At 43.1% G+C, this 975175-nt stretch overlaps 5 protein-coding genes, 1 long non-coding RNA gene and 1 other non-coding gene across 31 annotated transcripts; 2 read left to right on the plus strand and 5 right to left on the minus strand.

Annotated features, from left to right (window-relative positions):
* Window positions 1–390816: 390816 nt before the first annotated feature.
* LOC117348227 lies at window positions 390817–404450 on the minus strand. The gene is made up of 3 exons (XR_004536934.1): window positions 404331–404450; window positions 393812–393887; window positions 390817–391110 (listed from the first exon to the last, which is right to left on the minus strand). It is a non-coding gene; the product is annotated as an uncharacterized LOC117348227 (long non-coding RNA).
* Window positions 404310–404382, minus strand: TRNAR-UCG. Its single transcript has one exon. It is a non-coding gene; the product is annotated as a tRNA-Arg (tRNA).
* A 28-nt stretch (window positions 404451–404478) lies between the features above and the next one.
* POLG (DNA polymerase gamma, catalytic subunit) lies at window positions 404479–515349 on the plus strand. Of its 5 annotated transcripts, XM_033921062.1 has the most exons (24): window positions 404479–404813; window positions 407673–407840; window positions 407979–408622; window positions 409976–410171; window positions 411988–412155; window positions 415881–416027; window positions 421119–421198; window positions 426190–426372; window positions 438521–438666; window positions 443318–443444; window positions 447324–447548; window positions 458032–458152; window positions 463699–463791; window positions 467370–467495; window positions 469143–469303; window positions 470442–470495; window positions 471534–471651; window positions 484104–484239; window positions 499871–500117; window positions 500204–500326; window positions 501752–501920; window positions 503815–504023; window positions 505202–505362; window positions 514534–515349. In XM_033921062.1, exons 3-24 carry the CDS (start codon window positions 408036–408038, stop codon window positions 514596–514598), a joined length of 3642 nt encoding a protein of 1213 aa, XP_033776953.1. In that variant the 5' UTR covers window positions 404479–404813; window positions 407673–407840; window positions 407979–408035; the 3' UTR covers window positions 514599–515349. The 5 variants fall into 5 exon arrangements, with proteins under 5 accessions (XP_033776953.1, XP_033776952.1, XP_033776957.1 ...); XM_033921061.1 differs by lacking the exon at window positions 407673–407840; XM_033921063.1 differs by lacking the exons at window positions 404479–404813; window positions 407673–407840 and adding an exon at window positions 404834–404934.
* Window positions 515289–649814, minus strand: FANCI (FA complementation group I). 4 transcript variants are annotated; one of them, XM_033921059.1, is made up of 38 exons: window positions 649792–649814; window positions 645621–645726; window positions 644930–645002; window positions 642349–642479; window positions 641450–641603; window positions 641259–641316; window positions 634489–634530; window positions 634186–634309; window positions 627767–627852; window positions 624884–625016; window positions 624489–624581; window positions 623462–623598; window positions 619394–619571; window positions 617370–617457; window positions 609603–609733; window positions 599731–599801; window positions 590055–590169; window positions 588209–588331; window positions 586114–586182; window positions 574995–575096; window positions 566242–566415; window positions 565672–565793; window positions 560613–560777; window positions 558543–558722; window positions 557697–557863; window positions 555254–555333; window positions 547215–547331; window positions 542602–542653; window positions 539694–539821; window positions 537863–537931; window positions 537374–537467; window positions 529461–529645; window positions 527078–527134; window positions 526934–526993; window positions 525009–525074; window positions 522687–522782; window positions 521753–521884; window positions 515289–515424 (listed from the first exon to the last, which is right to left on the minus strand). In XM_033921059.1, the coding sequence occupies exons 2-38, from the start codon at window positions 645702–645704 to the stop codon at window positions 515347–515349; spliced, it is 4014 nt and encodes a 1337-aa protein (XP_033776950.1). In that variant the 5' UTR covers window positions 645705–645726; window positions 649792–649814; the 3' UTR covers window positions 515289–515346. The 4 variants fall into 4 exon arrangements, with proteins under 4 accessions (XP_033776950.1, XP_033776948.1, XP_033776949.1 ...); XM_033921057.1 differs by lacking the exon at window positions 649792–649814 and adding an exon at window positions 649506–649783; XM_033921058.1 differs by lacking the exon at window positions 649792–649814 and adding an exon at window positions 649399–649505.
* Window positions 589999–974959, plus strand: WDR93 (WD repeat domain 93). 17 transcript variants are annotated; one of them, XM_033921071.1, is made up of 23 exons: window positions 589999–590214; window positions 618179–618323; window positions 721437–721599; window positions 816093–816217; window positions 843933–844046; window positions 864326–864431; window positions 871097–871486; window positions 873931–874132; window positions 876427–876491; window positions 884568–884646; window positions 894532–894611; window positions 895890–895934; window positions 919020–919092; window positions 920328–920511; window positions 927658–927728; window positions 936360–936446; window positions 943189–943323; window positions 944259–944472; window positions 946155–946215; window positions 950441–950597; window positions 952597–952777; window positions 959643–959783; window positions 973971–974021. In XM_033921071.1, the coding sequence occupies exons 7-22, from the start codon at window positions 871223–871225 to the stop codon at window positions 959737–959739; spliced, it is 1995 nt and encodes a 664-aa protein (XP_033776962.1). In that variant the 5' UTR covers window positions 589999–590214; window positions 618179–618323; window positions 721437–721599; window positions 816093–816217; window positions 843933–844046; window positions 864326–864431; window positions 871097–871222; the 3' UTR covers window positions 959740–959783; window positions 973971–974021. The 17 variants fall into 17 exon arrangements, with proteins under 17 accessions (XP_033776962.1, XP_033776967.1, XP_033776959.1 ...); XM_033921068.1 differs by lacking the exons at window positions 589999–590214; window positions 618179–618323; window positions 721437–721599 and adding exons at window positions 805880–806015; window positions 835850–835949; window positions 840174–840364; XM_033921078.1 differs by lacking the exons at window positions 589999–590214; window positions 618179–618323; window positions 721437–721599; window positions 864326–864431 and adding exons at window positions 805880–806015; window positions 835850–835949; window positions 840174–840364.
* Window positions 786734–812331, minus strand: LOC117348688 (ras-related and estrogen-regulated growth inhibitor-like protein). Of its 2 annotated transcripts, none has more exons than XM_033921088.1 (4): window positions 812198–812331; window positions 804866–804919; window positions 794644–794720; window positions 786734–788771 (listed from the first exon to the last, which is right to left on the minus strand). In XM_033921088.1, exons 1-4 carry the CDS (start codon window positions 812232–812234, stop codon window positions 788343–788345), a joined length of 597 nt encoding a protein of 198 aa, XP_033776979.1. In that variant the 5' UTR covers window positions 812235–812331; the 3' UTR covers window positions 786734–788342. The 2 variants fall into 2 exon arrangements, with proteins under 2 accessions (XP_033776979.1, XP_033776978.1); XM_033921087.1 differs by lacking the exon at window positions 812198–812331 and adding an exon at window positions 805683–805982.
* On the minus strand, window positions 843792–861320 carry PEX11A (peroxisomal biogenesis factor 11 alpha). The gene is made up of 3 exons (XM_033921085.1): window positions 861190–861320; window positions 852919–853034; window positions 843792–844398 (listed from the first exon to the last, which is right to left on the minus strand). Exons 1-3 carry the CDS (start codon window positions 861243–861245, stop codon window positions 843836–843838), a joined length of 735 nt encoding a protein of 244 aa, XP_033776976.1. The 5' UTR covers window positions 861246–861320; the 3' UTR covers window positions 843792–843835.
* Window positions 974960–975175: the final 216 nt, after the last annotated feature.

A 975175-nucleotide genomic window follows, 5' to 3' on the forward strand; every position in this document is an offset into this window, starting at 1 on the left:
TTCTTTCAGTCTCCAGCAGGTGTTGAGTGATCTGTACCATCTCTCTTGGTAGGGCTGTTGGAATTTGTTTAGGGTTTCTAGTCCCTGTTTTTGGCCGGACGGAGCTTGGCCGGGCCCTGTTTGGGGGTCCGTCCGACCTCGGGGGTGTCAAACCCTGCGGGTCCTACGAGCGGGGTCTCCCTCCCCCCACTTCCTCCACCTCCCCACATTTTTTTTAGAGGAGCCTCAGCAGTAAGCCTTGCCCCCCTAAGTCAAGCAAGGCATATTGCTTCGAGAGCCTGTGGAGTCTGTTCCTGTAAAAAAAAAAAAAAAAAAAAATCCTGAGGTAGTGCTGGTCTGAAGGGTTGTTTCCCTTTAAGAAAACTGTATTTTACTGTATTTTTTCATGTAACCAGCACTTTTTTATAGCTAGGTCGCGTCTGGAGCAATTGTGCCCTTCTCCGGGGGAGTAGGCCACAATTTTAGTCCAGCCGCGAGGCACTCGCGGCCGGCCTGAACTCGGCGGTTTGGGTCGGTGAGGTGGTGGAGCTCCGTCGGCAGCGGCTGCAGGCGCCCAGAGCTCCCCGCCGATGGTGCCTCGCGAGTCGGCTTGGAGCAGTGGGGAAGCCCGGTCTTCCACAACCGCCCACGGAGGGATTCCCCGAAGGATTCCCTCTCAGCTGATTTTTTGACAGCTGATGCCGACTTGCTTGTCTTAGCGGCTGAGACTGTTCAGTCTTCTCAGCCGCTACAGGCCATGGAGGGAGCATTTTTGGCGGGAACTTCGCCATTTTCTTTGTCTGGCCCCTCCATTTTGTCTGCAACCTCAGGTGACCTTCCCCCTGTATGGCGAACACAGGGGCAGGTTTCAGCATGGACCCCTGCTGGGGCAGGGAGTCCCTGGGGACCCCCAGGGGTTTTTTGCCCCCAATTTATTTTCTTTCTTTGTGCGGACTTTTGGGGGTCCCACGTGCGCCTGGGGGGTTTCGGGGGGGGTTTCCCTCCGCGCCCCCTATGGCTTTGCCTCCCTCTTTTCGTTTGGCGTCCCCTCTTCCTCCTCCCTCATCCAAGCGCCCGCGGGGGGGCTTGGATTGCGAATTGGTGGGCGGAGGAGCGTGTTGGCCTGGTTGAGGACCTGGCTGCTTTGGCGGGCTTCCAGGATCCTCTAGAGGGGACGCCTGTTGGCAGCGGGGCGGCGGGTTTCCCGTCTTCCAGAGCAGATGCGTCCGTGGTGCGCTTTTTTATTCAGAGGGATGAGCTTTTAGACCTGTGTAGCAGGTCTCCTTGGTGCTGCATTTTTGCAGTGGCGCCGCCGGAGACCCCGCGTATGGGGGCCCCTCTGCTTCAGGGGGTCTGTCCTGGTTCCCGCTCTTTTCCTGTGCGTCAGGATTTGCGGGATTTTGTGTTGGCGCAGTGGCCTATGGGCCGCAGTTTCGTTTGGTGTGCGCCTTGGCTCTTGGGTATCCCGTCCCGGAGGGAGGTAGGGCTACCTTAATTTCGCCAATGGGGAACGCGGGTGGGTGGTCTCGGCACTTCCTAAGCGGCATACCGTGCCTGTTATGGACGGTTCTGCTCTTAGGGTCTCGGAGGCGCGTGCGTTAGAGACTCTTCTTAAGTATGATTTTGATGTCTCTGCACTTTGAGGGGTACAGGCGGCTGTTTGTGGGGAGCTAGTCGCTCGCGCCGTGTTTCGTGTGGGCTGAGCGTGTCCTGGATCGGGAGTCTGATGACTGGTCTCTAGTTGGATCAGGAGGGTAGCGAAGATTGCGATGGCTGCCTCGTTCCTCTCAGATGCTCTTTATGACTTGGTGCGGATTTCGGCTAAGTCTATGGCATGGCCCGCGCGGCGTATTTTGTGGCTGCGCGCTCTGGGCGGCGGATTCTGCGTCAAAGCTAAGTTTACTAAAGTTCCCTTTAGGGGGTCTTTTTGTTTGGAGAGGAATTAGATGAGTTGATTCAGACTCTGACGGACTCGAAGGTGCCCCGTCTGCCTGAGGGACCGTGCCCGCCCCTGCGTCTAGGTGTGGGGCTGCCCGGGGGCGTTTGCCGGGAATTTCGCAAGTATCGCCCGGGGCGTGGGGCTGCTTCTTTCCCGGCTCAGGGTTTTTCCCGGGGTCGGTTCTCTCCAGCGCATGCAGCCCTTTTCGGGGGGCCCGTCGGGGGGCAGGGAATCCCTCCGCCGGTTCCCCCGCTTCCCGTCCTGCGCAATGACTCCTTGCCGGCGCCCCCTTTGGTTCCGGTGGGGGCCCGGCCTGCGCAAATTTTTCCCCAAATGGGCCGAGATCGCGTCCGATCAGTGGGTCCTTGAGGTGGTGCGGGACGGTTACGCTCTGGAGTTTACCCGCTCTCTGCCGGACCTTTTCCTCGCTTCTCCATGTCAGACTCCATGGAAGACGCAGGCTTTTCGTCAGACCCTTCAGCGTTTGCTAGATCTCGAGGCAGTGGTGCCGGTGTCCCCTACGGAGTGGGGCACCGGCAGGTACTCCATTTACTTTGTGGTGGCCATAAAGGAGGGGACCTTTCGGCCCATCCTGGATTTGAAAGGGGTCAACAGAGCTCTCAAGATTCCGGCTTTCCGCATGGAAACGCTGCGGTCGGTCATTCTGGCGGTTCAGCCGGGGGAGTTTCTTACGTCTCTCGATCTGACGGAGGCCTACTTGCAGGTTCCAATTCGGGCCTCTCATCAGCACTTCCTTCGCTTTGCGATCTTGGGGCGGCACTTTCAGTTCTGTGCGCTTCCCTTTGGTCTGGCCACGGCTCCTCGGACGTTCACCACGGTAATGGTGGTCGTCGCGGCAGCCTTGCGGTCGGTTGGCATCCTGGTTCACCCCTACCTGGACGACTGGTTGATTCGGGCAAAGTCGTTGCAGGAGAGCTCCCGGGTTACGGCTCGGGTGGTGGAGTTTCTCCGGTCGCTGGGCTGGGTGGTCAACCTTTCCAAGAGTCGGTTGGTCCCGGCTCAGCGTCTGGAGTGCCTTGGGGTTATGTTCGACATCTCCTTGGGGAAGGTCTTCCTTCCAGAGGCCCGGGTGAGCAAATTGCAATCTCAGATTCGCCTGCTTTTGGCGTCCCGGGGTCCTCGGGCGCGAGATTTCCTCCAAGTCCTGGGGTCAATGGCGGCGTCCCTGGACGTGGTGAGGTGGGCGCGGGCCCACATGCGTCCTCTTCAGTATGCTCTGCTCCGGAGGTGGTCTCCCCGGAGGCAAGATTTGGATGTTCCGGTTCCCCTGCGAGGCTTGGCGCGCTGCAGTCTGCGCTGGTGGCTCCGGACCCCTCACCTGGTTCAGGGGGTGGGTCTGGATCTCCCGCAGTGGACGGTGCTCCTTACGGATGCGAGTCTCCTCGGTTGGGGGGGCTCAGTTTATGGGCCACTCAGCTCGGGGCACCTGGTCCGCGGAGGAGGCCTCCTGGTCGATCAACGGGTTGGAGACCAGAGCGGTCAGGCTGGCGCTGTTAGCTTTCCACTCCCTTTTGCTGGGCAAGTCGGTCAGAGTCCTGTCGGACAATGCCACGGCGGTGGCTTATGTCAATCGTCAGGGGGGCACCAAGAGCACTCCTGTGGCGCAGGAGGCGGCTCGGCTCATGGTTTGGGCGGAGTCCCATCTTCTGGACCTCTCGGCTTCTCATATAGCCGGAGTAGAAAATGTTCAGGCAGACTTCCTCAGTCGTCACTTCCTGGATCCAGGAGAGTGGTTTCTCGGCGCCGGAGCGTTTCGGTTGATAGTGCAAGATTGGGGGCAGCCCCTGATGGACCTGATGGCCACGAGTGGCAACGCCAAAGTGCCCCGCTTCTTCAGTCGTCGCAGGGAAGGGCTGGCCGAGGGTCTGGATGCTCTGGTCCAGCCGTGGCCAACGGAGGGGCTGTTGTATGTGTTCCCTCCTTGGCCGCTGGTGGGCAGAGTGCTTCTTCGCATTGTTCACCATCCGGGTTTGGTGGTGCTGGTGGCTCCGGATTGGCCTCGACGTCCGTGGTATGCGGATCTGGTGAGGCACCTGGTGGCGGTTCCTCTTCCTCTGCCTCTCTCGGACGACCTTCTGATGCAGGGTCCCATTCCCTTGTTCGACCCGTCTCTCTTCTGTCTTACGGCGTGGCTCTTGAAAGGGGTCGCCTTAGCAAGAAGGGATATTCAGACAAGGTGATCGCTACACTGTTGGGGTCCCGGAGGCTTTCTACCTCTCGGGCTTATGTGCGGGTTTGGCGTCTCTTTGAGGAATGGTGTCGGGCGCGGGGAGTGACCTCTTTTCGCGCTTCTCTGCCTAACATTCTAGAGTTCTTGCAGGATGGCCTGGATAGAGGCCTGGCTTGGTCTTCTCTCCGGGTTCATCTTGCGGCCCTGTCGACCTTTCGAGGGTTGGTGTCAGGTCAGCGTTTATCGGCTCTTCCTGATGTGATTCGGTTTCTGCGGGCGGCCAAGTTGCTTAGGCCTCCCCTACGGCCCTCGGTTCCCTCTTGGGATCTTACTCTGGTTCTCTCTGTTTTGGTGCGCCCGCCTTTCGAGCCCTTGGACGACTGTTCTTTGAAGGACCTTACTTTGAAGGCGGTCTTTTTGGTGGCCATTACTTCTGCTAGGCGTATTTCTGAGCTGCAGGCTTTCTCTTGTAGGGCTCCCTTCTTGGAGTTGTCTAGGGAGCGGGTCGTCTTGCGGCCTGTTCCTTCCTTTCTGCCGAAGGTTGTTTCTCCTTTTCATGTCAATCAATCGGTGGTTCTCCCGGTCTTGGGTGGTCGGGAGGGCTCTTCTGAGCAACGGCAGCTGCGCAAGTTGGATGTCGGTCGGGTCCTTCGCTCTGATGTGCAGCGGACCCAGGAATTCCGGAAGTCCGATCATCTCTTTGTCCTCCTGGCTGGTCCTCGTCGGGGAGCTGGCGCTTCTAAGGCTACTATTGCGCGCTGGATCAAGGAGACGATTGCTTCCGCTTATCTTCTGAAACAGCAGCCTGTTCCGGAGTTTCTCAAGGCTCATTCCACTCGGGGTCAGGCGGCTTCTTGGGCTGAGTCGTCGCTCGTGCCTCCGGTGGATATTTGTAAGGCTGCGGTTTGGTCCTCCTTGTATTCTTTTGTTAGACATTATCGAGTAGATGTTCAGGCGCGTCGGGACGCGGTGTTCGGTGAGCGTGTTCTGGTATCGGCCCTTCGGGGGTCCCGCCCGTGAGAGGGACTGCTTTGGTACGTCCCATTCGTAAAGTTAACCTCTACTGGTCTGGAGAGTGCTAAAGAAGGAGAAATTAGGTTCTTACCTGCTAATTTACTTTCTTTTAGCTTCTCCAGACCAGTAGAGGTCCCCACCCTGTCTGTTGTTGTTGTTGTTGTTGGGGCTGTTTTCGCGGGCAGTTTTTGTTTTTTTGCTGCGGGTTCTAGTATTTTTCTAGGGCCGGGGAGAATTAAAGAACAGCGGCTGTGGCTCGGCTGGCTTAGCTGGCGAGCTGTGGGGACATTTTCCTTCGGGTATTTCTCCTCTGCATTTTCCAACAGCATTTGGGTATGTTATTTGTTACTCCTGTTCGGAGTATTGTTTTCTTCCTGTTTTCCAGTTCTTGGTTCTGCTTGGCTATTCGGCAGACTGAGGGAAATAGAGAAGGGAGGATAGTATATACTGTCCCAAAGTTTTGTTTTCAGTCTCCACCTGCTGGTCATGATTAGATATATACCCATTCGTAAAGTTAACCTCTACTGGTCTGGAGAAGCTAAAAGAAAGTAAATTAGCAGGTAAGAACCTAATTTCTCCTTATAGTCTATGGATGCGTTAGCGTTTAGTGCACGCTAAAATGGCTAGCACGCCTTAGTAAAAGGACCCCTGTTTAGATGATTTCCTAAGGATGACCTGACTTCAAGGTTTAAATTTGCTTTTGGATCGCCTTCTAAACATATTGTAGACTGTCAAGCACTCTTTTTTTCTAATATAGATATATTTTCTTCTTAATATTGCTAAATGTGCTGTACTAATATAAGCAGTTACTGCTTGAGTTGTAAAATTAATATTAAAAATAAAGGAAAAAAACAAATGCAAGGTCATGCATTTGGTCTGCAAAAACCTGAGGGAATGGTATAATTTAGGGGGTGAAGAACATTTGTGCATGAAAGAGGAGCGGGACTTAGGAGTGATAGTATGTGATGATCTTAAAGTGGCCAAACAGGTCGAAAAGATGACGGCAAGAGCTAGAAGGATGCTAGGGTGCCTAGGAAAAAGGAGGTATTGATTCCCCTGTATAAGACTCCGGTGAGACTTCATTTAGAATATTGTGTACAATTCTGGAGGCCGCACCTTCAAAAAGATATTAAAAGGATGGAGTCGGTCCAGAGGAAGGCTACTAAAATGATCAGTGGTCTTTGTCATAAGGTGTACGGGGACAGACTTAATCATCAATACTTCTTTTGTCCTACTGGCTATTTCTCTCTCTAGCATTCTTCTAGCTTTTGCTTTCACCTTTTCAACTTGTTTGGCCACCTTAAGATCATCAAATACAATCACACCCAAATCCCACTCCTCTTTTGTGCACCAAAGTTCTTCTCCCCCTAAACTGTACCATTACCTCAGGATTTTTCAGTCCAGTGCATGACCTTGCATTTCGTAGCATTCAATCTTAGTTGCCAAATTTCACACCATCTTTCAAGCTTTGCTAGGACCTTCCTCATGTTGTTCACATCATCAGGGTAATGGGCTTGTTATTCAATTAAATTTTACACATAAATTGGGCATGTGCCCAAAACGGTGCGTGTAATTTTTAGCACTTTTCATAGAATTCAGGTGTAATTAACTTTGGCACATTCTTTATAGAACAGAGCCCAGCGCTTAGATGCATAAATGCCATTATTGGCACCATTGACACATATAAGTGCTACTGTTCTAGAAACCATGCATGTACTTGGGAAATTCTATAATAGGCGCCTAAAGTTAGGTGTCTACCATAATTAGCAAATTTGCTTCAATAATGAGCTTTAACAAGCTCGTAATTGAAAAAAATAAAATTGAATTGGGAGATAGAAACATGACAGCAGATGAAGGCCAAATGGCCCATCTAGTCTGCCCATCCGCAGTAACCATGATCCCATGTGCCTATCCCAGGCCCTCTTGAATTCAGACATAGAAACATGACAGCAGATGAAGGCCAAATGGCCCATCCGCAGTAACCATGATCCCATATGCCTATCCCAGGCCCTCTTGAATTCAGACATAGAAACATGACAGCAGATGAAGGCCAAATGGCCCATCCACAGTAACCATGATCCCATGTGCCTATCCCAGGCCCTCTTGAATTCAGACATAGAAACATGACAGCAGATGAAGGCCAAATGGCCCATCCGCAGTAACCATGATCCCATGTGCCTATCCCAGGCCCTCTTGAATTCAGACATAGAAACATGACAGCAGATGAAGGCCAAATGGCCCATCCGCAGTAACCATGATCCCATGTGCCTATCCCAGGCCCTCTTGAATTCAGACATAGAAACATGACAGCAGATGAAGGCCAAATGGCCCATCCGCAGTAACCATGATCCCATGTGCCTATCCCAGGCCCTCTTGAATTCAGACATAGAAACATGACAGCAGATGAAGGCCAAATGGCCCATCTAGTCTGCCCATCCTCAGTAACCATGATCCCACGTGCCTATCCCAGGCCCTCTTGAATTCAGACATAGAAACATGACAGCAGATGAAGGCCAAATGGCCCATCTAGTCTGCCCATCCTCAGTAACCATGATCCCACGTGCCTATCCCAGGCCCTCTTGAATTCAGACATAGAAACATGACAGCAGATGAAGGCCAAATGGCCCATCCGCAGTAACCATGATCCCACGTGCCTATCCCAGGCCCTCTTGAACTCAGGCATAGAAACATAATGGCAGATCAAGGCGCCTATCTCCTTAGTCGCGATTGTTCAAAAGATAGGTGCCTATTGCATGACGCATTTTGGTGCCTAACACCAAAGTAGGTGTGTTTGGGGGTAGAAAAAGACTTAGGCGCTGCTAGGTGCAATTCTGTAAAGGACTTGGGCACCTATAATGTAGGCCTTCATAGCCCTGGCCTACATTAGGCGTCACTAAGTGTGATTCTGTAATGGGCACCTAAGTGTGATTGACATGTAATAGATGCCTATCTTTTTTAGACACCCATTACAGAATCTGGCCCTTAGAGCCTAATAGTTGGCAACAAGATGTATGTAGCGAGGGTGAGAGGTGTCCAGGGTGTTGGCACCACTTCCTGCCCTCTTCTCCGCCCTTCCTCCCCCCATCCGCTCCTTCCCCGCACCCTCCTGCCACACACGCATGCCCCTTCCCTTCCCCTGTTCCTCTTTAACGTTGGGTGTGGCATTTACGCCTGCTGAAACCTGGTGTAAATGCTGGTGCTCAACTAATGGAAATTAGGTGCATAAATGACCTTATTCTATAACATCACATCTAATGTCTGGGAATACCCCTGATCCGCCCTTGCCCCTCCCATTACCATGCCCCTTCTTAGTTGTGCGCTAAGAAATTTAGGTACATATGTTATAGAATAGCGTACAAAACAAATGCACGTGTAACCCCATGGATCTGGGATTTGTGCCCATATTTACACACTGGGTGACCCATATAGAGCCCAGGGGTTGTGCAGCTGTCTTCAATTTCAACACCCTTTGCAAGTCTAATTTCTGGTGAACTTCTGAAACTGACTAAATATATTCTTGCAGTAGAAAGGAGTAAAGATAAAGGAGAGTGGAGAAAAGGATTAATTGAATGAGAGAGAAAAAAAAGGGAGCGAGCTAAAGCATGCATTTATGGCACCTAAGTGCATAGAGAAGGAGTGAATGGTCACCTCTTTATGACTAAATCTGCTTCAGACATTCAAGCAGCTTTTTATTAAATAACAAATTACCTTAGTCATATTTAAAAAATGATTCTAACATAAAGTATCCTCCAGACTAATCATATTACTATGCTGATTAGCTGTGAAATCACCGTGGGAAATTCAGCCCTCTTTAAGTGGTCTCAGAAGCGACTGAAAAGTATGCCATCTTCATGTACTCCATCCGGAGCCTGGTAATCGAGCGTCAGTAGTTAACATGAGCCTAGTATGAATGGATTTGCTCACAGCACAGACGAGCAGTCTTGTCAAATAGGTCATGATGTCTTTCTTCCACAAGAATCACAACTTCAGTAATGTTCAAGATACTGGTGCCTTTGGTTGATTAACTCTTTAAACAGACAATGGGACACCTGCGTTTTTACCAGGCTAGACACTTAGGAAAACCAGAACTTTAGATCAATGTAAAGCAGGAAGTGTGGTAAGTAATATCGAAATTCATGAACACTGCTAAACAAAATCAAGTCATCTTTTGGTCAGCCTTAGATTCTGATGAGGGTTCAGGGGCCAAGGAAATCCCTACTGTACCTGTCACTCACCTTGAGCTACAGCTGAAAAAGATGTGTGAGCTAAATATAAATCCTACCCCCAAAATAAGCCCTAGTCCCGGGATTCGCCAGCAACTCTTCAACCCGGCCCCTCGCTACCACCCTCCCCCCACTGTGCAGCAGAACCCCTGCTGACCTTCCATCCTTCCCTCCCTGCCGACCACGGGTGAGCCCTACCTTCAACCGAAGCAGCGTCAGGCCGGCAGCACTCTAAACAGGCTCTTGGCCTTGTCCGTTACCGCATTACTGATGATGTCAGCAATAACACTGCGGATTGAATTCTCCAATGGACAAGGCCGAAGCAGCCTGTTTAGAGTACTGCAGGCCCGACGCTGCTTCGGTTGATGGTAGGGCTCGTTCGCGGTTGGTGCGGAGGGAAGGATGGAGGGTCAGCAAGGGTTCGGCTGCGTTGTGGGTGCGGGGTTGTGTTCTCAAGAGTTCTGCTGCACAAGGGATGGGAGGGAAAGAGGGAAGGATAGAAGCTGGGCAGAGGTTCTGCTCCCCGAGGGATGGGTGGGAAAGATAGAAGATGGGCAAGGGTTATGCTGCACGATTAATGGGAGGGTGGGAAGGATAGAAGCTGGGCAAGGGTTATGCTGCACAAAGGATGGGAGGGAGGGAAGGATAGAAGTTGGACAAACTTCTGCTGCACAGGGGGATGGGAGGGAGGGAGGGGAGGAAAGATGCTGCACTTGTGGGGGTGAGAAAGGAAAGAGGAAGAATTGGGGTGAAGGAGAGGAAGGGAGAGATGATCATGTGCATACCCCGAAAATAAGACCTAATGCTTTATTGGGGCCCAAATGAATATAAGACACTGTCTTATTTTCGGGGAAACACGGTATACCCACCTGTTTGCTATCCCAATAGCCCTTATGGCTGAAGGTTGAAGCTATATGGTAGTATAATAAGATTTTGGTGGGCTCATACTTTTCACCATAAATGTGATGGTTAGAGTGACGTATGGGCTGGGGTACTCCTCTCTATTTTCACTAGCCCACTCACCAGGCTACTTATGACATCTCTGTGATGCTCTACTAGGATTTCCTATACTAGGTCCTGCTGTTCTACAGACACATATGTACTATTTCATTCTGATTTTGGGGAGGTTTAGTGACCACTGGGGGAATGTGGGGGTCATAACCTAATCCCTTCAATGGTCATCTGGTCAGTTTGGCTACCTTTTTGGAACTTAGACACTTTTAAAACAGGTTTAACTCATAACATCTAAGTTCCGTCCAGGACGTCTTGGGAAAGGTTGAATTATTACCCCCTTTAGTTCTGGACATACATCAGCTAGGACGCCTTGCAAGACATCCAGAAAGACTGTTTCGAAAATCGTTATCTGGACATTTCATTTATGCTGTTTTTTGGACGTCTTATTGTTTTGAAAATGCCCCTAATAGTATATTTGGGAAACAGCTAAGGAGTCTCTTTTGGAATTGTATTGATTTATTGCTGATTTTCTTTTGGACACTGTTGACCAAACTATTTAGTTTGTTCTAAGTCTTTTCTGAGCCCCCAGACTTGCTGTTACTTGGGAGCAGAGGAACCTCAGGCTGTTGATCTCTGGTTTACATTCCCATCACCCCCCATCATGACTGGATGAAAAACAATGGAAAATGTCTTAATGCAGTCAGGGCTGAGGTCTGAAGTGACGAGGGGTCCACTGCATGTCACTCAAGGACTAAAAATATGGATGTCCTTTTCTAGTTGAGTTTGGGAAGGGGTTCTCTATTGTCCTTAATTCAGACAATAGGCCCAGGTTCAGTCTGAAGTGGAGTGTAATCAGTATGCAGGACTAAGCCACTTCCCAACAGATTAGCATAAAACACTCTAGGAGGTAGATCTACGTACAAGCAGTCACTGTGAAGAATGTGGCGGGGGCTTTTGTTTTGCACCCCCATTGTCAGAGCCTCCCTGGAACAGTGACAGATTGGGAGGCCTCTGTGTTGCTTTATCCTACACTTTTGACTATAGTATAATAGGAGAACATAAAGAAGGGGGAGAGGTGTTTTTTAAAAACCCAGACAAAGTTACAGACGTCTGTTAAATGTCAATTAAAGCCGAATAAAGATGTCTACCTAAAGCTTACACTGCTCCTTTCAGCCAGCAAGATTTTTCAGCGCCTGGCCTGGTCAGCCTTTGGAAACCTCATTTAGTGGTTGCAACTTTATAAACAGACGTCGGGTGAGAATCATGACTGGGAGACATGTTAATGAAGATGGTTTGCTTGCAGAGGCTGATGGACCTTCTCAAACCTTTCATGCTTGCAGTTCCCAACTGAAACGAATGTGTAAGAAGGAGAGGGGAACCATGTCTTCCAAATTCATAATCTCCTAAGCAGAGATAATTGCTTTAAATAAGTTTGTATTATCTAAGTTACTTTCTGTTGGCTGGCTTGCTATGGCATCTTTACAGTTGAAACTTGGGCCAGAGCTACATAAAGCCAAATCATTCGGCTTCTTGTGTGCTTAACAGAAATACACTAGAGCGGGTAAACTTTATCAAAACTCACACTTAAAAGTTTCTTAAATAATAAATTTCAATATTTGCCAACTGTATTCTGTGTTCTCCCTTTCCAGTGTCCCTTTCATCAAAACTGTTGATACCTCTTGCACATTTCCACTATGACTTCTGTACTGTAAACATTTTCATTGTTTTCAGTTCTGTTATCTGTTTAAGAACTTCTGCGTCTCGTTCTTTTTATTGAATTGCCTCTTAAATTCACTAGGATGGGAACTCACGGCAGCCATTTTAGATGAGTGATCTGCACGGGGCAGGAGCGTAGGAAGATCGCTCCTACCCTGAAAGACTGCTAGACCACCAGATAAGGTCTGGGGAGGTCTGGGAGGGAGGTGGGGGTGATTCCGGTTTTAGGAAATTTTGAATAATCGAAATCGTCCTAAAACCGTAAATCGGGAGGGGGAAGTGTAGTTGATTTTTTTTAAATGACTAAGGAATGAATCAGAATAATGAACAAGTGGGAATCTAAGAGAGAGGCTATCATTCTAAGTTTTATTCTAAGTTTCTAAAAGCAGTTTTTGTTCAAAGCACTGATTTGACAATTTACCCCTTAATTCTAAAATCTTATGCACACATTTTCCTGCTTAGTCCATAAATTCATGCATATAGGTCATAGACTTTGGGCTAGATTCACTAAGCAAACCGATCGTGTATCAATCGGTTTGCAATCCCTTAATGAGCAAATTTTCCTCCGGGCTGATTCACTTACCTCTTCTGTGATCCACTTCTGATCTGTGCATGCAAATGAGGAGAAATGCATGCAAATTGGACAGCGACCCGATTCACTACACAAAATATCACATCGGACAGGGCTGGCCGATCAACGGAAGAAGCGACTGCTGGGGACCAGTCGTTCAGTGGTTTCCAAATGCATATCCTGCTCTCTGCCCCAACTCAAGCACAAATCTCCTGCCTCTAAGTCCTGCTCTCTGCCCTGAATTCCCCGAATTAGGATGTAAAATAGAGTCACTCAAAAATGTCTCAGATTGTTGTGCAGGTAGCTCTGTCTTATAAAGCGTATCATAGAATTGTTTAAATTCAATTAATAGTCCCTTCAGGTTCTGTTAGTACGGTGCCTTGACTATCTAATAGCATTGATAGTCGTTCTTTCTTCTTGAATTTTTAAATAATTAGCAAGAAGATGTCCGCTCCTATTATTGCTGTGGTAAGTCGCCGATTGCATAAATACGGAATTACCAGCTTGAGTACTAAGTAACAGGTTATATTTGAGTCGTACGGCGCGGAGCTCTTTTAATGTTTTCATATCATCATGTCCCCTTTTGATGAAAAAAATAAATGGTCACGTTACCTCTGACTTAATTTCTCTGCAGCAGAGTCGGTAGCCGCGCTGAGGTGCAGGAAGGTCCCAAGATGACTCGTCTGCTAGCTCTGCTCCGGAAGAAGTAAGTTACGTCGGAGTTACGTCCCGGCAGACGCAGTCATTGCGGGACTTTGCCACAACTCCCTGTGTCTGCCGGGTCCACCTCCTCCACGGCAACTATTTTCCTTAAAGGACCCACGGCAACAAGAAGGCATCCGTTGAAAATCAGGGGTGGGAAATTTCATGGCGACACCAGAAAATATTTCTTCACCGAAAGGATGGTTGATTGCTGGAATAATCTTCCACAACAGGTAATTGAGGCCAGCAGCTTGCCAGATTTTAAGAAAAGATGGGATTGGCATGTAGGATCTCTTCATGGAGGTAGTTAGGGGGTGGGCCATTAGTGTGGGCAGACTAGATGGGCCGTGGCCCTTTTCTGCCGTCATGTTCTATGTTTCTATGTAACTTACTTCTTCCGGAGCAGAGCCGGCAGACGAGTCATCGCGGGACCTTCCAGCATGCAGCTGCTGAGTCTGCTCCAGAGCAAGTACGTCGGAGTGGGTGGACTGGCAGCCAGCAGCTACAGTCATCGCGGGACCTTGCTGCATGAAGGGAGAGAAAGGAGCAGGACTTCTGGAATGGAAGAGTGGTGGAGGGAAAGAAAGGGGGCAGATGCTGATTGAAGAGGGGTGGATGGAGAGAGAAAGGTCAGACATTGGATGGTAGTGGGGAGCCTATGCTGGATGGAAGTGCAGATGGGAGATAAGGGAGCAAATGCAGGAAGGAAATGGGAGGAGAAAAAGAGGGAAGCAGATGCTGGATGGAAGTGGACAGAGAGAGGAGAAGGTACTAGATGGAAGGGTTAGAGAAAGGGTACATAATAGAAGGAGGGGATAAATAAAAGGAGGACACATGATGGGGAGAAAAGGATTGAGTTAGGGAAACACTGGAGGGGTGAGGGAAAGAGGTGGCAAGCTTTAGGTAGACAGTAAAAAAGGAAATTGATGAGAGGGTAGTAAGAACGTAATCTAGATATGCAGAAAATAAATTGAAAAGGAAAATGAGGGAAAAATAGAAAGGGATTGTAGAGGAGAGGTGTGGGAGAGGAGAGAGATGCCAGACCAATGGGGGTGAAAGGAGAGATGGAAGGGGGAGGTATACAGTTTCTGGAAAGGGCATAGAAGGAGAGAAGATGCCATATAGGGGAAGAGAGATGGCAGACAGTGGATGGAAGGAAGAGAGTTACAAGAAGATGAGGAAAGCAGAAACCACAGAAGACAAAGGTAGAAAAAAATTTCTATTTATTTATTGTTTTAGGAGACATGTGTCACTGTTTCTGTGGTGCACTGTATGCAGAGTCCAGCTTCTTACTGGTTCAATTTAACCTTTGTCTATATATTTCTATTTTATCTCCCCTTTTACAAAATTGTGGAGCGTTTTTTAGCACCAGCCATGGTGGTAGCAGCTCTGATGCACAGAATTCTATGAGCATCAGAGCTGTTACCACCATGGCTAAAATCCACACTACAGTTATGTAAAAGAGGGAAGGGCTAGTTTGTGATTACATATTCCATACTAGGCAAAGGTTTTTTGAGTGTTTTTTGTTAGGCTTGACTGCAGGATTGATCTGTACTAGTCTGGCTTGTTTAGTTTTACAATGGGTGTATTGATGTTGTACTGCTCATTGCAGTATGTAAGATGCTGCCTTTTCCTAGGTACTCTTGTGTGACGTGTGGCTTGTTACTAAAAATCATGTTTTCGTACAGATGGGGGGTCAATAAATGATGGGCCCCGGGTGTCACATATGCTAGGTATGTCACTGAACAGTATATTAATGTAGACCTTTAAGAAAGTGCTGAAAACTCAATTGTTCGAGGATGCTTTCATGTAATATATGATGGGAGGATATTGACCTCGATATGTCTATCATAAGATACTGAGATTGAGAGATGTAAAGGAAGAGATGATTTTGAGTTTGGTATAGTAACTCTATAACATCATGTTACTGAGAGATGTAAACATTACTGTTTTTGTTAAAATCTGAGCTATATGTTTGTTTTAAAAATTATGTATGTTCTTAGGTAAACCGCCTAGACTTAGCAGTCTATAAAATTTTAAAATAAATACATAAATACCCATGAGTAAAAAATATTTTTTATTTTTTAGCACTGGGGGAGAGTCTGGGAATGGAGAAAAGACGTTATTCTGCACTAATCAGTTAGCTACATTACCATTAAAGTCCTCTTGCCTATGCTTTAAACTGGTGTGGGGAATGGCCCCTACCTATCTCTTACCACATTTCGAGCTACACATTCCCAGTAGGACAACCAGAATCTCCAATCTTTTTGCCTACCCAAGGATCACTGATTGCAAATACAGGTCCTTTATGGACAGAACTTTGAAGTAGAGAATGACACGGTGGCGGTTTACCCGCGGCCACCGCATTTTAGCCGCGGGTCACCCGCCGAAAACGGGGAAGAAAACTAGCAGTCGCTGCGGCGACGGGGACAAGGCCATTCACCGCCCGCGGGGCGGTGAATGGTCTTGTCCCCACAGTGAGGCATGAAGGATCGCGCGGTCCCCGCAGCTCACACCCGCCTGCCCAATCGATTCTAGTGTTTAGCCAGCTCTCTCCCTTCTCCTCACCTTAGTTTGTAGATTTTCTTTTTCGGCGACCCGCACACTATCAGAGAGCCGCGCACCCGCTGCTGCTTAGTTTCGATCTTCTGCTCTGACGCAACCGGAAACAGGAAGTTGCAGCAGAGCAGAAGATTGAACACTGAGTAGCCGCGCGTGCGCAGCTCTTTGGGAAAGCGTGCAGGTCGCCGAAAAAGAAAACCTATAAACTAAGGTGAGGAGAAGGGAGAGAGCTGGCTAAACACTAGGATCGATTGGGCAGGCAGGTAGTGGCTGCGGGGACCATGCAATCGCTAGTGTTCCCGGCTCAAATTGGAAGGAGGGAGTGAAAGGGAAAAGGATTCTGGGCCAAGGGGATGAAGTCGGAAAGAAAAACCCACAGCAGGAAAGAAAGGGAAGGACTGGCAGGTGAGCCAGATGCTAGAAGCAGGGGGGGGGGGGAAGAAAGAGGGAAAAAAGCTAGATGGGGTTGAAAAGAAGAGACACACTGGTATGGAAGAGGAAGATAGGGGAAATCTGGACACAGGAAGGTAACAGAAAGAGGGGAAATTATGTGCATGGGGCAGAGACATAAAGGGGACATGCCATGGGGATGGTATATGGACACAGGGGGGGCAATAACAGATACATAGGGGAGATATTAGAAATGGAGAAAATAGGAGCACAGAAGCGAGATGGTTTGTGGGGATGGGACAGGGACCGAGCTTGCAGGCTCCAGTGGCTTGCACAAATTACATTGTAACGTGCCATGAAAATAAGAGGAAGGAAGGTAGATAGGCCACGCGAGAGGAGCTGAAGGGTAGTAGAAAGGAACAGATGGTAAAGGAGGGAGGGAAGGGTGGTGGTGGAAAGGAATAGAACAGACATTGAAGGAGGGTGGAGAGGAACAGACCCCGAAGGGAAATGTGGAAGACAGAGTGGGAAGAAGACAGATGCCAGACTATGCGGGAGCGGAGGAAAGAAGATGGGTGCTAGACCAATTGGGGGGGGGGGGTTAAGGGAGAGGCACAGTAACAGCAAATGGAAGACGCAGAGAGAAGACACACAGTGGATGGAAGGAATTCAATGAGAAGATGTGGAAAGCAGAAACCAGACAACAAAGGTAGAAAAAAAAATTATATTTATTTATTTATTTTTTGCTTTAGGATAAAATAGTATATTAATTGTGTTGATAAAAATTTATAAACAAAGCCCTGCCAGCTGAACATCTCTTTCTCTAGTTCAGCAGCAGGAACTTTGATTTATAAGAAAGGAATAAGCTAAATATTACAGTACTAAGGCTTATATGGATGCAGCGGGGACGGTGACGGGGCGGTGAATGGGATGGCAGTGGCGGTGACGGGGCGGTGAAAGGGATGGCGGTGACGGTGACGGGGCGGTGAAGGGAACGGCGGTGACGGGGCGGTGCAGAGGATGGTGGGGTGGTGACGGGGACAGATTTTTTCCCCGTGTCATTCTCTACTTTGAAGTCTCAAGCTAGCAAACAGCATACCTGGCTAGGCAACTACATCAACAGAGCTAGGCTGACCTACGTCGCATTTCGGAAAGAAATCAAGACAGCACTATTCAACAGATTTATCTCCTAATCGGTTACCAGTTCTAAACGATTAACTCCATGCTGATAACTTGAGAAATACGTGTACTATACTAACTGTATTGTATCGTATTGTATTTTACTAATTGTAATCTGTAATTCACTGATTGTACTGTCTCATCCTCGCCATTTGTATTCTGTAATTCGCTGACTGTCCAGCTCTCTTCACTGTGAACCACCTAGAAGTCATAAGATTATGGCGGTATAGAAGAAATAAAGTTATTATTATTTGCGTCATGTTCCTATTTGCAGCAAAGTCCATAGAACAAAGTTATAGATTCATCAGCAATGCAAATATAAACTAACTAGTTTTTTAGCCCGTTACATTAACGGGTGCTAGAATAGATGTGTAGACTTAGGCATTTATTTTTTTCTTTTTCTTTCTTTCTGTCGCTCTCTCTACCCCCTGTCTGTCTTTCTTTCTCTCTGTCCTCTCTCATTCTTTCAGCTGTAAGGAATACTTCTCCCATCCTCTCCTCTTCTGAAAGGAAGACTCGCCTCCCCCTCCTTTCTGTCCTATTACAAATCTGAACTATCAGTACTCAAGAACTTCAGAGCCCCTCAGCCTCTCTCTTCAGGGTTGATTTACTTCACAATCTCCCTGAGGACACGCTTTACATGCCGAGAGCTAACGGCCTCGCCTCCCACCCCCGGACAGCCACAGAGGCCGCCCACTTAACAGTGTCGCGCTCTCAGCCGGGAGCCCCAGCCAATCGTCGGCCGCCTTGTTCTGGGCCACTCCGCAGCGTTTGGACAGTCTTCAGCAGCTCGGAGCCCTCCTCCCGGCAGCCCCCGCCAGCACCGCGAGAGGAGCCGCTGCAGCGTGTAAGGAAACTTCGGCCGGTAGGGCTCAGCTTAAGTTCATTTTTTAGTTCAAAGCAGACGCCGCGGCTCCTCTCTCAATCCCCGCCTGGTGCGGTTTAAGAGAGGAGCCGCGGCAGCGGCTTTGATTTAAAAAATGGCGAGGAGAGTCTCCGCCGCTGTTACAGCCTGCTCTGAAGGGAGGGGGGGGAAGTCCGCTGTATAGCAGCGCCGCCTCTCTCCATCCCCGCCAGGCCCGCACATCTGTCCTCTTTACCTTTTGGCCCCTGTGAGGGGCTGCTGGAGACTTGCAGAGGTGGTGGGGGCGCTGACCGCCCGCGATCCCTCTCCTCCGAGACACCCCCCCTCCTAACACAGCTGCTCAGTGTTAAGCCTGGCCTGTGAATTTGGGCTCAGTGTCACTGAGGCTTCCTTCGTTCTCCCGGGCCTGCTGTCCTTCCCCTAAGTCCCAACTCCTCAACACGCCATCTAGCGCATGCGCACTCGTGCGGCCACATCCCGACAGAAAAGGGATCAGGGAACACGTGTCGCGAGTGCGCATGCGTGGGCTAGCATTTTATTATTTAAGATAGAAGACTCAGATATCATCTTGCCAATCATTCCTCATTCAAAACTAAATACGGCCAACATCATTGAAAATGACAAGGCTGGGATATCACATGTATTTATTCCTTAGTCAATAGACAGGTGACTCTGCAGAATGTACTTTAACAGCTGTTCTTGATACTTCAGACATCCTTTCAACATATAATTAAATGTGCAATGTTTTGGTGCATTAAAACTGCACAGTGTCTTAAAAACAGGAAACCACTTAGCTGTGTTAGAAAGTTAATGCAGTTGTTGCTTGGTAAAAGCTTACCTGATGCAGCAGTGTTTTCAGCACTGTTTGTGCATGTCTTGGGGACCAAAATCTGTTTTATTACGTGGAATCTAGCGAGGTACTTGGGACCTGAGTTGGCCATTGTTGGAAACAGGATACTGGGCTTGATGGACCTTTGGTCTGTCCCAATATGGCAATTCTTAAGTTCTTAAATTACTGGTTGCTGTATATCTAGATTACAAGCTTTGAATTTTATTGGCAAACTGGCCACACAAAAATCAATGCTGACTTCTCCTAGCCAAACTCAAATGCTAAATTCTAAATTGTCATATATTGCAGAAAGAACACCAGTTCCTCAATTTCAATATCTTTAACTCTAAACTTTAAAATGTAAAGTTAATCAAGGAAAAAGAAAATATATTACCCAAGTTCTTCTCTCAGATTGGCCCCCAAACTTCACAGAAGCCTGCTTACAAAACAGAGGAAACAATACAGCAACCCCCCCAGCCCTTAGCATAAGGCCTTTTATATCTTAACCACACAGGTTATTTTACCCCAAGTTGTGCTATTTTATACAACGAGAGGTCAATTTTTTAAAAGGGTGCCTAAGTTAGGTTGTCAAGTAGGCCCCTTTTTAGATAGGGTTACCACATTTGATGATGGAAAAACCCGGACACATGGCCCCACCCCATTCTGTCCCTAGCCTCGCCTTGTTTGCTTCCAACCCTCCCATTCCGCCCCAACCCCGCCCCTTAAAAAGAGCATCTCTTTTTTTTCCTGACCTCCAGCATGCGCGGATGCATGTGACATCATTCGCGCATGCTGATTGAAGGCCCTCCAGATGTGGTTGGAAGCTCAGGGCTTTCCAAAACCCGGACAAACTGCCGGGTTTTGGAAAGTCCGGCCGGGAACTCGGACAGCCCTCTAAAAAGAGGACATGGCCAAGTCTGGTAACCCTATATTTAGGTGCTATTTTGTAAAGATGGAATGCTAGCACAAGTGGCAGAAATTGTGCCTGGAACGCAGATACAGATATGACACCTGCTCAAGAGCAGGTGTAAACATTTACATGTAAAGTTCACAAGTACACTTGTAGATTAGCATACTTGATAATTAATGTGTGTATTTGTAGACTTTGCCAGCACTCAACCCAGATAGCACCCTGACGACACCTATGGGAAACATATGCATGGTCATATCATCGTACATACTTTTAGACCTGGCACAATTTAATAAGAGCAATTTTATTCACATATTTTGCTTTATACATATAAAAATGATTTTATCTCCAAATTGATGAAACAAACGCTGCAGAGCACAATGGCAGACATAATGAGAGCGGATGGATAGATGCTAATAGTTTTCCTGCAATGTTTCCCATACAGTACTGTATTTCTATCATTACCATCATATTCCCATTTGTTTTTCAGATCACAGATCGTACAGGTGAAGCAATGAATGGGCAGACAGCCAGACAATTGGAAATATTTAATTGCGCTACTGCTGGTCTGTTGCAGCTCCTCAGCCTCCTTCAGATCTGCATAAACGCATTTCAATGTGATAGGAGCGGTAAGTGGGATGCTGTTCTAAGGCTTAGAATGATTAATCAATCAAAAAGCAAGATCTTAATTACAGAGTGCAATTTTTTTGCTATTTAAGGAGTCCATTAGTTGCCTGGAATAAAAATTATCACAGGTTATTCTCTTTTTAAAGAAAGAAGGAATGCATGCCGGCAAGAGAGGGGAGAGAGATCCACTGAGTAGGCGTGAGGTTATAAAAGCAAAAAATTCTGTTATTGCTATGCTTAATGAAAGGGAATTTTAACTATGAAACAATTAGGGTGTTGCTTTTTATGATAGTTTTCCAGATCTGCAAAAGTTAGCATAATGTTAGTTCCGTTAGTGTGGGTCGTAAGAGGTATTCCTCTAAATGACTGCTATTTGTTCAAGTATGGATGTCAGACACTTGGCTATAGATGGATGGCAGGTTACCGGGGTTAAATGCTGGCTGCATCCCATGCGACCCAGGGGTCATTCTTTGGTCATTTAGTCATTACAGACAATAAGAGTAATTAAACTGATCAGTTGTGCTCCTGGTTTAGGGAATTACTTACAAATCTATTAGGCCTGAGGGATTAGAGGGCTTTGTGAGTAGCCACTGGCACCAGAGTCCACATACCACAGAGTCTTTCCTGAAAGCATATTTGGACAAAACTGCAAACAGTCATGCTCTGTTCTCTTCGTCGATGCCTTCTCTTTTTCTGCTTCCTCAGCCATTTCCCAACTGTACTTTATTAAATCATCAGACGCCAGGTACATCAGAAGCTTTATGAAGCATCACTACGGAGGTTTCTACTCACTGGACAAGAGAAAAAAGGTAACATTTCCTTCTTTACCTACAGAGAAGTTCAAGGGACTAAAATGATGTGAAATCAAAAATTCCAGGTGATGAATACTACTTTAATTTTTATGGCTGGGGGTAAAGGGCGTGTACTTTCTTAAAAAAAAAAAAAAAGTTCCCTAGAAATGGAATAGAGAAAAGGCATTCAGGGCTGAGCCATCTCTCTTCCTCTGTCGTTGATTACACGGTTTAAACTCTAGAGGGTGCTGGTAACTCAATATTCAGTTTTAACAATCTGCAGGCTCTCTTATGGGCCTACGGCAATGAGTTTGCTAAACCACAGCCATTTTCCTAGCTTTTCTAGACCAAAGGTGTCCACACAATGATGAATTCAGCCTATTCCTCTCAAGTGCAAGAATTTGAGATTGTCTACGCATTTTGCAAGTTCCTAGTCATTTCAGGCATCTCTTCAACTGCTCTGATGAAGGGAGCTTGGCTCGTGACAGTTACTAATGTTTTGCCTAGGCAGGAAACACTGATATTTTATAAATTGATGCCTGTTGCAAAAAAAAAAAAAAAAAAAAAAGATGCCTGACAGCTTCAGTCATCGCAAAACAATCTGCTGGAAGTTCCATGGAATATCTGTGGTGCAACTAAAAATGATAGATCCACAGTTGTTTTCGATGCTATACTGAAATTGTGGAATAGCTTGTTAGAGGATTAAGCACACAGAAAAATTATATTTAGTTTAGAAAAAAAGGATGAAGATGCTTTAATATAGGGAAGCATTCCTGAAGGTTGGCCCTATGAATACAACGGTAGGACAGATAGTTCAGTAGTAAGATGGAAGAGGCAGCTGGAATTTTTCCACCAGACAAAGCTAAAATATGAACTTACCGAGATCTACAGTATCTATTTTTGTAACAGTAATAAATTTTAATAAATATAGATTTTGGTGGTTATTTGAGTCAATGACAGATGAAGAATCTAAGAGAGATAAATAAATGAATGATAAGGCATCGCCCACAACTTATTTGATTTCCTTTGAAAATGGGCTGTCAGGTCCATCGGTTATCTGAAATCTCCCTGGCCACTCTCAAAATTGTACCTTTCGGAGGTAATTCTATAAAAATTCACCCAAAGTTAGGTAGCATGTATATTACTATTGACTCCCCATGTAAGGGGAATGTGGATTGTGTGTTATTTAAACTTACTAGTTTTGCAGGTAGTGTGTAAATCCATAAATCTCAGTATTCTGGTCATTTACTTGCACATGAGACCACATACACAAATAAATAACAATTCAACTATGTGTTATTCAGCAAGCATTCCTATGTCTTTGACAGTGCATACTGGGTGTTACATGGGTGGAACCTGGGCAGAATGTTGGCAAAGCACACACTTAGATACATATGTCCAGAATCTAGGAATGAGCATTTACCCCAGTTCTTTGACTGGTATAAATGCTGGGTGAATCAAAAATTAAAGGCAATTGCTAAATTACACGATAACCGGAACAGAGCTAGCAGAATGCAACATATGCACTTGTACATTGTCTGTTGGGTAATTCGTCCACACACAGTGCAGCACTTAGCCTATAGCTGTGTGGTAGCCACGAGGTCAGAAACCTAATTGCTCTGTCGCATGATTGCACCATTGAAGAACGTGCAGTAGTGCGCTTTCTTTGGGCAGAGGAGGTGAAACCTGTGGAAATTCACTATCAGATATTGACTCAGTATGGACATAGCACCATGAATCAATGAAACTTTTATGAATGGGTAAAAAGGTTTAAAGCAGAAAGAACAGGTATAACCAATGAAGGTCGTTCTGGTTACCCATCAACATCACACACACAAGAGCACATTGATAGGGCGGATGCCTTGATTAAAGACGACCGACTGATAACGGTGTCTCCATTGGCTGCAAATTTGGATATTAGCTATGAATCTGCTTTTGCTATAATGCATGATTATTTGGGATACAGGAAAGTCTGCGCACAATGGGTTCCCAAACAGCTTACTGATCTGCACAAGCAACAGTGTGTGGAGGCTGCGACCCAGTTCCTGAGACGATCCGAATATTCTGGAGAGAATTGTCACTGGCGACAAAACATGGGTGCATCACTGCGACCCAGAAAGCAAAAGACAAAGCATGATGAAGTAAAGGAAGTGATGCTCACCTGGCTTTGGGAGCAGCCGAAAAACTTCTCTGCAGGAATGCAGAAGCTAGTTGAACGATACAACAAATGTGTCGTCTTGCATGGGGACTATGTGGAAAAATGATATGTTAAATTGCTCACAGTTACTGCTATTAAGGCCTTTAAATGTTGTGACCAGTCCGACACAAGGCCTGCCAAGGTCCCAGTTAGGCCAGGGGTAAAAGTAAAGGGGAAACCCCGGAAGGCAAATTCCAAGGTCTTTTCGGACCAGGATTCTGATAATTTCTCCTTTAACCACCAGAGGGAGCCTGATCTAGCTGAGAATGAGATAGGTGATCTGTACCCAAATCGCCACCGGGGGAGCCCAAGAGGCCCCTGGAACACTGCTGACTCAGCTGGAGTAGGGCGTGCCCCTAGGGTATATAAGCCAGCAGTTGAGAGCAGACAGGCAGGCCGGTTAGGGTGGAGGTTCAGGCCTTGCCTCCCTGAGGAACCCCCTGGCCAAGCAGGAGCAATAGACCCATACCCATGGAGCTATTAGAAGCTGCTTGGCCCAGCGTTTGTTAACTGAGTATACTTTATGCTCCACGGGATGCATGTGCTTGTGCTCCAATGGTCAACATTATGGACTTCAGTTGTAGACTCTGATTCATGCAGGCTGGCCTTTCCCTGGGAGGAAGAGGAAACAATAATGGCAATCGAAGGAGGTAGGACCAACTGCCACGGAGAAGTCTGACATAGCAAATCTGGCGCTTGTGTACATTGTCGCTGTATCAACCGGACTATTCTGCGCATGTGTGAGAGTCACTCTCACATCAATTGATCGAACGGGATCAAATGGAGATTATGTCGAACCTCCGTACAAATCATTTGCGTGCAAACTTGTTTGAGCTTCGATTACTGTTTCAGAATCGGCCAAAAAATCGGCCCACAGCGATCCTTAGTGCATCTAGCTCTTAGTCTCTGGATCTTATCTGCCAAGGTTCCTGGTTCCCTTCTTCAAACGATACACAATACCTGTGAAACGTGGAGTGGTATTTGGTGTCCTTAATATAGCAGTGAAAATTCTCCACTATCGTTTAAGAAAGCGATTCAAGAACAAACAGATGTTTCTGTGGCTCCAGTTTATGGAAAAGAACATGAAAATGCAGAACATTTTCAGGAGAGGATAAGTGGGGTCACTCCTTCTCATGACAGTAGGCAGATGTCATCTGGGTTCTTTTAAATATTGAGAAAGTAATTCATCTAATACACACTCTCAACCCTCATTATTATAACAACAGGTTTGGGAGCCAGGCGTTTGCAAGTGTTACATAAAGAGGTGTTATAATGAGGGTAATTATCCCAGGCTTTAATGAAATCGGGAGCCAAGAAAAAGGAGCCTTATAGGAGAGTACATTAGACTAGTTAATTATAGAGCAGCTAACAAGGGTGGAATGTATTCAGGATGAAGACATTTAGCTCGCAGGGCTACACCTCCCTGAATAAAAACAAAGAAGTGCATCAAACAGCTTAAATATGATCTTAAAAGGCATGAGTCCTTCTGGTACTGCTGCTGTTCTCTGAAGCCGGCAAAGGCTGGTGCTGTTTTGTCCCCTTTATTTTTCACAGAGCTGGCTATGTCACATGTATTCAGGCTGTGGTGGTTGTGCTTTGAAAAGGTGACCTCTCCGAATTAAATCGGGGATGAGGCTTGTAGCGTTGCTGCTCACCCTTTCTTCCTGCTTGAATCTGGAACAATGTAAGACTGGAGATGGCAGGGAACAGAGAGGGGAGAACTAAGAGAGAGACTGAGGAGGGGGAAGAGAGAAAAATGATTTTGAAGGCGATATGGGGAGGGGGCAGGTAGGATCTACAGTATGTGAACTAGGTTATTCCACATTAGGACAGCAGAAGGTTAGGGGAGATGGCCTATGTACAGCATCATAATTGCATTACAGGCAGTCCCCAGGTTAAGAACGGGTTACGTTTTTAAAGCTGTTCTTAAGTCAGATTTGTATGTAACTCAGAACGTGTAGATTTTAAGATTCTTGCTGCTTACCTCTGCTCCTAGCTGATAAAAGGGCCAACTGTCCCTACCAGTGTTCCCTCTTAAGGTACATAAGAACATACGAATTACCGCTGCTAGGTTAGACCAGTGGTCCATCGTGCCCAGCAGTCCGCTCATGTGGCGGCCCTCTGATCAAAGACCAGTGCCCTAACTGAGTCTAGCCTTACCTGCGTACGTTCTGGTTCAGCAGGAACTTGTCTAACTTCGTCTTGAATCCCTGGAGGGTTTTTCCTCTATGACAGACTCCGGAAGAGCGTTCCAGTTTTCTACCACTCTCTGGGTGAAGAAGAACTTCCTTATGTACAGCATGCACTGCTCTTAATGTGGCCATGCATCATTCCTGAATCTGCTGCAGGAGAAATGTAGGAGTGTGTGCCCCACTGGAAATCAAATGAAGCCGCAACTGCGTTCTTAAGTATGAGTAATACTTAAGTCGAGCGTCTATAACTCAGAGACTGCCTGTATTTATGAAGAATGCTTGTTTTGGAAGATTGTCAGTTTCTCTGCTGCAAGGTTCTTTTTTGTGTCACAGTAGATATGCCTCAGCCACTGCTTTTAATTCGAGTAGATAAAGACTATTTCTGATCCCCTTCTTCCCATCCCACATCACCTTGCAACACTACCCTGTGAAACACTGAATTTTTCAGATATTTGAAGTACATCAACATAAGGTCCTGAGCATTTTTTTGTTTTGTTTTGCTCTTTTTAGGGGGGGACAGGAGGAGTTTCATTTATTAAAAATAAAATAACAGAGAGAAAAAAAAATGGTAGTCTTCCACTTCAGGTTATTGAGGCCAGCAGCGTGCCTGATTTTAAGGCCAAATGGGATAGACACGTGGGATCTATTCAGAGAAAGGTAGGAGAGGGTCATTGGGGTGGGCAGACTAGATGGGCCTTGGCCCTTATCTGTCGTCTTTCTATGTTTCTATGATTTGAGCCCCATCAACAAACATTAAGAAAATACTCCACTCAAGCCCATGGCCACCTTCTCTGAATTCGCCTGACCACCTCTTATGTCATCCCCTGGTTTTCAGGGGCACAGAATCATACCTTGCCAGGCCTGTTTTTCAAAATGTCACCAGCTGAACTTGAGGTGTTGACATATTTGACCAGACCAAAAGTCACCGTGCTACCGAGAAACTTTTCACTACTTGGAATTGTTCCATTTAGTGATGATCACAAGAGCTATATAGTTTCAAAATTATCCACAAATGATATGTGTAATGTCCCTCACTATTGGAAAGGTAATAGTGAAACATCACCAATCACTGGCAGAAATGTAGGTGGAGGGCTCCTGCTTAACTTACAGGGAACAGTGCTGAAGGTCATCAATAATTCTAGGGCAGGGGTGTGCCAGGAGAGATTCCAGAATTTGACTTTATTTTTAAAAATTCCCTTCATAAGTATACACTAGAATAGATGACATGTACGTTGCCTAGGCAAGAGTCTGTCAATAAGAACATAAGAATAGCCTTACTGGGTTAGACCAATGGTCCATCAAGCCCAGTAGCCTGTTCTCACAGTGGCCAATCCAGGTCACTAGTACCTGGCCAAAACCCAAGGAGTAGCAATATTCCGTGCTACTGATCCAGGGCAAGTAGAGGCTTCCTCCATGTCTTTCTCAATAACAGACTATGGACTTTTCCTCCAGGAACTTGTCCAAACCTTTCTTAAAACCAGTTACGCTATCCACTCTTACCATATCCTCTGGCAACGCATTCCAGAGCTTAACTATTCCTCTTATTGGGTTTAAAAGTATTTCCCTGTAACTTCATCGAGTGTCCCCTAGTCTTTGTCATTTTTGATGGAGTGAAAAATCGATCCACTTGTACCCGTCAATGTTATGAGCATCTGTGTGCCCAGACAAGCATAATTTTTTGATGTTATTGGTCTTTAAAAACTAACAGCAAGTAAATTTTATTTTTATTTTTTATGCAGTAGTTGAACAACAAAGCCATCAAGGCTTTGTTACCATTTGGATCTTCTTATCTTTCCCCACACTAGCATTTTTAGTGCTGGCCGCCGCAGTAACATCTCCGCCACTAATAGAATTCCTATGAGCATCCAAGCTGTTACTGCCGCGCTAAAAACGCTAGCGTGGCTTTGTAAAGGAGGGGGCTTGTGAAGTTGGATTTTCAGAAATTTAAATTTTTTTAAAAAGAGAACGATTGCAGATAGTAGATGATGAAATGTGTGTTTGCTTGTCAACAATCAAGACTCTTTTTGAGTTAATTTGCACTCAAAACCAAGCACCTCCATAACGTTGATTAGCACAGGAGTAGGCAATTCCGGTCCTCGAGATCCACAGGCAGGTCAAGTTTTCAGGATATCCTAATTAAATATGCATGAGATAGATTTGCATCTCAAGGAGGTAGTTCATGCAAATCCATCTCATACATATTCATGGTGGATATCCTGAAAACCTGACCTGCCAATGGCTCTCGAGGACCGGAATTGCCTACCCCTGGATTAGCAATTCTTTCTACTTTAGTTCACCATTCTTACAATTACCCATACATAGCTTAAAGAACTTTAAATAAATAACTCTCAAATGTAATTTTTGTTGGTTTTGAAATTTTATTATTTCAATTATAATGTGCCGCGAAAAACATTTGCTCCGTTTAGTGTGCTAGAGCTAAAGAAAAGTTTGAGAGACACTGGGTTCAGGCTAAATCCATAGCTCAATTAGTTAAAAAAAAAAAAAAATACTCAGTGGGTTTAATGCTAGACAGAAGAATAGTAGGAATCTTCTGGAAGACAAGCACATTGCCTTCTAGGGCTCTTTGGCTTATATAGGCAAAACCACTGTAACAATCCCAAAAAGAGTTAAGAACATAAGAATTGCCACTGCTGGGTCAGACCAGTGGTCCATCGCGCGCCCAGCAGTTTGCTCATGCGGCGGCCCCCAGGTCGAAGACCTGTGTCCTAACCGAGACCAGCCCTACCTGCGTTCGTTCCGGTTCAGCAAAACTTGTCCAACCTTGTCTTGAATCCCTGGAGCGCGTTTTCCCTTATAACAGTCTCCAGGAGAGCATTCCAGTTCTGCACCACTCTCTGGGTGAAGAAGAACTTCCTTACGTTGGTACGGAATCTATCCCCTTTTAACTTCAGAGAGTGCCCTCTCGTTCTCTCTACCTTGGAGAGGGTGAACAACCTGTCTTTATCCACTGTAGTAAAATGGTGTGCTCCTCTGTTCTACAATAGGGGACTATTGTAGAGTGGTGTGCTGAATTATTGATTATGCTAGATTCAGAAATAAAAATTACAGTGAGCTAAGCTCTGCAGATCTAGTACCCCTGCATCCAACATTAATAATAATGGCTAGATCAAACTGAAAAAAAAGGTTACATAGTCAATCACCTCCTAGCAGAAAGGAACAGCGGTATAGCAAAAAATGTAAACTTTAAACTTAATAGAGTAGGCTCTCACCGCATGACATCAGAACACCCAAATATAAGTACTGAATTATAGAATTGCCTATATTGTGCCTAGGGGAAACCTTATGATATCTTGAAGTCCAGGAATACAAATTTGAGCACACAAGCTTGGGGTTTTTTTGAAAAATAGGCCCAGTTTCTCGTAACAGCGTCCTGAAGTTAGGCAGTGGTAGGTGTCCTACTGCCATCTAACTAATCAACTGGGATGTGTGTTTAAAAAAAAAAAAAAAAAAATCGATGGGGCCAACAGCACCTACATCAAAGGTGCCATTCTTGTGCCTATGGTTGCGCCTAGGCACCCCTAAGGATGTCTGAGGCCAGTGTGGGCATGGTTTATGCCGGAAGTGGTCTTAGGCATACTTAGGCAACCCCAGGTGCTTCTGTAGGCGTAAGACAGGCACCTTAAATGTAGACCCGTAACATGCTGGCCTACATTTAAAGCACCTGTTTTAAAAACAGCCACAATTCTATTAAAGTAGAAAGACTATAAAACCTTGAGCTTTTATTGCATTCTTGAGTTTTTTTGAATGTGCCCTATGAACTTGTTGAGTTGCTATGACTGGAAGGTGAACTCTTCTCGCAGGGAGGTTTAAAAGCCTTCCCTTCACAGTTTCATATCTCTGAGCTTTTTTACAAGCCACATAGGGCCACATTTCATTGACTCATTTATTATTGAGACCAGTTGCTTTACTATATCCAATACCTTTTCTGGTTTCTCCTTGTTTGATATATTCACCCTGAACCCATTGCTTGGAAACAATTCTATTAACGGCACCGATGCGGGATTGACACACAATTGGTGGCCGTTTTTAGGTGGCTGCCAATACCAGTGCCATTTACAGAATCCGGGCCATAATGTATAATGTCAAATATTTTGGGAATGAGATCGCCCAGGGGGCTAGAGTGTTTAAAATTTTATCCTCTTTCCCCCCCCTCCTTTTTACAAAAGCATGAAGAGGTTTCTAGTGTCAACCGGCACGCTGCTCCCAACACTCATAGGAACTCTATAACCATCGGAACAGCGCTAAAAACCTCTTCTGTACTTTTGTAAAAGGGGGGGGAGGTTAGACACCAAGCATTGTTAAAACAATCACACTGCAGGTGCAAAAATACGAACGCATAAGATGAACACTGCGCTCATTCTTGCTAGCAATCTAACAAAATAGAAAGCAGCAATTCTATGACACTTCATGTTTACAACTCGTAAGAAAAAAAAAAAATACAAATTCTTTTTTATTGGTTCAGGTGAAGATGAAATAACCTAAAATTCCATGCTCCACATCACAGTTCAAGAACCTCTCTTCTTCCCCACCACTTTTCCTCATCTTTACAAAAAAAAAAAATGGTAAAGTTGTCCCTTCCAGCACATTTGGCATTTCCTTGTGCAAGGAAAGAGCGACATAGAAATGACAAGCTAAAAGCGGCTGATTACTGTGGTTTTCTTGGCATTTACTCTCTCTGTGAAAAGAGCCTGCATCGGAAATAATGTGGTCCAGCCCACACCAAAGGCCTAACCCTATAATTAATAAGCACTCATGTGACGAAGGTATGAGAGCTCCAGATCTGCAGAGAGAGAATCAGCAATTAATGGAACACGCGGTCTTCATTGTTCTTGTTCCTTTCTTCAAGATTGGTGAAGGCTGCAAGCTGGATGCATCCCAAACTCCTGGCTAAAGCTTGCATGTCAAGAGGACATTTTGTTTTCTAAAATTAAATAACCATTCAACTGATGTTCACAAAATCAAAACTTTCCATGCATTAGCCTTAGTAAGTTGATCACAATTGCTAGTTGACTTTCCCTAGCATAAACTCAACACATACGTGTTTTATCTTATAGGAATTCAGTCTAGCAAGGGGTCCTCCTGCAAATGTAGCTGTCATAATCCTGTTTGTTTCATGGAACCAACATTCACTTTCTTGTTGCATTAGGAGAGAAGGGAATACGGTTGAGCTGTTCCAACGTGACCTACAGTTTACTCAGAAACTGAGATTGATGCTTCTATATTTAGCAATAGAATTTATACAGTTGTGTTCTCAGAAAATAACACACCTACTACCCCATGGTATCTTTGGGAGCAGAACGCCTCGTGTTCACTGCACATCAGAACTGCTCTGGTACTGTAAGAGGGCTGAAGTGTTAATCGAAATTAGCTTGTGAAAACTGAGCATGATGTCATTTATCACAGGGACGTGTAGTCACTGGTGCACATTCAGATCACTAGCATACCCAATGTGAATCAATGATGACATGAATCATGTACAATTGATGTGCATGCATTAAAAAGTTCTAGTGTACATAAAACTTTTAAAACGAAATCTGTAAAACAAACAAACACCTGAAAATTCCAAATATTTCTATTTTGATGAGGGTTGGGGGTTTTTTTTGCCTGTCTTCTTCAGGGGTCCCTGGGGGGTCCTATAAAGGTGGATACGTGGGAAACAATTGTGTGGTGAGCCTTAAGTGAGACACTGCTTGCACTCCTGCGGTGTACCACAAGGCTCCCCCTTATCCCCCACCCTGTTCAATATCTACCTCGCCTCCCTCAGTAACCTCCTTCACAAACTTAAGCTCAAATTCTTCATCTATGCAGATGACATCACAATTGTCATCCCTCTAACCAGTCTATCCCAGGATCTTCTCAACTACATAACTAGCATACTCAGCCAGATAGAACTCTGGATGCTCTCCTTCAAACTAAAGCTCAACCCAGACAAAACAAAATTCTTTCTAGCCACCCCCAAAGACAAAATCAAAGACACCTCAATCCAGGTGAAAGGATTGGTTTTCCCACTCGAACAAACATTAAAAATACTAGGAGTCACGCTTGACAAACATCTATCCCTAGAAAATCACACCGACCTCATTGTCAAGAAAGGCCTTTCAGCACTCTGGAAACTCCGTACCATAAAGAAATACTTCGATGACACTGCATTTCGACTATTAGTTCAATCCTCTATCCTCAGCATACTGGATTATTGCAATATCATTTACCTAAGCTCCACAAAGAAAATCACCAGAAGACTAAAACTGATTCAAAACACAGCTGTCCGCCTCATTTTCGGCCTGAACAAATGGGAACACATCACCCCCTTCTACCACCAACTGCACTGGCTACCCTTCGAATCCCGAGTCCTCTTCAAGTTCGCCTGCATCTGTTACAAGACAGTATTTGGTCTCTCACCAAAATACCTCTCCCCACATTTCAATATGTATTGCACCAACAAGAAATCCCGCAGAATCCAGTTGTTTACCTTCCCCTCCATAAAATCATGCCAGCTCAAAAGATTCATCGACAAAACCTTCGCCTTCCAGGCGGCCAAGCTGAACCCTTGGCTAGCCCAAATGATGCTAGAGGCCCCGACCTACCTAGACTTCAGAAAACTTCTCAAAACACACCTCTTCCGCGAACAAGACCCTTAGTCCTTACTCCCCGCATACACCCCAACCCCCCCCACCCCCACCTCCCTCTCCCCCCCCCTCTTCTGGTTTCCCACTCCCTCCATTTTATCTTCTAACCCAACTATGATAAACCTGTGCCTCCTTCCGCGCTACCTGCAATTCCGACAAAATTTTTGTAAATCCGGGTTCAGACCGGATCCTAATGTAACGGATGTAAACCGCCTAGAACTCTTTGGGTATGGCGGGATATAAGAACCTAATAATAATAATAATAATAATTTATAGGACCCCTGAAGACTTTTTGTTGAAACGTGGACTGTGTTGGGTCCTGTATCCCTAACGGACTAGGTCCTTTAAGGCTTTTATGTGGATGATTCATTTTTATGTGGATGATTTCAGTGTACCTTTGGAACTTTGACATTTTCAAATAAAGTCCATTTAGGAACATCGTCACTCCACAGAGTTTTTTTGGTTTTCTCTACGACAAAGCACTGTACACATTGCACGCCCAAGCCCCCCGCTCCCAACCCAAACTTCTTGATCATCATGTAGTAGTTAAAGTGGATTATAGGCCTGGCTCTTCCTCTCTATGGTTCTTTAGCCACCCACCTTACTACTTAAGACATTTATGTGATGCTCTACTAGGCTTTCCCATACCAAGTGCTGCTGTTCTAGAGCCAGGTATGTACTGTTTTATTCAATTTTTGGGGGTGGGAGGGGGTAAATGACCACTGGGGGGAGTATGTGGGGAGTCATTACTTAATTCCTCTAGTGGTCATCTGGTCAGTTTGAGTATCCTTTTGGCAGTTACAAGCTTCTCAAACAGGTCTAGGTAAAAACATCTAAAGTTCTATCCAAGACAACCAGGAAAAGGTTTGATTATAGCTGCAAGACGTCGAAGTCTAAGCCTGCCCAAATCCCGCCCATTCCTTACCTCCCAACATACCCATATCTACTCTGGATGCACAGTGGGTTAGAAGTCCTGCTATATGTCCAGAAAATCAGCTTTGAGAATGCCCACTTGGACGTTTTGTCTAGTAAGACATCCAAGTGCTGGTTTATGCTATCTTTTGGACGTCTTTCTTTTTTTAAAATGAGCCCCTTAGCAATCTGAAAATCACTGCTAACCAGCTAATTTTGCACTCTGCTTATACTTCCCCCTGCCCCTAAATGAGCCAATTAAGGGTTGGCTGGTTAGTGGGAATATAAGAACATAAGAGTTGCCATACGGGGACATACTGAAGGTCCATCAAACCCAATATCCTGTTTCCAACAGTGACCAACCCAGGTCCCAAGTACCTGGCAGAAACCCAAAGAGTAGCAACATTCCAGAGCTGAAATTGTGATGTCATAATGCCTCATTCCACCAATGCCTAAGAGCCAACCTCATCAGTGATGCCACAATGGCTTGATTGTCCTATACTGAAGAACATAAGAGTTGCCATACGGGGACATACTGAAGGTCCATCAAACCCAATATCCTGTTTCCAACAGTGACCAACCCAGGTCCCAAGTACCTGGCAGAAACCCAAAGAGTAGCAACATTCCAGAGCTGAAATTGTGATGTCATAATGCCTCATTCCACCAATGCCTAAGAGCCAACCTCATCAGTGATGCCACAATGGCTTGATTGTCCTATACTGAAGAACATAAGAGTTGCCATACAGGGACATACAGAAGGTCCATCAAGCCCAGTATCCTGTTTCCAACAGTGGCCAACCCAGGTTCCAAGTACCTAGCAAGATCCCAAAGAGTAATATTCCCAAGTCCATCTCAATAATGGCTTATGGACCTTTCACAAATTATCCAAACCTTTTTAAATCCTGCTAATTTAACTGCTTTCACCACATCCTCCAGCAATAAATTCCAGAGTTTAAATACACAATGAGTGAAGAAATATTTTCTCTAGTTTGTTTTACATCTACTATTTAGCAGCTTCATCACAACCCCCTAGTCATTGCAATAATCAAGCCTCAACAAAACCATCGCTTGAACAACAGTACAAAAATCAAAGGGCGACAGCATAGGTTTCACTCAGTGCAATAAATGTATCTGTGCGGACATTCATGTTATTCAACTTGCAGTGCCTTGCACCTCAGCTTGGCTATTCCAAGATACAAGGCATTGCAATAATAAAGCCTCAACAAAACCATCGCTTGAACAACAGTATGAAAATCAAAGGGCGACAGCATAGGTTTCACTCAGTGCAATAAATGCATCTGTGCTTGTACTGTCTTAGCAACTTGTTGTTTCTTTGTAAGGCTGGAATCCAGTCTTACGCCTAAGATAGTCATAGACTCACTCACTGGAAGTACATCATTAATCACTTTTAGTTCCTTAGGCTACTTATGATCAGGTTTCCCCACAAGCATTACTTCTGTCTTGTCCACATTCAGTCTCAAACCCTGCTAGTGGGAAACTTCCACCTGTCTAAGAAACCATATAAAGTTAGGATAGCAAAAAGGCACTTAATAATCAGCCCCATTAAAAACAGAATGTAGAAATCTAAATGGAGACATCCAGGTCGGGATAAACATTTCTGGTAGAATTTTGGAATAGAGCCTGCCGATTTAGAATCTTTTCTAAAATACCTGCAGGAATGCATATGTATGAACCAGCTACATGTGTAAGGAGCAGTTTACAATTGTTCATCTAAAACATTAGTGTAAGAGTGATGTAGCTATGGGTGGGCACAGGTCCATCCTGTTTGGACTTAGACCTACCCAGCAACAAAATTTAGATCTTCATTGGCAGAAAGTAGCAGCATATTCCCCCTGCTCGCACCAGCCCAAACCTTCCCTCTGATGCCACTTGCTGTTTGTAGGACCAGGAAGTTGTGTCAGAGGAGAGGTTAGGAACAAAGCGTGAGCAAGAGGAATAAGTTGCTGCTCACTCCTGACAAAGAACTAAAGGATTTAAAGGTACTGGGGGTTCAGGGAAGTGGAGTTAAGTGACCCTCTGATCACCTGGGAGGAGGGAGAGATGCTAGGGTGCGTGCAGAGCTATCATGCCTACCCACTTTGGGCTCAGGATCACTTTTTATTTATTTTAGGTATTTATATACCGCCTATCAAAGTTATCCAAGCGGTTTACAATCAAGCTAGCACGGTTTCTGCAAGGGGAGATCTTGCTTGATGAACTTGCTGCACTTCTTCGAGGGAGTAAACAGGCTGATAGACAAGGGCGAGCCAGTCGACATTGTATATCTGGATTTTCAGAAGGCGTTTGACAAGGTCCCGAATGAACGACTACGAAAAATTGCGATCCATGGAATCGAGGGTGAAATACTCATGTGGATTAATAACTGGTTGGCAGATAGGAAACAGAGTGGAGGTAAAATGGACAATACTCGGACTGGAAAAGCGTCACGAGTAGAGTGCTGTAGGGTTCAGTGCTTGGACCTGTGCTCTTCAACATATTTATAAACAACCTGGGAATTGTTACGACGAGTGAGGTGATTATATTTGCAGACGATACAAAGTTATTCAGAGTAGTGAAGACGCAGGAAGATTGCGAAGACCTGCAATGTGACATAAACACGCTTTGGAAATGGGCTCAACATGGCAAATGAGTTTTAACGTGGATAAGTGTAAGGTGATGTATGTCGGTAATAAAAATCTTATACATGAATACAGGATGTCTGGTGCGGTACTTGGAGAGACCCCCCAGGAAAGAGACTTGTGAGTACTGGTTGACAAGTCAATGAAGCCATCTGCGCAATGCGCAACGGCGGCAAAAAGGGCGAACAGAATGCTGGGAATGATTAAGAAGGGGATGATGAACAGATCGGAGGTTATCATGCCGCTGTACTGGGCCATGGTACGCCCTCACCTGGAATACTGCATCCAGCAATGGTCACCGTACATGAAAAAGGACACGGTACTACTTGAAAGGGTCCAGAGAAGAGCGACTAAAATGGTTAAGGGGCTGAAGGAGTTGCCATACAGTGAGAGATTAGAGAAACTGGACCTCTTCTCCCTTGAAAAGAGGAGACTGAGAGGGAACATGATAGAAACATTCAAGATAATGAAGGGAATAGACTTAGTAGGTAGAGACAGGTTGTTCACCCGCTCCAAGGTAGAGAGAACGAGAGGGCACTCTCTAAAGTTAAAAGGGGATCGATTCCATACAAACGTAAGGAAATTCTTCTTCACCCAGAAAGTGGTGGAAAACTGGAATGCTCTTCCAGAGGCTGTTATAGGGGAAAACACCCTCTAGGCAGTGGTTCCCAACCCTGTCCTGGAGGACCACTAGGCCAGTCGAGTTTTCAGGATAGCCCTAATGAATATGCATGGAGCAGATTTGCATGCCTGACACCTCCATTCTATGCAGATCTCTCTCATGCATATTTATTAGGGCTATCCTGAAAACCCGACTGGCCTGGTGGTCCTCCAGGACAGGGTTGGGAACCACTGCTCTAGGGATTCAAGATAAAATTAGACAAGTTCCTTCTAAACCAGAACGTATGCAGGTAAAGCTAGTCTCAGTTAGGACACTGGTCTTTGACTAAAGGGCCACCATGTGAGCAGACTGCTGGGCACAATGGACCATTGGTCTGACCCAGCAGCGGCAATTCTTATGTTCTTATATTCTATCTGTCCTGGTGGGCTCACAGTCTATCTAATGTACCTGGGGCAATAGAGGATTGAGCGACTTGTCCAGGGTCACAAGGAGCAATACAGAATTTGAACTTGCAACCACAGGGTGGCTGTAGCTCTAACCACTTTGCTCTAAAATTGAGTGTCTAGCTGCATCCCTGAGTGAAGGCAACTTGGTAACACACACATCTAAATAATAATAATAACTTTATTCTCCTATACCTCCACAATCTTGCGACTTCTAGGCGGTTTACAATCAAGAGAGCTGGACATTCAGCAAAACACAATATGCAGATATACATAGGAAATACAGATAGCATAGAACTTTAAGAAAGCAAGAATATAGAAATACAATTTGCTTAGCAAGAGTATAAGATGTACATTTTGGTAGGTAATGTCCGAGAGGACCTGTTTGGAATAAGCCGCATGTTTTAGAAAATAACAACGAAAAATTACGATATTATAAAGATAATAGTTTATATGTATCACAGTTCCGTGAGATTCAGGTGTACTAAGGAGGGGGGGGGGGATAAAGGTAGGGGGTGGTGGGAAGAGGTAAGGGGGGGGTAAAGGTAGGGGTAGGGGAGACCGTTCTTGGGGAAAGCGGGTCAATTGTTTAGGTATTTCAGGAACCTAAACAAAGGTAAGATGGTATTTCAGAACCTCGATGTGTATGTGCTGACACTTAGATATGCATTGTCTCTGGCAGCCTCAGGGCAATGGGTCCTAGGGCACCAGTGACAAAAGAAAACTCTTGTGAGCCGCTGGGGGCAGCACAAGGGAAAAAAAAGGCAACTGCAGAGAAACACCACAGCACCAGGTATGTTTTATAAAGTGAGAACCTAGTTTATTCAGGCAAGAAAATAGCATCCAGGTTTAAACAGTTCAAGGTTCAAAAAGAAAGCAGTACTGTAAGAATGTTCCAAGCACATAAAGTATGGTCCTTTTACCAGTGCACACCTTATCCACAAAAAAAAAAAAAAAAAAGTATTTTTCAACAGTCTCTGGGTTTCTGCTGTCTAATAAAGTTCTTTAAAACCCTTTAGCTTGAGTCTATCAATAAACCCCAAACCCACAGTTCTGGCTTCTCAAAGCTGTTACAGCTTCTCCAGCTTATCTTTAAAGAAAGTATTTGAGTTTTCCAAAACAGTTTCTTGGGCGGATGTCAGCTAACTCAGCCTGCACTAGTTCTACAGCACTAGGCCCCAGTATATGACTTGCTGGCCATGGAGTGTGTTCTGTGTGGTCTCAATATTGCAAAAGTATCCCCTCAAAAATCCACCACAGAAAACACAGAGCAGTCCCCACTTCCTGGGACTACTAATTGCCCTTCCCCCACCAGAGGGAAAGAGAAAAAACCCCAAACAGTTCTTTTAAAGTTCTTTCAGGTGCCACCAAGCACACCTTTCTCAGGGTTACTCAGTTCATACAATTAGGCAGTTTAGTTCACTTGCCTTTAGTGTAGCAGACTTCCATTGACAGGGCCCCATTAGGCAGTTCAGGATACGGTTCCAGCTCCATGGCTTGAAAATCTTGGTGCACTGGAGTCAGTTGCTCTGAACCAGCCTCTACCAGCTCCATACATTCTGGCTGCTCACTGCCATCCAGAACTCTCAGCCCTGAGCATTGGTGCCTTCCTTTCTTCTTCTTTTCCCTCTGTCTCTCTAGCTGTTCAGCTCTCTGGAGTCAAAGCCTGCTGGTTCTAGTTTCAGCCTGCACATGACTGTTGGGAACTAAGCTAGAGCTGTGTGTGTGATGCAGGTAAATCTGCTCTCCTGCTCCCTCTAGAGGCCAAAGAAGAAAAGTCCTCCAAATGGTCAGTTTGAAGTACTAAGTGAGCTGTTTCTAGTGCATCTGTTTCTGGTTTGTGCACTGCTCTGGGGACAGACCTAGCAGGCATAGACTGAATACCACAGCATATGTGCCATTTGGGAAACCAAAATGAACAAAAGAAGGAGTGGAGGAAAAACTATTACAAGCTATCACTCCTTGAAGAAAGGAAAAACCTCAGGTCATTGGTGAGCACGTCCAAGCTCTACCTCCACCACCCACATCATTGGCATAAGAACATAAGACTAGCCCTACTGGGTCAGACCAATGGTCCATCAAGCCCAGTAGTCCGCTCATGGTGGTCAATCCAGGTCACCAATACCCAGCCAAAACCCAAGGAGTAGCAACATTCTAGAACCCCAGAGTATCAAGATTCCATGCAGAATCTCAAACAGTAGCAAGATTCCGGAATCCTAAAGAGTAACAACATTCCATGTTAATAATCCAGGGCAAGCAGTGACTTTTCCCATGTCTTTCTCACAGTGGCGTACCTAGGGTATGTGGCACCCGGGGCCCATAATTTTTTGACACCCCCTCTCCCCCATGTAAAAAAATATTTTTTGTAATAACCATGAAACTGAATAAATGGTCATAATAGAAACAGGCAGTGAAAATTTTCTTTTATTGAACCTCATATATGTAACCATTATTCCAAACATACCATAACATAACATAAATTATGTCTGAATTGTCATGACATCAGAAGTACATATGGAGTAGTTGCAGGTGATGCTTGGGACAGTTCTGATTGTGTTAGTTCGGTTTTATGTATTTTTTGAATAGAAGGGTTTTTATTTCTTTTTTGAAGGTTTTGGAGTTTGTGGTCGAGGTCAATAGGTTGTAGAGTTGGGGGTCAAGTGTTGCAGCTTGAATGGCTAGGAGGTTGTCGAACTGTTTTTTTCTTTTGACGTTTTTGGTTGGAGGGTGTGTGAATGGTGCGTGAGTTCTCCTATGTCTGGTTGAGGTGGATTGAATTATTTAGCTGAAGAAATTAGTTACCCCCCCATTCCACACACATTAATTCTCTTCCATTTTTGTTCCCATTATAAAAAACACTGATAAGTTCTCAGAAAAAAAATACATTAAAATAAGTGAAAACAAAGGCCCCTACAGATGAGAACATAACATAAGAATAGCCTAACTGGGTCAGACCAATGGTCCATCATGCCCAGTAACCCATTCTCATGGAAGCCAATCCAGGTCACTAGTACCTGGTCAAAACCCAAAGAGTAGCAACATTCCATGCTACCGATCCAAGGCAAGCAGATGTTTCCCCCATGTCTTAATAACAGACTATGGACTTTTCCTCCAGGAATTTGTCCAAACCTTTCTTAAAACCAGCTACGCTATCTGCTTTTACCATAACTTCTGGCCACTTCACTTTTAAGCTGAGATCTTTCCTTCCAAACAGAGACTTTGCTAGATGTCAAATACAGCACAAGGTAACTTCACACGGACTTAGCTGTGCAGGAAATGTGAATCTCCACATAAATCCACCATATAGTGCAAAAATGTGCAAAGGTCTGTTTTTTTCTTTCGATCACTACATAGACTAATGTCACACAAGCAGCGCTGTTACAAACATATTCTGTAGGTCAATGCTAAGGATAACAAAGTTTCCTTCCTTGGACCAGAATGAGATACTGATAAACCACTGGAAGAGATCCCAAAACAACTACCCAGGAACAACACCCAAAGACCCTCTCAGTGTGTGAACCAGTTGAGTGGAGTGGACTAACTGGGGGGTGGAAATGGGCCCGGAGTTTACTCAGCAGAATTTCCCAGATCACCTCTTCCTCTCAACACATTGACACGCTGCCACCACCACCACTAGGAACACCTCACCGGGTAGGCGAGCAATGCTATAAACTTTCTAAAACACATTATTATATTTTCTTATAAGGCACATATTTTAACTGAACTCTCTGACATCCTCAGCCTTTCCATTCACAAAAATAGAAGGAAGAAAAGTTCCCATTTCCTGCTGTCTCATGTCCTCAGCCTATACAATATTTTTCTTCTGCAGAGTGCAGACCCTTCAAAAATCTGAACAAATCCTCATTTCACTTGCATTATAAAGTACTGAGGATGCCATCTCTCCCCAATCCCAGGTCCTAAAGTCTAAGACAGTAGCACAAACTAGTGCTGCCAGATTCAGGAAAAAAAATTTTGATTCGATTCAGCCTATTGAATTGGTTTATCGATTCAATTTTCCTGCCCAATTGGGTTTATTTTATAGCTTTTTCACCCCCCTTTGGCTTCTCCTAACCACACTGGCGCTGTGGTGTAAATAAAATAAAGAAACAAAAAGGACTTTTCCTCTCTCTGTTAAATCCTAGCTCACGTTTGCGGTCTAACACCAGCTCTGACAGGATACACATTTCAAATCTGACATATTGTAATCACAAAACAGAAAATAAAATTAGTTTTTCTACCTTTTTGTTGTCTGGTTATTTTTCAAATCTTGTTGGTCCAAGGCTCTGGTTGTCTTCTGATAACTTGCTTGCCAGGGTCTCCTTCTTTCTCCATGCTAACCATCCATTAGCCATCTCTGTCCTCCCCTTCCATTTCCCTTCTCTCCCCCGGATGTCTGGCATCTTTCCTTTTTTTTGTCTCCCTCCACAGATCCACCAGGGATGAACACAGAGGATCTAGAATCAGAAAATAATATTAAAAATTGAACTGGGCAGACTTGCACGGTCTGTATCTGTATATGGCTGTTTGGTGGAGGATGGGCTGGGTAGAGCTTCAATGGCTGGGAGGGTGTAGATGGGCTGGAGTCGGTTTTGACGGAGATTTAGGCAGTTGGAACCCAAGCACAGTACCGGGTAAAGCTTTGGATTCTTGCCCAGAAATAGCTAAGAAGGAAAAATGTAAAAAATTTAAATTGAATCAAGTTGGGCAGACTGGATGGACCATTCGGGTCTTTATCTGCCGTCATCTACTATGTTACTATGTTACATTGCCTGAAGGTTGTAAATTCTGCACCAATTGCAGCTTATAAGGGTAAAAGTACAAGCAATTGTGTAAGATCTTGCTAACCATGCATTTTGGGACTTGTATTTGCTGTCATCTTATTTATAAACATATTCCAATAAGTTTTGATTTTGTAACCATTTAAAATTAAGGAGTGTTTTTTGGACACCCTGTATTGCACCACAATTCATTGATTCCAGGGCAGTTTAAGTGGCGGTGAGAGTGACAGAAATTCATGTGGTTTATACAGTCAACCAGTACCTCTAAGCAGAGATGTTGAACCATCATATTTGTCAGGATATCGTGGATCTATTTTTTTTCATACCAAGAATATTTTAATTTGTCTGCTTACAGTAACCGCATTCAACTCTAATCAAGACCCCATGTTCTTCCATTAGTTCAGGTGGCTGCGGCTTAAACTGCATTCCTCAGTGCTCTGCCAATGATTTAATTGCCAGCTCTTAAGCTCAATGATAGGGTAGCATTCAGTCTTCTAGCACTGAGCATCTGGCGTGCAATCCACGGCCATTGTTGCTGAAAGGCACACGTTTCAGACCTCAGTCATTTTTTGAGGGGGTGGGCAAAGGGGAAAGGGTTGAAAGTGGTGCACTCTTCCCTTTTTTTCCATAAGCTTGCCCGGTTCTGCCAGTTCAGGTGAGCAGTACGGACCTCAATAAAAAAAAGGCACAATTATGGTTAATAAAGGGGTTAGGAGAGTTCTGGTTAAGAAGGGGGAGGGGAGGCCAAGGGAAGGGAGGAGGGGAATGGGATGAACAGAGGAGTTTAATGGTGACCATAATTAGGCAGCTGTGGAGAAGCAGTTAATGAACAAGGCAACCGCTAATAACCCTGATCTCCAAGAGTTCGAGCTTGTGTAATTGAAGGATTTCCAAATGCCACATCCACATTAACCCCATAATGAGGAGAGTTGGGGGAGAGAGTGAAGGGGGTGATTTGGAATCGATGATTGGCATACATTAACCCTTTCATGATTCAGGGTACACCCTGTGGCTTGGTAACCCAGCGCAAAATCTCTTGATGCTGTATTATAGAGAAAAAATCCTGGGATCCCAGAAAAGACAGCAAATTCTTTTGTGTTGACAGTGGATACTGGAAGATCTAGTTGCAAAATCGCCAATAAATTAATTTTTTTCTGTTATAGGAGGGAGAAGAGGTGGGAGATAAGAGATTAGCATTAGGAGTCGGTTACTGGTTTTTTATTAAAGGTCACTTTGGGGCAGTAGAGTACAGAGAATAGAGAGAAATCAATAAAGAGCAACAGATGTGATTTATGATGTTAACACACTAAATGATGGCAAAAGAAGTCCCTCATGGTCCACCCAGTCAGTCCAACAAAGTGACCCAAGCCTCGCCCACCACTCCATGTAGACCCAGGTCATCCATGTTTAAATGTTGGTTGTGAGGTCACCACCATGCTAACGATTTATGCAGCTAGACATAATGGGGATGACATGAGGTATATTACTGACAGTCAGCGGTGTAGTAAGGGGGGGAGGGTCCATCCCGGGCACCGTCTTGGTGGGGGCACTAGCACCCATCCCCGCCCCCCACTACCATATATGTGCCCCCTTCCCTCATACCTCTTTAATGTTTGTGACGCGAGCAGCAACCTCAACCTGCTGCTCGCACCACCATTGGCTCTTCCTCTGACGTCAGTTCCTGGACTCGCACCTAGGAAGTTACGTCAGAGGAAGAGCCGATGCAGGCGTGAGCAACAGGTTGGTATTGTTTTGCTCACACCTCGAATATTAAGGAGGTACGAGGGAAGGGAAGGGGCACACATGCGCAGCAGGGGAGCGGGGAAAAAACAGATAGAGGTGGGGGCACAGAAGAGGGCGGAGAGGGATGCCACCACCCTGAGAGCCTCTCATCCCCACTACTCCACTGCTGACGGTATTCAGCTTACCAGTCAAGATGCCTTCTCTTCCATCCTAAACTGTGCAGTTCCCCCACTCGCAGTATGTGACAATAAAATGATCAACATAAGAATTGCTGCTGCTGGGTCAGACCAGTGGTCCATCTTGCCCAGCAGTCCGCTCAAGCGGCGGCTCTCTGGTCAAAGACCAGCTCCTTAACTGAGACTAGCCCTACCTGCGTATGTTCCGGTTCAGCAGGAAGTTGTCTAACTTTGTCTTGAATCCCTGGAGGGTGTTTTCCCCTATGACAGACTCTGGAAGAGCGTTCCAGTTTTCTAACACTCTCTGGGTGAAGAAGAACTTCCTTATGTTCGTACGGAATCTATCCCCTTTCAAGTTTAAAGTTTATTTAAATTCTTTGATTTACTCACATACTCCAAATCCAATGCGATTTACATAAGTTAAAAGTTAGGTTAAAATAAAAAACAAACAAACATAACAATTAATACTAATTACAATAATACATTTAGGGAAATAGGGGCCGACAACAATTGGCTTAAATACAATTAAAAACAAAACACAAAAAAGGAAGGTCTAATGACACAAAAGGTTGGGGAACAAATACCTGCTTGATTTTACTAGATCATCTTCCTAGTCTATTGTAACTTAGAATGAATCCATTAGAAAGCGTCCTTAAATAACCAACTCGACTTTTAAACTTGCTCAGTAATTTTTCTTCTCTTATATTAAGTGGGAGTGAGTTCCAAATTTGAGGGGCTGTAACAGAAAAGATCATATCTCTCCTAGAATATGTATATTTTAATGAAGGAACTACTAATAAAGATTTATCTTCAGATCTTAAAAGATTTTATGGGGGCGTACGGTATTAGATATCTTTCTAAGAATGTAGGGGCTTTGTTTATAAGTATTTTATGTGTAAGTAATGCTATTTTGTAAGTGATTCTGTAGTTTATAATAATAATAATAATAACTTTATTTTTGTATACCGCCATACCCAGATGAGTTCTAGGCGGTTCACATTAATTAAACAGAGTTACAAGTGGTTCCATACAAGATTGATCAGAGTTGCGAACAGTGAAGAGAAGTAAGGGGGAGAGGGGGGAGTCAGGGGGGGGGTTCAGTAGGGGAGAGGTGGAGGTTAATGAAGGGGTATTAAGGGTCCTGGTCTTGGAATAGATGGGTTTTTAGTAATTTTCTAAAGTCAAGGTAGTTGGGAGCCTTGAGGACCATTTGGGCTAGCCATGGGTTTAGTTTGGTGGCCTGGAAGGCCTTTAGAAGTGGTGTTACATGATCAAATTTTTTATTTTTCATAATTATTTTATTGTGGTATTTTGCAGAATTTGTATTCTGCGTATTTTAGAGAGTACCCTCTCATTCTCTCTACCTTGGAGAGGGTGAACAACCTGTCCTTATCTACTAAGTCTATTCCCTTCAGTACCTTGAATGTTTTCGATCATGTCCCTTCTCAATCTCCTCTGTTCGAGGGAGAAGAGGCCCAATTTCTCTAATCTTTCGCTGTACGGCAGCTCCTCCAGCCCCTTAACCATCTTAGTCGCTCTTCTCTGGACCCTTTCGAGTAGTACCGTGTCCTTCTTCATGTACGGTGAGCAGTGCTGGACGCAGTACTCCAGGTGAGGGCGCACCATGGCCCGGTACAGCGACATGATAACCTTCTCCGATCTGTTCGTGATCCTCTTCTTAATCATTCCTAGCATTCTGTTCGCCCTTTTCACTGTCACTGCACATTGCGCGGACGGCTTCATCGACTTATCGATCATAACTCTCAAGTCTCTTTCCTGGGAGGTCTCTCCAAGTACCGCCCTGGACATCCTGTATTTATGCATGAGATTTTTGTTACTGACATGCATCACTTTACACTTATCCAAGTTGAACACACTGAGCTGTCACACTTTCACCTGTATACATCTGTCCATTCCCCCATGCTGGATTTGGCACTCTTCTTTGTCTCTCACCACATATACTGTCAGATTTAACAACTAATACTGTGGCCCTGATAGGGAGTCCCATACGGTGTGAGAGTAATTCTGTAATAGGCAGGGAAAATACAGAGATGCATATGAGGTGGGAGACTCAAGAGCAATGTAAGGAAATTCTTCTTTACGGAGAGGGTGGTAGATGCCTGGAATGTGCTCCCGAGAAAGGTGGTGGAGAGGAAAATAGTGACGGAGTTCAAAAAAGCATGGGATGAATACAGAGGATCTAGAATCAGAAAATAAATATTGAAGAACTAAGGCAGACTTGCACTGTCTGTGTCTGTATATGGCCGTTTGGTTGAAGATGGGCTGGGGAGGGCTTCAGTGGCTGGGAGGGTGTAGATGGGCTGGAGTGAGCTTTGACAGAGACTTCAGTAGGTGGAACCTAAGCACAGTACCGGGCAGAGTGTTGGATCCTTGCCCAGAAATAGCTAAGAAGAAAAAAAGAAAAATTAAATTGAATCAGGTTAGGCAGACTGGATGGACCATTCGGGTCTTTATCTGCCTTCATCTACTATGTTACTATGATGCCTATTTTATCCTGGCAGTATTTATTTATTTAAGTAGCCCACTCAGTGTCACAGAGTACAATGTGGGCTTGAACCCCCAAATACAGGCTGCTGAGGCTGTAGTTATAACTCTTGCACCACACTCAGACATTGTAAGTTAGAAAATAGCAAGGCATACATTGTCTGATAGAGATGGCAAACATACCCCCTCCTTTACTGACGCATAGCACAGGTTTTAGCACCGGCAGCAACGGAAACTGCTCCAGTGCTCATAGGAACATTGGAGCAGTTACCACCGTTGCCAGTGCTAAAACCTGCACTATGCATTAGTAAAGGAGGGGGATAGTTAGCAAAGCATGGTAAAACATAAAATGACAAAACATGGTATGGTTAGACATAGCATGGTGAGTGTAGAATGGCAGACCGTGATGGATAGCTCCTGACATTTGTTGGTTTTCACGCTGAGCCTTGGTTTTATGTTCTGTGAACAATCTTTACTATACTCCATCTCTACAAAAGGAGGACATGTCCAGAGAAATCCGGACGTCTGGTAACACTAGGATGTCTCAATCCGTCCTCCTTCTGGAGGTAACACCAGACTTGCTGCACATGGATGGAAGGGAAGGGAAGAAGTAAAATCTAGATTGTTCTGAGGAGGCAGAAAAACAGAAGAAAGCTGAACTGGAAAGATCAGTGCTAAAGATGGATGTAGGGCAGGAAGTCAAGCTTGCGATGGTTCTTAAGTATAGGTGACAAGTTATAGAATGAGGGGGTAAATGTGCTATCCAGTGGTATAACAACAAATATATGATAATTGCAAGCAGTAAGACTAAGCACGCGGGGGCGGAGGGAAAGGGATTGAAGAGCACAACAAATAAATATCCAAAACAATTGTCAGGGCAACTGAACACATAAGGATACATCAAAGAGAAGGGAAAAATGAAAAGAAAACAGGAAAAGAATTATAGTAAAAGATGAGAAGACGATGTCCATCAAAATGATTAGGACAACGCCTTTGTGAAAATCAACCAGCCAATATTCAGGGCAGGAGAGACCCTGGCTTGCTTAAATTGCTTTGAGCCACCAAAATGCCAAGTCAACAGCACTAACCCAGGCACTGACCACCCATGTTGAAAGTGGGCAGGTCAGGGAAGGTACAAGAGGAGGCCCTGGGGAGGAGATGGTGGTTATGCAAGTGCTCACAATATTCAGTAGAAGAATGGCCAGAGGGGACTTGGAGGGGCCCATACCAATACGCCTTCTAAGGATTGACTGGGTGCTTGCAATTTTTTTTTTTTCGTTTGAGTGGCAAGTACTTTGTGTGAGCAGCTAGTTCTAAAATCCAGATTTGCAAGTATTTTCATGAGCGACCATGTAAAATCTGCGAGCAACACTCCTAAAATGTATGAGCAATTGCTCATGTGTTCCTCTTAGAGAGAAGATAAGCTCAAACAACTTTCTAAGAGTTATGTGGGTCCTGGCTGATATTCAGCCAGGGTCTGCATCACTGTCTTATGTGGGCCATGGCTGAGCATCAGCCAAGACTTGCATAAGCTCCGGTGCTTCATATCAGGCACTGAATATTCAGAGCTAAATTAGCTGGTGACAGTCAGTGTTAAAAAAAAACAACACGCTGATTGCCGTTGGCTGAATATCAGCCAGCAAGTCTTCAAAGCAACTTTAAATTTCTTTCCTGAGGGTCGAGACTGAAGGTTAATGGGTAACTGATGCCATAGATAGGGGAAAGGTAACAGAATGCTGTAGAACATGAATAATCGAGATGTTTCTAAAACAGAGGGGATCACAAGGAAGTGGGCAGAGGAAGAGAGGAGAGAGTGACTAGGGACATATGGCACCAACATTTCTAAGAGATAAAGAGGCAGATCAATATACATGGTCGCGTCACATTATTAAGTTAATATCCAGAATAACCACCCCTGGCAGCATGGACGGCAACAAGACACCATGGGAGTGACTCAGTTAGGTGCTGGATGGTTGCTAGAGGTATCTGGACCCATGCAGACTACAGTGCATCCGACAGTTGTTGACAAGTCAATTGAAGTGGTCCCAAATGTGCTTGATTGGTTTAAGGCAGAGGTGTCCAACCTGCGGCCCTGTGAAGTATTTTGTGCGGCCCCAGTCGAGGGCGATGCAGTGTTTGCCTCTGCTGCCCCCGGGCGTTTATCGTCTTGCCGGCTCCCTCCTCTGTCTTGCTGCAGCGTTTGCGCGGCCCCAGAAACCTTTTTTTCGGCCAGTGCGGCCCAGGGAAGCCAAAAGGTTGGACACCCCTGGTTTAAGGTCTGGGAAATTCAGAGGTCAGGGAAGTATCTGGAAGTCTTGGTTGCGCTTTATGAACCACTCGTGAACAATTCTGATGGTATGACATTGCATTATTCTGTTGAAAGATCCCATCGGCCATAGGGAAGACCGTCAACATGTATGTGTGTACTTTATTGGCAAGGATAGAGATACTCATATCAGTTGAAAGTGCCTTACAGAGGTATCAAGGGACTCAGACCATACCAAGAAAACATTCCTCAGACCATAACGCTGCCACTACCAACTTGTGTACATCCAACAATGGTTGCTGGGTGTTTGTTCTCGGCGGTTTCACGCCTGACATGCCAACATCCATCTGTTCGATGGAGCTCAAATTGAGACTTATCAGAGAAGGCAACCCTCTGCCAGTTGGTGCAAGTCCAATGTCGGTACTCATGTGCAAATTGAAGCCATTTTTTGTGATGAACCCTCGAGCATGGGTACAGTTACCAGCTGTCTGCTCCAGATCCCCAAGGTTTGCTGCACAGTTGTTTTGGACACATTTCTGGAAGCCTCCTGGTTTGTTTGGAAGGTGGGTTGCTCCATGGTAGCATTTCAATCAGCAAACACCAAACTGCGCAGCCAACATTCACCTCTCACATCGATAGCTCGTGCTGCCCCAGTTACCACTGCGGTCGTTGAAAAGGTACTATTGGCCTTTCACATTACACTTTAATCACAGCAGCCCATGAACAGTTCACAGACTCTGCCATTTACGAAATGCTGCCACATGGTAGCTGATGGTCATGTCTTATTCAATGTTTGATAAATTGTGCTTTTTCCTTATGACAGCTACAGTTGCTATATTGGCAACTTTCTGACATCCTTACCTTACATACCCATGAAGTCTGCACACGACACTTGTATTTATTTGCGTCCCTGATGTCAGAGATAGGCGGTAGTCATAATAAGTGATTCAACTGTGTAAAGTACCACAAAGGGGTGCACCTGGTACCAACTGAATAATGGTGTTGTGTTAAGGCATACTTAATCCATTATGGAAATACTAGCACAAAGTAGACTTGCTATGTCTAGGAGCATCTGCTTATGCCTTGTCAAAATATGCATAAGTTGCCGCATTGAAGTTCACCTTGGAGCACACAAAACTCATAATTTTCTATACGTTTTGCAAGTCATTAGGTGAAACTCTTATGACATGGCCGTGTTCCACCTACAAACATGGCCTACTTGCAGTTGCATGCTAAGTGAAGTGCTCAATGCTTAGAGAATAGCACCTAGTACTTACGTGCATATTTGTCAATTAAAAGGGGGTTTGACAAGGTGAAGCTCCTGTTACTGGCCAGCAGAAGGAAGCCTCACAGTGAGAATGGAGCTCATTTGCATTTGAGATTGTGCAAAGGCACCTGGGAGCTGTCCACTTATCCTGGTGCTGAAAAGAACAGTTCCATCACAGAGAGCTAGGGAAAACAAGAACTTCTTCAGGAGCCAGGTGATCCTCAATGGAAGGAATGCTGGCTTTGGGTTAACCTGATCTAGACCAGCCTGTCTGGTAGAGCTGGGAGTGACCAGAGAGGGTCATGCTTGATGACCAGAAGAGGGCCTGGTGGAGAAGACTAAGTGACTGCAAGAAGTTCTCAGGGAGAAGATGACTGAGTGACTGGGAGAGTCCTCAGGGAGTAGTGCCATTAGATCTTGGAGAGTACATAAGCTTGGAGAGTACATAAGCTTGATTACTGGCTATGACCAGTGGAGGTCTGGCTGAAGATGACTGGCAAGTAACCGGCAGGGGGACCCGAGGAACTGGCCAGAAGACCCGGAGAGAAGCAGCCAGAGGAGTTTGAGGTCCTAGGCCAGGGGTAGGAAACTCCGATCCTCCAGAGCTATATTCCAGTCGGGTTTTCAGGATTTCCCCAATGAATATGCATGAGATCTATTTGCATGCACTGCTTTCAATTCATATTAATTGGGGAAATCCTGAAAACCCGACTGGAATATGGCTCTCGAGGACCGGAGTTCCCTACCCCTGTCCTAGGCTGTTGGGGACTGGTGAATGAACGGCGGAGGGACCAAAGGGGCCGGTGATGACCAGCGGAGAGAATGGTAACGGGAGCTACCAGAAGACCCTGATGGAAGCAACCTGTAGAACCAGAGATCATTGGTCAAAGGTGACTGACAGGGACTGGTGGGGCTGGTGGAGACCATTTGAGAGACTGGTATTGGTACTGGAAGCTGCCTGAAAATCCAAAAGTCTAGGGAGGGTTTGGAGAGAACCTGGAAGTGACCAGGGAAGAGCTCGGAGGAGCCTGATCAAGTTTTGGAAGTCTGTGATTGAGAAAGAAGACTAGAAGTGCCTGGAGATGATGAAGTGATGGGGATGAAACCGCTGTGCCCGATCTTAGGAGGGGTCAATCCTGAATGTAAGTGCTAGTATTCTGTTAACATTGGCGAGCAATGGGTGTCTTAATTTAGAACTGCCCTTTATCTTCGTTTTTATGTATAACTTTTCATACTTACTACACAGACCAGACCTGAAAGAGTTGAAGTCACTTCATCTGCAAAAGAAAAACATAGTTTTACCACAAAGAGTCAAATTCTTTTTTTAAGTAAAGGTACACCAAACATTTAAAGAGAAAAAGATAAGTTTTACTTATCTGACAGCACTTGAAATGCTGATGTGGCTGAAAAAGGTTGATGCTTAGATTCTAAAGAGACAGAAAAAAAGATAGTTAAAGATATTTGTAGTGCTTATTTCTTTCAAAATTGTGTGTGGAAAAAGGGCTATTAAGGGGGAAGATATCAAGGTGCAGTAAAAGGTGTGCTCTTACAACATCTGGCTTTACTACGGTAGTCACAACCTGTGACATCACACCGCAGGATACTGACTACTATGGTAAGTGAATAACACTGCCTGTGAGCCACCTCACAAGCAGGGTTGTTCCTGTAGCCCGGGAGCATCAAGTCTTAAAGCTATGGTCCAAAGGTCTCAGGATGCAACTCCAAAGATAGAATATTTCTTCCACCCCCAGTCATCCCCAACCTCCTGATCACAAGCACTGACCCTCCACTCATCCCCCACCCGTGATCACAGGCCCCAGCTCCCGATCATCCTCCAGCCTCCCTTTGATCACAAGCCCTAACCCCCTAATGGGTTCCTCAGCTCCCTGATCATATCTCTCCAACCTCTCAAAGGGTCCAACACCATCTTTGTGGGCCTACCAGCACTCATCCTGATGGGCCAGTGGGTTTAAGGCAGAAGCAACAGGAAATATAATCTCTAGCAGTAGTGCAAAACTATTGCTAAGAGTGCCATTTTGGAGGTGGCACCGACAGGACAGGATCGAATGGGGGATTGCTCCTTCCCTAAGACCTCTACCACATAAAATGTTGTTAGGTCCATGAAGATGATGGAGGCCCTTTGAGAAGTTGGAAGGATGTGATTAGTTAGTAGGATGCCCTTTGGAGGAGTTAGGACATGATTGGAAGGATGATCAAGGGATCAGGGCTTATGATCAGGGGGTAGGGAGTGGGAGGTTGATTGTGTGGGTAGGGGGCAGGTATGGAATGGCACTGGCCCCTGTAGGCTCCAGCCTAGGAGCACCAGCAGGATAGGTATGACTAAGACCTAAGGCATGCCCTAAAACCATTAGACCAGTGCTCTTCAACCTCCAGTCCGTAGAAATTTCCTGCAGGGCCAGCAAGATCGATGTGCAAAAATTTCCAGCCAGTCCGTGCTCTCAGTACTTGCCTGTAGCGTCAGTGCAGCAATTCACTTTGGCAGCCTTGGGGCTTTTGATGAGTCTCGGGTCATCTCTGATGATACAACTTCCTCTTTCCTCAAAGGCAGGCGTGACCCATCAAAAGCCCCAAGGCTGCCGAAGTGAATCGCTGTGCTGACGCTACTGCAGGCAAGTACTGGGAGCTGCTCTTCCCCTGTTCCTCTTTATAGTTTTGGCTGTTGCTGTACTCTTTTTCATGGACCTTTGTACTTTTTACTTCTGTAATTTGACTGTTGTTTTATTTTGTTCATAAAATCAATAAAATTTTAAGTGGAGAATATATCAGATTTGAAATATTTATCCTGCTAGAGCTGGTGTTCAACATAACTAGGGACTGCAAAGCCCAGGCAATGCTTCTTTAGCTTCCAGCTGGCTTAGGGCTCTCTCTGACCAGGGGGCAGTTGCCCTAGTTGCACTCCCCTATCATTATTCCTGTCATGTGTGACTGTGGTATTCTGTTAGCATGATATTTCCGTGTAGCATTCTGTAATAATTTGGCTTATTCAGTTTTCTTGATAGTAGAGGGAATATATGTGAAGGGGAAGGGAGACAGGGGTTTTGTTGATCCTTGCTCTGTATTATTTGTATTTATAAAATGACAATTGTACATAATATTGTTTCTTTTTATACTTTAATAAAATATGTTCAATATAAAATCATAACTATTCGAGGCTTGTGCGGATGGGGTGAAATGGTTTGCGGGGATAGGACGGAGATGGGTTTTTCAAATTTCAGTCTTAGTAGTTTGCCGGTCCACAAAATAATTATTTTATTTCAGCCAGTCCATAGGTGTAAAAAGGTTGAAGAACACTGCATTAGACCACTACAGAAAATGCTAGTAGGCTTTTTGAGGGTTTGAGAAGATATTATCTGTTAGTGGGAGAACCTTTGGAGGGGTTAGGGCTTGTGATCAGTGGTGTGGGTTTGATGGGGGGTGGGGAGAATGGCACCGACCACTTTTAGGCTCCAGCCTAGGAACATTGGGCAATGACTTGAAGACCCAGTGCTCCCTAGATGATAAATAACCTACTGGAAGCTTTTGGCCATAACATAATTGCGATTTACATCTATTGCACACTGCAAGTCACATTCTGGTTTTTACATAGAAGTGAGTTGCTTTGCATGCATTTGCATGCTATATACATATATATATATATATATTTTTTTTTTAATAATTTATATTCCACATATCCTACAATTCTATGCAGATTACAAATTATTCAGGTACTCAAGCATTATTCCCTAAATGTCCTGGCGGGCTCCCACTCTATCTAATATACCTGGGGCAATGGGGATTAAGTGACTTGCGCAGGGTCACAAGGAGCAGTGCGGGATTCGAACCCACAACCTCAGGATGCCGAGGCTATAGCTCTAACCACTGCACAAGCAAATAATATGTCTTAAGTTCCTAACACAGCTCGATAACTTGTCCCCAAAATCTAATATATATTTAAAGGAAAAAATATTGAAAATAAATATGCCCTTATTTTGATATTATATTTCATTACTGTCATTATCTTAACAACCTAAAAGTATTATCTACTTACTGTACTTACTCCCCCTTTTACAAAGCCATGATAGTGGTTTTAGGGTAGGCCGGTGCTCTGAATGCTCTGGGCTGGTCCCGACACTCATAGGAACTCTATAAGTATCGGGAGCAGCGCAGAACAATCAGCTTGCTGTCCTGCACTAAAAACTGCTATTGCGGTTTTTTAAAAGGGGGGGGGGGTATTATTTTTAAAATTTTCTTTAACTCTACTTCTTTAGCCCCATTTCTAGAAGATTCATAGGTAAAACTACTCGGGGGAAAGGCAGAACTATGTGCAATCCCCTCCTTGAAAGACCAGCCACCATCTGAAAAACCCATTGCCACTTAAGCCACCAAAGCAGCAAAAGTTATAAGCAAGAATGCAAGTTTACAATAATTTCTAGTTTGGTTATGTCTTGCCTGGCAATATACAATGTTATTAAGAGTGCCAAACACAATTTTCACATGCAAGCATATTTTACAAATTACAGCTTTGGTCCTGTAGGATTTTTTTTTTTAAACAACATATAGATCTGTTAATAGTATTTATAAATATGAAACACAAAACATATCCCCAAGCCTGCTTACAAGCAACTTTACATTTCTCTTTCATTATTGTCTCATCTTTATTTTCACAATATTGAAGTATTAAATTCATACCCCTTATTTATAATCAAAGATTGTACAGGGAATTGATTTACTGAAGCAGTTCCGTGTAACATAAGAGAGGTGGAAAGCCTGCCATTTTGAAGAGGTGGGCCTGCTGGCAGGAGGAAGTGAGCATCCCTCCTGCCAGTCTTCTAAAAAAGGTATGGGAGGGGGGTTAGAGGGAGGACGGCCCACTAGACCACCAGGATTGGTGTTGTGGGGGCTGTCGGGGGGGGGGGTGGAGCTTGCTGTCAAGGGGGTCCCTGACCCTGCGGGAGGAGAGAGTAGTCATCTCTCCTGCCTATCTTCTGCATGGGGTGGGGGGATATCAGCAGGGTGCAGCAGTGGCTGGGGGGGGGGCACTAGATCATCAGGCCTTTTTGGGGCTTCATGTAGGAGGAATTGGGGCCATTTGTGGTGGAGGGTCTGAGCTGCTTTATTTCCCTCACAGTACCTGAGTCAATCAGCGCTCAGGCACTGAAAGGAAAGTAGAGCTACGACAGCTCAGACCCTGCCGATAAATATTGGCCCCAATATTGGTTCCTTTTTAAGAATTGCCCAGAGAGGTCATTTTAATATTAATGACCTCATTATACTACAGTTTTAATATTAATGACCTCATTGTATTACAATTGCATAGTATAATCGGAGGCTGCTAGAAAACACTGAAAAGACCACGGTGAACCGTTTTAATAATCGGGCGGTAAAATACGTGCATTTAATGATGGTATAGCACCGTCGTTAAATGCATGATGACTTTAGAGAATCCAGCTCTCAGCCTTATCTTTATCAGCTTCTATATATTTCTCCCCTTCACCTTTGAGCCTCACAATGCCACTTATGTACTTCTTCCTATCACTAATATATCTAAAACGAGTCTTGTCCCCCCCATTTTACCATGTCTGCTATTTTTTCTTCCATTTGCATCTTTGATTTCCTGACTACTCAACCAGCCTCTCTTATCTTTTCTTATCTTATATTTTTGCCTGTCTTCCTCTTTCTGTGATCTTTTGCAGTTTACTAGCTTAATAAAAAGACCCTAAAGAATGTTATTGTTATCTTCTCCTTTCCAAACTGCTAAGATTTGAAAATTTTGCCTCCCTTGTTGAAGACATCAATCTAATTACTGAGACTGTGGGATGGAGGCCAGCTAACTCCCGTGGTCGGTGCTGATTACCAGTATTCAATGCCAGACCATTTCCAGTGACTGGCATTGAATATCTGTTCTATTTTTGGCCGGCTCAAATTTAGCTGGCTAACTTAATTTTAAGAGCCAGCCGGCTAAGTTATAGCAGCCTAAGATAGACCCGTGTTTTGTGTGGTCAGTGTGGCCACTAAACTTGGCTGATCAGTGCTTAAAATTGGTGGCTATTGCACAATATAGCCAGCCAGATTTTAGCCACCAACTACTTATATTCAGCAGAGAAAGCTGGCTATGTCCTGCAAAATATTAGTGGTTAGCCAGCCAAAAACTATTTAACTGGCTCGGAATCATTCCAGGATGGTTAAATAGTGCTGAATATTGGACAGTTGATCTTTTGCTGATTGTTAAAAACATTTTATTTTATAGATTTTTGAGATAATTTTATTGTGTTTTATATTTGTGTCATTATTATTGCATTTTGTTAAAATGAACTTCTCAGTAAATAGTGGAATGAAAGCTTTTAGTTTAGCTTAGTGTAGAATAGCATTGGATTGAAAAGGGAACATATGCTATTAGTGTGAGGGGTTTGCTGAGGGAGTGCATTTATTGATGTTTGTTTTACTTTGCACAGTGATCTAAATCTTTCCCTAGTGACAATAGTAAGTGGAACAGGAATTATTAATTTTGATAATGTATTTTAAACTATATTGTATTTTAATTGACACTATAAGCCACTTTGGGTCTTGTTTTTTGGGCAAAAGGGAGCATAGAAATAAGAAATACAATGGAATGTAACATATTGCTAAAATCCAAGTTAATGGGAAAAATGCATTATAGATAAAGTGAATGTGTTAACTAGCATTAATATGCATTAAGCAATAATCTGGTGCTAACACATGTTAACAACACCATTAGTGGTAAAGCAGTTCAGTAAAGAGGCCTTGAAGGTATCTACTAACAGTATATGAATGAAATGTCTGTGCATTGTGTCAACACATAGAAACATGACGGCAGATAAAGGCCAAATGGGAGAGGACAGACCTTCAGGGGAGGGGGCCCTAGTATAGAAGTACACAGAGGGAGGGAAGGGGGGGGTTCAAAGAGATGTTCATATGCTGGACTTTGGGGGGAAGAAATAATGGGTCTAAAAACAGAGGAGAGGGATAGAGATGGTGGACAATGGGATTTAGGGATGAAAGGAACAGTAAGGAAGAGATGGTGGACCCTGGGGTGGTGGGGAAAGAGAGAGAGATGCTGGATGAAAGGGTAGTTAAGAAAAGGTGGATCTGTGGATGGAGACGAAAAAGAGGGAAGGGAAACAGAAGGGGAGGACAGAGATGGCAGATGGATGGTTAGCACGGAGAAAGAAGGAGACCCTGGCAAGCAAGACAACCAGAGCCTGGGACCAACAAGATTTGAATAATGACCAGACAACAAAAGGTAGAAAAACTAATTTAATTTTCCATTTTGTGATTACAATATGTCAGATTTGAAACGTGTATCCTGCCAGAGCTGATGTTAGACCACAAACGTGAGCTAGGATTTAACAGAGAGAGGAAAAGTCTTTTTGGTTTGTTTATTTTGTTTGCACCACAGCGCCAGTGTGGTTAGGAGAAGGCAAAGGGGGTGAAGAGGCTATAAAAGGGGTAAAGAGGATGTAAAATAAACCCACCAGGATGTTTGAAAAAATTGGACAGGAAAATTGAATCGAATCAAAAAATCGATTCAATAGGCTGAATCGAATCAAATTTTTTTTTTTTCCTGAATCGGGCAGCACTACTCTGGAATGCTCTGCCAGGTGTTTTGTGATTTTGCACAGTCAGAAAGGGTTTTAAGAAAAGGTTGAAGACACAATTGCTTGCTAGTGCCTTTCTGAGCTGAGATTTTAAACTTTAAGTTTTATTCAAGTTATAAGAATAATTAAACAAGTCAATTTACTTACATACAGATTGGAAACAAATATTAAACAGTCAATAAAGACTGATAAAGTTTAACAAAGGAAATAATTAATTGATTATTTAGTCCACAACATGTGATCCAAGAACAAGGAAAATAAACAAAGAAACACAAAGAAATTCATACATGTATCAATAGGACAGAATAGGAGACATTGTTTTAACTCCCAAACAGCTGGTTTGTTAAATTGTTGGTGCAGCCACTGGACCAATAACTACTCCCCCCGCTTCCTTAGCCCTAGTAAATTCAAGTCATTGTTTTGGCTCAAAAGCTGAGATTTTACATAATGTAAATACCTGCTAATGTATTATCTGATTAATGATCAAATTTTATGGTGCAGTTTTTATAATTAGTTAAAATGTTTGTCCAACATTTATGACTCTGACTATGTAAACCGTATAGATAATATACGGTATATAAATTTTTAAATACAATTGTTATTATTTTAATCTAAGAATATTATAAGGATATGTTTTCCATATGATTCAGAATTAATTAATTTTATTTGGTTCTAATAATTGCAGGAATAAAAACCAAACCTGTGTCTACATCTTTAAGTCCTGCCAACTCACTGGAGCTCCAACTAGTTCAGTAATAACATAGCAGATGACGGCAGATGAACTGATCCCTACGGTCTGCCCTGTTCTAGTATCCTGGAAATCAACTATACAAACTTCAAGGTACAAGCGATTGCTTGGCTCTCCTCCCTCTTCACAGCTTTCCACATCTGTCAAGTGTGTAAAAAATCTGACCCAGTGCCATCCTTGATCACCTCCAATTCCAATAGGAGTTTAAGGCGCTGAGAAAAATAGTCCCCTACTCCCACTTTCAAATGGTTATCGCCTTTGTAAGAGTTGCACTTATTATTATTATTATGTCAGTTCTTTTTGAACACTTTGTTTTAGCAGCTCACCAATGAGTCTTTTTGAAATTTAAAGCATTACGTTTATTATAAACTTCCTCTCAGGTTTCCTATTGTATAGCACTGGCGAGTCTGACAGACTCTGACCCTGAGGCCCTTTTAAAAAACAGAGCTAGCTCACAACAGAAGAAAAGGACTTGGACATTACCCTGAATATATACAGTATCAAGCAGACCAGAGGAAAGCAACGCAAGCAAAAGCGGTGTACACTTCTCCCTCTGTATTCGTGGTTTCAGCAATTGCAGTTTCAATTATTTGCGGTTTTTAGCTGCTGGCTCCTCCCCCCAAATTATGTCAGCTTGCATAGAGAAATCGCTAATTCCAAGCATTTACAGAGAAAATCGCCGATTCCCAGCACTTTCTTCACCGTGTTTTGCCTCTCCTTCAGGAACAGGTCAGGTCTCCCACCATGTTATGTGCGGTTTCACCATATTTCACGAAGGATTTTTATAGAAAACAGCGAATAACATATGAAAAAGTTATTTGCGGTTTTTCTGTATTTGCGGTTCTGTTAATCCCCTATCACAGCGGATACGGAGGGAGAAGTGTAGTGGGTTGCCGATGGAACCACAAGGCGGAGCTTGTCAGAGGAAGTGAATTTTATTGAAGGACCCAACACAACCCATGTTTCAGCAAATGCTTGCGTCGGGGGTCAGAAAAGCATTACAGCAGCGCAAAGCTTCCAGTATCAATTCCACAGACACAGTGACAAAATATCAAATGCACGGATGAGTCACTTTTGCACCTTTAACCGGCGTAACCTTCCCTAAGACATGAACACCCAATCTCATGATCTTTTCTCTATAAATCATATTCCCCCTCTTTTACTAAGGTGCGCATTAGCATTTAGCATGCGCTAAATTGGTTAACACATCTTAGTAAAAGGACCCCATTATCAACATAGTAACATAGTAGATGACGGCAGATAAAGACCCGAATGGTCCATCCAGCCTGCCCAACATTCCTTGTCATCTCTTTGGGACTTCATTTCTTCAAGTGCTTACTGAAATGTGGCTCAAAAAAGATAGAGGACTGCAACCCAAACCATAGCAACACTGGAGTCAATGTTCAACCAGTGTGGTGAACATATTCATTTGATATGGCCAAATATACATATTAATATGTATATTTAGCATCCTTCTGGGTATAAGCACCAGTACTGAATATACATATAAAAACATGATGGCAGATAAAGGCCAAGTGGCCCATCCAGTCTGCCCATCCGCAGTAACCATTATCTCCTCCTCTCTCTCAGGATCCCACGTGCCTATCCCAGGCTCCTTGAAATCAGACACAGTCTCTGTCTCCACCACCTCTTCCAGGAGACTGTTCCACGCATCTACCACCCTTTCCTTCTAGGCCAGCAGTGTGCCAGATTTTAAGGAAAAATGGGATAGGCATGTGGAATCTCTTCATGGAGGAAGTTAGGGGGTGGTTCATTAGAGTGGGCAGACTTGATGGGCTGTGGCCCTTTTCTGCCGTCATTTTCTATGTTTCTGTAAAAAAGTATTTCCTTAGATTACTCCGGAGCCTCTCAGTAGAGAATGACACGGTGACAAAATTCATCACCATTCCCATCCCCACGGATAACCGCGGGAAATAATCCCATGTCATTTTTTAGTGTCTATTTCAACCTCAGTCCTTCTACACCAGCATTCTTCAAAGCAAAGCATGCGAGTCAGTGATTGTGGCCATTCATACTCTGATTCTTATGTGAGCCAAGGATAATGAAGCCATTGTGACATCACTGATGTGATTGGCTCTTAGGTTCTGGTGGAATGAGGCATTATGACATCACAATATCTGCTCTGGATACCAGAGACTGTCATTCTGTAGTGTCTGTCTCAACCTCAGTCCTTCTACACCAGCATTCTTCAAAGCAAAGCTTGTGGGTCAGTGGTTGTGGCCATTCATACTATGATTCTTATGGGAGCCAAGGATAATGAAGCCATTGTGACATCACTGATGTGATTGGCTCTTAGCCACTGGTGGAAAGAGGCATTATGACATCACAATATCTGCTCTGGATACCAGAGACTGTCATTCTGTAGTGTCTGTTTCAACCTCAGTCCTTCTACACCAGCATTCTTCAGAGCAAAGCTTGCGGGTCAGTGGTTGTGGCCATTCATACTCTGATTCTTATGTGAGCCAAGGATAATGAAGCCATTGTGACATCACTGATGTGATTGGTTCTTAGGCACTGGTGGAATGAGGCATTATGACATCACAATATCTGGATACCAGAGACTGTCATTCTTTAGTGTCTATTTCAACCTCAGTCCTTCTACACCAGCATTCTTCAAAGCAAAGCTTGTGGGTCAGTGGCTGAGCCTAATCATACTCTGATTCTTATGGGAGCCAAAGATAATGAAGCCATTGTGACATCACTGATGTGATTGGCTCTTAGGTTCTGGTGGAATGAGGCATTATGACATCACAATATCTGCTCTGGATACCAGAGACTGTCATTCTGTAGTGTCTGTCTCAACCTCAGTCCTTCTACACCAGCATTCTTCAAAGCAAAGCTTGTGGGTCAGTGGTTGTGGCCATTCATACTATGATTCTTATGGGAGCCAAGGATAATGAAGCCATTGTGACATCACTGATGTGATTGGCTCTTAGCCACTGGTGGAAAGAGGCATTATGACATCACAATATCTGCTCTGGATACCAGAGACTGTCATTCTGTAGTGTCTGTTTCAACCTCAGTCCTTCTACACCAGCATTCTTCAGAGCAAAGCTTGCGGGTCAGTGGTTGTGGCCATTCATACTCTGATTCTTATGTGAGCCAAGGATAATGAAGCCATTGTGACATCACTGATGTGATTGGTTCTTAGGCACTGGTGGAATGAGGCATTATGACATCACAATATCTGCTCTGGATACCAGAGACTGTCATTCTGTAGTGTCTGTTTCAACCTCAGTCCTTCTACACCAGCATTCTTCAAAGCAAAGCATGCGAGTCAGTGATTGTGGCCATTCATACTCTGATTCTTATGTGAGCCAAGGATAATGAAGCCATTGTGACATCACTGATGTGATTGGCTCTTAGGTTCTGGTGGAATGAGGCATTATGACATCACAATATCTGCTCTGGATACCAGAGACTGTCATTCTGTAGTGTCTGTCTCAACCTCAGTCCTTCTACACCAGCATTCTTCAAAGCAAAGCTTGTGGGTCAGTGGTTGTGGCCATTCATACTATGATTCTTATGGGAGCCAAGGATAATGAAGCCATTGTGACATCACTGATGTGATTGGCTCTTAGCCACTGGTGGAAAGAGGCATTATGACATCACAATATCTGCTCTGGATACCAGAGACTGTCATTCTGTAGTGTCTGTTTCAACCTCAGTCCTTCTACACCAGCATTCTTCAGAGCAAAGCTTGCGGGTCAGTGGTTGTGGCCATTCATACTCTGATTCTTATGTGAGCCAAGGATAATGAAGCCATTGTGACATCACTGATGTGATTGGTTCTTAGGCTCTGGTGGAATGAGGCATTATGACATCACAATATCTGGATACCAGAGACTGTCATTCTTTAGTGTCTATTTCAACCTCAGTCCTTCTACACCAGCATTCTTCAAAGCAAAGCTTGTGGGTCAGTGGCTGAGCCTAATCATACTCTGATTCTTATGGGAGCCAAAGATAATGAAGCCATTGTGACATCACTGATGTGATTGGCTCTTAGGTTCTGGTGGAATGAGGCATTATGACATCACAATATCTGCTCTGGATACCAGAGACTGTCATTCTGTAGTGTCTGTCTCAACCTCAGTCCTTCTACACCAGCATTCTTCAAAGCAAAGCTTGTGGGTCAGTGGTTGTGGCCATTCATACTATGATTCTTATGGGAGCCAAGGATAATGAAGCCATTGTGACATCACTGATGTGATTGGCTCTTAGCCACTGGTGGAAAGAGGCATTATGACATCACAATATCTGCTCTGGATACCAGAGACTGTCATTCTGTAGTGTCTGTTTCAACCTCAGTCCTTCTACACCAGCATTCTTCAGAGCAAAGCTTGCGGGTCAGTGGTTGTGGCCATTCATACTCTGATTCTTATGTGAGCCAAGGATAATGAAGCCATTGTGACATCACTGATGTGATTGGTTCTTAGGCACTGGTGGAATGAGGCATTATGACATCACAATATCTGGATACCAGAGACTGTCATTCTTTAGTGTCTATTTCAACCTCAGTCCTTCTACACCAGCATTCTTCAAAGCAAAGCTTGTGGGTCAGTGGCTGAGCCTAATCATACTCTGATTCTTATGGGAGCCAAAGATAATGAAGCCATTGTGACATCACTGATGTGATTGGCTCTTAGGCACTGGTGGAATGAGGCATTATGACATCACAATATCTGCTCTGGATACCAGAGACTGTCATTCTGTAGTGTCTGTCTCAACCTCAGTCCTTCTACACCAGCATTCTTCAAAGCAAAGCTTGAGGGTCAGTGGTTGTGGCCATTCATACTCTGATTCTTATGGGAGCCAAAGATAATGAAGCCATTGTGACATCACTGATGTGATTGGCTCTTAGGCACTGGTGGAATGAGGCATTATGACATCACAATATCTGGATACCAGAGACTGTCATTCTTTAGTGTCTATTTCAACCTCAGTCCTTCTACACCAGCATTCTTCAAAGCAAAGCTTGAGGGTCAGTGGTTGTGGCCATTCATACTCTGATTCTTATGGGAGCCAAAGATAATGAAGCCATTGTGACATCACTGATGTGATTGGCTCTTAGGCACTGGTGGAATGAGGCATTATGACATCACAATATCTGCTCTGGATACCAGAGACTGTCATTCTGTAGTGTCTGTCTCAACCTCAGTCCTTCTACACCAGCATTCTTCAAAGCAAAGCTTGTGGGTCAGTGGTTGTGGCCATTCATACTCTGATTCTTATGGGAGCCAATTATAATGAAGCCATTGTGACATCACTGATGTGATTGGTTCTTAGGCACTGGTGGAATGAGGCATTATGACATCACAATATCTGCTCTGGATACCAGAGACTGTCATTCTGTAGTGTCTGTCTCAACCTCAGTCCTTCTACACCAGCATTCTTCAAAGCAAAGCTTGCGGGTCAGTGGTTTTGGCCATTCATACTCTGATTCTTCCCTCTCTCTTTAAAGAATGACATGAAGATGGTTTCCCGCGGTTATCCGCAGGGACAGGAACGGTGATGAATTTTGTCACCGTGTCATTCTCTACCTCTCAGCTCTTAACTTCATCCTATGCCCTCTCATTCCAGAGCTTCCTTTCACCTGAAAGAGACTTGACTCATGCGCATTTACGTTACATAGATATTTAAATGTCTCTATCATATCTCCTCCTCTCCCGCCTTTCCTACAAAGTTATTGCACTTGCATCATCTGTTTAGTTTAGACATGCAGTCTTGTGAAACAGCATGCACTCTTTACAACTTTGTTCCAGAATAATGACAAAAAGCTGCATGAACAACACAAGAAATGAAAGAAAACAAACATTTTTGGCCTGTATATGCCAGTTTCATTCTAGGTATTTACAAAAGGCTCCATTTTTAGCAGTGTGTGGTGCAGTGGTTAGAGCTACAGCCTCGGCACCCTGAGGTTGTGGGTTTGAATCCCGCACTGCTCCTTGTGACCCTGGATAAGTCACTTAGTCCCCCATTGCCACAGGTACATTAGATAGAGTGAGAGCCCACTGGGACAGATAGGGAAAAATGCTTGAATACCTGAATAATTTGCGGAATATAAATGATTAAACAGAGCATTAAAAAAAAAAAAAAAAATACCAAAGGAGTTCTGCATGTCCCATCCTGGAAATCTTGTCACACACAGTGGAGATAACCACCACAACAATGGGGTGCCAATTATTTATTTATTGAATTAGTTTTCTATCCCGTCCTCCCCAAAAAGCTCAGGACGGGTTACAGGTTAACATACATAATATGCAGTTAGCAGGTTGCAATATGCCATAGTTACAGTACAAGTATTTTTTTTTTCTGGTACAAGTTTTTATCCTAACTCGACACATGCTAATACCAATATCTGTAATACACAGACTACAGGATAAATCTGTTACCTTAGAAAATTTTACAATACAAGTTTTGGTCCTAATGCGACAATATACATTTCTTTCTAATCTACCTGTCGTAGGAGTTAGGTGAACAGGTGGAGGGGTGTAATCAAAACATGCGTCTAAGTCCGATTTGGATGCACCAGATGTAGCCTCTTTATTGAAGAGCTTCAATAAGACTCGACATGGCTGTGTTTCAGCCATTACCTAGCTAAAGGAGGGGGGGGGGCGTTATTAATCTCCTTTAAGGGAATAAAGCACAATATTTGCTTGTTAATATGCAATAAATGGCAAAATCATGTGTTATTTTACCATAGCACGTTAGTATAAAGCAATGTGGGCTACAAAATAATGCTCAGCACGTCATTATTATGTACATTGAATAATGAGGAATGCAATGAACTTTAAGTTGATGTTATTTTTCCACTCCAGAGCATCAAGCCTCTAACAAACCCCAGTGCTTCAGAGAGCATTCTAAAAAGGAGCTGTTGCCAAGGTACTGGCCTATGGCATCCTTCACCGAAGCCCTCATCCTGAAAGCAATGGTGTGCTGTGAGGGCTTCCAGGGGATGCAGTGAATCCCCAGCTCTACAGCCCTGCTTTTTTATATTTTTTTAATCTTTTGCTTGATGCAGTTTGATTTGTTGAGTAGGCAGCCTGTTCAACCAATCAAACTGCATCAAGCCAAAAGCAACCCCCTCCCCCCCGAAATAAAAGTGCAGTTCTTGTGTTGGGGATTCTCCCAAACCCCTGAAGGCTCTGACAGTACTGATTTGAATTTGATTGACTGATCAGCATCTGCCTGTTGCCTGCATGACCAATCAAATTCAGAGCAGTGCCCTCAGGGCCTTTAGCAGGTAGGGCAAATCCCCTGAAAGCCCTGATCGTACGCCACTTCCTGAAAGTATCTCCTCATCCCCATCAAACCCCCCCTCCTGCCCCAATCGTTGTCGGGGTGGGGGTTTAGGTAGTCGCCGAAGCAGGAGGGCTTGGGTTCCCTCCTGCTCCGATCATTGTCGGTGTGGGGGTTTAGGTAGTTGCCGGGGCAGGAGGGCTTGGGCTCCCTCCTGCTGTGATCGTTGGTGGTGGTGGTAGGCAAGTTGCCAGGGCCGCTGAGCTCATCGCAGCAGCACGATCAGCTCAGCGGCCCTTTTTTCGGCACTTATACCTGTTTTGACTTGTTCTAAGTCACAATATATAAGTGCCAACTAGGCAACCTGCCTAAATCTTTGGTTATACCTGCTGTACGACTAAGTTTGGGTCGGCCTACCTCCCGCCCTATCCCCTCCTCTAAAAACACCTCTTTTCGCTCTGTGTGTTTAGAGGCAGGGGAAAGGCCTAAGCTGGTTTTAGATATGCCTAAAATCAGCTTTGGTTATGGGTACTTGGACAATCAGGCTTTTTGATAGTCCAAGTACCCATTTAGGCCACTTTTTAGACGTTTTTTTGTTTTGATTATGAGCACCTTACTGTACAGCTTGCTGGCCCCTCTACCCTTCCAACAATCCATATTGGTCAGCTTCATTGACTTCTGTGACATGAAGCACGGGTTGCTGTAGCAACCCCAGCAAATCTGCGGGCCACTTCTGATGACCCGAAAGTACAGAAGGACCAGAATTAAAAATAGAGAGAAGAAGGCATTGCACTCGAAAGTCAAACACGCTTTCAGCACTTCATGCAACATATGAAACGGAAACTTACTGAAAGACTGCAGGGACAGATACTTGCAAATAGCACTGATACCCCTAAATGTGAGAAAGAAACCAGAGAAAATAACATTGTAATAGGAGAGCAAGCATTAAAGGAACAATTAAAATGAAACCATTTTTTTCATGTCCTCAGTTCAATCTCCACTATGTTGCATTGTGACTCTTTCCCTTTGCTTAGATCTCAGTAATTTGTCTCTTTTTATTTTTTTCTTCCTCTTGGCATCGCTAGGGAAGCCTTTCCAGCAGTCTATGTTGCTTGCCTGGCAAGTCCCTTGCTATTTCTGCCAGACAAACATGGCCTTTTGTCTCTACCTATCCTACAAATGTATACTGTACATGAAGGCAGAAGAAATCCTCCAAAGGGGCTCATTCTCCTTTTAGACCTTAGGCAAGCATTAATTTCCACCCGGCAGATGGCACCAAAGGAAAGAATTCACATACACTGGCATCTCGTTTCCTCTCCAGAGGGTGCTTATCTTGCCCAGTGTCTGAAAATGCACTAAGTTCTTGTGTTCACAGGTCATGGTTGCTGAAGGGAAGACGATCCTGGGCTGTAATTTACATGCCCCAATTATCATCCCAGCTGAAGGCCGGCATTTGTTAGGCACTTATTAGGATCCATCACTAAGAAGTGGGGAATATATTTCAGGTCACATTTTTTAATATAAATTTCTTTATTCAGTTTTGCATATTACAACAAGTGTATCAGAAAAATTCATATGATCTTATAAATACACACTTGATTTTCCTTCATGTAACACTTTAAATACAACAGATCATTCTTATATTCATATTTTATAATAATTTAAATATTATGTAATACATTTAATATGTATAACAATTGTAAATAAAATAGAAAAAACCCCAATCCCTCCCTACCTGTTTCAGAAAATCTAACCTAAAACATCAAAAATATTAATTAATTCATACATATTATGAGATAAATAAAATAATACCCACCCACATCCCCGCTTAACAAATATCTTATTATGGGAAAATGTTATCATTCATTACTAAAGTCTGCTAATGGTCTCCAGATCTTCTGAAATTTACCAAAATAACCTTTCTGTGTTGCTATTGTGCGCTCCATTTTATATATAGGGCAAACCGAATTCCACCAAAAGTTATAACTTAATCTGTCATAATTTTTCCAATTGTATGTTATTTGTTGAATTGCTACTCCAGTCAATATGAATAAAAGTTTGTTATTATGTGACGAAATTTGACTCTTTGCTCTCATTGTTGTACCGAATAAAATAGTATCATAAGTCAAGGCTACTGGATTGTCCATCATCCTATTGAGGCCAAATTGATTTTCAAAATAATAATATATATGGACAATAGAATAAAAGATGATCTAATGTCCCAGCCTCAAGATGACAGTGCCAACATCTATTAGACTTGGAGCTATCTAATTTTTGTAAACGAACAGGGGTCCAAAAAGCTCTATGCAAAAGAAAAAACCATGTTTGTCTCATAGATGCTGAAACTGTACATCTTAACCTCCAAGACCAAAGTCGTGACCAGATCACTTTTAATTTGCAAACAATCTAGAATGTTATTGGCATATCTTTCTCCTTTGGAAAGTAAATGATTCCATAGTTAAAGTAAAAGACAATGCTCGATGATTGACGAGTATGAACTGCACAGCTGGCGGCAATGAGCGTTTTGCTGGCCACTAAATGGCATTATTCCCAAATAGTCAATGCTGGACCACGTCCAGGTTTATGTAGCGCTTGCTAACACATGGCCTCTTAAGTCAATATTCAGAACTTAAGCAGCCGTGGATTGCTCCATAAAGATAGGACTATGTTTTATGCGGGTCCCATTTATGTGATTACCCTGACAGCTTAAGTGCTGAATATCGGCACTTAACCTGCCAAGTGCCCATTCCACCCCCAGAATGCCCCAAAATAGCCAGCTTTCACTTAGGAACTAATCATTCATTTTCAGCAGAGATAACCGCTTAAGTGACTTTAAATATTAGCAGATAGCCTCGAACAAGTGATTTAACTGGTCAGCATCCATTTCTGGTTGGTTAAATTGCTTTGAAAATCGACCAGAGAGCATTTAGATCTGTGTTGTCTAATAAGAAACCCCAACACCTCTTTCTCCTCCACCTATACCCAGCTGAATACACTCCACACTTTAGCTTTGATTGTAAATCCAACTGACCTGCTAGTGATTAATGTGTGAAACACAGATTTCACTAACAAAGAGATGTTACTTTGCTCTTGAATAATGGATTCTTTCTTTGATATTTTTTTATTAACTACTTTACTCAAAGCTGTTTGCAATATATTGAATAGTAATCAGGTATTCTTAAATATTTTCCCTATCTGTCCCGGCAGGCTCATAATCTAACTGTGGTACCTGTGGCAATGGAGGGATCAAGGCCCAGATTCTCTAAATAGCGCCGTTTTTTAAAGATGTTCGTAGGGCGCCTAAGCTCAGTGAAGTGACGTCAGAGCGAGACGACACCAACGTGGGCAGCAAGTCTGTGAAGCTGCTCACACCAGGAAAATAAAACAGGTACGAGGGAAGGGAAGGGACTTGCATGCGTGGCAGGGGGTTTGGGAAGGAGCGGGGGCAGAGAGGAGGAAGAGTGCCAGCACCCCCACCAAGATTGTGCCAGCGGTGGACTGCCCCCCATGCCCGCCTCCCCCTTACCACGCCACTGCTCACATATCCATGGCTACGCCCCCATTTGAGTCAGGCACCATGCACATTTTAACTTCAATTAAGTGACCTAGCACTCAATTATTGATAGTTACGTGTTAATTTGTGAGTGAATCTTGGACGTGCACCCAAATCTGGGCGCCATAAATAGAATTCAGGGGATTGAGTCACTAACACTCGGTTTGGCAGCACTCCTCTGTAGTACTTTTGCTTTCAAACTTTAACCCCCTTTTTATACACCATCCGCTATTGTCCACACACCACTTATTATTTCAGTCTGATTTTTATCGCCTTTGGTTGCTCAAAAATACTATTCTCTCACACTTTCAAAGTTGCCCATTTGTTTTTCATGGGTCTTAATTACAAGTTTTAGTTGATGTCCTTAGAATATAAATCCCAGTTATTATGGTGTTATCATATGGCACTTTTATACTTTGTTTTATTTATAAATGTTTTTATCTTTACACATTGTGTTTTTAAGGATATATGCCATCACTATGCTATGTTCATATATGTATGTCATTCAATTGATGCATAAGAACAAAAGAATTGTCGCTGCTGGGTCAGACCACTGGTCCATTGTGCTCAGCAGTCCGCTCCCGCGGCGGCCCTTAAGTCAAAGACTGGTGCCCTGAGTCTAGCCTTGCCTGTGTATGTTCTGGTTCAGCAGGAACTTGTCTAACTTTGTCTTGAATCCCTGGAGGGTGTTTTCCCCTATAACAGCCTCCAGAAGAGCGTTCCAGTTTTCTACCACTCTCTGGGTGAAGAAGAACTTCCTTACTTTTGTCCGGAATCTATCCCCTTTTAACTTTAGAGAGTGCCCTCTCGTTCTCTCTACCTTGGAGAGGGTGAACAACCTGTCTTTATCTACTAAGTCTATTCCCTTCATTATCTTGAATGTTTTGATCATGTCCCCTCTCAGTCTTCTCTTTTTTTAATGGAGAAGAGGCCAGTTTCTCTGATCTCTTACTGTACGCCAACTCCTCCAGCCCCTTAACCATTTTAGTCACTCTTCTCTGTACCGTATCCTTCTTCATTTACTGTGACCAGTGCTGGATGCAGTATTCCAGGTGGGGGTGTGCCATGGCCCGGTACAGCAGCATGATAACCTTCTCCGATCTGTTTATGATCCCCTTCTTAATCATTCCTATCATTCTATTAGCCCTTTTCGCCACCGCCACGCATTGCGTGGACGGCTTCATTGACTTGTCTACCAGCACTCCCAAGTTTCTTTCCTGGGAGATCTCTCCAAGTACCGCCCAGGACATCCTGTATTCATGTATAAGATTTTTGCTACCGACATGCATCACCTTACAGTTATCCATTTTAAACCTCATTTGGCATGTTGCAGCCCATTTCTCGAGCGTGTTTATGTCTCGTTACAGGTCTTCACAATCCTTCTGTGTCTTCACTACTCTGAATAACTTCGTATTGTCTGCAAATTTAATCACCTCGCTCGTCGTACCAATTTCCAGGTCATTTATAAATATGTTGAAGAGCACGGGTTCAAGCACCGAACCCTGCAGCACTCCACTCGTGATGTTTTTCCAGTCCGAGTATTGTCCATTTACCCCTACTCTCTGTTTCCTATCTGCTAACCATGTCAAACTCTGACCCATGGACCAAATCTGGCCCACGGTGTACTATAATTTGGCCCGCCAGGCAAATAAAAATTTCCCCTAAAGTTGGCCCGCCAGTACAAGCGCCGTATCATCTGTAGGTTCAAGCAGCCTGCAGAGGATCGCTGGTTGACTGAAGCGATCCAAGCAGGCTGCCGAAGCCTCAGCTGCACATTCCTTCTGGTGCGGTCACGCCCCTCCTCTGACGTATGGGACCGCACCAGAGGTAACGTGCAGCTGAGGCTACGGCGGCCTGCTAGGATCACTACAGCTGACCAGCGATCTTCTGCAGTCCTTGTGAATCTACAGATGATGCGGCACTTGTACCAGCAGGCTGCTTTAATGTGAGGCTGGGATGGAGGGAGTTGGAGAAGGATAGTGGGAGATGTCACAGCAGTTGTATTGCGGGATGAGTGGGGGGTGGGGAGTGGGAATAAGGGAAAGAGCTAGAGCACAATGACAACTGCATATAAAAAAAAACCTCTTATAAAAACTAGAAAGATTTTAACAGTTGGGAACATGTTGAAAAGCTTCTGGCATAAAATGTGAGTTTGAGTCAGTGAGAAAGTGAAAGAATATCAAGAGAGTACAATTTAGTCCTGGCTTCTCTGCCACTGTCAAATCAGAAGGAATATGAACAACAAAAAAAGAGAAAAACCTGAAAGCATCTAGCTTACCTCATGTGAGTTAAACACAATTAACTATGCTCAAAAAGATTTTGTGGTCTCCAGTGAAAAAAGCTGTAAGCAGGCCAGAGAGTGCAATTGTGATGACCACTAACAGGATAAAGAGGGGACATTCCCTGGCAATGGTCAGCATGCTGTCTCCCTCTGAATCACTATCATCTCTCACTTAACACTTTCAAAAAAAAAGTCATCAAAAGAGAGAAAATAATGCATCATTTATCCTTAATAAAAAGACCCCTAGGTATCTTACAATGCTACAATCTCTCATGCCATGTTTGCCGCTAAATATTTACTTTTCCATGTCTTTCATGCTATGTTTCATCATGCACACTTGCCTACCATTTTTGCCATGCCGTGTAATACTATGTTTGCCGTGCTATGTTTTGCCAAACTGTACTCGTCATGCTATGTCTCACCATACTTTGTTTTGTCATATGTTTTTACCATGCCGCGCTAGGGACTTAATGTGCGGAATAGCAAGCGCTAAATTGCCACACGCACTAGCCGCTACCGCCTCCCTTTGAGCAGGCGGTAGATTTACGGCTAGCGCGTGCTAATCTGGTGCGTGCAAAAAAATCCCACTAGCGCGGCTTTGTAAAAGGACCCTATGTTTTGCAATCTTTGCTAATGTTTGCCATACTCTGTCCGAGAATGCAGCACAGTGGTTAGAACTGCAGCCTCAGTTCCCTGAGGTTGTGGGTTCAAACCCACGCTGCTCCTTGTGACCCTGAGCAAGTCACTTAATCCCTCCCTCCATTGCCCCAGGTATATTAGATAGATTGTGAACCCTCCAGGACAGACAGGGAAAAATTCTTGAGTACCTGAATAAATTCATGTAAACTGTTCTGAGCTCCCCTGGGAGAACGGTAGAGAAAACCGAATCAATCAATAAAATAAATCTGTACAGGCAGTACAAAAGCTTGGGAAAAATACTTTTAAAAAGTTTAGGTAGGTTTTGTGCCACAATCTAAAACAGATAAATTTTCAGGAAAACATGCTCTATACACAGGTTAAAATACAATTTAAACCATTCTATTTTATTGAAAATATTTATAACCCACAGCTAGATGGGGTGCAATGAAATGTACACAAAAGTAGTTAAACAGTCACAGAATGAAGATGAAAATATTCATATCCATTCAGATAATCAATCATCATGTATAATAAATAAACCCATTTTATCCATGAAATTTGAAGGCAACTGTGAAAGGAGACTTTGGTAACATTAAAAATTTCACAGCTTTATTAATTCCAGGTAGAGTTATTGGTTTTTTTTTATTTATTTTAAATTTTCTTGTGAAATTTCTATGTTGATTGAAGCCTGGTGAACAGGAGCAGCATTTGATCAGTTGACTCTTTTGTGTGTTATTTGGCAGCATCTAATTTCCATATTAGCACAAGAAAGTGATAACATCACACAATCTCTTGATTTTTGCCATAGTATAAAGGTGTGAAGCTACCTGTTCCAGCAAATGTTTTCAGAGCATTCTGGGAATATGAGGGGGTGCTGAAAAGTTCTCAGCCCAACCAACCATCTTCCTAAATTCTGAGCGTTATTTTGCCACTGTAGCTGAAAAGTGTTATCTTATTTCATTAAGTGCCAATTTGCAGAAACAAAATGCTATATTTTTTTTTTTTTACATCCTTTCAGATCTTTGATTGAACCATATCCACGTCATTCTCTTCTTGGCTGGGCTGAGAACTTTTCCGCGTCCCCTCGTATGTAGTTGTTCCCCAGGTGCAGATGCAGAAATAACTCTGCCCTCCCTGAAATAAAGCATTTATAGTTTCCTGTTTGAATATCCTGGGTAGCCTCTTGTGCAAATTGGAATGGAAGATGAATGAATTTGATCTGGAGAGCTTCGGTAGGTCTAGAGGTATATTTGCACTCCAGTTTCTTTCTTTCCTAATTAAGAGCCTCTCCCCTTCTGTTTCAAGAGCAGAGGCAAGACCTGAATAGATGGAGTTGTACAGATAAAAAGAAAGAGTATAGAACTTTTTTTTTTTTAAAGGAACGTGTACTGTGATGCATCTACTATTTTCTGCACACATTATACTAAAAGGTAGATACTCTCCCCCTAGAATCTATAAAGGTCATCCAAATTTGCATGCCAAAATTTGGGTATAATCCTGAGATGCAACTTAATTGGTTAATGAGGAACTAATACCAATAACTGGGCTCTAATAATTGATTATTTATGTTAAATGGCACCAATTAGAATTTGTATGCATACCTGGCTGGGCTCCCCAATATCATAGGGGGCATTGCTACGGGAGGGGCATGGGTGGATCAGAGGCACTGCTCTGTTGCCATGTCTGGGCGGCCAGTCCATTACAAGATTGGCCCCTCCCACGTCTAAATGGTCTTGTTCTGGGCATTTGGGACATGGATGAAATTTTGGTCGAAAAAGTGGTATAAACATAGATGTCCTGGCAGTCTAGATGATTTTCGAAAAAAAAAAAAAATATTGTAGACATATTTTTCGAAAATGGACATTTTCCCACTGCTGACTTTGAGTGTCTAGCGCCATACGCCCATATCGGACTTAGACGTGTTTTGATTATGCCCCTTCACGTTTGCCAAGCTATGTTAACCACGCTTGTAAGACAATGTTTTCATACCATGTTATGCTATGTTGTGTTTTGCCAACACCTTGTATAAAAACACATAAAAATGTATGTAAACCTCTAATCCTTTCTGAGCTCCCCTAGGAGGACGGGATATAAAACCAAATAAATAAAAATCATGTCTGCTTCTCCAGAATCACCTACAACACTTTGATTTTGGCTCTTACCCCTGATGAAGACCTGGTATTGGGTGAAAAAGTGTGTTTTAGTAACCACAATAAATGTTGTTTGATCTTTCTTCTGGCGTGACAGTTTTACACTGGGAAGCGTTTCCTACGGTTTACTCACTACATGGTTTTAAAGAATGTGACGTGTTATCGTTCCAATTTTTATATGGTTCTTCTGATACCCATCTGGACCCCTGAGGAAGGAGTTGTCTTCGAAACACGGATCGTGTCGGGTCCCGGTGTTTCACGTACAAGAGCCGGTGTTTTATCTACAAGAGCCATTTCTTGGACAATAACATTTGTTTGTATTTAATATAATTCCTGCATCTTGTACATCAATTCCGCAGTTTTTCCTTGTTTGTTTTCGCTTTCTTCTACCTTGTTACCATACTGTAAATTAATAAACACTGTCTTCTGTACTCATTCATGTTAACATCTACATGCATAAACACTAGTAAAGGGCTGGTGCAAGCGATCGCAGCAGCTTAAAAGTGAGCACACTTTTGGCCACTTGGCCTAGTATTCTATTGCAAAAAAAGTTTTCTTTATAGAATAAACTTATAATTGATGCCATTTTATAGTTGATGACAATTTAATATGGCGCATCTTACAAATTTGCAGTTTTCTGGACCTGCAATAGCCAAAAACATAGCCAAAGGCTTATTTGAGTGGTGGTGCCAATGAAACAATGCCAAAGTGGAATATATATTATTTATTATAATTGAAAATACTGATAAGAATTAGTGAAATGGCACTCACTCAATAAATACTACTCAGATTACATAAAAGATACAGCAGTGCACAAATACACAAATAGATAACCAAATAAAATATTCTGTTACAGTGCTAAAAAAAAAATTCACGAGAAGAGGTAAAGAATTTAAAATCCCCAGCTTTAGGAGCAAATCCTGACTTCTTATCCTGACCATGGCTCTTAGCAGCCCTCTGGATGAATGATAGGCTTCTATCTTTCTGACTCATGCTGTGTGCACAGCTAGCCAACTAGATAAAGAAAGACTCAGACCTCAGCTAGCATCACCGGGTGATCACTCATACAAGGTTAGAAGCCTTGATTTATCCCAGGACAAGCAGGCAGCTATTCTTGACTGATGGGTGACGGCACCGACGGAGCCCCGGTACGGACAATTTTAGAGTGATCTCACTCTAAGAACTTTTAGAAAGTTCTAGCTCGGCCGCACCGCGCACGCGCGAGTGCCTTCCCGCCCGACAGAGGCGCGCGGTCCCTCAGTTTCTTAATTTCCGCGGAGCTAAGAAGACGCGTTTTCAACGGCTGTTGAAATTTTTTTATAACTTGCCTTCCCGCTCGCGTAAACTTTTGACTTTATTACTTTCTTTTATTACTTTACTTTTATTTTGGTAAAAAAAAAAAAAAAAAAAAAAAACTTCTTTTTTCTTCAATTTCGGTTTTTCCCCGGCGGGGCCTTCTGCCACCATCGAAGCCTCGGCCTTCGATTTGGCGGAAGCCGTTTTCCCTTTCATGCCCCCTCAACCGGGTTTTAAAAAGTGCCAGCGGTGTGCTAGGCCTATATCTCTCACGGACCCACACAACTGGTGCTTGCAGTGTTTGGGTCCTGAGCATCAGGCCTCTTCTTGCACCCGCTGTGCTACTTTAAAGAAAAGAACATTAAAAAATCGCTTAATTCAACAGCGTTTGTTATTCGGTGCCGAGATGTCCGACCCCGTTCCTTCGACTCCGGCTTCGGCACCGCTTCAGTCGGCACCCTCGTCTTCGACGCCGCGTGATTCCACACCGGCATCCCAACAGTCAGGTAAGCCGGCTAAGAAGCCTTCCCCGCTGGAACGTCTTCCGGCCTCGAGTGCAGTGAGCCCAGTCCTGCCGCCGGTTAGACGCCAGCGGAAGCGCTCCGCCCCTATTGAGGTGAGTCCCTCGACATCGGGCTCCTCATCTCCGGGGCGTAGAGCGGCACCGCAGGTACCGCAGAAGAAAAAAGCGGTACCGGTGCCATCCCTCGATGACCGCATTACGGCCATCCTTCATGTGCAGCTTAAGGAGCAATTAGAACGACTCCTTCCTGCTATAATGACACCGAACCTTCCGGTGCCAGTCCGCACCGAGCCATCGGTACCGGTTGTACATCAACCCGTGTCGGTACCGGTTGTCGAACCTGTTTTACCTGCTTCTACTGTCTCGGTACCGCTTCACCTAACTTCATCGGTATCGATGCCAGTCCTTGCACCGGAGCCGACAGCTCACCATCAATCGGTACAGACTTCGGCACCGGTGCGACCGATAACATCGCCTGACTCGGTATCGATGAGGTCGGGTAAGTCGGTACGCAAAACCCGACACATGCAAACATCGACACCTGAGTCTCGGGACCATTCTTCCCATGTCAGAGACCCTGATCTGTGGGGGGACTCAGAGGAACCCTTTCTTTCTGAAGGAGAATGTTCCTCAGAGGAGGAGGATTCGGCTCTCCCTGACCCATCCTCCAAGCAGACCACTTCCTCTTTCTCCAATTTCTTGAAAGAGATGTGTGAGTCTTTGTCCATTCCTTTGGAGGCTGAATCCAAAAAGTCTAAAGCTTTTTTGGATGCCCTTGATTTTGATCAGCCTCCAAAGGAATTTTTGAAGCTTCCCCTTCATGACATCTTGAGGGAAACTTTCTATAAAAATTTAGAGACTCCTTTAACTGTTCCAGGGGCCCCACGTAAACTGGATTCTCTATACAAGGTAATTCCCATTCCTGGGTTCGACAAGCCTCAACTTCCACACGAATCCTTATTTGTCGAATCCACCCTTAAAAAGACTTCAGGAGCCAGTGTATATGCATCTGTCCCTCCTGGCAGAGAAGGAAGGGCCATGGATAAATTCGGTAAGAGGCTCTACCAAAACGCTATGTTAGCAAATAGAGCTAGTAATTATGCTTTTCATTTTTCTTTTTATTTAAAGCATCTCCTTACCACCATGGCTTCCTTCGAGAAGTATCTTCCTTCAAGAAAACATCCATCTTTTCACTCCTGCTTGTCGTCTCTATTCCAACTTCGTAAGTTTATGGTTAGGTCCATATATGACACCTTTGAACTTACATCCAGAGCGACAGCTATGTCGGTGGCTATGCGCCGTTTGGCCTGGCTTCGGGTATCCGAGCTTGATGTTAACCATCAAGATCGGTTAGCCAACGCCCCATGCCTAGGGGATGAGCTCTTTGGGGATTCCATGGACTCTACCACCCAAAAGCTCTCGGCTCATGAGACGCGCTGGGATACCCTGCTCAAGAATAAAAAGAAGCCTCCTCCACCGAGACCATACAGGCAGCAATCGGCTTATCAACGCCGTTTCACAGCCCGTCCATTGCCTACCACTGCTCAACAACCTCGACGTCAGAGGCAACAGCAACGTCAGCCTCCCCGACAGCAGCAACAGCAGCAACCTGCGAAACAACCTCCTCAGCAGAAGTCACAGCCCTTTTGACTTCTTTCTCCGCAGTATAGCCAGTATCCCTGTTCCTGTTCTCCTGCCTCAACCAATAGGAGGTCGACTTTCTCTGTTCTTCAGCCGGTGGGAAGTAATCACTTCGGACCAATGGGTCCTCAACATCATCCGCCACGGCTACTCTCTCAACTTTCAGACTCTCCCACCTCAAAGCCTGCCAAAAGAGTCTGCTTTGAACAGTCCTCAATCAGCCCTCCTTATTCAGGAGGTCCAATCCCTCCTCCTTCTGAACGCTATAGAGGAAGTTCCTCTAGATCAAAAGGGGCAGGGATTCTACTCCCGTTACTTTCTAGTTCCCAAAAAGACAGGAGATCTCAGACCCATCCTGGACCTTCGCGATCTCAACATTCATCTAGTAAAAGAAAAATTCAAGATGCTTTCTTTAGCCATACTTTATCCCCTTCTAAATCAAAACGACTGGCTATGCTCCCTCGATCTCAAAGAGGCTTACACTCACATACCGATCAATGTAACCTCAAGACCATATCTCCGATTCATGATCAATCATTGTCATTACCAGTACAAGGTGCTGCCCTTCGGTCTTGCCTCATCTCCAAGGGTATTCACCAAATGTCTCATTGTGGTGGCGGCTTTTCTGCGCTCTCACCACCTGCAGGTATTTCCTTACCTGGACGATTGGTTGATCAAAGACACTTCTGCCCAAGCGGTCCTTCTGGCCACCAACCAAACCATCCAGTTTCTGCAACTTCTGGGATTCGAGATCAATCTACCCAAATCTCATATCATTCCCACTCAGAGACTTCAATTCATTGGAGCGATCCTGGACACACTCCTCATGAGAGCTTTCCTGCCATCCAATCGGCTTCAGACCCTTCAGTCTCTATGTCACCAGGTACTTCCTCTGCCGTCCATCTCAGCAAGACAAATGATGGTGCTCTTGGGACACATGGCATCCACAGTTCATGTCACACCTCATGCCCGTCTTCACCTGCGCACTCCTCAATGGACCCTTGCGACCCAGTGGTCCCAAGCGTCGGACTCTTGCTCACGACACATATCTGTGACATCATCTCTTCGTCAGTCTCTGCAATGGTGGTTGGTATCCTCAAATCTATCCAGAGGTCTTCTGTTCCATCAGCCTCCTCATCAACTAGTCATCACCACCGACGCCTCTCTGTACGCATGGGGAGCTCACTTGAACGAGTTCCAGACTCAGGGTCTTTGGTCAGCCCAGGAAAAGAAGCATCAAATCAATTTCCTGGAACTCAGAGCGATGTTTTACGCCCTCAAGGCCTTTCAACACCTTCTCTTTCCTCAGGTCCTTCTGTTGTGCACAGACAATCAGGTTGCGATGTACTACATCAACAAACAGGGTGGGACAGGCTCTCGCCTGTTATGCCAGGAAGCCCAGAAGATCTGGAATTGGGCCATAGATCATCATCTCTTCCTGAAAGCTATTTACATTCAGGGGAAACAGAATTCATTAGCGGACAAACTCAGCAGAATTCTCCAGCCTCACGAGTGGACACTCGACCCTGTAACTTTACAGTCTATCTTCACTCAATGGGGCACTCCTCAGATAGACCTCTTTGCAGCTCCTCACAATCACCAGCTGCCCCGTTTCTGCTCAAGACTTTACTCTCCACACCGTCTCACAGCAGATGCTTTTCTCCTCGACTGGTCGAATCTGTTCCTGTACGCCTTCCCTCCTCTACCTCTCATGTTGAGAACCTTGTTCAAGCTCAAGAGGGAACGAGCCACCATGATTCTGATTGCTCCGAGGTGGCCCAGGCAACATTGGTTCTCCCTTCTACTTCAACTCAGTTCCAGGGAACCTTTTCTTCTTCCTCTGTTTCCTTCTCTGCTTACGCAACAGCAGGGAACCCTTCTGCATCCCAACCTCCAGTCTCTACACCTGATGGCTTGGTATCTCTCGGGCTGAACTCGACTGATACTCTTTTGTCTCAGCCCGTTCGTTCCATTCTGGATGCCTCCAGGAAACCAGCCACTCTACAATGTTACCATCAAAAGTGGACGAGGTTTTCTTCCTGGTGTCTTCTTCATCATCTTGATCCCACTTCCCTAGCGGTGGAGACGTTGTTGGATTATCTTCTTTCTTTGTCTGATTCTGGCCTGAAGTCCTCTTCCATCAGGGTCCACCTCAGTGCCATTGCAGCTTTTCATGAGCCAGTCCATGGAAAACTTCTTTCAGCTCATCCCCTGGTATCCAGGTTCATGCGTGGGCTTTTCAATGTGAAACCACCTCTTAAAGCCCCTCCGGTTATCTGGGATCTCAATGTGGTTCTTTCCGCTTTAATGAAACCTCCATTTGAACCTTTAGCTACCTCTCCTTTCAAATTTCTCACTTGGAAGGTGCTTTTTCTTATTGCCATTACCTCTGCCAGGAGGGTCAGTGAGCTTCATGCACTGGTTGCAGATCCACCTTTTACGGTTTTTCACCATGACAAGGTGGTTCTGCGTACACATCCAAAGTTTCTCCCCAAGGTTGTTTCTGAATTTCATCTCAACCAATCCATTGTTTTACCTGTTTTCTTTCCAAAACCTCATTCTCATTCTGGGGAACAAGCTCTGCATACTTTGGATTGTAAAAGGGCTCTTGCTTACTATCTGGAGCGTACGAAACCCCACAGATCAGTTCCCCAACTCTTTCTGTCCTTTGATCCGAATAAATTGGGACGTCCTGTTTCTAAACGTACGTTGTCTAATTGGCTTGCAGCGTGCATTTCATTCTGTTATGCTCAGACCGGACTGACACTGGAAGGTTCTGTCACAGCCCATAAAGTCAGAGCAATGGCAGCATCTGTAGCTTTCCTCCGTTCCACTCCTATTGAGGAAATCTGCAAGGCTGCTACTTGGTCCTCAGTTCACACTTTTACATCTCATTATTGTCTGGATACATTCTCCAGAAGGGATGGTCACTTCGGCCAATCTGTTTTGCAAAATTTGTTTTCCTAATGGCCAACCTTCCCTCCATCCCTCTTTTTGTTAGCTTGGAGGTCACCCATCAGTCAAGAATAGCTGCCTGCTTGTCCTGGGATAAAGCACAGTTACTTACCGTAACAGGTGTTATCCAGGGACAGCAGGCAGATATTCTTGCGTCCCACCCACCTCCCCGGGTTGGCTTCTTAGCTGGCTTATACTAACTGAGGGACCGCGCGCCTCTGTCGGGCGGGAAGGCACTCGCGCGTGCGCGGTGCGGCCGAGCTAGAACTTTCTAAAAGTTCTTAGAGTGAGATCACTCTAAAATTGTCCGTACCGGGGCTCCGTCGGTGCCGTCACCCATCAGTCAAGAATATCTGCCTGCTGTCCCTGGATAACACCTGTTACGGTAAGTAACTGTGCTTTCTCTGCACTGCGTTATAAAGAGAGGCATAGGCAGTCTCGTTTCAGAGCTCTAAGATCTACGTCTGCTCTCTCCGTGCACCAAAACTCTGTTCACAAAAAGTCTGGTACCAGACTTCGGCCCACTGTCCTCAGGTGACTATCTTGACCCAATCTGATCATGCATTCCTTCTGTCAAAGAGATAAAAAGTAGGCCTGGAGAACAATCAGGTACGTGTTGATTCAAACATTCTCCTATGGGTGCCGATGCCGACCAAGGAGGCTTCTTGTGTCATTGTAAATCTGTCTTCTTAGCAACTTCACACTCAGAAATGAAGTGCAGAAGCTCCTTAGTATGCCAGTGTCCTTGTAATCCAGTAATGCCAGTGTCCTTTTGTTTGATATCTGAATCAATAGCATTTTATAGACACACCTAAATAATTCCACCAATTTAATTGAGTGTCCTTGTAATGGCAGTCAGAATGTAAATGCAGGAATCAGGTAGGCAACCATGACGGTTTGGTTCAGGCCTAGTCAGAGTTTAGTTCATAGGCCTCAGTTGCACAAACATACTTAAATTCATGCTCTAGATTCCAAACTGATGTGCTATTGCATCCAGAAAGATTCCATTTACCCTCTTTTCTTCAAACATAAAAAAATCTACCACCTATAAAGTAGAACAAAAATATTTTCCAATTTTGTAATTGCTATCCAGATATTATTTATCTAATTATTCCAGGACCCTCCTGCATGTTTTCTGCAGAATTATCCAAACTACGGATTTCTAATGACTCTCCGTTAATCTGGAGCTGCATTGTTTGCATGTTCTTGGCAGCTCACCAATAAGAGACAGTAACAAAGAGATACACAATCAAACCATACAAGGCAAAACGAATGCAAGAGCTATTAAAATCAAGAAATGGGGGGGGGGGGGGGGATTATGCAGTAAACACAAAATGACAGTCCTAAGAGAGCAGAATAATTTTTGCATCTTATCTTGCTGAATTAGTTAACCAAAATAATGTCAGTGTTACCTGTGCTACGTACTACTGTAATTAAATGATGCAATTAGAGAGGGTACCATTTTAAAATCTTCCTTTCTAGACAGGGTCACAATAATACATTATTTGTAAGGGGAAGGGCAGTACTAAGGGCTCCATTGAGCTGGCATTAGTTTTGGGCGCTAAAAACGCTAGTGCACCTTAGTGAAAGGAGCTCTAAGTGCAGTGGTTAAAGCTTCAGCACTCTGTAGTTGTGGGTTCAAATCCACGCTGCTTCTTGTGACCCTGGGCAAGTCACTTAATCCCCCCATTGCCCCAGGTACATTAGATAGATTGTGAGCCCGTCAGGACAGACAGGGAAAATGCTTAAGTACCTGAATAAATTCATGTAAGCCGTTCTGAGCTCTCTTGGGAGAACAGTATAGAAAATGGAATAAATGACACTTTCTGGTTTTGGTTAACAAAACATTATGTACATACTGCTGGGAGGTAAAGGATCATGGACTTGATGTACTGCCTTTCTGGCTCTATCCGAGAAGAGGCTTATGAGCAGTTCCAATGTCCGTGCATGTTTTTGCCTTTGAGTGTCTGTGTGTATCCTCTCCTCCTCCCTTTATAACTTGGAAATAGCTTTAGGTGGGGGTTCTAAAATTTTGGGATAGGCAGTGGGATGTGGGCAGGTAGGTGACCTCTGTAGGCAGGACGGATGTGGAAATACTATGGACGGTATGTGGCAAAATAAATGCAGAGAGGGGAGAGACAGAGAACCAAGGAGCTTAGAAATGTGTCAGTTTCTACTTTTTTTTTTTTTTTTATAATTCTTTATTCCTTTTATAATTCACAACAAGTGAATAGCAAAATATTAAACAATATATAAGACAATATCACTTTAAAATCTTCCATATTATACAACAGAAAAAGAAATAACTCCCATCCCCTTCCACCTCTTTATACCTTAAAAGAAATGTCAGTTTCTACTTGTTTAATTCAGGTCATTATTTTGTACTCTTGTATTTTAAGTAACGTATGTACAGTGTACAGGAAGGTTTCGTATTCAGAAGCCTCTGTCTACTGAATGCGTGCTGCATGAGCAATCAGTGAATGGAATATTGTCCCTTTAAGACTCCCCATTCATTGCTCATATAAACATGTTTTTGCTAAACGGAGCACACAGAGAGACTGGAGAGAGCCAATCAGAGGGCAGCTTGTGCCTGCTCTACAGTGGTTGATCAGGAAAGCAGCAGAAGGGCTTTGCTGGGAGCGGTGGGGGCGCTTCTCTTTTTAAGGACTGATCTTACATTCAGCCGCATAAATTAATTGACGTGCAGTGCGTGCTCCTTTTCTTTCGGGGTTGCTGCGCTGATGCCCTGTTGATACCCAGAATGCTTTTCTCCACAGCCCAGGTTTAGTGAGAGTGATTAGTGATCTGGAAGCTTTAATTTAATAATCACTTCTTTTTTTTTATACAGAGAGTGGGGGTAGAGGGAGGGAGGGAGGGAGAGGACGTGACAGATGGAAAGATGACTGCAATATCCAATTGCAAAAATGAAGAGGGGGGTGACTGGCTGATCGTTGTGGATGAAAGCAGTCGCTTGTGTAAAGTGCTCTGCAGCCAGATAATCAGGTCTAAGCAGGTTCAATAATATCTGACAAATATCATAGCTGAGAGACACTGGGTATTACCTAAAGCGATCGTTTACTTCAGCTGCTCTGCTAGATATAAAGGACTTGTCTGCTGAAGCCACTGCGTTACTTAAGCTAAATACTGTAGAAGAGACTTTTTTTTTGTCTGCATTGCCTGCAGCATTTCAAAAACGGATTTTTTTTGTTTCTAATCATATCACCTCATGTTAGCAGGTTGCATCATTAAATGTCACTGTAGTCACATGCACATAACCTGTTGTGTTGCTAAGCAACAGTACCTCATGATTTCAGGTTCTGAAAATTTGTCATGCTTTTTAAGTGCGTCCACCCACCCCCAGAAGGTGTGTCCTTGTGCAGCACTCCACACCTGATCTCCATCCTTATTAGGCAAAAAAATAATGATTCTCATCACACTTAAGGTGCAATGCAACAAACCCTACTTGATTTTCTTCTTAACCCATCAGGAGTATTTTATATGAAAGCAAGATAAGGGTTGCCTACTTTGCATTTACATTTTAAGAGCTGGATTAGGAAAGGCAATTTCCAGTTGTAAGAGATTGCAAATAGACCTAGATTTCAGGGCATCCAGAAAGAATAACCAGGGGGTTGTTGACAAACAGTGACTCCAATGTTCGGCTATCTTACATATTTTTCTTACTCAGAGAACCACACATATTAGGGCGCTCTAAGAACAGCATTTTACTACAACTACTTATCATTTCTATAGTGCTACTAAACCAATGTATCACAAACTGTGCCGCGGCACACTAGTGGGCCTCCTGAAATTTTAGGTGTGCCACACGACGCTAGGGAGGAGGAGAGGCACTGGCACCAGCTGACTCTTGTAGCGAGGCACATCCTGTAGGCACTGAGCCGGCACCAGCGCCTCTCTTACTCTCTGCGCCTCTTCCCTGCCAGCACCCCGCACTGGTGGCTCAGGGCCTATCTGGAGGGCTTTTGCGTATGCGTGGACAGCAACGTGATAATGTCATGCATGCACGTGACATCATCGTGTTGACATTCATGCACTTCTGGATGCCTCGAGCTGCGGCCACTATGTTTAGTGTGTTGCGGCTCGACAAAGTTTGCAGGACACTGTACTAAGCGTATGCAATGTTGTACATTAAACATGTATGAGATGAGTTACAATCTTTAATCTAGATGTCTGTAGTCTAGTAATTCTCAGCTCCAATCCTCGTAGCCAAGTAGGTTAGCATTTCAAGGTAACTAAAATATGCAAATGAATCTCATTTTGAAATTTAAAAAATATGTAATTATATCTCATGCATATCTTGTCTTGACATTATGAAACCCAGGCCTGCCTTGAGGCTAGAAAAACATGAGCCTTCTATAGTGTGACAGTTCAGACCTTTTAATCAGTCCTGACACCCAAGAAAGGAGAGAAACGGTGCTTCCATGCCACAGGAAGAAGCAAGCTTATGGTAGAAAGTAGTATAAGCCACCCAGAGCTGCCTATCCACCACTTGAGCCCAGGCAGAACCCTTTTAGGAAAGATGAGGAAAATCTCCTCAGTGACCACCAGGGGAGCCAGAGGGAGCTGAAGCCTAGCTTGCAGAAGCTAGCCAGAGCAGTTCAGGAGCAGCGGCTGAGAAAAGCTCTCCATCCAAAGCAGCGGGTCCAGGCAGAAGACCCCATGGAATGGCAGGGTCTTGAAGAATCTCAGACACCAGAGCCATGTACAGGAGTGGAAGGAATGGACATTGGTAAGCCAGAGCCAGTTCTTGCCCCACCTGAAGAAATGGAGATAAACTTATGCACAGAAGTGCTGCCTGATTCACGATTCGAATTGGTTCACCGATTCACTTCGGGTGAATCGATTCGAATCGATTTAAAATAAAAAAAAATCAGCTTCCCGATTCAGACCCTCCCCCCATGCCCCCTAAAGCAGGAGCGGCAGCGCTACTGTTGCTGGCCGCCCGCTGCCGCACCTGCTTTAGAGAGCGAGGAGGGAGGGTCAGTTGGGAAATACTGCTGTCCAGCTACCCCCCCTGGCGTCCGGTTCCTCCCTGGCATCCGGTTTCCCACCCTGGCCTCCTAGCACCATTTACCTTCTAGTTGCAGCCTGCACAGAAGATCGTGGTTATAGCGTCTTTGCAAACTGCTTTTAGCTGTGAAAGGGTAGTTAAGAAAAGGTGGATCTGTGGATGGAATAAAAAAAAAGAAAGATGCCAGACCTCCAGGGGAGGGAAGGGAAACAGAAGGGGAGGACAGAGATGGCAGATGGATAGTTAGCAAGAAGAAAGAAGGAGACCCTGGCAAGCAAGTTATCAGAAGACAACCAGAGCCTGGGACCAACAAGATTTGAATAATGACCAGACAACAAAAGGTAGAAAAACTAATTTTATTTTTCATTTTATGATTACAATATGTCAGATTTAAAACGTGTATCCTGCCAGAGCTGGTGTTAGACCGCAAATGTGAGCTAGGATTTAAGAGAGAGAGGAAAAGTCTTTTTTGTTTGTTTAATTTGTTTACACCACAGCGCCAGTGTGGGTAGGAGAAGGCAAAGGGGGTGAAGAGGCTATAAAATAAACCCACCAGGATGTTTGAAAAAAAACCAAAAAACACCCAACTGGGCAGGAAAATCTAATCGAATCAAAAAACCAATTCAATAGGCTGAATCGAATCAAAATTTTTTTTCCTGAATCGGGCAGCACTAATGCACAGTGGTCAAGTAGCAATTTTTGAGTTGGGTTTCAGGCAGTGGTAGGGTGGCAGAAGGAGGAAGGTTAAAGGAGGAGAAACGCAGCGATGTTGTACTGAGGGATGTGGGGAAATGGAAAGATTTGGTAAGGTTGGCTGGATGGATGGGAAGGAAGTCCCTGATTGGCTGAAGTGCCCCGGCCCCTCCAAAGGGAGAAGCCTGAGGCGCCTCAGCCAATCAGTGCCTTAGGCCTTTCTCCGTGCACTGGGGCGGGGCCTAAGGCCGCTATTGGGCAGCAGCTGGCAGCAGAGTAGGAGCAGGAGGAGTTTCCTCCTGCTCCCAAAGATTTTGGAGTGGCGTAGGAGCAGAAGGAGGGTCCGGGCACCCCTCCCACTCCCAAAGATGTTCGGAGCATCCAAGGAGCGGGAGGGACCGGGCACCCTTCCTGCTCCCAACTATTTTAAAGGTACCGGGGTGGGTGGGTGGGCAGGGCCCGACCGCCTAGGCCGACCAGGGGTGGGACGGGCAGTGGGAGACCTAGGAGCAGGAGGGACTGTGCACCCCTCCTGCTCACAACTTTTTACTGCTGGGGGTAGGCTATGCCGGTCGGGGGGGGGGGGGGGGGCGAGGGCCGTGCTGCATGCATGCAGCATTTTTTTTTTTTTTAATGCTGATGGCAGGAGGGAGTTGGTATCACTCCTGCTTTTTTTCTGGGGGGGGGGAGGGTGGAGGCGCAGCAGAGCAGGCAGGAGAGACTGGGGCCTGTTGAGGGTGTCGGGCAGATCTCTCTTGCCTACTCCCAGACTCTCCTGCTCTCTGCCACTGTTCTCTGCAGTGCAGGCCCGCTTTAAAACCACGGGCTTGCACTGCAGGGAACAGCAATAGAGAGCAGGAGAGTCTGGGAGCAGGCAAGAGAGATCTGGGCAGAGCAGGGCAGGCAGGAGATATCGGGATCTGCAGGGTGTGTCGGGCCGGTGCCCGATCTCTCTTCCCTGCTCGCTGGACTCTCCTGCTCTCTGCCGCTTTAAAACCACAGGCTTGCACTGCAGGGAACGGCGGCAGAGAGCAGAAGTGTCCGGGAGCAGGCAAGAGAGATCTGGGCTGGGCTGAGCCCTGACAGCAGTGACAGGAGGCTGCTTCTCCTGTCACTACTATCAGGGTGTGCACATAAGCAAGAATCGCTCTGGCCATGGGTAGGGGTGTGTGTTAATGATCATCCCCATTTGCATGCAGGCCTTTACTGAATTGGTCGGCCGGCATGCAAACGGAAACGGATCGCACACGGTTTGGAGGTTTAGTGAATCCTGCCCAAAGTACTCTATTGGTAACCAGTGAAGAGATATCAAAACAGGTGTTATATGATTGTCTTGGCCACAGCATTTTGGGCAATCTGTATCAACTTCAAATATTTCTTTGGGACACCCATCAGCAATGAATTACAATAATGCAAGTATGGTAATACCAAACTTTGTACAAGAAGCTGAAAATTATCTTCCAGCAAAATTTGTTTTAATGGTCTTATGTAAATCGGCTCTAATTGCTACTTTATAAACAGATCCCATTTCAGGGTGCCATTTATGAAATAGCGCTCCACCTAAATTTATTTTTCAGCGCCACTTTTTTTTTAAGGCCATTTACCGAATCTAATCTAGAATTTACAGGAAAAGCAAACAACACCAGGAATGCTGGTTGGGAAACTGCACCTCTACAAATGCACAAAGGAGAGGTTTGAAATGAAGTAACCAAGTGATAATTAATGGGGTGGGGGTGGGAGTGGGGGGTTGGTGTATGTTTAAATGTATGCAGTGACTGCTTGAAACATAAACCCTGATTAACAATCTCTATACAACAGCAGCAGAGAGAACACAATAATTTCTCAACTACACCTCCTCACTGACAGCATTCCGAGGTAACAATACCAAATATTTTTCATAATACAATCAACACAGAACAACCTCTGATTATCTCTGTCAATGATATCCACGTTACTTATAATTACAGGAAATGACAGAACCCCCATCCAAGTCTTTGTACTTCACTAAATCCCTGTTGGCATACAGGTAATAGAAAAAGATAGGATTAAAAAGCACATGTTGATTGAACCCAACATAGACTTCACCCAACGGTTATTCCAAGTGGACCAAACCATCTTGTGCATTCTGTGCGGTCTCTAAAGCTGGAGATTTCTTTCTAAATGTGTAGAAACAAAAGTCAAGAGAAAAGTTGTAATTAACCCTTTTGGATGATCTAGCTAAATACCTTGGTGACTAGGTCTCATTAGGCCAATGCATTGATATAGGAGTCGTAACTTTTAACTTTTCATAAATATATTTAGTTTAATAGAATGATCTCACCTACAGTTTATATGTTGACATTTATTTAAACGTATCCAAGTAGAATAACATGGTACCAAACAATCCATTCCAATCACTGAATAACCAATTACAGTAGTTTTCTCTGCTGTCTCAAACGTTTTTTGAATCCACTAAACATTCTGCATTTTTTGTCTCTCCCCTGCCTTCACTACCTAGCCATTTGTACAGTATGTTTGGAGCTGAAATATGCTCAGTTCAGATTCTTGTTGAAGACTCATTTTCATCAGTCGTAGCCTTTGGGGAATTAGACTTAGAGCTCATTGAATGATGGTGGACTTCTTCATTACATGAACTTGAAGTGTGTTGTGTGTTGCTTGTAAGAATGTGGCTGATGGTTTATTTTCTGTTATAATTGATTTCTATTTCAGATTTTCCAGGGGTCCTGTAGGGGAATCCACACAGTTGTTCACCCATGCTGATTACAACATGAAATATAATGCATTGTGGACATCAAGGAGGCAGCTTGAGCACCAAAGTCTTAATTTAGAGGTCTAAAGCCCTTGATAAAAACAGTTGCTGTCTTGTAATGGTAGTTACAGCACTATAAACAGGACAAACTTTTTGAATGTAAGATTTTTCTTTACATGGCTTTGTGAAAGGCTCCAGGATTTCCACCAATATATAGTAAAAATATTGTACAAAAGATCCATAGGGCTCAATATTTAGAAAATAATGTCCTCCTAAATTAAGCTCATAATTTTGTGCCCTATTTTCAGCCACAAGTAGGAGCATAACTTTTCAATAGAAAATTCATCTTAATGTAGGAGCTTAAAAGTTAAGCTCAAAAATCCTAGTACCTAGTGAGGTTTGTATCACAGTTATCTATCAGTCCTTTTGTAAAGCTCTATGCGCTTTTTACTGAAGTCGGTAAGCATATAATCTGGGAATTAGGGTACATTGCCTGGATGTACGAGTCTAATTTATGAACTTAGGGGCTGATTTTCTACAGTGTGCCTAACTTTTATAGAATTGCGCTTAGAGCCACACTAGTTGGTGCCTATATATAGAACTGTTTAGGCGCCATGTATAGAAATGGTCCCTTAGACCCTGATTCGATAAAAGATGCCTTCAGTTAGGCGCCTAGATTGCCACACCGTGTCGATGTAGGCGCCTAGCTTATTTTTTTGTATAATTGGTTTATTTGGAGCTGGTAATTGAAAGCATCATTAAAAACCAACAAAAAAATTTTTTAAACTAATTTGATGGTTGGCGCCTATCATTTTGAAGTAGGCATCTACACCAAGGCACCTATTGGCATCTTCACAGCAAGTAGGCTAGGGGTGGATTTAGGGCAGATTTGGGGTGGAGTATGGATGTGGATTGACTTAGGACTCCTTTTACTAAGCTGCGGTAGCATTTTTAGCGCGCGCTGCAGATTAGCACGCGTTAACCCCCGCGCTATGTGGAAAAACTAATGCCAGTTTAAAGGTATTTTGAAGAGTTTCCTTTTTAAAGATGCATTTAATTTATAAGCTTAATTAACGATTACTATTAAATTTTTCCCTTTTTTTATTTTTTTATTCCCCCAATATCTACCCTACCTGTTGTTTTTACCATTTATGTTCTCTTTTATACATACGATTGTAGTTCTACCCTCTCTTCCCCCATGTATCTGTTAGTTTGTATGACATTATTTATTATTTTGTATGATAGTGTGTCAAACCTATGTATTCTTTTATAATTAATCTGATGTATTTACCTTCTTTTTATCTGTAAATCGCTTAGCAAATTAAATTAAGCGATTCAATAAGTCAAAAATAAACTTGAAACTTGAGACGTTAGTGTCTAGTGCACACTAAAATCGCTACCACAGCTTAGTAAAAGGAGCCCTTAGGCGCTGGTAGGTGTCTATCTTAAATGCCCTCATTTAGGCCAAGAAAACTCTAGCCTAAATGGTAGGGCGCATAAGGATTTAATACCTACTGGCACCTAAGACCACTTAAACACTGCTAGGTGGGACCTAGCGGCTGATCACCAACCATGCCGAATGGTGCCTAAGATTAGATGCTCTTTCTAGAACCAGGGCCTTAGTGCCTATGAAATAGATAGCCAAAGGGGCTCATACACTAATGGGAAAATTAGCACATGGCCGTTAATACAGAAAATTGTAAAATCAGCTATTTTACCTCAGTAGTGAAAATGGCCTTAGCACATAGGAATGGCTTGTGTAAGGACGCACTAGGGCCAGTTGTTTTGGGTTTGTTTGTTTTTTTGTAATTCTTTATTTAAATACTGCACACAGCCAACAAAATGCAACACAACAGTGTGCACAATAGAAGTAACACAGATCCCTCATCAACATGTGAAGCAGTAATAGGGCTGGATGGGAAGGGGGGCTATGCTCGGGTTGGGAACGGGGAGGGGGGGGGGTTGCAAACTGTTTTACACTAGGGCCACTTTTTACTGCAGTTAATGTTCACCTGTGTAGTTTTGAAGCAGTGCCAGTTTTGCCAGTCAGATAACCAGTGATGGACTTAACTAGCAGTTTAGTTGGTCTTATGGGCTACAGGTACAATAGTGGAAACTCAGCTGCCCATATGGTTGTGTCCATCTGGCAGGCTGCACAGGGGATGCCAGTATTTGTACTAGGGATAATCCATTAGCAAGGCTAGCCCTAGGGCTGTGTAGATGATGTAAGGGAGATAAGGGCATAAAACGCTCCCTGTCCACAGTGGGATAGTGGTGCTATGGGACATGTCACACAGGGTTGAAGTGCTCTTGTTCATTAGCATGCATTTGGTTCACTGGCATACCTTAAATATTTTCGTGCAAACTAAATCAATTGTACACAGGTAAGCCTAGGTATTAGCACTTGTAAAATTGATTTGCCTGCATAACACCCCCCCCCCAACAAACAAACAATATTAATATGGCCCAAAGAAACAACGGGGCAGGTGATCTGCAAGATCCAATAGGGAGGTAGAAAACAGCAGATCACACAGAAAATCTTGTCCACAGCTCTGGTCAAGTTTTTCTGTGCATTATTAATATGGAACAGAGCATGACTGGAGATTTGTAAACAGCTTATTTTTTTTCGTGAAATCAGCTTGGTGAAAGTTTGAACGAAACACATCCACGCATTTGCCTGATATCACTGGAGCCAAATCCATTCTAGATTTTATTTTGCTTTTATTATTATACATGCAAAGCAAACCTGAATAAATTATCAGCAGATTGCCAACAAAGGATTTGGTAGGGCACGTGTGACTGGACCCCCCAGAGATTTGGCACAGGCTTTAATGAAGAGTTTACAAACGGATCCAACAGCACTCGGCAGAGCTGAGAACCAGAGTGTGAGAGGGATTTGAAAAAAAGAAAGATCTATTGCCCTAGAAAATGTAAACATACTTTCTTGTCAAATGATTGAGGAGACCTATAAATCACATAAAATGGTGTTTCTCAACTCGGTCCTGGAATACCCCCTTGCCAGTCAGGTTTTATCCACAATGAATATGCATAAACTCGATTTGCATATACTTCCATTATATGCAAATTTCTTTCATGCATATTCATTGTGGATATCCTGAAAACCTGACTGGCAAGGCGGGATTCCAGCACCAAGTTGAGAAACGCTGACATAAAAAATCAGGCAAGTTAATTATGTATTAATTGTCTACAAATTAGCAATTGTTTACTTAAAATATATTTAAAACATGGGATTTGTTATTTGAAAACAAATTACAGTAAAACCTTGGTTTATGAGCATAATTCATTCCAGGAGCATGCTTGTAATGTAAAACATTCGTATATCAAAGCGAATTTCCCCATAGGAAATAATGGAAACTCAGACAATTCGTTTCACAACCCAAAAACTTAAATTTAAAATACTATGCGATGATGTGACGCGTGTATACCGTATGTACTCGTATTGCAAGACTTTCACTACACACCGCAACGTCAGAGAGAGAAGAACCATCGGCAATTTACCAGGGCATCACTCAAAAAGAGATCAGGAGATTACAAGTCATTCAGAACACTGCTGTAGAAATAATTTTTAACGCTCACCGGCTCCCTATTTCACATAGGATTACTTTCAAAATACTACTTCTTGCTTTCAAAGTCCAATCTAATCACATTCCATCCTTTATAGATAGGATGCTAATCCCATATGATTCACAGAGGACACTACGCTCTTCCCAACAATATCTTTTAGCGATCCCTTCAGTTTGTCAATTATTTTATGATACTACACCTAAAACAATCTTCTCTGTAGCCACCCCTACGCTGTGGAACGCTTTACCCCTGACCCTGAGACAAGAAAAGAATCTCAACAACTTTAAATCTAATCTTAAAACATTTCCTTTTAGAGATGCTTCTGAGATTTTACACTTAATTTTTTATTCAAAACCTCAGCCATCAGGCCTTACATTAAAGATCCCCTTTTCTCCTTTTGTTTTTTTACTTCCCCTTTCTTTTATTTTAAGCAATGTATCCTCCCCATTTGCCCATGTGTATCATGTTAAGTCTGTATCATAACTTTGAATTTGTTCCCTTTATTTTATATTTTAAAAACTTTTTAATACTTTGTATAAATTGGAAGCCGCTTTGCTTAGAAAAGCGGAATATCAAGACCCAAATAAACTTGAAACTACTGTATATACTTGTATTGCAAGACATTGCTTGTATATCAAATTAAAATTTAATCAGATGTTTTGCTTGTCTTGCAAAACACTTGCAAACCAAGTTACCACAGATTTGTTCTGCGGGACACTACCAAGCCTGTTCTTTAATGAGAGCCTTTGTTCATTGATACTTTGTAACATAGTTTGCTACACTTGCAGTTGAGACCTCCGTGATCCATCCAGTGCCTGTAAGGATGAGATCACAAACAGCAGGATGCTGGGCAGAAAAACAACATACATCCTATCGGAGAGAGGAAGGAAGGAAGGGGAAAAGAAAGAAAATTGGAACAGAAAGCAGAGGAAACAAAGAAGTGGTGGCTAATTTATTTTGTTTCTTTCCATTGACTTGTGAGGAAATGAGAGAGAACAATATCGTCTTTCTTGGACCTGCTGGCACAGTGGGTCTGATGGCTTACAGCCTTCGGAAAATGGACAAGTCAAGGAAACAGTGAGGCCACTCTTCAGCAGCAGATACTGAGCCAAAATATACTTTCCCAAGCGAAGGGTGTTTGTCTCCCCTTCTGCCCAAAGACAAAAGCCCAAAAGAGCATCGGCACCAAATGATGATGGCTGTTGCTCAGCAAAGGAGGACCAGACCTGCAATTTAAAGACCCAGAGCCTCGTGGGAAAAGCTTAGGGTGCCGGGAAGGGATTGGGGGAGAGGGGGGGGGGGCGTATTTTGCTCCTGCTTTGGTTGTTGGTTTTTCTTCTTGCTCTCTCTCTTTTAAGTCGAGGCCTAGATTTCTCCTAGCAACCAAACTGGAGGTTTTTCACAGCCTCATCCAACTGTCATATTTCTCCTTTCTTCCCATTTGTTTCTTGACAAAGTGGAGCATTTATTGTCAGCATCCACAGAAGAGGGAACTGGCACGGCAATGTTTAATTTCACAGGAAACTCAAAGGTGGATAAACCAGTTGAGGTAAAAAATGAAGGCCTTATTTCAATTAAATATCTTGGAGAAAAAAAAATTAAGGCTTTATTTAGTGGATATTTGCAAAGTCTGCAATGCACCTGCACACCATAACTATATGTGCAATGTAGCATGTGAGAATGTATATTTGGTATATATTGGTGTTTTAATTCAAAGGACCTATGGTATGGTTACATTGTATCTTTCTGTACAGCATTGTGGCCAAGACTGCCAGATTTTGTTAGTTTTCTTAACGGTGAAGTCATAGAGTATGTTGGTTTAACATGTCCTAGCAGCTTTACGTTTTCATAATATTACACTGAAAAGTAGAATGCCATATGGGACACACAGGCAGAGGGGGGTGAAATTCCCACCATCATCCTGGCTTTGTCTGGTGACACACTATTATGTTCACTCCCATCTCATAAATATTCATCCACCAGCATCAACCGGCAAATTCAGGAGCTAGGACAGAGAAAGTGTTAATATATAAATTGGCCTTATATGCCAGCCTACCTCTAGGACGCCTCTCACAATCTCTTTGCTTCTCAGTTCTGCTGAGTGCTATTGGATCTGTTTGTAAACTCTTTGTAAAGCCTGTGCCAAATCTCTGGGGATCCACCCATGTATGATGCCCTACCAAATCCTTTGCTGGTTCAGCCACTATAGCTGATATTAAGCAGGGAAATTAAAAAAAAAAACTGTGCATGTAAGAGCCAGGTTTTTTTCATGCAAAGCATTATTATCTATTTGAAACCAAACAACACACAAACTACCTCTCCTATCTTGATAGATGACCAAGCTCCCTACAAAACGAGAAAGAGACGCCCGTGCCAGAACCCGTAATATCAAGACTACAACACCACGTATGTTCTTTCCAAAGCATATGCCATAATCATATGTCTACACAAACCAAATTATGTGTCATGAACCTTAATGAAATTATGTAATCCCTGGATATAGCCAGGTTCTTCTAAATTGTAAATACCTCTACACAAATGGGAAAAGGGAGCAATGTCTGGAAAGCAGTATATACTAATGCTAGAAGTATGGGGAAACAAGGCTCTGGATCTAGAGACTGTGATGGGAGTGGCCGAGTTGGATTTAGTGGTTTTCAGAGAGATGTGGTTCGCAGAGAGCCATGATTACGATATAGTTATATCGGGCTATAATGGGTTCAGGAAAGACAGGGTAGGAAGAAAAGTAGGGGGGAGTGGCATTATATATGTTAAACATCCTACTAAAGCCACACAATTGCAGCATCTGCAGGGTAAGGAAGCGGCATTATGGGTCAATCTGGAAAGAGGGAATCAAAATTTGTTTACATTGGTGTGAAATATAGGTCTCCTTCTTAGACAGAAGATATGGACAGAGATTTAATAGTACACATTCAGAATATAGCTGTAAAAGGGGATTTTAACATGCTGGATGTTGATTGGGGTATCCCTATTGTGGGGTCTTCCAGAAGTAGGGAGATTCTGGATTCTCTACAAGAAGAACTGTTCTAGCAGTTGGTAATGGAACCCACACGGGATGGGGTCATACTGGACTTAGTGCTTACAAACGGGGAAAGTGTTTCTGAAGTTACAGTGGTGGATCATCTGGCATCCAGTGATCACTTCATGGTATGGTTTACTATTAAGATGGGTATAGAGAGAGCTCATTCAAAAGCAAAGGTTCGAGACTTTAAAAAAAAAAAGTAACTTTATTCAGATGGGGGTTTACATCAAGGAATTATTGTCTGAATGGGACCGTCTGGAAGGAGTGGAAATGCAGTGGGCAAAACTGAAAGGAGCGATTGTAAGGGTGACAAACCTTTTTGTGAGGCAAGTAAGTAAAAGTAAAAGAAGGCCACTTTGATTCTCAAAAGTAGTAGCTGAGAAGGTAAGGAATAAGGTTAGCTTTCATAAACTACAAAAGATCGCAGAAAGAGGAAGACAGGTAAAAATATCTGGAAAAGTTAAGAGAGGCTGGTTGAGTAGTTTATCGATTATTTAACAAGGAGGGCTACAGTAATACATTCACAGTAAGTATTATAAAACATCCATAAATACAGACACAAATAAATTTCATCCATACAAAATAAGCAAATAATGTAAGTGCTCAGCACCCATATTTCATATTGCAAAAGAGATGTCTCTTCAGAAGCTTCTTAAAAAGGGAATATGATTCCAAGCGTCCGGACCAGCACAAGAAAATGCTCCCACTCTAATTGCATGTAACCTTGCCTGCTTAAGAGTATGAACAGGCAGCTCCTTTAATTGAGCTGAGCGTAGATTTTGAGATGTACGTGTACATATATACATTCAATCAGATGTACTGGCGCCATTTCATGGAGATAAAGATAGGTTAACAACAACAGTTTATACTGTATCCTGAATTCAATCTTCAACCAGCATAACATTACATAGAAATTGGATACATGATCAAATTTCCCAGCACCAAACAGAGCTCAAATTATTAAGTTTTGAGTAACTTGTAAGGCATGAATCACATTCTTAGGAATGCCTAACAACACCAAGTTACAGTAATTCAAACTGGACAGTACGACTGATTGAAGGACATATTTAAAATTGGCTCCAGACAAATAAGACTTGAGATTGCTCAACAATCTCAACTTATAATAAAATTTTTTCACCATTGCATGAATGTGAAACTGACAGGACAAATGGGAATCCAATATCACTCCAAGATATTTGACCTCAGCTGAGAAGTGGATAGTGGTTCCTAAGACTTGCACAGAGTCATGAATATTTGTATTCACAGCCCTTGACAAGAACATCACTATTCTCTTTGAGACATTCAACAAAAGCCTATTTCTATCCATCTATTTTTTCACCTCAAAAATCACTGTTTGTAACGTTCCAAAAGATTGTAGCAGGAAAGCAAAGATGCAAATGAAATATAAGAAATAGCAGACATGGTAAAATGGAAGGGGTGGGGGACAAGACATTAGATATATTAGTGATAGGAAGAAGTGCAAAAGTGATATTGTGAGATTAAAAGGTAAAGGGGAGAAATATGTAGAAGCTGATAAAAATAAGGCTGAATTGCTTAACAAATATTTCTATTCTGTATTCACAGCAGAAGCGCCGGGAGCAGGACTGCAGAAGACAAATGCAAATAGGGATGGAGGTGTGGTAGACCCTGATTTTCAGAGGATTATGTTCATGAGGAGCTAGCTAAACTAAAGATAAACAAAGCCACAGGCGCCAGCTCTGTGGGTGCTATAGATGACTCAGCACCCCCAATATTTTGGGGATCTCATGTGACCACAGATGCACTAGTTTCCCTCAGCCCTGAGGCTTTAGGGAGCCCCCTCCTCCCCCCGAAGGCTAGCATGATTCCCCCTTGTCTCCATCCTCATCTGGCATCCCCCTGGCTTTCCTGTCTAACTTTAAAAAGTAATTACTGTCTGCGGGGGATCGCTGGCACTGCAGCCATTTTAACAGGCTGCCTGCGGCCTCCACTGTACTTTCCCTCTGCTGTGGTCCCGCCCCTCCTCTGATTCAACATCCTGTTTTGGTCTGGGACGGATTGCAGAAGAGGGAAAGTGCAGCAGAGGCCATGGGCACCCTTTCAGAATGGCTGGAGCGCTGGTGATCCTCTGAAGACAGTAATTACTTTTTAAATTTGGACTGGGAAAGCCAGTCACTTCTTTAAGTGTTGCCGGACAAGGAGAGTGCATGCCAGCCTTCAGGGGGGCCCCCTAAAGCTGCAGGACCAAGGACAACTGCCCTGTTTGGCCCAAACGTTCTTGAAGTACACAGGGGGAGGGGGTTCCAAGAGAGGGGGATATGCTAGACTCAGGGTGGGGGGGAGGTGAAGGGGAAGAAATAATGGTCTGGAAATAGAGGCGAGAGAGAGATGGAGGGAGAGGAAAGAAAGGGAAAGAAGTTGAACTCAAGGGGTGGTGCGGAGGGAGGGAGAGAGATGCTGAATTAAAGGGTAGTTGAGAAGAGAAAATGAGAGATGGTGGATCCAGGGATGGGGGGGGGGGGGGGGTCTATCGCTTCAGCTGCTCTTTCACTCTTTGGGCAATCAGCAGAGTGAGTGAAGTAAACACATCACCTTCTACTGCCCAGAAGCTTTCCCTCTGCTATTGCTTCCTGTCCCCGCTTAGACATGAAGCAGTAGCAGAGGAAAAGCTTCTGGGCAGCTGAAGGCAGCATGTTTACTTCACTCATGCTGATGGCAGCCCAAAGAGTGCATGAGCAGCTGCTTTATTGGATCCCATGGAGCAGAGGAATGCAGGTGGGTCACTGGGAGATCACGCATGGGGGTGGTCATTAGAGAAATGCTGGACTGCGGGGATGGAAAGGAAAAAAAAATAAAGATATGCCAGACCTTCAGGGGAGGGCAGAGATGCCAGACCATGGTAGAGAGAAGGAGAGATGAAGAGATACCAGACCACAAGAAGGGAGAAAGGGAAGAAGAGACTACTGGAGGAAGGAGAGAGAGATGCTAGACCAGGGAAGGAAAGGAGGAGAGAGGTAGGTGAGAGGGAGAAAATAAGGACAGGGAGAGGGGGAAGATAAGGGCAGGGAGACCGCAAAGGTGGAGGAGGGGAGGACTGTGGGAAAGATAGGAGAAAGACTGAGGAGGAAAGAGAGGGAGGAGATGCTGCACAGGGATGGAGAGGAAGGGGAGAGAGAGGGAGAATTTGGTGCATAGGGAAGGGATGAGAGATGCAAGAAATGCTGTTTAAGAAAAAATGGGAATAAGAGAAAAGAAATAGGGAAGAGATAGCATGTCAAAGCAGCTCCTGATTGGTGTAACCATAACTTTAGTACCAGGAAGAGGAGGTCAGAAAATGTGCCCAGCTTCGTAAGTACAATTTAAGCACTGCCAGGACCCCAGCGATTTGCAAATGCTTATGGACTGCTTTGACTAATGCCGCACAAAGCAGAGTATTGAATTGTTAATGTGTTGTCCATTATTCTGGGATGGGATGGATGGTTTCATTGGCAGTAATCTGTGTGAGTATATGGGTGGGAGGGAGGATGAGTTTTGGGTGGTGGGGGGAAGCTTTGTATGGTTCTTTTGGGAATTAAATAGCTGTGTACCATTTGCTCCTGGTACTGTTTGGAGGTTGAATTTGATCTTCACTAGTTATTATTTCAGAGGTCTATGTTTTGTCTTCAACCTGTTCATGTCTTGATTGTTTGGTACAGAATAGACATTATTTAAACATACACATTGCATCCTAATAAATAGATTTTGTTTTTTAAAGGAACATTACAGAAGAGGTGATGGAATTAGAAACAGTAGCAGAAATGAAAATGGTGTCAAATAAGCCTGGGATCCCTGCTTAGGGAAAACCAGAAATCAACCAGGTTCAACTAGGCAGACTGTGCGGGTCTAACAGTCCTTAAGTGCTTTCAGATTTTGGATTTCTCAGATTCATTCATTTGTACATTTATAAGAAAGTGCAATGTATCTCGCCTGACACTTTACTTAGCGATTTCTATAGTACGTTGGTAACTTGATATAACTCTGTCCTTGGGGTCCAAAATATTTGACTACATTGCACAGGAGGCCGTATTGTGAAGAGGAACCCCTTCTGCTTTGAAGTAAAGATAATTACAATGCATTGCTCCATCAGAATCACATCTTGTAAATGAAAAGAAAACCACAGGCATCACTTTATATACTTTTAACCAAAGCACAAAATCTCCTTTCGATGGCAACAGGTTTAGCCTTGCATTAAAAAAAAAAAAAAAAAAAATCACCACAAACAGGCAAGCTCAGGTCATTACTGCTCGATAGTTTCAAGCCAGGCTAATATTGCTGTGCACAGGAAAAAAGACATTAGGAGAATAAGACAGACCATTTATTAGTGTGATTTCAAAAATCTAGCTTTTTTAATTGCAATGATATCATTATATCTTTCACACTGCTTATTAACATCAAGACACATTTTACTGTTTCGTAGTAGTACAGGAACTTTGACTTGTTTTTGAGAATATGCAGTAGCATGTCACTTCAAATACCCTTCTCATTTTCACTTCAAATTTCTTGTAAGTTCTGAAATCTATAATTATCTAAGTTTATAACTTTCTGCCAACTGGTATGTAATCCTGCGGTGTTCACACATTTTACATGAGCCAAATGGATGCTTTCATTTGTGAAATGTGGAAATATTTAATACTTTTATAAAATCAACTGAGTAGTGATTATGAACAAAAACCGAAAGATAGTTATTACATACTTGTCAGAGGCAACATTTGTAATCCAAATATATGAGGGGGAGTAAGCTGATGGTTAAAGCAGCAGGTTGAGAGCCAGGGAAGCCTGGTTCAAATCCCACTGTAGCTCCTTGTGACCTTGAGGAAACCACTTAACCCTCCATCGTCTTAGCTACAAAGTCTGGGGTTCTGTTTCTAAGTTGCACTAAGAAATACATGTAGGTTTTTCCTGTGCACTAAGGGACAGATTCTGTAACCAGTGCCAATATCGGCAGCTGCCTTAAAAGTGACCACCAATCATGTGCCAATCATGCATTAGAGCCAGTTTCAGAATCACGCCTACAGAAAAGACAGGTGCCAGTTTTCTGGTCTTACATTTCCGGCACCTATCTTTGCGTGAATTGCACCTACATAGGTGCTTTAAGCTGCCTAATGCCACTTCTGGCATCGGCGGTCTAAAGACGCAATTCTAGTGCTGTTTAGTTAGGCGCCAATAGGCGCTTTAACCACCTCAGGGTGCTGGGGCTGTAGCTCTAACCACTGTGCCACACTCTAGATAATATTACAAATTAGCCTTTGGTTTCATTATATGATGTTTTTACTTTTATCAGCTTTATAATATTATCATCCTGTTATCCACCAAGAGGATTATGATTGGAGGACTATAAACAAGATCCCCTATCTTCAGCATCCCCTGAACACAAGATTCTACCCATCAGCCCCCCCCTCCCAGAATTTCCTCCCATCCTTGGAGACAAGATGGACCTTGGTCTGATCCGGTGAAGGCATTTCTTATGTTCTTATGAGTCTACCAGGCATTCCCTGATGGTACGGTATTTGTAGGCAGGAGGGATTCATCAGTTGCTTCCTTGTTGGCACCACCTCACAAAATGGCACCCATAGCAATAGTAGAGCACGACTACTGCTAAGAGGCACCATTTAGCGAAGAGGCAGTGACAAGGAAAGGAGTAACTGAGGACTGTTTCTGCTCAGGTCTAACTTAATTACAGTTTAAGGACTTTTTACCAAGTTTTTTATAAACCCAGCTACACTAATTGCTTTTACCACATCTGCTGAGTTTCAGAGCTTTTCTATGCACTCATTTAGCTCTATTTAGTAACTTCATGGTGTGTCCCCTAGTGTTTATACTTTTTGAGAGTAAGCCATCGATTCATGTCTATTCAATCCACTCCGCTCAGGTTTTTATCGACGCCTGTCCTATCTCCCCTCAGCCATCTCTTCTCCAAATTGAAGAGTCCCAGCCTCCCTAGCTTTTCCTTGTACGAAAGCCATTCCATCCCCTTAATCATTTTGGTTACCCTTCTCTGTACCTTTTCTAGTTCCACTATATCTTTTTTTTTTTTTTTCAGATTATTATTGTTATTCCAGTTGTTATTGGAATAGAAGGCATTATCATTAACACATGAAAAAGACTGCTAATGTTCCATTACATTGTGATTAAATCAATACACTTGGCAGCATATTTAAATAGTGGAATGATTTCCTTTCCTGTGCTTTAATGTCCTACAAAATGTGCACCTGCTTTTAATAGCCAGTTATAGATTGTTTCAAGTATTTCTGTAATCATAGTGTCTGTGTTCTCCTGTCACCCAAAGGTGTCTTCTGGCTCTTGGCAGTGCATCTTTCTCTCTTCATACTTATTAGTAAAATAAGTAGAGACATGATTCCATTGTGCTGGACATCACATTACATCGGTCTTTTTTTTTTTCAGTTCAATAATTTTTATTGGCATTAAAAGTAATCATACACATATATAAAATAACATAAGTCATATAAAAGTAAGGAAGAAAACCAGAACAAAACAATATGAATAACAACAATTAATCATTATCACAACCTGGAGTACTGTGTTCAGTATTGGTCACCGTACCTTAAGAAGGATATGGCAACACTTGAGAGGGTCCAGAGGAGAGCGACACGAATGATTAAGGGCATGGAAAATCTCTCATACACTGAAAGATTGGAGAGACTGGCTCTTCTCCCTGGAAAAGCGGAGACTCAGAGGAGATATGATAGAGACCTACAAGATCATGAAGGGCATAGAGAAAGTAGAGAGGGACAGATTCTTCAAACTTTCAAAACATATAAGAACAAGAGGGCATTCAGAAAAATTGGAAGGGGACAGATTCAAAACAAATGCTAGAAAATTTTTCTTTACCCAGCGTGTGGTGGACACCTGGAATGCACTTCCAGAGGACGTAATAGGACAGAGTACGGTACTGGATTTCAAGAAAGGATTGGACAAATTCCTGCTGAAAAAAGGGATAGAGGGGTATAGATAGGGAGCTACTGCGCAGGTTTTGGACCTGTTGGGCCGCCGCGTGAGCGGACTGCTGGGCATGATGGACCTCGGGTCTGACCCAGTGGAGGCATTGCTTATGTTCTTATTAATGCTATCATAGATAAAACAGTATGGTTGCACACCATATTCAAACAATTCCTCATGGTTTAACAGGCGCATAAATATAAGATTTCAATGGCTCCCATATTTTATTAAATTTGTTTGAAGCATTACATCTTTCTGCAGCAATACACTCAAATTTAGCAGTAATACAAACCGTATTCCACCAAGTCATATATTCCACCTTTGACGTATCCTTCCAGTGTCTTAAAATAATTTTGATGGCCAAATTGATCAAATAATATTGAATAGTTATCAGATATTTGCTGCTGCAGCCCCAAATTACCCAATACGATGATATTTAATGTTAGCAGCAGTGTTCCCGCTAAGCTGCGTTGGCCTGCGCTCGCGCACAAAATATTACATCGCAGCGCAAAGTTTCTCTTCACAGCGCACACACGCGTCGGTAAGGTAAGGGGACGCATTGGGGGGATTGCACTTCCCCACAATTGCCATGCTTCGGTTTCCTCTTCTTCCTTCCTTCCTCCCCCCCCCCCCCCCGCGGGACCCTGCGGCACCATCAACTCTTACTCCCTCTAATGTCGGCCCTGCAGCTCCAGACTTCCTCGCACCTTCTCCCCTCCCCCTTGGATCGCTATTATTTTAAATGTTATAGCCGCGGAGCTGTATCCATCAGTGGAGATGTCTAACCTCGGCCTGCCCCGGAACTCTTACTGCAGCAGACGCCCGTCTAGGCAGGAACAGGAAGTCACTGTTGCAGTAAGAGTTCCGGGGCAGGCCGAGGTTAGACATCTCCACTGATGGATACAGCTCCGCGGCTATAACATTTAAAATAATAGCGATCCAAAGGGGGAGGGGAGAAGGTGCGAGGAAGTCTGGAGCTGCAGGGCCGACATTAGAGGGAGTAAGAGTTGATGGTGCCGCAGGGTCCCGCGGGGGGGGGGAGGAAGGAAGGAAGAAGAGGAACCGAAGCATGGCAATTGTGGGGAAGTGCAGAGCTGCAGGGAAGAGTGTTGCGGTACCCAGCTGGAGGGAGAAGGAAGATGAGGGAGGGAATTAAAGGAGATGCCAGGGCTTGGAGCGTAGGAGGAAGGTATGCCAGTCTAAGGGAAAAGGAAGGGGGAGATGTGAGAGCATGGAGGGGGAGCGAAAGATGGAAGAAAAGGAAAGGAGAGAGATGCCAGAGAATCAGGGAAGGGGAGATACCAGACTATGAGGAGAGGTGTGGGAGAGGGAAGGCGAGGAGAGAGATGCCAGACCAATGGGGTGAAAGGAGAGATGGAAGGGGGAGGCATACAGTTTCTGGAAGGGGCATAGAAGGAGAGAAGATGCCATATAGGGGAAGAGAGACGGCAGACAGTGGATGGAAGGAAGAGAGTTACAAGAAGATGAGGAAAGGAGAAACCACAGAAGACAAAGGTAGAAAAAAATTTCTATTTATTTATTGCTTTAGGAGACATGTGTCACTGTTTCTGTGAAGCATTGTATGCAGAGTCCAGCTTCTTGCTGGTTCAATTTAACCTTTGTCTATGTATTTTTATTTTTATCCCCCCTTTTACAAAACTGTGAAGCGTTTTTAGCACCAGCCTTGGTGGTAGCAGCTCTGATGCTCAGAATTTATGAGCATCAGAGCTGTTACCTCCGTAGCTAAAAATCCACACTACAGTTTTGTAAAAGAGGGAGGGGTTAGTTTGTGATTACATATTCCTTACTAGGCGAAGGTGTTTTCTGTGTTCTGTGTGTTCGAAAGACATGGTTTTCTGTTAGGATTGACGGTGTAGGATTGATCTGTGCTGGTCTGGCTTGTTTAGTTTTACAATGGGTGTATTGATGTACTGCTCACTGCAATATGTAAGATGCTGCCTTTTCCTAGGTACTCATGTGTGACGTGTGGTTTGTTACTAAAAATCATGTTTTTCTTACAGATGGGGGGGGGTGCCAAAAAAATGATGGGCCCCGGATGTTACATATGCTAGGTACGCCACTGTATGTAAAGATACCAGAAAGCTGGCGTAGCAAAAACTTCTAAGTTTTGAGTATTTAACCCTCCCACAATCTCACGGGCACTCGTTACAAGTTTATTGAGATTTTGATTTAAACGCAATATCAAATATTTTCAATGCGTATAACAAAAATAAATTTGGGGAAATAAATAAAACCATTTGAACCAGTGTTCCCGCTAAGCTGCGCTGGCGCACAAAATATTACATCGCAGCGCACACGTTTCTCGTCACAGCGCACGATCGGAAGAGGCGTACGGCAGATGGCAGGGCGGCGAGAGGAGAATCGGGCGAGTTGGCTCATAACTTGCTGGCGCCCGATATTTTTGGCTCACGGTGAAAAAAGTTTGCTCACAACACCCGCCCGCTTAGAGGGAACACTGGTTAGCAGTTCCTTGATTCTCAGTAGATTACAGCCAATATTCACGTATATTATCACAAGAGTATAATAAATGAATTAGTGTCAACCTCTTTTAAACATGACCAACACTAACATCTATAAAAGGGGCTACTTCTAAATGGTACAAAATATTGCAGGTCAATGCATTTTCTCATCCCAAAGGAACAGAATTTGATATTAAAAAGGATGTTTCAGAGCAATGATGGGAACAGGTTTGGAATTCCATTCACAAATCATTAAAGTCAACTGCAATCAAACAATCGATTTTTTTTTTTGGTATTTCACAAGGCCATTTGGACGCTATATAAATTATCTACATCAGTCTTGCCTTATCAGGAAGATGTTCTGTGCTCTGTAAAGAGCCAAATGCCTGCACACTCCATCTTCCTTCTCTTCTTTTTCTGTGGTGCTTCCACCTTGTTTTCATTTTTCACAGAAAGCAGTCAAGGTGGTTTGCTTGTTTTCTGTCAGCCATTGTTCGGCGCTACCTTTTCATATCAAGTGGAGACACCCATTGGGCTTTCGATGAGCCTGCATTGATGTCGAGTTCTCTTTTGTTCGGCTTGTGTCAAGGGCATTTTTCGCTGCTTTGCCCACAAGACTCCTTACGGCTAATGTTTTGATGCTGCATGGAGTGTGTGAATCAAAACGAGAAAGCCTCAGCTCAAGGTCTGTTTGTTTTATTTCTATACACTGGGGTCTACCAAGCTCCACAGAGCAGTTGATTGTGGGGAGTATCTGGTAATGTCTAGCCAGGGAAATAAAATTCAATCAATGGAATAAAGCATTGGTTTAGATATATATTACATATAGTGATTGATAGATAGCATTACGCTTTTTATATAATTCCAAAATAAAAAGTAATCAACCCATGTATGGTTTTTTAAATATATATATATATTTTTTTTTATAGAGAATCAGACTAGGGACAGAGAAAGTACCTGTATAAAATAAATTATTATTATATTCTAGAAAGGTGGCATATCAAATTCCATTAACCCTTTATTCTTCTTTCTAATCTGAGCTTTTTATTAAGTCTGTGAGGGAGTAAGGGGTTCTCCCTCACGAAGGCTACAATTATACCACTGGGCAGAAGGGGTGCTAGCCCAATGGTGGGGGGAACCACATGTCCCAGAATACCCTGTAGCTCCTTAGATTAGAACTGAGCCACAATAAGGAAGGTCAGCCTTGCTGAGTCAGAGGGACGAGACTCAGGTCGGAAGGAGAATATATGCCCTAATCTGGACCCCAGAGGGAAGAGAGGAAAGAAGGGTTCTGATCTGTTTTTCTAGACTGTTTCTTACATACTGCCTGGCCTAAGCCAATATTTGTGGAGTTGTGACTTTATTCTAGGGACTGGCTATAACTAGACATGGGTGATAGACACAGGGCTGCGAACCCTGTGGTTAGGACATGCCAGCAGCTAGCACACAGTATTCGAGGTGCAGCCGTACCATAGAGGGATACATGGGCATTATAACATTTTCATCTTTGTTTTCCATTCCTTCCCTGATTATTCCTAACATTCTATTTGCTTTCTTAGCAGCCACCGCACATTGAGCTGAGGGTTTCAATGTATCCTCAACAATAACACTTAGATCCTTTTCCTGGGCAGTGACTCCTTACACAGAACCCAGCATCACATAGCTATAGTTCAGGTTCCTCTTTCCCACATGCAAAACTTTGCACTTGCTCACATTAAACGTCATCGGCCACTTTGACGCCCAGTCTCACAAGGTCCTTTTGCAATTTTTCACAATCCTCTTGCGATTGAACAATTTTGTGTCATCAGCAAATTTATCCCCCCTTTTATGTATTTGTCCTATTTTTAAAATAATTTTCTTGTTATTTTAATAAATTTCTGTACCCTGTACAGTTTCCTGCAGTTGTGTTCTGTACATTAGATAGATAGTGAACTCACCGGGACAGATAGGGAAAATGCTTGAGTACCTGATTGTAAAACCGCTTAGATAACCTTGATAGGCGGTATATAAAATCCTAATAAAACTTGAGCACTTTTTCTGCAGATTTTTGTTGGTTCTTTTTTGTTTTGCTTTTAGTATTTATATGCTATTTATAATCTAAGTGCTTTACTTTCAGGTACTCAAGCATTTTCCTTATCTGTCCTGGTGGGCTTATACTCTATCTAATGTACCTGGGGCAATGGGGGATCAAGTGACTTGCCCAGGGTCACAAGGAGCAGCGTGGGTTTGAACCCACAACCACAGGTTGTTGAGGCTATAACTTTAACCACAGCACCTCTCTAGAAATCAAAATGTAGTGAAAGTGAGCCAAGTATAGGACAATGAAATCATTGTGACATCACTGATGAGGTTGGTCCTTAGGCATTGGTGGAATGAGGTACTATGATGTCATAATACCAGCTGTGGTTATCAGAGGCTGAAACTTTTCACACTATTTATTTATTCAATTTTCTATACTGTTCTCCCAGGGGAGCTCAGAATGGTTTACATCAGTGTTTTTCAACCACCGGTCCGTGGACCAGTGCTGTTCTGCAGAAATTTTGCAGAAGTTCTGCAGCACTCCTTGCGCATGACTGGCTCATATACAAGGCAGCACACTTTTAGAGCGATGCCAAGTGATCCGGTTTCAAGAGGGCGATCTGAGACCATGCTGTTCTGAAGCTTTGTGGGATCAGCGGCACGGATTTCATTGTGCAGAATCAGGGAGTACATACAAATATCACACCACTTGAGGATGTTAAGCCAAAACCAAAGTTTCCCTTCCAGGAATTGGGTAACTTGACTGTTCCAAGAGGACTCGTTGCTATGACATGACTACATGGAGGAGTGTGTGGTGCAGTGGTTAAAGCTACAGCCTCTACACCCTGAGGTTGTGGGTTGAAATCCACACTGCTCCTTGTGACTCTGGGCAAGTCACTTAATCTCCCCATTGCCCCAGGTACATTAGAAAGATTGTGAGCCAACCAGGACAAATGGAAAAATGCTCAAGTACCTGAATAAATTCATTTAAACTGTTTTGAGCCCCCTGGGAAGAATGGTATAGAAAAAACGAAATAAATAAAAAATAATGCAGGTAAAAATGGAATACCATGAGGCATTCTGCAGTACCTCAAAAATGTTTTTGACCTAAAATTTTTTTCTGTTTTTCTTTTTAGTGGGTGTTTCATAGGTGTAGAGCAGGCATTCTTGTGCTAACCAGTTAGCACATCAACAGGGATACTGCATGAACCCTTAGGCCCTGATTCTATAAATGGCGTCCAACTTCCAGTTGCTATTTTGTGCAGTTTTCAATAAACCAGTAAGTGCCATTTATAGAATCGTGCCTGGGGTGCCTAAGTGTTCTTAGGCACCAGTAGGTGTTAAAATCCTTAGGTACACTCCATATAGGCCAGAGTTTTCATGGCCTAAACGAGTACAAAGGTAGGCATCCGCTGTTGCCTAACTCAATCTCCACCCCAAATCCAGGTTGAATCTGCTTCGAATCCGCCGCTAACTACACCTACTTGTTGGAAGGTGCCTCAGTGTAGATGCCTACATCAAAGTGTAAGGTGCCTACCAGCAAATTCATTTTTTAATTATTTTTATTATCAGTGCCGATTAAACCAATTAAAAGTTAGACGCCTAGATCAGCTTGGCACACTGATCTAGTACCTAACTGTAGGTGTATTTTATAAAGTCAGGGCCTTCCTGCCTACAAAATGGGTGGTGGTAAGTTCTCACATGGTAATTTTGAAAAATGGCCATGCGCCAATGGCAACATTAATACAGCTCCATATATAAGCAAAAAAGAAAATTGGTCATTTTACAACTGCAGTAAAAATAGCCTTAGCGCACTGGAAAGAACGTAAGAATACGAGCCATATTCATAGCTATACTGAGTCAGTCCAATGATCCATCTAGCCCAGTATCCTGTTTCCACAGTAGCCAATCAACATCACAAGTACCTGGCAAAAACCCAAATTGTAGCAACATTCCATAACCCCAAAGAGTATCAAGATTCCATGCAAAATCTCAGAGAATATCAAGATTCCATAACCCCAAAGAGAGTATCAAGATTCATGCAGAATCTCAGAGTGTATCAAGATTCTAGAACTCCATAGAGTAGCAACATTCCATGGTACCCTTCCAGGGCAAGCAGTGGCTTCCCCTATGTTTGTCTTAATAGCAGACTATGGACTTTTCTTCCAGGAACTTGTCCAAACCTTTTAAAAACCCAGCTCCACTAACTGCAAAGACCATTTTTGCCACTGCTTAGTAAAAGGACCCCTTAGTTTCTTTCAAACACAGTATGATTTCTAAAATTCTGTATTGCATCCCTTACTATCTTCATCGATTTATTAAATAGTGGTGAGTCTTTTGTTTTAGGAAAAAACTAAAAGCAGATATCGGCCCCTAAATAATAAAAATGCCCTCATTTTAATGCTCATTAACATTCTCCTCTCTAATAATCTGTACGAACGAGTGAGTGCCCCTAATGTTTAAAAATAGTGGTTAATGTTTCAGTCAATATCGCTCAAGATTTCATACCCTGGCAAAAAGAAGTGGCCATTCTACCAAAAGAGAAACGTTAATGTTTCAGTCAATATCGCTCAAGATTTCATACCCTGGCAAAAAGAAGTGGCCATTCTACCAAAAGAGAAACGTATAAAGTGCATTGATGTTACAAATTGTCCTTTGTTTCCATAGCAACCGAAGTTTAAAATAATGCAATCAAATTTCAAAATGCAACAAAGAAAGTCATTGGTAAAGCAATGCACCCTAGTTGGTATAGCAACAAGAATAACATTTGGTCTGAATTTTTATACCTATAATGGATACCTAATAATTTCTGTAAATCAAACAAAATAATGTCATCTGAAAAATCATCAAAAAGGTGATATCGATTCATTTGTCTAATGATGGAAAAATGCAATATTGAATTCCCAACAGAAAACTAATCAGCACATTTTCAATTGTACAAAGCAATCCATAAGTCAATTTTCTCTGTGTCTATTACAGACCTATTGCTTTTCTGTTGAAACAGGGGCATTTTTAAAATTATGCTGGCTTTAAATATGTCAATGTAGTATATTCTTAAAATGCAGCAGGATCTCATCCTTCAAATGCCAGATCCTGATCTTCAAGCATTGCAAATAGGTCTCAATTGTGGGACATCCACAGGCTAAATTGTAGCTTTGCTCAGTGGCATAGCGAGGGCAAGAGGTGCCCAAGGCGGTGGTTCCCATGACCCACCCTCTTCTCCATCGCCGCTTCTTCCCCGCCCCCAGTGCCATGCCCCCCTTCCCTTCCCTGTATCTAACTTTTCCAGCACGAGCAGCATCACCAACTTGCTGCCTGTGTCAACATCAGCTCTCCCTCTGACATCACTTCCTAGGCACGGGACCCAGAAGTGACATCAGGAGGAGAGCCAACGCTGCTGTGAGCAACGGGTAAGAGTTTCTGCTTGCGCCTGCGAAGAGCTAGAGGTACTGTGGTGAAAAAGTGAAGAGGTGCGCATGGGTGAAAGGAGTGAGGGGCAAAGAGGAAGACAGGTGCCGGCGCCCCCAACAAGATGGCACTCGGGGCAGACCGCCCCCCCCCCCCTTTACTATGCCACTGGCTTTGGTCACAATGGGGTCCTTTTACTAAGGCGCGCTAGCTGTTTTAGCGCGCACTAAATATTAGCACACGCTAATGTATCCATTATATTCTATGGACCTCGTTAGCATTTAGTGTGCAATAATATTTAGTAAAAGGACCCCATTATGCAGTGGCAAATTTAAAAAAATGTGCTAAGATTCCGGTTGGCTCAGGTGCCTAAGACCCCACCTATGGATGGGACCTTATGCACCTGGGCCAGTCAGGCCCTAGGTCCCTCCTCGGTGCATCCCACAATACACCAGCAAGGAGCAGGCCCACCATTCAGACGAAGGCGGGCCTGCTGTCCGGATGGAGGAAAAACCTTTCCGTCCATAAAAAAAGGTTAGAGGGGGGTCCAGGGGGGGGGGGGGTTGGGGAGTCTGGGGGGTTCAGTGGGGTTAGGGGAGATCCTGCCAGGGGAGGGTGCGTGTGAGGGTAGAGTGGGGTCCGGGGAGGTCCAGCAGGAGGGATTCTGTTTGGAATGTTGCTACTCCTTGGGTTTTAGCCAGGTACTAGGTACCTGGATTGGCTATCGTGAGAACAGGCTACTGGGCTTGATGGACCATTGGTCTGACCCATGCAGATGCAGCATTCTGCTTTTTGTCCCTTTTTGAACATAAGAACATAAGCAGTGCCTCTGCTGGGTCAGACCAGAGGTCCATCATGCCCAGCAGTCTGCTCACACGGCGGCCCATCAGGTCCAGAACCTGTATGTAACCCTCTGTCTATACCCTTCTATCCTCTTTTCAGAAAATTGTCCAATCCCTTCTTGAACTCCAATACCGTACCCTGTCCTATCACGCCCTCTGGAAGCACATTCCAGGTGTCCAACACCCGTTGGGTGAAGAAGAACTTCCTACCATTGGCTCTGAATCTGTCCCCTTTTAATTTTTCCGAATGCCCTCTAGTTCTTATAGTTTTCAAAAGTTTGAAGAATCTGTCCCTCTCCACTTTCTCTATGCCCTTCATGATCTTGTAAGTCTCTATCATATCCCCTCTGAGTCTCCGCTTCTCCAGGGAAAAGAGCCCCAGTTTCTCCAGTCTTTCAGTGTATGAAAGGCTTTCCATACCTTTTATCAAACATGTCGCTCTTTTCTAAACCCTCTCAAGTATCGCCATATCCATGCCTACCATCTCCCTTCTTTTAGTATATCTCCCTGTGTCCAGCTTCTCTCCTCTCTTACTCCCTTACACCAATTTGTCTCTCACATTGCCTCTTTCCTCCCTCCCTCTGCTATGCTCAGTATTTCACTCACTCTTCCTTTATTCCCTTGGTTCAGCTTTTCTCTTTCCTTTTCCTTCTCTCTATTCCTCCCTGCAGGTCTTCTCTCCCTTCCCTTTAGCCCCTTGCCATGGGTCCAACAACTTTATCCCCTTCCTTCAGCATCCAGGTGCAGGTCTGGCACCTCTCCCTTCCCTCTAGCTCCACTCCACCCACCACATGGGTTCAGCACCTGTTTCCCTTTCTCACAATCCTTAGACCAGATCCAGCAACTGTCAACTTTCCCTTCAGCTCCAGCAGGTCCAGCAGCCCAAGCAACTCCCTCCCCCCTATCGTGGGTGCAGCAGCAGACCCCCTCCCTTCCTCCCTATTGTGGGTCTAACAGTCCCCCATCCTTGCACCCTCCCTCTTGATCATGGTGGCAAAAAACCAAAACAGCAAATCTGCAACACTCTTGGGTCAGCCATTCGCACCTCCAGGGGTGGGCCTACCAGCCTATTAGAAGCTTCCTGTATGTAGGGCTGCTCTGACCGGAACTTTCTTGCCATTGAGTCCCTCCTTCTGATGTAGGATCCAGCCGGAAGTTACATCGGAAAGAGGGACTTGGTGGTAAGAAGATTCTGGTCAGAGCATCCCTGTGTGTAGGGAGCTTCTAAGAGGCTAGTAGGCCCGCCCCAGGAGGTGCGAAGGGGCCGACCCAGGAACAGCACAGGTTTGTTTTTTGGGGGTTTTTGCTGCCACAATAAAGAGTGAGGGTGGGAGGCTGTTGGACCCGCAATAGGGAGGGGGGATGCAGGACTTGCGATGGGGGGGCTTCTGTTACACCTGCAATCGCGATGGGGGTTGCTGGACATGCAATTGTGAGGGGGGCTGATGACCTGGAGGGGAAGGAAGGGAGGCAACTTGCAGCAGATCCTTTAATGTGGGGAAATGCCATTCACTGCTCCATGGGGCGGTGAATGGCCTTGTCCCCGTACCCACGGCAACCAATTGAATTTCTTTCCCCGTTCCTGTGGTTAATCCACAATTACCCATTGCTAGTTGCGAGCAAGTCACCATGTCATTCTGTACTTACCGCAATCAGCTAATGGTAACGCGATTCTCTAACTGGTGCCTACGACTTGGGCACTAGTTAGTGAATCAGGGCGGGTAGGCGGGGTTAGGAGTCTGTCCGTTAGGGCACAAGCGATTCTGTATAGGATGCCAGTCTGCGATTCTCAGCTGCTTTTTACATGGCTGCAGAGACCGGAGTCCTACACAGAATGTCCCTCGTTACAACATTAGAAAAGCTTCTTTTCTGTGTGTAAATGATGGAAAAATCTTTCTAAAATGGCCGCCATGATTAGGCTAAATATTGTGGGGTATTATTAAAATGGTACACCATTAAAAGTGCACCAGACTTTGGCACGCTGACAATTTCATGGCAATATTTGCACGCAGGACATCTGTGCGCCGCCGCTTTTAAGCCTTTCCATTAGTGCTGTGAGGGTGTGTGTGGGAACCCCCCCCCACACTACAATTATAAGTCCTCGTGCTCCCGTTGGGAGGGGTTTGGGGGGCAACCTCCCCAAGTACACTGAAAACTCCTGTTTTCCTTTCCGTTTTTGTTATTTGGGAGTTTTCAGTGTAGTGAAGAGGTTCCCACACACACACATCCCAACGGCAGCGCGAGGACTTGTAAATGTAGTTGGGAGGGGGGTTTCCACACACACACCCTCTCACAGTGCTAACAGAAAGGCTTAAAAGCGGCAGAAGTGGCAGTGCACATATGTCCTGTGGGCAAATGTCGTTGCGGGATTGTCAGCGCACCAAAGTCCAGCGTGCTTTTGACAGGTCATCATTAAAACTGTGTGCCAACTTGTGCCTTGCTTAGAACTCTGCAAAATCTATAGGTTTTCTTCTTGGGTTGGTGGCGGCCATCAGAAAGGACAAACTGGTTGATCATCTGGGTCCCACGCTTTGAAGGGCCAAAAATCTTGCAACACTGAGTAACTGCATTAGCAATATTGCATTTTGAGATTTTAATTGCAGTTGTATGACTATGGTAAATTGAAATGTAAATTTTAAAAAAATGCCTAACTTGCTTTGAGGTCATTTAGATTAAGCTTCTCAAGGCCTCAAATGACTCTTGTTGAAAGCTCTAGCCCCAAACAACTCTGAAGCCACTATTGCAAGTAACAAATGGCAAAATTAAAGATCCACTTAGATACCTTCTTAGAGTATTTCAGTTCTCAGAGGAATATAATAAAGAAGCATCCATTTAGCACTTTTTAAAAGTAAGTGTGTTTATAATATGTACAACAGAATCCAATCAAAAGTGCCATTCCATTCGCGTATCTTGAATTACAGGACAAAATGCATCTCAAGTTATGAAAAAGAAGAATTTATAGCTATTATAGGAGATGTGAAAATCTTTTCACACCAGAAGTACATCAATAGAAACAAATGACATTAATTACATAGTAACATAGTAGATGACGGCAGATAAAGACCCGAATGGTCCATCCAGTCTGCCCAACCTGATTCAATTAAAAAAATTTTTTTTTTTTTTTTTTTTCTTCTTAGCTATTTCTGGGCGAGAATCCAAAGCTTTAGCCGGTACTGTGCTTGGGTTCCAACTGCCGAAATCTCTGTTAAGACTTACTCCAGCCCATCTACACCCTCCCAGCCATTGAAGCCCTCCCTGCCCACCTCCTCCAAACCCCCCCCCCCCCCCCCCCCCCCCCCCCCCCCCCCCCCCCCCCCCCCCCCCCCCCCCCCCCCCCCCCCCCCCCCCCCCCCCCCCCCCCCCCCCCCCCCCCCCCCCCCCCCCCCCCATACACAGACACAGACCGTACAAGTCTGCCCAGTAACTGGCCTAGTTCAATCTTTAATATTATTTTCTGATTCTAAATCTTCTGTGTTCATCCCACGCTTCTTTGAACTCAGTCACAGTTTTACTCTCCACCACCTCTCCCGGGAGCGCATTCCAGGCATCCACCACCCTCTCCGTAAAGTAGAATTTCCTAACATTGCCCCTGAATCTACCACCCCTCAACCTCAAATTATGTCCTCTGGTTTTACCATTTTCCTTTCTCTGGAAAAGATTTTGTTCTACGTTAATACCCTTTAAGTATTTGAACGTCTGAATCATATCTCCCCTGTCTCTCCTTTCCTCTAGGGTATACATATTCAGGGCTTCCAGTCTCTCCTCATATGTCTTCTGGTGCAAGCCTCCTATCATTTTCGTCGCCCTCCTCTGGACCGCCTCAAGTCTTCTTACGTCTTTCGCCAGATACGGTCTCCAAAACTGAACACAATACTCCAAGTGGGGCCTCACCAATGACCTGTACAGGGGCATCAACACCTTCTTTCTTCTACTGACTACGCCTCTCTTTATACAGCCCAGAATCCTTCTGGCAGCAGCCACTGCCTTGTCACACTGTTTTTTCGCCTTTAGATCTTCGGACACTATCACCCCGAGGTCCCTCTCCCCGTCCGTGCATATCAGCTTCTCTCCTCCCAGCATATACGGTTCCTTCCTATTATTAATCCCCAAATGCATTACTCTGCATTTCTTTGCATTGAATTTTAGTTGCCAGGCATTAGACCATTCCTCTAAATTCACTGTTTCCGCATTAGACTTTGCAAAAATTAGATGCCAGTTTTGGGAAAATTTGCCATTTTCACCTTTTCACATAGAAGAATTTGCGTTAGATTTTATGGTGAATGTCTTCATTGAAAGGCAAGAAATTGTGATTACTAGTAAAATTATTTAGTTTCCTGTGGAGGTCATTAGGAAAGCTTTTGTGGCATCGGCACATGTAAGTGGTCCATTGTGTCTACAAAGTAACATAAAAGGTCTACCACATGCAGAGATTTCAATGGGACATGTTCTGGGTGTGGTTACGACAGGTCTGAGAAGTATGTAGGTATTTCCAGTCTTGCAAGGTAATGCACACATATGTTAAATTTAGAGGTCAGCTTTTGTACCTTTTCTAAGACTTGCAAACTGCTCCTTGGAACCTGGTGTTCACAAAAGTGACTGAGGCGGCAATTGTGCTTAGCGCTCTGGTGTGTAAAACCACTCCTGCAATCTAAAAAAAAAAAAAAAAAATTGTTTTTCAATATGATTCTTTAATTTCCTCCCCTTGGACATCCAGTTATGCCTGTGAGTATGTAGGCTATAAAATCATATGAACATAAGACCAGTGGGCCATCTGGCCTAGTTTCCTGTTTCCACAGTGGCTAATCCAGGTCACAAGTACCTGGCAGAAACCCAAACAGTAGCAACATTCTGGAACCCCAAAGAGTATCAAGATTCCGAAATCCCAAATAATAGCAACGTTCCGGAACTCCAAAGAGTATCACGATTCAGAAATCCCAAAGAGTAGAAACATTCCAAAACCCCAAAGAGTATCAAGATTCAGAAATCCCAAAGAGTAGAAACATTCCAAAACCCCAAAGAGTATCAAGATTCTGAAATCCCAAATAGTAGCAACATTCCGGAAACCCAAAGAGTATCAAGATTCCATGCAGAATCTCAAAGTATCAAGATTCCTGAATTCTAAAGAGTATCAAGATTCCATGCAGAATCTCAAAGGAAAGCAAGATTCCTGAATCCCAAATAGTAGCAGCATTCCACGCTACTGAACCCAGGGAAAAAGTTGACTTCCCTCATGTCTGTCTCAGTAGCAGACTATAAATTTTTCCTCCAGGAAATTGTTTCACCACCTTAAGAGCCTCAGATTCTATGATCCTTTCCTGGTCAAAGAGTAGCAAGATTCCAGAATGAAGAATTTCTGAGTATTCTGACCAGTGATGAGACACGGCTACATCACTGTGACCCGGAGAGCAAAAAACAAAGCATGATGAAGTAAAGGAAGCAGGGCTCACCTGGCTTTGGGAGCAGCCAAAAAACTACTTATCTGCAGGAATGCAGAAGCTAGTTGAATGATACAACCAGTGGCATTGCTAAGGTTAGTCTTTGGGATAGTTTTGGGTCTATAGGCTATAGGAAAGTTAGATTAAACTTGGGCTTTGCTACATAGCTGTTCAGACCAGGCCTGAACTGTATTTTTTTTTAGAGAATTAAGCTATCGGCATAATTAACCCAAGCTGGTATACTGTAAAAATAACAACATTGCAACATGGAGCTGGATTGTTTATTCTAGATGAGATCATGGGACAGAAGAACCATGGAGGAAGGCCATTTAGGTCATGATGGTCTGGGACAATCCTGCACACCCATGAAGGTGGTCAGTGAGCAGGTCTGCCGAGGCTCCCCTTTAATGAACCTTTCAGAGAATGGGCTGTGTATGCTTAAACTAACCTGGCTTTTGTATCATAGGACCAAGTCCCAGGACTTAATCCTCATCAAGCTGGACCAATCATGAACTGCCAAGCTTCACTACATCCTTGTTAGCCTGTTAACAGCCAAATGACAAGACTTACCATTAATGACTATGGAGACAAATCCTATATAACAATTGATTTCCTGGACATAAAAAAAAGAAAAGAAGGAGGAGAATGGAATGGAAAATGAGACTGTGAGAGAGAACCATGCCATGGAGAAGAATGCCTTGTTGAGAAGGGGGGAAGGACAATCTCTTCCTGGTCAGAGGTGAGAAACGCTGCTATAGTGAAATTCTGTTCTGAATCAGACTCTTTTTAGAGCAGTACTAGTCTGATAGCAACTAGCAATGTTCAAGTTCATTCATTAAACAAGGGAGTAGGCTAGAGTAAATACATAGTACTAACAGTGTGGAAACATTAAACATAATATCTTACTGAAACACAGATTGCAAATTTCTATATATATTTCTTTAAACTGACCTTAAGATTGTTGATCTGTGTTACTTTGATTTGAGCTAAAGAGAACCAATTTTAAATCCCATGCAAAACCCTGAGAAGGGGGCACAGGAGGGGCGGTCTTCCTTGGGGTGCTTGCACCCCTCCTGCTCTCTGCCCCCCACTTCTCCCCCTGCCATGTGTGACACATCCCTTCCCCCTCAATACCTTTTTAACTTTGGCACGAGCATCCACAAAGTTGCTGCTCGTGTCGGCTTTGGTGCTCTCTGACATCAGTTCCAAGACCCGCGCCTAGGAAGTGACATTAGAAAAAGTGCTGAAGTCGACAGAAGCAGTTACTTCGTGGCTGCTCACACCAAAGATAAAAAATAGTAAGGAGAAAGGGCGCACGCATGCGTGGCAGATGGGCGTGGAAGAGGGCAGGAGAGGGGTGCCACATCCCTGAGCACCACTCACTCCTGCTACGCCACTGGATACAGCGAATGTGTCATCTTGCACGGGGACTATGTGGAAAAGCGATATGTTCAATTGCTCATAGTTACTTCTATTAAAGCCATTAAATGTGTGAAAAATGACTACTTGAATAAAAGGCAGCTAATATTCAGAATAGTTTGCCAGTAGAAATAACAAAATTCAGATTTGGTTGGGACAGATAGAGCGAGCAGCGTTAAAGAAATGAGATGACAAATGATCAGACAACTTATGTGAAGAGCATAGGATTGGCCGAATGGCCATGGAATCCTTACCTCTCAATGATTAGCATTATGCTACTAAATTACTGTTATTTAAGATCTGGGAGACTTGTGATTTTTCATTCAAAATCACTGAACTTGAATCAACTCATCTCTAACTCTGAAAACAGGCAGGGCACATTTTGACCGTTGGTCACATTGAACCCACATGCAGATAAAATGAATTATAACCAACACGCAAACAATAGGAAAGAGAAGATTTGTATCAAACATAAAAGCTGTCAGACAGTCAATAAAAGCAGGCTTCCAGATAGATGTGAACAAATGTCTCTGTAGCCGATGTCATTCCAATTATTACTATATGACAGTCGACACCATAAGTTATTGAGCATTTCGAAGGCATGATAGCTGAAACTGAGTAACACAGCAGAAGATGACCTTAGCCACCAAAGCATTAAATTCAACAGAAAAATATTCTAAAACTATTTTTTCAATCCTTGTATGTCCTTGGACTATTTTAATACTTTCATCCATATTTGATTCTAGTTGTTAACAGATTACCACAAAGTGGCGATTTTGAGGCTTAAGACTGCAAAACATCTGTGCTTAGTGAAAGTTATGTTATATTATGTTAATCAGGTTTTCTATTCCGCCTATACCTATTCCATTCAAGGTCGGATTATGTTACAAGAGCTTGGGTCAGTTACCCATAAAGTTGCAATGGACAATCTGACCCTGACATTCAATAGGGTTGCTAGTAGGTCATAGTTTCAACTATGAGTTACAAGTACAAATAGGTTCTTTGTTTTGTCCCGGGAGTTGCATTAAGAAGTTTAGAAATGGGCTTTTACATTTAACATTTCAGTTTCTTCAGGGTTGGCTCCCTGTCTTGGCTTTTAGAAGTTTTCTGAACCTGAGATAGTGGTCACAAGATCGTAGTGTAATTGGTATTGGATGTACCTGGGTCTCTGAAAGGTCAGTCTGTAGAGACTTCAATTGATACAGAGCACCACTGCCAAGCTCATTTTTGGTAAGAGTAAATTTGATCATGTAATCCCATTGCTCAGGGAATTACATTGGCTTCCAGTGTATCTTAGAATTCAATTTAAGTGCGTTTGTATTGCATTTAAACTTCTCTTTGGCATTTTTATTACTTTGATTCCTTTAGATTGGAATGTACACAGATCTCATCTTGCTAGGAGTTCAAATAAATTAAAACTTACATTTCCTTCCCTTAGGTGTAAAAACAGAACTTTCAGGAGATTCAGCCACTCTTTCATTTTCAAACTAACTGAGCTCTGGAATGAGTTACCACTTTCACTTAGAAGTCTAGACCCCTTTGTTTTATTTTGGAAAGCTCTGAAAACTTTCTTGTTCACTAAACACTTTGGAAACTAAGCCATTCTAGATTACTGTATTCTAGATTAAGCCATTTACATTATTGTAAACCAAGTCGAGCACCTTTTTGGTAGAAGACCCGGTCTATAAAATTAAGTTTTAGTTTAGTTTAACAGAGAGAAAACTACAGCTGTATTTTGATTCTTTTCCCTCCATCTTGCCCAGTATCCCGTCTTTATGGAGGCCAATCCAAGTCACAAGTACATGTCAAAAACTCAAATAGTAGCAGCATTCCATGCTACTGATCCAGGGCAAGCAGTGGCTTCCTCCATGTCTGTCTCAACAGCAGTTTATGGACTTTTCCTCCGGGAACGTGTCCAAACATTTAAAAACAAAAAAACAGCTACATTAACCGCTCTTACCACATCCTCTGGCAAAGCATTCCAGAGTTTAACTAGTCTATGAGTGAAAAAATATTTCCTCCTATTGGTTTTAAAAGTATTTCTCTGTAACTTCATCGAGTGTCCCCTAGTCTTTGTAAATCTTGATGCAGTAAAAAAATCGATCCACTTGTACCTTTTCTACACACTCTCTTCAAGGGAGGAATAGCAACGCTGATTTCCTAGAAATTTTTTTTTTATAAAGTGTTTTGAAGTTTATTAAGTAATTGCTGTTTTAATGTATTTGAAATGATGTATGTTTTATTGCAATCCGGCTAGATAATGTTGATAGAGTAAGAATATAATGTTTTAAATAAACAAATAAAATAGGCACCAGGAGTCTCCTTCTTTGTATTTCTATACATTTTTCTTCATCCTTCATCCTTCCATTTTAACATACGTCTACCTAATTTGATCTTGGCACTTTTTTGACATTTGATTTGTCTTTTTCAGATGTCTCTGGACTATTTTATCCTGAGTCTCCTATTAGAGAACGACACAGTGAAAAAATTAATCACCATTTCCCATCGCTCTGGATAATTCCGGGAAACCATCCCATGTTTTTCTTTAGTGTCTATCTCAACCTCAGTCTTTCTCCATCAGCATTCTTCAAAGCAAGGCTTGAGGGACAGTGGTTTTGCCCATTCATACTCTTTCTTTCCCCTCTGTTTAAAGAATGACAGAGGGATGGTTTCCCATAGAGAATGACAGGGAGACTGAATTTGTCCCGTTCCCGTGGGAAACCATCCTGTGTCATTCTTTAGTGTCTATCTCAGCTTCAGTCCTTCTACACCAGCATTCTTCAGTGCAAGGCTTGAGGGTTAGTGGCTGGCACATTTTACTCTGATTCTTATTTGAGCCAAGTATAGGGTAATGAAGCCATTGTGACATCACTGATGTGACTGGCTCTTAGGCATTGGTGGAATGAGGCATTATGACATCACAATCTCAGCTCTGGAATGTTACTACTCTTTGGGTTTCTGCCAGGTACTTGTGACCTGAGTTGACCTCTGTTGAAAATAGGATACTGGGCTTGATGGACTTTTGGTCCTGTCCCAGTATGGAAATGCCTTATGGTCTTATGTTCTAACCAATCCAGTGTCCATTCTTTAGTGTCTATCTCAACCTCAGTCCTTCTCCACCAGCATCTTCTGGCTTGAGGACCAATGGCTGGGTCCAGTCATACTCTGATTCTTCCCTCTCTCCTTAAAGAATGACATGGAGATGGTTTCCTGCGGTTATCCGTGGGGATGGGGATGGGGATGAATTTTCTCACCATGTCATTCGCTATCTCCTGTCTTATTGTCTCTATTTGTACATATCTGTGTACTTGATGTTGTCACGCCTGTTCCTGAATCCTTTTCTGCTGATGTACAGTTGTTGAGCCTAGGTCTCTTTCTCTCTCGCTTTGCTCTTATGTGCGATCCATGCTCGATCAGCACTGGCTCACCTATTCTTAAGCAGCAAACAGCCTCTAATTATGTGCCTCCCTGTTTTGAATTTTCTCAGCTGTGCTGTTTCTCTGGACCCCTAGCAACAGCATTTCTGCTGGGCTTCAGGAGAACGAAGCGTGCGCTCCAGGGATCTAGCCAACACTTAAACCATCCTAGGATCTAAAAGACTGCAAGTGAACAGCAAAAAAAAGCTCTGTTTATGTTAACACTGCAGGAATCACATGGCATGGGACGGAGAGAAAAAAAGAACAGAAAAAGAAAATGAATGCAAAAAAAAAGCCACCCCAAAACAAAACAGGTCCCAGCTTGAGGCTCAACCTATCTATGCTGGACTTGTAGCTCTGAGAGGAAATCAACATAGCAATAGTTCCATTTGTCTGATATGTGCTAGGGTAGTTTTCTGTTTCATTTAGTTATTCTTTGCATGAGGTGAAGGCTTTTGGGAAAGGAACACAGCATTCTCATAACTCCAAATTTCAGGCCCACATTTGGCTAAAAAGAAATGCATTAAAATTCCAATACAGCTTCTGACTAAGGCTTTCTGAGCAGTGTGTGAAAGGCGGCTTGAAAATACTGGGGAGCGATGACAGACAGGCAGACAAAGGACACAGTGTGCGCCTGAATCTGTTCCAACTTTATTTGCTCTGAGGTGGAAGAAAACACAACAGCACCCCCCCCCCTTACACAAACATAATGGGGCTCCTTAACACATTCACTAAATAAAATCAAGCAAATAAAAAAATACCTTGCCAATAAAGTTGAAATGTATGAGCAGGATGCAACGCAAACAATGGAAACAAACGGATCTGTTCTCACATGAGACAGCAAGTCAGACAGACAGACATAAGAATACACTCAAACACAGCCTTACAACCCCAGGAGCTGAATAACACATTCTCCTTCTTCTACTGAAGGATCTGTCAAATGTCAGAACTGAGAAAGAAATACAGGAAATATGAGTGAAAAATGGAATATAAAATTGTGAAGAAGAATACTGTTTATTTGCACAGAGAAAGGCGTGGATTTTCAAGAGCTATAATCAGGAGTTTTCAACATTTTGGCTTCCCTGGGCCGCATTGGAAGAAAAAAAATTTGGGGTCGCACAAACACTAACGCTAGCACTGATGAGCAAAAAGGAGGTCAAGCAGGTCCCAAAATTTGCAATTGCTAATATGGAAGATGTACGTAATCTAATAATAAACCTTCATTAAAGGGACACTGTGGAGAGGAACCCAGAAAAGCAGTATATACCCTGACTGAGCGATCCTCCACGTGCGCTGCTGACAGCGGAAGCCTAGGTTCTCCCATTCACTATCTATTACAGCTACGGTGAGCCTAATCAGAGCAGGGATGCTGAAGCTGCTATCAGCGGCGCATGCGGAGGATCGCTCAGTCAGGGTAAGCATTACTTGCTTTTATAGGTTCCTTTCCACAGTGTCCATTTAAATTGTTTTTGATACTTGGTGTTTTTTTTTGGGTTTTTTTAAAAGTAATGTCTCCTTTAAAAACAGCTATAACATTTGCTGCTTTGGTGCTGCAAAGTTTAGTCAGAATCACTTTTACCAGGTCAAGAGGGTGTGCCTAGGTGCACCAATCAACATTCACAATTGATAGCATTCCATGAGTTGTATGTGCTGTTTGGCAGCACAACCAAGGCCTGCTCATGCTCCACCCACTTGTAAGCTCCCTTGCAGTTATGAGTTATAGCATTTAGCTGCTGCCTTATAGAATAGCACCTAGAAATGGCATAGTAAGGGGAGCAGTCTGCCCCGGGTGCCATCTTGTGCCAGTGTTGGCTCTCCCTCAGATGACACTTCTGGGTCCCATTGCCTACAAAGTGATGTCAGAGGGAGAGCCGACGTTGACGTGGGCAGCAAGTTGGTGATGCTGTTCACACCAGGGAATTTAAAAGAGGTAGGGAAGGGGTGCACATTTGTGGCGGGGGGGGGGGGGCAGAGAAGAGGGTGGGGAGGGGCACCACCACCCTTGCTATGCCACTGGCACCTAGTGTTGCTACCTTATAGAATAGCACCTAGTGCATATACACATATCGCTGCCAATTATGAGCACCAATGGCGCATAATTCTAGGCAATGGAAAAGCAAGAGTGGAGGTGTAATTGCTGGCAATCTCCCTGAGGATCCCACTCAGGTAAACTCTTTAACCCTGCAACCTTAATGTTATCACACCAGACTCTGTAGTTCTGTGAACAAACTTCTTTAGTAACTTAAAGCAAAGAATAAACACAGTTTTAGTGATCTCAAGACAGTTCTTTACAGAATCTTCACATTCAACTAGCACATCCTATACACAGGGAAGCTGGGAATGTACCCACATACCTTGTGGGGAATAACACTGTGCTGTCTAGATTTAGTTACTATACCTAAGCTGTATTAGGCTATCAGAATTAAAGGGTGAAAACCTGGTGAGGGGACAATGTTTGTCCTAGGCTTCCCAATAAAATGGATTCTGTTCTCTCACAGAGGCTGCAAAGAAGGTGGACGTCAACCACAGACTACAGCCAAGCCCTCTGGGAGCAGCTGAGCACCCTGGGATCTTGAGTCCAAAGAAAACACTTTGTTTACACATCTTAAAATAAGCACTCTATATACATATCTCATACAAGAAACTGCTCACATGAAATGAGACAAAAAACGAGGAGCAAAATCAAAAAAGCACAAAGGCCATTAAAGTTCTGGGCAGTGACAATCTTTGTTTAATGTTGGATCTATCATAGGCTGCATTTTGGCAAATCTGCAAGTCCGTACAGAAGCTTCTACTTCATTTTCAACGCACTGCGTTTTTAGTAGCGAGTCCTCCAGACACCTGAGGAAAGCATAGTTTGCCGAAACATGGCTCGTGTTGGGTCTAGGCTCCAGTGTTTGTTGATGTAGTTTGGAATTTGAAATAAAGATTTGAACTTTACACTCCTGTGTCCATGAACAGGCTCCCCATGGTGTGCTTTGTGGTCGGCAAATTTGCCTGAATCAGGAGCTAGTCAAAGAAATGAATAAACCGAATATGATCACACAATCAGAAGATAAATGCCATATGAAGCTTAAGTGAGTCCGTTAAAATATACAGCTAAAACTGGCGATGGAACGTCCTGTTTTTGAAGCTATAGGGTGAGAGAGAGGTTTTGGGTCTGGTGTGAAGCATCCTGTTTTCAGTGCCATGGCAAGATACAGGGACTGTGATGAGCAGGGAGAAGGAGCATGCAGGGAAGAGGGAGCTGCCAAAGTGTAGGGAGAGGTAAGAAGAGAGAGATAGAGCAAGGTGCAGACCATGAGGGGAGTGGGGGTGGGGGGAGCAGTTAATCACATTACATTTTTTAACAAGTTAAATTATTAACATGTTAATTGCATTAGTAATGCATTAAATGTGCAGCCCTATATGAAAAGAGTTAGTTTATCAGAGTTTAAAAAAGGTTTGGATAATTTCTTAAAAGTCCAAAAGCCATTATTAAGATGGACTTGGGAAAATTCAATGTTTATTTCAAGGATAAGGTTTAGATTAGCATTCTCAGTAGGGGAAAAACCATCTCGCCTTTTAAAACGGCTTTTGCATGGAAAATGGTAAGAGTTTGGGTTGATAGCGTTTTCAAAGGTGCTAAAATTATAAATTGAAAAGAAAAAATTTGTTGCAACTAGGCATTCCTACTTTTCAAAATTGTTCTTCTGGGAACTCCTGGGAGTTGTGTGGCTCCAGTTGTATTTCAGACCAAGCTAAGAACAGCCTCAAGCCAGAGTAAATATATTTTGATCTATTGGGTTTCAAGGATGAATAGAAGGGCAATATCTATCTTGTATTTCAATAAACAGGTGTGTGTGGGCATGTCTGTACTGAAGCAAGACAGTCAATGTGTAGAATTCTCTCTTTAATCCTTATTTTTTTATTCTCTTCATGCTCCATGGTTAAAATAAATCAATCATGTGCAAACTCTATGGTGCATAGCTTCAGTAAGATGTAAATCAGACAGGAAACAGAAAGTATGACATATCAGAGGGCCCATAAAGGTTTCCTTGCAAAATGGCCTTTTAGAAGGCTGCACCAAGGTCAGAATAGGCTGCCATTGCAATCCATAGGCCTTAACTTCCAAAAGGCAACCGTCAGCAGTGCTTGTTTCAAGGATGCTACCGCTGATGGAAGAAACACTTCTGCTTCTTTAAAACCACCATCTCCATCTCAATGTTTTGTTGTTTGGGTTTGATTTTTTTTCCACCCTTTTTTTCTCGTTTTGTTTCCAGGTGAAGAGTGGTTTGCACTGCTGAACGTCAACCAGCCTAATCGAGCTGGTGGCAAAACAAAGCCGCTTGGCAGCTCAGAGACTGACAGCCCTTTCGAAGGTGCCTGTTCTTTTAAAATGTTTATAATCGCTCAGTAATTAAGAACTGCCTAGAGGAAGCTGGGTTTATCTTTATGCTGCCAGGGTAGGGAGGAGGGGAACCCCACTGTCTTTTTCCTTTGCTTGAAAATGCCAGCTGCTTAAGACGTTGAACATAGAAGCTCCACGTAAATAAATACCTGTCTGCTGTTTCCCTAAACCACAACATATACAGAAAGGCAATATCCAGTGAAACAGTAAGCTTACCTAAAGAAGTGCTAGATCCACAAGAATCAAAAGCAACAGGGAAAAGAAAAAGAAATCTGTATTTGCAGTTTCAATTCAGTATAAGTAAGATAGGAATAAGAGGTTTCTTTCATAAAAGCTAGCATTTAACAGGTTTTTCTACTGTTTAATTTCCCTTTTAAATAAGATAGATTTTTTTTTAAACCACAGAAATGGAAATCAAACTACGAGTATGAAAGACATGTTTTAGCCACTGATAAATATGCATGAAATGTGTCATGCCACAGAAATACCACAGAACTGAAATGATGTCACAGACAAAATTATAGGGATTATTTGACAGCTATGCCATGAGATAAACAGGCCTGGTAAGCAACTCAAGCCCTCTAATCCAAATGCCAAGTAGGTGGGTCAAAACCCAACTTTACTGCTTGTTGTCAGTGGGTTACAACTTTGTGACAGTGAAATAGAAGGCGTTCCAGTTTATTTGATACACCACAAATCAAAACATTCACCTAAATGGTTTACAAAATAAAATGGAGGGGAGAATGGGGACTATACATAAGACTGGGGTTAGGCAAGACGAGCCACAATAGAAACAAAATTGAGGGGAAAATGACAATATTTCTACGAAGGAAGATAGAAGAGGAATTACGTTAGAGGTCAAGGGCTAGGACTTGCTACTCATTGCCCAGTGCTTAATGCTGCTGCTGACTGAAGAAGGAAAGAAGAAAAGTAGAAGGACCAATAGGTTATGCCTATGGGAAAATCTAGGAGAAAGAGTAGACTTTAACTAAAGCTTTGAATTTGACTTGGTTCAAATATTGAGGAAATTATTCTAGAGGGTTGGAACTAGCATACTGAAACTAGAGTCTCTAGTAAGATTAAAGTAAACCTGGCAATGAGAAGAGACAATCAAGAGAAAGTGTTGAGATGAATGTCTTCTGTGGAGAGTAAGAAATAAGAAAACAAGCAAGAAATCATGGTGAATCATTGTCAAGAAGCTAATGAGTGACTTCTAGATTCTTGAAAGAGGTCCTACTGGGAGCTTCAAAAACAGGACGTTCCACCTGACAGTTTTAGCTGTACATTTTAACGGACTCACTTAAGCTTCATATGACATTTATCTTGTGACTGTGTGACCATACTCAGCTCATTCATTTCTTCGACTAACTCCTGATGCAGGTAGATTTGCCGACCACAAAGCACACCACATGGAGCCTGTTCCTGGACACAGGAGTGTAAAGTTCAAATCTGTGCTGAGAGGGGTAACTGTTGAATTTTCTAAAATCCCAAAAGAAGTGTGATGGCTGTATTCTGACCTAGAGTTAATGCTGTATACTGAATTTTATCCTGTACTCAACTGGGATCCAGTGAAGACGCCTAAGTAGAGGATTTACATGATCAAAGTGTTTTTGCGGCGGGTCCTCCTATCCGAGATGTTCTGTAAAGTTTGCAATCATTTTAGGTTTAATTTTGAAATGCCTGCATATGCTACTCATATTATAGTAATGAAATCTGGGGTTAATAAAGATATTAAACAAAATACGTAATGATATGATATCACTGGAACTTTGGATTGCTCTCAGTTTTCAGAGAAAGAAAAAAAACCTGTTTTCTCTACATGAGATATTTGCGTACAGAAGGAAATAGTTGAATCTAAAAATTACCCAGATATTTTAAGTAGAGAATGACACGGGGACAAATTTTTCTCATCCCCGCGGGAACTCATTTTCCCATCCCATCCTGGCAAGTTCTTTTCCTGTCCCTGCCCCATTCCTGCAAGCTCCGTCCTCATCTGCACAAGCAGAAGAAAGTGCTAGATCCATAAGAATCAAAAGCAACAGAGATCTGACCCTCCAATAGAAAAAGAAAAAGAAATCTGTATTTGCAGTTTCAATTCAGTATAAGTAAGATAGGAATAAGAGGTTTCTTTCATAAAAGCTATGCATTTAACAGGTTTTTCTACTGTTTAATTTCCCTTTTAAAGAAGATAGATATTTAAAAAAAACAACCCATAGAAATGGAAATCAAACTACGAGTACAAAGACATTTTTTAGCCACTGTTAAATATGCATGAAATGTGTCATGCCACAGAAATATCACTTTAAAATCATAAGTGTCTGAGGCTTGTGTGGTTTACGAGAATGGGGCAGGGACAGCGAGTGCGACAAAACTGACGGGGATGGGATGGGGAAACTGAGTTCCTGAAGGGATGGGGACACATTTGTCCCCTTGTCATTCTCTAATTTGAAGGAAGTAACTGGCACAATAAGTCTGTCAAATAGCACTGGTATAATGGATGGACATGGTAATAATCCAACAAGCCACTGTCTTGCCTGGGTTAAGAATTAAATGATAAAAATTGAAGCCAGAGAGCCACATCTCTAAGACAAGATTGTATTGGCAGAAAATCTATAGAATCTATCTTAATGTATGGTGTAGTAGGGGGTGGGAAGGTAGACTGCCCCAGGTGCTTTCTTCATAGGGGTGCCTCTGCCTCTCATCCTCTCGCCCCCCCCCCCCCCCAGCGTGAGTGGTATCTTTCATCTGCTTCAGCTCCCTTTTGGTACTAGCGAACATTTCAAGAGGTACACAGGGGTGGGAGGTAGGCACATGGCACAGCGAGAGGTGGAAGAGCGTTCGAGTAGTGGGGAAGAACAGGAGGCTCATGGCACAGTGATGCCAGCTGTCACCACCCGGGAGCTAACCTCCCCAGCTATGCCACTGCCTGTATGTCTGGATTAACAAAAGCCAGGGGGCTTAAGAATATATTGAGAAGTAATGGTGAGAGTATAAATCCCTGAGGAACAGTGTGAAGAGCTAAGGAAGATAGTCAGCTTGGTACAGTTATAGCAATCTGTTCTGCAAGCTACGTTGTGCAGTGCAAAGGAACTGAAGAGAAGAGATGCAGTGGAGAAGATATTGAAGATCAGAGGTGAAGGAGATGAGAAGACACAGCTTGGAGACAGCGGAGAGAGACCCAGGAAAACATCATCCATGAACACTGAGGCAACTACACTCACCCAATTACTTGACTGGAGCTCCAGAGTCTCTGAGCCTTCTCTTACCTGTACCAGGCTGGCCATCACACACCCAGTCCGTTGAGAGTTCACATCTGACCATCTGTACCATCATAGAGGTCCATGTAGCAACGGAGGACTCTCTTCGTCCAGCCAGTATTTCAGAATGACTTTAACCATCAATAAAAATGCAATGGCAAGAAATTTATGGTCAGGCAGTCGGACATGATTATCCACTAATAAGCGCTGATCCCCCAACAAAAGAGTCATATAATCCCATGAAATAGAGCGCTTCATCAGCCCCTACATTATATTGAGTACCGTAGTCCACAGGATCAATTTCGGACATTCCAGGAAGGTATGTACAAAAGTGCCCACATTATTTTTACACTTAAGGCAGTGCGAGGCCGTCCACAAGCCTATAATATAGCTTCGAGCCCTAGTCAAGCACTCCAGCAGTTCCTTCTCCCCTGCTCACTCTTTCTCCATGCCCCCCTCACAGCCCTGGAAACTTACCTTGAGCGCTGTTTCTCGCCAGGCCCAAAGGCTCTCTGCAGCGTTGGAAATGTTAAATGTTCAGCCCTAGCACTTATACCTGTGTGTAATATACACATGTGAATGGTGCTATTTATACCTAGATGTATTTAAAAAATAATGGGCTTAATATGTTTTACAAATTACAAAACTCAACACTTCTGGCACAGTTTGAGCCCCGGAGAACTAAATGTACAATACTATCAGAACTTGAACAACTGCTGTCGCAAGCCTGATGCAAAGTAAGAGTGCCAGAGAATTGTTGGAAAAAGAAATTCCAAAACATATGATCCACCAGTCTAAGCATGCATCCAGCAAAAAGAGAAGATTCTGTTCGAACAGACTGTGCAGAATCTAGCTTCACAGAAACTTTAAGTCTTTCACTGGCAAGATTCCTGTTTTGGATAATGATGGAGCATTAAGAACAGGCAAGATCTGGAAGCGAATTTACTTACCCTGTGGTGAGATTCTGCATCTTGAAGACAGAGAAAAAAAACTATAGAGAAATAAGCTGTATACTGAACCCCTTCCACAAACTGCACCATGAGACGTGAAAAATTAAAATCACAAATCTGGTAAAATCCCCAAGACACGTTCTGCGTGGCCTTTGGTTTCTGCAATGTATTCTGTGTAATCTTGTGAACAAATGCAAAGTGATACACATCAGAAAGAATAATCAAAATCATAGTTAGAAACATGATGGCAGATAAAGGCCAAATGGCCTATCTAGTCTGCCCATCCGCAGTAACCATGATCTCTTTCTCTCTCTGAGAGATCCTACGTGCCTTTCCCAGACTTTCTTGAATTCAGACATAGTCTCTGTCTCCACCACCTCTTCCGGGAGACTGTTCCATGCATTTACCACCCTTTCTGTAAAAAAGTATTTCCTTAGATTACTCCGGAGCCTATCACCTCTTAACATAAGAATTGCCACTGCAGGGTCAGACTGGTGGTCCATCATGCTCAGCAGTCCGCTCACGCAGCGGCCCTCTGGTCAAAGACCAGTGTCCTAACTGAGACTAGCCCTACCTGCGCATATTCTGATTCAGCAGGAACTTGTCTAACTTTGTCTTGAATCCCTGGAGGGTGTTTTCCCCTATGACAGACTCCGGAAGAGCATTCCAGTTTTCTACGACTCTCTGGGTGAAAAACCCAGAGAGTGTTAGAAAACTAGAACGCTCTTCTGGAGTCTGTCATACGGGACAACACCCTCCATGGATTCAGGACAAAGTTAGACAAGTTCCTGCTGAACCAGAATGTACACAGGTAGGGCTAGTCTTTGACCAAAGGACCACTGCGTGAGCGGACTGCTGGGCATGATGGACCACTGGTTTGACCCAGCAGTGGCAATTCTTATGTTCTTATGTTCCCCCTGACGTCACAATGTCAGAGAGAAGGCTTTTGAATCAGCCTGAATTGTGCGCGAGGAGCAGACGACACCTGGAGATGACTGCAGCAAGGGAGCTGGCCAAAAAATAAATACTTACTGGGAGGCTTAGAAGGAAGGGAACGCTTCCAGCACAGGCACAGATCGCCGACAGCCATAAAATAAATACTTCCAGCACAGCCACGGATCGCGTGAGGAGCCACCACCGCCCACAGCTTTTACCAGAAAAACAATTGCAGCAGGGGGCCGGCCAGAAGGGAGGGAGGGAGAAGGTCGTGTTGGGACTCAAGAGGGAGGGAGCACAATCTTTGGACAAATAAGGAAGGAGGGAGGGTGCATGAGCCATAGGATTGAAGAATGGAGGGAGTGAGGGGGAGGGAACAGTAAGGGAGAATTGGGTGTCAGAGAAGGAAAGAGTTGGTGCACATGGAGAGATGAAGAAAGAAGAGAACTGTTGGGCAGAGAGAGAAGGGAGGGGAGAGAGAGAGAATTATTGGACGTGGTGGTGGGAGAGGAGTGAGGTAAAGATGCATGGGCATGGAGAGGAGGGGGAGAACATGCTGGGCCAAGGAAGCCTCCTGGACTGGGTTTTTTTTTTTTTGGGGGGGCGGGTTAATTACAGAGGGGGAGGGTATTAAAAGAAGTGCTAGATTGGGCGTGGGGGGAGAGCTTATGGGGCCAGAAACAGAGGATAGAGAGAGAGATGGTAGGCAATGGTCTGAAGGGAGAGAAGTTGGACCTGGGGTGGTGTGGAGGAAGAGGGAAAGATATACTTGAAGGGAAAACTGTTGGGAAGAGACAGGGAGAAATGGTAGACCTGGGAGAGGGAGGCAGACAGGCAGGGGGAGAGATGGGGTGGGGGGCAGTTGAGAAGAGAAAGGGAAATTGGATCTGGGGATGGAAGGGAGGTAGGGAGAAATTTTAGGCCTGTGGATGGAAGGCAGAGAGATGCAGCATCTCTCTTTTATTTTCCTCCATTTCATTGTCAGCATCAAGGGGGGAGGGAAGAAGAAAAACAGAAAAGAGAGGGAGCAAAATGTTGGACCATGGGGATAGAGGAGGAGAGATGGACCTATGGGAGGGCAGGAGGGAAGAGAGCTGGGATAAGAAAGGGGATGGAAAGAAAGGGACAGGGAGTTATAGCCTGACTAGTGGAGAGGGAGGGGGATTCTGAAAGTGGTGAGCCATGTGAATGAGGTCAAAAGAGAGATGACAAGATGAGTGAGAGAGCAGTGAGTACAGTGGTAGAAATGTGTTAATGGGGAGTAGATAGCATGAAATAGGAGGCTGGGAAAGGAGTTAGATGGGAAATGGGAGAGCTAGGGACTTATTGCCCTTACAATCTCTCCTTTCAGTTTTGCCCACTGCATTTCCACTCCTTCCAGACGTTCCCATCCAGACAATAATTCCTTGACGTAAACCCCCATCCGAACAAAGTTAGTTTTTTTAAAGTCTAGAACCTTTGCTTTTGAATGAGCCCTATCTATACCCATCTTAATATTAACTGTACCATGCAGTGATCACTGGATGCCAGATGATCACCCACTGTAACTTCAGAAACACTTTCCCCGATTGTAAGCACTAAGTCCAGTATGACCCCATCCCGTGTAGGTTCCATTACCAACTGCTAGAACAGTTCTCCTTGTAGAGAATCCAGAATCTCCCTACTTCTGGAAGACCCCACAATAGGGATATCCCAATCAACATCCGGCATGTTAAAATCACCTATTAGCAAGACTTCCCTTTTTTTAGATATATTCTGAATGTCTACTATTAAAACTCTATCTACTTCTTCCATCTGTGAAGGAAGCCTGTATATCACACCAATGTAAATATATTCATCATTCCCTCTTTACAAATTGATCCACAGTGCCTCTTCCTTGCCCTGCAGATCCTGCAATTGTGTGGCTTTAATTTGTTCTTTGACATATAATGCTACTCCTCCTCCTTTTCTTCCTACCCTGTCTTTCCTGATCAGATTATAGTCCGGTATAACTGTGAACCATGTCTCTGTGATCGCTACTATATCCAACTCCTCTTCTTCCATCACAGCTTCTAGATCCAGAATCTTGTTTCCCATACTTTGAGTATTAGTATATACTGCGTTTCCAAACATTGCCCCCTTTTCCCATCCATGTAGTGATTTACTTACCTGAGGGCTTATACTTATCCTGGAGCTTTGATCACCCTGCCCTATCACTTCTAGTTTAAAGCTCTCTTTAGTAGATTAGCCAGCCTGCTAGCAAAGACACTTCTTCTCTTCTTTGATAGATGCACACCATCCCTACTCAGCAGCCCTTGGAAGATCATCCCATGGTCCAGGAAGCCAAAACACTCTCGATGACACCATCCACGTAGCCATGCATTCATCTAGGATGTGAGCTTTTCTGCCCTAGTGTTTACTCTCAACAGGGATGATGGACGAGAAAACCACCTGCCCACCCGACTGCTTCACCTTCTCTCCTGGAACCACAAAGTCACCTCTGACACGTTTGCAGGGGTACCTGGCAGTATCATTAGTGCCAATGTGGATGAGCAGCATCGGATAGCAGTCATCAGGCTTGATGAGTCTCAGCAATCTCTCCGTAACATCTTGGCTCTGGCTTGACTTGAACTATTTGGCTTGGGCGTAGTTCAAGCCAGCACTGGAGTCTGGTGGGACTGTTAAGATAAGTGCCGCCATTTTAAAGGAATTTATTGAAAGTTTGGGACTTCTGCATGAAAATTGGAACTGTGTTTTAAGTGCACATCAACTTTAGTTTTGTAATCACTAAGGAAAATAAGATTTTCCTAGATTTTTCTATTAGGTTGAAAGATTATCTCCCTTCGTCTTTTCGTAAAACTATTTGGATTTCTGCTAGGTACTTGTGACCTGGATTGGCCACTGTTGGAAACAGGAGACTGAGCTAATCTTGTCCCTGGTGGAAACTGTCTGGAATTAAATCTTCTCTTAACAAGATGGGCTAGTTCTACATTGTACAAGCCACGTGACCTACTGGGTATCTGCCCCGCTTGCCCTTCCCTTAAAATCATTCATCATTCAAGACAGAATTTTCAAAACTCATCTAACAAATTTGCCAATAGTTTTGATGAAAAGGAAATGCTTTTCTTCCAAGTGTGTGATACTTTACGTGTATGAAATCAAAGGCTGCCTAAAATTACACAGTGCTTTCAGAAGTGGAACTGGGGACTTGGTTACTGTTTGCTATAATTATGGTTTCAGTTTTTGCTTGCCTCTTTTATTTATCTTTTTGACATCTATTTTCAAATTGTGAAAGCAAATGCCATTTCCCACAAAATATATTTATTCCACTCATGTGGGTGCATAAACAGTGAAGCAAAGATTTGCATTCCTGAAGTATGCAAATAAGCATTTTAACCTGAAACTAGAAAGAAGAAAGAAAACCTCATATATAAGGGAAATGCAGAGCTGATAAACTGATGATTTGCATGCTGGGTTGTTTTTTTTTTTTTAAACAAGAATAGTCTTGGCTTAAAATATGATTTGTTTCAATAAAAAACAACTAGAACAGAATTAGATGGGAATAGATTTTCTTTACCAGTTTAATAATGGTAATATCCCTTTACAAGACATTTTCAGATTTAGCCCCTGCCAAAATACACAAATAGGCACATTTTAGTAGAACATACAAATCAGAACTAAAACATCCAAGTCAGGACATGTCAACTTCCATTAGTTTTTTTATTGGGGGGGGGGGTGTTAGTAGCTGCCTTTATAAAGAGATTCACCCAAAGTAGTATTCAGCAAGTTTTAGTCAGCTTCTGTCAATTTACAGTACATCCAGGAATGGACATATACAGTGGCTTAGTAAGGGGGGAGGGGGGGGGGTTTTGTCCCGGGTGCGGTCTTCCTAAGGGTGCGTCACCTCTCCTCTATGCTCCTGCTCCTCTCTTTGCCTTTCTCCATACCCTTTTTACTTCCCCGGCGTGTGGTTGCTGCCCGCGTCGGCACTGGCGCTCTCTATAACGTCACTTCTGAGACCTGCGTCTAAGAAGTGACGTCAAAGGGCAAGCCGACACTGACATGGCCATGCTGCTCATGCCGGAGAAGTTAAAAAGGTACGGGGAAAGGGAAGGGGTGTCCTTGTGACGGGGGGGAGGGGAGGGGCACCACCGCCTCGGGCACTGCTCACTCTTACTATGACACTGGACAAAAGACCCGGCGTGGATAACCAAAACAGTGAAGGAAGCGATAGGCAATAAGAAAAAATCATTCAAGAAATGGAAAAAGGACAAAACTGAGGGGAACTGGAAAGAGCACAAGAAACATCAAAAAGAATGTCACCTTGAGGTTTGGAAAGCCAAAAGAGAGTATGAAGAGAGGCTAGCCAGGGAAGCAAGAAATTTCAAACCATTCTTCAGATATGTTAAAGGGAAGCAGCCGGCTAGAGAGGAAGTGGGACCGCTGGACGACGGAGACAGGAAGGGAGTGGTGAAGGAGGAGAAGGTAGTGGCAGAAAGGCTTAACATGTTCTTCTCGACTGTATTTACAAACGAAAACACGTCCAACATACCGGAACCTGAGCAATTCTTCAACGGAAGTCAGGCAGAAAAATTAACATCCATAGAAGTGAGCCTTGAGGACGTTCGTAGGCAGATAGAAAAACTAAAAACTGACAAATTCCCGGGTCCGGATGGCATACATCCAAGGGTTCTGAAGGAATTAAAGGAGGAGATAGCGGAACTACTGCAGCAAATTTGCAACTTATCCCTGAAAACAGGCGAGATCCCGGAAGATTGGAAGATAGCCAACGTTACGCCCATCTTTAAAAAGGGACCAAGAGGTGACCCGGGAAACTACAGGCCGGTGAGCTTGACTTCGGTTCCGGGGAAAATGGCAGAAGCACTGATAAAAGAAAACATCGATCAACATTTTGAAAAACATGAACTTCTGATAACCAGCCAGCATGGTTTCTGCAAGGGAAGATCGTGCCTAACGAACTTATTGCACTTCTTTGAAGGGATCAACAAACGGATGGACAAAGGAGACCCCATAGACATCATATATCTAGATTTCCAAAAAGCCTTTGACAAGGTGCCCCATGAACGTCTACTCCGGAAACTGAAGAACCATGGGGTGGAAGGAGACGTACATAGATGGATCAGAAACTGGTTGGAGGGTAGAAAACAAAGGGTAGGAGTGAAGGGTCACTACTCCGACTGGAGGAGGGTCACGAGTGATGTCCCGCAGGGCTCGGTGCTCGGGCCGCTGCTATTTAATATCTTCATAAATGATCTAGAAACAGGAACGAAGTGCGAGATAATAAAATTTGCGGACGACACCAAACTATTTAATGGAGCTCGGACTACAGAGGACTGCGAAAAGTTGCAAAGGGACTTGAACAAATTAGAAGAATGGGCGGCGAAATGGCAGATGAAGTTCAACATGGTGACACAAGGAAATTCTTTTTCACTGAAAGGGTGGTTGATCGCTGGAATAGTCTTCCACTTCAGGTCATTGAGGCCAGCAGTGTGCCTGATTTTAAGGCCAAATGGGATAGACATGTGGGATCTATTCAAAGAGAAAGGTAGGGGAGGGTCATTGGGGTGGGCAGACTAGATGGGCCGTGGCCCTTATCTGCCGTCTATTTCTATGTTTCTATCATATATCATCTCCACCCCTTCCAGCCAACATCTTCTCCTCTGTCCATCCAGCTCTGCCCCCATCTTTCTTCCTTCCCCCATTACCCTGCCTACTCGCCTCCCCACCACTTCTGTATACTTCTCAAGCAGCAGCAGCTGTAAACTTAAATACAGCCATCGTGGGATCTTTCTGCACTTCCCTGCCGTTACCGGCTCTGCTGTGGTGGAACAAGAAAATGATGCCGGGGGAGGGGGGTGTGGATCAGCAGATATAGGGACATGCAGGAGGGTCCATGATGGATGGCTGAATGGAAAGTTTACTGCTGCTGGTTTGGGATAACTGCAGAGTGGGTTGTTTCTGAACGCAGTGGGCCAGCTGTCCACCCTCCTAGACGCATGATGACAGATAAAGGCCAAATGGCCCATCCAGTCTGCCCATCTGCAGTAACCATTATATTTTCGTCTCCCTAAGAGATCCCAGGTTTTCTTGAATTCAGACAGTCTCTGTCTCCACTACCTCTTCTGGGAAAGTGTTCCATGCATCTACCACTCCTTCTATAAAAAAAGTAATTACTGTACTTAGATAACTCCTGAGCTGGTTTTAAGAAAGGTTTGGACAAATTCCTGGAGGAAAAGTCCATAGTCTGTTATTAAGACATGGGGAAGCCTCTACTGGATGGGTAGCATGGAATGTTGCTACTCTTTGGGTTTTGGTCAGGTACTAATGAACTGCATTGGCTACCGTGACCACTGGTCTGACCCAGTAAGGCAAATCTTATGTTCTCATTTCAGAGCTTCCTTTCAAATGAAAGACTGACCTCTTGCACATTTATGCCATGTAGGCATCACATCTCCCCTCTCCCACCTTTTCTCCAAAATATACATATATTGAGATCTTTTTGAGCCTGTCCCCATACACCTTAGTTTTATAGCATCCTTCTAGCTTTTGCTGTCACTCCACCCTTCGTACACAGTGCAGTAGTTGGCCTAGTTAGAAGCTGTGCAGGATATTACCCAAACTTAGTGGATATTCAGCCACACATATAAAGACTGCCAAACCTTTGCTAATCCACAATGTTGGCACACATTCCAAAACACAGCCCTCAGTTAGCTCTGTAGCTCATATATATTTTAAAAAAGCCCCACTGTCTGAAAATACCTCTGTGACACTCAGAAGAACATTGCTACCTACAGACCATAGCCATATGTAATGGAAACCCCCCCAAAGGCAGTCATGTAGTACAACACTATATATGTGGAAAGAGATGCACTTTTCTTCCTCCACTGTGCAAAATCAAGAGAGGACGTAGTGTTAGGGGTTCCAACTTGCACTATTAACTCTTTCACTCCTGGCCAGAGACATGGTAAAGCCTGGTAGTCAACCTTTGGGATCACTTCTAAAATGTATTGACCAGCTCAAACAGAATCCATATTCACTATAATGCTATAGTCTTTTTCCCCTCCCCCTTTCAAAATATCTTGTTTAAGGTCATAAATTCTGTGACTCTCAATTAATTCAGCATTTCTAGATATAGCTACGTTTTTTCACAACTTTTTTCTTTTGAATTCTTTGATACATCCCATTTCCAACTCTCAGGAAAAACCCCAAAAACAGAGAACACTCACGTTTGCTGTTGGTTCAGCAGAGAAAATGGCCATTTTGGGTCACACTACTCTGACATCATCACGACATCATCAATATGCACCCAGGTGGGCCAGGCACAGCAAAAATGGTTTGATGTGGTTTTGAACACCCTATCTGGCTGGGCACAAGGCATCAGCTAAACAGAACAAGGCCTTAAGCTTTTGAGCCACACAAACTTGTTACTGGTTACTGCTCAATGATATGTGGTAAGGAAATGGTAGTGAGCCTACATGAAGCATTAGAAGATATTCGAAAAAGAAACAAAGCAGAACTCAAATTCTGGATACGCAAGCAGCTCTTAGCTGCTTCATATGTTCCTCAGGTGGTGAGTTCAATTCCACTTTTTTGTCAACAGGTATCTAACAGTTGCAATACATAGAAGCAAGTTACAGTGGCTCAACAGCTTAAGGCATCGCTGTGTTCAGCTGATCTCTTCTGCCCAGCAGGCAGAATGTTCAAAACCTATGAACCAGCGGAAATAAAATAATTATTTTGTGGACCGGCACCGGTCCACGAACCGGAAGTTGAAGAACACTGGGCTAAGTCGTGTCCATCTCCACCTCAGACCCCGCCCCCATAATAGTACTAATTGTAACACCATTTTTTCCATTCAATTTTCATATATATACATACACACACACAGAATATAATCGTATTAACAACACATAATGGTTAACCACAAAATTAAAATACACAAAGCACACTGTATGCTTTTCAATATTCATTCCTACCAAAAAAACAGATAACCCCATGCAAATGCAGGACCAAAAACTAAAAGTACTAATATTTACAAACAGACCCTAAGATGCAAGACTGCGAGCAGTACAATCCCAGAGAAAAAGAAACAAATGAATTTCTTCCTGAACAGACAAATCAATCACTAAATAAAAAAATAAAAGCATTCCCCCTACTGTTGTTGTCTCTCTCTGTCCATGCTGTGCCTTGCCTTCTGGCCTGCCCCCCTGGTGTTATCTTCGGGCCGGTCCACGGTGCGATCAACGCGGCATCTTCAGGCTGGCTCTTTGAGTGCTGCATTGCACAAAGATGTGGGCAGCAGCTCCTTGCATGTGTCCCGTGCCTCATCTGGAAGCCTTCCCTCTGACATTGCGACGTCAAAGAGAAGGCTTCCGGTTCAGGCGCAGGATGCACGTAGGAACCTTTTCCCACTTGTCATGCACATACAACGTGCACATAGACATGAATGAGTGAAAAACCATAGAGAAAATAAAAAGGAAACTCACAAAAACTTTGTTTAAAGCAATGACTAACCAACGGATTTTTGGCTGTGCACACCTGTAATGTTTGTAAGTAAACAGCAAGAAAAATCTATTGATCTAAGAACAGAGAAAGAAACACAAGTGGATCCATTTTTGAGGTCTTTTTTTCAGCTCTGATTACTTACATAAGTATGCTGGCTGGGCTGCAGGCAGGCTGTCTGTAGCTAGGGATAAAAAGCCAAATATTCTTTCTGACAGCACTTCTGTGGCAGCTTTCCATAGCTTCAAAAGGATTCTACAAAGCTGTGGCACAGATCAGTTTCTCAAAGTGAAGAGATTTTGAATGGCCCCCCTTAAATAAGTTATTGTTGCAAATTCCATGTTTTAAATTCATATACCAAAATTACTACTTGTAACCTTTTTGGGGTTTGGTTTGTTCTATTTTTGTCTGTCTTCTGCGGAATGTCAACAAATTCTCTCTTTTATTTTTTTAATATTTTGTACACCTACTCGACTATTAGATAGGCGGTATAGCAAATTAAAATTTGAATGTGGGTGAAGCTAGATATGAATGTTCGCTATCCTTTGATTTATCAACTGTAGTTCCTTTTCTGCTTGTAGATTTTAGTCGGTATCCCGCCTTAACCTCTGGAAAGGTGGCATAGCAAGCTTTTTAAAATAAATATTAATGATTAATAATAATAAATTGATTTATAGCCCGCACTTTCCAGTGTTCTCAGTGGTATACAAATATTCACATTCTTTTTACTAAGCTGCAGTATGAGGTAAATTCTATAAATGGCGCCTAAGTAAAATGGGAAACGCCGTTTGAAATGGCAAGCAACATTAAATTTAAAGCGCCTACAGGTGCCTAAACAAAAGGTGCTGGAATCTTGCCTCCGGAGGCACCTACTAGCGCCTAACGTCTTACAGGCGTGGCTAACGCCAGAAGGGGTGCTAGGCATGGTAAAGCGCCTATGTAGGTGCAATTCACGGCAAAGGTAGGCGGCGGAAATGTAGGCCTTGAAGGCATCTCCCGGAGGAAATGTAGGCCTTTCCTGGAGGTGCGATTCTCTAAATGGCACCATCGCATGATTGACACTCTTTTTAGGTAGCCAACTTGACTACTGTAATATCGCCTATCTGGCAATTACCCAAAAGAATATGCAGCGATTACAACTGGCAAAAGGCAGCGGTCAAACTGATCTTTGGGTTGAAGAAGTTTGACCATGTGACTCCTTCCTTCCGACTCCTACATTGGCTGCCGATGGAGGCATGTGTCAAGTTTAAGTTCGGATGTTTCTGCTTTAAGGTAGTGTTTGGTTTAGCCCCTAAATATATAACTGACCTTTTCCCCTTCCCAACCAACAGACATAAGAGAAGCTCACACTTGAACTTTGTATCTCCACTGACTAGAGGATGTAAATTCAAAAGTCATCATCAACATCTTCTCTCATATCAAGCAGCTTTATGGGGTAAAGACCTGGAACAACTACTTATGCTTGCTAATACTTATGGGGAATTCAGGAGACACCTAAAAACATATCTGTTCCTGAAGTACTTAGGCAGTTGATTTGTACAATCTTTCCCACAATAACTGACCTCTAGAGCCGCTATTCACTAGTTTTAACCTGCCAGTTCTACTCAATTTGTAGCATTTTTAATCATTGTAAACTGCATAGAACTTCACAATCCTGCGGTATATTGACGCCTTATTGAGAATCTGGGCCTAAATGCTACTGTGTGCTTACCACAGCTTAAAGGGTTAACTGTGGGGCACACTAAGGTGTCCTGCGGTAAAAGCCCAATGTGCTTGCTGGATAATGCTTCCATGCCCATTCTCCCAAAAATAAACTCTGAAAACTTTGTTTTCTAAACACTTTGGAAACTAAGCCATTCTAGATTACATTTTTCTTCTATATTTATGTACTGTATTTTCATTATTGTAAACCGAGTCGAGCACCTTTTGGTTGAAGACCCAGTCTATAAAATTGTTTTAGTTTAGTTTAAATAAATAACGTGCACCTAGTTTGAAGCACTAAGGACACAGAAATGGTGGTATTTTAGTCATTTCTGCATGTGACTGGCCATTTGGGTATTTTGATCTTGCCATGGCTAGGATATCCAAAGCTCTCATGGTAAGAAACACCTAACTCAAAGGAAGTGGCTGTGGCTCAACAGTTAATAGCATATCTTCTATCTTCTGAAAGTTGGATACCCCAACGCATGTTCAATTCTGTCATCTAGGTGCATCTTGATGACCTCACAATGAGGTCAACATTGTGTATCAGATATATTCATTTGCTCTCAACTGCAAGCCATTGCGTTAAGAATGTATTTCTTTTTATGCAATATACACACAGGGCAACAGATATAAGAGTTTACTAAAACTTCAGAAGGCTTGGACAAGTGTTGAAGGAAGGTATATGTTTTGAGATGTATCCTAAAGACATTACTATTGGTAAATTCAGCTTGGTTTTAGAATTGGAGGTGTGTTTTTATGCCTGAGGAGTGTGTGTTGGGGTGGGTGAGGGGTTTAGGATGAGAGAACAGGCTGCTTTAGACATCTGAGAATTACTGCAGATCATTTTAAAGCTACACCCAAATATGTTTAAGCAAAGGAATGGCCAAAGAATGCCCAAACAGTTTGAAAGTTTTCTGGTAGAAAAATGAATATAAAATATTTGCTAACCACACTCAAGACTTGAACCCCTGACGTTTGGAAGACAAAAAGCAGCGCTTTAAAGCATAGAGCTACAAAGGGAATTCCTTTACAAATCTGGTAACTGGAGCCTCTATAGACTAAGCAAATGACAAATGGCTTCTTATAAAAGCTTTGAGAAGTGAAGGAAATGACTACAAGTCAGTACAGGTGTGTTTGGCCAAACAACACCCAAAGCATGGCCAATCAGTTTGAAAGTTTTCTTGTGGGCAGTCTTAACGGTGCTTATGACATCAGACACCACTTAGGCATTCTTAGTATAAGAAGGTCCATCAGAGCAGAGTTTTCTCTTTTAGAACTCCCATTCTATGCTATTGCTGATTTCTGAGACCTTACTTCATTATCTTTTAACCTTTTTTTCTCCTATATTTGCCACAACTTTCTCCATTCCATGGTCCATTAGCAGTTATAGCAATTTGCAATAAATGTCTTTAACATTTTCATCTTTTGTAGAACTGGCCTCAGAACACCACCTTGCACTTATGCAAGGAACTCAGATAAGAAGTCCAGGTGAGAATATATTGCAACCTTTGTTTGCTTACTCTAGGTATCCTTCACTTGACTGTAAATTGTGCTTACTATCTGCACTGTTATAACTACCTCTTCCCTGACTAGCCCTTATGATGAATTAAATATATTTTTACAGTGCTAACATATTTCACACTTTTTTCCTTCACAATAGGTTTACCTCTTGATGAATTCCTGAGTACAGTAAATGGGTGATAGTTTTGTGCTCATATGACAATATTCCATGGAACTATCTTTTGCTTCTACATGCATTCCTGCTCTTATCTGCGTAGTCATATTTTAAGTATGTCAAAATAAGTGACTAAACAGGTGCTGAAACTTAACTCAACTTTATCTAATATACCTGGCGCAGTGAAGGATTACAAGTGATTTGGCCAGGATTACAAGGCATGAGATGAGATCTGAACCTATAGTATCGGCACACTAAGGCTGTTGTGTATATCCTTGCTTTCCACTAAATCATTGTGAAAGTGTTTACTGCTGAACCCCCTTTCTTGACCTGCTTAGTTTATATATATATAAAATATATATATATTAAAATATATATATATATATTAAAATATATTAAAATATATATATATATTAAAATATATTAAAATATATATATATATATATATATATATATATTTTAATATATATATATATATTTTAATATATATATATTTTATATATATATAAACTAAGCAGGTCAAGAAAGGGGGTTCAGCAGTAAACACTTTCACAATGATTTAGTGGAAAGCAAGGATATACACAACAGCCTTAGTGTGCCGATACTATAGGTTCAGATCTCATCTCATGCCTTGTAATCCTGGCCAAATCACTTGTAATCCTTCACTGCGCCAGGTATATTAGATAAAGTTGAGTTAAGTTTCAGCACCTGTTTAGTCACTATATATATATAAACTAAGCAGGTCAAGAAAGGGGGTTCAGCAGTAAACACTTTCACAATGATTTAGTGGAAAGCAAGGATATACTATAATATAAGCTAAAAAGAGCCCCCATGGGGAGGATAAGCCTCCACCAAAACTCTCCCATTGCCACAACAGTGGCTAAGGTGTTCAGGCAGAGAACCTCATCGGCATAAAAACCTCCCGTGGAGGTCACCTTTTGTGCATTGAAGCACGGGCTAGCATGTTCGTATTTGAAAGCTCATGATCGGAGGTCACACCCTGAGGCAGCACTATGTGAAACGCTGGCCATCGTTGGTGTTCCGACGGAGCTCACAAACAAAAAATAAGTGAAGTCACTTCAGGTGACTGTTTTGAGTCAGTACAACTTTAAGAGTTTGGCCGAGCCATTAAACTTCACCACCTATTTATTTATCTACTAGCTGATGCCCCGGCGTTGCACGGGTATTTAATAATAGCAATAACACTGTAAATGGATACAAATAAAGATACTTTATAGTGGTGAATGAAATTATTGTTTTACAGCTTAATAAAAAGTACAATATTCAAATTATAATGTGAAATATTTGACAAAATGAATACAATACAACTAACGCAAAACGTGATTATACACAACATTTTTAGTTTCACCTCCTGGAGCAAGAACATATAAATTGTTGGGTGAACCCACCCTTGAGCAAGCAACATAGAGTTGTGGGCCGAGAGACCCCCAGAACATCACCCCAGGTAGTGAGGGATCTGCATACCAAGTTTCGTTCAAATCAGTCAAGCCGTTTTTGAATTACTGTGAGAATGGCAGCTTTTTACATTTTTTCCATTGACATGAATGGGAGAAATCTGATTTTCTGTTTGTAGCTCCGCCCACGTGTGCAGGTGGGCCGTGAGACCACCAGAACATATCACCCCAGGTAGTGAGGGATCAGCATACCAAGTTTCGTTCAAATCGGGCAAGCTGTTTTTGAATTACTGTGAGAATGGCAGCTTTTTACATTTTTTCCATTGACATGAATGGGTGAAATCTGATTTTCTGTTTGTAGCTCCGCCCACGTGTGCAGGTGGGCCGTGAGACCCTCAGAACATAGCACCCCAGGTAGTGAGGGATCTGCATATCAAGTTTCGTTCAAATCGGTCAAGCCGTTTTTGAATTACTGTGAGAATGGCAGCTTTTTACATTTTTGCCATTGACATGAATGGGTGAAATCTGATTTTCTGTTTGTAGCTCCGCCCATGTGTGCAGGTGGGCCGCGAGACCCCCAGAACATATCACCCCAGGTAGTGAGGGATCTGCATACCAAGTTTTGTTAAAATCGGTCATGCCGGTATTGAATTACAGTGAGAATGGCAGCTTTTTACATTTTTTCCATTGACATGAATGGGTGAAATCTGATTTTCTGTTTGTAGCTCCGCCCACGTGTGCAGGTGGGCCGAGAGACCCTCAGAACATATCACCCCAGGTAGTGAGGGATCTGCATACCAAGTTTCGTTCAAATCGGGCAAGCCGTTTTTGAAGTACTGTGAGAATGGCAGCTTTTTACTTTTTTTCCATTGACATAAATGGGTGAAATCTGATGTTCTGTTTGTAGCTCCGCCCACGTGTGCAGGTGGGCCGAGAGACCCCCAGAACATATCACCCCAGGTAGTTGGAATTACTGTGAGAATGGCAGCTATTTACATTTTTTCCATTGACATGAATGGGTGAAATCTGATTTTCTGTTTGTAGCTCCGCCCACATGTGCAGGTGGGCTGCGAGACCCCCAGAATATATCACCCCAGGTAGTGAGGGATCTGCATACCAAGGTTCGTTCAAATCGGTCAAGCCGTTTTTGCGTGATCGCGGCACATACACACACACATACATACACACACACACCTCCGATTTTATATACTGTATATAGATAACACAATATAGAGCCACCGTGATTTCCACGGAAGGCTTTATGCCGATGTTCTCCGCCTGAACACCTTAGCCACTGTTGTGGCAGTGGGAGGGTTTTGTCTGAGGCTATTCCTCCCCTTGGGGGCTCTTTAGTTCATATTGTAGTATGTCCTTGCTTTCCACTAAATCGCTGTGAAAGTGTTTACGGCTGATATTTTGATTTTTTCCACATATTCTGAGTTTAGATACCTGCTTCAGGAAAGGGAGGACAGATTTAGATTTTGGGGTTGAACCTCCTTTTTCTGAAACAGCTCACTGGTTCAAGTTACACTGTCACCTGCACTTACTTTTAACAGCTTCCTATTAGCTCTCATAAGTCTAGATCAGGGGTACCCACAATTTTTGGGCTTGTGAGCTACTTTTAAAATGACCAAGTCAAAATGATCTACCAACAATAAAATTTCAAAAAAAAACCCAAAACCACAAAGCACACTGTATGCAGAGAAAATAATTATTTATATTCCATGTTTTTTTCAAAGAGGTCAAGGCAGATGACTATGCACTGTCACCTCAGTAACAACCATACAAAAACAGACAAATATACCCCCTCCCTTTTTACTAAACCACGATAACAGTTTTTAGCGCCCAATCAGTTTGAAAGTTTTCTGGCAGGAAGTCCTAATGGTGCCTACGACGTCAGACGCCACTTAGGTGTGCTTAATATAAAGAGGGTTCTGGTACAGCAGTTTTTTTTGTCTTAAGACTCCCAAGTGTGCTTGTGCTTCTGATGTTTTGTGATCTTGAGACTTTGTGCTGTTACCTCGCTGTTTCTCCTTTGTCCTACCTTCTCCCTTTTGTTCTGTGATTATATTTGTCAGTTGGTGTCTTTTTGTTTGGTGTTGGTGTGAGATGGCTGAGTATTTAGGTTTTGTGTTAAGTGTGGAGGGGCATAGATTGTTGGGGAGCGGAAGGGGTCCGGCTTGCCCAGGCCGACGTGGATGCCAGGCCCCCAGGGTATATAGGCCCAGGGTGACCTTCCTCGATATGACAATGAGCGCTGTATTGGTCTCTTTAGATTTAATCGGGAGATCATAGTTCATCTGTGAGCAACTGTAGGATGATCTGGAACACACCACTCTTACGGGACAGTCCCTTCCAGTTTATGTACAAGTAACTACAGCCCTGGCTTTTTTGGCTACTGGAACTTTCCAAAGGCCTCTAGGAGCTGGGTCTGGCATCAGTCAACCATCTGTCTCCAGGATTATAAATAGGTTTTTGGATGTATTTTTAAGGCAGATTGCAAATTTATATACATTTTCCAATGAGTGAGGCATCCCAGCAACGCACAACAAGGGTTTTTATCAACTGGCACGCTTCCCCTCTGTCCTGGGAGCACACATGTAGCACTCGGACCACCTGCAGATACTGAAAGGCAATTTAGGAACCGGAGGGCATATCATTCAATGAATATGCAGGTGGTCTGTAGTGCAGCAATGGAGGTGATAGATGTATGTGCCAGCTTCCCAGGATCCTGCCATGACTCCTATATCCTGGCCCACTCCAACCTAAGTGGCAGATTCCAGAGAGGAGAAATCCAGTGGCTGGCTGGTTGGCGAGTTATACTACTGCAAATAAAGCTTTGCTTCATTAACTACCTTTCTCTCCTTTTACCACTGGGTTGTCGCAAACAATGGAGGATGATGCAGGACAATGCGCAACAGATATGTGCCCCTTTTTAAATATTGTTTCTTCTTGCAGATGATTGTGCCTATCCCCTGCGTCCATGGCTGACTCCCATTGTGCGTCCCCAGCAGCCAGAAGAGGTGCAGTATAACCGGGCTCTGAACATCACACAGGCCATCATAGAACATGCATTGGGTTGATGAAGTCCTGGTTTAGATGCCTAAGCTATTCAGGAGGGCAACTACTCTACAGCCCGGAAAAGATCTATCAAATATTCACAGCATGCTATATGCTACATAATATGGCAGTTAGAAGAAATATGCTGGACCCTCCTGAGCCAGTCCAAGTGATGAGGACATCTAATCTATTCAGAGGCTGCTACCGGAGAAAGAGGAACGTAGAAGAGGTCAAGTAGTCAGGGACAACCTAATAAGGACCAATTTCTTGGGATTATGGTGAGTATATTTCTTGATGTGCACTTAAATGTGATTCCCCAAAAGCTTCTCTCGCTCTCTCCACTATATGAGGGCATCATCTTGATGGCCTGGTAAGAGCAGTATATTGGAGATAATTTTAGGCCCTTTTTTTTTTTTTTACAAAAATATACTAAATCGATGCATGCGCTAAACTAACACATGCATGTTATTCTATGAACACGTTACTGCTTACCACATGGAAAATATTAGAGCGCTAAATCAACATATGCAATAACACATCCATAGGATAACATGCACGCATTTAGCGCTCCAGATATCCAAACAAGTTTTCCTTAATTCCATAGTTCTCTCCTCCTTTTCTGAAGCTATAGGGTAACTGTAGGCATTCTGACAGGTTAAGGGAGGGGGAATTTCTCTAATGTATTATGCTTCCCTTTTTTGCAGGTGTTCTGGCCCAGCTGACCACCTCCTCATGTGGCTATCATCTCATCGTGAAGCTATTAAAGAAGGATCTCAGAAAAGCAGAAAGACTATGGCAAAAATCTGGAACCCTTGAACATAGATTGGCCTGGAGACTAAAACTAAAAAATTACAAAAACCTCACTAATGAAAAAAGAAAAAATTTTTACTCCCATAAAATTGGTAATATCAAAACCAATAGTAGTAACCTCTTCAAACTGGTTAATGACCTATACAACACCGAGACCTTCACAAACACACATGAAGAATCCACTTTAACTGCCAACACCCTGGCAGACTTCAACACCAAGATCCAAAAATTAAGATCAACATTACCTACCAGGCCCAATCCCCTCGAGTCGTTCCCCATTCTCCCAGACCCGGATATATCTAACCCAGACCCAGGAACAAGAATAGATCTAAGCTGGAAACAATTCACAACAATCGACTGGCATACCTTTAATACCTACTACAACAAATATACACACTCCTTCTGCAAATTAGACACATGCCCACCGAACATCATGAAAGCTGCCCCGCTCCACTTCAAAGCAAATATGATGACATGGGTTAACTCCCTTTTATCCACAGGAAGCTTCCGTCAGAGCAAGGTCAGATTATGATCACCCCAATTATAAAAAATGTGAAAGAACCACCAAATTCCCCATCTAACTATAGACCGATCGCAAGCATCCCCCTATTTACCAAAATAGCAGAAGGGTTGGTAAAGGCAGACTCGCCGCATACCTAGAAAAATTCAACATCCTAAGCGACAATCAATCAGGCTTCCCCACAGATCACAGCCTCCCTTCTTGACCACCTCCACTCGCTCTTTAGTCAGGGCTCAAGTGCCTTGATTATACAACTTGACCTGAGCAGTGCTTTCGACCTGGTCGACCACACCATTCTCCTAGAATGCCTGGCTCACATTGGCATCTCCGACCAGGTCCTCAACTGGTTCCAGGGGTTCCTAAGAAATAGATCCTACAAGGTTTTCAAGAACAACTTTCTCAAAGCTGGGACAACACCTGTGGGGTCCCTCAGGGCTCCCCCCTGTCACCCACTCTGTTCAATATCTACCTGGCCTCCCTAGGCAACCTCCTACATAACCTCAAGCTCAAATTTTTCATCTATGCAGATGACATCACAATAGCCATCCCACTAACCAATTTCTCACAAGAACTACTTGACTACATTACAAACATTCTCAACCAGATTGAACTCTGGATGCTATCTTTCAGACTGAAACTCAATCCCAACAAATCAAAATTCTTCCTAGCCACCCCCAAAGACAAAATCAAGGACACTACAATTCAACTGAAAGGAACAACTTTCTCCCTCGAACCCACCCTAAAAATTCTGGGAGTCACTCTGGACAAAAATTTATCCTTAGAAAACCACACCGACCTCACTGTCAGGAAAAGCTTCTCCGTACTTTGGAAACTATGCACCATAAAAAAATACTTAAGACACTTCTTTCCGCCTACTTGTACAATCTTCCATCCTCAGCATTCTTGACTACTGCAACATCATTTACCTTAACGCCACAAAGAAAACTACCAGGAGACTAAAAATAATCCAAAATACCGCCGTACGACTCATCTTCGACCTATAGAAATGGGAACACGTCACCCCCTTTTACCACCAACTTCACTGGCTGCCATTCGAATCTAGAGTTCTTTTTAAATTCGCATGCTTCTGCTACAAATCGGTAAATGGTTCAGCACCAAGTTACATCAATCCTCACTTTAACAGTTATTGCACAAACAAGAAATCCCGTAGAATTCAGCTGTTCGCCTTCCCCTCGCTAAAACTTTGTCATCTCAAAAGATTCCTAGACAAAACCTTCGCCTTCCAAGCAGCCAAGCTGAACTCATGGCTTGCCCAAATGATACTCGAGGCCCCCACTTACCTCGGCTTCAGAAAATCACTCAAACTTACCTATTCAGCAAACAAGACCCCTAAGGGTCCCCTCCAGCTTTCATTACACTTCGCCCCCTTCTTCTCCTCCTCCACGATAGCTTCTCTCCTCCCTATCTTCCTCAATCTCCCTTCCTCCTCTATCAAGTTCAGTTAAAATTTGTTATATCTGATAAATTGTTGTAAATCTGCTTGTCAACGCAGATCCTAATCTAACTGATGTAAACCGCCTAGAACTCGCCGGGTATGGCGGTATATAAAAATAAAATTATTATTATTATATGGACAGATCCTGTTACCTATTCCTGATACTTGTGCATAGGTAGGTATAAGACATTTTTGCTCACTAACCTTCAACATTCAGAACAGTGTGTATAGGTTGCTTGCTGTGGTTATATGGCTCTGGAACAAGGAGGATGGCTTGAGATATCTGGGATTTATTTATATTGCTTTCAATGGCAGAAACCTCTGGGTTTTACTATCTGACCTCCTTACTTCCATTGCTTTCAGTACAAGGAAGTAAATCCCAGATATCTGAATCCATCTTCCTTTTTCTAGAGCCTGCCTTCTCCTACCAAGAGTCCATTATGAAATCTTACCATTTCTACCACACTTAACAATTTTCCCCTTTCTCCTGTAGGGTGGCACTTGATTTGGACCTAGGAGTGACTTACTCTGCATACCTGTGTATCTGATCCATCTCATCAAACTGCAGTTGCATGATACACTTGCACGCTGCTTTTCTGGACTGTGTAAGGAGTCTACATTTGAGTGTCTAGGAAGTTGCATTAAATTCTATAATAAAAATCTTAAACCATTTTTGACCTTGTGCTTATTTACAAAAGTGCGATAACCCTAACCCTGTACACCATCCATGTAACATCATTGAGTAGCATCTGGGCATTAGTGTTTCCTTAAGCACAACTTTAAATTCAGCTACTTCATCATATTGACTTGTCTTATCTAGTGTACCTGAGCCCAAGCTCACAAGGAGTAGGCTGAAAAGGAGAGAAATGGGGTGGTGGAACATGGATGCTTGACCTATAAGAAAGATGGCTCTTAAGTGGTGACAAACAGGATAGCTGTGCTAAGTTTCAAGGGGGGCATGTCTTCCACTTGCTCACCAGTCCAACCCTACCTTTGCTGTGGTCTGCCCTACTTGGCCTAAAAGAAGATGCCACTCTCCTGGGATAAAATTTGATTTTCTTTTAGGAGCATTGTTGCAAAGTGCATACAGGTATTTAATGAAACCACACCCAAAGGACACTCAATCAGCTGCAGGGGTAAAAACCAAAAAAAACAATGTTTGGAGGTCTAGATAGGCGTCCAAATTGATTAAGAGGTGTTTCACAGCTTAAAAGCAGCATAATGTTAAAGAAAATGGCATGAGAGCAAACAGGAAGCTATTAAAATGGGCAAGGGTGGAATTTGAACCAGTGAGCTGAACAGCATGGACAGGATACAACAAGGCACCTTAACTTTAGATAAGCCACAAACTGCTGCTTTCAGTCAAGGGAGAATTTTCCTATCATAACAGCTTAAGATAACCTAGCCATGTCCAGATCTAAAGAGGTGTGGCTGCAGACTGCACAATGCTGATGAAAATGGCAAAGTCCACTATCTAGACATGGGGTGGGCAACTTCAGTCCTTGAAAGCCTAATACCAGTCAGGTTTTCAGGATTTCCCAATGAATATGCATGAGATCTATGTGCATGCATTGCTTTCAATGCATATTCATTAGGGAAATCCTGACAACCTGACTGGATTGCAGCCCTCAAGGAGGGATTTTGAGATCCCTGCTCTAATGAGAGCGGTGAGGAAGCTCTTAAAATTCATGAAGGTAGGATTTGAACCAGTGAGCTGGAGAGAATAAACATGGTGTCTCAACTTAGTGAGCTAGAAATATTTTAGTGGCGAGTGTGATCATTCTTAACCAGATAATACACAGGTTGAACAGTAAGCTATGATAATACAGTGCAGTAAGATTCACCTGACAGGAAGCTGATGTAGCTCAATATGTTAAAATCCAGTGCTGATCTTACAGAGGTTGTCAGATCAAATCCCAGTACTGCCCCTTTGGGAAGTGTTTTAAAAATGACCGATTTGATACAGGTGTTCATAAAGTTTTTGTACATTATTTGTGAAAATCTGAATATGTTGTTGGGTTGTCTCCTGCCATCCATTCTAGCAGAATTTGCTGCTGTTTAGCTATGCTTTAGACCGTCCGGTACGGCTTAGCAAAAACAAATCCTTTACTGAACAGTATAAAAAAACCTGAATTGCTATTATGAACCGGTGGGCTGGAGAGGCTGGGCAAGGTGCAACAACGCACCTTTACTCAATGAGACACAAATGGCTTCTTTCTGTCAAGGGAGAAGTTTCCTGCCATGACAGCTTAGGATGTCCTAGCCATGAGAAGGTGAAAATAAGTTGTTAGAAAATAGTGAAGGTGATGGTGAGATTTGAACCACTGAGCTGGAGAGGATAGAAGAGATGCATTAACTTGGGGAGCTAGAAACACCTTCTTCATGGTGTCTCTGATATCATTCCTAAGCAGATGATACATAGGCAGCTCAGTCAGGTTTGATATGACAAGGCAGTCAGAAGAAGCTGAGGTAGCTCAATGTGTTAAAATCCTGTCTTGATCTTCCCGGGGTTGTCAGTTCAAATCCTGGCACTGCCCCTTTGGGAAGTATTTTAAAATTAACCGATTTGATACAGGTTTACATAATGTTTTTGTACATTATTATTTGTGAAAATCTGAATATGTTGTTGGGTTGTCTCCTGCCATCCATTCTAGCAGAATTTGCTGCCGTTTAGCCATGCCTTAGACCGTCTGGTACGGCATAGCAAAAACAAAGCCTTTACTGAACAGTATAATAAAACCTGAATTGCTATTATGAACCGGTGGGCTGGAGAGGATGGAGAAGGTGCAACAAGGTGCCTTAACTCAATGAGACACAAATAGCTTCTTTCGGTCAGGGAATTATTTTCCTACCATGACAGCTTAGGATGTCCTGGCCATGAGAATGTGAAAATAAGTTTGCCTGGAAAGGTAAATGCGCTAATGAAAAAAGGCAATGTCCACCATCTAGACTCTCTTATGAGAGTTAATTAGAAGATGTTAAAATGAGTGGAGGTGCGAGTGGGATTTGAACTGGTGAGCTTAAAAAGATAGACAAGGTGTAACAAAGTACCTTAACTTGATGAGCCACAAATGGCTTCTTTTGAGCAAGTGGGAAGTTTTTTGCCATGACAGCTTAGGATGTCCTAGCCATGAGAAGATGAAAATAAGTTTGCCTGGAAAGGGAAATGCGCTAATGAAAAAAGGCAATGTCCACCATCTAGACTCTCTTATGAGAGCTAATTAGAAGATGTTAAAATGAGTGGAGGTGCGAGTGGGATTTGAACTGGTGAGCTTAAAAAGATAGACAAGGTGTAACAAAGTGCCTTAACTTGATGAGCCACAAATGGCTTCTTTTGAGCAAGTGGGAAGTTTTTTGCCATGACAGCTTAGGATGTCCTAGCCATGAGAAGATGAAAATAAGTTTGCCTGGAAAGGGAAATGCGCTAATGAAAAAAGGCAATGTCCACCATCTAGACTCTCTTATGAGAGCTAATTAGAAGATGTTAAAATGAGTGGAGGTGAGAGTGGGATTTGAACTGGTGAGCTTAAAAAGATAGACAAGGTGTAACAAAGGGCCTTAACTTGATGAGCCACAAATGGCTTCTTTCGAGCAAGTGGGAAGTTTTTTGCCATGACAGCTTAGGATGTCCTAGCCATGGGAAGGTGAAAATAAGTTTGCCTGGAAAGGGAAATGCTCTGTGAAAAATGGCAATGTCCACCATCTAGAGTAGACTCTCTTATGAGAACTAATAAGAAGATGTTAAAATGAGTGGAGGTGAGAGTGGGATTTCAACTGGTGAGCTTAAAAAGATAGACAAGGTGTAACAAAGGGCCTTAACTTGATGAGCCACAAATGGCTTCTTTCGAGCAAGTGGGAAGTTTTTTGCCATGACAGCTTAGGATGTCCTAGCCATGAGAAGATGAAAATAAGTTTGCCTGGAAAGGGAAATGCGCTAATGAAAAAAGGCAATGTCCACCATCTAGACTCTCTTATGAGAGCTAATTAGAAGATGTTAAAATGAGTGGAGGTGAGAGTGGGATTTGAACTGGTGAGCTTAAAAAGATAGACAAGGTGTAACAAAGTGCCTTAACTTGATGAGCCACAAATGGCTTCTTTCGAGCAAGTGGGAAGTTTTTTGCCATGACAGCTTAGGATGTCCTAGCCATGGGAAGGTGAAAATAAGTTTGCCTGGAAAGGGAAATGCGCTGATGAAAAATGGCAAAATCCACCTACCAATACTATAAGTGCTAATAGGAAGCTGTTAAAATTAGTAAAGGTGATGGTGGGATTTAAACCAGTGAGCTGGAGAAGATAAAGAAGGAGCATTAAGTTGGTGAGCTACAAATGCCTTCTTTGCAGTTTCTCTGATATCATTGCTAAGCAGATGATACATAGGCAGCTCAGTCAGCTATGATATGACAAGGTAGTCAGATCTACTTGCCAGGAAGCTGATGTAGTGGGGTAGTGTGTGGGGGTCTGTGTTATGTGTTTGCAGTGCTTATCTGGTGAGTTTAGGTGGGTTTTTGTGATTTAGACCATGTTTTACATGGTCTAAGTCACAACGTCCAAGTTCTGTCTAGGCTCTGTTGTTAAACTTTCGGTTCTACATGCTGTCTTAAGTGACTAAAGTTCTTTCCCTGATGTGTATATACAGTATTCATGATTTTCTTTTTTTTTTGTTGCATTATTTGCTGGGAGGCTGTTTTTTTGCTGCAAATAATCTGGTGGAAAACCATCTTTAAATAAAGGATAATCTCTAAAATAAAGTTCTTTTGTGACTGTTTAATGGGCTGTAAACATTAGTGTGGTTTAATGCTGTTACTTAGTGCCAAATTGCTTTTGGCAACTGTGTGTAATGTATTTATGGACTGGCCACAATGGGATGACCTCCCCAACCTCCCCTCCTTGAAGCCTTAATAGGCAGGTCGTAATGTTACAATTCAGCTGGTCAGGTAACAGCTTTACAAATAGAGCAAGTCGCCTGTCTCGTCACTGTTACTGCCCATCCCTGCTCGCAACCCTTCACCTCCTCCCTTGCCTGGGTGGTCAGTTCCTGAATGGGACCTCCTGGTGCTGGGAAGCTATAGTTAAGTGGACACTCATTTCAAACGAGGCAGGGCCATGACCCCATCGTGTGTTCGAACTGTGGAACAAAAGAAGGTTTGGGAATTCTGCTGTGTGGAAACAGAAGATTGAGGAGAAGTCAGGGAATGTGTTTAACAATGTGCTGGCTTCTCGGGAAACAGTCCAAAGCCCCAAAAATAACACATAAAACAATTGAAAAATAAAGCACAAATGAAAAAATAATAACCATAAACTAAATCAAAATAAATCCAATCTATCCCTCCCCCGCTTCTTAATTCATACTGAAAGGACAAAAATGGCTTAGGGGCCCTTTTAAAAACCAGCACAAAAAAGTGGCCATAGCAAACCCTTGCATAGGTCTTTTCTACGCACTGAGGTCATTTTTAGCGTAACCGTAAAATGGCTAATTTTTGAAATTTTGTCTTAATGGCCATGCACCAATTTATTAAAAAATTTGTATTCCACACTCAACATTTCTAGGCGGATTCGAACAAACATGGCCATTAAAAAAGATTAGCATGTGAGCTCTTATCATCATCACCTCTTTTGGAGATGGTAACAGGGAAATTCTATAAATAGCGCCTATCGTTTGGCACCTATATCATTGCATCTAGCCAATGTAGGTGCATAAGTTAACTCCCCTTTTACAAAACCGTGCAAGAGGCTTTTAGGCTGGCCGGCGCACTGAATGTTCTGCATTGCTCTGACGCTCATAGAGTTCCTGTGACCATCGAAGAAGCACAGGGCATTCAGTGCACCAGCCTGTGCTATAAACCTCATGCACGCTTTTGTAAAAAGGGGGGGGGGGTTAATAGACAATCAGCACTGATCATTGACATTTCACACCTTGTAATTGACGTAATTGCACTTAATTGGATGTCCAAAGCGCCTACCACAAAGTAGGTGCAGTTAGGGGGCAGATCATGGATGTGTTTTATATGTAGGCTCCTATTTTGGACTTAGGCACCGATGGGGTGTTTAGACCAGGAAAACCCTTGCCTATAAGTTAGGACGTCTAGTTAATGCGCAGCAAAGTAGTTGCTCTGATTGCCACAGATATGCCCAATCTCTGCCCCCCAAATACACCAGTTCCGAGGTAAAAATTAACCTGCTAACCTGGAACTGACCCTGGGACGCCTGAGCACACCACACACTAAACCCTTTTAAGCTGCATTAAGTATGCACTAGTGCTTACCAGAGCTTGGTAAAAGGACCCCTTAATGAAATCACTTTTCAGATGACTTTTGCTCTAGTCAAGATACATGAAGATTGTTTTACCTGATGAGAAATGTGTAAAGTGAGAAGGTTGCTCCCATGCCTGGATTTGTCAGTATTTATAAGAAGTGCCATCTCCGGAACAGACCCTAGGTCCATCAAGTCCGGCGATCCGCACACGTGGAGGCCCCGCCAGGTGTACCCTGGCATAGTTGTAGTCCCTATATCACTCTAAGCTTCTCATAAGAGATGTGCATCTAGCTTACCCTTACCTATGTCACCTTATGCCACTCATAAGGAGATGTACATCTACTTACCCTTAAACCCTAGAACGGTGGATTCCGCAATAACCTCCTCTGGGAGAGCATTCCAGGTGTCCACCACTCGTTGCGTGAAGCAGAACTTCCTGATATTTGTCCTGAACTTGTCCCCCCTTAGCTTCAGTCCATGTCCTCTTGTCTGTGTCACATTGGACATTGTAAATAATTTTTTATCTTGCTCTATTTGGTCGATTCCTTTCAGTATTTTTAAAGTCTCGATCATATCCCCTTGCAGTCTCTTCTTCTCAAGGGAGAACAATCCCAGTCTCTTAAGTCATTCCTCATATTCCAAGTTCTCCATGCCCTTTATTAGCTTCGTTGCTCGTCTCTGCACCCTCTCGAGTATTTTTAAATCTTTCTTTAGGTATGGAGACCAATGTTGGATGCAATATTCCAAGTGTGGTCTGACCATTGTTCTATAAAGCAATAGTATTACTTTCTCCGATCTACTCGCGATTCCCTTCTTTACCATGCCCCGCCTTGGGTGTGTTTAAGCATTGCTACATGTCTCCATAGACATGACCCGGAGGCCTACAATGTAGGCATCCTGCCCTGGGGAGGTTTTGTTTTTGGTTTTTTTTAAAGTGTGTCTCTATTGGCTGCCTGATGGCAATAAATGAATACTGCTACCTGCAATTGGGACATGTGTTTTTGAGAATCAGGCCCTAAATCCCTATGGACATCGGAGAAATTACCGCAGAAGTAGCTGCTACTGTGACTTTGTAAAAGGAGGTCAAAGGTATCCCCCAAATTACTAATAGCATCAGTGGCATAGTAAGGGGGAAGTGGGAGGGGGGTTCACCCCGGGTGCCATCTTGATAGGGATGCCAGCACCTGTCCTCCTCTCTGACTTTTCCACTCCTTCTCCGCCTCTCCCCACTACCCTTTCCCTTCCCCCAAACCTCTTTAATGTTCGGGGCGCAAGCAGCAACCCCAACATGTTGCTCACATAAGCATCGACTCTTCTTCTGACATCACTTCCTGAACCTGTGCCTAGGTAGTGATGTGAGAGAAAGAGCCGACATTGGAGTGAGCACCAGGCTGGGGTTGCTGCTTGTGCCCTGAGCATTAAAGAAGTATGGGGGAGGAGAAGGGGTGTGCACAGCAGGAGGGGGGAGGGAAAGAGCGGATGGGGGAGGAGAGCAGAGAAGAGGGTGGGAGAGGGGTGCCATTGCCCTGGGCGCCTCTCACCCTCGCTACGTTACTGAATAGCATTACTTTTTCACATCACTGTGCTGTGGAATTTTTATTTTCTGCTTTTAACAGATACTATATGGGAACTACAGGTAGGACTTCTTTCATGTTTGTTTCAATCATTGATTCATTTCCCTCTGATGCTTCTCCGTACCTAAAGTCCTCAGAGGTATGCCACATTTCTCTACTCAAAATAACCCATTTTGACAGTTCAGAGTTGGAGAGGTGCCCCAGGGACTTCCTGCATTCCTCTTAGAGTGGCGCTGCTGTATATTCCCTTACTGAAAAGAATGACACTTGAGTTTTGCTGACATTTATTATAAATGTAACTTAAAAGCAACACCTCCCTCTGATTTCTTCCTTTTGCAAGTCCACAAGGAAAACACTGATCTCTAAGCACTTATCTCTGATAAGGACCCAACACTGAATATAGTCTTAAGTAGGTAGTACAGAAACAAAAAATCAAAATCCCACAGGACGCAACTGTAAACAACGACAGTGAAAATGACCAAAAAGACTGAATAGTGAGTTAGAGCGCTTCAATGTTCTTTAACAGACACACGACACAACATCACACACACACACACACATGTATTGAGTATGAATCTGGATACCATTCATTAGAAGCAGAGGCATAGCCACACACCCAATTTTGGGTGGGCCTCCGCTCAAAATGGGTGGGCAAGAGAGCCCCGCCCCATGCTTGGCATCTCTCCCCATCCCGTAGACAATTGGGCATCTCTCAATTCTCCCCACCCCCACCCCTCAATACCTATGATTTCTTACTAGCAGAATAATGCATGTTCAGTTAAGTAGGCTCAAGATCATTTGTGAAATGTGAATCACATTATTTGATCCACGATGGAAGATTACTGTAAGATGCATTTGACTCAGATCATTGAAATTATACTTTAATTTGATCCTTGTGTTGGAACTGAATTGGTTCACCCCTACTTTTGCTTTCCTGTCTCCATCTCCACCCTGTTCCTTCCTTCTGCCAGGCCTGCACCATGCCTTGTCACACTGTTTTTTCACCTTTAGATCTTCGGACACTATAACCCCAAGGTCCCTCTCCCCGTCCGTGCATATCAGCTTCTCTCCTCCCAGCATATACGGTTCCTTCCTATTATTAATCCCCAAATGCATTACTCTGCATTTCTTTGCATTGAATTTTAGTTGCCAGGCATTAGACCATTCCTCTAACTTTTGCAGATCCTTTTTCATATTTTCCACTCCCTCTTCGGTGTCTACTCTGTTACAAATCTTGGTATCATCTGCAAAAAGGCACACTTTTCCTTCTAACCCTTCAGCAATGTCACTCACAAACATATTGAACAGGATTGGCCCCAGCACCGAACCCTGAGGGACTCCACTAGTCACCTTTCCTTCCTTCGAGCGACTTCCATTAACCACCACCCTCTGGCGTCTGTCCGACAGCCAGTTTCTGACCCAGTTCACCACTTTGGGTCCTAACTTCAGCCCTTCAAGTTTGTTCAACAGCCTCCTATGAGGAACTGTATTAAAGGCTTTGATGAAATCCAAGTAAATTACTTCTAGTATATGTCCTCGATCCAGCTCTCTGGTCACCCAATCAAAAAATTCAATCAGGTTCGTTTGGCACGATTTACCTTTTGTAAAGCCATGTTGCCTTGGATCCTGTAACCCATTAGATTCAAGGAAGTACACTATCCTTTCTTTCAGCAACACTTCCATTATTTTTCCAACAACTGAAGTGAGGCTCACCGGCCTATAGTTTCCTGCTTCATCCCTGTGACCACTTTTATGAATAGGGACCACATCCGCTCTCCTCCAATCCCCAGGAATCACTCCCGTCTCCAGAGATTTGTTGAACAAGTCTTTAATAGGACTCGCCAGAACCTCTTTGAGCTCCCTTAGTATCCTGGGATGGATCCCGTCTGGTCCCATTGCTTTGTCCACTTTCAGTTTTTCAAGTTGCTCATAAACACTCTCCTCCGTGAACGGCGCAGAATCTACTCCATTTTCTCGTGTAACTTTGCCAGACAATCTCGGTCCTTCTCCAGGATTTTCTTCTGTGAACACAGAACAGAAATATTTGTTTAGCACATTTGCTTTCTCCTCATCACTCTCCACATATTTGTTCCCAGCATCTTTTAGCCTTGCAATTCCATATTTTATCTTCCTCCTTTCACTAATATATCAGAAAAAAATTTTATCTCCCTTTTTTACATTTTTAGCCATTTGTTCTTCCTCCTGTGCCTTCGCCAAACGTATCTCTCTCTTGGCTTCTTTCAGTTTCACCTTGTAGTCCTTTCTGCTCTCCTCTTCTTGGGTTTTTTTATATTTCATGAACGCCAACTCTTTCGTCTTTATTTTCTCAGCCACTAGGTTGGAGAACCATATCGGCTTCCTTTTTCTCTTGTTTTTATTGATTTTCTTCACATAAAGGTCCGTAGCCATTTTTATCGCTCCTTTCAGCTTAGACCACTGTCTTTCCACTTCTCTTATGTCATCCCATCCTAACAGCTCTTTCTTCAGGTACTTTCCCATTACATTAAAGTCCATACGTTTGAAATCTAGGACTTTAAGTATCGTGCGTCCGCTCTCCACTTTAGCCGTTATATCAAACCAAACCGTTTGATGATCGCTACTTCACAGGTGAGCACCAACTCGAACATTAGAGATACTCTCTCCATTTATGAGGACCAGATCCAATACCGCTTTTTCCCTTGTGGGTTCCGTCACCATTTCTCTGAGCAGAGCCTCTTGAAAGGCATCCACAATCTCCCTACTTCTTTCCGATTCCGCAAACGGAACATTCCAGTCCGCATCCGGCAGGTTGAAATCTCCCAACAGCAGAACCTCCTCTTTCCTTCCAAACTTTTGGATATCCACACTTGTAAGTACACACTTCTAAGTACATAATTATAAGTACGCACTTCTAAATCAGGGTATGTATTGGATCCTCCCAGAACTCATAGATAATGCACTAGATTGGTTATATTTAGAATGGCGCCTTTTGTTTCCTTTGAATTTAGTACATGTACCAAGGGAGAACAAAATTTTAATGGATACATGGAAGTCATTGAGATAGATAAGAAATTTAACACCTATTCCAATTAATAAATCAACTAATCAATCCTTATGGATAAACTCCAAGATTAAAATAGGCGGAACCAAAGTCCTTTGGAAGAACTGGATTATTGCAGGCATTCGAACTTTGAATGATGCTATTTCAGATGGTAAACTGCTTGAATTTTCACAATTGCAACATAGATTTGGTCTTAATAAGTCACAAAGTTTTAAATGGTTGCAATTGAAGCAGGCTATTCAGGTAGGGTTCACTGAATGGAAAAGTCTTAACAAATAATATAGTCTGGAGTTCCTATGCTTCCAAGCAGACTTCTTAGGACATCAAGCCGCATTGTGGTATAGTAACATGTTATAGTACTATGTTACTTGTAAGTATGTACTTGTAGCTACGTATTATAAGTGCATATTTACAAGTACATACTTGTAAGTACGCACTTGTAACTACGTACTTATAAGTATGCACTTCTAAGTACGCACTTCTAAGAACGTAGTTACAAGTGCATACATACAACTGCACACTTGTAAGTGCGTACTTATAAGTACGCACTTATAAGTAGGCACTTGTAACCACGTACTTATAAGTGCATATTTACAAGTATTTACAAGTACGTACTTGTAAATATGCACGTCTAAGTACGCACTTAGAAGTGCCTACTTAGAGGTACGTACTTAAAGTACACACTTGTAAGTAAGCATTTGTAAGTACTTACTTGTAAGTGCGTACTTATAAGTGCGTACTTATAAGTACGTACTTACAAGTGCGTACTTACAAGTATGTACTTGTAACTACGTATTTATAAGTACGCACTTCTAACTTACAAATGCTTACTTACAAGTGTGTAATATAAGTACGTACCTCTAAGTAGGCACTTCTAAGTGCGTACTTATAAGTGCGCACTTGTAACTACGTACTTCTAAGTACGCACATCTACGTACTTGTAAGTACGCACTTGTAACTACGTATTTATAAGTACGCACTTCTAAGTACGCACATACAAGTACGTACTTGTAACTACGCACTTATAAGTACGCACTTATAAGTACGCACTAGTAAGTATGCACTTCTAAGTATGCACTTCTAAGTACGTACTTGTGTGTATTTAAAGTACGTACTTACAGGTACGCACTTGTAACTACGTACTTATAAGTACGCACTTGTAAGTACGCACTTGTAACTACGTACTTGTAAGTATGCACTTATAAGTACGCACTTCTAAGTACGCACTTAGAAGTGCCTACTTAGAGGTACGTACTTATAGTACACACTTGTAAGTAAGCATTTGTAAGTACTTACTTGTAAGTGCGTACTTATAAGTGCGTACTTATAAGTACGTACTTACAAGTGCGTACTTACAAGTATGTCCTTCTAACTACGTATTTATAAGTACACACTTCTAACTTACAAATGCTTACTTACAAGTGTGTAATATAAGTACGTATCTCTAAGTAGGCACTTCTAAGTGCGTACTTCTAAGTGCGCACTTGTAACTACGTACTTCTAAGTACGCACATCTACGTACTTGTAAGTACGCACTTGTAACTACGTACTTCTAAGTGTGTACTTACAAGTACGTACTTGTAAGTACGCACTTGTAACTACGTACTTATAAGTACGCACTTCTAAGTACGCACATACAAGTACGTACTTGTAACTACGCACATACAAGTACGTACTTGTAACTACGCACTTATAAGTACGCACTTATAAGTACGCACTTCTAAGTACGTACTTGTGTGTATTTAAAGTACGTATTTACAGGTACGCACTTGTAAGTACGCACTTGTAACTACGTACTTATAAGTACGCACTTCTAAGTGCGCACTTAGAAGTGCCTACTTAGAGGTACGTATTTATAGTACACACTTACAAGTACGTAGTTACAAGTGAGTACTTATAAGTATGTAGTAACAAGTACGTACTTAAAAGTGGGTACTTGTAAGCACGTACTTATAAGTACGCACTTGTAACTACTTATAAGTATGTACGCACAGCAATGTAAGTGCGTACTTATAAGTACGCACTTGTAACTACGTACTTATAAGTACGCACTTATAAGTACGCACTTACAAGTATGTACTTACAAGTATGTACTTACAAGTACGTACTTATAAGTACGTAGTTACAAGTGCGTACTTACAAGTGCATACTTGTAAGTGCGTACTTATAAGTACGCACTTGTAACCACGTACTTATAAGTATGCACTTATAAGTAAGCACTTCTAAGTACGCACTTAGAAGTGCCTACTTAGAGGTCCGTACTTATAGTACACACTTGTAAGTAAGCATTTGTAAGTACTTACTTGTAAGTATGCACTTGTAAGTACGCACTTATAAGTGCATACTTACAAGTACGTACTTGTAAGTGCTTACTTATAAGTGCGTACTTATAAGTACGTACTTACAAGTGTGCACTTACAAGTACGTACTTGTAACTTGTAAGTACTTGTAAGTACGCATTGTAACTACGTACTTATAAGTATGCACTTTTAAGTATGCACTTCTAAGTGCACACTTGTGCCTACTTAGAGGTATGTACTTATAGTACGCACTTACAAGTACGTAGTTACAAGTGCGTACTTATAAGTACGTAGTTACAAGTGCGTACTTACAAGTGGGTACCTGTAAGTACGTACTTATAAGTACGTACTTATAAGTACGCACTTGTAACTACTTATAAGTATGTACTTGTAAGTATGCACTTCTAAGTATGTACAGCACTGTAAGTGCGTACTTATAAGTACGCACTTGTAACTATGTACTTATAAGTACGCACTTATAAGTGCGTACTTACAAGTGCATACTTACAAGTACGTACTTGTAAGTACGCACTTGTAACTACGTACTTGTAAGTATGCACTTATAAGTACGCACTTCTAAGTACGCACTTAGAAGTGCCTACTTAGAGGTACGTACTTATAGTACACACTTGTAAGTAAGCATTTGTAACTACTTATTTGTAAGTGCGTACTTATAAGTGCGTACTTATAAGTACGTACCTACAAGTGCGTACTTACAAGTATGTACTTGTAACTACGTATTTATAAGTACGCACTTCTAACTTACAAATGCTTACTTACAAGTGTGTAATATAAGTATGTATCTCTAAGTAGGCACTTCTAAGTGCGTACTTCTAAGTGCTCATTTGTAACTACGTACTTCTAAGTACGCACATCTACGTACTTGTAAGTACGCACTTGTAACTACGTACTTATAAGTGCGTACTTACAAGTACGTACTTGTAAGTACGCACTTGTAACTATGTACTTATAAGTACACACTTCTAAGTACGCACATACAAGTACGTACTTGTAACTACGCACTTATAAGTACGCACTAGTAAGTACGCACTTCTAAGTATGCACTTCTAAGTACGTACTTGTGTGTATTTAAAGTACGTACTTACAGGTACGCACTTGTAAGTACGCACTTGTAACTACGTACTTATAAGTACGCACTTCTAAGTGCGCACTTAGAAGTGCCTACTTAGAGGTAAGTATTTATAGTACACACTTACAAGTACATAGTTACAAGTGAGTACTTATAAGTACGTAGTTACAAGTGCGTACTTAAAAGTGGGTACTTGTAAGCACGTACTATAAGTACGCACTTGTAACTACTTATAAGTATGTACGCACAGCACTGTAAGTGCGTACTTATAAGTACGCACTTGTAACTACGTACTTATAAGTACGCACTTATAAGTACGCACTTACAAGTATGTACTTATAAGTGCGTACTTACAAGTACGTACTTATAAGTACGTAGTTACAAGTGCGTACTTACAAGTGCATACTTGTAAGTGCGTACTTATAAGTACGCACTTGTAACCACGTACTTATAAGTATGCACTTATAAGTAAGCACTTCTAAGTATGCACTTAGAAGTGCCTACTTAGAGTCCGTACTTATAGTACACATTTGTAAGTAAGCATTTGTAAGTACTTACTTGTAAGTATGCACTTGTAAGTACGCACTTATAAGTGCATACTTACAAGTACGTACTTGTAAGTGCTTACTTATAAGTGCGTACTTATAAGTACGTACTTACAAGAGTGCACTTACAAGTACGTACTTGCAACTTGTAAGTACTTGTATGTACGCACGTGTAACTACGTACTTATAAGTATGCACTTTTAAGTATGCACTTCTAAGTGCGCACTTAGAAGTGCCTACTTAGAGGTATGTACTTATAGTACGCACTTACAAGTACGTAGTTACAAGTGCGTACTTATAAGTACGTAGTTACAAGTGCGTACTTACAAGTGGGTACCTGTAAGTACGTACTTATAAGTACGTACTTATAAGTACGCACTTGTAACTACTTATAAGTATGTACTTGTAAGTATGCACTTCTAAGTATGCACAGCACTGTAAGTGCGTACTTATAAGTACGCACTTGTAACTACGTACTTATAAGTGCGTACTTACAAGTGCATACTTACAAGTACGTACTTGTAAGTACGCACTTGTAAGTACGCACTTGTAACTACGTACTTGTAAGTATGCACTTATAAGTACGCACTTCTAATTACACACTTAGAAGTGCCTACTTAGAGGTACGTACTTATAGTTCACACTTGTAAGTAAGCATTTGTAAGTACTTACTTGTAAGTGCGTACTTATAAGTGCGTATTTATAAGTACGTACTTACAAGTGCGTACTTACAAGTATGTACTTGTAACTACGTATTTATAAGTACGCACTTCTAACTTACAAATGCTTACTTACAAGTGTGTAATATAAGTACGTACCTCTAAGTAGGCACTTCTAAGTGCGTACTTATAAGTGCGCACTTGTAACTACATACTTCTAAGTACACACATCTACGTACTTGTAAGTACGCACTTGTAACTACGTACTTATATATAAGGAATATATTGATTGTTAAGACTTTTCCATTCAGTGAACCCCACCTGAATAGTCTGCTTCAATTGCAACCATTTAAAACTTTGTGACTTATTAAGACCAAATCTATGTTGCAATTGTGAAAATTCAAGCAGTTTACCATCTGAAATAGCATCATTCAAAGTTCGAATGCCTGCAATAATCCAGTTCTTCCAAAGGACTTTGGTTCCGCCTATTTTAATCTTGGAGTTTATCCATAAGGATTGATTAGTTGATTTATTAATTGGAATAGGTGTTAAATTTCTTATCTATCTCAATGACTTCCATGTATCCTTTAAAATTTTGTTCTCCCTTGTACTAAATTCAAAGGAAACAAAAGGCGCCATTCTAAATATAACCAATCTGGTGCATTATCTATGAGTTCTGGGAGGATCCAGTACATACCCTGACTTAGAAGTGTGTACTTATAAGTACGTAGTTACAAGTGCGTACTTACAAGTGCATACTTGTAAGTGCGTACTTATAAGTACGCACTTGTAACCACGTACTTATAAGTATGCACTTATAAGTAAGCACTTCTAAGTACGCACTTAGAAGTGCCTACTTAGAGGTCCGTACTTATAGTACACACTTGTAAGTAAGCATTTGTAAGTACTTACTTGTAAGTATGCACTTGTAAGTACGCACTTATAAGTGCATACTTACAAGTACGTACTTGTAAGTGCTTACTTATAAGTGCGTACTTATAAGTACGTACTTACAAGTGTGCACTTACAAGTACGTACTTGTAACTTGTAAGTACTTGTAAGTACGCATTGTAACTACGTACTTATAAGTATGCACTTTTAAGTATGCACTTCTAAGTGCACACTTGTGCCTACTTAGAGGTATGTACTTATAGTACGCACTTACAAGTACGTAGTTACAAGTGCGTACTTATAAGTACGTAGTTACAAGTGCGTACTTACAAGTGGGTACCTGTAAGTACGTACTTATAAGTACGTACTTATAAGTACGCACTTGTAACTACTTATAAGTATGTACTTGTAAGTATGCACTTCTAAGTATGTACAGCACTGTAAGTGCGTACTTATAAGTACGCACTTGTAACTATGTACTTATAAGTACGCACTTATAAGTGCGTACTTACAAGTGCATACTTACAAGTACGTACTTGTAAGTACGCACTTGTAACTACGTACTTGTAAGTATGCACTTATAAGTACGCACTTCTAAGTACGCACTTAGAAGTGCCTACTTAGAGGTACGTACTTATAGTACACACTTGTAAGTAAGCATTTGTAAGTACTTACTTGTAAGTGCGTACTTATAAGTGCGTACTTATAAGTACGTACTTACAAGTGCGTACTTACAAGTATGTCCTTGTAACTACGTATTTATAAGTACGCACTTCTAACTTACAAATGCTTACTTACAAGTGTGTAATATAAGTACGTATCTCTAAGTAGGCACTTCTAAGTGCGTACTTCTAAGTGCGCACTTGTAACTACGTACTTCTAAGTACGCACATCTACGTACTTGTAAGTACGCACTTGTAACTACGTACTTCTAAGTGTGTACTTACAAGTACGTACTTGTAAGTACGCACTTGTAACTACGTACTTATAAGTACGCACTTCTAAGTACGCACATACAAGTACGTACTTGTAACTACGCACATACAAGTACGTACTTGTAACTACGCACTTATAAGTACGCACTTCTAAGTACGTACTTGTGTGTATTTAAAGTACGTATTTACAGGTACGCACTTGTAAGTACGCACTTGTAACTACGTACTTATAAGTACGCACTTCTAAGTGCGCACTTAGAAGTGCCTACTTAGAGGTACGTATTTATAGTACACACTTACAAGTACGTAGTTACAAGTGAGTACTTATAAGTATGTAGTAACAAGTACGTACTTAAAAGTGGGTACTTGTAAGCACGTACTTATAAGTACGCACTTGTAACTACTTATAAGTATGTACGCACAGCAATGTAAGTGCGTACTTACAAGTGCATACTTACAAGTACGTACTTGTAAGTACGCACTTGTAACTACGTACTTGTAAGTATGCACTTATAAGTACGCACTTCTAAGTACGCACTTAGAAGTGCCTACTTAGAGGTACGTACTTATAGTACACACTTGTAAGTAAGCATTTGTAAGTACTTACTTGTAAGTGCGTACTTATAAGTACGTACCTACAAGTGCGTACTTACAAGTATGTACTTGTAACTACGTATTTATAAGTACGCACTTCTAACTTACAAATGCTTACTTACAAGTGTGTAATATAAGTATGTATCTCTAAGTAGGCACTTCTAAGTGCGTACTTCTAAGTGCTCATTTGTAACTACGTACTTCTAAGTACGCACATCTACGTACTTGTAAGTACGCACTTGTAACTACGTACTTATAAGTGCGTACTTACAAGTACGTACTTGTAAGTACGCACTTGTAACTATGTACTTATAAGTACACACTTCTAAGTACGCACATACAAGTACGTACTTGTAACTACGCACTTATAAGTACGCACTAGTAAGTACGCACTTCTAAGTATGCACTTCTAAGTACGTACTTGTGTGTATTTAAAGTACGTACTTACAGGTACGCACTTGTAAGTACGCACTTGTAACTACGTACTTATAAGTACGCACTTCTAAGTGCGCACTTAGAAGTGCCTACTTAGAGGTAAGTATTTATAGTACACACTTACAAGTACATAGTTACAAGTGAGTACTTATAAGTACGTAGTTACAAGTGCGTACTTAAAAGTGGGTACTTGTAAGCACGTACTATAAGTACGCACTTGTAACTACTTATAAGTATGTACGCACAGCACTGTAAGTGCGTACTTATAAGTACGCACTTGTAACTACGTACTTATAAGTACGCACTTATAAGTACGCACTTACAAGTATGTACTTATAAGTGCGTACTTACAAGTACGTACTTATAAGTACGTAGTTACAAGTGCGTACTTACAAGTGCATACTTGTAAGTGCGTACTTATAAGTACGCACTTGTAACCACGTACTTATAAGTATGCACTTATAAGTAAGCACTTCTAAGTATGCACTTAGAAGTGCCTACTTAGAGTCCGTACTTATAGTACACACTTGTAAGTAAGCATTTGTAAGTACTTACTTGTAAGTATGCACTTGTAAGTACGCACTTATAAGTGCATACTTACAAGTACGTACTTGTAAGTGCTTACTTATAAGTGCGTACTTATAAGTACGTACTTACAAGAGTGCACTTACAAGTACGTACTTGCAACTTGTAAGTACTTGTAAGTACGCACGTGTAACTACGTACTTATAAGTATGCACTTTTAAGTATGCACTTCTAAGTGCGCACTTAGAAGTGCCTACTTAGAGGTATGTACTTATAGTACGCACTTACAAGTACGTAGTTACAAGTGCGTACTTATAAGTACGTAGTTACAAGTGCGTACTTACAAGTGGGTACCTGTAAGTACGTACTTATAAGTACGTACTTATAAGTACGCACTTGTAACTACTTATAAGTATGTACTTGTAAGTATGCACTTCTAAGTATGCACAGCACTGTAAGTGCGTACTTATAAGTACGCACTTGTAACTACGTACTTATAAGTGCGTACTTACAAGTGCATACTTACAAGTACGTACTTGTAAGTACGCACTTGTAAGTACGCACTTGTAACTACGTACTTGTAAATATGCACTTATAAGTACGCACTTCTAATTACACACTTAGAAGTGCCTACTTAGAGGTACGTACTTATAGTTCACACTTGTAAGTAAGCATTTGTAAGTACTTACTTGTAAGTGCGTACTTATAAGTGCGTATTTATAAGTACGTACTTACAAGTGCGTACTTACAAGTATGTACTTGTAACTACGTATTTATAAGTACGCACTTCTAACTTACAAATGCTTACTTACAAGTGTGTAATATAAGTACGTACCTCTAAGTAGGCACTTCTAAGTGCGTACTTATAAGTGCGCACTTGTAACTACATACTTCTAAGTACACACATCTACGTACTTGTAAGTACGCACTTGTAACTACGTACTTATATATAAGGAATATATTGATTGTTAAGACTTTTCCATTCAGTGAACCCCACCTGAATAGTCTGCTTCAATTGCAACCATTTAAAACTTTGTGACTTATTAAGACCAAATCTATGTTGCAATTGTGAAAATTCAAGCAGTTTACCATCTGAAATAGCATCATTCAAAGTTCGAATGCCTGCAATAATCCAGTTCTTCCAAAGGACTTTGGTTCCGCCTATTTTAATCTTGGAGTTTATCCATAAGGATTGATTAGTTGATTTATTAATTGGAATAGGTGTTAAATTTCTTATCTATCTCAATGACTTCCATGTATCCTTTAAAATTTTGTTCTCCCTTGTACTAAATTCAAAGGAAACAAAAGGCGCCATTCTAAATATAACCAATCTGGTGCATTATCTATGAGTTCTGGGAGGATCCAGTACATACCCTGACTTAGAAGTGTGTACTTATAATTACGTACTTAGAAGTGTGTACTTACAAGTACATTCTTGTAAGTGCGTACTTAGAAGTGCGCACTTGTAAGTACGCACTTAAAAGTACGCACTTGTAACTACGTACTTATAAGTACGCACTTCTAAGTTACGTACTTGTAACTACGCACTTACGTACTTAGTCTCTCTGTCACTTCCAGGACCTAGGCAGTGATGTCAAAGGGCAAGCTGACACTGACATGGGCATGCTGCTCATGCCAAAGGAGTTTAAAAGGCACGGAGAAAGGGAAAGCTGTGCGCACATGGAATAAAGGGGAGGGGTATCACCGCTCCGGCCGCCGCTCACCTATACTATGTCACTGAATATACTGATATAAATATTGGGCCAGATTCCATAAATTGCAGTCAAAAATGGTCACCGGAAAAAAAAATCAGCTTTAAGTGCAATTCTATAAAGGGAGTGTGTGGTGCAGTGGTTACAGCTACAGCCTCAACACCCAGAGGTTGTGGATTCAAATCTTATGCTCTATGTCACAATCTCCCATTGGCCCAGGTACATTAGAGTGTGAGCCCATCGGGACAGATAGGGAAAAATGCTTGAAGTACCTGTATGTAAACCACTTAGTGGTAAATAAATGCGAAAATAAATAAATATCCTATAAAATCATGCTTAGCACCAATTCCTGCTCCCAAACTTTAAGTGCCAGCCTTACACCTGATGAAACCAAGTGTAAATGCTGGCGTCCAAGTTGGGTGTGCTGAGCCAATATTTTATAACAATATGTGCAGCTTTATGGAACTTTTTGTGATTGCATGTGATGAAATTAAGGCGATTGCAAAAGCTAGAAGGATGCTAGGTTGCATAGGGAGAGGTATGGCCAGTAGGAAAAAGGAGGTATTGATGCCCCTGTATAAGACACTGGTGAGACCTCATTTAGAATACTGTATAGAATTCTGGAGGCCGCACCTTCAAAAAGATATAAAAAGGATGGAGTCGGTCCAGAGGAAGGCTACTAAAATGGTGGGTGGTCTTCGTGATGAGGCATATAAGGACAGAGTTAAAGATCTCAATCTGTAGACGTTGGAGGAAAGGCGGGACAGGGGAGATATGATAGAGACATTAAAATATCTACGTGGTGAGTGGCATAGTAAGGGGGAGAGATCACCCCGGATGCCGACTTGGTGGGGGCTCTGGCACCGCTCCTTCCCACTCCTCCCTCGCCACACATGTGCTTTCAATTCACCCCAACGTGTCTCTAGATCTTCACCAGCACAAGCAGAAGCTCCACCCTGCTCTTTGCACCAGCCTCAGAGAGCCGATGTTGGCGCGGGCAAAAAGTTAGAGATGCTGCTCGCACCGAGGAAGCTAAACAGGTACAGGTGAAGGGGAGCGCGAGCAGCACCGGGATGGGGGAGTAGAGGGCATCACCTTCCAGCTTCACTAAGCTACTGTTGGTGGTATGAATGCACAAGAGGCAAATCTCTTTCAATTGAAAGGAAGTTCTGGAATGAGGGGGCACAGGATGAAGGTCAATGGAGATAGACTAAGAAGTAACCTCAGAAAATACTATAACATACAAAAACACCCACCCTCTCTGTATATATAAATCAGTAGTTTAACAAAGTGTTCAGAACCAATCAAATGGTAATAGAAAGATTACACCGGGGTATTACCCCAAGAGAAAATCTTCACTTGTTCAATCATCGCACTTTAAAAGTTATATTGATTGTGATTCCAACTGCTCATAATATATGAATCATTCAACAATTATAGTGTACTCATCTTGGGTGTCTAATTCTTCCAGGTTCTGACGCGTTTCGCCAGACCAGGCTTTCTCGGAGAACCCACACGTAAGATGTCTCAAAGTGATTGTGATCTAAAAAATATATTAAACAATAGTGACCCAACCTATGTATAAATACATTCTAAATAAAATTTGCAATCAAAAACTTTACAAGTGCTTGCTGCGATATTGGAGGTTGCCTTATGCTTCATCTCACAACGCCTGCTCCGTACCGACGTCCATTTATCCCCGAAAAACCGGAAGTGATGTAATGCTGGTGAATGTAGGAATGCCCACCATTCTACCTCATGGTTAAGTCCGTGAGGCTCCACTGTTTGCCATCTGTAAATCCAAGATTGTTCCATCTTCCACAACCGGGATAGGAGTTATTAGTGCTAGGTATGGTCTGGGAGCATTGGGATTCAAAACTTGTAATTTTTACTGTTCTTTTAATATATGGAGTTCCTTTCTTTCTTTTCCAATTACATTGTAACCACTTGTATGGCTGGTTTTTTCCCTAAGCAGATAAGCAAATGTAATAAACCTGAACCTGATAGACTGGAGTGGGCTATCCAGTAGTTGGAACCTAAAGACAGCACCAGGTGGACATCTACAGTCTATGTCCCAGAAATATCAAAGAAACCCCCCCAACTTCATTATGAATTTATAACACGTATGGCTATTAGGCAGATTGGATGGACCGTTCTGGTCTTTTATCTGCTATCATCTACTATGTTACTATGATATTAAAGGATTTATGCTCTTAACTCTGAGAATTATGCTCTTAAATGAGCCTTGTTGAAAATTTACTAGGCCTGAGTGCCTAAGTTTAAACACACAATTTCACTAAGGGCCTCTTTTATCAAGCCGCGTTAGTGAGTGCTCACTCAATCCCTATGGTCTTTGGCGCATTTACCGTTCCAGCCTGCACTATTTAGCTTGACAAAAGAGGCCCTAAATTCAGTGACATAGCAAGGGAGGGTGGCGCCTGGTATCGCCATGTCTCCCCACTCTTCCCTGCCGCTTGACTCCCCCCCACTCTAGTGCCCCCGCCCCTTGAGTACCCCTTGAAATGCTCACCAGCCCAAGCAGCATCTTCCACCTGCTGCTTGCGCCAGCTGCAGCTTCCTTTTGATGTCCCATCCTTTTTACATGAGAATCGCTTCCACGAGGGCTCCTACCAGTGCCTATGGTCACGTTCGGTGCAAACCACGCCTACTTTGACCATAGGTGCTGTGGATGGAACATCGGTGGCCTGTTCTGTAGGCGCCTGCAGTTGTCTACATTTTTTAAAAATTAGTTTTTAATTGGTTTTAAACGACATGATCAATTACCACGTTGTTTATCGTCAGTTATACCAATTAAATCAGGTGGCGGTAAGACTCTTACTGCCACCTAACTTTCAGTGTCCCTATGAGAATCAGGGCCATACTTCTATACCACAGACTCACCCCCACAAAATACACACACTTCTATATACATATACAACGTAGACAACCACAGATATATATTCCCAATGTTATATTTTCCTTTTTTCCCTTTCTGTTCTGTTTTTTATGCCATCTCTCTATCAGTGTTAAAAAGAAATTGTTTCCGAATCTCCAGTCAGAAATTTTCATAAGGAAAAAATAGTTTCCGTTTCTTTTTAAAATACAGTAATACTCAATCAGCTCATCTTGGTTAACCCAACAAGGGCTTCCTCCTTCCATTCTTAATTGTTGTCAAGGCAATGACCTCGATAAGCCAGCCATATTTAATTAACCCCTAAATGGCAACCTGAAATGTGCTTCTCTGTTAAATTAAAAGGAGAACAAATCTGGCACGATTGTGTATTAATACATCCTGCACTGTCCAACATTATCATTTTTTTTTCTTTCTTTAAAGATAATAGGATGTGTTTCATTTAATTATTTCAGCTTTATATTTCCTCTGTGAAACCCTTTCTTTCTTTACATAGGCTCTCACACACAGCTTCAGTTTATAGCAAGGATCACGTATCTCTCACAGGCTTCAGTCTCAAAAGGCTCCCCATCAATCATTTTCACAAAATAAGAGCCAATTTGTGTACAAATGTATCCTTATGGTCTAGGTGAGTATCAGGTGGTCTATATAACTAGTTGAGGACACAGCCAGGACTAGTGAAACTAGGCGGCTGACTGACGAGGGGATGCTGAAATGTTCTCGGCCCAACCAAGAAGAGAATAATATGGATATGGTACAATGATCTGAAACAATGGCAAAACAGAGAATTTCGTTTCTGCCAATTGGTTCTTAATGAAATATAAGATAACACTCTTTTTAGCTACAGTGGCATAATAATGCTCAGAATTTAGGAAGTTGGTTGGTTGGGCTGAGAACTTTTCAGCACCTCCTCGTATGTAATAAAAGTGAGCCAAGTATAGGACAATCAAGTCCTTGTGACATCACTAATGAGGTTGGCTCTTATTGGTGGAATGAGGTATAATGACATCACAATCTCAGCTCTGGTTACCAGAGACTGAAAGTCTTCACACTATCAGGGGGTGCTGAAAAGTTCTCAGCCCAACCAAGACAAGAATGACGTGGATATGGTTCAATCAATGAACTGAAACAATGTTAAAAGATAGAACTTCATTTCTGCAAATTGGCACTTAGCGAAATAAGATAGCACTTTTCAGCTACAGTGGCAAAATAACGCTCAGAATTTAGGAAGATGGTTGGTTGGGCTGAGAACCTTTCAGCACCCCCTCGTAATCCAGACACTCAACAATCACTTCTCACAGTCAGCACAGAAGTCTACATAGTTTGGTATGCTCAAAACAGTAGAGAATTTACTTCATTTTGCAGTTTAGATAACTGGGGTAGATGTCAAACTACATACACCACTTGTATATACCAGTAAACAAAGAACAATGCTTGAAATTACACTCCTCGGTAATTAAATTCACCACGTCTCCCAGAGGAATGTTTGGGGAGAGGGGTAGAAATGCTTTACCATGGGATCCTTCTTCCGCTCCAGCTGGCTGTATTAATATAAAACGCCCAAATTCTGCCTTTCAAAACTCACAATTTGGATGTTTTGGCCATTCTGAAGCATCCATCTGCTTTGAGAATGAGCTCCAGAGTCTCACGCAAATCCACATTTTACAAAACATGACAGCAAGACGTTCGTGGGGCCAATCCACCGATCATGGGAAGCTACTGTAATTTTGCAGACATTATGCCAGCTCCCAGTTGAAAGACTGTAAAATTCCAAGCACTTCCCTTTAACCTCAACAAGGCAAGCTGTTCACTTAAGTTCTTCTCATATTCCCTTACTGTAATTGCAATTGCATTTGACTCTGACCTTATCATGATCCTATGTTATTTGTACTTGTATCCTCACATCTCATGTACATTCTTCTATTTAACTTCTGTTAACCACATCAGACTTCACGATGTATTGTGGTATACAAATAAAATTTGATGTTATGTCATGTGCTGGTTCTTCTAGTTCATTATGATGATAATAGTGGCATAAGCACAGCATGCTGCCTAAGCATTATTCTGCAAATATCCACTTAATTTACACAGTACTCTGACTCTGCCCCATAACCATCCACTATAACCACCCATAGAATTTGAAATGGACCAACTGAAAGGAAACTCTGGGATGAGGGGGCATAAGATGAAGGCAAAAGAGAAAAGATTCAGAAGGACACTCAGAAAATACTTTTTCACAGAAAGGATGGTGAATGCTTGGAATGGCCTCCCTGTGGACGTAGTGGAGACAAAAAGTGTATCTGAATTCAAGAAAGCTTGGGACAAGTACATTGAATTTCCAAGGGAGAGGAAGGGATAGTAGAAGGCAAGGTTAAGCAGACTAGATAAGCCATATGGTTTTCAACTGCCTTCATTTCTCATTTTCTACAAGGGGTCCTTAGGGCTGGGTGGCTTCCATGACTCTGGTGATCCAAGATAAGCTGTGAAGAACAAGACCAAGACTGAAGAACAGAAGCAGGATACACAGGATCAAAAGTCAGGAACTAGGATTGGATTCAAGAGCAAGACTAGATTCCGGAGGAAATGAGGAACAAGAAAAACGAGAACAGGAATTAGCTTGTACAAAAGTGTAGCAACAGGGTATTTTGCAATCCCCAAGAAAAATGCTCACACGAGTTCTCTTCTGTATAATCTGTACTGACTGCCCATCACACACTAATCAGCTTTTCTCATTTTTTGCATTGGTCCTTGTTCCTTCTAGATTGAATCACATCTTCCCAGTCTTCTAGGCCTCTGACAATATCAGGTTGAAGTCTAGCCTGTTCTCATTCTTTGCCATTTCTTTTCAGTGCTGATTTTGCCTCCCCAATCAACGGTTCACAACTGTAAAGTGCTTTATCACTCCATATTCACAGCTGTATCAAGTCTGAAGCAGAAACAACATTCTCAAATACACAACCAGGGAGGGGTAATTATCATCTCACTTTTATTTTGGAACAGTTAACTAGTTTTATTGATAGGATAGTATCATATTTGGTAATTTTTCCCCATTGTAAGCTTCTAATATTCTTTCCAATACGTTTCTCTCATATTGCAGAAGGGAATCACATTACTATATATGTGAAGTAATGAAAGAGTGATTATAGGATCGGTGGCATAAAATGCTGTTACTATTTGGGTTTTTGCCAGGTACTTGTCATTAGGATCTTCATGAAGATGGGATACTGGGCTAGATGGACCATTGGTTTGACCCAGTAAGGCTATTCTTATGTTCTTCTATGAGCCAAGTATACAACAGTCAAGCCATTGTGACATCACTGATGAAGCTGGCTCTTAGGCACTGGTGAAATGAGGCATGATGACATCAGAATCTCAGCTCTGGAATGTTGCTACTATTTGGGTTTCTGTCAGGTACTTGTGACCTGGATTGGCTACTCTTGGAAGCAGGATACTGTGCTAGATGGATCATTGGTCTGACCCAGTAAGGCAATTTGTACGTTATAAGGCTATTCTTATAGTGCTCATTTTCAAAAAAACAAACACATCTAAAAAGTGGTCTAAAGGGGCAGGCGGACGTTTTTCTTGCCAAACCCTTCCAATTTGCTATTGTTGAAACCTATTTTCTTGACAGATATCCATGCTGTTCATCCACAGGCCATCTAAATCTCAAGGGGGCATGTCAGAGGCATGGTATCAATGGGACTAGGACAGGCTTATGGCATATTTCTGCCATAATCAAACATTTTAGATGATGTTTGGGGCTAGACCTGTTTTAACAAAGAACAAAGAACAAACTTACCAGATAACCACTGAAGGTTGTGGGTTCAATCCCTGTGTTGCTCCTTATGACCCTGGGCAAGTCACTTTAATCCTCCACTGCCCCAAGTTTAGTAGATAGATTGTGAGCCCACTGGGATAGATAAGGAAAATGCCTCAAGTGCCTGTATGTCAACCACTTTGAATGTGGATGTATAACTACAAAAAGGCAGTATGCAAGTCCCAATCCTTTATTGGGAAAATAGGTTTAGGTTCCTGCATGGGACAGCACTTGGAGTACCTGTAATTCACAAGCAGAAACCCCCAACCTGCTGTTGCACCAGCATCGGCTCTTCCTCAGATGTCACTTCCTGGACCCACACCTAGGAAGTGACATCAGAGGAAGAGCCAATGCTGGTGTAGGCGTAGTTAGGGGCAGAAAATAGGCATGGTCAACTTAGACATCGCTAGGCATCTGAGTTTGGTGCCGGTAAATTGGGCCAAGTAAAACCTGGCCTAATATACCAGCGTCTACCTCCAGGACGCCTAATGATGCTTAAGCATGCCTAGGCGCTGCTAGGTGGGATTCTATAAACGGGTCTTCGTGGATGATTGACAACCACCCTGAGATGAGCCTACAATGTAAGCGCCACTAGATCCAATTTATAGAATCTGACCCCAAGAGCTTAGTACCCTTTAGTAAGAGAGTCTCATTGCTACATTCATATATATGGGGTTTTTTTAAAGTTCAGAGTTCCTGTAGAGTAAAAAGGACAGAGAGAAAGTCCACAAGATCAACAAAGTGCACCTTTTTATCCTAAATATACATTTCCTATTCACAGTGATATGTGATGGAGAGAATGAGGTATGAATAAATACAGGAAGAACATTTTTGTAAACATTGTTAGATTTGCACAATATTGGAAGGTCAGACTAGAGAATCCAAGGATTTTTATATGTGATTTACTCACAAAGAATAGAAGATAAACTAAAATTAAACTAAACTACCATAGGATTGACCACTTAGTGTAAAGCTGATCAAATCTTCTCCACTTGTCAGATCTGAACACAATCTAAACAAATCAATCCTCAAAACACCACTCTTTCTCCCCTGCCCCCCCCCCAATGAAGCCTTCCCCCTTCCCCGTTCATAGACCATCAAACCAATATCATATGATACATAAGTTCAAAGACATACTTAGGGCTCCTTTTATCAAGCTGCGGTAGGCGGTTAATGCGCGGAATAAAGCTCGTTCAACCGCCTGCCGCGCTAGTCGCTAACGCCTCTATTGATGAGGCGTTAGTTTTTTGGTGTGCCGCGTGATGAAATGTCCAACGTGCTAACTCCCTTAGTGCACCTTGATAAAAGGAGTCCTTAATTTCATAAAGATAACATACTCTACATTTCTCTGGGGCTTAGAAGACTGGTCCATTTCCTGGTACCCCTGACTTATTTCAACCAAGCTTCAAAAAAAAAAAAAAGCAGGCATCATTTTCTATTAACCCAGAACAGTTAATTTAGCTGCCAAAATCAGCTTTGCATTAATTTGTCAATCCTGTGGTAGTGTAGTTTAATTTTAGTTTATTTTCTATTCTTTGTGAGTAAACCACATATAAAAATCCTTGGATTCTCTAGTCTGACCTTCCAATATTGTGCAAATCTAACAATGTTTACAAAAACGTTCTTCCTGTATTTAATCTCCAACACATACCACTATGAATTGGAAACATATATTTAGGATAAAAAGGTGCATTTGGTTGATCTTGTGGACATTCTCTCTGTCCCTTCAACTCTATAGGAATCTTTCTTCAGCTAGTTATCCTATGTCCGTGTGTCAAGATGGTCCTAACACAAGTTTTCTAGATTCCTATAGAGTTAAAGGAGCAGAAAGAATATCCCCAGCTCAACCAAATGCACCTTTTTATCCTAAATATGTTTCTAATTCATAGTGGTATGTGTTGGAGAGAATGAGGTATAATTAAATATAGGTAGAGCATTTTTGTAAACATTGTTAGATTTGCACAATATTGAAAGATCAGACTAGAGAATCTTAGGATTCTTATATGTGATTTACTCACAAAGAATAGAACCACCACAGGATTGACAAATTAGTTAATTTTAAAAAAATACTTGGAAGTGCTAAGTAGCAAGAAATACAGGAAGCTTTAGAATATAATTTAATCTCAAAATAAATATAGAAAAAGGTGCAATTCTAATGATTTGTTTCTTATAATTGACTGAATTTAAAATATTGCAGCTTTTTCTTTTTTTCTCCTTCTGTTGACCTAACATTTCAGATTGGTGAAGTAAAATCAGCCTATTCTTCACTTATGAAGTGAATTTTTAAAAAGTGAAAATTAATATCTAAAAATCTGTGTTAATTTTGTAAAGAAAAGTGTTTCATTTATTTAATGTTTAAATTCTGCTTATCCTGAATCAAGAGCCTCTATTTTTCACCTCGTATAATTTAATGGTACTGGGAAAGAAGTGTAGGAATGAAAACTGGGCATAAAATGGACAACCATGTTAAAATCCTAGCTTTAAACTGATGCTAAATATTGATGTATGTATGATGGTTTCAAGCTTCTCTCAGTTTTCCACTTTAAGACTGTTCCATAAAAAATAGATTGATCAATTAAGTACACCCTTAAATAAATTCTTATTTTGAAATTTTCATGTGTACAAATAGTATACTAAATATTTAAATGACAAAAAAAAATGTTGCTTTTTTCGCTCAGCCTCAACTCAGACTTTTTTTCCTAGTTTCTAAAGCATTATACTTTGTTTTCAGGAAGAAAATGTTTAAATCATTTCCAATAAACAATGTAGATAAATTCTTAAGATGAAAGAAGTGCAAACAAAAAAAATTGATAAGAAATTCCAAAGTCTTGTGAATTTCTATGCTGCCAAAATAGAAACTCTGTCTACTAATACGTCAATCGCTCCTCCTAAACTTACTTGCTCCACTTCATCACTGACGCTGACCCATTCTGCTTCTATTCCTTTCTCTCCTCTCTTCTGCCTTCCAAAGTATTTAGATCAATGCTGTCTTTTTAAAATGTTTATTTTATTTTTATTTTTCCTCTAACTCTACTTTTCACTTCACTATTACCCTCCAAGTACTTTAGTTAGATTGTGAGCCTTCGGGACAGTAAGGGAATTTTCCAAGTACCTTTCTTATTTCTAATCTTAATGTATATTTTCTGTAAACCGCTTAGAACCTAACGGATGTAGCGGTATATAAGAAATAAATTACATTACATTACATTACATTACATTACTAAAGCAGGTTAGTAATGAAGGCTATATAAATACTGTAGAAAGTCAAATGCTCGGTTTCTCTTTTTCTTCTTTACCTTGGGACGTTATTGACCACAACGGTGTAAACATCTGGTGCCAAGGAAACATATAAACCTGAAAAACTTACTTGTTACTATTTTCCTCCAAAATGCCGAACTTCTGTTCAAATTCATGTTGCAACAGTCGTTCAGCACCACAGGAGTGGACAGCTGCATCGTGTGCTTTTGAGGGAATGGAAGAGAAAAAAAACATGTTAAAAATAAAATCAGTTTCTCCTGTATAATATTTAAGACATTTTGAATATTTTCTACATATTAATAAAACCAAAGGCCCGAATCACTTTCCTTCTAGGCTTTATATATATATCAAACTTCTACAGCTATTCACTGTAACAGTTGTTTGATTTTATGTATTTGCCCAATTTACAAAACAGTCTTTTAATATAAACAGCTACATATACAAAATAATTTTTCAGTAAAAAAGTTAAGCTTGCTTTTCTTTTGAATTGTATTAATTTTAGCATTTGTTATGACATTAATTATACTATCAGAAAAGTATCTGTGCTCTTTCATGCAGACAGATAAATGTGCATCTTCCGTTAGTGTGAAAACATACGAGCTCATATAATGTTAATTGCTATAAATTATTGCATATGTACTACCATATGTTAGTGGAAATGTATGTTGTACCGAGGAACAATTAAACTTTTCCCAAATTTACTTTCAGAAAATTATATTAAGTAAATGCTGCCTTTGTTTTTGGATTTTAGCATGTTCGTGATGCTTAGCCTGGTTTCAGAATTCATTTTTGTATGTTTCTATCCCAAAGTAAATTACTGGTTAAAATGATATTCCATTAATTTGGTATGAAATTCACAATGAATGAAAACAATTTTCCTATTAAATAAATATACACAGGATGCAAGGGAAAAGATTCTATTTATTTTTACTTGGAAACCTGTCTATAACAAGAAGAAGAAAAACATTTTCATGCCCTTTGCTTTCATTTTGTTTTATCTTGAGTAGAATTTTTAAACAGCTTGTAAAACTTTTTTTCTCATTGCCACCCAATTTTCACTACATCGAATATGGAAAGAGAAAAAAAGTTACAAAAATTGTACACGCGACAATCACTCTACTTTAAAAGACAGTGCAAAGTATGAAGTTAAAAACTGCTATGCACTACTTACTTTAGCAATATATTCACTAGCCTTCAATTTCTGCTCCCTAGTATTTTATGGAGTGGATTGTACTTACAGTAATCCTATTATAAATGCAATGATTGACATAAAAATAATATTACATTATGCATAAAGTATGACTCCTGTCTTGGAAACTATTTTTGCAATTTCTGGCGTTAAAGCAAAAGAAATCGCTTGAATAATTAACATAATTCTATATAATTGCGCTATAATTTTTAGACATAAAAAGTGGCACCAATGGTATTAGTAAAATAAAGCTAAAAGTGATATTTATGCAGATATTAGAAAAAGAACAAATTGTACCAAAACTTATTCAATAGTCCTAAATGTAGCTTTCAAATAATTAATTGACTTAAATTTACAAAGGCCAGCTTTTCATTTTTACCTAATAAAAATATCCAGTAGAAGAGTGCTGCATATTACTGCTCTAAAAAAGCATTCTTCCCAGTATTTCCCATTGATATTTTCCTAAAATTACAAAATAGAAAGAAAAGAAAACCCCTTAGGGGCTCATGTATCAAACTGGAGTGTCGAGGCAAAGAAGTTTAGATCTGGTTGTGTAATAGATTTATTCCAAATGGGACAAACAGATGATATCCCTTTATTTCCAGTGCTAAATAAGGTTGGAAAGGGACATTATTATCTTCTCTTTACTATATTTCTCTTTCTATGTCCTAGGGATCTTATTTCCTAAACGTCTTTGCCATAGACATATATTAATTGTTAGTAAATAGATCCAATGTGCTTTTTTAAAAGTTCAACACCAGGATTGCACTCTTATTTTCTATGATAAATGTAGACCCATTCTTGCATCTAACCTAAACCTTGGAAAATCGTTAATAAATTGACCTCCCAGGTAACTGTTGGTGGTTTCCTAAATAGAGTTGAAATGTTAGCACTATTGGTAACCAGGATCAAATTAGACCTTTTACATTTTGGTAAATTTCTTACTTCCATTTTTCTTTCCAGGAAGATCTCGCTCCTTTCCCACTTAGTGAATAGAGTTGCTCGACTAGCAGAAGTCCTTACTTTAGCACCGGGGGAAGCTTGTATCCAATGCTAAAATTATATTTCGGGTACAACAGCAGCTGCTACATTACACAAGAGCAGTATGGCCACCTGTGCTGTGATGCTGCAATATACCGGGCTCCCTTATTAACCGATTTCAATGCGCTAGTGTTTGCGCTATTTATCACAGTTTTGCCAGCCTTGGTTGAAAGTAATTTTGATTACAAAATACTGTAAGTCTCAGCGCCACTTAGGAGTGGAAGAGTAGATGGTCAGAACAGTTGACTGAGAACAAAGGAAGTCCGGTTCAAATCAGGTCTTGGAAAGTTACTTTACCATCCATTGTCACAGATACAAACTTAATAGGAACCTAGATAGGAGCAGGAAAACACTTCCTGTACCTGAACTTAAAACAGCTCCCAAGTCCCACCACTAACCTCAGCTCAAGCAAGCCTATAGATATCAAATTACCTTGCAACCAAGCAGTGGCGTACCAAGGGGAGGGGGGGGGGGGGCGGTTCGCCCCCAGGTGCAAGGCCCGAGGGGGTGTTCAGCTGGCCACTTACCGGGCAATAGGCTGCTTTCTGGGGAATGGCTGCCATTGCGTCAACAGAAAACCGGCGCCAAATTCTCTCTCCCTGCTGCTTCTCTTCCCCGAGCCGAGCAACTCTAGCCATCTGACGTCAATTCTGATGTCAGAGAGGACATTCTGGGCCAGCCAATCACTGCCTGGCTGGCTCGGAACGTCCTCCGGAGGTCGGGGATCGTGCCCGGGGCACAGAGCTTGGCAGCGGCGCTGCTTCCCGTGGCCCGTACTTGCCGAGCTCCTCGTAGAGCTGGTAGTCGTTGGTGAAGCGGGTGCACGTTGCGGTAGTGGCCATGTTAGGACTGCGAGATCCGCTCAAGCATGGGGCAGGGTAGAAGGAGGAGATGGCGGAGCAGGGCGGCTGCTGCTGCTAATGGTGCTGCTCTCGTGCGGCTCTTCCCTCCCTCTCTCGGCTCTTTCTGTGCACAGTCACCGCAGGGTGGGGAGGGAGGGAGGAGGGCGGCCCAGCACGTCGGGCAGCCAGAGTTGGTCGGCTCGCGGGAAAAGCAGGAGGGCGAATTCGGCGCCAGCCTGTTTCCGATGGCCAGTGCAGCCTTTCAACGGCGGTGGTGGCAGCATGGTGGTGGTAACAGCGGTGGCATGGGGGAGGGAAGGGAGAAAGAAAGAAAGGGTGGGAGCCAGGAAGCCAGAAAGAAAGCAAGGGGGGGGACAGGGATCTAGAAAGAAAGAGAGGGGGCAGGGTGAAAGAAAGAAAAAAATGGGGCATGGGGAAAGAGAGAGAAAGACAGACATAGAGAAAGAAAGGGGGGCATGGAGAGAGAAAGAAAGAAGGGGGCAGGGTGAAAGAAAGAAATGGGGCATGGAGAGAGAGAGAGAAAGACAGACATACAGAAAGAAAGGGGGCAGGAGAGAGAAAGAAAGAAGGGGACAGGATGAAACAAAGAAAAAGTTGGAGGGAATGAAGTCTGGAGGAGAGGAAGCATACAGGAGGCTGAAAGAAGGGAAGAAATATTGGATGCACAGTCAGAAGAATAAAGTGTAACCAGAGACTGATGAAATTACCAAACAAAGGTAGGAAAAATGATTTTATTTTCAATTTAGTGATCAAAATGTGTCTGCTCTGAGAATTTATATATGCTGTCTATATTTTGCACTATGGGCCCCTTTTACTAAACCACAATAGCAGTTTTTAGCGCAGGGAGTCTATGTGCGTTGAGAGCAGCGTGGGGCATTCAGCGCAGCTCCCTGCACTAAAAAACGCTATTGCGGTTTAGTAAAAAGGGAGGGGGTATATTTGTCTATTTTTGTATAGTTGTTACTGAGGTGACATTGCATAAAGTCATCTGCCTTGACCTCTTTGAAAACCCACGGAATATAAATGATAATTAACATTTTCTCAGCGTACAGTGTGCTTTGTGTTTTTAAAATTTTATTGTTGGTAGATCATTTTGACTTGGCCACGAAGGTAAGGGGGAGGGAGAGAAGGGAGCTGCTGAAAGACATCTAATAATCCTTGCAGGCTTGACTGTACATGGAATTATTTTTGTAAAATCATGTTTTGTTATGTGTCTGGCATTATTTAGACTTTAATTTCTATGAATGAATAGAATGAAAATGATATAAAATTGCTTGCTTTTTTTTATGTGCGTGCGCTAAAGGAAAGTGGAGAGAGAGTGGGCTGAGGACGCTGAAGGGAAATGGGGAAGAGAGAGTGGGGAGAAGACGCTGATTTATAAATTGACAATTGTACAGAATATTGTTTCTTTTTATACTTTAATATAATAAGTTCAATATAAAACAATTCAAGGCTTGTGTGGATGGAATCAGGTGATTTGCGGGGATGGGGACCAAGCTTATGGGGATTAGTCCAATAAAATGGTATTTTCTTATTTCTCATTATTTGTTTTATTTTTATTTGTTAATTTGTAAAGTGGTGATTGTTATGTATCAGTTTTTTCAAATTTACATCTACTGTCTTTATATTTTGCACAGTATTAGAGGACATGTATTACTTTTTTGTGGTGTTGCATTGTATGCAAAGTCTGGTTTCTTGGCAGTTCAGTTTAACTTTTGTCTACATATTTCTATTTTTAGTTTGTGATTATTCCATATTGGGCGAGGGTGTATCTGTCTGTGTGTATAAAAGGGGCATGGCTTTCTGATAGCATCGACTGTACAGGATCAATTGATTGTACAGGATCTGGTTTGTTTAGTTTTACAATGTATGTGTTGGTGTTCTAGTGCTCACTGCAGTAATAGAAGAATGGAAACAGGAAAAATCCACCTCAATGTTTCCTAATCCTCTGTCTCATCTGAACTGTAAGCAAGATGTAAGACAAGCTTTTGCTAAATGGCACCGTATCCTGACCCAAACCACATTCACTTCTTACTGTTGATTGCCCAAGAAGACTTATCACCCCCCACCCCTTTATGTCATGTAAGTTTGCTCACCAGGCACTCTTGCATTGCTAGCCTGGTGAGGAAAAATAGGTACAGCGAGATCTATAAGAGCTGCAAAGAGTCCAACGAATAGAAACTTTTTGTCCTCCTTAGTGCCTTCCCCACATCCAAGTCTGGGTAATAATTAAAGGAACCTTGTCTCGTCTTTTAGGAAACTAACCTTCTGAACAATGTTTAATAGGGGCAGTGGTAAAATGTATATATGCAGTCAAACCTTGTATAACGAGTAACGTGGTTTACGAGTGTTTTGCAAGACAAGCAAAACATTTTCTTAAATTTTAACTCAATAAACGAGCATTGTCTTGCAGTATGAGCACATATACATGCGTCAGGTCACATACGCACAATATATGCACATCGCATCACTGATTGTGGCTGGACACCCGCAGTTCAAGTGTGCACAACATACGCACATTTCACACTAAGCGCGGCTGAACATAATAAAAGCATCCGGCTCAATTAACCCTCAGTGTAGTGACTGTTCAAAATGAGTGAAATCTTGCAATACAAGTACGTACAGTACTGTATTTTCTATGAAAGTTTTTGGGACGTGGAACGAATCGTCCGAGTTTCCATTATTTCCTATGGGGAAATTCGCTTTGATATACGAGTGCTTTGGATTACAAGCATGCTTCTGGAATGAATTATACTCGCAAACCACGGTACCACTGTACCTTTGTTATTCTTGGTTTTCAAGTGAAGAAGCATTAAACATGACTGCAGGAAATAGAGGGCTATATGGCCTGTCCATGCTACCCATCCCAACATTCTGATATCTACTTCAATAAATATTTATATTACTTTTGGGTCTATCAGCCTCATTGCTGTAACCTCACGCAAGCGCTTTCTTGCGTCTGTACATAAGTACATAAGTACATAAGTACATAAGTAGTCGCCTCCGCCGGGGCAGACCAGAGGTCCATCCAGCCCAGCGGTCCGCTCACGCGGCGGCCCATCAGGCATATTGCCTGGTCAGCGGTCCCTGACTAATTTTATTGCCTACCTCTACAGTTATCTCTAAACCTTGTGAGGTGGAGTGGAGAGGACAATCACATACAGACACAGGAAAGCGCTTGCGTGAGGTTACAGCAGTGAGGCGGGCAACGTTTTCGAACATAAGGTAACCATTGGAGGCAGTGTAGCTTGTGCGTGTGTCCGGTGCTGGAGTTGGTGAGAGCTGAAGGCGGTTGCAGACGCAACCTCCGGACACTTAAGGCACATGTTTTCCATAAAGAATCATTCTTTATAATACCGAGGGCCTCAGAATAGTACCTGGCGGGCCGTGAGTTTGAGACCACTGGTTTAAATGCAGGTCACCTAACCTTTCATATGGAAGGGAGGTTTTGGAAACCAGGGTCCAAAATCTTGTCTCTTACAGTTGATACTTTGATAGTTTGTCACTTTCTGCATGTTGCACTGCTTTCAGCTGTATATAATTGAAATTATCAGAAGCAATTAAGGAAATATTTATAAACTAACGGTTATAGTTTATATATCTTTCCTTAATTGCTTCTGATAATTTCAGATAATCCACATTTTGGATTTGTAGGTACTTACCTCATGCAAAGATGTCATTTCTTTAATAAGACATTAACTATTTCTTCTGCAGGCCTCCAAGTACCTACAAATCTAAAATGTGGCCCTGCAAAGGGTTTGAGTTTGAGACCACTGAGTTAAACCATGGAGGTTTAAATGTCATGTTGTCCTTTCCTGCCTCTCCTCCAGATTATACGTGTTTACTCTGGCCCCATAGGCCAAGACTACTGACAATTTTAGCAGATGCCTTCCAACCAATAAAATTGTGAAGGTTTATATTCATACATATAAGAAAAGGTAATACATTTTAAAAATACATGTTGTATTTGGTCATCTGTTGCCAATGCTTGTTGTAGGTAACGTGTTACCACCATGTTATCTCAGCACCAACCACTGTGAAATGCTTAACATAGGGATCTGGAATGGCCAAGTTGTGCCTTTACACCTCCTATCCCCCACCTCCACCTCTTTCTTACCCTTAAATTTCCAGTATTCCCTCTACTCTTGTTAATATGAAGCCTTTGACAAACCTTAACAAGAGAGACTACAATAATTAGGCAACAGACACTTTATTGTTGGGAAAAAAAAAACTTGGCTGCAGCTTTGTTTATTAAGGAAACACAATTGAATAAATAGTTAATGCAACACCTCCCAAGCTACAAACATAGTGCAACTTGAAAAGCCCCAGTTATAGTCCCCTGGCCCCAACATGTCAGCTAGGGCCTGGAGGTAGGCATGGACATCCATGACCCCTTTTGGGGTCACCTGACCCAAAGTGTATCTGCTCACCTGAGCACACTTCCAAATAACCGCTTATCATCTGATGAGCCAAATACCCTATAACTCGGGATTACCGCAGCTGTGATAATCTCAAACCCCAGCCTCAACCTAAACTCTGACAGAAAGGGGTGGGTGGGAACAGGGAAGGACCCTGTGCCTCAGAGACAGGGTTCTTTATACTCCCACCCATAATGCCCTGCTCCTCTCTCACAATCTAATGAGTTTAAACTGGAAAGCCGAGTTTTCATAAGGTTCCCCACCCACCCACCTCCACCCGCAAATACCCCCCTCTTTCTCACCTCATGTTGATCCGCTACTCCGTAGCCTGGCCTCTCCCTCCTGCAAGACCGTTATAAAAAGGTCTTAATGGGCAACCAACTCGGGCCATCCAACCCATTCTTAATGGTGCTCATTGAGACCAGCTCTCGAGCTTCCTATTATGGTTTAAACTTTATACGTAAAGACAAAGGGAAAGTATTTCAGCTAGCGAATATTGTGCCTGCCTGCTGTGTTTTGTGGAACCTCACTCACTCCTACAGTTCTGCTTACACAGGGTCTCTATTACACAATTTTAGTTTAGTGGTTTAGTTATTTAACGTTGTTTCACGTCATCTGCGTTTCAGCAACTACAACAGAAAAAACAAATTTAAAAAATGTGTCCTACAAGTAGGGAAAGAGGTATTTGCTAGCAGTTCCTACCCTGGTGGAAGAAACTTTAGTATCCACATAAAGTCAACAGTCCTTAACTTGTAAAGGTATTAAATCTGGAAAGTGATTTCGACTTAAACTCTCTCTCTAAGCAGCTGGAATGGGGTGGGCCTCAAAGACCATGGCCTCATCAGCATTTTGCATCAGCATCTAAAGAGCTTGGGGGCAGGGCCAGAGATTGATGTGTTGGGCCTTCAAATGCGAAAGAAGCTCCACTGCCTCTGCTATGGGTTCTTTACCACTGAAATGGTGGATTTGCTGTTGACAAGAACGCTGGGTGCCTGCTCATTTAAATGCCAGATTTATAGCCCATACAGTACTGTCTGTCTGTCTGCCTATCAGTTTGCTTCTGTCTTTGTGGGATGCAGGACTGAAATGAGATTGCAGTTCATTAAAGGTTGAAAACATATAGCCACTGCTCCCCAGCAGAAAATCCTCCACCCTGGTAATCACGGTCTGAATCTAGTACAAAGACTGAGCGTGAGCTGAAGATGGCGCCTTCTTGGATTGGGGAGGCCTGTTAATGGCCTGTCATTGAGCCATACCCGTATGAAACAATTGCTAAAGCAGAAAGATTAAACCCTTGACTTAAAAAAAAAAATCCGAGAGAGAGAATTGAATGAATAGAGAGATAAAGACATTCAATAAGGCTCTTCTGGTATTACTAAAATGAATACCTGAAAGCACTTGTTAATCAGATAAACAGTACACTTTAAGCGTTTATACTTTGCAGTTAAACGGGCATGCAATTCTCCCAGATACTGCAGATTCTCTCTCTCAGAGTATGATAATTAGTACTTGTCCTTTCTGATAACAGCTCACCATTAGAGGGTGTACACTGCCTACGAAGACTACCCACTGACACTGAACTAAAATAATTTTAGCATGTTAATCAGCCTTTTAAATACTACTCTCCCTTTTAAAAACTGCTGAATCGTTTGGAATAGCACATCTCGAGCTTGGAAACCCGGGCTCCTTTTTATGGATTTCTAACATATGGTTGTTTTGAACATGAAATGTTGCTCAGGCCCAAATATTGTCTTGCATTCAAGAAAGCTCCTAGTTTAAAAATCGCCCATCAGGCTGACCAGGGTCTCCTGGAACTCTTGCCTAGGGATTATAAGAAAAAAAAATGTGCTCGTTCTTTGCCTCCTTTGCCCCCCCCCCCCACTCTCTTTCTTTATCACCGCTTATAAAAGCAACTCAAAATGGTCCAATAAAAGATTTCAAAATGCACCCAACAAATACATTTAAATAGATCATGTCAGAGAGCTCAAGAAAGCGCCTGTGAGAATATTGTGTAGGACCCTACTGATATCTGCCAGTTTATTTCGCTAAAGACCAGCGATTTCACGTGGATCAAATGTCCTGCTAAGCATCAAATTTGACATCCTTTGACCAGCTAACTCTAACCCTCGATAGGGAAACGCCCTACAGATTTAAGCCAGGTATTCAAGCGCACGGTATGAATGGAGCTAAATAAAGACATGTAACTTCAAATAATAAATCTAAGCACAAATCCATGTGCAAAACCCACACAGTTCTCTCTGGCATGCAAATTACAGTGCACTGTCACTTGTTACCTTTATTTGCCTCTCCTTCCCCTCCCCTGAGCAAATAGCAACACGTGGGGTGCAGAACACACCAGGCTCACACGTGGCGACAGTTTGGTATCAGTATCTAGGGGAGAATAAACAGTCATCAGCTTCTACTCAGCACCCGCACGTTCATTTCACTGGATCTATAGGAAAAGACGCAAATTGTACAAAATGCAAAGAGAGAGGCATATGTTGTGTCACGGATGCAACGATTGGTTAAACGTGTAATGATTAGATCTCAGTGCACAAGCTCAGAAATACAATGGAATGAAGATATAATGCATATAATTAAGAATAAGTGCATTTTTTTTCTTCTAGACAGTTCTTTTCTTCCTTGATTGCTGAATCTCTACCAATAATTTGTTTCTCTGATTTTGTACTGAATTAAGTTTATACAGATTTCAATGAAAAGAACATCAAAATGTATTATTATTATTTTTTTTTTTTTTTAATTACGAGGTATATAGCATTTATTGTGGCCAGGCCATGGTTTCTTTGAATTTCCAATTCCATCCCAACATAAAGTCCAACGTGGGTTCACAGTAGAAAAGTATACTTCATTTCATTTTATAGAATCAGCGATCAATGGTCACTTAAATCTATTGTAGATGCACAAAAGGTCCAACAAATAAAACTAAGGTGTCAGGCCAAGGAAGATAACAATATTGGTAAGTATTTACATTATATAAGTTTGCTCTGGAAGGAAAAATTGACCGTAACACTTTCATTATACCCTTCCCCAAGAAACAGTGCTCCGAGTTTAACCTTTCAGCTACAAAACTGTTCAAAATGTTGTGTTTCCATTCTTAAGCCCAGTACCCCATTCTCAAGGTGGCCAATCCAGGTCCCTAGTACCTGGCCCAAACCCAAAAAATAGCAACATTCCATTCAGAATCTCAAGGAATACCAAGATTCCAGAATCCCAGAGAGTGACAAGATTCTAGAATCCCAAGGAGTAGCAACATTCCATGCTACCGATCCAGGGTAAGCAGTGGCTTCCCCCATGTCTTTCTCAATAACAGACTATGGACTTTTCCTCCCAAGAATTTGTCCAAACCTTTCTTAAAACCAGGTACACTATCCGGTACCATTGTATTGAATTAACTTATTCCATTAATGGCAAGCCTTCAACTGAGCTGATTAAGCAAAGATACTTCCCAAATGCTAGTCACAGATATATTGTTAATCCAGTCGAAATTGTGTGTTGGCTCTTGTTTCTACACATCCGCCATTTTGGTCTCTCTATAGAATCAGCTGTTACCATCTTTGGAGGCCGCCACCAATACAGCAGAAGCACCGTTGTCTTTTGGCAAGGAAAAGTTCTCCAACATTCACTAGCTTGACCTTTTGAAGTCTTCAAATTTTTTTCTTTAGACAGATTGATAAACCTGTCATTTTCAAACCAAGCACTAGGGGAGAGGGAATGAAGGTTTTGTTTTCATTTCTTGGTGGTGAACTTGATAGGGGGTTTTAACCAACCCATTTGGGGCTTGATTTTTTTAAAGGTTTGCACTGGTTTGACTCCTAGGCAGAAGTGATGTTACAGCTAAATGCAACTTTCCAAATATAGAAAACATGTTGAAGAATTGAAAACCATGAAGTAAAAATAAAGGTCGTGAATTTGAAACTATGCACACATCCGGAGCTTGTTTGGATGACGTTTCTTTAAAACGGTACATAAATAGGGAACATGCAACCATATAATAACATAATTTGAAGCAAATTCTCGTGATTTCCTCTAAAAGCAAAATGTGTAGCTTTTGGGGCGATCCTGTTCCCCAGGAAACAATGTAGTTAATGCAAGGATTTGTTCCGGTTCCTATTAACATTTGAAACTCGATGCTCTGCATCTAATGTCTCTTTTTTTTAAGTCCTTATAGGCTTTTTAACAAATTTCCGTTAAACCACAACATACTTTCTGTTCATAAATTAATGACTTCGGTCTTGTTGCCTATTTGTTACATATTAAATGATGTATTTAAGTATAACATGATGTTATATGCTGTTGCACTTATTGTAAGTTTTTAAAAATGAATAAAAAAATATTTAAAAAAAGAAAAACTGTGTTCTAACTTAAAGCTAAAACCTGCAGTCGCCATTCCTTGTATCCATTCTAATCTGTGGAATCAAAACTTAGGAAAGTGGGTTGTTTTTGTTTTTTAAATCAACATTGTTCGATTCATTCCGATTTAAAGGGTATTGCTTTAATTTAAAAAGCATTTATTTTGTGCGGTTCAGGAGGTTTTCACGCAGAACAGCTCCAAGAAACTGCAAAAATAAAATAAAATAACAACCCTAAAATGGAGCATGCGGAAGCTTTTCAAAGCTCTGCTCACATGTACTGGGCAAGTGCACGTGGGAGAAAGATCCCCCCCACCTCCACCCCATACTGTATATATAGTCACCACTACTATTATTTCACCGTAAATAAAATCCCGGTTCCCATATAAGCTCCTGTCTATGCAAAGTGCAATGACATATATAAACAAAATGTTAATTCCAATAAAGGAAGGGGTGCCCATTCATGCAGAAAATTAAAAGTGACATTGACTTTAATTAAAGAAACAAGCACACTAGAGTCGAATCTGAAATTATAGCAATCGGTGAGGAGGATTCTGCCAAGCCTCGGATTTGGTTTGCTCATAAACCTTTGTGTCCATTCCCTTATCTACAGAAACAAAAAGATGGACTAGTAGCCCTCTAAGAAGCCTCCCTTCCACCTTTAATTGCCACTGGAAAGAAAGGTTTCGAAGCAGAACCACATTTGCAGCCGTCGGAGCAAAAAGCAGCGCTAAATAAAGCGCTTTAAAGCGCACCATTTGCGCTCTCCCGGTTCTTAAACGGATATTTTAGCCATTCTCATATAACTTACACGCAAGAGGAAGTGAGCAGCACCCGAAGAGTCCCTTGCTGGAGCTTCCAAGGGGTCACTAATTTCACGCAATTTGTATTCCTAAAACTTCAGCCGTCTAGACTCGTGATCCCAAATAAACCGGCTTCAGCTGCGCCATAAAATTGAACAGCCGCAGCATTCATGAAATGTTCCGTTTAATTAACTATCTAATCCCATAACTCTGCACAACACATTAGCAGGTGCTACACGCGTGGAAACATGAGTTTTGGTTTTTTAGGATAGTGAAATTGTTTTATTGAATGAGCATTCTACAATTCAGTCGTGTAGAAATGATAGTTAACTGAATTATGAGCGTCTCTTAGGACAAATTTTTTATAGCATTTGGCCAATAAATGTCCTCATTTTTATGTTATTCTTTCTTTCTAGAATACTTTTCATTTGATGACTAGGGCAATTTGTGCTGAATCAGCATTTACAGAAATGCAGCTTAATAACGTGTAATAATCATGATGACTCAGTGTTTTCTTTAGCTTATATCCTGGGCTCAATATGTTCTGTCTGGAGTCCCATAATTACTCCCAAACTGCTCTAAGGTGTGGTTACATTGGTCTCCTGGGGCGTAATCACTGTGACTTTTTTCATGTGAAAAACGTAAAAGCTGAATGGTCTGTTTTTTTTTCAAGGAAGGACTAGAAGTGTTTCAGATGAGTTTCTTTTGGCTTGCTTGCATACGGCACTGAGGTTTCACCTCGTGTTTAGCAGCTGCTGTCTCACCGTTTCTTTCAGATGCAGTAAAGAAAGCACTACAAGAGAACAGTTCCAAGACTGGACTTTAAAAGTATCTTATTAGATTACTTCCTTGCACATCCAGGGTGGGAGGGGGGATAGTAATATTATGTAGGGTATATAGTTTATGGAAACTATATATATATATATTTCTAATTATTGCTAGTTAAGGGAAGGTGAAGAAAATGATTTGTTTTAAAATGTTTGTATGTGTAAAGAGCTTTTTATGATTTGCTCTTGATAATTCATTGTAGTGCACTGTTATTATTTAAAAATCAATAAGGAATTTTAAAAAACCCAGTATCTTCGCAATGATAACAAGAACGGAAACTAGCTCTGCCCCCAGTGAAAGTGGAGTAAGTTGTTTTGTTTTACCAGTTATTCCTAAAGGGGGAAAATTCCTTTCAAGAGAATAAAAGTTCCGAGGAAGAAAGGTAGACAGTCCCAATGTAGCATTGCCCGAAAGATGAATATGTATCTCCTCTATTAGACTGGAGTCTTATTGATCATAGCCCTATAATTTGCATTGACTTGTCATGAAGTTAATCTTTTCTTAGATCATCTTGCAAGTCTAAAATTTCAGATGCAAGTGACATCCACAAAAATGAGTTATACTACCGGAGTTAAGAGATAGTTGTTCCAATTTAAAAGAAGCAAAATTCTTCTGAAATAGTGTAAGATAATATAGCAAAAATAAAGAATACATGTTATGACAGCTACCAAGATTTTTCTGAATCTTGCAGGAATTAATAAATGCCTATTGCATTTATAATTATAATATTATCTATGCGGTTTATATTACAATTATAAATGCAGGCATTTATTAAATCCTATAAGATTCAGAAAATTCTTGGCAGCTGCAATAATTTTATTGGACTAATGTAAGAATAATCCAAAAATATTTCAACACATGAGATTTGAAAATCAATAAAAGGTAATATAACATGCGCAAAATTTTGATTTTTCTAGGAGAAATCCACTCTGCATATTCAAAAAAAAATATCTACATTTGATTCATAAACTGTTTATTGTTTCAGTGCCCTTATATGTTTATTTAAGATTTGATATACGGCTCCTGCATTTTACTGACCTAAGCAGTTTACAATGTATCAAACTAAAATGATTAGCCCAGCCAAGAAGAGAATGACCTGGATATGGTTTAATCAATGATCTGAAACAATTTCAAGACATAGAATTTCATTTCTGCAAATTGGCTCTTAACAAAATAAGATAACACTATTTTCAGCTACATTCAGAATTTGGGATGATGGTTGGTTGGGCTGAGAACTTTTCAGCACCCCCTCATATGTATGAAAAGTGAGCCAAGTATATGACAATGAAGCCATAGTGACATCACTGATGAGGTTGGCTCTTATTGGTGAAATGAGGCATTATGACATCACAATCTCAGCTCTGATTACCACAAACTGAAACTCTTCACACTATCAGGAGGTGTTGAAAAGTTCTCAGCCCAACCAAAAGAGAATGACGTGGATATGGTTCAATCAATGAGCTGAAACAATGTCGAAACAGAGAATTTCATTTCTGCAAATTGGCACAATGAGATAAGATAACAGAGGACATAATTTGAGGTTGAGGGGTGGTAGATTCAAGAGCAATGTTAGGAAATACTACTTTATGGAGAGGATGGTGGATGCCTGGAATGCGCTCCCGAGAGAGGTGGTGGAGAGGAAAACGGTAACAGAGTTCAAAGAAGCGTAGGATGAGCACAGAGGATCTAGAATCAAAAAATAACAGTAAATATTGAAGAACTAAGGCCAGACTTGCATGGTATGTGTCTGTCTATGGCCTTTTGGTTGAGGATGGGCTGGGGAGGGCTTCAATGGCTGGGAGGGTGTGGATGGGCTGGAGTGAGCTTTGAAGGAGACTTTAGCAGTTGGAGCCCAAGCACAGTACTGGATAGAGCTTTGGATTCTTGACAAGAAATAGCTAAGAAGAAAATAATAACAATAATAACAATTAATTAAATTGAATCAGGTTGGGCAGACTAGACGGACCATTCGAGTCTTTATCTGCCATCATCTACTATGTTACTATGTAACACTATTTTCAGCTACAGTGGCAAAATAATGCTCAGAATTTAGGAAGTTGGATGGGCCGAGAATTTTTCAGCATGCCCTCATATGCATAGAATTAAGCAATCATAAACCATATTACTACTACTATTTATTATTATTACATTAAACACAGAAGAGACAATCACTGTTCAAAAGAGCTTATAGAGACTCCCTGGTCAGAAATGGTGAATAAATGTATGCAGTTCATCAACAGACAAGGAGGAACCAAGAGTGCACCATTATAATGGGAGGTCCAGCTGTTATTTCACTGGGCAGAGAACCATCTGCTAGGGAGGGCATTGATGGGAACTCCAATACCTTGGAATATGAGGACGCCACTGAGCAGACTTTATGGCATGTATATGCAAATGTACTACCTCAAAGCCTAGATACAGACATTAGCCCTTCTCCCACCCACCTCCCAAACTTTCTAGTAGACTGTGTTTCCCATCATGGCCAACTGTAGAACGAGGCAGTTCATAATAGGTTTCTACTCAACTATTAATGAATATGTATCATTTAATTCCTCAGCCATGCAGGACTCCCACAGTCTATGAATCATTTTCTATGAGTGACATTAGTACTGTTTGATGATAATTGTATAAGACTTTTTCGCACATAAAATATCATTTTACACAGAAACATAGAAACATGATGGCAGATAAAGGCCAAATGGCCCAGCCAGTCTACCCATCCACAGTAACCATTATCTCTTCCTCTCTCTAAGAGATCCCACGTGCCTATCCCATGCTTTCTTGAATTCAGACACAGTCTGTCTCCACCACCTCTTCCAGGAGACTGTTCCATTCATCTACCATCCTTTCTGTTAAAAAGTTCTTCTTTAGATTACTCGTGAGCCTATCACCTCTTAACTTCATCCTATGCCCTCTCATTCCAGAGCTTCCTTTCAAATGAAAGAGACTCAACTCATGCACATTTATGCCACATAAGTATTTAAACATCTCTATCATATCTCCCCTCTCGCGCATTTACTCCAAAGTATACAGATTGCGATCTTTAAGTCTGTCCCCATACGCCTTATCACGAAAACCACCCACCATTTTAGTAGCGTTCCACTGGACCGACTCCATCCTTTTTATATCTTTATGAAGGTGTGGTCTCCAGAATTCTACACAGTATTCTAAATGAGGTCTCACCAAAGTCTTATACAGGGGCATCAATACCTCCTTTTTCCTACTGGCCATGCACTCTAGCATCCTTCTAGCTTTCGCTGTCACCTTTTCAACCTGTTTGGCCACCTTAAGATCATCACATACAATCACACCCAAGTCCCGCTCTTCTGTCATGCACATAAGTTTTTCATCCCCTAAACTGTACCATTCCCTTTAGTATTTGCAGCCCAAATACATGACCTTGCATTTCTTAGCATTACATTTTAGCTGCCAAATATCAGACCAAGCTTCCTAGGTCTTTCTTCATGTTATTCACACCATCCAGGGTGTATACTCTATTGCAGATTTTGGTACTATCCACAAAGAGGAAAATCTTACCTGACCACCCTTCAGCAATATCGCTTATAAAAATGTTAAAAAGAGCAGGTCCAAGAACAGAACTTTGAGGCACACCAATGGTAACATCCCCTTCCTCAGAGCGATCTCCATTAAACCACTACCCTCTGTTGCCTTCCACTCAACCAGTTTTTGACCCAGCCCGTCACTTTGGGGCCCATCCCAAGGGCACTTAGTTTATTTATTAGACGTCTGTGTGGAACACTGTCAAAGGCTTTGCTAAAATCTAAATACACCACATCTAGCGCACTCCCTCTATCCAGAGTTCTGGTCATCCAGTCAAAGAAATTGATCAGATTTGTCTGACATGACCTACCTCTAGTGAATTCATATTGCCTCCGGTCCTGTAATCCACCGGATTCCAGAAACTTCACCATTCTCTGTTTTAAAAGCTTTTCCGTTAATTTGCTTACCACAGAAGTCAGACTTACTAGCCTGTAAGTCCCTACTTCTTCCTTACTTCCAGGTATAGGAGCTTATAAAATTGCCATGGATATACAAATGAAAATTATGTACTGCTGACACAATTCTATAGATGGGTGCCCAGATGTACACACCACTTGCACCTCATTGGTGTCAATAATAGCAGTAGCATTATAATATAAAGTAGTGCCTAAGTGCTATAGTGCATAAGTACAAGGGGGTGTACATGGGTGGAGCATGGACGTGTTACCAAACAATTCACACAACTTATAGAATACTATCAACTGTGTGCATTGATTGGTTCACCAGCCATTGATTTGGTGTAAGTGATTGGATCTAACTCTTGGAATGTCAAAGTGAGTTTGCACTAGTATTTTATAATGACTTATGTACACCTAAGTGCCATTATGGAATTGACGGAAAGCAGTGGTATGGGCCACCTGAAGTTGCGCCCCAATTAGTATCTAATTGATTGATTATTTATGCTCCTATCCTGTTATACAGTATTCACTGGCTTCCATATATAGAACCCAAATTTCCAAACCAAATTTGAATGCGCTGCCAAGATGTGCACACAAATTAATTGACTAACAAACTCTGTACCATCAATAATTGGGAGCCAACAACCAAGTACTGATGTTAATTGGCACTCATTAAAATTCATGCACGCATATGGCTGCACAGAGTCCTGAAAGAAGGAATCTCTGGACCCCACCATGCGGAGTGCCACAAGGATAACCTATCTCACTCTTACTTTACAACATCTTCATGACCACCCTCAATCCAATCAAACTAAACATGCAGATGACGTCCTTCTACTAATCCCCACAGACCTGAAGTCAACTAATCTCAATAAATCAAGTACAACAATAGGCGACAAAACAACACCTTAAATTAAATACTAGTATGGTTCAGGCAAAAGATACGTCTTATCCCCACCTCCATTACATTGACGTAAGGAGTCAACCTTAGCATAGAGAAGTTTACCAAGGTCCTGGGAGTCACTTTAGACAACTCACTAACATTCTAAGACCACATCAAAAACATAGTCCAGAAGTCATATACTACTACGTCAGCAGTGACGAGTGGAGTACCTCAGGGCTCCGTCTTAGGGCCGATTCTATTCAATTTATTCATAGGAGATTTGACCCAAGGGCTTAGAGGAAAGGTATCACTGTTTGCCGACGACGCCAAACTATGCAACATAGTAGACAAAAGCAGTGTGCCTGACTTTATGACGCAGGACCTACGGCAGCTAGAACAGTGGTCATCAACTTGGCAGTTAGGCTTCAATGTTAAAAAATGTAAAGTAATGCACCTAGGCAAAAAAAATCCACACAGAACATACACACTAAATGGTGAAACCTTGTCCAGGACCACGGTGGAACGAGATTTAGGAGTGATCATTAGCAATGATATGAAGGCTGCCAATCATGTGGAGAAGGCTTCGTCCAAGGCAAGACAAATGATGGGCTGCATCCGTAGGGGTTTTGTCAGCAGAAAACCTGAAGTTATAATGCCACTGTACAGATCCATGGTGAGACCTCATCTCGAGTATTGTGTTCAATTCTGGAGACCACACTACCGGAAAAATGTGTTGAGAGTTGAGTCGGTTCAACGAATGGCTACCAGGATGGTCTTGGGGCTCAGGGATCTCACGTATGAAGAAAGGTTAAAAAAACTGCGGATGTACTCACTGGAGGAGCGAAGAGAGAGGGGAGATATGATTGAGACCTTTAAATATATCACGGGGCGTATAGAGGTGAAAGATGATATCTTCAGTCTTACAGGGCCCACGGTAACCAGAGGACACTCGCTGAAAATCAGGGGAGGGAAATTTCAAGGTGATGCTAGGAAGTACTTCTTCACCGAAAGGGTGGTTGATCATTGGAACGAGCTGCCTCAGCAGGTGATTGAGGCCAACAGCGTGTCAGATTTTAAGAGAAAATGGGATATTCATGTGGGATCTATAGGAGAGTAAGAATCAGGGAGTGGGTCATTGGTATGGGCAGACTCGATGGGCTATGGCCCTTTTCTGCCGTCAATTTCTATGTTTCTATGTTTCTACTATAAAAGTTGAAAAAGATTAGACCCTATTTCCTCCGTCATCATTTCAGGATACTCATACAATCAATAATACTATCAATACTAGTCTATAGTAATGCACTTCTCATAAACCTACCGATGAAACACAAGAAAAGACTGCAACTAATACAGAATACAGCAGCAAGACCAAACTACATTGGCTCCCTGCTGATAAATGAATCAAATTCAAGATATGCTGCTTAGCATTCAAGATTCTACATGGAGGCAGTGGGGGGGGGGGGGGGGGTTCTACTTTTCCAATAATGGCCATACACTAATTTCCCATTAGTACGTCAGCTCTTACCACCACTTATTTTGGAGACAGTAAAGAGCTCACTTGCTAATCCTGTGCTACTGAAAAGTTCTCAGCCCAATCAACAAAGTTGGAGAAGTCTCCATCAAGGACTGATGGAATTGCCATGATTGTTTTGTTTAGTTATTCAAATCAAGACCTGAAAGTTTGGTGAAAGGAATGCACAGCTGAAGGTCACCTGGGGTGCTGAATACTTTTTCAGCAGTCAGGAATTGCACTGTCTTCTTTCAATTATTATGATTGATCCTCTCCTTTGTGTCATACAGTTGGAGGTGATAAGGGAAATTCAAGAAATACCAGTTAATTTACATATAAAAATATTACAGTTTAAATATAACTGGACATTGCATCCCCTATTTTTGGTGTTTCTTTAACTTCAGAATACTCAAAAGATAATTTCAGATTCTGAGTCCCAGTTCTTCAGAACTACAAAGTATATGATTTTATCCAATCCAGCTGAAAAATAATTCAAACATTTTGGTGAGCCATCTGTCTGTCCCCTCCTCCGCCTACTCTTACAGTCCTGAAGCATCAATATATGCCAATTTTGGCTCATTTAAATGCCATGTATTAAGAACCATCTCACATAAGTGCATACAATGTATCAAAATCTTTGAATGTACACCCTGTTATGGCTCCTAAAGTAGATAATCATGATTATTATTATTCCTGGTAACTAATATCTACATCTTTGACATTGAGTAATTTTAGAAATGTTTTGTGTGGCGCAGTGGTTAAAGCTGCAGCCTCAGCACCCTGCGGCTGTGGGTTTAAATCCACACTGATCCTTATGACCCTGGGCAAGTCACTTAATCCCCCTCCCATTGCCCCAGGTACATTAGATAGATTGTGAGTCCACCGGAACAGACAGGGAAAAATGCTCAAATACCTGAATAAATTAATGTTCTGAGCTCCTCTGGGACAACGGTAAAGAAAACTGAATAAATAAATAGTGTGAAAAGTTTCAGCCTCCGATAACCAGAGCTGGTGTTGTGACATCATAATGTCTCATTCCACCAATGCCTATGAGCCAACCTCATCAGTGATGTCACAATGGCTTGATTGTACTATACTTGGCTCACATTTAGTACATTTTGATTTCTAGAGTGGCACAGTGGTTAAAGCTACAGCCTCAGCACCCTGAGATTATGGGTTCAAACCCTTGCTGCTCCTTGTGACCCTCTGCAAGTCACTTAATCCCCCATTGCCCCAGGTACATTAGATAGATTGTGAGCCCACCAGGACAGAGAGGGAAAAATGATTGAGTACCTGAATAAATTCATGTAAACCATTCTGAGCTCCTCTGGAAGAACAGTATAGATAATAGAATTGATTATTGCAATGTTCTATATTTAGGAAGTACAAATTATAGATAGAAAGCATTACAAGTGATACAAAATGCGGAGGAAGGGTATGATGGGGGTAAAGAGGTAAGTGGAAATTCATCTAATTCTGAAACAGGTTCAGGTTTTAATATGTGCATAAACCAGCACTTAAACATTTATCTTGCACAAACGTCTAAGTCACCATTTTACAAAGCCTGGACTATGCATGTATCAAACCCAAGTGCAGGCAAATAGCAAGCGGGAGTGGTCTGGGAATGTTTTAGATGGGACAAGGATGTGGCAAATTCATAGACATTTAGGCCTTTGAATAAGTAGTTCTAGCAGTGAAACTGGCTGGTTCTTGGTCTGTTCTGTGCAAACTTATTCATCTTTCAGTGCCGGTTATGCTTATATGTAGGTGACTTTCAGATCTGTCTCTCTAACTTAAACTTGCCAATATAGTGCTGAGCAGAGGATCTGGGGGGAGGAAGAGGGAGTGATTGTGAATTTGTTGGGAAAGTCCATTGGTCTCTTTAAACTCACCAGAGAATTTTCCATTCTACGGAAAGAGACCAATGAACTTTCCCTAACATCCCTATTTGATCTTCAGCTGTGCTCCACCACCCCTACCCACTAGAATGGCCACTGCCTTGAGCTTGTCTTCTCCAACTGCTCTATCATAAATCTCTCCTTGGCAGTCCTTCCCCTCTCTGACCATCATCTGATAACTTTCACAATCCCTCCCCTGGTCTCCACCTCTACATTTAGAAATCTTCAGGCCATTGACCCTGACACTCTCTCCGCCGCTGTTTCACCCTTTCCCTCTACAACAATGATACACAAGTCTATAAACGAGGCTGTCTCAAGTTTATTTAAAAATTTGATATGATCGCAATATCGATCTCCACCTCTACATTTAGAAATCTTCAGGCCATTGACCCTGACACTCTCTCCGCCGCTGTTTCACCCTTTCTCTCTACAACAATGATACACAAGTCTATAAACAAGGCTGTCTCAAGTTTATTTAAAAATTTGATATGATCGCAATATCGATCTCCACCTCTACATTTAGAAATCTTCAGGCCATTGACCCTGACACTCTCTCCGCCGCTGTTTCACCCTTTCTCTCTACAACAATGATACACAAGTCTATAAACGAGGCTGTCTCAAGTTTATTTAAAAATTTGATATGATCGCAATATCGATCTCCACCTCTACATTTAGAAATCTTCAGGCCATTGACCCTGACACTCTCTCCGCCGCTGTTTCACCCTTTCTCTCTACAACAATGATACACAAGTCTATAAACGAGGCTGTCTCAAGTTTATTTAAAAATTTGATATGATCGCAATATCATATTCCAATGTGATTTACAAATAGTAAAAACAGGGTTTAAAAAAAAACACATATACTTTAAAACTGTGATACTACATGAAACAAGAGGAGGACGGATTTAACTACAATGCATAATAAAATAAAGAGAACATAGAGGTTAAGACAATAAGATAAGGAATTGTTACCCACTCGATTTTCATTTAAAGGATTTTAGTCCACTGTAGAATATACCACTCTCTCCTCTGTTCTAAATAACTTCGATCCCCCTTCCCATGTTCCTCAAACCCCAACCTTGACTATACTCTAAAATCTGCTTCTTATGCTGCTGTACAAGGTCTGCTCAATGGCTCTGGCTCAAATCTCGTATTCATGCTAGCTTCATTTCAAATTCCTCTTTCCAATCCACTCTCTCACTTGCCAAACAAGATTACTACACCCGCATGACTGACTCTCTCGGCTTCAGCCCTTGCCGCCTCTTTGCCACACTGATTTCCTTACCCAAGGTCCTCCCACCTCCAACCCCTCCATCATTCTCCCCCCAGACTATGGCTGATTACTTCTACGACAAGGTTCACAAGATTAACCCTGAGCTCTCAACCGAACCACCTCCCCCAGCCTGCTCTGCCAACACTGCCCCCCCCATCCCTTGCCACCTTTTCTTCCTTTCCTGAAATTACTGAGGAGGAAACTGCATATTTTCTTTCCTCCTCCAAACTCACTACCTATTCCTCTGATCCCATCCCCACCCATCTACTTACCACTATCTCTCCTATTGTCATAAACCTCTATCTGTTATATCCTCAACTTATCACTCTCTACCGCAACTGTACCAGATGCCTTCAAACATGCCGTTGTTATACCTCTCCTCAAGAAACCCTCGCTGGACCCTACCAGCCCTTCCGACTATTGTCCTCTCCTTCTTATTCAAGCTATTTGAATGTGCTGTTCACCACCATTGTCTTGACTTTCTTTCATCTCAAGATATCCTTGACCCATTTCAATCAGGCTTTTGCCCTCTTCATTCTATAGAAACTGCTCTTACGAAAGTCTCCAATGACCTGCTCCAGGTCAAATTCAAAAGAATTTACTCATTCCTCATCCTTCTTGATCTATCCGCAGCTTTTGACATGGAAAATCACCACCTGCTTATCAATACACTGTCCTCACTTGGATTTCAGGGCTCTGTTATCGTATGGTTTTCTTCCTATTGCACATTGAGCGTATGCTTTAGTGGATCCTCCTCCACTGCCATTCCGCTGTTGGTCAGTGTACCTCAGGGCTCTGACCTGGGAACACTTCTTTTTTTCATCTACACTTCTTCCTTTGGTACTCCAATCTCCTCCCATGGCTTTCAGTATCACCTGTATGCTGATGACACACAGATCTATCTTTCTGCACCTGAAATTTGGCAGATATTCAGTCCCAGATTTCAACCTGCTTGTCTGACACACTACTTGGATGTCTAGCTACCAACTTAAACATGGCCAAGATTGAACACCTTATCTTTCCACCTAAACCTGTCTCTCCTCTTTCCCTGTTCTCTATTTCTGTGAACAACATCCTCATCCTCCCTGTCACATCATCTCACAACCTTGGGGTAATCTTTGACGCATCTCTCTCTTTCTCTTCATATATCCAACAGACTGCCAAAACCTGTCATTTCTTTCTCTACAATATCGCTAAAATCAGACTCTTCCTTTTGAGCGCACTGCCAAGACCCTCATCACCTCTTGCCTAGACTACAGCAACCTGCTTCTCATTGGCCTTCCGCTAAGCCATCTCTCTCCCCTTGAATCTATTCAGTATTTGAATACTGCCATAATCTAGACTCAAAGCTCACTTCTTTGAAGCTGCTTTCAATTCCAAATTCCAACCCACCTGCTAAGCACCAATATCTGTCATATCATTCCCTCTGTAATTCTTCCACCTGAGCACAGTGTATTGATGCACCTTCTTGTCCAGTTTGTCTGTCTTGACTAGATTGTAAGCTCTTTTGAGCAAGGACGGTCTCTTCTAAGTTCTGATGTACAGCACTGTGTATGTCTAATAATGATTAGTAGTAAGTAGTAGTAGTCAAGCAGAAACTAACTATGGACGCCAGTAACGAGAGGACCTGTGTAATTTATACTATTCTGGAGATGAATCACCTCTTTCACTTCAGGTGGTAGCAGTGCAGCCGTCCATTTAGCTCACCCTTTTTAATTAATAAATCACAGCTGTAGTCTCCAGCAGTTTAGATGCAAATTAAAAGCCTGTTCAAAAGAAGAACATTTTCAATAAAACCTTGCATTTTTTTAACTCATTTCTCCTTGGACTATCCTTAGCCAATTTTTCCATAATATTGCTTTCTGACTTAGAAAATATATCCCATGCTATAATCTGGGGTCTTAGTAACATAGTAAATGATGGCAGATATAGACCTGAACGGTCCATTCAATCTGCGTTATACTCATTAAAAATACATGATTAGATTAACTTTTCTCTTCTTTGATATTTCTGGGCCATAGACTGTAAAGTTTGGTATCGTCCTAGGTTCCAAATGCTGAAGTTGTCATCCAACGTTGATGATCACCTTACACCGAATCACCATATAAGGAACACAGACCGTCTTGTCACAACTTTTTCTTTGTTACCTCTGTTATAAATTATAGATTGCAGTGTACTCATACCAATGCTTCCCTTTTAGGTCTCAGTCCTAGGAAAAACTTTGTCTAAGGAGCTTTGCTTGGAAAAAGATTTGGGCTGATTTAATAAAGCTTGTTGATAATATTGAAAGTGATACTGCTGTGATTTGGCAAGAGTAAATAATTATGGCCCCCTTTTACGCAGGCGATTATCGTGGCACTGCTTTGATCTATGCTAACTGATTTCACCACATTTTCTGGCAATGAATTCCAGAATTTACACCTTGTATGAAGAAATATTTTCTCTGGTTTGTCTTAGTAGCTTCATTGCATGATACTGCAAGATACTGAAGGGAATAGACTTAGTAGATAAAAACAAGTTGTTCACCCTCTCCAAGGTAGGGAGAACGAGAGGGCACTCTCTAAAATTGAAAGGGGATAGATTCTGTACCAACATAAGGAAGTTCTTCTTCACCCAGAGAGTAGTAGAAAACTGGAACACTCTCCCGGAGTCTGTCGTAGGGGAAAACACCCTCCAAGGATTCAAGACAAAGTTGGACAAGTTCCTGCTAAACTAGAACATACACAGGTGAGGCTGGGCTCATTTAGAGCACTGGTCTTTGACTTGGGGGCTGCCGTGTGAGCGGACTGCTGGGCACGATGGACCACTGGTTTGACCCAGCAGCAGCAATTCTTATGTTCTTAAAAGTCCTCTAGTCCTAGTATTTTTGGAAAGAGTAAACAAGCAATTCACATCTACCCTTTCCACTCTACTCAGTATTTTATAGGCTTCCATCATCACCCCCGAGCTGTTTCTTCTCCAAAGTGAAGAGCCCTAGCCTCATTAGTCTTTCCTCATAAGGAAGTCGTACCATCCTTTTTATCATTTTCATCACCTTTCTCTGTATCTTTTCTAATTCTGCTATATCTTTGAGATACGCAACCAGAATTGCACAGTATTCCAGGTGCAGCCGTACCATAGAGCAATAGAAGGAAATCTTATAAGAGTTTGGGGTTTACTATCAGAACAATATCTGTTACTGACAACACCAGATTCAAGTTTGAACTGTTGATCCTTGAATGCAGTCTTAACATTAGCTAATGTATGATGTAGCATGTAAACGATAGAAGACTCTGCAGAATACTATGAGTGCTTTCAAAAGATCGTTATAGACCTCTGCACACACAGAAACATTTTTCGTTTCTGTGTGTGTGGAGGTCTATAATGATCTTTTGAAAGTATTCTGCAGAGTTTTCTATCATTTACATGCTACATCATACAAGGGATATTACATTTGTAATAAGGTTCTTGAGGTAGGCCATATTGGCCGAAACACGTACATGTCGAGCCATTGCACAGATTTTTCTCAATTGTGAAATATAATTGCACACCAACATCATTGAACATCGCCACTGAGGTTTGTTTATCACATTAGGGTGACCAGGTTACCCATTCCAGAAGGGAGACTTTTTGTCCAGTCCTGGATTTCTTCCAACCTCATCCTGTTGCATTATGGGACCTGCAGCATTGATTTCAATGGATAGAATCATGGACTACACATACTACACTGCTTTCGGATGTAATTTTAAAACCAAGAGTGATTAAAAAGTGTCCCTTCTGGAATGGGTAACCTGGTCACCCTAAATCAGATGCAGGATGGAAAGATCCTGACTATGCTGGGTAAAATTCAGTCTTATGGGCCTAACTCATTGCTGAAACACCGTCTCATTAAAATCATATATTTTCTTCTCTGGTTAATATATTTTTCAAACTGCTGAAAGAACATTGGTTGGGTTTTTTTTTTTTCATATTTCTGTTTTAGGGAGAGCCTTTACAACTTGTTCAGAAAAACATATATTCGGCTCCCTTTTAACAGTCCATGAATGACACAACAAGGTATTATGAGACAAAACCATCTCCTGCTTCACATCCCACTCTGGACATCTGTTGTAAACAAGGTTTTTTATGGTTCTGCATTTTTGATTGGCTCTAGGTACCACCACCTCTTGGGCAGAAAGTATAATCTCTGTGGTATGATCTTGTTATTTGGCACATCTTTATGACACATTTATTAGATCGCCTACAGCAATATCTGTAGGGACTGTTAAAACTTTATTGGAAAGATAATAGTTATTGCGGATGGGCAGACTGGATGGGCCTTTATCTGCCATCATGTTTCTATGTTTCAAATATCTTTTATGCAGATGCCATTCACACAAACGGAAACATGATGCAAATCTTGCATCTAAAGTTAGGCTCAGGAGCCCCTTATTCCATCATGACACACGTAAATGTGAAGAATGCCCCCAATTCATCCTCAATCTTCCCATTTCTGCACCCCCTTTTGGTTCCACTTGTAAAATTTAGCTGCAGATCCCACGCCTAAATTTACATGTAGAAATTTAAATTAAATCCAAGTGATGCTTGTTACGAGGCCAAGTAGAGCTAATAGGCTTGTTATTCAATTAAGTTGTTTCAAGTTTTATTAGGATTTTATATATTGCCTATCAAGGTTATCTAAGTGGTTTTACAATCAGGTACTCAAGCATTTTCCCTATCTGTCCCGGTGGGCTCACAATCTATCTAACGTACCTGGGGCTATGGAGGATTAAGTGACTTGCCCAGGGTCACATGGAGCAGCGCGGGGTTTGAACCTACAACCCCAGGGTGCTGAGGCTGTAGCTTCAACCACTGCGCCACACACTCCTCAGCACAAATTGGCGAATACCCAAATCTGTGCACGAAACTCAGCATGATATTGTTTTACTGGCATATACAGTTACAAAATTACCCCTAAGTAAACAAATTATACGTAAGAGTACCTGATTACCATTCAATATATTAGAAACCACTTTGGCTGAATCTCTTCACGAAAAGGTAACTAGTGTAATAATAATAATACACTTTTATCTTCTGTCTCTATACTGGATGTCTTTAGAGGTGTGGCCCTGATTGACAAATATATTTATTTACTCTTAAAAATAAAATAATGCAATTGTACCTGTTTAATTATTTTTGTTCTATGTCATTGATATTACTCATCTATTTCTTTTGCAGATGGCGTATGGCGAAGGTATTTGATGAACACTGCACAATATAATCATTTTCTCTAGGGCAGTAGGTAGGAGGAAAAATATAACAAAGCCCATGAGGTAGCTTCCTTGATGCACATTTATAATAACATAACCAGCAAAAATGAATATCATACTTTGCTCCAATGAATTGAATTCCCTAAAATATTGTCTCCGTAATGATGCCTCAAAGCTCCTCTGGATGAAATAGTTTTTCAAAGGCATCAAAAAGAACTCTCAGCACACTAAAGATACTTTGGGGCTCATTTAGAGAATGTTAGCACTGGCACCGAGGGGTTTTGTGCTGTCATTAACACATGAGATCCTAAGTAAAATGCAGTGCTATAGCCTTTAGCACTGTATTTTTACATGAAAGCTACTTGTGAATTCCTTGTGTCTCCGTTGATAGCACACACAACAATTCAAACAGAAGTGCAAATTTTCCAATGTAATTGTATGAATTTAATAAAAATGAAAGGTGCCGGCCCACTCTGCTTTATACTTCGCATTTACAGCTATTCAAAAGCAGGGACCAACGTGGGTGATATCTATAAAATCCCTGAGTTTATGAGAGGGTGCTGAAAAGTTCTCAGCTCAACCAACCAGCTTCATAAATTCTGAGCATTATTTTGCCACTGTAGCTGAAACAAGTGTTATCTTATTTTGTTAAGTGCCAATTTGCAGAAATGAAATTCTAGGTTTTGACTTTGTTTCAGGTCATTGATTGAATCATATCCACATCATTCTCTTCTTGGTTGGGCTGAGAACTTTTCAGCACCCCCTGATAGTGTGAAGAGTTTCAGTCTCTGGTAATCAGAATGACTTAGGCGGTTTAAAAACAGGTATAAGTGCCCAGAAGGTATCAAAAGTGACCATATAACCACTGCAGGGACAAAGTAAAGACCCCCACACACTCCCCTAGTGATCACTGATCCCCCCTCCCTCACTGCCATAAAAAAGTATATACCTGCCTCCAGAACATGAGCACCTGGCATAGGAAAGCCTAGTAGAGCTGCACAAAGGTATCTTATGTAGTCTGGGGGTGGGCTAGTGAACCATAAAGAGGAGGACCCAGGCCAGTAAGCCATTCTAACCACTGCAACCACCAAACCCCCCCCCAAAACCCTACTGTACTGCCATATAGGTGACACCTGCAGCCATAAGGGCTATTGGAGTGGTAGACAGATGGGTATAATAGGTTTTGGGGGGCTCACTATGACCTATAAGGGAATTGTGGTGAGATGTTTATGTAGCACCCTTTTTTGTGAAGTTCAAAGTGGTGCCCTGTAAGATGCCCCACTACTGTGCTGCCATGTCTGGGTGTCCAGTCCATCACTTTTCTGGTCCCTCCCATGCCCAAAAGGTCTTGTTCTAGGCGTTTTTGACTTGGATGATTTTTGGGACGAGAATGGGGTATAAAGATAGACTACTTAGTGATCTGGACTTAAAAGTAGACAATTAAAAAAAAATAATAATAATATTTTGGACGTATTTTTTGAGAATGGAGTTTGGACGTTTCCGACTTTGGGTGACTAGCGACTTAGGCCCAAAACGAGCTTAGACTTATTTTTATTATGCTGCTCCATGTTTTTGCTATGTCCTGTATTACTTATTTGATTTTGAATCTGGCAAAGTATTTTATTCTTTGGAACAACACCACTGATATGAAGATTTGTCATTAAGTAACAGCGTGTGATCAATCTTGACCCTTGCAGTTCATACTGCTCCCCAGTGGAAGAATCCTGATTTGAGCCATCCAGCTTTCTCTTACTCTTCAGTGTTGTGTTCAAAAGGAGCCCCTTACCTAGACAGGGAGGACATTAGGAAAGAAGCCTGATATAAAATATTGCATTGGCTCCTATTAAATATTTTAAACTTTTTGCAACTACTTGTCATAACAGATTTGGACAAACAGACAAACTTTATTTTATGATTATTTTTAAAGGCCAGTAACACGGTCAACCATATTTCTTCAGGACCTCTATCCCTTCAGAAAAGGTTTTTCAAATCAATATTCTGCCAAGTATTTATTTGGTTGTGGATTAAATAATCATCTCTAAAAACGGACCTGGAAAATGAAAATTCATGCACCTGGTTATAGGCTTTCTTAAAAGAGATGTGGAGATCACACCATGACCACAATTACCCATCAAAAGTAGGACAATTTGTACAAACTCAATAAGCTTGAAGTGGTATGATCTGTACTGAAGGTATGAGGGGGTGCTGAAAAGTTCTCAGCCCAACCAAAAAGAGAATGTTGTGGATATGGTTCAATCAATGATCTGAAACAATGTCAAAACATTGAATTTTGTTTCTACAAATTGGCACTTAATGAAATAAAATAACATTTTTTCAGCTACTGTGGCAAAATAACGCTCAAAATTTAGAAGTTAGTTGGTTGGTCTGAGAACTTTTCAGCACCCCCTCGTATACTGTTGCTTCCAGGGCCAGCGATAGAAGGGTGTAAGCAGGGCAATTGCTCTGGGCCTCCAAGCAGTAGGGTTCCCCAAACCTATAGAATATAGTATTGTCAAAATTGGATTACTTCTACTTGGGTATGGCAGCAACTAAGATGCAAACTTTGCAGGTTGTGCAGAACTCTGCTGAACATATATTGATGGGGGGTGTCTCATTTTGATCATATATCACCCATACTAAAGAAGCTGCATTGACTTATACAATTCTTAAGTTGGTACATCAAGGAATTTATGGAAAGTTGCCTAGATATTTCAATGACATTTTGCAAAATATATAAGCCAGGGCATATGTTGAGATCTGAACAATGTATGCTGCTGGATGTGGGACTAAGAGGGGAAATACATTATGTACATACAACAAAGTCCACTTTATCAGTGGTAGATCCTGTCTTGTGAAATAGGATGTCTGGAACTTTACGTGCTGAGATTCAGAAAGTTATTTAAAACTTTTTTTTTGTTCACTCATTTTAATTAATCCACCCCCCCATCCCCTTTTATAAAACCGTAGTGTGGTTTTTAGCACCATTCATGGCGGTAACAGCTCCGACGCTCATAGAGATTCTATGAGCATCGGAGCTGTTACTGCCGCAGCTCGTGCTAAAAACCGCGCTACAGGGGGGTAAATGATAACTGTCTATATTATGGAATATTTCTGTACTATCCTGGTCCTGAAGAAGTTTGGCTATTACACTGGTCAATAAGCATTTTGCTACTGGAATCCTGTCACCTGTATCTTAACAAGGGCCACATGCTGACTCTAAATCTGGAAACAGTTTTCGTCTATCACATCCTGGTTTTAAGTTATGCGTCAGTTTGTGTTTATATAATTTTCATCAATATCGCTACCATGAAGTGTCAGTATTTTCTGTTTCTCTTACACAATGTTGCATTTTAGGACAGCTCATCGATCACATTTACCAGTAATGTGAACGTTTATACTAAAAAGTGATTGTGCTGCTTTTTCTACCTGTGAAGTTTTATATTTTGTTTGTTTTTGTCTAAGATATTATAATTATTATGAACAGACAAGGTTGTGTTAACCATCCTAATAATTTCTGTTATGTCTGCGGACAATTTACTGCACAAGATCAATGAAAGAATCTGTCCAGCAGACTTCAAAGTGCATGCACGCATTATTTTGGCTGTAAAGTTGGCGATCATGATAAAGCATGGGCACCTCATGTGTGCTGCACTGTCTGCTATTCCGGATTAACACAGTGGCTGAATGGGAAATGGAAGAAGACGCCTTTCACTGTACCCATGGTGTGGCGTGAACCAACAAATCATTACTCAGACTGGTTTTTTTTGCAGGTCAAAAATTGTTGAATTGTTGGGTTCAAGGCTAAAGCAATGGAATCTTTTAAGACAAGACACCAAAATATCTATTTCCGCAATCGTCACACCATCCTGGTTTCCTTTTACCAAATGGAAGGAAACATTTGTTTCTGTACTGATATTAATGGTCTCATGTGTGAACTGGGATATGAACATGTTTCTGACAAATGGAGACTATTCATTGATTCAAGCACAGCAAGCCTTGGAAACCAGAAGCCATCTGTTCCTGTTGCTCATGCAATTGGGTTGAAAGAAACGTATGAATCAATGGAGACACTTAAAACTCACACACTATGCAGATCATCAGTGTAACCTCTGTAGTGATCTCAAAGTTGTGTCACTCCTTCCGGGTCTGCAACTGGGGTACACCAAATACATGTGCTTCTTGTGTCTTTGGAACAGTCGTGATTATGCCAACCACTACAGGCAGAAACAATGGCCAAACCGAGATGAACCCATACCTGGCAGATACAATGTGAAGCACCCGCCGTTAGTACATCGTGAGAAAATCCATCTTCCAGGACTTCACATAAAACTGGGTCTGCTGAAAAATTTTGTCAAGGCGAGGCAATAGACAGAAATGGTGATGCATTTCAGCATCTAAGAAGTACGTTTGGTTTCGAGAAAAGTGAAGCCAAAATCAAAGAAGGTGTTTTTGTTGGACCTGAAATCCGTGAACTGATCCTTGATGATGCGTTCAAACAGAAGCTGAACCCAGCTGAATCAGCAACATGGGAAGCATTCGTGCTGGTTGTTCAGAATTTTTCTGGTAATCACAGATCAGAGAATTATGCTGAGCTTGTGACAGCGTATCAGTTAATCGGAGCCAGAATGTCACTTAAGTTGAACTTTTTACATTCTCACCTTGACTTCTTCCCACTTAATCTTGCTGATGTCAGCAATGAGCATGGGGAAAGATTTCATCAAGAGATCAAGGTAATGGAAAGCAAATATCAGGGAAAGTTCAATCCCAGTATGATGGGAGACTATTGTTGGTTCTTGCAAAGAGAGTCAAATGCACAGTACAAGTGTAAAAGCAAATGTCTCAAACGTTTCTGAACATGCTGACATCACTTTTGTGTGAGTTAAGAGAGGCGTAATATATGCTGTAACATGTCTCCTTATTGTCTACTTGTTTGTTTTCTGAGTAAACTCCTTAACACAAATTTGGTGGGACACAGTTCATGCTCACAATATTGTGCCGATATGGCAAACTGTCTAAAAAATCAGCTAGCTGAATTTCAATTACAGATCTGAAATCTGCATCATTAAGTTAACTAAGAACACCTCTTAAGTTCTCAGCAGCAAAGAAAAACTTTTTTTGTTGTTGTTGACCAGTGTTAATAATGTAACTGATGAATTTTTGTGTGCCTTTGTTTAAAATATTTTGGATGCTTTTATTGAAAGTTGCCTAGGTTTTTAGGCAAATAATAAATGTTTTAAATAAATAAATATATGAACTTGAAGGATGTGAAAATCTTGCTGATGGGTGGTGTTTAGTGCTTTCCAATATCGCCGGTTGACCATGACTGTTTGTTTCATTTTGAATAGTCTATGGAGTCTTTCCACTCAAGTTCAGACTCAGCTGGCTCATTTTCATGAAATCTATGTGCCTCCGGATTAACTGGCAGAAGGATAAATTAAACCAGCAGTAAACACTTTTGAAACCCCTGGAAAATCTACAAAAACAAACACTTCTACTATGGATCATTCTGCCGTGTTTACCAACTGCTAGAAATTCTACTGCACTTCCTAGGCAAGGATGCTGATTGTTCTTTTCCTAGTCAAGGTAAACAATGGTACACCAGGAGCAAGGTTTAGGGAAGAGGTAAAACGTGGACCTCGCGGACCTCACAGATCTTAACTGCACGTCCTTAAAAATCTGAGGTCTGTGCCACTTTTAGTCTCAGCATAGGTTATGGCTCTGACAGACCTCTTTGACACTTGAGCTCTGACGAATCCTAATGCTTTTCCCTCCCTATGCTGAGACTAAAAGACCTCAGGGCAAACGTTTTGCCACTTTTAGTCTCAGCCTAGGGAGGGAAAAGCATTAGGATCCTTCAGAGCTAAAGTGTCATAGAGGTCTGTGTTTCAAAAGTGAGGCCCATCCAGGCTGTTTAAAACCCTCAGGTGGAATATGATTGTAGAAACCATTAGTATGTCTTTCAGGTTGCTATAGTGTATTTAGAATGCTTTACTCTCAAATTACAACCCATAAACACTTTATTTGGGCCTGATTGAATTCAACCTATTTTTGCAGGGTACAAAGGCAATTTGTGACTTCAGCTGTATTCCTCTTGTGAAAATTCCAAAATGTCCTACTATTGGTTTTCTTTTCGATTGCATAATTTTAATGCCGGGAGCTTACTTTTATCTTCTGAGGGTACAGGAATTCATTCCTCCTAGTGCTTCATGGGGAGAGAGAAAAAGTGCCTTTCTCATCTACTTAACATCTACTGTTAAGGCGTTCATTTTCCAACGTGCATACCCCCTCTAGTTGCTTTTAGGGCCATCACATCCAAGGGTTTGAAGTTAAAAGGGAACTGCCATCAACCATTCTACTACCGGTATGTTCTCTTCACAATTTGCTGCCTGGGGGTTTCCCAGGTTTTTAAGTCACACAAAGCTACCCTGCCGTAATGACACATCCAGAAGAAGGCCTGTATCTTGTTGCTGTTGTTTTAAATAAAAGTGATCATATGAACCTAGTCAGAATGTTTTGCATGAGAATCAGCTTGGATCAACGGGAATTGGACTTGGAATCGTGACATGGATAAGCTGCAGCTCAACCCACTTCTCTGCTCTAGAGGGCAATCTAGAGGCGTATTTACAGAGAAATATGGATTTTGACGCCATCAAAGAAGTACAATTGTTCAATAACATCAGATATCAATTAATAGATCTTGCCGTCTGTAACGTCTTCTTTGCCGGATCCAAACAGGACAGACGGAGATAGATGCATACATAAATAGCCAGAAATGGTGGCATTTCATTATATCCTGCACAGCTTGCCACACTGCAGTGCTGTCTTTCCCCATCTATCTTATATAAGGAATGCTAAACTATCAAAAGGACTGAACACTCTCCTTCCAAATCAAACTATCCCCACCGAGGCTCTTTTTTAGTGGGAAAATGGGGTGGGTATAGGCGAGAGGCAGGTGCACTATATAGCCATGCAAACGCTGCATTTTCTTTGGGGCTGAGATGCGCAGGGAAGGAGGGGAAGCGGTAAGTGAAACCCATCCTCCTTCTCCTTCATTCCCTTTTGCAGCCCTTGGCTTCCGTCCCCTTGAATACTGTACCGACAAGTAGAAAGTGGGGATAAGGAAGGGTTAATTTCATTGTGCTGGGAGGGGAGGGGGGCTACGGCACTTACTTCATGTCATTAAACATATTGCATTATGCATCCTTCCCTCTCTCGTCTGGTCCAGCCCTCCGAGCACACAGCCGTGGAAGTGTGAGGCAGAGCAAAGGCAAGCATGCTTCTCTTTCGGATTATGCTCTGGCGTGGGAGAAGCACACAAAATGTCTCGTACATTCGGTGCACAGTCAGTCTGGCAGATTTTTCTCTCTCTCTCTTTCTCGTTTTGTTCCTCTGCTGTGCATGCAAGAATGAATATTACTTAACAGAGGTTTGAATGGGTCATCAACATACTGTAATAAAAACTGCACCAACTTTCTCTTCTTGCACATCTGGAGCTTGCAGGTCTGCACTAAGCCTAGAACAACAGCCTGGGAGAGCTGCTTGCCCTGGATCGGTAGCTATTCCTTGGGTTTTGGCCAGGTCCTAGTGACCTGGATTGGCCACCGAGAGAACGGGCTACTGGGCTTGATGGACCATTGGTCTGACCCAGTAAGGCGATTCTTATGTTCATACCTGTGCAAGAGACAAGCACCAGCAACGCTGGAGAAAAGAGACATGCACCACTCAATACTTGGGGTCTGAATACCTTTTTTTTTTAAATTCTGGACTGCACAACTTCCTACAACTGTGCTTCCCTGATCAACTACTTCCACCAAAGCAGTATTAAGCATACACTTTGCTTGCAGCAAAAAAATAAATAAATAAATAAAATGTACCCAGACATTTGATGTATATATTTCTGAGCTATAAAAGCATGCTAGACTGCTTAAACCTATAAAGTGGAGCTCATTTTTTGCAATTTAGTATTCCATGTACTGGAAAATTGTGCGAATACATTAGGAACACAGTCTGAAATTATATCAATAAATTATAACCCCCAGCGCTGGTTTACCAAAAAGAATTAGTAGAATTATTATCGCTCTTTCATCAGATTCCCCTTTTTTTCAAATGACGAGATGGCACATTACGAAGAGCAAATTATTGGCATGTGAACTATCCCTGCAAATGAAATATCTCCATATATATATACATAATTTGCAGGGATAGTTCACATGTCAACAGTTTGCTTATAAAACGATGTCACAGGTAAAAAGATACACTTCAGACAGTAACACTTTATAGAACCGATTTGTGGGTGGATTGTCCGTTTCACTTTTGGATATTATAAAACAAAACAACCCTAATAAAAGTGCTTGAAGGCATTCTTTGTATTCATCCGTTCTCAAAACTGAGCTGGTAGCTAGATAGTTGTTAAACCATGCAATAACACGAAGGTTTTTGAAAATCAATATTGCATCTACTGTAGCATATGAACAGGCACTTATAACTATATCCACACACATTCTACAGACATATGATATGCCATGTTCATACTCTGCCTTATTATATCCCTAAGGAGCTGAGTACATAATAATGAAATCCATCAACTCCCAGTTTATATTCTGTAATAGCAGAAATCTAGCCAGTCCTTTCCCATTAGGCTTTGAAAGTCTGTGCAGAATCGCAACTCTTTCTTCTGGGTCTGACGACTGCAAAATAAAGGTCTGGCCTAGCCTTAAAACTAAGTCTAACATGGAAAGCGCAATGCATTGTGGCTGCCACTCGGGTTTGGCTGCCACGATTGTGGGTAGCAGGAGACAAGATGGCTACCTCAGACCTTGTGGCAATGCAATGGTGATGCAGCTGGCCACCTTGTAATCTCTCTCACTCTTTTTAGAAATACATCGATTCAGCACCGGCCGGTAGCAGGTTTAAAAAAAAAAAGGTTCCCCCTCCTTATTTCTGTTCATTTTCAAAGTAATCGTCTATTTTATTTTCTTCTACCTCTGCTGCACTCTCCAGGATGAAATAGTTTTCTAAATGGGCATCAGTTCTGTGTTTGGAGATTCTTCCGAGTTTCCTTTCTGCAAAATTCTCTGCCGGGTAGAGAATTTTGAGATCCCCCCCAACATTATATCATAGGATTTGCTCTACTGTATCCAGCTTTAGTAGAATATGCTAGTCCTAATAGTGAAGACTAATTAAGGTAATTGAAATCATTAGAAATTTCTCAGTTTCAGTGGATTCAGCTAAGATGGCCAAGAACAGGTTGTTTGCATCCATCCGTAGGGCAAAGCATTTGTAGGATCTTATGAAATTTAGCCAGCTGTAAAATCATCCTGTAAGTTGAGCATCTGGAAAGATTTATGAGGGAAATTGTGCCTTTCTATGTTTTGCTTTCTGGCGTTTGTTTGTTTTTTTTTAAGATGCAGATACAACCTCAGATTTCAGCGCATTTCAAGATTTTTGGGCACTGAAGAACTCATGGGAACAAGTGATTCCCAGTCCCCAGACTGCTTTAGAGGGCTATTCTTCTGCTTAGGGGTGCAGTGGGTACTTCAGTATCCTCAGGGCCAAGCCCAGCCTTTCAGGGTTCAGGGTCATTTCCAGAGTGTAACACCAACGATTAGTTTGGAAAGGTGACTCCTATGTTCACCAGAAGATCAAATACCAGCAAAATGTACGGATTATTACTATCATTAGTAGTCCATAGCAAATAAATACAGCTAGCAGACAAAGAGCTAAGACATAACAAGCAAGGTGCGGTTTTCAATGCCACTCGTGTTCCCTTGACGCACTGCATAGAACCAGATCTTTACAAATGATGGTATTCAATTGTATTCTTTCTTGCCATATTTGGCGTGTGCAGGGGAGGCTTTGGTAAGGAATCCTTTGAAACGCCTGTCCTGCGTTATAGAGCTGGCGTCGGATATCACATGACTGTTATTCACGCCATCCCAATTCTTCCTTTGAGGCGGGGTTGGGGCGTTTCTAAGAAACACAGGGAAGCATGAATGACAGGAGCGCAGGTTGATGCAAACAGGGCTCAAAGAATCCTGAAATTGGCAGAGCCAGCCACAGCACCGAAGGAATTAGCCCTCGCCTTTAACTTCAAGGAAAGGAAGTTTGATCTTTTCCGATTCGATTTCTGTCCCTTTACACCCCCAAGCAAGAGCCCTGAATGCGGTCCAGGGGCTTACCTGAGCTCTTTTCACCAGAATAATCTGCCTCAAGTGCTCTTAATCGCAGTTCAGATAGGCGGTTGGAATTTGTCATTTTCGCCTTTGTATTTTTATGGTTTTAATCCGAATCGAGTAATTTTGTTCTACAAATCCGCCACCTTTTCTTTCCTGCTCTTCTCGTCTCATGTACTACAAATCCCCCCCCCCTACACTGAGAGATCCGAAGGGAGTAACTGGAATACTGTAGATTGGGGGGGGGGGGGTTCTTTCCCTAAACAAATAGGAAGAAATCAGTCAGGTTAGAGAAATCATATTCATCTCTTATGATTCCCCAAGGGAATTTCTTTAGAGAAAATTGAGGAGAAAGAAATTGTAGAAAACACCTACAAAATGATTAGACACCACTTGGAGAAGAGGATTCGGGTATTACTACTTTGGGGGCTTTAAAGGAATTTGCTTTTGAGAGAATAAATCACCTGTTACAGGACAAATATATTGCCATGCTTCAAGCAAATCACTTGGGGCTTGGGGCTCTCCTTGCACCCTTTAGGATTTTAGATCTCGATTTCCCCTTGAATTCGTTCAAAGCAGAGCTGGGAATCGAGGCCCACCGTTTTCATGAAACCCATTCAATCTGAGCTATTACAGCTCCTCTAAAGGAACCTGCTTAGCTGACTTTCTTAATTTGAGCGAATTTCCTGCTTCCTAATTTAACCTATTTTCAAAGGTGCTCCTTTCTTTTGGCATTAGGAATGTTATTAAGGATGATAATGTGCATTGCCTCTTTCTTTTCAGTCTATTTCGCTCTTGGCAATGAATTCCTTATGTGTTTACACACATGTTTTGGGGGGGAAGGAGGGGCTTTTTCAGTATCAAATGCTTATGAGATTCAATAACAGTGTATTAACACACAAAACCCTTGGATAAGGGAGAATGTCTTTCTGTCTCTTCTTTTCCTTTCAAGAAAGTGTTGTTTTAAAGAAAATGCTTTTAGGGGGGGTGGTATTCCTCAATGTATGCTACTTAAAAAAAACAAAACACAGGTTATTTTACCACGAGGTCACATTGGATAAAATGGAACCCTTTGGTTTAAATAATGTCTCCTAACATCTTAAAGGTCCGTAACGGAAACTCCTAGGTCCATTAAAAAGGAGACATTCAATGGATTACCCTTAGCAGAAAATAATAATGATTTGTGAAGATGAGGAAGCCCCATAGACTAATCTTCAACCTGAGAAAATATGACTCGATTACAGACTTATTCAGGCAACTGCACTGGCTACCTATCCCATCACGAATAACCTTCAAAACTGCATCATCATTCACCATATACTTTATGGAAACTCCACAGTTCCTTTCATCCAATTCTTCTCCAAGGCATGGTCTACTTCCCACAGAACCCTCAACAGAATACTTCTAAATCTCCCTTCCACAAAAAATCTGCAATACAAAAGTGTTTTCCACTCCATGCTCACCTTTCTAGGCATAAAACTTGGAATGACCTTACTGAAATGACCAGGATGGAACCTAACTACACCATATTCCGGAAGAAACTGAAAACTCATCTATTTGACATTTAATCACCTGTATCCTCTCCTCCCCCCTCCCTACCCCCTCTTCTCTTCTCCCACCCCTCCTCCCCTTTCTCCTTCCTCACCCCCCCTCTTTAAGTCACCTTGAGCCAACCTAGGTATGAGCAACGCAGAAATAAAAGATTAGATTAGATTAGATCTTGATGGGTGGAATTAATATGGGGCTGGAAGATCCACATTGACTGCCCACCGGAATTAGCTCTAATGGAGGGTGAGGGAACATAAGAACATAAGAACATAAGCAATGCCTCTGCCGGGTCAGACCCGAGGTCCATCGCGCCCAGCAGTCCGCTCACGCGGCGGCCCAACAGGTCCAGGACCTGTGCAGCAATCCTCTATCTATACCCCTCTATCCCCTTTTCCAACAGAAAATTGTCCAATCCTTTCTTAAACCCCATTACCGTAATCTGTCCTATTACGTCCTCTGGAAGCGCATTCCAGGTGTCCACCACCCGCTGAGTAAAGAAAAACTTCCTAGCATTTGTTTTGAATCTATCCCCTTCCAATTTTTCCGAATGCCCTCTTGTTCTTTTATGTTTTGAGAATTTGAAGAATCTATCTCTCTCTACTCTCTCAATGCCCTTCATGATCTTGTAGGTTTCTATGTCTCCTCTGAGTCTCCGCTTTTCCAAGGAGAAAAGCTCTAGCCTCTCCAGTCTTTCAGTGTATGAAAGGTTTTCCATGCCCTTAATCATTCGTGTCGCTCTCCTCTGGACCCTCTCAAGTATTGCCATATCCTTCTTGAGGTACGGTGACCAATACTGAACACAGTACTCCAGGTGTGGGCGCACCATTGCCCGATACAACGGCAGGATGACTTCTTTTGTTCTGGTCATAATATTCAGAAGAAGAATAGTAGGGGTGGATGGGATGGTCAGTGGAGGTAAGGCTCTTCTTTCCACCTCCGCAAATCAAACTGTTTGGTTGGTTGAGGTCTGGAAGGTTCTAGGGGGGGGGGGTGTATATAAGCCGGGACCTCCAAGGATCGGGGAACTCCTGATTCTCAGATGTGACTTTTGGCAGCTTTTGGCTCCTGCCTGCATTTGGCCGGAAGGCCTGCTTCCGCTGCAATGGCAGGCCTGCCCCTTCCCAGAGCATCATGGGATGCACCGGGGAGGGACCTAAGGGTCTGATTGGCCCAGGCACTTAAGGCCCCTCCTGTAGGCACTTGGGCCAACTGGAATCTTAGGCCCATCTCCCAGTGCATTCTGGGATATGATGGGAGTGGGCCTAAGATTCCGATTGGCCAGATCCCTTAAGCCCCTCCCAAATTGTGGACTAATTCATGACCATAATTTTCCCCTTTTTTATGTATACCCAGAAAGATATTTGGGATATTTCTTCTTTAATAAATACCGTATTTCCCCCAAAATAAGACAGTGTCTTACATTCATTTGGGGCCCAAAAAAGGCACTATTTTTGGGTAGGGCTTATTTATTTTCATGCACATGATCATATCTCCCTTTCTCTCATTCACACCAATTCTTCCTCTTTACTTTCCCCCACATCTGCAACATCTTTCCTCCCCTCTCACCCACCCCTTGTGCCTTTCCTCTGCAGCATCTTTCTATTCCTCCATCCCTCCCTCATGCAGCAGAACCCTTTGCCCAGCTTCCATCCTTCCCTCCCTCCCATCCCCCTGTGCAGAACCCTTTGCCCAGTTTCCATCCTTTCCTCCCTCCCATCCCCCTGTGCAGCAGAACCCTTGCCCAGCTTCCTTCTTTCCCTCCCTCCCATCCCTTGTGCAGCAGAACCCTTGAGCACCTGCTGCCACACCCGTCGCATAGCTGAACCTCAAACCCAGTATCCTGTCTCCAACAGTGGTCAACCCAGGTCACAAGTGTCTGGCAGAAGCCCAAAGAGTAGCAACATTCCAGAGCTAAGATTGTGATATCATAATGCCTCATTCAACCAACACCTAAGAGCCAACCTCATCAGTGATGTCACAATGGCTTGATTATTTCTATACAGGCAGTAACGGGTTAAGAATGAGTTATATTTTGAAAGCTGTTCTTAAGTTAGATTTCTAGATTGTAAGATTCTTGCTGCTTACCTCTGCTTACAGCTGACAAAAGGGCCAACTATCCCTAAACCAGTGTTCCCTCTAAGGTACAGCACGCACAATCACACTATTTTCTTAATGTGACCCCGAATCATTCCTGAATCTGCTACAGGAGAAGTGTAGGAATCTGGAAATACTGCTCAGTGAAATCAAATGAAGCCACAACTGTGTTCTTAAGTATGAATTGTACTTAAGTCGGGCGTCTGTAACTCGGGGACTGCCTATATTACAAAGCATGGCAAACATAGTATGACACGATTTGGCGTGACGCAACATACATGGAAGACTTGGAGTGGCAAACATTGTGTGGCCAACATGGCATGAGCAATTGTAGCATGGCAGACATAGTATGACAACACATAAACACATTTACTATCTATTATCTATGTGCTTTAAATTGGTATTTATAGAAATGCTACCTAACAGCCATATATGGTTCTCTGAATAGTCCACTACTTGCTAATAATAGGAAGCAATTTCTCTGCTCACCAATGAGACACAATGCCAGTCTTCCAGTCTGTCAGACCGTTGCCCTAAAAGAGCACAAACCTCACCCTTTTTCAATGTCATTTTTTACATAGGTGAAAGAAATGTCTAAAGAAATATTAAATCTACGTATTGCAGTTTTATCTAAGAAGTGCAGTTTCTGAAGCACCCTTTATCTACTTCTTGAAATAAGTTATAAACCCATTTGTGCTTCATCTGAGGGATCGGCAACTTCAGTGCTTGAGTACTTCAGACAGGTGGAGTTTCCATTCCCAGATATCTACTCTGGATAAGCAGGAGCTGTATTTTCATGCACTGCCTCCATTGCACGCAAATATGTCTCGTGTATATTCATTGAGGATATCCTGAAAACTTAGCATGTGGCATTGGAGAACCAGCTTTACCCGTACTTGCTCTGCAATATTTTTAGATGTTCAAATTCAGTGTCAAAAGCTTTGGATTTAAGGTCTCTTCCAACCACTTTCAAGAGACACTTTACCTGGGGAACAAACTTGATTGACAAGTACCAGATATTTTTGACTTGTTTTCCATCACTCCCACTATATCTTTTTTTTTTTTTTCAAATGAGAAATTTGCAATAGGTTGAACTTGGTGACTTGATGCTTTCTTTGGCCGACTCGGTTATGTTAATTGTGAAAACTGCTCTTCTGCCATTGGCTAGTGCTCAATCAGTTATGCAAATAACCTATCCAAAAACATGCTGCCTTAGTAATTTTCCTCTATGACAACTGCAAACCTCAAAAGTTGCATTTCTTTCATGCTAATATTGAGAACACTACCTTCCAATAGCATTAATAACTGATATACAGTGATTAGCAATCAAAAGTGTTCAAAAGCCATGGAGGGGCATAATTGAAAGGAACGTCTAAGTCCATTTTCGTCCAAGTTGCAAGTCGTCCAAAGTAAAAAAAATAGCTTAGGACACATTTTCAAAAAATACGTCCAAATTTTTTTTCGTTTCAAAAATCGTCTAACTATACGTCCTGCCGATCTGAACATCCAAGCCGCTAAATCGTATATCTTTTTGCCACATTTTCATCCAACTTTTTGTCCAAGTCAAAAATGCCTAGAACAAGCCCTGATGGACATGGGAAGGGTCTGCAAAGTGATGGACTGAACACCCAGACATGGCATCTAAATAGTGGGGTACCTTACAGGGCACTGCTGTGAACTTCACAGAAAGGGTGCCATGTCATCATCTCACTACAGCTCCCATATAGGTCACGGTGAGACCCCCAAACCACCTCCAGAATCCCCTAGACTCACTTATCTACCACCCTAATAGCCCTTATGGCTGCAGGAGCCACTTATATGCCAGTACAAAAGGGTTTGGGGGGTGTATAGGGGAGTGCACATGTTTCAGTATCAATGCAGTGATTACAGGGGCTTATGGGCATGGGGCCTCCTCTCTATGGGTCTCTAACCCACCCCCCAAGATAACTTAAGCTGCCTCTGTGCAGGACGACTAGGCTTTCCTATGCCAGGCTGCCAGGTGATGATGTTCTGGAGGCTGAATTTTACAGGTGTGATTACGATTTTTATGAGGTTGGGGGGGGGGGGTCGGTGATCACTGGGGTAGTGTGCGTGGGTCTGTATTATGTGTTTGCAGTGCTTATCTGGTGAATTTAGGTGGGTTTTTATGACTTAGGCTATGTTTTAAATGGTCTAAGTCACAACGTCCAAGTTCCGTCTAGGCTCTGTTGTACAACTTTCAGTTATACATGCTGTACGACTAAGTCTAAGCCTGCCCACGTCCCGCCCAAATCCCACCCTCGACACACCTCCTGAAACACCCCATTTAGCTATGGTCGTTCAGCGGCACTATGAAGGCCTAGGTCGTTTAGAAATACGTCCAAAATCCGGTTTGATTATTGGCACTTGGACGTCTTTCGTTTATGATCGTCCAAATGCCGACTTAGGCTGGTTTTTGCATGTTTTTCTCTTTCAATTATGAGCCCCATAGTCTTCTGCAACTTTTCACTGGCTTCATTCAATAAACTTACTACAGCTACAGAATCATTTATTATGAAACTACATACAGCCTTGTTAATGAATAAATATGACATTTTCAGGGTGTCTGAAGCTTGCATCAGGCTACTGTTAACATATGGCTCCAGAAAAAGGAGGATGGATTGAGACATTAGACTTTTACTTCCATTACTTTCAACAGAAGTAAAAACCAGATGTCTCAATCCGTCCTCCTTTTTCTGGAGTGGTATGGTAGCCCTGCACCAGGCAATGAAACTTACAAGTTGGAATGCAATAGCCGAGTTTTTGGGCAGCTGACAAAAAAATTATAACAGGGAGGGTTCGAGTCCCACTTCTGCTCCAAGTACACAGATTTAGATTGTAAGCTCTCTAGGGACAGAGAGACATGCCTACAGTAACTGGCCTTGAGCCGCTACTGACAAAGGCCAGTTCTAAAATTTCTTCCTCCTTTTCTTGTCTAAGTTTTTTTTTTCGTCTACATTTTGAAGCAATATACTGGGAGGCGGGTTCTTTAGCTCAAAGATATTTGCTTTAGACTTGGAGTTTATAGTTTGGGAATATTCAACTCCTGCAAGTTTTTGTTAAGCCCCCATGAAAGGATTCAATGGCTGGGAATACCATTCTAATTACAGGGAAGCACAGCTTACTTAAAAGATGAAAAGAGACTTGTAGTCTCATAGCAGCCCCTTACATTCGTCAAATAAGGAGCTCTAATGATGGGGTGAGAGCTTGTGAATGCCTAAAACAAACTATAGAGCAGCTAAAATAAAGCAGCCAGGGGCTTAAGATATATTAAATTACCATGATTAGGAATTTAGGCATGGCTCAAGCCTGTTGGAGAGGCTGGGGAGACTGAAAGTGCTGCTATTCATTTCTGGGGGGAAGGGTCAGTAGGTCGCAGAAGTTCACAGGGCCTGTTTCCATTCTTATGCTAACATAAAATGCAGACTCTAAGGCTTACTGGCCTGGAAGATATAAATGATTTTGCAATAATCCTAGCCCCTCAGTTTGCAAGGGAGAGCAGCTCTATAGCTAATTGCAGCCCTGCCTGCCTACTTCTCAGTGAGCACAGTTATAATGATGCCTGAGCGACTACAGCCAAGCAGTTTTGTCTTTTGCACAAAATTATGTGAGTAAAATGATAGTGTTTGGGTGTAAGTTGGGATGCAAAAAAAATTGCAAATGAGACAAAGTAACTCTTGAACTTTTGCAAAGTATGGAGACCCTGATATGTTTACAGGGGGAGGGGGGGGCCGAGGGGGGGCCCAATGAGAAATTCTCAGCCCGACCAAGAAGACAATCAAGTGGAGCCATGAAACTTACAAGTTATTCGACACCTTTCCTTTCACTTCATATCACTGAAACAAAAAGTGTCGAATAACTTATGTTTCATGGCTCCACATCATTCTCATCTTGGCTAGGCTGAGAACTTTTCAGGCCACTCATATAACACTAATGATTTCAGCAGCAATCATATACATAAGAACATAAGAAATGCCTCCGCTGGGTCAGACCTGAGGTCCATCGCGCCCAGCAGTCCGCTCACGCGGCGGCCCATCAGGTCCAGGACCTGTGCAGTAATCTTTTATCTATACCCCTCTATCCCCTTTTCCAGCAGGAAATTGTCCAATCCTTTCTTAAACCCCAGTACCGTTCGCTGCCCTATAACGTCCTCTGGAAGCGCATTCCAGGTGTCCACCACACGTTGGGTAAAGAAGAACTTCCTAGCATTCGTTTTGAATCTGTCCCCTTTCAACTTTTCCGAATGCCCTCTTGTTTTTTTATGTTCTGAAAGTTTGAAGAATCTGTCCCTCTCTACTCTCTCTATGCCCTTCATGATCTTGTAAGTCTCTATCATATCCCCTCTAAGTCTTCTCTTCTCCAGGGAAAAGAGACCAAGTTTCTCCAATCTCTCAGCATATGAAAGGCTTTCCATCCCCTTTATCAGTCGTGTCGCTCTCCTCTGAACTCTCTCGAGTAACACCATATCCTTCTTAAGGTATGGTGACCAATACTGGACGCAGTACTCAAGATGCGGACGCACCATTGCCCGGTACAGCGGCAGGATAACTTCTTTCGTTCTTGTTGTAATACCCTTCTTGATTATCCCCAGCATTTTATTCGCTCTCTTGGCGGCCGCTGCGCACTGTGCCGTCGGCTTCATTGTCATGTCCACCATTACCCCCAAGTCCCTTTCTTGGGTACTCTCATTCAATAACATCCCTCCCATCGTATAGCTGTGCCTCGGGTTTCTGATTCCCACATGCAATACTTTACATTTCTCAACATTGAACTTCATCTGTCATCTCTCTGCCCATTCCCCCAATTTGTCCAAGTCCCTTTGCAATTTTTCACAGTCCTCCTTTGTCCGAGCTCCACTAAATAGTTTGGTGTCGTCCGCAAATTTTATTATCTCACTCTTTGTTCCTGTTTCTAGATCATTTATGAATATATTAAATAGCAGCGGCCCGAGCACTGAGCCCTGCGGAACACCACTCGTGACCTTCCTCCAGTCTGAGTATTGTCCCTTCACCCCTACCCTGTTTCCTACCCGCTAACCAGTTTCTGATCCATTTATGCACGTCTCCGTCCACCCCATGGTTCTTCAGTTTCCGGAGTAGACGTTCATGAGGCACCTTGTCAAAGGCTTTCTGGAAATCTAGGTATATGATGTCTATGGGGTCTCCTTTGTCCATCTGTACATCTTTGTACATCCCCCCACAAGTGTGTGCATTCAAAAATGTATAGAGTAAATATTTAAAGTAAGTATATGCAATTACAGCTTGCACTACATTTCATCTCACTATGACAAGCAGAATCCCCCAGAAAAGAATCCATGAATTAAAACAAGCCATCAACCAGGGTCATGTGACTCTGCAGCAAGTGGGCTTACACTAGTTCCCCAGCCGTCATCTCCTTAATATTTTCCGGATTATAATTACGCAGCAAGCACACATGAGAACGCCTTCCGTGGTGTCTAGTATCCCCTCAAATCAATTTACAAGCTTAGGTGTCCTTCTTGGTTACAGATTAGGCTAAAATCAAGATGCCAAGTGTGGTAAATTATACATCTTGTTCATTAAAACTAGTTTCCTTTTTTCATCCTTTTTTTTTTCTCCTCAACATTAGATTTTTAAATCTGATTACATATCAAAATCTATTTGCCACATCAATTAAAAAAATATACTATTTGTATTATAAAACAGTCTCACTTTTCAGAAGATAAGTTATTAACTTTCATTTTTCCATTTTACGAATTCTTTTCAGTTCCTCCATTCTTTTCATATATTTTGTTGCTTTCTGTTGTGCAAATTTATTTTTATCCCTATTTTATAAAATGGATACTTACAGATGCATATTATACATGTATATAATGTGTCATATATGGGTATATTGGTACTGATAATTTTGTGTATGTATCCTTTAAGAAAGAGAGAACCAAATTATTTTATCAATGAAGCTGAAATAAAATGTTTTGCTTTCTATGTTTCTATGTACCTGAAATACCTTTTTATAATTCAGTTATTATGTAATTTCAGACCCGCCCTCCTGTACCTGAAGTTCATCTTTTCCTAAAGGGGATTTTTTAGTTTTTTTCTTGTGGTTTTTTTTTTTTTTAGATTTTATATCTATATTAAAACTTCCATGTAGAAGCAGTTTGTACAACCTGACTGCACTGTTCCTATTTTTTTTCAAAGAGAAACTATCACATGCTTAAAAATAGCTGTAATTTTTTTTATTAGATGCTAAACTATTAACAACACTTTTACATGAACTATTAAAGCACTAGCTCTCAAAGATACCATGACTCTACACAAATGAATAATGCAGCGGAAGTGACAACTGGAATCTCCAGTTGTTGAAAGCCATGACATTCGACACACTGTACTGTGATCCTACCCATGCTATAACTCCTGTTTATTTTATAGAACAGTTAAGGGGACTGCAAGAAACCCAACACTGAACAAATAAGTCACACTCGTATAGGAGTAAATGGAAGGTTATTGTAATGGCGGGAAAAAGTAACATGTACAGTATTTCATTCTTTCCAGCATTTTTTCCTCTATGTTTAATACATTTAAAGGGTCAATATAATGGCACGTTTTATATTGCTAAAGCAATTTCACTTTTTTTTTTGTTTTTTTTACATTTCCCCTGGTCACATGCCCCAAAAATAGTCCACCACAATGACAAAACTACTGTAAATTCCATTCTCATAGATAGTTATAACAACCTACTATGAAAACTGTGGCAGCTTTTTATATTGGTTTAAGCCACCTAAAAAGACCATATGCTGAGTGGGTTGTCAGCAAGGAATTATTTAGAAAAGTTAGAATAAAACAACCATTTTTATACTTTTCAATCACATTATGATGGGAGGAAATGCTGCAAGATTTTGCAAGAATTGATATTTTACCAATAATCATCCCACCTTTAGTGTCTTCAATCCTCTTTCCCCATTCCATCTATCATGCTTTGATATCACTCATATGCACAACCCCCTAGTTTGTGATTTTTTCTGAGCTGCTTTATTGGGGGGGGGAGTGCAGAGGACTGAAACCAATCCCTACCTTTTAATATCCCATTGTTTTTATCCTTTTGCCTTTTCTTTACTTATAAATTGTAGTTCTCCCTCTTTTCCTCTTGTTTACAATGCCCTTTCCCAGTCAAGTTTGTCTGTTGTATAAAGCTTTTGTCTATTATCTGTTGTTTGTTCCCCCATCTATATTTATAGCATTTTATTGTACAACGCTTCGAATGTAATGATAAGCGTTTAATTAAAATTTTAATAAACTATGAAACTATGACTGCTGTGCTTCCTTATCCTTAAAAATAATCTTACTATGTCTCTGTAATATTTAAGAATATGAATGTGCTATAAAGAGTTTGATATACTAAAATGTTTCACCTTAGACATGCCTCGGGGAAATCTCTTTAGGACATCTGGTCGATTATATATTTTCAGTCGAGTTTTCTATATTTATTCACAAGTATGCTGAGGATCATTTCTTAAACCAATGAAAGTTGCATAAAGAAATGATAAATAACTTCTCTTTATACTTCTTGTGAATGGATTCCAAGCTATTATTACTGTTGTTAGTACTGTTATATGAATATTTATTCAGATTACTTCCTAAGCTAATATCGTTTGGGAAACAATTGAATCAAAATTAGGGAAAAATTTTATAGAGAAGCAATTTTCTTTTTAATACACATTGTGAAGGGTTAATGAGAATTTGGGCAGCCTTAAATGATTTTTAGTTTTCATTGAATTATATATGATTTATTTTCTCATAATCCTTAGCTACATTTTCTACTATTATAGAAAGTAGATGAAACAAAATTGGAGATTTCAGATTACATAGATTGAACATTCATTAGAACCTCCATTGACTGAAATTTCATTTCAGGACCCTGGACAAGAAAAAGAAGCCTGACCTATGTTAGAACTGTGTATGAAGTTTGTCTACTTAATCAAGTTCAAATTTGTGACTATGAGAAACTACATAACACATTTAATAACATATCAGGGTCAGAGTACACCTTTAGGGTGGGAAAGGGAGTTGTAAGCAAATCAACATCCATATCAGCCCCCAGGCTCCCTAGTTCTCGATGTTACATTGGACAATCACCCCAAGGTAATCCAAATCATAGTTACCAGATGCTAAGGTCCACCTTAGGGGTCTACACCCAAGAAAAATAGCTAGGTGTCATTGTAGCAAATACGCTGAAACCTTCCGCCCAATGTGTGGCAGCAGCTAACAAAGCAAATAAGATGCTAGAAATTATTAGAAAAAAGTATGGTAAATAAAACTAAGACCATTATAAAGCCTCTGTACTATTCCATGGTGTGATCTCACCTAGAGTACTGCGTTCAATTTAGGTTAGCTTATCTCAAAAAAGATATAGCGGTATTAGAAAAGAATTAAAGAAAAGTGACCAAGATGGTAAAGGAAATGGAACTGTCTTGTATAAGGAAAGACTAAAGCAGTTAGGACTCTTCAGCTTGAAAAAGAGATAGCTGAGGAGAGATATGATTGAAGTCTACAAAATTCTGACTGATGTAGAACAGGTACAAGATTTTTTACTCCTTCAAAAATTACAAAGACTAGTGGACACAGAGAATTGACAGGGAAATATCTTGCTTCTTGCTTCAGATGTAACTAGGTAAAAGTAGTGAAAATTGGTGAAATTATTATGTCAGTAAAAGTAAAAGTAATAAATGTTACAAGTAAAAGTACCAAAATTTTAGTTAAGTACAGTAATTAGTTACATTTACTTAGTTGCTACACAACACTGCTGGCCTTAGCAGGTTTCCTTATTCCTAAACTATTATTTTAATGCCTATGTTACTTTTTCAACTTGTAGGCACACATATATCATTAGATTTTTTTTAAAAAAACACCTTTTGTAGCGTATCCATTTTAAATCAAGCTGGTGTTAATACTGCTAGATTTCTCATCAGCTTTTGACATAAGAACATAAGAATAGCCTTACTGGGTCAGACCAATTGTCCATCAAGCCCAGTAGTAAATGACTGACAGAATCAATGGCACAGTCCTTGCTTTTATTCAGATCCTGTTTATCAGATAGGCAACGATCCATACTGTCTGGCAGCATGGACCTTTGGGTACCACAAAAATCAATACCGTTGCCTACTCTACTTAATATCTACCTCAAACCACTATCCAAGTTGATTGGGTCAATGAATGGCATGCAGTTACTCATACCCATTCATTCAGATTTACCTATAGCCCTGAAAACACTGACTACTGGTTTAACAACAATTCAAGAATGGGCTAAGAACAAACTTTGCCTGAACCAGTGGCGTATCAAGGGTGGGTGGGGAGTGGTCTGCCCCGAGTGCAGGATGCTCAGGGGTGCTGGAGCAGTCACAGACCTGCAGTCAACCTGTGTGAGGCTCTGCTAGCTCCCACCCCCTCTGACACCAACTTCCTGCTCCAGGACGGCTGCATGTGGTGGGGGGAGGGGAAGGGATGTGTTCTGCCCATGTTCCCTCCTGACCAGGTACGCCATTGACCTAAACCAAGGTAAAACTAAACTCCTGTGGGTTCTTAGCACAAGTGAGCAAATACCTGATATCAAGATCTCTTTTGGGAGATCCAACCTCCCCTTAGAATACAAGCCAAGTACCTTAGCTTGACTGAACACTTATGATGATCCCCCAAATCCAAAGAACCTTCAGGAGCTGCTGCTTTCATCTTTAATAATTTCAAAAGAAACTCACTTCTTTCTGAAATCAACACAAGTCTTGTCCAAGTGGTTCACATCATGATAACATTACTCAAATTTGCTCTGAGTGATGTCAGCAGGAGAGACAATGTGGTCATGAGGAACATGTTGAAGTTGCTTGCGGCAGTGAACAACTAGAGGTATGGGGGAAGGGGGACATGCGCATTGCGAGGGGAGGAGTGGGAAGAGGCGGAGGCAGAGAGGAGGAGGGGTGCCTGTACCTGGGGCGGACTGCCCTCCTCCCCCCACCTGCACTATGCCTCTGGTTAGAGTGGATAAGCAAGTCTTGGTACAGTATGTGCAGCATATATTAGTGCTATTGTGTTTGAGACTAGCAAATTAGTTGCTTCTTCCATTAAAGGCTTGGGAGAACATCCAAATTTTCACCTGCTTCTTGAAGTAGAGATTTATTTATATATTTAAAACATTTGAAGCCAGCTCCAGTTGATCCAGAAAGCTGATAGAAGGCTCTAAGTGATGCAATCACAATACACCATTTCTGCAAAAACTTCACTGGTGGCTACCAATACAATTCAGGCCTAAATTTAAGATTCTAGATCTGATCTTCAAGGCCTTAAAGTAAATGGACCATAGTACTTGAAGAGTAGGATCTCCATTTACATATCTCTAAGAACATAAGAATTGCCAACTGCTGGGCCAGACCAGTGGTCCATCGTGCCCAGCAGTTCGCTCACGCGGCAGCCCCCAGGTCAAACACCAGTACCCTAACTGAGACTAGCCCTACCAGCGCACTTCTTATTCAGCAGGAACCTGTCCAACCCTGTCTTGAATCCCTGGAGGGTGCTCTCCCCTACGACAGACTCTGGAAGAGCGTTCCAGTTTTCCACCACTCTCTGGGTGAAGAAGAACTTCCTTACATTCGTCCGGAATTTATCCCCTTTCAACTTTAGGGAGTGCCCTTTCATTCTCCCTACCTTGGAGAGGGTGAACAACCTGTTATTATCTACTAAGTCTATCCCCTTCAGTACCTTGAATGTTTCAATCATGTCCCCTCTCAATCTCCTCTGTTCGAGGGAGAAGAGGCCCAGTTTCTTCAATATTTCGTTGTACGGCAGCTCCTCCAACTCCTTAACCATCTTGGTTGCTCTTCTCTGGACCCTTTCAAGTAGTACCATGTCCTTCTTCATGTACGGCTACCAGTGCTGTACGAAGTACTCCAGGTGAGGGCGCACCATGGCCCGGTATAGCGGCATGATAACCTTCTCCGATCTGTTCGTGATCCCCTTCTTTATCATTCCTAGCATTCTGTTCGCCCTTTTTGCCGCCCCGCACATTGCACAGACGGCTTCATCGACTTGTCGATCAGAACTCCCAGGTCTCTTTCCTGGGAGGTCTCTCCAAGTATTGCCCCGGACATCCTGTATTCATGCCTGAGATTTTTGTTACCAACATGCATTACTTATCCACGTTGAATCTCATCTGCCGTGTTGATGCCCATTCCTCGAGCCTGATTATGTCACATTGCATATCTTCGCAGTCCCCCTATCTGAATAATTTCATATCGTCCGTAAATTTAATCACCTCGCACATTGTACCTATGTCCAGATCGTTTATAAAGATGTTGAAGAGCACGGATCCAAGCACCGAGCCCTGCGGCATCCCACTCATGATGCTCTTCCAGTCCGAGTACTGTCCATTTACCCCCACCCTCTGTTTCCTATCCGCCAGCCAGTTTTTAATCCACATGAATATTTCACCCTTGATTCCATGGTTTGCAATCTTCCGAAGTAGTTGTTCATGCGGAACCTTGTCGAACGCCTTCTGAAAATCCAGATATACAATATCGACTGGGTTGCCCTTGTCTATCTGCCTGTTTACTCCCTCAAAGAAGTGCAACAAGTTCATCAAGCAAGATCGTCCTTTGCTGAAGCCATGCTGACTGGTCCTCATCAGATTGTGTCCGTCGAGGTGATCAATGATGCGTTCTTTTATCAGCACCTCTACCATCTTTCCCAGCACTGAGGTCAGACTCACTGGTCTGTAGTTTCCTGGATCTCCCTTCGAACCTTTTTTGAAGATTGGTGTAACATTCGCCACCTTCCACTCCTCTGGAATCTTTCCTGATTTTATTGACAGATTGTCTATTAGTTGAAGTAGTTCAGCTATTTGTTAAAGTAGTTCAGCTAAGATCACTAAAGTCTTCTCAAGGAATATCCCTAATCACACAGTCTCCATAGGATATCTCACAAAATGTGACATCTGCCAGCAAACCTTTTTTGGAGCAACCCCCACAGTTTTGAATACACTCCACATAAGCTTTTGCTCAACACAAGACTATCTGTACTTCAAGAGGCAGGTGAAAATTTGAATGTTCTCCCAAACCTTTAATGGAAGAAGCAACTAACTTGCTAGTCTCAAACACACAAGCACTAACATCAGCTGCACATACTGTACCAGGGCTTGCTTATACACTCCAACCTGTGGCGTAGTAAGGGGGGGAGGTCCGCTCCAGGTGCCATGTTGAAGGGGGTGCTGGCACCCCTCCTCCTCTCTGCCCCCACCTCTTCTCACTCCTCCCCTCACCACGTATGTGTCACCGCCGCGAACAACTTCTTGCAACCGCATCGTCTCTCCTGTTGACATCACTTCTGGGTGCTGTGCATAAAAAGTGACATCAGAGGAACAGCCGATGAAGTTGCGAGCAGCATGTTGAAGTTCTTGTTGCTCATAGCAGTGGGAAACTAGAGGTATGGGAGAAGGGAAGGGGGCTCATGCGAGGCGGGGTGAAGATGGACATGAGGTCAGGGAGGGTCGCCTCTCACCCTCGCTACGCCACTGACTTCAACCTGCCTGAGATCATATTCATGCTCTTTTCTAATTCCTGTTACCCTTCCTATTTGTCTATATGTTTTACCTTTGCTTACACTCTGTGCTGTCTATTAAGATGTTTTATTGGGTATTGTATTAACATTTACTCCAGTGGCATACTGAAACAAACCAGCTGCGGGACCTACCCGTACATACCTGTGGCTACTGGCTCTATCCTGGAAGAAGAAGCGAGTGATGTCAGAGATGGCGGGTCAGCAGCTGTTGGTATGTACAGGAAAGTCCCACTGCCAGTCTGTTTCTGCTGCTTCAAAAAAGCAGCAGTAGTGGCAAAAGGTGTTGGCCCTGACCCCGTTGGCTACACGGTGGGACTGAATGGCTGTGCGGCCTCCTACTAAAAGGTGCACGGCCACGCAGCTACACAGCTTAAAGCAGTTGTCTCAAACTCGTGGCTCGCCAGATACTATTTTGAGGCCCTCGGTATGTTTATTATAATCACAAGAGTAAAATAAAAGTTTCTTGATCATATGTTTCTTTAGCTATTATTGACAATATTATTATTAAGACTTAGCCAAAAGGAATGATTTATAAACTATAAAGTTTTACCTCATGCAAAATTGTCATTTTTTTAATAAGACATTAACTGTTTTTTTCTGAGGCCCTCCAAGTACCTACAAATCCAAAATGTGGCCCTGCAAAGAGTTGGAGTTTGAGACCACTGGCTTAGAGGGAACACTGCATCCCTTCATTGTCCCAGGAACAAAAAAACTTAGAATGTGAGCTCACTAGGGACAGAGAAACTGCCTTTGTATAATATGCTATCCTTAACCCATACGAGAGAAAACCCACAATCTCTCATCACCTTTTTCTATTCAGGAACAGTTGCAGTGAGGAAAGTTAAAATTACGGGGTAAGTAGCTCCTGGAAGAAACTGCAAGTGGCTGCTTGAAGGATCCACCATTGCTGCATTTCAGTTTACCACTACTTCTGCTATTTTGGGAAAGCAAAAGTGATGGCAGAGAAAGACAGGAGGTGCATCCCCCAATGCTGCACCTGGAGCAGACTTCCCCTCCCCCTCCCCTGCCACCACCATGGTACACCATTAAACAGGAGGTAATCTGCAAAGGCAGTAGTGCATTGGTGCTCCAATTCGATCTGAGTAGCGCCTTTGATCTGGTAGATCATATCAATTTACTAATTTGCTTGGAAGCCTTAGGTTTAAATGGCAATGTTTACTCAACTCTCCTCCAGCTGGATAAATCCAGCCTCAGGGATCTCCACTTTCACATCTGTATTTACAAACGAAAACACGTCCAACATACCGGAACCTGAGCAATTCTTCAACGGAAGTCAGTCAGAAAAATTAACATCCATAGAAGTGAGCCTTGAGGACGTTCGTAGGCAGATAGAAAAACTAAAAACTGACAAATCCCCGGGTCCGGATGGCATACATCCAAGGGTTCTGAAGGAATTAAAGGAGGAGATAGCGGAACTACTGCAGCAAATTTGCAACTTATCCCTGAAAACAGGCGAGATCCCGGAAGATTGGAAGATAGCCAACGTTACGCCCATCTTTAAAAAGGGATCAAGAGGTGACCCGGGAAACTACAGGCCGGTGAGCTTGACTTCGGTTCCGGGGAAAATGGCAGAAGCACTGATAAAAGAAAACATCGATCAACATTTTGAAAAACATGAACTTCTGATAACCAGCCAGCATGGTTTCTGCAAGGGAAGATCGTGCCTAACGAACTTATTGCACTTCTTCGAAGGGATCAACAAACGGATGGACAAAGGAGACCCCATAGACATCATATATCTAGATTTCCAAAAAGCCTTAGACAAGGTGCCCCATGAACGTCTACTCCGGAAACTGAAGAACCATGGGGTGAAAGGAGACGTACATAGATGGATCAGAAACTGGTTGGAGGGTAGAAAACAAAGGGTAGGAGTGAAGGGTCACTACTCCGACTGGAGGAGGGTCACGAGTGGTGTCCCGCAGGGCTCGGTGCTCGGGCCGCTGCTATTTAATATCTTCATAAATGATCTAGAAACAGGAACGAAGTGCGAGATAATAAAATTTGCGGACGACACCAAACTATTTAATGGAGCTCGGACTACAGAGGACTGCGAAAAGTTGCAAAGGGACTTGAACAAATTAGAAGAATGGGCGGCGAAATGGCAGATGAAGTTCAACATTGAAAAATGTAAAGTATTACATGTGGGGAGCAGAAACTCGAGGTACAACTATACAATGGGAGGGATGTTATTGAATAAGAGTACCCAGGAAAGGGACTTGGGGGTAATGGTGGACATGACAATGAAGCCGTCGGCACAGTGTGCAGCGGCCGCTAAGAGAGCGAATAGAATGCTTGGTATAATCAAAAAGGGTATTACAGCCAGAACGAAAGAAGTTATCCTGCCGTTGTATCGGGCGATGGTGCGCCCGCATTTGGAGTACTGCGTCCAATATTGGTCGCCGTATCTTAAGAAGGATATGGCGTTAGTCGAGAGGGTTCAAAGGAGAGCAACACGTCTGATAATAGGTATGGAAAACCTGTCATATTCTGAGAGATTGGAGAAGCTGGGTCTCTTTTCCCTGGAGAAGAGGAGACTTAGAGGGGATATGATAGAGACTTACAAGATCATGAAGGGCATAGAGAGAGTAGAGAGGGACAGATTCTTCGAACTTTCGAAAAATAAGAGAACAAGAGGGCATTCGGAAAAGTTGAAAGGGGACAGATTCAAAACAAATGCTAGGAAGTTCTTCTTTACCCAACGTGTGGTGGACACCTGGAATGCGCTTCCAGAGGACGTTATAAGGCAGAGTACGGTACTGGGGTTCAAGAAAGGATTGGACAAATTCCTACTGGAAATGGGGATAGAGGGGTATAGATAGAAGATTACTGCACAGGTCCTGGACCTGTTGGGCCGCCGCGTGAGCGGACTGCTGGGCACGATGGACCTTGGGTCTGACCCAGCAGAGGCATTTCTTATGTTCTTATGTTCACACTGTTTAATGTCTATCTTTCATCGTTAAGCTTGTGTCTAAGTAACCTGGATATAAGATTGTTCAGCTATGCTGATGACATCACGATTGTTATACCCTGCAATTCAGTTTTATCCCAGATCACTGCTAAAATTGAGACCGTAATGGAAAGGATGAATCTCTGGATGCAGCAATTCAAACTCAAGCTTAATTCTGATAAAACAAAGTTTTTTGTAGCGTCACATAGTAAAATCTCTCATGAACTTTCCATTAATATACATTCAACATCTTACGTAATTCATCCAACGATTAAAATACTAGGAATCGTTTTAGATCAACATCTCACTATGAAAACTTAGATAGATGCAATCATACATAAAAGTTATTTTATTTTATGGAGATTACGAACAATTAGACCTTATTTTGAATTTTCTACCTTCAAATTACTGGTTCAATCATTATTATTGAGTCTTCTTGATTATTGTAACATTGTCTATTTGTCAACCACCAAGAAAGAACTGTCGAGATTATTACTGATACAAAACACAGCAGTTAGACTGATCTACGATTTGAAGAAATATGATTATGTTACGTTATTTTACTGTGAGCTGCATTGGCTGCCTGTGGAGGCCCGGGTATTGTTTAAGTTGGGCTGTTTCTGTTATAAGGCTCTATATGGCGCAGCCCCTATCTACCTGGTTAACAGACTCTCCATAGCTATGTACAAACATAGCATAAAAACTCATGCCCTCTTTAATTTTCCTTCTGTACAGGGTTGGAAAAGCAAGAAATTTCTTAACCACACTTTAGCATTTCAGGCAGCTTCCCATGAAAAAGAATTTTGATCATTGTTGCTCACAGCTTATTCTTATAAACTCTTTAGAAAACAGTTGAAGACCTATCTTTTCTCTAAATACTTGACTACTTAATTCATTCTATTCCATGGATCATGTTTACTGTTAATCTTTTGTATACTGTGTAGAACTTATGGTAGCGCGGTTAATAAGTACAATGTTATGTTATATTATGCATGAAGTGACAGCTGAAATACTGAAAAGCAGTACTAGTTTGAAAGTCTGGGTGAGCAACATAGAGGGGGAAGATAGTGAGTGTCAAGTTCCATATTTTGACTTGCATGTAGAGAATGATATGGGGACAGGTACCCACAGGGTGGGGACAGGGCGGGGATGGGGACAGCCTGTGTGGATAGGGTGAGGTTGCAGACAGACAGTGGCAAAGTAAGGGGGGCAGTCTGTCCCAGGTGCCATCTTGGTGGGGGCACCCGTTCTTCTCTCTGCCACCCCCGCTCCTTCCCCCCTCCACCACCATGCATGCATGCCTCTTCCCTTCCCCTGTACCTCTTTAATGTTCCTGGCACAAGCAGCAACCCCAACATGCTGCTCACGCCAGTGTTGGCTCTTCCTCTGATGTCATTTCCTGGACCCGCACCTAGGAAGTGACTTCAGAGTCACTAAAAGCTTGAGACTCGCTTTAAACAGGCTGTTCCAACTAGATGGTACAGCATCTATAAAATGCCAGTATCAATATGTAAAAACTTAAAATATTTCCTTAACTCTCAAAGAACGAAAGACCGCACAATCATTTCATTGCAATATAGATTTATGGGCAGAGAAGTCAATGTAAAGAACAAAAGCTAAGAATTAAAAAGAAGACCTAAAGACATATGAGAGGCCGCTGAAAAGTTCTCAGTCCAAGCAACAAACTCTCCCCCCCCCCCCCCTTTTTACTGAGCCATGGTAGAGGTTTGTACTGCGGAAATGCTCTGATGTTCTCCGAGGCTCATAGAATTCTTATGAGAATTGGAGCAACATTGGCGCATTTAGCACCCCAGGCCACGATAAAAACCTCTATGATAGCTTAGTAAAAGAGGGCCATAGTTGGGGCAGTCTCCATCAAAGGCTACACAGTCCAGTGATTTTACAGTTTTATCATTCTATATTTTTCCGACAGAATGAAAAAAGTGGAAAATCAATGGACTAAGTGTAAAAGCCCTTGAAGGAGAATGCCCCAACTTTGCTGGTTGGGTTGAGAATTTTTCAGTGCCCCTTGTATTACTATTACACCTTGACTAGACAGTCTTCTTCATCTTTCTTAATTTTATTTCTCTTATTTAGAAAAAAAGTTTTGATTACCTTTTATTTTTTGTCTATTAAAATACAGACCTTCCAGTTTGAAATTCTTTATTAGTTCATTGACACCAAGAGACAACTGAAAGAGTTGGATAGGAGGATACTATAGACCTGCTATTTCTACCATCTGAAATTATCCACAGCTAAAATTTCTAAACTATATATGTTAATAGTCAAGGTATGTCTTGAACTCTTCTTTTTGAATTCTTTGCTTTCAAAATAGAAGAAATAAAATTAAGAGCGATGAAGAAGATGTCTCATTGTTGTTTTCTTCCAATACATTGTCCTTTATTGAGGTTAGAATTCTGCCTTTTCTATTTTTGTACTCACTCAACACAATTTTGTTAAATGTATCACAATGCAACATAACTAACTGGACCAGGAAACTGTGGTATAAAGTACAAAAGGCAGGTTGACTTAGGGGTCCTTTAATTAAGGCGTGCTAACCAATTTAGCACGCGCTAAAGTATAGTATGCACTAAATGCTATGGCATCCTTTATATTCTATGGGCACCTTAGCATTTAGCGCGCGCTAAATCAGTCAGTGCACCTTAATAAAAGGACCCTTAATGTACTGTCAATTTACTACCTGACACTCTATAGATAGATAGATAGATAAAAGAGAATATGTCATGACAGGGCAGTGTTTCTCAACTCGGTCTTGGAGTACCCTCTAGCCAGTCAGGTTTTCAGGATATCCACATTGAATTTGCATAAACTGCCTCCATTATATGCAAATTTCTTTCATGCATATTCATTGTGGATATCTTGATAACCTGACTGGCAAGGGAGTTGAGAAACACTGCCTTATGGGAATGAGTATTGCAAGCAGCCATCTTTCTTACTGAACAGAACTGCAGTAATAGAAGTATTAATTTCCAGTTGTTTGGAAGAGGAGGGATGCCAGGAAATATGTTGTTGTCTGTGAGTTTAGATCTTTGAAAGATATGTCTAAAAAGTCATTATAGCTTGCAGGTCCTGTGTTTCCAGATGGATTTCCTAAGGCATCAGGCAGCTCAGTGATATAACTTAATATCTGGTTACATGAATAAGAAACCAAAAACTAGTCTTAGAGAGATTTGGAGCATTGAGATAAAGCAGCAAATTTCTGCTACTCAATGGCCACGAATTTGGACTTGGAGGATGAGATGAACAGCGTCAGCATCTATGAGACAAACATGGTTTTTCTTGTTACATAGAACTTTTTGGACCCCTGTTCGTTTACAAAAGTTAGACAGTTCTAAATCTAATAGATGCTGGCACTGTCATCTTGATATAGGGACACTGGATCATCTGCTGTTCTGTCCTTTGATACTCAATTTTTGGAAGTCGATATGGAGACAGATTAATGCCCTCATTGGACAGATATAAAGGTCGGCTTCTCCTTATTATGACCGGGATAGCCATGCAAATGGTTACTCGCAATTGGAAGAACTGGGATGGCCTTAACTTTACTTTTTGGTGGGCAAATTTATGTTTAAGTTATAGGTTTGAAAAGATGAATGCGGATATGCTGGGGCATACTAAGATATTCAAGTTAATTTGGGGCCCATTGATGTCTTTTATGGATTCATTATAGTTGGCTTTTCCTTTATTTCTGTTTGTATAATACACACACACCCAGGGGGAGGGAGGGTGGGAGGGGGTATTTTTTTTGTATGGTTCTATTCCCTTATGAAAATGTTGTTTGGATGGGTTTTTTTTTAATGTTGTATGGATTCTGATTGATTATAAGTGCATATATTATTACTATTATTTGTTTAGATATTGTATTGTATTTATGTTAGCTTTAGAAACTCAATAAAGATTTTTTTTTTTTTTTTAAAGATATGTCTTTAGATTCATTTTAAGATGTAAGGTCCAAACAGCCTGGTGAGCTGTCCTCTTCCCACGCATACTAGGATCAACTTGTCAATGTGTGTATAATTGCTGTCTTTTTATTATGAAGTTTAACCTGAGAAAGTAAATTTCAGGAATATTTCACATTATTAGCTCTTGAAATCAAAAGCATCCTAAGGCTATTACAGAACATCAGAACATCATGTCACTTATCATATGACAAATTAAATGAAAAATAAAATTCCCTTAATGCATCAATATTTTCTTAAAGAAGTTCAGGGCTTAAGGGTCCTGTTTTCCAGTCATTTGTTTCTTGTTCTACCTACACAAAATCCTTTGAGTATATGATATTTAATTAGGTTTGTGATGTTTGTTTCAATAAAATAGGGGAGAATGTTTTCACTGAGATTTGGACTCGGAAGAAAATATCAATTATTTTCAGTGGGAAACAAAACATATGCATCTGTACTATTACAATGAGCCCAGGTTTAAGAGTTACTACCCAAATTGTTAAAATTTGATTCTACAACTAGATTGTAGAAAAGGCCTCCAATAGTGCTCATACGAGAAAATGCCTCATTTATTTATATCCAAATATATTGGATAGTTTGAAAAGTCGGATAAAAAAGCAAGTGAAACAAGTGGTCTCCATCAAGGGCTTTACATTTAGTCCAGCAAGATTCCATTTTTTTTGTATTGTAGGAAAAATAGCTTATAAAAAACTGGAAACTCGCTGGACCAAGTATATAGCCCTCGATGGAGACTACTTGTTTCACTTGCTTTTTAACTACACATTTCAAACCGCCCTTGACAGATTTCTTTAATGAGTTCAAGAGAAAATGTTTTTCAACTGAAGTTTATGGTTACTATTGTTGGTCATTTTCCTACTACCTAGAAATATGATGGCAGATAAAGGCCAAATAGCCCATCTAGTCTGCCCATCTGCAGTAACCATTATCTCTTTCTCTCTCTGAGAGATCCCATGTACCTATCCCAGGCCCTTTTGAATTCAGACACAATCTCTGTCTCCACCACCTCTTCTGGGAGACATCTACCACCCTTTCAGTACAAAAGTATTTCCTTAGATTACTCCAGAGCCTATCATCTCTTAACTTCATCCTATGCCCTCTCATTGCAGAGTTTCCTTTCAAATTAAAGAGACTCGACTCATTTACATTACGTAGGTATTTAAACGTCCCTATCATATCTGCCATCTGTATACAGATTGAGATCTTTAAGTCTGTCCCCATACGCTTTATGACGAAGACCACATACCATTTTAGTAGCCTTCCTATGGACCGACTCCATCCTTTTTATATCTTTTTGAAGGTGCGGCCTCCAGAATTGTACACAATATTCTAACTGAGGTCTCATCAAAGTCTTATACAGGGGCATCAATACTTCCTTTTTCCTACTAGCCATACCTCTCCCTATGCAACCTATCATCCTTCTAGCTTTCGCCGTCACCTTTTCAACCTGTTTAGCCACCTTAAGATCATCACATACAATCACACCCAAGTCCTACTCTTCTGTCGTGCACATAAGCTCTTCACTCCCTAATCTGTTCCCTCTGGCTTTTGCAGCCCAAATGCATGACCTTGCATTTCTGAGCCTTAAATTTTAGCTGCCAAATTTCAGACCATTCTTCAAGCTTCACCAGGTCTTTCTTCATGCTATTCACACTATCCGGCATGTCTACTCTATTTCAGATTTTCGTATCATCCGCAAAGAGGCAAATCTTACCCGACAACCCTTCAGCAATATCGTTTATAAAAATGTTAAAAAGAACAGGTCTAAGTACAGAACCTTGAGGCACAACACTGGTAACATCCCTTTCCTCAGAGCGGGATGCTGAAAACTTTTCAGCCCAACCAACCAACTTCCTATATTCTGAGCATTATTTTGCTACTGTAGCTAAAAACAGTTATATCTTATTTCATTAAGTGCCAATTTGCAGAAATGCCAATTGGCCATTGTTTCAGATCATTGACTGAACCATATCCATGTCATTCTGTTCTTGGTTGGACTGAGAACGTTTTAGCACCTTGTAATACTTCTAGAAGGTTAAAAAATATTTTTCTTAGTGGTATTAAGCATACTACTCTTATAAAGAAAATTAGGAAGTTTGCCAAAACTGGTTAATCTTGCATTTGGGTTTTATTTTTAGCACACAAATAATATTTACAGAGTAAAAATTGGAAGTGATGCATTGTTTTTGAAATAATCCAAGTTAATTGGCAAACCTAGAATAGTTTGAGTGAAATGGTCCTCTTTTAAATTACTTCAGCCTTCAAGCTGGTTGGCCAAACACATACAAGGGGCCACTGAAAAGTTCTCAGCCCAACCAACTAAGTAAAGGCAGTCCCCATCGAGGGCTATATGCTTAGTCTAGCGATTTTCCACTTTTTTCATTCCTTCGGAAAAATATGGAATCAAAAAAGTGGAAAATCACTGGACTAAGTGTTTAGCCCTTGATGGAGACTGCCCCAACAGTTGGTTGGGTTGAGAACTTTTCAACGGCCCCTCATACATAAAAGTTATCCAAATTGAGGAAACGTTGTCAATATATGAATGAATGTGCTTTAAAAGTGTACTGCATGAACTTCATAGTATATTTGCCTAGTTTTTAAAATATGTGGGCATATTTACATGTACTGTATACTAGATAAAGAAGTATTATATAAATGGATCTGCCTAGATAAATAAAGCCCTTGTGAATAAAATGGATTCCTTCCCAATTAGTAAATGGCAGCCATTGGTGACCTTTCTCACATTTCTATTCTAGTAGTTAAATAAACTACTTAAATGAAGAAAAGCTGGTTTATTTTAACAATACAGAGTACACTTTCTGTACATGAGGGCCTGCTGGTTGTTCCTGTACACTTTAAAACTGGAATATTTTAGGCCAGTTCAGATAGTCTTTAAGGAAGGCACAATTTCATAACACAATAAGTGCTAAGTACCTTATAAATGGGAGTTAGTGTTTATTCATGAGCAGGTATTGTGTAGACTGTGGATAAAATAGCCTGTGTACTCTGCCTGCAAAGGCACTTCAGCTAGCAGGTGCAGCTTAGAGAAAACACAAAGAATGCAGACATGGAAAAGTGAGAGTGTAAATGGAAGGTTAGCATGGCGAACACATATACACATCAACGCTTTGTACTTCATTAGAGAGCAACTCCACTTAACTGAAGGTCTTATACTATAAAGCATTCCTGTTAATTAGAAAGAGACAATTCCCACTTTCACAATCGCTTATCTATTCAAAGTAACTCTGAGAAAGGAATCGTTGGGCACTGGAGTTTAAACAAAACAAAACAAAAAAAAACCTCTTTTCAATTTTGGAGAATTGGAAATGGATTTAAAACCAACTTCGACTTGAAAAAAGTAATCCAGAACATTTTAGGGTTTGTTGTAAATTAAATGATATGAATGATGTAAACCATTTACAAAGGTCGTCAACATTGGTATAAATTGATAGTAGTCTATACCTTGTTCAACCACAGCATTAGAGCCACCCCAACCGTAGCATCTCATTTAGGTATGAAAATACTTTTATTTCACTATAAAAACATAAACAGATTTTCAAAAATGATAACATGGGCGAATAATTAAAACACGAAGGGGTGCTGACAAGTTCTCAGCCCACCCAACCATCTTCCTAAATTCTGAGCCTCATTTTGCCACTGTAGCTGAAAAGAGTGCTCTCTTATTTTGTTAAGTTTCAGGTCATTGATTGAACCATATCCAAGTCATTCTCTTCTTGGCTTGGCTGAAAACTTTTCAGCACCCCCTTGTATTAGACCAATCTCAAAAATGCGCGTGGACTACTTCTTCGTTTATTTTTAATGTGTTGTGAGCATGGGTGAATTCTGTCTTTTTTTTTTCCACATGTGCTTGTGTCTGTTGACCAAGCAGCCATGGGCTCCTAGGCCTCCAGTTTACTTTCTGCATACCTGTGTGGCCATGAGCTTGTGTTGTACTTGTTTCAAAGCCAGCTTGGTGTGGCCTACGTAACCCTTCATAGTCAGTCTTATTCGGCATTGTGTGGGTAACCTGGGCTAGATGGGAACCATCTATTCATCTATTTTGCATCTATTCAAATTAAGTAAAACCAACTGCAGTGACTGATCTAAGGGAGCTATGAGTGGTCTTTGGCAAATTACAGTGTCTGGCTACAATAATGCATATTGCTTCCCACAAACTCATCTTTTCATCTTAATAGAAGCTTCTGTGCACTCAGAATCTAGGAAAACAAGATAGTATCAGAGACATTACAAATCACAGGCTGGAGGACAACCTTACTTACACCCTCCTAGGGTTTTTAAAGCCATCCGCGACAGTAACAGCACCGATGCTCATTGGAATTCTATGAGCATCGGAACTGTTATCGTGGTGGCCAGCACTAAAAACACTAGTGCAGCTTTGTAAAGGAGGGGTTTAATGTGGTTTAGCTTAACACTGGAATCTAGAATCGCCCTGTTCTGCCCATATACTCCTTCCCCCCCCCCCTTTTAAAACTCTTACCTTATAAACATTTCTTTATTAACAACATCAGTAATAATAATGCACCAGACTCTTTTATTGGAAAAACTAGGCCACAGCTTTGTTTGTTAAACAATATATGAACAGATAAAATAATTTCCCAAACTACTAACAAAATATAACTATACATGGAATAGATCCCTGCCCCCCAACCATGTCAGCTAGAGCCTAGGGGCAGGCATAGACCTCCATGCCCCCTTTCCAGGTCAATTGACCCAAACCAAACCACTCACTGAGCTCAAATCTTACAGAACCACTGATCACCTGCTGAATTCCAAAAACCCAGCTCATAGCTTGGGATTACCACAGCTGTGACAATCTCAAATTCCAGTCCCAATTGACTAACCTCGCTTCCGCCTAGTGTGGATAGGTGTGAAAATTTGTCTCCAAGGAACAGGAAGACACCTGTGACCTGGAGGAGGTGCTTTAAATCTTTCTCTGATCCCCACCTCTCACTCTATTCTTCCCCAATCCTCTTTCCCTACGGCAGGAAATCATTCAAATTTTCAACTGCCGACTCACCTACCTGCTTGCCCCCTCCCCCTGCTTCACTCCCACCCCTCTTCTCACTCATTTATTGCCCTAGCAAACCTCAACCTTTTCCAGAAGTCCTCTGACTATAGGTTTCCATGGGCAATCAGCACAGGCCATCCAGCCCCCTGTTAAAGTCACCCATTGAGACTAGCTCTCTGGCTCTAGATTTCAGCTACTGGGAAAGGAGATGCAAGTTATATACTAGGCCTGCTCCGTTCCTGTACTAAAGGCTTAAGATGCAGCAGCATTCCAAATTAAAACACAGCAAATGGTCTCTCCCTTCCTTCCTCCCACTACCAAACTACAATCACTCTAGAATAAACAAATGGGATTTTCCTCAAAAGTCTCTTAAAGGCAATTCAAGAATTAATAATCTTCTGGCCCTTTTATTAGGCATTTCCATATTAAACATAATGCAGTGGTAATTCTCCAGTACAGGTGTCTCTCCTTCAAGATGGACCTTGTTAAAGAAAAGGGGAGACAATACAACTGTCTGAGGCTTTTCAAGTGCACTTTTCGTGAGGCGAGGGAGGAAATGGCCTCCCTGTCATTTGGATTCTTACTTGCTATCAGTTGGCGATCTCTGTGGCTGCAAGGCCTTAGCCTGTTGGCATTTTTAAAACATGATTTAAATGCCTACTGTTTAATGTAATTAGTCAAGAATGTAGGGAAGAAAGAAGAAAATGAAGAACGAAAGAAAAAGTGACAGGATCTCAGCAATCTCACCTCGCATTGCTTCCCCACCCCCCAGTATTCCTTGGCATCATAGTGCGTTTCCATGGAAAAAGACTCTGATCACATAACTGCATCACTAATATTATCGAGTCCTCATTAATTCTCCATGAAAAATAAAAGAATGTTCTAAATGACATATCTCTATGAAAAGTTTTGGGAAAATAAACAAACCAGCGGGGAAAGGAGGAACCTCCACAGCACAGTTTTAAGAACAATTCAAGATTCTACAATCCAGCATCTAGGTTATGACAAGCTGCAAAGAAAGGGACTAAAAAGTGTGCCAGATTTAATTTGAAGATGATGAATAGAGAGGTTGTTAGGTTAGAATTTGTACTGTGATTGCAATAGATTCTGTTATACGAGGGGGTTCTGAAAAGTTCTCAGCCCAACCAACCAGTGGCATAGCGAGGTTGAGCGGTGCCCAGGGCAGTGGCACCACTCCCCTCACCCCACCCTCATGACCATTGTTATAAGTAAAGGGTCTAATTCTATAAAAGGTGCCTAAATTAGCCAGCGTTTTAAAAAAAATGACACCATCTGTGTGACAGTCACACTTAGGCACCATTTACAGAATCACGGCTAGCGGCGCCTATGTAACAACTTTGGCGTCTTAAATGCAGGTGAGGGTTTCAGGCACCTAAGTTTTTGGAGAATCTCACTTAGCAGCGCCTAACTCATGCTTCGCCCATAGAAACACCCAGACATTAGACACCGCTAAGAGCGTTCTATATTTTATAGAATCAGATAACATAGAAACATAGAATATGACGGCAGAAAAGGGCCCAGGGCCCAACAAGTCTGCCCACTCAAATAATCTCCCCTCTAAGTTCTTCTTTGAAGTGAGCCCACGTGTTGATCCCATTTGATCTTAAAATCAGTCACGTTCCTGGCCTCAACTACCTGAAGTGGAAGATCATTCCAACGGTCAACCACTCTTTTGGTGAAGAAGTACTTCCTAGTGTCACTATGGAATTTCCCGCCCCTGATTTTTAGCGGATGCCCTCTTGTCGCCGTAGGGCCTGTAAGGAAGAAGATATCTTCTTCCACTTCAATACAGCCAGTAACGTATTTGAACGTCTCTATCATGAGAGAGTAAAGGTGCAACTTACCTAGTCGTTCTTCATAAGGGACATCCTTAAGCCCTGAGACCATCTTGGTGGCCAATCGTTGAACCGATTCCAATCTTAGCACATCCTTCCAGTAGTGTGGCCTCCAAAATTGTACATAGTATTCCAGATATGGTCTCACCATGGACCTGCACAGCGGCAATACCACCTCGGGCTTCCGGCTGACAAAGCTTCTCCGGATGCAACCCAGCATTTGTCTAGCCTTGGATGAGGCTTTCTCTACTTGATTGGCTGCCTTCATATCTTCACTAATGATTACTCCCAGGTCCTATTCTGCCACAGTTCTGGTTAAGGTCTCACTATTCAGAGTGTAGGTTCTGCTTGAGTTTCTGCTACCAAGGTGCATAACCTTACACTTCTTGGCATTAAAATTCAGCTGCCAAGTAGTAGACCAGTGCTCTAGAAAAAGTGTGTCATAGCGTTGGGCATGGTATCTCTGCCCACTATGTTGCATAATTTAGCAAAATCGGCAAATAATGCAATTTTACCCCGAAGTCCCTGAGGCAGATCTTGTATGAAGATATTAAATAGGATTGGACCCAGGACCGAGCCCTGCGGTACTCCACTGTGCACTTCCGACTTTTCAGAGGGAGTACCGTTTACCACCACCCTCTGATGTCTGCCACTGAGCCAGTCCTTAACCCATGCAGTTAATATTTCTCCTAGACCAACAAACTCATCTTGTTCAAAAGTCTATGGTGTGGGACGCTATCAAAAGCCTTGCTGAAGTCCAGATACAACACATCTAGGGACTCTCCTTTATCTAGTTCTTTTGTTACCCCGTCAAAAAAGCTGATCAAGTTGGATTGGCAGGATCTCCCCTTTGTAAATCCATGCTGGTGTGGATTCCTCAGTCTCTTGTCGTCCAGAACCATGTCTAATTTGTGTTTAATCAATGTTTCCATAAGCTTGCATACTATTGACGTGAGACTTACCGGTCTGTAATTTGCAGTCTCTAACCCTCATCCCTTTTTGTGGAGCGGAATGACATTAGCTGTTTTCCAGTCTAATGGAATTTTTCCCGTGCTCAGAGAAAGATTGAAGAGCGCGGCTAATGGATCTGCCAGGACATCTCTCAGTTCCCTAAGCATTCTGGGGTACAAATTATCTGGTCCCATGGCTTTATATACTTTGAGCCTTGACAATTCTTGGTAGATGCTGCTGGTGGAAAATTCCAAAATTCCGAGCTCTCTTGTTTGCAGCTGTGGGCCGGATCCTGGTGCCTCACATGTAAATACTGAGCAAAAGTATTTGTTCAGCAGTTCGGCTTTGTCGGAATCCGATTCTGCAAAGTTGCCATCAGGTTTCCTTAGGCACACTATCCCGTCTGTATTCCTCTTTCTATCACTAACATACCTGAAGAAGGATTTATCCTCTTTTTTAATATTCCTAGCTAAATCCTCTTCCATCCTGAGTTTGGCGTATCTGACCGCTGCTTTGACAGTTCTAGATTTTTCTAGATAAGCTTCTTTGTCTTCTGCTCGTTGTGATCGTTGGTAGGATATAAATGCTTTTTTCTTCTATTTTATGAGTTCTGAGATCTCCGCAGAGAACCATTGGGGTTTGTTATTTCTCTGCCGTTTACTCACGGTCCTTATGAAGAGGTTGGTTGCTTCCTGTAGGGTAGATTTCAGAGTTGACCACATGACCTACACATCATCTGTTGTGTCTTGGATTTGCAGCGCCTCATAGGCACCTATCACCCAGTTAAATTTTTTTAAACAACTTATTGAGGCTGTTATGGGTATTTTACCTATTTACCCCCACCCCCCTTTCACAAAACCACAAAAGCAGTTTTTAGCACAGACCGGTTCACTGAATGCTCTACGCTGCTCCTGATGCTCCTATTCCTATGAGCATCAGGGGCAGTGCAGAGCATTCAGCATGCCGGCCTGTGCTAAAAACTGCTTTTCGGTCTTGTAAGGGTATATGTGTGTGTGTGTGTGTGTGTGGCTAATTAGGCACCTAAGGGGTGACTGACTTTAGGTGCCCTTTACAGAATCAGCCCCATAATGCCTTGTTTCTCTGGTAATGCATAATGTTACATACTATAGGCCTTGAAGTTGACTTGAATCTAGAGTCATCTTACTTCAAAGATATGCCTGACTTTCAAGATATTAAAGGATTGAAATATTTACCAAAATAGATTTATAAGATTATTTTAGTAGTAGTAATAGTAACAGTAGCAGAAGTTTATTATTATTATTTCCAATATACTTTAAGAACTGACTCATATAATTGCTGTTTATTGGGTCTTCATTAATCCCTCCTCCCTTTTTTTTTTTTTTTTTACAAAACCGACACGCGGAATGTTTTGTGCTGCTCCCGACACTCATGTTCCTATGAATGTCGGGAGCAGCGCAGAGTATTCAGCACGCTGGCCTGCGCTAAAAACTGCTTCTGCGGTTTTGTAAAAGGGGAGGGGTAAATCCTATACTATTCAAGCCGGTGATATTGTGCATTTGATATACAGTATAATACTACCCTTGTTATCCTATTGTACCAACCTGAAAGAGTATACAAGGGGAAAGGGGCATGTGATCATATGCAAGTCTATGTAGAAAATACTGCTTAAAAAAAAGCAATATTGTGCCCATGTGATATTACCGACACTACTCTTCCTATTGTACTGTGTATCTATAATATTATATGGGAGATTTTAAACATATGTAAAAGGCTGTGTGATATATGTTTGATAGATCCTACCTTATAAAATATTTTCCATATTTTATAATTTAACTCTGTAGTTTTCTATTTTATAATTTCATAATGTAACTCTTTTTTAACTTAACTCTGTATGTTTCTGTTGTCAAATGTGAATAGTATACCATGAATCACTGTGTGTTTCTAATATTTGTGATACTCTACGGTTATGCGGTGGTTGACCCTTTGGTGCCATTTCAAGCCACAGAATGTTTCTGGGTAGCAAAAACTCAATACAATTGTTTATGTCAGTCAATGTTTCTACTGGTAAGATTTGCTCTAATTATATCATCCCCCTACTTTCATTCCAATTCAATAGCGATAAAACTAGTTTAACCGTGGTACAGGATAATTTAGTTGATTTGGGTTTTCATTCATTTTCTTTGTCACATAGACTATACAGCACTTGATCACTTTAAAGGAAATTTAGAGGTAAGTGCCAACTGTGAAACTATAATTCCCATTCAGAGGTCTGGCATGATACACCATAAGAGCCATAACCAATCATACTGGCCAAAGCACCAAGACAGAATAGCAACTGTGTAGTCAGTTACCTTTTTTTTGTTCATGGAGTCATGCTTACCATACTCTTCAACATTCAATTCTCATCCCACACTACCCTGAGAGGATGGCAATGCACGTATGCATTCCTTCCCTGGTACTGGAGTGTCTTTGTTGGTCTGCATAGCCACAGAATATCATGCTCAGGTCATGTGTAAACTTGCATGTTTCCTAAACTATGAAATAAATACCAATCCATTATACATTATTCTGCATTTGCGGGTAATGTTGCCTAGCAACGCATTAGCATCCCCAATGCTGTTTGCAGTTTTCCTGAAGCACTAGGATTCCATTACAATTTTCAGTGATTGGGGACTACTGGGGAAACTATTTTTGGTAGGGAATATGTAATGGCTGTGTCACATACCAATGAACGTTCAGATTTATTTGGCCAACTCATGGTTTGGTCTTGAGAGTAACGTATTTTTCGCTCCATTACATAAATTTCCCCCACCCCAAAAGTGGGTGGAAATTAGGGTACGTCTTATGGAGCAAATATCCAAAGCGCCCCCCCCATTACCTTATTATACTACTGCTGCTGCCGCCCTCCCTCACTGCACGTGGCGCCCTCCCTCCCTGAGAGCGGCGCACAAGGTTGTCTGCTTGGTTCCCGCCGCTTCCTCCGAGAACTGGCATCTGATGCGGCTGCCTCCTCTTCCGTTCTCTCGTGGCATATTGGTTCCCGCTGCTTCCTCCGAGAACTGCCGTCTGATGCAGCTGCCTCCTCTTCCATTCTCTTGCGGCATAGCGGCGCACCAGGCTGTTTGCCTGGTCCCACATCGCTGCCTGGCTGTCCCAGAACCTTCTCTCCGTCAGAATTGACGTTGGGGGTAAGGCTTGAGGGCTGGCCACGTGCAGTCACCGCGCCCATCCCTGTTGCTACAGCAGTTAGAGGGGGGGGTGAATGGAGTGTGTCGGGTGGCAGGGTTGGCTTCAGGGGTGGGGTGGGGAGGCAGGGAGAAATCAGCGGCGATAGCTTCAGCGGGGGTAGGGAGGGAGGGAGAGAGGAAGAAAATTTGGGGGGAATGATGTGTGTTGGCTGGCAGAGTCAGCTTCAGGGGTGGGGCGGGGAGGAAGGAGATATCAGCGGCGGTGGCTTGGGGGGGGCAGGCAGGGAGAGAGGAAGAAAAAGTTGGACTCATGGAGGGACAGAGAGAGATGTTGGTTGGGGAATGGAATGAGGTCTTGAGGAGAGGAAGCATGCAGGAGGCAGAAAGAAAGAAATATTGGATGCACAGTCAGAAGGAAGTGCAACCAGAGACTCATGAAATCACCAGACAACAAAAGTAGAAAAAATGATTTTATTTTTAATTTAGTGATCAAAATGTGTCTGTTTTGAGAATTTATATCTGCTATCAATATTTTGTACTATATTTGTCTATTTTTCTATAGTTACTGAGGTAACATTAAGTCATCTGCCTTGACCTCTGAAAAAAACCCGAATAAAAATGATAATTAACATTTTCTCTGCATATAGTATGCTTTGTGTTTTTTAAATTTTGTGGTTACCATTATGTATTAATAAGATTATATTGTGTGTATATGATAAATGGATGGAAGAAATTGCATTACAATTAGTACTATTATTATGGGGGTGGAGTCAGTGGCAGAGTTTGGGTGGATCTAATCTAATCTTCAGTTTATATACCGGGACATCTCCCGAAGGAGCTCAACTCAGTTCACAATTGATTAAATTAGAATGACATAAAAGTAGGCCTCAGAAAGAGTGCTATTGGTAAGTTTTTAAGATATTGTGTACACAACCAAGTTTTTAGATCTTTCCGGAATTGTTGTAGCTGATCTATCAATCTGATAGAGTCAGGAAGCTTATTCCAAATTTCAACCAGTTTAAATGCCATAGATTTACTAAGCTTCCCAGCCCATTTAAATCCTCTAAAGGAAGGAAATGATAGTTTATATACTGTTGTAATCCTCAAATAACAGGATCTAGTAGCATTCTAACATAAAGGGATTGAGGGATCAAATATTCCATAAAGAAACTTAAAGACAACACATACACACTTGAACTGTGTCCTATAACAAACTGGAAGCCAGTGAAGCTTTCTCAATAATGGGGATACATGGTCATACTTTCTTTTTCCAAAGATTAGTTTAGCCACTGAGTTTTGTATCAACTGTAGCCGATCTAGACTATCCTGTTTAATGCCTAAGTAAACAGAATTACAATAATCCAACTGAGCAAGCACAGTGGACTGTACCAATCATAAGTAATGTTCTTGATGAAATAGTGACCTAACTTTCCTCAGCATATGCAAACAAAAGAAACATTTCTTTGCCAAATAATTTATCTGGTCATGAAATGTAAGAGAAGAATCCAGAATAATACCCAAGATTCTAGAGGAAAAATCAAGGTGTAATGAAATACCTGATTTCAATGCAACATTAGCAGGGAGATTTTCTTATCTCGGCCCGATCCAAAGCAATTTGGTTTTTGAAGCATTCAGTTTCATTTGGATGGAAGTCGCCCATATCTGCAATTTGGATCTGGGGTGGAGCTTGGGCGGGGGTATTTGGTTGGTATTTAGAACATAAGAAGTTGCCTCCACTGGGTAAGACCAGAGGTCCATCGCGCCCAGCGGTCCGCTCCCGCGGCGGCCCATCAGGCCTATGACCTGTGAAGTGGTCCCTGACTATTCCTATAACCTACCTCTACTTCTATCTGTACCCCTCAATCCCCTTATCCTTTAGGAACCTATCTAAACCTTTCTTAGGCTTAGGGGTACTTGGCTTGAAAAGGTTGAGAAACACAGCTGTATTCCATCCCACATGTCAATACAGTGAGCTGCAGCCTTCCTCGTTCCATCCCAACACCCATATCGCCTCTGTCTATCTCCATATTGACCCTACAATATTTTGATGCATTTGCATATCATCCTTCTTTGGATGCACATGTGACCTGCTCTTAACTAATAAGCCTACGTGTATTTGTATGCATATGAATTAATGAGATCAATGAGCTCTGTGACATACCATTAGAACTTAGAAGTTAAGTTTCAAATAAGACTACTCAGGGAGAAAGTGTGGGGAGACTTTATTATATAACTTATCATGGATGGAGAAGGACATTAAGAGGGCTGAAATCCTAGTTGTTAAATGACAAGGAAACCTACCTGTGGAAATGAACACTTACCAAAAGGAGTACAGTCTGTGCTTCTCCCCCCCCCCCAAACCCCAATCCTTGCACCTTGCTTCTTATACCTCCCACTATGTTATAAAAGGAAGGAGGAATGGAGTAGGATGAGGAAACTCCAGGGCAGATGTAAAAGGAAGAACAGTCCTGTTTGTAGCAGGCTCTGACTGCACAGGAAGCTGATTAGCAAAGATCACCATTAATAATAACTTAGCAGTACAAAAACCATGAAAGAAAGCAAGGGTTAGTCCTCGCTGTTTGTACCTTTGAAATATTGCAGTATACACAGAGGAACAGTTTCCTTTTAAACACTTAACTTTTCAAAGATGAAGCACCAAGCTGCTTGCTTGACTCATTTCGCTGCACGCTGAGTAAATGGATTCAATATGCTCAAGAGGTACACAGCTACCATTTCAGGGGGGGCGCACAACCCAATCTCTGGCTCTGCCCCCAGGTTCTTGAGTTGCTGAGCCTGTGCTGGGCAAAATATTGGTTGGACCAAGGCCCCAGTGGCCCGCCCTAGTTAACTGCCTATGTGCTATTCACCACCATCAGTATGCCATCAGTGCTAGTAATCAGACCCTGAATTTTCACGACAGCTCAATCCTACTGCCTGGAAAATGCACCTTCACTGGAGCTACAAAGTCATAAGCAAGCTTCGCTTAGCAGAGAATGACACGGGGACAAATTTATCCCCGTCCCCGCAGGAACTCAGTTTTGTCGCTGTCCCATTTCTGTAAGCTCTGCCTTAACTGTACAAGCCTCAAACACATGATTTTAACGTGTTTGAGGCTTGTTCAGCTGAGGACAGAGCTTAGGCATTGGTGGAATGAGGTATTATGACAGGCCTGCGCAACTCAAAAATGATCTGGGCCCGAAACGAAGTCAGAAAATGTAGCAAGGGCTGCAAGTAGTGGCCACGGCTCAAGGTACCCGTAAGTGCGTGGACGTTGCTGTGATGACATCACGCGCATACTTGACATCATTACATCGACATCTGCACATGCGCAGAGGCCTTCCATACGGGCCTTGAGATGCCAGTAGGGGGTGCCAGCAGGGAAGATGGCAGGAAAGAAGGAGAGGCATTGGCGCTGGCTGATTGCCTACAGAAGTGTTTCTCAACTACTTCAAGCTACGTACCCCCAACCACATATTTCCCAAGCTCCGCCCTAAACCCACCCAAGCTCTGCCTCAGATCCTGCCCCCTTTACAAATTGTAATGCAATTTGTTCCTTTCATTTTTCATACACACACAATACACACAGAAGATATAAATTCTCAAAACTGACACATTTCAATCATTAAATTGAAAATAAAATCATTTTTCCTACCTTTGTTGTCTAGTTTCTGGTTGCACTTCCTTCTGACTGTGCATCCAGAATTTCTTTCACAATCCAGCCCCATCCCCTTTAGGTCCAGATCTCTATCTCTTTTCCCTCTGCTTACTCTCCCCAAATCCAGTGTCAGTTCCCTTTTGTACCTACCACCACCTTTGTTCCAGGTCTCCCTCTCTCTCCCTCCTTTGTTATGATCTTGCATCTCTCTGTTCTTCCTCAGAGTCTCTCCCCCCTCTGTCTGCACCTCCCATAGTCCAGCATCTGCCTCCTGTCTTTCCCCTTTGGTCTAAGCCTCTCTCTCTCTCTCTCTGTCTTTCTTCTGCTTACAACTTCCCCCCCCATGTCTAGCATTTGTTCTCCTTTCTTCCAGGTCTTTCTCTTCCTTTCTCTCTCTCTCCTTCCTTCCACCCTCCCTGGTCCAGAATCTTTCCACCTCTCTGCAGTCTCTTTCTCTCTCTTCCCTCTATACACCCCCAAGTCCAACATCTGCCCCCCTCTCTTCTGCCTCCCCTTTGTTTCAGGCTTATCTCTCTTTCTCTTCCTTCTCTTAACATTTTGAGTCCTCCCACCTTTGTTCCAGGTCTTTCTGTCTCTCTCACTCTCTTTGTCTTCCCCTTCCCCAGGGCCTGGCATTTCTCTCCCCTCGGTTCAGGGTGTTCCCCCTATCTACCCCCTTTAGGCCAGCATCTGCCCTGTCTTCCCCCTCCCTTTTGGTTCAAGTCTGCTTTCCTGCCCCTCCTCAAGGTCCTTTTCTGTCTCTCCTCCCCCCAACCTCAGTGTCCAGATCCAATACAAGGAGCTTGCTCAATATTGGGGGGTCATCAACACCCATTGGCACCTATGAGCTGGCTCCTGTGAAAATGGCAAGTCATGTGAGAGTTTTGCTCTCAGTACCTTAAATAAGCGTAGACCTAACTGGCCCCTGAAAACCCGACTGGCTATGAGTGCTCCGAGGACTGGGCTGAGAATCACTATGTTCCATTATAATGTTTTCCAGGCACAGCCCAGGAGAATACCTATTTCAACACAAAAACTGGAGTCACTGCATATTTCGTCCTTCGCCGGCTCCCCAGTGGTCACTCACCTCACCTTGCTCTGAACCTCACCACCGTCCAGCACCACCTGCCTCTCACAAGGAATTTGAAACCCCATGCACTACAGAGCTCCGCTCCTTCCCCTATCCTTCTTGAGTCACTCTCAAAGTCTCGCTATTTCGCCCCTCCTGCAGGATCCGCGTGTCACATACACTTTCTGTAGCTGCTGCATGGTTGCACTCACACCGCTGACTACCGCACGAAAAGAAACTAAGACGGCCTTGCCAGCTTTTAACACCTACGAGAGGCCTACAGCGAGCCCGGGACCCACCTTCCAAATGTAATATGTTTCTGTCACTTTAAACTCGTTCTGCAGTTGTAGCACGAAGAACAGCTCCTTAACTAGAATACTATTCCAGGTTGGGACTGCAGCAGAGGAAATAGCCGGGAGCTCACCTAAATTAGCTAGGTGCTCGGGAGAACACTGAAAAGTGAGACCAGGCCTTCGGTGAATCGGGCAGCGCTGGCGCCGTATGAGTAGGCAAGTCAGCCGTACAAAGTCATATCAGGCGCAGGCCATGGGCCGCAGTAAGAGTTGTTTTGGGCCGCATGTGACCCGCGGGCCATATGTTGTGCAGGGCTGTATTATGACATCACAATCTGAGCTCTAGAATGTTGCTACTTATGATTTTAAAGTGTTTGAGGCTTGTGCAGATGAAGACAGAGCTTGCAGGAATGGGGCAGGGGCAGGGGCAGGAAAAGAACTTGCTGGGACGGGAAAATGAGTTCCAGCAGGGACGGGGAAAACTTTGTCCTGGTGTCATTCTCTATTTCACTGGTCCAGATTCAGGTTAACATAAGAACATAAGCAATGCCTCTGCTGGGTCAGACCTGAGGTCCATCGTGCCCAGCAGTCCGCTCACGCGGGGGCCCAACAGGTCCAGGACCTGTGCAGTAATCCTCTATCTATACCCCTCTATCCCCTTTTCCAGTAGGAAATTGTCCAATCCTTTCTTGAACCCCAGTACCGTACTCTGCCCTATTACGCTCTCTGGAAGCGCATTCCAGGTGTCCACCACACGTTGGGTAAAGAACTTCCTAGCGTTTGTTTTGAATCTGTCCCCTTTCAACTTTTCTGAATGCCCTTTTGTTCTTTTATTATTCGAAAGTTTGATGAATCTATCCCTCTCTACTCTCTCTATGACCTTCATGATCTTATAAGTCTCTATCATATCCCCTCTAAGTCTCCTCTTCTCCAATCTCTCCGCGTATGAAAGGTTTTCCATCCCCTTTATCAGATGCGTCGCTCTCCTCTGAACCCTCTCGAATAATGCCATGTCTTTCTTAAGGCGACCAATATTGGATGCAGAAATCCAGATGCGGACGCACCATCACCTGATACAATGGCAGGATAACTTCTTTCGTTCTGGTTGTAATACCCTTCTTGATTATGCCTAGCATTCTGTTTCCCTTCTTAGTGGCCGCTGTGCACTGTGCACTGTGTGTGTCGGCTTCATTGTCATGTCCACCATTACCCCCAAGTCCCTTTCTTGTGTACTCTCATTTAATAACATCCCTCCCATCGTATAGTTGTACCTCGGGTTTCTGTTTCCCACATGTAATACTTTACATTTCTCAATGTTGAACTTCATCTGCCATCTCGTTGCCCATTCCCCTAGTTTGTTCAAGTCCCTTTGCAATTCTTTGCAGTCCTCTTTAGTCCGAGCTCCACTAAATAGTTTGGTGTCGTCCGCAAATTTTATTATCTCACACTTTGTCCCTGTTTCTAGATCATTTATGAATATATTAAATAGCAGTGGCCCGAGCACCGACCCCCACTCGTGCGGGACCCCACTCGTGACCCTCCTCCAGTCCGAATAGTGGCCCTTCACTACTACCCACCAACCAGTTTCTGATCCATCTATGTACGTCTCCTTACACCCCATGGTTCTTCAGTTTCCGGAGTAGGCATTCATGGGGCACCTTGTCAAAGGTTTTTTGGAAATCTAGATATATGATGTCTATGGGGTCTCCTTTGTCCATCCGTTTGTTAATTCCTTCGAAGAAGTGCAATAAGTTCGTTAGGCACGATCTCCCCTTGCAGAAACCATGTTGGCTGGTTATCAGAAGTTCGTTTCTTTCAAAATGTTCATCGATGTTTTCTTTTATCAGTGCTTCCGCCATTTTCCCCGGAACTGAGGTCAGACTCACCGGTCTGTAGTTTCCTGGGTCACCTCTTGATCCCTTTTTAAAGATGGGCATAACGTTGGCTATCTTCCAGTCCTCCGGGATCATGCCTGTTTCAGGGATAGATTGCAAATTTGCTGCAGTAGTTCCGCTATCTCCTCCTTTAATTCCATCCAGACCCGGGGATTTGTCAGTTTTTAGTTTTTCTATCTGCCTGTGTACATCTTCAAGGCTCACTTCCATGGATGTTAATTTTTCTGCTTGATTTCCATTGAAGAATTGCTCAGGTTCCGGTATGTTGGATGTGTCTTCGTTTGTAAATACAGATGAAAAGAACATGTTAAGTCTTTCTGCCACTTCTTTCTCCTCCTTCACCACTCCCTTCCTATCTCCGTCATCCAGCGGTCCCATCTCCTCCCTAGTCGGTTGCTTCCCTTTAACATATCTAAAGAACGGTCCGAAATTTCATGCTTCCCTGGCTAGCCTCTCTTCATACTCTCTTTTGGCTTTTCGAACCACTCAGTAACATTCTTTTAGATACTTCCTATGCTCTTTCCAGTTCCCCTCAGTTTTGTCCTTTTTCCATTTCCTGAGTGAATTTTTCTTATTGCCTATCGCTTCCTTTACTATTTTAGTTATCCATGCCGGGTCTTTTGTTCAACTCTTTTTGCACCCCTTTCTGAATCTGGGGATATACAGATTTTGCGCCTCGCTCACCATGTTCTTGAGAAAAGACCAGGCATGTTCTACCGTTTGCCATTTTTTGGAAGTGTTCCTAAGTTTCTTCCTTACCATTTCCCTCATTGCTTCATAGTTTCCTTTCCTGAAGTTGAAAGTTGTCGCTATGGTTCTCTTTCCTTTCAGTATTCCTACCTCAACCTTGAACTTGGTCATGTTATGATCGCTGTTTCCCAACGGTCCCACTACCTCTACTTCCTTTGCAGATCCCCTTAACCCATTTAGAATTAGATCCAGAGTGGGTATTTGGAAAAGTGGGTATTTGGAAAAGTCACATGACTATTGGGAAGCATCAAGGATGTTGAGACGCATAGATTTGTGATATTGAGAGCAGATGAGAAGAGGTCAAAGCGAAAAGGTTAATCACAAGCTCAGAGATCAGTATATTCTCCTGGGACATGGATCAAGCCTTTGCACTGAGCTGCACTACACTCGCTGTTGCTAAAGGTGCCAAGCTGTCCAGGAATGTTTGCACTGAATTTTTGCAAGCCAAACCCTTTAATTAAAGAGTTATTAAGCACATTACTAACCATTATCAGTTATCATAATGTACTGTAGCCTAAAACACAATTCAGAATAGATCGTGTGGGCCTTTTATTATTATTTTTTTAAATTTTGTCCATGAATTAAAGATTCTACTCTGCAGTTATGTCTAATAAGTGAAAATAGAGTTACCAGTATCCCCAAGCCCTAAATATATCTATCACATGTTCAATTAAGGGAATGAAATTTATTATATATTCTGTCCTGTGTCCCATTTTTTCCACACCTCATTTCCACAGGCTTTATTGACATCTTGGAATTCCCGTCATATGCTTTCCATGATCAAATAATAACTTTGTGAATGCCTTTAATCATGGCTTGACTGCTTAATAATTGCTTTCTGATGTTATTTTAGTGAATGAAAATAAGGAAGACATAATTTCACATTTTAGGGAACATTTATTTCAAAACTAATTTGCAAAAAAAATAGAACATACTCTTTAGAATTCCACAATAGCCATAAAATAAACTATTTTTTAAAATAGCAGAACATTGATTTGTGTGCATTGCAAAAATGGGTTTGATTAATGACCATGCTGCCCATTCTGCTTCAGCTGAAATGTCACAATAAGGGATTGTGGGTGACATCTGATCACTTCAGGTTCTTCCAGCTTCCTTAAATTCCCTCCAACACCTTCTGTTTCCTAATGCAATACCATTCCAGTCCCAGGATGCATAAGGCGGATACAACATTGCTTAGCTACAAAAAATATTTTCCCTGAGATGAGGCTTTCATAAGAGTGACACTTGGGAGGGGGAGGATAAAGCAAAGCTCATTTGCCCACAGGGGACTAGGCAAAAAGAACAAAAAAAACAAAAAACAATGTAAGAGATATATCACAATATTTTGGAATGTCTGTAACTTTCAAATGCTGTTCAGGGTGGTCTATTCTATGTGTCCTAACATTAGAGTTGTGTTTTACAATGTGTTTCTATAATTCACAACTTTGTTCTTACTGCTCAGACGGGAGAGGGAGGACATGGGACATTGATAAGGTACAACAAGCACAAAACACACAGAGTATTATGATCTTTAATGGGGAGTGTTTGGTGCAGTGGTTAGAGCTACAACCCCAGCACCCTAAGGTTGTGGGTTCAAATCCCATGCAGCTCCTTGTGACCCTGGGCAAGTCACTTAATCCCCCAGTGACCCAGGCGCATTAAATAGAGTGTGAGCCCACCAGGACAGATAGGGAAAAATGCTTGAGTATCTGAATAATTTGTAATCCACATAGAATTGGTGGATATGTGGAATATAAATAAGGAGCAATGAAAAACAAAGTGTAAAGGCCTTCTTAGTTCTCAGGGGGGCAAGTGAGAAAAAACATCGTTTTCTGCGTTTTACCTATGCATTAACATTTTATTTAAATTTTTGTGAAATTTGAGAGAAACCAGATGCATTTTTGCAAGTCAGTGCTTAAGATAGGGAGTACACTAATCTTCTGTAAGATTATTGAGATTCTGACTGTTGCCTTCTGTATTAAAAGCTTAAGGCAACCACGGTGCGTAAATGACATTTGTACTGATTTAAGAAAACAATCAATGAATATTTCTAGGCTGCTGCATATGATTAAGGACTTCCAAGCTGACACCAACTTCTTGTGAGGTTAGCGATTGAGACCAAAGGGTGAAATGTTTTGTAGAATGGCCATTGTGTCAGAGAGACACTTCATTATGATAGCATCAGCCAGCAAACCCAGAGGTTTGTCCCCGGGTCAGATTGTGACACTTAACCAAATAGCAACCGCCAATGACTTTTGATTTATGCAAAAGTTGTTGCGTGCCTTCGGTTAAAGGGGCAACAACAACAACAAAAAAGAGTTATACATAAATACATATATACTAACCATAACGAAAAAGGAAGATTTGAAAAGTTTCTTACCTGGGAGCTGTCCATGGTTAGGCTTCAGCTTTTGGGAAAAGAGTTTCAGAACTCTTGTCTCTGTCTTGGCAAAAACAGCCCAATAATTAGCAGCTGAGTCTTTCATGTTTAGTCTCTTCTCTTAAATCAAAAGTATCTTACTGATTTAATGAGAAAATGAGGTGCCTCATAGCTCGATTTAGAATGAAACTTCCAGAGCTTTAGTTTTAAGTTAGTGTCATAAAACATGGAATGTAATGCCATCTTCAAGCCATGGAAGTAGACATTGAAATATATGTGTAGAAGAGGGTAATTTGAGTGCTTATACCAAGAACCAGGGTTGTTAAGTTTGCAGCCAGGCAGCTAAACAGTGCCAAGTACAGAAGGGGGAAGAAAGAGCAATTGTTGGAAGAGAACAAAAGGCTGGGATGGAAACGAGCGGAGATTCCTGGGCAAAGCCCATGAACTCGCCCTTGAACTTGGACTTGGTACTTTGTCACACTGAAGAATGAACGGATCTCTGCCATGCAGACCTTAATCAAATCAGGGCACCTTATGGCTTTTACGGTTTGTTGCTAGCTGAATAAAAAGACTACAGAGTACAAAGCCCCACAACCCCCTTTTCCCCGCCTCCGTCCAAATGAAAGTTAATGTTGGGTGCATTTGATGGGGAGGTGGGGGGCAATATTCTTGGGCTGAGATTAAATGAAAAGTTGAGCGTCACATTTTATTTCCATTTCCTATTATATTACACAAATTATATCCAAGAAATATTTACCATGTTTTATGATACCTGCGTAGTTTAAAGTCTTCAGAAAACTTTTCTGTACTTGCTACATTGCTCTATGTTGATGGGCTACTTCTTTACAGCGTCAAGACTTCATAAAGAGAAATAAACTTGGAGAGGGGTTTAACATTCTTAAAATTTTAACACTTGGATCAAGAGAAAGCATGTTCAAGAAGCAAAAGTGGCTGGTGTTATTATTTTCTGTGCATGCAGGGCTTAGCTGAGGGGAGGGGAGGGGATAGTCTGGTCTGGGAGATTCCTGTATAGTTTAGCAGCAAACTGCTGGGTCGGAGTTTTCTCACAGTCTGAGTCCTAGACTGGATTCTCTTCACGTCCCTAGTCTGTTCACCCATTGCTGCTATTCAGCAGTTAATTAAACGTTAATGGCAGCTGTAGATGAGGTCATCGGAGCCAGCTTTTCTCACACATTTTTCATGCAAATCCACTAAACTCTAAACAAATTTGAATAAAACCCCCTTTGTGCTCCCACTGTATGGCCTGTGTCTTCTGTTTTTCCAAAGCCATTATGTCTGCCTCAACAGAACTCTGAAAACTTTATTTTGCAAATTGAAAACGGTCTTGAATGTTGCATATCAGCTTTCTTCCTAGGAAAAAAAGAATGTTTACACAGACCTGAAACTTTATAATCAACCATGTCCCCTATAATAGACACTGGTTTAGCAACTGTTTCCATTTTTGTACCACTTATGGATAAAGCTGAATACCTGATTTTCATATGACTACAAATACTTCAAATAAATTATACTTCAAACTAAAGATGGAAACACTTAAAAAAAATGACATCAGCAATTGTTTTTTTCAGTTTTGTTTTCTTTGCATTGTTCCTTTCTTACATGATGATTTACAAGAAAAGTTCAAGGGGCTGCTGAAAAGTTCTCAGCCCAAGCAACAAAGTTGGGGCAGTCTCCATTGAGGGCTATACACTTAGTCCAGCAATTTTCCACTTTTTTATGGAACAAAAAAAGTGGAAAATTGCTGGACTTAAATGGAGACTGCCCCAGCTTTGTTGCTCGGGCTGAGAACTTTTCAGCAGCCTCTTATAATTCAACCATTATTATTAAGACCAATCTGGAAACTAGAAGGCCATCTCTATATCTATCCCTTGTCTTCCTATTTAGATTGAAAGCTGCTGACGGAAGAGACACAGGGTCTAGGTATTTATATACTAAAGATTTTTTCCCCCATTTTGTGTCAATGGAAACCACAGTCAGTAAACAGAGCCTGGCCACTTTCTGACCCTATTGACTATTCATTTTGGGCCAGATTCTGTAATGGGCACCTAAAAATAGATAGGTGCTTATTGCATGTCAATCATACTTAGGTGCCCAATACAGAATCACGCCTAACTTAAAACGTAGGTGCCAGGGTTTTGAAGGCCTACATTATAGGTGCCTAAGTCCTTTACAGAATTGCGCCTAGCAGTGCCTAAGGGCTCCTTTTATCAAGCCGCGCTAGTGGGGTAAACGCGCATGACTTCATCACGCGTTAACCCCTGCGCTGGCCAAAAACTACCGCCTGCTCAAGAGGAGGCGGTAGCAGCTAGCGCGGCCGGCGGTTTAGCGCGTGCTATTATGCGCATTAAACCACTAGCGCGGCTTGATAAAAGGAGCCCTAAGTCTTTGTCTACCCCTAAACGCGCCTACTTTGGTGTTAGGCACCGATAGGCACCATGTGATAGGTGCCTATCTTTTGTAGCATCGTGTCTACGAAGATGCAAGATAGGGCGCATATCTCCCAATTACATAGTAACATAGTAAATACAAATTTATGCTTAAACTGAATTGTCTTTTTTCTTTGATTTTATTGGGTGCTATACCTTAGAAGTCCTCCCGAAACTACTGAAGTTACTGTCAAAGGTTGATATCTTGGGTTCCAACTACAGGAGATGCTATTGAAGCTCACTCCAGCCTATCCAAACCATCACATCATTTGCGGGATACAGACCATAAAAGTCCGCCCAGCATCTTCCTCATGTTCTTAATTACTGGAGTTTCCATCGAAGCCCGCCCCAGTCCATCATAAACAGAATTGCCCTATATGGGACATGGACCATAAAATCTGTCTAGTATAGGCCCTTGTTCTTCAATTAATGCCATTCATTTCCTAATTAGAGATCTGTTATTGAAGACAATTTACTAATTAAGTTAGGCGTCTAACTTTAGGAGCCTCTTATAGAATTTTACCCTTTCGGTCTTTGTTCATGTATGTATGCCCGCTGTTTACAATGTCAATGGACTAGAAAAATAAAATGACACAAAGAAGGAAAAGAAAATGGTAAAACCAGAGGGCATAATTTGAGGTTGAGGGGTGGTAGATTCAAGAATAATGTTAGGAAATTATTCTTTATGGAGAGGGTGGTTGATGCGTGGAATGCGCTCCCGAGGGAGGTGGTGAAGAAGAAGACGGTGACAGAGTTCATACAAGTGTGGGATGAACACAGAGGATCTCTAATCAGAAAATAATGGGTGTACATTGAAGGAACTAAGGCCAGTTTTGGGTAGGCTTGCACGGCCTGTGTCCCATATATGGACATTCAGTTCAGGACAGGCTGGGGAGAGTTTTGATGGCTGGGATGGTTAAGATGGGCCCATTTAAACCAAATCGATTTATGGAGCATGTATGGTTGGGCAGACTGGATGGACCACTCGGGTCTTTATCTGCCGTCATTTACTATGTTACTATGAAAGTTTTCTGTTTGTAGCACCCTGTTTATATAATCTTCTCATAAGTAGTTGACAGCAAAAGTTTAACATGCACAACTACATAAGTATACAGTATACCAACTTCATTTAAAACACATCATTTTATTGCAGTGGTGTTTCAAATTTTATAAAAAATCAAAAACCCTAGAGATTAAAAATATCCATGTGATATGATTACCAATCTGATCTAAATTAAACAAAGGTCAGAGGTTATACTTAGAGAATAAAATATGTTAAGGGATACGAGGGGTCGCTGCAAAGTTCTCAGCCCTGCCAAGAAGAGAATGATGTGGACTCAGGCAATGGAACACTTTTTTTGGGGGGGCCCACAAGCTCTGCCCCCAGACCCCCGCCTAATCTCTGCCCCAGACCCCACCCCCATAATAGTACTAATTCAAATACCATTTTTTCCATTCATTTTCCTATATTCACACAATATAATCTTATTAACAATACATAATAGTTAACCACAAAATTAAACTATGCAAAACACACTGTATGTTTCTAAACATTCATTCCTACCAGAACACCTGGCCTTGGTCACACATGCAGAATTCAGATAATCCCTATACAAATACAGGACCACAAACTAAAAGTACTAATATATATAAATAAAACCCTAAGATGCATGACTGCATACAGTACAACCCTCAGAGAAATAGAAACAAGTGCATTTCTTCCTGAACAGTGCTAAATATAGACAGCAGATGTAATTTCTCAAAGCTGACACAATTCAATCACTAAATTGAAAATAAATTAATTTCCCCTACCTTTGTCAACTGGTGATTTTGGTTTTCAAACCATGTTTCCCAGTCTCTGGCTGCACGTCCTGTCTGTGCTCTTAACTGTGTATCCAGGGCCACTTTATCCATTTGCTGTTTTTCTCTCCTTCACTTTCTGCCATACTTTAGCATTAACTTTTAACATTCAACTTTCTTCCATTTTTCTGCTTTCTTCTCAAAATCTACTTTTCCATGCTTTCCCTTCCCATCTATCCATGGGTACCATCTCCTCCCTCTTTCTTCTCCCCTACTCCCATCTATTCATAAGAAGCATTTCTTATCTCTTCCCTGCTGCACCCATTGCTGTGCACCGTCTCCTCCCTCTGTCTTTCCTTCCCCTCCATCCCTATGCACCATCTCATCCCTCTCCCCCTCTTTCTCCTCTCTTTCCCATAGCCTGGAATCTCTCTCCTCTCCCATGGTCTGGCATCTCTCTCTCCTTCCCTCCCTCTTCCCGAGGTCTAACATCTCTCTTCTCTCTTTTCTGCGGTCTAGCATCTCTCTCTTCCCTCCTTCCCTTCCATTCCAGTGGTGTGACATCTCTCCCTTATTTGGGTCATCTCTCCTCCCTCCCAGTGTAACATTTCTCCCTCCCTCCTCTCCACCACTATCACATCCAATCATTCTCTGTCTTTTCTTTCTTTCCCCATATACATTATCTCTTTCCCCTCTCACGCCTAACACCTATGTCCAACAATTTTCCTTTCCTTTTCCCTCCCCCACTGGCAGCATTTCTTTCTCTCCCTTCCCACTACTCCACCTGTGCAGCATCTCTCTTTTCCTCCTTTCCTACCCCCCCCCGCCCCTGCATTTATACAACCCTCTCCCAGTATGTGCAGTATCTGTCTTCCCAACCCCCTGAGCATCTGTCCTCCCTGTCTTCCCAACTCCCTACCCCCTGCACTCAGGCTCTGCACCCAGCCCCCTTCCCTTCTCTCCCCCTCTGTCAGACTCCAGCCCCCTCCCCTCCTCCCCTGTCACGCACTGCACCCAGCCCCTTTCCCTCCCAACCTCCCCTCTCAGGCTCTTAACCCGCGGAAACGGGTTTTTCAACGAGCGCTGCCTAGCCCCAGCCCCAGCCCCCTTCCCTCACAAACCCTGTCACCCTCTGTTTTCCTTCACGGTGAAGCGTTTCTTCGGCCTCCGAGCTGCCAAGAGCAGGCGCGCGCTTCGCTCGCACCTGCTCGGCTTTGAGCGGCTTCTTGATTGGCTGCCGCGGATTCCGGCGCGAGTTCGCGGGAGCCAATCACGAAGCCGCTCAGCGCCGAGCATGCGCGCGCCTGCTCTCTGCCGCTCGGCGGCAGAGGACGGAGCGTGACCCGGGTCGCGCGGGAAGGCCGTTTTGCAACAGCTGCTCTATACGGTAAGTTGTAGGATGGTTTTATAGTGAAAGAACCACAATTGAGCATAGCCCAAATAGGGGCTGGCACTGAGAAGGCAGACTTCACTAGCCCTGCCAATAACCTGCTCTAGGGGGTGGGTAAAGTCCAGGGTGAGGAATGAGTGGCGGGGGATGCCGCACCTGTTGCTAATTTGCCTCGGGACTAGGCCATCCGCTCTATCCCCCACTACATCCTACAGATTAAACCTGGGTGAATATGGGAGGGGGGGGGTTATATCTTTTTGTTGAAGGTTGTGGTGGATTTTCAAGTGATATTGTATGATAATTGTTTTTATATTTATTTGTGCACTTGTTTGTGAATTATAAAATGAATAAAGAATTAAAACAAAAAAACACCAAGCCTGGGTGAATTTTCCAATGAGGCTGAAGTTAAAGGTGGGACGTTGGCTGTCATGTCAGCCTTGTCTGTTGTTGCAGTTAAGTGGGACAACTGGACCTTAGTGGTTGGATAGCTAATGATGTCCAGGTTAAATGTGACAAGCTACAGTTCATCAGGAAGGGCAGATGGCTGGATAGCAAGTACTGCATATGGGTTGCTTAACTGGTTGGCATGGCGGGCGTCACTTCACTGAGCCTCTTGGCAAGCAAGCTGGGTTATCGGTATTGGGCAGACTTGCACGGTCTGTGTCTGTATATGGCCACTTGGCTGGGAGTGTTTGGATGGGCTGGAGACTTCAGCAGTTGGAAACCAAGCACAGTACCGGGTAGAGCTTTGGATTCATGCCCAGAAATAGCTAAGAAAAAGAAATAAAATTTAAATTGAATCGGGTTGGGCAGACTAGATGGACCATTCGGGGCTTTATCTGCCGTCATCTACTATGTTACTATCTGTAAACCTGTGACAGGACAAGTTTCAAGGTAACTCAATAAATGTGAGGAAGATTGGTGAATGGGATGTGGCTGATCATGCCAAAGCTGTGAAGTACAGTATGTTAATCGTTTATCATTTATTAAAATTTGATATACCACCTTAGTTGCAACACAATTCAAAGCGGTATACAATAAAATCAAATTTAAAAAATAAAAATGGAACACCATTAGTTGTAGGACAGAATCACTTTTATTTTTACTCCTATAGTAATATACATTCCTTTCTTCATTATTGCTCATATAGAAATAGGTAAGGGATTAGGTAAAGAGGTACGTTTTATCACTTTCCTACAGTTCAGGAGCCCTTCAATGGATCTGATCTGTGGGGGCAGTTGATTCCAGAGGCGTGGTAAGAACTGGGAGTAGGATCATTGTCCGGCATTTTGTAGAAGGGCACGACCAGGAGGTCATGTTTCCTCCTGGGAGTAGAGTGGTCTGTTTGGTGCTTAGGGAGAGTTGCTTAGATGATATGTAATCTGGTGCCATGCTGTGTAGGGATTTGTATACTAGCACCAAGCCTTTACTTTCTTTGGCCGGAGTCGAACACAGAACTTCAGGCTGTGCCAAGTCATGCCGGGGAATCCCCAAGCCAGTGAGAGGGTTTTTTAAAAATGTTTGAGTGGCAGCATCGGCAGCAGCAGGATTTGCAACCGCAATGACAACCGGGAGCTCACCTAAATTAGCCGGGCGGAGCGCCCAGCTAAAAAGCACTAGGGAGAACACTGCATTATGCAGTCCAGTAAGTCAATGTATGTTGGTTATTACTTGATGTCATACAGCGATGATGGGGAGGGAATCATATCATGGCAAAAAATGCACTATACCCTGGCCTACTTTTGTTATGTAAACCCTGTTATACCTTATTATGTATACCCTACTTTTGTTATGTAAACCCTGTTATACCTTATTATGTATACCCTGTTACGTTTTTTAATATATGTAACATATGTAATATATCGTCCATCAAATCTGCCCATTAGTTATGCCCATTACAAATACATGATTAAATTAACTTGCCTCTTCTTTGATATTTCTGGGTTATAGACTGTCAAGTCCACCTGGTATTGTCCTAGGTTCCAAATGCTGAAGTTGCTGTCCAAACTCACTCCAGCCTATCCAATCATCCTGTTTGCAGGATATCTACTATAAAGTTTGGCCAGTAACATCCTCATGTTCCAAGTTAGTGGGGTTCCCATCAATGCCCTCTGCAGCCCAATCCTACACCAAATCATCACATATTTGCAAGTCTGTCCAATAACACATTTTTCCTCTGGAACTGTGATCATGCTTGCCACATTCCATAGACCTGGATGCGTAAACTTTCCCAGACAAGAAGATCCAGCCCAACAAGGACCAGGTGAGGGTACATCAAGGCCCAGCTCATCTCCCCCCACCCCTCTTCTTTTCACAAAACTAGTAACTCTTCTAACCTCCTGAATATTAGATAACATCATCCTAAGCTCTTTTTCCCCACTGATCTGAAGAAGGAAGCGCAACTGTCAGAAAGTAATAATAACTTTATTTGTATACTGCAGTACCACAAGCAGTTCAGAGCAGTTTACATAGGAAGAGACTGTACACAGACAGCGATTGTTACAGAAGCCATATTGTATTAGGAAAGCCTATTGAAAGAGCATCACCTACAGACTTTTATGATTACATACGTAAGTAAACTGATACAGACTGTATTATTAAAACCATTCAGAATAATTCAATGCAAACATCTCAAATGCAGCATTTCCTGTTAGTAGCTTACAGAAATCACATATGGAAGTTTAGAATAATGTTTTATAAGAAGTTAGGTAGAGTTGCCAGCTCTATTGTGCTACTAGTGAAATAATTCTTTTATAAATGCTTCTTCATTTTGGCAGCCTGCGAGTTTCCTTTACCCCAGAAGGAAAAGTGGCAATAAAACCCCTTTCTTTTCTGCTCTGTTCTTTCATAGTGTCGACTCATAAACTCTACAAGGAGATGAAGAAAGTAATTGTCTCTATTGGTGTGATTTCTTAAATGAAGTTTGTTGAACAATTATGCAATGTAATTTGCAGTCACAAGTTCCCAAACTGTGATTTTAACAAAAGGCCTAGTTGTAAGACTGGCATGTGTATTCATTTCTATTTACGTTAGAATTGAAAGAAATAAAAAAGTCTGAGGACTATTTTCAAAAGGTGTTTGCTATGAGCACATAATAGGAAAACTTCATTTGACTATAGGGCTCCTATGAAGCACCGGTCCCCTTTCAACACTTTACTTGATATAGCCTTCAGTCCATAACCCCACCGCCCACCAACCCAGCCAGCAGATTAACCGTTCCCCTTAACTGTATCCATGACATCCTATTTGTCTATTTAGATTGTAAGCTCTTTCGAGCAGGGGCTGTCTCCGTTGTGACACCATAAATTGCTGCGTGTGTCTGGTAGCACTATAAAAATAATTCATAATAGTAGTAGTAGTAGTAGTGTGAAGAGTTTCAGTCTTTGGGAAATAGAGCTGAGATTGTGACATCATAAAGCCTCATTCCACCAATAAAAGCCAACCTCTTCAGTGATGTCATAATGGCTTGATTGTCCTGTACTCCCCTCTGCCCTCTAACCCAGCCAGCAGATTAACCGTTCCCTTTAACTGATCCAGGACATCCTGTTTGTCTGTTTAGATTGTAAGCTCTTTCGAGCTGGGACCATCTTCTTTGTGACTGTACAGTGCAGCGTACATCTGGTAGCGCTATAGAAATAATAAATAGTAGAAGTAGAAGTGATACTTTTCTGCCGTGCAACTACTTGTTTGCTGTCTTTTTCTATTCGAATGTAATAGGCTAGAGTCAATGGATTCTAAACCATCCTAGCCATATTACTATATTTGGTTAAATTGTCTTTCCCTCTTTCCCTACATACGAGCATGTACCTGCTAATTTTAAATACATTTTTCTTTTGAGCCTCCAACCATAATATTTTAATCTGTTGTTTAACCGTGGTAAGGTTCTCAGTGGAAAACAGAAAAACTGAGCAATCATGACTAATATATTTGTGCTTTTTTTGGGGGGGTGTATGGGTGGGGGGGAAGGAAGCCCAGGATCCTTTGCCTACAATAACCAACAGATGGCCTAGTCTATAGGCAAAGGGGGTTTTGAAGAGTTGGTGCTGCGAGTCAGTGCTTTCATTTGATTAAATAAAAAAAATCCTGCTTTTACTTCTCCTGTTAAATGACCTTTTTTGGGTCTCTCCCATGGTTTAAAACTAGCTATGTGTTTTGGGTAATTGCAATCCTCGTACTTTTCCCTCTGTTTCTGTGTATTTACTCCACACTGCTAAAGCAAGGAGGAACTCTCCCCCCAGTCATTCTGACATAAATAAATTGAATCCTGTCCTCAATCAATCCTCTTTTTCTTTCCCAAATGAGAACGTGATACTCAATCATGTCGTATTGTTTCCTTTTAATTTGATATTAGTCAAATGGTAATTTCTTTATGTATGATGGCTATGTAGCCATGTATATAAGTAATTACACACAATTTTCTAGGGGTGGGGGGAGTTCTTTTTCTGATCTACCAGCAGTAGCCACCACAATTGAGATTAGCATTTTTTAACAAACATCCCCTTTCTCAACCTTGAACTTGGCCTTCCTAGTGTCTGCTTTTGCTTCCATGTGCCAGCCGAGTACAATAAGCTTTTGGACCCATTGTTTAGATTTAAGGTTCTGTATGAAAAAAGAACCCCCAGCATTATAGGCAAAACAAGCGTGGTACCGTGGGACAAAAGCAAGCTTCTAAACAGGCATTTTTTTCTTAAATCATTTTAAAGACATATTCATTAGGTCTTTCATGCTGTTAGTTCAAAGACCACAATTCATCTAGATTAAAAGGGGAGTGAACACCAAGATGGAAACCTTGCTTCTTTGAAATGTTCTCTATTTTCACTCTTTATTTCATTCATTAATTTTCATAAACCACCTTAGTCATTCTGATTTCATTTTATGTTTGAAGTTATTTAATCTAGTTTTAAAAACAAAATATCCAGCTCTGTTCCATAAAATACTTCATTAAATCATAACACAAATATTATTTTGGTATATTCACACTTTTATTTTTATCCAAAATGAAGACATATATATATATAAATTGTTTGTTACAAACACATCAACTGTAAGCATGTTCATACAATATATTTTATTTTTAAAAAATACATTTCTCTATGAATACAAAACATATTATCTATTACAATATTTCCAATAGATATGACAGTGTATTTCTACTAATCCAGTAAACAGGACATAGTGATGAAACAGAACATACAGTTATTTTGAGATTTAATGTAAAGTTAAGATTTTATAATTCAATAATGACAGCAAATGCAGCTATTCAATTAGATTTCAGTTCTATATCCTCTCCCCAAAACAGGCAAATTAGGAAAACAAAAACCAAGACTTCTCTAGACAATGGAGTCAAAGTATAGCTGATTCTTCTTTGTATATGACTGAAAGGAATACACAAAGGTGAAAACATTGGGTTCTTTTCTCTTAAGTGAACAGAAACAAGATATTTTTGTATCTGGTATCAATCCAGTTGTGGTACACAAGGCATTAATCAGAGATAAGCAAGATCTAAAGAAACTTTTGCATTTGACAAACGTTTCCACTTCCATACTCGTATGTTCAAACTGTCTTCATTCTGCCTTCAAATAGCATCGTCAACAGTGTACAATTCCAAGCATCTCTCCCAAAGCAAGCTGTAGAGGCTGCCTTTGAAATCTCCAAGTCAAGAGAAGGCTCAAGCTATGGACGTAGTAGAACTACAAATCAGAATCTCCAGGACACCTTGAAATATCCAGTCAGGATTAATTTCTCCAGGAAATCAGGTACTGAAAAAAAAAACCCAAAAGAAGACATTAATAGTATTGCAAGCAGCCATATATTAAATTATGTGGCAACGTGTGAATGTTAATTTAAGAAAAAACCAGTTGCATCATCCAAGCCAATGTACACGTATGCTTAAATAAAAACAAATTTTCATTTTAAAAGACTTCAGTTGCATTGTTTAAAATTTAACTATTTTAATAATACTGATCAGGGTTATTTGTTTCTACATGGATAGAGTGTCATAGCCCCTTCACCCACCCTCCTCGCTTCTTCAAATCTACATCAGTTTTCAGATCCGGGTTCCTGCATACAGAGGGGACTTTTGGGACTTAGGGATTAGTCTCCTGTCAGAATCACTATAGAAAAGACCCCATGATGTTTTAATTTTCATGTTTAACTTTTGACGATTGTCTGAGGTGGTCTTGTGACTACTTTCACTAGGACCAGAGCAGAAATTAATGCTTATTTTCCCCATTTCACTTAAGACTTTTGTCTCCTTCTCTTATCTGTTGTTTCCATTTTACTCTTCCTTAACATCCATACTGCAGATACTCAAAATTGCTAACCTCTCTTTTAAACCATTCTGCCATTCTTATTCAGTTGCTCTTAGTTCTCTTTATTAATCAAACATAATTGAACAAAAACAAAATATAATTTCATAAATGAACTGATTTATTACCCTTGAAAAGACATGCTCACTTTAACCAGACTTTCCTACACACTCTTGACTTTTGCTACTTTAATCTAAATTTTAGATTGACAGACAGGTAGTCAGACAGACAGACAGATGGAAAGGGACGGGAAGGAGGAAGAGAGACAGACTGGTATTGAGAAAAATGCAAATGTGAGCTAGCTGCACAGTACTGGTTAGCATTTCTTTACTGCAAGTGCTATAATGGCAGCTTATGGTTCTGGTAATAATGCATTCATACTGAATTCATTCTTGTAATTAACGTATGATTAAAGGAGAAAATAGATACATTACATTGCTCTTCCAGAAGAGCAACTATAATATACTTGGTATGATGGTGATCACAATTCATCTCTAGGCATTTTCCCACTTTTTCTTGTCCATGCTAGCTGGGGCTACAATCATTTTTAAAAGCAAAAATTGTGAATCCTGAAATCTTAATGCTTCATCTTAAATAAATAAATAAATAGTCCAGAATTCATATATTCCTTATTTGGAAGTGTTTTAAAGACCTCCCAGGTCAACAGAAGCAGAATTTAAATATTACAGTGTGTGAAGGATTTGGATCATCAGTGTCCACTGGAAGTGTGAGCCCAGTGCAGTCTGATCACACAGGCGAAATCGCATGAAGACTGGCAACAACGCTGATCCATTGTGGGGGAAAACGGACTAATTTGTAAGAGACAACCCTCTACCCTTTCTCACAAAAAGTGCCATCTGCCATCTGGAAAATGTCCAGATTTGCATGTCATCGTGAAGCCTGAGAGTGGATTCTGCTAATTATTACTTTTTATCTATACCCGTACCAAGTCTTCAGAATACAAAAACCACCTTAAGAAACAGACTGACTGCTTTTTTGTTGCTGTTGCTCTCACCTCCCAAAAAAATTCATAAATAAGGCCCACTATTAAAGTATTTTATTTATTTATTTTTAAAATTTCTATCCCGTCTAGGTATGTTTCTATTGTGTTTATTTCATTACCAGAAATAGTTCTATACCCTCGCCCCAAAACAGGCAAATTAGGAAAACAAAAACCAAGACTTCTGTAGACAATGGAGTCAGCTAAGGAGTGTTTTATAAATACTGTTAATGCTGAACACTCAAGCAAATCTAAAACCCCTTTTTTTCTTGGTAATCCTCCATCTATTGCTACCACCTTTGTTTAAGGGCTATACTTTCTCCTAAACATTCCTCAGTTTAAAATTCCGTCTAAAGAGAACAATATTATTCCTCAACATCATGCTCTGTAAGACTTGCATTATTTTCTCTGCTGTCCAAAAAGAAGTCTCAGATCATAAAGGGAATCACTATAGGACAGGATTTATGGTCAACAGCCCCCTCCCCACTTCTCAAAAAATAAACGGTGACGGTTTTAGCTAATAAAGATCTCTGTCTTTCCCCATTTCCTATTCATGCATTTCGGAAGGTGGTGCCACCCCTCCCCCTTTCTACACCCCATTGCCCATTTCACAGAATCATGGGGAGAAACTTTCTGGACAATTTAATCTCTCCAGGGTGTTACTTAGCCAAACCCTTTTCACTGTCAATTTTTCACCCCCTCCCTCCCCTCCCTTCAAGTCTAGATTGAATTTTGCAACCCCTGATATCTTTCTTTCTCTTGCAGGCGCATGCTGCTTATGCAAATTAGGTTCTTTTATACTCCCTCCTCGTCTCAAGACCTCAAACTTGAATGTGTCCAAAAGCTCCTCTCCCCTGCTAACTCCTTAGCGCAATTATACCTCTGTTCTCTTACGGAAGCCTGGTGAGGGAAAAAATCATTTTAAACTAAGAACACGTGCTGTTTGGCTCAGATAATTACAAGGAAGCTTCAGATTATAAAAGGTATAGAATACGCCTTTCAGATTGCAAAAGACTGGCTATGCATCTTATGCCTACCCTGTAGGATCAATCTGCTACAACTAAAATATTTCTAAAATTATATATTTTACATTTATAATGGCAAAAAAAAAAAATACTCTGCCCTTAATTACATACACATCATAATTTCAATATTTTGAAAACAATATTTTTAACCTTTCTTTTATGTTTGGAGTTAATGAAAGGGTTATTTATTCATCAAGAGTTACTTTAGATTGTATGTATTAAGATAAGACCAACCTGGTGCCTAATAAAAGGAGAGAGAGTTCTAATTTCAGTTCCCCTAAAATGAGTTGCATTCTATTTAAGTTTCAGAGGTGTTTATACCTGAGGAAGAGTGAAATGATGATTGTTCTATAGATATACATAAATAGATAAATGATGGGTCATGAGATAAGCATGTCTATATTGTAAGTATATTAAGCCACAAAAAAACAACTATGCAATAGTGTCTGGAAAACAACACTGGGTGATCAGACAGTCTCACTCAGCCTATTTTCTGAATAGTCTTTAGGCAGACATTGTTTCCCCAATTCCCTTGTGAGGTTTATGCATAGGGTTTTTTTTTTTTTTAATGGAGCTGGGGATGAAACAGAAGGAGGAAGGGAGCTTTCACCAAAAGCACCCAGGAATGTGTCAACCGATGGCTAGAGAAAAGGGACAGAAGAGAGACGATGAGTGGGAACGTCAAGGCCCCCTGACTAATGAATATCAAGTTTGCCCTTGAACCTCACTGGGTTTTGCCATTCCCAGGCTCTAGACAAGGGTCGAGGCATGTCTGAGCCCAGCTGCAGGGAGACTGGGCTATGGTTCATCTCAGACACTTTGACAGGCCGGGGCCTTTTCAGCGCATAGCTGAGACCTGCCTAACTACACCCTTGGCAACAGCACAGTGCAGGAGCCCAGGCTGAGGCCCATCCTTTGCTGCAGACAGAAACAAGGAGTGCAGCAACTGGGTCTAAGAAATTAGCTGGAGGCTGTTAACTCCTTGCCTGCCGAATGGCACCCGGTGGATGGCAAAGGCTTATGCCACTGAATGTGAGAGGCCAAAAATTTGGAACAAATGCAGATTTAAATGTTTCATTTTATACAATCTAGTTAATATCTTTTGGAAAGATGTGTGAAAGCCCTCAACCACATTCCTACATGTCCCGAGACTGCGTTTCTTAAGGAACAATTGATGGTACCAAAATTGTCAAAGCTGTGATTCTATTTCTGGCTATTTATTTAAAATGTTTACCACGATGAACTTCTAGAGAGGAATATACTTTGGGACAAACTGAATATCAATTATTTGATGAAGTATATGCTAAATAGATTTTAAATAAATGTACTCAGGTATATTAAAACATGGTAATAATATTATTAGTGGTATATCATTCAGGGATGTTATGAATTTCTTGACAAATGAGGCAATAGGATAACAGCAATAGGTGAACCTCTTCTCAAAATGTTTTATCTAAAGTAGCCACATTTATTTATAAGTGTGGGCTGTGACTCACAAACTAGACTCAAACACATTGTGACAAGACAGAATGGGATAAATGGTTGGAAAAATGGCAGGGCCCTAAATTTGGAACTATGGGCATACATGGATAATAGACAAAAATCTTCAGTGCTAGCAAAGAGTATACGTACATAGATGGTGGATTTAAGAAATAAGATTTCAGAACAAGCATGAATGAATATCAGGGAAAAGAAGAGCGGCAATAAGAACATCCTTACTGGGTCAGACCAATGGTCCATCAAGCCCAGTAGCCCGTTCTCACAGTGGCCAATCCAGGTCACTAGTACCCAGCCAAAACCCAAGGTGTAGCATTTAAGGACACAAACTGGTTTAATGGGGAAACACTCTTATTAGGAGGATCTCACATACCCTCAGATGTTATTGCACTATATGAAAAGAATGATGGAGGAAAAATTGAAACTGCAGCTTCATCAGGGGATATCAGTGTCTACAAGTGATGACGGGCGTGGAAAATATAAGTTATAGACATAGTACATTAGATAGACTGTGAGCCCACCGAAGCAGATAGGGAAAATGTTTGAATACCTGATTTGTAACCCATTCTGAGTCCTGGAAGAACGGGCTACAAATCAAATAAATATAATAAAATATTAGTACTTTAATTTGGTCCATTGAGCATAAAGAAATGTAATTTTGGAAAGATGAGACCAGAAGAATATTTGAAGGATGGTGGCAACTAGCTGAGGAGGCAATGGTATATACAGTATGAAAAAGGGATAAGGTGTTCAAAAAAAAAGTATGGGTCATGTTCCATGGGAGTGAACAGAGAAAAAAATGTAAGGAAATATATTTTTCATGGAAAAACGGTAAATGCGGAGAAGCAGAGATGGTACTAACTAATAGGGATAATGAACATAAGAGGGGTGGACTGATTATTGGAATGGTAGGGCAGTACCCGAGGTCTCACAGTGGTAGGGGGCCTGTTCTCCCTTAGCCTTTGAACTGAAGAACCGGGATGCAGCCCTGGATGTAGAGGAGATGAGAGCATCCCAAGGAGAGCAAAGGCCAAAGCTTGAAATCCCAAAAGTTATTGGATCCATAACCACTAGGAGGCATAAGGTAGTGGTGGTTGGTGATTCAATTCTCAGGCGTACAGAAGCATCTATCTGCAGACCAAACATGATATCCCAGGAGATATGCTGTTTGCCTAGTGCCAAAATCCAAAATGTTACGGAAAGACTGCAAAGACTCAACAAGCCTGATGACTATTATCCAATGCTGCTCATCCACATTGGCACTAATGATACTGCTAGGTACCCCTGTGAACATATCAAAAGTGACTCTGTGGCTCTGGGAGAGAAGGTGATGCAGTCAGTGGCACAAGTGGTATTCTCATCCATCCTACCTGTCAATGTTAAAGGCCAGGGCAGAGAAGCTTGCATCTTGGAAATGAATGTGTGGCTACATCGAGAGTGTTTCGGCTACCTGGACCATGGGATGATTATCCAAGGGCTGCTGAGCAGGGATGGTGTGCATCTATCAAAGAAGGGAAGAAGTGTCTTCGGCAGCAGGCTGGCTAATCTACTGAAGAGGGGTTTAAACTAGAAGTGATGGGGCAGGGTGATCAAAGCCCCTGGGTGAGTATAAGCCCTCAGGTAAGTAAATCACTGAATACTTCTACATGGATAGGAAAGGGGGCAATGTCTGGAAAGCAGTATATACTAATGCTTGAAGTATGAGAAACAAGATTCTGGATCTAGAAGCTGTGATGGAAGAAGAGGAGTTGGATATAGTGGCGATCATGGAGAACTATGACGGAGATGTAGTTATACTGGGCTATAATTGTTCAGGAAAGACAGGGTAGAAAGAAAATGAGGGGGAGTAGCATATGTTAAAGAGCATATTAAATCAACACAATTGCTGGATTTGCAGGGCAAAGAAGAGGCATCGTGGATCAATTTGGAAAGAGGGAATGGTAAATCTATTTACATTGGTGTGATATACAGGCCTCCTTCTCAGATGGAAGAAGTGGACAGAGATTTAATAGTAGACATTCAGAATATATCTAAAAAAGGGGAAATTTTACTAATAGGTGATTTTAATATACCGAATGTTGATTGGGGTATTCTTATTGCAGGGTCTTCTAGAAATAGGGAGATCCTGGATTCTATACAAGGAGATCTGTTCTAACAGTTGGTAATGGAACCCACGTGGAATGGGGTTATATTGGACTTAGTGCTTACAAACGGGGAAAGTGTTTCTGATATTACAGTGGGTGATCATCTGGCATCCAGTGATCACTGCATGGTTTAATGTTAAGACGGGTATAGAGAAGGCTCATTCAAAAGTAAAGGTTCTAGACTTTAAAAAAAAACAACTTTGTTTAATTGGGGACTTAACGTCAAGGAATTGTTGCCTGGATGAGAATGTCTGGAAGGAATAGAAATGCAGTGGACAAAACTGAAAGGAGTTATTGTAAGGTCAACAGATCTTTTTGTGAGGCAAGTAAGTAAAAGAGGAAAAGAAGACTGCTTTGGTTCTCAAAAGTACTAGCTGAGAAGGTAAGGAATAAGAGGTTAGCTTTCATAAACTACAAAAGCTCGCAGAAAGAGGAAGACAGGCAAAAATATCTGGAAAAGTTAGGAGAGGCTGGTTGAGTAATCGGGAAAGCAAAGGTGCAAATGGAAGAAAAAATAGCTGACACAGTAAAACAGGGAAACAAGACATTTTTTTAGATATATTAATGATAGGAAGAAGGGCAAAAGTGGCATTGTGAGATTCAAAGGTGAAGGGAAGAAATATGTAGGAGCTGATAAAGAAAAGGCTGAATTGCTTAACAAATATTTCTGTTCTGTGTTCATGGATGAAGTGCTGGGAGCGGGACCACAGAAGACAAATGTGAATAGGGATGGAGGAGTAGTAGACCCTGATCAATTTTCAGACAGTTGTGAGGAGCTAGCTAAATTAAAAGTAATGGGGCCGAATGGTGTACATCCGAGGGTGATGAAGGAACTTAGGGAAATTCTGGTGGCTCTGCTGATTGACCTTTTCAATGCTTCTCTAGAGTCGGGAGTGGTACCGGAGGACTGGAGAAGGGCGGATGTGGTCCACAAATGTGGAAGTAAGGAAGAAGTAGGAAATTACAGGCTGGTAAGTCTGACTTCTGTGGTAAGCAAATTAATGGAAACGCTTTTAAAACAGAATGGTGAAGTTTCTGGAATCTGGTGGATTACAGAACTGGAGGCAACATGGATTCACTAGAGATAGGTTATGTCAGACAAATCTGATCAATTTCTTTGACTGGGTGACCAGAGAACTGGATAGAGAAAGTGCGCTAGAGGTGGTGTATTTAGATTTTAGCAAAGCCTTTTACAGTGTTCCACACAGACGTCTAATAAATAAACTGAGTGCCCTCGGGATGGGTCCCAAAGTTTAGGGGATGAAGAACTTATGTGCACGACAGAAGAACGGGACTTGGGTGTGATTGTATGTGATGATCTTAATGTGGTCAAACAGGTTGAAAAGTTGACGACAAAAGCTAGAAGGATGCTAGTGTGAATAAAGAGATGTATGGTCGGTAGGAAAAAGAAGGTATTGATGCCCCTGTATAAAACTGGTGAGATATCATTTAGAATATTGTGTACAATTCTGGAGGCTGCACCTTCAAAAAGATATAAAAAGGATGGAGTCAGTCTAGAGGAAAGCTACTAAATGATACTTTGTCATAAGACGTTTGGGGACAGACTTAAAAATCTCAATATGTATACTTTGGAGGAAATGCGGGAGAGGGAAGATATGATAGAGATGTTTAAATACCTACACATGAGCTAAGTCTCTTTCATTTGTAAGGAAGCTCTGAAATGAGAGGGCACAGGATGAAGTTAAGAGGTGATAGGCTCAGGAGTAATCTAAGGAAATACTTTTTTACAGAAAGGGTGGTAGATACATGGAACATTCTCCCGGAAGAGGTGGTGGAGACATAGACTGTATCTGAATTCAAGAAAGCCTGGGATAGGCATGTGGGATCTCTTAAAGAGAGGAAGAGATAATGGCTACAGCGGATAGCATACTGGATGGGCCATTTTGCCTTTTTCTGCCATTATGTCTGTATGTTTCTAAATAGTCTAAAAACATTAGACAGACGGTTAGGGAACCATGACCTTTATTGACCAAGGCTTGGATCATTGTCAGTCTGCTCCTGGGATAAGCACAGAGAATCCTTACCTGCCAGAAGAGTAAAGTGCAGAAAGTGTGATCTAGTAATATGTATTTAAGAATTTATGTTGCAGTACTCACCAAAGTTAATAACGGGCAACGTGGCTACTAAAATGTAAGGCAAAGAGTTTTGTATGACATGTTATAAGTGTCAGGAGTTACGCAGGCATCCGCATGGCTGGTCTGTCAAAGTGCAATCAGCTGGTAGGTGGGTCTGTCTGGCAGGATGCATATTCTCTGATAACAAAACCTCCTAATGGAAATGAAGGCACTTATGTAGCTGGGTCTATCTAGCAGGTTAGGTGAGGGTCCTGAGAGGCTCTTAAGTAATGGTCGCTATTTAGATCACACTGTGATAACAGAGCTGAACTAACAGCTGGGTCTGTGTAGTAGGCGGCAAGTTTGGTAATTAACTAGAAATCCTAACAGAAATACAGGTGCTTGTTTAGTCATGTCTGACTGGGAAGTTAAGAGCCTGTATGACTGCAATGGCTATGTTAATATTGCTGGCTATTTAGATGATTGCAGAGCCTTGTGGTTTGGGGCCCAGACTGAAGACAGCGGAGATCTTGTGTTGCATTCTACAGCAAATGATGGCATTCAAAAGATAGAAGATAAAAAAAGAGAAACCTTCAGGTGCTCATGTTTTGAGGCTAGCAGCTAGGATGTATTCCTAGCGCTATGGTCAGGATGATTGGAATGACAGAATGGACTTAAATATGCCAGGATGTAAAACTGTAGCTCTGGTTCAAACCGTGGATAAAAAATAGTGAGAAGTATTAGATGGAATTAAAATACTGTAAAAGATGAGGTAACCTGATATTAAAAATGAATTATGAAAAAAACTTTAAACAAACTATTTCATATTCAGTTATATGAGAATTGGTGTGTGTGTGTGTGTACATTTTCTACAGTTGTGTTAATTACATAGATGAATAATTTATTTATATTGTCAATCATGTTTTCATAAGTGGAGGAGTAGCTAAATGATTAGCACAGTGGTTTAGTTCCCATTGCAGCTCCTTACGACTCAGGGCAAGCCACTCAACCTTCTGTTGCCCCAGGTACAAAATAAGATCCTGTATATAATATGTAAACCACTTTGATTGTAGCCACAGAAAGGTGGTATGTCAAACCCCACCCCCTTTCCCTTCCCTTTCCTATATAAGTTGAAGATAGCTTGGCACTGCTGTTCACAGGAGCAACATCAAAAAGTAGCACCTAATACCATAGTATGTCCAATCATCTCATTTAATGGCATACCAAGGGAGGGGGGAGAGGCAGTCTGCCCTGGGTACATACTTTAAGGGGGGGCCACAGATGGCACACAGTCCAGAATCTCCCATCCTACTCTGCCGCTGCTGCTTTCCTGAATCAGTAGCAGTGGCAATAAACTTTAACTTCAGTTATCGCGGAACCTTGCTCCACCTCCCTGTGGCTGCCGGTCCATCCCCTCTGACATCACTTCCTTGCTCCGTAGTAGAGCTGGCAGCTGCGGGGAGATGCCACAATGACTGCATTTAAATTTACAGACACTGCTGCTGGTTTGAGATGCATAGAGCAGCGGGGGGGGGGGGGGGAGGGGATGTGAGGGAGCAAGATACTCGATGGCATTTGGGTGGAGGGAGAGAGAAGGGATCTGGAGACTGGTATGGAAGAGTGGTGGAGGGAGAGAAAGGGGGCAGATGCTGATGGAATTGGTGTACAGGGAGAGAGACAGAAGGGGGAAGGATACTGGGTGGAACTGGTTTGGAGGGAGAGAAAGGGAGCAGACGTTAATGCAGAGAAAGAAAGGGCAGACATTGGATGTTAGTGGGGAGAGGGGGATCCTATGCTGGATGGAAGTGGGGAGGAGAGATAGAAAGAGGGGAGTAGATACAGGAAGGAAGTGGGAAGAGAGAAAGAGAGGAGCAGACACTGAATGGAAGTAGAGAGGAGGCAGACACTGGATGGAAGTGGACAGAGAGAGGAGAAGATGCTGGATGGAAGGGATAGAGAAAGAGGGGACATGATGGAAGGAGGGGATAAATAAAAAAAGGACACATGCTAGATGGGGGGAAGAGGATAGAGTTAGTGAAATACTGGGAATAAAACAAAAATGGGAAATTAAGGACATACACACTTTTGGTCCCCTTTCATGAAACTGCATTAGGCTTTTTTATCACCAGCCGCAGCAATATTACCTCTGACGCTCATAGGAATTCTTTGAGCGCTGGAGCTTTGACTCCCATGGAGAGTGATAAAGAAGCCTAATGTATTGTTGTTCTACTGCTCACTGCAGTATGTAAGATTCTGCCTTTTCCCAGGTACACTCTTTAGTTGTGTGACGTGTGGATTGTTACTAAAAATCATGTTTTTCATATAGATGAGTGGGGGGTGTCAAAAAATGATGGAGCCCGGGTGTCACATATGTTAGGTATGCCAATTGCAAGTGAAGAGTTGTCAGTAAAAATCGAATCTCTCACATCTGAATGTCAGCTGTTGAATACAATGGGCTATGCAGCATTTAGCAAGCACTAGTGTGCACTGAATCTGTTAGCGCATCTGGGGGTGGGGTGGACATCGATGGGAACTCCACTAATATGGAACATGAGGATGTTACTGACCAGACTTTACGGTAGACATCCAGCAAACAACGGGATAGTAGGATAGGCTGGAGTGGACTTGGACGGCAACTTCAACAGTTGGAACCTAGGACAATAATACCAGGTGGACTTTAGTCTATGGCCCAGAAATATCAAAGAAGAGACAAGTTAATTTAGTCATGTATTTTTTAATGGGTTTAACTTATGTGCAGACTGGATGGACTGTTCAGGTCTTTACCTGCTGTCATTTACTATGTTACTATTTAATAAAAGGATCCCTAAATGACTTTGAAAACTGGTATGAAAACTACAAAACAAACAGCCCAATTTTTGCATAGGGCGCCTAGGTTGGAAAAGAGATTTCTGCAACATTTTTCAAAAGGCTCAATGAATATAAAGTCTTTTGTAAAACATATATAAGGCCACAGAAAAATTATGTGTATTTGCCAGTAGGAACAGCTATTTTACAAAACAAAGAAAAACACATTTAAAAGACAGTAGCAGTAACTTTGTACTCCTACATGTAAGCAAGTAGCTTGTTCACATGGGAGTGGCATTTTATTAACCACAATTATAAGTTTGCTATTTAAAACACTTCACATAGCAAATTTTGCCAAAATGCATATCCAAAGATAGCCAATTAAAGAGCTGAACCGGGAAACTACAGCTTGACTTCGGTTCCGGGTAAGATGATGGAAGCACTGGTTAAGGACAGCATCTGCAAGCACATAGGAAAAAATGGACAGCTGAGGGCGAGCCAACACGGCTTCTGCAAGGGAAGGTCGTGCCTCACGAACTTACTGCACTTCTTTGAAGGGATAAACAGCCAGATGGACAAAGGGGAATCCATAGACATCATTTACCTTGACTTCCAAAAAGCCTTCGACAAGGTACCCCACGAACGGCTGCTTAAGAAGCTTTGGAACCACGGGGTGAAAGGGGATGTCTACTGATGGATTAAACACTGGCTGGCAGGCAGGAAACAGAGGGTTGGAGTAAAGGGCCAATAATCAGACTGGCAATGGGTCACGAGCGGAGTTCCGCAGGGGTCAGTGCTGGGACCGCTCCTGTTCAATATATTTTTAGACGACCTGGAGACGGGGACGAAATGTGAGGTTATTAAATTTGCAGATGACACCAAACTCTGCAGCAGATTAGAACCACTGAAGACTGTGAAGACCTGCAAAGGGATCTAACGAGCCTGGAAGAGTGGGCAAAAAAGTGGCAAATGAGCTTTAATATAAAGAAATGCAAGGTCATGCATATAGGGAAAAAGAACCCGATGTTCAGCTACAAAATGGGGGGGATCATTGCTAGGGATAAGTAACCTTGAAAGAGACCTGGGTGTGTTGGTGGATACAACAATGAAAGCATCGCCACAATGTGCGACAGCCTCAAAGAAAGCAAACAGAATATTGGGTATCATCAAAAAGGGTATCACGATCAGGATGAAGGAAGTCATCATGCGGCTGTATCGTGCAATGGTGCGCCCGCATCTGGAGTACTGCGTCCAGTACTGGTCGCCGTACCTCAAAAAGAACATGGCGATATCTGAGGGAGTCCAGAGAAGAGCAACTAAATTGGTAAGAGCTATGGAAAACTTTTCATACGCTGACAGGTTGGAAAAGCTGGGGCTATTTTCCCTGGAAAAGCGGAGACTTAGAGGAGACATGATAGAAACCTTCAAAATCCTGAAAGGCATAGAGAAGGTAGACAGGGACAGATTCTTCAGCCTGTGGGGAACCACAAGTACAAGGGGGCACTCAGAGAAATTGAAAGGGGATAGGTTTAGAACAAATGCTAGGAAGTTCTTCTTTACTCAGAGGGTGGTGGATACATGGAACGCGCTCCCGGAGGTTGTGATAGGGCAGAGCACGCTACGGGGGTTCAAGGAAGGTTTAGATAAATTCCTGAAGGATAAGGGGATTGAGGGGTACAGATAGAAGTAGAGATAGGTTATAGGAAAAGTCAGGGACTACTTAACAGGTCATGGACCTGATGGGCCGCCGCGGGTGCGGACTGCTGGGCACGATGGACCTCTGGTCTGACCCAGCAGAGGCAACTTCTTATGTTCTTATGTCCAGTTCAAAACTCAAATTTTTGGCTTTCTGAAGTGGTTCTCACAATTCCCCTCTTAATCACACCACTAAACCCAGGTCCAAATTAACAGTTAGCTGACAATTATGTGTAACTTGGAGCAAGTGTAACAACAGGGCCATTGTTTGAAAGATACACAACTTATAGGAAATACACAAATACTTTTCAGGTTCATTCAAACCATTTCCAAAACATTCATCCTTCAGATCTTTGCATGACCTCCCAGGAAAGAGACTTGGGAGTTCTGATCGACAAGTCGATGAAGCTGTCTGCGCAATGTGCGGCAGCAGCGAAAAGGGCGAACAGAATGCTATGAATGATAAAGAAGGGACTCACGAACAGATCGGAGAAGGTTATCATGCCGCTGTACCGGGCCATGGTGCGCCCTCACCTGGAGTACTGCATACAGCACTGGTCGCCATACATGAAGAAGGACACAGTACTACTTAAAAGGGTCCAGAGAAGAACGGCTAAAATGGTTAAGGGGCTGGAGGAGTTACCGTACAGTGAGAGATTGGTGAAACTGGGACTCTTCTCCCTTGAAAAAAGGAGACTGAGAGGGGACATGATTGAAACATTCAAAATACTGAAGGGAATAGACTTAGCAGATAAAGACAGATTGTTCACCCTCTCCAAGGTAGGGAGAACGAGAGGGCACTCTCTAAAGTTGAAAGGGGATAGATTCCGTATGAACGTAAGGAAGTTCTTCTTCACCCAGAGAGTGGTGGAAAATTGGAATACTCTTCCAGAGTCTGTTATAGGGGAAAACACCCTCCAGGGATTCAAGACAAAGTTGGACAAGTTCCTGCTAAACTGGAACGTACGCAGGTGAGGCTGGACTCATTTAGAGCACTGGTTTTTGACCTGGGGGCCGCCGCGTGAGCGGACTGCTGGGCACGATGGATCACTGGTCTGACCCAGCAGCAGCAATTCTTATGTTCTTATGACTGCTCCTAAAAAAAATGCAAATTTTTTTTTGTTGTGTGTGTGTGTGTGTGGGGGGGGGCAGCATTCTGAGCCGCAAATCCATCCTCCCTTCCTCCCTCAAGCCCTGAAGCAGCTACGAACCCACCTCTCTCCCACCCACCCTGAAGCACCAGTGCGGCAGCAGTCCTGAGCTACAAAGCCCTCCTCCCTCAAGCCCCGAAGTGGCAGAAGCAGGCGATGGTCTTGAGCCGTGTACTCCCTCATCCCTCCTTCTCTCCCTTCCTTACCTAAGCGCAGCCAGTCAGCCTCAAAATGATCTGCTTGCGGGCAGCCCTGGCAGGGCCTTTCCTCTGACACATTACTTCCGATGCATCAGAGGAAAGGCCCCGCCAGGGCTGGCCTGGAGCAGCCTATTTTGAGGATGCCTCCTGCTGACCAGCTGCATTCGGGTAAGGAAGGGAGAGAAGGAGGGAGGGAAGGAGTTCACAGCTCAGAATCGCTGCCTGCTTCTGCTACTTTGTGGCTTGAGGTGTGAAGGGCTGTTGCCGCACTGGTGCTTTGGTGGGGGGGAGGGAATTGAGAATGTTAGACAAGGTTTCTAACACACTCTCAGTTAACCAGAAAAACAGTTTTCTTCTTAGCTATTTCTGGGCAAGAATCCAAAGCTCTACCCGGTACTGTGCTTGGGTTCCCACTGCCGAAATCTCCATCAAAACCTACTCCATCTACACCCTCCCAGCCATTGTAGCCATCTCCAGCCCATCCTTTTCCAAACAGCCATATACAGACTATGCAAGTCTGCCCAGTACTGGCCTTAGTTCACTATTTAATATTATTTTCTGATTCTAGATCTTCTGTGTTCATCCCACGCTTCTTTGAACTCCGTCACCATTTTCTTCTCCACCACCTCTCTCGGGAGCACATTCCAAGCATCCACCACCCTCTCTGTAAAGTAGAATTTCCTAACATTGCTCTTGAATCTACCACCCCTCAACCTCAAATTATGTCCTCTGGTTTTACCATTTTCCTTTCTCTGGAAAAGATTTTGTTCTACGTTAATACCCTTCAAGTATTTGAACGTCTGAACCATATCCCCCCTGTCCCTCCTTTCCTCTAGGGTATACATATTCAGGGCTTCCAGTCTCTCCTCATAAATCTTCTGGTGCAAGCCTCCTATCATTTTTGTCGCCCTCCTCTGGACTGCTTCAAGTCTTCTTACATCCTTCGCCAGATAAGGTCTCCAAAACTGAACACAATACTCCAAGTGGGGCCTCACCAATGACCTGTACAAGGGCATCAACACCTTCTTTCTTCTACTGGCTATGCCTCTCTTTATACAGCCCAGCATCCTCCTGGCAGCAGCCACTGCCTTGTCTCACTGTTTTTTTGCCTTTAGATCTTCGGACACTATCACCCCAAGGTCCCTCTTCCAGTCCGTGCATATCAGCTTCTCACCTCCTAGCATATACAGTTCCTTCCGATTATTAATCCCCAAAATGCATTACTCTGCATTTCTTTGCATAAAGATGTAATAATCCGCTCCTAGAGTGATCTTTTCTAAGGAAGAAAAAGAACATATGAATAAGAACATATGAATAATGGTTCATCTGGCCCAGTATCCCATCTTCATGGAGGCCAATCCAAGTCACAAGTACCTGGGCACAAACCCAGATAGTAGCAACATTCCATGCTACCGACCCAGGGTGACAAGTTCTAGGATCTTGAGTTGAGAGATTTTTTGTGGGTTAGGCCTGAGTTAGTGGAATAAAAACCCAGGAACAGTCAACATTAGAAATAAATTAAATAAATCAATATAGTTTCTCCATCAGAGGGAAAAAGAAGAAATTATGTGTCATTTACTGATGCAAATGTGAGGGAAAGAATTTGCGAAAGAAAGAATTGCGAAAGAAAATGTATTTTTTATAGAACCAAGCCCTCATGTTTTTTGTCATGTCATTTTGAAATGAATACAGATAAACCTAACCACAGAACAACAAAATTTAGTGAATTGGATTCTGTATTAAATACAGGATCTTGTAATGTCAGCGCCATGTGACTATCCAAAGAATGCTATTTAATTGAATTTGCATAATAGTAATTCATTGACATCAAATGTAATAATAGTTTTTTGTGTCCCATTACTTTCAATGATTTGTAAAATTGAAATACATTCATCTAATATTCCTTCTTTTCACGAACACCCTATGGTTAAGTGCATCAGATACCTTTGGTCCTTTCATAGACATTGACTCACTTGTACTAAATTCTACCAGCCATGGCTTAATTTACATTACTCTCAATAAACAATCTCTTGAAAAAGGTTCAAGTTCAGATCACGCAGGTTGGTATTATAATCCAGGTAATTACAAATTCTGAATCAGCAGACCTATTACCAAGGCAGCAGGTGCTCGGATGTTAGAAAGTAAGAGAACTCCACTTTGGGATCCAAAAATTAAAGACCTGGGAATGCCCCACTGGATCTGAGGAAGACACTGATGATTCCATTTATACATCATAAGCAAAGTCCTAATAAAACCCACATCCACGCTCCTTTCCATGCATCATGCTCCCACACCAGAGAGAAAGACATGCAAAACCATGCTTGGAATTTGATTCCCGGATTTAAACGCTACTCTGCCTGTAAAGTAGGACTGAAAGCTCCCCTGTCAGTGCCACAAAGCTCCAAACAGCCCTTCCTCGGATAATCGCACTTATCTGCAGATTAAGAACCAGAGAGTTGCAGCTGAGGATAGTCACATGAGCAGGGATGTGGGAAATCTCTCTTAAACAATCCCTACAGAGATGTACCATGCACCTGGTAAAAACATAATGTCCTCTTTTCCAATGTGAAAATGCAACTCCATGGACTCTTCAACAGAAAGCAGAAAAGCAGATGAAGGAAGTGAGAGAGGAAAAGGGCAGGAAACAAAGATGAATGCAAAACAGGGAGGGATGGAGTTGACTTTGGAGAAGTGCCAAGGTGAAAGAGAGACCTGGAAAGGAGAGTAAGAATGGAAAAGGGAAAAGACAGATGGCAAAGCATATAAAAAAGGCCAGAAGGAATTACAAAGAAATACAGAAATGCAAAACACAAAAAATAGACTTGCTTTTCCCTCAAGTCTTAACCCCCATATAAGTCTTGCGCCAAGCTATGATCTGGATACGTGACTTTAACTATGCCCAGCTGCCTTTGCAGTAAAAGCTTTGCCCACTTGGCCACAGATTCAATAGGAGGCTTCGCTCAGATGGAAATGCTCACACAGACAAGCAAATCTTTTGCAGATCAGCACTGGGAAGACTTTTGCAAAGCAATTTGTATTTCACAGTGATCAGAGAGAATAGAATGGATAGAAAAACTGATCAAGCAAAAAACAAACAAATCATGATTTCTTTAGGTTTAAAGGCAAGGATTTTCTGAGAAACAAGGAACCTTTCCAGTACTATAGAAACCATTATTATTATTTTTTATCCATACTGGTACAAACTGGGTCCTTTCTATAAAATAAAAGGCACTTACCAAGCTCAGATATCCAGTGTGAAGATCAAAGCAAAGATAAGTAAGTGCTAAATTAGTAGATCAGTAGTGTGACCCAGAGAGAATGAGATATGACAGTCAATCCTGATAGCAAATGCAGAGAACTATCTGGTGTCGCATTGTACCTTCCTTAATTCTGACCTGCTCTTTCCAGTAAACATCCATCAGTCGACGGAGACAGCGCCCTTAAATAATGACGCAATCAATGGCAAATTTCCTCTGGGTCTAAAATATTATGCACTGCAGCATTCTGTAACTAGCGGTAGGGGCGGTGGGACATCTTTTTGTATGGAGGGGCCCAAAGCATCATTCTCCAGCCCCACCCCTAACTTCTCTACTTGCCGACGATGTATTAGACAAAATATTGGTGGGCCGTGACTCCTGTGGCCCACCCCATTCCACTGTCTATGGCTAGCAAATCAGATCCAGCAGTAAACGAATCTGGAGAATACTAGTTCACCCAGGTGGACCAAAGGTTTGTCACAAAAAGAGAGCCCACTATAGATGCTGGTTATGGTGCTTATTTTGAGTTTTTCTTTAAGGGTGAAGGAGATGGGACTTGATGTACTGCTTTTTCTGTGGGATTGCAATCAAAGTGGTTTACATATTTTAGACAGGCGTTTATTTTGTACCAGGGGCAATGAATGAAGTGTTAAGAGACTTGCCCAGAGCAGCAGCATGAATTGAACTCATAACCTCAGGGTGCTGAGACGGCTTCTCCAACCACTAGGCCACTGCTCCACTCCAAGGTAAAAGGGATGGGACTTCATAGACTGCTTTTTCTGTGTGGCTACAAACAAAGCAGTTTATATAGTTTCTTTTAGACAGATCCTTATTTTGTATCTGGGGCAATGAAGTGCTAAGTGACCTTCCCAGAGTCAGAAGGAGCTACAGTGGGAATCAAACTCACAACCTCAGGGTGCTGACCACACTAGGCCACTCCTCCATGCCTTACTACTATTAATTATTTCTAGAGCTCTACCAGATGTACGCATTCTCCCCTTTGTAGAATACTAATGCAAATGGTCAATGAACATTAAGGCGCAATCGCTTACATTAGCCCTACACCTAGATATTAGCCTGTAAGTGCATAAATGTTAGGATTCTATAATTTAGGTTCATATCTGTGCATTCCAGCCAATCTCCAACCCATCACATTATCAGATTATGGCAGGTACTTTTCTACTAGTCAGTATTCTATAAGAGGTCACTTATACACATGCCTAGATGCACCAAGCCAAGCATGAATTCTATAATGGCACCTGGGTGCCAAGACTCCATTATAGGACTTAATAGAGAGGTAAAAAGGCCTGACTAAAAGAGAGAAAAAGACTGCCACACACTGAAGTTGTATTCTAAAGGGAAGAGGGGTTCTTCTTTGCTGATGAAAGAAGAGAGTACTTTGGGAACTCAGTGAGAGTATGAGGTCTCTCTTCATAGGACTTCCAGTCCCAGATAGACAGAGTGAGTGCTTGACAACATGGACTCCTATGGGTGACCCTTGAGGGGATGAATGTTGTCTTGCACGCAACCCCAAGTAAGCCCAAACCTAACCTGAGAGGCCAGAGCATGTCAAAGAATGTTTGGACCTAGCCAAAGTTGCTGGAGCTACAGCCTCAGCACCCTGAGGTTGTGGGTTCAAACCCTGCGCTGCTTCCTGTTGACCTGGATAAGTCACTTAATCCTCCACTGCCCCAGGTACATTAGACAGATTGTGAATCCACCAGGACAGATATGGAAAATGCTGAAGTACTTGTATGTAAACCACTTTGAGTGTGGTTGTATTCATATAACTGCAAAAAGGTGGCATACAAGTCCCAGTCCCACTACCCGGGCACCTCCTACCCTTACTACACCACTGGATGACTGGATATGATTCCCAGAAGCCTGCCCATCCACAATGGCACCCCCGTGGACATACCCCTTTTTTTAGATATATGCTTTATAGAATAACGCTCACCTAGATGCATGCGCAATTTTAATGAGTGTCCATTAACATCAGTAATTGGTTGTTAGCACCAAATAGACCAATCTGAATGTCCATCTTGGAAGCACGCCCCAAGGCAGATGCACAACTCTGAGTGCCATATATCGAATCTGTGAGTAAGTGCTAGATAACTTATGTGCTGACTTAGCATGTGAATGAAGGCACCAAGAGCCCAATATTGAGCCAACTGCAGGCCTCCCCCGACAGCCTGACTATTGAATGCTGGTTTTATTCTTAGCCATGGCAACTTAACTGGTTATGCCAAAATTAAGCACTGGTTTATTTGGCCTATTTTAGCCATGAAACATAGCCAGTGTGACACTGAATACTAAACTAAACTAAACCTTAAGTTTATATACCGCATCATCTCCACGGAAGTAGAGCTCGGCACGGTTTACAAGAACTTAAAAATGAGAAAGGGTAGGAAAAGGTTTACATAAGTTTATAGATCGAGTGGTAAAGTAAGGGAAAAAAGAAATTATATGTTAGAGAAGAGCCAGGTTTTTAGTTGCTTGCGGAATAAGTGGAGGGAGCTCAGGTTCTGCAATACCTGTGCCTAGCCAGCTAGGTTGCATGATATAGCCACAAATATCCAGCAAGAGACAGCTGGTTATCTCCAACTGACTATCCATGGTTAGGGGCCGATATGCATATTTAACTGGTCAAGAGCTGTTCCTGGCCAGGTCAATAGTTTTGAATATCATGGGGGCAAATTATAGAATGAAGGGGCTAAAGGAATAAATACTGCTATTTATGTGTCTCCCTGCCATGTTATTGTTATAAAGTTAGAAAATGTAGAGTTTTGATCAGAGCTGGGATTAGGAGGTTCAGCCAGGGTGATTGCCCTGTGCCCCAATACCGCAGAGGGCTAAAGAAGGCTGATGGACTGTGGGATCCTCTCCCAAATTTCTTTCCCCAGCCTTAGCCCTAGCTATGATCACCCGGAAACTGTCATCTCTTTCTAGCCAATGACCCGACAAATGCATTTCTATGGTATCAACTTGTAGTTCTGTAAATACAAATGATTAGTAAACTTTTGCCCATTAGATATAAAATGCAGAAGAGCCCTAGACATTGCAAATTCCTTGGTGGCATTCTTAACACATACACAATAAGACACAAAGGATGTCATTCATTTTATTTTGCAGTTGCATATATATATTTATATTTACTGGAAGCTTCTATACTGCTACTAATGACTGGGTAGTCAATTCAGAATAGTATACATGAGATTCAGTAAAAACTTTCTTGCATTTCTAACCTAAAAATGGGCGATTCTTCTAACCTGCTTTCTCCGCTCACAGTAATGAATACCAACCGCTTTTAAGAAGCGCCATCCCCTTCTATTTTTTTCCCTCCCTTACCACCCTTTTTTATTTATTTTATCTCAATGTATTTTACTCTTGATCCACTTGATACCTTGATCCACTTGCTTCCATTCATTTATGTCTTACCCTTTCAATAAAGTGTTTTTCAAAGACTGGGGTGTGCTCCTGAGAATAATATATATACTTTATGACGATCTACCCTATTTAAGTGTGGTCAAAAGGGCTTTTATGGCTTTCCTTCATGGGATTTAATGAAGAAAATTAATGTGGGTAATATGATTTATCATACTTTAACAAAGATTATTCTTTAGATATGTATAAAACAGAATATACTACTTCAAACTCTTGTATGCTTTAATTTCACTCCTTTGTGACCTTCACTGAACATCAAAGAGGTAGAACCTCTGCACTGCAAAACTAGGACATTTCATTCTGCAGTCTACTATTCCCAGATTGCCAGGGTCTTATATCTGTACACTGAACATAAGAATAGCCTTATTGGGTCAACCCAATGGTCCATCAAGCCCAGTAGCTCGTTTTCACAGTGGCCAATCCAGATCACTAGTACCTGGCAAAACCCCAAAGAGTAGCAACATTCCAAAGCTGAGATTGTGATGTCATAATGCCTCATTCCACCAATGCCTAAGAGCCAGCCTCCCCAGTGATATCACAATGACTTGATTGTCCTTTACTTAATTCACTTAAGAACATAAGAATAGCCTTACTGGGTCATACCAATGGTCCATCAAGCCCAGTAGCCCGTTCTTTTAGTGGCCAATCCAGGTCCCTAGTACCTGGTCAAAACTCAAGGAGTAGGAAAGCAGAACAAATTATACAGGCCTAGAGAATCCATCTGGCTAGAACATCATGTTCATTCTCAGACTCATATGATATGTTTCATAAAAGCCCATTAAGCAATTATCTCTCAATTATAATATATGCATAATAGCAGAATTAGGGGCATGTAGACAACCAAGGCATTCCATAGTAAAATGAACACATTTGGACATGGAGGACTAAGTTTCCAGTTTCTTTATTTTTGATATGCCTATACAAGTGTCTAAATGGTGTCCTGATGCTAGCCATGTCTCTTCTCGTATTCTTAAAGGAATCACTACAAATGATTTCTTATCAAAGTAAGCTAAACTAGATGTCTTCTTTGATCATGGAAGCAATCGCCCGAAGCCTTACGTATGTCTCCGACAAAGGTGATCAAGCGCAGGAATTGTTACCAGAGTCATACATATGACCTCAAAATGCAGAAACATCTTATATAGGCCAAATATGTACAGAGTCATAATCCAAAATCTCCACTACCCTAATAACCAGCTCTAAAGAACCAGAGTATAACTTTATTTCTTAGTCCCATAAATAAAAATTATTGGGTCAAAATTCAACTGGCAGCAGTTAGTAATTCTTTAAACCCTGACTGTTATCGGTTAATTTGAACCTGGGTAGTATGTGGTTATGCCCAGTATCTAGTGCCGGACCCACATAGGTCTGCCTTTTGTGTTGTCCTAGAACAGGGGTAGGGAACTCCGGTCCTCGAGAGCCGTATTCCAGTCGGGTTTTCAGGATTTCCCCAATGAATATGCATTGAAAGCAGTGCATGCAAATAGATCTCATGCATATTCATTGGGGAAATCCTGAAAATCCGACTGGAATATGGCTCTCGAGGACTGGAGTTCCCTACCCCTGCCCTAGAAGCAGGTTAGCTTTGTGGGTTAGCTAGGTCCTGCCCAGTTAAATCATTTTAATATTGGGCTAGCCTAGTGGCTCAAGGTCCAATAGAAGAGAGCAGAGTATACCTGGTCTTCAAACCCACTTTATTATCAACCAAATATAAACTCATAGACACATGTAGCCGTGTTTTGGCTAAGTAGCCTGCATCAGGAGTCCTGAAACCTACAAAATTTTGAAATGCCATATAACTGACAATACCCACACTGGTAAATGACAAACCAAAATCCCAATTCAAATAGTTTGTCATTTATCAGTGTGGGTATGGATGTGATGTAATAGTTAATTTTTAATGTCAAACTTTTTAGTTTTGTAATTATTTTGAGTATTGTCAGTTCTCTATGTTATATGGCATTTCAAAATTGTATATGTTTTAGGGCTCCTGATGCAGGCTACTTAGCTGAAACACGACCTGTGCCAAGTCTATGATCTTCTACATGTGTCTATGAGTTTATATTTGGTTGTTAATAATGTGGGTTTGAAGATCAGGCGTACTCTGCTCTCTTCTATTGGACCTTGTGGTTAATCATGCAGAGGTTATCGTCTCCCTCCTTGGCTGCCTGCTCTATAAAAAGTCATAGACAATGACATGGGGGAAAATTTGTCCCCATCCCTTTTCCATCCCCATGAGTTCTTCCCCTGTCCCTGTCCCATTCCTGCAAACTCTGCTTTAGCTGCACAAACCTCGGACACTTATGACTTTAAAGTGTTCAAGGCTTGTATAGATGAAGACAGAGCTTGCACGAATGGGGCAAGGACAGGGACAGAGCTCGCAGGGACAGGAAGGGGATAGAGAGATCCTGCGGAGACAGGGAAAATTTTTCCCTTTCATTCTCTAGCCCACAGGTGTCAAAGTCGGTCCTCAAGGGCTGTAATCCAGTTGGGTTTTCAGGATTTCCCCAATGAATATGCATGAGATCTATTAGCATACAATGAAAGCAGTGCATGCAGATAGATCTCATTCATATTCATTGGGGAAATCCTGAAAACCCAACTGGTTTGCGGCCCTCGAGGGATTTTGACGCCCCTGGTTCAATCCCCAAGGCAGGTCTTCCACTCCCCAGGCTGGCTGGGATTGGGTATGCTGAAGAGTCAGCATTCAGAGTCCTTAGGGCAGGAAGTCATGGTCAGTGCTAAGAATGACACCAGGGGGATAATTCTAAGAGTCATCCAGTCATAGCAAGAAGGCACATAAATGGAAGTATTTTGCATATTTGCAGAAATCACCTCAAAGAACAGCAGCTAGTGGATGAGAATGCACCATATTTGATCATGCATGCTTTGCTGGTGGTGCTTAGATGAAACATGGGAGGAGTGCACAAGTTTGTACATAAACTTGTAGAATACTATATGTAGTTTACATACGTTTTAGCACAAAACTTGGCCCAACCAATTCCACCATCTCTTGGGCTACTATAAGTGCTCGTACCGTAAATGTAAGCACATCTTTGCTATGTGCTCTAGAATTCTACAAAGAAAAGCTGGTACCTACTTCTCTTTAGGCTTAGGTGAACATAAGAATTGATAAACTGGGACAGCCCGAAGTTCCATTAAGCCCAGTATCCTGTTTCCAACAGTGGCCAACCCCGGTCACAAGTACCTGACAGAAACCCAAATAGTAGCAACATTCCAGAACTGAGATTGTGATGTCATAATGCTTCATCCGCCAACGCCTAAGAGCCAACTTCATCAGTGATGACACAATGGCTTGATTGTCCTATACTTAAGACTGTAAGAATTTGCCATACTGGGGCAGACCGAAGTCCATCAAGCCCAGTAGCCTGTTTCCAACCGTGACCAACCCATGTCCCAAGTACCTAGCTAGATCCCAAGTAATAAAACAGATTTTATTCTGTTTATCCTAGGAATAAACGATGGATTTACCCAAGCCATCTCAATAATAACCTATGGACTTCTGTTTTAAGAAATATCCAACCTTTTTTAAAACTCTACTAAGCTAATGATTTCACCACATTCTCCGGCAACGAATTCCAGAGTTTAATTACATGTTGTGTGAAGAAATATTCAACACTTAACAAGTGCTGAATATTGCACTTAACTAGTTAAGTGCCAACTCCATCCCTGGAACTTTTTCAGTGTGTATGTCTGTCAAGATTTATTAATTTGCTTTTTGTCTTCAGTTGTTCTTTACCATGCTTTCTTCCCCCCAAAAGCCAGGAACTACTGTCCTAGGCAATACCTGATTTTTAAGTATTCACTCTTATTTACAAAAGCTGGAGCTTGCCAGCATTTCATGTCCCAGTTCTCACTGAATTCTAAATTCCATTACATTTCATCACAACAGCTCATTAAATTCAATTTTAGTCAACTTTCATGCCTAGCAGACAACATGAAAAAATTTATTGCTTGTGAGTGTCTACTTTGTAAATTCTTTCACAAATGAAAAATTTGCAAAGGCCTGAAAGTTCAGTGTTTACGCATGTTTCAGACCATTTTGCACATTTTAGCAGGCATGGACTCCATCTGCACAAAGAATTTCAGTAGACTAACTTTGAGCTAATAATAATAGCTTTATTTATATCCCATCATACCTTTTCAGTTCAAGACAGTATACAGCAAGAGGTGCTGTAAGGACAGCGAGGTTACATCTGTTAGATTTGGGAAGGTGTGGAAGACAATTGAATGAACGGAGAGGTATAGGGTAGGAGGAAGGAGCATGTAAGAAGAGGTAAGAGATGAGCGGAATTGAAGGATAAGATAAATTTGTCAAATAAGTGGGTTTTTAGTGATTTTCTGAATGAATGGTATGTTGGTGCGTTCAGGATTAGGTCGCTTAAGGTGTTGTTCTAGATCCCTGCTTGAAAGGAGAGTGTCCTGTTGAGGAAACTTTTGAATTTGCATCCTTTGGGAGAAGGAAATATAAACAGTAATGTTCTGCAAGAGAGGTGGAGTTTGTCCTGTAGAGTGAGGTGTTTCAGGAGGTAGGTGGGTGTGGTGCCGAGGAGGGTCTTGAAGCAGAGGCAACCAAATTTGAAGATTATTCTGGCCTCAATAGGTAGCCAGTGAAGTTTCTTGTAGTATGGGGTGATACAGTAAAAATGCAGGATACCAAAGCTGTTTGCAACATCAAGACTGACATTCAGAGAAGACAAGATTACAAAGGGCCTGATATTCAGCTCGTGTAAGGCAGCTTGCCTAAGTCCTGTGTTTGGCGGTGATCCCAGATATTCAATGTTGAGTCATTTCCGGTGACCAACATTTGAATATCCAGGGTTTTTCAACCAGCTATAACTTAACCAGTTAAGTGAACTCAGTGCTGACCGATTAAGTTATAAGTGGCAAAGATGGGACTGCTATTTACATAAGAAAAGCCAAACTACGTCAGACCAATGTTCCATCTAGTCCAGTATCGTGCTTCCACAGTGGCCAATCCAGGTCACAAGTGCCTGGCAGAATCCCAATTAGTAGTAACATTCCATGCAGAATCTCAAAGAGTAGGGTTACCAAATTTTTGGGAAAGAAAATCCGGACCTTTGGCCCCACCCCCATGGCCCTCCCTGTTCCGCCCGAGTCACCCCCTCCCCCAACCTGGTCGCTTGTTAGGAGGGCATCTGCGCATGCGTTGGTGTGACGCAATGACATCACACACTTGGCACAATGTCACCATGTTGCATCCATGCACGTGCAGAAGCCATCCTGACATCACTGCTAGCTGGAAAGGATTCCAAAACCCTGACAAAGTGCCAGGTTTCAAAAAGCCATCCGGACGTCTGGTAACCCTATCAAAGAGGAGCAAGATTCTAGAATCCCAAATAGTAGCAATATTCCATGCTACCAATCCCAGGGCAAGCAGTGGCTTCCCCCATGTCTAGGTGATCCGATTTGCCCACTGAACTTCGCTGGTCTGCACTGAATATTGATGGTTGGCGTGCAATATAACTGGCCACTAACTATGAATATTCAGTGGAGATAACTGGTTGTTATCACATGGAATATTTGCGGTTAGCTGGTTAAATATTATTTAACCTGTCAAGGGCCATTTCAGGTCAGGTAAATAGCTTTGAATCTTGGGGGGAAAAGAGACAGGTAAATAGCTTTGAATCTTGGGGGGAAAAGAGACAGGTAAATAGCTTTGAATCTTGGGGGGAAAAGAAACAGGTAAATAGCTTTGAATCTTGGGGGGAAAAGAGACAGGTAAATAGCTTTGAATCTTGGGGGGAAAAGAAACAGGTAAATAGCTTTGAATCTTGGGGGGAAAAGAGACAGGTAAATAGCTTTGAATCTTGGGGGAAAAGAGACAGGTAAATAGCTTTGAATCTTGGAGGAAAAGAGACAGGTAAATAGCTTTGAATCTTGGGGGAAAAGAGACAGGTAAATAGCTTTGAATCTTGGGGGAAAAAGAGTTTATCTGTCTGTTACAAAGCAAGGGGCCTAAAACCACAATAAGTTGTTTCAGTTAAGTCATGTTACCTCGAACGTTGACCTGAAGCAGCTGCCAAAGTTCTGCAGTAACGCTACTGGGGGCATTCCCAATACTTGAGGCAAGGCTACCATTAATAGCATGTCAAGTTAACTACATCTCTGGCAGTGTAGTTAACAACTCGGCATTATCCGTCTCATTACAACATTCAAGTTAGCTGCAAAATACACTTCCTGCCCTCTAATATGGATTTCTATGTTAGGGGCCTAATATGGCAGATAACACAGACTGTCTCGTACAATATGTTAACCGTGATTTGAGGAGTACTTTAACAGTGAACTCATGCAAAAACTCACATTAAATAGCTAGCACAATTTAATAAAGTGGTATGAAAGAAGAATCTGTTTGCACCCACGGTCCAAGCCTGGGGTTCTTAGGAAATGTCTTTTCAAATAAATGCATTAGCTAAATTGAGCTTTATCAGTGATCTAGTTTAGCCCATCGCCATCTCTGTTGTATTTCATACTCTTAAGAATGAAGGCTTTTGTGATTAGCATGCCCAGCTGGCATTGGCTATGGCAATAAGAGCTGTGTACTTATCACATAACAAACAAAAATAAGCTAAATGTCACGCTTTACCAAAACGGGATTTCATAAAGTGATGGAAAGTTGAAAAGAATGTAGCTTCTAATGGTTTGCTGTAAACAATGACGTTCAAGCGCTCGGTGAAACAGAGACTGCTGTATTCAGAAAGAATAATCGCTGAAAATACAAAGGTGCTTTGCCCAAAGTGTGTACAGCAGGCTCAAGAAATGGGGGCCGTTGCATTAACCCTGCTCTCCTTCACCAGCAGTTCAAGATGTCTGCCTAGAAGCAATGAACAGAAAAGGGTGTGTATGCTAGTGGAAGCCAGCTTCTAGCAAATGTTGCTGATCTTCCCCTTTGAACACACACACACACATATATACACACATAATTCAGGGCTGGCAGGAAAGAATGTAAAAGAGAAAAAACATGAGAGAGAGAAGACCGAAGCTGCTCTGTCGCTTAGCTTCCCCCAGTCCCATAGGTATATACTGTACACATCCCCCACCTTCTTTCCCACCGCTCCCAGGAATAAATTAAAGCTAGGCATTTGGAATTAAAAAAAAGAGCTATCAAGAGGAAGAAAGAACTGTTCTGCCAATCTCTCCACATTTCGAAGGCAATGCTGGCTCTTCAGATTCAGTGACAGCTGAGAGTCCTTTCATCGCTGGATTTTCTTCCCACCTCTCTCTCTAGCTTTCCCTCTTTACTCTCTCTCCCTTCCTTGCTCTCTCCCTCTCTCTATTGCTTTTCTGCCTTTCTCTCACTTTTTTTGCTTTTTTGCACACACACATACACACTCTTGCTTTCTTTCTCACTTTTGCTCTCCCTCACTCTGTATACTTCATTTCTTTATATTTCTCTCTCTCTCCCCTCCTCATTCACTTTGTCTTTGTCTTGTTCCTATTCACCACAGGTTCAGCTAAATTCTAATTTTTGTAAAACAAAGCATTTCCATGCCTGCACAGGAGGGCTCCACGAATTTGAAGGAGAAGGCAATACATAAGATCCTAGGCTTTAAAGAGGAAAAGATTCCTAACAGTCAAATAATTCTGTAATGTGAGTTTTTCAATTGTTAAAATGTGAAATACTTCCACATTACAATTCACAAATCTCACCTGCCTGTATTGGTGAATTATTATCTAACAGTTCCCTCTTTCTGTCTCTCCTCATTCATTTTTCATCAAATTCTATTCCTCTCTTCATCCATTTCCATCTTCCTTTCTTTGCTTGCAGGGCAACTTTTGTTTTGGTTCTAAAATGAGGAAATTCCAGCCTTTTTGAATATATCCTTATTCTACTATATCCAAGGGATCCTTAGCCTGTTATACCCGCCATCAAGAGCTTTGCTTATATATAAGATCCATACCACAGAACGGGCAGAGCTGAGGTGCCGTCAAAGGAGACAGTCACTCATGCTGGTTTTAACTCCGACTAATCCCCGTAGATGGCAAGAGCACGTGTCAGTGAAAAATTAGAACGCGTCTACCAAGCTTGTTTCTGGTGTACTGGACCTTGCAATTAATATTGGGAATAACATGATGAGCCTTTCTGTCATTATAAAGGCATCATTCGTAGGCAGGTGTATTCAAAGGGCCCAAGATCATAGTTGTGGAAGCTCCCTACTAGTTCAGTATTATATAGGCTGATCTTTACTTCATGAAGGTAAATTTGAATCCATGCACATTACGTCCTTCCAAGGAATTAGACTGCCAGAAAAGATTCAGAGGATGGTTTTCCTTATGGTTAATAATATGTGTATTAGAGAGAGAGAGAGAGAGATGAAGAAAGCTGAAGATATACAAGTGATATACAACTGGCATGCTCAAAAGAAGAAAGAAAAATTGAAATAAGTAGTTGAGATATAGCCAGAGAAGCATCGAAAGATATGCCAAGACAGAAATGAAAGCTTAAGGGAAAGAGAAGAGTACTTCAAAGGGTTAAGACTATGCATGGAACTGGAAGAGAGAATGATAACCTCAAGCTAATAAAGAGATTCAGAAGAATTGGTAAATCCCAGATGAATTTACAGCCTAGAAACTGGAGCAGATTTCCACACTGTGTACAAAAGAAGTTATGTATTGCTCATGACAACCAAAGGGCCATTCCCACCACCTCCCTGCTTTCTCTGGCTGGCGAATTGTAAAGGTCTGCCAGCCGGTACTGAGCTTGCTCCATCTCCGACCCCCCTTCCCCCACCCTCCCATTAAAACAGCTTTCTCCAGTGCAAGAACAAAAAATATTCATTGCCACCTTATCAGACATGCATGCAAAAAGTAATTAACATGGGGAGACATGCAACCAACCATACAGCTCCCAGGGCCCTCACGTGCACACGCACGCACGCACGCACACACACACACATCCATCCAAACAAGACAGGCCTTGTCAAGGGGCTGCGCTCAATAGAGGCTTTGTCACTAATTTAGGCATCTGTCTGAGTCTGGTCTGGTCCTTCTGGCTGGGCCATTTTTCCCACCCCCTTAAACAATGCTGGGAACATGCCCAGAGACCCCCTCATTCAAATCGCCCCTTAACAATGCTGTCATTGTATGAGCCCTGAAAAGGAGAAGAAGGGGGAAGAGAGCAGAGGGAGATGAATAAAAATGTTAACCAAAGAAAGTGTTTACTAACAGAATTCCCGCAGCTCCCCCCTCTCTGAGACCAGTAGCCAGGGGGAAGAGAAGGGGAGGGAGCGACAGCCTTGTTCACTGCCGGAGGATAAAAACAACATTTACTTAAACCTTGTGTTGTGGGCTAATGTCACTGCTTATAAAATGCACCATTGTCTATGTCTTCCCTGTGTGTTTTTTTTATTGCAGCTACTTTCTGTGTTTGTTGTGTAACAGACAATAGCGGAAGAAGTGGACATTAAACTGTCACTGCTGTTTCGACTCATTATGGAACTGCAAACAGCAGTATGGGTGCTTCTGGCCTTTTCAGTGTCTTCCATTTTTTCCCCCCTCTCCTGTTTTCGAACTAATAAATTACAGGAGAAATCGTGGAACAAAATGTTTTCAAAGAAGACTTCTGCTGGGAAAATGGAACCAGCCCCTGCACCAGAGGGCTCTGATGTTTGTGTTCATGTGACCGTCTGGAGCAGGGAGAAGGAACAAATGTATTAACGCCAGTCCGTTGCAAATAAAATTCTTCTTCTAGGTTCTCAAACCTGATATCAGAGTTTTCTGCTGAAAAATATATATATATAACTGAAATGAGCTGATGAATTTCACATCCTTGAGTGAGTTTATACATAGTGAGGACAAAGGTTGGGGCTCTTCAGCTTGGAAAAGAGATGGCCGAGGGGAGATATGATTGAAGTCTACAAAATCCTGAGTGGAGTAAAATGGGTATAAGTGGATCGATTTTTCACTCCATCAAAAATTAGAAAGACTAGGGGACACTCGATGAAGTTACAGGGAAATAATTGTAAAACCAATAGGAGGAAATATTTTTTCACTCAGAGAATAGTCAAGCTCTGGAATGCATTGCTGTGGTAAGAGTGGATAGCGTAGCTGGTTTTAAGAAAGGTTTGGACAATTTCCTGGAGGAAAATTCCATAGTCTGTTGTTTTTGTTTTTTTTAATTCTTTAGTCATTTTAAAATCTTACAGCAAGTGTACAGGAATAGTCTGTTATTGAGAAAGACATGGGGGAAGAAGCCACTGCTTGTCCTGGATCGATTGCATGGAATGTTGCTACTCTTTGGGATTCTAGAATCTTGTTATTCTCTGGGATTCCGCAATCTTGCTATTCTTTATTCTGTATGGAATGTTGCTTCTCCTTGGGTTTTGGCCAGATACTAGGATTGGCTGCCGTGAGAAAGGGCTACTGGGCTGACCCAATAAGGCTATTCTTATGTTCTTATAAGACATTCCAAGCCTGTGGGACTCGTTGAAACTATTTTATGGAGGTCACTTTTCCTTTTCTTGTCCAAAGTCACATATGTAGTTTGATTGAAGCCCTGATTTCTTACTGAGTTCCCATGAGATGGGTCCCAGAGTGATGGGCTGTGTCAGGAACTGGTTGAGTGGAAGGCGACAGAAGGTAGTGATCAATGGATATCGCTCTGAGGAAAGGGATGTTACCAGTGGTGTGCCTCAAGGTTCTGTTTTTGGGCCTGTTCTTTTTAACATTTCTATAAATGATATTGCTGAAGGGTTGTCGGGTAAGATTTGCCTCTTTGCAGATGATACCAAAATCTGCAATAGAGTAGACATACCGGATGGTGTGAACAACATGAAGAAAGACCTGGTGAAGCTTGAAGAATGGTCTGAAATTTGGCAGCTAAAATGTAATGCCAAGAAATGCAAGGTCATGCATGTGGGCTGCAAAAACCCGAAGGAACGGTACAGTTTAGGGGGTGAAGAACTTATGTGCACGACGGAAGAGCGAGACTTGGGTGTGATTGTATGTGATGATCTTAAGGTAGCCAAACAGGTTGAAAAGGTGACGGCAAAATCTAGAAGGATGCTAGATTGCATAGGGAGAGGTATGGCCAGTAGGAAAAAGGAGGTATTGATGCCTCTATAAGACTCTAGTGAGACCTCATTTAGAATATTGTGTACAATTCTAGAGGCTGCACCTTCAAAAAGATATAAAAAGGATGGAGTCGGTCCAGAGGAAGGCTACTAAAATGGTGTGTGGTCTTCGTGATAAGGTGTATGGGGACAGACTTAAAGATCTCAATATGTATACCTTGGAGGAAAGGCGGGAGAAGGGAGATATGATAGAGAAGTTTAAAAACCTACGTAATGTAAATGCGCATGAGTCGAGTCCCTTTCATTTGAAAAGAAACTCTGCAATGAGAGGGCATAGGATGAAGTTAAGAGATGATAGGCATCCGGAGTAATCTGAGGAAATACTTTTTTACGGAAAGGGTGGTAGATGCATGGAACAGTCTCCCGGAAAAAGTGGTGGAAACAGAGACTGTCTGAATTCAAGAGGGCCTGGGATAGGCACATGGGATCTCTCGGAGAGAGAAAGAGATAATGGTTACTGTGAATGGGCAGACTAGATGGGCCATTTGGCCTTTATCTGCCGTCAAGTTTCTATGTTTCTTATTAAAGATTTTTCCCCTATTTTGGAAGTAATTTAATCCCTCCTTTTATGAAGCTGCATTAGGGTTTTTATTGCTGGCCATAGCGGTAAGAGCTTCGATGCTCATAGGAATTCTATGAGTGTCGGAACTTTAACCATCGTGGCTGGCGATTAAAAAATCCTAACGCAGCTTCATAAAAGAGGGCAATATGCATATAACTATAAGCACATATAAGACTTGGTGATATGCATTTAATTGTATGCATATATCAGACATAGCAGTATGCATATAACTCCAATCATACAGTTTTATAGAATTGGCTTCTAAAATTGCACTCTTTTGGGATAATTGTATGCAGTATTTTCCTTCGGAAAGCATGTCCCATGCTATGAAATGGTTATTATTAAAGTACTTGTGTGTGTGTGTGTGTCAAAAAGAGCACTCGTGATCTGTGTGCGAGCATTCCTGGGAAGGAGTTGCAAGCTATACACATAACTATGGATTGGCAGCCAGAAAATGTTCATTTCTCATGCCATGTTTGGGAATATTCATTCTCCCTACCCCCCTTCTTTTTTTTTCTTCTTTTTTTTACTAAGCTGTGGTAGAGGTTTCTACCAAGGCCCGGGACGCAAAATGCTCCAATTCTGCTCTGACACTCATAGGAATTCTATTAGCGTTGGAGCATTTAGTGCTCTGGGCCACGGTAGAAAACCTACCACGGCTTAGTAAAAGGGGGAAGGGAGAGTATATTTGGTTTTGTTTGGCCATTGTTTCATCATGGGAGCAAAGTTGTTGAGTGCGCACTCTTTAAAAAAGAGGTTACAGTACTTTGCACATTCTTGACAGGCTGGGCATGCCCAATGGGGTGCCCTTTCTCAAAAGAGTGCACATTATTATCAGCAAACAATAACAGATTATGTCTTGTGGTTTTCTGCTTGTTTTCACTTGATAAAGACATGCCACCACGTAGGAGATGCTGTTGACATATCCCACATCATGGAAAATGAATGCCCACGCCCTGCAGAGTGTACGCACACCAGTTGAGCTGCCTTAGAGCACGTACATGGTGCACCGCTGGAGCTAGTTCTGGGAGTCAAACTTATACTTGAACAAGTTTTCTTTGTAAATAACAAAAAATCCAAGGTAGTCTGGTAGCACAGTAGAAATAATTAATATTAGTAGTAGTCAAACTATAGAGTAGAAATATTGGCAACAGTGAAATAGAAAAAATATAGACAGATGAAGGCAGATAAAGATCGAATGGCCCATTCAGTCTGCCTATCCACAACATCCACTATATCCTCTTCTCCCTATTGGCTAAGGCTCTTTACACCTGCATTGTGAGGTCATAGAGCTTTATGGTAATAGAAACATAGAAACATGATGGCAGATAAAGGCCAAATGGCCCATCCACTATCTCCTCCTCTCCCTACTGGCTAAGGCCCTTTACACCTGCATTGTGAGATCATAGAGCTTTATGGTAATAGAGACATAGAAATGTTCACTCAGTCTTCTAGGGATATATAAATAAATTCTGTGATGTTGATACAATATACCACAATTATCACAGCTCTGTTAATGATTAAATATTAATTATAAGTAAAGTGCTCAGACCCTTCAACCAAAATTGTTTAGTGATCTTGCCAAACTATGGGACCATCATTGTCTTTACTGTCCCAATACCTTCCTTACCTTATCTCACTGATGTTTCCAAGTGAAATAAACTCTAAAGCAGTGAATAAGACAAGAACAAACTTATCTTTAGATGTTGTTGGGAAGGCGAGGTGAAATCATTCTTGGCGGCCATAGACTGAAACTTGTGAGTGTGCTAATGCTCATACGTGAATGCAGCAAATGCCGTTTAAATAAAATGGCCTCCCCAACTCAAGTTTCACACTCTTCCTCAGGAGGGGTCACTAGTCTTGACTGCTTCAAACTTGGAGGACAAGAAAGACTGAGCTGCGTTAACAATTTTGGTTGAAGGGTCTGAGCACTTTACTTATAATTAATATTTAATCATTAACAGAGTTGTGATAATTGTGGTATATTGTATAACAGAAACATAGAAACATGATGGCAGATAAAGGCCAAATGGCCCATCCAGTCTGCCCATCCACAGCATCCACTATCTCCTCCTCTCTCTAAGAGATCCCACATGCATGCCCCATGCTATCTTGAATTCAGACAGTCTTTGTCTCCACCCCTTCCACCAGGAGACCATTCCATGCATCTACCACCCTTTTCTTACATTACTCCTGAGCCTGTCACCTCTTAACTTCATCCTATGCCCTCTCCTTACTGAGTGTTCCTTCATTTGAAAAGACTGACCTCCTGTACATTAACGCCACAGAGATATTTAAACGTCTCTACCATATCCCTTCTCTCCTGTCTTTCCTCCAGAGCAGGGCTGCCCAAGTCCGGTCCTTGAGATCTACTGGCAGGCCAGATTTTCTGGATATCCACAATGAACATGCATGAGAGAGATTTGCATACCAAGAAGACAGTGCAGGCAAATCTCTCTCATGCATATTCATTGCGGATATCCAGAAAACCTGGCCTGCCAGTAGATCTCAAGGACCGGACTTGGGCAGCCCTGCTCCAGAGTATACGTATTAAGGTCGCTAAGTCTGTCCCTATACTTTTGAAGTTTCTGTAGGACCATGGATTATGGTAACTGTTGAAATCATTTGCACCTGTAGAACTGGATTCTTGGAGTTTGCCTATCCTGATGTAGAGGAATTGCTCAAAACACAATCGTGTCCACAACCTGCCATCCGGATCGTCTACTGTGTGGTAATTTACCATTGAAATGACTGCGTGACCTTTGCGACTCACCACCGCAGCTAACTCTACATGTTTTAAAATAATATTTTGGGATGTTTGAGCACAGATAATTTATCTCTAAAATTTCAAAACAGACAAAAATGGACTGAAGCTTAAAACTGTGAAAGCATGTTCTTTTAGAAAAGCATTGTGGATGATGGTCCATAAAAATGATTATTAATTCTAAGTGGCTGAATCTAAGTGGTTGATTTTGATGGCCTTTAAAAAATAGGCATAAAATAACCATATTTTTCCAGTTTTTAACAGGTGCCCTGTTATAAATTACCTCCTTTATAGGAAAGAAGCATAGAGTCTTAGGCCCCGCACTAGCCGAATTGTGACAAATGTATAAGGCTGAATGTGTATCTACAGCAACCCTAATTAGGCAGCATCACAAAAGTTCACATCTTCTAATGAACTGTCCATTTAAAAATCACAATATGCGGTTAAGAGTTTTAAGGGGAATGGCTATTTGATTATCCGTGAACCTCTCTTCTTTTCGGCAGGTAGACCAGCTTTTCCGTTGGACCATTGATCGTCAATCACTTACACAGAACAGTTTGTTGAAATCTCTTTTCTTAGGGTCTTAACGAAGCTGACTGACTTGACTTGTGCTGTACTTTGCTGGAAGTACAATCTGCTTAATGGGATTCATAGAACAAGAATTTCAAGTAGACCTAGCAGTTAGATTTGTTGGCATGAGTAAGGATTCAAATCACACAAAAATACGGTAGGTTGAATCAGATTATATATAAAACAGAAGAACAAATAAAAGCTTTGTAAATGAATCAGCAAGGGAATTCTTCAGTGCTACATATCTATGAAATGAAAATCTTGTACCTAATATAACCCTAAGCTAATTAGTCCAGCTTACACAGTAAAAGCAGCTGCTTGCATTATATATACGTATAAATCAAAACCATTCTAGATCATGGATTTTTGTTAAAACATTTAAGGACAAAGGAAATATTATGTTAAAAAGAATTTTGGATAGTGGAAGTTTTCTGGATAGCGGATCAAATGATACCAACAATTTTCAGACAATAGAGATTTTTTCCAGATAACAGAATGAAGGACGCAACTGTTAATGCAGACTCTCTTGTACTGGCTTAAAGACTACGGCTCCTTTTACTAAGCGGCACTAGCGGTTTTAGCGCAAGCTAGACGCTAACGCCTCCAAAGAGCTGGCGTTAGTTTTCTTGCGTAGCGCAGGGGTTAGCGCGCGCTAAAAACACTACCGCAGCTTAGTAAAAGGAGCCCATGGTTTTGTTTCTGGAAAATAAAAGTTTGCAATTAATTCTCTTTGGGAAAAATGGTATTCCACTGTATACATATTTTTCTCAGACTGGGAGAATCTCTGACTATTAAAATTTGGCAACTGGCACCTGCTTCCAGCACCTCCAAGAGGAAGAGGAATCAGGCCTCTCTGCCAGAGAAGCTATCACTACAGCGCAGAATGGAAATGAGGTAAGCCCGGGCCATGAAAGGTACCTTCAGGGCCCAGTAGAGAGAGGATTTGGATCCAGAAGGAATATTTGGCAATAGTGGGTGAATAGAAGAAAGACTGAGGCAGGCAAGGCCAAAGCAGCTGTTATCAGATCTTGTAGGTTTGGACAAATTCCTGGAAGAAAAGTCCATAGTCTGTTATTAAGACATGGGGGAAGTCTCTGCTTGCCCTGGATCGGTAGATTGGCCACCATGAGAACAAGCTACTAGGCTTGATCCAGTAAGGCTATTCTTATGTTCTTAAGTGAATCAAGTAAAGGACAATCAAGTCATTGTGACATCACTGGGGAGGCTGGTTCTTAGGCATTGGTGGAATGAGGCATTATGACATCACAAACTAAGCTTTGGAATGTTGCTACTCTTTGGGGTTTTGCCAGGTACTAGTGGCCTGGATTGGCCACCGTGAAAACGAGCTACTGGGCTTGATGGACCATTGGTCTGACCCAGTAAGGCTGTTCTTATGTTCTTAAGAGAAGCCAGATCGGGCACTTATCAGTGGCTATCAAAAAGGACAGGAAAGGAGAAGACACCAGCAAAGAAAGTTAAAAAGAAAAATGCTTAGTGAGAACAAAATTAAGTACAAAAGAAAATAAAAACAAGATAAAATAATGGTTTAAAAAGCTATGAAGAAATAGTGTATTCTCCTAAAAATGTGGACTAGTGTTCAAGATTTTACTAAGATTTGTATACCCCTGCACATATATATTATACATATATAATTGTCAATCCCAGAGTAAAATTTGCATTTAGAATTTAGCAACTGAATATAAAACAGTTATACACCTACTATAAATGTATCAATTCTCTATATCAGTGTTCTTCAACCGCCGGTCCACGGTGCGATCAACACGGTGTCTTCGGGCCGGCTCCCTGAGTGCTGCAGTGCACAAAGCCGTGGGAAAAGGCTCCTACACGCATCCTGTGCCTAAACCAAAAGCCTTCCAATGTCAGAGGGAAGGCTTCCAGATGAGGTGCGGGACATGTGTGAGGAGCCACTGCCCACAGCTTTGTGCAATGCAGCACTCAGGGAGCCAGCCCGAAGACACCGTGTTGATCGCACCGTGGACCGGCCCGGATAACACTGGGGGGGAGGGGGGGCAGGCCAGAAAGCAAGGCACAGCATAGAGGGAGATAGACAACAACAGTAGGGGGAATGTTTTTATTTAGTGATTGATTTACATCTGTTGTCTGTTCAGGGAGAAATGCATTTGTTTCTTTTCCTCTGGGGTTTGTTAGTAAATATTAGTACTTTTAGTTTTTGGTCCTGCATTTGCATGGGGTTATCTGTTTTCTGGTAGGAATGAATGTTGAAAAGCATACAGTGTGCTTTGTGTAATTTAATTTTGTGGTTAACCATTATGTGTTGTTAATACGATTATATTGTGTGTGTGTGTATATGAAAAATGAATGGAAAAAATGGTGTTACAATTAGTATTATTATGGGGGCGAGGTCTGGGGCGGAAATTGGGTGGAGATGGGCATGCCTTAGTCAGTGTTCTTCAACTGCCGGTCCACAAAATAATTATTTTATTTCCGCCGGTCCATAGGTGTCAAAAGGTTGAAGAACATTGCTCTCTCTATGACACATCCATTTTAATGTGTTTTACTGTGTATACTCAGTTTCTTTTCATGGATAGAAGGGCAATTTCAGATGGATCTAGCTGCTTAGAATTAATTTGTGTGGCTAAACGGGTCTATTTTAAAAATTGCCTTTTTAATGAGCATGCCCACTTCTGCACGCGCTAGAAAGGGGTGGGCTCAGGATTGAGAAAGGGATGTATGCACACGCAACTTCACTTTTATTCTATAACCTTTACACCTACAAGCAAGTACCAAGATTAAAAATTACATATGTGAATGTTACATTCATGCATATAAGTGCCAGGACAGGAGGGAAAGATGCCAGATTGGGATTTTGGAACCCTTTATCACTGGCACTCTGGGATAAGGCCTCACCGGGTCCATGGGTTGAGCCAGCCCTGAGTGCTCCTGACATTTTTTTTCAATATATCAGCTTCAAAATACAACCAAGGAGACGGCACTGAAACATTCTTACATACACACACATATGAGAGGACAGTTTTTCAAGACATACAGACATCTTCCAAAAATGGGGTTCATTAAGGTAAATCAGAGCCATTCATCGCCTGTTTAAGTCCAAACATGTATGATTCATTTTAAATGGCGCTCTTCAAACGTTTGAACTTAGATTTGAAGCATTCACGGATTAGCATTCCAAATATTCTAAATCCAAGTACCTTAAAATGCGTTAATGATTCAGATATGCAAATATTTGCCTAAGTCTATACCAATCTGAATAAATCCAGTTTAAAAACGGATCATCAGGTTTCATCCACTGAACACTGTCTGAGAAAATTTGTCAAATATTTGCAGATTCGACTCTTGATTCAAAAAGGATTGAAGGATGCTCACCCATTTCTAAAGGTAGCATATATGCAAGTCTTATAATCAAATAACAGCAAAAGATTAAGGGGCAGAAAAGGACTGGCTAGACGGGAGCATGGATCTGGAGACAGACTAACTCTTACTGCACAAGAAATGCTGATTAAACACCGAAAATGAATTATCAGCTTGAATAAGACATTCTCTTTTTCTCATAAATGGTGGAATTTCCAGGAATCCAAACCACTGAGAATCTCCTGCAGCCCCTTTCCAATCTTCAGATGCATGCCTTCCAATTGCTGTCATTAATCTGGTTGGAAATCCAGTGCAAACCAATTAGATCCAGATCAGAAATACGTGTCACTTCGCCGGCAACATTTCCAGTAAGACAAGACCGAGGAAGCAATTTGGCTGCAAACACACATTACAGTGTATGCAAAGCAGTTTTATTAACTACTTCCTAGCCAGACAGAGCGAGCCACACATTGTGAGGCACAGAATGGAGTCTGCAAAGCAATCCACCAAGCAGGCCGTCATTACTCTAGCAACACATGTCTTCTAGGGGCAAATATCATTTTCAAAGGAAAGGGGGCTTTGCAGGATTTTTATTATTATTTCCAATACCTTTGGAAGGGAAAGAGGTAAAATTTCCTAGTCGAGCTTTGTCCTGCTATTTAACCAGCCTTGGTTGATACATGGCTATGTTCATGCTTCATTCAGAGGCTCCACCATGCTTTAGAAGTAACAATTTGTAGGCTCAAGCAAGTGACAGAAAAGGATTTTTATTTGTTAACTGAGCTCTTTGTTATAGGTGCTGAGCATTAATGGAATTTAGCTTTGGTATTTAAAGGTGTTACAGGAAAAATGCAAAGGTCACAGGACAGTTGGTGAAGAGCTTAGTGTACTGGGTTCTTATTTGGAAGGGCTTAGCATCAATGCTCCTGCTGCCCTGTTTCCTTGGAGCAGTCCTTCAGCAGGTTCTACTGTATATCTCTGCAGCTTGAATTTCAGTGCTGTTGATAAGTAGAAGGGGATGCTGAAATGTTCTCAGCCCAGGCAAGAAGAAAATGACATGGATATGGTTCAATCAATGATCTGAAACAATGTCAAAAACCTAGAATTCTGTACCTGCAAATTGGCACTTTAACGAAATAAGACAACACTCTTTCTCGGCTACAGTGACAAAATAATGCTCAGAATTTAGGAAGTTGGCTGGTTGAGATGAGAACTTTTCAGCACCCCCTTGTATTTTTTAAACTATTTTATGGTAGTCCTATTAAATTTCAACTTGCTGATTTTACCTCATCCAATGAGACATAAACACACTCGAGGAATGGGCCGCGAAATGGCAAATGAGGTTCAACGTGGATAAGTGCAAGGTAATGCATGTCGGTAACAAAAATCATATGCACGAATACAGGATGTCCGGTGCTATACTTGGAGAGAGCCCCCAGGAAATAGACTTGGGAGTACTTGTAGAAAAATTAATGAAATCGTCCGCGCAATGTGGGGCGGCGAAAAGGGCAAACAGAATGCTAGGAATGATTAAGAACGGGATCACAAACAGATTTGAGAAGGTTATCATGCCGCTGTACCGGGCCATGGTGCGCCCCACCTGGAATACTGCATCCAACACTGGTCGCCATACATGAAAAAGGTCATAGTACTACTCGAAAGGATCCAGAGAAGGGTGACAAAAATGGTTAAGGGACTGGAGTTGCCGTACAATGAGAGGCTAGAGAAACTGGGCCTCTTCTCCCTTGAAAAAAGGAGACTGAGAGAGGACATGATCAAAAAATTCAAGATATTGAAGGGAATTGACTTAGTAGAGAAAGAGAGATTGTTCACCTTCTCCAAGGTGAGGAGAACGAGAGGGCATTCACCAAAGTTAAAAGGGGATAGATTCCGTACAAACGTTAGGAAGTTCTTCTTCATCCAGAGAGTGGTAGAAATCTGGAACGCTCTTCCAGATGCTGTTATAGGGGAAAGCACCCTTCAAGAAAAGGTTAAATAAGTTTCTGCTGGACCAGAACATACGCAGTACAGCTAGACTCAAACAGGGCTCTGGTCTTTGACCTAAGGGCTGCCGCGTGAGCAGACTGCTGGGCATGATGGACCACCAACTTTGAAACCAATGCACTCTTCTTCCAAATTTGCTTTTCTGAAGATTGCTTCGCTGTAAAGGTTGAATAAGTAAGGTGACAAGATGCATCCTTGCCTGATGCCAACTTTTTTGGAAACTAATCAGTGTTGCCATATTCAGTTCTCAATGCAGCTTCTTGATTTTCGTAGAGGCTCTTTAACAGCTGAGTTATGTGTTTGAGTATTCCCATTTGTGTTAGAGTTCTCCATAGTCTATCATGATCAACATAGTCAAAAGCTTTGCTGTAGTCAATGAAGCAAAAGTATAGGGAGCTTTTGGTATTCTTTGCTCTTCTCCAATATTCATCTAATATAGGCAATAATGTCTCTTGTTCCTTGACTTTTTCTAAAACTAGCCTGAACTTTGGGTAGATTTTGCTCAATGTATGATTGTAGTCTTCATTGTATTGTTTTCAGCAATATTTTGCTGGCAAGTGGAATTAATGCAATTGTTCTATAGTTGTTACACTCCTTGTTGTCACCTTTCATCGGCATAGGTATGAAAAGTGATCTTCTCCAATCAGCTGGCCATGATTTTCCTTCCAAATCTGGGCCAAGATAGCACCTTCTGAGCCTTTCACTCTCAAGCTCGTGTTCGTATTTGTAATTTGTCCATTTAATGTTCACATTTCCCCTCCCCTTATAATAATCTATTTTAACCTTTCATTTTTAACATTGTAAACCGGCCAGGTGCTCAGCGATGGTCGGTATATTAAAATTAATAAACTTGAACTTTGTAGACTTTTAAAACGCTGGCTTACAGGTGCCTAAGTATTAAGATAGGCAGCAGTATGTGCAATTCTGTAATGTGTGACCCTCAATGTTTCTTATCCCTCCAAAATTGAAACTGGTCTTTTCTGATGCTGTTACAACAGACCAGAAGGAACCAGCAACACAAAACAAGTATGAAGCAATAACAGTGAAGAGGAATACAGCTGGAACCACAAGGAAGAGCCAATAATCAGATGAAACAGATTTTATTGAGGGACCCGACATGGCCTGTGTTTTGGCGAATATCTGCACCAGGGGTTAAAAATTGGTTCTTATTGCAATACAGAGTGTCCTGTGTTAACTCAACAGAACAGAAGTACAATCTAATCTACCGTAATCTTCTATTTGTGAGTTGCACAAACCTATACAAGCTCTAGGCGACTGAAGAGTAAACAGGGAGGGAAGGGGGAGAAGGGGGAAGGGGACATATAGGAGGAAAGGAGAAAAGGCAGATATTAATTAATTGTCAAAGAGGTAAGTTTTCAGGTTTTTTCAGAAGAAGGAGTAATTGCCCTCTTTTCTGATAGTTTCTGGGAGATCGTTCCAGGTTTTTACTCCCAGATAAGTTAGCATGGAGTTGAAAATTTGCTTGTATTGAAGGTTCCTTATGGGCGGTAGAATCAGTTGAATTCTGTTAAGGACTAGTACCTGGCCAAAACCCAAGGAGTGGCAACATTCCATTCAGAATCCTAAAAAACAGCAAGATTCTAAAATCCCAAAGAGTAGCAACATTCCATGTTTCCGATCCAGGGCAAGCAGAGGCTTCCCCTATATCTTAATAACAGACTATGGAATTTTCCTCCAGGAATTTGTCCAAACCTTTCTTAAAACCAGCTACTCTATCCACTTGTTCAGGTATGGAATTAAAGAGGGAATGAAGTAGAGAGGGTAGGGGACTACAGAAGGAATGACAAACAGGTATAAGTGCTTTACAAATTGATAGGGATAAACAGTGGCATAACGAGATTGGGAGGCACCCGGAGCAGTGGTGTCCTGCCCCCTTCTTTGTCACCTTTCCTTCCCCATCCCCCCACCGTGCACGCACTCCCATTCCCTTCCACTGCACCTCTTTAACTTCCTCACTGCGAGCAGCATCTCCAAATTGCTACCCGTGCTGGCCTTAGGTCTCCCTCTGATGTCATTTCTTGGTCCCATGGCCAAGAAGTGCCATCAGAGGGAGAGCTGAAGCCAGCACAAGCAGCAGTTTGGAACTGATGCCCACGCCAGCGAAGAGTTAAAGAGGGGGAAGGCACATGCGTGTGGGGGAGGGGTGGGAAGGAACAGGGCAGAGAGGAGAAGAGGTGCTGGCGCCCCCACCAAGATGGTGCCCGGGGAGGTCCACTTCCCCCTTACTACGTCACTGGAGTTAGGACTTAAATGCGGCTTCTTAAAAATGGTCAGTCTGAATATTTGATCCACTATGTTTAGCTAAGAAGTTTAAGTTCGGACCTTTGAATAACACTACTGTCAGTACAGCTGGACAAAATGTTCCACTCCACCCACTATCTGCATTGTGCCATTGAAAATGAATGAATAAGTTAGTTATCCACATAGCGGCAGCCAACACCTTTTTAATATCTGGTCTTAAGTTTCTTATTCAGGTTATTCCACTGAATGTATGTATGACATTCTTTCTCTATACTTAATTGGAAGATCAAAACCTGGCATTCTATCAAATAAAAACAATTTTTGTTAAAGATAGTTTCCATTAAATGATATTGTGAAATCAAACTGCATTTCCTTTTTGCTTTTTTCTATATATTGGCCAAAAAGATGAACGGTGAAAGAAAGAGAGAGAGAGTAAGACAACAAATGTTCAAACTGTCATGACAATAAAGTTTCTTGAAGCTGAAACTGAAAAGAAGTGAGATAGGGAGAAGGGAGAGCGAGGGTGAAGGGTAAGGGGAGGACAGGGCAAGGGAGGAAGGAGCAAGGGTGAAAACCAAAAAATTAATGTTACTAAGACAAGATCATTAACGAGACTCCTGAAGCCGACTGATTTCTACATCATGATCTCATTGAGAGGGATGTCTTCCTGGGGAAATGTGAGTGGATGAGCATCAGAAAGAGGCAGAAAGAGAAAGAGGAGAAGAACTGTTATTTTATATAAATGAAATACAAAATCCCACTGAAGAAGACAAATACATGCAACCACAAGAAATTGTCCTTCATTATGTGAAAATATAGAGTGTTGAAACTGAGCAGTTCACAGAAGGACAGGGGCAGTTTATCTTTATGGTTCTGGTATTTCATACCTCTGCTCAGCCTGGGGGATGAAGGCGAATTTGTGAGCTTAGACCAAAAATAGAACAGCAGCAGATGTGGGTTATATTGTCCTGAGAGCTGCCAGTGCTTCCCTGTGAGCTTAGCAAGACTGAGAAACACAGAGAACGACACGGGGAGAAAACGTATTCAAATGACATCACTTTATACATTTGTTTTTCATTTATAAACCATTATTTCTGAGAGAGGGAGGAAAACAGGCAAAAGAAGAGTTAGAGACCGAGAGGAAAAAAACGTCGTAGCCCTTTTGCTAAAGTGTAAAAATAATCTGCAGATACTGTTCATTACCTGCAAGAAATTGACATGTAATAACTTCAACACCTGTGTGTTAACTGATGGACGGCATGCTTGGCTTCTTCCCTTACAATTAACACAGAGACATTCCCCAGATTCAATAAAGGTTGTCATAATTTGCAAACCAAAATTTGAGCGGTGCAGAGCAGATGTGTTCAAATCAATTAATTGGAAACAGGATAACCACCATAGGGTGAATATATAGTGTGTACATAATGTAAAAGATATGTAATGGTATTATAACAACACTACTGCAGCTCATGTATGGAAAACCATCACAGAAACACTCAAACTCTGTATTGTAACACCATTACAGAAGCTCAAGGATTGTAACATCATTACAGAAGTTCACGTAAACCGCTCTGCTTTCAATAAACAATAACTGGTCTGTGTATCTGCCCTAGTTGCTATTCGATAACATCAGTGACTAAATTTCCTAGCACCCAGCTCAAAAGAGGCGTGGCCATGGGAGGCATGTGGGCGGATTGTAATGTAAATAGGATGCTATAGAATACTGTCACTTGCCAGCTGAACTGAAAATGATATGACAGGTTTCAACAGGCGTAAATGCTGGTGCCCTAAGTTGAGCATGGCAATTCTAAGGTGAGCACAGGCTTTCACTCTAACTGGCAAATTCTGTTTGGTCCGCCTCAAGTTGGCGCCTACATCGGCATGCCGAGCCAATGTAGGTGCCTAACTTGATTAATAATAATAACAGTTTATATACCGCAATACCGTTAAGTTCTATGCGGTTTACAGAAGATTAGTGGGGTACAAGTTGAGTTGACGTACAAGTTGAGTTAACTTAAGGGATGTGGGAACAATGGGGAGAAAGGGCAAGAGAGGGGAAGGAGGGAAGTGGGTCAGCTGTCTAGGTATTTCAGGAATAGGTGAGTTTTGAGGCGTTTCCTGAATACCTCATAAGTGGTGGGTAATAGGAGTTGTTCTAGGTCTTTACCCCATAGAGCAGCCTGATGTGAGAGAAGATGCTCATGGTGTTTTTTTAGTTTGCATCCTCTAACCGGGGGAGAAACGAAGTGCGAGTGGGAGCTTCTCTTGTGTTTGTTGGCTGAGAAGGAGAATAGGTCAGTGATGTATTTAGGGGTTAGACCGTAGAAAACTTTAAAACAGAGGCAGGCGAACTTAAACTTTACACGAGCTTCCATCGGCAGCCAGTGTAGCTGTTTGAAGTATGGCATCACGTGATCGAACTTCTTTAGACCGAAGATTAGTCTGACCGCAGTGTTTTGCATTAGTTGTAATCGTCGCATATTCTTTTGGCTTAATAGGCTTAATCGGCACTGATAATTACCAATTATGAGGCTTAATTGACATTAATTAAAACTTAGGTGCTGAGCAATCTGACCATATTCTTTAACAGTTTACCGAATGGCACACAAAGAAATAATAGGCGCCTAGAGAGATAGGTGGGGTGTGGCTTGCACTTAGGTATGTTGTTACAGAATCAGGCTATAAATGCTTTCAATAAAGGGTGTCTGCATGGAGTGCCCTGTAGAGAATACTAGTTTAGCACAGATCTTCAGGTGATAGTTTTTGAGTGCCATTTACTGAATTGCACTCAGTCCTCCCGAATATTCAGCCAAGAATGTCTCCAGGCCGGCTAACTCTCTTTTGGTCGACTATCCGCTGATATGCGGTGGGAGATAGCTGGTGATCCCGGAACATGCTATGTTGTGTGACATAGTCAGTCTTCGCTGATTTTCATTGGCTGGCAGGCAAAGGCACACGGCCAGATAGACCCACTTAAAAGGCAGCCATTGAAAATCCAAGATTGCCGCTGATCATGGGAAGCATGTCAAACTGGGCCCAATAAACTAACAGAGCATTAACACCCTCTTTTTCTATAACATGGTGCCTACATTTCCACGCTGATTGCACACATGGGGCTGGATTCAATGAATGGCGCTCTCATATTCTATAACAAATATTCCACGATGGGCATCCTTTGTAGAAAAGCACGGAGGTCTGAGATTTACGCCAACTGAAATCTGGTGCACTAGTTAGATGCGGATCCCTAGTGTTCACTAATACTGCACACATTGATTGTAAACACCCCTGACACACCCATGCCGCTGCCATGGCCAAACCCCCTTGTGAATTGTGCACGATAAGATTTGTTCCTGGATCTTTTTAGACTTGCATTTAACATAATGCATGCGCAGATCAAAATTGTCGCCAGTTAATGTCACTATTTGATTGGTAGCACCCAATTATTACTGCTAATTGGCTTACTATCCAGTTTAGTTGCAAGCAGAAATTTGTGCGTCATTTAGAGAATTTTCACCACAATTTCTAGAATACCAGCACTTACATAAATAAGTGCTAGCTGAGAGTTCAGAGCCATCCTAGAAATGACGCGCGTACTGACCTTAGTACTGAATTCTATAAATGGTGCCTAAAAAAAAAATCAGCGCTGAAAAAAATAACATAGTGTTATTCTATAAATGGCGCTCAAAGTTAGGCCGTGTGTATAATGTAAGTCTCCCTCCAACTTAGGAATCAAGGAAACTCTTATATCTTGGCATCCCAAGTCCTCTAAATGTTCTTCACACTTCTACCTCTAACCCTCTGTTGTAGTTCCTTCCTATTTCTCCTACTGTAAACCGCGTCGAGCTCTACGAACGTGGAGATGATGCGGTATACAAACCTAAGGATTAGATTAGATTAGAATGGCTCTTAGGGCTAGATTCTGTAATGAGCACCTAAAAAAGATAGGTGCCTATTACATGTCAATTACACTTAGGTGCCCATTACAGAATCGGAATTAGCGATACCTAACTTAAAACTTAGGCGCCTGTAATGTAGGCCAGGATTTTGAAGTCCTTTACAGAATTGCGCCTAGCAGCACCTAAGTCTTTCTCTACCCTCTAAAACACGTCTACTTTGGCACCATGGGATAGGAACCTATCTTTTGTAGAATTACGCCTATCTCCCAATTAAATTTTATTTTTTTTCCAATTATGAGCTTGTTAAAGCTCATTATTGAAGCCAATTTGCTAATTAAAGGCTCCTTTTACAAAGCCGCAGTAGAGCAAGGTAAATGCTCCGACACTCATATGAATTCTTTGAGTGTCGGAGCATTTACCTCTCTACCGGGGCTTTGTAAAACCCGGTGACGCCTCCTATAGAATTTCCCCCTTAGTGCCAGGAACCTCGACTAACCCCCACATCCCAGCATCCTGTTTGGCCATCTTGTCTGTTTACATTGTAAGCTCTTTCGAGCTGGGACTGTCTCCTTCGTGACTCTGGATAGCGCTGCGGACGTCTGGTTGCGCTCGAGAAATAATTACTAGTAGTAGCAGGCAGACTAAATAGGCAACATGGTCTTTATTTTCCTTCATTTTTCTCTGTTTATGTATCTTATCTGAAAGGGCAAAAACAGAATCACAGTCTAGTCTCCAAATTCTTTCTACTATTAAGACAATAAAACAGGAACATTTTCTGACTCTTTTTAAAAGGCCACCATGTTAATTTCACACAGTGAAACTAGAAGTAAAGAAAACCTTTACCTAAATACAACTGGATTTAATTTATTAAGCTTTTTTTTAATCTAGGGACACAGAATGTGGGGAAACCTTAGTACTTAAGCTCCCACAAGGAGGCCTTCTGGTGTAATCTTGGGCCTACTGTGCCCAAGAAATGAGTTCAAATCCCACACTCTGACCAACCAAGCTATCCATCTGCATTTGGTCTGTAAATGTTAAAGATGACTGGGGAAGGCAACAGTTAACCACCTTACTAACAGTCTGCTAAGAAACTGTCATGCAAGTGGCGGCTCCCATAAGTCACCCACCACTTGATCAAACCCCAACACTAGATTCCAGTTTCTAAAACATTTTAAGTGTATCATATCACTGAGGTCAAATGTGCATTATCATTTCTATCTTTTGCAGGGGTGCTTCTGTCAAGGGTCTGTCCACAGGGGAGGGGGGGGGGGAGTTACATAATAGTCTAAGACTTAGTGATGCTTAACCCAAGGTGATTCTTCCAGCTATAAATTAGTTGCGCTCTTGTGCCGTCCATAAGCCCGTCTTGTAACCATGGTTCCAAATTCTGCATCCTGATGATCAGCTGATGTTCTACTAACCCTGAGAAATCCTCGCTTGATCATTCCTGAACAGACAAGGCTCGGAAGCCAGCAACCAGCAGCATGGGAAAAGAAAAAGAGACCTCGGACTAGCAGGGACTTGCAGAGCTTTACCGTTTCCTTCCCCCAGACCCCTTTGTCACTCTATCAGTTTACATACCACAGATATAAATAGAGGGAGTAAGAATTACACAGCATTTCACAGACACCATGGCATCAAAGGATCCATAGAAGCAGTCGAAAGAGAGAGAGAGAAAAACACGGTCTCTGCCGGAACAAAGAGCATAAAGGCACAGCCAGGAAAGCAAAGCAGCAACGGGAGAAAGCAAAGGGCGAGAAAACAAAAGGCAGGAGGTAGCGCCATGTGGCAAAGGGGAGCCATGCCAGGAGCCAGGTGCCAGCTTGCAAACCATTAAGGAGCATTTGTATTCATGGGTCCCTTGCGAACATGGCAAGGCGCTGAATGAGAGCCTTCCCCCAGTCTTTGCATTTTCAGGATGTCTTGTACGACCCACCCGTTCTGGGCAGCAAAACCCGAGGTAGAGGAAATAAGAAGGGGGCAGAATAAACTTCCAAGAAAAAGACAATGCGCCCCACATTTTATTTGGCGAAGGATCAAATACGGCCACCTTGCCTTCTGCCACAATTTCTTCAGCTCCCGGATCCTATCAACCACTGCTCCGAGTAAACCTTATATGTTGCAGCAGAACAGTTTATACCAGCTGCTTCAAAGCTAGAGATGCCCTCCTACGAAGCCCTGGCAGACAAGAGCAAGTGTGGCAGAGCTCTATCCCTGATGTCTATCCGCGACACGGGAGAATGTGTAGAAGCCTCAAATTGCTCTGAGTGCAGAGAGACACTGTACTAAAGCTGTGGGGTCTGTCCTTATCTGGAGGCGATGGAGGCTCTTATTATTATTATTTTTTCTTAATAATTTATATTCTGCATATCCTACAATTCTATGCGGATTACAAATTATTCAGGTACTCAAGCATTTTTCCCTATCTGTCCTGGTGGGCTCCCACTCTATCTAATGTACCTGGGGTAATGGGGGGATTAAGTGACTTGCCCAGGGTCATAAGGAGCAGAGCGGGTTTCGAACCCACAACCTCAGAGTGCCAAGGCTGTAGCTCTAACCACTGCACCACACGTGTAAATAGCAGCATTGAAATGTGTAGGTCACATACCTGTGTAGTGCTTCTGATATTTAAAATGATTTAGACATCCAGGAGAGGCTTCTGGCCATTTAAATCGCCTGTCCGGGGCTAACCAAGCACAGTCAGCATCCCTGAATCGGATAGAGCCGCTGAAAATGTCCAGTTAGCACCTAGGCCAAAACTGCCAATTTTAGGGGGGCGTTCAGGGGTGGAGCCAGCACTTGGCTGGTTAAGTGCCAGTGTTCAGCACTTAACCTGCAATATAAGAACATAAGAGTTACCTTACTGGGACGACCGAAGGTCCATTAAGTCCAGTATCCTGTTTCCAACAGTGGCCAACCCAGATCACAAGTATCTGGCAAGATCCCAAAGAGTAAAACACATTTTATGTTGCTTATCCTAGGATTTCCCCAAGCCATCTTAATAATAGCTTATGGACTTTTAGGAAATTAGCCAGATCTTTCTTAAACCCTACTAAGCTAACTGATTTCACCACATTCTCCAGCAACGAATTCCAGAGTTTAATTACACACTGTGAAGAAATATTTTCTCTGGTATGTTTTAAATCTACTACTTAGTAGCTTCATCGCATGCTCCCAAGTCCTAGTATTTTTGGAAAGAGTGACCAAGCGATTCACATCTACCCTTTCCATGCCAGTCAGTATTTTACAGACCTCTATCATATCACCCTGAGCCATCTCTTCTCCAAACTGAAGAGCCCTAGCCGCTTATGCCTCTCTTCATAAGGAAGTCATCCCAAACCTTTTATCATTTTCATAGCCCTTCTCTGTGTCTTTTCTAATTCCTCTATACGATGACCAGAATTGCACACAGTATTCGAGGTGCGGCTGTATTATAGAGCAATACAAGGGCATTACAACATTTTCATCTTTGTTTTCCATTCCTTTCCTGATAATTCCTAACATTCTATTTGCTTTCTTAGCAGCCGCTGCACATTGAGCTGAGGGTTTCAACGTATCCTCAACAATGACACCTAGATCTTTTTCCTGGGCAATAGAACCCAGCATCACATAGCTAAAGTTCAGGTTCCTCTTTCCCACATGCATAACTTTGCACTTGCTCACATTAAACGTCATCAGCCACTTTGACGCCCAGTCTTCCAGTCTCACAAGGTCCTCTTGCAATTTTTCACAATCTTCTTGCGATTTTACAACTTTGAACCACTTTGTGTCATCAGCAAATTTAATTATCTCACTAGTTATTTCCATCTCTAGATCATTGATAAATATGTTACAAACAGCAGTCTCAGAAAAGACCCCTGAGGAATGCCACTATTTACTAAAAATATATACAGGTATGAAAGAGACCCAATTATGAATGCAAAATACCCCTTTCGTTTTCTTTCAAGGATTTAAACATACCTGCTCCGAAGTTATGAAGAATGCTTCTTTCACAATGATAGTCTCACAATTGTTAAACTTATTTAGACTGAATTAAAGGGGAAGGAGCCTCAGATCCCCATGTGTTGTAAGTGTGATACTACCCAACCACACTAGAAAGGGCAGAAACCTCATTGGCTCCAAACACCCTCCTGTCCAAAGTTCGTATGTGTTAATAACAGCTTATTGGCTTATTTATTCAGAACATCAAAAAAATAAAAAAATTGCAAACACTTAGCTTTGAACAAGGCCTTTGTTATTAGTTATCTGCAGGTTCAGTTCTCCTGCCGTCCTTGCCAGTCCTGTATATGCCGACGTTAACTAGCTGGCGTTTCGCTTCCTCTTATCAGCTGCTTCAGGGCAATGGACCTTTTCCGCGGCGTTACTAACTCAATGCTCATGCATGCAAAAAGGGGTATTTTGCATTGAACCCTAATATTTACCCTTCTCCATTGAGAATATTGACCATTTAAACCCACTCTCTGGTTTCTATCTTTCAAAATTAATAATGATTTACTTGCATTGATTTCCTTGCATCAACAAGCTGTCTTAAAAATGTTCTACCTGAAACTGTCCAAAAGAACGTGTTCCGCAATGCATGGTAGATAGGCCATATGGTCTTTTCTATGCATGCTTTTCAGTCCCAGGTATTCCCCGGAATGTGTTTTGAGACTGGAAAATCATATTCAAATCTAGGGCATTATGCTCCATTCCACTGAAAAAAAGCACCAGTGTGAAAAGCACTTGAAAAAGTCCAGGGGTTTCAAAAGGAATATACCCATACAACATTTCCTTTGGAATTCAACATGAAGACTGTGAGTAAAAAGTACCCATGGATTTTGCACAAAAGCCCAGTTTGCAAATTTCCCCATGTGCATTTCACTGGAGAATCAATTGTCCCCTATTTTTATTAATAAGGGATTCTCTCATATGTTATGTTTTTCTCTACTGAGGCCCTTAAACTAAAGGCCAGAAAATGTGCATTTGAACAGCAAATTTGCTGTGACAGAGTTCCAGCCGATTTCTATTTTAGGTGTTGAATTCTGACATAAGAACATAAGAATTGCCGCTGCTAGGTTAGACCAGTGGTCCATCGTGCCCAGCAGTCTGCTCCTGCGGCGGCCCTCAGGTCAAAGACCAGTGCCCTAACTGAATCTAGCCTTAACTGCGTACATTCTGGTTCAGCAGGAACGTGTCTAATTTTGTCTTGAATCCCTGGAGGGTGTTTTCCTCTATAACAGCCTCTGGAAGAACGTTCCACTTTTCTACCACTCTCTGGGTGATGAACTTCCTTACGTTTGTACGGAATCTATCTCCTATTAACTTTAGAGAGTGCCTTCTCATTCTCCCTATCTTGGAGAGGGTGAACAACCTGTCTTTATCTACTAAGTCTATTCCCTTCATTATCTTGAATGTTTCGATCATGTCCCCTCTGTCTCCTCTTTTCAAGGGAGAAAAGGCCCAATTTCTCTAATCTCTCATTGTACGGCAACTCCTCCAGCCCCTTAACCATTTTAGTCACTTTTCTCTCGACCCTTTCGAGTAGTACAATGTCCTTCTTCATGTACGGCGACTAGTGCTGAATGCAGTATTCCAGGTGGGGGCATACCATGGCCTGGAACAGCAGCATAATAACCTTCTACAATCTGTTTGTATACCCTTCTTAATCATTCCTAGCATTCTGTTCGCCCTTTTTACCGCCACCGCACATTGCGCGGACGGCTTCATTGACTTGTCGACCAGTACTCCCAAGTCTCTTTCCTGGGGGGTCTCTACGAATACTACACCGGACATCTTGTATTCGTGTATAAGATTTTTGTTACCGACATGCATCACCTTACACTTATCCACGTTAACCCTCATTTGTCATGCTGTGGCCTATTTCTCAAGTGTGTTTATGTCATGTTGCAGGTCTTTGCAATCCTTATGTGTTTTCACTACTCTGAATAACTTCGGATTGTCCACAAATTTAATCACCTCGCTCGTCAAACCAATTTCCAGGTCGTTTATAAATATATTGAAGAGCACGGGCCCAAGCACTGAACCCTGCGGCACTCCACTTGTGACGCTTTTCCAGTCTGAGTATTGTCCATTTACCCCACTCTCTGTTTCCTATCCGCCAACCAGTTTTTAGTCCACGCGAGTATTTCACACTTGATTCCATGGCTCGCAATTTTTTGAAGTAGTCGTTCATGTGGGATCTTGTCGAACGCCTTCTGAAAATCCAGATATACAATGTCGACCGGGTTACCCTTGTCTATCTGCCTGTTTACTCCCTCGAAGAAGTGCAGCAAGTTCGTCAAGCAAGATCTTCCTTTGCTGAAGCCGTGCTGGCTGGTCTTCATCAGATTGTGTCAGCCAAGGTGATCAACGATGAGGTCCTTTATCAGCCCCTCTTCCATCTTTCCCAGATCTCCCCTTGAACCTTTCTTGAAGATTGGCATAACATTCGCCACTTTCCACTTCCGGAATTCTTTTTGATTTGATCGACAGATTGGCTATTAGTTGAAGCAGTTCAGCTATAACCCCTTTCAGTTCCTTGATTACCCTTGGATGGATGCCATCCAGTCCCGGGCATTTATCCTTTTTAAGCCTATCAATCTGCCTGCATACCTCTTGTAGAGTGACCATCAACCCTGTCAGTTTCACGTCTTCATTTCCTGCATATAGCCTGTCGGCTTCCGGTATGTTGTATATATCTTCCCTTGGTGCCCTGATCTTCTCCCATGGCTTCCAGTATAACCTATATGCTGATGACTCCCAGATCTACCTTTCTACACCCAAAGTCCAAGCAAAAGTCTTTGCCTGTTTGGCTGACATTGCTGCCTGGATGTCCTGCTGTCATCTGAAACTAAACATGTCCAAGACTGAGCTCCTCCTCTTTCCTCCTAAACCCTCTGCTCCTCCTCCATTCTCCATCTCGGTAAATAATACTGTCATCGTTCCAGTCTTCTCTGCTCGCAACCATGGAGTCGTCTTCAAATCTGACCTCTCATTTTCTACGTATATCCAACAAACTGCTAAGGCCTGTCGCTTCCTCTCTCTGAGCACAGTACTCAGACTCTTGTCCACACTCTCGTAACCTCCGGCTTAGATTACTGCAATCTACTTCTAACTAGTCTCTCCCCCTTGCAATTTGTGCAAACTCTGCTGCACGACTCATCTTCTACCAACCTTGCTACACCCCTCCTTGAATCACTTCATTGGCTCCCAATTGGCCTTCGCATACAGTTCAAACTCCTATTGTTGACCTACAAGTGTGTTCATTCTACTGCCCCTCAATCTCTCTCCTCTCTCCTTATACACCTCCCAGAGAACTCCGTTCCTCATATAGTTTTTATGCGATATATAATTTTTTAAATAAATAAATAAGCCGCTCTTAGCTTTAGCCTTCTCCTCCACTGCCAATTCCAGACTTTGTTCCTTTCATCTAGCTGCCCCCTATGCCTGGAATAAATTACCCGAGTTTGTCCATCAAGCCCCTTCCCTTGTTTAAAAGCAGACTGAAAACCCACCTTTTTTATATAGCCTTCAATCCTTAACCCTACTCCCCACCACCCTCCAACCCAACCAGCTGATTAACCGTTCCCCTTAACTGTATCCATTACATCCTGTTGGCCTGTCTTGGCTGTTTAGATTGCAAGCTCTTTCAAGCAAGGACTGTCTTCTTTGAGACTCAGAACTGCGTACGTCTGGTAATGCTATAGAAATATTTAATAGTAATAGTAAATTGCTTGAGTAGGGTTGTCTGCTGCTATCTAGAGGCACTTCACCAGTTAGTTCCGCTGAATATTACCACAGACCACTACAATGAAAACAGGCTACTTTGTGGTGGTTCCGAGGTGGAGTCAGTGCTTAAGTACTGACGTTCAGCACTTGGCTGCCTGAGTCAACTGGATTAAATCAGACCACATTAAACACAATTAAATGCTGAATATCACATTTAGCCACACATGAGATAGGTGGCCGTAAAAACCTGGATATTCAGTGCCTGTGCCTGGACTTGGCCTAGCTTTGACTATCCGGGCGTAACTCCAGAGGTGGCCAAAAAAGACGCTCTCCACCACTGGCTGAAAATTTATCCCTTTGTGCCTAAAACGTGAACTGTGACTCCTAAGGCATGCTTCAGGTGTCAAGCTCACTTCTAGTGTAGACCTGTCAGGGGTACATCGGCGCCCCTTCTCCTTTCTGTCCCCTCCACCTCTTCCCATTCCTCCCCTCCACGCAAGTGCCCCTCCCTTCCCCCATACCTCTAGTTGAAGTTGATGTTTGCGGTGGTCAACGATGTGCTCTTCACGACCCCATTGGCTCTCCCCCGCTGACGTCACTTCTGGGTGCCGTGCATAGGAAGTGATGTCAGAGGTAGAGGCGACGGGATCGCAAGAAGCACATTGTTGATCGCCATGAGAAACAACTTCAACAAGGTATGGGGGAAGGGAAGGTGGGGTGTGCGCAGCAGGCGGGATCGGGGCAGGAGTGGGGGGATGGAGATGAGGGCAGAGGAGGAGTACCATTACCCTGGGCGCCTCACATCCTCGCTACGCCACTGCACACAAGCTGAATATTCAGTGTTAATGCCTAGCGATGGCCTGGCATTGAATATTTGGGCATACATTACATTAGATTACATTACATTACATTAGTGACTTCTATTCCGCCAGAACCTTGCATATGACAGCCAAAAAAACACTGACTGCCATTGGCTGAATATTGACCCAAATGGTTTTCAAATATAAAGAAGATAAACAGAGGAATGCATTTTCATCATTATCAAAAATCTGAAATGTTCTATGGGCACAAACAACGGAGATAAACACATTTCCAGTTCACGTTATCTTCTATCTGGAAAAGACAGCATTCTAAGGGATAAGTCAATCATCAAATCATTTAAACTAGATTTCAGGACACATTATTATTAAATCAATGGTTCAAACATGGGTTTATGGCTTCCACCAAATTATTAATCCTTCGTTTCTTCAAGTGAACACACTAATTACTCCTAAAACAAGGCTAATGCTAGATCAAGAAGATCATTATTTAGTCATATTAGAAATAGAGACTATGGATCTCAAGTGCCCGCAGCTATCTTGCCTTTAGAATAAGTCTTGGCTGATAGCCTACATGTGGGCTATCATTGGTCCAATTGTCTCTCTTTTTCTTAATTTTTAAGTGAAAACTTTTACTATTGTTCTTTTTTTATTAGCTATTTTCTTTCTTATTGTCCTTTCTTTCTGTTTTTCATTTGCTTTTATCTTTAAGGGCTCAGTATTCTACCCGGCCTTCCACAGTTAGTACGACGGAAGAACTCCATTTCGCTCTGGCAAAAAAAACCCCCAAAAGATTCTCTTTAATGGCTAAATTGTGCCGAGAATCAGTTGAGGTCTTGTCAAACAAATAATGGTAATCGCATAAAGCCCTTTCCTGAAGAAGCTCTCAGTATAAAACGAGAGTGAAACGGAGATCTTCCGTCGTACTAACTCTGGAAGGCCAGGTAGAATACTGATCCCTTAGAGGTAAAAGCAAATGAAAAACAGAAAGTATTAGGAATGCAGTGTCAGGGAATTATAAAAGGTCAGTTTTAGCACCAGGTGACGTCACGCTTCAGTAAGGCTCCATGATAAGTGTATAGCCAATAAAAATGAAGAATGTGATGTAATCTGTAACTAGGTGGTACCTAGTTCAAATATTATGCCGACGGGTATAACGAGGAGAGAAGAGAGAGGAGTCAGACAGACCCAGAAGAACATCAGATTGCTATTTCGTATGTATGTTATCCTTATAGCCAATAAGCTGTACTTTGTTATTTCATGTGAGTTGTCTTTTGTTTATTGCTAATAAACCTATCTTATTGTAACTGTCACTGTCACGAGGTCTTTATTATGGGCTGGTGATAAGATCTACAGCAGCCAATCTTATCAGCACCTACCACAAGGTAGGCCTGGTTAGAGAGTGGATCGTGGGTGTGTTTTGCCCTGTAGGTGTCTGGGTTGGACTTAGGCCCCTAACCAAGAAAATCCTGCCTAGATAGGCTGTGCCTAAAGTTAGGAGGCCCTCTTAGGCGGTGCTAAGCGTGGTTCTACAAAATAGGCCTAAATTTTATAGAACCATGCTTAGCCTAATTTGTAGGCGTCATATATGAAATCAGGCCCTGAGATCACAGATTTACATAGGTACAATCCAATTTGCATACGTTGCAGATGCTCATAAAAGTAATCCACGTGCACAAGAATGAACACAAAACAATGAACGTGAAAAGCTCTCTACTCTAACAGACAAGGGCGAGGGAGCGGACCGCTGGGCGAGATGGACCTCTGGTCTGCCTCAGCGGAGGCAACTTCTTATGTTCTAAAACATAGTCACAGAATTGTTCATTCGAAGACTTCAATTGCTAGAAATTCTAAGAATAGTGAGCTGGATGCACAGTTTTTAAAGTGCAAGCGCTTATTTGTATCTTTATGAATGTAAAAGATTTGAAACTGTCTTGTTTTACAGTGGCAACTGACTTCATTTGTGGCAGAGCTAATGCAATTAATCAATGATCTAGCAGACTGACTGAATTCATTAATAAACAGGGCATGGCTATATTTGTGTTTAGAATAACATTTAAAGGTGCTCTCGTAGCAAAGAACTCTGTTTTCATTATGATTACCATTTCAAAGGTTAGGCCTCTTTCTAAAGAACAATTCAGGCTGGTAAACCAAAAATACATTATTCCAGCAGATTTCTGGTGAAGGTTCAGTTTTAAATAAATTTATTAAACTAGAGTCTATTCTTTTATTAGATATTTCTTTCAACAGCCTCCCTCATCTCATTGAATATATCGTAGCTTCTTCAATAAATGCTAATCTATCCATGCACTGTTATCTTCCTGGCTTGAAAGCTTTACAAAACACTTCAGGTAATATGTAAGCTCTGCCCTCTCACACCCTAAAGTCAGTTTGTGAACCCCTCACAGCCTGCTTCTTCTGAACCCCATAAATCCAAACTGGACGCCTTTCTTAACAAAAAATCTCTAAGCAGGAGGGCGGTGATTACACATCTCTCCCTTCCCCTTCCTCAAACTGTAGCAGCTTCCTCTTCTCTGCTAGCTGGAACCAATGAGGTTGGGAATTACACTGAGCATGCTCATAGCATTCCATTTATGTTTGTAGTAGAAGCCGAGGAAGACTGGACGGTGAGCATCTTGTGGTTTATACACAAAGTCAAGCCCAACCCATCAGTCCTAAATCTCATGGAAAAGCCGTCTTTATCCCTTTGCATTCTTTAAAATGTGGGATCTTTTTTTCAGCAAACATTTGGAGTTGACCAATACAACAGTGCTAGTGTACTTCAAATATTCAAATAGCTTTCTCTCTTGAATCACTGTTCTATTATTATGGCAACAGCTAAAACTTACCAGAGGGACCAGCCGGGAGGAGCAAACGAGTTGATCTGGGAATCCCACCTAGTTGTTTTTCAGGGCAGGGCATGGCACCCCAACAGTCACCCTACTGGCCCCATGGAAAGACTTTTTAACAGGAAAACATACTTTTAAAATGAAGTCTTCCAGAAGTGTGTTGCATAGCTGTCCTAAACTCAGTAATAGATTTATATCATTTACAGTATACTTTTAACTGGCAGATATACTGTAGACCTTAAGGAGTTCCCTGAAAAGATAAGCACTCCAGAAAGAGGGATGGTGGTATCTCTATCAGGAAAATACTCCTTCTGTTTTTAGGACCCTAATTTATCCACAGCAAAGTAGTATTAATATCCCATTGTTCTTCTGAAGGTGTCAAAGCAAAGTAAGCCATGTGAAGATGGATGGTTCGATGAAGAAAAGAAAGAAGTAGCTGATAGTTCTAGAGAATGATGGGAAATTGATGATAGGGGACCTCAAAATGGGATTAAAGAACCTGTCTTATGTTCAAGGGGGAAGAGTGTAGGCGGGTCAGGAGCGTTCAATGAAGATGTGAGCAGTATATGGGAGATCCACGCCTAATTTAGGCTAAGTGCTCCTCTATAAATGGAACACCTTTTATAGAATAGCACTTAGACCCATATTCTATAAATGACGCCTTAAGTTAGGCGCAGGTAGGCAGCATAATAGTGCCTAACTTCAGTGCAAAATGCCATTTAAAAAATAATATCGGTACCTAAAAAAACCCCTGCATCATAGCTATGGAGGTAATTTTTGATGCCTAACACCAATGTAGGCATGGAAGTGGCATTAGGCATTGTAAAGAGCCTCCATAGCCATGATTCACACGAAAGGTAGGCCCAAGACTTGTAGGCCTTGACAAACCTGGCCTACACTTCTGTCACCTTCCTCTCACAAAGCCACCATTGTGTGACTGACACGTGAACGGTGGCAGCATTTTGGTAGACGACGACGAAGGTGCTACTGACAGAATCCGAGCCTTAGCGCTCATTTTTTTTCCGTTCTCAAATTGGGGTGCCGTTTATTGAATCAGGTCCATTAGGTGAAACGGAGCTCCATGCGTCTTTATAAAATAAGCAACTAGAAGAAGCCCCAGGAGCACAAATTTAAAATCACTAATTTACACGTGCTTCGAGGGAGATGTGTGCACATACTCTATGCATATACAAACATAAAAAGTATGCATATATATCACAACTCCACCCCAGGAGTGTGCGTGACTTTAGAATGGGAAATGCCCTTTTTCCACATGTCAGAGTAATTACACATGGAAAATCTTTCTAAAACAACCCCCAAAAGTAGGACATGGAGCGGTAGGGAAGGAAAATTAGTACATCCACAATTGTTTAAATTTGTCCAAACCTTGAAAAAATGTCTGTTATTTATTGATTAAAGATTTGATTTTCTTCAATACATTAATTATTTTTGACAGAAAATCAAAATGAGAAAAGAGTCAGTAATACTGATTCATAGGGACAGGTCTCTCTACCCCGGAAAGGACATGGTAGGTTTCCAAGTTAAACCAAGATAGTCAGGGGTTTTTCTTAGTTTTCATTTTCAGATTGTGTTTTGAAGACAACATTTACAAATATGCTACTGGCAGGTGAATTTATATTTCTTGTATATTACAACTATATTAGAAAGAAAGTTGAGCAGCCTAGTGGTTAAGGCAACAGATTGAGAACCAGCAAAGTTGTGGTTCAAATTCTGCTTCTCCCACCAATGCTTGGGCAAATCATTCCACTCTTCGTTGCCTCAAGGACAAGTTAGATCATAAATCCACTTAGAGAAGAAAATAACATTTCCAACTCATCTTAAGCCGAGTCAGAAAAGACAACCAATTAATAAGCAAAAATAATTTCTTATTTACCAATATAAGGAGGAATGTGGGGGATCATTTCTTACAATGCACCTTACATGCTAAGACTTTTTTCTCAGCTTGTCTTCTTGGGAAGAAAAGTTTAGCATATCAGTTCATGTGTATTTCAGGGAGACTTGAAATCGTTAACATTTAACACTAGTTTCAGATTTGGCTTCTATTATTTTTGGACTGAGAATGGGGAAAGTTGTTTAGTTAAAAGTATTTCTTTCTGTATTCAGATTCAGTTTCAATAATGTCTCTTAGCCTCCTCTTTTGAATTCATTCAAATATTGTGAAGTGTATGAGAAGCTTTCTTTGTTACCAAGGAGAGAGCAATCGCCAGATTTCTTTTAAAACACCTTCATTTTGCAAAATATAATTAAAAGAAGACCCATGTGATACATGAACTCTCTCGGGCAACCAAAAATGTATTCCTACCTCTGATTAAAAAGGCAACAGAAACGGCAGTACGTCTTAAAATGTCTGAGGATCTTATTGCCAGATCCCTTATGAACTGTATATTTGTGCTTTGTCATTAAGGATTTTTGCATGGGCAAAATTGAGAAAATGCAAATAAGCATTCAACCCAAGTTGAATGAGCACAACAGCGGATGAAAAAAGGCGAATTAGAAAGTATGTTAATTCAATTAACATCAAGGGTAGATTTTCCGCATGAGAAAGGAGGTGGCAGACGTAACTGGGTCATGCCAGCTTCATTTATTGTTCCGCTTTCATTACTAATTAGTGAGATAAGGAGATGGACAGGATGGGGAGGGGGAGCAGTGGCAAGGTAAAGATTAGGCAACTTACCTCATGCCAATGCGGCCATCTTAAATTCATCACTCGATTCCATCAAAATGGCTTCCCAGCATACAGTCACCGACAACTGCAAAATGGAATCTGGCAGAGTGGAGGATCTAACTGTCACTAGCTTTCTCTTGAATCTCTCGTTCTGCAGGGGTACCGCATGGCATCAGGGTTCATAGTGAGGAGAGGGTGGCACAGCCGGGGGGCGGAGCCCTCTCCCTTCTCCTTTGTGTGCTGTTTTCACGCCGGCAGGACAGTTTCTGGAATTCTCTGCAGATCTGTGCAGGAGACAATGAAGCAGAGCCATTACTCGCTGTGTACTGTGCATAGGCAAAACGCCATGGTTACAGAAAACAAATCATTTTAGTTAACCGATTCATTACTAGGTACCAGGTTTTTGTTCTAGAGAACTATAAGCACATCTTTTAAATGAATATTTGAAACAAATCATTGGAATAAGAGTGACTGTGATAAATCAGAATTTGGAGAACCTAGTCAGTCCCTTCTCGCTCTCTCACGCAGCATGACCTAAAAACTTCCTTTCCTAGGTTTGCATTATATGTGACTAGATTTAAAGCTAGATTGAAATTTCAGCCAGAAGCAGAGCAAAAGTCATAGTTAAAAGCAGCTGTAGGTCAGTGGACTTGATCGTTCTGATGGCGCATGACCTTTGACCAGTGATTTTAATTCCTGCAGTTTCCGGAAGGGGAAATAAGTTCCACAGATATATCCACAGCAAACACTTGTGCAAAATGCACTCTGTAATTTTTGCTCAATGCTATAATTCATTCATCCTGGTATTCGGCGCTGCAGTCAGTGGTTTCTTTAAACGCTGCCACAGTGGTTAAAATCCAGGGGGACACAATTCAAAAGGGGACATATAGGTAAAGTGCCCATTTCTGTTTTATCATTCCCTCTGTGAGAAATACACTAACCCCTATTTGTCCTGTTTGCCTGATTTAATTAGATTGTAAGCTCTATGGAGCAGGTATTGTTTCTTGCATGTTTAATATACAGCGCTGCGTACGTCTGGCAGTGCTATAAAAATGATACGTAGCAGTGGTAGCAACTGATTGGCACCAGTATCAGAACTGCAACTGGTGCTGAATAACCAGATAGAAAGAATGTCCAAACTGGTATCTAGATGGCTAACTGGGTAGGGCAATAAGTAAATCACTATTGGGACTCCCCGAGCACCACCCACACACTATGTCCCTGATTCTATGGGTAAGTGCCTAGATCGAGACCGCCTTTCAAGGTAAGTGCTTAACTTAATTTTTTAATTGATTCACTTGGTGCCGTTAATTAAACAGTTCCATTGAAAACCAATTTTTAAAAAAATGATTTAAAAAAATTGATTTTGGGCTAGGCACCTACATCGGTAGGCGTCTACATTGAGGCATCTACCCGCGCCTAGTGGGTATGCTTAGGGGCGGAGTTTGGGCAAGGAATCTCTTAGGTGCTGATCAATTAGGCCAGGAAAACGCCTACATTAAGATGCCTACCAGCGCCTCAAGTCAAGCTAGATGCCAACAGGCGCAATTCTACAAACGCCACCACGCCTGGCTGGGTTCTCAGAATCTCGCCAGATCAGACTGGTTGTCAACTATAGGTCAGATTATGTCTTTGATATGTAAACTAGAGTTTGGGGAGTTCAAATGGACAATTTATTGACTAAGGATCATCAGATTAAATTGGTTAGTAAGAAAGCTTTTGGCCTTTTAAGGAAATTGCGGCCAGTGTTTGCAATTATAGTTCAATCACTTATACTTTCGGTGATGGATTATTGCAATATAGCATACCTGGGACAGGTAAAGGGTTGTTGAAGAGACTACAGACAGTACCGAATACTGCAGTTCGGGTGATCTTTTCAATCTCTAAATATGACAGAATTACATCGTCACAAGAGGCACGTCCTGTAGGTAGACAGCCAGCACTGGGTAATTACACTAGGTTTTAGTTATTATAAATGTTAACGCATAAATTTAGTTGTGGGTCCCACCAGAGTGTGTGTTTGAACGTGCGTGATCTTAAAATCTGGTTTGGAAAAGACTTTGTTGCTTTTTTGTGTGCGTGTTCAAATTGTTTATTGCATTTAAATTAAACATCAACATTAATATACAATAGTCCAATGAAAAATTCTTTCCCCCACCCATGAAACATCCCAAAAGTCAAATTCCCAACTATTCAACACATTACATTAGGGATTTCTATTCCGCCATTACCTTGCGGTTCAAGGCGGCTTACAAAAGATTTATAAACGGGGGTTACATTGGGAGAACGATTGATTTACTAGAGTGGTAAAGGGTGGATCTTTTGACATTTCTCTGGTTGTTAAGAGTAAGAAAGCTTACAAAAGATTTGAAAGGGGTTAACAATGGAAGCCCGTTTGTCAAATTTAGAGTTATTAAGAGAACATGAAGTTAGGGCTGCTTCAGGAATTTCTTGAAAAGTATCATTTTTATTTCTTTTCTGAACGTCTTGTAGTCATGGGTGGTCATCAGAAGGTTGGAGATCTGGTTGTCCAGTCTTGCGGCTGGCAATACAAGTCTAGTAATCCCCATAGCTTTCGAAACTGCACTAATTTACTTTTCTTTACAGCAGCTATCTCTTTATATTTACGTCCTAAGCAAAACTGAGTACCTGAATAAATGCATGTAAACCGTTCTGAGCTTCCCTGGGAGAGCGGTATAGAAAATAAATAAGTAAAAAAAAATAAATAAATAACAGCCAGGACTATCATCTCTAAGAACCGTTCATAAATGACTCATGGCTTCACTTCATTCTGTCATTCGTAAGAGAAGAATGAGCCCTAAAATCTACTGTGCAGTCCATCTCAGATGTAGGCAGATAGGGGGGATATATATATCTTTAGAATAACAAGTGATGCACTAGTTTTGGGAGTGTGCAATAAGAGAGAGTTTCTGAAACAACCCTGAGTTGGCTTAACCATCAGGTACAATAGGTGACCGCTTAGGGCAGCAACTTCTAGGGGACCGCAAAGAGAACTGGAGCCAAAACAAAACAATGGATCCTCATGCCATGCTAAGTCAAACAACCATTAGTGCGTAGATAGCTTCATATCTTTGTTATTCAAATGTTCTAATGCCTGCCTATTAGGCTTCCTTAAAACAAGAACATACAGAGTCAAATCAAAAGACATTCTATCTGAACCATGGACCAACCCATGCGGAGTACCACAAGGCTCTCCCCTCTCTCCCACACTTTTCAACCTATTCATAGCTTCCCTAGGCACCACCCTGGACGCCCTAAATATTACTTCTTTCAGCTATGCAGACGACATAACCATCCTCCTTCCATTCGACATCCACAACCCAATCTCCACAGGACACCTGAAAACCACATTGGAAACAGTAGAAAAATGGATGACAAATCATAAGTTGAAGCTGAACTCAGACAAAACTAAATTCCTACTACTAGAGAAGGACAAAAAACCAAGTACTGAACTGAACTGGAAGTAAACTCAATCAAGTACCCAATACAGAGCTCCCTCAAAATCCTAGGTATACATTTAGACAGATGCTGCACAATGCAAACACAAATCCATAAAATCACCCAAAAAGCATTCTTCACAATGCGAAATCTAAGAAAAATCTGAAAATTCTTTAATAAAGACCAATTCAGGATCATTGTCCAATCCCTTGTGCTAAGTATTGTAGACTACTGCAACAGCCTTTACTTACCTTGCCCTACCAACACAATAAAAAAACTACAGACCATCCAGAACACAGCCCTCAGACTCATATACTCACTCAGCAAACACGACCACATTACCAATGCATACTTAGAATCTCACTGGCTACCAATAAAAGCAAGAACACAATTCAAACTCTACTGTCTCATTTTCAAAGTAACCCACGGCACGGCACCCAGTTACCTAAACAACCGTTTTTACTACTACCTCTCACCCAGAAGAAGGAGAACACAGAACCTTTTCACCTACCCACCTCTCAACGGTACTCGTCTTAAGAAACTTTACGACAACCTTCTGGGGACACAGGCAGCTAAAATCGACTCTGACATCTCAAAACTTCTGACCAAAACAACAGACATAAAAGAGTTCCGTAAAGAAATAAAAACACTACTGTTCAAAAAATATCTCCCATCACTCTAACCTCCACCCAATGAGTCCCCAATCAACGCCTTTGGAAACACCCACCTATAGTATCTCTTTGTCTGTGATCCAGAATGTACTGTAACTCTTTTACACTACACCCGATTTAACTTGATTCAGTTGACATGTATTATCTTCTGTGATATGTATTATCTTCTGTGATATTGAAGTATCATAATCCTTTACTGTTCCTGTAACTTACCCTTATCCTGAAATGTAATTCTACTGGAACTGCCCAGATAATTTCTATATTGTAATCCGCCTAGAACCGCAAGGCACAGGCGGAATAGAAATCCCTAATGTAATGTAATGTAATGTTTCATTGGTATTTATTTTAAAAAATTCTTACCCGCTTAAACCTAAGCGGCTTACAAAATACAATCATAAATATGGCAGAACAAATAATCAGTCAATATAGTTATAACATTCTCCAAAAGTGACTTTATGTATTCATTACTTATTCAGTGAAAGGTTTCTATAAATAAAGTTTTCTTAAGTATCTTCTTGAATTTCTGTGTATCTGAAAGCAATCAGATTATTCCATAGAGACGCCCCTGCTATCAAAATCACAGATGTTCTTGTATGTTCATAATGGACATACAAGAACTGACATAATTTTTTTTTCTACCTTTGTTGTCTGGCTTCTGCTTTCCTCATCTTCTCATTCAATTCCTTCCATCCACTGTCTGTCTTCTCTCTGTGTCTTCCATTTGCTCTGTTACTGTGCCTCTCCCTTCACCCCCCCCAATTGGTCTGGCACCCATCTTCTTCCCTCCGTTCCCCCATAGTCTGGCATCTGTCTTCTTCCCTTCCAGCCTCTTCTCCCCACTCTGTCTTCCACATTTCCCTTCAGGGTCTGTTCCTCTCCACCCTCCTTCAATGTCTGTTCTATTCCTTTCCACCACCACCCTTCCCTCCCTCTTTCACCATCTGATCCTTTCTACCACCCTTCAGCTCCTCTCGCACGGCCTATCTATCTACCTCTCTCCCTCTTACTTTCGTGGCACGTTACAATGTAATTTGTGCAAGCCGCTGGAGCCTGCAAGCTCAGTCCCCAAACAATCTCGCTTCTGTATTCCTATTTTCCCCATTTCTAATATCTCCCCTATGTATCTGCCATTGCCCCCCCCCGTGTCCATATACCATCCCCATGGCATGTATGTCCCCTTTATGTCTCTGTCCCTATGCACATAATTTCCCCTCTGTTCCTCTTCCATACCAGTGTGTCTCTTCTTTTCAACCCCATCCAGCTTCTTTACTTCTTTCTTCCCCCCCCCCTGCTTCCAGCATCTGGCTCACCTGCCTGCCCTCCCCTTTCTTTCCTGCTGTGGGTTTCTTTCTCTCCCTCTTCATCCCCTTGGCCCAGAATCTCTTTCCCTTTCACTCCCTCCTTCCTAGTGTGAGCTGGGAAGCTGGGAACACGCGCAATCGTGCGGTCCAGCAGTCCCCTCCCTCCCGATCGCAGCGTTCCGTCAGCTCCCTCCCTCCACCTTACCTTATATGCAGAGTTTGCCGGCTTTCTTTTTCGCCCAGCCACATGCTTTCAAAAAGCCACGCGCGGCTGCTCAGTTGTTCAATCTTCTCTGATGCAACCGGAAACAGGAAGTTGCAGCAGAGGAGAAGATTGAACAACTCGAGCAGCCGCCGCGCGTGCGTGGCTTTTTGAAAGCATGTGGCTGGGCGAAAAAGAAAGCCGGCAAACTCTGCATATAAGGTAAGGTGGAGGGAGGGAGATGGCGGAATGCTGCGATCGGGCGGATGGGAGCTGCTGGACCGCGCAATCCTTAATTGCCTCACTGCGGAGACAAGACCATTCACCACTCCATGGGTTGGTGAATTGCCTTGTCTCCGTCCCCGCAGCGACCACTAATTTTTCTTTCCCCGTTTTGGCGGGTTACCCGCGGCTAGCAACCACCGTGTCATTCTCTACCAGAAACCCAGAGCCCTGCACAGTGGTGTGCTTAGATTCCATCTACTGGAGTCTCCATCAAAGCTCACTCCAGCCCATCTTAACCATCCCAGCCATTGAAGCCCTCCCCAGCCCATCCTCAACTGAATGTCCATATACGGGCCACAGGCCATGCAAGCTTGCCCAGTACTGGCCTTAGTTCCCTCAATGTATACCCATTATTTTCTGATTAGAGATTCTCACGCTTGTATGAACTCTGTCACCATTTTCTTCTCCACCACCTCCCTCAACCACTCTCTATGTAAAGAAGAATTTCCTTACATTGCTCTTGAGTCCACCACCCCTCAACCTCAAATTATGCCCTCTGGTTTTACTATTTTCCTTTCTCTGGAATAGATTTTGTTCTACATTAATATCATATGATATCTGGATGTTCTTCCATGCTGCCCATTATATTGTGATGTCATAATGCCTCATTCCACCAATGCCTAAGAGCCAACCTCATCAGTGATGTCACAATGGCTTGGTTTCCCTATACTTGTGCCCATTTGCTAGATCAGGGAAGAGAAAGGGGATTTGTATACTGCCTTTTTAAGCTGACATTCAAAGTGGTAGGCACTGGAGGATTAAGTGACTTGCCCAGGGTTACAAGGAGCAGTACTGGGATTTGATCTCACAACCTCTGGGTGCAGAGGCAGCAGCATTACCAGTGATCCACACTTTCCCCCTAATAGACACCATGCTCACATAATAACAATGAACACTAATTCATGTGCAACCTGCTTGGCATAGCAAACATGCCTCAAAATGGAAGAAACTCCTTCAAGGCCAAAAAAAAGATTATTTTCAGCCCTATTTCTAAAGGGGTCGCTATTCAGTTGGTGGCACTCAGGGCCAGATTATATAAACGGTACTAAGCACCGCCTACATTGTAGGTGCTGCTCATCGCTGCTGTCAATCAAAAAAGTGATGCCATTTCTAAAATTACGCCTAGCGGCGCCTAAGTGGGACTTAGGCATTGCCAGGCATCCTAGACATTAGGCCAGCTTTTCACTCACCTAATTTGGCAGTGCCTATGTCAACGCCTAATGGCGCTCATTCTCCACCCAAGACCACACCTACTTTTAAACATAGGCGTCCTTAGGCGTGGGAGGTCACCTCTACTTAGGTGTCACTAAGCATCCTAAGAGCTTGGCGCTGAACTCTTAAATGGATTAATTTATTTTTTTTTTAAATTGGCAGAAAACTGATGTGGTCAATTACCACGCTGATTAAGCCAATTCAAAAATAAAAATTTGGTGCGGATCCCAAACTTAGGCGTCACCAGGCAGCTGAAATTAGGGCTAATGTAGGCGCCATTTATAGACTATCACAGTCAGTGTTCTGCTGACTGCTGCCAGCACTACACCTGGAAATTCAATCCTGCATCATGTCCAGGCAGTGGTATTGAATATCCAGATTTGCATAGCAACATAGTCAATTAATAATAATAATAACTTTATTCTTATATACCGCCACACCACATAGTTCTAGGCAGTTCACAACAAAGAGGACTGTACAATCAGTGAAAAAAAAATACAAGTAACATGGAAATACATTCAGGAAAGGTCAAAATTATAACTTTACATTAAGACAGAAGATCAATTTACAAATCTGCCAAATGAATCAGTTTTCAACAACTTCCTAAAAGATAAATAAGATTGGGCCTGAGAAATAATATTACACAACCAAGAATTTATTTTGCCTGCCTGAAATGCAAATGATTTATCGAGAAATCTTTTATAACGATAAGATTTTATAGCCGGGTAAGCAAATAAATGATTTCTTCGGGTAATCTTGTTCGGTTTATATCGTTCAAAACGTGAAGATAGGTAAGCTGGAGCCAAACCAAATAGAGCCTTGAATTGAAACAAATACAACCAAACTTAAACAATATTCTTGCCTCGAATGGCAGCCAATGTAACTGTTGATAGAATGAACTAACATGGTCATATTTTTTCAGGCCAAAGATCAAGCGAACCGCTGTGTTCTGGATAATTTTTAATCTTTTGAGAAGTTTTTTTTAATGAGATCCCAAATATATTATATTGCAGTAATCAAGAACAGACAAGATGGAAGATTGTACTAATATCCTAAAGGATATACTATCATAATATTTTTTTATTGTTCGAAGCGTCCAAAGAATTGAAAAACATTTTTTGATCAGTAGATCCGTGTGATCCTCTGAGGTCAACTGGCACTTAACTGGCATGTAACATAAAGATAGGACTGACTTTTTTAACTGGTCCTATTTACGTGGTTACTTTGGTCAGTTCAATGCTCAATACTGGCACGACGTGCTAACTCTGCCCCTCAGAATGCCTCCAAAATAGCTGGGTTTTGAGTTAGGTACTATCCAGTCATTTTCAACAGCACTAACCAGTTGGCCCCAAACAGGCAATTTAACCAGCCAGGAGTCGTTACTGGTCAGTTAAATCATTTTGAATATCAATCCATACAGAAAGTTTTGTCACCCAATATACAATTTCACGTATATTATTTGAGTATCCCTTCTGAAAACAAACTCTGAAGATTGGTGCATGATTACAAACCACAGAAAAATGCATTAAGTTGGAATCCCTCCCCCCGGTTTCTTAGGGTGGTGAGCGAGTGCTCATCTGGAAGCTGTGAAACTGAACATGGATTCGTTTTTGAGATGTGGAGTTAGTTCACTATCCTGTCTTAATAGAGGGCCTGAGGCCTGGAGGTCTGGGTTGAGTTTGCAGCATTTGCTTTAGTGACGAATCCACTTTCTTATTTGCACACCCAGGTATTTTTTTCAGACAGGATTCTCTGTACTGCATGTACTACAGAGTAATGTATAAACCTTTACACAATGAAAAGTCTTAACACAATTTATTTGTCTTTAAAATTTATTCTCTGATGATTTATTATACCTTGCCTGGTACTGCAAGAGAAAGGCAGGTGACAAATTCAATACAAAACAGGCAAATGCCATTGGGCAGATTCAAGGACCTTTTACTAATGTGAAGCAGGTCTGGCCAATGCAACATTTTCACCTGTTTCAAAACCTACGGATCATTTAAGGGGCAAAACTGGCAAAGTTCTCTTTGTATTAATACTTCAAAAATGAGTTTCTGCTGCCTGTCCTTCTAGCCTAGATTTTTGTTTATTTCCCCCCGTTGAAGCCTTTTCAAACTATTGCAGTTGAAGAGCAAAAAGGGAAGTGTCAGAAGCGATGAAAGAGAGGAGGAATGTTTTCAGCTGGAGTTCACACACTGTCGCATGCCTGCGGTAAGACTACGGCCTCCACTTCAAGGTCATTCCATGCACTATTCAGATTTGTTTCTTCATGCACTGTAGCAGGCAATTATAACCCTTAAATGCTGAGCATTTTCCCTTTTTTTCATCCAAAGAATGTCATCTATTTTTTATTGATAAGTTTCTTTCATTGGTTGATGCTTAGCACCTGCTATCTCCAGTGATAAGAAAGAGGTCATTAATGAAACTAGCACAGGTCAACGAAAAGGTGACCTGGAATATATATAAGTGTCTGTCCTACACTTACCATTTATCACGAAACAGAGGCAGCAAAATTGCTATTTAAAAATACTTTGCTTAGGATTTACTAAATTAATAACACACTTTCTGATTGCAATTGTGTGATATGGAAAACATTAATTGAGCAGATGGGAGGAAGGTTCCAACATCTGTTCCGATAGAAATGTCACAGGTGTTGATGTTTTCCGAGCTCTGCACCTACCATCAGCAGTTATCAATCTTCTCCTCACCTCCTTATAACATCTCAGCGATTCTGTTCTACTAAATCACACCATATCTGATAAACTAGCATCTCCCATTATTCCTGGAAGCACACCCAACTAGTCTGATCTCCAAGTTAACCACAGCGCACAGGCATGAACAGTGGCGTAGCAAGGGTGAGTGGCACCCGGGGGCGGTGGTACCCCTCCCTTGCTCTCTTCTCTGCTTCCCTGCTCCTTCCCGACCCCCATGCTTTGCATGTGCCCCCTTTCCCTTCCCCTTCCCTCTTTATTGACTCAGATGCCTAAGGCCCCTCCTCTTAGGAGGGGTCTTACGGACTGAACCAATCAAGGCCTTTGGTCCCTCCCTGTGAATCACAGATGCACCAGGGAGGGGAAGCCCCATTATTTAGGACTTGCAGCCTGAAGCAGGAGCCGCAGAGTGGGCTTCCTGCTTCTAACTTTTTAAAAAGGTACGGGGGAGGTTTGGGGGTGGGGGATATGATGGCAGGAGGAAGTGGGCATCCCTCCTGCCATTTTTTGAGGTTCGGGGAGGACAGTGGCTTGGGGTTGCCATGGCATGGGGGTGTGCTTTATGGCAGGAGGGAATGGGCATCCCTCCTGCCATTTTGGGGGGATTCAAGGGGGGACAGTGGCTCGGGGGGGCCTAGCGCATGGGGGGGCAATTTTCTCTCATGCCGCATTTGTCAGGGGGTCATTGGGGAGGGCAGTGGGGGACTTTTTTTCATTTTTTTATGGGACAGATATTTGCATGTGTAACACATACAAAATAGCTGCCATTGGAAAAAAAAAAACCAAAACCCAGGCAGACCTGTCAGTAACACATTTATTTTGGAAGAGCCATGTGATGTTAGCGCATCAATCGCTTGGCTACTTTGCATGGGGTCTTAGCTAATTTGCATGGCCGCATCGTAAAAAGGGCAATCGAGGGGAAAAACACTGTTTTGCGCATCAGGTCGGTAAAAGCTGTGAAAACAGGTTTAGCGACAATCTCTGGCTTTAGTGCATCCAGCCCTTAGTACACTGCAATGCCCCAGGTGTTAATTGACTAGCGCTGCCACGCCCACTCTTGTGTGTGCAAATTGGCCATTTTTCTGCAGGATGCCAACGAACAACCCATGGCAAGTCTTTTTTAACATGTAGCACTTACTGCATTTTAGTTAAAGGACCCCTTAGGAATTCATTGCGTTCCTGATTTTGCCACGCATTTTCTTTCTTCACAAGACAAGGTCTTCGAACATAACGTTAAAGCTGAAATCTTCCAAAATGACTTAGAAGTCTGCATTCATCCCTAACCCCTCCCAAATTCTTTTTAGGTGCCTTTCTCTGCCATCCATTTCAAAATTAGCCATGCTCAACATCCTCAATTTGAATGCAGATGAGTATTTAAAAGTTCAAAATGCTTTCAACAAATGAAAGGCATAAAAGGCTGAAAAGTGCTCATACATTAGTTTATACGTGTGAGGATAAGTCGTTCAAACTCACTCAAGGTTTTATCTTTAGTGAGTTATGACTCTACCCTTCAATAGTAGAAAAAAAAAAGCTTAATAGCAGCAGTTGACTGATCTTCTATGTATTTCCAGATAGATTAATAAATCTCCCATTGTTCTTAATAAATCCTTGTGTGTGAGCGATGTGCAGTGTGGGAATTTTATCAAGAATTTTCAAATAATTAGGGATAATTAAAAATTAATGAGTGGAGATTGGGCAGAACGATTTGTTCTGATGGACAAGCAGCATTTAGTGGGCTCTTGGATCATCACCTCTGGTATTCCAAACCCTTTTCCTGTATGGAGACCATGTATTGGTTGGATTGAGTTTCCTAAAAAGGAGCAAATAACAGAGCATTGTAAAGAGGTAAGTTGGATGCTAAAAAGGAGCAGATGTTTGGAAAAGAAGAAACTCCTAGGAATCAATACTCAGAGCAAAAAAAAAGGAGGAGCGGTCCAAACCACTTTCAACATAAAAACGCACTTTTTTTACCGCAAAACCGTTAAGTTCTATGCAGTTCACAAAAGATAAAGGATCTACACAATAAGTGGAATAAAGAAAATATATCTAACTTCCAAAAGGTTTTTAAAGCACATCTAAATTGGTGAAAACCACTTTTCAGTCAGACTCAACGCAGATCTACGTTCGGGTGTGGTATCGCCTGCCCCGGGAGTCAACATATCAAACCAGACGGGTATGGATACCAGCAGAGGCTTAGGCAGCCCTCACATTTTAGGTGAGCCACTGGGAAAACTGGGTGGACACGTCGTCTCCACATTCCTTCCCCCTACCCCCTCCAACACCAACTCAAAACATTAAATGACTGCATTATTGGGGATCCTCACACCCCTACAGCTGCAGAGTTCCTCCAGTGGCAAGAACAGCTCCCTTTCCTACTTGATCTAGCCAGCAGCACTGTCTATGCACTGCCACTGCCCTGCCCCCCCCATGCGTGTTCAGCTTTTGTGCATGCATGAAAACTAAGAATGTACGGCAGAGGGTGACCAGAGCAATGACAATGTGTAGACAGTTCTGTCGGCTGAAGCAAGTACAAAAGGGAGCTGTTCTTGGCGCTGAAGGATCCCTGCAGCTATGGGCTTAGGGATCCCCATCACTCCTAAAAACAGCATAATCATTTTGGATGGTCCTGAGCCCAAAGTGGGTGGGCCTCACTACACCACTGGATTCCAGAACACAAAATTCATGTGGACCCTTTACAGATGTTCTCTCTTCAGAATTGTTAGACCCAAACTCTGCAGTGCAAAATACAGAGAGCAGGTGAAAATTCCCCAAACAGACACAATTCAAGCACTAAATTAAAAACTCAACCCATTCTCCCTACCTATGTTATAGAATTGCCCTTTAAATGTACATCCTCAAGCAGTTCTTAGCATCATATCATGTGATAATATTTTTTGCATTATGATTCTAGAAAGAGGTTTTTACTTATAATTCTGATTTCAAAAGCTGAAAATACTAAGGACAAAGGACAAGAAAATAGGGGTAGACCAATAAAAATGAATCATAGAAGCTTGAAGTACAAGCAAAAACTGATAAAACAAAGTCCTGGATTCTCTAAATGGCACTGTTATTGGCGGCCACCAATCATGAGTCAATCATGTGATGGTGCCATTTAGAGAATCGTGGCTCTGGCAAAGATAGGTCCGGAAATGGAGACCAGGATTTTCAAGGCCTACATTTCCGGTGCCTACCTGTGATGTGAATGGCGCTTCCGTAGGCATTTTATGAAGTCTACTGCCAGCGTTAGCCATGCCTACAGTAGCGTTAGGTGCCGTAAAACACCTACAGAGGCACGATTCTGGCGCCAGAGTTTTAGGTGCTGATAGGCATCTTGAAAATCAGTTTAAAACATAATTTAAACAGCATTTTTCACTTACTTGGGCGCCTACCAGTGCCATTTATAAAATATGTGCCAAAGTTTATTAATAATAATAATAATAATAATAACTTTATCCTTTAATACCGCCCTAACCAGGAGTTCTAGGCAGTTTACACTAAGAGGACTAAGTTTATTATAATGAAAAAGACCATAGGTCTTGTTGTTGTTGGATGCCATCGAGTCGTGTTCGAGTCCTAGCAACTTGCTGATTTGCAGATCTAAAAAGAAAATGGTTTTGTACTAGTCTGGATAGGTCCTCCAGTGTCATCACCATGGTTGTTTTCAACGTGTTCAGCCATCTGATTGCAAGTTGCACTCTTTGCCTGGTTCCTTCGATCTTCCCAAACATGATGTCCTTCTCCAGTAATCTTTCTCTTCTGATGGTGTAACCAAAATAAGAGTCGTAACTTCATTATTTGGGCTTCATGTGACATAGCCAGTTTGTTCTCTTCCAAAATCGATTTTTTAGTTCATCTGACGGTCCACAGCACACCTAAAATCTTTCTCCAGCACCAAAGGTCAAATGAGTCAATCTTCCTTCAGTTTTGTTTCCGGAGTGTCCAGCTTTCTCATCCATATCTGACCACTGAGAAAATGAGTGAATGAACAAATCTGATCATTTGGAGTGTTACCTTCATGCCTTTGAATATTTTGTCAAGAGCCTTCATTGAAGAGCGACTGAGTATTTCCTCCCTGCTAGTTGCTTCTTTGTTTACAAAAAAGCTCAGGAGATTGAAATCCTGTTCCACTTCTAGTCTATAGCCTTCAAGCTCAAAATTCTCACCATTTTCTGTGCTCATGATCTTCGTCTTGTTTATGTTCAATTCTAAACCCATGTTATGACTTTCGACTTTGCTGTGTTTCGATGCCTGCATCAGAAATCAACAATCATCTGAATGATTTAAAACACAAATGACTGTGATTGGGGGTTAGGTAATTTCCTAGAACTGAAACATGAAACCATGTTGAGTCTGAGTCTACCTTTTGCATTTTCACCATCCTTTGGGGATTTATTTTATGCAGACCTACATTCTTTTTCATGACAATAAGCTCTCTGTTTTATCAGTTTTAGTTAAGTTAAACTCTGAAATTCCTTGCCAGAGGATGTGGTAACAGCAATTAGTGTAACTAGGTTTAAAAAAGGTTGGACAAGTTCCAGGAAGAAAAGTCCACAGTCTGCTACTGAGACAGACATGGGGGAAGCCACTGCTTGCCCTAGGATCCATAGCATTGGGTTTCTGCTAGGTATCTGTAACCTGGATTGGCCACTATGGAAACAGGATAATGGGCTAGATGGACCACTAGTCTGACACAGTATGGCTATTCTTATTCCTTATGTTCGCATGTTCTCCAAGGTTCCATGATTTCATTTTTATTGGCCCATCCCTACTTTCTTGTCCTTTGGCATTTCTTCCTTAAGGGACTTTTCTTCCTTTTTTGGGTTTTTCATTTGTTTTATGACAACACATTCAACATGTTGTTAGAGCCCCTGAATTATCGGTTCCTGACCTTTTTCTTATAACTCTAATCATTGGTATTTAATGCAAACAAGTTATATGAATAAAGGGAACAGCAAATGTTGCCTGGCAAGAACGTAGCTGACAAGTAATTAAAGTAGCAAATTTTGCCTGAGAAGAATGTAACTGACAGAACAGAAAATGTTGCCTGCCTGGAACATAGCTGACAAGTAAAGAGCATAGCAAATGTTGCCTGTCTAGAACGTAGCTGACTTACCTGCCCTTGCTCTGCCACTGATTCCAGTTTTCACCCATCCCCATGCTAGAACCTTTCAGCCATGACTAGCAAGAAGAAGAAAAAAACAACTGGTCATTTATAGGCTAGTGTTCACAAGGAAAGCTACAGTTGAACGTCTTCCATGTGTCACTGACAAAAACAACAACACAGTTTAAAATTTCTGACTTTGCTTGACACTTGCTAAAAACCCAAACATTCCAAAAATAAATACAAGCTGTTGTAGTCTTAGAGGTGTTTCTTTTAGAAACATCTGCACTTGGAAATTGCAGAATTTACAGATGTAGATCACATACACGTGTAAATTGCAATTTCAGAAAGCAACTATTTGCACATGGAAATCTGCATCATGGAAAAATTTCAAAGGGATGTGGCTTGGGCAGGTAAAAAAATCTACAATAAAAATACACATATGTGGGGGAGGGAATTCCCTGTTGGGCTTTGTACCAGCTCAGAGGCAAGCCTTTCAGTCAGGGTTTTACACAAGGGATTAAGGGAGTCATTCTCCTTAATCCCCCTGTTCTTTATTTTCATTTCTAAACTAAAAATTAATAATAAAAATTGTATTCTCACTACTTAATATATCTATAGAGTTGTAAATTGGACAGCTACATGTGGAAGCAGCATCATTTAGTTTCAAAATTGCTGGTTCTACATGGAAGGTACAGGTATTTGCAGGGTTGGTGCTGCTATTTTCCCTGTGTTTATTTGTAAAATGGCTGCTCTCACTGTAGATGCTGGCAAATACAGGGCCATGGTCTTTTAAATATTTTACAAAAAGCTCCATGTTCAGCAAGGCCTTTTGCAAAATAGCTCTTTAAAAGAGAGCTTCTGACCTAGGTAGTCCTATTTCTGCACTCAATGCTCTATATAATATAAGCCTTCACATAAAATACTTGAGAAAAATATTGTAACGTCATTTATGTTAATGTATGCAGTATGTTGTTTGCATCATTTCCTTTCTACCCAGTGCATTAATCATCACAGTGTTGAATGCATGCTCTTCACTCTACTTTTTTCAAAGCAATCAATGAATGAATGCTTTTATTTGTATTTTGCTCAAGGAAGGAGAGTTGACAACAGTAAAGGGAAGACTCACAGTCATGGTATTGCTTCTTTGATTTCCTATATACTAGCTCATCCTTGCAGGGTCCAGCATTATTTTCTTCAGCCTGATAGGGAATGTGAAAAACCATCATTAGGGAGAACATCATTGAGAAAGTTCATCAGCATCCAGTGATGGGAAAGAAGAGCTCGGGGTAGACAGCTACAAAGACACTATTCATTACAACCAAGGCTGCGATTTTCATTGAATTAAACAAACACAAAGAGCGGAGGAATTCTTTTTTTTTCATATAAGAATTATTATATGTCTATAACTGGAGAACTTGTGACATGCACGAGGGGACAGCAGAGCTAGAGAAATGACCCCCTGGTAGAGCAAACGATTGTATACATAAAAGAGAGGCTTTTCACCCCACCCCAATAAAACAGCAGCAATCGTTGAAAGCAGCAGTTGTTCAGCCGCCGATGCGGCGTCACCATCGGCCCGGTTCCTTCTTCCTCGCTGCCTCAGCGCAGAAAGGCGCGAGCAGCGGCCCCTCGCACGCGCTGCGCCTTCTCTCTGACGTCGCCACGCGCTTCCGGATGAGGCGCGAGGAGCCGCTGCCCGCGCTTTTGAGTTCTGAGGCAGTGAGGACGAGGGAGTCGGCGTAAAACGGCCAAAAGTTAAGGCACAGCGTGGAGGGAGGGAGACGACAAAGGTAGGGAGAATGGGTTGAGTTTTTAATTTAGTGCTTGAATTGTGTCTGTTTGGGGAATTTTCACTTGCTCTCTGTATTTTGCGCTGTTCAGGAAGAAATGCTTTTGTTCTGCCTGAAGAGGCTTCAATCCTAGGGTTTCTTTGTATATATATTGAATATTGAGAAGCATACAGTCTGCTTTGTGTAGTTTAATTTTGTGGTTAACCATTATGTGTTGTTAATACAATTATATTGTGTGTATATATGAAAAATGAATGGGAAAATGGTGTTACAATTAGTACTATTGTGAGGGCAGGGTCTGGTGGCAGAGATTGGGTAGAGATGGGCAGGGACTTAGCCCAGTGTTCTTCCACAAAATAATTATTTTATTTGCACCAGTCCATAGGTGTCAAAAAGTTGAAGAACACTGATTTAGAGCTTCAAACTGGAGGTCATAGAGTTTATAATAATATATTCTCAACCAGAACTCTGCTGGCCAGTTACAGACCCAGATTTTACTCTTCTCTAGCAGGGTTTATAACACAGAGGTGGACAGCCACAGTCCTCAAGGACCACAACCCCAACTGGGTTTTTAAGAGCTCCACATTGAATATGTATGAGATCTATTTGCATAGAATGGCAGCCAATATGCAAATTAATCTCATGCATATTCATTGTGGGCATTTTGAAAATCTTACTGGGTTGCGGCCCTTGAGAGCCATTGTCGCCCACCCCTGGTTTAACATATCTCCAGAGCTACTTAAGAGTTTGGTGATGGTCTGGAGCTCTGTTTTACAACTGCTGGTTTTTACCAATATTAATATACCCTTCACCAGACATCAAACTGAATATATTTCACTTGGCTCACACTGCTTTTCAATTTAGGTTCATGTATTTCTTCCATTGCCACAGATACTGATGCATAGGAAAGTCCAGACTACCCCCAGCAGGTCTAGTTTTCAAGATGACCACAATGAATATTCATGAGATAGATTTGAATGCAGAAAAGACAATAGAGACAAAATTAGTTTATGCATATTCATTGCTGATTCCTGAAAACTAGACTGGCAAGTGATGTACTCTACGACAAATTTGAGATAATCTGTAATACAGTGTTCTTCAACCGCCGGTCCATGGACCATCGCTGGTCTACAGAAATTTTCTGCCAATCCACAGGGCCGGTACGTCCATCCAGACCCAAGACAGCGTTCTTCAGCCGCTAGTCCATGTCGCAACGTCAGAGGGAAGGCTTTCAGATGAGGTGTGGGACACTACCCACAGCTTTGTGCAATGCAGCATTCAGGGAGCCGGCCCGAAGACGCCGCGTTTATCGCACAGTGGACCAGCCCAAAGATAAAACACCGGAGGGCAGGCCAGAAGGCAAGGCACATGGAGGGAGAGAGACAACAACGGAAGGTGAAATGCTTTTATTTTTTTTAATTTAGTGATTGGTCTGTTCAGGATTTTATTTACGGCTCCTTTTACTAAGGTGCGCTAGCGTTTTTATCGCATGCAGGAAATTACCATGTGCTACGCTTCTAGAACTAACGCTAGCTCAATGCTGGTGTTAAGGTCTAGCACACACGGCAATGTAGCATGCGCTATTCCGCACGTTAAAGCCCTAGCGCACCTTAGTAAAAGGAGCCCTTAGTGATTGATTTGTCTGTTTTTTCAATTTAGCGATTGATTTGTCTGTTCAGGAAGAAATGCATTTGTTTCTTTTCCTCTGGAGTTGTACTGCTTGCAGAGTCTTGTATCTTAGGGTTTGTTTGTAAATATTAGTACTTTTAGTTTTTGGTCCTGCATTTGCATGGGGTTATCTGTTTTCTGGTAGGAATGAATGTTGAAAAGCATACAGTGTGCTTTGTGTATTTTAATTTTGTGGTTAACCATTATGTGTTGTTAATACAATTATATTGTGTGTGTATATATGAAAAATGAATGGAAAAATGATGTTAAAATTAGTACTATTATGGGAGCGGGGTCTGGGGCGGAGATTGAGTGGAGATGGGCACGACTTAGCCCAGTGTTCTTCAACTGCCAGTCCGCAGACCAGTGCCGGTCCACAAAATAATTATTTTATTTCCGCCGGTCCATAGGTGTCAAAAGTTGAAGAACACTGCTGTAATACATTGTGGCTTTGGTCTTTCTGCCTCTTTGTTCAGTCCATGAACCATCTCCTGACAGGAGATCACAAACAAATAGCAGATAGACCTAATAATGGCAACCCTTATAAAAGCATATAAAACTATATTAACTTGGTTGTTTATTCTTCAATAAATGAATTTACAAATTTGGAATATAAAGAAGAGATTTCAAACTGCAATGCTGATAGACCAGAGACCATACAGGATTTTAGGATTTCCTTAATGAATATGCAAGATATATATTTCACATATGATGGGAGCAGTATATGCAAATATATTTCATGAAGGCTCATAGGGGATATCCTGAAATCCTGACTGGATTGCAGTCCTCAAGGAGTGTAATCTAGAAGATTTGTGGAGTAAAAGTTGGAAACACATACTCATACTAATTAACAGAAGGGTGCTGCTTTTTGTCAGTAGCTCATCAACGTTTCAGTGATGATGATGCTAAAAGCTGAAATTATATGATGTTAACTTATCTCAAAACTAAAGGTTAGGTCAGTGATGGCTAACCTTTTTGAGTCCGAGTGCCCAAACTGCCGCACAAAACCAAAGAATTTCCTCAAAGTGCCAGCACGTCAATTAAACCTTAATAACAAGATTTTAGTATCTAAAAACTCTTTATAAAGTTGCCTGAACTATGTAACATCATTTTTAAAGGTTGGAATCTTTGTATTGTCAGAGAATCAATTTGATTCACAATCCTTTGGTTTTCATTTCAATTTATTGGCAATTTATAATGTTTTAATGATTTCATTCATGGGCCGAATACACACATACTTTTCTTTGTCGCCGCACTCTTTGACCAAAAGATTTGTAAGCCTGCAACCACGTCAAGGTAGACTCTTTCAGCAGCTCCCCTCCCTCCCCCTTACCTTTGTGGCCAAGTCAAAATGATCTACCAACAATAAAATTTTAAAAACACAAAGCACGCTGTACTCAGAGAAAATGTTAATTATCATTTATATTCCGCGGGTTTTCAAAGAGGTCAAGGCAGATGACTTTATGCAATGTCACCTCAGTAACAACTATACAAAAATAGACAAATATTCCCCCTCCCTTTTTACTAAACCGCGATAGCGGTTTTTAGCGCAGGGACCTGCGCTGAATGCCCCACGCTGCTCTTGAAGCTCATAGGCTCCCTGCGCTAAAAAACACTATTGCGGTTTAGTAAAAGGGGGCCATAGTGCAAAATATAGACAGCATATATAAATTCTCAAAACGGACACATTTTGATCACTAAATTGAAAATAAAATCATTTTCCTACCTTTGTTTGGTAATTTCATCAGTCTCTGGTTGCACTTTATTCTTCTGACTGTGCATCCAATATTTCTTCCCTTTTTTCAGCCTCCTGTATGCTTTCTCTCCTCCAGACCTCATTCCCTCCCCAAACTTTTTCTTTGTTTCACCCTGCCCCCTTCTTTCTTTTTCTCTCTCTCCATACCCCCTTTCATTCTGTATGTCTGTCTTTCTCTCTCTCCGTGCCCCATTTTTCTTTGTTTCACCCAGCCCTCTTTCTTTTTTTTTTTTTTTGGCTCCCTGTCCCCCCCTTTCTTTCTTTCTCCTTGCCCTCCCCTATGCCACCACCATTGGGAAAATGCTGCCACCGCCACTGGGGAATAGGCTGCCACTGCCGCTATCGGGAACAGGCTGGCGCTGAGTTCGCCCTGCTTCTCTTCCCCACGGGGCTGACCAACTCTCGCCACTCGACGTCAATTCTAACATCGGAGAGGACGTTCTGGGCCAGCCAGTCAGCGATTGGCTGGCCCAGAACGTCCTCTCCGACATCAGAATTGACGCGGGTGGCGAGAGTTGGTCGGCCCCACAGGGAAAAGCAGGGAGAACTTAGCACCGGCCTGTTCCCAATGGCGGCGGTGGCACTCAAGTGGCTAAAGAGATGCAGTTTGACAGCCTAGGGAGAACACTGGAGGGTGGCCAGCTGTGCACCCCCTTGGGGCGTAAAACCGGGGCAGACCGCCCCCACCCCCACCTTGGTATGCCACTGTCTGTACCTCACTCCCTCCCTATGACCAAAAATTCTCCTTTCTTCTATTCCCCGTGTACACAACCATCTCTTTCCCTCCCTTCCTCTCTCCCAAGTCCTTGCCTTCTGTGTCCAAAAACACATTCCCTCCCCCACCTCAGCATCTCTTTCCCTCCCTTCCTCTCTCCCAAGTCCATGCCTTCTGTGTCCAAAAACACATTCCCTCCCCCACCTCAGCATCTATTTCCCTCCCTTCCTCTCTCCCAAGTCCATGCCTTCTGTGTGCAAAAACCCATTCCCTCCCCCACCTCAGCATCTCTTTCCCTCCCTTCCTCTCTCCCAAGTCCATGCCTTCTGTGTGCAAAAACCCATTCCATCCCCCACCTCAGCATCTCTTTCCCTCCTTTCCTCTCTCCCAAGTTCATGCTTTCTGTGTCCAAAAACCCATTCCATCCCCCACCTCAGCATCTCTTTCCCTCCCTTCCTCTCTCCCAAGTTCATGCCTTCTGTGTCCAAAAACCCATTCCCTCCCCCACCTCAGCATCTCTTTCCCTCCTTTCCTCTCTCCCAAGACCATGCCTACTGTGTCCAAAAACCCATTCCCTCCCCCACCTCAGCATCTCTTTCCCTCCTTTCCTCTCTCCCAAGTTCATGCTTTCTGTGTCTAAAAACCCATTCCCTCCCCCACCTCAGCATCTCTTTCCCTCCTTTCCTCTCTCCCAAGTTCATGCTTTCTGTGTCCAAAACGCACTCCCTCCCCCTTTTGTGTTCCCCGTTTGTCTCCCAGCCCATCTTAGCAACTTTCTCAGCAAAATATAGCTCGAGCCGCGTAGGCTTGTCTTCTATTTCCTGCCTGTCCCGCCGCGCACACATAGCCGATTGGAAATCTTCCCCGACTTCAGCGCTGACGTCGGAGGGCGGGCTTTGCTTAAGCCCTCCCTCCGACGTCAGCGCTGACGTCGGGGAAGATTTCCGATCGGCTGTATGAGCGGCAGGGCAGTCGGAGTAGAAGACGAGCCTCGCGGCTCGAGTTATATTTAACCCCGCGGGTCCCCCATCGTCCCCGTTCAGCTCTCTCTCCTGTGTACACCTGGTAGTACTGCCCTGATGGCGGCCCTGCGCGTGTCAGCTGCAAGGCCTTCGTGTGCCACAGTTGGCACGCGTGCCATAGGTTCGCCATCGCTGGGTTAGGTGCCAAGAAACTGGCATTCTATAATGGCAGAGTTGTGCTCCAAATCTGTAGAAGAAAATGAGTGTACGTATGCAGTTATGTGCCAACTTTTAAGCGTGACCACTTATACCATGTCTACAGCTAGTGTAATTGGCACCTAAATATAGCAGTTGAGCTCTGTTATCTCATGGTTTTCTTCCTATCTTTCCCATTGCACCTTTAGCTTATGCTATGGTGGATCCTCCTCTACCGCCATCCCACTTTTGGTCGGTGTACCTCAGGGCTCTGTTCTGGAACCACTTCTTTTTTCCATCTACATTTCTTTCCTTGGTGCTCTGATCTCCTCCCATGGCTTTCAGTATCATCTGTATGCCAATGCCTGGCAAATCTATCTCTCTACACCTGAAATCTTAATAGACATTCAGTCCCAGGTTTTAACCTGCTTGTCTGACATCACTACTTGGATGACTTACCACCATCTAAAATTAAGCATGGCCTAGACAAAATGGGGGAATTAGAAGCCATGGCCATGGCCTAGACAAAATGGGGGAATTAGAAGCCATGGCCAATGCAGAAGACATAGACATCATTGGAGTATCTGAAACATGGTGGAATGAAGAAAACAAATGGGATACAGCACTGCCGGGGTACAAGCACTATCGCCAGGACAGGTCAGGACAGAAAGGAGGTAGAATAGCCCTATACATCAAAGAAAGCATACAATCGACAAGAATGGACAAAACAGAGATGACCAACAAGCTGGAATCGCTATGGGTTAGGAGATAGTGGAACTACTGCAGCAAATTTGCAAACTATCCCTGAAAACAGGCATGATCCCGGAGGACTGGAAGATAGCCAACATTACGCCCATCTTTAAAAAGGGATCAAGTGATGACCCAGGAAACTACAGACTGGTGAGTCTGACCTCGGTTCCGGGGAAAATGGCGGAAGCACTGATAAAAAAAAACATCAATGAACATTTTGAAAGAAACAAACTTCTGATAACCAGCCAACATGGTTTCTGCAAGGGGAGATCGTGCCTAACGAACTTATTGCACTTCTTCGAAGGAATTAACATACAGATGGACAGAGGAGACCCCATACCTAGATTTCCAAAAAGCCTTTGACAAGGTACCCCATGAACGCCTACTTCGGAAACTGAAGAACCATAGGGTGGAAGGAGACGTACATAGATGGATCAGAAACTGGTTGGCGGGTAGGAGTGAAGGGCCACTATTCGGACTGGAGGAGGGTCATGAATGATGTCCCGCAGGGCTCGGTGCTCGGGCCGCTGCTATTTAATATATTTAAAATTTGCGGACGACACCAAACTATTTAGTGGAGCTCGGACTAAAGAGGACTGCAAAGAATTGCAAAGAGACTTGAACAAATTAGGGGAATGGGCGACGAGATGGCAGATGAAGTTCAACGTTGAGAAATGTAAAGTACTACATGTGGGAAACAGAAACCCGAGGTACAGCTATATGATGGGAAGGATGTTATTGAAGGAGAGTACCCAAGAAAGGGACTTGGGGGTAATGGTGGGCATGACAATGAAACTGACGGCACAGTGCTCAGCTAAGAGAGCAAATAGAATGCTAGGTATAATCAAGAAGGGTATTACTACCAGAACGAAAGAAGTTATCCTGCCGTTGTATCGGGCGATGGTACATCCGTATCTGGAGTACTGCGTCCAATATTGGTCGCTGTATCTTAGGAAGGATATGGCGTTACTCAAGAGGGTTCAGAGGAGAGCGACATGTCTGATAAAAGGTATGGAAAACCTTTCATACGTTGAGAGATTGGAGAAACTGGGACTTTTTTCCCTGGAGAAGAGGAGACTTAGAGGGGATATGATAGAGACTTACAAGATCATGAAGGGCATAGAGAAAGTGGAGAGGGACAGATTCTTCAAACTTTCGAAAAATAAAAGAACAAGAGGGCATTCGGAAAAGTTGAAAGGGGACAGATTCAAAAAGAATGCTAGGAAGTTCTTCTTTACCCAACGTGTGGTGGACACCTGGAATGCGCTTCCAGAGGACGTTATAAGGCAGAGTACGGTACTGGGGTTCAAGAAAGGATTGGACAATTTCCTGCTGGAAAAGGGGATAGAGGGGTATAGATAGAGGATTACTGCACAGGTCCTGGACCTGTTGGGCTGCCGAGTATGCGGACTGCTGGGCACGATGGACCTCAGGTCTGACCCAGCGTAGGCATTGCTTATGTTCTTATGTTCTAGACTGAGCTCCTTATCTTCCCAGCTAAGCCTGTCTCTCCTCTTCCCCCATTCTCTGTTTCTTTGAATAATGCCCTGATCCCTCCTGTCTTGTTGGCTCACAACTTGGAGTAATCTTTGAATCATCTCTCTCACATGTCCAGCAGATTATCAAAACCAGTCATTTCTTTCTCTATAATATTGTTAAAATCAGTCCTTTCCTTTCTGAGTGCACTGCTAAGAACCTCATCCATACCTTTTACCTAGACTACTGCAACTTGCTTCTCACTGATCTTCAGCTAAACCATCTCTGTCCCCTTCACCAGACAACAAAGGTAGAAAAAATGATTTTATTTTCAATTTAGTGATCAAAATGTGTCCGTTTTGAGAATTTATATCTGCTGTCTATATTTTGCACTATGGCCCCCTTTTATTAAACCACAATAGCGGTTTTTAGCGCAGGGAGCCTATGAGCATTGAGAGCAGCGCAGGGTATTCGGCGCAGCTTCCTGCACTAAAAAACACTATTGTGGTTTAGTAAAAAGGGAGGGGGGTATATTTGTCTATTTTTGTATAGTTGTTACTGAGGTGACATTGCATAAAGTCATCTGCCTTGACCTCTGAGAAAACCCCGGAATATAAATGATAATTAAAATTTTCTCTGCATACAGTGTGCTTTGTGTTTTTAAAAATTTTATCGTTGGTAGATCATTTTGACTTGGCCATTTTAAAAGTAGCTCGCAAACCCAAAAAATGTGGGCATCCCTGCAGTAGACTGTTAACTGGAACTCAAGCAACCAGCAACAAAAAATCAAATAAATACTGTACTACTTTAAATAAAAATGAAAATAAAATCAATTTCTGGCATAAATTTAAGTGTGCCTACCACATATCTGGTAGTTGCCTGGAACAGGTTATGGTATGGCATAGTATGGGGTATAGTATTAGTTATGGCCTATTTTAATAGTAAGCTTCAAGCAACCAGAAACTACATTTATCTGGCATCTATCAATTCCCATGGGTGCTGGTTAACTGAGCGTCTACTGTATTGACCACAATGTTCCTTAGCTTGGCATTTTAGAAAATGTTTCTGCATGAATATGGTGTATTAGTTGGTTAGAGTCTGCTAAAGGCTAGGAGATAAAGGCTTATTGGACTCCTGTTAAAATGGTAAAAGTGTTACAATTAACTTCAGATCTTTGCTGGTCTTGCCTTCAGCTTCCTGGGACTCTATTACACCTCCTCTATACATGTCCTAACCTACAAATATATTGATTAGGCATTTGGTCTAGAATTCTTTCTATAATTCACATGAATAATAATGAGGTTCCCGTGTCTTATAAGTCTATTATACTGCGTTCCTCTAACTCAGATGTCTTAATATCATTATTATATTTAAAAAATTTTGATTTCATGATCGCTTTAGCTATCCATCATATTGCCTGCAATTGGAAGGATAATTCTAGTCTTAGTTTCTATGAGTGGTGGAATCACCTCTGTGTTATTAAGAAATATGAGGAAATAATTGCTTTCAAACAAAATAATATTGCTAGGTTTACGAAAATCTGGGCCCCTCTTGATGAATTTTGCAAGGACTTTAATGTCAACCCCAATTAACTCCATTATGTTTATGGCTTGAGAATTTGCAGCTTACTGTATTGTTTCATTTTTACATTATTTGTATTTAAAAAATTTCAATAAAAATATGGTTAAAATAAAAAAGGGTTAGGAGATAAAAACAGAGCATCTAAAAGAGGTTAGCTGGATGCAAAAAATGAGCAGAGCTAGACTCACTCACTTAGAGGCCCATGTACTAAAACTCATGACTTAAAGTAAAAATGTTCTCCACGCCCGAGTTAAAAATTTTAGCTTGTACTCACATCTTCAAAATGATGACATATGATACCAAGGAAAGCTAACACAAGAAGTATGGTGTTCAAATGCTAAATCTAGTGTGCCTTCTAACCCAAAGTGCTCATCCCCAATCTCCCCATCGCCACTGGCCCAAAAGGCCACACCTCCTCAATATCAAGGCTCCATACCCCCAAGTTAAGCCCCACAACCCCTGACTATTGAGGACTTCACTTGAGAAAGTTAAAGACCTCCAAAAAATCAAGAACAACAAGATGCCTTAACTTTGGCCATGAAGGCGTGCCCCAAGAATCCCCAGCACCTTCATAAAAGTAGGACCAAACCCAAACAAGAAGTACAATATAGGGGGTAAAGTACTTTTAAGCACAAAAGAACAGTGGGATTTAGGGGTGATCATATCTGATAATCTTAAGGTGACCAAATAGGTAGAAAAGGCAACAGCAAAAAACAGAACCATGCTCAGATGCACAGGGAGAGGAACGGCCAGTAGGAAAAAGGAGGTGATAGTGCCTCTGTATAAACTAGTGTTCATGTGCCCTCTTCCCATGTACAGATGGGCATTCATAGAATTTTTGTTTCATGTTTCCTGTATTGTTATGTGGATATTTTCATTTTATTTGAGCTTTTCTGACAATTTTGTCGTTTTATCAGTTACCAATGATAGTGTACATAACTTTTGCAAATACTGCACACTAAGTAGAAATAGAAACAGAGAAACATAGTAATAGGACACCACACAAACGCTTTAATGGGTTGTGCGGTACTTTGCCTGTTACAATGCGTTAAACTGTTTTTCGGAAATTTTTCTGCATTACATCATGTTAGGCCCAGATTTTACTACACTTTAGTAAAAGGGCCCCAAAGTTAAGAGCATAAATGCTTTAAATTTTGGCCCTTTACTTGCTGTCAAAGATATGTGTATCTTTTATTCCCTCAATAATTTATATAATGCAACCAAAACTAGAATAGCGCATACAAATAATTATATAACGCCCCCTACCATTTTTTTAGGAAGCCAAATTAGGATTTTTTATCGCAGGCCATGGCAGTAAAATCTCCGACGCTCATAAAATTCCTATGAGCGTTGGAGCTTTTATCGCCATGGACTGTGATTAAAAAAAACCCTAATGTGACTTCATAAAAGGGGGGATAAATAATTTCTGTGTGCAACAGAATATTTTAAACAAGTGGAAGACATTATTAACCCCCTCTTTTACTAAGGCACGCTAGCCAATTTAGCGTGTGTTAAATTGGTTAATGTGCCTTAGTAAAAGGACCCCTAAAACAATAGATGTACAGAGATGCATGCACACCTATATAATATTATCTATAATGCAGAAAAGGAGAGAAGGGTAGTAAACTAAGGCTGCAAAAAATCACTATTTGATTTCTTAAAATTAATTTTAGAGAGAATTTTCATATCATATTCGTATACTATTGATGCTCAATATTTAAAAAACAAACAAACAAAACAACCTATGGGGAATATCTGCAGATGCGTATTATAGGTTTTGGTCCGATTTCCCTTGGTCTGCTCGATAAAATGTACCTTACAAACAGGTGAAGTCTCATTTCAACCTGAGCTTCATGCTGCAAATCACCTTTTACATTGCTCTCTACTTTTCTTGAAAAACTGAATCGGGCGTGGGAAAGTTTCCTGTGGGCTTTTCACAAATCCAATATCCCCTTTACCCCAAACCAATTAGCCTAGACCAAGGTCCTGGCATTGAAGAACTCGTTCTCTTTTCAAACCTGAAGACTCAATTGCCATAAGAAGCCTGGAATAAATGAGCAGATCCCACTTAAGACTCTTCTTAAGTCAGGGCAGGACTAGTAGAAATGGTCTCTATAGGAACGGCAGATTTTGAATCCAATAGGCCAGTGGCCCAAGAATTTATTCAGTCTGCTTTATTTTACTTTGTTTTTGTACTGGGCCTAGAAAGATTCATCTAACAATATCAGAGCTCACAAAATAGATCCTAATCAATACCATCTGAAATATTTCCTCAGTAAATAACTATATTGTAGGCAGTTATGATTTTAGAATAGATTTCACTGGGTTTTTAGGGGCTCGGAGTGATGATGGCAGGTCAGTTCTTACCCCTATGGTGCACAAATGATGCTCTTTTAGAACTCTTACTTAAACCTACCAGTAAGATTTCACAGCAGAGACAGGGCATATCTGACCCAGGTCTGGTCCATTAGGTTTGTACTTATACGATAACATACTACTACTACTACTACTGTTATTTCTATAGCACTACCAGACGCACACAGCGATGTACATTAAACACATAAAAGATGATCCCTGGTCGAAGAAGCTTACAATCTAATTATGAAAGACACATTTGACAAAAATGGTGAATCATGTAGGGAATACAAAAGGAGAAGAGATAGAGAGGGTGAGGGGCTACAAAGGGAATGACAAACAGATGTGGTGTTTTACAAATTGATAGGGTTAAGACCTAAACGCAGTTTCAAAAAAGTAGGCCTTAAGCTGAATACCTCAAGAGATGAAGCCCGAAGTACTGAGTCAGGCAGATTGTTCCAGGCATAAGGTGCAGCAAAGCAGAAGGAACGGAGTCGAGAGTTGGCTGTAGAGGAGAAGGGTACAGACAGGAGAGACTTACCCAACAAACAGAGTTCTCAGGGTGGAGTATAGGGAGAGATAAGAGAGGAGAGATATTGAGGAGCTGCAGAGTGAATAGGAGTTTGAACTGTATGTGGAAGCGGACAGGGAGCCAATAAAGCGACTTGATGAGCATAACAACCTTGGTGGAATATGAGGCATGCAGCAGAATTCTGAATAGATGGAAGGGGAGAGTGACAGCTTAGTGGAAGACATTACAGCAGGGGTAGGGAATTCCGGTCCTCGTGAGCCATATTCCAGTTGGGTTTTCAGGATTTCCCCAATGAATATGCATGAGATCTATTTGCATGCACTGTTTTCAATGCATATTCATTGGGGAAATCCTGAAAACCCAACTGAAATACGGCTCTCAAGGACCGGAGTTCCCTAGCCCTGCATTACAGTAATCTAGGCGAGTAGTGACGAGAGTATGGACAAGGGTCTTGGCAGCATGTTCAGAAAGGAAAGTCCGGATTTTAGCGATGTTGTATAGAAAGATGCAACAAGTTTTGGCGTTTGTTGAATATGCGAAGAGAAGATCAGTCTTAGATGACCCCAAAGTTGCGAGCCAATGAGAAAGGGAAGATGCAAGTGTTATCTACTGAAATATAGAACAGAGAAAGGAGAAAGGCAGGTTAAGGAGGAAAGATAAGGAATTCAGTCTGGGCCATGTTTCATTTTAGATGTTGGTGAGATATCCAAGTAGCAATATCAGACAGGCAGGCCGGGACTCAGATCTGGATTCCCATAGAAATTTTGAGCTTAGAGAGATAGATTTGCAAGGTGTCAACATAGAGATTACCGTGGTCACCATAGGTAATCGTGGGAGAGATTAGAGTGCCAAGGGAGGAAGTGTAGATGGAGAAAATGAGCATCACGTCCTAAATGGGAGAGGAGGAGCCATGCTGAATGCTAGGCAATTGCCAATACCCAATTGCACAGAAACTTTGTCCTTCTTGAAATAGTTAGTTTGTTGTCTTCTTCTTTTGAAAGAAAGACCCTGTGAGGCTTTTTTGGGTCTTGTGTATAACTTGTGCTGGGAAAACTCTAGATATTATATGAACCACAGACTTCAGCGTAGTTCTAAATGCAAAGGTCTCACCTGAGGGACAATACACAGAAAACACTGCTAGGAAATTTACTCCCAAATTCTATAAATGGCGCTCAAAGTGAGCTGCGCAATTGGGTGCACAGTTATAGAATAGGTGCCAGTTATGCACATAACATAAGTAACTAATTGGCACTGTTATTAACTATAATTAGTTATAATTATATTATATTAATTGTATTATTAACTATAATTAACTGTAATTGGCTTTGTCTGGCCATATTCAAATCTAGGCTAAAAGCCCTCCTTTTGAAGCTGCTTTTAACTCCATGTCTGTTTCGATGAGTAATTTCCAAATCCCTTTTTTGCCCTGTTTGTCTCAAATTAATTGTAAACTGTACAGAGCAGGGACTGTCTCTTACCTATTTGCATGGAGCGCTGCATAAGTCTAGTAGCGCTATAGAAATGATAAGTAGTAGTAGTAGTAATTTGTGTTCATAAGCGGGAATTGGCAGTTGCATGTTATGAGGGTTATTCAAAATTTTCCACACTTTCATATTTTCGCGGGAAATGGTTGAGGTGGAAGAAGTGGTAAGAGGGCGTGTCCTAGAATGTCATGTGACCTGTCAGTCAGGCAAGCCGGCTCACTTGGCAGATAGTGATGTAATTTACTTTTGAGACATTTAGTAAATAGCGTTAAAAAAAAAATAAAAGTGCGGAGATTTTTTGAAGATCCCTCTAGAACAGTGTTCTTCAACCACCGGTCCATGGACCGGTGCCAGTCCATAGAAATTTCCTGCCGGTCCACAGGGCTGGCATGTGCATCAGGCCCAAAACTGTGTTCTTCAACTGCCAGTCCATGGTGCGATCGATGCGTTGTTAAAAAGATTATATTGTGTGTGTATATATGAAAAATGAATGGAAAAAATAGTGTTACAATTAGGACTATGAGGGCAGGGTCTGGGGTGGAGATGGGCAGGGTCTGGCCCATGACTTAGCCCAGTGTTCTTCAACCAATGCTGGTCCACAAAATAATTCTTTTATTTCTGCCGGTCCATAGGTGTAAAAAGGTTGAGGAACACTGCTCTAAAACACCCCTGTTCTAGAAAGAGTCCACCTAACTTATCTCACATGTGAAAGCAAAAGGGGAATTAATGTGGGAGGGGACAGGGGACAGGGCATGTCAGAAGCGTTCTGACAATCCTTGTGCACACTTTACAGAATGGATACATTTAGGCTCTACCATTTATATTAGCCATAGACATGGCAAAAGCGGTCACACCTAAAGTTTGGTGCATAAACGTGGACTTGTGCTAGCATTCTATTACACATTTGCCATGCATCTCTGCCATTATGGAATACTAGTTTAGTGCCCACTTTTTTGGCACCTAAGATTTAGTGACCTATATAGAATTTACCCTTAAATGTTCAGATTCCTCACTGAAATCTGGGATGACATTCACTAATGCATACTAATTACCTTGGGAAAAAAAAATCAAATGTTTATTAATTGCACATTTAAGCAGAGTTTACCATTAAGAGTGATTAATTCCTTAGTTTTTAAGACTGTGCACAGTTGAGCAATCTTGGTGAGCACCATTTCTGGAAAATCAGTATGGTTAATTCAAGCCCTGCGTGTGAGACCCACCAGCTCATGGGATTAGGGCTGTGATTTTGGATTAGTGCTGCTTTCTAATTGGTACTCTAAGTCTGAGCACTCATGCTCCTAAGCATTCTAGGTCACATGGGCTATACCTGGGAGCCTGCTGAGGGTATTAGAGAGTCATCTTGTGCTTTCCAAAGACTTACAATTATGATCATTAGCAACAGATATGCCAACGTTTTCTTTTAACTACATATTAACAGATCGATCCTTGACACTGTCACAGAACTGAATTTTTACTGATAGTCTTCCCGAAGTGATATATGATACTAGTTCTGGACAGAATGGCAGTTTATAATTATTTATGGTGAATTGTTGAATATTTTGTAAGACACAGTGTGGAACCTATAATAAATCTCAGGTACAGAGCTCCTCTGTTTTATTCTCTCTCACGCTTTAAGGGGTCCATTTACTAGACTTTGGCAAAAGGTTGCCAAAGCAGACCTTTAATGCTGGGTTTTCCCACGTGCTAAGGTCATTTTTACTACATCCAGAAAATGGCTGATTTTCTATTTTCCGAGTTAATAGCCATTACCAATCATTAGCACATGAGCCCTTATTGCCACCTGCTTTGTAGGCAGTAAGGGCCTGAATCTAAGTGCCATAAGTTAGGCAGCGGTAGGCGTCATAACGCCGCCTAACTTAATTGATTTAATTGGCTTTAATCAGTTCGGCAATTGACTGTTCCATTAAAAACTCATTTTTTAAAAAAAGTAGGCGTCGTAATCATATCTAAACAAAGCCACCTAATCACGCCTAAGGTCAAAATAGACATGGATAGGGGTGGAAATGATCTTAGGTGCCATTAGGCGCGATTCTCAAAATAATTTAGGCATCTGCGATGTAGGCCAGTAAAACCCTGGCCTACGTTGCAGATGCCTAAGTTTGTGGTAGGCGCCGTTAGCCACAATTCTTTAAATGACACCTAAGCATGAATGACACGCAGCCAGTACCATTTTTGTAAGTGGCTGTCGATTTAGATGCTGTTTATGGAATCTGGTCCTAAGGGATCACGCGTTAATTCTTTGCTAATCAGTCCATGTGCAGCAATGTGATTCATGCTGTCATTCCCGCTCTTTGCCCCCCAGACAGGCACCCTCAGAAAAAAAAAAATGAAGAATATAGTTTTAGCGTGTTAGTTTACACGCACTCATTGATGTCTAAACCCAGACACGCTAATCGCTGTTACCACATTCTCTGGCAACGAGTTCCAAAACTTAAACATTGACATGGCAAATGAGGTTCAACGTGGATAAGTGCATGTCGGTAACAAAAATCTCATGCACGAATACAGGATGTCTGGGGCGGTACTCGGAGAGACCTCCCAGGAAAGAGACTTGGGAGTTCTGATCGATAAGTCGATGAAGCCGTCCGCGCAATGTTAGGAATGATAAAGAAGGGGAATCCAAACAGATCAAAGAAGGTTATCATGCCGCTGTACCGGGCCATGGTACTCCTCACCTGGAGTACTGCGTCCAGCACTGGTTGCCGTACATAAAGAAGGACACGGTACTACTCGAAAGGGTCCAGAGAAGAGCGACTAAAATGGTTTAAGGGGCTGGAGGAGTTGCCGTAAAGTGAGAGATTGGAGAAACTGGGCCTCTTCTCCCTTGAAAAGAGGAGAGTGAGAGGGGACATGATCAAAACTTAGTAGATAAAGACAGGTTGTTCACCCTCTCCAAGGTAGAGAGAACGAGAGGGCACTCTCTAAAGTTAAAAGTGGATAGATTCCGTACAAACGTAAGGAAGTTCTTCTTCACCCAGGGAGTGGTAGCGAACTGGAACGCTCTTCCGGAGTCTGTTATAGGGGAAAACACCCTCCAGGGATTCAAGACAAAGTTGGACAAGTTCCTACTAAACTGGAACGTACGCAGGTGAGGCTGGACTCATTTAGAGCACTGATCTTTGACCTGGGGGCCGCCGCGTGAGCAGACTGGTGGGCACGATGGATCACCAGCCTGACCCAGCAGTGGCAATTCTTATGTTCTTATTTCCATATAATTTCATTGTCCCCTGATTGGGATATTCTGACACCTCTTATAGGCTGTGGTAAGCACACAGTAGCGCTTTACTGTAGCTTAGTAAAAGGAACCCTAAATGTATTGCTAAGTCACAACTCCCATCCTTCATAGAGTGCAGCAAACAGAGTATATACAGCACAGGAAGCCTCTCATTGCCTCCAGTTGGGTAGCTTAGATGAGCACCAGCTGGAAAAAAATACCCCCGTTTGACTAAAGACTGAGCTAATTAATATTCAAGATGTTGATCTGAGTTTAATGGAGGATTTCCGGTGTGGTCTGCATTAGAAAGAAAAGGATCTGCTCTAATTTATGTAAGATGTCTTCCCTGTGAAGTATACAACTGTACTCGTATATACCACAAGAAAATCCCATCAGCGTGAACTCTGAGGATGTTGTGAATTAGGTGGTGATGAAATGGATCAAAAATGAGGGGGGATATAGGGAAAGAAATGGGGGAAAGAAAAGGAAAAATGACACAGAGGTTTCTAAAAAGAAAGAAGGCCAGGAAAGGCTAGCAAATACTAGCCTTCCATAGGACACACAGACACACATACAGTATGCTAACGTTCAGCTCAAGAATACCGTTAACATTGTTACAAAATACTGTAGTTAAAATGCCCACAGAGGAAAGCAGTGGGCAAGCTAGTAAGTCCGCAAAATGAACCTAGTGGCATACTTTCAGGTCAATGAACTGTTCAAGGGTGCAGAGAACAAAAAAATGGCAATCAAAATTTAAGGACTGGTAGTTTTAAACAATCATTTGAACATGTTTTGAATACTGTCTAGTATTCTTTCGACAGATAGATAGATGTAGTATTTAAGAATCTGAGAGGGAGAATCTGTAAGTCATCTATGCTTTTAAACAAATCTCATGGTACACTGTATGTATTTTGAATTTTTTCAGGGCTTTTTAGCTTGGAAAAGAAATAGCTGAAGAGGGATATGATTGAGGCCTACAAAATCCTGAGAGGTGTAGAACGTGTGAAAGTGAAATTGATTTTTCACTCTTTCGAAAGTACAAAAATCAGGGGACAATGAAATTATATGGAAATACTTTTACAACATAAAGGAGGAAATGTTTAAGCTTTGGAACTCATTGCCAGAGGATGTGGTAACAGCAATTAGCGTGTCTGGATTTTAAAAGGTTTGGACAAGTTTTTGGAATAAAAGTCCATTGTCTGCTATTGAGTTAGAAATGGGGGAAGCCACTGCTTGCCCTGGGATTGATAGCAGGGAATGTTGCTACTATTTGGGTTTCTGCCAGGTACTTGTGACCTGGATTGACTACTGTTAACCGGATACTGATGTAGATGGACCATTGGTCTGACCCAGTATGGCTATTCTTACGTTCTCTCTCTCTCTCTCTCTCTCTCTCTCTCTATATATATATATATATAAAAATAATTATATATTCTACATAAAATGCATAAGTGAAACATTGTAAGAGATTTACTCCTGAATTCTAGAACATTGTATTTTCAAATTTCCAACTAGTATGCAAATTTGTGCGTGCAACTTATAGAATAAGGTCAGGGGCACATGCATCACAAGCACTTATATCAGCCATTGCGCTAATGTAAACGCTGATGCCTAAACTTAGGTGCCTAAATGTGGACACGCTAGTATTTTATAACAGCATTTGCAAGCACAGCTTCTGTTATAGAATTTGTGCTTAGTGAACATCTTCCTGGTGGCTAACTTTACATAAGAACATAAAAGTTGCCATACTGGAACAGATCAAAGGTCCATCAAGCCCTGTATCATGTTTCCAACAGTGACCAACCCAGGTCTCTAGGACCAGGCAGAAGCCCATATAGTAGCAACATTCCACATCGTGATGTCATACTGCTTCATTCCACCAATGCCTAAGAGCCAACTTCATCAGTGATGTCACAATGGTTTGATTGTCCTATACTTGGCTCACAGAAGAACATAAGAGCTGCCATACTGGGACAGACCAAGGGTCCATCAAGCCCAGTAGCCTGTTCTCACGGTGGCCAATCCAGGTCACAAGTACCTAGATAGATCCCAAGTAGTAAAACAGATTTCATGGTGCTTATCTTAGGAATAAGCAGTGGATTTCTCTTTTTGGAAATTATCCAAGTCTTTGTTTAAACCTATCTAAGCTAACTGATTTCACCACATCTTAGGGCCTGATTCTATGTAAAACCCCAAAAAAATCAGCGCAGGCTAGAATGGAACTAAGCGTGATTCTACAAGATGTGTGTACCTTTTATATAATTGCACTAAGCGCCTTTGTGTTGCATAACTTTTAGGCACACTCTTTTAAGCCAGTGAAAACCAGGCCTAAATGCCTACGTCTAAGTGGTGTGCAGACTGTACATAAGTTAGGAATGCCCATGATCCACTCCTGGCCATGCTCCCTTTTCAAATTGTGCCTTCCAAATTGTACATGTAACTTTTAATTAGTGCCAATTAGCATGAATTATGAGGTACTAATTGCCAATTATCAGCACCAATTAGGCCGATTAAGCTGTGCGTGTAAATTGGCTGTATGCATAGGATGAAGTTAAGAGGTGATAGGCTCCAGAGTAATGTAAGAAAAGGGTGGTAAGATGATTGGAACAGTCTCCCAGAAGAGGAGACATAGACTGTGTCTGAATTCAAGAAAGTGTGGGATCTCTTGGAAAGAGGAAGAGATAACGTTACTGCGGATGGGCAGACTAGATGGGCCATTTGGCCTTTATCTGCCATCAAGTTTCTATGATTTGCACACAGAACTTAAGGCACCATATACAGAATTTGGGGATTGGTGTACAAATCTGATATCATGAATGTAAAATATACAAAATGACTTCTCTATTGTAGAAAGCCAATAATGATAAAATTGGGAAATTTAAACTATGGGTTTAAACTAAAAACTGTACATTAAAATGTAGACATTAGTCTAGTGATTAAGAGGGGAAAAATTACACACCGATATTGCTCTGTAGTATAATTTGTGAATCTGTTGCACTTCTTGCTCAAAAAACTAAACCCATGAAGCAAGTGAGAGTATTTGGCTCATGGCATTCCTTATTCTGTCCGCAATTTTGTGTGATTAGCATAAATTTTTATTATGAACATCAGCTGCTTTATTTCTAGTAGCCAATTAATTAAATCCATGCACATCCGAGATACTGTGCACACATCTGCCTTATACAGAAACAGTTATCTTGGCTATTTAACCAGAACAAAAGAGAGAAGTGCTTAAATAAGCAACAAGGAGGACTCAGAATGAAGACGAATCTGATTCATCAAAGGTGATGCACACAGTCACAGACTAGAAGAAATCCTTTCCAAGATCAGGCCCAAGAAACCTAAATTTCCCTTCCAGTGAAGGAAACATCCTTGCATTAAATAGCACTTCTTCAAAAAAAATGCCTGACGGCTAATAATTACCAGGAAATGTTTTCTAAAGGACTTTTTTTTCCTCTGTTTTTTGCTTTCAAGCTGTAAAGGGGGGAAAATGTGAATCCCGTTCTTTAATTGAGCAAATATTTGGGATTCTCGTCAGTCTGATCAGGCAAAGCACTTTCTTTGCTCTAAATTGGCTGCTAAAATGTGCCAGAGTGCACAGTACTTTGTGTTGCCATGGGAACAGAATGCAGATTTTCCAATTGCTTTTTATTTGCTAGAAATTGTAACACATATTACTTTCCAACTTCACGGATTTGCAGTAGCGGTGAAGAATCCTTTATGAATGTTAACCATTCAGACAACTTAGGGGGTTGGGGGGGCTTCAGATAGTTCAAGGAAATAGTTTGTATGCAGAAGGGGTTTCAATGTTAAGGTCTGCCCTGTGGAATCCGGCCCTTTCTCTATTGAGAAGACTCCCTTCTTTTCTGCTCCACTTCCCTCTTCACAGAAGACCTCCCCCATTCCCCACCCCAATCAAACACAATGGCAACTGCCAAAGCCCATGAAAAGTGATCAAATTATCAAGAACTTGACCTCGCGGAGGGGCAAAGCATTGGGAGGCCTGAATTCAGCCCTAATATATTTTTTAAAAATCCAAATGCTAATGTGTTTCAAGGTTTGGCTCACAGAATAATTTGATAAAGGTTGCATTGTCCAAATTAGTTGAAGCTGGGCCTTCACTCCCCTTTTATACTGTCATACACAAACCTGATTTACATCCTAAGATTTAAGGAGAGAATTCAGAGCTATACATAACAGATTGTTCCAAATAATTGATTTATATGGCATTAAAGCATCTATTTCAACCAGTTTATAAAAGGTTAGCAGGGAGTGAGTTTTTAGAAGGAACTGGCTAGCATTCTTTTAAATGTTTGCATATTAGTCTAGCAACAGTCCGTACAACTGTTCTACAGTTTAAGTTTAAAAGCAGCAAAAATAAAGCATTTGAAGTGACTAGAAAACCTAGGAGCAAAAGAAGAAGAAAAAAAGGCAAAATATAAGTTCATTTGATAAGACTAAAGCATCTTAAAATTACCTTTGAAAGAAGAGAAGTGTGTGCTGCAGAGCTGAGTTGGAAGGTAAATGAAGCGCCTCTCTTTCCAGTGCGTTCTTCTCTGTGCTCCCACTGCTTGCTCTTTTTTTTCCACTTTTTTTTCCTTCCTTTACCATCCGAAGTTCTGGAAGTCATTGCTACTTTCGGTTATCTAGCTTTATGATGGCTTGTTTACACTCATACAGCTAGATAACCAAAGATAGAAACAGACTCCCTCTTTGGCCTCTCTCTCAAGGACCGCAGATGAGACAAGAGAGAGGTGGGAGAGAGAGAACCACAAGAGGGTGGATTTTCCATCTGGCACCAAACAACAACAACAAAAAAACAATAACAGAAATAAAAAAGTATAAATAACAAAAATAACTGAAGAGGTGAGTATTCATTTTAAAAGTAAAACAGCCTGACCTTCTAGGCAGGCTCAATACCAATAGAAGTGTTTTACAAGTTCTGTAGAATGCTCTTGTCTTTATGGGGATGAGACGCCCTAGGCTAGGAAGTAGTTGTTTTGCATGCAGGTCATGCACTGACTTCCTCAGATGCTGGGAAAGGAGTGAGCTCTGTCTCACTGACCAACTTCTTCTTTCTAATGTTAATCAGGCCTGGGGGCTGTGACGTCAAGGGAAGAGGTCCAATAGGAGTACTGGCATTCAAACAGCAAAACTCCTTCCCGCTTTTTTGCTACTAGAGTTTTTGAATTGTAGCTCTTTCTTGTCCTTTCTTCCTCCCCCCTCCCCAAAGAATTAAACAACTTGGTGCTAAAGTTAAGTGCATCTTCTGAGAACATTTCTAAGAGTGTACTTTTTTTTTTTTTTTTTTTGCCAAAAAGACTGTAACTAAAAAGAAAGTGAAATTTTTCATTACCCTACAAATAAAAAAAGAGATAAAATTTTAATATTCTGCTGAGGTTCTAATTAAATTATATTCTGCCATCTCAGTGTTGGATTTCAGGAGGTTTTCTATAGGGAAGATCATCACACTTGTAACACTGACTATTGCTGTGCTTTGCATGTACAGTATACTATCTCTAAAGCCATCAGCCTAATAACTTTAATGTGTCCTTTACCCCTGAAAAAGCGAAATCATGAAGAGCTAGTAAAAAAAAAAAAGTAAAAGTTTAAATCATGACCATTAATTACATTAACCTTTTGTCCCTTTGATTTTGATTTTTTTTGTTTTGCTTTTGAGATACCCTGCAGATACAAATATTGCATTTCTATGGCTCTAAAAGTTACCAAATCAGCAACTGTTGCCTTTCACTCAATATTACTGGAAGTGAATGGAAATTTGCTTACTATTTAAGACATGACAAAACATTCCCACCACCTTATTCTATCATATTCAACTCTTTTAAATTAAGTCTAGTTTATATTTGTTCTATCTATGGATTATTATTTTGACTATAATCAAATGTAAATAACCTTGTAATGTGTTCAAAAATGGTTTTAGATTTTAAAAAATAGATTGATCCTCAGTGTTAAGGTACATACAATCTTTATATGCACTACTAAAATGAATAACCTTCCACCACAATAGCAATGAAGCACTAGAAAACAAGTGCCCTTCCATTTCAGATCTGCATATGATCATTTTTCTAAATCATTTAGAAGCTCAATCAGGCTAAAAAGTCAACATTACCACTCCACATTCAGAAAGGACCATTAAAGAGGAATAACCCCCCCAAACCCCCCCCCCCACACAAAACCACACCTTACAGCAGGTGTAGTAGGAACTTGGGAATGAAATCATTCAGAATGCACATGACTTCTCTTCTAACTATCACCCATAAGTATCATCTACTCCTAACCATTACAAATGTGTCTTTCTACGGGATTCACAGAGAACATAAACAAAATTAATGTTTGGAATTTGGATAATGAAAATGTCTAGCTTGTTTATTCTGTCTCTAATATTTTGACCTCCAACTGGACCCCAAAGAACACTATCTAAGAATTTAGATACAATTTTCATCTACATTTGAACATTTCATCTAGTGTTTGAACGTTTATGGTAAATATTTTCAGATCAAGTATTAAATATCCAATTACACATTGCTAATTCTTAAGTGTAGAAAAGACGTGACTAGTATAAGTATGATTATTTACACATTATAAATACTCCATTTGAAAATGTGTCTACTCTGGTCTAATCTCCAAGCAGGCATGATTTGTGAAATTATTACATTTATTTTAACACAATATGGTGCCTCTGAACTGAAAATCATAGTCACATTTCCCCTGCCTAGTTTCCTTGCGAGCTAAGAGGGCTATTCTGTTAAACTGAAATACACCATCTCTTTCTAATATATATTTTGGGAAGGAATGGGGAAATGTTGGTTCCAGTAATTTATAGTAAAGATAAAACTATAAGGGTTTACCTTTCTAGATTTTTTATTATCTTTTGAATTATAAGTATACATAATATCAACCAGGATGTGTGTTATGTGCTGCAATCAACTTTTTAAATTGTTTTTATTTTTTTTCCTGTGCAAAAATAGCTTTCTTACAGTTTTAACTTTTAGTTTTAGCTTTTATTATTAGCAATATTTAATTGTTCTGACAGCTTCATATCCTGTCTTATTTTCAAATGAAATAAAATGCTTCTTCTTCAGTCCCACAACCCACATTTGTGACTCAATATGTATATATGATACATATACAACATGTTTGCAGAGAGCCAGACTGTGTACCCGAGTGAGTAAGCAGACACACAAAATGACTTCTTCAGATGCCACCCAATAACAATAAATAAAGAAGTAAGCTCAACCAATAAAAATGAGGGAAATTGGTATAATGTATTCTGGGCACAACCAGAGCTCATTTTGCTTTATTAAAGGATCAGGTTTTTTTCTTAGAATCATAAAGTCCTTAATTGTTACTCTTCTTGAGTAAGTGACCAGCATCGCCTTGATTCACTACAATTTACTAAATATTTAACAAACCAAAATGAAGGTCTTCAAGATCTTAAGAAAGAGAGAAGGAACCTCAAGTAACCTGCTATGTGTGTAAAGAGAGAGAGAGAGAAACCGCGAGTAATCTTCTATGTATGTAGATATATCTCTATATATCAAGAGAGAGATTGGATGTTACTTTTTTTTTTTCTTCCTTTATTCCACAAAGGGGAAATAAACATATTCGTATCAATATCTCTTCTGTGCATCTGTGTCTACTATTATTGTAGGATACAGTGTTTTATATTATATCCAAACTTTAGAAAAATTATTTCATATGTATGTGCACATGTTTATGTTGTGTACATATGTATCACTCCAACAAACACACACCATATATACCATGAATAATATATTTCTAGATGAATACAGTCCTTTAATTTTGATACAGGTATATAATGTCATCTTATTTTGGCATAAATATTTTCCAATACAAATAAATATGTCTGTTTTCTCCAAAGTTAGTTGATTTAAATTAGTGACAACTATTGCAACTGTGGTGCAACCTTGTCTAATCCGTGCCCTCTCTGTATCCAGAACTTGAACAATGGAAGAATATTATCTCTTAATTGCTACAGCTATTGGTTTACAATATTTAGAAAGCATCTATACAATGTTTATTATATACTCTTTTGAAAATGTATTGAATCCCACCGAAACACTAGGGCCTTGATCCTGCAGATTATGGGTGTACTCAAAATGCCACTGACCATGGTGCTGTAGAATCGTGGCGCGGCTGCTTTCAGGGAGTTTCTATACAGCACTCATCAGTATGTACAGTACATGATGAATTAACAGCCAGAATACATTATAAGAACCTAACAATTACAAAACAGAATTTGGCATATCTCTCGGAGGGGGGGGGAGGGGAGGGTTTAAGTATTTGGTTTCGGTCTCTTTAATCTACTCATAAATAGTACAGACAACCAAGAATTCAGCATTTGGTTTCTATTTCCGGAAGTGAGATTGTCTACAAAGGTAAAAGCTCATTTTGTTGTGTAATAAAATCTGAACACTCCTGGAATGTGCATTGTTGTTGCCTATTAAAGCTCCTGGCCCTATCTTTCCTATGCCCAGCTTCCTAGCAGTAAATACAAAACTAGATGTATTACAAAGCAAATCCTAAACATAAAATATATTAATTAATTGAATTCACTCCCATGGTTTAATTTAATAATGTGAAAAACAGAATGCATTGTGCAAATGAATCCTAATACAGTACACACACACAAACACACACCTCTAGCTTACTGAAACTATTTTTTCATTTTCTTTCCCTCAAATAAATCTGACAACGACTATAAACTACTCTACAAAGTGAACAATATTTGTGTTATCTATTCATGAATTAAAAACATATCTGCACATATGTTGAAAATAAATTAATTTATAATATTTCAATTGTACCCATAAAGGTATAGTATTAATTGCAGGCAGATATGTATACTGTATACTCTTTAGACATAGCTACATTATTTTGCATGCAAGGGTCTGATTCAGGCAGGTTTAATCAATCTGTTTATGCTAAAATTCATTAGTCAACTGGGCCCTGAGTTTTAAATATATTGCCAGTACAGTATGATTATTGTTGCAGATGTAAAATAAAAGGATTGTTTCTATGACAGCATTTATAAATACTGTGTGTGTGTATAGATAGATATGCTCAAGGGCTCACACACACATTTATTCAAGTACACATATTCAATATATATAAATACTGTCATATAAACAGCCTTTTATTTTATAGATGCTATAATAATCACACCGTAATAGCAATTTTAAATAATGCATGAAGTTTATCATCTCTTTTGAATTCACTTTGGAAAAAAAATCCTATTTTTCTCAATCAGCAGTAGTAAAATCATTTGAAAGGTCCAATTCATATAAGCATATTACAGTCGGTCAGAATAAGTTTATACTCCTTTAATTTCTAATATAATAATCAAGCTATTATAGAGTTATTTAATTTGATCACCCTCTAAAGAGCCCCTGCCATTTCCCTTCTCTGCGTCCTGGACGTCTGACGTCACTTCTTTAATTAGGAGAAGTTATTTTTAGTTAACCCAGAGTAACCCCACGCAGTCTCGAGGACTGCTCCTATTAATTGCTCTCTTTCTTGAATCTTACTGAATCCTATTGTAATAATAAACAAACAAGCAAAAAAAAAAAAAAAAGCTGCAGTCCCCAGTAGGCATTTAGAAAACATTTATGAATAAATAAAATCCAAATCATCTTAAGACCTGTAAGTTGAAATGGAAAGCAATCAAGAAAGCAGGACTCAGTTCTTGCAGTCAAGAAGGCCCTATCCTGCAAACCTCAGATTATGATTGTCTCCCTTTAGTAAAGCTACTGTAATGCATATGAATGGAACACAGTATTTAAAACTGGCACATTTACTGTAGAAACAATGCAACATCTTTTTAACCATGTTATTGAACCCCACCAACAAACACAGTACACTCTGCTAAGCTAGAGACTGGCAGTGACAAGAGCAGAACAAAATCAGTACAGCAAAGGACAAGAGGGGACCATAATCAGCTAGCTCTCCACTTAAGTATACTCTCCATGAACGTACCATACAGTATATAAAGGCCAAATATAATGCTACTGACCTCATGTCCAGCTTATACAGCAGAAAATATAATGTCTGTTTTAGGCATTATTTCATATATTTGTATTTTGTCTGTAAATAAAATCTTGGATGAACTTGTACTTCATAGATTGCTTTATCTTCTAGCCCTTCCAGGTAAAAAACGTTCTCTCTGATAAAAGTCCTTTGTAGTTTTAAAATTTCAGTATAAAGTTTGCATTATTATTTATTACAATTCTAATCCTATAAAAATACAAACAGGGTAAAGGTGTCTTTATTTAGACTCTCTTCTAGAGCATTTATTTCCTTCACCCTGACTCTTAACTCTAAATAAACAAGTGATGCTTTCAATAGCTGTAGTGTGTGGTGCAGAATGAGGTATTTCTATGAATTCAGGGTGGCAGACCACAAACGAGTTTCGCAATTGTCCCCATTAACTGTGACTTGCAGAGCACAGTAAAAATACATTTCTTTAGCTATATCTAGACATATATTTTGTTCTGTCATTGGTATAAATTGTAAAAGTAAAATTGTGCTACTCTGAAAGCCACCCCTTTCTTTTCTATGAACACTAAATTACATTCTCCAGTTAATGAAAAATAATATTAGCCCAAGCTATGTTTTAAATCACGGTGTAGCTGAGTCCACAAAACTTATATTATTGCCCATAAAGCTGCTTTCTAAAGGGGCACCACTAACTCTCCAAAGGTTAGGCGATTAACTGGAACCACCAAAACAAAAATGCTCTGCCTAGTGCTCAGATATTTACATAGCAAAGCTGACAAATAATGTAAACTCTTAATTATCGAGATAAACATTTCAGCCTACACAGTAACAACAGAAACTATTCTCTGTTCTCTTACAATATTCTTTTCACAATAGACACATCTAGAGAGAGAGAGGAAGAGGATGGTGAAAATGAAATACCAACACAAGATGTAAAATGCCTGCAGAGTAACAGTACATTTTTTTCTTAGGACTTTTGGCCCTGGGCTCTGCCTACAATTTATCCCTTTCAGCTCAGTGAGATTTAGCCGTGGAATTGAACAGATCCATGGAAGAATAGAACCACCACTGGCCATGGCCTTGTCAAAATGCAAGGGTCAATGGAACAGCAAATGTTTCAACCCCAAAACAGATATTCTGCAATCTGTCTGACCTTTTTTTTTTTTTAAACTAAAAACGCAAACCTGTTTGAGAATAAAGGAATGTACAGCCACCTTTCCAAGTTTTCCCTAAGTCATTATTGCCGTGGCCTAACTAAAATGTCACAGAAAAGGAATATGACGACTAGCTTTGACCTGATGTATACTTTTAGGTCCCCCCCCACCCCCACACACCATCTCTCATTCTCTGTATGCCTATTTCTTTCTCCATACACGTACATTTCACCTTCTCCTTCCAAGTGGCATGAAGAATGGATTAATTCATAGCTGCTAAGGTCTTTGGCACCAGCTAAAAAGATTCAGCCTTCAAACACTTACAGTAAGAAAGAATGAATTTCAAAACCGACAGCCAAGAATGGTTGAAAGGAAACCAGAACGAGGAAGGCAGCAGCGATTCCTTGGGAGAAAAAAAAAAAGAAAGAAAGCAAGCACGAAAAAAAGGTGGGGGTGGCAGAAATCTCCAGCCATGCAATGGTTTTCTGTGTTTTTTCTCTTCCTTCTCGACCGTTCATGGCCCCCACCATCTCTACTGATCTCATATGCGGGCAGGAAGCTCCAATCGAGCTTCCTAGCGTCTTCCCAGATTCTCTAGGCTCCAAGCTCTGGTTCCTTTACTAGAGCTTCCTCTGCCGACAGCCTGAGCCCGCAGTGACGTCAGTCAGCAGCATCCTACTCACTCCAACCATTGCAGAGGGGAGGAGGAGGAAGAGGAGGAGGAAGCGAAGGGGCAGAGGGGGAGGGGAAGAAGGGAGCTGGCGAGAGAGATGGGTGGCAGGATCCACCAACAGAAATCCTGTGGTCTTTAATTAACACTCTGAAGGCATCTCAATTAAACCTCACAATTTTTCATCTGATAGGTTGTTAATAACACCTTTAAAAATGTTCAGCTTTGCAATGAGTTTATCCTGCTTCGATTTTTAGCAGCAAACTGTAAATGCTGAGATTTGGGGGGGAGGGGTTGTTGTTGGGGTGTTTTTTTTTTTTGTTAAGGCAAATGTGATTAACCCGTCATTTTCTGTTATTTCCATATCTAAAATACAGCAAATAAAATGTGGGATGCCATTTCAGCTGACAATTGTGTTCACATAATATTTTTATTTCAGTGTGGATTTACAATGTGTATATGGAATATCGTTTTTATTGTTCTGATATTGCACTACTTTTTCACAGACCTGTTAGGTTGCTATTTTTAGTTTCCTGTATCTATTATATGCTGACTGTGTATGTGTGTGTGAATATTTTCTGTATTTTCTGTATTTTGAAAATACTATATACTTGCTCACTTGTCTTCAATAAATATACATATGTGTATATGTACATATATAAGTGAAGGTTTTCTAAATAATTGCACTACACAGACACAAGTATTTATAGTTGTTTACAGATTCAAGTAAATTATAGCTGTCTGTTTTCAGGAAGTGTTTGAAGAAATAGTAAATATTCTGATCATACGGGCTTCGGCCATGATGCCAGTTTCTTTTCACTGCCCTTTAGAGCCTGTTCGCATAGGATTTTTATTAAAATGTGCATTTAGTGTACACTGCAGCATGATTTCATTGCTTAAATATGTTGCATCCTTTGGAGTCTTTTAAAATTCCCCCGATCCCTTTCACCTTTGAAGCGCTGTCCAAATCCTGAAATGAACTCAGTTTAACAAAGTACAAAAGCTTAATACGAATACTACCCTGTTAGCTACGTAATGGCCTTATACACATAGCACCTTTGAATTAACCTATTATATTATTACTCTATAGAATATTTTCTAATAAAGGAAAGACCTGCATGGATTCAGGACTGTAGAATTCATAGCATTTGGAAACTTTCTTTAATGACGTAAAAAAAAAAATCTCTTTTTGCTGTGGGTAGAAAGTCTTGGCCGGTGCTGGGCATCAGGGCGAGAGCTGTGTTTCTCAACCACCTCTCAGACACAGCAGCCGGGCTGGAGCAGCGGGGGAGGTCCCCGCTGGTTGAACTTGTCAGCGGGGTCTATCATCTATCAAAATGCAGACGGACAGACAGCAGGCCAAGTTCATGAGCAATCCCATTAACCCTTTCAGTCCCCTTCCCTAGTGCAAAGCCTTAGCGGTCAGACAATTCGATGTAGCCAGGCTTCCCCTAGCATTCCAAGATTGTGCATTCAAAGGCAAGTCTCCTCTACCTTTTCATTCCATTTCAATTTTATTTCTATTTCATTTTTTTCTGTCTTCCTTTACTTCACCTTTTTTCCATTTTGTTATTTCTGCAGGTTTTTTTTCGCATTTCTTCACTTTTGCCCTTTTTCTTTAACTTTATTTACTGGTTATGTCTACTTATTCAGTTTCCTGGCTATTCTATTTATTGCTGTTTATAATTATTTTTACCATTTTTATGTAAGGGCATGATTTGACACATCTTAATACAAATTTGCCTCCTGAGTGGTCATCCTTATCCTTTAAGATCTTTTTATGTCACTCAAATTTTGTGTATTTTCTTGCTTCTCATCTCATTTTTTAATTATATATTTGCATTTCAGTAAAAAAAATTAAAACAGACACTGAAAAACTACAAATTAAATTACTGCTGTAAGTTACTTTTTCCCTTAAAGGCTTAGGAATTATATTTTTAACACGGTTGCATCAAGACCTGTTAAGAAAATGCACCTTTTCAAACATGATTAACATTTGAAAATATGATTGCAAACACCATATCAAGAGACAAAAATAGCAGTCTTCCATTATTACAGAGAAAAACTCATAAAATGACACAATCCTGTTTCTTTGTTATTAAACGTTATATATAAATTTGGCATAATTACAAGACTCTGCCTTCAAAATTTATTTGTTCTAATAATTAATTCACAAGAGTCTAACTTTGTTGTAAGCTTAGAGATCTTTCCATTATAAAATCCCCGCGTTTCCTATTGAATTATATCTGCTCCATTGCCGCTGAAATAAAGACACCGGTCCAACTTTTAGCCTGAGCATTTTCTCACCAGCCTAAAGAAAAGTGCTCCCTTGTCTTTTCAGGGGTTTAAAAAAAAAATATATATATATATAATTCAAGCACCCAGGCAGTGGACGTGTCCTGCAATTTAACTACTTCCAAATTCTTTGTTCAGTTCACACTGGGGCTCCATTGTCCTCCTATGGAGAGAGCTTATTGCCAATTCAAGCTTAAATGAACAGAAGAAACCGCGCCAAGTCCCCGGGCTCAGTACGATTTATATCACAATCGAGTGTAGTTCCGAGAAGAACATGACAGAATTCGCCTTTAAAGCATTGTTTACTCTATTTACAAGTTTTCTCGCAGAAAACAATCTCCAAATCATAAAACAGAATGCAGTAGGAAGCTTCATGACATCATACAGTCCTTTCAAAGACTGAATAACCTTAGCCCGATTTGCATGTTAAACACAGTTTGGCAAACAACAATCCAAGACTTTTTTCTTTTTTTTTTCTCTTGAGCCACACAACACCCTGGTATAATATAGACTGCGACTACAAAAGAATAGGAAATAGAATTAGTTCATGTTATGTGGGAGTACACGATTTCTTTCCCAAACAATTTGCAGTCTCACACACACTTAACAAATACCTTACCAGACATTGTAGGGGGCGGAGGAGGCACAATTAAAACCGACAGCAAAGAAATTGAACAGACCCTTCGCTTTATTTCCCAAGGAAAATGATTTCGAAAAGAGATGAAGACTTACCTTTGCCGTACACATAGATCTTGTCCAGCCCAAAAGGGACGCCTTTTTTTTATAGAGCATTTCTTTCTAGACCCCAATTTGCCGCCCTCGCCCTTTCTCTCTGCTGGGTGGGAGACTTTCTGAAGCTCTAGGGCTCTCTCCTGACCAGAAAAGGGCTGCTTTTCAGAAAGAAGAAGGATGGAAACTGCATGGAGATGTCATTTCAGGAGGAAAAGCCTATAAGATGTGGCACTTGGGCAAAGGCAGCCCACGTAGGATCATACGTCACCTATAAAATCCTTTTCCAGCCCTTCCACTTTCTGCTCCTAAAATATCTGGGCAACTCTCTCCCCCTCTGGATCCTTATACTCCCGTCATAGGAAGCTAAACTCAGAGGTGGAAACAAAAACAATCCCAAGTAATTATTGAGGAAAGGCAAGCCACACCGTGTCCACCTGTACTCAAAGTTGTATAGCAGCTCTCACACTCCAGAATCAACGTTTGAAACGTATGTAAGCTTGCTAGAGAACTTTCACTTCAGAAAAATAGCAAATAAATTAGACCTTTTAGGTTGGGGGGGGACGGTTCGGCAGTTTTTCTTCGTGGCTTGACCTAGGTTTTGAATTTAAAGGTTTTATTTTCGTTTATATCTTTTTTCACGAATTCTTCTGGAGCGGCCAAACTGATGTCTTAACTGAACTGATCTGATTTTGCAGTATTAATTAGACATCTATCTGCAGGGAGGGGTTTGATTTTGGTTTGGTTTGGTTTATTTTTTATTTTTTTTTCTTTAGGAACTTGATCTTACAATGGAGACGAACATCTCAGCATTATTAGTTTGAATATGTGACATGTTCATTTCTTTCAATTATTTTACTCCAAAGATGTGAATTTTTCTACAGACAGAAGGTCTGCAATGATTCATGAAGGTACTGGATTTTCTGGAAACCTGCCTGATTAGAAAAAGGTTTAAGATCTAAAAATTAGTCATTTGCTGGCAAAAGCTTCCTGTCAGGTAGAGGGATTTTTTTTTTTTAAAATTCCTGCATCTTAGTGCATTTTGAAAATACTACCTGCTAAAAATTATACTTCGATTCAGAAATATGAAAACCTTTCCATCAAAACAAGTTACCAGCTCTACTATTTTTCCATATTATCTTTATCGGTTTTCTTTTGGCAATGAACTGTATATTTTTTTTCTGAGAGGAAAAAGGAACTATGAATTTTTCTTCAGATTGTTTTGAATTTTCTTTGCTGGATTTCTGACGTTGTGGCTGCACCAATCAATTTTTCCACTGCACCGGGCTAGCTTTCTCTGCCCTGGCAGGGGACTCCCTCAGAATTTGAGAAAGAACTGTCGAAATATACCAATGCTACATAATTACACTGCAGGTTGATGTCTTCTGATTTATTTTTACTTCACTGTACTTGTAAAGTCAACTCTTTGTGGCCTCAGCATATTTAGAGAACTTCATTTTTTGTGGTGAGAAATAATCTTTTTCTAAGCAAGACACAGAATTTTGCCTTATTCGCTCTTAAATAGTCACCTTTCTTTTGTTAATTTTTCTCTGTATAATAGACACAATAGAAAGTTAACTCATTAACATTTATGTCCAGAATACTGTAAAAATCTAAGATATTTGAAGAATTATTTCTAGTGCCAATATTCAGAATTTTTATGTCTGTGTAAAGTACACCCCTCTGTCTTTCTCTCCAAAGATAGACTAACATATTATACGTTCCTATATGATGTACTTATAGTTTAATATTTACAATTTTATGTTTAAATAAATTGCAGTCATTCCAGTTAGTATTCTGATTCATACTTTATATTAAAATCATGTTTTAAACAGTTTGGTCGCAATACTGTTTCAGACATTTTGGCCTAGAACTAAAACTATTTCGACTGCTCCACATACCTTTTTTTTTTTTTTGGGGGGGGGGTGAGGGGTTGGCTTATAATAGAATCAGACACATAACAATTACCTTTAAAAAATAAACTGTTTTAATAAAGGGTTGCATACCACTTAGAGCTAAATGCAGTTATTTTGTTCATATGTATGGCTATATTGTATATCCGTCTGCAGATTTCACAGTTACACAAAAACTATCAAAAGCAGCATATTTTGATAAACATCTAGATATGGACAGAAAAACCTGAATTCTGATGTCCTCCCGGGTAGTGTAGGAATTCACAGGAGACTCCATAGGTCAAAGGGTGACCTCGTTTATGATCCACCAAGTGCAAAGGGCAGAGAAATAAAAGACGGGAGAATAGAGAAGTCCTTGACCTCTGGCCTTATGGCTTTGTTATTTTACTCTGAAGTGGTGAGTTAACAATGATGGTCCACTCTTTTCCAATAAACCAGGGCATGAAAGGTTAAGCAAAGCGCTTGTGCCCCATTGTCAGCGCTGTTTATTGCGAACATGCTATAGGTAACATGCAAAGGTTTTTTTGGAGGGACCATGTTTTACATTTCCCTGACAGGGAGAACTGCTCCAAGCAAAATTGATTTACACTTCATCATTCCTCTACTACAGGCTTTTTGGTTATTTATAATGCATTTAATTTAGCAACAAAATAATTATTTTTCATTGTACCTCAAAATAAGCTTATTTGTGGGATCAGCGTTATATTCTTCTTACATTATGATGCAGAACTTTCAAGACTTAATAGTGTTCTAATTTCTTTTTCTGAATTGCTCATGAACAATTTGCTTAATTTTCAATAGGCAGGAATCAAGATTGGGGTAAATAAATTATTATTGAAACAAAAAAATCCAGTGAAACTGGGTCTTTCCCCCCATCATTTCACTCTTAAAAAGTGTCTTTCCTATTAAGTAAAAATTCATCATACAGATTGGTCCTACAAACATGCTGGTTTTTAGGTGTAAAATTATTTGGTTATAAAATGATTTCTCTACTACAGTACTTATAAAATAAGAACAAAATGAAACCTAAATATGGTGAAGGAGGAAACAGTATGGCCAAATCAAGTATTCTCCTATTTGCAATATTTCATAGGTCCCCCCAAAATCTATAGAATGACACAATGTCCTAAAAACACATCCAAATTAAGCAAAAACGATAAACTAGTTTAAAAAAGAAATAGGGAAAACGACAAGAATTTGAGATTCGGAAACAAATGCAAAAAATCTGAATTGCTAAGGCCAGGTTTTGGCGTGTGGAGTATCGATTAAAAGATTATTTATATTTTTTTCTTTAATGCTTTTAACTGAATATCGCTCACCTTTAGGAGTTTCTTTTTCTTAATTGCACACTTCATACATCAGTTTGTTATTTCTTTTATTCATGCACAGTTATGTGATGTTTGTTTTGTTAAACTACATTCTCAACTACATTTGTAAACGATTTTCATTTTGCTGGTAAAATAATATGTCTATGCAAAATTCTTGCTACTTTTGTCAAAGGTCACTTCTTGGAATACAAGTAAAGTCTATCTTAAAACAATTTGGAAAGGAAAGAAAATATTTTTTTTCTAGAAAGGTTTGAAATCTTTTCACATCAAGTTGCAGTTATTTGTATTCTGTCAAACAGTGACCCCTACTGCCCGATCGTCAATGCTAAATTACACCGCAGAATGGTAAAATACTTTTTAAGACTGCAGCTTTTATGTATATCACTATACATTTACAAACACAAAAGTCCTGACCTATGTCACAAACTGATAGACTGCTAAAGTCAAGGGATATGAAGTTTTGAGGGTAATGTTATTTTGACAAAAATGGAAGTTCTTTCTGCCACTGTCATTGTACTGGAAACTGGAGCAATTTTATTGGGGGGGGGGGGGTTAAAAATGAAACTCGTATTGTGATTAAAAACACAAAAATTTGGCACTCGACGTCTCAAAAACAAAATAAAAATATCCTATTTAAAATTAAATGGCCATGGACAGCATGCTGGACAATATTTTATTTTGGAATGCCATTACTGCATTATCCATGTTCCATGAACAATTTAAGAGGGAAAAAATATTGAGATAGAGGAAAAGATGTGTCCAGTTTATTTTTCGCTTTTGTGATTTCCAAAAGACAACTTTGGCGAATTTGTGGAGATCCTTAAAATGAAAATTTTGGCTTAACATATATACTTTGAATTAATGCAATTATTTCTGTTAAGCCAACACTTTAAACTACAGGCACTGTAAATGAAACTAGTCAGTGCTGTGGTGTATTTTCAGCTTAGTCTTCACAGTTTCTAAACCACATCACTAGTCAATGAATGAGTGTATTGTTTGCTGGATAATTTATTAGAGATCTCAAGCATCCAGGCACTGTCTGATAGCAAAATGAGAGATTTCATGATATCTGATTTGAAAATATTTCTAAATTGTACTCAGAGTAGGATTTTTCACATCTTTCAATTTAAAACTTCAAAATATTGTTCTACAAAGTAGAAAAGAGTACCACGTTCAAGAAATTTTATACCTCCCTCTGAGGTCTTACTGAACATATTGACTTTATAATTTTTAATCTTCACCTTACTACATAAAGCACATTATTCCATTTTAGGGAAGCAATTGTTAATATTTATTTTTTATTTTAGTAAAGGTGGATTTATTTTTAAATAAAGAATTACTATATCCACCTTTACTAAAATATAAAATAAATATTACCAATTGCTTATCCAAAATGGAATAATGTTGTGTTTCATGTAATAATGTGAGATTAAAAATTATAAAGTCAATATGTTCAGTATGGCTTCAGAGGGAGAGGGGTGTGTGTGTGTCTGTATGTGTAAAGATGGATAGATATAGATTACACTTCTCCATACACAGGCACATGCGTGCGCGCGCACACACACACATGCCCTCAGTTTAAGAGGTCTGATCAATAGAAATTCCTAATCTTAACTTCGTATTATGAAACAGAAAATTTACAAATTTAAAAAAAGAAAATTAACCATAGGTGAATTAAATACATTAAAGGTACCAGTTCACAGATGTCATTTGGAAAGAGAGCAAACATTTCTGAAGATGTAACACTGTTTCTTCTCCTGACATGACTTATACTAGAATGATGTGCCTGAAATTCTCTCTTTTTGAGAAATTGATACAATAAAAGCAACCGCCATCCTTATACTCTTGCTTGTATGGCACTATTTTAGAACAAAATCCAACCTCATTGGGGAAAAAATGCAAAATGGATAGCCACAGACAGTAGCTGTACCTTCAATTTTTATCTGATCTATTCTCACAGAAGGCTACTGATTATTTTTATGTTGAAGTAATGTTTTTTCTAACAATGTTTTTGTGAAAATATGCAACTTGGAAATATATTTCAGTGCTTCGATAAATAAATCATACATACATAGACATTGTACATGAGTATGATACAAGTTAGAAATCTCTCCAGGTCAAAGTCAACCCCTGGGAAGAGCAAGTTTCATAGGAAGAGCTAGCAGAGAACAAAGCAAAATAAGATGGTGCCCTATTCAAATTCCTTTGAGCAACTGATATGGCCATAGGGTCTGCAAACGACTCTCCTAGCTACAAAAATACGTTTGCAAATATAGGTACTGGGAATGGGACAAGGGAGGACGAGTATTAAAACCTGTTTCTTTCACTTAAAATTTATCTGCTCCACCCCCACCAACAGACCCCCCCACCAGGTACTACTTTCACCTCTAGTAATTCCATGGAGGGAGAGGGGAAATGAGGGACATACAGTTGTGGAAGGAGGAAAAGAGTAGTTTAGGTAATTGTTTACAAATCGAATGCATTTATCACTTTTGACTGAGTTTTGGAGGGAAATGTTTTTGCATCTTCCCTTCTATAGGTGTATGCTTCTGTATTTACAGTTTGCAACAACAAGAAAAAACATCAACGCCATTAAGCTTCTTTTCATTCATTTTGCGTGCAATGCTTTCTTTAAAAAATTAAAATAAACATTTAAGTAAACAAAAGACATTGAATTTGGTTAATTCATTAATTGTTTAAAAAAAGGAAAAGAACAGATGTCTTTTCTGCAAAGTGAAATTATACTTCATCTTCTCATCCTATTGTGCTTTGACCCTATTAAAATATGTCCTAATAAAAAAGAAATATGGGAACATAATACTCTCTCTTGTTCTCCCTTTCTTTCCAGAGAAGTTATACGACTATAGCCTTAACTTTTCCAAATAAATAGGATCAAATTATTTTGTCTTTTTTAAAAGCTTTATTGGTTGTAAACTCTACCTGAACTAATCTCAGACCCACTTAAAATAAATCAGAGATACAAATCCTGCCTTCCACCCTCCAGAGTCATACAGAATGCATTGCACCTTGGCTCACCGATAAGAAGTGACTGTAAAATAATTCACACATTTGTTCTTGCAGAGTCGGGCAGCAACAGTCACTTGTGAATTCTCACCAAATCCATTGCTAATGAGTGCTGACGAATCAGAAGCTACATTTTTATCCGGTAAAAGAGAGGCTTTCAGATGTCCCTATATCAAGGACAGACGAAGCAACTGGCATGTTGAGAAGATGGCTTAAATTTTCCAAAAGAAACCTGTCAAGACATCAATACAGGCAGAAAATATTTTTAAGTGGGAGGCATATAATATGACAATGACATTTTTGTGATCTAGTAATCTATTACTAAACGCTGACTTAAAGAGAGAGAGAGATGCAGCACTATCAGAGCTAGGCAATCACTTACAGGACATTTGGGCACTCATAATAAATGTCTAAGGCATTTTCTTCGCCTTACAGTACTACTTAAAAAAAAAAAAAAGAAAGAGAAACAACTCCAATATAGTTCCTAGTTTTATGTATCTGTCTGTTTGTTTGTTTCTTGATGTATTTCTTTGTTTTTGCTATAGAAAGGGACCACAATCTGTGTTGTACTCCTTGAAACATTCCATTATAAGTAATTGAAATACTTTTAGAACAGTCTTTCCACCCAAGTTGCGTCTGATCGTAACACCCAGAGTTTGTTATGACATGTTCTGGTTGGTTCTTTATTTGACATACAGTACAACCACAGAATATCTTGGTTGTTGAAGTTCTTGTTGATAAATATCATTGTTGATTAAGGTGAATGGAGAGAGACTTGTGTCTGTATGAGTCTAGATATTTTTATATATTCTTGTACTTTTAAGTCAGAACTACAGTAGGTATGCATTATTTTTACTACAAACATATATTTAACAGAATAAGTATCTTTAAATTAACCTTTATCTGAAGGAGGCTAGAAGCAGAAATGTTTAAATTATAATGACTTTCATCCCTATGGAATGAACTAAAACCATTCTGAGGGGGAAATGTTGGATAATTTGTTTTTTTCTTGTGTTCCAGCCCAGTCTGTACTAATTCTGAATATCAAGCACAGGAACACCAAGAACCATAAATATGTTTTTTATTTCACAATATATACACGTGAGATTTGAACAAAATTAGTTAAGAACGGTATTCGTTTCCAAAACTCTATTTTGGTGAAACAGATTTGCTTCCTGTCACCAATTCCCTCATTTCTAAAAGCTAGAAATAAGAAATAGTGAAGAAAGCAGAAATCATAGTAGTAGATACTGCAATGGCTGGAACCAAACAACCCTGAACTCATCTGAGGTCTGAGATTCCTAAAGATAACTTATTTGGAAATTCAGGACTAGTTTTCTGCAAGTTTTACTTTATTTATATAAATAATTATGCGTAAGTGAGAAAAGTATTGGGATTCTTAAAATATGAACAGGATATTAACCCTTGGAATGGGTTTTATGAAAGCAGCTCTTGCTGAGTTCCTGGTCATTTGCCGTTTCTAATTTCAGATCCATGTCAGACAACACAACCTGGTAGGAATCTTTATCTATGGAATCCACTTTGCCTGTTTTCCCTTCGGAGCCCTGCCCAATTCTTTTTGGCCACTGACAATTCTTCTAAGATCATCACAATATAACACAAACCTGTTTCCTTGAACATCTGATCGGAAGGAGGTCTTATTTAGTACATCATGAGCTTTTCTTCTCTGGATTTAAGGGCAAACAAGCCATCCAGGAATAGCAAATCTATTGTAGTAAAGCCCAAACAATTATAATAAATTAATTCCACCATTCTGTCTGAAAGAATTTGCCGGTTTTAAATGTGTAACTTTATTATCATTTAATTTTTTTTTACCTACTTTATAAACAAAGACACAAATATGTACGTGCTTGTGTGGTCCTGAAATCATTGCATTAATATCTGGTGTGAGTTTCTCCTCAAACAATGATGCGACTGATAGATTTCAGGGATCTTACGCTGTGTTTCTTCACCACAGTCTGGTTCTGAACAGATTGAAATGTTCATAGCTGTTGATCATTTGTCCAAGTTATATGCTATAACTTGCAACATACAGGACTATTTGCCAGAAAAAAAATCCCTTAAGTACTGTTCATTTTTAAATGAAATGTGATCCAGGCAATGGAAGGGATGAAGCAGCATACGGTGGGGGTAATATGGATTCATGACACTTTTTTATGTATTACGGCTGCAGCCAGTCCAACATAGGATCATTAAAATCAGACTACTATGTCCTGATTTTTGTTGCCAATACATTTCAGGATGGTGAAGTTACAGACATGATCTCAGTTTGGTCCTTTCACACGAATAAGAATGCTTTACTCCTCCCCCCCCCCCCCCAACAAACAAACAATCTATCTCTTATTAGCAGAGCAAGGGTGGAGGAAGGTTTTCCAAAGAGTCACCTGGCGCACAAGACAGTTCTGGAGGACAGCTAGAGAACCTCTACTTATTAAACATTCTTCTGCCACTTTGTATGGTCGGATCAGTTCTATTTGTTTAGAATATATAAGTAGCATTGGGCTGTCAGACCTTTGTGTATTTTCCTCAATAATATTAACAAGCAGATGTACGAGGGGGGGGTGTCTGCTGAAAAGTTCTCAGCTCAATCAAGAAAAGAATGATGTGGAGCCATGAAACTTACAAGTTATTCCACACTTTTCTTGACACTGTTTCAATGAGGCAAATGTATCTAGTAAATGGGCACAAGTATAGGGAAACCAAGCCATCGTGACATCACCGATGAGGTTGGCTCTTAGGCATTGGTGGAATGAGCATTATGATATCACAATAGGAAGGGCCACCGCGATCAACAACTTCAACTAGAGGTATGGGGGAAGGGAAGGGGAAGAGGTGGGGGACGGAGAGGAGGCAGGGTGTCGGCGCCCCCACCAACCTGGTGCCCGGGGTGGACCGCCTCCCCTTTACTATACCTCTTGATGTAAGATGGTCTGTAGGAGACCTATAACTGGTTCTTATTTCTTCAGTTCCTTGGGTGGTTCAATGATCCTGAAAAGAAGGAAGGAGATCCTGAATGCCCTGCTAGAAAATACACAACTTTTCTCAGCTTTTCCTTTTCACCATTGCCTCAGGAGAGTGTGTAGTGGGCTCCCTGTTTCCACTGTCCTGATGACAGTACAATGCTTAAGTGGCTGCTGTTTCTGATAGATGCTCCTAGGCAGTGATCTCAAACTCAAACCCTTTACAGGGCCACATTTTGGATTTGTAGGTACTTGGAGGGCCTCAGAAAAAAAAAAAATAGTTAATGTCTTATTAAAGAAATGACAATTTTGCATGAGGTAAAACTCTTTATAGTTTATAAATCTTTCCTTTTGGCTAAGTCCTCGAACAGAGGAGATTGAGAGGGGACATGATCGAAACATTCAAGGTACTGAAGGGAATAGACTTAGTAGATAAGGACAAGTTGTTCACCCTCTCCAAGGTAGGGAGAATGAGAGGGCACTCTCTAAAATTGAAAGGGGATAGATTCCGTACGAACGTAAGGAAGTTCTTCTTCACCCAGAGAGTGGTAGAAAACTGGAACGCTCTTCCGGAGTCTGTCATAGGGGAAAATACCCTCCAGAGATTCAAGACAAAGTTAGACAAGTTCCTGCTGAACCAGAACGTATGCAGATAGGGCTAGTCTCAGTTAGGGTGCTGGTCTGTGACCAAGGGCCATCGCGTGAGCGGACTGCTGGACACGATGGACCACTGGTCTGACCCAACAGCGGTAATTCTTATGTTCTTAATAATATTGTCATTTATAGCTAATGATACATATGATCAAGAAACTGTTTTATTTTACTTTTGTGATTATGATAAACAGACCGAGGGCCCCAAAATAGTACCTGGAGGGCCGCATGTGTCCCCCGGGCTGCGGGTTTGAGACCACTTCTCCTAGGTATCTCCTAACTGGTTGTTCTACTTAAGGTTGCTTGATCTCTCTTCTATACTTCTGTTGTAGCTGGTTGACTAGGGCCTTAAGTTAACAAATTTATTTAATAGTTCATATACCGCTGCATGATAAATACCATCTCTGTGGTATACATTCTAATACATTTACAAAGCAAAAGGAAATACATTATAAAACACTTAAAAGGAAAAGGAAATACAATTCAAAAGCAAAGTTTAAGAGAAGAGAGTAGCCCTTTTTTTACTTTGTTTTATGAAATCCAGCATCATTCTCTACTATAAGAATCCTAAGAAAACTAATCGCTTTCAAAAGATTTTCCAAAATATGAACATTTTAGTCTTGGCTTGAATTCTTGATAGGAAGCTGGATGGGTTCTCCACTCACATGCATGGTCAGTGGCCGGAGGGGCAGGAGCCAAAAATAATAATAATAATTTGAACTGCACAGAGTTTTATATTCTTGGCAAGTTCCGTCCAAAACTAGTCCCCTCCCCTGACTATAACACTAGGCAAGAGAAACTACTCCTTTCTTAAAAAAGATGGAACTAAGATCAATCATGTAGTACTCCAGTAGAGCCACTAGAGATCACTGCAAGATCCCATAAAGCAGGGGTGTCAAATTCAATCACATAAGGGACCAAAATCTAAAACATAGGCTAAGTCGCAGGCCAAATTTTTAATTAAGATACTTAGGGGTCCTTTTATTAAGGTACACTAACCGATTTAGCGCGTGCTAAATGCGCACCTTAATAAAAGGACATAGTAACATAGTAAATGACGGCAGATAAAGCCCTTAGTCTTAATAGAAGTGTAGGGTTACAACCTCTCCAACCCTCTAAATTTTAGAAGATCATCTCCCTGAGCCACTGGGGAGAGAAATTGGTGGAAAACAGTTGCCTGAGGCAGAAGCAGTGGAGAGAGGATTTTCAGCTGGAGAATTTCCTCATGCCATTGAATTACAGGAATTAAAAAAAAAAAAACAACTGGTGGCCTCCATGCAGGCTTCCCTGGAAATAGAAGACCTAGGTCTTTAATTTAAAATTAGAGGAAAGAAACACAGTTCAAGAGGTAGAAAAGGGAAAGGAAACCTCTCTGGTGGACAGTCAAGTATATGAAAACTTCCCCTGTACAACTAAATTGCAGGAAAAAGATACAACCGTTGATTCCTTAAAGCAAGGTCTTACCTTCAGCTAATTTCAGCAGCCTGCAGAGAGGATCGCCATAGCTGTAGCGATCCTTGCAGGCTGCCGTCGGCCTGAGCACCACGTTCCCTCTGCCGTGATCCAGCCCCTCCTCTGACGTCAGGGGCAAAATCGCGGAAGAGGGAATGTGGTGCTCAGGGTGACAGCAGTCTGCAAGGATCGCTACAGCTATGGCGATCCTCTCTGCAGGCTGCCAAAATTAGCAAAAGTAAGAGCAGGAGGCACTGCAGCACTTCCCGAATTGCACTCTGTCTGCTGGCGGGCCAACTTAAGTTAAACTTTTTAATTGTCTGGCGGGCCAAACTTTACTACACTGCGGGCCAGAGTTTGACATGTCTGCCATAAAGCATAAATCTACCCATGGGGTGGGGTTTGTCAATAAATTTGCTAAGTTCCATAAAAGTAGCACTGAATGGGCATTATGTAGATTTAAAACAAATTGGAGAAAATATTGCTTTACTTATGTGTAATTAAACTCTTGAATTAATTGCCGTAGAATGTGGTGAAAGCAGTTAGCTTAGTAGGGTTTAAAAAAGGTTTGGATAATTTCCTAAATGAGAAGTCCATAACCCTTTATTAAGATGGACCTGGGGAAATCCACTGCTTATTCCTAGGGATCTTGCCAAGTACTTGTGACCTAGGTTGACCACTGTTGGAAACAGGATACTGGGCTTGATGGACCTTCGATCGATCTCAGTATGGCAATTCTTATGTTCTTATTTGGCTGCAGAACTGAGTTGTAACTGTAAATAGTAGACTGTTCCTAGAAAGTGAAGAGAGAATTTGTGCCAATATTTCACATTTCATCTTTGAGAAGAGAAATAAAACCTTTCCTAGAAGAGCTAAGTGAAGGGAGCACTACCTTATTCCCCTTCTTGACTCACGAGACAGTACTAAGAGCAGAAACTGCTTTTTCTGGTGAGTAAACAGAATTAGTGAGCATTGATTTCCTGAGAAATCCTGTGGTTTAAGGCGTAAACGAGAAGAAAGAATGTGGGAATGCTTTGATTAATTCTGTACTTAGTTGCCTTAAAAGTAACACAAGCTCGATTATGATACTTCTGTGTTAATAGCCTTTAAATAAAAAGGACATTTCTTTGTTGAATTGCCTTAAAAGCAATAAAGTATATTTTTGTGTCAGAGCTGCAGGAGCTGAGGCAAACTAAGAGGTATACAGATGGATCAGAAATTGGTTGGTGGGGAGGAAGCAGAGGGAAGGAGTGAAAGGCCACTACTCGGACTGGAGGAGGGTCACGAGTGGTGTTCCACAGGGGCCACTGCTAGTCAATATATTTATAAATGATATAGAAACAGGGACGAAGTGCGAAATAATAAAATTTGCAGACGACACCAAACTATTTAGTGCTGCTCGGATCAAAGAATTACAAAGGGACCTGAACAAGCTAGGGGAATGGGCGACAAGATGGCAGATGAAGTTCAATGTAGAGAAATGTAAAGTATTGCATGTGGGAAGCAGAAACCCGAGGTACAGCTATACGATGGGAGGGATGTTATTGACTGAGAGTACCCAAGAACGGGACTTGGGGGTAATAGTGGATGGGACAATGAAGCCGTTGGCACAGTGCACAGCGGCTGCTAAGAGAGCAAATAGAATGCTGGGCATAATCAAGAAGGGTATTACAACCAGAACAAAAGAAGTTATCCTGCCATTGTATCGGGCGATGGTGTGTCCGCATCTGGAGTACTGCGTCTAATACTGGTCGCCGTACCTTAAAAAGGATATGGCGATACTCGAGAGGGTTCAGAGGAGAGCAACACATTTGATAAAGGGTATGGAAAACCTTTCATACAATGAGAGACTGGAGAAACTGGGGCTCTTTTCCCTGGAGAAGAGGAGAATTAGAGGGGATATGATAGAGACTTACAAGATCATGAAGGGTATAGAGAAAGTGGAGAGGGACAGATTCTTCCAACTTTCGAAAACTACAAGAACGAGAGGGCATTCGGAAAAGCTGAAAGGGGACAGATTTAAAACCAATGCTAGGAAGTTTTTCTTCACCCAGCGGGTGGTGGACATATGGAATGAGCTTCCAGAGGGCGTGATAGGACAGAGTACGGTATTAGGGTTTAAGAAGGAATTGGATAATTTTCTGAAGGAAAAGGGGATAGAGGGGTATAGATAGAGGACTACTACACAGGTCCTGGACCTGTTGGGCCGCTGCACGAGCAGACTGCTGGGCATGATGGACCTCTGGTCTGGCCCAGCAGAGGCACTTCTTATGTTCTTAAGAACTTCAGGGGCATAGTAGAGCAGTTCAGCCTTCAGTCTGGCAGCCCTTCTGCTTGGGATTACCATATGGCTCCAGAAAGAGGAGGACGGATTGTGACAGCCGAGTTTTACTTCCATTAAAAGCAATGGAGGTAAGGAGGACCGACTGAAACATCTGAGGTTTTACTTTCACTGAAAGTAATAGAAGTAAAACCTAGATGTCTCAATCTGTCCTCCTTTTTCTGGAGCCATATGCTACCTAGGAGCAGAAATGTAACCTAGAGGGAGATCATGATATTGTTGTGGCAGGAAGTGATCCTGTAGCTATAGGGTTGCCAGATTTTCCAATTGGAAAATCCATATCCCTAGACCCGCCCCTAGATCTGCCCAGTTCCATCCATCCCCGCCCTGTAACACCCCACCCCCGCCCCCAGTCCTGCACTAGCCCCATCCCCTGCCTGCTCTCATTGGTTAGGTAGGAAATCCGCGCATGAGTGGATGCCACGCAATGACGTCACGCGCACGCACAGACTTCCTCCCTGCCCGACGTGAGGAAATCCGGACGTCTGGTAACCCTATGTAGCTAGGAGCTGCTCTTCAGGTGATATACAATCCTCAACCAAGCATGTCTTTCCAGACATATATTTCCAAGAGGGAAGATTTAGGGTAGGGGAGGAGTGGTTTAGTGGTTAGAGCTACCACCTCAGCTCCCTGAGGTTGTGAGTTCAATCCCTGTGACCCTGGACAAGTCTCCCAACCTTCCATTGCTTCAAGTACCACAGTTAAATTGTGAGCCTGCCAGGACAAATAAGGAAAAATACTTAAGAGTACCTGATTACCATTCAATGTATTGTAAACTAGTTTGGGTGAATCTCTTCATGAAAAGACAGTTAATAAATCCAAATAAATAATTGGTGACTCCGTCATTAGGAGTGTACAGAGATCGGTTGCCAGTGGTCATGAGAATCAGTTATCTGCTTGCCTGATACAGAGGTAACAAACCTTATGCATCACTTAGAAAGCAATTTGTGTAGTTCTGGGAAGGAGCCAGCTATCTTGGTTCATATGAGTACCAATGACAGAAGATATGAGAGGAAGTCAAATTTAAACTTCAAGGTAGAAAGTTGAATCCAGAACCTCCAAGGTAGCATTCTCAGAAATGTTCCCAAATGCCACACACGATACCCCAGAGAAGGCAGAGCTCCAGTGTCTCTATGCATTGATGAACATTTTAGATTTATTAGAAACTGAGCATCATTTGGGGTAAAGGAAAGCCTATTCCAAGATGGAATTAAGCTGCTGGCACAGTAGTACAAAAATGAGATAGAGCAGCTTTTAAACCAGATGCTGGGGGAAACTTAATAGTTACTCTGTGGTGCGTAGTTTGGAGTAAGATATCTTCAAAACATACTTAGATTGGCCACTGTTGGAATCAGGATACTAGGTTAATGGATCTTCGGTTTGTCCCAGTATGGCAATTTTTATGTTCTTAAGTATAAGACAGTCAAGCCATTGTGACATCACTGGTGAGATGGCATGAGGTATTATGACATCACAATCTCAGCTCTGGAATGTTGCTACTATTTGGGTCTCTGCCAGGTGCTTGGGACCCGGGCTGGCCGCTGTTGGAAACAGCATGTTGGGCTTGATGAACCTTCTGTCTGTCTCAGTGTGGCAACTCTTTTGTTCTTGTTTGTACGAGTGGTAAAGTCTGAAGCAAGACAGATGCGTTTTAATAAAGAACAAAGAGATAAGTGATTCCTAATTACTCCATCAACAGCTATGGAGATTGAGAATACCAATTTTTAAAAACATACTTTAAATTGCCCGTATGTGAATGCCAGAAGTCTAGAAAATAAGACTTGAAAGTTCCAGTACTGGTCGTCGTACCTCAAGAAGGATATGGCAGTACTTGAGGGAGTCTAGAGAAGAGCAACTAAGCTGATAAAGGGTATGGAAAATCTCTCATATACTGACAGACTAAAAAAGTTGGGGCTGTTCTCCCTGGAGAAGCGGAGACTTAGAGAAGACATAATAGAAACCTTCAAGATCCTGAAGGGCATAGAAAAAGTAGACAGGGACAGATTTTTCAAATTATGGGGAACCACAAGTACAAGGGGGCACTCGGAGAAATTGAAAGGGGACAGGTTTAGAACAAACGCTAGGAAGTTCTTTTTCACCCAGAGGGTGGTGGATACATGGAACGCGCTTACGGAGGATGTGGTAGGCAGTAGCACGTTACAGGGCTTCAAAGAAGGTTTGGATAGGTTCCTAGAGGACAAAGGGATTGAGGGGTACAGATAGGAGTAGAGGTAGGTTATAGGGATAGGAGTAGAGGTAGGTTATAGAAATAGTCAGGGACCACTGCTCAGGCAATAGGCCTGATGGGCCGCTGCGGGAGCGGACCGCTGGGCGAGATGGACCTCTGGTCTGCCTCAGCGGAGGCAACTTCTTATGTTCTTAAACTTGCCCAAATCTTTTTTAAACCCATCTATTCTAACTGCCTTTACCACATTCTCTGGCAGCACATTTCAGAGCTTAACTATTCGCTGAGTAAAAACATATTTCCTCCTATTGGTTTGAAAAGTATTTCCCTGTAACTTCATTGAGTATCCCCTGTGTTGAGTGCTATCGACTCATGTTCGAGACCTAATGATGAATTATAGAAAAAAGAAACTGGTTTTGTGCTAGTCCGGTAAGGCCCTCCAGTGTCATCCCCATGGTTGTTTTCAACATGCCCAGCCATCTGATTGCTTGTCATCCTCTTTGCCTGATTCTTTCGATCTTCCCAAACATGATGTCCTTCTCCAGTGATCTCTTTCTTATAATGGTGTAACCAAAATAAGACAGCTGCAACTTCATCATTTGGGCTTCGAGTGACATAGCCAGTTTGATTCCTTTCAGAATCGATTTATTAGTTCTTCTGGCAATCCACGCCGTGCATAAAAATCCTTTTCCAGCATCAAAGCTCAAATGAGTCAATCCTCTTTCTCTCATTTCCGCAGAGGGGCATAATCCAAAACAACGTCTAAGTCCCCTTTTGGCCTAAGGCCCTAGGCACACAAAGTAGGCAGCAGGGAAATGTCCATTCTTGAAAAAAACATCCAAAATGTGTGTGTGTGTTTTGTTTTGTTTTTTTTTAGAACGGCCTACCTGTACATTTAGGAGTTTAATTGCCCAGATCGCCACTACGTCTACCCTTAAGCCCTATTCTAAAAAAAAAATAAAAAAATTGCCAAGTCCCAAATGCCCAAAACAAGACCTTTTAGGTGTGGTGGGGACTAGTTCTTTGCCTGAAAGCATGATTCTCTAATTCAGTGTTTTTCAACTGCCGGTCCATGGACTGGTGCCAGTCCGCATAAATTTTCTGCCAGTTCACAGGGCCGGCACATCCATTGGGCAGAAGACAGTGTTCCTCAGCCGCCGGTCCATGGTGCGATCAACGCGGCATCTTCAGGCCGGCTCCCTGAGTGATGCAGTGCACAAAGCCGTGGGAATAGGCTCCTACACGCGTCCCGTGCCTGAAGCGAAAGCCTTCTCTCTGACATCGCAACGTCAGAGGGAAAGCTTCCAGATGAGGTGCGAGAAGCCGCTGCCCACAGCTTTGTGCAATGCAGCACTCAGGGAGTCGGCCCAAAGACGCCGCGTTTATCACACCGTGGACCAGCCCGAAGATAACACCGGGGGGGGGGGGGGGGAAGGCCAGAAGGCAAGGCACAGCATGGAGGGAGAGAGACAACAACGGTAGGGGGGAATGCTTTTATTTTTCTATTTGGTGATTGATTTACATCTGCTCTCTGTTCAGGAAGAAATGCATTTGTTTCTTTTCCTTTGGGGTTGTACTGCTTGCAGAGACTTGCATCTTAGGGTTTGTTTGTAAATATTAGTACTTTTAGTTTTTGGTCCTGCATTTGCATGGGGTTATCTGTTTTTTGGTAGGAATGAATGTTGAAAAGCATACAGTGTGCTTTGTGTATTTTAATTTTGTGGTTAACCACTATGTGTTGTTAATACAATTATATTGTGTGTGTGGAGGAGGAGGACAGAGAGGCAGAAAACTTCAAGACAGAGGAAACCATTGAGGAAGAAGTCCGGGAGTTAGAGAAGTTCATTGAGGAGGCATACAGAGAGGCTGTGGAAAATCACCATTAACAGTAGAACTGCTAAGATCCACCCACAGTGAGTGAGGACCACCTGGAGGACAACCACAAGGAAGAAGTGGGTGACACAGCAGCAACAACTGAAAACAGCAAAGGGAACCCACAGGAAGACAAGTTCGGTGCAAGCCACCACCAGGTTGAGGGAAGATGGACATACACCGGGGACATGAACCTGCGGCTGGAGAGACAAGAGAAGACAGAGAGGACAGCGAACATCGTGGGGGACTCCATCATCAGACAAGTTGACAGCCACATATCGGGAGGAAGACATGATCGGCTGGTGACCTGCCTACCGAGAGCAAAGATAGAAGACATAGTGAGCCGCATCGACAGGATCATCGACAGCGTGGAAGAGGAAGATACAGTGGTGCTGATCAATGTGGGGACAAACTACATGAGCAACAGGAACTACAGCAGGGAAGTACTGAACGACCAGTTCCAGATGCTAGGAAGGAAGCTGAAGACCAGAACACTGAGGGTAGTGCTCTCGGAGATCCTGCCGGTACCCAGGGCTGATGAGAAGAGGCAGACGGAGCTGCAAGCAGGCAATGCGTGGATGAGGCGCTGTTGTGAGGAATAAGGATTCCACTTCGTGCGCAACTAGACGTTCTGGGGGAAGAGCAAGCTATTCAGGAAGGATAGACTCCACTTCAGGGAGGCAAAATGAGGCTACTTGCAAGCAACATCAAGAGAGAAATTGAGAAGTTTTTAAACTAGGAAGAAGGGGAAAGCTGACAGTCGACCGAGAGTCGATGGTTCAGGAACTGGTATACCCAGAGGATACCGTGCTGGAAAATAGCGGGGAAGAATCACCGGATCATAGGCAAGATAGAAATTCTGACGGATTGATAGGGACACAAGAGGGAAGGAAACGCAAGAAAGTAACAGGCCGCAAACTCAAGTGTATGTACACGAACGCAAGGTGTCTATGGAATAAGATGGGGGAACTGGAAGCTATGGCACAAAAAGATAACCTTGACATCATCGGCATAATGGAAACATGGTGGAACGAGGAAAACATCTTGGACACTGTGCTACCGGGATACAAACTATACCGCAGAGACAGAGTAGGTCAAAAAGGTGGGGTATTGCCCTCTACGTCAAAGAGGGAATTGAGTCTACCGGAGAGAACACACTGGAAACAAAAAATAAGTTAGTCTCTATGGGTCAAAATTCCGGGAATGAATGGAACGGAAATGAAGATCGGCATCTACTACTGACCCCCAGGGCAGTCCAAAGAAATAGATGGAGAAATGACGGACAAGATTAAACGCAACTGCAAGGGAGGCAACGCAGTTATCATGGGTGACTTCAATTATTCGGGGATAGACTGGAACCTAGGCACCTCCGGCTGCGGTAGGGAGACCAAGTTCCTGGATGCTGTAGGCGATTGCTTCCTAGAACAACTTGTCAAGGAAAATATGAGAGGAAATGCGATTCTGGACTTAATTCTAAATGGACTACGAGGACCGGCGCATGGTGTAAAAGTAGAAGGGATGCTGGGAAGCAGTGATCACAATATGATCTGTTTCAACCTGGACGCAGGGGCAAAACATCGATCCAAAACGATGGCCATGGCGCTGAACTTCTGAAAAGGGAATTACGACCCTCCCCAATGTTCCCTGGCAGGAGGGATACCCAATCTTAATTTCTGCTCTGTGCCCCAGCATGTCTAACACCAGCTCTAGAGACAGGATGAGGCTCTAAGGCTGGGGAAATTCTGTTCAAGAAAAGAAAACAACAAATAGAACATACAGAATTGTAAAATATTATGGAGCAGAGTTTTACATTTTTGTACATAGAATTCTAGGAGAAAAATAAATCCCATGATAGTTTCAACTCTAATCAGAATTGTCTCTTAGTTTTGGCAAAAAAAGGTTAAGTTTTATCATACTTAAGTTAACAGAATTAAAAAAAAAAAAAAAATCGACCGCGGCAGGACTCGAACCTGCAATCTTCTGATCCGAAGTCAGACGCCTTATCCATTAGGCCACGCGGCCAGTACGAAATGTAGTAGCACGTATTTTCCTTAAGTAGTTCAGCTAACGCACCGTCTGCTTCTTTGAACAAATAGAAAGCGCAGACTCTGTTGTGCTTCCTCGTCTATAAGGGCGGCGGGTCTGGCTTCGGGGGGAAACACCACGCCTTGTAATCACCAGAGTAATGAAACTGACGTAGACCCTTTGTTAAAAAGTATCATTGAGAACTGAAACCAACCCCCCCCCCCTCGAAATACTGCAGAGGTCCGCGGGACAACCGAACAGCAGTAAAAAACGTGATATGTGAGGAGGCAACGGATGGAGCGCCTGGAACCAGAGCCGCTGGCCGGCTACCCCTCCCCATTGTCACGGTCTTCGCTCGCAGGCGAGATCCCGGCTTCGTAGGCCGCGCCGGAGTTTCGCCTCACTGCATTTCCCAGCAGCTGCACGTGGTAAGAAAACCATCAGGCCGGGTAGGCTTCCCAGGAAATAGGGCGTTAGGAGCCATGAGACACGTACGCAGCAAGCAGAGATGCTCTCAGGCTGGGTTTTAACCCTAATTGGGATTTACAGGTTTGGTGGCCTTAACTTCTCTCTCTATTAGCTCCAATTTCTTGATGGCTGTAAAGATATATATCTATAAATGAAAATATATTGTTTATGTTGTGTGCCCTAAAATTAATTTAAAAATATATTTGAGGCATTGGAAAACTCAGGGCAGAAAGCTGAGCTGGGTTTAAGGAATAGTACATTCTGTGTGTGGGGGGGGGGGTGTTGCCTAAATTCATCCATTTATACAATCCATGAAAATAATTGATAGATTTAAAATAAATATTTTGAAAAAAATATGGTCACCTAAAAGTACTATCTATAGTAGGCTAATATTTCTTTGGACCTAGATTTTATTTTACAGAAGCACCCATGACAGACTTGGTTATATGCTATTGGTTATTCCTGTTTTTGTTGTTCTTAAGTATATTGACCTTATATATACTCCTTTGTAATGGCCAATATCTTTTTATTTGTTTAAACCGATATTATTGTAAACGTTGTGTGGTTTTACACTAATAAAAATATTTTGTGTTAAAACTTATGTCAAGGATGTCTAGTCTTTGTAGACTGGCTCACCAGGATCACCCAGGTTTCTAATCTCGGTTTATATTCGAGTCAACTATTTTTTTCCTCCCTTTTGGGAGGGGAAATTTGGAGGTCTCGACTTATATTCAGATCTACATATATTCACAGATATACAGTACGGTAGTAACGTTCTTGGTTTTAATTTCTTATGCTTGTAGGCAAAACCAAACTGAGCTGTACCTATAAAATTTTAAAATAAAATTGATCAATTAGTAAATAAATTAATAAACAATAAATACCGTATATACTTGAATATAAACCGAGGTAACCTTTTTCCCCTGCAAAAAGGAGGAAAAAAAGTTGACTCAAATATAAACCGCAGGGATTTAATATTCAAGTGCAGTGCTTTGCTTTCCTCTGCCCTTCCAGGCTCTGCACTCTGTTTCTCCTCCCTCTCTGCTGTGCATCCAGCCCCTTCACTCCCCTGCCCTGCCATTTTCTGCACCCAGCCCCCCTCCCTCCCTGCCAGCTTGGAAAAGAGATGGCTGAGGGGAGATGCGATTGAAGTCTACAAAATTTTGAGTAGCGTGGAATGGGTACAAGTGCATCGATTTATCACAGTCATAAATTACAAAGACTAGGGGATACTTGATAAAATTACAGGGAAATACTTTTAAAACCAATAGGAGGAAAAATTTTTTTCAATGCGAGAATAGTTAAATTTTGAAATGCATTGCCAGAGGTTGTGGTAAGAGCAGATAGCGTAGCTGGTTTTGAATATTGATAAGGCGGGATATCAAATTTTAATAAACTTGAAACCTGATTTTAAGAAAGGTTTGGACAAGTTGCTGGAGGAAAAGTCCATAGTCTGTTATTGAGAAAGACATGGATCGGTAGCATGGAATGTCACTACTCCTTGTGTTTTGGCCAGGTACTAGGGACCTGGATTGACCACTGTGAGAACAGGCTACTGGGTTTGATGGACCATTTGTCTGACTCAGTAAGGCTATTCTTATGTTCTTAATCCCTAGGGTCCTGGAGTTCCTGCAGGACACCCTGAAGGAGGGTACAAATTAATGGTCTTTCATGTATGGGCCCTCTTTCTCTGAGAGGCTCATTGGCAGCTCATCTGGATGTAGCTCGTTTTGAAAGGGACGTCGTCCATCTTAGGCCTCCCTTGCACCTTCCCTGTCCAACCTGGAATCTTAATTTGGTTCTTCGCTCTCTGGCTCGTCTGCCATATGAAACTTTGGAGCAGGTGTCTCTGATGGATCTCACAATCAAGATGGTCTTCCTGGTGGCTATTGCCTCTGCCCGTAGGGTTTCGAAGCTTCAGGCCTTCTCTTGCAGGGATCCTTTTTTGCATATTATGGATTCCACTGTGATGCTTCGTACTGTTCCTTCTTTTATTCCGAAAGTGGTTTCCGTTTTCCATGTGAATCAGGAAGTTCGGCTTCCTTCTTTTGCTTCCTATGGTTTGAGGGAGCATGACGGTGTTGTGGTCCTCCTTAGATGTGCGCAGTATTTTGTTACGGTACCTGGAGGTCACCAACAAATTTCGCCTTTCTGACCATATGGCCATTTCCAGGTGGCGGCCAGGAAGAAGCGCTCCCTCACGGTGAGTGCTCATTCCACCAGAGGTGTGTCGTCCTCTTGGGCAGAGTTGTCGGCTGTTTCTCTGGACAAGATTTGTAGGGCCACTACCTGGTCCTCCTTGCATACATTCGCCAAGTTCTACAGGATCGATGTGGCAGCCAAGCAGGATACTGCTTTTGGTGCCTCAGTTTCGGGACTGTATTATGTTCCACTTAGCCTGGAATAAAGTGGGATTGTACAAGAATGAAAGATTAGATTCTTACCTTTGCTAATCTTCTTTCTTGTAAATATATATTTTATTCCGGGAACCCACCCAATTCCTTGCTGATTCACTGATCATCTGCTTTTACAAGTACTGGTAAGCTGGATTTCTGTTTTCTGACCAACCTTTATAAGAATGCCATCAGAATGGGTTTTAGCACTTAGTTTGGGGGAGGGGTTCCTGTTCCAGTGCCTCCTTCTGACAGCGCAGGCTGTGTCTCCCTATAGCACTGTTTTGTCGTCCAGGTTTCTCATGTTTCTTAACCTGTTCTCTCGTTGTTAATTGTTGCTGTTTGTATTTGTTGATATGAGCTGAATTGATTTACTTGTTGGGGAGTTTTCCCCGCTCCCCTCTCTCTTGTTTTTGTCCTCTACAGATATTCCTGGCTGCTTTTAGTCTGAGGCACTGGCATAGTGATGAGGTATGAGGGGGAGGAGTTTAAGTCTCAGAATTTGAAGCTTCCTACAAAATCCCAGTGGGTAGACAGAAATAACCCACTGGTCCTGGAATAAAGTGTGGATTTTCAAGAAAGAAGATAGTAAAGGTAAGACCCTAATCTTTCATTCTTATAATTTATTTATGATTCATTTGCATTTAAGTTTCCTACTGCACTTGCACTCTATAAGAATGTCTAATAAATTGTATGTATTACATGTCTTTCTTAATTATGTTATTTATTTAGGCATTGCCGAGTAGATGAAGTTTGCTGACTGCTTTATTCTGGCAAAATCTGAGCAAAATGAACTGCTTGCTCTGGAAAAGATCCATGGTGCCTGTGTTACCAGCATGGAAACTGGGAAAACTGAAATATGCCACAGGGTCTTCTGCCAGCCAAAAGCCCAAGGAAGAAGTAGAAACTAGTAACAATCAGCGACGCATGAATCCGCTGAATATCCAGATGCTCTCCAAGTGCCTTCATAAGCAGATATTTCGGGGTGAGCAGGTACATTATTTGGAAGAAAATGTCCAGAAGAGCATAGAGCATCTAAAAAAGCATGACTTGTGGGAAAAAGAAACCTCCACCATCCCCGATGTTGAGCTGCAGTTGCCAAAAATGTATGGGCGCAATATTGACGAGCACTTTCGGATTTTGGCTCAGAAGCAGAGCTTCCCTTACTTGGAGGCTGCCAATAAGCTTCTGCAGTGTAAATTACCCTTGATGCCCAAGAGTTGGGTTATGGAAGCTGGGTGGACCAAGTATGGGCCTGATGGAGACACAACCATTGTGGATTTCCCAGATGAGCAAGCTTTGGTGTTTGATGTGGAAGTCTGTATGACAGAAGGCCAGTGTCCAACATTGGCAGTGGCTGTATCTCCAAATGGCTGGTAAGAAAAATGGTTTATATATTTTGGGGGTTGATATTTAAAGATATTTAAGTTTCAAGATTATTGTGACTTGATATGCTGCTTTTCATTTCCGAAGCAGTTTACATCATTACAATTTTAAAATTAAAAACAAAATTGTGGGAGTTACAAACACAAATACATAGTAAGACGAATCTCATAAACAACTATAACCAGGTACATGAGGGAAAAGGGAATGGTTACATTGCTATAAAGTAAAAAGGTGGTAGGGAAGGAGAGAACAAAAGGACATCCTGTGAGGTTTAAGTTAAGGTCTAGGTTTCGTACACTTTATAGAGAGAGGTTTGAGCTTTGATTTAAACTTGGAAAAATTGGATTCTTGCCTAAGAGGAAGAGTAAATGGTTTCTGGCCATTTAAATTGCTTGTCCAAAGCTAAACAGAGCTAACAGACCTGAGAATGGGCTACTGGGCTTGATGGACCCAGTAAGGCTATTCTTATGTTCTTCTTTAGCGACACTTAATTGGATAGTACTGCTGAAAATACCCAGTTAGCACCTAAGCTGAAACTGGCTACTTTGGGGGCATTTTGGAGGTGGAGCTGGTATTTATTCAACCACATAAAACACAGTATGGCTTCTTTTTGTGGTTCATCTTAGGCAGTTGTGCGCTGAATATCGCACTTAGGCCCCCTTTTATCAAGCTGCATTAGGGTTTTTAAAAATTGCTGGCCTATGAGTGTCGGAGCTTTTACTGCAGTGGCCGGCAACATGATAAAATATCCGGCCGCATATGCCTGGATATTTTAGTTTATCCCAGGACAAGCAGGCAGGTATTCTCACAAGTGAGTGACGTCATCCGACAGAGCCTTGATGCGGACGCCTCACAAGCAGCACATACACGTGCTGGTGCCGAAAGAGCCTGGCATGCCTGCTGCTGATCTATTCTGGGATGCTGCGGGGCCTTGAGCATCTGCACATGCTCAAGGCCTTCTGACTCCCACTCTCTCATGAGAATCCCAGCATAGATCAGCGGCAATTTCTTTCGGCACCAGCATGCGTATGTCCTGGGTTGGTGCATACCAATGTCTGCTCAAGGTAAGGGTTTGGGGGTGGGCCGCGGGGGATGTGAAGCTGATTCCCGGGGTGGGGGCTCTCATATCGGTTTGCGAGTCAAAGTTTGCAGGAGTGTTTTGCTCTTCTTGTAAACCGCGTTACTCGCAAACCGAGTTTTTACTGTATTTGTATTTTTTCCCTTTATGTTTTTGGGGCTCTGTGTTTGATTATTTTCAGATTATCTCACTGCACTTCATTGATATCCTGATGGCAATATATAGATGTTTTGTTGAAATAAAGTACAGTGGGCTTTTCCTTCAGGTATTCGTGGTGCAGTCAGAGGATGATAGAGGATCGCTACACCTGGTCCAGCCAGCTGACCTTGGCTGACCTTATTCCACTGGAAACTGCCACAGATTCCAGATGCCTCGCCAAACAGGACTGGAAGGAAAGGCTGATAGTGGGACATAACGTCAGCTTTGACAGGGCATATATTAAAGAGCAGTATCTGATCAAGGTAAGGATGTCGACCTTCCTCCAGTTTCCCTCTCCTCCATTGATTGCACTATGGACTTATTCTTCTTACCTAGAGATTGCAGTATTATTGATCCAAGCACCAGCTCCTGTTATAAGCTGAAATAAGGTTATAAATGAGGATACTACAGGTGCATTAAACAGAAATTTAGAAGATGATGGCAGATAAAGACCAGTCACGTGAAAAAATTAGGATACCCCATGAAATATTCAGTTCTTTCTTAAGAAATGCTCGCATATCGGTGTCAAATCTTTTTTTAAATTTATCTTTGCAAAAGAAAATGATGTACCGTATTTTTCGGACTATAAGACACACTTTTTCCACCCCCAAAAAGGAGGTGCGACTTATGGACTGAATAGACCCCACCCCACCCCCCCGGTACCTTTTTTAAGTGGCAGTGGTCCAGCGCGGTCTCCAGCTGGATGGCTGCCTCTTTGCAGAGTGACGCATAATGTAGGAACGCAACCTTTATGCTTCCTGCCTGGTCCCTCACCGCTCTGTGATTAGCTGCAGTCATTGACTTGTCATTGACTTGTCGACCAGTAATCCCAAGTCTCTTTCCTGAGGGGGCCTCTCTGATTACTGCACCGGACATCCTGTATTCATGTATAAGATTTTTGTTATCAACATGCATCACCTTTCACTTATCCACTTTAAACCTCATTTGCCATGTCGTGGCCCATTTCTCGAGTGTGTTTATGTCACATTGCAGGTTTTCGCAATCCTCCTGTGTCTTCACTACTCTGAATAACTTCATATCGTCCGCAAATTTAATCATCTCGCTCGTCGTACCAATTTCCAAGTCGTTTATAAATATGTTGAAGAGCACCGAACCCTGCGGCACTCCACTCGTGACGCTTTTCCAGTCCGAGTATTGTTCATTTACCCCCACTCTCTGTTTCCTATGCGCCAACCAGTTTTTAATCCACCTGAGTATTTCACCCTCAATTCCATGGCTCGCAATTTTTTTGAAATAGTCTTTCATGCGGGACATTAGCACACATATCCTGAAAAAAATTGACAGAGATACACTTTACCGTGTTATGGACGGACTAACCAGTTAGCGTCCGCAGATGACACATCCATGCTCATTCCCTGTCCTTGATGCACCTCCTCCAAAAATAAATAAAAAATATAGATAATGCACATTCACTGGATCCAAACCCAAGATGGCCACTGAGACATTCAGCAAGACTTTCTTGTAAGACTACTGCTGAAAGTCATGGCAGCCATTTTGGGGGTGGCGATGACCTGGCGAGAGCAACTATGAATCGCTCTTGCTCCATGAGGCCAATAGAACACCAGGGCTCCTGAAGTATGCCTGGAAAGGAAGGGGGAGGGAGGAAGTTTTATGAGGTGGTAGGATGGAGGCTGGCTGTATGTAGTGGAGGTGGGGAGGGCCTGGCCGGTTTTATTTTCGGCTTCAGTTTCTGCTGCAATTGGCCATTTTCAGACATGGATTTGGTTTCAGACGAATCAAAGATCCTAAGTTTGGTTGGGCTCTGTCTGATACATCCCTGACCAAAAATAAATATAAAATATAGATAACACACATTTAGTGTGTGCAAAAAGATTACTTATTGCAAAACACTTTAATGCTCTTTGCAGCAAGTGTTTTCATGTGTACTAAGCATATTTAGGGCATAACGCCCTTTAATAGATACCTATAGTTTTCCATACTTGGTTGACTGCAAGATATACACTTAACATTTGAAATAAAAAGCTGAATGATTATATTTCTGCAAGCAAACCGTTCTGATGGTCATTTATTGTGGTTTGGACTCTTGGTATGTTTTAGGGCTCCCAGATGCGTTTTCTGGATACTATGAGCATGCACATGGCTATTTCTGGCTTGACTGGATTTCAGCGCAACCTCTGGCTTGCCACTAAACACGGCAAGAGGAAAGAGTTGCAGGAAGTCAAGCAGCATATCAAGAAAACCAGCAGCAAGGCCAAAGGACTACCAGTGAGTATGAAAGATGTGGCTAGTGTTTTTATTTATTAAATGCTTTTTTGAAGAAATTCACCGTGGGAGGAATTCTATAACGGTGCAATTTTAATCAGTATAGAAGTGAAAATTCAAAGTGCCTGAACAAACAGCACCGGAAACGCACTTTTGGAGGCACTTTCTGACGTCTAACACCACTGTAGGTGTGGCTAACGCCGGAAGTGGCGTAGGCGCCTCTGGAGGTGCGATTCATGCCAAAAGTAGGAGCCGGAAAACTCCGGCCTACATTTCCAGCACCTATCTTTGACGGAAGCACAATTCTCTCCTTCCGTTTACTGGTCCAATCATTAATCTTAAGCATACTGGACTACTGTAATATCATATACCTGGGAGCCTATAAAAACACCATCAAACGTTTAAGAATAGTACAAAATGCCGCCGTCCGCCTCATCTTCGGCCTCAAAAAATACGACCACGTTAGCCCCAATTACGCTAAACTCCATTGGCTGCCGGTGGAGGCAAGAATCATCTTTAAATTCGCTTGCCTCTGCTTCAAAACCTTAGCAGGCTCTTCACCAATCTACCTATCTGAGCACCTTGAAATTGCTGGCCCCTCTCGTACTCTAAATACCTACCTGGTCTCCTTTCCCTCCCTGCAGGGCTGCCTCTACAAAAAATTCCTTGACCGATCCCTAGCATTCCAAGCGGGCAAATGGAACAAATACCTCTCTACTCTCATCTCCAATTTCCCCCACTATCAAACATTCAGGAAGTTAACTAAAACCTACCTTTTTGACAAATTCCTCTGATTTATCCTCCCTCCTCCTCCCTTCTCTTCTGACCTCTCCCCCCTAGACCCTTACCGCCTCATGTAACACTGCTATTTGTAACACCGCTGTATCTAACTTATAGCAAATGTAACTACTCCGAATATATAACCTAGCTGCTAAAATAACTTCACTGTATATTTATCGTCTAAAATGTAAAGGTAACTTGACCGAATATGTATCCTCTAAAATGTAAATGTAACTTCGCTGTAAATGTACAGTTTCTTCATCTGTTAACAGCATAGAACTTCCATGGTAATGCGGTATACAAGAATAAAGTTGTTATTATTATTATTCTCTAAATGGTGCTGTTGCATGATTGACATGCGATCGCGGCTGCTTTTTAAGGTGGCCACCGTCAACAGTGCCGTTTAGAGAATCTGGCAGATAGCGTTAATCAGTGAAGTTTGACTGGAAAACCATAATCGCAGGTTGATTTACATTTTATCCTTTATTTAAACAGGTTTGTTCTTAACTGAGAGTAATAACAGAGAGGCTTCTAGAAAGAATGTTAGAGCAGACTTTAGACGCCCAGGATGGGACATCTGAAGTGTTGCTAGTTTTTTCATCTCCTGACATAGAGCCTGGTCTAAAAGACACTGAGAAGCGGATGTTTAATTTATGCATTGTTTATCTGTAGGATGTCCATCCATTTTAGAAAAATAAACGCTGAAAATGTCATTAAGTCAAAACAGGCACATAAATATCTACCCAAACCATTTTAAAAACATAAACGTTTAGTTTTCTTGAAGCTGTCGAGAGATCCCAGTATCCCCTTGCTAGTTTGGCTTTTAGGGGGGAGAGGTATTAAGGGGGTGATGTTCCCTAGTCTATTTAGTGAAGCGCTGTCCTAGGTATCAGGTCTGTTAGGACCCAGACAAATCACTCCCCTTCCGAGTTGGGAAAAAAATGTTCATTTATTTGGGTTGGCCTAGCCCCTCCCAGACCCCCTTGCAATTTGCAAATTTTACTGTTTCAAATGTGTGTTTGCCGACTTTATAAAATTGGAACTTCTACTAGCACTTCTAAAATAAACAGCATAATAATTTGTATTTCCAGACGACCTTTCCAGTATTTTCAGGAGCTTACCATCCAAATGAGCACCTTGCGCAGCAGGAGATAAAGGGATTTGCCCAAGGATTGTCACTGATGGATGTAGATTTAAACTCTGGGTCCCGTGATGTTCAGCCCATTGCAGTAACCACTAGATCACACTTTCTCATTTAACCAGCAGTGAAATCGGGAGAGAAGTGATTGTCATGACATCCTCGTGAACTGCATTTTGTCCGGAGTAGACTTCTCAGATCCTTTGGCAGCCAGTTGGATTTCGGGACATCCACAATGAATATGCATAAGACCAATTTGCATTCTGTGCCCCTGTGGAAGTGCTAGTATTCAACCACTCATGGCAACTGATATCGGTGTGCCTTAAAGGGAGAAATTTCTATAAATAGGGCTCAAAATTCGGCACCAAACAATTTGGCACTGGACCGTATTCTGGGATCAGGCCCTTGGTAGAGAGCGTAGCACTGGGATTTCCTGCTCAGCTTTGAATGTGAGGAGATAACACCATCTGAAACCAGGTGTAAGTCCCAGCGCATGAGTTTTGTTGCAGGTTCTCCAAATTCAATAACACTGTGTGGAATGCCCTTGGCCCGCCCATAACCTCACCCCCTTTTCAGATCTGTGTAGATGGGCGAATAAGTGTGTTTTTGTACAGATCTGCCCTTTCTGCCCCATTTTGACACCGTTCATTACAACGCATTTTTTACATTGAAAATTCAACGCAAAAGTAAAGCCTAATGTTTGGCTTCATATTTATTTATTCATTTGGTTTTATATCCCATCCTTCCCAGAGAGCTCAGAATGGGTTACAAATTAACATTCTGTGTTAGAAATTACATTACATAGTTACAGTTAACCCTCATAGGGTTGCGATAACCGTGCATAGAGTTACCTTGAGGAAACTGTCTAATTGTACAATCTAACACATGTTTCATAGGGATTGAACTGGCTTAGCCTAGATGACAGACAAATTTCCCTCTAATTGTGCAAGCTAGACTACATATATGAATGACTGGACGAATCTGAGCAGTGTGGTAGGGTGAGGGTCGGTTGGATGTTTGAGAAAGTGAGGATAGGCTCATTCTCTCTCTGCCTGTGCCTGGCTATATAAAATAACAAAGGAGAACCCAACAATTCTGCAGCGAAAGGGTTGCAACCAAAGGATGGAAATTATATGACCAGATTTTCCTGCAGTTTTGTTTTACATCCACATTTGTTTTTAACCATTGAACCCTTAAATCTTTGGACCCCTGAGGAAGACAATTTGTTGAAAACACAGACCATGTTGGGTCCTCACCTTTCATTGCATATGTGGATTCTACTGTAGTGGCCAGGGGTTGTTGCTCTGTCTCCACTTGCTGGCGGGGGAGCGTGGACCCATCCATTTCTGTGCTGATCTGGAGGGACTAAAAGAAAGAAAATTAGCAGGTAAGGACCTAATTTCTCCTTATTCTTAGGATAAGCAGCATAAAATCTGTTTTTCTCCTTGGGATCTAGCTAGGTACTTGAGACCTGGGTTGGCCACTGTTGGAAACAGGATACTGGACTTGATGGACCTTCAGTCTGTCCCAGTATGGCATTTCTTAGGATCTTATGTTACATTTTTATTGACTGAATAAAATCCTGAATTATGGACATTACTTCTGCAGTTTTTCTTTTGATTTTGGTTATATAAAATCCCTGAACTGTGAGGCATGGTATGATGTGAAAACCAGCTTTCACACTTAACTCAGTACAAATCTCAGCCTGTTGTGCATTTTACTGTACAACAGGAGCGTTGGGATTTATGCCTTCTGCTATAAATGATCCAGTTTGAGAGCAGCGTTTACGGTGCATGTTTTCTGGCTGCAGATCGCTGCTTGGGACTGGGTGAACATCAGCAGCATTAACAATCTGGCAGATGTGCACAGCCTATATGTTGGCGGAGCCCCTCTGGACAAAGAGCAACGGGAGCTGTTCATGAAGGGTAGCATGGCCGAGATCAGGATTGAATTTCAGGTAAGATGTGGAAGGCGCAAAACTTTTCCATAAGATTTTATACGAAGTTACTGAGGTCAGGTTCAGGCCTCTAGGGATTTACCGTATTTTCGCGGATATAACGCGCACCATTGTAAAACGCGCACAGGGGTATAGCGCGCAGAAATCACGATGATATGTACAAAAACTTTTCTATACCGCGCTCAGGCATATAACGCGCATGCTGCCCGACTCTCCTCTGGCCACCCCGACTCTCCTTTCGCCCTCCCCGACTCTCATCTGGTTGCCCCGACTCACCCTGACTTTCGGTGCACTGCCCCGACTCTCCTCTGGTTGCCCCGACTCACCGTTCACCCGCCCTGACTTTCGGTGCACTGCCCCGCCTCTCCGTGCCTGTCCCCCTTGAAGTCCTGTCCCCCCTTGAAGGTCTGCCTGTCCCCCCTTGAAGTCCTGTCCCCCTTGCAGGTCTGCCTGTCCCCCTTGAAGATCTGCCTGTCCCCCCTTGAAGTCCTGTCCCCATCCTGAAAGCCTGATGCCCCCCCTCGACGTCCGATTCTTCTCCCCCCTCGGCAGGACCACTCGCACCCCCACCCCGAAGGACCGCCGACTCCCCGACAATATTGGGCCAGGAGGGAGCCCAAATCCTCCTGGCCACGGCGACCCCCTAACCCCACCCCGCACTACATTACGGGCAGGAGGGATCCCAGGCCCTCCTGCCCTCGACGCAAACCCCCTCCCCCCAACGACCGCCCCCCCCAAGAACCTCCGCCCGTCCCCCAGCCGACCCGCGACCCCCCTGGCCGACCCCCACGACACCCCCACCCGCCTTCCCCGTACTTTGTGTAGTTGGGCCAGAAGGGAGCCCAAACCCTCCTGGCCACGGCGACCCCCTAACCCCACCCCGCACTACATTACGGGCAGGAGGGATCCCAGGCCCTCCTGCCCTCGACGCAAACCCCCCTCCCTCCAACGACCGCCCCCCCCCAAGAACCTCCGACCGACCCGCGACCCCCCTGGCCGACCCCCCCACCCCCCTTCCCCGTACCTTTGGAAGTTGGCCGGACAGACGGGAGCCAAACCCGCCTGTCCGGCAGGCAGCCAACGAAGGAATGAGGCCGGATTGGCCCATCCGTCCTAAAGCTCCGCCTACTGGTGGGGCCTAAGGCGCGTGGGCCAATCAGAATAGGCCCTGGAGCCTTAGGTCCCACCTGGGGGCGCGGCCTGAGACACATGGTCGGGTTTGGCCCATGTGCCTCAGGCCGCGCCCCCAGGTGGGACCTAAGGCTCCAGGGCCTATTCTGATTGGCCCACGCGCCTTAGGCCCCACCAGTAGGCGGAGCTTTAGGACGGATGGGCCAATCCGGCCTCATTCCTTCGTTGGCTGCCTGCCGGACAGGCGGGTTTGGCTCCCGTCTGTCCGGCCAACTTCCAAAGGTACGGGGAAGGGGGGTGGGGGGGTCGGCCAGGGGGGTCGCGGGTCGGTCGGAGGTTCTTGGGGGGGGGGGGCGGTCGTTGGAGGGAGGGGGGTTTGCGTCGAGGGCAGGAGGGCCTGGGATCCCTCCTGCCCGTAATGTAGTGCGGGGTGGGGTTAGGGGGTCGCCGTGGCCAGGAGGGTTTGGGCTCCCTTCTGGCCCAACTACACAAAGTACGGGGAAGGCGGGTGGGGGTGTCGTGGGGGTCGGCCAGGGGGGTCGCGGGTCGGCTGGGGGACGGGCGGAGGTTCTTGGGGGGGGGCGGTCGTTGGGGGGAGGGGGTTTGCGTCGAGGGCAGGAGGGCCTGGGATCCCTCCTGCCCGTAATGTAGTGCGGGGTGGGGTTAGGGGGTCGCCGTGGCCAGGAGGGTTTGGGCTCCCTCCTGGCCCGATATTGTTGGGGAGTCGGCGGTCCTTCGGGGTGAGGGTGCGAGTGGTCCTGCCGGGGGGGGGATGTATCGGACGTCGGGGAGTCGGCCGGGCAAGAGGGCTTGGGCTCCCTCTTGCTCCGATCGTGGATGCGGGTGCGGGTGGGAGCGCGTGCGAGCGGTCGTTCGGGGTGGGGGTGCGAGCGGTCCTGCTGGGGGGGTGAATCGGGCGTCGGGCGGGGTGGGAACTATGTTTAAAAACTTTTGTATACCGCGCTCAGGCATATAATGCGCGAGGGGTATGCGCGGTACGTAAAATCACGTATAACGCGCGCGTTATATCCGCGAAATACATCAGCTGTAGTGGTTAATGCAGCTGCAGCCTGAGAACCTAGCGAATTGGGTTTGATTTCCAGTGCAGCTCCTTGTGACTCGTTGCCCCAAGTACGAAATACATACTAGTATATAATAGGTAAATTGCTTTGAGTGTAACCACAGAAAGGCGACATGTCAAGTCCCATTCCTTTTCCCTTTTCAGTGATAGATCAAAGTGAGCTACTTTCAGATAAGAACATAAGAACAGTCTTACTGAGTCAGACCAGTAGTCCATCAAGCCTAGTAGCCCATTCTCACGGTGGCCAATCCAGGTCACCAGTTCCTGGCCAAAACCCAAACAGTAGCAACATTCCATTCTACCGATCCAGGACAAGCAGTGGCATCCCCTATGTCTCTCTCAATAACAGACTATGGACTTTTCCTCCAGGAACTTGTCCAAACATTTCTTAAAACCAGCTACGCTATCTGCTCATACCACAACCTCTGGCAATAAGTTAGAACATAAGAATAGCCTTACTGGGTCAAACTAATGGTCCATCAAGCACAGTAGCCTGTTCTCATGGTGGTTAATCCAGGTCACCAGTACCTGGCAACAACCCAAATAGTAGCAACATTCCATGTCACCGATCCAGGGCAAGCAGTGGCTTCTCCCATGTCTGTCTCAACAGCAGTTTATGGACTTTTCCTCCAGGAACTTGTCCAAACCTTTTTTAAAACCAGCTACGCAATCCGCTCTTACCACATTCTCTGGCAACGCATTCCAGAGCTTAATTATTATCTGAGTGAAAAAATATTTCCTCTTTTAGTTTTAAAAAGTATTTTCCTGCAGTTTCATCGCATGTCCCCTAGTCTTTGTAATTTTTGATGGAGTGAAAAATCGATCTTCCCCAAACATGGAATTCCCTCCCCATTTATTTAAGGGAAGAGCGCCTTCTTGACAAATTCAAGAGCAAGTTAAAATACAGTACTTTCTTTTTAAAGATGCATTTGACTGTTAGTAAGCTAGATTAGGATCTTTTAACAAATTTTATTTTTTGACTTAATTCAAGTCTTCCGCTTTTACCCTCCCTGTTGTTTTTTCCTTATTTGTCTTATTTACTATCAACAATTGTATTTCTTTCCTCTTTTTTTCCCTTTTATTTGGTTTGTTCTGTCTGGTTAGTCCAAATTCTGTCCCCCGAAATTTGTAATTTTAATTTTTGTGCATCGCTTAGAATTTTGATTAAGCGATTAATCAAATTTTTAATAAATTTGATCCACTTGTACCCCATTCTACTTCACTCAGGATTTTGTAGACTTCAATCATATCTCCCCTCAGCCATCTCTAGTTATTTCCCTGACCCCCAAAGGCTCACAGTCCCTTTTACTAAGCTGCAGCAAAATCTTTTCCGTGCTAAGCTTGAATTTACTACAGCATAAAAGCCAGGCCTTTTTTTTTCTGGATAAGGCCTTATACATTTCGTGTACTAAGTACCAATGATCAGTTTGACAACAGTTATATTTGTGCAATTTACTAAGAAAGGGCATGATTTTAAATAATTGTTATGCTGGTTTTCAGTGACTGTAGTGGGAACTGAAGTTCATCCTGAACCTTATACATAGCTATTACTTAAAAATATTTCTGCAGTGTTTTATCCTCATTCTTTCTGTTACCCTGATGTCCCAAAGCCAAAACATCGAGATGCCACCGACACAAGGTCATAGCTTAAACTGTATGACTCGATTTTTTTCAGTTTTACAATCAGTTATCTTATTTTATCAGTCCATGTTTTAAATACTGTACAGCACAGGTGGTGAGCAGCAAATTTCTGCTTTAACTCTTCTAGGATTCAGACGTCATCGAATATTCTGCTTTGAGAATGAGACATGGACAAATAGCTCCCTCCTGGTTGATGCCTTCCCGACTCCAGGCTTTTATTTAATTTATTTTGCAGGTCATACGCTGCATTATTTAGTTTGCACAAGGTAATGCAAATGCACTAGCTAGTTAACACATCCATGCCCGTTCTCCTAATAGGTCACCTCCTCAAAAATATTTTTTTAAACCCCCAAACCTGCCTGATTAACACACGCTAAGAAGCAAACTACTGCAAAATGCTTTAACACATTTTGTGTGCAACCTTTTTTTCTTGTGTTAAATGTACGTTAGTGCTTAGCACAGTTTACTAAAGGGGTCCCTAAGTTTATAACTGAAGCAATGGAGGGTTAAGTGACATGCCTGAGATCACAAGATGCAGCAGCAGGAAATGAAGCAGGTTTCCCTGGGTGTCCCCCTTGTGCTCTAACCACTAGGCTGCTCCTCCATTTGGCTAGGGATTAATGTAGAGGAAGTGCTGCCTAGCTGAGTTTAAGAAAGGTTTGACCAAATTCCTGGAGGAAAAGTCCATAGTCTGTTATTAAGACATGGGGGAAGCTTCTGCTTGCCATGGGATGTTGCTACTTTTTGGGTTTTGGCCAGGTACTAGTGACCTGGATTGGCCACCGTGAGAATGGGTTACTGGGCTTGATGGACCATTGGGTTGACCCAGTAAGGCTAGTCTTATGTTCTTATGCCTGGTGTCAGGGTAGAAGCGATAAAGATTGTTTCAGGACTTAGCACTAAGGCAGTGCATTTCCTAAACTTTGGTTGACTCCTTGGGCTCTTGCCAGGTACTTGTGACCTCTGTTAGAAACAGGATACTGGACTTGATGGACCTCCAGTCTGTCCCAGTATGGCAATTCTTATGTACTCTTGCCCTTGATTTGTATTTTGTTTGCGGGGAATAGAAAGAGGCAAGAGAATATGATATGTACACACGCTTCACCCATGTAGCCCTCTTACTCACCTTTCTACCCCCCTCTCAACTCCATGTTAATAGTTTGAGTTTCATGCTAGGTGTTCTATTTTTCATTTTGCTTATTTTAAATCATCTTGCTCAACAATTGTTTTTTGTGCAGAATCTAATGAGGTATTGTGCCTTGGACGTCCAGGCAACACATGAGGTCTTTCAGGAGCAGCTCCCGCTCTTCATGGAGAGGTGAGGACCAGAAGCACCTGCTCCCTCCCCACTGTCCATAGCTCCATTAAACTAAAACTTAGCTTTGTATACGGGTCTTCAATCAAAATGGAGCTCGACTCGGTTAACAGTAAATTTAAAAAAAACAATTATCGTATTTTTCGCTCCATTAGATGCACTTTTTTCCCCAAAAAGTGGGTGGGAATTAGGGTGCATCTTATGGAGCAATTACCCAAAGCGCCCCCCCTCCCCGTTACCTTATTCTGATACTCTCGCTGGATGCGGCGCACAAGGCTGGCTGGCTGCCTGATTCCCGCCGCTTCCTCCGAGAACTGCCGGCTACCTTCTCTTCCGTTCTCTTGCGTAGCGGCTCACCAGGTTGCCTGCCTGGTCCCTGCACCGCTATGCAAGAGAACGGAAGAGAAGGTAGCCGGCAGTTCTCGGAGGAAGCAGCGGGAACCAGGCATCCAGCCTGGTGCGCCGCTCTCAGTGAGGCGCCGCGTCTAGAAGTTTAAAAAAAAAAAAAAAAGGTATGCGCGGGAGGCATCAGGGAGAAGGAAGAGGGCCAGGACCTGCCTGTCGCCTGCCTGGGGGATGAGGAGGAAGAGGCCGGGGCCTGCCTGCTGCTTGCCTGGGGGGGGGGGTAGGGAGGGAGGAGGGAGAGGTTGGGACTTACCTGCCTGCCCTGCCGAATTAAAAATAGGGAAGGAGGAGGGAGAGGCCAGGGCTTTTCTGCTGCCTCCTGAGGCCTGCCTGGGGGAGGGAGGCCAGCCTGCCTGCCTACCTACCCACCCACCCACCCACCTTGTCCCGTCCCTACCTGCCTGCTTGCCCTGTCTCTACCTGCCCTGTTCCCTGTCCCTGCCTGCCCTGTCCTGGCCTACCACTAGACCACCAGAGGGAGGACAGCGTACAGAGCCTGGCAGGGAGGGGGAACAGGGTGCAGAGCTTGGCAAGGAGTATGGGGTTGGGTGCAGAGCCTGGCAGGGATAATTTGGTTCAGAATGTTTTTTTTCTTGCTTTCCTCCTTTAAATCTAGGGTGCGTCTTATGATCTGAAGCGTCTAATGGAGTGAAAAATACGGTAAAAAAAAGTAATGGTCAGGAAATATTAATGTGACTGAGTTCCGAAGTGTTTGGCAAATAAAATAGTTTTTAAAGATTTGCGAAAAAGTTGAAAAGGACCAGAGGAAATTCATTCCATAGTTGAGAAAATTTAAAAACCAAGGATTGACTGAAATTCTTGATTCCTTTCACTGTCCCAGTCGTCTTATACCTGTACTTAAGAATTGCACAGAATGTGAGTCCTGTGTGGAATAGATGTAGACCACCATTTACTGCAGGGGTATAAAAAATAGTCCCTCCTCGAGGGCCGCAATCCAGTCAGGTTTTCAGGATTTCCCCAATGAATATGCATGAGATCTATTAGTATACAATGAAAGCAGTGCATGCAAATTGATTTCATGCATATTCATTGGGGAAATCCTGAAAACCCAACTGTATTTCAGCCCTCAAGAAGGGACTTTGACACCCCTGATTTACTGTAAGAATTTTGACGATAAATTGGTGCACATATTTTAGCCTCTGGAAAAATTTCTGGCAGAAAGTATTTGCTTATTCAAACAGTTAAGCTTCTTTCACACTGGATTATTTATATCTCCAAGGTCCTCTGTATCTTTGCAAAAGTGAATATGCCTCTTTTGCAAGCTTTTACATTTGGCTGTGCTCTAAACCACCCTTCTTAGCTTCCGTCAGGCATGTCTGAGTCAGAATCGCACCCTGTGCCCTGCCCACTGTAGACAATGGACAGGGTGCAGTTTGGAAGCCCTGTCTCCCTTACACCCTATGTGGTTATAATGCTTGTTATAATGCTCTTGGCACTACGCAGGCTTCTTTACATTTCATCTTAAGCTTAGGGTCTGAGCCTTGAGCACAGCATAATCTCTTCTTGATTTCATAGTTTAGGATGAGAACCTGTGCAACATGGGGATGGATGGATAATACTCTTATCACTTGACTCAATTGGGGAAAGAATGCTTCTGTAACCATGGCCAAAGCAAGAGGGTTAATCTCTGGTAAAACCCCTTAAAAAAATTAATATGATGATCCACTCATTACAAAATGTCTAGTTCTTTATCATCCCTCCAGACCAGCATAGAACAGATGGGTTTACACTCCTCTGCCAGCAGGTGGAGACTGAGACAATGACTTTTGGCTGTAGTACAAGTGGGCTGTGCAGCCCCATCTACAATCAGTCTGTTCTCAGTCTCCAGCAGGTGGAGGTGGTAAGCCTATGCAGTCTCTCCTTTTGCTAGTTAGGGCCTGTTGAATCGGACTAGTGGCTTTTATTGTCCCTTTCAGGGGACCATCCAACCTCAGGGGTACCACACTCGGGAGGCCGAATACCTTCCCTCTTTTCCCTCACCTCCCCAAATTTTAATTAGAGAAGCCTCAGCTGTACGCTTGCCACAGTTTAGGCAAAGACTACAGCTTTGAGAGCCTGTGGGGTTTGCTCTTTTGTTAGTTAAAGTTTTTACTTTACTTTTGTTAGTTAAAGTTTTTACTTTGTTAGTTAAAGTTTTTACTGAGGTAGTGCCAATCTGAAAGGAAGTTTTTAACTGTGCTTAATTGGCTTTTATTGTTAACCGGCAGTTTTTTCTTTTCTTTCTTAGCAATTCACAATGAGCACTTTAAAGAAACTGAAAAAGTACTCATTGTGTGTCCAATGAGTGATGGATGCTGCCGGCGTGTGCACGAAGATCTTTGGCCACTGTGAGAGGGAATCCTTGTCCGCCGGCAAGCAGAGTTCCTCTTCACACGTGCATTCACGTCAGCATTCTCGTAGGTAGTGGAGAACCCGGGTTTCCCCTACTGTCCACACAGGAATTACCTCAGCCACTGATGGTCAGGAAAAATAGGTATCTCTTACCACCGATAGTGCTAGGGATTTCCTTACTGCTATAGCTGCTGCTGCCTGCAGTTCTGCTTTAGCAACTGGGCCCAGCCTGGCTTTTTTGCCACTACAGACCTCGGGGGAGTTTTTTCAGTGGGGTTTTCTTCGGTTTTGGCGGGAAGCTTCGCCATTTTACCTGTGGCCTCAGGTGACTTACTTCCTATTTTAAAGAGACAGGAACAGGTCTTAGGTGTGTCTTCTGCACCTGCAGTGAGTGCCTTTTTGCCATCAAGGAGTTTTGCCCCTGATTTTTGTTTTGGCCATGTACAAGGCTTATTTGCAGGCGACTGGGGGTCCTGCTTCTTCCCCGGGGATCTCTGGTTCTTCAGGGATGTCTTTACCTTCTACATCTGCTGCTGTGCAGCCCTCCTTGCCTCTGTCCAAGCATCCATGGGTTTCTTGGGATGAGGATTTTTTCTTTGCTGACATGGTTTCGCCTAATCAGGACTTGGACCCCCCAAGTTCCTCTCGGGGGGGGGGGGGGGAGGAGGAGGGGGGCAGGTGACGTGGACGTTTGGGTTTTTGAGCCGCCAGTGGATGCTTTGGTCATGCACATTTTTCACCAGGAAGAGCTGCAGGAGTTTATTCTTCAAGTGTCTTCGATTTTGCGATTTGAGGAAGAAGCTAAGGATCCCCATTGAGTTGTGGACCCTCTGCTTCGGGGGATCTGATCGGCCTCCTGTTCTTTTCCTATGCATCAGGACGTTCAGGATGTACTGCACACTCAGTGGAAGACTCTGGACGTGCCTTTTCGCTTGGCGTGGTCCATGGCTTGGCTCTAACCCATTCTTGATGTGGAGAGGGATATCTTTAAGTCTCCTGTGGTTGATGCTTTGGTCTCAGCCATTGCTCGTAGGCATACGGTACCGGTAGAAGGTGGTTCGGCCTTGAGAGACCCACAGAACCGTAAGATGGAGTCTCCTCTTAAATAAAGTTTTGAGGTGGCTGCGTTGGCTTTTGAAAGGGAACACCAAAGTAAGAAAGGATATTTGGATACAGTGATCTCTACTCTCTTGGGTTCCCGGAGACTTTCCACCTCTCTGGCTTATGTGCGAGTTTGGCATCTCTTTGAGGAGTGGTGTTCCACACATGGTGTGGTTTCCCTTTGTGCTTCTTTGCCTCACATCTTGGAGTTTTTGCAGGCTTGGCCGACGGACATCCTGCTGCATGTCTTTCCTCCATGGCCACTGGTGGGCAGAGTTCTTCTTAGCATTGCTCAGCATGCAGGCCGCATGATCCTGGTGGCTCCGCACTGTCCCAGGCGCCCGTGATACATGGATCTGGTTTGTCTTCTCGTGGCAGATCCTCTTCCTCTGCCCCTGTCGCTTGGTCTTCTGACTCAGGGTCCCATTCCCATGTTCGATCTGGGTCCCTTTTGTCTTATGACTTGGCTCTTGAAAGGGAACACCTAAGCAAGAAAGGATATTTGGATAAGGTGATCTCTACTCTCTTCGGCTCTCTGAGGCTTTCTACACCTTGAGCTTATGTGTGCATTTGGCACCCTCAAAAATCGGTTTCTTAAGCAAAGAAACATAGAAACATAGAAAGATGACGGCAAAAAAGGGCTATAGCCCATCAAGTATGCTATAGCCCTTTTCTGCCGTCATCTTTCTATGTTTCTATGTTTCAACTGTTCGGCGCCGCAATGAACACGGAGAGAGTAGGAAGGGGAAGATAAAGTTGCCCAAATTAGTGTCATCCCTCTGGATGTTAGTGTTCATGGGCATCATCAATACTGATCAAGCTCCTTCACTGTATCCAGGAAGGGATGATTTAAATTGTGTTTGGCACTCCAGTCATTTTGAAATGTTGGTGCCTCAGAGAATTTGTTGCCCACCAGAGCCTGGGTAAAAAAGTCTTAAGAGTAAAGACCTGTCCTAAATTATTTGTATGAAAATTGAGACCACAAAGAGAGGCAATTTATTCCATGTGGATAGAGTCATAAACAAGAACCCACTAGTGGAAGGAAGTGACAATCATGTCACTAACAGGTGTCCTAATTTCCTAAGAGTTGCAAATCTATCTGTTTGTCTTAATCAGCGGTTCTTTTTTTTCCATAGATGCCCCCATCCTGTGACATTTGCTGGTATGCTTGAAATGGGTGTGTCTTACCTGCCTGTCAATCAGAATTGGGAGCGGTACCTTGATGAAGCCCAGAGCACTTATGAAGAGCTGCAGAAGGAGATGAAGAAATCTCTCATGAACCTGGCAAATGATGCCTGCCAGCTACTGTCTGACCACAGGTACAGTGTTACTAGGATGAGATTTTGGGGCCAGAAAAATGGGGGTCTCATCCTATATTCGGGTCATCCTCCCAGTGACCACCCGAAACCCTCCCGGACTTCCTGAGGGCCTGTCTTAGGCTGGGACAGGAGGGATCCCTCCCATCTCCTGCCCCGGCCGACACTAACAATTACCACCCTCCCCCCTTCCCTCTCTTAGTTCTCGCAGGATTTGTGGTTCTCGCGGTAGCCTATCAAGGAGGAGTGCAGGGTCAGCCGGGAGCACAAAAAGCTTGCTCCTGCATGTCGGCCCAGGTGCACTGCTGACTACTACCTTCACAATCTGCAGGAGGATTTCAGCGCGGGATACACGCTGGACCACCAGGGAAAAGGTACGCGAAGGAGGGAGGGTGGTAATTGTTAGTGTCGGCAGGGGCAGGAGACGGGAGGGATCCCTTTTGTCCCAGCCTACCACTAGGTGGTTTCAGTTAAGGGGAAGGGTTAATCTGTTGGCTGGGTTAGAGGGCAGAGGGGAGTACGGGACAATAAAACCATTGTGACATCACTGATGAGGTTTGCCTGTAGTCTTTTTAGTGGGAAGAGGGTACAGTGAAGGAAGGTGGGACAGGGTACAGAGCCTGGAAGGGAAGGGGGTTTGGTTCACAGCCTGGTAGGGAATGGGACTGAGTGCAGGGCAGGGAGGGAAGGGGGCTGAGTGCAGAACCTGGTAGGGGAGGGCGTGAGGGAGGGGACACTGGGTGCAGATCCTGGCATGGCACTTGAATATTAAGCCCCCCTCTTATATTCGAGTCAACCATTTTTCCTCCTTTAGGGGGGAATGGGGGTCTCGACTTATATTCAGATCGACTTCAATTCGAGTATAAGCGGTAATCCCAATAAATATGAGAAACATGGCCATCTTGTTTCTGCAAATGGAGTTCACAGACGAGTTTAAAAAGTCACAGTTGAATGTGGAAGTGAGAAAAAGCAGATAACACTGTGCGGCTTTCTTGCTTCCCTCTCCCCCTTCTTTTTCTTCACTAGTTACATAAAAGAGCGCTGAGATGTCCTCATGTGAGGACTGCTCTCTCTCTGCCAATCGCAGCTTATCTGTCGCCAGAGCTTCTCACCTTACTTCCTGTCATGTAGCACTTGCAGGTTGCTCATGCACAGCTTTGTGGGATGTTTTCTTGTTGGTTTTTTTTTTTTTTACAGCAAGCTGTAGCTTCCTTTAATAGTCCCATTAGAACTGTTTTCTGACCTGCCAGGAAGTGTTTGTTCCAAGAACTATTTTTGATGTGAAGAACTGAGGTGTAACATTTGGATCTTTCAGCTTTTGATTGGCCAGATTAGAGTCATCTTTCAATTCCCCATAACAATACATCAGACAACACTAATTACTTGGCCAGTTAAAATAGTAAAGATTGTACGAGTTGGGTGTTACTTGACAGTGATGTTCTGATGTCTTAAAGAAAATCTTTACTGCCTTTGCACTCTGGTACTCCTGCTTATATGTCATCAGTAATAATTCTGCACAGGCTAGGAAGAACCCTTGATTCACTTTATGTGTGTGTTAGGTGCTATTGACGCAAAAACTATGCTGCAAGTGAGCCCTATGAATCCAGTGAAACACGTCTGAGAGCCTCTGACTCCTTTTAAAATTAATTTCTGCACCTGGTGCATTTGACTGAAAATGGAATAATTGCCTAAAAGAACTGATTTGAATCACTTTTAGAAAATGTACCATATATACTCGAATATAAACCTAGGCATCCTTTTTTCCTTTCAAAAAAAGGTAAAAACGTTGACTCAGATATAAACCAAGTTAGAAATTTGGGTTATCATGGTGAGCCAATCTATAAAGACTGCTCACCCTCCCTTTCCATCAGCTATCTCGTAAGTCATTAAACATAATACAAATATCTGTAATGCATATATATCTCAAAGCTAACATATTCAGAACAAGGCCCCAGTCTCGATCCCGCCCCTCAAAATCGGGAAGTAACTTGAGAGGGGGGTGGGATCGAGAGCAGCAGAGCCTCTAGAAATTTGGCAAGAAGGAAGGCCCCAGTGGCGTCTGGCTTCTTCATTGCTAGCTGATTTAACGGGACCAGGACTGGGACCAAAGGCAGGGCTGATCGCAGTCCAAATGCGCCACTGACTCCTGACTCCCTCTTCCTTCTGACGGCTGGCAAACAGCATTGATGACTGCTATGGTTGCCGCTGGGAGGAATCTTAAATACATGCTTTAAAGTAATTGGATTGGACTTTCTCCTATAAGCTAAGTGCCAGGAGCCAATTAACTCATTTGTGCTTGAACAAGGTAATAGTTCTCTGTCCTGTTTTGTACTCAAGAAGATTTCACTACCTTCTCCAACGTCAGAGATCAGCATTTTAAAGCACTGCCAGGCATATCCTGCATTGTATAGACTCATAAAACAGAGGAAGCTTACAGTATAGTCAAGAGAAACATGTATGACAAGAGGCGGTCTTACGTATGTGCTCGATGCAGAGAACTGGAGAACCTGAAAAAACAAGTCGGACTCCTGGAGGGCAGAATACTGGAACTGGAGGCACTTAAAGTAATGGAGGAGGAAGACAGAGAACATCGAGACAGAGGACACAACGAACACCAATACAGAGGACACCATCGAGGAAGAAGTCCGAGAGCTGGAAAAGTTCATAGAGGAGGCATACAGGGAGGCCGTGGAAAATCACCAGCAACAGTGGAATTGCTGAAAGACACCTACAGAGAGTGTGGACCACCCAACAGACAACCACCACGAAGAAATGGATGACACAGCAGCGAGAACGAAGGATACGAATCTGCGGCAGGAGAGATGGGCATACACCAGGGACATGGACCTATGGCTGGAGAATCAAGAGAAAATAGAGAGGATGGACTTCGTCATGAGGGACTCTTCGGGATGGACTCTTCAGTCACACCCTCGACTTCGAAAGCGGCCTCCGTTCCACCGAGGGTCCTCCTGCTTTCACGACTCTGACCTCGAGCCTCAACAGACCTTCCTCGTTTGGGACGTCTCTCAGCTCGAGTACACCTACTATATCTTCCCCTGAATCCTCAGGTCAGATAGCTCAGCAGAAAGTTCCAGCAGTGGTCCTCAAGCTTTCTAAGACTTCTAACTCAAAGCACATTTCCAATGCCACTTTGGAGCCTTTAGCCGTAGCAGGTGGTCCAGTTTCAGACACGGATCCATTCTTGCCGGCTTCCTTCCAGACCATGTTAGAACATCAATTTGTTCAGTTCCTAACCAAAATGATACCGAAGCTGTCTTCTCTAATCCAGCCTGGGCAAGCTGCAGACTCCCGCGAGATCGAGCCTCACGCTGAAACTTCACACTCTATGCAGGGAGTAGAGTCTTTGCGAGTGTCTGGTCTGGCATCTATGCACAAGTCAGGAGTAGATTATTTGCGAGTGCCTCGACAGGAATCCTCACACTCCATACAAGGAGCAGAGTCTTTGGGAGTGCTTCGAGATTCCTCCATCAAGCCTTCTGAGCTTCGATCTACAGCTTCTAGCCCTATCCATTCATTGGTAGCAATGCCTGCTTCTATCTCTGGGGCGAAGTCTCCTCGACCTTCGAGACCTGCTTCTAAGCACCACTCTCGTCGTCGATCAAGGCCTTCCTCGAGGCATAGCTCTTCTTCCAAAGAGCGCCCTTCTTCATCTAAGCCTCGATCCACACCTTCCAGCTGTTCCAGACCACCAGCCTCTTGTTCGAGGTCTCCGTTTCCAGACCTTGAGGACTCAACGGTTTCCATTGCCTCAACCAAGTCTCCTTATTCTTTTGAGGATTATTTCCCCGGTGAGGCTTCATCTTTGACCCAGGCCGCCTCGAGGTCATCGAGTCCCTTTCGAGGCAAGGCATTGGCGGATCAGCTGTCTTTCTCTTCTTTTCTTCGCCAAATGGCTGATGACCTGGAACTTCAATTGGATGCTGGTTCTAAATACTCTAAGGAGTATCTCGAGGTCATGCATGTTCCTCAGCCTCCTGCAGAGTCACTTAAGCATCCTCTTCACAAGCTTGTCACAGACTTTTGCATGATGCCTGGAGACTCCTTATACAATTTCTGCTGTTCCTGGCAAATTGGACTCCAGTTATAAAACTGCATTGCAAAGGATTTGAGAATTCGCAGTTGTCTCACTAATCCCTGCTTGTGGAGTCCTCCTTGAAAAGATCCCATCCTTCCAGAGTTTATGCTACCGTTCCTCCTGGAAGGGAAGGGAAAACTATGGACAAGTTTGACGTCGCCTTTATCAAAATGCTATGATGTCCTCCAAATTCCTGAATTATAATTTTAATTTTGTAATTTATCTCAAGTTTCTCATTGATCTCCCTAAATTTCTCAACTATTTAGATACTCAGAAGCACTTCGAATTCCAAGAAGTCATCTCTACTCTGTCACAACTCAGATTACATCTTTTCAAGTCTTCTTTTGATGCCTTCGAGTTGTCAGCCAGGGCAACTGCTTTCCCAGTAGCAATGCACCGCTTGGCCTGGCTTCGCACCATTGACATGGATCCTAATCTTCAGGACTACTTGGCTAACATTCCTTGTGCAGGCAGTGACCTCTTTGATGAATCTATCGAGGCAGCCACAAAGAAATTACATAGTAACATAGTAGATGACGGCAGATAAAGACCCGAATGGTCCATCTAGTCTGCCCAACCTGATTCAATTTAAATTTTTTTTTTTTTTCTTTCTGAAAATCTTTATTTTCCCCTTGGGTTCCAACTGCCGAAATCTCTGTTAAGACTTACTCCAGCCCATCTACAATATAGTGGACAAGAACACAACAGGACCTGACAACAAATCCAAGACCGATAGTATGGCACACGACCTCCTCCTACTGGAGAATTGGTCCAGGACCTGGCAACTAAACTTCAATGCCAAAAAATGCAAGGTCATGCACTTAGGCAACAGAAATCCATGTAAGACTTACACTCTTAATGGTGAGATCCTAGAGAGAACTGTAGCGGAACGAGACTTAGGGGTAATCATCAGTGAGGACATGAAGAATGCAACTCAGGTGGAGAAAGCTTCATCTAAGGCCAGACAAATCATGGGTTGCATACGAAGGAGTTTCGTTAGCCGTAAGCCCGAAGTCATAATGCCATTGTATAGGTCCATGGTGAGACCCCATCTGGAATACTGTGTACAATTCTGGAGACCACATTACCGCAAAGATGTGCTGAGACTTGAGTCGGTCCAGCGAATGGCCACACGGATGGTCACGGGGCTCAGGGATCTCCCGTATGAGGAACGGCTGAATAAACTGCAGCTCTACTCCCTTGAGGAACGCAGGGAGAGGGGGGACATGATCGAGACATTCAAGTACCTCACACGCCGTATCGAGGTGGGGGAGGATATCTTCTTCTTCAAGGAACCCACGTCAACACGAGGGCATCCATGGAAAATCAGGGGAGGGACATTACATGGCGACACCAGGAAATACTTCTTCACCGAGAGGGTGGTGGATCGATGGAATGGTCTTCCGATGCAGGTGATTGAGGCCAGCAGTGTGCCTGATTTTAAAGCTAAATGGGATCGAGAGGTGGGATCTCTTCGCAAAGAGAGGTAGGGGAGGGTCATTGATGTGGGCAGACTTGATGGGCCTTGGCCCTTATCTGCCGTCACCTTCTATGTTTCTATGTTTCTATGTTTCTCCCAGCCATTGAAGCCCTCCCCTGCCCATCCTCCACCAAACGGCCATACACATACACAGACCGTGCAAGTCTGCCCAGTAACTGGGCAGTAATATTATTTTCTGATTCTAAATCTTCTGTGTTCATCCCACGCTTCTTTGAACTTGGTCACAGTTTTACTCTCCACCACCTCTCTCGGGAGCGCATTCCAGGCATCCACTACCTGTTTTTCATGATTTTTAATGTTCAGACTAATTGTCTGAACATGAAAAATCTTTTGCTTCCATTGTCAGACCAAAGCCTAAGCCAGCTCCTGTCAAGCCTTCTCAACCTCCTCCAAATTTCCAGAGGCATTATGCTCCGAGGGCGGCTCCTTACAATTGTCCACCTCCCAAGAAACAGCAACATCAGAAGCAACAGAAACCTCAACCTTCTGCTGCACCTAAGGCTGTACAGCTTTTTTGACTGTTTAAAACAGAGCATAACCTCCACCGTTTTGTCTCTGTCCTCTCTTCCCCCATAGAAGGTCGTCTCCATCATTTTTATCACCGATGGGAGACAATTACATCTGACCTCTGGGTGTTGTCAATCATCAGGGAAGGATACTCTCTTCATTTCACTCAGGATCCACCAGAGCTTCCTTCAAGAGAGTATCCTTCCAGTCCATCCCAGACCGCCCTTCTTCAGGAAGCTCAAGCTCTGCTTCATCTCCATGCCATCGAACCAGTTCCTTTGGAACAGCAGAACAGGGGGTTTTACTCCCATTACTTCCTCGTTCCGAAGAAGACGGGCGATCTGCAACCCATTCTGGATCTCTCAACAAATTTTTAGTCAAAGAAAAATTTTGCATGTTGTCCCTGATGTCCCTTAAACCCTTCTAGATCAGAACGACTGGTTTTGCTCTCTGGATCTCAAGGAGGTTTATACTCATATTCCCATTCATCCGGCCTCCCATCAATATCTCAGATTTCGGGTGGGGAATCTGCATTACCAATACAGAGTGCTATCCTTTAGCCTGGCTTCATCTCCTAGAGTGTTCACCAAGTGCCTAGTGGTGGTAGCAGCAGCTCTAAGGAACCATGGTCTTCAGATGTTTCCCTACCTAGATGTCTGGCTCATCAAGGTTTCCACATCTCAGGGGGTTATTGTAGCGACCCAACGGACTATGTGGTTCCTACAAAGTTTGGGATTCGAAATCAATTTTCCCAAATCCCAACTTCAGCCTTCTCAGAATCTACAATTCATCGGAGCTGTTCTGGACACTATCCAACTCAGAGCATTCCTTTCACAACAAAGTCTGGAAGCTCTCCTTCAACTCTGTCATGCAGTGTCTTCCCGCTCTTCAATCTCAGCGAGACACGTGATGGTACTCCTAGGTCACATGGACTCCACAGTTCACGTGACTCCTTTTGCCAGACTTCACCTCAGAATTCTTCAGTGGACCCTGGCATCTCTGTGGACGCAGGCTTGCGACCCACTCTCTCGACACATTGCAGTCACTCCTTCCTTGAGACAGTCTCTCTGCTGGTGGATGCTCTCTTCCAATCTCTCCAGAGGCTTGCTGTTTCAAACGCCCCCCATCAGAAGGTCCTCACAACAGATTCCTCGACCTACGCTTGGGGCGCTCATCTTGATGGTCTCCGTACTCAAGACCACTGGACCCTTATGGATCGGCAGTGTCACATCAATCTGTTGGAACTCAGAGCGATCTTCAACACTCTCAAAGCTTTTCAACATCTTCACGACCAAGTAGTCCTCATTCGGATGGACAACCAAGTCACCATGTATTATATCAACAAACAGGGGGGAACGGGATCTCCCTCCCTTTGTCAAGAAGATCTGAAGGTTTGGGACTGGGCAATCTTCCACAACACCTTCCTCAAAGCTGTCTACATCCAAGGGGCGAAAAATTGCTTGGCGGACAACTTGAGTCGTCTTCTGCAACCTCACAAATGGACACTCAATTCCTCGCCTCTTCATCACATCTTTTCGCAGTGGGGAACGCCTCAGATAGATATCTTTGCAGCTCCCCACAACCACAAACTGCCCTAGTTCTGCTCCAAAATATATTCTCCTCATCGCCTCGAGGCAGATGCTTTCCTACTGGAATGGATGAATCTTTTTCTATATGCGTTCCCTCCATTCCCTCTCATTCTCAAGACTCTTGTCAAGTTGAAGAATGATCATGCCACCATGATTCTGATAGCTCCTTGATGGCAAAGACAACCTTGGTACTCCCTTCTACTTCAACTAAGCAGCAGGGTGCCATACTCTCTACCAGTTTTTCCATCTCTGCTTACACAGAGTCAGCGATCTCTACTTCATCCCAACCTACAGTCTCTACACCTGACAGCTTGGTACCTCTCAACATAACTCCCCTTCAGTTTTCTCAACCTGTAAGAAACATTTTAGAAGCTTCCAGGAAGCCTGCCACTAGACAAAGCTATCACCAAAAATGGACTAGATTTTCTACGTGGTGCATTTCTCACGATAAGAAGCCTCAAGATTCCTCCTTATGTTCTGTTATTGATTAGATTTTGCACTTATCCACCTCTGGCTTCAAGTCTACATCTATCCGAGTCCATCTCAATGCAATTGCTGTTTTCCATCAGCCTATTGAAGAGAAAACCCTCTCTGCTCATCCGGTGGTTTCCAGATTCATGAAAGGACTTTTCAATATCAAACCTCCTCTCAAACCTCCTCCAGTGGTTTGGGATCTCATTGTTGTTCTTGCTCAATTGATGAAGCCTCCATTTGAACCAATGTCTACGGCTCATCTGAAGTATCTCACTTGGAAAGTGGTCTTTCTCATTGCCCTCACATCTGCTCGCAGAGTCAGTGAGCTGCAAGCATTAGTTGCTGATCCACCTTTCACAGTTTTTCATCATGATAAGGTAGTCCTCCGTACTCATCCTAAATTCTTACCTAAAGTGGTCTCAGAATTTCATGTCAATCAATCTATTGTACTTCCTGTATTTTTTCCAAAGCCTCATTCTCATCCTGGAGAATCAGCTCTTCATACTCTGGACTGTAAACGTGGTTTGGCCTTCTACTTAGAATGCACCAAACCACACAGATCTGCTCCTCAACTTTTTGTCTCCTTCGATCCGAACAAGTTGGGACATCCAATTTCTAAGCATACCATCTCCAACTGGATGGCTGCTTGTATCTCTTTCTGCTATGCCCAGGTTGGATTACCCCTTCACAGTAAAGTCACAGCCCATAAAGTCAGAGCAATGGCAGCTTCAGTAGCTTTCCTCAGATCTACACCTATTGAGGAAATTTGCAAAGCTGCCACCTGGTCCTCGGTTCATACTTTCACTTCTCACTATTGTCTGGATGTTTTCTCCAGATGGGATGGCCATTTTGGCCAGAGTGTTACAAAATTTATTCTCCTAAGTTGCCAACGCTCCCACCATCCCATTCTGGTTAGCTTGGAGTTCACCCATATGTGAGAATAGGCTGCCTGCTTGTCCTGGGATAAAGCACAGTTACTTACCATAACAGTTGTTATCCAGGGACTGCAGGCAGCTATTCTCACAACCCACACACCTCCCCTGATTGGCTTCTCTGCTAGGTATCTGAATTGAAAAGACTCGCCCTGCGCTGGGCGGAAAGGCACTCGTGCATGCGCAGTGCGGCTGACTCGAAACTTCTAAGTTTCTACAAGCAAGTCTGCTTGTGAGGCTGTCCGCATCCGGGCTCCGTGGATGACGTCACCAGTGTTCCCTCTAAGCGGGCGGGTGTTGTGAGCAAACTTTTTTCACCGTGAGCCAAAAATATCGGGCGCCAGCAAGTTATGAGCCAACTCGCCCGATTCTCCTCTCGCCGCCCTGCCATCTGCCGTACGCCTCTTCCGATCGTGCGCTGTGACGAGAAACGTGTGCGCTGCGATGTAATATTTTGTGCGCCAGCGCACGCCAGCGCAGCTTAGCGGGAACACTGGTTCAAATGGTTTTATTTATTTCCCCAAATTTATTTTTGTTATACGCATTGAAAATATTTGATATTGCGTTTAAATCAAAATCTCAATAAACTTGAAACGAGTGCCCGTGAGATTGTGGGAGGGTTAAATACTCAAAACTTAGAAGTTTTTGCTACGCCAGCTTTCTGGTATCTTTACATACAGTGGCGTACCTAGCATATGTAACATCCGGGGCCCATCATTTTTTGGCACCCCCCCCCCATCTGTAAGAAAAACATGATTTTTAGTAACAAACCACACGTCACACATGAGTACCTAGGAAAAGGCAGCATCTTACATATTGCAGTGAGCAGTACATCAATACACCCATTGTAAAACTAAACAAGCCAGACCAGCACAGATCAATCCTACACCGTCAATCCTAACAGAAAACCATGTCTTTCGAACACACAGAACACAGAAAACACCTTCGCCTAGTAAGGAATATGTAATCACAAACTAACCCCTCCCTCTTTTACAAAACTGTAGTGTGGATTTTAGCTACGGAGGTAACAGCTCTGATGCTCATAAAATTCTGAGCATCAGAGCTGCTACCACCAAGGCTGGTGCTAAAAACGCTTCACAGTTTTGTAAAAGGGGGGATAAAATAAAAATACATAGACAAAGGTTAAATTGAACCAGCAAGAAGCTGGACTCTGCATACAATGCTTCACAGAAACAGTGACACATGTCTCCTAAAGCAATAAATAAATAGAAATTTTTTTCTACCTTTGTCTTCTGTGGTTTCTCCTTTCCTCATCTTCTTGTAACTCTCTTCCTTCCATCCACTGTCTGCCGTCTCTCTTCCCCTATATGGCATCTTCTCTCCTTCTATGCCCCTTCCAGAAACTGTATGCCTCCCCCTTCCATCTCTCCTTTCACCCCATTGGTCTGGCATCTCTCTCCTCGCCTTCCCTCTCCCACACCTCTCCTCATAGTCTGGTATCTCCCCTTCCCTGATTCTCTGGCATCTCTCTCCTTTCCTTTTCTTCCATCTTTCGCTCCCCCTCCATGCTCTCACATCTCCCCCTTCCTTTTCCCTTAGACTGGCATACCTTCCTCCTACGCTCCAAGCCCTGGCATCTCCTTTAATTCCCTCCCTCATCTTCCTTCTCCCTCCAGCTGGGTACCGCAACACTCTTCCCTGCAGCTCTGCACTTCCCCACAATTGCCATGCTTCGGTTCCTCTTCTTCCTTCCTTCCTCCCCCCCCCCCCCCGCGGGACCCTGCGGCACCATCAACTCTTACTCCCTCTAATGTCGGCCCTGCAGCTCCAGACTTCCTCGCACCTTCTCCCCTCCCCCTTTGGATCGCTATTATTTTAAATGTTATAGCCGCGGAGCTGTATCCATCAGTGGAGATGTCTAACCTCGGCCTGCCCCGGAACTCTTACTGCAACAGTGACTTCCTGTTCCTGCCTAGACGGGCGTCTGCTGCAGTAAGAGTTCCGGGGCAGGCCGAGGTTAGACATCTCCACTGATGGATACAGCTCCGCGGCTATAACATTTAAAATAATAGCGATCCAAAGGGGGAGGGGAGAAGGTGCGAGGAAGTCTGGAGCTGCAGGGCCGACATTAGAGGGAGTAAGAGTTGATGGTGCCGCAGGGTCCCGCGGGGGGGGGGGGAGGAAGGAAGGAAGAAGAGGAACCGAAGCATGGCAATTGTGGGGAAGTGCAATCCCCCCAATGCGTCCCCTTACCTTACCGACGCGTGTGTGCGCTGTGAAGAGAAACTTTGCGCTGCGATGTAATATTTTGTGCGCGAGCGCAGGCCAACGCAGCTTAGCGGGAACACTGGACGTCACCCATATGTGAGAATAGCTGCCTGCTGTCCCTGGATAACAACTGTTATGGTAAGTAACTGTGCTATTCAAGACATCCCTTCTAAAACAGCACAATGTCCTACTTACCCAGATGTGTATCTGGATATTGACGCTCAGTGTCAGCCATATTCAGTCTCAGTATCTGGGTACAGGTTGACACTGAATATCTAGGTAAACTTTAAACTGTGGTTGGCATTTTAAAGCAATGCTGACTATAGAGTTTAAATAAAGGGAGCAAGATTTTTTTTTCTATTTGACTGCTAGTAGCTGTATGTATGATGTTAACACATTGTAAGGTTATAAAGAGGCAAGAAAGTTGCAACAAATAGAACATTTTGTGGTTTTTAGAACTCTGTGACAATTGATGGCCATATAGTTATTGACATTCCGTAAAATGGTAAAGACCCTCCTCTTCAACTAAAGGTCACCCTCAGTCCACACCCCCCTTAAACCCCCCTCTCTCTTCCCTCCCCTGTCTAACTTCTCCCTAAATTTCAGTACAGTCCTCTCTTAGTCTGTACTCGGATAAATTGTACCTAAACTCAAATAACTTGTACTAAACTAAACTACTCATACCAAACTAAACGACTGATACTAAACTAAACTACTTATACTTAAACTCTACTCTTAATTTACTGTATACTCCCTGTATTTAACTACTTCGCAGTCCTGTATGTCCAAACATTTAACCTATAGTACATCTTATTTCTTTTAGATATAAAGAAGATCCATGGCTTTGGGACCTGGAGTGGGATGTCCAAGAATTTAAGCAGAAAAAGAGCATAAGCAAGAAACGAGAACATGAAAGCAGTGGAAAATCTGAGACTGCAGAAAAGTCTACAGTGCTGGACCCACAGGAAGGTCAAATAACTTAAATACTACTGTCTAAATTGTTCCTTGGTGAGGTGACCTGGGGAGAGAGCAGTAGTGCATTTCTCTGCATTAAGCATTGAGCTAAAAGACCGAGAAAAAAAAATGCTTAGGGACAGTTTCCAAACTTTATTAGGACAAAGACTGTACATAGCTTTTTCTAACTTGTGGGCTTTGTATTAGTTTTCAAAAAGAAAGTACATGTATGCGTTAGTTTGAAACTTGCCACAGGTACACAATGGCCAGGATTCTTGAACAGACATTGATTTTTTAGATGCTGGTAGGTGCCCAAACTGTTAAAAACAACGTTCAAACAATGTTTTTAACTGAGTTTTCAGTTGCCTACTGGTGCCTGAAAAATCAGTGCCAGAATTGTGCTTACAGAGGCGCTTTAGGCCACCGAACGCCACTGTGAGTGTGGCTAATGCTGGAAGTGGCATTAGGTGTCCTAAAGCGCCTTCATAGGCGTGATTTATATCATCGATCCAGAGAATGGCCACTAGGATGGTCTCAAAACTTAAAGACATCCCTTATGAAGAACGTCTGACCAGACTGCGCTTATATTCTCTCGAGGAGTGCAGAGAAAGGGGGGACATGATAGAAACATTTAAATACATCACAGGTCTCATTGAAGTGGAGGAAGAAATATTTTTTCTTACGGGTCCCACGGCAAAAAGAGAGCATCTGCTAAAACTTAAGGGGGGAAGATTTCATGGTGACACCAGGAAATACTTCTTCACCGAACAGGTGATTGATCGATGGAATAAACTTCTACACCAAGTAGTTGAGGCTAGTAGCGTGCTTGACTTCAAAAGTCAATGGGACAAACAGGTGGGGGCACTACAGAGTTATGCATAAAAGATGGGTACTCCAGGGAGGGAAGGTTCTTGAGTGGGCAGACTTGTTGGGCCGCCAGCCCTCTTCTGCCGTCATACTCTATGTTAAGAACATAAGAATTGCCGCTGCTCAGTCAGACCAGTGGTCCATCGTTCACGCGGCAGCCCCAGGTCAAAGACCAGTGGTCTAAATGAGTCCAGCCTCATCTCCATACATTCCAGTTTAACAGGAACTTGTCCAACTTTGTCTTGAATCCCTGGAGGGTGTTTTCCCCTATAACAGACTCCGGAAGAGTGTTCCAGTTTTCTACCACTCTCTGGGTGAAGAAGAACTTCCTTACGTTTGTATGGAATCTATCCCCTTTTAACTTTAGAGAGTGCCCTATCGTGGAGAGGGTGAACAATCTGCCTTTATCTGCCAAGTCTATTCCTTTCAGTATTTTGAATGTTTCGATCATGTCCCCTCTCAGTCTCTTCTTTTCAAGGGAGAAGAGGCCCAGTTTCTCCAATGTCTCACTGTACGGAAACTCCTCCAGCCCCTTAACTATTTTAGTCGCTCTTCTCTGCCAAGTGGACAAATAATCTGGGCAGTTTACAGTTTAAACTAGAAAAAATTGCATCACATGACAATGAGGGGCAAGGGGTAGAACTATAATGAGTACAGGAAAGCAGGAAAAGGGGAAACTACAAGAGGTTTTGTATGCTTATTGAAGGACTTGCTTCTGAAAATGTGAGGAGAGTATAATCAGTATGACATGGTGACCCGTTCCCATAGGTGACCGCAGTAAAACCACAAGAATGGGTAACATCTATATCTGTTCACCGTCGGCACGGGAACAAACCTTTTCACCGTTCCACCGAGTGGTTCAAAGCTTTGTTCCCATGGGGAACTCCACCCACCACAGCTCCCCAATATCCCACCATCGTGGGTCCGGTGGCTCGAGGCCCTTCCCTTGTGTGTCCAACGGCCCCAGCCCCCTCCCCCCCCCACACACACACTTGTGCGTCTGGTAGCTCCAGGCTGCCCACTTTCTGCTCATAGGTCCAACAGCTCCAGCCCACTCCCTCACTCATGGGTCAAGCAGCTCCAGCCGGCTTCCCTCCCTTCCTGCCATTGGCACACCCCTTGCAGAGCGAGCCAATCTCTACACAGGGCTGCTTGGATGGTGCTTGCGCAGCCTTCCTTCTGCCGGGCTCCTCTTTATGACCCAACTTCTTTTTTTTGCAAAGAAAGAACGTTGCGTCATAAGTAGGAGCTCAGCAGAGGGAAGGCCATGAGCATCGTCCAGAAATCCTGCGTTCGATGGCTCGCTCTGCAATGTTTGTGCCAGCGGCAGGGAGGGAGGGAAGCCATGTGGACCTGCCGGACCCACGAGCTAGTGCTGACCAATTCACCTCTCAGTCTCACTTTAAAAACTAATTGAGGCCTGTGGAGGATCGCTGGTGCACTTTTCCTGTGCCACTGTCTCGCCCCTTCTCCGACTTAGCATCCTGTTTTGGTCTGGGGTGGACCGCAGCTGAGGGAAAGTGCATCAGTGATCCTCTGCAGACCACAATTAGTTTTTAAAGTGTGACCAGGGGGAAGCAAGCCGGCCTTTGGGGGGCTCCCTGGTGTAGTAGCTATTAGAAGTACACAGAAGGAGGGAGGGGTTCCAAAGGGAGAGGCATATGCCGGACTGAAAGGTGGAAGTGAAGGGGAAGAAATAATGGGCCTGAAAACAGAGGAGAGGGAGAGAGATGGTGGACAATGGGGATGGAGGGAGGGAAAAGAAAGGGAGAAAAGTTGGACTCAAGAGGTGGAGTGGAGGGAGGGGGAGATACTAGATAGGAGGGCAGTTGGAAAGAGAAAGGGAGAGATGATAGACCCTGGGGTGGTTGGGAAGGAGGGAGAGTTGCTGGATGAAATGGTAGTTGAGAAATGGAGAGATTGTGGATCTGGGGATGGTGAGATCCATCGCTGCAGCTGCTCTTTCATTCTTTAAGCTGCTGGCAGCATGAGTGAAGTAAACACGCTGCCTTCCAGGACTAGAAGCTTTCCCTTTGCTACTGCTTCTTAGCCCCCCTTAGACGCGGAAACAGTAGCAGAGAGAGATGGGTTTTGTTGATCCTTTTTATGTATTTGTGATTTATAAAATAACAGTTGTACAGCATATTGTTCCTTTTAATAAAATGATCTCAATATAAAATACCTTTTCAAGACTTGTGTGGATAGGATCAGATAGAGTCCATGGGGATGGGAGCAGAGTCTGCGGGGACAGGGCGGGGATGGGGATAGAGTCCACAGGGACTATTATTATACATACTACTATGTACTATTTATTACTACTATTAAGCAGGACTTACGATAGGCCCAGGGAGAGGCCTGTGATGGGTCAGAGAGGGGGAAGACTTGGATATAAGCCGAGACCCCCATTTTTGGGCCATTAATTTGGCCCCAAAATCTAGGTTTATATTCAAGTATATCCATTAATCGCATCCACAAGTTCAAATACAAACATTGTAAAATGCAGTAAACAAATAAGTCAGTCTCCCCCACAAAATTTCTTTAATACAGAATTATTCAAATCTAAAATAAATAACCACAGAGTTAGAGAAAGGCGTCCACAAACAATTGTGTTTTTAGCAATTTCTTGAAAGACATACGATCTTTGCATAATCTCATTATACCTGGAATTGAATTCCAGAGATTTTTACCAGCAATTGAGAAAATAGAGATTCTAGATTTAACATAACGAATCCTATTTTCTTTTAAACTAATGAGCAACTTTCCCCCCTCAGATCTCAAACATCTTGCAGGTTGATAGACTTTCCACAAATTTTTGCCACTGGAGGTTAAAGCTGGATTTTTCTGTTAAAGATGATTGGGTACCGTTCTCCATACTAAATTCTTATCTGTTTCTGTTCAATTGTAACCTACCATGTTAACTTCGAAAATAAGATCTAGTCATATGCAGCCGTGCTTCCCCCGCCCCACCGCACAGCACAGCTGAACCCCTGCTGACCCTCCATCCTTTCCAACCAATCCCCGCCAACCGTGTCCATAAACAACTTCTGCCAGAGGAGCGTCGGGCCAGCAGCACTCAGGCTGCTTTGCGGCCTTCTCGCTGGGGCCTTCTGTGTGCCATGTTGCTGATGATGTTATCAGTACACAGAAGGCCCCAGCGAGAAGGCCACAAAGCAGCCTGTGAGTGCTGCTGGCCCAATGCTCCTCTGCCAGAGGTATTTATGGTCGCAGTCGGCGGGGATCGCTTAGAAGGGAAGGATGGAGGGTCAGCGGAGGTTTAGCTGCACTGTGTAGGCGGGTGCTCAAGGGTTTTGTTGCACAGGGGGATGGCAGGGATAGAGCGATAGAAAGATGCTGCAGAGCGAAGGCACAAGGTGATGGGTGAGACGGGAGGAAGATGTTGCACATGTGGGGGAAAGGAAAGAGAAGAATTGGGGTGAAAGAGAGGAAGGTAGAAATGATCATGTACATGAAAAAAATAAGCCCTACCCCTTTTTTGACCCCAAATGAATATAAGACACTGTCTTATTTTCGGGGAAACACGGTAGACAATAGACATTATCATGAGTGAGAGATAGGAGATTATGGGTTGGGGTGGGGGTGTACTTTTGTGGTTTTCACTCACATTGTCTGAGTTATACTATTTTTCTTTACTATAGTTTTATTCAAGACTTTTGTAATAAAACAGTTTAAAAAACCAACGTAGACCTGACACATAAAAAATGGGTCTGGAATTATACTGGAGGCATTTTGGAGGTGCAAATGCTGAAAATTGCACTCTCTTTCTTCTCTTGTTAAACAGATCCTGGACCTCCTAGTGAAGAAGAGGAGGCAAAAATCCCTGCTAGCACGATTTTCCTGGAGATGCTCAAGGAGAAAACCTTAGGTTTACAGCCCAAGAGACAACAACACTTGCCAGGCCACCCAGGGTAAGCAGGTGTGAGAGAGCCAGAAGAGGTACAGGGCATCCTGACCATATAATTAAAGAATGTGAGCATCCCTGGTCACGAATGCTGCCTGGAATCTCTCTCCAAAGCACACCAAGGACATTGATTTAATAGCATGGTCCGAACATGATAAAGAGGCAGTGCTCTCCACTCTTAAGTGCTTGTTCGGTATTTTAATCATGTAATTTACTTGAAAAGGAATTTATTGAAATCCAGCTCATAGAATACCTGCTGTATGCATCACTCCATTCCTCTGCTTTTGCTCTTCTTGGTTCATTTCCTTTTAGATATTACATTGTTAGAATTAGTGAGCATGACATTCATCTTCAGATCGACATCTCTGCTTCAGGTTCACCAAGTATTTCTTTTTTATTTTTATTTTCTGCTATTGCACCAATTAGTGGTGCAGCCAGCAATAATTTTGATAGAGCAGAGAAAAAAAAAGACATCTCAGAAATAGAGATTTTTAATCATGGTAACAATGCTGTGGTTCTTCTTTATTGGAAAGTAATTTTGTCCACTTCTGGTGGCATTATTTTAAAGTAGTATAACGGGGCTCAGAAGGAAATTAGATAGCTTTGTGGGGAATGGGTCAATCAGGAGTGCAAGTGTGGCTTAAGATAAACCATACCACTGAAAGCTGGGAATGCATGGGAAGGACTGGACTTTCTTCTCGACCCATAGGCCAGTTATGGTGCACATATCTGATGTTCACATGACAGTTCTATAAAGGGTGCTGAAAATTAGGCACCCAAAAGCTGTGTGCTAAAATAGTATTCTTTTTTTTTTTTTTTTTATAATCTTTATTCATTTTAAATTCATCATCAAATGTACAGAAAATACTTACAATAAAACATCACATCACTTGAAATAGCACATAAATTTCTTAAAATAAGAATTATCACCCCATATCTAACCTTCCCTATATATCATATTTTATAATATACAATAACATTTTCCACCCCAAATATGAAAATATCAATACCCCCCCACCCTGTTCCCCAATAATAACCCAAAGGAAAAGCAACAAATAATCATTATTCATTATAATAACTTATTAATGGCCCCCATACATCCTTAAACTTGTTAAAAGAACCTTTTTGTACTGCAAGCAATCTTTCCATCTTATACAAATGGCATACTGAGTTCCACCCAAAACTATAAGTTAACCTAGTACAATCCTTCCAGTTGTATGTTATCTGTTGAATAGCCACACCCGTAAGATTGGCTAAAATAGTATTCTATAAATTTGGTGCCTAAGTGTATAAGAACATAAGAAGTTGCCTCCACTGGGTCAGACCAGAGGTCCATCGTGCCCAGCGGTCCGCTCCCGCAGCGGCCCATCAGGTCCATGACCTGTGAAGTGGTTCCTGACCATTCTTATAACCTACCTCTGGTTCTATCTGTACCCCTCAATCCCTTTATCTTTTAGGAACCTATCCAAACTTCCTTGAACCCCTGTACTGTGCTCTGGCCTATCATAACTTCTGGAAGAGCATTCCATGTGTCTACCACCCTCTGGGTAAAGAAATACTTCCTAGCATTTGTTCTATGAACCACTGTGCCCCGCCCATGCTCCACCTACATGTACAGCCCTGTCCCCCAATGCTCCATCTACTTTACAACCCCTGTCCCACCCATGCTATATGTGCATGTACACCCCTCTGTCCCGCCCATTCTTCACCCATGTACCGTATTTTCACGCATATAACGCGTGCGTTATACGCGTTTTTACCTACCGCGCATACCCCTCGCGCGTTATATGCGTGAGCGCGGTATACGAAAGTTTTCAAACATAGTTCCCACCCCGCCCGACGCCCGATTCACCCCCCCAGCAGGACCACTCGCACCCCCACCCCGAACGACCACTCGCACGCGCTCCCACCCGCACCCGCATCCACGATCGGAGCAAGAGGGAGCCCAAGCCCTCTTGCCCGGCCGACTCCCCGACGTCCGATACATCCCCCCCCCCCCGGCAGGACCACTCGCACCCCCACCCCGAAGGACCGCCGACTTCCCGACAATATCGGGCCAGAAGGGAGCCCAAACCCTCCTGGCCACGGCGACCCCCTAACCCCACCCCGCACTACATTACGGGCAGGAGGGATCCCAGGCCCTCCTGCCCTCGACGCAAACCCCCCTCCCCCCCAACGACCGTCCCCCCCCAAGAACCTCCGACCGCCCCCCCAGCCGACCCGCGACCCCCCTGGCCGACCCCCACGACCCCCCCACCCCCCTTCCCCGTACCTTTGGAAGTTGGCCGGACAGACGGGAGCCAAACCCGCCTGTCCGGCAGGCAGCCAACGAAGGAATGAGGCCGGACTGGCCCATCCGTCCTAAAGCTCCGCCTACTGGTGGGGCCTAAGGCGCGTGGGCCAATCAGAATAGGCCCTGGAGCCTTAGGTCCCACCTGGGGGCGCGGCCTGAGGCACATGGTCGGGTTGGGCCTCATTCCTTCGTTGGCTGCCTGCCGGACAGGCGGGTTTGGCTCCCGTCTGTCCGGCCAACTTCCAAAGGTACGGGGAAGGGGGGTGGGGGGGTCGTGGGGGTCGCCAGGGGGGTCGCGGGTCGGCTGGGGGAGCGGTCGGAGGTTCTTGGGGGGGGCGGTCGTTGGGGGGGAGGGGGGTTTGCGTCGAGGGCAGGAGGGCCTGGGATCCCTCCTGCCCGTAATGTAGTGCGGGGTGGGGTTAGGGGGTCGCCGTGGCCAGGAGGGTTTGGGCTCCCTTCTGGCCCAACTACCAAAGGTACGGGGAAGGGGGGTGGGGGGGTCGTGGGGGTCGCCAGGGGGGGTCGCGGGTCGGCTGGGGGAGCGGTCGGAGGTTCTTGGGGGGGGCGGTCGTTGGGGGGGAGGGGGGTTTGCGTCGAGGGCAGGAGGGCCTGGGATCCCTCCTGCCCGTAATGTAGTGCGGGGTGGGGGTAGGGGGTCGCCGTGGCCAGGAGGGTTTGGGCTCCCTCCTGGCCCGATATTGTCGGGGAGTCGGCGGTCCTTCGGGGTGGGGGTGCGAATGGTCCTGCCGGGGGGGGGGATGAATCGGACGTCGGGGGGGGTGAACGGAGAGTCGGGACAGCGCACGGAGAGGCGGGGCAGTGCACGGAAGTCAGGGGGGTGAACGGAGAGTCGGGACAGCGCACGGAAAGTCAGGGCAGTGCACGGAAGTCAGGGGGGGTGAACGGAGAGTCGGGACAGCGCACGGAAAGTCAGGGCAGTGCATGGAAGTCAGGGGGGGGTGAACGGAGAGTCGGGACAGCGCACGGAGAGGCGGGGCAGTGCACGGAAGTCAGGGGGGTGAACGGAGAGTCGGGACAGCGCACGGAAAGTCAGGGCAGTGCATGGAAGTCAGGGGGGGGTGAACGGAGAGTCGGGACAGCGCACAGAGAGGCGGGGCAGTGCACGGAAGTCAGGGGGGTGAACGGAGAGTCGGGACAGCGCACGGAGAGGCGGGGCAGTGCACGGAAGTCAGGGGGGTGAACGGAGAGTCGGGCAGCATGCGCGGTATAATCGTGAGCGCGTTATACCAAAGTTTTTGTGCTTATCATCGTGATTTCTGCGCGCTATACACGTGTGCGCGTTTTATACGGGTGCGTGTTATTTGCGTGAAAATACGGTATATATCCCCTTTGCAATTATTACATGCCAAAGGAAAGGGGATGGGATTTGATATATCATCTTTTTGTGGTTACAATCAAAGCAGTTTACATATTATATACAGGTATGTATTTTGTATCCGGGGCTTATTTTGCATTCAGAAGTTGGGCTTACTGTGTGTATAGCATTGGTCAATGTTAAACTGAGTCAAACGACCATTTAACCGATAACCAATACTATTGATATCCGTGCAAACTAAATGCTCTGGTCTGCAGGTGGTACCGTAAGCTGTGTCCTAAGCTTGAAAACCCTGACTGGGTACCTGGCCCTAGCCTCATCAGTCTCCAGATGAGAGTGACCCCGAAACTAATGAGACTGACATGGGACGGTTTCCCCCTACACTATTCTGAAACACATGGCTGGGGTTATCTTGTGCCAGGGAAGAAAGACAACTTGCCAGCAGCATCCCAGGATGCAGCGGAGCCATCCTGTCCTTACAGGTAAAAGGCATAATTCACAACACTTTTTTCTTTAGCACTCTCCAGACCAGTAGAGGTTAATCTTTACAAATGGGTATATATCCAATCATGACCAGCAGGTGGAGACTGAAAACAAAACTGTGGGACAGTATATAATATACTCCCTTCTCTATTTACCTCAGTCTTCTTTCAGTCTCCAGCAGGTGTTGATGTGATCTGTACCCATCTCCCTTGGTAGGGCTGTTGGAATTTGTTTAGGGGGTTTATTGTCCCTGTTTTTGGCCGGACGGAGCTTGGGCGGGCCCTGTTGGGGGTTCGTCCGACCTCGGGGGTGTCAAACCCGGCGGGTCTCGAGCGGGGTCCCTCCCCCCACTTCCTCCACCTCTCCACATTTTTCTAGAGGAGCCTCAGCAGTAAGCCTTGCCCCCTAAATCAAGCAAGGCATTTTGCTTCGAGAGCCTGTGGAGTCTGTTCTGTAAAAAAAAAAAAAAAAATCCTGAGGTAGTGCTGGTCTGGAGGGTTGTTTCCCTTTAAGAAAACTGTATTTTACTGTATTTTTTCATCTAACCGGCACTTTTTTATAGCTAGGTCGCGTATGGAGCAATGAGCACTTCTAAAGGGAAAAAGTGCTCATTGTGCTCCAGGCGCGAGGCACTCGCGGCCAGCCTGTGCAAGCGATGTTCAGGCCGGTGCGGTGGAGGAGCTCCTTCGGCAGCGGCTGCAGGCGCCCAGAGCTCCCCGCCGATGGTGCTCGCGAGTCGGCTGGGAGCAGTGGGGAAGCCCGGTCTTCCCCAACTGCCCACGGAGGGATTCCCCGAGCCGCTGACGGTCGGGTTGTTGGGGATTCCCTCTCAGCTGATGTTTTGACAACTGATGCAGACTTGCCTGTTTTAGCGGCTGGGACTGTTCAGGTTTCTCAGCCGCTACAGGCTATGGAGGGAGCATTTTTGGCGGGAAAGTCGCCATCTTCTCAGTCTGGCTCCTCCATTTTGTCTTCCACCTCAGGTGACCTTCCCCCTGTATTGGAAAAACAGGGGCAGGTTTCTGCTGGGTCCCCTGCTGTGGCAGGGAGTCCCTTGGGGGGTTTTTCTCCTGATTTCTTTTTTTCTTTGTGCAGAGCCTATTTTCAGGCGGCTGGGGGTCCCGGATGCGCTCAGGGGGTTTCGGGGAGTGGGGTTTCCTCTGCGCTCCCTGCGGCTTTGCCTCTCTCGTCTGTTGTGGCGTCCCCTCCTCCTCCTCTCTTGTCCAAGCGTCCGTGGGTGTCGTGGGACGAGGATTTATGGTCGGAGGAGCGTGTCGGTCTGGATGAGGACCTGGACCCTTCTGAGGATTTCCAGGACCTTCTCGAGGGGACGGCCGCTGGCGGCGGGTTGTCGGGTTTCCCGTCCTCCGGCGAAGAGGCGTCCGTGGTGCGCCTTTTTCAGAGAGATGAGCTGCCGGACCTGATTCAACAGGTTTCGTCGGTGTTGCGTTTTGAGGATGCGCCGCCGGAGACTCCGCGTGTGGGGGACCCTCTGCTACGGGGGATCTGTTCCGTTTCCCGCTCTTCCTATGCATCAGGATATTCGGGATATTATACTGGAACAGTGGAAAACGCCGGAGGCGCCGTTTCGTTTGGTGCACAGCATGGCTCGTTTGTATCCCATCCCAGAGGGGGATCGGGCTACTTTAGCATCGCCAGTTATAGATGTGGTGATCTCGGCGATTTCTAAGCGGCATACCGTGCCTGTTGAGGGCAGTTCTGCCTTGCGGGACTCTGAGGAGCGCAAGTTGGAGAACATCCTTAAGCAAAATTTTCAGGTCTCTGCCTTTGGGGTCCAGGCGGCTATTTTGGGGGGGCTGGTCGCTCGCGCCGTGTTTCGGTGGGCTGAGCGTGTCCTGGATCGGGAATCTGATGACTGGTCTTTGGTGGATCAGGAGGTGGCGAAGATTGAGATGGCTGCCTCGTTCCTCTCAGATGCTCTTTATGACTTGGTGCGGGACCGGAGGGTTAGGACTTCGATGGGAAGATAGGACTTCAATGAGAAACCAAGGTGGCAAGGGAGCCCCTTCTGGTGATTCAGACAGGTCGTGACCTGTTTGGGCCGCCGCGGGAGCGGACTGCCGGGCAGGATGGACCTATGGTCTGACCCGGCGGAGGCACTGCTTATGTTCTTATTATGTTCATGGATGAAGGGCAGTTTGTTGGAGGCAGAGTGAACATTCCACAGGGTGCATGAGAAAGGGAGAGAGGAGGAATGAAGGAGAGGAATAGGAATAAGGTTGGGGTGGTTACACATGTGGGGAAGCAGATGGCGTGGAGGACTAGGGTTGGGATTGATATCCCTGCAGTGAGCAAAAGGAAGAGTAGGAGAGTTCATCACAGCAAAGGGGAATAGTGGTGGCAATGACGAAGATGGGAGAAGCTCACAGAGGAAGGAAATGGATGAAAGGAAGGGAGAAAATGAGCTTGAGAGTGTAGAATAAGGGAGATGACAAAAATAGCTGGTGAGCAGATAGGAAAAGAAGGATAGTGAGGACTTGTGGGGTGGAGTGGAAGGGGATGGGGTAAGATTGGGGAGAGTGAGTATGAGAAGCAGAATGTAAATTGGAGCCATAAGGAGAGGAATAGAGAAAGGAAACAGAAAGTGTGGTAGTGAGATTAGGTAGGAACCCTCAGGAGGTGCACGAATGAGCGCACTAAAGAACTAAGGCAGGTATTGGACAGACTTGAACAGTTTGTGTTCCATATATGGTGATTCGGTGTAGGATGGGCTGGGGAGGGCATCAATGGGAACTCCACTGACTTGGAACATGAGGACGTTACTGGCCAGACGTTACAGTAGACATCCTGAAAACAATGGGATAGTTGGATAGGCTAGAGTGAGCTTAGATGTCAATTTCAGCAGTTGGAACCTAGGACATTACCAAGTGGACTTTAGTCTGTGGCCCTGAAATATCAAAGAAGAGAACAGTTTAATCATGTATTTTTAATTAGAATAACTAATGGGCAGACTGAACAGACCGTTCAGGTCTTTATCTGCCATCATTTACTATGTTACTATGATGTGTTGCATGCTGGTGGTTCGTGCCGCCCTGAGAGGGCTTGGTTTAAATAGGTAGCTAGGTTTGAGAGGTCACATGAGTGCTTGATTGGGAGGGACTACAGCCAGTCAGAGGCAGCAAGAGAGGTGGGGGTTGGAGAGGATGGTTTGCAGTTCACTCCTGGAAGAGAGCAAAGGATAGCATTTAGTTTAGAGTGCAGGCTAGGAGGGTTGGACCAAAGGGGAACAGGACCAAGAGAGCAGACAGAAATAAAAGAGCTAATCGACTGCAGGAGGAAGGAGGAGACCATTCAGGACAGAGACCAAGTTTGAAAAGGGGCACCTCCCTGAGAGAACTTGATTTAAATAGATAGTAAGGTTTGTGAGGTCACCTAAGTGTTTGATTGGGAGGGGCTAAAGCCAGCCAGTCAGAGGCAGCAAGGGTCATAACATTGGAGTTGTCTTCAAGTCAGACCTCTCATTTTCTATGCACGTCCAACAGACAGCTAAAGCTTGTCACTTCTATTTCTACAACATCACCAAAATTCGCCCCTTACTCTCTGTGCACACTACCTGGACCCTTGTCCACACTCTCATAACCCTCTCGCTTAGACTACTGCAATGTATTTCAACAGGTCTCCTGCTGAACCACCTCTTCCTCCTACAATCTGTGCAAAACTGCTGCTCGACCTATCTTCTGCCAACCTCACTACACTCACGTTACCCTCCTCCTCAAATCATTTCTCTGACTCCCTTTCTGCCTTCATATACACAGTTCAAGCTCCCTATTACTGACCTACAAATGTGTTCATTCTGCAGTCTCCCAGTATCTCTCCTCTCTTGTCTCTCCTTATACGCCTCCTCGAGAACATTCCTCAGATAAGTTGCTTTTTATCTGTACCCTTCTCCTGCACTGCCAATTCCAGATTTGTTCCTTTCATCTCGCTGCCCCGTATGCCTGGCATAAACTACCTGAGTCCGTCCGTCACGCCCCTTCCCTTGTACAAAAGTCAACTGAAAACCCATCTTTTTGAGACAGCCTTCAACTCATAACCCTATTCCCCACTGCTCTCTGCTCACCACCTTAGCCAGCAGTTTAACCATCCCTTCTAACTGGAACCCCTACCCTGGCATCCTGTTGTTTGTCTTGATTGTTTAGATTGTAACCTCCTTTGAGCAGGGATTGTCTCCTTCGTGACTCTGTTCAGCGTTGCCTACGTCTGGTAGTGCTCTAAAAATAAAATAATAGTATTGGTAGTAGTAGATTATGAATGTGTATCTTGGTTCTTCTATCCTTGTTCCATGCTAATTTTATTAACCCGAAAATGCCCAATATGGGTAAGATATGACAGATGTTGTTATGCTTAGAATGGGCCTCGGTTTATGAAAACTGTTTATATTTCTACTGTTCTTTAGCACTCTCCAGACCAGTAGAGGTTAACTTTACGATTGGGTATATATCTAATCATGACCAGCAGGTGGAGACTGAAAACAAAACTTTGGGACAGTATATCCTAGCCCCTCCTCTCTATTTCCCTCAGTCTTCTTTCAGTCTCCAGCAGGTGTTGAGTGATCTGTACCCATCTCCCTTGGTAGGGCTGTTGGAATTTGTTTAGGGGTTTATTGTCCCTGTTTTTAGCCGGACGGAGCTTGGACGGACTCTGTTTGGGGGTTCGTCCGACCTCGGGGGTGTCAAACCCGGCGGGTCACGAGCGGGGTCCCTCCCCCCACTTCCTCCACCTCCCCATATTTTTTTTAGAGGAGCCTCAGCAGTAAGCCTTGCCCCCTAAATCAAGCAAGGCATATTGCTTCGAGAGCCTGTGGAGTCTGTTCTGTAAAAAAAAAAAAAAATCCTGAGGTAGTGCTGGTCTGGAGGGTTGTATCCCTTTAAGAAAACTGTATTTTACTGTATTTTTTCAACTAACCGGCACTTTTTTACAGCTAGGTCGCGTATGGAGCAATGAGCACTTCTAAAGGGAAAAAGTGCTCATTGTGCTCCAGACGCGAGGCACTCGCGGCCGGCCTGTGCAAGCGGTGTTCAGGCCGGTGCGGTGGAGGAGCTCCGTCGGCAGCGGCTGCAGGCGCCCAGAGCTCCCTGCCGATGGTGCCTCGCGAGTCGGCAGGGAACGGTGGAGAAGCCCGGTCTTCTCCGTCCGCCCACGGAGGGATTCCCCGAGCCGCCGACGGTCGGGTTTTAGAGGATTCCCTCTCAGCTGATATTTTGACAGCTGATGCCGGCTTGCCTGTTTTAGCGGCTGAGACTATTCAGGTCTCTCAGCCGCTGCAGGCTGTGGAGGGAGCTGTTTTGGCGGGAAAGACGCCATCTTCTCTGTCTGGCCCCTCCATTTTGTCTTCCACCTCAGGTGACCTTCCCCCTGTTTTGGCTAAGCAGGGGCAGGTTTCTGCTGGGTCCCCTGCTGTGGCAGGGAGTCCCTTGGGACCCTCGGGGGGTTTTTCCCCTGATTTTTTCTTTTCATTATGCAAAGCCTATTTTCAGGCGGCTGGGGGTCCCGGTTGCGCCCAGGGGGTCTCGGGGGGTGGGGTTTCCTCCGCGCTCCCTGCGGCTTTGCCTCTCTCGTCTGACGTGACGTCCCCTCCGCCGCCTCTCTTGTCCAAGCGCCCGCGGGTGTCGTGGGACGAGGATTTGTGGTCGGAGGAACGTGTCGGTCTGGAGGAGGACCTGGACCCTTCTGAGGAATTCCAGGACCCTCTGGAGGGGACGGAAGCTGGCGGCGGGTTGTCGGGTTTCCCGTTCTCCAGTGACGAGGCGTCCGTGGTGCGCCTTTTTCAGAGAGATGAGCTGCCTGACCTTATTCAACAGGTTTCTTCGGCTTTGCGTTTTGAGGACGCGCCGCCGGAGACTCCGCGTGTGGGGGACCCTCTGTTACGAGGGATCCGTTCCGTTTCCCGCTCTTTTCCTATGCATCAGGATATTCGGGATATTATTCTTGAGCAGTGGAAAACGCCGGAGACGCCGTTTCGGCTGGCGCGCAGCATGGCTCGCCTGTATCCCATTCCTGAAGGGGATCGGGCTACGTTAGCTTCGCCAGTCGTGGATGCGGTGGTCTCGGCTATTTCCAAGCGGCATACCGTGCCTGTTGAGGGCGGTTCTGCCTTGCGGGACTCTGAGGAGCGCAAATTGGAGACCATCCTTAAGCAAAATTTTCAAGTCTCTGCCTTTGGGGTCCAGGCGGCTATTTGTGGGGGACTGGTCGCTCGCGCCGTGTTTCGGTGGGCGGAGCGGGTCTTGGATCGAGAGTCTGACGACTGGTCTCTGGTGGATCAGGAGGTAGCGAAGATTGAGATGGCTGCCTCATTCCTCTCGGATGCTCTGTATGACTTGGTGCGGATCTCGGCTAAGTCCATGGCTTTTGGCGTGGCCGCAAGGCGTGTGTTGTGGCTGCGCGCTTGGGCGGCGGATGCTGCGTCCAAAGCTAAGCTTACTAAATTTCCCTTTCGGGGGTCGTTTTTATTTGGAGAGGACTTGGATAAGTTGATTCAGACTCTGTCGGACTCGAAAGTTCCCCGTTTGCCGGAGGACCGTGCCCGCCCGGCGTCTCGGGGTGGTGCGGCCCGGGGGCGTTTGCGGGAATTTCGCAAGTATCGCCCTGGGCGTGGGGCTGCTTCTTTCCAGTCTCCGGGGTTTTCCCGGGGTCGGTTCTTCCAGCGCATGCAGCCCTTTCGGGGGGCCCGTCGGGGGGCAGGGAATCCCTCCGCCGGTTCCTCCGCTTCCCGTCCTGCACAATGACGCCTTGCCGGCGCCCCCCTTGGTTCCGGTGGGGGCCCGGCTGCGCGATTTTTTTCCCAAATGGGCCGAGATCACGTCCGATCAGTGGGTCCTGGAGGTGGTGCGGGACGGTTATGCCCTGGAGTTCGCCCGCTCTCTGCCGGATTTTTTCCTCGCTTCTCCATGTCAGACTCCTGGGAAGACGCTGGCGTTTCGCCAGACCCTTCAGCGCTTGCTAGATCTCAGGGCAGTAGTTCCGGTGCCCCCCCCGGAGTGGGGCACGGGCAGGTACTCCATTTACTTTGTGGTGCCCAAGAAGGAGGGGACTTTTCGGCCCATCCTCGATTTGAAAGGGGTCAACAGGGCTCTCAAGGTTCCCTCTTTCCGTATGGAAACGCTGCGGTCGGTCATTCTGGCGGTTCAGCCGGGGGAGTTTCTCACTTCTCTCGATCTGACGGAGGCCTACTTGCATGTTCCTATTCGGGCCTCTCATCAGCGTTTCCTGCGCTTTGCGATCTTGGGTCGGCACTATCAGTTCTGTGCGCTTCCCTTTGGGCTGGCCACGGCTCCCCGGACGTTCACCAAGGTGATGGTGGTCGTCGCGGCAGCCTTGCGGTCGGAGGGCATTCTGGTACACCCCTACCTGGACGACTGGTTAATTCGGGCCAAGTCGTTGCAGGAAAGCTCCCGGGTTACGGCTCGGGTGGTGGAGTTTCTCCGGTCGCTGGGCTGGGTGGTCAACCTTTCCAAGAGTCGGTTGGTTCCGGCTCAGCGTCTGGAGTACCTCGGGGTGCTGTTCGACACCTCCTTGGGGAAGGTCTTCCTCCCAGAGGCCCGGGTGAGCAAATTGCAGTCTCAGATTCGCCTGCTTTTGGCGTCCCGGTGTCCTCGGGCGCGAGATTTCCTCCAGGTCCTGGGGTCGATGGCGGCGTCCCTGGACGTGGTGAGGTGGGCGCGGGCCCACATGCGTCCTCTCCAGTATGCTCTGCTCCGGAGGTGGTCTCCCCAGAGGCACGGGATGGATGTTCCGGTTCCCCTGCGAGGCTTGGCGCGCTGCAGTCTGCGTTGGTGGCTCCGGACCCCTCACCTAGTTCAGGGGGTGGGTCTGGATCTTCCGCAGTGGACGGTGCTCCTTACGGATGCGAGTCTCCTGGGTTGGGGGGCCCAGTGCCTGGGTCACTCAGCTCAGGGAACCTGGTCCACGGAGGAGGCCTCCTGGTCGATCAACGTGTTGGAGACCAGGGCGGTCCGGCTGGCGCTGTTGGCTTTCCACTCCCTTTTGTTGGGCAAGTCGGTCAGAGTCCTGTCGGACAATGCCACGGCGGTGGCTTATGTCAATCGTCAGGGGGGCACCAAGAGCACTCTGGTGGCGCAGGAGGCGGCTCGGCTCATGGTTTGGGCGGAGTCGCATCTTCTGGACCTCTCGGCCTCTCACATTGCCGGGGTAGAAAACGTTCAGGCGGACTTCCTCAGTCGTCACTTCTTGGATCCGGGAGAGTGGTGTCTCGGCGCCGAGGCGTTTCAGTTGCTAGTGCGTGCTTGGGGGCAGCCCCTGATGGATCTGATGGCTACAAGTGGCAACGCCAAAGTACCCCGCTTCTTCAGTCGTCGCAGGGACGGTCTGGCCGAGGGTCTGGATGCTCTGGTCCAACCGTGGCCAACGGAGGGGCTGTTGTATGTGTTCCCTCCTTGGCCATTAGTGGGCAGAGTACTGCTTCGCGTTGTTCGCCATCCGGGGCTGGTGGTTTTGGTGGCTCCGGATTGGCCTCGTCGTCCGTGGTATGCGGATCTGGTGAGGCATCTGGTGGCGGATCCTCTTCCTCTGCCTCTCGGGTGCGATCTTCTGACGCAGGGTCCCATTCCCATGTTCGACCCGTCTCCCTTTTGTCTTACGGCTTGGCTCTTGAAAGGGGCCGCCTGAGTAAGAAGGGATATTCCGACAAGGTGATCTCTACACTTTTGGGGTCCCGGAGGCTTTCTACCTCTCGGGCTTATGTACGGGTTTGGCGTCTTTTTGAGGAATGGTGCCGAGCGCGGGGAGTGGTCTCCTTTCGCGCTTCTCTGCCTAACATTCTAGAGTTTTTGCAGGATGGCCTGGATAGGGGCCTGGCCTGGTCTTCTCTTCGGGTTCATCTGGCGGCCCTGTCGGCTTTTCGGGGGCTGGTGACAGGTCAGCGTTTGTCAGCCATTCCTGATGTGATTCGTTTTCTTAGGGCGGCCAAGTTGCTCAGGCCTCCCATAAGGCCCTCGATTCCCTCTTGGGATCTCAATCTGGTTCTCTCTGTTCTAGTGCGCCCTCCTTTCGAGCCGTTGGATGGCTGTTCGTTGAAGGACCTTACGCTGAAGTCGGTCTTTTTGGTGGCCATTACTTCCGCTAGACGGGTGTCGGAGCTACAGGCTTTCTCTTGTAGGGCTCCCTTCCTGGAGTTTTCGAAGGAGCGGGTTGTTTTGCGGCCTGTTCCTTCCTTTCTGCCGAAGGTAGTTTCTCCTTTTCATGTCAATCAATCGGTGGTCCTCCCGGTCTTGGGTAGTCGGGAGGGTTCTTCTGAGCAACGACAGCTGCGCAAGTTGGATGTCGGTCGGGTCCTCCGTGCTTATGTGCAGCGGACCCGGGAGTTTCGGAGCTCCGATCATCTCTTTGTGCTTCTGGCGGGTCCTCGTCGGGGGGCTGGCGCTTCTAAGGCTACTATTGCGCGCTGAATCAAGGAGATGATTGCTTCCGCTTATCTTCTGAGTCAGAAGCCGGTTCCGGAGTTTCTCAAGGCTCATTCCACTAGGGGTCAGGCGGCTTCTTGGGCTGAGTCGTCGCTTGTGCCTCCGGTGGATATTTGTAAGGCTGCGGTTTGGTCCTCCTTGCATTCATTTGTTCGGCATTATCGGGTAGATGTTCAGGCGCGTCGGGACGCGGTGTTCGGTGAACGTGTACTGGTATCGGCCCTTCGGGGGTCCCGCCCGTGAGAGGGACTGCTTTGGTACGTCCCAATCGTAAAGTTAACCTCTACTGGTCTGGAGAGTGCTAAAGAAGGAGAAATTAGGTTCTTACCTGCTAATTTACTTTCTTTTAGCTTCTCCAGACCAGTAGAGGTCCCCACCCTGTCTGTTGTTGTTGTTGTTGGGGCTGTTGCGCGGGCAGTTTTTGGTTTTTGCTGCGGGTTCTAGTATTTTTCTAGGGCCGGGGAGTATTGAAGAACAGCGGCTGTGGCTCGGCTGGCTTAGCTGGCGAGCTGTGGGGACCTTCTTCCTTCGGGAATTTCTCCTCTGCATTTTCCAACAGCATTTTTTGGGTATGTTATTTGTTACTCCTTTCGGAGTATTGTTTTTTCTCTCTGTTGTTTTCCAGTTCTTGGTTCTGCTTGGCTATTCGGCAGACTGAGGGAAATAGAGAGGAGGGGCTAGGATATACTGTCCCAAAGTTTTGTTTTCAGTCTCCACCTGCTGGTCATGATTAGATATATACCCAATCGTAAAGTTAACCTCTACTGGTCTGGAGAAGCTAAAAGAAAGTAAATTAGCAGGTAAGAACCTAATTTCTCCTTTTTGTCCGTGGGTATTTTTAACCTATGCAGTCATTGAGAAATGTCAACATCGTGTTTTTCTGTTAGTGCTGCATGCCATTTTGCCCTTTCTAATTTCTTCTTTTCTTTCTTCTGTTATTTTTTTTTTGTCCTTTTTGGTTCACATAGAAACTTTGCGTGTCCTCTCTGCTTTGTCTGATGCAGTTTTCCATTCATTGTACTTTTTTCTCTGCCTCCAGGGTTATTGAGATCATGTACAAGGACTACAGTAAGAAAAAAGGAAGGGACCAGCTGGCGTCGCTGGACCCCTCCCTCCAGGAGGACTTCATGTTAACAGACAGCAGCAGCATATGGCAGAAGGTGAGGCACAGAGCTGCTCTACATCACTGGGAAGGAGGTTCAGAGGGAAAATTTAACAACAAAAAGCATTTGAGGAAAGTGTAAAGCAGAGAAGGGGATCGCTAGGGCGACTTTTAGAGCAGTGGTTCTCAACCAGTGCATCCCCAAGAGATGGGAGTTGTGTCACAAAACATTTGCTGTGCTTTCTTTACAAGCATCATTGCCTGCAAAACCAGCAATCTTGAGAGTCAGGTTCTTGAAATTCACCTGACTGGTCTCTATTTCTGCTTTACAACTACCTCTGATAATAACTGCTGCCTCCAGCGCCAACTGAAAATATGGCAGGTCCGCTTTTGCTATATAGTTTCTGAGTAGTATATTTGTAAGTTTTTGGGTTGCTTCACATAATCTGGCAGTGGAGAGATTTTGCGTTGCTGTTACTGAAGTGAGACCAGAATTTAAATATATATTTGATTTGTTTTTGATATTGAGAAATCTGGGTTTGAAGCGTTATGTACATCTTTTTTTAAAATTCTTTATTGATTTTCATACTTCAATAGTGCAATACATGAATATATAACATATAATATGTCAATACAAGCCCATTCAACTTACAATTATACTTAATCACTCATTTTCTCCCACCCATGCACCCACCCACCCATTCAATGATTATTCCATAAAACACAGCAACATAGAGTTCCCCAATAATCTTACCCTAATCAAATTAATAAATCCTCCCACCCACCCCCAAGTGTAAATACTCTAAGGTCAAATTATTACAGAGATATCCCCCCCCTCTCACCCGACCTTGGATGTGTATGAAAATAAACAAAAGGTGCCTTATAAACAAGACCTGCTATAATAAAGTAACATAAAATGTCAACGGACCCCAAACTAATTTAAAAAAATTACTGTGCCCCAAACTATCTGCATTCATTTTTTCATATCTATAGCAGGAACACAGATTAGCCCACCAGAAAGGGAAATTTAGACGATCATAATTCTTCCAGTTTCGAGTTATCATCTGCATGGCTATCCCAGTCATTATAAGGAAAAGATGGCATTTATATGCCTCTCCAGACCAGCATAGGACCCCACCCTGTCTATTGTCGTGTTCTTGTGTGCAGTTTTCATTTTTCGGTCAGTTTCTAGTATTTTTCTAGGGCCGGGGAGATTAAGAACAGTGGCTGTGGCTTGGCTGGCGAGCTGTTGGGACATTTGCTATTTGTTCCTTTGCATTTTCCAACAGCTTTCCTGTTTTTTGATACTACTGTTCGGAGTCCTGTTTGTTTTCTATATATAGTTCTTAGTTCTGCTTGGCTATTCAGCAGACTGAGGTAATTAGGGAAGGGTCACATGATATGAAACAGTTCCAAAGTTTTGTCTCAGTCTCCACCTGCTGGTCATGATGAGATATACAGTATACCGCTTGTAAGATTAACCTATGTTGGTCTGGAGAGGCTAAAAGAAAGTAAATTAGCAGGTAAGAAAAGAACCTAATTTCTCCTTTGAGAATTTTTTTTAGTGTTTGGTGTGTCTCCCTGGGCCATTTTTGGCGTAAATTCGCTGCTGGAGCCATTTTGTTTTTTCCAATTTTATTTTTTAAAGTTTCCATCTGCCTCAAAACCGTTCAGTTTGCCTAATCAAGTTTCAAGTTTATTAAAAATTTGTTGTACATGCAACGTCAAATACTTCAATGCATATGACAATTTAAAATTAGGAAACAAACAATTAAACAACTTTATACAAATAAATATACAGTGTATACGTACAAATAATTACCAGTACAAAAGGAAAGGAGGGTGAACTACAATCTTTAAAGAAAATAGAGATACATTTAGGGAAAAAACAACTGGAGGGTAATAGAAATTAATCTTGAAAGCATGGCTAAATATGGAAAACATGGAAAAGAAGTAAAGGAGATTACGACCTATATGTACAGTCTGATTAAAATTAAGTATTAGAGCATATGCTTTAATGATAGAAGAATTATGCTATCTATGTCTCAAATGTGTCCCTATACAAGTAACTAATAATTGATAGGGATGGACTCTTGAGCCTTTCTACTACCATAACATGTCTAAGGGAAGTGGTGGAGCGGAAAACGGTGACAGAGTTAAAAAAAAGCATGAGATGAACCCAGAGGATCTCGAATCAGAAAATGATGATATATATTGAAGAACTAAGGCCAGTTCTGGGAAGACTTGTACTGTCTGTGTCCATGTATAGCCATTTGATTGATGATGGGCTGGGATGGGCTTTGACAGAGAATTCAGTAGATGGAACCTAAGCACTGTACCGGGCAGAGCTTTGGGTTCTGACCAAGATATAGCTAAGAAGGAAAATTTAAATTAAATCAGTAATTTAAAGAGTGGGTAAGGTTGGGAGACTGGATGGACCATTCAGATCGTTATCTGCCATCATCTACTATGTTATGCAATATGCACTGGATGGTCACCTGAGGAGTGGCCGTGCACCGCATGCCACGGGGCATGTGAGGAAGGGGCAGGAGCTGTGGGCTTAGCCTCCCCTGGTTCTTTCAGAGGCCTTGAGTCCCAAAGGGCACGAGAGGTGGTTATAAAGCCCTCCTGGAGCCCTCAGTGAGCAACGAGTTGCTGTCAGCGAAGACCCCTGATCACAGGGAAGGATTTAATAGAACACAACAGAAGTCCTTAAGGGTCCCCCAGCTGGGTTTTCAATTTGGAATTTGTGGCTTTAATGTATGATGCTTTTTTTAAATATAAAAAGTCTGCGACGTTGAGAGAATCTGAGACGTCGAAAGAGCAGGAGGGTTTGCTTCAGAGAAGCTCAGTCCCTGCACAGCCAGAGGGGTGTCGGGACCCTGAAGTTCAGTTGGAGAAGGACTAGGATGATTGGGGAGTGAATCCATACCTCTGTGTTCTCGAAGTGTTTCCTCTCTAGGAACTATGCCACGGTCTAGGTAGACCTATATTCCTAGCTGAGGAAGTAACCACAGTCCTTACAGCTGAAGAATATAAGGGCATTAATCTCCTGATGAAGCTCTGCAAATGTTAGAGTGAAATGGGGACGCTCCATTGAGCACCTTTCTATCTTCTCAGCTTGGACAACAAAATTCCAAGCTAAGTATCAATCTTCTTCTGTTAAGATTCCCTTTATCACAATCATATGTTGAATTGAAGTAGTTGAAATGAAGAATTGAAAACAAGGATTTTTGACTAATGATAGCTCGCATATGGCTAGTCTGCTAAGACAGATTTTAATTCCAGATAGCTGCGAGCGCTTGAAGTCTTTGCCCTTAAATTAAAAAATTAGATTTCTCACACATTCATTATTTATTATAGCAGGGTATCAGTATTTTACTTAATCTTTTAGAGTGTTAGATCCTTTCTAGAAGGCACAGGGTCTCAAGTGGGCATGTTCAGCCAGTAATCTGTGGCGAGTTAGACCATGGCGTGCAGACTTTTTAAGCCTATAAACTTAAATCATTGCAGTCTCTGCGGGAGCTTGATTTGGAGGCTCCGCAGGCATCCACTGCACAGCAGTCCCTGCTAAGCAGTTCCAAATCTCAATCCACCTGTTTGCCAACACATTTGGAGAGGACTAGGATGTTTACAGAGCATTGAGATATGCCCAAGGGTCCTTTGCGAGGTGACAAGGGCTCTGACAAGACTTTATCCCGTAGCTCAGGATTTCCAGCAATATTTTGTCTTTCTGAAGGTGGATTCCCTGGTGGGGCAGGTGACGAAATGGACTTCGCTACTGAATGAAGGGGGAATGGTCCTGACAGATTCTCAGGACCACAGGTTGGATCTCCTTATGAAAAGGCAGTTTGAAGCCTTGGCTTTGGGACTCAAGCGGCTTCTTTGTGGTACGCGCTTGCCATAAAATGTTACATCAGGCTCCAGCTTCAGAGGATGGCGTGCTACCCCCAGTGGTAATTTTTGAGTAGATTATGTTGCAGATGCAATCTATGACGTATTTAGAGTCATGAATAAGGTGTCTGCATATTCTATTTCCACTCTCAGGATGCTTTGGATCCAGCAATGGGTGGAAGATTTGACCTTTAAAGCTACTTTGAGCGAGCTTCCCTTTAAGGGTCAAATGCTTTTTGGCAAGGATTGAACTATCTGATGATTAGTGTAATGGATCAACATCCTAAGCCCTTGCCAGACAGTAGACCTCTGGCTCCGAGGGAATCAAATCGTAACTCCTTTCGAAGCTACAGGCGATCTCGATAGACCGCATCAGGTTCTTTGGCTCAGAGATCCTTCCAAGGATCTAGGCAGAGGTTTGGAGCTGCTAGCCGACCCTCAGGTTCAGTTGGCCACACTGCAGCCACCTCTAAGAAGTCTCAATGGCACTAGCCTGCAGCTGAATTTTGAAAGGATTGAAGGGGAGAAAGATGGCTGAGTGGAAGGCCTGAGAGGAGTGAGTTACAATAATCTAAGCGTGAGATGATGAGGACGTGGATAAGGGTTTTGGTAGTGTGCTCGGAGAGAAGCAGTTGGATTTTGGTAATATTATAAGAAGTGGCAGGTTTTAGCGGTATATTGTAACTGGGTGGAGAAGAAGAAAAAGGAGTCAAAGATGACCCTGAGATTGCAAGTAGACAAGACAAGGCGGATAAGAGTGTTGTCCACAGAGAAAGAGGGAAGGTGGGTTTAGGCGGGAAGGTCAGTAGCTCCATTTTAGATGTCAGTGAAACATCCAGGTGGCAATGTCAGACAAGCAGGCTGAGAATCGGGTCTGGGTTTCAGTAGAGATATCTGGCAAAGAGAGGTAGATCTCTCCTAACTACTGTAGTCTATTTGCTACAGCATAAGTCAGTTCCTACATTGCTTAAGGCACATTTTACCAGGGGATAGGCAACTTCATGGGTGGAATGTGCTTTGGCACCGCTGGTGGACATTTGTAAGGTGGTGGTGTGGTCCTCTATGCATTTCTTTGTGTGTCAGTATAGGATAAATGTGAAAGCACAACAAGGGCATGGGTGCTGCAGTCTGGCCCAATTTTAATGGTCACTGCTTTGGTACTTCCCATTCATCTGTTTAGCAAGTCAGTTCTGTGCTACTGAAAACCAACAAGGAGATTTTTGTCCTGTCGACTCATTGAGATTTCTTGATAGCAGCAGTTCTGGTCCCCAAGAACCACAAAAAAAGTCTGGTGTTCATAAATATGTATGAGAGATTTGCATACACTTTAAGCCAGTTTCTCTGATTCTTGACTTTTTTTTTTCAGAACCATGCAAGGGTTTACAGCAAGAGAGAATGTTGTCTGTTCTTGCATCTTTTGAATGATTTCTTTTGTTTGAGCTGTTCCTTCACAGGTCATTCTGCTGTTATATTGCAGCAGGACTTTCCAGTCTGTCCTGGGGACCCCACAGCCAGTCAGGGTTTGGGAAAATTCTTCATGGAATAGATTTATATGCTCTGGAGATCTATAATATGTAAATTGATCTCTTGCATCATGGATATTGTTGGTATCCCCAGAACAAGTTGGGAAAGTCCTGCATTAAGAGAAGCAAAAAAAAGTAGTCATAGTCTGGAAAAAGAGCTAAGCAATTACTTTCAACTTGCCACCAGGTGGAAGAGCTGAGCCGACTGGAAAAGGAGCCTGGGCATGAGACTAGCAGTAATGGGATAAGAAAGGGAATGAACGAGACACCAGTGGTGGAGGTAACATTTGTTCATATTCTCAGAAATGCAATTTTTATACAAGCAGTCCCTGGGTTAAGAATGAGTTACATTTTTAAAGCTGTTCTTAGGTCGGATTTGTATGTAACTCAGAACTTGTAGATTTTAAGATTCTTACTGCTTACCTCTGCTCCCAGCTGACAAAAGGGCCAATTGTTCCTAGCCAGTGTTCCCTCCAAGGTACAGCATGCACAACTAGAGAATGACATGATGACTGTTACCTGCCGAAATGGGGAGGAGAAAAAAATGGTTGCCACGGGTATGGGGACAAAGCCATTTCCCATCCCGTGGAGCAGTGAATGGCCTTGTCTCCACAGTTAAGTATTTTGCACGGTTGCCTCACATCACCCCCACCCTCCCGATTACTGCAGTCTGGGCATCTCCCTTTCTTCCCTCACTTTCGCTGGTGATTTTTGTTGTTGTATCTCTGAGCAGCACGAGCATTTTCACAAGTCGCGCGTGGCTGTCTGAAACTTCTCTGTTGCAACTGGAAACAGGAAGTTGCGTCAGAGGAGAAGTTTCAGAAAAGCCGCACGCAACTTGAGAAAAAGCTTGGCTACTTGGAGACAGAACAATGAAAATTGCCAGCGAAGGTGAGGGGAAGGATGCCTGGATCGCGGCGATCAGGAGGGAAGGAGGGGGCTGCTGGACCATGCGAAGGACGCTGAAGGGAAGTGGAGAGAATGGGGGAGGGGAGAGAGGAACACTGAAGGGAAATGGGAACACGCTGGAAGGAAGTGGAAAGAGGGGGAGGGGAGGGAGGAGCAGACGCTGAATGTTAGTGGGTAGGAGAGAGAGGGGAGAAGACACTGAAGGAAAGTGGGGAGGGGAGAGAGTGGAACAGATGCTGAAGGGAACTGGGGAGGAGATAAGGGAGTACATATAGGATGGAAGAAGGGTAGGAAAGGAGGAGAGAAATGTTTAAAACCACCTAGGGGAGGGAAGGGAAGAAGACAGATGCCAGACTATAGAGGGAGCAGAGGGAAGAAGATGGAAGGGGGGGGGGGGTGGGGGTGGAGGGAGAGATGGAAGGGAGAGGCAGACAGTTTCTGGTAGATGCATACAAACAGAGCAGATGCCATATAGAAGAGGCAGAGAAAGACAGACAGTGGATGGAAGGAATAGAATGACAAGAAGATGAGGAAAGCAGAAACCAGAAAACAAAGGTTGAAACAAATTTCTATTTCATTTCTTTTTTTTTGCTTTAGGATAAAGTAGTATTGTAGTTGTATTGCTAAACATTTATAAACAGAGCCCTGCCAGCTGAAGATCTCTTCCTCTAGTTCGGCAGGCAGAACTTTGATTTATAAAATGACAATTGTACAGAATATTATTTCTTTTTATACTTTAATAAAATAAGTTCAGTATAAAATTATTCGAGGCTTGTGCAGATGGGATCAGATGGTTTGCAGGGATAGATCAAGTTTGCGGGGACGGGACAGGGCTAAATTTTTTTCCCCATGCCATTCTTTATGCACAACCACAAACTGTTCTTAATGCGTCATTCCTGAACCTGCTGCAGGAAAAGTGTAGGAATCTTTGCCCCACTGGAAATACTGCTCAGTGAAATCAAATGAAGCCGCAACTGCATACTTAAGTCGGGCATCTGTAACTGGGGGACTGCCATTCTGCACTGTCAGCAATGAAACTTGAAGGTTTTTCTTTGTATGTGGTAACAGAGCATCCCTTGTGCTGCTACCACATCACAAATTCAGATGGGGGCATCCGAGCCAATCGGGGCCTTGGACCCCCTCCTCGTGCATCACATGATGCAGCAAGGAGGGAAGACCCGCTATTTTGGATTGGTGGGCCTTGAAGGTGGAAGGACCGTGCTTCCCTCCTGCTTCCAATGTCGAAAAAAGGTACTGGGGGAAAGGGGGGGGTGGTCGGGGGAGCATCAGGTGGAAGGAGGGAGTTGGCATGCCTCCTGCCTTTTTTGGGGGAGGGGCCCTCTGTTGGCAGGAGGGAGTAGGCATCCCTTTTGCCAATTTTTTCTCATGCCCGTTGGGGGGGGTCGGCATGACAGGAGGAAAGTGGGCATCCCTCCTACCTATTTTCTCTCGCAAGGTGGGGGAGAGACACCATGGCAGGAGGGAGTGGGCATCCTTTCTGCCGATTTTCAATAGGGGGTGGGGAGATTCCTGGTGCTGCGTTCGTCGGGGTCGTGGGGGAGGGCTGTCATCAACTGGGTGGGGGCATAGAGGCCTTTTTTTCTTTTTTAATGAGGTCGATATTGTGCTTATGTAACATGCACAGCATCTGTGCCCATTAAAAGAATAAAGAAAAAAAGGTTTCCTGTCCTGAACAGCTGAGTGGCAGGAAGCTGCTTCTGGAGCTTCCCCTGCCTTTCAACTGTTCGGGCTTCCCCTGCCAGCTCTGCGCATGTGTGAGAGTCACACTCACAGTGATCAATCGGCCAAGAGAGATGGGGATTACGACGAACTTCCACGTGAATCATTTGCAGGCAAACTTTTTAGTGCATCAATAGCTCTTTTTGAATCAGCTAAAAATCAGATCGGAGTAGACCCACAAGGTCTTACCAATTTTCTTTAGTGCATCTAGGTCTGAATGTCCCAAATACCTAGATAAGTAACATCAGACAAGTTATACTCAATGTTCAGTGCTGGCTGGTATGTGGATATTGGCACTGAATATCTGGGTATAAGAAAAATGTGGAGCATTATAGTAACATAGTAAATGACCATCAAGTCTACCCATTAGTTATACCCATTACAGATACATAATTAAATGAACTTGTCTCTTCTTTGATATTTCTGGGCCATAGACTGTAAAGTCTGGTTTTGTCCTAGGTTCCACATGCTGAAGTTGCCGTCCTTGCTCACTCCAGCCTATCCAACCATCCTGTTTGCAGGTTATCTACCATAAAGACCAGTCAGTAGCATCCTCATAGTCCAAGTTAGTGAAATTCCCATTGATGCCCTCCCCAGCCCATCCTACACCAAATCACCACAAATGGGACACAGACTATTCAAGTCTGTCCAGTACCAAATTTGCATCCTTCGTTTTCTAATTATAGATCCTCTGCAATTATCCCACACTTTTTAGAATTCTGTCACCATTTTCCTCTCCACAACTTCCCTCGAGAGGGCATTCCAGGCATCTACCACTCTAATCTAATCTTCTATTTCTGTGTCGCGCATACCTAAGCAGGTTCAAGAATTTCCTAACTTTGCTCCTGTTTTCCTCCCTGCAACCTCAAATGATGCCCTCTAGGTGGGGTTGTCTGCTTTCTTTTGTGTTTCAAACAACTTTTTTCACAGTAAGTGGGGGGTACCCAGCCCTTGTGTTAAAAGCACTGAAGAGGAAGCCAAGCTTCTGTGAGTTTCTTGGGGGCTACGGGTATTCCTGAGTCACTTTTCAGACGCCTTTTAATTTTCTGTGTTGAAATTTGTTTGGCTCTTGCTGAGGAGACATTTGACGCATCTCTCATCAGTGAATCTACAATTCTGTTACTTATAAGGATACATTTATTTTTTTGGGGGGAAATGTGCGTGCTGAAATAGTTGGGTATAGACTTTACTGTTTAATTGTAATTACAGGATGAAGATCTTCAGCTGGAGGCAGAGTTGTTTAATAGTGAAGGCTCACCCGCATATCACCATGGCAATGGCCCTTATAATGATGTCACTGTTCCTGGCTGCTGGTTTTTTCGACTGCCCCACAAAGTGAGTATCTCACAAGTGTCTCTCTGTGTATGTTGTGCAATTGGATGACCGTATTTCACCTCCACTTTCTCATTTCTTATAAGATGTGTGGAAAAAGATGTTTGTGACATGACCCTGTGTTAGGAGATGGCTCATTCACATGCAGGATCCCCTATGTTGGTTAGGCATGACTACCGTGTTTCCCTGAAAATAAGCCCTAGTATGATTTTCAAAGATGCTCCTAATATAAGCTGTACCCCAAAAATAAGCCCTAGTAAAGATTGACCCCCGACCCCCCCCCCCCGAATGTCCCCAACTCTATCCTCCCCGATTCACTGAAAAATCGGACTCATCGATTCAACACGCCCCCTTCCTGGGTCTTCAAGGAATCTGCATCAGTTGGATGTCCAGCGAGTACTGCGCAATTACTTGAAGAGGACCAAGGATTTTTTTGGAGTCTTATTATCTGTTTGTTCTGTTTAGTGGGCCCAGAAAAGAAAAGACAGTTTCAAAGGCTTCTGTGTCTTGCTGGGTTAAGCAAATGAGCTCACTTTTCACAGTAAAGTTCTGTTTGCTTATTTTGAGGCCTGAGGCATTTTCCTCCATATTCTCCTATATTTATTTGTACAGTTATATTTTTACTTACAGACTTATACCTTCCCAGATACTGTAAAATTGAGTTTTGGTAACTTTTGGAGTTACCAATCAGGGACTTCCTAAGGCTCCTCCCTAAGGAAGTCCCTGAATGGCTCAGGCCCCTCCCAAGGGAGAACCCAAGGTGCCTGATCCAATCAGGGCCTTGGGCCCCTCCCCATGCATCACATGATGCACTGGGGTGGGGCCTAAGGCCCGCATTGCGCTGGAGGAGGCCGGAGCAGGAGGGACTGAGAACCCTTCCTGTGCCCAGCTTCAAGGTATGGGAGAGGGTGGCATCCGGTGGCCATTGACAGAAAGGAGTGGGAATTCCTGCTGCCATTTGTTTCAGGGCAGGAGGGAGTGGGCATTCCTCCTGCCTTTTTCTTCGGAGGAGGGGAGGGGGAGTTCTTTCCGGGCAGGTCTTTCCGTGCAGGAGGGAGTGGGCATCCCTCCTACCATTTTATTTTTTTTTGTGGGGGGGAAGGGAGTGAGTGCCTTTGTGGCATGAGGGAGTGAGTGAGCATCCCTCCTGCTGTTTGTCGGGGGTGGGGGTGGAGGGGGGCATTGGCAGCAGTAGGGGGGGTTTCTCTCTTTTTTTATGGGCAGATATTTTGCTTGTGTAATACATGCAAAATATCTGTGCCATTTAAAAAACAAACAAACAAACAAAAAAATGGTAGACCTGTCCTTAACACAGTTACCAACAAGTCTACAGAAGTTGAGTTTTAGGATCATAAAACCCAATGCAAAATAGCCAAGCAAATGTTATTGAATTAATCGCTTGGCTATTTTGCATGGGAATTTTACAAATTTGCATGGCCGGATCAGGAAATGGGCAATTGAGGGGGAAAACACACGGTGGGCTGTTTTGTGAATCAGGTCGGTTAGCAGTGATCGTCGCTAAACCTGTGAAAACAGGTTTAGTGGTGATAGCAGACTTTAGTGAATCAGGGCCTTAGTGCCCAAAGCATAGCCAATAAGCTGATTTCTGATTGCATAGTAAGGGTTTTTTAATGTAATTATTTTTCATAGGATGGTAATGTCAACAATGTAGGGAACCCCTTTGCAAAGGATTTCCTGTCCAAGATGGAGGATGGGACGCTGCAAGCCAGCACCGGAGGTAGCGATGCAACCCGGGCACTTGAGATTAATAAAATGATGTCTTTCTGGAGAAATGCTCACAAAAGAATCAGGTTAATAAGCATTCATTATTTCTAAATCTAGGATGGTGGTACTAAGTAGAGAATGACACGGGGACTGTTTACCGCGGGTCACTGCAGTAAATCCACAAGAATGGAGACATTTGCAACTGGTTTACTGCAGGAATGGGGACAAGACCTTTCACTGCCCCGCGGGAGCGGTGAAAAATCTTACTCCTGTGGTAAAAAAAATAACGCCGTGTCAGACTCGGCATCTTCTCCCCAGCTCCTCTTGTGCCTATTTTACCTTCAGGAGCCAGCCATGCCATGATGAAGACAGAAGGAACCTAAAACCAAAGCCTGAAACCAATATTTTTGAAGAATAAAATTACCAGACAACAAAAAGAAAAAAATAAATTTATTTTATATTTTGTGTTTAGAATATTTCAGATTTGAAGCATGTATCCTGCTAAAGCTGGTATTAGACATAACTGGGGACCGCAAAGTCCAGGCTGTGCTTCTTTAGCTTCCAGCTGGCTTAGGGCTCTCTCTCTGACCAGGGGGCAGTTGCCCTAGTTGCACTCCCCTAACATTTTTCTATGTAGCATTCTGTAGTAATTTGGTTTGTTCAATTTTCACAATAATGAAGGGGATATTTGTGAAAGGGAGGGGAGATGGGTTTTGTTGAAACTTGCTCTGTTTTATTTGTGTTTATAAAATGACATTTGTCAGAGGAGAAGCTTCCGCCCACACACACGCGACTGCAGGGCGGCACAGGCAGGCTTCGCCAGCATCAGTTTCTTTTCTAAAGTGCCACGAAGGTAAGGGGGAGGAAGGGAGATAGATTTGGCCGGACAGAGGGAAGGGGCCGTGCGCACCTTCCCTCCCTTAAGTTTCTTTACACCGCGAAGGTAAGGGGGAGGGAGGGAGATTCTAGGACCGCTGAAGGGTGGTGAGATGGCGAGAGGGATGGGTGGATGCTGCGGAGACGGTAAAGGGGACGGGGTGTTGAAGGGGATGGCGGGTTCAGGGACAGGGCGGTGAAGGGATGGTGGTCTGGTGATGGGGCAGTGACGGAGGCAGATTTTTTCCCCGTGTCATTCTCTAGTACTAAGGTTATCCATATGTTAGACACAAGTTTAATTTCAGTAAGGACTGTACTTTTCTCTCTCTTCTTTTTTGACACTTGCAGTTCTCAGAAGGTTGTATGGCTGAAAAAAGGAGAAGTCCCTCGATCAGTAACCAGGTATAGTACTTGCCACAAAAAAGTAAAGCCAAAGATGGAACTGTCATTCTGTTAACAGTAGAGTTAGAAGAAAAGTCCTAGCTTAATCCTGATTAAACCACCAGTGTCTGGGAGTCCATGGCAGACCTCTACATATTGTAGGTATATATTTTTTTTTTGGGGGGGGGTTGGGTTGGGGTTAACAGCAAGTTGACTGCCTTTCTGCAGTTTCTTGGGGTTTTACTAAAAAAAAAAAAAATAATGTTAATAGAAAGTGCAACCCCTTACTTAAAACCTAAAATGATGTTCAGGTCAACAGCAGAGTGAACATGGAAAGCCGCAGAGCAACCATGGTCTGCAGCGTCATAGGAAGAAGTAAACTGGACAGACCAGAGGGCAGGATGCACAGAATTCCATAAACCTTGTGAAAAACACCAGGTTGGAATGGTTTACGTTTGACAGGCTATACCTCAGGCTAGGCCCAGCTCTTGTGTGCAGGCCCAGTACAGTGCTCCAAGCAGCAAGCAAGGACAACCCCCCCAAAAAAAAAACAACAACTTCCAACTGCAACTGAAGCTTCTTTTGCTGCAGCAAGTTTGGAAGTCTCTTTTTTTATGATTTGTGCATCAGAGGCTGAGCTACCTTGCAAGTAAGACTGGCTACAACCAGTATTGCTGGCATCAGGGCTTAGGTCATAGACGTTAAAATAAAATGGTAGAACTGAAGTTTGTTTCTCTAAGTATGTCCCATACCACAAGCTCTTCAAATAATCAAAGTAACATAGTGAAGCATGCCAAAACTCATGAAACATTCTATATTGTTCCTGTTATCTGTAGTTAAACCAGGCTTAATAGTTAGCCAACAGAACAAGTCAGAATTTTTTTTCTTAGCCCCAAGATATTCTAATTTTAGTTTCCATTGCATTTGTTTACCTGTACATTTTAATTGGGTTTCCAAAAATCTACCGGTTTATCTTTGAAGCAATACTGTTTCTTATGTACTGTGGGCAAGGAGTAAATTGGGGATCCTGCTGGTAGTGATATTTTGTATTTTTCCCAGGCATCCTGACTATGATGAAGAGAGTAAATACGGTGCCATCCTGCCACAGGTGATCACTGCTGGGACAATCACCCGTCGAGCAGTAGAGCCCACCTGGCTGACTGCCAGCAATGCTAGAGTATGAGACTTTATATTTATTTATTCAGATAAATAAGTCCAGTATTCACAGAATTCAGTGCAGCATATAATAATAGAAGCCGACCAAATTTCGTATTTGGTACCAAAACCAGATCGAAATCCAGGTTCGGGGGTTCAGACAAAAATGCCTATGTGTTTTCAGCTGAAATCCAGAACTCACTGTTTATCCCAGGACAAGCAGGCATGATATTCTCACATGTGGGTGACGTCATCTACGGAGCCCCAGCACGGACAGCTTTTCAAGCAAACTTGATTGAAGTTTCAAGTTTGCACACTGCACCACGCATGTGCATGCCTTCTCGCCCACTAGAGGGCGCATCCCACCTCGTGGTCCTCAGTTCAATTTTTTCCGCGGAGCAAGAAAGCCCTGTGGATCTGAGCTCCAGTGTTTTGCCTTCTAGCTGCCGCGTTTAGTTTGTTTTTCCATTGAATTAGTTCGCGGTGCTGCTTTCTTTTCTGTTCTTTTCTTTAAAAAAAAAAAATATATATATTTTGTTTTTCGTTGGGCTCCGGGGGCTCCCGGAAGCCGTGGCCGCGGGACGTCGGTCGTTCCCGGCCTTCTTCTTTTTCTTCACTTGATGTCCCGTCCTGTTACGGGATTCAAAAAGTGCAGCCGGTGTGAGAGGTTACTTTCCATCACTGACCCCCACCGGTGGTGCATTGTCTGTCTTGGGCCCGAACATCCGACAGCGTCGTGTGATCGCTGTGCAACTTTCCAAAACAGGGCCCTCTGCCGCCGTAAGGCCAGAATGGCTGAATTGTTCGCCGTCGACGCGCCGCCTAAGGCCTCGACGTCGGCCTCGGCTTCGGCCCCGGCCTTGACCTCGGCCTCGGCGTCCTCGGGGGCCTCGGCTTCGCCTCGGCCCTCGTCTTCGAAGGCGTCGTCAGCGAAGCCAGCTTCGGGTAAGTCCTCTGTTCCATCCCCTTCAGCAAAGAAGCCATCCTCAACTCAGGCTAAGGCGGGTGGGTCGACCCCGGCCCCGCATCGGACCTCGACTTCGCACACCCCGAGGGAATACTCGAGACCGAGGTCGCCCTCCAGGGAGTGTGCCCCGGACTCGGAACTCCCCACCTTCGTGGGGATTCCGGCCTTCCAGGATCTCCTTCGAGCCCTGATCTCATCGGAGCTATCGGGAGCCCTGGAAGTGTTGCAGCGTGCTGCGGTTCCGGCGGCCTCGACCTCGGCCGGGGCGCCTTCGGTCTCGGAGGCCCCGGCCTCGGCCTCGGCGACCTCGGTCTCGGGTACTGTGGCCCCGTTCACCTCGGTCTCGGCCCCGCCCCTGACCTCGACCTCGGGGGAGCCTCCTGAGTGGAGTGTGAGGCCCAAAGAAAAGTTGCGCAGAGTGCGCCGTCTTTCCTCCTCTTCCTCCGGGTCTTCCCGGGACGCCTCGCCCTCGACGCGACCTCGGACGAGGCGCCGATCGAGGAAGTCTAAGCGGCCCCGAGGCTCGCCTCGGCGCGATCGTTCCTCGTCGTTCGGGGGCGAGGCGCTGCAGGTGTCGGAGTTGCGCCTCGACAACCCGAGGCTCCTCCGCTCACCTCGTGGGAAGTCTTCCCGTGCCGCCTCGCTGAGGAAATGGGAGAGTGTTCCACGGACCCCGGGGTCCTCGCCCAAGGGTTCTGCGAGGAGGATAAATTCCCCTTCCCCCTCGAGGGCCTTGGAGAAGGGATCCTGGGATTCGGGATCTGTTAGGGATCCTCATTATTCTCATGAGGCCTCCCCCCTCTCCTCGGTGGGGCGGTCGAGAACCCCGTCTCCCCAGGCTAGGCCGTCCTCTTTTTCATCCTTTGTTCAGGACATGGCCCGAGCCCTGGGGATTGACCTGATGGTAGGTTCTCAGTATTCCAAAGAATTTTTGGAGGAACAGGACCTTCCCACTCCTCCTAGAGAGGTGCCTAGACTCCCTCTCAACAGTGTCCTTCTGCAGACCTGGCTGAAGAACTTGTCAAACCCTCTTACAGTCACGTCTGTGCCTTCAAAAATGGAATCGAAGTATAGGACGATTCCCCCTAAAGGGTTCGATAAGGCGCAGCTCTCCCACCAGTCTCTTCTGGTGGAGTCTGCTCTTAAAAAATCACAGCCCTCACGGGTTTCTGCGGCGGTTCCACCCGGCAGGGAGGGGCGGACCCTGGACAAGTTTGGCCGTCGCCTCTATTCAAATTCCCTGATGGCCACCAGGGTTCTAAATTACGCCTTCACCTTTTCCTCCTATTTGCGTGGTATGGTGAAGGACCTTCCTCAATATCGAAACTCGTTACCGGACTCCCAAAGAGCAGGATTCGATAAGTTTATGTCCAACCTGTCTCAATTGCGGTTGTACCTATTCCATGCAGTGTACGACGCCTTTGAGCTGGTTTCGAGGGTGTCGGCCTTCGCGGTGGCCATGCGCCGCTTGGCCTGGCTTCGCACCCTCGACATGGACCCAAACCTGCAGGAACGTCTTGCAGACTTGCCTTGTGTGGGGTCCGAGTTATTTGACGAGTCATTGGATGCGGCGACCAAGCGGTTGTCGGAGCAGGAGCGCTCTTTAGCATCCCTGGTCCGCCCCAAACCTAGGCCCCCGCCGCAGAAACCTTTCCGGCCTCCGCCGCGCCGATACCCTCAGAAGTCGACCCCGGCTTTCTCGAGACCGCCTCCGAGACGCCCGTCTCAGCGAGGCAGAGGGGGACAAACCCAAGCCCCGGCGCAGGGCCCTTCTAAGCCCGCGCCTTCCTTTTGACGGGCTGAGCGGACGGGGCGGGTTCCCCTCCGCACTTTCACAGGAACCCCTTCCTATCGGGGGGCGTCTTCGGTCCTTCCGGGAGGCATGGACCGGGATTACCTCAGACGCTTGGGTGCTCCGGATCGTCTCCGAGGGCTACTCGCTCAACTTTGTGTCCTCGCCGCCGGACAGTCCCCCAAGTTTAGTCTCTTGCAACCGTTCGCAGCTACCGACCCTTCTGACCGAAGCCAAAGCCCTCTTGAAGCTTCGGGCGGTCGAGCCGGTCCCCAAGGACCAGTGGGGTACGGGGTTTTACTCCCGTTACTTTTTGGTCCCAAAAAAGACCGGGGACCTGCGCCCCATACTGGACCTCAGGAAGCTCAACAAATTCCTGGTCCGGGAGAAGTTTCGAATGCTATCTCTCCCGGTTTTGTATCCTCTCTTGGAGGAAGGGGACTGGATGTGCTCCCTCGACTTGAAGGAAGCATATACCCATGTTCCGGTGCACCCCGCCTGCCGAAGATTTTTACGATTCCAGGTGGGGGACCTCCACCTCCAGTACAGGGTACTGCCCTTCGGCCTGGCCGCGTCCCCACGAGTATTCACGAAGTGCATGGTGGTGGTTGCGGCAGCCCTGAGGTCTCGTGGACTCCATGTGTTCCCTTACCTGGACGATTGGCTCATCAAAGCCCCGACCAGGGAGGGGGTTATCTCAGCGACCCGACAGTCTATTGCCTTCCTGCAAACTCTCGGGTTCGAGATAAACTTTCCAAAGTCTCAGTTGAGGCCGGCTCAGTCTCTTCAATTCATAGGTGCGGTGCTGGACACGGTGCGCCTGCGCTCCTACCTTCCTACCCAGCGGTTGGAAGCCTTGGTACGGATGGGCCGCCAGGTCTCTCAACTATCGATGGTGTCGGCCAAGCGCATGATGATGCTGCTCGGTCATATGGCCTCGACGGTACACGTCACGCCGTTTGCAAGGCTGCATCTGAGGATCCCTCAGTGGACCCTCGCGTCCCAGTGGCGTCAGGAGTGCGATCCGGTGTCTCGCCTCATTTCGGTGACTCCGCTTTTGCGGAAATCGCTGCGTTGGTGGACAGACTCTTCAAATCTGTCCATGGGGCTACTGTTTCGCACTCCTCCTTTTCGCAAGGTCCTGACCACGGACTCCTCGGAGTACGCGTGGGGAGCCCACCTCGACGGTCTTCGCACGCAGGGCCTGTGGTCGGCAGAAGACCGTCGGTGTCATATCAACGTGCTAGAGCTTCGGGCCATCTTCCTAGCACTTCGAGCCTTCGTTCACATATTGCAGGACCAGGTGGTCCTCGTCCGCACGGACAATCAGGTGGCAATGTACTATGTGAACAAGCAGGGGGGAACGGGGTCTTGGCCCCTCTGTTCCGAGGCTCTTCGCCTTTGGGAGTGGGCGGTCTCCCGGAACATCTTCCTCCGGGCGGTCTACATCCAAGGAGAACTGAATTGTCTGGCGGACAAACTCAGTCGACTTCTGCAACCGCACGAGTGGACTCTACACTCAGCAGTTCTGCACGAGGTTTTCGCTCGCTGGGGAACGACACAGGTGGATCTGTTTGCCTCTCCGGAGACACACAAACTACCACTGTATTGTTCTCGGATGTTCTCGCGGGATCGTCTGGAGGCGGATGCCTTCCTTCTCGATTGGGAAGGGAGGTTCCTGTATGCATTCCCTCCTTTCCCTCTGATCATGCGAACGTTAGTACATCTAAAATCGTCCACGGCCACGATGATTCTCATAGCACCTCGGTGGCCGCGTCAGCACTGGTTCTCCCTGCTGCTTCAGCTCAGTGCCAGGGAGCCTCTTCTTCTGCCTGTCTTTCCTTCTCTGCTGTCTCAGAGTCAAGGATCCATGTTACATCCCAATCTGCAGTCATTGCACCTGACAGCTTGGTTTCTTGTTCCCTGACTCCTCCGGATCTGTCTCAATCGGTGAGGGAGGTGTTGGAAGCCTCCCGCAAGATCTCGACGAGGCTTTGCTATTCGCAGAAATGGACCAGGTTTTCCACCTGGTGCTCGTCTTTTCACCTGGATCCGGTATCGGTTCCGGAATCCTCGGTTTTGGACTATTTATTCCATTTGTCGCGCTCTGGCTTGAAAACCACTTCGGTGCGTGTTCATCTTAGTGCGATTTCTGCTTTCCACCAACATCTGGATGGACGCCCTCTGTCACTCCATCCCTTAGTGACACGCTTCATGAAAGGGTTACTCAGGGTTTGTCCCCCTCTTAAGCCTCCTTCTGTCGTGTGGAATTTGAACGTGGTTTTAGCTCAACTGATGAAACCCCCTTTTGAGCCACTCAACAAGTCCCTCTTGAAATTTCTTTTTTTTTATAATCAAAATTTTTATTAATTAAGAAAATGCACAAGAGAGCAAGGCAATACACATCACAAGCGAAAAACAAAGGCAATCAATAATCAGGCTCTCAAGAACAAAATAAGAAAAACAATGATGTACAATGAAATATGCAAAAATACAGAATCAACAACTTCCCAAGCCCTTCCCCCCCCCCCCACCCCCGGTGACAAGCCCAGACTCCCACTCCAACAGTGGACAGGAAAGGTTCAAAGAACAATAAGTAAAGAAGAAGGTACCCCGAAAGGAAAGCATAGACCAAATAGACCCACCCCCCACAGGAAATGTCCCACAAAAGTCAAGTAAGGGAGCGAAAATTCCTCCATATATGAGCAAAGCTATGGCGAAGCCCATGCTGAGCCGCTGTAAGGCGGTACAAGAGTTGCCACTGGTGCAACTTCAATTCCACCTCCTGCCATGATGGAGGTACCGGTTGCTTCCACCTGGAGGCCAAAAGCAAGCGGGCAGCAGTAAGAGCTAAAATGCAAAAGGTGGATTCTCCCCGTTCCAGGTCCAGCTCATGCCAAAACAACAAGGCATGACGCCAGTCCGCAGGAATCCTCTGCTGCAGAATGACAGAGATATGATCAAAAATTTCGATCCAATAATCCCGCACAATCCTACAGGACCACCACATATGAAGATATGAGCCCACCTCCCCACAACCCCTCCAACAGAGACCCCCACCCCCCCTCCCCATCTTGGCCAATAACAGGGGGGTATAATACCACCGGAGCAAAACCTTAAACCCATTTTCCACAATCAAAGTAGCAATACCAGAAGAAGAGATCGCCCGCCAAATTTCCACCCACACCTCCCTCGGGATAGGGGCACCCCAATCACCCTCCCAGGACGTCACATAAGGCAATACACTCACCCCCCCAGAATTCAAACACTTGTAGATCGCTGACAGAGCTCCCTTCCGAACCACAGGGCCCAATAAAAGCTCAAATCCTGTTTTACCCCCCAACATCTCAGTCAGGAAACCAGAGGATTGAACATAGTGAACCACCTGCAAATATGGGAAAATATCCCGGGGCAACAACTGGTAGCGAGGCTGGAGCTCCCCAAAAGGCCTCACCCTCTTCGTTTCTAAATCGCAAAATTGTCCCAAACAAACCAAACCCTGAGCCTCCCACCTCTTAAACACCCCGGCCCCCCTTCCCGGAATAAACTCAGGATTAAAGCGCAAAGGGGCATACCAAGAATATCGCCGCCCCTGTAAAAGCACACAGCGCACCGCTCTCCACACCCGCATCGCTGTCCGGACGGAGGACATCCGACATCTACCCCCCCCACTCCCCGGAACCCACGGCAGATGTAGTAAGGGCACATCCCCCTCCAAGCCCTGTTCAAGGTCCACCCAGAGTTTCGGGACTTGAGTCTGCCACTCCAAGAGTGCTCGCAGCTGCGCCGCCTGATAATACTTCAGCACATTAGGTACCGCCAACCCACCCTCACCCTTGCCCAAATACAAGACTCGGCGACTCACCCGCGGTCTTTTTCCCGCCCAAATAAAGTGGAGAAGGCTCCGCTGTACCCCCTCTAACAGCCTCCGCGGTATCCACAAGGGTAGGGCCTGAAAGAAAAAGAGGAGGCGAGGCAGAATCATCATTTTAACTACCTCTATTCGCCCCAGCCAAGAAAAATAATAACTATCCCAGCTGACCAAGTCCAAACGAATACGACGAAACAAAGGAAGATAATTAAGATCAAACAAATTCGAACCAGGAGGCCCAAAGTACACCCCCAAATATCTCAAAGAGTGTTTAACCCACCGAAAAGGAAACCGTCGCTGTAGCTCCCCCACCCGATCCGCCGACAAATTCACATTCAACACTTCCGATTTCCCAACATTGACCCGAAAACCTGACACCGCCCCGAACTCCTTCAATTCCTCCAACACTGCAGGCAAAGAGGTGTCCGGGTCCTCCACCGTAAAAAGCATATCGTCCGCAAACAAATTCACTTTGTAATCCCCAGAAGGCGTATGGACTCCCTGAATGCGGGCGCTGGCGCGGATCCGCTGTGCAAGGGGCTCCACCACCAATGCGAACAAGATAGGAGATAGGGGGCAACCCTGTCGGGTACCCCGAAATAAGGGGAAAGTAGCAGAGTACCCCCCATTCACTTTAACACAGGCCAGCGGATTAGTATATAAGATGCGGATCCATTCCCTCAAACGGGGCCCCAACCCTACAGCCTCCAAGACCTGAAACAAAAATGACCAAGAAACCCTATCGAAAGCCTTCTCAGCATCTATAGAAAGAAACACAGTATCGGCCCCCCGGGTCCGAGCCAACTCCAGCAAATCATAAACTCTCCGAACACTATCCCCAACCTGCCGTCCCACCACAAAGCCCGTCTGGTCAGGATGAATCAAACGGGGAATCCAACTCATCAGACGATCCGCTAAGACCCGTGTAAAAATTTTTGTATCCACCCCCAACAAAGAGATTGGGCGATAAGACTCACAGCGCGCAGGATCTTTCCCCTCCTTGGCCAACACTGTAACCCCCGCCAAGCGCATGAAAAAGGGTAATTGACCACCCCCTTGCAAAGAATTAAGAAAAGTCACCAACGGGGGCAACAACAAATGTTGGAAGCGTTTATAATATCGCACCGTAAAACCGTCCAACCCAGGAGATTTACCCACATGCATAGAGCGCAAAGCCCCAGTCGCTTCCAGAACTGAAAGGGGTCTATCCAGGCGTTCAACATCAACCTCCGCTATCCGAGGCAAAGAGGCCGACTCAATATAGCGCTCCCGATCAAGGGGGGTACCCTCCGCCTCAGGGGTATACAATTTACCATAATACTCAACAAAACGTGCCCGCATTGCATCTTCCCTATGAAGAAGCTCCCCGGAAGCCGTCCGGAGAGCCAAGATATGGTTCCGAGAACGACGCACCTTCAACCGATGAGCGACTAGACGACTAGCCTTATTGGAGAACTCAAAGTACTTTTGCTGTAATAACTGAAGGTTGAAACGCAAGCGGTCGAGTTCAAGAGCATGCAAGTCACTACGCGCCTTCTGTAACTGGCTGCTCACAGTTACATTCCAGGGCTGGCGCTTATGGATCCCCTCAAGTCTCCCAATTTTGGCCAACAGGGCATCCACTTCCTCCCGCTGGCGTTTGCGCCGGAAGGATGCCAAAGAAATCAGTCGACCCCTGAGGGTAACTTTCAATCCTTCCCAGACAGATTCTGGGGAGGCCCCACACTCCAAATTATCCGTGAAATAATCTTGAATCCACCCTTCAATTTGATCCGCTACCGAAGGATCATCCAACAAGCTATCATTGAAACGCCAGTATTTCTGCCCAACCCCACCACCCGTACCAGCTAGCTGTAACCAAACAGGCGCATGATCGGACCAAGTGGTCCGCTCAATGCCCGCCCTCTCCACTCTGCGAAGGAGACCCCGTTCAACAAAAATATAGTCAATCCTGGAGTAAGAAGCATGTACCTGCGAAAAATAAGAATAGTCTCGTACCCGAGGGTGCAACCAGCGCCACCCATCCTCCACATTAAGTTCCCGGAGCGCAGCCCGCAATAGGTTCCGATCTCGTCTACCATAGCCCCCAGCAGACCCAGAGTTGTCCAAATGCGGTGTGACAGTAAGATTGAAATCCCCACCCAAGATTAAGGCCCCACCCTTAAACTGCAAAATCCTGGTTGCCAGGTCCCGAACAAAAGAGCCCTGACCCTCATTGGGAGCGTAAACATTAGCCAGAGAATACAGACAGCCCTCCAACAGCACCTCCACCATAATATAACGACCCTGAGGGTCCCGCACCACCCTTTTAATTTCACACCTCAGGTGCTTACTAAATAGAATCCCCACCCCACCCGTCTTGGAGCGACCCGCCCGAGATGCCCAGAGTGCGGTAGGGAATCGGGGGTCACGGACCAGAGTCTCGTGGGACCGTAACAAATGTGTTTCCTGGACAAAGCATACGGAAGCCCTCAGACGGGCCAGCTCCCGAAATAAAGCCTTCCGTTTATGGGGAGAGTTAAGCCCCCTAACATTATAAGAGATAAACTTAATACCTGCCATAGAGAGAAAAAGAAACCCAGCAGGTACCCAAGGCCCAAAAATAAAGTATGGAAAGAAGAACCCCCAAGTCAAGAACTGTCACCCCCCACTGCCCAACCCCACCCCATCCCACCCCGCACCCACCCACCACACCCCTCCATCCCCCAACCCCCACAATGGGAGCAGCCAAACCTCCCATGTACAAACCCGGAAGTTAACAGTCCCCAACGCCCTTTACACAGCCCAGGGCATACAGCAAACTGATCCCCATAGACAAACAGTCCACCCACCAACAACCATCCCCACCCCACAACAGCCCCCAACTCAACAGGCAAAGTCACTTTTTAAAGGAAGAACAAACCAGTTACAACCACCATCAATCCCCCTCCAGCCACCCGAGCCCGGGTGCCTCCTAGCCCTAAGGCACATCTTTTATCCCCTCCCCCCAAGGGGCAGAGGCACAAGCCATTCACACAGGGAGATAGTACCCACAGCTAGCACATGTCAAGTAAGTCCTGAAGAGGTAGAAGCCACTGCAGGAGGGGAGGGTCCACCACCCGGACTTCCACGGCTTCCTCGAGCACCACGCTCCACACGCTGCCATCCAGAAGGGGCAGAGGGCCTACCAGGGCTGACCCTGTCCCGTTGCTCCGGGCCCAGCACCTCCGGCACCTCAATGCCCGCTTTCAACAGCAGTTCACGTGCTTCTCGTACAGTCACAACCCTGGTATGGACTCCATTGATGGTAATAACCACACCGAAGGGATATGTCCAACGATAACGGAGATTGCTCCGCTGGAGAGCTTTGGTGATCTCCCGGAAGGAGCGCCGCTTCTGCAGGGTGCTAGCAGCCAAATCCTGATAAAATTCCAGGCGATGACCCTCCCAGGTCACTGTACTCAACTCCCGGGCCCTCCGCAAGGCCCGTTCCTTGATCACGAAGCTCTGCAGGCAAACCACCACATCCTTAGGCTGGTCCGAGAGCCGCGGGCCCAAAGCTCGGTGTGCCCGTTCTATCCCCGGGTCAAGGGAGTCATCCTGGAGCAGCCAGCGCAGCAGACGCAGAACCACCTCACGAACATCCCTATATTCCGGAAGCTCTGGGAGTCCCCGCACTCGCAAATTATTCCGACGAGTACGGTTTTCCAAATCCTCAACTTTATCTAGCAGGAGTAGGTAATCAGCGCCAGAATCCTCCATCTTACGCTGTACACCGGTGACAGAAGCCTCACACGCGTCCAGCCGGGTCTCAACCACATCCACACGAGAGCCCACCTCAAGGAGATCCGAGCGCAGTTCCTGCACAGTCTCCCGAACCTGCACTGCTACAGCTGCAATTTCAGATTTCACCTCCTGTATCCAGCGCTGCATGTCAGCCTTAGTCAAAGGGTCAGCCGAGCTCACAGCCGATTCCAGGGCTGCCGGATCCGCCGCATCCCCCACCGCAAGCAGGGCCCCACTGCCACCTTCATCCGGGCCTGAGCCACCACGTGCGCCCCTGCCAAGGGTCTGCTCCAGAGTTCTTTGCCCTAGTTTGTCTCCAGGCTGCCGTTTCCGCGTCACCATTGCCGGATCGCACTCCCTCACAACCGGGACCCGACGGACAAAAAAACACAAAGCGCGATTGCACAGCCGACACGGGGATCTCAGCGCGGGCTAGAACGGAGCTCACCTAGCAAGCGTCCATTCGTGCCGGTGACGTCACTTCCTCTCATCCCTCTTGAAATTTCTGACTTGGAAGGTGGTGTTTCTGATTGCCCTCACCTCCGCTAGGCGGATTGGGGAGTTGCAAGCCTTGGTTGCGGATCCCCCTTTCACCGTCTTCCATCATGACAAGGTGGTTCTCCGCACCCATCCTAAGTTTGTCCCTAAGGTTGTTTCTGATTTCCACCTCAATCAGTCCATTGTCCTTCCTGTGTTCTTTCCCAAGCCCCACTCCCATCCTGGCGAGGCGGCGCTTCACACGCTTGACTGTAAGAGGGCGTTGGCGTATTACCTTCAACGCACCAGGTCTCATCGGAAGGTCCCTCAATTGTTTTTGTCCTTCGATCCCAATCGATTAGGGCATCCAGTTTCCAAGCGCACTCTGTCTAACTGGTTGGCCGCTTGCATTTCCTTTTGCTATGCTCAGGCTGGCCTTCCTCCCCCGGGTCGAGTCACGGGGCACAAGGTCCGAGCGATGGCAGCTTCGATAGCTTTCCTCCGATCCACTCCGATGGAGGACATATGTAAGGCTGCCACTTGGTCTTCGGTTCATACATTCACCTCTCATTACTGTCTGGACACTTTATCCAGGAGTGACGGCCGGTTTGGCCAGTCAGTTTTGCAAAATCTGTTTTCCTAAATTGCCATCCTCCCACCTGCCCTTTTTTGGTTGGCTTGGAGGTCACCCACATGTGAGAATATCATGCCTGCTTGTCCTGGGATAAAGCACAGTTACTTACCGTAACAGGTGTTATCCAGGGACAGCAGGCATATATTCTCACAACCCGCCCGCCTCCCCGGGGATGGCTTCCTTGCTAGTTATGGAACTGAGGACCACGAGGTGGGATGCGCCCTCTAGTGGGCGAGAAGGCATGCACATGCGTGGTGCAGTGTGCAAACTTGAAACTTCAATCAAGTTTGCTTGAAAAGCTGTCCGCGCTGGGGCTCCGTAGATGACGTCACCCACATGTGAGAATATATGCCTGCTGTCCCTGGATAACACCTGTTACGGTAAGTAACTGTGCTTTTCCCCCACTGCCCTAAACCTTCCTGCCTGCCTGCTTCAGGTGGGGGGGGAGGGGGCGGTGTACAGCGGCAGGAGGGAGTGGGCAACAAACACAAGGTAGATTAGCTAAAAAGGTAGATTAGCTAAACACAACGTAGATTAGCTAAAAACTATTTTAAACATTTACCCTTGAATCTATATGTGGTGCTTTGAGGTGCAACTTAATTGATTAACGAGCCAATCAGCACTGATAATTGGCACTAATCATTTTAGGTGTATTTTATAAAGAGGTGTGGTAAATCATGGTGCATAGCACTGAAAAGGGAGTGGTGGGCATTCTGAAAATTTATACTCGCTGTTACAGAATATGCCATAAGTCAGGCATGAGGATTTACACTAGATTTTAGTTGGTGTAAATTGTTGTGCCTAACTTTAGGTGTGGTTTATAGAATAATGCTAAGCTGGGGAGTGGGGGTGGGGGTGTTTTGCTCCAATGTTTTGGGTACCATATGTGGGATTTCCCCCTTAGTGGCTGTAGTAAAGTTGCATTAAGTTGGGATGAACAGTACAAGTCATGAATGTATTTTTAACAGCCAGACCGAGTTGGCAGTGAACTGAAGGCCATGATCCAAGTGCCTCCTGGGTATCACCTTGTTGGAGCGGATGTGGATTCTCAGGAGCTCTGGATAGCAGCAATACTTGGGGAAGCTCATTTTGCTGGCATACATGGTAAGAGGCAACCAGCCTACATTTGAATGGTTCAAACATGGCTATAGAATCATTCCTTAGAGAACTCGGAGATTAGTGACCCTTTGACTCATCTTTCCCAGAGGAACTATTAGATTTAGAGGCTCATTTTCAATGCATTGAACACACAGGCATGGATTCTGTAAACTGCATCCCGATTGTAGGCAGCTGTAGGTGTCCTACAGCTGTCTAACCAGCCATTTGGAACACAGGTTTAAAAAAAAAAAAAATGCTCCCCAGGCAGGCCACCTATATTGAAGGCGTCTGGGAGCCTAGGGAGGCCCGCAAAACCGCCTAAACTTGCCTAAGGCTAGGCGAACCTGGGCAGCCGTACGTGTCTCCCTAGGCCAGTGGGAGACACGTATAATGTAGGCCAGCAAAATGATGGCCTACATTGTAGGTAGACGCGGCCACCACACTTATCAGAACAAGGGATCTCCCTGCCGTGATAAGTATAGTGGCTGCGGCCGCCAGTTCCACCCAAACCCCCCCGCTGAACGATCGTGGCAGGAGGGAGCCCAACCCCTCCTGCCCGAAGACTGCCCCCCCTGAACGATCGTGGCAGGAGGGAGCCTAACCCCTCCTGCCGGACCCCCCAAACGAACTCCCCCACACCTCCCCAATGATCACCAGCAGAAGGGTGCCCAATCCCTCCTGCCAGACCCCCCCCAACCCTCCTCCATGGATTCCCCCCAATGGAAACCTCCTCCTCGGAACACCCACCACCCCAGGCTCACCTTTAAAGGTGGCCAGACGGGTTTTCTCACCGTCCGGCTGGCAGGCCCGCCTCTGTCCAAATGAGGCGGGCCCGCCCCTCTCTGGTCCCTCCCACATGAGCCTAAGGCCTGATTGGCCCAAGTGCCTAAGGCGGACGTGCCCTTTTCCTCTTCTTTTTAAAGGTCCTTGCACTTATTGAGCTGAAAGCCAGTAAGAATATTAATCACTTCTTACATAGGGAGATTGATGTTTTCAAGGGTTGTGGAGTTGTAAATAGTGGGGTACCCCAGGGTTTTGTGCTGGGACCGCTGCTTTTTAACATTTATTAATGATCTAGAGATAGGAATAACTAGTGAGATAATTAAATTTGCTGATGATGCAAAATTGTTAAATCGCAAGAGGACTTTGTGAAACTGGGTGTCAAAATGGCAGATGACATTTAATGTGAGCAAGTGCAAAGTGATGCATGTGGGAAAGAGGAACCTGAATAGCTATGTGATGCTGGATTCTGTGTTACAAGTCACTGCCCAGGAAAAGGATCTAGGTGTCATTGTTGAGGATACGTTGAAACCCTCAGCTCAATGTTTGGCGGCTGCTAAGAAAGCAAATAGAGTTAGGAATTATCAGGAAAGGAATGGAAAACAAAGATGAAAATGTTAAAATGCCCTTTTCTTTAGCACTCTCCAGACCAGTAGAGGTTAACTTTACGAATGGGTATATATCTAATCATGACCAGCAGGTGGAGACTGAAAACAAAACTTTGGGACAGTATATACTATCCTCCCTTCTCTATTTCCCAGTCTTCTTTCAGTCTCCAGCAGGTGTTGAGTGATCTGTACCCATCTCTCTTGGTAGGGCTGTTGGAATTTGTTTAGGGGTTTATTGTCCCTGTTTTTGGCCGGACGGAGCTTGGTCGGGCCCTGTTTGGGGGTCCGTCCGACCTCGGGGGTGTCAAACCCGGCGGGTCACGAGCGGGGTCCCTCCCCCCACTTCCTCCACCTCCCCACATTTTTTTAGAGGAGCCTCAGCAGTAAGCCTTGCCCCCTAAGTCAAGCAAGGCATATTGCTTCGAGAGCCTGTGGAGTCTGTTCTGTAAAAAAAAAAAAAAAAAAAAAATCCTGAGGTAGTGCTGGTCTGAAGGGTTGTTTCCCTTTAAGAAAACTGTATTTTACTGTATTTTTTCATGTAACCAGCACTTTTTTATAGCTAGGTCGCGTATGGAGCAATTGTGCCCTTCTCCGGGGGAGTAGGACACAATTTTAGTCCAGCCGCGAGGCACTCGCGGCCGGCCTGAACTCGGCGGTTTGGGTCGGTGAGGTGGTGGAGCTCCGTCGGCAGCGGCTGCAGGCGCCCAGAGCTCCCCGCCGATGGTGCCTCGCGAGTCGGCTTGGAGCAGTGGGGAAGCCCGGTCTTCCACAACCGCCCACGGAGGGATTCCCCGAAGGATTCCCTCTCAGCTGATTTTTTGACAGCTGATGCCGACTTGCCTGTCTTAGCGGCTGAGACTGTTCAGTCTTCTCAGCCGCTACAGGCCATGGAGGGAGCATTTTTGGCAGGAACTTCGCCATTTTCTTTGTCTGGCCCCTCCATTTTGTCTGCAACCTCAGGTGACCTTCCCCCTGTATGGCGAACACAGGGGCAGGTTTCAGCATGGACCCCTGCTGGGGCAGGGAGTCCCTGGGGACCCCCAGGGGTTTTTTGCCCCCAATTTATTTTCTTTCTTTGTGCGGACTTTTGGGGGTCCCACGTGCGCCTGGGGGGTTTCGGGGGGGGTTTCCCTCCGCGCCCCCTATGGCTTTGCCTCCCTCTTTTCGTTTGGCGTCCCCTCTTCCTCCTCCCTCATCCAAGCGCCCGCGGGGGGGCTTGGATTGCGAATTGGTGGGCGGAGGAGCGTGTTGGCCTGGTTGAGGACCTGGCTGCTTTGGCGGGCTTCCAGGATCCTCTAGAGGGGACGCCTGTTGGCAGCGGGGCGGCAGGTTTCCCGTCTTCCAGAGCAGATGCGTCCGTGGTGCGCTTTTTTATTCAGAGGGATGAGCTTTTAGACCTGTGTAGCAGGTCTCCTTGGTGCTGCATTTTTGCAGTGGCGCCGCCGGAGACCCCGCGTATGGGGGCCCCTCTGCTTCAGGGGGTCTGTCCTGGTTCCCGCTCTTTTCCTGTGCGTCGAGATTTGCGGGATTTTGTGTTGGCGCAGTGGCCTATGGGCGCAGTTTCGTTTGGTGTGCGCCTTGGCTCTTGGGTATCCCGTCCCGGAGGGAGGTAGGGCTACCTTAATTTCGCCAATGGGGAACGCGGTGGTCTCGGCACTTCCTAAGCGGCATACCGTGCCTGTTATGGACGGTTCTGCTCTTAGGGTCTCGGAGGCGCGTGCGTTAGAGACTCTTCTTAAGTATGATTTTGATGTCTCTGCCTTTGGGGTCCAGGCGGCTGTTTGTGGGGAGCTAGTCGCTCGCGCCGTGTTTCGGTGGGCTGAGCGTGTCCTGGATCGGGAGTCTGATGACTGGTCTCTAGTGGATCAGGAGGTAGCGAAGATTGCGATGGCTGCCTCGTTCCTCTCAGATGCTCTTTATGACTTGGTGCGGATTTCGGCTAAGTCTATGGCATGGCCGCGCGGCGTATTTTGTGGCTGCGCGCTTGGGCGGCGGATTCTGCGTCCAAAGCTAAGTTTACTAAAGTTCCCTTTAGGGGGTCTTTTTGTTTGGAGAGGAATTAGATGAGTTGATTCAGACTCTGACGGACTCGAAGGTGCCCCGTCTGCCTGAGGACCGTGCCCGCCCTGCGTCTAGGTGTGGGGCTGCCCGGGGGCGTTTGCGGGAATTTCGCAAGTATCGCCCGGGGCGTGGGGCTGCTTCTTTCCCGGCTCAGGGTTTTTCCCGGGGTCGGTTCTTCCAGCGCATGCAGCCCTTTCGGGGGGCCCGTCGGGGGGCAGGGAATCCCTCCGCCGGTTCCCCCGCTTCCCGTCCTGCGCAATGACTCCTTGCCGGCGCCCCCTTTGGTTCCGGTGGGGGCCTGGCTGCGCAAATTTTTCCCCAAATGGGCCGAGATCGCGTCCGATCAGTGGGTCCTTGAGGTGGTGCGGGACGGTTACGCTCTGGAGTTTACCCGCTCTCTGCCGGACCTTTTCCTCGCTTCTCCATGTCAGACTCCATGGAAGACGCAGGCTTTTCGTCAGACCCTTCAGCGTTTGCTAGATCTCGAGGCAGTGGTGCCGGTGTCCCCTACGGAGTGGGGCACCGGCAGGTACTCCATTTACTTTGTGGTGGCCATAAAGGAGGGGACCTTTCGGCCCATCCTGGATTTGAAAGGGGTCAACAGAGCTCTCAAGATTCCGTCTTTCCGCATGGAAACGCTGCGGTCGGTCATTCTGGCGGTTCAGCCGGGGGAGTTTCTTACGTCTCTCGATCTGACGGAGGCCTACTTGCAGGTTCCAATTCGGGCCTCTCATCAGCACTTCCTTCGCTTTGCGATCTTGGGGCGGCACTTTCAGTTCTGTGCGCTTCCCTTTGGTCTGGCCACGGCTCCTCGGACGTTCACCACGGTAATGGTGGTCGTCGCGGCAGCCTTGCGGTCGGTGGGCATCCTGGTTCACCCCTACCTGGACGACTGGTTGATTCGGGCAAAGTCGTTGCAGGAGAGCTCCCGGGTTACGGCTCGGGTGGTGGAGTTTCTCCGGTCGCTGGGCTGGGTGGTCAACCTTTCCAAGAGTCGGTTGGTCCCGGCTCAGCGTCTGGAGTGCCTTGGGGTTATGTTCGACATCTCCTTGGGGAAGGTCTTCCTTCCAGAGGCCCGGGTGAGCAAATTGCAATCTCAGATTCGCCTGCTTTTGGCGTCCCGGGGTCCTCGGGCGCGAGATTTCCTCCAAGTCCTGGGGTCAATGGCGGCGTCCCTGGACGTGGTGAGGTGGGCGCGGGCCCACATGCGTCCTCTTCAGTATGCTCTGCTCCGGAGGTGGTCTCCCCGGAGGCAAGATTTGGATGTTCCGGTTCCCCTGCGAGGCTTGGCGCGCTGCAGTCTGCGCTGGTGGCTCCGGACCCCTCACCTGGTTCAGGGGGTGGGTCTGGATCTCCCGCAGTGGACGGTGCTCCTTACGGATGCGAGTCTCCTCGGTTGGGGGGCTCAGTTTATGGGCCACTCAGCTCGGGGCACCTGGTCCGCGGAGGAGGCCTCCTGGTCGATCAACGGGTTGGAGACCAGAGCGGTCAGGCTGGCGCTGTTAGCTTTCCACTCCCTTTTGCTGGGCAAGTCGGTCAGAGTCCTGTCGGACAATGCCACGGCGGTGGCTTATGTCAATCGTCAGGGGGGCACCAAGAGCACTCCTGTGGCGCAGGAGGCGGCTCGGCTCATGGTTTGGGCGGAGTCCCATCTTCTGGACCTCTCGGCTTCTCATATAGCCGGGGTAGAAAATGTTCAGGCAGACTTCCTCAGTCGTCACTTCCTGGATCCAGGAGAGTGGTTTCTCGGCGCCGGAGCGTTTCGGTTGATAGTGCAAGATTGGGGGCAGCCCCTGATGGACCTGATGGCCACGAGTGGCAACGCCAAAGTGCCCCGCTTCTTCAGTCGTCGCAGGGAAGGGCTGGCCGAGGGTCTGGATGCTCTGGTCCAGCCGTGGCCAACGGAGGGGCTGTTGTATGTGTTCCCTCCTTGGCCGCTGGTGGGCAGAGTGCTTCTTCGCATTGCTCACCATCCGGGTTTGGTGGTGCTGGTGGCTCCGGATTGGCCTCGACGTCCGTGGTATGCGGATCTGGTGAGGCACCTGGTGGCGGTTCCTCTTCCTCTGCCTCTCTCGGACGACCTTCTGATGCAGGGTCCCATTCCCTTGTTCGACCCGTCTCTCTTCTGTCTTACGGCGTGGCTCTTGAAAGGGGTCGCCTTAGCAAGAAGGGATATTCAGACAAGGTGATCGCTACACTGTTGGGGTCCCGGAGGTTTTCTACCTCTCGGGCTTATGTGCGGGTTTGGCGTCTCTTTGAGGAATGGTGTCGGGCGCGGGGAGTGACCTCTTTTCGCGCTTCTCTGCCTAACATTCTAGAGTTCTTGCAGGATGGCCTGGATAGAGGCCTGGCTTGGTCTTCTCTCCGGGTTCATCTTGCGGCTCTGTCGACCTTTCGAGGGTTGGTGTCAGGTCAGCGTTTATCGGCTCTTCCTGATGTGATTCGGTTTCTGCGGGCGGCCAAGTTGCTTAGGCCTCCCCTACGGCCCTCGGTTCCCTCTTGGGATCTTAATCTGGTTCTCTCTGTTTTGGTGCGCCCGCCTTTCGAGCCCTTGGACGACTGTTCTTTGAAGGACCTTACTTTGAAGGCGGTCTTTTTGGTGGCCATTACTTCTGCTAGGCGTATTTCTGAGCTGCAGGCTTTCTCTTGTAGGGCTCCCTTCTTGGAGTTGTCTAGGGAGCGGGTCGTCTTGCGGCCTGTTCCTTCCTTTCTGCCGAAGGTTGTTTCTCCTTTTCATGTCAATCAATCGGTGGTTCTCCCGGTCTTGGGTGGTCGGGAGGGCTCTTCTGAGCAACGGCAGCTGCGCAAGTTGGATGTCGGTCGGGTCCTTCGCTCTGATGTGCAGCGGACCCAGGAATTCCGGAAGTCCGATCATCTCTTTGTCCTCCTGGCTGGTCCTCGTCGGGGAGCTGGCGCTTCTAAGGCTACTATTGCGCGCTGGATCAAGGAGACGATTGCTTCCGCTTATCTTCTGATACAGCAGCCTGTTCCGGAGTTTCTCAAGGCTCATTCCACTCGGGGTCAGGCGGCTTCTTGGGCTGAGTCGTCGCTCGTGCCTCCGGTGGATATTTGTAAGGCTGCGGTTTGGTCCTCCTTGTATTCTTTTGTTAGACATTATCGGGTAGATGTTCAGGCGCGTCGGGACGCGGTGTTCGGTGAGCGTGTTCTGGTATCGGCCCTTCGGGGGTCCCGCCCGTGAGAGGGACTGCTTTGGTACGTCCCATTCGTAAAGTTAACCTCTACTGGTCTGGAGAGTGCTAAAGAAGGAGAAATTAGGTTCTTACCTGCTAATTTACTTTCTTTTAGCTTCTCCAGACCAGTAGAGGTCCCCACCCTGTCTGTTGTTGTTGTTGTTGTTGGGGCTGTTTTCGCGGGCAGTTTTTGTTTTTTGCTGCGGGTTCTAGTATTTTTCTAGGGCCGGGGAGAATTAAAGAACAGCGGCTGTGGCTCGGCTGGCTTAGCTGGCGAGCTGTGGGGACATTTTCCTTCGGGTATTTCTCCTCTGCATTTTCCAACAGCATTTGGGTATGTTATTTGTTACTCCTGTTCGGAGTATTGTTTTCTTCCTGTTTTCCAGTTCTTGGTTCTGCTTGGCTATTCGGCAGACTGAGGGAAATAGAGAAGGGAGGATAGTATATACTGTCCCAAAGTTTTGTTTTCAGTCTCCACCTGCTGGTCATGATTAGATATATACCCATTTGTAAAGTTAACCTCTACTGGTCTGGAGAAGCTAAAAGAAAGTAAATTAGCAGGTAAGAACCTAATTTCTCCTTCTTTAGCACTCTCCAGACCAGTAGAGGTTAACTTTACGATTGGGTATATATCTAATCATGACCAGCAGGTGGAGACTGAAAACAAAACTTTGGGACAGTATATCCTAGCCCCTCCTCTCTATTTCCCTCAGTCTTCTTTCAGTCTCCAGCAGGTGTTGAGTGATCTGTACCCATCTCCCTTGGTAGGGCTGTTGGAATTTGTTTAGGGGTTTATTGTCCCTGTTTTTAGCCGGACGGAGCTTGGACGGACTCTGTTTGGGGGTTCGTCCGACCTCGGGGGTGTCAAACCCGGCGGGTCACGAGCGGGGTCCCTCCCCCCACTTCCTCCACCTCCCCATATTTTTTTAGAGGAGCCTCAGCAGTAAGCCTTGCCCCCTAAATCAAGCAAGGCATATTGCTTCGAGAGCCTGTGGAGTCTGTTCTGTAAAAAAAAAAAAAAAAAAAAAAAAATCCTGAGGTAGTGCTGGTCTGGAGGGTTGTATCCCTTTAAGAAAACTGTATTTTACTGTATTTTTTCAACTAACCGGCACTTTTTTACAGCTAGGTCGCGTATGGAGCAATGAGCACTTCTAAAGGGAAAAAGTGCTCATTGTGCTCCAGACGCGAGGCACTCGCGGCCGGCCTGTGCAAGCGGTGTTCAGGCCGGTGCGGTGGAGGAGCTCCGTCGGCAGCGGCTGCAGGCGCCCAGAGCTCCCCGCCGATGGTGCCTCGCGAGTCGGCAGGGAACGGTGGAGAAGCCCGGTCTTCTCCGTCCGCCCACGGAGGGATTCCCCGAGCCGCCGACGGTCGGGTTTTAGAGGATTCCCTCTCAGCTGATATTTTGACAGCTGATGCCGGCTTGCCTGTTTTAGCGGCTGAGACTATTCAGGTCTCTCAGCCGCTGCAGGCTGTGGAGGGAGCTGTTTTGGCGGGAAAGACGCCATCTTCTCTGTCTGGCCCCTCCATTTTGTCTTCCACCTCAGGTGACCTTCCCCCTGTTTTGGCTAAGCAGGGGCAGGTTTCTGCTGGGTCCCCTGCTGTGGCAGGGAGTCCCTTGGGACCCTCGGGGGGTTTTTCCCCTGATTTTTTCTTTTCATTATGCAAAGCCTATTTTCAGGCGGCTGGGGGTCCCGGTTGCGCCCAGGGGGTCTCGGGGGGTGGGGTTTCCTCCGCGCTCCCTGCGGCTTTGCCTCTCTCGTCTGACGTGACGTCCCCTCCGCCGCCTCTCTTGTCCAAGCGTCCGCGGGTGTCGTGGGACGAGGATTTGTGGTCGGAGGAACGTGTCGGTCTGGAGGAGGACCTGGACCCTTCTGAGGAATTCCAGGACCCTCTGGAGGGGACGGAAGCTGGCGGCGGGTTGTCGGGTTTCCCGTTCTCCAGTGACGAGGCGTCCGTGGTGCGCCTTTTTCAGAGAGATGAGCTGCCTGACCTTATTCAACAGGTTTCTTCGGCTTTGCGTTTTGAGGACGCGCCGCCGGAGACTCCGCGTGTGGGGGACCCTCTGTTACGAGGGATCCGTTCCGTTTCCCGCTCTTTTCCTATGCATCAGGATATTCGGGATATTATTCTTGAGCAGTGGAAAACGCCGGAGACGCCGTTTCGGCTGGCGCGCAGCATGGCTCGCCTGTATCCCATTCCTGAAGGGGATCGGGCTACGTTAGCTTCGCCAGTCGTGGATGCGGTGGTCTCGGCTATTTCCAAGCGGCATACCGTGCCTGTTGAGGGCGGTTCTGCCTTGCGGGACTCTGAGGAGCGCAAATTGGAGACCATCCTTAAGCAAAATTTTCAAGTCTCTGCCTTTGGGGTCCAGGCGGCTATTTGTGGGGGACTGGTCGCTCGCGCCGTGTTTCGGTGGGCGGAGCGGGTCTTGGATCGAGAGTCTGACGACTGGTCTCTGGTGGATCAGGAGGTAGCGAAGATTGAGATGGCTGCCTCATTCCTCTCGGATGCTCTGTATGACTTGGTGCGGATCTCGGCTAAGTCCATGGCTTTTGGCGTGGCCGCAAGGCGTGTGTTGTGGCTGCGCGCTTGGGCGGCGGATGCTGCGTCCAAAGCTAAGCTTACTAAATTTCCCTTTCGGGGGTCGTTTTTATTTGGAGAGGACTTGGATAAGTTGATTCAGACTCTGTCGGACTCGAAAGTTCCCCGTTTGCCGGAGGACCGTGCCCGCCCGGCGTCTCGGGGTGGTGCGGCCCGGGGGCGTTTGCGGGAATTTCGCAAGTATCGCCCTGGGCGTGGGGCTGCTTCTTTCCAGTCTCCGGGGTTTTCCCGGGGTCGGTTCTTCCAGCGCATGCAGCCCTTTCGGGGGGCCCGTCGGGGGGCAGGGAATCCCTCCGCCGGTTCCCCCGCTTCCCGTCCTGCACAATGACGCCTTGCCGGCGCCCCCCTTGGTTCCGGTGGGGGCCCGGCTGCGCGACTTTTTTCCCAAATGGGCCGAGATCACGTCCGATCAGTGGGTCCTGGAGGTGGTGCGGGACGGTTATGCCCTGGAGTTCGCCCGCTCTCTGCCGGATTTTTTCCTCGCTTCTCCATGTCAGACTCCTGGGAAGACGCTGGCGTTTCGCCAGACCCTTCAGCGCTTGCTAGATCTCAGGGCAGTAGTTCCGGTGCCCCCCCCGGAGTGGGGCACGGGCAGGTACTCCATTTACTTTGTGGTGCCCAAGAAGGAGGGGACTTTTCGGCCCATCCTCGATTTGAAAGGGGTCAACAGGGCTCTCAAGGTTCCCTCTTTCCGTATGGAAACGCTGCGGTCGGTCATTCTGGCGGTTCAGCCGGGGGAGTTTCTCACTTCTCTCGATCTGACGGAGGCCTACTTGCATGTTCCTATTCGGGCCTCTCATCAGCGTTTCCTGCGCTTTGCGATCTTGGGTCGGCACTATCAGTTCTGTGCGCTTCCCTTTGGGCTGGCCACGGCTCCCCGGACGTTCACCAAGGTGATGGTGGTCGTCGCGGCAGCCTTGCGGTCGGAGGGCATCCTGGTACACCCCTACCTGGACGACTGGTTAATTCGGGCCAAGTCGTTGCAGGAAAGCTCCCGGGTTACGGCTCGGGTGGTGGAGTTTCTCCGGTCGCTGGGCTGGGTGGTCAACCTTTCCAAGAGTCGGTTGGTTCCGGCTCAGCGTCTGGAGTACCTCGGGGTGCTGTTCGACACCTCCTTGGGGAAGGTCTTCCTCCCAGAGGCCCGGGTGAGCAAATTGCAGTCTCAGATTCGCCTGCTTTTGGCGTCCCGGTGTCCTCGGGCGCGAGATTTCCTCCAGGTCCTGGGGTCGATGGCAGCGTCCCTGGACGTGGTGAGGTGGGCGCGGGCCCACATGCGTCCTCTCCAGTATGCTCTGCTCCGGAGGTGGTCTCCCCAGAGGCACGGGATGGATGTTCCGGTTCCCCTGCGAGGCTTGGCGCGCTGCAGTCTGCGTTGGTGGCTCCGGACCCCTCACCTAGTTCAGGGGGTGGGTCTGGATCTTCCGCAGTGGACGGTGCTCCTTACGGATGCGAGTCTCCTGGGTTGGGGGGCCCAGTGCCTGGGTCACTCAGCTCAGGGAACCTGGTCCACGGAGGAGGCCTCCTGGTCGATCAACGTGTTGGAGACCAGGGCGGTCCGGCTGGCGCTGTTGGCTTTCCACTCCCTTTTGTTGGGCAAGTCGGTCAGAGTCCTGTCGGACAATGCCACGGCGGTGGCTTATGTCAATCGTCAGGGGGGCACCAAGAGCACTCTGGTGGCGCAGGAGGCGGCTCGGCTCATGGTTTGGGCGGAGTCGCATCTTCTGGACCTCTCGGCCTCTCACATTGCCGGGGTAGAAAACGTTCAGGCGGACTTCCTCAGTCGTCACTTCTTGGATCCGGGAGAGTGGTGTCTCGGCGCCGAGGCGTTTCAGTTGCTAGTGCGTGCTTGGGGGCAGCCCCTGATGGATCTGATGGCTACAAGTGGCAACGCCAAAGTACCCCGCTTCTTCAGTCGTCGCAGGGACGGTCTGGCCGAGGGTCTGGATGCTCTGGTCCAACCGTGGCCAACGGAGGGGCTGTTGTATGTGTTCCCTCCTTGGCCATTAGTGGGCAGAGTACTGCTTCGCGTTGTTCGCCATCCGGGGCTGGTGGTTTTGGTGGCTCCGGATTGGCCTCGTCGTCCGTGGTATGCGGATCTGGTGAGGCATCTGGTGGCGGATCCTCTTCCTCTGCCTCTCGGGTGCGATCTTCTGACGCAGGGTCCCATTCCCATGTTCGACCCGTCTCCCTTTTGTCTTACGGCTTGGCTCTTGAAAGGGGCCGCCTGAGTAAGAAGGGATATTCCGACAAGGTGATCTCTACACTTTTGGGGTCCCGGAGGCTTTCTACCTCTCGGGCTTATGTACGGGTTTGGCGTCTTTTTGAGGAATGGTGCCGAGCGCGGGGAGTGGTCTCCTTTCGCGCTTCTCTGCCTAACATTCTAGAGTTTTTGCAGGATGGCCTGGATAGGGGCCTGGCCTGGTCTTCTCTTCGGGTTCATCTGGCGGCCCTGTCGGCTTTTCGGGGGCTGGTGACAGGTCAGCGTTTGTCAGCCATTCCTGATGTGATTCGCTTTCTTAGGGCGGCCAAGTTGCTCAGGCCTCCCATAAGGCCCTCGATTCCCTCTTGGGATCTCAATCTGGTTCTCTCTGTTCTAGTGCGCCCTCCTTTCGAGCCGTTGGATGGCTGTTCGTTGAAGGACCTTACGCTGAAGTCGGTCTTTTTGGTGGCCATTACTTCCGCTAGACGGGTGTCGGAGCTACAGGCTTTCTCTTGTAGGGCTCCCTTCCTGGAGTTTTCGAAGGAGCGGGTTGTTTTGCGGCCTGTTCCTTCCTTTCTGCCGAAGGTAGTTTCTCCTTTTCATGTCAATCAATCGGTGGTCCTCCCGGTCTTGGGTAGTCGGGAGGGTTCTTCTGAGCAACGACAGCTGCGCAAGTTGGATGTCGGTCGGGTCCTCCATGCTTATGTGCAGCGGACCCGGGAGTTTCGGAGCTCCGATCATCTCTTTGTGCTTCTGGCGGGTCCTCGTCGGGGGGCTGGCGCTTCTAAGGCTACTATTGCGCGCTGGATCAAGGAGATGATTGCTTCCGCTTATCTTCTGAGTCAGAAGCCGGTTCCGGAGTTTCTCAAGGCTCATTCCACTAGGGGTCAGGCGGCTTCTTGGGCTGAGTCGTCGCTCGTGCCTCCGGTGGATATTTGTAAGGCTGCGGTTTGGTCCTCCTTGCATTCATTTGTTCGGCATTATCGGGTAGATGTTCAGGCGCGTCGGGACGCGGTGTTCGGTGAGCGTGTTCTGGTATCGGCCCTTCGGGGGTCCCGCCCGTGAGAGGGACTGCTTTGGTACGTCCCAATCGTAAAGTTAACCTCTACTGGTCTGGAGAGTGCTAAAGAAGGAGAAATTAGGTTCTTACCTGCTAATTTACTTTCTTTTAGCTTCTCCAGACCAGTAGAGGTCCCCACCCTGTCTGTTGTTGTTGTTGTTGGGGCTGTTGCGCGGGCAGTTTTTGGTTTTTGCTGCGGGTTCTAGTATTTTTCTAGGGCCGGGGAGAATTGAAGAACAGCGGCTGTGGCTCGGCTGGCTTAGCTGGCGAGCTGTGGGGACCTTCTTCCTTCGGGAATTTCTCCTCTGCATTTTCCAACAGCATTTTTGGGTATGTTATTTGTTACTCCTTTCGGAGTATTGTTTTTTCTCTCTGTTGTTTTCCAGTTCTTGGTTCTGCTTGGCTATTCGGCAGACTGAGGGAAATAGAGAGGAGGGGCTAGGATATACTGTCCCAAAGTTTTGTTTTCAGTCTCCACCTGCTGGTCATGATTAGATATATACCCAATCGTAAAGTTAACCTCTACTGGTCTGGAGAAGCTAAAAGAAAGTAAATTAGCAGGTAAGAACCTAATTTCTCCATATCGCTCTAAGGTATGGCTGCACCTCAAATACTGTGTGCAGTTCTGGTCACCATATCTCAGAAAAGATATAGCGGAATTAGAAAAGAAGGGTGACAAAAATTATAAGGGATGAAATGACTTCCCTATAAGAAAAGGCTAAAGCAGCTAAGGCTCTTCAGCTTGTAGGAGAGACAGCTCTGGAGGTCTATAAAAAATGAGTGGTGTGGAAAGGGTAGATGTGAATTACTTGTTCACTCTTTCCAAAAATATTAGGACTAGGGACATGCCATGAAGCTACTAAGTAATAGATTTAAAATAAACCGGAGAAAATATTTCTTCACACAACGTACAATTAAACTCTGGAATTCGTTGCCGGAGAATGTGGTGAAATCAGTTAGCTTAGCGGTGTTTTAAAAGGTTTGGCTATTTTCCTAAAAGAGAAGTCCTTAGGCTTTTATTGAGATGGTTTGGGAAAATCCACTGCTTATTCCTAGGATAAGCAGCATAAAATCTGTTGTACTACTTGGGACCTGGGTTGGCCACTGTTGGAAACAGGATACTGGGCTTAATGGACCTTTGGTCTGTCCCAGTAGGGCAATTCTTATGTTCTTATGTACTTTTTTTTACAGAAAGGGTGGTAGATATTTAGATAAATCTCCCGGAAAAGGTGGTGGAGACAAAGACTGTGTCAGAGTTCAAGAAAGTGTGATACAGTTCTACGGGATCTCTTAGGGAGAGAAGATAGTGGATGGATAGACTGGATGGCCATGTTCTCTTAATCTGCCTTCATGTTTCTATGCTTTTCCTAAATTCATCTTCTCTTCTGTATCGCTTGGTAGACTGGTATAGTCCTTACGAATGGGTAATATGCCTCACTGCTACCAGCAGGTGGAGATTGAGATCAAACTTGTATATTAGTATAGGATCTCCTCTTGCTACTCCAGTTTTCCTCAGTCTCCGGTAGCAGGTGGTAAGGCTTTTCAGCTCCCCTCTTAGCACTGTTGGAACTTTGTTTGTGGACTCCTGGTTCATCTTTTTGTGCCGGATAGAGCTTGGGCGGTTTCTGTTTGGGGATCCGTCCAACCTCGGGGGTGTTAAACCCACCGGGTCTCATGCTGGGTCCCTCCCCCACCTTCCTCCATCTACCCATATTTTTGTAGAGGGCCTTAGCAGGCGGTCTAGCCCCTTGGTTGGTCAGCCCTCCAGCTTTGAGAGCCATGGAGTCTGTTTTCCCTTTTGTTCATACACGTCCAGGGTGGGGTGGGGTGGGAATATTTTGTAAACAAAGCCCTGCCAGCTGAACATCTCTTTCTTTAGTTCAGCAGCCAGAACTTTAACTTATAAGGAAGGAATAAGCTAAATATTGCAGTACTGAGGCTTGTTTGGATGCTGCTGGGACGGGGCGGTGAAAGGGACGGCGGGGATGACGGTGGTCCAGGGACTGGGCAGTGACGGGGACCGAATTTTTCCCCGTGTCAAGCTCTAGTTCTTACCTGCTAATTTTCTTTCTGTTAGCTTGTAGACTGGTATAGTCCCCCACCCTGTCCGTCTTTGTGCGGTATTTGTGGGTTTTTGCTCACGTGCAGATTTTGAATTTTTCTGTGAGTTCTAGTATTTTTCTAGGGCCAGGGAGAATTAAGGACAGCGGCGATGGCTCAGCTAGCTTAGCTGGTGAGCTGTGGGGATGTTTTACTTCCAGGATCAAGTTCTATCTATGTTCCAACAGTTGTTTAAAGATGTTTGTTTTTTTCGTACACTCCTGTTTGGAGTGTCATTTACTGTTTTTCAGTTAAGGCATTTCAGTTAAGGCAAACTAGAGTAGCAAGAGGGGATCCTATACTGATAAACAAGTTTGATTGCAGTCTCCTGCTGGTAGCAGTGAGGCATATTACCCATTCGTAAGGACTATACTAGTCTACAAACTAACAGAAATAAAATTAGTAGGTAAGAACCTAATTTCTCCTTAATAATGGCTTGTTGACTTTTCTTTTAAGAAATTATTGAAACCTTTTTTAAACCCTGCTAAGCTAACTACTTGATCACAATGTTCTCTGGCAATGAATTCCAGAGTGTAACTACACATTGAGTGAAGAAATATTTTCTCCAGTTTGTCATGTACCTCCTTTCCTCAAGAGAAATTGGAGCGATAGCAGAGAGGCATGAGCACATTTCATCCCTAGCAATTTGTCCTGAAGGAAGTTTAGAATCCTTGGTAATAAAGCTGCTGGAGGTTTGCAAAGTTGATGTTTAGAAAGACATGTGCAAGCAGTTATGGAACTAGTGAGAGCTGTAGGAATGGATGTTACTGTTTCCATATCCTGGTGTTCCATTGCTATACTGGGTGTTAGGTAAGCCTAGGGACCAATTAAGGTGCATGAACATTCACATTCTGCTACCATTATTTTAGGGTTTGACATAGTGCACACAAACTAAACAAACAATTCAGGAAGCTTGTTTATGGGATTCAGACTACATACATTTCCCAATATGTGCATAGAGTAGTGTGTGGAGTGTGGACTGCAGTTACTGCTAATGCTGCTATTAATTTTAGCCTATTTCCTCCCCTCTGACCAGGCTGCACTGCTTTCGGCTGGATGACTCTTCAGGGTAGAAAGAGCAATGCTACGGATCTGCACAGCAGAACCGCCGCAACTGTAGGCATCAGCCGAGAACACGCTAAAGTGTTCAACTATGGGCGCATCTACGGAGCAGGCCAGCCTTTTGCAGAGCGGCTCCTAATGCAGTTCAACCATCGTCTTACACAGCAGCAAGCTGAGGAGAAGGCAAGGCAGATGTACGCTGTCACCAAGGGGATCCGGCGGTAGGTAGCAGCTGGACATACATTCACTGAGGTTGTTCATAAGGGCTTCTAATCAACAAATGATTGAGATGTCTTGGTGCTTTTAGATATATACTGTCAGAGGAAGGCGAGTGGTTGGCGGAGGAGCTGGGGTTACCTTTGGACAGAGCAGAAGATGGCACAGTTTCCTTACAAGATGTGCGAACCATACAGAGGGAGGCTGCCAAAAGGTAAGAGCTTCTAGCTTTATTTTGCTTTTGTCTCATCTATCAGCCAGTACAGATCCATTTATAGCACTCTTTATTTTTTGCTTTTTGCTCTTAATTTTCTGAGCAGCAGCTAGGTTTTTTTGTGCTATAACACTGTAAGAGCTCACCAAGGAACTGCTTACGAGTCTTTCTTTTTGGCCCAGTTTTCTCCTGCTCCTTTAGGCCTCCAGATTAGATAGAACCGGAACTGGGATTTTCTCCCAACTTAGTCATTAGCATTAGAATCCACAACTCTCCTCCTTCTGGAGTGCAAATAACAGAAACCATAAGTCCAGACTTCTTTCTCCCCTTTCCCAAAGGCTGCAACACACTAGCCCAAGGAGCCTAAGACCTTACCTAGTAATCAAACCCAGCTTCTTCTCATGACCCAGTAACTCGTCTGTATATTTAATTAATAATCTTTTAACCCACACCTTGAACAATATGTGCTTAAATGAATATCAGTCTTACTGAAGAAGCATGTCTGTGGCATTTGGCATGTCCTATGTTTCCTAACGATTTAAGTAGATTAATTAGGATTTCTGACTTTGAAGCGGCTGGTTGAAATTACTTTGGAGCTCTCATTTCAAGCTGCTAAATTGAATGTATGGCTTAGAAAAATTATGTTAGAGGTCTCTTCCTATCTTGATTTTAGAAAATTGTTAAAGACTCAACTCTTTGCTAGGCTGGTATCTTAATGCATTCTGCTTAATTTTTTCAATCAAGTTCCTTATATTCAACTTGATGTATTTTATCTGTTCTATGTACTACTTCTTTTCCTGCCATGCCGGTATTTTCTGCATTATATTGTAAATGCTTTCTGTCTTTATCTGTTTTTAAGTCCATTATTCTAATTTGTATTTTATCTGTATCATGTATTAGCTCATCCTGTTGTGAACCGCCTAGAACTTTTTTTGGCGGTATATAAGAATAAAATTATTATTATATCAAGTAATTAAAGCCATTAGGGAAAGGTAGTAAATAAGAATGATAGTTTTCTACATACTTAGAAATAACTGGCCAGTAATTATTGCCGTGATTTTTCTTCAATGTGTTCATATTATTAAAGCCCACCCAATGGAATTTATACCACCAATTCCATCCCAAGTAGTCCCTGCTCCAGGGAAAGTGGCCACAGAAAGCTCTTTTTCAGGGTTCCTTTCCTTATGAATGCATTATACAGTTATGATAACCCTTGTGAGAAGTCTAGAATTTGTAATAATCTTTTTTCAGAAACTTTGTTAACATTATTTTCCAATGTGCTAAATAATGTAAACTGCAACCATGAGAGATACTTTCTGTGGTCTTCAAGCTGCTTTGCTTTTGAGTTTCTTATGTACAGACATGAGTGGAACTAGCTGTCTATACTATGGCTGAAGCCAGACTGCCTCTCTCTCTCTGCTGCAGATCTAGAAAGGGGAAGTGGAACGCAGTGAAGCAGCGAGTTTGGGCAGGAGGAACAGAGTCGGAAATGTTCAACAAACTGGAAAGTATCGCTATGTCTCCTTCACCAAAGACCCCTGTTCTCGAGTGCTGCATCAGCAGAGCATTAGAGCCAGCAGTTGTGAAAAACGAGGTAGAAAATAACTTCCAGTACACTTTTGGGTAGTTGGTTCTACATCTACAGCAAAGCATCATATTGTAAAGCCCCTGAGCCAGTCGGGTTTTTGGGATAACCCTAATGAATATGCAGGAGAGAGATTTGCATATAATGGAGGTGACAGGCATGCAAATCTGTTCCATGCATATTCATTAGGGCTATCCCAAAAACCCAACTGGCCTGGTGGTCCTCCAGGACAGGGTTGGGAACCACTGTTGTAAACTCTACATTTCTGTGGGAACTTATTATTCACCATCATGAACACATTTTCCAGAGCAGGACTAGGGAAACATGTACAGAAGCACTGTGCTTGGTCATATCTGCTTTTACTTATAAATACTGTACACATTGGTTCTCAATCCTGTCCTGGAGGACCCCCCCACCAGTCAGGTTTTCAAGATATCCCTAATGAAATGCGATATTAGTAGTGACTCATTTTTGGCTTCTATTTATTCATAGTTACAAGCAATTTCAATAGCTTGTTTTGTCGCAAAGTACAAAAGAGACAAGCCACACAAATAAACCAGCTTTAAAACCTTAGTGATTGCTTATACTATAGAAGAGTTAACAGCAATGTTGTTTATTTTATACAGGCTGGGTCTAGCAAGGGGTGACTCTAGAGCAGGGGTGTCAAACTCCATCACATAAGGGGCCGAAATCTAAAAAATAGGGTAAGTCGTGGGCCAAATTTTTTATTAAGATACACTAACTGATTTAGTGCATGCTAAATGCACACCTTAATAAAAGGACCCCTTAGTCTTAGTAGAAGTATAGGGTTACCACCTCTCCAACCCCATGCCGGCTCTGTGATGTAAACAAAATAAATAAAAAAAACTTTTCCTCTCTTTTTTAGGACCTAGTTCACGCCTGCTGTCTATCACTAGCTCTGGCAGGATACACATTTCAAATCTGACATATTGTAATCACAAAACACAAAGTGAAACCATAATCGTAAATTGGTCTTCTGAAGTCATTTTACATCAGAAACTTTTAACAGTTCATTTCCACCATTTTTCCACTTGTTTACTAACCCTGTCAAAACAAAGATGTGTATTTTATGCAACGCTCATCGTTCATCTATAAGACTGTAGATTCATAGGCCATATTCAGATTTGCAATACAAGTAACTCAGTGTCACAGTCCTTGATGAACAAAAAGTTCCTGTCTGCTCTCTATAAATAATATATAATCTGACCATGGGGTCCAAAAGTATCATTCACACAATATAAATCAATAACCCCCCACTTCTATGGAAGTTGCGTCAGAGAAGGCAGGATGCCAGAGAAGGGAAGCTTTGGGGCTGGTGACTTAAAAAAAAAAAAAAAGGTTTAAAGAAAACAGTGCACAACCATCTCCAGGCACAGCCATCAGGTATAGCGCAGCTCCACCACTGTTAAAAGGAGCTGCGTCAAAATCGGAGCCCTACTGCCACCGCCGCACATTCCCCCTGCCGCGGTCCCACCCCTTCTCTGACGTATGGGACCACAGCAGAGGGAATGTGCTGCATTGACGGCAGGGCTCCTTTTAACATTGGTGGAGCTGTGCTGCACCTGATAGACGGAGGGAAGGAACAATGAGCCACATCTCAGTGATGTAGAAATTTTCTGGCAGGCCAAGTTTTACTACCCTGCGGGCCAGAGTTTGACATGTTTGCTCTAGAGTCTAGAGCAACAGTAGCCTCCAGTAGAAGTCCTAGTTTTGACTGCAGAATCCTGCCACAAGGCCTAGGTGCTGCTTGATCCCTTTTTCTGACTGTGGTCTGAGAAGGTCATTTCACAGGAGTACTAAAATCTTGCTGTAACAAAAGGAAGTAGGAGGCAAAGTCTCTTTCTGGCTAACCCTCCACTTCCTTTTGGTTTCTTTGATCCAGTTCATAACAAGCAGAGTGAACTGGGTTGTGCAGAGCTCAGCTGTGGACTATCTGCATTTGCTGCTGGTCTCAATGAAGTGGCTTTTTGAAGAGTTTGACATAGATGGCAGATTCTGTATCAGTATCCATGATGAAGTGCGGTATCTGGTGAGAAGTGACGATCGGTACCGGGCAGCATTAGCTTTGCAGCTAACAAACCTCTTTACAAGGTAAGCGACACTTGATAAAACTTTGTGGAAGTACCAACTGCCTGCAGCTCTTTTTTGCAAAACTAAAGCTACCAAAATAAATCCAGGCAGTTTTGCAAGAGGTTTAATCCTGTTTTGGGTCCACTGTAGTCTTAAATATAGTGAACTTACTCCTTTTTAAAAAAAATCTCGCAGCATAAGAATAGCCTTACTGGATCAGACCAATGGTCCATCCAGCCCAATATCCTGTCTTCCCAGAGGCCAGTCCAAGTACCTAGCAAAAACCCAAATTGTAGCAGCATTCCATGGCTTCTCCCATGCATGGTAGGGATGTGAAATTTAATGGGTGCACAAAATCCATTTTAACAAACCCCTGCCCTTTAATTGATCAATGAGATTTTGCACCCCTTTCCTACACCATGTGTCCATTAGTAACTACTGACAGCAACATTTGTCAGCAATGGTTAATGGCTGAGGCATTGCCCCATGGTCAGTGTATGTGTATGCCTGAGTCGACCACTGACCCATGGCTACATATACAGTGAGGAATCCTTCCTGTGATGTTTCAAAGCAGAGTGGTTTGCCATAGCCTTCTCTTGCGCAGTATATGGCTTCACTATGTCGCTGCTGCACCTGGTATTCTGCAGTGGTCCCCCATCCAGATAGTGGTCAGGCCTGACCCTGCTTAGCTTCTGGTAGCAAGAGCAGGCCTAGCCAGGGCAGTCAGGCCTTAGCCCCATGGTCAGTACACTCACCTAAATCTACATTGCCCCAGGTGCTTCTATAGAATATGGAAACTGCTTTGATTGTAACCACAGAAATACAGTATATCAAATTCTATCCCTTTTCCCTAAATTGTAAAGCTACAATAATACACAAATTGTACATAATATTGGATATTAAAATGAAATTTACAGCTTAAGGGATTTGTCTAGCTAGCTATTAAGTTAGGGCAATTTCCAAGGGATTTGCTCAGATAACTAACTGCCTTCATGCTCTAGAAAATGTCAATAACTTGCTTTAGATTTCAAGACCCTTCTCTGCCCCCCCTCAACTTCCCACAGCCTTGCGGGTGTGGGAACCACTAGTTAAGAATCTCTGCCCTGTAGGTATACAGGTTCTTAATCTGTAAAAATGCAAAGAACAATGAGGGGATTTATTATAATCGCATAAAATAGTGAACTATGTCTATATTTCAGGTGTATGTTTGCCTATAAACTGGGGATAGAAGACCTGCCTCAGTCAGTGGCTTTTTTCAGTTCTGTGGACATTGATCAGTGCCTGAGGAAAGAAGTAACAATGGATTGCAAAACACCATCAAATCCAACGGGTATGGAAAGACGATATGGAATCCCACACGGTAAGTAGAAGACAAGACTAATTTTCTTAAAGAATATGACCTAATTATCCATTAGAAAATATTTAAGAAACACCTTCCAGTGCAAAAGGAACATGAGTCTTGGGGCAAGTCTTAGGTCTCACCAGTCATCGGCAGACACCTCAGCTCAGAGATCATGTCACAGATCTAGACAGAGGTTCAGGGACTCCAGAAGAGCTCAAACGCCAAGTTCCCACTCAGCAGCCACTTTTAAGTAGAGAATGATGAGGGGACATAATTTGTTCCCGCAGATAACCACAGGAAACCATTCCCTGTCATGCTTTAGTGTCTGTCTCAACCCTCAGTCCTTCTACAACAGTATTCTTCAATCCAAGGCTTAAGGGCCAGTGGCTGTCCCCATTCATACTCCGATTCTGTGTCGCCTGATAGACCGGTATAGTTCTTTACGGATGGGTTATATCTCATTGTGATCCGCAGGTAGAGACTGAGACTAAAACTTGGTTGTAGTATATTAGCTGAGGCTCCCCCTACCAACCCAGTCTTTTCTCAGTCTCCAGCAGAGGAGTAAGACTATTTTGGCTCTCCCTATTAGGGCTGTTGGAATTTGTTTTAAGACTCCTGGTTCCCCTTTTAGTGCCGGACAGAGCTTGGACAGGTCCTGCTTATGGATCCGTCAGACCTTGAGGGAGTCAAACCTGGCGGGTCTCGTGCTGGGTTCCTCCCTCCCCTTCCCCACATTTTTGTGGTGCTGCCTGGCTACTGATACTGGTTAGGTCTCCAGCTTTGAGAGCCATGGAGTCTGTTCTGAAAAAAAACAAAAAAACCCCACCACCAAATCCTGAGGCTGTGCTGATCCAAAGGGCTCTTTCCCTTTAAATTTACTATCTTTTTCTGCTAAGCGGCACTTTTTTCTCTAGCTAGGTCAAGTCTGGAGCAGTGAGCACTTCTGGAAGGGGAAAAATGCTCATTGTAATCCAGCCACAAGGCAGGCCGCTGCTAAGGGGAATCCTCGTTGGCATCGGGTGCTGGCAGCTGTGTTCCCCCACCGCCCAGATTCAGGCAGAAAGGATTCCCTTGCCATTAAGTGGCTAGGGACTCCCTTTACACCTGATGCCGGCTTGCCTGCTTTAGCGGCTGGGACAGTTTGAGCCTCTTAGCCGCTGCAGGTCGATGGAGCTTCTTTTTTTTTTAGGTGGATCAGCTCCATTTTTGTTTAGCCTCAGGTGACCTCACTCCTGTTTGGTGACACAGGCGGTGGGTTGTTTGCTGGGTCCCCTGCTATGGCAGGGAGTCCCATTTCCCCTCTTTTACATGTTTGGCTTTATTGCTGTGGCTGGAGGTCCTGCTTCTGCCTTTGGGGGAGACAGGGGCGGTGCAGTTCTGTTCCCTTATGCTCCTCTCGCATCTCTTGGGATGCTGCTGCATTGGAAGGAGCAGTCTTTTGTTTCTCAGGAACTGGACCCTTTGGGGAGCGCTCCAAGTTCCTCTAGGGGATATGGTTTTTGCACTAGCAGCGGCTGCGCTCCGTCTGCTGGCGCCAACGCATCCGTAGGGTGCGGTTTTCAACAGGACAAGCTCCATGAGATGCTTTTGCCGGTCTCTTCTTGTGTTCCGGTCCGAGGACACAGTGTCTGAGCCCCCACGTGTGATGGACCCCTTGCTTCAAGGGATCCGCCCTTTCCCTATGCTTCAGGATAGTTGGGATATTATGCTCGCTCAGTGGCAGGTGCTTTATGCGTGCTATAGCCCGCCTGTATCCCATCACAGAGAGGCCTCGGGACACCTTGAAGTCGCCTGTGGTGGACGCAGTGGCCTCAGACATCGCAAAGCAGCATACTGTGCCTATAGAGAACGTCTCTGCCTTGAGGAACCTTGAGGAACGTAAGTTGGAGTCCCTCCTTAAGCGGAGTTTTGATGTTACTGCCCTGGTGGTCCAGGTGGCGATGTGTGGTGGGCTGGTTGCTCGGGCGTGTTTTTGCTGGGCTGAACATGTCCTTGACCGTGAGTTAATTGGTACTTCGTAGAGCAGGAAGTTGCCCAATTTGAGATGGGTGCTTCTTATCTCTTTTTGGAGTGGCCGCGAGCTGTACATTGTGGCTTTGAGCAGATGCGGTGTCCAAAGTTGAGCTGACAAAATTCCCCTTTCAGGAGTCTTTCTTTGGAGTGGATTTGGACATGTTGGTTCAGATCTTAACAGATTCCAAAGTGCCTCATTTGCCTGAGGATCAGGCTAGACCAATGGCACGGGGTAGCACTGCTCAAGGGCACATGAGTGATTTATGCTGTCTCCGCCCTAGTCAAGGGGGCCACTTCTTTTCAGTCAAACGTACTGGCTCTGTGGCATTAAACAGCCTTAGCATGCGGGAAAGACTTTTGTAAGGGCATGCTAAGGTCACCTTTTGCCACAGCTTTCTAAAAGGACCCTCTTAGTGTCTGATGTGCCAGGGGGTTGATGTAGTAATTACTTCTATAATGGCATTCCTAGCAGCAAAAGAATAATACCCAGGAATCTCCCCTCCAGGCCTTTGCATGAGTAAACAATCTGAGAAGTGGGTATATATTTGGGAGAAAAAGAACAGTTACTTACCGTAACAGTTGTTATCCAGGGACACAAGGCAGATATTCTCAACAGTGGGTGATGTCACCGACGGAGCCCCATAGCGGACAGCCTCGAAAGCAGACTTGCTTGAAGATCTTTGTAAGAGCTTACGAGTGCTGCACTGCGCATGCGCGAGTACCTTCCCGCCTGAGTTAGGGCACGCATCTCCTGTGAGGAACCTCAGTTCAGATACCTAGCTAAGAAGCCAACCAGGAGAGGAGGGTAGGTTGTGAGAATATCTGCCTGCTGTCCCTGGATAACAACTGTTATGGTAAGTACTGTGCTTTATCCCAGGACAAGCAGGCAGCATATTCTCAACAGTGAGTGAACTCCAAACTAAGCATAATGGGATGGAGGGAGAGCTGGCAAGTTAAAAAAAAAAAGATTTTGCAAAACAGATTGGCCAAAATGGCCATCCCTTCTGGAGAAAGTATCCAGACAGTAATGAGAGGTGAATGTATGAACCGAGGACCAAGTGGCAGCCTTGCAGATTTCCTCAATAGGAGTTGATCTGAGGAAAGGTATAGACACCGCCATAGCTCTAACTCTGTGGCCCGTGACTTGACCCTGCAGAGGGAGACCAGCCTGAGCATAGCAGAAAGAGATGCAAGCAGCCATCCAGTTGGAGATGGTTCGCTTCGAGACAGGATGGCCCAACTTATTTGGATCAAAGGAGATGAAAAGTTGTGGGGCTTTTCTGTGAGGTTGAGTGCGTTGCAAGTAGAAAGCCAAGGCACGCTTGCAGTCCAAAGTATGGAGAGCCACTTCTCCAGGGTGAGAATGAGGCTTTGGAAAAAATACTGGAAGAACAATAGATTGATTGATGTGAAATTCTGACACAACATTAGGCAAGAATTTGGGATGAGTACGGAGGACCACTTTGTCATGGTGGAAAACTGTGAAAGGTGGATCCGCAAGTAAAGCTTGTAACTCATTGACCCTTCGAGCAGACGTGAGGGCAATCAGGAAAACTACTTTCCAAGTAAGGTACTTGAGATGAGCCTTATCAATTGGTTCAAATGGAGGCTTCAATTGAGCCAAGACAACATTGAGATCCCAGACACTGGGGGTGGTTTAAGTGGTGGAAGAACATTAAAAAGTCCTTTCATAAAGTGGGAAACCACAGGGTGTGCAGATAGAGGTTTCCCATCAAGCGGCTGATGAAAAGCAGCAATCGCACTGAGATGGACTCAGTTAGATGTAGACTGAAGTCCAGATTGTGATAAGTGAAGCAAATAATCCAGAACAGAAGCCAAGGAGGTATACATTGGCTCCAAATGGCGAGAGGAACACCAAGCAGAAAATCTAGTCCATTTCTGGCCGTAACACTGCCGAGTGGACGGCTTTCTAGAAGCTACCAAAATATCTTGTACAGACTGAGAGAACTGTATAGAGTCTGTTAGGTTGATAGGTACCAAGCTTTTAAGTGTAGAAATTGCAGGTTGGGATGTAGCAAGGATTCTTGACTCTGAGTAAGCAGAGAGGGAAAAACTAGTAGAAGCAGATGCTCCCTGGTGCTGAGTTGAAGTAGAAGGGAGAACCACTGTTGTCTGGGCCACCGAGGAGCTATTAGAATCATGGTGGCATGCTCTGTCTTGAGTTTGACAAGAGTCTTGAGAATCAGAGGGAATGGAGTGAACGCATAGAGAAACTGACCCGTCCAATCCAGGAGAAAAGCATCTGCCTCGAGACGCTGGGGAGAGTATATTCGAGAGCAGAACTGAGGCAGCTTGTGGTTGAGGGGAGACGCAAAGAGGTCTATCTGAGGGGTTCCCCATTGAGCAAACACCTGACAGAGAAGCGAGGAATTGAGTGTCCATTCGTGAGATTGCAGAAGACGACTCAATTTGTCTGCCAGACAGTTGTACTGACCTTGAATATATGCAGCTCTGAGAAAGATGTTCTGATGGATTGCCCAATCCCACAGCTTCAGAGCTTCTTGACAAAGGGAGTGAGATCCCGTACTTCCCTGTTTGTTGACATAGTACATGGCGACTTGGTTGTCCGTCCGGACAAGGACTACCATGTCGTGAAGAAGGTGTTGAAAAGCTTTGAGAGCATTGAAAATCGTTCTGAGTTTCAACAGATTGATGTAACAAAGACAGTCCACAGGAGTCTAATATCCTTGGGTACAGGGTCCGTCGAGATGGGCTCCCCAGGTATAGGTTGACGAGTCTGTTGTGAGAACCTTCTGATGAGGAAGATTGTGGAACAGTAAACCTCTGCAAAGATTGGAAGAGAGCATCCACCAGTGGAGAAACTGCTTCAACAAAGGAGTTACTGTAACTGGTTTAGAAAGCGGGTCGGTAGCTTGTTGCCACTGAGATGCCAGGGTCCATTGAAGTATGCAAAGTTGAAGTCTGGCAAAAGGAGTCACGTGAACTGTAGAACCCATGTGACCGAGCAGAACCATCATTTGTCTTGCTAAAATTCATGTGAGATGAGACACTTGATGGCAAAGGCGAATGAGGGTATCCCGACGTGGAGGTAGAAACGCTCTGAGCTGGACAGTGTCTAGAGTGGCCCCAATGAACTGGAGAGACTGAGATGGGGTCAGCTGGGATTTGGGAAAGTTGAGTTTGAACCCCAGACTTTGGAGGAACATAATAGTCTGAGTCGCTGCAATAATCCCTTGTTGAGAGGGGGCCTTGATAAGCCAGTCGTCCAGGTATGGAAAAACTTGAAGATCCTGGGCACGGAGGGCTGCAGCCACCACCACCAAACATTTCATGAAGACTCTGGGGGGAATGAGGTGAGTCCAAAAGGAAGAACTCTGTATTGTAGATGAAGATTCCCCACCTTGAATCGAAGATATTTGCGAGAGGTGGGATGAATCGGGATATGAGTGCAAGCCCCTTTGAGATCCAGAGAGCATAGCCAATCTCCCTGATCCATCAGGGAATACAAGGTTTGTAAAGATAGCATCCAAAACTTCTCTTTGATTAGAAATTTGTTGAGGGCCCTGAGGTCCAGAATGGATCGCAAATCCTCCGTCTTCTTTGGGACTAGAAAATAACGGGAATAAAAGCCCATGTCCGTTGGATTAGAGGAACCTCCTCGACAGCTCGAAGGCGAAGAAGAGCCTGAGCTTCCTGAAGAAGGTGGAGTTGCGACAAATTGGAAGGACACTCTCTTGGAGGGCGATCTGGAGGCACCTGAAGAAAGTGAAGTGAGTATCCCTCCCGAAGGATGGTGAGAACCCAGAGATTTGAGGTGATCATCTCCCACTGGTGGTAAAATTAGTGAAGACGACTTTCTATGGGAAGAAGAGAATTTTGATGCAGGGAGGTTGATATGCTTAGACTGGGAATGTCAAAAAGACTGAGCTGGTTTAGTCACAGCAGGAGTCTGAGCCTTCTGCTGTCGTTGTTGTGGAGGCCTTCTAGGCGGAGGCCTAGAGAAAGCTGGTGTCGTTTTTTGGGGATAACGACGCAGTGGTTGCTTGTATGGCCGAGCAGGAGCAGTCTTAGGCTTCGGCCAAATCAAGGAAGCAAAAGAGCGCTCATGTTCAGAGAGACGCTTTGTAGCAGTTTCAATAGAATCATCAAAGAGTTCATTACCCTGGCAAGATAAGTTCGCTAGACGGTCCTGCAGATTGGGATCCATATCAACAATGCGGAGCCAGGCGAGACGACGCATGGCTACTGCAAAGGCAGAAACTCTAGAACAGAGCTCAAAAGCAGCGTATGTGGCTTTCAGCATGAAGAGTCGAAGTTGAGACAGAGTTCTGATGATCTGTTTAAATTCAGAAAGACTTTGTTCCTCCAGAGCTGGATAGAACTTAAGCATCAATTTGAGGAAATGGTTAAAATAAGTAGTGAAAATGTAGTTATAATTGAGAATTCTGTTAGCCATCATGGAATTCTGGTATAACCTGTGGCCAAACTTGTCCATGGTATGGCCCTGCCTGTAGGGACCGCAGGGTAAAGCTTAGATGGATGAGCTTTCTTTAAAGAAGATTCCACAACCAAAGACTGGTGAGACAATTGAGATTTCTTGAAGCCTGTGTGATACCTAGATTCTAGCTTGGATGGAATGGCTGTAATGAAATGAGTTTCCATATTCCTTAAAAAAGTTTGCTTTAATACTGGAGTCATAGGAAGCCTCAAGGTCTCCTTGGGTAGATGAGGCAGCTCCATGTCGGCCAAGTATTCAGGTGTATACTTGGAATCAGAGTGGAGATCCAGTTTAAGAGCTTTTCCCATGTTGAAGACGAACCTGGCAAAAGAGGCAGACTTCGAGGTCGAGGCATCTTCTGGAGAAGGAGTGCGAGACCGAGGAACTACTGAGTAGGAGGGAGAAGCCTCTCTGGAATACTGAGGCAGAGGCTCAGAGTCGAGGCACACAGTGATTGAGGAAGCTGCACTACCTGCGTGAGGAGGTGTGAGTGTTTGTGCTTCAAAACCCTCGAGGGTGAAGTTCCCAGGGTTCGAGAAACAGAGTGGGTCGAGGCAGGAGGAGAAGGCTCCCTCGTTGGAGGAGTCCTCGACCTCGATAGACTTCGAGGAGAAGCAGTCTGTGTAATAGCTTTGCAAGACTTATGTTTAGATTTGGAAGAAGTCTCAGTATCCAAAGAAGGCGAAGGTTTCTGCTGAAGAGATGTCTCCTGAGGAAGTTTGGAAGCGAGATGCCTCGAGCGATGCTTCGGTCGAGGTGGAGGAGACTGTGTCCGAGGAGTAGGTGAAAGTCAATGGACTTGAACTGGCGAGACTTCCGAGGCTTGCCTATTGGTGTTTCCACCGGGGTCTCAGACTGCCGTTCAGGCTGGCTCACAGGAAGCTGGGTCGAGGACGGGAGGAGTTCAGCCATGACCGAGGAAATCGGTGTGGTCAGAATGGCTTTTAACATGTCCTCGAACATGGGCACCGAGACAAAAGAATCAGGTCTCGAAGGTGCAGTAGTGCGCTCCAAGGAGGGCAACCTCGAGGTTGAGTATTCCCGATGCTTGGAGGCATGCTTAGCTGGAGGTCTAGTCGAGGCAGGTAGGCCGGTAGATATGGCCTGGGATGCCTGTGACTCTGGAGGCTTCTTAGAAGTAGTACCTGAAGGAGAGACAGGAGACTTACCCGTCGAGGTCTTCAGAGGAGGTGCCGCCGAGGCCGAAGGAGTCGAGGTCGAGGCCGTCCCCGAAGCTGAGGTTGAGACCTTGTCAGCCGGCTAGTCCATCGTGCCAAAAAGTTGAAGAAGCTTGGCAAGGCGCCGACAAAGGACCCGAAGTTGGAGGGTAGCACAGTGCAAACAAGCGTCGGGACAATGTTCAGGACCCAGACAAACAATACACCGACTATGGGGATCGTTGATTGAAAGGGTCTTGTTGCACTGGCTACACTTTTTGAACCTGGTTAGAGGCCGGGACATAGAAAAAAACAAAGCCCGATGTACCAAACGAGGTAAGCGGCCAGGCCTAGGCCATAAGGCTGCTGCCGGAAGAAAAAATAAAAAATAAGAAGTTGTTTTATTTTTTAAAAATATGGTATGAGAAAGAAAAGAATAACAAAACGCGAGCACAGCGACTAATAAAATAACAAAAGCCTTGGTGAGAGAAGGCAACGAAGGCTTCAGAGCTAAAGAAGAGAACTTCTCGGCTCCGCAACAAAACGTTGAACTGATGTTCCTCACAGGAGATGCGCACCCTAACTTGGGCGGGAAGGCACTCACACATGCACAGTGCAGCACTCAGAGTCAGAAGCTCTTACAAAGATCTTCAAGCGAGTCTGCTTTCGAGGCTGTCCGCTGAGGGGCTCCGTCAGTGACGTCACCCACTGTTGAGAATATGCTGCCTGCTTGTCCTGGGATAATCAACATTATATCATTTGATGCAGCCATACAGGAACCTCACCTAAAACAGTGATAGGGACCCTTCAAATGAAAAATAGCAAAGATTAACAGAGGGCATTTGCATACAGAATTTATTTTCATTCAACTTCAATTTTTCATATCATTTATGAACAGCAAAGATTTTGCAATAAAGTTTTCTTGACTTAAGGGTACTAAATTATAATTAAGTCATTTGATAATTTCCACAATACCTTCTTGTACAAAAAAGTGGTACCATAAACATATAACATCGAGAACAACTTGTATTTAAATGTGCTGTACAATTTTCTTTATAAAATCATCTGATAAAGAATGTGATAAAACTAACTAACTATTAAACTGCTCTAGCAGTTTTTAGCGCAGAGAGCTGCGCTGAATGGCCTGCGCTGCTCCCGACGCTCATAGGCACTCTGAGCGTTGGGAGCAACATGGGCCATTCAGCGCAGCTTGCTTGAAAACTGCTAGCGCAGTTTAATAAGAAGCCTTAAGTGTTAATTTAAGAAACAGCAAGCAAGATAAGATCTCTGTTCTTTTATTATTGCAGTCATCACTAGTATTTCAAACGGTTTCCTCTTGAGTTCAAGCTGAGGCCTTGAAGAGCTCCACTAATACAAGGGCAAATCTGAACCCATCTCCCTCATACTATCCTGAATAAAAAAAGATCATGCATTCTAACTTAAGCCAAAATACATGTACTGAGGGTGGGGAGGGAGGACTGGATCAGTGATCAACAACCACAGCTATTGGGTTCATGTTGTACTTTCCTTCTTTTCCAGGAGAAGCTCTGGATATATATGATATTATTAAAATAACAAAAGGTGTGTTGGAGAAAGGAAAATAAAACCAGAATCTGTATGCCCATGGAGTAGTGATATCTCTGAGTGCCTTTCCTGGATCTCTGCAGCAGCTGGGGGCAGGACTCAAGATCCTCACCTTCCGTTGAGAATTTCTGGCATTTGTTCTTTTCCAGAAGGGACCTGAATTTTCCAGTGATGACTAGACACTGTAGAATACATGTGGAAGGTAATTTTTATAAGAGAGTGCCTATTTGTAAAGGGAAATAGGCATCTACTTTTCTATAATACTTGCAGAACAGGATAAATGCAGATGTATATTTTAAATGCAGATGTATATTTTAGGCACAACCACTTCTATCAGCCATCAAGCTGCTGTAAATAGTTGCATCTAGACTGTTAAAGAATGTGCTTATAGTATTTTATAATTTGGGTGTGTAATTAAGCACCCTGCCCATAAATAGTGGCATATATTTCCAGAATAGTATTCTGCCAAAAACTGTTCATTTGAGTGTGAGGGAGCTCCTACTAGAATTAACCTCTTAGTGCTGATCTTGAACACAGGCTGATCTGCGCATTCTGTTAGAAGGTTGTAAACTCTGCCCAGAAATCAGTGCACAGTATAGCCATGTGTTTGACCTTGCTTTAGCAGATCCTTTTTCCCACCTTTCACCTTCCTATAAATGGAGATACTAATTTTATTTTCTTCCAGTCTCGTGCCAGACTCTGTATATAATCCACTTGTGTGCTGGAAAAAAGATAAACCAGAATAAAGTTTTTTTTTAATATATAAAGCTATATCTTCATTTTTTTCCTCCTTTTTCGTTTTGGTTCTGGTTCCTGGCTTTCATCAGGTTTAGTTGCTGCAGTCATCTGTGTATAAAAAATTATATAATAAATAAATGCATAATATAATAAATGCATTTATTCCAACAAATGGGGAAAGAATGCAGACCTTGGCTCATGAAATTCTTTCCATGCCTTCTGCGTGCATATCTTTGTGAGCCAATATGCATGTTAATAATATGTATATGGGTGGTGTGTATCTGATAGGAGGTCAGGACTGTTTGAAAGGTGCTATATTACAATGCATCGTTAGAACTTTTTTCTCTCCTCATTTAGAGCATAGATTTTCTCTCTTCTAGTTCCCACCACATGCAGAAACTTCTCTGAGCTCACTTCCTTCCCTTGTGACTAGAGCAATCTCCCCATTGGCTGGATCCTATTCTGGGCTTCTTGGGAGGAAGGGATAAATAACCAAATAAGTAAAAGCAGGCAGGACAGGCTCACTAAAATAGTGAAGGAAGCGATAGGCATTAAGAAAAATTCATTCAGGAAATGGAAAAAAGGATAAAACTGAGGAGAACTGGAAAGAGCACAGGAAGTATCAAAAAGAATGTCACCGTGTGGTTCGTAAAGCCAAAAGATAGTATGAAGAGAGGCTAGCCAGGGAGGCACAAAATTTAAAACCGTTCTTCAGATATGTTAAAGGGAAACAGCCGGCTAGGGAGGAGGTGGGACCGCTAGATGACAGAGACAGGAAGGGAGTAGTGAAGGAGGAGAAAGAAGTCGCGGAAAGACTTAACATGTTCTTTTCGTCTGTATTTACGAACGAAGACACAACCAACATACCTGAATCTGAGCAATTCTTCAATGGAAATCAAGCAGAAAAATTAACATCCATGGAAGTGAGCCTTGAAGATGTGCGCAGGCAGATAGAAAAACTAAAAACTGACAAATCCCCGGGTCCGGACGGAATCCATCCAAGGGTTCTGAAAGAATTAAAGGAAGAGATAGCAGAACTACTGCAGCAAAATTTTAACCTATCCCTGAAAACAGGAGTGATTCCGGAGGATTGGAAGATAGCCAACGTCACGCCCATCTTTAAAAAGGGATCAAGAGGTAACCCAGGAAACTACAGACTGGTGAGTCTCGCCTCGGTTCCGGGGAAAATGGCGGAAGCACTGATAAAAGAAAACATCGATGAACATTTGGAAAGAAACAAACTTTTGAAAACAAGCCAACATGGTTTCTGCAGGGGGAGATCGTGCCTAACTAACTTATTGTACTTCTTCGAAGGAATTAACAAACAGATGGACAGAGGAGACCCCATAGACATCATATACCTGGATTTCCAAAAAGCCTTTGACAAGGTGCCACACGAGCGTCTACTCCGGAAACTGAAGAACCATGGGGTGGACGGAGACGTACATAGATGGATCAGAAACTGGTTGGTGGGTAGGAAACAGAGAGTAGGGGTGAAGGGCCACTACTCGGAATGGAGGAGAGTCACGAGTGGTGTTCCGCAGGGCTCGGTGCTCGGGCCGCTGCTATTTAATATATTCATAAATGATCTAGAAACAGGGATGAAATGTGAGATAATAAAATTTGTGGACGACATCAAACTATTCAGTGGAGCTCGGACTAAAGAGGACTGCGAAGAATTGCAAAGGGATTTGAGCAAACTAGGAGAATGAGCAACGAGATGGCAGATGAAGTTCAACATTGAGAAATGTAAAGTATTGCATCTGGGAAGCAGAAACCCGAGGTACAACTATACAATGGGAGGGATGTTAGTGAACGAGAGTACCCAAGAAAGGGACTTGGGGGTAATGGTGGACATGACAATGAAGCCGACGACACAGTGCGCAGCGGACGCTAAGAGAGCGAATAGAATGCTAGGTATAATCAAGAAGGGTATTACAACCAAGACGAAAGAAGTTATCCTGCCGCTGTATCGGGCGATGGAGCGCCCGCATCTGGAATACTGCGTCCAATATTGGTCGCCGTACCTTAAGAAGGATATGGCGTTACTCGAGAGGGTTCAGAGGAGAGCGACACGTCTGATAAAAGGGATGGAAAACCTTTCATACACTGAGAGATTGGAGAAACTGGGTCTCTTTTCCCTGGAGAAGAGGAGACTTAGAGGGGATATGATAGAGACTTATAAGATCATGAGGGGCATAGAGAGAGTAGAGAGGGACAGATTCTTCAAACTTTCAAAAAAATATAAGAACAAGAAGTCATTCGGAAAAACTGAAAGGGGACAGATTCAAAACAAATGCTAGGAAGTTCTTCTTTACCCAGCGTGTGGTGGACACCTGGAATGCGCTTCCAGAGGACGTAATAGGGCAGAGTACGGGATTGGGGTTTAAGAAAGGATTGGACAATTTCCTGCTGGAAAGGGGGATAGAAGGGTATAAATAGAGGATCACTGCACAGGTCCTGGATCTGTTGGGGCCGCCACATGAGCGGGCTGCTGGGCACGATGGACCTCAGGTCTGACCCAGCAGAGGCATTGCTTATGTTCTCACCCATATAAAAGAGGATTGGAGAACTACTGCTGTATGGATATTTTTTTTTAGAGTCATAAATTCCTGAAGAAAGTCAGACAGGTAGCAATCCTAATCTGGGTTCTGAGATATTTGACAGAGCACTCATAAACCTGAGGCAATTGCTGTGTTCTTATTTTGCTAATGCCTTAATCTAGCCCTGACCACGGCCACAGATAGTAGTTGGCACCATAAATAGAAACCAATCAATACAAATTAGTTATATATTTCCTTGGTATTTCTACTGTGAAACTTTCTGTCTGAATAACTTAAGGAGAAATTAGGTTCTTACCTGCTAATTTTCTTTCTGTTAGCCTGTAGACTGGTACAGTCCTTTACTAATGGTTATATCTCACTGTGACCAGCAGGTGGAGACTGAGATCAAACTGTGATTGTAGTATATTAGCTGAGGCTCCCCCCTCCTAACCCAGTCTGCTGAATAGCCAAGCAGAACTAAGGAAAAACTAACATGAAACAACAGTAATACTTCGAACTGGAGAATAAAACAACAAACACATAGTAATAACTGTTGGAAAATGCAAAGAACTAAAATCTTGCAGTAAAAATGTCCCCGCAGCTCACCAGCTATGCCAGCTGAGCCATAGCTGCTGTTCTTGTATCTCCCCGGCCCTAGAAAAATACTAGAACCCACAGAAAAAGCAAAATCTTCATGCATACAAAAACTGCAATCACTGCAGAAATACAGATAGGATGGAAAACTGTACCAGTCTACAGGTTAACAGAAAGAAAATTAGCAGGTAAAAACCTAATTTCTCCTTCTGTGTCACCTGATAGATAGACTGGTACAGTTCTTTAAGCCCCCCTTAAGCTTTACCTGGTGGTCTAGCGGTTTTCGTGGCAGGAGCGATCTTCCCACGCTCCTGCCCCGTGCAGATCGCTTATAGGAAATGGCTGCCTTGAGCTCCCATAGTCTCTTGAGACTAGGATGGGAGCTCAAGGCAGCCATTTCCTATGAGCAATCTGCACGGGGCAGGAGCGTGGGAAGATCGCTCCTGCCACCAAAACCCACTAGACCACCAGGTAAGGCTTAAGGGGGGGGGGCTTACAAGGCTTAAAATAGCTGGGGGGTTAGGGGCTGAACCGGCCAGAATATTTGTTGCGTTTTTTTAAATATTCACAGGCCAGTTCTACCCCTAACCCCCATGGATACAGAGGGAGAAGTGTAGAACTGAGAGCCATAAAGTTGGCATTACAGACTCTGGGGAGATCCATGGAAAGCAAAGCTGTCTGGGTGTTTTCAGACAGTACCACAGCAGTAGCATATGTGAAAAAGAATGAAGGGTACCGAGTGCTCCATTAAGACTGGAGGCCCAGTTACACTGAGCGGAAATCCACTTGCTGGCAATCTCTGTGGTGCATGTAGCAGGAATGGAGAATGTACAAGCTATCTCAAGTGGCAAACTTTGGACCCAGGGGAGTAGTCATTGTCCTGGACAGCCAGTCTGATGGCTTTGGCAGTGAACAAGGGGGCCTCGGAAAAGGAAGAAGTGATATGGATCGTTTTGAAAAGAGAAGATGGAACTTCTATCCACTTGGGTGTTGGCTACAGACCTCCTACTCAACTGCAGCAAATTCATAAAGATCTGTTTACGGATATACAAAAGTTGGGAAAGAAAGGAGAGGTGCTATTGCTGGGTGATTTCAACCTGCCGGATGCGGACTGGAAAGTTCTGTCTGCAGAATCGGAAAGAAGTAGAGAGATTGTGGATGCCTTTCAAGGGGCTCTGCTCAGACAAATAGTGAAGGAACCCACAAGGGAAAAAGCGATACTGGATCTGGTGCTCATAAATGGTGAAAGTGTCTCTAATATCCAAGTGGGGGCCCACCTGGAAAGCAGTGATCATCATACAGTTTGGTTCAACATAACAGCCAAAGAGGATGATGACCACATAAAACTCAAAGTCCTAAATTTCAAACATGTGGACTTTAGTAGCACGGGGGAGTACCTGAAGAAAGAGCTGATTGAATGGGAAGACATAAGGGAAGTGGAAAAACATTGGTCTAAATTGAAAGGTGAAATAAATAGAGCTACTGACCTTTATGTGAAGAAAATAAATAAAAACAAATGAAAAAGGAAACTGATATGGTTCTCCAAACTAGTGGCAGAAAAAGTAAAGGCAAAAGAATTGGCGTTTGTGAAATATAAAAAAAAAACTCAAGAAGAGTACAGAAAGGAATATCAGATGAAACTGAAAGAAGTCAAGAGAGATACTTCTAGTGAAAGCGCGAGCAAAATGGCTATAATTATAAGAAAGGGAGACAAAATTTTTTTCAGGCATATTAGTGAAAGGAGGAAGACAAAAAAATGGAATTATGAGACTGAAAGAAGGTATGAACCGCTATGTGGAGTGTGATGAGGAAAAAGCAAATGTGCTAAATAAATAGTTTTGTTCAGTGTTCACAGAAGAAAAACATGGAGAAGGACCACAATTGATCAGCAAAGTTACACCTGAGAATAGAATGGATACTGCACCGTTCACAGAAGAAAGTGTTTATAAATAACTTGAAAAATTGAAGGTGGACAAAGCTATGGGATGGGATCCAGCCCAGAATATTGAGGGAGCTCCAAGAGGTTCTTGCGGATCCTCTTAAAGATCTGTTCAATAAATTTTTAGAGATGGGAGAGGTTCCACAGGACTGGAGAAGAGTGGATGTGGCCCCTATTCACAAAAGTGGTTGCAGAGATGAAGCCTCACTTCAGTTATTGGAAAAATAATGGAAACGTTGCTGAAGGAAAGGATAGTGAAATTCTTACAATCTAATAGAGTACAAGATTCGAGGCAACATGGGTTTCCTAAAGGTAAATCGTGCCAAACGAATCTGATTGAATTCTTTGACTGGGTAACCAGAGAACTGGATCAAGGATATGCGCTAGATGTAATTTACTTAGATTTCAGCAAAGCCTTTGACACAGAGGCTCTTAAATTCTAAGAGCAGTGTTAGGAAATTCTACTTTACGGAGAGGGTGGTAGATGCCTGGAATGCGCTCCCGAGAGAGATGGTGGAGAGGAAAACGGTGACTGAGTTCAGAGAAGCGTGGGATGAACACAGAGGATTTAGAATCAGAAAATAATAGTAAATATTGCCAGTACTGGGCAGACTTGCACGGTCTGTGTCTTGACACCAAATCACCACTATGTATCAATAATCTTAATTACCCTATCCAACCTCCATAAAGATACTAGGTGTAACTTTGGATCAGTGCCTAACTATGAGAGACCAGGTGGACTCCTTGATCAGAAAGGGATTTTTCACTCTCTGGAAACTCAGATCCATTAAAGCTTATTTCGATACAGCGGCATTCAGAACCCTAGTCCAATCCCTCGTACTGAGTCTACTTAGCAATTTCCCAAAAGAACATGCAAAAGAAAAGCGTTTACAATTGATGCAAAATGCAGCGGTCAAACTATCTTTGGGCTGAGGAAGTTTGACCACGTGACACCCTACTACCGGCAGCTGCATTGGCTGCCAATGGAGGCGCGCGTAAAGTTTAAATTTGCCTGCTTCTGCTTCAAAGCACTACATGGACTTGCCCCTAAATATATAACTGACCTTTTCGTCTTCTCAGCCAACAGATACAAGAGAAGCTCACATTCCAACTTCGTTTCCCCCCCAGTGAGAGGTTGTAAACTGAAAAAACACCATGAACATCTTCTCTCGTACCAGGCAGCATCGTGGGGTAAAGACCTAGAACAATTGCTTTCGCCCACTACTTATGAAGAATTTAGGAAATGTCTGAAAACACACCTGTTCCTAAAATCCAGATATACATTTGTAGCCCCAAAGAGTTTCCCTCATTTTGTGCCTTTTTTTCCCCCCCCAAGGCTGAAAGTATGAGTAGTCCTAACCTGTCTGTTTTCTGGCTCGTTCTCTGTATTTTCATCTTCTGCTTCCTGTTCTTGTAAAGCTGCATCGAGTGTAGCCACATTGATCCTGAAATCTCGTGATGTGCTCAGCTTCATATACTGCATCAAGTTCACCTTCAACAGTCACATGAAAAAATAGTGATTTCATTATGTTAAACTTCAACGAACCCAAACAAGGGAAATTGCCATGAATAAACAGTGGTTAATTTCCTTAAACCTGCCAATTTGTGGGAACCATTAAGGAAGCTACTCACCACTGAGCAGCAGCGCAAAATCGCACGCCTGCTCATGCTTCTTCTCAGCGGCCGAAGACGCTCAAAGGCAGCCAAGTTAACAGTGGGGCAGGAACTTGGAAAGTTCGTTCCTGCCCGCTGCACTTCTATCGACGATCACCAGTAGAGATATGAGCCTGAGGCTAGGACAGGGAGGGCGGCAGGCTGCAAAGCCTGATGGGGAGGGAAGGAAGGGGGCTGGGTGCAATGCCTGGCAGGGCACTTGAATTTTAAGCCCAACTTATATTTGAGTCAACCATTTTTCCTCCTTTTGTGGGGGAAAGGGGATCTCGACTTATATTCGAGTATATACGGTAAATCCAATAGGAACACTCAAAATATTCATATGTTTACATATCGAACCTTAAAAGCCTGTCGATTTAAGAGATTTTGGAGAAAACTTTTTCTTTTCAAGCTGGGAAAATGAACTCCTGGTTAAGTACCCTTATAACACAAGCCCAAACCTATTATTCTTTTAGGAAGTTGTTAAAAACCTACTTATTTGATAAATGGATAAAATGAGATTGGATGTATCCTCTTTTGAAATGTTTCACTCAATGTACAATCTTCTTGGATATAAACCGCTTAGAACTTATGGTAGGGTGGTATATAAGAATAAAAGTTATTATTATTATGTAGGTTACCTTGGATTTCTTAGATAGCTGGATTAGGAATTTTTCATACTGTTCAATGGCAAAAATTAAGTTGGGAATAGGCTTAATCTCACGAAGCACTTTGGCCTGTAAAAGGAAATAGGAAAATGGAAAGAACTTTCATAATCAGGTTTCATATTTACTGCAGATTGGTGCATGGAAGACAGATGGAATGCTCTTATATAGCCTTATGTAATAAAGAAGTAGCAGTGAATGCATCACAATAGTTAGTCACTGGGAAATTCTAGAACCTTCTCATTTGAGATGCAGCTTTGATCTATTGCTCCCATTCACCAAGATGGCCATTGCCTATTCTTTCCCTCCTTCTGACTGCTCTCTTTGTGACTTCTCTCCTTTTGTTAATCATAGGAAACTGTTAACTCTTAAACACTGTCCTCCCTAGTCTTGTCCAGTCACCAGCAGCACCTTTAGGAATAGCAAAACTATTGGCCCTTGAACCTCTTCCAGTGCTGGTGACAAGGCAGTTTCTTCTTGTAACACTATGTTCTTGCTTGCCTTGGACACTCTTGCCCCTCGTCACATCTAACTTCTGCTCACATCCACAGTTCGCTTTCTTCATTCCTGCACACATTCTACAGATTGTCTCTGGCTGAAATCCCCCTCCCATACTAAACATTATACAAGAGAACTAAAATGCCTAAGCTCTGCCCCCAACCCCACCATTTCCCTTATCTCCCTCACTGCATCCAGCATTTTGCAACCCCTCCCCTCCTTTGATCTCCAGTATCTCTCCTTCTCCCTCCAGCCCCCTGTGGTCTCCAGCATCTCTCAACTTTCTTCTACCTCCCCCATATACTGTTTAATTTCTTACCTCCCCCAGGATGGCAATGCTAAATTGGCATAAGAGGAGGCATTGCATCTGGTCTTCCTGCTCCCACTCCTTCCAAACTTCCTGTTTCAGAGGGGGGCGGAAGCCAGCAGGACTAAATCAAGCACAAATACTCAAAGCCTTGTGCCAACCGGCCATGATGGTTTTTCTTATGTCAATTGTAGTGTCACCAATCTGGAGAAGGTGGTAAGAAAATAGTAGGAAAATTTGGGGGATGCCGTGGAACCTGAGGGCTTCCCCTGTTCCAGTGCCTATGTTATATATTTCATAAACCTGTTTATCTGCTTTCATTCTATTACAGTTGCTAAGCAAAATTATTAGATCAATTTATTTTATTTTTCTAAGTTATTTATATACTTCCTATCAATGGAGGTTGTCTAAGTGGTTTACATTTAGGCATTCAAGCATTTTGTCCATTTAATAAACTCTTGCCTCCAACACCCATCAGCTTTTTACCATATTCACCACATCCCTTCCCTCCATTCTTTGCCCAAACCTTGGCCAGCTCCTGGCTGTCGCCTCCCTCCCCCTCATCATACATATCCTTCCTTCTACAATTTGTGTCTTTACCAACTCAAACAATTGTCATTTACCAGCTAAATGCTTTTGTGGGGTTTGGAAGGCCTGGTTTGAAACATCCAGATTATCACCCTCTTCACTAGTACTGCCCTATTACTGAAAAAATGAAGGGGACCCCCCATTAGATAAAAATAAATACCTCAGATTCTTGCTGTTAAATACAATGTTGCAACTAGGACTGAATGGACCCCCTAGGAAAAATTAAGAAAGGCCCCCAATGACACCATGCTACCCAAGGAAGGAGGGTCGTCTTCAGAGTTCCTGTCTGGGCAGGAGCATACATGGGGGATAAGTGGCTGAAATGTGGACATAGGGGCTTGTGTATGAGCTCTTTGGGGAGGACAGGATAGAAAACTAATTAAATAAATAAATGTAAGATGTCAGGGGAGGAGGGGTAGTAGGATATGTGCATCAGGAAACAAGGAAAGAGGGGTGTCTGCTCTGAGAAGGTGTTTCTAGGGAATAAGGGATAAACCTTTTTTGAAGTTTGGGACTCTGGGAGAAGGTGAGCATGCCACTACATTTACTCCCCCAGACCCCCAATCTCCCCTTGCAGTCGGGTAGCATCTAAAACACTCAGCTCTTCTGCTACAGGGCCAAGTTTTGCAGTATTAGGAGTGAGATCTCAAAACACTTATCATGAGACTTCTGCCCAAGGGAGTAGGGAATGAGATGCTTAAGGGCTGCCTGGCTGCATAAGGAGAGATTGAAGAAAGGAATCGGGAGGTAGTACGGCAACAGTGCTAGAAGTGCAGTGTATGCTGTGCAGACCTCCTCCCAGTCCAGCAGCTGGCCTTACCAGCAAAGCAGACCCTGGCTTTTTGCTGGGTTTGCTCACTGGTTACATGCCAGCAGTCCTGACTGCTACTGTATGTATCGGTTACCGTGGCAGCTGATTTTTCCTTTTTCTTTTTTTCTCCTGAAAAGCTCAGTTCTTCACTCTGAATATTCTGAAGGAATTGGATAGAATACAAAGTCACATACTTAACCAGGAAAAATATTCAAGTTGTTTAATATCATTGTTAATATCACAGACTAGAGTTCTGTCCTTGTCCCTTTCAACTCATAAAGGATGGGATAGGGACAGAACTAGTGGCAACAGGACAGGGATGGAGAGAAATCTAAGGCAATGCTTGAAGGCAGAATTCAGCCCCTCACTTATATGAATGCAGGTAGCATTTGCATATGAGTCTATAGAGGAAATGCAACAGGGATGTCCAATAAAATCATCACTGGATTTCCAATTTTACAGAGGGATGAATGAGGCAGGCAAGGGAGGAGGATAACTTCAAGGTGGCCAAGATGCAACCCTGAGGGTTATGGCCCAGTCAGATTATTACAGTTCTGCATTTTGAGGAAGAGGAGTAGGATGGTGTTTCAGTATAAAAGCACAGGGTACATCTATTGGTGAGCGACTGCCAAAGCAAAGCTCATCACAACTGCTTTGCCATTATCTCTCCTTTAACAAAGGTATAAGAAACCTGCACAGTATATGGTGCACCACACTTTATCCCTGTACTTATAACCAAGGTAGGATTAACCATTTGGTGGATCCTTGGCAAATAATCATGCTGAGCTTTGCTTGGTTCTGACTACAAAGGAAAACTGGTGACTCTAGTTCACTCCTCCTCCTGCCCCAATCTCCACACACATACGCTCTTCTTTCTGCCAGCAGTTGACTTACCAGGGCAAATATCTGCCTTGGGAACACCCGAATGGGGCCCCCTCCTAAACATTTAGCCTTATGCTCATGCCTAGCTTGCCCATGCTTTACTCCTACCCTGTTTATAACGCAGTCTCAAATTTGAATGCCAGTCTTAATGGAACCATCTTGCTATACAAGATAGTCATGTTAAGCTTTGCAGCTGCCATGAAAGAAAAAAATAAAGTTCTTTAAAGGAGTTGCTTCAACTCATAGATTTTATATATATAAATAGACACACACCAAGTATTTTCTATATCTAATAGATTGTATTTATGCATTTTTACCCCCCCTCCCCTGTTTTATAAAACCACAAAAAGTTTTTCTGATTCGCTTGATAGACCGGTATAGTTCCTTAAGAATAGGTTATATACGTCACTGCTACCAGCAGGTGGAGACTGAGATCAAACTTGTATATCAGTAAGGCATCCTCTGTACTAATCCAGTCTTCCTCAGTCTCCAGTAGCAGGTGATAGACTAATTTCGGCTCCCCTCTTAGCCTTCTGGAATTTTGTTTCTGGACTCCTGGTTCCCCTTTTGTGCCGGATAGAACTTAGATAGATCCTGTTTGGGGATCTGTCCGACCTCAGGGGTGTTAAACCCAGCGTGTCTCGTGCTGGGTCCCTTCCCCCATATATTGTATAACCCTATCTCATTTAAAGCCACCAAAGATCATCTTAGTTGTTACATTATATAATATTTGTAACTGAGACATTTGTTAGTTAGGTAATCCAATCAGTACACTATTATAGTAGTCAAGAAAAACAAGACCACACGTGAATATCTATACTGTATAGGTTCTAGTAAGCCTAAGTTGTAAATCAGCCTTTGAAAACATAAGGTAATATTTCTGCTCTGGTATGACCCTCTTTCTTCAGTAGAGTGAGCTCTTTATCTTTAAAATAAACATATAAACCTAGAAGGAGAGTTCCAAGATGCTGTCTATAAGGTACCAAGATAATCAAGCAAGAGAAATTTCAGTTACACACAAAAAAGAGCAATAATTGGTGGTGGTGGGGGGGGGGGGGGTACTGGAAAAAGGGCTTCGGTAAAACTTGTTTCTGAATTAATGTTTTCTATAATAAAAAGATCTTTTGTTATTCCTACCTGTGCATAAGTGATGAAGGCATAACATTGTGGTGTCAGATGTGAACCTGAAAGCTTAACCTGTCGAAAACAAACAAATTGTTACTGATAAAATAAAGGATTGTATTACACTAGAAGTTTGTAGGTGTCATTTAATCTGCTCACCAGTTTTTCCAGCCTGGCAGGGATTTGCCCCAGATTACTCGAGTAAACCTGTAAATACTGGGGAAAAAATAAGACAATATACACCTATTTATAAATGTTTTTAAAGACACTGCATGTTTATCTTATTTCTATGTATACAACCATTAAGTCACTATCCAGCAGTACAGAAAATGTATAATTTGAAATGTCGGAGCCCAATGAGCAGGGCAGGCAGGCAGGAGAAAAGTCAGGCGAAGAGGAGACAAGAATCGGGAGGTGAAAGAGGAGAGGAACAGAGAAGCAGGGCAGGCTAGAGTGAGGGGCAGGGGCGAGAGATAGCTCCGCCCACCCCTCTGACGTCAGCCAGGCACTGATCCGGAGCTCCCCCTTAAAATGGGATGAGCCAACGGCGCTCAGCTGTTTGGCACGCATCGAAAGGGCCATCAGAAGGGGTGAGTCACTGCACAAGCAGCAGAGAGAGAGAGGACACCAGCAGCAGACAGAGAGAGAGGACACCAACAGCAGAGAGAGAGAGGACACCAGCAGCAGACAGAGAGAGAGGACACCAACAGCAGACAGAGAGCAGACACCAGCAACAGACAGAGAGAGAGAGGACATCAACAGAAGACGGAGAGAGGACACCAGCAGCAAATAGAGAGGACACCAACAGGAGAGAGAGAGGGGGAAGCAGAGGGAATCCAGAAGATGAGCTTTCCAGTGTTCTGCACAGTCTGTCATATGTATGATTACCTCCCCTCGGGGAGGCAAGTCATTTGTATGTGGTCGGTGTCAGGAGCTGAAAAGCTTAAAGAAGGAAGTTAGGCAACTAAACTAAACCTTAAGTTTATATACCGCATCATCTCCACGGAAGTAGAGCTCGGCACGGTTTACAAGAACTTAAAAATGAGAAAGGGTAGGAAAAGGTTTACATAAGTTTATAAATCGAGTGGAAAAGTAAGGGAAAAGAAATTACATGTTAGAGAAGAGCCAGGTTTTTAGTTGCTTGCGGAATAAATGGAGGGAGCTCAGGTTCCGCAGTGGGATAGTAAAGTCATTCCAGAGACCTGTGATTTTGAAAAGAAGTGATTTTCCCAGTTTACCTGCGTGGAAAATACCATGTAGGAAGGGGAAGGATAGTTTAAATTTATGGGCGGTCCTGGTGGAGTCAGGGCACGAGGAGTTGAAAGAAAGTGGGATTAGGGAAGGAAGGATGCTGTGAATAATCTTAAAACTGAAGGACAGGATACAGGAACTGTAAGGACTTTACATCGCAGAAGACCCAATCAGGACAGCTGAAGACTTCATAAGAGAGAGACACATTGATGAACAAGTCAGGGAGCTCGAGGAGTTCATTGAGGAGGCCTACAGGATTAAGACTGTTTGGGTTCCACTAGAAACAATTGTATAAATGGTGCCTAGTGGATGATTGACAATTGTGCTCAACTGTGTCTAGAAGTCAGGTGCTATTTATAGAATCACTGTACAGAGCCAAATATTTACTCTCGACTCTAACCTATCACTCTGCAAACACATCTTACAAGTAGTCTCTTCATCCTACCTCCACCAGCTCCGAAAGATAAGAAACTACTTCACGGAACAAGACTTCACCCAACTACTCTATGCCTTTGTCTTTACACGCCTGGATTACTGCAACACTGCGTTTTCAAAGGCCTAGTGTTGTCATATAAATCGCTCTACAACATGACACCCAAATACTTCTCAGACATAGTGACATAGACATAATAGATGACGGCAGATAAAGACCCGAATGGTCCATCCAGTCTGCCCAACCTGATTCAATTTAAATTTTTTTAAATTTTTCTTCTTAGCTATTTCTGGGAAAGAATCCAAAGCTCTACCTGGTACTGTGCTTGGGTTATAGTGACATACTTCCTCTCTATACCCCAAAGAGAACGCTACGCTCCCAAGATGAAATACGCCTATATACACCATCAGGACACTCCCTCCAATTCCAGACAGCTTGAAAATCCTATTCCAATTTTTTACCAAACCTCTGGAATAGGCTACCTCCTCATATTAGAGCCTTTAAAGGACTTCTTTAGAAAAGCTGTAAAAAACCTATCTTTTTGCCTAGTCATTCCCTCAACCATTCACCAGCATCAGTGAGTAATCCTATATGAAGATATACTGCAACACACTGTATGTAAATCCTATATTATAACACTGTGAATGTAAAATATAACCCGTTCTGAGCTCTTTGGGGAGAACAGGATATAAATGTAAATAAATAATGTGCACATTATACTTGTGAAAATATGGTACTTTCAAGGCTGATGAGATAAGGCAGCAGTAGTCAGAGCGTACTACAGAGCATATTTATACTTCCCATAGTGTTCAAAACCTAGCATTTTTCCCTTTCCAGATGATACTGGAGAATACTCACATATTTAATGAGCGATGTCAGAATGGTGTATATCTTTGCTAGCTCCTTAATCAGAGCGTCTATGCAACTGCCAATTGGAAAAGCAGTTTGCACCAGTTCATGGCAGGCAGTCAACAATGTCCCCAGCTGTAAGAATACCGCCTTTTCTATTGGCTCTCTCTGGTTCACTGCTTGAGTGGAGACATCTATAAAAAGAGAGTAGATCAAGTTAAAGAAATGCTATAACATGCAGTGCTGGTTCACTATTGACTTGTCAGCAGGACAGAAGCTTCCTGTTCCACACTTAGAAATGCTTCTGTATATTTGACTTTTCTAGATTGTGTTTCAAACAAGCATGTTTAGAATGTCAAATTCTCAAATTTTACCATCAAACCTGTTTAATACCTAAACTGTTTCACTAAGCAAAAAGTAGTATCTCTAGTTTACTGAACACTCATATGAGCGAGTACTGCTTATTTTGAAAAGTAAAGAAAAAAACCACACACAAAGGATAAATTAGATCTTACCGACAGGACCAAATTGAGATCCCATGATGGCATCGAAGGACACATCAGCGGCCGAAGCAACTTCACTACTCTTAAGAAACGGATGATATCAGGAAGAGAAGACAACCACCGACCTTGCACCAAACTTCTAAAGGATGGCAAGGATACAACCTGAACCCATAAGGAGGATCAGGCAAGGCCTCTCTCTAAGCCATCTTGCAAAAAAAAAAAAAAAAAATCCAGAATACAAGGTAACGACATGTGAAGAGGAAACACCACCAATCCTCAAAAAGGTGCCAAATGCACACATAGGCACGGGAAGTTGAAAACTGTTGAGATCCCGAGAGAGAGAAGAGATCACCTTATCTGAATATCGTTTTCTGTTTATGCATTCCCTTTCAAGAGCCAAGCCGTAAGACAAAAGGGACCGGATTGAAGATGGGAATGGGACCCTGAGTCAGAAGGTTGTCTGACAGGGGCAGAGGAAGGAGCTCTGCGACAAGGAGGCAAACCGGGTCCCTGAACTATGGATACCTTGGTCGATGCGGAGCCACCAGAACTACGTGGCTAGCTTGCCGCACAATGTGAATGAGAACTCTGCCCACCAGAGGCCATGGAGGAAAGACATTTAGGTATTTATATACCACTTATAGCCTAAGTGGTTTACATTCAGGTATTCAAAGCATTTTTCCCTATCTGTCCTGGTGGGCTTATACTCTATCTAATGTACCTGGGCCAATGGGGCATTAAGTGACTTGCCCACAACTTCACCCGAGACTTTAGCTCTAACCACTGTGCCACACACTTCCCACAGAAGACCATCTGACAACCAACACTGCACTAGATCATCCAACCCCTCAGCCTGAAAATCCCTCCGCTGACTGAAGAATCACTTTGGTTTGGTGTTGAAATGCGTGGCCATGAGGTCCATCATCAACCGACCCTACAACTGAACAATCAGATTGAAGGTCTCCACTCCTAGACACCCCTTGCCAGGATCTAGCACAAGCTGACTGAGAAAATCCACTTAGATGTTGTCTGCTCCCACCATATGAGAGGTTGAGCAGGCGAGTCTCTGTTTAGTCCAGGAGGAGCACCGTCTCCTGAGCCACTGACTCTTAGTTCCTCCCTGTTGATTGACATAAGCCACCACCACGGCATTGTCAGATAGGACCCTGACTGCCTTGCCCTTAATCAGAGATAGAAAGGCTGAACATGCTAACTGAATGGCTGTGGTTTCCAGAATGTTAATCAGCCAAGAAGCCTCCTCCAGAGATCAACTGCCCTGAATTGAATGACCGAGACACTGGCCTTCCCTGACGAGATGACTAGCATCCTTTAGAAGAACATTGGGGCTGATCCAGACTCACTCCTTGGACCAGATGTTGTGACTACAGCCACCAATACAGGCTTCAGCGAGCTAGCCTTCGTAGAGGAACAGGCGTGTCCAAATCATGAGACTGAGGAGACCATCTCTGAAGAAGCACATTGAAGTGCATATGAGCTCTGGTCCACTGAACAACCTCCAGCAAAGCTGCCATCGATTCCAAGACCTGAAGGAATTCCTTTGCTTGATGGCAATGAGAGCACATCAGACTGAATTTGCAACTAACTTCTGCACCCATGCCTCAGGAAGGAACACTCTACCCAGACTGGTGTCTAAGAGAACTCCAAGATATAACAAGCGTTGAGACGGAGTCAACCAACTTTTCGATAGGTTGACTACCTAGCCCGACTGGAGCTGTTCTTCTACCCTAGTGACTCATGTGCTCTTCTGGAAAGACTTCGCCTAAATCAACCAGTCATCCAGATAAGGATGACCCAAAAAGCCCTCATTGCACAAGGCTGCTGCCACAAACACCATAATCTTTGAGAAGTTACGTCGAGTCTTGGAGAGGCCAAACAGAAGCACACAGAACTGATAATGACTTCCCAAAATTGCAAAGCGAAAAAATCATTGCTCAGATTTTTGGATCGGAATATGTAGATATGCTTCTGTCAGACTGGATCCATCTGACCCTAGCAGCTATAGACCAGTGTCCAATTCTTGGAAAAAACAGTCCTAAGCCAACTAACCATATTCACAGAGAACCAAGATATCCTGGTCACAAAACAATCAGGCTTCAGGAGACACACACTGGATCACAACACCCTATTCTCTAGACTAATGGAGATCGGGATTAACAACACTGCACTATCCTGGTTCAAGTCCTTCCTGACAATCAGACAACAAAGCGTCCTCACCATCACCACCAAAATATGGAGCACCATTATCTCCATGGTTCTTCAACCTCTACATTAAACCAATTATCAAAACTGCCTCAAGACATGGAATCCACATTCATTCGTTTGCCGACAATATCCAGCTCTACATCCCGCTGGAATTAATACAGAATACCCAACTCGAAAAGCTGAGAATCTGCCTAGACAAGATCAAATCATGGATGACATCAAATAAACTCCAATTAAACCCATCCAAAACTGAATTATTATGGATCCATAAAGAGACCTGTAAAGCCTCTTGACCCTCCCTCACCTGGGTTAACACCATTCTCATACCCAAGGACCAAGTATGCAGTCTAGGCATCATCCTAAATGCCAACCTCACGTTTCAGAACAGATCTCCTCATCTTTCTACCACCTACACCAACTAAAGCATCTCCTGCGATACTTTTCTGATGCAGACTTCTCCCAACTGCTATACTCCTTTATGCTTTCTCGCTTGGGACTACTGTAACAGCTTGTACATCAGCCTCCCTGTGAAAGAACAACATTGATTACAAAGAGTCCAGAACGCCGCAGTCAGGCTATTGAAAAATCTCAGTTCTTTTGATCCCATTATCCTAGCACTGAATGAAGTACACTGGCTACCCATGGTCAATTGTTTGAAGATGGCCCGTTTTCCTATCGCCTTTAAGTGCTTCCACGTCATGGCTCCTCATTATATATCGGAAAAACTCCCTATCTATCACCCAACCAGACCACTCAGATTACAAGTGGAACGCCAACTATGCATCCAACTTGAAACCGCCTGGAAATTATCCTTCTCCCAAAGCGTGACAAAACTGTGGAACCAGCTCCCCCCAGACATTCGAGTTATAGATGACCTACTACCCTTCCGGAAAGCTATAAGAACCATTTTTCTCAAACCAGCGCATACCTGCCTTAAAACCTTAGACACCAGGCCCCAATGGTATATAAACAAAACTGATCATCTAAAACTCTTTGCTGATGGTGAGGTATTGATCACTACGGGTACCTTTCCACCAGCCCCCATGTATCCAGTTTAGTTGTGAATATACTGCTGTCACCATTACTACTGATCTGATTACCGTATTTTCACGCATATAACGCGCGCGTTATACACGATTTTACAAACCGTGCGCGTTATACGTGTGAGCACGTTTTACAACTTTTTTTTTCAATCCGATCGGCATCCCCCCTGCGAACCGGCATCCTCCCCCCCCCCCGTGATCCTACATCCCCCCCGGGCACCGCAAAATATCTCTTACCCGATTGGGCACCAGCACCAATGCACAGGACGTGCCAGTGCCCAAAGATCCTCCCTCGTTGGTTTGGGCTGGGCTGGGCTGGGCGGTGCGGTGCAGATCTTCCTTCTTGCACCGGGCTGGACTAGGCTTTGAGCATTTGTGCATGCTCAAAGCCTTCTGGTCTCACTCTCTCCAAGATTATCTCGGAGAGAGCGAGACCAGAAGCCTTTGAGCATTTGCGCAAATGCTCAAAGCCTAATCCAGCCCGGCGCAGGAAGGAGGAGGATCTCTCCCGCACCGCACCGCCCAGCCCAGCCCAAACCAACGAGGGAGGATCTTCTGGCACTGGCACATCCTATGCATTGGTGCTGGTGCTGGTACCGGTGCCCAATCGGGTAAAAGATGTTTTGCGGTGCTGGGGGGGATGTAGGATCGCGGGGGAGGGGGGGTGACGTGAGCGGGGGGGGAGGTTGCCGGTTCGCAGGGGGGGTGACGGATCGGATTGAAAAAAAAAAGTTGTAAAACGCGGGTAAGCGAGCGAGGGGGAGAATGCCGGTTCGGAGTAGGCGGGAGGAGGTTTTAGCATGCGCGGTATACGCGTGTGCGCGCTATATTAAATTTTTTTACATAAATTTGTGTTCCCCGCGCGCTATACCCGTGTGCGCGTTTTACACGGGTGCGTGGTATATGGGTGAAAATACGTATATGACAAAAATATTACAACCAAATGCCTCCAATACAAGGTGAACACATCTCTATAGGCCCTGACCCAAGCATTTGTCAAACATAATTTAGTCGAATGCCTCCAAGTTATTGTAAATGCGGCCTCATATGCCTGCAGCACTTACAAAGATACAACTAACTTGTGCCAATCTAAACCTAAAGCCCCCAGCCTAGAGTAAATGTACCTTTGTAACCCCACTCCACCTCCCCAATATACTGTGAATATACCTGATGCTTTGCTACATTATACTGTGAATGCAACTCCTTTCCCTTAGTCCACCTGCCAGTATAATGTGAATGTACCTTTAATCCTGTACCTCCAAAACACTGTGAATGTATTGCTGTAACCCATTTTGGGCTCCTGGGTAGGACAGGCCATAAAAATAAATAAATAAATTCCCCCGCTTGCACAGCGAGAACTACGGACCTGAGGGTCTCCATATGAAAGGAAGGCACCCGAAGCTCCCGGTTCACCCGTGAGATCCAGAATGGGACGAAAAGATCCCTCCTTCTTGGGAACCACAAAGTAAATAGAGTATCTCCTGGGGAGGCACCGGAATCACTGCCTTGAAGTTCATCAACCTCTGTAGAGTCTGACGAAACACCCATTTCTTCCAGACAAATCAACAAGGAGAGGGCGAAAAGGGCGAACAAAATGCTAGGAATGATAAAGAAGGGGGATCACGAACAGATCGGAGAAGGTTATCATGCCGCTGTACAGGGCTATGGTGCACCCTCACCTGGAGTACTGCGTCCAGCAGTGGTCGCCATACAAGAAGAAGAACATGGTACTACTCGAAAGGGTCCAGAGACAAGCAACTAAAATGGTTAAGGGGCTGGAGGAGTTGCCGTACTGCGAGAGATTAGAGAAACTGGGCCTCTTCTCCCTCGAAAAGAGGAGATTGAGAGGGGACATGATTGAAACATTCAAAATACTGAAAGGAATAGACTTAGTAAATAAAGACAAGTTGTTCACCCTCTCCAAGGAAGGGAGAACGAGAGGGCACTCTCTAAAGTTGAAAAGGGATAGATTCCGTACGAACATAAGGAAGTTCTTCTTCACCCACAGAGTGGTAGAAAACTGGAACGCTCTTCCGGAGTCTGTCGTAGGGGAAAACACCCTCCAGGGATTCAAGACAAAGTTGGACAAGTTCCTGCTCAACTGGAAAGTACGCAGGTGAGGCTGGGCTCATTTAGAGCACTGGTCTTTGCCCTAGGGGCCACCGAGTGAGTGGACTGCAGGGCACGATAGACCACTGGTCTGACCCAACAGCAGCAATTCTTATGTTCTTATGTGAGAAAAAGATCTGGAAAAGGACGGTCAAAATTGAAAGTTTACCTGTTGCAGATCACCTCCAAGACCCACTGATTTGCTGTAATCTTGGTCCACCGTGGTAAAGTCTCTTAACCTGGCTCCTACCAGAACCAAAGGGAAGGACCCAAACACCGTCATTGTACTGGATGAGAAGAGGAGGAGAGGCTGGAAGAATTCTGGCCTCCCCAGCAAGCACTACAAAAGGACTGCATCTGCTGGAAAAAAATGACCTCTGAAGGAAGAAAAGGAAGCCAACACACTACCAAGACGATAATGGCAGAACTCCAGCAATCATACCCAGCCCAAACCTCCTCTACCAGACTGCCTAGGTTTGTCCTCCGGCAAACGAGGGACATTAGAGTCACCTAAACTCTGAACCAGCTTATCCAGTTCCTCTCCAAAGAGAAAGGAACCTTTAAAGAGAAATTGACTGAACTTAGACTTCGAGCCAGACTCTGCCAACTAATCACAGAGTCTCAACGTTCATATAGTAGCTACCCCCAAGACCATAGACTTAGCCAAAGCTCGTAAAAAATCATGCATGGCTTCAGACAGATACAACATATGACAACTTCAAGCAATTAAAAAAAAAAAGTACAAGATAAAAATGTATATCAAGCTTAAAAGTATTTATCAAGTTTACATTATTAGGGCTGATTATCTCCTGGAGGGGTCACACAATTGGGAAAAAAAAAGAAAAAGTAAATCATAATCCTCTCATGTCAGGCAAAACTGTTCTAAATGGCTCACTCATTCTCAACCTCTGCATTAGTTACAGGCAATGTATCTAATTTAGGTTTGTCTTGAATAAATATTTCTAATTGAGCTGGATCAACAAAAATGTACTTATTATTCTGATAAGTCACTAAACATTTACATGGAAACTTTAGAAAAAAATAAAGCTCCCACAGCCAAGACACGAGTCTTAAGTTGCAGGATCTGTTTCCTCCTGTACTGTGTCTGTTTAGAGACATCTGGGAAGATATATAACTGTTGCCCACAAAACAGTGCATTTTTATTAACAAAATATAGTTTAAGAATAGCGGCGGCCCATCAGGTCCAGGACCTGTATAATAATCCTCTATCTATACCCTTCAATCCCCTTTTCCTTCTTGAAACCCAATAGCATACTCTGTCCTATCACACCCTCTGGAAGTGCATTCCAGTTGTCTACCACCCTTTGGGTGAAGAACAACTTCCTAGCATTGGTTCTGAATCTGTCCCCTCTTAATTTTTCCGAATGCCCTCATGAAAAATTGACATAATAACATACTTGAACAAAAGGATAGGAAGGGAGAACTATAAAATTGGATAGAAAAGACACAAGGCAAAAACAGAAGGTAGGGTAGGGGGAAGGAAAAAAAAAGGGAGATCTCAAGAAAGAGATCAAGTTTGTTATACCGCTTATACAAATTTCTAGGCGGTGTACAGCAATAAAAAGGAAATCTTTAAAAATAACAAAACAAATTAGTATTAATATAAAAAAAAACATTGACTGAGACTAAAAGGTTAACTACACACAAATAGGGAAAAGGGAAGAACTACAATATTTAAAATAAAGCACACTTAAGGGCAAAAACAGTGGGTAGGGAGAGAGACTGCCATTAGTTTAGTCCTGAAAAGGACAGTTTTATCCAAAAGTATCTAGGGCACTGGTCTTTTACCTAGGGGCCGCCACATGAGCGGGCTGCTGGGCATGATGGACCCTGCAGCAGCAATTCTTATATTCTTATGTAAGTTAAAAAAAAATGAACCTGATAGCACTGCAAATATTGAGAGAGAGATAAGTTAGATCCAAATCCAAATTCATATTGTCAAATTTTCTTGTACTCTTCAGTATCAGCTTTTGGTGAGGGAGAGGCAGTAAAGGTGGAAACAGAACAATTGGCTTCCTCTTACCTGGTGTTTTCTCAGATCCCAACAGACCCTTCAGTTTAGTAATCAGCCAGTCCACCTCGTCTACGATTTTTGTGATCTGACATAAAACCATCAACTGAAAATCAAATACCAAAGAATCAGCTTAAGTCCATGCTACCAAAGGATTAAAAGCAGGTATGGCAGACAAGAACCAGTTTGGGCCCTATCTTACTCCTTGTACATACTTGTAAGTCAGCCCTTTGGCCATCAGCATGAGGAATTTTAACAACACTGCATGGATTCTCTAACGCTTGTGGTTCATGGAATCAAAATTTACCCTCTGAAAGAATAGGTACATATACAATGCAAGATAAAGAACACGTATTGTGGTTTCCTTATTCCACAGTTTATCCTGAAGGCCTGTCGCCTTACTCACTTAGGGTCAATAAAGTACATAGTGCCATTTTGTTGTGGAAATTGTTAAAATATTTTACTTTGTAACCAGCCTACTTGTAGTATTAAGACACTCACACAGACAGTAGGTGCTGCTGTCTTCGGGTTTACAATTGCAAAATGGAATGGCTTCTCCACTTCTATATCCTGAAGACAAATATAAGATATTCTAATCAAAATCAACACAGCAAAATCCTTCTCTGCCATGAAGTGTGGTCTGGGTTTGCAATGCAAGCACATTTTCTTAGTTTCCACAACTTATGAACACAAAAGCCAAGCAGCTAAGGTCTATAAACAACCACAATCCCACCTCAAAACAATGATTTTAAATTAATTACACAAAGATAGGATTTATATTGTGCCATTTTAACAAATATAAAGCAAATAAAATGTTAAAATATTGTGTAAAGAATTAATACTTTTGCACAGAATTTTCCCAGAAGTAACTTTACTTAGTAAGCACTAAGAACTATGACCTATATTCTATAAATGGCACCTTAAATTAGGCGGCCTACTGGCACTTAAAAAAATGCCATTTAAAAAAGCTTTTAAGACAAATTTCACGGCACCTAAAACAACAGCACCAGAATCACACCTATAGAGGCTCTTTACAGCACCTAACACCACTGTAGATGTGGCTAAAGTCAGAAAATGGCGCAAGAACTGACAGCAGCCAGTCAGGAAGCGGCCCGGAGCCAAAATATTGCTCCTGCCCTGCACCGCTGGCCACGAGATTGGAGGAGGCAGCCGGCAGCCGTGGAGGTATTTAAGGGGGATTAAAAAAACAGACGGAGGTGGGGGGAATGATTTTTTAAAAAGTTCAGCTAATCTAGATAAGCCGCCACTAGTAACATGGGGTGGCTTATCTAGCAGGTGTAAAACAAAACGTGGCATTTTCTGCGGCCTATATATGGGAAAATATGGTATATCTGGATTTTTAATAGCATTACCAAGATAATGCCGCAGTCAGCAGGTCTTATTTATTTATTTAGATTTATATCCCATCCTCCCCTAAGAGCTCTGAACAGGTTACATTCACAGAACTAAATCTGCTTTACATGTATTGTAGCTATCCTCATTGCCCCAAAGGACTCACAAATCTAACTAAAATGTCTTAGAGAAAAACATCAATTAAATGAAGATAAATAGAAAGAGGAAAAAAGGAAGAAGACCCCCCCCCCCCCAAGGAACTTAAAACATTGTTAACAAGGGACCCAGAAGAAGATGAGGTAATATGGGTAGAGTAGTAAATCTAACAAAATAAATATAAATGCAATATCAAGCAGAAATAAAAATAAAGGAAGTAAAACAGAGAGCAGAAATTAAAGAAACCCAAGAAAATGGAATAAAGCAAGTTAAAAATTCCAGTCTGTTTATAGATCCAGGTTTCATTCCAGTCCCTTTGAATATCAGTTCCTACATTTTCAGAAACTTAGTCTGATAATTCAGTGCCTGGATATGCTTACATAAATTAGAGAATCTATTTTTAAAACATTGGGCATCTTATCATGGATGCTCTTAGGAACAGTGAACATTAATTATGAGAGGCAGTAAGGAGACTGTTCTTCATGATGGAGCTTGAAGCTACTAAAGGGGTTCTGTATTCCCAAAGCAGGTTTGGAGGGTGTCAAAACACAGCTGGGTCAGGAATCAGGTATCCTCAATGAGAATATTGTGCACCATCACAGTAAATTCCAGGACTGGCATGAATTGTTTCAATGATTAATTAAATATTACATGAATTCCAAAACTATAGACATTGATGGGGACCATAATTATAACTTTGATACGATCATGCAAACTTTTTAAAAATAACTAGGTTATAATCCAACTTATTTTGATCTCAGTATCTGTGTCTCTCTCTAAAGCTATGACTGTATAGGACAGGAGTGTGGCTGTATCAACCGACCTGGTCAATGTCTCCCAGGTGCCCATGCATGTCCTGAGAAAGCTCTCGCAGCAGGCTCACTGGACTCTTGAACAGTGTATGCAGACTGAAAAGCAGGTTCATTATCCCTTTACAGAACTGGGTATCTTCTAGAGAAAGAAAGAAGCAATAGAAAGCTTTAAGATGATAGAATAATGTTTCTATGAAACTCTACTTCCATTAATAATGGTGGCACTGTAGGAGTAGCTGGAGATCTTAATGTCAACTGCAAGGCCATGAAAACAAGTACCTATATATTGGACAGGTTTCATGAGCTTGTTCTGGCAAATTAGGAATTGTTTCCTGATTAGTATTTCTTGAATAGCACATACTGAGAATGACTATATCATATCATACGGCTGTAAATCGATTAAAATATGTAATCACATGATTAATTGCAATTAAAATTTTTAATCGCATAAAGCACCTCCTCACTTTTCCTCCTGTATGGTGCATTATAGACATAGCAGACGTAAATTTTCCAAAATTGACACATTTCAATTCAGTTGTCCCACAGAAAGGTGGTATATCAAATCCCATTATTCCCTTTACTAAACTAAAAATAAAATCATTTATCTTACCTTTCTAATCATCTTATTCCGCATCTTTGATTATGCTTCCCTGCTCTGTCTATTTCTACTACTAATTATTTCTATAGCACTATTAATTCTTTCTTTTACTTTCCTCTTTACTTCCTGCCCTATATCCATCTTTCACAATCAACTTTCTTCCTCCTTTTCAAATCTGTCTAGTTTCCATCTCTTCTCTGCCATTCATCAGCACCATCATCTCCCTTCCCTTCCTTTCCTTTCCTTAGTTCCTTCTCTTTACTTCCCCCACCACTCTGTGCTCACCATTTCTTTCCTTCCCTCTTCTGTCACCATCTCCCATGTTTTTTCCATCTCTATTCCAAAATCTGGCCCTCTCAAACATCACCCTACCCACCCATCCCCATCTGCACCTCATTCTCCCAGCAAATCTTCCTGTGATCCTCTCTGCCCTCCCTCGTTGGGTATCTCTCACTATCCTCCCTCTCCCCTCTGTGGTTAGGCATCTCTCCTTCCTTCCTCCAAGGTCACTCTCTTTCCTTCCCTCCCTAGCGAACAGTCTTCCAGAAGAGGTGGTAGAAACAGAGACTGTGTCTGAATTCAAGAGGGCCTGGGATGGGCACATGGGATCTCTCAGACAGAGAAAGAGATAATGGTTGCTGTGGATGGGCAGACTAGATGGGCCATTTGGCCTTTATCTGCCATCATGTTTCTAAAGCAAAGCACTGCCAGCAGGCTCGCCAGCTCCACAGCCTCACAATCTCTTCAGTCCCTGCTACACCGGAACAGCTGATGTAACTTCCTGTTCCAGTATAGTAGAGATTAAAGACACTGCAAGAGACTGGAGCCAGCCAGCAGTGCTCTGCTTTAATCACTAGGACTGTGGCGGGGGCAGCAGGTGGCGGAACGAATCTGAGGAGGCAAGGGGTTGTTTAATGTGCGTTAATGTATTAAATATGCAGCCCTATCATAAGCAATTCCAATGCACTTTCAACAAGAAAGTGAAGCACATGGGGGAAGCCACTGCTTGCGCTGGATCGGTAGCATGGAATATTGCTACTCCTTGGGTTTTGGCCAGGTACTAGTGAGAATGGGCTACTGGGCTTGATGGACTATTGGTCTGACCCAGTAAGGCTATTCTTATGTTCACAGTACAGTTTGTAAGAAAAAACTGAACTATAAAAACAGTAGACAGTAGCTTGAAGATTGTTCTGAAAATCAGCTTTAACTGCTAAAAGTCTAAGCACCAGATTCTCTAAGCTCCACAGTAAAAAAAATATTGTGGTGGGAGCGATTTTTGTTTTACAGGCGATTCTCAGCACATTAGCATGCAAATTATATGCCAGTAAATACCTGCCCTTTTGGAGAATCGCCCGGACAGCTCATTTTAATTTTAATGACCTCGATATACTACAGTTTTAATATTAATGAACTCATTGTACTACATTTGCATAGTATAATCAGAGGCTACTAGAAAGCATGGAAAAGACCACAGTGGGTCGTTTTGATAATCGGGTGGTAAAATACATGCATTTAATGATGGTTTAGCATGGTGACTTTAGAGAATCCTGCCCAAATTTGTTAGACAGATCATGGTTTAAATATTAGCTGCTCCCCTAACACTGAAAGCAGATTCAGGAACTGAGAACATAAGAATTGCCGCTGCTGGGTCAGACCAGTGGTCCATCGTGCCCAGCAGTCCACTCACGCGGTGGCCCTTAGGTCAAAGACCAGTGCCCTGATTGAGTCTAGCTTTACCTGCGTACGTTCCGGTTCAGCAGGAACTTGTCTAACCTTGTCTTGAATCCCTGGAGGGTGCTTTCCCCTATAACAGCTTCCGGAAGAGCATTCCAGATTTTTACTACTCTCTGGGTGAAGAAGAACTTCCTTACGTTTGTACGGAATTTATCCCCTTTTAACTTTAGAGAGTACCCTCTTGTTCTCTCTACCTTGGAGAGGGTGAACAACCTGTCTTTATCTACTAAGTCTATTCCCTTCATTATATTGCTCACTCCAGCCCACATTATATTTGTGTTCAGTTTGTCAGCAATGGCTTTGTCTTCCTTTAGTACTCCCTTTATTCCACGGTCATCCAAAGGCCCCACCGCTTCCTTCATGTGTCATTTCCCCTTAAATCTGGATTCTTGAGGCTAGCAACCTTATTCAGCTCACTGTGAGCACTTCACCCCTTCCCTATACATTTAATGGTTCAACTACTGAAGGAGCCCTGGGGTCAAACCAGTCATATCTAAACCAGAAATTTAATTCATAACTAGAAGTCTCCTGGGGTCTTTGAATATCTGTCTGGGGAAGGAACTAGAAAAGCTGCAAATCAAGCTCACCAATGCTGCTCTCCTTACAAATCTTCATAGTCCAGGACAACATCTGCACAAACTAGGGAAGAAACAGAACAGTCTTTATGATGAACATATTTCTGCTAGTACCTTTTCATCAAATAAGACTCGAGGGCTCGATATTCAGCCTGCAGTGCTCAGCATTTTGTTGACCATTGCCAGTATCAAACCTGGAAATTCAATGCCAGGCCATGTCTGGGTAACAGCACTGAATTTCTGTGTTTCCAGTGCCGGCAAATGCATAGCTGGTTAAGGGGTTACTATATAAAGACAGTTACCTTGTCCGGTTAAAGGCTGAATATAGATATTTAACTGGTCAACTCCATCCTGGAACACACCCCCAAAAGAGCAGATTTTAGAGAATTAGATCTTACCTGCTAATTTTATTTCTTTTAGTCCCTCTAGACCAGCACAAACGGATGGGTTGACGCTCTTCTGCCAGCAGATGGAAACTGAGAACAACTGAATTCTGGCAATGGTACAAGTGGACTGTGTAGTAGAGAGTTGCACGGGGACAGAAATCAAACTCATCCCCGGTAGAATCAAACCCGTCCCTGCTGGAATCAAATCCGTCACTGCCCGTCCCCATAAACTTCAGAAGTACTTATTTCATTTAATTATGCTATTGAATTAAAGGCTCTGGTAGAGGACCTTTTAAAAATAAGCAAAGACACTATTAATTTGGAAATATTAATTGGGAACAATACATACTTTGTAAACGGGTTTCTACCAGAGCCTCTAATGTAAATATAAAATATAAATACTCAGCTGGTGAAGACCCCCAAGCTATGTCAGCTGAGGACTTCCTCTGAAGGTGGCCGGAGCTCCCTTTTGCCAAGCTTTGCAGGCAGCAGTAGCATCCCTGAGTCACAGATACTGACACCTCAGTGGCTCATGGATTTTGCCAGCGGCTGCTGCGCTTGGTGGAGGGGAGTTCTGGCTATCTCTAGAAGAGGTCCTCTGCTCGTGGTGCTTGGGGATCATCTAAGGGAAAATCCTCATGGCGCTTAGGAGGAGGAGAAGCATGATGTCCCAAGGGGGGCTCAAGGTCCCCGCAGTACCAACAGTCAGCAAGAGGATGGGGGGAGGATTTCCAGCCAAATGCATGCAATAGGCCCTAAACATGGCCAGCACAAAGTCAGGAGAAAAGCCCAGAGCTGGGAGGGACACGTACTCTACCCCCAATGAAGAGGGCTGTGCTACCTGGTCCTGCCTCTCCAACTGAGGTGGGAGCTCTGAATATCAATCAAGAAGAAAGCGCTGCCAAAAAAGGATCCCCGAAGCCTTTTTATGGGGGGGGGGGTGTTAAACTAAAAGGAGAGCAGACCCCACTGGCTCTCTAAGCTGTAGTCAATGCCCAAGGAGCTAACACCTGAAGCACCACTAACAAAAAGTAAAGGGGAAATGGTGGAAGGAGGGGAGGGACTCGGATGTCCAAATGTGGTATCCCCAAGGCCAACAAAGGGACCCCCTCGGGCCCCTGCCTCAGTCTGGCAAAGGTTAGGCTAGAAATGGCAAAACCAGACTTACTACCTCCACCTGCTGGAGATTGAGAACAGACTAATTCTAGGGGGACTGCACAGCCCACTTGTACTATTGCCAGAATTCAGTTGTTCGCAGTCTCTACCTGCTGGCAGAGAAGTGTAAACCCATCTGTCTGTACCGGTCTAGAGGGACGCTAAAGAAAGACAATTACCTTGGCCAGATAAAGGCTGAAAATAGGTATTTAACTGGCCAACTCCACCCTGGAACACCCCCTTAAGAGCTGATTTTAGTTTGGTGCTAACCAGTTAAGTGCTGCTTAAAATTAGTGGTTTCTGGCCAGTTTAATTGCTTTAAATATTGACCCCAGAGAATTTAAAAAGGCACCTATGTGCCTTTATGAAATTGCCTCCTATAATGAAATAGTGAAGCATGAATTCGTACACAAATTTCCACCTACTCCAAAGATGTAAATGTGTAGATATTCTCTATGAGGGTAATTCTATAAAGGGGAGCCTATTTAGAGGATATTTTATAAAGTAGTGGTTCTTAAAACCTGTCCTCTGGGACTCTGAGCTAGTCGGGTTTTCAAGATATTCCTAATGAATATGCATTACACAATAAGTGGGACAAATAACTAGTAAATTCTGGTAACAAATAACTAGTAAATAAACTATATAAACTAGTAAATTAATTATATCTATCACAAACAAAGAAGCCACTAAAATTGTAATAGAAACTTATTTATTTTTTCTCATTTTGCATTATAAACTTGATTAAATAATCTTAAATACTTCAAACAACAAATATCACATTGGAAGCCCTTCCCTTTCCCCATAACATTAAGAAACATTTACATAATTCATTGCCAGTTGCCACTAAAAAACACCAGCATTAGCCAATGGCATCCTATATAATAAAACCCTAGCCGCGCATGCGCACTCCCACCTGCGTGTTCCATTTTCCCTGTTCCGTGAGATAGAAACATAGAAACATAGAAACTGACGGCAGAAAAGGGCCATAGCCCATCGAGTCTGCCCATACCAGTGACCCACTCCCTGATTCTTACTCTCCTAGAGATCCCACATGAATATCCCATTTCCTCTTGAAATCTAACACGCTGCTGGCCTCAATCACCCGCTGAGGCAGCTCGTTCCAATGATCGACCACCCTTTCGGTGAAGAAGTACTTCCTAGCATCACCCTGAAATTTCCCTCCCCTGATTTTCAGCGAGTGTCCTCTGGTTACCGAGGGCCCCGTGAGACTGAAGATATCATCTTTCACCACTATACGCCCAGTAATATACTTAAAGGTTTCAATCATGTCTCCTCTCTGTCTTCGCTCCTCCAATGAGTACATCCGCAGTTTTTTTAACCTTTCTTCATACGTGTGATCCCTGAGCCCCAAAACCATCCTGGTAGCCATTCGCTGAACCGACTCAATTCTCAACACATCTTTTCGGTAGTGTGGTCTCCAGAATTGAACACAATACTCGAGATGAGGTCTCACCATGGATCTGTACAGTGGCATTATTACTTCAGGTTTTCTGCTGACAAAACCCCTACGGATACAGCCCATCATTTGTCTTGCCTTGGATGAAGCCTTCTCTACTTGATTGGCAGCCTTCATATCGTCGCTAATGATCACTCCTAAATCACGTTCCATCGTGGTCCTGGACAAGGTTTCACCATTTAGTGTATAAGTTCTGTGTGGATTTTTTTTGCCTAGATGCATTATTTTACATTTTTTAGCATTGAAGCCTAGCTGCCAAGTTGATGACCACTGTTCGAGCTGTCTTAGGTCCTGCGTCATAAAGTCAGGCACACTGCTTTTGCCAACTATGTTGCATAGTTTGGCATCGTCGGCAAACAGTGATACTTTTCCTCTAAGTCCTTGGGTCAGATCTCCTATGAATAAATTGAATAGAATCGGCCCTAAGACGGAGCCCTGAGGTACTCCACTCATCACTGCTGACGTTTTGGAGGGGGTACCGTTTACCATCACCCTTTGAAGCCTACCATCTAGCCAATCCTTTACCCATGTAGTGAATGTATCCCCTAATCCCATTGATTTTAGTTTGTTCAACAGCCTGCGGTGTGGGACGCTATCAAAAGCTTTGCTGAAGTCCAAATATATCACGTCAAGGGACTCACCGGCATCCAGATGACTGGTCACCCAATCAAAGAAGTCAATCAGATGTAGGTCCGTGGTGGCAGGAGTGCACATGCACGGGTCCCCAGCCTTACCGCACCTAACTACACTCGCCAGAAGGACTCCCTGCTCTGCTAAAAGTAAGTTCTTCGCCTTGCAGCCCCATAGAAGGCCCCGAAGCAGCGTGTGTACAGTGCTGCAGACGCTGCTGGAGTCAGCAGGTTTGGAGTCGGGACCAAGGAAAGGGAAGGGGGGAGGCGGCAGCAAGGGACTACGAGAGCAGACCAGACTTCTAGCACCCGTTAATGTAACGGGCTAAAATACAAGTTTATCATAGTTCATCCGATGTTCATGCAAAATTTCCTTGTAGCTATATTGCTTTCATAGCAGTTATCGATAGCCAAGCCCATTCATAAGAGTTCATCAATAGTCAAGCGTTAATGAATACGCATGAGAGAAATTTGCACACCACTCATGCATATTCATTAGGGATATCCTGACTTACTGCCAGTCCCTCAGATTTAAGATCCACTGCTATAAAGGAAAGTAGGCAATTGTAGGGCTCAAATGTGAATCAGGATCAAAATGTATAGACTGTCTTTTCTAGGCTAAGACCTCATGGCAGAAAGGTCTTCTGTTGGTTCTAGATGTACCTAACCGCCAAGTTTTTAGGCATCAATAGCGGAAGGTTTCTTTTAAAAATATTTTTCTTCCTATTCTATCTCCCTGCAATGCTGATGACTAGTTAAAAAGATAGTTAGACACGGGCGTGTAAATAGCAAATCACTCCCATGCCCACTTAACTGGAAATTGAACATCCTGGATAAGAACAAATCAAATTGTATGATATTTTCTCCTTCCCTTTCATTTTTTTTAATGGTGGCTCTTCTTTCCTTCTCATTTTTAGTAGTCATGTACAAAAATTCTCATTCTCTGTGTATCCAGTATGAAGCAGCTTTGCCATGTACCTGTTGTGATGATGCTTCTAGCATCCTAGACAAGGTAGACAGGATATTCACAAGCAAAAGAGCTTCTTTGCTATTGAAGTTGTCTTCTTCACTCCTGAGCTGGTTACCGAGAGACCGCTGAAAACCAGACACAAACAGGATTAATTAGCAGAATTACTGCAGTACAAAAAACTGAAGCCGAGCCATTGAAGAAACACATCCTCAAATGCTGGAAGGGTCACCAAGAAATATAAATAAATTGAAAACAGCAGAGATGAAGATCTGCACATTAATCTAGTCAGTAGTCTTATAGTCCACTATTTTTCAATTCAGATTCAGAGCGGATTGCAATAAGAACAACCCTACATTGAGGGGAGCACATACACTTAAACATTATTGCACAGAGATAAAATATCAAGAATAATATTTATCAAAAAAGTAGGTCTTTAAAACTTTATAAAAAATAATATACAAATTCAGGCTTCTTATTTCTAAAGGAAGACTGTTTCACGTTTGTATTGGTTAGTAAGAAAACGATCCTACCAGTTGACGCTTCCTAATTACTCTAAAAACTGAAGTTTAAAGCCACAGTTCCTCTGTGTAGTAATAAAATTAGCTGGAATACATAAAAGAGATGTTAATTGTTTTGGATCATTACCATATAAAGCTTTATGTACTAGACTTGATACCTTAAACTTAATCCTGTATCTAATTGGAAGTTGGTGCAATTTACACAAAGGAGGTGAAGCCCTTTCAAATTTTTTAACCAAAAAGATTAGTCTAAGAGCAGTATTTTGGAAACAACTGTAATCTAGTAAGAACCTATTCAGATGTTCCACAGTAAATTGAGAGAAAGAGATAATGGTTACTGCGGATGGGCAGACTAGATGGGCCATTTGGCCTTTATCTGCCATCATGTTTCTATGTTTCTAATATTGATTGACAAAGTACGAAACTAGATTATGACAAGATAGATCTTATAACTCGGTTGTCAAAGACGAAAAAAGAATTTTTTTTAGAGAATTCACATATGATGATTTAATTCTAAATCAGAATCCAAGATTACACCTAAGATTCTAGATGCATTATCTATTCTCAAAGCTTCATCGAATATTAATTTTATTTCATTCATACAGATACTCTTGTAATTTCCAAAACCAATAAGTTTTGTTTTAGCTGTATTAAATTTTAAAAAGTTTTTCCTAGCCCAATTGCTAACTTTGCCTATAACTTAACTGATATATTCAGGAACATTTAGTCATGTCCATAAATGGACTAACATGCTGATATAGGTGAAAAGGTCTACAGCATTGGGTACAGTTTACTTTCAAAAATTTCCTAAAAAGCAATGTTACTTACCGTAACAGTTGTTATCCAGGGACAGCAGGCAGCTATTCTCACTAGTGGGTGATGTCATCAGACAGAGCCCCGGTACGGACGTCTCACAAGCACGTGTTGCTTGTAGAAACTTAAAGTTTCTAGATGCCCGCACCGCGCATGCGCCGGTGCCTTCCTACCCGGAGATCCGGGCGTGTCTCCTCAGTTCAGGTAGCTAGCCTGAGAAGCCAACCCAGGGGAGGTGGGTGGGACGTGAGAATAGCTGCCTGCTGTCCCTGGATAACAACTGTTACGGTAAGTAACATTGCTTTATCCCAGGACAAGCAGGCAGGTATTCTCACTAGTGGGTGACCTCCAAGCTAACCTCAGTGGGATGGAGGGGGAGTTGGCGACTTAAGAGAATAAATTTTTCAATACTGTTTGGCCAAACTGTCCATCCCGTCTGGAGAGGGTATCCAGACAATAATGTGAGGTGAATGTGTGAACCGAGGACCAGGTGGCAGCCTTGCAAATTTCCTCGATTGGTGTTGATCTGAGGAATGCTACTGAGGCTGCCATTGCTCTGACCTTATGGGCTGTGACCTTACAAGGAAGTGATAATCCAGCCTGGGCATAGCAGAAAGAGATACAAGCCGCCATCCAGTTAGAGATGGTGCGCTTTGATACGGGTCTTCCCAACTTGTTAGGATCGAAGGAGACAAAAAGTTGAGGAGTGGTTCTGTGTGGCTTTGTGCGATCCAGGTAGAAAGCCAAGGCACGTTTACAGTCTAGAGTGTGAAGGGCCGATTCTCCGTGGTGAGAATGAGGCTTAGGGAAGAATACTGGAAGTACAATGGATTGGTTGAGATGAAATTCGGAGACCACCTTAGGCAGGAATTTCGGGTGAGTGCGGAGGACCACCTTGTCATGGTGGAATACTGTGAATGGTGGGTCCACCATCAATGCCTGGAGTTCGCTGACTCTGCGAGCGGACGTAAGGGCTACAAGGAAAAGCACTTTCCAGGTGAGATACTTCAGAGGGGCCCTGTTGAGTGGTTCAAACGGGGGCTTCATGAGGTGGGAAAGGACTACATTGAGGTCCCAAACCACTGGGGGTGGTTTGAGAGGAGGGTTAACATGGAAGAGTCCTTTCATAAATCTGGCGACCACCGGATGGGCCGAGAGGGGTTTCCCTTGTAGAGGCTGGTGGAACGCCGCAATAGCGCTCAGGTGGACTCGTATGGATGTGGACTTGAGCCCAGATTGAGATAGGTGCAGGAGATAGTCCAGCACGGAGGGTAAGGAAGCTCGCTGAGGTTCCTTTGACTTAGAAACGCACCATGAGGAGAATCTGGTCCATTTCTGGGAGTAGCATTGTCGAGTGGCGGGCTTCCTGGAAGCTTCCAAGACCTCCCTCACTTCTTGTGAGAATTGGTGAGGGGTTACGTTGAGAGGAACCAAGCTGTCAGGTGGAGAGACTGCAGGTTGGGATGAAGTAGTGATCCTTGATGTTGAGTAAGTAGTGAAGGAAACACTGGAAGTGGTACTGGTTCCCTGCTGCTGAGTTGAAGTAGGAGGGAGAACCAAGGTTGTCTGGGCCACCGAGGGGCTATTAGAATCATGGTGGCCCGTTCGAGTTTCAGCTTGACCAGAGTCTTCTGGATCAGCGGGAATGGTGGGAACGCATATAGAAATCGTTTCCCCCAGTTCAGTAGAAAAGCATCTGCCTCGAGGCGATGAGGAGTGTAGATCCTGGAGCAAAACTGAGGCAGTTTGGCGTTGTGGGGAGCCGCAAAGAGGTCTATCTGAGGCGTCCCCCATTGCGTGAAGATTTGGTGAAGGGGGTTGGAATGGAGAGTCCATTCGTGCGGTTGTAGCAGACGGCTTAGTTTGTCTGCTAGGACGTTGTTCTCCCCCTGGATGTATACTGCTCTGAGTAGGGCGTTGTGGCGCACCGCCCAGTCCCAGACTCGTAGAGCTTCCTGGCAAAGGAGGGACGAGCCCGTGCCCCCTTGCTTGTTGATGTAATACATGGCAGCCTGATTGTCTGTGCGAATGAGGATTACCATGTCGTGAAGTAGATGTTGGAAAGCTTGGAGCGCATTGAAGATGGCTCTGAGTTCCAGTAGATTGATTTGGTGTAGTCTTTCCGCACTGGTCCAGAATCCTTGGGTGCGGAGACCCTCCAGGTGGGCCCCCCATGCGTAATTCGACGAATCGGTTGTGAGAACTTTCTGATGGGGGGGGAGAGTGCATCAGCAAACCTCTGGATAGATTCGAAGAGGTCATCCACCAAAGTAGAGACTGCCGAAGAGCAGGTGTGACTACGATGCGTTTGGATAGTGGATCGGATGTCTGATTCCACTGTGATGCCAGGGTCCACTGGGGGATCCTGAGGTGGAGTCTGGCAAAGGGTGTCACGTGTACTGTGGAGGCCATATGGCCCAGGAGCACCATCAGTTGTCTCGCCGGTATGGTTTGGTGAGTGACCACCGACTGGCAGAGATGAAGAAGAGACTCCATGCGTTGCCGGGGCAGGAATGCTCGGAGTCGGGTGGTGTCCAGGACCGCTCCGATGAAGGGGAGGGACTGGGTGGGTTGTAGATGGGACTTGGAGAAGTTGATCTCGAAGCCCAAATTCTGGAGGAAGTAGGTTGTAGCCAAGGCCGCCGAAGTGACCTCTGGGGCTGACGGGGCCTTGATGAGCCAGTCGTCGAGGTATGGAAAGACCTGTAGACCCCTGTCCCGGAGTGCTGCGGCCACTACCACCAGGCACTTTGTGAAGACTCTGGGGGACGAAGATAGGCCGAATGGTAGCACTCGATACTGTAGGTGCAGATTTCCCACCCGAAATCTGAGGAACTTTCGGGAGGCCGGGTGAATGGGGATGTGAGTGTAGGCCTCCTTGAGATCCAGGGAGCATAACCAGTCGTTCTGCTCGAGGAGGGGGTATAGAGAAGCCAAAGTCAACATGCGAAACTTCTCTTTGACCAGGAACTTGTTGAGGGCCCGAAGGTCTAAAATGGGTCGCAGGTCGCCCGTTTTCTTCGGGACGAGGAAGTACCGGGAGTAAAACCCTCGGTTCAATTGGTCTGACGGGACCGTCTCGACAGCCCGAAGCTGAAGTAAGGTTTGGACTTCCTGAAGAAGAAGGGCGGTCTGCGTCGAGCTTGAAGGATACTCTCTTGGAGGATGGTCCGGGGGGACCCGGTGGAATTGAAGAGAGTATCCTTCTCTTATGATGGAGAGGACCCATAGGTCCGTGGTTATGGCCTCCCATCGGTGGTAAAAAAGATGGATGCGGCCCCCTATGGGAGAGGCCGAGGTTATGCTCCCGGGAGGGGCGTCAAAAGGGCTGGGGAGCCTTAGGTACAGCCGGTGGCTGGGGTTTTTGCTGAGACTTCTGGGGGGGTTGTCTCTTCGCAGGCTGTCTCGCAGCGGGCGTTTGTCTGGGCATGTAACGCCGCTGGTAAATCAGGGGTGGCCTGGAAGGTCGAGACTGTTGAGGTTTGGGTTTGGGCCGTAGGATGGATTGAAAGGATTTTTCATGATCCGACAGCTTCTTGGTAACAGTTTCGATAGACTCATCGAACAGGTCAGCTCCAGCACATGGTACGTTGGCGAGTCTGTCCTGTAGGTTGGGATCCATATCGATAGTACGGAGCCATGCCAGGCGACGCATAGCTACCGCGCTTGCGGCGGCGCGTGCCGAGAGTTCGAATGCATCGAAGGAGGATTGCATCAGCTGGAGTCGTAATTGGGAGAGGGAGGCTACCACTTCCTCGAACTCGAATCGAGCTTGGTTGTCTATGAACGGAGTGAACTTGCGGAGTACCGGCAAGAAGAACTCCAGATAGGAAGAGAAAAAGAAGTTGTAGTTTAGCACCCGTGACGCCATCATGGAGTTTTGGTAGAATTTTCTACCAAATTTGTCCATCGTTCTTCCCTCTCGGCCCGGCGGTACAGAGGCGTAGACCTGGGAGGGATGAGAGCGTTTAAGGGAGGACTCGACCAGTAGGGATTGGTGGGAGAGTTGGGGGCCCTCGAACCCTTTATGGTGCACGATGCGGTATCGAGCATCGAGTTTGCTGGGGATCGCCGGTATGGAATACGGCGTTTCGAAGCACTGCATGAAGGTCTGGTCCAGTAATTTATGCAAGGGGAGCCGAAGCGACTCCGTTGGAGGGTTAGGTAAGTGCATGGTGTCCAGATACTCTTTGGAGTATCTGGAGCCCGTGTCAAGGGTCACATCCAGATCATCCGCCATTTGTCGGAGGAATGATGAGAAGGACAATTGTTCCGCCAGCGTCGGTCTGTGGGACGGGCTGGAGGAGGATGAGGCCTCCAGGTCCGTGGACATCGGGGAGTGACAAGGAGAATCGGGTACCGGTGTCTCCTCGTACTCCGGGCCCCTCGGAGGGGACACCTCTGATGAGGAGTATCCCCTACGTTGCAGTTTTTTCTGCGGTGACACCTCCGAATGGCGTGAGGAGTGCCAGGATGAGTGTCTCGATCGGTGCCCGTCTCGGTGGCGGGACGGGGATCGGGATCGTCTGTGCGTCGCATGGTCTCCCGAGGCCCCCAAGTGGATAGGGCTGGAAGCGGTGGATCGCAACTGGGTTTGCGATGCGGGTTCTTGCGATGCTACCCAAGTCTGGTAAGGAGTACGGAAGAACTCTTCCTGACTATGCCCAGGGCTTCGAGTATCGAGCGGAGGTCTGGTCCCATGTTGGCGCGGAGGCGTAATGGGTTCTAATGGCGGCATATCGGTAAGCGAGGCTTGCCGCGTGGGCATCGCCGCCCTCCCCCGTTCGTCCTCGTCGGTTGTCGAGGTCGAACGGTGTGGGGGAGGGGGCGGACCGCCCCTTTGGATCGGTACCGGGAGGTCACCCTGTATGGCAGCGATGAGCCCGGGTCCGATGGTCTGCATGAGCTCAACGAATTGAGCTTCCAGCACGGACCGTAGCGAAGCCGATAGGGAGGGATCCGCACCGAAAGGAGGTCCTCCTGCACGGACATCGCGCTCCTTCGAGGTCGAGTGCTTCTGCTTAGTAGCTTTCGGCACTTTGATGACCATTGGTGGCACTGTGGAAGGAAGAGGTACCTGAACCGAGGAGACCGGGGCAGGCACCGACGTCGAGCTCGTGGATGGTGTCGGGGTGAGCGATGCCGGTTTCACCACACTCGATGCAGGGGTGGTCGATGCCGGTTTCGCCCGAACCGGGGAGGTATCAGATGAAGTGGAGGCTGTGGGATCCTTAGCTGCGTCCATCTTGAACATCGATTCCCACAATAGGCAACGCCGCTTGAATGAGCGTGCCGTAAGGGTAGAGCAAGGCCCGCACGATTTCGGGATGTGGTCAGGGCCCAAACACTGCAAACAGCGCCAGTGAGGGTCCGTGAGTGAAATCGCGCGTTGGCACTTGCTGCACTTCTTAAACCCGGTGATTGGCCGGGACATAGGCCGGAAAATCTCCGCCGCGAGGTCGAAGCCAGTGGGCCTGAGCCACGTGGCCGGCCCGTTCGACCCGCCGGAGGAAATAATCTTCTTTTTTTTTTTTTTTTTTGAAAAAGAAAAGAACTGTTAACTGTAATTAAAAGAAAACGAAAACGCGGACAAGGAAGGCAAATTTAACTGAATTCAGCTAGCGCATGAAGAAGTTGAACTTCTCAGCTCCGCGGAAAAGAAAGAACTGAGGAGACACGCCCGGATCTCCGGGTAGGAAGGCACCGGCGCATGCGCGGTGCGGGCATCTAGAAACTTTAAGTTTCTACAAGCAACACGTGCTTGTGAGACGTCCGTACCGGGGCTCTGTCTGATGACATCACCCACTAGTGAGAATACCTGCCTGCTTGTCCTGGGATAAAGTGTACTATTAAATTTAAGGGAGATCATGTGTTCCTAATCATTTGCAAGATTTTTTTTTTGTAGCCAGGAAACAGAATGTAGAAGTAAGGTCTGAAGTGGGTGTTGCACCTGCTGCCAACGAAGAAAACAGTAATTAATGCAATGGCCACATATTGGGATCCATTTTGGAATCCCTTTTTTTGAGAGGGGGGGGCCTGACAGCAGGCTTGAAACATTTGCTAAGTCTTTATCCCCCCTTTTACAAAACCCTAGCACAGTTTTTAGGAGTGGCAATAGCTCTGACACTCATAGAATTCTTATGGGCATCGGAGCTGTTACTGCCTTGGCCTGCTCTAAAAACCATGCTACGTTTTTGTAAAAGGGGAGGGGGTACATGTTTTTTGATATTTTATATTTTTTAAATAGAATTCTTTTCTTTTTCCAATGTGGATGATGCGGAATATGATCAACTTGAAAAACTGAAAGTGGACAAAGCGATGGGACCGGTCAGGATCCATTCCAGGATACTGAGGGAGCTCAGAGAGGTTCTGGCGGGTCCTATTAAAGACTGCCACCTCCTGCCCACCTTTGCCTTTTCTTATCCCTGAAATGCTTTCATGTTTTCCTTATATATACTTATATTTGTCAACATTTGCTTATTTCTGATCGAAAGCTCATCATAAAATTCATTGAGTTAGTCCTTTCTTTATAGTATCATGAGAAAAAGGGAAACTAAGTAGGTCATGGCTGTCAGTGTGCATCTGGATTATTTTATTTCTGAAGTTTTGATCAATATAAATAAACTTACTTCTATAAACAGGAAAAGTTTGTTTGAAAACATGATCCTAATTTTATTTTGTAATCGATATTAATACATTTATTCTTTCAAATTTACCTGAAACTGTCGAATTTGGAAAGCTGCTTTCTCAGTTACATTAATATTTCCTCTTTCTTCTTCATCCTTCTCAACAAAATCTGTGGAAGGGCATAAAAAAAAAACAAAACTGAATTTTTATTATATGGCGGGAAGCTAAGGGGGTTTGGGGACGCATGCCTCCTTAGGCATATAGGTGATTGGCTGATACAGACTCATAAATATACACCAGGGTTGATGGAACAGGCTTATTCCCCCTAAACATTAATATTCTGTTCTGTATATGAAGAACACACAGTTACCAACAAGGTTTAAAGATAGTATTATTGTTCAGACCTTTATAAGATGTTTGGAGATGGTTAGTTAAGAGTCTGGGAGGTGATCCGTATGTGACGGCTCAGATTCCCCTGAAAGGCCATTTACTTTTTACATCATGGAGTAAGAATACAATATAGCATTTGTGAACTGGGAGAAGGAAGGGATATCGAGACTGGACCAAGTGATGAAGGAAGATGGGGCCCTGCAAGATTTTGAAGGCACAAAGAAGGATTGGGGGTTAAGTGGGGAAACAGAATGATGAGGTAGATATAATAGGCATCTCAGAGACCTGGTGGAAGGAGGACAATCAATAGGACACTGTAATACCTCGGTACAAATTATATCGCAAGGATAGAGTAGATCAAATTGGAGGGGGGTTGCACTATATGTTAAACAGGGAATTGAATCAAATCAAATAAACATTCTGCATCACATAGATAGCAGTGTGGAATCCCTATGGATAGAAATTCCATGTGTGAAGGGAAGGAAAATAAAAGTAGAGTTACACTTCCGTCCCCTGGGGCAAAATGAGTAGACAGATGAAGAAATGTTTTCAGAGTTTAGGAAAGCTGGAGAATTGGGCAACAGTATAATAATGGGCGATTTCAATTACTCAAAATATGTAATCCTACTATTTGCAAACTTGAGAAGCATATGGTGTTTCACCCGTACAGATATTACAAAAAACATATGCTGGATACTTATCCTGGTTTAACTGGTATATAGAGCCGTCAGAGTGAAAAATGTCCAAACTAGAGAAGTGCTAGAATACTACTCCCTCCCACCGAGGAGCACCTCCAACAAGATAAGTTTTGGAGAAAAAAAAAGACCTCAGTTAAAGGGCTTCATGGGTCTTTAAAAAACTCCAAAGTAGGTGCTACTCACTCGATGAACTATAAAGGCACAGTCCCAGATGGTACACACTCACAAGGTCTAGTCCCAGAAGATCGATCAGACTTAACATGTGCTGTTAATCACACCTCCCACAGTACTGTGTGTTAAAGCAGAAAAAGGAAAGGGAGACAACTTCAGCAAGGATCCAGCGATGTTCAGCTTTCTGCCAGTCCCACTCAATACACAATTACCCCAACATTGACTGGTTAAATGTTACATCTGGGAGTGCTAGGGAGGTAAAATTCCTAGACATCATAAATGGCTGCTTCTTGGAGCAACTGGTCCAGGAACTGACAAGAGGAGGTGCTATTTTAGATTTGGTCCTTAGTGGTCTGTTAGCCTGTAGACCGGTATAGTCCTTACAAATGGGTTATGTACTTCACTGCTATCAGCAGGTGGAGACTGAGAACACACTTGTATATTAGGATAGACTCCCCCCTAGCAATCCAGTCTGCCGAATAGCCAAGCAGAACCTAGGAAAGACTTCAACTGAAAACAGTAAAAAATACTCCGAACAGGAGTGTAAAAACAACAAAACACTTATAAATAACTGTTGGAGCATGTGTAGAATTGAACCCTGGTATAGAAAATATCCCCACAGCTCACCAGCTAAGCCAGCTGAGCCATAGCCACTGTTCTTGATTCTCCCCAGCCCTAGAAAAATACTAGAACCTGCAGAAAAACAAAATCTGCATGTGAGCAAAACAAAAACCCGCAAGCACCGCACAAAGACAGACAGGATAGTGGACTATACCGACCCTCGGCCGCTGGGATGAGAAAGGAGTAGAAGGGGCAAAACCGCTGCTGTCTGGGGCTGAACCGGAGCAGACGTCGAGGGCACCCCCCCCCCCCAGATTGAAAACAGGACTTCCATCCACCAGCACATAAGCCTTGCAAAGTTCTAAAATAAAATCAGGGGACCCTCCCAGGGGCCCCAAGGGACTCCCTGCCACAGCAAGGGACCCAGCACAAACCTGCCCCTGCTTCTCCAACACAGGGGCAAGGTGACTGAAAAACACTGGTTGTCTGGCAACTGCACAGTGGTTGTATATAGTATTCAGAGTCAGTGTTCTACATCTTCATCTGCATAACTCAAATCTATTGACCAATTTGGATGGCCAACGAGTATGAGTTTCTTTCAACTTCTGACTCAACAGTATCTACAAGACAAGCCTCTCTCTGACCCAAAACAGCCACTCCTAATGTATCCTTTGAGGTATTCTTTACTACTATTAGCAAAATTACTACATACCCAGAGAAGCAAGAAACTGGGGGATCTTTGAGTGGTATCGTTGCTGAATAGTGTTAAATATCCGGAGTAGCCCTTCCAGACACAGCAAGGAAATGCTTTTTCCCTTCTCCTTCTTCCCAGTCTCCTCAACTGCAGTGGGAATTGAAGTATATCTCCAGAGTAGGACACTAGACAGGTTAAGAGGAACAGAAAAAAAGGCAAATAAATAATAGATCAAATTGAAATGATGAGAAAAGGTACATGAATTATTTGAATGTTGCTCTGAAACTCAGGTCTGCATGGCAGAGCAGCATTTCACTCATGTCAGCCAACTCTATTGGTGCTTCCAGAAAATCTAGCTCACCAAATAAGGTAATGAGTACTGAAGGCAATCTTCACTAATAGAAGATACCTTCAAATCAGGCCAAGCAAAAGTAGGTTTATTCCACAACTTGCTACCGTCTTCCTGTCCTAGAATATTTCTAACTTTAACTACCCTTCTCCGACACAATGCTTCAACAACCACTATGCTATGGGATAAGTAATTACTGCCAGATGCTCTCACCAGCAAAGGTAGTCACGCATATCTACCACTTGCCTCCCTAGAGACAATAGGAACCCTGGAGTGTACGAATTAACAGCCAGTATGTAAGGTACAAATATCTGAGCCTTACAGGATACACATTGCACACACCTCCTCCTTGGAGTCCTTTCAACCTCTGGTGAGACTTTCAGTGCTCCCCTGTCAGCTATACGCATATCTCCTATGTCTACTCTGCCTGCTGTGCAATGGTTATGTAGGAAAACACTGGTTTAAAAGATTAGTTGAAGTAAGCCATCAATTGATAATAGCACAGAGCACTTTACCTGGTGATCTCACAGAGGTATTTGAACATCTTCTCTGTGTTCTGGCCATCTGGTCCATCTGCCTGGCCAGTTTCCTCCAACTGTTGTATCTTCTGCAGTGCCACGCAAACAGCATAACGCATAAACTCGTTACTGGCCCGCAGAACAGACAGACTTTCCTCGTGGGATCTCGCACTATCCCTGGATCAGGAAAACACGCAGAGGGCAATTCTATAACTGGACATCGAGACACCCACCTTCCTTTATAAAATACTATACTAGCTTAACAGGTATATGCATATACCCTCTGCTCCCAGGATGAAATACACCTCCCTGGTCATACCCTTCGACTACAAACTGCCAAACAACGGTCCTACTCCCATTTCATACCAAGCCACAGGAATTGACTGCCCCCACAGACCAGATCCCTTAAATGACTCCTTAACTTTAGAAAAGCAATAAAAACATACATACCTCTTCACCTAAACCCCTGCCCTTGACTGATGGGATTATAAAGAAATGTATATTGGTACCAGAACCAGTATGCGTCACATAAGGAAAACTTGTATTGTAAATTTTTGCACTATAACTATGGCAAATCTAACCTGTAAACTGTCTGTCAAATTAGGATAAAGCTTGTACTGAAAACCTTGAACTGAAAGGAGAACTATGGCAAATTGTAACCGGCAAACTGTAATCGGTATATTGACCCCTAGAATGTGTCAAGTTAGGATAAAAACTTGTATCATAAACTTGTACTGAAATTCTGTATGTTAACCTGTAACCTGTTGTGAGCTCTTTGGGGACAATGGGATAGAAAAAGAACCCCCAGCAGGAGGGATGCCCACTCCCTCCTGCCACAAATCCCAAAACAATCCCTGGCAGGAGGGATGCCCATTCCTTCTTGTTGCCTGAACATGTGACATCGCCCTCTCTCAATCCCCCCCTCCACCCCGTACCTTTATCGGCAAGGCAGGCTAGAGGGGTGCCCACTCCCTCTGGCCAGCAGGCCTGCCTTTTCGGAATGGTGGGCCTTCCCCTTCCCGAGGGGCCTAAGGCCCAGGCACCTAAAGCCCCTCCCATGGAGTCTTAGGCCTCCTTTCCAGTGCATTCTGGGATGCACTGGGAATGGCCTAAGACTCCAATTGGCCAGATACTGAAAGCCACTCCCATGGGAGAGGCCTTAAGCACCTGGGCCAATCAGGGCATTAGGCCCCTCCCCTGTGCATCCCAGGATGCACCGGGAAGGGGAAGGCCCACCATTCTGAAGAGGCGGGCCTGCTGACCAGGAGTAGGCATCCCTCCAGCTGGCCTTGCTGATAATGGTACTTGAGGGGTGTCCAGGTGGGCTTTGGGGGTGGGATCAGTGTTTTGGGGGAAAAGGGGAGGGTCATGTGTTCGTGGGGGTTGCAGAAGGAGGGAGTGAGCATCCCTCCTGCTGGGAATTGTTTTGGAATTTGTCAAGAGGGTCAGTCACGAACAGCATGCAAAAGCCGCTGCCCACGAGGCATCCCTGTGTGGCTGAAGGCAAGAAGGAGTAGCCTTGAAGTAGGTAACTGGGATCTCCTGCTGATCCGGAAGGCTGTCCTCTGATGCCAGCTCTGACATCGGAGGGAAGCCTTTTCGGGTCGGCTTCAGCAGAGGGGGAATGCAGGAAGGAGGGCATGGGATCCCTGATGGTAGCAGTGCTTTGGCGGAGGGGGACAGGCAGGAAGGAGGGCACCGGATCCCCGTCGGCTGTGGCGATTAAGGAGGAAGGGGGGCGGGAGACCTGCACAGTGTCATGTACCCCCAAGGGTACGCATACCGCGTGTTGAGAAACTCTGATCTAAGAGATCTACCCAAACCAGAAATGGTTTTAAAGGGTGACAATGTTAGAGGAACTGAAAAAAACAAAACAAAACTTGGTGAACCTGGAAGACATACTGAGCCAAAATTGACAAGTTAAAGAGTGATTAATCCCCTGGACCGGTATATACCCCAGGGAACTGAAACAAATGATTAGTAGTAGTAGGCTTCAGTTTCAGCAGTAAACTGTCCACAGAGTCCTGTTGTGTCTCATCCAAGACAACTGGAAAAAGAGGCTGTTACCTGAACAAAGCTGTGAGGAGCATGGATATGAAAGGCATGGAAAGCAGACTGCTGGATATTTTATTGGTGCCAGTAGATTTACCCTTTCCAGGTTTCTCTTTCAGGATGTCCAACAGTTTGCTATAACACTTGAAGAGGCTCAAAATCTCCTCAAATTTGTTCTTGCTATCATTGAAAAAACAAAACAAAGCAACATTAAAAAAACCTAAAGCCACAGCTTTGTATATGGTCAGACAACCTGAAATATTCTCTAAACCTGGGATATCCATCGTCGGTCCTTGAGGGCCGCAATCCAGTCGGGGTTTCAGGATTTCCCCAATGAATTTGCACTGCTTCCATTGTATGCAAATAGATCTCATGCATATTCATTAATCATTCACACTAGGAGTACATTAGAAAACCACTGCTTTGATGGAATGAATATTCATTTGAGAAATCCTGAAAACCCGACCTAGCAAGGACTGAGGTTGGACATCCCTGCTCTAAACCTTAGGCTGGACATATAAAATGCATGGGTCAATTTTTAGCTGCAGCAGTGAACTTGTTTGTTTAAACACTGGCTACATGTTTCTGGTCTAAATAAAGCCTTGGGAGATTTGCTGCCCTGTAAGGATCTTACGGTATATAGACAATTTTGGGGGGATAACTTAGCCCTTGATCTGTTGCAGTGGGATTTTTATGCCACTCTCCAAGGTCTTCCTGCCTTAACACAATGTGCATGGCTGAGTGAACGTTATTATCGGGTGCTGTTGCGGGGTTATTCTTAATGTCAATTGTTTTACAGTGGGGGAATTGATTCTGATATTTGTGTGAAATGTGGGCAGGACTGAAATACTTTAGAACATGCTTTATGGATGTGCCCTTGTATTCGCATTTATTTGGAACATATTGTGGGATTTATGCAAAGGACTCTCCATCAACCCTTTGAGGGCACGATAGATCAGTTGGTCTTAGACATCCCGAAAGCATTTGGGCCTTTGCCTGCAGCTCAGATTCTGATATGTCAGAAAATGAGCTTGGTGGCATCATAGCAAGGTCATATTATGATTACCCCAATTATAAAAAACGCGAAAGAACCACCAAATTCCCCCTCTAACTACAGACCGATCGCAAGCATCCCCCTATTTACCAAAATAGCAGAAGGGGTGGTAAAGGCTGAACTCTCCGCATACCTAGAAAAATTCAACATCCTAAGCGACAATCAATCAGGCTTTCGCGCGGACCACAGCACCGAAACCATCATAGCCTCCCTTCTCGACCACCTCCACACACTCTTTAGTCAGGGCTCAAGTGCCTTGATTATACAACTCGACCTGAGCAGTGCTTTCGACCTGGTCCACCACACCATTCTCCTTGAATGCCTGGCTCACATTGGCATCTCCGACCAGGTCCTCAACTGGTTCCAGGGGTTCCTAAGAAATAGATCCTACAAGGTACTCAAGAACAACTCCTTCTCATATAGCTGGGACAACATCTGCGGTGTCCCGCAGGGCTCCCCCCTATCCCCCACTCTGTTCAATATCTACCTGGCCTCCCTAGGTAACTTCCTACATAACCTCAAGCTCAAATTTTTCATCTATGCAGATGACATCACAATAGCCATCCCTATAACCAGTTTCTCACCAGAACTACTCGACTACACTACAAACATTCTCAATCAGATTGAACTCTGGATGCTATCATTCAGGCTGAAACTAAACCCTGACAAAACAAAATTCTTCCTAGCCACCCCCAAAGACAAAATCAGACACTACAATTCAATTGAAAGGAATGACTTTCCCCCTCGAACATACCTTAAAAATTCTGGGAGTCACTCTGGACAAAAATTTGTCTTTAGAAAATCACACCGACCTCATAGTCGGAAAAGCTTCTCGGTACTTTGGAAACTCCGCACCATAAAAAAATACTTCAATGACACCTCTTTCCGCCTACTAGTACAATCTTCTATTCTCAGAATTCTAGACTACTGCAATATCATCTACCTGAACTCCACGAAGAAAACTACCAGGAGACAAAAAATGATCCAAAATACCGCTGTTCGTCTCATTTTTGGCCTAAAGAAATGGGAACATATCACCCCTTTCTACCACCAACTTCACTGGCTGCCATTCGAATCCAGAGTTCTTTTCAAGTTTGCATGCTTCTGCTACAAATCGGTAAATGGTGCAACGCCAAGATACATCAATCCCCACTTTAACCTTTATTGCACCAACAAGAAATCCCGCAGAATTCAGCTGTTCGCCTTCCCTTCGCTAAAACTTTGTCACCTCAAAAGATTCCTAGACAAAACCTTTGCCTTCCAAGCAGCCAAGCTGAACACATGGCTAGCCCAAATGATACTCGAGGCCCCCACTTACCTCGGCTTCAGAAAATTACTCAAAACTTACCTATTCAGCAAACAAGACCCTTAACCGTCCCCCCCCCCCTCCTACAATATCACCTTGCCCCTCACACCTCTCTCTTCCTTCATGATAGCCTCTATCTTCCCTATCTTCTACCCTCTTCCTTCATCATCTGTTAAGTTCGGTTAAATTTGTTGTAAATCTGATAAATTGTTGTAAATCTTCATGTCAACGCGGATCCTAATCTAATTGATGTGAACCGCCTAGAACTCGCTGAGTATGGCGGTATATAAGAATAAAATTATTATTATTATTATAAATGTATTTTGCAAAGATTGGACCTTCACTACTGTGCCAACTTATTGGCATTGGTGTAACCTCTTGCATGAATTGGCCAGTTGGGAAGCTTGGAATGTCTGTGGGAAATGGAAGAGGAGGAGAATGTATTTGAAGATCTGGGGACACTATTTAGCAGAGTTATATCCTAGAGGACGCAGTATTCTCCTTAATGAGCATTAGTATATGGATGTATCTAACTTTTGACAGAATCCTTGTTTTCTGTGTGGGGTTTCTTGGGGGGGGTTACCTGGGGGGAGTTGTTTTGGGATGGTAAGGGATTGGGGGGGTTGTATTTGGTGGGTGTTCAGTATAATTTTGTTGACAATGTTGGATTTTATATTGTATTGTGTGTAATATGCTTTGTCTAAACACTGGCTACAACTGTAGGACAAGCAGTGGTGCAGAATATCCCTATAGGTGGTCACAACTGCCAGCTATCTGTACTGTATAGCAGTGTTCTTCAGCTGCTATACATATAACTATGCAGTTTAATTTAGAACTACTAATTAAACTTAATAGAACTGTTCTATCTGGCCTCAATTAAATCATATAGCTATATTGACAGAAGCTAAACACCACCACTATCCATGTAGTGGGACATTCCATTCTTACCCCAGCCCGCCACTAGCCATTATAGTGCTATATCAATTAGAGAGGTTTTCAACAGCACTATCCAGATAGAGCCATTAAAAATCCACTGATTGGAGACCTATATGATTAGTGGTAGCCACTGACTTCTACTACTAAGAAAGCCACACGCTAGAGTGAATTTTTGGCCCTCTACAATTCTATTACAAAGATCTGTTGTCCAAGTTTCACATGACATGTAATAAACCTGCTTCTAAAAATATCACCAGTCCACCAGCAAAAACCTATCCTATGAGATCGCTTGCCAGAAAGATTTTCAGGATAGCTATAATGAATATGAAGATAGATTTGTACACCTTTCGGGTAGTATATGTAATCACACATTATAGAGATCTAGAAATCCAACTGGCTAGAGTTCTAGCGCAAACAAAAAAAATTACCCATGTTGCTCCACAAGACAGGAATCAGACAAAATCAAAAAACTCGTTGGAGGAAGTGATGTTCAAGATGTAGGCTTTATTAAAAATTGTAAATTAAAAATCCATATAAAAGTATCTTGGACCCAAACGTTTGGAAGCTATGGACTCAGCACGGTCCGTGTTTTGACTATACAGTCTTCTTTGTCCCTAAAGGTCCTGTTACGGAAGCACGTGGAATAGAAACTAAAAACAAATTGCAAAAAAACTCAGAGAACTTTTTGTTACCGCAGTTTTTTTGCAATTTGTTTTTAGTTTCTAATCCACGTGCTTTCGTATCAGGACCTTTAGGGACCCCTGAAGAAGACTGTATTGTCGAAACACGGAGAGTGTCAGGTCCATAGCTTCCAGAGGTTTGGGACCAAGATACTTTTATGTGGATTTTTAATTTACAATTTTTAATAAAGCCTATATCTTGAACATCACTTCTTCCACAGAGTTTTTTTGATAAAGTTCCCCTAGTAGGCCATGAACACAGAGGATTTAGAATCAGAAAATAATATTAAAAATTGAACTGGGCAGACTTGCACGGTCTGTATCTATATATGGCTGTTTGGTGGAGGATGGGCTGGGGAGAGCTTCAATGGCTGGGAGGGTGTAGATGGGCTGGAGTAAGTCTTAACGGAGATTTCGGCAGTTGGAACCCAAGCACAGAAGCTTTGGATTCTTGCCCAGAAATAGCTAAGAAGAAAAAATTTAAAAATGTAAATTGAATCAGGTTGGGCAGACTGGATGACTATTCGGGTCTTTATCTGCCGTCATCTACTATGTTTGAGAACCACTGCACTAGTTTGCTGGCTCTATTTACACCAAAAGTTTGTGCCACCTCTCATTCTACATCACTGTTTTATAATTCTTTATTCATTTTCGTATGTTACAACAAGTGTATCAAATAAACTCATATAAAATTTAAAGATACACACTTGATTAACTCACATATTAGCATCAAATTTAACATTTCATTAGAAAATTAGTATTCTATAATGTTAAAATATTATGTAAGAAATCTAAATTTATATCATTCTTATTGAATATAATAATCCCCCATCCCTCCCTCCCTCCCAATTCAATAATACATAAAATCATCTTTATTGTGAATTCATTCAAATATTGATATATTATGTAATAATCAGAAATAAAATCCCACCCCTTTCCCCTCTAATCAAATATCTTATCATGGGAAAAGTTAATCATTCATTACAAAAATCAGACAAAATTACTCAAACTGACATCTGTATAAATGTGCTTTCCTATGTTTTCAAATATCCTGTAATCTGTTTGATGTTATTCTCTGATCTCCCCTCATTTTCCTACCTAAAATTCCCCACACTGAAGTTATACTCCATCAGAACCTCACAAATTCCCATGACCAGGAGAGCAAAGATGTTATTTTTAACACCAACACCAGAAGTGGAAGAGAAATCTGCAGACTTATCCTAAAAGGAAAAATAAACATAAAATAATCACCAAAACACCATTTCTGCCTATTTCCCCAAGTGGTTTGGTTAGAAACCATCACAATGAACAAATAAGAAGCCAAAGCTTTGTAAAAAGCTTTTTGAAAAGGTTTAATAAACTCAGAAAGGGGAAAATAAAATACAAATGGACTAAAGTGATTTTTCATACTTGGGGTCACTACCCAATAATGTATCACAGCGTATCAGCGACTGGGTTGTGTAGCATTTGCTGCTGATTCAAGAACTCTGCCTAGTTTCCAAAAGTTTGACCTACATGATTCCTGTACTGCTCTTATTACAGTTCCTGAGCAGTTTATAGCTGCAAGAGTATCAAATACAATGAGATTGAACTGGTTTCAATCATTTTAGTTTACATTCCTCCACTTTGGACATAATTACTTAATTAGAAACCTATCTTCTCCATTACCAACTCAAAATCCTCCAGTTCGCTCTTGATCATTCTCTGGTTAATAGACTCCAGCATCTCTTCTAAGTCCTGCTGGGATCCCGTCTCATCTTCATCCTCCTCATTCTCATTTGGCTGCTGTATGCTGTTTCTGCACCATACCAGACACAGTTGGATACAGCAAAGCAGATGAGCCTGAAAAGCACAAAAAGAGAGAAATTAGGCTTCACCTGCTAATTTTCTTTTCTTGAGTTTCTGAAGAACTAGTTCAGATGTATAATTAATACACATTCCTGCCAGCAGATGAAAATTAATTGTTTAATGCCGTCACCTTACTCGCTTAGTATGTAATAAGCGATTTATCAAATTGAAATAAACTTGAAACTTGAAATGGTGCTGTGTATTCCATAGCCAGCCAGTATTTCTCTAATGAAGCAATGATGCAACTAATTCCTCTAATTCTCTCTCACAAGAAACATTTTACCATCCTTAATTTAGAAAACATTAATGAAGCAAAAAAAAAAAACCTGCCAAGCACACAAACCTGTACAAGTTCTCGTCATCATATTTCCTGAAACTCATGGGTTGGTTTTGGATTGGTCTGGAAAAACTCAAGGAAATAAAATTAGCAAGTAAGGTCCAATATCTCCATTCTCATCGTCCCTCCAGACCAGTCTAAATGCATGTGGCGTGCTAAAGCAGCATCTAAGAAAGGAGGAATCAAGACAGATCCACTGTCAAATGCTAGCCACAAATGCTGCATCTTGACAAAACCTATACATTCAGCCTGTATTGTCATGCAAATGACTATAAGAATATTCATGTGACTGCCCTGGCCTAGAAGGACTAGCCTTCGTTCTGCCCAAGATACAGCTTGGCCCCTAGTAGAGTGTGTTTTCAGAGCAGAAGATACTAGGCAACTATGATGCATGCCAACATAATAGCTCCTTAATCCACTGGGCCAACATTGCTTTATGTGCTTGTAGGAATAAACAATCACTGTCTAGTGGTAGGACAGAAACATACAAACTGGAATTATGTTATGCAGCTGAAACACTAGAAGCAGGACAGCAGAAGGCAAACGCAAGTAGGGATGTAGGTGAGGTAGATCCTGACAGATTTTCAAAGGACTGTGTTTGTGAGGAACTAGCTAAATTAAAGGTGGACAGAGCTATGGGGCCAGATGGTGTTTATCAGAGGGTGCTGAAGGAACAAAGGGAAGTTCTGGCAGCTCCGCTGGCTAACCCTTCCACTGCTTTTCTAGAATCAGGAGTGGTACCAGAGGACTGGAGAAGGATGGATGTTGTACCTCTCCACAAAAGTGGAAGTAAGGAAAAAGCAGGGAACTACAATCTGACTTCTGTGATAAGTAAATTAATGGAAACGTTTTTAGAGAATACCAACATTTCTGGAATCTTGTGGATTACATGACTTGAGACTACATGGTTTTACTAGAGGCAGGTCTTGTCAGACAAGCCTGATCAATTTCTTTGACTGGGTGACCAGAGAATTGGATAGAGGGAGTGCGCTAGATGTGGTGTTCTAAAATTTTAGCAAAGGCTTTGACAGTGTTCCACACAGTTGTGTAATAAATAAACTGAGTGCCCTTGGGATGGGCCCCAAAGTTACAGACTGGGCAGTAACTGGTTGTGTGGTCAATGGAGAGATCTCTCAGGTAAGGGATGCCAGTGATGTGCCTCAAGGTTCAATTTCTAGGCCTGTTCTTTTTAATATCTTTGTAAGCGATATTGCTGAAGGGCTGTCAGGTTAAATTTGCCTCTTTGGGGATGATACTAAAATCTGCAATAGGAGTAGACACCCCTGAGGGAATGAAAAACATCAGGAAGGACTTAGCGAAGTTTGAAGAATGGTCTGAAATTTGGCAGCTAAGATTTAATAATAAAAAATGCAAGGTTATGCATTTGGGCTGCAAAATCCCAAGGGAATGATACCATTTAGGGGATAAAGAACTTTTGTGCATGAAAGAGGAGAGGGACTTGGGTGCGATAGTATCTTAAGGGGGCTAAACAGGTTGAAAGACGACAGCGAAAGCTAGAAGGATGCTAGGGTGCATAGGGAGAGGAATGGTCAGTAAGAAAAAGGAGGCACTGATGCCCCTGAATAAGACTCTGATGAGAATTCATTTAGAATATTGTGTACAATTCTGGAGACTGCACCTTCAAAAAGATATAAATAGGATGGAATCAGTCCAGAGAAAGCTACTAAATTGGTCAGTGGTCTTCATCATAAGATCTCAGTATCGAGGAAAGGTGGTAGAAGGGAGATATAAAAATGTTTAAATGTCAGTAATTCTCAAAATGTTACTTACCAGCAGTGGGTTTAACCTAGAAGATCCACATTATTCAAAAAGGGTGGAGAAAAAGCCTCAAGTATAATTATTTTCACGCAGCAATCGCAAGTGATTTCACGCTGGCGTTCTTATTGTCATTAAAAAAACTCACATCCGTATGAATGTCCGGATCTAACAAGGATACCAACCCACTACTGTGCACAGCAAAATTGGAAGAAAAAAAATTCAATGAAAAAACATTCAAAAATTGAAAAAATAAGAAAAATAGGACTTAGCTCTGACACGTGTTACCCAATGCTACAGCTCCACTGCAATCTTTTCTTCGAGCTCTCACGCTGGTATCGATAGTGCCACGCTATGGAGTTTCCAGTAGAAGCAACACCAATGAAAAGCAAATGAAGGCAGAAAAAGTAATGCCAATAATAAGCAGATAAAGGCGGCGGTTGCAGTGCATCTGTAGCGTTGGGTAACACGCGTCAGAGCTAAGTTCATTTTTCCTATTTCTCTTTGATTTTTTTCAATTTTGCTGTGCACAGTAGTGGGTTGATATCCTTGTTAGATCCGGACATTTATACGAGTGTGAGTTTTTTATGCCAATGACAATAAGAACGCCAGTTTGAAATCACTTGTGATTGCTGTGTGAAAATAATTATACTTTGAGGCTTTTTTCCACCCTTTTTGAATAAATGTTAAACCCACAGCTGGTGAGTAACATTTTGAGAATTACTGACATTGAATTGTTACTACTGAATTGTTCTTGTGAGATATGTTTAAATTCCTACGTAGAATATATGTGCATGAAGCAAATCTCTTTCATTTAAAAGGAAGCTCCAGAATGAGAAGGCGTAGGATGAAATTAGGGGATAGGCTCAGGAATAATCTAAAGAAAGGAGAAATTAGGTTCTTACCTGCTAATTTACTTTTAGCTTCTCCAGACCGGTAGAGGTTAAATCTTACAAGTGGGCATATATCTCATCATGACCAGCAGGTGGAGATTGAAACAAAACTGTGGAATAGTACATAAGAGAGACCTTCCCCTTATTCTTATCAGTCTACCAAATAGCCAAGAAGAACTAAGAACTAGAAACAGAAATAAACAACACTCCAAACAGGAGTAACAACTAAGATCCCCAAATGCTGTTGGAAAATGCAGAGGAGAGATAACAGAAAGAAAATGTCCCCATAGCTCGCCAGCTGAGCCACAGCCGCTGTTCGTCAATTTTCCCCAGCCCTAGAAAAATACTAGAACCCGCAGCAAAAAACAAAAACTGCCTGCGCAACACCCACAACAATAGACAGGGTGGGGACCTCTACCGGTCTGGAGAAGTTGAAATAAAGAAATTAGCAGGTAAGAACCGAATTTCTCCTTCTTTAGCACTCTCCAGACTGGTAGAGGTTAAATCTTACAAGTAGTACGCAGTCCCCCATCATGGGTGGGACACCCGAAGGGCCGACACCAGAACATGCGCACCAAGCACCACGTCCTGACACGCCTGAACGTCTACCCGGTAATGTCTGACAAATGAATGCAAGGAAGACCAAACCACAGCCTTACAAATGTCCACTGGAGGTACGAGCGAAGACTCAGCACAAGAAGCTGCCTGACCCCAAGTGGAATGAGCCTTGAGAAATTCTGGAACAGGCTTTTTCTGAAGTAGATACGTGGAAGCAGTAGTCTCCTTGATCCAGCGCACAATAGTAGCCTTAGAAGCGCCATCTCCCGTACGAAGACCTGCTAGAAGGACAAAGAGATAATCTGATTTCCTGATCTCCTGTGTCCTCTGTACATAAGAGCGAAGAACCAGACCGACAACTAACTTGCGCAACTGCTTCTGCTCAAAAGAGCCTTCCCGACTACCCAACACTGGGAGGACCACAGCCTGAATGACATGAAAAGGAGAAACTACCTTTGGCAAAAAGGAAGGAACAGGCCTCAAGACAACCCACTCCCTAGAAAACTCCAAGAAGGGAGCCCTACAAGAGAAAGCCTGCAGCTCAGAAAAACGTCTAGCAGAAGTAATGGCCACCAAGAGGGACCGCTTTAAGAATTAGGTCCTTCAAAGTGCAGGCGTCCAATAGTTCAAAGGGAGGGCACACTAGCACTGAAAGAACCAGATTCAGATCCCAAGATGGATTAGAGGGTCATACGAGAGGCTTGAGAAATTTGGCTGCCCGCAAGAAGCGAATCACATTAGGAATGGCAGTCAAACGCTGACCTTTCAACAACCCATGAAAGGCTGACAAGGCCACAAGCTGAACAAAGAGAAAAGACCAAGTCAGTCCCCTATCCAGACCATCCTACAAGAACTCTAAGATGTCAGGCAGGGAAGCGCGAAGAGACCACTCCATATGCAGCACACCATTCCTCAAATATACGCCATACTCTCACATAAGCCTGAGAGGTAGAAAGCCTCCGGGACCCCAAGAGAGTGATCATCACTTTATCTGAATACCCCTTCTTACCTAGGCGAATCAAGCCGTAAGACAGAAGGGACCCGGATCGAACATGAGAATGGGACCCTGCATCAGAAGGTTGTCCAAGAGAGGCAGAGGAAGAGGATCCGCCACCAGATGCCTTACCAGACCCACGTACCATGGATGTCGAGGCCAATCCAGAGCCACCAGAACCACAAGACCTGGATGACGAACAATGCGTAGAAGAACTCTGCCCACTAATGGCCACAGAGGGAACACATAAAACAGCCCCTCCATTGGCCATGTTTGAACCAGAGCATCCAGGTCCTCAGCCTGACCATCTTTGTGACGACTGAAGAAGCGGGGCAGTTTGGCGTTGCTACTCATGGCCATCAGGGGCTGACCAACAAGCCTGCACTATCAACTGAAAGGCCCCGGGGCTTAGCTACCACTCTCTGGGATATAATTTGTGACGACTGAGGAAGTCTGCTTGAACATTCTCGACTCTGGCTATGTGGGAGGCTGAGATGTCCTGAAGATGTGACTCTGCCCAGAGCAGAGCAGAGCCGCCTCCTGCGCTACCTGAGTGCTCTTGGTGCCTTCCCGATGAATGACGTAAGCCACCACCGTGGCATTGTCCGACAGAACTCTGAATGACTTGCCCGACAAGGAGAGAAAGGCTAACAGCGCCAGACGGACGGCTCTGGTCTCCAACACATTGATCGACCAGGATGCCTGCTCTGTGGATCAGGTGCTCTGAGCTGAGTGACCTAGACACTGAGCTCCCCAACCGAGGAGACTGGCATCCGTGAGAAGCACCAACCACTGTGGTTGATCCAGACTCGCCCCCTGAACCAGATGAGAGGTCTGGAGCCACCAACGAAGACTGCAGCGTGCCAAGCTCCGCAGAGGAACAGGGAGATCCAAACTGTGCCCCTGGGGCAACCACCTCCGGAGTAGAGCATACTGAAGAGGACACATGTGGGCCCATGCCCATCTTACTACGTCTAGGAAGTCGCCATCGACCCCAAGACTTGGAGGAAATCCTGCGCCCGGGGACACCGGGACGCTATAAGCAGGCGAATCTGAGATTGTAATTTGCTTACCCAGGTCTACGGAAGGAAGACCTTTCCCAGTGCTGGACCAAGCTGCAAACATGTGCTTCTAAACATCTGCTTGGCCTTCTAAGGACTTTTCAACTCACATGTGTGAGTAACTTTGAACTTAGAGAAATTTTGCCTGTGTATGTCTGTTAATTCTTTCCTAAAAGGTCCCATTTGTAACAACTGCTTACCTGCTTGGTTTTTAATGCTCTTAAATAAATTTTCAGTTTGCTTATAAATGTTCTGGGTCTTGGTCCTTAAATATATATTTAATTGTTATTACAGAGCTGTTTTAATCAAGCAAGCTAACTTTCTCCAAATTAATATTTCTTTATAAAATATATTCCTCTCTATGGGAGTTCAAGTTTATTTGTAGCTTGATATACCTACCAATAATCAGTGTTCCCGCTAAGCTGCGCTGGGGTGCGCTGGCGCACAAAATATTACCTCGCAGCGCACAAGTTTCTCGTCACAGCGCACACAGTGTAGAGCACAGTTCTTCAACCGCCGGTCCGCAAACAAAATCTTGCCGGTCCGCGAAGGATTCGGTCCCCGCCGCAACGAAAGGCCGGCGTCAGCTGACTTGCAACTTCCTGTTGCAGTCGCTGTGCCGGGACTCCTGCCTTCGCCGGGACTCCTGCCTTCCACCGCGTTTGCCTCCTGCCTTGTCTCCGCACCTCCAGACCAGCAGCGGCAGCTGTGTATGCTTTTAACTTCGGCACAGAGCTGCCCCTAATCAATAGTTTAGCGCGGTTTCATAAGGCAGCCTCGGGGCCTTTGCTAGGCCGGCCCACATCGCATCATCGAAGCGGGCCGGCTATCAAAGGCCCCGAGGCTGCCTCATGAAACCGCGCTAAACTATTGATTAGGGGCAGCTCTGTGCCGAAGTTAAAAGCATACAGAGCTGCCGCTGCTGGTCTGAACTCTTGGGCCGCTGAAGGAGGGCAAAAAGCAGCTGTCCTGGAGGTTTCCCTTCCTCTCGCCTTTACAGGTTCCTTTTTTCCACCTTTTTTTTTTTCCTTCAAATGGCAACGGGCCCCAGCATCGACATCAATCAAGTAAGTTCCACTGTCAATCAAGCGGTTCTGCTCGGCCAAAGCTTCCCCTGTGACATGAGCCACCCTCAGGGGAAAGAAAGTGACCCACAAAGGTGAGGGGAAGGGGGGCAGATGATGGAAGTTGGGGGGGGGAGAGAGAGAGAGAGAGAGAAGGGGCAGATGATGGAATGGAGGAGATGAGAGAGAGAGAGAAGGGGACAGATGATGGAAGTGAGAAGAAGGGAGAGAGAGCAGAAGGCAGATGGATGTCAGTTGAGAAGGGAGAGCAGATGCTGAATGGAAGTGGGGAAAGAACACATACTGGATGGAAGGAGGAGATAAATAAAGGGGGAAGAAAATAGTAAGATAATGGAGGGGTGAGGGAAAGGGGTGACAAGCTGTGTGTAGACACAGTGAAAAGAGGGAAACGGGACTAAATAGTAAGAAAGAATTTAATTTAGATGGAGGCAGAAAATAGAGAAGGAAGACCAGAGAAGAAAAGGGAAGAGAGAGCAGAGAATGATCAGATCTGAGTGGAGGAAATGAGAAGAGAGATATGCTAAAAACCACAGGGGGGAGGGAAGGATAGAGATGCCAGACCATGAGGGGAACAGAAGGAAGATGATGGATGCTAGACCAAATTGGGGGGTGGGGGGGGGGGGCAGGAGGAGAGATGGCAGGGAAAGACAGACAGTGAATGGAAGGGGCAGATGCTGGACTGAAGAGACAGAGAAGGTTATCATGCTGCTGTACCGGGCCATGGTACGCCCTCACCTGGAGTACTGCGTCCAGCACTGGTACTTTAAGAAGGACACGGTACTACTCGAAAGGATCCAGAGAAGAGCAACTAAAATGGTTAAGGGGCTGGAGGAGTTGCCGTACAGCGAAAGATTAGAGAAACTGGGCCTCTTCTCCCTTGAGCAGAGGAGATTGAGAGGGGACATGATAGAAACATTCAAGGTACTGAAGGGAATAGACTTAGTAGCTAAGGCAGGGAGAACGAGAGGGCACTCTCTAAAGTTGAAAGGGGATAGATTCCATACAAACGTAAGGAAGTTCTGTGGTAGAAAGCAACATATTTATTTGGCTCATAACTTGCTGGCGCCCGATATTTTTAGCTCACAGTGAAAAAAGTTTGCTCACAACACCCGCCCGCTTAGAGGGAACACTGCCTACCATCACAAGTATCTGGACGGTTTACAATTATAAGAGTTAAAATATTTAAAATAGCTTAAAAATAAAATGAGTGGTGTAGGACATGGATGAAGTTAAGAGTGATATATTTTATTGGTGGAGATAACATTTTAACATAGAGAATGTGGACAGTATTTAGAACATGCTTAGCAGTATTCTATTGGTGCGCAACATGCCAAGTGCAGTTTTAAGGGGGTGTACACATGGGCAGGGCATGGGTGGGTCCCACATTTATGATCGTAACTTACAGAATACTGTAAGTAGTCATTGTTTCCCAAGTCAGTCCTGAAGTAACCCCTTGCCATTCAGGTTTTCAGGATATCCACAATGAATATGCATGAAAGAGATTTGCATATAATGGGAAGCAGTGTATGCAAATGAATCTTATACATATTCATTGTGGATATCAAAAAAACCTGAATGGCAAGGGGTTACTCCAGGACTTAGGAAAACACTGCTGTACCTCCATTTACACCTGCTATTGACATGGTGTACGTGGGCATGCCTAAATGTTTCCTTGTAAATGATGACCTAAGCTAGTATATGCCATTAGAGAATTAGTACTTAGCATGCCAAATCTTGGCACCTAACCTTTGCCCCCTTTACAGAATTGCCCCCTTTGTGTTTTAAAGGCAGTAAGTTATTTGGATTCACAACAGAATCCCAACTGATATAATCAACAAATATCATCTTAATTTCATTATAAGCTCTTACCAGTGGTTCCTGCATAAACACCCTGTCTCCCTGAGCAGAAATGCACCCCTCCAATTTCACCGGAGGTAACAGGTCTGCTTCTGGTTCATAGTATCGTTTTAACTATGCAAGAAAAAACAAAGAATTACAATGAATATGAAAGATGTAGAAAAAATATAAAAGGCATAAGAGTGAAAACTGCATCACTAAATATAATTCGGTCCATATTATTTAGTCACTTGCTAACATTCCAGTATCCAGCTGGCTCCCAGAAGGAAGATATTCCATAAATGTAAAAGTTCAAGGACAAGGAGTTATATACGAGTAAAACTGAAGGGAGGGAAGCTCAAAAGACTCTTCTCCCAAGACTTAAACATACATGGTGATTGACTATACACTCATTCCACACTAGGACTAGCTTGCTGCATACCCTGTACCTTAGACCAGTTCCTTGTATTTCATTTAACTGTACAAAGAACTTGCTTGAGTCTAGCACCATCTATTTATCCTAATCAACTCTATACTACCCATCTTGTCCCCATCTACACTTGGCCCTTGACCACATAGTAAGCTGTATTGTAAAAAAAGCATTAGCATCGTATCTCTGTTATTTGAATGCTCTAATGCAGTGGCACACTAAACTCGGGGCCGCATCTGGAGGGTGTGGACATCAGCGTGATGACATAACATATATTTGTGACATCATCACTTTGATGGCCGTCTATGCATGGAAGCCCTGAGCTTGCTATTACTATGCCGGGGGGGGGGGGGGGGGAAGGTGAGATGTGCTAGCAATTGCCTACAGGAAAGGCCTCTCACCACGCAAGCTCCCAAAGGCTCAAAAGAAGGGCGCACCAGCCCAGACAAGATCAGATCCAGATCTCAAGAGGGAATCTAAGGCCGCATGGGAGGCTTGAGCAATTTGGCCTCCTGCAAGAAGCGAAAGACATCAGGAATGGCAGTCAGTCGCTGACCTCGTAACAACCCACGAAAGGCTGACAAAGCAGCCAGCTGAACCCGGAGAGAAGACCAAGCCAGGCCCCTGTCCAGGCCATCCTGCAAGAATTCTAAGATGTTAGGCAGGGAAGCGCGAAAAGAGACCACGCCCCATGCCCCACACCAATCCGCAAAGATGTGCCAAACCCGCACATAAGCCTGAGATGTGGAATGTCTCTGGGACCCCAAGAGGGTGAAGATCACTTTATCGAAATACCCCTTCTTACCTAGGCATCCCCTTTCAAGAGCCAAGCCGCAAGACAAAAGGGACCCGGAGCGAACATGGAAATGGGCCCCAGAGTCAGCAGATCGGGCGAAAGAGGCAGAGGAAGAGGATCCGACACCAGATGCCGCAGTACTTCGTATACCACAGATGGCAGGGCCATCCAGAGCCACCAGAACCACCAGGCCCGGGTGACGAACAATGCGGAGAACTCTGCCCACTAATGGCCACGGAGGGAACACATAAAAAAGCCCCTCCGTTGGCCATGTTTGAACCAGAGCACCAAGGCCCTCAGCCTGACCGTCTTTGTGAGACTGAAGAAGCGGGGCAGTCCGCCTGAACATTCTCCATTCCGGCTATGTGGAAGGCCGAGATGTCCTGAAGGTGGGATTCTGCCCAGACCATGAGCAGAGCCGCCTTCTGCGCCTTCTGCGCCCCCCTAACATTTGACATAGTTCACCGCCGTGGCATTTTCCGACAGAACTCTGACTGACTTGCCCGATAAGAAGGAGCAGAAGGCTTAACAGCGCCAGATGGATGGCTTTGGTCTCCAACACATTGATCAACCAGGACGCCTCCTCCATGGACCAGGTGCCCTTAGCTGAGTGACCTAGACACCGAGCTCCCCAACTGAGGAGACTGGCACCTGTGAGAAGCACCGTCCACTGTGGTTGATCCAGACTCGCCCCTTTAACCAAATGAGAGGGCTGGAGCCACCAAAGATGACTGCAGCGCGCCAAGCCTCTCAGAGGAACAACGAGATCCAAATTGTGCCACTGGGGCGACCACCTCCGAAGCAGAGTATACAGAAGAGGACGCATGTGGGCCCACACCCATCTTACTACGTCTAGGGAAGCTGCCATCGACCCCAAGACTTGGATGAAATCCTGCGCCTGAGGACACCGGGACGCCATAAGCAGGTAAATCTGAGATTGTAATTTGCTTACTGGGGCCTAAGGAAGGAAGACTTTCCCCAAGGAGGTGTCGAATAGAACCCCAAGGTACTCCAGATGCTGAGATGGGACCAACCAACTCTTGGAAAGGTTGACCACCCATCCCAGCAACTGCAGAAACTCCACCACTCAAGCCATAACCCGGTGCTCTCCTGTAACAACTTTGTCCGAATCAATCCAGATAGGGATGCACCAGAATGCCCTCAATCCTCAAGGCCGCCGCAACAACCACATAACCTTGGTGAACGTCTGGGAAGCCGTGGCCAGGCCAAAAGTAAGCGCACAGAACTGAAAGTGCTGACCCAAATCGCAAAGCGAAGGAAGCAATGATTGGAGCCCCGAATTGGAACATGCAAGTAGGTCTCCTTCAGATTGAGAGAAGTCAGGAACTCCCCCTGCTGAACTGCCAGAATGACAGACCGCAGTGTTTCCATGGGAAGAGGGAATATTAAGAGCGCTGTTGACCCCTTTTAAATCTAAGATGGGCCGAAAGGTCCCCTCCTTCTTGGGCACCACAAAGTAATTTGAATACCTTCTGGTGCCGCACTCCTGATGGGTACTGAAACAACTGCTTTGAGATCTAGCAAGCGTTGAAGGGTCTGGCGAAAGGCCTGCGTCTTCCATGCCACCTGACATGGAGGCTAGAAAATGATCTGGCAGACAGCGGGCAAACTCCAGAGCATAACCATCCCGCACCACCTCCAGGACCCACTGATCGGATGTGATCTCAGCCCACTTGGGGAAAAATTCTCATAGCCGGGCACCCACTGGAATCAAAGGGGGTGCCGGCAAAGAGTCATTGGGCAGGACGGGCAGCAGGGGAATTGGCGGAGGGATTCCCAGCCCCCCCGAAAGGACTGCATGCGCTGATAAAAACAACCCCAGGTAAACCCTGAAGCCTAGAAAGTAGCAGCCCCACGCCGAGGGCAATATTTGCGGGACTCCCGCAGATGCCCGCAGGCAGTGCCCCCGAGACACCGGGCAGGCATAGTCTTCAGGCGAGAGGGCACCGTAGAGTCTGTCAAGAGTCTGAACCAACTTATCTAAATCCTCTCCACATAAGAACCCCGAAAGGGAAATTTGGTAAGCTTAGTTTTGGATGCGGCATCCACCAATCAAGCGCAAAACCAGAAGGTACGTCACGCAGCCACTCCAAAAGCCACAGATTTGGCAGATGTCTGCCCCAAGTTAGACAGAACATCTGAGAGGAAAGAGGTAGCCATTTCAGTCTTTGCCACTTCCTGATCCACCAAAGACCAGACATCAGACTCACAATCCAGAACATACTCGGCCCACCAAAACACGGCATAAGCCACCAGCCCCCAACAAATAGCCGCCTGGACCCTCAAGGCAGAGACATCAAATTTTCTGTTTAAGAATGGTCTCCAAAACAATATAAATAAAGAATTGGCTAAACAGTCCTCATCCCTTAAAGGGAATGTAAAGGCTAGAAACTAGTCAATTAAATGATAGATAATGGACATCAGTATGAGCCTTTCGTGGATCAACGAAAGAGTATAGGCTCGGGCTATACCTCATAAGTGATCCACGAAAGGCTCATACTGATGTTCATTATCTATCATTTAAGAGACTAGTTTCTAGCCTTTACATTCCCTTTAAGGAATGAGGACCATTTAGCCAATTCTTTATTTATATTGTTTTGGACGTTATTGGCTAACCTAATCCTTTAGGGTTCTGGTTTTTAAGAATGGTCTCCAACATACGCTCCTCAGAGTCCCATAACCACCCTCAACAGACACGGTATGCCGCTTAGCAATCACTGAGACCACAGTATCCACCACTGTCGACTTCAAAGTAGCACTATCCCCCTCCGGAATGGTATACAAACGAGCCATGGTGCATGCCAACCAAAATGGCACCTCCAGCTTATTCTACTGCACCAGTACGAGATCCCAAAAATCCAGATGCATAGGAAAAGAGCAGGAAGAAGAGTGTTCCCCGCACGCAAGGTCTCCAGTGGCACCTCTTCAAAACGCGACACCGAGACCTGATGAATCAGGTCTGGTAGCTCATCCTTCTGAAAAAGGTGCACCATGGACGCCTCTTTGCCGGAAGGCGGGAAACCCGCTACCAGAGGCCATCCCCTCGAGAGGATCCTGGAATTTCTCAAAAGGATCTAGGTCCTCATCCAGGCCAACATGCTCCTCTGACCACCAATCCGCAACCCAAGTCACCCGTGGGCGCCTAAACGAGGGAGGAGGAAGAGGGGACACCAAATGAGAAGAGGGATGCAAAGCCACAGGGGGTGCAGAGGGAACCCCCCTGAAACCTCCCGGGTGCACGTGGGACCCCCAGCCACCAGAAAATAGGCTCTGCACAAAGCACAAATCAAATCAGGGGAAAAAACCTGCCCCTGTTTTTCCAATACAGGGGGAAGGTCACCTGAGGTTGCAGACAAAATGGAGGGGTCTGTTAAAATGGCAAAGTTCCCTCCCAAAATAACCCCTCTAGGGCCTGTAGCAGCTGGGAAGCCTGAACTGTCCCAGCCGCTAAAGCAGGCAAGTCGGCATCAGCTGTTAACAAAAATCAGCTGAGAGGGAATCCCTCCGGGGGCGGTGGGGGAAGACCGGGCTTCCCCATTGCTCCATGTCGACTCGCAAGGCACTAGGGCCAGAGAGCCCTGGACGCCTGCAGCCTCTGCCAATGGGGCTCTATGACCGCACCAGCCCAAAAAGCACAGTTACTTACCGTAACAGGTGTTATCCAGGGACAGCAGGCATATATTCTCACATGTGGGTGACGTCATCTACGGAGCCCCGATGCGGAAGCATTTTCAAGCAAACTTGATTGAAGATTTAAGTTTGCTCTGCTGCTCCACGCATGCGTGCCTTCCTGCTCCACTAGGGGGTGCATCCCCTCGTGGTCTCCAGTTCACTTAACTAGCCAAGAAGCCAACCTCGGGGAGGTGGGTGGGTTGTGAGAATATATGCCTGCTGTCCCTGGATAACACCTGTTACGGTAAGTAACTGTGCTTTATCCCAAGACAAGCAGGCATGATATTCTCACATGTGGGTGACCTCCAAGCTTACTGCAGAGGGATGGAGGGAAGTTGGCAATTTAAGCAAATAGATTTCGCAACACCGATTGGCCGAATCGGCCATCGCTTCTGGACAGGGAGTCCAGACAGTAGTGGGAGGTGAAGGTATGAACCGAAGACCATGTGGCAGCCTTGCAGATTTCCTCAATAGGTGTTGACCTGAGGAAGGCTACGGAGGCTGCCATCGCTCGGACTTTGTGTCCCGTTACTCGACCATTCAGCGCGAGACCAGCCTGAGCGTAGCAAAGGAGATGCAATCGGCCAACCAGTTGGACAAGGTGCGTTTGGAAACTGGGTGACCTAACCGGTTTGGGTCGAAGGACAAAAACAGTTGTGGGACTTTCCGGTGTGGCTGAGTGCGTTGGAGGTAAAAGGCCAACGCTCTTTTGCAGTCAAGAGTGTGGAGCGCCACTTCTCCGGGGTGAGAGTGGGGCTTGGGGAAAAACACAGGTAAGACAATGGACTGATTTAGATGGAAATCAGACACTACTTTAGGTAGGAACTTTGGATGGGTGCGGAGTACCACCTTGTCGTGATGGAATACCGTGAAGGGTGGGTCCGCTACCAGGGCTTGTAGCTCACTAACCCGCCGTGCGGACGTGAGTGCAAGTAGGAAAATTACCTTCCAAGTGAGGAATTTTGGATGGCATTTGTCTAGGGGCTCAAATGGAGGTTTCATTAGTTGAGCCAGAACCACGTTAAGGTCCCAAACCACCGGGGGAGGTTTGAGAGGGGGGTGGACGTTCAGCAGGCCCTTCATGAAGCGAGTGACTAAGGGATGGAGCGAGAGGGCTTTCCCTTCCAGGGGCTGATGAAAGGCCGCAATCGCACTGAGGTGTACTCGAATGGAGTTGGTCTTTAGGCCGGAATGAGATAGTTGAAGTAGATAGTCAAGGACCAGGGGGACGGGGACCGACACCGGGTCCTGGCTGTGGGAGGAGCACCAGGTTGAGAATCTGGTCCACTTTTGGGAGTAGCAGGTTCTCGTCGAGGTTTTTCTAGAGGCCTCCAATATCTCCTTGACTGATTGAGACACGGGGAGAGCAGTCAGGGGGAGAGAAACCAAGCATTCAGATGAAGAGATTGAAGATTGGGATGTAACAGTGAACCCTGACCCTGTGATAGTAGAGAGGGAAACAGAGGCAGAGGCAGTGGATCTCTGACACTGAGTCGAAGTAGAAGGGAAAACCACGGCTGGCGTGGCCAGCGAGGGGCAATCAGGATCAGGGTGGCTTGTACCGTTTTCAGGTGGATAAGCGTCCGCAGTATCAGAGGGAACGGCGGGAACGCGTACAGGAACCTTCCCTCCCAATCGAGGAGGAAGGCGTCGGCCTCGAGCCGGTCCGGGGAGTATATCCGGGAGCAGAAGAGAGGCAGCTTGTGGTTGTGAGGGGACGCGAACAGGTCTATTTGAGGCGTCCCCCACCGTTCGAACACTCCTCGTAGGGCCTGGGAGTGTAGTGACCACTCGTGTGGCTGGAGGAGGCGGCTGAGTTTGTCCGCCAGGCAGTTTTGTTCTCCTTGTATGTACACCGCCCGAAGGAAGGTGTTGTTGGAGATTGCCCATTTCCAGAGGCGCAGAGCTTCCCGGCAAAGGGGCCAAGATCCTGTGCCCCCTTGTTTGTTTACGTAGTACATCGCTACTTGATTGTCGGTTCGGATGAGAACCACTCGGTCGCGGAGCAGATGTTGGAAGGCTACTGCTGCGAGGTAGATGGCCCGAAGTTCTAGCACGTTGATGTGGCAGCGTCGGTCTTGTGCTGACCACATTCCTTGGGTGCGCAGGCCGTCCAGATGGGCTCCCCAAGCGTACTCCGACGAGTCCGTGGTGAGTACCTTGCTGTGGGGTGGGGTGAGGAAGAGCAAACCTTTGGAAAGATTTGAAGAGTCGGCCCACCAGCGGAGCGATCGTTGCAATGAAGTAGTCACTGTCACTGAGCGGTCGATCGGGTCCCGGTCTTGACGCCATTGAGACGCCAGGGTCCATTGAGGGATTCTCAGATGGAGGCGGGCGAAGGGTGTGACATGGACGGTGGAGGCCATGTGGCCCAGGAGGATCATCATCTGTCGGGCTGATACTGAGGTCAGCCGAGAGATCCTTCGGCTCAGACTTACTAACGCCTCCAGGCGCGGAGGGGGGAGGAAGGAACGGAGGCGAACCGTGTCCAGCGTGGCCCCGATGAACTGTAGGGATTGTGAGGGGCGTAGTTGAGATTTTGGGAAGTTTATTTCGAACCCCAGACTTTGTAGATAGGTGATAGTCTGTTGGGTCGCTGAGATAGCCCCTTCTTTGGACGGGGCTTTGATTAGCCAGTCGTCCAGGTAGGGGAATACCTGGAGGCCCTGGGAGCGTAAGGTTGCTGCTACCACCACGAGGCACTTGGTGAAGACCCGAGGTGATGATGCTAGTCCGAAGGGGAGGACTCGGTATTGTAGGTGCCAGTCCCCTACTTGGAAACGCAAAAACTTGCGGTGAGCGGGGTGCACTGGGACATGTGTGTACGCCTCCTTGAGATCGAGGGAGCAGAGCCAGTCGCCCTCGTCGATCAGGGGGTAGAGTGTTGGTAGTGAGAGCATCCGAAACTTTTCCCGTACTAGGAATTTGTTGAGGCGTCTCAAGTCTAGTATTGGGCGTAGGTCTCCCGTTTTTTTCGGTACCAGAAAGTAACGGGAGTAGAAGCCCTTCCCCCGTTGGTCGGGGGGGACCTTCTCCACTGCTCTCAGGCGAAGCAGGTCTCGAGCTTCGGAGAGGAGTAGAGGTAGCTGAGTCCTGTTGGGAGGGCAATTCCTTGGGGGGTTGTCCGGGGGAATGGCCCGAAAGTTGAGAGAGTACCCTGATGAGATCACGCCAAGGACCCATGCGTCCGTCGTGAGTTGTTCCCAGCGAGGGTAAAAGGCTTTGAGTCGACCTCCGATGGGAAGGTGGTCTGGGACTATGGCGGAGGGGGCCCGCCCCCTTCCGCGTGTCCCGTCAAAAGGACGGGGATGGTTTGGTGGTCGCGGGCGGTTGGGACTTGGGCATGGCCCTGTGATGGGCTTGCGGACGTCTGGGTGGGGGCCGCGAGAAAGCAGGGGTGGACTTTTGTGGGTAGCGGCGCGGAGGGGCCCTGTATGGCCTGGGCGCTGGCGGTTTGGGCTTTTGCCGGACAAGGGAGGCAAATGAGCGTTCATGTTCGGAGAGGCGTTTTGTCGCCGCCTCGATAGTGTCATCGAACAATTCCTTTCCCACGCAGGGGAGGTTTGCTAACCGGTCCTGTAAGTTGGGGTCCATGTCGACCAGGCGCAGCCAAGCTAGTCGGCGCATGGCGATAGCGAAGGCAGCTTCTCTGGAGGAGAGTTCGAAGCCATCGTAGGCCGCGTGGAATAGATGAAGGCGCAGGTTGGAGAGGGACTCTAAAAGCAGGTCGAACGTTTCCTGTCGGGAGGCCGGTAGGTCAGTCTCAAAGGCTCTCAATAGTCCAATGAGGTGTTTGAGGTATGATGTGAAGGTGAAAGTGTAGCTTTGCACCCTAGAGGCCATCATTGCGTTTTGGTATAGTCTCCTGCCGAACTTGTCCAGGGTTCGGCCTTCCCGGCCTGGGGGTACCGCTGCTGAGACACGGGACGGGTGAGCCTTTTTCAAGGAGGATTCCACCAGCAGCGATTGGTGGGAGAGCTGTGGTTGCTCGAATCCCGGATAAGGTACTGTGCGGTACTTGGCCTCCATTTTGGAGGGTACGGCTGTGACCATGTAGGGGGTCTCCAGGTTCCTGAAGAAGGCCTGTTGGAGTACCGGGTTAGGTGGTAAGCGGAGGGACTCTCTGGGCAGTGATGGCATATCCAGCTCCGCCAGGTACTCTTTAGAGTATCTGGAGTCGGACTGGAGATCTAAGTCCAATGCTTGGCCCATGTCTTGGACAAAGCGAGTGAAGGATGGGCGAGATGTCCCCGGAGCCCCGTGCGGGGTCAGGGAACGAGACCTTCGCCGGGTGGAGAAGGATAAGGAGGCTTCCCTCGAGTATCGAGGTTCATGCTCTGATCCATGCTCCGAGGTTGGGGAAGCACTGTGAGAGTGTTCCGGGGTTGTCGATCTTCGGCGTCTCGAGGAGCCCCTCGGAGACGATGCCGGGGTTAGGGGTACCGATCGATGTCGGGTTGGTGACCTCGATCCGGACTCCCTCGGAGAATGCGTCCGAGGGGGAGTTCGGAGGATACGCGGGTTGGAGAGTGATAACTCAGCCACCCTTAGTGGTCCTGTACGAGGTGTGGGGGAACGGCCTCGTAGGGTTGGTGAACCTCGGGCCTTCTTGGAGGTACGGCGGTTCGAGGTTTCTGTCGTTCTAGCCCGACGTTTTGCCCCTCGGCGGTCCGCAGAGGGGGAATGTCTCGGGCGTCTCGGCGAGGAGTCCGAGGAGGATGGGATGCGGCGAGGATTGCGCACCTTTCCTCGAGGTTGTTCGGTGCGAGGCTCAGGTTGGTCTGGCGCATTCGAGGTCGAGGCCGATTGAAACTGGGCTATTGCAGCGGACAGCTCCGACGTGATCATCGCTCGGAGTAGGTCCTGGAAGACGGGCACGGACAGCATCGAAGGCATGTCCCCTGCCTCTGTGCGCTCCACCGGGGGCGACCTCGTATCAGAGTATTCCCGTGTGGTGGAGGCACGGCCCGAAGGCTTGGAGGGCTTAGACGGGGCTGTAAGCATGGGGCTTCCGCCATGCGTCGCCGTTGTCCCCGAGGCTGGCTTCTTCGCTGTTACAGAACCTGAAGAGGGAAGAGGGGACTTACCCGGAGCCGAGGCTTTCTGTTGTCCCGAGGACTTCGGGGTCGAGTCTCGAAGCGATGCCGAGGTTTCCGGGGCCGAGGTCAAGGCCGGGGCCGAGGCCAGGGCCGACCTCGAGGCCGAAGTGGGGGGTTGGTCCGGGGTGAAGAGATCCGCCATGCGGGCTTTTCTTCGGCGGAGGGCCCGGTTTTGGAAAATAGCGCACTGGGGGCAGGAGTCGGTTGGATGAGTCGCCCCCAGACAAAGGATGCACCGGCGATGCGGGTCTGTGAGAGAAAGAAGCCGCTCGCACCGGGTGCACTTTTTAAAGCCGGTCAAGGGCCGGGACATTAAATCGAAAGTAGCCGCGGCTCGATTAGCCACGCGGCCACGGGGACCCGGAAGCCTCCGGGTCGTTGAAAACGAAGCAGGAATCAAGTAAAAAGGTAAGGAATTCGCGCACAGCGACTTAATCGTGAAAAAACAAGAAAAAATCGCGGTGCTAGAAGGCAGTTGGGGCAGAGCCTGAAAAACACGTCTTCTAGGCTCGCGGAAAATTTTGAACTGGAGACCACGAGGGGATGCACCCCCTAGTGGAGCAGGAAGGCACGCATGCGTGGAGCAGCAGAGCAAACTGAAATCTTCAATCAAGTTTGCTTGAAAATGCTTCCGCATCGGGGCTCCGTAGATGACGTCACCCACATGTGAGAATATCATGCCTGCTTGTCCTGGGATAAAGCTGTTTTCAGGCCGGCCGCGCTAGCAGCTACCGCCTCCTCTTACAGGCGGTAGTTTTTAGGCTAGCACGGGGGTTAGCACGTGATGAAAAGTTGCGCGCGCTGAAGCTGCTAACACGGCTTCGTAAAAGGAGCCCTTAATGACTGTCAATTAAGTGCTTAATGCCAATTATTAATTGTTATCACTAATTTAGTCAATTATTTTGTACTTCACTCTTTGATCCACACATAAAATTGAGTGCATAACTTTATATAACCTATACCAAATCCTTCCTCAAAGGGATCGTAGTGGCAAAAGCGGAAGACAGATCATAGCACAATAAGTGGCCAGACAGAAAGACCTGGTTCCTTCCAGTTGACTTTCTGTGCAGTAAAAATATTAAATACCCCGTGTCATCACTAGGGGAGGACAGAACAAAGAAAATGGTGTTTTACCTGTGAGAGCAGCGTCTGTAAGATGGAGCTAGCCAGCTGAGAGTTTCTGCGCAGCACATCATAAAAGCCCTTTTGGAAGAGAAGTGGCTTTGTTTAAGTTTCCAACCACACATTTGCACATCCAATCCATTATGCCTATAGTTCTTTACAGCTCATTGTTAAGGACAATTTAATGCACATCCATTCTTGTTAAACGCATCTACAAAAATATTCTTTAGCGTTCAATTGCAGCTTGTACATGTCTTGTGCGATCATGAAAATCACCTTCATTTTGTAACAGCGTTGCGAAGTGTTGATCTCAGATGTGTCACTAGACTAGACTAGGGGACACTCAATGAAGTTACAGGGAAATACTTTCAAAACCAATAGGAGGAAATTTTTTTTCACTCTGAGAAAAGTTAAGCTTTGGAACACATTGGCAGAGGATGTGGTAAGAGCGGATAGTATAGCTGGTTTTAAGAAAGGTTTGGACAAGTTCCTGGGGGAAAAGTCTATAGTCTGTTATTGAGAAAGGCATGGGGGAAGCCACTGCTACTCCTTGGGTTTTGGCCAGGTACTAGTGACCTGGATTGGCCACTGTGAGAACGGGCTATTGGGCTTGATGGACCATTAGTCTGACCCAGTAAGGCTATTCTTATGTTCTTATGTCACCAATACTGGTGTGTATGGCCCAGCTTCGTGGCTGTTCTCTGTTGCTTTACAGAATGTAAAAAATGCTGCTACTTCAGTAAAACAGACAAGCTAGGGACCTTTTGAGATTAATTTTGCCAAGTACCTCATATGGTTGCAGAGTACGAAGGCACGTTTTCTTCATAAACTTGCAATCTAATTTTCAATAGGGGATATGTACCCTTTGAAAATCAGCTTGCATTAAGTGCACACGCTAAAAGAATCTGTTATATTCAAACTGCTCAGAATATCCAGTACCAAGGGAAGAATTAACTTTTGGTTCCAACAACTGATGCAAATAGTCCATCACAGCCCTCCAAAAATCTTGAGCCACTAAGCAACTCCAGAAAGCATGCAAGACTGTACTTCTAGCTCTTTTGTATTGTAAACATTAACCAATAATGAAATAGCCTGCCTAATACACTTGTAGTATTGTAGTTCTGTGTAGTTTCAGTATGCCTCTGCTACTGGTTTCCACATTCCATCACCTCGAAGTACTGCCTAGTTCACCCTCCTACCTTTTTATTTTTAAACAGTAAATTCTTTAGATTTTCACAGCACCTGCAAAGCTTTATGCAGTCCTGAAATAGAGATCCCCATCAGGAGAAATATTGTCACAGAAACATCCTTAGTTTAGCCCCCGGGTGAGACTGTAGCCTACCTCTATCTAGTGTTTAATATGACAGTAAGCCAACTTCTCCCCCCATCCCCAAGCAGGCAGGCACTGCCAGAGATCAGCGTAGGATATCAAGAGAATCTCTCTATCAAGCAGATGTTCCAATAACTGGATCCTCTCTGCCTCCCTTTTAAGTTCTGTGTGAAGACCACATTCCCTTGAATCAGGAGAAAAATCAGATATGTAGGGATGTCCTCCCAATAAGGAAACCAATATTTTCCAAACTTTCCTGAACACCCCTTTTAATACAGTTATTTATTGATTCAATTTTCTATACCGTTCTCCCAGGGGAGCTCAGAACAGTTTACATGCATTTATTCAGGTACTCAGGCATTTTCCCTGTCTGTCCTGGTGGGCTCACAATCTATCTAATGTACCTGAGGCAATGGGGGGATTAAGTGACTTGCCCAGGGTCACAAGAAGCAGCGTGGGTTTGAACCCACAACCACAGAGTGCTGAGGCTGTAGCGTTAACCACTGCGCCACACTCTCCCTTTAAACTTATGTACCTTTTGAACCCCCACACAAATTTCAGACAGAGGGAAGTTCTCAGGCAGGTCACCTTACCAAGGTAAGCAACTTTGAAAACTGTTCTCTGTATTTCCAAAATGTACAGATTATATTCTCACCGCAGATAGCAACTGTAAACTACAAATATACTCCCAGATACTGGGAGTCTTTGGATAAGAAATGTCCTTACTAATTTGCAATATTTATGAAAGCTCTGAAAAGAAGCACCACTTTACTGTACCTCATAAAGCATGAGTCGAACATCTGCCTGCTGACTCAGGCATCGGCGCAGGCTGCTCAGGATTTCAAGGCAAAAGGCTTCGTTAGCTGCAGAGTTATAGCGCATATGAACATCCACCTGAACCTGAGTGAAAATGTAGAAGAAGCAAGTCACAAAAAGAAATGGACATCTCCTCTTACGCAGCAGGTTCATGCTAGGAGTACCAAAGATTTGGTAGTGGGAAGGCAAGGTGAGGTAATTCTGTAAGGCGTTCTGGCTCCAACCAAGCTGGAGTGTTCTGCAACTTTTCGTGCAAGAATTCAAACAGATGTCAATGCAAGATATTCAAAATACTGCTTAAAAATGGGCATTTTATATGTATTTATACATAGAATTTGGAATCACAATTTTATAAGTATAAAGCAGGGTTTCCCCAAAACTGCCCTGATGACAACCAATCAGAATTTCAGGATACCTGTAATAAATATGTATGAGATGCACTTATAGACATTAGTTCACCATTTTCTTTGTTCTGACCTCCCCTAGTAGACTGTATAAGAGAGTACTTTGTCCATTAAACACTAGAGGCCATAAAACATGACCGATTATGGAGACACCAGAGCTAACTTTTGATAAGCCCTATATACCCTAAAATCGTGTTTCAGAAAAATGATAATTTATTTTTTTAAATAACCACAATTAAATGATTTATATTCCCTTTACAATCCTTCCAGAGCCCTGGTATTCTCACAGCATAACCTACTCACAGTTCTTCTCCCATCAAAGTCATGGTTACAATCCAGACATTGTACCCTCTTTCTCATTTCAGACTCCCTCCTTTTGCCACTCCTTGCCTGTGGATCTTAAACAAGATCTCCTATTTGAAGTTTAGGAAATGGACGGAAAGCATGGCTGTTCTCCTAGGCCTATCAGACATTTTTGACTCTTAATTCAAGAAACCTTTATGACACAGATGCTAGTTTTCTACCTTTTGTCTTAACCGTTACATTACTATTACATGTAATTGATGTATTATTCTACAGCAGTGGTTCTCAACCAGTGTGTCGGGATACACAGGTGTGAAGTAGGAGGTGTCATAATAAATTTGATATAGACAACAAGCTTTTCGTTAATAACCATCTGTGTCTGTAGCATAGCATAGTAAATGACGGCAGATAAAGAAATGAACGGTCCATCCAGTCTGCCCATAAGTTATACCCATTAATCATGAGAGACAGGTTCTTGAATTCTCCCTAAACGGTCCTAATTTCGGCTTCTTGACTACCCTCAATAATAAATAACTGCTGCCATCAGCCCCAACTGGAATGTTGCAGGTCTGCTGTCCATAGGTTCTGTTTGCTTCATAGCCTTTGAGTTGCATATTTGCAGAGTTTTGTATTGCTTCACAGTATCTTAGCAGTAGATGAGGTGACACCAGAATTTGAATACATATGTATTTTGTATGACAAGCAAGAAATCTGGGATGGATGTGTTGCAGACAACGTTTTAATATGGGATTGAACGGTAGGCAAATTCACACTAAATTTACTTTCAAAAATGAAATATTTAGGAGATTTTTTTTTGTTCTGTGTCAATTTTATATAGTGTTCATCTAGTATGTCATGACAGAAATAGGTTGAGAACCACTGTTCTACAGGTATATGTTTAAAATTCGACCATAGAAAAACTATCAAAACCTCAGAGTCTCTTCAGTCCAAACAAAAGATGAGGTTCCAACACAGGCAATGAAAATAAAGGCAAAATGCTACTTTGAAATGCTGTTATTTTCTCTTTTCTTTTTCTTAACTCAGTTGCTCTTAATTGATTTTAGGCAGATCACATATAAGCACAACCAAGCTCTTCTCACCTGACTGGCACCAATAGCTTGGCTGCACTGAGATGAGGACAAGCTGCCCAGGACTTTAAAATTCTTCAGCAGAAGTAAAAATCCCGCAACTGCTGATTTCCGTGCATCTATCTGGCTAAAAGTGGGAGGACATAGAGAAGGAGGAGAAGTCAGTCATCAGGTAGCGCATCACTTATCTAATTTGTAGGCAACTTACTACAATGTTATAATAATCCTTAATAAAGGAGGTTTTGAAAAATAGTAGTCAAAATTAATCTAGACATAGCAAGCTTGAATCTGCACCTGGGGAACAGCTAATAATCAGTCCATTTAGGTAAGTAATTTTTTTTCCATATGGTCTTCTTTTGATATTTTTTTAAATATATCTTTATTTTTCAGCACTTATTGAAATGCATAATGAAGTGAATAACGATACCGACTGTGAACTCTGGTTCCTCAGTGCACTTCTTAAAATACATAGCTTCCATGTACACAAAAACTCACAAAGCCTCAAAACACCCTCTCATTCTCTTCCCTCCAATATCACTGTCTCTAATTGTTACCAAATTTAGGACAGCTACCTGAATAGACTATTCACCTAGGGCAGGGGTGTCCAACCTGCAGCCCCGTGAAGTATTTTGTGTGGTCCCGGTCAAGGGCGATGCAGTGTTTTCCTCTGCTTCCCCCCGGTGTTTACTGTATTGCCGGCTCCCTCCTCTTTCTTGCTGCAGCATTTGCGCATTTGTGTGGCCCCGGAAAATTTTTTTTCGGCCAGTGCAGCAAAGGGAAGCGAAAAAGTTGGACACCCCTGACCTAGGGACTAACAGTGTATTAAGGTTACCTCTCTCCATTTATTATAAGGCTCCCAGACTTTCAGGAAGACTGCCCACTTTGTTACATCTGAATGAAGTCATTTGGGTCACTGTGGGTACCACCTGCCTTTTCCAGCCTGCTGCTAGGGCAGGGGTGGGCAACTCCGGTCCTCGAGGGCCAGAATCCAGTCCGGTTTTCAGGATTTCCCCAATGAATATGCATTGAAAGCAGTGCATGCAAATAGATCTCATACATATTCATTGGGGAAATCCTGAAAACCTGACTGGATTCTGGCCCTCGAGGACCGGAGTTGCCCACCCCTGTGCTACGGTAATTCTACTCACCATGGCCATTGCAGCCACTAACTTTTCTCATTTCACCCAAAGGCCTGGCATCCCAATATTTATAAAAAAACATTTCACCCACCTAACCAGTGTAGTACCCAATGTTCCATGGACTAAGGGCTAGATTCTCAAAACTTTGAATTAAAAACTGGTGGGCCGCTGTTGTAGGTGTTATTGTAGCTATTTCTTTTTTTTTTTTTCATTATATTTTTATTTTCAAATTTCATAAAAAGTGTACATAATAATAAAATATATTTGATACATGCATGGTATCACTTTTATATCTATCACAATGTATATCTGAATTTGATTTTCCCCTTCACCCTCCCCCCACCCCTTCACCACTTTAATATAATATTTTCAAATTTTATAAAAGTATATAACATATTAGAATACAATTGATAATTATTCAATAATATATTTATATCTAATGCAATATATTCTGGATAAATTTTATTCATTTTCCCTCCCCCCACCCTTCTATTATCCCTTAATCATTTGTTACATTTTGTATCATATATTATAATATATTATATCTAAATTGTTTTCCTTACCCCCCCCTATATGTGTGTCATAAGAAGATCTCTAAAAGAAGAAAGGAAGAAAAAGTATTCTATTATTTAATCATTACAGTATTTTGTCAATGGCCCCCATATTTTTATAAATTTATTATATGTCCCTTTTTGTATTGATATTGTTCTTTCCATTTTAAAAACATGGCATATTGTATTCCACCAAAATGTATAGTTTAGGTTGTTGTAATTTTTCCAATTGTTAGTTATATGTTGAATGGCAACCCCTGTCATAATTAATAAAAGTTTATTATTTTCTGGTGAAATTTGACTTTTTTTTCTCATCATTGTTCCAAATAAAATTGTATCATATGATATTGCAATATGATTTTCCATTAATTTATTAATTTGTGGCCAAATTGAATTCCAAAATATTTTAATATAAGGACAGTAATATAATAAATGATCTAATGTCCCTGGTTCTAGATTACAGTGCCAGCATCTATTAGACTTAGAACTGTCTAGTTTTTGTAAACGAGTAGGGGTCCAAAAAGCTCTATGTAATAAAAAGAACCATGTTTGTCTCATAGATGCTGACACTGTACATCCCATTCTCCAAGACCAAATCAGTGGCCATTGAGATGCATTAATTTGATGTCCAATCTCAATGCTCCAAATGTCTCTTAGACCATTTTTTGGTTTTTTATTCAAATATCCAGATATTAATTTATACCACAATGCGGCTTGATGTCCCAGGAAGTCTGCTTTAAAGCATAAGAACTTTAAACTATATTGATTGTTTAATGATTTCCATTCAGGGAACCCAACCTGAATGGCCTGCTTCAATTGCAACCATTTAAAACTTTGTGTTTTATTAAGACCAAATCTATGTTGCAATTGTGAAAAATCCAGCAGTTTACCTTCTGAAATAATATCATCTAGAGATCTAATTCCTGCAATAATCCAGTTCTTCCAAAGGATTTGGGTTCCGCCTACTTTGATCTTGGAGTTTATCCATATGGATTGATTAGTTGATTTATATATTGGGATGGGTGTTAATTTATCAATAAATCTCAATGTTTTCCAAGTATCCATTATTATTTTATTTTCTCTGTATCTTTTAGGTATATTAATACTTGGTAAATGTACTAAATTTAGGGGAAACATAAGGCGCCATTCCAAATATAACCAATCTGGTGCATTATCTATAAGTTCTGGGAGGATCCAATACATACCCTGACGTAGAATATAGGCTTGATGGTACCTATAGAAATTTGGAAAATTTACCCCTCCCTCCTTAATTGATTTTTGTAAGGTTACTAAAGCTATTCTAGGTGTTTTACCAAGCCAAAGAAATTTTGTTAAAATTCTATTAAGCTTCTTATAAAAGGACCCCTGAAAATAAATAGGTATCATACTCATTTGGTAGCAAACCACAGGCAAGATCATCATTTTAATAGTTTGAACTCTCCCCCACCAAGATATATGTAATGGGTTCCATTGTTCACATAACTCCGTTACTTTTTTTAATACATATTTTTCATTTTCTTTTACCGTATCTTCAATTGTTTTTTTAACTTGAATGCCTAGATATTTAAATCCTTCTTCTTTCCATATGAATGGAAAAATATCAAATAATCCTTTTACACAGTAAACATTCAAGGGTATAATTTCAGATTTATTCCAATTAATTTTATAACCTGAAAATTTGCCAAACTTATCAATTAATTCCAATAAAGAAGATAAGGTAGACTCTGGATTTCTCAAATAAAGCAAAATATCATCAGCATAAGCCGAAATTTTATATTCCATATCTGAATATGGAATTCCTTGTATCTCCCTCGTTTGCTGTATTGCTAACAATAAGGGTTCTAATACAATATCAAATAACAAAGGAGACAAAGGACAACCTTGTCTAACTCCCCTCTGCAATTGAAAACCATCAGATATCTTATTATTAATATTTAATCTTGCAATCGGGAAGCTATACAATGTTTTTACCATTTGTATAAATCCAGAACCTATACCAAACCATTCTAACGCCTGATACATAAAATTCCATTCTACCCTATCAAATGCTTTCTCAGCATCTAATGAAACTGTAAATGCCGGTTCATCCATTTTTTTTGACAAGTTTAGCATGTGAAATAATAGTCTAGAGTTATTGGAGGAATGTCTTTTAGCAACGAAACCCGTTTGATGCATATCTATAATATGTGGGAGAGCTTTGGCTAATCTCAAAGCCAAAATTTTAGCAAAAAGTTTATTATCAACATTTATCAGAGATATAGGCCTGTAGTTCGAAACCAAAGTAGGATCTTTATTTGGCTTAGGTAAAACAATTATTATTGATTCAGCCATAGTACCTTTTATATTACCTTTTATAAGTTGTGTCTGATATAATTTTAATAAATGTGGGGAGAGGATATTTTGAAATGTTTTATAAAATTCTACTGTGTAACCATCACCACCTGGAGCGGATCCAACTTTAAGAGATCTCAATGCTGTTTCTAATTCTTTTAATGATATAGGTTCTTCTAAACTTCGTTTTATATGATCAGGAATCTTAGGTCCATTTATTAAATCTAAAAATTTTTTTCCATCTTTTTGTTTCTCCAAATAAGGTTCGGAGGAATATAGATCCTTATAAAAATTTAAAAATTGTTTTAATATTATATTTGTTTGATTTGTTATTATACCATTATCATCTTTTATTCCATTAATATTAGTTCTCCTTTTTTTTGCCTTAAGATAATTTGCTAATAATTTTCCCGCCTTATTAGAATTTCCATAATACATTGTTTGTTTGGAAAACAAATCTTTTCTTATCATTTTTGAAGTTAATTCATTATATTTACCTTTTACTTTCAAAAGAGTTTGCAAAACTTCATATTCCCATTTGCTTATCAATTTAGCTTCTAATATTTTTATTTCTTTTTCTAATTCTATATGTTGTTTTTTAATTTGTTTCCTAATAAAAGCTGAATATGATATGATATTACCCCTCATAGTTGCTTTAAATGCATCCCATACATTCTCTATAGATGTATCTTCCACTAAATTTATTTGAAAAAATTCATTAATTTGTGTTTTAAAATTTTCCAAAAATTTGTCATCTACAAGCAATGCATTATCAAATCTCCAAAGAGGTCTATTATTTTCTAATTGATCTAATTGTAATTCTATCCATATTCCTGCATGATCCGAAATGATAATAGGATCAATGGAGGCTTTACTCACTTGTTGCACTTTATTTGTTGAAACAAAAATATAATCTATTCTTGAAAATGATTTATGAACCTGTGAACAAAATGAATACTCCTGATCATTAAAATGAAGAATACGCCATATATCTTTCAAATCACATGATCGAACTAAATTATCTAGACCTAAAGATTTAATATTTTTACCTGGTTTTTTATCCAATAATGGATCCATTACAGCATTAAAATCTCCAGCCACCACTAAATTAGAGGCAGCCAGTGGTAATAACATATTTTGTAGCTTTTTGAAAAATTCTGATTGATTCGAATTAGGGGCATATATATTAAATAACGTCAGGGTATCATTTCCCATACCTATATCGATATGTATCCATCTTCCATGTGGATCTGAATTTTTTACCTTTATATTGGCCATACATTTTTTATTTATAAGGATTGCAACCCCTGCTTTTTTACCCACTGCTGGAGCAAAAAAACATTCTTTTATCCATCCACCTGATAATTTCTGTGATTCCTTCATATTAAGATGGGTCTCTTGCAGACAATAAATATCTGCATTTTGTTTTTTTAAATATGTTAATATTTTTTCCCTTTTAATTACGTGATTCAGGCCATTGACATTAATAGAATATATTTTAAAAGACATTATACATTTTAATACTTTTCATTATCTTATTCCTCCTCTCCTCTTTCATATTTAATAACCAAAAAATTTTCTTCATGACACACATATTTAACCCTAATGTATCTCCCTTAATTATTCTAATAAATATTCTTCTTATCCCTCCCTTTCCCACCCAATACATTGGCTGCTTAAGGATACACATTGGAACTATAATCCTAACATTCTCCCCATTCCAGGCAATCAATATTCAATTGTTTAAATAAATTTCCCTTCTATCTATCTATATTGATCTTTTATATTTATTTAATCATTTTCCATAACATTTTATTAATGTATCATTTTCCATTTAACAATATGTTAATTTGTATTTCCTTAGTATTATGATTTCAACATATAATTATTTTAAACTTATATGCAGTGTATTATTTAATAATTTTCATATATTCTGTTCTTTCTTTCATATAATTATTATTGTCTTTTCTTTGTGTTGTTTTCCTTCATTTCTTCAAATATTTCGATATGTTGTATTTCCTAATTTTTCATAGAGTCTTCAAAACCTTTTTAATATATTTTGTTAATATATCATAGGTTCTGGTTTAGAAAGAAACTCTTTTAGTTTTTCGGGATCCTCAAAATATAAAGACTTGTCTCCAGATGACACTCTCATTTTCGCTGGATAGTATAGACCATATTTAAATCCTTTTTCTTTGAGTAGAGGTCTCATATCTAGTAGTCTTTTCCTTTTAGTTGCTGTGTTTTTGGCGAAATCTGGTAAAAACCATAATCTTGATCCTTTATAATTTAAGTTTTTATCTTTTTTTGCAGCATTTAGTATCTCTAGTGCTTGTTGGTATCTCAACATTTTGAAAATGATTGGTCTTGGTCTGTTTTTATTTTCTAAATTTTTTATTGGGATTCTATGCGCCCTTTCAATTTCAATTGTTTGTTTCAAGTCTAATTGTAGAATTTTTGGAATTAAATTTTCAAGGAAAAGGATAGTATTTTTTCCCTCTAAATTTTCTTGTATTCCAAAAGAGTTTGATGTTCTTTCTTCTTCCTCTATTCTCGTAATCCTCCAGTTGATCTTTTAATTTATTTAATTCCAGGTTGTCGTTTTTACATCTTTTTGATTCACATTCTATAATTTCCATTTTTGATTCTAGTTCAGTTGTTCTTTTGTTGTTAACTTCCATTTGTCTATGTATATTTAAAATTTCTTCTTTCATTTCAGACATATTAGTAATAGTTTCTTTCAGCATTTGTTTGATTTGTTTTAATTCTTCCATGACTTCAGCTTTGCTTAATGTGTCTGATTCTTCGATAGGAAGTGGTATCTTGCTTGGTGTTATTTGTTCTTGTTTCTGTCTTTTTGCAGATGTACCTGTCTCATTTTTGTTTTGTCTGGTACTTGCCATGTTATTGTTCTCTTTTCCTTGGTTATTATTATTTCTTGTATTTAAATCTTTTAGATTTGGTATTCTTAGGTTTTTAATCTCTTTTCTTCCAAGATTTTGTTATCTCTTTGAATTAGAAATTTTTCTTTTTAAGCTCTTTTCTTTTTCCTTTACCAATATTAGTTTGAAAATTCTTTTCTCACTTTCACTTTTTCAATGATGTAGGGGAACTCTTTTTTTTTTTTTTTTTTTTCTCTCCTCTTACAAGCCCAATCGCAGCTCTGATTAAGGAGAGCAACACTTTTTTAGAGTTATTTTTTCTATTTTGACCAACTTTAAGCAATTTTCTTCTGTTTTTTCTCAGCGTCTCTCAAATTCCTCAATATCTTGCTATTTCAGTTTTTTAAAGTTCCGTTGAACCTTTTTTTCTGTCTCCTCTCTCACAAGCCCAATCGCAGCTTTGTCAGAGGAAATTGATATTCATTTCAGTATTTGTTTTTTATTAGTAAGCTGATATTTATTTGTCTTCAGTGCTTCAGCACCCAATTTCTAAGAGAAAATGCAAGTCCTCCTCTCTCTCAATTTTTTTTTTAATCCTCTTTTTTATCAAAGAATAATCTTTTTTTTTTTCCAATATAACTGGTCAGAACACAAATTCCTTTTTTATAATTTTTCCAGTCAATATTGATCTTTCACTTGTACTTCGCGGTTTTAACGCTGCATTCAATTTCAATGAAACCGCCAAAATCACAAATGGTTCTCTGCCTTCCCGTTTCTTGTCTGCACTTATCTCACTTCAACTGCCGCAATTCAGGTTATATTTTTTTTTTTTTTGGTTATATTTGATCAGATCTCAATCTGGTCTTTCACATTCATCAGCATCAGTACTGCTGCAAAGTCTCTCGAATCAGTTGAAATACAGACAGTTCTCAACTTTCCTGACTTTTAACAGCTTCCTTTTTTTCTGTTTCAGTATATATTGTTCAGAATATAAACTTTTCTCCTCTTTTTTTCTATTTCGCCAAACTGTTCAATCACATATACCACGCGTTTTCAGCGTTGCATTCAAACTTCAATAAACCGCCAGCACAAACGGTTCTATGTCTTCCCGACTTTCATCAGCACAAATCCCGCTTTAAATATAGCAATTCGGCTTTTTTTTTTCTTTAGTTATATTTTGTCAGAACATATCCATTCTTTACTTTTTCTCAATCTAACATATATCTCATAGTCTCTTAAAATCGCCGACACTGACAGCTCTCTGCTTACCGACTCCCTTCAGCTTTTTTTTTTTTCAGTTTACGTTCGTCTCTCCGTCTCAGCACTGCTTTCAAGTCTCTCCAAACCTCCGAAAACACAGACTACTTTCCCGATTCCCCTCAGCTTCTTTGTTATATCTGATCAGAATATAAACATATACTTCAGCGCTGTATTCAATTCTATGTAACCGTCAGCTCAAACGGCTCTCCGCTTTTCCGTCTCCTGTCTGCACATACCCTTCTTCAAATACCGCAGTTTAGGATTTTGTTTTGTATCTTTTATTCAGCTTTCCGTATATATATTTTTATATTATTATTTTGAAGGAAAAATAATTTTTTCTTTATTTCATTGCCTGGATGGTGAGGAGCTTCAGGATCACACCTCCATCCGTGCTCGCGCTAAGCCACGCCCCCTATTGTAGCTATTTCAAAAAGGCAAGTCATTCTCAAAAAAAACGCACATGCAGATGAGGTTGGCAGAGAGTAGCAAAGGTTTGCTAAATTTAGATGTGCCCATCGCTGGTGATAGCAATCAGCACATGCGCAGAATAAATGCACACACAAAAAAAAACCCCAAAAAAGCAAATCGAAGATTGGAAGGAGAATCTCGGAGAGAGCGAGAACCAGAAGGCCTTGAGCATGCGCAGATGCTCAAGGCCCAGGCAAGAAGCAGGAACTTCTTTCACTGGCACCGGCAAGTCCTGTGGGCTGCGTGCCGGTGCCAGATGGGGTAAGGCTGAATGCTGTTCGGGCGGAGGAAGCAATGCCGGTTATTGGGGGGGTGTGCTCGCAAATAGAGTCAACGCTCGGTTTGCAAGACAAGATTTGCAAGAATGTCTTGCTTGTCTTGCAAAAACACTCGCAAACCGTGTTACTCACAAACCGAGGTTTGACTGTATTTGTTAGTAAGAATTTTGTTTTTTTAGTATTTTAACTTATATTCTGCCATCCATGTCTAAGATATGAATACAATTAATAATCTTATACTTTTGTACGAGTAGAACCATCGGGAATAAGGACTGTGATGTCATCAGCATAATTGTTTAAAAAACCATAATCATCTTAAAACAAAAGCAAAATAAATGTAAAAGATTAAAAAGCAGGGGAGACAGCAGGGAGCCCTAGGATATTGTACCTTGTGATGCTCAATTCCTTTATTATGATCAAGACTAGACACATACGTATTTCATCCGTAATGGCCTACCTCAGGAGTCTGAATCTTTATAAAGAATTATGTGGAGATATTGTACCTTAATAGAATCTTACTAGAATTCAATCCACTTTAATGCAACTTCAGCTGCATCAATCTTCCAAGCAAAACATTATCCGTAACTTCAGAGATACTGGATAAGCTCCTACCATCCACTGTACTATTGTTTTCAATGAGAGCAATGGTTTGCAGGTACTGGCTGCAAATTGCTATGCCTGCCTTCTAGCTTTGCTCGAATACTGAAATAGCTTAGAAAAGATAAGTTTCATCAAACATTTTCACCATTTTAAAGACATCAGCCTTCTCCATAACCTACCTGGAGAACATTGCTTTTCTGAGGACCAGGATAAGCGCATCCCTCATAGACATACTGATTTTTAGCAAGGGCTGGAAAATAAAGTTCAGAAAGAAAGGCTGGGGCAATATATTTTTCAAGTATTCGTACTTTATAAAAGAATCTAATTTACTGATGAGATCTGCCTACAGCAAGTTAAGACAGTTTTTACCTCAGACGGCCTGTTTAAAAGCAGATACAAAAGATATTAGGTTCTTACCTTCATAATATCTTTTCTAGTAGATAGGGTTGTCCATGCCTGTTTATGAACATACTGCAAAAGATGTCAATCACAGCTTTTCAGCTCCTACTCCTTCTTCCTGGTCTCTTCTGCCCCCCTTCAGTTCGTACCAAAGCTGACGACCAGCAAGACAACAATATGTTCTGGAGGTGGCACATAAGAACATAAGAAGTTGCCTCCACTGGGTCAGACCAGAGGTCCATCCCGCCCAGCGGTCCGCTCCCGCGGTGGCCCATCAGGTCTGCGACCTGTGAAATGGTTTCTGACCACTTCTATAACCTACCTCAAGTTCTATCTATACCCCTCTATCCCCTTATCCTCCAGGAACCTATCCAAACCTACCTTAAACCCCTGTACAGAGTTCTGGCTTATCACCTCCTCCGGAAGCTTGTTCCATGTGTCCACCACCCTCTGGGTAAAAAAGAACTTCCTAGCATTTGTTCTAAACCTGTCCCTTTTCAACTTCTCCGAGTGACCCCTAGTGCTTGTGACCCCACAGTTTGAAGAATCTGTCCTTATTCACTTTCTCTATGCCCTTTAGGATTTTGAAGGTTTCTATCATGTCCCCTCTAAGTCTCCTCTTCTCTAGGGAGAAAAGCCCCAGCATTTTTAACCTGTCAGCGTATGAAATAAGAACATGTGTGCCTTTGCCCAGGGCATCACCTCTGTTGTATGCAGGTAGGATCTTTTGTGGCCTCCATTGACCTAAGGACTTGAGGTAATGCCATGCAGCTAACAGGACTATAATCTGACCATGAAACTTCTGTTTGTATGCTTCTGGAAGAAATATTTGGCCTTCTGCTGTGTTGAATAAGATTCCCAGCTATTCCAGCATCTGAGTCGGAACCAGCTGGCTCTTTCGAAAGTTCACAATCCATCTCAGACTCTTCAATGTCTCCACAACTACCACTACTGCTTTTTCTCCTTCTGCTCAGTACGGTGCGCTGATGAGTCAATTGTCCAAATATGGGTGCACTTGTCAACCTGCTCTGTGGAGATGAATGTCCATCACTACCATAACATTGGTGAAAGTTTGGGGTGCTAGTGACAGCCCAAAAGAGATTGCTGAAAATTGATAATGATTCTCCAACATGTGGAATCTGAGGAATTTTCTGTGTTCTGAGAAGATGGGGATGTGAAAGTAAGCTTTCATGAAATCTAGGATGGCCAGAAACTCTCCTGGCTCCAATGCAGTGATGATGGACAGAGTGGTCTCCATCCGGAACCAAGGAATCCTTAGGGCCGTGTTGACATGTTTGAGATCCAGGATGGGTCTCCACTTTTCTGAGTCTTTCTTTGACATGGTAAAGCATATGGAGTATCTGCCAGAGCCCAAGTCTTTTGGAGGGACTGGTTGATTATCTAGCAACCTTTGCAACGTTGCCTGAAACCTTTTTTTTCTCTGGCAAATCCACAAACCAGTCGGAGAGAAGATATGCAAATTCTGTCTTATAACCCTTTCTGATAATCTCCAGGACCCAACAGTCGGACATTATCTATGTCCAAACCTCCAGATAATCCAAGAGCCGACCTCCAATCTTCAGAGAAATGGCTTGAGGTCAGATGTCTTAGTGGCTTTTTGGCTGACACTGCAGAGCGGAAACCTGAACCTTAGTTCCTCTGGTTTCCAGAGAATTTCTGTGTGGAACCTTTTAAGGCTCTCAAGGTAGCTACTCAGGATCTGCTGTCTGGTAAAGATCGTGGTTATCAAACTTGTACTTGGGCCATAAGATTATATAGGCCCTTGCCAAACAGCATTTCCCTGTACAGGAGCCTGCTCAGCATCACTTCAGAGGTTGAGTCACCCACCTATTGCCCAATTCAAAGCATACAACAAATAGAAATTGAAAATGCTGAGATTTTTCCCATGACTCTGATTATATCATAGAGTACATCCACTACATAGTCTATTCCTGCCAGAACAGGTTATGGCAGGAGCCGAGTCCATCAGGCTCTGATTTCGCAGCCTAGAATGACAGGTGCATGCCACAAAGGAAGCCGTGGCTGCAGCCTTAACATCCTAAGGCTAGAGCCTCAAACTGCTTTCTGAGTACCATATCCACTCTACAGTCCTGCGGATCCTTTAAAACACCGTTCTTTAACTGCCGATCCACAGACCGGTGCCAGTCCGCAAAAAATTCCTGCTGGTCCGTACAGGACCGGCAAGATCGACGAGCTGTAGTCCGCGCAGAGCCGGAGAGATCATGGGGAGCCTCCAACAGTGTGCTTTCTCCCCTCCCAGCGGCTCTCCTTACGTACCAGCGCAGCGATTCTGGAAGGCAGCCTTGGGGCTTTTGCTGAGTCACGGCCGCCTCTGATGATGCAACTTCTGCTTTCCTCAGAGGCGTTGAGACCCAACAAAGGACCCGAGGCTGCCTTCCTGAATCGCTGTACTGGCAAGTATGGAGAGTTACTGGGAGGGGAGAAAGCCACAAAAAAAAAAAAAAAAAGGGACAGCTGCTACTGGACCTGGAGAGGGAGAAGGAGAGATGCTACTAGGAGGGGAGGAGGAAAAGGAGTCTGGGAAGCTGCTGGGCAAGGGAAAAAAAGGGACAGCTGCTACAGGACCTGGGGAGAAGGAGAGATGCTGCTGAGAGGGGAGGAGGGAAAGGGAAGGGAAGAGAGTTACTACTGAACAGAGGGAGGAAGAAGAAAAAAAGGAAGGAAACAGCTGGCAGGAAGATTAGAGGAGGGGAAGGGAAGAGACAGGAATGAGATGGGAAGAGGGGTCAGCAGAGAAATTGAGAGGGATAAAGATGCTAGATCTGGTGTAGGAGAGATAAAAATGAATGTTATTTACTTGGAAAAAAGACATAACTTTGTCAAATCCATTCATTCTTAATAAAATTCCACTCAACCTTGTCTCCTATGTAAAAATCCTTGGAGTAATAATAGACGATAAATTGTTTTCGCTTACTGTTAAAAACTGCTTTTTCAAATTACGTCTGATCCGTTCGATCGCCAAATTTCTCAGTTCAAATTCGATCAAGATACTTATTCATTCCTTAATAATAGCAAAACTTGACTACTGCAATGCACTTCTTCTTAACATTACCCAGAAAGAAAAAAGGAGACTTCAGTTAATACAAAATACGGCTATTAAATTAATATATAATGCGAGGAAATATGACCACGTCTCACCACTGTTGATAGACGCCCACTGGCTGCCAATCGGTCACAGGATTACCTTTAAAATAATGTTGCTTATTTTTAAAACACTAGCATCTAATGAACCTCAATTCATATCTAGATCTCTAATTCCACACAGTTCTCAACGTCCACTTCGTTCATCTGGTCAAAATCTGCTTACAGTTCCCTCTCTGAAAATCATAGGAACAAGAAGATCTGATATGTTCACAGTGATGGGACCTCAATGGTGGAACGCTCTGCCTCAATATATTAGAATTGAAAATGACATTACAATATTTAAAAAATCTTTAAAAACCTATCTATTTAATGATGCTTTTAATATCTAAAATTTTAACATCTTTTAGATAAGTTTCCAATCGTGCTATGGTTCAATCACCCCTTACCTTTTGTTTTTTCCTTTTTTTTCTACCAAATATTTAAGATTGTAACTTTTAATTTTTCCCTCCCGACTCTTGTCTGTAATTCATGTAATTATACTGTTAAAATGTTAAGTTTCTCCTTATTATTCTTTACTTGGATTTTGTACATCGCCTAGCAATTTTAATAGGCGATTCATCAAATGTACTAGCAATTTTAATAGGCGATTCATCAAATGTATTAATAAACTTGAAACTTGAAGAGAGCAGTGAAGCTGGAATGAATCATGTAAAAAGGAGAGAGGGGCATAGGCTAGATGGAAAGGGGAGAGGGGCATAAAAAGAAGACAAATACCATATGTAAGGGGGAGAGGTCAGACAGTAGATGGAAGGGGCAGATGCTGGATTGAAGAGACAGAGAGGGCAGACGCTGGAAGGAAGAGAGTGAAAAGAAGATGAAAGCAGAAACCAGAGACAACAAAGGGTAGAAACAAATAATTTTATTTCTATTTTGTGATTAGAATATATCAGATTTGAAATATATATCCTGCTAGAGCTGGTATTAGACATAACTGGGGACTGCAAAGTACAGGCAGTGGCTTAGGGCTCTCTCTGATCAGGGGGCAGTTGTCCTAGTTGCACTCCCCTAACCCTATTCCTGCTATGTGTGACTGTGGTATTCTGTTAGCATATTTCTGTGTAGCATTCTGTAATAATTTGGCTTATTCAGTTTTCTTGATAGTAGAGGGGATATATGTGAAGGGGAGGGGAGACAGGGGTTTTGTTGATCCTTGCTCTGTATTATTTGTATTTATAAAATGACAATTGTACAGAATATTGTTTCTTTTTATACATTAATAAAATACATTCAGTATAAAATCATAACTGAGGCTTGTGCGGATGGGATCAGATGGTTTGCGAGGACCGAGCTCGCAGAGACGGGGCGGAAACGGGGTTTTTAAATGTCAGTCCTAGTAGTTTGCCGGTCCACAAAATAATTTTTTTTCCCGCCAGTCCATAGGTGTAAAAAGGTTGAAAACCACATCTCCCTCACTTGATAGGGAAATGTGTTTGGTCACCTGGGCTACCAGGGAATCCACCTTAGGCATAGCAAACATTTGCTGAAATTACTTTTTTTTGTAAATCTTTATTCATTTTCAAATATTACAACAAGTGTATAATAATCAATCAGAAAGATTTTTAACTAAACACTTGACAATCTTATTTATATTCCTCCAAATATATAAATATAAAAGAATCCCACCCCACCCACCCATATATTAATAATTAACAATTATTATCATTCATAATCCCACCCACCCCTATATCTTATCCAATACTAAGGTGTTTAAGATGTCTGATCATTAGAATAAATAATCAATGGCCCCAAATCTTTTTAAACTTATGATAATTTCCTTGTTGCAATTTGCTGAAATTCCTGATCCACAGAATACAGATTAGTCATGGTTTTAGTCACCTTCAGGAAGCCTTTGGATTTCTCCTAGGGCTCTGTGACTAGGATCCTCATGTCCATGTGCCACAAAATAGACATGGGTCGAGCCTGGACCCCACTCAGAAGAGAACATTGAGAGGATGGGATTTGCAAAAGGTCTATCCTCATTTCTGATCTCCAGCAAAGTAAAGGGATCCTATCCCTGATCTATGGCCAATACTGGCTCCTGGTCCTCTAGATGGGAGGCTGCTTCTTCCATCAGGGAAGCCTCACTTGGGATCATTAAAGGGATCAAAACTGACCCCTCGCCCTCCGAGTCCTTGTCCAATGGACTATCATAGTTCAAAATAGCCTCTGCATTTAGGGAAGAGGTGCTCCGAAAGTCCAGAAAAGCCTGTGCACTGGGCTGCTCACCCTCAGACCTGATCAACGGATTTCTGCTTTGTGCATAAGCCTGCCAGAGGAGATTAATGAACTCTGGGGTAAAGGACTGAGAGGCCAACTCTCCTTACCCTATGGTTGGGCAGACTGGATGGACCATTCGGGTCTTTATCTGCTGTCATTTACTATGTTACCCCTTAGGATGGAACAAATGCCTTTTCTTGGGCTGCAAAGCATCTATGCCCTTAAGGTGTGCAGTGCTGCTATTCTGGGGCTCCAGAAGGTGTTTCATTTCCTTCAATGGGACCATCTGCCTTTCTCAAGCCCTAGAGGCCTGAGGAGGGGCTAAGCCCAAAGCTCCCACCCATCCTGTGCCACGCGGCATGTAGTGCAAGGGCGCTGTTCAGGCACCAATCCAGTGCAAATAAGGCATGATATAAGGGTATTAGAGTCTGGAGACTCCAAAAGTCTGAGAACTTAGGAAAAAAATAGGTAAATCCAAGATGGTCTCCACAAAGAAAATTAAGGAAGGAACTGTACACATCAACCAGGGATAAATCAACTAAAATTTATTAAAACAGATAAAACAGTCTATATAAAATATTTGTTGAGACCAATCGTTGTTGTAGACCCAACACGGTCAGTGTTTCTGCTCAGAAGCCTGTCTCAGGGGTATACTTAACATCCAATAGATGGCAATCTTGTTATATCGATGACTACTGAGAACGTATGTTATGGGAGAACAGAAATAACATATCTCCAGCAAAACTGTACACACATTTTTCCGTTTTGCCTCAAAACTGATAGGGATGGAGCAAGCAAGTGCTGAGGGCCCGGAACGCTGAGCAATACAAATCTTCAGCAGGCTGCACAGGTTCCAGAAGGTTACACCTGTCAGCTGCAGACTAAAGTCTGCTTTCTCCAAGCAGGCAGAGCAGACCCATGAACTGCATAAACCCCCCCCCCCCCAATGAACAAACCGAACCCCCTCCCCCGAAAAACAAAGAAATAAATAGAGCAGATCAGAATGACACCTACAGAAGGAAGAACTGAAGGGGGCAGCAGAGACCATGGAGAAGGAGGAGGAGTTGAAAAGCCATGATTGACTTCTGCAGAATGCTCACAAGCACAGTTGGACTACCCTAAGGTTCAGCATACCATCCCTATTGCACTGGAAAGTTCAATTAGAAGAATGATAAAATAAAGAATTTACAGATAGACAGTACTTTCAATTCACTTCTATCTAGTATGCCCCAGGTTTCCAGACAGGTTCAACTGACCCGGCCTACTCTCACTGGGTTTCAGCCTCTTTATGTGCACTGGTCTAGTTGGGGGGAGGGGGGGAAATAACAGGTGCCCTTCCAAGACTTACAAAAAGAAAATGGCTTGGGCACTAGAGATGCTTTTCAGTACCAAGTACAAGATTTTATTATGCATAAGGCTCATAAAGATCTTATTTTAGAAGAGACACCATTTGAAAGGGCTATATAAACAGGTACTGGTAGAGGGGCATATACCGTATAAACAAAGCTATACTAGCTCTTTCTAATCCATTCTCACGATATACAAAACCCTGGGAATGGGACTTAGGGCAATTCTTTAGTGAGAAACAGTGACAGAGGAGCTTTTGGAGCTTGATGAAGGTATCAGTGGCAACCCCATTAATAGACAATGCATATAAGCTTTTTTTTACCAATGGTATTACACACCAGACAGGATAATGTGGGAAATGGATTATGCTAGTGTAATTATAGGTAAAGAGGGATATTTTTCCACATCTGGTGAACTTGCCCAGCTATTTCTGCCTTTCGGGAGGTCCTTGTTCTTAAGGAAATGCACATCTATACAATATCTTACCAAGCTGAAGGATGCCTCCTTAATTTTAAACTAGTTGGAATACCTAAATAAACTTATAAACTGGCAATCCACATTATCACAGCAGCAAGGATTTTAATAGCAAAAAGCTAGAAAACAATAACCATTCCATTGCTAAAATTGTTTTATGTCTCAATTAATTGCTCAAAAGTATGGACAAATAGTCGTATTCCATAAACTTTGAGATGTATATACCCAATGGAGATCGACTGTTAGCTAGACTTGCTGGCAGAATTGTTTGGGAGCAATATGAATCTCTTGGCTGAGAGGGGGAGATACATTGTCATTTCTATACGACATCACCATTCTCCTTCCTTTTGACCAACCAACGTCCTCCATGACAGACACACTACACAAGACACGCGAAACAGTAGCAACATGGATGAAATATCACAAACTGAAACCAGACAAGACAAAATTCATTCTCCTCAAAAATAATAAAACCCCATCCATAACAAATCTAATAATAAACTCAATCACATAATAATAATAACTTTATTTTTTATATACCGCAGTACCACAAACAGTTCAGAGCGGTTTACAGAGCAAGAGACTGTACATTTACAGCGATGATACAATGCGAACTGTACATATTCAGTATAGGTATTTTATACAGTAAAGAAACAAAGTAGGTTTATCATACAGGGGACAGTACATATACAGCACAACCCAATCTAAAACTTCTAGGAATGACAATAGACATGTACCATGTAACCACAATTCAACAAAACAATACAAAAATCATTCGCGATCATGAGAAACGAAAGGCAAGTTTGAAAATTCTTGGACAGAACACAATTCCAGCTCTTGGTCCAGTCCCTAGTCCTAGGTCTTCTAGACCAGTGGTTCCCAACCCTGTCCTGAAAAACCACCAGGCCAATCGGGTTTTCAGGCTAGCCCTAATGAATATGCATGAGAGAGACTTGCATATAATGGAAGTGACAGGGATGCAAATTTGCTCCATGCATATTCATTAGGGCTAGCCTGAAAACCCGATTGGCCTGGTGATCCTCAAGGACAGGGTTGGGAACCACTGTTCTAGACTACTGCAACATACTATATCTCCCCTGCCCAGCAACCATGATAAAACAACTACAAACAGTTCAAAACACAGCTCTAAGACTTATCTATTCACTGATGAAACACGACCACATCACAGCAGCATACCGCGACTCACACTGGCTCCCAATACAAGCAAGAGTACAATTCAAATTCTACTGCCTACTATTTAAAACCAAAAATGGAGACAGCCCAGTCTACCTAAACAACCGCCTAATCCAAACTACCTCAACCAGACATAAGAGAACCCACAAACCGTTCATGCATCCTCCAATCAGAGGCGTCGAACGAAAAAAACTTTACGATGGCCATCTAGCCACACAGGCAGCAAAACTGGACCACCAACTCTCCAATTTACTGACAACGACCCCAAACTACAAATCATTCAGAAAAGAAATAAAAACCATCCTATTCAAGAAATTCTTGAAGACAAACTAACACCGCAATTCTCTGAAGCAACTCGCTCTACTCTTCAATTCCTCTGGAAATAGCCAGATAACTCCTTTTGTATTCTGCCTTGAACCACAAGGTAATGGCGGAATAGAAATCACTAATGTAATGTAATGGTGTACTTTGATGCTCATGTTTGTAATATTGGTTATAGGTTTGTTGGATCGCTAATTAAAGATTTGAAAATGGGGGGAAAAAAAACCAGTTTTTACCTCTGTGCTTCCTCCTACCTCCAAATTTGGACCAATGATCTATCCCAGCTTAGTCACACAGAGGAAATAAGCTTCTCATTTCTCTACATGAGTAAACTTACAAGGTTCAAAGATTAGGAATGAGAAGGTGAGGTACCCTCAACAAGCAACACAGAAGGAAAGAGGAGCCTTGGAAAAGGAACCAAATTCTACACCTACATGGAAGGAGGCAGAGTGCTAATTTAGGGGGCAATTTTTAAAAATCTTCATTTTAAGTGCAGAGCCTACATGGACTTTTAATCAGATTTTATAAGCTTTATTTTGAAAATAAAATAAAAAAAAAGTATTTCTAGATATCTGCACCTACTTTTTCTGTGCGTATCTTTACTAATCACAAAAATACATGTCATTTTGAAAATGGAAAACTGCACACATTAATACCTCACGAAACCAAACCCCACTTCAACAATACAGGTGAAAATAAGTACATTGTAGAGCAAAGCAAGTCCTTTTTCTCATTACAGGGCAGCTAATTTTAAAATAACTTTTACTTCTATGTGGCTTTTGAAAACTGCTGGCTATCAAACATTAAAGGTAGAATATCTGGAGACCTGGTGATTCTCTGAAAAGTGGGAAAAAATGGCAAGTTCAAAAGCCACAGAAGAGACCCCATGCAGCAATATTGGAAGAGTCCCTACCTGGACAGCCTTCAACAGCCCTTGCACAGTGTTCAGAGGTAAAAAAGACAATTGATCAAATGCTTCAGTAACCTTGGAGGATGAATACTGAAGGACAAGGGGAGCTGACACTACAATATCTGATAAGAGGTCTGGAAAACACAATTTTCAAGAAAGTTATTTCTCACTTTACTATAGCACATAGTCACATGACCAAACTCTTAACAAAGGAGTTCTTCAATATGAGCTTCATATACCTTGTTTCATAGTATTATCTAGTGCACCCTGTGTTAAAGGAGAAATTAGGGCTTACCTGCTAATTTTCTTTCTTTTTGTCCCTCCAGACCGACACAGATGGATGGGTTTACACTCCTCTACCACCAGGTGGAGACTGAGAACACACTGAATTCTATCAGCAGTATAAGTGGGCTGTGCAGTCCCTCTTAGAATCAGTCTGACGAATAGCCAAACAGGAACTTCGAACTAAACCCCAAACCCAAAAACTTGGGGTTTTTGTTTTTTTTCTTTGTAAAGATCAGAACCACGCAAACAAAACTATCCCCACAGCTTGTCAGTTAAACCAGATGCCGCTGCTCCACAATAACTATTTACACTCCCCAGAAAAAAAAAAAAAGCAAAAAAGACAAAATTGTAATTTAGCATTCCTAAGAAAAAACAACTCTGCATCAAAGGAAAAATACTGGGTGGGTTCTGTGCCGGTCTAGAGGGACTAAAAGAAAATTAGCAGGTATGCCCTAATTTCTCCTTCATTAGCGTTGCTTCAGACTGGCTCAGATGGATGGGACATACATAAAAACATAAGAACTGCCATCTCCGGATCAGACCTTTAGTCCATCAAGTCCGGTGATCCACACATGTGGAGGCCCAGCTAGGTGTACATCTGGCATAATTTTAGTCACCCATATCCCTCTATGCCTCTCGTAATGAGATGTGCATCTAGTTTGCTTTTAAATCCTAGAACAGTGGATTCCGCAATAACCTCCTCTGGGAGAGCATTCCAGGTGTCCACCACTCGTTGCGTGAAGCAGAACTTCCTGATATTTGTCGTGGACTTGTCTGCCCTTAGCTTCAGTCCATGTCCTCTTGTCTGTGTCACACTGGACATTGTAAATAATTTTTTTTCCTGCTCTATTTTGTCGATTCCTTTCAGTATTTTGAAAGTCTCGACCATATCCGCTCGCAGTCTCCTTTTCTCAAGGGAGAACAATCCCAGTCTCTTAAGTCGTTCCTCGTATTCCAAGTTCTCCATATCTTTTATTAGCTTCGTTGCTTGTCTCTGCACCTTCTCCAGCAGTTTTATATATTTCTTTAGGTTGGGAGACCAATGTTGGACACAGTATTCCAAGTGTGGTCTGACCATTGCCCTATAAAGCGGCATTATAACTTTCTCCGATCTACTCGCAATTCCTTTCTTTATCATGCTTAACATTCTATTTGCTTTCTTTGCCGCTGCCGCGCATTATGCCAACGGTTTCAGGATCCTATCTATCAGTACACCCAGATCCTTTTCTTGTTCGCTCTTACCCAGAGTTGCATCTGACATTCTATACTCGTGTTCCTTGTTCTTTCTGCCTAAATGCATTACTTTGCACTTTTCCACATTAAACTTCATCTGCCATTTCTCCGCCCATTTCTCTAACTGACTCAAGTCACTCTGGAGTTCCTCGCTATCCTTCTGCAATATGATTGCCCGGCATAGCTTTGTGTCGTCTGCAAACTTGAAGATCTCACTAAATGTTCCTTCTTCTGGGTCATTGATGAAAATATTAAATAAGATGAGCCCAAGTACCGAGCCCTGGGGCACACTGCTAGTCACTTTCTCCCAGTCTGAGAATTTCCCATTTATGCCCACTCTCTGCTTTCTGTTCTCCAGCCAATTGCCTATCCATCTTAGTATATCTCCCTCTATTCCATGGCTTTGTAGTTTCTTGAGAAGTCTTTCATGTGGAACCTTGTCGAACGCTTTCTGGAAGTCCAAGTATATTATGTCCACCGGTTCTCCACTATCAATTTGTTTGTTCACGGTCTCAAAAAATTGAAGTAAATTCGTCAAACATTATTTCCCTTTCCTGAAGCCAAAACAGTACCCATCATGGGTGGGACCCCTGAAGGGCCACTACAAGAACTCACTTGCCAAAAACAGTATCCTGACGTGCCTGAATGTCCACCCGATAGTGGCGCACAAAAGTATGCCAAGAAGACCACCAGGGGCACCAGGGAACTCTCCGCCCAGGACACTGCTTGACCCTGTGTGGAATGAGATAAGAAAATCTAGAATTGGCTTCTGAAGAAGGTATGCCGAAGCAATAGCCTCCTTGATCCATTATGCAATCAAAGCCTTAGAGGTACTTTCCTCTTTACGTCTGCCAACTAGGAGAATAAAGAGAGAATCTGACCATCAGAACTAGAGTCCTTTTCACATAAGCATGAAAGACCTTGCAGACATCTAATCTGTGCAACTGCCTCTGCTCCAAAAGTACCCTCCCAACTACCCAAAACTAGAAGGGCAACTGTCTGATTCACATGAAAGGGGGAAACAACTTTAGGCAGAAAGGAAGGAATAGGCCACAAAACCACACACTCCCTCAAAAATTCCAAGAAAGGAACTCTACAAAAAAATTCTTGCAACTCTGACATGTCTTGCAGAAGTAATGACTACCAGAAATACAACATTCAAAGTAAGGTCTTTCAGCATGCAGGAAGTCAGAGGCTCAAAAGGAAGATAAATCAGCACCGAAAGGACCAGATTGAGAACCAAGCTGGAACCGAAAGGGCAAACCAGAGGCTGGATCAACTTAGCAGCTCTAAAGAAGCGGATCACATCAGGAAGAGACAACAACCATTGACCACGCAAAGGCCACCTAAAGAAAGACAAGGCCACCACTTGAACCCAACAAGGAGGACCAAGCAAGGCCTTGCTCCAGGCCATCCTGCAAAATTTCAAGATGTGAACAAAGATGCTCACATAGGAACCACCGCCTGAGAGAAACAGTCCTCGAAGAGGCACCAGATATGCATATAAGCCTGAGAAGTCGAGAACCTCTGAGATTCCAAAAAAGGGTAGAGACTGTCTTATCTGAATATCCTTTCTTGCTTAGACATTCTCTTTCAAAAGCCAAGCCGTAAGATAAAAGGGACTCGGACCAAACATAGGGAAAGGACCCTGAGTCAGGTCACTCGAGAGGGGCAGAGATATGCATCAGGCCATCTGTTGGCTAATCCTGCACCAGAGCATCTAGCCCCAAGGGTGAGCAATTCCGATCCTCAAGGGTCTGAATCCAGTCGGGTTTTCACGATTTCCCCCAATGAATATGCATGAGATTTATTTGCATGCACTACTTTCAATGCATATTCATTGAGGAAATCCTGAAAACCCGACTGGATTCTGGCCCTCAAGGACTGGAATTGCCCACTCCTGATCTAACCCCTTGACCTGATAATCTCTGTGCCAACTGAAAAATCTCTACACCTTGAAGTTGAAATGCATGTCCATGAGATCCATCATCGGCCGACCCCATGACTGAACTATCAGATCGAAGGTCTCCAAACCACCACTCACCGGGATCCAGCACAAGATAACTGAGGAAATCTGCTTGGACATTGTCCACTCCCGCTATGTGGGAAGCCGAGATGTCCAGGAGGTGAGCCTCTGCCCATTCCATGAGAAGTGCCATCTCCTGCACTACCAGACGACCCTTGGTTCCCCCTTGTCAACTGACATAGGCCACCGCCGTGGCATTGTCGGAGAGACCCTGAACAGCTTTGCCCTCCAGGAAGGACTGGAAGGCCACAAGCGACCACCAAATGGCTTTGGTCTCCAGAACACTGATCGACCATGAGGCCTCCTCTGTCGACCAGCTACCCCGAGCTGAATGACTGAGACACTGGGCTCTCCAGCCAAGGAGACAGGCATCCGTGAGAAGAACCATCCACTGGGGCTGATCCAGACTCACCCCCTTGTCCAGATTGTGGGACTGAAGCCACCAGCGAAGACTGTGACAAACAAGCCAGCAAAGGGGAACTAGTGTCCAAATTGTGAATCTGCAAGGACCACCTCTGAAGAAGCGCAGACTGGAGGGGGTGCATGTGAACGCGTGCCTATTGAACCACCTCCAATGAGGCCACCATCAATCCCAAGACTGAAGAAACTCCTGCATCTGAGGGCCATGAGAACTCACAAGGGAGAGACTGCAACTTCTGCACCTGGGCCTCAGTAAGGACCCCCCCCCCACCGGTGTCAAAAAGAGCTCCAAGATACTCCAAGTATTGAGACAAAGACAACAGACTCTTGGAAAGGTTGACTACTCAGCCCAATAACTTCAGCAATTCAACGACACAGGCCATGACTCGGGAGTTCTCCTGGAAGGAATTTGCTTGAATCAACTAGTTGTCCAGATAAGGATGTAACATACATAGTAACATAGTAGATGATGGCAGATAAAGACCCGAATGGTCCATCCAGTCTGCCCAACCTGATTCAATTTAAATTTTTTAATTTTTTTTCTTCTTAGCTATTTCTGGGCAAGAATCCAAAGCTCTACCCGGTACTGTGCTTAGGTTCCTACTGCCGAAATCTGTTAAAAACCTACTCCAGCCCATCTACACCCTTCCAGCCATTGAAGCCCTCCCCAGCCCATCCTCTACCAAATGGCCATATACAGACACAGACTGTGCAAGTCTGCCCAGTACTGGCCTTATTTCAATTTTTAATATTATTTTCTGATTCTAGATCCTGTGTTCATCCCACGCTTCTTTGAACTCAGTCACAGTTTTACTCTCCACCACCTCTCTCAAGAGTGCATTCCAGGCATCCACCACCCTCTCCAAAATGTCCTCTTTGCAAAAGGCCACTGCCACCACTACCTTAATCTTGGTGAAGGTATACGAAGCCATGGCAAGATCAAATGGAAGTGCACAGAACTGATAATGCTTTCCCAAAATCACAATGCGAAGGAACTGATGAGTTTCCCAAATTGGGATATGAAGGTAGTCCTCCATCAGGTTGAGAGAAGTTAGAAACTCCCCATCCTGAACTGCAACTGCATCTACATCCTGATCCACAAACTTGAGGGTCTCCATGCAAAAAAATGGGATCTGGAGTGCCTGGTTCACAATCTTTTAAATCCAAGATAGATGAAGGGACCCCTCTTTCTTGGGCATCACAAAGTAAATGGAGTACCTCCTACTATGAATCTCTTGAGGGGGCACAGGAACTATTGACTTGAGCTCCACCAATCTCTGAAGAGTCTGATGAAATGCCCCTACTTCCAAGGGGGCTGATAAGGGGAAGAGAGAAAAAGATCTGGCAAGGGCTGGTTGAGCTCGAGAGCATACCCATCTCAAATCAATTCCAGGACTCACTGATCTGGTGTTATCTCGACCCACCCCTGGTAAAACTCCAGGAACCAGGCTCCCACAAGAACCGGTGGAAGGACATGAACACCGTCATTGTGCAGGTTAAGAAGAGGAGGAGTCCCATCCCCTCTGGCGGGCACCCCAAAAGCATGCATACACTGGAAAAACTGACCCCGGAAGGAAGAAGCCACAGCAAAAACCCTGCCAAGCTGATACCGATAAAACTCACAAAGATGTTCTCAGCCCAATCCTCCTCTAACAGACTGCCGAGGTATATCCTCTGGTAACCAAGGCACCTTGGAACCACCTAAACTCTGCATTAGCTTGACCAAGTCCTCTCCAAAAAGAAAATAATCCTTAAAGAGAAATTTGCTGAGCTTGGATTTGGAGGCTGAGTCCGCCGACCAACCACAGAGTCACAAGTGTCTAGTAGCCACCCCTAAGGCCATAGACTTAGCCAAAGCCAGCAATAAGTTGTACTTGGCATCCAAAAGATAAAAGCCGAGGGCTAGCATTGAAGAAAAAGACCCCCCCAGACAAAGCCGAGACCACCAGGGCATTCAAAGGACCACCAGCTGCATGCAGGCAGTATGCCTTGCACACAGTCTGCACAAAATCCAGGAAAACCCCACTGGCGAGAGAGAATCATAATTGCAGAGGAAGAGCCCTACTTGACCTGTTCCTGCCTTTTCAATCTAGGCAGGAGCTCAGCAGAAGACTCAGCCAAAATGGCAGAGTTTCCTGCCAAAGAAGAAAAGCCTGCTGGAAAAGGTTCCCCCAAGTTCTAAACACTGAAAAGGCCTGAAAAGAATCAGCCGCAAAAAGTGAATCCCCAGAAAACCCCGACACACTGACAAGGGAATCCCGGGCCTTCCCACTGGCAGCAGCCACGACAGCTGGGGAAGCCCAGAGTCTTTGGCGGTTGGGGAATCCCGGGCTTCTCCACTACCCACAGCTGACTCACCCTTCTCAGCCACCAGGGAATCCCTCTTGCTGGCTCACGAAGCTTGAGCGGATGCAAGAAAAAAGAACAAACGCCAGCCACATTGAGACCTCGGCAGAAGCACATTGAGCACTTCTTAAGCTGTGAGTGTTCATTGTGAACCACAAGGCAGGCTCAATTGAGATGCTGGTTAGCCAGAAGGGAGAAAAATTAATGAATGAAAGGTTTCCCTTCAGACTTGCATTAGAAAAAATCAATGCATGTTTTTTTTTTATTTTTGGGGGGGGTGGTTTGTAAACTTTAATGCTTAAAGTAATAGATCCCACTGGCTCTGAGCTGTAGTCTGTGCCCTCAATGTGTACAGCTGAAGCACCTCTAACTAAAAATTGGGGAGAGGAGAGAATAGGGGGAGGGATAGCAACCTGAGTGCGACATCCCCAGGATTTAACGGGTCCCCCCCATCAATCCAGGCAATAAAAGGCCCCTGCAAATCCTCTCCAATAGTCCCTAGGCAAGGCCTAAAAAACAGAACAGAAGTGCACATGCTTACCACCTCCACCTGCTGGAGACTAAGAACAGCCTGATTCTAAGAGGGACTGCACAGCCAACTAGTACTGCTGATAGAATTCAGTGTGTTCTCAGTGTCTACCTGCTGATAGAGGAGTGTAAATCCATCCGTCTGTGCCGGTCTGGAGGGACCCTGTGTTAAATACAATTTTCTAAACTAAAAAGGTTAACATTAACAATACACTGGAATAGAAACATAAGAAAAGAGAGGCAGATAAAGACCATATGGCCTATCTAGTCTGCCTATTCAAGCCATCTACTTTCCCTTCCTGATTGTGTACTTGTCCCAAGCGTCCTTGAATTCAGAAAACAGTCTTCATCTCCTCCATCTATTATATGCCAGAAAGTGAAGGAGGAAAAGCAACTAGTGGCAGGATTCTTTTCAGAATTATAGTTTGTTATTAAAATGAAATAAGCCTTTGCTGTTAAAAACAATTCTACATTAGAGCAATGGATGAAATATTTAAGCATCTATAGAGTACTCTAAGGCAGAGTGCTTAACAGGTAACTACATACTGACTCAAGTCCCTGCCCCAAAAAGCAGGATGGTGATACACAGTGACTTGCTAAGGCCACAAATATCAAGTGGTAGAGACAGGAGCTATACTCTAGTCTTCTGCTTCCTAGTCCATTACACTAAATAATACTTTCTCTTCTCCCCTCTACACCAGTGATTATGGCATTTTGAGATTGACCGTGTCTGTGGTTGCAAAATTACATCCTTTTGAACAATGCTCCTTCCAAGTCTCCCACTTTTTCATATTTTCAAACTCTCATATAAACTTCTTTATTCTTTATACAACTGTGGCTCATACTTTCCTAGTGGAAAAATGGGGCAGAAATCAGATATTTTCTTCCAAAAGCCAAACAGCAGCTGTATTTTCTGACCACCAAATTATTACCTAGGTAGTGGCTGATAGGACAAGTTGCCCTTGTGATAACCCTGTTTAAGACCTGCTCCAAAATTTCATTCCTGAGGGTCTCATGGACCTGAAAGGTAAGGAGAAAATACTTATTTTCTGGTTGGCCTTGGTCTCCGATAGCTCATTTAGAGAGCAGTTTTCAAAGGTATTTAAAAAGATAAACAGTAATTTGCTCACATAAATTGCCTCAGTCTGATACAGTACATGAAGGATCCCTCAGCATATGCACTGTTAAACACATTTAAGGGAGGCACTCCTGTTGGTGTGTTTGGGACAGGATCAGAAAGCAACCTAAGCAGAGTGTATTTTCAAATCTCTACATGTTACATTTTATAAAATATCTATGTGCAAAAATCTGAGCACTGCACTTTGTACCCCATGCCATGTTTGGTACAAAGTAGAGAATGACATGGAGACAAATTTTCCCCGTCCCCGTGAGCTCTTTTCCTGTCCCTGCTCCATCCCTGCAAGTTCTGTCCTCATCTGCACAAGCCTCAAAAACTTTAAAATCATAAGTGTTCAAGGCTTATACGGTTAAGGCAGAGCTTACAGAAATGGGGCAGTTACAGGGACAGCAACAAAACACAAGGGGACAGGGAAATTGAGCCTCTAGTCTGGGGAAACCGGTACAGCTAAAAAGGAAATAAGGCTCAGTAGGGTAAGGATACTTTAATTCAGATATAATGAATACATTCGTGCTCTCTCTCTCTCACAGTCTTATTATGTTGTTAAGAACTGGTTATAGGGGAAATTTGGTTCAAACCACCGATGTAATTTTTCTCACAAAGAATACATCAGAATGTCCCAGTACTGAACATCAAATCCTATAAAGTGAGATAACTGTTGATAAACAACAACCGCTTGGACAATTCTTGGGCCTGAATGAAGAAAGGAAGGAAGGAAGAAGACCTATGAAATCACCAGACAACAAAAGTAGGAAAAATTATTTATATTTTCAATTTAGTGATCAAAATGTGTCAGTTTTGATAATTTATATCTGTTGTGTGTATATGAAAAATGAAATGAACAGCCTGGCAGGGAAGGGGAGACAGGGTGCAGAGCCTGGTATATATTAGTACACAATTGGTTCAGAATGTTCTTTTCTGGTTTTCCTACTCTAAATCTAGAGTGTGTCTTATGGTCCGGTGCATCTTATGGAGCGAAAAATACAGTAAATACACAACAGCAGCTTATATGCCTTCTTGCCTTCATGTTTCACCCATTCTACAATGAAAACAAGTTTCCAAGTTTATTTAAAATTTGTTAATCCACTTATCGATTTCCAAGCAGAGTACATATAATTTAAAAAAAAAGGGTATTACATAAAAATTAACCAACAGACATACTAAGACAAGAACGGGAAAGAGGGGTAGTATATCAAATTAGAGGAAAGAAAACAATAAAGGTTAACACGTAAGGATGGGGGATACCATCTGTAGGAAAGAATGAAATAATGGCTGTTAGGACTGGCGTCCTGAAATTGGATGTTATGTATCAAAAGCACCCCCAAATAAAAATGTTTTTAAATTTGATTTAAAGCGATCTAGAAATGTTTCTTCCCGTAAATGAGTCAGCATTGAATTCCATAGTAGGGGTGCAGTTACTGAAAAAATTGTAGAACACATTGCATTAATGTGACGCAAAGAGGGAATCAACAACAGATGTTGCATGTTTGATCTAAGCAATCTCACTGAAGCATAGAGAATGAGGAAACTATCTATAAATTGCGGGGAACTGGTTGCTCATGCTTTGAATGTTAAAAGTAGTATCTTGTTCATCGCCATTAAAATCACAAGCCAAGAACAATTCCATTAAATGATCAAGGGCCAAGTTCAAATACAGTTTATGTTCTGAGCCTGGACAAGAGAATCCCAATTCCACAGATTCACTCTGCAACAACCAACACACCTGCACGGTTTGTTGAGACATTGTAGGATTGCTTGCAGTCTTCCTCATACCCCCGGTGAGGGTCATACACAGAGTCCTGTGCTACTACCACCTACCTTAAAAGATTCATGCAGTATTTGAGCTCCCAGTCTACATGCTTGTTGAGCCGGAGTCCTAAAAGTGCTGGCACTGACTTCTATTTTGCCTCCAAAGGCTAATTTTGGCCCAAACGAATCCATCAGTTTAAAACCAAGTTCTACCAGGCTTTCAGTGACATGATCCCAGCCAAATACACTGCAGAAAGCAAAAGAAAAGATGTTAGTAGTAGTTGTTTTTTTATTTGTTGTTTTAATTGTTAGCTTGTTATTTTTTTTTTTTTTTAATCTTTATTAAATTTCCAAGCTACCATTCTGCAAACAATTCCAATATACAAGAAAAGCACATTAAACTTATTCACATCAAAGAACAATTATTTCCCCCCCCCCCACCAAATAATCAAAAAACTAAATACATACAAGAAACTATCCATAAATTCCCCAAATTAAATTCCAATGCAAAACCCTCCCCCCTCCCACCCACCCTGGATGTGTATGCTTAAAGGTCAATAAAATAAAGTCAGTTATCATTCCTTACAGAACTTAGTCAATGGCTCTCAAACATCCATAAATTTCTTGTTATTTTTATTATTTGATACTTATTTTTCATATAAGCTCAAGTTTCCCTTATTACATACTGCACCTTGCTCAAAGTATATAAATGAAACACAAAATAAAAAAAATATTGGTGAATTATGCAAAATTTCAAACAAAACACTTCAATTCCTCAGACTGCATCTATGCTTATTGTGTACCGGAGTTAAAATAATATGGGTTGATATATCAGCTGTAAGAGTAGGCAGTTTGCTGATACCAGAGGCCCACTTACCAACTTGCTCTAAGGTTTTGCACTTAAAGTGCAGTAAACAGCCAAGGTTAAGTCATGTTAAATGCAAAATCTCTGCCTCAACCATTGAGGATGTACTCAGCAATCTGGTGCAGTTAACATAGAACAACTATTGCTATTATATGTTAATAAGAGGGGAAGGGCAAAGGCTAATGGCAGGTTGAATGAAGCAAGGCAACTCAATGCTGATTTCTAAAGAGCAGCCAGGAAAGATAAGAACAACTTCTTGAATGCTCGATACATGAACCTCAAAGAAGCCTGTAAGAAGGGAATTATTCATCATGGTGAAACAAGTGAAAAGCATTTCTCAGCATGCCAATCAACCATCAAAGATTGTGATGGGAATGAAATTAGCAACCAGCAGGACCTCAAGCAGAGATGATAAGAATACACAGAGGGATTATATCTCAGCACCAGCACTGACTACCCTGAAGAGCTTGGGGGTCAAGAGGAAGCAGAACCAGACCTATTGGAAAGTGAAATAGATTGGGTGCTGAGGCAGCTGCCAAACAAAGCACCTGGCACTGATGGAATCCTTGTAGAGCTGCTCAAACCAGTTCCAAGAGCCACAATTACAGCACTATGCCAGAAGATCTGGAGGACTGCACATGGCCAAGGACTGGAAAAGATCAGTTTTTATCCCACTGCTAAAGAAAGGCGACGCTAGGGACTGTGCCAACTAGAGAGCAATCGTCCTGATCCCCTACGCCAGCAAGGTGTTTCTAAAAATCGTCCAGAAGCACTTGGGCAACATTCTTGATCGAGAACTTCCTGATATCCAAGCTGGATTCCATAATGGCAGAGGAACCTGTGACTACATTGCAAACTTGAGGTGGATCATAGAAAAGGCGAGAGAGCACCAGAAGAAGCTCTACCTGTGCTTCATTGATAGTACCAAGGCTTTTGACTGTGTTGAGCACGAGAACCTTTGAAAAACACTGAGTGAGGTAGGAGTGCCAGCGCACCTGATCAGGTTAATCAGATTATTCTACTATGATCAAGAAGCTACAGTGCGAACCAGGTATGGAGATGCAGAATAGTTCAAGACAATGGTGCAAGACAAGGATGCATTCATTCTCTCTCCTTTTCTTTTCAACCTCTATGCAAAAGTAATCCAGAGGAAGCTGGACTTGGATGATTCAAGTGTTGGGGTGAAAATAGGCAGAAGAATCATCAGCAATTTGAGATATGCAGATGATACTACCCTGCTGGCACAGAGTGAGAAGGACCTGAAGAAGTTGATCCTGAAGCTGAAAGAAGAAAGTGAGAAGATGGGTCTTTACCTGAACATCAAGACCACCAAAATCATGGCTACCGCCAACAAGAAAGTCCACATAAAGATCAACAATGAAGAAATAGAAGTGGTTGGCAGCTTCATTTTCCTTGGACTATCACTGATCACAGCAATGATCAAGCATCAATTAGCACTGGGGTGTGCAGCCATGGTGAGCATGGACCAAATATGGAAGTACAAGGACGTCTCAGTCACCGTCAAAGACGGATCACTCCCAATCGTGACATATGGCTGCGAGACATTGATCCTCACAAGAGCATATAGAAGAAAAATTGACACCTTCGAGCTGTGGTAATGATAGGACCTCTATGAATCCCATGGATAGCTAGGATCACCAACAAAGATGTTCTTGATCATATAAACCCAGAGTTGTCCCTGGAAGGCAAGATTACCAGACAGAAAATGACCTATTTTGGACATGTGATGAGGGCAAATTCACTAGAAAATGAGGTGCTACTTGGAATGATCAGTGATAAATGGAAGCAGGGGAGACCAAAGACCCATTGGCTAGATACCATTAAGAATGACACAGGAATAAACATCAAGCAATTGAAAGAAGCCATGGAAAACAGGGAAGCATGGCGAGGACTGGCCTACAGAGTATCCAAGGGTCGGACACAACTGAATGAATAGTAGTAGTTAATGACATAGCTGATAACGTGGAATTTTATTTAATCTGCGTATCTAATAACCATTCTGGAGGTGGAGCTGTTCTACATTATCTGCCATGCAAGACTTGGTCACATCTCATGCAATGTGTTATGAAGCAACAAATTAAAATCAGAAGAAACCTTTCTTTAGTGCCTTGAAACATCTGCTTATTGCTGGCATTGCTGAACTGACTCTCCCAGAGTCAACAGAGGAACTTGAAAGCTGGGAGCACACAAATCTTCGACAATAAAATAGCTACTGTTCCTGAACTGTGTGTCGCTTCTGCCATACCAGACTGATGGTGCTCGCAGTCTGACAAAAGCCCAAGTGATCTCATCCCTCCTGCCACAAGGTGTGGCTATACATAGTTATTGCTGCAGTTCACAGCTTCCATGCTGCCTTCCGGATCCATGCAAAAAGAACCACATCCATCTGAGATTTCCCAGCTGCTGCTGCAGGTCACACAGTGCTTGGCATGTTCTCCACGAGGCCTGATATTGCCTCAGTTTTTCTGCTGTACCTGATGTATGCCACTCCTAGTGCAGCTTATAGAGCACCAACCTGGCCTTGGCACTTCAACTGAGCCCAATGCATGCTCCAATCCTAGCACAGATCACACAACAGCCCTGGAGGCAAGTACTAGCTCATCAGGAGTTTCTTTCGACAGACAATCCCCGAAATGCCAAAGTAACGCCTTACCCTGGACTCCCACTTTGTCCAGGCCGCACACCCTTTAAGTTCCACTGACAACACTTATCAACACTCTAAGGGGAAGAGAAGAACTGGAGCACTATCCACAGCACATTTAAGCAAAGACCATGACAGGAACTTCAGGGAGGGGAAAGGGACTCGCTGGTCAATTTGGCAAACTCTGTCTTCAGCTATACGAGTCAGTCATCTATCATCTGCTAAAGACAGAGAATACTGAGGAGGAAAAGGGTGCACAATGCCTTTATGGTTGGGCAGTGAACAGGCATAATCTGTACATTTAGACTGATCTGATAGACAAGAAGGAAAGATAGTTAGTACTTCTTTTTTAAAAATGCTTTCATTTCAATATAATTCTGTTTGTTCTAGACTTAAATTTCATTTTAATGTTTCCCAATAGTTATATGTCCTTTAGATGTTCTAAGTGATTATCACATATGTTTGTGTGTAATTTACTAAGGGGGGCTCTTGAATCAATGGAACAAAAATGATTCTAATAATTTTACAGTATCTCATAGCAGAGGTACAGTAAAATCCTACAACAAAGAGCAAGACGATAGGGGGCAAGAGCTTTATCTTGGCTAGTTACCTATTCTTCACAATCTCCAGAGTCATTGCAGAAACTGAACACAGCTGAGGAACCAAATCCTGAAGGAACTTTGAGTTCTGCTGGAAATGGAGATCTCTAATACTTTTAAATATCAATATTTTCAGGAAATCAAATACCTACAGACGAAGAACACAAACACTACATTAAAAATGTTTATAATTAGAAGTATTTCTTTCAAATATGTTCTCCCTTCTTCCAATAATTAATTTAAAACTGCAATACAGAATATAGTTGTATTAATGCTGGCTTTTACAAAGCTGCAGTAGAGGTTTCTACTGTGGGCCAGCAAGGTAAATGCTCCGACACCCATAGGATTTCTATGAGAGTCAGAGCAGTTACCTCGCAGTACAAACCTCTACCACAGCTTTGTAAAAGGATCCCTAAGCTAGTCCATCATACAGCTTCACAAGGGAGAGGTGTGATATACTTATGAATTAATTAGGTGCCCACCATAAGCACTCACTCCACAACTAAGCAAGGGTAAACATAATTCAGAATTCTGCATTGAGGACTGCAGTGCTTGACAACTCTTCCTGCCAACTGGAGAACAATCCACAGAGGGTAGGAAAGAGAGAACACTAAAAGCAGTGAAGATTCTGGTCCCCCCTCCCCCCAGTCTTCTTTTTTGCAAGATGCTGACTTACCAGGGAAAAGATCTGCCTTTGGAGCCATTGAAATAGCACATATGAGAAGGCCCCTCTAAACCGTTAGGCTCTAGGCAAATGCCTTAAAACTTACAGTCTGCAAAAGCCGCTATATAGTTATCAGCCACTAACAAAAAAAAATCCAGAAACTGGCACACGTATCAACTAAAACCTTCCAACCCTAAGGTGTTTTACTAAAAGGCTTAAAAGCGAGCCTCTCTAGGTTTAAAGAAGAGCATTTTAAAATGTTTGCTACTTCTATCTGGACTCATATTGCAGCTAGTTTGATCCCACTCCCACTCAAAGAAATGCATCATTGAAATGTCATATGATAATGAAGACTGTCTGAAAGTGTTAAGTACCTGCTCCTCAAATCGGTGAATCCTTGCTACTGACAGCAGAAGAGCAATGCTGAAAGGACAAATTATCTTGCTAGTGTCACTCTGTTGGCCCAGCTAGGAAAAAAATCTTTCATCAGTTAAAAGCCAAATCAAAAACAGCATACACATACTTCATGGGTAAAAAAACATAACATTAGAGAAATTTTTCTCCTCAATTTGGGAGGCCAACTCCACTCACAGGTTACAAGCACCTCAGCAGGTCCTTTATCAGGATCCATTATGCAGGCAACAGTTCAGGCATGCAATCAAACTTCCAATTTTAATTTGGGTTTTATCCTGCAGGTCGACTAGTATGATCACATGAATTTGTTCTACAGCCATTAAGAGTACAAAGAGATGCATTATATCTGTTCTACCTTTAAGTATTTAAGTAATTCCCGGCCGAGATCTTGATTAAGTTTAATAGCAAAAATGATATGCAGAATAATGGTTCCCTCCACATGCCGGAGCTGATCTTGGGGCACAGCAGCTGCTTCCAGTTCCATTGACCTGAAGTTTTTCATGGAAACCTATGTATTACAATCAACTCAAAACACCTTGAGAGATTAGATGGATACTAAGCAATACATTTCAAATGATAGTAGCATGATGAGAAAGTCAGATAACAAATTCTATAGATCAGGGCTGCCCAAGTCCGGTCCTCGAGATCTACTGGCAGGCCAGGTTTTCTGGATATCCGCAATGAATATGCATGAGAGAGATTTGCTTGCACTGCCTTCTTGGTATGCAAATCTCTCTCATGCATGTTCATTGCGGATATCCAGAAAACCTGGCCTGCCAGTAGATCTCGAGGACCGGACTTGGGCAACCCTGCTATAGATGATACAATTAACACAATGAAGGCAAAATAAATAAAGGGTACCTAGTGTAAGCCTGATGTCAGGCATCTATTTTAGGTCAACTTTATAAAGACATATCTTTACAAAATCCTCCAAAGTGGCAGAAATCACATCTATATTGCAGACATGAACATTAAACCTACCCTGTAGCAGATATAAATGTCTGTGCCTATAATTTTTAAGTATATGCAAAGATTAACAACATCTACACATGATATATGTAACCTCTATCCAAGCTCTCTATCCCTATACAAACTTATCAGCAAAGCGCACACCATCATGTAATGACACATTGTTTTACACTGGTATTTTATAAGAGGTCATTTACATTTGTAATGTGTCCACATATACATAAATATAGCATTATAAAGTGACCACTATTCAAATTTACATGGGCAAGTGCAAATCCTTATGTCCATGCTCTCATTACAGTCCAAAACGCCATTCTCACACGGTCATCTTGATACTCCTGCTCTCTTCATAGTCCAGAGAACCATTTTCACTGAATCGACACGGCCAACATTTCACAGCACTTACTTAAAGCCGCTTCATCAGGATTTTATCATCTCCGACTGGGAGAGAGTGACTAGTGGTGTGCCCCAGGGCTCGGTACTTGGGCCGATCCTTTTTAATATTTATATCAATGACCTGGAAAACGGAACATCCAGTGAGATCATCAAGTTTGCAGACGACACAAAACTCTGCCGGGCAATCAGATCGCAGGAGGACAGTGAGGAACTCCAGAGCGATTTGGGTCGGTTAGAAAAATGGGCGGAGAAATGGCAGATGAAGTTCAACGTGGAGAAATGCAAGGTAATGCATTTAGGCAGTAAAAATAAGGAATACGAGTACAGAATGTCAGGTGCAACTCTGGGGAAAAGTGAACAAGAAAGGGATCTGGGTGTACTGATAGATAGGACCCTGAAGCCGTCGGCACAATGCGCGGCAGCGGCAAATAAGGCAAATAGAATGTTGGGCATGATAAAGAAAGGAATCTCGAGTAGATCGGAGAAAGTTATAATGCCGCTTTATAGGGCAATGGTCAGACCCCACTTGGAATACTGCGTCCAACATTGGTCTCCCTACCTAAAGAAGGATATAAAACTGCTGGAGAGTGTGCAGAGACGAGCAACTAAACTAGTGAAGGGTATGGAGAAACTGGAATATGAGGATCGACTTAAAACACTGGGATTGTTCTCCCTTGAGAAAAGGAGACTGCGTGGGGATATGATCGAGACCTTCAAAATACTGAAAGGAATTGACAAAATAGAGCAGAGAAGATTATTTACAATGTCCAATTTGACACGGACAAGAGGACATGAAATGAAGCTAAGGGGGGGCAAGTTCAGGACTAATGTCAGGAAGTTCTGCTTCACACAGAGAGTGGTTGACATCTGGAATACTCTCCCAGGGGAGATTATTGCGGAATCGACAGTCCTAGGCTTCAAAAGCAAACTAGATGCATATCTCCTTGAGAGAGGCATATAAAGATATGGTTGGCTATAAAATAAGCCAGGTGAATACCTAGCAGGGCCTCCGCGTGTGCGGATCGCCGGACTTGATGGACCGAAGGTCTGATCCGGAGATGGCGCTTCTTATGTTCCTCCACAGTTATTTATTCATGGCTTCTAGCCACTCCCATTTAAACAGACTTCCATGATCAGCGCTTGAGCACAGAAGTCTGTGTAAACGGGAGTGGCTAGAAGCTGTGAATAAACAACTGTTGAGGAGCCCACATGATAAAATCCTGATGCAGCGGCTTTAAGTAAGTGCTACGAAACACTGGCAGTGTCGATTCGGTAAAAATGACGCTCTGGACTGTGAAAAGAACACAGGTGTAAAAATGACCTTGTAGAACGGCGTTTTAGACTGATGAGAGCATGGACATAAGCATTTGCACTGGGCAGAGAGTTGTGGATGCAGCACGATTAGAAATAAGGTAAGTCCTCTACATCTCTGTACTGTTTGGTATGAATTGATGTGTGCGCAGCTTTTTGCTGACAACATTGATTACAACAGGCTGCTAGAGGGCTAAAGAACCTGCAACAAGCTTTTTCTAGGAAAAGCCTAAATACATAAATTAAAATATATATATAATATATATTTATGTATTTATTTTTATAATAAATGTGTGTTTGAATGATAGGGAAGGAGGTTTTTATGCCAATGACTGTATGAAGGGCTAAATTATAACAATAAGTACTCATATAAGACCCCTTATTTTCTGAGGCCTTTCCTCCTTTTTAGTACAGTATTTGGCAGCGGGATTAATGTAGATGGTATCATTTCTTGATTATAAAATTACCCTCAATATGAGGAGAGTTGAACTCTATAGACCATTGTCTTTTTCAACATAAATGGAGAAATATAACAAAAACCATCAAGACATCCAGTCCTTACTCAGTATCCACATCGTCTCTTTTCTGCTGCTGATCCATCTCATTGAAAAATGCAATGATGCCTTCTAAAATATTAATATTGCATCCCTGGAAAAGAGACAAGAAAGCAGGGTAGTGCTCCACCCTTTCAAGGTTTATCTATATCTGACCTGAACTGTGTTCTCTCAAGCTAAACCAAATTATATGACCAATTTGTAGCTGAGTGATAGATGAATCCAAGATATCTCCTTCCCACCCAGGAACATGAAGCACAATTACTTACCGTAACAGGTGTTATCTAGGGACAGTAGGAAGATATTCTTACTGATGGGTGACGGCACCGACAGAGCTCCGGTACAGACACTTCAAGAACTTGAAAAAAGTTCTTGACGCCCGCACCTCGCATACGTGAGTGCCTTCCCGCCCGATGTAGGTGAGTGGTCCTTCAGTTAAGATAAGCCAGCTAAGAAGCCAACCCGAGAAGGTGGGTGGGTTGTGAGAATATCTGCCTGCTGTCCCTGGATAACACCTGTTATGGTAAGTAACTGTGCTTTATCCCAGGACAAGCAGGCAGCATATTCTCACTGATGGGTGACCTCCAAGCTAACAGAGATGGTATGGTGGGAGAGTTGGCCAAAGAAATACAATTGAAAAACATAATGGCCGACGCACCCATCTTGTCTGGAGAAAAAAATAGGCAATAGTGAGAAGTAAAGGAATGAACTGAGGACCAGGAGGCAGCTGTATAGAGTTCCTCTGTAATGTAACTATAAGGAAAACAACAAAAGCTGCCAGAATTCAAACTTGGGGACTAGGACACAATATCCCCGTACCAGGCTAGTCTGAGTAAAGAAGAATGAGAGGAAGGCAATAAGCCAAGTGAAAATCCAAACTGAGTTGAATCAAAAGAAAAGGTTGGGATAAAAACACTGCGGCTCCGACCTGCATAACCAGGAGGACAAAAAACGCTTAGCTTATAAGACAAAACATATCAAGCCAGAAACCTCATAGGAAAAACGAGGTGCAGGAAACAACACAGACAGAAGAACTGACTGAGTGAAATGAAAACAGTAGAAGATACTGTGAACGTGGCTTGATGAAAGACTGATAAGGATGAAGCTGCTAGCAGGGATGAAACTAACCAATATAAGGAAAAACCAAAAGAAAAGAGAGAAATAAGGAAAAACCAAAAGAAGAAGCATCACAGGCGGTGCCGGAAGTACGCTGGGTACCGGATCACTGGCGTTGACTGGTGCCGGATTCCTGGCGGCATCGACAGGAAACTGGTTCTGGAGAATACACATGAAAATGCGCTGAAGAGGAAAAAAGCAAGGGAAGAAAAAACGGCAAGGCCGAGGACCCGACATTGTTAAAATAGCAGAAGGATGTCGATGAAGACAAGTTCCACAACTAAACAACTGCGTGGAGGAAAATTGGGCAGGAAAAACCATCCCGGGACAAGAGCCATGCAGAGGGGAGAAAACAAAATGGCGATCCATAAGGCCCCAGTAGGCCAAACCAACAACGGTAAAGAAAAAAATAAAGTATACTTGGTTTTTTGGGTTGTTTTTTTTTTTTTAAAGTATGAACTTATCAATGAAAGAAAAGAAGAAACTGACAAAAAATCAGTAAACTGCGAGAGCAGGAAGGCAGCGAAATGAAAAATTTTCAACAGCCGTTGAAACGCAACTTCTTAGCTCTGTGGAAACTAAGAAACTGAGGGACCGCGCGCCTACGTTGGTGCTGTCGCCCATCAGTGAGAATATGCTGCTTGCTTGTCCTGGGATAAAATTACTTACAAAGGAGAAAGATCTTACCCGCTACTTTTTTCCTCCAGACTAATTCAGATACATGCATTTACACTCTTCCTAACAGCAAATGGAGTTTGATAACCACTTGTTTGATGACATCACCTCAAAGATTTATTTATTTATTTAAGTATTTATATACCACTTATAACCTAAGTGGTTTACATTCAGGTACTGAAGCATTTTTTCCTGTCTGCCCTGTGAACTTAAGAACATAAGTAATGCCTCTGCTGGGTCAAACCTGAGGTCCATCGTGCCCAGCAATCCGCTCACGCGGCGGCCCAACAGGTCCAGGACCTGTGCAGTAATCCTCTATCTATACACCTCTATCCCCTTTTCCGGCAGGAAATTGTCCATTCCTTTCTTGAACCCCAGTACTTTACTCTGCCCTATTACGCTCTCTGGAAGTGCATTCCAGGTGTCCACCATACGTTGGGTAAAGAACTTTCTAGCATTCGTTTTGAATCTGTCCCCTTTTCTGAATGCCCTCTAGTTCTTTTATTATTCGAAAGTTTGAAGAATCTGTCCCTCTCTACGCCCTTCATGATCTTATAAGTCTCTATCATATCCCCTCCAAGTCTCCTCTTCTCCAGGGAAAAGAGACCCAGTTTCTCCAATCTCTCAGCATATGAAAGGTTTTCCATCCCCTTTCTCAGATGCGTTGCTCTCCTCTGAACCCTCTCGAGTAACGCCATGTCCTTCTTAAGGTATGGTGACCAATATTGGATGCAGTACTCCAGACGTGGATGCACCATCGCCCGATACAATGGCAGGATAACTTCTTTCATTCTGGTTGTAATACCCTTCTTGATTATATCTAGCATTCTGTTTCCCTTCTTAGCGGTCGCTGCACACTGTGCCGTCGGCTTCATTGTCATGTCCACCATTACCCCCAAGTCCCTTTCTTGGGTACTCTCATTTAATAACATCCCTCCTATCGTATAGTTGTACCTCGGGTTTCCGTTTCCCACATGTAATACTTTACATTTCTCAACATTGGAACTTCATCTGCCATCTCATCGCCCATTCCCCTAGTTTGTTGCAATTCTTCACAGTCCTCTTTAGTCCGAGCTCCACTAAATAGTTTGATGTCATCCGCAAATTTTATTATCTCGCACTTCGTCCCTGTTTCTAGATCATTTATGAATATATTAAATAGCAGCGGCCCGAGCACCAAGCCCTGCGGGACCCCCCTCGTGACCCTCCTCCAGTCCGAGTAGTGGCCCTTCACTCCTACCCTCTGTTTCCTACCTGCCAAACAGTTTCCGATCGATCTATGTACGTCTCTCCTTCCACCCCATGGTTCTTCAGTTTCCGGAGTAGGCGTTCATGGGGCACCTTGTCAAAGGCTTTTTGGTAATCTAGATATATGATGTCTATGGGGTCTCCTTTGTCCATCCGTTTGTTAATTCCTTCGAAGAAGTGCAATAAGTTTGTTACGCACGATTTCCTCTTGCAGAAACCATGTTTGCTGGTTATCAGAAGTTCGTTTCTTTCAAAATGTTCATCGATGTTTTCTTTTATCAGTGCTTCCGTCATTTTCCCCATAACCGAGGTCAGACTCACCAGTCTGTAGTTTCCAAGGTCACCTCTTGATCCCTTTTTAAAGATCCTTTTCTAACATTGGCTATCTTCCAGTCCTCCGGGATCATGCCTGTTTTCAGGGATAGATTGCATATTTGCTGCAGTAGTTCCGCTATCTCCTCCTTTAATTCCTTCAGAACCCTTGAATGGATTCCGTCCAGACCCGGGGATTTGTCAGTTTTTAGTTTTTCTATCTGCCTGCGTACATCTTCAAGGCTCACTTCCATGGATGTTAATTTTTCTGCTTGATTTCCATTGAAGAATTGCTCAGGTATGTTGGATGTGTCTTCGTTTGTAAATACAGACGAAAAGAACATGTTAAGTCTTTCTGCCACTTCTTTCTCCTCCTTCACCACTCCCTTCCTGTCTCCGTCGTCCAGTGGTCCCACCTCCTCCCTAGCCGGTTGCTTCCCTTTAACATATCTAAAGAACGGTTTGAAATTTCATGCTTCCCTGGCTAGCCTCTCTTCATACTCTCTTTTGGCTTTTCGAACCACTCGATGACATTCTTTTTGATACTTCCTGTGCTCTTTCCAGTTCTCCTCAGTTTTGTCCTTTTTCTATTTCCTGAATGAATTTTTCTTATTGCCTATCGCTTCCTTCACTGTTTTAGTTATCCACGCCGGGTCTTTTGTTCGACTCTCTTTGCACCCCTTTCTGAATCTGGGGATATACAGATTTTGCGCCTCGCTCACCGTGTTCTTGAGAAAAGACCATGCATGTTCTACCGTTTGCCATTTTTTGGAAGTGTTCCTAAGTTTCTTCCCCAAAAGCCCTCCACACTCTGACAGAAGACAAACTTTTTTCTAGAATGCAATAGGGTCAATATTCTTATTTATTTAGATTCACTGAAGTATCCTCTCTTCCAGACCCTCACCTGCTTAACAGCAATGCCATAAGACAGAACAGAGACGAGTCTGGCATTTGAATCAGACCCAGAAGCAGAAGTCCTTTCATCCTTGAAAAAGGCAGGTATATCTCCTATCTGCAGTCTCATAAGAGCCTCATATGACAGCCTCCTTGGACAATCCAGCATCATGACAATGAACCTGGGTAGTTCTCTACCCACTGAATCACCCAACCCTCTAAAGTCCATGACTGAAATGCATACAACAGACTGTCTCGCTGCCAATTCATATGTCCCTACTAATCATAGAAACATAGAAAGATGACGGCAGAAAAGGGCTACAGCCCATCAAGTCTGCCCACTCTATTGACCCACCCCATTAAGTCTGAATGCTAATGACCTAGTTCCTTAACTCAACCCTTGTAGGGATCCCACGTGGATGTCCCATTTATTCTTAAAGTCGAGCACGCTGGTGGCCTTGATCACCTGCACCGGAAGTCTGTTCCAGTTATCTACCACCCTTTCTGTGAAGAAATACTTCCTGGTGTCACCACTAAATTTCCCTCCTCTGAGTTTGAGCGGGTGCCCTCTTGTGACCGAGGGTCCCTTGGGAAAGAATATATCGTTTTCCACCTCGACACGACCCATGACGTACTTAAATGTCACCCCTTTCCCTGCGCTCCTCTAGGGTATAGAGCTGCAGTTTGCCCAGTCTTTCTTCGTATGAGAGACCCTTGAGCCCCGCGACCATCCTAGTGGCCATCTGTTGGACCGACTCAGCTCGAAGCACATTTTTCCAGTAATGTGGCCTCCAGAATTGCACACAGTATTCCAGATGGGGTCTCACCATGGTTCTGTAGAGTGGCATTATGACTTCAGGTTTACGGCTGACGAAGCTTCTATTGATACATCCCATCATTTGCCTTGCCTTTGATGAGGCCTTCTCTACTTGTTTGGCAGCCTTCATGTCTGCACTGATAATTACCCCCAAGTTCCGTTCCTCTGAAGTCCTAGCTAGCGTTTCTCCATTCAAGGAGTATGTTCTGCCTGGATTTCCACTGCCGAGATGCATGACCTTACATTTTTTAGCGTTGAAGCCTAGCTGCCATGTCGAGGACCAGTTTTCCAACGTGATCAGATCTTGTGTCATACTATCCTGGAGGTTGCTTTCACTTACTATGTTACACAGTTTGGCATCGTCGGCAAACAGTGCTACTTTACCCTGAAGCCCCCGGGTCAAGTCCCCTATGAATATGTTGAAAAGGGATGGTCCCAGGACCGAGCCCTGCGGCACTCCGCTAGTCACTTCCGATGTCTCAGAGATGGTGCCGTTGACCACCACCCTCTGAAGTCTTCCATTCAGCCAATCACTGACCCATGCAGTTAGTTTCTCACCCAAACCCATCGATTTCATCTTGTTTAATAATCAACATTCCTTTCTGTGACCGAAGAACCTGGGTACCTTGGCATTTTTGCAGGTGCTTTAAATCCATAACTGACTGCTTTGCCTGAGTTTGAGACCCATGCGGGCCTGAGTTTGACACCCCTGCACTAGTCCAATGTGATCTGGGCCCATGTCTGGTAGAAGCAATCTAGGCATCTACCACTTGAACCAGTGCCGAATCCAAAACCAAAATTGAAATTTGGTTGGCCTTTAATTATAGGTGATTCTTTCAAAATAGCAGTTCTCAGTCTCCATCTGTGCTTGGGTTTCCAGCATAATCAAAATCAGCCTCCAATTCCAATATGTGTTTTCTTTTTGCACCCTAACAGTAAGGTACAGTGTGAATAAAAAAACTAATTATGCCCATCTCTTTACTCACTCCAGTCACTGCAATGGCAGTCTTCAGTTAGGGGTTATGTACTCAGGCTCTTTCTGGAATCCTGCAATCATGAACCCTAAATCCAATCACTAGGTGTCACCACTGTCCCATCCCATGTACTATGAACAAGACTTCTACAATATCCACTGCCGCATCTGACCTGAGAATCAAACTCAAGCCCTTAATATGGCAGCATATAAAACCCTGCTGCTAAGCTGCCAGGCCAAGGCTGTAAAATAACCTTTGCAGGTGTAAGTGTGAGCAGCGATAGTGGTGAAATGAGAAATCTCTCATTGACCTGAAACTATCTTATAACACTGAGATCACATTTTAGTTTCAGAGCAAAATAACCAAATTACATATAGACTTTTTATTTTACCTTAGCAGAAAGCAATAACAGCTGGTACACCAGGGGGGGTATTTCTTGCAGATCTAGCTTAGCAAACATTCTCACAACTTTTTCTACAACAAACTGCAGTTCTTCTGTGCTTAGTGGAACATCTCTGTAGGGATAAATACACAGAACACGTCCATCAATCTTATTTTGGCTAAGTCTGGCTTGGCTTAAAAATTTCCTTGTTGTTTCTTACAGCAATGGTTCCATAATGTTGATAGCCTCTTTTTAAGCCTATTACAAAAACAAAGGGAAGTATTTATCAACAAAAGAAAGAAATCTACTTACCTAAACATTGACGTGAGGTGAATCACACAATGTGGATCCCACCTAGGGAATAAAAATCACAGTAGAATGACTGAGCACATGAGAAATACTGACTTCTTTATATTTGATTCTGAAGCACACTAATTACAGAGACAATCACTCAACCATATGTTATTGATTTAGAAAACCACCCCAGATGCATATTCTATATAACAACTCTTAAATATGACCATAGCTCTCTAAAATTTGAACTTAATTTAAAAACAAAGAGTGCACCAATGCTATACATCTAACTAGTAATATCTATTTTTGTTGGCCAATAGCATTTTTTTTACTTTTTGCCAGTGGCCAAGGCTTCTGCAGCATGCCTGCTCAGAGGAAAGACCTTTAGTGCCAGCATAGAGTTCACAGCAACTTTCATAAGGTCAGTGTTATTTCTGCTATTTAACATTATCTGGAACTGGTTAAATCCCTCATTTAAAGTTAGCTCAAATCGGTGGTAGGACAGTTATGAAGCAGTAGCAGATCTGAAGACCAGATCCACCATCGTTATGTTGACAAGATCAAAAGATCTGTCAGCATTTAACCAAAAGAAATATTCTGTTCTCTCTTATCTTCTTTCTTGTAGATGTGTCTAGCGGTCCTGAACGCAAGGGTTATGCATCTAAACCCGAAAGTTGCTTGCAGAATGCTGTCAATCATCTTTTATACTCCACCTCCTTCCCAGGAAACTGCTCCTGCCCCCTCAGTGTGCACAAAAGCAATCATGTAGCACTGTAATGACACAGACATAACTGGAAGGAGAGAAACGGCAAAAAATCCCTGACACTACAACTCTGGTCTGCTGTGTAAAAAACATATCAATAAGCATTATAACATTCAAGTAAATGGTCAAAACAGATAGCAAAACTATGTACAACCTGCATTAATCTTATATAGAGCTCATAGTTACTCGCACATCTCCGCTATCAAGCAGAGACTTAAACCAGACTATAGTTTGAGTGTTTTCCTTTCTTTTTTTTTATTCTCTCAGTTCATCCTAGAGAGAGAGAGAATTATCCAAATTCAGACTAATCTTAAGGCAGAAAGCAGGCGAAGCCCAATAACAGGAGGGACTTCAGGACCACTAGACACATCTGCAAGAAAGATTATAAAGGCAAGAGCCTAATTTTTTTTCTAGTGCAATGTATCTAGTGGTTCTGAATTCTAGGGACATGCCAAAACAGTCCCTAGAGTTTAGGGCGGGCCCACTGAGCCTGCCTTCAAAACGGAGGACCTGATGTTTCCATTCTTCACACGGGTACAGCATCACGTTATCAGTTCTTAGGTTCCCGGATGGAGTGTTTTTGCTGACTTGCATTTTCCTTTCAGCCCTGTTCATTGTCTTTTCCAGCACTGGTTAGTGCCCTTGAAAAACTGTTCACAGCAAGTTTCAAGTTTCAAGTTTATTAAAATTTTTGATTAATCGCTTTGTCATTTTTCAAAGCGATGAACATACATATATATAAATAGAGTTAGTTAATATTACAATCTTAAAAACAAAAATTAAAACATTAATTATACATAATAGTAAAAATAAATGTAAAAGAGACAAAAAAACATGACATGAATTTAGGGAAAAAAGGGATAAGAACTACAAAATATAATTAAAAGGAGGTTGGGCAAAAACATAAGGTAGGAATTTATTTTCTTTAAATATTGAATCATTGTGTTCCAGATTAAAAGTTATTAATCAAAAGCGTCTTTGAAAAGGAACGTTTTTAAATTAATCTTAAATTTATCAATATCGTGCTCTTTTCTTAGGAAGATTGGCAAGGAGTTCCACATTTGTGGAGCAGTAACAGAAAAGATGAATTGTCTTCTAGTATTTATAATTTTAAGAGATGGAATTGTCAGTAAATGCTGTTCGTTAGATCGCAAAACTCTATTTGTGGAATAGGGAATCAGGGTTTTATAGATAAAAGCAGGAGTTTTAAACAACATTGCTTTAAAAGTCAATAGACATATTTTATATGTTATTCTATGGGTTACTGGAAGCCAGTGGGCGTTCTTAAGAAGCGGCGTTACATGATCAAATTTTTTTTTTTTTGTTATTAATTTAATGGCAGTATTTTGTATTATTTGTAACCGTTTTATTTCATTTTGTGCAATTCCCTTAAAAAGTGCATTGCAATAATCCAATTTGGAAATTATTAATGAATGTATAAGAATATTTAATGATTTAGAACAAAGATATTGCGACAAGGAACGAATTTGGCGGAGTCTATAGAAATCTACACACTCACATGCCACACATTAGCATCTCAGCATCTGAACTGAAACCAGTTTGCACAAACCCATGACTAACAATTTCATCAAAATATAGGAATAGGTCTCACAACCTGTAAAAGTCTCCCATAGGCTCCTGTCATCCATCTCACAACTCCCACTGTACTTCCCTTTTAATTTTTGTAAACCGCGTCGAGCTCTATATTTATAGAGAAGATGCAGTATATAAGCTTAAGGTTTAGTTTAGTTTCATTAATTTGCTAATTAAACAGCTTGGACATATGGTCTTAATTGATAGTGTCTTGAAATAGAGCAAATACAAGTATAGAAAAGAATAGCCTTACTGGGTCACTAGTACCTGGCCAAAACCCAAGGAGTAGCAACATTCCATGCTACCGATCCAGGGCAAGCAGTGGCTTCCTCATGTCTTTCTCAATAACAGACTATGGACTTTTCCTCCAGGAAATTGTCCAAATCTTTCTTAAAACCAGCTACGTTAACCTTTCTTACCACAACCTCTGGTTGATGAGTCAAAGACAGATGAAGAGAAAGAGCAGTCAGCGAGGGGTGGGGGTGGAGGTGAACCTGAATGGGTGATGAGAAGAATCTTTTGAGAAGAAATAGGGTTGTGTACATGAGTAAAAGGGGTGAGGGATGTAATCTGAATGAGTGGGAGGTAGCCGAATATATGTAGAGAGCAACAGTAATTTGACTTTTTACATTTAGGGAGAGAGCGCAATAGTTTGACTGGGGTTTAGTGTATTCTGCGAAGATGTGAAATATGGGAAGTGACTGTTAGAATGGAGAGAGGGAAATATTAATTCTATAAGAGTACCAGGAGAGGCTCACACATCTAGTGACTGGTACCAATAGAGGTCACACGTGTGGATGGATGGCAGAGAGTTAAGGAGAGGGATAACAAAAGGAAAAAAGAGGAAGGGGTGGAACAGAGGGAGCATGACAAGGAAGGGAATGCTAATATTGCAGAGGTTAAGTTAGGTTATTCTAATTAGGATAACAGAAGAACTCTTTATTACATATTCTTATTATATTCTTATCTGCTAAGAATCGAGCATTAAATAAAATATACAATATAATCTTAAGGCTCTCTATACTAGTCTAATATTCCAAGTAGCTTAATAAGGTTTAATTAATCAGCTCAATAATAAGATGCAGCCAGTAGTCCAGCAGCAAAAGAGGTGCTATCTAGTCTTTTGCACTGAGTATCACATGTATGATTATCTCCCAGTTGGCGAAAAGATATGTGTGCGCACGATGCAAAGAGTTCCTAGCTCTCAGAGAATGAGTCCATTCCCATGTAGCAGACTTGGAGGAGCTGAGGGAGAGCTGTTGTAGAGAAGCCCCACCTGTGCTGCCTTAGAGGAGGGAGGTCTCCTAAAAAGAGAGCATCAACCTGGTGAAGCAAAAAATAATCCTGTAACCAGGACCTGCCCACAGAGGATGCAATATCCTCTCGCACCGAGGATGTGTCTCCAAGGGCTTCTGCTCAGGAGGGAAGGGTTAGAACAGCTGTTGTAGTTGGTGATTCAATCATTAGGCATGTAGATAGCTGGATGGCTGATGGGCATGGGGATCTCCTGGTCACTTGCCTGTCAGGTGCAAAGATGGTGGACCTCACGTGTCACTTAGATAGGATTTTAGATAGTGCTGGGGAAGATCCGGCTGTCTTGGTATATGTAGGTACCAATGACATAGGAAAATGTGGGAGGGAGGTTCTGGAAGCCAAATTTAAGCTCTTAGGTAGAAAGCCGATATCCAGATTCTCCATTTTCAGAAATGCAGGACCCAAAAGGCAGGCAGAGCTCCAAAGTCTCAGTGTGGTTGAGACGATGGTGCAGGGATGAGGGATTTAGATTTGTTAGGAACTAGGCAAAATTCTGGGAAAGGGAGGGTTTATTCCAAAACGATGAACCTCACCTTAACCAGAATGGAGCTAGGCTGCTGGTTAGGATAGTTTAAAAAAATTGTTTGTCCACAAGGCTAATTTTACTCCTTTATATAAAAATGACCCCCCCCAAAAAAAAGTTTTACTTAAAATAAACAAAGTTTGGGGGTTGCCCCACATTGCTGCTTAACAGTATATTGTAATTCTTGTTCACTCAACAAATAATCAATGGTCTATGACAAAAGAGCTGCCTTTAACGCAGAAGGAAATTCTTTTGGTGGTTGGCCACTAGCCAAGAACAAATTGTTTCTGTTCTCCATCTTTTGTCAGAGATTATCGGTCTTTCACATGTGTGAGTGCGGATGCAAGTTTCTGTGGTGCATTGTAGGCTGTTTTTATGTTATTTTTCTTTAGTAGTTTCCCTATGCAATGCTACTCCTTTGACATAGGGGAGCAGTATCATAGTGCTCTGTGTCTAGTCTCCCCTCCCCTACCCCATCTTCCTAGTTGTTGATGTTGTGTGGGGCAAAAATTGGTAGGGTTATGGCCCATCCCATTTCACTGACCATGCTCAGAAGAGACTGAGGCTTTCAGTGCACCTTTTATAAGCAAAGGAGGTTCAGGGAATGTTGAAGCAGAAAAATGAACTATAGGTTTGGAAGAGAACATAAGAATTGCCACTGCTGGGTCAGACCAGTGATCCATTGTGCCCAGCAGTCCGCTCCCGCGGCGGCTCTTAGGTAAAGGACCAGAGCCCTGAGTCTAGCCTTACCTGCGTATGTTCTGGTTTAGCAGGAACTTGTCTAACTTTGTCTTGAATCCCTGGAGGGCGTTTTCCCCTATGACAGCCTCCGGAAGAGCGTTCCAGTTTTCCACCACTCTCTGGGTGAAAAAGAACTTCCTTAAGTATGTACGGAATCTATCCCCTTTTAACTTTAGAGAGTGCCCTCTCGTTCTCCCTACCTTGGAGAGGGTGAACAACCTGTCTTATCTACTAAGTCTATTCCCTTCATTATCTTGAATGTTTCAATCATGTCCTCTCTCAGTCTCCTTTTTTCAAGGGAAAAGAGGTCCAGTTTCTCTAATCTCTCACTGTACGACAACTCCTCCAGCCCCTTGACCATTTTAATCGCTCTTCTCTGGACCCTTTCAAGTAGTACCATGTCCTTCTTCAAGTACGGCAACTACTGCTGGATGCAGTATTCTTGGGGGGGTCGCACCATGGCCCGGTACAGCGGCATGATAACCTTCTCCGATCTGTTCGTGATCCCCTTCTTAATCATTCCAAGCATTCTGAAGGAAATGATTAGTATGGCAATCCAGACATTGGCTACTCATACAGATGATATTCCACTGAAGAAGCTGTGATACAAATGTCTATCAAAGGGACATACAGCACCAGACAGAGCATTTTGGGTACACATCAGTGCAATTGCATAATATTTAAGACATGGTAGTTCCAAAGCAACATTAAGCCACCAATTTTGGGGAAGTGGCAAGATATCTTTATGGTTTATTGGGGATGGATCTTCCCATGTCAGCTGGTCTATTGTTGTTTGATGATTTTATGACTAAGAGGTGGAACAGGGAAGGGGGGAGTCAATCCCTATGCAAAGCACAGTTACTGGCATGCATGTGTGTCCTAGTGAGCTAGAGAAAAGAGAGTGCCCCCAAAGCTTGATGCAGAAGCCTGATACAGCTGTTTCAAATGGTAATGATGGATAAAATGGCAATTAACGGAAGGGAAATGATGAAATGGAAAGCCTTTCAAAAGTTTGGGAACATTTTGGGTAGTTGATCCCACAGAAAGCCAGAAGTGTGTTGTTTAAAGTCAGGACCTTGGATCTAGGAGGAGAATGTTCAACCATTGGGTGCTATGTATAACATAGACTGGAAGGAGGATTAGAAGGAAAGACAAGGGAAATAAAATGAAAAAAATGAGAGGTGCTGTTCCTTATTTTCAATAAATTGATGTATTGGAGTGATACATGACAAGAGTCCAGCGTGTATCACTTGTATTGATGATGGCTTGGTTCATAAACCGTGGAAACAGAGAAATTACAATTAAAAAAAACAACAATTTTCCAATCATTGTAGTGTTCATCTAGTTATTTTCTATATTTATTTCTTTTCATATTTTTCATTTCTTTTCATTGTTTTTTTTTCCTCTTCTCTCTATAACCTCTTAACTCCTTCCCAAATAATCCATTTCTCTTTTTACTCCATCCATTCTACTCCCTCCATACTTTCCTTCACATTCTTTACCTCTTCTCTTCCATTCATTATCTTCCATTTGCTCTCTATATATTCTCATTTTGCCCTTCCTCCCAGGCACTTTTTGGCCATTGTTCTTGCCCACCCACCCCCATCATCCCTTGCCCTTCCCATCCCCATCATTCATTTCTCCTTTCCTTGCTCTGCCTTCCTTCTCATCCATTGTCCTTCACTTGCTCTTTGCCGTCCCCTTTATTTTCTTTAAACTGAGGACCATTATGAAACTCTGATCTTATGCTATTAGTCCAATATTTCACAAAAGGCAGTATATTTTTTTATTATTGGTTTTAGCATGAAGAGTCAGATGAACCCAGTAAGGAATATTGTCTAAAGTGTCACTGACCTGCTTGCACAAAGGCTGTTGATTAAGTGCTTCTTAAATTCTTCACCAGAGAGTTCACCTATGAAACATGAGATAAAAGCAGAATTAAAAAGACACGAAAGAACTGCAACCAGAAATGAAATCATAATCTTGTTCTTCTTGCAGGCATAGATATTGCCCCTAAGAGAACACAAAAGAGCATCTTGAATTACCTTTCCCATAGGCCAGGGTATCCTTTGAAGAAAGAGCAGTAAGAATTGTGGGAAATAACTCCAGGGATTTTCCATTGGCTAAAGTCCCTCCTTTAATACCATCAGTGAAAAGATTAGCCAATTCAATCAAGGAAGCTCCTGGCAGCTGGTAAACCTACAGCAGAAAAAATGTACTGCATCCGATGATGTATATTAGGAAGTAAAATATAATAATAATCTATCAAAGTGCTTGTGCTGCAGAAGTACTGACCACAAGTTCTTGCACAGAGTCTGCATTTTGATTTGAGCAGCTGCAAATTAGAGTACATCTGGCCTGCATGAATATTTGGCCAAGTACTTAACTGGAAGATTTCATACACCAGATTTCCACTCCCCAAAAATTCAGCTATCAGATTCATCAAGGTCCCAATAAACCTTCTGGGAGACCAGGAAAAATGAAAGTTAAACAGAATGGACTACCAATTTAGTCATTCCAAGTTTCCAACTTTATTCAAAATTTGATCTACTGCCCTCAAGCAAAGGCCTTCAGAGCAGTTTACATAATAAAAAAATCAAGGCGGGAGAGATACGATAGAGATATTTAAATACCCCTGGAATAAGAGGGCACAGGATGAAGTTAAAAGGTGATGGGCTCAGGAGTAATTTAAGGAAATACTTTTTTTACAGAAAGGGTGGTAGATACATGGAATAGTCTCCCAGTAGAGGTGATGAAGACAAAGACTGTCTGAATTCAAGAAAGTGTGGGACACGCACATGGGATCTCTTAGGGAAAGGAGAATATAATGGATGCTGCAGATGGGCCGATTGGCCTTTATCTGCCATTATGTTTTCTTTTTTAAGAAATAGATGTAGTCAAATTTTGTTATCACTTGAGTTTCTTTCCCACTATCCATGCCTACCTCTAGCATTAGCAGACCTATTATCTCTGAAGCCACATCTGGTTGCAAGTCGCCTGACTCAACTAACGGGATTGAATGTTTATAAACAAGGAGTCTCCTTCGAACACCAACATCCTGACCACAAGAGGAGCCTGTTAAGAAGAAAGGAAACATTATGTCTTACCTAATATTTTCTTTCCTTTAGTTCTACCAGACCAGTCCAGGACCTCTGGGTTATGTTCCTCAATCAGCAAATGGAGACTTAGGCTAAAGATTTGTGGGCTCTGTTTTTCTTTTTAAAACAGGAACAACTTGAAATCATAACAAGGGCCTAGTAGAAAGGAAGGGAATTTACACAAGGTTGGCACCCTGGGCACTGTGCAACTAGGGATGCTGCTAAGAGCTACAAGCTGGGTCTTGCACTATGGAAAGAGATAGAAAGAGCATGCATGAACCAGAAAAGGAAATCCTCTCTACCCAAGTTCCACTTGCTGCTGACATAAGTGAGTACCTCAAAATAGCCCCCAGTTTCTCCTGCCTTGTCGTTGCTGCTCTCAACTTTTCAGGGCCATCACTACATGTTCAAGGAAAAAGTGTCACATGAGGTTGCAAGAATGTCCTTTACCTCCAGGGTGGAGACCAATAGGAAAGCTTGCCACCATCAACATTTTTTCAGATGAGGGGTAATTCCTGGCTCAACTTCTCAAAAAGATAATAAAGGACATTCCAAACTCGCTATCCTGACGGAACCCCATGTTCAAATAATAAAATGAATGCATGAATGTAGAACTGAGATTGGAAACTAACGTTACTATGGCACTAACATGAGGCCTTGGCATGCCCCTCTAGTGTCAAATCCTGCCAGAGCAAATCAAAGGAGATGAATCTGCTACTCAGTTGGAAATGGTGTTTTATCATAATAATGCTTGGTCTACAGGGGGTCAATAAAAACACAAGGGAGGTAGGTAAAGTTGAACTCGCGTTCTCTCCAGCAACTTGCAAGCCAAAGTATGGAGAGCTGCTTTACTCCTATTGGCATGTGTATGGAACACCATCCTATTATAATGGACCTTTTCCCGTGTTCGACTTTGGGAGACTTAGGCCTTACATCTAATCAATTTTTTAAAATTGAAATTGGTGATTAAAATGTTTTAGATAACTTGACAGGCCCACAAAGGCAGGTATTCTAATATATAAGATTGAACTTAAATTCTAGTAGTGCTGTTGACCCACCCACTGGTTGACAATGGAAGCCAAAATAGTTTTCAAATTCAGTTGTGTATGATTTAAGGCTTACACAACTACCTTCTTGATCGCTTCAACTTTACTAATGGAAAACACCTGCGTGAGATACTACTATTACTATTAATAATTTCTATAGCGCTACCAGACGAATGCAGCGCTGCACAGAGTCACAAACAATAAGAAAACAGTCCTTGCTCGAAAGAGCTTACAATCTAAACAGGCAAGACAGACAAACAGGATGTCATGAATACAGTTACGATTTTTTGACTTCCCGTTTGTAAAGAGATGCGTTCATAAACAATTTCTTAGTAATAATTTAGCAGCTATGGGGGGACAAACAAGTTACTTCTTATACATCAATCTCTACTCCTTATCTAGTTTTTAGAAAATCGTTGAAAACGTTCTGTTTGGTAAATATTTTGACTAGCATTGTGATCATACTACAAATGTTTAGTATTTTTTAGTTATTAACCACACAGAACCGTGAGGTAGTTGCGGTATATAAAAATTCATGTAATGAAATGTATAATTCTTGGGATAAAGAATGGCAGTGCATATGATACTTAGAATTAGCTGAGCACGAGCATTTATACTAGCCTTTGGCAGGCAGAAATGCACAAGCCCAACGTCAGAGGCAAAAGACCCATTAAGCTAGTAGTTGTTCTGTGCAGAACACCCTTTGCAGAATACTCACTTAGTGTGGATCATCCCGGCACCTCCCTTCGGGTGCCATTTCTTGATTTCCCCCTTATGTTTCTAAGGGCTCCTTTTACTAAGCCGCGTTAGGCTTTAACGCGCGCTAAATTGCCACCCACGCTAGAACTTAATGCCAGCACTGAGCTGGCGTTAGATCTAGCCGCGTAGCGCGGGTTTAGCTAGCGCGGGTTTAGCTAACGCGGCTTAGTAAAAAGGAGCCCTAAGCCTTGTGCTTGAGCAGAAAAGACTTGGCTCTCCTCCAGAAAGCTCTAAAAGGTTCTTTACGTAGTCACATGACTCCTAACTGTGCTATTGTGAACCTGCTTATCTTCAGAAAATAGTTACAGCAAATCTTTCAGACTTCGTACTTTCCCTGTGTACTCCTAGTACTCAAAATTAAACTTCAAAAAGCTTCTCAGCACAAGCAAAAAAAGCAGCTTTATATAAATAACTAGAAAACACATCCTGCTGAGAAATATAGAAGCAGTTGACAGATGTCCCTTAAATGCTTAAGGTCTGACTCAGATCAATTTAACACAGAATGGTAATAAGGAACCAGAAAAGATTTAATCAGCCCCAAACAATCAGACCTACACAGAAGGAACAAGTGCATGCACATAATACGGTCTGAATCAAGCAACTGAGATTTAGTCATATTTACCTTTGAATATTCCTCTTATAAGTGCTCCTGTCTCCTTCCCCTTTATAGCCTGCTTTGTAATAGCATCTGCAAGCTAAAATCAAACAACTTTTTACTTTACTTCTTAAGGCTACCAAAACAAATACCTAAGCAATCAAATTGGCCATGCTGATTAAAAACCAATTAAAACTCAAGTCATTTAACTTCCTTGCGCCAAAGCTTAGAACACAAACACTTGGATGGTAATATTGAAACCATGTGATTTATCTTGTACAGTGCTGTGTACACTCATAGTGATGGATAAATGTTACTATTAAATATTAACTATGTAAAGTTGATGCACCAATAGCTAATGTATATTGCCCAGGATTTTATGAAACAATTTCTTGCAAAGTCCATGCTACAACTGCAAGTGGGAAAGCAAACAGCACAAGGAATCATTTATATGGATTTGGAGTTTTAGTTGGCATCATTTTCAAGGGACAATGTGTACAAAAATAAATCTAACATTAGAGGAGTTTTCTGGTCTAATAAAAAGATGTGAAACACAGCCTACAACTCTCGGGTCATGACAAAAAAAAAAAAGTAAATAGTTAAAAATCTGTTCCCATAATTAGACATCGAACAAGGCAGAGGTGCTATGTCTTTTATTCGTTCCATTCTTCCCTTTCATAACCCAGGCGCATACTTTGACACTTCATTTGCCACACACCTCACTTTCTTTTATGCTTTCCAGATAGCTTTGCAGTCCTTCTGTCTTTTCTTCTGCTGCTAAAGACAAAATCCTCTGATCCATTGTAGCTGATTATCAATGACTCCTGTATCACAAGAGAGAATTCAGTACTGGTATCTTAGTTCCATGGACAAGCAAAGACTGACAGTTTTGTATACCTAGAAATGTAGACTATCATGGTTATTGTTTTTGTCTCCACCACCTGCCCTGGAGTCCATGCCATGATTCCACTAGTCTTAAAGAAAACATATTTTCAGATGTTGTGCCTACCGAATTTACCTTCTTAGGGGCAAATTCTATAAACAGTGTCCCGATTGTAGGCGGCGGTAGGCATTCCACCACTGTCTAACCAGCCAATCGGGATGTACCTAAAAAAAACACCCTGAGGCAGGCAGGCAGCCTACTTTGTAGGTGTTTTTGTGAGCCTAGGGTGACACGTAGGGCTACCTAAGCTCGCCAAAGTGTAGGCATGGTCATAGTTTTGCCCAGAAGTGGCCTTAGGCGAGCTTAGACAGCCCTAGGCATCTCCCCAGGGCCGCGATAGGCGCCTGAAATTTAGGTAAGCATCCCTCCGGCCGGTCTACAAGAAAAATGTACCGGGAGGGTGTCAGGGTGGGGGCAAGTTTTCAGGGGGGTTTCCAGCAGAAGGAAGTGGGTGGGTATCTCTCCTGCCGTTGACCTTTGGACCGAGGGGGGGATGTTCTGGCAGGAGGAACTGTGCATCCTTGCCGGTGATCTTCGGGGATGGTGGCAGGAAGATTTGGGCACTCCTCCTACTGCGGACATTCGGGGGGGGAGGGGCTTTGGGGGTTCCAGCAAGAGGAACTGGGGATCCCTCCTGCCAGCCAACATCACAGATGGGGGGTTTCCTGCCATGGCCACTGAGCTGATTGCGGCAGGGAGATTCCCTTGCTGCGATCGGCTCATCAGCAACGTGATTCTCTAATTGGCGCCTGTGACATGGATTCTGGTTAGAGAATCAGGGTGGTTGGGTGGGGTTAGGCATCTGTCCATCAGGACAGATGCAATTCTATATATGACACTCGTGTGATTCTGCTTAGGCGGCTGCTGAGACTGGGCATCTTATACAGAATCCAGCCCTTAGAGTCTCATACCATCACCTCTTGTTCTAGTTTTCTTTTCTCTGAGAAAAAAGAAAAAAAAAGCCTACCCCCTCTTCTACGAAACCGCGCTAGCGTTTTTTAGCAAACAGAGAGCCACGCTGCTTCTGACGCTCACTGAGTTCCTATGAGCGTCGGGAGCAGCGTGGGCCATTCAGCGCAGTTTTGTAGAAGAGGGGGTTAGTTTCTTGTAGCTTAGTTATCTTTTTGAGATATTTAAATCTCTATCATATCCCTCCCATCTCTACTCCAGAGTAAACACATTTAGGTCTTTAAGTCTCCTCTCACAGGATTTTTGATACAGATTCAACAACATTTTGGCAGCCTCTCTGGTTTGCTCCTCACTCCTCACTTTCCCTATTTCTTTGAACATGTGGCTTTTAGAATTGGATACAGTGTTCATATTAGTTCTTAAATGGTAGAATGATCATCTTCTTTCCCTATTGCTGGGGTACTCAATGTCAGTTCTCAAGGTAACACAGCATCACATCAGATTTTTAGACCTCATAACCTTAAAGTTCAATGCGGTTTACAAAAGTTAAATAATAATAAAGGAAAAGGACAATGGAGATCTAATCAACCAAATATTATGAAAAAAAGAAGTCTTCAGTTGTTTTCTAAAATGTACCCCCTATCGACCACACCCCCACACACTGATACATTCCCAGCTGACATATGCTGGAATCACTTTGAAAACCCTAATTGGTTCCAATTTCTCAAGCTTTATAAAAAAATATGCCAATGCCTACTGCCTCCTAGACAACTGCCCGCCCATTATCTTAAAATCAGCTCCAACCCCCTTTAAGGCCATGCTTTTAGACTGGATCACACAACTAATGACTAACGGTGAATTCCCAACTGATCTCGGCCACATCCTCATCACACCCATCGTAAAGAACCATAAAGATCCCATATCAACAATCTCCAACTACAGACCCATAGCCAACATTTCCTTTACCAAACTGATGGAAGGACTGATCAACACTGCCTTGACGAACACTGCCTTAGCCTCCATTGTAGATTACATTTCACTCATACTTAGCTCAGGGAACCATGCAATAATACTCCAATTCGACCTGAGCAGTGCGTTCGACCTGGTGGACCACGACATGCTACTTAGTTGTCTAGATGCTATAGGCATCTCGGACCACGTGCTATACTGATTTAAAGGTTTCTTGAAAAACAGATCCTACCAGGTCATCTCCCAACATGCACTAATCTTTAGTAAAAGACCCCTTATATGCAATCTCAATACATATACTTTGGAGGAAAGGTGGGAGAGGAGAGAGATGCTAGAGACGCTTAAATACCTGTGCATAAATGCACATGAGGCGAGTCTTTCATTTGAACACAAGAATCACTACTGTATTGCAGAACCAGTAATTAATTCTATAACGCAGAAGTAAACACTGCAAAAAAAGACTTTTATTCAAAATTAATATCAACTACATCTAATCCAGTGGTCTCAAACTCATGGCCTGGGGGGTCACATGCAGCCCGCCAGGTACTATTTTGAGGCCTTCGGTAAAACAGTTTCTTGATCATATGTCTCTTTAGCTATAAATTACAATATTATTATTAAGACTTAGCCAAAAGGTAAGATTTATAAACTATAAAGAGTGTTATTACCTCATTCAAAATTGTCATTTCTTTAATAAGACATTAACTTTTTTTTCTGAGGCCCTCCAAGTACCTACAAATCTAAAATGTGGCCCTGCAAACGGTTTGAGTTTGAGACCAGTGATCTAACCCCTGTAGGGTTTTGTATTCTATTTTAAGAGCTGAAGCCAATCTATCCATTCTCCTGCTCTGACCCAGATGAAATAGCTTTAGCCTTTATGAATAAAGTTAATACTTTACATTTACGTGATAAATTTGTTCATAATGTTGATTCTATAAAAGAGATATCTACTTTTGATCAGGCTATATCCCCAAATCACTTTATAGGTACACATTCGAGGTCCTCATTCTCATTACTCACCTCAAGTCGATTAACAAACATATTTAACTGCAGGGAAAAAAGACATGCCCTTTAGATCCTATTCTAACATACTGGATCAATTTACCTACTCATGCCTTATTCCATTGGCCCTTACCATGACCATAGCTTCATTATCAACTTCTACTATCCCTTTGTCTTGGAAGACAGCGCATATGAGACCAATCCTCAAACACGTCCTTTTGATTCAACAAATGCAACTATCATCCATTTTCTCAACTTTATTTCCTCTCTAAATTAGTAGAAAAGGTTGTTTATAATCAACTCTCAATTTTTTGGGATAATCCTAATATCCTACATCCCAGACAATCTGGCTTTAAAAAAGGCTTCAGTACAGAAACAACTATTGTGGCTGTACTTAATGAATCATATTGTCATCCTGATCCAGACGCATATCTTTAGTTGTTTCACTAGATCTTAGCTCACCCATTGATCATCTACTTTGGTTTCCTTCGAGTTTCCAGTTTTTACATATCGTTAAAAAAAAAAATAGCTTATGAGAAAACTGAAAACTCACTGGCCTAAGTGTCTTCGATATATTTGTCATTTATTTGGATTTGCTGCTTTTTTCTAGGCTTGGTTTATGCAGCATTAACACAGCTAGCAGATTTGATTTTACGGCGGCTTTTCCTCTTACCCACTTCCCCCTTTCTATCATGAACTTGTTAGAGAGGCTACAAGAAGATCAAAGCGGCTCAGACCCGCTATCGAGTCGAGTCGAGCCGAAGGGAAACGGGAGCCTACCTGTCCCTCTTCCCCGTAACACCATAGCAGCGCTTCCGTCCGGCGCACTCGAAAACCTTTCCCGCGAAACTCAGGGCCGTGACGTCACATCCAGGACCGTGCGAGCGTGAGCGTTCCAGGTTGGGGAGTGGCGCGAGACTGGCAGCTGTTTGCTGACTGGAAAGGAATCTCGGTGACAGTTACGTCAGCTGCGATTCCCGCGTAACTTCTCAAACCAAAGCTCGAGCAGGCAGGTGGTCGGCGGTCTCGGGGACAGCGGTCCGGGCATCTCCCTCCTTCCCCTCACCTTCGCGGTCGCCTTTCCAAAGCCTACTTTTCTTTGTCAGCGGGGCCTCAGCTCAGCTGCCGTTTTCATTCGTTGCGGGCGGCTGCCGGGCCCCAAGCTTTCCCTCTGACGCAATCCGCCTAGGCGGAAATTGGAAGTTGCCTCAGAGGGGAAGCTTCGGGCCCGGCAGCCGCCCGCAACGTATGAAAACGGCAGCTGGGAAGGGGTAAAACACGGACCTCGCGGATCTAAAACCGACCGTCCTTAAAAATCTGAAGTCCGTGCCACTTGTAGTTAGTTTCTGGCTCTGACAGACCTCGATGACATTTTAGCGCTGACGGATCCTAATACTTTTCCCTCCCTATGCTGAGACGGATCCATCAGAGCTAAATTGTCATCGAGGTCTGTCGGAGCCAGAAACTAACTACAAGTGGCACGGACCTCAGATTTTTAAGGATGTGCAGTTTTAGATCCGAAAGGTCCGTCAGGTCCACGTTTTACCCCTTCCCAGAAAACTATGATTTGGAAAGGCGACTGCGAAGGTGAGGAGATTGGGGGGGGGGGGGGGGAGATGTGCCATCAAGAGGAAGAAGTTGAGTGGCACTTGAGCTTTATTATGTTCCATCAGGTGCATCTGGGAAAGCAGCAGCAGTGGTGAGGGGGCAGGCTACTCGATGGAATTGGGTGGAGGGAGAAGAAGGGGCAGAATACTTGATGGAATTGGGGTGGAGGGAGAAGGAGGGACACCAAAGGGTGGTGGATACCTGGAATGCACTTCCAGAGGGAGTGATAGGACAAAGTACGGTATTGGGGTTCAAGAAGGGATTAGATAATTTTCTGAAGGAAAAAGGGTTAGAAGGGTATAGATAAGAGGGTTACTATACAGGTCCTGGACCTGTTGGGCCGCTGTGTGAGCGGACTGCTGGGCGTGATGGACCTCTGGTCTGGCCCAGCTGAAGCACTTCTTATGTTCTTATGAATTGGGTGGAGGGAGAAGGAGGGGCAGAATACTTGATGGAATTGGGGTGGAGGGAGAAGGAGGGACAGAATACTTGATGGAATTGGGATGGAAGGAGAAGGAGGGGCAGGCTACTCGATGGAATTGGGGTGGAGGGGGTAAGATACTCGATGGAATTGGGGTGGAGGGAGAAGCAGGGGCAGAATACTCGATGGAAATGGGGTGGAGGGAGAAGGAGGGTCGATGGAATTGTGAGGGAGAAGGAGGGGCAGAATTCTCGATGGAATTGAGGTGGAGGGAGAAGGAGGGTCAGGATACTCGATGGAACTTGGGTGGAGAGGGCAGGATACTCAATGGAATTGGGGTGGAAGGGGCAGGATACTAGAATTGGGGTGGAGGGAGAAGGAGAGGCAGGACACTCGGAATTGGAGTGGAGGGACAGAGGGGGGCAGGATACTCGATGAAATTGGGGTGGAGGGAGAAGGAAGGGCAGGATATGCGATGGAATTGGCGTGGAGGTAGAGAGGGCAGGATACTTGATGGAATTGGGAAGGAGGGGCAGGCTACTCGATGGAATTGGGGTGGAGGGGGTAAGATACTCGATGGAACTGGGGTGGAGGGAGAAGGAGGAGCAGGATATTGGATGGAATTGGGGTGGAGGGAGCAGGATACTCAATAGAATTAGGGTGAAGGGAGAGAGGCAGAATACTTGATGGAATTGGGGTGGAGGGAGAAGAAGGGGCAGGATACTCAATAGAATTGGGGTGGAGGGAGAAGGAGCAGATGGTGGAAATGAAGTAAAGGGAGCGAGAGAAGAGGGCAGACATTGGATGTCAGTGGGGGAGGGGAGAGTAGATGCTGAATGGAAGTGGAGATAGAGGGCATTTAGTGGATGGCAGGAATGGATAAAGAAAAAAGGCAACATGCTGAATGGGGGGGTGGGGGAGGGGGTAGAGAGTGAAATAATGGAGGAGGTGAAGGAAAGGGGTGGCAGAAAATAAATTGAGAAGGAAGACCAGGGAAGAAAATGAAAGAGAGATAGAGGGAAGGAGACAGAGATACCAGATCTGGGGGGGAGGAAATGAGAAGAGAGAGACACTAAACCACAGGTGGGGGAGGAGATAGAGATGCCAGAATATGAGAGGTATGGAGGGAAGAAGATGGATGCCAGACCAGTTGGGGGGAGAGGGAGAGATGGGAGGGAAGGAGACAGATTACGTGGGGGGAGCAGAGGAAAGAAGATGAACGCCAGACCAATGGTGAGGTGGGGGAGGCAAGCAGACATTTTCTTGAAGGGACATAGAAAGAGAGCAGATGCCGTACAGAAGAGGCAGAGAGAGGGCAGACAGAGCATGAAAGGCAGAGAATGACGAGCTGAGGAAAGCAGAAACTAAACGACAAAAGGTAGAAAAAAAATTCTATTTATTTGTTTTTGTATTTTTTTGCTTTAGAATAAAGTACTATTGTAGCTGTGTTGATAAACGTTTATAAACAGAAACGAAAATAAGGTGATCCTTGTATTGGACTAATTTTAATGCAATTTTGACTAGCTTTCAGAGACCACATCCCCTTGTTCAGGTCAGGACAGGTTACTGTAACAGCAGTATACTTTACTGACCTGAGGAAAGAGATTTTGACCTCTGAAAGTTAATTGAAAAATGTATTAGTCCAATAAAATGGTATTATTTTATTTTACATTTTTTGTTGTTTTTTTTAATTTGTTAATTTGTAATTTGATTTGTTATTTCTCTTTTCTCAAATATACATCTGCTGTTTTTTATATTTTGTACATTATTAGGGGACATGCATCACTGTTTTTGTGGTGTTGCATTGTATGCAGAGTCCGGCTTCTTGGTGGTTCAGTTTAACTTTTGTCTGCATATTTCTATTTTTAGTTTGTGATTACTTATCCATATTTGGCGAGGGTATTTTTGTGTTCTGAGTGTACGAAGGATATGTTTTTTTGTTAGCAGTGATTGTGCAAGGTTGACCTGTTCTAATCTGGCTTGGGTTTGTTTTACATTGGGTGTATTGATGTTCTAGTGCTCGCTGCAGTGTATAAGATGCTGACTTGTGGATTATTACCAAAAATCATGTTCTTTATAGAGAGGAAGGGATGTTAAATAATGATCATCCCTGGGTGTCATATGTGCTAGGTATGGGGTGAAATAGACAACAAACTCATATCAAGTTGCTTTTACTACCAGACCTCAAACACCCAAGGTACTACTTATTGATTTTTTGTGCCCTTACAGGGGTGATGTGTTCATCATCGGTCATGGTATGATCACGTGAATATTGATTTTTAAATTATTTTTTAGAGGCTCAAAAAATGAAAATGTGCTTATGCTTGACGGCTGCCCAACCATTTCACTCAAGGTTTAATCAGGGGCTATGCCTCCTTAAATATTTGCACAATAACCAATTTCTAAAAGGAAATAAAAACCTGATTAATTAATTTGAACATGAAAATCCCAACAACACTTGTGCATTAACTAACACATTTAAATTTAAGTAATATAAATTTTATTAAATTTTAATTTTATATTTCATTATACAAATCAATGGTAAAACTCGAATTGATAATCCTATATAATAAAACGCAAGCCACGCATGCGCACTCCTATCTGCGTGTTCCGTATGTCTGTGGCCGCAGGAGTGCGCATGCACGCTTACTACGTCACCAGCCACCGATCGCCTCCACAAGCCGGGACCACAGCCAGCCGCAGATCTCCGTTCCTCCAGCGGGGGATGGGGGGGTCTCGGAGGAGAGGGATCGCGGCCGCTCAGCGCCCCCACCGAGGAGCCCAGCAACTTTCCGCCCCGGCTCTTAAACTGACCCCGCCGCCCGGGACCCGAGTCCTTTGCCGCCCCCCTTCCCTTCCCGCGGGCCCGACTACAAACCTGGCGATTCCAGCAGCGTGTGCAGGAGTCTTCACATGCTGCTTCGGGCCCTTCTACTGCCCTGATTTGCTCTGCTGTGTCTCTGATGATGTCATCAGGGACGTGCCAGAGTAAATCAGGGCAATAGAAAGACCCGAAGCATAGTGTGGAGACTGCTGCACACGCTGCTGGAATCACCAGGTTTGTAGTTGGGACCGCGGGAAGGGAAAGGGGGGTAGAGGAAACGCTAATGCTGCTGCACAGGGAACTGGTGTGGGGGGAAGGAAATGGAGGGGGAGGGAATGTTGCTTTGTACAGACAGACAGAGGGAGGAAGGGAGACAGAAAGAAAAGAAGAAAGACACAGGGGCAGGGAGATACACAGAAAGACAGACAGACAAAGGGGGCCAGGGACAGAGACAGACAGAAAGAAAGACAGCTGGAGTCGCGTCAGGAGGAGTACGGGGTGCGGCAGAGGGAACTTTTCCAATGGGTGCAACTGGGCGGCTGTCGGGAACCTCTGATCAGTGGCAGAGCAAGGTAAGTGTATCATAGGGATAAGAAGGAGGAGGGGGGGAAGAAAAAGGAAGGGATGCCTACTTCTGGACAGGGGGAGAAGGAAAGAGGTGCTGATGGACAGGGGGGGTGAAGAAAAAGGAACGGAGGCCTAATGTTGGACAGGGGAAGAAGGAAAGAGGTGCTGCTGGGGAGAGGTAAAACAAAGGGAGAAGGGCTGCTGCTGCATAAGGAGAGCAGTGAAGGGGTGGTGGTGGAACGGGAGGTAAAAGGAAAGGAGAATGGACAGGGGGAACAGGCAAGGGGTGGTGATGGACAGCCAAGGAAAAAGAAAGACAGAAAGAAAGAAAGCGGCTAAGGAGAGAGAGAGAGAAAAAAATAAAGACAGACACACACACATATTCTAGCACCCATTAATATAACGGGCTATAAGACTAGTTTAAAAAATAATATTTTATCATATTAGTGTTAATATAGAACCCTTAGAGGGGCATAATCGAAAGGGATGTCTAAGTCCGTCTTCGTCTAACTCGCAAGTTGTCCAAAGAAAATAACAGCCTAGGACACATTTTCGAAAAATACGTCCAAAATAAACTATACGTCCTGTCCACAACAGCCTAAATTTTTAAAAACGACTCATTTGGAAGGGACAGAAGTTAATAATAACTACAATCAGGTAAAATTCATAACTCAAAATAACACTGTGTCTAAAAAGGCTCCTGTGATAAATTGCCAGGATCATGAAAAAAGAAAAATTAATCAACTGAGTTCTGTAAACTCTTACCCCCTCTTTTACTAAGGTGCGCTAACAGTGACCTAGTGACAGGCCGGCAGGCCGGCCTAATGACAGGCAAGCCTAGTGGCCTAATGACAGGCAGGCAGGGCCCCTACCCCCAGGCAAGAAGACAGGCAGGGCCCCCCAGCCCTGGCAGGGCCCTCCAAGGCAAGCAGGTAGGCAGGGCCCCCCTCACACACACACCTTATTTTAGTTGGTCCGGTGGTCCTGACCTTCCCTCCAGCTCTCCCGAACTAGCTGCAGCAGCAACAGAGCGGCGCAAAGGGCTTTTTTTTTTCCCCTCCCAGATTTGATGTGGAGAGGGAAGAGAGTTTGCAGTGCTGGGTTGTTCTTGAGATGTAGAAGGAATGTGTGACATGAATGGCCAATGTTAGCCTAGCTGAGTTTTCAAAAAACAAGCAAGGCTATGGAACCGATGCTATTGATGTGAAAGTTTAATAAAAGTCTTCACAATAAAAAAATACAATTCAATAAAAGTCTTCACAAATAAAAGCGATGCAAATCAAATTTATTTATTTATTTAATTTATTTTCTTTCCCGTTGTCCCCAAAAAGCTCAAAACGGGTTACAGGTTAAACATACATAATTTCAGTACAAGTTTATGATACAAGTTTTTATCCTAACCTGGCACATACTAGGGGTCTAATATTAATATACATAACAGTGTTCTCCCTAACGACTTTTAGCCGGGCACTTCGCCTGGCTAATTTAAGTGAGCGCCCAGCTGTGAATTTTACACAGTCTAGAACGGCACTTGTTAAATAGTGAAACCACAGCTACCCTTCAAATTCTAGTCGACAGGACAACTTTTTTGGGCTACTTTTTGGCCGGTTCCGGACCTCCTATTGCTGAAGGGTTTTTTTCATTGGTACAGCTGCAGCACAATGGCACAATCACAAAGGACCTTAGAACTCTGAGATCATTTGCGATTGGTTCATTGTGCCCTAGCTGAGCCAATGAAAATTCCGGTGCCGCAGCAGGAGCTTCGACTTTAAGAAAGAGCCGTGCAGCCATCGGTAAGGGAAGAACACCAACACTAGCGAGCCCACCATGGCCAAAGAGGAGAGCAAAACCTTTGGACACACCCTCGCAGACTGGAAGCAGTTCATTTACAACCCGCAGAACGTCAGAGGGAACATGCTACCGAGGTGGAGAGCAGTCTGCGAGGTTTGTTACAGCCAGTTGGCAAACCTCAGCAGGCTGCTTTGAAGAGAAGGGAAGACAGAAGAGCAGCGGCAGCGGGCCTTACAGTGCTCCCTGGTTGCTGTGGAGAGATCTGCTGCTTCAGTGGAAAACGATGCCTGGAGAAGCTGGAGAGCAGGGAGGCCTGCACGCTCTCCCAGCGGGCCTTACAGTGAGTGAGGGCGGGAGGGGGGAGTCGCCGGCGTGTTCAAAAATGGAATTATCCCAGGATAAGCAGGCAGCATGATGACCGAGTTCAAACTGAAAATCAACTCTGAAAAAACCAAATTCTTCCTGGCGAGCTCGAATGACAAAATCAAAGACACTTCAATTTCCCTGAACAGACAGACCTTCCCTATCGTCGATTCCATAAAAATCCTGGGTGTGACGCTAGACCGTTACCTCACTTTAGATATTCACACAGAGTCACTGATCAAAAAAGGCTTCTCGACACTATGGAAACTTAGAACCATCAGAAAGTATTTTGACGCAGCATCCTTTTGCCTACTGGTACAATCCTCCATCTTGAGCCTACTCGACTACTGTAGTATCATCTATCTGGGGTCCCTCAAGAAAACCATTCAAAGACTCCGAATCATACAAAATTCTGCAGTGCGACTAATTTTCGGCATAAAAAAATGGGACCACATAACCCCCTACTACCAAAAACTCCATTGGCTGCCACTAGAAGCAAGAGTGCTGTTCAAATTTGCCTGCCTTTGTTTCAAATCTATTCTTGGCGTTTCTCCTCTATACCTTGTCTCCCATTTTAAATTGGATTGTCCCACCAGGCCCACACGAAGAATACATATGTTCAGCCATCCTTCAATAAAAACCTGCCAATACAAAAGATTCCTTAACAGAACGCTTGCCTTCCAAGCTGGTCAACAAAACAGCTGGCTAGGCAACATCATCAAACACTCCTCATCCTACCTTAACTTCAGAAAACTAGTTAAAACCAACCTGTTTAACCAATTTGTAACCAAGAACTCTTAAACCTTCCACTGTACTCCTATCACATATTCTTGATTTCCCTACATTATGACTTTATGTAACCAAAGTCTTCATTGTTATTTTTTTCACTGTCTGTCCAGCTCTTCTTGTTGTAAACCACCTCAAACTACCATGGCGTTGGCGATATATAAAAATAAAATTATTATTATTATTATTCTCAACAGTAGGTGACGTCACCGACGGAGCCCCGCAGCGGACAGTCTCGAAAGCAGACTTGCTTGAAGATCTTTGTAAGAGCTTCCGAGTGCTGCACTGCGCATGCGCGAGTACCTTCCCGCCTGAGTTAGGGCGCATATCTCCTGTGAGGAACCTCAGTTCAACGTTTTCCGCGGAGCTGAGAAGTCCTCTTCTTTTCAGCTCTGCAGCCTTCATTGCCTTCTCTCACCGCGGCTTTTTATTATTTTATTATTAAGTCGCTGTGCTTGCGGTTCCATTCGTTCTTTTTCTTTTGGCCTAGGCCTGGCCGCTCACCTCGTTCGGTACGTCGGACTTTGTTTTTTCTATGTCCCGGCCTCTTTCCGGGTTCAAAATGTGTAGTCGGTGCAACAAGACCATTTCAATCACCGATTCCCATAGTCGGTGTATTGTTTGTTTGGGCCCTGAACATTGCCCCGACGCTTGCTTGCGCTGTGCTACCCTTCAACCTCGGGCCTTTTGTCGACGCCGTTCCAAGTTTCTCCAACTTTTTGGCACTATGGACCAACTGCCTGAGAAGGTCTCGACCTCGGCTTCGGGCACGGCCTTGACATCTAAGTCCTTGACCTTGACGCCAGCTTCTGCCTCCACTAAGGCCTTGACCTCGACATCTTCGGTCTCGAAGGCCTCGACGGCAGCTCCTCTAAAGTCGTCCTCGACGGGTAAGTCTCCTTTCTCTCCTTCCGGTACCATTCCTAAGAAGCCTCCAGAGTCTCAGGCATCCCAGGCCATATCTGCGGTCCTGCCAGCCTCTTCGAGACCTCCGCTAAGCGTGCCTCCAAGCATCGGGAATACGCATCCTCGAGGTCGCCCTCGGAGCGCACTTCTGCACCTTCGAGACCTGATACCTTTTTCTCAGTGCCTATGTTCGAGGACATGTTAAAAGCCATTCTGACCACTCAGTCGTAGCTCAACTCCTTCCGTCCTCGACCCTGCTTTCTTCGAGCCAGCCTGAGCAGCAGTCTGGGACTCCTGTCGAAGCACCTTGAGGCAAGCCTCGGAAGCCTCGCCGGTTCTTATCCAGTGATTCTTCACCTACTCCTCGGACACTGTCTCCTCCACCTCGACCGAAGCATCGCTTGAGGCATTTGAGGCATCTCGCTTCCAAGCTTCCTCAGGAGACATCTCTGCCACAGAAACCTTCGCCTTCTCTGGATACTGAGACTTCAATGCCTCGTTTATCCAAGGCTACTCAGACTTCTTCCAAATCTAAACATAAGTCTCGCAAAGCTATTACACCGGCTGCTTCTCCTCGAAGTCCATCGAGGTCAAGGACTCCTCCATCAAGACCGCCTCCGAGGGAGTCTTCTCCTCCTGCCTCGATCCACTCTGTTCCTCAAACCCCGGGGACCTCACCATCGAGGATTTTGAAGCGCAAACACTCACGCAGGTAGTGCAGCTTCCTCAATCACTGTGCGCCTAGACTCTGAACCTTTGTCTCAGTATTCCAGAAAGGCTTCTCCGTCCTACTCAGTAGATCCTCGGTCTCGCACTCCTTCTCCGGAAAGTGCCTCAACCTCGAAGTCTGCCTCTTTTGCCAGGTTCGTCTTCGACATGGGACAAGCTCTTCAACTGGATCTCCACTCTGATTCCAGATATACAACTGGATACTTGGCCGACATGGAGCTGCCTCATCCACCCAAGGAGACCTTGAGGCTTCCTATGACTCCAGTATTGAAGCAAACTTTTTTAAGGAATATGGAAACTCCTTATTCCGTACAGCCATTCCATCCAAGCTGGAATCTAGGTATCGCACAGTACTTTGCAAAGGCTTCAAGAAATCTCAATTGTCTCACCAGTATTTGGTTGTGGAATCTTCTTTAAAGAAAGCTCATCCATCTAAGCTTTACGCTGCGGTCCCTCCAGGCAGGGGGGGTCGTACCATGGACAAGTTTGGCCATAGGTTATACCAGAATTCCATGATGGCTAACAGAATTCTCAATTATAACTACATTTTCACAACTTATTTTAACCATTTCCTCAAATTGATGCCTAAGTTCTATCCGGCTCTAGAGGAGCAAAGTCTTTCTGAATTTAAACAGATCATCAGAACTCTATCTCAACTTCGACTCTTCATGCTGCAAGCCACATACGATGCTTTTGAGCTCTCTTCTAGAGTTTCTGCCTTTGCAGTAGCCATGCGCCATCTCGCCTGGCTCTGCATTTTTGATATAGTTTCAAGTTTCAAGTTTTATTAACGTTTGATGAATCGCTTATACAAATTTTCTAAGCGATGTACAATTTAAAAGCCACTAGATAGTGGTCTCACATACAATTTGGACAAATCAATCACAAAACAAACTACATGAATCAATTGACATTTTAGCAATCGAAATAGAGACAAACATGAATGAGTAGGAAAGGAGGGAAAAGTTACAATTTCATTTTCTGTTGGAATTTACATAAAAGGGAAATACAATAGGGAGGGAGGGAAGGGGATTAATGAGTTTGATAATCATAACAAAATGTAAAAGGTCCAAGATATGCCGTATTACACATCAAAAGCGTCTTGAAACAAAAAGGTTTTTAAAATTTTTTTAAAAGATAAAAGATCTTTTTCATTTCTAATATAACTTGGCAGATAATTCCATAATTTAGGGGCCATAATGGAAAATATATCATTTCTTCTTGTGCCGATGATTTTCAAGGAGGGAATATAGATCCCAATCTGCAGGACCGTCTAGCGAACTTGCCTTGCCAAGGTAATGAACTCTTTGATGATTCTATTGAAGTTGCTACAAAGCGCCTCTCTGAACATGAGCGCTCTTTTGCTTCCTTGATTCAGCCGAAACCTAAGACTCCTCCTGCTCGGCCATACAAGCAACCACCGTATTGTTATCCCCAAAAAACGACACCAGCTTTCTCTAGGCCTCCGCCTAGAAGGCCTTCACAACAACGACAGCAGAAGGCTCAGACTCTTGTTGGAACTAAACCAGCTCAGTCTTTTTGACATTCTCAGTCTGAGCATACCAACCTCCTTGCATCAAAATTCTCTTCTGCCCATAGGAGGTCGTCTTCACCAATTTTACCACCAGTGGGAGATGATCACCTCAGATCTCTGGGTTCTCACCATCCTTCGGGAGGGATACTCATTTCACGTTCTTCAGGTGCCTCCAGATCGCCCTCCAAGAGAGTGTCCTTCCAATTCGTCACAACTTCCCCTTCTTCAGGAAGCTCAGGCTCTTCTTCGCCTTCGAGCTGTCGAGGAGGTTCCTCTAATCCAACAGGACATGGGCTTTTATTCCCATTATTTTCTAGTCCCAAAGAAGACGGTAGATTTGCGACCTGTTCTGGACCTTAGAGCCCTCAACAAATTTCTAGTCAAAGAGAAGTTTCGGATGCTATCTTTACCAACCTTATATTCCCTGATGGATCAAGGAGATTGGCTATGCTCTCTGGATCTCAGTGCGATTGCTGCTTTTCATCAGCTTCTTGATGGGAAACCTCTGTCTGCACACCCTGTGGTTTCCCGCTTTATGAAAGGACTTTTTAATGTTCATCTACCACTTAAACCACTCCCAGTGGTCTGGGATATCAATGTTGTCTTGGCTCAATTGATGAAGCCTCCATTTGAACCAATTGATAAGGCTCATCTCAAGTATCTTACTTGGAAAGTAGTTTTCCTGATTGCCCTCACGTCTACTCGAAGGGTCAGTGAGTTACAAGCCTTGGTTGCGGATCCACCTTTCACAGTTTTCCACCATGACAAAGTGGTTCTCCATATTCATCCCAAATTCTTGTCTAAAGTTGTATCAGAATTTCACATCAATCAATCTATTGTTCTTCCAGTATTTTTTCCAAAGCCTCATTCTCACCCTGGAGAAGTGGCTCTCCATACTTTGGACTGCAAGCGTGCCTTGGCTTTCTACTTGCAACGCACTCAACCTCACAGAAAAGCCCACAACTTTTGATCTCCTTTGATCCAAATAAGTTGGGTCACCCTGTCTCGAAGCGAACCATCTCCAACTGGATGGCTGCTTGCATCTCTTTCTGCTATGCTCAGGCTGGTCTCCCTCTGCAGGGCCACAGAGTTAGAGCTATGGCAGCGTCTATAGCTTTCCTCAGATCAACTCCTATTGAGGAAATCTGCAAGGCTGCCACTTGGTCCTCGGTTCATACATTCACCTCTCATTACTGTCTGGATACTTTCTCCAGAAGGGATGGCCATTTTGGCCAATCTGTTTTGCAAAATCTTTTTTCTTAATTTGCCAACTCTCCCTCCATCCCGTTATCCCACTGTTGAGAATATGCTGCCTGCTTGTCCTGGGATAAAGCACAGTTAGTTTCCATAACAGTTGTTATCCAGGGACAGCAGGCAGATATTCTCACAACCCACCCTTCTCCCCTGGTTTCTTAGCTAGGTATCTGAACTGAGATTCCTCACAGGAAACGCGCGCCCTAACTCGGGCCGGAAGGCACTTGCACATGCGCAGTGCAGCACTCAGAAGCTCTTACAAAGATCTTCAAGCAAGTCTGCTTTCGAGGCTCCGTCGGTGACATCACCCACTGTTGAGAATATCTGCCTTCTGTCCCCGGATAACAACTGTTACGGTAAGTAACTGTGCTTTCTGCACAGAGGGACAGAGCATGCTGTCAGGGAACATGCAGTCCTAAGTGCACATGCGTGCTAGGATTTTATTATAGAGGATTATCATCTTCTCTGCATACAGTGTGCTTTGTGGTTTTTTTAAAATTTTGTGGTTACCATTGTGAATTAATAAGATTATATTGTGTGTACATGAAAAATGAATGGAAGAAATTTCATTTAAACCTTACTGAGTGAACTCCATAGTCACCTAGACCAGTGTTTCTCAACTTCTTCAAGCCAAGTACCCCATTAGTCTAACAAATACCAACCAAGTACTCCAGCCCAAGCTCCGCCCCTGACCCCCACCCCCACTATAATAGTACTTATCATGCAATTTCTTCCATTCATTTTTCATGTACATACAATATAATCTTATTAATTCATAATCGTAACTACAAAATTAAAAAACCCACAAAGCACACTGTATGCAGAGAAAATGTTAATTATCATTTATATTTGTTTTATTTTTCAAAGAGGTCAAGGCAGATGCCTTTAAAATAAGCAATGTCACCTCAGTAGCAACTATAGAAGAATAGACAGCAGATTATAAATTCTCAAAACTGACACATTTTGATCACTAAATTGAAAATAAAATCATTTTTCCTACCTTTGTTGTCTGGTGATTTAATTGGTTTCTGGGAGGAATTCCTTCTGACTGTGCATTCCCTTCCCCCAACCAACATTTCTCTCTCTCCCTCCATGAGTCCAACTTTTCTTCCTCTCTCTCTCCCTCCTCTATTATGATCCTGCATCTCTCTGTTCTTCCTCAGGGTCTCTCTCCCTCTGCACCTCCCATAGTCCAGCATCTGCCTCCTGTCTTTCTCCTTTGGTCCAGGCCTATCTCTCTCTGTCTTTCTTCTGCTTACAACACCCCCCTCTCATGTCTAGCATTTGTTCTCCTTTTTCTACCTCTCTCTCTATCTTCCTTCCTCCCTCCCTGGTCCAGAATCTTTCCACCTCTCTGCAGTCTCTCTCTCTCTCTCTCTCTCTCTTCCCTCTATACATCCCTAAGTCCAACATCTGCCCCCCTCTCAGCCTCTTTGTTTCAGGTTTCTCCCTCTCTCTATCTTCCTTCTAACATTTTGAGTCCTCCCACCTTTAATCTGGGTCTTTCTGTCTCTCTCACTCTGCCTTCCCCCTCTCCAGGGCCTGGCATCTCTCTCTCCTCGGTTCAGGGTGTTTCCCCTCTCTACCCCCTCTAGTCCAGCATCTGCCCTGTGTTCCCCCTCCCTTTTGGTTCAAGTCTGCTTTCCCGTCCCTCCTCAAGGTCTTTTTCTGTCTCTCTCCCTCCCAGATCCAGTGTCTCTATGGCAATCCCAATTGCGCTGGGGCCCTCGTGACCGGCAGGGCCTTACCTCAGCTGCTTCCCACACCCAGCGAGAGAGGTCATCTTCCACGCTGTGACCGCCACTTATCGAGGACCAGTCTTTAAAGCTAATTAAGGCAGCCTGCAGAACAAACCTAGTAGGCTGCCATTGGTCTCTGCAGCACATTAAGAACATAAGAATAGCCTTACTGGGTCAGACCAATGGTCTATCAAACCCAGTAGCCCGTTCTCATGGTGGCCAATCCAGGTCACGGTACCTGGCCAAAACCCAGGAGCGGGACCGCGGCAAAGGGAATGTGCTGCGGAGGCCGACAGCAGCCTGCTAGGTTCACTCTGCAGGCTGCAATAAATAGCTTTAAAGGTGAGAGTGAGACTAAGGGGGAATCCGGAGGATGCTGAGGGGGTAGCGTTTTAGGTTCAAACAATTTTTATTGACACAAACAACACCAGGGCACCCCAAGGGTGTACAGTACAAACAATGATGCATCATATACAATAATATAACAAGCCTGTGTAGAAGAAGAGTAACAGCAACCAAACTCCCCCCCTTCCTACTCTACATGGGGCAAGCGAGACTAATGGGGGTGGAAAGGCACTCCAAGGCCCTGGACTCTTATGAGCCCCGAAGATGCCACACCACCCCCTCCCCCACCTAAGCCCGCTTATCATATCCGTGACTAAGTGCCTGAACCTCCCCTCCCCAATCCCCCCCCCCTCCAGTGGTACTCTCCACCCCGCCCCACCAGTACTCACCATTGTTCTCCTAGCCCTACATACTGAGCACCCAGATTAGGACATCCATCTTAAAACCTCACTGCGACCCTTTGGATGCAATGACTGCAGATATGGTTCCCAGATATTCAAGAACAACATCTTGCGCTTCCTAGCTCCCCCGGCATCCCGCACCTCCCAGGTGGCCAACTGATGCAATTGGTTCCGCTAATGCCAAAACACTGGAGGGTCAGGGACCGTCCAGCACTGAAGAATACATTTCCTGGCTAGTAAACTCATCTTCCTACACAGTGCCCGATGCCCCTTAGGCAAATGGCCAAAAGCCTCTGGCAAATCCAAGACAAAATGGGCCGGAGTACTGCGCAAGAGATTATAAGAGATGTAAGAGATTATACGCCCCCAGAAAGGGCAGGACCAAAAGGCATGTCCCAAAGTGTGTCCCCCATCCCACATTTATGACACAGTGGTGTAGGAAGACCTCTACTGTAATACAACTGTGTACGAGTGTAATAGGCACATAAGGTCACCCTATAATACGTTTCTCGCAACCAAGCACACGGGGTCACCCCAGACGTCGACCTCAAGATATGGGCTACATCCCAATGTTCCAAATTAATCTGCAATTCCTCCTCCCATTTACCCTGGAGGATCTGGTAGTCCTTGGCTGGTTGTAACTCTTGTAAACTAGCATGAATGCTAGACACCGAGAGGGACACCCTCTCCTCCCGAGCAACAAACTCCCGCAGCCTGGCCCCCAAATGCATGCGCAATTGTGCTCTTTCGAGGGATCCCACATAATGCTCCACTTGATGACACGCGAACTGCGCTCCCCAGGTCTCCGCTACCTTAGCCAGCAAATCTGCATGGGTCAACAGCTCCCCATCAACCCCAAAAATATGTTCTAAACTGGTGACTCCTCTCACACTCCAAAACAGGTACTCTCTAGATTCCCTACTCGGAGGAAAGGCCGGATTACCCACAATGTGACCATCGGATCCCCTCCCAGGGCTTGCACAAGCCAACGCCAGACCGCTTGCAATGTGCTAAATAATACACTTGGTCGGCTAGAGGAGGGCAATGCCCTCCGGGGACAATGTAATAACACAAACACATCATAGGGAGTAAAAAACTCACGTTCCATCTGTAGAGGGGTGTAGCTGCTGGTCATATTCACCCAATCTCCCAAATGGCGAAGCAAACACGCATAATTATAGACCCGCACATCCGGTAATCCCAGCCCCCCCCATGCCAATTCCCCAGCAACTGAGACAACTGCAATTTCGGTTTCTTGGCCTCCCAACAGAAGCGAGTAACCCTTTTATAAAAAATGCGTAAATCCTTCTTCAGCAAACACAACGGCAAAGTCTGCAAAACATACAGCCATTTCGGAAAGATAAACATTTTAACCAAGCAAATGCGCCCCATCAGAGAAAGGGGCAATGCCCGCCAGGTATCCAGCAAGAGCTCCATCTGTTGCTGAACCTTATCCACATTAAGGCGATACAAAAGGGGAGCCTTCATAGTCATCAAAGTTCCCAAATGCACAAACTGCCCAGGCGCCCACATCAACGGAAACCCATTCCCTCATAGGGCCTGAACCGCCACAGAGGATGCTAATGCCTCTGATTTGTCCAAATTTAAGCGGAAACCTGCATAGTCACCATATTCTTTAATCAATTCCAATAAGGGCAAAGGGTAAGATGTACTAAGATATCATCCGCAAAGGCCGATAACTTAAAGGTAGTTGCTCCGATGTCAATCGCCCCGTATAGATGGAATAGCATGTATATCCCAAATAAGGGAGTCCATTGTGAGCACAAATAATAACAGGGTGATAAGGGGCAACCCTGTCTCATCCCCCTGGAAATCGGGAACTGGTCTGTTTCAAAATCTTTCAACACTAATTTAGCCTGTGGAATAGCATACAATGCTTGTACTGCCGATACAAAGAAACCATCAAAACCATAGGCCGCTAGAGTGTCATAAAGAAAATCTCACCGCACCCTATCGAATGCCTTTTCGGCATCAAGGCTGACCAGCACAGATGGGAGATTGCACTGTTCCAAAGACAGCAACAATTTTCTTATATTTTTAGCAATTGTCCGTCCCTTCATAAATCCCACCTGTGCTTCGTGGATAAGGGAGGGAAGCACAACATCCATCCTATTTGCCATGATTTTCGCTAACAGTTTAACCTCTGTATTCAATAAGGAAATAGGACGATAGGAGCCCACTTTTTCGGGGTCTTTATTCGGTTTAGGCAATACCAAAATGCGTGCCGTGTTCATACCTTCCGGTAAAGCCTCTGCTTCAACCATGATATTAAACATCCGAGCGAGCGACTGGATGATCTCCTCACCTAAGATTTTATAAAATTCAGTGCGCATGCCATCCTCACCCGGTGCCTTCAGCAGAGGACTGTTCCCAATTGCCCAATACACTTCCTCTGACATTATTGGTGCATTCAGACGTTCCCTGTCTGTCTGAGATATGGAGCAACGTTATCCCATCCAAATAGGGGCCTGCCGTTACTCCCTCCTCTGACGGGGGGCTTAGAAATTCTTAAAATAGCGAAAAAATATGTTTCCGATCTCCGAGTCGGTTGTAACTCTCTCCCCTTGCTCGTTCCTCAGGGCCTGAATCCTACGTGGGCCCGTCCTGGTAGAAACCAGTCAGGCCAATAGTTTCCCCCCCTTATTCCCATATCTATAAAGCTGGTACTTAAAGTAAGCGAGGGATTTGCGGCCCGCTGATGCAGTAGGGAATTGAGGGCCACTTGATAGTCCATCAACTCCTGTCTATGTATGGGGGTCACCAGAATGGCCATACCTCCTCCAGGCCCTAGCGATGTCCCTCTCTAGACACAGAATTTCCCTATCTCGAGCTTTTTTTACGTGACTACTATAACTAAGGATATCCCCCCTCAACACTGCCTTTGTCGCTTCCCAGAATAAGATGGGGTCCCCTTCTGCGTGAGCATTATGCCATTTGTATTCATTCCATGTACCCAGCAACCATTCCCTATAGTTCGGATCCCTATACAATGCAAGCGGAAATACCCAGCGCCACTTCCCCGGAGACCCCCCTCCTTCTTGCCACGTCACTTGAGCCCAGGCATGATCAGAGATTGTATATGGACCTATATCCGCCTGCTCCAGCTTCTGAAACACTGGTTCCGTCACCCAAATATAGTCTATGTGGGACTGTGTACCGTGCGCCCGGGACATATGGGTATAATCCCTCTCAGTGCCATGCAGCACCCTCCAGGGGTCGATCAACTCCAGGTTATCACTAAATGTTTGGAGCTCCCTCTCCCCTGCCATACGAAGAGTTCCTACCGGCCCCATGCAATCTAAAATAAAATCACGAACTGCATTAAAGTCTCTCCCAACAATCAGGGAAACCTGGGCGAAGGGCAACAGCAAGCGGGTCAATTTAGCATAGAATGCCGGGTCACTTTCATTAGGTGCATAGACACTGCAAAATACCATGTCCTGCTGCGCGAGCACCCCCCGACAGAGCACATATCTGCCCTCCCCATCCGTAGCCAAAATTTGTAAGTTATCAATGAGGCCCTTACGAAACAAAATCGCTACCCCCCTGTGTTTCCCGTTCGCTGAAGCTGCAACACACTTCCCCCAACCATCATTGCCTCAACTTAATATGTTCAAGATCAGTCAAATGGGTCTCCAGGAGAAATGCCACATCCACCTTTAGGCAGTGTAATTGTTGTAAAATTTTGGAGCGCTTAATGGGGGAGTTTATTTAGAGTAGAGAAGTGGAGTTTATCCCCCCACATTCCAAGTTGCAAAGTTAACCAGAATCCACGGTCACTAACCGTTCCACATACTCCACCATCAGTATCCGTGGGACCCGACCACCCCAGCCCCTGACCAGGCCCCACCAGAGAATAAGCTGACCATCCATTACCAAGATTGGGCAGAGAGTACCATCTCCTTCCCCCCGCTCACCAACTCCAAACCCCTCCCCCACCCCCTTCCCTCCCCTCCTCCCTCTAACATCCCCCTCCCCCCAGGTCCCAACCCAGAACTACATCCCGAGACCATCCAAACAGGTCTCAAAATCCCCTAAGGAATAAGCAACTCCACCACCCCAGCCGCCCCAATGCACACCCCCACCACCCCAAGTATGAACACAAAATATATGCTATACATTACACCCAGGTCCCCACAGCAACCAATCGTCATAAACAGAACCTCAGTCCCATCCTACAACACTCACCCATCACACAACCACAGCACAGTCCCCAGGATAGTCCCCTCGGTCAGTCTACAACAGACTGCCCATACCCTCAATGCAGGCCCAATGCTAGCAGCTGCCCTCCATAACACATCTGGCCCACCTCCCAAATCCCCCTGCACACATACTCCCCTACCAAACTCCAGCCTTCCCAAAAACGCACTCACCCAGCACACACCCACTGTCCACCTCCCAAGGAAGGACCCCTCGGCCTCTGAACAGCAGAGTCCATTGTCCTCAACAGGTAAGTCCAGTGTCATCAACCACCCGGTCATGTGGGCTGTCCCGGTGGCACACTGCTCACAGCACTCCGTGCTGTCGCTCCTCTGGTCTGTCGCTGCCATCCGGAAGGTTCAGCTCTCTCCTCCCTTCGCTCTCCAGCAGGTCCTCCCTCAGGAAGGTTAGGGGCTCCTAGTTCTTGTAGCACCGACCAGGCCTCCGCTACTGTATGGGCCCATCTCATTTCGCTCCCCACCGTCAGTGCCATGGCAAATGGATAAAGCCACTGATATCTGAGGTCCTCTCGGCGTAGATAGGTAGTTACTGCTTGCATATCCTTCCGCTTTCGCAAGGTAGCAGCCACCACATCTTGATAAATGTCCATCCTCAGATTATTCCATTTGTAATCCCTCTGCTTCCGCGCTGCATGGAAGATGTCCTCTGCGCGCACCCCCGCCACAGCCTGCTGCACCTCTATGATGTCCTCTGTCATGGTGTTAACATGTGCCTCCACCTCATCTTGCCTTTTCACTAGCTCCCCCAGGTCCTGCTTTAAATCTGTAACTGCTTTGGTGACATCGTGGTGCAGGGACTGTATTTCCTTAAGAATGTCCAGCAGCAAATCTCTCAGGTAGCCCCCCTGCACACTACTGCCAGGCCGATCCTGGAGCTCCACTCCGCCCCCCAGAGCGGCCTCCGACACTGCCATCTTGGCCGCCTGTGTCAGGCTTACCCCCATTGCCTTTGGGGCTCACTGTTTCTTTCCCACGAACCTGTAGCTGTCCAACTTTATCCTCGTGGACATCCTACACGTCCGGCAGCCAGTTGCGGGGAGTCGGGGGCCGCAGGTGGGGTGGTGGATGCAAATGTGTCAGCGGCTCCACCGGAGCCCCAGTCAGGTTCTCCTCTTCTGTAGCAAATTTCCAGGGCACTGTCCACTCCACCACTCCGCTCTGGTGGGCTCTGCAGACAATCAAGGCCGATGAAGGCCCTGCACAGGCAAGAAGGTAGGTCGCCTGGGAGCCCCAAGTAAGAAACCAGTTCCCATCGACTGGGCCCGAACTCCTTCTCCTCCAAAATGCCTAGCCAGTCACAGCCAGATCACTTCTGCAATGCCGCCCGGTTGGCTTTCCCCAGTAGGCCAACGACCAGCGCCGGATTCTTTCCCGTCTGGCCCTTCACACTCCAAACTGCTCCTCCGCACCTGGTTGGTATTTGTTAGACTAATGGGGTACTTGGCTTGAAGAAGTTGAGAAACACTGGTCTAGGTGACTATGGAGTTCACTCAGTAAGGTTTAAATGAAATTTCTTCCATTCATTTTTCATGTACACACAATATAATCTTATTAATTCACAATGGTAACCACAAAATCTCATGAAGCACCTTGAATGCAGTCCTTGTCACCTGCAACAGGCACAGTAATTCCACCAGGGTGTCCTCCGACGGCGAGAAAGCCAGCACGCCTACGGTCAGAGAAGGCAGCTCTGGGGTAGGGCCTGCACTCGGTGGTGCCACTGCTAGCATCAGGTGATCACCCGCTCGAGTCCGGGAGTCATTCTTGTTCAGGAAACGCTTATCCTATTGGGCCATCTGGGTATGGGAGATCACATAAAAGCAATGCGATGGGAGTACGAGGAAACGGGCCAACTCAAATCAGCAGTGGATACAATGCCGGAACTCTGAAGGGGGATAGGTTCAAATCAAATGCAAGGAAGTTTTTCTTCACCCAAAGGGTCGTGGACACATGGAATGCGCTCCCGGAGGAAGTGATCCGGCAGAGTACAGTACAGGGATTCAAACAGGGATTGGACGTATTCCTGAGGGACAAGAGGATCGTGGGGTACTGAGGGAGGTGCTGGGGTGTTGCATAAGTATAGACAGCTCACCAGGTCGTGCAGGTGCAAGGCCGGAGGGTTAGGACTCTGATGGGAAGATAGGACTTCGATGAGAAACCTAGGAGGCAAGGGGGCCCCTTCTGGTGATTCAGGCAGGTCATGACCTGTTGTGCCGCCGCGGGGGCGGACTGCTGGGCGGGATGGACCTGTGGTCTGACCCGGCAGAGGCACTGCTTATGTTCTTATGATAAAGAGCGTGGAGCCCGTCGGTGAAGCCGGCAGCTGGAATTGTTCTCTCCCAAGATCTGGCTTGAAATCTCCTCAATCCAGGTCCGTATTTCCGCTCTGGGAGTGCTGCAATCTGCACACAAAGGTCCAGTTATATTAATCTCGCCGTCCTCTGCACATTGCACCGGCAGGGAAAATGCTAGCCCCGCCAATGCTCACACACCACATGGTCAGTGGGCCAATGTTTCATCTCTCATATGCGGTCCTGAGTTATCCTGTACGCTCTCCGGTCTGAATGTCATGGAGCCTGGTGCATTCATCCCTCTCTGGCACTAGTGAAAGAGGCTCAGAATCTTCGCCAGCTTAAGTTAACTCGCAATAGCCTGCGGCTGAAGATGGAGCCTCTGCTCTAGGTTGCCATCTTCGACGGTGACATCACTTCCTCTGGGGGGGTAGCATTTTAAAGGTGAGACAGTGAGACTAGGGGGTAATCCGGAGGATGCTGAGGGGGAAGCGCCCGGCAAAAAAACACTAGGGAGACCACTGCTCTTCTTGGTTGGGCTGAAAACTTTTCAGCAGCACATCGTAGTTACAAATGAAGGGTCATGGGGCACTAGCAAAGCTGAAAAGCATACAAGAGGAAACAGACTCACAAAATTATCATAATGATTTTAGTCTACAATTATTTATGAAAACCGATCAATTGTATATTCTTCACAGCAATTACATGCAGTTCCATTTACCTGTATCAGATGTACATAATACTCCAGTACTTGGTTTTCAATGCATATTATTTTCATTTGCAAAATTCTACCTGTCCATTATTCTGAAATGTCCCTTCTGAAATTCTCTATTTCTAAAAGTTATGAAATGAAGAGTAAAGTGCATTTCCTAACCACCTTATACAATTGTTAACCTGCTAAAGTCATCCCTCGCTCACCCCTACCTGCTTAAGTATTTGATATCAGTTTGGGATGACAACATAGGAAGAAAGAAAACACAATACACAGCACAAATAAATCAGAAAAGAGCAGATGATGCATTGTAGGTTCTGGATAGGAAAGTTATTTTTGTTTGAATACTGTAAAATTGTGTTAAAGTAAAACTAATCCTATTGATAGTTCACTTAGCAAACTAAGTTCCCTAAATTTAAACCTTTCAAACAACAATTTTGAGTAATTTAGATTTATATCCAGCTAATTACATCCAGACCTAATTCCAACTTGATTGCTAAGTCCACTTGCACAGAGATTAACAGTGCACCTGAATATAACTGGCTTTCAGCAAAGATTTGGAAGGAAAAGGCCAGTAAAATAAAAATCTAAAATGAGAGCCCTATTTACTAAGAACTCATATTTTTCCATTGCCGAAAGCACCAAACGGGATAAAATTTTTAGTAACTAGGCCCCTCCTGTTACCCTGCTTCCTTCTGAAAGGTCAGATTAGTTTACATTTTAGGTATTGCCTTTCCCCTCAGTAGCCAAACTGCCTAGCACGTCCACAACTCCTCTGCTAATTCCTCTTTCTGCAGAAAATCATTTGCACTGCAGAAAAGGAAGCCTGGATTTTGGAAATGTACTCTGACAAAGAAAAAGCAGTGAGAACACACAATCCCCACAAGCTGATAAGTACTCAGGGAAGCTTGCAGCATGCAGCACTGCTCTCCGTCCCCACTGTGCCTGCAAAATCAACCAATTATCCTTTCAGTGTGGGCTAAGCTATTTATTTAGCCTCTCTATGCTTGCAGCTTGCCCATCCTGCCATCCCTCGAGGTGGCTCGCTCGTGTGGAGTGCCAATGCATGGATTGTGTTGGTTGCTGCCGCACTCGTCCAACACTAATTACGTGCACTCACCTTGTGCAGCTTCCACATGGCCTTTGGAATGTTTGCCCAACTCGAGGCACCGGTAGCAGACGGGCATCTTGCACTGCACGCAGTACATGCTGTGGTTCTCCAGCTCGTGGGACGTGCAGGTGGCGATCTTGCGGGGACTCAGCCTGCAGCTCACCCGGCCCTGAGCGGGGGTCACCAGATGGTGCTTAGCCAGGGGCCTGCAAGGTAGGTGGCAGGGCTCGCAATAGAAGACATTGCACTCAGGGCAGGATTAATTCTTTAAGGGCCCCTAGGCACACAAGTACACTGGGCCCTGTAGCCCTGCCCTGCCCTGTCCATGCCCCGCCCACGTCCATTTGCCTTTTTCTTATTTACTTCTTTATTTACACTTGTATTTCTTTTTTTCTTTTATTATAAAATTCAAAACAAACAACAAAGATTACCATACCAGTGTCAGTGTAGTTTTAGTTCTATGCAAGCCCCAAACATTTCTGAACAAATCCCCCTTCCTTCCCTTCCCACCTACTTGCCCAGGCCTTTAATTCTGAACCCTTTCCATACATATATATAAAAGTGTTCAAATGCATTGTAAAGCAGTAATACTATCCAAAACATAAGTCTATATTAATAACCAAGTTTGCAACTCCTCTCAACTGCCTCACTCTGTCATCTAACTGTAACCTATATCTATAATAAAATGCTAAGCGTGCATGCACACTCTTATCGCGTGCTTCCGTGATCCCTGATCTGTTGGGCTGTGGCAGGTATGAGTGCGCATGCGTGCTTACCACGCATCTTACACTTCACGGACTCCCATAGATGACTTTGAACTTCTCCTCGGCCAGCTCTCACTGCAGACTCCGCAGGCTACCTATGCATCGCTCCAGCTCCACTTCCATGTCCCGCACGGAGAACAGCTACATTGCAGGTGCCTCCTCGCCCGGGAACTCCGCTCGCCAGTGCTGGGCCAACTCCTCTGAGTCCCATATGCTGCTCCGCGCTGGGCAACGGCAGATGGGGATCCCTCCACCTGCACCGGCTGCTCCGATACCGCCAAAAACTTTTCTCTCTCTCTTTTAGCTATTCGGCGCTGGCGCTTCCGCTTTCGAGTACGCTGTTGGTGCCTGCAGGCCACGGAGGCTGTCGATGCCTGCATGCCGCCGCGGTTTGAGGCGCCTGCAGACGGTGGCGGCTTGAGGCGGATGTCGGTGGAGGGCAGACAAAAAAGAACGGAGGTAAGGGTTGCTGCTGGACAGGGGAAGAGGTGCTGATGGACAGGGGGCAGAAAAAGGAAGGGAGGCCTACTGCTGGACAGGGGGGAGCAGGAAAGAGGTGCTGGCCAGGGGGGAGGTAAAACAAAGGGAGAAGGGCTGCTGCTGGATAAGGGGAGCAATGAAGGGGTGGTGGTGGACACAAGGGAGGTAAAAGGAAGGGTGAATGGACAGGGTGGTGGTGGACAGCCGAGGAAAAAGAAAGAAAGAAAGACAGGCTAAGGAGAGAGAGAGAAAGAAATAAAGACAGACATACACACATATTCTAGCACCCGTTAATGTAACGGGCTATAAGACTAGTGTATGCATAAACAACCACTCCATGTGTGCTAATTTGCAATAAAACAAGGCAAGCGGTTAAAACCCCTAGAGACCTTGAGCTGCTTTACTACAGAGAAGGGAGGTGCACTGGAGCCGACATGAGGTAGAAACAGGAAAAAGGACAAAAATTTGCACCGATTCAAACCATACACACCTATGATGTGGATTGCAAAACTCCTAGCCCATTAAGGGAGAGCTGAGCCACAAAGTTTGTGATCCCCGCTCAGGGAAAACTTGGCACTAGCAAGTACAAGCCGGAGCACTCCAATGCAGAGTAAACATCGGTGTTGTGATCACTGCCCTAATAATCATTTTCAATAAGTTGACCTTTTTTAAAAAAAATTATTTATTAATTTTAAAAACCAACACAAAGTGCAATAGGATATACATCCAGTTGGTACAATAGACAGCACATATATCTATCAAATAATAATATAATTTATCCCAGGAGAAGCAGGCAGCATATTCTTAACTGATGGGTGACGGCACCGACGGAGCCCAGGTACGGACAATTTTAGAGTGATTGCACTCTAAGAAGCTAGAAAGTTCTAGCTAGGCTGCACCACGCATGCGCTGACGGAGGCGCACGGTCCCTAGTTTCTTAGTTTCCGCGGAGCTAAGAAGATGCATTTTTTTTCAACGGCCGTTGAAAACTCTTTTGCCTTCCTGCTTGCGCGTTTTTTTCTCTTTCGTTTCTGGAAGTTTTCCTTCCTTCTTTTCTTTTCTGTTAAAAAAAAATAATAATAAATAATAGTTTTCTTTTTTTTTTTTTTTTCTTCGCCTCGCCTCGGCGGGGCCTGTTGGCACAATCGAAGCCTCAGCCTTCGATTTAGCGGAGGCCGTATTCACCTTCATGCCCCCGAGGCCAGGTTTCAAGAAGTGTCAATGGTGCGCACGACCCATTTCTTTGACCGACCCTACAACTGGTGCCTCCAGTGCCTCGGTCCGGATCACAACGCCTCATCTTGCACCCGTTGCGCTTCTCTCAAAAAGCGCACCTTAAAGAACCGACAAATTCAACAGCGACTTCTTTTCGGTGCCGGGATGGCACCATCGACATTGACTCCGACGTCGGCTGCCCCTTCTAAATCGGCACCGCCTTTGTCGACACTGCCGGAGCTTCCCCCGGTGTCGAATCCTCCAGGTAAGCCGGCTAAGAAGCCTCCCCCTTCCTTGGAGCGTCCTCCTGCCGATCCTGCAGTGAGCCCAGTCCTGCCGGCATCGAGACGCCCTTGGAAGCGCTCTGCTCCCATTGAGGTGAGTGCCACATCATCAGCCTCCTCATCTCCAGAGCGTTGAGCGGCACCACAGGTACCTAGGAAAAAGAAAGCGGTGCCGGTGCCTTCCCTGGATGACCGCATTGCGGCTATCCTCCACGTCCAGCTTCAAGAGCAGTTGCAGCAACTACTCCCTGCTCTGCTGGCACCGAACCTTCCAGCTCCGGTCTGGTCTGAGCATTCGGTACCGTTGGTTCAGCAACAGCCTTTGTTGTCGGCATCGACACTCTCGGCACCGGTACCTCCTGTATCCACCTCCATGCCAGTTTTGTTAGCCGAACCCAGGCTCTCGCATCATGCAGTTCAGACGGTCACGAAATCGGCACCATCTCCTGACACCGCTAGACATCAGCTCACTTCTCCTGGTGTCGCATCGTTGCGCTCCGGTAAATCAGTGCGCAAATCCCACCATACTGAACCCTCCACTCCACTTTCTCGAGGTCGAGGTTCACAGGTGCGGGATCCAGATTTGTGGGACGATTCTGAGGAGCCTATCGGCACCGAAGAAGCGGTTACTTCAGACAACGAAGACCCTTCTTTCCAAGAACAACCTTCTAAGCCTGAACAGTCTTCCTTTACAAAATTTTTAAAGATGTCTGATTCTCTTTCCATACCATTGGAGTCAGATTCCAAAAAATCTCAGGCTTTCCTCGAAGCCCTGGATTTCGATCAGCCTCCTAAAGAGTTCTTAAAGTTGCCTCTCCATGACATCCTGAGAGAAACTTTCTATAAAAAGTTGGAGACTCCTTTGACTATACCTGGAGCTCCAAGAAAATTAGACACTCTTTATAAGGTGATGCCTATTCCGGTTTCGACAAACCACAACTTCCCCATGAGTCCTTACTAGTGGAGTCCACACTCAAAAAGTCAGCGGGTTCTAGTGTCTACGCCTCAGTCCCTCCTGGCAGAGAAGGGAAGACAATGGACAAATTTGGTAAACGGTTAAACCAAAATTCTATGCTGGCTAACCGTTCCAATAATTATGCTTTTCATTTTTCCTTCTACCAATCCAACAATTGTCTTCCCTCCAGAAATACATTCCGCAGCGTAAGGTCCACTTGTTCCAGCAGTATACATCCAGTCTCCTTCAACTTAGGAAGTTCATGGTACGGTCCATCTATGATACCTTTGAACTGATCTCCAGGGTTACTGCCAAGGCATTTGCTATGCGCCGCCTAGCTTGGCTTCGGGTCTCGGAGCTTAATGTAAACCACCAAGCTCCTTGCTTGGGGGACGAGCTGTTTGGTGAATCTTTGGACACCACCACACAGAAATTATCTGCCCACGAGACCCAATGGGATACACTACTGAAAAATAAAAAGAAGCCTCCACCACCTCGCCCTTTTTGTCAGCATATGGCTTACCAACGTCGTTATTCTGCCAGACCTCTTCATCCTCCTCAGAATCAACCTAGGAGGCAACACCAGCAGCATCACCAACAGGCTCGCCAACCACAACAGCAACCTGTAAAACCAGCTGCTCCGCCCAAATCCACCCAGCCCTTTTGACTTGCTTCTCAGGGACATAGCCAGTCTCCCTCCATCTTCTCCTCTTCCTCAGCCTATCAGAGGTCGTCTACACATCTTTCTCACCCGTTGGAAACTCATCACCTCAGATCAATGGGTTCTAAACATCATTCGTCACGGGTATTCTCTCAACTTTCAGACTCTTCCTCCAGACAATCCTTCAAAAGAGTCTGCTTCCAACTTCTCTCAGTCCTCCCTCCTTCTTCAGGAGGTTCAATCCCTTCTTCTTCTGAACGCTATAGAGGAAGTTCCTCTAGATCAGAGGGGGCAGGGATTTTACTCCCGTTATTTTATGGTTCCCAAAAAGATGGGGGATCTCAGACCTATCTTGGATCTCAGAGAACTCAACAAATGCTTAGTCAGGGAAAAGTTCAAAATGCTTTCTCTGGCCACACTTTATCCCCTTCTCACTCAAGACGACTGGCTATGTTCCCTCGACCTCAAAGAGGCATACACTCACATACCTATCCATCAGAACTCCAGAAGGTATCTCAGATTTCAGATTCATCAACGTCATTACCAATACAAGGTGTTACCCTTCGGCCTTGCCTCTTCTCCAAGGGTATTCACCAAGTGTCTGATAGTAGTGGCTGCCTTCCTCAGATCTCACAGTTTTCAGGTTTCCCCCTACCTGGACGACTGGCTAATCAAGGCTCCTTCATCTCAACAGGTGATTCAAGACACCAACCACACCATCTCATTCCTTCAAATTCTTGGTTTCGAGATCAATTACCCAAAGTCGCATCTCCTTCCCTCTCAGCGACTACAATTCATTGGAGCGGTCCTCAACACCATCCTCATGAGGGCATTTCTTCCCTCCGATCGTCTACGGACCTTGCTCCACCTCTGTCATCAGGTGCTCCTTCAAACCTCCATTCCAGCCCGCCAGATGATGGTTTTGTTAGGCCACATGGCCTCCACAGTGCACGTCACTTCCCTCGCTCATCTCCACCTCCGGACCCCTCAATGGACCTTGGTCACTCAATGGTCCCAGGTGACAGATCCTCTTTCACGTCACATATCTGTAACATCGTCGCTTCGTCAGTCTCTGCAATGGTGGTCGACCTCCTCCAATCTTTCCAGAGGTCTTCTCTTCCATCTGCCTCCTCACTCCATGATCATCACCATGATGCTTCCCCGTATGCCTGGGGAGCACACATGGACCACCTTCGCACCCAAGGTCTGTGGACGATCCAGGAACGTGCTCATCACATCAATTTCCTGGAACTCAGGGCAATGTTTTATGCTCTCAAAGCGTTTCACCATCTTCTCTACCCTCAGATTCTGCTTCTGTGCACAGACAATCAAGTAGCCATGTATTACATCAACAAGCAAGGTGGAACGGGCTCTCGCCTCTTATGTCAGGAGGCCCAAACGATTTGGTCCTTGGCGACTGCTCGCAGTATCTTTCTGAAGGCGGTGTACATTCAGGGCAAACAGAACTCCTTAGCAGACCATCTCAGCAGGATCCTTCAGCCTCACGAATGGACCCTCGACCCTGCCACTCTCCGGTCTGTTTTTGCTCAGTGGGGCACGCCTCAGGTGGACCTCTTTGCAGCTCCCCACAATCATCAGCTGCCCCTCTTCTGTTCCAGACTCTACTCCCCTCATCGTCTGACACCAGATGCCTTTCTCCTCAATTGGGTGGACAGGTTTCTTTATGCCTTTCCTCTCCTTCCTCTCATGTTGCGGACATTGTTCAAGCTTCAGAGGGAGAAAGCCACCATGATTCTCATTGCTCCACGGTGGCCTCGGCAACATTGGTTCTCCCTTCTACTTCAGCTCAGTTCCAGGGATCCCATACTGCTGCCACTGTTTCCTACTCTACTTACTCAACATCAGCAGTCTCTTCTTCATCCTAACCTGTCATCCCTCCACCTGACAGCTTGGTTTCTCTCGGCTTAACTGCTGCTTCTGCTTCTCTCTCGCAGCCTGTTCGTTCCATTCTGGATGCCTCCAGGAAACCGTCCACTATTCACTGTTACCAGCAAAAGTGGACTCGCTTTTCTTCCTGGTGTCTTCTTCATCATCATAATCCCACTTCACTACCGGTGGAACAACTGTTGGATTACTTGCTTTCTTTATCAGACTCCGGCCTCAAGTCTACGTCAATCAGAGTTCACCTCAGTGCCATTACTGCTTTTCATGAGCCCGTTCATGGAAAACCCCTCACGGCTCATCCTCTAGTCACCAGGTTCATGAGAGGCCTTTTCAATGTGAGACCACCTCTTAAGCCTCCTTCCATTACATGGGATCTTAATGTGGTTCTCTCCTCTCTCATGAAACCTCCTTTTGAACCGTTGGCCACAACTCATCTCAAATTTCTCATTTGGAAAGTAGTCTTCCTTATTGCCCTCACCTCTGCAAGAAGGGTCAGTGAGTTGCATGCACTAGTAGCTGATCCACCTTTCACGGTTTTTCACCATGACAAGGTGGTTCTACGTACACATCCAAAGTTTCTCCCTAAGGTTGTATCTGATTTTCACCTCAACCAGTCCATTGTCTTGCCTGTATTTTTCCTGAAACCTCATTCTCATCCTGGAGAACAGGCTTTACATACTTTGGACTGTAAGCGTGCTTTGGCTTACTATTTAGACCGCTCTAAGGCTCACAGGTCATCTTCCCAACTTTTTCTATCTTTTGATCCCAATAAGTTGGGTCATCCTGTTTCTAAACGCACATTATCCAATTGGCTTGCTGCTTGCATCTTGTACTGTTATGCTCAGACCGGACTGCCCTTGGAAGGTTCTGTCACAGCCCATAAAGTTCGAGCTATGGCAGCGTCTGTGGCTTTCCTCAGATCCACTCCTATTGAGGAAATCTGCAAGGCTGCTACTTGGTCCTCAGTTCATACTTTTACATCTCATTATTGTCTGGATACATTCTCCAGACGGGATGGACACTTCGGCCAATCTGTTTTACAAAATTTATTTTCCTAATGGCCAACCTTCCCTCCATCCCTCTTTTTGTTAGCTTGGAGGTCACCTATCAGTTAAGAATATGCTGCCTGCTTGTCCTGGGATAAAGCACAGTTACTTACCGTAACAAGTGTTATCCAGGGACAGCAGGCAGATATTCTTACGTCCCACCCTCCTCCCCGGGTTGGCTTCTTAGCTGGCTTATCTTAACTGGGGACCGCAAGCCTCCGTCGAGCGGGAAGGCACTCGTGCATGCGCGGTGTGGCCTAGCTAGAACTTTCTAGCTCCTTAGAGTGCAATCACTCTAAAATTGTCCGTACCGGGGCTCCGTCGGTGCCGTCACCCATCAGTTAAGAATATCTGCCTGCTGTCCCTGGATAACACCTGTTACGGTAAGTAACTGTGCTATATCCCCCCCACCCTGGATATGTATGAAATTCATTCAGAAACTAAAGACTTATACTAATGATCAGTTTTTACAAAATTTTGCTAATGGACCCCAGGTTGACCAAGTGTTCCTGAGGTTGGGGGGGGGGGGATAGGCTGTAGCTGGTCAAGCTTTGTTTTATCATATCAGAATGTGGAAAGAGTTGTAGGATAAGAGTTCTAATTAACATGAAAACAAACCTCGGAAGTAAGGTACCTATTTAGCACAAATGGACATGTACTGTTGGTCATTTCAAGAAAGACAAGAATTAAAGCAACTTTCACTTTCAAGTGCTCTCAGCAAGAGCCATAACTAATACAGGCTGCCCTGGAGAGATGGTGCTCTGAATAACAAACCGTATGATAACTAGAAACAAGAACTTTAGTTCTCTGCTGGGGGGAACTTGTAAAACTATGATCTGGGAGTGTGGCAAGAGGATTGCCAGGGTAATGTAAGCCTGAAGGAGAGGATACAAGAGAAAAGTCCTATACAGTATATGCTCGATTGCAATCAGTAATACAGGGACCATCTCTGAAAATCGAGGGCATCTAGTAACCTTTGTGCAGGGGTAAAATTTCACCCCCAAACGATTAAAAGATAAGGATACAACTAAAATAATAATAATGCAAAAAAGAAAAGGCAAAACAAAAAAAAAAGACAAGAATAGTTCCCTCTGTTTTAGTGCTGATCTTTATTGGCTGCTAATCGGGAGTGTTGTTTCTCCTGCTTATTCTTTTCTGCAAAGTCTGGTTTTCTCAGCCTTTTTTAAAATGTTTATTGAAACATACTAATTATAGACACCAATAAAACATTGCCATGAGAACATTACAATCCTGAAGCATGGACAAACAATTGTGGATTACAGTAGCAATAACTAATACACTTACTTCTTTTTGAGCTGAGGTGCAGGAAGATCCCGCGATGACAGTGTCTGCTGGCTCTGTTCAAAATAAGTAAGTGACGTCGATGCCGGTTGGGGTGAGGTGTCTTGTGTCGATGCTGGGGGGGCTCATCGCCATAAAAAAAAAAGGTTGAAAAATTGAGTCCTCTGTTTGCCCTCCTTCAGCGGGCTACCCTGACAATTTCAGGCCCTAGGCACGTGCCTACTGGGCCTATCCTTTAATCCGGCCCTGGTTACAAGTAAAGCTTAACACAGTATAAACTGGCCTTTTCTTTACAGTTCTAATACTATTGCATTAATTTTTTTGCATCCAAAAAGGTTTGAAGCTGCTCTGACTCAACAAATACATATTTTATCTGACATTTTCATGGATAGGATAACAAGAAATTTTCTCCCATTTTTACAGCTTGTTCCCTCATAACTAGAAACAACTTTCTGCAGTCCTGTGTTATTTTAGTAACATCTGGGAAAATTCTAATTTTTTGTCCCATAAAAAGACTATGGGGAAATCGAAAAAAGGCCTTCATAATTAAATTCAGGTCCTGCTCAAAAACCAGTGAAATAACCAATGTTCCCCGGTATTCGATTTCCTCCTGAGAATTTTCTAATAAGATGCACACAGTTTGTATACAGCAGAGACAGCTGAAGAGCAGATCTTCAGAGCCCTATGCAAGTGTTCCCCTGATAGTCATAACAGCATGAACACAATACAGATAGCTGGAAAGCAGATTTTCAGCAAAGTCTCATGCGACCATCACACATCGAGAAGTTGTAAGATTGTGATACACAAGTATGACAAATGAAATGATACATGTAGAGAATGAATGGAATAGGTAGCTGAAGGCAGTAGAAAGGGTGCTGCAGGGCAGGAATGAGGTGCATTGCTAGAGCTCTTTGTATGAGGGTCTCCGTACCAGGGAAGGAGTGAGATGCATTGGCAGAGGGATCTCTTTGTCTGTGTGAGGGTCTTGGAACAGGAACAGCAGAGCAGAAAGGAGGCGCGTTGGCAGAGCAAGTATACTAGAATAGGAGGAGATGCTTTGGAAGAACTCTGTGTGTGAGAGAGAGGGTCTTGACACTGGAGATGTTGCGGGGCAGGAGCGAGGTCCATTAATAGAGCTCTGTGTTGGGGGCGGGGGAGGCTCCATTCACATCTCACTTGCCCCTAAGCTAATTTTTGACTGCCTTCTCTTCCTGCTCTAATCTTTATTCCTCCCAGCATGATATGAGCTTTTTATCTGCTTTCATCAGTTTCTGGAGCTAGTTGACCCTGTGAGACTCTAGAGTCCTGAACGGTTCAGAGTTGTTGTTTATTCTGAACTTATTTGTAATAGAAGTCAAAGGGGTTCACAAATTAAAATTCTAAAACCAAATAAAGGGGGTGGGGAACCCCCTCCAGTTAACTATAGTTCAGGTTAAAGCCTGCGCAGGAGAAAGCAGATGCAGCTCCCTCTTTAAAGTCATGGCAAAAGACACCTTTAGACACAGATCAGCCATCAGAAATCCATCCCTGGCCGTTGCCCAGAGTCACTGCTGTCAGACAGAGGAGGAATGAGAGCTGTACCAAAAGACCTGAGAGGGAACTTCAAGTCTTCCACTTTTCATATCAAAAACGCTGAGTTATCAATGTGAGCTATGCAGTCCTTTGCAGGTAAAGTGACGCTTCTTTCAAGTGGAATTTATATTTCCTCTATCACACACACAAATCTCAATGACTTGGGGCCTCTTCTATCAAACTGCACTAGCAGTTTGTAGCGCAGAGAGCCACGCTAAATGGCCTGCGCTGCTCCCGACGCTCATAGGAACTCTATGGCCTCCTTTTACGAAACTGAGATAACAGTTTCTACACAAGGAGCTGCGCTGCTCCTGACGCTCATAGAGTTCATATGAGTGTCGGGATCAGCGCTGGCCATTCAGCACAGCTCACCGCACTACAAACTGCTAGCGCAGTTTAATAGAAGAGAGGGTTAGTGAGTGAGAGGCAATACAGAAAACACCCACATCTACATAGCAAAATACAAAAATCAAGGTGTAGACAAATTGTGGGTGAGAAAGTAAAAATAAAATTAAAATAATAAAATAAGCTGAAACTACTGGAAAAATATCTATATGTGTAATAGGAAATACTGGATAATAATGTATCGCCATCTAGTGGAGATAGTGAAAAAGACAATGAATGATGAATTGACAAAAGTACAAAATATTCCAAATAATGCGGGATTTGCGCCATCTAGTGGAAGCAATAAAAAAAAAAAAGCAACGAATGAACTGCAAAGTGAAAAGAGATGTAAAGTAATATATAATATTTTTAAAAGTCTCAGTATTCAGACGGAAAAGGTGAAGGGCATCAAGCTCATCATGACTCTGTTCTTGTCGACGTTGTCTCACCTTAAAAACAAACACAATCAAACTTATGACACAGTTAATGATGCAACCAGTTTGGAACGGAACCAAAAGAGGTCAGCGAGAAAAAGGAACGGCGCATACCCGAAGACCTTAAAAAATCCCTAAGGGCTTCCCTTTCAAAACTGCAGGAGGGAGCCCCCGCGAGAAATGCACCAAAGCCCCTAGGGACATACATAGAAGAGACTTGGCCCTCTTCTATTAGCGCTAAAAACTGCTCTCGCAGTTTCGTAGAAGAGGGGGGTAAGTCATCATATATCACAACAGAAGATTCAGACAACACAAAGCATGACAAAATATGCAAACAAGTCAAGTGGAGAAAGCATCGAAAAGTACAAACCATAGAATGATGAATGGGCCGCAAGTAAAAATACTGTATTTCAAATACAATGGCGCCATCTAGTGGAAACGGTAAAAAAAGCAGTGAATGTGAATAGGCTGCGAAGTAAAAGATACTGTATTTCTAATACAATGGCGCCATCTGGTGGAAATCATCACAAAGGACAACGAATGGACTGCAAGAGAAAAAAAAGATGTATTTTTTAAATAAATGTTTTAAAAACAGTTGTAATATGTAATGTTTAAATGTTTAAAAAAAGCAATATAATAAATATCAACATTCAGACCATAATAGTGAAGGGTATTAAGCTGATAACTGAGTCTCTTTTCTTCCCTATATAAAATATTGTTGATGTTGCCTGATCGCCATTCTAAAAGATGCTAGGGGGAACACTGCTTAGCCATGGCTAGAACATCCTAAGCTGTCATGGTAGGAAACTTCTCCTTTGTCCAAGAGAAGCTGTTTGTGGCTCACCGACTTAAAATAACATGTTGCACCTTGTTCATTTTCTCAAACTCACCAGTTCAAATCCCACTCTCACCTTCACTCATTTTAACAGTTTCTTATTAGCTCTCATAAGAGAGTCTAGATGGTGGACTTTGCCATTTTTCATCAGCGTATTTCCCTTTCCAGGCAAACTTATTTTCACCTTCCCATGGCTAGGACATCCTAAGCTGTCATAGTAAGAAACTTCTCTCCTGAGAAAAAGAAGCCATTTGTGGCTCACCAAGTTAAGCTGACATATTGCACCTTGTACCTTTTCTCAAGCACACCAGTTCAAATCCCACTCTCACCTTCACTCATTTTAACAGTTTCTTATTAGCTCTCATAACAGAGTCTAGATTGTGGACTTTGCCATTGTTCATCCATGCATTTTCTTTCAAGGCAAACTTATTTTCACCGTCCCATGGCTAGGACATCCTAAGCTGTCATGGAAGGAAACTTCTCCGCTAAAAGAAAAAAGCTGCTTGTGGCTCACCAAGATAAAATGACATGTTGCACCTTGTGCTTTTTCTCAAGCTCAACAGTTCAAATCCCACTCTCACCTTCACTCATTTTAACAGTTTCTTATTAGCTCTCATAAGAGAGTCTAGAATGGTGGACTTTGCAATTTTTCATCAGCGCATTTCTCTTTCCAAGCAAACTTATTTTCACTTTCCCATGGCTAGGACATCCTAAGCTGTCATGGTAGGAAACTTGTTTCTTGTCATAGAAAAGCCAATTGTGGCTCACCAAGTTAAGACCCCTTATTGTACCTTTTTTCATATTCTCAAGCTCACCAGTTCAAATCCCATTCTTGCCTTCACTCATTTTAATAGTTTCTTATTAGCGCTCATAAGAGAGTCTAGATGGTGGACTTTGCCATTTTTCATCCGCACATTTCCCTTTCAAGGCAAATTTATTTTCACCTTCCCATGGCTAGGACATCCTAAGCTGTCATGGAAGGAAACGTTTCTAACAGAAGTAAGCTGTTTGTGGCTCACCAAGATAAAATGACATATTGCACCTTGTTGTTTTTCTCAAGCTCACCAGTTCAAATCCCACTCTCACCTTTACTCATTTTAACAGTTTCTTATTAGCTCTTATAACAGAGTCTAGATGGTGGACTGTGCCATTTTTCATCAGCGCATTTCCCTTTCCTGGCAAACTTATATTTATCCCAGGACAAGCAGGCAGCATATTCTCAACAGGTGGGTGACGTCACCGATGGAGCCCCGCAGCAGACAGCCTCACAAGCAGACTTGCTTGAAGATCTTTGTAAGAGCTTTCGAGTGCTGCACTGAGCATGTGCGAGTGCCTTCCTGCCGAGTAAGGGCGCGCGTCTCCTGTGAGGTACCTCAGTTCAACGTTTTCCGCGGAGCCTAGAAGTCCTCTTCACTTCAGCTCTGCAGCCCTTCGTTGCCTTCTCACACCGCTGCTTTGTTATTTTTGCTAGTCGCTGTGCTCGCGTATTCCTTCTTTTTCTTTTTAGTAAAAAAAAACAAACAAAAAAATCTTTTATTTTTTCGTTTCCTGCCTGCGGCCTTTTGGCCTAGGCCTGGCCGCTGAACCTCGTTCGTTCATCAGCCTTCTTTTTTTCTATGTTCCGCATCTTACCAGGTTCAAAAAGTGTAGCCAGTGCGGCAAGGCTATTTCAATCACCCATCCTCATCATCGGTGTATTGTTTGCCTGGGTCCTGAACATTGCCCCGACACTTGTTTGCGCTGTGCTGCCCTTCAACCTTGAGCCCTTCGCAGATGACGTGCCAAACTTCTTAAACTATTTGGCACTATGGAGCAGTCTGCTGAGAGGGTCTCGGCTTTGACTTCGGGGACGGCCTCGACTTCCAAGACCTCGACCCCGACACCCGTGGCTGCCTCGACCAAGGCCTCGACCTTGACTCCTTCCGTCTCGAAGGCCTCACCTGAAGTCCCTTCTAAGTCTTCATCTGTGGGTAAGTCTCCTGTTTCTCCTTCAGGTACCCTTCCTAAGAAGCCTCCAGAGTCTCAGGAATCCCAGGCTGTGCCTACGGTCCTGCCAGCCTCTTCGAGACCTCCAGCTAAGCGTGCCTCCAAACATAGGGAATACTCATCCTCGAGGTCACCCTCTTTGGAGTGCACTGCTGTACCTTCGAGACCTGATCCCTTTGTCTCGGTGCCTATGTTCGAGGACATGTTGAAAGCCATTCTGACCACTCAGATTTCCTCGGTCATGGCTCATCTCCTCCTGGCCTCGGCCGTGCTTCCTATGAGCCAGCCTGAGCATCAGCCTGAGCATCCTGTTGAAGCACCTCAAGGCAAACCTTGGAAGTCTCGTTGCTTATCATCCAGCGACTCTTCTCCTCCTCCTGGTACACAATCTCCTGAATCTCGATTGAGGCATTCTTGCTTCCAAATGCAGTCAGGAATCTTTTCTCAAGCAGAAGACCTCTCCTCCTCCAGATACTGAGTCTTCTATGCCTCGTTTATCTAAGACTGTTGAGACTTCTTTGAAATCTAAACATAAGTCTCGCTAAGCTCTCACACCGGCTGTTTCTCCTCGGAGTCCATACAGGTCGAAGACTCCTCCATCGAGACCGCTTCCGAGGACTCTTCTCCTCCTGCCTCGACTCACTCTGTTCCTCAGACACCGAGGGCATCACCATCGAGGCTTCTTAAGCGCAAACACTCTTTGACTCCTCCTGTCACAGGTAGTGGAGCTTCTTCAGTGAAGAGAAGTTTCGGATGCTTTCTTTACCAACTCTGTATTCCCTGATGAATCAGGGAGATTGGCTATGCTCTCTGGATCTCAAAGAGGCTTATACTCATATCCCGATTCATCCAGCCTCTTGCAAGTATTTAAGATTTCGGGTGGGGAATCTTCATCTACAATACAGAGTTCTTCCTTTCGGACTCGCCTCATCCCCCAGAGTCTTCACGAAGTGTTTGATGGTGGTGGCTGCAGCTCTCCGTACCCAGGGTCTTCAAGTTTTTCCATACATGGACGACTGGCTCATCAAAGCCCCCTCTCAACAAGGGGTTATTGCAGCGACCCAACAGACTATTATGTTCCTTCAAAGTCTGGGGTTCGAAATCAACTTTCCAAAATCCCAGTTGAACCCATCTCAGTCTCTTCAGTTCATCGGGGCCACTCTGGACACTGTCCAGCTCAGAGCATTCCTGCCTCGACCATGCCAGGATACTCTCATTCGCCTTTGCCATCAAGTGTCTCACATCAATTTCAGCGAGTCAAATGATGATTCTGCTCGGTCACATGGCTTCTACAGTTCACGTGACTCCTTTTGCCAGACTTCACCTTCACATACCTCAGTGGACCCTGGCACCTCAGTGGCAACAAGCTACTGACCCACGTTCTCAAGAAATTATGGTAACTCCTTTGTTGAGACAGTTTCCCCACTGGTGGATGCTCTCTTCCAATCTTTCCTGAGGTTTGCTGCTCCACACTCTCCCTCATCAGAAGATTCTCACAACAGGCTCGTCAACCTACGCATGGAGAGCCCATCTAGACGGTCTCCGTACCCAAGGCCATTGGTCTCCTACAGACCATCTTTGTCACATCAAACTTTTGGAACTCAGAGCGATTTTCAATGCTCTCAAAGCTTTTCAACACCTTCTTCACGACAACGTCGTCCTTGTCCGGACAACCAAGTCGCCATGTACTATGTCAACAAACATGGAGGTACGGGATCTCACACCCTTTGTCAAGAGGCTCTGAAGCTGTGGGATTGGGCAATCCATCAAAACATCTTTCTCAGAGCTGTATACATTCAAGGTTAGCACAACTGCCTGGCGGACAAATTGAGTCGTCTTCTGCAACCTCATGAATGGACACTCAATTCCTTGCCTCTACGTCAGGTGTTTGCTCAATGGGGGACCCCTCAGATAGACCTCTTTGTGTCTCCCCTCAACAACAAGCTACCTCAGTTCTGCTCCCGGATATACTCACCCCAGCGTCTCGAGGCAGATGCTTTCCTCCTGGACTGGACGGATCAGTTTCTCTATGCCTTCTCTCCATTCCCTCTGATTCTCAAGATTCTTGTCAAGTTCAAGTTGCAACCTGCCACCATGATTCTGATAGCTCCTCGGTGGCCCAGACAATCGTGGTACTTCCTTCTACTTCATATCAGCACCAGGGAGCCTCTGCTTCTACCAGTTTTTCCCTTTCTGCTTACTCAGAGTCAAGGATCCTTACTTCATCCCAATCTGCACTTAACAGCTTGGTACCTTTCAACCTAAATGGCTCTCTGCAGTTTTCTCAATCTGTACAGAACATTTTGGTGGCTTCCAGAAAGCCGTCCACTAGGCAGTGTTACGGTCAGAAATGGACTAGATTTTCTGCTTGGTGTTCTACTCACCAAATGGAGCCAATGTCTACCTCCTTGGCTTCTGTTATGGATTATTTACTTCACTTATCACAATCTGGCCTCCAGTCTACATCTATCCAAGTCCATCTCAGTGCGATTACTACTTTCCATTAGCCTCTTGATGGGAAACCCCTGTCTGCACATCCTGTGGCTTCCTGCTTCATGAAAGGACTTTTTAATGTGCATCCACCGCTCAAACCACCTCCAGTGTCTGAGATCTCAATGTTGTCCTGGCTCAATTGATGAAGCCTCCATTTGAACCAATTGATAAGGCTCATCTCAAGTATCTTACTTGGAAAGTGGTTTTCTGATTGCCCTCACGTCTGCTTGAAGAGTCAATGAGTTACAAGCCTTGGTTGCGGAGCCACCTTTCACAGTTTTCCACCATAACAAAGTGGTCCTCCCTACTCATCCAAAATTCTTGCCTAAAATTGTTTCAGAATTTCACATCAATCAATCTATTGTTCTTCCAGTATTTTTTCCTCATTCTCACCCTGGAGAAGTGAAACTCCATACTTTGGACTGTAAGCGTGCCTTGGCTTTCTACTTGCAACGCACTCAACCTCATAGAACAGCCCCACAATTTTTCATCTCCTTCGATCCAAATAAGTTGGGGCATCCAGTCTCGAAGCCAACCATATCCAACTGGATGGCTGCTTGCATCTCTTTCTGCTATGCTCAGGCTGGTCTCCCTCTGCAGGGTTGAGTCACGGGCCACAGAGTTAGAGCAATGGCAGCATCTGTAGCTTTCCTCAGATCAACTCCTATTGAGGAAATCTGCAAGGCTGCCACTTGGTCCTCAGTTCATACTTTCACCTCTCATTACTGTCTGGATACTTTCTTCAGAAGGGATGGCCATTTTGGCCAGTCTGTTTTACAAAATCTGTCTTTTTTTACTCTTTCCACCAGATGGTGCCATTGTATTTGAAATACTGGATCTTTTACTTTGCAGTCCATTCACATTCATTGTCTTTTTTTACTGTTTCCACCAGATGGGGCCATTGTATTTGAAATACTGGATCTTTTACTTTGCAGTCCATTCACATTCATTGTCTTTTTTTACTGTTTCCATGAGATGGCGATATTACTATTTTCTATCTGTTATACATAACATTTTTTTCTAGCAGTATCATTTTTTTTTTTTTTACTTTCTCGCCCACGATTTATCCACAAGCTGAATTTTTTTATTTTGCTATGTATATGTGGGTGTTTACTGTATTGACTTGCACTCACTATATATCCACCATGGCTTTTCTTGCTATTTACACATCACATTTTAGCATCTCCTGTTCATCATATGATTTGTTCTTTTCGGTTTTCGATATTTACTCCTGTTTTGGCATATGTTGTATTTTCTGGACTTTCATTTGTGATAGACATCACTTTGGGCACCTTTTATCAAGCTGCATTACAGACTTTTAGCACACACCAGCACAGTAAATGCTCCAGCGCTCATAGAATTCATGTGAGCAGCGGAGCACTTACCTCGCTGGCCCGCACTAAAACCCTCTGCACTGCTTACACATCACATTGCTTTCTTGGGGATCTTCTCGCAGTGCTAGTATTTGAGCGCCACTGTCTTGATTTGCTGGTAGCGGTCTACAAAGCCCCCGCTTGTCCAGGATCAGGATGCACGAGTTTCGGGGCATGGGCAGAAGGGAGACGGCATGCGGCATGACCGGCGGGAAGACGCTGAGAGAGAAGCGTTTTAGATGTGAGGCACTGACTAGGGGGGAAGTGCATCGTTCGAGGAACAGAGCCGTGAGCTCACCTAAATTATCCGGGTGGAGCGCCCAGCTAAAAGATGCTAGGGAGAATACTGCCGTCCTATGGCTAGGACATCCTAAGCTGTCACTGTAGGAAATTTCTCTTTTAGCAGAAAAAGGTGTTTGTGGCTCACCAAGTTAAGATAACATATTGTATGTTGTTCCTTTTCTCAAGCTCACCAGTTCAAATCCCATTCTCACCTTCACTCATTTTAACAGTTTCTTATTAGCTCTCATAAGAGAGTCTAGATGGTGGACTTTGCCATTTTTTGTCCGCGCATTTCCCTTTCCTGGCAAACTTATTTTCACCTTCCCATGGCTAGGACATCCTAAGCTGTCATGGAAGGAAACTTCTCCTCTAACAGAAAGAAGCTGTTTGTGGTTCATCAAGATAAAATGATATATTGCACCTTGTACTTTTTCTCAAGCTCACCAGTTCAAATCCCACTCTCGAGTTCAATCATTTTAACAGTTTCATATTAGTTCTTATAAGAGAGTCTAGACGGTGGACTTTGCCATTTTTCATCCGCGCATTTCCCTTTCCTGGCAAACTTATTTTCACCTTCCCATGGCTAGGACATCCTAAGCTGTCACGGTAGGAAATTTCTCCTCTGTCCAAGTGAAGCTATTAGTGGCTCACCAAGTTAAAATGACATGTTGCACCTTGTTCCTTTTTTCAAGCTCACCAGTTCAAATCTCACTCTCACCTTCACTCATTTTAACAGTTTCATATTAGCTCTCATAAGAGAGTCAATATGGTGGACTTTGTTATTTTTCATCCACGCATTTTCTTTCAAGGCAAACTTATTTTCACCTTCCCATGGCTAGGACATCCTAAGCTGTCATGGTAGGAAACTTCTCCTCTAACATAAAGAAGCTGTTTGTGGCTCATCAAGATAACATGATATATTACACCTTGAAATTTTTCTCAAGCTCACTAGTTCAAATCCCACTCTCAAGTTCAATCATTTTAACAGTTTCATATTACCTCTTATAAGAGAGTCTAGATGGTGGACTTTGCCATTTTTCATCCGCGCATTTCCCTTTGCTGGCAAACTTATTTTCACCTTCCCATGGCTAGGACATCCTAAGCTGTAATGGAAGGAAACTTCTTCTCTAACAGAAAGAAGCTATTTGTGGTTCATCAAGATAACATGATATATTGCACCTTGTACTTTTTCTCAAGCTCACCAGTTCAAATCCCACTCTCGAGTTCAATCATTTTAACAGTTTCATATTAGCTCTTATAAGAGAGTCTAGATGGTGGACTTTGCCATTTTTCATCCGCGCATTTCCCTTTCTTGGCAAACTTATTTTCACCTTCCCATGGCTAGGACATCCTAAACTGTCACGGTAGGAATTTTTCCTCTGTCCAAGTGAAGCTGTTAGTGGCTCACCAAGTTAAAATGACATGTTGCACCTTGTTCCTTTTTTCAAGCTCACCAGTTCAAATCTCACTCTAACCTTCACTCATTTTAACAGTTTCATATTAGCTCTCATAAGAGAGTCAATATGGTGGACTTTGTTATTTTTCATCCACGCATTTTCTTTCAAGGCAAACTTATTTTCACCTTCCCATGGCTAGGATATCCTAAGCTGTCATGGTAGGAAACTTCTCCTTTGATAGAGAAAAACCATTTGTGGCTCACCAAGTTAAAGTCCTTTGTTATACCTTTTTTTTCATCTTCTCAAGCTCACCAGTTCAAATCCTATTCTCACCTTCACTCATTTTAACAGTTTCTTTTTAGCTCTCATAACAGAGTCTAAATCAGGGGTGTCCAACCTTTTGTCTTCCCCGGGCCGCATTGGTCGAAAAAATGCTTCTGGGGATGCGCAAACGTGCAAATGCTGCAGCAAGACAGAGGAGGGAGCCGGCAAGACGGTAAACACCCGGGGAACGGCAGAGGAAAACACTGCCTCGCCCTTGACCGGGGCTGCAGAAAATACTTCATTGGGCTGCTTGCGGCCCTCAGGCCACAGGTTGGACACCCCTGGTCTAGATGGTGGACTTTGCCATTTTTCATACGCACATTTCCCTTTCCAGGCAAATTTATTTTCACCTTCCCATGGCTAGGACATCCTAAGCTGTCATGGAAGGAAACTTCTCCTCTAACAGAAAGAAGCTGCTTGTGGCTCATCAAGATAACATGATATATTGCACCTTGTACTTTTTCTCAAGCTCACCAGTTCAAATCCCACTCTCGAGTTCAATCATTTTAACAGTTTCATATTAGCTCTTATAAGAGAGTCTAGACGGTGGACTTTGCCATTTTTTATCCGTGCATTTCCCTTTCCTGGCAAACTTATTTTCACCTTCCCATGGCTAGGACATCCTAAGCTGTCACGGTAGGAAATTTCTCCTCTCTCCAAGCGAAGCTGTTAGTGGCTCACCAAGTTAAAATGACATGATGCACCTTGTTCCTTTTTTCAAGCTCACCAGTTCAAATCCCACTCTCACCTTCACTCATTTTAACAATTTCTTATTAGCTTAAGGTTCATCTCAAGTATCTTACTTGGAAAGTGGTTTTCTGATTGCCCTCTTGTCTGCTTGAAGAGTGAATGAGTTACAAGCCTTGGTTGCGGATCCACCTTACACAGTTTTCCACCATAACAAAGTGGTCCTCCAAAATTCTTGCCTAAAGTTGTTTCAGAATTTCACATCAATCAATCTATTGTTTTTCCAGTATTTTTTCCTCATTCTCACCCTGGAGAAGTGAAACTCCATACTTTGGACTGTAAGCGTGCCTTGGCTTTCTACTTGCAACGCACTCAACCTCATAGAACAGCCCCACAATTTTTCATCTCTTTCGATCCAAATAAGTTGGGGCATCCTGTCTCGAAGCCAACCATATCCAACTGGATGGCTGCTTGCATCTCTTTCTGCTATGCTCAGGCTGGTCTCCCTCTGCAGGGTTGAGTCACGGGCCACAGAGTTAGAGCAATTGCAGCATCTGTAGCTTTCCTCAGATCAACTCCTATTGAGGAAATCTGCAAGGCTGTCAATTGGTCCTCAGTTCATACTTTCACCTCTCATTACTGTCTGGATACTTTCTTCAGAAGGGATGGCCATTTTGGCCAGTCTGTTTTACAAAATCTGTCTTTTTTTTACTCTTTCCACCAGATGGTGCCATTGTATTTGAAATACTGGATCTTTTACTTTGTTTGCAGTCCATTCACATTCATTGTCTTTTTTTACTGTTTCCACCAGATGGGGCCATTGTATTTGAAATACTGTATCTTTTACTTTTCAGTCCGTTCAAATTCATTGTCTTTTTTTACTGTTTCCATGAGATGGCGATATTACTATTTCTTATCTGTTATACATAACATTTTTTTCTAGCAGTATCATTTTTTTTTTTTTACTTTCTCGCTCACGATTTATTCACAAGCTGAATTTTTTTATTTTGCTATGTATATGTGGGTGTTTATTGTATTGACTTGCACTCACTATATATCCACCATGGCTTTTCTTGCTATTTAAACATCACATTTTAGCATCTCCTGTTCATCATATGATTTGTTCTTTTCGATTTTCGATATTTACTCCTGTTTTGGCATATGTTGTATTTTCTGGAATTTCATTTGTGATAGATGTCACTTTGGGCACCTTTTATCAAGCTTCATTACAGACTTTTAGCACACACCAGCACAGTAAATGCTCCAGCGCTCATAGAATTCATGTGAGCAGCGGAGCACTTACCTCGCTGGCCCGCACTAAAACCCTCTGCACTTCTTACACATCACATTGCTTTCTTGGGGATCTTCTCGCAGTGCTAGCATTTGAGCGCCACTGTCTTGATTTGCTGGTAGCGGTCTACAAAGCCCCCGCTTGTCCAGGATCAGGATGCACGAGTTGCGGGGCATGAGCAGAAGGGAGACGGCGTGCGGCATGTCCGGCGGGAAGACGCTGAGAGAGAAGCGTTTTAAAGGTGAGACATTGACTAGGGGGAAAGCGCATCGTTCGAGGAACAGAGCCGTGAGCTCACCTAAATTATCCGGGTGGAGCGCCCAGCTAAAAGATGCTAGGGAGAATACTGCCGTCCGATGGCTAGGACATCCTAAGCTGTCACTGTAGGAAATTTCTCTCTTAGCAGAAAAAAGGTGTTTGTGGCTCACCAAGTTAAGATAACATATTGTATGTTGTTCCTTTTCTCAAGCTCACCAGTTCAAATCCCATTCTCACCTTCACTCATTTTAACAGTTTCTTATTAGCTCTCATAAGAGAGTCTAGATGGTGGACTTTGCCATTTTTCATCCTGCATTTCCTTTTCCTGGCAAACTTATTTTCACCTTCCCATGGCTAGGACATCCTAAGCTGTCATGGAAGGAAACTTCTCCTTTAACAGAAAGAAGCCATTTGTGGTTCATCAAGATCACATGATATATTGCACCTTGTACTTTTTCTCAAGCTCACCAGTTCAAATCCCACTCTCGAGTTCAATCATTTTAACAGTTTCATATTAGCTCTTATAAGAGAGTCTAGATGGTGGACTTTGCCATTTTTCATCCGCGCATTTCCCTTTTCTGGCAAACTTATTTTCACCTTCCCATGGCTAGGACATCCTAAGCTGTCACGGTAGGAAATTTCTCCTCTATCCAAGTGAAGCTATTAGTGGCTCACCAAGTTAAAATGACATGTTGCTCCTTGTTCCTTTTTTCAAGCTCACCATTTCAAATCCCACTCTCACCTTCTCTCATTTTAACATTTTCTTATTAGTTCTCATAAGAGAGTAAATATGGTGGACTTTGTTATTTTTCATCCACGTATTTTGTTTCAAGGCAAACTTATTTTCACCTTCCCATGGCTAGGACATCCTAAGCTGTCATGGTCGGAAACTTTTCCTCTGACAGAGAAAAACCATTTGTGGCTCACCAAGTTAAAGCCCTTTGTTATACCTTTTTTTTCATCTTCTCAAGCTCACCAGTTCAAATCCTATTCTCACCTTCACTCATTTTAACAGTTTCTTTTTAGCTCTCATAACAGAGTCTAAATCAGGGGTGTCCAACCTTTTGTCTTCCCTGGGCCGCATTGGTCGAAAAAATGTTTCTGGGGATGCGCAAACGTTCAAATGCTGCAGCAAGACAGAGGAGGGAGACGGCAAGACGGTAAACACCCGGGGAATGGCAGAGGAAAACACTGCCTCGCCCTTGACCGGGGCTGCAGAAAATACTTCATTGGGCTGCTTGCGGCCCTCAGGCCACAGGTTGCACACCCCTGGTCTAGATGGTGGACTTTGCCATTTTTCATCCGCACATTTCCCTTTCCAGGCAAATTTATTTTCACCTTCCCATGGCTAGGACATCCTAAGCTGTCATGGAAGGAAACTTCTCCTTTAACAGAAAGAATAATAATAACTTTATTCTTATATACCGCCAACAATCTTGCGACTTCTAGGCGGTTCCGTTTGTGGTTCATCAAGATAACATGATATATAGCACCTTGTACTTTTTCTCAAGCTCACTAGTTCAAATCCCACTCTCGAGTTCAATCATTTTAACAGTTTCATATTAGTTCTTATAAGAGAGTCTAGATGGTGGACTTTGCCATTTTTCATACGCACATTTCCCTTTCCTGGCAAACTTATTTTCACATTCCCATGGCTAGGACATCCTAAACTGTCACGGTAGGAAATTTTTCAGCTGTCCAAGTGAAGCTGTTAGTGGCTCACCAAGTTAAAATGACATGTTGCACCTTGTTCCTTTTTTCAAGCTCACCAGTTCAAATCCCACTCTCACCTTCACTCATTTTAACAGTTTCTTATTAGCTCTCATAAGAGAGTCAATATGGTGGACTTTGTTATTTTTCATCCATGCATTTTCTTTCAAGGCAAACTTATTTTCACCTTCCAATGGCTAGGACATCCTAATCTGTCATGGCAGGAAACTTCTCCCCTGATAGAGAAAAACCATTTGTGTCTCACCAAGTTAAAGCCCTTTGTTGTACCTTTTTTTTTTCATCTTCTCAAGCTCACCAGTTCTAATCCTATTCTCACCTTCACTCATTTTAACAGTTTCTTTTTAGCTCTCATAACAGAGTCTAAATCAGGGGTGTCCATCCTTTTGTCTTCCCTGGGCCGCATTGGTCGAAAAAATGTTTCTGGGGATGCGCAAACGTTCAAATGCTGCAGCAAGACAGAGGAGGGAGACGGCAAGACGGTAAACACCCGGGGAACGGCAGGGGAAAACACTGCCTCGCCCTCGACCGGGGCTGCAGAAAATACTTCATTGGGCTGCTTGCGGCCCTCAGGCCACAGGTTGGACACCCCTGGTCTAGATGGTGGACTTTGCCATTTTTCATACGCACATTTCCCTTTCCAGGCAAATTTATTTTCACCTTCCCATGGCTAGGACATCCTAAGCTGTCATGGAAGGAAACTTCTCCTCTAACAGAAAGAAGCTGCTTGTGGCTCATCAAGATAACATGATATATTGCACCTTGTACTTTTTCTCAAGCTCACCAGTTCAAATCCCACTCTCGAGTTCAATCATTTTAACAGTTTCATATTAGCTCTTATAAGAGAGTCTAGACGGTGGACTTTGCCATTTTTTATCCGTGCATTTCCCTTTCCTGGCAAACTTATTTTCACCTTCCCATGGCTAGGACATCCTAAGCTGTCACGGTAGGAAATTTCTCCTCTCTCCAAGCGAAGCTGTTAGTGGCTCACCAAGTTAAAATGACATGATGCACCTTGTTCCTTTTTTCAAGCTCACCAGTTCAAATCCCACTCTCACCTTCACTCATTTTAACAATTTCTTATTAGCTTAAGGTTCATCTCAAGTATCTTACTTGGAAAGTGGTTTTCTGATTGCCCTCTTGTCTGCTTGAAGAGTGAATGAGTTACAAGCCTTGGTTGCGGATCCACCTTTCACAGTTTTCCACCATAACAAAGTGGTCCTCCAAAATTCTTGCCTAAAGTTGTTTCAGAATTTCACATCAATCAATCTATTGTTTTTCCAGTATTTTTTCCTCATTCTCACCCTGGAGAAGTGAAACTCCATACTTTGGACTGTAAGCGTGCCTTGGCTTTCTACTTGCAACGCACTCAACCTCATAGAACAGCCCCACAATTTTTCATCTCTTTCGATCCAAATAAGTTGGGGCATCCTGTCTCGAAGCCAACCATATCCAACTGGATGGCTGCTTGCATCTCTTTCTGCTATGCTCAGGCTGGTCTCCCTCTGCAGGGTTGAGTCACGGGCCACAGAGTTAGAGCAATTGCAGCATCTGTAGCTTTCCTCAGATCAACTCCTATTGAGGAAATCTGCAAGGCTGCCAATTGGTCCTCAGTTCATACTTTCACCTCTCATTACTGTCTGGATACTTTCTTCAGAAGGGATGGCCATTTTGGCCAGTCTGTTTTACAAAATCTGTCTTTTTTTTACTCTTTCCACCAGATGGTGCCATTGTATTTGAAATACTGGATCTTTTACTTTGTTTGCAGTCCATTCACATTCATTGTCTTTTTTTACTGTTTCCACCAGATGGGGCCATTGTATTTGAAATACTGTATCTTTTACTTTTCAGTCCGTTCAAATTCATTGTCTTTTTTTACTGTTTCCATGAGATGGCGATATTACTATTTCTTATCTGTTATACATAACATTTTTTTCTAGCAGTATCATTTTTTTTTTTTTACTTTCTCGCTCACGATTTATTCACAAGCTGAATTTTTTTATTTTGCTATGTATATGTGGGTGTTTATTGTATTGACTTGCACTCACTATATATCCACCATGGCTTTTCTTGCTATTTAAACATCACATTTTAGCATCTCCTGTTCATCATATGATTTGTTCTTTTCGATTTTCGATATTTACTCCTGTTTTGGCATATGTTGTATTTTCTGGAATTTCATTTGTGATAGATGTCACTTTGGGCACCTTTTATCAAGCTTCATTACAGACTTTTAGCACACACCAGCACAGTAAATGCTCCAGCGCTCATAGAATTCATGTGAGCAGCGGAGCACTTACCTCGCTGGCCCGCACTAAAACCCTCTGCACTTCTTACACATCACATTGCTTTCTTGGGGATCTTCTCGCAGTGCTAGCATTTGAGCGCCACTGTCTTGATTTGCTGGTAGCGGTCTACAAAGCCCCCGCTTGTCCAGGATCAGGATGCACGAGTTGCGGGGCATGAGCAGAAGGGAGACGGCGTGCGGCATGTCCGGCGGGAAGACGCTGAGAGAGAAGCGTTTTAAAGGTGAGACATTGACTAGGGGGAAAGCGCATCGTTCGAGGAACAGAGCCGTGAGCTCACCTAAATTATCCGGGTGGAGCGCCCAGCTAAAAGATGCTAGGGAGAATACTGCCGTCCGATGGCTAGGACATCCTAAGCTGTCACTGTAGGAAATTTCTCTCTTAGCAGAAAAAAGGTGTTTGTGGCTCACCAAGTTAAGATAACATATTGTATGTTGTTCCTTTTCTCAAGCTCACCAGTTCAAATCCCATTCTCACCTTCACTCATTTTAACAGTTTCTTATTAGCTCTCATAAGAGAGTCTAGATGGTGGACTTTGCCATTTTTCATCCTGCATTTCCTTTTCCTGGCAAACTTATTTTCACCTTCCCATGGCTAGGACATCCTAAGCTGTCATGGAAGGAAACTTCTCCTTTAACAGAAAGAAGCCATTTGTGGTTCATCAAGATCACATGATATATTGCACCTTGTACTTTTTCTCAAGCTCACCAGTTCAAATCCCACTCTCGAGTTCAATCATTTTAACAGTTTCATATTAGCTCTTATAAGAGAGTCTAGATGGTGGACTTTGCCATTTTTCATCCGCGCATTTCCCTTTTCTGGCAAACTTATTTTCACCTTCCCATGGCTAGGACATCCTAAGCTGTCACGGTAGGAAATTTCTCCTCTATCCAAGTGAAGCTATTAGTGGCTCACCAAGTTAAAATGACATGTTGCTCCTTGTTCCTTTTTTCAAGCTCACCATTTCAAATCCCACTCTCACCTTCTCTCATTTTAACATTTTCTTATTAGTTCTCATAAGAGAGTAAATATGGTGGACTTTGTTATTTTTCATCCACGTATTTTGTTTCAAGGCAAACTTATTTTCACCTTCCCATGGCTAGGACATCCTAAGCTGTCATGGTCGGAAACTTTTCCTCTGACAGAGAAAAACCATTTGTGGCTCACCAAGTTAAAGCCCTTTGTTATACCTTTTTTTTCATCTTCTCAAGCTCACCAGTTCAAATCCTATTCTCACCTTCACTCATTTTAACAGTTTCTTTTTAGCTCTCATAACAGAGTCTAAATCAGGGGTGTCCAACCTTTTGTCTTCCCTGGGCCGCATTGGTCGAAAAAATGTTTCTGGGGATGCGCAAACGTTCAAATGCTGCAGCAAGACAGAGGAGGGAGACGGCAAGACGGTAAACACCCGGGGAATGGCAGAGGAAAACACTGCCTCGCCCTTGACCGGGGCTGCAGAAAATACTTCATTGGGCTGCTTGCGGCCCTCAGGCCACAGGTTGCACACCCCTGGTCTAGATGGTGGACTTTGCCATTTTTCATCCGCACATTTCCCTTTCCAGGCAAATTTATTTTCACCTTCCCATGGCTAGGACATCCTAAGCTGTCATGGAAGGAAACTTCTCCTTTAACAGAAAGAATAATAATAACTTTATTCTTATATACCGCCAACAATCTTGCGACTTCTAGGCGGTTCCGTTTGTGGTTCATCAAGATAACATGATATATAGCACCTTGTACTTTTTCTCAAGCTCACTAGTTCAAATCCCACTCTCGAGTTCAATCATTTTAACAGTTTCATATTAGTTCTTATAAGAGAGTCTAGATGGTGGACTTTGCCATTTTTCATACGCACATTTCCCTTTCCTGGCAAACTTATTTTCACATTCCCATGGCTAGGACATCCTAAACTGTCACGGTAGGAAATTTTTCAGCTGTCCAAGTGAAGCTGTTAGTGGCTCACCAAGTTAAAATGACATGTTGCACCTTGTTCCTTTTTTCAAGCTCACCAGTTCAAATCCCACTCTCACCTTCACTCATTTTAACAGTTTCTTATTAGCTCTCATAAGAGAGTCAATATGGTGGACTTTGTTATTTTTCATCCATGCATTTTCTTTCAAGGCAAACTTATTTTCACCTTCCAATGGCTAGGACATCCTAATCTGTCATGGCAGGAAACTTCTCCCCTGATAGAGAAAAACCATTTGTGTCTCACCAAGTTAAAGCCCTTTGTTGTACCTTTTTTTTTTCATCTTCTCAAGCTCACCAGTTCTAATCCTATTCTCACCTTCACTCATTTTAACAGTTTCTTTTTAGCTCTCATAACAGAGTCTAAATCAGGGGTGTCCATCCTTTTGTCTTCCCTGGGCCGCATTGGTCGAAAAAATGTTTCTGGGGATGCGCAAACGTTCAAATGCTGCAGCAAGACAGAGGAGGGAGACGGCAAGACGGTAAACACCCGGGGAACGGCAGGGGAAAACACTGCCTCGCCCTCGACCGGGGCTGCAGAAAATACTTCATTGGGCTGCTTGCGGCCCTCAGGCCACAGGTTGGACACCCCTGGTCTAGATGGTGGACTTTGCCATTTTTCATACGCACATTTCCCTTTCCAGGCAAATTTATTTTCACCTTCCCATGGCTAGGACATCCTAAGCTGTCATGGAAGGAAACTTCTCCTCTAACAGAAAGAAGCTGCTTGTGGCTCATCAAGATAACATGATATATTGCACCTTGTACTTTTTCTCAAGCTCACCAGTTCAAATCCCACTCTCGAGTTCAATCATTTTAACAGTTTCATATTAGCTCTTATAAGAGAGTCTAGACGGTGGACTTTGCCATTTTTTATCCGCGCATTTCCCTTTCCTGGCAAACTTATTTTCACCTTCCCATGGCTCGGACATCCTAAGCTGTCACGGTAGGAAATTTCTCCTCTGTCCAATCGAAGCTGTTAGTGGCTCACCAAGTTAAAATGACATGATGCACCTTGTTCCTTTTTTCAAGCTCACCAGTTCAAATCCCACTCTCACCTTCACTCATTTTAACAATTTCTTATTAGCTTAAGGTTCATCTCAAGTATCTTACTTGGAAAGTGGTTTTCTGATTGCCCTCTTGTCTGCTTGAAGAGTGAATGAGTTACAAGCCTTGGTTGCGGATCCACCTTTCACAGTTTTCCACCATAACAAAGTGGTCCTCCAAAATTCTTGCCTAAAGTTGTTTCAGAATTTCACATCAATCAATCTATTGTTTTTCCAGTATTTTTTCCTCATTCTCACCCTGGAGAAGTGAAACTCCATACTTTGGACTGTAAGCGTGCCTTGGCTTTCTACTTGCAACGCACTCAACCTCATAGAACAGCCCCACAATTTTTCATCTCTTTCGATCCAAATAAGTTGGGGCATCCTGTCTCGAAGCCAACCATATCCAACTGGATGGCTGCTTGCATCTCTTTCTGCTATGCTCAGGCTGGTCTCCCTCTGCAGGGTTGAGTCACGGGCCACAGAGTTAGAGCAATTGCAGCATCTGTAGCTTTCCTCAGATCAACTCCTATTGAGGAAATCTGCAAGGCTGCCAATTGGTCCTCAGTTCATATTTTCACCTCTCATTACTGTCTGGATACTTTCTTCAGAAGGGATGGCCATTTTGGCCAGTCTGTTTTACAAAATCTGTCTTTTTTTACTCTTTCCACCAGATGGTGCCATTGTATTTGAAATACTGGATCTTTTACTTTGTTTGCAGTCCATTCACATTCATTGTCTTTTTTTACTGTTTCCACCAGATGGGGCCATTGTATTTGAAATACTGTATCTTTTACTTTTCAGTCCGTTCAAATTCATTGTCTTTTTTTACTGTTTCCATGAGATGGCGATATTACTATTTCTTATCTGTTATACATAACATTTTTTTCTAGCAGTATCATTTTTTTTTTTTTTACTTTCTCGCTCACGATTTATTCACAAGCTGAATTTTTTTATTTTGCTATGTATATGTGGGTGTTTATTGTATTGACTTGCACTCACTATATATCCACCATGGCTTTTCTAGCTATTTACACATCACATTTTAGCATCTCCTGTTCATCATATGATTTGTTCTTTTCGATTTTCGATATTTACTCCTGTTTTGGCATATGTTGTATTTTCTGGAATTTCATTTGTGATAGATGTCACTTTGGGCACCTTTTATCAAGCTTCATTACAGACTTTTAGCACACACCAGCACAGTAAATGCTCCAGCGCTCATAGAATTCATGTGAGCAGCGGAGCACTTACCTCGCTGGCCCGCACTAAAACCCTCTGCACTTCTTACACATCACATTGCTTTCTTGGGGATCTTCTCGCAGTGCTAGCATTTGAGCGCCACTGTCTTGATTTGCTGGTAGCGGTCTACAAAGCCCCCGCTTGTCCAGGATCAGGATGCACGAGTTGCGGGGCATGAGCAGAAGGGAGACGGCGTGCGGCATGTCCGGCGGGAAGACGCTGAGAGAGAAGCGTTTTAAAGGTGAGACATTGACTAGGGGGAAAGCGCATCGTTCGAGGAACAGAGCCGTGAGCTCACCTAAATTATCCGGGTGGAGCGCCCAGCTAAAAGATGCTAGGGAGAATACTGCCGTCTGATGGCTAGGACATCCTAAGCTGTCACTGTAGGAAATTTCTCTCTTAGCAGAAAAAAGGTGTTTGTGGCTCACCAAGTTAAGATAACATATTGTATGTTGTTCCTTTTCTCAAGCTCACCAGTTCAAATCCCATTCTCACCTTCACTCATTTTAACAGTTTCTTATTAGCTCTCATAAGAGAGTCTAGATGGTGGACTTTGCCATTTTTCATCCTGCATTTCCTTTTCCTGGCAAACTTATTTTCACCTTCCCATGGCTAGGACATCCTAAGCTGTCATGGAAGGAAACTTCTCCTTTAACAGAAAGAAGCCATTTGTGGTTCATCAAGATCACATGATATATTGCACCTTGTACTTTTTCTCAAGCTCACCAGTTCAAATCCCACTCTCGAGTTCAATCATTTTAACAGTTTCATATTAGCTCTTATAAGAGAGTCTAGATGGTGGACTTTGCCATTTTTCATCCGCGCATTTCCCTTTTCTGGCAAACTTATTTTCACCTTCCCATGGCTAGGACATCCTAAGCTGTCACGGTAGGAAATTTCTCCTCTATCCAAGTGAAGCTATTAGTGGCTCACCAAGTTAAAATGACATGTTGCACCTTGTTCCTTTTTTCAAGCTCACCATTTCAAATCCCACTCTCACCTTCTCTCATTTTAACATTTTCTTATTAGTTCTCATAAGAGAGTAAATATGGTGGACTTTGTTATTTTTCATCCACGTATTTTGTTTCAAGGCAAACTTATTTTCACCTTCCCATGGCTAGGACATCCTAAGCTGTCATGGTCGGAAACTTTTCCTCTGACAGAGAAAAACCATTTGTGGCTCACCAAGTTAAAGCCCTTTGTTATACCTTTTTTTTCATCTTCTCAAGCTCACCAGTTCAAATCCTATTCTCACCTTCACTCATTTTAACAGTTTCTTTTTAGCTCTCATAACAGAGTCTAAATCAGGGGTGTCCAACCTTTTGTCTTCCCTGGGCCGCATTGGTCGAAAAAATGTTTCTGGGGATGCGCAAACGTTCAAATGCTGCAGCAAGACAGAGGAGGGAGACGGCAAGACGGTAAACACCCGGGGAACGGCAGAGGAAAACACTGCCTCGCCCTTGACCGGGGCTGCAGAAAATACTTCATTGGGCTGCTTGTGGCCCTCAGGCCACAGGTTGCACACCCCTGGTCTAGATGGTGGACTTTGCCATTTTTCATCCGCACATTTCCCTTTCCAGGCAAATTTATTTTCACCTTCCCATGGCTAGGACATCCTAAGCTGTCATGGAAGGAAACTTCTCCTTTAAAAGAAAGAATAATAATAACTTTATTCTTATATACCGCCAACAATCTTGCGACTTCTAGGCGGTTCCGTTTGTGGTTCATCAAGATAACATGATATATAGCACCTTGTACTTTTTCTCAAGCTCACTAGTTCAAATCCCACTCTCGAGTTCAATCATTTTAACAGTTTCATATTAGTTCTTATAAGAGAGTCTAGATGGTGGACTTTGCCATTTTTCATACGCACATTTCCCTTTCCTGGCAAACTTATTTTCACATTCCCATGGCTAGGACATCCTAAACTGTCACGGTAGGAAATTTTTCAGCTGTCCAAGTGAAGCTGTTAGTGGCTCACCAAGTTAAAATGACATGTTGCACCTTGTTCCTTTTTTCAAGCTCACCAGTTCAAATCCCACTCTCACCTTCACTCATTTTAACAGTTTCTTATTAGCTCTCATAAGAGAGTCAATATGGTGGACTTTGTTATTTTTCATCCATGCATTTTCTTTCAAGGCAAACTTATTTTCACCTTCCAATGGCTAGGACATCCTAATCTGTCATGGCAGGAAACTTCTCCTCTGATAGAGAAAAACCATTTGTGTCTCACCAAGTTAAAGCCCTTTGTTGTACCTTTTTTTTTTCATCTTCTCAAGCTCACCAGTTCTAATCCTATTCTCACCTTCACTCATTTTAACAGTTTCTTTTTAGCTCTCATAACAGAGTCTAAATCAGGGGTGTCCATCCTTTTGTCTTCCCTGGGCCGCATTGGTCGAAAAAATGTTTCTGGGGATGCGCAAACGTTCAAATGCTGCAGCAAGACAGAGGAGGGAGACGGCAAGACGGTAAACACCCGGGGAACGGCAGGGGAAAACACTGCCTCGCCCTCGACCGGGGCTGCAGAAAATACTTCATTGGGCTGCTTGCGGCCCTCAGGCCACAGGTTGGACACCCCTGGTCTAGATGGTGGACTTTGCCATTTTTCATACGCACATTTCCCTTTCCAGGCAAATTTATTTTCACCTTCCCATGGCTAGGACATCCTAAGCTGTCATGGAAGGAAACTTCTCCTCTAACAGAAAGAAGCTGCTTGTGGCTCATCAAGATAACATGATATATTGCACCTTGTACTTTTTCTCAAGCTCACCAGTTCAAATCCCACTCTCAAGTTCAATCATTTTAACAGTTTCATATTAGTTCTTATAAGAGAGTCTAGATGATGGACTTTGCCATTTTTTCGTCCCCGCATTTCCCTTTCCTGGCAAACTTATTTTCACCTTCCCATGGCTAGGACATTCTAAGCTGTCATGGAAGGAAACTTCTCCTTTAACAGAAAGAATAATAATAACTTTATTCTTATATACCGCCAACAATCTTGCGACTTCTAGGCGGTTCCGTTTGTGGTTCATCAAGATAACATGATATATAGCACCTTGTACTTTTTCTCAAGCTCACTAGTTCAAATCCCACTCTCGAGTTCAATCATTTTAACAGTTTCATATTAGTTCTTATAAGAGAGTCTAGATGGTGGACTTTGCCATTTTTCATACGCACATTTCCCTTTCCTGGCAAACTTATTTTCACGTTCCCATGGCTAGGACATCCTAAACTGTCACGGTAGGAAATTTTTCAGCTGTCCAAGTAAAGCTGTTAGTGGCTCACCAAGTTAAAATGACATGTTGCACCTTGTTCCTTTTTTCAAGCTCACCAGTTCAAATCCCACTCTCACCTTCACTCATTTTAACAGTTTCTTATTAGCTCTCATAAGAGAGTCAATATGGTGGACTTTGTTATTTTTCATCCATGCATTTTCTTTCAAGGCAAACTTATTTTCACCTTCCAATGGCTAGGACATCCTAATCTGTCATGGCAGGAAACTTCTCCTCTGATAGAGAAAAACCATTTGTGTCTCACCAAGTTAAAGCCCTTTGTTGTACCTTTTTTTTTTCATCTTCTCAAGCTCACCAGTTCTAATCCTATTCTCACCTTCACTCATTTTAACAGTTTCTTTTTAGCTCTCATAACAGAGTCTAAATCAGGGGTGTCCATCCTTTTGTCTTCCCTGGGCCGCATTGGTCGAAAAAATGTTTCTGGGGATGCGCAAACGTTCAAATGCTGCAGCAAGACAGAGGAGGGAGACGGCAAGACGGTAAACACCCGGGGAACGGCAGGGGAAAACACTGCCTCGCCCTCGACCGGGGCTGCAGAAAATACTTCATTGGGCTGCTTGCGGCCCTCAGGCCACAGGTTGGACACCCCTGGTCTAGATGGTGGACTTTGCCATTTTTCATACGCACATTTCCCTTTCCAGGCAAATTTATTTTCACCTTCCCATGGCTAGGACATCCTAAGCTGTCATGGAAGGAAACTTCTCCTCTAACAGAAAGAAGCTGCTTGTGGCTCATCAAGATAACATGATATATTGCACCTTGTACTTTTTCTCAAGCTCACCAGTTCAAATCCCACTCTCAAGTTCAATCATTTTAACAGTTTCATATTAGTTCTTATAAGAGAGTCTAGATGATGGACTTTGCCATTTTTTCGTCCCCGCATTTCCCTTTCCTGGCCAAGTTATTTTCACCTTCCCATGGCTAGGACATTCTAAGCTGTCATGGAAGGAAACTTCTCCTTTAACAGAAAGAATAATAATAACTTTATTCTTATATACCGCCAACAATCTTGCGACTTCTAGGCGGTTCCGTTTGTGGTTCATCAAGATAACATGATATATAGCACCTTGTACTTTTTCTCAAGCTCACTAGTTCAAATCCCACTCTCGAGTTCAATCATTTTAACAGTTTCATATTAGTTCTTATAAGAGAGTCTAGATGGTGGACTTTGCCATTTTTCATACGCACATTTCCCTTTCCTGGCAAACTTATTTTCACGTTCCCATGGCTAGGACATCCTAAACTGTCACGGTAGGAAATTTTTCAGCTGTCCAAGTGAAGCTGTTAGTGGCTCACCAAGTTAAAATGACATGTTGCACCTTGTTCCTTTTTTCAAGCTCACCAGTTCAAATCCCACTCTCACCTTCACTCATTTTAACAGTTTCTTATTAGCTCTCATAAGAGAGTCAATATGGTGGACTTTGTTATTTTTCATCCATGCATTTTCTTTCAAGGCAAACTTATTTTCACCTTCCAATGGCTAGGACATCCTAATCTGTCATGGCAGGAAACTTCTCCTCTGATAGAGAAAAACCATTTGTGTCTCACCAAGTTAAAGCCCTTTGTTGTACCTTTTTTTTTTCATCTTCTCAAGCTCACCAGTTCTAATCCTATTCTCACCTTCACTCATTTTAACAGTTTCTTTTTAGCTCTCATAACAGAGTCTAAATCAGGGGTGTCCATCCTTTTGTCTTCCCTGGGCCGCATTGGTCGAAAAAATGTTTCTGGGGATGCGCAAACGTTCAAATGCTGCAGCAAGACAGAGGAGGGAGACGGCAAGACGGTAAACACCCGGGGAACGGCAGGGGAAAACACTGCCTCGCCCTCGACCGGGGCTGCAGAAAATACTTCATTGGGCTGCTTGCGGCCCTCAGGCCACAGGTTGGACACCCCTGGTCTAGATGGTGGACTTTGCCATTTTTCATCCGCACATTTCCATTTCCAGGCAAATTTATTTTCACCTTCCCATGGCTAGGACATCCTAAGCTGTCATGGAAGAAAACTTCTCCTCTGACAGAAAGAAGCCGTTTGTGGTTCATCTAGATAACATGATATATTGCACCTTGTACTTTTTCTCAAGCTCACCAGTTCAAATTCCACTCTCAAGTTCTATCATTTTAACAGTTTCATATTAGCTCTTATAAGAGAGTCTAGATGGTGGACTTTGCCATTTTTCATCCGCGCATTTCCCTTTCCAGGCAAACTTATTTTCACTTTCTCCACTGCTAGGTAAAAGCCATTTGTGGTTCACCAAATTAAAGTCCCTTATTGTACCTTTTTTCATCCTCTCAAGCTCACCAGTAGAAATCCATTCTTGCCTTCACTCATTTTAACAGTTTCTTATTAGCTCTCATTAGAGAGTCTAAATGGTGCATTTCCCTTTCCAGGCAAATTTATTTTCACCTTCCCATGGCTAGGACATCCTAAGCTGTCATGGTAGGAAACTTCTCCTCTGATATTTACATTAGAAGCTCTGGTAGAAACCCGTTTACAAAGTATGTATTCTTCCCAATTAATATTTTCAAATTAATAAAATGTCTTTGCTTATTTGTAAATGGGTCTCTACCAAAGCCTTTAATTCAGTAGCATAATTAATTGAAATAACTATTTCTGAAGTTTATAGGGACAGGTGGGGATGGAAGGGATTCCTCGCAGGGATGGGTGAGGACGGAGGTGATTCCTCACGGGAATGGGTGGGGACGGAGGAATTTCTCACGGGGATGGGTGGGGACAGAGGGATTCCTCGCGGGGACGGGTGGGGACAGGTGGAATTTTGGCGGGACGGGTGGGGATAGGTGAGATTTCTATCCCCGCGCAACTCTCTAATTTACACTTTGCAGTCCATTCACATTCATTGTCTTTTTTTACTGTTTCCACCAGATGTCGATTTTACTCTTTCCTATCTGTTATACATAACATTTTTTTGTCACCCATGATTTATTCACAAGCTGAACTTTTTTTTTTTTTGTTATGTATATGTGGGTGTTTACTGTATTGACTTGCACTCACTATATATCCACTATGGCTTTTCTTGCTATTTACACATCACATTTTAGCATCTCCTGTTCATCATATGATTTTTTCTTTTCGGTTTTCGGTATTTACTCCTGTTTTGGCATACGCTGTATTTTCTGGACCTTCATTTGTGATAGATGTCACTTTGGGCACCTTTTATCAAGCTGCGTTACAGGTTTTTAGCGCAGACCAGCACAGTAAATGTTCCAGCGCTCATAGAATTCATGTGAGCAGCGGAGCACTTACCTCGCTGGCCCGCACTAAAAACCTCTGCACTGCTTACACATCACATTGCTTTCTTGGGGATCTTCTCGCAGTGCTAGCATTTGAGCGCCACTGTCTTGATTTGCTGGCAGTGGTCCGCAAAGCCCCCGCTCATCCAGAATCAGGCTGCTGTGGTACTGCGGGCAGGTGATGCACGATTTGCAGGGCATGGGCAGCAGGGAGGTGGCATGCGGCATGACCGGCGGGAAGACGCTGAGAGAGAAGCGTTTTAAAGGTGAAACACTGACTAGGGGGGAAGCGCGTCATTCGAGAAAGACAGCCGGGCGCTCACCTAAATTAGCCGGGTGGAGCGCCCGGCTAAAAGATGCTAGGGAGAACACTGATATGTTTGAACATATTGCATATATTTCTAAGGCTGATCTGTACAGTCCCTTTCCCACTTGTTCTCTTGCTTTGGTTATAAAATATGATCATTTTTTGCATGTAGGTACTTGCCAACTCTAGTAGGACTGGTGTAAGTGATCTGGATTGGCCAGTGTTGGAAACTGGAGACTAGGCTAAACAGACCATTGATCTGATCTAGTATGGCTGTTCTTATCACTGCACATTAAATTAAGATGTATTATCAGCTGTTGTTCTAGTATTTTATAGATAAAAATAGGCACCTACTTTTTTTTATAGAACATAGAACAGGCTTAAAATAGGAATCTTATTTAGTGTTTTTAGGAGGTGCCCAGTTATAAAATGAACATAAGAATTGCCATACAGGGACAAACCCACTATCCTGTTTCCAACAGTGGCCAACCTAAGTCCCAAGTACTTAGCTATATCCCAAATAGTAAAACAGATTATCCTCTTAAGAAGATATAAAGATAGGCAGTATGTGATTCATGTTGTGCAGATAGTGCAGGATTCTTTTGCCCCTCTTGCCACTTTGGTTTTAAAACCAGACTTAAATGTTATATGATCGTCTTGCTTAATGATCCAGTGCTATCCATTATGTAACAGTTCTTGGAAGCTGTGCAGACTGCTTCGGCTCCATACAGAGAATGTAATGAATCACAGGGAGACAAAGGAATGGCGCAAAGCAGTTAACAGTGTAGTGACTTCTGCTCTTGCTGTATTATTTATTGTGCTAACCTGTTGTGTAACTACCAGGGCTCTTCAAAATGTTTCTGCATTTTTATTATTTTTAATTATTTATTAAATATCTCAAAAGCAACTTACATCACTTTTCCACATAATCAACCCTGTTGCCTGGCTGACTAGTCACATGACAATCTATGACATGACCTCATACCACTTCTCCCACCCCAACCATTTCCGGTGAAAATATGAAAGTGCAGAAACTTTTTGAAGGACTTTTGAGAACATGTCTGGACGGCTTTTCAAAACCTGGCACTTTGCCGGGTTTTGAAAAGCCTCCTCTCAATCGTGTCTTGCACGATGGCATCAGCGCGGATTGCCTCCTGCCTGACCAAAGCAGGCAGCAGAGGGCGGAGCTAGGGCAGGACTGGGATGGAGATGGGTGGGCCTGGAGGCGGGTCTAGGGTATCTGAATTTTACAATCGTAAAATCTGGCAACATTACTGCTGAGGGTTCTCTAAAGGTAGTCAAAACAATGACTAGGCTGCATCCTATGGCACAGCGGTGTTAACAGATGTTTGCCCAGCCTAAAGTGGATTCCTTATTTGCTCAGGTAACCAAGCGTATGTCTCTACCAAGTGAGGGAGGCATTGTATTAAAGTATTCGCAGGTCGCAGAGTGGATGTGGTCCCAAAAAACAGTTTGAAGCCTTGGTGTTAGGGATTAAAGCAGCTGCAGCAGCCTTTTTTGTCATACCAAGATGTGTGGGCTTACCCTGGCAGAGACCGAGCCTTTGCTCCAGTTTTTGTTGGCAGGGGTGGATTATGTGGCCGATACTCTCTATGACATCAGAGTCATGAGCAAAGTCTCAATTTATTCGATTTCAGACCGCAGAATGCTCTGAATCAGGCAGTGGGCTCCTTTCAGAGGAAATGGTTTACATGAATTTATTCAGGTACTCAAGCATTTTTCCCTGTCTGTCATGGTGGGCTCACAATCTATCTAATGTGCCTGGGGAAATGGGAGGATTAAATGATTTGCCCAGGGTCACAAGGAGCAGCATGGGTTTGAATCAGGACTGCCCAAGTCCGGTCCTCGAGATCTACTGGCAGGCCAGGTTTTCAGGTTATCCACAATGAATATGCATAAGAGAGAGATTTGCATACCAAGAAGGAAGTGCTTGCAAATCTCTCATCCATATTCACTGTGGATATCCTGAAAACCTGGCCTGCCAGTAGATCTCGAGGACCAGACTTGGGCAGCTCTGGTTTGAATCCACCACCTCAGGGTGCTAAGGCTGTAGCATTAACCACTGCACCACACTCTCCCCCAAATTCTCTGCCTGACAGCAGACTGAGAACTTCCTATAGGTTCTGGGCAGTCTAATTTTCATAATTCAGGTGCTTTCATCAGTACATAGGATCTCTGAGAAGACAGATTTACAGAGCCTAGGCAAAGTCAAGCTGCTGGTCCTCGTCCCACGTCATCCTCCAAAAAGACATAATGACACTAGATCCAAAGTCTTCCCCCTAAAGATAGGAGGAAGGTTCTCGGCGTATGCAGAGGTCTAGGGACAGATCTTGTCAGACCGCTGGGTGCTGGATATCATTTGGGTAGGGTACAAGCTTGTGTTTGCCCATCCCTTAACAGACTGGTCTGTAGACTCCTTGGTGGGGTGCCCAGAAATGCCATGCAGAGTCTTAGGAACTGTACAGAGACTTATAGAAATTCAGGCCATAGAGCCAGTGCCATCAGAAGAATTGGGTTCTGGCAGATACTTCTTAAACTTCATAGTTCCCAAGAAAGGCTCAGAGGACTAGCAACCCATTCTGGATCTTAAATATGTCAAAGAGGCCCTGAAGGTTCCATACTTTTGCATGGAAACTGTGTAGCGGTGGCTCTGGCAAGTAAGACCTAATTTCTCCATACTGGATAGTAGAGGACTGGAGGAAAGAGGATGATGGTTGGAGAGGAGAGAGACAGAAGCAATACTTTATGTTTGGGGGGAGGAGAGGATGGGGAATTATTTTTTTGGCAGATAATTTTCTTGAGTGTGTTAAGCTTGCATGTTGTTTATTATTAACAGAGGTATGGTGGGAGAAAGCAAAGGGACATAGTGAAGGGGTAGTGTTCAGAGGTACTGACACAGGTGTTGCCACACCAAGAATTGAAACTTGCTATGCCACACTATATCCCACCCTGCTAGCCCCACCCCACATTAGCCTCCTCTCATATTTAAATCACTGACTACCTATGATGAGCCTACTACTGTATATGGGAAAGTATGAAAAGCTTTGGTGAGATCCTTGACTAAAGGTCTCATGCATCCTTCTCAGCTCTATCTGAATACTGGTATTTGATATAAATATTAAACATGAAGTCTTTCTCTCTCTCTCTGAAGTTCAAGAACTGCTGGACCATATAGTTTGCAAGGAAATAATTAGAAAAAAAAATGTAGCTTGTAGTTCTTTGCTCAAAACTGGGAGGGGAACTTTATGGCTTCATAAATTCTTCAAGAAGTCAGAGTTCAGGAAGCATCCCTTCTTCTCCAAAACATATTGCGGCCCCCACAGCTGACCTAAGCCCGTCAGCCCATTTTTATCTCTGTGTCCAAGGAGACAACCCTGCTGCCTTTACCCCCTTCAACATCCACTGAATTCCATCACCCCATGAGGGATTTCAGCAACTGAGGCCTCCCACTCTCCAGCTAGAAAAACTATTAACACATCAAGAAAATGGTCACAAATTTCCACTTAGAGTTTTCCTGATATGGCCAGCCAGTAGGACATAGATTTTGTTTGTTTGTTTACTGTGAACAACTAGCTTGACACTGTTGCTGTTTGTATTGATCAACTGGTTGAAAACAAAACAAAGTTAAATTAATGACATTAAAATAAGAGATGGGTCAGACTTACTGAAAAGGCAGCTGAGACATTACAGAAAAGAAACTGACATGCAAACTTAGGGCTCCTTTTACAAAGCCGTGCTAGCGATTCTTGTTTGGCAAACACACTGAAACCCAAAGGAATTAAATGGACTTCATCGCATTTGCTGCACAGGAGTCACTAGTGCAGCTTTGTAAAAGGAGCCCTTAGACAGATATGGCATGCGAAATTTGAAAGCTAAGAGAAATGAGTGAGTGAGCTGGAGATCAGAATGATGGGAAATATTGAAATGGATTGATCTTGAGATGAGAAAGAGATCAATTGTTCAGCTGCCTTTCAAAGCACTGATGTAGCCCAAGAGGAATCCACTCATAGGAGCCAACGTTTCACAATGATTGGAGTACTAAATATCGTACATCATAAGTTACCCCCTTCTTGGACAAAGTGAAGGCATTTGCTCAATATCAGGAGTGCTCAAGCACCCACAGTACTAACAGAAATAGCACTTATGAATCCACTCACTCCAGCTCACTCCTTCTGCCTTGTGTTTAGGGCCAGCGACCACCGTTCCGGATCTTCAGCAGGCAGAGGAAGGAGGAAGAAATCTTCCATTTTGTTCCTCCTCCTTGACCTGACCTGACTTTGCTCTACAGCGACGCAGATTGGGCTTGACCTAGCCCACTCCAGATCACCCGGATCATCTCCAGCTCCAATTATACACACTATCACACTAAAATCCAATCATCTGCTACTAACAACCACCAAAAAGTCATCTGCTACCTCACACCCACCAACCCCTTGCCTCCTATCTTTCACAATGAAAACAATACCACAAAAACAATTACAAACTATCTTACTGATCACCTTGCCCCTAACAAGCTGGAAGGCAGCAGCAAACATCTCCCTAATACCAGTTATTTTAACTGCAAACAGAGTTCACCACCCAGCCAGGACAATCATTGTAGACAGAAACATAACAAACTGCCAGACCTGCAAGCAACACATCATTACACCAACATGGGGGAGAAGACCAACAAACCCTCCTAGGACCAATCCACACCCACAACCAAGATCACTCATCCACCCAAAAATGACAAACAATGCTCAAACAGAATACACCACACTATCATGTGCCTACATAAATATCAGAGCTCTAGGCCCAAAGATAGAATGGATAAGAGACTGGATAGAAATCGAGAATCTAGACTGCCTCTTCCTCACCAAATCCTGGCTTACCTCAGACTCTGACGGAAATTTGCCCGCAGTGATACAAGATAAAGGTGGTCTGCAGAGACAAAAAAAGAGGAGGAGGTCTGGCCATCTTAGTTAGAAACTCCCTAAACTTAAACATACTAGACAAAACATCCATCCCATACATGGACCTACTAGCTTGCCAACTATCATGCACCACACTAAAAGGATCCATAACCTGCATGCTCTGCTACATAACACTAGGGAACTAGAACACAGCAAGACCAGAATTTGAAGACTTTATATACTGAACTCACTAACGGCAGTATACAACCTTATCCTAGGAGATCTAAACCTCCATCTCAAAGACCAATCCTCTAAACAAGTAGAAAACCTACTATCTTACCTTGAAGCCTTAACCTACAAGATCTTAGACCCACAAACCACACATGAGAAAGGCCACCAACTCGACATCGCAGCCTTCATGACCCAACAGCCCATTCTACCAGAGATTCACACCTCAAACGGAAATTGGTCCCGATCCCTCTGATCAGACCATTACACATACACCTTCAATATCAAGTGGGCCAAAGGCAAAATCAACCCAAAATCCCAAAGCTTAACCTATGAATCACGTAAATACATCGACCCCTCCATATTCTGGAATAAAAGAGATGGAACAATCCAAGAAAGTAATCCCAAAAATTTCATCTCACAATGGTGCACACTAGCCCCAGTACAAACAAAATCCAGAATCAGCAGACAATCAGACAAATGGTTCGACAACGAACTATTCCTACTCAAAAGACAATGCAGACGACCAGAAAGAAAATGGAGAAAAAGTAATCAAGAACACACAAAAACATCATGGAGAAAACTAAACCAACAATACAAGCAAAAGCTAAAAGAAAAGAGAAGGATACACTACACCAACCAAATTGGCATAGAAGTTCAAGACACAAAAAAACTATTCCAATTACTAAAAGACTCACAGACACTAAACCCTACCTGGCCAATAACGACACTCCACCCCCTTCAGCCACCCTTCTAGCTGAATACTTTAGAAACAAAATTACAACAGCTAGGACAACCTTCGCAGGAACCGCAATCCATCTTGATGAGATCACAATGCCCCCCACAGAAAAAGAATCAGCTGCACCAGACAGAACCTGGTCCAACTTCACCACAATACAATGGTCCGACCTAAACAGACTCTACAAAAAAATACAGCCATGCAGCCTGCGACCTCAACCATTGCCCTCCATACCTGTTAAAAGCCTCCAGCCCAAAATTCCGCACTCTCCTCATACAATGGATACAATCCATGTTCACAGATGGCCTTTTCCCACAAGACCTCAGCAAAATCATCATCACCCCGATCATAAAAGACCCAAAAGTAGCAACAGATCTACCATCCAACTACAGACCCAGAGCCTCAATACCATTATATGTTAAGCTAATGGAAGGCCTTCTAGCCAAACACCTCACCAACTACCTAGAAAACCACAACTTACTTCATCCTACACAGTCTGGTTTCAGAATCAACTACAGCACAGAGACACTACTAGGTTCCCTCCTGGACACAGTTAGACAACACCTCAGCACAGGCAAAAAATGCTGGTTATCCAACTAGATCTCACTGCAGCATTTGATATGTTAGACCATGATATTCTACTACAAATATTAGAAACAATAGGAATCACAGGAAAGGTGCAGACATGGTTTCAAGGATTCCTATAATCCAGGCTTACAGAGTAAAGACAAACAAAGAAAAATCAGAACCATGGTCCAACTCCTGTGGCATACGCCAAGGATCACCTTTATCCCCAACACTCTTCAATCTCTACATTGCATCCCTCGGCACTTGCCTAGACAAAGTAGGCTTAACTTCTTATAGCTATGCAGATGACATCACCATCCTTCCATTTGATCAACCAACACCCTCTATGACAAACACACTACATAGAACATTAGAAACAGTGGCTACATGGATGAAAGAACACAAACTAAAACTGAACCCAGATAAAATAAAATTTATACTTCTAAAAAAAAACAAACCTCCTACCATAATAAACTTAGTAATAAATTCAATCACATACCCCATTCAACCCACTCTAAGACTTCTGGGAGTGATGATAGACAGAGGCTATACCATGCAACCACAAATCAACAAAACAATACAAAAATAATTCGTGATCATGCAAAACTTAAGGCAAATCTGAAAATTCTTCGACAGAAAACAATTCCAGCTCATGGTCTAATCCCTAGTCCTAGGACTTCTAGACTACTGCAACATCCTCTATCTCTCCTGCCCCGTAGTCATGATAAAACAACTACAAACAGTATAAAACACAGCCCTGAGACCGATCTATTCGCTGAAGAAATATGACTATATCACCGCCGCTTACCTCGACTCACACTGGCTCCAAATACAAACAAGAATACTATTCAAATTTTACTGTCTACTATTTAAAGCCATGAATGGAGACAGCCCAAATTATAGGAACAACCTCCTTATCTGAACTACCACAACCAGGCAAAGGAGAACCCAGACACCATTTATGCACCCCCCAATCAGAGGTGTCAAATACAAAAAAATGTACGATGGCTTACTGGCCAATCTACTGACCACGACACCAGACTACAAAACTTTCAGAAAAGAAATAAAAACCCTGCTATTCAAGAAATCCATCAAAACAAACTAACACCGCAGGAAGCATTTCAGTCCCCTGAAGTAACCCGTTCAACTCTGTAACTCTTTTGGAAATATCTTTTTTTAATTTTTTTTATAAATTCTTTATTCATTTTACATCTTACAACAAGTGTATCAGACAATATCATTTAAACTTATACAATATCACTTGATTAACCTCTTATGTAATCTGCCTTGAACTGCAAGGTAATGGCGGAATAAAAGTCACTAATGTAATCTAATGTAATGTAATTATGTGTGTTTGTGCACAACAGAAGAATGGGTGTGATTGCATGTGATGCTCTTAAGGTGGCCAAACAGGTTGAAAAGGTGACAGCGAAAGCTAGAAGGATGCTAGGGTGCATAGGGAGTTATGGCCAGTAGGAAAAAGGAGGTATTGATGCCCCTGTAGAAGACTCGGGTGAGACCTCATTTAAAATATTGTATACAATTCTAGAGACTACACCTTCAAAAAGATATTAAAAGAATGGAGTCTAAAATGGTGTGTGGTCTTCGTCATAAGGTGTATGGAGACAGACTTAAAAGCGGGAAAGGGGAGATATGATAGAGACATTTAAATATCTATATGGTTTAAATGCGCATGAGTCAAGTCACTTTCATTTGAAAGGAAGCTCTGGAATGAGAGGGCATAGGATGAAGTTAAGAGGTTATCTAGGTAAAATAGGAGTAATCTAAGGAAACCCTTTTTTTACAGAAAGGATGGTAGATGCGTGCAACAGTCTCCCAGAAGAGGTGGTAGAGACAGACTGTGTCTGAATTCAAGAGGGCCTGGGATATGCATGTGGGATCTCTCAGAGAGAGAAATAGATAATGGTTACTGCGGATGGGCAGACTAGATGGGCCATTTGGCCTTTATCTGCCATCATGTTTCCATACTACTACTACTACTTATCACTTATATAACACTGAAAAGCATACGTAGTGCTGTACATTTTGACATTTATAGACAGTCCCTGCTTGGAAGAGCTTACAATCTAACTCCATTGAATTCCTTTACTCCTAGAAGGAGAACAGCAGAGTATGAAACCAAACGGGCATCACAGTAAAGATCTTAATATGCATACTTTGGAGGAAAGGGAGAATGGAGAGATATGATAAAGACATTTAAATACCTCCATGGCATAACTGCATAGGAGGTGAGTGAGTTTCTTTTATCTGAGATAAAGCTCTGGAGCCAGGAGGCATATGATGAAGGTGAAAGAGGGCAGACTCAGGAATAACCTGAGGAAGTACTTCTTCACAAAAATGATGGTGAATTCATGGAATGGCCTCCCAGTGGAGTTGGAGGAGACAAAGACTGTATCTGAATTCAAACAAGCTTGGGATAAGTGCATAGGATCTCTAAGAGAGAGGAAGGGATAATACTTTCAGCGCTATATAAGTGATAAGTAGTAATAGTAGGCAGGCAGATAGACAAGGATGACCCAGTTGACATTGTATATCTGGATTTTCAGAAGGTGTTCGACAAGGTCCCGCATGAACGACTACTTTGAAAAATTGCAAGCCATGAAATTGAGGGTGAAATACTCACGTGGATTAAAAACTTGTTGGCGGATAGGAAACAGAGTGAGGGTAAATGGACAGTACTCGGACTGGAAAAGTGTCACGAGTGGAGTGCCGTAGGATTCGATGCTTGGACCTGTGCTCTTCAACATATTTATAAACAACATGGAATTGGTACGACGAGCGAGGTGATTAAATTTGCAGATGATACGAAGTTATTCAGAGTAGTGAAGACGCAGAAGGATTGCAAAGACCTGCAACTTGACATAAATACGCTCGAGAAATGGGCTGCGACATGGAAAATGAGGTTTAATGTGGATAGGTGTAAGGTGATGCATGTCGGTAACAAAAATCTTATACAAGAATAAAGGATGTCAGGTGTAGTACTCGGAGAGACCCCCCAGGAAAGAGACTTGGGAGGACTGGTCGACAAGTCAATGAATGCGTGGTAGCGGCAAAAAGGATGAACAGAATGCTAGGAATGATCAAGAAGGGGATCACAAACAGATCGGAGAAGGTTATAATGCCGCTGTACCTGGCCATGGTACGCCCCCACCTGGAAAACTGCATCCAGCACTGGTCGCCATACATGAAGAAGGACATAGTACTACTCGAAAGGGTCCAGAGAAGAGCAACTAAAATGGTTAAGGGGTTGGAGGAGTTGCCATACAGTGAGAGATTAGAGAAACTGGGCCTCTTAAATGATGTCTCACCAGAGTCTTATACAGGGGCATCTTTACCTCCTTTTTCCTACTAGCAATTCTTCTAGCTTTTGCAGATGCCTTTTCTATCTTTTGGCCACCTTAAGATCATCATCTACAATCACACAGAAGTTCCACTTCTCTTTCACGCACAAAAAATTCTTTATCCCTAAACTATATATATTATCCTGCATTACTTAGCATTAAATTTTAGCTGCCAGATTCTTCAAACTTTGCTAGGTCCTTCCTCATGTTATCCACACCATCAGGGATATCTGTTCTATTGCAGATTTTAGTATAATCCACAAAGAGGCAAACCTTACCAGACAGCCCTTCAGCAATACAGTGCTCCCCTGAGATTCGCGTGGATTCTGTTCCAGGAACCCTCGCAAATCTCAAAAAACCGCAAATATGGTTTTTCATGGGGGAGCCTGAAGAGGATAGCGGGAGAGCAGCCGGAGCGCCACGAGTGCAGGAAATCACTCACGGTTTGCTCCGACCGCCTCTTCCTGCACGAAGTCGGGCCTTATTCAATCAGGAGCTGCGTGTCAAAGCGTGTGTTTCATCCAAAGAAGTTTTATCAGCCGAAAACCTGAAGTTATAATGCAATTGTACAGGTCCATGGTGAGACCTCATCTGGAGTACTGTGTTCAGTTTTGGAGGCCACATTATCAAAAGGATGTGAAGAGAATGGAGTTGGTTCAGCGAATGGCCACCAAGATGGTCTCAGGACTTAAGGATCTCCCATATGAAGAATGTCTAAGCAGGCTGCAGTTATATTCTCTCGAAGAACGCAGAGAGAGGAAAGACATGATAGAGACATTCAAATATCTCACAGGCCGTATTGAGGTGGAGGAAGATATCTTTTTCCTTATGGGTCCCACGGCATCAAGAAGGCATCCGCTCAAACTCAAGGGTGAGAGATTTCATGGTGACATCAGAAAATACTTCTTCACCGAAAGGGTGGTTGATTGATGGAATGGTCTTCCACGTCAGGTAGTTGAGGCCAGTAACACGCTCGACTTCAAGGGACGATGGGATAAACATGTGGGTCCGCTCCGGGAAATGCTTAGAAGGAGGGTTCTTGTTGAGGGAGGGTTGTTTGAGTGGGCAGACTTGTTGGGCCGACGTCCCTTTTCTGCCATCATACTCTATGTTTCTATGTAACACTGTCCGATGCTTTGCTCTCCCTCTATCCAATTCTCTGATCAGATTTGTCTGGCAAGACTTGCCTCTGGTGAATCCATGTTACCTCAGGTCCTGTAATTCACTGAATTCCAGAAACTTCACTATTCACTCTTTTTAAGTGTTTCCAAGCATGTGATGGATCAGCTTGCCTGGGTTAATCTGGGTGAAATAGCTTGCCTATTTGTTGCTGAGATTTCTGGTAACCTGCTCCTTCTGGATGCTGAGTAGCCAAACCCATTGATTAAAATGATGTTCCTTTATCGATGGGCACAGCCTTGCATATTTATTGTCCAACCTACATGCTGCAGTCATCAAATAAGTTACTATTGGATATGCCTTCCTTTTAGCATATTAGATCTGATGACTGTCAGTCCAGCATATTTTGGGCTCCTTTTACAAAGGTGCGCTAGGGCCTTAACGTGCAGAATAGTGCGTGCTAAATTGCCGCACGCGCTAGCCACTACTGCCTCCTTTTGAGCAGGCGGTAGATTTTCGGCTAATCCGGTGCATGGGCTAAAACCACTAGTGCACCTTCGTAAAAGGAGCCCTTTGTGTTACAGGTGCAAATTTGTGGCATTCTGTTCCACAGGAGCTATGATGCATGGGGAATTTTCTCCAGTTCTGGAAGTCGTTGAAAGCTTTTCTATTTTCTGAAGTTTTTAAATGGTAAGCAGATAGTCATGTAATCATCTAAACATTGATTTTGAATTGTAAGAATTAAGGACAACTTTTATGAAGCCGCGTTAGGCTTTTTTATTGCCGGCCGCGGCAGTATTAGCTCTGATGCCTAACACAGCTTCGTAAAATAGGGGCAAATGACTAAGTATTTGCTTGTAGAATAAATTTAAAATGATATGGTAGAAATATATGACTTTATCTTATGAAAATGTTTGATTATTATTTTCCAGTGTTGTCTTATTTGGCTCACTGTGTATGTTTTATTGTTACCCACCTAGAATGATGGATAATGTAGGATACAAATATTTAAATTTAATTAGCAATGCATTTTTTTTCAAATCTTGCCAATTTCTGGTAATGACTGTCAGGTCTCCTTATGCTTTTCTTGCCAGCTACTTCTTTGGAGGTGCTAAGGCTGAATTTGAAAAATTCCTTGATGGGGGAAGTTGTGGAAAAGACTGTGCATTACAGGGAAGATGGTTCAAAGAGTGGTCATAGACTATGATCTGAGCTGAGATGGTCTCTTGAAATGCAGATGAACACATTCCGGGTGAAGTGAGTGCCAAGCTATTATTTTTCTTGATGTGTAAGGATGTGAAAAACTCCCCCTGGAACTCAGTAGTCTTTAGAATCTTTTGTGGTGAGCATTGCAGTAGCAGGGAGGAGAAAAGAATTAGATTAGAGGAAGATCAGCTGGCTGAAGAGGGTGAAATGAAAGTGACTGAATGCCTTGCATATTTACCACAGCTGCCAAATAGCTAAGAAAGCAGAGAATACAAGAACACCTATCTAGAGGCTTGCATTTCTAGTCAAAACTGCAAATGCTTGGTGTCAATATGCTCTCTGCAGGGGAAGTAGAAAAGGATATTTAACTCTAGGACCTGAGCAGGCGGTAGATTTTAGGCCAGCGCAGGGGTTAGTGCGTGATGAAAAGTCATGCGCGTTAACCCCGCTAGCACGGCATAATAAAAGGAGCCCTTAAAGAAACACTTCATAAGCCAATTTTTATCTAGTGCCATTGCTACTGTAAGTAACAATGTAGCAGGTGTAACAGTTTCACTATCAGAGAACTCAAGCAATTCTGTTACATTTAAGTCAGGAGCAATTCCTTGCTGCTGATCTTGAAGTTTTGCTGGTAAATAGTAAATCTGGGATAAAGGAGGCAATTGTTCCTCGGTAATCTCCAAGACCTCCATCATAAATCTTTTTAACATTTCCCTAGGAGAATACACAGCACTTCTAGGGAAGTTAATTAATCTAATGTTATTGGAGCGTGACAGATTTTCCGAGGATTCTAATTTCCTCCTAAGATTCAAATGATCTTTTATCAAAGTTTCTTGAATCTTTTTAGCCAAAGTCAATTCCTGATTCACTTTATCCACAGAATTTTTGGATTCAAGCATTCCAGATTGTAAATTTTTAATATCATTGGCTTGAGCCTTTAATTGATTATCCATAAGTTGAAATTAAGGATTAATTAATGCACGCAGATTTGCTACAAGGTCCCAAATGGAATCTAAAGTTACCTCTTGGGATTTTTGGACTTGAGGGAAAGAAAATGTCCCCAAAGAGTGCTGATCAGTTGCTTCTGTCCCACGCTGTACACCCTCCTGGGAAGATCCGTCTCCACAATAGATCGTCACTTCAGGATCCAATTTTGGAGTTCCCTCCACAAGAGACAAGTCCAGCACAGCTCCACCGTTAGAGATTTCTTTGGCCTCACGGACTCGCAGTGCCTGTATTCCTAGGCGCTGTTCCATCCGCAGGGAGCTGGCGCTCTGAGGGTGTGGGGGCGGAGCCCTAACATCGGGACTCAGAGTGGTGTCGGGTCCCAAGGAGACCGCCTCCGTTCCGCTTTCCTGGGGCATCTCCAGCAGTAGCGTCTCCAATGAAATTGAAGAGATGACCTGCAGACGCCACAAAAGCCCCTCTATATCGCCATAGTCAGCCAAGGAAGGGCTATGTGAGGCCCCAGCAGAGCTCTTCCCTCTCCGCTTTGGCATTACAGTTAAGAGCGAAATGTGTAAGTAAGAAGAAAATATCCAGAGCAGGCTTCTGAGCGTGCAGCTCAGACAAGTCTAGCTGTGGCCATCTTATACCATGGTGTTGATCAAACCTTGACACTGTACTCTGAATAACAGACAAAGATGGCTGATCACATAGCGCAGTTTCTGAAAATGACATTCAAAAGAGTATTTAAAAGAAAGTCATATTTGACTATACAGGTTTTCATATGAGAGTTTGTAATATCCACTATCATTTAAAAAGTTAATACATCATTAGTTATTAAATTCCTTAAAATGGCTTCCTGATCTTCTGGGGATAGCTGCGTTAACAAGATAAGTCACACATTATCTCACATCAACTCTGACTGGTGTCTATTATACCTACAGCAGTAGCTAATCAGATCCCATTCTATGTGAGGTTATTGTTGGTAGAATTGTTCCAAGCATGGCTGCTCCCAAGGATTCAGGGAAATTGTTTTGGAGATGTTCAAAGAATTCCATACCTTTAGGAATTATATGTAATGATTTTACTGCTTGCTAGTCATTTAATGAAAATGTAGATTTTTCTTTCAAAGTATGGGCTACAAAAATAATGGATTGGCAGTGCCCTATATCTAGCTCAAAGAACATTCACTGAACACAAGGCCAATGAATGTTCTTTGAGCTAGATATAGGGCACTGCCAATTCTTTTTTGTTCTATTATATTTTGGCAGTTTTGTTTAGAGTTTTTTCCATTGCCTACAAAAATAATGTCAGCTTCTATACAAAAGATACCATTGTCAAAAAGTGCCTAAATAGATGTCATTTTGTGGTAGGGAGTACTAACTCTAGTGTTCCCACACCAAAAACTACATCTTTTTGAACATAAAGAAGTAATGGTCTATTTCCTTCCCAGTGGAAATTTCCAACTGTGCCTTCCAATTTCCCTTCCCTCAGTTGTTAGTATAAATAGTGCTTCATGTTACACAAATTTATGGAACACACTGAATCCATGTCAACCTCAGCCTGCCTCCTCTTCCCCTTTCTTCTCCTCCTCCATAGTCATCCTGACCCAAAACACAAGAAAAACTTCCATTCCAACTCTCTAGAATCTAATCTCTATTAAGAACTCAAGAGATAATAGAGCTATCAGCCAGTTTCCAATCCTAATTCTTAATTCTAGGAATTTAGATTTACCAGGGGGGTTCTTCCACTTTTCCATGGGATTAAAATCTGCCCCCCGCCCTGACTGAATTGTTATAGTTAATAACTAAATTTAGCTGCTTAAATTCTGGGCTAGATTTAGGGTGGGAAGAGGTGAGGTGAACCTACTAACTTGAATTTTGTTACAGGAGTCTGTACATTAGGTGATCAATCCATGCTCGCAAACGACTTGCAGAATGATGTCAATCACATCTTCCAGCTCCTCCTCCTCAACCAGTGGAGTAAAGCTCCTTTTCCAGTTTTTTCTTTTGCAAGCAAACCAAGAAGATGTGTTCTTTTTTTTGGGGGGGGGGTCTGTTTAATCCATTTTTGGGATGCTTTTGTGTCAGAGGACACCATATTTGGGGCTACTCTGCATAGGAAAGAATGCAGACTCTGTGAAGGCACGCTGCAGCTTGTACCTGATGAACCTGCCTGTTTTGTGTTCCTTTGAGACTTTGGGTGTGTCCCCTTAGAGCCTGCTCACCTTTTGATTTATTAAAGGCTTGAGCGCAGACTATGAATCCCTTTGGGTTTCAATGAGCAAGCTGCATTTTATTCCCCCTCCCCCCTGTCACACCACAAGGATTTATGGGGGTGGAGCCTTCAGTCAGTTCCGGTCCGACTGGCAACCCGAAGATTTCCAGGTCTGAACTGTTCCGCAAAGATTCGAGGCAGAAAGTTCTTTCCACTTCAGTCAGGCTGAATCAAAGCTGACATAGGCAGGTATCAACAGCAGCAGCACTGTAAATACAGCCCATTATTCCCTATGGGAAAAATTGAGGGTTTTTGGGGCCAGAGTTAGGTTTCAGGGAAGCCCCATAGGCTGTTTTTGGTGAGATTTTTCTGTCAGTGGCCATCTTGGATTTTAAACGATCTTTTTTTTCTAAAGCCTCTATCTGCCTCAAAGCCCTTGATTTGGCTCAAAATTGACTGGGATGGACTCCTCAGGCTCTACCCCTATATAATGCCAGTTTTGCCCTGGATGGTTGACCAAGGAGCATCTGCGTGCCACACTGCACATGTGGAAAGGGAGAACCTTGGACTTAGCCTCCTCTAAGTCCTCTAGGATTCGGAAACTGCAGGTGGGCTGAGTGGTAGGGAGAAAATCCCTCCCAAAGTCTTCATATAGTGAAAGTGTGAAATGCAAGTGCATGGACATTGCAGAGCCCAAGAGATGTCAGTCTGAGGTCCTTCAGGGGTCCTTGGGGCCTCAATCCAGGGATTTACTCCAGAATTTGTGAATCTTCTGTGGAAAGCTTATTTGACAAGCCCAGGACACAGTGTGCTGTCTGGGGGTGCCAGTATTGGACCGCGGAGAGATGCTTCTTCAGAAGGTCTCTCTGCTACACAGTAGGCCTGCTCCCAGCCTGTGTGACCAAGCAGAGTAGGACATTTTTTGCCAATTCTATGCAGTTCCCCCACTCAGAGATCTTATCATGGGTCCAGACGGTGGTTTGGCAACTCCAGATACCAGCAACCCTCAGGATCATGTATCAGCACAATCTCTAAGAAATCACAATGACGCCAGATTGGCTGCCGTGCTCCTGCACATTGACAGGAGAGTGTTGGCATTCTGGAGAGAGTGGGAATGAATTTCCTCGGACTGCTGGGTTCTAGATCTTATTTGATCCTTCAGATGTGTTTATCAACCCTTCAGCTGGATGGCCAGAAAAGGAGGCCAGGGTTTGAGCAGTGGTGCAAAGGCTATTGGACTTTCAAGCTATAGAAGCAAGTTCCCAAGGAAGAATCAGGCTTTGGCAGATACGCCATATACTTCATAGTGCCCAAGAAAGGCACCGTAGATTGGAGACCAATTCTGGACTTAAAGTCCATAAATGTGGCGCTGAGAGAACCGTGCTTCTACATGGAGACAGTTCGGTCTGTCATTGTGGCAGTGGCTCCAGATGAATTCCTAGCCTCCTTAGATCTGACAGAGGCGTACCTTCATATTTCCATTTTCCTGGACCACAGGCAATATTTGATTTCATGTCCTTTAATGACATTTTCAATTTGCAACCCTGCCTTTTGGTCTGGCAACAGCCCCACACACCTTCACCAAGGTGATGGTGATAGTTGCAGCTCACCTCTGTAGGATGGGTATAAAAGTGCACCCATACCTGGATGATTGGTTGATCAGAGCGTCATCAAGGCTAGAGGGTGAGCAGGATGTGCAAAAAGTTGTGGATCTCCAACTGGATCTAGGCTGGATTGTCAATTTCAAGACGTCATCTGGAGCCTACCCAATGCTTAGAGTATCTGGGAGTCTGCTTTGACATGGCAAAAAGCTGCGTCTCTCTTCCTAAGCCATGCAAATAGAAACTCTGGATGCAGATTTTGGATCTCTTAGTGATGCTGAATCCCACTGCCTGGAATTACCTTCAGATGCTGGGCTTGATGTCAGCTACCCTGGAGGTAGTTTCCTGGGTGCAGGCGCATATGAGCCCTCTCCAGGTGGTCCCCACAGAAGCATTCCTCACAGCAGCAGCTTCCCTGGAAAGGGAATATGAGGAACAGCTTGTGTTGGTTGCTCCAAGGGGATGCCTTATTGAAGGACTTACCCCTCCAAATCTCCTCATGGGTGAGCCTAACGACCAACACCAGCCTGTTTGGCTGGGATGCCTATTGTGATGGTCATCTAGTACACAGTCAATGGACCTTCACACAGAGAAAGTGGTCTATAAATCGCACGGAACTCTGAGCCGTTCATCTAGTACTGAAGGCGTTGGAACAGTACCTGGAACGAAAGTCAGTTTTGACTGTTCTCCGACATTACCGGTGCGGTAGCTTACATGAACAGATAGCTGGTGCCCCCTATATCTGGAACCTCAGATGTTGTTCCAGTGGGCTGAAGCCCATCTTCAGCCGCTCTTGGCAACCCATGTAATGGGAGTAGAAAGTATAGGCCAACTTTCTCAGCTGTCAAACTCTAGATCCAGGGGAGTGGTCCCGGTCCCAAAGAGCATTCACCCTCATTAAGCAATGCTGGGGAAGGCCAGAGATGGACCTGATGGAATCAGCAAGAACGCAAACGTTTTTACAGTTAAAGGCCAAACTTTTTTACAGTAAAAGAGGCAAACCGGGAAGCGCGGGGTTAGACGATTTTGTTGAACACTGGCTGGAAGAGAGGCTTCTATATGTGTTTTCCCTGTGGCCCATTGTGGTTCGGGGCATCCGCAGAGTCGCATCTCACTAGGGACTTGTGATCTTGGTAGTCCCAGACTGACCTTCAATGAGTGAGATGCCTCAAGCTACCAGTGCATGTGGGTCTTCTCGGTCAAGGTCCAAATCCTATGGAGCACCCAGATCATTTAGGTCTTAAAGCATGGCTATTAACACACGGCATTGACCCACAAGGGCTTTTCTGAGGTAGTCATTGCTACTCTCCTTGCAAAAAAGCAATCAATGTTTGCGGCCTATACTAAGATCTGGAAGGCTTTTCAGCTCTGGTGCTCCAAAGACGAGGTTGAATCTTTCATGGCGCAAATTCTTGTGATCCTGGCCTCTTATGCTTCCAAGCTTGAGGAGTGTGTGTGTGTGTGTGTGGGGGGGGGGGGGGAGGTACAGTCTGGCATCTCACCCTGATGTGACTTGGTTCTTGAAGGGAGCACTCAGGTTGCGACCTCCTGTATGCTAGCCTTTTCCATCCTGGAATTGTAATATAATTCTAAAAGACCTGTCCATGTCTCCGTACAAGTTTCTCTATGAGGTGTCTCTTCCGGACCTCACAGTGAAGACAGTATTCCTGGTGGTGATAGTCTCTGTGAGACAGATTTTGGAATTGCTGGCTTTTTCTTGCAGAGAGCCCTTCCTAAGGATCTCAGATGCTGGGATTTCTGTGCACATGGTACCTTCTTTTCTTTTGAAGGTTGTATCAACTTTTCATGTCAACCAAGAGGTTCATTTACCTGCTTTTTATCCTATGGGTTTGAACAAGCAAGATGAGATATTGCAGAGGCTAGATATGCAAAGAGTTCTACTCTACTATTTGAAAAGGACAAATGAGTTTTACTTTTCTGACTGTTTTTATGCTGACTAGCCTGCCAAGACTAGAGAGTTGCGCGGGGACAGAAATCCCATCCATCCCCGCCAAAGTCCCACCCGTCCCCACCCGTCCCCGTGAGGAATCCCACCCATCCCCACCCATCCCTGCAAGGAATCCCTCCGTCCCCGCGGGGAATCCCCTCCGTACCCACCTGTCCCTATAAACTACAGAAATAGTTATTTCATTTAATTATGCTACTGAATTAAAGGGTGCTCTGGTAGAAACCCATTTACAAATAAGCAAAAAGACTTTATTAATTTGGAAATATTAATTGGGAAGAATACATACTTTGTAAACGGGTTTCTACCAGAGCCTCTAATGTTTATAAATTTTTATCAACACAACTAATATACTACTTTATCCTGAAGCAAAAAAAAAAAAAAGAAATATAATTTTTTTCCTACCTTTGATGCCTGGTTTCTGCTTTCCTCATGTTTTCATTCAATTCCTTCCATCTACTATCTCTCTTCTCTCTGCGTCTTCCATTTGCTCTGTTACTGTGCCTCTCCCTTTATCCCCCCCTTCCAAATTGGTCTGGCACCCATCTTCTTCCCTCCACTCCCCCCATAGTCTGGCATCTCTGTCTTCTTCCCTGCCAGCGTCTTCTCCCCATTCTCTCTTCCCCATTTCCTTTCAGCGTCCTTCTCCCCCTCTGTCTTCCCCATGTGCTTACAGTGTCCTTCTCCCCCTCTGTCTTCCCCATGTCCTTTCAGCGTCCTTCTCCCCCCGTCTTCCCCATGTCCTTTCAGCATCCTTCTCCCTCACCGTCTTCCCCATGTCCTTTCAGCGTCCTTCTCCACCCCTTTGTCTTCCCCATGTGCTTTCAGCGTCCTTCTCCCCTTCTGTCTTCCCCATGTCCTTTCAGCATCCTTCTCCACCCCTTTGTCTTCCCCAGTGCTTTCAGCGTCCTTCTCCCCCCTCAGTTTTATCTTAAGCGTCTTTTCCTCTCCACTTCACCTTTCCTCCCTTTCTCCCTCCCTGCCCCTTAACTTTGTGGCGCTTCCCCGCCCGACTGACAACAGAACAGGCCCGGTCCGACAAACCTCCCTGCCTTGTAGCCGCGAATCTAAATTACCTTCTTACAGCGGCTGTGCACCCCCCCTATGGCTGCACCCGGGGCGGACCACCCTCCCTGCCCCCCTTTGGTACGCCACTGCCGATTGCAGCACACAGCCAATCGGAACGAAAGTCTTCCTGATGTCAACGCTGACGTTGGAGGGAGGGAGGGCTTTGCTTAAGCCCTCCCTCCAACGTCAGCGCTGACATTGTTAAAGACTTCCGTTCTGATCGGCTGTGTGCTGCAGCAGGGCAGGTAGGGAGAAGACGAGCCTCGCATCCTACCCCGCAGGAACCCCGCGACCCTCGGAGGCGTCTCCATGGGATCCCTGTGACCTTAGGGGGAACCCGCGGGATCCCCACGGGTCCCGTGGGATTCCCGTTGTCTCCGTTCCCATGCAGCTCTCTAGTCCAGACTAGGTAGACCAGCTTCCAAGGCTTCTATTGCTAGATGGATTCACATGGCAATTTTGTCAGCATACATTGGCTGTGGTAAACAGCTGCCTATTTCTGGCAAAGCTCATTCAACCAGAAGTGTAGCACCTTCTATCCTCTATCCTGGAACTCCCCAACCCCTACTTCCTCCAGATCCTCCCAAATTTTTAAACTATCCTTCCCTTCCATAAAAGGTATTTCCCATGTAGGCAAACTTGGGTCATCCCTCCCCTTTAGAATCACTGAGATCTGGAATAACCTCACCTCCCCTCTCCGAACCTCAAGCTCCCTCCAACTCTTCCGCAAACACCTAAAAACCTGGCTATTCTCAAAACTGTAACACTTCCCCCCTCTTAGGCCTCTCACCTTCCCCCTTTACACCTAACTCTTTAATCTCTCCACTGTAGTTCCTCTCTCATCTTTCTTCCTGTAAACCGTGCCGAGCTCCGCATTCGTGGAGATGGTGCGGTATATAAACCCAAGGTTTAGTTTAGTTTAGTTTAGTTCATGGGCAGAGTCCTGGACAGTTCTGCCTGAAGAGATTTGTAGAACAGCTACTTGGTCTACTCTCCATACGTTTACAAAGTTCTACAGAGTGGATGCGGTGACTCAAAAGAATGCTGCTTTTGGGTCCTCAGTCTTGTGTGCAGGATCATCTGTCCTTCCCTAGATGTCTGGCACTGCTTTGGTATGTCACCTAACGTATGGACTCTTGCATATATGTAACAGAACAAAAAATTAGGTTTTTACCTGGAAAATCCTGTTAATATGCACAGGAGTCTGTACAGCCCACCCTATGCATTCTGCAATTTGCCTGCTTTCTGCCTCGGACAACTCTATGGTCCAGAACTAGAGCTCTCCTGTCAGTTGGATGAACAAGTTTTTTTAGCTTACTAATAAAGTAATTATTGAGCTTTGCAGTTCCTTATGTGTTAGCGCTAGTTGCATACAGCAGGTTGGTTCATTGATACATCTATGTTGCAAGGTCATGCTAATAATTGTTCTTTTTTCATGAGTTAAAGAGCAGAACAGAAATGTATGTTATTTCCAGAGAGGTTCCTCAGGCCCCTCCTTCTCTTTTCTCCTGTTACAGTGGAAAAACCGAAGAGGGAGCTATACTCCACTGTTGAAGGAGGAGGAGCTGAAAAATGTGATTGACTCCCTTCTGCAAGTGGTTCACAACCATGGATTGATTATCTATTCTAATGTATATATATTAACAGAAACAAGATTATCCAGGTAAGAACCTAATCTTTCATGGCTGTATCTAACTGCAGGAAGAGGTAGCTTAAATCTGACCAGCAATGTGGAGTCGGCTATATATATTCCCGTTTTCAGTCCCATCCTAGTCAGTTGAAAGTGTGCTTAAAATTAGCTCTAAATTTGCTGGCTAGTTAGCTCCTTTGCAGCATTCTGAAAATATGCCTAATGATTAATATGCAATCTAGCCAGGTCTTTATCTGTACTCTCAAGGCTCTACATATTTTTGTTGTTAGTTGAGCAGAACTGTCTAGATCAGGGGTGTCCAACATTTTGGTTTCCCTGGGCCGTATTGGCCGAAAAAAATGTTTCTGGGGCCGCACAAATGCGCAAACACTGCAGCAAGACAGAGGAGGGAGCCGGCAAGATAATAAACACCCGGGGGCAACAGAGGAAAACACTGCATCGCCCTCGACCGAGGCCACACAAAATACTTCACGGGGCCGAGGTTGGACATCCCTGGTCTAGATGTCTATGAAACTGCTACCTGATATGCTGAGAGCTCTTTGAGAACAAAGGATAAGAGGATGTATTTACAGTGAGTGGCATGTACCTGTAAAACAGTATTACCAAACAGTTGCTTTTTTTTTTTTTTTTTACTGAGTTAGTTGTTAGAGGTGAGAAGGGATAGCACCAGTAAGAAGAAAGTCAAGGGGGAATATTTTTCCTGAAACTTAAGAGCATGCAGAGAAAAGAGCATGATGGAGAAAAGAGAGAAGGCATGCAGGCCTTCATCATCTTGTTTAGACAAACTACACCACCGGGGAAGCCAGAAATATACTGATATCCTCCACCCCCTCATCCTTGCTGAAACAGGTCCTAATAAAGCAGCAGAGATGCTTGGAAGAAATCCCATTTCAGCACCTGGTTTTGCAGCGTGGAGCAGTGTTTGAACACGTGAATTGTACAACTGGAAAATCATTTGAACACGTGAATTGGAAAATCATCTTTCTCACCTTATAAAGAACAAACTGTCAGAAGGAAAGAGTGTTCATACAGGCAGTGCAGAGCCCATTTATATCAGATCATTTATTCTAGTCATGCTGAAGAAGGACTGATTATGGGAGAGGATTCTATCCTAGAATGCTGGAGGACAGGGCAAGTTCAAGGGGTTGTGGTGCCCTGAGCCAGCTTTTGAAACCAATGAACCATGCAGCTAGCTGGACTCAGTGATGGCTCAAGGCAATCTTTTATGTTAGATGAGGTTTTCAAAATTGGGGAACTTCCTCAGAGGAGCAGGGGTTCCCTGACTAAGGTCAAGTGGTAGTTCCAAGAAAAAAGAAAGCGGCATCTTCCCAGGCTGTATAGAGAGAAATTTTCCAAAGGCACTTGTATATTCAGCATGACACTAAATGTCTGAGTAGCTTTCTGCAAGTATTTTTGATTAAACTATACAAACAATTTAATATAACAGGAAAATGGCACACGGAAAGTGCATTACCCATGTAGATTCTGATAGCTCTTTGTCAGTCTGCCCTTTAAAGAGCTGAAAATCTGCCAGTTCTGGGTGGGCAAGACTTTCTTTCTGGCGGTGCCAGTTACAGGCAGATTTGGGTGATGAAGGCACTCTGGTGGGATAAGGAAAGACACGGTTGTAAGGCATTCCTCCTTACCCTGCTGGCCACATGCAGAGCAGATGGGCCCTATGATCTTACCTGCCCATACATTCTGTATTTGAAAGAGAATTTGGCACACCCTCTGAAAATGATCAAGATTAAATTATTGTTCCCAAAGTCAAGATATAACATTACTTTATCCCAGGACAAGCAGGCAGCCTATTCTCACATATGGGTGTCGTCATCAGCGGAGCCCAGATGCGGAAGCTCACAAGCAGACTTGCTTGAAGAAACCAGAAATTTTGAGTCGACCGCACCGCGCATGCGCAAGTACCTTCCCGCCCAGCATAGGGCACGTCTCCTCAGTTTTCCGCGGAGCCAAGAAGTCCGTCTTTAACTCTCTGCGTTTAACTTCGTTACTTCGTGCCTTCTCTGAACCGTGGTTTGTATTTTTTTCTTCACGAATCACTGTTCTTACTTTCTTTTATTTCTAGTTAAAAAAAAAAAAAAAAATTTCAATCTTCCATCTATTTGCCATTCGGCCGCAGCCCAAGAGCTTCGATCTTGCGGCGGCTATTTTTCCTCCTATGTCCCGGCCTGTCACGAGCTTCAAGAAGTGTAACCAGTGCCAGCATGCGATTTCCCTTACGGACCCACACCGTCGGTGCCTTGGGCCAGAACATCATCTAAAGTCGTGCGAGCACTGTGCTACCCTTCAACCTCGAGCCCTTAAACGTCGTCATGTTTTGGTGGAGAAGCTGTTCGGGATGGATTCTTTCTCTGATCCCTCGACATCGAAGACGCCCTCGGCCTCACCTTCAACTGAGATTCCTCCTGTTTCTACTGCTTCCACCTCGAGCCTCATCAGACCTTCGTCGTTTGCAGTGGCTCTCTCTTCGACGACACCTGCTGTATCTTCCCCTGTGTCCTCAGGTCAGATAGCTCAGCAGAAAGTTCCAGCGGTGGTGCTCAAAGTGCCTAAGACTTTTAAGTCGAAGCATATTTACACTGCCTCGGTGGAACCTCCAGCAGGTGGTCTGGTTTCAGAAGCGGATCCATCCTTGCCGGCTTCTTTCCAGATCATGTTGGAGAAGCAATTCATTCAGTTCGAGGACCGAAGCTTCTTCCTCTCATCCAGCCTGGGCATTCAGCAGACTCCCGCGAGGTAAAGTCGCTTCCTTTGTCTCAGTCTGAACTTACACACTCTTTGCAGGGAGCAGAGTCTCCAAGCACGTGAAGCAAGGAGCAGAATCTTTGCAAGTGCCTCGGCAGGAATCCTCACTCTATTCAAGGAGCAGAGTATTTGGGAGTGCATCAAGGTTCCTCCATCAAGCCTCTGGAGCTTCGCTCTACAGCCTCCAGTCCTATCTATTCTTTGGTGGCATCGGCTGCTTCTGTCTCCGAGGTGAAGTCTCATCGATCTTTGAGATCTGCTTCTAAGCATCATTCTCACCGACGATCGAGGCCTTCATCGAGGCATACTTCCAGGCATAGTTCTTCTTCTAAAGAACGTCCCTCTTCAACTAAATCTCGATCTACTTCTACTTCGACTAGACCACTGACTCCTCGCTCGAGATCTCCACTTCTGAACTTCGAGGATGCAGCGGTTTCGATTGCTTCGTCCAAGTCTCCATATTCTTTTGATGCCTTTTTTCTTGCCGAAGCTTCATCTTCAACCCAGGCTGCCTAGACGTCCTCGAGTCCTTCTTGAGGCAAAGCATTGGTGTATCAGCTATCTTTCTCATTTTTTCTTCGTCAGATGGCTATTGACTTGGATCTTCAATTAGATGCTGGTTCCAAATACTCTAAGGAGTACCTCAAAGTCATGCATCTCCCTCAACCTCCGGCAGAGTCTCTTAAGCTTCCTCTTCACAAGTTTTTGTCTCAGACTTTTGGTCGATGCCTGGAGACCCCTTATACCATACCGGCTGTTCCAGACAAATTAGACTCTAGGTATGAAACTGTACATCGCAAAGGGTTTGACAACTCACAGTTATCTCATCAGTCCCTGCTGGTCGAGTCCTCCTTGAAGAGGTCCCATCCTTCCAAGGTTTATGCCATCGTTCCTCCTGGAAGGGAAGGGAAAACTATGGACAAATTTGGACATCGCATCTATCAAAATGCCATGATGTCCTCTAAAGTCCTCAATTATAATTTTCATTTTATTACTTATTTTGAGTTCCTCATTTCTTTATTACCAAAATTCTTGACTTATTTGGATACTCAAAGCACTTTGAATTTCAAGAAGTTCTTGCTTCTTTATCACAACTCTGCTTACATCTCCTCCAGTCATCTTACGATGCCTTCGAGTTATCTGCCCGGGCAGCTTCTTGCTCTGTAGCCATGCGTCGTTTTGCCTGGCTTCGTACCATTGACATGAACCCTAATCTTCAGGATCACTTAGCTAATATTCCTTGTGTGGGCAATGACCTCTTTGATGAATCTATCGAGGCAACCACCAAGAAATTGTCTGAACATGAAAAATCTTTTGTTTCTATTGTCAGACCTAAGCCAAAGCCAGCTCCTGCCAAACCTACACGCCCTGCTCCTATCTATCAACAGCGTTTTGCTCCGAGGAGGGCTCCTTTCAATTGCCCTCTTAAAAAACAGCAGCCTCAAAAGCAACAAAAACCTCAACCTTCTGCTGCACCTAAGGCTACTCAGCCTTTTTGACTGTTTACAACAGAGCATAACCTCTACCATTCTGACTCTGACTTCTCTTCCCCCTATAGGAGGTCGTCTCCATCATTTTTACCACTGATTGATGATTATTACATCCGACCTCTGGGTGCTCACCATCATCAGGGAAGGATACTCTCTTCATTTCACTCAGGATCCACCAGAGCTTCCTCCAAGAGAGTATCCTTCCAGTCCTTCCCAGACCGCCCTTCTTCTTCAGGAAGCTCAAGCTCTGCTTCATCTACATGCCATCAAACCAGTTCCTCTGGAACAGCAGAACAGGGGGTTTTACTCCCGTTACTTCCTTGTTCCGAAGAAGATGGGCGATCTGCGGCCCATTCTGGATCTTAGGGCTCTCAACAAATTTTTGGTCAAAGAAAAATTTTGAATGTTGTCCCTGGCATCCCTTTATCCCCTTCTCGAGCAGAACAACTGGTTATGCTTTCTGGATCTCAAGGAGACCTACACTCATATCCCCATTCATCTGGCCTCCCGTCAATATCTCAGATTTCAAGTGGGAAATCTACATTATCAATACAAAGTGCTGCCATTTGGCCTGGCTTCATCTCCCAGAGTGTTCACCAAGTGCCTGGTATTGGTAGCAGCAGCTCTACAGAACCATGGTCTTCAGGTATTTCCCTACCTAAATGACTGGCTCATCAAAGATTCAACATCTCAAGGGGTTATTGTAGCGACCCAACGGACTACCTGGTTCCTACAAAGTTTGGGATTTGAAATCAACTTTCCCAAATCCCAACTTCAACCCTCACAGAATCTACAATTCATTGGAGCTGTTCTGGATACTGTCCAACTCAGAGCATTCTTCCCTCAACAATGTCTGGAAGCTCTTCTTCTACTCTGTCATACAGTGTCCTCCTGATCTTTCATCTCAGCGAGACACATGATAGTACTCCTAGGTCACATGGCCTTCACAGTACACGTGACTCCTTTTGCCAGACTTCACCTCAGAATTCCTCAGTGGACCCTGGCATCTCAATGGACGCAGGTTTGCGACCCACTTTTTTGACACATAACAGTCACTCCTTCCTTGAAGCAGTCTCTCCATTGGTGGATGCTCTCTTCCAATCTCTCCAGAGGCTTGCTTTTTCAAACGCCTCCTCATCAGAAGGTCCTCATGACAGATTCTTCGACCTACCCTTGGGGCGCTCATCTCGATGGTCTCTGAACTCAAGGCCACTGGACCACTACAGATCGTCAGTGTCATATCAATCTGTTGGAACTTAGAGTGATCCTCAAGGCTCTCAACGCTTTTCAACATCTTCTTCATGACCAGGTAGTCCTCATTCGGATGGACAACCAAGTCGCCATGTATTATGTCAACAAAGAGGGAGGGACAGGATCTGCCTCCCTTTGTCAAGAAGCTCTGAAGGTTTGTGTTCCGCCACTTATTTCTGTCAGATGGGATGATCAGTGTCACTCAGAAAAGCACACAGACAATATAAAAGCATAGACAATAACCCTTTAATATATATATATATATATATGAATATAAGAATAAAATAGCTTCACCATGATCCCAGGCAACTACCATCCTTCACAATTGGGAATCCCTGCAATTGATAGGTGGGTGTACCAAAGGACTGTCCCATGGTTGCAACGTCTTGGATTCTAATGTTAGGGGCAAAGTCCCGTTCTTATATAGGGTGAAAACTGCTGAGTTCATAGTTATACAGCTGATCCTGCAGTAACCAGCGTCCTTCACTACGATTCAGGCACACCCGGTCCTGTTCTTTTGTTCTTTGTTTTGGCAACACCCAGGTCACTGAGGTCAGGATAGCAGATAAGCAGACTTGTTGCAGAAACCAGCTGTTTTCACTCGGACACCTGGTCAATCTGGTTTTACTGTCCTTTTGTTGTTGTTTTGGCAACACCCAGGTCACTGAGGTCAGGATAGCAGATAAGCAGACTTGTTGCAGAAACCAGCTGTCTTCACTCGGACACCTGGTCAACCTGGTTTTACTGTCCTTTTGTTCTCTGTTTTGGCAACACCCATGTCACTGAGGTCAGAAGGTCAGATAAGCAGACTTGAGGAGACATGTCACGTAGTATGCTGAGTTTCAGTTACCCCCTGGCCATAGGCATAACAGTTTGGGACTGGGCAATCTGCCACAACACCTTCCTCAAAGCTGTCTACATCCAAGGGGCGAAGAATTGCTTGGCGGACAACTTGAGTCGTCATCTGCAACCTCACGAATGGACACTCCATTCCTCGCCTCTTCATCACATTTTTTCCCAGTGGGGAACACCTCAGATAGACCTCTTTGCAGCTCCCCACAACTACAAATTGCCTCAGTTCTGCTCTAGGATATACTCTCCTCATCGCCTCGAGGCAGATGCTTTTCTTCTGTAATGGACAAATCTCTTCCTATATGCATTCCCTCTCATTCTCAAGACTCTGGTCAAGTTGAAGAACGATCATGCCACCATGATTCTGATTGCTCCTCGGTGGCCGAGACAACCTTGGTACTCCCTTCTACTTCAACTCAGCAGCAGGGAGCCATACCTTCTACCAGTTTTTCCTTCTCTGCTTACACAGAATCAGGGATCTCTGCTTCATTCCAACCTGCAGTCTCTACACCTGACAGCTTGGTACCTCTCAACATAACTCTTCTTCAATTTTCTCAATCTGTAAGAGACGTTTTAGAGGTTTCTTGGAAGCTTACCACTAGACAGTGCTATCACCAAAAACGGACTAGATTTTCTACATGGTGTTTTTCTCATGATAAGGAGCCTCAGCATTCCTCCTTATCTTCTGTTTTGGATTACCTTTTGCACTTATCCACTTCTGGCCTCAAATCTACATCGATCTGAGTCCATCTCAGTGCAATTGCGGCTTTCCATCAGCCTATTGAAGGGCAACCCCTCTCTGCTCATCCGATGGTTTCCAGATTCATGAAAGGACTTTTCAATGTCAAACCTCCTCTCAAACCGCCTCCTGTAGTTTGGGACCTCAATGTTGTTCTTGCTCAACTGATGAAGCCTCCGTTTGAACCAATTGACAAGGTTCATCTGAAGTATCTCACTTGGAAAGTTGTGTTTCTCATTGCCCTCACTTCTGCTTGAAGAGTCAGTGAGCTGCAAGCCTTAGTTGCTGATCCACCTTTCACGGTGTTTCATCATGATAAGATGGTCCTACGTACTCATCCAAAATTCCTCCCTAAAGTGGTATCGGAATTTCATCTCAACCAATCCATTGTTCTTCCAGTGTTCTTTTCGAAGCCTCATTCTCATCCTGGAGAAGTAGCTCTTCATACTCTGGATAGTAAACGTGCTTTGGCCTTCTATTTGGAACGCACCAAACCACATAGAACTGCTCCTCAACTTTTTGTCTCCTTTGATCCAAACAAGTTGGGAAATCCTATCTCTAAGCGTACCATCTCCAACTGGATGGCTGCTTGTATCTCATTCTGCTATGCCCAGGCTGGATTACCCCTACACAGTAGAGTCACAGCCCATAATGTCAGAGCAATGGCAGCTTCCATAGCTTTCATCAGATCTACTCCTATTGAGGAAATTTGCAAGGCTGCTACTTGGTCCTCGGTTCATACTTTCACGTCTCACTATTGTCTGGATACTTTCTCCAGATGGGATGGGCAGTGTTTGGCCAAACAGTATTACAAAATTTATTCTCCTAAATTGCCAAAACTCCCACCATCCCATTTGGGTTAGCTTGGAGGTCACCCATATGTGAGAATAGGCTGCCTGCTTGTCCTGGGATAAAGCACAGTTACTTACCGTAACAGTTGTTATCCAGGGACAGCAGGCAGTTATTCTCACAACCCACCCATCTCCCCTGGTTGGCTTCTCTGCTTGCTATCTGAACGGAGGAGACGCACCCTACACTGGGCAGGAAGGCACTAGCACACGCGCGGTGCGGTCGACTCGAAGCTTCTGGTTTCTTCAAGCAAGTCTGCCTGCGAGCTTCCGCATCCATGCTCCGCTGATGACATCACCCATATGTGAGAATAGCTGCCTGCTGTCCCTGGATAACACCTGTTATGGTAAGTAACCGTGCTTCCCTACCACTGATCAGTCTAGATGACAACTGTATTTATACATAATAAAGCATAATGCCTCGTACATTATATCTAGATGATTCACTAGAAGGGTAAAATGAATGAATAAGACAAGTCATATGGGTACAATAAGACAATGTTTCCCATCTTCTTCAAGCCAAATAACCCCTAGATTGAAAAAGTTTCAACCAAGTACCCCCAAGCTCTAAGCAGCAGAGATTTTGAAATGAACATGTTATTGTTAAAGAATAACTAATAGGAAACATACATAACAAATCTAGGTTACTGCAACTGGAGTACAGACCAAGACATACTCGTATTTCGTATATTACTCATATATAAATTGGTCCCTGGATAAGTGATGTGTCATTCTTACAATATGAGTGAAAATGAACAATGACAAATAGGGCCTATTTATAAGAAAAGTAGAAAAGGAAGACCTCCACAAAAGTTGCCATTAATTACCACTACAGTTTAATCTTTTCTCTGAGAAAATGAAACATGAAATCTGATTGGTCTGTGGGCAAGTTCCATCCTGCCCTCAGCCACTCAACTGCAAGGCAGGCAACGCAGTTATCATGGGTGACTTCAACTATCAGGGGATAGACTGGAACCTAGGCACCTCCGGCTGCGCTAGGGAGACCAAGTTCCTGGATGCTGTAGGCGATTGCTTCCTGGAACAACTTGTCAAGGAAAATACAAGAGGAAATGCAATTCTGGACTTAATTCTAAATGGACTGCGAGGACAAGCACAAGGTGTAGAAGTAGAAGGGATGCTGGGAAGCAGCGATCACAATATGATCCGCTTCGACCTGGACGCAGGCAAGAAACATCGGTCCAGAACGATGGCCATGGCACTGAACTTCCGAAAGGGAAATTACGAAGGGATGATACTCATGGCGGGGAAGAAGATTACGAGGATAAGCACTGTAAAAATGCTAGAGCAAGCTTAGTCCCTTTTTAAAGACACAGTCACCGAGGCAAAAAATCTACGTATACCACGTATCAACAAAGGATCTAAGAGAAAAAAGAACAAAGAACCGTCATGGCTCACTGTAGAGGTGAAGGAAGCAATCAGAGACAAGAAAACTTTGTTTAAGGAATGGAAAAGATAAAAAAAAGACGAAAACTGGAATAAGCACAAATAACATCAACACAGGTGCCACAAGGCGGTGAAAGGGGCCAAAAGAGACTATGAGGAAAAAATAGCCAAGTAAGCAAAAAACTTCAAGCCATTCTTTTGATATATTAAGGGGAAACGACCCGCGAAGGAAGCAGTGGGACTGTTGGATGACCATGGAATAAAGGGAGTGCTAATGGAAGACAAAGAAATCGCCGACAAACTGAACACATTTTTTGCATCCGTATTTACCGAAGAGGATATACACAGCATACCGGAACCCATCAGGCTATATTGCTGGAAATGAAGAAGAGAAACTGACAGGGTTGACGGTCAGTCTAGATGAGGTATGAAGGCTGATTGATAGGCTAAAGAGCGATAAATCCCCGGGACCAGATGGCATCCATCCGAGGGTCTTCAAGGAAATGCTTCAACTAATAGCCAATCTGTGGATCAAATCAGAAAAGATTCCGGAGGACTGGAAGGTGGCGAATGTTACGCCGATCTTCAAAAAAGATTCGAGGGGGGATCCGGGTAACTACAGACCGGTGAGTCTGATCTCGGTATCGGGAAAGATGGTAGAGGCGCTGATAAAGGACCGCATCATTGATCACCTTGACGGACATGATCTGATGAAGACCAGCCAGCACGGTTTCAGCAAAGGCAGATCTTGCTTGACGAACTTGCTGCACTTCTTCGAGGGAATAAACAGGCAGATAAACAATGGCAACCCAGTTGACATTGTATATCTGGATTTTCAGAAGGCATTTGACAAGGTCCTACATGAACACCTACTTCAAAAAATTGTGAGCCATGGGATTGAGGGTGAAATACTCACGTGGATCAAAAACTGGCTGGAGCATAGGAAACAGAGAGTGGGGGTAAATGGACAATACTCGTACTGGAAGAGCATCGCCAGTGGGGTGTCGCAGGGCTCGGTGCTTGGACCCGTGCTCTTCAACAACTTTATAAACAATTTGGACATAGGTATGATGAGTGAGGTGATAAATTTGCGGACAATATGAAGTTATTCAAAGTAGTGAAGACACAGGGGGATTGTGAAGACCTGCAACATGACATAATCAGACTTGAGGAATGGACATCAACATGGCAGATGAGGTTCAACGTGGATAAGTGTAAAGTGATGCATGTCGGTAACAAAAATCTCATGCATGAATACAGGATGTCTGGGGCGGTACTTGGAGAGACCTCCCAGGAAAGAGACTTGGGAGTTATGATCGACAAGTCGATGAAGCCGTCCGCGCAATGTGTGGCCGCGGCAAAAAGGGCGAACAGAATGCTAGGAATGATAAAGGGGATCACGAACAGATCGGAGAAGGTTATCATGCCGCTGTAACGGCCATGGTGTGTCCTGACCTGGAGTACTGCGTCCAGCACTGGTCGCCGTACATGAAGAAGGACACGGTACTACTCAAAAGGGTTCAGAGAAGAGTGACTAAGATAGTTAAGGGGCTGGAGGAGTTGCCGTACAGCGAAAGGTTAGAGAAGCTTGGCCTCTTCGTCCTCAAACAGTGGAGATTGAGAGGGGACATGATCAAAACATTCAAGGTACTGAAGGGAATAGACTTAGTAGATAAGGACAGGTTGTTCACCCTCTCCAAGATAGGGTGAAAGAGAGGGCACTCTCTAAAATTGAAAGGGGATAGATTCCGTATGAATGTAAGGAAGTTCTTCTTCACCCAGAGAGTGGTAGAAAACTGGAATTCTCTTCCGGAGTCTGTCATAGGGGAAAACACCCTCCAGGGATTCAAGACAAAGTTAGACAAGTTCCTGCTGAACCAGAACGTACGCAGGTGAGGCTAGACTCAGTTAGGGCGCTGGTCTTTGACCAGAGGGGCACCGCGTGAGCGGACTGCTGGGCACGAAGGACCACTGGTCTGATTCAGCAGCAGCAATTCTTATGTTAAATACTTTTTTCTATCTTTGTTGTCTCAGTATTTTATTTTTACATTCGCTTTGGTCACAATGTCGATTTGGATTTTCTCTGCTTTTTTCTTCTATATTCACAGGGTGTCCTGTCCATTTGACATATCTTCTCTATCCAAGTCCACCTTCGATCTTTCCTCTGCATTCCTATCTGTCCTGTCCAGCATATACCCTCTGTTTAGATTGTAAACTCTTTCGAGTAGGGACTGTTTTCTTGTTCTTTGTGACTCTTTACAGCGCTGTGTGAGTCTGGTAGCACTATAGAAATAATTAATAGTAGCAGTGTCCTTATCCCTTTGTACTCTTGTGATCAGCATTCCCCCTGTGTGGTGTGATATTTACAGTGCATTTTTTACACATAAGGTTGTTGCTTTTCTGCCTCCCTCTCTATTCTTTGCTTATCCCCTGCAATCTGCATCTCTACCTCCCTGATTCAGTCTCCCTCTCCTTCTCCACTGCTCTTTTCCTAGTCCAGCAGCACCTCTCCCTCTCGCCTCCTCTCTACCACCCTAGCTTCATCTCCCCACCACCCAGGGCCCCTCTTACCCCCCCCCCAGAAGATCCAACAGCACCTCTACCTCCTCCCTACCATTCAGGTCCAGCAGGAACTCTCCCTCTAACCTCCTCCCCACCATCCAGGTCCAGTAGCATCTTTCTTTTTCTCTGCCTCTCTTCTCTCCACCCACCTACCTACCTACTTTTTCAAAACTTTACCGGCAGAGAACAGCATCTCTTTGCTGCTTTTGCTGGCCTCAGGAAACAGCGTCAGAGAGAGAGAGCAGAGGCCAGCGCAAGCAGCAGGTAGAAGATGCTGCTCACTACCAGTAAAGTTTTGAAGAGGTAAGTGGCAGAACATGAGGGGGGGGGGGGGAGCAGTCACAGTGGCATCAGTGGTAGAGCACAGAGTAGGACAGATGCGGTGACAATGGAGGAAGGGAGAGAGAAGATATTGCCACCAGCGTGTCCTCCCTGGGGACATGTCTACCATGTGTTGGGAAACTGCAATAGGATAGCAAGTGCTTTTTCCTGGTGACTTTATAATCCAAATGGGTTAGAGGAAATGCAGATTTGAGACTGATGATTGAAAGAATGAAAATCAGCATTTAAATTAAACACCAAACATGGAATCTGAATATTGACCAATGTGGTTATATTCTGTATCAAAGTTCTAACCAAATATTCAGCATTGACCAATTTCTGGATATCAGTACTGAATATCTGGACATACCTGTACTTACAGCACTTATTGGATACTGAATGCAATCTAGACAACTAATTGGATAACTTAGGACAGCCCTTTTGCTATCAAATTATCTAGATAATTCCTAGCTTTGCCCCTGATGCTATCCAGTTAGGACTGGGACCATCTGTAGTGATTTCAGCAGCATTATCCACATAATACTGCTGAAAATCCATGCATAGCCTGAGGTCGGCGGGACTTTCTTGGGTACATAAGAACATAAGAATTTGCCTCCGCTGGGTCAGACCAGAGGTCCATCGTGCCAAGCAGTCCGCTCCTGCGGTGGCCCATCAGGTTCATGACCTGTAAGTGATCCTTTATATCCTTCCATCCCTTTTGTCCTTCCTTATCTATATCCTTCTAACTGTATCCTTCTTTATCCTATATCTTCCCTATCTATATCCTTCAATAACTTTTTCTTTCAAGAATTTATCCATTCCTTTTTGAAACCCTGTAAAGTACTCTGTCCTATCACTCCCTCTTGAAGTGCATTCCAGGTATCCACCACCCTCTGAGTGAAGAAGTACTTCCTGGCATTGGTTCTAAACCTGTCCCCTTTTAGTTTAGCTGAGTGCCCTCTTGTTCTTGTAGTTCCCCATAGGCTGAAGAATCTGTCCCACCCCACATTCTCAATGCCCTTCATGATCTTATATGTCTCTATCATGTCCCCTCTGAGTCTCCGCTTCTCCAGGGAGAAGAGCCCCAGTCTGTCTAGCCTGTCTGCGTATGAAAGGTTTTCCATACCCTTTATCATACGTATAGCTCTTCTCTGGACCCTCTCAAGTATCGCCATATCCTTCTTCAGGTACGGCGACCAGTACTGGACACAGTACTCCAGATGCGGGCGCACCATCGCTCGATACAGCGGCATGATAACTTTCTTTGTTCTGATTGCAATACCCTTCTTGATGATACCCAACATTCTGTTTGCTTTCCTTGAGGCCGCTGCGCATTGTGCTGTTGGCTTCATTGTCGTGTCCACCAGCACTCCCAAGTCCTTTTCAAGGTTACTTTCCCCCAGTACCAACCCCCCCATTATGTAGCTAAACCTCGGGTTCTTTTTCCCTACATGCATGACCTTGCATTTCTCCACATTGAAGCTCATCTGCCACTTATTTGCCCACTCCTCCAGCTTGTTCAGATCCCTTTGTAATTCTTCACATTCTTCTACTGTTCTAACCCTGCTACAGAGTTTGGTGTCAAATTTTATAACTTCACACTTCGCCCCTGTTTCTAGGTCATTGATAAATACATTGAACAGCAGCGGTCCAAGTACTGACCCCTGCAGAAACCCGCTCGTGACCTCTCTCCAGTCTGAGTAGTGGCCCTTCACTCCCACCCTCTGCTTCCTGCCTGCCAACCAGTGCTTAACCCATCTGTGTACGTCGCCTTCCACCCCGTGGTTCCACAGGTTCCTAAGCAGCCGCTCGTGGGGTACCTTGTCAAAGGCTTTTTGGAAGTCAAGATAAATGATGTCTATGGGATCTCCCCTGTCCATCTGTCTGTTTATCTCTTCAAAGAAGTGCAGTAAGTTCGTTTGACACGATCTTCCTTTGCAGAAGCCGTGTTGGGTCGTTTTCAGTAGCCTATTTCTGTCTATGTGCTCACTGATGCTGTTTTTTATCAGTGCTTCCACCATCTTGCCCGGAACAGAAGTCAGACTTACCGGTCTGTAGTTTCCCGGGTCCCCTCTCGATCCCTTTTTGAAGATAGGTGTAACATTTGCCACTCTCCAGTCTTCCAGGATCTCCCCTGTTTTCAAGGATAGGTTGCAAACTCGTTGGAGTAATTCTGCTATTTCATTTTTCAGTTCTTTTAATATCCTTGGGTGGATTCCATCTGGGCCCAGGGATTTGTCTGTTTTCAATCTATCTACCTGCTGGAGGATTTCCTCGAGGCTTACCTCTATTGTCGATAGTTTTTCTTCTTGGTCTCCCTTGAAGATTTTCTCAGCTTCCGGTACGTTGGTTGTGTCCTCTCTTGTGAAGACTGAGAAGAAGAACTTGTTTAACCTATCGGCCACCTCTTTTTCCTCCTTAACTGCTCCCTTTCTATTTCTATCATCCAATGGTCCTACTTCCTCCCTTGCCGGTTGCTTCCCTTTAACATATCTGTAGAACGATTTGAAGTTTTTTGCTTCCCTGGCCAGTCTCTCTTCGTATTCTCTTTTTGCTCTTCTAACCACTCGGTGGCATTCTTTTTGGAATTTCCTGAGCTCTTTCCAGTTATCCCCGGTTTTGTCTTTTTTCCACTTCTGGAATGATTTTTTCTTGTCTCCTATTGCTTTTTTCACTACAGTTGTTATCCATACTGGATCTTTTGTTTGGTTCTTTTTGCACCCCTTTCTAAATCTGGGGATGTACAGATTTTTTGCTTCTAGCACCGTGTTCTTGAATAGGGACCAGGCTTGCTCTACGGTCTTTATTTTTCTTTTTGAGCTGTTCCTAAGCTTCTTTTTCACCATTGCCCTCATTGCATCATAGTTCCCTTTCTTGAAGTTGAGCGTTGTTGCTTTGGTTCTCTTCCCTTTTGATGTTCCTACTTCTAATTTGTACTTGATCATGTTGTGGTCGCTGTTTCCTAGCGGTCCTAATACTTCTACATCCTTTGCAGGCCCTCCCAGTCCGTTGAGGATTAGGTCAAGCGTGGAATTACCTCTCACTGGCTCCTTGACAAGTTGTTCCATGAAACAATCCCATACGGCCTCTAGGAATTCTATTTCCCTAGCGCTGATTAACCTTCCAATACTCCAGTCTATCCCAGGGTAGTTAAAGTCTCCCATTACCATGACTTTTCCGTTTCTGCATTCCCGCCTCAATTCTGCTTCGAGTTCCTTGTCATCTTTTTCTGCTTGTCCAGCTACCCAGGTAAGTACTGAGGCCCTAATGTCAAGATATGATAAAGGAGACGGTAGTAGTGATCTAAGCAAGAGGTGATCAGAACATAAATGAAGGTGCTTACTGTAAAAAGAGAGAGAATAGAACTTAATTACATTATGAGGAACAATATGATTAGATAGAAGAATGGATGTTTCAAGTTTAAGTTTATTATTATTTATTTGATATCCCGCCTATCATCTTGTTGAGGACATATAGGAAATTAAAGTGAGGTGAAATTTATTTGAAGTGTTTCCAAGGTAAGGGGTCGAAGAAGATAATAACATAGTACTTTGTGATGCAGCAAGGAAAAAGAGATCTTTGATCACCTTGATGGACACAATCTGAAGAGAACCAGTCAGCACGACTTCAGCAAAGGACGATCTTGCTTGACGAACTTGCTCCACTTCTTCGAGGGGGTAAACAGGCAGATAGACAAGGGTGACCTGGTCAACATTGTATATCTGGATTTTCAGAAGGCATTCAACAAGGATCCACATGAACGACTACTTTGAAAAATTGAGAACCATGGAATAGAGGGTGACATACTCATGTGGATTAAAAACTGGCTAGAGGATAGGAAACAGAGAGTGGGGGTAAATGGACAATACTCGGACTGGAAGAGTGTCACCAGTGGGGTGCCGCAGGGCTCGGTGCTTGGACCCGTGCTCTTCAACATATTCATAAACATATTCCTGACATTATGGAAGTTAAAGACCATCAAAAAATACTTTGACCCATTATCATTTAGATTACTAGTGCAATCGCTAGTGCTTTCTACACTGGATTATTGCAATATCGTTTATATGGGTATACCCCAAAAAACAGTGAGGAAACTTAGAATTGTTCAGAACATGGCGGTCCGCTTGATATTTGGATTGAAAAAAAGCGACCATGTTAGCCCCTACTACAGACTGCTGCACTGGCTGCCAATGGAGGCACGAATAATATTCAAGTTCTCCTGCATATGTTTCAAGCTGGTTTGGGGACTAGATCCTACCTACCTGCTACCTCACTTCGTACTATACAGCCCAATAAGGCAAACCAGAAACTGCAATCTATTTGCATACCCAAGCATTACCGGCTGTAAATACAAAATCTTTCTGGATAGAACTTTTATGTACCAAGCCAACACACAACAACACTGACTAGACAACTACATTAATGGAGCTAGACTGACCTTTGACACTTTTAGAAAAGCCATAAAAACTGCCTTATTTGACAGATATATCACCTAAACAATAACTACACCAAACACTAAATCAAATTCTATAATTTCTAACATGTCCACCCCTGCGTATAAGTCTGAAATTTTTTTTAACAATCTGTATATTGTAATTCGCTGCATTTAAGGATTCTGCATACTGTAATTCACTTACTATCTGCATATGTAACTCGCTGACTGTCCAGCTCTCTTCAATGTAAACCGCCTAGAAGTCTCACAATTAAGGCGGTATAGGCAAATAAAGTTATTATTATTATTATTAAATGATCTGGAAATGGGAACGACGAGCAAGGTGATTAAATTTGCAGACGATAGAAAGTTATTCAGAGTAGTGAAGACGCAGGGGAATTGTGAAGATTTGCAACGTGACATAACCACGCTCGAGGAATGGGCAGCGACATGGCAATGAGGTTCAACGTGGATAAGTGTAAGGTAATGCATGTCAGTATCAAAAACCCATACACAAATACAAGATGTCCGGGGCGGTACTTGGAGAGACCCCCCAGGAAAGAGACCTGGGAGTCCTGGTTGACAAGTCAATGAAGCCGTCTGTGTAATGTGCGGCAGCAGCAAAAAGGGCAAACAGAATGCTAGGAATGATTAAGAAGGGGATCACAAACAGATCAGAGAAGGTTATCATGCCGCTGTACCGGGCCATGGTATATCCTCACCTGGAATACTCACTGGTCGCTGTACATGAAGAAGGACACGGTACTACTCGAAAGGGTCCAGAGAAGAGCGACTAAAATGGTTAAGGGGTTGGAGTTGTTGCCGTACAGTGAGAGATTAGGGAAGCTGGGCTTATTCTCCCTTGAAAAGAGGAGACTGAGAGAAGACATGATCGAAACATTCAAGATAATGAAGGGAATAGACTTAGTAGATAAAGACAGGTTGTTCACCCTCTCCAAGGTAGAGAAAACGAGAGGGCACTCTGAAGTTAAAAAGGGATAGATTCCGTACAAATGTAAGGAAGTTCTTCTTCCCCCAGAGAGTGGTAGAGAACTGGAATGCTCTTCCGGAATCTGTTATAAGGAAAACACCCTCCAGGGATTCAAGACAAGCCGGACAAGTTCCTGCTGAACCAGAATGAACGCAGGTAGGGCTGGTTTCAATTAGGGCACAGATCTTTGACCTGGGGTGCCGCCGCGTGAGCAGACTGCTGGGCACGATGGACCACTGGTCTGACCCAGCAGTGGCAGTTCTTATGTTCTTATGAGATACAAAGAAGTAAAGGAAGATAAAGATCTATGTTTATATCTTGCCAAATTTTAATGTATCAAACAACAGTGAGGAAAGGAGACAGCAGAAACAAAGTTTTAACATTGAAAGGTCAGTAGGAGGTCTATAGAGAGTGGTCTCTGTTCTGCATTCCAGCTGTTTGAATTCAGGAGATGGCATTTGCTCCTTGCCAAAGAGATTCTGATGATAGGATTTACTAAAAGAAGCAACAAAATCTAAAAGCCAGAACTGGCACACTAATACTTAAAAAATTCACTCATGGCAGGCCCCATGCTGGGCAGAAATACCTCTATCTGTTTGTATTACTTACAGCTGTATATATTAGGATCAGGCTATTTCAATATAAAAGACTCCAGAGATGAAAACTTAGTGTGATACCATAGTATGAATGCCAACAGTCCAATGCAAAAGGCAGCCTTAGAAACCCAATAATAATTTTTCATTCTTCATAGTATAGATTATGAAAGCTATGTCCTCCCCTTCTGTGTATGTGTGCAAACAATTTTTTTCTCAAGTATAAGGACCATAGAGCATTTACGAGCATTAATTTACAAGGAAGGGCTTGGGTTCCTTGAGTTAGATTTTTCATGTGTTTGTTTTTGAGGTTAACTGATATTGATACAATAGATGTTTCTTGCTTAAAGAATTTTCTTATAGTATGAGGATCATTTTGTAACTGAATGCTCATTTTTCTGTGTGGTTTTTGCAGATTTTCAAAGCATGCATGCATGCATACTATGATAGTATCCCAGGGAAACTGTGCTTACATTATTACCTGGACTTTGAAGTGCACAATTTTTCAGGGTTAATTTATACACATGCATTTGAAATTTCATGTGTGCATATAAGTGAAAACTTACCCTAATCCCACCCCTCGAAATGCATTTGCTCTGTGCTTATACTTTTACGAGTATATGGGCAGGCAATTTAATAACAGTCCATTTTAATGTCCAAGTTACATTTTAAGCTCTTCCAAGCAGGGACCGTCTATAAATGTCAAAATGTACAGCGCTGCATATGCCTTTCAGTGCTATATAAGTGATTAGTAGTAGTAATTGTCTGCAGAAGTGGTTTTGAAAACCATCTTCTCAATATGTTGGGCAATGGGAAAGAACTGTAGAATGCAGCATATGGTGCAACCAGTAATTTTATAACAAGGTACTTAGAGTAATAGGGTAGGAGGGTGCCTACATAGGAGTCAGCTGGGGGAGGGGTCTTGAGCACCCCCAATATTGAACAACTCCTTGACTTTGTCCAGGGAGAGAAAAAATTATGTTGGGTTGAGAACCCCCCAATAATTTTGAAAAGTTGGCTCCTATGAGTGCCTCTATTGTGCCTTTGTTTTCAAGCAGCGTTTTTTTCCCTGGCTTTCCACATATCAGTTTTTCCACGTATCTACTACCATAGGACTTTCAGGGACCTCTGAAGAAGACTTTTTTGTTGAAACGTGGACCTTTGATATTTTCAATAAAGTCCATTTCAGGAACATCGTCACTCCACAGTGAGTTTTTTTGTTTGTTTGTTTCTCTTGGATTTTTTCTCTGTGGATCTCTTGGGGTCAATTTTCTTTGGTTTTGGCCTGTTTTATAATGACACATAATCCCATGCAGAGCCCTCCCAGTATTGCCCGAGGATCTTTCTACTGTGTATTTGATGCTCCACATGCAATCTCCGAAGACTTTGTTATTTTTTGTATAGCTATTTCTTTGTTATGTCTATTCCTGTGGACGATAAGGTACCTGCTTGCCTTGGATCAGTAGCATGGAATATTGCTACTTGTTGGGTTTTGGTCAGGTACTAGTGACCTGGATTGGCCACCGTGAGAACAGGCTACTGGGCATGATGGACCATTGGTCTGACCCAGTTAAGCTATTCTTATGTTCTTATGTTTTTATTAATAAATGTGTATTCAATTCAAATTAAGTTTCCAGTTTTGTTTGATTTGCTATGTTGATAATGTACCTAGGAGCCAGGGTCAGCCGTTTAATAAAAATCTCACTTGCACCTGTGGCTCAGATGTCTGTTTGGCCACCTCTGATTTGTGGTTTCCTTCATATGTTCTGCAAAGTTTCTCTTTTTTGTTTTGGTAAAAAGTTCAAATGCACATTAAAAATGTATTAAAATGAACCTATGAATATTACAAAAAAAAAAAAAGTCTAAAATATTCAAAAATCAGGGGTAAAAGACAAACTGAATATTTTTGGCTTGTAGATATCCCTAACATAGAATATACCGTACAATAGCAACTCTTGTATCCCACAAATGTCAACTAGGAATTGTTGCAACTTACACAATATTAGAATTTTCTTTCCTTTTCCTTTTCCTTCTCATTATCATTACCTTATGATTACTGTTTTACATTCTCAGATAATGCTGTTTTGATACTTTGAATGTTTGTTTCAATACATTTGTGTTATGCCTTTGTTTGGAAAAAAAGAAAATTTTTCAATAAAAAATTTGAACTAAAAAAATAAAAAAAAGAATTGCTGCAGAGACATAGATGTTACAAAGAAATTGCATGGAAGATATCATACAGGGAACTGCATGGGAATGGGTCAATGCATTGAGGAAAAAAGGTGTTTTCAGTGCTTTCCTGAATTGGAAGTATGTAGGTGTTTGTCGAAGGCTGCCTGGAAGGTTATTCCAGAGAATGACATGGATATGTCCCAATCAGTGATCTGAAACAATGTCAAAAAACATAAAGTTTCGTTTCTGCAAATTGGCACTTAACAAAATAAGATAACTCTTTTCAGCTATAGTGGCAGAATAATGTTTAGCATTTAGGAAGTTGTTTGGTTGGGCTGAGAACTTTTCAGCACCCCCTGGTATATTGATTGCCACTTTCTTAATTTAAAATGTGTAATATACCATGTTACAAATTGGAGGTGGCCAAATGGAAATGTGAACCGCAGGTACGTATTTTGGAGGTGCTGTCTTCTCAACTTGAGTGGTCTTATAAAATTTTAGTATTGGGAATAGATAATGATCTTACACAGAGGGTCCTTGAACATCAGCAGGATGAATTGCTTCTGGCAAAAAAGGTCATCCTATACTTTTGAGTGGGTCAGAAGGCACCAGTAAAGCTTTGGCTCCAATACATGATCTACATGGCATCCTGAGAGTTTTTCAGCTTATTTCTTCATGACATCTTTCATGTTCAGTTGGGTTTCGGTTGAGGAGTAACATAAACAATTTTATTTTTTTGGGGGGGAAGAGGGTTTTTTTTTAGATCTGATTCTGTTTGTAATTTCCTTTTTGTGAGTGGGTACTTAGAAGAAACCACATGTACCTACAGGGACAGAAGACATTATAAATGATGTTTGCTTGACTCCGTTATTGTTACTGGAATGTTCTTCTCTCTTGCTGTGTTTTAATATAATCATTATTGATTTTTTTAAAAAAGCAAATACATTTTGGCTTAGACTCAAGTCCTTTAACATTTTAATATCAGAATGGAGTCAGAAATTCCTTTTACTCATTAAAGATTTTCAGGCAATAGATTTGCCTGAGTTTGTGCAAACAGCTTCCCTTAATGTGGTGTATCCCGAGAAGAAGCTCTGACTGATACGATGTAATGTGCCTTCTCGTTCATACAGGACCACTTGTATTCATATAATATTAGACTATACACATTCCTGCCAATTGCATTACTCTTGATATTTGTCTGATGATCCTGTTAAAACAACTAAAAAGAGTAGAGGTGGACCAATTGTATTCCCATAAATTAATGAAGGAAGACAACACAGGGTCAATTTATTAAATAAATACAAACAGGCTAAAATGGGCCAGGAGACAAAAACACAAACAAACCCCAAAACACCTTGAGGAATACACATACAGCATACTGCAGTATACTCGGCTCCTCAGAGAAGTTTGTTCATATCAAATCCTGAATTTTGTTTGAGACTACTTTCCAAACTACTAATTAAGTCCTTTTAGATTTGTGACTCCTGAAGCAGGCATTTTTCGCTGAAACATGGCTCCATGTCAAGTCCATCAGTTAAGCTGAAGGTGGGTTATGTTTTGTTTTGTGTTTTTGTGGTGGTTAATGGAATTTGCTCAGAGGAGGGAAAGGTGAGTAGTGGAGTGCCTCAGGGATCGGTGCTGGGACTGATTCTGTTCAATATGTTTGTGAGCGACATTGCTGAAGGGTTAGAAGATAAGGTTAGCCTTTTTGCAGATGATACCAAGATTTGTAACAGTGGACACCCTGGATGGAGTGGAAAACATGAAAAAGGATCTGCAAAAGTTAGAAGAATGGTCTAATGTTTGGCAACTAAAACTCAATGCAAAGAAGTGCAGAGTGATGCATTTGGGGGGTAGAAATCCAAGGGAACCATATGTGCTGGGAGGTGAGAGGCTGATGAGCACTGACGGAAAGAGGGACCTTGGGGTGATTGTGTCTAAGGATCTAAAGGCATCTAAATGATGTGATAAGGCAGTGGCTGTAGCCAGAAGGATGCTAGGCTGTATAGAAAGAGGAATAAAAAATAATAAGAATATCAAGTTGAATGCTCCTTAGATCACTAATTTCATCATGCTTTCAGGTATCACAGAACAGCAAGACAACCACCACAGAAATTTTCATATATTAGTGGAGAAAAGTCCTCAGCATCACAAAGGGGAGAATAAAAAAGATCATTCCTCTGGACATAGCAACTTCAAAATAATTTTTGAAAGTGCAGACACATCCTCGGTCTCAAAAACTCCATTTTTATCTATTAATCTTTGCTTGAGTAAATTTAATAATCATATAAATAATTGCTTGATCATAATATCAAAGCGTATCCCAATATCTCAAAAATTCAAAGCAAAGAAAATAAACAAAAAACTTATCTGTAGCAGGAATTGCTTTCACTTGTTTCGTGAGCAGAATATAACAAAAAGGTGTTCCCTTGGAGTCCAAATATCACCTTGTAGACTTCATTAATGGACCCCTTTCTTCAGCGAACTTTTAAAACCAATAGGAGGAAATTATTTTTCACTCAGAGAATAGTTAAGCTCTAGAACGCGTTGCCAGAGGATGTGGTAAAAGCGGATAGCGTAGCTGGTTTTAAGAAAGGTTTGGCCAAGTTCCTGGAGGAAAAGTCCATAGTCTGTTATTGAGAAAGACAAGGGGGAAGGCACTGCTTGCCCTGTATTGGTAGCATGAAATATTGCTACACCTTGGGTTTTGGCCAGGTACTAGTGATCTGGATTGGCCACTGTGAGAATGGGCTACTGGGCTTGTTGGACCCAGTAAGGCTATTCTTAAAGACAAGTAGTCCAAGTGCCGATAATCGAAACAGGTTTTAGATGTATCTAAAAGCAGCTTAGGCCTTTTTCCTGCCGCTGTACGCCCAGAGTAAAAAGGGGCATTTTAGGAGGAGTGGTGAGGGCGGGATTTGGGTGGGATGTGGGCTGACCTAGACTTAGTCGTACTGCAAGTATAACCGAAAGTTTAACAAGACTGCCGAGATGGAACATATACAAAGTGACTTAGGCAATCTAAATGCCCAGAAGGTATTCAAAGTGACCAGATAACCAGTGCAGACACAAAGTAAAGACCCCCCCACATGATCCCAGTGATCACACAATACCATAAAAACCGGAATAAAAATGTACATACCTGCCTCCAGAACATCAGCACCTGGCTTAGGAAAGCCTAGGAGAGCTGCACAGAGGTGGCTTATATAGTCTTGGGGGTGGGCTAGTGAAAATAAAAAGATCTGTAGAGATGGTGAAGTTCAAGATACAGGCTTTATTTAAAAATGTACAGTTGGATAATCCACATGAAATATATCTAGGACCAAAACCATAGAGAGGTATGGACCCAACATGGTTCGTGTTTTGACAATGCTGTCTTCTTCAGGGGTTTCTAAAAGTCTGATATTAAAGCACGTGGATTAAACGCTGAAAACAATACAGAGTGTAACTGCGTGGATGAGGAACCACAGAGAGGAGGACCCAGGCTGATAAGCCACTCTCACCACTGCATTCATGTTGAAACATGCGCACCCACCAAAATATTAATGTACTGCCATATAGGTGCCACCTGCATTCATAAGGGCTATTGGGGTGGTAGATAGGTGGGTATAGTAGATTTTGGGGGTGTTGTGGGGTCTCACCATGACCTGCAAGAGAGTTGTGGTGAGATGTTTATGTGGCACCATTTTTGTGAAGTTCGCAATAGTGCCCTGGAAGGTGCCCCACTACTCTGTTGCCGTGTCTGGGAGTCCAGTCCATTACTTTGCTAAGCCTACCCGTGTCCAAAAGGTCTTGTTCTAGGCGTTTTTGACTTAGATGAATTTTTGGACAAGAATGGGGTATAAAGATAGACGATTTAGCGGTCTGGACGATCAAAGGGCTAGACGTAGAACTAGACGATTCTCGGAAAAAATAATTATTTTGGATGTATTTTTCAAGAATGGACTTTTAGCATGTCCAACTTTGGGCGACTAGCGACTTAGGACAAAAACAAACTTAGACGTATTTTTTTTATTATGCCCCTCCACATGTTCTGGACCATTTTAGCCTGTTTGTATTTGTATAATAAAATTATATACAGATTTTATTGATCTTCTGATGTCCTTTCATTAACTTGTGCGAATACCATTGGTCCACCTCTACTCTCTTTTTTGTTGTTTGACTCTGTAAGTAGATGTTTTCTCTCCACTCTCCATTGTGTTTCTTCCTGGGATCCTATTAACTATCGGGTCTACTGTATACTGGCCAACCATGCATTCCCATATGGTAGCCAGAGTGAGTACCCTCAGTCACTGAACTACACAAGTATACATGTTAACCAATTCAGACATGTTCCATATTATTATACATCTAATAGGCCTACTCATGTTGTGTAGGAATCTGTGTTATCATTACAGGTACACTATAAGTCCACCAATGTCTTGGGTCATCAGGTTGATGACCTAGAGGTGGGAAGCTGAAGTGGAGAATTCAGAATGGGGACCTAGTTCAATACATATAACATATTGTCGGTGTGCATGGAAGCTCTAACTTGCACTAGAATGGCAGGTGACATCATATATATGGCTTGGGTTACTAATGTTATAACATTGTTATCTAGTTGTGTGCAGTTTAAAGTCTTTAACTCTAATGAGATGGCATGGTATATATGTATGATTAATTAATCATATAACAGTCCAAGTCTACTCTACCTTGACAGACCTCCCCAGATCAATAGATCCCATCTGCCCATGTTATCCCATAGTGTACACACATACTACTTCAATGGAAAATAAATTTTCTTTTCAGGAAGAGTAATCTTGGCCTTCACAACTTTAGCAGAAAATAGGGATTAGTGATCTTGAAAGAAAGACATAACTCCGGAAGAGACTTGGTTTTTTTTCAGAACATATCACTTGTAAAACTCATATTTCAAGGAAAGAGGAATTAAGTGGGAAATGAGATGTCCTTTCGTGGAAAAAAAGTGAAAGTGGAGGAGGAGTAACCTAGTGGTTAGAGCTGCAGCCTCAGTACCCTAAAGTTGTGGGTATGAACCCAGTGCTACTCCTTATGACTCTGGGCAAGTCATTTAACCCTCCATTGCTCCAGGTACAATAGGTAGATTGGTGAGCCTGCCAGGACAGATGGGGGAAAATGCTTAAGTACCTGAATGTAAAAACCACTTAGACAATCCATTGATAGGCGGTATATAAGTAATAAGTAAACTTTAAACTATTGTTGAAAGTGTTGGCAAAAATAAAGAATTGGCAATAGATTCTTCAGAGAATAAAGTAGGTAGAGTTTGTAATATGCATTGCCACTAATGCATGCTATTAATATGTAGGCATAAAATAGGACCCTCAGTAAAATAATGCAAAGGGGCCCTTTTACTAAAGCTTAAGAACATAAGAATTGCCACTGCTGGGTCAGACCAGTGGTCCATCATGCCCAGTAGTCTGCTCCCGTGGCGGCCCTTAGGTCATAGACCAGTGCCCTAATTGAGTCTAGCCTTACCTGCATACTTTCTGGTTTAGCAGGAACTTGTCTAACTTTGTCTTGAATCCCTGGAGGGTGCTTTCCCCTATAACAGCCTCCAGAAGAGCGTTCCAGTTTTCTACCACTCTGGGTGAAAAAGAACTTCCTTACGTTTGTACGGAATCTATCTCCTTTTAACTTTAGAGAGTGCCCTCTCCTTCCCTCTACCTTGGAGAGGGTGAACAAACTGTCTTTATTTACTAAGTCTATTCCCTTCATTATCTTGAATGTTTTGATCATGTCCCCTCTCAGTCTCCTTTTTTCAAGGGAGAAGAGGCCCAGTTTCTCTAATCTCTCACTGTACAGCAACTCCTCCAGCCCATGACAATGGAATTAGCATGCACTAAATGCTAAGAAGTCCATTTTATACCTGTGGGCATATTGGCATTTAACATGTGCTAATTCTTTTAACGTGCAATAAACTTTAATAAAATGACCCCAAATTTAGTAACTCAAGAAAGAGAATATGGAAGGGTATTTTTGTGGGTTTTTTTTTTTTTTTTTTTTTTTTTTTAAAATAAAGGACTGTTTACAACAATTAAAAACCCACACTACTGCAGACACACAAAGCAGAGAGAGAGAGAGACAAGGCTTATATAATGGAAACAGTTCTTTATTTATTACAGCAAGCTAAAAGCAGAGGGATAAAAGCAAGCAATAAATAAGTCACTATTTGCATTAAATAAGTCTTGGCTCCTTCAGCTCTTGTATTGCTTCCAGCTGAAACCAGATCTGAACTTGCAAGGTTTTTTTAATGCTTTCCAAAACTGGTATGTAATATTTTAAATTAAATTTAGCAACCCTATTAAAAACTCTTGTACATCACACTGACTTAACTTTTTTGTTTCAGATACCTCTTTACAGTGGCTAATTAAATTAATGGTAAATAGATTAGGTTCTTACATTGCTGATATCTTTTCTAGTAGATAGGTGTGTCATTCTGGAAGACGGGCAATCTCCCCAAGCTTGCAAGCTGCACAGAAGTAATCCACTCCAGCTTTAGAGTCCCTCCTCAGCCAGAGGTCTATGCTGCCCCTTCAGTTTGTACCAAAGGAGGCAATAGCCCTATATAGAAACACAAGCGAAGAAGGGGTATGGGGAACCTCCCCAAACTACAACTCTGTCCTGCTCTGAAATTATAACAAACATATTAAACATTGCCATTTGAAAAATCATGCCAAACAGAAACATTTATGGAGCTCAAGTATTACCCAAATGTGCTATAGCAATATATTATTCTTTATACCCGTAAGGTCTGACTGACATTCAAATTTCAATTTTGACTCAAACTTTCTGATTGAGATAGTAGGCAGACGGTGACAGGGCAAGCCTCCAGAATGAGACACCTATCTACTAGAAAAGATATTAGCAAGGTAAGAACCTAATCTCTTTTTCTAATGCAATAGGTGTGTTATTCTGGACAGATGGGACGTACAAAAGCAGTCCCAGAAATCTAGGATGGGACCTCTGCACCAGCTCGTAACTTTGAGAACCCAAAGGCAGAGTCATCCCTTACCACTACATCCATTCTGTAAAACTTGGAAAATGTATGTAGAATGGACGAAGTTGCTGCCTTACAAATCTCAGGGGGAGACCGCCTGAGCTTCCACCCACGAAGAAGCCATGCTTCTAGTCAAATCACCTTTATGGAGACTGGTGACTGTTTTCAACAGGCAATATATACAGACAAAATGACCCTAGGGATCCATCTGGAAATCTTGACCTTGGAAGCATGTGCACCGCGTTGAGTCTGACTGGTGAGCACAAAAAGATGGTCAGACAGCCTGAACTCATTAGTAACTTCAAGATATCATAGAGACATTCTCTTCACATCCAACTTTTTAAGAATCCATTCCTTCTTCATAGAACCTGTGGACTGGAATGCCAGCAATCTGACCTGTTGATTGGCATGGAAAGCCGAAACAACCTTTGGCAAAAAGAATGGAACGGTTTGCAAAGAAACTCCTGCCTCTGTGATCTTAAGGAAAGGCTACATGCAGAAAGAGCCTGTAGCTCCGAGACTCTTCACACTGAGGTAATTAATAGCCATGAGAAAAAACGTCTTGAGTGTTCTATCCATCAAGGACATATCCTTCAGCGGCTCATGGAGCCTGACTGAGGCCTTGCAAAACCATGTTAAAATTCCATGATAGAAAAGGGTGTTTTACCAGGGGCCTGAGTCACGGTGCCCCCTTGAGGAATCTGGTTATATGTGGATGAGATGCCTGTGAATCCTTACACTCTCAAGGTTTGAAACAAGAGAGTCCTGCCACTTGGACTCTGAGACATGCCACTGTAAGACCCTTGTTGAGGCCAGCTTGGAGGAAAGCTAACACCACTGAGATCAGAGCAGAGAATGGCTCCGCATTCTTCTTAATGCACCAGAGCTAAAATGTTTCCATGCCTTAGCGTAAGCAGAGACCATCATAAGCTTTATGGTTCTGAACAGATCACTACCTCTTGAGTATCCCTTGCACACTAACACTGTGAACTCAAGAGCTATGCCATAAGAGCAAAGAGATCTGGATCTTCTATAACCACTGGACCCTGTGAAAGAAGGTCCAGTGGTACTCGCAGTCTGAGACTTGCACCCCTCTGAAGATGCACTAGATCTGCTTACCACGGTCTGTGTGGCCAAAATGGAAACACAAAAATGACTTTTCCCTGATGGCTTGCAATCCTGTGGAGTATCCGGCTTATCCTGGGCCAAAGATGAAACACGTACAAGAGCTTGTTCTTTGGCCACAGCTGGACCAGAGCATCCAAACCTGTGCTTTCAGGTTTGGATTTGCAACTGAAGAATCAGTTCACCTTCATGTTTCTTGCTATTACCATCAGATCGAACGTTAGGTGACCCCCCCATCAATGAACAGTGGATTGAAGGCTGCTGCAGACAGCATCATTTGTCCCAGATCCAGTGTTTGTCTGCTGAGGAAATCAGCCTGGACATTGTCACTCCCGCTACATTCACTGCTGAAAGAGCCTAAAGATGAAAGTCTGCCACTTGAACAGTAAGCGGGCCTCCAGATTTAGTTGAGTACTCTTGATACCTCCCTAGCACCACCGCAGTAGCATTGTCTATGAAAACTCGGTCCGCTTGTCCTGTCAGACTCTTCTCCAGCCTCTGCAACACCAATCAAATGGCTCAAACTTGAGTCCTTAAACGTCATCGAGTTCAGGTAGAAAAAATATTCGGTGGTATGGATAGGCGTTTACCTAAGGCCCTGAACCTGATTCCAACCTCAACCCCGAATCCAGTGAAGTCTTCTATGGGGCTACCACCTTTCACCTCGACCTTAATCAAACCTTTCTCATTTGGGAAATCCTTGTCTTCGGGGAAATCAGCTAAATCTTCTCTGAGGAGCCATTATTCCCACTGTCTCCCTCAGATAGCTAAGCCAACTCCTTCGGACATGCCACCCTTGGAACCGGTGGTTTTGAAGCTCCCCAAGAAACGTATCTGAAAATCGAGACATCTTTCTTCTTCGAGGTCGTCTTCCTCGGAGACTATAGCCACACCAGATGTACCAGATTCAATGGTCTCGGTGCCGGTTTTGCAGAATATGTTGGAGATTCTTCTGCATCAGGAGTTTTGTAACATGCTTGCCAAATTGACTCCTGCCTCGACTCTGCTTCCTGCAGTCCAGCCTGAGCACTCAGTAGTATTACAAGGAGTTGAGTCCTTGGCAGTGCCTCGAGCTCAACCTGGTCACTCTATACAAGGAGTCAAGTCCTTATGAGTGCCTCCAGATGAATCTACACACTCTATCCAAGGACTTGAGTCATTGAGAGTGCCTCGAGCTCAGTCTACACACTCGATACAAGGAGTTGAGTCCTTAAGAGTGTCTCGAGATACCTCATTACAAGGAGCTGATTCCTTTTTGGTATCTCGACCTCGTTCTCCGGCTTCCAGTTCTACCTCTTCACATAAGACGTTGCCCTTTTCGAGGCACAGGCCGAGGACGTCTCGACCTTCATCTGCCAGACTGGATCCAACTCAATCACGGGACTGTGATTCGAGGCATCCTTCTCCATCGAGGCTCAGGTCTTCTTCTCGAGACAGGTCTCATTTATCGAGGCTCTTCAAGACTACAAACTCCTTCGAGGAGATCTGTTGTGGAACCTCACCACTCTCGTCAGTTCAGTTCTTCTCCTGCGAGGTTCTCTTCACATTCCAGAAGTGGGTCATCTTTGCCTATGGACTCAGGCTTCACCTTCATTCTCTGCTATGAGAAGTACCTGGACAGATTCTCGATCACCTTCTCCTCAACGAGGTCATACCTCTTCAGACCCGGTATCCTTTACCAAGTTTCTGTGCAAAATGAGTAAGGATCTTAACATATCTTTAGAATCTGACTCAAAATACTCTAAGGGGTATCTGGAAGAATTGTAAATGCCTCATCCTCCTAGGAAGTCTCTCAAATTGCCCATAAATGGCATTCTTTCTCAAATTTTCAAAAGAAATCTTGAGACACCATATTCCATTCCTGCTGTACCAGCAAAGTTGGAATCTCGATATCGGATGGTCCACTGTAAGCGATTTGAGACGTCTCAATTATCCCATCAGTCTCTTCTCGTGGAATCTTCTTTAAAAAGAACCAATCCTGCCAAGGTTTATGCCACCGTCCCGCCTGGAAGAGAAGGCAGGACTATGGACAGGTTTGGTCTGCAAGATCGACTAGCTAACATTCCATGCCAGGGCAAAGAGTTGTTTGATGACTCTGTTGAGGCAGCTACCAAGCATTTATCGGAGCATGAGAAGTCCTTTGCTTCTATCATTAGACCAAAGACTTCCACTGCTAAAGGTTATAGGCCAATTCCCTCCTACCAGAGGCGTTTTCCTCAGAAGGCAGCTCCTTATTCAGGGCCACCTTCTAAGAAACAGCAGCAGCAGCAACAACAGCAGCAAAACCTCAAACCCCTGCTGCACCTAAGGCCTCTCAGTCTTTTTGACCATCTAACACAGAGCATAACCTCAATCGTTCTGCCTCTGTACTCCCCCCTTCCTATAGGGGGCCGTCTCCATCTTTATTACCACTGATGGAAGCTCATAACATCCGACCTCTGGGTCCTCTCTATCATCAGGGAAGGTTACTCTCTTCATTTCATCAAGATTCCTCCAGATCTTCCCCCAAGAGAGTATCCTTCCAATCCATCCCAGACCACTCTTCTTCTTCAGAAAGCTCAAGCTCTGCTTCATCTCTGTGCCATCGAGGAAGTTCCTTTGGAACAGCAGAGCAGGGGGTTTTACTCCCGTTACTTCCTAGTTCCGAAGAAGACGGGCGATCTGCGACCTATTTTGGATCTCAGAGCACTCAACAAATTTATTGTCAGAAAAATTTTGGATGCTCTCTCTGGCATCCTTGTATCCCCTTCTAGATCAAAACGATTGGTTATGTTCTCTGGACCTAAAAGAGACTTATACTCACATTCCCTTTCATCGAACCTCTAACAAGTTCCTCAGATTTCTGGTGGGAAATCATTTTCTGTACAGAGTGCTACTCTTTGGTCTGGCATCATCTCCCAGAGTCTTCACCAAGTGTCTAGTGGTGGTAGAAGCAGCTCTCCACAACCATGGTCTCCAGGTTTTCCCGAACCTGAACGATTGGCTCATCAAAGATTCAACATCTCAGGGGGTTATTGTAGCAAACCAACAGATTACTTGGTTCCTCCAAAGCTTGGGGTTCAAAATCAACTTCCCAAAATCCCAACTACAGCCGTCTCAGACTCTACAGTTCATCGGAGCTGTACTGGATACTGTGCAACTCAGGGCATTCCTTCCTCAGCAATGTCAGGATGCTCTCATTCAACTTTGTCACAAAGTGTCATCCCTCACTTCACTGTTAGCGAGGCACATGATGGTTCTTCTAGGTCACATGGCCTCTACAGTTCACGTGACTCCTTTTGCCAGACTTCACCTCAGAATTCCTCAGTGAACCCTGGCATCTCAGTGGGCGCAGGCTTTCGACCCATGCTCTCAACACATTAGAGTCACTCCTTCATTGAGACAGTCTCTCCACTGGTGGATGCTCTCTTCCAATCTCTCCAGAGGTTTACTGTTTCAAACACCCCCTCATCAGAAGGTCCTCATGACAGATTTCTCGACCTACGCTTGGGGGGGTTCATCTCGATGGTCTCTGTACTCAAGGCCATTGGTTCAACACAGATCGTCAGTGTCACATAAATCTGTTGGAACTCAGAGTGATCTTCAATGCTCTCAAAGCTTTTCAGTATCTTCTCCACGATCAAGTAGTTCTCATTCGGAGAGACAATCAGGTCGCCATGTACTACGTCAACAAGCAAGGGGGAATAGGATCTCTCCCTCTTTGCCAGGAAGCTCAGAAGGTTTGAAATTGGGCAATCCTTCACAACATCTTTCTAAAAGCAGTCTATATTCAAGGAGAGAAAAACTGTCTGGCGGACAAATTGAGTCATCTTCTGCAACCTCATGAATGGACACTCAATTCCTCTCCTCTCCATCACATTTTTTCTCACTGGGGGACTCCTCAGATAGATCTCTTTGCATCTCCCCACAACAACAAACTGCCTCAATTCTGCTCTAGGATATACTCTCCTCATCGCCTCGAGACAGATGCTTTCCTTCTGGAATGGACGAATCAGTTTCTTTATGCATTTCCTCCATTTCCTCTCATTCTCAAGATACTCGTCAAACTCAAACACGAACATGCCACTATGATTCTCATAGCTCCTCGGTGGCCCAGACAACTTTGGTTCTCCCTTCTACTTCAACTCAGCAGCAGGGAGCCATTCCTTCTACCAGTTTTTATGTCTCAGCTTACACAGAGTCAGGGGTCTCTACTTCATCCCAACCTGCAGTCTCTACACCTGACAGCTTGGTACCTCTCAACCTAACTGCCACTCTACAGTTTTCTCAATCTGTCAAGGACATTTTAGAGGCTTCCAGAAAGCCTACCACTAGGCAATGTTAAAACCAGAAATGGACTAGATTTTCTGCTTGGTGCACCATTCATCACAAGGAGCCTCAATCTACCTCCTTGTTTTCAGTTTTGGATTACCTGTTGCATTTATCTCAATCAGGCCTCAAATCCACATCCATTCGAGTCCATCTCAGTGCAATTGCTGCCTTTCATCAGCCTATTGAAGGGAAACCCCTTTCTGCTCATTCTGTAGTTTCCAGATTTATATGAAAGGACTTTTCAGTGTTAAACCACCTCTCAAACCGCCTTCAGTGGTTTGTGATCTCAGTGTTGTTCTTACTCAATTGATAAAGCCTCCATTGAACCATTGGCTTCGGCAAATCTGAAATATCTCACATGGAAAGTGGTTTTTCTCATTGCTCTCATATCTGCTCGCAGAGTCAGTGAACTACAAGTTTTAGTAGCGAACCCACCTTTCACAGTATTCCATCATGACAAGGTGGTCCTCCGTACTCATCCTAAATTCTTACCTAAAGTGGTTTCAGAATTTCATCTCAATCAATCCATTGTACTTCCAGTGTTTTTTCCAAAGCCTCATTCTCATCCTGGAGAAACAGCTCTTCATTCTCTGTCATTTCTGTAAGCGTGCTTAGGCTTTCTATTTGCAAAGAACTAAGCTACACAGATCTACTCCTCAACTTTTTGTCTCTTTTGATCCAAACAAGTTGGGACATCCAGTTTCCAAGTGCACCATCTCCAACTGGATGGCTGCTTGCATCTCTTTCTGCTATGCTCAGGCTGGACTGCATCTACCGGGTCGAGTCACTCACAGCCCATAAAGTCAGAACCATGGCAGCATCTATTGCTTTCCCCCGATCTACTCCTATCGAGGAAATCTGCAAGGCTGGCACTTGGTCCTCGGTACATACCTTCACCTCTCATTATTGTCTGGATTCTTTTTCCAGATGGGATGGCCATTTTGGCCAGGCCATTTTACAACATTTATTCTCCTAAATTGCCAACACTCTCACCATCCCATTCTGGTTAGCTTGGAGGTCACCCACATGTGAGAATATGCTACCTGCTTGTCCTGGGATAAAGCACAGTTACTTACCGTAACAGATGTTATCCAGGGACAGCAGGCAGATATTCTCACAACCCACCTACCTCCCCTAGTTTGCTTCTTAGCTAGCTATCTGAACTGAGGAGATGCGCGCCCTACATCGGGTGGGAAGGCACTCGCGCATGCACGGTGCGGCAGTCGCAAACTTTCTTAAAGTTTTACAAGCAAGTCTGCTTGCGAGGCTGTTCGCATCCGGGCTCCGTGGATGATGTCATCCACATGTGAGAATATCTCCCTGCTGTCCATGGATAACACCTGTTACGGTAAGTAACTGTGCTTTCCCTTCATAGTGAAACATGCCTGAAAATAGATGGGATTAAAATCTCTTGTTGACTAATGAACTGGAGGAGTAAGCTGCTGCTCTTATCTTTTATCTAAGGCTGAAACCAGAGCCAGGATAAGAGTGGAACACCATGAGACTATAACACAAATAGCATATTTAAGTCCTTGATTTTTATCTCTTAACTTTAGTTCCTTCCTGTTCCTGTAACTTTAAAACCAAAGAAATTGCAACAGCATGCAGTAAAAAAATAAAATATATAAGAGTGGCTTTGTGCTCTATGGATAAAGGCCTTATTTACAGACATATCCATACAACAAAACTTGAGGGACCTATCAATTAATTTGCAGTTGTTTCTGCCTCCAGTGCAGGACTATTGTAAAACAAGAACACTTTGAACATTTAGTAGCATAGGTGGTAACCGAGTCGAGCTCCTTTCTGGCTGAAGACTCGGTATATAAAGCTAAGTTTTAGTTTAGTTTAGAAATGTGGCACATTGCAATGTGACTGTCAATTATAAACCACTTGCAGCTTTTTTGCTTGGCCATCTTGGGGTCCCTAATCATAGGCTGAAAACATTTAATATCTGGTATGTGTATTTTGCATAAGCAAATAACTATTGTTGCAACAGAAATGACTTCAGGAATGTGAAGGGTAGTAAAAGTTAGAAATGGATTTAATTATGGGGACAGTTTTCCCAGTATCTGCAGATAGTTGTAAAGTATACACACACTTTCCCATCAAAAAGTGCTTGGGAAAATTGTATCTGCTTAGATTCTCACCTACTATTTCTGCCATTGTTCCCTCTAAGCCAGTGGTCTCAAACTCAAACCCGTATTGGGGCCACATTTTGGATTTGTAGGTACTTGGAGGACCGCAGAAAAAATAGTTAATGTCTTATTAAAGAAATGACAACTTTGCATGAGGTAAAACTCTTTATAGTTTATAAATCTTTCCTTTAACTGTTAAAGGAAAGATTTATAAACTATAAAGAATTTTACCTTATGCAAAATTATCATTAACTACTTTTTCTGCGGCCCTCCAAGTACCTTATTTTTTTTGCAGCCCTCACATTTAAAGTTTAATATCTTTCCTTTCTCAAAACTGACACATTTCAATCACTATATTGAAAATAAAATCATTTTCCCTACCTTTGTTGTCTGGTGACTTTATTTTTCTGTGCATTTAATTATGTTTCCAGGGTCTTCTTGTCCTTTGACTGGTTTTCTCTCCGTCTTCACTTTCTGCCTTGCATCCATCTTTGGCATTAACTTAATATTCAATTTTTCTGCTTTCTTTTCAAAATATACGTTTCCATGTCTTACCTTCCCTTCTATCTCTCTCTTCTTCTGTTCCTATTTCCATAGTCTGACATCTCTTTCTTTCCTTTCTCTCCCTCCCTCCCTCCTTCCTTCCTTTCCCCTGGTCTGGCATCTGTCTCCTTCCCTCCCCCAACTTTTTATTTCTTTCACCCTGCCCCCTTCTTTCTTTCTCTCTCTATCAATGCCTCCATTCTTTCTATATGTCTGTCTTTCTTTCTTTCTTTTTTTTCTCCATGCCCGCCCTTTCTTTCTGTCTTTCTCTCTCCATGCCCCTTTCTGTCTGTGTCCCGTTTCCCTTCTTTCTTTCTGTCTTCCTGTCCCCCTTTTCTTTCTTTACTTCTCTCTGCCTTCCCCCAAGCCACCACCATTGGGAAACAGGCCGCCACCACCGCAATCAGGTAACAGGCTGCCACCGCCGCAATCGGGGAACAGGCTGCCGCCGCCACAATCAGGGAACAGGCCAGCGCCGAGGTCTTAACTCTCCCTGCTTATCTTCCCCAGCACGGGGCTGACCAATTTACGCCATCTGATGTCAATTCTAATATCAGGGAGGAACTTCCGAGCCAGCCAGGCAGTGATTGGCTGGCCCGTAACTTCCTTCCCGATGTTAGAATTGATGTCAGGTGGCGAGAATTGGTCGGGCTTAGCTGGGGAAGATATGCAGGGAGAGCTAAGACCTCAGGCGCTGGCCTGTTCCCCGATTGCGGTGGCTTGGGGAAGGGCAGTGGGAAGGGAAACAGATTGGGGACCCCTGCTTTAGGTGAGGACAGATCGATAGCCGCAAAATAGTCCCTGGGGGGCCGCGTGTTTGAGACCACTGCTCTAGGCTAAGTGGAAGTCTTCCATATAGAGTCCTGCCTGTGGGGAGTGCTGTTTAACTTTCATATTTTCTATAAAAGTTTCAAGCTTTATTAAAATTTTGATGTATCGCAATACCTCCACAGACTCCAATGGATTCAGAATGCCGTGGCCAAGCTCATCTTCGCTAAAAGTAAATTTGACCATGTCTCCCCGCTCCTGGCCAAGCTCCACTGGCTTCCGATAATCGCCAGGGTCCACTATAAATGCGCCTGTTTAACTTTCAAAATCCTATATGGTATCCTCCCTGCCTTTATCCCTCTTTCTTGAAATTCCTCAAACCCTAATACCAGCAGATCCTCCCACAAATTAAAACTATCCTTCCCCTCGCTAAAAGGCATTTCCCACACAGGAAAGCTAGGGACCTCCCTCTACTTCAAAATCACTGAGCTCTGGAACAACCTTACCTCCCCTCTTCGGAACTTGAGCTCTCTCCAAGTTTTCCGCAAACATCTGAAAACCTGGCTTTTCTCAAAAAATGTAAGTCTCCCTCCAACTTAGGAATCAAGGAAACTCTTATATTTTGGCATCCCAAGTCCTCTAAATTTTCTTCACACTTCTACCTCTAACCCTCTGTTGTAGTTCTCCTACTGTAAACCGCGTCGAGCTCTACAAACGTGGAGATGATGCGGTATACAAACCTAAGGATTAGATTAGATCATTAATTCAAAGCGATTTACAATTAAAACAGGGTCTTAATTATTAATTAAAACCAACACAGATGGACATGATGTACCAATACATAAGGGAAGTAGGGAGAACTCCAATAAGTATAGTAAAGGATACATAAAAGGAAAATACAAACAGAGGGTAAGAAATTTTAAAAGTATTAATAAAAATATAATAGAAAATTAAGAATTTAAAAAAAAAAAAATTAAAATTCAATTTCTCAGAGCCTAAGACAAATGAGTTTAAGCAACAAATGGGATCAATAGAGACTCCGATAATTAGGTCTCAAAAGCATCCTTGTACAACCAGCATTTTAACAGTCCTTTAAATTTACTTAGTGATTTTTCTTCCTTAATAAATGATGGTAAGGAATTCCATATTCTGGGCGCTGTAACTGCAAAGATCGTATCTTGTCTTGTATTTATTATGCTAAGTGGTAGAATTACTAGAAGGGACAGGTAAATTCTTCAGGACTTCAGGGGTCCTATCTGTCCCTAGCAATTGAAAACGCAATATTGAAACATAACACACTTCCCCCACCACCACTACTGGAAGCAATAAGGTTGGAGGTCTGCTCAGCTTACAGGGAGCCGTAGACTTTCTGCTAACACTTGTTTTGATAAAATAAAACTACGCATGGTGTATTCCCTTCCCTGAAAGAAGAAAGTCAGTGGGGCGTTGGATAGAACACATCAACCTTGAAACAAACACAATTTTTTCGTACAAATTCAAAATAAAATACATGTAAAGATACATGAATATAAAGTCCTATTATGCAGATATATGAATGTAATGTCCGGAGGCCGAAACACGGATCGTGTCAGGTCAACGACTGGGTCATTGCACATTAAGGACATTACATTCAGATATATCTTGTGCTGTTTTGTTTTATAAATTTTATCAATACACCCCTGAGGAAGGCTTCTTAAACCGAAACATGGACTGTATTGGGGTCCAGTACAAAAATGATTAAAGACACTCCGTAAAGCTTGCCTGTTTTAACTATTTATGTGTACTGTATATGCTTTTACGATTTATATGTTCTCAATAAATTGATTGTCCTTGAGGTTGATGTGCGGTGTCCCTTCCCCACTTTTGCTGTTTTCTAAAGCAAGATAAAACAACTAGAACCAGAAGAAATAAAACCCCACAGGACACATCAAAGGAGACAGAAGGCCAAAGTTGGAGAGGGCCAATGCTGGAGCCGTGCGGTGTAAAAAATCTTTATTAAATAGATCTGACGTGGCGTCAGGTAAATGCTTGTGTCAGGTGTTCTTGTTAAATGATGACTGGGCTATGCTGAATCTAAATAGCATCAGTTTCCTCATATCGAAAAGGACTTTCCTTACAGATAGCAGCTTTCTTTTGTCCAGCTCTCTGTTCCCTGACTAACCATTTTAGCTAACATTTCTGTTTGAGACACATGTTACACTACACCTGACAATACTTTTCTGCTATTAAGTTACTGACAGTTTTATATAGTTAACTAGTGTTTAAGCCCGTTAGATTAACGGGTGCTAGATGTCTCCTGCTTTTGAACCTGGGCAGGGGCAGAGGCAGAGATGGGGCGGGAGGGAGTGACGGTGGGAGAGCAATTTCAAAGCCTCGGCAGCGGCGGCTCCTTGACCAATCCGCGCTTACAACGTCCCCACACTCGCGGTCTGGCTGGCTCCCCCTCCAAAGCCCTTCGCAGCGGCAGCCCCTCCGCAATCCGTCCCTGCGTCCCATGCCTCTCCGAAGGTCGGCTCCCACGAAAATGGTGCCCCTCTGTGCAAAGCCGCAGCGGCAGCCTCCCTCAAGACACATTTAAAATCTGACATATTGTAATCACAAAACAGAAAATAAAATTATTTTTCTTACCTTTTGTTGTCTGGTCATTATTCATATCATGTAGGGGTCCCAGGCTATGGTTGGCTTTTGATAACTGGCTTGCCAGGGCCCCTTCTTTCTTCTTCCCTCCCTCCATCCCTGCAGCTGAAGACAGGCACCTCCCCCCAGTGGTCTGAGACAGGAGGGAGCAGTTAGGAGAGGGTCTGAGGGCAAAGAGGGGCTCAACAGCACACAACCACCTTTCCTTCCCTCCCTCCATCAGGTGCTCCAGTGGTCTGAGACAGGAGGGAGCAGTTAGGAGAGGGTCTGAGGCTAAAGAGGGGCTCAACAGCGTCCAACCACCTTTCCTTCCCTCCCTCCATCAGGTGCAGTGAATCCACCAATGTTAAAAGGAGCCGCGTCGAAATCGGAGGCCTGCCACTGCCGTAGCACGTTCCCCTCTGCCTTGGTCCCGCCCCTTCTCTGACATATGGGACCGCGGCAGAGGGAACGTGTTACGGTGGCGGCAGGACTCCAATTTCAAAGCAGCTCCTTTTAACATAGGCGGAGATGAACTGTACCTGATGGAGGAAGGGAAGGAACGGTGGGGTAAATTTCGGGAACGGCAGGAATTGTTTTGCGGGCCAAGCACCGTGAAAGTTTGTTTCTTTAGGCAGCCCCGGTTGTTTATTTGGATTAAATGTGAGCCGGGTGAGGAAGGCCGCCGCAGCCTCGCTATGGTTGTTTCGGCCTTAGTCGCGCACGGTCATGTTTGGAAGTTGATTTTTCACCCTCCCCGTCTTTCGGGAGTGCAGTTGGTTACTCCGTTCCCTCCCTTCTTCCCTGTCTTTGGATTTGGGGGGGGGTTGTGTTTTGGAGTGGAGTGCTGCCATTAGTGACACGGTAGGGGTTTTGTGATGCTGCAGCAGTCCGGGTTGGCCGTGACGGTATGGGAGAGTGTGATGTCATGGCGGCTGTGCTTTGCTGGAGTACACTGGTTGCAGCTATGTTGGGCAGGTAGGGGACAACAATGGCGCTTATGCTCAAGTCTCCGCCGCAGCTCCTCTCTCGATCCTGGTGCGGTTCGAGAGAGGAGTCGTGGCGGCGGCTTGAACATAAGCGCGATTGTTGTCCCCCTACTTAGCCGCGAGGCTGCGGCAGGGTTTCCATGGCAACCCTGATCGCGGATCTCAGTGTAGGGCCTGGTCTGGCGGCGCCGTGTAGGGCGGAAGCGGGAGGCGGGACCTCAGCACAGCACCAGCGGCCCCCAGGAGTTTGAGGTCGGCGGCGGACATGCCTGGCGTGGCATGGTGCAGGAGGAACAGTGATCGGTGGCGCGAGCTGGAGAGCAGGTGGTGACAGTGATCGGTGGCGCGAGGTGGAGAGTAGGTGATGACGTAAAACGTGCGCATGCGCACTCGTGTTTTCGGGACGGATCAGGGAACACGTTTTTTTTAGTGCGCATGCGCGGCCTAGCATTTTATTATATTAGATTCTTTCCTAGCAGACCAGTTCTAAACCATAACCAGTCTATTCCCAATCTACCTATCGCATCATTTTGACCTTCCAGGCACCACTTGCACACGTAATGCCTATTTGTTCGCCTTCCCCTCCCCGAAAGGCTGTATCTACAAGAGATTCCTTGACAGAAACTGTCATTTCAAGCAGGCAAATGGAATAAATATCTAACCACCCTTATTTCCAACTCACCCTTCTATCAATCCTTCAGGAAATCAATTAAAACCTATCTCTTTGACAAATTCCTCTGACTCCTTCCTGCCTTGCAACTTCTCTGAAACACTTCCGGATAGACCTAGCTACTCCTGGCTTACCAATGTAATTAGAAAAAAATTTTCTTTGTAACTTCGCTGTCTGTGTACAGTCTCTTCCTCTGTAAACCGTTCTGAACTGCTCGTGGTATTGTGGTATACAAAAATAAAGTTATTATTATTATTATTATTGCCTTCCTTGCTTCCATGTTTATGGTATTTTGATTAAGGATTATGTCCTTGCTACTTTTTGGGTTTCTGCTAGGTACTGGGACCTGGATTGGCCACTGTCAGAAACAGAAAACTGGATTAGATGGACCATTGGTCTGACCCACTATGGATCAAATCATTATTTCATGGATGTTTTTTTGTTCCTCATTCTTGCATAAATTCTAGCTTGTCTATTTTTGCTGTTTATTGCAGCTTTTATTTGCAGGGGTTAATACTTCCTTTTTTGAGAGAGAGGCTCTGGAAGCCTTCTCGGACATGTTGGCTGCTGTATCACCACTTTTGATTGTTGCACCCCCAGCTATTTGGACCTTGACGTTATAATTCCACCCAATTGTGCTACAACCCACTCATTCTGGACTGGTCTGGTATGGGCAATAAGGAAGAAAAAATGATGTATTACCTGATAATATTCTTTTCTTTAGTCATACCAGACCAGTCCAGAAACCCTCCTTTATAGTAATTGAATTTCTTCTTGTTGTTTCTTTTCAAACCATTTCTCTTGGACACTGCCATGATATATTGTGAGTCAACAGTGGCATAGTGAGGGTGGGAGACACCTGGGGTGGAGGCGCTGCTCCCCATCCCTCGTCTCCATCTCCCACTCCTTCCCCAATCCCCTCTGCCCTGTGCACGCCCCTTTCCCTTCCCTTGTTCACCGCTGCAAGTAACAACTTCAATGTGCTCCTCGCGACCCCGGCGGCTCTCCCTCTGATATCACTTCCTATGCGTGACACTGGAAGGAAAGATTAGGTTCTTACCCCGATAATCTTCTTTCCAGTATAAAGGAACATGGGTCTTGACGCCCATCCTATCAGATGACAATTTAGCCTGCTTTTTGTGATTTTTCATACCTTGCTGTTACTTAATGATTGAAGAAATTTTTGTTCACTTTGATTTTTTTTCTCCATTTACTCATAACTCCATTTATTCATAACATTTACATGTATAATGCCTATGTAAATATTAGCACCTATTTTATAGAATAAGAGACCAATTACCTCCAATTAATGTTGACTTTAATTATTCTAACAGTGTAAATGATAGAATACCATAGATTGAATCTGGTCACAACTGATGAGGTTGAATTTTGCAATACTAAATGTCTCTTCTTAAAATATGCCAAAGCCTACTGTTGTTTAGGTACCTGTCCATCCTATTTACTTAAGGCAGCTTCTCCAGTTTGTATTGGGATTATTAACTCAATGGCTAAACAATTATTTAAGAAATGGTATTTTCCAAAATCAGGGGGTAGAATTGTTTTGATACCAATTCCTAAAATGTAAACCTTCATCTTTCAGATGTCAGCAATTTCTGCTCGGTTGTATTGGTTCCATTATTTGTTAGTTATGAAGTGTTATGTTACAGAACAACTTGACTGCTATCTCTAACATTTTAATATTTTTTATATTTCACAATGGGGTTTCAGAAGAAGTCATAGTACAGAAATGGTGGTTTCAGCATTGATTGCATGTGGTAAAGAATTATTGTGTATTGGACACTGCGCTATAGTGATTCAGTTTGATCTAAGCAGTGCTTTTGATTTAATTGCTTTTGATTGGATGGATGGAAAATTTAAATTATTTTGGAATTGAGGGTTCAGTTTTTCATGGTTTCAAAGTTTTTTGATTGAACGGTGCTATACTGTGACAAAAGATAACACATTTTCAGATACCTGTTATCCTTTGAGTGGGGTACCACAGGGTTAAACACTCATTCTGTCATTGTTTAATATAATTCTGCAATCTCTGGGTTCTATTCTGGATTAGGCAGAAATTCAACATTGCATATAAGCAGATGATATGACAATGATAATACCAGTATTCTAATTTTTAAGAGAGAAAACAGATCTTTATATTGGAAATTGTAATATTATTGGAAATTGGACTTCCAAGCAACAGCTTAAAACAAAGTTTCTGTGGCTTGGCTCCTACAATTTCTATAGATAGGAATAATTTTCTTCTCAAATTACATTCACAAATACTAGGAGTAGAATTAGATAATGTCCATGTGTCATCATGTACTATCATGTACAATATGTAGTTAAACAATGTTATCTTAGATGATCATGAGAAAACTATAAGGAAATATTTTGAGATTGAATCTTTTACGATTTTAAGGCAGTCCTTGATTTTGTCCAGAGTTGATTGCAACCTAGTATTAGTAATCTGCTCTAAATCTCTTATTTGATTACAGTTGGTTCAAAATTCAGCAGTAAGATTAATATTTGGTTTATGGAAATTTGAGCATTTACAATCCTATTACAGTAGAGTTCATTGGTTTCCTTTGGAAGCTAGAATAAAATTCAAGTTGGGAGTTAGTTTATAAGATATTAACAAGTAATGTTCCTGAATATCTGACAAATTTAGTATCCTTATTGTATAACCCTTTTTCTAAATATCAAATGAAATTTTTTTTTTCAATTGAAATTTCTTATGATTAAGCATGTAAAGTCTAGTAGACGATTTTCTTTGTCAATTCAAAATCTACTGGTTAGTTTTTGGAACCAACTTCCTTTGGGATTACGTATCTGTGGGCATTATTTTCAGTTCAAAAAACATTAAAATCTTTTCTGTTTCCATTATGATTGATTTAAATTGGGCTTACGTATGCTATGTAAGTTTTATGTTCTTTTATTTCTGTTATCCATCCTTGAACTATTTCGGTAAAGACGGAATAGAAAAAACTTGTTAAGATAGGCCAAAATCAAATGCATCTTAAAAGTCTTGAGTAGAGAATGACACGGAGACAAATTTATCCCCGCTCCCACTAGTTTTGTCACTGTCCCATTCCTGTAAGCTCTGCCTTAACTGCACAAGCCTCTAACATTTATGATTTTAAAGTGTTTGAGGCTTTTGCAGATGAGGATGGCGCTTGCAGGAATGGAGCAAGGACAGGAAAAGAACTCGCGGAGTTGGGACAGGAAAATGAGTTCCCATGCACACAGGGAAAAATTTGTCCCTGTGTCATTCTCTAGTCTTGAGTTCTGCCACTTGCCCTTTTCTCAACATTTTCACCATCCCACTTTTCTATAGGTTGCTTATCGGTCACTGCTATGTGAAACAGAAAAGGGAGACCAAATAAACTCATGGTGATCATGCTAAACAGTAGATGCTCTCTTAGCGTCAATCTTTCTCTGGGTATTGGGAGTTGAAGAATTAAAAAAACCAAAGGGTATCCTATTTCTGTATTGTTATGAAATCAAATTTTACATAAGCCAGACTTAAACATCCTGTGCAGAGTGATGTGTTGGCCAGCGACAGGACCAGGAATAAACACTGAGACATTGTTGATCTCATAGTTGTACATTACGCTAGTTTTATTGTCTGTGTTGACTAGAATAATCCAGTATGTTTGTGCCAGTGTCAACTCATCATTACTTTATCAGTTTCCTCTAAAATATTTGAATAAACTGAAGCTCCTGTAGAACTGTTGGCTTACTGCAGTGGTCTCAAACTCAAACCCTTTGCAGGGTCACATTTTGGATTTGTAGGTCCTTGGAGGGCCTCAGAAAAAAATAGTTAATGTCTTATTAAAGAAATGGCAATTTTACAAGAGGTAAATAGTTTATAAATCTTTCCTTTTGGCTAAGTCTTAATAATAATATTGTAATTTATAGCTAAAGAGATATATGATCAAGAAACTGTTTTATTTTACTTTTGTGATTATGATAAGCATACCGAGGGCCTCAAAATAGTACTTGGCGGGCTGAGAGTTTGAGACCATTGGCTTACTGGGACTGTTCTATGGCCAAAAGAAGTTATGTCGCACTCCATTTTAAAAAATAATATTCAGAATGTTATTAAGGAGATTCCTAGAAAACCCTAACTTGTTGATATCATGATCATATATATCCAGGTTATTCTCTGACTAGTACTCTTCCATGTGCACAATCCAAACTTAAGAGACCACCTCACAGAGTTTTTGACCATTAATTATCCACTAACATCCTAGAGATTTCACATGGCAACCTGATTTGGTAGCATTCCGTGCCTCAAAAGTTCAATAAAAGCATTGTACTTTTAATTTTTAAAAACAATTTGAGCAATATTACCTTCAGATGTAAATATCTTTTAAAAGTGTGTGTGTTGGGGTGTGTGTGTGGGGGGGGGGGAGATGGTACTCTCTGCCTAGACTTGGTACTGGTGGGGCCTGGTCAGGGGCTGGGGTGGCTGGGTCCCAAGGGTACTGATGGTGGAGTATGTGGAGTGGTTATTGGCAGTGGATCCTGGTTAATTTTGTAACTTGGAATGTGGGGGGGATAAATTCCCCTATTAAGCGCTTCAAAATTTTACAACACTTACAGCGACATAAGGTGGATGTGGCCTTTCTCAAGGAGACCTATCTGACAGATCAAGAACATATGAAATTCAAGCAATGGTGGGTGGGGGAGTGTGTTGCGGCTTCTGCAAAAGGGAAACATAGGGGAGTAGCGATTTTGTTCTGTATGAGCCTCCTAGACAATTTACAAATTTTGGCTAGGGACGGAGAGGGCAGATATGTGCTCTGTTGAGGAGTGATCGCGCAGCAGGACAAGGTATTTTGTTATTTTGCTCCTAATGAAAGTGACCCAGCATTCAATGCTAAATTGACCTGCTTGTTGTTGCCCTTCGCCCAAGTCTCCCTGATTGTTGGGGGAGACTTTAACGCTGTTCGTGACTCTAGTTTGGATTGCACGGGGCCGGGGGTTGCTCTACGTCGGGCAGGGGAGAGGGAGCTTCAAAAATCTAGTGATAACCTGGAATTAATCGACCCCTGGAGGGTATTGCATGGCACCGAGAGGGATTACACCCATATGTCCCGGGCACACGGTACGCAGTCGCACATTGATTATATTTGGATGATGGAAGAGGTGTTTCGGAAGCTGGAGTGGAGTGGGCAGAGATAGGTCCCTATACAATCTCTGATCATGCCTGGGTTCAAGTGATATGGCAAGAAGAAGGGGAGTCTCCGGGGAAGTGGCGCTGGGTATTTCTGGATCTGAACTATAGGGAATGGTTGCTGGGTACATGGAATGAATACAAATGGCATAATGCTCATGCAGAAGGGGACCCCATCTTATTCTGGGAAGCGGCAAAGGCGGTGTTGAGGGGAGATACTCTTAGTTATAATAGTCACGTAAAAAAAGCTCGAGATAGGAAAATTCTGCATTTGGAGAGGGACGTTGCTAGGGCCCGGAAGAGGTATGGCCAGACTGGCGACCCCATACACAAACAGAAGTTGATGGAATATCAAGTGGCCCTCAATTCCCTACTACATCAGCGGGTGCGCAAATCCCTCGCTTACTATAAATACCAGCTTTATAGATATGGGAATAAGGGGGGTGGAAACTACTGGCCCGACTGGTTTCTACCAGGGCAGGCCCACGTAGGGTTCAGGCCCTGCAGAATGAGCAGGGGGAGAGAGTTACAACAGACTCGGAGATCAGAGATATATTTTTTCGCTATTCTAAGAACCTTTATGCCCACCCGTCAGAGGAGAGAGTACTGGCAGGGCCCTATTTGGATGGGGTAACTTTGCCCCGTATCTCTGAGACAAACAGGGATTGTCTAAATGCACCAATAACGCTGGAGGAAGTGTGTTGGGCAATAGGGAACAGTCCTCTGCTGAAGGCACCGGGTGAGGATGGCATGCGTATTGAATTTTATAAGCTCTTAGGTGAGGAGATTATTCAGCCGCTTGCGAGGATGTTTAATATCATGGTAGGTGCAGAGGCTTTACCAGAGGGTATGAACATGGCACGAATATTGCTGTTGCCTAAACCGCATAAAGACCCTGAAACAGCAGGCTCATATCATCCTATTTCCTTATTGAATACGGAGGTTAAACTGCTAGCAAAAATCATGACAAAGCAGATGGCCGCTGTGCTTCCCTCCCTTATCCACAAAGCTCAAGTGGGATTTGTGAAAGGGCGAACCATAGCTAAAAATGTAAGAAAATTGTTGCTGTCTTTGGAATAGCGAGCGGCGTGCAATCTCCCGTCTGTGCTGGTTAGCTTTGATGCCAAAAAGGCGTTTGATAGGGTGCGGTGGGATTTTCTTTATGACACTTTAGCGGCCTATGGTTATGATGGTTTTTTTGTATCGGCGGTGCAAGCATTGTATGCTCTTCCACAGGCTAGAATAGGGTTGAAAGATTTTGAAACGGACTGATTCCCGATTTCCAGGGGGACGAGACAGGGTTGCCCCCTATCACCGTTGTTGTTTGTGCTTACATTGGACCCCCTAATTCAGGATATCTATGCGATGCCATCTATACGGGGGATTGACATTGAAGCTACTTCTTTTAAGCTATCGGCCTTTGCGGATGATATCTTAGTACACCTTACAGATCCTTTGCCCTCCTTGACAGCCTTGTTGGATTTGATTAAAGAATATGGTGATTATGCAGGGTTCCGCTTAAATTTGGATAAATTGGAAGCGTTAGCATCTTCTGCGGCAGTTCAGGCCCTCTGGGTTTCCGTTGATATGGGCGCCGGGGCAGTTTGTATACTTGGGGACTTTGATGACCATGCAGGTACCCAGTTTGTATCGTCTTAATGTGGATAAGCTTCAACAACAAACAGAGCTCTTGCTAGATACATGGAGGGCATTACCCCTTTCTCTGATGGGGCACATCTGCATGGTTAAGATGTTCATCTTTCCCAAATGGCTGTATGTTCTGCAGATTCTGCCGTTGTGCTTGCAGAAGAAAGACTTACGCATTTTTTTATAAAGGGGTTACTTGTTTCAGTTGGGCGGCCAAGAAACCGAAATTGCAGTCATCTCAGTTGCTGGGGAATTGGCATAGAGGGGGGGGGGGTTAGGCTTACCAGATGTGCGGGTCTATAATTATGCGTGTTTGCTTCGCCATTTGGGAGATCGGGTGAATAAGATCAACAACTACACCCTAGAGAATGACACGGTGACAAAATTCATCACCGTTCCCGTTCCCGCGGATAACCGTGGGAAATAATCCCATGTCATTTTCTATTGTCTATTTCAGCCTCAGTCCTTCCACACCAGCATTCTTCAAAGCAAAGCTTGCGGGTCAGTGGTTGTGGCCATTCATACTCTGATTCTTCCCTCTCTCCTTAAAGAATGACATGAAGATGGTTTCCCGCGGTTATCTGCGGGGACGGGAACGGTGATGAATTTTGTCACCGTGTCATTCTCTACTACACCCCTCTTCAGATGGAACACGAGTTTTTTGCTCCCTATGATGTGTTTGCGTTATTACATAGTCCCAAGTCGCAAGATTAGTGTTTGTTTGACTGAACACAAGTCCCGTATTAACACTGGTAATATCGAAGCGCCTCTAGTACAACACTGGAGGGATAATAATCATAAAATTACTGACTTAAAATGGAGGGTTATCGATCAGGTTCATGTAGGGTGGGAGGGTGGCGACTCTAAAAGTAAACTAAACTATAAGGAGCAAAAATGGATTTATCTTTTGAACTCAGTAATTCCTACGGGTTTGAATGCTGAAATAGAATGGACCACCTTAATATGAGGCTTTAAAAAAATGGGGGCGTTTTTACGTTAAGATTGATGTCATCACATACTGAAAGGGATCTAGGGTATTTAATAAGTGTGAACGCCACGGCCATGTTTCCTGTCTTTAAACTCTAACGCGGGGAGCATGAGCTGGTCTACTTGAGGTAACTCAATAAGTAATAAACTGTTTTTAATGGTGCCAAAGTTACTGTAGAAAACTGATACTATATACTTTTATATCATTCTGCAGGGGGATTTCCTTGATACAGCCCTGTGGGGCGAAACGTAGTCTACGTCGGAGTGCTTACCCCCACCCGCGTAGCTAAAGATAAGTACCGATATATATATTTAAAATATAGATTATAAATAACTATTTATGAAAAATGATAAAAAGTATAAGGGACCAATGACGATTAGGGGTGCCATTTGCTCTGCATGTTCTAAAAGTTTAGTGGCATGCAGACGGCACCACTGAGGTCCGTGAGAATATAAGATATTATTCATTTTGAAAACGTTCCCAGTACGAGCACGCATACAACACAAATTCTACTGCACCCTATTCAAAGCCCTAAATGGAAATGGACCAAGATATCTGAACAACTGCCTAATCTGGAAAAACACATCCAGACCAAGGAGAACTCAAGCACATTTTACCCACCCCCCAATCAAAGGCATGCAAAGCAAAAAAATATATGACGATCTACTAGACACCAGAGCAGCAAAAATAGACCCCACCTCTCAAATCTGCTGACCACGATGCCCAACTACAAAACATTCAGGAAAGAACTGAAAATCATACTATTCAAGAAATTTGTCAAATGATCTAACCAAACTGTATCGACCATTCCCAGATCCCGACGCATACTATAGCTATCAACCTTGTAAACTCCCTGGGAATGCCCATGCTAATTCCTTGTTGTAAACTGCCTAGAACTGAAAGGTATTGGTGGGATAGAAGACATCAATGTAATGTAAACAGCACCTAACAACTAGGTGCTGAGAAAAACAGTGCATAGCGGCTGTCAATCTTCAGTTTCGCTTCATTTATAGAGTCACGCCTAGTGGACTAAATTGGACTTAGCCCCTATTTATGCCAGGCTTTTGGCCTAGCACTTAGCTGCAAAGCATACCTATGATCCACCAATAACCACACCCATATTCTGGTAGGCGTCTACCCAAAAGTGATAGGTGTCTATTTATTTGAATTTTTAGCCTGTCCTCCCAAAGAGGCTATGAACAGGTTTCAAATCAGGTACTAAACATTTTCCCTATCTGTTCCGGCAGGCTCATAGTCTATCTAATGTACCTGGGGCAGTGGAGGATTAAGTGACTTGCCTGGGTCAAAAGTATCAGTGCAGAGTTTGAACTCAGAACCTCATGGTGCTGAGGCTGTAGCTCTAACCATTACGCCACACTTTTCTCCAAACTTAGTGTAGGGTTAAATGGTCAATTCTCTCAATGGAAGGTGAACAGTGTAGTGCCATAGAAATTTGTTGGGCTCTACCACTCAATTAATTGTAATTTTTGTCAATTATGAGACCATTATTGCTCATTAACAGCACCGGTTAAGCTAATTTAATAATTAAGTGCCTAGATCAGCATCGATCTAGGTACCTAATCTGAGACGCTGTTTATAGAATGTAGGCCAAAATGACTCATAAAATTAGGTCACATTTAAAATTACATGTGTGCACAGGGGTGGGGGGAGAAGTTGAGATTTAGGTAAATAAGAACATAAGACTTGCCATACTGAGACAGACCGAAAGTCCATCAAGCCCAGTATCTTGTTTCCAATAGTGGCCAACCCAGGTGGCAAGTACCTAGCTAGATCCCATGTAGTAAAACAGATTTTATGCTGCTTATCCTAGGAATAATGGCCTATGGACTTCTCTTTTAGGAAATTGTCCAAACCTTTTTTAAACCCCGCTAAGCTAACTGATTTCACCACATTCTCTGGCAATGAATTCCAGAATTTAATTACATGTTCTGTGAAGAAATACTTTCTCCGGTTTGTTTTAAATCTACTGCTTAGTAGTTTCATCACATGCCCCCTAGTCCTAGTATTTTTGGAAAGAGTGAACAAGTGATTCACATCTACCCTTTCCACTCCACTCATTATTTTATAGACCTCTATCATATCACCCTGAGCCATCTCTTCTCCAAGCTGAAGAGCCCTAGCTGCTTTAGCCTTTCTTCAAAGGGAAGTCGTCCCAAACCTTTTATCATTTTTGTCGCCCTTCTCTGTATCTTTTCTAATTCTTCTATATCTTTTTTGAGATATGGCGACCAGAACTGCACACAGTATTCGAGGTGTGGCCGTACCATAGAGCGATAACATTTTTATCTTTTATAAAATACAATTACACCTGCTCTCAAACAGGCATAATGTCTGTGCCTTGAACTTAGACAGAGCCTCATGAAGTTTGCCCGGGATCTCGCAGCAGCCACCGCTGGACCACTGGGGACCTAAGGCGGACCGGGAGGGGAGGGAAGGGGCGAGCTAGCTGCACAAAGTCGCCGAGAGGGAGGGATTGACTGCAGCTCCTGCTCCTCACTCTACTGGACCATCAGGGCAGTACTGAAGGCCTGCGGTGGGTGAGGAATGGGGTTAGCTCAAATATAAACCAAGACCCCTCCCCCCCATTTTAATCTCTGTTTATATAGTACTAGATGAGAAAATACAAAATTTCAAAAATGGGTGAAGTCTCAAAGGATTATCTTGTATCACAAAAGATTTTATTTCTTGTACAGGTTTGAAATCCATTTCCAGAAAATACACATTCATGAGTACATCAACTTATATACATAAATATACACTTATTTACACACATACTTTAAAAAATGTACAACCCAGCATTATAGATGGTCAGACAAGAACCAAAAGCAAGATATTTGTGAACCTGTGAGTACAATTGTTTGGTTGTGTTTCACTCACTGCTCCACAATGACAGGACATGTGCTTTATGCAGTTCAGTGATGATGGATGATAAAGTAAAACAGATAGGTGAATAGAATTTGGGGAAAAGGCAAAATTCAATGGTGCTTGTTCATTTGCACAAATGATTCCACGTTCAGATTTCTGTAAAATGACTTCTAAAATTGTAAACGTCAGGATCTGTCCGCAGTACATCGGAACACTCCTAGATTGTCTTCAAAACTCTCAGCACTTTGTTAAAAGCACAGAAAAGGAATTCAGCCTTTCAGTGAGGCTTCTTGCAATCCTGGGCAAGCCACTTAACACTCCATTGTCCCAGGTCCATTAGTCAGACTCTGAGCCCATCAACACAGATAGGGAGAAATACTTGAGTACCTGAATGTAAACCACTTAGGCTATAAGTGGTCTATAGATACTAAAATAAACAAACCATGTGAGCAAAAATAGTATGGGGTTGTTACTTGATTGAAAGCAGTCTTTGAATGGCACTAGTCCAATATGTCTAAAAGCCATTTTTATTTTTTGAACAAGAAAGGTAGATATTGCTGCATCGCTTGTAGGAGAGCAAGAAGTGTTAACCATCTCAATAACCAAATAACTTGCTTTTTAAAGCTGCGCTAATTTATCATGTAATGCTTCAAAAAAAGTCAGGTGTGCAAATTCTTTCCTGTGGCTGTAATGTACTAATCTACAAAATTATGGACTCTTCTGAAAAGCTGAGAACTTAATGGTCCATCTAGCCCAGAATCCTGTTTCCAAAGTGGCCAATGCAGGTCATAGGTACCTGACAGAAACCCAAATAGTAGCAACATCCCATGCTACCAATCCAGGGCAAGCAGTGGCTTCCTCCATGTCTGTCTCAATAGCAGACTGTGGACCTTTCCTCCAGGAAATTGTCCAAACCTTTTTTAAAACCAGCTACACTAACTGCTCTTACCACATCCTCTGGCAATGCATTCCAGAGCTTAACCTCCGAGTGAAAAAATATTTCCTTCCAATGCTTTTAAAAGTATTTCTCTGTAACTTTGAATGTTCTCTTATCTTTGTAATTTTTGATGGAGTAAAAAAAGTCAATTCACTTGTACCCATTCTACACCACTCAGGATTTTGTAAACTTCAAACATACAAGGTCCATTCAAAATGTTCCAGGACAGTTTGAATTGTGCGCCAACAGGAAATTCTTTTGAGATGTGCTAGGCGGCATTGAGTAGCTTGAAACCTCAATAGTAATCTCCTTTTTCCCCCCGTTTGTTGTTATCTGTTTTCATCTCTGAGCTACAGCAATTTTGGTGAAAGTGTGTTTTTGTGATCAGCTATTTTTCATTGTGTGACCACAATGAGAAGAGCTACAGCGTGAAATTCTGTTTTAAATTGGGTAAGACCACTACAGAAACTTATGAAATGTTGAAAGTGGCTTATGGGGAGCATGTCATGAGTCATGAAAAGTGTTTTGAATGTGTCAAAATTCATGAATTTTACACAAAAACGCAATGACAGTTCTTCTCCAGCCACCTTACTCTCCTGATTTGACCCTGCTGACTTGTTTCCTAAACTTAAATCCACGCTGAAAGGAAAGCGATTTGACACCATTGAAGACATAAAGCTAAATTCAACGCAGCAACTTTTGGCGATTACTGAAGATGCGTTTAAGGACTCTTTCCAGAAGTGGAAACAATGTTGGGAAAAGTGTATACGTAAGGAAGGGGAATACTTTGAAGGTGACCCAATGGAATAAGTTGTAAGATTGTTTAATAGATTTTTATAAAATCAGTCCTGGAACTTTTTGAATGGAACTCGGTTCTCCCCTCAGCCATCTCTTTTCCAAGCTGAAGAGCCCTAACCACTTTAGTCTTTTTTCTTACAAGAGGAGTTCCATCCCCTTTATCATCTTGAACCTTTTCTAATTCTGCTGTATCTTTTTTGCGATATGGCGACCAGAATTGAATGGAATACTTAAGGTGAGGTTGCACTATGGAGCAATACAGCTAAACTTTAGAGAAATACATTTCTCCAAACAGTTGGGCCTTTGCTCTTGGTGCTATGCCCTCCATCCTTCTACTAAGCTGATCTAGGATCTCTTAGAGGCTTAGGTGGAGGTCAAAAAGCTTTTTCCATCATAGCACAGGAGAATTATTAGAAAAGTGATTACTAATAAACATATTGGAAGTATTATCCGACTGTGGCACTAAAAAAGTGTTAGTAAGTCTAAATTGTTGAATCCACTGTTTGTGAACTGAATGAGGTTACTATTTAGGCATGTTAGTCTCTTATAAAATGGGACGTGTGGTAAAACAACATAGTAACGATGGCAGATAAAGACACAAATGGTCCATCCAGTCTGCCCAACTGTACCCTCTCTTTAAATTACTGATTTAATTTAAATTGTCCTTTTTCCTAGATATTTCTGGGCCAGAAACCCAGAGCACTGCCCAGTTCTGTGCTTAGGTTTCATCTACTGAAGTCTCCGTCAAAGCTCACTCCAGCCCATCAAAGCCCTCCCCAGCCTATCCTCAACCGAATGGCCATATATGGGACACAGACTATGCAAGTCTATCCAGTACTGTCCATAGTTCTTCATTATATACCATTATTTTCTGATTAGAGATTCTCTGTGTTCATCCCAAGCTTTTTTGAAGTCTGACACCGTTTTCCTATCCACCACTTCCCTCGGGAACACATTCCAGGCTTCAACCACCCTCTCTAAACTGAAATATTTTGGCAAACAAAACTGAAAATACACAGATCTTGTACGTCATCACTTGTTCAAGTGGATTAATTACCAATACATTTCATTAATTTTGACATTTAAAAAAAAAGAGAAGAATTTCCTAACATTATTCTTGAGTCTACCACCCCTCAACCTCAAATTATACCCACTGGATTTACCATTTTCCTTTTTCTGGAAAAGATTTTGTTCTATATTAATATCTTTCAAGTATTTGAATGTCTGAATCATATCTCCCCTGTCCCTCCTTTCTTCCAGGGTATACATAATCAGGGTTTCCAGTCTCTCCTCATGCGTCTTTTGGTGCAAACCTCCTACCATTTTTGATGCCTTCCTCTGGACTGCTTCAAGTTTTCTTTTGTCCTTTGCCAGATACGGTCTCCAAAATTGAACACAAAATACTCCAAGTGGAGCCTCACCATCGACCTGTACAGGGACATCAACACCTTCTTTCTTCAACTGGTCACACCTCTCTCTATACAGCCTAGCATCCTTCTGACAAAACCCACCGCATTGTCACACTGTTTCTTCGCCTTTAGATCTACAGACACTATCACCCCAAGGTCCCTCTCCCCATCCATTCATATCAGCCTCTCACCTCTTAGCACATTCGTCTCCTTCCGATTTCTAATCTCCTAATACATTACTCTGCATTTCTTTGCATTAAATTTTAGTTGCCAGATGTTAGACCATTCTTCTAACTTTTGCAGATCCTTTTTCATGTTTTCTAATCCCTCCTTGGTGTCTGGTAGCGCTATAGAAATAATTAATAGTAGTAGTACTCCGTTACAAATCTTGATATCCACAAAAAAGCAAACTTTTCCTTCTAACCCTTCATCAAGGTTGCTCACAGACATTTTGAACAGGTTTGGCCCCAAACTACAAACTCTGAGGGTATCCACTACTCACCTTTCCTTCCTCCGAGTGAATTCTATTAACCACCACCCTCTGGCATCTGTTCGTCAACCAGTTTCTAATCCAGTTCACCACTTTGGGTCCTAACTTCAGCCCTTCAGTTTGTTCAAGAGCCTCCTATGAGGCACCGTGTCAAAGGCTTTGCTGAAATCTAAGTAAATTACATCTAGCATATGCCCTTGATCCAATTCTCTGGTCACCCAATCAAAAAATTCAGTCAGGTTCGTTTGGTAACATTGTTTGGAGGAAGGAGTAGTGTAGTGGTTAGAGCAGGGGTAGGCAATTCTAGTCCTCGAGAGCCGGAGCCAGGTCAGGTTTTCAGGATATCCACAATAAATATGCATGAGATAGATTTGCATTTCAAGGAGGCAGTGCATGCAAATCCATCTCATACATATTCATTGTGGATATCCTGAAAACCTGACCTGGCTCCGGCTCTCGAGGACCGGAATTGCCTACCCCTGGGTTAGAGCAACAGCCTCAGCACCCTGAGGTTGTGGGTTCAAATCCTAGGCTTCTCCTTGTGACTTTGGGCAAGTCACTCAATCCTCTATTGCCTCAAGTACATTTGATAGATTGTAAACCCACTGGGACAGATAGGGAAAATGTTTGAATACCCGATTGTAAACCACTTACGATATTGAGTACGATGTTGGGTTTCAAAATGGGATTGGACGAGTTCCTGAAGGAAAAGGGGATTGAGGGGTATAATTAGAGGGATACTATATAGGACTATACTATACAGGACAAAATGTTTTAGAGTAATAGATCACTTACAGGTCACTGACCTGGGGGGCCACTGCAGGAGCAGACTGCTGGGCATGATGGACCTATGGTCTGACTCGGCAGAGGCGATGCTTATGTTCTTAGATAACTTTGATAGGTGGTATATAAATACATATTAGTTCAAGAATTGAAAGTACAATGCTTTTATTGAATTTTTGTGGCATATAATGGCATCAGATTATTAAAGACTCCTCTGAAGACCACATTGTTCATCACATCATTTTCACACCCTGGGTTGATTCCTTTTTGCTCTCCTTTGCATGTGCCCATTGGTTTGGATGGAATTGATCTCTTAACAATCTTTGGTTGCTACACAACTACTACTACTACTAATAATAATAATCATCATTTCTATAGCTCTGCTAGATGTACACATTTTATTACTGAAGTTTTTTTGAGTCCTTGATGCATTTCCCCCATGAAAAAAGCAACGGAAATGCATCAAGGGCTCTAATGTATCTGGGGCATTAGAGGATTGAGTGACTTGCCCAAAGTCTCAAAGAGAAGCCTGGGATTTGAACCCACAACCTCAGGGAGCTAAGGCTGTAGCTCTAACCACTACAACACTCCTTCCTCCAAACAATGTTACCGTCAGATATAAGCATCTGTGTTATGGGGCTTTGTATTAAATGATTTCTCTCAACTTGTACTGCAGGAAAAATGCTCCATATACTAGGAACATTAAGAAGAAATTTTCTAAGTTATTAAAGAATTCTTGGAAGACTACATTGTTCATCACGTCATTTGCACACCGCAGGTTGATTTGTGTTTGGACTTGTCCCCACGCAGTTTGTCTGGTTTGTGAGCAAACATTTCTGCACTCTGTGATTGGAACTTGTGGCAGCTAGATAAGTGTATTTTGACCCAGCGGCTTTAGCTAGCAAGGGTGCTGGTATAACCAAGGTAAAGTAATAAGCCGTCTGTCCAGCTAACAATTCACAGCCAGCTGCTCAAAAAAAATTAGTGCTGGTTTAACAATGAGGCAGAGTAGGGAGAATATGCAATCTGTTACTTGCAGGGAGGGTGAGCAATTTTAAAATTTTTTAGAAATTAGCCTTATATATTTATTTCCAAAATAGAGGTTTAATATTTAAAAGTATGGTATCCAATTATGCGTTTTTTTACAGGATTGTTTTGTAAATTAGTGGGTTTTAAACCTACCCTAAGGGACCACTAGACTATGCATAGATTTGTTTCTATTGGAGGCAACAGGCTTCAAAATCTGTCTCATACATAGTTATTAGGGATAGCCTGACACCCCGACTAGCTACTGATCCCCTAGGATAGGTTTGAGAACCATGATTGTCATATTTAATTATCAAAATCTCAGTGCAGAGAATAAAAGCCTGAAAGCTAATTGGGGGTAAGAGGAGACACACGGTTGAAGGTACATAATACCTTTGTACCAACCCCTGTGAGAGAAAAAACAAACCAAACTCCTACATACAGTGAAGCATCTCCCCAGTTACAACTAAATATTTTACAGTGCCAGAAGATTAAGTCTGTGATGAGCAGGAGAAAAGAACAGTTTCTCATTCAATAAACCCTGGGGAAGAACTGAGTGGCCACTCTCCTGTGAATAGGAAAAGATATTAGATTAGCTGTGTTGTCTTAAAGTTTAGAGGGAGTCTGTCCTCCTCCTGGCAAACACTGCTGACATACTTTTGACAATGCCACGAATCCCGGTACCCTTCTTTGTCGCCAACTTGGATTCCTTTATCCTGTCTAGCAGTCCATGGAAGACCAGCAAGACGCCATGATAGGCTTCTGCAGCCGAAACTTCATAAAACTCACAGTCCAAGGAAAGCGCTAGGAGCCTGCCCTCTTCACTGGATACCGTACGTCTGTGGTGCAGGTCCCGTTTATTACCTACAATGACAATGGGCACCTTCTCTAGCCCCAGATACTCTTTGGCTGCCTTGATAACCTGAACCTTCTGGTGAATGATGCTGAAGCTGGCACGGTCACAGATGCTATAGACGAGGACAAAGCCATCGGCCCACTGTATCCGTTTTTCCTCTTCTGTGAAGTTCTCATCGGAATGATCCTGGGAAAGGATGGAGGAGGAAGGACAGTTAAGTATCTGTATGTCTAACAAAAGTTACCCTATCTCTAAACTATAAAACATGTGTCTTAAAAAAAAACCTACTTCCAGAATCAGCTAGTACCATTGTGGTAAGGCAACATACCAATCCCTATTCTCCCCAGTAAGCTCCCAGCACAAGGGGCATGCAGTGTACTGTCATTGAAAAACCTAAGTTCAGGAGCAACCTCAGGACTTTATGTCTTCTGGGTAATGAAGTCACTTTCAGGCTTAGGTACGATAGAGGTAGAAGCGATAATATGAAAAGGGGGAAATTATGGCATTCTAAACAGAGTTGGTAGTAGCTCATTAGAAGCCATAAGAAGGAATGTTTTGAAGCCCACCTCACTGAAGCAAGAAAAACTTCTGGCCTGAAAATAAAATGACAACGTTATCAGCTACATGCCACCATTCCCTCTATACTGCAGGAGGGCCCTCTATCCACATTCCTGCTGAAAGAAGTAGTCCATCAATATTGTCTTTTCATTCAAAAAGGGCAGACAGATCATCTACTAGTCCTGCGGCAGCTGCTTGGCCCCTGTGATTGCAAATGCAATAGTAATGCATCACTTCTTTGGGTGGAAACACATGCAAAGAACTCCCATGCCCTGTGCTGACAAAACGCTAGGCACTGTCCTAGGTTCAGTTGGGGAAGGGTGAAGAGGAAGATCAGAGGTCTGCAGGAATAATAATACAAACATGAATGAGGACCCCCTCCCCTGGAGCTACTCAGGGTCTTAAGCAATTGTTTAATCTGCCAGCAAAGCTTTAGATGACTTAAAATATGTTAATGTAGGATCTGCTTCAGTTCCAAACCACTGTTAATACAGCCAATTTAAATAAATTTCAAATAGGGAAAGCCATAGAGAAACCAAGACTCTGGCTTTAGTATCTCATCATGGGGATAATTTTCAGTGGACTTTCTTGTGGAAAAGTATGCTGGTAGTTTTAAGAGCAGTTTGTAGCTAGTTTTGAAACAGAGTACCCTGCTAATTTCACTTCAAACCTGATCTGACATGAGGTTTGTGCACTAAAAGCAGCCACATACAGTACTTTGTACTTGCTATTTGGGCAGGTGGTTGAGCGAGGGTTAAATAACATAAGCAAGCTTTCAAAAATCCCATGTATAGTTGTAGTTAGGGTTGATCTATTGCTCCATGCAGGTTATCCTGTTTTTTTTTTTTCTATGATTGTAACTGTTACTCCATGTGGGTTATCCCCTCTTTTGTCTAGGATTGTACATAAGAACTGCCAAACTGGGACAGATGCAGGTCCATCAAGCCCAGTATCCTACTTCCAACAGTGGCCAACCCAGATCACAAGTACCTGGCAAGATCCCAAAGAGTAAAACATATTTTATATTTCTTATCCTAACAATAAGCAGTGAATTTCTCCATCTTAATACTGTAATATTGGACCAGAATATACACAGGTAAGGCTAAATTCTAGTAGGGCACTGGTCTTTGACCTAAGGGCCACTGCGTGAGCAGACTTTCTGGGCACGATGGACCACTGGTCTGACCCAGCAGTGCCAAATCTTATGTTCTTAATGGACCTCTCTTTTAGGAAGTTAGCCAAACCCTTTTTAAACCCTAAGAACTACTTTCACCACATTCTCTGACAATGAATTCCAGAGTTTAATAAAAAAAAAAAATTGAGTGAAGAAATTTTTTCTCCTGTTAGTTTTAAATCTACTACTTTAATAGCTTCATTTCATGCCCCCTAGTCCTAGCATTTATGGAAAGAGTAAACAAGCAACTCACATCTACCCACTCTATTATATTTCCTCTGAACTGCCTCTTCTCCAGGCTGAAGAGCCCTCGCCACTTTAGCCTTTCTTCTTTTGTCTAGGATTGTAAGTTTCAAGTTCAAGTTTCAAGTTTATTAGGATTTTATATACCGCCTATCAAGGTTATCTAAGCGGTTTTTACAATCAGGTACTCAAGCATTTTCCCTCTCTGTCCCGGTGGGCTCACAATCTATCTAACGTAACTGCAGCTGTATGAGAATCATTTCTGTTTTGCTTTGAGCAGAAGTGTTCTATACTTTCATTTCAGTCTCTTTCTTTATATGGATCCTCTGTGTTTATCCCATGTCCTTTTGTACTCCCATCCTCATTTTTATCCCTAATGGGAGGATATTCAAAGCATCCACCACTCCTTTCCTGAAAAAATACTTCCTGATGTTCCTTATATACTGTATGCTCAACGTTTTACTCCCCTGACCAAAGCACACACTGAACAGGTAGAAATGCCTCTCTTTAACCTGGCTAGAAGTATGCACACTTTTGAAACCTGTGTGCATTATGGAAGTTGGACAGGGAGAGGAGCTTAATTTCATAATAGGGAACCCATGTCACAGTTCCAAGATGAGCACACATATGCCTATAGAAAATGAACAAGCATGTGCAAATTCACAGAAAACCTTGCACTGTAAGGGTAACTATGGCAAATTATAACCGGTAAACTGTATATTATATATATTAATATTAGACCCCTAATATGTGTCAGGATAAAACTTGTATCAAAATTATGTATGTTTAAACTTAAGCCTGCTCTAAATTTAAGCCTGCTCTAACTAAGGTGTAAATATATTGTTTTCTCTAAGAGTATACTCCCATATTTTATAAAATATCAACATGCATCACACCTCTGTCCCATCATGGGGACAGACGTAAAGACCTTAATATGTATACTCTGGAAGAAATATGGGAGAGAGTTAGACCCTATATCCCTATCTCCCTCCTCCCCTTCCTTTTTTCTAATAATATTCTTGACCTGCTTCAATCGGGCTTTCGCCCTCTCCACTCTACAGAAACTGTCCTTGCCAAAGTCTCTTAACAACCTGTTCCTAGCCAAATCCAATGGACTCTACTCTATCTTCATTCTTCTCGATCTGTCTGCTGCCTTCTCGACACGTTATCCTCGCTGGGATTCCAGGGTTCTGCTCTCTCCTGATTTTCTTCCTATCTCTCTCGTCGTACCTTCAGTGTATGTTATGGTGGATCCTCCTCTGCCGCCATCCCGCTGTCTATTGGCATACCCCAAGGCTCTGTCCTGGGCCCTCTCCTCTTTTCCATATATACCACTCTCTTGGTACACTGATCTCCTCTCATGGTTTTCAATATCACTTCTATGTTGACGACTCTCAGATCTACCTCTCCACGCAAGATATTTCTACAGGAATTCAGGGCCTAATTTCAGACTGTCTGTCTGACATTGCCGCTTGGATGTCTCGCCACCATCTCAAACTGAATATGGCTAAAACTGAACTCCTTATCTTTCCGCCTAAACTCACCTCCGCCCTCTCACCATTCTCTATTTCTCCTCCCTCTCTCGTCAGCTCACAACCTTGGGGTAATCTTTGACTCCTCTCTCTCCTCTGCTCATATCCAACAAACCGCCAAATCCTGTCACTTCCTTCTCTATAATATTACCAATATCCATCCTCTTCTCTCTGAACACACTACCAAAACCCTTGTCCATTCTCTCATCACCTCGTGCTTAGACTACTGCAACGTACTTCTCTCAGGCCTCCTGCGCACCCGTCTCTCGCCTCTTCAATCCGTTCAAAATTCTGCTGCACGATTCCTATTCCGTGAGAGCTGCTATTCTCACATTACCCCTCTTTTCAAGTCACTTCATTGGCTCCCCATACATTTCCAAATACAGTTTAAACTCCTCTTTCTGACTTGCAAGTGCATTCACTCTGAAGTCCCCCGATATCTCTCCTCACTTATCTCCCCCTATGCTCCCCCCGTGATCTCCGCTCATCGGGCAAGCCCCTCTTATCTGTATTCTTCTCTTCCACTGCCAACTCCAGACTCCGTCCCTTCATTCTTGCAGCACCGTCTGCCTGGAACAGGCTGCCTGAATCTATACGTCGTGCTCCATCCCTGGCAGTGTTCAAATCCAAGCTAAAGGCCCACTTTTTTGAAATTGCTTTCAACTCTTAACTCACACTCACTGCTGTCAGATACCTAGACCCACTGTATCATTTCCTCTACCAGAATCTCCTGAACCCTATAATGTCCTATCTAAATTAGATTGTAAGCATATGCCTTTTCAGTGCAATAGAAATAATAAATAGTAGTAATAGTAGTAAACATTTAAATATCTTGGTGGCATTAATGTACAAGAGATTTGTCTTTTTCAAAAGAAAGAAAACTGGAATGAGAGGGCATAGGATGAAGTTAAAAGGTGACAGGCTCAGAAGTAATCTAAGGAAATACTTCTTTACAGAAAGGGTAGATGCTTGGAATAGTCTTCCGGTAAAGGTGGTGGAGACACTGTCTGAATTCAAGAAAGAGTGGGACAGACATAGAAGCCAGCACTGGGGGTGCTTTAGCACCCCGATACTGAATAAACTATTTGACTATGTCTAGGGAGAGGTTGTTTCCATTTGGTTTAGCACTCTCAATAATTTTGAAAAGTTGGCTCCTGTGGGGACAGGCCCATGGGATCTCTTAGGGTAAGGAGAAAATAGTGGATGGGCCATTTGGTCTTTATCTGCCATCAAGGTTCTATCTCTGCCCCCAGGAGTTCCTATCTTTTAGTGTGAATATATTATGGGCTAGATTCAGTAAATGGCACTCAAAAATCAGGGGTGAACCCCCTCCCCCCAAAAAAAAATCAGCACTCCATGCAATTCTATTATAGGAGAGCATGGTACAGGGGAAGGCAAGAGGCACGTGCAGCAAGGATGGGGGGAGGAGGAGGGGTGCTGCGTCCTTAGGAACACCGCACCCCTGTTACTATGCCACTGCCTGTATTCTATATATATATATATATCGCCAAAATTTAGGCAGGGTTTCTAGATATGCACATAAACTAGTTGCCAACAATCAATTTATTGGCAGAGTTAATTGGCACTAATTTGAATGTACAGTGAATCTGCCCTATGTCCTGTTTCAAAATGTCTTGTGTGCATGGGAGGGGCAAGGGCAGGTCAAGGGAGTTTTCAAATATTTAGGTGTAGTGTCATAAAACACCAGGGTTGTGCGACAACTTGCAGGCCAGGATTTACACCAGGCATAACTCCTTGTGCCCAAAGTTGGAGATGGAATCCATTCTAATAAGTGTTCAGCCTGAAGTGGGTTTTTTTAATCGAATAGTGCTTAGCGTGTATTTTTTCTGACACCCGATATAGAATCCCCCCCCCCTCTGTATCTGTGCCCACTGGGGCTGATTCTATAATGGGCACCTAACTTAATTGGCAAAATACCCTAACTGCCTCAATAATTGGTTAAAAATATATTAATTGGGCGAGAAGCACCTATCGCAATGCGTTTAATGCCTATGTGGGCATTTCTATGTGTGTAGTATGTGTTAGGCATTGCTAAGCACAATTCTCCAAATACCTAGGTGCCTGAAATGTAGGCCTTTAAAACCCTCACTTACATTTCAGGCACTTAAGTTTTTACATAGGTGCCGCTAGCCGTGATTCTGTAAATGACGCTTAAGCGTGGTTGACAGGCAGCTGGCGCTTTATTTTTTTTAAGGCTCCGGCTCATTTAAGCACCATTTATAGAATCAGCCCCTTTGTGTCTATGGAGGAAAAATAGTAGTGATTTAGGTCCTAAGGGTAAGACGAGAAAGAGTAAATCCCACATACCCTTCCTATTCATCACCCTTCAGTGCAGTGGAGATGGGTTGCAAATGGTACAAGCATGACTAAATCTTCTTACTGAACACATGGCTCTCTGGCAGATAAAGTTTTATATTTCTGTAAGAAATTATAGCCCTGTCAGGGTCTTCACTTAGTATTTTCTCAGCTTCCCAGAGGATGCAACCGATTCCTTGTATTTCAACAAAGGTCAAACAAGCGCTGAACTGACCTGTGAATATGGGAAATCCCAAATATTGAATAGAACATCTTTTCCATCCACGGTAACATTGTGACTGTATATGGATTCTGTGATAATGACAAGAAAACAAAACAGGGTTATGTTTCTTTATCCTTTTCTCCCTTGCAGTTTTTCTGCTGCTCCCTCTTTGAAGGGTGTCACTGGTACTAGAGAATGTCATGGGGGAACTCAATTGCCCTGGCCTGTCCCTGTGAGTTTTGTCGCTGTCCCTGCCCCATTCCTGTAAGCTCTGCCTTAACTGCACAAACCTCGAATATTTATGATTTTTAAATGTTTGAGGCTTGTGCAGATGAGAACGGAGCTTGCAGGAATGGGGCAGGGACAGGAAAAGAACTCGACAGGACGGGAAAATGAGTTCCTGCGGGAATGGGAAAAAATTTGTCCCTGTGTCGTTCTCTAACTGGTACCCTCGAGTGCTGAGGGTCTGAGGAACATCTTCAAAGATATTCATTACATTACATTAGTGATTTCTATTCCACCATTACCTTGCAGTTCAAGGCGGATTACAAAAAGGATCTATCTGGCTATTTACAGAGGAATTATAGAATAGTTAGGGAGTAGTCAACTTAGTCATAGAGATGAGGTGGTTTTTGTGGCATTAGATTGTTTTAGAGAGTGGGGAGGCGTTAGGTTGGTTTCGATTGTTGGGTATCAGGGATTTTTTTAATAGTATGGTTTTTATTTCTTTTCTAAATGTTCTGTAGTTAGTGGTCGTTATCAGCAAAGTAGAGAGTTGGCGGTCTAATCTCACTGCTTGTGTGGCCAGAAGGCCATTATACCGTTTTTTCCGTTTGACTTCTCTGATTGGGGGGGATGTGAATGGAGCGTAGGTTCTCCTTTGTCTGGTTGAGGTGGTTCGGATTAGACAATTGTTTAGGTATATTGGGCTGTTTCCGTTCATGGTTTTAAATAGAAGACAGTAGAACTTGAATTGTATTCTGGCTTGAATTGGCAGCCAGTGTGACTGGAGGTACGCCTCGGTGATGTGGTCATGTTTTCTCAGAGAGTAGGTGAGTTTCAGGGCTGTGTTCTGGATTGTTTGCAGTTTTAATCATGGTTGCGGGGCAGGGTAAACTAAACTAAACTAAACCTTAAGTTTATATACCGCATCATCTCCACGGGAGTGGAGCTCGACAAGGTTTACAAAGCTAAAAATATAGGAAGAGAGAGGAGAAAGATTTACAAGGGAATATATAAAGAGGGGATGAAACAGAAGAAGAGATGTTATATGTTAGAGAAAAGCCAGGTTTTCAGTTGTTTTCGGAATAGTTGGAGGGAGCCCAGGTTCCGCAGCGGGATAGTGAGATCGTTCCAAAGGCTCGTGATTTTGGAGAGGAGGGATCTTCCCAGTTTTCCTGCGTGGAGGATGCCGTGTAGAGAGGGGAAGGATAGTTTATGTCTGTGGGCTGATCTGGTGGTAGCAGGCGTCAGGGCGAGGAAGGATAGGGGGATTAGGGGCGGAAGGATGCCGTGAATGATCTTGAAAGCCAGGCAGGAGCATTTGAAATGAATTCTGGAAAGTACTGGGAGCCAGTGAAGATTGGTAAGTAGCTCGGGAGACGTGATCAAATTTGCGTTTAGCAAAAATCAGTTTGGCTGCAGTATTCTGGATAAGTTGGAGTCTGCGAAGACTTTTTTTTGTTAGGCATAAATAAATAGCATTACAGTAATCGAGTTTGAATAGGATAATGGATTGTACAAGGACGGTGAAATGTTTTTGGTGAAAATAGGATCTAACTCTCCTCAGCATGTGGAGGCTGAAAAAGCATGATTTTGCCAGGAAATTCAGGTGATCGTTGAAGGAGAGGGAGGAATCGATAGTGATGCCGAGCACCTTGCTTGAGAAATCAAGGTGCAGAGCAGGGCCTGTGGGTAGTGTGAAGAGGGTGGGCAGGTGAACTAATTTTGGGCCGAGCCAGAGTAATTTTGTTTTTGATTCATTTAATTTCATCTGTACAGAGAGGGACCAGGCATGAAGTCTCATTATGCATGAAGTGATGTTCTCTTGGAGGTTTGTAAGGTTCTGATCTGTTTCGAGGAGGATAAGGATATCGTCTGCATATGTGTATAGTGTTTCAAGGGGAGATAGTTTGAGGAGCTTCAGGGAGGTCATATACAAGTTGAAGAGAATAGGAGATAGGGGAGAACCCTGTGGGACACCACAGGAAGGTGTCCACGAAGCAGATTTGGAGCCGTTTGCGTTGACAGTGTAGGAGCGAGCGCGAAGGAAGTTAGAGAACCACTTTAGGACGAAGGAGTCTATTCCTATCTCAGAAAGTTGGTAGATTAGTATGTCATGGTGCACTACGTCGAAAGCCGCAGAGAGATCGAACTGTAGAAGAACGGCAAATTTGTTTCGAGCGTGTAGTTGTTGCACCTTTGAAATTAAGGAAACTAGGAGGGACTCGGGTCTGAATCCGTATTGGAAGTGTTGGAGAATGGAGAATCTCTCTAGGTAAGAGGAGAGCTGAGTAGCGACTATGGTCTCTAGAAGTTTTGTTAAAAGAGGGATGTTAGCTATGGGTAGATAGAGAATGTTACAATAGTCTAGTAGACCCAGCATTAGGGCTTGAACTAGGATTCGGAATTGAGTTTTGTGGAAGAATTTTCGCACTTGTCTTAGGTTTCTCCTGATTGCAAAGGATTTCTGTATTATTTTGTTGATTTGTGGTTGCATGGTACAGTACCTGTCGATCGTCACTCCCAGTAGTTTTAGAGTGGTTTGCATGAGGAATGTGGTTGAGTTGATTACTAGGTTTGTAATGGATGGTGTCCTATCATTTTCTAGGAGAATGAATTTTGTTTGGCTAGAATCATCAAGTTTATAGCAGTTGTCTTCTTTCACTCAACCTGAGCACACCACTTCCTCTGCACACCGAGGCCCAACAGGGGATTTGAACCCACATTCTAAATTAGTTATGCTTGTAGCTTAAATGATGAGATTTCAATTGTTTAAGCCATTTATGTCTCTCCACAGATTTTGCCAGGAAGCTGAACCAGTCTTATATGTAACTAGGTTCAGCTGTTCTAGTCCTTGGCACCAGAAAGAATCATTTGAAAACAACACCAATCTGACCTGGGCTTAGCATTCAGGACAGTTCTGTCACTCATTTATCTATCCCAGTCATTCACTAGTGATCAATTCAACCAATGAGGCAGCTATTTCAGTTCTCGGCAGCTGCAAATCACATACTAAACCTTAATTTTGTAGACTAGGTCATCAACCAAAAGGAGCTCGACTCGGTTAACAATAATGGAAAACATAATACATAAACATAACAAATGAAATGTAAACTAGAATGGTTAGTTTCCAACATGTTTAGCAAACAAGAAAGTTTTCAGGGCTTTTCGGAATAGAGCGAAGGGACCTAAACTTCTTAATGCAAACGGTAAAGCATTCCAGAATTCTGTTAGTTTAAAAGCGAAAGAATGACAATCTCCTGAAGGTTCTGTTTTTACCCCTAAGGGGAGGAAATGTAAGTTTTAATTTTTGAAAACATCTGGCGAGATGAGATCTATGCACATTCCAGTCTAAAGGAATCAGAGTAGTGAAAATGCCAAATAAGATTTAAATGCAATACAAACGCACTTGAATTAAATTCTAAGATACACTGGAAGCCAATGTAATTCCTTGAGCAATGGGGTTACACGATCGAATTTACTCTTACCGAAAATGAGCTTAATGGCAGTATTCTGTATCAGCTGGAGTCTCTGCAAACTAACCTTTGAAAGACCCAGGTACACTGAATTACAATAATCCAACCTTGACAAAATGATTGTTTGAACCAGTACAGAGAAATGTTGCTGATGAAAAAGCACTCTCACTCATCTCAGAATATGGAGGCTGAAGAAACACTTTTTAACAAGTGAATTTAGTTGGTCCTTAAATATAAGAAATGAATCAATGACAATACCCAATATTAGCGACTTTGGGGATCATTTTCAAAAAAGATAAATGTTGAAAAGACAGCATAAACCAGCACTTGGATGTTTTGACTAGTAAGACGTCCAAGTGGACATTTTTGAAACTGACTTTTTAGACATCTTTCTGATCGTTTTGTCTCCAGTGGGTCTAAATCTTAAGGGGGCATATTAGAGCGGACTTAGCACTAGGACATTCTTAGTGATAAATATTTTACAAAACGTCCAAGGCCGGTCCTCGTAGTCCATTTAGAATTACTAAGTCCAGAATTGCATTTCCTCTCGTATTATTTTTGACAAGTTGTTCCAAGAAGCAATCGCCCACAGCATCCATGATAACTGCTTTGCCTAGATTCTATCCCCGGATAATTGAAGTCACCCATGATAACTGTGTTGCCTCCCTGACAGTTGCGTTTAATCTCATCCATCATCCCTCCATCAATTTTTTCAGACTGCCCTGGGGGTCGGTAGTAGATGCCGATCTTCGTTTCCGTTCCATTTGTTCCTGAAATTTTTACTTATAGAGACTCTAACTTATTCTTCATTTCCGGTGTGTTCTCTCCAGTATACTCAATTCCCTCTTTGATGTATAGGGCAATGCCCCCACCTTTTTGACCTACTCTGTCTCTGTAGTATAGCTTGTATCCTGGCAGCATAGTGTCCCAGACATTTTCCTCATTCCACCATGTGTCTGTTATGCCGATGATGTCAAGGTTATCTTTTTGTACCATAGCTTCTAGTTCACCCATCTTATTCCTTAGGCTCCTTGCGTTCGTGTACATATACTTGAGTTTGCGGCCTGTTACTTTCTTGCATTTCCTTCCCTCATGTGTCCCTTTCGATCTGTTAGTATTTCTGTCTTGCCTATGATCTGGTGAGTCTTCCCCATTAACTTCCTGCACGGTATCCTCTGGGTATACTGTTTCCCGAACCATTGACTCTCTGTCGACTGTCAGTTTTCCCCTTCTTCCTAGTTTAAAAACTTCTCAATTTCTCTCTTGATGTTGTTTCCAAGTAGCCTGATTCCGTCTCCGCTGAGGTGGAATCCATCCTTCCTGAATAGTTTGCTCTTTCCCCAGAATGTTGTCCAGTTGCACACGAAGTGGAATCCTCCTTCTTCACACCAGCGCCTCATCCATGTGTTGACTGCTTGCATCTCCATCTGCCGTCTGCCTCTTCGAATGTTTTGGATTAGACCTGTTTTTAGCATAAGGGCCAAAAAAGTACCCAAACAGACCAGATGACCACTGGAGGGATGAAAATATGGCCCCCAAAACATTCTCCAAGTAGTCACTGACACCCTCCCACCCCCCAAATATCTGCATGAAACAGTCCTAATAGAGCTGCAAGCAGGTCTCTGGAGTAGGTGGACTGAAGAGAAGGGGACCCAGCCCCATATTCCACTCTAAGTAGTACACTTGTGATGGAAACTGTGAGCCCACCAAACCATTAGGGGACACGTAGAAGTATAAGGGCTATTGGGCTGGTAGACAGGTGGGTACAATAGGTTTGGGGGAGTTGTGGAGGGTTATGGCAAGATGTGTAGGGTGTCCCACTGCTCTGAGGGCACCTCCTACACGCAAATGGTTTATTTTGGACGTTTTTAATTTGAACTTTTGTTAAAATCAATAATGGCAAAAAATTTAGACATCGAGCTGGGCCATTTAAAAAACCAAAAACGTGTGCTCTTACCACATCCTATGGCAATGTGTTCCAGAACTTAACTATTCTCTGAGTGAAAAAAAATTTCCTACTATTGGTTTTAAAAATATTTCCCTGTAACTTAATTGAGTGTCCCCTAGTCTTTGTAATTTTTGACGGAGTGAAAAATCGATCCACTTGTACCCATTCTACTCCACTCAGGATTTTGTAGACTTAAATCATAACTCCCCTCAGCCATCTCTTTTCCAAGCTGAAGAGTCCTAACAGTTTTGGTCTTTCCTCATACGAGAGGAGTTCCATCCCCTTTACCATCTTGGTCACTCTTTGAACCTTTTCTAGTGTCCCTATATCTTTCTTGAGATAAGGAGACCAGAATTGAACGCAATACTCTAAATGAGGTCACACCATGGAGTGATACAGGGGCATTATAACATTCCTTTTTTAATAATTCCTAGCAACTTGTTTGCTTTTTTGTCCGCCACCACACATTTGGTGGAAGGTTGCATCATATTGTCTACGATGATACCCAGATCCTTTTCTTGGGCGCTAATCCCCAAGTTGGACCCTAGCATCCTGTAACTGTGATTCAGGTTATTCTTCCCAATGTGTATCACTTTGCATTTGTCCACATAATATTTCATCAGCCATTTGGACGCTCAGTCTTCCAATTTCCTAAGGTCTGCCTGCAATTTTTCACAATCTGCATGCGTTGTAACAACTTTGAACAGTTTAGTGTCATCTGCAAATTTAATCACCTCGCTCGTCATTCCAATTTCTAGATCATTTATAAATAAGTTAAATAGCACCGGTCCCAGTACGGACCCCTGCAGCACTCCACTGTTTACTCTCCTCCATTGTGAAAAATGACCATTTAACCCTACCCTCTGTTTACTATCCGATAACCAATTCCTAATCAGCCCTTCTCTTGCCACATTTCTTTTAATAAATGTTCTAATTAAAGCTTGGTAAAAGGCTTAGAAGTTGAACATCAAATCCTATACTGAAGTGTGGGAAGTATGGCATATGTCATTCTGAACTCTCAGAACGGCTTTATAGGCTGAGCTCAGTGGCGTACCAAGGGGGGAGTGGGGGGGTGGTCCGTCCCGGGTGCAGGCTTAGGGGGAGTGCACAGCCGGCCAGGTATGGAAAATTCAGCAGTGAATTTGAAACAGCTCCCTTCCTGCCCCTTACCTTCGTGGTCGCAAGTCTTATAGCAGCTGGAGTTGCGTGTGGCTGCCATAAAGGTCATTTCTGACGCATCAGACTCGACCTTATACGAAGGCAGTTTAGACATCGCCAGCCACAGGGCAGGAACGTTTGTTTGACCGGGCCTGTTGTCCGGGGGGGGGGGGGAAGGGGAGAAAGCACCACGAAGGTAAGGGGCAGGGAGGGAGAAAGGGAGGAAAGGTGGGGTGGAGAGGAAAAGACACTGAAGGGAAATGGGTAAAACAGAGGGGGGAGAAGGACGCTGAAAGCACATCGGGAAGACGGGGGGGGGAGAAGGACCCTGAAAGCACATGGGGAAGACAGGGGGGAAGAAGGACGCTGAAAGCACATGGGGAAGACAGAGGGGGGGGAGAAGACGCTGAAAGCACATGGGGAAGACAGGGGGGGAGAAGATGCTGAAAGCACATGGGGAAGACAGAGGGGGGGGAGAAGATGCTGAAAGCACATGGGGAAGACAGAGGGGGGGAGAAGACGCTGAAAGCACATGGGGAAGACAGAGGGGGGGGAGAAGACGCTGAAAGCACATGGGGAAGACAGAGGGGGGGAGAAGACGCTGAAAGCACATGGGGAAGACAGAGGGGGGGAGAAGACGCTGAAAGCACATGGGGAAGACAGAGGGGGGGAGAAGACGCTGAAAGCACATGGGGAAGACAGAGGGGGGGAGAAGACGCTGAAAGCACATGGGGAAGACAGAGGGGGGGAGAAGACACTGAAAGCACATGGGGAAGACAGAGGGGGGGAGAAGACGCTGAAAGCACATGGGGAAGACAGAGGGGGGAGATGGATGCTGAAAGGACATGGGGAAGACAGAGTGGGGAGAAGGATACTGAAAGCACATGGGGAAGACAGAGTGGGAAGGACGCTGAAAAGACATGGGGAAGAGAGAGTGGGGAGAAGACGCTGGCAGGGAAAAAGACAGAGATGCCAGACTAAGGGGGGAGCAGAGGGAAGAAGATGGGTGCCAGACCAATTTGGAAGGGGGAGAAAGGGAGAGGCACAGTAACAGAGCAAATGGAAGACTCAGAGAGAAGAGAGACAGTGGATGAAAGGAATTGAATGAGATGAGGATAGCAGAAACCAGAGAAGACAAAGGTAGAACAAAAATTTTCTATTTATTTATTGCTTTAGGAGACATGTGTCACCGTTTCTGTGATGTTGCATTGTATGCAGAGTCCAGCTTCTTGCTGGTTCAATTTAACCTTTGTCTTATGTATTTCTATTTTATCCCCCCTTTTACAAAACTGTGGAGCGTTTTTTAGTGCCAGACGTGGTGGTAGCAGCTCTGATGCTCAGAATTCTATGAGCGTCAGAGCTGTTACCACCGTGGCTAAAATCCACACTAGTTTTGTAAAAGGGGGAGGGGTTAGTTTGTGATGACATATTCCATATTAGGCGAAGGTGTTTTCTGTGTTCTGTGTGTTCGAAAGACATGGTTTTCTGTTAGGATTGATGGTGTAGGATTGATCTGTACTAGTCTGGCTTGTTTAGTTTTACAATGGGTGTATTGCTATTGTACTGCTCACTGAAGTATGTAAGATGCTGCCTTTTCCTAGGTACTCATGTGTGATGTGTGGCTTGTTACTAAAAATCATGTTTTTCATACAGATGGTGGGGGTTGCCAAAAAAAAAAGGGGCCCCGGGTGTCACATATGCTAGGTACGCCACTGGCTGAGCTGACAGAGTTACTGTACTACTGACTTCAAGCCTCTCACACCAGCTCTGCTAATTGTGGTGAAGGAAGAACTCCTGCTATTACCATCTGGTTTTAAACATATTACCTGCTATGCCACACTCTCAAAGAGAAACGTGTTCCAGGTTCAGATTCTGCCCTCAGTTTTCCCCACAACTGCCTGCAGTGTTTATTTGTTTTTTTATTAGCTCTGCAGGAGCCTGGTTTCAAGTTTAGTCCTTCCTGCCCTTGAAAGTCTACAAAAAGATAGCATAAGAATAGCCTTACTGGGTAAGACCAATGGTCCATCAGGCCCAGTAGCCTGTTCTCACGGTGACCAATCCAGGTCCCTAATACCTGGCCAAAACCCAAGGAGGAGCCACATTCCATACTACCATGCTTTTCTCAATAACAGACTATTGACTTTTCCTCCAGGAAACTGTCTAAATCTTTCTTAAAACCAGCTACGCTTTCTGTTTAAACTTTTTTGTGTTGGCATTCCACTACAGAGAGGGATGGGAAAAATAAATCAAGGTAGTAAATATGTCATGTAAGTACCAGGGCCAAATACCACTGGTTGCCCCTGGCAGCAGGAGCATGACCTCTTGTGGTGAGCGGGCAAATTACTGGACAGCCCATGACATGTTTTGTGAATGCAAGGAGCTTAGTAGATATGTGATGTGACCCTTAATGCTGCTGCTACATGTGGCCTGCAGACAGCACTTTAGAAATGATCATAGGCTCTTCTGTATTTGCTGCAGGATACAGTATTGTCACATTTTTACACATAAAATGGGACTCTCTTTATAACTACACTTATTGACCTAAGGACCTGTTCTGACCGTTCACAGTTTTAGAAAGATGTTGAAGAAATATGATCATATCACCCCCTTTTACTATGAGCTGCATTGGCTGCCTATGGAGGCTCGGGTGTTGTTTAAGCTGGGGTGTTTCTGTTACAAGGCTCTTTATGGTCCAGCTCCTCTTTACTTGGTTAACAGATTTTCTTTCGCTTCTTATAGATATAGTAGAAAACCTCATCCCTTGTTTAACTCTCCTTCTGTTCAGTACTGCAAAAGTAAGAAATTTCTAAACCATACCTGAGCTCCCAAGCTGCTCTGCATGATAAAGAATTTCGTACATTCCTGCTTACAGTTTATTCTTACAAACAGTTTAGAACACAATTGAAGACCTATCGTTTTACAAAATATTTGACTACCTAACTTATTTTATTTCTTCCATTGTGAACATTATTGGTAATCTTTTGTAAACCACTTTGAACTAATGGCTACGCGGTCTATAAGTATAATATAATATAACACAACTGTATGTGGTGGCTTTCCTCTGAAACTTTGGTAGTAAGTATATTTGATAAGAAATCTAATTGTGCTTACTGCACCCTATTAAGTGGGGATGGAAAATATATAAATTCGTTGAGCTTTGGACTAAATTACTAAGTAACTGAATGCATTTTGTAACTATTGTCCTCGAACTATTGTGAATGTTTTTATTGTTAACAGCTTAGTTATAGGCAATCTAGAAATTGTAGAAATAAATAAAACCACAGCAAGAGAAGCTCTGAGAAGTGCTAAATATCCCTTTTGCACTGGAATGACAATAATAATAGCAGTAATGCATAAATAAATGCTGGTTAGCGGATGATGCCATTGCCTAAATAAAATTAACGAGGGTTTTATACATTGCATTACTCACCCAAGTCTCCATACTCGCCAATGAATCGTCTGGTTAAAAATCGTACAGTTAAAGCTGAAAAAAGACAGACAATAAAAAGTAAAAATTGTGGTTTCCAGTGCTATAGAGGAGAAAATCTGTTGAAAGCTCCAGCACACTTTCAGCACACACAGTAATGGCAGGATCGTAACATTGATTTTCCATAACAATTGTGTGGAGTTTCAAGGACACCAGACAACAATTGTGATCTCCTATTGAAAAAGGTGCAAATTCAATCCCCAAATCTCTTCCCCATCTCTTTTTGAAAAGGTTGGCCCTTCAGAGACTCAGAGAAAACGGTCTGAATCTAAATGTATCTTACCTTTGAACAGACTGCCTGAATCACTAAGTCCGGCTCCATCTCTAGCAGTATTCAGATCCAAGCTAAAGCTCACTTCTAACTCCCACTCACCATAAGATACCTGAGCCCATCTTACTATTCTCTCTATGAGAAACTCCCCAGCCCCTCTAGGTCTAAATTAGATTGTAAGCTCTTCGGAGAAGGGACCCTCTATTACATGTTAAAATGCACCTTTTAGCGCTTTAGAAATGATAAGTAGTAGTAGTACTCAAAGTAATTAAAACATTTCAAGAGAACAGTTAATGCTACGGATTACTAATAAAAAAGAAATATGAGCAGATAAATTCATTTCTGCAGTAAACCTAATTACAGCAGAATTAAACATTCTGAATCCTTTATAAAAAAAAAAAAAAAAGCCTCATTCAGCACATGCCTTTTTTTTTTTTTTTTTTTTTTTTGCTAAAGCTGGGGAGAAAAGAGCCAGCCAGCTCCCCTCACCTGATTTCCCCACGCTGTCCGCTCCCACCACTAACACGTTGACTTCCATTTTCAGGGCAACGGGTCCCACTAGTTCTGCCGGTCCTGATGAAGGGTGATGCTCAGGGGTGAGGCTGATAGCTCTGCGGAGAGGAATCTTCAAAACCATGGCTAGGCTCCGAGCTCGTCTTTCCTCCCCAGCCTTCTGTTCTGTAAGAGGTTGCTCTCAGCTCTGCCAGCACAAGGTACTTCCTTGGATCATACCAAGTGTGGCGGATGCAAGGGTGAGACTGGAGAGCTTTAAAGGAGGAAAGCTTATAAAGATGTCACTGCGTGAGATCCGACTATTCTGAGGTAATTGCGCACGACACACAAAGCAGGGCTTTAAAAGTCTGCAATCAGTGAAAAGCAGTTGCTAAGTATAGAAATTGTAGTAGATTCCTAAGGAAGACAAGATGTGATATGTTTTTGTTTTGCTATTAGATAAAGCGGATACTATTGGTTAGCAGTTGACTGTGGGATTCAACCCAAAACTGCTTCAAGACATACAAGTTTAGTTCCCCCCCCCCACCCCCATCACCCAGCCAGAATAATGAATCCGAGTCTTCTGTACCAGAAGCCAAGGGATTTTTGGCTTTAGATCTACAAGATTTCCACAACAGACTGAAAAGGAAATGATTTTGACAATAAACAAGTTGATGAATGACAGTATGAGAAGAGAAGGAAGACAATTCCTCAAATTTTTTTTTGTCTAGAAGAAAAAGAACTTTGATAATTCAGACCCTACCTTTAAATCATAGGAAGACACATTCCTTTATTTATAATGATCATATTTAAAGTATTTTGAGAGTAAACATACTTCTGGTATCTACATTTGAGCTACTTTGAACTCAGTCCCAGACATACCAAATCACATGTATTAGGCATGTGACACATGCAGCTCCATTCTCCAGCTCACATGCTGAAGGGCCCTCCTTTCACACATTTTGAGCTGTCTTCAAATCACCACCTTCACCTTGGTCCCTCCACTCCACCATGATGCCACCCACTCGGCCTTTCCCTATGGTGGCATCTTTCCTAGCCAGGCTATGGTAGTAGCAAGGATAGTATGAGAGGCCACTGAAAAGTTCTCATCCCAACCAACAAAGTTGGGGCATTCTCCATCATGGACTATACACCTTAGTCCAGTGATTTCCCACTTTTTTTGTTCTGTCAGAAAAATATGGGATAAAAAGTGGAAAATTGCTGGACTAAGTGTATAGCTCTCAATGGAGACTACCCCAACTTTGTTAGTTGGGCTGAGAACTTTTCAGCGGCCCCTCATAGAAACATGATAGCAGATAAAGGCCAAATGGCTCATCCAGTCTGCCCATCCGCAGTAACCATTATTTCTTCCTCTTTCTAAGAGATCCCACATGCCTACCCCAGGCTTTCTTGAATTCAGACACCGTCTCTGTCTCTATCACCTCTTCTGGGAGACTGTTCCACGCATCTACCACCCTTCCTGTAAAATATTTCCTTAGATTACTCCTGAGCCTATCACCTCTTAACTTCATCCTGTGCCCTCTCGTTCCAGAGCTTCCTCTCATATGAAAGAGACTTGACTCATGCACATTTACATCACGTAGGTATTTAAACATCTCTCACAAGAATCCAATAACAAAATATAAATACAATCAGCAAAAAAATTGTTATTAGTGGTGGAAATACGCCATGAAAGTACATTTATAATAGGTGGAGAAAAAGCCTCAACTTATCAACAATATACGGACGGAAACCCAATGAGTTCTTAAGCCAGTCCTGCTCTGTATCATAGGCATAAAAACTCCACACGTTTCAAAATGTAACTTTTCAAAACCGGACCAAAGCACAGGGAGCCAGAAAAAGAACAAAACAGAAAAAGAACAAAACAGTTCACTTATCTTCCACGATGGCAACAACAACAGCGAGTGGATCTTCCTGCTATAGCACTTCTCACGCTTGTTGGATGTCACCAACAAGGCTCTTGTTTCGCTGAACAACAGCTGCGTCAGGGCAATCACATTCTCTCCTGCTCCGTCCACACCCGGCTTAGAATGGCGCTGGAATTTATACTGTTTGTTCTTTTTCTGTGCACAGTAGTGGCTTTGGTCCCGTTTTGAAAAGTTACATTTTGAAACGTGTGGAGTTTTTTTGCCTACGATACAGAGCAGGACTGGCTTAAGAACTCATTGGGTTGCCGTCCGTATACTGTTGATAAGTTGAGGCTTTTTCTCCAACTATTATAAATGTACTTTCATGGGGTATTTCCACCACTAGGCTAATAATTTTTTTTGCTGATTGTATTTAAACATCTCTATCATATAGAAACATAGAAATAGACGGCAGATAAGGGCCACGGCCCATCTAGTCTGCCCACCCCAATGACCCTCCCCTACCTTTCTCTGTGAATAGATCCCACGTGTCTATCCCATTTGGCCTTAAAATCAGACATGCTGCTGGCCTCAATAACCTGAAGTGGAAGACTATTCCATCGATCAACCACCCTTTCAGTGAAAAAGAATTTCCTGGTGTCCCCATGCAGTTTCCCACCCCTGATTTTCCACGGATGCCCCCTTGTTGCCGCGGGACTCTTGAAAAAGAAGATATCTTCTTCCACCTCGATGCAGCCCATGAGATACTTGAATGTCTCGATCATGTCACCCCTCTCTCTGCGTTCCTCGAGTGAGTACAGCTGCAACTTATCCAGCCGTTCTTCATACGGGAGATCCTTGAGTCCCGAGACCATCCGGGTGGCCATTCTCTGGACCGACTCCAGTCTCAGCACATCCTTACGGTAATGCGGTACTGCACACAGTATTCCAGGTGGGGCCTCACCATGAATCTATACAATGGCATAATTACTTCATGCTTACGGCTGACGAAACTCCTACGTATGCAACCTATGATTTGCCTTGCCTTGGATGAAGCTTGCTCCACTTGATTGGCAGTCTTCATGTTCTCACTGACGATCACCCCTAAGTCTCGTTCTGCTTCAGTTCTTGTTAGGATCTCGCCATTAAGGGTGTAAGTCTTGCATGGATTTTGGCTGCCCAGGTGCATGACTTTGCATTTTTTGGCATTGAAGCTGAGTTGCCAGGATCTAGACCAGCGCTCCAGTAGGAGTAGGTCGTGCATCAGGTCCTTTCTCTTTCAATCTCTTCTTCTTCCTCCTACCTCTCCTCTTTCTTTCTATCCCCCCAGCACCCTCTCTTCCCTATAACTCCCAAGGTGCTGTCTCTCTTCCTCCTCTTCCATGCTACCCCCCCCCCCCCCGCACTCAGTTTCTGCATCCCTCCTAGTCTAGTGGGGCACACTGTCTTGCTCTCCACTCTTTCCCTCACTCCTCTCTTGGCAAACATTTTGCCAGTGACACTGTAGCATCTGAGCTCACTTCACACTATGGCCCCTTGGCACACATCTTCCAGCAGCCCCACACTCTTCAGCTTCTGCCATGGCCACAACTCACCTTCAGTACACCAGCAGGATATGCATATGTGTACCCTACACTTCAGTGACAGACACCATTCTCACCCTAACAAGAAGAAACACTTAGCCTACAGTGCCCAAAGACACAACTCTTGGACTCTTCTACCTAAATCAAGAAGGCTGGCCTGGATAACATGGAAAGTAAAAGTAGGGCTTAGACCTGCAAGTCATTTTGATTCTAATAACTAACTCAGGAAATGCAACTCAGATTTGTGAACTATGAACATTACAGTTTATGATCTCCCATTTTGAGGGATTTTGTGATCCCAGTTACAAATTGTACCGTATATACAGTGGAACCTCGGTTTGCGAGTAACCCGGTTTGCGAGTGTTTTGTAATAAGAGCAAAATACTCCCGCAAACCTTAACTCGCAAAACGAGTAATGTCTCACTAAACGAGCACCCCCACCCCTGCTTGAACCGGCATCACACCCCCCACCCGTGAACACCTCCCGTGAGAACCGCATCGCACCCCCGTGCTGGAAGCAGCATTCACCCACCCACCCAAACAAGCTCCTTACCCCATCTGCTGCGTGCCGGTGCCAGTTAAGGAAAGATCCCGCCTCTTGCTGGGCTGGGCCTTGAGCATCTGAGAGAACGAGAGCCAGAAGGCCTTGAGCATGCGCAGATGCTCAAGGCCCAGCCCAGGCAAGAGGCAGGATCTTTCCTTAACTGGCACCGGCTCGCAGCAGATGGGGTAAGTAGCTTGTTTGGGTGGGTGGGCGGATGCTGCTTCCAGCACGGGGGTGCGATGCGGTTCCCACGGGGGGACGTTCGTGAGCGGGGGGGAGGGTGATGGAGCAGCGCCGGTAGCCTCGGGGGGGGGGGTGAGGAGGAGGTGGAATGAATCAAAGCAAGTTTCCCTTCCTATAAGGAAACTCGCTTTGATATACAAGCAATTTGGTTTATGAGCATTCTTCTGGAACAAATTATGCTCGTAAACCAAGGTTCCACTGTACTTGAATATAATTCGATCCGAGTATAAGACAAGATACTTCCACCCAAAGTAGGAAAAAGGTTGACTCAAATATAAGCCGGGTGGGGGGTTAACATTCATGTGCCCTGTCAGGATCTGTGCCATGCCCCCCTCCCTCCTCTGCAAGGGGCTCCACCCTAACCCCCCCTCTCCCCTTGCCAGGCTCTGCACCCTGTTCCCCCTCTTTCCTGATGTCCTGCAGGCCTCCACTGAACCTGCTGAAACCTGGTGGTCCAGTGGTAGGCTGAGGGATCCCTCACATATCCTGTCCTGGCGGACTCTGACAATTTTTTTTACTTCCCTCTCGCTTCCCCCCACATACCTTGTGGTCCAGTGGTATACTATGCAGGAATGAGCTTTTTGTGCTCCTGCCCAGTCCTGAGCCGCTCCATGAATGGCTGCCACCAGTTCTCATGAGTCCCGCAAGAACTAGTGGCAGCCATTCAGGGAGGGGCTCAGCATGTGGAACCAGGGATTCAAAAAAGTACGCGGGGGAGGCAGGAGGGAGGTAAAACAAACAAACAAACAAACAAAAAACTGACAAGAGTCAGCCAGGAAAGGAGATGGGAGGGATCCCTCCTGTTCCAGCCCACCAGGTCATTCCTTTTCTTTTTACTTCTTTTACTTTGCCTAGATAAATTTTATACCATTTCCCTCTTAGTTATTTTTACTCCACTGATTGTGCTTTGAGATTATTATTTCCATTGTTAAAACTTATTTCCTAAGTTGTACCTTTTTTTCTGTAACCACATCGAACTGTAAGGCATTTTGCGGTATATAAATGAACACTTAAAGAAACATAGAAACATGATGGCAGATAAAGGCCAAATGGCCCATCTAGTCTGCCTATCCGCAGTAACCATTATCTCTTTCTGTTTTGTCATACGGCAGGCCGGCAGAGGTCTACAATTCTAGGAGGGGGACAGGTGGGCGCTGACCCAAATATAAGATGAGACTCCCCCCCCCCCCCCCATTTTGGGGCTATTTTTTTTTGCCCCAAAATCTCATCTTATATTCGAGTATATATGGTAATTCATCACACATACTGTCAGGGAAGTTCTGATCAATATGAAGGGATTTGGACTTTCTAATAACGAAAATGAATTATGTGTCCATTTCCCATAGCTATATTTGAAAATATATTAATATTCACCAGAACTGGGTTTTCTAAGCTGACTTACGGGTCACTCCACAGCCAGCTGGATTTTCAGGATATCAGCAAAGATTATCTATGAGGTAAATGTGTGCATATTGGAAACCGTCAGCTAGTGAGAACCAAAAAATTGCTGCTGGTGGAATGCCATCACCCAACACTGTCACCGGCAGCCTCAGGGCAATGGGTCCTAGGGCACCGGTAACAAGAGAAACTCTTGTGCGCCGCTACGGGCAGCACAAGAAAAGAAAAAAGGATAACAGAAAGGAACACCACCACACCAGGTAGGTATTGTATCAAGCAATTACTGGGTTTATTCTTCAAAACAAAACATTTGCTTGTGTCCGGTTCAATCAGTTCCACATTGAAAAAAACCCACAATCTTGTCAGGATGTTCCAGATATAAAATATAGTCCCAAACCAAACAAAATGCGCTGCTAAACAGTCTCTGGGCTAATGTCAGCCAATAAAGTTCAAAAACATATAATTCAAGCTTTCTCAAAGCTGCTGCTGGCTCTCCAGCCGATTAATAGTCCAAACTTTAAAACATTCAAAAAAACCCAGTCTTTTGGGCCGATATCCTCAGCCTGTGCTAGTGCTACGGCACTAGGCCCCAGCAGCTGACGTGCTGGCCCGGAAGTGTGCTCTGTGTGGTATTAATTTGCCAGTCATAGGCCCTCTATCCCACCACAGAAAACGCGGAACATTCCCCACTTCCTGGTAACAGCCCTTCCCCAACCCAGGAAAAAAAACCCCAAAATTCAAAACAGTTCTTTTCCAGTTCTTAGAGGTGCCTCCAAGCACCACACCTTCTTCAGGGTTACCACAAAAAAAAAAACCTTCAATCAACTTAGTTAAGTAGTGTTTCAGTTAAACATTTAGGCAGTTTAAACTACTTGCCTTCAGCCCAGCAAACCTCCATTACAGGGCTCAGCATAAGGCTCCAGTTCCATGTCCTGGAAATCTTGAGGCATGAAGTTAGGTGACTCCAAACCAGCCTCAGTCAGCTCCATATTTTCCAGCTGTTCACTGCCATTCAGGGCTCTCAACCCTGAGTCTCTCTGCCTTTCCTGTTGCTGCTGCTTCTCCTTCTGCCTCTCTAGCTGTTCAGCTCTCTGGTGTAACAATACCCTGCAGCCATGCCCCAAACCCTCAGGTGAAAAGGTTTTCCAGCTGTTTCTACTTCCAGCCTGCAGGTGACTGCTGGGAGCATGTCGAGCTCTGCGAATGTTGAGATGATGTGGTATACAAACCTAAGGTTTAGTTTAGTTTAGTTTAGCTAAACCAGAGCTGTGTGGGGGTTGGGAAACCTGCAAATCTGCTCTCCCGCACCCTCTAGGGGCCAAAGAAGGAAAGTCATCAAAATGTTCAGTTTGAGGTTTAAATTGAGCTGATTGTGGAGTGTCTACTCTTGAGCTGTGCACTGCTCTGGGGACAGACCTAGCAGGCATAGGCTGAATACCACAACACAAAACAGTATCATCTAGAACAGTGGTTCCCAACCCTGTCCTGGAGTACCACCAGGCCAGTCGGGTTTTCAGGATAGCCTTAATGAATATGCATGGAGCAGATTTGCATTCCTGGCACCTTCATTATATGCTGATCTCTCTCATGTATATTCATTAGGGCTGTCCTGAAAACCCAACTGGCCTGGTGGTCCTCCAGGACAGGGTTGGGAACCACTGATCTAGAACATGGGTCTCAAAGCCCCTCCTTGAGGGCCGCAATCCAGTCGGGTTTTCAGGATTTCCCCAATGAATATGCATGAGATCTATGTGCATGCACTGCTTTCAATGCATATTCATTTGGGAAATCCTGAAAACCCGACTGGATTGCAGCCCACAAGGAGGGACTTTGAGATCCTTGATCTAGAACTAGGGTGAATCATTCCAGGGCCTGATCTTGGTAGTAGGATAACTCTTACCTAAAATGTATCAAATTGGACCATTTAGAATTTCTTCAGCATACAACACTGAAGGACCACCGAAATGGTGGCAGCACAGACTTGAAGAGATTCTATCTCAGTCTATGTATATCAAGAGTGCTTAAGACAGTGGTGTAGCCACAGGTAGGCCCGGGTCCACCCACTTTGGTCTCAGGCCCATCCAGTAGCAGCACATCTGCACCCAACCCTTATATTTAAACTACTGTTCTTAATTTGCTGTATAGTCCCTATATCTAAACTGCTGCACAGTCTCGTATGTCCAAGTATTTAAATCTACTGTATAATCTTGTATGTCCAATTCACTCCATTGTGAATGTTTACTTGTAAACCGTTCTGAGCTACTGGGAGGACGGGATAAAAATCTAAATAAATAAAATGTACAGATAGTGAGGATCCCCATGCCCCACCAGCTAAAAACTCCCCAAATCTCTCCTGCCGTATACCATTTAGAAAGTCAATCTTCGCCAGCAGCAAGCAATGTGACTGATGAGCAGCTGCTTATGCCAGCCTCACAGCATTCCTTCTAATGCAACTTCCTGGTCCGCATAAGTGAAATATGTCAGAAGAAAGGCTGTGGGGTTGATGCTAGCAGTGTGTATCAGTCACGCTGCTGGCAACAATTGGATCTCTAAAAGGTTTGTAGTGGTAGGCTTGAGACATGAGTATGGGGTGGGGAGAGGAAGCTGGTTAATCTAGGCAGGAGAAAGAGATATCTGCCCCACCCAAAATAGGGTTTCTGCCTACATCCCTGGAAGAAATTGTGCAGTAGCCATAACTAGGGATACAAGATGTTTGGGAAAATCCTGACATATCCTCTTTTTAGAGGACTGTCCGAGTGCCTAGATGGATTTCCAAAACCTGGCAATTTGTCAGGGTTTTGGAAGGTCCTGAGTTTGGGGCCATGTATGGAGGACCTCTGCATTTGCATGGACTTCAACATGATGCGTGATGTCCTCCAGATGCAACCCTGAGCTCGGAGAAGGAGACACAAGGTTTGGGGGATGGGGGGGCACTGGGGCCAGAAGTCCTCTTTTTTTTTTATGGAGGAATTTGGTACCCATAGCCATAACAGAAGTCCAAATGACTTAAAGTGAAGGTAGTCATAAGAGTGGAAACCTGGCTTCCAATCTGCTATTTATTTGACTGTTTATCCTTACATAATTATCAGCTGGAGTTTTTACTTAGGAGCAAGAGCTCCTTGGAATGAGGCAGCTTTTACTAAACTGCAATAGAGTTTTTTAGCGCAGGGAGCCTATGAGCGTCGAGAGCAGCACTGGGCATTCAGCGCAGCTCCCTGCGCTCTAAAAACTGCTATCGTGGTTTAGTAAAAAGGGAGGGTGGTATATTTGTCTATTTTTGTATGGTTGTTACTGAGGTGATAGTGCATAGAGTCATCTGCTTTGACCTCTTTGAAAAACCCTGGAATAGGAATGAATTAACATTTTCTATGCGTACAGTGTGCTTTGTGTTTTTTTTAAATTTTATTGTTGGTAGATCATTTTGACTTGGTCATTTTAAAAGTAGCTCGCAAGCCCAAAAAGTGTGGGCACCCCTGCCCTAGAGCCTTAATGTCCCATCCCTGAAGATAATCGGCACAGTAACCGCTCCTTTGATCTGGAACTCTCTTCCTCTATATTTAAGAGCCGAACGGAACATGCAGAAGTTCCAAAGCAGTTTAAAGTGTTTGCTCTTTAAGGATGCCTATAACTGATAATTAGTTATCATCTATCAACTTCGACAATTTTAACTGTTTCTCATTCCCACTCCACCAATTCTTAATTTTTTATCCCCATTTCCTATTGTATTTTTCTTTTATGTATACTTTCTATAAAAAATTGTAATTCTGCCCCCTTATCCTATTGTTTTTATGGCCTGAGTTTGTCTGTTTAGTCCATGTTTGTCCAATAATTTAGTACATGTATGTCTACAATGCTGACATTTTGTCTTCCTGTAATTTTTAAATACTTTGTACAATGGTTTGCACTGTTGGATAAGCGTTTAATCAAATGATTCAACCCCCCACTGCTCCTTGTGACCTTGGGCAAGTCACTTAATCCCCCCATTGTCCCAGGTACATTAGATTGAGTTTGAGCTCGTCGGGACAGACAGGGAAACATGCTTAAGTACCTGAATAAATTCATGTAAACCGTTTGAGCTCCCCTGGGAGAACAGTATAGAAAATTGAATAATTAAAATGGCTTTAAAGTAAAACTGCAATTTCATAAACAGTTTAATGTGGTAATTTAAAAATATGGCAAATTTTACTAAAAATAAGTGCCGAGCACAAGTTTTATAATGGCATCATTTGAATCCAATAGCCCCCTGTTGCCAGGTTGTTATGGCAACGCCTACACTAATAACGCAGCCCAACGGAGCACGGTGAAAGCAGAGAACATTGTAAAAGTTAAATTGCTATTTCTTATAGTTGTTAAAAAATAAATTGTGTTTTTTGTGTGAATATACAAAGGTAATATTGCTCATAAAATTAGCTGGTTTGAATGTCAAATATACGAGACCCTCCTTTACAAAGTCACGCTAGCGTTTTTAGTACTGGATGCAGCGGTAACAGCTCCCACGCTCATGAGCGTCCGAGCTGTTACCACTGCAGCCGGCACTAAAAACACTAGCACAGATTTGTAAAGGAGGGGGATAATTGGCAGGATTTATAATTCTATTTGTATTCATATTACAGTACTTTATTTAAATGTATGATCATATATCTATGTATTTTAATTGTGTAGTTTTGGGTAGCTGTGCCAGAGAAGTGTTTTTTAAGTGCAAGCGTAAGTGATGAATATATTTATAATCTTGCAGAGGAATAAATAAATTCCTTTCTTTCTATAATTGTAGGTGTGGTCCCGATGTATGCCCAGATAATGTAAAGGAAGATTGCTCACATAAAGATCGGGACCTGCAGAAACTGGGAGGCTGTAGGTAGTTTTACCACACATGCTGCAATACGTCTTTCATTCCAGGTTAGGTGTTCAGAACCAATTAATTTACTTAAAAATCTCTTTAGGCAAGTAACTGTGGCAGAGCCAGCAAGTATGACAGAGGTAGTTTATTTATCTCCTTTCCATTCTCCCTACTTAGTTTATTTCGCCACTAAGGGCTAGATTCACTAAGCAAACCGATCATGTACCGATCAGTTTGCGACCCCTTTGTGACCCAATTTCCCTCCAACTCGATTCACTAACCTCTGTCCCGATCATCCTCCGATCCGTGCATGCAAATGAGGGGCAACGGCATTCAAATGTAGGCAGGCAGCAATTCACTAACCAAAAACTGCAACACCGACTGGGCTGGCCGATCAGCAAATAAGCATCTGCTGGGGACCAGTCATTTACTGCTTTCCGACTGCATCTCCTGCTCTGTGCCCCGACTTTGCAGCTCTGTGCCCCGGACTCTCCTGCTCTGTACCTCAGCCTTCCCCCACAGTGCGAGCCTGTGGTTTGAACCCGCAGGTTTAAAGCAGGTTAAAACCACGGGTTCATTGGGCTGGCTAAAAAGTTTAAAAAAGGGTCGCTGCTCTTTAAGCATGCGCGCAGACCATCTATAGATGGTCTGCGCATGCATCAGGATCACTACAGAGCGATCCGAGCGGTCGGTTGGGGGCATAATTCCGATCGCCCTCATTTGCATGAGGACGATTCCTGAATCAGCCCCCCAGACACTGATCGTGCCCTTAGTGAATCTAGGCCTAAGACTATAGCAGGTACTGTAAGTAGTTTCAAAGGAGATTCGTGCTAATAATTTTTGTTATGGGTGCTGAGAGGCTCAAGAGAAAGAGGAAATGGGGTGTATCCATGACATTCTGTTTGTCTTTCTTGGCTGTTTAGATTGTAAGCTCTTTCACACAGGGACCGTTTTCTTTTTCTTTGTGACTCTGTGCAGCGCTGCGTGCATCTGGTAGCACTATAGAAATAATTAACAATAGTAGTAGTAGTAGGGATTCGATATACATACATACCACCTTTCTGTGGCTATTTTGTACCTGGATCAATGAAGGGTTAAGAATATTGAGGCTCCAAAAAGTGCTACAGATAGCTTGGTTCTGGCTAGGTGTGAGGCGATTGCCGGGAGAGCTGTTCTTTTTTCTTCAGCATCTGCAGTAGTGCTGTCTGATGCAGGAAAAAAATTTCGATTCGATTTGCTTTCTATGACACAGCTTTTTAAGTTTAAACATTTTATTTAACCAAGATAATATCATGTCAAAGATAACATAGCTTTAAAATTAGCTAGAAAAATGGATTACATTTTCTAATTCCTATTTAAGCTGTTATCTTCCAATCCCCCATCCAAATTCATCATCTTGACTATGTAGTCAGTACACCCCCTCCTCCTCCTGACAAGCATATTACACCTGTTTTCTGCCCTGTTTCCTCGGCCACTGCTGTTTTCTGTGACGTGCAGCAACCGCACTAAAGTGGAGAGATGCCATGGGGCCTTCCATAATGCCGCACTGCTATACATTCTGCCAATGGCAATCACACCTCTCTCTGAAGTCACATCCCTGTTTTTGAGGGGGTAGCACTGGCAGTGTGTGTAGCAGAGCTGCATTTTGGAAGCTTCCAAGAAATCTAGTGTCTAGAAAAAGTGTCAGAATAGCTTGTGTGATCTCAGTGGAACCCTTCCCTCCCGCCTCCCTGTGTCCCAGCATTTCAAATCATCAAAAGGGCTAGACATCTGCCCTAGCAGACTCCAAGACGTCCCTCACCCCCTACTTAGCAAACTCTGTATGTACTGTGTTTCCCTGAAAATAAGCCCTAATGCATTTTTTGGACCCAAAATTAATATGACAACTCTTATTTTCAGGGGATGTCTTATTTTTTTCCATTGCTCCCTTCCTCTCCTCCATCCCTATTCTTCCTTTCCTTTCTCTCCCCCACCCCATGTGCAGCATCTTTCCTCCCCTCACCCATCCCCTTGAGCAGCATCTCCCCGCCCCTCTCACCCATCTCCCTGTGCAGCAGAACCCCACTGACTCTCTCACTACGAGATTGACATACCGTACCTCCAAGGCCTCCAAAAAGAGTGGCTGCACTCTGAACGGGCTGCTTCGCGGCCTTCCCCATCAGGACCTTCTCTCTTCTGCATCACTGATGATGTAATCAGTGATGCAGCAGAGGGAAAACCCCGATGGGGAAGGCCACAAAGCAGCCCTTTCAGAGCGCTCCCATCTCTGCTGCTTTAGGAGGCCTCGGAGCGGAGGTGTGTCAAGTCTCACTGGGCTGGGAGTTGCTGAATCAATGAGAATGATTTTTTTGTCGAATTGGGCAACACTAGTGTCAGGGATGGAATCAGAGTATCGGAGACATTTGGGTGGGGGGCTTCAAGGGTTGATCTTAACTAGGGCTTATTTTCGGGAAAACATGGTAGTTAAAATATTTTATTTTCTTTGTCTTTATGTTAGTCTCTTATTTTTACTTTTTCCTTATGTATTCCTTATTTTATTTTGTTACATTGCCTTTCCCCTCTTATTCTCTCTTCCTCTCTCAGCCTTCTTTTCTATCACAATTTTTTTTTAACCTTTTATTCTGTTCTTTTTGTACTCTGCATAGAATTGTAGGATATGCGGAATATTAATTTTTAAAATAAACAAATAAATACTTATCCTTTGTCTGCTTTCACATTCATACTTAAATCCTGACCGAGCTTTCAAATGGGGAAAAGGTAATGGATGGATGAATTTGTGGAACATTCTCACATAGTGATCACCTGATCTTCTCCTGCTTATCTTGTACCACTATTTTCAACCCTTCCAAGTCTTCTGCTCTGCAACCACTCTTTTGTATAAACATTTGTGTTAAAAATCCGACAGCTGTTATAGTAGCGATTTAAAAAAAGTGAGTCATTCTCCAAAAAACGCTCATGCAAATGAGGTTGGCGGAGAGCAGCAAAGAGTCACTACATTTGCATGTGCCCATTGATGGTGATAGTGATGGGCATATTTGCAAAACACAGACAAAAAACAAAACAAGAAATCGAACCGCCGAAGTCAAGAAACCCTCCACCCAACAGCAGGAAAATGCCCACTCTCTCCCACCGCCAAGCAACACCCCCTTGGCAGCAGAAGAGATCCCCACTCTCTCCCGCCGCCAAGGGGGTGTTGGGGTATGTGTTGCTTTGCAGAGGGAGTGGGCATCTCTCCTGTTACCAAAGGGGTGTTGGGGTGTGTGTTGCTTGGCGGCGGGAGAGAGTGGGCAATGGGCATCTCTCCCACTGCCGGGGGGGGGGGGGTTTGTTGCTTGGAAGCGGGAGACATGCTCACTCTCTCCTGCCACCAAGAAACACCCCCTGGCAGCAGGAGAGATGCCCACTCTCTCCTGCCACCAAGTAACACAAACCCCCAGCTGTGGGAGATATGCCCAATATCCTGCTATCACACAATAGTGTCAGTACCGTTCTTGATATGTTTGCAATTGTGTCTGTTTTGCTTTATTTGTTGTGATTTTGTGAATTGAATAAGAACTAAAAATATTGGGAGAGCTGGACTCAAATGTCATTAGCACTGAGCTGTTTGGTTTTCTGTGCACAATGCAGAATCCAGCATGCCTCACAAGTTGTACTTTTATTGATGTTCTTTCAATCAAAAGTTAGAAACACCGCTCTGGGGAACACCACATACAAACTATAGGCTTAAAAGGTTTATTTACAATGCCTTAGGCCCATAAAATTGCATGAAATAATCTTTCTATCTTCAGTGTGGACTGGGATTAAAAATGTATTTCACTGCAGGGTTGGCGAGGAGACAGAGGTGAATCTTTGTCGTTGCATCACTCTTTAGTGCTGGTTCCAACTACCTTGTTTCCCCCAAAATAAGACAGTGTCTTTTATTCATTTCGGGCCCATAAAAAAGGCACTAGGTCATATTTTCAAGATATGCACATGATCATTTCTCCCTTCCTCTCCTTCACCCCAATTCTTCCTCTTTTCTTTCTCTCCCCCACATGTGCAGCATCTTTCCTCCCCTACCTTCCTCCCTCTCATCTATCCCTACCTCCCTCCCATCCACCGGTATAGCAGAAGTTTGCCCAGTTTCTATCCTTCCCTCCCATCCCTCGTGCAGCAGAACCCTTGAGCACCTCCCCCCTCCCGCCCAGCTGAACCCTTGCCAACTCTCCATCCTTCCCTCCCCGCCGACTGCGACCGAGCCCTATCTTCAACCGAAGCAGCGTCAGGCCGGCAGCACTCTAAACAGGCTGCTTGGCCATGTCCGTCAGGGATTTCACTCTGGCGTGTTTCAGTAACGCGGCAGAGTGAAATTCCCAACGGACAAGGCCAAGCAGCCTGTTTAGAGTGCTGCCAGCCCAACGCTGCTTCGGTTGAAGGTAGGACTTGCTCGCGGTTGGCATGGAGGGAAAAATGGAGAGTCAGAAGGGGTTCAGCTGCACGGTATAGGGGACCGAGTTAAAGAGTTGCCGGCAAATCCCGGACTAGGGCTTATTTTTGGGGAAACACAATAGGTATCTCTTAACTAGTTTTCTGGCTAGGGAAGCCAAAACTCACTTTTATATTTCTGCTGAGGCTAGTTGGCTAGCAAGTTAGGGCTGAATGGGCTCATCCCTCACATGCACTTCCCAACCCTTCTGACAAGAAGTCACTAGACGGGGCAGGACACAGCAGCACTGAATATGAATCTGTGGGAAAAGCCTCGTGGGAGCAGCAGGAGGATGGGTAAAAGGGAACAATAGCAAGGTCAGGTCATGGGGGAAGAGGGGATTGGTAAATCTAGCTCTATCCCTGATCAAGTGTATCTTAGTAGACTATTTTTTTCATTATTTTATTGTCCTTAAGATGTTTTAAATAAGTTTCCATGCCACTGGGCATTGCTTTCACAATCAGAAAAGGGTTTAAACAAAATCCCTGTTCTGTGAAAATGCTAGAGAAAGGGTAAGCAACTGGGTGAGAGAAGGGCTTAGGAACAGAGCTACCATATTTTGGGCCGCAGAACCCGGGATAAATGGCCCCACCTACGATCCTGAGCGCAAGACGGAGGTGCGCGCCGAAGAAAATGACAGTTTTTAGGTGCTCCGACGGGGGGTTTTGTTGGGGAGCCCCCCACTTTACTTAATACAGATCACAGTGGCGTTGTGAGTGGTTTGGGGGGTTGTAACTCCCATCATTATACTGTAAACTTAACTTTTTCCCTGTTTTTAGGGAAAAAGTGAAGTTTTCAGAAAAATGTGGGGGGTTACAACCCCCAAACCCCCCACAATGCCCCCACAATGCAGTGCGATCAGTATAAAGTAAAGTGGGGGGGGTTCCCCCCCACACCTCCCCGTCGGAGCCCCTAAAAGCAGTTATTTTCTTTGGCGCGTGCCTCCGCGCTGCGCTCAGTTGTCGGCACGCACCTTTGTCTTCCGTGGTTTTGACCTGACACCCAGAATGGCTCAAAGTTCATGTATGGCATATAACTGCATTCCCCTGGGCTTTCTCGGTTTAAAGATGGTCCTCTTCACCAGGGTTTAAATAATCCGAAATGTCATGAAAATAAACTTCCCAACAATGAAAATAAACTGCATAAACTTAACCAGTAGAAAAGAATAGCAAACTTTAGAGATAAAGTTCCCAGCTCAGGCTCCGTTCAGACCTCTGCCTGGCACTCGAGCTCATCATTCTCAGCTGAGCTTTCCAGCCCTCGGAACACAGCAAGGTATTAGATAAGCTATTAGCTTTATAGAGGTTTTATCACAGAGGCTTCACACATTCACAGATACAGTCCCTTTATCATACAATCACCTCTGGCAGGGCAGTCTCTGAGCAAAACAGAGAGGTTTTCCTGCACTCACTTAATCAAGGCCAGCTGGTCTCAGGTTAACAGAGAGCCAGCGCACAACGTAGCTTTGCTTCATTTCCCCTCATTGACTAACCTCAATTCCCTCTGGGTTATAGTCAGCTTCCTGAAGCAATTCAGTGGTGTCCATTGCCTCAGCTTTCTAAGCAGCTTGGGTCAGGCATGGGAGGTCCTCTCATCTCCACGCTTTCACTACTGTGGGGTTCTCTCCTCACCGGTCTCTCTGCTATGCTGCTGGTGCCTTGATTCCTCAGCTTCACCTCCATTCCTGCCCTCCTCTCTGTGATTCAGGGCTCTGCTTCTTCAAGACTCCATTTCGGCCCGCCAGATGATTGTTCTGTTGGGGCACATGGCCTCAACAGTGCACGTCACTCCTCTCGCCCGTCTCCACCTTCGTACTCCTCAGTGGACCTTGGCCACTCAATGGTCCCAGGCGACGGATCCTCTTTCACGTCACATATTTGTAACATCGTCGCTTCGACAGTCTCTACGATGGTGGTCGAACTCCTCCAATCTTTCAAGAGGTCTTCTCTTCCATCTACCTCCTCACTCCATGATCATCACCACAGATGCTTCCCTGTATGCCTGGTGGGCGCACATGGACCACCTTCGCACACAAGGCCTTTGGACGGTCCAGGAACGCACTCATCACATCAATTTCCTGGAGCTCAGGGCAATGTTTTATGCTCTCAAGGCATTTCAACATCTTCTCTGTCCCCAGGTTCTTCTTCTGTGCACAGACAATCAAGTGGCCATGTACTACATCAACAAGCAAGGAGGAACAGGCTCTCGCCTCTTATGTCAGGAGGCCCAAAGGATTTGGTCTTGGGCGACCGCTCGCAGTCTCTTTCTGAAAGCGATTTACATTCAGGGCGCGCAGAATTCTTTAGCAGACAACCTCAGCAGAATTCTTCAGCAGACAACCTCAGCAGAATTCTTCAGCCTCACGAATGGACCCTCAACGGTCCGTCTTTGCTCAATGGGGCACTCCTCAAGTGGACCTCTTTGCAGCTCCTCACAACCAACAACTGCCCCTCTTTTGTTCCAGACTCTACTCCCCTCATCGTCTGGCAGTAGATGCTTTTCTCCTCAATTAGGCGGATCGGTTTATTTATGCCTTTCCTCCCCTTCCTCTCATGTTGTGGACATTATTCAAACTTCAGAGGGAGAAAGCCACCATGATTCTCATCGCCCCACGGTGGCCACGGCAACATTGGTACTCCCTTCTACTTCAGCTCAGTTCCAGGGAACCCATACTACTACCAGTATTTCCTACTCTACTTACTCAGCATCAGCAATCTCTGCTTCATCCCAACCTGCCATCTCTCCACTTGACAGCTTGGTTTCTCTCGGGCTGACCTCTGCTCATGCATCTCTCTCTCAGCCTGTTCGTTCCATTCTGGATGCCTCCAGGAAACCGTCCACTCTTCAATGTTACCAACAAAAGTGGACTCGCTTTTCTTCCTGGTGTCTCCTTCATCATCATAATCCCACTTCGCAACTGGTGGAACAACTGTTGGATTATTTGCTCTCCTTATCGGACTCCGGTCTCAAGTCTACGTCCATCAGAGTGCACCTCAGTGCCATTACTGCTTTTCATGAGCCAGTTCACGGAAAACCTCTCACGGCTCACCCTCTGGTTACCAGATTCATGAGGGGTCTTTTCAATATAAAACCACCTCTTAAGCCCCCTCTGATTATCTGGGATCTTAATGTGGTTCTGTCCTCTCTCATGAAGCCTCCTTTCGAACCATTGACCACAGCTCATCTCAAATTTCTCACTTAGAAAGTGGTCTTCCTTATTGCCCTCACCTCTGCCAGGAGAGTCAGTGAGTTACATGCACTAGTGGCTGATCCACCTTTCACTGTTTTCCACCATGACAAGGTGGTTCTACGTACACATCCAAAGTTTCTCCCTAAGGTTGTCTCTGACTTTCACCTTAACCAGTCCATTGTCTTACCTGTATTCTTCCCGAAACCTCATTCTCATCCAGGAAAACAGGCTTTGCATACTTTGGATTGTAAGCGTACTTTGGCTTACTATTTAGAGCGCACTAAGACTCACAGATCATCTCCCCAACTTTTTCTATCTTTTGATCCCAATAAGTTAGGTCATCCTGTTTCTAAATGTACGATATCCAATTGGCTTGCTGCTTGCATCTCGTTCTGTTATGCTCAGACTGGACTGACACTGGAAGGTTCTGTCACGGCCCATAAAGTTAGAGCTATGGCAGCATCTGTGGCTTTCCTCAAATCCACTCCTATTGAGGAAATCTGCAAGGCTGCTACTTGGTCCTCAGTTCATACTTTCACCTCTCATTATTGTCTGGATGCATTCTCCAGACGGGATGGACACTTCGCCCAATCTGTTTTACAAAATTTATTTTCCTAATGGCCAACCTTCCCTCCATCCCTCTTTTTCTTAGCTTGGAGGTCACCCATCAGTTAAGAATATGCTGCCTGCTTATCCTGGGATAAAGCACAGTTACTTACCGTAACAGGTGTTATCCAGGGACAGCAGGCAGATATTCTTACGCCCCACCCACCTCCCTGGGTTGGCTTCTTAGCTGGCTTATCTTAACTGGGGACCGCGCGCCTCCGTCGGGTGGGAAGGCATTCACACATGCGCAGTGCGGCCTACTGGAACTTTCTAAGTTCTTAGAGTGCAATCACTCTAAAATTGTCCGTACCGGGGCTCCGTCGGTGCCGTCACCCATCAGTTAAGAATATCTGCCTGCTGGCCCTGGATAACACCTGTTACGGTAAGTAACTGTGCTTTCTCTCTCAGTATCTTCCTGCCGGTCATGCTGCATGCCACCTCCCTGCTGCCCATGCCCCGCAACTCGTGCATCACCTGCCCACGGTACCATAGCAGTCTGATCCTGGACGAGCGGGGGCTGTGCGGACCGCTACCAGCAAATAAAGGCAGTGGCACTCAAGTGCTAGCACTGCGAGAAGATCCCCAAGGAGGTGATGGTGATGTGTAAGCAGTGCAGAGGTTTTTAGTGCGGGCCAGCGAGGTAAGTGCTCCGCTGCTCACATGAATTCTATGAGCGCTGAAGCATTTACTGTGCTTGTGTGCGCTAAAAATCTGTAACGCAGCTTGATAAAAGGTGCCCAAAGTGACGTCTATCACAAATGAAGGTCCAGAAAATACAACATATGCCAAAACAGGAGTAAATATCAAAAACTGAAAAGAACAAATCATATGATGAACAGGATATGCTAAAATGTGATGTGTAAATAGCAAGAAAAGCCATGGTAGATATATAGTGAGTGCAAGTCAATACAGTAAACACCCACATATACATGGCAAAATAAAAAAATTCAGCTTGTGGATAAATCATGGGAGAAAGTAAAAAATTAAAATAAGCCGATACTGCTGGAAAAAAAATGTTATGTATAACGGATAGGAAATAATAATATCGCCATCTGGTGGAAACAGTAACAAAAGACAATGAATGTGAATGGACTGGAAAGTAAAAAAATACAGTATTTCATATACAATGGCGCCATCTGGTGGAAATAGTAAAAAAAGGGCAATGAATGAACTGGCTCCCCGCGTTAAAAACTGCGATAGCATAATATGGAAGATTTTAAAGTGATATTGTCTTATATATTGTTTAATATTTTGCTATTCACTTGTGAATTATAAAAGGAATAAAGAATTATTTAAAAAAAACAGCGATAGCAGTTTGGATAGAATAGTTTATCACATGGACAAATTATGATGTAAACAACTTGATTGGCATTGCAATCGGATGAATGATGTATATTGAAACCTTTATTAGTATGTGGATCTGTGAAGGAATCAATGCATACCACATATTTGCAGACAGAGCAGCAACCGCAGGCTCGTTGGCCAGTGTGTGCAGGTAGCTGAGTGTCTGAGCCAGGTAAAATAGATAGCATGAAGATCTCACATAGATTCTTGTATCTCATATAGGCAATAGTAAGCCTCGCCTTTAAAGCATGAATGGCGACCAGGCAACATAAACAATATTTTCTATAGGGAAGAAAAGAGACACAGTTATCAGCTTAATACCCTTCATTATTATGGTCTGAATGCTGATATTTATTATATTGCCTTTTTTAAACATTTATTTTTTTTTTTTTTTCTTGAAAATTTATTGAAGATTTTCAAAAATACAGAAATAAAAAATAAACAAAACAGGTCAACAATAAATGGTTACCATAATCAAGACAAAAGAATTCTAGAAATATATATAAAGGAAAAAATTATGTGTATATATATCACAATAATATTGTCATTGGATTCTTGTGATAATCAAAAAGAGATAGGGGAGGAGAGTGATAAAAAGGGGAAGAGGAAAGAAAGGGAGAGGAGAGAGTGATAAAGAAAAAGCCGAAGGGGGGGGGAAGAGGATCTTAAATCAGGGGAAAGAAAAAAGGGAAAAAGGGGGGAAGGAAAAAGAGAGATCCCCCAGAGGCCAAAGAGAAAAAGAAGAGAAGGAAGAAAAGAGGAAGAAAGTGGAAACAGAGAGCAGTAATATACTCAGATGTATTGAATTCTCAAAGAGAGTCCAAATAATCTGTAAAAGCAGCCCATTTAGTGTGAACATTAGCAGAAAGAGGCATTTCGGAGGAGATCAATAACTCGCGTTTATGTTGTAATAAGACTGATTGGAACCAAAAATGAACAGAAAGCGAGTCAAAAGATTTCCAGTTAGAAAGTATAAGTCTTAACGCAATAATAAGGAGTGTATCAAACAAAGAATGTTGAGCTCTAGAAATAGTAATGGAGGGAGCCTCTGATTTTAGTATTATGATATCTGAAGATAAATCAGAATGTAATTGGAATATTAATTGGAAAATGGACCAGACATCTGTCCAAAATCGTTTTAATGAGGAACATTCAAATATCATATGTAGCAAGGTACCTGGTAATGATTTACAATTCCAACATTTATTTGAGGGAGCAAGACCAGCCACATGCAATTTTTGAGGAGTCCAAACAGTCCTATGGTGCAGAAAATATAAAGACTGAATAGAGTTGGCAGAAGGAATCGTTCGAATAATTTTAGACCAAAGGATTGTCCATTGCCTATCATTTATAGGAAATCCTAGATCAAGATCCCAAGATCTACGTAGGGAGGCATCAGTAGTAACGTGGGATGTGAGAAACAATTTATATATTTGTGATGCCAGGTGCCCAGTAGAGAGTAGTTTAGGACATAGGGAAATCAGGGACGGAACCCCCAAAATAGTGGTACGTAGAACATTTGATTTTTTGATTACACTAGTCAGTTGTAACCATTGAAAAAAAGATGAGGCAGGGAGAGCAAAATTGTTTTGTAGCTCTGCGAAGGTCAAAAGTTGTAAAGAAGGCGTACAAATATCTGCTAAGGACCAAATCCCTTTTTGGGCCCAGGTAGGCCAATATATTGGTTTATTGCCAATCAAAAAAAGTGGATTGAACCATAAAGAGGTAGCAGTAGAATTGCAGATGGATACATCTAATAGTTTATCTAATTCTATGAAGCAGGACACTGACTGAGATATGATGGGATTAGATTTATGGAGAGGGGTGACAGAGGTCAAAAGTGCAATTAATGAAGGTGAGGTATTGCAAAGAGTTCGTTCTAGTCGTAACCAGAGAGGACAATAGGCAGGAGTCAAAGAAAACCATTGACAAGATTGTTGCAGTATAAAAGCTTTGTGATATGTAAGAAAATCAGGGAATAACACTCCAGCACACTCTTTAGGAGCTTTGAGCTTTTTAAGAGCAATTTTGGGTGGCTTATGGTTCCAAATAAAATTAGAGAGAAGCTTATCTATTTGCTTATAGAATGAAGCAGAAAATAATCTGGGGATCATACTGAGTATAAAATTAATCTTAGGAGCAATAACCATTTTAACAGTTTCAACCCTGCCCCACCATGAGAGATGGAGTGGGTGCCACATTTGCAGAAGTGTTTTCACTGTACTAATAAGATTCATGGTATTATGATGAATCGTTGTGGACAGAGTGGCATACAAATCGATTCCTAGGTATCTGAAGTGTGTTGGAGACCATAGGAGACTGAACTGTTGAACTAGTGTTGGGAGAGAAAGATCATTGAGGGGCAAAACCTCAGTTTTTTGTTGATTAATCTTGTAGCCAGAGAAGAGGGAAAACGTGTGAATTAGATCAAAGAGGGCAGGCAAAGAAGATTCTGGTTTAGTGAGGTACAAGAGCACGTCGTCAGCGTAAGCTGACAATTTATATTCCTGTTTATCATGCACAATACCTGAGATTCGCACATCAGAATTGATGGCTAGAAGAAGAGGTTCAAGGGCTAAGTTAAAAAGATAAGGCGAAAGGGGACATCCTTGTCGGGTACCTCTTTGTAATGAGAAAGGGGCTGATAGAATGTTATTTGTGATAATGGAGGCTTTGGGAGATGAATACAATATTTTAACATATTCTATAAATTTAGGTGGGATTCCAATCCAGGACATTGTGCTGAACAGATGAGACCACTCTACCCTATCAAATGCCTTTTCTGCATCAAGAGAGAGGGCTATACATGGATCTTTAGCCGCGCGTGCAATAGAGGCGAGATGAAAAAAAAGTCGAGAATTGTCTGTAATAAGTCTACCCGGCATGAAACCAACTTGATGAGCAGAGATAAGCGAGCCAATAGAATGTTGAAGTCTGGAAGAAAGAACAGTAGCATATATTTTGTAGTCCGCATTTAGCAATGAGATTGGTCGATAGTTTGAAATTTGTTGGGAGTCTTTGTTTGGCTTTGGAATAACTGTAATAATGGCATCTAAGAAGTGACTCTTAGATACTTTTTGAGGAGTCAGTGAGTTAAATAGGGTGGTGAGAATCGGTGACAATTTAGTTTTAAAAAGTTTATAGAATTCCACAGTGATGCCATCTGACCCAGGCGATTTTCCAGAAGAGAGGTTTTGTATAGCTAGTAATATTTCCGAGATATCAATTTCAGATTGTAGTACCTCTACATCCGTTGCTGCTAGAGAGGGTGGCTGCAAAGACGCTAGGAAGTCATCTGAACCGGTCAGATGATTCATATTCTCAGATGTGTAGAGTTGGTTATAATAAGAATGAAAAGCTGAAGAGATATCCGACTGTGAGGAAAGAAGTGAACCAGAAGGACTCTTAATAGAAGAAATCTGTACTTTGACTCTCTTCCTTTTGAGGTAATTAGCAAGTAGTTTGCTGCTCTTATTCATCTCCACATAATATTTGGTAGAAGTAGTAAAAATATCTTGTTGTGCTGCCATACTGGCTAATTTGTTAAAGGAGTATTTGAGTTTATAGATATCAGGTAAAAGAGTTTTATCATTAGTGCGGAAGAACTCCTGTTCTCGGGATTTGATTTGAAGTTCAATATTTTGCTGTTCTATATTATTTTGTTTTAATTTGTATGCATGACATGAAATGAGTTCACCCCTGAGAGAAACTTTGAAAGCTTCCCATATAGTCAAGGGATCCATAGAATCTGTGTTATTGAAATGGAAGAATTCAGTGATAAATTTATCGATCCGTTGTTTGACAGATTCATCAGTTAATAGATGATTAGGAAGACGCCAAAGAGGAGATCTAGAAGAAGTCAGGGATGACCATTTCAAGTCAATAGATATTGGGGCATGGTCTGAGATGACAATAGGATTGATGGTAGAGCGTTCTAAATTGGGTATTAGTGAGGAGGAAATAAGAAAATAATCAATTCTTGAATAACTAGCATGAGGAGAAGAAAAATAAGAATATTCTCTAGCATCTGGGTGCTGTAACCTCCAGGGCTCTGTAAGGTCATAGTGTTTGAGCAGGGAATGTAAAGTATGATTTGCCTTGGAGGGGGAGAGAAAACAAGGTGAATGTCTATCAAGCAATGTATCCAGCGGCAGATTGAAATCACCTGCCATAATAACTCTAACTCTACTTTTCACTTCTCTATTACCCTCCAGGTACTTTAGTTAGATTGTGAGCCTTCGGGACAGTAAGGGAATTTTTCAAGTACCTTTCTTATTTCTAATCTTAATGTATATTTTCTGTAAACCGCTTAGAACCTAATGGATGTAGCGGTATATAAGAAATAAATTACATTACATTACATTACATAATGAGAGGTAGAGGTTCAAATTCAGAAATAGCTTGGAAAAGTTGCAGAAAAAATTCAGGGGAATCTATATTAGGGGCATAGACATTGGCGAGAAGTACCTCTTGGGAGTAAATATTCACTTTAGCAATCAGCCATCTACCTTCAGTGTCATGTTTCATATCTAGAAGTTGGAAAGGAATATTTTTATGCGATAGAATTGCAACTCCGTGTTTCCTACCAAGGGCTGGTGCTTCTGCAATGTGGGTAAACCAGTCATTAGTCCCTATGAAATGTGAGAGGTTAGAAATGTGGGTTTCCTGCAAAAAGACAATGGATGGTTTGAGTTTTTTAATGTGTGTAAAGATTTTTTTCCTTTTTATAGGATGTCGCAATCCATTAACATTCCAGGATATAAAAGTAAGCTTGGAAAAATTATCTCTAGGGGCCATTATAAAATAAAGCTAAATAAAGACATAATAGGAACTGCGTGAAAATGGAAAGTAAGAAGAACAGAGCAGGAAAGAAGGACCTCTGGGGGAAAAGGTACAGAGAAGGCATGAAGAGCTAAGAGAGGCTCAGCCAAATGGAGAAAAATTGAGATGATGGGGGAAAAGCAGGTAAACAAGAGGCACCTGAAGGACCAGTAGAAAACAGTCCTCCATTACATAGCATATAATAATGTGAGAAAGCCATTTGTACAGAACAGCGTCAGAAATAAGTGTAAAAGTATTGTACATATTCAATGAAGAAAGGTAAGACAAGTAAAGACCATAATACCAAAGTATAGAAGAAATAAAAGGTAGGAGAAGAGAATCACAAAACAATCAATCAATATTTACCATGGTGAAAAATATAAAGGAATAAGATCATATACAAGTTATCAATCATAGGAATTCAATAAAGTACAAAGTCCATAAAAAAGCAAGTAGATGGTAATAGAAATATACAATCAAATATAGTGTACAAGGAATATTTTGGTTTTACTTTACAAACATAGCTGTATTAAATTCAGAAATCCAAATATAGCAGTTGATATAAACAGAAATAGGTAGAAAGATTAGTAAAAGAAAGCACGCAATCTATTCATTAATAGTGCTTGAAGTAAGAGATAAAAAGTAAGGCAAAAAATAGCAGGTTTAAATATATTAATAATCAAAGACACAGTGAAAGTAATACATTGGATAAATTAAATTGGTAAGTACAAATCATCTGAACAGGCAGTCATTCAATAAGGGATCTTAGAATAAAAAAAACTAAGTTAAGAAAAATAAAATCGATATTAAGAACCAGCATTTGAATTAAGAGTTAATAAATAAGGCAGTGAAGAATTTAATGAAAATAAAGTCAAATGTTAAAAGATAGTTTTCAAAAATTAGTCTAGCTGAGTAAACTTATATTATTTAAAACTGTGAAAGGCATAGATAGCATGGCTAGTAGAAAGAGAGAAGTACATTTAATAAGATAACTATAATAATCAGCAATCTAGATACATGAGTATAAAGAAGAGAAGGTAATTCATTTTATTACAATAAACACTGAGAACAATAAACTAAATTGTTATATAGAATAGGGGGTTGATTATATAACATAAAATACATATTAAAAAAGGTTAATAAATAGGTTGGAAGTTCAGCATGCCAGAGAGATAGGAGAGTCAGCCCTAGAAGGAGAGAAAACCAGAAAAGAGACTTCATGAGCTCCGATCACAGTGCAGGTAACAAGAAAGAAAAGACTAATGGGGTGTGAATGACTGTGAGAAGTCAAGTTATTGCAAAGGTTACCAGCGATAGAGAGAGAGAGAGAAAACAAAAAGGATTCCTAGCACCTTTGCAGAGCAGAAGAAACGAAGTTAAATAGCTGTCAGGAAAAAGAGCAGTGAAGGAAATCAATACTTAGAAGAAGTTCATGTCGGTAGTTTAATCCTGAGACAGGGAACGGCAAGCTGAAAGGAAAGTGACAACTAGGACAGAAGAAACACAGAACAAAAGTTGTACAAGATACACAGAGGCAAAAGCTAGGGAAAAATCAGTGTGGAGTTGAGTATGCATTAATTCAATTCAATAGACAGCAAAATACAGTGCTGACAAGAGGAGGGACAGAAAAATGGCGGCAAAGGCAAGGCGGGAAAGCAATTAGAGCATGAAGAAGCACTTATGTAACAAAATGGCAGAGAGCACTGAAAAATCATTGTAGAACTGCATGGATATGAACATCAAAACCGGGTTGTAAGTTAAAGAATCAAAGAGAAATACAACTGCAAATGCAAAACCCCAGGCAAGGAGAGCAAACTCGCCTAAAAACAAGTGAAATCCTTAACAACAATTCTGCAGGCAAACGAGCCAGTGCTGTAGATTAAACAGGACCGATGGGGGTGTGAGAGGAGAGTTCAGGTTCCCATGCTTCCTGATGAAATCTGATCGAGATGAGCTTGTAGTAATTCAGGAGAGTCAAACACCGTAGTAGCATTGTTAATGGTGACAACCATGCGGGCAGGGTACTGCAGACCAAATCGGGCATTCATAGCTTTCAGTCTGGCTCGCATTGCTAGGAAGGATTTTCGTTTCCTTGAGGTTGTTTGGGCTAAATCCGGTACAATCAGCACTTTTCTGCCATCGATGATGAGACCAGCATGAGATCTTGCAGCTGTCAGAATTTGGAGTGCTTGTGGGAAACGAAGGAGCTTTGCAACTATCGGACGAGGGAAGGGTTGATTCTGTTTCATATGAGAAGGGACCCGGTGGGAGCGTTCTATGTCAATCTCACAGGCAGGATCCAGGTGGAGTACTTTAGGCAACCATTTTGCAAGAAAGGCAGTCATGTCCGTTCCCTCAATATTTTCTCTTAAACCAATTATGCGAATGTTATTTCTACGGCTCCTGTTAGCAAGATCTTCCAGATCTTGCTCCAATTTTTTGATGCGTTTGTCAGTGCAAATCCGTTGCTGTTCTAATTCCAGAGCAGAGGAATCAGCCCTGGTTTCAAGTTTTTCCATGCGTAGCTGAAATTTTGACAGAGAGGCAGTAATCTCAGATAAGTCTTCCTTGAGTTCCTTAGTGGTTTCAAAGTGTTTGGTTATTAGTTCTCTGAGGGCTCGAAGCTCATCAAGCACTGCATCTCCTGCAGGTGCAGCCTTTTTTTCAGGTGAAATTTTTTCTGGAGTCGGAGGATCTGGTTTGGTCCGTTTTAAAGTTGAAGTTGAGCTTGGAGATGTGTCCATTTTACATGGCTTAGAAGCTGACATTTTCTTCTTTTAACATATACAGAAAGCAATACTTTTTGGTTGGAAATAACACGTGTGGCTTTCAATGATATTGATAAATGTGGAGGACAAAAGTATTCAGGCGTCCATCTTGCTTTGCTGCTCGGACACGCCCCCCTTTTTTAAACATTTAAACATTACATATTACAACTGTTTTTTTAAACATTTATTTATTTTAATACATCTTTTTTTCACTTGCAGTCCATTCGTTGTCCTTTGTGATGGTTTCCACCAGATGGCGCCATTGTATTAGCAATAGAGTATCTTTTACTTTTCAGCTTATTCACATTCACCGTCCTTTTTATCGTTTCCACCAGATGGCGCCATTGTATTTGAAATATAGTATCTTTTACTTTGTGGCCATTCATCATTCTATGGTTTGTACTTTTCGATGCCTTCTCCACTTGACTTATTTGCATATTTTGTCATACTTTGTGTTGTCTGGATCTTCTGTTGTGATAATGATGACTTATCCCCTCTTCTACGAAACTGCGATAGCAGTTTTTAGCGCGGGGAGCCGCGCTGCTCCCCGCGCTAATAGAAGAGGGCCAAGTCTCTTCTATGCATATCCCTACTGCAGTTTTGAAAGGGAAGCCCTTGGGGATTTTTTAAGGTCTTCGGGTATGCGCGGTTCCTTTTTCTCGATGACCTCTTTTGGTTCCATTCCAAACTGGTTGCATCATTAACTGTGTCATAAAGTTTGATTGTATTCGTTTTTAAGGTGAGGCAACGTCGACAAGAACAGAGAGTCATGAGCTCGATGCCCTTCACCTTTTCCGTCTGAATACTGAGACTTTTAAAAATATTATATATTACTTTACATCTGTTTTCACTTTGCAGTTCATTCGTTGCTTTTTTTTTTTTTTTATTGCTTCCACTAGATGGCGCAAATCCCGCATTATTTGGAATATTTTGTACTTTTGTCAATTCATCATTCATTGTCTTTTTCACTATCTCCACTAGATGGCGATACATTATTATTATCCAGTATTTCCTATTACACATATAGATATTTTTCCAATAGTTTCAGCTTATTTTATTATTTTAATTTTATTTTTACTTTCTCACCCACAATTTGTCTACACCTTGATTTTTGTATTTTGCTGTGGAGATGTGGGTGTTTTCTGTATTGCCTGTCACTCACTAACCCTCTCTTCTATTAAACTGCGCTAGCAGTTTGTAGTGCGGTGAGCTGTGCTGAATGGCCAGCGCTGCTCCCGACACTCATATGAACTCTATGAGTGTCAGGAGCAGTGCGGCTCCCTGTGCTATAAACTGTTATCACAGTTTCGTAAAAGGAGGCCATAGAGTTCCTATGAGTGTCGGGAGCAGCGCAGGCCATTTAGCGTGGCTCTCTGCGTTAAAAACTGCTAGTGTAGTAAGATAGACGAGACCCAAGATTGAGATTTGTGTGTGTGATAGAGGAAATATAAATTCCACTTAATAAAAGCGTCACTTTACCTGCAAAGGACTGCATAGCTCACATCGATAACTCAGCTTTTTTGATATGAAAAGAGGAGACTTGAAGTTCCCTCTCAGGTCTTTTGGTACAGCTGTCATTCCACAGTGATAGTCCTCCTCTGTCTGACAGCAGTAACTCTGGGCAATGGCCAGAAATGGATTTCCGATAGCTGATCTGTGCCTAGAAGTGTCTTTTGCCATGGCTTTAAAGAGGGACCTGCATCTGCTTTCTCCTACGCAGGCTTTAACCTGAACTATGGTTAATTGGAGGGGGTTTCCCACCCAGTGGCGTACCTAGGGTATATGGCACCCAGGGCCCATCATTTTTTGACACCCCCCCCCCCATGTAAAAAAATATTTTTTGTAATAACCATGAAACGGAATAAATGGTCAGACTAGAAACAGGCAGTGAAAATTTTCTTTTATTGAACCTCATATATGTAACCATTATTCCAAACATAACATATCATAAATTGTGTTTGAATTGTCATGACATTAGAAGTACATATGGAGTAGGTGCAGGTGATGCTTGGGACATTTCTGATTGAGTTAGTTCAGTTTTATGTGTTTTTTGAATAGAAGGGTTTTTATTTTTTTTTTGAAGGTTGTGTAGTCTGTGGTCGAGGTCAATAGGTTGTAGAGTTGGGGGATGAGTGTTATAGCTCGAGTGGCTAGGAGGTTGTCGTACAATGTTTTTACTTTTGACGTTTTTGGTTGGAGGGTGTGTGAATGGTGTGTGGGTTCTCCTATGTCTGGTTGAGGTGGATTGAACTAGTCGATTGTTCCAATAGGCTGGGCTGTCTCCGTTTATTGCTTTAAATAGTAGGCACGAAAATTTGAAATGTATTCTCGCTTGTATTGGGAGTTGTATTGGGAGCCAATGTGAGTCGTGGTATGCCTCTGTGATGTGGTCGAATTTCTTCAGTGAGACTAGTCTTAAGGCTGTGTTTTGTATTGTTTGTAGTTGTTTTATCATAGTTGTGGAATCTTGACTGTTTTTCCTCCATTTTCTTTCTAGTTGTCTGCATTGTCGAGTTGTTCATTGCTCTGGGAGTTGATAAGTATGAGAGAGAAAGATGAATGTAGGCAAACTTGCTGGAGACAAGACTTTTCACAAGGTACATAAGAAAAAGAGGAGGAATAGGAAGATTGGAAAAGTGGCAATTTGAACCAGTGGGGTAAGAGTTTAAAGAGTTAGGTTTGGGACCGATAGCCCAAGCAGAGGAGAACAAACAAGACAGAGTATGGAGAACAGAACAGAGATGGCTGAATGAAAAGACCAGTAAAAGCCATCACATTGTTTCAGATCAACTGTGAAAAATATGATCTACTCTTTGGTATTTGCCAGCTACTCGTGATGCAGACTGCCCAAGGAACTTGGCTTAACATAGCATGGCTTATCTTAAGAACATGTGAGGAAAGTGGATACTAAGAGGGGTGAAAGAAAGAGGAAGACAGGTTAAAAAAAAAGGAGACATTAAAAAAAAGTTTGGGAACCTCTATTCTATTCTATTCTATTCTCTGTTAGAATATCCATTTTTAATGGCCTGGCTTCTGAACACCAAAGTAAACTTATTTAGCTGAAGAAATTAGTTTCCTCCCATTCCACACACATTAATTCTCTTCCATTTTTGTTCCCATTATAAAAAACACTGATAAGTTCCCAGAAAAAAAAAATATTAAAATAAGTTGAAAACATAACATAAGAATAGCCTAACTGGTTCAGACCAATGGTCCATCATGCCCAGTAGCCCATTCTCATGGTAGCCAATCCAGGTCACTAGTACCTGGTCAAAACCCAAAGAGTAGCAATATTCCATGCTACCAAACCAGGGCAAGCAGACCCTTCCCCCATCTCTTAATAATAGACTATGAACTTTTCCTCCAGGAATTTGTCAAAACTTTTCTAAAAATCAGCTACGCTATCTGCTTTTACCATAACTTCTGGCCTCTTCATTTTTAAGCTTAGATCTTTTCTTCCAACCAGAGACCTTTCTAGATGTCAAATACAGCACAAGGTAACTTCACATGGACTTAGTTGTACAGGAAATGTAAATCTCCTCATACACCCACCATATAGTGCAAAAATGTGTAAAGGTCTGTTTTTTTCTTTTGATCACTACATAGCCTAATGCCACACAAGCAGCGCTGTTACAAACATATTCTGAAGGTCAATGCTAAGGTTAACAAAGTTTCCTTCCTTGGACCACAAGGAGATACTGACAAACCACTGGAAGAGATCCCCAAACAATTACCCAGGCACAACACCCAAAGACCCACTCAGTGTGTGAACCAGTTGAGTGGAGTGGACAAACTGGGGGGTGGAAATGGGCCCGGAGTTTGCTCAGCAGAATTTCCCAGACCACCTCTTCCTCTCAACACATTGACACGCTGCTGCCGCCGCCACCACCACCACCACCACTAGGAACATCTCACTGGGTAGGCCAGCTATGCTTATAAACTTTATAAAAACACATTATTATATTTTCTTATAAAGCACATATTTTAACTGAACTCTCTGACAGCCTTGCCATTCACAAAAACAGAAGGAAGAAAAGTTCCCATTTCCTGCTGTCTCATGTCCCTGCCTATACAATATTTTTCTTCTGCAGACCCTTCAAAAGTCTGACCAAATCCTTGTTTCACTTGCATTATAAAGTACTGAGGATGCCATCTCTCCCCATTCCCAGGTCCTAAAGTCTAAGACAGTAGCGCAAACTAGTGCTGCCCGATTCAGGAAAAAAAAATTTCATTTCGATTCAGTCTATTGAACTGGTTTTTCGATTCGATTTTCCAGCCCAATTGAGTGTTTTTTTTCAAACATCCTGGTGGGTTTATTTTATAGCTTTTTCACCCCCATTGGCTTCTCCTAACCACACTGGCGCTGTGGTGTAAACAAAAAGAAACAAAAAGGACTTTTCCTCTCTCTGTTAAATCCTAGCTCATTTTTGCGGGCTAACACCAGCTCTGGCAGGATACACTTTTCAAATCTGACATATTGTAATCACAAAACAGAAAATACAATTATTTTTTCTACCTTTTGTTGTCTGGTCAATATTCAAATCTTGTTGGTCCCAGGCTCTGGTTGTCTTGCTTGCCAGGGTCTCCTTCTTTCTTCGTGCTAACCATCCATCTTCCATCTCTGTCCTCCACTTCCGTTTCCCTTCCCTCCCCTGGAGGTCTGGCATCTTTCCTTTTTTTTCATCTCCATCCACAGATTCACCTTTTCTCAACTACTCTTTCATCCAGCATCTCTCCCTCCTTCCCCACCACCCCAGGGTCCACCATCTCTCCCTTTCTCTTCCCAACTATCCTCCTATCCAGTATCTTTATCCCCCCCCCACACACACACCATCCCTTGTGTCCAACTTCTCTCCCTTTCTGTTCCTTCCCTCCCTAAATCCCATTATCCATTATTTTTCTCCCACTCCTGTTTTTAGACCCATTATTTCTTCCCCCCAAAGTCCGGCATATGCACGTATCTTTGAACCCCCCCCTTCCTTTTACTTCTACACCAGGACCCCCTCCCCTGGAGGTCTGTCCCCACTCGAAGGACTGCACCTGCCCTAAAGGCCTACACCCAACTCCTGAAGGCCTGCAACCCCCGAAGGACTGTACCTCCCCCCCAATGGACGGTCCCTCCCCTCCCTGAAGGTCTGTCCCCCCTGAAGGCCTGCACCCCACCCCTGAAGCCCTGCACCCCCCAAAGGTCTGTTCCCCCTGAACGCCTGCACCCAAAGGACTGTACCTCCCCCCTGAAGGACTGTTCCCCTCCCCACCCCCCGGGAAGGCCTGTGTGTTCCCCTCTGGCCTCCTGTGCCTCCCTTTACCCGATTCCTGCAGTAAAGATCACGGGTACTTTAGCGATCCTTGCTGGTTGCCATAAGCCTCCGGAGCTGTCGTCCCTCTGCCGCAATCCTGCCTCTGATATCAGAGAAGGGGTGGAACCACGGCAGAGGGACGACAACTCCGGAGGCCTGTGGCAACCTACAAGGATCGCTAAAGTACCTGTGATCTTTCTGCAGGTTGCTTTCTGCAGGAATCGGGTAAAGGGAGGTGTAAAAGCCTTGGGGTCGGGCCATGAGAAGGGAAGTCACCGGGCCATGACTCCAAGGCTGGGAGCACCCCCCCCCCTTGGTACGCCATTGTCTTCACCCCCTTTATTTGGTTTTAGAATTTTAATTTGTGAACCCCTTTGACTTCTATTACAAATAAGTTCAGAATAAACAATAACTCTGAACCTTACAGGACTCCAGAGTCTCACAGGGTCCACTAGCTCCAGAAACTGATGGAAGCAGATAAAAAGCTCTAATAGGAGGGAGAGCTCATATCATGCTGGGAGGAATAAAGATCAGAGCAGGAAGAGAAGGCAGTCAAAAATCAGCTTAGGGGCAAGTGAGATGTGAATGGAGCCTCCCCCGCCCCCAACACAGAGCTCTATTAATGGACCTCGCTCCTGCCCCGCAACATCTCCAGTGTCAAGACCCTCTCTCACACACAGAGAGTTCTTCCAAAGCATCTCCTCCTATTCTAGTATACTTGCTCTGCCAACACACCTCCTTTCTGCTCTGCTGTTCCTGTTCCGAGACCCTCACACAGACAAAGAGATCCCTCTGCCAATGCATCTCACTCCTTCCCTGGTACGGAGACCCTCATACACAGAGCTTTAGCAATGCACCTCATTCCTGCCCTGCAGCACCCTTTCTACTGCCTTCAGCTACCTATTCCATTCATTCTCTACATGTATCATTTCATTTGTCATACTTGTGTATCACAATCTTACAACTTCTCGATGTGTGATGGTCGCATGAGACTTTGCTGAAAATCTGCTTTCCAGCTATCTGTATTGTGTTCATGCTGTTATGACTATCAGGGGAACACTTGCATAGGGCTCTGAAGATCTGCTCTTCAGCTGTCTCTGCTGTATACAAACTGTGTGCATCTTATTAGAAAATTCTCAGGAGGAAATCAAATACCGGGGAACATTGGTTATTTCACTGGTTTTTGAGCAGGACCTGAATTTAATTATGAAGGCCTTTTTTCGATTTCCCCATAGTCTTTTTATGGGACAAAAAATTAGAATTTTCCCAGATGTTACTAAAATAACAAGACTGCAGAAAGTTGTTTCTAGTTATGAGGGAACAAGCTGTAAAAATGGGAGCAAATTTCTTGTTATCCTATCCATGAAAATGTCAGATAAAATATGTATTTGTTGAGCCAGAGCAGCTTCAAACCTTTTTGGATGCAAAAAAAAAAATTAATGCAATAGTATTAGAGCTATAAAGAAAAGAAGGCCGGTTTATACCGCATTAAGCTTTACTTGTGCAATGTTTTCTACTGAGGGCCCCTGGCTAAGCACCATCTGGTGACCCCCGCTCAGGGCCGGGTGAGTCGCAGGATGAGCCCCCGCTTGATCGCCACCTGCACGGCCCAAGAGCTGGAGAAAAGTTGGACTCATGGAGGGACAGAGAGAGATTTTGCACAGTCAGAAGGAATTCCTCCCAGAAACTAATTAAATCACCAGACAACAAAGGTAGGAAAAATGATTTTATTTTCAATTTAGTGATCCAAATGTGTCAGTTTTGAGAATTTATAATCTGCTGTCTATTCTTCTATAGTGACATTGCATATTTTAAAGGCATCTGCCTTGACCTCTGAAAAATAAAACAAATGTAAATGATAATTAACATTTTCTCTGCATACAGTGTGCTTTGTGGGGTTTTTAATTTTGTAGTTACCATTATGAATTAATAAGATTGTATTGTGTGTACATGAAAAATGAATGGAAGAAATTGCATTTCAAGTACTATTATAATGGGGAGGGGGTCAGGGGTGGAGCTTGGGCTGGAGTACTTGGTTGGTATTTGTTAGACTTAGGGGGTACTTGGCTTGAAGAAGTTGAGAAACACTGGTCTAGGTGACTATGGAGTTCACTCAGTAAGGGCCCCTTTTACAAAGCTATATAGCAATTCTCCCATGGCAAATGCACCAAAGTCCGTTCAATTCCTATAGGCTTCAGTGCATTTGCTCTGGCAGAATTGCTATTGTAGCTTTGTATAAGGAGAATTAGATTCAACATGAGTTTGAAGTTGGTTGAATGCCATTCTCAAGTACGTTAGTTTTGAAAGAAATGGAAGGTTTGATACTGGCCAGTAGTTATTTGGAATAAGAGGATCTGCATTACTTTTTTTCATGGGCTTAAATGCTACTGGAACACTGCCTAAATGTCAAACCTTAAAGGAAGTTATATTGAGTATTGGAAAATAATAATAATTAATTAATTAAAATAGTACACATTTCATTTTCCCCGCCACCAAATTTCCCCGTCCCACCCCACCCGGCTGGAAAAAATTTCTGGGGAGAACACTGCACGCTCTACTATTGCAAAGTCAAAACTGGCAGCTGCTATAATCAATATAAATGGAGAGACAGTTGGAAGGGGCTTCATTTACAATGAACGTCATTCACCAACAATAGTAATTACTCTTTGCAAAAGCCAAACAAAATCACTCCATTAATGAACAAAATAAGCTAGGCACCACATTTATGTTAAAAATGAAAGAAAAAGCCTCAGATCACTGGAGAGGTAAACCCACACTCTACTACCCATACATCACAGGCACAAAAAACTTTCACCAAAAGAACTAGTATATCGGGGATTAGAAATATGAATGCTTTAAACCAAGGGTGGCAAAGTCCCTCCTCGAGGGCCGCAATCCAGTCGGGTTTTCAGGATTTCCCCAATGAATACGCATGAGATCTATATGCATGCACTGCTTTCAATGCATATTCATTGGGGAAATCCTGAAAACCCGACTGGATTGCAGCCCTCGAGGAGGGACTTTGACACCCCTGCTTTAAACTATCTCACTAGGTGTGCTGCATAAGGCTGATGATCGTTTCGTGGCTTCAACACCACTGCCTCATGTCCTCGTACTCAAAAGTAGTTACTTTCTCTGCGTTATCAACTAAATAGGTAGCTTTCTGAGTGCGAGGCCCTGAGGCAGTGTCGTTGTAACCACCTAGAAAGATTTACGCACCAAAATGATGGAGAAACAGCAGTTAGGTGGTTAAGTACACATAGGACTAGATTCATTAACCTGCCTCTCCGTGCCCGATCCATGGGTGATTTCATGCACAGACCATCTTCCTAGACTGTATATGGTCTGCACATGCGCTGGCCCTTCGTGCCCAGCAGAGCTTTTTTCTAGCTGTTTTTAAACTTTTTTACTGTTTTTTCTACTTCGCAAGTCGCTTCTTGTTGATCGGCCAGCCCAGTCGGTGTTCAAAGATTTTTGTTTAGTGAATTGTGTCCCTGCCTACTTTGCATGCCATTTGCATGCACGGATTGCTTCCACGATTGGTTTGCTTAGTGAATCTAGCCCTTACACACTATGCACCTAGGTCTTGCCCACTTACACACGCCATACAGTGAGTCTTAATTTAGATGCCTGACTTACGGTGTCAGGTCAAAAGTGCGCCGGGACAAAGGCGCGCGCAGACAACTGAGCGCAGTGCGGAGAAAATTACTGTTTTTAGGGCTCCGACGGGGGGGAAACCCCCCCCCCACTTTACTTAATAGAGATTGCGCCGCGTTGTGGGGGCGTTGTAACCTCCCACATTTTACTGAAAACTTCACTTTTTCCCTGTTTTTAGGGAAAAAGTTAAGTTTACAGTAAAATGTGGAGGGTTACAACCCCCCAAACCCCCCACAACGCCGGCGTGATCTTTATTAAGTAAACTGGGGGGGCTCCCCAACAAAACCCCCCGTCGGAGCCCCTAAAAACTGTAATTTTCTTTGGCGCGCGCCTCTGTCTTGCGCTCAGTTGTCGGCGCGCGCCTTTGTCTTTCGCGGGGTTGTCTATGAACCCTGACTTACACTAGTATTTTATCATCAATTAGGTGCTCAAATTTGCCTTTAAAGAAGACTAGCTTAGAGCCTGATTCTATGTAATTAGCATTACAAAATCTGCACCGACTCATGTGGTGCTAAGTGCAGTTCCATAAATGTTACACACACTGTATAGAATCATTCTTAGCGCCACTTGAGCAGTGTTACGCATTCCTATGCATACTAACTTTTAGGAGCACCTTATTTATGTCAGGGTTTTCTTGGCCTAAATTGTGTGCATGATGTCCAAATCAGAATAGGCATACAACCCGAAAACACGCCTGCCTCTAACCACACCCACTTTATGCTATGTACCTACCAAGCTGTGCACCTTTCAGTTAAGTCCAATCAACGTCAACTATGAGTTGTGAATTGCCAATTATTGGTGCTGATTAAGTCTATTAATCAAGTGCACCGATGTAGGCATCTAACTTTAGGCAGACGTTATAGAATTTGTGGGTCAGAACCTAGATGTTGAGTTCCTAACTTTTAGCATTTTTATAGAATTGCCTCGACAGTGTGCACTCTTCATGATATTCAGTCGGGGGAAAAAAAATATTAAACAAGAACATTTTCTGGCTGCCCATCTCTAATACACAGCATTGCTGATTCTATTCTAAGATTTTTCTATGACCCTCTTTAATCTTAACATTTCCTTTTCATGTATCCATTAGTGCAATCATGTTATTAAAGCTAAGTTTCTTTTGCTGCTAAGGCAATTAAGAATGTTTGGTTAAAAAGAAAAGTGGCTTTTCTGAAACAAAATCATATGCAGATTTGAATTTGTTGAAGCATAACAGCAGTTCATGGACAGCGTCTCTTTAATGTGAATTGTGAAACTTTTCTATAAAATCTGTTACTGTATAATAAAAATTGATTGCTCAGTTTCAGCTGTGATTTGGCTGCTTAGAAAAATAAACATACGAATGAGTTGCAATGAGAGCAAAGCTTGAGAGTGAACCAATCCATTGCACCAATCATAAGGATAAGAGATGCTTTTCTCTAGAAAATCTAGGTAAAGGTGATTGGGATGACATGGATGAAAACAACTTCAGAGCAGGCTTTCTAGTTATAGAGGTACTTTAAAATAGAAGTTCATTCATTTTTATTTTTTTACTTCAGTTGTAACTGAGGAACTAACACGGTAAGAATACCTACAAGGGAAGAGAGAAGACCGCAAAGACCAATTAATCCTTGGTTTGTCTTGTAGATTCCTAGCTCGTTCAAGGGACTAAAGAGATCACAAAGGTTTTTTACGATGTCTAAACAGAGAGAAGGCTGATTCTTCAGGCTGTAATAAAGCAGGGAGAAAGAGGATTCACAGGTAATCACTGTGCTCGTCAGCTCTTGCTCTTGATTATTATGAATGTAGAGCTCCTCTCTGGTCTTCTTGCCTTGGATATTCTGTTCCATTCTTTGCAAGATTTCATATAGATCTCTAGCCAGGTTCATCAGAAGTGAATTAAAATAGTATCTGGTTGCCCAGTGAATCCATTTTTCCTTCTTAATCCCCGAGACAAGGCCAGCGCTCCTTGCCCAGAGGACAGTGTCACAGATAAAATAGAGAACTCTGTTAACATTGGAAACCATCAAGCAAAAGCGGGGAAAGGGGGTCGGATGTTGGAGAGCTTTCTTTGCTGCTTCAACTGCATGTACCATATTGCCAAGTCTCAGCACTGCAAAAGAACACAAACACAAAAAAAGGGTTATGTGCTTTCCAAGACTATGGGGAGCATTGTCAAAACACTTAGACTTACAAAGCTAATAGGATCCTACGGAACTTTGCAAGTCTACGTGCTTTGAAAATACATCTCTCTGATCGAGAAAGCCAGCTTAAGAGAAATGCATGATTTTCAAGTGGATACAGGAGGAAAAGGAGATTCAAAAGCTTGCTCAAAGTCTCATACCTATGCAGTCAGTAAAAGAGGAGTCTTATTTATTTTATTTAGCTTGCCCTCCAACAGGAGCCCAGAACGGGTTAAAGAGTACATTCGCAGTATAAGCAGGACAAACTTTGGTGGGAAAGACAAACTTGGTGGACACAGAAGTATAAATTTCAGCTTTTACAGTATACTCATAACATACAGATTTGGAGACACAGACAAGCCCTGTCAGGAATTCTCAACACAGTCCTCAGGATACCCACAATGAATATGCATGAGATAAATCTGAATACAATGGAGGTAGCACATGTAAATTTGTCTCATACATATTCATTGTGGAGACCCTGAACACCTGACTGGCTCGATGTATCCCAAGGATTGAGTTGAGAACCACTGCCCTAGGACTAAGTCCTAAAACCACACACTGAAGGTTCTGAGCTTATGAAAGCTGACTCTGTGACAAACTACAGAACTGAGATTAAATGTCAAAAGCATTTATATGGTCCTCATTTCATTTTTTCCTTAACTGCATCAGTATAAGATTTGCTTTTTTTTTTTTTTTTTTTTTTTTTTTGAGAGCTACAGGACCAGCTGAAAGGCAATGCAAAGGAAAGGTTAGGTTCTTACCTCAGTAATCTTTTTTCTAGTAGACAGACACTATTCCTGAATCCGTTCTCACAAGAATTCTTGTAAAAAAAATTCATTCACTGGTGTAGTGAGGATGGGAGGTGCCCGGGGCAGTGGCCCTCTTCTCTTTCACCCAGCTCCTTCCCCACCCCCACTGTTGCACATGCACCCCTTCCCTTTCCCTGTTTAGCTTCCCCAGCGCAAGCATCTCCAACTTGCTGGCCACGCTGGTGTCAGCTCTCCCTCTGATGTCACTTCCTAGTTGCGGGAGCCAAAAGTAACTTCAGAGGAGAGTACCCAAAGCCAGTGTGAGCAGCAGGAGCTGCTGTAGCGCCAGCGAAGAGCTAGAGAAAAACAGTTGATGGGAAGTGAAGGTGCATGTGATGGGGAAGGAGCGGGGTGGTGGAAAGGAGGAGAGGTGCCAGTTCACCCACCAAGATGGTGCCTGAGGCAGTTTGCCCCCCTGCCTATGCCACTGGCCTCAGCATTTTTTTTGCTACGTTTCCCATCTCTCTGGGCTGTCCTCCAATTCTTCAGTTTGTGGCAAAGCAGATGGTCAGCCCTGGAGAGGAAACAGAATAGGGAGGAGTACAGAGACTTTCCCCATGAAACATATCTGTTCTGCTCAGATTATTAATATTTAACAGATAAAACAAGGTGAAAAACAAACAAGACACCAACCGGATTGCAACCCGCACTAAGAGTGTGAGAGATTCATCAGATACCAACTCCGCACCCCCCCCCCCCCCCCACTGGATTCTTCAAAATGGCAGTTGCATCCTCTATCCTTGTTAATCCTGGATAAAGGAAGGAAACATGATGCCCAGATTCCCCAGCACATTCAAGGCAGTAAGCAAGCAAAAGAACATCTGACAGGGTGGGCTTCAGAAATAAGTGTCTGTCTACTAAAGAAGATTACCAAGGTAAGAACCTAATCTTTCCTTCTAGTTTGACATACACATTATTCCTGAGCCTTTGGGACATATCGAAGCAGTCCTCAGAGTCTAGGGTGGGAAAGAAGAGTCTGCTGACAGTACAGATGATCCGAATGTGGAGTCCATTTTGGCCACTATGTCCACCCTGTAAAACTTTGTGAATGTATTGAGAGAGGACCATGTGGCCATTCTACAGATTTCTTCTGGAGACACTGCTGAAGATTCTGCCCACGAGGAAGCCATGCTTCCAGTGGAATGCGCCTTTATGGATACAGATGATCACTTTCCACTTCCGATATACAAGACTTATAGGCTGAAGAGATGGCCATATGGATCCATCTTGAAACAGTCATTTTCAAGGCTGGTTGGCCTTTACAGGCAGCCCTCACCAGTATGAAAAGATGATCCAACAGTCGAAATGCATTCATCACCTCCAAATAGTGCAATAACACTCTGCGCACATCCAACAATTTCAGCACTTTATCACTCTTCCTCAAACCTGAGGGAGTGAAGGCAGGCAATTGCACTTTCTGATTGATATGAAAACTGGAGATTACTTTTGGTACAAAAGATGGTACTGTGCGCAATACCATGCCTGAATCTGAAATTCTGAGGAAGGGATTTCTGTATGACAAGGCATGAAATTGACATTTGTCAAGCTGAAGTACCACCATAAACACTGTTTTGTCTGTAAGATCCATCAAAGAACCTTGCTCTAAAGGTTCATAGGGCACTCTAGCTAGGCACTCTAAAGGTTCATAGGGCACTGTTAAAACCAGATTAAGACTCCATGCTATCACACCGGAGGATGAAGGTGAAACACACCCTTTAAAATTCTGGCCACTTCTGGATGTGTGGCTACAGTGCTCCTATTAACCAGAGGCCCAAAACATGAAAGCCCTGCAATCTGAACTTTCAGGAAGTCAACCGCTAGGTCTTTTCCAGACCTTCCTGCAGGAAACTGAGCACCACAGATATTGATACCGAGCTTGGGTCCTCACTCCTCTGAGCGCACTAATCTTGAAAGCACTTCCAGGATTTCACATATGCGGCTAGAGTCATTTTCTTTCTACATCTTAGAAGGGAAGAGACCACTCCGTCCAAATAACCTTTACGCACTAGTGCTGCATGCTCAAGACCAAAGTGTTCCAGATCCTCCAGGCAATAGGGCCCCAAGTGAGGAGTCTATGATGATATGGAAGACTAAGACCTGGTCCCTTTGAAGACAGACCAGATCTGCATACCACAGTCACCTCGGCCAGTCTGGTGCTACTAGAATCACCAGCCCTTGGTGTGCAGAAGTCTGCCTATCATGGGCCACGGAGAGAAGACCTACTGTAAAGATGTCCTGCCTTTGGTCATGGTTGCACCAGGGCAGTCAAGCCTTTGCTTCCTGGCACGTATCTTCGACTAAGAATTGAGCCACCTTCCTTGGGGTTACTGATGCCATCAATACAAAAGTTGGGCACCCCTACCAACTCACAATGCAGGTGAAGGCTTCCTGAGTCAGGGCCAGAATCTTCTGGCTGAGGAAATCTGCTTGCACACTGTTCCCACCTACCATGTGTTGCCAAGTACGCAAAGAAACAGCACCACGCACCGAAACAGCATTTGGGCTGCCAAGCATAGAGGAGCACTCTTGGTGCCCCACTGGCGATAAACATAGGCTACTGCCATGCGTTATCTGAGAAAAGTCATACCACTTTGTTCTGCAGCGCACTCATAACTGCCTAAAGCACCAGGAGTTTGGCCTGAAGTTCCAAGTGGCTGACTGACCACTTCCTCTGGGAAGGGGGGCACTGTCTCTGAAGCGGACGCCCTTTGTAATGTGCACCCCAGCCACATAGGCAGGCATCCGTCGTCAGGATCACCCAAGTAGAGATGCGAAGGGGAACTCCTCTGACAAGAGACTGAGGCTCCAACCACCAGGTCAAATTGTGACGAGCTTCTGTCGTCAAAGGCAGCCGCTACTGCAGCAGATCCCTCTGTGGACATCATCAGGAGAGGAGTGCATTCTGGGGCAAATGCCAAGTGCACCTTTGCCCAGGGAACCACATCGATGGTCGCAACCACTGATCCTAGCACCGGCAAATAATGCCAGGTCGTCTGAGCTGTCTCACTTCGAAACTCCTATATCTGACAGGAGCTTCTCTGTATGGGCTTCCAAAAGGAACACCTTGTTCTCCCTTGTGTTGAACTGGACTCTTGGATACTCCAGAATCTGCATTGGCTCCAGGTAGCTTTTCTGAAGGTTGACCACCCAGTCCAGCTTCTGCAGCAGCTGAAATAAACTCTTTGCACATCCAGTCTGCCTTCTGATTCGGACTGGGTTCTTATCAGCCAATCGTCTACATACAGATGTACTTGTATACCTGCTCTATGCAAGTGTACTGCAACTACCACCATAACTTTGGTGAAGGTACATGGCGCCGTGGCCAGCCTGAAGGGTAATTCTGCGAATTGGAATGTTGCTCCAGCACATGGAAACACAATAACTTCTTCTGCTCCAGAAAAATGGGAATACACAGAGAGGCCCATGTCAAATCCAATGACGCAAGAAATTCCCCAGGCATCCCCAAAGCAATTACCAACCTCACCATCTCCATCCGTAAACGTGGTATCCTGAGGGCCACATTTACCGCCTTGAGGTTTCCAGTCTTCTGAGCCTCTCTTGGGCACTATGAATATATTGAGTATCTTCCAGAGTCTTACTCTGGTATGGGTTTTATGGTTTCCAGACCCAGTAGTCTTTATACCCTTGTTCAGACTCTGACCGCTTTTTCTGGCTTCCCAGAGGTCTGAGAGGGAATGAAAGAACTCAAGCTTGAATCCCCTCCTGTATAATGTCCAGGACCCGGTGGTCAGTAGTTATCTTCGTCCATGCTTCCCAACAGGCCGATAACCTCCCTCTGATGTGTGGAGGCTCAGTTGACGGCTTGGCATCATAAGTGCTTCTTGGGAGCTGTTGTGGAGCGGGATCCTGAAAATTAGGGGCTCTTAGCCCCTCAATCTTTGTCTTGAACTTTGAAATGATCTCTGGCCCGAAGGCCCTCCTGAGAACTAGCGATATTGTCTTGAGGCCTGAAAATTACTGCACCCTCTAGGGTTTCGAGGTCTGCTGTCCGGTACGGGCTTCGGCTTGCAATCTTGCACACTTGCCATAACATCATCCAGACCTTTTCCTAAGAGTAAATGTCCTTTAAATGGTAATTTACTTAAGGTTTCCTTGGAGGAGGAGTCCCCTGCCCACTATCTGATCCAAAGCATCCTGCAGGCAGAAATGGAATAAGCAAACATTTTGCTCACGACTCTGAAAAGATCAAACATAATCCACTCCCAACATTAGAAACTGGTGATCTCTCCCAGCCATTGCCTCCAGATCACAGCGCAACTTGGAATGGCAGGCACGGGTGACAAGACACTGCTGCAGCTGCTTTCAAATCTGAGACTGTGACTTCAAAGAGTTTCTTATGAACAAAATCCAGCCTGTGATCTTGGGCATCCTGTAATACCACACCAACTTCACTGGGAAGGGAAGAACACTTGGTAACCTGATTAAATTCAGCATGACTTCAGCTACTCAAAGAGGGACCTTAGCATTTTTGTAATATCTTGAGAGGGGAAACATGTGGTCTCTGCTTTTGTGCTGCTCATAAGTGAAAACTGTGGAGCAGAGGACTGATGAGTCTTGTTTTTCACTCCTGTAGAGATTCTGCAATCACTTCCATAAGCACTGAGGACTTAAACAGCCTGCACATAGTCAGGTCCTCTCCAAGATCAAGGTCCTCCACCAGATCTTGGAGACCTAGAGATGAAGCAGCACCTTCTGCTACAGAGGACACCGAATGGAACAGTAAAGGCAATGATAGAGCCCTCGTCTTCCTCAGACTGGACCGCCCCATCTTGCATATGGCACTGTTGCTGGGGAATTGCGCTCTTAGGGGGGAGAAACCTCTGGTGCCAGTAAGGCTGTGATCCCAGAGGGTTCCCTGATGCCCTTGTTAATCATGTAAGCTTCAAACATCATATTGATGAATTCAGGGGGAATCTCTGTCCAGGACATCCAGACGGCCCCCGTGGATGCTCACAAGCTAGGGTTTTGCAGCAGCAGCACAGCTGCGCTTTGTTAAGGACAGTTGCGCCGCTCTCCGGCTTGAACCTAGACTTTTTTTCTAGCCCTTACACCATCTGGGCACTTAACACCCCCTGAGGGACTAGAGGAGGCTAAGTTAGCAGCTTCCATCCCCCCTCACACCCCACACCTGGGATACGGATGATCCTCAGACAGATATCCAGCACATGAATCCAATATAGTAACAAAGTAGATGACGGCAGATAAAGACCCGAATGGTCCATCCAGTCTGCCCAACCTGATTCAATTTAAAATTTTTTTTTTTTGTAATTTTTCTTCTTAGCTATTTCTGGGCAAGAATCCAAAGCTTTACCCGGTACTGTGCTTGGGTTCCAACTGCCAAAATCTCTGTTAAGACTTACTCCAGCCCATCTACACCCTCCCAGCCATTGAAGCCCTCCCCTGCCCATCCTCCACCAAACGGCCATACACAGACACAGACCGTGCAAGTCTGCCCAGTAACTGGCCTAGTTCAATATTTAATATTATTTTCTGATTCTAAATCTTCTGTGTACATCCCATGCTTCTTTGAACTCAGTCACAGTTTTACTCTCCACCACCTCTCTCGGGAGCGCATTCCAGGCATCCACTATCCTCTCCGTAAAGTAGAATTTCCTAACATTGCCCCTGAATCTACCACCCCTCAACCTCAAATTATGTCCTCTGGTTTTACCATTTTCCTTTCTCTGGAAAAGATTTTGTTCTACATTAATACCCTTCAAGTATTTGAACGTCTGAATCATATCTCCCCTGTCTCTCCTTTCCTCTAGGGTATACATATTCAGGGCTTCCAGTCTCTCCTCATACGTCTTCTGGCGCAAGCCTCCTATCATTTTCGTCGCCCTCCTCTGGACCGCCTCAAGTCTTCTTAATTCTTTCGCCAGATACGGTCTCCAAAACTGAACACAATACTCCAAGTGGGGCCTCACCAATGACCTGTACAGGGGCATCAACACCTTCTTCCTTCTACTGACTACGCCTCTCTTTATACAGCCCAGCATCCTTCTGGCAGCCGCCACCGCCTTGTCACACTGTTTTTTCGCCTTTAGATCTTCGGACACTATCACCCCAAGGGCCCTCTCCCCGTCCGTGCATATCAGCTTCTCTCCTCCCAGCATATACGGTTCCTTCCTATTATTAATCCCCAAATGCATTACTCTGCATTTCTTTGCATTGAATTTTAGTTGCCAGGCATTAGACCATTCCTCTAACTTTTGCAGATTCTTTTTCATATTTTCCACTCCCTCTTCGGTGTCTACTCTGTTACAAATCTTGGTATCATCTGCAAAAAGGCACACTTTTCCTTCTAACCCTTCAGCAATGTCACTCACATACATATTGAACAGGATTGGCCCCAGCACCGAACCCTGAGGGACTCCACTAGTCACCTTTCCTTCCTTCGAGCGACTTCCATTAACCACCACCCTCTGGCGTCTGTCTGACAGCCAGTTTCTGACCCAGTTCACCACTTTGGGTCCTAACTTCAGCCCTTCAAGTTTGTTCAACAGCCTCCTATGAGGAACTGTATCAAAGGCTTGTATCTTGTCCTGAAGGGTCCATCACACCTGTTTCTAGATCAAAATTGAGGTGTTTTGAGGTAGATAGAGGCTTTTATTTTCAAATTGGGAAATTCAAGACGGCCCCGGGGAGCTACACTGGGGTCCAAAAACTAGTGATTTTAGAGGTGGGGGACCCTAACTAATCCAAAAGCACACACACACAAAATGATCCCCACCCCTATTCTGAACTTAAAGACCGTAAGTTTGTTACTCACTGTGCCATGCTGCGTGCTGGGAGCTAACTGTTAGGAAGCTGCATCAGCTTACAGGGAGAGCTGCCTCAAACAAGCCTGGAATCTGGACTGCTTTTCCCTTCAGACTGCCTTAATGAACCAGATGGAGGAGACCTCAGCCCCCATCAGGAATGCAGGGGAGGAAGCAGTAGGACCTAATCCTGGAAAAACCACCATGGATAAGGGGATCCTTGCGCCAAAGGGATCAGTTCCTGAGACCCTGAACCTTTAGTGAAGGCTGTGCAATAGGGTTGCCCCTTGGAAGCAGACTCCAACCTTAGTATCTGCGGTCTCCCACTGCCAGAGACGCCCCAAGTTTGGGATCCTCTGCAGCACCAAAAAAACGCCTCGCAAATGGTAAGCAAGAAACAAAATTTAATGGAAAAAGAAAAACAAGCAGAAAAGACAGGCTTCTACTATCTTGCTTGTAGAAACAACTGAGCAATTGAGGACGGCCCAGAGAGAAGGGAGGTGGAGCAAAAAAAAAAAAAAATTGCTAATGAGGCTCTACAAGAATTCTCAGGAGAATGGACTGACTATCCGAAGGTTCAGGAATAATGTGTCTTTCACACTAGAATCTTTTTATCTTTATCCACAATTGTAGTTCAAAACTTTACCATAATAAATTTACACTCCCTTTTATTCAGTTGCGGCTACTCATTAATTGTTGCAGGTCTTGTGTGCATCGGTCTCCTCATGTTGACTAAAAAAAGCCTCAGACTATTTAATTGCTGAAGGAAAAGGAAATAGAAGCTAAAAAAATTAAAATAAAATGCAACTAAGGATGTGCTAACGTAAGGATGTCAGGCAGGAAATGTCATACTTACATCTGCGCCCAGAACTCATATTAGACTCCAAATTTTTGAGCTTCCTGAGCACTTTCTCTTTGCCAGTCTTATTCTCTAACAAATACCTAAGCAACATGCAAGTGTACTGAGTAGCTCTGAAATGGAAAAATGAGGATAATGGCATAAATGGCATACAAAATAAATTCAATTAATGGAAGATCACTTTACTTCTAAATTAACTAAATGTTTAGCTCTTTGTTGGCAACACACCGATTAACAGCAGACTAGGATCATTTAGCCCATCCGGCCTGCCCCATCATCCTTACCACTGCCCTCTGAACTCAAGGTTCCCCATCTGTCAGCCATGCATTCATAATGGGTAACGGAATAGTTAATAAAAATACAAAACAGACTGCAATGAATGCAAACAAAACCACCCCACTTCATAAGAGACAGTTAAGACCCACATAATTCTGAAGGATGACAAAAAAGTAACGACAGCCCAGTGCCTTTTCAGAAACTCATTGAGCAGCACTATGCAACCCGACACTCAGAGCCCAAAAGACACATAGGCAAAGGTTCTATACCACATAGGCTATATGGTCTTGAAAATAATCTCTCTGAACTATTCTCACATTAAACTAAACCTTAAGTTTGTATACCGCATCATCTCCATAAAGATAGAGCTCAACACGGTTTACGGGTAATTCAATAAATGAGGGAACATAAGAACATAAGAAACGCCTTCACCGGATCAGACCGAGGTCCATCTAGTCCGGTGATCCGCACACGCGGAGGCCCATTCAGGTGCTCCTTTTTGGAGACCCGGATTTCCCGTATCCCTCAATATGATCTGCAACTTGCGTTTGAAACCCAGAAGGACATAATAAGAAATTAGAGGTTATGAAGAGGATAGCTAGCTTTACATTTTAAATAGATAGCTTTACGTTTTGGAGAAAAGCCAGGTTTTCAGATGCTTTCGGAATAATTGGAATGAGCCTAGGTTCCGCAGCGGGGCAGGGAGGTTATTCCAAAGCTCAATGAATTTGAAGAAAAGGGATTGCCCTAATTTACCTGCATACATGACGCCTTTTAACGAGGGGAAAGATAGTTTGAGTATGTGGGCGGATCTGGTAGTGTCAGGTCTCGAAGAATTCCAGGATAGTGGGATTAGGGGAGGAAGAATGCCATGTAGGATCTTGAAAATTAGGCAGGTACATTTTAAAGTGAATCCTAGAAATCACCGGAAGCCAGTGAAATTTTGACAGAAGCAGGGAAACATGATCGAATTTGCTTTTTGCGAAGATCAACCCAGCCGCAGTGTTCTGGATCTGCTGAAGTCTTTGAAGATTTTTCTTGGTTAGACTTAGATAGATGGAATTATAATAGTCCAGTCTGGAAAGAATGATTGATTGTACAAGGACAGCAAAATGTTGTTGAGCAGGATCTCACTTTCCTCAACATGTGAAGACTAAAAAAACATTTTTTTACCAGAGAGTTGAGATGATCATTAAAGGAAAGTGTAGAGTCAATAATGATGCTCAAAAGTTTGCTTGAGAATTCGATCTGCAGTGTGGGACCAGAAGGTAGTAGAATGAGCATGGGTAACTGATCTAATTTTGGGCCAAGCCAGAGTAGGTCCAATAAAACGAGGAGTAAATGATTATAAAGGATTGTGGTTTGGCAAGTTTCGACTCTTAAGTTAAAAGCTACTTCTTTCAGCACTTGATACTAGAGAATGACATGGGGACAAATTTTTCCCCATCCCTGCGGGAACTCATTTTCCTGTTCCATCCTGGAGAGTTCCTTTCTTGTCCCTGCCCCATTCCTGCAAGCTCTGTCCTCATCTGCACAAGCCTCAAACATTTTAAAATCATAAGTGTTCGAGGCTTCTGTGGTTAAGACAGAGCTTATAGAAATGAAGCAGGGACAGCGACAAAACTCACAGGGACAGGACAGGGAAAAATTTGTTCCCGTGTCATTCTCTACTTGATACCTATTGTAGCATCATATCAATGGCTTCCAGTTACTGCTGATACAAGGAACTCAATGCATCAGCTGTGTCACACCCCTCTTGATTGCCAAGCTTTGCTAAAAAATAAATCACCCAAATCCCAAGCCTTAAATTAATGTTAACTCAATCCACAAAAAGAGTCTAGAGATTATAAATACCAAAAATCTTTCTACAGAACAAGCAGCTATATTTGAAACAGAACCCGAGACAAAGGAAATCCCAGTCAGTCCGAATGTCATTAACGCCCTCATCAATCTGTGCTAGAGATTTTTAGCACAGGCCACTGAGGTAAGTGCTCCAGCGCTCATAGAACATAAGAACATAAGAAGCGCCATCTCCGGATCAGACCTTCGGTCCATCAAGTCCGGCGATCCGCACACGCGGAGGCCCTGCCAGGTATACACCTGGTTTATTTTATAGCCAACCATACTTTATATGCCTCTCTCAAGGAGATATGCATCTAGTTTGCTTTTGAAGCCTAGGACTGTCGATTCTGCAATAATCTCCCCTGGGAGAGTATTCCAGATGCCAACCACTCTCTGTGTGAAGCAGAACTTTCTGACATTAGTCCTGAACTTGTCCCCCCTTAGCTTCATTTCATGTCCTCTTGTCCGTGTCAAATTGGACAATGTAAATAATCTTCTCTGCTCTATTTTGTCGATTCCTTTCAGTATTTTGAAGGTTTCGATCATATCCCCACGCAGTCTCCTTTTCTCAAGGGAGAACAATCCCAGTGTTTTAAGTCGATCCTCATATACCAGTTTCTCCATACCCTTCACTAGTTTGGTTGCTCGTCTCTGCACCCTCTCCAGCAGTTTTATATCCTTCTTTAGGTAGGGAGACCAATGTTGGACACAGTATTCCAAGTGGGGTCTGACCATTGCCCTATAAAGCGGCATTATAACTTTCTCCGATCTACTCGAGATTCCTTTCTTTATCATGCCCAACATTCTATTTGCCTTCTTTGCCGCTGCCGCGCATTGTGCTGACGGCTTCAGGGTCCTATCTATCAGTACACCCAGATCCCTTTCTTGTACACTTTTTCCCAGACTTGCACCTGACATTCTGTACTCGTATTCCTTATTCTTACTGCCTAAATGCATTACCTTGCATTTCTCCACGTTGAACTTCATCTGCCATTTCTCCGCCCATTTTTCTAACCGACACAAATCGCTCTGGAATTTTATGAGCGTTGGAGCATTTATCGCATTGGCTCGTGCTAAAAGCCTCTAGCACAGCTTGATAATAGTTGGCCTTAGTTTGTGCTTTAAGGAAAAAAAAAACTCTCAAAAGATAAAATTATAAAAACAAAATCAAATAAAAAAATGGAGCAGAATAATCTATTTTATAATCCTCAAAAATATTTTAAGGTGTGATCTCTTGTGATTCAAATGGTCCCTTAGATCTGCAGCAGCAGCAAATAGAGCTCCTTTTGGTATGTTCTATATTCCCCTTGATTTTTTTTACTAAGGCAGCAGCAAATAGAGCAGAAAATTAAGAACGCAACAAGAAGGGTTTATTATTATGTACATAAGAATATGGACTGCTGGGTCAGACCAGTAGTCCATCGTTGCCAGCAGTCCATTCATGCGACAGCCCCTAAGTCAAAGATCAGTGCCCTATTAGAGTCTAGCCTTACTTGCGTATGTTCTGTTTCAGTAGGAACTTAGCCAACCTTGTCTTAAATCCCTGAAGGGTGTTTCCCCTATAATAGCATCCAGAAGAGCATTCCAGATTTCTACCACTCTCTGGGTGATGAAAAACTTCCTTACGTTTGTATGAAATATTTTCCCTTCTAACGTCAGCGAATGCCCTCTCGTTCTCTTCACCTTGGAGAGGGTGAACAATCTCTCTCTTCTAAGTCAATTCCTTTCAATATCTTGAATGTTTCGATCATGTCCCCTCTCAGTCTTCTCTTTTCAAGGAAGAAGAGGCCCAGTTTCTCTAGCCTCTCATCGTACGGCAACTCCTCCAGTCCCTTAACCATTTTTGTCGCTCTTCTCTGGACCCTTTCGAGTAGTACTATGTCCTTTTTCATATATGGCGACCAGTGTTAGATGCAGTATTCCAGGTGGGGGCGTATCATGGCCCGGTACAACGGTACGATAACTTTTTCAGATCTGTTTGTGATCCTCTTCTTAATCATTCCTAGCATTCTGTTAGCCCTTTTTGCCGCCGCTGCGCATTGTGCGAACAGTTTCATTGACTTGTTTACAAGTACTTCCTAGTCTCTTTCCTGAATGTATTTCTTGCACATTTTCTAACAAATTATTAAACACTGATTTTTGAGCTATAGATTCTGAGAGAATGATAAAACTGCCTGTATTGTGGGAAGTCTTCTGATAAAAAAGTAAAATTTATATTGCAGAGTGTGTAGTACATTAAAAACCGTCTAGGCAAATGGAAATTTTGCTGTTCATTAGTGTGATCAAATTCTATTGTTACTGGTGCTTTTTTCCTCCCTTTGCTATGTGGTCTATTTTATACTTTGTAAAATGTTTTGATCTGTATGTGGAAAATAATGGCATTTTAAAATTACTAACTCCCCTTTTACTAAACCGCAATAGTGGTTATTAGCGTCAGGAGAAGCGCGGAGCATTCAGTGTGGCTCCCTGCGCTAATAAGAGCTATCGTGGTTTAGTGAAAAAGGTGGGTTACATAAACAAACATAAAAATACTGGGAATTATTTATACTCAAAATTGCATTTTATTGTACATTATAAATGCATGTGAATTTAAAAGTGTGAACAGGTTTTTCAGTTTTAACAAGGAAATGTGTATACAATCCAGGATGTCAAATTTCCTAGTTTAGTTAAAAAGAAACAAACAAAGGCATATGGTTTGGACTGCCAACCAATGGTTCAAAATGCAAAAGGACATCGGCATGCTTAGAATGATCTGAACTTTTCAACTTCAATTTCCTTAGGAAAACAGTTAAGGAAGGCAATCCAGCTTGTGCTCCTTAACTTTTCTGTGGGATTTGATATGAAGCTCTAATCACTCACCTAAAAGCCCTGGGATTCACAACTCCAGTACTAGCAAGAGTTTTAATCCATTCTCCAGTACTGCTCCCCAATTTTATCTCCGAGGAGAAATTTATTACACCTCCATACTCTTTTCTGCGGACTTCTACATCTCCCTATGAGAAGCATAGAGTGATATGGGGACTAAATCTATGCCAGGGTACACCTGGCAAGGCCTCCGCATGTGCAGATCGCTGGACTTGATGGACCTGAGGTCTGATCCGGAGTTGGCAATTCTTATGTTCTTATTTATTCCATCTCAGCATTATTCAACACCGCCTACTATTAATATGCTGATGATAAATAATCCATTGGTTCCTCTTGGTTAAGACCCTGGCTAAATGATTTCCAACAAAAACAAATGTCTAGGGAGTTTCCAGCTGGCAAGTGCCAAAACAAAAGTGGTAAATACAGAAAAAAAAATTGCAAATATGCAAAAAAAAAAAAAAAAAAGACCGTGAACCTGAGTCAAACAAAAGGCTGACATTTCTGCCCCAGTGCTGGGGGTTAAACTCCAATTAAATTCAGCTTACCTCCCTGTCTGGCAATAGAGTCTGGCCACTCAGTACGTCTGCACATACTGGTAATATGTCAAAATCAACAGCCAAGAGATATCTTATGGGGTGGGGAGGCTCTCTTAAAAAAACAAAAGATCTTAAGGGGAAAAGAGTACCCAGTGCCCACAGAGACCCTTGCTGAATCAGAGGTTTACGATCTTATAGAACTATTCTTTGATAAGCGATATTAAGATCCATGGAACATCAATCTCACAGGAGAACTGCCAGGGGCATGCATGCCGTTTATTCCTGAAAAGTGCAACTCAAGTAACTGTTTTCTCCCTGAGACAAACCTGTCTTGTTCTAGCCATCTCCATTTTAGGATAGCAGCCTCAAGGAATTTCAGGACTGAGTGGGCAAAGGACTGGTCTCCTTATCTCAAGAAAGATATAGTGGCGTTAGAAAAGGTTTAAAGAAGAGCGACCAAGTTGGTAAAGGGGATGGAACTCCGCTCATATGAGGAAAGACTAAAAAGGTTAGGGCTCCTCAGCTTGGAAAAGAGACGTCCGAGGGGAGAAACAATTGAAGTCTTCAAAATCCTGAGCGGAGTAGAATGGGTACAAGTGGATCGATTTTTCACTCTGTCAAAAATTACAAAGACCAGGGGACACTCGATTAAATTACAGGGAAATACTATTAAAACCAATTGGAGGAAATTTTTTTTTCTCTCAGAGAATAGTTAATTTCTGGAACGCATTGCCAGAGGATGTGGTAAGAGTGGATAATGTAGCTGGTTTTAAGAAAGGTTTGGACAAGTTCCTGGAGGAAAGTCCATAGTCTGTTATTGAGAAAGACACGGGGGAAGCCACTGCTTGCCCTGTATCGGTAGCATGGAAAATTGCTACACCTTGGGTTTTGGCTATTTACTAATGACCTGGATTGGCCACCGTGAGAACGCTACTGGGCTTGATGGACCATTGGTCTGACCCAGTAAGGCTATTCTTATGTTCTTCATTTTATGTATTAGAGTGGACTAACATACAACCACACTACTTTATCCCAAAAATATGGATAAATTTAACATGTGCATAAACATCCAAGAACAGAGTCTGAACTCCCTTTGAATTTTGCATGCCTGGGGGATGTTAATGAGGTGACTTTCTCTAACTCTTCAGTGGACTACTGCACAAAATGAGGACCTTTCTGTATTGAAAATGGTCAAGGTTTTTGCTTCATCTGGTTATATATTAACACTTCAGTGCCAGGCAAAATGGTAGAAACGATTATAAAAAATAAAATTGTGGAACACATACACAAACATGATTTAATGAGATGGAGTCAGCATGGGTTCAGCCGAGGGAGATCTTGCGTCACTAATTTGCTTGACTTCTTTGAAGGTGTGAATAAACATGTGGATAAAGGGGAGCTGGTTGATATAGTATATCTAGATTTTCAGAAAGTTCCTCACGAGAGGCTCCTGAGAAAATTAAAATGTCATGGGATAGGTGGCAAAGTCCAGTTGTGGATTAGGAATTGGTTATCGGATAACAGAGTGTAGGATTAAATGGTCATTTTTTTCAATGGAGGAGATGTGGTAAATAAGCCTAAGGTTTAGTTTAGAAGAGTAAATAGTGGAGTTCCGCAGGGCTCTGTACTGGGACCGGTGCTATTTAAATTATTTATAAATGATCTGGAAATTGGAACGACGAGTGAGGTGATTAAATTTGCAGATGACACTAAACTGTTCAAAATTGTTAAAACGGATTGTGAAGTATTGCAGGCGGACCTTAGGAAATTGGAAGAAAGGGCGTCCAAATGGCAGATGAAATTTAATATGGACAAACATGTTGCCAGAGAATGTGGTAAGAGCGGATAGCGTAGCTGGTTTTAAGAAAGGTTTGGACAAATTCCTGGAGGAAAGTCCATAGTCTGCTATTGAGAAAATGTCTTGCTTTCCCTCTATTGGTAACATGGAATGTTGCTACTCCTTGGGTTTTGGCTAGGTACTAGTGACCTGGATTGGCCACCTTGAGAACGGGCTACTGGGCTTGATGGACCATTGGTCTGACCCAGTAAGAGCAGAACAGATATATTTCTCAGGGAATATCCTATTCTATTTCCTCTCCAGCACTACCATCTGCTTTGGTGCAAACTGAGGAACTGGAGGACCACCCAGAAAGATAGGAGGTGGCGCAAAGGAATGCTAATGAGGCTGTCTACAAGAATTCTCAGAGAAGGAGTTGACCACCCCAAGGTTCAAGAATAATGTGCATGTAACACTAGAAATCTGAGGTAGCAGATGTAAATTCCAACATCAATCTTTTTGAACATTGATAGGTATTCCGCATTTCAGAAGAGTTGCGCATTCATTTTTTGTGGCTTGCTCCTATCCCATATGCTCCTTGCCGTACAGCATGTCCTAAAACTGAAAAACATTCACATCTTGGTTTTGCAATTTTAGGATTTAAACAATTAATGCAATATAGGTGTCTAAAATAAGCTTAAATGTGGGACATTTAACCACGTTCATGGGTTCGTTTAGTTTCTGTAAACATTATTTGATTGCATAAAACTTCAGACACTGAAGATTTCCCAACCACAGCTCCGCGAACCTTGCTCTTTTCCTGCTGGTTTAATCTGTCTTTCTTTTGGCTTCCTCCCCTCTTTTCTCCTTTTTGAAATCTGTCACTTCTGATCCATACTAGAGATGATACTGCCCCAAAGCGGTGCCTTGCGTTCAAGTCACCACAGCTCATCTTTTCCCTTTCGGACCCACCTGAAGAGCCGATCCCGTCCCTGGCTCTGGTTCGTGAACCTCACAAAGCGCTCCATGGTACCGACCTGCAGCTCCCCCAACCCAGGGCTGCCAGATTTTCAATCCGGACAACCTAGACCCGCCCCCAGGCCCGTCCTAGCTCCGCCCCCCGGTGCCTGAATTTGTCGGGTGCTGCGCGTGACGTCATCGCGTGGCATGCGCGGATTGCCTCCTGCCCGACGCGAGTGATAGGAGGCTGTGGGCCTAGGTACAACACGGATTTTCCGGATCCTCTGGATATGTCCTGCTTCCTGACTCTGTTATAAAGATGTGACTATGGATATATTTTTCATTTTCTTTTTTATTACTTCAGATATTAATAAGGCCGAGCATGTCTCCCAACACTGTCCTGAAGGACCACCAGCCAGTCGGGATTTTGGGATAACTCTAATGAATATGCATGAGAGAGATTTGCATATAATGGAGGTGAAAGGCATGCAAATCTCCTTCATGCATATTCATTAGGGCTATCCTGAAAATCTGACTGGCTGGTGGTCCTCCAGGACAGGATTGGGAACCACTGTCCTACATTGTCTGCTGCAATTCCAATCCTTCAAAGTCCACATTAAAAGCCTTTTCCTCTCAGGATGAGCCCCTGTATGATGTCATCAGAGGGGGTGTGACTCCCTGCACATTTTAAAAGCTTTCCCCCTTAATATCAGATGTCAGCCCCTGGTGAAGTTCCTTGGTTTTGTGTTCATTTTAGTGCTTCCCCCATGCACCCTAAAAGATTTTATTCTTCTTTCAACGGGCCCTTGTTGTTTTTTGTCTCCATTCTTGCACACGGGTTACTCGAGTCTGACCTCTCTCCCACCGATCGATACCCCCCACTCCCACCGTGAGATCAGGCAGCTCGTGCGGGACTTTCTTCTGTCGCGGCAGAGAGAAGGCTTCGGTAAGGCCAGCCGCTAGCAGCCTGTTCACAGCACTGCGTCTCTGCCACCACCGCTACTGCTGCTCTGGAAGGCCCGCTGGTATGTCGGATCTCACGGAGTGGGGGGAGGGGATTGGATGCTAGACCACAATTGGGGGGAAGGAAGAAACATGGATGCTAGGCCTGGTGGGAGGGGGCAGGACATGGATCCTGGACTGCAAGTTAAGGGGGGAGGAGGGTAGAGTAAAGGACATAGATGCTGGATTGCAAATTAGGGGTAGGCAGGAACATAGATGCTAAACCTGCAGGGAGAGAGGAGGGGACATGGATGATTGACCGGTAAGTACAGGGGAAACGAGATGAGAACAGAAGGAAACCCAGGCCAGAAAGGGGGGGGGGGGTGAGAAGTAAAAGATGCTTGATTGTAGAGAGCGAGAGAACGATGCCAGACCATGGGGATTAAGGAAGACATTCAGGGTGCAAATGACAGAGGTGGCGAGTGGGGTGAAGGGACAGGATACTAGACCCACAAGGGAGTTAGTAGAAAGAGAAAGAGAGAGTGACCAAGATCAGAAACAGGGAGGAAGAGATTCTTGGCTAATTGAGAGACGGAGAGAGAGGTGCCAACCTATGGGGGGCCAAGGAGGGTATTCAGTGTGCCAATGAGACAGGGGTGGAATTTCAGGCCTCATGATAGGAAAATTCTGTGCAAAACATTACAGATAAACTTTGCAAAATTTTGAAATATTGTGTGCAGAATTTTCAAACGTTTTGCACAGAATTCCACCAGGTGTAAACTGTCCCTTCTCTTTGTTTTTGGCTTGCAGGTGTCAAGAGAAATAACTCTTCCCCCATCAGGGCTGGCGGTAGGGGAGGGCAAACAGAGCAACTGCTCTGGGCCTCGCAGCTCTAGGGGGGCCCTGTGGTCTGAGCATCTTTTCCTCTGCTGGCCATCTCCCTCTCCCTCACATTCCCAGTCTCCTTCCAAAGTCAAAATCTTCTTTTTCAGAGGGGCCCTGCTGCAGCATCTATCCTCACAAGCTGTTGGCACTGCCCCAATGCTTTCCCTCTGCCAAGATCCACCCTCTTCTAATGCTATTTTCAATTTCCACCTGGGCAGATTGCTGCAGAGGCAAAGTTTTGGGGCAGCTTGTGAGGATGGTTGCCATGCTGGAGCCCCTCTGAAAAAGAAGATTTTGACTTTGAAAGGAGTCTGGGAAGGTGAGAGGGAGGGAGATGGTCAGAAGGGGAAGAGATGCTCAGACGGTAGGGCCCCCTGGAGCTGTTTAAGTTAGCCCAGCGGTGGGAGAATAGAGGGATGAGAACAGGGATAAATGCAAATCAGAGGTGAGGGGGGGAGGAGGAACTAGAAAACAAATTGAGAGAAAGAGAATTGATGGACAATCGAAGGGAAGGAGAGATTTTATAGGGACGATGGTCAGTCTAGAAGAGGTATGCAGACAGATTGATAGGCTTAAAAACGATATATCCCCAGGACCGGACGGCATCCACCCGAGGGTAATCAAGGAACTGAAAGAGGTTATATCTGAACTGCTCCAACTAATCTTGCAGGGTTCCAAAATCTGAGTCCAGCTGTCTTCGCTCAGCACAGCCTCTTTTTCCCCACTGATGGAAATCTTTGATGCCTCATGAACCATTTCATCGATATACCTCTCATTCTCAGGGATGCTTCTCAGTCTTGCCACTGGATCCAGGTGGATGCAGCCCTCGTGGAAACAAAGACCCTGCTCTGTCCTACTTTGCAGGACAGGACAAAGAGCATGGGGGCTTGCCCTATAGCCTATACCAAAACCAGCAGTGGCTGCCAAAGGAAAATTACACTCTAGTCTTAAGGTGGTACTTCGAAGATCCAGAGGATCCGGAAAATCCGTGTTTTACCCAGTTTCAGAAGCCGGCCGGCTTGCGAGGAGTCCGACTGCCCGAAGTCGTCCCTAAGGAAACGCAGCGGGAGCCTTCGGAAAGGTGTTGCTAAAGTAAGAAATTTAGCAGTCACAGAGGAAGGACAAAAATGCATCAAGTTGTAATGACATAAAATCACATGCTCGGCCATTGCGAAAACAACAAGCCAACTAGTAATAAAAAATCCCACACCATAGCTTCCTTCTTGGGAAAATCTGATAAAGGATCAGGTCAAATCTCCGTTTTTTGTTTGTTTTGTTTTTATTCATTTTTAAATCGGGCTTTTCCTATCTCTCTATTCAGTGGGTCCTTCTGCTGCAAGATAAGGTTTCCGCCCGGACACTTAGGTTCCTTCCGGTGATGGTTACCATGGCGACGGGACAACGGTCTGCTCCAGCGAGTCCTTTAGGTGAGAAGTGTTTCAATTTTATTAACATTTGATATATTACAAATCTAGGCGGTTTTTACAATAAAATAGAGATACTTAAGAAGTGCTTTAAATAATGAGCGCAATTTGCTACTTCTAAATCAAGATAGTTTGTAACACTCCAGAAAGAGCAGTGGTCTCCAACTCAAACCCTTTGCAGGGCCACCTTTTGGATTTGTAGGTACTTGGAAGGCCTCAGAAAAAAATAGTTAATGCCCTTATTAAAGAAATGACAATTTTGCATGAGGTACAAATCTTTATAGTTTATAAAGCTTTCCTTATGGCTAAGTCTTAATAGTAATATTGTAATTTATAGCTAAAGAGACATATGATCAAGAAATAGTTTTATTTTACTTTTGTGATTATGATAGACATACCGAGGGCCTCAAAATAGTACCTGGCGGGCTAATTTTTTTTTTTTTTTTTTAGATAAAAGCTCACCAAAGTATTATATATTTTAATTTTGCAATACATTAAAACAATATATATTAATTTACTTCCTAATTGTGAAATCTGGTATATATGATTCACCTTGAAAAACAGGTAAGGCTATGAATTTGCAAGGTTTCAAGTGAAAAGATGTAGTCACCTTTGTTTCCTCAGTGGAAACAGTAGTGAATCAGTTTATTATTGGAGAGCAGTCTAGACTAGGGTTAAAAAGAGGATGCACGGACCTGCCCTGTTCTGCCTCCAGATCTGCTCTGTTCCACCCACAGTCCTTCCTCATTCTGTCCCCCAACCCTGGCCCCACACAAATCTCATCTCCTTGGGCCGCATCTGGAGGTCATCTGCATGCATAGATGTGACGTGGTGAAGTCAATGCATGCGCGCATTGTTGTGATGTCACTGAGTTGCATCCGCACATGCGCAGGTGCTCTCCAGATGCGGCCCCCAAACTCAAAGCTTTTCTAAAACTCGGACAAAGTGCCGGGTTTTGAAAAGCTGTCCGGATGCCTGGACAGTCCTCTAAAAAGAGGACATGTCTGGGTAAATCCAGAAATCTGGTACTCTAGTCTAGACATTAATCTTTGAGATAGAAGCTGAGGAGTACCCCATAGGCATTGGAACGGGGAGGAGGGAACACAGGGGTGTGGCCTCCCCCAAAATTGGTGATGGTTCGGCTCCCCCACCTTACCTCCTCTTCTGGTGGCTATAATTTTAAATCTTCGGTGTGCAGGGTATGTTCTTCCTTTCTTCCTCCCGTTCCCTCCTCTGCCCCCCTCCCAGTGGGACCCTACAGCATGGCCTCTTTAGCTCCAGAATCCCCTACACCTGCCCCCACCTGGCAGCCGTCTGCCTGCCCCAGAAGTCTTCATTCAGCAATGACTTCCTGTTCCCGCTTAGGTGGGCTGCTGCTGAATGAAGAGTTCTGGTCGTGGCAGGCCGATGGCAGAACGCTTGTCTTGTGGATGCTGCGCCACGGCTGCCGGAACATTTAAAATAACAGTGACCCAAGGGGGAAGGAGCAGGTGTGGGGGAGTCCAAAGCTGAAGAGGTCGTGCTGCAGGGTCCCACTGGGGGGAAGTGGGGAGAGAGGAAGGTAGGAAAGAAGAACACAGGCTACATGCCATGGGCTGGGGGTAGGAGGTTGGAAAGACAGGGAGGACATATACTGCACAGGCTGGGGGTGGGTGAGAAGGCAGGGAAGAGCAGATGTTGCTCTGGCTGGGAGGGAGGCAGGGAAGGATAGATGTTACATGGGCTGGGAGGGGGTTGGGAAGGACAGATGCATGGGCTGGGGGGGAGGTAGGGAAGGACAGATGTTGCAGGGGCTAGGAGGGGGTAGGGAATTACAGATGCTGCACAGGTTGGGGGATTGGAAAGGACAGATGCTGCATGGATGGGATGCTGGGAAAGGAGAGGAAAAGAGAGATGCTGCTAGTTGGAGAGGGAAGAGAAAAAGGAAATGATTGTACATAGGTGCATGGAGTGGAAGGGAAAGAGGTATGGGTATATATGAGGAAAGAAAGAAAGGAGAATTGTTGGACATGATAGTAGTGGAGAGGAGAGAAGGAGAAATATTACACTAGGAGGGAGGATAGATAACTAAAGAAGGGAGAGATGTCAGATTCTAGAGAAGGGTGATGGAAAGAGAGAGAGAATTGTTAGACCACTGGAAAAGAAAAGAGAGAAAGGAAGAAGAGGAGAAAAAATATATCAAACTGCAGGAAAGAGAGGAGAGAGATGTTAGACCATGGGAGAAAGAGGGGGGAGATGGTGCACAGGTCTGGCGGGGAAGAGGAGAGAGAGGGAGGAGATGGTGCATAGCAATGGGTGTGCAGGGAAGAGAGATAGAAGAAATGCGTCTTATGAGATTGATGGGAATAGGGGAGAAGAAAGAGAGAGAAGATGGTACACATGGATAGATGGGAAGGGAAGACATGGAAAAGTAGATTTTGAGAAGAAAGCAAAAAATGTAAGAAAGTTGAATGTTAAAAGTTAATGCCAAAGATGAATGTAGGGCAGAAAGTGAAGAAGGAGAGAAAAACAGCAAATAGATAAGAAGGCCCTGGAAACACAAGAGCATAGACAGAAGGAAGTGCAACCAGAGACTGGGAAAAGATGAGTAAGATCACCAGACAACAAAGGTAGGGACTATGAATTTATTTTCAATTTACTGATCGAAATGTGTCAGTTTTGAGAATTTATATCTGTTGTCTATATTTTGCACTGTTCAGGAAGAAATTAATTTATTTCTATTTCTCTGGTGTTATAATGCATGTAGATTCTTGCATCTTAGGGTTTCGTTTGTAAATATTAGCACTTTTAGTTTGTGGTCCTGTATTTGCATGTGTGTTGTACATGTGTGACCAAGGCCAGGTGTTCTGAAAAGAATGAATGTTGAGAAGCATACAGTGTGCTTTGTGTAGTTTATTTTGTGGTTAACCATTATGTGTTGTTAATAAGATTATATTGTGTGCAAGGATACCTCTTTGAGTTAACCCACAGGTTTTATTGTGCATTCATTTTAGCAATTAACATGCAGTAACAGCAAAATCTTATTACACTTTATTTAAAAAAAGGGTCTAAACTTCTTCCCCATTGGAGGAAGCATGAAGGGCAATTCTATAAGGGGAGCCTAAATGGGGTACACTAATTTGTAAAATAGGCAAACCCATGTGCATAAATGATGTCACTTTTCGAATTAACTTTTGCTTAATTGAAAAAATTAGTGGAGAGCACATTTTTTTTTTTTTTTTTAAATATCTTTATTCGTTTTTACATTATGCAAACAAGTGTACAATAATTCAAGTCATACTATACATTCTTCACTTGAAACTCTACATTCATTTTATACCATAAACTATCTCCCCTCCCTCCCTTTCCATATATTACCCCTCATAATGTCATAAAACCCACCCATCCCTCCTCCCCCCTACATATATTTAATGGGGATAAATATAATTATTTATTTATTATAATACTCAATTAATGGTCTCCATACCTCTTTAAATTTCTTATAATAACCTCTCTTGATTGCCAATGTTTTTTCCATTTCATACCCCTGACAAACCGAACTCCACCAGAAACAATAATTCAATCCTCTATAGTCTTTCCAGTTATGTGTTATATGTTGGATGGCAACTCCTGTTAAAATCATTAACAGTTTGTTATTATTCGATGAAATTTGACTTTTGGCCCTCATAGACATTCCAAACAAAACTGTGTCATATGATAGGGCCACAGGATTCTCTAACATACAATTTATTTGACCCCAGATCAATTTCCAAAAATTATTAATAAAAGGACAATAAAATAATAAATGATCTAGAGTTCCAGCCTCAAGATGACAATGCCAACATCTATTAGACTTAGAGCAATCCAATTTTTGTAAGCGAACAGGGGTCCAGAGTGCTCTATGCAACAGGAAAAACCATGTTTGCCTCATAGACGCAGACATTGTACATCTTATCCTCCAAGACCAAATACGTGGCCATTGAGATGCATTAATTTGATGCTTAATCTCAATGCTCCAAATATCTCTAAGTACAGTCCTTGGTTTTTTATTTAAATATCCAGATAATGTTTTATACCACTGTGCGGCCTGGTGACCCATAAAATCTGCCTGGAAGCATAAGAATTCTAGAGTAAAATGAGTATTTAAAGACTTCCATTCAGGGAACCCTGCCTGAATAGCCTGCTTCAATTGCAACCACTTATAACTTTGTTTTTTATTAAGTCCAAATTTATGTTGCAATTGTGAAAACTCCAGCAGCTTACCATCATTAATAACATCATCTAAAGTACGTATTCCTGCTTCAATCCAATCCTTCCAGACAATCATAAAACTGCCTATTTGTATCTTGGAGTTCAGCCATATATTTTGACAAGTAGATTTTTGAATAGTAATAGGAGTTAAGTTGTTTACATACTTTAATGTTGTCCATGTGTCCATTAATATCCTATTGGTTTTCCTTATTCTAGGCATTTTAATGCTAAGCAGATGACGAAGCCTGATAGGAGACATGAGCTGCCACTCCAACCATAACCAATCTGGAAGCTTCTCCATGAGTTCTGGGAGGACCCAATACATACCTTGGCGCAATATATAGGATTGATGAAACCTATAAAAATTTGGAAAATTTACCCCTCCCTCCTCAATTGGTTTTTGTAAAGTCACTAGAGCAATTCTTACAGCTTTACCCAGCCAAATAAATTTACTAAGAATATTATTTAACTTTTTGTAAAAAGACCCCTGAAAAAAAACTGGTATCATTCCCATTTGATAACAAACCACAGGCAATATCATCATTTTGACAGTTTGAACTCTTCCCCACCAAGATAAATGTAAAGGATTCCATTGCTCACATAACTCTGTTACTTTTTGCAATAAACTTTTTTCATTCATTATAATTGTCTCATCAAGCGTGTTTTTTATCCATATACCTAAGTATTTTATTCCTTCTTCTTTCCAAATAAAAGGTAATGAGTCAAATAATCCTTTTGTGCAATGCACATTTGGAGAGCACATTTTTACAGTGTTGGTCTTTGAATGGCTTTTTATTGTTGTTTCTTTTTTGCATGAATGAAGTATGCTATCCTATTTTTAATGGCGTTCTATTTCAATTTGAATGATGCATTTTCTTGTAAACTGCTTTGGCTTGTGTTGCAGCTAAGGCAGTATATATATCATGTTTAATAAACGATAAACAAAATAAGCTAATTGGCATTCTCACATGTAAGTGCTATAACCAGAGTGGTTAAGTCACATGCCCTCAAATTCTAGGCACCTAAAGTTAGGAGCATACATCAATGCACGTAGCCAATGTGCACGCACAATGCAATTGATTGATAGGCCTAATAGGCGCCGATAATTAACAATCATTACTTCATAATTAACGTTGATTAGCATTCCTTGGAAGTTATGTGTGTAACTTAGTAGGCATGATTCTATAAAAGTTATGCATTAGTTCAAGTGCATAATGCTGAAAAGGGGGCATGGTTGGGGACGATCTTTGGCTTTCTTTTAAGTTATGCATAAGCTTATATGTGCGCTCAGCTTTGGTCAAGCATTTAGTCTTGGTTTTAGCTTTCCTAAATGGGTATGCCTAAAAGTTATATGAGATACATGCGCTAAGTGTGATTCTATAAGGTGCATTCACTTATGCTGTGGTATGACTTCACTTACCATTAGGTGTGCCAAAGTGGATTTATGCTACTGTTCTATAATGGTTTAGTTGCCCTCCCCAAGCCATAATTTGCACCAATTTCACCACTTTTCAGAATTGCTGCTCTGGTATGTCAAAGCCATAGTATGAAAGGGATACAGCAATATGCTGTAGTAAAACATAAATAAATGATAATGCTGGGAATAGATAGATTGTGATCAGAGAAACTGTTCCCAAATTCCCAGTTAAACCAAGGAAGTTGACCCAATAATTCCACAGTAGAGAAATATGTGACCAAAACAAAAAACTGTGGAGAGTTGATGTTCCTGAGATGGACTTTATTATTAATACAACTTGATAATCCACAAAAACATATAAACATATAGAACCCAATCCACTAAAAACATGGGACCAAATTGGTCCGTGTTTCAACAAAGATGTCTGAGGTGCTAAGATGAAAACGTGATCTATAGAATCCCAAGTTTGTACTTTGAGGACTGTGAAATGGTGAACAAGTTGTGTGTGACCGAGGCCTTTCCAATTCATGAATTCTGAATTACAATATGGTAAAATGCAATCCGGATCTAAAACGGGCATGCGTTGTCACAAAAAGTGCTCTCATGATTATGTTGAAAATATAGAGTACATACCCTATGGTCCATCAAAGAAAAACTCATGGATTTTCTATAGTCCTAATGAATTAAAGTAAAAACAAGGGGAAATGTAAATACGTATTAATGTTATAGTGATGTACCATCTTACATTATTACCCTTAGGACCCCTGAAGAAGACATCTTTGTCAAAACACGGACCGTGTTGGCTCCCACGTTTTTAATGGATTGGGTCATATATGTTTTTGTGGATTATCAAGTTGTATTAATAATAAAGTCCATCTCAGGAACATCAACTCTCCACAGAGTTTTTTTGTTTTGGTCATTTGAAGCAGTTAAGCATACTATCAACATTTACATGACCCTAGAGTTAACATGTGACTGTTTTGCTAATATAGTGAACCACCTTGTTCCGTTATTTTCCTAGGTATCTGCTTTCCCATTCTTCAGTGGACACCTTCGATGACTGCTGATTTTATCTGATATATGTTTTCCCAAACTGATTCCAGTAAAGATTATCAGGATTGTGAAAGTTACTGTTGAAAGCAACAAAATGCCTTTGAACATCAGAAAGGGAGCATGGGACATCCCAAGTCCATCTGAAAAGGACTGGTCTAAACTGGAAAAGGAAGATCTCTTTCTGCAGGATCCAGATCAAGCCCTCGATTGCCTGCCACAGCCTTTTAGAATGATTGTGAAAATAGTGAACCAGATTTTTGACCAGTCTTGGGAGTCAATTCAAGCAAGGGAGGCGCACCGAGAGGCAGAGAGACTCAAGAAAAAAATTATTTCATTCCAGCCAACTCACGACATTAAGGTGCAGAGCTGTATTGAAAGAGTAATTATATATAGCTAAGAAGAAAAAATTAAAAAATTTAAATTGAATCAGGTTGGGCAGACTGTCATCTACTATGTTACTATGTTACTAAGTCAACATGTAGAGCTCCTTTTACTAAACTGCGGTAAGCTCTAGGGCTTATTGCGGGATGCACTGAGGCGTCCTGTGGTAAGTTCTGAATATGTGCGCACAAACCACATGCTAAAAATATTTTTTTATTTTCTGGGAGAGAGTGTGTTTGGAGGGGGTCAGACAGCGGATGTTAGTGTGCTAATACTGAATACTAGCTGATTAGCACAGGATTAGTGTGTGAGTCCTTACCGCCTACAAATGGATGGCGGTAAGGGCTTGATTGCTAATTTTGATTACCGGCTGTGTGGCAGCATTACTACATGGCCTTTAATTCAGCCATTTTTCAGCAGCAGTAAAAATGGCTTTAATGCTCGGGAAAGACCCACCTAAGGGCATGCTAAGGCCACTTTGTACCGTGGCTTAATAAAAGGACCTCTTTGAAAAAGACTCAGCAGAAAACCATTACTCTGGTTCAATAGCTAAAAGTCATATTTAATTTAATTTGCTTGACCACCTTTCGTAGGAAAACATTAAAGTGCTTATAAAACTAAAAGAAGTTTGCACTCAAGTGGTTTAGAGACTAGAACAAACATGAACCCGTGAATCAATACAGCTGCATAAAATATGGTATGCTAAGCATAAGGAAGTGAAAGAAAAGTGTGATGGTAATTAGAGAATGACACGGTGACAAAATTCATCACCGTTCCCGTCCCCACGGATAACCGCAGGAAATAATCCCATGTCATTTTCTAGTGTCTATTTCAACCTCAGTCCTTCTACACCAGCATACTTCAAAGCAAAGCTTGCGGGTCAGTGGTTGTGCCCAATTATACTCTGATTCTTCCCTCTCTCCTTAAAGAATGACATGAAGATGATTTCCCGCGGTTATCTGCGGGGACGGGAACGGTGATGAATTTTGTCACCGTGTCATTCTCTAATGGTAATGTCGAGTAACCTCCATGGGGTTAATTTTATAAAGCATTTTCCATGTGGAAAATGGCTATTGTAAATATTCACAGGGGTATAGATGTATAAAAATTAGGTACACAGAATCATAATACCTACTTTCTTGTGAGAGGATAGGAGGATTTGATATATGTCCTGTCTGTGGTTATAATCAAAACAATTTACATATTATATACAGACATTCCCAGTGAGCTTAGTTTGCCTTATTGGGTGTGTACATGCATAGAACATGTGTAAATTTGTGTGTATGAATTTGAGTGCTTCTGGTCTCATAGTGGGAGCCTGCTGGGGTCAAGAGACCCCCCTCCCTAAAGAATCAGAATATGATGGAGTGCTGAGGCTTGAGTCCAGTGAATTTAATTGCCATGCAATGTTTTAAGGCAGCCTGAGGAGGAGAATGTGTTTTGAAATCTGCCACCATCTCTCTCCCATATGTGGGTTAAAGTTTGTATGTTGTTTCACAGCATGTATACTTTTATCTGCTCCAAAATGGACAGATAAATATAGAAGTAAAATTATACCCGTAAAGCAAGAAGTGGAGATGTCCAATGAAGACTGGTGAACTTAGGGCCTGTTTTACAAAGCTGCGCTGCAGTAATGGCACCGAAGCCCATAGAGATTTAAAGGGCTTTGGGGCCGTTGCCATGCAGCAGCCGCTAGCGTGGCTTTGTGAAACAGGGGGTTAATCTTTCTTTAAAAGTCCTTTATTCATCCAAAAACTCAATGACTCGACATGTACATGTTTCGGCCAAATTGGCCTGCTTCAGGAGTCTTAAAAGTCTTCAGAATGCAGTAATCTTAAATGAAAGGACTTCCTAGTCGTTCATATTATACTTTTAGGTATTTCTCTCAGCGCATTTCTAAAAGCACAGCAAAGTGCAACAACCTCTCCAACTGCAGATCACATAAAATGAGCCAAAACCTTGCGGCCTTTTTCTGGTGACCTAAGGTTACATATCAGAAGTGTGCAGGGCACACTGGCTTCTCTCATTCTGAAGACTTTTAAGACTCCTGAAGCAGGCAGATTTGGCCGAAACATGTACATGTCGAGTCATTGAGTTTTTGGATGAATAAAGGACTTTTTAAAGAGATTAAGTTCACAGTCTTCATTGGACATCTCCACTTCTTGCTTTATGTTTTTGAGCTTTGTGGATTTGGTTCTCCTGGTCTTTGTTCCAGTCAAATTATACCCAAAGATTTCATTTTCATACCTTCACTTGTGTACTTTGTACTTATTTCCTTTTCGGTTCAGTGTATGCGGGCACAAACATTTCTTTCTCTTGGAAAGATTCAGAATGATCTTTTTTATTGGAACATCATTTAATTAAGAAGCTGAGATAAATATACTCGTAGTTGCAATAATTTCTAATTCTGTTTCTCACCAGTTTGATGAAAGAGCCAATTGCATAACATCAAGTGGAACAGGAAAACACATTTTTGTCGGACTTAGTAATGGATTAGTAGTCTTCAGCATGGTCACTTACACGAAGATTTGTGGATGGGAAGCGGCAGAGGTAGAGATATCCGTCATCTCTGCTTGCCAAATTCCGAATCAGTCATACCTTATTGGCACAGTGGATAACATGGGTATTTTCTGTTTTGTGTATTCTATGATAAAACATAGACCAGTATAAATGAACTTTACTGTGTTATGACTTTGGTGCTTACAACTTGATGCACAATACAAAATTAATGGGAACTTATCAGTTTTTACAGAGATTGATACTAGTCCCTAACTGCTCAGTGATATTTATAAAAGGCTATCAAATCCCACCATTTACTTTATAATAGAACACTTTAATATGAAATGCCTTGTCAAACAAAAAAGTAAATGAGAAAGGACAGTAATTATATTTATTTAAAAGACTTAGGCCCAGCTTCTCTAGACAGCGCCGGTGCCAGAATCGCACCTACATAGGTGCTTTTACGGCGCCTTATTCCATTATAGGCATGGCTATATGAAGATATATTGCAACACACTGTATGTAAATTCTATATTGTAACACGGTGAATGTAAACTGTAACCTGTTCTGAGTTCTTTGGGGAGGACGGGATCTAAATAAATAAGTGGCGTTAGGTGGCGTAAAGTGCTTACAGAGGTGCGATTCATGTCAAAAGCATGTTCCAGGTAGGCCTGGAAAACCCTGGCCTACATTTTCAGTGTCTACCTTTGTGGGAGGTGCGATTCTCTTAAACAGCGCCATCGCGTGATTGGCAAACAATCAGTGGCTGTTTTAAGGTGGCCGCCGACAACGGCGCTGGTTAGAGAATCCAGGCCTTAAGGCTCACAAGAGCTAATTTTGTAACATAGTACCAGCCTCGTATCGGTCATGGACAGGTACTGCTTCCAGAATTGGGGATACTGGCACTTAGCAAGGACCCTAGGTGCCGGAAATGTAGGACAGGGTTTTACAGACCTATATTTCCTGTGCCTAGGGTCCATCCAGCTAAAACAGAATCAAAATCCAACTGGTCTGCAGTGAACAACAATCAGAACAAACAAAGAAAAACTACAGACAAATATACAAGATGCAGGCTAGGTTTATTAAAACAATTGTTGGTTGCGGTTAGTGTCACCACCTTTATACAAACCAGGGGACATGACACTTCACCACATGTCAACTCTGTGGGGTAATAAAATTTGTGTCTCAATGGCCACAAATTTGGTCTTGGAGAATGAGATGTACAGTGTCTGCATCTATGAGACAAACTTGGTTCTTTTTGTTACATAGAGCATTTTGGACCCCAGTTCGATTACAAAAGTTGGATTGCTCTAAGACTAATAGATGCTGGCATTGTAATCTCGAATGAGGCGTAATAGAGTGCATGAGCCCATGAAGCAGAGACGGGGGGGGGGGAAGGGGTGCCTACCTGTCCAGTACTGTCTCTACTTGTCTGTCATTGTTCTCAGCCCTCTTCCAAGTGCTCTCTACCTACTTGTCATTGCTTTCTCTGCTTCTTGGGGCCCTCTACCTACTTGTCGCACTGCCATCTCTGTGTTCCTACCTGCCTCTCACTGTTTTTATTCCTGATTCTCGGTGCCTCTAGCTGTCTGTCACTTCACTGTACTTCTGCTTTTAGTGCTCTCTCTATCTGCCTAACACTGTCTTTCTCCTGATTGCATGTCACTACCTTCTATCCCCTTCTCAGGTCTGTTGGAAGTCAGGTAAACCACTTTAGTTATACCACGGAAAGGTGGTGTATCAAATGCATGGCCCTGACCTTACATAAACATCAACATATTTATTTTGTTTACATCACAGAGCCAGCGTGGGGTTGGAGAGGTTGTATCCCTATACTTCTACTAAGACTGATGGGTCCTTTTATTAAGGTGCGCATTTAGTGCACGCTAAATAGTGTACCTTAATAAAAGGACCCTTAAGTATCTTAATAAAAAATTTGGCCCACGACTTAGGCAATGTTTTAGATTTCAGCCCCTTATGTGATTGAATTTGGCACACCTGTCTTAGATGCTCAGATCTCTAAAACCTGACGTGTGTAAGTAGCAAAATCTGCCACCTACATGTGCAAGTGCTGCTACTTACATGTGCAAAGACCTGAGTGAAGCCAGTATTTCATTTTTGTTTTTTTATAAAATGGTTGTTTGTATTGTATTGTCACCAAATGCACACATACTGTATTTTCCATGGCCTTATATGAATTTTACAGAAGGCTTTGCTTTTAGTGAACCTTTGCAAAATATCTTGCAAATTATGAACTTCCTGATTTAGACATCACTAGATGACCAATACAAATTTAAGTTTCACATAAATACATTGCAGATATACATTCTGAGCCCTTTGACCTGCCTTTGTTCCTTTCCTCTCGCACTGAACTGTTCAAATTCCTATAACGATCATATACTTTGTTTTCCATTTCAGGAATTGCTCGTCTGTTTTATTTCTATGCTGACCACATCTCCCTAATAAAAGCAATCAATGAACTGGTAAGTCTTTTCTTCTTTCTTTATGGTGCACTAGCAGGTACTGGGTCAGAGAGAGAAAAATATATTTAATAAAGCAAGGGAGCTCTTGGGGAACTGTATTTGGAAGTACTGCATTAGCAAGGAGAAAACCATAAAGGAAAGTTCCTGTGTTTGACAAAAATCCATGCAGTTCTCACATTCTAGTGCCATTATGGGAGCAATTCTATAAGGGATCATTCCCATTTAGGTGCCCTGAGGCCATATGATAGGAGCTATTCATGGTACCACATGTTTCCCCCCTTCCCCTCCCCTCCGGGCACCTCTTAAATCCTGCTTTTCTCCAGCAGTGAGTAGTAACTCCTAACCACTGCTTATGCTGGCCCCGAGCTATCCCTCTGACTCAACTTCCTGTTCACAGGACCAGGAAGTTACATCAGAAGGAAGGCTTGAGCTGGTGTGAGCAGTGGGTAATAATAATAATAATAATAATTTTATTTCTTGTATACCGCTGATCCTGCTTGCTGCTGGTGAAGAACAGCAGGATTTAAGAGGTTGGGGGGGGAAAGGGAGTGCAGGTAGGAGAGCCTCCCCCATCACCAGTGGGACGGATGCTGGGCACCATCTGGCTTCTGCCCTAGCCATGAACTTCTCTTGCTATGCCACTGCTTGTGCAACTTCAGATATACAAACATGTTGTTACAAAATTCCTTATCAATTTGTATCCTGTAATGTGGGACAGGAGATTTGCTGAGTTTGGGTTTAGAAAGGTCCCTTTCTAGTAAGTTTTGCCAAAATGAATGTGTGGTAGCTGCAAAACCTCTGTATAACTGTTGAGGATATTCTTAGCATTTTACAGTTCAGTTAACAGAGAGAAAAAAATGTTATGATGTGTTAATTGCATGTCTGATAGCACAATACCGTTAGCTCTTTTTCTTGAGGTGGCATCAGCTTGTTGATGTTATCTGCCACTTTGCCAGCTAATGCATGATAACGACCTCCATGCTAACTTCAAGGCAAAGTGCTCACCTGTTTCATGCTGCATTTGGTGTTAGCGATCACCCCCTCTTTTACGAACACATAGCGCGGGTTTTAGTGCCGGCAGCGGCGGTAACTGCTCCAATGCTCATGGAATTCCTATGAGTGTCAGAGCAGTTACCGCCGCTGCCGGCACTAAAACCCACGCTATGCGTTCGTAAAAGAGGGGGTAAGATAGGAAGTTTCCAAGCTTATTCTGTGTTTGATATACTGACCATCAACAAATATCTGGTCGGTTTAAAATATTAAAATAATAAAGTATTAACATAAAAATACATTTTTTTAAAAAAGGGGTCATTCGCTAAAAAAAACAAACCATAAACGACTGACAAGACACAGACAGACTTGGTACTGGGGTTAGGGCTATGTAAAATACATCTAAGTTTAAAAAAAAAAAAATGTTTTAGAGGAAGGTAAGGGGAGGGAAAGAAAGGGGGGAAAGGGAGTCGCTTCATAAAAGCGGTTTTCTTTTGTCATTGGTCTTTGCTGGAGAAAAGGTCCTGTCTCATATTTGCTAGGTATCCCTAAATATTGCATTAACTGTTAACATTTCATAATTCCTGTTTTAAACAGCTAGCACAGCTTAGTAAATGAGGGCCATAATTAAGATTCCAAGTGAAGGGGGGCGTGGCTTGGAGCGCGCACGATATGGCAGCCTAACTGCAGCGCTCCCGTATCCAGGCAACAAACGGAACAAAAATAAAACTTCTACTTTTTCAAATCGCAAAAAAAAATACATAAAACAACGTCGGAGATGGCGAATATAAAGCAGGGGAAAGCTGAAAAACCTTCAACATCGGGAATATCAGCAAAAAGAACAAAAGTAACTCCCCTGTCACCATCGAGTGTGCCGTTCCCGATGGAGACTGAAGAACTCACTGAAAAGGCTGATATAATGACTGAACTGTTTAAAATAAAACTGATGCTGACTGAAAACTCCAATAAAATATCTGAAGTAAAAGAAGAGCTTCTTAACATGAAACAAGAAATCCAAACTGAGAGACTGAGAATGACAGTGCTGGAAGAAAAAGTGGAGAGGTTTGAATCTTTCACACAGGAATATGACAAAGATAAAAAAGAAATAGCAGCTTTAAAAAATCAAATGGTGGACATGGAAAACCGAGGAAAAAGAAAGAACATAAGAATTTTGGGGCTGGCTGAAAATATTGAAGGAGGAGATCCGGTACAATTCTTGGAAAATCTGTTACCTAAACTGCTTCAGCTCAATTCAAAATGGCCGTTAGAAATTGAAAGAGCCCACAGAATCCCCACAAGAAAGCCAGTAAATCAGGCTGCTCCAAGACCTTTGATATTCAAGGTTTTAAGGTATCAACAAGCTCAAGAAATATTAAAATTGGCAAAAGCAAATAAAAACTTGAACTATAAAGGATCAAAACTGATTTTAGTTCCGGATTTTGCTAAATATACAGCAAACATAAGAAAACAATTCCTTACATACAGACAGCAGCTGAAAGAAAAAGGATACATATATGGACTATATTATCCATCTACTATGAGAGTATCCAGTGGAAATAAATCCATATATTTTCAAGACCCGGCAAAACTGAAAGAATTTCTGACACAAAAAGAACCTATGTTTACATAAGAAACAATTCAGCTGAAGAAAGAAGAAAGAAGAAAGAAGATGGAAAAAAGGGAAAATAAAGAAGATTATTAAAAAAAAAAAAGATATAAGAAATGTTACTAACTGGAAATATAATTTATATTTATTGATATAGTGGATGCAATATTATAATATTATTTTATTAAATTAATTATTAATAAAATATTAGCATCCACAATCATTAATAAAATAAAAAAAAAAATAAATAAATAAAATATATATAAAAAAAAAAAAAAAAAAAAAATTTTTATATAAATTACTTGTTTTAATCAAAATAGAAAATTTATTCAATCATATAGCATATTAACTTATTATGAATAAGGAATAATGAAATGATTTACAATGAAATTATCATTAAAAATATTGATAGGAAAAATTTATTATTGATATATCGAGAATAAGATTTAAAAATGAAATATATTAATTTATTATAAAAACAATATTTTAATTCTGTATAAGAAAATTATAATTTTATGAAATATATACAAGAAAATAATTTGATTATTGACAGAATTAATTAATAAAATATATATCTAATAAAAAAAAAAAAAAAAAAAAAAATTTTATTTGATTCAATTATTCAGTCATATTAACTTATTATGAAAAATAAGAAAATAAGTAATTGAATGGTAGATAATTAATAAAATATGAATTTATTATAAAACTTATTTATTGACATAAAATGTATATTTTATTTAACTAATTATTCAAATTAATTTATTATGAAGATGATCTATGAAAATGATTGAATTGCATTATTATTAATATAAATATTCATATATTTTTATAAAAATGAATATATTCAATTTATATGAAGATCTATAGATATATATAGAGAAATAGAGATATATTGTAATATGTTTATTTATTAAGAATATAATATTACATGTATGCATGATATTGAATTTGAATTTAATTTTATGAATCAAATATATATAATTCTCAGTAAATTTATAAAATATTATAGATTAAATGGATATAATTTTCAATTATATAAGAGTGGAAGTATAAAGAATGTATTGAATTTAGAAATATGTTTTTTAAATAATATAATGAATTATTAGTTGCCTGGAGATGGAGATGTAGGTTTTGCATGACCAATGCGTGTTCCAAATCAGAATATGATAATGGGAGGGAGGGGAGGGAAAATAATGGGTGGGATAGGATATGAATTTTTAATGAATGTGCTAGGAAATAATCTTGTAAACTATCATAGAATATTGGATAAAACATAACTATTAATTAGATGGATATAAAAATGTATTCGCTGAATGTCAATGGTTTAAATCATCCTATTAAGAAGAAGAAATTATTATCGTTCCTTAAAAATCAAAATGCGGACATTTATTTTATTCAAGAGACCCATCTTTCGGAAATTGAATCAAAAAAATTATCTGGAGGATGGATTTCTAAATGTTTATTTGCACCGGCTTTAAAGAAAAAAGCTGGAGTGGCTGTTCTAATAAACAAAAAATGTAATGCAGATTTTAAATTAATTAATTATGATCCCTTAGGTAGATGGGTACATATCGAGATGGTTCTGGGAAATACAACCCTGAATTTATTCAATTTATATGCTCCTAATACGAATCAAATGGAGTTTTTTAAACAAATTCAACAATTGCTCTTACCACTGGCTACATCTAATTTAATAGTAGCAGGGGATTTCAATGCTGTAATGGATCCGATTTTGGATAAAAAACCAAGTAAAGTTATGAAATCATTAGGCTTAGATAATTTGATAATATCTTGTGATTTAGTAGATATATGGCGAATTCTTCATTTTAATGATCAGGAATTTTCTTTTTGTTCTCAGGTCCATAAATCTTTTTCACGAATTGATTATATATTTGTTTCTAATAATATAGCGCAGCGCATCTTAAAAGCAGTAATTGATCCCATTATAATTTCAGATCATGCTGGTGTGTGGATTAATCTTCAAAATTATGATGTTGAAAATTTTGATTTAATTTGGAGATTTAATAATGATTTATTAGCGGATTCAAAATTTCTTGAAGATTTTAAAATAAAAATGCAAGAATTCTTTCAATTTAATGAATCAGATGATATTAATGCTGAGATCTTATGGGATGCTTTTAAAGCAACTATGAGAGGAAATATTATTTCATATTCAACATTTATTAACAAACAAAAAAAAAAACAATTTCTTGAGATGGGAAAGCAAATTAAATTATTAGAAAATAAATTAATAGAGAAATGGGAAAATAATACATTACAAGAATTATTAAAATTAAAAGTTAAATATAATGAGATTTCTTCTCAAATTGTGAGGAAAGACATTTTCAACAAACAAGTACAATTTTATGGAAATTCAAATAAAGCAGGGAAATTATTAGCAAACTTTCTAAAAGCAAAAAAAAGAAAATCTAAGATTATTGCAATTAAAGATACACAAGGTAACACACATACCAACACAAAAGATATTATAACACAATTTCTTGATTTTTACAAAGAATTATATACTTCCAATTCTTATAAAAATAAAGAACAAGACGGATTAAATTTTTTAAATTCATATATTGGACCAAATATTCCAGATCATATAAAAGGAAGTTTAGAAGAACCTATATCTTTAAAAGAATTAGAAACAGCATTGAGGTCTCTTAGAGTTGGATCCGCTCCAGGTGGAGATGGGTATACTGTTGAATTTTATAAATTTTTCCAAAATATCATATTACCACATCTGTTAAATTTGTATCAATATCAAATAAAGAATGAAAATATTTCTGGTACTATGGCAGAATCAATAATTATAGTCTTACCAAAACCAAACAAAGATCCTACTCTGGTTTCAAATTACAGGCCTATTTCATTATTGAATGTGGATAACAAACTAATGGCTAAAGTATTAGCATTAAGATTGGCAAAAGCTCTCCCTTTCATTATTGATGTACATCAAACAGGATTTATTGCTAAAAGACATTCATCAAATAATACTAGATTAGCATTCCACTCATTAAATTTAGCAAAAAATATAAATGATCCAGTTTTTTTAATATCTTTAGATGCAGAAAAAGCCTTTGACAGAGTGGAATGGAATTTTATATACCAAGCTTTACAATGGTTTGGCATAGGATCCGGTTTTATTAAAATGATTCAGACATTGTATAGCTCTCCTGGAGCAAGATTATATATTAACAATAATTTATCAAATAGATTTAACTTGCATAGGGGAGTTAGACAAGGATGCCCTCTGTCTCCTTTACTTTTTGATATTGTCCTAGAACCTTTATTAATTGCAATAAACAAAACTAAGGAGATAAAGGGAATATCATTTACCAGTTTTGAATTTAAATTATCTGCATATGCAGATGATATATTATTATATTTAAGAGAACCGGAAACTACTATTCCATGTATACTTAATTTAATAGAAAAATATGGTACTTTTTCTGGATATAAAATTAATTGGAACAAATCTGAAATTCTCCCAATAAATGTTCATTGTACCAAAGGATTATTTGAAACATATTCATTTATTTGGAAAGAAGATGGTATAAAATACTTAGGAATTATGATTAAAAATACAATTGAAGACACAGTCAAAGAGAATGAAAAACTTTTATTGAAAAAAATAACAGAAATGTGTGAGCAATGGAATCCATTACATCTTTCTTGGTGGGGAAGAATTCAAACAATTAAAATGATGATATTGCCTGTGGTTTGTTACCAAATGAGTATGATTCCAATATTTTTTCAGGGGTCGTTTTATAAAAAACTTAACAATGTTCTTACAAAATTTGTTTGGTGTGGGAAAAGACCAAGAATCGCTTTAGTATCATTACAAAGACCAATTGTGGAAGGGGGGGTAAATTTTCCAAATTTTTATAGGTATCATCAAGCCTATATCTTAAGACAGGGTATGTATTGGATCCTCCCAGACCTTTTAGAAAATGTACCTGATTGGCTATATTTAGAATGGCGGCTCCTATTCCCTTTATATCCAGAACAGTTAATAACTATAACAATGCCTAAAAGATACAAAGATCACAGAATTTTATTTGACACTTGGAAAACATTGAGATATATCAGTAATCTATCACCAGAACCTATTGCTAAATCTCTAAATCAATCAATATGGATAAACTCCAGGATCAGAATTGGCGGATTTAAAATCGTCTGGAAGCAATGGATAAATGCAGGAATAAGAACATTAAATGATGTCATATCAGAAGGATCACTGCTTAGTTTTTCACAATTGCAAAATAAATTTGGATTAAATAAAACACATTATTTTAAATGGATGCAATTGAAGCAGGCCATTCAGGTAGGGTTCCCTGAATGGAAAAATCTAAATAATCAATATAGTCTACAGGTTCTATGTTTCCAGACGGATTTTTTGGGTCACCAAGCCGCAAAATGGTACAAATTGATATACGGATTTTTAAATAAAAAAAATAAAACAGGTCTTAGGGATATTTGGAGTATTGAGATTGGTCAGACAATTTCTGAATCTCAATGGCCACGATTTTGGTCCTGGAGATTAAGATCTACAAGGTCAGCATCTATGAATCAAACATGGTTATTCTTATTACATAGAGTATTCTGGACCCCAACGCGCCTGCAAAAAATAGATAGTACTAGATCTAATAGATGCTGGCATTGTAAATTGGAAATAGGGACGTTAGATCATTTAATCTTTTTCTGTCCCTATGTAAATGCATTTTGGAATTCAATTTGGCCCCAAATTAATAAGTTATTAGAGAATCACGTAGGACTCTCATATGACACCATATTATTTGGTACTGCAATGAGAACTAAGAGTCCGATTTCAGCAAATAATAATAAGCTATTACTAATACTAACAGGAGTCGCCATGCAACAAATTACTCAAAATTGGAAAGACTATACCAAATTGAATTATACATTTTGGTGGAATTCTGTTTGTCATATTTATAAAATGGAAAAAATATTAGCGTTACAACAGGGAAATCTTCTTAACTTCAAGAAAATTTGGCAACCATTGACAAAATATTCTAATGATTAGTTTCTTAGCACAATGATAAAAATTATATACGAATGGGGTGGGATTTGATTAATTAATGGAAATATATTATATAAAAAGGGAGTGGGAATTATATTTTATATGTTATTGTATAATCTTTATCATATTATATTTTAAATAATATGAATTAATAATGATAATATTATGGATATGTAATAATTAATATATATTGTATGATTTAAATATTGTAAGAATGGAAAATTTATAAATAAAAAATTAAAAAAAAAAAAGATTCCAAGTGAAAAGGGCAGACTTTCTTTGGCATGAGAGTCTGAATTGGAGTTAATTTACAAAGATCATGAGAAACTAAAGGGTCCTGCTTTTTGTGATCTGAAACTTCTACTTTGTTTAGCATACTCCCTTCCTTGTTCTGCAATTTCTAAATCCAGTTACAGCATTCATTTTCTTGCAGGAAGATATAAGCAAGCGAACCATTTGCATGAAGTTAGAGATCTCCCAAGGGGGAGATTATGCTGGGGTTCTCCTGCAAGGCAAGTCATTCCGCTAGATTCCTTGAATGAAAACTTTTAACGTGTATGATTTCTGGTTTGTCTGTGTTTAAATTTCAACAGGAAAACAAATATTTTAATACATTAAGGGCTGCTTTTACGAATCCGCAGTAGCGGTTTAAAGCGCATAATAGCGCGCTAAACTGCTGGCCGCACTAGACGCTACTACCTCCTCTTGAGCAGGCGGTAGTTTTTCAGCTAGCGCGGGGGTTAGCACGTGATGAAAAGTCCCATGCGATAAAGCCGCTAACGCGGCTTCATAAAAGGAGCCCTAAAAGTCTCATTTAACATAGGGTACTGAGTCAGAAAATGAAATGTCCAAGTTGGGACATTCACAATTTCCAGCCTAGTTTACATAAGGCCAACTAAATGCAGAGTCATATGTAAAATATATTTCTATATATATGTATTGAAAATACCCATTTATTTCGCTATATTGACTCATTTTCGCTAAATGGACCCATTTATTTCGCTCGGACTCATTCTATAAAAATTAAACATTATTCCCAAAATTCTGATGTACATGCCAATTTAATTGATTAATCGGGCTAATCGACACCGATAATTGGCACTGGAATGCGCTCCCAAGAGAGGTGATGGAGAGGAAAATGGTGACGGAGTTCAAAAAAGCGTGGGATGAACACAGAGGATTTAGAATCAGAAAATAATAGTAAATATTGAAGAACTAAGGCCAGAACTGGGCAGACTTGCATGGTCTGTATCTGTGTATGGCTGTTTGGGGGAGGATGGGCTGGGGAGGGCTTCAATGGCTGGGAGGGTGTAGATGGGCTGGAGTGAGCTTTGACGGAGACTTCAGTAGCTGGAACCCAAGAACAATACGAGCAGAGCTTTAGATTCTTGCCCAGAAATAGCTAAAGAGAAAAAAAACCTCCCCCAAAAAAAGAAACAAAAATTTTTTTTAGATTGAATCAGGTTGGGCAGACTAGATGGACCATTCAGGTTATCTGCTGTCATCTACTATGTTACTATATGTTAATAATACCTTATAATTGACGCTAATTGGGACTAATTATTTTTTTTTTTTTGTATATTATTTTTTTTTTTCAAATTTTACAGAAAGTGTACAACATGTTAAATACAATTGATGAATATACAATAACACTTTTATATCTAATACATTATGTTCTAAATATATTTTTTTATCCCCTCTCCCTCCCCCCACCCTTCTATTACTTTTCATTCATACATTACATATTGTATAATATATTATAACATATTATGTAAAAATTATTTTCATTACCCCCCCTCTATGTGTGTCATAATAAAGATATTTAAAATAAGAAAAGAAGAAGAAAAATCCTACTATTTATTCATTACAATATTTTGTCAAAGGCCCCCATATTTTTATAAATTTAATATATGTCCCTCTTTGTATTGCTATTGCTCTTTCCATTTTGAATATATGACATAATGTGTTCCACCAAAATGTATAATTTAGGTTATTATAATTCTTCCAATTGTTGGTTATATGTTGAATGGCAACCCCTGTCATGATTAATAAAAGCTTGTTATTTACACATACAACTCAGAAAGTGCGATTCTGTAAATAGTATATGCCAGTTGCATTGTGTGAATTTGAAAAGGGGGCATGGCCAGGGGTGTAATTAAAAGTGTGGCACATTCTTGTCGAATACACCCGGTGTGCTTATAATCTAGGTGCAGCCATTTAGGCCTAGTTTTAGCTGGCCTAAATGTCTGTACCTAAATTATGCGTCACTAAGCAACTCTGTATAAAAAATGTGTGCGCTTTATAGAATGGCAGTAAGCACCATTCTAGTCAGCACCAATTTTTTAGGCGCTATATATAGTATATGGTCCTTTATGTGTAATTTTCTAGTCTATAACTCTTCTATATATGAGTGGCCAATTATGGAGCTTCCAAAAGCACTTTTTTTACATTTCAGGTAGTCATTCACTCTTGTAAAGCTTTGGCTGAAATAATCATTTCTTTTTTTTAAAATTCTTTATTCATTTTTAAACTTACATCAAGTGTACAAATAATAAAACATTTGAAATTAAATATATCACTTGAATTTCTTTCTAATATAACATCAAATATATACATTTATTCCCTTCCCATAATTGGCACACAGATTTTCTAAAATTAATTCTTAATTTCTTTAGCACTCTCCAGACCAGTAGAGGTTAATCTTTACGAATGGGTATATATCCAATCATGACCAGCAGGTGGAGACTGAAAACAAAACTGTGGGACAGTATATACTATACTCCCTTCTCTATTTCCCTCAGTCTTCTTTCAGTCTCCAGCAGGTGTTGATGTGATCTGTACCCATCTCCCTTGGTAGGGCTGTTGGAATTTGTTTAGGGGGTTTATAGTCCCTGTTTTTGGCCGGACGGAGCTTGGGCGGACCCTGTTTGGGGGTTCGTCCGACCTCGGGGGTGTCAAACCCGGCGGGTCTCGAGCGGGGTCCCTCCCCCCACTTCCTCCACCTCCCCACATTTTTCTAGAGGAGCCTCAGCAGTAAGCCTTGCCCCCTAAATCAAGCAAGGCATATTGCTTCGAGAGCCTGTGGAGTCTGTTCTGTAAAAAAAAAAAAAAATCCTGAGGTAGTGCTGGTCTGGAGGGTTGTTTCCCTTTAAGAAAACTGTATTTTACTGTATTTTTTCATCTAACCGGCACTTTTTTATAGCTAGGTCGCGTATGGAGCAATGAGCACTTCTAAGGGGAAAAAGTGCTCATTGTGCTCCAGGCGCGAGGCACTCGCGGCCGGCCTGTGCAAGCGGTGTTCAGGCCGGTGCGGTGGAGGAGCTCCGTCGGCAGCGGCTGCAGGCGCCCAGAGCTCCCCGCCGATGGTGCCTCGCGAGTCGGCTGGGAGCAGTGGGGAAGCCCGGTCTTCACCAACCGCCCACGGAGGGATTCCCCGAGCCGCCGACGGTCGGGTTGTTGGGGATTCCCTCTCAGCTGATATTTTGACAGCTGATGCCGGCTTGCCTGTTTTAGCGGCTGGGACTTTTCAGGCTTCTCAGCCGCTACAGGCTATGGAGGGAGCATTTTTGGCGGGAAAGTCGCCATCTTCTCAGTCTGGCCCCTCCATTTTGTCTTCCACCTCAGGTGACCTTCCCCCTGTATTGGAAAAACAGGGGCAGGTTTCGGCTGGGTCCCCTGCTGTGGCAGGGAGTCCCTTGGGACCCTCGGGGGGTTTTTCTCCTGATTTATTTTTTTCCTTGTGCAGAGCCTATTTTCAGGCGGCTGGGGTCCCGGTTGCGCTCAGGGGGTTTCGGGGAGTGGGGTTTCCTCCGCGCTCCCTGCGGCTTTGCCTCTCTCGGCTGTTGTGGCGTCCCCTCCTCCTCCTCCCTTGTCCAAGCGTCCGCGGGTGTCTTGGGATGAGGATTTATGGTCGGAGGAGCGGGTCGGTCTGGATGAGGACCTGGAGCTTTCTGAGGAGTTCCAGGACCCTCTCAAGGGGACGGCCGCGGGCGGCGGGTTGTCGGGTTTCCCGTCCTCCGGCGAAGAAGCGTCCGTGGTGCGCCTTTTTCAGCGAGATGAGCTGCCGGACCTGATTCAGCAGGTCTCTTCGGTGTTGCGTTTTGAGGATGCGCCGCCGGAGACTCCGCGTGTGGGGGACCCTCTGCTGCGGGGGATCCGTTCTGTTTCCCGTTCTTTTCCTATGCATCAGGATATTCGGGATATTATTCTGGAACAGTGGAAGACGCCGGAAGCGCCGTTTCGTTTGGCGCGCAGCATGGCTCGTTTGTATCCCATCCCGGAGGGGGATCGGGCTACTTTAGCATCGCCAGTCGTGGACGCGGTGGTCTCGGCGATTTCTAAGCGGCATACCGTGCCTGTTGAGGGCGGTTCTGCCTTGCGGGACTCTGAGGAGCGCAAGTTGGAGAACATCCTTAAGCAAAATTTTCAGGTCTCTGCCTTTGGGGTCCAGGCGGCTATTTGTGAGGGGCTGGTCGCTCGCGCCGTGTTTCGGTGAGCTGAGCGTGTCCTGGATCGGGAGTCTGATGACTGGTCTCTGGTGGATCAGGAGGTGGCGAAGATTGAGATGGCTGCCTCGTTCCTCTCAGATGCTCTATATGACTTGGTGCGGATCTCGGCTAAGTCTATGGCTTTTGGCGTGGCCGCAAGGCGTGTTTTGTGGCTGCGCGCTTGGGCGGCGGATGCTGCGTCCAAAGCTAAGCTTACTAAATTTCCCTTTCGGGGATCCTTTTTGTTTGGGGAGGAATTGGATAAGTTGATTCAGACTCTGACGGACTCCAAGGTGACCCGTCTGCCTGAGGACCGTGCCCGCCCTGCGTCTCGGGGTGGCGCTGCCCGGGGGCGTTTGCGGGAGTTTCGCAAGTATCGCCCTGGGCGTGGGGCTGCTTCTTTCCCGGCTCCAGGTTTTTCCCGGGGTCGGTTCTTCCAGCGCATGCAGCCCGTCGGGGGGCAGGGATCCCTCCGCCGGTTCCCCTGCTTCCCGTCCTGCACAATGACTCTTTGCCGGCGCCCCCGGTGGTTCCGGTAGGGGCCCGGCTGCGCGAATTTTTCCCCAAATGGGCCGAGATCACGTCCGATCAGTGGGTCCTGGAGGTGGTGCGGGACGGTTATGCCCTGGAGTTCGCCCGCTCTCTGCCGGACTTTTTCCTCGCTTCTCCATGTCAGACTCCTGGGAAGACGCAGGCTTTTCGCCAGACCCTTCAGCGCTTGCTAGATCTCAAGGCAGTTGTTCCAGTGCCCCCTCCGGAGTGGGGCACGGGCAGGTACTCCATTTACTTTGTGGTGCCCAAGAAAGAGGGGACTTTTCGGCCCATCCTGGATTTGAAAGGGGTCAACAGGGCTCTCAAGATTCCTTCTTTCCGCATGGAAACCCTGCGGTCGGTCATTCTGGCGGTTCAGCCGGGGGAGTTTCTCACTTCTCTCGATCTGACAGAGGCCTACTTGCATGTTCCCATTCGGGCCTCTCATCAGCGCTTCCTTCGCTTTGCGATCTTGGGTCGGCACTATCAGTTCTGTGCGCTTCCCTTTGGGCTGGCCACGGCTCCCCGGACGTTCACCAAGGTGATGGTGGTCGTCGCGGCAGCCTTGCGGTCGGAGGGCATCCTGGTGCACCCCTACCTGGACGACTGGTTAATTCGGGCAAAGTCGTTGCAGGAGAGGTATCGGGTTACGGCTCGGGTAGTGGAGTTTCTCCGGTCGCTGGGCTGGGTGGTCAACCTTTCCAAGAGTCGGTTGGTCCCGGCTCAGCGTCTGGAGTATCTTGGGGTTCTGTTCGACACCTTCTTGGGGAAGGTCTTCCTTCCAGAGGCCCGGGTGAGCAAATTGCAATCTCCGATTCGCCTGCTTTTGGCGTCCCGGTGTCCTCGGGCGCGAGATTTCCTCCAAGTCTTGGGGTCAATGGCGGCGTCCCTGGACGTGGTGAGGTGGGCGCGGGCCCACATGCGTCCTCTTCAGTATGCTCTGCTCCGGAGGTGGTCTCCCCAGAGGCACGGTTTGGAGGTTCCTGTTCCCCTGCGAGGCATGGCGCGCTGCAGTCTGCGCTGGTGGCTCCGGACCCCTCACCTGGTTCAGGGGGTGGGTCTGGATCTCCCGCAGTGGACGGTGCTCCTTACGGATGCGAGTCTCCTCGGTTGGGGGGCTCAGTGTTTGGGTCACTCAGCTCAGGGTACCTGGTCCACGGAGGAGGCCTCCTGGTCGATCAACGTGTTGGAGACCAGAGCGGTCCGGCTGGCGCTGTTGGCTTTCCACTCCCTTTTGTTGGGCAAGTCGGTCAGAGTCCTGTCGGACAATGCCACGGCGGTGGCTTATGTCAATCGTCAGGGGGGCACCAAGAGCACTCAGGTGGCGCAGGGGGCGGCTCGGCTCATGGTTTGGGCGGAGTCCCATCTTCTGGACCTCTCGGCCTCTCACATAGCCGGGGTAGAAAATGTTCAGGCGGACTTCCTCAGTCATCACTTCTTGGATCCAGGAGAGTGGTGTCTCGGCGCCGTGGCGTTTCAGTTGATAGTGCAGGCTTGGGGGCAGCCCCTAATGGACCTGATGGCCACGAGTGGCAACGCCAAGGTGCCCCGTTTTTTCAGTCGTCGCAGGGATGGTCTGGCCGAGGGTCTGGATGCTCTGGTTCAACCGTGGCCAACGGAGGAGCTGTTGTATGTGTTCCCTCCTTGGCCATTAGTGGGCAGAGTACTGCTTCGCATTGTTCGCCATCCGGGGCTGGTGGTTCTGGTGGCTCCGGATTGGCCTTGTCGTCCGTGGTATGCGGATCTGTTGAGGCATCTGGTGGCGGATCCTCTTCCTCTGCCTCTCGTGTGCGATCTTCTGACGCAGGGTCCCATTCCCATGTTCGACCCGTCTCTCTTTTGTCTTACGGCTTGGCTCTTGAAAGGGGTCGCCTTAGTAAGAAGGGATATTCAGATAAGGTGATCTCTACACTTTTGGGGTCCCGGAGGCTTTCTACCTCTCGGGCTTATGTGCGGGTTTGGCGTCTTTTTGAGGGATGGTGCCGGGGGCGGGGAGTGGTCTCTTTTCGCGCTTTCCTGCCTAACATTCTAGAGTTCTTGCAGGATGGCCTGGATAGAGGCCTGGCTTGGTCTTCTCTCCGGGTCCAACTTGTGGCCCTGTCGGCTTTTCGAGGGTTGGTGACAGGTCAGCGTTTGTCGGTCATTCCTGATGTAATTCGCTTTCTACGGGCGGCCAAGTTGCTCAGGCCTCCCCTACGGCCCTCAATTCCCTCTTGGGATCTCAATCTGGTTCTCTCTGTTTTGGTGCGCCCGCCTTTCGAGCCGTTGGATGGCTGTTCTTTGAAGGACCTTACTCTGAAGGCGGTCTTTTTGGTGGCCATTACTTCCGCTAGGCGTGTTTCTGAGCTACAGGCTTTCTCTTGTAGGGCTCCCTTCTTGGAATTTTTGAGGGAGCGGGTTGTCTTGCGGCCTGTTCCGCAGCTGCGCAAGTTGGATGTCGGTCGGGTCCTTCGCTCTTATGTGCAGCGGACCCGGGAATTTTGGAAATCCGATCATCTCTTTGTCCTTCTGGCGGGTACTCGTCGGGGGGCTGGCGCTTCTAAGGCTACTATTGCGCGCTGGATCAAGGAGACGATTGCTTCCGCTTATCTTCTGAGACAGAAGCCGGTTCCGGAGTTTCTCAAGGCTCATTCCACTCGGGGTCAGGCGGCTTCTTGGGCTGAGTCGTCGCTCGTGCCTCCGGTGGATATTTGTAAGGCTGCGGTTTGGTCCTCCTTGCATTCATTTGTTAGACATTATCGGGTAGATGTTCAGGCGCGTCGGGACGCGGTGTTCGGTGAGCGTGTTCTGGTATCGGTCCTTCGGGGGTCCCGCCCGTGAGAGGGACTGCTTTGGTACATCCCATTCGTAAAGATTAACCTCTACTGGTCTGGAGAGTGCTAAAGAAGGAGAAATTAGGTTCTTACCTGCTAATTTACTTTCTTTTAGCTTCTCCAGACCAGTAGAGGTCCCCACCCTGTCTGTTGTTGTTGTTGGGGCTGTTTCGCGGGCAGTTTTTGTTTTTTGCTGCGGGTTCTAGTATTTTTCTAGGGCCGGGGAGAATTAAAGAACAGCGGCTGTGGCTCGGCTGGCTTAGCTGGCGAGCTGTGGGGACATTTTCCTTCGGGTATTTCTCCTCTGCATTTTCCAACAGCATTTGGGTATGTTATTTGTTACTCCTGTTCGGAGTATTGTTTTCTTTCTGTCTTTCCAGTTCTTGGTTCTGCTTGGCTATTCGGCAGACTGAGGGAAATAGAGAAGGGAGTATAGTATATACTGTCCCACAGTTTTGTTTTCAGTCTCCACCTGCTGATCATGATTGGATATATACCCATTCGTAAAGATTAACCTCTACTGGTCTGGAGAAGCTAAAAGAAAGTAAATTAGCAGGTAAGAACCTAATTTCTCCTTTATATTTATCTTTGGAACTATTAGACAGATTGGATATGTGGAACCATTTACCCTTATCCTTTAAATCTGAAACCTTGTTCTAAAAGGGTTTTTATTGTTTTTTTTGGCGGAGGGGGGTTCCCCAAAAGCCTTTTCCCATTAGATTTAATTGTAGGGGTACTGTTTTGAGGCCCTTGGTATGTTTATCATAATCACAAAAGTAAAATAAAATAGTTTATTGATCATATGTCTCTTTAGCTATAAATTACAATATTATTATTAAGACTTAGTCAAAAGGAAAGATTTATAAACTATGAAGAGTTTTATTTCATGCAAAATTGTCATTTCTTTAATAAGACATTAACTATTTTTTCTGAGGCCCTCCAAGTACCTACAAATTCAAAATGTGGCCCTGCAAAGAGTTTGAGTTTGAGACCACTGCTCTAGACAGATTAGACTTGGGTGACTGGGTTTCATACCAGTGAAACCTTTTCTGTCTATTCTATGCTTCTACTTTTTTAAATTAGCTATTGTAATTTCTGTTTGATTTTGTGCCTTATTGCAATACTAGTATCACTACAAACTGTCCTAGATGGCTACTAATAAGCATTAAATCAAATTAATATGAACTTTGAACATTGAAAGAAGGCTTGTGAGGTAGAAACATAAAGGACTATAAAATACAGAGAGTAGGACTTCTCGGCTCTGCGGAAAACTGAGAACTGAGGAGCCGTGCGCCCTGCGTTGGGCGGGAAGGCACTCGTGCATGCGCGGTGCGGCAGTTGCGAATTTTCTAAAAGTTCTTCAAGCAAGTCTGCTTGTAAAGCTGTCCACATCCAGGCTCCGCAAAATAAATAAAAAAAGACTAGAAACTGAAAACAAATCATGAACAGAATAAACTGATTTCAACCATGCACTGAAGCTGCAGGATCAAAACTGAGCAAGACAGGAAGCTTCCGGTCAGGTAGCCCAAAGGGAAAGGATCATCTTTTAATTGCCCTGCAGCAGACGCTATCACACATACAAGAACCCTCTAGTTCAGCCTCCAGAGGAGATTTACAAGAAGGAAGATTAGCAGAGGTAAGAAAGCTAATCTTTCATTCCTGTATGTTTGATTAAAGCTGGGGATATTTTTAAGTATTTACATTCAGCTTTGTAGGGAAAAATCAAGGTATATTTTCAGGTTTATTGGAAGCTTCTATTCCGCTACCAATGACTGGGGAGTCAATTCAGATCCATGTACATGAGCTTCTGTGAAGGTGTTACAAAACAGAGTTAGCGTTTTCTGAGATGGTTTTCAATACCATAATCAATCATCCTACATGTATACATATATAATACTAGTATCATTTCCTTACTACTATTAATTTTTTCTATAGCGCTATCAGATGTACGCAGCACTGTACAGAATCACAAAAAAGACAGACTGTTCGAAAGAGCTTACAATCTAAACAGATAATAAATACATCATGTACTATGTTCATACTAAACCCTACTTATTTGTACACATAATATCTGTATCATGTTCTTTGTTCATCTTAGATTTACATGCATCCTGATAATTCTAGTTATTTGCACTTTGTTTATTTTGTTTGTTTATTTGAGAAATAGTGGCAGTCTTTGGTTGATTGGCATCAATCGAGTGGTTATTCATAACTGGAGTGGTTATACTTTTGCTATGGGTATTTCAGCATTTCAGTTTATTTTGTTTAAAGATAGTTTTGTTGCTGGTATACAGTCGCTGTATTTTGGAGGGGGAGGGAACATTAGAGTTTGGGGTTTTGTATTTTTCTGTATTGTAGGATTTGTATTTTCTGACCTTTTTTGATACTATATTTATAAAAATATTTTTAAAAATTATGTAGGATGAGGGGAAGGAGAAGATATATACTTTTCAACTTGTACATAAGCTTCTAAATTTGGACTACCTATGACACTAGTTGATCTGTTTTTTTGATTCCTTTTCTCCCGATAGCTGGTTGTTTACAGGAACTTGGTTTCTCAATGCAGGTGGTGGAGAATCTTGGCTGGAGGTTTACCGATTACCCAAGGATTCCTGGCTGAAGGAACTGGATCATTTGGCAAGATCAGTAAGACAGAAGTCATGCATCTGGAATAAGACATAAAATCAATTTTCAAAACCATTCCCATGGGTTAAACAATGTCTTAGGCACAGAAAGAGCTATTTGAAAATTATCTCTCTTTGGGGAAGATGTATTTTCAAACATACTGCACTTTTTAGGCGACAAGGTCCCATACAAAAAAGAGGCATGTGAGTGCTTTTTTGTGGACAATTTTTAACCTAAAAGTATGTGTGAAATTGAAAACTGAAAAATATCTGCAAACTTTAAAGAGTTGTGAGCAGTATGAAACTGCTCCCATATTTTTTAGCCTTTGCCAGATTCCTGTTTACCTTTTGAAACAGCCAACTCAAATAGATTTTTTTTGTATCATGATTACATTTGCAGTGTCTACATTAAAAGCAGTCTGCCATACAACACATATTAGCATTAACATTTTAGCATTAGACAACTCCTGTAGCTTGGAGGTGGCTTGGTTAAGAACTGAAGGTTAATGGAACCTTGTCTTAGAAGTACTTGGCCATAGTAAGGAGGGAGAGTGATGGAGGGGTTGGAGGTGAGGGCATTTTGAGTAGAGAGTTCAGTGTAGCAAAGAAATGGCAAGGGTTGGAGTCAAGAGATTTAATCAAAAGGGTGTAATAGTCCTGTTTGGCAAGTGAAAGAACAGACTGAAAGAGGTCAGGAGGAGTTTGAACTGTATGAAGTCAGCATGAATGCAGAATTTGAGCCAAAGACGTTCAGCCAGGGCTGGGGTTTGGTGTGGGGGGGGGGATCGAGGGTATCTAGAGCAGAGGAGAGAATGGTATTATAGGAGGAGACATCCTTGTTTACAGATTTGTGTAGCATAGTGGTTGAGAGGAGGGGTGAGACAGTGGTAGAGAGAGTCAAAGGTCAATAGCATGAAGATTCTTGAATGTATTGGTGGAGATTGGCTGGGTCTGGGGGTGGGGTGATGAATCGTGAAAGTTATCAGATGGATGGATTTCCCCAAGCCATCTTAATAATGGCTTATGGACTTCTCTTTTAGGAAATTATCCATACCTTTAAACCCCGCTAAGCTAACTGCTTTCACCACATTCTCCGGCATTCTCAAGCCTTTCTGGTTTGAGAGTAATGTAATCCATATTTCTTTAGCAAAGCAGATCACCAGAGCTGGAGAAGTCACATAGAACAAATACGGAGGAACTGATTTGTGCACTTGGAAAGTGGTTTTTGTCTTATAAAGGATAGCAATATAACATTTGTATTTAATTTCCACAGACTGAAAGACATTTCTTTCCATTTTAGCAGCAGAGAGCACCTGAGCTGCAAGGTGATGAAAATTCAGAAACGGTAAAAGATCCTGTAAAATATGAATGCGTGTTTATGAATTAAGTTTTAGTATATCTTGATAGATGTTTATACATATGCTGAAATGTATTATCCTCACCTACCTGCTTTAGACAAAACCCCAAAAAACCAAGTTATCTGGATAATTTGTTTAAAGGGGCTGATTTGATTAAACATGTTATATATGTAAATCGTGTTTTATATTGGAAAATAGCTCTTATAAACTTGCATATGCCAGTGGCATAGCCAATATCACCAAGTGCTAACTCAAAACTGTTCCATCACGTATAGGGGCATATGCATTTAAAATTTCAAATAATATGCAGATAACAAGTTGTAATGGATCATCAGAAAGCTGTCAGGGTCAATAACTCCCAACATATATTTATATTTTTAGGCTAACAATATATCAGTAGCATAACCAGACAGTCAATTGTAGACTATAGCTGCTGAGGATCTCCAAGATCTGCCAGCTGAAGACCTCTACAGTGGCATCCAGAACTCTCTTTTACCAAGTTTGGTGTGAACCACCAGTATCGGCATCCTTTGCATGCTTAGTTGTTGGTGTCGATGGCTCAAGGACACTGTTTGCTGACTGCTGAACTTGGTAGAAGGGAGCTCTTGCCACCTTCAGAGGAGGTCCTCAGCTTGTGGTGTTTGGGGATCCCTACCAGCTACAGCAAAGGTCAGAGCATAAAATAAGGAGGAGGGTTCCAATTCCTTCTCCTCCTTGCCTTCTAATCTCCTCACCTGCCATTACTACCACACTGACAGATCCTCACCAAAAGCAGAACAAGGGGTCACAAATTAGAAATAATAATAAAAAAATAACACAATAATTTGAACTGGTAATCCTAAGAAGTTAAACTTGGTATGTACTGCAACACTGGTGAAATACAGTAAAAACAGAAATGCATTTCCTTTTCTACTGAAAACAATCTGAAGACAACTGCTATGCACATTTTCCAAAGCTAACATATTCCAGTTAATAAATTCACATTCTTTAGCACTCTCCAGACCAGTAGAGGTTAATCTTTTTTTTTATAATTCTTTATTCATTTTTAAACTTTCAGCAAGTGCACAATATAAGTAATACATAGATTTACTAAAATCACTTGATAAATCTATCAAGATGATAACAAAGGTATATATATCTAAACCCTTCTTCCCCCCTCCCTTTCCATACAATTATTTAATTGAATCAATCTTTGTCAATATTTCTTTTTTACATTTTTATTTTTATTTTTTTTCATTTATATAAACCCTCCCCTTTCCCTTCCAATCATAAATAATGTTAAGAAAATGGTGTTTATTCATTACAAAACAATGTCAATGGCCCCCATATTTCATTAAACCTAGTAGAGGTTAATCTTTACGAATGGGTATATATCCAATCATGACCAGCAGGTGGAGACTGAAAACAAAACTGTGGAATAGTATATAATATATTCCCTTCTCTATTCTCATCAGTCTTCTTTCAGTCTCCAGCAGGTGTTGAGTGATCTGTACCCATCTCCCTTGGTAGGGCTGTTGGAATTTGATTAGGGGGTTTCTAGTCCCTGTTTTTGGCCGGACAGAACTTGGGCGAGCTCTGTTTGGGGGTTCGTCCGACCTCGGGGGTGTCAAGCCCGGCGGGTCTTGAGCGGGGTCCCTCCCCCCACTTCCTCCACCTCCCAAAAAAAAAAAATGTTACGGGAAGTTCTGCTCTTAGGGTCTCTGAGGAGCGTACATTAAAGACATTTCTTAAGTAGAATTTTGATGTCTCTGCCTTGGAGGTCCAGGCGGCTTTTTGTGTGGGGCTGGTGGCTCGCACCGTGTTTCAGTGGTCTGAGCATGTCCTGGATCGTGAGTCTGATGACTGGTCCTTAGTGGATCAGGAGGTGGCAAAGATTGAGATGACTGCCTCGTTCCTCTCAGATGCTCTTTGTGACTTGGCGCGGCTAAGTCTGGGGCTTTTGGTAGCTGCATGCCTTACCCTGTGGTTTTGTGCTTGGTCGGTGGTTGCTGCGTCCAAAACTGAACTTCACAAAATTTCCCTTTCGGGGTCGTTTTTGTTTGGAGAGGACTTAGATAAGTTGGTTCAGACTCTGACGGACTCTAAGGTGCCCCGTCTACCTGAGGACCGTGCCCGCCCGGCATCTCGGGGTGGCACTGTCCGGGGGCGTCTGCGGGAATTTCGCAAGTTTCGCCCAGGGCGTGGGGTTGAACATAAGAAATGCCTTCACCGGATCAGACCAAGGTCCATCTAGTCCGGCGATCCGCACACGCGGAGGCCCATTTAGGTGCTCCTTTTTGGAGACCCAGTTTTCCCGTATCCCTCAATATGATCTGCAAGAAGGTGTGCATCCAACATGCGTTTGAAACCCAGCACAGTATTTTCTGCCACCACCTCCGGCGGGAGAGCATTCCAAGCGCTCACCACTCTTTGTGTGAAACAGAACTTCCTGACATTTGTTCTGAACCTGCTGCCATTCAGTATTAGGCTATGACCTCTTATCCGCGTCTTGCTTCTTTCCAGGCTTCCGGTTTTTCCCCGGGGTCGGTTGACTCGGCGCATGCAGTCCTTTCAGGGGGCTCGTCGGGGGCTGGGAGTCCCCCCCCCCCGGTTCCCCTGCTGCCCGTCCTGCACGATGGAACTTTGACAGCGCCCCCTTTGGTTCCAGAGGGCGCCCGGCTGAGTAACTTGTTTCCCAAGTGGGCCGAGATCACGTCCAATCAGTGGGTCCTGGTGGTGGTGCGGGACGGTTATGCCCTGGAATTTTGCCCATCGCCAGACCCTTCAGTGCTTGCTAGATCTCAAAGCGGTTGTCCAGTGTCCCCTCAGGAGTGCGGCACCGGCTGGTACGCCATATCCTTTGTAGGGCCCTAAAAGGAGGGGACCTTTCAGCCCATCCTCGGTTTAAACAGGGGTCAACAGGCTCTCAGAATTCCCTTTTATTCGCATGGACACACTCCAGTCTGTCCTTCTGGCGGTTCAGCCGGGTGAGTTCCTGACTTCTCTCGTTCTGGCGGAAGCCTACTTGCCTGTTTCCATTTAGGCCTCTCATCAGCTTTTTCTTTGCTTTGCGATATTGGGTCAGCACTATCAGTTCTATGCGCTTCCCTTGGGCCTGGCCACGACTCCCCGTACGTTCACCAAGGTGATGGTGGTTGTCGCGGTGGCATTGCAGTCGGAGGGCATTCTGGTGCACCCCTCCTTGGATGTCTGGTTGATTCGGGCAAAGTCATTGCAGGAGAGCATCTGGGTTACGGCTCGGGTAGTGGAGTTTCTCTGGTCGCTGGGCTGGGTGGTCAACCTTTCCAAGAGTCGGTTGATCCCAGCTCAGCGTCTGGAGTACCTTGGGGTTCTGTTTGACACTTCTTTGGGGAAGGTCTTCCTTCCAGAGGCCCGGGTAAGCAAATTTGCAATCTCAGATTCACCTTCTTTTGGCGTCCCGGTGTCCTCGGGCGCAGGATTTCCTCCAAGTCTTGGGGTCGATGGCAGTGTCCCTGGACGTGGTGAGGTGGGCGCGGGCCCACATGCATCCTCTTCAGTATGCTCTGTTCTGGAGGTGGTCACAAGATCCACAAAAAAGTTAATCCAGAGAGCAAAATGGCACTTATCTTTTAAAGATAGAAAAACGGCAAAAAGATTTAAATGCCGGTGTAACACTGTGTATCTTATCTTATCCGACGGGATCCGTTTCGCCGCTATCGTGCGGCTTCATCAGGGTTTTTTGGATAACACTTTTAATACAAGCAATTCAGGACGTTCTTACACTTAAATCTTTTTGCCGTTTTTCTATCTTTAAAAGATAAGTGCCATTTTTGGCTTATACTGTTAGGCTGACTATCATATCAGCTTTCTGACTGTTATTTGCCTCTATAGTTTTGGTTAGCTATTCTAGCAGCCTTCCATTTGATAAACTATACTTTTTGCCATTTGCATAAGCTCAATTTATATTTGTCCCTTTAATTCAATATAAGATTTGCGGCAGTTTAAACAACTACCTAACTCTCAGTTAGTGAGCGTTTTGAAGTGTTTATCAATACACCTATTGAGCTTATTGCACTGTTTATCAGTATGGTTATGTTAGCTTTTTGCACTAGTCACTTTTTCAACTGTAGAGTTTCTAATTAGGAAAGTATCTAGCCAGCATTAGCCCTTTTTTGCACAGTTTGTAGCACAAAGCATTAGCCACTTTAATTAGGTTCTTTATAGCATTAGTCACTTTAATAGGCCAGTCATAGCACCAGCCACTTTAAAGTTTATATATTCAACCAATGCATCAGTCACTTTAATCAGTGGATTGCGCTTGTCACTTTATTTATAGTTTTATTCAAGTACTTTTTTACTAAACAATATGTAGAGAGTTTTAGTTTCAATTGTCACGTTGATGTAATTAGTCAAACCATTATATAATACCAGTGAAGGTTTTTAAGATCTATGAAAGATATCCACGCCACTATTCCATATTGGATGATATTATTATGATCCTAGGAGTGGCAACTCTGAGATCTTTTCCTTCACTTAATTAATAAATTTTAGATTAATGATTTGACTAATATTAACTCTATAATTGCTCTCTGGATTAACTTTTTTGTGGATCTTATGATTACTAGTTAATCTTTACTCTTTTCTGGAGGTGGTCACCCCAGAGGCACAGTTGGGATGTCCCTGTCCCTCTGCGAGGCTTGGCGCGCTGCAGTCTTCGTTGGTGGCTCCAGACCTCTCATCTGGTTCAGGGGGTGAGTCTGGATCTACCACAGTGGACAGTGCTTCTCACGGATGCCAGTTTCTTCGAGTGGGGGAATCAGTGTCTAGGTCACTCAGCTCAGGGCACCTGGTCCACGAAGGTGGTCGATCAATGTGTTGGAGACCAGAGCCGTCCGTCTTGCGCTTTTAGCTTTCCGCTCCCTCTTGATGGGCAAGTCAGTCAGAGTCCTGTCGGCCAATGCCACGGTGGTGGCTTATGTCAATCGTTGGGGCACCAAGAGTGCTCAGGTGGCGCAGGAGGCGGCTTGGCTCATGCTTTGGGCGGAGTCACACCTTCTGGACTTCTCGGCCTCTCACATAGCCGGGGTGGAGAATGTTCAGGCGGACTTCCTCAGTCGTCACATCTTAGATCCCGGAGAGTGGTGTCTCAGCCCCGTGGCTTTTCAGTTGATAGTGCAGGTGTCCCGCTTCTTCAGTCGTCGCAGGGACGGATTGGCCGAGGGTCTGGATGCTCTGGTTCAACCATGGCCAACAGAAGGGCTGTTGTGCGTGTTCCCTCTGTGGCCATTAGTGGATAGAGTTCTTCTCCGCATTGTTCACCATCCGGGTCTGGTAGTTCCGGATGGGCCTCGACATCCATGGTACGCGGATCTGGTGACGCTCTGGGGTCGGATCCTCTTCCTCTGCCTCTTTTGGATGACCTTCTGACGCAGGGTCCCATTCCCATGTTCGACCCGTCTCCCTTCTGTCTTATGGCTTTACTCTTGAAAGGGGTCGCCTTGGTAAGAAGAGGTATTCAGATACAGTGATCTCTACACTCTTGGGGTCCCAGAGGCTTTCTACCTCTCGGGCTTATGTGCGGGTTTGGTGTCTCTTTGAGGGGTGGTGCCAGGTGCGGGGAGTGGTTTCTTTTCGTGCTTCCCTGCCTAACATCCTAGAGTTCTTGCAAGATGGCCTGGATAGCGGCCTGGCTTGGTCTTATCTCCGGGTTCAGCTTGCGGCCTTGTCAGCCTTTCGGGGATTAGTGACAGGTCAGCGTTTGACAGCCATTCCTGATGTGATTCGCTTTTTGCGGGCGGCCAAGTTATTCAGGCCTCCCGTGCGGCCTTCTATTCCATCTTGGGATCTCAATCTGGTTCTATCTGTTCTGGTGCACCCGCCCTTCGAACCGTCGGGCGGCTGCTCTTTGAAGGACCTTACTCTGAAGGTCAAAACAGCAGTCAGGGAGGCCAAACTTCATATGGAAGAAACTCTAGCGAAGAACATCAAGAAAAGGGACAAATCCTTCTTCAGATACATTAGCGACAGGAAAAAGAACACAAACGGCATAGTACGCCTTAGAACGCCAGACGGGAATTATGTGGGCAGACTTGATGGGCTATAGCCCTTTTCTGCTGTCATCTTTCTATGTTTCTATGTTTATGGTGGACATTTCTTCCGCTAGGCGTGTTTCTGAGCTACAGGCTTTCTCTTGTAGGGCTCCCTTCTTGGAGTTTTCTAGGGAGCGGGTTGTCTTGAGGCCTGTTCCTTCTTTTCTACCGACAGTAGTTTCTCCTTTTCATGTCAATCAATCTGTGGTCCTCCCAGTCTTGGATAGTCAGGAGGGCTCTTCTGAGCAAAGCCAGCTGCGCAAGTTGGATGTTGGTCAGGTCCTTCGCTCTTATGTGCAGTGGATCCAGGAGATCAGGAAATAAGATCATTTCTTTGTCTTTCTGGCGGGTCCTCGTAGGGGGGCTGGCGCTTCTAAGGCTACTATTGCACGTTGGATCAAGGAGACTATTGCTTCCACTTATCTTCTGAGGCAGAAGCCCATTCCGGAGTTTATCAATGCTCATTCCACTTGGGGTCAGGCGGCTTCTTGAGCTGAGTCGTTGCTCGTGCCTCCAGAGGACATTTGTAAGGCTGCGGTTTGGTCTTCCTTGCATTCCTTTGTCAGACACTTTCGGGTAGATGTTCAGGCGCGTCGGGATGCGGTGTTCGGTGTGCGTGTTCTGGTGTCGGCCCTTCGGGGGTCCCATTAGTGTGAGGGACTACTTTGGTACGTCCCATTCGTAAAGATTAACCTCAACTGGTCTGGAGAGTGCTAAAGAAGGAGAAATTAGGTTCTTACCTGCTAATTTACTTTCTTTTAGCTTCTCCAGACCAGTAGAGGTCCCCACCCTGTCTGTTATTGTTGTGTTGGGGCTGTTGCTTGGGCAGTTTTGTTTTTTGCTGCGGGTTCTAGTATTTTTCTAGGGCCGGGGAGAATTAAAGAACAGCGGCTGTGGCTCGGCTGGCTTAGCTGGCGAGCTGTGGGGACATTTTTTTCCTTTTGGTATTTCTCCTCTGCATTTTCCAACAGCATTTGGGTATGTTAGTTGTTACTCCTGTTTGGAGTATTGTTTATTTCTGTTTCCAGTTCTTAGTTCTGCTTGGCTATTCGGCAGACTGATGTAAATAGAGAAGGGAGTATATTATATATTGTCCCACAATTTTGTTTTCAGTCTCCACCTGCTGGTCATGATTGGATATATACCCATTCGTAAAGATTAGCCTCTACTGGTCTGGAGAAGCTAAAAGAAAGTAAATTAGCAGGTAAGAACCTAATTTCTCCTTTTCTGGTTGATATTCAGCTGGCGCAATCAGCTTTTTTTAAAATGCGGATAGGTCACGATATTCATTGCCAGGCTAAGTTCAAGCACTGGCATTGAATATTGTTGGCTCACTGGGCCCCTACAGGTTGCCAGAGCTTATATGGGTCCCAACCAAGATTTAACCATAAGACTGTAGTATGGGCCCTTGCTGAAATATCATGCTGGAACCTTCCAACCCCCTTTCACCCCCTCCACCAGCAAATGGTGCCTCTTAGTCCCTGGAATAGCCCTCCTTCTGATATAACCTCCATATGGCAAGAATAGACCCCCCCCCCTCCTCACTGGTAACAATAGGTGGCAGGAGCAAATCCCACTTTCTCTAATCCCTAGCAAGCTGCCTCAATAAAATAACTGTCACAGTCTGTAGGCTGCTACAAGAGGTCATATCAACCATTTGTTGATGTAGCCACTAGAGGCAGGAACAAGTGGGATTTGTTCCCACTCCCATTGATCTCACTGGACCACCAGGGATCTTAGATAGGCTGAGAGAGGGAACCTTTCATGACTGGGGTAGGGGGTTAGAAGGTAGTCTTGCCGTAAATACTTACTGTAGGAGAATAGGTATCAGAAGAAGGGGATGTTTGGAGGAGAGGGGGGGAACAAACGGTAGGGCAACCTCAAGCCTTCTCCAAGCACCTTCCAATAACCTTACTGCATAAAGATTAGGATACCTTTTGGACCATGGGCAACTATGCGGGTCACTTATAAAAATAAAACTTTGAATTTTGATACTGCAGATAAACCTAAGGAGTTTTTGGAGCAGTGTGAATCACCAATGGCTACTTAATAGAGACTTGGATGGAAGTATTTGTGTTCTTGGTTGAAATGTTTATTTTTGTTTGGAGGTTTCTATGTTAAGGGAAGAAAAAGGAAAAAAGAAGAGTTAATAGGATTCTGAAGGCATGGCTGCAGTTGGATTTCAAATACATTCCACATTCTATCTTGTCATGAGGCAAATGGAATGTAGCCTGCAAGAGTATAAGAGATGCAATGTTACAGACCTTTTAAAGGACAGAAGTTAATAAGATGGATTGTACTGACTTGCTGTTTGGACAGACAGACTGAGAAACGATAGAGGATTGTGCAAAACAGATTGAAGGAAATAAGTTCTAAATAGTATTGAGAAGATATAAACTACAAGCAAGAGGACATTAAATAGAATGGATCTGCAAGCAAGATGAGAGTTAGACTGTGACTTTGTAAGCCTTACAATTTTCATTTGCATAAAAGGGGAAGTCAGCTGTGATATATGGAATAAGACATTGTAATGGAAATTCTCTAAATGCAGCAGAGGATTTTTTGAAGATGGTTCTGGTATATAGTTGACCTGACCTTAAAATAAAAATGACAGAGCTACAATGGTCAAAAAAAAAAAAAAAAAAAAGGAACAGGGTTTGTATATGTAGAATGTGAAGGATCTATGATTGGCACCACAAGTTTGAAATTGTGGTCATTGTAAATCTTTATGCAAAACAATTGGAAAGGAGATTTAAGGTGGATCAAAAGATGAGACTGAGAATGTATAAACAGTAGTGTGAGAGGATAGAATTTGATATGGATCTGCAAGCAAGAGGAGATTTGAAATGAGACTTTATGAGACATATAGCATCTTATTACAAGAAAAGGAAATTTGTTGTTATGTATGGACTATAGTTTTAAAATTGCAAATCTATTAATGCAACAAGAGTCATAATATTGTTGTTTGGGATAAAAATTGGTCTGAACTTAATATAAATAATGGTGGATATACGAGGAGATTAAAAAAAAAAAAAAAAAAAAATTTAATTAGAAGTTTTGGTAAAAGCGAAGGATGTAGGAAAGTTTGGATGTTATAATATAAAGCATATGATATAAGAGAATGTTGTGAATGGAGTGGAAATTAAAAGGGTAGCAAATATGCTAGTGTGGAAATGGGTATGGAATGTTAGGAGGGTTATGTTAAAGGGATAAAAATTGTTGTTTTGGGGAATTTATTGACTTTTTGAATAGGAAAAGTTAGGAAAAAAGATTTCCATTATATATTTAATAATATTTAAAAGTGATATTTAACTTGAGGGAATGTGATGTAATCTGACATGAAAGATGGATGTGGTTTGGATGAATGTAATTTTAAAATTTGGTGTGATTATTTATGTAATTCAATAATATCTTAATGGAAATGAGTGAGTAGAGAAGGGAGGGTTCATGAGAGATGGGGGAAAGGAAAGGAAAAAAAAAAAAAGAGGTAATCCTTGATAAAGAAGTCTTGTGTGATAAAATGATATTCATTTTAATATGATAATGATCTGGCTAATGGTTTTAAAATTATAAATATAGCTTGTGGGGAGTTTATCTATTGCCTAGTCAAGGTGTGCGTTTCAAAGTTGGCAAGTAATTTAAGGGAGGGATGGGAGGGGGAGGGGATTAAGAATATGGGAAGGGGTATAGGGGAGGGGATGGGTTCTAATAATAATTTTAAAAAGGGGAAAAGAGGTTATAATATTGATGTGAAGAATATTATTGATTATTGTTTTGATTTGATATAATGACTTTAAAAATTTTTTCAATAAATGTTAATGGTCTCAACCACCCGATAAAAAGGAAAAAAGTATTGCTATATTTAAAAAAACAAAATGCGGATGTCTATTTCATACAGGAGACTCACCTTAATGGAGATGAATCAAAAAAGCTAATTGGTAATTGGGTGAGAGATTGCTTTTTTGCACCGGCGGTGGGGAAAAAAGCTGGGGTAGCAATTTTAATAAATAAAAAATGTTCAGCAGGATTTAATATGGTGAAAGCAGATAAATTAGGAAGATGGGTGCATGTGAACATGAGTATGGGCAATAATACTGTGGCGCTATTTAATGTGTACGTACCTAATTCGAATCAAATTGAATATTTTAAAACTCTACAACCAATAATTTTACCACTGGCTGCTAATAATTTGATAGTAGCAGGAGATTTTAATGCTGTTGTGGACCCTTTATTGGATAAAAAACCTAGTAAAATTTTAAAATCTTTAGGGTTGGATAATTTTATAAATTCTTGCAATTTAAAAGATATATGGAGAATTCTTCATTTTAATGATCGAGATTTTTCATTTTATTCACATGTTCATAAATCTTTTTCTAGAATTGATTATATTCTTGTTTCTGATGGGCTAATACAAGATGTTACACAAGCCTCTATAGAACCAATAATTTTATCAGATCATGGAGGAGTGTGGATTTCTTTAAATTTTAATGACCCGGATAATGGTAGGCCTGTATGGAGATTTAATAATGCATTGCTTGCATATCCAAAATTTTGTGAAGAATTTCAATTAAAAATGGATGAATATTTTCAAAATAATATTACAGAGGAAATATCTACAGAAATAATATGGGATGCTTTTAAAGCAACGATGAGAGGGCAAATTATATCATTTTCAGCTTATTCTAAAAAACAATTAAATAAGCAATTTACGGAACTGGAACACGAAATAAAAGATTTAGAATTAAAATTGATTAATAAGTGGGAGAATTCTACGTTGCAAACTTTATTAAAAGCAAAATATAAATATAATGAGATTTCTTCTAATTTGGCTAAAAAAAATATTATGTGTCAGCAAGCTTTGTATTATGGTAGTTCAAATAAGGCGGGAAGATTATTGGCTAATTATCTTAAAGTGAAAAAAAGAAAGATGAAATTGAATGCAATAAAAGATGAAAAAGGTGAAACTCATTTTCAGATTGGTCCTATTTTAAAACAGTTTTTAAATTATTATAAAAACCTGTATTCTTCTGAGTCTTATTTAAATAAAGAAAAAGATGGTATAGTGTTTTTAAATAATATTGAAGGTCCGAAGATTCCTGATCATATAAAAAGAAGTTTGGAAAATCCAATATCTTTACAAGAATTACAAACAGCATTGAAATCTCTTAGAGTAGGGACCGCTCCAGGTGGTGATGGTTTTACGGTAGAGTTTTATAAAGCATTTCAAAATACTCTTTTACCTCATTTATTAAATTTATATCAAAATCAACTAAAGAAAGGTTGTATATCAGGCACTATGGCAGAATCATTAACTATTGTTTTGCCGAAGCCAAATAAAGATCCCATGTTGGTTTCAAATTACAGGCCTATTTCATTGATAAATGTAGATGGTAAATTATTAGCCAAACTTTTGGCTACGCGTTTGGCAAAAGCTCTTCCTCACATAGTTGGTATGCATCAAACAGGGTTTGTTGCTCAGAGACACTCTTCTAATAACACCAGATTGGCATTGCAAATGTTATATTTAACAAAAGAAATTGGAGATCCGGCTTTTTCTGTGTCTCTAGATGCAGAGAAAGCTTTTGATCGTGTGGAATGGACATTTATGTATCAGGCCATGGAGTGGTTTGGTATTGGTTCGGGATTTATACAAATGATTAAAACTCTGTATAGCTCTCCTGTTGCTAGATTATATATCAATAATAATTTTTCTGATTGTTTTAAATTGCAAAGGGGAGTTAGACAGGGATGTCCTTTGTCTCCTTTACTTTTTGATATAGTGCTTGAACCCTTATTATTAGCTATTCAACAAGAGGAGGAGATACAGGGTATACCGCATAAAGATAAAGAATATAAAGTTTCTGCATATGCGGATGATATATTACTTCATTTGAGGAATCCGGAAACAACCATTCCAAATTTATTGGTTTTGATTGAAAGATTTGGAAAGTTTTCAGGATATAAAATAAATTGGACTAAATCAGAAGTTCTTCCTTTAAATGTGCATTGCACAAAAGGATTATTTGACTCATTACCTTTTATTTGGAAAGAAGAAGGAATAAAATACTTAGGTATATGGATAAAAAACACGCTTGATGAGACAATTATAATGAATGAAAAAAGTTTATTGCAAAAAGTAACAGAGTTATGTGAGCAATGGAATCCTTTACATTTATCTTGGTGGGGAAGAGTTCAAACTGTCAAAATGATGATATTGCCTGTGGTTTGTTATCAAATGGGAATGATACCAGTTTTTTTTCAGGGGTCTTTTTACAAAAAGTTAAATAATATTCTTAGTAAATTTATTTGGCTGGGTAAAGCTGTAAGAATTGCTCTAGTGACTTTACAAAAACCAATTGAGGAGGGAGGGGTAAATTTTCCAAATTTTTATAGGTTTCATCAATCCTATATATTGCGCCAAGGTATGTATTGGGTCCTCCCAGAACTCATGGAGAAGCTTCCAGATTGGTTATGGTTGGAGTGGCAGCTCATGTCTCCTATCAGGCTTCGTCATCTGCTTAGCATTAAAATGCCTAGAATAAGGAAAACCAATAGGATATTAATGGACACATGGACAACATTAAAGTATGTAAACAACTTAACTCCTATTACTATTCAAAAATCTACTTGTCAAAATATATGGCTGAACTCCAAGATACAAATAGGCGGTTTTATGATTGTCTGGAAGGATTGGATTGAAGCAGGAATACGTACTTTAGATGATGTTATTAATGATGGTAAGCTGCTGGAGTTTTCACAATTGCAACATAAATTTGGACTTAATAAAAAACAAAGTTATAAGTGGTTGCAATTGAAGCAGGCTATTCAGGCAGGGTTCCCTGAATGGAAGTCTTTAAATACTCATTTTACTCTAGAATTCTTATGCTTCCAGGCAGATTTTATGGGTCACCAGGCCGCACAGTGGTATAAAACATTATCTGGATATTTAAATAAAAAACCAAGGACTGTACTTAGAGATATTTGGAGCATTGAGATTAAGCATCAAATTAATGCATCTCAATGGCCACGTATTTGGTCTTGGAGGATAAGATGTACAATGTCTGCGTCTATGAGGCAAACATGGTTTTTCCTGTTGCATAGAGCACTCTGGACCCCTGTTCGCTTACAAAAATTGGATTGCTCTAAGTCTAATAGATGTTGGCATTGTCATCTTGAGGCTGGAACTCTAGATCATTTATTATTTTATTGTCCTTTTATTAATAATTTTTGGAAATTGATCTGGGGTCAAATAAATTGTATGTTAGAGAATCCTGTGGCCCTATCATATGACACAGTTTTGTTTGGAATGTCTATGAGGGCCAAAAGTCAAATTTCATCGAATAATAACAAACTGTTAATGATTTTAACAGGAGTTGCCATCCAACATATAACACATAACTGGAAAGACTATAGAGGATTGAATTATTGTTTCTGGTGGAGTTCGGTTTGTCAGGTGTATGAAATGGAAAAAACATTGGCAATCAAGAGAGGTTATTATAAGAAATTTAAAGAGGTGTGGAGACCATTAATTAAGTATTATAATAAATAAATAATTATATTTATCCCCATTAAATATATGTAGGGGGGAGGAGGGATGGGTGGGTTTTATGACATTATGAGGGGTAATATATGGAAAGGGAGGGAGGGGAGATAGTTTATGGTATAAAATGAATGTAGAGTTTCAAGTGAAGAATGTATAGTATGACTTGAATTATTGTACACTTGTTTGCATAATGTAAAAACGAATAAAGATATTTAAAAAAAAAAAAAAATATTTCTTTTTTACATTTTTATTTTTATTTTTTTTCATTTATATAAACCCTCCCCTTTCCCTTCCAATCATAAATAATGTTAAGAAAATGGTGTTTATTCATTACAAAACAATGTCAATGGCCCCCATATTTCATTAAACCTAGTAGAGGTTAATCTTTACGAATGGGTATATATCCAATCATGACCAGCAGGTGGAGACTGAAAACAAAACTGTGGAATAGTATATAATATATTCCCTTCTCTATTCTCATCAGTCTTCTTTCAGTCTCCAGCAGGTGTTGAGTGATCTGTACCCATCTCCCTTGGTAGGGCTGTTGGAATTTGATTAGGGGGTTTCTAGTCCCTGTTTTTGGCCGGACAGAACTTGGGCGAGCTCTGTTTGGGGGTTCGTCCGACCTCGGGGGTGTCAAGCCCGGCGGGTCTTGAGCGGGGTCCCTCCCCCCACTTCCTCCACCTCCCAAAAAAAAAAAATGTTACGGGAAGTTCTGCTCTTAGGGTCTCTGAGGAGCGTACATTAAAGACATTTCTTAAGTAGAATTTTGATGTCTCTGCCTTGGAGGTCCAGGCGGCTTTTTGTGTGGGGCTGGTGGCTCGCACCGTGTTTCAGTGGTCTGAGCATGTCCTGGATCGTGAGTCTGATGACTGGTCCTTAGTGGATCAGGAGGTGGCAAAGATTGAGATGACTGCCTCGTTCCTCTCAGATGCTCTTTGTGACTTGGCGCGGCTAAGTCTGGGGCTTTTGGTAGCTGCATGCCTTACCCTGTGGTTTTGTGCTTGGTCGGTGGTTGCTGCGTCCAAAACTGAACTTCACAAAATTTCCCTTTCGGGGTCGTTTTTGTTTGGAGAGGACTTAGATAAGTTGGTTCAGACTCTGACGGACTCTAAGGTGCCCCGTCTACCTGAGGACCGTGCCCGCCCGGCATCTCGGGGTGGCACTGTCCGGGGGCGTCTGCGGGAATTTCGCAAGTTTCGCCCAGGGCGTGGGGTTGAACATAAGAAATGCCTTCACCGGATCAGACCAAGGTCCATCTAGTCCGGCGATCCGCACACGCGGAGGCCCATTTAGGTGCTCCTTTTTGGAGACCCAGTTTTCCCGTATCCCTCAATATGATCTGCAAGAAGGTGTGCATCCAACATGCGTTTGAAACCCAGCACAGTATTTTCTGCCACCACCTCCGGCGGGAGAGCATTCCAAGCGCTCACCACTCTTTGTGTGAAACAGAACTTCCTGACATTTGTTCTGAACCTGCTGCCATTCAGTATTAGGCTATGACCTCTTATCCGCGTCTTGCTTCTTTCCAGGCTTCCGGTTTTTCCCCGGGGTCGGTTGACTCGGCGCATGCAGTCCTTTCAGGGGGCCCGTCGGGGGCTGGGAGTCCCCCCCCCCCGGTTCCCCTGCTGCCCGTCCTGCACGATGGAACTTTGACAGCGCCCCCTTTGGTTCCAGAGGGCGCCCGGCTGAGTAACTTGTTTCCCAAGTGGGCCGAGATCACGTCCAATCAGTGGGTCCTGGTGGTGGTGCGGGACGGTTATGCCCTGGAATTTTGCCCATCGCCAGACCCTTCAGTGCTTGCTAGATCTCAAAGCGGTTGTCCAGTGTCCCCTCAGGAGTGCGGCACCGGCTGGTACGCCATATCCTTTGTAGGGCCCTAAAAGGAGGGGACCTTTCAGCCCATCCTCGGTTTAAACAGGGGTCAACAGGCTCTCAGAATTCCCTTTTATTCGCATGGACACACTCCAGTCTGTCCTTCTGGCGGTTCAGCCGGGTGAGTTCCTGACTTCTCTCGTTCTGGCGGAAGCCTACTTGCCTGTTTCCATTTAGGCCTCTCATCAGCTTTTTCTTTGCTTTGCGATATTGGGTCAGCACTATCAGTTCTATGCGCTTCCCTTGGGCCTGGCCACGACTCCCCGTACGTTCACCAAGGTGATGGTGGTTGTCGCGGTGGCATTGCAGTCGGAGGGCATTCTGGTGCACCCCTCCTTGGATGTCTGGTTGATTCGGGCAAAGTCATTGCAGGAGAGCATCTGGGTTACGGCTCGGGTAGTGGAGTTTCTCTGGTCGCTGGGCTGGGTGGTCAACCTTTCCAAGAGTCGGTTGATCCCAGCTCAGCGTCTGGAGTACCTTGGGGTTCTGTTTGACACTTCTTTGGGGAAGGTCTTCCTTCCAGAGGCCCGGGTAAGCAAATTTGCAATCTCAGATTCACCTTCTTTTGGCGTCCCGGTGTCCTCGGGCGCAGGATTTCCTCCAAGTCTTGGGGTCGATGGCAGTGTCCCTGGACGTGGTGAGGTGGGCGCGGGCCCACATGCATCCTCTTCAGTATGCTCTGTTCTGGAGGTGGTCACAAGATCCACAAAAAAGTTAATCCAGAGAGCAAAATGGCACTTATCTTTTAAAGATAGAAAAACGGCAAAAAGATTTAAATGCCGGTGTAACACTGTGTATCTTATCTTATCCGACGGGATCCGTTTCGCCGCTATCGTGCGGCTTCATCAGGGTTTTTTGGATAACACTTTTAATACAAGCAATTCAGGACGTTCTTACACTTAAATCTTTTTGCCGTTTTTCTATCTTTAAAAGATAAGTGCCATTTTTGGCTTATACTGTTAGGCTGACTATCATATCAGCTTTCTGACTGTTATTTGCCTCTATAGTTTTGGTTAGCTATTCTAGCAGCCTTCCATTTGATAAACTATACTTTTTGCCATTTGCATAAGCTCAATTTATATTTGTCCCTTTAATTCAATATAAGATTTGCGGCAGTTTAAACAACTACCTAACTCTCAGTTAGTGAGCGTTTTGAAGTGTTTATCAATACACCTATTGAGCTTATTGCACTGTTTATCAGTATGGTTATGTTAGCTTTTTGCACTAGTCACTTTTTCAACTGTAGAGTTTCTAATTAGGAAAGTATCTAGCCAGCATTAGCCCTTTTTTGCACAGTTTGTAGCACAAAGCATTAGCCACTTTAATTAGGTTCTTTATAGCATTAGTCACTTTAATAGGCCAGTCATAGCACCAGCCACTTTAAAGTTTATATATTCAACCAATGCATCAGTCACTTTAATCAGTGGATTGCGCTTGTCACTTTATTTATAGTTTTATTCAAGTACTTTTTTACTAAACAATATGTAGAGAGTTTTAGTTTCAATTGTCACGTTGATGTAATTAGTCAAACCATTATATAATACCAGTGAAGGTTTTTAAGATCTATGAAAGATATCCACGCCACTATTCCATATTGGATGATATTATTATGATCCTAGGAGTGGCAACTCTGAGATCTTTTCCTTCACTTAATTAATAAATTTTAGATTAATGATTTGACTAATATTAACTCTATAATTGCTCTCTGGATTAACTTTTTTGTGGATCTTATGATTACTAGTTAATCTTTACTCTTTTCTGGAGGTGGTCACCCCAGAGGCACAGTTGGGATGTCCCTGTCCCTCTGCGAGGCTTGGCGCGCTGCAGTCTTCGTTGGTGGCTCCAGACCTCTCATCTGGTTCAGGGGGTGAGTCTGGATCTACCACAGTGGACAGTGCTTCTCACGGATGCCAGTTTCTTCGAGTGGGGGAATCAGTGTCTAGGTCACTCAGCTCAGGGCACCTGGTCCACGAAGGTGGTCGATCAATGTGTTGGAGACCAGAGCCGTCCGTCTTGCGCTTTTAGCTTTCTGCTCCCTCTTGATGGGCAAGTCAGTCAGAGTCCTGTCGGCCAATGCCACGGTGGTGGCTTATGTCAATCGTTGGGGCACCAAGAGTGCTCAGGTGGCGCAGGAGGCGGCTTGGCTCATGCTTTGGGCGGAGTCACACCTTCTGGACTTCTCGGCCTCTCACATAGCCGGGGTGGAGAATGTTCAGGCGGACTTCCTCAGTCGTCACATCTTAGATCCCGGAGAGTGGTGTCTCAGCCCCGTGGCTTTTCAGTTGATAGTGCAGGTGTCCCGCTTCTTCAGTCGTCGCAGGGACGGATTGGCCGAGGGTCTGGATGCTCTGGTTCAACCATGGCCAACAGAAGGGCTGTTGTGCGTGTTCCCTCTGTGGCCATTAGTGGATAGAGTTCTTCTCCGCATTGTTCACCATCCGGGTCTGGTAGTTCCGGATGGGCCTCGACATCCATGGTACGCGGATCTGGTGACGCTCTGGGGTCGGATCCTCTTCCTCTGCCTCTTTTGGATGACCTTCTGACGCAGGGTCCCATTCCCATGTTCGACCCGTCTCCCTTCTGTCTTATGGCTTTACTCTTGAAAGGGGTCGCCTTGGTAAGAAGAGGTATTCAGATACAGTGATCTCTACACTCTTGGGGTCCCAGAGGCTTTCTACCTCTCGGGCTTATGTGCGGGTTTGGTGTCTCTTTGAGGGGTGGTGCCAGGTGCGGGGAGTGGTTTCTTTTCGTGCTTCCCTGCCTAACATCCTAGAGTTCTTGCAAGATGGCCTGGATAGCGGCCTGGCTTGGTCTTATCTCCGGGTTCAGCTTGCGGCCTTGTCAGCCTTTCGGGGATTAGTGACAGGTCAGCGTTTGACAGCCATTCCTGATGTGATTCGCTTTTTGCGGGCGGCCAAGTTATTCAGGCCTCCCGTGCGGCCTTCTATTCCATCTTGGGATCTCAATCTGGTTCTATCTGTTCTGGTGCACCCGCCCTTCGAACCGTCGGGCGGCTGCTCTTTGAAGGACCTTACTCTGAAGGTCAAAACAGCAGTCAGGGAGGCCAAACTTCATATGGAAGAAACTCTAGCGAAGAACATCAAGAAAAGGGACAAATCCTTCTTCAGATACATTAGCGACAGGAAAAAGAACACAAACGGCATAGTACGCCTTAGAACGCCAGACGGGAATTATGTGGGCAGACTTGATGGGCTATAGCCCTTTTCTGCTGTCATCTTTCTATGTTTCTATGTTTATGGTGGACATTTCTTCCGCTAGGCGTGTTTCTGAGCTACAGGCTTTCTCTTGTAGGGCTCCCTTCTTGGAGTTTTCTAGGGAGCGGGTTGTCTTGAGGCCTGTTCCTTCTTTTCTACCGACAGTAGTTTCTCCTTTTCATGTCAATCAATCTGTGGTCCTCCCAGTCTTGGATAGTCAGGAGGGCTCTTCTGAGCAAAGCCAGCTGCGCAAGTTGGATGTTGGTCAGGTCCTTCGCTCTTATGTGCAGTGGATCCAGGAGATCAGGAAATAAGATCATTTCTTTGTCTTTCTGGCGGGTCCTCGTAGGGGGGCTGGCGCTTCTAAGGCTACTATTGCACGTTGGATCAAGGAGACTATTGCTTCCACTTATCTTCTGAGGCAGAAGCCCATTCCGGAGTTTATCAATGCTCATTCCACTTGGGGTCAGGCGGCTTCTTGAGCTGAGTCGTTGCTCGTGCCTCCAGAGGACATTTGTAAGGCTGCGGTTTGGTCTTCCTTGCATTCCTTTGTCAGACACTTTCGGGTAGATGTTCAGGCGCGTCGGGATGCGGTGTTCGGTGTGCGTGTTCTGGTGTCGGCCCTTCGGGGGTCCCATTAGTGTGAGGGACTACTTTGGTACGTCCCATTCGTAAAGATTAACCTCAACTGGTCTGGAGAGTGCTAAAGAAGGAGAAATTAGGTTCTTACCTGCTAATTTACTTTCTTTTAGCTTCTCCAGACCAGTAGAGGTCCCCACCCTGTCTGTTATTGTTGTGTTGGGGCTGTTGCTTGGGCAGTTTTGTTTTTTGCTGCGGGTTCTAGTATTTTTCTAGGGCCGGGGAGAATTAAAGAACAGCGGCTGTGGCTCGGCTGGCTTAGCTGGCGAGCTGTGGGGACATTTTTTTCCTTTTGGTATTTCTCCTCTGCATTTTCCAACAGCATTTGGGTATGTTAGTTGTTACTCCTGTTTGGAGTATTGTTTATTTCTGTTTCCAGTTCTTAGTTCTGCTTGGCTATTCGGCAGACTGATGTAAATAGAGAAGGGAGTATATTATATATTGTCCCACAATTTTGTTTTCAGTCTCCACCTGCTGGTCATGATTGGATATATACCCATTCGTAAAGATTAGCCTCTACTGGTCTGGAGAAGCTAAAAGAAAGTAAATTAGCAGGTAAGAACCTAATTTCTCCTTTTCTGGTTGATATTCAGCTGGCGCAATCAGCTTTTTTTAAAATGCGGATAGGTCACGATATTCATTGCCAGGCTAAGTTCAAGCACTGGCATTGAATATTGTTGGCTCACTGGGCCCCTACAGGTTGCCAGAGCTTATATGGGTCCCAACCAAGATTTAACCATAAGACTGTAGTATGGGCCCTTGCTGAAATATCATGCTGGAACCTTCCAACCCCCTTTCACCCCCTCCACCAGCAAATGGTGCCTCTTAGTCCCTGGAATAGCCCTCCTTCTGATATAACCTCCATATGGCAAGAATAGACCCCCCCCCCTCCTCACTGGTAACAATAGGTGGCAGGAGCAAATCCCACTTTCTCTAATCCCTAGCAAGCTGCCTCAATAAAATAACTGTCACAGTCTGTAGGCTGCTACAAGAGGTCATATCAACCATTTGTTGATGTAGCCACTAGAGGCAGGAACAAGTGGGATTTGTTCCCACTCCCATTGATCTCACTGGACCACCAGGGATCTTAGATAGGCTGAGAGAGGGAACCTTTCATGACTGGGGTAGGGGGTTAGAAGGTAGTCTTGCCGTAAATACTTACTGTAGGAGAATAGGTATCAGAAGAAGGGGATGTTTGGAGGAGAGGGGGGGAACAAACGGTAGGGCAACCTCAAGCCTTCTCCAAGCACCTTCCAATAACCTTACTGCATAAAGATTAGGATACCTTTTGGACCATGGGGGGCCTTACCCTAGCGGTGGGGTTTAGTTTGCCCCCACCATGCCAGTCCTGTCAAGGGTGCACCACTGCTGGGTGGGGCCAGGCCCACCTGGGTCCACCTGTGCTAGGCCACTGAAATGAGCATGGGCATAGCTACCATTAAATGAGCCTGGAAAAAGTCCAGGGCTACTATCCAGCATCTCTCCTTCCTGTACATCATTCTTATTGTCTCCTGCTTCCCCAAGCTTGGTATCTCAATCACTCTCTGGTACCCCTCAGTCCTCCAAATGCGTGGTGCTGGGAGGGCTGGCAGAGACAGCAGTAAAAATAGGCTGCCTTTGGCCAGCACTGCCATGGCTTTTCCTCTGCCACGTCCCTCCCACAAGAAATTGCATCATAGAATCGGGATGCTGCTTGGGAAAAGCCCTGGTGGACTGGATTTCATTGCTGCCTTTGCTAGTAATCTACTGAGCATTTGGAGGACTTGGGGGGGGGGGGTACTAGAGAGTGCCAGGCCTGTTTGTGGAGGAAGACTAGAGCCAGGAAGAGAAGGAGCAATATGCTAGACCTGGGGGGGAAGAAGTTAGAGAGAAAGACCCTAATTAAAGGAGGGAGAAAGAGAGAGGGAGAGATGCTGAACCTGGGGAAGGGAGAGGAGAAAGAGAGAGGACTGTGTAGACTGGGGTGAGAGTGGGGAAGAAAGATGCCACACCATGGGAGAATGAGGAGGGGGAGAGTCAGGAGAGATTCTAGTCCTGGGTTTGGGGGTGCAGGAGGGTTAGGGGAAATGGACATTGTGAGACACAGGGACATAGAGGAGAGATCCTGGACATGAAGGAAGCATAGGACAGGAATACAGAGGAGTGATGCTAGACACAGGGAGAAGAATAGGGACAGAGAGGAGAAATAAATGACATGGAGGGAATATGGATGGTGGACTCAGAGAAAGAAGAAATTTCAAATCCTTGGATTAGAGAATGACATGGAGACAAAGTTTGTCTTCATCTGTGCAAGCTCTTTCACCATTCATTCTCTGTCCATCTGTCTCCATCCCCATGAACTGTCTGATCCCATCTGCACAAGCCTTAAACAATTAGGATTTTATATTTTAATCATTTTATTAAAGTACAAAAAGAAACAATATTCTGTACAACTGTCATTTTATAAATCACAAATACATTAAAAAACAAGGATCAATAAAACCTGTCTCCCCCTCATAAATATCCCCTCCACTATCGGGAAAACTGCACAAACTAAGCGGGTCTTTTACTAAGGCTCGTTACCCAATTTAGTGCGCGTTAAATATAAGCGTGCCCATTATATTCTTTGGACACGGTAGCATTTAGCGTGGTCTAAATTGGCTAGCGTGCCTTAGTAAAAGACCCCCTAAATTACTACATAATGCTACATAGAGAATTCATTCTAACAGAATATTTCAGTCACACACAGAGAACACAAATGGCAAACACATAATAGCTGACCAAAAATTATAAACATAAATTAAACCAATATCCTAAGAAGCCATACCTTACATGTAGTGCATCAAAGAAAGATCCATTTCCTCCTATGCTGTGTAAAATATAAAGATCACACATGCCAGGGATGGTGTTAGTGGAGTGCAACTAGGTCAACTGCCCCATGGCCGGAGAGAGCCCTAAGCTTGCTGGAAGCCGAAAGTAGCATGGCCTGGTTGTGGACTCAAATTTTTTCCCATTCCCACGGTTTTACTGCAGTTTACCGCGGGAACGGGTCACCATGTTATTCTTTATCCTAGATCCAGGAAAGAAAGTTAAGAAAAAACAGAGGAAAGCAGAAAACTGGGACCAAAGCAATGCTCAGACAACAAAATTAGAAATAAGTATTTTTTTCCTGAATTTATTAATTCTAATATGTCAGGTTTGGAAAAGGTGCATCATGCATTTCTGTTTCTATTTCTATTATTAAGGCAAGTTTTCTTTCTGCGTGAAAGAATTTATCCAGTGCTGGGGATCATCATATTGTGTTGCCTTTAGAAAACAGGCAAAAAAATTGGTGTTTTTCTAGAAATTAATTTAGGTGCCATATTATGAACTTACCTTCAGAATGGCTAGTGTTGTATTGGGACAGTAAACATATTGGTTTGTACTATGTTTCGACCTTTGCTCACCTCTTTTTGAGTCAGACTTGGGGCCCTTTGCATATATTTTGCACTGGAGTTTGGATTCCAGTAGTAATCAGATTCATCTGCATATATTGCTAATTTAGAAATGGTTAAGGTTGGGAGTGCTAACTTTAATTTTCAGTTACACTTCTAGATCCATATCTAAAATAAACTTTAAATCGACAACTATTAAGAGCTAATAGTTTAAAAAATGTATTTTAGCTTTAAAGTTTTGCTTTTGGATATGATAATGTAAAAAAAGCTTTGCTTAATAGATATATTTGCTAAGGAGTCTATATTTCCTTTTAACAATATATTTTGATAATATTAGGTGGCTTCTGTGGAAATTAAAGTGACTTCACCAACTTTAATCATGAAAATCAAGTCACCCAGGCCTCTTACAGGTAAATGGACACCTCCTAATTTATCTGGCCAAATATGATGCAAACAAATTATCAAAGTCAAATAATAATGAGAGGTGGATATTGTGTTATTTATTTACTTCAAGTTACAAATATGTATATCACTTCCCTGGTTTTGTGAGGACATCCAAAGTGGTTCACCTAGTTATTATAAACAATCAGAAACAAATGCTAAAATAAAACATTCATTATAACACATCTAAAGAGTAACCCTGCTTGCTTTTGCCACCTTTTCCTCCAAAATAGAATTCTGGTATCTATTATGTTGTATGGTAGCTGCTTTAGTCCAGTTTAAAGGTTTGTAAATAAAATTCAAACAAAAATTGAAAATAGGTGATAACTTTATATTGAACTATTTATTACCTTCATTCTCTATAACAGGTTGCTTAAGTTTATAGAATACTAGCACATATAGGTGTGATTGTTATAGTTACATGCATAGGTGCTAGCCACACACTCAGCAGTATTCTATAACATAGGCATACAACTTGCTTAACGTGTGAATGCAAGGGGTATGGGCAGATCCCATTTTTGCACACATAACTTACAGAATAGGTACATGCGTTTTTGCCTTTTATTGACATGGCGCAAGTGGGCACACCTAAATGTTGAAAATGACAGGAAAAGGAAAGAAGCCTGTCACTCCATGTCATTACAAAGGCATCCCAATGACTTGTTTTGTGTGTTTTTCTTTTGGATGAGTTTTTTTCAAAAATGGCTCAAAAAGATAGATGCAAATCTAAAAAGTAGCCATTTAAAAAAAATAAACCAATGATTTTTGTGTGTCTTCTGCAAAATGGCCAAACTCGAATTTGGACGTCATATCAAAAATGGTCCTCCATGTATCACAAAGATTATAATGATATAGGTCAAGGATCCAGACTAAGCTTAATGTTGGTCTTTAAACATATAGATCAAGTAAGAGCACAAAAACATATCTTACATTAAAACTAAAATGTGACAATGAAAACCACAATAATAATAAATAAACCTGTGTTGCATGAACAATAAAGTGGATCAGAAAGGGAATTGCTGCAGCAATTCTATTTCATTCATTTATTTTCATTGGGCCCACACTATGTTCATGCAGTGTCTGATAGCATGGATGCCATATGGTAAATGTCTGTTCTGTGCATTAAATGTGGGGCAGAAGCTAGACATGCATTTTTCTGGATTTGTCTTTTGAGTAATAACAAAATGGTTTTCCTTTATTTCAGGAAGTCATTTTAAAACTGCATCAGAAGCTGTTCAGAAGACGGACGAGTGCAATGTTATTGGTTCAGGACATAATCATGCGATTAGTGCACATCAGTGGGAACAGCAGGAAGCAATATTTTATACTGTGTTCAAAAAATATCTTGACGCAAGGAGTACTGAGCCTACAGAGGAGAAGAAGCCCAGGTAAAACCCAGAACTTGTGATAAGTGTTATTTACAAAAGATTAGGGGGTTTCAACCTTTCTGACCTAACCAATGTGATAGCTATTTTATAAGCTATTTTGAGGGTAATTTTATAAGGGAGTGTGTACCTTTAATGCTAAAGTATGTGCCCAATTTGGTGGTATTTTAGCAACTGCTTGTAGATTTGACCACATACACCAGGGGTGTCAAAGTCCCTCCTCAAGGGCCGCAATCCAGTCGGGTTGTTAGGATTTCCCCAATGAATATGCATGAGATCTTTTTTTTTTTTTTTTTTTTTTTTTTTTTCATCTTTATTCCTTTTTATTTCTTTCAACAAGTGTACAATATTATTACAAGTAATTCACATCACTCACTTGACATTCTTAAGCAATATTATTACACATGTTTTAATTCCCTCCACCCACCTCCCATCCCCTCCCCTATCAACAAAATATTTTATCCAAACATATACATATTTAGACTCTCCCTCCCCCCCATTTTTACAAATTATCCCCTAAGGAAAAAGAATAACCCTTAATCATTACAATATTCAATTAATGGCCTCCACACCTCCTTAAACCTTTTTAAATATCCCCTCTGTACGGCAAGAAATCTTTCCATCTTATATAAATGACAAACTGAGTTCCACCAAAAACTACAATTCAATCTAGAACAGTCTTTCCAATTAGTCGTTATTTGTTGAATTCCCACTCCAGTAAGAATCATCAATAATTTGTTGTTTGCTGCAGATATTTGACTTTTGGCCCTCATACACATTCCAAAAATCACTGTGTCGTAGGATAATGCTACATGATTTTCCATCAATATATTAACTTGATCCCATATTGATATCCAAAATGCCTGAATACATGGACAATAAAATAAAAGATGGTCTAAAGTTCCAATTTCAATTTTACAATGCCAGCATCTATTAGACTTAGAGCAATCTAATTTTTGTAATCTAGTAGGGGTCCAGAATGCTCTATGCAACAAAAAGAACCATGTTTGCCTAATAGATGCCGACATCGTACCTTTAATTCTCCAAGACCAAATACGTGGCCATTGAGATGCATTAATTTGATGCTTAATCTCAATGCTCCAAATATCTCTTAATCCATTTTTTGGTTTCTTATTCAAATAATTAGATATCATTTTATACCACTTTGCGGCCTGGTGTCCCAGAAAATCTGCCTGGAAACATAAGAATTCTAAGCTGTAATGATCATTTAAAGATTTCCATTCAGGGAACCCCACCTGAATAGCCTGCTTCAATTGCAACCACTTATAACTTTGTTTTTTATTCAGACCATATTTATGTTGCAATTGTGAAAAATCAAGCAGCTTACCATTATCAATTACTTCCGTTAAGGATCTTATACCTGCTTTAATCCAATCCTTCCAGACAATCTTAAACCCGCCTATTTGTATCTTGGAGTTTACCCAAATAGTCTGCTGTTTCGATTTTAAAATAGAATCACTAGTTAATTTATCTACAAATCTTAATGTTTTCCAAGTATCCATTAATACTCTATTGTCTTTACGTATTCTAGGCACTTTTATACCAAGCAGAAGATCAAGCCTAAGTGGAAAAATAAGTGATCTCTCCACCCTTAACCACTCTGGTAATTGTTCCAAAAGCTCTGGGAGGACCCAATACATACCTTGGCGCATGATATAGGCCTGATGATACCTATAAAAATTGGGAAAATTTACCCCACCCTCCTCAATTGGTCTTTGCAAAGACACTAGAGCCACTCTTGCAATTTTACCCAGCCAAATAAATTTAACCAGAATACTATTTAATTTTTTATAAAAAGACCCCTGAAAAAACACTGGTATCATTCCCAATTGATAGCAAACTACAGGCAAAATCATCATTTTAACAGTTTGAACTCTTCCCCACCATGACAAATGTAAAGGATTCCATTGCTCACATAACTCTGTTACTTTTTGTAATAAAAATTTTTCGTTTATTCTCATTGTCTCTTCAAGTGTTTTATTCAACCAAATACCTAAGTATTTTATACCATCCTCTTTCCAAATAAAAGGGAAAGAATCAAGTATACCTTTTGTACAATGCACATTTAAAGGTAAAATTTCTGATTTATTCCAATTTATTTTGTATCCTGAGAATTTTCCAAATGTATCTATTATCTCCAGTAGACATGGAATTGTTGTTTCCGGATTCCTCAAATGAAATTCCATTCTACACGATCAAAAGCCTTCTCAGCATCTAGTGATACTGAAAAATCCGGATCATTAATTTGTCTTGTTAAATAATACATCTGAAATGCCAGTCTAGTATTATTTGAAGAGTGTCTTTGAGCAACAAATCCAGTTTGATTTATTCCTATTATATTCGGAAGAGCTTTAGCCAATCTTAATGCTAAAATCTTAGCTAATATTTTACCATCTACATTTATTAAAGATATAGGCCTGTAATTTGACACCAATGTTGGATCTTTATTTGGCTTTGGCAAAACAATAGTTAAAGATTCTGCCATAGTGCCTGATATACAACCTTTATTCAGTTGGTCCTGATATAGTTTTAATAAATATGGTAAAAGGGAAATTTGAAATTCTTTATAAAACTCCACTGTAAATCCATCTCCACCTGGAGCGGTCCCAACTCTAAGGGATTTCAATGCCATTTGTAACTCTTTTAATGATATAGGTTTATCTAAACTTCCTTTTATATGATCAGGAACCTTAGGTCCTTTAACTAAACTCAAAAAATCCAACCCATCTTTCTCTTTATCTAAATAAGACTCAGAAGAATACAGTGACTTATAATATTTTAAAAATTGTTTTAATATATTTCCAATTTGAGAATGAGAATATCCTAATTCATCCTTAATTATGCTTATTTTCTCCTTTCTTTTCTTTGCTTTTAAATAATTTGCCAATAATCTTCCAGCCTTATTTGCACTACCATAATACATCGTTTGCTGAGCAAAAATATCTTTCCTTACTAATCCAGAGGAAATTTCATTATATTCACATTTTTTTTTTAACAATAATTGAAATGTCTCTTGTTCCCATTTATTAACCAATTTTAATTCCAAATTTTTAATTTCTTTTTCCAAATTTGCAAATTGCTTTCTTATCTGTTTCTTTTTATACGCAGAATATGATATAATTTGTCCTCTCATAGTTGCTTTGAAAGCATCCCATAATATTCCAATCGACATTTCCTCTAGGTCATTAAGTCTGAAATATTCATTCATTTTTATCTGAAATTCAGTGCAAAATTTAGAATCAGCAAGCAAAGTATTATCAAACCTCCATACAGGTTTGAAATTATCTTGATCTAATAAGTTAACTTCTATCCACACACCACCATGATCAGATATTACTATTGGTTCTATGTCAGCTTTTACAACTTGCTGTACAATCTGATCTGAAACAAATATATAATCAATTCTTGAAAACGATTGATGAACATGTGAACAAAATGTAAATTCCCGATCATTAAAATGAAGAATACGCCATATATCTTTCAAATTACATGCTTGTATCAAATTTTCTAATCCCATTGATTTCATAATTCTACTAGGCTTTTTATCCATTATTGGATCTATAACAGCATTGAAATCCCCAGCCACCACTAAATTAGTAGTAGCCAGTGGTAAAACTAATTGTTGTAGAGATTTAAAGAATTCACTTTGATTCGAATTAGGTGCATATATATTTAGTAACGCCATTGTATTACTGCCCATGCTCATGTCAACAAGTACCCACCTTCCTTGAGGATCTGCCTTTACCATATTAAATGTTGCTGAACATTTTTTATTAATCAATATTGCTACTCCTGCCTTCTTTTTTACCGCTGGTGCAAATAAACATTGTTTTATCCACTTATCTGTCAGCTTCATAGACTCTGTTCCAGACAAATGTGTCTCTTGCAAGAAACATATATCTATATTTTGTTGTTTAATATATTCCAATACCTTTTTCCTTTTTATAGGGTGATTAAGGCCATTTACATTCAAAGAAAAAATTTTAAAACCCATTTTACAAATAAAATATAAAATACATATATAATCCACTCAAACATAAAATATACATTTTTTCTTTTTCCTTAAACCAATATATGAGTCTCCCTCCCTCCCCTCTTTCCCCATCCCCCCTATTCCCATCCCCCACCCTCCCCTCCCCTAACACAAATGCAAACTTCGAAACGCACATATTACTGAGCAAAAATAAACTCCCCACAGGCAATAACATACTCATTTTTCTTTCTCTAATCTTTCAAACAACCAACACTAAATTATCCTGCAGTCAATCCATTCTTCAATACCCTAAATACCTATATTTACTATAATTCTTTATTATATACTTCCCCTCTCATTCAAATTTCCAAACATTCTTCCATCATATACCTCTAATATATTTATAAAAGTATATACCCAATATTTCGGAAACCATTTCTTACAATATATACCCCCCCAAGATTAATATTATTATTTTATTATTTTTTTTTTTTTAACCTAAGTTTCTCACAACTTCAATGGAACATACATCACTCCATCCTATAATATTCATTTTTTTTTTTTTTAACCTTACATCAAAAGAAGGATCAAACATTTCAACCAAGCAGACCTCATATTTTTTAAAACTCTCATTAATTTTCATTGCATCTTCAATCTATTACAGTCTATTCTCCATTCTGCACAACTGTAACACTTGTACATCTTCATCCTGCTGTTTCAGTCTCTTATTCCATCTTCTTGCAGATTGCTATTTCATCTTTCTCCATTAAAGTATTTTTGCAACATCATCCTTATATCTCAGTCAATTTCAGATGCAAATTGTAAATCTAAATAATGCTCAAGTCATTTCCATCAGTCCATCTTCACATCTTCTTCTCTTTACATCAATAGTCTTTTGTATTTTTCATCTTATTATATTCTAAGTTCCCACATTTCTCCAATGCAGCATTTATGTGTCCTCATATTATCTCAGTCACGCTCAAATGCAAATTATAAATTCACATTAAGAAACCATCCAAATCTTATAATTGTTCCTCATATTTTCTTCACTTCCTATATGCTCCATCCCTCTTCTTACCTTGTCAAAATCTTATTTTCTTCTTTTCTTATTGTCTCTTTAAAATTTTTCATTTCTTTTCTTTAAATCTTGTTTGAAATGTTGATCCCCCTTAAACCTAACTGCAACAATTTTCTAGAAAATATTTTCTCCTTTTCTATTTTTTTTCCACTTTTTCCTTCTTTATAAAATATCTTTCAATTTTCACTCAAAAATATAAACCAAAAATAATCTAAGTATATTATTTATTACATTTTCTAAATAATTTCATGAAACCATAGGCAAATTATATTGATCTAGAAATTCCTGTAATTTGCCTGCTTCTTCAAAATTATAAGTTTTATTCTCATAAGTTACCCTCATAATAGCAGGGTATATCAATCCATATCTTGCTCCCATTGCTCTCAGTTTAGGTCTTAAATCCAAAAGCTGTTTTCTTTTGTAGGCTGTAGCTTTTGCAAAGTCAGGTACTATAAAGATCTTAGAATCCTGGCATTTAAGATCCTTGTTTGTTTTAGCCAGCTTTATAATCTCTACCACCTGCTGATGTCTTAGCAGCTTAAAGATTATTGGACGGGGACCCTTCTGACTATTTGATCTTTTCATCGGTATCCGATGTGCTCTTTCTATCTCCAAAGGAAAAGAACTTTTAAATGGCAAGATCTTTGGGATAAAATTAGTCACAAATTGAATAGGATCATTCTGCTCAATCCCCTCAGGTATCCCAATCAGACGCAAATTATTCCTTCTTTCATGATTTGATAAGTCTTCAAAATCCTTTTTCAACGCCTCTATTTCTCTGTGATCTTTTTTACACACCAGCATCTCTGCCTCAGATTTCTCAGCATGCTTTTCTAACTGCTCAATTTTGAAGTCAACTGCCTGCATTCTATTTGTCAGACTCTCTATTTCCTTCTTCACATCTTTTATATTTTTAGCGTTATCACTTACTATTTCTTTAATTTTCTGAAGTTCATTCATCAAATCACTGTTATCAATTTCTTCCTGAGGCAAAGGGACCGCTGTCGGGGATACCGAATCAATTTTTGTTCTTTTTTTACTTCCTGCTCCTGAATTCACCGGATTACTTTTACTAGTTTTACCCGAAGCCATTTCTTACTTCAATTCTCTCTTTTCCTTCACTTTTATTTAATTTTAACTGCCAAAATCTTAATAAAATTTGCCTGTCACAACAGAGCTAATCCTCTACCCAGCCATCTTCGTGCGCTGCAAAGTTCTAGACAATATGCATGAGATCTATTAGCATACAATGAAAGCAGTGCATGCAAATATATCTCATGCATATTCATTGGGAAAATCCTGAAAACCTGACTGGATTGCGGCCCTCGAGGAGGGAATTTGACACCTGTGACATACACCATTAAATAATCTTTTATAAAATACCAACAGGCGCAAAAGGGCATGCTTTGAAATGAAAGTGTGTATATTGCTGAAATCACTGTTTCTTTCAATGCATATACATTCATGTATTCACTACTGTTGCCATCATATTTTATAAGTTTCACGTAAGAAGACACATACTGAAGAGAGACAAGATTATGTAAGTTTTGATTTTGATGTATGTGAAGTTTTTTTTACAGACCCATGAGGATATAGACTCTAATGGACACTTTGTGAGTTCATGAGCGAATTATTGAGGTCTGTTTTTCTCCACTGTGCATTTGATTATAAGTTTCTATGATTTCAGTTTTTGTATGTCTGGATGGTGGTCCCAGCAACTCTTACACTGCAGACTGAAGATTTTTGATTGGTAGTGGTTCTAATTACATCTGTGTCTTCAGGATTAGAGCTCCAATGCAAAGACACCTTTGCTGAGGAAAAAAAGGATTCAACTTGAGAAGAGTTTTTTAATTCTAGTCTGTGACCAGGGGATCTTGGATCCCCTTTTGTGCAGTCATGAGGAGCTGGTGAAGGTGGGATAGGGAGAAAAAGTAGAGAGGCAGCAAAGAAAAAGGAAAGCTGAAATAATAAAGAAAAATATGTGCTAAAAATTTAAATCCTGTTGAAATTAGAAACTTGATTTCTGATGCTTCTTTTCTCCTTATATTTTATTTTGCTTTTTCTTTCTCTCACATAGTGAAGCAATGTTTTACTTTCTCATGCCTGGTAAAACTTTGCAGATGGGAAGTGACAGCAAATCTCTGACAGGTAAGCAGTACCTTGGAATCTCCTGTTACTTTGTTTTCAGTAAGATATATATCATTGTTTCATATTGCTAACATTTACCCCCTTTTATAAAGCCAAACGGCAGAGGGAGTCACATGATGTGCTGAGCAGGGTAAGACGCGTCCTGCTTGAGCTCCGGGCCTCGGGGCCTCTACCTCCCACCCTACTCTTTTACTTTTGCCAATCTGCTGTGATTAGGGCGACATCGGTGTATGGACAAGTTTGTCCACCATCTGAGCCCGATTATGAGTGGGAGAGCTACTCGTGCTGAAAAGGAAAAGTCGACCCGGTCTCAGAAAATCGACCCCAAGATGGCGGCGCCTGAGTTAGGCCCCACGCTTCACCTTTCAGCGGAACATATTGAAGCACTCTCTGCGTCCATGGTGAGGACTTTGGAAGCAAGATTCGAACAGTTGTCGGGACAACTTACCGCCTTTGAAACTGTGCTAGCCGATACCACGAGGCGCACAGGGGAGCTTGAATCCCGGGTCACATCGATGGAAGCCGCACAGACCACTTCGCCATTAGGTGTTCAGGTCCTTGCTAAAGCTGCTGATGGTAGATTCCTTTTTCTGCGCTTGACGCTGGGTGATAAGCACTACCTGCTGCTATTTGTTTACGGCCCCAATTCATCGGAATCTTCTTTCCTACAGAAGCTGATTCAGCTTTGCTCTCATTACTCTGCGGAACCGCTTCTTATCTTGGGAGATTTTAATTTGGTCTTAGATCCTGCCTCTGATAAGTTGGGTTCCTCTTCTATTTCGTTGGGGGCCCGCAGTCGGCTCCTTTCCGACTTTTGTGATACTCTTTCTGTGGTGGACCCTTGGCGTCTTCTTCACCCTGAGGTTCGCGATTACACTCATCTTTCGAAGGTTCACAATACTTGGTCTTGGATAGACCATATTTTTCTGTCCTCAACATTGTTCCCTTCCGTAGTTTCAGCGGAGATTGGCCCTTTGAGTATTTCGGACCAAACCCCGATATGGGTGGACATTCATTTGGATGTAGCTTATTTCCGCTTGCCTTCTTGGCACTTTCCGTTTTATCTTGCTCAGGATGAGGAATTCCAAACTTTTTTGCGGATCCAATGGGGTGATTATTCTACCAATAATGCCCCTCATATGGATGACCCAATTTTGTTTTGGGAGGCGGCTAAGACGGTGATTCCAGGTCATATTATTTCCTTTTTGTGTGCAAGGAACAAGCGTCTTCATAGAGGTATTATCACTTTGGAACGGGCCTTGCGCACAGCTAAGCGATCGTTTCACTTGGCTCCCTCGAGGGAAACTCGAGAACTTTACTTGTCTACTCAGGAGGCTCTCAATTCTCTTATTCATTTACGTTCTCAGAAATGGGTGGCCTACCACAAACATCGGTTCCACCGCTTTGGTAATAAGCCGGGGCGACTTATGGCACGCTTAGTAACAGCTGAGACCAGCAGGAAGCCGATTTCGACTCTCAGGACCCCAGGTGGGGGTAGGGTGACCAGTACATCGGCAGTTTCAGGGGTCTTATTTGACTTTTTTCAACAGTTATATGAAGCTCCTGCTGATGCTCCTCCGGAGTTATTGGAGGATTATCTTCAGTCCTCTGGACTTCCTCGTTTTCCAGAGAATATAGTGTCTTCTCTTAATAGTCCAATATTATTTGGAACAGCAATGAGAACTCAGAGTCCGATTTCTGCAAACAATAATAAACTTTTATTGATATTGACAGGGGTCGCCATTCAGCAAATTACTCAAAACTGGAAGGATTACACTAAGTTAAATTACACTTTTTGGTGGAACTCAATTTGTCATATTTATAAAATGGAAAAAGTGATGGCATTACAACAGGGGTATATCCATAAGTTCAATAAAATTTGGGGACCATTGACTAATTTCTCTACTGATCAGATATCATAGCACATGGATAGAGCATATAGGGGGGCTAGGGAGGGTAAATTTTTCTAAGAATATTCTGATATAAAATTCTGATAAAAGGGTTTTCTTTAACTTACAATATAAGTATATTTGATTGTAATTTCAAGTGTTTGTTAAAACTGTATGTATTACATATATTTCACTTGATGTAAGTAATAAAAAAGAATAAAGATTAATAAAAAAAAAAATAGTCCCCTTTGAGCGGCGGAACTGGAATCTGCTATTAAAGCTCTCCGCTCCAGTAAGGCCCCGGATAATTTTTCTGGAGAGTTTTATCGTCTTCTTTCCCCTAATCGTTGTGGCCCTTTGTTGGCTTATTTTAACAAAGCCTTTACTCGAGGCTCCTTCCTCGTTATGCTAATGAGGCGCTTATTACTTTATTGCTCAAACCGGGTAAGGCGACCGATGCTCCTAGCTCTTATCGTCCCATTTCTTTGATTAATGTGGACCTAAAGCTTCTATCTCATATATTAGTGGATCGACTTGCTCCTCACCACTTTATGCTGATTCATGAGGACCAGGTAGACTTTATTCGTGGTCGCCAATCAGTCTGTAATGTCCGCAAGGTTCTTTTTGCCCTAGCTCACTGTCAATATCATCATATCCCGGCTTTGTTTGTCAGCTTAGGTGCCTCTAAGGCCTTTGATAGTGTTCATTGGTCCTTTTTGTTTCCCACTCTCACCTATATTGGGCTGGGCGGTACGTTCCCTATACTCTAATCCATGGACTTCTTGTTGGTCAATGAGACACGTGCGGACTCCTTTCCTATTCTTTGGGGCACTCGACAGGGGTGCCCTCTCTCACCTTTGCTCTTTCTTCTTTCTTTGGAACCTTTGCTTTGCACTCTCTGGGAGTTTGGAGGGGTTCAGGGCCTTGGAATAGTAGGGATGGAACTGAAGACTTTGGCTTTTGCTGATGATATGTTTTTGATTCTTACTAGGCCTGCGGATTCTTTACCGACAGCATTAGAACTCATTTCTGAATTTGGATTTTATTCTGGTTTATCCCTCAATTTGGAGAAATCAGTCGCCTTGCCCTCCTTTCCTGGGGTCCGTACGACATGGGTGGGGGTGTTTCCTCTGCGCTGGGCTGATTCTTCGTTGAAATATTTAGGGGTGTTAATTCCGCTTGACTTATCTCGCTTATACTCTATGAATGTGGAGCTGTTGTTCCAGACCCTTCAGAATAAGTTACAGCTTTGGAATGGCCTTCCGTTTTTGCTTTTAGGCCGGGTGCATTTATAACATGCTTATTGTCCCGTGTTGGTTATATGTTTTTCAAGTGCTTCCTCTTTATCTGACCTCTCGTGTTGAACGTCGCATGGAGCGCTTGGTCCAGAGATTTCTTTGGGCTGGTAAGAGGGCTAGATTGCCGTACAAGTGTGTGGCGGCTCCATGGTACAAGGGTAGCCTTGCTTTTTTACTATTGGTTTTGGTATGCGCCATATTAATGATCTTTTTAGGGGTTCCTCTGCTTTTACTAACACTTCTTTGGAACTTTCTTGTTTTCCGACTACTCATTTTAGTGCTTACCTCCATTCTATTCCTTCTACCTCACCTGAGCCTCTTTTTCATAGGGTGCTTCACCGTCCACTCCGGAAGGTTTGGCAATGGGTCTGTAAATTCCATTCTCCTAGTTCTACTGTCACTCCTTTTCTGCCTATCTGCTTTAATGGCTCCTTCCTTCCTGGGATGTATGGGGCTAGTTTTGTCCAGTGGGAAGCAAGGTGAATTCATTATGTGTTTCAGTTAGTGGACGATGATGGGAAGATTCAGTCCTTTGCTCAAGTGCGGGAGGACTTTGATCTTCCGCCCACTGATTATTTTGCTTATATGCAAATTCAACACTACCTTAATTCTTTACCCCCTGGCTTCTTAACGACTTCTTGTCAGGAGTTGTTATCTACGGCCTTTACAATTGGCTCTCAGCTCCCTGTTCCCCTTAAATTTCATCATCGTCATCTGAAGGATGAGTCCCCCTTGCTTGACCATGCTAGATTTCTGGATGCCTGGGCTCGTGACCTTACTATGGACTTATCTGATGATGTGATTTTACAAGCTGTTCGCAGGTTGCCTGCTTTTCACAAATATACTACTTTTTGGGAACAACATTATAAATGAGTCCTTCGTTTATACATTTCTCCTAAGAGGGCTTACCTTGCTAGATTCCGTGAATCAGCTGACTGTCTTCGTTGTCAGGTCCTTGAGACGGGCCTGTGACATATGTTTTGGGCCTGCCCCAGTGTTCGTTCCTTTGTTTTTATTTGGAGCTGTACCTCATTTTTCCCCCCGTAAAAAGGGAGTTGCTGCCTTCCTCAAGTGGACAGTTCTTATTGCTTTGAAATGTATCTTATTCAAATGGCTTGATGGAGAAGCGCCTGATTACTCACTCTGGTGGTGCCGGATGATTACCCTCCTGATGTGGGAACGCTGGGATGTGCGGGACTTTTCCTCCCTCTCAGGGCGCTCCTTTCAACGTACTTGGGAGCCCTATTGGTCTACTGTGACTCCATTGGCTCATAGCCGTTTGCTTAACTGCTGATTTATTGTGTTATTACATTATTCTGTTCATTTTCTGTATACCTGTGTGTTTTATACTGAATCATTTTTGGGATTGTATTTGGAAGGAGGACTGGGGGGGATTAGAGGGACGGGTATGATGTGGTGGGGTTTTTTATATAACTTGAGCTTGTTTTTCCTGCATATGATTCCTTTTATTGTCTGTTTGCTGAGCTCAATAAAATATATTTGACCATAAAGCCACAAAACACTTTAAATCTCTATGGGCTTCGGGGCAGTTACCACAGTGGCAGCCGCTAGTGCGGCTTTGTAAAAGGGGGAGGGAGGATTGAGTTTATAATGTTCTTTTAGCCACATATAGAGCAATGGAGATATGCTTTAGTTGTTAGAAGTAAAATAAGAACATAAGAATTGCAGCTGCTGGGTCAGACCAGTGATCCATCGTGCCCAGCAGTCCACTCATGCGGCAGCCCTCTGGTCAAAGACCAATGCCCTAACTGAGACTAGCCCTACCTGGGTACATTCTGGTTTAGGAGGAACTTGTCTAACTTTGTTTTGAATTCCTGGAGGGTGTTCTCCCCTATGACAGACTCCGGAAGAGCACTCCAGTTTTCTACCACTCTCTGGGTGAAGAAGAACTTCCTTACATTTGTATGGAATCTATTTTTAGAGAGTGCCGTCTCGTTCTCCCTACCTTGGACAGAGTGAACAACCTGTCCTTATCTACTAAGTCTAGTCCCTTCAGTACCTTTAATGTTTTGATCATGTCCCCTCTCAATCTCCTCTGTTCAAGGGATAAGAGGCCCAGTTTCTCTAATCTTTCGCTGTACGGCAACTCTTCCAGCCCCTTAACCATCTTAGTCACTCTTCTCTGGACCCTTTCGAGTAGTACCGTGTCCTTCTTCATGTGAGGGTGCAACATGGTCCGGTACAGCGGCATGATAACCCTCTCCGATCTGTTCGTGATCCTCTTCTTTATCATTCCTAGCATTCTGATCGCCCTTTTCGCCGCTGCCGCACATTGCGTGGACGGCTTCATCGACTTGTTGATCAGAATTCCCAAGTCTCTTTCCTGGGAGGTCTTTCCAAGTACTGCCCCGGACATCCTGTATTCCTGCATGAGATTTTTGTTACCTACCTGTACACTTATTCACGTTGAACCTCATTTGCCATGTTGATTCCCAGCCTGATTATGTGACTTTGCAGATCTTCGCAATCCCCCAGTGTCTTCACTACTCTGAATAACTTTGTATCGTCCGCAAATTTAATCATCTCACTCATCGTACCAATGTCCAGATTATTTATAAAGATGTTGAAGAGCATGGGTCCAAGCACCGAGCCCTGTGACACCCCACTGGTGATGCTCTTCCATTCTGAGTATTGTCCATTTACCCCCACTCTCTGTTTCCTATGCTCCAGTAAGTTTTTAATCCATGTGAGTATTTCACCCTCGATTGCATGGCTCGCAATTTTCCGAAGTAGTCGTTCATGTGGAACCTTGTCAAACGCCTTCTGAAAATCCAGATATACAATGTCGATCGGGTCGCCCTTGTCTATCTGTCTGTTTACTCTCTCAAAGAAGTGCAGCAAGTTCGTCAAACACGATCTGCTTCTTTTTTTCAATTATTTTCATACTTGTTTATTGTTTATTTTTCTATTACCTTATTTAAAAAATTAAATTAATATTATTCAGTGTCAAGAGGTCCTCAAACAACTTTCAAACCTTTGCCCCTGCCATCAGCGTTGATGGTTTTTCAGCCTTCTTTCTACTCCACCACGGTCTCATCCTTTCCGGCTGGCCCTGACTCCAGAGCTATATACAAATAAAGAACTAAAAGAACTAGAAGAAAATAAAAACAATGAAAAGCAAACTACCAGACTGTTTTCTTCCTCCCTTTCAGAAATATTAGGTCTGGAGTTAGATTTCTAGTGACTTGGACTTTTCTATAGTGCCAATCCCTGTCGAATAGTGTCAGTGGCATATTTAGCATTGAGTCTATTTGATGCATGCCTTTCATCGACACCATTCGCAGTGGACATCGACTTCGAATAGCATCATTGGCATATCTAGCATCGAGTCTATTTGATACATGCCTCTCGTCAACGCCATCGTTCTTTGATGCAGGCTGTCATTTCTGAAGCGCATCGACTATTGAGGAAACCAGGTTTCAGCAGGCTCCTTCTGTACCGGCTAGCGGCATACGATACCGGTGCCTCCTTTTTTTTACATCAACAGCACATCTATTCATTTTTTCTTTATCGTCAAAGGAGCTACATTGAGTTAGCCGTGACAGCATCGTAGGTGCCAGCGGATGAGGCCATGGTACTGGCCAAAAAAGATAGACATCCTAAGGACAAGAACGTCCAGATGGGCCAGTTTTGAAAAAAAAAAAAAAGGATGTCTAGCGGTTTTGAAAATGGACGTTTCCCTGCCTCGACTTTTGGATGTGTTGTGGGAAACATCCAAAGTCAGACTTAGATGCGCTATCGAAAATGCCTAGTAGTGTTTTAGAATTCATATATAAGTTTCAAGTTTATTTAAAATTTCATATACCGCCGCTAGGCGGTGTACACTGTCTTTTTTTTTTTTTTTTAATTCTTTATTCATTTTTCCATCTTACATCAAGTACACAATAATATATCAGTTAAAACTTGTATACATCACTTGAATATCCTTATAATATCATCATAAAAACATAAATTTATACCCTCCCTACCCACCCTTCCCTCAAATCTTTTAATCAAAAAATATTGTATAAACATTATATTCTTATCTATTGATTAAACCTTTAATAGAACTTTATACCATCCCCCCTCCCCCTTATGTATAAATGTACTTTCAGTGGAAAATGGTGTCCTTTTTTTATTATTATTATTATTATTTTTTTAAATCTTTATTCATTTTCAAAAATTATAACAAGTGTACAACATTCATTCAGAAATACCTTAATTCATCACTTGACATTCTTATTTGTATTATTCCAAATAAATAATTATATAAGAAACCCACCCCTCCCACCCATATACCAATAAATAACAACTATCAATATATTATCTGTCATAAACTCCCCCCCCCCCTTATCTTATCCAATATTCTGGTGTTTAAGATATCTGATCACTAGAATAAATCGTCAATGGCCCCCAAATCTTTTTAAACTTATTATAATTACCTTTTTGTATGGCAAAGTGTATGCTGTCTTAAAAACATATATGAGATAACAATACATCATTTAAAATAATAATAGTTATTAAAAACAATTTAAAAACAAACAGAAACAAAAAGAGAAACGGTAGAACTACAATTATCAAGTAAAAAGAAAGAACATATAGGGAAAAAACAAAAAGAGGGGTGTCAAAAGGTAGAATAAAATTATGTAGCCCTGAAAAGGACATTTAGGTCTCGAAAGCATCAAGAAAAAGAAATGTTTTTAATTTCATCTTAAAATGGTGAAGAGTTGATTCTTCCTGTAAATGGGCCAGAATATTATTCCAAAGAGATGGAGCACTGACAGAGAAAATGGTAGACCTCATTGTGTTGATACACTTCAAAGACGGGATAGATAAAAAATTTTTAGAAGATGATCTTAAAGTCTTAGAAGAACTATAGGGAATAAGAAGATTATTAATAAATTTGGGTTGACTATTTTGTCTAGTTTTAAAGGTTAGTAAAAGAATTTTGTTTGTGATTCTGTGTTCTACTGGCAACCAATGAGCTTTATAAAGGAGGGGAGTGACATGGTCTAACTTCTTTGCATTAAATATAATCTAGTAGTACTAGCAATGTTATTAAGATAAATGTTGACTTGTTCTTCATCATGGCTGAGATGAAATGAAGGGGAGAATTCCTCAATGTGCACTACTGCTAAAATGGATCATTTTACCACAGGTTGATCTATTTTAGCAAATGGTTCCATTTTATGCAATGAGACCATCTTAGCAGTAGCACACGTTGAATTCCCTCCTTAGTGGTTATTTGTTGTTTTGAAATAAATGTTTATCATTTTATTACAGAATGATGCAGTACAGCATACAAAATTCTCCCTGTTCATTTTATTATAGGTTATTGATTTTACGTGTGAAAGTCATCTTGAGCACTGAGCAGAGGTGATTGATAAATGTATAAATCAGTCAATAGTAGCAATCTGAACTTGTTATCATATCCTGTTTTGTAGGTATTCCCAATGCCATTAGTGTGCACTGGAGTGACAGGTACAGTCTTTACCAATACTTACTGGTCAGACCCCACAAGGAAAAATCAGGTACTTTCATCTCTGGCAAAGCTTTACTTGCAAACTTATGATGGTAGAATAGGAAAGTAATTTTATAACAGGTTGCTTAAGTTTGGAGGGCAAGAAGGCTCCTATTTTTAGTCTATTTTATAAAGATATGTAAGTGCGTAATTTTCTTTACAAATACTAGGAGTAAACTTGGAATGTTCTCAAAGTTTTCAGAGATTGGTTATCAAATCATACTGTATATTCAAACAGATAGCCAGATTGCAATGTCTTACATTAAGAAGCAGGAAGGGAAGGTTAGAACCTCCTGTATCAGGAAGCAGTCGTAATGTAGGAATGGGCCATCTGCTAAATGATGTTGCTCAGAGCTAAGTATCTGTCAGAGAAAAACAACTGTCTGGCAGACAAGCTAAGGGCTCCTTTTACTAAGTTGCGTTAGAGTTTGTAGCACACAGCATTTTAGCGCATGCTAAACTTGCGCTACATGGCTAGAACTAACGCCAGCTCAATGCATCTAGCGTGCGGGGCAATTTAGTGCGTGCTATTCCGCGTGTTAATGCCCTAATGTGGCTTAGTAAAAGGAGCCCTAAGTCACATTATGCAAGCTCACAAATGGTCACTGGACAAGGGCATGGCCCAGAAGATCTTTTAAGAATGAGATCTTTTAAGGAAACTTTGGAATGAGGGGGCATAGAATGAAGGTGAAAGAGGATGGACTCAGAAATAAACTCAGAGAATACTTTTTCATGGAAAGGGTGGTGAATACATGGAACCACCTCCTGTTGATGGTGGTAGAGATGAAAATGTACTGTATCTGAATTTAAGAAAGCTTGGGTCAAGTATGTTGAATCTCTAAGGAAGAGGAGAGGATAGTAGATTGCATGATTAGGCAAACTAGATAGGCTACATGATCTTTATCTGCCTTAATTTTTCTCTGTTTCTAAGAGTGGGGTGCTTCTTGATAGACCTTTTTCCCAGTCAGTACAACAAGAAGATTTCTCGGTTCTACTCTAGACTGAGTTTACATGGCAGACTAGCCTCAGATAACTTCCTCATTCATTGAAGGGAAAGCCTTATGTATGCATATCCTCCAATACCTCTCTAAGGGCCCCTTTTACAAAGCTGCGATAGCAATTCTCCCATAGCAAATACATCAAAGCTCTTTCATTTCCTATGGGCTTTGGTCCATTTACTGCAGAAGAATCTCTACCATGGCTTTGTGAAAGGGGTCCTAAATAAGAATTCTTCTGAAATTAAGAGATGATTGAGGAGCAATCATTTGATTGCCCCCTACTGGTTGAGACAGACCTGGTTCCCACTTCTTCTGGAACTTTCCTTCAAAGATCATTGGAGACTGGAATGTTTTCTACTTTTGCCCTGCAATGCGTAGGAGCTTTCAGAGTTTGCTCAGCTGTTTACCGCTGACTCCAGTAGTTATTCATCAGGTTTTCTTGCATATGATACATTTTAGGACCCCTGAGGAAGGAGTGTTTCTTCAAAACACAGACCATGTCGGGTCCGGGTTCATCAATCCTTTTGGATACAAACTGTTTTATGACTATTTATATTTATTTTTTGATTGATTGTTCATTAAAGACTTTGCTTCTTGTACATCATCACTGCAGTTTTTGCATTTGTTTTTCTACCATAATAATTCAGGATCAGGAATCCTTGCTACCCCTCCTAAACTGCAGTCCCTAGCCCTCAAGGCTTGGATATTGAGAAGGTAGTGGATTTCCTAAACTTGCCTGACAACTTATCTCAGGTTCTGTTAGCTTCAAGAAGAGTTTCCACTAGACAGTCTTATAGTTTTAAATGGAAGTTTGCTGTCTGGTGTGAGGATGAAGCCCTCTATTCTTTTTCCTGTCTGACACAAAAACTGCTTGAAAACCTTCCATATCTCAGAATTACATCTCAAGTCAAAATCTGTTTGTTTTTTTTTTTTTTAAAGATTCTTTATTCATTTTAAAACTTTCATCAAGTGTACAAAATTTATAACAAATAAAATAAATTTAAGCACTTGTACATCTTATCATTATATCTTATAATTATAAATATAACCCTCCCCCTCCCACCCTGAAATCCCTCTAGTTATTTTTATTTTCATATAATGGAAACCCACCCCCCACCCAACCCTAAATCTTACATAGTTAATAGAAAAATATTAGAAAAATGGCATCAATCATGACAAAAGGATGTTAATGGCTCCCAAATTTTAATAAAGTTTTTATAATTTCCATTCTGCACCGCTATTGATCTTTCCATTCTATATATGTGACATACTGAATTCCACCAAAACTTAAAATTAAGCCTACTATGATCTTTCCAGTTATTAGTAATATGTTGGATGGCTACTCCGGTCAAAATCAATAAAAGTTTGTTATTACACATTGATATCTGTTAAGATTGACACTTATCTCCAAATAGAAGGTGAACCCATCTCTGCTCAGCCTTTAGTTGTTCGTTTAATGGAAGGCATTCTTCTATTTATTTAATTACTATTATTAGGATTTATTTTCTGTCTTTTGTGACGAAATTCACCCAAGGTGATATACAATATGGTTAAGCATACATTGTCAGCACAATATGCAGTAAAATATCTTTATAAACCGCATAGGGTGTAAGTGAATGTGGAACATATTGAAACTTTCCACCAGTCCTTCTGCGGTGTAATGAGATCGCAACATAATTTTAATACAGCTGATGAAAGCTCCATTTAAGCCACTAGATATCTGTTGCTGAAGTACCCGAAAGGAAACTATGAAGCGATGAGGGTAATGGTAAGGAAGAAACTCAGGAACGACACAAAGAAATGGCAGACTGTAGAGCAAGCCTGGTCTTTATTCAAGGACACGGTGAGTGAGGCACAAAATCGGTATATCCCCAGATTCAGAAAAGGGTGCAAAAAGAGCCGAACAAAAGACCCGGCGTGGATAACTAAAGTGAAGAAAGCGATAGGGGATAAGAAGAATTCATTCAAGAAATGGAAAAAGGCATAAACTTATGAAAACAAGCCAAAATGGCTTCTGCAAGGAGAAATCATGCCTGACGAACTTATTGCACTTCTTCGAAGGAATTAACAAATGGATGGATAAACGGGACCCATAGACATTGTATACTTAGACTTCCAAAAAGCCTTCGACAAGGTACCCCATGAACGCCTACTTCGGAAACTAAAGAACCATGGGGTGGAAGGAGACGTACACAGATGGATCAGGAATAGGTTGGCAGGCAGGAAGCAGAGGGTAGGAGTGAAGGGCCACTACTCGGACTGGATGAAGGTCACAGGTGGTGTTCTGCAGGGGTCGGTGCTTGGACCGATGCTATTCAATGTATTTACAAATGATCTAGAAACGGAGATGAAGAGCGAAGTAATAAAATTCGCAGATGACACCAAGCTATTTAATGGGGCTAGGACTGCGAAGATTTACAAAGGGACCTGAACAAACTAGGGGAGTAGGCGACGAGATGGCAGATGAAGTTCAATGTAGAGAAATGTAAAGTCATACATGTAGGAAACAGAAACCCGAAGTACAGCTACACGATGGGAGGGCTGTTATTGAGTGAGAGTACCCAAGAAAGGGACTTGGGGGTAATAGTGGACATGACAATGAAGCCGTCAGCACAATGTGCAGCAGTTGCTAAGAAAGCAAATAGAATGCTAGGAATAATCAAGAAGGGTATTACAAGTAGAACGAAAGAAGCTATCCTGCCGTTGTATCGGGCAATGGTGCGCCCGCATCTGGAGTATTGTGTCCAATATTGGTCGCCGTACCTAAAGAAGGATATGGCGATACTCGAGAGGGTTCAGAAGAGAGCAACACGTTTGATAAAAGGTATGGAAAACCTTTCATACACTGAAAGATTGGAGAGACTGGGGCTTTTTTCGCTGGAGAAGCGGAGACTTAGAGGGGATATGATAGAGACTTACAAGATCATGAAGGGCATATAGAAAGTGGAGAGGGACAGATTCTTCAAACTTGCGACAACTACAAGAACGAGAGGGCATTTGGAAAAATTGAAAGGGGACAGATTCAGAACCAATGCTAGGAAGTTCTTCACCCAACGTGTGGTTGGCACCTGGAACGCGCTTCCAGAGGGAGTGATAGGACTTGGTACGGTATTGGAGTTCAAGAAGGGTTTGGACAATTTTCTGAAGGAAAAGGGGATAGAAGAGTATAGATAGAGGGCTACTACACAGGTCCTGGACCTGATGGGCCGCCGCATGAGCGGACTGCTGGGCATGATGGACCTCAGGTCTGACCCAGCAGAAGCACGGCTTATGTTCTTATGTCTTGTTTTTGGTGGTAGTCACTGCAGCCTGCAGGGACAGTGAACTTTAAGCCTTAGTAGCTGATCCACTTTGCACAAAATTTTACAATAATAGAGTGATCCTTTGCACTTATCCTAAGATATTGCTGGAATTTCATCTAAACCCAATTGTTCTCCCAACATTTTTCCCAAAATTTCAAGGTGAAAGTACATTACACATTTTGGTCTGCAGTGGATCATTGGCCTTCTAGATGGAGGTGACTAAAGCATATTGAAAGTTCACCAAGCTTGTTATTTCTTTTGACCTAAATAAGAGGGGGCAGTCTTTCAAACTGGTCAACAGATTGCATTTCCTCCACTTAGGTCTAAGCTAGGCTGACTCTGGAGGGTCGTGTCACAGTTTAGATTATCAGAGCTATGGCTGTGTCAGTAACCCATTTGAGGTCAACCTCCATAGACGAAATTTGAAGAGCTGCAGTCCACACATTAACTCTAGGAATGATAAAGAAGGGGCTCACGAACAGATCAGAGAAGGTTATCATGCCGCTGTACCGAGCCATGGTGTGCCCTCACCTGGAGTACTGCGTCCAGCACTGGTCACCGTACATGAAGAAGGACACGGTACTACTCAAGAGGGTCCAGAGAAGAGCGACTAAGATGGTTAAGGGGCTGGAGGAGTTGCCGTACAGTGAGCGATTATAGAAACTGGGCCTCTTCTCCCTTGAAAAGAGGAGACTGAGAGGGGACATGATCGAAACATTCAAAATACTGAAAGGAATAGACTTAGTAGATAAAGACAGGTTGTTCACCCTCTCCAAGGTAGGGAGAACTAGAGGGCACTCTCTAAATTTAAAAGGGGATAGATTCCATACAAATTTAAGGACGTTCTTCTTCAACCAGAGAGTGGTAGAAAACTGGAACGCTCCTCTGGAGGCTGTTATAGGGGAAAACACCCTCCAGGGATTCAAAACAAAGTTAAACAAGTTCCTGCTGAACTGGAACGTACGCGTACGCAGGTAGAGTTGATCTCAGTTAGTGCACTGGTCTTTGACCTAAGGACCGCCGCTTGAGCGGACTGCTGGGCACGATGGACCACTGGTCTGACCCTGCGGCGGCAATTCTTATGTTCGTATGACCATTGGTCTAACCCAGCAGCAGCAATTCTTATTTTCTTATGTTCATTAATGTTTGGAAAAAGAAGAAAAAAAAATTTCAAAAGTGATGAAAACCTTAAAATAGGCAACATTTAGAATTAAGTAATCATTTTATTATTCCCCCCTTTTTTTTTTTAAGGCAGCTTGAACATATGAGACTATAATATCCTGTTTGTCCTTGAAGAACATAGAATTACTTACCTGTATCTGGTGTTCTCCAAGGATAGCAGGATCCAAAGTCTTACATAACTGTTCTCCTCCACTTCAGAGTTATATGCTGTAAGTTAGATATTTGACTGGCTAGGTCAAGGCGCACACACGTGTGATGCAACACTCTCACAATCTTTGTGTAAACAAGCTGGAGAGTGGTTTCCATGCAAGGGCTGTGTTGGATGATGTCACCTGCATATGAGACTATGTATCCTGCTGTCCTCAGAGAGCACCAGCTACAGGTGAGTAATTTCAATATGTCCACTGCAGTGGTGCACATCAAGCAGCAGACTTTGTGGGCAAGCAAAACTTGCCTGACATAAGCCCGCAGTTCTCTGAGATGGCTGCTATTCACTACACTAGGAAACCTGGCGATCCTCCCTTAACGTATCATCAGTGGTGTAGCAAGGGTGAGAGACACCTGGGGTGGTGGTGCCCCTTCCCCGCCCTCATCTCTGGCCCCCCTGCTCTTTCCCTGCTTCTGCCTGCCGCGCCCGCTCCCCCTTCCCTTGTACCTGTAGTTGAAGTTGTTGCTCGCGGCAGTCAACAACATGCTGCTGGCGACCCCGTCTGATGCCACTTCCTATGCATGGTACCTGGAAGTGGACTGGATATGTTTCTTTATTAATATGTTTATAATTTTTTTTATTGTATATTTTCTAGTTAATATATTTATATTTCCACATTAACTTGTAAGAATTTTTATCTTTTTTTCTGTATTTCTAAATAGTATTCCTTGGATTATACTGGTAAATTACAATAAAAATAAAATTGAAAAAAATGTCACTTCATCTGTACTTAAGGGGGTAATGGTTTGTCTGCTCAAACAATGTAAACATTTCATGTGATGTTTAACCAAATACCAGGCAAATTGAATTAGCACAAGCATAATATTTATTGAAATTCTGAGCAATTACATGGAGATCTCAGGGAGAAATTTCCCTATATGAAGGAATTATTAGACATAATTAAGTGCTTGCCAGCATAGTGGGATATGAATATAGATTTCCAGAGTGTTTTTTTAAGTCTTAAATACATTTCTCTGCAGGTCAGGAAACATGTTTAAATGTGTTTTATTCTGTATGTCGTAAATTTGGCTATAACCTTGAGATCCTTTGTTGTTCTTTTAGACTCTGAACCAAAACCTGATGTTGTGTGGCCCTGTGCAGCTCCAATTGTGTGTTCAGCTGCTAGTTCCTGCACTTCCTTCCTGGCTTTGGGTTGTGAAGATGGGACTATTATAGTATGGGAAATAAAGTATTCAGGTGATTTTTCATATTAATTTATTCCAGTCTGTAACTGGCAGCCAAATCACTGCATAGGCAGTTCCCTTTGATACACTGTACTGTTGTAGTCTGGAGTAATCCAAGTTTAGGTTCCCAGGACCCTACTGTTACTCCTGGTGGAATTCTGCGCAAAGCAAAATACAAAAGATTTGAAAATACTGTGCACAATATTTCAAAATTCTGCAAAGTTTATCTGTAGTGTTTTGCGTAGAATTCTCCTTTCCTGAGGCCCGAAATTCCTTCCTGCCTTTTGCTTTCTCAGGTTCCAGCTTCCTCAGTTCCCTCTCTCATTCCAACTGCAGTTCTGTCTCCTTCTAAATCCCTCCCTTCTCTCACTTGCACACTGAATTCCCTCCTTGGCCCCCATAGTCTGGCATCTATCTCTCCCTCTCTCCACTGGCTAGGAATCTCTTCCTCCCTTCCCATCCCCTTCCTGGTCTTGGTCACTCACTCTTCCTCTCTCTACCATCCCCCACCCCCACTTGCAGGTCCAGCATCCATGTCCCTCCACCCCCACCTCTCTTGCTTGCACCCTGAATTCGTTCCCCACTTCTCATGGCCTGGCATCTCTCTTTCCATCTTTCTATGGCCAAGTATCTCTTCCTTCTCATTCTCCTTTCTTCTCTGGGCTTCCTTCTCATCCCCTTCCCCCCTACTTACGGGTCCAGCATCCATGTCCCCTCCCCCCCACAGGTCTAGCATCATTTCCCCCCACTTGCATTCCAGCATCCGTGTCCCCTTCCCACTTGCAGTCCAGTATCCATGTCCCTTCCCGTGGGCCTAGCATCCATGTTCTCTCCTATCCCCTCCACTTGAAGTCCAGCATCCATGTCCCCTCCTCCCCATGGGCCTAGCTTCTATGTTTCCCTCCTTTTCCCATACTTCCATGCCGTGACTGTGTTTTCCATTTCTAGGATCACCCCTTGCTGTGATCGCACTCCCAGAAGGATGTCACATGCAAGACATCTACTTCTTGGAGAACTCAAACATCAATAGCAACCAAATGCAGTTTCCCAGTATACCTGCTAAGCCAAAAGTTCAGATCCTGGCATGGTGTACTAATGGTTCACTTTATCTGATCAGGGCAGCCTGGGGCAAAGAAACCAACATGATACTGCTGCGAGACAGGTGGGTATTATAAACACTCCTGTAAATGTTTCTGTAGTGGTAAAGATTGTTTTATTAATTTGATCATCTCAGATTCGAGCAGGTCATAAACATATCACTAATATACTTTTGGACAGTTACTTACAGATGCTTCTAATTAAACAATTCAAAATAAACATAAATTGTCAGCCTTATTGCAGTTGAAATTTTTTCTGCAATAGGCACAGTCTAGCAAGGAGTCAACCATTTTACAGTAGAATCTCAGTTAACTGGTATTCAAAAAACCAGCACTCTCAACCAACCAGAAAAAAAATTGTCAGCAAAAAATGTTCCTCAGACAACGTCCAAAGTCCAATGTCCTCTCACCCTCCATTCAGCCCGAAGGCATCAGCGGCAGCCACAAATCTCCCTCCTTCCCCTCCAGCTCCTGAAGCATCGTGGCAGACACAAAAATCCCCCCCCCCTTCCTCCATTCTCCAAAGCAGCAGAGCTGGTCTGACAACACCCCCTCCCTCCCTCCCTCACCCAAAGCTGTAGCAGCAGCCGGTAAGCAGGCACCTTGGTCAACTGGAATCTTAGCTGCTTAGGCAGCTGCTGAGACCGGCGTCCTATACCGGTGGAGTACATGCGCACATTTACACCTTCTTTGTAGCAGAGGTATAAATTTCTGAGCTATTGGGGTTGGATTTTGGGAGACACCTATGTTGCCTTTATAAAACAAGAAAAAACAAGGAAGGCAACCAAGTCACAGGCTGAAAATAGGCAACTTTTTGGATTTGTTAAAACTTGCCCCCTCTTTTACTAAGGTGCGCTAACTGATTAGCGCACGCTAAATACTAATGCGTCCAAAGACTAACATGCATGCATTAGCGTTTAGCATGCGCTAATCGGTTAGCGCACCTTAGTAAAAGAGGGCCTTGGTAAAATATCAAGCCTAAAATTGGCATTTAATATGTTTTTGTATGGAGGAGAACATGAAAATTTTTTATGTTCAAATATTTTTATTAATTTTATAAGATAAATGAACAAAATGTATAAATATTAAATAAAACATGAAACAAACCAACTGTACAAATCATGAATATTATATACAGCTCTCCCTCCGGATTTGCAGTTTCCCTACTCATGAATTCAATTATACACAATTTTTTTTCTTCTTCTTTTTGCAGGCTGCCCGAACCTTACCTGGTGGTCTAGCAGCTATGCAGGGCAGGATCAATTGTCCTACGCTTCTGCCCCGTGCAGAGACATCATCAAAATGGCTGCCGTAAGTTCCCGTTGTAGTCTTGAGACTACAATGGGAACTCACGGCAGCCATTTTGATGATGGCTTTGCACGGGGCAGGAGCATAGGAAGATCGCTCCTGCCTCGCATCACCGCTAGACCACCAGGTAAGATCCGGGGAGGCGGAGGTGGGTCAGAGCTGGCCCAAAAACTTATTCGGGATTTTTCCCTATTCACGGGCCGGCTCTGCACCTAACCCCTGCGAATACAGAGGGTGAGCTGTATATAAAATGTATATGGCAAATGAATTTGGAGAGACCAGCACACACATTATCGGCAAATGGTATACATGCAAGCATACTAGTACGTAAGAGAACTTTCAACGGGCATCACATATTAATAAAGTTAAGAGGAGGTGATCAATATATAAAGAACATGTTGCATAAAGATTATATTGAGAATATGCAATTTTTTTTAAGCTCTAAGTCTCCGGATGGACTTATCAGTGCAGTTATGCCTGTTCCTGCTTTACCCAGCACTGTGAGTATTATGTATATTCTCTTAGGGGAAGGGAAGGTTTAAATATGCATGTGTTCTCAAGCATTATTTTTTTGTTTGATGTGGAGAAAAGAGGTTCCAACCTCTTGTCTAGGCCTGACTTACAATTACAATTGAATGTAATCAGGATTGAAGATTTTGGAGATTTATTTTAGAAGTATCTCTACATGTACTTGTGATTTCAGAAAGCCCAGGAGATCCACACCATTCAGAGATTTTGAGGAAATTAGATTGGGCGTGGTTTGGGTGTGCCTAACTAATAGATGTGGACTTCCCATTTTACAGTGGGAAGCCATGTCTGTCATATAAAATTAAAAAATCCCCATCAGCTTGTGCATGCCTTGGCACAGCTGTAAAAAGTGCCAGCGTGGGTGCAGACTGGTGGAACTTCCTCTCCCTCTCCCATGCCTCTAGACTCTCTTCCCCACAATGGTATTAACATTCTTTCCACCACCATCTCCCTACATCCCCCCATGTAGGCATCAAAACCCCTCATCTGGCAGCTTAAACGTTACTTGTAGTACCATAAATCTATTACTAGGGATCAGAGGCATCATTTTGAATTTCAGCACCTGGGGGAGCAGGGGATATTGCTTCCTCTGCCCATTAGATCTCCTGGATGAGCCCTTAGCAAGAGCTGAATAAAGTGTGCTTAGGCTGTAGGGGGGAGGCAGGTTAGGGCATACTATTTCCAACCTCTGATAAGGAAACTTTTTATTTGCCAATTAGAATAACTACCACTCCGATTCAGATGGATACAAAAGTCAGAATGTTGGGAATAATCTTGGATCAGCACCTAACCTTCCATGAACAAATTAGCTCTGTTGTCCAGAAGTGCTTCTACAAATTAAAACTTATTCACTCAATCACTTCGCTGCTTGACTTCCCACTCTTTAGTTATCTCACATATTGACTATTGCAACTCATTATACCAAGGCATAACACAGAAAGAAAACTGATGACTATAGATCCTACAAAATACAGCAGTTAAGCTTATTTACAAAACCTAAAAAATTTGACCAGGTCACCCCCCTCTGTCGTGACGCCCATTGGCTACCTATTACTTAATGTATCACCTTCAAAATTCTCCTTCTTACCTATAAAACTAAACATTCTAACATTCCATCTTTTATTGACAAATATCTGATCCCCTTCTTTTCTTCCAGAACACTACGATCTAATAACCAGAATCTGCTAGTAGTCCCATCCTCTCACAAAATATTTTACGACGCCACCCGAAAGGTCATCTTCTCAGTCACTGCACCTACACTTTGGAACGCCCTTCTCCTACACATCAAGTTAGAACCCTTTCTGGAAAAATTCTGATTCAAAGTTAAAACTTTCCTCTTCAAAGACGCCTACAATGCCTGAGATCCCCCTCCCTTTCCAGTCAAGGATCATGTCCCAGCAAAGAATAGCAAAACGCTTTTTTAGAAGTGATCCCCTCCCTCTTGTACTTTCCCTCCCCCCCTCATTTCTTTTTGTTCTAATTTTATCTCGATGTAATTTTTATACCCCATGTCCTTTCCTTTTAGTCATGTTCATTTTTGTCAGTCTTCAAATCCCACTTTTTTTTTGTTAATTTTACCTTTTTTTTTTTTTTTTTTAAATTTTTTTATTCAGTTTTGCATATTACAAGTGTATCAGAAAAATTCATATAATCTTATAAATACACACTTGATTTTCTTCATGAACACTTTAAGTACAATATATCATACTTATATTCATATTTTATAATGATTAAAATATTATGTAATACATTTAATAAATATGACAAATGTAAATAAAATAGAAAAAACCCCAATCCCTCCCTACCTATTTCAGAAAATCTAACCTAATACATCAAAATGTATTAATTAATTCATACATATTATGAGATAAATAAAATAATACCCACCCCCATCCCCACTTAACAAATATCTTATTATGGGAAAATGTTATTAATCATTACAAAAATCTGCTAATGGTCTCCAAATCTTCTGAAATTTACCAAAGTAACCTTTCTGTGTTGCTATTGTGCGCTCCATTTTATATATATGGCATACCGAATTCCACCAAAAGTTATAACTTAATCTGTCATAATTTTTCCTTTTATTGTTGAATAATATCTTAAGTTGCTTTTAGTTCTATACAATTTATTTATTTATTTATTTTTTTAAATTTATCATTTTTCAATAATATATCAAGTATCCACTTGTACAGAAAGATAAAGTTAAACAAGGAATAAATTTACAAGTCAGTTTATAGTCTAATAATCCAAATTATCTTAACTTTAAACTCAAGTCCTCAATGTAGATCCAAAATGTAGTATCAGCGAAATATATCAAAGAAAATGGAAATAAAGAATTAACAATTATATTGGCTGAGACAGGAAGCCAAACAATCGTATTTAAGAGTGCTTCATATTCCTCCTCCTAGTTTCAATCGAGCCGCTGACAAGAAGGTTGTCAGCTGGCTAGGATCAAAGAAAACATATTTTTGTGTTTGATACACTATCACACATTTACATGAGTGACGAAGAAAGTAAGTCGCCCCAATAGCTATAACACCTGGCTTTATCAACAAAAATTCACGTCGACATTTTTGTGTATCTCGTGACAGATCTGGATACATTTGTATTTTATACCCTAGAAAATTTTTTTGTTTATTTTTAAAGAAAAGTCTTAGAGTTCTATACAATTCTTATTGTAAACTATTTTGCTTATACTTGATAGACGGTATATCAAATAATAAATAAACTTGGAAATATTTTTACATCCCACTATTGCTTACAAAATCATTTCAGAAGGGATAATTGGTTTGGCCAAGCAGATCTACAAAATGTAGTCTCCATTTAAATGCCAAATTCCCTACCAACCCTTATAGTTTTGCCAGGCTCATGATAAACATGATCCTGGCAGCTAAGGAGTCCCACATTGAGAATATGCCGCCTGCTTGTCCTAGGATAAAGCACAATTACTTACTTGTAACAGGTATTATTCGAGGACAGCAAGCAGATATTCTCACAACCCTCCCATCAATCCCTAGTTGGCTTCTTAACTTTTTTAATGAACTGACATTAGGCAAGAAGGCATCGCCGCATACATGGTACAGGCAGTCTCGAGACTTTTTGGATTTTTTTTAAAGTGACATTACACTTTTGCACTGTCCATATTAGGCACCCCACCCACCCGGATCCCCCCAATGAAACTCCCCCTCCCTGCTAACCTTTAAAGATGGCTGGCCGGCTGGGTCTTCCCACTGTCCGACTGGCAGGCCCACCTCCGTCGGAATGAGGCGGGCCTGCACATTCCTGGTGCATTGGGGAGGAGCCTAAGGCCTGATTGGCCCAAACGCCTAAGGCCTCTCCATGGCGAGTTACATATTAACATACAAAATAAGACCTTAACGTTTGTCGTATAAATCAATACAAAAACACACTATAACAAATTACATACAAACATATAAAATCAAATTGCATAGGACACACACGTCGCATCAACAGCGAATATCATTTAAGGTAAAACTGGCAAAACCCTTACATACATCAAAATATAAAATTGCTTAAGGCATACAAGATGCCCCAATAGCAGATGTCATTATGCCAGATAAAACGGACCAGACCATCGAACCCCTCCGTGTAGAATCCAGCCCTAGGTGCAGTGTCAGGTGGAACTGTTTTGCTCCTTCAGTTGCATCTGTGCCACCTTATAAGATATATTTTTCTCAGATAGATGAAAGATCAAGTGAAAATATAAGCTAATATATGGAATTTGGTGATTACAACTGAAATTGCAGCCTTTTACTGATGTAGCTTAAAATGCTCTGTGTAGCAGGAAGACCAGTTGAAGCCTGATGTTTTGACTATGGGACAACTCTTTTTTTTATTTTTTCCTGTAAATGCCTTTTCAGCCTTCAAGAAAATAACTCTACATTCTTTGATCCTATGTTTGCCACAGTTTTCTACTAATATTCACTGAATTTTAAGATAAAATATCTACCAAGTTTTTTATGACTTGAGATGTGAAGGTGGTTACACCTAAAGTAAGGGCTGTGGCACAATTAAGATGGATTTAAAAAAAACCATCAGCTTTTGAGTGATGTTGAGATCTTATTGAGCTTTTCTTTGTAAACCTTAGCTGGTCCTCTACAAGGACAAGCCTTTCTGAATATGCATCCTGAATCTTATCTTCCTTGAATTAATACTTGATATCCTGTGTTTTTATAGGTTCTTCTATTTTCCTGTGAGGGAACCGTGGAACTCATAGATGGTGCAGAGCAAGAGGTGGTTTGCCAGTTTCATGTCCCTATATCACATATGGTAGCAACACCCTGGCAACCTGTATGTGCTTTGGACCCAGTAAACCTTTGTTTGTATCTCAGAGGTAAAAGAAACTTTGAAGATACCTTGTCTCACCCCAAAAGACAGTTGGAACATTTATTTTACTCTGTCCTCTGCCCTCCTTTAGTCAAATTCTCTCCAAGGAAAGGGTTATCCTTTCAAGGCCTAGGTAAAATATATTTACCCTCTGCCCTGTTTAAATTCTCAGATATGGGATCTCCAACTGACTTTACCAAGGTTTGGTGTAAAATAGATGTCTATTTCTTGAGATTTTAAAGCATTACATAAACACTTTTCTTCATCTGTGACCAATGGTCCATCAACCCAGTAGCCTGTTCTCACCGTGGCCAGCATGCTGTTCACTAAGCACAAAGTCTTTATAACCAATTCTAAGTTTACAAGTTTATTAAAAAAATTGTTATACCGCTAAATCAAACTTCAAGGCAGTGTACATCCAAAAGGGGAAAATAACATACAATTATAAAAACAGACCTTTAAGTTTCAGTTGACAATCAAAGGACTAACAGGACAAACGGACTGACTGGAACATGAGGGAAATGGTAGAACTCCTTTATTTGCATTAAAAGCACAAAGAAGGGGTAGGAAACAGGGGTAGGGATCGATTGCCAGGTAATTAGTTAAAAAATCAAGAGGATCGCGTCCTTAACAGGACGATTATACATCAAAAGTGTCCCTAAACAAACATTGAGCATGTAATTTCTGTTTATAGAATGTTGATATAAGTTTATTTATTTGGATTTATTAACTGTCTTTTCATGAAGAGATTCACCCAAAGCAGTTTACAATACATTGAATAGTAATCAGGTACTCTTAAGTATTTTCCCTATCTGTCCCAGCAGACTCCCAATCTAACTGTGGTACCTGGGACAATGGAGGGTTAAGTGACTTGAACCAGAGTCACGGAGCAGCCTGGGATCAAACTCACAACCTCCACGTCGGCGTTTAGGCATTGCCACTTACACCATGTCAATGGCTGGTGTAAATTACTACACCTAAATGTTAGCTACGTACGTAATTGGCGGTTTTCTTCAGCCTTAGCACATAAGTTATTGGGCATGCTCCTGACCCATGCATTGCCTTCTCATGACTCTTGTGTACTTGTGTATTAAAGAATTTGGGTGCATTGGTTATATAATACTAAGTGCAGTCACATGTGTACTGACACTAATCTCTTTTTGCATATTCAGTTTTTATTGAGCATACAAAAAGCAACTACCATACTTAGCAGAACCAAACAGAAATCAGAACCTAGGCACATAGGAAGAAGATAAACTATATGTTAAACTACCCTGCTATTTTTTATGATATATGTGATCGTCTAGGTTATGGGAGGGAGGGGGTTAAATTTTATGATTTAAGGTTGTATATGATAGAAATTCAAGTGTTGTATTCAATTTCAAATGTCATTTATTGATACACTTGTTGTAAGATGCAAAAATGAATAAAGATTTATTTTAAAAAAACCAAAAAAACTACCCTGCTATGCGCTCAGGAAAGATGCTATACCAAACTTTTAATAAACAGTGAATTGGTATGAAATTTTGCTTATACTTCCCATCCACATGTTTGCATGGAAAAGTATACACCTTATTAACAAATTTCCTGTCTTCTACAAATCAAATCTCCATACAAACTTAGGGGCATGTACTTCATACAGGTAGGATTGTGAAGTTTTCTTTTGCACTCAAGTACTGTAGGGCTACAAAGCCTAGAGCAGGGGTGTCCAAACTTGGCCCTCGCCAGGTAGGGTTTTCAGGATTTCCCAAATGAATATGCATGAAATCTGTTTGCATACAATGGAAGCAGTGCAGATCTCATGCAAATTTATTGAGGAAATCCTGAAAACCCGACTGGATTGCGGCCTTCGAGGACCGACATTGGACAACCCTGGCCTAGAGGGAAGCTTATTATTGCTCTCTGGATATATGGAATCTAGGACCAATGTTTGTAAATGTTTATGCTTTTAACTGATATATCATGTAAAATGACTTGTCTTTTTGAACACTCTTCTTCCATGACAGGTGACCAAAGGCTACCTCCTAATACACCTGCACATGCCAGCGATGCCCCTTGTTCCATTTTCTATTTCAGTTTTGAAGGCTTATCATTAATGGAAACTTTCCAAAAAAAGCAAGAGTCTAGGGAAGCTCCCTTAAAGCTTTTCCTGTGGGATAGGAGATGTGAGCTGCTCTTCCAAAACAGGTGACATGCTTCATGTGTTCTGTTTAATAATACTTCTTACCACAAGGGGTCTTCCTTTATCTGTGAAAGAGAATGAAACCCTAAGAGGATTTAACATCCAACAAAACCAAAGAATTAGCGGTGGAACAAAAAATGTTTATATTTTTAACTACTTTCTATAAACCAATGGCATTGGTATAATGAAACTGTGGAATCATTATGGGGTAATTCTGCCTGAATTCAAAAAGAATGTCTGCCACTGATTTACCAAGGTATCATTTCTGCTTCCCCCTATTGTGTTTTCACCAGCAAGTTGTAACATAGCACTTAACCATTAGACATGGTGTAACAAAACAAAGAGGAAGAAGATGGAAAAAGATCCCATTTGTCTTGGTTCCACTGTGGACCGTAAGATTATATTCCTCAAAATGAGAGGAATGCTCTGGTCAAGGTCTAATTTTACTACTAATTTTATTATAAAAGGCAATGTGATATCTCAGTTATATAAATTTATGATGCCTTTAAGATTTTGTCTTTGAAACTGTTTGAAATTATTATTCTAGTGCAATAGGTGTGTCGTGGATAGACGGGTAATATCCCAATGCTCGCGAGCCATGCAGAAGGAATCCACTCCAGCTTTTGAATCCCTCCTCCTCCACTAGAGGGCTCTGCTGCACCCCATTTAGTTTTATACCAGGTAGAAATGGATCTGAGATAAAGATGGGGCTGTACTACCGTACACCTGGGCAAACTGAAGCAAATGATACAGAAATGGAAGCCGAGTTGAGGCTGGAATGCAAGTATACTAACACCATAGTTATGGGAGATTTCAACTATCCCGGGATAGACTGGAGTCTTGTAAATTCAAAATGTACAAAGGAAACGGAGTTCCTGGAGGCTGTATGGGACTGCTTCATGGAACAACTTGTCAAGGAACCAATGAGAGGGTCAGCGATTCTGGATCTAATCCTCAACGGGCTGAAAGAACCCGCAAAGGGAGTGGAGGTCGTGGGACCACTAGGAACCAGTGACCACAACATGATCCGGTTCAAAGTAGAAATGGGATTACCAAAGGGGATGAGAACCAATGCAACAGCGTTTAACTTCAAGAAAGGGAACTATAATGCCATGAGACAAATGGTGAGGAAGAAACTCAGAAACAGCACCAAGAAAGCACAGACTGTGGAGCAAGCCTGGTCTTTATTCAAAGACACGGTAAACGAGGTGCAAAACCTGTATATGCCCAGATTTAGGAAAGGATGCAAGAAGAATCATACAAAAAACCCAGCTTAGATAACCAATGAAGTAAAGGAAGTGATAGGAGACAAGAAAATATAATTTCGGAAGTAGAAAAAGGACAAAACTAATGAAAATTGGAAGGAGCACAGGAAGCAGCAAAAAGAATGTCACCGAGTGGTCAGAAAAGCAAAGAAAGAATACGAAGAGAGACTAGCCAAGGAAGCATGAAATTTTAAACCATTCTTCCGATATGTGAAAGGAAAGCAGCCAGCGAGGGAGGAGGTGGGATCTGTGGACGAGGGAGACAGGAAGGGAGTGGTGAAGGAGGAAAAAGAGGTGGCTGACAGACTAAACACATTCTTCTCGTTGGTCTTTACAAGAGAAGACACATCCAATGTGCCTGAACCGGAAAAAATCTTCAAGGGGGATCCAACAGGGAAAATTATCATACATGGAGGTAAGTCTCAAAGACGTGCTCAAGCAGATAGATAGATTAAAAACTGACAAATCTCCAGACCCAGACGGAATCCACCCGAGAATACTGAAAGAGCTCAGAGACGAAACAGCGGAGTTACTGTGGCAGATTTGTAATCTATCCTTGAGAACAGAGGTAATCCCGGAGGACTGGAGGATAGCAAATGTTACACCTATCTTCAAGAAAGGATCGAGAGGCGACCCAGGAAACTACAGATTGGTGAGCTTAACCTCATTTCCGGGGAAGATGGCCGAAAGTATCAGTGAGCACATAGAAAAAAATAATCTGTTGAGAACAAGCCAGCATGATTTCTGTAAAGGAAGATCATGCCAAATGAACCTACTGCATTTCTTTGAGGGGATAAGCGAACAACTGGACAAAGGTGACCCTATAGACATCGTATATCTGGATTTCCAAAAAGCCTTCGACAAGGTACCCCATGAGCGCCTACTAAAGAAGCTGTGGAGCCACCGGGTGGAAGGGGATGTGCACAGATGGGTCAAAAATTGGCTGGCAGACAGGAAGCAAAGGGTAGGAGTAAAGGGACACTACTCTGACTGGAAAGAAGTCACGAGTGGTGTCCCACAGGGGTCAGTGCTGGGACCGTTGCTGTTCAATATATTCATTAATGACCTGGAAACAAGGATGAAGTGCGAAGTTATAAAATTTGCAGACGACACAAAACTCTCCAGTAGGGTCAGAACTGTTGAGGAATGCAAAGAACTACAAAGTGACCTGAACAAGCTGGGTGAGTGGGCAAAAAGATGGCAGATGAGCTTCAATGTAGAGAAATGTAAAGTCTTGCACATAGGGAAAGGAAACCTGATGTACAGCTATACGATGGAAGGGAGGGTACTGGGGGAAGGCAACCTAGAAAAAGACTTGGGGATATTGGTGGATACAACGATGAAGCCAGCGGCACAATGTGCAGCGGCCTCAAAGAAGGCAAACAGAATATTGGGCATTATCAAAAAAGGTATCACTACCAGAATGAAGGAAGTTATCCTGCCGCTGTATAGAGCGATGGTGCGCCCGCATCTGGAGTACTGCGTCCAATACTGGTCGCCGCACCTTAAGAAGGATATGGTGATACTCGAGAGGGTCCAGAGAAGAGCAACAAAGATGATAAAGGGCATGGAAAACCTTTCATATACTGAAAGGCTAGAGAAGCTGGGGTTCTTTACCTTGGAAAAACGGAAACATGATGGAGACTTATAAAATCATGAAAGGCATAGAGAAGGTGGAGAGGAACAGATTCTTCAGACTAGCAGGGATATCAAAAACAAGAGGGCATTCAGAAAAACTGAAAGGAGGCAGATTCAAGACGAATGCTAGGAAGTTCTTCTTCACTCAGAGGATGGTGGACACCTGGAATGTGCTTCCAGGAGAGGTGAGAGGACAGAGTACAATATTGGGTTTCAGAAAGGGATTGGATGACTTCCTGAAGGAGAAAGGGGTTACAGGGTATAGATAGAGGGTTACTTCAGGATTGGGGTATAAACAATTTAGGTGGTGGAGAACATACAGGTCATGGACCTGGGGGGCCGCGGCGGAAGCAGACTGCTGGGCACGATGGACCCCTGGTCTGACCTGGCAGAAGCAATGCTTATGTTCTTATCCTTCTACACACGAGCCAGAAGGAGTCTTTTTAAACTGCTCTGTTTCTTTTTAAAATCTTTTTCTTACATTTTTTGTGGTATTATAACTGATTTTGGTATTAAGAACTCACCTAGTCGAGGGTCCAGCTCTGCCTGCATGGAGGAGAAGCAGACTGAGATCTGTAGCTGACAGATCAGTCCCTCTGTGGTACCTGTTGGCCAACCAGCAGAAACCTATTGGAGCTCGAGGTCCGTTCCCCTTGTACGTACCATTGCTCACCTACAAAGTTTGCAGAGGCTTGAGTGCAGGCTATCAAGCATCCATAGAGGACTCAGTGGGGTTCTGCAGGGTGCCTGCTGCATTCCACCTCTCCCCTTTCATGCTCACAGGTCCACAGGGGTTTGAGACTGTCAGACAGCAGTCAGAGTGGCAGCCTGAAGATTCTGCACTGAAGGAGTATTCTGTTTGAAGCAGTGATTTCTTCTCACAGATCCAGCTACCTTTGGAGCTGAGTCAGGCTGCAGCACATTTCCAGCACAGGGCACAGTGAGTAAGGCTGTTACGGCCTTTGAGGAAAATCAGGGGGAGGGGGTGTCTTTAAAACCTATTTTTTTTAGGTTTCTGCCCCTTCCCTTAGGTTTCCCTACCTCTAAAATTCTAAAATCGCTGTTTTTTAAAATTTTGGTTAAAGTGTTTTGGAGCTATTTTTTAGTGCCAAAACACTGCTATGGTAGTCATTTGTGAATTCCTGATTTTTTTTTTTAAGCTCTCCAGAAGCTTCAAATCATCTTGTTTTGCCTCAAAACTAGCAGAAATGGAATTCTCAGGCTCCTTTATCCATAATTAATGCCAGGTTTGCTTTGGATGGGTACCCAAGGAACGCCCATGTGCCATGTGCCGTGCAGCATGTGAAGGATATGGGAGCGGTCGGATTAGCCTCTCCTATACTCTCTAGGGCTGAGGAACGGTCGGGAGTAAATCCGTTCCAGAACCCTGGAATGGTGATCACCCTAAAAGGGGCGCAGAGGCTGGGGTGCGCAAGAGATGCAAACTGGAGTCACCTAAAAGAGACTGGGCTGTAAATCTAATATGGAGAGCCTTTCTGGATGGCTGAAATCCCCAAGGGTCATCTGGCAACACACCAGGAACTTTTGAACACAGCTATATTTATATATCATTGTATGATTTTTTGTGTGGCCTTTTCCAGCCTGGTTTGATAGTGACTGTTATATGTTATATGTTGTTATATCTTGTCTGGTTTGTTTGTAGTGTTTGTATGGTGTTCTGTGTATGCTATTCTATGAAAATTTTGTGATATTTTTGCAAATTTTAAATTAATAAATTTGTACAATATTTCCAATTTTGCAATTTGAGTACATTGCTCTGATATTATAGTATTTTTCTGTGGTATATGCTCTTTAGGGATTTCTTTTTCTTACCTTTGAAACACACCAGGAGGCCCACGAAGGAGCTGAGGCTCCCGGGGTGCGTTTCAGAGGTTGACCAGGATCTGGTAGGCCTTTCTAAGGGAGACTCAGAGATGAAGGGTCTATTTCTATGCCCTTACTCTCACAGAGCAAACCCTCCCTGTTGGGAGATGTGTGGTCACAGGCAGGTGCTTGTGCGCTAGATACAATGGCGGCCCTAGATCAAGGGGATAATCCCACAGTCCATTCACAGTTCAGATCCTTGGCTCCGTTAGAGCTTAACGCTGACTCTCTGCAGGAATTAAACTTGGACTCCCAGCAGGTCCCCTCTGCTCCCTGCTCTGTATTAGCAATGTGAGAGTCCGGTCTTCTTTGTTTCCCTGGCATCCTAATATCAATGCATTAGGATGCTCCTGAAGGGTCCCTTAAAGTAACCAAGACAATGGCTTGGCTATATGCGATGGCACAAGAGTGTCAGCAGCTGTTGGCTTAGCCCAAGTGCATATCCCTACCAAGTGAAGGAGGTGTGGTATTAAAGGATATACAAGATCACAGAGTGGATATGATTCTTAAAAGACAATTTGAAGCCCTGGCCTTGGGAATCAAAGCAGCTGCAACAGCTTCCTTTGTGACACGTGCCTGTCATAGTACAGTTTTATAAGGCAGTAAATATCTGTTATACTAAGGTTAATTACAAAAGTAAAAAATAAGAGACCTAGATATAGATACAGTTTATCCCGTTTAGGACCTCAGCGGTGCTAACTGTGAGAAAGTTTCATTCACAGATTACATACCCCTGCTATGCTTCTTTAACAAAGAGATGAGTACTTTTTTCAAAAATTTATTTATTAAATGAAGTACTATAATCGAAACTTATATAAAAAAATATAAAAAATTATGACCGATGAAGACGTCTGTGCTTGTAATCTGTGAATGAAACTTTCTCACAGTTAACACCGCTGAGGTCCTAAACGGGATAAACTGTATCTATATCTAAGGTCTCTTATTTTTTACGTGCCTGTCATGCCAGGTTGCGGAGTCTTGAGCTGGCAGAGGGCGAGCCTTTACCCCAGCTCCTATTATCTGGAGTGGATTATGTAGATGATGCTCTGTATGACATCATCACAGGCAATGGATGGGAGATTCCACCTCTAAGGCTAACCTCAGCAGACTTTCTTTCAAGGGACAAATGTTGTTTGGAAACATAGAAACGTGATAGCAGATAAAAGCCAAATGGCCCATTTAGTTTGCCCATCTGCAGTAATCATTATCTCTTTCTCTCTCTGAGAGATCCCATGTGCCTATTCCATGCCTTCTTGAATTCAGAAAGGGGCTGGATGATCTCATGATCAGCATGGCAGATTGTCAGTCGAAATGTCTACCTGACAGCAAACCATGAACCTCTAGAGGCTCCGGGCGGTCTAATTTTTGTGGCTCCAGGTGCTTTTGGCAGTTCTGAGGAGGAGCATCCCTCCTGCCTTGCGATGTACTGGGGGTTTTTTCCCCAGGAGGGATTAGGCATCCCTCCTGCCGCGTATTCTACTGAGGGGGGGAGGAGGGGAGGGGGTTTCCAGTAGGAGGGATTGATTTACATGAATTTATTCAGGCACTCAACCATTTTTCCTTGTTTGTCTCAGTGGGTTCACTATCTAATCGGACTCGTACTTACAAATGTGGTCCAGCAACTCCGCTCCTCCCCTCCCTGCGACCTTCAGCAGCTGACATCCAATGGGATTGTGAGTGCTGCCTCTGCAGCATCACTAACTCTCCCAGAGAGCAGAAGACCCAATTCAGGGATCAAACTGGGTATACCACTTGCCACTGGCCAAGCCCTTTCATTATATTTGTATTGATGGGTCTATTGTGCCTTGAAGCAGAGCTCATTTTAACAAAAACCTAAGGCAAAATGTTACATCCTTGGTTCCAGTTTATCAGCTGGTGTTTTTCATATCTTGTGTTTAGAAACAGAAATAATTACAGTGGTGTCTATAAACAGGCTATGCAGTAGCAAATGAACAGTAGTTCCATCTCAAGGTGTTCAAACCTTGATGTATCATGTTCCCGTTATATAATTACCTTTGTTATTTTCACATGCTAGGTGAAGGGCAGAATTGTCAGTGAAAAGCTTTTCTTTTTATTCTCATAGATTGCAGAGCCAGGCGGAGAGGTATAATCAGCTGCCTGATTGCTGGGAACAGCTTCAGAACTGTGCTGTTGAGAAGGCAAAAAGAGACAGAAACTGACAGGAGCAGAGAAAGCCCCTTCTGGCAGCCTGCAGCAGAACTTGGTATTTTGGCCTTCATTAAGTATAAGGGAGGGATTACTGACAGGCTGGTTTAGTCTGGATTTTACCTTATTGATTCTAGGGTTTATAGCGTTTCATATCCCTAAGAAATGCTGAACAACATCTCCATGCATGTATTGGAGTAAAATAAAGCCTGCTTTAGCTTGACAGGGAAAAAATATAACTACTGTAAAACTAACTAGCAAGTTTGTATCAAGCCACCCTGTTTAATTGAGAATGTGTTAGAAAACTTGTCTAACACACTCTCAATTCCCTCCTGCACTGAAGCACCAGTGCAGCAGCGGTCCTCAGCTGCAAAGCCCTCCTCCCTCCCTCAAGCCCCAAAGTGGCAGAAGCAGGCGGCAATGCAGAGCTGCAATCTCCCTCGCACCCTCCTTCTCCCTTCCTTACCTGAGTGCAGCTGGCCAGCAGGATGCAGCCTCAAAACAGACTGGCAGGGCCTTTCCTCTGATTCATCAAAGGAAAGACCCTGCCAGGGCTGGCAGCGAGCAGCTCATTTTGAGGCTGCCTCCTGCTGACCAGCTGCGCTCAGATAAGGAAGGGAGAGAGAGGTTCAGGGTGAGATGTCTGGGGATCAAGGGAGCTCGGTAGCAGGAGGGAGTGAGCATCCCTCCTGCCGATTTTGGAGGCCAAGTGTCTGGAGTTCCTCTTCCGCAGCTGGCTCAGCTGATTGTAGCAGGGATATGTTCCTCCCGATCAACTGAGTTGGCAGGACTCCCTGAAGCTGTGGCTTCGAGGAGTCCTGCCGACTCAGCTGATCAGGGATTCCCGTACCACGATCAGCTCAGCTGACCGCGTCTACTTTTCTGGTGAAATGTAGGCCAGCATTTTGCAGGTCTACATTTCAGGCATCTGTTGCAGCTCTAGGGAGATATTTAGGAAACTCACCCAAGGCCACTTCTTGGTGAAACCACGCCCACACCCCACCTTGGGCAAGCTTAAGTTTCCCTACACGTCTCCCTAGACCCACAACAAATGCCTTCCTCGAGAGACTTTTTTCTAAAAACATGCGTCCCGGTGCCAGATGGTGATAGGATGTCTACCACTGCCTACAATTTGTCTGGCTTCCAGCAGTGAATATCTGATGTAGATGCAGTAACCTAGAAGTTAACCGGGCACCAGTCGATATTCAAATCAGTGCTCAGTTAACTTGGCAGATAAAGTTATGACACCATTTTTGCTCTCTTATCTTTATCCACATACTAGAAGTCGCAAGATTATGGCGGTATAGAAAAAATAAAGTTATTATTATTATTATTATTATTATTATTATTATTATTATTACTTAGCTGATTAGTGCACCGATCTTCGTCACTAACTAGCTAAGTTGCAGCTTCATCCAAACTCCACCTCCAGTCTATGTTTATGTGAATTAAAATTTGTTACATCATATGTCTTTAAGATCACAGAGGCAAAGAAAGGAATTTTTGGCATTGAGGCCAAGAATCCTAGCCCTGGGAGCAAATTTTTTGTTGAAATTTCCTGTAAAATGTTTTGTTACCTACCAGATTAAGAATTATCTATTTTTTTAACCTAAACAACTGTTAGGATTTATTGAATCAAAAGAGCAAGTAGTGCCCTTAGCTGAAAATGTATAACTGACATAACCGGCTGTAGGATCTGCAGATAAGTGCCGCTTCCAAGTTTGAATAAGATTTTCTTTTTCCATTAATATATATATATTTTTTCCTAAATCTCTCTCTATATGGTGGACTAAATATGTTGGTTTAAAAAGATAAGGATTAACCTAAATCACTGGGTTAAGTGGAATTAGGTTTGGAATTTTCTGTTAATACCTTCTATAAATCTGTATGCAAGTATTTGATTTGCTTGTTTGAAATTTGAAAAACTGAATAAATTTAAAAATATATTTTAAAAAATTGGTATACAGGGTATTCCAACTTAGAGTCTAGGTGGTGTATAGTTTATTTGCTTTTAAGTTCAATATTCTTTCCTTGTCATCAACAGCAGATGAATCCAGAGACTAGTGGAATTACGTCCACCAACCAGCAGGGGGAGATAGAGCACATTGAATTGACCTCGGGTATATCTTGGATGCACATCCTCCTAGCCAATCAGTATACTCTATCTCCAGCAGGTTGAGGATGGGTTTCTTACAGCTCCTGGATTCTGCAGTGGATTTCAGCCAGGCTTGGCTGCAGCTACCAGCACTAGTTTCCTAGATCTGAAAAATGGCTGCTATCGTTCTGGTTCCAGGTTTCGACTCCTGCAGCTTCAGTAGAGCCTATGAGTGTTGGCCATACTGAGCCAACTTTAGGGGCAACACCTGGGCCCACCCAGGTCCCTCCACCCTCCCAGCCGGTGGAGAGAAGAAGAAGAAGCTGATGTGGTCGGAGGGTCCTTTCCCATTGGAAGAAAAGCCCGACCACAGGTGCTGGCACAGTTCCCTGTGCGCTGCAGCACTAACACCTCTCCCTTTGCCTTCCGCTAGTGCAGGAGCTCATGAGTACTTGGCTTAGGCCTCAATTGAGAAATGTTTCTGGGGCTTTAAGTCTCAGTTGAGAAATGTTGCTGCGCATGTTCCTGGGGCTTTAGGCCTCAGTTGAGAAATGTTCCTGGGGCTTTAAGTCTCAGTTGAGAAATGTTCCTGTGCATGTTGCGACGTCAGAGAGATGGGTTCAGGTGCAGGGTGCAGGATGCACGAGGAGCCGCTGCACGTGGCTCCGTGCACACTACGGCTGTGAGGAGGAGGGAGCTAGCTACAAGGTAACACCGGGGGCATCGGACTGCGGGCTGCATAAAACGGCCAGGTTGGAGCCGGCCAGAAGGTTAGACACCCGCCGGAGGGAGACACAGCATGGAGGGAGGGAGACAACAACGGTAGGGGGAATGATTTTATTTTCAAGTTAGTGCATGAATTGTGTCAATTTTGAGCATTTTAATCTGCTGTCTATCTTTTGCCCTGCTCAGGAAGAAATATATTTGTTTCTTTTTATCTGGGGGTTGTACTGCATGCAGAATCTTGAATCTTAGGGTGTTTTTTAAAAATATATTAGTTCTCCTTAGTTTTTGGTCCCATATTTGCATATGGGTTATCTGTGTTCTGGTAGGAATGAATGTTGAGAAGTATACAATGTATTTTGTGTAGTTTAATTTTTATGGTTAACCATTACCATTATGTGTTAATAAGATTATATTGTCTGTGTATATATGAAAAATGAATGGAAAAAATGGTGTTATAATTAATATTATTATGGGGGCGGGGTCTGGGGTGTAGATTGGTTGGGGTCTGGCCCGCGATTTAGCCTGTGTTTTGGATTTTGGTCCCTTAATGTGATTGAGTTTGACACCCCTGCCTTAGCACCTGGGTCAGGTGATCAACCTCAGGATGAGTCACCTCGAGCCGATGCAAATTCTAGAATACCTGGGGGCTTGCTTTCACACAGGTCGCAACCAGGTGTTCCTGCCCGTGTCGCATCAGGAGAAAGTTGTCCGGGACCTCCTGGCCACATCGTTTCCGACTACCTGGCAGTATCTACAGGTTCTGGGGACCATGGTGGTGTCGATTGATGTGGTCCCTTGGATCAGAATCCATTTGTGCCTACTGCAGGATGCTCTGATTTCAAGCTGGAGCCCGCAGTGGGTTCCATTACCTGTTCCACTGTCCTGAATGGCAGTGGCCAGAGCAATCTAGCTTGGTCTCTCTCTCTCTTTCTCTAATTTTTTCTCTCTCTGGATTTCTGAGTGGGTAATTCTGATGATGTTTTATAAATCTTTATTCATTTTCTTATGTTACAACAAGTGTTTCAAATAGGCTTATTAGAAACTTGAATATACACACTTGATAAACTCACATATTAACATCAAATTTAACATTTCTTTAGAAAATTAATATTATCTAAAGTTATAATATTATGCAAGAAATCTAAATTTATATAATTCTTATTGAATATAGTAATCCCCCATCCCTCCCTCCCTCCCAATCAATAATACATAAAATCAACTTTATTGTAAATTCATTCAAATATTGATATTAGTATGTAAGAGTCAGAAATAAAATCCCACCCCATTCCCCTCTAATCAAATTTCTTATCATGGGAAAAGTTAATCATTCATTACAGAAATCTGTTAACGGTCCCCAGACTTTTTGAAATTTACTCACATAACCTTTTTGTGTTGCAATGGTGAGTTCCATTTTGTATATATGGCATACAGAATTCCACCAGAAATTGTAGTTTAACATGTCATGTTTTTTCCAATTATATGTTATTTGCTGTATTGCTATTCCAGTTAAAATAAACAGAAGTTTGTTGTTACTTGCCGAAATTTGACTTCTTGCTCTCATAGTTGTGCCAAATAAAATAGTATCATATGTCAAGGCAAACGGATTTTCCAACATCCTATTAATTTGAGGCCAAATTGATTTCCAGAATGATAAGATGAATGGACAATAGAATAAAAGGTGGTCTAATGTCCCAACTTCAACATGACAGTGCCAGCATCTATTAGACTTAGAACTATCTATCTTTTGTAAACAAACAGGGGTCCAAAAAGCTCTATGTAAAAGAAAAAACCAAGTTTGTCTCATAGATGCTGACACCGTACATTTTAACCTCCAAGACCAAAGTCGTGGCCATTGAGATGCAGTAATTTGGTGCTTTATCTCAATGCTCCAAATGTCTCTAAGACCATTTTTTGGTTTTTTATTTACAAATCCAGATATTAATTTGTACCACTGTGCGGCTTTATGATCTGTTGAATCCATCTGGAAACATAAGAATTCCAAACTATGATAATAAGATTTTTCCATTCAGGGAACCCTACTTGAATGGACTGCTTCAATTGCAACCATCTAAAATATTGTGACTTATTAAGATCAAATTTATGTTGCAATTGTGAAAACTCCAGCAACTTATCTTTTTGTATTACATCATCCAAAATACGAATACCTGCTATCATCCAATGTTTCCAGATGATTTTAAAACCGCCAATTTTGATCTTGGGGTTTAACCAAATCGTTTGAGTTGTTGATTTACTTATTGGAATAGGAGTTAAATTACTTATATATCTTAGAGTTTTCCAGGTATCCATAAATATTCTATGCTCTTTATATAACCTTGGCATTTTGATACTAACTACATGACTAAGACGCAAGGGAAACATAAGTTTCCATTCTAACCAGAACCAGTCTGGAATATTATCAGTGGGCTCTGGGAGGATCCAATACATACCTTGACGTAAAATATAGGCTTGATGGTACCTATAAAAATTGGGAAAATTTACCCCTCCCTCCACAATTGGCCTTTGCAACAACACTAAAGCAATTCTGGGATTTTTACCGAGCCAAATAAATTTTGTCAAAATCCTATTTAATTTTTTATAAAAAGAGTCTTGAAAGAAAACTGGTATCATCCCCATTTGGTAACAAACTACTGGCAAAATCATAATTTTTACAGTTTGTACTCTTCCCCACCTAGATAAATGTAAAGGATTCCATTGCTCACACATTTCTGTCACCTTTTGTAATAGACATTTTTCATTAATTTTCATTGTTTCATCCATTGTTTTTGTAATCCAGATTCCCAGATATTTAATAGCATCCTCCTTCCAGACAAAAGAGAAAGTATCGAATAAACCTTTTGTACAATGTACATTTAATGGAAGAACTTCTGATTTATTCCAATTTATCTTATATCCTGAAAACTTTCCAAATTTCTCAATCAACTCTAGTAAATATGGAATGGTAGATTCTGGATTCCTCAAATATAATAGTAAATCATCTGCATAAGCAGATACCTTATATTCTCTATCTGAGTGTGGTATACCTTGTATTTCCTTTACTTGTTGGATAGCTAATATTAAGGGTTCTAAAACAATATCAAACAGTAAAGGAGACAAGGGACAACCTTGTCTAACTCCCCTCTGTAAATTAAATTTTTCTGAAAAAGTATTATTAATATATAATCTAGCAGAAGGGGAGCTATACAATGTTTGTATTATTTGTATGAATCCAGGACCTATACCAAACCATTCCAATGCCTGATACATAAAGGTCCATTCTACTCTATCAAAAGCCTTTTCTGCATCTAGAGAAACAGCAAAAGTAGGCTCATTCATTTTCTTTGTTAAATATAACATGTGGAATGCTAATCTGGTATTATGAGATGAATGTCTCTGAGCAACGAATCCTGTTTGATGCATACCTATAATATGAGGGAGAGCTTTAGCCAATCTTAACGCTAATATTTTTGCTAATAATTTACCATCTACATTTATTAAAGATATTGGCCTATAGTTTGAAACCAAAGTGGGATCTTTATTTGGCTTTGGCAAAACAATAGTTAATGATTCTGCTATAGTGCCATTAATAGAACCTTTATTAAGTTGATATTGATAAAGATTTAATAAATAAGGCAATAGATAATTTTGAAATGTTTTATAAAACTCCACTGTATATCCATCACCACCTGGAGCGGATCCAACTCTAAGGGACTTCAAAGCTGTTTCTAATTCTTTTAGTGATATTGGCTCTTCCAAACTTCGTTTTACATGTTCAGGAATTTTTGGACCCTCTAACATTTTCAAAAATTCTAAACCATCTTTTTCTTTATCTAAATAAGTCTCGGAAGAATAAAGAGATCTATAAAACTTTAGGAACTGTTTTAAAATAGGCTCAATTTGTGTATATGTTTCACCATTTTCATCTTTAATGGCAATTAATTTTGATTTTCTTTTTTTCGCTTTAAGATAATTTGCTAATATTCTTCCCGCCTTATTTGAGTTACCATAATACAACGTTTGCTGAGAAAATAAATCTTTCCTAATCAATTTAGATGAGATCTCATTATATTTACCCTTAAGCTTTAACAACTCTTGTTGAATAGAATATTCCCATTTTTCTATAAGTTTTGATTCTAAAATTTTAATCTCTTTTTCTAAGTTTAAAAATTGTTTTTTAATCTGTTTTTTAAGATAAGCCGAATAAGAAATTATTTGTCCTCTCATTGACGCCTTAAAAGCATCCCATAATATTTCCATAGAGATCTCATCATTATCATTCAATTGAAAATAATCCTTCATTTTTGTTAGAAGGTTCTCATAAAATATTGGATCAGCAAGCAATGTATTATCCATCTTCCAAATTGGTCTATTAATATTTTGATCTGTGATCTTAATTTCAATCCACACTCCACCATGATCAGATAAAATGATTGGATCAATGGCAGCTTGTGTCACCTGATGTATCAAATGATGTGAAATAAAAATATAATCTATTCTTGAGAAAGAGTTATGAACATGAGAACAAAAAGAAAATTCCTGTCCATCAAAATGAAGAATTCGCCAAATATCTGTCAAATCACAAGATTGTACCAAATTATCTAATCCCAAAGATTTCATAAATCTACTTGGGTTTTTATCCATTAGAGGATCCAAAACAGCATTAAAATCCCCAGCTACTATTAAATTTGAAGTAGCCAGTGGCAAAATCAGTTGTTGAAGAGTCTTAAAAAATTCATTTTGATTCGAATTAGGGGCGTATATATTAAACAACGTCATGGTAGTATTTCCCATGCTCATTTCCACATTTACCCATCTGCCATGAGTATCCGATGCCTTAAGTTTGAATAAAGCAGAGCATTTTTTTATTCACCAGAATAGCAACACCCGCTTTTTTCCCTATAGCTGGAGAAAAGAAACAATGCTTGACCCAACCACCTTCTAGCTTAAGAGATTCAATATTTGAAAGGTGGGTCTCCTGTATGAAATATATATCCGCATTTTGCCTCTTTAAAAATAATAATGCTATTTTCCTTTTTATCATATGATTCAGACCATTAACATTCAAAGATAATACTTTAAGATCCATTTATATTTTTATAATACATTTTTCCCAAAATTAAACAGTAAATAATTTTTTAAAGTAATTTTTCCCAATACATAAAATACTTTATAATGTCCCCACCCTCGCCCTCCCCCAACCCTCCATTATATAACTCCCCCCCCTCCCCAATTAAATACGAAAACTTGGATACGCAGATTGAGGTTAGGTATAAATAACTCCCACAAGCTAATACAAAATATAACTATAATTACTACCATTAAATTTTTCATTATATCAATTAAACACTTTTTTTTTTCCCTTGAAACAATCACAACCTTTTCACTTTCCCCTTAATCTTATGAATCTCAACTTTGAACATGACATATCAGTTTTATCATAAGAGATAGATTAATAATTCCCCTTCATTAATTTAATTATAGACTTCCAATTTGCAATTTATTAATGGGTCCATATCTGTGTCTCAGATTGTATTGTATAATAAATGTCTATTAAATTTAAGGGACGTTAAAAACTTATCATGTATGGGGGGAATCTGTAAGAATTCAAGGTCTATCCCATGTCTATAAAGGAATCCTCATCTAATCTTGCCCCCTTTTTTTTTTTTTTTTTTTTAAATGTCTTGAGGGTGATTTAAACAGAAATCATATATTTCAAAAAAAGAAAAGAAACCTCTCAGCACCATCAATCATACCCTTTTTTTTTTCTACTTCCTTCCCATCGACGGTATAAAATAAGATCTTGTTACATGGACGGCCTAAGATTTTGATTAGCATCACAGGAAATGCAACCCCATAAACAACGGTGCTATAACCCCAAAGCTACCGAATGACGTGTTCATGACTTAACAAGATGTAAATAACTTTATGAGGTACCAGTATAAAGCACAAAGAATCATGAAAATGAAAACTAGAATCGTACCGGGAGAGCTTACAGGTTAAAATAAGATCGCTTAACATAGAATCCTGTCATACATATGTTGAAACGCAAACTTCACCGGAAGTACCTCCTCTAGCAGGAAATCACCCATTTTAACCAATCCTTTTTCTGTTGTTACTCATGATATTATATTTGTTAATATGATTGAAGGATTGCCTTTCTTCCCTTGTAAGTAACGCCCTTAACATTTCAATAACCAATCAGCGACTCTTTTAATAAAAGGTCATTGAGCAAATAAAATTGTATCTTGTACTACATTTCAATCGGATCACTGCTAGCATCATAGTCTTACATGTAAGTCAACTTTTATCTAATAGATCCTTAAATGTATTTTGAAGATCACTTAAGATTTTATGTTCACATCTCGGATCGCTGTCAAGAACGTTCATGCTGTTCAAATTATAGTTCCACCCTCATGCGATTCTATTCCGTTGCAATAAAAATTCTAAGTCTCAACCGAATTTTCTTTATATAGTTCTGATAACAAAAGTCAATATTTATAAAATAAATATAGATAAATGATAATTAAAAATTCCCTTTAGATGACTTTAAGAGGTCATTGGCTGTTCATGTTGCTCGAGGAATTCTTGTAATTTTTTATGGTCAGAAAAATTTTGAGTCTTATTTGCAATTGTAACTTTCATTATTACCGGATAAAGGAGTCCATACCTAGCCCCTAGTGATCTTAATTGGGGTCTCATGTCTAGGAATTGTTTTCTTCTTGATGCGGTTTCTCTTGCAAAGTCAGGGACAATGTGTATTTTTGCGTCCTGACATTTGAGATTTTTGTTCTCCTTGGCTAGTTGACAGATTTCTATTGCTTGTTGATGTCTCAAAAGTTTAAAGATTAAAGTCCTTGGTCCCGTTTGAGAGGTTTTCTTCTGTGTTGGTATCCTATGTGCCCTTTCGATCTCTAGTGTAGTCTTGAATTTTAATGGCAACACTTTAGGCAGAAACTGTTCCAGGAAAGTTATAGGATCGTTTTTTTCCACCCCTTCCGGCATTCCGATGATTCTTAAATTATTTCTTCTTTCACGGTTCCGGCTATCTTCAAGGTCTCTTTTAATTTCTTCAACCTCTTTCCATATTATTTTGCATTGCCTCATGTCCATATTTAATTGCTCCGAATTATCCTCCAAATTACTTATTCTATTTTCCGCCACATCCACTCTTTTAGTGAGGATTGCAGCATCATCGATTGCTTTTTGTAGTTTTTTATTGCTGTCTAATACTATTTCTTTAATTTGCCGCAATTCTTCCATAACGTCGGGGCTGTCATCTGATGGCAACGGAACTTTTGAAGGAGGAGTACCCGGCTCCGGCTTTGATCTCTTATTGCTTCCTGTACCGGATCCTCCAGCCCCTGAATCGCATTTGTTTTGTTTGCTAGTTGCCATATTCTGATATTATTCAGTTTTTTTTCCGTTTAAAATGTAATTATTTTTGTAGTATTTTCTATAAATAGAGCTTGTCTGCACGGAGCTACTCTCTCACCCAACCATCAGAATTCGCGTCCAAGCCACGCCCCCCTGTAATTCTGATGATGGATGCCAGTCTCATAGGCTGGGGGCCGTGTGCATGACCGTCCCTGTTCAGGGCCAGTGGGCCCTCCCTGAGCGAAAGTGGTGGATCACTCACCTGGAACTTCTAGCGCTTCGACTAGCGCTCATCCACTTTGAGTGTCATCTCCGGCATTGGGCTGTCCACGTCTTCTTGGACAACACCATGGTGGTGGCCTGCATCCCGAGCATGGAGGCCCAACTTCTTTTCCAGTGAATGGAAAGATATTTTGTGGCACTGTCAGCAGTGCATTTGGCTGGAATGGACTACGTCCAGGCGGATTTTCTCAGTTGTCAGACTCTGGACCCTGGGGAATGGTCCCTGTCCCAAAGGGTGCTCGACTGCATATTGGAACATTGGGGGGTCATCCACGTTCAATCTCATGGTATTGGTGGTCAACTAGAATGTAGATCAGTTCTTCAGTCAACATTGCAAGGTTTGCCACGATGACCTGTACGCTCTGGCTCCACCTTGGCCGCAGGACGGTCTACTGTACGTCTTCCCTCTGTGGCCCATGATCGGGCATCTATTGAGAAGAATAGCGACCCACAGGTGGTCCTCGTCATGCCCGACTGGCTGAGGCACCCATAGTATGCTGACCTGGTTCAGTTTCAGTGGGAGCAGGGGCTTCGGCTTCCATGTCACTTGTCTCATCCCATAGGGCCTGAATGTGCTGCAGGAGCCAGACTGTTTTGGTCTTACGGCCTGGCTATTGAGCACGTGGCCTTAACTGGCATGGGCTCTTCTTCAGCCGTGATTGACACTCTCATCTGCAGCATGAAGCAGACCCTGGTAGCTGCCTTTGAAAAGGCTTGGTGATGTTTTCTGGAATGGTGCATCTGGGAGTACGAAGACCCATCTGTATCATCGGTTCCCTGTATTCTGGAGTTCCTTCAGGATAGCCTGACAATGGGCCTTGCTGTCAAGTCCAGATTGCAGGTCTTCTTGTCTGGGCCCTGATTCCCTGAGGGGCTCCAGGGCCTCTCATCAGGTTGTCATCCGTTTTCTACGGGGTGTTTGAGGCTTCGGCCCCCGCTGTGGTTACCCTTTTCATCTTGGAATTTCAACGTAGTTCTCTGGTCTCTGTATCGTCCACCTTATGGGCCCATGGAGCAAGTATCTTTAGTGACTCTTACAATTCAGACCATTTTTCTGGTGGCCATTACTTCCACCCACAGTGTTTCTGAGCCCAGACTTTCTCCTGCCGGGATCTCTTTCTACATATTGCAGATTTTGGCATGGTACTGCACACTGTTATCTCCTTTCTTTCAAAAGTGGTCTCAGCTTTCCATGTTAACCAGGAAGTCTGACTTCCTGCATTTGCTTCCTCTGGTTCGAGGTACAGGATCGTATGTTGCAGTTCCTGGATGTACGCTGGATCCTGTTGCAATTACAAATAAATTTCAAATAAATTACAAATAAATTTCATCTTTCCGGCCATCTTTTTGTTCTAGCAGGTCCCACCTGCAAGGGCCAGTTTCCAGGACCTCCTTTTCCAGATGGATCTGTGTGGCCTTTTCCTCTGCTTATGTTGCAGCCGGTATGAAGTCTTCCCCCCCCCCTCTAGGTGAGGGTTCATTCTATCAGAAGCATATCTTCTTTTTGGGATGAGTCATTGGTGATCACATTGGAGAAGATTTGCAGGGCTGCTACCTTTTCCTCTTGGTATACTTTCACCAAGTTTTACAGGATCAATGTGGTGGTCAAGCTTTTGGCTTTTCTGTTTTGGCAGCAGGCTTATCAGTCCCACCCTGATTCTAAAGAACTGCTCTGTTATGTCCCAATTGTCCAGGAATAGAGTGGGATTGTACAAGAACGAAAGATAAGATTCTTACCTTTGCTAATCTTCTTTCTTGCAAATCCACACTTTATTCCTGGAACCCGCCCTGTGATTTGCTGATTCGCCTATTGTCTGCCTTTGCAAGTACTGATAAGCTAGATTTCAGTTTCCTGACCAACCTTTCTAAGAGCACCATGCAAATGTGTTTAGCGCTTTGTCATAGGGGGGTCCCTCAGTAAGGCACCCCCTTCTATCTGTACAGATTGTGTTTCTTTATAGCACTGTTCTTTTTGTTGTTCAGGTTTCTAATGTTTGCTGACCTGTTTCAGTTTACAGGTCTAACTTGTTCTAACTTTCTTGTTCTGAGCAGAATTGACTTAGTTGTCGGGGTGTGTCCGTGTACTCCTCTCTTTTGCCTTTGTCCTCTATAGATGTTCCTGGCTGATTTGTTAACAACTGATTTCTTGGGGGGCAGTCCTGAATTAAGAGGGAAGGAGCTCAAAACTCTGTGTTATGAGACTTCCTACAAGCTCTGGCGAGTATGGGAAAATAAACCAATAGTCCAGGAATAGAGTGTGGATTTACAAGAAAGAAGATTAGCAAAGATAAGAACCTAATCGAAAGGCAGGCAGAAGGTTTGGGATTGGGGCAGGCAGGCAGGCTCGTTCAGGGCTGCAAGAGATGGGGCTGAGAGGTTAGAAATCAGGGCAGTTGCAAAGGGCTTCAGTGACTGGTCATGAGCAGTCGCTTTTTGTGAGCCGAGTCAGATTGAAAAAAAGTTTAGTGAATCGTGTCCCTGCCTACTTTGCATGCAGTTCCCCTCATTTGTATGCGCGCACTGGAAGCAGATCGCTACACAGGTTAGTGAATACTGCAGGAGGGAAATATGGTTGCTAAGGGCTCACAAACCGATCGGTACATGATCGGTTTGCTTAGTGAATCTAGCCCTAAGTCCTTGTGTTTTCCTACCTGAGTTGCATGTACTATATAAATCACTTTTGTCGTGTATCTATCATATTTAGACTGTAAGCTCTTTGAGCAGGGACCGTCTCTTGCATGTTTGTGGTACAGTACTGCGTGTGTCTGGTAGCACTTTGGAAATAATAAATAATAGTAGTAGTAGGTAGTGGCACCCAAGTGCCGCATGGTGAGAGCTATTTCCGTAACACCCTCTGGGTGCCCAGATTCCATGATACGAATACTAACACAACCTGGTATTGGGGTGCCTAATATGTAGGTACAGGCAGCAAGAGTATTCAACTTCTCCCCTCATTGTGTTTCCATTTTTGCTATCTCTTTCCTATCGAATATTGTATTTCTCTCCAGACAGTGACTGTATGTCCTTGTCATTGTGATCACCTATGTTATTATATATTTTTAATAATGTACACTGCTTAGTCATTCTATGTAGTGGTCTATCAAATTTTAATAAACTTTGAAACTTTTAGTAAACTTAAGTGATAAAATTGTGTGCCCCTTCCATGCGCCATCTATGGGAATGCCCCTTTGCATTTATATACTATACCACTTATGCATACCATTACAGAATAATGCTTAGCTGTTTTGCTGCCACTTATGCATTTAAGTGTATACCGGTACTTACCTGCAAAAGTGCAGGTATTGAGAAATTTGTACATTCACACACACAACTGGCACTTGAACGCGGGCAACAAGTTATAGGACTGTCTTTCACATTTCTGCAGACCTTAACACTTTCTGCTCTGCATGACAAACTTTCATTTATGTTAATTCAAGTATCACATCTCAGATCTTGGCATGGCATCAACTGTAGAATCAAAGTGCAATTGCCTCTCACGAGGCTACAGATCAATAAGTCATTAACTCTGAGGAGAGGAAGTAAAAAATTCAGAGTGACATTCAAAATCCTTTTAGCTTGGGCCACAATGGCGGCATTTCACTAATTTAACTTTTGATACCAGAGCTTGATGGCAGGCCTTCCTGGATTTGCCAACAGGTATTTTATGATTTGTAATGTGTCAGAGTAATAATGTTGAGTAATAATGCTCTGTGAATATAATTAAGCTCTAGATGCGTGACTGTTATTAATTTTTTTTCTTCTTTGCAATAGAAGAGCAGAGATGGCTATTGGATGCAAAAATACCACTAGAGCACCTATTCTGAAAAATCTTTATTCAAAAGATCCAACAAAGCTGTGTTTCGACTGAGGTCTGCATCAGGGTTCCTAAAACATTAAGATATAAAAAATACATACACAATATTGTGTCCATGAAAATTAAAATGAATGAAAAGGCTGAAACCAGGGATACATATATAAACATGTACAAATGTAAATAATGAGGTACAAACTTTAAGCCTCTAGGAATGCATGTAAAGAGGATGGCTTAAACTAAGATATTCATCAGATGATTAAGAATTTGTACTGTATCTGATTCAGTAATGTTTCCTTTATCCTATTTTCCCCTTTGATGTAGTCTATAATGTTTTCTTTAATAAGCACATTTATGCACTTGTATAAAAAATTTTAATAATAGCAATAAAGGAATATGTACTTTGTGAACCAGCAATAATCAAATTTGTGATATAAAAACCACAAACTCTTTGCTGTTGAAGTTCCAAATCCTTAAACTCTGAAATAGAGAATTTCTTCTTCTTTTTGTGTTTTTTTTGCATTTCAAAATGTTTCCTAATTTTCTCTTTTATATAGTTCTTTCTCCCTCCCCCCATGAGATCCTAGTTAGGTTTAAATATATTGTTAGTTTGATATATTGAAAGTATTCCAATGTAGAGTGTCTCTGGTCTTTGTGTAGGCTTGAGTATTTTGTTGTTAAGTGTCTTAATTTTTCTGTATTCAAGGTTCCTTGCACTATAATTTTGCAAATTAATAAATGTAAACTAATTTTTTTAAAAAAGCACACTTGACATGTTTCAGTGGGTTGCCTTCTTTGTTTTTTATGCCTGGGTCCTGAGAGAGAGAAGGCTTTGTGAGGAGGCCCATACTGCTGTGAAGACAGCGTGTTCGGGAGTTTTTCTGAAAATAGTTGTTTCTGTGAGGCTAGTGCGGGGTCCTTAGGACAAACCCAGACTTGGTTGAAAATCCCTGGACTAGTGTTACAAGAGGATCCCACGGTGTGTCATTTACCATATGCTATGTCATAGGTCAGGGATGCCCAAAAGGTCGATAGCGATCGACCAGTAGATCGCAAGAGCAACGCGAGTCGATTGCAGAGCCCATCCCGGGCTCTGCAATAGACTCGCGTTGACTTTGCGTTCTCCCTGCTTCCCTGATGCCGCAAAAGCCAGGCGCAAGCGCCG

The sequence above is a fragment of the Geotrypetes seraphini genome, chromosome 14 (genome assembly GCF_902459505.1).
Source record: "Geotrypetes seraphini chromosome 14, aGeoSer1.1, whole genome shotgun sequence".
Taxonomy (NCBI): Eukaryota; Metazoa; Chordata; class Amphibia; order Gymnophiona; family Dermophiidae; genus Geotrypetes; species Geotrypetes seraphini.

Bases quoted from the DNA above. Each gene is read 5' to 3' on its own strand.
- LOC117348688 (XM_033921087.1), bottom strand. From the start codon at position 805,830: ATGGTTTTGAAGATTCCTCTCCGCAGAGCTATCAGCCTCACCCCTGAG. The intron at 794,721-804,865 runs GTGAGTAATGCA...TCATTATCACAG, and splicing joins TGGCGAGTATGGAGACTTGG to AATCCATATACAGTCACAAT. The intron at 788,772-794,643 runs GTCAGTTCAGCG...ATCCTTTCCCAG, and splicing joins GGGATTTCCCATATTCACAG to GATCATTCCGATGAGAACTT.
- WDR93 (XM_033921071.1), top strand. From the start codon at position 871,223: ATGCCTTTGAACATCAGAAAGGGAGCATGGGACATCCCAAGTCCATCT. The intron at 936,447-943,188 runs GTACTTTCATCT...TTGTTCTTTTAG, and splicing joins ACCCCACAAGGAAAAATCAG to ACTCTGAACCAAAACCTGAT. The intron at 950,598-952,596 runs GTAAAAGAAACT...CTTCCATGACAG, and splicing joins CCTTTGTTTGTATCTCAGAG to GTGACCAAAGGCTACCTCCT.
- PEX11A (XM_033921085.1), bottom strand. From the start codon at position 861,245: ATGGAGCGCTTTGTGAGGTTCACGAACCAGAGCCAGGGACGGGATCGG. The intron at 853,035-861,189 runs GTGGGTCCGAAA...TTTCCATTTCAG, and splicing joins GGACGGGATCGGCTCTTCAG to AGCTACTCAGTACACTTGCA. The intron at 844,399-852,918 runs GTAAGTATGACA...GTTCTTTTGCAG, and splicing joins TATGAGTTCTGGGCGCAGAT to TGCTGAGACTTGGCAATATG.
- FANCI (XM_033921059.1), bottom strand. From the start codon at position 645,704: ATGGATCAGAGGATTTTGTCTTTAGCAGCAGAAGAAAAGACAGAAGGA. The intron at 634,531-641,258 runs GTCAGTGACACT...TTTATTCCCTAG, and splicing joins AACAGCCTTTGTGCAAGCAG to GTGGGATCCACATTGTGTGA. The intron at 634,310-634,488 runs GTAAGTAGATTT...TTATCCCTACAG, and splicing joins CACCTCACGTCAATGTTTAG to AGATGTTCCACTAAGCACAG.
- POLG (XM_033921062.1), top strand. From the start codon at position 408,036: ATGAACTGCTTGCTCTGGAAAAGATCCATGGTGCCTGTGTTACCAGCA. The intron at 467,496-469,142 runs GTGAGTATCTCA...TATTTTTCATAG, and splicing joins TTTTTCGACTGCCCCACAAA to GATGGTAATGTCAACAATGT. The intron at 501,921-503,814 runs GTAGAAAATAAC...TCTTTGATCCAG, and splicing joins CAGCAGTTGTGAAAAACGAG to TTCATAACAAGCAGAGTGAA.